This window comes from Chlorocebus sabaeus, chromosome 17 (assembly GCF_047675955.1).
Source record: "Chlorocebus sabaeus isolate Y175 chromosome 17, mChlSab1.0.hap1, whole genome shotgun sequence".
Lineage (NCBI taxonomy): Eukaryota > Metazoa > Chordata > Mammalia > Primates > Cercopithecidae > Chlorocebus > Chlorocebus sabaeus.
In genome coordinates, this window is record NC_132920.1 from 20368000 (window position 1) to 21521432 (window position 1153433).

The 1153433-nt window shown below is 39.7% G+C and overlaps 2 protein-coding genes, 1 long non-coding RNA gene and 2 other non-coding genes across 7 annotated transcripts; 2 read left to right on the plus strand and 3 right to left on the minus strand.

The window, feature by feature from the left end:
• The first annotated feature begins 1601 nt into the window (after positions 1–1601).
• Positions 1602–93247, plus strand: E2F3 (E2F transcription factor 3). 3 transcript variants are annotated; one of them, XM_007973577.3, is made up of 7 exons: positions 1602–2369; positions 79232–79343; positions 80592–80811; positions 82122–82280; positions 85977–86091; positions 87640–87775; positions 89686–93247. In XM_007973577.3, exons 1-7 carry the CDS (start codon positions 1977–1979, stop codon positions 89946–89948), a joined length of 1398 nt encoding a protein of 465 aa, XP_007971768.1. In that variant the 5' UTR covers positions 1602–1976; the 3' UTR covers positions 89949–93247. The 3 variants fall into 3 exon arrangements, with proteins under 3 accessions (XP_007971768.1, XP_007971769.1, XP_007971771.1); XM_007973578.3 differs by having other exon boundaries at positions 80610–80811; XM_007973580.3 differs by lacking the exon at positions 1602–2369 and adding an exon at positions 3341–3577 and having other exon boundaries at positions 80610–80811.
• Positions 51882–51987, minus strand: LOC119626914 (U6 spliceosomal RNA). Its single transcript, XR_005243092.1, has one exon. It is a non-coding gene; the product is annotated as a U6 spliceosomal RNA (small nuclear RNA).
• A 40761-nt stretch (positions 93248–134008) lies between the features above and the next one.
• CDKAL1 (CDKAL1 threonylcarbamoyladenosine tRNA methylthiotransferase) lies at positions 134009–839653 on the plus strand. The gene is made up of 16 exons (XM_007973575.3): positions 134009–134134; positions 134902–134945; positions 145601–145778; positions 147861–147973; positions 248543–248627; positions 341295–341391; positions 364090–364138; positions 388105–388225; positions 453088–453191; positions 559538–559704; positions 604415–604560; positions 669662–669842; positions 715010–715072; positions 805914–805997; positions 809000–809164; positions 838140–839653. Exons 3-16 carry the CDS (start codon positions 145606–145608, stop codon positions 838320–838322), a joined length of 1731 nt encoding a protein of 576 aa, XP_007971766.3. The 5' UTR covers positions 134009–134134; positions 134902–134945; positions 145601–145605; the 3' UTR covers positions 838323–839653.
• On the minus strand, positions 296485–296557 carry TRNAK-UUU (transfer RNA lysine (anticodon UUU)). Its single transcript has one exon. It is a non-coding gene; the product is annotated as a tRNA-Lys (tRNA).
• A 250389-nt stretch (positions 839654–1090042) lies between the features above and the next one.
• Positions 1090043–1129249, minus strand: LOC140708828 (uncharacterized). Its single transcript, XR_012089063.1, has 3 exons — positions 1126693–1129249; positions 1094189–1094330; positions 1090043–1090549 (listed from the first exon to the last, which is right to left on the minus strand). It is a non-coding gene; the product is annotated as an uncharacterized lncRNA (long non-coding RNA).
• Between the last annotated feature and the right edge of the window lie 24184 nt (positions 1129250–1153433).

A 1153433-nucleotide genomic window follows, 5' to 3' on the forward strand; every position in this document is an offset into this window, starting at 1 on the left:
CTCTGTCTCAAAAAATAAAATAAGAAGATAGTGTCACTTCTACCAGTGTCAACAAATGTATGTTTAGGGCTATGGATCCTCAACTAGCCTGAATGTAAGACTAAAATATTCCTGAGCCTGGTGCAAGGTTTAATGGAACTTTTAACTCATCTGTTTCAGAAAAGGTAATAAGGCTAAATTATTAAGGAGTCCTAGCCTGAGCTGACACATCTTGTCAGGTGTTTCATAGCACTCTGAGTAGGAGTTTTGGGAAATTAATAATAATGAAAATCTTGTGAAAGGGCTCAAGGTGTTGCAATCCTCATCACCTATGAGCACCAATTTGCAGCTGTTTTGCACATAACTATAAATTATGACCTAGTCTCTACATATATACCTTTCCCCACATTCCTGCAGGGGTCTCTCTTCCTGCTCAGTCTCAGGAGCAAGCTTTAATTTTAAGACACTTGAATACTTGAACAAATTCAGGAGTCAGTTTGACAATCATTTTATATTTTTCTAGTTTACTTAAAACTAGATAATTTCTAGTTTACTTAAAAACAACAACAACACTATTTTAAAAATACTTTGGGATAGGTTTGAGTCGTGTTTGCTTCCAGTCAGAGAACTTCTTACAAAACCGAAGATACAAAGTGCTGATGCCCGGGCGTGCCACGTTCGTTGGGGGCACGACGTCATCGTGGGAAGCGTGTACTTTTTCGGATTACTGCTTGGCGGATTAGAAACTCGCAGATCAGTTCTAGGTTAGCCCTGATTAACTGCCCTGGGTGTTTCTGGGCCAGAGGGAATATCTGCCGGACTCAAACCAATACTCGTCGTAAGACAAAAGAGTTAATTTGTACTTTACCCCTATCCAGGCTAATAATGAAGGTACCGGGAATGATCTGGAATGTTAACTGGTGCCCTCAATCGCGTCTGCTGAACCTTCTGCCCCCACGATTCTGTCTGCCCACATGCTTCTGTCTATCAGCCCCGGCCTCGGGATCAGCTCTCGCCGCGTCATTGGTTGGATTTCAGAAAGGGAGAAGCCCACGATTTAAAGGGCTCCTTTTCCACCTGCCAGGCATCGTCCGCATGGTCCAACTTGCCTTTGGCACATATTTGGAAGAATCTCCTGCTGCTGTTCGTATATTGCACTGACTGGTCAAAGGAAAGAGAGTGTTCCCTTAGTCACCTTGACAATTTCCAAAAGCGAAACTTGCGCTCTAGACTAGATCTACACTGAGTCTGCGGGGCGCGGAGTCCCTGCCCAGGTCAGTAGCGCCGGCCCGGCGGGGGGGCGGGGACAGGGGCGGAGCCTAGGCCAGGCGTGGTCTTCCGTGGGAGAGAAGGAAAGTCTTTGCCCCACCCCCTAAAAACTGCTCTTCTCCCAGCCAATCAAGGAGACCTATGCAAATAGGGTCTCTGTCGCCCCGGTAACCATGATGCACGGCAGCCAATGGAAGCCTGCAAATCGCGGCCTTGCTCCACGATTGGGACTAAAGTAAGGAGATAGAGGCCCAATGGGCTGTGGGAACGGTCCTCGGCGGGTTGAGGGGCGGGGATATGCAAATATGGTTTGAAAAGCCGGCGGGAAATCCGAGTTTCGCGGGAGGACCTTGGCGCGTAAACCGTATCCCTTCATTCATTGTCAGCAGCAGCTTCCTGGAGCCATTTTTCAGCTGCCGGCCGCAGCACCCGGGCTGCCGCCGCCGCCTCGCAATCCGTTGCATCGGCCGCCCCCGACGCCTCCATCCCCGCTTGGGGCCCGATATCCGTGCGGCCGGGACCCTCCTCTCTCCAGAGCCCCGATTATTTTTGGCCCCCGGGGCCTGTGCGGTGCGGAAAAATAAAAAGAAAAGAGAGAGAGGGGGCTCGGAAGCGCCGGGCGGGGAGGAGAGAAGGAGGAGAGACTTGGAAACTCCGACTGCAAATAATAAAGAAATTGAAAACAATACATTAATATACCATAACACTAAAAAGATCAGGAGCGAGAGATGAGAAAGGGGATCCAGCCCGCTCTGGAGCAGTACCTGGTGACCGCCGGGGGTGGGGAGGGGGCGGCTGTCGTCGCCGCCGCCGCTGCAGCCTCCATGGACAAAAGGGCACTGCTAGCCAGCCCCGGCTTCGCCGCCGCCGCCGCCGCTGCCGCCGCCCCGGGCGCGTACATCCAGATCCTCACCACGAACACTTCCACCACCTCCTGTTCCTCCTCCCTCCAAAGCGGCGCCGTAGCCGCCGGCCCCCTCCTCCCCAGTGCCCCCGGCGCGGAGCAGACCGCCGGCAGCCTCCTCTACACCACGCCGCACGGACCCTCCAGCAGAGCCGGGCTGCTGCAGCAGCCACCAGCCCTGGGACGCGGCGGCAGCGGCGGCGGTGGCGGCCCTCCGGTAATACCCTCCCTCCCCACTGTCCCCAGCCCCGGCGGGAGGTGGGCTCGCACCGCGCGGGGTCGTGGGCGCGCTGCGGACCGCTCAGGGAGAGCAGTGGGCCGAGCATCGTGGGCCTTGGGGTCTGCCCCTCCAACGAGGGTTCATTGTTAGACCTGAGTGCTCTCCCCGGCGCCAGGAGGGTCGGGGGGCTCGGCCAGGCGCGCGGGGCGGCGGGGATTGCCTTGGCGCGAACCACATCAAACACTCCAAAACTTTTCGCAGCCCCCCCTTCTTTTCCTGCACTTTTCCCTACCCCCACTCTCCCTTCCCCTCCAACCCGAAGCTTCCTCTTTCTCGGGCGTAGGAAGGGGTCACGCCCCGGATGGAGAAGGGGGTGGGGGAGGGAGCAGTGAACTGGGGTGTGGGGGGCTCTGAAGGGTGAAAACCGGGGGACTGTTGGGGTGCTCGCCCCCAGTCTGCCTTGAAGGCTCGTTGGCGGCCGGGGGTCCCTGCGGCGTGCTCGGAGCGCAGGGGATCGGCGGGGCTGCGCTTGACACATTTTAGGATCAGTAACTCCCAGCAACAAAGGGGCTGGGGGAGGTGGAGGGGAGTCGGGCGTGGGGGAGGTGGGGCTGGAAGCCGGGTGCGGACTGGGGCGTGGGCTGTCTGGGGTGAGGGGCTCGCCGGCTGGCGCTCCGGCCTGGGCGCATCCTGGTGGTGGCAGCGGCGGCGCCCGCGTGGCCCGAGCGCCCAGGCCTTCCTCCCCGGGCCCCGGGCCTGCCCTTGACCCGCCTCTCCCCTTGCCCCTTCCTTCCCCGCCCTGTCCCCCTCTCCGCCCCCCGGCGACGGAGGGCGGGGGCAGCCGGGTTCCCGTCCCGCCGCCTGGGTCTGTCCCTCTCTCCGGGACCCGCCGGTGACGTTTCGCACACGTGCGCGCAGGACGCGCCTGTGACTGGGGAGGAGGCGGCGGCGGGAGGGGGCGCTGGAGGGGGAGAGGGGGGCACCCACTTCCTCCTGCTCGCCGGCTCCCTGGCCTGGGACGGTCCCGGCGCCCTCGCACCCGCCCCCGGCACCGCCACCCTCCCTCTCCTCTCCCCACCCCCCCCACCGGCGCCCGCCCTCGCCCTGCGCCGCCGGTCTGTTCGGCCCTCCGGGCCCCCTCTCCAGCCGGCCCCCCACCTCCCCCCGGAGCCAGGCTGGTTTCGGAAATGCCCTTACAGCAGCAGGTTAGTGACCGGGACGGCTCGGGGGCCGCCGACGCCGCGGGGGCACCGGATTCTGTTGGGGGCTGAAGCGGTGAGGGTAGGCGGTTGAGCGGGGTTTTGGAGTGGGAACGGGGGGTTGGGTGCTCGAGGGAAATGAGTAAGCAAGAAAAATCTAACTAAGTAAATGCCCCGGCCTCCGGTTCTAGGAACCTCGGGGCGGGAGTGTCTGCCCCAGGGGGTGGGTATGGTGTTTACGTGGATTTTTTTTCTAGGGGGCGGATGGATGGGCGATAGAAAACCGGAGGGGGCTTCTCGCCAATGGCCGAGTTGAGCTCTGTTTTCTGTCTTCCTTCCCTTGTGCTGGAGGGGGAGGGGGGCGGGTCAGAGGGTAGGGTGTCTGTAGGATTCCCAGGCCACCCGCCACCCCCTCCCTTTGTCCCTGTAATTTATAAAGCGCCTTTGAGAGATGATTTAGGTCAGTATGCGGCTTCTCTTTTTGTTGGTACTAGAAAGAAGTGTGGCCCAGAGGTCTCCCCTTTCTCCTTTTCTCTCCTTCATTCCCTTCCTCCATGCCTCCAGGTCTTCACCTCGTGGTGAGGCTTGGCCTCCACGGGGCTAGAACCGAACCAGACTCAGATCCATGGTAGTCTGATCATACCAGGCGTGGACCTCACCTTGTCTCAGCTCCAAATGGGTTTAATTTTTGGAGAATCAAGATTTTGCGGGAGTCTTTAAGAAAGTCAGCACATAGGCAGCACTTTGGGAAATGGGATGGGTTTGGGAATAATGAGGCGTTTTTTATTTCTTTCGTGTTCCCAATTTCTCCCCGGTTTCGGTCTTAACTGCTTTCCAGCCCCAGAGATACTTGCTGGGCATGTGTGATGTAGTCTTAGTCAAAGAAGCTCATCGTTTTTTTAGTGACTAGGGTCTGCCAGCAGGGGGGAAAGGGAGCACAGTACCTGCTTACACATAACAGTATCCAGTGTGTTGGGTTTTCAGTCACAAGAATATTCCATGCTTTTATTAGCTTCGGATACTCTTACTGACTTGACCTAAGCATGTTTGGACATATTTTAAGCATATTTGACCCCTGCAAAGTTCTGTTACTATTTCATAAACCTAACCTTAAACAACCAGCTAATTGACATACTTCTTGGATTAGATTCACAGATTTATGTGGGGTAGTTTTGATAATGGGAAATTATGAGACCTTCAAGTTGCTTTTTAAAAAATTTTAACAGTGCTTGTTGGGCCAGGTCCATAAGACTATTTTTCAAGCCAAGTTTATTATATATAGTTCATTGTGTTTAAGTATTTAAAATATACTAAATTACCCTGACCATCTTCCAAGTTATTTCAAAACTTTATTCTCCTTGACATGAAATTATTATTCCAGGAATAATAATATCCTTTTGAGTTTATGTGTACACAAAAGGTTTTTCATTACAGGAATATAAATGTTACTCATATACATATTCAGAAGCTTTTTTTATATAAGATTGCAATGTATGCTGAATCATTGGTTATCTACACTTTTTTTTTGAGACGGAGTCTTATTCTGTCGCCCAGGCTGGAGTGCAATGGCGCGATGTCGGCTCACTGCAACCTCCCCTCCCGAGTTCAAGCATTCTCCTGCCTCAGCCTCCTGAGTAGCTGGGATTACAGGCGTGAGCCACCACGCCCGGCCAGTTATCTAAACTTTTAAGAGCTATTTCTTCTGGCCGGGCGCGCTGGCTCATGCCTGTAATCCCAGTACTTTGGGAAGCCAAGGCGGGCGGACTACGAGGTCAAGAGATCCAGACCATCCTGGCCAACATGGTGAAACCCCGTCTCTACTAAAAATACAAAAATTAGCTGGGCGTGGCGGTGCGTTCCTGTAATCCCAGCTACTCAGGAGGCTGAGGCAGGAAAATCACTTGACCCTGGGAGGCGGAGGTTGCTGTGAGCTGAGATCCTGACAGTGCACTCCAGCCTGGCGGCAGAGCCAGACTCTGTCTCAAAAAAAGAGCTATTTCTTCCGGAAGGGTGTAGGAAATTTATCTAGTCAATGCATACAGAGTTCTAAGCACTGAATATAAAGTTTGATTTATTGTTTTTCTTATCGAAATTATATTAGACTTCCATGCAAGTCTTCGAATTTTGAATTTTGTTGATACTCTTTCCCTAAGCAGGAACGACAGGATGGGGAAGGCTAAGTGATTGGCTGAACAAAGACCACCTAAACACACTGTGTCCAAGAAGAGGTTGAAAAGTCTTCAGGTGGCCAGAGTTGCAGACCTATATCTGGTTCTGATCCCCAGTTCTGTCTCAAGAATATCTAAGGACTTAACCAGAAGCAACTTCTACACCTTTTTTTCAATGGGGGGAAACATATGAGTACTACCTTACCAGCTGTAAAGCATCCATTATTTACAAAATGTGTGTTCATTGGCAAATAACTTAATCTCAACTCAGTTTCTTCCTCTGTAACATAGGGACAATAACAGTGTCACCTTTAAGGTTCTTTTGAAGAGTTAAATGTGATAATGGATGTGAAATACTTAGCACAGTGCCTGGCAAAAAGTAGACACCCAGTACAATTCCTATTTATTATACAAATGTTAATTTTTTTTCTGACTTACTGAAATAGTGTAAGGCCAGTTGCACATTGTCGCTTTGTTTACATATATGAACAGAACTGTTAAAAGTCTTTAATGGTAGGTAATTAATTATTTATACCCAATTAATTTGGGCTTTTAAATATATAAAACATGGCCATCCTAGGGGTAAAATTGGGATATTTCGGTAAGACACGCCTATACAGAGATAGTGGCATTGAACTGCCAAGCATATGCCTTGAATTGTGACAAGGCCACGTCATCCTCACTTTTTTTGCCTGAGTTCCACTCCGTCCATGCTTCCACAGACCTGCCAACTTTTGGATGCCGTTTATGCTTAGTGGCGTTTGTTAGACCTGAACTCTCAGTCTTCACCATGTCAGAGACATGCATTAGATAAATTCCATCTTAGTTGGTGAACTGTTGGAAATGTAAGAACTACAGAGGAACCGTAGTCAGAAGTGCTACTCAATGGAGCAGACAAGGCTCCATCATTTTCTGCTGCTGCTTCTAAAAAGCAGCTGGAATTATTTTATTCTAGAAAATCTGGGATTTAATAATGCAAGAGACTGTGTCCTGTCACAGTCATAGCAACCTACTGATTACACTTTGGGAAAGAGCCCTCAATGCTTGAAATTTTCATCTAAGAATGGAGGAACCATAGGTGCTATTTCAGCAGGGTCTCTTTCCCTGTACAATTATAAAAAGAAAAGTGCCGGGTTCCTGTGGTTCTATACTCAATAATCTTGCTTCTGCTGAGATATATGGTTGATGCCAAGTTTAAGCTGGGAGACAATTTTTAGTCACTACATACCCCAAAATGGAAGTTTTAATATAATGCAGTGCCCAGACTTGGGCAGTGCAAGTAGCTCCACTGTAATCAGTACCAAGGGCGCCACTCTAATCATCCTCTGAAACAAAGCACCCTTAAATATGGCACTGGGAGCTGAAGAACTCCACCTTGTGAACAGGAAAGGATTTTTTGTTTTTCTATAAATCACCACCTTGTGTATTACTTGGAAGAGCAGATTCTGAGATTAATGTTGTACCGTGTAAAGCTAACTTGAAAACAGAAAATAATACTCTAAGCCTAGACGTGCATAAATAACAATACCTGGAGATTGAAAGACAGGGTGAAAGCTTTTATTGTGGTTTCTCAGAAACATATAAAGCAGTAGTTTTCCTTTAACTCTTCTGTGTTTAATGCTATCTGCAAAGATATATCATCCATACCTTTAACCTCTTTCCTAGGGACTTGGACCCATTTGGCAAATAGCTTCAAGTACTCATAGTTAATTTTCTGACCGGTTTTCCTAATTTAACCTGATTTTACAAATACTCCATTTGTAGGACCAGTTTACATCCACTTTCCCAAGCTAGCCAACTTCGATTCCCTTTTTAACCATTTACTTCCTGCTAACAGCTTTAACTAGGATGAGTGAAAATCAGTTGCCTATGCTCACCAGGTCGCTGATAGATTCCCATGCTGAAATGATGCAAGGTAAAGAAGGTAGATTTCAGAATTTTGTTTTTTAAAGAAGGGGATCTTCCCTGAATTCTTTGAGGTACTAAGTACGTGGTTTAATGCGTATTTTCATTCTTGTTAGCAGTTAAAAAATAATATTTCAGGGACTGTATTTGGAATTGCTAAAAAGCATTTTTTCTACTAATCATTTTTCATGAGACTTACAATGGAAGATAACTGGGAAAGCAGTAAATATAGGAAACCACTAATAGTGTCTCCTTCCTACCTTGACCCTCTCTTCGGCTTCAAAAAGTGATGAGGAAAATGTATCTTTCACAAAGAAAAGTTATGCCACAGAAGGTACTGAAAAGCAACAACTGCCTTTGGGGACAGGAAACTTGCAGAGTGAGGATTATTATAGAGGGATAACATACCGAGTTTTTATTTCAGTAAGAGGGAAATTGGTTTATATTCTGTTCACACTTGTTTCAAACCCTCTCCTCTAAAAACAATGTGTTTTTGGAATTCAAGGAATGTACATTACAAGAGTACATTCTTCCCCCAACCTTAACTGGGGGTCAGTCTTATGGCCACCATATTTGTCTACAATATAACTTTTAAAAAATATAATTTTGCCCTCAAATACTCTCGTATCCAATGCAATATAACTGAAGGAAAAGTGATAAAGGCCACTGGTTGCCAGATTGTATCACAAAGCCAGATGCACTTTGCTTTGATGAAGAATCTGAGTGATGCAGGCCCCCACTTAGCTTTGTAAACTAAGGCAGGGGTTTATGTCAGCTTGAGGTAGAAAGCAGTGAGAATTGGCAGCTGATGGAATAGGAAGGGGTAAGAAGAATAAAAAATAATTGACTTCAGTCTGCTTTCCATTACTGTAGCCCAGCTCTCTGGGGCCATTTGTATGGTCTAGACAACATTCTTAGAACTTGACAGCCCATGAGAACGATACTTTAGGTTGGCATGGGCAATAGTTGGTACTTACACTGGTCTTGGAATCATAATGTTTGAGAGGTGTAAGGCAAAAGAGTCCTTATCTGTCCAATCCCCTTCATGTTGCAGGTGAGGAAATTCAGGCCCAGCACTGTTAAATTACTTGCCCAAGGTCACAGGTCTTTGCTAGTGGCAAAGCCAAAACCGAAACTGGAGACTTGAATTCTTAGAAACCTCGTTCACCAAGAGGTTAACTGTGTCTCATGAACCCTGTATGAGAAAATTGGGGTGTGTAGAACACATTTTAGATTTCCTTCAGGAGTGGTTACCTTTCTTAAAAATGTGCACATAAAGAAGTGTCCTTTAAACAGTTGGCTGTGGGGGTGATGACTTACTCCCAAAGATACAAAATAAGCAAGGCTACTTTGGATGTTAAATGAAAGGGAATTCTTTAAGAAAGGAAAGAATGACTCCTTAGAACATGATGGTAGTATTTTTTAAGGATTTATTTACTATTTGCTCATTTGTCTTCTGTGGTTATATCCTGTTGCTCAAAAAGTGCCACATGCTCCATAGATAATAGAATCTAAAAGGATTTTTGAGACTGTCTTGGGGAGAAGGACACACAGTGCCCCTCTGGTAGTAACGGGGTTTTGTCCTGGGCCACCCACATCCTGAGTGATTGTTATGCTTTCAGAGGTCCCCAGCCCTTGCCCAGTAACATTGAACAAGGTGTTCTTCCTCTGTGGTTAGCTCCAAGATTTCTGGTTTAGCAAAGTGGCTAATCAGTTAACTCTTTAAGAGGAAACTGTCATTCCTTTAGCCAAAGCTAATTTCCTTAAAATGCCTTCTTTTCCTTTTTGGAACTGAGAAAGCTTAAAAATAGAATTGCTTCAAGCCCTGAGGCCTGAAAGTGAAACATAATCTAACGTGGCTGTAGTGCACTGACTCGTTAGGGGCAGCGATAGATGGCTTATCTGTAATCCACAAACCAGAAAGGTGCCCAGTGTAGATACGGTCTAACAGCCAGTGAGCATTAAGTACCAACTGATGAGAGTAGCGATCAGGGAAGCTGATTTCCTCTGGAAAGTTTTTTGGCAAGTAGAGTTTGTCTTAGAGAGTGGAGGATTTGAATGCCTCTTGACTTTGTGCTGAGGAGAGCTTCTGTCTGCTCTAGTTTTTATGATCCTGAAGGGTGGTAGCTCTGGACTCTGAGAATAATGGGCAGTGAACTCAGGGTCTGTATATTTCGTTCCACTCTGCTCTTCCCCATTTCTGATGCTTTGGGGGCTCCACTTCTGATACGTAAGCAGAGCAGCATCCCTGAGGCCCACACTATCTCCTGTGTGCCTTTCTGCATCTGGCAGTCCCTTGGAGAGAAGGAGGCTCATGTGTTTATAACCTGCACCCTGTCCTAAACGGCATAGTGAGGGGCAGCTCAGTATAAGGTCAGGCCACTTAGCCTGGAGCCAGAGTGCCTGCGTTCTTGTTCTGGCTCTGCTCACTAGCCCTGTGACTTTGGGCAAGAAACTTGGCCTCTATGTTTTCATTTCCTCATCTGCAAATTGGGAACAATGATAGTACCTACCTTATGGGGTTAGGAAGTTGCAATGAGTTCTTATTTGTAAAGTGCTTAGACCAGTGTCTGGCACGTAAGACAGATTATGTGTTAAGTAGAAACATGGTAGAATTGCCCTTCCCTTCCACAGCCATCTCATGGGTGGTCCTTTTGTGATCTTTTTTCTTGGTTTGTTTTTGTTTTGAGACCAAGTCTCATTCTGTTGCCCAGGCTGGAATGTGATGGTGCATTCTTGGCTCACCGCAACCTCTGCCTCCTGGGTTCAAGCAATTGTCCTGCCTCAGCCTCCCCTGTAACTGGGATTACAGGTGCACGCCACCACACCTGGCTAATTTTTTTGTATTTTTAGTAGAGACAGGGTTTCACCATGTTGGTCAGGCTGGTCTCGAACTACTGACCTCAGGTGATCCGCCCGCCTCGGCCTCACAAAATGCTGGGATTACAGGCATGAGCCACTGTTACTGGCCTGATCTGTTTTCTTAACTAGCCCTTAGTGTTCATTTCACCCTATTGCACCTCTCTAAAAATGGTGATGATAGGAAGGAGAAGTAAACCATAGAATGGCTCTCGCCTAATGTAGTCTTTATGGTCTAGGGTGTTTGTATTTCTTTATAAGCTGCCCATTGACTTGGGAGAAAGAACAGAAGAATAAGCTTCTTGTAGTAGTACTATCAGTAGTGATAGTTTCATGAATAAAACCTTTATTTCTCTGATTAAATGTTTTTATAAAGTGGCACTATTAGCATGAATGACACGATTAACATAATTTCACTCCTGTGCAGTAAACCATGGCTTAAAACTGAATGGCAAGAATCAGGGTGTCTGAGCTCCTGGGCCCTGCCAGACTCGGAGCCCCTGCCAGTGTGTGTATATCGAGGCAAGGTTGGGGGTTGTCTTGCTCTCCAGAGACAATGGAACCTGCCTCTGGGCCTCCCTTTTCCCTTCTCATCTCCTCCCCCTCCTTTTTTATGTTACATCTGTTCCTTCCCCTTCGCCTTGCCCTTTGACTGGCTCTTAGAAGGAAGCAGGCTTGCCGCCTTCAGTGGCTGCTTCCCGGACTTACCAAATTACTTACCACCTTTTCCTGGCATCAAGGGATGGTGAAATCTTGCCTTTGCTGTCTTGCTTTCCATTCCTCCGCACTCGGCTGCTGCGACGGTGTGGTGCTGCAGGCCCTGCAGGTTTCCCTCTGGTGTGTTTGCTTGTGGCTTCTCCCTCTCCACCTTACTCCTTTTGTTGCCCTCCTCCCACTGGCCCATCGAGGCCCACATCAAGGGAAGGCATAGGCACAGCCTCCCCCAGTTTTCCAGGGGCTTGGGCCTCTCCCTTCCCTTAGGTTACTGCTTCTTTCCTGTAGCACCTCGTATCCTAATCTTGCATGTTCATGACTTACTCCTTCTCTAAACCTGTAAGCTCCAAGAAATCGGTCTGGCTTGCTTTTTCATCATGTGGTCCCTGCCGTGCTGGCTACACTGTAGACTCGGCTACCTGAGAAGAGGCATTTTCATTAGACACCTTCCATGTGCTTGGCACCCCATTAGTCCTGTTGGGGATACAAAAGAAGTATGAGGTGTGATCCACCCACTCTTGAGTTTACAGTCTGTTGAGGAGACAAGCTTTAAACACAAGTTGATCTGCAAGCAAGACTAAACAGGCGGTAGGGAGAAAACAAGACTCATCTAGTCCTCAGTTGTATGGTGTTGACAGGAAGTGCCAGAGGAACAGGTGAGAGTCACCAGACTCCAGCTGGGCCGTGAGATAGGGAGGCCACAGCTTCCATGGTTGTCAATCTTGGAGCACATTAGGGCGCACATTTGAATCTCCCAGGGTGCTTTTAAAAAATACTGATACCTAGGCCCCACCCAGACTAATCAGAATATCTGGGGGTGAGATTAAGACATGGATTTTTTTTTTTTTTTTTTTTTTTTTTTTTAATGTGCTCAGTCAGAACCTCCAGGCTCAGTTGAAAGGGAAGATTGGGGAGGCCCTTCCTGGCAGGGAGACGTAAGTCAAAGGCAGGCAGGCAGAAAGATTGGCGTCAGGAGGTAGCATTTGGACTACGGTCGTCAGTATGGGGAGATAACAGGACCGAAGGTTGGATGTGTTGGCAAAACTGATCTAGAATTGGAGTTGCCTTCCTACACAGACTGGGCAGGGAGTAAACTGGAGGTGGGAAGTTTGAGTGGCATGGGGATCGTTCACGAACAAAGAAGAAACATACTATCAAAAGGGGGCCTTGGGACCTGGTCACAGGCAGTGGCTGCCAGAGGGGATGGCAGGCCCTGTGTTTCGCCAGGTCTTCAACCTTCTCAAAATGCCAAAAATCTACCAGTTTTAAAATGTTGGCTCAATTTAAAAGGAAATTGCGCAGGCCAAACAAAATAGGTCTCTAGGCCAGATTTGGCTTAAGGGCTACCACTCAGCAGTCTCTGGTCTATGGGATAATAATAGCTAATGTTTATCGAGTGCCCGCATGTATCGAGGGCACGAAACTAAGTGCTTTACTCGCATTAGCACATTATCCACATAACAACCTATGAAGTGGGTATTATTATCATCCTTGTTCTACACAGGGAAACAGACAGCCAGGGGTTAATGGCCTGGCTCCGGGCCCCACTCATAAGTGGGGCAACTGAAATTAAACCCAAGGAGCCTGGCTCCACAGTCTCAGCTTATTCCTAGTATTTATCCTCTGTGGTCTCTGGCATTGTATTAAGTAGTAAAAACCCAAGATACCTGTCAAAAAGAAATAATCCAGTGTTTTCCAAGTTTACCTGGTTGCCTGTAGCACTTCTTTCAGATTCAGATTCCCAGGCTCCATCCCTGTCCTCAGTCAGAGAAGCACTAAGATCTTCTGATGAAACATTCTGGAAGCGCTGCTAGTTGAGCACCGGGAAAAGTTTATTGAATCTGGATTGGCCAGGTGAAGGCAGGAGCCTTCTGCCGCATCCATTCACATTATGCTCATCTCAGCTCTTCCTCGGTGGGAAAGACCCCAGGGTCTCAAGCTTCATGCCTGTTCTTGTGGTTCCAAAACTGGTGGACTCCCAGGTTGTAACCCATGCAAAACATACAAAGATGAGTCACCCAAAACTTAAAAGATGGGAAACAAGAAGTGGCTTCTTGGATTCTCAAGTGGTTGAGAATCCAAGCTCAGGAGGTCAAAGTGGGCTCAGTGGCTACACACCAGGCACCAGCACCAGCTGGGTACCCTTGAGTGGTTTTTCTGCCTTTACAGTAGGAAGACTTTTCATTCTGTCTTGTCTGGACCTGCCTGGAACACAGGTACCCAAGTGGACAGAGCCAGAAATGTGAATAAGAGGACCAGAGCACACCATTTAGAGTACGGCACTATTGAGTTGATGAGTCTGGAAGCAGGATGGCAACAATGATGGTGTGAAAAGGCGGGTGGAAGTGAAGGGCAGGTTAAGGGAGAAAAGAAATACAAGACCTTTGACTCCCAAATGTTTAACTCCAGGGGCTGGAATAATGGGTGAGGCCAAGCTTCTCCTCTGTCTGGGGTGTGCACTGTGTGGAAGGCATGATTAGTTAGAATGGATGGGGTGGTTGTGAGTGACTCCGTGGGCCATCCTGTTTTCTAAGGGGCTGAGTCTGAGCACTGGAAATGGCTGAGTTTGGCATAGAGGTTATAGTGGAAGTCTTGATGAACAATAGCAGGCCAAGACCTGGTCTCCCTAGCTTACAAATAAAAGAAATTTAACATGGTGCCACAAAAACCTTTCATCATTTTCACTTCTTCCTCTGTAATATGAAAACGAGACAAATTCATCAGGTTGATTTTTGGGGATCGATACTGTCAGGGCTCGCAGAGACGACCCATCAGATGTTATTTATTACATGCTTTACCCCGTCTCCTAGCTGCTGTGAGAAAGCCCACAGTTTGCAGCCTCACAAAGCAAAAAGCCAGCTGGAAAGTACTGTGCATCCAGAAAGGTCACATAGTCATGTCCTGAACCAAGATAGCTCTTTTTGCCATGATGTCCTACACTGTCTGATTTTTCTGATTTAAAAAAAAAAAATTTTTTTTTGAATTTATTTTCTTAAGCAATATGAACCTTTGAATACTCCTGTGAAAGAAAGAGCCATGTAAATTCTAAGTATCTCTATAATTGAATTTTAATATGTTACTTGTGTTTAAACCCAGTTTGCAACACCCCTTTCGTTGACTACTGTGGTCGCTATGTTGGGTAGCAGAACTTGTGACCATCACACTGATAACATAAAGTGTCCCACCTTTCATGTTGCTGTTTTCCTTGTTAGCATCTCAGACATCCCAATTCTGGGAATAGTCTCTAGGAGGCAAGGTATTTAGCTTCGGAGACCCATGCGTCACACAGTGGTGTGGTATGGAAGGCGTGCGGACTTGAAGATCTGGCTCCAGAAACACGCTCTGCTAATTACCAGTGGGTGACCTTTTATAAATTACATCCATGAGCTGTAGTTACCTAAAATAGTGATCCTCTCTCCTTCACTGGCTGGAAGGATTAAATGAGATAGTGTTTATAGGAAATGTACTTTGTGTTCCTTAGTTCCCTCCCCCCGCCACTCCCCATGGTAGGAACTCTTGAGTACTCATTGAATCTGAACTCTCGGCATTTTTACCTCCTTCAGGGAAAACAGACTATTGGACAGTCTCTTACTGAACACCCGCTTTTGTGCAGAATGCACTTCCTGATACTCTGGGAGTTTCAGAGGCTACTATGATATCCTTCTGGCCCTCAAGGAGTTCATCTGCAGATGAGAGATGACACATTTTCTTCAATAACTAAGAAAAGAAAGGGCAGTGAAGACCATAAGGAAACAGCAGTGAAGTTTCTTAGACATCCAAACTTGATGGAGGGGACAAAGGAGGCTTTAGGAAGTTTTAAACTAGAACAGGACCTCAGCACTTTTAACATTTTGGTCAGATACTTCTTTGTGGTGATACTCTGGGCAGTTCAACAGTGGTGGAGGGCTGTCCTGTGCATTGTAGCAAGTTTAGCAGGATCCCTGGCCTCCACCCACTTAGATGCCAGTAGTACCCCCAGTTAACAATAATCGAAATTATCTTCACACTCTCAAATGTCCCCTGAAAGCAAAATCACCCCTAGTTGAGAACCACTGAATTCGACCTTGAAGAAAGGGTAACAGGATATCACATTTGCCTCTTCTATATATAGTACATATTTAAATTTTAAAATATGATATACATTTTAAAAGCAAATGATTTCTCATAGCGGATTAACTTTGGCATGCCTAACTATCCCATGGCACCCCAGAACTGGGATCTACTGCCTCCACTCTTGGTAGTGCTCTGTGCAGGCCACCTAAGCCCTGTTGTTTGTTTGTTTGTTTGTTTGTTTGTTTTTGAGATGGAGTCTCCCTCTGTCGCCCAGGCTGGAGCGCAGTGGCGCAATCTCGGCTCACGGCAAACTCCACCTTCCGGGTTCACCATTCTCCTGCCTCAGCCTCCCAGGTAGCTGGGACTACAGGTTCCCGCCACACACCTGGCTAATTTTTGTATTTTTTAGTAGAGATGGGGTTTCACCCTGTTAGCCAGGATGGTCTCTATCTCCTGACCTCATGATCATGATGGTCTCTATCTCCTGACCTCATGACCTATCTCCACCCACCTCAGCCTCCCAAAGTGCTGGGATTACAGGCGTGAGCCACCGCACCCGGCCGCCCCGTCTTTTTTATGATCAGGCATGATATTGGCTGCTAGAAGCCTCTCTAACTTGCAGAAGAAAGGATCAAAGTCTGCAATTCAGGGACGGAAGTTTTGCATTTATCACTGACTCAACTGGGTAATTAAGAGTGACTTTGTGCTCAGGATCAACTTCTCAGCATGGTTTTTAATCCCACTTCATAGTTAGATGATTTGGTCACATCACTTTCCCTCCAAACCCTGTTTCCTCCTCCAAACCTTTTTTTTAATCTTTCCTCCAAACCCTGTTTCCTGTTAAGTGAGGAAAATCATGGTTCTTACTTCACAGAGTTACTCTAAGGATTGAATGCAATAATGCGTGTAAAGTGCTGGCTCCATCCCTGGCCATGTGCTAAACACTCTGACATTTGTTGTCTTCATCATGTATATTGTTACTGTGGTTGTCATCAAGTTGGGCTTCCGTTTCAGGGCAGCTCAACAGTGGGCAGCCATTCCCTTGGTTGCTGGTGCTTCTGCAGCTGTTTTCCTTGCTCACCTATACCCACGCTGGCCCCGGTTTCAGCCACAGGGCCCACTGACTCATTTATTTAGCAGATATGTGTTGAGCACCTAGCATATGCCAGCCACCATTCTAGGCACCAGGAATAGGAATACAGCAGTGTCAGAACAGACAAAATTCCCTGCCTCTGGGTGGCTTGTGTCATAGTTGATGAAGATTTTGCCACATCATAAGTACCCTGGTCTTGTCTTGGAGGGATTATTTTTTTTTTTTTTTTAATGGTTCTTAAGTATGTGGTGCTGGACCAGCAGCATTACTTGGGAGCTTGTTAGAAATGAAAGTTTTGTCAGAAACTCAGGAAGTGGAAGTGGGGGTGAACAGCGCTGGTGTATGGCTTAACAAGTCCCCCAGGTCATTCCAATGCACCAAGTTTGTGTGTGAGTCAGTGTTTGGGAAAAGAAAGGAGTAGGGGGAAACCCAGGCCCTAACTGGGTTGCAGTGTTATATGGTGCCATCAAGTAAGGTGTTGCTCATATGAGATTCTGATAACGTCAGAGTTTACAAAGGATAGTCTTAGGTACACTGAGACAGTTAAAACTAGCAGTACCCTTTGATCTCTTCCCTGGGCCTGGCCTCCCCTCCTTTAAATGGGAGGGCTGCGGAAGGCCTCCTCAGTCGCCACAGCACACAGGGCTCAGTACCAGAAATTCTTAGCCTTCCCTGGGCTTTTCCTTGCCAGATATACAAGGAAGTTGCTTTCCCTACTTTTCTCCAGACTTTTGGCATGTTTGACAATTATTTTTTCTTCTTTTAATTCCTTCAGTTTTTATTGTCTTCTTACCTAGCATCATTAAAAAATTTTATAGCTGCAATCAAATTGCCAACTGGATGGACAAGGCTTATCTGAAAATGAAATGATAGCTTTCCTTTATATGTCTGGTAATTTGGGTATTTAAAGATACAGTGAAGAGTAAATGAAATGAGAGACCATGGGAAAGTGTCCAGTGTGAAGCTGGGCACAGGGTGACCATTTGATAAATGCTGGTACAGTTTTCCCCCCATCCTAACTCATTACAAAAACCAATAAAGGCATTACATAGACACCACGGTTCTTTGTGTGAAAAGCTTTGGATTACATGCAGTCTGAATGAGTGAATACCATAATGTAAATTATAACCAAAATAATAGAATCCAAAATCTATAAGTAATAACTTTTAATAAAAATAAGTGTTTTAAAAGTTCATAACTTTTTTAAAAAATAAGTGTAATTAAATAAACTTTTAAACTTAAAAAGATGTTACTTGATTTTTATTTCCTGATAATGGATTTAAAAAAAAAAAAAAAAAAAAAACCCAGATCAGACTGGCAGAAATACTTTCATTTCTGCACTAGCCCAAAGCCTGGGTATGCTTATAAGTAACCTGTCCATTTAACAGCCGTCATTTAATTCACAAACACTAATTAATTACAGCCGTGTTAAAAGGAGTGTTTGGGACGGTTTAGTAGCTCCTTTTGAAGAAAACCTGTGTCTTGAAAATGCATATGAAAGATGACCAGGTTCTGTTATATATAGTCCAGGTGGTTCTATTCTAAAAATATCTCTCTGACCATTGGTGGGCATTTCCTCTCTCTTTCTTTCTATCTACAGCCAAAACAAGTTCTGGTTACAGTGACAGTTTTAAGTTTGCCATTTGTGGTTGGTTCTATTATAGAGGCTGGGAGAGGAAGGCAGGCAGACTTCACTTCTTGCTTCCTACCTCGCTCTAGAGTGTAAGGATCAGCTTCTCTAATCCTTGACTTTCAGTTCACTGCCCTATGTAGTCAGGGTAGACAAGGGGCGACCCTCAAACACCAGCCACCTCTGGAGGTCTAGCGTGACTAAACCACTGTCATCTTTTCCAAACCCAGCACTGGGGACCGAGGTGTGGGCCTCCCATCTGACTTGTGGAGTGAAAGAAATGGGAACAGATCAGCGCTGTCCATATAGTCGAGTTTCGTAAATATTTGTCAGATGGAACTAGAGATGCATTATCACATTTGACAGTAACAAGTGGCAAGTGTCGAGCTCTTTTGAGTCTTGATTTTCATTTCTTATAATATGCAAATAACTGTTAAAATGGCCAGCCAGTTGGCTGTCCGTTTTAGCTAAGGTAGGTCTCTTGCCATTTTTGCACCCTAGGGAGATCTCAATAGGAGTAGGTCTAGCCCTAAACTGCAGGATTAGGGATTCCAATTTATTGCTCTGGAGGATGACTTTGTGTTAATCAGAGTTCTAAAGGCTGACAGACTAGACGGTGAACTTAATACTTACCCTGAGAAGTATAACTGCCACGTGGACAGTTGCAGAAATTGGTATTGCCTGTGTTCCCGATCAGAAGGTTATTAGCTGTGTCAGAGTAAAGGCATTGAATGATCCCATTAGTATCTTCCAGCTGGGGTCTCCTCTCTCGAGTGAACTTGAAGGGGAGGGAGTACTGCTTTCCGCTTATGGAGCATATGGACACTGTCGTTCACTCAGGTGTCCAGTTCCATGACTCTGGTGTGAAACACTGGATTTGTTACCTTTTTTTTTTGTAAGAAAATACGTGTTTTTAGTACCTGCTTATTATTTTTTAAAACCAAAAATACATAAGGAAGTGGAGTGAAAATGAAAATACTTTCTTCATTCCTTTTTAATCTTGCTTCCTTCCCAGAGATAACCACAATCACAGCTTGGCCTTTCCTTTATATGATCATTTGCAAATCTATATTTTATTTATATAAAAGTAAAAATGATTCAAAAATACAAAAGTGCACATCGTGGCTTGCACTTTTGCTTAGTACAGCTTACATTCCAGACACGTAATTCCCTATCTGTATATATTGATGCTCATTATTCTTTGTAATAGCTGCGCTGCCACTCATTATATAGATATGCCAGAATGTGTTTAGTTATTCCCATTTGATGGGCATTTCTGTCATTTTTCATTTTAGCTGTTGCTGTTATGAACAGTGCTACATTGGATATCTGTGTACATATGTTTTTGTGCTTGTGTGTATTTCTGTAGACTACATTTCTAAGTTGAATTTTTATATCACAGGGCACGTATATTAAAGTGCTGATAAATTAGATAGATCCAAATTACCCTCCAAAAAGGCTGAACCAATTTTCCCAGCACAAGTGTAGAGAATTGCCTGTTTTCTCATACTGTTTCCAACACTAGATAACATTAGTCTTTTTGCAGTTGCTGCTCATGCTAGATAGTACCTCCTTTTATTTATTTATTTAGAGACGGAGGCTGGCTCTGTCGCCTAGGCTGGAGTGCAGTGGCGTGATCTGGGCTCACTGCAACCTCTGCCTCCTGGGTGTTCAAGCAATTCTCCTGCCTCAGCCTCCCCAGTACCTGGACTACAGGCGCCCACCACCACGGCTGGCTAATTTTTTTTTGTATTTTAGTAGAGATGGGGTTTCACCGTATTGCCCAGGCTGGTCTTGAACTCCTTAGCTCAGTCAGTCTGCCCACCTCGGCCTCCCAAAGTGCTGGGATTACAGGCGTAAGCTGCCACACCCAGCCGATTTTTATTTATTTATTTGTCGAGACAGTCTCATTCTGTTGTCCAGGCTGGAGTGCAGTGGTGCAATCTTGACTGTCAGCAACCTCTGCCTCCTGGGCTCAAGCGATCCTCCCTTCTCAGCCTCCCGAGTAGCTGGGACTAGTGCATGCCACCACACCTGGCTACTTTTTGTATTTTTTGTAGAGATGAGGTTTCACCATGTTTCCCAGGCTGCCTCCTTATTTTACTTGTATGTTTTTTTAAATTATTGCTGCTGCTACCACTACCACCGCTACTATTACTGCTACTGACTGTTTATTGAGTGTTTTTATGTGTCAGGGATAGTTTTAAGCACGTTACATGAAATTACTCATTTAAACCTTAACGTCTCTATAAAGTGGGTGTGATTATTGTCCACATTTTACAGATGATGAAAAAGACAAATTAGTAAATTTAAGTATCTCTGCCCTAATTTGCATTTCTGTGAGTAACCTCTTTGAATTCTTTATCATTTTTGTGTTCAAGGCTATTTATAGTTTTCTTACTGAATTATTGGAACTTTTAATGAATTATATATAATGGGCTTTCTCGGGGGGGGGTGTGTAGTAAATACAGGCATACCTCAGAGATATTGCAGGTCTGATTCCAGAGCACAGCAATAAAGCAATTGTCACAATAAAGCAAGTTACATGGAGTTTTTGGTTTCCCAGTGCATATAAAGTTTACACTGTACTGTAGTCTATTCAGTGGGCAACAGCATTATATCAAAAACCAACGTACGTATCTTAACTTAAAAATACTATATTGCTACAAAATGCCAACCATCCCCTGAGCCTTCAGCAAGTCATCTTTTTACTGGTGGAGGGTTTTGCCTTCACATAGAAGACTGTTGCTGTTTAGGGAAGAAGTCATAGAATGATGGCGTGGCTGTGGCAATTTCTTCATAGAAGAAAAAAATCGAGTTTTACACATTTACTGACTCTTCCTTTCATAAAAAAGATTTCTCTGTAGTACGTGATGCTATTTGATAGCATTTTTCCCACATTAGACCTTCTGTCAAAATTGGAGTAATCCTTCCCAAACTCTCCTGCTGCTTTATCAACTAAATTTATACAATATCCCAAATCCTTTGTTGTCGTTTCAACATTGTTCACAGTTATCTTCCATCTCAAGAAATTGCTTTATTTGCTTATCCATAAGAAGCATCTCCTCATCTATTCAAGTTTGAACATGAGATTGTAGCAATTCAATCACCTATTAATGCTCCATTTTCATTCTAGTTCTCTTGCTACTTCCACCACATTGGCAGTTTCTCCACTAAGTCTTGAGCCCCTGTCATCCATGAGGGTTGGGATCAACTTCTTCCAAACTCCTGTTAATATTGATATTTTGGCTTCCTCCCATTAATCATGAGTGTTGATATTGGCATCTAGAATGGAGAATCCTTTCCAGAAAGTTTGTAACTTACTTTATCCAGATCCTTCAGAGGAATCACTATTTATGGCAGCCATAACCTTACAAAATGTACTTCTTAAATAATAAGGCCAGAAATTCAAAATTACTCCTTGATTTATGGGCTGCAGAATGGATGTTGTGTTACCAGCCTTGAAAACATTAATCTCCTTGTACATCTCCATCAGTTCTTGCGTGACCAGGTCCATTGTCAATGAGTAGTAATATTGTGAAAGGAATCTTTTTTTCTGAGCAGTAGTTATCAACAATGGCCTTAAAATAGTCAGTAAACCATGCTGTAAACAGATGTGCTGTCATTCAAGCTTTATTACTTCACTGATAGATCGCAGAGTAGATTTAGCATAGTTCTTTTTTTCGGACCTGGGCTGGTTCACCCCTCCTTAGGCAACCTGGTGGTCGCCGCTCCCAGGAGGTCACCATATTGATGCCGAACTTAGTGCGGACACCCAATCGGCATAGCACCCTACAGCCCAGAACTCCTGGGCTCAAGCGATCCTCCCACCTCAGCCTCCCAAGTAGCTGGGACTACAGGCACGTGTTACTGCGCCTGGCAATTTAGCATAGTTGTTAAGGGCCCTAGGGTTTTTGAAATGGTAAATCAGCATTGGCTTCAACTTAATGTCACCAGTTGCATTAGTCCCTAACAAAAGAGTCCACCTATCTTTTGATGCTTAGAAGCCAGATATTGACTTCTCCTCTCTAGCTATGCAAGTACTAGATGATACGCAAGTACTAGATGGTATCATCTTCCAATAGAAAGCTGTTTCATCTACATTGAAGATCTGTTGTTTAGGGTAGCCACTTTCATGAGTGATCTTAGCTAGATCTTCTGAATAACTTGCTGCTGCTTCTATATCAGCACTTGCTGCTTCACTTTGCCTTTTTTTTTTTTTTTTTTTTGAGACAGAGTCTCGCTGTGTCCTAGCTGGAGTGCAGTGGCACGATCTCAGCTTACTGCAAGCTCTGCCTCCCGGGTTCATGCCATCCTCCTGCCTCAGCCTCCCCAGTAGCTGGGACTACAGGCGCCCGCCACCATGCCAGCTAATTTTTTGTATTTTTAGTAGAGACGGGGTTTCACCATGTTAGCCAGGATGGTCTCGATCTCCTGACCTCATGATCTGCCTGCCTCGGCCTCCCAAAGTGCTGGGATTACAGGCGTGAGCCACCGCGCCTGGCCTCACCTTGCACTTTTATGATATGGAGAAGGCTTCTTTGCTTAAAGGTCATGAACCATCCTCTGCTGCCTTCCAATTTCTGCAGCTTCCTCACCTGTCAGCCTTCAAAGAGCTGATGAGATTTAGGGCCTTGCTCTGGATTAGGCTTTGACCTAAGGGAGCGTTGTGGCTGGTTTAATCTTCTATCCAGATCGCTCAAACATTCTCCATATCGATAAGAAGACTGTTTTGCTCTCGTGTCATTTGTGTGTTCATGGAGTAGCACGTTTAATGTCCTTCAAGACCTTTCCCTTTGCATTCACAACTTGGCTAACTATTTGACACAAGCGGCCTAGCTTTTCGCCTATTTCAGGTTTTGACGTATATTCCTCACCAAGCTTAATAATTTCTAGGTTTTGATTTAGAGGGAGGGATGTGTGAGTCTTCCTTTCACCTGAACACTTAAGAAACCATTGTGGGATTACTAATTAGCCTAATTTCAGTATTCTTGTTTCTTAAGGAATAGGGAGGCCTGAGAAGAGGATAAGAGACAGGGAACAGCTGAAAGGTGGAACATTCAGAACACACACAATGGCTATCGATTAAATGTTTGCCATTGTATATTGCTTAGTGACATTAGTAATTGCAATAGTGACATCAAAGATCACTGATCACAGATCACTATAACAGATATAATAGTAACGAAAAAATTTGAAATATTACGAGAATTACCAAAATTTGACAGAGATACGTAGTGAGCACTGTTGGAAAAATGGTGCCGATAGACTAGCTTGATGCAGGGTTTTCACACACCTTCAATTTGTAAAACGCCGCAGTATCTGTGGAGCCCAGTGACATGTGGTCTACCTGTATTGTTTTGCCCAAGCCTATTATGTTTCTTTTGATTTTTCTATGATGTATTTCTTTCTACATATGTTTATTTAGTTTTTATAAAGTCGTGTCATTTAACGATGGGGATATAGTCTGAGAACATGTCATTAGGAAATTTCATCATTGTGCAGACATCATAGAGTACTTACACAAACCTCATGGTACAGCCTACTATACACCAAGGTTCTGTGGTCTGGCCTATTTCTCCTAGGCTACAAACCTGGACTGTCTGTTACTGTGCTGAATATTGTAGGCAACTTAAACACAGTGGTTTGTATCCAAACATAGCAACAGTACAGTAAAAATACAGTTTTATAATCTTATGAGACCACTGGAATATATACAGTCTGCTGTTGACCAAAAGCATCATTGTCTGGCAGATGACTACATGTGAAATTACAGCGCTTTCTTTTTCTGAGATGTGAAATCTTGCTCTTGTCACCCAGGCTGGGGTGCAATGGCGCGATCTCGGCTCACAGCAACCTGCGCCTCCTGGGTTCAAGTGATTCTCCTGCCTCAGCCTCCCGAGTAGCTGGGATTACAGGCGCCCGCCACCACACCTGGCTAATTTTTGTATTTTTAGTAGAGACGGGGTTTTGTCATGTTGGCCAGGCTGGTCTCGAACTCCTCACGTCGTGATCTGCCTGCCTTGGCCTCCCAGAGTGCTGGGATTACAGGTGTGGGCCACCGTGCCCGGCCATTACAGCACTTTTTTTGAGGCAGAGTTTTGCTGTCGTTGCCCAGGCTGGAGTGCAATGGCCTGATCTTGGCTCACTGCAACCTCCGCCTCCCGGGTTCAACCAATTCGCTTGCCTCAGCCTCCCGAGTTGCTGGGATTACAGGCGCCTGCCACCATGCCCGGCTAATTTTTTGTATTGTTAGTAGAGATGGGATTTCACCATGTTGGTCAGGCTGGTCTCAAACTCCTGACCTCAGGTGAAACACCCGCCTTGGCCTCCCAAAGTGCTGGGATTACAGGTGTGAGCCACTGCGCCCAGCCGAAATTACAGCTTTGACAGTGTGAGTTTGGTGGCTTGCTTTGGGAAGGCCTTTCCTAATCTGCAAACCATAACAATATTCTATATATTTTTTCTCCTGGCTTCATAATTTTATTATTTTGGTCTTTAACCTCAGTAGAAGGGTGTGTGTGTGTGTGTGTGTGTGTGTGTGTGTGTGTTTTAAAGGTGTGACTTTATTTTTCCTAAATGGATAGCCGGTTAAACTAGTGCCATTTATTGGACGATTCAACTTTCCCCACTTGAAATGCCCTTTTCTCATATTAAAGAGAGAGTGAGTGTGTGTGTGTGTGTCTACATGCGTACATGCATGTATGTGCTGTGTGCACATGTGTCTTTGTTGTTCTGTCTCTGAACTTTCTACTGTGTTCCATTGATATCTTTATGCCTTTGTAAAGAAGCAGCACACTGTTTTGAATACAGTAGCTTTGTGATATGATTTGCTAAAGATAAGGAGACTCTGCTTCCTCTTATATACTTTCTTTTTTCATTAAAATTACAGTTTTTATGTTCATGCTTACTTGCATTTTTACAAATTGGGCTTCTTGTCCCCCATCCATTGTGAGTTTAGGGTTAGAAGAAAGATAAAAGCTTTCTGCACTTATTAGATAGTCTACTGCACTGGAAATAGCAGTAAGCTGTTTACGTTTTTTATTTCATCTGATACAACAAACTTTAGGAGTTGGTGCCAATATCCTCATCTGTACATGAGGAAAGTGAGGCTCGGTGATGAAGCAGTTTGTCCAAGGCTGCATTTCTGGACATTGGCAGGACCAGGGTTCCAGACCAAGTCCAGGAGATTTCAAAACCTCTCTTAACCATTATGCAACCCAGACACGTGGGGTTTTCTCACAGGATGAGGACAGGCCATTGTCTAGGGCAGGTTATCAAGTGTTTCTCCATGCCCTGCAGGGCGGTCAGTGGCATTTACAGAGTAGAGTGTTTATTGCATGAAGGGAAAACCTAGCAAGGTCTCTCTAAAGGATTTACCCATTGGGGCAACAAGAGTTGAAAAATTTGGCTTTCCTAAGGGCATTTGTTCAGACTTAGGATACAAGTCAAGGTGGGACCACAGGCTAAAGTTTAAGTGAATGGGGAGAGAAGTTATTTACCCAATGCTTTTTTTAAAAAAAAAATGCCAGACACTGTGTAAACCCTTCCTTGGCTCTTTTCTAGAGGTGGGTCTGTGGTTTGGAATACAAAGGTGAGGAACACATAGCCCTGGGCATTAAGGACGGGGCAGTAGGCTGGGAGGAGCTGTGAGCACAACCCCTCGAACCTTCTACCTTTTTTTTTTTTTTTTTTTTGAGACAAAGTCTCACTCTGTCGCCCAGGCTGGAGTGCAGTGGCGCAATCTTGGCTCACTGCAAATTCCGCCTCCCGGGTTCAACCGATTCTCCCGCCTCAGCCTCCTGAGTAGCTGGGACTACAGGTGCACGCCACCATGCCCAGCTACTTTTTGTATTTCTAGTGGAGACAGGGTTTCACCATGTTGGCCAGGCTGGTCTTGAACTCCTCACCCTAGGTGATCTGTCTGCCCGCCTCAGCCTCCCAAAGTGCTGGGATTACAGGCGTGAGCCACCACACCCAGCCCCTTCTACCTTTTAGAAGAAAATGCAACAACGTGTCTTAGCTCTCTAGTGGCGAAACAGGTCTCAGGTGGATCCAGAAATGCTTTGCTGTAGAGGGGCGTTTAAACTGGGACATTCATGTGTCTAAATTACCTAACAGTGTGAGCCCTCCCTTCCCCTCAGGTGGTTGCCTCTTCATTTGGATTCTCTCAGGTGCCTTCTGTTGGTTCTTAGAGGTGAACATCAGGAAAGTAATTTTCTTTGGAGAAGTTTGAAGCAGCCTCCCAAACAGAAGTCCCGCTGAGCGCCCACTGGGAGTTCTGGAAAAGTAATCCTATTTATTAGGAATAGCGTATAGATTTTGTGTGTAAAATGGACTAAGACGCCTGTGACAATGAGTCCATTTGCAATTGCAAATTTAAATATCTAATACAATAGCTGTGTGGAAATACGACGCCAGAATATAAATGATTAGCTGCTTAGTGAATTTCTCATGTGCATGTAATTAATTGGCAGTGGTGGTGGGGATCAAGTTTGTTTTCATATCCTGAGTCCTTCAATTTACCTTTTCTTCAACAATTACTGGTGTAAGTATAGGGGAATTAAATCTTAGTGGCTTTTATAAAAATATATAGTTTTGCTTTGTCATTATTTGGTTTTTGGTCTACATTATCCGATTTTGTATTACACAGTGGAAGGCACCTAATCAAAGACTTCTCGTTTTTACTGCATGACTGCACTCTTAATTTTGCGAAAGCATAGGTTTACTTCCAGACTGAAAGGTAAATGAATAATTATTTTGTGATTTATTTAGCACTTGCCGCCCCAATCTTGTTTTTCACGTCTGCAGTTATGGCTGAAATATCTATTCCATTCCCAGCCTCTCTGTTGGTGGTATCTGCCTGATGTCCACCTAGTGTCATTTTGGGATCGTGGCCACACATGGGCCTTCCAGGGCTGTGCTGTTGGTGACCAGTGGTGCTTGTAACCTTGAAGTGTTGGCATGGCCTCGGCTGACTGGGCTTCCCTCATGCCCAGGGCTTAAACTTGAACTCTGCCTGCTCCGTTAGCAGTTTTTCTCTACATTTCCTTTAAAATAGACTTTCGCTTCTTCCTTCCCATCCCCCCCAATACAACTGCCCTGGCATCCTGGCTTTTTCCATTCTTGACAAATGATCTGTCCACTGTAACTGTAGCTCCGCTGTGCTGATATCTGTTGAAATTAGACCTAGAATCTAAATGTGGCTTCATGAAACTATGGGTGAGACTTTTTTTTTTCTTCAAATAGTCTATGGTTTATTGGCACCCCAAACCACCTGACCATACCTTCTCCACTGTGATGTTGGGGGAAGAAAATGGGGTAATATGTGTGTAACAGTGACTTAGAATGAAAAGTTCTGCGTAAGGTTACAATGTTAGCTGGGGTTTTTGCGTATATAATAAAGAAGATAAATGTTCACTACCACTCCTGCCTGCCTCCCCTGGGCATGTCGAACTGACTCCAGCCTAATAGCATTTCTTATCATGTAATGGGAATCACAAACCCTCCCTACGTCCACTCCTACAGTGCCTTCTTACCCTCATGAGGCTTTGTAACTCAAAGATGTAAACATCTCATTTATGCTCCCTTGACTGAGTTAACCAAACACTTTGTATTTGGCCCTTTCCTCTTAGACGTTCAAAACAATAATTTCGTCCTGAAACTACTCCTGCAAAATCTGCTTAGGCAAGAAGGGTAGGCCAGGGCAGGGATTACACTGGGGTTTGCGGTGTAGTCAGGCACCAGGGACCTGGCAGGTTGGGTGGGATCAATTCTTTTCACCTCTGGGCTCCAGTTTCTCATTTGTCAAATAAAAGTGATTTCTGAGGCCCCCTTCTGCTCAGACCTGTGACTGTCCACTAAGCCACAGAGACTCACTATGGCCATGGAGTTCTTGGGGACTTCAGGGAGGTTTTGCTGCGGAAGTGACTGCCCACCTTTGGACTACCATTTGAGGTGACTTGGAGAGAATGTCACTGTGGAAGTTCGCCTTCCTGACATCTGCCACACACCTTCCATGCCACGCATCTCCTCTTTTCGAAGTCCTAGGAGCTCCTTAATGATATTTACTATTTACGTTTGCATCCCTGAGAGTGCTCTTTCCAAGTGAGTTGGCAGCTGTTCATTTAAATTCTAAAGCAGATCTCTGAGTTAGGGTGTGGTTTTTCTGGCCTTTGAGATGGGTGCTGCCCAGCACAGCAGGGCTCGGTGAACAGTGGTGTTCGCCAAGGGACTTTGGTCCCTCTCCTGCAATGATTCAGTGAACTGCCTTGAAGCTCTCGCAGGGACTCTGAAGTACTGAAATGTTTATTTCTAAGTTAGAGGCAAGGAAATGAAACTAAGGTCACAGACATTTAGTGATTCTGTTTTCTCCCAAGGTGAGGGAGGTGGTTAAGGGCTTGGACTTTGGAGTTTAAAATCTCACCAACTGCGGGAACTCAGGCAGTCATTTCTGTTTTCTAGACCCAAGCTTCCTCTTTTATTTTTTATTTATTTATTTATATATATTTTTTGAGATGGAGTCTCGCTGCAGCAGCTAGGCTGGAGTGCAATGGTGTGCACGCCAACCTCCGCTTCCCGGGTTCAAGTGATTCTCCTGCCTCAGCCTCCCAAGTACCTGGGATTATAGGCACATGCCACCATGCCTGGCTAACTTTTGTATTTTTAGTAGAGATGGGATTTCACCATACTGGCCAGGCTGGTCTTGAACTCTTGACCTCAAGTGATCCACCTGCCTTGGACTGCCAAAGTGCTGAGGTTACAGATGTGAGCCACCACGCCCGGCCCCCAAGCTTCCTCATCTAACATGGGATGGTTAATGACCTACCTCTCGGAGTTGACTGGGGAAGGGGCAGCTGAATGAGAACCAGTGTTGGGAATATAGACAGGGTCAGAAAGGTTAGTGCTCTGATACGTGGTAAGCAAAGAGTAGAGTTGGTGCTGAAAACAGGTCTCCTGCCTAAATCTTGGATTAGCACACAACTTCCGCATATGAAGAGTCAGAGGCATCTTTAGGTAGATAAATCTATTTTAATTTTTCTGTGAATACATTTAGAACAATTTTGGTCAGCATGGATTTGGTGCAAATTTCATTGCAGCTTTTTTTTCCCCCCTTTTGTTATTCCAAGCTGCCCTACAGTGATATTTTTAGAAATTTCTGGGAACTCAAGACTGTCATTGCCAGGGCAGAGCCAAAACACCAGAGGTTCTCGTAGACCAGTGGTTGTCAACTGGGGAATGTTCTGCCCCTCAGGCGACCTTTGGCAATGTCTGGAGACATTTTTGATTTTCATAACTGGGGGTGGGAGATGCTACTGGCCTCTAGTGCGTAGAGGCCAGGGATACTGTTAAACATCCTGCAATATATGTGACAGCCTCCCCACAACAAAGGATTGTCCAACCCAAAATGTCACTAGTGCCAAGGTTAACAAGTCTTGCTCTCAGATAATTCTGTGCCTGTCACAGGCATTCTTTGTCCCCAGCTACAGTGTCATAAAAGCCACCTCAAACAAGGGTATATTTGTTGTCCCCCTCATCCACGGTGTTGCTTTTCGTGCTTTCAGTTACCTAAGGTCCAAAACTATTACATGAAAAATTCCAGAAATAAACAATTCATACATTTTAAATTGCACACTGTTCTGAGTAGCATCATTAAATCCCACCTGGGACTTGAGTCATCCCCTTTGTCCATTGTATTCACACCATATTACACTATTCCCCAACCCTCACTCCTTACTGTATAGGAAAAAACATAGCATATATAGGGTTTGGTATGATCTGAGGTTTCAGGCATGCAGTAGGGGTCTTGGAATGTATCCTCTGAGGATGAGGAGAGACTACTGTATTTTTTCCGGAGTGTCTAGGACCATTTCTCAAACTGAGAGAAGGACAAGGCTGGAGAGGAAACTGTTTCTGTTCTGCGTAGTTTGAGAGATGTACAATTTTGAGATCCAATCAAATTTTTTTCCAACTGCTCTATTTTTTTGTTTCTTTTTTCTTTTTTTTTTCAGTATCTTAACCCACATTGATGTTTTAGCTTCTGTAAGCACTAAACAGTGGCAAGTTACACAAATAAAATGTGTGTTTACTACATTTTAATTGCTTTTTAAATGCAAATAATAATACATGGTTGTTTTGTTCTTACACATTGATTCCCAGGGGACTTTTAATATTTTTATTAAATATTAAATAAAATGCCCTATTTTTTGCCTTTCAAATTGAACCACCGTAGTTGTTACAATGAGCCATCAGTTCTAAAATGAATCCTCTCTGTTAAAATAGCAGCTTGTTCTACCTAATCATGCTTTGTGTATTCTGCTGTAGTTAATCAAAGTTAAAATAGGAGGTTACATTTTAAATAAAAATTCTACTTTTACATTCTAATTTTGCTATTTTTCCATTCTGGAATATTAAGACAGGGTTACCAGATAAAATACACGATGCCAAGTTCAATTTGAATTGCAGATAAACAACAAATAACTTTTTTGGTATAAGTAGGTCCCATGCAATATTGGGGATATAGATATTTTTAAAATTTGTTGTTTGTTTGAAATTCTAATTTAACTTACCTAATGATCTGTATTTTTATTTGCTGAATCTGATAACTCTAAAGATAGGACTCAGGGTAATTGGAAAATACCAGGAAATACCATTCACGTCTGACATCTCCCTACATAACTTTATCTTGGATGTTTTACTTTACAAAGTATTAAGTAATAAGTCTCAGTTATTTGCCAAAGAAAGGGAAATAAATTCCTGAAGATAATTTAGAAAATTTGTCCCATAAGCACATTTATTAGTCTTAAAGGGTAGCTTGAATAAACTGGAGTTAGTTGTTCATGTGACATTCAGAAGTACCACATTTGACATAACACCTCAATTCCAGAGGGGAAACCTGGATGGGAGAGAAAAATCCCTTTTATGGGTTGACTTCTAGAGATTACCTAGAACTTAAGTAAGGTGATTTTATTCTCTTTTCATAAGCAATAGGTTTCACTTCAGAGTTGAGGGCCAGTTGCAATAGAGGGACATGTTGATTAGAAAAGAATTAGGTTATCTTTGACTAAAGCAGGCAGATCACCTGAGGTCAGGAATTCGAGACCAGCCTGGTCAACATGGCAAAACCCTATCTGTAATAAAAATACAAAAATTAGCTGGGCATGGTGGCACGCACCTGTCATTCCAGCTACTTGGGAGGCTGAGGCAGGAGAAGCACTTGAACCTAGGAGGTGGAGGGTTGCAATGGGCCAAGATTGCACCACTGCACTCCACCCTGGGCAACAAATAGAGACTCTGTCTCAAAGAAAAGAAAAAGAAAGAATTAGATTATCTTTGGAAAACAGCAGAAAGGCCCAACCAAAATTCTCACTTAAAACACAGAATTCACAAGAGCATGCTGAAAATGAGCACACCCGAGACACAGTATTCCTCAACACTTCTCGCCATCCGCTGACACCTGAATCTACCTTGTGGGAGGAATGCAACTGTCCCTGGACGCCAGTATCATTACATCTCTGTGGCCTCAAAATGGGTCCATTGCAGAATCTTGCTGTCTTCAGTGACCTTAAAGATGTTTTTGCGTCTGGAGAAGGAACCAGCTGCGTCATCGATGATCTGCTGACTTCATACAGTACTCTGTCTGCGCCCACCTCACGTCCCGTGGCCCAGTGTCCCGTGAGCTGAGATTTGCCTTCTGCTGATGGTGTCCTGCCTCAGATGCCAGGAGCACTGCTTTTTGCATTTTTGTCTGTCTAGGAGCAGACGGCACATATTGCAACCTGTGAATTGGAGGGGGGGTTAACGCCCCTGGGCCACCCTCTACCAGTGGGAATGGAAGCCAGTGGATAAATGGCCCTACTTCCTAGAACAGTTCCAGGGGGTATTCTGGATGCTTCTTGGGAGGCCTCAGCAGAATGAAGCCCCTGTTACCTGTGGCCATGACCTTCTACACACACTCCTCAGTAATACAACCACCTCACTCTCCCTCCTGCTAGGATCACTTCCCAGTAAACTACCTGCACACAAGTCCTTGTCTCAGCCTCTGCTTTTGGAAATATCTAAATTTAGACACCTATTACATTAGTCTGATAGGGCTGCCATAAGAAAGTACCACAGACTGGGTGGCTTCAACAGCAAAAAAAAAAAAAAAAACTAGAAGTCCAAGATGTCGTCAGGGAGGTTTCCTCTGAGGCCCCTCTCGGCTCGCACGTGGCTGCCTCTTCACCTGGGCGTCCCTCTGTCATAAGCGCACCGGGAGTCTTTTCCTTCAGATTGGATCTGGGCTCACCCCAATGGCCTCCTTTTAACTTAATCCCCTGTTTAAAGGTTCATTCTCCAAATAGAGCCACATTCTGAGGCACTGGGGGCTGTGACTTCAACATAGGAATTTAACGGGGATGTGAGGGCAGGCATTTAGCCCAAGGCACCTGTGAAGGAGAAAAATCTGATTTAGAATACAAGCTACCCCAACATAATTATTCGGCCTCAAGATTGTGGCTGTTTTCAAAAAACTCTTCCATCTTATCTAGAACTTACCTACTCTGGGGCCTTGGAGAGGGAGGTCTGTGAACATGGAAGCCATGGTGTTCATTGGTCACCTCCTTTTAGATTAACTGCACAGCCTCTGTGTTCGCGTATGGTACAGTACAAACCACAGACCTTTAGTTTAGGGAAAGGGTCCTGCTTCAGTGGTCTGAGTTTCTTGTAACCGAAGGTGTGGTCGGATGATTACAGCTGGGGTTGAATTACATGATTTTTGGAAGAGCTTCTGCCCTGAAATTCTCTGATTGAGAGATGGATGTGGTCTGGAGTATGTGAAAATGGGATAAATGGAGGGAAGGTTACAGCAGAGGTGAACAGGGCCTCTTCCAGGGTCTTGTGGAAGACCTTGTTCGACGTTTCCTCACATAGACTCTGATGAGGCTCTTCCAGGGTGTGGTATGGCCAGATGTGTTAGATGTAGGGAGCACAAGGTAAGAAAGGCCTGCATCAAGCTTCTTGCTGCCTCAGGGCCTTTGCACTTGCTGTCCCATCTGCCAGGAATAGCCTTGCCTCACGTCTTTATGTGACTTTGGCTCCTTGTCATCTATTGACTCACCTGTCACTTCAGAAAAGCCCTTGCTACCATCTGGTCTACCAGTCACTCTTTATCCTATTTTCATGTTTTATTAAAGTTCATCACCATCTGCAGTTAGACTCTTGTGTTTGCCTGGTGCCTACAATGTTGCCCGACGCTCACTAGGTGCTCTGTGAATATTTGCTTAATGAATGAAGAACTTGAAGGAAGCTGGCAGTGGGTGGACTTGCTGAGATGAAGGGGCTTGGAAGGTTACTCAAGGCAGCCTCAGCCCGTTTCTAATGTTTTGTTTTGTTTTTAAATTCAGACTCTATTGACTCAGTTCAATTCATGCAATTGCCAAGTGCCTATCTGTGTCGTGCATTATTCTAGTTAGATGTCAAGAATCTAATGAATTAGACCTGAAGGAGATCACAGACCAGTTCTGTGATTCAGATTGTTAATGTGGGCCCCTGGATAGAATTCTAAATATTGCTTAATTTTTTTGTGACTACCCTCTAACTGAAATTTAGCATTTTCTTCTAGTATGAACGTAGGCACTAAACCCCAGTAGAACTGGCAGTATGTTTGACTGTCACCCCATAGAAATAGATATTTTCATATCACATTACACTTGTTGCAGCTGTCTTGAAATATTGTTTATGCTCATCATGACTTCAAAATTACAGTAATTTTTGACCTGCTGCTGAATCTTTTTATTTAATGCACTAACACAGAAGAACATAGATTACTGTATGATAAATTGCTTTTTAATATTTTGAATAGCTTTATTTCAATACAAAGCATTTCCTTTGTAATTATATATATATAATGGCATAAAAAAGCACTAGTCTGAGAAAAGGGGTCCAACAGACTTCATCAGGACACCAAAGGAGGCATCTATGGCACGAAAACATTATGAGTTCTGGTGGAATTACATGAAAAGAGAAGTCCTGTCACTCCTTAAAATCATGTTAATGAAGATTCCTATCAAACGTGGTCCCCAGCCCCTGCTGCAGCTTTACTGCTTCCCTGTGAACCTTCTCCCCACTTTCGTTAATTTTGGGATAGAAATTTGAGAGAGAGAGTTTTTTCATAGATCGGTTGGAAGTGGTGCTCACCTTATCAGGACTGTAAGAGGATATTGCAAGCTTTGATGATTGAGCAGAAAAATCTTTGAACAGCTGGTCAGAACAAGCTTGTCCTGCCTTGTGGGAGGGACAGAGTTTTCCAAATGATCTTTTGGTTAAGACCTTAATTAAAAACAGCCTAAACTCACTTGTGGCAAGAATTTATTAAAGAAAAATAACCATGAGCAAATCCATGTTGTGGTATAAAAAAAGGGAGCACCATCGTGGAAGTCAGAGGCTTGAATTCTGGTGAACTTAACACAAAGGAGCAAGAAAACTTTAGTCTTCTTAACAGTTTGCTATCTCTATAACTGGGGGTGAATTGATCTCGAAGACCTAAGCATCTGTGGACTTAAAGACACTGATTTCTGGCATAATTCAAGGTAGTTTAGACTGGAATATCAAGGTGTCAGAAGAAAAATGTACAAGTAATACATCTCAGTTTCTTTTCTCCTACGCCACTTAAATCTTAGACCCACCGAAAGCTCTAAATGTATCAGTGGATTTTTCATTATTTCCAAAAATATTCTGCTTGCTCTTTATAAACTGTAGAGAGAAACACAGGTTTCTCCTCAAATGCCTTATTAAGTTTAACTGTTGTATAGTACAGCTTTGCTTCTTTGTTTAATTTAGGACCAGAAGGGGTCCAGGTAGCTGAATATCCCTTCCCTGTCCTGACACCCCCATCCACTGCAGCAAGCTTTACAATGCCTTTGGTCATCCTTGGTATGAATGAGCAGTGGAGACCCCACCATGGGCAACACTAAGCAGAATCAGGCTTCTGTTCATCAGAATGAACAAAGGCACACACACATAAAATGAGAGCATGGCAGATGGAGAGGGGTGGGGAGCCTAGAGGGTGACTGGCTGCAGGCCTCAGCAGTGAAGAGGAGGGCACAGGAACATGGTGCCAGGGCCAACAGACTTGGCACCAGCCCTGGATGCTCTGCATAGCACCCATTTGTAAGTGGGTGTGGCCCTGGACAAGTGAGGTCCTACTGGATTATTTAAGAATATTTTATGATGAGTTGTATTTGTTCTTCCCAGCAATAGCTCTTTGAAGTAGTTTAGTGGTATATCCATTTTACAGTCAGCACTTCAGACTCAGGTTGGTGATCACATGCCCCAAGTCTCCAACTCCTGGGCTCAAGCAGTCCTCCCTCCTCAGCCTCCCAAAGTGCTGGGATTGCAGGCATGAGCCACTGCATCTGGCCCATATGCCCAAATTATGTACAAAATTAATAGACAACACAGAATATATGGGAGACCGACATGTTGCTGGGCCTTTTTGATTTGCTAGTGAGACCAGAACACTTTAACATACTAAAAGTTATAGCTGGTTATCAAGCCAAAAGTTATAGCGGGTTATCAAGCCAACTTTTTAACTTCAAAAGAAAGGGGAAAACAAGCATTATTAAAACTCATTGACTTGACCGGGTGCAGTGGCTCACGCCTGTAATCTCAGCACTTTGGGAGGCCAAGGCAGGCGGATCACAGGGTCAAGAGATCGAGACCATCCTATGCGATCTCAGCTCACTGCAACTTCTACCTCCCGGATTCAAGTGATTCTCCTGCCTCAGCCTCCTGAGTAGCTAGAATTACAGGCCTGTGTCACCACGCCCAGCTAATTTTTGTATTTTTAGTAGAGACGAGGTTTCACCATGTTGGCCAGGTTGGTCTCAAACTCCTGACCTCAAGTGATCCACCCGCCTCGGCCTCCCAAAGTGCTGGGACTACAGGCGTGAGCCACCATGCCTGGTCTAAAGAATTGTCTTTATGATAGAGGAATGTTTGACTTTAGCACATTTATGGTAAAATCAAGATTCTAGATCAGGGTGTCCAATCTTTTGGCTTCCCTGAGCCACACTGGAAGAAGACTTGTCTTGGGCCACACATAAAATACACTAACACTAACAATAGCTGATGAGCTAAAAAAACAAACACACACACACGGAAAAATTTTGTAATGTTTCAAGAAAGTTCGTGAATTTCTGTTGGGCTGCATTCAAAGCTGTCCTGGGTCACATGTGGCCCATGGGCCAGGGATTGGACAAGCTTGTTCTAGACGTTCTTCCTCTGTCTCTGTATGTTAGATGCTTTCCCACATTAACAGTCCTTTTCCCCTCCTCTCTTAAATGACCAAGCAGGACTAGGAAAGCATAAAGGCAGTGAAAACACACTGCCTGGGATTTAAGCCCTTGAATTCCAATAAGGTTCTAATACGGACTTCTACTAAAGCATAATGGTTAATTCCATTTAGGGAGCGGGAACATCTTTCGTACTTTTTAAAACATCAGGCCAGGTGCAGAGGCTCATACCTATAATCCCAGTGCTGTGGGAGGCTGAGGTGGGAGGATCACCTGAAGCCAGGAGTTTGAAACCAGCCTGGGCAGCAGAGTGAGACCCCATCTCCACGAGAATATTAAAAATTAGCCAGGTGTGGTGGCATGTACCTGTAATCCCAGCTATTTGGGAGTCTGAAGTAGGGAGATCCCTTGAGCCCAGGAGTTCAAGGCTGCAGTGGTTGCAGTAAGCTGTGGTTGTGCTGCCGCACTCCAGCTTGGGCGCAGAGTGAGACCCAGTCTCTTAAAAATTTAAAGTCATTATTCCCAGGTGGAATGTACTACTGAGAAATAGAAGTCCCTCAGTTGGACCTAGCTTATGTGAAACTTTAAAACAGTCATTGCCAGCTACAGGTGATGACTGGTAATTTGAGCCAAGTTTGATAGCTTTTAAAAGGGCATCAATGTAAAAGAAGTAGTTTTTGTTTCTTGGTCGAGGGCAAGGCTATTATTCTGGTTTCCAATACCCTTTATCCATCTGAAGAGCATCAGAATTTGCAGGTGCCAATCAAGTTTGGAAATGGAACTGAGCAGCATAGTAACCTATATTATAATGATTCTAAAAATGTAGTGTTATATAAAAATGTAGTGAATATTATAATAATTTTAAAATGTCATGTTTATATTGTTTTCCTGCTTAAATTAGGCAGAAGTTCGTAAAAATGCATTTTAGAACCGTATTTTTGTTAAGGGGAGCAGGGAGCCACTGGTTTGGAGAAGCTTGTAATATCCAGAGGATGAAGAAAACGGACACCTGTCATTCTGAGTTCGCAGGAACAGGAGAAACTGAACCCTCTTAGGCTGATCATCAGCTTGATGTGAAGGGACTTGAGACATTCTCTAATCTATTATTTCCCTTAGCTGGTTAGGAAGCCAAGTCCAAGAGAAATCCCCTGCCCAGGGTCTGGCAGAACCGATGGAGAGCAGCCTTCGTTGCTACCACCTTCCCATAAACTCTGTGCTCTCCAGCTGCGCTTGGCGATAAGATTTATTTAATGACACGTGTGACCCTAAGACTATTTGTGATGGCGAATACCACAGATTTGACCGGGTAATGTGATATCTGTTATTTGCTTTAAGTTAACTTTAGCCTTTAGCACAGTGCGATGGAAAGGGCACCAAACTTGTGATCCAGAAGACTTGGGTTCAAGTTTCAGATTTGACATTAGCTTTGCTTCTGCAAATCTGAGGACCCTATTTTCTTAATCCATGAAATGGGAATAATAATACCCAATTTACCTTACACAGTTGTGAGGATTCATTGTAATGGGCTTTGTAAAAATATAAAGTGCTATATAAACGTAAAGGTGTTAATCTCCTGTCTTTGGTGATAGGCTAAAAAGACATACTTGTTTCAAATTTTGGAAGCTCTAATTTGCATAATCTTACACATTCTCTTTCTCTATTTTTAACTCTATTTTTTCCCCCTTCAGATTTTTTTTCTGTTAGGAGTTACAATATCTGTCTTCATCTGGGCTTTGCCTCAAGGTGTATAAACTGAAAGCATTATCTCCAGTGCAGTTTGTCAGTGTCTTGGCATATTTGAAATTTTTAGTACTGCATTCAGTATGTGAAAGCTGCATCCTATGTAAGACCATAGAATATTTAAACAGATGTTCAAATTTCAATCATGAAAATCCTAGCACATTCCTTGCTAGAGATGAAGCACTGAGGACAGTACAATCACCACCTTAAAACAAACCACCCAAGCACAGCTTTGGCTGCACAGATTGGAAGGGAATTTGGTAATTACACTCTTTAGTTCTTCTGTGAATATAACCAATCTGGGCAATTTGGGCACCAGAGTGGATTTTTAGGCATGAATTATCTGGTTAAGTTAGCCAGATAATTGCCAGCTGTCTCCCATGCTTTCTGCTCTGGAGACCCCAGCCTGAGTAATTGTCTTCTGTTTACTCATGCAAGCAAGTTGCTGGTTTCCATTTTCAAACAAAAACTAACTGCATGTTAGAATGGTATTTTAATTGAGCTATTTTTGTTGCTGATTCAGAGATTCCCCCACCCTTTGCCAAAGGAGTTGCCCAGATCAGAACCCATTAATTTAGTTGATTTGGGGGGGTTCCCTTGTTGACTTTGGGGAAGACATAAATATTATAAAAGAGATTTAGAAGTTGATGGTATGAGGTTTTCTGAAACATTCAAAACTTATCTCAAATTCTGACCAAACATTTTTCTACTGATTTTCCTAACTAAATGGAAACTCCAGCTGTATAAATAGTGATTTTTGTTTGAAAACATTTTTTCTCTTGATTTTAGGACCATCGAGGGAATTAAATTATAAATAAGTAGCAGGAAAGAACAACTTTGTCAATGTGAAACAGAATGCAAAATTACTCACATTTTGAACTGAGTTCCAGAACGTAAAGCAACACTTTAGCATGGATTGCTGAAGCGAGCTGCTCTTTAGGAAGGAGGAAGAGGCTTACTGAGACGTTTTATTTGTTTCTTTATTTTATTTATTAATGTATTTGCCATTTCTCTGTTAGATCTGATTTTAATACTGCAAGTCTTTCCACTGATTACAAGTGCAGTGACATGTCCCACTGCAACCATCATTTTCCTCCCATTTTTTCTTTTCTCTTTTTTAAAGAGACGGGATCTCCCTCTGTCACCCAGGCTTGCATACAGTGGTGTGATCATAGTTCACTGCAGTCTCAGTGTTGCCCAGTCTCACTGGGTTGCCCAGTCTCACTGTGTTGCCCAGAGTGGTGTGCTCAATCCTCCTGCCACGGCACAGGAGACTGGTGAGACTCCTGTGCTCAATCCTCCTGCCTCGGCCTCCCAGAGCATTGAGATTACAAGCATGAACCACTGTGCCTGGCCCTCTTCCAATTTTTTCTTAAGAAAAAAGAGAATTCATACTTGATTTACCTGACAGTCCTCATCCCATTGAAGTATACATAATGGAAATATGTACATTTATGACCAATATTGGACCCTTTCTTTGGGTAGGTTTGAGCTTTGATTATAGACTTTGATAGAGAAAGCAATGGCGCCACAACCCAGCCAAGGTGCCCTGCCCATACTTCCTCATCTCTTGCAGTGAAACCCCCTTATCAAACATTACATGCTATCTGGCCCCCTTTGTCATACTTTCTTGCACTCCACTTATTACATATCAGGGATTTGCCATGTTGTGGCAAAATTGGTTTCATCACCTATTTTGAACTCTTATTTAAGGGAGTTGTTTTTCTTATATTCTTCATTCCACAACTACTTAATAACCAAGGCATATTTTGCCACAGGTACATGACTTCCAAAGAAATCACAATGATAGTTATCCAAAAAAATTAAAATAATTTAGTAATGTCCACATCGTCTTACTTTAAACACTCACTCTTCCAGAATGTTCCAAAGGAACAAATGGCTGCGGTGACTTTTAACTTTAGCCCCAGCCTACTTCCAGCTGCAGATCTATGTATTCATTGGTCCAAAGAAAGAGAGAGGAAAACTTGGCTCCTGAGTATTTCGAGTGAATGATTCACGATTCTGTACATGGGAGGCTTGGCTCCTTCTCTGTCTCTCAGGCTTCTTGGTAGGAAGTCAATGATACCAGTAGAAAAAGGCTGTTTTTTTCTGACTTAGGATTTGGTCTGCTCTCTGCAACCCACTAGAGAAACTGAAGTTTTCTTTCCATAATGATCTGAAGTGTTGATAGTTACCATCTCTGTGAAAGCTCATTAAAAATGACTTATTTTCCTTTGGAAGGAGAGGTCACATGCTGGAGCTAGCAGTGGAATATCAAGACCAAGGATCATAAGCCTCCTGCTGTAACTCTGGTTTCCAGATTTATTTGAGCCTACTTCTGCCAGAAGTAAATTTAGTGGGCATCTTGAATGGGGAAATGAACAGATGGTCAAGGAGAGGGAAAAGGGTCAGGGGTAGGGGTGGGAAGACCCCAAAATCCAGTGTGGCAGATAAGAGGAGGCCCAAAATCCAGTGTGGCAGATAAGGGGTGAGGGCATTCGAAACACACAGTTTACTATTTTAACCATTTTTAGGTGTATGATTCAGTCGCATTAGCTACATTTACAATGTTATGCAACCATCATCCATGTCTAGATTTTTTTCACCATCTCTAACAGAAAATCTACCATTGAACAATAACTCCCCTCCCATCCCTCTAGTCGCTGGTAAGTTCTATTCTACTTTCTGTCTGTGTGAACTTGACTACTCTAGATACCTCATGTTAGTGGAATCATAAAATATTTATCCTTCTGTATCTGCCTTATTTCACTTAGCACAATGTCTTCAAGTTTCATTCATATTGTAGCATGTATCAGAATCTCATTCCTTTTATCTCTGAATAATACATTCCATGGTATGTATGAGGCCCCATTTTGTTTATCTTTTCATTCATCAATGGACATTTGAGTTGTTTTCGTCTCTTGGCTATAGTGAATAATGATGCAATGAAAATGGATGTATGAGAGTATCTTCTGTTTGAGTCCCCTTTAAAAATTCCTTTGGGTATGTATCCAGAAGTGGAATTGCTGGTCATATGGTAATTCTGTGTTTAACTTGTGTTTTTGTTTTTGTTTTTTTGAGACAGAATCTTGCTCTGTTGCCCAGGCTGGAATGTAGTGGCATGACCTCGGCTCACTACAACCTCCACCTCCTGGGTTCAAGCGATTCTCCTGCCTCAACCTCCCAAGTAGCTGAGATGAGTACCATGCCTGGGTAAATTTTTTTGTATTTTTAGTAGAGACAGGGTTTCACCATGTTGGCCAGGCTGGTCTCGAACTCCTGACCTCAAGTCATCCGCCCACCTTGGCCTCCCAAAGTGCTGGGATTATAGGCGTGAGCCACCATACCTGGCCAGATGTTTAACTTTTTGAGGAACTGTCAAACTGTTTTCCACAGCGGGTGCCCCATCTTACAATCCTACTAGCCATGCACAAGGGAGTTGAGGTGGATCCTTGCTTTGACCCATCTGCATGTCACCCAACTTTTTTTTTTTTTTTCGCTAACCAGCAGTTTGCTCACCAGGCCTCACCCTCATTCATCACTGGGTCTCCTTTTGCTGTTTGCTGAGTCTGCCTGCCCCTTGGTGTTGGCTTTGGCTAGAGAGAGAAGCCTATTTGTTTTGCTACTGACTTGGCTGGACATGCATGCCAGCCTGTTTCTGAGGTGCTTTCTCTGGCTGAGGGAATCAGGGGGCTGTTCAACTGTATTCTTTAGTATAAAGGTGAGCCAGCACAGCAAAGTGTGCTTGCCCTGCCTCCTCCAGAAACAATTTGCCTTTGAGTCTTTTCATTCTCTTGGTAACTGTCTTCTTAATAGCTGTGGCTTCATCGGAATGAAAAATTTATCTTGTGCTGCTTACCCAAAGGAGAGGCTCCTCACATGTCAGATATTATTTCACCAATTATCTCAGTAACTTCTGTACTTTTTATTTCTGAAAGCAAAGTTGAGAATGATGCAGGTTTCCACAACATGCAGTGTTTCATGCATTTTTATCCTTCCGTAGTTATAAGAAACAAAGTAAAATTTAGAATTATTTGAAGTACTTTAACACCTTCAATTTGATACGTTGTGTGTATATTTATATCTGGACACAATTATTTTCATTGATCAGTATAGACAAAGCATTTAGAGGACAGTTAAGTTTCTCCAATAATCATGTTTAAAGATATCTCAGGCCGAGTGAGGTGGCTCATGCCTGTAATCCCAGCACTTTGGGAGGCCGAGGTTGGTGGATCACCTAAGGTCAGGAGTTAGAGACCAGCCTGGGAAACATGGTGAAACCTCATCTCTACTAAGAATACAAAAATTAGCTGGGCATGGTGGCAGATGCCTATAAATCCCAGCTATGCGGGAGACTGAGGCAGGAGAATCACTTGCACCCAGGAGGCGGAGGTGGCAGTGAGCTGAGATCACGCCACTGCACTCCAGCCTGGCCGACAAGAGCAAACTGTCTCAAAGAACAAAGAAAAAAAAAAAACCTCAAATCTATTTTTTAAATTTAACCTTTGAAACATTTGTGTGACGCAGGTGGTTCATGGGCACCACCATCTTCTTTCGACAGATAAGGAAACAAGCCTGCCTGTCAACACAGAAAGCTGGGTCTGCTCCAGAATTGCTGTGGGGTGCAATGGCAGTTGCGGGGACAAGAGGGATGCAGGGGTCTGTGGACCAGCTCTTCTCAAAGTCCATGACTGCCCCTCTTGGCTCCATTCTTTGTCTCTTCATAGAATTATTCTGTGGGGTCTGCGTCTAGTGATTCTGCACTCCAACATCTAACTTTCCTGTGCCTTCCTATTTACAAAAGACAGTTTCTTGACCTGACATCCCCAGTTTGGGATTATTAGTAACTTTTTTTGTAGCCTGTAGTGCTTCAGATACTGTCTCAGCCTGTGTGAATTCTGGTAGCATTATTGCCTTATAGAAATTATTTGACAGGCCAGATGCAGTGGCTCATACCCATAATCCCAGTGCTTTGGGAGGCTGAGGTAGGCTGATTGGTTGAGCCCAGGAGTTCGAGATCAGCCTGGGCAACACAGCCAGACCCCCATCTCTTCAAAAATATTTAACAGGGCATGGTGGCGCACGCCTGCAGTCTTGGTTACTCGGGAGATCGAGAACCCATCTCTAAAAAGAGCAATGCTAGGGGCAAGAATGTCTATCTTTTTTTTTTTTAAGCTGGTATTCCCATTCTGCCCCCCAATTTAGCTTCACCCCTTTCGAGGTGAGTGCTTTGTGATGACCCTAACATTTATTTAGTCTAAACAAAAGAAAAATTATTTGAGAGTTAATTGTGTGTGTCTGTATTGCATGTCTTCCATCAAATTAAAAGTTACTGCATTTTATTTATTTTACCTTAATTTCATATCAAGTACTCTACCTAATTTTTAGCTCTTAAAATGACAGAGACTGGGCTCAGTGTCTCACTCCTATAATCCCAGCACATTGAGAGGCTGAGGTGGGAGGATTACTAAAGCCCGGGAGTTCAAGACCAGTTTGGGCAACATAGTGAAACCAGGTCTCTAAAAAAGAAATTAGCCAGGCATGGTGGTGTGCACCCATGTCCCCAGCTACTTGGAAGGCTGAGGTGGGAAGAGCAGTTGAGCCGAGGAGGCAGAGGCTGCAGTGAGCTATGTTCGTGCCTCTACACTCTAGCCTGGACAACAGAGTGAGACCTTGTCTTGAAAAATAAAAATAAAATAAAATAAAATAAAATAATAGAATGCTCTTCCCAGCGACATTGTAAGGTTTTTATATGTTAGTGTCCCCGTGGTATATTGTATGTTGTAGGAACACACCCATATTTATTATATGTGATGGTGTTTTTAGGCAATGAGATTTTTAATATTAACTACTCATGATTCGTAACAAGTTCAGTCTTTATGAAATAAACTTCATTTAAATCCTTGAATTCCATTTTTAAGTGCAGCTACAGTTGATACCTTAGACAAATGAAAGGTTTGTCTACTTCTTAGTTCATTCCTACAGAAAACAAGAACATCTAGTATCTAATATGATCCCCGTGGGCCCTCAAGAAATACTAGTCTGTTTTAGAAAGTCGAGCTGTGAGTCTGTTTGTCTTTATTGCATTGTGTCTGCCTGCCTTGTTATTGCTGTGTCTAGAAGAAAACGAAGAAAATTAGCATGGCTCCTTTCCTTGCTGTTTTGTACAACTTTTGTGTCCTCACCCAGAAGTAAGATCCTTGGAAATGAAATGCTATGTCAGAAACCAGACCAAAAAAACACAACAACAACAGAAAACACGTTTTCATAACTATTCGATTCAAGACTTTGTTGCTAGGTCTTGGAAAATGTTGTATGTCAACCCAAAGGTCTTGGGAAGTCCCCCTGAGTCATGAATGGGTGTGGTAGGACTGGGATGTGGACCTCTGGGCTTTGCTTCTGATGATAACTTCCCCTAGGGCAGCAGTCATGCTGGGGACAGCCGTTTTGTCTATTTATCCCTATGCCTTGCACTGTCCCTGTCATATAATGGATGCTCAATACATGTCTTTTGAACTGAATTGCATTGGCCTGGCCATGGCTTGAGAGCTTGGACCAATAATACCCTGAGTGTCAAGTTCCTCCTCAGTCGGGCTGGAGAGTCGAGAGCAGGTCATGGTGAGTTGGTCTTTTTGTGTAAGAATCCCTAGTGGCAGCAGCGCCTTGTAGTTAAAAATAGAATACTCCCAACGTCATCTTCCTTCCCAGGATGACAAGGCATTGAGAAAATTAGAATGTGTATATTTTCTCCCTTTTTTTTTTTTTTTTTGAGACAGAGTCTTGCTCTGACCCCAGGCTGGAGTGCAATGGCACGATCTCAGCTCATTGCAACCTCTGCCTCCCAGGTTGAAGCGATTCTCCTGCCTCAGCCTCCCGAGTAGCTGGTATTACAGGCCCGTGCCACCAAGCCCAGCTAATTTTTGTATTTTTAATAGTAGAGATGGGGTTTCACCATGTTGGCCGGGCTGGTCTCGAACTCCTGACCTCGTGAGCCACCACGCCCGGCCTCTCCATTTTCTAAGACATGCATTTTTTCATTTGTGCATATGTATCTGAGCGTTGATCCCCTCTCTACATTTGTTTATAAAACAATGGTACGTCTTGTAATCAGTAGCTTCTTAGAACTGAGGAATTCATTTTCTCATCACTCTGAAAGGCAGTTTAGCACAGTACAGTAAGTCTTCACTCCATAGGTTCTTGAAAGTTGCAATTTTAAATGAATGAGGCATAATGAAACCAATTTGACCATAGGCTAATTGATATAAATAAGACTTAAGTTCCTTCCAAAATACGTACAATATTAAACATTGAAATAAAGGTAAGCTATACATACATTTAAGAAAGATTAATTTTAAACAAGTAAGATGATTATTTAGTCATATTAAGAAAATGGAAAGTGAATTGTGCAATTCACCCCCCGGTGTTATTTATTTATTTAGAGACAGAGTCTTGCTGTGTCACCCAGGCTGGAGCTGGAGTACAGTGGTGCAATCTTGGCTCCCTACAACCTCTGCTTTCTAGGTTCAAGCGATTCTCCTGCCTCAGCCTCCCTAGTAGCTGGGACTACAGGCATGCGCTACCACACCTGGCTAATTTTTGTATTTTTAGTAGAGACAGGGTTTCACCATGTTGGCCAGGCTGGTCTCAACTCCTGGGCTCCAGTGATCCGCCTGCGTCGGCCTCTCAAAGTGTCAGGATTACAGGCGTGAGCCACCACACCCGGCCCTCTGTATTTTTGATGGGACGGGTGGTTCAACATTTAGAGAGAACCTAAAAAGTTAAAAGTAAAAGCAAAGAAGTCTTAATAACAAAAAGCAACTTCTTGCAATGTCACTGTTTTACTGCAACTTAATAAAGAAATGTGGCCAATTGTCTTTCTTGGATAATATCAGGGTAGAGTGTAATAAGTTAGGTTAACATATTAGCTTGGCGGGGCGCGGTGGCTCAAGCCTGTAATCCCAGCACTTTGGGAGGCCGAGACGGGCGGATCACGAGGTCAGGAGATCGAAACCATCCTTGCTAACCCGGTGAAACCCCGTCTCTACTAAAAAATACAAAAGAACTAGCCGGGCGAGGTGGCGGGCGCCTGTAGTCCCAGCTACTCAAGAGGCTGAGGCAGGAGAATGGCGTGAATGCGGGAGGCGGAGCTTGCAGTGAGCTGAGATCCGGCCACTGCACTCCAGCCTGGGCCACAGAGCGAGACTCCGTCTCAAAAAAAAAAAAAAACATTAGCTTGCGTCTTGTCAGGGAAAATAGGTAGATCATCAGAACACAGAAGAAGGAGGGACCTCCACGTTGTCCTGTTTAGTGTCATACTGAAGAAGAGTATGACCAGCCAGTGCTTCGCGTTCTGCGGCTTGGGACACACGTTGGGGGGGAAGGGCACTGCCTTTCTTGTGAGCTTTCTTGCCCAAGGGACAAATGAGCTAAGCAGTACTCCATTATTAGCGGGGTGTGTGTGTGGTAGAGAAAGAGAAAAGAGAACAGAGCCGGTAAGTCTTGCCATTTTGCTTTATCAGACAACCCGCCCCCACCCCTCAGCATAGGAATGCAGTGTTAACCCCAAGCCACTGCTTTTTCTGCTTGCACCTCTAAACTTGAGCAGGTCTTGGGGGCAGTTCACCAGTGCACCAGACTACACTACTCACGGCAATCTTTTTTTTCTTTTAAACAGTGATTTGCACTGATCTAGCCTCCAAGGGGTAAGGGCCGAGATGAAACAGAGAATTTATTTTTATATTGTGTCATCTGGTGCAGAGACTGCTACATAATCAGGAGTCAGAAATCTAAAGGAATAGGCTGTGAAGTCATTTTGTCCATGAGTTGTGTTACAACACATTCATTCACTGTAAACAATCACCAACAGTCATTGCCATAATTTATTCTTGGCAGTAAATTGGGTTTTCAAGTGACAGAGTAAGCCATCAGAATTAAGCAACCAGGAGCCCCAGTTCATATGTGCTGGAAAAGATGTTTGCGAGGCTTCAGGTACCACTACCTCATTAGAGGTGAGCAAGTGGAGGCCCAGAGAGGGCAGATGACTTCCCCAAGGTCACACAGTGGGTTAAGGCCATATCAGGGATTAGAACACTGGTAATCCATCACATTCTGTCCTTAAGCCTTTCTGCTCCACTTCCTGTTGACACAATGGGCAGGATTTTAAACTCCAGTTTCGTTCCTGGGGATTGATATGAAAGGTTTTTCACTGGTCCAATCCCATTTTCCTTGTCCAGGCAGATGACAGGTAGTAATTTCAGAAACTGAGCAAGGGATGGTGAAAGCTAGATTGTAGTGAGCTCTTTTTGGTTTGGTTGTTATGAGTGCTCTCAATGCGAAGCTTAGAAACCTCTCCAGAGAAATAATAAACAGCTCTCCAAGGAGCACTCTTGCAGACTAGCATGTTGCCTTGCTTGCTGGTGTATATCTTCCTGTAAATTCCTGGTATCCAGTGCCCATACAGGAGAAATTGGCTGACTTGCTTTCTTGCTCTTTTGTATGACAGACAATCAGAAATGTAACTCTGGTGCCTTGTCATGTGCCCAGAGTAAGTTAAATGTGTTTGCCTTTAATATGCATATGTATACACACACATACACACACACACACACAACAGTTAGAACATAGATTTTTTAAAATACAATTTTTTTAGGGAATATGTAAAAACTGGCATCTCTTCAGATAGACATAGAGGTACTAAAAAACCTTGGTTCATATGACTTGTTTGTATACTCCATGTAGTGTATTTTACACAGTATCTAAAGGTGTTGCCTGATTTTGAATTAGTTAAAAGACAGGTTTGAGATGTGGGAGAAGAGTAGGTTGTATTTGTTGTCTCATCTGAGGAATTTTATATTCCTAAAGTCTATAATTAGGTGCTTGTGTTGATTGTTTACTGAAACAAAGCTGAAGGTGGGGTTGAGGGGAGTGCCACATATGGGAAACACTATGGCAAACATCTGAGCTTTACTTAAAAGCACGGGCTGCAAAGAAATGTACATTCATTGGCTTAATTGGAATAGAGTATTTATAGAAATTGAATGATCCACTAAAACTAAAAGCCTGGCTTCTTTCATCTTCAGAGACCTGCCTTAGTAAATGCTGTTCTGGAAATCCCTTGCCTGCAAAGTGGACTTTGCCATCCAATTTCTGGCCTCCTGGCAGTCAGTCACTTTGACCTAACCCTATTGCTTGACTCGTATTTACTACGTACTTTTCTTTTTTGGCTGAGGGTTGTACTGAAAACATACATGTAAAGAAAAAAATGTCCATGTACACTGACGTTTTCTGATTTTTTTTGCATAGCTCCATAATTTAATTTCAATAACTATTATAAAGAAACTTTTATAAGAAGATACAATTTGAAAATCTTGCTGTCCAGCCTGTTCCCATCTACCCTGCCCATCTACGCCTTTTATAGTTCACCATATCCGTTAGGTTCTTGAAAATTCTTCTACTGTTTATGCAAATCTTTGAATTTTTAAATACTTTTTTATTTTCCCTCTTAGAAAAGGTGACAACTAGATGCTATTCTGCACCTTGTTTTTACATGGGATCATATACCTTAATGAGCTTTTCAGGTCAGTACCTATAGAGCTGCCTCATACCTTTTGGAGCTGTGCAGTATTCCACCATATAGAGTGAATACACTCTGATTCTTTCAATCTTCTGCTATTATGAAGTTGCAGTCAATAACCTTGTATATCACTTGATATATGTGCAGGTGTATCTGTAGGGTAGTTTCCTGTAAGGGGATTGGGATTTGGGCCAGCAGATATGTGCATATGTATTTGTGATCATGTGGCTAGCCCCCCTTTTTTTAACTTTTATTTTAAGTTTGGGGGTACATCTACAGGTTTGTTATATAGGGAAACTCGTGTCATGAAGGTTTGTTGTTCAGATTATTTCATCACACAGGTATTAAGCCTAGTACCCATCAGTTATTTTTCCTGGTCCTCTCCCTCCTCCCACCCTCCACCTTCTCTGGTAGACCCCAGTGTCTATTCCTCTCTATGTGTCCGTATGTTCTCATAATTTAGCTCCCACGTATAAGTGAGAACATGCAGTATATGGTTTTCTGTTCCTGTGTCAATTTGCTAAGGATAATGGCCTCCAGCTCCATCCATGTCCCTGCAAAGGACACAATCTTATTCTTTTTATGGCTGCATAGTATTCCAAGGTGTATATGTACCACATTTTCTTTACCCAGTCTATCATTGATGGGCATTTAGGTTGATTCCATGTCTTTGCTATTGTGAATAGTGCTGCAGTGAACAAACGTGTGCATGAGTCTTCATGATAGAACAAATTATGTTCCTTTGAATATATGCTCAGAAATGGGATTGCTGGGTCGAATGGTAGTTCTGGTAGTTTTTTTGGTCCTTGAGAAATCACCACACTGCTTTCCTTAATGGTTGAACTAATTTATACTTCCACCAACAATGTATAAGCCTTTTTCTTGGCAACCTCACCAGCATCTATTGTTTTTTGATTGTTTAATATAATAATAGACATTCTGTCTGGTGTGAGATGGTATCTCATTGTGGTTTTGATTTGCATTTTTCTAATGATCAGTGACATTGAGCTTTTTTTCATATGCTTATTGGCCACATACATGTATGTCTTTTGAAAAGTGTCTGCTCATGTCCTATGCCCACGTTTTAATGGGGCTGTTTGTTTTTTTCTTGTAAATTTGTTTAAGTTTCTTATTGATGCTGGATATTAGACCTTTGTCAGATGCATAGTTTGCAAAAATTTTCTCCCATTCTATATGTTGTCTGTTTACTCTGGTGAGAGTTTCTTTTTAATTTTTTTTTTTTTTTTTTTTTTTTTTGAGACGGAGTCTCGCTCTGTCGCCCAGGCTGGAGTGCAGTGGCGCAATCTCGGCTCACTGCAAGCTCCGCCTCCCGGGTTCACGCCATTCTCCTACCTCAGCCTCCCGAGTAGCTGGGACTACAGGCGCCCGCCACTGCGCCCGGCTAATTTTTTTCTATTTTTTAGTAGAGACGGGGTTTCACCATGGTCTCGATCTCCTGACCTTGTGATCCGCCCGCCTCGGCCTCCCAAAGTGCTGGGATTACAGGCGTGAGCCACCGCGCCCGGCCGAGAGTTTCTTTTGCTGTGCAGAAGCTCTTTAGTTTAATTAGATCCCATTTGTCAATTTTCGCTTTTGTTCCAATTGCTTTTAGTGTCTTCGTCATGAAATCTTTGCCCATTCCTATTTTCAGAATGGTATTGCCTCACTTGTCTTCCCAGGTTTTTATAAAAGTTTTGGATTTTACACTTAAGGCTTAAATCCATCTTCAGTTGATTTTTGTATATGGTATAAGGAAAGAGTCCACTTTCAATCTTCTGCGTATGGCTAGCCAGTTATCCCAGCACCATTTATTGAATGATTTCTTTCCCTATTGTTTAATTTTTGTCAGGTACGTCGAAGATCATACGGTTGTAGGTGTGCGGCCTTACTTCTGGGCTCTCATTATGTTCCACTGGTCTATGTGTCTCTTTTTGTACAAGTACCATTCTGTTTTGGTTACTGTGGCCCTATAGTATAGTTTGAAGTCAGGTAGCATAATGCCTCCAGCTTTGTTCTATTTGCTTAGGATTGCCTTGGCTATTCAGGCTCTTTTTTGGTTCCATATGAATTTTAAAATAGTTTGTTCTAGTTCTGTGGAGAAAGTTGTTGGTAGTTTGATAGGAATAACATTGAATGTGTAAATTGCTTATGTTTTCCCATTTGTTTGTGTCATCTCTGATTTCTTTGAGCAGTGTTTTTAATTCTTGTTGTAGAGATCTTTCTAGTGTATTCCTAGGTGTTTTATTCTTTTTGTGGCAATTGTGAATGGGATTATGTTCCTGATTTGGCTCTTGACTTAACTGTTGGCATATGGGAATGCTAGTGATTTTTGTATGTTGCTTTTGTATCCTGAGACTTCACTGAATTTGTGTATCAGCTTAAGGAGCTTTTGGACTGAAACTATGGGGTTTTCTAGATATAGAATCATGTTGTCTGCAAACAGAGGGATAGTTTGACTTCCTCTCTTTTTATCAGGATGCACTTTATTTCTTTCTTTTGACTGATTGCTCTGGCCAGGGATGCCAATACTATGTTGAATAGGAGTGATGAGAGAAGGCATCCTTGTCTTTTGCCGGTTTCCAAGGGAATGCTTCCAACTTTTGCCCATTCAGTATTATGTTGCCTGTGGGTTTGTCATAGATGGCTATTATTATTTTGAGGTATGTTCCTTCGATATCTAGTTTATTGATAGTTTTTAACATGAAGCAGTGTTGAACTTTATTGAAAGCCTTTTCTGCATCTATTGAGATGATCATGTGGTTTTGTTTTTAGTTATTTATGTGATGAATAACATTTATTGCTTTGCCTGTGTTGAACCAACCTTGCATCCCAGGAATAAAGCCTATTTGATCATGATGGATAAGCTTTTTGATGTGCTAGAGGATTTGGTTTGCCAGTATTTTATTGAGGATTTTTGCATAGATGTTCATCAAGGATATTGGCCTTGTTTTTTCACTGTGTCTCTGCCAGGTTTCAGTATTAGGATGATGCTTGCCTCATAGAATGAGTTAGGGAGGAATCCCTCCTCCTCAATTTTTTGGACTAGTTACAGTGGGAATGGTACCAGCTCTTTGTACGTCTGGTAGAATTTGGATTTGGCTGTAAATCTGTCTGGTCTTGGGCTTTACTTGGTCGGTAGACTATTTATTGCTGATTCAATTTCGGAGTTCGTTATTGGTCTGTTCCGGGGTTCTGTTTCTTTCTGGTTCACTCTTGGGAGGTTGTATGTGTCCGGGAATTTATCCATTTCTTCTAGATTTTATAGTTTGTGTTGCTTGCCCTTTCAGTGGACTATTTTTGTTTTTTTAAATGGAATGCTTCACAGATTTGCCTGTCATCCTTGCACAGGGGCCATACTAATTTTCTCTGTATTTTTCCAATCTTCATATATGTGCTGCTGAAGCGACACCCTAAGTACTGTTTGATTTCTGCACTCCTGCTAACGTAATGAGGGCTGCACCAATAGAGTGAGTTATCAAACTTTCGGGTTTTTGCCAATCTCATTTGTAAAATATACTATATCGATACGGTTTAGAGTTGCATACCTTTTTAAAGAAGGAAGAGGCTAGACATCTTTTCAAGATATTTAAAGGTTGGCCGGGCACAGTGGATCACGCCTGTAATCCCAACACTATGGGAGGCCAAGGAGGGTGGATCACGAGGTCAGGAGCTCCAGACCATCCTGGCCAACATGGTGAAACCCCGTCTCTACTAAAAATACAAAAAAATTAGCTGGGAATGGTGGCGCACACCTGTAGCCCCAGCTACTTGCAAGGCTGAGGCAGGGAATCGCTTGAACCCAGGAGGCAGAGGTTGCAGTGAACCGAGTGAACTCGCACCACTGCACTCTAGCCCAGTAACAGAGCGAGACTCCATCTAAAAAAAAAAAAAAAAAAAAAAGAAGCCATTTGTTTTTCTCGTTTCCTTTTTTTTTTTTTTCCTTTTTGCAAACTGTACTTACTTAATTCCTGTACGTGATTTACTCTTCTGTTGGATTCTTGCTCTTTTTCTTGTTGATTTGTGAGGGCTCTTTGTATAACAGGGAGATTAGCTCTAAGTCTGTGATATGATCTTCAAATTTTTCTTGGTTTATCATTTCCTTTAGTATTTGTGGCGTTTTTTGGTCTTAAACAGAAGTCAATTTTCCATTCTTTCTTTTATGGCTTCTGGATTTCAAGTAACAGAAAGGAAGCATTTTCCACCAATCCCTTCCACACATACATGTACAAGAATTGACCCATATTTTCTTGCAGAATTTCTATGCTATTACTTTTTTTTACATTTAAATATTTGCTTCATTTGAGGTTTATCCTGATACTCTGTTAAGTATGGATTCAAGTTTTTTTCTTTTGCTCTGTTTTTGGAAATGGGCTCTCACTCTGTTGCCCAGACTGGAGTGCAGTGACGCAGTGATGGCTCACTGCAGCCTTGACCTCCCGTGCTCAGGCGATTCTCTTGCCTCAGCCTCCTGAGTAGCTGGGACCACAGGTGCACACCACCATGCCTGGCAAATTTTATTATTTGTGGAGACGAGGTCTTGCTATGTTGCCCAGGCTGGTCTCAAACTCCTGGGCTCAGGCGATCCTACCTCAGCCTCCCAAAGTGCTGAGATTATAGACAGGAGCAATCATGCCTGACTCAACTTTATTTTTTATAGATGGCTACCCAATTTCCCTAACCACTTAGTCAAAATGCCCACCTTTCCTCCCACTGAAGTGCCACCATTATAAAGTAAATATTTTGTGAATGAAAAATGCCCACTGTTCCCTTGTAAAACAAGAAACCATGGGTCACCATTTTTTGGAAAGAATGTTTCAGTTCTCTTTTTAACTCAAGACAGCTCTTCCACTTTGTCCTCCAAGGATAATATTTACTCAAGAGTGAATGAATGAGGTTAACAACCCACCTGCTTGCTTCTCCCTAGGGGAATGTTAACATTTTGCCTCTTGGCACAATTCTCAAGATTTATCTTAAGACACTGTCTCCTTTCACTCAAAGTATTTGTCTCTTTATCACAAAGCCTGAAGAAACATTTCTTGTTACTCAAGGACCACGCCTTTTATGAGCCCTAAGAACAGGAGTTCTCAAAGCGTGGTCTTCCTCAGACCATCAGAGGTCTGAGGACTGTCAGAATGAGAACTGTCAGCTGAGAACTGTCAGAAATGCAAACTGCCATCGTTGACCTACAGAATCAGAGACCCTATGTGGACAAGCCCACAATCTGAATTTAACAAGCCTCTGGGGTGATTCTGAGCATGCTCAAGATTGAGACCCATGACCTAGAGGTAATATTTAATTTCATAATGGCGGTTTACAACCCTATAGCACTGTCTCGTGGGCAGATGGGTTTGATCCTTATATTCTTGACATGTAAAAATGTAGACTCGCAGCAGGAAGTGACACTATCTGTTCTTTAAAGGTGGTATTCTTAGAGAAGGAAACTTCTCTGAGTTTTTTCTAGGAGTCACAGAGATATCTCACTAGGACTGCTAGTGCTTTGGACGGGTACACCTTCCATCCAGAATCTTGCCACTGGGTCAGTGCTTCCCTTTGTCATATAATAAAAAACCAGCAAAACTGGTTTCTATAATATGCTAGGGAGTTTTGTAGTGTTGAAGACTTGTCTTACCCCCACAAAAGCATCCATTGTTCCTTCTCATCCCTTGCCCCTCTGCCTTTAAAATTAATTTGATACCAGAATAGAATACTTCTGATGACTGTTAGCCACACCGTAATGGTACTTGTATTTGGCAGGTTAAGGCAGAGTTCCCATACCTCTGAGCCTAATTGCCAACCGGGGTTCAGCTCAGAGCAGCAGTTCTAAAGCTATTCTGGACATTAGATTCCACTGGATAGCTTTGTAAAATCCAACTACCCAGGCCAAATCCATGTAACTAATTCTATATCTCAGGGGTGGAACTGAGGGATCGGGATTTTTTTTTTTTTTATTACCCAGTTGGTGACAATGTGTATCAATGTTAGTTTAAGAACCAAAGACGTGCACATTTGTTTTAAAGTAGTTTTGGTTATGATAATAAGAATTGTAAGAGGGACCAAATATCAAATGCAAGAAAATGGTCCTGAGTGCCAATATAATCAGAATAAGAAATGCATACATAGCAACTTGCTTGAAGCTGAAATCAACTCCTTTTGATTTGGATGGCTTTCTTGTCTGTTGAAGAACACATGTTGTAGTATGTGTTTCTCTCCATATCCTGTGTGCTTCATTGTAATAGTCTTGCTGATTGATTTTGTTGGCTGCAAGCAAAGTGATAAAATGCCAGTGGATGCCTGTGCCAGGGAGGTCAGGACTGGACTTTCCCACTTGGCTCTGTTTTGATGCATTTAGCAGATTGATTCCAACCCTCTTTGGAGACTCTGACCTACAAAAGCGTCTGTTATCTTTAAGAGCTCCAGGGAAAGCTATGGACCTTTCTAGATCTTTTCCCACCTTTTGGCCCATCAGATATTGCCTTGTCCACAACAGCACTTGACAATTCATCATAGAAGTCTATGGTTTTATTTATTGACCCTGCTGTACAATTTTCTCTGTAGCGAGTCATAGTTGGCTGAAGAGAGAGTTGAAGATTAAGTACAAAACTTTCTAAACATCCTGTTTTCCCTCAAGACACGGCACTGTTCTTAATAAAGCGAACATTCTTTTGCACTGGCCCTGGGGCAAGGGTGTCCCAAAAGCTTTGACAGGGGTGCCATTTGGTCATAAACAGTGTGGTAATAGGGTGGAGACAGAAAGAAATTCTCTCATCCCTTTTACAACTCCAGACAATTCTAGAACCAACCCTTGGGAACCCAAGGACAGAACTCTGAAATGATACGCTGGCTGAGGCTTGCCGTTGCCACACCTCAGGGTTAAACATTGAAGGAGCTAGGCGAAGAGCGTGTGTGTTTAGCTACAAACTAAGTCACAGATCAAGAGGCTTTTGGTATTCTTCTATTTTTGCTTAGAATTCTATGATGACTTTTGAAATATATTGTCCTTACTTTATGTTCTTACCTGTAATCTCGTAAGTTTCTGGTGAATTTAGCTTTTGCCAGGTTCCGGTGGGTCTTACCCAAAGATGGTCAGAGTAAATGAACAAAAGAAGTAATTGATTAGGATGTGAAACTTCAGAGATGCTCATAGGCCTTCAAGCCCTAGTAAGTGGTATGCCAGTGAATTTTCTAGTCCTCTCTACACCTTGTACAGATGAAGAAACCGAGACCCAGGGAACTCAGCCAAGGTTTCTTGCCATTCCTCCAGTCTCCCAGTTAAAAAAAAAAAAATTAAGTTCTATTTTGCAAACTGACAAGGAGAATTATACAATGGAAATAACACTCATTTTAATGTATCTGTTCTTGTAGTTTCTTATTTTATTCACCTTTATAAACCATTCTGAGAACATTGTCATAAAGAGCATTCTCCTAAATTGGAATGTGATTCAAATAGTCCTGTCTCCTTTCCTCCTTGCTTTTTATGAAATGACTGCCTACACGCACTCGCGCACATATTTTAGTGAGCAATGCAATGTGCGAATACAAATAGAAATAGATTTTGTTTAAAAAAAAATTAATGTCAGTCCACTGGTTAAAAAAGTACCAGAGTCATTACAAGATTCATTAACTCTGTTTAAGAAAAGTATTGAGGGCTTTTTGGGGGATTAAGTAATTTTAATTTATAAATAATGGTCTCAGATTCATAAGCCTTAACTGTAGAGAGTATGGAGGTTTGTTTCTCACACAATTAAGTATTTGTTGCTTTTTAAATAACCAGGTACTTACTTTGCATTCGTAATGATTAATTGCAAAAAGTTGGTTATAAGAATCCCCAGATGAATTCGCAGGTAAGATCTCATGCAGAGTTCTTGGAAGTTCATCTAGGGTCATTCATCAAGAAAAGCAATGCATTTCGGGTTTATGAACTCACTTTGCCCACAGGTGAGGTTTCCAGGCTTCGAACCAGCAGGAGGAGAGGCAGTGGGAGGATCTGACGTAGGTATGGCTTCAGAGATGAAGAGAGCGTTTCTCCTCCGCACCCCCTTTGCCTTCATCTGGAAATAATCTAGGGAAAAAATGTTCCCTGACTTGTCAGGTTCAGCTAGTGTAAGCTTTGAGATCCTTCGTTCTCTCTCTCTCTCTCTTTTTTTTTTTTTTTTTTTTTTGAGGTGAAGTCTTGCTGTGTTGCCCAGGCTGGAGTAGAGTGGCCCCATCTTGGCTCACTGCACCCTCCGCACCCCAGGTTCAAGCGATTCTCCCGTCTCGGCCTCCCAAGTAGCTGGGATTACAGAAGTGCACCATCATCCCCATCTAATTTTTTTTTTTTTTTTTTGTATTTTTAGTAGAGATGGAGTTTCACCATGTTGGCCAGACTGGTCTCGAACTCCTGACCTCAGGTGATCCAACTGCCTCAGCCTTCCAAAGTGGTGGGATTACAGGCGTCAGCCACTGCGCCTGGCCCGTTCTCTCTTTAGTCTCCCAATTAACAAACATCTATTGCAGCAGCGTCCATTACCTAGAATTGTAGGAAGGTATATAGGATAGATGTAGTAAAGAGGTAAGTGGGTTAGAAAATAACACTGATGAAAAGGAGACAAACTGTCAGAGTGGTCCCCTAGCTACACCTGCCACAATTGCCACCTGAGAAATCCTTGTTCTGCATGAGCTAAATGCTTGTTCAAATAAATTGTTGCTCTTCCTGTAATCATGGAGCTGCTGAATAGAGCCAGGGTCCTTGATAGACGTCATAGTTTGTTATTGACTTTATCACTAGTAAAAGTTAACATTGTCATCCCTTGCCTGCAGCAACACACTGCCATTTTTTTTTCCAAAATTAATTTAGGTAGAGAACATTTTTCTTAGTATAATTTTCATTGAATTCAGTATTATCAAGTTTGTATATTTTTAGAGTTTTTGGATCACTATTCCAGCCCACATTTTTCATAGCAATTTGTCTAGTATTTCTTCACGATCTTTTCATGTTCATTTGAGAAATGAACATGACTTCATATGTATTCATTAGCAATCACTGCCGTAGGCCTTTCCGTTTGATTTTTCTTCTGAACCTCAGAGATAGTGTCTCATTATGAAGTAGAAAAAGGCTAACTAAGACCTTGTTCTGAACTTACAGTGGGTAAGCAAGAGGCTTCAGATCCATAATCTCTATCAAAATGTTTGCCCACATCACTGTAACAGGGAGTCATTCAGAATGGGAGTGGAGGAATTTGACTCCTTTTAAAGAACCGTGTGTGCTTTTTCTACTTTCATGGTTGTGTTGTTTCGCCGGGGAGATTTTGAAAGAGAAGACTTATATCTTGTCTTGCCCATACCGAGGGGTCTTTAATCCCTAATTTATAAATTAAATAGGTAGGTCAAGCAATACCTACCAGAGTTGGTTGCTCTGCCCACTGGCTCCTCTCTGCACCTCCCTCCCAGACCATTTCTCCACTTCCTCAGCCTTAGAAAAAACAGCTCACTCATAGTGGTGCTTGCTGGTGGACCTTGAAGATAAGCTTGTATTCTTGGTTGTTTTTAAGAAAATTGAATTCTCTTCTTAGAACCAACCCATGTCTTATCAGTGTAACTTGACTCACCCTCCAAGGATTCCATTCTGTCCTTTAAACACTAGGAGGTTTCCCAAAAATAGGCTTGTCAGTAAAACTCTGTTGTGACAAAGGGGCAAAAGTATTGCTTTTTTGTGTGGAGATTGCATTTTTAATATTCTATTCCCCAGAAGTGGTTCAAGGATGCTTCGCTAGAAGTTTTTGGGAAGAACAATTAGAGTAAGAGAGGTTCTTCCATTATCTGCCCCGGGCTGGGTGTCTTTGGATGACTCTGTCGCCTCGCAAGTTGTTTAATCCTCTATTTAGCTTGTCAGGGATCATATGAAATGGGGTCTACATCAGATTTGCCACAGTCGTTTTTTTCTTTAGTGATATAGCCTGGAAGGGCTGGGGGCGGTAGCTCACGCCTATAATCCCAGCACTTTAGGAGGCCAAGGCAGGTGGATCACCTGAGGTCAGGATCACCGGAGACCAGCCTGGCCAACATGGTGAAACTCCTTCTCTACTAAAAATACAAAAGTTAGTCTGGCGTGGTGGCTGACACCTGTAATCCCAGCTACTCGGGAGGCTGAGGCAGGAGAATCACTTGAACCCCAGAGACGGAGGTTGCAGTGAGCCAAGATCATGCCACCGCACTCCAGCCTGGGCAACAGAGTGAGACTCCGTCTCAAAAAAAAAAAAAAAAACTACCACCTATACCATTAGATGAAGAGCCTGTTCTGAAATCTGTTACCACTATATTATGTTTAAAAAGCATATGTCTGAACAGTCAGTGTAGCTGAGAATTGATGTCACTGTTTACATCGATTTTTTTTAATACATAGAAATTTTTTTATCTTAACAAATTAAAGGTTTATTAGAGGATCCACTTTCCTTTAATTAAAATAATCAACATGGAAATACATAGTAGGCATTGGATATATTTTTGTTTCCTTTTGAAAGTTTATGAGTTACAGCCAGGCTCTTCGTCCCAGCACTGTAGGAGGCCTAGGTGGGAAGATCACTTGAGTCCAGGAGTTCAAGACCAGCCTGGGCAATGTGGCAAAACCCTGTCTCTCCAAAAATACAAAAATTAGCCAGGCGTGGTGGCGTGCACTTGTAGTCCCAGCTACTTGGGGGGTCGAGGTGAAAGGATTGCTTGAGCTCGTGAGGTTGAAGCTACAGTGAACCGTGATTGTACCACTGCACTCCAGCCTGAGCAACAGAGCAAGACCCTGTCTCAGAAGAAAAAGAAAACTTGTGAGTTACCTATCTTTGGGGAAGTGGAGAACTGATGTTATAGAAATGGACAATAATCCTAGAATCTGGGGGCTCCCATTGCTCCCCTCTTTCCTCTCATCCGCTCATTTGTTCTTTCACTAAATGTTATTCTTTGTCGGTGCTCATGGAGGCTTCCCACGCCTTGTCTCCCAGAAGCCTAGCCATCTCAGAACTTCTCATGGGCTGACTGGTTCCTCCAATTTCCCTAGACTTTTTTGTTTGTTTGTTTTTAACTTGTGTTTCCTCTGTTTTTATTCTATTTTCACCAATTTTACAAATAAATTACACAGATTATGTATTCCCACACACATTCTATCAGAAGTATATAGGATGTATTAGCGTCTTCAGCCCCTCCCCTTCTCCTCGCTTATGGACTTCCTTCCAGGCCTTTTTCTATGTATTTTCAACAGTGGTTGTTTTTGCTTTACATTGGAAACCGTGCCTTATCTACAGTTCTGACTTGGTTTTTTTCCTTACTTGTTAAAGGGAAGATGTATCTTGTCCATAGAATACTGCAGGTACATAATGTTTTATAATATGGGTATATAAATAAAATGGTTTATTTAACCATTCCCTTGTTAATGAACAATAGTCATTTAGATTTTTAACTTACCCCTGTTGATTATAGTGCTGTAATAAACATCCTTATACACGCCTTTCTGTGCGCGTTTTTTAGTATTTCTCTAAGATAAATTGGTTCACAGAAGTATACTTGTAGAGTCAAAAAGTCATGCATGTTTTGGCCAGGCATGGTGGCACGCTCCTGTAATCCGAGGCGCCAAGGTGGGCAGATCATCTGAGGTCAGGCGTTCAAGACCAGCCTGGCCAACATAGTAAAACCCCGTCTCTACTAAAAATACAAAAATTAGCTGGGTGTGATGGTGCATACCTGTAATCCCAGCTACATGGGGGGCTGAGGCAGGAGAATCACTTGAAGCTAGGAGCTGGAAGTTGCAGTGAGCCGAGATCGTGCTACTGCACTCTAGCCTGGGAGACAGAGCGAGACTCTATCTCAAAAAAAAAAAAGGCGTGCATGTTTAAAATATTAATACTGCCAGGTAATCCTCCAAATAGCTATACTGTCTCATGCCCATTCTTCTGCCTCACTAATTGATGCTTGTTTTTAATTTTTTTAATTTACTATAAAATATTTCAGATACAAAAGATAGAAAGAATAGCACCCATGAAATAACATTAACAACACATTTGAAGGCCAGGTGCAGTGGCTCACGCCTGTAATCCCAGCACTTTTGGGAAGCTGAGGCAAGTGGATCATAAGGTCAGGAGATCGAGACCATCCTGGCTAACGTGGTGAAACCCCGTCTCTACTAAAAATACAAAAAAATTAGCCGGGCATGGTGGTGAGCACCTGTAGTCCCCGCTACTTGGGAGGCTGAGGCAGAAGAATAGTGTGAACCCGGGAGGCAGAGCTTGCAGTGAGCCGAGATTGCGCCACTGCACTCCAGCCTGGGCAACAGAGCGAGACAATTACATTTGAAGAGTCTTGTTTCTCTCCACAAATGCATTGTTTTTTCCACTACATTTCCCTTCATTTCTCATACGTTGCCTGTGTTGTATATGTCTACTTTTACTACGTATTTATTAACCTAATCCTATTTAGTAATGTTTTCAATGTTTTTAAAATTTTATAAAGAGATACTGTATACATTCTGGGGTTTTTTAAATTTGTTTTCTACTCAGTGTTATGTTTTTGTGATTGGCCTGTGTTGATGACTATAGCCTGGTGCTAATGCTGCTCTGCAAATTCTTGGGTGCACATCCATGTGCATATGTGCAAGAGTTTATGGTGCATATTGAGGAGTTGGTGGTTTTCACTAAATACTGATAAAACTCTTCTCCCAAGAGGCCTCCCCGTCAACCTCTGACTTCAAGCATAGTATCTGTTTCTTGTATTTTCAGCACTTGGTATTTTTAGACTTTGTCATTTTTGCCAACCTTGTAAGTGTGAGAAGGCTATTTCATTTTAATTTATATTTCCCTGACTTCATATTTTAATATTTTCAACCATGTAGTAGTCTCTTCTAGGAATCCCCTATTCCTGTCTTTTATCTAATTTTCTCTTGGGTTATATGTTCTTTTCTTACTGGCTTCTCCTAATTCTTTACCTATTCTGGATAATAATGCTCAGGTACCTTACCTTTCCATTGTTTGACTGTGGCCTTTTGTTGACAGACAGCACGTGTCCTTTGTGCTGCCCTCCTGTGCAGTCTCTTGCTTACCTCAGTAGGTCTGGAGTTGAGTTTTGTATGTAGTTTGAGGGATCCAATTTTATTTTTCCGATACACAGTTTATTAAATAGTCCATTCTTTGCAGTATCTGCAGTGTCTCATTTGCAATATATGACATCTTCATGTATGCATGGAGCTGTTTCTCGGTTTTTTATTCTATTCTTTTGGTCTATTTACCTATCGGTATGCCTGTACATATTTCACTAATTCTTTTTTTTTTTTTTTTTTTTTTTTTCTGAGACAGAGTCTGACTCTGTCGCCCAGGCTGGAGTGCAGTGGCGTGATCTTGGCTCACTGCAACCTCCACCTCCCGGGTTCAAGCGATTCTCCCGCCTCAGCCTCTCAAGTAGCTGGGATAACAGGTGCCCGCCATCATATCTTGCTAATTTTTGTATTTTTAGTAGAGACAGGGTTTCACCGGGTTGGCCAGGCTGGTCTTGAACTCCTGACCTCAGGTGATCCGCCCACCTCGGCCTCCCAAAGTGCTGGGATTACAGGCATGAGCCACTGTGCCCAGCCTATTTCACTAATTCCTGTAGTTACACAATAAAAACCTGGGTATTGGGCAGGGCAGGGCTCTCTCTCTTGTTCTTTTTGTTTTGTCTCTTTCTTTCTCTCTCTCTCTTTTTTTTTTTTTTTTTTTTTTTTTGAGACAGGGTCTCACTGTGTCACCCAGGCTGGACTCAAACTTCTGAGCTCAAGCAATCCTTCCACCTCAGCCCCCATTCACTCTTTAGCACAGTCATAGCTCACCGCAGCCTCAAACTCCTGGGCTCAAGTGATCCTCTCACTTTAACCTCCAAGTAGGTGGGACTACAGGTGTGCACCACCAGACTTGGCTAATTTTTTTATTTTTGTAGAGACTGGGTCTCACTGTTGCCCACACTGCTCTTGAACTCCTGGTCTCAAGTAAACCTCCTGCCTCTGCCTCTCAAAGTGCTGGGATTACATGCATGAGCCCCACTGCACCAGGCCAAATCTCTTTAAAAGATAATCAATTTTAAAAATTAGTAAATTATGTCGCAGTGGCACACACTTATAATCCCAGTGCTTTGGGAGGCCGAGGTAGGAGGATAGCTTGAAGCCAGGAGTTCAAGACCAGCCTGGGCAACATAGTGAAGTCCCGTATCTGTAAAAACAAAGAGAGAGATTTAAATGTGGAGGAGGAATTCACATATTTACCCACATAGTTATCATTCTGATGCTCTTAATTCCTTCACGTAGATCTGTTTTCCATTTGGCATCATTTTATTGTGTTTGAGGCCCTTCCTTTAATTGTTTCTCTATTCTACTGGTGAAGAATTCTTTCAGCTTCTGTATCTCTGGGAAAAAGTCTATATTTTGCCTTTGGATTTTAAAAGGTTTTCGCTGGGTATGTCTGAGAATAAAGAGGAATTTAAAAACTCAGTTTCTCCTACTGTAGTTTCACATCATGCTTCTGACACCAGATGTGCCCGGTGAGGGAGTAGTTTCCTTAGACATCAAGGAAGCAATTCATTCTGCAGTGGGCACCAGCTGAATGTCCACCAATTCAGTTCCGACACCATCTACCCAGAGATAGCATCAGATCCCACAGGTTGAAGGCTGAGCCCCGCACGACTGCCCCCCACTTCCAGTGCCAGTCGCAAGCCCCAGATTGTTTTACCTGCTTTTCTGACTGAATAGCTATAAATTGGGGTTCCCACAACCCCCCTCTTGGGTTTGATTAATTTGCCAGAGCAGATCACAGAAATCAGGGAAACAGCATTTACTGGTTTATTATAATGGATATTACAAAGGGTACAGATAAAGGGATACATAGGGCGAGGTACGGGGGCGGGAGTGTGGAGCTTACATGCCCTCCCCAGGTACGTCACCCTCTAGGAACCTCCATGTGTTCAGTTACTCAGAAGCTCTCCAAACCCAGTCCTTTGGGGGCTTTTATGGAAGCTGCATTACACAGGCATGGTTGATTGCATCAGTGGCCATTGGTGATCAAATGGGCTGTTATCTGTTCACCTTGAAACTGCCTTGAAGTGCATCATAAACACAGCGGCTCTTTGTCAGTTAATCAGAGAGCTGTTTATCGGGCACCGAAGAATCCAGCAGCTCCTCACACAGTTCCAGAGTCAGGCCTAGGGGAGAGGTTATCTCCTCCTTGCATTCCTCAGGTAGGTAGTCTGATCCCTTATAAACCATTTCCATTTTCTGATAGAACTCTCCTGGGTACCACCATCCGCATTACAGTGTTCCTCTGACATCACCCCCAGACAGCATGGTTATTTCAGGTGTCAGGGTCAGTCTAGGCTCTACACAGGGCTATGCCCCCAGGATGTGTCTCCAGCGCCAGTCAGCTTCTACTCTGCGCCCTGTGGGCTTGGGCAATCTTACTAGACCCCATTTAGCACGTCCAATCAATGTTGCTCAAAGGGTGGATTTACATGCCCTCTATTTTAGAGGACTATGTAGGGGGAGCATTTCCCACTCAGATGTAATGTCGATTGCATGATAAGGAGACACAGCTATTTCTCATGAAGTGTGTTCAAATATGCCACCTCTCTCTAAACTTTTACCTTAATTCCATCAACCGTAGCCTTCATTAGACCTTTATCAACAGGTTTCGTTAGTACAGTTCAGTACTGGCTAGGGGAAGTGCTCCCCGGACAGACATGATATCCATTCCTATAAATCATTTAGGTAAAGAGACACAACTTCCTTATATAAAGCCTACTTAAACATCCCAGCTTTGATCATCCTAGCAATCCTTACATTTTTATGTTCTCACATCTAACTGTAGCCCAAGTCGGGGCTTGCCCAGAGGGTTTTGGCAGCACAGTGCCTAAGGCTCCCATATCAAGGAGTCCCGGGAATTACTCTTCACCACCCAGACGATTTTCCCACTTGCGTCCATAAGGCTGTGGTTCCCCAGCAGGGGACTGGGCCAAGACACCCTTACTTGCTGTCTGTCAGTCTTTATCTTGATTAATCTGCCTGACTGTTGCCCCAGGCAATTTCAGATCAGATCCTTCATTGTAATCTCTGCCTCTGACTTTTTAAATTTCTCCACACTAGGGTAACTGTAGCAAACATTTTTGGAACCCCTTAATTTTGGGAGACCAGCAGGACTTCCCTTTGATCCAACCAACCTTTCACAATGTTGCATTAAAACATTTGTTTTAACCTCATTTTATTTCAGTTTCCGTTTTATTCATCCCATTTTTTTTTTTTTTAATTTCCATAGGTTATTGGGGAACAGGTGGTATTTGGTTACATAAATAGGTTCTTTAGTGGTGATTTGTGAGGTTTTGGTGCACTCATCACTCCAGCAGTATACACTGCACCCAATTCGTAGTCTTTTATCCCTCACTCCCCTGAGTCCCCAAAGTCCATTGTGTCATTCTTATGCCTTTGCATCCTCATAGCTTAACTCTCACCTATGAATGAGAACATCCAGTGTTTGGTTTTCCATCCCTGAGTTACTTCACTTAGAATAATAGTTTCCAGTCTCATCCAGGTAGCTGTGAATGCCATTAATTCATTTTTTTATGACTGAGTAGTATTCCATCGTATATACATACCACAATTTCTTTATCCACTTGTTGATTGATGGGCATTTGGGTTGGTTCCACATTTTTGCAATTGTGAATTGTGCTGCTGTAAACGTGTGTGCAAATATTGTTTTCGAATAAGACTTCTTTTCCTCTGGGTAGGTACCCAGTAGTGGGATTGCTGGATCAAATGGTAATTTCTACTTTTAGTTCTTTAAGGAATCCCCACACTGTTTTCCATAGTGGTTGTGCTAGTTTACATTCCCACCAGCAATGCAGAAGTGCTCCCTGTTCACATCCACGCCAACATCTCTTTTTGGGGGGGAGAGGGGGTGGCGGGGTGCAGAGTCACGCTCTGTCACCTAGGCTGGAGTGCAATGGTGTGATCTCAGCTCACTTCAATCTCCACCTACCAGGTTCAAGCGATTCTCCTGCTTCAGCCTCCTGAGTAGCTGGGACTACTGGTGCACACCACCACTCCCGGCTACTTTTTGTATTTTTGGTAGAGATGGGGTTTCACCATGTTGACCAGGTTGATCTTGAACTCTTGACCTCAAGTGATCTGCCCACCTCAGCCTCCCAAAGTGCTGGCATTACAGGCGTGAGCCACCACAGCCAGCAATTATTTTTTGATGTTTTGATTATGGCCATTCTTGCAGGAGTAAGGTAGTATCGCATGGTGGTTTTGATTTGCATTTCCCTGATCATTAGTGACGTTGAACACTTTTTCATATGTTTGTGGGCCATTTGTATACCTTCTTTTGAGAATTGTCTATTCATGTTCTTAGGTCACTTTTTGATGGGATTTTTTGGATTTTTTCTTGCTAATTTGTTTTATTCATCTCATTTCTTAATAACCACCTAAAGATTTCCACCCTACTGGGACAAGTCCCATGACTCTTCTCTTTGTTTTTCCTCTGTTTCACCCCATCAATGTGTTCCTTTTTTTTTTTTTTTTTTTTTTTTTCTGAGACAGAGTCTCGCTCTGTCGCCCAGGCTGGAGTGCAGTGGCCTCACTGCAACCTCTGCCTCCCGGGTTCAAGCAGTTCTCTGCCTCAGCCTCCCAAGTAGCTGGAATTTCAGGTGCCTGCCACCACGCCCAGCTAATTTTTATATTTTTAGTAGATACGGGGTTTCACCATCTTGTGCAAGCTGGTCTTGAACTCCTGACCTCGTGATCCACCTGCTTCAGCCTCCCAAAGTGCTGGGATTACAGGTGTGAGCAACCACACCCGGCCCAGTGTGTTCTTATTCACCTTATTTCTTAATAACCATAAAAAAATGTCCACCTTCCTGTGAGGAGTCCTGTGACTCTCCCCCCACCAACCCACCCTTCATCATTCTCTTAATTAACCTAATGTTTGTATTAGCATCTGTAAGACTCATGAGGGGAAGCTGAGCCAGTACATCTCATAAGGTTTCTTGAGCTATCTCTCGATTTGTGGCAACAAGGTTAAACGGGGCATCCACATTAAAGGGGTGCCCCTAATCGCATCATTTACCATGACTTGGGTAGCAAGGCATATTCAGTGGTTGAATAATTCAGTGGTCATAAACCCAGGCCCCACATGGCATGAATACAAAGCGTATCAGCTGTTTCAGCTTGACATTTATAGGTGGAGTCAGGCAGTCCCCCTTCTTCCAACATTCAAAACCAAAGACACTGCTCCTGAATTAGTTACTCTCATAGTGCATTTTAGTAAAGGCTCCTCAGGAAACTGATGATACCAGTCTAAAAATTGAAACAGTTCCTTCACACTATACCCGCTGCTTTCAATGGTCTCTTGATTTTGCCCTTTCCCCGCACTGCCTTCTTGGTGCCCAAAGTCCTTAGGGGTGCTTTCTGATGTCGCTGCATAATTTTTCCCTTGCGGGAGCGGGGTTCTTTGAGGCTGCTGGCTGAAGCATAGACCGGCTGAAATCTGAACTTGGTCTGGCATCAAGGTTTGGCCCAGCACTCTCTTTTTACTTTCATTCTAGCTATTACAGATAACAATAACCAAGGAGTTGCATATTTTGCTTTTTTCTTATTAGTTTGCATTTCTTCATGCATTCAGCAAACCACCTTCCAGGGAGTTAGATTGATCCACCTCTAAATTCCATTGGTAGCTTTTACCTTTAGTGACTGATGTCGGCCCAGCTGCCACTCCATACCATGGGGGACCACGTGGGCACCCAGGAATCCATGTTTTCTCACCCCCCAACCCCTTTATCCATTTTCTTCCCAAACGTGAGCTACGGATGTTCTAGCAATCCTGATTCTGACACCAATTCTGAAAATGCTGAGGAATGAACAAACTCGGTTTCTCCCACTATTTTCGCATATTACAGTTGTGACACCAGATGTGTTGGGGGGTTTTCCCCAGGCATCAAGAAAGCAATTCATTCTGCAGTGGACACCAGCTGCGCATCCTCCAATTCAATTCTGACACCGTCTACCCAGAGAAGTGTCACATCACACAGATTTGAGGGCTCAGTCCCACAAGACCACCACCAACTTTCGATGCCAGTTGCAAGCCCCAGGTTGGTTTACCTGTGCCTCTGGCCAACCTGCTGTAAATCGGGGTTCCCACGCCCCACTCCTCATATTCGGTTAATTTGCTAGAGCAGCTTACAGAACTCAGGAAACATTGATATTTACTGGTTTATTATAAAAGATATCACAGAGGATGCAGATGAAGAGGTGCACAGGGCAAGGCACGTGGGAAGGAGCACGCAGCTTCCATGACCTCCTTGCATGCATCACCCTCCAGGAACCTCCTTGTGTTCAGCTACCTGGAAGCTCTCCATACCCTGTCCTCTTGAGTTTTTTGGAAGCTTCATTATGTTGGCATGATTGATTAAATCACTGGCCATTGGGGATCAACTTAACCTTCAGCCCCTCTCCTCTCCCTGGAGGTTTAGAGATGGGTCTGAAAGTTCTCACCCTCTGATCCTACCTTGGTTTTTCCAGTGACCATTGTCCATCCTGGAGCTACCTAAGGGCAGCCGGCCTTCACTCAAATCATCAGCACACAAAAAGATACTTCATCTTCTATAGTAAGTGGGCCTGCCTTCCACCGAGACTGATAAAGCGAGGGGTTTTCTAAACATAGGAGAGAAAGTTCAGGAGCTGGACACTCAAATAAAATGACAGATGTTCCCCTCGGGCATCAACACAGTGTATGCAGTGAAGGAAAATTGCAGAATGACAGCCATGCAGCAGACTTGGAGAACCCCTAGCTAGTCTCAGGTCTGATATCAGGAGGCCAGAGAGCTTCAGGCAGGAGAAAAAGTGGAGATTTGGTAGAATATCTGATGTGATGGAGAGTTGGAAAAAATTTGAGGATTTGGTGAAGGCAAATGGTACCAATGAGCTAGAAAGACAATTAGAAACTCCAAAGAAAACAAACAAGCTTTACAAGAAAGGATATATAGTCTCAGTATATTATTTGATACTGCAGTGAACACTGTTTATATAGTCATGATGTACAGCACTGGTTTTTTATTGAACCAAAACTAATGATGTAACTATTGGGGGGAAATGCAAGAAGTGAGATGGGTATCGTATCATTGAAGGATGTCAGTACATTAGAACTAAAATGGCTAAACCAGAAATAGCTGTGTGAGCACATCACTTAGAGATACAGAGGTGACCACCAGGAGAAATAGTAGAGGTGGTTCCCCCAACAAGGTAGCCATTATAGGCTCTCTGAGCTAGTGGGTTTTGAAAAATCATGTGCATCTATTTGTTTTTTAATTGTCTTAAATTATTCTTAAGAACAAAATAAGTGTATGTAGAAAGGACCGCAGTCACCAGTTCACAAGTTAAATGGCTTTTATTCCAAAAGTTCTAAGTCAATGAGATGGCTTTTCTTTTAGAAACATTCATATGTATGTGGTTAGAGTCCCAAACTAGTCCACAAATACAGGTTATAGTGAAATTAAAATATCCTAGTTTAGAAATCAAAAGAAGAAAAATGACCAATTTTGGAGTCCATTCTGGTAATCCAAGTGAGCAAGGATGGGGATACGGTTGGAGTTTTCTGCACACCTGTTCAGTTCACCAGTTATTCTTCTCTGAGATAGTCTGGTTTGTGATTAGGCTTCTCACCCAATGACTCAGACAGGATGCTACTCTCGTTAGATCCTGCACTTACCTCTCGCTGTAAAAAGCTGGAGAAGACTTTGGAGCGCTTCATCTTAGGTAACCTCCCCAATGACAGGTTGACACTAGGAGTGCATTTAGCTTAGCACAAAAGGGACCATAAGCTGTCCCCCTTCCTCATCATTCTGTACCCAAAGCCCCTCCCTTCTCACAAGCACCTCCAAACCAGGACTTTTCAAAAGATATGCTTCTGTTATTTGGACAGACCATTCAACTCCCCTGACTTCACTCCCTTATCTGCATCACACGGCTCAAGAGTTGTCACCTCTTAACAATCTCTCCAGACCTCTACCCACTTCTCCATGCACTCCTCTTCATGCCCTCCTGGACCCCACCCTGGGTTCACTGCAATATTCATTCATATACATTTCCTATTGTTTGCTTGCCTGTACACTTGTTGATAGCAGGGACCACCATGTTGCCTTTAGAATCATATGCCCATGCAGGGCTTGGTACATAGCAGGCACTCAATAAATATTTGAATGGATTCAAAAATGATCAGCGAGATAGAGTTAATACATAGTTACAGCTGAAAACTAACTTTTCTTAAAATCCTCATGCCCTGACCCACTAACCTCATGGCCGGAGTCCAAGTGAGATTCAGCTGTGGTCTGCTCTGAAGCTGGAAATTCCCTCCTTTGGGTTATTTCACGGATGTACTTAACTTGGTCTTCATTCTTTTTACTTCCATTTTATTTCACTTTCCTTCTTCCTTTGTTCAAAATACCTGTCTCATCTTTGGCTTTGAGGCAAAAGGTATCATCTATCAAGTTCTGTCCCTTTCCTGATCTCCTATTAACTAGGGAGAAGGTAGTTTATTTTAGCATTCACAGTTTGTTAACATACAGCAGGCCATGCCTTGTGCTTGATTTAATTTTTCCTGTGGCTCAGTTGCATGGTGGATAAGAACATCCCTTCCCTCCCCACCACAGAGCTGGGTGCCCTTTCTGGTGGCATATCCTATTTCTGTTTTGAACCCGTACATATTGAATGGTACATAAGACGTTCAACAGTCTAGAAAATAAACCACCAGACTTCTGTTTAACCCCAAATGGAAATGATATTGCTTTTCTTGTTATGCAAGTAACCCACGCTCACTTTAAAATGATTTTCAAATATAAAAAGCTAAAAAGAAGAAAGTAAAATCACCATAAGCCTACTATCCAAAGATTAATGCTTTTCAACTATTTGGTGTGTGGTATGTATCCTTAGCTACTTGCTTTCTATGCATATAATTTTCTTACAAAAATAGTTTTACTATTCACACCTGCTTTTTTAAAAAAGTTACATATGTCGCTGTACATCATTATTAATTGCATAACATTTCAAGATATAAATGTACAATAACTTACTGAATTTTTCTTCTGAGATTGGGCATTTATGTTGAATATATAGGCTGGGCACAGTGGCTCACATCTGTAATCCCAGCACTTTGGGAGGCCGAGGCAGGTGAATCACCTGAGGTCAGGAGTTCGAGACTAACCTGGCCAACATGGTGAAACCCTGTCTCTATTAAAAATACAAAATTAGCTGGGCGTGGTGCTGCACACCTGTAATCCTAGCTACTTGGGAGACTGAGGCAGGAGAATCGCTTGAACCCGGGAGACGGAGGTTGCAGTGAGCCGAGATTGCACCATTGCACTCCATCCTGGGCAAAAAGAGCGAAACTCCACTCCAAAAAGTAAAATAAAATAAAATAAAAATATGTTGGACATATGTGGAAAAATCAAATATTCAAGAAACAGGCTGTGCTGTTTTTAATAGACAAACCCTAGAAACAACCTAAATGTTGAGGATGTACTCCAAGAAGTAGAAATGCCAGTTAGTATGGTATAATGTATATGTAGACACATCGCTTTTTCAAATAAGATCAAAAATTGCAGAAATATAAACATGAAGTCATTGCTCGTTTAATTTGACTTCCCAGAGATAACCATCATTAACATTTGGTGTGGATCTATTTTCAGGCCTTTTTCTCTATGGATTTAGGAAAAATTTTAGTGAAGTCTGTGGTTTCATGGTTTTTTATATTACACATATCTCTGCAACTTTAATTTTTCTCCTTTATATTTCTTGAAAGTCTTTTGAAGTCATCTATAGAGATTAAACTCCAGCCTGCCCCCCTCCAACACACACACACACACACACACACACACATATACACACACACTCACTCACATCTATCCCTTCTGCAGGTTAGTAACATTGGAGCTTTGTAATTTACCTGCTAAGGGACTTTGGGAATTTATTCCTTGGTTCATTCAAAATAAATAAGTCAATTTGACTGAGTGCATGCCATATGCAAGGCTCTGGGGAAACTAAGCTGCTTATGACCTGAGCTTAGAGTCCAGTGAGGAAACCTGGAGTGTGCATTTGTCATCATAGTAAAATCGTGCAGTGGCAGCACAGATGTTGCTATGGAAGCAGAGGAAGGACATCTCAATAAGGCCAAGGGTGTCGTGGTCACTGACAAATTATTTGAATAGATGGAGGTTCAAATCCTGGTATCTGTGCCAAACGTGGAGGCTCACATCTGTAATCTCAACACTTTGGGAGGCTGAGGTAGGAGGGTCATTTGAGCACAGGAGTTCAAGATCGGCTTGGACAAAATAGCAAGACCTCATCTCTACCAAAAAAAAAAAATTAGCCACTCGTGGTGGCGCTACTCAGGAGGCTGAGGTGGGAGGCTTGCTCGAGCCGGGAGTTTGAGGCTTCAGTGAGCTGTGATCACACCATTGCCTTCCAGCTTGGGTGACAAAGGTAGACCCTGTCTCTAAAAAAATGAAAAATGAAAATTCTAGTATCTGTCCCTTGTTAACTGAGACCTCGGGTAAATCCTTAACTTCTGTCTCAGTGCAAGCTGGGTGTAGTAATTCCTACCCCACAATGCCAGCATGAATATTCATTGGGAAAATCATTATAGGAGAGGAGTATTGAATGTCCATTAGTAGATGTCTGGTTAAGTAAATAAATCATGGCATATTAATTAGTACAATATTATGCAGCTATGAGAAATGAGATCATTCCATGTGTTCTGATAGGGTCTAACTCAGACATGTGTTATTAATAGAAAAGTGTGTGTTTTGCTATGATTTACGGGAAAGACGTTTTAAAGATGGGATGGTAGATAGTCTAGGTAAATACAAGTATGTATATGGCTTTCTGAAAGGATAGCCAAGTAACTTCATAGTGCTTGCCTTTGAGGAAGGGAACTGGGATCAGGAGTAGGGAGAAAGTTGGCTTTCCATTTGTACTCATTTATGCTGCTTAAATTACCATACACATTTATTATATGTAAAGAAGAGTAGGTGTGTCATTAAGGCAATGTCAATTTAATATATAGCTATTCAAATGGCTTTATATGGGACTTTTCACAGTCTTTTCATTAAGTAGTTATAAGCATGGACTTGTAGGTGTGCTAACTGTCTACAGAATCTTGGAAAAGTTAGTTAATCACGCTAAACCTCCCTTTTCTTCTATAAAATAGGAATTAATAATAACCACCTTATTAAGGTCGTTGTGAAAATAAGATAACAAAATTGAGTGGAAAACAGTTAACATGGTGCATAGCATATTATAAGCACTCAAATGTTCGTTGTGTAATAATTAATACTAAAAGTCTGTATCTATCAGTGGTATTAATAATAATCTAACTCAGCTGCCTTATACCAAAAAGGGACATTTGTGGGCTCACACACATGAAAGTCTGTGGCATGTGTGCCTTTGGGTATGGCTGTAGCGCCTCCCTTGAAGGCATTGGGACTCAGCCTCTCTCCAGCTCTTCTGTGTTGGCTCACGTCCCAAGTAGCCCCAGGCTTGCAGCCTACTGGCCTAATAATGCCCAGTGAAAAGAACCCAGTACTTTCCCAGTGGTTCCCAAGAAAAATCCCAGGATTGACTGACTCATCCTGCATTGGTCATGGTCTCATCCTTACCCCAGACACTTGAACCTCGGGATTGAGGCCAGGATTCGGTACTCACCTCTGCAACCTTGATGGAAAGAGTCGTCCTAAAATGTTCAGCAGTCTCAAGTCTTTTCTTTTCATGCTTGGAGACTAATAGAAACTAAGAACATCCATAGAGCTCCTTCCCCAGTGGAAAAAAAATAGAGGCAACAAATATCAGGCAGGCAGACTATAGATGTTCCCCACTGACTCCAGTGGTATTTCTTTTGGGGTTTTATTTGTTTTTGTTTAGAGAGAGAGATATGGGAGTCTTGCTGGGCTGCCCAGGTTGGTCTTAAACTCCTGGGCCCAAGTGATCCTCTTACCTCAGTCTCCGAAATACCGGGGACCACAGGCGCATTAGCATTGCACCCAGCTCTAACTACATACATTTTCCTACATAGATTTTCAGAAATGCTTACCAGTACAACTGTTTCATTGCAGAAGCATGTTACTGTCCATGGGGCTAAGGTTTTAACGTTAGCACATACCTTGTTTATAGTACAAGTTACCCTTGGAAGTCCTGCCGGAAGGTGCCGTATGGAGTTCTACACAGAATCTCACAGAGCCAGGCTTTCCCACCGCTTGGGACCAAATGGCTCATCCTTCTGTTGAGCACTGGATTAGTTGGTTGTGTTACTGGTAGGGCCCATGTAATGTAAAGATCTGTGCATGAACAATGAATACCTCTCCAACCAGCGCGATGCTCCTACTGTGAACTGAAAAAAATTGAGATGACCCAGAAAAGAGATTTCTGTCCACCCTGGTGCTCAGCCCAGGGCAGGGTGGTGGAGACAGAGCTCACCCGCACGATTTAAATCCTGCCATATAGTTTTTTGTCTTACCAGGCATGTGTGCTTGAATAAGTTAAGCATTAAAATAATGCTGCTCCATCACATATCAAAATTCCTAGCCCTTTTTCAAGAGATTCGAATGATTGCACCCATGTTCAGATCTGAGACCAAACAGGTAATATGTGGTCCCCATAAATCCAGTTCCGCCCTCCCTGTTCACTAAACAGGGGAGGAAATACAACAGGATAACCCAGCAGGAACCTCCATTCTGAAAAGGGGAAATGACATAAAGTGATCACCTCCTGCTTCTTGTCATGTCCTCAACAGGGACAGCAGTTTGTAGAGCCTGTAAGTCCACCCTGAGTTCCCCTCCTGGGAGGAATTCTGAGGCTGCCCCTTCTTCACACCTCACTTGTTTCTGGTGTGGCTTTTGGACCTAGTGATTGACTTCCTTAGAGGTTCAACATCATGGGCCTTCACTTTCTAGACTGAGAGGTTCTCTAGCAATAAAAGTGCCTTTAAATTTTAGTAGCTTGTCCATCTAGCATTTAGATTTGGTCAGTTTATGATTTGGTGCTTAGTAACCAGAGTTACACGTGAAGACTAGTCCTGGTCTTTCCAAGTTAGGTCTCAGTGACTTAGCAGTAGGCCTCTGGAAATTTCCCTGACCTACAGTTTAATTCTTCCATAGGCCTTTGCCTCATGGCAGTCTGAAACAGTAGCCTGGGAGAGAGACACAAAACTAATACGCCCCCAGCCTACTGGCCAGTGGTTGGTTCTTTACTGTTGAGGCACAGCCCTATGTCCCTAAGAGTTCTGGGTCCTAGACTCTTTTCCAAGTTTGTCTTCCTTCTGTTCACTTTATTTTTATTTTTTGAGACAGAGTCTTTCTCTGTCACCCAGGCTGGATTGCAGGGGCACCAACCTCCACCTCCCAGGTTCAAGCAATTCTCATGCCTCAGCCTCCCAGTAGCTGGAACTACAGGTGCATGCCACCATGCCAGGCTAATTTTTGTATTTTTAGTAGAGTCAGGGTTTCACCAGGCTGGTCTCAAACTCCTGACCTCAGGTATCTGCCTACCTCGGCCTCTCAAAGTGCTGGAATTACAGGCGTGAGCCACTGTGCCCAGCCCATCTGTTGACTTTAATTTGGGCAGAGAATACAGCTCTATGTCTCCTTAGATTGCTTTCTGTAGAGAAGGCCTCCATAGCAAAGCTGTTTTCTTTGAGGCGGGCCAACCTCAGATGTAGTTTCTCTCTATCTGTAGTATCTTCCTGGCGGTCACAAGAAGTGACCAGCACACTCTGCCACTCTAACAAGGCCTGCCAGCTCCCTATCACACCATAGCCATCTTGACTCAGCCAGTTCCACAAGCTGTCACTGGCAACAGCACAATTCTAGGTTCGCGACTCAAAACACTTTAAGCAGCCAAGCGCAGTAGCTAACGCCCATAATCCCAGCACTTGAGGAGGCCGAGGAGGGCGGATCACGAGGTCAGGAGATTGAGACCATCCTGGCTAACATGGTGAAACCCCGTCTCTACTAAAAATACAAAAAATTAGCCAGGCATGGTGGCAGGTGCCTGTAGTCCCAGCTACTCGGGAGGCTGAGGCAGGAGAATGGCGTGAACCCGGGAGGCAGAGCTTGCAACGAGCCAAGATCATGCCACTGAACTACAGCCTGGGCAACAGAGCGAGATTCTGGGTCCAAAAAAAAAAAAATGCTTTAAGCAAAAAGAGTTTGTTGGCTAATGGAACTGGAAAGTCTGGGAAAGACCAACAGTTGCCCCCAGGGCGTGACCAGAGCCAGAGTTTTGAGTGGTGGTTTCAGACCCCTCTCTCTCCTTCTCTCCACTGTGCTTTCCCCTGGGGAGGCCCCATTCTCAGGCAGCTTTAGGCTCCTCACTTACCAACCTTACTGGAAAGACATACCTGCTTCTCGCCAGATAGTTCCAGAAACATTCCTGGGGTTAGCCTTTGCTCCTCCAGCCTTGGTCATGAGCCATTCAACCTGTTTGCAGTGGAGGCAGGGAGGGCAGGATGGGACACAATGATTAGCCAGGCCTGGATCACCTGTGTGCACAGATGCACTTAGACCAGGAAAGGGATGGCTCCCCAAGGAACAAACAGGGAGCTTCTGCTTGATAAAGAGAGAATGTTTGCTGGACCAACCACAGCAGGCCCACACGCGGACTTGACAGAATGGCTGGGAGGGGAAGATGAAGTCCAGCAAGCAGATTGTCCTTCCGGGGCCATTAGAGTAATGTTTCACTCAGCACTGCAGTAGAACAATAAGGTGTGCCACTGAGGCAAGCCACATCGTAAAAACATATATATATAAAGAAACATGAAATAATGCTACATCTGACCCATTAACAACATTGGGGTTAGAGGTGCCCTGACACAGTCGAAACTTTAGATATATCTTTTGATTCCTGTGAACTTAACTAATAGCCTGCTGTTTGGGGTTTTCATTATTATTTCAGTGATGGGGGTCTTGCTATGTTGATCAGGCTGGTCTCGAACTCTTGGCCCCAAGTCATCCTCCTGAGTAGTTGGGATTATCGGTGTGAGCCACGCATCCAGCCCTAATAGCCTCCTGTTGACTGGAAGCCTTACCAATAACATAAATAGTCAATTAACACCTTTTGTATGTTATGTGTATTATATACTATATTCTTACAATTAAGCTAGAGGGAAACTGTTATTAATAAAAGAAAGTTTGGAGTGAATGAAAGTGGAATCCACAAGATAGATTTCCCTCATCAGCCAAGCAGAACTAGAGGTGAGGGTGTGTGAAATAGGCCGTGCTGGCCAGAGTGGGACTTTGCCTGAGTGTCTTACTCTTTTCCCCTAAGATCTAAAGCCGGGTTTCTCCAACTTGAAGGTGTATCAGAATCACCTGGAAGACCTGTTAGATTGTTCAGCCCCTTTCCCAGAGTTTCTGATCCAATGCATCTTAAGTATGCTCTAGAATTTGCATTTCCTAGCAGCTGAACTTGGTCCAGGGTTCAAAGTGTAGAAGACATATGGGCATATAGAACAGCTGGATGAAAAAAAAAATCATAAAGAAGAGAAAATAGATTTACTGTTAATTACTGGAAGTGGATTATCATAAAATTCATCCTCGTCATCTTCACATTGAGGAAGCTGTGGTGAAAGAAAAAGAGGAGGGGTTGGTCTTTTTGTCTCAGGAATGGCAGAGGAGAAAGAAAACCCACATATAAGTGGACGCACTCATGGCCGGGTGCAGTGGCTCATGCCTATAATCCCAGCACTTTGGGAGGATGAGGTGAGAGGATCACTTGAGCCCAAGAGCTCATCACCAGCCTGGGCAACATAGGGAGGTCCCATCTCTACCAAAAAAATATTTTTAATTAGCCAGACATCATGGTGTTCACCTGTGGTCCCATCTACTCGGTAGGCTGAGATGGGAGGATTCCTTGAGCCTGGGAGGTCAAGGTTGCAATGAACTGAGATCACACCACTGCACTCCAGCCAGGGCGACAGAGTAAGACCCTGTCTCTAAAAAAATAAAAGTGGACACGGACAGTCCAAACCCATGTTGTTCAAGGGTCAGTTGTATTTTATTTATTTCATTTAACATGATCACTACTAAAATTGTTGAGATAATTTTACCCTGTTTTGTACTAAGTCTTCGAAATTCAGCGTGTATTTTACACTTATACCACGTGTCAGTTTGGATGAGCTAGCAGCCAGTGGCTATTGTAGTAGACCGTGCATGGTTAGCTGGTAACTTTCCATAGAGGGGCTGAATATCCAGCTTCTGCTGATAAGTTATTACATACATTTTCACATCATGGGGAGTTACTTTGAAATTGCAAATCTCGGCTGGGTGTGGTGGCTCACGCCTCTAATCCCAGCACTTTGGGAGACCAAGGTGGGTGGATCACCTAAGATCAGGAGTTCGAGACCAGCCTGGCCAACATGGCGAAACCCCGTCTCTACCAAAAATACAAAAATTAGCTGGGAGTGGTGGCGTGCACCTGCAGTCCCAGCTACTTGGGGAGGCTGAGGCAGGAGAATCACTTGAACTTAGAGGTGGAGGTTGCAGTGAGCCGAGATCACACCACTCCACTCCAGTCTGGGCGACTGAGCAAGACTCCGTCTAAAAAAAAAAAAAAAAAAAAAAGCAAATCTCATTAGAAGAATCTGCCTGAAAATGAGCCTAAATACATATTTTTGTGCTGCGTGTCTGGTTGGTGCCACTTATTTCCTAAAACACCTGTCATGCTCCTCATACAGTTGGTACTTAAAAACTGCTTAACCATCTATCTTTTCTCTTAGACTTGAAGCCCCTTATCTATCTTGCTTACTAAGCCCAATGTGTAGGTACCTAGAAGACACTTTGTGGATATTTTTGAATTGAATTGGAGTTAAATTAAAAACTTAGACAAGGACTTCTCATTTGCCAGGCTTGATGAGAAAATGGAGAAAGTAATATTGGTTGAAGCCCAAAATTGCATGTTTGCAGTATTTGTTTTCCCGATGAAGGACCATTTGTAGTCTGTGACTAGTTGTGTTACAATTCAATCACCCTTTCTCTCGTTGAATATACAGTATATAGAGAGAGTGATTGAAAATCTACAGAAACCCAGGCTCTGTGCCAAGCACTGGGTATACAAAGATAAATGGGAAACAGTCCCTGCCTTAAAGGAAATGAGAAACAGATAAGTCTTGCAGTAATACCAAATAAGTGTCATGATACAAATAAACACTGAGTGTTTGGGGAGCACAAGGAAGGGGGTCCAACCCAGGTCAGAGAATAGGAGATGGGCAGGAAAGACTCACTGTGGAAAGTGAATTTAAGTCCCACGGCGCCTGTGATATTCTTAGCATCCAGCCCCATGCCAGGCACATGATGTGTTGAATCAATGAACAAAGTGACTCCTGAACCTAATGCTGAAGGATCGCTGTGTTTGTCCATCTGGGTGTGGACGGATGATCACGGCAGGTGAAGAGAGTGTGCATGACAACCCGGCCTCCAAAGCTAGAATCCTGGCTCTAGGGAATGACAAGATGCTGAGTGGGGTGGAGCAGTGGGGTGAGAGCTGGCATGAGCCTGCAGCATTTGGCAGGCCAGCCCACAAACTGCCTCCCTTCTTGTTCTTGTCCATATGACCGGTGACGAGAGATCGCACTTTCTTATTACAGGCAAAGCGAAGGCTGGAGCTAGGAGAAAGTGGTCATCAGTACCTCTCAGATGGTTTAAAAACCCCCAAGGGCAAAGGAAGAGCTGCACTACGAAGTCCAGATAGTCCAAAAAGTAAGGATCCTTTCATCTCTTTCCTTATTCTTCTTGGTGTGGAATTTCCAACTTTCAAAGCTTATGGCCGGAAGGATGCCGAGGTGTGAATAATTCTGGCATGTTTTGTTATTTTTCATTTCTTTCTGTGCTTATCCAAAAAAATAAATACAATGTCAGCAGACAACCAGTGAAAGGCTACAGAGTCACGCTGGTACCATAAGGGAAGGCTTCTTTTAACTGTATGCAGTTTCATTTTCCAACTCAGAATACGAGCTTTTGGCATCATTCTACATCAAATTTAATTTTAACTTCCCTTAATGGACATTGCTTCAGAGTCTGAGGCAAACTGGATGTCCACGAACTATGCCAGAGTCACTAGTGTCTGTGCCGACCTCAATCTCCAGCTCAGCATATGGTAGCGTAAGAATTGATTGAGCCCAATAAATTGCAGGCTGTTTCTCTTTCTATCAAATACTTTTACCGTTTCTTGTGGGAGAGAGAGAAACGTAGGTTAGAAATAGCCAAATAGTCCCTTTATGTATGTGTTTGCATTTAACATAAGGGCTAAATTAGACTTTGTTCTCTCTCTTCCTGTAGTTCATGCATTAGGCAATCCACAAATGGTGTGTGACACTAAATTAAAACCTTGACTTGTGCACCTATGGGGGAACAAGTACAATATTAAATAAGGAAATTTCCTTTAAGAGAGATGGGGAGATTTGGCAGAAGACTTTTCCAGGTAATTATTTATCAAAATGAAGCATTATTTGGAAAATTGGTGAACAGGTGATACATGCACACACAGATACCAGAGCCTGAAAGGCCATTTGAGACGGGTCTGTTGAAGACCTTGTCCTGCAGTGCTAGTGAGATTCATAGCCTGGCTCCATCACCGTAAGCCTCATGTGTGCTGGTCCCCTGAGGTCACAGCACTCCTTCATTCATTTGAAAGATATTTTTTAGCTCCCGCTATGTGTAAATTCTTCATTAGAGACAGGGAATCGTGTAAGCCAAGGTAGAAACTTGAGAAATTCAAGGTGAAATGCTTTCATCAAACCCTGGAATTTTTACTGTCCCTTCCTGTTCTAATAAAAAACTTTCATAGCTTTCTATGACTTGCCAACAACAACAGCAATGACAGCCTTGCTTCAGATACTAATACTTTGGCTGCAGTGGGAAAGAGAGCTTGCTTGACTGCAAAGACACCCTTCATTTCTTTACCTTTCCCCCTATCCCCCACCCGCTCGGTTTTTGTTTTTCTTTAAGCTCCAAAATCTCCCTCAGAAAAAACGCGGTATGATACGTCTCTTGGTCTGCTCACCAAGAAGTTCATTCAGCTCCTGAGCCAGTCACCCGATGGGGTCTTGGATTTGAACAAGGCAGCAGAAGTGCTAAAAGTGCAAAAGAGAAGGATTTATGATATCACCAACGTTCTGGAAGGCATCCACCTCATTAAGAAGAAGTCTAAAAACAACGTCCAATGGATGTGAGTAGGAGTCCTCCTCATGCCCTGGCTCTGAGGGGGTCGTTTCAAACTGCCTGGTTTCTTAGTTCGCGCTTTCACATCCATGCCCACACATTCTTTTCTTTTCTCTCCTACTGTTTTCTTCTCTCTCGTTCTCTCTTCCCTCCTCGGCTTCTAAGCCAGAAGTTCAAAGTCTCTTTACAAAGAGACTTTGTTTAGATACTGTCAGAGATAAAAGGATTTATATTTGATCGGCATCAACCAAGGGGATCCTTAAAGAGGTCCCTACAATTGGCAAATGGACTGCTGTTCATCTGTTACACTGATGTCTGTGTGCACCCACATGTGTATCTGACAGATGTGTACATGTCTTCAGCTTGTTTCTAATAAGAATCTGGAGATGATGGCTTGTGGGTTATCTATGTGTATATGTACAACTGCATAGTTACAGAGTATCTTTATCCATGGTTCTAATGGCAGATTAACTCACTTTCTGGGTAAATTAAGGCAAGACTAAAATGCCTCCATTTCGTCTGTAGAGCAGGGATGGTAGCATGATACTTATATACCCACCTATATGATTACATATATAATATATTTTGTGATTTTTAGAGCATCTAAATAGCCACTATAAGCACAGTATTGAATTATTAAAGCATTTTAGAAGGAATAATTCCGTTATAGGAGGGCTTTGAAAAAATAATAATTCAGATAGAAGATGAATAGTTACCTTTTTTGCACTTTTTGGAATTTTGTTTAAAGTTTGGTAACCCATTTTGGCCTCTGGTTTAGAGAAACATATTGGGTGCTGGTCTTGGTTCTTGCATACATCACATACATCTGTTTCCTTTAGTTTCTTTTCTTTTAGTTGTTGGTATAAGACCCTCAGTAATGACCTGGGTTTTTCATGCTTTTTTGGATGGGTTGTTTTCTTTTTTTTTTTTTTTTTAATTTTGAACCATTCCATCTTCTCTGTCTCTTTTTATCCTTTTTCCCCTTTCTTCCCCCTATCACCTGGAAACCATGGGGCAGGGTAGGAAGGTGGTTGCCTTCTTTTGCCCTCTGAATTTGAACCTTGTGAAGAAATAGACCTCCCCTGGAGGAAAGAATCCTCAAAATAGCAGTGTTCTTTCACTAAATTTCTATGCTGTGAAAAGTGCAGAACTGTATTTATGAAAAAAATATATATATGTATAAATGTTCTAATTTTAACACTTGGCTAACAAGCAATGTGACCTCCTGTGTCAAGAGGAGACTTTTACCCAAAGGATCATTTCTCCTTCCCCTCCCTCCCATGAGTAGCCATGAAGAGTCTGTGTTTGGGTTTCTAGGGGCTGCAGTCTGTCTGAGGATGGGGGCATGCTGGCCCAGTGTCAAGGCCTGTCAAAAGAAGTGACCGAGCTCAGTCAGGAAGAGAAGAAATTAGATGAACTGATCCAAAGCTGCACCCTGGACCTCAAACTGTTAACCGAGGATTCAGAGAATCAAAGATATCCTTTGTGCCGCCGGTTCACTGGGGGTTAGTGCTTCGTAGACTATTTCCAGAGTTGACAATCTGACTTATGCACAAGGTAGATTATTATTCTGATGTCATGCAAATGAGTACCTGTATGCCTGCGTGTGTATGTGTGTGTGTGTATGCACATGTGTGTGCAAACCCAGTTAACTTTGCCTAAAAAGTCAGTATTTATGGTAAGATAGTCACCAACTCGATCCTATTATCTATTTTGATACCAGGTGGGAACTATTTTTTAAAGCATTTTTTCATGTGTGGTTGAGACATATGGGTACACTTCCAGTGTAAGGCCACACTATTAAAAGATACATAAGGTGTCGGTATTAATATTAATGACAACACTAAGCAGATTCGTCTTTGGCTTCCCAGATTTTTGGTGGGTGTTAGCTGTCACTGTTGGGGTTCTCACATTCTATTTTCTTTTCACCAGATATTGTAGCGATTGAAATTGGTTAAATCTATCTGATTGGGCTGTAGTTGAAGGGTTTGAAAGAGTAGAGAAAAATCATACTATAACTCTTAAAGTGCATTCTACTGATTCCCAATACAAAAACTGATTTCGAAAGCACCCCAAGACCTGAGAAACCCCTCTTAATTCATCTGTTCCGCTACAAACATTAGTCCTTGGAAATAAAAATACGAAAGGTCAGTTCTTGTTCTCAACTTCCTGACAATCTATTGACGATCTCAGGAAAACTTGCTCTTCATCATCTCACCACAGACAAAATAAGAGAGCGATTGCCACATTATGTCAAACAAGACTTGCCAATATTCTCAGTTATTAGAAGAAGACAAAAAACAATACTGTAAGTTATCCCATCTCTAGTTTTAGTTCCATACTTCTGAGGATGCCACATCTACCATTATTTGACAGAAAATAAAATGTGTTCTGCCCAGATTCTTCTAGTGTCTCGTCTTTAACAGGCCCCCCGCTTGGAGGATATGGAGATACTTATTTTCTTCCAATGTTGGCAGTTTTTCAAACCTGCAATTGTTCATTTCCTGTTGACAGAGAATTAACCTTGTCAGCCAATAGTTACTGAGATGGAAGAGAGAGAGGTATAGTGATTTGGGCCACCAGTGGTGGGCAGAGTGGGTTTACAGGGGAAGAAACCAACAGTTGGGCTGTTGCATTCATTGTTTGGTTGGCAGCCCTATTGTGGAAGATACGGGTGGTTACATGTGATTGGCAGCCTTCCGGGACATGTGGGCTTATGGCATTGTCACCTATATTAGCTTTCTCTGGGGCCTTTGTTGCCGAAAATGAAAGCTTCCTTGCAGGGAACTTCGAACCCAAGGAGTAAATTCAGGAGGGAGCCACAAAGGAAGCACTTTTAAGTTTGTAAGATTAGAAAATATATTTGCACAATTTATTTCTGTTCACCATTCAGTTCCCAAATTGGTACAGCTTGTTCACAAATGTGTTGAAATTTTCCTTCCTGCAGCATGTTGAGTAATTGTAGATGAGTTTTTCTTTTACACTTGATCTTAGCCAAAAGGCCAAGAAGCGATGAGTTTTTATTTTAATAAGTTCTTGTCATACAGCTTTCTGACAGTGGGCTGTAGTGTAAGTACCTGGTTGTCAGTTTTTTCCAGTGTTCTCAGTAAAAACTCAGAACTGCCTGGCCTTCTATAAAGGCATCCATTGGCTTCTTTGATGGGTTACGTAGTGATCTAAAACCCAGAATCCTGCAAGAGCAGCCACTGTAAGCTCAACACTGAATTAGCCATCATCTCAACTGTAAAGATTTGAAGGAGATAGTCTGTGATAGATCCCCTACATATGTTTGCAGTTTTGTGTGAATATGCTTTTTTTCTGGATTAGTAGTTCCATAGCTGCCTTCAGTTTCTAATAGGAAACTACCACAGCCAGGAACGGTGACTCACGCCTGTAACCCCCGCACTTTTGGGAGGCTGAGGCGGGCAGATCACTCAAGGTCAGGAGTTCAAGACCAGCCTCGCCAACATGGTGAAACCCTATCTCTACTAAAAATACAAAAAATTAGCCAGCTCTGGTGGCGCGTGCCTGTGATCCCAGCTACTCGGGAGGCTGAGGCAGGAGAATCACTTGAACCTGAGAGATGGAGGTGGCAGTGAGCTGAGATCGTGGCACTACACTCCAGCCTTGGTGACAGAGTAGGACTCCATCTCAAAAAAAAAAGAAAGAAAAGAAAGACAGAAGCTACTATTGTAAGGGACATGACTTCATCTAAGCTCTCTAAGCCCCCTCCCTTTTTTTATATTAAACATATTAGATCACAGACTCTTAGCTATTAAATACATTATACTAGCTGCTGAAATGCCTTCATTGGTTTGTTACTTGGTGTTTTGTCCTAGGAATTTTTTGTGGGTTCATATAAAAAATAATAATTGGCTAAAGACATTGTACATTAATTGTTTACTCCATGTCCCTTATATGAGAAAGCCATGCAGACTTCTCTCTTTTAGTGCCAAGTGTCAAGCTCTCTTGAATACTTTTGTCATATCGTAAGTACCATATTCTTTCATGATACCCTTTTAGGCTTGGCTGCCAGGACATTGAAAAGAATTGTTCAGTGCTTAGAAAAAACTGCCAAGGCTGGGTGCCGTGACTCACACCTGTAATCCCAGCACTTTGGGAGGCCAGAGGCAGGCAGATCACTTGAGTCCAGGAGTTCAAGACCAGCCTGGGCAACATGGTGAAACGCCATCTCTATTAAAAATTAAAAAAATTACCCGGGCGTGGGGGTGCACGCCTGTAGTCCCATCTGTTTGGGAGGCTGAGGCACAAGAATCATTTATCCTGGGAGACGGAGGTTGCAGTGAGCTGAGATTGCACCTCTGCACTCCAGCCTCGGTGACAGAGCAAGACTGTCCCAAAAAGAAAAAAGAAATAACTACCAAGAGTACTGAGATATTATTCTTTTCTCTTTTCCTAAATCAGTGTTTCTCAAATTCATTCAGGTCGCAGAGCACCTGGAAACTGCTTTCTTCCTCATGAACACGGAAATATTGATAGAGTTAATATAGTACCACGCAAAGGATAATTTTTCTAACAGAAATAATGACACTCTTTTCTGTAGGCAATACATAATCACAACCAGCCCAGGTGCACTTAAGAAAACAAGCTGTCTGCCTGAGCAGTATTCTGAGTTCTTCCACTAATGTATTTGTTACTTATTTATTTATATGGTGGCTGCTGACACTTGCTTATAGATAGAAGTAACTGGAGTTTCAAAAAAATTATGGCTAATAGAGATTACATTTTTTTTTCCTGCAAATTGGAATCTGCCATCATTCAGTTTGAGTGACAGAACACTTTATTGGAGTTCATGGAATGCCTGTGCTGCAAAGGGCCCTGACTTCAAGATAAAATTTCTGACCACTTAGTTTTTGATTTTCATGTGATCATTTATTTTAACTATTCTGTTTCTATGTTTCATATTTTACATAGCCATAGTCTTTTAGAAATGGGTGGGATAAAGCTATTCATTTCTTTATTTCTTTAGAGTGTCAACCAGAAATGAAGATTCATGGGAGACCCTAAACATTTGCAGGTCCAGAAAGGGGAGACCTGTGCATACTACTCTAAGTCATAAAATACTTTAAACTTTTCCATGCACCTATTTTGTCATTTTCGTCATACTTATATCTGAGGTAATTAGATGGAAGATTCCTTGACACTCTTTACGTTAGCTTATGTTACATATCAAGATATTCGAAAAATTAGTGGCCTTAAAGACCAAACTGTTATAGTTGTGAAAGCCCCTCCAGAAACAAGACTTGAAGTGCCTGACTCAATAGAGGTAAGGAGACAGCGTCTTTGTTCATCTGCAAAGATCTTTTTGGAATGCCTGAAATTGAAGAGTCATTGACTCATAGTTAAAGTCTGTCCCCCTCCTATGAACTTGATGGTTCTTTCCCATTTATTTTACTTAACCATACATTTTAAAACATTTCGACGGTTTGATGTTCATTGAGTATTCAAACAGCCTAACTTTGACCTAGCAGGATGCTCACTTCAAAGTGGTATATGATACCCTGTCCCGGAGATCGAGACCATCCTGGCTAACACGGTGAAACCCCGTCGCTACTAAAAATGCAAAAAATTAGCCGGGCGAGGTGGCGGGCGCCTGTAGTCCCGGCTACCCGGGAGGCTGAGGCAGGAGAATGGCGTGAACCCGGGAGGCGGAGCTTGCAGTGAGCCGAGATCGCGCCACTGTACTCCAGCCTGGGCGACTGAGCCAGACTCCGTCTCAAAAAAAAGAAAAAAAAAAGATACCCTGTCCCTCTTGTACTTTCTCTTTTTCACAATTTGTCATCAGACGGTTTTGATCCATTGGAATCACTTTGGAAAGCTTATATTGATTATCCTGTATATGGTCCCCACCACAAACAGATATATAAATGTTTTAAAGTTTCTCCCTAGTTTATAACATTTTGAGAGATCAAATGGGGCTTTGGGTTAGCTGATAGACTAGAATATTGTAAGAAAGTAGGGGGCATATTTTTATGATTTTCAGATATACTTGGATAATAGAGGCCTAGACTACAACTATAACATAAAGAGCTGTAGTAAAAAGAAAATCCATAGGAGATAAAAAGAGAATAAAAGTTACACGCTTCCATCTAGAGTAGACTTCTTACCCTAAAAGATAATAATAGCTCTTTGACCTAGATGAAAAAGATTTTTAACTGTTAATACACTGCATTCTCTTAATAGATGTAGTTCCTAGCACTTAAGAATACTATTCATCAGTATACAGTTCAACATGAAAAAGTCCTACCATAAAGGAACAATAACATGGAAATACTGTGTTTGGAACACTTAAAGGACCTTGTAATAATTTGCAGAAAAAGAATATATCCAAAGAACACAATTCACCTCACCCATTGTGCTATTTTCAGACTGACTCTCCCCTCCCCCAAACCCCCCCAAAAAGTTTTCTTTCTCTAGGGCAGGACTCAGCAAACATTTTCATTGACTGTCAGGTAGATAGTAAATATTTTTGTCTTTGCGAGCCTTACACCCTGTGTCTAGACTGTTCAACTGTGCACCTCTGCCACTGAATATGAAAACAGCCAGAGGCAATAATAAACAATGGGAATGAGTGTGACTCTCTTCCAATAAAACTTTATTTACAAAGCCACTTGGTGAACTGGACTTGGCCCTTAGGCTGTGGTTTGCTGACCCCTGCTCAAGAGGGTGACAGTCTTTGACAGAGTTGGACTAGTAGGGAAAAAGCAAGGGAACAGTGAACATTGTTCTTACTTTCCATTTTTAGATAAAAATTACTATGGCTTTTATTTCTAAAAGAACTTATGATTCGAACTTCTCCCATTTCTGTTCATAGAGCCTACAAATACATTTGGCAAGTACCCAAGGGCCCATTGAGGTTTATTTATGTCCAGAAGAGACTGAAACACACAGTCCAATGAAAACAAACAACCAAGACCACAATGGGAATATCCCTAAACCCACTTCCAAAGGTAAAAATTCCACTTTTGTCTTTTGGAAACTATGTTAAAAATGAGGGTGACTAGAACCATCTGTATTGGAACCACAAGCCTAGGCAAGAAACAAAAACTTCTGTTGTTATTAGGTAACATGTTCTAAAAGACATTCTGACTGGTTTGCAGAAGAAAATAATGATTTTGGAAAAATGGCTCCTTCACCCACTTATGGAGTCACTTCAGGCTTTTGCTATTGGCAGACAATGTTTCCTGGCAGCATTTTTGAAAACCAGCTAAAGTGAGGAGCAAAGCTGTGAACTGTCTTGGTGGATCATCAGAGACACTTGACCACACACCTTTGAAAGACACTGCAGAGCTCATCAGAGAGGGAAATGAAAAAAGTTTGCCGAGAAAAGCCTTTGTTGGAGAATTTTTGTCTTATTTTCCCCCCAGTGAGATGGGGAAAGGATATGGGAGGAGAACCCTAGGAAAATAAGTCTTGCCGGGTGCAGTGGCTCACGCCTGTAATCCCAGCACTTTGGGAGGCCGAGGCGGGTGGAACACGAGGTCAGGAGATCAAGACCATCCTGGCCAACATGGTGAAACCCTGTCTCTACTAAAAATACAAAAATTAGCTGGGCGTGGTGGCGCGTGCCTGTAATCCCAGCTACTCAGGAGGCTGAGGAAGGAGAATCACTTGAACCAGGGAGTCAGAGGTTGCAGTGAGCCGAGATCCACCACTGCACTCCAGCCTGGCAACAGAGCAAGACTCCGTCTCAGAAATATGAAAAGAAAAGAAGTCTAACTTCTTCCCGCTCTGCAAAGAGCAAAGGAAGCTCTTTGCAGTATGTATTTTTTTCCGTTTCCTAGCTTGAGGATATACATGCAATTTTTTTTTTCTTATTGTCTCCTTACATAGCAGCAAGAATAAGGGTGATTTAAGTGAATAAGTCTGATTTAATACTGAGCAAAAGTACAGCACCTGAAATGGTAAAACAAAAGGCCATCTTTTTTCACCACAGAAATCCAAAGTGGATATGTCTTAAATGTATTTTTAGAGATCTTTTTAATAAGCTAGTTGTTCAAAAAAGACTGAGTTAAAATCAGTGAATTCTGCATGTAGTCCCAGCTACAGGGAGGCTGGGGCAACAGGATCACTTGAGCCCAGGAGTTCGAGGTTAGAGTGAGCTATGCTTGCCTGTGAATAGCCACTGCACTCCAGCATAGACAACATAGCAAGACGCCTTCTCTTAAGAAAAAGTGCTTTTTTCAGTTGGTGAGTTTCTACTAGGAAGTCAACTTTTCAGTATGTATATATTGTTTTGTTTTGATTGTCTTTAAACAATGACTAGATAGCAGAGAGAAGTTTTTGAACTTGTGATCCTCTCATTGTTGAAGCTATATGCATTCTTGTTTATTGACTAGTTATTTGAAAATTGAGTGAGTAGACTAGGGCCAAAGAAAGATGGCCAGGCGTGGTGGCTCACACCTGTAATTTCCACACTTTGGGAGGCCAAGGAAGGCAGATCACTTGAGCCCAGGAGGTCGAGACCAGAATGGGCAACATGGCAAAACCCTGTCTCTAAAAAAAAAAAAAGATTAACCAGGCATGGTGGCTCACACCTGGAGTCCCAGCTACTTGGGAGGCTGAAGTGGGAGGGTCCCTTGAACCCCGGAGTTCAAGACTGCAATGAGTTATGATCACACCACTGAACTCCAGCCAACAGAATAAGACCTTGTCTCAAAAATCAAAAGGGGAAGAGGGGTGGCAAGGAACTTTTTTGTACCTGTTAGCATAAAAGGTGATCTGTATCATAAAGTTGTCTCATTGTCATTATTAGCAGAAGGCACATGCTTTTTTCTAACAGCAACATATACATTCTTCCAGAAAAATTCTTTTGATTTTTCTAACTTATTTTTTGTTTCCACCCATGTTTTCCTTTCAGACTTGGCTTCAACCAACTCAGGACATAGCGATTGCTCAATTTCTATGGGAAACCTTTCTCCTCTGGCCTCCCCAGCCAACCTCTTACAGCAGACTGAGGACCAAATTCCTTCCAACCTAGAAGGGCCGTTTGTGAACTTACTGCCTCCCCTGCTGCAAGAGGACTATCTCCTGAGCCTCGGGGAGGAGGAAGGCATCAGCGATCTCTTTGATGCTTACGATTTGGAAAAGCTCCCACTGGTGGAAGACTTCATGTGTAGTTGATTATGCTTCGTGTGAACTCTCCTTAAAAACCGGTATTTTTTTATCATGGAACCAGAACATCTGTCATGCAGTGTTGTCCCTTCCTACCTTCTTCCTCCAAGAGAGTATCATGAAGTAAACTACAAACTTCAGAAGAAAGCTGACATTTTAATGAATTTTTTTAAAAAATTAATAAACAAATTGTCTAAACGCACAGTTGCAGGCTCCCTTGGGAAAGCCCTGCTTTGCTCCAGGCTCCAAGATCTCCTGGCTAAGTCAGCAAGTGAGAAAATGTGCAATCAGGTGTCTCTCACCCCGACTTTTCCTTCCTCCTTCCTCCCCGGATTGGCTTGCTGTGCCTGACGGATGGGCTGTAGAATGGGGTCTGGCCACCTGGCCCGCTGGGAAACAGCAATCTTCCTTAATAGCATTTCAAGCCGTGCCTTCTCCGCAGAATGCATGTCTTTGGGGTCTGCTAATATGGAATGGAACTGCAGCAAATGCAAACTTGAAGTCATGCAAAAGTATGAAATGGATTTCTTCAGCTCTTCTTAGGAATATTTAAATTACTGTCATAATTCAGTTTAAGCTATGAACCGTGTGTCCCAGTAGGAGGTCAAGAAAACCTCCACAGCCTTCTGGATGAAGAACCTGTTTTCAAATATACTTGTTGCAGATACAGAAGACTAGTAGAGTTCTGCCACTCTAAGCTGTTGTGGATTTTCCTGTCTCCATGAACCACTCCCATTCCCCTGTCCCCAATGTGTTTGTGAGTTTCCAGTTGATTTGTAGCAAATGCCTACTTAGTTCTTTGTGGATTGTTTTAGACTTTTTATTGTTTTAGCTGCCATTTAAGCATTCCTGTGGCACCCATCACCATTTCAATTTAATTGTTTACTTTGAAGCGGTTTTTGCAAATTCACATTACTTAAGCAGAGGGAGAGAACCTCTACTGATCGAGCATCTAAACCTGTGTGATCTAAGGTTTATCAGCCTCTGCAAGGAGCTTTGTCCCATCGTGCTTCCATTCCCAGGAGGGGGAGCTTGGAGCGAGTCAGTCCTGGGGCTTGCTGACATGGGTGGCCCATTGGAAAGGAGAACCAGGTCAGATGACGTAACAGCCCTAAGGAGCAGCAAGCATGGGTCCCTCCATCCTTGGGCTTCCCGGGCCCCTGTGACGGGGGAAAGGGCTCTCTTACACCGCACTCAGGGAGACCACTTCTCAGGATGGGGTCAGATGGAGAGACCTCTAGGGAGAAAGACATCCCCATTGTGTGAGTGGCATTTCCTTAAGCTGGCAGGAACAGGGAGCAGCCCTGTGTCGGGGGCTGGAATCGTTCTGGCCAGACCCCGTTCCCCTTCCTCTATGAAGGAATAAGTTGGACCAAGGGAAGTCGGGGACGTAAAAAATGAAGCAAAACAATGCCAGGGCGTCTCCCGCTTTACTCTTCAGGAATGGTGTCCCAAGTTGGAGGCTTTGTGTCAGCTGCAAATCCTACCAGTTGTGTCCAAGAATGGCCTTCCCTCGGGCAGGTGGCAGCGGCCATCTCCCACTGGGAATATGGCGTAGTATCTCCGGTCCATTCCTTGGATGCTAAGGACTGCGGGAATGAGGGAGTCAGATCAAGAACAAACCTCAAAACGAACAGTTAAATTGAAATGCTATGTGCCTGACCCAATGGTAGGCACATAGTAGGCACTCAACTCATATGTTTAATTGAATTGAAAATATCCCTTAGGAAAAAATTAAGAAAACACAAACAAAAAACCACAAGAGCCCCAGCCAGTTTACTCCAGGTAGATTTCCACAATATGCAAAGTGGTGGTGGGGTCAAGACAGATGACACCAGCACTTTAAACTCTTTGTGTGGGTATGCGTGGGTGTATGTTTGGGAAGAAAAACAAAGGTGCAGACTATCTTCCTTTTTTCTTCTTCAGCCTCCATCCCTGGCCTCCTCCCCTCACACACACTGGACTTGGTACAAAATGTCGGTGTGGTCCTAGATGAAGCATTGGGGTGGGGGAGGGAGAGGGAGCTTTGTGTCAAGTGCCTACTGGAAATGCACTGTGGGGTTTTTTCCTGTATGGGAAACCATTTATGCCAAGCTTTTCCCCATTTCCCATATTTATCTCATCTGGTTAGCTGCCTCTGCTTCCAGCTTTGTGTAATTCTCTTTGCCAGCTGCACAAAGCTGATTTTTTCCAAAGTCTAAAGACTGAGCTCACCTGGCTAGATTGTTGTGTGTTTTGTTGAAATTTTTCATAATGTAATGCCGTATTTATTGTTTTAAAAATGAAAGGAATACTAATAAGTCTTAAAAATTCCTTCATGCATAAGATTTTTTTTTCCAGTTACTGGGCTTAACTGGTGTACATTAATTAGATGTCCATACTGTATTTTGTTTGCATTAAGTACTTTTCTTTTTGACTTAGTATCCGGCACACAAAGTGGGTTAGTACTACAGTATTTGCGTTACTTTAAGTACTAAGTATACAGGTTTCCTGGTACCATTGAGTTGCTGCTATTAAAGCTCACACACGAAATGGCTAAAAGTTACAAGTGTGCGAATTATGACTGCGTGAGCCTTAGAAAATAAAATGTATAAAGGGCAACACATGAGCTGTCAAACAGTGTTAGGTATGTGTTTATATGTACAGAGTTGTGCATAGCAATCGTTTTATTTAAGTTGATATGTAGTCTACTCACATTTTCATTATTTAGGAATTTTGTACAAAGATAGCAATTAATTTGTAAACACTGCCAGAATACTTTCTAGCTGGTTTGTAATTTTTTAAGAGTGTTATTTTGTTTTGTTGTTTTTTCTGTTCTTTGTTGTGGTTCTTGTTTTCTTTTTTGTTGTATGTGTAGATCTGTAAATAAAATTGCAGTATTTAAAGCTTAAGCTTTCAGGAAAAAGAAAATAAGAATTCAGTGTGTGCATGACAACTCGTGTGTATGAGAAGGAGGGATTTGAAGGAAGATGGCTTGCAGAGTAAGTCGGGTGGCAATTGTCAGGGTGTGGGAATTTCTCTTCCTACGGGGTACGTGATTTTGTAAAAAGGAAGTATTTCTCCCAAAATTGGGAGTAGGCAAACTACGAATCAGTTTAGCTTTGTGTTGTATGCTAGTTTAAAAAAGAAAATATGTAATATAATGTAAAAAACAACCACAAAAAAAAAGCTTTTATGATGGATTTTGTAAATAGATTTGTTACAGGGTGACCTGTTCTCTAGCTGTGATCTTACCACTTCAAATGGGTGTAATTTGAATAAATTTTGTATGGTAAAGGATCAATAAAATGATTTTTTTTTTAAGAGTTCAGGCTTGTGGATGGGTTTTCTTTAATATTATCTTATGCTCCTCTATTAATTTAATTTCTTTTTCCTTTTTCTTTTTTCTTTTTTTTTTTTTTTTTTTTTTGAGGCAGAGTCGATCACTCTCATGCAGGCTGGAGTGGAGTGGCGCAATCTTGGTTCACTGCAACTTCCACCTCCCAGGATCAATCTGGGTTCACTGCAGCCTCCACCTCCCGGGATCAAGCAATTCACCTGCCTCATTCTCCTGAGTAGCTGGGACTACAGACACCTGCCACCACGACTGGCTAATTTTTGTATTTTGAGTAGAGACGGAGTTTCACCATGTTGGCCAGGCTGGTCTCGAACTCCTGACCTCAAGTGATCGCCTGCCTCGGCCTCCCAAATGCTGGGATTACAGGCATAAGCCACCGCGCCCAGCCTATTAATTGAATTTTTTTAAAAACATTCTTAACAAGTTAACGAGAAAGGCTAAACAAAAGCTTAAAACATCATTTGCCTTACATGGTATTTGGGACTCTGAGAACACTGAGCAAATATTTGGTGACCACTTCCGGTACGCTCTACCCTCTGTGAAGCAGAACTTACCTTGTCCCTGTGACCATGTGCAGAAACCACTCTCGGACACTGAAGAATTTTTACACTGAGAAAGTGACAAGTTTGACCCCTCATAAGAGTTATAAAGCCAGTACACTTTAACTCTGAAATCTGGTCATTACCTCCCATGTTATAGATTGTTTATTTCTAGTAACGCCATCTAGGAGCAGATTTGAATTTTTTGACTGCCATGTGACACTGTTAACTCTGAACTTACATTTAAAAACCCCAAAGTGCTATATATTGGACACACACAAAATCAATATAGAAGGGTATGAAGTTTAAAAAAAGCAGGGGGATCATTACCTTCCCCTCTATGCTATTCATACCAGAGATAACCACTGTTCTCATTTTTCTTGTATTATCCTTCCAGTCATTTTTCTAGGCACATATCTGTGCATGAACGTGTGTATTTTATTTTATTTTATTTGTATTTATTTATTTATTTGAGACAGAACCTGGCTGTGTCGCCCAGGCTATAGCGCAGTGGCACAATCTCAGCTCACTGCAACCTCCACCTCCTGGGTTCAAGCGATTCTCCTGCCTCAGCCTCCCGAGTAGCTGGGATTACAGGCATGTACCATCACGCCTGGCTAATTTTGTGTTTTTAGTAGAGACGGGGTTTCACCATGTTGGCCAGGCTGGTCTCAAACTCTGGACCTCAGGTGATCCACCCGCCTTGGCCTCCCAAATTGCTGGGATTATAGGGGTGAGTCACCACGTCCGACCTATTTTGTTTTGTTTTTGTTTTTGTTTAGAGACAGGATCTCACTCCGTTGCCCAGGCTTGAGTACGGTGGCACCATTATGGCTCCCTGCAGCCTCAGACTCCTGGGCTCCAGTGATCCTCCCACCTCAGTCTCCTGAGTAGGTGGGCCTAGTAGGCGTGCACCATCAAGCCTGGCTAATTTTTTTTTTATTTTTCTGGAGATGGAGTCGTGTAATGTTGCCCAGTCTGGCCTCAAACTCCTGTCCTTAAGCAATCATCCCCCATCAGCCCCCAAAAGTACTGGGATTATAGGTGAGCATGTGTGTTATAACATGACTTAAAGTAAGTCATACCATATATGCTGATCTGAAGCTTTTTATCGCTGTCACATTTTTTTCCATGTGAGTACTTGTAGATCATGTTCATGCTCTTCAAAGGCTGCATAACATTCCAGTGATTTAAAAAAGAAAAAAAAATTTTATTTTGAGATGAGTCTTGCTCTGTTGCCCAGGCTGGAGTGTAGTGGAGTGATCTTGGCTCACTGCAACCTCTGCCTCTCAGGTTCAGGCGATTCTCATGCCTCAGCCTCCCAAGTAGCTGGGATTACAGGTGCCCACCACCAGGCCTGGCTAATTTTTGTATTTTTAGTAGAGACGGGATTTCACTATCTTGGCCAGGTTGGTCTTGAACTCCCAACCTCAAGTGATCCACCCTCCTTGGCCTCCGAAAGTGCTGGGATTACAGACGTGAGACACCGCACCTGGCCTAAAAATGTATTTAATAATATACTTAGGTGATTGCCTGTTTGAGAGACAATTTTGTTCATTTTGCTATAAAAAAAAAATGTAGTTTATAGAATGCTTATATGTCAGGTACTATATATTTTATGTGGTATAATTTTCGTAACAAAATTTACCATTAGTAACATTTGATAGCACTCACACTGTTGTATAGCCATGACTTCTGTCTAGTTTCAGAAGACATTTTCATCACTCCTAAAGGAAACCTGTGTCCGTAAAGCAGTTACTCCCTATCCCTGACACCTTGCAGTCCCTGCTTTCTGCTTTTTTGTCCCTATGGACTCACCTGTTCCATATGTTTCCTACAAATGGAATCATGCAACATGTGGCTTTCTGTGTTTAACCTCTTTTTTTTTTTTTTTTTTTTTTGAGATGGAGTCTCACTCTGTCGCCCAGGCTGGAGTGCAGTGGCCTGATATTGGCTCACTGCAACCTCTGCCTCCCAGGTTCAAGTGATTCTCCTGCCTCAGCCTCCCAAGTAGCTGGGACCACAAGCGCGTGCTACCACATCCAGCTAATTTTGTATTTTTGGTAGAGATGGGATTTCGCCATGTTGGCTGGGCTGGTCTCGAGCTCCTGACCTCAGGTAATGTAGACAAGATGAAGTTGCATCAACCTCTTAGTGCTGCATTCTTTAAAAAGTTGATGTAGGCCGGGCGTGGTGGCTCACATCTTTAATCCCAGCAAATGGGAGGCCGAGGCAGATGGATCACCTGAGGTCAGGAGACCAGCCTGGCAAACATGGTGAAACCCCGTCTCTACTAAAAATACAAAAAAAAAAAAAAAAAAAAAAAAATTAGCCAAGCATGGTGGAAGCACAAGGTCAAGAGATCAAGACCATCCTAGCCAACATGCTGAAACCCCGTCTCTACTAAAAATACAAAAATTAGCTGGGTGTGGTGGCACACGCCTGTAGTCCTAGCCACTCAGGAGGCTGAGACAGGAGAATCGCTTGAACCCAGGAGGCAGAGGTTGCAGTGATCCAAGATCACGTCACTGCACTCCAGTCTGGCGACAGAACAAGAATCTGTCTCAAAAATAAAAATAAAAAATAAAGTTGATATAGGACTGGGATGTGTGAATATTTTATAATTTAGAACCTTACTCAAAGTACTGTTTTAGAAATGGGTTTCGCTCTGGGGAAAATTTATAAATCAGTTTCAGCAGGGAGATCCCAAAGAAGGGAGGAAGGAAGAGGAGGGAGGGAGGGAGGACTGAAGGGGACTGAAGGGAGGGAGAGAAGAAGAAATCAGATCAGTCGTAGTAATATTGCGAGATAGAATATACAACTAATACAGAACTGTGAACTGTATTCAGTGATTCAGTGGCCATTAAGGGAAACAGGGTCAGTCACTCTTTGAATGAATATAAAGTGATTGCTGGATGCCAGGAACTGTTCTAGGTGCTGGAGCTCAAATTTAAAAAGGCCTAGATCCTGTCAGGAAGAGGAAGTTTGCAGTCTAGTGTTAGGGGAGAAACAAGTTTTAGCTAGGAAAAGCAAACTGGAAGGCCAGATCTCAAATGAGCTATTTTTCTGACTGAAGCCATTTTTGGAAGAATTGGAAGGACAGATGGTTAGAGGCAGGAATGGAAATGGAAGACAGATGTAGCCTTGCCACTGGAAAGCTCTACAAAGCCACAGAGGTCCTGATCTAGGGTGGTTTGGAGCAATTCCCAGCCCAAGCCTGTGCATCTGAATGCAAGAGTGCTTGGAGATGACCCTCCAAGTAGGCATGACTCAAAATAAACCAATGGATTCCCTTTCTAGGATCAAGGAGCTGGGGAGCCCCAATCTAGATCTAATCTATAACCATGGTATGAAAGAAAATGACAAAATTAAATTGTAGGTCATACACCGGGATACTGAGAAGAATTTCTTCTGATGAAGACTACAGAGACTTCATCAGCCTGGAGTCAATCAGACATTAAGGAAGTGACGCTCATAGCAGGAAGTTACAGTGTTCCATAGAATACAAATGGCAAGTCTTTCTCGTTGTGCCCCTAAATCTGGGACTTGAAGACTGAAAGACAAACAGAATTTATTAAATGTATTCTGAAATGTTTAGAAAAGCAGGCATTACTCTTACGCTTTTTGTGTGTGAAGAGCACTGTGAAAAAGTTCTGGAGCTCCTGATGCTGAAGTGTTTGGCAAGTGCTGTGGAAAAGAGAGAAGGGACAAAGTTTCATGTAATCAGGGACTTGCCTCAGAAGCAACATTGGAAAATCCAGTCTTGCTTCCATTATGCTGTTTTAGGACTTTGGTGTTTCTCGTACCACAGAATAGAGTTAGTGGCTTGGTGAAGGACAGGCTGGCCTACATCAACTACAGTGGTTGACTTCACACAAATACAGAGACACAGATATTAAAGCCCAGGGAATTGAGATAAACCAATAAACCAAAAACATTAACCAAGGGCTGACTTTTCAACTCTGACAAAACCATGTCAACTGGTAATGATCAGAGAATCATAGTGTCTGAGTTGGAAGGCCACCTCGCAGCCAGAAAGGAGCTGTTTTCATCAAGGGACAATTCCGTGATCCATTTTTCTTTTGTCAACAACAGTCTTCAGATTCTTAGTCCAATATTCTTTCTGCTGTGTCTATAAGGTCTCTTAGTTCTCTACATAGAAATGCACATCGAAAACCTGCCTCTTCCCAGTCTTTTCCCTGGAACCACAGGCTGGCTGTCATGATTAATTAATTATTTTGAATTAACATGAACTTCTGGGAGATCCCTGTTTGTATTCTCCACCAGCCCTGTAATTCCTTCTACTCTTCCAAACCATGCTTCATGCGTGCATGGCGGTCATTATACTCTTAGCCTATGGCACAACAGCAAATTGGGAGAGATGGAAACAACTAAGAAACATAAGTTTGGAAGACTTCTCAGTGTTTCTTTTCTCTTTAGTAGTGGATTAAAATGGATTTGCTTATTCAAATGTAGGAAGAATCGAATTGGCAGCAGCTTCTAAACTGGATGCTCTATTTCCTCCTGAAAGACTTCTCTTTTTGTATAGACCACTTTTCAGCTTCAGAAGCCTTTAAGATATTTTTTTTCTACACAATCAAAGTCAGGGGCATTTGCCTCTGCTGAAGCCTAAATTATAGTGTATATCTTACGCCTGAATGGCCCTTAGCATTGTAGAAGGCTTTACAATTTGCAAAGTATTTTCATATGCCTATCTCTTCGTCTAAAGCCATTTGTAACTGATGGCAACAGCTGCAGAAGTAACTAATCAATCTGCAAATGATGGAACAGTATGTGGGCAGTGCTGTAAATGGAGGAAGAAAAGAATTTAGCTCTGAGCCATACCCTGGAATCCCAAGGAACAAAAAAGAGTATTGCAATTCCATAGGAGAGCGAGCTGAAATAGTGATGTCAGTGAATAAAAATTTAAACATGCCAACAAAGAGAACATGTTTAAATGGGTAGGAAGAAGACTCTGTGTGTGTGTGTGTGTGTGTGTGTGTGTGTGTGTGTGTGTTCAGAAATGGGAGGAAGCAGAAGGAGACCCAAGATGTTTAAAAAGAGACACAAGCTAAATTCTGTCCTTGGCAAGAAACCAAAGAATGAGTGTTCCTTTAGTCAAAAAGGAACTACCATCACCATTGACTGAGAGTTGGGGTATCTTTTAAGGGATAGAGTGAGTGCTATAGAACAGAGCAAGCATAGGAGTATACCAAAGGACAGGGGAAGGTACAAAGTGTAGAAGCAATTCTCACACCTGGTTCTGGGAAGGAGAAAAATCCAGCAAGTAGGGAACAAACTTAGTTGTAAGTACAGAAAAAATAATTGGATGGACTTTTGCTTCTATCAGTATGGCAGATTAGATAGCTAGGATTCAGAATGAACCATTAAAAACAAAGAAAAAAAGAAAAGAAAAGAAGGGGATAACCAAGAAATCACCTGTTACAAAACATCTAGATTCAACCGAAAACATAAGTTAGAGATTTTGGCTCACTTCAACCTCCACCTCCTGGGTTCAAGCGATTCTCCTGCCTCAGCCTCCCAAGTAGCTGGGACTACAGGCATGCACCACCATGCCTGGCTATTTTTTGTATTTTTAGTAGAGACAGGGTTTCACCGTGTTGGCCAGGCTGGTCTTGAACTCCTGTCCTCAACTGATCCTCCTACCTCGGCCTCCTAAAGTGCTGGGATTATAGGCGTGCATACAGTGAAATATTATTCAGCCTTAAAAAAAAGAAGGAAATCTAAGTTGGTCCAAGTGCAGTGATGTTTCCACTAATTGGTCACAACCAGTTACAGATTTCTTTCTTCCTTCTCCCCTCCCAGTGCTTCACTTGACTAGCCTTAAAAAACATTTTTTAAAATCCTGCTGTATGTGACAACATAGATGAACCTTGGGGACGTAATTCTAAGTGAAATAAGCCAGTCACAGAAAGACAAGTACTGCATAATTCTGTTTACATGAGTGTCTAAAACAATGAAACACATAGTATCTAGGTAGAGAGTAGAGTAGTGGTTTCCAAGAGCTAGGGAAGGAAGAAATGGGAAGTAACTAGTCAATAGGTCTAAAGTTTCAGTTATACAAGATTACTAAGTTCTGCATACAACACTGTGCCTATAGTTCACAACATGGTGTTGTACACTTATAAATTTGTTAAGAGGGTAGACCTCATGTTAAGTGTTCTTACCACAATAAAACTTTTAAAAAATGTAAGGGGATGGAGAAAGTTATACTATGTGAACACCGCTAATCAAAAGAAAGCTAAAGGATCTGTATTAATTTCAGACAAAGCATACTACAGAGTAAGTAAAATTATCAGGGATAAGGAGGGGCATTACATAATGATAAAGGGGTCAGTTCTCCAAGAAGACATAACAATCCTTAGTGTGTATGCACCTAAAAACAGAGTGTCAAGAGTCTGGGCGTGATGGCTCATGCCTGTAATCCCAGCATTTTGGGAGGCCGAGGCAGGCGGATCACAAGGTCAGGAGATCAAGACCATCCTGGCTAACACAGTGAAACCCTGTCTCTACTAAAAATACAGAAAAAAATTAGCCGGGCGTGGTGGCGGGCACCTGTAGTCCCAGCTGCTTGGGAGGCTGAGGCAGGAGAATGTCGTGAACCCAGGAGGCAGGGCTTGCGGTGAGCAGAGTTCCTGCCACTGCACTCCAGCCTGGGCGACACAGCAAGACTCTGTCTCAAAAACAAAAATAAAAACATAGTGTCAAAATACATGAGGCAAAAATTTATAGAACTATAAGGAGAAACAGACAAATCCACTATTATAGTTGAAGACTTTCACATACCTCAAGTAGTAATTAACAGCAGGGCCGGGTGTGGCGGCTCATGCCTGTAATCCCAGCACTTTGGGAGGCAGAGACAGGTGGACGCGTTGAGGTAAGGAGTTCGAGACCAGCCTAGTCAACATGGTGAAACCCCATCTCTATCAAAAATACAAAAAATTAGCCAGGCGTTGTGGCACGTGCCTGTGGTCCTAGCTACTTGGGAGGCTGAGGCAGGAGAATTGCTTGAACCCAGGAGGTGCAGGTTGCAGTGAGCCGAGATCATGCCACTGCACTCCAGCCTGGGTGACAGAGCGAAACTCTGTCTCAAAAAGAAAGAAAGAAAGAAAGAAAGAAAGAAAGAAAGAAAGAAAGAAAGAAAGAAAGAGAGAGAGAGAGAGAGAGAGAGAGAGAGAGAGAGGGAGGGAGGGAGGGAGGGAGGGAGGGAGGGAAAGAAAGAAAGAAAGAAAGTATTAACAGGCCCATTAAGCAGAAAATCGGCAAGGACATAGTTGAACTGAATCGATCAACTAAGTCTAATTGACATCTACAGAATACTTCATACAACAGAGGAATACACATTCTTCTCAAATTAACATGGAATATTCACAAGACAAATCACTTTCTGAATCACAAAACACACCTTAAAAAATCTGAAAGAATAGAAGTCAAAAGAAGTGTGTTCTTGGGCCACAATAGAAGTAAACTAGAAATTAATGCCAGAAAGATACCTGGAAAACTCCCAGAACACACTTCCAAATAATACATGGATCAGAGAAGTCTCAAGAGAAATTTAAAGATATTTTGAACTAAATGAAAATGAAAATACAACTTGCCAATATTTGTGGGATGCAGCGAAAGCATTGCTTAGAGCATTGTATGCATATGTTAGAAAAGAAAAAAGATCTAAAAATCAATCATCTAAGCTTCCACCTTACAAGACTAGAAAAACAGCAAATTAAATCAAAAGTAAGCAGAAGAAAATAATGAAAATTAGAACAGAAATCAATGAAATTGGAAACAGGAACTCATTAGAGAAAATCAATAAAACCAAAAGCTGGTTTATTGAAAAGACCAATAAAATTAATAAAACCAATAAGTAATAGACCAATAAAACTCTTAGCCAGGTTACCTAAAAAGGGGGAGAAAAGAAAAATTGCTAACAGAAATGAAAGAGTGGCCATCACTACAGATCTCATGGACATTAAAAACCTAATAAAGGCAGATTGTTAACAACTCAATGGCCACAAATTTAGTAACCTAGATGAAATGGAGCAATTTCTTGATAACACAATCAACCAGATTTATACAAGGAGAAATAGATTATGTGCATAAGCCTGTATCTATTAAAGATATTGAATCATTCATTAGTAATCACCCAAAACGGAAAACACGCCATCACAAATGGATTGACTGTAAAATTCTGCCAAACATTTAAGGGAGAAATTATACCAATTGTCTGTAACATTTTCCAGAAAATGAAGCAGAGTGAAAACTTTCCAATTTATTCTATGAAGCCAGCATTATCCTAACATCAAAATCAGACAAAGAAACTACAAGAATGGAAAACTACAGGCAAATATCTTTTGTGAATATAGATGCCAATATCCTCAACAAAATATTAGCTAATAAAATGCAACAATCTATAAAAAGAAGAGACACCATGACCGAGTGGAATTTAGTCCAGTTATGCAAGGCTGGTTCAACACTCAAAAACCAATTAATGTAATTGATCATATCAACAGGCCAAAGAAGGAAAATCATATAATCCTATCAATAGATGCAGAAAGAACATTTCATACAATCTAACCCTCATCCATGATAAAAACTTTCACAAACTAGAAATAGAAAGGAACTTCCTCAACTTAATAAAGAACATCTACAGAAACCCGATAGCTAATATTAGACTTAATGGTGAAAAACTAGATGCTTTCCCTTTAAAATTGGGAACATGATAACGATACTCCCTCTCACCCATTTTATTCAACAACATACGGGAAGTTCTAACTAATGCAATAGACAAGAAAGTAAATAAAATGTATATTGATTGGGAAAGAAGAAATAAAACTGTGTTTGCAGATTGATATGACTGTCTATGTAGAAAATTCCAAATAATCAACAAAAAGTCTCCTGTAATTTAAGTGATTATAGCAATGATGCAGGATACAAGGTTAATAGACAACATCAATTGTATTTCTATATACCAGAAATGAACAATTGAAATTTGAAATTTAAAACATAACACTATTTACATTACCATCAAAAAAGAGAAATACTTAGGTGTAAACCTAACAAAATATGTACAAGCTCTACATGTGTAAAACTATAAACCTCTCATGAAAGAAATCCAAGATCCGGATAAATGGAGAGATAGTCCATGTTCATGGATAGAAAGATTTAATATTTTGAAGATGTCAGTTTTCCTCAAATTGATCTCTAGATTCAACTCAATCCCAATAAAAACTCCAGCAAGCTATTTTTTGTGTTTCAACATGCTCTTTCTAAAATTTATGTAGAAAGACAGAAGACCCAGAATAGCTAACAAATATTGAAATAGAAGAACAAAGTTACAGGACTGACACTTGAAGACTTATTCTAATGCTACAGTGACTAAAACAACATGACACTGGTGAAAGAATAGACAGATACATCTGTGGACTAGACCCACAAATGTATAGTCAACTGATCTTTGATAAGGGAGCAAACACAATTCAATGGAGAGAGGATCATTTTTTCAATGAATGGTGCTGGAATAACTAGATATTCACATGCAACAAAATAAATCTAGATACAATCTCTACATCTTTCACAAAAATTAACTCAAAATGGATCATAAGCCTAAACATAAAATGCAAATCTATAAAACTTCTAGAAGATAACATAGAAGAAAATCTAGATGACCTTGAGTTTGCTGATAACTTCTGAGATACATTACCAAAAGAATTAGCTATGAAAACAAATTGGTAAGTTGGAAATACTTTGACACAATGGTATTGCTGCCTTGTTCTTAAATTAGGCAGTGAATTTACAGGTATTCATTTTATTACTAAGCATCACAATTAACATTTGTTGCATATACAGTTTTTGTATGTGAAATTATTACAAAATTAAAAATAATTTTTTAGTGGTTGGGTTCCAAAATTTCAGAAGGATAAAGGTAGGTGATTGACAAGTTCTTTAACAACCAACTAGCCTTTAGACGGCCAAATGTGATGTTTCACTATGCAATGTATAGCTAATCTAATTATAGTTAATCTTCTAAATTAGTTATAGAAGAATAACATACCATGGATTGAGTTAATCTCTTTGTCTTGCTGTGCACCGCAATAAAGGGTTCTGATAAAAAGAGATAAAAATAGGCTGGGTGCCTATTTATATTATAGCCTGGGTGCCTATTAATATTATAGATTCACACCTGTAATCCCAACACTTTGGGAGACCAAGGTGGGCGGATCACTGCATGTCAGGAGTTTGAGATCAACCCGACCAAAATGGTGAAACCCTGTCTCTACTGAAAATACAAAAATTAGCTGGGCACAGTGGCTCACACCTGTAATCCCAACACTTTGGGAGGCCGAGGCGGGTGGATCACTGGAGGTCAAGAGCTCTAGAACAGCCTGGCCAATATGGTGAAAGCCCGTCTCTACTAAAAATACAAAAATTATCCAGCCGCAGTGGCTCACACCTGTAATCCCAGCACTTTGGGCAGCTGTGGCAAGAGGCTTACTCTAGGTCAGGAGTTCAAGGCCAGCCTGGCCAACACAGTGAAACATCATCTCTACTAAAATTACAAAACTTAGCCAGACATGATGGCACACACCTATAGTCCCAGCTACTCGGGAGGCTGAGGAAGGAGAATCGCTTGAACCCAGGAGGCAGAGATTGCAGTGAGCTGAGATCACGCCATTGCACTCCGGCCTGGGCAAAAGAGCAAGACTCCATCTCAAAAAAAAAAAAAAAGAAAGAAAGAAAAAAAGAGATAAACATAGAGAATTGAGTTGAATTAAAAGAAAGGCAAAACTTTACATTTCTTTTTAAAATCAAGAATTAAATTAAAACCTAGAAGAGAAGCAAGAAGACAGAAAAAGTTAGAGTTTTATTGTACCAGGACTATTGAGCACTTTGCTTAGCCCTTCTTTGAAGGGCTGATATGTGCAGATGGCATCAGGAATTGTCCTTGATAAAAACTACTTTTCCTCCAGGCCCCTTGTCCAGCTGTTTTCAGTTACCTTCTCTTCAAAAGCCCCAGGCATGGCTGGCTCATAGACAGGTTCCGACAGCGAAGGCTAGTAAGAGCAGGAGGAACTGAGAAGCAAGAGATGCTACTGAGACTGTGCTATGTGTCCTGCCCCTTTCCTGATAACTTCATGAAAATAGTAGGGAAAAAACCTGGTGTTAGAAAGGCCTTCCTGAGCCATTCTTCTTGCCTCTGTCTCACCTTCAAATTTCACGATGTATTTCATATCTTCTTTGCTTTCCCTCACTTTGTTACTCTCTCAGGTTCATTTGGATATACCTGCCCAGCACCAATACTTTTACCTCCCCTGCTCCCCTGCAAGCCTAAATGCGCTCTTGCCGCCCTGTGCTCAGATTTGACATCTTAGACTTTATTATTTCAGCTCTGGCTTTCACAGCATGCAGCTCACGGAAGAGCAGAGCAAGAAAGCGATACTCTCATCAAGTATTTTCTCAAAATAGCCTCTCACCTCAGCTTAGGATCTTCTTGAGACCTCTGCCAGTCTTCCCCATTTTTTGTCCTTTGGGGGAAGATGTCACGTAATCCATACACTATTTTCATCTTTTACTTATTTCGCTCTTTCAAGAATAATTACAAAAGTATTCATTTCATGGTGAAATTACCAATTTTTTCCCTCTCATATTTCTTCAGGTGACTATTTGTTATATCTGAAATACACAGTGCTAACCTTTTAATGAAATTCTATATCATGTTTAGAAACTTCTCTTTAGGACTACTGTTTTTTTTCTTTTTTTGAGACAGTCTCACTCTGCCGCCCAAGCTGGAGTGCAGAGGTGCGATCTTGGCTCACCGCAGCCTCCACCTCACAGGTCCAAGCGATTCTCCTGCCTCAGCATCCAGAGTAGCTGGGACTTACAGGCCTGAGCCACCACACTGGCTAATTTTTGTATTTTTAGTAGAGATGGGGCTTCACTATGTTGGTCAGGCTGGTCTCAAACTTCTGACCTAAAGTGACCCACCTGCCTCAGCCTCCCAAAGAACTGGGATTATGGGCATGAGCCACCACCACACCTGGCCAGGACTACTGTTTTTGTTTTGTTTTTTTTAATCAGGGCAAGGGAGTAACATGATAACAGAAGTAAAAAATGGAGATGATGCTCTGGCCTCCTCCTTTTTGGCATGTACTTTGTAAAGCTACTGCACTCAAGGACTGCTTCGGGGACACCAAATGGACAACATGGAAAACCTCAACTCATAGTGAATATCCTATTGCTGCATTTGCCAAAAATATAGTGGTTGCAACGTAATCTCTTATATAGAGCTATTATTATTACTATTATTTTAAGACAGAGTTTCGCTCTTGTCACCCAGGCTGGAGTACGGTGTTATGATCTTGGCTCACTGAAACCTCCACTCCCGGGTTCAACTGATTCTCCTGCCTCAGCCTCCCAAGTAGCTAGGATTACAGGCATGTGCCACCACACCTGGCTAATTTTTGTATTTTTAGTAGAGACGGGGTTTCACCATGTTGGCCATGCAGATCTCGAACTCCTGACCTCAGGTGATCCACCCACCTCGGCCTCCCAAAGTGTTGGGATTACAGGCGTGAGCCACCGTGCCTGGCTATGCCAGTCATGTTTATTGAACAGACTCAGATGTCATCTCAAAGACCCCCTTCTCTTGGTTCTGTTTTTGCTCTCAGCTCTTTTATTTTTGCCTCACTTTTCAGCTCTACCACCCCAGAACAAAGGCCCACTTTTAGAAGTCAACATTTTTGAAGATCTGAGGAAAAGAGCATATGTTTTAAGATGGTAAAAGAAGAGCAATTTAAGCTGGTGAAAAAAAAAATGTCTGGAGGTGTTTAACAGCTCAATGTTTTGCAGCATTGAGCACTTGACTTTCACTATGCTTCGAATGGTAAGAGATTGATGATACATGCTGGGTTTCTTTTAAACCTGTAAACAGGACTGCCGAAATGGAAGGGATGTGGGAATCGTGTCATATGAGGACTTTTGAAAGACTACAAACTGCTCATTTTAGAATCATTAAAAATGAAAGACATTGGTCTTGGCTCTAGGAAAAGGAGATCAAAAATTTTGACAAGCGCTTTCTTTATTAACTCACACTCTTCCCATAAAGTCCTGTTAAATAAACTTAAAAACAAATTTGTAAGGCAATTAAGAAATGAAAAATGGAATTGTTTTGAAGGTAATATGTACACAGGAATGAGGTTAGTGTACAAAATGCATCTGTAAGGTACTGCACATTTGCTAGAAAACAAACACTAATTAAAGTCCAACCTCTCTAGAACCAAAAGAGAGAAATATGATACATGATTCAGAGTTCATGGGATAAAAGAAACCAAGACTCAGAAGAAGGCCTAACTATTCTTGGTTCTGAGATTCTGAGATCACAATGTATCTGAGGTTCTTCACAGAGCAACACTGTTTAAATGTAGTAGGCAACAAAAGTAGTTCAATTCCACAAATGTTTGAGTATCTGGATGTTTTAATGAGGGTGTTTTTGGTTGCGATTAACATTTAAATCAGTGGATTGTGAGTAAAGCAGACTTTCCTCCCTGATGTGAGGGGGTCTCACACGATCAGATGAAGGCGAGTAGAACAAAAGACTGACCTTGGAACAGGAGGGGATTCTGCCAGCAGACAGCTTTTGAACTTGAACTGCAATATCCACTCTCCCCTGGGTCTCCAGTCTGCCAGCCCACCCTAAATATTTGCACTTGCCAGCCTCTATAATCTCAATCTCTCAATCTCTCTCTCTCTCTCTCTCACACACACACACACACGCACACACACACGTATGCTATGGGTTCTGTTGTCTGGAGAACCCTGACTAATGCAGCATCTATGCAGTAGAAACCTTCTCAGTGTCTGTTCTTCCTCCGCTATCAAACCACAGGGTGAGGCCAGGGCACGGTGGCTCATGCCTGTAATCCCAGTGCTTTGGGAGGCCAAGGCTGGAAGATTGCTTGAGGCCAGGAGTTTGAGACCAGCCTGGGCAACACAGCAAGACCCCATCTCTAAATTTTTTTTTTTAAATTAGCCTGGCATGGTGGTGTGCACCTGTAGTCCCAGCAACGTGGGAGGCTGAGGCAGGAGGAACCCTTGGGCCCAGGAGTTTGAGGATACAGTGAGCTATGAGGACACCACTGCATTCCAGCCTGGGTGACACAGCAAGATCTTGTCTCCTCAAAAAACATTAAAAACCAAAAAAATACTCTACACGGTCGCAGGTGAGACCCTGTTATTACATGACCCTCCCTTCCTAGACTCAACTGACTGAACCCAGTACCCTCCCCAGAGATTGGAACTGGGGTTAAGAGATATCAGTGTCTATCTCAAGACACGAGATGTAACCATCAGGAGGGCTGCTCAGCTATCTTCCAAGTGAATTGAGTAGCAGAGAAAGGCCTGGCAATTAGAGAAGAAGGGAGCTCAGGAGTTGAGAGAAACAGATGAGAGAAGAGACAGCAATGGGTTCCTGGGCTTCCTGAAGCCAGCTGCATTCTGGCTCTGGAATTCTCATTACCATAAATCCTTCACTGCCTAATTGGGCTTGAGTTTGTTTCTACTACTTGCAACCAGAAGATTCTAACTAATGTATCTGGGTGTGTCAGATACTTAAAAAAAAAAAAAAAAAAGTTTCCCATCCTGCCATCCTCTCAACTCCCCATTAAAAAAAGACATGGTTCTTTCCTGTAAGAGATTTCCACTAAGTCCCTTTCTTGCAAGTCCTTCCAAGGGAGGGGCATATATGTAAGAGATAAAATTTATGCAATATGTAATAGAAAGTGAGGAGACTGTGTTGCCAGATTCAGTAAACAAAAACAGGATGCTTAGTTGAATTTGAATTTCAGATAAACAACGAGTAATTTTTTGGTATAACAATGTCCTGAATATTTTACCTGGACCTCAGATACATATTGTATGTTAAAGAAAGGTGGCTTAACCCAAACTAAGGCATCTGAGAAATCTTTTTCATTTATTTAGTTATTTGGTTAGTTCTTTCCTGGAGAAAAGAATGCTTGGGTCAAATTTTGAAGCATAAGTAAGAATCCACAGCTGGCTGGGCACGGTGGCTCACGCCTGTAATCCTAGCACTTTGGGAGGCCGAGGCGGGCAGATCACCTGAGGTCAGGAGTTTGAGACCAGCCTGGCTAACATGGTGAAACTCCATCTCTACTAAAAATACAAAAATTAGCCAGGTGTGGTGGCACATGCCTATAATCCCAGCTACCCGGGAGGCTGAAGCAGGAGAATCACTGGAACCTGGGAGGCGGGTGAGCAGTGAGCAACTGCCTTCTGCAGTTGTCAGAGGACCAGGGAAAGGTTTTCACCAGGGGAATGGTTTTATTATATTTGTATTGTAGATAGATCACTGGCTGCAGTGTGAAAAACAGTTTGGGGGAAACAAGATTAGAGGCAGGAAACCATTTAGGAATCTGTTTAATAGTCCAGATAGGAGTTGATAGGGACCTGAGCTAAGGCAGTGGGAGTAGGAATAAAGGAAATACTCTGAAAGTCTTTAGGAGATAGAGTCATCGGAACATAAGGATTGATCGGATGTGAAGAGTGAAAAGTCAAGGATAATGTCCAGGTTTCTGATGTGTTTGACTGTTGTTGTTTTAACTGTGTGGTTGTTGTGTTAGTAATGCATTTTGAAAAACAGAAGGAGAAGCAGATTTGGTTAAAATTAACATTAAAATATAAAAAAAAAATAGTAATAAGAATAACAGCAGGCTGGGCATGGTGACTCATGCCTGTAATCTCACACTTTGGGAGGCTGAGCTGGGAGGATCACTTGTGGCCAGGAGTTTGAGACCAGATTGGGCAACATAGTGAGAACCTGTTTCAAAAAAAAAAAAAAAAAGGCTGGATGCCGTGATGCATGCCTATAGCCCCAGGAGGCTACTCAGGAGGCTGAGGTTGGGGGATTCCTTGAGCCCAAGATTTCAAGGCTGCAGTGAGCTGTGTGGTCAGGCCACTGCATTCCAGCCTGGGCAACAGAGTGAGACCTTATTTCAAAAACATTTTTTTTTAATTAAAAAAAGAACAGCAGCTGGGCGTGGTGGTTCACGCCTATAATTCTGGCAATTTGGGAGGCTGAGGTGGGTGGATCACGAGGTCAGGAGTTTGAGACCAGCCTGGCCAACATGGTGAAACCTCATTTATACTAAAACTACAAAAATTAGCTGGATGTGGCGGCGTACACCTGTAATCCCAGCTACTCAGGAGGCTGAGGGAGGAGAATTGCTTGAACCCAGGAGGCGGAGCTTGCAGTGAGCTGAGATCATACCACTGTACTCCAGTCTGGGCAACAGAGTGAGATTCCATCTCAGGAAAAAAAAAAAAAGAAGAAGAACAGCAAATAATAAGGGATGATATTTATTGAGTTTCTATTATATGCTATCTATGATTCTATTTTATTCTTTAAAATTTCTATATCTATTACATAATTTAATGCTATAAACATTCTGAGACATGGATTCTTTTTGAGACAGAGTCTCACTTTTGTCATTCCAGGTTGGAATGCAATGGCTCAATCACAGCTCACTGCACCCTCAACTTCCCAAGCTTAGGTGATGCTCCCACCTCAGCCTCCTGAGTAGCTGGGACTACAGGCACATGCCACCAACACCAGGCTAGATTTTTGTATTTTTAGTAGAGATGGGGTTTTGCTATGTTGCTTAGGCTGGGCTCAAGAGATCCTCTGATCCTGGCCTCCCAAAGTGTTGGGATTATAGACATGAGCCACCTGACCAGGCCTTGTTAGTCCCTTTTGACAGATGAGAAAACTGAAGTATAGCAATGTTAAGTCATTTGCCCAAAGTCACAGACAACACCCTTAATGAACAGTCTTATTGTTATTATAGCAAATTAAGATTGTTTTAATATCTGCTTTAATCTAGTACTGCATAACTACATACCTCAAAACTTACTGTCTTAAAACAAAAGTACATATTTATTTTTCCATACAGTTTCTGTAGTCAGCAATTCAGGAGCGACTTACCTGGGGTGGTTCTGGCTTGAGTATTTCATGAGGTGGCAGTCAGGGTGGCAGCCAGGGTGGCAGCCAGCGTGGTAGTTATTTGAAGGCTTGTCTAGGGATGGAGGACTTACTACAAGCTGGCTCATTCTGAAAGTTGGCAGGTTGTGCTGGTTGTCGGCGGGAGGCTCAGCTCCACCCCATGTGGACTTCTTCATAGGGCTACTTGACTGAGTGTCCTCATGACATAGCCATCGACTTCCCAGAGCAAATGATCCAAGAGAGAAAAAGGCATATGCTACAACGTCTTTTATGAGGTAGCCTCAGAGATCACACAGTGTCATTTCATCAATATCCTATTGGTGATACTAGTCTGCCATATGCAACGTGGGATGGGAATCTATAAATACAAAGGTAGGCCGAGCGTGGTGGCTCACGCCTGTAATCCCAGCACTTTGGGAGGCGGGTGGATCACAAGGTCAGGAGATGGAGTCATCCTGGCTAACATGGTGAAAACCCATCTCTACTAAAAATCTTAAAAAATTAGCTGGGTGTGGTGGTGGGCGCCTGTAGTCCCAGCTGCTTGGGAGGCTGAGACAGGAGAATCACTTCAACTCAGGAGGCGGAGGTTGCAGTGAGCCGAGATCATGCCACTGCACTCTGGCATGAGTGACAGAGTGAGACGCCATCTCAAAAAAAAAAAAAAAAGAACTATGCCATAAATACAAAGGTAAGGACCATTGGGGTCATCTTGGACACAAGCATGCACTCCATACCCTTAAGGCAATCCTCTATTAATATTGTATCTGTCAACCAAGCTTTAGTCAATGTTGAGCATCAGGACAATTGACATTATAATTCCTGACAAACTCCTTGAGGGTAATAAATATCTCTTGCTGACTAAGGGTATAGCAGATCCAGTGTAGCTGATCTCTGCCTACTTCTAAACCTCATCTCATGCCGCTCTTAACTCCTTCATACATTCCGGTCTCACTGGCCTTTTGCCCCTCACAGAGCCTTTGAATTTACAGTTCCCTTTGCCTGGAATGTTTTCCCTTGCTTCCTCACACTCTTCCTCCCCTTGGCTGCTTCTTATTCAACCCTTTTGCTTAAACGTCACCTCCTCGGAGAGAATGTCCCAGCTGACTTGGGACTCAAAGAGGGCAATGGCTTCTCATAATTGGGGACCCTGAGCTACATCCAGTCAAGAAGCAGGTGAAGAAGAATGTGTTCTGGCCGAGGAAAGCAGCCCCAATAGCAGCCTTGTGGGGAAGAAAAGGCACCATTTGTTATTTTTTAAGCGAATAATACTAATAAAGACAATTATTGCTACCATTTGTGAGTACTTAGATAGCAGTTGCACCCTTGTCCTCATCTCTTTCAAGAATTCACCTGCAGGCTGGGCACTGTGGCTCACCCCTATAATCCCAGCACTTTGGGAAGTCGAGGTGGGTGGATCACTTGAAATCAGGAGTTCGAGACCAGCCTGGCCAACATGATGAAACTTTGTCTCTACCAAAAAATACAAAAATTAGCAGGATGTGGTGGTGCAGGCCTGTAATCCCAGCTACTCAGGAGGCTGAGGCTGGAGAATCCCTTGAACCTGGGAGGCAGAGGTTGCAGTGAGCTGAGATCCCGCCACTGCACTCCAGCCTGGGCAACAGCGACAGAGCAAGACTCCATCTTAAAAAACAAACAAACAAAAAACCAAAAAAAACCAATTTATGTTCATAAAACATTTGTGAATAAGAGAGAATTTCTAAAAACATCAAGGGAAGAATGAGAAAAAAAATCTGAAAAAAAAAAAAAACCCACTTCTTCAGATAGCCCTATTTTCCAAAGCAACTTTTTTCACTGCTCAGACATAGAAGTATTTTATCTAGTGTTGTGCTGGTAAATATTTACTAGTTAGCTCTTTGGGGGTGGGAAGAGCTGATGTGCAGACTTGCCAATTTCTGTAGTATAAATAATCCTACCGTAACTGATTTCACACTGCCAGCATGATGCCTCTGAACATGAAGTTGGGAAGAAATGCCAAAAACCAGCCCTTGAAAGCGCATAGCTGCCAGCTCCAGCACACCTGAGTTCCCCTTCAGCACCAACGTCATTTATTCCTTTTTTTCCCCTCACAGGTTTACCCAGCCTCCAGCCCTCCCAGTGGAACTTTGCATATGCAAACCCTATTCAACTCTCAGAAAAACAAAAATACTTCAGTTAACAGGATTCATCCTCCCTAGAAGGTATTTTGATACCAGAACTTGACTCTTAAAGCCTTAGCTCCAAGAAGTACATTCAAGTATTTCTTCTAAACTCATTTCTTAGATCGTAAGAGGAGTTCAAGGAAATGTTATTTCCTCTCTTTCCTTATACATGTATCTTCTAATTTATAACCCTCATGACTGTCATTTGGGATATAATTTTAGTTTCAGTTTTCTGATTAAGGAGCCAAAGTTCAAGCTGGACACAGTAGTGCACACCTGTAGTCCTAGCTACCCAGGATGCTGAGGTAGGAGAATTACGTGAGCCCAGATGTTTGAGACCATACTGTGCTCTAAACATGCCTTGGAATAGCCACTGTACTCCAGCCTGGGCAACACAGTAAGATCCCTTCTCTTAAAAAAAAAATTTAAAAAATATATATATATACACAAACCGAAGTTCAGGAAATTCAAGTGACTTGCCCAAATTTGCTGATTTTTTTTTTTTTTTTTTTTTTTTTTTTTTTTTTTTTTTTAGATGGATTTCCACTCTGTTGTCCATGCTGGAATGCAATGGTGTGATCTCTGCTCACTGCAAGCTCTGCCTCCTGGGTTCAAGCGATTCTCCTGCCTCAGCCTCCTAAGTAGCTGAGACAATAGGCATGCACCATTACGCCTGGCTGATTTTTTTGTATTTTTAGTAGAGACAGGGTTTTACCATGTTGGCCAAGCTGGTCTCGAACTCTTGAACTCAGGTGATCCACCCACCTCAGCCTCCCAAAGTGCTGGGATTATAGGCATGAGCCACCATGCCTGGCCTAAATTACTGAATTATTATTATTATTTATTTTACTTATTTATTTATTTTTTTGAGACAGAGTCTTGCTCTGTCACCCAGGCTGGAGTGCAGTGGCACGATCTCGGCTCACTGCAAGCTCTGCCTCCTGGGTTCATGCGATTCTCTTGCCTCAACCTCCTGAGTAGCTGGGACTACGGGCGCCCGCCACCATGCCTGGCTAATTTTTTGTATTTTTTAGTACAGACAGGGTTTCACAGTGTTAGCCCATATGGTCTCGATCTCCCAACCTCGTGATCCGCCTGCCTCGGCCTTCCAAAGTGTTGGGATTAGAGGTGTGAGCCACTGCACCTGGCCTAATTTACTGAATTATTAAGTGGTATCTGATTCCATCTGATGACCAGTCTGGGCTCTTAACCTTTACCCTACATTAAGTGAGCCTGTGAACCATGCTATGGCATAGAGATTTCATTGGGAAGCCCTAATAGAGGTATTTATCAATCAACCATACAGCCTTCCCAGGCTATTGCTGGAGAATTAACACTACGATTGAACAAAGAAAGTGAGTTTTAAATAAGGAAATTCAGAAAACTTTTATTTTACTATACACAAACACAGAGCCAGGTACAGAAGTGAATGTAAGTCTGGGAACTAAGACTTTTTCTCTTTTTGGAGACAGGCTCTCCCGCTGTTGCCCAGGCTGGAGTGCAGTGGCCTGATAATAGCTCACTGCAGCCTCAAACTCCTGGGCTCAAGCAATCCTCCTGAGTAGCCTGGGATACAGGTGTGTGCCACTATGCCTAGCTAATTGTTAAAATTTTTTTGTAGAGACAGAGTCTTGCCATGCTTCCCAGGCTGGTCTCAAACTCCTGGCCTCAAGTGATCCTCCCAGCTCAGTCTCCCAAAGTGATAGGATTACAGGCATGAGACACTGTGCCTGGCTGAACTAAGACTTTGCAACATTTGTAGAAAAAAAAAATGAACATGGAGGATAACAAAATAAGAAAAGCAAAGCAATGAGTCATTTGTTTTAAACTGCACCTCACAGGGAGGCAACACAGGGAGTAATTGCTAAACTCTACAAATCCATAGTATACAGTTCCTTTCAGGTAAGATCCTTAGAAACTCAGTTTTGGGGGCCAGTATCCATTCACCCTTTCTTTAATAATATCGGTGCCCATTCTGCTCTGGGAAACCTCGCCTCCTCAGCTTTCAGTCCAAGTGCTTATTTATTTATTTTTTCTGTTGAGATGGAGTCTTACTCTGTCTCCCAGTCTGGAGTGCAGTGGTGCCATCTTAGCTCACTGCAACCTCTGCCCCCTAGGTTCGAGCTATTCTCCTGCCTCAGCCTCCCTAATAGCTGGGATTACAGGCATGCCCTATCATACCTGACTAATTTTTGTATTTTTAGTAGAGATGGATTTTCACTGTGTTGGCCAAGTTGGTCTCGAGCTCCTGACCTCAGGTGACCCACCTGCCTCAGCTTTCCAAAGTTCTGGGATTACAGGTGTGAGCCACTGCGCCCGGCCAGTCCAAGTGCTTTAGATGGTGTCACTCCAAATCCTACTTTCAAATAGTTCATATGGGGTAGATTTTACGATATGTGAATTACATCTCAATAAAACTGTCATTTAAAGAAAAAAAAAATAGTTCCTGTGACTTAGTCCAGCTAATTGGAATATTGCACTCTCCTGGCCACATGAATTTGTTCAGGAACAATTATGTAACCCAATCAAACGAATAAAAAAAATTAGACTTTTGCTGGGATTGTTGAAAGGCACACTTTCAAACTGTTTTTATTGAGTTGAATCCGGGAAGATGCTGCTGCAGGCAACCGTCTTGTTTCCCTATGGAGCCAGAGAATAACTCCGATCTTCCTGAAACAAGGAATAGAGATATTTCCTGACGATATTTTTGTTTAACCTTCTTCCCAATTCAGTGAACGGGAGAAAATGTAATTTCTTTTCTCAACCTTTATAAGTTCATAGCTGGAACATCTCTGTAGCAAAAGACAGATCAACAGCAGAAAAACAAGCATTTTAAAAAATTTTTAATGCCTGCTGTGCCCACCGTGTGGGAGAAATTCCAGTTTAAAAGTATCTCTCAAAATAGTGACTAAGAGTCCTGGCTTAGATAGCATACCTAACAAAGAGCAATACATTTAGAAGTGACAAGACAAAGGAATAAGCAGCTTCAGGCCCCCAAAAGGTGGGGAAATTATGGGAAGGTAAAAAAGTCTGCTCCAAGATTCCTCTGACCGGCTGGTCCCAGTCTCCAAATTAAGTGGATGATACTCTGCATGTCTGTCTTTATGTAGAAAGGGCAGGAATGATCCCTTCTGCATATTTTTCACAGGAATTGTTATGGCCAACCACAGGTAAGAAGGAGTAGCTCAAACAGACCTTTTCTATAAACTCTTGCTTCCCAATTGTCTCTAGCATAAAAATATTTATGCCAGGACGGCTGTGGTGGCTCATGCCTGTAATCCCAGCACTTCGGGAGACTGAGGCAGGAGTATAGCTTAAGCCCTGGAGTTTGAGACCAGCCTTGGCAATAAAGCAAGACCTTGTCTTTACAAAAAATTCTACTGAAGCAGCCTGGATTGCTTGAGCCCAGGAGGTTGAGGCTGCAGTGAGCCATGATCATGCTACTGCATTCTAGCCTGGGTGACACAGCAAGACCCTGTCTCAAAAAATAAAATAAAATAACAAGAGCAACAAATATGTATGCCAAAAGGCGTATCTTGGGGATGATATATTCCGATTTCCTTCACCAGCCTTGATTGAAGCAAAATCTAGACCAAGATCATAAGATCAAGCTACATAAGCTAATAACATACATATTTTTTAATATAAGCCAATTTGGTAGTGTTTTCTGTTATTCGTAACTAAAAAGAAGTTTGAGGCTGGGCACAGTGGCGCATGCCTGTAATTCCACACTTTGCGAGGTGGAGGTGAGTGGATCACTTGAGGTCAAGAGTTTGAGACCAGCCTAGCCAACACAGTGAAACCCTGTCTTTACTAAAAAATACCAAAATTAGGCCTGGTGTTGTGGCACATACCTGTAGTTCCAGCTACTTGGGAGGCTGAGGCGGGAGGATCAGTTGAACCCAGGAAGCCAAGGTTGCAGTGAGCTGAGATTGCATTCCAGCCTGGGTGACAGAGTGAGACTCCATCTCAAAAAAAAAAAAAAAAAAAAAAAAGAAATGATGAGAAATTCATATCAGAATTGGGTATAAAAGACACTAAATTGTAGAATCACCTAAGTTAAAGGTAGTTTTAAGAAAAGTAGGCTGGGCACAGTAGCTTGTGCCTGTAATCCCAGCACTTTGGGAGACCAAGGCAGGCGGATCACTTGAGGTCACGAGTTTGAGACCAGCTTGGCCAACATGGTCAAACCCCATCTCTACCAAAAATATAAAAAATTAGCTGGGCATGGTGGTGCGTGCCTGTAATCCCAGCTACTCGGGAGGCTGAGGCAGGAGAATCGATTGAACCTGGGAGGTGAAGGTTGCAGTGAGCCGAGGTCGTGCCACTGCACTCCAGGCTGGGTGGCAGAGTGAGACTCTGTCTCAAAAAAAGAAAAGAAAAGAAAAGAAAAGAAAAGTAAACACCCCTTAGGCCTAGGCTGAACATTGGTAATCTTACTAACCCTTCATGTTAAGTGGAAACACTTGGTCAAATGACTATGACTATCATATATTTTATCTTGGCCAGGCGCGGTGGCTCAAGCCTGTAATCCCAGCACTTTGGGAGGCCGAGGCGGGCGGATCACAAGGTCAGGAGATCGAGACCATCCTGGCTAACACCGTGAAACCCCGTCTCTACTAAAAAAATACAAAAAACTAGCCAGGAGTGGTGGTGGGCGCCTGTAGTCCCAGCTACTTGGGAGGCCAAGGCAGGAGAATGGCGTGAACCTGGGGGCGGAGCTTGCAGTGAGCCGAGATCGCACCACTGCACTCCAGCCTGGGCGACAGAGCAAGACTCCGTCTCAAAAAAAAAAAAAACAAAAAACATATATTTTATCTTGGGACATGGATCATTTCTTGACAAAGGATGGAATGTTAGAGAACATAGTGCAACAATGCCAGAATTTTAGAGTGTGTTGGCTGTTTCCTATGGCCTATGTCATGGTCCCCCAAAAAGGAGGGTTACGTTGAAAGTAGCTCATCAGAAATCTAAGAGTTAGCATCAATTTTTTTTTTTTTTTTTTTTTTTTGAGATGGGGTTTCCCTCTTGTTGCCTAGGCTGGAGTGCAGTGGCGTGATCTCGGTTCACCGCAACCTCCGCCTCCGCCTCCCAGATTCAAGTGATTCTCCTGCCTCAGCCTCCCAAATAGCTGGGATTACAGGCATGCGCCACCACGCCCGGCTAACTTTGTATTTTTAGTAGAGACAGCGTTTCCCCATGTTGGTCAGGCTGGTCTCGAACTCCCAACCTCAGGTGATCCGCCCACCTTGGTCTCCCAAAGTGCTGGGATTACAGGCTGAGCCACCGTGCCCGGTAAAATATTTTAAAATTATTCCCGATCCCATAAGTCCCATTCAACTACCTCCCAAAGGTACTTATGGCTGACAAAGTAGGTAATTATCATTTACAGAAATGTGGCTGGACTGCAGGCCTGGAGCTGATTAGCCTCACCTAAATACCTACCCTGCAACATCTAAATTGCCTCAAGACAGATGCAGAGATGAATGTCATTAGCTAACTGTTCAAAAAGAAGGGTGGAGCTTTAGAGTCTGCTGCTAAGAAACGGAGGCCCCAGAGGTCCAGTTCTAGACTCAACCGGTTATCTGTCTTTGATTACTAGCTCAGAGAATTTCATGGAAGCAAGAACTTACTAAAGTCTGTCTGGCAAACAACAACAACAACAACAACAAAAACTGGTGATTTTTTCACCTCTCAACCTCTAATGCACTTGCCACACTCTTGGTGCTCAAGAGGTGTAACCTCAGGAAAAGAAATCCTCACAAATGTCTACCTTAAATCTACCCATTGGAAAAAAAGGGACCATTTTAGCTGATTAAGAAGTTCACTCTGGGCCGGGTGCAGTGGCTCACAACTTTAGTCCCAGCCCTTTGGGAAGCCAAGGTGGTGGATCACCTGAGGTCAGGAGTTCGAGGCCAGCCTGGCCAACGTGGTGAAACCCCCGTCTCTACTAAAGATACAAAAATTAGCCGGGTGTGGTGGCACGTGCCCGTAATTTCAGCTACTCAGGAGGCTGAGGCAGGAGAATTGCTTGAACCTGGGAGGCATAGGTTGCAGTCAGCTGAGATCACACCACTGCACTCTAGCCTGGGAGACAGAATGAGACTCCATCTCAATCAATCAATCAATCAATAATAATAATAATAATAATAATAAATCACTCTCTGGCCAGGCATAATGGGTCACAGCTGTAGTCCTAGCTGCTGGGGAGACTGGGGCAGGAGGAGACTTGAGCCCAGGAGGTTGAGGCTGCAGTGAGCCGTGTTTGCACCGCTGCACCCCAACCTGGGTGACAGAGTGAGATGCTGTCTCAAAAAAAAAGAAAGAAGAAAGAAAGAAAGAGAGAGAGAGAGAGAGAGAAAGAAAGAAAGAGGAAAGAAAGAAAGAAAGAGAAAGAAAGAAAGAAAGAAAGAAAGAAAGAAAGAAAGAAAGAAAGAGAGAGAGAGAAAGAAAGAAAGAAAGAAAAAAGAAAAAAGAAATTTACTCTATTGGTAGCAAGTTGCAAGACTGTGTATACAGTGTTACATACAGTAATTGGAGTAATTATATGTATTAGCTCTGGTAGGATGTAAAAATAACTGGTAACAGGGTTGTCTCTGGGAACTGGGCAGATCAAGGGGAGATTTACTCTTCTCTAGGTATTGCTTTGTGCCATATAAATCTATTATTTATTCAAAAATAGATACATTGTATAAAATTCAATAGCATTTGATAATTTATAATTTCTCTGTTACATTGTTGCAACAATGTTAGTTGTTCAAGGATTAAACTAAACTCATTTAACTGTATATTAATATTAAACCTTTTTTTGTTTTGGTAAGATAGGCAGAACTTAAATTTTACCATTTTAACTATTTTTAACTATACAGTTCAGTGGCGTTAAGTACTTTTTTTTTTTCTTTTCTTTTGAGACAGACTCTCACTCTGTTGCCGAGGCTGGCGTGTAGCGGCGCTGTCTCAGCTCACTGCAAGCTCTGCCTCCCGGGTTCAAGCCATTCTCCTGCCTCAGCCTCCGGAGTAGCTGGGACTACAGGTGCCCGCCACCACGCCCGGCTAATTTTTTGTATTTTTAGTAGAGACAGGGTTTCACCATATTGGTCAGGCTGGTCATGAACTTCTAACCTTAGGTGATCTGCCCACCTCGGCATCCCAAAGTGCTGGGATTACAGGCGTGAGCCACCATGCCCAGCCAGATAAGTCTATTTTTTAGAATAATTAACTTTTCATGTAAGTAGTTTTTATTTTATTTTTAAAATTAATTTATGTTTTTATCACAGCTGAGTGATTTAAATTTAAAATCTAAATTTAAAATCGATACATAGTAATTGTATAGGTTTTTGGGGTACATGTGATATTTTGATACCTGTTTACCTTGTGTAATGATACACAGGGTAATTGGGATATCTATCAACATAAACATTTATCTTTTCTTCATGTTGGAAATGTTATAATTTTTTTCTTCTAGCTATTTTGAAATATACAATGAATTATTTTAAACTATAGTTTCCCAACTGTGTTATTGAATAACATAACTGTTCCTTCTATCTAACTGTATTTTTTTTTTTTTTTTTTTTTGAGACAGGTCTCACTCTTTCACCCAGGCTGGAGTGCAGTGGCACAATCTCAGGTCACTGCAGCCTCTGCCTCCCAGGCTCAGGCGATTCTCCTGCCTCAGCCTCCAGAGTAGCTGGGATTGGAAGTGTGCACCACTACCATCCAGCTGGCTAATTTTAGTATTTTTAGTAGAGACAGGGGTCTCACCATGCTAGCCAGGCTAGTTTCAAACTCCTGACCTCAAATGATCCACCTGCCTTGGCCTCCCAAAGTGCTGGGTTTGCAGGCGTGAGCCACTGTGCCTAACCCTAACTGTATTTTTGTGCTACCCATTGACCAGCTTCTCGTCATACCCTGCAACCTCCTTCCCTTCCCAGCCTCTGGTAACAATCATTCTACTCTCTACCTCCAAAAGATCCACTTTTTTAGCTCTTATATATGAGTGAGAATGTTTGTCTTTCTGTACCGAGCTTATTTCACTTACCATGATGACTACCGGTTCCATCTATGTTGCTGCAAATAACAGGATTTCATTCTTTTTTTTTAATGGCTAAATATTCCATTTTATATATGTACCACATTTTCTTTTATCTATCCATCCTCCGATAGAAACTTAGATTGATTTCATACCTTGGATATTGCAGAGTGGTGCAATAAACATGGGAGTGTCAATAAATGTCAATTTGATATACTGATTTCCTTTCTTTTGGATATATACCCAACAGTGGGATTGCTGGATTATATGGTAGTTCTATATTTAGTTTTCTGAGGAACCTCCATACTGTATTCCATAATGTCTATACTACTTTACATAGCACATTTTGTATGCATTATAAATACAATACGAATCTACCTCATTTAATTTATTCTAAATATCAATTAAGTCTATATTTGAATGTCAGGACCTTTTACACAATACTTTATCCACTCAGATTCTCATTATTGACACCGAAGAATTAAAATCTCCAATATAATTTTGATTGTGTCAATAGCCTCTATTTCTAACAAACACATACCTACTGAGGTTTTGACATCTGGTTCACACTCTTCTCTGCCTAACTTCTACCACTTTCCCAGGAAAATTATACATTCCATTTCTTAGCCTGAGAGTTCCCTAACCTGTATTCCAATTATTACTTTATTCCACTCTCCCAGCCACATCCTGGACCTTGTTATAATTCAGGACTCCTCCACTTTTGACACTTTACTCTCAGAACACAGCCTCCTTGCCTTCCCCGCATTCTGACTCACAAGGCAGCAGATTCATCTAACCTTCTCCTCCAGCCTCAGCCCTGTCCCTTCTTCTAGGGTTTATTCCATTTTGGGTTCTCCTTTTTTTCTTTTTTCTTTTCTTCTCTTTTCTTTTTTTTTTTTTTTTTGAGACAGGGTCTTGCTCTATGTCACCCAAGCTGGAGTGCAGTGGTGCAATCATGGCTCACACTAACCTCAATGTCCCAGGCCCAAGTGATCCTCCTGCCTCAGCCTCCCAAGTAGCTGGGACTACAGGCATGTGCCACTACACTCAGCTAATTTAATTTTTAAAATTTATTTTTGTGGAGTCAGGGTCCCCTGTGTTGCCCAGGCTTGTCTTTAACTCCTGGGTTCAAGTAAATCACTTGAGCCTCAGCCTCCCAAAGTGCTGGGATTACAGGCATGAGTGAGTCACCATGCCTGGCTGATTTTCTTTCTTCTCAATCCAACTTGGCCTTCATTTCTAGCCACTTCAACTGTGTTCCCACTCATACCTTTAGTTGCCTTCCCCTCCTCTCTACTCTGTCTGCCCTGCAAATTTCTACCCCTGGATTAATACATTCATCTGCCTTCCCTGCTACTATCTCCAGGGAATGCAGAATTAGTAAAGACTCTTGATTGACAACGAGAATCCATCTGGAGCTAGCTTCAAAAAAATTAATATGAAAATTCAAATTTGTACCCTTAGGGAACCAAGGATCAAGAATGTAGGCTGGCCTTTAAAGGATCAGAATCAGTACTTCTCTCTTCAGTTTTCATCATTATTTCTCTCTGTCTACTGCTTCTTTCTTCTCTTTTTCTCCCTCTCTAGAACAACTTTCTGTTCTCGCACAGTGACGTGGAAGCTTCCTAACGTGCAACTCCTGTTAAAGCAAAGTCAAGCCGGGCGCAGTGGCTCACGCCTGTAATCCCAGCACTTTGGGAGGCCGAGATGGGCAGATCACGAGGTCAGGAGATCCAGACCATCCTGGCTAACATGGTGAAACTCCGTCTCTACTAAAAACAAACAAACAAACAAAAACACTAGCCGGGCGAGGTGGCGGGCGCCTGTAGTCCCAGCTACTCGGGAGGCTGAGGCAGGAGAATGGCGTGAACCCCGGAGGCGGAGCTTGCAGTGAGCTGCGATCCGGCCACGGCACTCCAGCCTGGGCGACAGAGCGAGACTCCGTCACACACACACAAAAAAAGCAAAGTCAAAAGTGATACTGAAATCTCTTAGCCTTAGTTTCTAATTCATGAGGGAAAAAAGCTATGATTGGCCCGATTTGGTGGGGATCTACTCTAGATAAATCAACTAGGGCCAGAAAGACAAGACCATATTTTATAAAAGGATAGCTGGAGACTCACAGCTGTTACCATGTACTCTTCCATGAAACCATTGCCAGGGAAGATACAATGCGCTGTCCATGAGTAAATGTACAAGGTTACAGGTACTCGTGAAATCTACAACTGCAGCCAGAAGAATAGCAGGCTCTGATTGAGCTAGTCTTAGTCACATGCCCAAGAGCAGAGGCTGAGATAGTCTGTGCCCATTAGCATAGGTAAGAAGAGGGTCTTCTGAATGAGAAGAAATGACTGGCACAGTTGCTAGAAGATAGATAAGGAAGCTGGGAAACTCCCTGGCAATTAATTGCCGTGTATTTATTGCCAGTTTAATATGTGCAGGGCCAGGCTATGAGCTGAATATATTTTTACTCAGTATGTTTTCATTGCTTTATTTGAAGATTTAAAAAATCTTAGAATGTTAAAAATACCCAATTCGTTGCTAAATGTAAAGCAATTTTTTTTTTTCAAAATCAAATCTAAATGACTTTAGATTATTTTGGACTAACCACACCATTGTTTCCCTCCATTAGCTAAGATAATCAGCAATCAATTAAATATACTTCCATATGTCATTTATCTAATAATACATCATAATTATATGAAAACAAATCGACTTCAGGGAGTCATTTTGCTCCAAGCAAATTCATTTTGGATATGAATTCTGCCCGTATTTATACCTAACATAATTAAATATATGCTTTGAAAAGAAATGCTGTAACAATTCGCTGAGTGCCTTTTTACTAAACTAAACATTTTTTCTGTCTCCCTACCAATCATCACTGAGAAATTATAGAGGGCAAATATAAGAACACAACAAAGGATAAGACAAAAAGCCTTGCTTCCTTTATTCTGTTCTGGCTTGCTTTTACTTTTGATCTCTGCTTTTACTTTCCTGTTGAGTAGACAACAACCCCCAAGGAGGCCTTCGAGAAATTTAGAATAATTAAACAAACCAAATGGAATACTTCCTTCGCCTTCCTTCCCTCCCAGCTGTTGCAATTTAAATCTGCCTTTTCTGTAGGTTCAGGGAATACATTCTCATGAAACTGGCTGCTGCAGGAGTTCTGTTTTGTTCTTTGACAGTTTCTCACTAGTAAAACCCTCCTTGGCCTTTGGTATTCTCACCACTCACTCTCTCTCTCTCTCTCTCTCTCTCTTTTTCAGACGGAGTCTCACTCTGTCACCCAGGCTGGAGTGCAGTGGCACAATCTCGGCTTATGGCAACCTCTGCTACCTGGGTTTACATGATTCTCCTGCCTCAGCCTCCTGAGTAGCTGGGATTACAGGCGCCCGCCACCACGCCCAGCTAATTTTTGTATTTTTAATAGAGACGGGGTTTCACCATGTTGGCCAGGCTGGTCTTGAACTCCCGACCTTAGGTGATCCGCCCGCCTTGGCCTTCCAAAGTGCTGGGATTACAGGCATGAGCCACTGTGCCCAGCCTTACCACTCACTCTCAAAGGGAGTTGCTCTTCGTGGAATTGCCAGTCCCTGAATTTCTTCTACAGATTTATCACTTGTAAGAAAATATTTGGAAAAAATCCAGGGAGAGATGTAGCTAACAGACAGCATGAAAGACAAAGCCCAAGTAGTATCATGTCAATGTTAATTTCTTGGTGTTGATAATTGTAATTTGGTTCTATAAAGTGTTAGCACCTGGGTACTGGAGAGGATGTGGAGAAATAGGAACACTTTTACACTGTTGGTGGGAGCGTAAACTAGTTCAACCATTGTGGACAGTGTGGCGATTCCTCAAGGATCTAGAACTAGAAATACCATTTGACCCAGCGATCCCATTACTGGGTGTATGCACAAAGGGTTATAAATCATGCTACTATAAAGACACATGCACACATATGTTTATTGCAGCTCTATTCACAATAGCAAAGACTTGGAATCAACCCAAATGCCCATCAAAGATAGGCTGGATTAAGAAAATGTGGCACATATACACCATGAAATACTATGCAGCCATAAAAAAGGATAAGTTCATGTCCTTTGTAGGGACAAGGATGAAGCTGAAAGCCATCATTCTGAGCAAACTATTGCAAAGACAGAAAACCAAGCACTACATGTTCTCACTCATAGGTGGGAATTGAATAATGACAACACTTGGACACAGGGCGGGGAACACCACACACTGGGGCCTGTCGTGGGGTGGGGGGAGGGGGGGAGGGATAGCATTAGGAGAAATACCTAATGTAAATGACAAGTTGATGGGTGCAGCACACCTACATGGCACATGTATACGTATGTAACAGACCTGCAGGGTGTGCACATGTACCCTAGAACTTAAATTATAATAATAATAAAAAAAAATTAGCACCTGGGGAAGGTGGGTGAAGGCTATACATGAATTAATTGGAATACTTTTGCCACTTAAAATCTGAAATTATTTCAAAATGAAAGATTAAAGAAAATTTAAAAATTAAAAACACAGAACTCCTGATCGCTTCCATTTCTACTCCCAAACCGGCTCCATCTGCGATCTTTTCCATCTCCATGGATGGCAATTTCATTCTTCTTGTCCAGGCCAAAACCTTTAAAGTCATCTTTCAGTTCTTGTTTGCCCTCCTACCTCATTTCCAATCTACGAGACATTTTATGGGCTTTGTCTTTCCATACTTCCAGTATCAAACCACTTCTCATCACCTCTCTTGCTGCCTCCCAGTCTAGGACATTGTCAGTGCTTGCCTGGATTATTGCAACAGCTTTCTAATCAGCCTCCTTGATCTACTTCTCTTCTCCTAATGCTCTAGTGGTTCTCATTTTATTCAGAGTAAAAGTCAAAGTTCTGACTATGGCCTATGAGACCCTACATGTTTCCTTCACTTTCTACATGATCTAGTTTTGATCTCCTCTCTTACTACTCACTCACTCACTTAATTCAAACCACTCTGATCTACATTTTTAGAGACACAGTCTTGCTCTGTCACCCAGGCAGGAGTGCAGTCGTGCGATCATAGCTCACTGCAGTCTTGATTTCCCCGGGCTCAAGGGATCCTTCTGTCTCAGCCTCCTGACTAGCTGGGAATACAGGCACATACCGCCATGCCCAGCTAATTTTTAAATTGTTTGTAGAGGTGGGGTCTTGCTGTGTTGCCCAGGCTGGTCATGTACCCTGCTGTTTCTCAAATAGGTCAGGTATACTCTTACCTGAAGGCTTTTCCACTAGCTGACCCCTTTTCCTTGAATGCTCTTCCCCCACACATTCTTTGGCTGACCCTGTCAAATTTTTTGAGCCTTTACTTAAAGGTCTTTTTCTCAATAAGCCTACTCTCACTGCCATCTTCAAAAATGGCAAGCCCTGATTCTGGTTTTTCTTAATCTGCTGTAATTTTGTGGCCATCTTTATCACCTTTCAGTGCACAATACAATCTTGATATGATATTTCTTGTGTTTTGTCTATCTCTACCTATTAGTATATAAACTTTTTTTTTTTTTTTTTTGAGACAGAGTCTCACTCTGATGTCCAGGCTGGAGTGTGGTGGCACGATCTCTGCTCACTGCCACCTCTGCCTCCTGGGTTCAAGCAATTCTCTGCCTCAGCCTCCCAAGCAGCTGGGATTACACGCATGCACCACCAAGCCTGGCGAATTTTTGTATTTTTAGTAGAGACGGGATTTCACCATGTTGGCCAGGCTGGTCTTGAACTCCTGACCTTGTGATCGACCTGCCTCAGCCTCCCAAAGTGCTGGAATTACAGGCATGAGCCACCATGCCTGGCCTCATATAAATTCTTAAAAGGGGAGTGATCTTGTCTGTTCTATTTTTCGAGCATTCAGAACAGTACTTGGTATACTGTATATACACAATAAATACATTATTATGTAACTCAGTAAGTTTGCAATGTATGAGTCATATATTACTGAAGGACAGAGAAAATATCACATCTCTCCTACCCACAGATAATTATAAGCAATCAGGGAGTTAGACAACAGATGCAAATTATTATTTTTAATCATTAAGAGAATATGTAACAGCAAGAAGTTTAGCCAGCGCTCTTCTGGTTGCAAGTCATAGAAATTCACTCAAATTAGTTTAAGGAAAGAAGAGAAAAGATTTACTTGTTAACATAACTGAATAGCACAAAAAGAAAGCTAGCTCCAGGTGTGCTAGGTATAGGGGCCTTACGATTGTCCTCGGAACTTACTGATTTCTCCCTTCATCTCTCAAATCTGCTTTCCTCTGAAAGAGCTTTGGTTGGCCGGACATGGTGGCTCACGCTTGTAATCATGCCCGCACTTTGGGAGGCCGAGGCAGGTGGATCACGAGGTCAGGAGATCGAGACCATCCTGCCTAACACGGTAAAACCCTGTCTCTACTAAAAATACAATAAATTAGCCGGGCGTGGTGGTGTGTGCCTGTAGTCTCAGCTACTCGGGAGGCTGAGGCAGGAGAATTGCTTGAACCTGTGAGGCAGAGCTTGCAGTGAGCCGAGATCGCGCCACTGCACTCCAGCCTGGGCGACAGAGCAAGAGTCTGTCTCAAAAAAAAAAAAAAAAAAAGGCTTCAATCTGAGGCTGGTGCTCTCCACATGGCAGTCCTGGAAGCTTCAGCAATTTCACAGTTGAGCGACAGCCCCGAATTCACGCTGGCCTGGTGTTGGTTACATGCTCTGTGATGTTCTCGTTTCTCTGGCCTGGGCTGCAGGGCACTTGTACAACCCCCAAAACACTTGTACTGAGAGTGGGAGAATGAACAGATAAAATTAATTATAGAATTGAACCAAACCTATCTGTGTAAGTTGATAGAATAGAATAGATGACAGTAAGCCTGAAAGAGGTGGTTCAAGCCTGTAATCCCAAGATTTTGGGAGGCTGAGGAAGGAGGATCACTTGAGCTAGGAGTTCGAGACCAGCCTAGTAACAGCAAGACTTTGTCTCTAGCAAAAATTTAAAAAATTAGCTAGAAGTGGTGGTGTGCACACCTATAGTCCCAGCTAGTTGACAGGCTGAGGTGGGCAGACCGCTGGAGCCCAGGAGGTCGAGGCTGCAGAAAACCGTGACAGCACGCCAGCCTGGGTGACAGAGCCAGACCTTGTCTCAAAAAAAAAAAAAAAAAAAAAAAAAAGATATTAGTAGAAGTATAGCACTCTGACCCCTAGTGGTTAAATTATGCAGAGAAAAATTCAGAACTTGCCCAAATACAACAGGAGGTTGATTTATTTCACATCGTGTTCCTATATGATCCTTTGATCAGTTTATTTCAGAGCATCAGCGTTCTTCCCTTTTATTCTCCACATTGAAGTATCTATCCATTTGGGGCAATTTTTCCTTTCACATATATCTAGTATTTCTCTTTCCCCCTCTCTATTCTTCTGCTGTTACCATCTTTCTTCTGGGGTTCATCCAACACCTGAAAAATCTTCCTAAAAAACTGTTTAGTTGGCTAGGCACAGTGGCTCAGGCCTGTAATCCCAGCACTTTGGGAGGCCGAGGCGGGCGGATCACCTGAGGTCAGCAGTTGGAGACCAGCCTGGCCAACGTGGCAAAACCTTGTCTCTACTAAAAATACAAAAATGGGCCAGGCGTAGTGGCTCAGGCCTGTAATCCCAGCACTTTGGGAGGCCGAGGCCAGCGGATCACCTGAGATCAGGAGTTCGAGATCAGCCTGGCCAATGTGGGGAAACTGCGTCTCTATTTAAAAAAACAAAAAAACACAAAACAAAACACAAAACAAGCTGGGTGTAGTGGTGGGCGCCTCAGGAGGCTGAGTCAGGAGAATCGCTTGAACCTGGGAGGTGGAGGTTGTAGTGAGTCGAGATCACACCACTGCACTCCAACCTGGGTGATAGAGCAAGACTCCATCTCAAAGAAAAAAAAAATGTTGATAGTAGAAGTATAGCACTCTGACCCCTAGTGGTTAAATTATGCAGAGAAATTCAGCATTTGTCCAAAGACAATAGGTTATTTCACATCATGTTCCTATATGATCTTTTTATCAGTTTATTTAAGAACATCAGCGTTCTTCCCCTTTATTCTCTACACTGAAGCATCCATCCATCTGGGGCAAATTTTCGTTTCTCATAGATCTAGTATTTCTCTTTTTGCCCCCCTCTATTCCTCTGCTGTTACCATCTTTCTTCTTGGGTTCATCCAACACCTGAAAAACCTTCCTAAAAAACTGTTTAGTTGGCCAGGCACAGTGACTCAGGCCTGTAATCCCAGCACTTTGGGAGGCCAACGTGGGCGGATCACCTGAGGTCAGGAGTTTGAGACCAGCCTGGCCAACATGGCAAAACCCTGTCCCTACTGAAATTACAAAAATGGGCTGGGCGCGGTGGCGTGCGCCTGTAAAAAAAAATTAAGAGCACTTAATAGTCATACTTTTCACTTTGGTTATATACAGTGTGTACACACACACACACACACACACACACACACACGTATATCTTTTAACTCTCATTCTAATGTTTTACCTAATGTTCTACATAGAAAATTTCATGTATATTGTTTATCATCTTTCAAGAGTGAATTAAACACATGAATAGTTTCTCATGAAAAGGAATATTGATTGGTACGGATGTATAAGTATAATGGCTAGTTGCTCAGATCATCAACTAAACCTAAAACATGTGTTCCAGCGGGCCTGGTAGCTCGTGCATGTAATCCCAGCACTTTGGGAGACTGAGGTGGAGGACTGCTTGAGGCCAGGAGTTTAAGACTAGTCTGGGCAACATAGTGAAACTCTGTTGCTGCAAGAAAAAATTTAAAATTAGTCGAGCATGGTGGCATGCACCTATAATCCCAGCTACTTGGGAGGCAGAGGTGGGAAGAGTTCAAGGTTCCAGTGAACTCTGATGGTGCCACTGTTCTCCAGCCTGGGTGGCAGAGCCAGACCCTGTCACCAAAAACATAATATTAAAAAACAGTTCCCAAATTTTAATTTTAATTTTATTTATTTATTTTTGAGAGAGGGTCTCATTCTGTTGCCTGTGCTGGAGTGCAGTGGTGTGATTTCGGCTCACTGCAAACTCGACCTTGTGAGCTCAAGTGATTCTCCCACCTCAGCCTCCTGAGTAGCTGGAACCACCATGTCCGGCTAATTTTTTGTTTGTTTTGTAGAGACAGGTGTCTGGCCATCACTACAAGACAGACAGGTGTCTGGCCATCTTTGGGATCTGGCCCAGGCAGATCTCAAACTCTTGGACTCAAGTGATACAACTGCCTCTGCCTCCCAAAGTGCTAGGATTACAGGCATAAGCCACCGTGCCTGGCCCCAGATTTCTATAATTTTCATATTTTATTCTTTATTTATTGATTAATCACTGAGAGGGTAAGAATTGTGTAACTTCCTTGTTGTCCATATTTTCTCTTCAATTTTTACTGTGAAGGCCAACATAACATTTTGAAGGTGAACAGGTTTTTTTTTTTTTTTTTTCCTGAGATGGAGCCTCACTTTGTCGCCCAGGCTGGAGTGCAGTGACACGATCTTGGCTTACTGCAACCTCTGACCCTCAGGTTCAAGCGATTCTCCTGCCTCAGCCTCCTGAGTACCTGGGACTACAGATGCCTGCCACCATGCCCAGCTGATTTTTGTATTTTTAGTAGTGATGGGGGTTTCACCATCTTGGCCAGGCTGGTCTTGAACTTGTGACCTCGTGATCCACCCATCTCGGTCCCCTAAAGTGCTGGGATTACAGGCATGAGCCACTGTGCCTGGCCCAGGCAAACAGATTTTATTCCACGTTTCCTTGATCACTCTTGTTTTTTCTCTCCTGTGTTTTTTCTCTATTTGAAATTTTGCATTATTGTTGCTTTCTTCTAAAGTATTCACATAGAGTTGTTAAAACAACTGAAGTCAGACTGCCTAAGCTTTAGGTTTCTTCTCTGTTAAAAGAGATAACAAGATAATAATAGCACTCCTCATTTATAGGGTTACTTATGGGTAGTTGTTGGTACACATTTATAAGTGCTTGAAAAAAATCTTAGCTTTACTATTATTTTATAGATTTACCTGCATTTGCGATGTTCTTGGTATACACCAACTGGTTTGTTTACTTACTATCGAATATTTATAAAGCATTTAGTGTTTTATTGTTGGCTGAAAAAACAGTAACAAAATAGGGTGGTGTATATTTATGAAGCTTAACTCTAAGAAGCAAAGCATACATTTTTTTTTTTCCTTTGAGACAGAGTCTCACTCTGTTGTCCAGGCTGGAGTGCAGTGGCGCGATCTCGGCTCACTGCAATCTCCACGCAGTGAGCCAGTTATGGTCTTGATCTCCTGACCTCGTGATCTGCCCGTCTCAGCCTCCCAAAGTGCTGGGATTACAGGTGTGAGCCACCGCGCCTGGCCTTTTTATTTTCTTTTTGAGATGGAGTTTCGCTCTTGTTGCCCAGGCTGGAGTGCAATGGTGCAATCTCGGTTCACTGCAACCTCCACCTCCTGGGTTCAAGCGATTCTCCTGTCTCAGCCTCCTGAGTAGCTGGGATTACAGGCATGCGCCACCACACCCGGCTAATTTTGGATTTTTAGTGGAGACAGGGTTTCACCATGTTGGTCAGGCTGGTCTCAAACTCCTGGCCTCAGGCGATCCACCCGCCTTGGCCTCCCAAAGTGTTGGGATTACAGACGTGATACACCGCGCCCGGACTTACCTGGTTGTTTTTCAAAAGCTGTACAGATACTATAAATATATTTAACCAATCTTCTATTGAGGAGCTGGAGAGGGTTTCCAGTCTTTTGCTGTTATAAGCAATGCTTCAAAAAATACTCAGGAACATAGGTCATTATAAGCAATGCTTCAAAAAATATTCTGGAACATAGGTGATTATGTGTATTTCTGTAAGATAAATTCCTAGAGGTAGGGTTACTGACTTCAAAGGATTTAGACTAAAGGTGCTTAAAGAGAGAGGTTTCACCTGTTTGTTAGTTGCTGTAGCCAAAACTTGGAAACATTCTTTCTTCCTCCTTTTTCATACCTATCAATCACCAAGTCTTGCTGATGTTACCTCCTCAATTTGTTACAATCTGTCTTTCCTTCCCATTCCTCACAGCCAACAACTCAATTTAGGTTTTTACTATTTCTTCATGTCTGAAACCTATTGTCCTGAGAGAATAATCTGCTGGAACACATTCATGTTACCTACTACATACATTCAGGATTAAGTCAAATGCCTTTGAGCACAGGAGGTTCACCTTGATCTAGTCCCTGTGCTTTCCTTTCTCTGGCAGACTTCTCCCATCACCAGCTTCACTTTCTCTGCTTTTACACTGCAGAATAATTCATCATTTCAGGCCTCCTTGCGTTTGCTCTGGCTGACTCTCCAGCCTGGAATGCCTTCATCCATTTCCCTTACTTCACCTTTGTGTTCCTGTGCATTCATCTTTCATAGTGATTGCTATTCTCTATTGAAATGAATTTCCTCAAAATAGCCTGCAAATGCAATAGGGAGTACTTTTTTTCTTTCTTTCTAGCTCTAGCATCTATCACAGTGCTTGTGGTCATGGGGTGCATACTCAGTAACATTTCCTTTACTGAACTCAACTAGATCTTCGGGGAAAAGAGGTGGAGTCATTCATTCATTCATTCATTCATTCAACATATGTTTATTGAGAAGCTATAAACGTAAGCACAAGGTTATGTGTTAGTGCGATTGCAACCAAGAAGACAACCCAGGTCCTACTTTTGGTCTAGTGAAAGAGATGGAATTAAATGGGTTTGGTGGTGTGCCTGTGTAGTCCCACAGCTACTTGGGAGGCTAAGGCATGAGAATCTCTTGAGGCTAGGAGGGGGAGGTTGCAGTGAGCTGTCATTGTAACACTGCACTCCAGCCTGGGTGACAGAAGAAGACCGTATCTTAAAAAAAAAAAAAAAAAAAAAAAAAAAAGTAGGGCAACATAAATACACAATTTTAATTCAGGTGGGTAAAGACAATAGTGGATCCTAGGGCACTGTTTAGATTATGTTATGGATATGAATAAATAGAGAAACGGGTGGCTTTTTTCCTTAAAAATATATTTTAGAGACAGGGTCTCACTGTGTTGCCCAGGCTGTTTTCAAACTTCTGAGCTCAAGTGATCCTCCCACATCAGCCTCTTGAGTAGATGGATGGCATTTTAATTAGATGAAATTATACTAGCAGAGGCATTTGCAAAAAAAGTAATTGCCCCAAAATCACTGTGAAACCCTAAGTCAGGCATTAAACTCACGATTTCTGACCTTGTTCACGAACTACTGCCTCCTATTGCCTTTACTTTTTTAAGTAAAGATATTCTTCTGGTAAACGCATGGTCAAATACAGTGTCTTGGGTAATGAATACTAAAGTGAGATAACATATGTGGAGCAAGAGGGTGAGAATTCGTATTCCATGAAAGTATTTTCTTTCCATAGGTGTCTGCTAAACTACCATCTAAGTTTTCCAAAACAAAAAAAAACTTGCGTGGTGCTAAATAATGTATATTAAGCGAAACCTACCAACTGACCTTTATCCTTTCCTTCCTGTTTTTTAATACTAAATAAGAGAACTCTTCACAAACGATTGAGGAGGCTAGTAAAATGCAGTGAAAAGAGCAAGTTCTTTGGGAGTCAGACAGCATCGGATCCAGCCCGCGGGGCAGCACGACTAGTAGAGTAACTTAGATTAAGTCCTTAAACTTCCAGTGTTCGCTTTTGTAAGATGGGAATAATAACAATAAATAAATAGAGAAATAATGTTTATGCAAAGTACTTAGCACAGTGTCTAACACATAAGAGCTTAGGAGAAGTTGGCTATTAAGCGTTTCTAGGAACCCGAGGACTTGGGGTTGTTATTTTAGTTCTTGGAATCAAAGGAACTTGAAGCGTAATCATTCCTAAACTAAGTTAAACCAGAACCAGCCCTTTCAGCAATGATGTAATTTGATCTCTTCGGGCCACCGTCGCTGAGCATGCGTAAATAAACGTGGCGGGACGTATGTGTCATGGCGCTCTCCATCTAAAGTCTGTGCAGCTTCCGGAGAGTGGCGGGTTGATTCTCCCACTTTGGACTGGTTTTTACTTCCCGACTTCTGGGTAAGGGTGGCGGTTGGGTCCATGTGGGGCAGAGTGTGGCGACGGCTCCTTTTATGGCAAGCCTTGTTTCTCCAGTTTCAGTCTTTCTTGGGCTGTTTGCAAAATTGTTTCGCAGTTAAAAGGGGATTTGCCAGTTGGGATGGGGGAATTGGGAGGCAGATGGGGCTTCCAGGAGCGAGGATAGGGTCGTTGGCCTCAGGTGCCGCTCTCCAGTTAGTAATATTTTGGGCACCTCGTTCCTTATTGTCAAATTTAACTTCATTTGTTCTCCCACTTTATACCTTAGTGAATTTGTAGATGTGACAGGGCTTTCGCAGTTACATAGCTTTCCCAGATCAGTATCTTAAGAATTTAAGCAGAAGGTATTGAGAAAAGCAGATGTCTTGCTTTTTCACTTTTCGTTCTTCTTTGCTCATAAAACCTTTTTCTGAATCTCGGGACGACAGTTATCTTTCGAATGGAACGTGATCTGGATGTCTGCCTATCTTACTGACTTATTCCTGTTTTGTAGTGGTTGGTTACTCGCACTATGCAGACGTGTTGTAGTGCTGAATACAACATTACTACAGACACTGGATCACAGTCACGGCAGATGTCAGCACACCTGTTGTAATCAGTAAGAAGTTACAAGTAGTATGGAGCATCATTAATCCTGCTGTATAAAGCAGTCTTTTTTGGAGTCTGATTCCTTTTAAGTAAAGAATCCTTACAGTGGTTTTGTGAACATCTTTGGTGCTTGCTTTTCCTAATCAATTTTTATTTTCCAGACTCATCTTTCAAGAGGACTTTAGACTAATTGCAGATAATTAAGGTACTGATTTATTTTAAACCTTTTATGTTTGAGTGCTGTACATATTTCTGCATGTTAGAAAATGCAGAGAGGTAGCTTAATTTCTTAGCTGTTTGCCACTATCGTGTTATGGAAACATTGTCCTTTACATACCACTAAATTGAAGAGATATTTTCATTTATTTTACTTAACCTTTCGTTTTCATTCACCAGCATTGACCATGTCCACTTTTTTGACATGCCCTCTTCCTTTGCCTTCCATGGCCCATAGATTTTTTTTCTTCTCTGGTGGCTGCTTCTTGGAATCCATTATAAGCTGATTTTCCTTTATCTAAGAGTTAAATTTGGAGTCTCTCAAGTCGTGGTCTTGTACCTTCTCCTACCTCTGTTCTCTTTTTCTTTCCCTCTGGGTGATGTAATCCACATGCCTGTCAACAGTTATTTGTCTTTTTGATTCTACCCATCCTAATGGGTATGAAATGGTATATTATTGTGGTTTGGATTTCCATTTCCCTGATGGCTCATTATGTTGACATCTTTTCACGTGCTTATCAGCCATTTGTATGTGTGTGTTTTTGAGACAGGGCTTCCCTGTGTCACCCAGGCCAGAGTGCAATGGCTCGATTACAACTCACTGCAGCCTTGACCACCTGGTCTCAAGTGATCCCACTTCAGCCTCCCAAGTAGCTGGGACTATAGGTGCATGCCACCATGCCCGGCTAATTTTTACTGTTTTTTTTTTTTTTTGTAGAGATAGGGTCTGTGTTGCCTAGGCTCTGGCCTTGTACTCCTGGTCTGAAGTGATCCTCCCACCTTGACTTCCCAGTGTTGGGATTATAGGCATGAGCCACTGCACCTGGCCCATTTCTATATCTTCTTCATCTAATCTGTTTTTCCTTTTGTTGCTTGTGCTTTTGGTTTCTTAGCTAAGAAAGGAGGGCCTACTCTAACATCATAAAGATTTGTACTTATGTTTTCTTCTAAAAGTTTCATAATGTTAGCTCCTAAATTTAGGTATTTGATCCATTTTCAGTTAATTTTTTGTATATGATGTGAAATAGAGCTCCAACTTTATTTTTTACATGTTGCTATCCAGTTGTCCCAGCATCATTTGTTGAAAAAAAACCTATTCTTTCTCTGTTGAATTGTCTTGGCATCTTTGTTGAAAATCAGTTGACTAGGTTATGTATATTTGACATGCATTCTAGGTGGTTTTTATGAAAGAATAATTCTGGGACGGTGATTGTCAAACTTTAATTCAGATCAAAATCACCTAGAGGGCCTGTTAAATATTGCTAGGTTTTACTCAAAACATCTGATTCAGTATGTCTGGAGTGGGGTTCAAGAATTTTCATTTCTGGCTGGGCATGGTGGCTTATACCTATAATCCCATACTTTGGGAGACCAAGATGGGAGGAGTTTGAGAGCAGCCTGGACAACAAAGTGAGACCTTGTTTTTACAAAAAAATTGAGAAAGAAAGAAAAAAATGTTCATTTCTGACAAGTTCCCCATGATGCTACTCCAGCTGATGTGGAAATTACACTTTGAAAACTACTGGACATTGCTTTGCAACTGTGGCTGTACACATGAGAATGACTGGAAAGTTTTAAAAATATGTTGAGGCCCAGGCTCCATTCTCAGAGATTCATTCCGCTATCTTGGGGCTTAGTTGGGAATTTTCCTTTTTTTTTTTTTTTTTTTTTTTTGAGACAGAGTCTTGCTCTTTTGCCCAGGCTGGAGTGCAGTGGCGTGATCTCGGCTCACTGCAAGCTTAGTTGGGAATTTTCAAAAGCTCTTCAGGTGAATAGAATGAGTGTTCAAGATTGAGAACCATTACTGTAGAATAGTGGTTCTTAATTAGGAATCTATAGTGGAATTACCTGGACAGTTTCTAGGTTCACGTGCTTCAGTTCTACTCTTGGAGATTCTAATTCAGAATGGAACCTGGAGATTTGCTACGATAAAAAGCTTCCCGCCGGGCGCAGTGGCTCACGCCTGTAATCACAGCACTTTGGAAGTCGGGCGGATCACCTGAGGTCGGGAGTTCAAGACCAGTCTGACCAACATGGTGAAATCCCCGTCTCTACTAAAAATACAAAATTAGATGGGCATGGTGGCAGGTGCCTGTAATCCCAGCTACTCGGGAGGCTGAGGCAGGAGAATTGCTTGAACCCAGGAGGCACAGGTTGCAGTGAGCCGAGATTGTGCCATTGCACTCCAGTCTGGGCAACAAGAGTGAAACTCTCTCTCATAATTAAAAAAAAAAAGAAAAAGCCTCCCTAATAACTCACCTGTGTAAGTAACTGCTGCTCTAGGATATTGCATCCTCTTTCTTACCATTTTCGGTATTTTCCTTTTCACTGACTCTATTTTTATTCCCTTTATCAAATTTGATTTCCTCTACCTTTGAGAAAAAGTTTTAGTGATCCTTTTTCTCCATTTAGCTATTATGCTGCTTTCCTTTTATTCTCAAACTTTCATTTCCATATGATTTAATTAAAAATTTCTGAAGGCTAAACAATTCCCTCTGTCAGTTTGTTCAAAGTAAAACCTTTAGCTTATTAATAGTGATGAGGGAGATTATTTAGGTACTTATGATATATAGCCAGGTTTATGCTGCATAATGCTGATATGTAGTGTTACATTTATCTTTTTTGAGTATCTCCAAGTGAAATTGCTGGCTCAAAGGATATACATATGTTTGATATATATTGTCAGGTTGCCCTCCAGAAGGGGTGTACCAGTTTTTCTATGCTTTCAGCTAACAGAGTTTTTGTCAGCTTTTTATCAGTGAGGCAGCTGAAAAATAACTTATTGTTTCAGTACTTGTTAGTGTGGTTGAGCATTCTTTCCTTTTTTTTTTTGGCTATCTGTATCTCTTAAGTGAACTGCCTGTTTTTACTTTGCCCATTGTTTTCCGGAATATGGTTACTTATTAGTGTCACATTAGGTTCTTGCATTGTTTGTACTTTGCCAGTGAGGCAGAGCCATAGTGGGAGGAGCATGGTGTTGAGAGGAAGCCTAGGTTCTAATTTCTAGCTCTATCAATGTACAAATCCTTTTGCTTCAGTGGACTCCAGTTCTGTAAGATAAGAAGCTTAGCAACTTCTACTTCTCTAATGATACGGGATGTCTATTGCAGTGGATTTCTTTCATTTGTCTTTTTCCTTTCTATTTCTCTTCAGTGGATCCATGCACACTTGTATATGGGATGGCAAAATTGTGTAATTAAAAAATATGGCTTTTAATTAATGTTATTTAATTATTCATGATCTGTCAGTAGTTCTTCAGCATTCCGAAGGCACTACGTGGTCCTAGCCTCTCTCATTTAATTATTTCATAGAATAGTGGTGATAGAAGAAATCCAAGGGTTGGGCATTGACTTCAGCTTCCCACCCAGTGTAGAATTTCCTGCTATGTCATAGAAAGACTCGCTAAATTCAACTTAAGCATTGTATTCATTCAGTCAGTAACTGTTGTGCACCTGCTATGTGTTAGGCATTGTTAGAGGCGTTGTAGAGACAGTACTGAAAAAGAGATGATGCCTCTGTGCTTAAGAAGCTTATATTGTAATAAGGAAGATACAGTTATATATGTGGTGTCAGGTAGGTAAGTGCAATGAAGAAACATGAAACAGAAGCAGGGTTAGAAGCAATGAAAGTGTGGGCATGCTTGGGCAGCGTGGTTATTTTAGATAAGGTAGTAGGAAAGGCCTCTCTGAGGAGGTGGCGTTTGAGTGAAGAAGTGGCTAGGAAGACATATTTATCTGGGGGCTGATATTCTGGCAGAGGAATAGCAAGTATGAAGGCTCTTGAGTCAGAAACTAATTTGGCATACTCAGAATATCTATATCCATATATTGCCTGACTGTGTAGTCTACAGTAAAAGGCTTTACTGAGAACCTGCAATGTGCTAGACATAGTTCTAGGCACCTGGGGTAAAACAGTGAATACCTCACCCAAAAACCTTTACCCTCACGGAGTATGTATTCTAGTAAGATAAACAGTTAAAACAATTATTAAAACGGTGGAAGCAGATGATTAAGTGCTGCAGTTTTAAAAAAGGCAAGAAAGGGGCATAGGAAGAGGGTATGTGGTGAGGTAGGGGTGTTGCTTGGAAAGTCCTCTCTTGTTACACTTGAGCAAAGTCCTTAAGGGCTTGAGTGAGTGAGCCATTCAGGTGTCTTGAGTAAGAGCATTCCAGGCAAGAATAAGACTATGAAATGAATGTATATCTAGTGGGTATGAAATAACAAAGCCTGCATGACTGAGGGGAGCATGACAGGAAATGGGGCCAGAGATGCAGCAGGAGGCTGATTATGTATGTCATTGCAGATCTTTGTAGTGATTTTGGCTTTTTACTCTGATATGGAATACTGCTGGAAGGGTTTGATTGAGAAGCTTGAGATGAACTTAGGTTTTAAAGGGATCCCTGACTTTTGTGCTGAAAATGTTCTTGGAGAATTAAGGATAGAAGCCAGGATACTAGGGATTGCAATAATCCAGACACGAGTTGATGTTGGTTTGGACCAAGAGTGTAACAGTGAGTATGGTCACAAATAGAGTCTGAATATATTTTGAAGGTATAGCTAACAGGATGTTGTTGATAGGTTGGATTTGGGGTATAAGAAGGGAGTGCAGGATTTTTGGCCTGAGCAGTAGAAGATTGGGATTGCTTTTTTTTTTTTTTTTTTTTTTTTTTTTTTTGAGACAGAGTCTCACTCTGTTGCCCAGGCTGGAGTGCAGTGGTGAGATCTAGGCTCATTGCAACCTCCGCCTCCTGGGCTCAAGCAATACTCCTGCCTCAGCCTCCTGAGTAGCTGAGTTTACAGGCGCCCGCCACTATGCCCAGCTAAGTTTTTGTATTTTTAGTAGAGATGGGGTTTCACCATGTTGGACAGGCTGGTCCCGAACTCCTGACCTCGTGATTCGCCTACTTCGGCCTCCCAAAGTGCTGGGGTTATAGGTGTGACCCATTGTGCCCAGCCAGGATTGCCTTTAAATGAAATGGGAGAAGTTGTAAGAGGATCTAGTAAGGTAGGGAGAAGATCAGGAATTCCGTTTTGACTTTGACTTTTGTTTTTTGAGATGGAGCTTTGCTCTTTGTTGCCCAGGCTGGAGTGCAGTGGTACGATCTCAGCTCACTGCAACCTCTGCCTCCCGGGTTCAAGTGATTCTCCTGTCTCAGCCTTCTGAGTAGGTGGAATTACAGGCACCCACCACCATGCCTGGCTAATTTTTGTATTTTTAGTAGAGACGGGGTGTCACCATGTTGTTCAGGCTGGCCTCGAACTCCTGACCTCAGGTTATCCACCCGCCTCAGCCTCCCAAAGTGCTGGGATTACAGGCTTGAGCCACCGCGCCCAGCCCTGTTTTAACTTTTTAAGTTTGAAGTAATTATTAGACATTCGAGCAGTGGTGTGGAATAGGCAATTGAGTGTCTGAGTCTGAAGCTCAGGGGAAGAATGGGGCTGGTTATATAAGCATATACGTAGTTGATATTTCAAGGCCATGGGACTGGATGAGGTCACCTAGGGAGTGCCTGAAACTAGAGAAGAGTTCCTGTAACAGAGCCATGGGGGCATTCTAATGGTGAGAAGTTGGAGAGATGAGCAGAGGCGACTGGAGATAGGAGAGTGTGGCATCCTGGAAACTAGTGCAGTTTCTTACTGCAGTTCTTCAGTCTTTAATAACGCACAGTGTGAATCGGTAAGAAAGCAGAGTTTTCTAAATTTATTTGACCACAGAACCATTTTTTTTTTTCCCAGATAGGTAGTAAATAATTAGAACCAATATGAGAAAGATTAACCTGGTTCATTTCACCTTACCTAGATGACTGAGTTGGCCAGGGCTCTTTTTTGCAAGAACAGAATACCCAACTCAAACTGATTTAAGCCACAGGCTCGCATGACTGGGCAGCGCAAGGCTGCATTTGGCTTCAGGCATTTGTTGGATTCAGATGCTCAAATAATGTCAGTATGGTTCTTTATCTTTCTGGCTCTTATTAGGCTTCATTCCTTAAGTAGGCTTCCTCCCTGTGGCAGACAAGATGGCTCTAGTAGCCCCAAGTTGACATCCTCCCAACTTAGCCACTTCGGTGACAAGAGAAGCTGTCTTTTGTTAACACTAGCATGGAATCCTTGCAGTGATTCTTATTGGCTAGGCTTCTTTGACCTACCCTGAACTGGTCGTTGTGGCCAGGAGGATGGGTTACCCTGGCAAGCTTGGGTCACGTGCCCCATTCCAGTGTCTAGGGAAAGGGAAGTCTGTGATTGACAGTCTTTTTTTTTTTTTTTTTTTTTTTTTTTGAGACAGAGTTTCACTTTTGTTGCCCAGGCTGGAGTACAATGGCATGATCTCGGCTAACCACAACCTCTGCCTCCGGGGTTCAAGCAAATCTCCTGTCTCAGCCTCCTGAGTAGCTGGGATTAGAGGCATGTGCCACCACACCTGGCTAATTTTGTATTTTTAGTAGAGACAGGGTTTCTCTATGTTGGTCAGGCTGGTCTCAGACTCCCAACCTCAGGTGATCCGCCCACCTTGGCCTCCCAAAGTGTTGAGATTACAGGCGTGAGCCACCGTGCCCGGCGATTGACAGTCTTACCATGACCATGTGATATGTATGTTAACTCTAATCCAACCAGTCCTTGATAGGTTGATGTTTGGTTTATTTCTAATCTTTTGTTCTTACTGACAATATAAAGCTAGCTGAGATTTGAACACAGATTTTTCAGATTCCCAGTGCATAATTTGTCATAGCTGTAATGAGTACATTACAGAGGAAAGGAGCCTGGCTGGCAGCCACTTTATTAATTGAATGATATGAATGGAAGCATAGGAATCCAGCAAATGAGGAGAATGAAAGTTCATCAGAAACTTTGAGGACAACTGAAAGAATGTAAGATCCTTAACACTGCAACTCAGATAAAGGAACAGTGGTCATTCAGTATACACATACTAAGTAGGTAGTAGAGTACCACATAGTGTATGGGCTTGCACTCATCTGTCATGACATCTTTGTTTAGCTTCTTTGGGCAAGTTAATTTCTCTGTGTTTCAGTTTGCTCATCTTTAAAGCAAGGATAGTAATACTATCTACCTAATAGGAGTTGTTGTGAATGGTTGATGAGATGACCCTATAAAGGACTTGCCTTGTGTCTGGATATAGTAGTAGTAGTAGTACTATCAGTAAGTATATATGAGTGTATTCCTCCCCTCCCCATTTTTTTCTCAATTATTTTATTCTAACATAATTACAGCTTTACCTGCAGTTATAAAACTTATGCAGAGATCCTTGTACGCTTTACCCAGGTCTCCCATTGGTAACATCTTACAAAACTACAATACAGTATCACAACCAGGATACTGACATTGATACAGTCAAGATACAAAACATTTTCATCACCACAAGGATCCCTCATGTTGCTCTTTTATAGTCATACGCATTCTCCTCTCACCCTGTTCTTTCTTTAATCCCTGGCAACTACTATTCTGTTTTCCATTTCCATAATTTTCCTCATTTCAGACATGTTATATAAAAGTGATCACACAGAATGTAACCTTTTGGGACTGACTTTCTTCATTCAGCATAATTCTCTGGAGAGTCATCCAGGTTAATGCATATATCATTAGTACATTTCTTTTTATTGCTGAATAGTGTTCCATGGCATGGATGTACCATACTTTGTTTAACCATTCACCTTCTGAATGGCATCCAGGTGCTTTCCAGATTTGGGCTATTACAAGGCAAGCTGGTGTAAACATTCATGTACAGGTTTTTGTCTGAATACAAGTCTTCATTTCTCTTGGATAATTGCCCCAGGAATACAATTGCTGGGTTGCATCATGGTTGCATGATTTGTTTAAGAAAATACCAAACTGTTTACTGGAGTGGCTATATCATTTTTCATTCCTTCCAGGACTGTATGAATGATGCAGTTTCTTTGCATCCTTGCCAGTGTTTGGTGGTTTCACTGTTGTCTGTTTTATCCATTCTGAAAGGTGTATACTGATACCTCATTGTGGTTTTAGTTTCTATTGCTGTGGTGGTTAATATTGAATCTCTTTTCACGTGCTTATTTGCCCTCTGTATGTTCTCTTGAAATGTCTTTTGTCTATTTTCTTTTTATGGTTGTGTTTTGACATTAGCCCTTTGTCAGATATGTGGTTTGCAAATATTTTCTTCCACTCTGTAGTTTGACTTTTCAGCCTCTTAAAAGGGTCTTTCTTAAAGCAAAAGTTTTAAATTTTAATGACATTCAATTTATTAATTTTTCTTTTTATGGATTGTGCTTTTGGTGTCACATCTGGGAACTTTTTACCTATCCCTAAGTCCAAAAGATTTTCTCCTGTGATTTTTTTCTAAAAGTTTTATAATTTTATGTTTTACTTTTACTTTTTTTTTTTTGAGACAGGAGTCTCGCTCTGTCACCCAGGCTGGAGTGCAGTGGTACGATCTTGGCTCATTGCAACCTCTGCCTTGTGGGTTCAAGCAATTCTCCTGGCTCAGCCTCCCAAGTAGCTGGGATTAGGGGCATACACCAACACACTCAGCTAATTTTTTGTATTTTTAGTAGATATGTGGTTTCACCATGTTGGCCAAGCTGGTCTTGAACTCCTGACCTCAAGTGATCCACTCGTCTCAGCCTCCCAGAGTGCTGGGATTGCAGGTGTGAGCCACCGCGCCTGGCGTATGTTTTACATTTAAGTCTATGATCCATTTTGAATTAATTTTTGTATAAGGTGCAAGACTTAGGTCAAGGTTCAGTTTTTGCCTATAAAAGTCCACTTGCTCCAGTACGAATTGTTTAAAAAGCAATCTTCCCTTCATTTAATTGGTTTTGTGAAATATTTATATAGGTCTGTTTCTGAGTTTATTGTTAGGTCCTATTGTTCTATATTTATATCCCTCTGCCGATACTACTATCTCAATTATAGCTATCTAATAAGTCTTAAAATTGGGTAGACCAGTTCTTCTTACTTTACTCTTCTCAAAATCGTTTTAAATATATTAGTTTCTGTACATTTCCAGATAAAATTTAGGACAGTCTTGTCTATACCTACAAAAAAATCTTTCTGAGGTTTTGATAGGGATTATTTTAAACTTGTGTGTCAATTTGGTCTCCACTGACACTGCAGAACGTCATCACTGGTTGGGTGGTTGGTTTGAACGTCCAGGACCCTCTGGGGCCTTCTCGGATTCTACACTAGTGGAGTGTGTTAGGGTGCTTGATTGTAGGTGGAAGTCAGAGCTCCCCACTTGTCCTTTGTAGTGTGCCTGGGGGTGGGATTACAGTTTTTTTGGGCTGTGTGTATGTGTTTGTGTTTGGCTGGAGTAGAATGATCATTATCTAAAACTTTTCTGTCTTCCTAGGCTGCCCTTTGTATAGTTCTTTAATGAGAAAGCAGGCTTTTATTGGGGGGTTTTATCGTTGGCATCTCTTGCCATTTCTGATTGCTGGGATCTTCAGTTCCATGTGTGAGCTGTAGGAGGCCAAAGAAAACCCAAGGAACTCATCATCATATTCTTTGGGTCCTGAGGTTCGTAGCCAGTCTGCCTTCTTCTGTCTACCTTTCAGAGTCTTCTTATGCTTGTTTTATATATAATGTCCTGAGTTTTATTTGTATTTTGCTGGCAGGGCAGGGAAAAATGTGCTTTTCTTCTTGCAAGCTGTGTCCACATTTTCTTTTTTTAATTATAAAAATTTTGATGATTTAGAAAAATCATATAATGAACATGAACCTACCTATTTTCTAGTTTTAAGAGTTGTAAATTCTTTTTAGTATGTCTTAATCTATTTTTTCTTTCTTTTTTTTTTTTTTTTTGTTGAGATGGAGTTTCACTCTGTTGCCCAGGCTGGAGTGCAAGGTTACACTCTTGACTCACTGCATCCTCTGCCTCCTGGGTTCTAGCGATTCTCCTTCCTCAGCCTCCTGAGTAGCTGAAACTACAGGTGTACACCACCATGCCCACCTAAATTTTGTACTTTTAAAAGAGATGGGGTTTTACCATGTTGGCCAGGCTGGTCTCAAACTCCTGACTTCAGGTGATACACCGGCCTTGGCCTCCCAAAGTGCTGGGATTACAGGCATAAGCCACCGTGCCCAGCCAGTCTATTTTTTTCTGAGGTCCTTTTAAAGTAAGTTATAGACATAGTGACATTTCACTTTTAAATATTCAGTATGCATCTCTAAAAAATAAAATTTTTGAATATAAGGACAATACTTTATATCGAATGATTTATATTATCTTCATATTATCTAATATCCAGCTCATATTCTGATGTCCTTAGTTTTTCCCAAAATTTCTTAGAGCTTGACAAAGAAAGATACAATCAAGAACATGAATTGCCTTTAGTTGTTAGGCTTTTACGCTTCATGTAATCTGAAACAGTTCCTCTCCTACGTGACATTGATTTGTTGAAGAAATAGTTCCTGTTGAACCTTGGAATGTCCCATTGTCATTAGGGTTTTATCTGATTGTTTCCTTGTGTTTCTTTTTTCAATGTACCCAAGACAGTACTTCATCCTTGTGTTTCTTTATCTCTTGTATTTTCTATAAATTTGAAGTTAGATCCAAAGGCTTGATTGATTCACATTTGGTGAGAATATTTCATAAATGATGCTACGCTAAGCAGATTTTCGTAAGTTGATTTTATTTATAACTTTTATGTGGTAGAGAATATGCCTTCTGCATCCTGTGATACACTACTGGGTGACATAGAAGATATTGTGTCTCACGAAGATTCAAAACCACAAGATAGGCATTTTGTAAGAAAGGATGTTGTCCCGAAGGTACGAAGGCGAAATACCCAAAAATATTTGCAAGAGGAAGAAAACAGTCCACCAAGTGACAGGTAAGCTTTTTTCCTTGAAATTATATTAATTTTCTTTTTTCTTTTTTGAGACAGAGTCTTGCTCTGTCGCCCAGGCTGGAGTGCAGTGGTGTGATCTCGGTTCACTGCAACCTCCGCCTCCCGGGTTCAAGCGATTCTCCTGCGTCTGCCTCCCTAGTGGCTGGGACTACAGGCACACACCACCATGCCCAGCTATTTTTTGTATTTTTAGTAGAGACAGGGTTTCACCATGTTGGCCAGGCTGGTCTTAAACTCCTGACCTCAGATGATCTGCCCATCTCGGCCTCCCAAAGTGCTGGGATTACTGGCGTGAGCCACTGAGCATGGCCAAAATTATATTCACTTTCATTTCAGGGAGAGGCTGACACTACTGGTCTGTGTGATTATATATAATGTCTCTTCATTAGACTCTTTGAACTTTTGACAGGAAATACAAGTTGAGTATCACTTATCTGAAATGCTTGAGACCAGAAGTGTTTCAGATATCACATTTTTTTTGGACTTCGGAATATTTGTATTACATACTTTCCAGTTGAGTATTCCTAATCCAAACATCTGAAATGCTCCAGTGAGCATCCTTTGAGTATCATTTTGGTGCTCAAAAAGTTTCAGATTTTAGAGCATTGTGGATTTTGAATTTTTGAATTAAAGAAACTCAACCTATATGTTGATTTTTTTTTTGTTTGAATGATTTTAAATCTGGCAAGGTAATTGGTTAAGAAGAAATGAGATGTCACATTGGATGTTCCTAGAAGATAGCTTGGGGCAATAGGAATCTCTTTGATATTGCTGTAGTTGATATGTAAGTCTGTATTACTTCCAAATAAAATTTTTACTGGAGTTTGTGATTCTTATGAGACAGTAGTATTTTGGACATTTGAATTTTCTTAGCTGATTTTCAAATACCTATGGATCAGGTAAAGGCGGTGGGCACAAATAAATTATTGCACTATTTACACTATTATAGTAGATCTCTAGTCCGTGAAATTTTGATCTAACCTAACCAGAAAGGATAATCTAATTATATGGTTTTAATAAGCCTATATTTGTTTATCTAGTAAACTGCTGAAATTTATAATCTACTTATTTCGTTGGGAAACTAAGCTTTTAAGTTCTTTGAATTTAACATTTGCTTATATTTTAATGACTGAAGTTTATAAAATTTGTCCTAAATGTGTCCTTAAGGTAATTTCTATTTGCTTATAAATTATTAGAGTAATCCAAGTTGAAAGCCCCCCCTTTTTTTTCCCCTAAAAATACTACCTTTTTTTTAGAACTCTGATTTTATAGAGTGCTTTTAATAATGCCTTGGGATGACAGTTTTTAACTTTGATTAAGTTATTTATATCTATAAGTTTTAAGGAAGCTAAAGATTGCAACTAGTATATAGGAGTTTGTAAACAGACATACTTGTCTTTATTTGCTGTTGCTGCTAGAACCACTTTCTTTCCTATTGTTATTTTTATGTTCCTTTCTAGGAGTTGAACTTAGTGTTAGTAAGTTAGTGTATGAATTTAAAATATAATTCAGAGAAAAAGGAGGTATTTTTTATGTAGAGTTTTCTTAGAATTCTGTGGTTATTTTATCTTGATTTTAGACTTTTGATGTAACAGCAGATTTTGAGTTAAGTTAGCGCATTTAATGAATAGCTCTTGAATGGATTGTAGTGAGTTTGTTTTTTGTGTAATATATCTTAAAATCACCTAGTGGTTTTTATTTTAAAAATTACTCAGTGAGGCTGGGCGTAGTGGTGGCTCACACCTGTAATTCCCGCACTTTGAGAAATAAGGTGGGAAGATCACTTGAGCCCAGGAGTTCAAGATCAGCCTGGACAGCATAGTGGGACACTGTCTCTACAAAAAATAAAAAAATTAACAGGTGTGTTGCTGCATGCCTATAGTCCCAGCTACTTAGGAGGCTGAGATGGGAGGATCCCTTAAGCCTGGGAGGTTGAGGTTGCAGTGAGCCGTGGTCACACAGCTGCACTGCAGCCTGGGCAACAGAGCAAGACCCTGGATCAAAAAAAATAAATCTCTCAATGAAACTTACTTTTTTTTTTTTTTTTTATTGATTCCTTAACAGCACTATTCCAGGCATACAGAAAATTTGGATACGAACATGGGGTTGTTCTCATAATAATTCAGATGGAGAATATATGGCTGGACAGCTAGCTGCTTATGGCTATAAAATTACAGGTAATGAGATCTATAATATATTTTATTGATTAAATTTTTCAGAATTAAGTTTTTTAGAGATAAATATTTTAGCTTAGCAGTTAAAGGGTATTTTAGCATGACAATGATTTTTAAGGTGAAACACTGATAGCTATTACACATTGTGTAGATAACCATGGATGTCATATTTTTAAAAAACTTTTTAATTTGAAGTAAGTTTAGACTTTTGGAAAAGTAGTAAAATTACAGAGTTCACATATGCCCATCACCAAGCTTCCCCTGATACTAGCATCTTACATAGTTGTAATATCATTAATAAACCAGGAAATTAACCTTAGTGCATTTCTGTGATCTAAACTGTAGATCGTATTCGAATTTTACCAGTTTTCCCATTAACTTCCTTTTTCTCTCCCAAAATCTAATCTTGGGTCCTGCCCTACATTTAGTTTCATGTCCCCTTAGTTTCCTCCAATCTGTGACAGTTTCTTAATTTTTTTCTTGTCTTCTATGACCTTGACACTTCTGAAGAAAGCATTACCTTGATATTTCTGATGAAAATGATTATTATGTAGAATGTCTTTCAACTCGAATTTGTCTTTTTCTCATGATTAGAATGAGGTTCTGGATTTTTGGCAAGGAGAGCACAGAAACAGTACTATATTTTTCTCAGTGCATCATATCGGGGTCATGATGTCAGTGTGTCTTATACTGGTACACTAACCCATGTCTGCTGGGTTTCTCTCCAATATAGTAACTGTTTTTCTCATTACAGCTAATAAATATCCTATTTCTCCTCAACCTTTGGCCTGTTAATTTTAGTACCTACTGGTGGATCTTGTCTGCAACAGTTATTACTGTGTTGTTTACTTAATGGTGATTTTCTGCTATCTTATTTTCTTTACATTTTTATTTATTTATTTATCTTGAGATGGGGTCTCTCTTTTCTCCAGTCTGGAGTGCAGTGGCACGATCTCAGCTCACTGCATCCTCTGCCTCCCGGGTTCAAACGATTCTTCTGCCTCAGGCTCCCGAGTAGCTGGAATTACAGGCATATGCCACCACGCCTGGCTAACTTTTGTATTTTTAGTAGAGACGGGGTTTTACCATGTTGGCCAGGCTGGTTTCGAACTCCTGAGCTCAAGTGATCCACTCGCCTCGGCCTCCCAAAGTGTTGGGATTACAGGCGTGAGCCACCACGCCCAGCCTCCTCTTTACATTTATTAATTGGAGTTTTTCTCTAAGGAAGAGCTGTCCATTCTTCTCCATCTTAATTAATTAATTAATTATTATTATTATTATTATTTTGAGACAGAGTCTTGCCTTGTTGCCCAGGCTGGAGTGCAGTGTGGTGATCTCGGCTCACTGTAACCTCCGCCTCCCGGGTTCAAGGGATTCTCCTGACTCAGCCTCCCAAGTAGCTGGGATTACAGGCATGTGCCACCACACCAGGCTAATTTTTTGTATTTTTTGGAGATGGAATTTCACGATGGTAGCCAGGCTGGTCTCGACCTCCTGATCTCAGGTGATTTACCCGCCTCGGCCTCCCAAAGTCCTGGGATTACAGGCGTGAGCCACCGTACCCACCCATCTGAGTTATTTCTGTCAGTACAGACTCATGGATATTTATTTTATCCTGTGGATATAGTCTGATGCTATCATCATGTATTATGCTGCCTGTTGTTCCAATGTTGGCCATTAGGACCTTGTTCCGGCTGGCTCCTGTGTCTTTTCAGCATGCCCCCATCTTTTTTTTTGAGCACTTCTTTATTTCCTGGCACCATAAAATGTTCTAATTTCTCGTTATATTTTCCCTTCCCCAGCCTTGGAAGCAACCAATTTTCCAAGGAGTCCCGATTTTTTTCATTAAGAGAATGGCATTTAGAAAAGGGGATCTGGGCAGTCAATATGCTTGCTCATTGCCACCGTGAGATGTCGCTGCTGTGAGGTCCTCTTGGGGGATAGAGTAGGAATTATGTATGTATAGTAACCCGCACATAAGCACACATCTGTAGCTGTTTCTGTATCTGTCTGTTATGTGTACTAAATGAGACTATAATTAGAATGCTTTGTGACAGGCACTGACCCGGTGCTTTATGTATGTTATGTTGCTTGGTTCCTGGGTAGGAGGAAATATTGGCACCCCTACTTTACAGTTGAGAAAGGAGAGGTTGTGTCTTTTTTTTTTTTCTTTTTTGAGACAAAGTCTTGCTCTGTCGCCCAGGCTGGAGTGCAGTGGCGCAATCTCGGCTCACTGCAAGCTCCGCCTCAGAGTTCAAGGGATTCTCCTGGCTCAGCCTCCAGAGTAGCTGGGACTACAGGTGCCTGCCACCACGTGTGGCTAATTTTTTGTATTTTTAGTAGAGACGGGGTTTCACTGTGTTAGCCAGGATGGTCTCAATCTCCTGACCTGGTGATCCGCCTGCCTTGGCCTCCCAAAGTGTTAGGATTACAGGCATGAGCCACCGCGTCCGGCCTAAAATATCTTATGTTATTGATTTTGTATTTTTTTATAATGTATTCGTTAGTTGGCAAAATGAGTCTTAGTATTTCTGTCCTTTAAGTTAAAAATACTCAAAATATGCTTTCAGAATTACTTCCCCATATTCATTAGTAATTTTTAGTATAATTTAGCCTGGGTTTGCCTTACTGTATTCTGATGGTGTAGTTTGAGTGTTGAGAAAATAGAATTTATTTATTGATTTATATTTTTTTATTTTTGAAACGGGTCTCACTATGTTTGCCCAGGCTGGCCCCAAGCTCCTGGGCTCAAGTGGTCCTTCTACCTCAGCCTTCCCAGTAGCTGAGACTATAGTCGTGTGCCTGGCTAAGAAAATACCCTCAGAAAAAAAAGTAAAATAAAATTTAAAAAAGGCTGTGTGTGTTGGCTCATGTCTGCGGCAACCCCAGCACTTTGGAGGCCAAGGTGAGAGGATGGGAGGGTCACTTGAACCCAGGAGTTTAAGACTAGTGTTGGCAACATAGTGAGACCCTGGCCCTGCAAAAATATTTAAAAAGTAGCCAGGCGTGTTGGTCTTCACCTCATAGTCCCAGCTAGTTGAGAGGATGATGTGGTAGCATCGCTTGAGCCTGAGAGGTAGAGGCTGCAGTGAGCTGTGATCGTGCACTGCACTTCAGCCTGGGCAACAGAGCAAGATCCTATCTCAAAAAAAAAAAAAGTTCCTAAGATAATTTCCTAATACATTAAGGAAAATCAGATATTAACTTTTTCTATGTCATATTAAATATTTAATACATTTTAATTAAATTTTAATCCATTAGCAGTTTGTGTTTGGTGTTGTAACAGTACTCGTCTGTATAAAATAACAGTCCTGGTATGTTTATACAAGAATATTAGGTTTTGTTATATACACCTAATTTTGTTTCTTATTTGGGAATAGTTAAAAAGAGAAAATAAGGAAGTAATTACTTGAATGTGAAAATTCTTTCGCTAATGTAGCATAGTCTGTTACTTTTATATATTGTATTAGATATATTTGTATTAATTTTATAAACTATTGATTGTTCCTACTTTAGAAATTCATAGTTGTTGATTCCAGCCTGGCTTGCATGCAGCAGACTGTGGGGAATACGTTCTTCATTAATCTAGGTGCTATAAGCCCAGGAAATATAAACAGAATTAGCTTTGATAAGACATTTGAGAAGGAAATCTCTACAGCTTTTATATTTAAAGATTTGATATGAATGACTTCTGGATTACCTATGCCAGTAGTCACTTTCATTACTGTGGAAGAATGAGAATTTATAAAGTTTATTATGGCTTACTAATTGATATGTTTTTGTTAGTCAAATGGAAACCTAAAATATTAAATGTATAATATAAAATAGGTATAAAATATAGATTATGTATGATATATATGGAGATTATTGAAAACAGATTGCAGATACATTATATCAAAATTAGTTCTCAGTAGTCATAGATATTTTTACTATTTGGGGAAGAAAGATTATGTGGGTATATATTTGAAATTGCCGCTTTTAAATATGCAAATTCAGGATATAATTATTCTGTATTAAAACTTCATAAGGCCAGGTGTGGTGGCTCATGCCCATAATCCCAGCACTTGGGGGGCTGAAGAGGGGCAGATAACCTGAGATCAGGAGTTTGAGATCATCCTGGCCAACGTGACAAAACGCCATCTCTACTGAAAATACAAAAATTAGCCAGGTGTGGTGGCACATGCCTGTAATCCCAGCTACTTGGGAGGCTGAGGCAGGAGAATTGCTTGAACCCAGGAGGCAGAGGTTGCCGTGAGCTGAGATTGCCCCACTGCATTCCAGCCTGGGTGACAGAGTGAGACTCTGTGTCAAAAAACAAACAAAACAACAACTTCATAAAGCGAACTGTCAGAGCAGTTTGCTGTTGTTCATTGCCTCTTTTCAAACCCTTTTTTATTTTGAAGAAAAAGGTGGCTCATAACTTTTTTGTGATGTAGTCTCACTCTGCCGCCCAGGCCAGAGGGCAGTAGCATCATCTTGGCTCACTGCAGCCTCTGCCTTCTGGGTTCAAGTGATTCTCCTGCCTCAGCCTCTTGAGTAGCTGGGCTCACAGGTGTGCGGTACCATGGCTGACTAATTTTTGTATTTTTAGTAGTGATGGGGTTTTGCCATGTTGGCCAGACTGGTCTCTAACTCCTGGCCTCAAGTGATCTGCCTGCTTTGGCCTCCCAAAGTGCTGGGATTACAGGCATAAGCCACTGTGTTCAGCCAGCTTTTAAATAAACTATTACAAAATCGTGCCTGCTTGTCTCTCATTCAAGGAATAAAACCTACTGAGGAGAAATGATGTTAGCCCCTAAAACTCAGAACAATTACTTGTATTGTGGGTACATGGATGTGTGATATCATTAGATTAGCATCTTGGGAAACAGTTAAACTTTCCTGTGAGCACCATGGCTTTTTAAAGAAATGAATGTGTTCTCTAAGTAGGCAGTTTTTATAGATTAAACTTTTTTTTTCCAGTAATAATTATTGTTTTTGTATTATTTCTTTGGGAGATGTTGGTAAATTATTTTCAGTGTCCTCATTGGTGGCAAATCTTCATATCTTGAGAATACATTTAGTATTAGAAAATGGCCACGGGTCATGTGAGGCCAAATCTGGTGAATAAGATATGTGCTATGATGTTGAACAATGCTGTTTTAGTTGAAAATAAATTTTGTTTAAGTGATTCTAAAGACAGTTCTAAAAGAGTTCTGAAAGAGTAGCTGTGATTCTTAGACTTTTTGGATCTCTTCAGCACCTCACAATTCTTACACAATCTTGTTAAGGAATTCGTAACCACTCCCTAGCCCAATAGTGGAATAAAGGTATATAGGCTTCCAAAAGGACTTTGGGAACAGTCCTCATTTAGATACAGCTGTGTTAGATACAGCTGTGCTATGTTTAGTTTGCAGCCACGCCTGGTGTGAATGAATATTGTATGTGTTTTTTGGTTAGCTGGAAAAAAAAGTCCATCCAAAGACCATTGACTGAGGCTGTAGTTCATAAACACTCAAGAATAATGATGTTATGTGTATGAAATATTGGTGGACATGCTTACCTAAGTCAGAATAGAGTGTTTAGCCTGGATGCCCACATTTTCAGAATAGTTATTTAAAAATTGCTGAGCTGTTAACATGCTTGATAGTTTCTTTGTATATTTGTATATAGTTTATTCATTTGGCAAATATTCTGTGAACATGATATGTGTTACAGAGTAGAGTGTTAAAGAGGTGTGAAGATATGAAAATGAACTAGCCATGGATTCCAGCAGACAAGAAATTTATTCTTTTTTGGCAAAGGAAAGGCCTTCATATTCTATGTTAAATCCTAGAAGTTGTTTTAGGAAATGCTTAGTCTCATAATATATTCTTTCACTCTTTGTATATCGAAGGTAGGACCTGCTTTATTTTTTTATTTTTATTTATTTTATTTTTATTATTTATTTATTTATTTATTTATTTATTTTTATTATTTTCCTAGATGGAGTCTCGCTCTATTGCCCAGGCTGGAGTGCAGTGGCGCGATCTCGGCTCACTGCAACCTCTGCCTCCTGAGTTCAAGCAGTTCTCCTGCCTCAACCTCCTGAGTAGCTGGGATTACAGGCGTGCACTACCATGCCCAACTAATTTTTGAATTTTTAGTAGAGACAGAGTTTCACCATGTTGGTCAGGCTGGTCTCAAACTCCTTACCTCGTGATCTACCCACCTTGGCCTCCCAAAGTGCTGGGATTACAGGCATGAGCCACTGTGCCCAGCCAGAGTTTTAAAACATGTAACCCTTATTAGAAGACTTTCTCCTTTTTTTCTGGAGGGAAGAAGTGGGTATATATCCCACTGCAATCTCTACCACAGGAACATGCTCCATTTGTTAATTTCAGCGCTGAGTTGGGATTTGAAAGTAAGCTGTTTCTTGGCTGGGCGTGGTGGCTCACGCCTATAATCTCTGCACTTTAGGTGGCCTAGGCAGGTGGATCTCCTGAGGTCAGGACTTCGAGACCAGCCTGGCCAACATGGTGAAACCCTGTCTCTACTAAAAATATAAAAATTAGCCTGGTATGATATAGCATGCTTGTAATCTCAGCTACTAGGGAGGCTGAGGCAGGAGAAGAACCTGGGGGATAGAGGCTGCACTCCAGCTTGGGCAACAAGACCGAAACTTCATCTCAAAAAAAAAAAAAAAGAAGAAGAAAGTAAGCTGTTTCTTCAGTTGTAGATAGCAGTGTCAGCAGAGTGCTACCCGGTCCATTCCTACCTCCTTAATCATGAGTATAAAGTCATTGACCCAGTGGAACCTCAATAGGATATTTTTGAAACTTCTAGTGGAATTCAATGACAGAATCATCAACTATCTTAATATAGGGCTGTTATCTTATACTTTCTACACATAACTCTTTAATCTAGCTTTCTTGCTCCTTTACCATCACCATGATTATTCACATTTATATAGTGTCTTATAGTTTGTAACATATGTTTAGATCTGCTAATTTTATATAGCTTGTACCTGAAGATAAAGGAAGAACAAAATGTTAACTTAGGACTTACAAAAATTATTTAAAAAAATCCTGACATAGGCCAGGCATAGTGGCTCACACCTGTAATCCCAGCACTTTGGGAGGCTGAGGTGGGCAGATCAGGAGATCAGGAGATCCAGACCATCCTGGCTAACACGGTGAAACCCCGTCTCTACTAAAACTACAAAAAAAATTAGCCGGGCCTGGTGGCAGGTGCCTGTAGTCCCAGCTACTCAGGAGGCTGAGGCAGGAGAATGGCATGAACCAGGGAGGCAGAGCTTGCAGTGGGCCTGGTGGCAGGTGCCTGTAGTCCCAGCTACTCAGGAGGCTGAGGCAGGAGAATGGCGTGAACCCGGGAGGCGGAGCTTGCAGTGAGCTGAGATCGCGCCACTGTACTCCAGCCTGGGCAACAGAACAAGTCTCCATCTCAAACAAACAAACAAACAAAAAATTCCTAACATTAAGGTTTCTGACTTAAAATTATATGTATAAGTAATAAGTATTTACAGTGAAGTGTTTAGTTATATATTGAATAGAACTTTAAAAAAATGTAACCCAGGGTTTTCTTGCCAAAATTCTTTATTCTCTAGCCAAAGATGATGTCTGTTGTTAATATCTTAAGGTTCTGAAGTCCATCTGGAATTATAGTGCAAGTAAATTGTAGTCTGATCATGTGCAGTATCTGTAATGCAAGGTGTGACCATCAGCTTATAGATATAGTTGAATCTTAGCATTATTCTAAGGCTTGGAAGTTAAACATAGAATTATATACAAAGAAACAAAACCTTTCGTACATTAGAATATAAACTATTTCTACTGATCTGTAAAATGTCCTTGTGGATATTTTCTGATAATTTTCCAAGCTTTTACTATATATATATATATGTTTTATGTACTGCAGAACTGTAGTCTCAAGATCGTTATTTAAAAGTACATCCTTAACATGTCTGGGCACGGTGGCTCATGCCTCTAATCTGAGCCCTTTGGGAGGCTCACCTGGGGTCAGGATTTTGAGACCAGCCTGGCCAACATGGTGAAAACCCATCTCTACTAAAAATACAAAAATTAGCCAAGTGTGGTGGTGCATGCCGGTAATTCCAGCTACTCAGGAGGCTGAGGCATGAGAATTGCTTGAACTTGGGAAGCGAGGTTGCAGTGAGCTGTGATCGCACCACTGCACTCCAGCTTGGGTAACAGAGTAAGTGAGACTCTGTCCCCCCCAAAAAAAGTACATCCTTAACTTGCCAGTAATTCACTCTCACCTTTTCTTCCTGTGGAAATGTGCTTATGTTAGGTTATTTGCATGAACTGAGATTATTAAGTTCTAATATTTTTCTACTCATTTTGGCCACTATTATTTCATGTAGAAAGTTGAGAGAATTTTATTCAAAGCTGCCTTTGTGTGAGGATCTGATAGCATGTAGGTAGTAGAAATAGACATTTTTTAAGGGGTAACTCCCCACAAAATAAAAGTAAAGTACCAATTGTTGCAGGGATGACAGTGGTTATTGGATCACCGAGCTGTATTCTATCAGTTCTCTCCAAGGGACTCACCTTTCAAGGAGGGGGAGATAGAAATCTTAAACAGGTTTGGTAACTTCCCTACCTGTTATCTGCCCAGACAACAAAAATAAAACAGTTCACAATGTTAGGATTTGGGGTGATAGATTAATTTGGAGATATCTAAATGTAGAATGAGATTTCTGGGCACATGGCAGTGTGGTCTGTATAATAAACAACTGGGGTCGAAACAGTAAATGCATGAACTAGACAGACTCTTTTTGATCTGACCTGTGTTATAGGTGAATGGAATTTGGGAGTCCTATACTTGGAATTCTGGAATGGCTAGCCTGGGCCAGGAAAAATCCCTTTGTAATCTAAGAAGGAATTGAGTTAAGAAGATTTGTTCATCACACCACATTTCCATGTTGTTGAGGGAAATAGATTGGTAATGGTGACAAGGTCAAGGATGTGTTGGTCAAAGTTGTGGAAGATGAGCAGCAATTTAAGAGTGTTAAAATACATTTTTAAGAGAGGAAATTGCATTGAAGAGTGGAAGAAAAGTCGACCTAAGAGAATTAGGGCCTGTTGTTTGCTCCGTGTGTGTAAAGTGTGTGTATTAATGAGTGCATCCTTTGGAAGGATGTGGACAAATCTAATTGAAAAACTATTTATATACTAGGGTCTTAAAAATGCTACCATTGGAAAGGCCATTGATACATATGATTCATTGCCATATGTTGTGCGTAACTTTCTGGAAAACTATCACTGTTGCTTATGTGGCCCAGGGATAAATATATCTTTTAGAAGTGTTATGATATTATGTCACTGAAAATGGAGCCAAATATATACATTTCTTAAGTACAGCACTGTAGTGAGGATATTGTATAGATTAATTGGCATATTGTGACCAATGTTTTTTCTATACATTTTGCTTTAAAAATTTGAAACGCCTTAAGTATGCATTAGATTTACCGAGAATAACTTACCTATACCCCTAAGATTTTATAAGGAGGTTGTCTTTATTTTAAAATGAGTCCAAGGTGACTGAGAAATGGAAGAAAATGGCTTTTCATAACATGTGGAATTATATTATGTTTTATATTATACAAACTGAATAGGATTCTCTGTTCAAATTCCTACAGCTTAAGTTGTATATGTTGAGAATTTTGTGTAAGTTTTACAGTGCTTTAGTGGAATATAACATTACAGAATGGTGTTTTATTATATTTTAAAAATACAATTTTTTGTATTTGTGGTAGAGGCAGGGTTTCACCGTGTTTCCCAGACTGGTCTTGAACTCCTGAGCTCAACCAATCCACCTGCCTCGGCCTCCCAAAGTGCTGGGATTTCAGGCGAGAGCCACCGTGCCCGGCCCTTAATATATTTTAAAAGGAGGTTTAATACTCTTCATTACTGTGTTACACAATAGTTGCATGATGATTTTTCTGATCTCTACATTCTATTTCTGTTCTTTTTAAAATGGAGCACAGAAGTACTTAGTTTCTGATATTTTTCCATCTTGGCCCAGTGATTTCTTTTGTATTGTTATTTTATGAAGCACAAAACTAAATATTTTTGAATCAACAGACTACTATGTGGTATTAATTTTGATTTTGTGCTAAATTTATGTTATTTACACAAATCAAATAGTGTCAACCTTAAAAATTTTTTTAAGCAATATTTTTCTTATGTTTGAGAGTGAACTTGTATGGTTGATTAGAATCTTCACCTTCTAAAGGGATTAAGGAAAAATCTCATTCACTGTTGTGAATTCTAAAATGTTTTGGTTCCAAGTCCTAGTTTTTCTTACCTTGGTATTGTGTCCAAAATAAATGTCCAGTAAAAGTTAGTAACTCTCACGGCAATTATTTTGATAACATTTATAAGTTCTTGTTCTCAATTTTGCTGCTGGTAAAGATGTGGGAAAAGTTAATCTTTTTGTTGTCTTTCTTGTGAACTTAAAGATCATTTTTCATCCTGTTCAACCTTTGGCCTGACCTTTTCAGGTCACTAAATGTCTGGTTTGCGCTTCTTGTAGCATGTAAGAAATAATACTTCAAAATTCAAGTGTAATTGTATTAATTTTTGTGAGTAAATTGCTATGGAGTGCTGAAGTGTGTTAAGATGCCTAGTCTTTTCAGAATTACTGGCATTATGGTATTGAACTTAAAATATTTTATATTTATAATATTTTAGAATTTTCATGAGACAGATAAACATATACCCAGATTTTCAGAAACGTGACATTTGCTTAATTGCTTAATAATTCCCATCACCCTTAGAGATTTATGAAATATTTTTGGGATAATTCATTTAGAAATAGCCTGTGTTTAAATATTAATTTTCTTTTTTAAGAAAATGGGCAGATGATAAATTACCATGAAAGCTTCATTTAAAAATCTGTTTTTAGTATTATCTTCTTTAATTCTGGGGAAAAAAACCTTCCGAGATGTTAACAATTGAACATGTAATGTTGGCTCTTTTTGGCCTGCAATTTAAAATTGTCATGTGTTTTGATTAAAGACATGATGTATTTTTAGCTGTTGGACAAGAGATGGCAATATTGCATTACATGATCACTGCAGTTACGCTATTACATATGAAAAGTGAATTTCATGTTACAAATGTTCTTCTATTACAATTATTAGATGTCATTAAATTAGTTTACACTGTCTTTAATTGATTTTTTCAAAAACTTTTTAGCAGTATTTATGTAAAAATTGGACAAATTGACCCTTTCAGAGGCAGTATGATCTTGTGCAGATATCCATCTACAATATGTTTGCTGGAGAACAGATGTGACATTATTTAGTCATTGGCTTACTGCTTGACACCTTCATTGCTCTGTGGCCCTGACTGTGCTTGTCCTAGAATCTGGTTGTTGTCCTCTTTGTCCATAGGAGCATATGAAGGTGGGAGTTTTTGAATTTGAGGACAAACATTTGTTACCTTTAATACTACATTGCTTTCATACTTACTAAAAACTAACCTTTGCATAGTATGCAACTTGTATAGCTTATTAATCTTCAAGTCTATTAACATATAATATAGTTAAAGAGGCTTAATAATAAAACAGAATGTAGTAAACTACTGCATTAAAAAATTTCCCACCAATTCCTACTTTACCAGCATGTGTTTGATGGTTAAGGGGGAAATGGTTTGAATGTCTCAGGATTTTCAGACACTTTGCTTTTACCTCTTCTTCACTGTAGCTTGGTCATTCTCAAATTTGAGTTTCTAAGAACTTTTAAAGTGTTATGTACGCTAATCCATGTGTATATTATTTTTATGATTGATTAAGGACGTTTTTGGCAAGAGTTGCGGCTATACATGATTTTTACCTAATCTGATCATTTTAGATTCAAACTCCTTGCATAAAATGCAGCTCTGCTTAGCACTGCTGCCATTAGCTTATTTCTGCTGGCTTAGAGTGACATCTCAGCTAGTTCCTGTGTTAAGATAATTTAACTGGTTTACATTTTCTTTTTTATGATGTGTGAGTTCTTCCTGTCTTACTCATCTTTACCTTTGACATGTCAGAGACACTGTTGCTTAGTTATTGAGAACAAACTGTCGGCCGGGTGCAGTGGCTCATGCTTATAATCCCAGCACTTTGGGAGGCCGAGGTGGGCGGATCCCCGGAGGTCAGGAGTTTGAGACCAGCCTGGCCAACATGGCGAAACCCAATCTCTACTAAAAATACAAAAATTAGCCGGGCTTGGTGACGCATCCCTGTAATTCCAGCTACTCGGGAGGCTGAGGCATGAGAATCGCTTGAACCTGGGAGGTGGAGGTTGCAGTGAGCTGAGATCACACCACTGCACTCCAGCCTGGGTGACAGAGCAAGACTCCATCTCAGAAAGAAAGAAAGAAAGAAAGAAAGAAAGAAAGAAAGAAAGAGAGAGAGAGAGGGAGGGAGGGAGGGAGGGAGGAAGGAGACTGTAGCCAGCTATTAATATTAAGGCAGACTGTAAAACCAACTACCACCATTTATTAGCTATATAACTTTGATAATATCTCTGTGTCTTAGTGTCCTTATTAAATGAGGATGGCAATGGTAGTCCTTTCTGAGGATTAAATGAGTCAGTATATGTAAAGTAGTCAACTTTGTGTTTTATTATTAGATATTATTAGATATTATTAGATATGATACCTGGCACAAAGTAGTAATTCAGGTTTTTTTTTTTTGGTGTGTGCATTAGTGAACAAGTAAAAACAAGTATATTTCTTGAATATAATGTATAGAAGTAATTTTATTCTTTTTATCTTTAAGTTAGAATAAAAATTAAATTATATTCCAAAGGTTAGATAAATGTAGTATGTGTGGGAATCCCTTGAGTTTTTCAGTAGAATTCTATTTAGGTGGCTGTCATGTCCAGGCTGCATAGTCTTGACATGTCTTAGATAAGATCCTCATACTATCACTTTTCCTGTCATGGACACTACAAATTATATTGAATCAGAAATCTAATTTAATCCATTGTTATTCAATTGGAAGCAGTAATTGCTTTCAATTTAATGGGATTGGATTCAGTATTAGAAATTTTGATGTTCCTTCAAACTTAATAAAATATGGTCATATATATTTCCATTTATTTGTGTGTGTTCCTGTGCCCTCGCAGAGAGAAATGATATTGGAGTATTACTTGTATTCACTTGAGTTATTTGCAACGGTTGGTAAAGAGGCATATTGTAAGGGTGGGAATGAAAGTGGCATTCTCTTTTTTTCCTTTCTACTCATGGAATAATGCAGAGAGAAATAAGAATAAGGGCCTTCAAAATGGGATTTCCATCCACTCAGAAATAAGGGAAGGAGATTTAGAGTTTCTAGAGAAGATCTGGAACGCTATTTACTCTTGAGGGTAAACAGCATCCAGCCCTACTAAAGATGAGAAAAGGAGAGCCTGGGGGTGAAATTAAATCCATCAAAAAATTCACTGTTGGTCAGGCTTGGTGGCTCATGCCTGTAATCCCAAGCTGAGGTGGGCAGATCACTTGAGGTCAGGAGTTCCAGACCAGCCTGGCCAACATGGTGAAACTTTGTCCCTGCTGAAATACAAAATAATTAATCGGCTATGGTGGTGGGCGCCTGTAATCCCAGCTACTCAGGAGGCTGAGGCAGGAGAATCACTTGAACCTGGAAGGTGGAGGTTGCGGTGAGCCGAGATCACGCCACTACACTCCAGCCTGGGCAATAGAGTGAGACTCCATTAAAAAAAAAAAAAAATTCATTGTTAGCATGTTATTTCAATCTTTCCCAGCAAATCATACTTAGAGATAGCTAAGTTTATCAATTCTCATGTCCTATAGGGTGCTTTTTCTTGAATATACGGTAGACAGGAGGTAAGGCCTAATGGGTGAACCAACTACATTTCTGAGTTAGTGTCTAATTGTTTTCGGTCACCTAGTTCCATTTCACAGCAGATGTAGTGCTTATGGCTCATCCCGTTGGCTCTTTCTCTGCTTTCACTCCTTCAGCAGTGTTTTCAGTAGCCTTTTTGGTGATCTTACTGACTTGTCTTTTTTCTGATATTCTTTTTAATTGAATTGCTGTATGATTTAAGATGGAATGATTGTGTTTTAACCATGATCTTCAAGTCTGCTCTATAAAGAACTATTTAATGATTGCAGTTCGAGTAAAATTCCTAGTAGCAAGTGAATCAAAGATAAGGATAGATCATTGAGAATATTTTTTTCTCTCCATGAGAAAGTTCATTGTTAGCTAGCTTACAAAAATGAAGGAACTGTGAGAGTGTTCTGGAATAAATGTTATGGTTTAATAAAACTATTCAGAAAATCATTGAACGATACAAAAGTGGAAGACATTGAAAATGGTATATGGACACATCTAATATCAAAATTAAACCAGAGAAGCTTTAGGGAGAGTATTTGAAGCTTATCATTTCCATTTCATTTGTAATGGCTTTTTATATTGTGGTGTAAAATCATGTGCAAGCCATAAACAAGAGCTTTTAAAAATATTTTTGTTAAGTTTTTTAGTTTTATAGAGATGATGTCTCACTGTGTTGCCCAGTCTGGTCTTGAACTCCTGACCTCAACTGATCATCCCATCTTGAATTCCCTAGTCATTGGGATTACAGGCATGAGCCACCACACCTAGCCAGCGATGGCTTTTTTCTTCTCATTAATGTAGAGATATGAAGAATACTATATTGGATTAAAAGTTTTTGCATTTGTGAAGTGTGAGCAGCCGTGTGAATGTAGTCAATGTGCATTTTTTATTTAATAAACATAAGTATCTTTTCCTTGCCAAATGTATACAAAAAATACTAAAAACAATAAAATGATTTTTACAGAATCTTACCTAATATACACATTTGTTCATTACTTGTAAGACAGAATAATTATATAACTTGGTTCATTATCTAAGCTTAATGAATTAATGTTGGAATTTAAAAACGAGCAATTTTAAGCCAGTGATGGCTCAATCATTTTTAACTGAGGGATTTTGGGATCAGTTATTAAAATATTCTGAGCCTCAGTGTCTTTAAAATGTAATGATGCTCTGTTAATCTCATGAAATTGAAGTGAAAACAAATGTGAGGTAATATGTTTTTGGAAATATTTAGTTTAAAAATATCCTGCTTGGCACTTGTGCCTGTAATGCTAGCTACTCAGGAGGCTGAGACAGGTGAATTACCTGAGGCCAGGAATTTGAGTCTGTCCTGTGCAACACAGCGAGACCCCATCTCCAGAAAAGCTAATATGTTTATAAAGCTTAAATATTATAAAATGATAAACTGATGGTTTTTGAATTCTTTGCTCTACTCACCTTTGATCTGTTAAAGATATTTTTGTACAATTTAGCTCAGTTCCTAAATTTACCAAAAGATGGCACTGTTTACCTATGTTTAATATTTTAATTTGCTTTTTTTTTTGATGAAAAAGTGTGTTGAATGTTTTATCTACAAATGTTTTAAATTGAGGTTATATTTTTTACATTTAATTTTCTGTTTTGTAAATGGATCTTTAATTCACGTAAAGTTTACTAGGACCAGGTTTCACTTTTATTTTGAAATGGTTTGAAAATTCAGGTATTTAACAATCATTTTGTAGATATAAACTCCTGTGTAATCCATTGTAATTAATGATAAAGCCTTGTATTAATGTGACAGCTAATGTTTTATGGAAAACCTAGTTGCTTTTGTATAACAAAAACCGTTAAATTTTTTAAGCCTCTAAAAACAGTCCAGTGATTAAAACATAACAGCCATAAGTAAATTATTTATGTGACTTTTAGGTCATACTGCCCAGGTTTATTCATTTTGGAAAGTTATTTTATCTTAAAAGTACCTTTGAAAATGTAGCGAAACCTTTCATTGCTTGAATTTCCTACTTGCAGTTGTGTGATGAGAGGAGAATCTAGGTCCAGGTCCTATCAAGAGCCTCTCTAGGTGAGAAATGCAAAAATTAGATAATATGAATTTGACTTGAAGTGAGGATTATTTATATAACAGGATGTGGTGGATACACTTCCCATACAGTTAGATGGAAACCTCCTGATTGTTCTTTTATAGAGTCTATTACATCCAATGTAGTTTATGACCTAGAAAGGGAATCCAAGTAGGATATTTTTTTTATCCTATCAAAGCTATCTATAGTTTTTTTGTTTTGTTTTTTTTTTTTAAAACAGCATTTGTCAGTGATTTTTACAGGGGTGAAAAAGCACAAGACAGTTCCATTGCTATTATAAAATGTTTTACTTTTGTTGTGGGGGTAAGTTCAGAAGTCCAAGATACAATAATTTCAGATGTGTTTCTACTGTTTGTGCTTCTACTGTTTCCTTTACTTAAAAGTAGGGACTATTTTGAACCAATATAATTTGTATGTTTCAGTTTTTATTTCTCTCTGAAAATCACTTTTTAGGGTACCATGCCTTGGAAAGAAAGAGTTTATGTATATATTTTTTTCCGTTAAAAACCCATCCTCCAAACTCTGAAATGACTGTCTCAGTTACTAAATGTATATAGCTTGGGGGAAGTGAAGACACAGTTGGCAGTTAGAGGTTTGTTTTTATGTTCATGGGAGTATATGTGCTTATATTTAAATGTTCACTCTTCTAGCAGGGTTTGTTGATGTTAGTAATATGATACATATGCGATTTGTCTGAATTGTTTAAAAATGCATAATTACAGGAGGATTTGATTATTCAGCAACAGTTCCAGTAGCTAAAGACTATCATGTAGATATTTTCTTCCAGTATGTGACAGTGGTTCTGTGAGCTATGAGTCGTATAAAAAATAAAAAGAAGATACTGTGATGCTTTAATACCCCAGAGGCCATAGTCTTAGGATATTCTTATTGTAGAGATGAAAAAATAGGGCTTTATTAACAAACTGAACTGCTATTTCACCTCTTTTAGTAGATGTATAATTCTGTGGGTTTGGTAAATAACAAAGGCTTTTTTCCGAAATGATTTAATGTCTTCAGATTTTTGTGGGAAAATTAGAAAAAGCAAAAATGCACTTAGTGATATTTTTAAAAAAACCCCTTTGTTTCTGGACAAATGGACAAAGATAGCTAAGTGTCCCAAAAATGGTTTTAACACACTTCCCCCTCCAACCCCATACATACCTTGGCTGTCCATACTTTCAGTTTTGAGTAGGTAAAATGTGATACTAGACTACGAGTATTTTCCCTCCAAATAATACTTGTGATTAAAAGAAAGGCAACCAAATCGCATTATATATTCGTTATGAAAGAAAGAGCTATCATGCAGATTTTCTCTGGTTCCTTTAGATGCCTTGTAATAAGTGCTAATTTATGCTGATGATCTTGCCTCATGACCCTTCTGTGTGGCCTAGATATGTTAATATGTTATAGCTTTTTAATTTCAATCATCCGTGTTGGTTGAATATGCTTGTTAGTCCATAGTGCCACTCACTAGTCTGTGTCAAGAACTGAAAAAGAACAAGAAAAATATATCTCAGAATCAGTTTCTTTAAGCATGTATCAGTAATGGAGGAAATTATAAAATATACATAATTTTAATAGGACTTTATGTCTAAACATTCGTTGAAAATAGTAAGTACTCCAAGTACTGTGAGCTTTTAATTAGGAAAGAGAGTGGGTCATTGGTTTTATTAAGCAAGGGCTTATTAACATCTTTTGATTTTTTTTCTTGATTTTTGTTTAATATGAGTGAGAAAATATTACAAGAGTGAAAACTAGACATCATTGGCAGTTTTTACTTTATTGCATCCATTTTTCTATTCCCTAAACTTTGAGGGTTATGCATCTAAAAATTCCCATAGTAGGAAAATACTATATGTGGTTCATAAATTCAGGGCCTTAAGGTAGCAGAGACCAAGGCCTAAAACAGATGGGAAAACTCAAATGTTTAAAAAAAATTTGCCGGGCGCGATGGCTCACGCCTGTAATCCCAGCGCTTTGGGAGGCCGAGGTGGGTGTATCACGAGGTCAGGAGATCGAGACCATCCTGGCTAACACGGTGAAACCCCGTCTCTACTAAAAATACAAAAAAAAATTAGCCGGGCGTGGTGGCGGGCACCTGTAGTCCCAGCTACAGGGGAGTCTGAGGCAGGAGAATGGCGTGAACCCGGGGGGCGGAACTTGCAGTGAGCCGAGATCGCAGCACTGCCCTCCAGCCTGGGGGAGAGAGCGAGACTCTATCTCAAAAAAAAAAAAAAAAAGAAAAAAAAAAATTAAAATTCCGTAGAAGGAAAACAATTTATGTACCTTAAATATAATTCATCTTGATTATCTTTTCTCATCTACAGAAGCTTCTCCTTATAAATTATTTGTGTTCTTTCTACAGAGAATATACTAGGAAGGGTATTTTACCTTTTTTTTAGCTCTTGATCTGAAAGTATAATGTTCTTTTAGCTTTGTCTTGACATTATTGCCTCCCCATTTTTGGGTCTCATCTGGATCTGAAAGACAGTGACCAACTCAAATATCTGAAAAACTTGGTAACTTTCAAATTGGTATACTTGGCATAACTAAGTGTAGGTTGGTGCAAAAGGAATCGTGGTCTTTGCCATTGAAAGTAATGGAGATGAATTATTTGACCTATTGCTCTTCCAGTAGTAATGGATTTGCACTGATTTGAGCATTGAAAGTAATGGCAAAGACCACGATTACTTTTGCACCAACCTATATTTCACAAACGTCTCTGTGCCTGTGATTACTTGTCTCTAAAATGGTTTATAGAGTTGTTGTTGTGATTAATAAATGGTTGATAAGTACTAGCTATTATGGTATTAAGCATTAATAAGGAAAATTCACTATTACATGTAAATGTTTTAAGTTTGAGTCTCTGAAATTAACTGGCAACTTAATGAAATTTGATTTAAACACACATTTAGTCCATTTCAATCTATTTAAATGTGTTTCTCTCTTGCACATCTTTTTCCGATGGAGAGCGTGAGTTAGGAAATGAGCCAAAATAGGATATATAATGGATAGCTTCTTTTGGTAGCCAGTCAGACAGAATGGGGTGATGTCTTCATAGAAGGAATATGGAATTAGGAGTTGGAAGATTTGGGGTCTTGCTCCAAAGATCACTTTGATTGTTGGTGAACTTATTTATCTAGTCTCAGCTTTATAATTAATTAATTAATTAATTAGTTTAATTTAGAGACGAGGTTTTACTTTGTTGCTCAGGCTGGAGTGCAGTGGCATGACCATAGCTCACTGCTACCTTGAATTCCTGGGCTTAGGAGATCCTCGTGCCTCAGCCTCCGGAGTAGCTGGGACTACAGATGTGTACCACCATGCCCAGCAATTTTTTTTTTTTGAGACAGAGTCTCGCTCTGTGGCCCAGGCTGGAGCGCAGTGGCACGATCTTGGCTCACTGCAAGCTCCACCTCCCGGGTTCACACAATTTTCCCACCTCAGCCTCCCAAGTAGCTGGGACTACAGGTGCCTGCCACCACACCCAGCTAATTTTTTTTTTTTTTTTTTTTTTTTTTTTAGTAGAGACAGGGCTTCACCTTGTTAACCAGGATGTTCTCCATCTCCTGACCTCGTGATCTGCTATTCTCGTCCTCCCAAAGTGCTGGGATTACAGGCGTGAGCCACCGCACCTGGCACCCAGCTAATTTTAAAATTTTTTTATAGAGATGGAGTCTTGCCATCTTGCGCAGTCTATTCTCCAACTCCTGGCCTCAAGGGATCCTCCCACTTCAGCCTCCTAAAGTGTTGGGATTGCATGTGTAAGCCACTGTGCCTGGCCTATTCTTAGCTTTTAAATAATCGTCTTTGAAAGAACACATTTGACTGTTCCAAAAGTGTGGGGGACAGGCCATCTTCTTTCACACGCATTGTGTTGCTTTGTAAGGTAAATAAAGTACTATATTAAGAAATGTGAGGTGTAAAATCCTTCTTGAACATTTTTAACTTCACTCTTCCCTATGCTGCCACTCTGCCCCCTCATCAGGCTCTTCCTTACCACACTGCTGTGACCCAGATTGTCTTTATTTCTTCTTGTAGCACTTGTTAGACTCTATTGCAATTATTTGTTTATGCATTTGTCTCTTGTTAGACTGATCTTGAGTATAGAGATGGCTCTTTCTTCTTGTATTCAAAGTAACTACCACCATATTTGTCTTATAATAAGCCTCAGTGTTTGTTGAATGAATTTATATCAATATCCATGCCATTCATGAGAAACAAGTAAAACTTATTATATAGAGCACAGAGGTGGTTTCTAATTTGTGTTGCTCTTATTTTTACTGTTAGATGTAAAACATTGAATGATTTGTTACCACTTGGCATAATTAAATTTAGCATTTTTCTTGTTTAAGTAGTTCAGTTTTTGAGACACTTTTATGAGCCTCACTATATTAATGGCCTTATTGGTGCTTTACAGATTTTGTGATTCATGGGCACTGTAAGTATAGATTTCATGCTTACAGCAATTGAGTAAAATAGGCACATTGTTCTTTGTTAGTTTCTTCAGTTGGTTCTTTTAATTTTCCTGTTCTTACTGGTGATTCCTTGAGGCATCTGGCCAGTGTTGAGTATTTCTTCCTGACTCATCATCCCTTCTGCCACCTGCCAAAGGAATGCTTTTACTTTGGTCAAGAGCATTTGGAGTGAGTTAGATTTCATTATTGGTATAGGCTATGGACCACCTGATAAGTCTAAGCATGTCATTACTAATTAGCATTGACTGCCAGCCACCAGAATGCTTAATTCAGGTGCTATGCTGTATTAATTCTAAAGGTGTTGTGAAGTATGGAAAAATCTTTTACCTGAATATGAAACTAGCTACTTCATTTGGTGTTCTCTCGCTACCCCTGCACCATTTTCCTTTGTGTGAAATTTCAGTTGATTATATTAAATTTACTTTTATATAGTCTTTCAGAATCAGTAGGATTTTTTTCCTTAGATATATCTAAGTCACTCCTTTTTGAGATGATTCAGAAAAGAGGAAACTGAGGATTGGGAGTTAGAAAGGGAGAAAAATGACTGGTAGGTAACGTAGCAGTTTTAACCTTTTTCTCAGGAGAGTGATTCTTCTGGGCTTTCATACTTGTATCTGAGAGCTGGGAGGAAGCTGTGTTGGAGGGTGTCTGGGACCTCGTGAGACCCCAGAAAATGAGAATCCATCATGAAGTAAGAAAGGCATTGATGGGACTTAAAAATGTTTGGCTACAGTGAAAGCTTTTTATTTATTTATTTATATTTTAAATTTATTATTATTATTATTATTTGTTGTTGTTGTTGAGGCACAGTCTCGCTCTGTCGCCCAGGCTGGAGTGCAGTGGTGTCATCTTGGCTCACTGCAACCTCCGCCTCCTGGGTTCAGGCAATTCTCCTGCCTCAGCCTCCCGAGTAGCTGGGACTACAGGCGCCCACCACCACGCCCAGCTAATTTTTGTATTTTTAGTAGAGATGGGGTTTCACCATGTTGGCCAGGATGGTCTTGATCTCTTGACCTCGTGATCGACCCAACTTGGCCTCCCAAAGTGCTGGGATTACAGGGGTGAGCCACTGTGCCCTGCCAATTAATTTATTTTTTTGAGATGAAGTCTCACTCTGTTGCCTAAGCTGGAGTGCAGTGGTGCGATCTCAGCTCACTGCAACCTCTGCCTCCTGGGTTCAAGTGATTCTCCTGCCTTGGCCTCCCAAGTAGCTGGAACTACAGGCTATCTGCCACCACTGCCAGCTAAGTTTTGAATTTTTAGTAGAGACGGGGTTTCACTATGTTGGCCAGGCTGGTCTTGAATTCCTGATCTCAGGTGATCCAACTGCCTTGGCTTCCCAAAGTGCTGGGATTACAGGTGTAAGTCACTGCACTCGGCCAACTTTTTAGAATGCATTTTATCTGCGACTAGTTAAAAGAAATTTACTCACCTTTGAATGAAACTGTAGAAGGGAAATCCTGAATTTCCTAGATATCAAGGGATGGTCAGAGAATCCCAAAAAGTGAAGTATTGATCATTACAAACAAAAAGGGTAAAATGTCACCTTATAGTCTTTTCATTTAGTGCAATATCTTTATTGTGGCAAGTTATAAATTATTGATAGGGACTTCTATAGTTTATTTTTCTACTTTTGGTCTCCTTATCCTAGCTTCCCACTAGATTAAAAAATTCTCCCCAAATATATTCTGCTGTGGGAATTTTCAGAAATGTTAGCACCCTCATTGGGGAGGAATTACCTTCTACCTGTATTTCTGGAAGGGGAAGCTTATGTGAATCTCTAAAAAGAGAACGATATTGATGTTACGAAGTAAGTATTATAGGTGAAAGAGCGAATAAGAAAAAACTCAATGTTTAAAGGAGCACCTATTGAGTTACTCTGTGCAAGGCCGATCAATTCACCTTGTGATCTTAGTCAAGCCATGTAATCTCCCTGAGCCTCAGTTTATTCATATATAAAATAAGCAAGTTGAACTCTTCTGTTCCCTGGTTCTTTATAAAGTCATTTATTCTTAGATATTCATCATACGCCTGTTGTGCTATGTATTCAGCAGTTGAACAAGACAGATACAGTCTCATCCTTGTAAGAAGATTTCTCTTTCCTCTGTCTCTGCTGACCTGTCCTTCTCTCTGTTCTCTTATCTAGTAATTGGGTGGATAATAAGGAAATGAAGCAATGTGAAATGATTAATTACAAATTTGGGAACTCTCTCTGCTTTTATGGACGAAGTGGATCGACATTTTGGGGGGAAAAGTACCTTGTAAAAACATAGTTCATATATATTAAAAATGTTATTAAAATGAAAAAGTGACTTATCAGTTAGTGGTAAATTAATTGGGTGACTGGGGAGTGAAAACTATTTGACTTGGGAGACAAAATTACTCTCTAGACTGAGCTAGAGAGTAATTTTGTCGAAATTTAGGTATAGCAGATATAAAATGTAAAAGATTTATCTTTGGTGTTGAGTAATTTAAAAAAAGGCATTTGAGCTTCTTGGGAATAGTTACCCATCTTGATGTATTTGCTGAAGATCAGATGTAATTTTTAAAAAAAATTTTTGGTAGAAAAATGTCTTTGGTATAAATCAGGCCTAATATCTTGAGCTTTATGCCTTTATTCTGGAAAATTGAAATTTTTTATCTCATAAAAGAGGAAAATAATTTGAATGGAGTTAATAAAAATGAAAGGAGTAAAATTTCACTTAACTTAGAAACACAGTGAGGCATCCAAAATGAAGAAAAATCCCTTATTTGGCTTCTAGATCTAAAATGATATTCTAGTCTGTGTAGGTTGGTTCAAGAGCACTTCACCCCTGTTTGAGGCAGCCAGGTCAGCTTTACTGAATGTAAACCTCTGACCTCTCCCAAGATACTGACGAAAGCAACTAAATTCATTGGTTATTAGGCAGCAAGAGTAAGTTCAATTTTCTCTAGACTTGTGACAATTAGAGGTTGGTTCTAGCCTATCTAATGCTTAAGTTTCAAGGCTACCTCTATTTGAGAGCTGTTTTGGGGAGATAACCTTGTAACACATACATTTTAATGAGTACATTACTTTTACCACCTGCTGAAGTCAACTTGGAGTGACTACTGACCTGAAGTGAATGCCTGTGTTCAATATTAATATGGCACGTCTGAATCTAGACAGCAATCTTTCATTTTGACATGCACATAGTCAAAGTAAATTAATGTTTAAAACCCAAACACTCTAAGTTCAGCCAGTGTGTGCATTCCATAATAATCCTTCAGAAGCAGTTTACATAGAAATGCTGAGTGCTTTCTTATACTTTATTTATCATATGTATTGGGTCCACATTGCAGTATTTGCAACAAGATTTATCCAGTGCTGTTTTTGTTCCTTGTTTTGTGGTGGCTAAAGAAGTTAATTTATTTCAGGATTTAGTCTCTGCATGTTTTAAGCAAAATTATACTTAAAAATCTTCATGTGCCTGGCAAGATAGTAGTCTAATTTCAGTTATATTATTTTTAGATGAGAAAAAAATCAAGCTAATTCCATACTTTATTTCTGCTCAAATGAACACCAATTTTTGAAAGTATAGTAGTAGTTAAAAAAAAGAAAAAAAACTAGGCTCACATGTAGTGTGTGTTTGTGACTACATGTAAAAGGATATTGCTGATTTTCCTTTTCTCTCATACATACCATTTTCTAGTCTTGCTTTTATTGGTTAGAAAACATTCGTGGCAGATGTAGTAATGGGGAAATTATATTAACATTTAAGTATTAAATTAGCTTGTAGCCAGAGTCTCCTTCTAATATGATGACATTTAGCAAGTTCAGGATTTTAAGGACCATGTTGCGCAACTCATTGTTACACATTTCCTGTTTGCCTTTTTTGAAAAAGTATCTGAGATCTGTTTTTTCAGATTGGAAATTTCCATTGTGGATTTCAATGTTGTTGTTGTTGTTTTACCTTGCTGGTCAGTGTTTGTTATTTATGTATTAAGAGTATGTAGTATACTGACCATAATGAGAATAGTAGGTGATTGGAGTTGTATGCAGATGACAGTTTTCATAACACTTTTGCAGTTTAATTTCAATGAAAAACCTCAAGTTATATTTATTAGCAAACATATTTCAGCTGCGGAGTTTTTTATGCTCCAAAAAGATGGCAGATGGAAATGAACCTAATATGTGTTCAAAGAAAGTATGCTGCATTTATTTTAAATTATATCTATTACATTAGCATGATGATTTATATATTGTCTTAGAATTGAAATAGATGCCATACTTTTACTGTAAAACTCAAAATTAGATTTCTTCTATGTTTGACAGAATTTGTTTTCTGTTCATAAATAAAGACAGTATTTGGTTTAGGATGTAGAACATCAAATAACAACTGTTAGATTATATTTAATATATTTATCATTTTCTGAATTTTAGATGTTCTTAACATCAGAAAAATGTGTCCTTTACATATTTTTATGTACGGTGACTTTAGATTGGATTTGGAAGCGTTGTACAGAGAAGACCTATTGTTCCTATTAAATAAGGATGCCCTACAGAGATGAGCTTTTTGACCCACTGCTCTTCCGGTAGTAATGGATTAGCACTGATTTGAGCAGAGTGTCCCACTTGGTCCTGTTTTTCAGTTGTCCTGTGTGATGGCCGGCTAGCAAAATCAAACATCTGCTTTTTGGCTGTGGAAGGCAGTCAAACTAGCTGGCTCATATTGGTTCAAATTTGCAACACTGATGTGGTTAGTATTATGCTGTCACTACCTGAATTAACTAGTTGTGGCTAAATTGTTTATATGATATGAGCATATTCGTTATTATTCTGCATGGAGAATTTTTGTCCTCATGGATTGTTTCATAAAGTGTTTTATTAGCTTGGATTAATTGAAAAATAAGCTTTTTAATATGGACCTCTCCCCTAGTCAGAGACTTTGTGAATGATTTCTACAAAAATAAACTATAAAATCGATGATATAATGGGGCCTATTATTCCTGATTTGATTTTAATTTGCTTCCTTTCATAATTTTTCCATGATAAAACAGAGCCTCTCAGAAAGTAAGAGGATGTAATCCTAGCTCAGGTGGTATGGGGTCCTTACATCTTGAGCTATTATGATGGAAGGCACCCCTGTACCTCCATTGATGGAAATATGGTGGGCAGACATTTTCTTTGGTGAAAAGTAGTTCATAGTTGACTGTAATATCCACTTCTTGGACTTACTGTTTACTGAGGGCAAAATATGTGCATGATTACATATAATCAAGGTTAATTTTTATCAAGGGTCACCATGTTTTTGCTATGGTCTGACAATCATGACCTACATTAAAAGAGCCCTGTGGGTCTGTCTGGTGTGTTTTTGCTTGATGTCTGGGTAGTTTATTTCAGATGCTTGTCAGTTTCATTATATATTTTTGTTTGGGGCTCTTGCTGGATTTTCAGGTACACCATAAAAACAGTTCTCTTTGCAATTAGATTGTCATGAAATAGCTTCTGTTTTATGGTATGAAAACACTTTTAAATCTTGAAGGGTGAGTAATTTTGGGGACATTTTCCATTTGGTGTTGTGTTATGTTCAAATGGTAGATTATTTTGAAATAGGATAGACTTTGCAGCTAAGATTCCAGATTTAGTTCAGTTAATTCATTCTTTAGTGAGTTTTTCTTGGGAAAATATTTTGGAATTTTCAGTTCAAATGCATCCTCCTCATTTAAGAAAAATCCAGATGAGTAGTTTATTTCACAACATAATTACTAAATAGGATTTATAAAGCAGAAATTTACAAATATTTTCTTTTGCTGGGACAAAGGCAATGGTGAAAATTAAAAAAAACAAAGTTAGGACATTTAGGTAACTCAAAGACAGAACTTAATGGCTGTTAAGATTGGAGTATTTGGTTTTGTAGTTTTTAAAACATATTTAATTTTGGCCATATCTATCTTATTTAGTAGTTTAAAGGATAAACAGTTCAAACAGCAAGAAAAAAGCAGTTTGTGTTTTGTCAGTTTTCAACTTTCGATATCAGTAAATCATTGCTGTAGCTTTCTTTATCTTTTGTTTGCACAAAAAACCTGTTAGAATTATGTCTGGGGGGACCATCTGCTGTGGTTCCCAGTCTTGTCAGTGTGATAAGGGATAAGCTGTATAAACAGGGGCACCACAAAAAAAAAAAAAAAAAAAAAAAAAAAGGAAAGCAAACTGCTTTTAGAAGGGAAAAAGTATGAATTTAATTTTATAACATAGCCACAGAAATTCATATGATTTTGCTCATAATCTATCAGAATTGAAGTTGTAATATATTTTTTCAGGAACCACAGGTCCAAGTTAGTTCTATGGTTTATCTTCACATTAATATTATATCTTTTTGATTATAGGGTTTCTATTTTGGAGGTCATAGCTTTTAAAAGTTCTTTGAAAATATTTCAGTATAGCACTTGACATTGCAATATTTTTCACATTGTCTGCTTAGTTTCTGGATCTTTTTTTCCCTAGCCATTAATTTTTCTTTCAGTTGAATCCTCAGAAATCATCCTTTTCCTGTTTCATTTGCAATGAGGTCATGATGCTTCATAAGGAACAAGGCAGTCATTTCCATGGCAACACACTCTATCAAAACATCACAAATCTGTCATGCCCCTTACCTTTAAACGCTGGAATGCTAAGAGGAGGAGGTGTGTAAGGAGCAGCATTGTTCTTACAGCATAACTATAGGATCACAAGGAGAGGGAAGTCAATTGATTAACTCAAAAGTACCTTAAGTTGACTTAGCTATAGACATATATATGTAAGGAATTTATTTTTTATGTTGTATTTAACAGTGTTTTGAGGTTGGAAAAATGAACATTCCAAAACACTGATTTAAAGATCATTATTTAGTGTCTGAGAACTGTAAAAGAAGAATAAATAGCTGAGTTATGTTACACATGTAAACATGTTACACAGTTACTCCAGTCATGAGAAGTCTACCTTTGTCTGGAGGCCCCAGCACATATCTCTATCAGTCATTTTGGCTTAAGCTAGGATATTTGCAGCATGATAGTGACACCTGTCTTTTAAACAAGTTCCAGAATTTTGTCAATTTTCTTTTTCTTTTTAACCATTAAGAGGAGGTGTTAGCAAGATGGCGTGACTCCTGGGTATGGAATAGGGGAACAACTGGTGTTTCATCATTGCTGAAAATTTTATGCTCTTTGAAATTGGGTATGAAGTATAATAAAATTCAACAGTTTTGTGAGATTTTGTGGTAAAGCAATTCTTATTTTATTAACTTCACGTCTTCTGCATTTTCAGATTTTATTCTGTAGCATTTTTACTCCCGGGTAACGCATTTATTTGTGTGACCTGTGAAGATAGTAAATGTTGCAATGCTTAGCACCTTCTGTTTCTCCGTGTTCCTCGTAGCAAACTCTATGCTAGTCCTTGTCATAGAACCTACCCATTGTACTTTAGGAGTCAGCTCACAGGACTGACACCTCCCACTTGACTGCAGCCACCTTGGAGTCAGGAGCTTGCTTTTCTCTCTGTGTGGTGTGGAGCAGGTGTTCAGTAATGTTTGTTGAGAGAACAGTGGTCAGAATGAATGGGATTAGTTGTTTGTGATAACTTTTTTTCTCTATATGGCACAAGTATATATATATTTTTTATTTTTTTACTGTGTATGTATAAAATGAGGTTGGAATATGTTCTCCATACCCATTTTGTATTTAAAAAAGTTTTTAGTAGTGTATTTTGAAATCTTGGTAGGCTATTTCCATTTGCCTTTTCAGTCCTCCATATACACTGCTATTACAAGGGACTTCTGTCTCTGTTCCCCATTTCCCTTCTTTGTTGGCGACCTAACCTTGGTGACCGTAAGCGATCGGTTGTGAAAGAAAGAGCTATAAGTGGGGAAGGCTTTCAGAGTCTATAGGTACTACCTGGTGGCAGTATTAACACATTCTATTATGAAAGATTTGACAGAGAAAAGGATTAACAGAATAAGGACCAGTTATATATCACCTACCCAGATTTAGAAGTGAAACATTAATGATATAGCTGCAGCCCTCCATGTATGGGGCGGAGGTTAGGTGGGAGTGTATTTTTCATTTTGACTTTGTACCTTTTTCCTCTAGAAAAGCTTCAGACTTCAGAAGAGATCTTTCCCTGCTCTGTGCTTTCATAGTACTACCCCAGGCCTAAGTGTATTATTGAACCTGCCAATGTATTATAACCATCTGTTCAGATGTCTGTCACCTCTACCAGGCTGTACTTCATCTTTGTGTTTTCAGCATCGTACATAATAGCCGGAATGGAATAGGTGCTCAGTAAGTGCTTGTTGTGTGAATGACTGAATGAATGAATAGGTACAATTCTTTTCTCAAAATACCATGTTCATATAGGATTCTGTTTAGCAAAACTATTTCCTTGTCTAGCCCACAGTTACAGGGCCTTGGTGCTCTGATTTGAACAAATTGAATTAAACATAAAATCCTGTAGAACAGATGCATTTACAAGTCTGTGCTCACACAGCTGCTGGTCTATTTAATAAAAACATTGCTGTTTTGATTGGGTATTCATAGTCTTTCTTTTTGTTAACTCTATTAGTATCATGGTGTAAGCAGACTACAGTCTAGGGAAGATGAGTGGAAGAATGAGCCAATGATCAGAACTCAGAGAGACAATAGAAGATGAATGTCAAGAAGATGGATGGGGAAAATGTTTTAGTCTTAGGTGTAGTTACAATAAAAAGAACAAATACATATATTTGTCTTCCCTGGACCATATCTCATAAATCTCTGACTCCATATTTCTTATGCAATTATTGTCACCTTCCTTCCTCTAAATCACCTAAGTATGTATAACATTCCTACTCTAAGTTACAAAAAATAGGTACTGATGCATTTGCCTTTTAAATTTTTAAAAATTCAGGTATAATTTATATCCAATAAAATGCATATATCTTAAGCGTTCAGTTCAGTGATTTTTTTTTTTTCCCATTTATGCATCTATGTAAACACTACCCTAAACAAGGTAGGGGATATTTCCATCACCCCAGAAAATTTTTTCCTACCTCTCTCCAGTCAACCCTCCTTTTCCTTTCCCCTCCCCTCTGCAGCAGCCAGTTTCTGATTCTGATCCCACTCGTTCTTGGAAGTCATATGAATAGAATCATAGTATGTACTTTTATGTCTGGCTTCTTTTATTCAAGACACTGTTTTTGGATTTATCCATGTTGTTGCATGTGTAAATTCAATTTGCTTCTAGCAACAGAAATGTGTATACTAGAAATCAAATACAAATTTATTTTTACCTTAAAGTTGAGAGACTGAGTAGTGCCTTTTTAGGAGAATTGTTAGTAGACTTCCACAGCAGCTCACATTTATAGAGTGCCAGTCCCTGTGCTCAGTGCTTTACACACATTATCTTATTTAATTGTGTTTTGGGATTGTTTTAGTTGTTTACTTAGTTCTCTATGGCAGACATGTTTGGTGAAAGCATTGACATCCGATGAAGAAGCTGACTTGATGTTTGACAAAAGAAACTGTCTTGTCATATAAAATTCTGATTGTTTTCTCAGGACTAAATACCAAGCACTGTTTATGGCAGACATTGATGAGCTTAAGTCATGAACCAGGAGGAAAAGTATAAAAGGACAATGGAAGAGAGTTACTGGGTGGGAAAGAAAGAAGTGCAGTAGCTAGTTTAGATTCCTCATATACTATCTGTGATGAAATTTTTGAGACAGAGTCTCGCTCTGTTGCCCAGGCTGGAGTGTAGGGCGCAATATCGGCTCACTGCAACCTCTGCCTCCTGGGTTCAAGTGATTCTCCTGGCTCAGCCTTCTGAGTAGCTGGGATTATGGGCCTGCACCACCATACTTAGCTAATTTTTATATTTTTTTTGTAGAGACAGGGTTTCACATGTTGCCCAGGCTGGTCTCGAATTCCTGACTTGAAGTGATCCACCTGCTTTGGCCTCCCAAAGCACTGAGATTACAGGTGTGAGCCACTGTGCCTGGCAAAATTGCCTTTCTTCATAGAAGAAAGTTGCAAAATATACAGGAATGAAAGTATATTACATACAATGTGGATGCCTGAAAAAAAGCATGTATAAATTGTGCTTAGCCTCTCAAAGATGCTTGTCATCAGTGCCCTTATTTTTGTTCAGAATTATATCAGCCCAGTTTTGAGTTTTTACATATAGCTTTTGTTTTACTAGCACATATGTAATACCTGTTATGGTGCCAGTTCATTGTCCTGATTGCTTGACGTATATTAATTATCAAAACTCTGTGAAGTGGAAATTTTTTCTGTTTTTTGGTCCGTGTTTTCCACATGAGGATACTGATGCAATGCGAGGTTAAAGAACTAGGCCCGAGTCACATAGGCAGTGCAGGTGGAGCTGGCAATCTAACCTGGCTGGTCTGATTTTGGAGCCCATGCTCTTAGTCACTACACCGTGTGCCTCAGCCTCCCCTCTCCCTAACATGCTTCTCATTCATTCTTGATCCTAGGGATGATGCTGGTTGCGTATTTCAAGGTTTGTAAAGATTGACAGTATCAAAACAGATGTAGCAATTGGGACTTTGATAATTTCTATAATTCACAAAATAGATCTTAAAATTGCATAGTTCTGGTTTTTGCAGGGGAGGGAAGGATATGTAGGAAGGGATGATTTATAATTTGAAATCTGTGGTAGCAGTAGAGCAAGTACCTTAAGCCTCAGCAGAGCTAATTACATACCCAATTTTGTGCTTATTCAAATCTGTATTTATAGTAGATTGGTGTTTCTTGGCTAGTTGGCTGTAGGCCCTGGGAGTGAGGACACAGGGATGGTCTGTGAATGTATGTACATTTGAATTAGGCAATGGCAATTGGAAGTATTTTATTACCACATGAGGTCCTTGTACTCAGATTGGGCACACCTGCAGTAGGTCGTTGACATTTGTGAATCTAACATTTGGGGTTTTGATTATTTTCAAGCCCCCAGAAAGTCCATGACATTTAGTAGTTTGTTTTGAAAATAATATCAGTTTCATAGAGTTGTGGGGTTCTGAGAATTAAATAAAAATAATGTATGTAGGTGTTAGCTGCTGGAAGGCTGGAATACAGATTCTAGTCATTTGGTGAGTGAGTGAACCTAGCAGAGGTCCTCCCGTGTCTGCTTGTGACATTCTGCATTTGGGAGTCTCAGAATGCATCAGAGACTGTGCCGTGGGTGCACTAGTATGGCCACTTTTCGTCCTTGCTGGACTGTGAGTCTTCTCTAGACTCAGGGCTTCAGAGTTACTTCTGCCCCTTTGTCCTTCATGGAACACTTACTTTCTACTTCTGTTTGGTCTTTCAGTATAAAGTTCCTTTATTTTTAATTACCAAACTTCCCTCTCCAGGTTATAAGTAAGGTTGTTTTTGGCCATCACCTTTCTTAGCTATGGGTTAAAGCATTCTGGGTACTATTTTCTCCTTTTTATCATTGTGCAATAGCCCTTGTGTCTCTCCTTTCAACTCATGGTTAGGTTGGTTTCATTGGCACTTAACTTTTTACTTTTTTTTTTTTTTTTTTTTGAGACGGAGTTTCGCTTTTGTTGCCCAGGCTGGAGTGCAATAGCGTGATCTTGGCTCAGCGCAATCTCCGCCTCCCGGGTTCAAGCGATTCTCCTGCCTCAGCCTCCTGAGTAACTGGGATTACAGGCATGCGCCCCCACGCCTGGCTAATTTTGTATTTTCAGTAGAGATGGGGTTTCTCCATGTTGGTCAGGCTGGTTTTGAACTCCCGACCTCAGGTGATCCAACAGCCTTGGCCTCCCAAAATGCTGGGATTACGGGCGTGATACTTTTTACTTTTTAAACCTTAAAATACATTATTAATTTTTCCAAGAGAAGCCCCAATATTTTTGTAGCTTGGCCTCCAGAACTTCAGTTGTCCCTGATGTAGTAGGTCATCTCCTTGCTTCCTACTAAAGTAGAACACTGGATGTTGTTTGTTTAGGAGTGATTTTCCCATTTACTAACTCATAAAATTTGCTGACTCTGTTTTTTGGTGAGAAGCCTTACAAGGTTTTGAATTTTACAAGAGTCATTTGCATAGAGTCCATGCAGTATACATTTACGGTGTTAAAGATACTGAGTTAGATGCTGTAGAGGCCCCAGAAATGAAGCCCTTTCATTCTTACAAAGTGTTCATCCTTTGAAGTTCCTTGTTAATGTTTGGGGCAAATTAAATATAATTTTTTTGTTAGACTTTATAGGTAAATATTTGAAGAAAAATTTTATATGCTATATTAAATTTTTATTTTATCACAAGTTTCATTAACCTTCGTTTTTAATGCCATTCTTTATGAAACGTCAGTGTTAAAGTGACCCCAGTAGTGTGACGGCAAAAGGGTCAGTAATGATGGCTTCTTAAGTAGCCTTCAGAACTGAGCAGTTTGAGATTAACAGCCAATGTGAACTGCCTGCAGTAATCATTCAAATATAATCTCCAGTTTTGGTATGATTTTACATATCAATAATTTATAATAAATGTCTTGAAGTTGCATTTTTTTTTCCCTTTGCAATGAATCAATAAATTATCTCACAACCCTTAACCCAAAGTTTTTGCTTTAGCAATTCAGGATAATTCCAAAAACTTACTTAGCTTTTACTCTGTGCCAGGCACTGTTCTGAACACTGTACATACAATACTGTCTTGTAGACCCTGGATTTGGAAAGCCCCCAATCCCGTTATGAAGCATATGTATAAGTTATATAGATAAGTGTATTTTCAAAAGTAAACATATAACAAATTCATAATTGATTTTTGAGGATCAAGTGTTTTCCTCATTTATGTATCTAACCCAGAAATTTAATTTTTTTTACAAGACATTTTATGGAGACCTTTACATTTATATGAAGTAAAAGTGAATGTGTTCCTTAACTATTCAATATATTTGAGTATCTGTGAGATATGCTATGTGCTGAGGGATACAATTAACAAATGGAAAAGATTTGATCCTTGTCTTTATTTTTTCATTTATTTCAGGTGGCAAACACAGATGGTCACAATATAATGTGACACCTCCATTTTCCCAATGAGAATATTAAATAAATTATTTTTGCTAACTTGAATATATAAACTTTAGAGATGAAGATGAATATCCCTATATTTATTTAAGTTATACATACATATTTAAAATAGCATTATATGAGATAATTTTCAAATGTAACTCTTCTCTCTTGGCTTTTCATGAAGCGATTTTATCTAAACTTTTCAAATGCATCTTCGACATATGAGGGTTTTTTTACTGTCTAGAACCTCTTTTTGAGTTGTCTGTCACAGTTTTCTGCGGTTCCATTTGACTTGTCTGAAATGCAACCTATTTTGAATCTATTTATGTTGTGGTCACTGGAAATTTTCTCTCAGGAGCCCCTCCATTCTCGTTATTAAGGATAAGTTGGTTTTCTCTTTCCTCCTGTAGAAGCATGTATGTTGATCTTTGTAGTGTAACCACTTATTGTAATACTTAAAGGCCGGGTGCGATGGCTCACACCTGTAATCCCAGCACTTTGGGAGACCAAGGTGGGCAGATCATGAGGTCCAGAGATGGAGACCATCCTGGCTAACACGGTGAAACCCCGTCTGCATTAAAAAAAATGCAAAAAATTAACCGGGCATGGTGGCGGGCGCCTGTAGTCCCAGCTACTTGGGTGGCTGAGGCGGGAGAATGGTGTGAACCCGAGAGGCGGAGCTTGCAGTGAGCCAAGATCACACCACTGCACTCCAGCCTGGGAGATAGCAAGACTCCATCTCAAAAAAAAACCAAAAAACAAAAAATACTTTTAAAAAGTCATTTTTGCAAGGCTTGTTTACAATGACATCCAATATTTGCCAATGTGAGGCAATATCCCTAGGAGTTAAATCAGCATTAAATCTCATTGCAGCTTTTACTGCAATTTTTACTGATTCAGATGATTGTTTCTGGGGGACTTCTCTAAGCTTCCAGAGATCCTATTACTTAGGATAATGTCTTCTCCAAGTGATACTCTGTTATTCAAAGTAGGACTGGAGAGAGTAAAAAGAGCTTCTGGTAATAAGAAAGACTTTCTATGGACTTTATTAATAGAAGTAGAAAACAATTTCCTATTTTCTGAGGGATTTTTTTTGGGAAAAGTAAACTTTGCCTTACACTTGGGCATTTGTTGAGTTGCCAGCTAACATCTCTTAGCGAGGAGTTGATAGATAGGTTCTGTTTAACCCAGTTTTTTTCATGCTGTTCTGTTCGCTGCTGCATACTGCCTTGCCTTGCCATGAAGTGTACTCTTTTTACCAGATTTGTCATTTTCATATTTCTGTTTTCATAGTATCTTATTAGACTTTTACTTCTCGAGCCAGATGAAGAAAACTTAATCAGTATTGTTGTCTTCAGTATCATAAATATCTGTAACTCTTATTTTGAATGTAAGAGTAATGTTCCGATGTACTGCTAAGATTCTACCAAATTGACTTTCAGTACATATTGATGTATTTCTGGAATGAATGTTCCTGTGATCCTAGCTTGCAGATTAAAACCTTAATATTTGAATCAGACTGGTGCAATGTGGAAAGACAAAATACACACTTGAAATATTTGCATGATAATCTACGGAACAAAAACATTTAGTGGGAGTGGTGGCAGAATGTTTCCAGGATCAACACTTGAATGCTGTGAGAGAACTATTTTTTTTTTTTTAATGGATGGCAGGTGGCAGAGTTGAAAAACAGGTTTTTATAATGGAAATGCTAAGAGTCTTAGCTATAGGAGTATGAATGGTATTGTTACAATAGATATAATAGATGTATTGCATTATCTTATCTCATCAGACACTTTTGTTAGTAAAAGTCCCCCCCACTAGTTTCAGTCTGCTCTTGCAGAGAATCACTTCTCTCAACAATTTTTGCTACTTAAAAAATTTTTGAGATTAAAGATATTTTTAATCTGTCGAGTTTCAGCAGATTTAATAAGCATAAATTTATTTTATTAAAAATATTTTAAGTCAGGAAAGTACGTATAGGAAACAAACCAGATGTAATTCAGATTACAGGATCTAGATTTGCCCCTTTAATGAACGTCAACTACGCTGGCAACATTCTGCTGGTTTTTCTTATTTCACATTTGATTTGTTTTCAATATCCTTACTCTTAGGAAGGGGCTCAGGAAATTGAATTACATTTTATATGTTTAGTTCCTAATCTCATTCTTATTTTAATATCTGTACAAATTCTTAAGGCTTTTTGTACATAGAGGTCTGTGATGTCTGTAAGTCTGGGGGCCTAGCAGGGAGTCTCACACAGGAGTCCAGTTTGATCGCAATGGACTGGACTCCTGACTTGGTTTTTGAGATCTGACTTAGGTTTTTGAAGAATCTCTGATCACTGTATGGAAAGTCTGAGGTGGGGGGATCTGATAGGTACTCTACAGTGTGCTTAAAGGCAAGGGGACTCTGAGAAAGAGCAGCCCTGGTCAGTCTGTTCTGAGAAAGCAGGGCAGTGTCTGAGAGGTGAGTTAAAATAGGAGTAGGTAGTCACCATTTTGGGATATTAGACAGGAAGTGCTTTCTGTACATGCAGGCTGGAAATGCACACAACCCTCCTGCCCCATCCATGAGCAGTCCAGTGTGGGGAGAGGAAGGAAGGTGGGATGTGGTTGGTGATAACTGTGATCCCTTTTCTTCTCTATAATGCTGAGTGTTCACAATTGAGAACTGACTGGTGAGTGCTTGGTGAGTTAAGGCTTAAGCTGAGGTCCCTGGGTAGTTGGGTAGTTCTAAGAATGTATTTGTTCAATAGAACATTTGAATAACTTAACTTAGCTAGCTTGTTAGTGCTGGGAACCCAAAGATGACAAACAGCCCATTCCTCTGAAAAACTGTGACTCTAGTGAGGTGCATAGCTGTTTAGACCTGCCAGATGAGAATACCACTTTTCCCCGCACCAAGTCTACCTGCTGGAGTGAATTTGTTTCGTGTAGACTCTGAGGTCCCTCTATTGCTCTTGATAACGTGCTCTCATCTGAGGCCAGCTCCATTACTTGTGTCCTCATCCTCTCTCCCCCACCAAGGTCATTGCTCCTACAGTTTTCTGCTTTCTTTGTTGGATCATTTTCCTTCTTTGCTGGATCATTCCTATCATAAACATTCTGTGATATATCCTACCTTAAGTTAATCTTGTTTCTTTTTTTTTTTTTTGAGACGGAGTCGCTCTGTCGCCCAGGCTGGAGTGCACTGGCGTGATCTCAGCTCACTGCAAGCTCTGCCTCCCGGGTTCACACCGTTCTCCTGCCTCAGCCTCCCGAGTAGCTGGGACTACAGGCGCCTGCCACCACGTCCGGCTAATTTTTTGTATTTTTAGTAGACATGGGGTTAGCCAGGATGGTCTCGATCTCCTGACTTCATCCATCCGCCTTGGTCTCCCAAAGTGCTGGGATTACAGCCGTGAGCCATCACGCCTGGCCGATAATCTTGTTTCTTGACACCACATTCTTCCTCTCCAACTTCTTGACACCACATTCTTCCTGTCCATCTATTCCATTTTTTTTCTTTCTTTGTATAAGCAAAATTCCTTGGAAGGACTTGCTTCTCTTTCAGTTTCTAGTTCACTCCACGGAGGTGCTTTTACTTGAAAGTGCGCTCATCAGGTTCACCAATGACCTCTGCTTGGCCAAATGCAAATGCCACTTCTCAGTCCTTATGTTATATAGTCTTTGTCTGTTAGCATTTGCCACAGCTTTTCACTCTTCTGGAAATACTGTGGACTCCTGGATACTACTCCCCCTTGCTTATTGGTTCTCTTCCTATTTCACTGGCTGCCCCTTCAGTCATCTTTGCTGGTTCCTTCTCATTTTATCAGACCTAAATGTTGGAGCGTCCCCAAGGCACTTTATTTTACTTTTCCAGTTATACTCACTTATTTGGATTTTTATGGCGTCCCACAGCTTTTAGGTAGTTTCTCTATGCTGATGCATTTTTTTTTTTTTTTTTTGGAACCCTGGGCTCTCTGCTTACATATCATCTGAATTTGGATCTTTAAAAGCCATCTCTATTTACTATGTCCAAAACTCCTAATCTCCCCCACAAATCTGCTGCTTCATGTTCTTCATATTTCAGTTAATGGAATCTGTGTCTTTTCAGTTGCTTGAACCAAAGACTTTGGAGTCAAGGATAACTGCTCATTTCCACATCACACAGTGAGTCTATCAGCAAATCCTGCTGGCTCTATCTACCTTTAAGCTTATCCATAATCCTATCATTTTTATCACCTCCACTTGGGCTACCACTGTGGTCTAAGCCAGCGTCATCTTGCCTGGATTATAAGAGTTACCTGTTTTATCTCCTAGCTTTTCCCTTAACCATCTGTTTTCCATACAGTGATCAGAAATTCTTCAAAAACCAAAGTCAGATTATTTTACTCTCCTGCTCAAAATTCACAGTGCTGCCTAGTACAACTTTCTGCAAAAATGGAAGCACTTGGCTAGGCTTGGGGTGGCTCACTCGTGTAATCTCAGCACTTTGGGAAGCCAAGGTGGGTGGATCACCTGGAGGTCAGGAGTTCGAGAACATTCTGGCCAATATAGTGAAACCCCATCTCTACTAAAAATACAAAAATTAGCCAGGCGTGGTGGGCAACGCCTGTAATCCCAGCTACTTGAGAGGCTGAGGCAGGAGAATCACTTGAACCTGGGAGGCAGAGGTTGCTAAGATCTGCCTCCTCTGTACTCCTCTGGAGTACAGTGAGCCGAGATCACACCACTGTACTCCAGCCTGGGTGACAAGAGTGAAACTGTCTCAAAACAAAAAGCAAACAAACAAAAAAGGAAGTGCTCTAATCTATGCTAATATGGTAGCCACTGGCTATGTGTCTATTAAGTACTTCAGATCTGGCTAGTGCAACTGAGGCACTGAATTTTAAATTTTATTTTAATTGATTTAAATGTAAATATCCACGAGTGGAAGCCAAAATTTTTATCATGTTCTGAGGTTTACAAAGGCTAGATGAACTGAACCCCTTTTCTACTTCTCTTGACTTCATCTTCTGCTACCACTGTCACCCTCATTTTCTTGCTCTTCTTTGAATATACCAAGCATGTACTTGCACTTGCTGTTCCCTCATGCCTGGAATGTTCTTCCTCCACGTGTCTTTTTTTTTTGAGACGGAGTTTTGTTCTTTTTGCCCAGGCTGGAGGGCAATGTCAAGATCTTGACTCACTGCAACCTCCACCTCCTGGGTTCAAGTGATTCTCTTGCCTCAGCCTCCTGAGTAGCTGAGATTACAGACGCATGCCACCATGCCTGGCTAATTTTTGTATTTTTAGTAGAGACACGGTTTTGCCATGTTGGTCAAGCTGATCTCGAACTCCTGACCTCAGGTGATCCACCTGCCTCGGCCTCCCAAAGTGCTGGGATTACAGGCATGAACGACCACGCCTGGCCTCATTTTCATTTTAGGGGATGAGAGTTCCAAGCTAACTGAGATAATAAAACTCATCAATTATCTACAAACCAAGAATCTGAATTGTTGAGGTTTTCATTTTAAAAGAGAAGATCTAGTTAGGTTTATATGATAATCTTGGATTGCTACAAAACAGATGCTATGGGCTGGGCATGGTGGCTCATGCTTGTAATCCCAGCACTTTGAGAGGCTGAGGTGGGGGGATTGCTTTAGCCCAGGAGTTTGCCACCAGCCTGGACAACATAGTGAGACCCTGTCCTTACAAAAAATTAAAAAAATAGCTGGGTGTGGTGGTGACCACCTGTAGTCCCAGCTACTCTGGAGGCTGAGGTGGCAGGATTGCTTGAGCCCCAGATTTTGAGGCTGCAGTGAGCCATGATCATGCCACTGCATTCCAGCCTGGGCAACAGAGTGAAACCTGTCTGAAAACAAAAAACAAAAAACCTCCCAAAAAACCAACTCAAAACACCAGAACCAAAAACCAAAAAAACAAAAACAAACAAAAAAGCCCAAAAGTTGGGTACTGTGGCTCATGCTTGTAATCCCAGTACTTTGGGAGGTTAAGGTGGACATATTGCTTGAGCTCAGGAGTTCGAGACCAGCCTGGACAACATAGCGAGACCCTGTTTCTATGAAAAACACAAAAAATTAGCCACTCATGGTGTCATGCACCTATGGTCCCAGCTGCTCAGGAGGATGAGTGGGAGGATGACTTGAAGCCTGGGAGGTGGAAGTTGCTGTAAGGCAAGATCATGCCACTGCACTCCAGCCTGGGTGACAGAGCAAGACGCTGCCTTAAAACAAAATAAAACAAAACCGGCCGGGCGCGGTGGCTCAAGCCTGTAATCCCAGCACTTTGGGAGGCCGAGACGGGCGGATCACGAGGTCAGGAGATCGAGACCATCCTGGCTAACCCGGTGAAACCCCGTCTCTACTAAAAAAATACAAAAAACTAGCCGGGCGAGGTGGCGGGCGCCTGTAGTCCCAGCTACTCGGGAGGCTGAGGCAGGAGAATGGCGTGAACCCGGGGGGCGGAGCTTGCAGTGAGCAGAGATCCGGCCACTGCACTCCAGCCTGGGCGACAGAGCGAGACTCCGTCTCAAAAAAAACAAACAAACAAAATAAAACAAAACCACCACAAAAACCAACCAAACAAAAAATTGTGGCTGTGGGTATATTTGATGAGTTTAATACTTGTTAATATCTAGTAGAGATAATTAAGGTTGATCCTTGATTCCCTCTTCCTAGCGTTTTATTGTGGTTCATTTAGGTGTTCTCGATGTTGAGTGAACTTTTCGAAAATACTCTTCCTTCTCTATAACCCAAAGAGTATATTCTTCAAAGCTACCTTCTACATGGCTCCCCACCCAAAAATTCATCTTTGCTTCTAGCAGCCTATGCTACTTATTTCTTTGAGCCCACCTTTGAATTTAGGACTTGTAAAATTATAAACATTTATAATGTTTGATCTCTATGTCCATGGAACAGCTTTAAAAATCTTCTTTAATCTCTGAGATGAGGCAGTCAAGAATAAGGCATCTTCGATTACAGAATCTCTTTGAAGTTTTCTTTCTATTTCAGTTTTTCCCTCTAGCACTCCTACGTTTGGTAGCTCTGAATTTTTTTAATTCATTTTTTTACCTTTTGCTTAGGTATCCTTGGCAGTCTTTCAAAAGTTAAGAGGCAACATTAGTAAAATTATACTTTCGAACTCTGTTTCTCTAGTAAGTTCATGAGATACAGAGAGACCTCCTTTTAAAATAATCTCATCTATTTTACATTTCAATGCTGTTTCTGTTGTAGATATTACAGCCCTAAGAATGTGTTATTTTCTTTGAGTAGACTAGAAAGCTCAAATTAATCAATATGTCTCCAGTCTAGCTACCACCCATTTTTGTTTTATAGGATTATATACTTGTTTATTTTATAAAATGAAAAGTTTGAAATCTTACAAGATTTTCATTTGTGGTTTTGTGTGAATCAAACAGTCTTGGTTCAGGTGGTTTAAAAATATCACTACAAAAAGAAGATGTCTTGTTTATTTTTCATTCATGTAGTCCTGTGTGAAATTATTGGTGGTCATTTTGTCTCCATGAATATCTACAGCCACACTGATAAATTTTCTTTGCCTTTTGTTATCACATTCACACATCATGAATGTTCTGGCTAGACAGCATTAATTAGAACCATTAAAACACTAAAGATACTAGTAAAGAAAAAGATACTAATCACGAAAGAAATACTCATCTTGCATATTAATCTTACATTTTTACTTCCGTGTTAGTAAAAACACTAGTAAAAAGAAATTAGTTACTTCCTTTTTCTTTTATACTTGACATCACACACACATGTTCTGCACGTTCTGAGAAGAAAGTTTCAGATTGCTTCCTATTTGAGTTTAGATGCAATCGCTACTCTTGCTGAAAGCCAATGAAATTGAAAGGCTTAGCTTTGTAAGTAGAGTTTCTGTTTCTTTGACTCTGTAGTTGATAATACTGTTTCTCAAGTTTCCTTTGGCAGGTATTCTCAGGGAACGTTCCAGGATCTTATAACACTTCTTGTTTGATTAGAAAATGATTCATTACTTGCCTTTCAGCTCTTTAGGAAAGTGGATGGCCTTCACATCAGTGGGATTGAATTCAGAAAAAGAACATACTACTAAAAGTACTTTCCTAATTATTTTATTCGGCAGTTTTTCTCATATTTCGGTGAAATGCTAAAAATGATGTCCAAATTTATGTTTAAAGTTTCACAGAGTTATACACTGACTTTAAAATTGCATTGTTTTATTTTAAGAATTAGAAAAATAGTAGTGCACGGGTTAAGAATTTGGGTGATGGCACCAGGCTGTGTACGTCCAAGAGCCACTTAGCTTGCTGTGAGACTTTAAGAAAGTTGTTCCATCTCTTTGTCCCCAGTTTTCTCGTCTATAAAATGAGGATAATAGTGCTTATTCCATATGACAGTTATGAGTAGTAAATGAATTTAAATTAAAATATTTAAGGTACTTAAAAGTGCTTATAAAAGTAGTAGACTGCTTATTGTATTGTACTAATACTAATGAAGTATTAACAGTTGTTAATACTGTGTTTTCATTCTTGCTCTTTCATTTGATGGTCTTTTGACTATCCCTAGGTTACTTTACTTTGAGCCTCATTTTTCATCTTTAAAAACAAGATTATATTATGTTGTATCTAATAAGGTCATCATGATGATTCTAGACTAGATATGCAAATTACCTACTATGCGCAGAGTAAGGGCACCATAATTTTATTTTTTCATTTTTATTTTATTATACATTAAGTTCTGGGATACATGTGCAGAACATGCAGGTTTGACCCGTACCATGGTGGTTTGCTGTACCCATCAATCCGTCATCTGCATTAGGTATTTCTCCTAATGCTATCCCTCTCCTAGTCCCCCAGATCCCAACAGCCCCTGGTGTGTGATGTTCCCCTCCCTGTGTCTGTGTGTTCTCATTGTTCAGCTCCCACTTATGAGTGAGAACATGCAGTGTTTACTTTTCTGTTCCTATGTTAGTTTGCTGAGAATGATGGTTTCCAGCTTCATCCATGCCCCTGAAAAGGACAGGAGCTCATCCTTTTTTATGGCTATATAGTATTCCACAGTATGTATGCACCACATTGTCTTTATCCAGTCTATCATTGATGGGCATTTGGGTTGGTTCTTAGTTTTTGCTATTGTGAAAAGTGCTGCAGTAAACATACGTGTGCATGTGTCTTTATAGTAGAATGATTTATAATCCTTTGGGTTTATACCCAGTAATGGGGTTGCTGGGTCAAATAGTATTTCAGTTTCTAGATCCTTGAGGAATTGCCACACTGTCTTCCACAATGGTTGAACTCCCACCAACAGTGTAAGAGTGTTCCTATTTCTCCACATCCTCTCCAGCATCTGTTGTTTCCTGACTTTTTAATGATCACCATTCTAACTGGTGTGAGATGGCATCTCATTGTGGTTTTGATTTGTATTTCTCTAATGACCAGTGATGATGAACTTTTTTTCATAAGTTTGTTGACCACATAAATATCTTCTTTTGAGAAGTGTCTGTTCATATCCTTTGCCCACTTTTTGATGGAGTTGTTTATTTTTCTCTTGTATATTTGTTTAAGTTATTTGTAGATTCTGGATATTAGCCCTTTGTCAGATGGATAGATTGCAGAAATTTTCTCCCATTCTGTAGGTTGCGTGTTCACTCTGATGATAGTTTCTTTTGCTGTGCAGAAGCTCTTCAGTTTAATTAGATCCCATTTGTTAATTTTGGCTTTTGTTGCTGTTGTTTTTGGTGTTTTAGTCATGAAGTCTTTGCCCATGCCTGTGTCCTGAATGGTATTACCTAGATTTTCTTCTAGGGTTTTTATGGTTTTAGGTCTTATGTTTAAGTCTTTAATCCATGTTGAGTTAATTTTTGTATAAGGTGTAAAGAAGGGGTCCAGTTTCAGTTAGGGGTCCAGTTTCAGTTTTCTGCATGTGACTAGTTTTCCCAACACCATTTATTAAATAGGGAATCCTTTCCCCATTGCTTGCTTTTGTAAGGTTTGTCAAAGATCTGTTGGTTGTAGATGTGTGGCATTATCTCTGAGGCCTCTGTTCTGTTCCATTGGTCTATATATCTGTTTTGGTACCAGTACCATACTGTTTTGGTTACTGTAGTGTTGTAGTATAGTTTGAAGTCAGGTTGCGTGATGCCTCCAGCTTTGTTCTTTTTGCTTAGGATTGTCTTGGCTACACGGGCTCTTTTTTTGGTTCCATATGAAATTTAAAGTAGTTTTTCTAGTTCTGTGAAGAAAGTCAATGGTAGCTTGATGGAGATGGCATTGAATCTATAAATTATTTTGGACAGTATGGCCATTTTCATGGTATTGATTCTTCCTATTCATGAACATGGAATATTTTTGCATTTGTTTGTGTCCTCTCTTATTTCCTTGAGCAGTGGTTTGTAGTTCTCCTTGAAGAGGTCCTTCACATCCCTTGTAAGTTGTATTCCTAGGTATTTTATTCTCCTTGTAGCAGTTGTGAATGGAGTTCACTCCTGATTTGGCTTTCTGTTTGTCTGTTATAGGTGTATAGGAATGCTTGTGATTTTTGCATGTTGATTTTGTATCCTGAGACTTTGCTGTAGTTGCTTATCAGCTTGAGAAGTTTTTGGGCTGAGACGATGGGGTTTTCTAAATATACAATCATGTCATCTGTAAACAGAGACAATTTGACTTCCTCTCTTCCTATTCGAATATGCTTTATTTCGTTCTCTTGACCGATTGCCCTGGCCAGAACTTCGAATACTATGTTGAATAGGAGTGGTGAGAGAGGGCATCCTTGTCTTGTGTTGGTTTTCAAAGGGAATGCTTCCACCTTTTTTTTTTTTTTTTTTTTTTTTTTTGAGACAGAGTCTCGTTCTGTCACCCAGGCTTGAGTGCAATGGTACAGTCTTGGCCCACTGCAACCTCCACCTCCTGGGTTCAAGGGATTCTCCTGCCTCAGCCTCCCGAATGGCTGGGATTACAGGCATGTGCCACCATGCCTGGCTAATTTTTTGCATCTTTAGTAGAGACTGGGGTTCACCACATTGGACGGGCTGTCTAGAACTCCTGACCTTGCGATCTGCCTGCCTCGGCCTCCCAAAGTACTGGGATTACAGGTATGAGCCACTGTGTCCGGCCTCAGCTTTTGCCCATTCAGTATGATATTGGCTATGGATTTGTCATAAATAGCTTTTATTATTTTGAGATAGATTCCATCAATACCTGGTTTATTGAGAGTTTTTAGCATGAAGGGGTGTTGAATTTTATCGAAGACCTTTTCTGCATCTATGGAGAAAATCATGTGGTTTTTGTCACTGGTTCTGTTTATATGATGGATTACATTTATTGATTTGCATATGTTGAACCAGACTTGCGTCCCAGGGATGAAGCTGACTTGATCGTGGTGGATAAGGTTTTTGATATGCTGCTGATTTTGGATTGCCAGTATTTTATTGAGGATTTTTGCATTGATGTTCATCAGGGATATTGGCCTGAAATTTTCTTCTTTTGTTGTGTCTCTACCAGGTTTTGGTATCAGGATGATGCTGGCCTCATAAAATGAGTTAGGGAGGAGTCCTTCTTTTTCTGTTGTTTGGAACAGTTTCAGAAGGAATGATAGCATCTCCTCTTTGTACCTCTAGTAGAATTTGACTGTGAATCCATATGGTCCTGGACATTTTTTGGTTGGTAGGCTGTTAATTACTGCCTCAATTTCAGAACTTGTTATTGGATTATTCAGGGATTCGACTTCTTCCTGGTTTACTCTTGGGATGGTATATGTGTCCCGGCATTTATCCATTTCTTCTAGAGTTTCTAGTTTATTTGAATAGAGGTATTTATAGTGTTCTCTGATGATAGTTTGTATTTCTGTGGGATCAGTGGTGATCTCCCCTTTATCATTGTTTATTGTGTCTATTTGATTCTTCTCTCTTTTCTTCTTTATTAGTCTGGCTGGTGGCCTATCTATTTTGTTAATCTTTAAAAAAAACCGCAGCTCCTGGATTCATTGCTTTTTTGAAAGGTTATGTGTCTATCTCCTTCACTTCTGCTCTGATCTTAGTTATTTCTTGTCTTCTGCTAGCTTTTGAATTTGTTTGCTCTTGCTTCTCTAGTTCTTTTTTTTTTTTTTTTTTTTTTTGAGACGGAGTCTCACTCTGTCGCCCAGGCTGGAGTGCAGTGGCCGGATCTCAGCTCACTGCAAGCTCCGCCTCCCGGGTTCACGCCATTCTCCTGCCTCAGCCTCCTAAGTAGCTGGGACTACAGGCGCCCGCCACCTCGCCCGGCTAGTTTTTTGTATTTTTTTAGTAGAGACGGGGTTTCACCGGGTTAGCCAGGATGGTCTCGATCTCCTGACCTCGTGATCCGCCCGTCTCGGCCTCCCAAAGTGCTGGGATTACAGGCTTGAGCCACCGCGCCCGGCCTTCTCTAGTTCTTTTAATTGTGATGTTAGAGTGTTGATTTTAGATCTTTCCCGCTTTCTCCTGTGGGCATCCTTTAGTGCTATTAATTTCTCTCTAAACATTGCTTTAGCTCTGTCTCAGAGATTCTGGTACGTTGTGTCTTTGTTCTTACTGGTTTCAAAGAACTTATTTATTTCTGCCTTAATTTTGTTATTTACCCAGAGTCATTCAGGAGCAGGTTGTTCAGTTTCCATGTAGTTGTGTGGTTTTGAGTGCGTTTCTTAATCCTGAGTTCTAATTTGAGAGACTGTTATGTGAGAGACTGTTTGTTATTATTTCCATTCTTTTGCATTTGCTGAGGAGTGTTTTACTTCCAATTATGTGGTCAATTTTAGAGTAAGTGCGATGTGGTGCTGAGAAGAATGTATATTCTGTTGATTTGGGGTGGAGAGTTCTGTAGATGTCTATTAGGTCCACTTGGTCTAGAGCTGAGTTCAAGTCCTGAATATCCTTGTTAATTTTCTGTCTTGTTGATCTGTCTAATGTCCACAGTGGGGTGTTAACACACTATTATTGTGTGAGAGTCTAAGTCTCTTTATAGGTCTCTAACAACTAGTTCTGTGAATCTGGGCTCTCCTGTATTGGGTGTGTATACATTTAGGATAGTTAGCTCTTCTTGTTGTATTGATCCCTTTACCATTATGTAATGCCCTTCTTTGTCTCTTTTGATCTTTGTTGGTTTAAAGTCTGGTTCATCAGAGACTAGGATTGCAACCTCTGCTTTCTATTTGCTTGGTAAATATTCCTCCATCCCTTTATTTTGAGCCTATGTGTGTCTTTGCATGTGAGATGGGTCTCCTGAATACAGCATGCTGATGGGTCTTGACTCTTTTTTTTTTTTTTTTTGAGACGGAGTCTCGCTCTGTCACCCAGGCTGGAGTGCAGTGGCCAGATCTCAGCTCACTGCAAGCTCTGCCTCCCGGGTTTACGCTATTCTCCTGCCTCAGCCTCCCGAGTAGCTGGGAATACAGGCGCCCGCCACCTCGCCAGGCTAGTTTTTTTGTATTTTTTAGTAGAGACGGGGTTTCACCGTGTTAGCCAGGATGGTCTTGATCTCCTGACCTTGTGATCCGCCCACCTCAGCCTCCCAAAGTGCTGGGATTACAGGCTTGAGCCACCGCACCCCGGCCGGGTCTTGACTCTTTATCCAATTTGCCAGTCCATGTCTTTTAATTGGGGCATTTAGCCCATTTACATTTAAGGTTAATATTGTTATGTGTGAAATTGATCCTGTCATTATGATGCTAGCTGATTATTTTGCCTGTTAGTTGATGCAGTTTCTTCATAGTGTTGATGGTCTTTACAATTTGGTATGTTTTTGCAGTTACTGGTACCAGTTTTTCCATTCCATATTTAGTGCTTCCTTCAGGAGCTCTTGTAAGGCAGGCCTGGTGGTGACAGAATCTCTCAGCATTTGCTTGTTTGTAAAGGATTTTATTTCTCCTTTGCTTATGAAGCTTAGTTTTGCTGGATATGAAATTCTGGGTTTAAAATTCTTTTCTTTAAGAATGTTGAATATTGGTCCCCACTCTCTGCTGACTTGTATGGTTTCTACAAGGAGATCCACTGTTAGTCTGATGGGCTTCCCTTTGTGGGTAACCTGACCTTTCTCTCTGGCTGTCCTTAACATTTTTTTCTTCATTTCAACCTTGGTGAATCCGATGATTATGTGTCTTGGGGTTGCTCTTCGCGAGGAGTATCTTTGTGGTGTTCTCTGTATTTCCTGAATTTGAATCTTTGCCTATCTTGCTAGGTTGGGGAAGTTCTCCTGGATAATATCCTGAAGAATGTTTTCCAACTTGGTTCCATTCTCCCTGTCACTTTCAGGTACACCAATCAAACGCAGGTTTGGTTCTTTTCACAGAGTCCCATAGTTCTTGGAGACCTTGATTGTTCCTTTTCATTCTTTTTTCTCTAATCTTGTCTTCATGCTTTATTTCATTAAGCTGATCTTTAGTGTCTGATATCCTTTCTTCCACTTGATCGATTCGGCCATTGATGCTTGTTTATGCTTCACAAAGTTCTTGTGCTGTGTTTTTCAGCTCCATCAGGTCATTTATGTTCTTCTCTAAACTGCTTATTCTAGTTAGCAATTCCTCTAATGTTTTTTCAAGGTTCTTAGCTTCATTGCATTGGGTTAGAACATGCTCCTTTAGCTCAGAGGAGTTTGTTATTACCCACCTTCTGAAGCCTGCTTCTGTTAGTTCATCAAAGTCATTCTCCATCCAGTTTTGTTCCCTTGCTGGCAAGGAGTTGTGAACCTTTGGAGAAGAGATGTTCTGGTTTTTGGAATTTTCAGCCTTTTTGCACTCGTTTTTCCTCATCTTCATGAATGTATCTACCTTTGGTCTTTGATGTTGTTCACCTTCAGATGGGGTCTCTGAGTGGACGTCCTTTTTGTTGATGTTGATGCTATTCCTTTCTGTTTGTTAATTTTCCTTCTAACAGTCAGTCCACTCTGCTGCAGGTCTGCTAGAGTTTGCTTGAGGTCCACTCCAGACCCTGTTGGCCTGGGTATCACCAGCAGAGGCTGCAGAACAGCAAAGACTGCTGCCTGTTACTTCCTCTGGAAACTTCGTCTGCCAGATGCCAGCTGGAGCTCTCCTGTATGAGGTGTCTGTCGACCCCTGCTGGGAGGTCAGATAGGAATATGTGTCTCCAAGCCAGTAGGCATGAGGATCAGGGACCCACTTGACGAGGCATTCTGTCCCTTAGCAGAACTTAAGCACTGTGCTGGGAGATCTGCTGCCCTCTTCAGAGCTGGCAGGCAGGAACGTTTAAGTCTGCTGAAACTGCGCCCACAGCCGCCCCTTCCCCCAGCTGCTCTGTCCCAGGGAGATGGGAGTTTTACCTATAAGCCCCTGACTGGGGCTGTTGCCTTTCTTTCAGAGATGCCCTGCCCAGCAAGGAGGAATCTAGAGAGGCAGTCTGGCTACAGCAGCTTTGCTGAGCTGTGGTGGGCTCCTCCCAATTCGAACTTCCTGGCAGCTTTGTTTACACTGTGAGGGGAAGACCGCCTACTCAAGCCTCAGTAATGGTGGACATCCCTCCCTCCACCAAGCTCGAGTGTTCCCGGTCAACTTCAGACTGCTCTGCTGGCAGCGAGAATTTCAAGCAGTGAATCTTAGCTTGCTGGGCTCTGTGGGGGTGGGATCTGCTGAGCTAGACCACTTGGCTCCCTGGCTTCAGCCCCCTTTCCAGGAGAGTGAATGGTTCTGTCTTGCTTACATTTCAGACGGCACTGGGGTATGCAGAAAAACTCCTGCAGCTAGCTCGGTGTCTGTCCAAATGGCTGCCCTGTTTTGTGGGTGAAACCTGGGGCCCTGGAGGTATAGGCATCCGAGGGACTCTCCTGGTCTGCAGGTTGTGAAGACCACAGGAAAAGCATAGTATCTGGGCCGAAGTGCACTGTTCCTCAAGGCACAGCCCCTCACGGCTTCCCTGGGCTAGGGGAGGGAGTTCCTCGAATGCCTTGTGCTTCCCGGGTGAGGCGACGCCCCGCCCTGCTTTGGCTCACCGCCCTGTGGGCTGCCCCCCCCCCCCCCCCCCCCCCCCCCCCCCCCCCGTTGTCTAACCAGTCCCAACGAGATAAGCCAGGTACTTCAGTTGGAAATGCAGAAATCACCTGCCTTCTGCGTTGACCTCACTGGGAGCTACAGACCAGAGCTGTTCCTATTTGGCCATCTTGCCAGCCACCCCTTTATTTTCATTTTTTATTTTTTTGAGGCAGAGTCTCACTCTTTCACTGGAGTGCAGTGGCATGATTTTGGCTCACTGCAACCTCTGCCTCATGGGTTCAAGTGATTCTTATGCTTCCGCCTCCCGAGTAGCTGGGATTATAGGTGTGCACCACCATGCCTGGCTAATTTTCGTATTTTTGGTAGAGACAGGGTTTCACTATGTTGGCCAGGCTGGTCTTGAACTCCTGGCCTCAAGCAACCTGCCTGCCTCGGCCTCCCAAAGTGCTGGATTTACAGGTGTGAGCTATCACACCCAGCCCCATAATTTTATTAATAGTAGTTGTAGTTACAGTTTTTATAATTTTTTCTCCTGAAAACCCTGCGTGATAGCCATTTTCCTTTTTCTTTAATCTACTGTAATATTTGACTGTATCCTGCTAAATTGATATCTAGAGAGTTTCTAAAAGGAGGAACTCTTGGGATTCAGGGCTTTAGACACTATTGAAATAAATGTCTGTCTTAATTGCAGACTGTGAAAGAAACATGGTGATGATCATTAAGTTTCCACTACTGAGTGTTAAAAAAGCATGTGGGTGCTGAGCCAACATTTCCTCTCTCTTTTGTCTCCTATTCCCTCCTCTCTGTCCATTAGTATCTGTTGTGAGGTGGTTATGGCATCTGGAGTTATAGTGCAGACACGGTAGTGCTGTAATAGGAACTGCAGTCCTTTCATTTTAGAGTGATGGCATGGGGGCCATGGAAAGCTGTAAAGCATTAGAGGGTTACAAGAGTTCCGGAAGTACTTAAAATACATGAAGTTGCATTTCCTTACATTCTTATATTTGTGATCGTTATGGTTACAAAAATCACTGGAATAATTTGGAGTATAGGGAAAGCTGTGGTGTGGGCTAGTTTTGTATGCATATTTGCTTTTGTTAATATTACGTACCAATGTTTGTTTTCCCTAGAAGACAAAATTGTTTCTAAATGGAACCTTAGCTTCCTGGGCTTCACATTGATTTTGAGGACTGTGTAGTGGTGACTGAAAAATAGGTTACAGCCATTTTGGAAGAGAGAATACACCGGACTTTTACATGAAGCATGGCTTATGACACATGTCTGACACGTCTTGCTAAAAAGCAAGTTCTTAATGACATGACCTGCCTTCATGAGCTTACACACATGTTTTCAATTCATAAATGATGGCCTATTGAGAGATGTCTATTGTGTTCATTAAAATATACATATGAAGGCCGAGACGGGCGGATCACGGGGTCAGGAGATCGAGACCATCCTGGCTAACACGGTGAAACCCCGTCTCTACTAAAAATACAAAAAACTAGCCGGGCGAGGTGGCGGGCGCCTGTAGTCCCAGCTACTCCGGAGGCTGAGGCAGGAGAATGGCGTAAACCCGGGAGGCGGAGCTTGCAGTGAGCTGAGATCCGGCCACTGCAGTCCAGCCCGGGCTACAGAGCAAGACTCCGTCTCAAAAAAAAAAAAAAAAAAAAAAAAAAAAATATACATATGAAACTAGGATCAAATTAAGCATTTCAAGTAGCTAATTTTATCAGCTCTTAATAATTAATTAGTTTTTAGCATTTAGAATGAAGGTAATTAAAGTAGATTTACTACATGCTATAAGATTTCTGCCTCTGGAAGATGAAAGGGGACATTTATTTTTTCATATGCTTAAACATTGGCATTTTTGCTTTTGTTCTATGGGGATTTTGTATATAACAAAAGAACTTACTGAGTTGTTTTATTATGAAATTTTAATTATAAAATATCTTTAATGTGTTTTAGTCAGCCTAAATTTAATTGTAGTTTGTTGGAATGTTATAATTTCATTTTACATTTCTACAGTTAATAAAAAAGTTTTTTCTGCTACTGTGGTGTATTGTTATATCATTTTATTTATATTTTTATAATTTGATTTTTAAAGTGGGTCATATTTTTACATAGTTTAATATGCCCAAAATATAAAGGCAAAAGTTTTGTTCCTGTCTGAATTCCTGATTTGCTTGGTTCTCTTATAATCTCCAGGTAAAAACATTAGTTTCTTATATATCCTTCCAGAGTCTGTACAAATGCAATTAGGTATACATACATATTATAATTTTTTTCCTTTATCACATTTTAAAAAGTATAAATCCAGAGATATTAAGTAATAGATAATAAGTGTTAGATGTCAGATAGTAACTTGTAAAGAATAAAGTTACATTATTGTTATACTTGGAAATAAAGTAATTTAATTACATGTCTCTCTCCAGTTATTTCAGGTTGAGTGTACATGTTGGCTTCCTCTTCAAAGTAGAAAGTTCCTGGAGAAGACCTACTCTTTCTGGAACTGTTCTTGTTTGACCCATGCTATGCAAACTTACTCATTCATGCAAACACTGGGTGCTTTAAACAAATATTACCACCTGTATTTTTTATTTGTGTTTCTCAAAGGAGTTTTGGCAAAATTTGCATAATGACTTGGCTCATTTAGCTTTGTATGTTGTTAAGAGTTCAAATGCTGTGGATATGAAAGATTACAGTGTATACCAAATAAAAAGGTGGTGTGGTAGACAATGTTCTCAGGATAAACCTGTGTTAGGTATTCAAATCTAATTTGCATGTTGGATCTAGACCTATGATTATTAACTCCATTTACAGTTGATAAACATTTGCATAAAATTGGTCATCTTGATAGCTTAAGTATACTGAGCAAAATGTTAACTCCTTGGGTAGCATGTGTGACTGTATGATTGTCAAGATGAAAGCTAATCTAAGCACATTTGGTATACTGATAATCATTTCTAGAAATGAGTGGTAGTATCATGTCAAAATGTCAGAAACATGTCTGACAATTTACCTTTTCATACTAGAAATGGTGGATGACATGTTTCAAGTCCTGGCAGCTGTATCAAATCCTCCCTATGTAAATATCATGCTTGATACTGAGATACTTAGAAGCACTACTGTGGCGTGTGATTTGTTGTATAATTCTGAAAGAAAATATACTAATTTTGTGCACTCTATATTGGCTCTTGCTTTATTGTAGCCTTTATCCATTAATCTGCTATTAATGGATAATTTCCCAATCATTTGGTCCTTTTTGTAATGGTTATGTGGAGATGGTGATTCTTTTTATTCAATATTGCATGACTGTATATGTGTTAATAATTTATTGGGGCAGTGAGCTGATATAAATCTCTTTTTTAGATGAAGTTTTTGGCTATTTACAAAGGTTGATTACTTTTTAGAACAGTGATTGCCTCAGATTTGCAAAGGCTGAGGAAAATCACACCTCTTATTTTACCTTTTTCCATTTGTGGTTAAACCTATTGTAAATATATTGGTAAGGGTTTTAGGCCCTTGAAGAGGCCTCTGTATTTGAACAGTTTGATTCTGTCAATTTCATTTAAATCATTATTGTTTGTAAGACCTCAGGATAAATACCACTTTTGAGGTAGTGACTGAACAAACATGAGTTCTTGAATAGTTTCTACTAAAATGTTTCTTTTTTTTATCCTATCAGTGGTCTCTGTGCCTTTTAAAATAAGTTTTTAAATAAGATGATAATTAACTAATACTGAAGATATGATCCTAACTTTTTTAGTAATGATTTGGTTGCCTTGATCATATTTTATGATGGTTTAAAAAACCTGGATGGAGATATATATATACATGAACGATAAGTTATTCTGTAAAATTGTTTATACATTCATTGTTTCTAGCTCGCAAGCACCCTTAGTGTATTTAATGTATTAGATTTATATAATTAACTTTATGTACAATATTAGATTAGGATGGGAATTATATAAAATGAGGCATGCCACTATCAAGTCTGGCATGTTTTTGTTACCAAAGTCTGAGTGCTGAATGCTGAATGAGAAACAGTCATGTATTTACTCAGATTGATCCCGGATCCCCTGAGGGAATTGGCAGTTTCCTCTGGATGGCATTGCTAAATCTTCAGTATTCTTTCTTCCTTGCTCCCCCTGTGGCTCATACTTAGGTCAGATTACTGAGAAAATCAGTGTTATTGACGAATGCCTTGTACATGATTATAAAAGTCTCAATACCTACCTCTGAAAAAGATCAGAAACACATAATTAAATGCAAATAGGGTAACTTGTTTAATTTTGAGTTAATTATAGCTTCATCCAATGTCATTGATTACTGGGGTAGCACAACTTGGTGTCCATCTAATACAGATCATAGTGATTCTTATTTTTTCTTTTAGATAAATTAATGTTTGACTTTGAGGATAACACATTTTTAATTCAGAACTAGTGTTTAAGTTTTTTGTTGTTAAGTTTTAACAAAAGTTTTTCTTGTAGGCATGGGAATCGTAAGTGGTGATTAAAGTTTTGAGTTTAATGGATATAAGGAAGAAAAATAAACTGAGAATTGACTTAAATATCTTCTTGGAGAAGAGGGGATTCAGCACTCTCAGAGCCTCTCCTCTGTTAGTGTGCTGGTAGTTGATGAGGATGAAGATGATGAGATGAACAAGAGTCTGGAAGGACCAAGCATAGGTATACTAATTACACACAACTTTAAAAATCCGTGTGATTATTTCATTGTGTTGTAGCATTGCAGATAAGAAAAGAATCTGCAATATTTAACTCAAATTTGTTTTATAGCTAAAATAACCGAGGCCCATAGAGATTGGAAGATGTGTGCAAAGCCATTGAATGAGTTACTGGCAGCCTAGAATCCAGATTATATTTATTCAACCTAATGCCTTCTTCTGCACTATTGTCTTTCCATGTTTATTGGTTATGCATACAGTAGTTATTACCGGCTTGCTAGATGGTTACGTATGATTGAGAAAGGAGGTAGGAAGACCTAATGAAAAGTTTATGTCACAATTCTGCTGAAGACTAGGGCTGCTGACAGTTAATAATAGTAGCTAGTATAACGTTGAGAACTTGCTATGTAAGAGACACCATGCAAAGAGCTTCATGTGTACTTACATGTAATCTCGAAAGAGTTCTCTGAGGTAGATTGCAGTATTATAATGCTATTTTGTAGATGCAAAGACCAAGTCTTAAATAGATGAAGTAATTTGCTAAAGATACTTATCTACTCAGTATGGGGGCACATATTTGAACTCCTACCATATTCCATTCTGCTTCCCTTTATTTATCAGTCAGCATATAAGGGAAGGTCTTTGAACAGATCCAAAGCCCTTGTCAGCTCTCATGTCCAGTGACTACTGGAATTTAAGTTTTTTCCCTCTTTTTCTAAGAAAATTTTTCTTTTCACTATAATATGAAAGTCAGTTAATTGACTCTCACCCCAGATTTCAAGAGATTGTCATGTCAAGTTTATTCTGGATGGTCTCCCAGCCCTTAGACAGGGAGGAGTGGGGTTAGCTTGCTATTTTATTTGGTCCTCAGGATTTTAGGCTTTTACCTCCTGCTTAGTGGTTTATCAACCATCTTGAAAATGGCATAATTATAGTCTTTTGAGGATTGATGGTAGATGAACAGTTTACCTGATTTACCTTTGCGTGGGAAGCTGGAACCTTTGCCTACCTCTTGCCTTTCCGTATTTTCTTCTTTCTCTGCGATTCTTCAGACGTTACTTACTTACTGATTCAGCAGCCTCACTTGGTTATTCTTTCATTCCCTGGGATATCAATTTTCTGGACTGGGTTTAAAGCAGTGAGGCATACTTTATTCTTCTTACCCATTGTGGCCTCTAATTACTTTTAACCGTATTCATTGTATGCTTTTCTCATCTGAAGAAGATGGTCACATCCGGTTTCTCAGTGTGAGGATGAAAAACTTACTGGTAATTTTTGTTTTGGGTCTCCTTATTGATTAGGACTATAGTCCTGTCATACTGATTAAATCTCAGAAGGGTATAGATGTAGGGAGTGGAATCTGCTTGTTCCCACTGAGTTTGGAAACAAGGAGGATACCGTGAGCAAAGGTTTATTCAGTGATTTTTCTTCCTCTTCTACCTTTTTCTTTTTCTGTGTATTATTTGCTTCTGGCAAGCGCCAATAAAAGAATCACAGTGCAGACCTCTAGGATTTTAGAGCACATCTGTGGCCTGTCTGTAGATAATGATTTTTCTTTTGAGAAACAGTTCCTGGCTTTTGACTTTGCTAGAGACTGAACACCTAATCATGAGATGCCAGGTGACCATGTGGCTGAGTTTCCCATCATGAATTGGCTGTTGTCTGACCTATTTAGCTATAGGTTGGGAACAAGCAGCAGCTCTCTGTTGTCAAGTGATAATGGTATATAAGAGACCAAGGTTGGGCAGGTCCAGATAATATAAGTAAGTTAAACAAGCTGGTGGCTCAGACTCCTTTGATACCAACTTCTGTTTCATTGCCTCCTCTCCTTCATTCCATGTGTATGGTCTCCTGGGATGATCCTTATGACCATTTGAGTGAGGAAGAAAACTTGAGCCTAGTTTATAGATAGATCTGGATGATACGCAAGTGTTACTCAAAAGCAGACACTGAAACACTAAAGCCCCACAGAAGACTCACCATGAAGGACAATGGTGAAGGAAAATCTTCCCAGTGGGCAGAACTTCTATGCATTATATTTTGTTGCCTACTATGTCTGCAGCAGGAGATGGCCAGAGATAAAGATCTACATTGATTAATGTTTTATCTTGGTGGTCAGAGACCTGGAACAAATAGGATGTGAAGACTGGTGACAGGGAAGTCTAGGGAAGAGGTGTGTGAATAGACCTCTCTGAATGTCCACAAACTGTGAAAATTGAGCGCCATGTGAATACCTCTTAAAGGGCATCTACTGCAAAGAATACTTGCTAGTGAGCTGGACAGAACAACATGCTCTGTGCATGTCAGTCAGCCTTTTATTCAGCCACGTTAGGGCTTGCTCAGTGGACATGTGAAAAGGTGGCTATATTGGCAGGGTTGGGAGCTCTTCATTGGTTCAGCAATAAGGTCTTTCCCTTTACAAGACTGACCTGGCTACTGTTACTGCTCTGTGCCTAATCAGCCAACTGCGGAGTCCAACATTGAGTCCCTGATATGGCACCATTCACTGAGGGAACCAGCCAGCCATCTGCTGGTTGTTGATTATATTGGACCTCTTCCATTATGGAGGGGGCAAAGATATATTCTCACAGGGCTAGTATCATATTCTGCATATGGATTTGCTTTCTCTACCTATAATGCTTCTGCCAGCACCACCATCTGTGGACTCACATAAAACTTTATTCACTGTTAGGGCATTCTGCATTGTGTTGCTTCTGATCAAGGAATTCCTTCTCTAGCAAAGAAGGTGCAGCTGTGGGCTCATGCCCTTGGAATTAACTGGTCTTGCCCCATACCCTATGATCTGAAAGTGGCTGGCCTAATTGAAAGGTAGAATGGCTTACTGAATGCTCCTAATGCCAACTGAAAGGCAGTACCGTGAAAGGATGGGGTTCTGTTTTACAAGATGTAGTATACACTTTGAATCTGTGACCATTACATGTGCTGTCTCTTCAATAGCCAGGATTCATTACTCTAGGATTCAAGGGGTAAGTGAGAGTAGCTTTGCTCATTGTTACACCTAATAACTCACTTGCAGATCTTTTATTTACTTTCTTGGAAATACTGAGCTTTGCTGAGCTCTGGTTTGGAGACCTTGGACTTCAAGGGGATAGTGTTTCCACTAGAGGACACAAGAGTGGTTCTATGAGATTGGAAGATGGGGCTGCTTCTTGCCCATTTTGCAGTCCTTATGCTACTGAAGAAATGCTCAGAAAGAGGAGCTAATTTATTCACTGGAGTAACTGATACTGATAACCAAGGGAAAATTGAGGTTTTGATACACTGGAGTCAAAGAGACAATATCTGAAATTCAGGAAATTCTCTGGGCACTTCTTAATACTTCTATCCCCAACAGTAAAGGTTAATAGAAAATAATATCAGCCAAAAAAGGGCAGGATGATTAATGGCTCAAATATTTCAAGAAGGAAGGTTTGGGTCACTCCACCACGTAAAGAACTCAGAGAAGCTGAGGTTGTTTTATCTCTGGAGCTTTGATCTGGGTCTTCTCTTTACTATCCTCCAAGTCTATGCTTAACTTTTGGGTACATTAATGTGGTTATAATAACTTTTTAATGATTTATCTGTTCTAACATCTGTGCCAATTCTGAGTCAGTTCTGATTCTCCAATTTTTCTTCTCATTATGGTATTACTGTTTCTTATTTTTTACGTGCCTGGTAATTTTTGGTAAGATGCTGAACATCGTAAATTTTACCATTTTGGTTGCTGGATGTTTTTGAGCTTTGTTCTGGGATACAGTTAAATTACTTGGAAACAGGTTGGTTCTGTTCAGCATGACTGGAGCCATGCTCAGTCAAGGGCTAAATATTCCTTGCTACTGAGGCAAGATCCTTCTGTGGGCTTTACTCAGTGCCCCACCAGTCATGGAAACTTCAGCGACCTAAGTCAACTACCTAAACCCTATAAACCTGAAAATCTTCTCATGACTGGCTGGTAAGAACAGGCATTATTCCCAGTCCTGAGTCAGCTCTGGGCACCGTTACTCCGTTCTTTTGAGGTCATTCTTTCCCCAGCTTTGGTTAGTTTCCTCACATACATGCACTGGTCAAGGCTCAACTGAGTACCGTAATTACTCCTCTCAGGTACTCTGTCTGACAAAGTCTAGCAAGCCTTGATTTCCTCAAATTCTTAACTCTGTCTTAGTGCAGAGTGTTCTGGACTGACTGCCTTGCTCAACTGCAGCTAAGTCTGGAAACTGACAAAGCAGTAAGCTGGGACAATTGTAGGGCCCACCTCATTTGTTTTCCATCTCTCAGGGTTCACTGTTCTGCATTGTGTTATGTTCAATGTCTTGAAAAATTATTGTTTTATATATTGTGTCTGTTTTTTGGTTGTTTCATGTAGAAGCTTTTAATGTTATTTCTGAGTCCATATATTTGTATAACAGTGAATAGGATAAGATTAAACAGAAGAAACATTTAGAAAATTAACGAATTTTTTCTGCATAATGAAAGCCTGTTGTTAGTTATTTAGAATCACTTCTTAATCACAGCAAGATACTTTGTTTTATTGAAGATTTATTTCCCTCTAGATTTTCTCCTTATTAAATAGTAGAACATAGAGAAGAGAGAACAGTTAAGATTGGCCGGATTGCTTCTGCAAGGTTATGTCCGTAGAGAAGCTGAATGTGTAGAATTTCAAGAAGGTAATTGAGAAGTCGGGGAGTACAGTTTATCTCAGCACCAAAAGAATCATTTGTAAATAAATACAGGATGAGAAAAGTGAAGAATCGAAAGAGAAGCTTTTGAAACACAATATTCCTAAGGTCTTGTTTTAAGGGTATGTTTCTGTGTTTGTTTTTTATTGATTTGAGATCATCTTAATGCGTGTTAGAAAATTTATCAGGCTGAAAGAGTTGATCCTAAAATACTGCAGAAAAGTTGGATGTGAAATGGGAAAGAAAACTAACTTTCATGAGATGCTTCATAAAATCTATTTCAATTCAGGGTGAAAATTGCAAAACTGTCTGCCAATGCATTTTTGATGGACGTTCTGGCTATTTGTGTGAGTCTTCTGCATTGAGGTTTTATTTATTTGGCTTCTTTTTGCTTGACTCTAGACCAGGTGGTTTACGTATGTTATCTCATCTTGTCCTTCTGACAAATCCTGTGAGGTATGTGGTGTTAATCTCATTTTAAAGATGAAGATTTTCAGGCTTACAGGGTTTAGGTAGTTGACTTAAGGTCGCTGGTAGTAAGCAAGGATTATGGCTGGGTCTTTGACTGCTAGGCAAATATTAACACCTCATCACACACATGGGCTGCTTTTTCTGAAGGTAGTAGATGGAGATTTCTTTACTTGAGTAAAAGGGCAAAAAAGAAAGAATGTAAAGTAGTTTTTAGAAGTAGTTTTTTCTGGTCAGCAAATTAACAGGAAAAGGGAAATCTGTCTAACGTAGGTATTGTGTTTTCCCTGTTATTCTGACTATAGTAATTTCTGTTGAAATAACCACAGTGATTTTGCTGAAAGGCCATACGTGTTTCTAAATAAAATAGTTACATAATTTTAAGAGCATATGTTAATTAGTTAATTATACATTCTTTTGAATGATTCATAGACTATCATAGATTTTTATATCAGTTGGCACCTGGAGTCACAATTTAATATTAGAAAAAAGATTCAGAGGACCCTTTTCCCAAAAAAAATCGTGTGACTCTAAAGAACAATTTAAATAACACAATAAAAACAGATTTATCAGGAGAGGGAGTGGTGGCTATAGATATTTACCATTTTTTCTTGGTGGGGGTTTGTAGGAGTAGAATACAGTCAGTTCTTTTATTTATTTTTGTTTGTTTGTTTAAACCTGTTGCCGTTGTGTCATTAAGAATGTAAAATAATGAGATAGCTTTTTTCTTTTTTTTGACCGAGTCTCATTCTTTTGCCTAGGCTGGAGTGCAGTGGTGTGATCTCAGCTCACTGCAACTTCTGCCTCCCAGGTTCAAGCGATTCTCCTGCCTCAGCCTCCTGAGTAGCTGGGACTACAGGCACATGCCACAACTCCCGACTAATTTTTGTATTTTTAGTAGAGATGGGGTTTCACCGTGTTGGCCAGGCTGGTCTTGAACTCCTGACTTCAAGTGATCCACCTGCCTTGGCCTCCCAGAGTGCTGGGATTACAGGCATGACCGACCGCTCCCAGCCCAAGGTAGCTCTTAATAAATACAGCAATAGCTCAGGATACTTATATCTGAGTATGTTCTGTTGTTCCTGAAATAAATTAACATATACGTAGTAAACTCTTAAGTTATCACCATTTGGATACATAGAAGTTTACTGAGGAAAGAAGTTTAGTGTGTCATATGAACAGTATTATTGTGCTTAGTAATGTCAAAAGTATACAGCCAAAGTCGAGAAAGTTTTTGAACTAATGAAAATATATTTTCATTGAATATGAGAGTGAAATTGCTACTATGTGTAATTTATATGTATATAAAGTACACAAGTTATCTATATATAGTTTGTATACTTTAGGAAATTGAAAATTTAAGAAATTGAAAATCTGCTACTACATTTTAGTACTTTTTAGGTTTCTTTCCAGTTCTAAGTGAGTGTCACTTTGTATAACTGCATTGTAGTATGTTCTCCTCTATACAAAAATAAACAAGTAAATAAAATCCAGTGTTATATCCTTGACGAGAACACTATTTTGTTGTTGACATATGGTTAGTCATTAGTTGTATTCAGTACCATACCTTCCTCATTTAGCAGCACCATCTGTTAAAACTATGGCTGATACCAGTAGAGAGGAAGCCAATTATCTTTGAGTTTGTGAGCATGGGATAAATGAGAATATGTCTGAAGTTGCCCACAGTCAAATCCTTTACAACTGGTGTAGTCAAACAATTGGAGGTAGTGCTACCTTGGGGAACCAGGTCAGGAAAGAACATGATAATGCTTGTTCGGCATCTTTCTGTACTCTTAGCAAGGGTGATGTGTTATAAAATTAAATAACACATAATTAAGTTATTCAAAAAGATTTGCATGATATGCTTTGTTTTTAAGGCTCTCACATTATTGGTGTTTGTGGTTTGTGACTGCAGCTGGCATAATAAGAGTTGATAAAGGTCTTTTCACAGTGAGGCAAAACCTTTACAGGAATGATTTTCTTCATAGGCTTTTTATGGATTTGGGAGAGTATTGTACTAATAAAGTTAAGCATAAAATTAGTAGACATTTATCATTGATTTCTTTTCATGTCTGTGTCTTTATCTGTGTTGTGAATGCTTTGGACTGCACATATGTGATTATAGCAGAATAACTGGCCTCGGAGGGACATTGGGTTTTTTGTAACAGACTTCTATCTGTGTGTGTGCTGGCAACAAGTACGTGTTTTTCTATTTCCACCTGGACTCTTGGAACATCTTTTTATTTTCTTCTTCTTTCTTCCTTCTTCCTTCTCCCTTCCTTCTTCCTCCTTCCTTCTCTTTCTCCTTCTTGTTCTCCTCCTTCTCCTCCTCCCTCCTCTCTCCCTTCTCCCTTTTTCCTCTATCCTCCCTCCTCTTCCTCTTCCTCTTCTCCTCCTCCCCCTCCTCCTCCTCTTTTTTTTTTTTTTTGAGACAGAGTCTCACTCTGTCGCCCAGGCTGGCATGTGGTGGCACAATCTTGACTTACTGCAACCTCTCTCTCCCAGGTTCAAGTGATTCTCCTGCCTCAGCCTCCCGAGTACCTAGGATTACAGGTGTGCACCACCACGCCCAGCTAATTTTTGTGTTTTTAGTACAGATGGGGTTTCACCATGTTGACCAGGCTGGTCTCAAATTCCTGACTTCAAGTGATCTGCCCTTTATTATTCATCTTAATGTTCTCCTTAATATTGGAACCATATTCTGCTAAATGAAGCATGATATATATGATTTTTCCTTTTTCTAGACGTTTGTCTTTGGAAAATTTTATTTTTTTTTAACTTTTAGTTTTAGTTCAGGGATATAAGTGCCGGTTTGTTACATAGGTAAACTTGTGTCATGAGGGTTTGTTGTACAGATGACTTCATCACAGGTATGAAGCCTAGTATCAATTAGTTATTTTTCCTGATCCTCTCTCTACTCCCACCCTCTGTCCTCTCATAAGCCCCAGTGTGTGTTGTTCCCCTCTGTGTGTTCATGTGTTCTCATCATTTAGCTCCCACTTATAAGACAACATGTGGGATTTGGTTTTCTGTTCCTGTGTCAAGTTTGCTAAGGATAATGGCCTCCAGCTCCATCCATGTCCCTGCAAAGGACATGATCTCATTCTTTTTTAGGGCTGCATAGTATTCCATGGTGTGTATATACCACATTTTCTTTATTCAGTCTACCATTGGTGGACATTTAGGTTGATTCCATGTCTTTGCTATTGTGAATAGTACTACGAAGAATATACACTTGCATGTGTCTTTATAATAAAACAGTTTCTATTCCTATGGATATCTACCCAGTAATAGGATTGCTGGGTTGAGTGGTATTTCTGTCTTTAGGTCTTTGAGGAATCACCATACTGTATTCCACAATGGCTGAACTAATTTACACTCTCACCAACATTGTATAAGCTTTTCCTTTTTCTCTCCAACCTTGCCAGCATCTGTTATTTTTTGACTTTTTAATAATAGTTGTTCTGACTGGTGTGGAACACGTTTTTTGTTTTTTAGGGTTTTTTTTTTTTTTTAAAGTAGTAACAACTTTGAAATTATGTGTGGCTCTGTTTTTGCCCAGTCTTCCCTCCTCTTCCCTCCTGTGCAAACTTATAGGACCAGTAACCCATATCAGGCCATAGTTTCCCTTCCCTCGCTTTCCCTCCTTTTCTCTTCTTTTCCTTTCTGTAAGTAAATCTTATCCAAGTGAGGAAACACACATTAATAAAATATAAAAGGTAGGGAGAGAATGACAACAAAATTCTACTTTAGGCTAGAATCTAATTCTTGAGTAATTCTTTCAGAAAAGGTCTGGGTGGTAAATTCTCTGTGCTCTTGCAAAACTGAGAATGTCTCATATTGTTGGAATGAGTCTAGTTTTTGAAATTTAAAAAATTTTTTGGAGACAGGATCTTGAACTTGGGCTCATGTGATCCTTCTGTCTTAGCCTCCCAAATAGCTTTGACTACGGATACACACCACCACGCCGGACTAGAATGGGTATAAATGTTTAGATTCAAAGTCATTTTCCCTCACAGCTTTGAGGCATTCATTCCTTTAGAAGTTAAGAAGTCTGGTGGCCATCTGTTTTCTTTCTCTATAGGCATCTTTTGTTTTTCATTTCTCAAAAACTTTTAGGCCTTTATTTTTAGCCTTAGTCATCTAAATATCAGAAGGACTTTCCTGGTGTGAATGTCTATTTGGCTACTTCATGCTTAGGGCTCTAGGGATTCCGTCAATCTGAGGTTTCGTGTCTTAGCCCTGGAAAAGTTTTAATTTTGTCCTTAATTTCCATACCTTCATTTTCTTTATGTTCTCCATTTCTGGCAATCCTGTTATATATGGCAGCTTTTGTGGACTGGTCCTTTGTGCAGTGATCCACGCGCCTCAGCCTCACAAAGTACTGGGATTACAGATGATTTTAAAGTGATGGTGTTATTTTTCAGGAGGCTAACTCTATTATTGGTATATGATAAGATGGGAAAGATTTTACCTGTGACCCAGAATGAACATGTTTGTTATGTATTCCAGTTTAAAATTAATAATATGTGTAACGAAGACACTGGTGTTTACTATTACTGTTATGCTCTTGGATAAAGCTAAGAATATTAAAACTTGAAAAAATTGATACATAATATTTTACATATTTGTGGGTACATGTAATATTTTGTTATGTGCATACAATGTGTAATGACTGAGTCAGTATTTGGGGGTGTTCATTGCCATTAATATTTATCATTTCTGTTTATTGGGAACATGTCAGGTCCTCTCTTCTAGTTGTATATTTGAAATATACAATATATTGTTGCTATCTATAGTCACCCTATTCTGCTATCAAACATTAGAACCTATTCCTTCTATCTAACTGTATGTTTGTACCTATTAACCAGCCTCTCGTTATCCCTCCTAGTCCTTCACACATCCCCTTCCCACCTGAGATATCTATTACTCTACTCTCTACCTCCATGAGGTCAATGTTTTTAGCCCCCACATGAGTGGCAACATGCAAAATTTGTCTTTCTTTGCCTGGTATATTTTACTTAACATAATGATTTCCAGTTCCATTCATGTTGTTGCAAATGATATGATTTTGTTCTTTATTTATGGCCAAATAGCATTCTATTGTATATATGTGCCACATTTTCTTTATCCATTTTTCTGTGATAGACACTTAGGTTGATTCCATGCCTTTGTTATTGTGAATAGTGCTGCAGTGAACATGGAAGTGCAGATATCCTTTTGATAAACTGATTTTTTTTTCCCTTTGGATAAATACTCGGAATTGAGATTTCTGGATCATATGGTAGTTCCATTTTTAGTTTTTTGAGAAATCTCAATACTGTTTTCCGTAATGATTGTACTAATTTACATTACCACCAACAGTGAACAAGAGTTCCCTTTTCTCTGCATCCTTACTAGCATGTGTTATTTTTTGTCTTTTTAAAAATAGCCATTCTAACTGGGGTGAGATGATATCTCATTGTGGTTTTGATTTACACTTCCCTGATGATTAGTGATGTTGAGCATTTTTCCATATACCTGTTGTCCATTTGTATGTCTTGTTTTGGGAAATGTCTATTCACATCCTTTGCCTGTTTCTTAATTAGATTTTTTTTGCTGTTGAGTTGAGTCCTTATATATTCTGTTTATTAATTCTTTGTCAGAGGAATAGCTTGCTAATATTTTCTTCTTTTTTGTAGGTTGTCTTTGTTCATGGTTTTCTTGCTGTGCAGAAGCTTTTTAGCTTGATGTAAACCCATTTGTCTACTTTTGGTTTTGTTGTCTGTGCTTTTGAGGTCTTAGTGATAAAATCTTTGCCTAGAACAATGTCCTGGAATGTTTTCCCTATGTAAAATCACTTTTTTGAATGGATAATATATTCATATGGCACAACATTCAAAGGGAACCAAAACACATACAGTAAGTAATAAGACTCCATCCATCTGCCATCTGCTCTTGCTAAGTATTTGGGAAGAAACTCATTGTTACCGTTTCTACACACACATACACACACACACACACAGACGCACAAAGGGTATGGATTTATAAGAATAAATGTACACACACACACATATATATAAACATAATGTTTTTTGCTTTCTCCTTTTGCATAGAAGTTAGCGTATAATACATATGATTTTCATTTAACTATTTAGGTTGGTGCAAAAGTAATTGCGGCTAATATATGGTTTGGTTACCTTGTTTTATCAGTTCATCACAAAATTTCTTTCTTTTTCTTTTTTGAGATGGAGTCTTTCTCTGTCACCCAGGTTAGAGTGCAGTGGTGTGATCTCAGCTCACTACAACCTCTGCCTTCCAGGTTCAAGAGATTCTTACGCCTTGGCCTCCCAAGTAGCTGGGATTACAGGTGTGCACCACCACACCTGGCTGATTTTTGTATTTTCAGTAGAGACAGGGTTTCACCATGTTGGCCAGGCTGGTCTCAAATTCCTAGTCTCAAGTGACCTGTCCCCCTCGGCCTTCCGAAGTGCTGGGATTATATGTGTGAGCCACCATGCCTGGCTGCGACAAAATTTCTTTTTTTATTTTTTGAAGTAGTAGTATATTCCATTTTTATATATAGTAAATATTTATATATGTATATATAATATATATATTATTTAACCATTCCCTTTATTCTAGACATTTTTGTTGTTTCTTTTCTTGGCTTTTGCTAATAACGAAACTGTTACTGTGATGTCCATGTCTTTGTATTTATGTATCATTTTGCATATGCATAAATGTATTTTTAGACTGTCTGTAATTGTAATTACTGGGTTAAAAGTTGTGTACATTTCTAATTTTGATAGATATCACCTAATTGCCTTGCATAGAGATTATATTAATTTATGCTCCCATCAACAACGTATGTGCTTGCTGGTTTCCCCAGAGCCTTGCCAGCATAGTTCTGTGTATCATGAGTTTTTTTTCATCCTTGCCCATCTGATGAATGAAAAATGGTATCTCAGTGTCTTTTAGTTTGGATTTCTTACAAGAGTGATTTTTGTTTCCTTTTCTGTGACCTGTCTGTATCCCTTTATCATTTTTCTGTTGGGTGATGCTTACTGATTTGTAGGCACTCTCTACTTGGGAAATTAACCCTTCATGATATGGTTTCCAGACTTTTTCCCCCTTTGCTATATTTTTATGTCGTTTATGGTTGCTCTTGCCATGAATAAAAAATTATTTTTTACATAGTTCACTTTATCAGTGTTTTCTTTTACTCCAAGATGATGATGGTAATTCTCTGATTGTTTCTGCTGTTACTTTAATGGTTTCCTTTTCTTACATTTAAATCTTTGAATTACATGAAATTTATTTTGATTTATGCATCATTGATGGTTCCAGCTCTCCTTCCCGTGGATGAGTAGCCATTTCTCCTGATACCATTTATTAATTTATCTTTTCTCCTCTAATTCGAATGCACCTGTCAAAAGCTAACTTACTAAATGTATTTGTATTCTTTCTCTCATATTTAAGAGTTATGTTTGTTTAGTATGAAAAAAGTTCAAACATACCCGCAAGTAGAGGGAATAGTTCAGCAAGACCCCCATACTTGTCACAGATTCAGTAATTAACATTTATCTTTTTTCTTTTATTTATGTTTTTGATGAAGAATTTTAAAGCAATCCCAGATAACATGCCATTTGCCTCTTAATAGTTCTGCGTGTAGCTTTAAAAATATGAATTTTTAAAAGATAATCAAATATTTGACATTTTATGGCCAGAAGCAGTGGCTCATGCCTATAATCCCAACACTTTGGGAGGCTGAGGTGGGCAGATCACTTAGCCCAGGAGTTCGACACCAGCCTGGGCAACATGGCAAAACCCCGTCTCTAGCCCCCCACCCCTCCACCCCCAACGAAATACAAAAATTGGCTGGGTATGATGGTGTGCACCTGTCGTTTTAGTTACTTTAGAGGCTTAGGCCGGAGAATCACCTGAGTGCACGAAGTTGAGGCTGCAGTGAGCTGTGATTGCACCACTGAACTCCAGCCTGGGTGAGTGAAACCCTGTCTCAAAAAAAAAAAAGGCCGGGCGCGGTGGCTCAAGCCTGTAATCCCAGCACTTTGGGAGGCCGAGACGGGCGGATCACGAGATCAGGAGATCGAGACTATCCTGGCTAACACGGTGAAACCCCGTTTCTACTAAAAAATACAAAAAAAAAAAAAAAAAAAAAAAACTAGCCAGGCGAGGTGGCGGGCGCCTGTAGTCCCAGCTACTCGGGAGACTGAGGCAGGAGAATGGCGTGAACCCGGGAGGCGGAGCTTGCAGTGAGCTGAGATCCGGCCACTGCACTCCAGCCTGGGCGACAGAGCCAGACTCTGTCTCAAAAAAAAAAAAAAAAAAAAAAAAAAAAAGACTTTTTGTTCTAAATTAAAGAGAAAAACCCCTGGGGGCTTAACAGTTGATGTCTGTGCTTTTACTGGTACTCAGTTGCTGAAAGTGGTATCATGTTAGTCCTTTAATTGCTTAATGTTTTATTAGCGTAGAAGTGTCTAGATGATTTTCCTAGGGGGCCACTTAATGAGCAGTCTGTGTGTAAGCAGTATGAATAATAAAATTGTGAGCAGTGGTTAAGTATAGCCAAATGTATGGATGGGACCTAGGGAATAATAAAAAAGCGCTTCAAATGTAGCTTAATCTATTTTTTTTTAAAATTTTACTTTAAGTTCTAGGGTACATGTGCACAACGTGCAGGTTTGTTACATAGATATACATGTGCCATGTTGGTTTGCTGCACCCATTAACTCGTCATTTACATTAGGTATTTCTCCTAATGTTATCCCTTCCCCTGCCCCCAACCCCAGGACAGGCCCCAGTGTGTGATGTTCCCTGCCCTGTGTCCATGTGTTCTCATTGTTCAATTCTCACCTATGAGTGAGAACGTGCGGTGTTTGGTTTTCTGTCCTTGTGGTGGTTTGCTCAGAATGATGTTTTCCAGCTTCATCCATGTCCCTGCAAAGGACATGAACCCATCCTTTTTTATGGCTGCATAGTATTCCATGGTGTATACGTGCCACATCTTCTTAATCCAGTCTGTCATTGATGGACATTTGGGTTGGTTCCAAGTCTTTGCTATTGTGTCTTTATAGTAGCATGATTAATAATCCTTTGGGTATATACCCAGTAATGGGATCACTGGGTCAAACAGTATTTCTAGTTCTAGATCCTTGAGGAATCACCACACTGTCTCCCACAATGGTTGAACTAGTTTACACTCCCCCCAACAGTGTAAAAGCCTTCCTATTTCTCCACATCCTCTCCAGCACGTGTTGTTTCCCAACTTTTTAATGATCACTATTCTAACTGGTGTGAGATGGTATCTCATTGTGGTTTCGATTTGCATTTCTCTGATGACCAGTGATGATGAGCATTTTTTCATGTGTCTGTTGGCTACATAAATGTCTTCTTTTGAGAAGTGTCTGTTCATATCCTTTGCCCACTTTTTGATGGGGTTGTTTGATTTTTTTCTTGTAAATGTGTTTAAGTTATTTGTAGATTCTGGATATTAGCCCTTTGACACGTGGGTAGATTGCAAAAATTTTCTCCCATTCTGTAGGTTGCCTGTTCACTCTGATGATAGTTTCTTTTGCTGTGCAGAAGCTCTTTAATTTAATTAGATCCCATTTGTCAATTTTGGCTTTTGTTGCCATTGCTTTTGGTATTTTAGTCATGAAGTCTTTGCCCATGCCTATGTCCTGTGTTATTGCCTAATCTATTTTTGAAAGCGTGCCTAAGGCTTAATGCTAGAAATTGATGACATTTTGATCAAATTCATGACTACATTCTTGCGTGTCCAGGCATATATGCCCTATATGATTCTAGAATTATACACTAAAATTTGTGCTCAGTTTTCATTTTATCAGTTCCTCTTTTTTTTTTTTTTGGATACAGGGTCTTGCTCTGTCACCCAGGCTGGAGTGTAGTGGCACAGTCTTGGCTCACTCTAGCCTCGACTTCCCAGGCTCAAGTGATCCTCCTGCCTCAGCCTCCTAAGTAGCTGGGACCACAGGCACATGCCACCACACCCACCTAGTTTTTGTATTTTTTGTAGAGACGAGGTTTTGTCACGTTGCCTGGGCTGGTCTTGAACTCCTGAGCTCAAGCAATCCACCCTCCTTGGCCTCCCAAAGTGCTGGGATAACAGGTGTGAGCCATTGCGCTTGGTGATTTTTTTCAGTTTCATATGAGAAAATCTACTTCTATGATATTGATAGGTACAAATATTTTACATAGCTATACATTTCAGTTTAGATTACGTTTGTCAATTGGATTCCATGGATAGTATTTTTTCTTTCAGTTTAAACTATTTAAAGCTCAGCTACCCTCATATCACTTGTTATTGATAATTCAGATGTATCCTCAGATTTGTACTCCAAAGGCAACTTCAGAAACTTAAAACATGGTTCACATTCTTCTACATCTATAAAATTCTTTTGAAAAATAGCCAAAGGTTGCAAGGCTTTAGCTAGGAACAAATTCAGGAGATCCATTGTACAACATGGTGACAATAGTTAACAGTATTATCGTATTCTTGAAAAACGCTAAGAGAGTGGATGTAAAAGTGTTCTTATTACAAAAATTACTATGTGAGGTAATGCATACATCAATTAGCTAGATTTAGTCATTCTACAAGGTATATAGGCTTCTAAACATTATGTTGTATATGATAAATACAATTTTATCTTCTAGTTAAAAAAATGAGAAATTATTTTTGCCAAATAGCCCTAATAATCACCAGGTAGTCACCAAATACCTGGCAACAATATAAAATAAATACAGATTTCGGTTATCACTTGTATCATTCATATATCCAATTTGACTGGCAATTCTTCCTTTTCTGAACAAATTGCAACCGCTTAATTTTCTCCAGTTTCATGGTGTGTCTATGCCTTGTTCCAACGTGGTGAATCTCATACATATTTGACTGGTTAGGTCTTCCAGAGCCCTGCAGTTCCAAAAAAGATTTAATGAGGGTCTTGTTTGTGAATTCACTAGCCAGTCATTTGATTGAATTAAAATGAAATTTCTATGTTTTGCTTGTATATTTTAAATATTCCCCTAATTTCTATATGTATTCAACTGACTTGGAAAGGTTATAGCACCATCTCTTAATGAAGGGAAAGCTAACTCACACCTCTCTTCTTTGACCTGAATAAACTGTTGGAATCGACTTCTGTCTGTTTTGTTCAATACAGGCAAATTATCTGTGCAAGTGGACTCAGGGTTAGAGAGAATTTCTCAGTTTTCTTCCTGTAGGTTCTCAGTCCTAATATTAGTTCATATGTGTTGGTTAAATGGGTAAAAGAAAGCTTGGGTTGAAAGCCTTATTTTCCACAGGTACAGAGCCATAGCTTATACTGGAGGAAAAAAAAAAAAAAGTCACCTTAATCTTTTGGAGGGAAATGATGAAATCTGGAATAGTCATAACCAAACAATATATATTTAACAACATAGCTAAAAGACTTTCTATTTTTATAAATTTAACATTCTTTTAGGATGATTGAACTTAGAATTATTGAAAATATTATAAATTCTTAAATAATTTAAATGTTTGTGCCATTTGTTAAGCTTCTGCAATATGCTGGATCTGCTCTTGTAGTGACTTTGCATATATCTTTAATCTTTACAACGAATCTACAAAATAAATATTATCCACATAAGATAGATGAAATAGGTGACGCTCCAGGGGTTAAGTATCTTGGTTAATGCCACACAGCTAATATGTGATGGAGTGAGGATTTGAAGCTACGTTTCTGAATATAATGCTCTTTCTTACTTCTGGACATTTGATAGTATCTGTTGAATTTTTGAAAGATGAGAAGAGTAGCACACTTATTTACTGGGTCTATATTTCCTGCCTGTCTAACACCTAATTTTTTTTTTCTGGAAGAAAACTTCAGACTTCCTAATAGGTGCATTTTTTTCTATTAGTAGTTTTATTTTTTCAACACTTTTAAAGAAAAATTGAATAGGTAGTATGGAGTACTCCTATAGGTGCCTCTCTTTCCCTGCTATAGCTTCTCCTATTATTAAATTGGTATGTTTGTTACAATTAACAAACCAATATTCATACATTATTAGTGAAGTCCATAGTTTATTCAGATTTTGTTTTTATCTAATGCCCCTTTTCTGTTCCAGGATGCAGGACACCGTATTACATTTGCTTGTCTTGTCTCCTTAGGGTCCTCTTGCTGTGACAGTTTCTCAGACTTTATTTTTTTTCTCCTAAAGCCTTTCCACTCTACCTTACTGCTGCCTCAAATTTACCATTTGCATTTAAGTACAATTGTAATTTGTTATCGATTACCTTGAGATATTTTGGTGGTTGTTTTTCAAAGAGCTTTGCTGCTACATACCTTGACATTTTTAAGGAGTCCAGGTTATTACGTATTCTGGAATGTTCCTCTGTTAGAATATGTGTAGTGTTTTTCTCATGATTAGCCTGGGATATGGGTTACTGGGAGGAAGACCACGCAAGTCTGCTGCCATTTTCACCACATCCTATCCTGAGTATCTATTGTCAAGATGATTTATGACTGTTGGCATTAACCTGAAACCTGGCAGAATTAGTGTTTGTCAGGTTTCTCCACTGTGAAGTTACTCTTTTCTTCCCTCCCTTCTATACTGGAAGTCGTTACATGAGCTTGCACTGAAGGGGTGGGGGGTTTTGCTCCCTGTGGTGTATCTACATAATTTATTTGAAATTCTTCTACACAGGAGATTTGTCTCTTCTCCTGCATTTATTAATTTATTAAATCATTTATATCACTGTGGAGACATGGATATTTATTTTATACTTTGGGTTATAATTCAATACTACTGTATTTATTTTGTTACTTAAATTGATCTAACTTTGGCGATTGGGAGATGACCCTGTCAGTCACTCCTGTGTCAGTTGCTCCTGTGTCCCTTTGCATACCTTAGTTTTTTTTTTTTTTTTTTAAAACCACTTTTTGGCACTGCTCGGTTCATCTTGCATATTTCCTGCCTCAGTCCTAGAATCAGCCATTTCCCTAGAAGCCTTGGTTCCTTTTTTGAAGAGTAGTGTTCGAAACCAACATCTGGCTGCTGGGTGTGCTTATTACTGGGGTGTCATTTCTTTTAAACTCTCCTAGTGTCAGGGAAAAATGTGTATACTAATCTGTAGATATATACATATGTAAAAATACTTCTATGTGTCTCTGTGAAGTTAAACATTAGTTCTTACTGATGTTTCCAATGATAATTTATTACAACTCCTCATATTTAAGTGATTTAAAAAAGACTTTTAAAGTTTATGGCAGCTTTATTCTTTACCTTTTTCTTTTGTTTAGCCTTGCTTCTATATTTAGGTGGACTCTTCACTCTCAGTTGTGTCCTATAAGGACTTCTCAATTCCTGAATTATTTTAATTCTTCCTTGGGTTGCCTAATTTTTTATACACAAGTTTCCCCTACCCCAAGGAAAAAATTCTTCGTGGTTGCTATATTTTCTAACTTCTTACTTGTATGTTTGAAAATTATATTAAAAAAACTAAGGATTGGATCCTATCAGTGAGATCTTTGAGAATGATATCTGTTCACCTTTTAATTTTCACAGTATTGCTTTCTGATTTGGGATGGATATATTAGACAAAGGGGATGGAGAGTAATGTTGGATTGGTACTGAAATGTTTTTAGTTTTGTCTACTCTGCTTCTAGATGACAGTTTTCAAAAGCTTATAGTTTAAGTTCGGGTCCCTTCGCAAGTTAACAACACTGTTGATGTTTTTCTTTGCTAATTTTATTTCTTGTGTTTAGTTCATTGAGTTCAGAGAAATACAGGCTCAGTGATTCTGGATTATTCTGCCATATTTACACTTGATCTTAGCCAAAAGGCCGAGAAGTGATATTCTGCTATCTTTTACTTTTACTTTGACCAATGTTTTCTTTCCCCCAAAGCCTTTCCAGTGTACCTTACTGCCTCCTCAAATTTACCATTTACATTTACATTTAAGTACAGTTGTAGTATCTAGTTGTTATCTTTGCTGTTATCTGGTACAACTCTCTCATTTTATAGATAAAGGAGCTTAATGGACTGTCATTTGCATTAGAAACTGACACACTAATTTTTTTCCCTCTAATTGTCTCAAACAAAAGGGAAACTACTTTTCTTTCCCAGGCTTTTTTCAATAAAATGTTTTTATGTCTAAGCATATTTGTGGTGACTAATTATGTTGTTTTTGTATGGATTTTTTGGGGGAAGAAAAATGTATATTAAAAGTCTTCTGTTAGTAAGGTAATGAAAGATAAATCTTTGTATTTCCAAGGCAAAGCAAGCATAACTTCTCTTCAAACAGATTGTTCTAGTCAAATTTGGTTGTTGCAGAAAGCCCATTCATTTTTTTTTTTTTTTTTTTTTTTTTTTGAGACGGAGTCTCGCTCTGTCGCCCAGGCTGGAGTGCAGTGGCCGGATCTTGGCTCACTGCAAGCTCCGCCTCCCGGGTTTACGCCATTCTCCTGCCTCAGCCTCCCGAGTAGCTGGGACTACAGGCGCCCGCCACCTCGCCCGGCTAGTTTTTTGTATTTTTTAGTAGAGACGGGGTTTCACCGTGTTAGCCACGATGGTCTCGATCTCCTGACCTCGTGATCCGCCCGTCTCGGCCTCCCAAAGTGCTGGGATTACAGGCTTGAGCCACCGCGCCCGGCTCATTCATTTTTTTAGTAACAACAGATAAAGAGCTTAACTAAAGTTTTGATGAAAATACATGTATTTATTTGAGAAGAATGGTAATTTTTGAAAAGTCTTAAGATAATCAGTATGAAAGCTAACTGTTTAAGCAAAGAAAGTAAAGTATTAAGTTTATGCAATGATTCATTTGGGATATTTGGAATAGGATATGACATCATTATATAGCATAGTTTGTCAGCTTAGACTTATTTTGTAGCACTTAAGTGATTCAGTGTTTTAAGGGTTTTAAAATGTGATCCTTTACAATACACTTTCCCAAACTCAGTGAGGAAAGGAAATTGCTATGTTATGTTCAAATCTTGTTAAAATCTTATTGCTATAGTTTACAGAAGAGGTATAGTGATTTTAAAAATATTTATGCAGTGCAAATGTTTGCTGTATATGTTTTACAAAGTGAATCAAAGTTGGAGGGTAGTTATTTAATAGGAGAAGATTTGTTGGTTCCTAAGTCATGGTTTCTGAAATAAAGAAAAATAGCAGTATGCAGTAGTCCTTTATTTTATTATCAATCTATTTTGATGTGCTTTTAATAGCATTGGTGATTAAGGTTGCAGAGTCTGGAGCCAGACTGCTAAGTTCAAATCAGTGTTCCACTATTTGTAATGTTTGGCCTTGGCTTACTTAAGCTCAGGTTCTTCATCTGTAAAGTGGGGCTAATTGTGTACTTGCCTTGTAGAATCTTACAAAGATTGAGTGAATTTATGCATGTGAATCTCTTTGATCTTGGCACAAAGAATATGCTCAATAAATGATAGCTATGGTTATATGTATTTTTAAAGGAATATTGGTGTATTATTTGTGTGTTTTCTTTGAAAGACTGATAACCTTTGACATGCAGCATGTTGTAGGGTTCTTTTCTTGGTATTAGATCTTGTGCAATTTGGGAGAGTTTACTCCTTAATTCAAGCGGTTTGTTTTCAAAAGTGATGAGTAGACATTTGGTGGTTTGGGGTGACTACAAGGATGAGGAAGTATGAAAAGTGATAGGTAGTCAGCTCTTGGTAGATACCTTTATCTTTTTTTTAAAACAGTTGGGAAATACTATTTAGAACTGAGACCCATGTAGACAGCCACCACCGTAGTGTTCATCATTAGCCATACCATTCCCCGTCATTAGTTAAGGAATGCATTCGATTTTTAAGTTTTTACCCCCCTCTTTTTGCTAAGTCTTTTTTTTCTCTCCTGAGGATGCTTCTTGTATCTTTGCTTCTGACTTGGGGGCAGGCCAGGCATATAATAGGTGGATAGCTGCCGCACCATTTTATATACATGCAAAGGTCCTGCTTTTGATATAATTGGGTCTCTGCTTCTCTTCACCTTAATGTTCTTAACAACTTTCTACCACCACGACCCCCACAAACTCATATGACTCGGTGTGATCTCACTCATTAGATCTGATGGTAGAATTAATTTAAAACCACCCATTTTTACAATTGATGAGAATAGCGGGAAAAAAAAACCAGACATGAACACTGAGAAGCATTTCAAATTCCATGAAGATGGCATGCTACTCAATTTTTTACATAAGCTTCTGTATTTAATTTTATATAGCAACAAATGCCTGCAGAGTATATAGAGGCCAAATTTCTGTTTGTTTGAGTTTACTATATTCACATCAACAACTGGAATTAGGGTAGGCTATAGAATGGAAATATCCTCTTGGTAATAATGCAACATAATTCTGTCTCTAAGTCTTTTATGCATTTTGGCACAGGTCATATGATTGTGGTTTAGGAAATATACTCACCTCCTCTCTTAATCTGTTTTCTGAGTCATAATGTGATTTCCCAGAATACCTAGCACATGTAATTCAAAAAGACAATATTTGTCTTTGCTCTGGTTGCAGTAAGATAAAACTCTGAAGCATTCTGGATTAAGATATTACAGAAAGTTAATTTCCAGGAAAAATTACTCTATTGGAGAAGGTATAGCTATCTCTAAGAGTATTCCATAGATGAGACTGGTATCTGTTTTTGTAACTCTATTCTTACATATTCTATTCCACTTCAGCAAACTTCTTTTGAGTATATTATGAAACTCTTAAATTTTTTTACCTGGGTGCTCTTATCTATCAAATATAAAAAAGCCGCTGGAGAAAAATGTATCGGTGAAGTCAAATAGTTTAGTTAATATGCATCTGTTTTGCATTTTTGGCGTTGGTTAGTCGAAAAGGAATTTCAATGGTGTACGTTAGTCTTGCGCAGCTCTCATAGTTATCGCCTGGGTAGTATGTGGAATTCACTGAATTAATTGAAAAGTTCTGAATATCTCTTGAACTTATGGCAAATCCCTGAAAATCAGTGCTTTCTGATGAGTCAAGCTATATAGGTAGTATATGAAAAACCAACATATGTTATACAGGATAGTTTAATAAGCATTAAGAGTATTTGGCTCAAATGCGTTTTGTGTACTTTAATCCTCTTCCGTGATTTGTAATATTTAGATCTATTTTTCCTGTTGGGTTAGGTGGAGTTAAGGCATTGACAGTCAATGAATTGCTTCTGGGTAGAGCTCAACATGTGGTAAAGATTATAGAATATCATCTTAGAAGAAAATGTAGACTGTTATGTAAAAAAAAAAGGTCAGATTCTATAAAATTATAACTGGGAAACTCTGCACCCCTTTGACCAATTTTAACTTCTTACTCTTTCTTACTAGCTTAGGCTTAAAACAATAATGATGTCTGCAAGATCGGCCTTTCTTGTGATCTCCCCATCCCCAGCCATTAAATTCTAACTAGGATCTATGTTTTCTTCTCTCGAGTTACTTTGGGTGGGTAGTGGAGGGGCCCACAAATATGAATAAGTTTACTGTCCCCTGCTTCTTTTGTAATTATTTTACTTCTAACTTCACTTTTGTTACTTTTTTTTCTTCCTTGATTCACTGAGTTAGAGTTAGTCTCATTGTTCAGAAGCCCTCTTCCTTTATAGCTTCTTTTTTTCCAATGCCTCTGTTGTATGCAGAACTTACCTTCATTGACTCATAAATGCTGGTGTTAAGAGACATCATCCCTCATCTGTCTCATTTTGCAAATAAGCTTCCTGTTGGAAAGTTGGCTAGATGGAAGCAGAGACCTTCACTAAAACTTTGATCCTCCTCTGTTTTCCCAGCACATAGTAGGCTCTCAAAAATACATGTTGAATGAGAGAAAGGAAATGAGATCCAGAGAGGCTAAGTGAAGTAATACATGGGAATATATAACATGTAATATCATGAGTATATGTTATGAAAGTACTAAAAGGCTCTAGAAATGTTAATTATTTGTTGTTAGTAGTATTAGTGTAATAGTAAGTCACCATTAATAGTATTTTAAAACTTATTACTAGATGATATAGAGATACTTTTCGTTGTATGTAACAGAACACCCAATCAATAGTGACTTAAACTAATGAGGATTTATTTTTACATTTTGAGGGTAGGTATCTGCCAACATTGACTTAGCCGCTCTGTAATGGCAGGGCTATTGTTCTGTAGTTTTCTTGGCCTTTCCTTCCTTGTTGCAAGAATGGCTGCTCCTGCTATAGGCATCACCTTTCTGTTTGAAGCACCGGGAAAGGGCATGGATCAACAACAGCATCTCTGTTTTACCAGGAAACCAAAAGCCTTCCTGGAAGCTGTGAAGTACAACAGACATCCCCTTAAGCTTTATGGCCAGACTGTTTCACATGGCCACCTCCATCTGGAAGGAAGGCTGTGAAAGGGAGTTAGCTTTTCTAGCCTCTAATGTGGATGGGGAAGGGAGAAGGAGTTTGGAAATACATTCTGGGTTTGCTGCAAAATTTACCTCTTTGGCTAGCCAATATCCGAATTTATCCTTCTTATGAATACATTTTATAGAGAATTCAATCACCATCTCTCTCAGGGAGATGTTATTATACATAACTGCATCTACTTCAAAGTCCAGAATGTCTGCTTGATACATACTTTTCTCCATCAGGTCTGGTTGTAGCTTGTTGTCATCTGGTGACCTAGAGCTAAGAAGACAAATATATACTTCTAGCACATCAAAAACTATTAGATAAAGGAATGAGATAACTCAAATAAATCTTTTCCCTTGGAAAAGGGGAGAATTAGAAACTCAAAATAGTCATTGGTCCACAAATATACCGTACTATGTAGGATGTGAATATTGAAGATTTCCTATTCTGGCAGTGGGCAAAATTCTGTAAACAATCTGCTGTACTTATTTATGATCTCTGGGGGGATCTCCCTTGGTTACATCTGACCACACAGTATTGATTGGTGTAGCTATATAAGTCAGGTAGACCAGTTCCTTCCATGTAATTCTTTTCTGAATTGTTTTGGCTATTTAAAGAACTTCCCCTTTCCATATAAATTTTAGAATAACTTTGTTGATGCCTACCAAGAATCTTGCTAGGATTTTTGATAGGAATTACGCTAAAGTTACAGATCAGTTTGAGAAAAGTTGATATCTTTACTATGCTGAGTCTTCCAATCCATGAATTTGGTAAGTTCCTCTGATAATTTGGAGAGACTTTAATTTTTTTTAACACAATTTTATAATTTTCAGCATGTAGATCCTGTGTATATTTTGTTAGCTGTATACCTAAATATTTCATTTTCTTTGGAGCAAAGAAGTATAATTGGAATGACATTTGCCTTTTAAATTTTGTTTCATTTGTTGTTAGTATACAAAGATCATGGTTTTTGTTTGTCAATCTTATATTCTGTGGCCTTGCAGAAGTCACTTTATTCTAGTTTTTTATTTTTTTTTGTAAATTCCTTGGGATTTTCTAGATAGACACACATATTATGTATGAAAAGAGACAGTTTTATTTCTTTGTTTTTAATCTATATGCATTTTATTTCCTTTTCTTGCTTCATTTTCCTGGCTATAATTTCTTGTACTGTGTTGAGTATGAGTGGTGAGGGTGGACATCCCTACCTTGTTCCTAATCTTAGGGAGAAAGAATTTGTCTTTCAATGAGTAAGTGTGATGTTACCTCTAGGATTTTTTGTAGATGCTCTTTATGTGTTTGAGGTAAATATTGTGTAGTTCTAGTTTTTTTGAGTGTTTTTATCATGAATGGGTGTTGGAGACTTTGTAGATATTAAAGATACTGTGAAGGGAGACTGCATTATTCTGTTTTAGCTGGAAATAGAGTAATATGTGAACTAGAATGATAAAATCTGAATGTTATCTCAGACATACAATACTTAAGGCACCAAAGACATTACTTGGCCCTGAATCAGCTTCATGTATTTTTCTATTTAGGGAAAGATTTATTAACATAATTACATGTGACTGTTCTTTCTTATTTTGGCTTTTAAAATAAATGCTCCTTTAACATAAACATTTTTAAAAAGCATACTTTGTCAGTGTCTTTGTTGGTCCTGCTACTGATATTGTTCCCATAAAACTGACCCTTATTTTACTATCAGGGAAAAAAGAGTACTTCATGTGGTTAAAGAGTCATGTTGTATGTTTTATAGTACGTTCCATGCTCTTGCAATTTTCCAGTGACAGCTATATATTCTTATATTGCAGAGCAGCCTGCCTCTTTAGTCTTCATTTCAAAATAAAACCCAAAAGAAGAAAAAAATTACGGAAATGTTGTAAGAATAGTACAAAACCCTTTTTTTTTTTTTTTTTTTTTGCCTTCTGAGCCATTTGATAGTGAGCTGTTTACTTGATGCCCCATCATCCCCAAATACTTTTTTGTGTGTTTCCTATAAAGTTATTCTCCTACACAACTACGACAAAGCCATCAGAAACAGGGAATTAACATTTAGGCATTACTACCACCTAATCCTCAGACTTCATTCATCTTATTCCCTTAACGTCCTTTATGGCAAAAGAAAGGATTCCCTTTGAAATGTCTCTTTAAGATTTCTTTAATCTGGACTAGTTTCTCTCTCTTTACTTGCCTTTATATCTTTGACATTTTTGAAGAGTACAGGCCAGTTACTTGAGTGATTGTCCCTTGATTTGGCTTTCTCTGATGTTTTCTCATGAGTAGGTTCAAGTTATACATCTTTGGCAGGAAGATCTTCAGAAGTGATGCTTTGTTTCTCTCTCAGTGCATCTTATCAAATGACACCTGACTTTGATATCTCCTATCATTGGTGATGTTAACTTTGATCAGTTGATTAAGGTGGTGTCTGCCAGGTTTCTCCAGTGTAAGGTTATTTTTTTCCTCTTTGCAGTTAAATGTATTTTGTGAGGAGGTTCTTTGAGGCTATGTAAATATCTTCTTCCTCTTCAAACTTTTACCCCTCTTGAATTCCTGTGCTCTGCACCTTGCTGTCCCTCTATAGGAATTTCCTTTTCACCCTTTCTGGTTCTAACACCCAGTGGAGAGGCTCTTCTGAACCTGCACAAGCCATCCTCCTGCCTGGACAGGATACCTCCCTCACTCCATCTCTGCTCTCCTGCCCAATATGGATGCCCTTTTCACTTCCTGGTCTTTGACACCCCAGGCCAGGCTGCCTTCTCATACAGACGCCCATCCCATTGTGCCCCAGCTCTGACACGCTGTGCTGGTTGCCCCCTGCAGAGGTGCCCCATGTTCTTCTTGGGTTCTGAGACCCTGTGCTGGGCTGCCTGTCTTGGTGGGTGCTCTCATCCTGCTCGTACCTTTTTTTTTTTTTTGAGATGGAGTCTTGCCCTGTTGCCAGGCTGGAGTGCAGTGGCATGATCTTGGCTCACTGCAGCCTCTGACTCCTGGGTTCAAGCGATTCTCTTCTCTCAGTCAGTCTCCTTAGTAGCTGGGACTATAGGCGCCCACTACCACACCTGGCTAATTTTTGTATTTTTAGGTAGAGGTTTGTATTTTTAAGTAGAGTTTCACCACGTTGGCCATGCTGGTCTCAAACTCCTAACCTCGAGTGATTCACCCGCCTCAGCCTCCCAAAGTGCTGGAATTAAGGCGTGAGCCGCTGTGCTGGGTCCCTGCTCAGACTTTGATACCTCATGCTAAACTGCCCCTCTTTGTGGTCAGCCCAGCCCACCTTGTGTCTCTGGCATTGATAGGCCATATTGAGTCACCCTCCCATACAGAGGCCTTCCTCATCCTGTGTGTGCCCTGACACCCTCTTCCCCTTGGATGGACTCTGATCATGTTTCCTAAGGCTGCTCTCTGCCTTTCCCCAGCTCAACCTCCTGCTTTTATCAGTCCCACCTATTGTCTTTATGCTGAATTTGTCTAGAAGGGTAGGGAGGTAAAAGGAACTGCAGTCCCTCTTGATATTCTTAATCAGCCCCCTGTTGTTTGCTTTTTCACCTCTTTTTTTTCTACCTTTGCATGAAGAGTAGTTAGAGAGAATTTATAACATTTGAAATGTAAAATTTATTTTTCTTAGAAAAAGCCAGATGACTCTAAACTGTTGAATAAATGTGCACAACCTGATTGTTTTGGATATTTTGAAAGAAATAATCCCTGAATATGGGAGTGAAAACATCCCATATCACAGTACCTAATGTCAGATGGCAAACAGCTAGTATAGACTCAACTTGCTTCAGTTCAGCCTGTAGAGCCAAAGATTCATCCTGGCTCTGCCTCCTGGTTTCCAGCTTAAGACACCTCTTTGCAAGTCACAACATCTCTTTCTATTTCTGTTTCCTCATCCATAAGATGGGGGTTATAAATACTTACATCATGGGGTTGTTGGAGAGCTCAGATGAGATAATGCATTTGAAAATGCTTTGCAAGTGGGAAAATGCTATGCAAATGTGGTTATTTAGTTCTAATTTATTACCTAGTCAAAATTGAAATGTATAGGAAATTAAGTCAAGCATTTTAATTGCACTTGTGATTTGTAGGCAAATTCCCTCTGATTCATAAGGCAGATAAGAGGTTGGCATAGTTTTGTTTTTTGCTGCTACTTTAAGTCCATTGTGCTGTTGCTATTACTCAACCAGGCAAACACTCCTCTTCTGAAGTTCTGCCCACCTGTTATGCCTCTGTGACATACTGCCACCTTCTAGATGATTTTTTACCTCTGGTTTACAACTGTCCTCCCCACCGCAGTGCCTGTTGTCTGTCATCTTTGGTGACATCAGCATCATTGGCCTTAACATGAATTCCTTCATGCATCTACAATTGCTTGTTGCACAGTTCTGCTTGCATATATCACTGGAAGGGGATCTCAAAGTGAACATGTCTAATGCTGAAGTTATACTCTTCTCCCCTGACCTGCTCCTCCCTAGAGCTTCCATTTATGTTACTAGTGTCACTCTTTGTATTAGCCTTGTAGGTTGGAAACGTTTAACCCTTCCCTCTGCCATCTCCCGAGTCTAGTCAGTCAGTAAGTTCTTTTATTTTTGCAACCGTCTCTTCCCCACTTGAGCCTCTATTTCCCCATAATTAATGGTGTATTTCTGGCCCTTTAAATCTCATCTCGGAACTCTTAAAATAGCCTTCTTCAAGGCAAATGTTAGAACCTCAGCTTGCCAGGTCCCAGACTGGTCCTCTGCTGAATAATTGGATGAAAAAGACCATGGAGCCTAAGTCAGTTCTCTGAGTCAGCCTTTCCAGATGAGGCAGTCAATTGTTATAGAACATGTCTCCAGAGACCTGTAAAAACCTCTAGATGGTAGTGTTCAGGCTTGGGAGGAGGACCTACCCTGTTAGACCCAGACTCATGCCTGAATTCCAGTATCTAAATATAGTAACTGTTAACATTTTGGTGTATTTTCTTTTGTTTTTTCTTTTGCATGTCTATAATTATCCTATATGTATTCATTCATCACATCTGTTAAATAACATTTTAATGATATTTTAGTAAGTGCATTTTAAAAATTGGTGCGTAACACGGATGCCCCTTGACTCCGGATGGGATTACATCCTGGAAAAGTGAAAATACGTATGTTGGAAGTGTGCGTAATACACCCAACCTCCTGAACATCATAGCTTAGCCTAGCCTCTCTTAAATGTGCTTGGACACTTAAATTAGCTTACAATTGGGCAAAATCATCTGGCAAAACAGTCCACTGTAGATTATTAGTTGTTTGCCTTCTTGATCGCGTGACTGACTGGGAGCAGTGGTTCATTGCCCAGCAGCTCCAGAGAGCATTGTAGTGCATATCACTAGCCCGAGAAAATATCAAAATTAAAATTTGACACATGGGCTCTACTGAATGTATATCGCTTTTGCACCCTTGTAGGGTTGAAAAATTGTAAATCAAACCATTGTAAGTTGGAGACCATCTTTGCTTCATAGAATGAAACGTTGCTATCCTTGTTTCTGTTAGAACAAGAAGGTCCCCTCCAAGAAATACCAGACTGTCTGTCAGAGCTTAACCCCAGCTTCTGCTGAGAGTGTTTGTTTAGTGTTAATTTTTGATTGCTGACAACTAGTTTGTTTTCCTCCTACCTTGGTCATGATGCCTGCTCATTAAGTTACCTTTCTACTTTCTTGGTCTTGCTTGTTTGTTCATTCATGTACTTATTCTTTTATTATTGTCTCCCATAATAATAGCATAGCCTCTTCTATCTCCTGAGTTTGGCTCTGAAGACTTAAAGATTGCTTAGTTCATCGAGGGACTATTCATTTTTGAATTGTTGCCAGGATATACCACGAGCTCATCCGAGGGCACGTGGGAAGCCGTGCCTTCCTTTCTGAAGAGAGTAGAGAAAGCTTCCTGGGGGAGGTGGTGTGTAAATTGCTCTGTGAAAGATGAGTAGGAGGAGTTGATTAGGGCAGAAAAGTAGAACAGACATTTAGGCAGTGGGCATAGAAATGAGAACAGTAGTGATGATGTGGCTACAGCTTGCCTCTAGGTTTTTTGTTTTTTGTTTTTTGTTTTTTTTAAGACGGAGTCTCACTCTGTCGCCCAGGCTGCAGTGCAGTGGCGCAGTCTCGGCTCACTGCAAGCTCCGCCTCCCGGGTTCATGCCATTCTCCTGTCTCAGTCTCCCGAGTAGCTGGGACTACAGGCGCCCACCACCACACCCAGCTAATTTTTTGTATTTTTAGTAGAGACGGGGTTTCACCATGTTAGCCAGGACGGTCTCAAACTCCTGACCTCGTGATCCACCTGCCTCGGCCTCCCAATGTGCTGGGATTATAGGCGTGAGCCACCACGCCTGGCCTTGTTTTTGTTTTTTAACAGCTTTATTGAGATAATAATTCCTATGTCATGAAATTCACTCATTTGAAATATACAGTTTTCACAGAGTGAATTTAAAACATTTTCAATACCACACAAAGACACTCCACATCCTTTAGCTGAGCCTCCTCAGTCCTCCTGTCCCTCCCAGCCCTAGGCAATCTCCAATCTACTTTCTGTGCTATGGATTTGTCTCTTCTGGACATATCACTGAGGTAGAATCAGACAACATATGTTCTTTTGTGCCTGACCTCTTTCACTTACATAATGTTTTCAAGATTCACTTACATCATGTGTATCAGCACTTCATTTCTTTTTATTGCTGAATAATACTACATTGCATAAATATACCACATTTTATTTATCCATTTATCACTTGATGAGCATTGGGTTGTTTCTGCTTTTTGGCTATTAGGAATAATGCTGCTATAAACATTGATGTACAAGTTTTCATTTTTCTGGTGTATATACTTAGGAGAGGAATTGCTAGATTATACGTTAACTCTCTGTTTAGCAATTTGAGGACTGCCAGATTATTTTTCAAAGCAGCCAAACCATTTTACATTTTGATTAGGAGTGTATGAGGGTTCCAGTTCACATTCTTGCCAACACTTAACACCTTTAAAAAAAAGTATAGCCATCCTAGTAGATGTGAAGTGGTATCTCATTGTGGTTTTAATTTGTATTTCCCCGATGGCTAGTGATGTTGAGCCTCTTTTCATGTGATTATTGGCTATTTATATGTCTTTGGAGAGATGTCTATTCAGATCTCTTGCCCATTTTTAAATTGGATTATTTGTCTTTTTATTATTGAGTTGTGACAGTATTTTCTTTTTAATTGTGAAATTGGTAGTTGTTTTGACCAAGTAAGTTTGCTAGGTCAAAATCTAAAAGTGGTTCTTATATTGGAGGTAATATTCTGCAGATTATCTAAAGATCTCTTTTAAGATGTCTCTTTAAAATCCTATACTCTAGGCCGGGTGTGGTGGCTCACGCCTGTAATCCCAGCACTTTGGGAGACTGTGGTGGGTGGATCACGAGGTCAGGAGATCGAGTCCATCCTGGCTGACATGGTGAAACCCCATCTCTACTAAAAATACAAAAAAACTAGCCGGGCGTGGTAGCGGGTGCCTGTAGTCCCAGCTACTCAGGAGGCTGAGGCAGGAGAATGGCGTGAACCCGGAAGGCGGAGCTTGCAGTGAGCCAAGGTCGCGCCACTGCACTCCAGCCTAGGCGACAGAGCTAGACTATGTCTCAAACAAAACAACAACAACAACAACAACAACAACAACAACAACAACAACAAATCCTATACTCTAGAATTGATGCTGATCCTGGAAATGTACCCATTCAGAGCAGATGACTTGTGTTACTGATTTGTGCCAAACAGCTAAGGGTTGTGTATAATCTGAATGGAAACCAGATGTTTTGGCAGTTTGCTAGTGAGTGGTTTTCTCTTGGTTAGGGCTTGCTCCTTTACTAAATAGGACTATTTTCAGTGTATCACTTTTCAAATATTTGAATAAGGAAGATTTTTTGGGGACATACAAATTTATGAATACAATTGTATTTTTTGAACAACTGTATTTTTTTACGTGTAGTAAATTCTCAACGACTTATTTTCTCTTTCATCAAAATAAGTGTTCAACTAACTGCAAATAGTGTGTATGTTATTGACCCAGTTTTCAATTATGCATATGTACAGTTTATCCATGACTATTAAAACAAACTCTTGCTTTCCTTTAGTTTGTTGCTAGTTCCCTGAGTTGCCTTAGTGAAAACCGTAGGGAGAAAAGAGATTATAGCAATGGTCTAGGTGTGACATGGTGGCTTATACAAGAGTGATGGTGGTAGTGATAAGTAGCAGATGTATTTCACATTATTTTGGAGATAAAATACATTGGGAATTATTGGATTTGACATGGAAGATGGTGAGGGGAAAGGAATGATTAAAGATGATTCCAGCCATGTGTGGTGACTCACGCCTGTAATCCCAGCACTTTGGGAGGCTGAGGCAGGAGGATCACCTGAGGTCAGGACTGAGTTCGAGAGCAGCCTGACCAACATCGTGAAACCCCGTCTCTACTAAAAATACAAAATTAGCCAGGTGTGGTGACTCCTGCCTGTAATCCCAGCTACTTGGGAGGCTGAGGCAGGAGAATCGCTTAAACCTGGGAGGCGGCGGTTGCAGCGAGCTGAGATTGCACCGTTGTACTCCAGCCTGGGAAACAAGAGCAAAACTTCCATTAAAAAAAAAAAAAAGATGATTCCTAGGGTTCTGGTTTCACCATTTGTGAGATGTGCCATTTATGGAACTGTAGAACACTGGAAGAAGTGAGGTTTAGTCATTTGCCTATTGGGCTTCAAATCCAATTCTCTGACCCTCCCAGACCCTCTCAGTCCTGTTTGGTATTGCATTTCATAGGTGTCCTTACCATTCGGCTTTTGTAAATAGATCAGGACAATTGGAGGCACTGATGGAAGACTGGAGGGTAGGAGTAGGGAGAGGGTAGGGTATTTTTCTCCCTCACTTTTATTGATTGATTGATTGATTGATTGATTGATTGAGATGGAGTCTCGCTCTGTCACCCAGGTTGGAGTGCAGTGGCGCGATCTTGGCTCACTGCAAGCTCTGCCTCCTGGGTTCATGCGGCTCAGCCTCTCACAGGCGCCCGCCAACAGGCCCGGCTAATTTTCTGTGTGTGTGTGTGTTTTTTTTTTTTTTTTTTTTTGCTAGAGATGGGGTTTCACTGTGTTAGTCAGGATGGTCTTGATTTCCTGACCTCGTGATCCACCCGCCTGGGCCTCCCAAAGTGCTGGGATTACAGGCGTGAGCCACCGCGCCTGGCTTCTTTTCTCCCCCCACTTTTTACTCCTGGTGGTATCCCAGGAAGTGGCAGTTTCATTCCTGTGGCATTAGCTATCAGGGAGTTTCTTCCTTCCGTTGTAGTCCCTGGTCCCAAAGGGCAACTCCTGCTATTCTAGCTCCTGTCAAATAATATCAACTATTGGACTCTTGTAATACAGGTTGAGTATTTTTTTATTCAAATGCTTAGGACCAGAAGTGTTTTTGATTTTGGATTTTCTTTTCAGATTTTGGAATATTTCCATTATACACTTACTTGTTGAGCATCCCTAATCCGAAGATCCAAAATGTTGAATTTCCTTTGAGCATCCTGTGGTTACTCAAAAAGTTTCAGATTTTGGAGCATTTTAGATTCAGAGTTTTGGGTTAGGGATACTCAACCTGTACCACCTCTTCTAGTGGATCTCCCCAGCCCTTAGGCTGGTAGTAGCTTCCTGCTGGGAAAAGGGAGGAAAGATTTTCCTCCATCCTCTTAGGGTCTCTGGCTGGGTCTGAAAATCAAATTGCCAAAGACAAATTAACAGAAGAAAAACACTCAAATTTATTTCAGCTTTATGTGACATGGGAACTGTCACAAGGAAATGAAGACCCAAAGAAACAGTTAAACTTTAGTATTTTTTATAGTAGATTTGAAGAAGAGTAGAGAGCCATGGAGAAATACGGTAGGGTAAAAGAGTGTGATCTAATGATAATAAACTGGGGGAAATGTAGCAGGGCCTGATTTTGCCAGATTCTTCTGTGTCCCCTCATCTTCAGAGATAAGGGTGTTCCTTTCCTCTGGGTATAGGGAGGGCACGCCTCAAATGAGGGACTTATAACCTGTTTCAGGGGAAGGTCAGAAATTTTCTTCTAGGTGTTATGGCTTGTTTCAGGGGGGACAAGAGGGACAAGGACAGAGAGACTTTCCTGCTTCTGCTATCTTTCAGATCTCTGTAGTTTAAAATACTCACTGTGTCGAGGTGGTATATTTTGGGGTCGTGTGCTCTGAGCCCCATCACTGCTGTTGTTCATTTTGGGGTTTCTTCTCATTCCCTGTTTGGGGTCTTGGATCTTCTATTGCCCATGTAACCACATTTCTCTGTTAATTTTTATCCGTTTTAATGCTTAGAGTGGTTTCTTTTTTCCTAACTAGAACCTGATGAATACAGGGTGAAAATTTGAGAGTTCAATTTTGGAAATTATTTGTGTCAAGTTGAGTATTTCTGTGATGCATTCCAGTGGAGAGGTTCTTAGGTGAGTTGGATAGTGAGCTCAGATTTGTATGTGAACTAGAAGTATAAATTTGGCTATCACCTCAGCCAAATGGTAGTATTTCAAACCCTGGGAGGGATGGATGGGATCATCTAGTAAATAGGAGAGAAGGGAATCCAAATCTAGGTCCACTGAAATTGTAACATGACTTGCAAGATGGGCTTGGTGAGCAGTGGTTTTGGATTGAGTCCTGAGAGGTGGGATGGGGGAGGGAGATGGATAAAGTAGAAAGGCCAGGGAGAATGATGCTCTTGATAACATAAAGAAAGAATTGTTGGCAGGGCACGGTGACTCATGCCTGTAATCCCAGCACTTTGGGAGGCTAAGGTGGGTGGGTCATCTGAGGTCAGGAGTTCGAGACCAGCCTGGCCAACATGGTGAAACCCTGTCTCTACTAAAAATACAAAAATCAGCCAGGTATGGTGGTGCATGCCTGTAATCCCAGCTACTCGGGAGGCTGAGGCTGGAGAATTGCTTGAACCCAGGAAGTGAATGTTGCAGTGAGCGGAGATCATACCACTGCACTCCAGCCTGGGTGACAGAGTGAGACTCCGTCTCAAAAATACAAAAACAAAAACAAAAAAACAAAAAGGAAGAAAGGACCATTTCACTATTTGTGCATTCTGCCAAATGTTTGTGGTGTCAGTTACCTCGATAAAAGCAGTTTTAGGGACATGGTGGGTAGTTGAGGGTCTTCACCAAAATGAAATGGTAGATGACCGAATGTGAGGTGACAGAGTATAGCTGGTGCATAGAGAGAGTTCTTTCGAGATGTTTGATAATGAAGGGGACGTAAACAAATGAGGAAGGCCGGGAACAGTGGCTCACGCCTGTAATCTGAGCACTCTAGGAGGCCGAGGCGGGAGGATCACTTGAGGTCAGGAGTTCAAGACCAGCCTGGCCAACATGGTGAAACCCCACCTCAACTAAAAATATGAAAATTAGCTGGGCATGGTGGCTGGTGCCTGTAGTACCAGCTACTTGGGAGGCTGAGGCAGGAGAATCACTTGAACCCAGGAAGCAGAGGTTGCAGTGAGCCAAGATTGTGTCACTGCACTCTAGCCTGGGCAACAGAGCGAAACTGTCTCAACAACAACAAAAAAGAAATGAGGAGATAGCAGAAAGATGTATTAAGAAAAGCTACAGTTTTTATGATTGCCTTTTACTTTAAAAATATTTAATTTTTAGAATAGTTTCTAAATGAAAATAGAAGTCATACAAGGAAAAGTTTTCCTCATTTCCCGTTGACTTTTTTAGTCCCTTCTCCCAGCCCCAGCATATAGCCACTGCTATGTGTTTCTGGTATACATCCAAAAAAATTTTATGCAAATACTAGCAAATGTGATTATGTATTCTAGATTCTCTCCTTCTTATCCCTAGGGGTAGCCTACTTTATTAATTTTTATTGTCTTATTTTTTTCTCCGCATAATATTACCTGGAGATCTTTCTACACTGGAACTTAGAGGTTATTCATTTGTTTATTGGAGTCTTTGTTCGGAAGGTACTAAAATATTTGTAACCAGTCATTTTTTACTATTACAAATAATACCTTTATGTTTACAGTAGGCTAACTTCTTAAAAGGGGATCTGCTAGGTCTGAGAATGTGCACCTGCCATTTCAGTAGATACTGTCATATTACCTCCTTTAGTGGCGATCTGGTTTCTATGCCCACCAGCAAAGCATGAAGAGTACCTATTTTCTCACAGTTACATCGGTATAGTGTGCTATCAAACTTTTGGATTTTTGACAGTCTAGTAAGTGAAAAATAGTATTTAAAAAAAAAAACTTAGTGCAGTTTTAGTTTTCATGTATTAAGAATGAAGTTGAACATCTCTTTGTTCAAGAACCATATGTGTTTCATTTTTTCATGAACTCTCAGTTCATGTTTGTTGCCCTTTTTTTCTATTAGCTTTGGACTTTTAAGTTTTTGAGTTTTGTATGTTAGGCCTAAGGGTCTAACAGCACACTGTTGCTGTAACATTGCTTGCAAGATGGGCCTGGTGAGCAGTGGTTTTGGATTGAGGCATGGTGGCTGGATCCTGAAGGGCCCTGGAAAGTCCGTTTGGTGTTTATATAGGCTTTTGGTTTATAAAACTTTTTTTTTAACATACAGAAATCTATATCTTATTAGAGATCTTTTTTTTTTTCCTTTTTTTTTTGAGACAGAGTCTCGTTCTGTCACCAGGCTGGAGTGCAGTGGCGCCATCCCAACTCACTGCAAGCTCCGACTCCCTGGTTCAAGCAATTCTTCTCCCAAGTAGCTGAGATTACAAGCACGCGCCACCACGCCCAGCTGATTTTTGTATTTTTAGTAGAGATGGGGTTTCACCATGTTGGTCATGATGGTCTCAATCTCCTGATGTCATGATCCGCCTGCCTTGGCCTCCCAAAGTGCTAGATTATAGGCGTGAGCCACCCACCGCGCCTAGCCTAGGGATTCTCTAGGTGCAGTAACTTCTGAAATAATTATATGTCAAAATCAATAGAGCCATTTAATTTGGAATGAGGATGGGGAATATTAATAATGTTGTTTTCTACATGGTAACTACAACGTCTGTCTTGTACCTGATTTCGACTATGACTAGGCCTACTTAGTTATGGGGTAATAGCTATAATTAATTTTCAATAGTTAGTAGTAGAGCTTTGCCAGCTATAATTTTTCATTTAAAAGAAAAAAATCGTCTTTCATATAACGAACAGACTTCAAGCTGACCCTTGGTTTCCTCATCTTATTTTTATGAAGCACTCAGTGGGACTATTTTAAGAGAACAAACTCATTATATAAGTAATCTCTGAGAATACCTGCTTCTTCCTAGTAGCTTCTATTTCCTTTAGTCGGAGACTCACTCTACAGACACCAGACACCACCACTATATAAAGGACCGGTTCATACTCTTGAGAATTTCAGAATGGGAGCATAGGTACTCTTTGTCAGTGTCTTCCTTTCATTTCTCCTCTACTCTTTCCTCCTTTTCCCCACTTTTTCTCCCTTTTTCTGCTCGTTCTCCCAGTGCTCCAACGTTAGCTGGCTACAGGAGAATACTTTATCATGAATCACTTTCATGGCTTTTAGAAAACAGATTTTGAAAACATGGTTACTCTGTGCTGAGCATTGTGTAAGTCCAAATAAAGAAAAAGAAATGAACTGTAAAGAAAAAAATTAATCTATTGACCAGAATTTTTATTTTGTTTTCTTTTTCTTTTTTTCTTTTTTTTTTTTTTGAGATGGAGTCTTGCTCTGCCACTCAGGCTAGAGTGCCGTGGCATGATCTCGGCTCACTGCAACCTCTGCCTCCTGTGTTCAAGTGATTGTTGTGCCTCAGCCCCCCGAGCTGGGATTACAGGTGTGCACCACCACGCCCAGCTAATTTTTGTATTTTTAGTAGAGACGGGGTTTCATCCTGTTGGTCAGGCTGGTCTTGAACTCCTGACCTTGTGATCCACCCGCCTCGGCCTCCCAGAGTGCTGGGATTACAGGCATGAGCCACCGTGCCCGACAATTTTCATTGGTTTTAAGAAGTTATTTTTCAAGTTGTACCTTAAGGGTGCTTTCGAATTCTGTTATTAAAGCATACTCTATTCTCAGTTTTTAGTAGGCACTCAATGGTTTGTATTATGTAAATAAACCCTCTGGGTATGGGTAAACGTACTGCACACTTTAAATGTTTGGACTTGACTTGTCTTCCAGAGTTCTGTGGTAAAGAAACTCTCAAAAAATGCTTTTGGGTTCAAGACAATCAAACTCTTTTCTCTCTTTGTTTTGTTCTTACTGAATTTTTATTTGTATCAACCTCCATACCCTCCTTACTTAAATCCATGAATAGACTCCTTTTGTTGTTTTGTGTTATTTCTTGGGTTGATTTTCAAATGGAACAGTTGTGTAAGATAAATGTTTGTTGTCATGAGTAATGTTGATGTGAAACATGCTGTCTCTTCTATAATGCCACCATTATGCAGAGGCCTGCAGGAGGAAGGGTAGGTTGGTGGTTCTGAGAGTCCGCCTGTGCTTTCGGTAATAATCCTGCATTCATTGTTAATCTCCCTTTGCTTCCATGTCTCCCGCTCATTACCAAAGGCCAAGATATGACATGTTCAAGATCTTAGACATTTGGAAAATAGCAGAAGGGCTGCTTTTGAAGCCCGATTATTAGTCTTAGAAATATCATGAGACAACTGCAAGGCCATGTAATATTACTTATTTTAGTTTTTAGATATTGTCTACATTGTTTTTTGATCAATAGGCGAAGAGCTACTAATGAGCCATTATAATTTCCTTAAATTCACAGTCTCTGGAGTCAGCTTGTCTGGGTTGGTAATCCCTGCCTACTCTCACTGTATGATTCTAGGCAAGTTACTTTTCTTTTCTAGACCTTAGATTCCTCCTCTATAAAACTGGAATAAAAATGAAGGTCAACATGGGAGGATTACATGAAAAAATGAATGTGATAGTTCAAGTTTATTGCTGGATATATAATATGTACTCAATAATGTTAGCTATTATCATTATTACTAATCAGATTTTTATTACCCTGGATTTAAAAATAATTTTTCTGTATATAAAGAAACAGTTGGGAAAGTAAAACTGTTTCGATTAAAACAATAGTTTATTTCTCTTGTTGGTAACTATTATTTTCTTGGTTCAGTGAGTCCAAAAGCTTTTAGCAGGCAAGGGAAAAGTCCTTCGGAAAATATATATCAGGTCACTGTTTTTCTGATGGATCACAGCAGGAAAATAGTTTATGTTCTCACCTTAAAATAAAAGGAAGCTATTGATTCCAAGCTGTATGGAAAGGGAAACTTAAAAACATTTAAAAAGGCTTGATAAGTTTTTTAAGGGAAAAAAGGGCAATGCAAGCTTTTAACAATTCAAACAGTACAGATAGATATAAATTAAATATTCATGTGTCCCTTCTCAGGATTAAGCATTAAAAAATTATAAAAGTAGTATTCATGCAAGTTTAAAAAAAAAAGAGAAAGAATATAAAAGATGCACATGAATACAATATTGGAGCCCACTGAACAAAACTTTATCTTACTTTCAAGGCCAAACCAGTTTTCATATATTCTCCCATACATTTTCTTTGCTTAGAACAGAATTTCTCTTTTTTCTTTTTCCTTTGTAAAACGCAAGGTAGATTCTAGCCATATTCTTCTATTCCTTGCTTCGTTTCACCTGATAATATCACAGAGATTATTACAAATTGGCACTTAGAGATGTATGTTGCTTTCTAAACAGGCATGATATTTCAGGTGCAGTTCCATAATTTATTTAACCAGTCTCCTTATAATGGGTAAGTTGGCTTTTTATGTTTTTTGCCTTGTCTATAATCTTCAATGAGAATCACTTATTTATATATGTTTGTGTGTGTGTGTGTGTACACATGCATATGGGTTTGTGATGTAAGTATCCTACAAGCATATGTAGGATAAATTCTGACATGCACATATATGTTTGATAGTTTTTTCTACCTTGCGTTCCAAAGAGTTTCATCAGCATAGCCTGCCGTCAGCAGAGGGAGAGGTTGCCAGTTTTCCCATTCTTTTGCTTGCACTGGGTAGTATTGCACTTCTTAATATTTTCTATTTTGATATGAGAATATAGGATCTCATTTCATTTTGCATTTTAAAATTATGCGAGATCAATGTATATCAGGATACATTCCTAACAGATCTGAGATATAAATGCAAAACCATATGTATATTAGAAGAAAACATGGGTGAATTACTTGATAATTTGAGAATAGAGGAAGTGTTCTAATAATGACTCAAAATCCATCAGCAATAACAGAGAAAGGTGACACATTTGATATTTTAGAAATAAAAAAGTTTGAAGAAACTATAAAAAAGTAAAATGACAAAATAGAAAATATTGTGAACTTCTATTATAGATATGGATAGAATTGATATCCTAGAAAAAATACTGTGACTTCTATTATAGATATAGATAGAATTGATATCCTCTGTGGTGTATGTGTATGAGTAAATTAAAATATGAGATGAAAATGACTATTAGCCTGATAGAAAAATGGGCAAAAAATATTTGCAGATGGAAAGATGAAAAACAGCAAGAAGAAGAAGAAGAAGAAGAAAAAAAAACTGCGAGGGGCCCATATATGTGAAAAGATGCCCAGCTCACTCATAATAAGAAAAATGCATGTTACATCCTCACTGTTGTTTTTCACCAGATTGGCAGAAGTCCGAAGGTTTGCTAACTGACTCCAGGGTCAAGGCTGCAGGTAAAGGGCACTCACATGCCTTGCCCATGGGAGTGCAAAGTGGTACACGTTTGTGGAGAAGAATTTTACAGTATGTAATAGAATTTCATGAGAATTTATCCTCTGACCCCACATTCCCACCTTTTTGGACTTGATTCCAAAAGTAATCTGGGAAACAGAAAAATGACGTGCGTACAGTGCTACTCATTGCAGTACTGTTTGTAATAAAGAAAGACTGTATGCCACTGCCCTCTAGCCTGGGCGACACAATGAGACTTTGTCTCAAACAACAACAACAACAACGACAGCAACAGACTGTAAATAATAACATATTGAAATCTAGATTCCATCTGGCTAACCTGAAGTTTGCAGCCTTCCAAAGTAGATCTGATATCCCAACTTTGGCATTGGCAGTATTTGGCTCTTGTGCAGATGGTTTTCAGCGGCACGTCAGAGGTTACGAGCACTCTGAGGGGTTCTAACACTCAAATCTCAAAGTAGGTGGAGTTCTTTTTTGGGCACTCTCTTAAGTTGGTGCCTTCTTCCTACCATTCCCTTCCCTGGTCCATTCTTGCCTATCTGCCTGGCCCTTTCTTCCCTCAGTGCTCTTCTCTAGTCTTGCTTCTCCTTCTAAGGCACTGGAGGACCTGGCACGAATGTTCTAAGGCAAGATCAGAAGGTGTTAACCTCTTAGCAGATATTTACTCTGATAACCAAATCATCTAAAAGCAGTAGTGTGTTTGTACATTTATTTTATTATTTATTCCACCTCCACTTGTCCAAATTAATGTATGAAATTGAGATGTATCTTAAAATTGATAAGAACTTGCACGTAACTTCTGCCCCTCTGGAAGAGTTTTTACAAAGTTGATGGTGTTTCTTATAGTTGGTGGCATCTTAGAAGCCCAGAAATGTGTTCATAAGGGGGTAAGCCACGTGGAATCATCATTATTTATTGGCAAATAGCCATAGACGGTTTTCCTTCTCACTTTTCATTTTTAGTAAGTTTGTTTTCTCTGTTACTTCATAAATAAGACCTCTGCTGGGTGATCGTGGGTTGGCTCAGAGCTAGCAAATACTCTCAACTGGGAAAGGAAAAGTATAGAGCATTATCGTTTTGTTAACATTATTAACATTTATACAGATATCTGTCTTGAATTCTTAGCATTTGACATAATTAATTATTCCCTCTTTTTTTCCCTTCTTTTTTTTGAGATAGATTCTTGCTGTGTCGCCCAGGTTGGAGTGCAGTGGTGCGATCTCCGTTCACTGCAACCTCTGCCTCCTGGGATCAAGCAATTCTCCTGCCTCAGCCTCCCGAGTAGCTGGGACTATAGGCGCCCGCCACCATGACCGGCTAATTTTTGTATTTTTAGAAAATACAAAAGGATTTTGCCATGTTGGCCAGGCTGGTCTCGAACTCTCGACCTCAAGTGATTTGCCCGCCTCCGCCTCCTAGAGTGCTGGAATTACAGGCATGAGCCACCGTGCCCTGCCTGCTTTTTTTTTTTTTTTTCAATTTTAAAAATCAGATAGACTCTTTAAGACTGTAAACTCCCTGAAGGTAGAGGTTCTATTCACAGTCGTATCCCCAGTACCTAGAGTAGAGCCTGGCACATAGTGAATTCTGATTGCCTGTTGGTTGTTGATTGACAGATTTATGCTTCTAAGTAGAATTATCTTTTGATAATATTAAATAAGATGTGCTAACGCAAAACTGATAGAGTTTAGAAATAATTAAGAATCTCCTGGCTGGGTGCAGTGGCTCAAGCCTGTAATCCCAACACTTTAGGAGGCTGAGGTGAGTGGATCACAAGGTCAGGAGATCGAGACCATCCTGGCTAATAGGGTGAAATCCCATCTCTACTAAAAATACAAAAAGTTAGCCAGGCATGGTGGCAGGCGCCTGTAGTCCCAACTACTCGGGAGGCTGAGGCAGGAGAATGGTGGGAACCCGGGAGGCAGAGCTTGCAGTGAACTGAGATTGTGCCACTGCACTCCAGCCTGGGCGACAGAGTGAGACTCATCTCAAAAACAAAACAAAGCAAAACAAAACCAAAAACAAAAAAAAGAATCTCCTGTGTTCATTGGGAAAGGAATATTTGTTGGATGGGGAGTTTCCTAAAAGATTATGTAATTTTTTGGCATTTTGACATATTCACAGAATTCCTGCTGATTGAGGTTACTGCATCAAGAATAGTACAGTCATGTGTTGCTTAAGGATGGGAATTTGTTCTGAGAAATGTGTCAGGCTATTTCGTTATCATGTGAAATCATCAGATGTACCCACACAAACCTAGATTGTACAGCCTATGACGTATCTAGACCATTATATGGTATAGCTTATTGCTCCCAGGCTACACACCTGTACAGCATATTGCTGTATTGAATACTGTAGTCACTACAGAGCATCTAAACATAGAAAAGGTACAGTAAAAATATGGTATGAAAACTTTAAAATGGTGCACCTAAGACACTTACTGTGAATGGAGCTTGCAGGACTGGAAGTTGCTCTGGGTGAGTCAGTGGGTGGGTGGTGAGTGAATGTGAAGGCCTAGGACATACCCTGCACCCTACTGTAGACTTCATAAACACTGTACACTTAGGCTACACTAAATTTATGCAAAATATTTTTCTTTCATAATAATAAATTAACCTTAGCTTACTGTAATGTTTTTACTTTATAAACCTTTTAATTTTTGAAAACATTTTCACACTCTTATAATAACACTTAAAACACAAGCATTTTGTACAGCTGAACAAGAATATTTCCTTATTGTTTAAGCTTTTAGAATTAAATTTTATTTACTTATGACCAGGTGTGGTGGCTCACGCCTGTAATCCCAGCACTTTGGGAGGCTGAAATGGGTGGATCACAAGGTCAAGAGATTGAGACCATCCTGGCCAACATGGTGAAACCCCATCTGTACTAAAAATACAAAAAATTAGCTGGGCGTGGTGGCAGGTGTCTGTGGTCCCAGCTACTTGGGAGGCTGAGGCAGGAGAATCACTTGGGTCTGGGTGGCGGAGGTTGCAGTGAGCCGAGACTGCGCCACTGTACTCTAGCCTGGCAACAGAGCGAGACTCCATCTCAGATAAATAAATAAATAAAAATACATTTTACTAATTTATTTATTTATTTTTACTGTTTCAGTGTTTTTTTTTGTTAAAAGCTAAGACACAAACACACACATGAGCCTAGGCCTACAAAGGGTCGGGATCATCAATATCACTGTCTTTCACCAGCACATCTTGTCCCACTGGAAGATCTTCAGGGGCAATAACATGCATGGAGCTATCATCTCCTGTGGTAACAATGCCTTTCCTTCTTCTGGAATACCTGCCTCCTGGAGGACCTTCCTGAGGTTATTTTACAGTTAATTTTTTTTTTTTTTTTTGTGAGACAGAGTCTCACTGTGTCACCCAGTCTGGAGTGCAGTGGTGCAATCTTGGATCACTGCAACCTCTGTCCCCCGGATTCAAGCGATGCTTCTGCCTCAGCCTCCCGAGTAGCTGGGATTACGGGCGCCTGCCACCGCACCCGGCTAATTTTTGTATTTTTAGTAGAGATGGGATTTCACCATCTTGGTCAGGCTGGTCTCAAACTCCTGACCTCGTGATCCAGCCACCTCGGCCTCCCAAAGTGCTGGGATTACAGGTGTGAGCTACTGCGCCCGGCCAACCTTTTTTTTTTTTTTTTTTAAATAAGTAGAAGGAATACATTAAAATCGTGATGAAAAGTGTTCTATAGTAAATAGTAAGTGATAGGAATTTTTAAGCTCCACTATAATCTTGTGTATCAACTATCATATATGTGGTCCATTGTTGACTGAAATGTCATTATGCAACACATGTTTTCCCTTTATTTTGAAAGCCAACATTGGCAAAATTCCAAAGTACAATAATTTGCATTATTTATTCATTGCCATACTTCTCCTTGAGAGGTCCTATGGTAAGAGTTGTGTAATGACTTGAAAATGACTGGGTAAAAGAATGTGCCGGGATACAAAGCTGGCATCTGGTACAGATAGTTCTGTCATTGGGATTATTTATTTATTTTGAGATAGAGTTTTGCTCTTGTTGCCCAGACTGTAGTGCAGTGGCACGATCTCGGCTCACTGCAACTTCCACCTCCTGAGTTCAAGAGATTCTCCTGCCTCAGCCTCCTGAGTAGCTGGGATTACAGGTGCCCGCCCCCATGCCAGACTAATTTTTTGTATTTTTAGTAGAGACAGGGTTTCATCATGTTGGCCAGGCTGGTCTCGAACGCCTGACCTCAGGTGATCCACCTGCCTCGGCCTCCCAAAGTGCCGGGATTACAGGCGTGAGCACCCGCACCCGGCCCTTATGTATTTGTTTTGAAATAAACTAACAATTGCTAGATTTTTTTTATCGTTAGCTCCAGACATCTGTGACATTTTCTTATCTGCATAATACGGTTCTTAGAGTATTGCTTTGTCATTTGAAATTCAACATTCATTCAGTAAATATTTAAGGAGTATCTCCCATGTATCAGGCACTGTAATAAGTGCTGGGGATATAGTTACGAGTAAGGTGTGAGTCTCAGTCCTAAATCTTCGTTAAATACAACAGTGAAGCTTATTTCTTGAAGCTTATTTCTAAAGATCAATATGGGCTTCCAAGCTTTAGGAGATTGGAGAAGCGCCATATGCATGTGGTTCCACACATTGCCCCTCTGTCATCCTCCCCTCACCCTTTACCTACCTGCATATTGTTTAGTGCTCTATGACAGTCTGAATGTCTACTCTGTGCCCATCACTCTGTTGGGATTTGAACGTTCAAGAAGCAGCAGATAAAAATGTTGTATTCAGTATCACTTATATAGTAATAAAGACAGACCAAAAAAATGAAGGATTTTCAGTGTACAAGAATTGTCTACACACTGTCTGTTTTGGGAGTTCAGAGAAGAAAGAGTACTAGGATCAGATTGATAGTAGAGGAATATCACTCAGGTGGCACTGGGAATAATTTAGAGGTTACTAACAGGAGGTAGGTGAATAATCATTTCTGAGTTGAGTAGGGAAGTGACATAATTGATTTGTGTTTTATATACTGCACTCTGGTTGCTGGGTGGGAAATTAGACTATGGTCTGGAGGTAGAAGAAATGAATGCAAGAAATGAGTCAAATTAGCAAGGATCATAGTATTCAGCTGATAAATAAGAAGTTTCCATGCCTTTCATTGTTTCAATATATTTTTTTTTTAGGCGGACATGGTGGCGGGTGCCTGTAATCCCTGCTACTCAGGAGGCTGAGGCAGAGAATTGCTTGAACCCAGGAGGCAGAAGTTGCAGTGAGCAGAGATCATGCCACTGCACTCCAGCCTGGGTGACAGAGCAAGACTCTGTCTCAAAAAAAAGAAAAAAATTTTTTTTTGCAATGTTTATAATAAAATACTGGGATAATTTTGTGTGTGTGTGTGCCAAGTTACCAGAAACTCTGATGTGCTTACCAGTCTTCCTACCTAGTGCTGTTATTTGAATCTTCCTTCCTAGGTGGAGAATCTACACTTAGACATCTGTATGTTCTCTTAGTTCTTCATGTCATTTGATCTTAGCTTCTGTTCTTATACAGATACTGTTGAAGGTGCTGCAGTTTTCAATTTTGGTTTTCCTTTCTTTATGGTAATCCTATTTTAATTTATAAGATCCTTTCAGGCAACTGAAGTATGCAAGAGGCAGGTGGAATAGTAGCAACTTTAGGTATTTAAAAATTCATGTAATAAATATGATGGTTTTGGATTATTTGTTGCATTGCCAGTGAGTTTATTATAGTATATAACAATATTTAATCAAAATGGCGATAGGAATAAAAGGTCCACTTTGAGGTAAATCATTAATTTTTAAGGCAGACAAGTTATGTTTTTAAGAATTTCTCAAGCCTGAAGAATATTCAATGTGTGCTCTGTGCCTGAAAAAGCTTAACACAGAATCCACAAAGGCGAAATTAATTTGATACTCAGAGGTAAGATTAGGGCAAGTTCCACTTCAGTTTATGTAAATTATTAAATAGTACTGTCAAGCATTGAAAATAAAGGAAGAGAATGCTTATCATCATTACATTTTAAGTGAAAAGATATGTCATATAGTATACATTTTTATATTTATTGTTCACAAATATTTCAATGTTGTAGCAATTTTCTACTATGTTGTAATTGCCTGTTCATTTAACCCCACTGTTTTTTTCTCCCCACCACAGCAATCCCAGTGCCATTGGATATTTTTGAATGATTAAATGTGCTACTTACTTCATTTTTGTGTTCATTTTTTTAAATAGAAAATGCATCTGATGCAGATTTATGGCTCCTGAACAGTTGCACTGTAAAAAACCCAGCTGAAGACCACTTTAGAAACTCAATTAAGTAAGTCGAAATTGATTTTTTTCCTATTTTGTATAATCAAAGTAAGAATTGATACCAGAAGTTTAGCTTTCTAAAAATGTCAAAATAGATATTTAGTTTATATTAAAAAAGTATGAGTTGGACTTTTAAGATTATACTGTTTTGAATTTGTCTGATAAAGAATGATACTTTTTTATTTTTTATTTTTAAATTAAATTAAATTTAAGTTCTGGTTACATGTACAGGATGTGCAAGTGTGTTACATAGGCAAACGTGCCATGGTGGTTTGCTGTACCTATCAACCCATCGCCTAGGTATTAAGCGCTATATGCATTAGCTATTTATCCTGATGCTCTCCCTCCCCCCGCCCTCTACCAAGCCCGACTGTGTGTTGTTCCCCTCCCTGTGTCCCTGTGTTCTCATTGTTCAACTCCCACTTACAAGTGAGAACTTGCAGGATTTGGTTTTCTGTTCCTGTGTTAGTTTGGTGAGGCTGACGGCTTCCAGCTCCATCTGTGTCCTTACAAAGGACATGATCTCATTTCTTTTTTATTTTATTTATTTATTTATTTATTTATTTATTTATTTATTTATTTGAGACAGAGTCTCGCTCTGTTGCCCAGGCTGGAGTGCAGTGGCACGATCTCTGCTCACTGCAAGCTCCGCCTCCCAGGTTCACGCCATTCTCCTGCCTCAGCCTCCGGAGTAGCTGGGATTACAGGCGCCCACCACCATGCCTGGCTAATTTTTTGTATTTTTAGTAGAGACGAGGTTTCACCGTGTTAGCCAGGATGGTCTCGATCTCCTGACCTGGTGATCCACCCTCCTCGGCCTCCCAAAGTGCTGGGATTACAGGCGTGAGCCACCCCGCCCGGTCGATCTCATTTCTTTTTATGGCTGCATAGTATTCCATGTGTATATGCACCACAATTTCTTTACCAGTCTGTCCTTGATGGGCATTTGGGTTGATTCCATGTCTTTGCTATTGTGAATAGTGCTGCAGTGAGCATATGTGTGCATGTATCTTTTTAATAGAATGATTTATATTCCTTTGGGGATATACCCAGTAATGGGATTGCTGCATCAAATGGCATTTCTGGTTCTAGGTCTTTGAGAAATCGCCACCCTGTCTTACACAATGGTTTAATTAATTTACATTCCCACCAACAGTGTAAAAGTGTTCTTATTTCTCCACAGCCCCTCCAGCGTCTTTTGTTTGTTGACTTTTAATAATCGCCACTCCAACTGGTGTGAGATGGTTTTGGCTTGCATTTCTCTAATGATCAGTGATGTTGAATTTTTTTCATATGTTTTTTGGCTGCATAAATGTCTTTTGAAAAGGGTCCATGTGCTTTGCCCACTTTTTGATGGGATTGTTTGTTTTTTTTCTTATAAATCTGTTTAAATTCTTTATAGATTCTGGATATTACACCTTTGTCATGTGGATAGATTGTAACAAATTTCTCTCATTCTATAGGTTGTCTGTTCACTCTGATGATAGTTTCTTTTGCTGTGCAGAAGCTCTTTAGTTTAATTAGATTCCATTTGTCAAATTTTGCTTTTGTTGAAATTGCTTTTGATGTTTTCATCATGAAATCTTTGCCTGTGCCTATGTCCTGAATGGTATTGCCTAGGTTTTCTTCTAGGGTTTTTGAAGTTTTGGGCTTTACATTTAAGTCTTTAATCCATCTTGAGTTAATTTTTGTATAAGGGGTGAAGAAGGTGCCCAATTTCAATTTTCTGCGTATGGCTATCCAGTTTTCCCAGCACCGTTTATCAAGTAGGGAATCCTCTACCCATCGCTTGTTTTTGTCAGGTTTGTTGAAGATCAGATGGTTGTAGATGTGCCGTCTTATTTCTGAGTTCTCTATTCTGTTTCCTTGGTCTGTGTGTCTGTCTTTACACCAGTCCTACGAAGCTTTGGTTACTGTAATCTTGTAGTATAGTTTGAAATTGGGTAGCATGATGCCTACAGTTTTGTTCTTTTTGCTTAGGATTGTCTTGGCTATACGGGCTCTTTTTTGGTTCCATATGAATTTTAAAGGAGTTTTTTTTGTTTGTTTTTTGTTTTTCTAATTCTATAAAGAATGTCAATGGTAGTTTAATGGGAATAGTATTGGATCTATAAATTACTTTGGGCAGTATGGCCGTTTTCATGATATTGATTCTTCCTATCCATGAGCATGGAATGTTTTACCATTTGTTTGTTTCCGCTCTTATTTCCTTGAGCAATGGTTTGTAGTTCTCCTCAAAGAGGTCCTTCACTTCCCTTGTTAGCTGTTTTCCTAGGTATTTTATTCTTTTTGTGGCAATTGTAAATAGGAGTTCATTCATGATTTGGCTGGCAGTTTGTCTATTCTTGGTGTATAGGAATGCTTGTGATTTTTGCATATTGATTTTGTATCCTGAGAGTTTGCTGAAGTTGCTTATTAGGTTAAGGAGTTTTTCGGCTGAGACGATGGGGTTTTCTAGAAATAGGATCATGTCATATGCAAACAGAGACAGTTTGACTTCCTCTCTTTCTATTTAAATATGCTTTATTTTTTTCTTTTGCCTGATTGCCCTGGCCAGAACTTCCAATACTATGTTGAATAGGAGTGGTGAGAGAGGTCATCCTTGTCTTGTGCCCGTTTTTAAGGGGAATGCTTCCAGCTTTTGCCCATTCGGTATGATATTGCCTGTGGGTTTGTCATAAATGGCCCTTATTATTTTGAGGTCTGTTCCATCAATACTTATTGAGAGTTTTTAACATGAAGGGATGTTGAATTTTATTGAAGACCTTTTCTGCATCTATTGAGAAAATCATGTGGTTTTTGTCTTTAGTTCTGTTTGTGTGATGAATCATATTTATGGATTTGCATATATTGAACCAGCCTTGCATCCGGGGATGAAGCCCACTTGATCATGGTGGATGAGCTTTTTGATGTGCTGCTGGGTTTGGTTTGCCAGTATTTTATTGAGGAGTTTTGCATTGATGTTTATCATGGATATTGGCCTGAAATTTTCTTTTTTTGGTGTATCTCTGCCAGGTTTGGGTATCAGGATGATGCTGGCCTCATAAAATGAGTCAGGAAGAAGTCCCTTTTTTTCAGTTGTTTGGAATAGTTTCAGAAGGATGACTTTTTGAAGGTTTTTTTTGTGTGTCTATCTCCTTAAGAATGATACTTTAATGGGAACTTTTCTAATAAGTGATTTCAGTGTTTGTGAAGTTATCTAATAGGTGATTTTTGAGGATTTGTTAAGTATTAACTATGTGTTCTTCTCGGAGAATCAGTGCATACTTTGTGAAGTTGCCTGACACAGTCCTTGCCTCTTTTCCCTGTCCATTAGCTCTGTTCTAAGTGCTACAGTACCTGGTTTTCAATAGAATTGCAGTTTGTTGAAGGGAGGTGGGTATATTAAGTCCTTGCTTCTTGCTTTGTTCCTTCAAGCTAACGTGGAAGAAGTATCCTTTTTTCACATTTTATCTGAATCTTATCCCCATGCATCTTCTTAGAAACCTTATTCTAGAAATTATTTCCTCATTCCATATTTCCAACCTCTCCAACTCCCCTGGAACCTTTTCACTGGTATTTAAACATACCTGGGTCTAATCAGCCCCCTGTACCCCTGTTAGCTATTGTCCTACATTTTTTCTTGCCTTCCCAGCCAGACTTTCAAAAATTCTTCTCTTCTTAATTTCATTCTTATACTCATTCGTTTTCCCCTTTATTGGTTTTATTGTGAAATACATTAAACATATAATAATGTTTATAAAACACATACAGTTTAAGTAATAATAAACTTAAACATCTGCCACCCCGTGTAAGACATATAACAGTGTCAAGACCATAGAAACTGCCGTGTTTTCAATCATAACTCCCAAGAAGTAACCTTTATCTTGACTTTTGTGAGTCATTTTCTTGCTTTTATTAATGTATCATCTATTAAGTATGTCTCTAAACAGTGTGTTGTCTTGTTTAGCTCTATTTTGAACTTTTATCTGTTGAACTTATACCGTTTGTGTTCTTCTGAGATTTACATCTTTTTCTCAGCAATACGCTTTGAGATTTATTCATGTTAATGGGTGTAAATAACTCTGGTCATTCATAGAATTTGCTTCAGTTTATCCATTTTATTACTAATAGAGTTTTGAATTTTTCCCAATGTTTTTGCTTTCATGAACATTCCTGCTGTGAATATCTTAAACGTGTTTTCTGGTACACATGTGTAAGAATTATTCTATAATATGAACCTGGGAGTTGAATTACTGGGTAACATATCTGTGTACATTCAGACTTTATTAGGTAACGCCATTTTCTTTTCACAAATGGATGTAGTAGTGTGCATTCTCACCAGTAATGGATGTGTGTATTTGTTGGTTTCCATTCTTGCCAGTACTTGATATGGCCAGACTTGATAAGTTTTTGCAAGTCTGTTGGTGATGATGGTATTTTGTTTTGGTTTTAATTTGCATTTCTTTTTTTTTTTTTTTCTTGAGACAGGCTCTCACTCTGTCGCCCAGGCTAGAGTGCAGTGGCAGGATGTCGGCTCACTGCAACCTCTGCGTCTCGTGTTCAAAGGATTCTCCTGTCTCAGCCTCCTGGGTACCTGGGATCATAGGCATGTGCCACCACGCCCGGCTAATTTTTTTTTTTTTTTTTTTTTGAGAGAGAGTCTCACTCTGTCATCAGGCTTAAGTGCAGTGGTGCAATCTTGGCTCACTACAACCTCTGACTCCTGGGTTCAAGTGATTCTCCTGCCTCAGCCTCTTAAATAGCTGGCATTACTACTAGCTGGCACCACCACGCCTGGCTAATTTTTCTGTTTTTATTGGAGATGGAGTTTCACCATGTTGACCAGGATGATCTCAATCTCCTGACCTTGTGATCTGCCTGCCTCGGCCTCCCAAAGTGCTGGGATTATAGGCGTGAGCCACCACATCTAGGCAATTTTTTGTATTTGTAGTTGAGATGTGGTTTCACTGTGTTGGCCAGACTGGTCTCGAACTTCTGACCTCAAGTGATCCACCCGCCTCGGCCTCCGAAAGTGCTGGGATTACAGGCGTGAGCCACCGTGCCCGGCCTTAGTTGCATTTCTATGGTCATGAATGAGGTTGAGCTTTTTAAAATAGATCTATTGGCTATTTAGATTTTACTTTTTTTGTAAAATGGCTTCTCAGGTCATTTGTCTATTTTTTTTTTTTTCATTTTAATCATTTATTTGTGGCCATATATTATGTGTCTTACAGATCCTAATCCTTAGATATTATACATGTTGCAATATCTTCTCCCAATTGTGGCTTATCTTTTCATTTTCTTTTGTGGTATCTTTTGGTGAAGATAAATTCTGGTTTAAAATTTATTAATCCATTCCTTTTGGTCTGTGTTCTTCTTGTTTAAGAAGTCTTTTCTTACTCTGAAGCTTTTAAGATATTCTCCTGTATTTTCGTTTAAAAGTTTCATGGTTTTTACCTTTTACGTTTAGGTCTGTGATTCATCTGGAGTTGATTGTTATTATTTTTTGTTATGGTACCAGAAGGGGTCCAATTTTATTTTATGTTTTTCTCTGTAGATAAACAATTGTTTTCAGTATCATTTATTTATTTATTTTAAGTTCTGTTCTTTCTCCTTTTATCTGTGCATTACCCACCCTCTCATATGTTGAGCGTCTATAGATGTTTGAGTCTGTTCTTGGTCCTCTGTTACATTCCTTTGATATATTTCTTTATTCTGGTTCTTGTTCTATACAGTAGAAGTAGTATAGAGTTATATCAAGGCTACCTATCTGATAGTGCTAGTACCTTTCTGTTCTTCTTTAAGAGTGTATCCGTTTTTAAGTTCAACAAGGAATACTGCTGTGCATTTGTGATTACATATTTTTAATCTTTAGATGATTTTGGGGAGAAATGAATCTTCACAATTTTGAGTTATCCAACTCAGTTCTATCCTGATTTTTAAGGATTGATTCTTTTCTTTCTGTAGCTCTTGTGCATCTTTTAGACTTTTTTCTCCCAATGCAGATATTGAATTATTCCAGTGCCATTAACAAAATAAACTTACTCTTTCTTCTTTTGCCTGCACAGTGTGTACTTTATATTTTTATGCTACTGTAAATGGTAAACTTAAAAAATTTTTCATTTTCTGTGTTTGCTGCCTTGGTCAGGGAGTTAATTGTAGTAGCAGTGTGAAGGATGGTTGTGTGTAAGGAAGAGTATAGATCAGGAGTCCAGTGAGGTTGTAGTTGTAGTGGTTGTAGAGTGGTTGTAGTCCAGGTACAGAGGATCTCATCTAAAGTGGAGGTGTTCAGAATTGGAAGGAATACATTGCCTTGAGAAGGAAGAATTCTTTATATCAGAGGTCTCCAACCCCTGGGCTATGGACCTGTACTCGTCTGTGGCCTGTTAGGAACTGGCTGCACAACAGGAAGTGAGTGGTAGGCGAGCAAGCATTGTTGCCTGAGCTCTGTCTCCTATTAGATCAGCAGCAGCATTAGATTCTTACAGGGGCACAAACCCTATTGTGAACTGTGCATGTGAGGGATCTAAGTTGCACTTCTTATGAGAATCTAATGCTTGATGACCCGAGGTGGAACAGTTTCACCCCAAAACCATACCTCCTACCCCTGGTCTGTGGAAAAATTGTCTTCCATGAAGCCAGTTCCTGGTGCCAAAAAGGTTGGGGGGACCGTTGCTTTACACATTCCATATTGTCCGAGATGGCTCTAAGGACTCTGGCTAGAAAGAAGTGAGGAATTCTAGGAAGGGAGTTATTAAGAGATGACATGTTTTGGTTTTGAACATGCTGTATTTGAAGTTATAGATAAATATTTTAATAAGATGATGAATATACTTGAACTTGATTGAGTGTCTTCTATGTGATAGGCAGTGTTCTAAGTGCTTTAGATGAATTAGATATTATCTAGCTTAATTCTTGCAGCCTGTCAATGAGCTGTAGATTCCATTTGTATTCCTGTTTTATAGGTGAAGCAGCATCTGTTTTACAGATGAAGGTCTCTAAGGCTGTTCAGTTCATAAATGGTAGAGGAGGGATTTTAACCGAGGCAGTCTGACTAGAGTCTGTGCATTTAACCATTTTATTACTGTGCTTTCTAGATAAAGATGTCAAGTAAGTGGTTGCAGAATTGAGGCAGATATCAAAGAGGTCAACACTAGAAATAGATTTAATATTGTTTGCATAGAGTTGATAGTTGAATGTGATGGCATCTTTAATTCAAAATGGTGGAAGGAGCAGAGGAGTTCTTACCTGAGTGATGGCAAGAGGTAAGGGAAGGGAGGATGGAAGAGGGGAATTAGGGTCACATTTAGGAGCAGAAGAAGGATGAATTAAACTAAGGCAGAGAATGTTATTCACCAGATGCTGTTCATTTTCAGAGAATGCTTTTTTTTTTTTTTTAAATGAGAAGCCTGTGATTATCCCAAATTATCTATTTTTTCTCTATAGAAAGGTAAACAAGATACAAAGATACTTTAGTGCTACTGATACCCCGTATGTACTGAACCCAGAGATATAGTTTCTGTGATTATCAACTTTATAATGTAATTAATGGACATAGTTCTAGAGTGTTTCTAAAAGTTTAAAAACTCAAATATAACTTGTGTCAGTGGGTTTTGTTATATATGTGTTATGAATATGGTTCAAAGTAATGATATGCTGTTTGAATTATTAAGTAGAAGTGACACAAGAAAAGTTTACCATTTAAACACTACAAAGCTAGTGGTAGCAAGCACAGGTTACTTTAATGTACTATTCTGCTTGATTGAAAGAACATTTCAAAATACATTATATATGATTAAGTATTTTTAATGGCCCTGAAGACTTTTGATCATCACAACTAATTCTTATTAAGATAACACTTAAACTAACATTTGATTTCCTTCCATAATAAATACAATCCTGTAAGAGGTACAATAACAATTAACATTGGGAAAACATCAGATTGAGGTGACATTTATACATATGAAATCTTTCCGTGATGGATTACTCTTGTCAAGCATTTTGCTTTATTTAGAGATTTTCCCAGTTGTGGTCACCATTGCCTAACAGAAAACAGCAAAGATGAGTAGTGTAACATTGTTACATGTTAAGCTGTGCTACACATGTGCCTTTTCTCATCCTCCAGCTCCATCCTTTCCCTTTGCCATCTCTTGCATGCATTTTAGTTTTCCATGAGAGTAAGGTAAAGCTTAGATTCAAAGACTGCCTGATAAGATGTTGCTTCTCCTTCTGTTGCTCCCAATCCTTTATACCCAAATGTAAAGATTTACAGCAGTGGGGTGGGACCTGTCTTTTTCTAACCTGGGCTCTTTACCCATGATTGCTTCACTTTGCTACTCATTCCTGTGTGTCATCATCTCTCCACCATCTGCTTTGGTTTTCCTTCAGTACTTCTTGGTGTTAAATAGTTGTTTTAAATTATGCATCACATCATTTTGTTTCTCTTGAGCCACCACACAAAAGATCACCTTGTTTTGACAGGAATAAAGAAAGATGACTCTAAGGGATTTACTGTCTTTCATGTGATTAATACAGTCTCATTGATTAAGATCCAGAAATTGTGAATTTGTGACATGACAGTTATGGACTAAAATATTTTGTCGTTTGTTTTGGGGCTTTACTTTTTTCAAGGTTTTACAGTGTTTGTATTATTGATATTCAGATTGATAAAAGAGTAAGAATTTTAAGTAGCAAAAATAGAGATAAGAGTGACTTATTGGTTGCCTTTTCACCTTAGAAATCTGAAATGTTATTGCCCTTTGTAATTTAGAAAGAATCACTAGTAAGCCCCCTGTGTTATGATGGCAGTCTACTGGATGCACACTATTTCCTCTTGAGCATTTGTCAGTTGCCCTGGCTTTGTTTTATCCATTAGACCATTTTGATTTAGACAATATAGCCTTTAACTTGGGGGGTTCTTGAGTAAATGAAAAAGATCAAAAGTTTCAAAAAATAAAATTTGCTCTTAATGATAATATCACATCAGAAAACTCCTTTGGTTAATGCTTTATAAAAGTGTGGGATCTTTTCCATGCCACCTACAGGAGGTCATTCAGAGGCTGGTGAAAATAAACACATCTTGTGTGTCCTATATAAATGATGGAAAGAATAGCCAGCATGCTTTGATCATGGACTGTCAACCTCTATTTGACCTTGTGCATTATTAACCCAAATGGGCACTGTGGTTTAGCCATACTGATAGTGGATAGACAGGAGACACTTGTTTTTAACTGCCTTTGCCTGTAGAAATAAATGGTAATGTTGAAGGGATGGCTTAGGTATCTGAGTGTAATTACTTGAAACAATAATTGAAAATAAAGACAGAACTGGATAAAGACAAAAAATGTGTGTTTGAGACAGAGAATACCTACTTTGTATAACATCTTTTCACTATAGGAAAGCGCCTTACATGCTATTCTGTTGAACAAAACATAAATTATTGGATTGTCATTCCTATTATGAAAATATTCTTTGTTTTATGTAGATTTATTTTTTGAGTTCTTTTTCTTCAAAAATTGAAGTTGCGGGAGGTACCAGAATATTATTTCAACTTGAACTTGTAAAGTAAATTGCTTTCAAGAAAGCTGACTTCGTAAGAACAGAGAAGTGGTTGCCCTTTCAGTTAGTAATTATCCAGTTTAAAAGAATTAAAAAAAAACCCCTTTCCAGTTCTCTTGTTAACCACATTCACTAGTAATTTTTTGTTGTTGTTGTTGTTAACTAAACTTCTAAAAGTTACTTTTATTTATTTTTTGAGACCAGGTCTCGTTCTGTTGCCCAGGCTGGAGTGCAGTAGCATGATCCTGGCTGACTGTAGCCTCATCCTCCCAGGCTACAGCAATTCTACCACATCAGCCTCCTGAGTAGCTGGGACTACAGGCACACGCCACCACACCTAGCCAATCTGTTATTATTATTATTATTATTGTTTTTAGTAGAGATGAGGTCTTGCTATGTTGCTCAGGCTGCTCTTGAACTCCTGACCTCAATCAAGTGATCCTCCTGTCTTGGCCTCCCAAAGTGTTGCGGATTACAGGCATGAGCCACCTTGCCTGACTTCCAAAATTAATTTTTAATTAAAAAATTTTGGCATTAGAAGGTAAAAATCACAGGATTTTGGTTGGGCCTTTTGTGAGAAATAAGTTAGATAATGCAAGTTATTTGAGTTATACTTTAAATAATACTATAGTTTGTTGATTTTTTGTTAAACTTAGATATTTTAATTTTAACTCTTCCAAAAATCACAGGGTTTTGGTTGGGCCTTTTGTGAGAAATAAGTTAGATAATGCAAGTTATTTGAGTTATACTTTAAATAATACTATAGTTTGTTGATTTTTTGTTAAACTTGGATATTTTAATTTTAACTCTTCTAATTATATGAAATGGCTATAGTTCAGAATCCGTTTCATCGTCTTGTTTAAAATGTCAGTGCCAGATTCAGTGAATCGTTGTGTGCTCTTCCCAGTCACAATCTCATTTTTTCAGCTATCCTTGCCCTCCAAAAAGTATCCTTTTACATGGAAAGTTAGTTCAAAATATTAGACTGTTTGAATTAATTAGTATTATTGGTTAGGTATTATCTAATAAGATTTTTTTTCTCCCAACAGTGCTATGCTTAATATGGATTTACATTTTCCTACCATTTCTCATCTGCTTCCACTGTTTAGATATTGTCTGTATGCTGATTTCTTTGATCTTTATATCTCCTTACAGGCTCCAGCCTTGTATATCCCACTGCTTCCTTGACTTCGCCATTTGGATGACCTTTACCATGGATGCCTCAAATCATGGTGTCAGGGCCTCCTCCTTATCTACCTCACCTTTTCTCCAGCTGGCATTTCCATTAGTAGTGCCCATCTTCTTGGATTGTGGTCATCAGGAATTGCACATCATTTCTTAGTATAACAAGGGGTTTTAAAAAAATGTGTTCAATGCCTCCCTCTCCTACCTCTTTTCTTGGCACTGGGTTATAGAATTTTACTTCCTCCCCGACATTAGAAAATTTCCCAAGCACATAATGTATTTGCATATGTTCTTCCCTTCCTTGGACTATCCTCTCCCTTTTCTCCAAATGAATGCCCTCAACCTCCACCCATCCCACATTAATCCCACCTTGCTAAATAGTTGATCTTTGGAACTCATGTCAGAGATAACACCTTTGGAGTCATCTCCCTTCTAAGCCTGACCTCACCTCTTAGCTCCAAGGTCTGTTCCATGCTAGTTCTTTATCCCGTATTAACATCTATTGTTGCATAGTACATTTTATTATTTGTTTACGTATTTGGCTTGCTACTAGATTGTGAGTTTTGAGGTTAGGATATTGACCTCAGAAAAATTCTTTTTATAAAGCCTTTGACCCTCTGACTCTACTGTGTAATGATTTTCCTTGTCCTGGGAAACAGATACCATTAATAGACAAAGACCATTTGTTAACGGTTGTAAGAATGTTCTCCCAAGGTTGTAGTGAGTCCCTTGACAGATACAGGCTGTGTATTTGTAGAAAGGGGAAAGAACATTCTAACTTCCTAATTTCTAATTTCTAATATTGTATTTCTGAGGCAAGTAGTAAAAGGAGTAAGAATACTCCCTTCTTGGAGTAGTCACCTGGTCATGCTGGCAGGATCTTGTGCTCCTCACTATCCTGAATGAGCTCCGGGCCAGCTTTAGGACTGTGGCCATTAGATTAGTTAAAGCATCCCATCTTGAGTGAGAGAGTAGGAAAGGTGGATAAAAACCTGGTTAGTGTTTGGCCTTGAGTTTGGCACACAATTATAATTACTCAATACATGTTTATATAATTAGGTTGAACTGATTTTTCCTCTTTTTGGGAAAAGGTTTAGTATCGTTCTGCTGTCTTTGCATCAAGTCATCATTAATATATTTATGTTAAGTACGTTATAAGTTGTATAAGTAATATAACTGCATTAATATCAGAACACTTGTCTTATATTTGAGTATCAAATTGTCCAGATTTGAGAGTGAGCAAGATACACCAGATATACCACCAAAATTGAAAAAAAAAAAAAAATCAACTGGTTGTTGGGGAAGAAGTAGTAGTGTTGGAAAGGTTAGCTTGATAGAGGATTTTGTAAGATGAGTGAAAAAGATCTAAAAGGACCATGATGTTGTCTCTGTTATTGACTGAGGTATCTTTGGTCTCTAGAACAGTGCCTGATGACCAGCATTGAGTTATTTATTCATTGAATTGAATTGAAAGATTTGATGAAGGCCAAGTTTCTCTAAATAAATTCTTGTTCATGGATTAGGCCTTATTATCTATCATATGTGAATTCATTTTATTCAAGTCTTATGTCACGGTTTTGTTTAGTCTATTTCCTGTTGTTGCTATGATTTTGTAATTTTTTTCCCCCATGAGCTTGTTTGGAGCTGACAATGGTATTTGAGGAGCAAGCTTTCTAGAAACATAAGTGAAGAGTTTTTTGTAAAGTAGGGGGTGAGAGTTATGTATGTTCAGAGCAGCTTCTGACCATTTCCTGTTAGAGGCTTCCAGTTGTCTTCTAACTCTGGAAAAACATGGAGATGAGTGAGAGGAAAGGCAGGATATTATCATGTGATGTATGCCAGTGAGCAATTTTATTGGAAATACAAAAGAAAGTCTATTTTAGTGTTTAATTCCTGGTTTACGTTTAAAAAAAAAACCCAACAAAATGAAACTGTAAACTTACAGTTAAAAGATTAGTAACTTAATTTGCAAATCAGCAACAGAAAAAGCAGTTCAGAGGTGGTAGGCCATTTTAAAATGCAAAACTTGAGTTTCGAGATATCCAAAATCTTTTTGAAGAATAGTATTTTGCATATTTTATGATTAATGTTACATCAACAGTTGCTTTGTTTTTGCCATTTTAAGCAAGAGAGTGAGTGAAAGAGGGCAGTGTATTATGTGCTGGCAACAGCTGGCTGATAGCATTGAAATACTTACGTAATTAATATATGTGTTGGCTGTTGTCCTAACAACTCTGTAGGTGGAGGCTCCAGAAAGCATGCAGAAACTTGCTTTAGCAGGATTAAAGAAGAAATCAACATGATCTAAGTCTGTTCTTTCAGCCAAGAGTGATTTCCTATTGTTTTGGTTTGAAAGACATTCTACTTATTCTTGGTGTGTGTGTTTATATAACAGCAGAGAAAAAAAGACTCTTGTTTTTTTCTTCCCTTATTGTTTGCTCTAAGAGTGACAAACGTAATCTTTCGTAATTTTTAGTTAGTAGTATTGTTTAATAACTGATAATAAGTGAAATAAAAAACACATTTTCTTTAAACCCATAGGACTACCAAAGTATTAAATATTAACCCTTTTTATTTCTTACTTATGGTTACACTTAGGTGTCATTCTCTGGGCCACATTAATGAAGTTATGTAGATTGTAGAATATATTAAGGGATAGATTGCTATGATCCTGGAAAATTGGATAGGAGTGGCAGGTAATATGCAACTTACTTTTACCTAACAGCTGTGGATCTAAATCTTACTCAAAGTACCCTGTGTTTACATATTTTACTATTTTTGTAGCTCTAAGGCTGAGGCTGGTCCCTACTGTACCTTTGACGAAAGGATGGCACTTTTGTGGGTGTCAGAAAGAGTGCACAGACACAGTGCAGCACCACTGTGTGGCTGTCCCACATTAATAACACTGTCTTTTCTTAATCTGTCTGCACGCATTTTCAGAGTTCCTTAGGGGCAGCCACTGTATCTTTTATCTGTATCCCGGCATCTTATACAGTGATTGACAGTAATAGTTGAACAAATGAATGAACCAACTCATATGTATGCTTCCTTTGTATGTTTATCTTTCCCATCCCGTCCACCTTCTGCATCTGTCAGATCTCATGTCTTCCTCTGGATTTTCATGGAACTTTTTCTGTGTCTCTTTCTTATTAGATTTTAGGACTTTGAACTTGAGGTCATCTGCATGTCATGGAAAACCTAAAAAGCAGAGGCTTCCATGAGTTGGGGGATTTATTTTTTGTACATATGGCAAAGTCCACAGTTAGGAAATTGCTGGCTTTGGTTTACCAATTTAAGGGTATGAGGAGTGAAGTCGGTTGTTTTACAGGTCTTTCCCTGTTGGTGTCAAATGGTTATTGCTCTCTGGCCATCACATGCCCTTTCCTCCACAAAAAAGGTGGAAATACCAAACTGGATGTGCCAACTGAGTCTGTCCCTTCTTTAAAGGAGCTTTATAGGAAGTCCCACTCAAAACCTATGCTTGCATCTCATTGTGTGGAGTCATATCACAGGACTACCTCTGTTTATAAGAGAGGCTGGGAAATGTAGTGTTTTTTCTTTCTTTTGTTTTTATACTTCTCACATTGTTGCTCCCAACAGAATTGGGGTTCTGTTAGTAAGGAAGATGGGGAGACGGGGATAATGTTCCTTGGCTTGATATCTCTGCTTTAGGGTATAAACTTTGGGACAAGATATACATTTTATTTATCTTTCTATCATTTATCAGGGCCATTGTGTTGGAGGAGGTCCTCAACATACTTGTTAACAAATTATACTTCTTTCTCTTGTAATCTGTATTCAGAACATTTAAGAAATAACATAGTTGACATTTCAGAACTTTTGCTCTTTTTGCTTACTCCGAGTGGTCTCTGATGAAGGAATAACAGAATACACAGGAGCAGTTCATGGCTTAGTTGTTGGACACATATATTTTTTTTAAAATGGGACTTGCACATATTTTCTGCTCTTAAGACCTACAATGACCATATTTGAAATGGAATCTATAAGGAAAATATATTTTTCATTGATCTGAGATTCATTTCTGTGATATAATAATAATAAGCCTGGTTTAAAACCTAGATACTTTAATTTAGACATAAAACAAAAGTGGAATTTATAATGATTACCATAGAGGGTCTTAACCAATTGGAACACAGGTTGAATGACAGTTAAATTCATTTTATAATTAGATGTTTAGAAATTAATATTTTGTTTAATTCTAAAAAACTTTAGGTACAGCTGAAAAATACCACCTCTCACTAAGATGGAAATTTAATGTTTTAGATTTCACTCGAAAAAAAAAAATGGAGAATTTGATGTAACAAGTGAAAATCTAGCCAATGGGAAGAGTCTTACAAAACTTGCTGAAGATTTTTTTGTAGGTTGGTGCCATTGGATATTATCAGAGGGAAGTTAAGCCTGTCAAATTCTCATTCCAGGATACAACCTACACATTCTGCAGTAGTGTCTTTTTTATGTTTCTGTACACAGAAACTGTCGGAACTACCCAGATATAACTAGGTTCTGCTGACCCATTCTTTACTTTTTCTTTGTGTGTGCGTGTGTGCTCGCATGCTCAATGTAGATGCATTAAGAAAGAAACTGACAGAATCACGTGATAGAAACTGTTTTGGGAAAAATACAAATTAAAATGGATGTCAAGGATCGCTTTAACAGTATGTTTTAGAAGTCAACAGCTCATCCTTTGTGCCAAACAACAATTTGCTTTCCAGCTCATAAATTTTCTTTCCATTACAAGAGGAATCAGATAAGCAAGTTTATGGCAAAACTAAAAAGTTTAATTTGGTGCTTTCCTTAAGTACCTGTCAATATTTTATGATAGTTACTGAAGGAAAAGACTTGTTTTACTTCAAATGAGAAAATGGTTTGTTTGTAGTATTTCAGTCATCCATGGTTGAAACATTGATGAACTGTTTTGATGTTTTTACCATTTTAATTTAATAAGAAAGGATTTGATGTCATTGATCAAGTAAATTTTTTAAAAGGTAATTTTAAAAAATAGAGAATAGAACTGGAATGTATTAATTGAGCAAATTTAAGAAATTTAAAAAAATTATCTTTTATCTAGGCTGCAAGCTTTTTCTTACTTGTCATTTCAGATACCTGTATATCAAGAAATTTGCAATATACCAACTTGGTAATCAGTAATGGGTGGCTTGAGGGATATACAGCATAATTAGAACTTAAAACTCAGAGTGATCCAGGGCAAATAGTGGCCTGAGTATGTATTTTCGATCCCCTCATTGTCACACTGCCTAAATAACTTTGAACAACTGTGAGAGCCTTTGTACCTGGTGTTAGAGGGGAGCACGTATGCAACTGAGATGCTGGGTCTTGGGCAGAAGTTGTGATGTATAGATGGAGTTGGGGGAGTGATCTTATCTATGTTCCTTATGGTGATGGAGAGCAGAGTCCAGTACCTAGAATCTGGAGAATCTCAGCTCTCCCATAGACCTGGGGGCAGTATCTTTAAAACTTATCAGACCCAGTAATCCTCTTATATAAAAAGTGTTTTGCAACATATCCTTTATTATACTGAAGTGAAAATGTTGAATAATATAATCTATGCACACACATAATTAACAAATCAATTAGCATAGTGGTCTGAATATAATTAATATAAGGAAAAAAAGAAAAAATTGTTAATGTAATATGTATTTCAAAATACAAATGCTTAGGCACAAATATACTAGAAGACCTAAGGAAATGGCCTGTATACAGAATTACAGTGACAGTGAGAGTAATGAATGCAGCTGATATGTGTGTAACCTTAACAGCTTAAATGCCAGGAACAGCATTGGTGATCTAGTGATGCACATCTTTCCAGAATGGATGGTGACTCTTGCAAAGGACTTAATAAAACAAAGTGTGTTCTTCCTTCCATTTTCACAGCGGTTGGATTCCTGAAACTGTACAAGAAATACAATAAGTCCTCACTTAATGTCAATGATAAGTTCTTGGAAACTATAACTTTAATTGAAATGATGTGTAGAGAGATGGGTTTTTTTTTTCTTAGCAATGTTATAAAGAAACGGTTGAATGAAACAAGGTTATTCCAGGAGTTACTGTATGTAAAATGGAGATAGGTTCTAAGGAGATATTATAAATATATTTTTTACATATATGTATGTTAAATGGGGCTTTCAGAACGCACACAGGTCATATGGAATTCTCTATACAGCATAGATCTGTGTAGCGGAAGACATCTAGCAACTCTGACTTCTGCCCACTTAATGGCAGTCATACCCTCCAGTTAGTATTATATCCAAAAAGATTTGGATTTAACCACTTACTGATTAAAATTTCTGTATGGCCTGAAGCACACAAAACAAGATAAAAGAAAAACAGGAGAATATGGATGTGAAGGTATATATGACATTATGTTTATAAGTTTAAATAAATACTATTAAAGAGCTCCTTACATTAGACAACATAATTAGAAAATATCCAGAGGGCATAAACAGGCAATTTATGGAAGAGGATGTGCAAATAAAAAGGGAAAGATTTTCATTCTTACCAGTGCCCAGGGAAATACAGACTAAGTGAGATACTGGTTTTTGCCCACTAGATTTATTTATTTTTTTCCCCAATCGGCCCAGTGCTCCTGAGACTATGGGGAATTGTTGTTTACTCTGGTACATTTCTGGTAGAAGTTTGAATTGCTATAATCTTCTCTGGAAGTTGTTTTTTGATAGGTATAAAAATTAAAAATTTAGCATTGATTTAGCAATCCTGTGTTTTATGACCCTCTCCTACAGACATTAAATATCTGTTTGCTAGGTTAGGAACATACAGTTATTTATTGCATGATTATTTATGATACAAAAAGTGTTATAACAAATCTTATGCCATCTTAGGTATTCTTCTTTATGGGCACATATTAGTACATTTTACGGCAGCTGATCCTGGATTCTGCTTACATAGATTTGCCCAGCTGAGAAGCAACTTGAGGGCTGGTCTACCGCTGCATTCCAAAGAATCCTTTTTTTTTTTTTTTGACTTATTAGTGATTATGATGACATTACCTTTTATTGAACTGTTTCAAAATACATGAAAGCATGCTGTGATGACATTTTTGAAGTGTCTGGATTCTGTTTGCCACTGTTTAAAGATTTAACTAGTTCTTTCTTTAATTAATACTCAGCTCTTCTAGCATCATCTTACCACTGGAATAGCATGTACCATTTGCCTCATCTTTCCATTTCAGGGCTGGTCAAAAGAGACACATTTCAGACATTAACTAACTGAACATTCTTTACTATAATAGATTTGGAACTTTTATCTAAAACAAATGTTTATGTTCTCTGGCCACTGTGTTAAATATGTATGGTATGTCTCTTCCATTTGGCAGCAAATATCCATTGCATTTGATTCAGTTTTCACTGCCCTTGAAATAAATATACTTGTCCTGAGTGGCAGTCTTAAGGATTTTCCAAAGTAAATGATGTTTGCACCACATCTGGCCTGCCATTTTTATGTGATATATTAAAGAGAGTCAGTGTTCATTAATTTGACAAATATTTCTTGAATGCCTACTACGTGTTACAGGCTTTGGCAATTCAAAGATTAATGACGCAGTCACTGCTCTTAGGAGATGACAGGTTAGCAAAAAGGGCAGAGTCTTAGCCAGATAATTATAATACAGTGAGGGAAGTGTGGTAATGCTTCTTTATTGACAGTGATACCTGAATGGGTACGAATGTACTTCAGTTTTTAAAATCCTGGGTGTTTTTCAAGTCTCCACCCATCCTGGGTCTCTGCATCTTATTTTACATCCCCTTCCCTCAACAATAAGCAAACTTTGCTATCTGAGGTAACAAGAAATCTTGAGGAAGGGCAGCTTCGACTTTATTAATTCAGTTGCTCAAAGATATTATCAAAGACCCTAGGCACTAAGTACTTTGTATTTTTTCCTCATTTTTTCTCTTCTGCCATGTTCCATGTGATGGCTTGGTCTTCAGTGAAGTTAAAAAAGTTATTTTCATAAGGTGGCTGCCTGGGTTTTGGACACCCGTGTAGAGGAACAATTTCTTTCCTCTATGTAGTTTTTGGGGTAAATTTTTAATCATTTTAGACTAATAGCAAAATTGTAAACATAGTACACTGAGTTTTTGTATACTCATTACCCAGATTTGACAAATGCTAATATTTTACCATATTATTTTACTTTTTTGGTGTATGTGATTTTCATGGCTAAAATTTTAAAACAAAAGGGCGTGCAATGGAAACTTCATTACAGCTCTGATGTTAGCCACCTATGCCCTTTACCATAGTATGTACAAGTGACTATGTAAATATCTTTCCTTCCTTTCTCCTTTGTCTCTCTTTCGCTTCTTCTCTCTCCTCCCTTTGTATTTTTCCCTCCCTCTCTCTGTCTTCCCTCCCTGCCTCCCTTCCTTCCTCCAATTGTGTATCCTGGAATAATTCCATATGGATATATAAAAAGGTTCCTCATTCTTTGTAGATTCATAAAATATTTGTTTGTTCTCTTATTTATGGATTTTTAGTGTTCCAGTTTATGTGCGTGAAATTTTATTAACCAGTCACCTCTTGATTTTTTTGGTAGTAACTGACATTATAAATACTGCTTAGAAGAATTTTTAAAGTGTTTATTTATATTTTTGAAGATAGAGTCTCGCTCTGTTGTCCAGGCTGGAGTGCAGTGTTTATTTACAGGTTCAGCCATAGCATACTGCAGCCTTGAAATCCTGGGCTAAAGCCATCTTCCTGCCTCAGCCTCCTGAGTAGCTGGGATTACAGGCATGTGCTACTGCGCCAGCTTATAAACATGTTTTGATTGGAAACTTTAGTTGTTGACTATGTAGAGTATGTAAACAGTTTTTAACTTGCATCTTGAAATAATAACATAATTACTGAAAAGTTACAAAAATGGTGCAAAGACTTCCCATGGACCTTTCACCCAGCTTCCTTTAATGTTTAAATATTTTACATAGCCATAATGCAGTGATCAAACTGGAGAATTAATATTGATACAGACTTAATTCACATTTTGTCTTTTTTCTGGTTCAGGATCCTAATTAGGATTCTCCATTGCATTTAGTTGTCATTCACTGTCACCTCCAATCTGGGACAGATCCTCATTTTTTCTTCTTCTTTTATGACCTTGACACTGTTTAAGAATAGTTGTCAGTTGTGTTATAGAACACTGCTCAGTTTGCATTTGCTTGATATTTCCTCATGGTTAGATTCAGATGCTATGCATTTTATCAAGAATATAGGAATGGTGGATATTGCACTTGAGATTGATAAATACCAGTGTGTCATACCAAGAAGATTCAGGATGTTGATATACCTCTGTACCTTAACATCTAGTAACCAGGTGTAAACTTTATTTAAGGTGGTAGCTGTCAGTTTTCTCCACTGTAAAGTTACTGTCTTCTCCTTTGGAATTAATAGATATTTTGGGATTCTTTGGTACTGTGCACATATCCTATTTCTCATCATGCTCTCACCATTATAATTTTGGCATCCCTTGCTTATTCTTATCTGTAACAATCAATACAATTGTATTATTAAGTGGTGATTTTTCTGTTTCCATCATGTCTTCTCTACTTATTAATTTGAATTTTTGAGTGTAAAGAAGAGCTACAGAATGAATCTTTTTCTCTATTTATGTATTCAATTATTTATTATTATTGTTTTTTTTGAGACGGAGTCTCGCTCTTTCACCCAGGCTGGAGTGCAGTGGCGCCATCTCAGCTCACTGCAAACTCCGCTTCCTGGGTTCACGCCATTCTCCTGCCTCAGCCTCCTGAGCAGCTGGGACTACAGGCACCCACCACCACGCCCGGCTAAGTTTTTGTATTTTTAGTAGAGACAGGGTTTCACCTTGTTAGTCAGGATGGTCTCGATCTCCTGACCTCATGATCCGCCCGTCTCGGCCTCCCAGAGTGCTGGGATTACAGGCATGAGCCATCATGCCTGGCCATATTCAATTATTTATATCAGTGTAGCCTCATGGTTCTTTATTTTTTGAGACATAATCCATAACTATCATTATCACTCACATTGTTCTGGACTTGGCAAATGGAAGTGTCTTCAGGTTGGCTCCTTTATCTTTTTTTTTTTTTTTTTTTTTTTTGTTGTTTGTTTTCTTATTGAGTGAGGATTTCAATGACAAGCTATGGAACTCAGCTCACACTAATGAGAATGCTACAAGGCTTGACTTTCCCTCCGCCCATCTTAACCATTTTTAAGTGCAGAGTTCAACAGTATTAACTCCATTCACACTGTTACCCAGTGCTCCTGTATCCTTTTAATATGCTTCTGTTTTGAGCACTTCCTTATTTCCTGGCACCATAAGATAGTTCAGGCTCATCTTGTACTTTCCTTGCCTCAAGTCCTGGTTTGAGTCATTTCTTCTAGAAGCCCTGGTTCCTTTCATTGGTGAATGGTGTGAAGAAACCACAATCGGGGCACTAGATATGCTCATTGCTACTAGGATGTCATTGCTTCCAGGCACTCTTAGTAGACTTATATCTACTAAGACTTAGGAAATGTATATATTTACACAAACATCTATAACTATTTCTCCTCATCTGTATATGTATTAAAAAAACACAAGGTCATACTATTCCTTTTGATTCTACTTCAACTGCATAGGATTTCATTCTAGCATCTCCCTTTTCTTATATGTTAACTCTGCTCTTTAACAGGGAAAAACAGAAAGTCTCATAGTCTACAATATATTTACATTATTTGTTCAATCCTATTAATCATATACAGTGATTTCAAAATTACTAACCCCATCTCTGTGAAAAAGAAATTTTGCTAACACAAATATAATATTTATGTTTAGTCCTTTTTGTCAAGTTTACTTGGGTTAATTCTTTACTTTGCCACTCAAATCAAATTCTGTTATTGATTTGTAATACAATTAGATTAATTTGTTACCACTTGTATTCCATTGTGGATTCTCCCCACTTCCTGGATGGTTTTAATTTTTTGAGTTTGTGAAATATGAGCATGGCCCTCAAAGTAAGAACGATATTAAATCGTTTACTCAGAGAATGATTACTGCCCACTCATCCTTTTTGCCATTCCCATTACTCCATTCTTTCCATCTTGAGCCCACCTGTCTCCCATTAGCTTCTGACTTCTCCTTCCATTTATTTATTTTTTGTATAAACAGGCAGAAGTCAGTGGTGAGTTTTGTATTTTGATAATGCCTTCTACATTTGTTAATTGGAATTTCACTGTAAGGAAGAGTGGTCTCTTATTCCCCATTTATTTATTCAATTATTTATGTCAGTGTAGACTCATGGTTATTTATTCTGTAGGTCATAATGTCATAGAATAAATATACAGAATTCTCTGTATGAAATCTATGGAAATTTTTAAATTTCCTCTTGATTTTTACTTAAATGATAGCATACTATAGATATTATTTTACTTTTTGTAATGTAACCTGGGAACTCTGCATCGGTTGATAGAAATCTTCATCATTTATGGCTGCATAGTATTCCATGGAGTGAGTGTATAGTGGTTTATTCAACTACTTTACCACGTGTGGGTGTTGAGGTTGTCCGATATTTCACAATTCCAAACTGTGGCAGTGAGTGAACTTTTGCGTATGAATTTTTATATTATTGGAGGTATATCTTTATGATGAATTTCTAGAGTTCAGACTGCTGGACTGAAAGGTAGGTACAATTATAGATGTTGCCTAGTTACCCTCCAAAAGGGTTGTAACACTTTATATCCTTACCACCAAGTGTGAAAATTGCATGTTTCCCTGCAGCCCCTCAAATGGAATTTTATTGTTGTCATTCTTTATAATTTTCACCATTCAATAGGGAAGAAATGGTATTTCAGGGTTTTCATTTTTCATTTCTGTAATTGTGAGTGGGTTTGACCATCTTTTATAGTTTGGCCATTTAGATATACTTTTGTCAATCATTCATTGTCTCTTATTGTTTATCTATTGTCTTTCAATTTGTGTCAGTTTTTATATTGGTCTGTGACATATGTCACAGGCATATTCTCCCCTTTTGTCAGCTGTCATTTTACTTTGTTATACGGAATATTTTATTCTTTTGCCATTAAATTTATGAATCTTTTTCAAGTTCTTTTGGATTTTGAGTCATGGCTAAGTTATCACCTTTCTGTAAAACGAGGCTAAAGAGATGTTTACTTTTTTTCTGGTACTTGTCACTTACATAGTGACATTTATGTCTCCAATCCTTTTGGAGTTTATTCTTATCTATGGTGTGAAGTATGAGTCTACTTTTTCCTTTGTGTAACCTAATTGTTTTAGAGCTCTTTTTATCTCTAGAAATGTTCTAGTGCTTTTTTTTTTAAAAAATCTCTGAACATTTTTTTAGTGATGGGGTCTTGTTATATTGCTCAAGCTGGATTGCAGTGGCTGTTCACAGGTGCAATAATGGCTTACTACAGCCTTGAGATCATGGACCAACGTGATTCTCCTGCCTTTGCCTCCCTAGTAGCTGGGACTCTAGGCACACACCACCACACCTGGTGCTTGTGCTAGCACTCTTTACTAAAAATTTAGTCTTTACACCAGTGTTTTGGGATGCCATTTTTGTCATATTGAATTTCCAAATTTACACAGGTCTATTTTGGGCTTTCTGTTCTGCTCCACAGTTCTGTTTATTTATATTCCATCTACCCTGTTTGTAAAGGAAGTTTTATTTATATTATAATTTGACATCTGCTAGGGCTAGTCCGTCCTCTCTCTTTCTCTCTCTCTCTCTCTCTTTCCTTCCTTCCTTCCTTCCTTCCTTCCTTCCTTCCTTCCTTCCTTCCTTCCTTCCTTCCTTCCTTCCTTCCTTCCTTCCTTCCTTCCTTCTTTCCTTCCTTCCTTCTTTCCTTTCTCTCTTTCTTACTTTTTTTTTTTTTTCTTTCAGTATCTTACTCTGTCACCCAGGCTGTAGTGCAGTGGTGCAATCTTGACTCACTGCAACCTCTACCTCCTGGGTTCAAGCGATTCATGTGCCTCAGCCTCTCAAGTAGCTGGGGTTACTATTAGCCTCCATGCTTGGCTAATTTTTGTATTTTTAGTAGAGACAGGATTTCACCATATTGGCCAGGCTGGTCTCAAACTCCTGGCCTCAAGTGATCTGCCCGCCTGGGCCTCCCACAGTCCTGGGATTACAGACGTGAGCTACCGTGTCTGGCCTAGTTTTTCTTTCTAAAGTGTTTTTCTGGCTATTCTTTCGTGCGAATTTTTTCAAATGAACTTAATATCATCTGTGTAACTCCATGAAAAATCAACATGGTATTTGTATTGGTAAATTAGAAATTAATTTTTTTTTTTTTTTTTGAGACAGAAACAGAGTTTTACTCTGTTGCCCAGGCTGGACTACAGTGGCACAATCTTGGCTCACTGAGGCCTCTGCCCCCCACGTTCAAGTGATTCTCCTGCCTCAGCCTCCTGAGTAGCTGGGATTACAGGCACGTGCTACCATGCCAGCTAATTTTTGTGTTTTTAGTGGAGATGGGGTTTCACCATGTTGGCCAGGCTGGTCTTGAACTCCTGACCTCAAGTGATCCACCTGCCTTGGCCTCCCAGAGTGCTGGAATTACAGGCACCTGGCTGGAAATTAATTTTTAATAAATTAATTTAGGGAGAACTGAGAGTTTTATGGGGTCAAGTCCTTCTGTGTAAGAATAGACGATGGCTTTACATTTATTCAGCTCCACTTTTGTGTCTTTTAGCAGTGTCTTAATGTTTTCCCAGTATAGACTTTGGATATACAGATGTCATTCCAGATCTGTGGGGTATTGGTTCCAGGATTCCCTGAAGATACCAAAATCTGACATTGCCCAAGTGCCTGGTATTAAATGGTGTAGTACTTGCACGTAACCTATGCATATTCTCTTGTATACTTTAAATCATCTCTGGATTACTTGTTATCCCTAATAGTATAAATACTAGATAATACTTGTTTTAGTGTATTGTTTAGGGAATAATGAAAATTAAAAAAAATCTGTACATGTTTAGTACGGACACAGTTTTTTTCCCCTGAGTATTTTTGATCTATGGTTGGTTGAATCTATGGATACAGAACACATGTGATATGGTCTGGCTCTGTGTCCCCACCCAAATCTGATTGTGTGACTCCCATAATTCCCATGTGTTGCGGGAGGAACCCAATGGGAGATGATTGAGTCATGGGGGTGGATCTTTCCCCTGGTGTTCTCATGATAGTGCATGGGTCTCATGAGATCTGACGGTTTTAAAAAACAGAAGTTGCCCTACACAAGCTCTCTTTTTTCCTGCTGCCATCCATTTAAGGTGTGACTTACTCCTTACTCCTTCCACCATGATTGTGAGGTCTCCCTAGCCACATGGAACTGTAAGTCCAATAAACTTCTTTTGTAAATTGCCCAGTCTTGGGTATTTCTTTATCAGCAGTGTGAAAACAGACTAATACATGATGGATACAGATATCTTCTTATAGTTATTCCTTTATGTTTTATGTTCTTTGTTGCCTTTGTAAATGGTTTTTTTTCTGCTTTTCATAGAGGTTTTCTCTCTCATTTTGATCTCTAACTGGTTATTGCTTGTTTATGTAAAGGCTATTATTTCTATATGTTCATTTTATATTGTCTTACTGAACTTTTTTATAGTTTGAGTTAATTTTTATCATTCATTTTTTTCTAGAATTTTCTATGGTACTCTTATTTCATCTGGAAATGAGAGTTTTCTTCATTTTCAAATTCTTATTCTGTTATTTCTTTTGTCTAATAGCAGTTTCTTTTGTCCAGTTTGTCTTTTGTCTAATTACAGTGTTAGGCAGTAGTGGAGATAGTGGATAATCTTGCCTTGTTCCTTGTCTTAGTGGAATTGACTTTAGTAAATCTCCCATTAAGTAAGATACCGGCTTATGCACTACATCTATTTTATCATGTTAAGAAACTATCCATGCATTTCTGTTTTCTTAGAGGTTTTTCTTTTTAAAAAATGGATACACAATATCCGTACATATTTATGGAGTACATATAGATATTTTAGTACATGCATACAATGTGTAATGATCAAATCAGGGTAATTAGTATATTCATCACCTCAAACATTTATCATTTCTTTGTGTTGGGAATATTAAAAATCCTCTCTACTAGCTATTTTTAAATATACAATAGATTAGTGTTAGCTGTGGTCACCCTACTGTGCTGTAGAACACTAGAACTTATTCCTCCTGTCTAACTCTACAGCCCCTTTCTATCTTCTTTTCCCCTGCTCCTTCCTAGCCTCTGGTAGCCATGATTCTACTCTTCTTCCATTAGATCAACTTATTTAGCTCTCACACATGAGTGAGAAGATGCAGCATTTGTCTTTCTGTGCCTGGATTATTTCACTTGACATAATGTTCTCCAGACTCATCCATGTTGCCACAAATGACAGGATTTCATTTTTTAAGTGACTGAATAAGTTTCCTTCGTGAATATATACCACAGTTTAAAAATCCATTTATTTGTTGATGAATACTTCAGTTAATTCCATATCTTGGTTATAGAAAACAATGCTGCAGTGAACATGGGAGTACAGATAATACTTCAACATCTGATTTCCTTTCCTTGGAATATGGACCCCAGAGTGGAATTGCTGTACCATATCATATTTCTATTTTTAGTTTTTTTTTTTTTTTTAATCTTCTATACTGTCTGTACTATTTTACATTCCACCAACAGTGTGGAAGAATTTCCCTTTCTCTGCTTCTGCACTGACATCTTTTTTTTAAATCTTTTTTTATGATAGCTATTTTCACTGGGATGCGATGATATCTCATTGTGGCTTTGATTTATAGTTCCCTGATAACTGGTGATGCTGAACTTTTTTAATATACCTGTTGGCCACTTGTATGTCTTCTTTTCAGGAGTGTCTATTCATTTGCCCATATTTTAATCAGATTTTTTTTTTTTTTTTTTTTTTTTTTTTGCTGTTGAATTGTTTGAGCGTCCCCCGCCCCAACACCCGGTTGTTTTTTTGAGACAGAATCTCACTCTGTTGCCCAGGCGGGAGTGCAGTGGCACAATCTTGGCTCACTGGAACCTCTGACTCCCGAGTTCAAGTGATTCTCCTGCCTCAGCTTCGCGAGTAGCTGGGATTACAGGTGTGCGCCACTATGCCCAGCTTATTTTTGTATTTTTAGTAGAGACAGGGTTTCATCATGTTGGCCATGCTGGTCTCAAACTCCTGACCTCAAGTGATCTGCCCACCTTGGCCTCCCAAACTGCTGGGATTACAGGTATGAGCCACTGTGCCTGACCAATTTGTTTCAGTTCCTTATATATTTTGGATTTTAATTTCTTGTTGAATTCTGTATGTTGTTGCTTTACTCTGTTGATTGTTTCCTTTTCTGTGCAGAAGCCTTCTAGTTTGGTGTAATCTCATTTGTCTGTTCTTGCTTTTGTTGCCAGTCCTTTTGAGATCTTACCCAAGAAATCTTTGCCCAGACTAATGTCTGAGACATTTCCCCTGTGTTTTCTTCTAGTATTTTCATAGTTTCTGTTTTTACATCTAAATTTTTAACCCATTTTGAATTGATTTTTATATGATGAAAGATGGGACTCTAGTTTCATTCTTCTGAATATAGATACCTTGTTTTGCCCAGCACCATTTATTGAAGAAACTCCTCTTTCTCCAATATATGTTCTTGGCAGCTTTGTTGAAATCAGTTGGCTATAACTGAATGGATTTATTTCTGGGTTCTTTATTCTGTTTCATTGGTTTACGTCTGTTTTTGTTACTATAGCTTTGTAGTATATTTTGAAGTCAGGTAACATGATGCCCTTAGCTTTATTCTTTTTGCTGAGGATTACTTTGGCTACTTGGGCCTTTTGTGGTTCCATACAAATTTTACGTTTTTTTAAAATTTCTGTGAGGAATGTCATTGGTATTTTGATAGGGATTGCCTTGAATCTGTAGATCATTTCGGGTAGTAATGACATTTAAGGAACATTAATTATTCCAATCCATGAGCATGCAGTATTTTTCCTTTGTGTGTGTGTGTGTGTGTGTGTGTGTGTGTGTCCTCTTCAATTTCTTTCATTAAAGTTTTATAGCTTTCATTGTAGAGATCTTTCATCTCTTTGGTTAAGTTTATTCCTAGGTATTTTATATTTTTGTAGCTATTATAAATGTTACTGCTTTCTTGATTTTTTAATTAGATTATTTTCAATTGGTTTATAGAAAAGCACTGATTTTTATATGTTGATTTTATCTCCTGCAACTTTACTGAATTTATCAGTTCTAACAGTTTCTTGGTGGGGTCTTTAGGTTTTTCTAAATATAAGATCATGTCATCTGCAAACACGGACAGTTCGACTTCCTCCTTTCCAATCTGGTTTCTCTTTATTTCTTACTGTTGCCTAATTGCTCTGATTAGGACTTCCTCTTAGAGTTTTATCAGGTGTGGGTGGGGAGTTTTGTTGAAAGCATTTCAGAAGATTGATGGAATGATTATTTTTCCTCTTAGATCTGTTAATATGACATATAGTGTTAGTAGATTTTCTGATATTGAATTTACCTTGTGTTTCTGGAATAAATTTCATATGGTATGTTTTTAAAAAAATGTATTCTTGGCAAAAAATACTCAATAAAATATTATCATTGAGGTCCATATGTGATATTTGTCTGTAGTTATATTTTTTGAACTGTCTTTTTCTACTTTGGGCATCAGTGTTATACTTGCTTCATTTGAAGAATTAGAATATTTTTATTCATTTTCAGAACTCTGGAACAATTTACAGATAATTGGAAGTATCTGGTTTTTGAAGACTTACAATTTCCCTGAGAACACATCTGGTCCGTTTGCTTTTTTTGTGGGATGGTTCCTATATAAATTTCTATATATGTTCTTTAGAAATTGGTCTGTTTAAGCTTTCTATCTCTAATTGGGGCAATTTTGGTAATCTGTATTTCTGTATGAAATTATCCATATCATCTTGGTTTTAAATTTACAGTCATGCATTGCATTTTCAGTCCGTGATGGACTGCATATGTGATGGTGGTTTCATAAGATTATAATGGAGCTGAAAAAATTTTATCACCTGGTTATATCATATCAATTGTAATGTTGTCACACAATGCATTACTCAAGTGTTTCTGGTGATGCTGGTGTAAACAAACCTACTGTGCTGCCAGTTGTATAAAAGTAGAGCACGTACAATTGTGTACGTATGTAATACTTGATGATGATAATAAATGACTATTTTACTGGTTTAGGCACTTAATATGCTAAACTTTTATTATTATTTTAGAGCGAACTGTTTCTACTGATTTAAAAAAAGAAAGTTAACTGTAAAACAGCCTCAGGCAGGTCCTTCAGGAGGGATTCCAGAGGAAGTCATTGTTATCACAGGAAATCACAGCTCCAAGTGTGTTATTGCCCCTGAAGGTCTTCTAGTAGAGCAAGATGTGGAGGTGGAAGACAGGGATAGTGATGATCCCCACCCTGTGCAGACTGAGGCTAATGTGTGTGTTTGCACATTCTTAAGGAAAATGTTCAAAAGGTAAATTAAATGTTTTTTAAATTAAAAAAAGGTTATGGAATAAAGATATAATGAAAAAATATTTTTGTCAGCTGAACAATTTGTGTTTTAAGGTAATTGCTATTATAAGAGTCAAAACGTTAAAACGAAAAAGTTTATAAAGTAAAAAAGTTATAGTAAGCTAAGGTTAGTTTATTATTGAAATATAAAATTTTTAATAATTTTAGTGTAGTCTAAAATGTACAGTGTTTATTAAGTCTACAGTCTTGTCAGTCATGTCCTAGGCCTTCACATTCACTCACCACTCACCCACTGACTTACGCAGAGCAACTTTCAGTCCTGCAAACTCCATTCATGGTAAGTGCCCTAGACAGGTGTACCATTTTTAAAAAGTCGGCCGGTCACGGTGGCTCACGCCTGTAATCCCAGCACTTTGGGAGACTGAGGTGGGTGGATCACGAGGTCAGGAGATCGAGACCATCCTGGCTAACACAGGAAACCCTGTCTCTACTAAAAATATAAAATATTAGCCGGGCGTGCTCGTGGGCGCCTGCGGTCCCAGCTACTGGGGAGGCTGAGGCAGGAGAATGGCACGAACCCAGGAAGCGGAGCTTGCGGTGAGCGGAGATTGCGCCACTGCACTCTAGCCTGGGGGACAGAGCGAGACTCCATCTCAAAATAAAATAAAATAAAATAAAATAAAATAAAATAAAATAAAATAAAGCCTTTTATGCTGTATTTTTATCACACCTTTTTTATGTTTGGATACACAAATACTTACTGTTGTGTTACAATTATCCACAGCATCTAGTGTAGTAACATGCTGTCTGGGTTTGTAGCCTAGGAGCAATTGTCTGCAATATATAAGGGCCTAGGTATATAGTAGGTTATACCATCTGGGTTTGTGTAAGTACACTTGAGGAATGATGAAACTGCCTAATGACGTATTTCTTGGAAGGTATCTCCATCATTAAGTGACACATGACTATATTTGCATAGAAGTCTGCAAAAGTGACCTCTTATGACTTTAAAACAATTTCTTCTGTTTTTATGATTATTTATGCCTTGCTTTTTATTGATAATTTTGTGTGTGTGTGTGAGATGGAGTCTTGCTCTGTCGCCCAAGCTGGAGTGCAGTGAAGTGCAGTGGCATGATTTCGGCTCACTGCAACCTCTGCCTCCCAGGTTCAAGCAGTTGTCCTGCCTCAGCTTCCCTAATAGCTGGGATTACAGGCATCTGCCTCCAGGCCTGGCTAATTTTTGTATTTTTAGTAGAGATGGGGTTTCAACATGTTGACCTGGGTGGTCTTGAACTCCCGGCCTCAGGTGATCCACCTGCCTCAGCCTCCCAAAGTGCTGGGATTACAGGCATGAGCCATCGTGCCTGGCTAAATTTGTTTTGTTTTGTTTGTTTACTTTGCTTTTTTCATTTTTCAACGAAGTCTTTATTTTTTTTGAGATAGAGTTTTATTCTTGTCACCCAGGCTGGAGTGCAATGGCGCAATCTTGCCTCACTGCTACCACCACCTCCCAGATTCAAGCAATTCTCCTGCCTCAGCCTCCCTGGTAGCTGGGATTACAGGCACACGCCACACCTGGGTAATTTTTGTATTTTTAGTAGAGACGGAGTTTCCCCATGTTGGCCAGGCTGGTCTCAAACTCCTGACATCAGGTGATCCGCCCACCTTGGCCTCCCAAAGTGCTGGGATTACAGGTGCGAGCCCCCGTGCATGGCCAGAGCTAAGTCTTTAATTTATCTTTTATTGTTGCACTTTTGCTGCTAAGTTTTTAGTAATATGAATTTTTCTCTCTTTACTGTTTTAAATCCTAGAGATGCTGATGCATAGTGTGCTCAATAGCACTGGTTTTTAGAAATCTTCTAATTTAGGTTTTTATTTCTCCTTTCATCCAAAAGCTGCTTAAATTTTTTTATTTCTAATTTTATTGCAATGTGATCAGTTATTTTTAATTTTTCTGCTTTAAAGAGCTTCCTGATGTACTTTATTTGTGATTTATCATTTTGCGAATGTTCAATGGGTGCTTGAAAAGGCGTATTCTCTTCTGTTATTAGGAAGTAACGCTGAATCTAGATACATAAGATTTTTTTTTTTTTTTTTTTTGACTCTAAGTCTTCTTTCTACTGTAATTGCTTGAGTCTTGTATGGAGAATGTATAGATCTGTTATTGTTAGTGCATTTCTTCTTGCAGCCACAACTTGGTTTTATGTTATTTGGTGCATAGGTATCTATAGATGTTATAATTTTTTCATCAATTGTGTCTCTACAGTGTTGTTCTTGGGCTGGGCATGGAAAAAACAAAACTGCTTTTCTTTTCATGTTTAATTAATTTTAGCTTGAATTATTCTTTGTATGTTACTCCTTTGTCTCTTTTTAATTTTAATCATGCTGAGTTATTTAGCTTTAGGCATGTTTCTGGTATGTGGAATAGAATTGGGTCTTGCTTTGTAAACCACATTTAAAATCTTTTTCTTTTAATAGGTGAGTTAAGCTTCTTTACAGTAAGTCTTCACTTAATGTCCTGAATAGATTCTTGGAAACACAGTTTTAACTGAAATGAATTACTGTATATATGTTGTAGGAATTTAACTCTTGCTCTTATCAATTAACCTATGGTAAAATTGTTTCTTTATACTACAGTTGTTTCACTTAAACTTGTGGTTTCCAAGAACCTATTGATGGCATTAAGTGAGGACTTACTGTTTGATGTGACTACATTGTTTGGTCTCTGCTCTGTTGTGATGTTTTAAAATTGTATATATTATTTTTTATTTACTATGTTTCTCTGTGACATGTGTTTTTTTCTTTAAATTAATAAAGTGTTATTTAGGAAGTTGCATATTTTGAGTGGTTAACTTTTATTTATAACTTCTAAATGCCTATAGTTTCATTGCCTATGTTTTGTTTTTGTTTTTGAGACAGGGTCTTCCTCATACCCAGTCTGGAGTGCAGTGTCATGAGGCATGGTTGTAGTTCATTGTAACCTATAACTCCTGGGCTCATGGGATCTTCCCACCTCAGCCTCCCTAGTATCTGTGACTACGGGAGTGTGTCACCACACATGGCTAGATTGATTGATTGAGTGATTGATTGATTATAAAGACAGGGTCTCACTATGTTGCCAAGGCCAGTCTCAAACTCCTGGCCTCAAGCAACCCTTCTCCTGCCCTGGCCTCCCAAAGTGTTGAGATTATAGGCATGAACCACTGTACCCAGTTTCCATTGCCTATTTAAGCATTTACCATCTGCTTTGTCAGTGTTCAAGAGTATCCTTTTATTCCTGACTTTTGCAAACCAAAGAATGTATTTTACTTTCTCATTTTCTCACCCTACACATTTTTCTGCATTATTTCTATTTATTATAACATTTGTACATTGACCTTCTACTTTTTTCCTACTTTTGTTTTGTGCATTGCTACAATGCATAGCATTTGTACATTAATTCCCCCCTTTATTTGAGTTTTGGATCTACAGTTATGTAGGAATGAGCTCATTATCAGTCCTTTTGCTGAAATTTCCCCAGACCCCTCTTGGTTGCATGAAGCTAACCCTGTTTATTTAGATTCTTCAAGAAGGGATTATGGATTCTTGTGTGTTAAAAACTTTTTACATAGCCTTGAAACTTGAAGGATACCTTGGTTGTTTTTAAAGTTCATTATTCGTACTTTCTTTTTTTTTTAAAACGGAGTCTCGCTCTGTCACCCAGGCTGGAGTGCAGTGGCCGGATCTCGGCTCACTGCAAGCTCCGCCTCCCGGGTTCACGCCATTCTCCTGCCTCAGCCTCCTGAGTAGCTGGGACTACAGGCGCCGCCACCTCGCCCGGCTAGTTTTTTGTATTTTTTAGTGGAGACGGGGTTTCACCATGTTAGCCAGGATGGTCTTGATCTCCTGACCTTGTGATCCGCCCGTCTCGGCCTCCCAAAGTGCTGGGATTACAGGCTTGAGCCACCGTGCCCGGCCCATTATTCGTACTTTCTTATTGAATTTCTAAAAAAATGCTTTTCCATTGTTGCATTATATTTTACTTTAGACAACCCTGAGGCCAGTTGAATTTATTTGCCTTCATTCATTATTTTATCTTTTATGCCTACTGGCCTTGGACACTTTTTCCTTGTTTTTGAAGTCTGAGAATTTACTAGGATGTGTCTTGCAGTTGACTTCTAGGTAAATTCTCCCAGGTATTGGTTGACCCTTTTAATATGCAGATTCAAGTTTTGTTAAATATTGTTTCTATTTATTTTTATTTCTTTTTAAAATTTTTTTTGCTGGGACTCTAGTTTTATCAATGTTATTTTTTCTTTTTCGCTTTCTAATTCCATCACTTTCTCTTTGACTTTTAATTTTTTTAATTTTTATTTTTTTCTGAGACTGGCTCTTGCTCTGTCACCCAGGTTGGAGTGTAGTGGCGTAATCTTGGCTTACTACAACCTCCGCCTCCCAGGTCAAGTGTTTCTTGTGCCTCAGCCTCCTGAGTAGCTGGGATTACAGGTGCCCACCACCATGCCTGGCTAATTTTTGTGCTTTTAGTAGAGATGGGGTTTCGCCATGTTGGCCAGGCTGGTCTCGAACTCCTGGCCTCAAGTGATCTGCATGCTTCAGCCTCCGAAAGTGCTCGGATTACAGGTGTGAGCCACCATGCCCAGCCTAATTTTGTTCAGTTTTAAAATAATTTTTATTTAGAATTTTATATAGGTGTTTTTAAACATATGACATTATATTTGAAATTTCTTACACATAGTTAGTAAAGGAAGGAAAACTAAAGAAGAATTTCCTGACAATAGAGCACTGCTAGCAATGTTTGATTCCTTACATTGGGTTCTCAAACCATTGCTATTCTAGGACTGATCCTTTTTAAGGATGGTTGAAACTAGGACAGATTGTCACTTGTCTGGAATTGTTCTTTCTATAAGCAAGACTTTATTAATACTGAATGTTATCTCCCTCTGTCTCTGTCTGTGATTCTCTTGAAAGTGCTTCATTCTGACTGAAGGAAAACTTTTGCTTTCTGCATGTGGCTTTATATAGAAACCTGGCACGACAGGGCACTTTCGGGTCATACTTTCAGTCTTAAGAAATATTGAAAAATATAATCTAACAATGATGCTTCTGTTCAGCAAGGCAAGGAATTTGTAACAGGGCAAAACTTAAACCTGTTTCTTGTTTGCTCGCCCATAAGGAGGCAGCTTGTTTTTATCATCAAAGTTTCCTGACATCAGGATGTGACTTCAAGAAGAGGAAAATAACACTTATTGGCACCAAAGATACTAAGGTATTTAATGCCTTAAATGAATAATCAGTATATGTGAACAATGAAAAAACAGATGGGGAAGGATACCCAGTTTCAGTTTCATCTGTTGGATCATGTTACTTGGAGATATTTAGCTTAAGCCTCTTCCCTGTTGGCCCACTTTATCCTAGTTGTTTCACTGTTGCGAATGCATTTTAAAAGATGGCCTCATTCTGTAGGTGATTCCCTATAAAGAACATTGTAGAAGGTTATTATAACAACTCCTAAGCATAAACTGGAGTCTAAAATGTTTCTAGGCAGCAACAGTCATATGTGTGCTTGACCTTTGGGAAATCTGGTTCTTTCCTGTTGCTTGTTTTTATCCTGGCACTGTCACCCACTTGTGCCCAGGCTAGCTTCAACCACTGTCTTGCCTGAGCTTACATTTTGTGTTTTTTCCATTTTAGCTTGTTTCACAAATTTATTGAATTATTACTTTGTACCAGGCATTGTGTTAGGGGGCAGGTATAAAAGCAGAGTTCTCATCTGTTATTTGATAGGAAAGACAGTGTGACAGTTATCAGTTTACTTATTCTTAGCCCCCAGTCCAGCCTTGTTTGCCTTGCCTTGGGTGACATAACTGGACTCTGTTATAGCTGTCCTTTGTCAGCTGCTATAATGTTAGTAGATTGTCTTGGAGGGGAATTGCAAAGTGATGGCAGCAGGAAAGCGCTTGTCTTCTGGGTTCCAGTTTTCCTCCATTTTCAGTTCACTCCAGGAGGGAGAGATGGGCCCATGGAAGGCCTGGTGGAGCTCATGATGGTATCGATCCTGCCTCCTTTCTCGTGACATTACAGACTGTCTTAGTTTGCTCAGCTGCTGGTACAAAATACCATAGAGCGGGTGGGTTATAAACAACAGAAATTTATTTCTTACAGTGCTGGAGGCTGGGAATTCCAAGAATAAGACGCCAGCAGATTTGATGTCTAGTGAGAACTCACTTGATGGTTCATAGATGGCACATTATAGCTGTATCCTCACACAGTGGAAGGGGGCAAGGCAGTTAGCTTTATGTGGTCTCATTTATAAGGCCACTATCTCATTCATGAGGGTCCCACCCTCATGACCTAATCACCTCGCAGGGGCTCCATGTCCTAATACCACATTGGTGATTATATTTCAGCATATGAATTTTGGGGGGACACAAACATTCAGACAATAACACAGGCCATCTCCCTCAAGAAACCCTGGTTCTAGCTGTAATAGTCTGTACTTATCTGATCTGCCATTCCTTCTCTGCCTGGATGACATTTATTAAAATATCTTTTATTATCTAACAGCACTTCCCTCTTGCAGTCTTCCCTAAACACCAGCCTGTATTAGTCTGTTCTCACACTGCTATAAAGACATACCCGAGTCTGGATAATTTATGGTGAAACGAGGTTTAATTGACCCACGGTTCCGCAGCTCTTACAGGAAGCAAGGCTGGGGAGGCCTCAGGAAACTTTCAATGATGGCAGAAGGTGAAGGGGAAGCAGGCATAATCTTCACGTGGCAGAGCAGGAGGAGGTGGGAGTTGCTACACACTTTTAAACGGTGAGATCTTGTGAGAACTCTATCAGGAGAACAGCAAGGGGGATGTCTGCCCCCCCATGATTTGAACACCTCCCGCCAGGCCCCTCCTCCAACAATGAGAATTACAATTTGACATGAGATTTTGGTGGGGACACAGAGTCAAATAATATCACAGCCTAAGTTAGATTTCCCAACTTGAATTCCTTTAAAGCATCTGAGATTTACCATAGATGTGTTATTCTATTAGACTGCATTATAATTTTTAGTTGGCTTGTGTTTTCCCTCCTGAAAACTGTGAACTCTTTAATTTCAGTATGACTAGTGCTTAGTAACATAACCTCTCAGATGCTTAATGAATTGATTTAAATCTTCTATATACTGTTTACTTTTTCCTTCCACTTAAAATAGTAACTCTTTTTCTTTTTCTTTCTGTTTTTTTTTTTTTTTTTTTTTTTCCCCTAGAGACAGGGTCTTACTATGTTGCCTAGGCAGGAGTGCAGTGACTTTCACAGGTGCAAGCATAGCACACTGTAGCCTTCAACTCCTGGGCTCAAGAAGTCCTCCAGCCTCAGCCTTCTGAGTAGCTGGAACTACAGGTGCACACACTGTGCCTGTGTTATCTTTTACTGAGCAATGTGTTAGGTACTTTTATATACTTTGTCTAGTTTAATCCCATTGGAACTTAGGAAACAAATTTAGAGGAGTTAAGTATCTTGCCCCCATGTTTATATAGCTAGGAAGTTACACAGTTCATTTTAAAACCTGGGTCATTCCTGCTCCTATTTATCTTCTTAAATATTCAGAAGATGTTAAAAAGTAACCAAGTTTTTGGAATATCGCTATTTTGTTTCTTATCGTTATTTTTATTGTGTTAATATAGAACCATTAGAGTACCAGAGTAATTCAGCATTTGGTTTAAAAGTCCTGGCTTTACTTATACTGAGAGATTCATTAGCAGAAAATTGCTTATTGATAGTGTCTTATCCTCTTCAAAATCAGAATTAATAAAATGATTCTTTTATTTCTCTCACAGTGATTTTATAAATAGATTTTATTTTTTAGAGCAGGTTTAGGTTCACAGCAAAATTGAGAGGAAGGTACGGAGATGTCCCGTGTATCCCCTGCCCCTACATATCTGCAACCTCTCTCGTTATCAGTATCCCCCATTAGAATGGTACATTTGTTACAATTGATGAACCTACGTTGACACATCATTATCACCCAGAGAATGTAGTTTACATTAAAGTTCACTTTTCGTATGGTATTTTCTATGGATTTTGACAAATGAATAATGACATGTATCCACCATTATTGTATCATACAGAGTAATTTCACTGCCCTTAAAATCTTTGCCCTGCTTATTCATCCCAAACTCCTAGCAACCACTGATGTTTTGATTGTCTCCACTGTTTTATATTTCCCCAGATACCAGATAGTGGGTCATATAATTTGTAGCTTTTTTGGATGGGTTCCTTTCACTTAGTAATATGCACTTAAGTTTCCTCTATATCTTTTCGTGTCTTGATAGCCCATTTTTTAGTGCTGAATAATATTTCATTGTCAGGATATACCACAGTTTATCCATTCGCTTACTGAAGGACATCTTGGTTGTTTGTAGGTTTTGGCAATTATGAATAAAGCTGCTTTAGGCCAGGTGTGGTGGCTCATGCCTGTAATCCCGGTACTTTTGGAAGCCAGGGTGGGTGGATCACTTGAGGTCAAGAGTTTGAGACCAACCTGGCCAACATGGCAAAACCCTGTGTCTACTAAAAATACAAAAATTAGCTGGGCGTGGTGGCACGTGCCTGTATTCTCACCTACTTAGGAGGCTGAGGCATGAGAATCACTTGAGTCCAGGAGATGGAGGTTGCAGTGAGCCGAGATCACGCCACTGCACTCCAGCCTTGGTGACAGAGCGAGTCTCTGTCTCAAACAAACAAAAAATGAATACAGTTGCTATAAACATTGTGTGCAGTTTTTATATGGACATAAGGTTTCAGCTCTTCTGGGAGGGCAAAAGGAAGGTGATCGCTAGATCTTTTGGTAAGATATGTTTAGTTTCAGAGTATGTTCAGATTCTGTCAAACTGTCTTCCAAGTGACTGTATCATTTTGCATTTATACCTACAATGAATGAGAGTTCCTGTTGCTCTGCATCCTTGCCAACATTTGGTGTTAGCAGTGTTCTGGATTTGGCCATTGTAAGAGGTGCGTAGTGGTATCTCATTGCTTCAATGTGCATTTTCCTGATGACATGTGATGTGGGGCATATTTTTATATGCTTACTTACCATTTGCATGTATTCTTTGGAGAGGTGTCTGTCAAGGGCTTTAGCCTATTTTTTAATCAGATTGTTTTCTTATTGTTGAGTTTTAATATTTCTTTGTATATTTTGGATTACAGTTCTTTATCAGACATATCTTTTGCAAGTATTTTCTTTATTGCTTTTTATTTTCTTGACAATGTCTTTTGCAGAGCAAAATTTTATAATTTTAATGAACTCCAGTTTATTGATTCTTGTGTTCATGGAGCATGCCTTTTGTGTAATATCTAAAAAGTCATTGTCAAACCTAAGGGCCTCTAGATTTTCTCCTACGTTATCTCCCAGGAGTTCTATAGTTTTGTGTTTTACATTGAGGTCTGAGCCATTTTGATCTAAATTTTGTCAAGAATATAAGGTCTGTGTTTAGATTTGTTTTTTTAGCATGTGGATGTCCAGTTGATCCACCACCGTTTTTTGAAAAGACGGTCTTTGTACCATCATATCGCTTTCGCTCCTTTGTCAAAGATCAGGTGATTGTATTTTTGTGAGTCTATTTTTGGGCTTTTTGTTCTGTTCCGTTGATCTGTTTGTCTGTTCTTTCATCAGTAGTACATTGTCTTAACTATTGTTCCTTTGCAGAAAGCCTTAAAGTTGAGTAGTGTCATCCTTTTGACTTTATTCTTCTCTTTCAATGTTACGTTGGCTATCGTAGGTCTTTGCCCTTGCCATATAAGCTTTCTAATCACTTTGTTGATATCCACAAAATAATTTGCAGGGATTTTGATAGGGATTGCATTGAATCTATAGATCAAGTTGGAAAGAACTGACATTTTTACAATATTGAGACTTCCTATCCTAAACATGGGATATCTCTTCATTTATTTAGTTCTTTAGTTTCATTCATTAGAGCTTTTTTAGGGTTTTTAAAAAAAATTTATTTTATTTTTGCTGGAACCACAGGCATACACCATCATACCCTGCTAGTTCTTAAGACGTTTTTGTAGAGATGGGGTCTCCCTATATTGCTCAGTCTGCTCTTGAACTTCTGGGTTCAAGTGATCCTCTTGCCTTGGTCTCGCAAAGTTCTAGGATTACAGGCGTGAGCCATCATGCCTGGCTCTTGTAGTTTATTTTCTATAGATCGTGTACCTATTTTGTTAGGATTACCCCTTCATTTTGGGAGGTGCTAATGTAAATGGTATTGTTGTAAATTTCAAATTTCTCTTGTTCATTGCTGCTATTTGGAAAAGCAGTTGACTTTTATATATTAATTATGTATCCTGAAACCTTGCTAAAATAGCTTGTTTTAAGAAGGTTTTTTTGCCAGTACTCTTGAGTGTTTTACGCAGTTATTTCATCTGCAAACAAAGACACTTTGTTTCTTCCTTCCCAATCAGTATACCTACTATTTCTTTTTCTTGTCTTGTATTAACTAGGACAGGGGTCCCCAACCCCTGGGCCATGAACTGGTACTAGTCCGTGGCCTGTTAGGAACCAGGTTGCACAGCAGGAGGTGAGCGGTGGGTGAGTTAAGGAAACTTTATCTGTGTTTACAGCCGCTCCCCCTTGCTTGCATTACCACCTGAGCTCTGCCTCCTGTCAGATCAGCGGCAGCATTAGATTCTCACAGGAGCACGAACCCTATTGGGAACTGTGCGTGCGAGGGATCCGGGTTGCCTACCCTGTTGAGAACTGTGCATGCAGGGAATCCAGGTTGCCTGATGATCTGTCACTGTCTCCCATCACCCCCAGATAGGACCTTGTAGTTGCAAGAAAACAAGCTCAGGGCGTGCACTGATTTTATATTATGGTGAGTTGTGTAATTATTTCATTCTCTCTTACAATATAATAATAGAAATAAAGTGCACAATAAATGTAATGCACTTGAATCAACCTGAAACCATCTCTCACCCAATCTGTGGAAAAATTATCTTCCCGGAAACTGCTCCCTGGTGCCAAAAAGGTTGGGGGCCACTGAACTAGGACATCCAGTATGATACTGAAAAGGAGCGGTGAGGGGACATTTTTGCGTTTGTTCCTGATTTTAGTGGGGAAGCTTTGAGTTTCTCACCATTAAGTATGATGTTAGCTCTAGGTTTTTGTAGTTTTTTATCTAGGTGAGGAAGTTACTCTATATCTAGTTCACTGAGACCTTTTATCATGAATGGGTTTTGGATTTTGTCAAGTGTGTCTATCAATAGCTGTAGAAACATCTATTGATGCGATTATGTGATTCTTCTTCTTTAGCCTATTGATGTGATGAATTACATTAACTGATTTTCAAATGTTGAACCAGCCTTGCGTATCAGAGGTAAATCCCACTTAGTCATGGTGCATAATTCTTTTTGTACATTGTTATATTTGATTTTCTAAGTTTTTTGGATGATTTTATGTCTATGTTCATGGTAAATATTGTTCAGTAGTTTTCTTGTGTTGTCTTTGTGTTGTTTTGGTATTAGGATAATGCTGACCTCTGAATGAGTTAGGAAGTATTTCCTCTTGATTCTAATTTCTGAAAAAGTTATGGAAAATTGGCATAATTTAAAAAAATATGGTAACATTCACCAGTGAACCAATCTGGGCCTGGTGCTTTCTGTTTTAGAATGTTGCTAATTATTGATTCAATTTATTTCATAGATATAGGCCTATTCACATTGTCTTTTTTTTCTTACATGAGTTTTGTAGATTGTTTTTCAAGATTTGATTCGTTTTATCTGGGTTATGAAATTTGTGATTTGTTAGATCAATCAGGGATAAGAAAATTAAAAAAAATTATTTTACTTTTAGTCTTTTATCAATCTTTTTTTCTTTTCTTTGTTTTTTATATTTTATTTTATTTTGTTTTTTGAGGTGGGATCTCACTCTGTCACTCAGGCTGGAATGCATGGTGTGATCACAGCTCACTACAGCCTCGACCTCCTGGGCGTGGGTGATCTTCCGAAGTAACTAGGATTGTAGGCACTCACCACCACATGTGGCTAATTTTTGTATTTTTGGTAGAGAGGGGATTTTGCCATGTTGCCCAGGCTGGTCTTGAACTCCTGGGCTCTAGTGATCTGTCCACCTCTGCCTGCCATAGTGCTAGGATTACAGGCATGAACCACCTTGCCCTGCTTCTTTATCTAGATTGAAATTTCTGACCTACATCATTTTTATCCTGTGTAAAGGATTTTTTTTTTTTTTTAATTTCGTGCAAGGTAGATCTACTGGCAACAAAATCTCTCAATTTTTGTTTGTTTGAGAAAGTATTTTTCCTTCACTTTTGAAGAAGATTTTTCTGGTTACAGAATTCTATGCTGTTTTTTCTTTTTTTCTATCAACACTTTATTTTACTTTACCACTTGCTTGCATGGTTTCTAGCAGAAGTCAAATGTAATTCTTATATTTGCTTCTGTCTAGCTAAGGGTTATTTCCACCGCCCCCACTCCCCCCCCCCCCCCCCCCGCCACCTCTGGCTTCTTTCAGGATTTTTTTCTTTATCTTTGACTTTCTGTAGTTTGAATATGTCATGCATAGATATAGTTTTCTTAGTTTTTATCCTGCTTGGCATTCACAGTCTCCTGAATCTTTTGATTGGTATGTGGCATAAAGTTAGGGAAATTTTCAGTGATTACTGTTCTGTGTATTTCTGCTGTTTCTTTATCTTCTACTTCTCCTTCTAGTATTCCTGTCACATGTATGTTACACCTTTTGTAATCATCTTATTATTCTTGGATATGCAGTTCAGAGTTTTTTTTTTTTGTTTTTGTTTTTAGCCTTTTTTCTTTGTGCTTTTCTTTTCTTTTTTTTTTGGAGACGGAGTCTTGCTCTGTCGCCCAGGCTGGAGTGCAGTGGCCGGATCTCAGCTCCCTGCAAGCTCCGCCTCCCGGGTTTACGCCATTCTCCTGCCTCAGCCTCCCTCATTGTACTTTTCAGTTGTGTACATTTCTGTTGTGATATCTTCAAGCTCAGAGAGAGTCTTTGCTCAGCCATGTCTAGTCTACCAATAAGCTTGTCTAAGTCATTCTTCATTTCCGTTAGTGTTTTTGATTTCTCTTGTTTTTCGTTCTGTTTTAGAATTTCTTTTTGTCTGCTTACATTGCCCTTCTTTTCTTACATGCTGTCCATTTTTTCCATTGGCACCCATAGCGTGTTAATCATTGTTGTTTTAAATTCCCTGTCTGATAATTACAGCATTCTGCCATATCCGAGTCTGGTTCTGATGCTTGCTGTCTCTTCAAATTGTCTTTGATGCTTTTAGTACACCTTGTACTTTTTTCTTGATATACAGACACAGAGTACTGAGAAACAGGAACTGGTATAAATAGGCCTTCAGTGATGTGGTAGTAAGGTGTGGGGGAAGGGGTAGTGTTCTGTAATCCACTGATTACGTCTCAGTCCTTTAGTAAGCCTGTGATTACTGTGACCCTCACAAGTGCTTCTTAGTCCTCTCCCCTTCAGGAGGGACTAGAAGGCTAGACTTGACTGGAGCTGGGCATTTGTTTTCACACAGGTCATTTAGGCTCTGGTGAAACCCTAGCAGGTTAGGCTGTAATTAACTAGTTTTTCCTGAGAGCAGACTTTAAGAACAGAGTACTCTGGTGAGTTTCCATATAGTTTCTTTTACCTTTCCTCTACTGGAAGCATGAGGGGATTTTTCTCCAGTATTCACTGTGAGAACCAGGTCAAGCTCCTGGAGGTAAAAATTCACACAAGAATGGGGCCCCAGTGACTGAGTCATCCTGGAGTTTTTAACTTTACTCTAAAAGTTGTCCACACTGAGCCTCCAGCAATACATAAATTACCGTTTAGATTTTCCTACCCTAACACTCGTTCCCATGGAGGTTTGTTTGTGGTTTTCTGCTCAGGCAAATTGTGATTTTTGGTATCTGCCTGTTGTGGTCTCCAGTATTAGGGGCAGTGATTTGCCTGGTGACCTCAATTCTCTTATGTATCTAAGAAGAGTTGATTTGTTTGTTTGTTTAGTCTTTTTACTTGTTGGTAGGATGGAATAGCAACTTCCAAGCTTCTCAGATGCTGAACTGGAAACCTGAAGTCCCCACAATCATTTTTAGGGGCAAAACTATAATGTTCATTTCATGAGTATTATATATAATTTCCACCTAGAGGTAAATGGTGTTTTTGTTATTACTGGTTGTTACTTGTTAAAGGTTTATGTTGTAATGATGATTTTCAAAGAAATTTCATGTATCTGTGCTTTAATTTTCTTTATGGAAAAATGGACCAAAAAAATAGAGAGGTATTTAATTGCAATGAATGGGTGCCATTTATCCCTCTCCCCAAAAAGAACATTTCAGAATCATTCAGAATTGAATGATAAGAAATTCTATTTTTATTGTATAAGGTCTTAGTATTAGAGAATAGCTAACTTTTTGAAATTTCATGGTTTGTTAATCCATGGACTTTTAAAATCATTTTTCCTCCCAATTATGAAAAATAACTTTCACATTGTAGAACATTTGGAAAATAGAATTTCAAAGTCACCTGTATCTCCTTATGTAATGGTTACCATAGTTAACATGCTGGCATATGACTTTCCAATCTTTTTTCTGTATTGGATTCTCTTTTACATCGATGAAATTATATTTTACATATTTTTGTATCCTACTTTTTAAAAAACATATATGTATAATGATATAATTTTTTAAATGGCTATGTAATATTTCATTTTATGGATATACTATAGGTTGTGTATATTTTTTTGCTGAGTACTTAGATTTTATCCAATTTTTTCTCACTGGTATAAATGTATTAAAACTGTCAAATAAATGAACATCTTTGGGCATAAGTCTTTACCTTCTTTTTTGGTATTGCATTTTGAAAAATGTAGATCTAGGGCCGGGCGCGGTGGCTCAAGCCTGTAATCCCAGCACTTTGGGAGGCCGAGACGGGCGGATCACGAGGTCAGGAGATCGAGACCATCCTGGCTAACACGGTGAAACCCCATCTCTACTAAAAAATGCAAAAAAAAACTAGCCGGGCGAGGTGGCGGGCGTCTGTAGTCCCAGCTACTCGGGAGGCTGAGGCAGGAGAATGGCGTAAACCCAGGAGGCAGAGCTTGCAGTGAGCTGAGATCTGGCCACTGCACTCCAGCCTGGGTGACAGAGCGAGACTCGTCTCCCAAAAAAAAAAAAAAAAAGAAAAAAAAAGAAAAATGTAGATCTAGTTCGTGAAGGTGGAATTTTGGGTTACAGAATGAGCATTTTATGAACTCCAGACATATTTTGCAACATTGTTCTCTAGAAAAGAGATATCCATTGGCCTTACTACCAGCAGTGTGTGAGAATGAGGGAGACACACTCCTGCCTCTTGTGCTTTTAGTATTTCCAATTTTAGTTTTGCTAATTTAATGGAGATTGGGATGATAGCTCATGGTTTTAATATATATTCTTTGATTATAAACAAAATAGAATTTTTTTTTGATTATTTACTGTTTGTATTGTCTTTATTATAGACTTCATGTTTTTCAGGTATACTTATATGAGTTTCTTGTATATAAGAATTTGCTATAAGGGAACTGTGGAAGTTAAGACTGCTTTACCGTGTTCATAAAAACTGATAAAAAATGAATATAACTTTCAGATCTTGAGAGTGGATTTTACAGATGTCATGTGAGTTCATTGAGTAATATTCTTATGTACCACTACTGACTGCTTAGGACTTTATTACTGTAAAAATGAAAAACAAAAATTAAGATTCTGATATGCTAATTATTTTGCTCATATATGGTGGTGAATATACTTTTAAAATGAAACATGTACTGCATGCAACGATACTGTTTTGGTAGATTTTCAGAAAAGCAGGTATTATCACAGCTAATAGGCAATAATGACTTTGACGGTCTTAGGGACTATGAATAAGTAAACACTTTATGACCACGACACCACCAACACCCCGCAGGAGAGGATGTGGCTGCCATTTGTAAACTGCCATTCATTGTCCTGCCTCTTGCCTTTGGCTCTTTCCAGCTTTTCTTCCCAAATCTTTGGACTAGTTCCTGCAGAAAATATGAATTCACAGTGGTGCCCTCTGGGCCTGGGCATCTCTAGGCCGGCAGACCCTGAGCAGCCACTGCTGCTGAGAGCAGGTGTGTGTACAGATGGCATGGTGGGGCCAGCCTGCCTTCTGCTTGGTGATGTTGGAGAGGGTGATTGCTAATAGAGCTTACGCCGAGTAATGGTCTGAGGTAAGGCAAGCATGAGTGCCTGGCTAGGTGAAAGTCATCACTGGCAGAGTGGATATGTATACTTAATTTAGTCTGTAGTTTTATTAAACTTCCTTATTAGAGGAGGTCTTATTTTCTTATTAACCAGAGGTCTCCATGCTTACTGTTTCATCTTGTTGCCTCCTCTCTTACCGTGTATCCTCTCAGGGAGGTGAGGATAATTGAGAAAGGGCTAAAAACAGCTCTCCCGAGTTTGAGAAGGTTTTCAGTTGTCAATGCTTACATAATTTAGAGAGGACTCCCAAGCATTGTGAAAGCTCATTATGCGCCTCAGTCTGCTTTCTTGTCTTTTCTTGTAGTTGTCTCCATAGTGGGACATATATGTCCTTAGGCTAGATTTGGAGTTGGGTGAGCAGAAAATATTAAAAACTTAATTTTTATCTCATTCTTTTTTATTTCCCATTCTTTTTCATTTTTATTTTGTATATATTATATAATATACACAACAATTTTTTCTACAGTAAAATATGTATATAATTTTTAAGCAAATATACATAAATTTGGCAGTATGCACAAAAGTTTTTAATTTTTAAGTTTTCACAGTGTGCAGTTTAAAAATTTTGTAGAACTTTGTCTTATAGGATTTGTTGTATAGGCATGGCAGCTTTTGCTTACCCTGAATACTAAGACATTTTGACATTTACATAAGATTACTATCCACCAATTGGAGTGTTTTTTTCACCCCTCTGAGTAAATCAGGCTTAATAGAGTACATATGAAGGGCATAAAGTCAAGGGCAATTCTCACTGTTTCTTTGCCAGGATTTTAAACTGAAGTTAAACATGTCAAAATGACTAAAGATTTAGAGATGATTGTATAGAAGGGTTCTCAGTTTGTTACTTAACCTACAAGTTAATGTGGAGCTTTATAACTGTTTTAATCAGCTTTCTGTTGGGAGCTCCAATAGTCATAAAATCTTGTGAATTCTGCCTACTACTAATCAATTAATGAAATGATAGTAATGATCTCTGGTTTTCTTCATTTTTATATGCTATTACTGTGATGTTTGAAACCATTCTGGGCTTTTGATTTGGGATTCCACAGAATTTTCTTTTGGGTCACAGAGGGGGTTAATTATTTCTAGAACTCTGAAATTTTGAGATTCTTGTGGTTCAAAATCACAAAAACCAAAGTGAAATCATGGTAGAAAGCTTGATGATGGGGAATATCAGCTATGGAAATTAACAGTAGTTATCAGTTTTGTACTTTTTTTTCCAGGATATATTATCCTTTGAGGCTTCATTTATTATTTTTCTTTAGCAGCTGAGAATATTAAAAAAAACCTAAACTACTGGAAAAATTTGGTAAGCCAGTGTTTTGAGTGGTCACAATGTGGAGAAAATGAGCATTGTCACGTAGTAAAGTTAAAAGATAGTTGGGGCCGGGCGCGGTGACTCACGCCTTTAATCCCAGCACTTTGGGAGGCTGAGACAGGTAGATCACGGGGTCAGGAGATCGAGACCATCCTGGGTAACACAGTGAAACCCCATCTCTACTAAAAATACAAAAAATTAGCCAGCCATGGTGGCGGGCGTCTGTAGTCCCAGCTACTCAGGAGGCTGAGGCAGGAGAATGGCTTGAACCCGGGAGGCGGAGCTTGCAGTGAGCCGAGATAGAGAGAGAGAGAGGGAGAGAGAGAGAGAGAAAGAAAAGACAGTTGGGGAGTTGGGGCTTGCACATGAGCTCAGCTTTGTCTGTGTTGGGTGGTCCTTCACAGTCTAAGAAGGCCTCTCACTTTTCTTCCATCTTTGTTTCCTTTTCAAATGTTTAATGTGTAGAAGTATTTATTGCATTTTCTGCTTGGTCAGAAATACTAACCATTATTCAAACTTGTAACTATTTCTGGTAATTTGCCCAGTTGAAATAAGATAATTCTTTTTATTCAATTCCAGGTCTCTGAAATCCTTCTGAGACCAAACTTACAGAACTGTCAGTTGTCTGAACTTTTTGTGTGCATTTTATCAAGGGGAAGAAGAATAGTTACTTTCTCCCTTCCCCCAAAACAGGACAAATGACAGAAATATATTTCCAGATAGATGTGTTTCTTTCAGGGGCAAATGCCCTATATTTACTTCTTTTTAGTTAATGCACTTTATGTTAGCCAGTGCCTAGCACTGCACACTGTAGGAGCCTTACTTTCTCGCCTATGGCTTTCTGAAAGTTGAGACCACAGAAATACTTTTGCCTTTCCTTTTTTTTTTTTAGTAGAGACGGGGTTTCACCGTGTTATCCAGGATGGTCTCGATCTCCTGACCTCGTGATCCGCCCGTCTCGACCTCCCAAAGTGCTGGGATTACAGGCTTGAGCCACTGAACCCGGCCCAAACTACACTTAACGCCTGGACAGGGACATGAACCCTGGACCCTCAGATTAAAAGTCTGATGCTCTACCGACTGAGCTACCCAGGCCCTATACTTTTCCCTTTCCTTGTCATGTCTTACCCACTTAATAAGAATGACTGAAGTAATACTAAAAGCTTTCATAAGACCTGGTTAAACTTGACCTTGAGATTGCTTAACCCAGAAAAGTTCTTAGTTTAATTAACAAGTAACTGGAGTCATGCTTGGCATGGGTCTTCTTGAAAACTTGCCAGCTACTTTTTTTTTTTTTTTTTTTTTTTTAAAGACAAGATCTTTCTGTGTCACCCAAGCTGGAGTGCAGTGACGTGATCATGGTTCACTGCAGCCTCGATCTCCCAGGCTCAAGGGATCCTCCCACCTCAGCCTCCCGAGGAGCTGGGACCACTGGCGCAGACTAACACACCCAGCTAACTTCGTGTGTGTGTGTGTGTGTGTGTGTGTGTGTGTATCTATATAAATACAGATATAGATGGTTGGTATAGAAGTGTTCTCAGTTTGTTACTTAATCTCCAAGTTTATGTGGAGTTTTATAACTATCTTTATAAATAAACAAACAAACAAACATTTTTTGTAGAGATAGGATTTCACTGTGTTGCCCAGGCTGGATCTCAAACTCCTGGGCTCAAGCAGTCCTCCTGCCTCCACCTCCCAAAGTGCTGAGATTGCAGGCGTGAGCCACTGTGCCTGGCCCCTGCCAGCTACTTTTATTAGAGTCAGTGTTTTACTCTGGATCTAGGGAGACCCCCTTTGGTTCCACACAAGGAGAAGAATGGGAATCTCTACCTGTGCGTCAGGATGTCATTTTTTTGAGTTGCATGGAGAAGGTTCTACTCCCACAGCTTGCATATTGTACATGTCTGTATTAATTTTGTTATGAGGCATCAACTCAGCACAGGTAACAGTAGTTGCATTAATGCCAGGGCTAAAGGAGTCCCCCCATTTCTCTCACCAAATAGCCCATGAAAGTAATGAGACATAGCATGACCCCATGTATACCATAAACACCAGAATGAAGGCTTTTGTCACTGCTTTCCACCTCAGTGAAAAAGTAGGAAATGTTTTTAAGTCCCTGCTATAGTTTGAATATTTGATTATCCAAACTTCATGTTGAAATTCGGTTCCTAATGTTGGAGGAGAGGCCGAATGGAGGTGTTTGGGTCATGGTCAATAGCTCCCTACAGTCCTCACAGTAATGAGTGGGTTCTTGCTGTCTTGGTTCTGGAAAGAGCTAGTGGTTAAAAAGAGCCTGGTACCCCCAAATCTCTCTTGCCATGTGATCGTTGCACACACTGGCTCCCCTTCCCGTTCCACCATGAGTGGAAGCAGCTTGAGGTTCTCACCGGATGCAGATTCTGGTGCCCTGGGCCTTGTACAGCCTGTAGAACTATGAACCACATAAACCTCTTTTCTTTATAAATTACCCACCTTCAGCTATTTCTTTATAGTGACACAAACTGACTGAGACAGTTCCTATTTAATGCAGTGCTGCTGCTTTTCCAGCCAGCAATTCTGGAAGATGTAGATCTAGTATACATATTTTAAGACTGTGTTTTTCTGGGAAAAAAAATCAAGTTGTCTATGGCCTTATGAACTGGATTTTCTCATGCTTCTAAACAAACTTTGGCACTGATGGGAGTATCCAGAATTATTTCCTAAAAAATATCTAGGGCTTTTGGCCCAGAGCCACTGATAATTTATTATTTGTTGGATGTCTCCCATATGTAGCCTCTCTTTCTTTTACACTCAGGGGAAGGTCTCACCATCGAAACCATTCTGTAGATTCTGTAGGACTGCTTAGGTTAGAGATCCATCTAGATGCTTTGGATGGACATCATTTTCTTATATCATTTTATCTTTTAGAAAAATACACATCATTTTCTCCAGATATCAAGTTATAACAGGAAGAAGTGATACGTTACTAGAGAGCTTCTGCTTGTTCATGTCTGGTAATTCATTTGCACCACCTAGTTTCTTCATATCTGTTCCTGCTATTTCCATCATTCTTTTGTTTTATTCCTTTTTTTCTCTGGCCAGGCAGATATACTCAGGATTGTCAGCCATTCTGCTGAATGTTGAAGGCAGCCATTCTGGTTTGCACTGATTTTTTTTTTTTTTTTAATTGTAGTAAAATGTACATAATATAAAATTTAACATTTTATCAATTTGTACCATTTAATCATTATTTAAGCATATAGTTCAGTATCAGTAAGTATATTCACATTGTTCTGTGATCATTACCATAATTCATCTGCAGAGGTTTTTCATTATCCAAACTAAAACTCTCTACCCATGAAACAGTAACTCCCCATTCCTCCTTTCTTCCAATCTCTGATAACTACGATTCTACTTTGTCTCTCTGAATTTGACCGTTCTAGGTTCCTTTATATCAGTGGACTTTATCTTTCACTGATATTTAAAAAATAGATTTGTAAAAGCCACTGCCACATTTCTTGAATGCATGGTTTAAGTTACCAGTTAAATTTGCATTTATTCTCTTAGCTGTTGTCCCAAAGGCATTCCACATTGGTCTGCTAGGCATAGGAGAGGAAAACATGGGGAGACCCCAGAAATATGGGCCCTCATCCTTTTAATAAAGGCTGATTTTAAGAAGTCGTCTAAAAACCAAATCAACTTTCCCACCATATTTTTATATTGCTCAGTGGCAGTTACCAAATAGAATTTCATGTTACCTAGGCACTCCTTAGGTTCCAGGACTCCAGAGATTTTAGGGTTAGACTGTGAACTTTTGAAGAAATCAGGTAGCTAAAAGCATCTGAAAATATTTAGTGAAGGAAATGAAATCCATCCTTTAGAAAAAAATTAGAAGTTAATCTAACAGTTAGCAAAAACAATTTCCTTTGATTGTGTAAGTCTAGAATACAGACTTCTGTTTTGAATTTCTTTTTATCTCTGTCCATGGATTTATGCTTGGATTAGAAACAAACAACAAAAAAATACTGTTTGTATTTTTAAGTTTTTAAAACGTATTTTAACATAAAAATTATTTAAAATTTGACCAGGTATTACTAAAATTAATTCTTTGTAAGCTGTGTTAAATTGGAAGCTAGTATCATAGAATAAGAATCACAATGTATAATTATATAGTATTTGAAGCAAAGCTGAGTAAATCTTTTTTTGCAAGTAGCCTATGACCCTTGTGCTGCTCATTTCTTTCCAGCTTTCCCCAGTTAGGGCTTGATGCAAACAGTATGTGTTGAAGAATGTTTTGTATGACATGTTCAGTAGTCATTTTTCATCATGTTCACTTGTAATGAACTTCAGCATTTTCCATGTTTACTCACGAAGATTTAAAAAAAAAAAATCCTATATGTTGCTTTACCACATACTTGACTACTGAGATGATCTGACCTTTAGGAGCATTGCTGGTCACTATATAGAATGATATTTCCTTGTACTAGAGTTCATTCAAAATGAAAAAAATCATTAGAGAGATGCAAAAGGAAGAAAATTGGCTGTTCTTCTCTAGGGCTAGATGTACTGGAAACTACAAGATGTTGTGCAAAAACGTGTGAAGATCCTGTGAAACATGACTGAAATAAACTGATTTTTAAAAAAAAACTTTATTGAGATGAGCAAACCATTAGTATTTCTAGGTAAAATGGTTTGAAATTTAAAAAATGCCTAGAGCATCATTGTTGGAAAATAATGGCTTCTTAAAAAGTTTTGATTTCTGCTTTTGGTGAGATGTTTGAAATGTCAAGGAATTGTATCTCCTACTAGTTAAGATTTTATCTATTTTTGAAAGATGATGTGATAATTTAGATCAAACGAGAAGGCCACATTTTTTTGGGGAAATATGCGTTGCATAATCTAAGCAAAAACTTAGTTAAGAAAAAAATTGTTGGTGGACTTGATTTTTTCAGGACTCTGGTTCTTGATTATTTTGAGGCACAGACCATTTTAATAGTCTGATAAAAGCTATATATATCCTGTCCACCAAAAGGAAACACATTCATAGAAAGTTTTCATACAGTTTCAGTTGGATTTCTGGAAGGCCACCCATGGATGCAAAATTAGAAAATCTTTCTATAGGGACTGTCATGAAATGACATAGATAAATTTTGTCATTAATAATGGTTAGTTTCTGCCAAACAAGTTTCAAGCGAGTGAGTTACTTTTCTGCAAGACTCAGTTCCCATTCTGCTACACAAAGATGCCTACTAATCATTGCTATCTCTTGGTATGGTTTTCTGATGAGAGTGTCATGGGCTTTGTCTTTTTGACTGAAGTAATTGATTGCCCCTAGATTTGAAGTTTGAGTTACATGTGTCTCACTCTTTATGCACAAGTACTTTAAAGTAACTATAGACATTGTAACAGGAGATAATTTATATGCTTTATATCAGTGAGGCACCTTGTTTTATAATCAAATCCTTTTAATTATATTCCTACCAATGGTGGGTTTTAGTCGGTTTTGTGATGTTCCAATGTATTCACCTTGACTTTGTCTTAGGGTAAGGTTTCCTATGCATTGCATTGTATCTGTCTGTAACATAGGGGCTAGTCAATGAATTTTGGTTGAATGAACATTCAAAATACCCACTAAACAAAATTTCAGACAACCTTTTGAGTTTAGAATAATCTTTGACTTACAGAAAAGTCGCAAAGATAGATAATTCCTACATACCCCTTACCTAGTTTCTCATTGTTATTAAATAACATCCTACATTATTATGCTACATTTCTCACAACCAAGAAATTAACATCAGTACATTCCTATTAACTCAATGCACATTTTTTTTTCAGATTTTACTAGTTTTCCCCTAAAGTCCTTTTTCTGTTCCAGGATGTCCTGTCTTCTCATGTCTTCTTAGTCTTCCCTAGTCTGTGACGGTTTCTCAGATTATCTTGGTTTTTGATCCTTGGCAGTTTTGGGCTGGTCAGCTGTTTTATAGAATGTCCCTCAGTTTGGGTTTCTTTGATGATTTTCTCATGTTGAGAGTTATGGACTTTTGGGGGAAGGCCACAGTGGTGAAGTGCCATTCTCATCACAGCGTATCAGGGATACTTACTAAACAACTTTATTTTTAGTATTTCAATACCACGATGGAGAGATGGGAAGAGTAAGGAGGTAAAATTGAAAGCAGTCAGTCTTGTCGTGGTAAAAAATTGTGGTAAAGATAAGGTGAGGGAACTGAATCTAAAATAATCATTTGTATTTATCTGGGGGAATTCAGTCCTTGGTGTTCCTGTCAGTGACTCACTTTGGGTGTTTAAGAGTTGGTAGAATTTATTCTGTTTAAATGATACAAATCAGACCAATGAAAAGGTCAGTGGTTTATAGATACACATCAAGGCAGAATTTACCATGATAAGTTTTAAAAAGTCTCTTGTATAACCATTTTTTTAAAGTCAGAAAATTCTTAATTGTATTTTTCCTCTTTTCCTCTGTTTCTATATATTTTTCTTTACCTGTGTTCTTTTGCATTAGGATTATGTTTTTCCAAGTCCAGTTAAGGATATTGAGCAATAGTTCAAAACATTTGTCGCCTGAGTGGTTTATCCCTTAATAAATGGCGAAGTGGTTTTGCAGACAGGTGACACACTTTAATGTATTACAGAGACAGACTTGTTAGTTATTGATTAGTGATGAATAAATTACTGCCATTCTAATCATAAGAAAATTTCTTTTGGGGATAATTTATCAGATTCATGTGCTTCTTAAGCAGTGTAGCATTATCATCTTTTTTAGTTACAAGAATGAACTTGTCTGCCTCTGCCCTTGGTAAATGTACGGCAGAGGCAGACAGGTTTCTAGGTTTGTATTTTGATCTTTACTTTTATTAAGCAGATGAGAAGTTTACTCGCTTAAAAATTACTTCAAACTGCCTTTCCTGTTGAGTAGGTTTTGAACTACCTGCTTGACAGATGGTGTTAGAAGTAATTACCGAAATCATGTGTTTACCTGCTCATGGACATGTGTTCACCAGATGCACCCTGTTTACCCAGGGCTGCTGATTTCTTAAAGAAATATGCACCTTCTGGATAGAGTTGCATAACTTAGGAGAATAAAAGCTCGTCAAGCCAGAGCTCTCAATCTCTGTATGGCAGAATCAGCTGTAGTGAGAAGACCATTTACATTTCTTAATGAGTGGTCAATTTAGCTCACAGCACCACGTACAGCATTATTTACCTTTCTTCTTTTGATTTACTTAGTACTTTAATTTTACCTGTCTACTGAGTTATTTAACAGATAGCCTCCCAAATTTTTGACTAAATTGTAGCAGTAGTGACTAATCAATCTTTTAAGATGATGGTGTTTTGGTTTATTATGTTGTTGATTATTTTTGAAAACATGTTGTTCAGAACACATATTAAAAATGTACCTATCCCTCCCCATTTCTAAATTCTGATTGTGAAGGTCCGGCTTTTGGATTAGGCATTTTTTTTTTTTTTTTAAACAACTCATGAGTAATTCTTACGTTCATGAAGATGAAGAATAATTACTTTAGTATTTTACTTACTAACCATCAAAACTGAATTTATTTTTTCCACCTCGTTTCTATTTTATTCTGTTTTTTAAAAAGTTAAACTGATTAGCCAGGCCTGGTGGCACATGCCTGTAATCCCAGCTACTCAGGAGGCTGAGGCAGGAGAATCGCTTGAACCTGGGAACCGGAGGTTGCGGCGAGCCAAGATCGCGCCATTGCACTCCAGCCTGGGCAACAAGAGTGAAACTCCATCTCAAGGAAAAAAAAAAAAGTTAGACTGAATGATGATGACTCCCCTAACATGTGTGCCTTAAGTGTTCAATTTTGAAAAGGAGTGCATTTAACTCTCTATAAACCTACAGAAACAAGGAAAGTCATTGTTTCAGGATTTTGACAGGTGCAAAACTGTAAATAATTACAGGCCTGGGCAGAAACTAGAACAGCAGTTGCACAGCAGCTGGCAGGCCTGACCTGTGACAGGTCTGACCTGAGTTAAGTAGCCTAAATTTCATGGCAAGCTCAGATTTGTTTTATAGTATGAAATTCACCTTCTGCTACAGAAAGATTCTACTGATTGAGGCTAGATATTTGCCAAAAAGGGAGTAACATACAGAATATTGAGAAAGAAAACTGCCCACTGAGTCACCTCTTGTATGACTTCAGGACCAGATGGAACTGGTGTAGGTGCATTTTAAAATCAATTTACATTTGGACTGAAATAAATCACTCAACACCAAATGGTATACAGTGGTTATAGCTGAGGAGGGTGGTCTGGAGGTTTTTGAATTTTTTTTTTTTACACTTTTTATGTAATCTGTTTCTAAAACATTTTAATTTTTAGACATGAGCATATCTGACTTTTGTGAAGAGGAAAGCAGTTTTAATTTAATATCTTGGAAATACCTGAATTATATTTTTCAAGGCTTTTGTAGAGAATAATACAAATTTTTGATGGGATTTTATCACCTTCAGATTCTATTAAACTGTTCTCCACCTTAGGACACCAGGTTTGTTCCTGGTTCATAAAGAAGCCGGCTAGCAGCTTCCATGTTGTGACCCTGGAAAGCTGCAGTTTAGAAAGGACAGGGTTCCGATGACTTATGGGCTCAATCTCACCTATACATGAAATTTTGTTCTTGTTTTTGTTTTTGGCTTTTCCAGTGTCTTAAAAATTTGCCAATTTCACATTTAAAAAAATCAGTGTTTCTAGCTTTCTTGGAAAAACTGATGAATGGCAATGCTGGGCCTGCACTGCACTATTGCTGGAACCAAGCAGCAGCTCTTCACTTTTAGACTCTCTGATTTGCTCCAGTCCTTATCATTCCCTGTTGTACTTTCATGTCTGTTACCTTCCTGAAGATACATGAGTTAATGAGCCCTTGAGGAGAGGATATGTGCCTCAGAAGTGGAGACATGCAGGGAAAAGACAGCTTTCAGGAGGACACTTGTGGAGCCTTCATACAGTTAGGCTTGTTGTGCCCAAGTCCTCTGCCCCCTCCCACTCCCTCTAAGGTTTTCCCCTTTTTTTCTACATAATGCCTCAATTTTCTCCTTCACCGTTAGGAAAATTATACCTACCAGAACTTTGAGTTATGTTCCCCCAGCCACCCTTGGTAAATATCCTATGTACCTGGTGTGTAGGCGTTTTGTGAATGTTTACTAGACCTTTAATCTACCCATTTGTATGTGTAGTTTAATCATCTAGTTTTTCTTCTTGTTTTTAGTAGAAACCAGCTTTCTTGAAGGATAAGAGATTGATTAGAAAAGGAATGGAGACATTTTTAAAGCTCTGGGCAGATTGAGAGGGCAGATCCTGCTGCGATGCCTTGGTGGGAGAGGCTGACAGCAATGGGATCCTTTCTAGCATGGACAGAAAGAAGCGGAAAGATGCCAGGGATTAAATTTTCTCAGAAAAGGAGAAGAAATGATCCTCTTCTTCCTTCTTTTCTTCCCTACTCCTATGCTATTTGGTGTTTCAACTCTTAGCACTCAGTGAAACAGGAAAGGTTCCCTTGTCCCCCTCGCAGGGTGTGTGATGTGTGTGTGGCTCGCTTCTTCAGTGTCCCACTGCTCTAACCTCTAGGGGAGCATACAGACGGGCAGGTCGTGGGGCTCCCACGGCAGTGTCTAGGGGTGGGCACTTACAGCTCCTGAAGCCCCAGTGGGCATGTGTTACAGGGTGCTCTTTTAGTTTTTCCCTCTATAGGCTTGTGTTAACCAGCTGAATTAGACCCTCTCCCTTGTCACAAGGACAGAGGGCTTTCTGTATCCCCGGTTCTTGCCTTGGTGTACCGGAAGAATCAGATCACACCTGGGCTTGGGGAATGAGTTCAAGGTTTAATTGAGTGGAAGTAGCTTTCAGCAGATGGGGGAGCCAGAAGGGAGATGGTTTTCCTGTGGATTCGGGCCTTCCAACTGCTCAGGCCAAACTCCTTGTTGTTCCGCCAGTGGATGGCCGGCTGGTCTGCTGGTGTCTGTCGTGTGCTCCTCTTGACTTCCTCTCGACATCCAGCCACGTGTGTTTTCTTTGCTGATGTGTTCCTCATGATGTCCGGCCACTTGTGTGTCTGCCTGCTAGGGTCTCGGCGGTTTTTATAGGCACACAATGGCGTGTGGTGGGCCAGGGTGGTCTTGGGAAATGTAACATTTGGGTGTGAAGGCAGAAGTGCCTGTCCTCACCTAGGTCCGTGGGGGTGGAGCCCTAGCCAGAGGCCATGCACTTCTCTACCCAGCACTTCCTTTCCCCGCTGCTGTGTCATTTAAAGGGACCACACTTTTGCCTTCCCAACACTCCCGTATCACCAGGGTCTGTGGCAGAAATAAGATTTCTCTTTGCTTCTAATTGGATATAGAGAGAAGTGAAGAACTGAGTTTCATTTGTCTAAGAATCTCACAACTTACTGTAATATGGTTTCCATTAGAATATGTGTTGCAAATATAGTAAAAGTTAAAAAGAAAACCTCCATTGTAAGTTGACTTTCGACCCACAGCTTCCTCATAGCTTGGGTTGTTCTGGGCTTTGTTAAATAAAATTGCTATAAAGGAAGTAGTGTAAACTGGGGCTTGGCAAACACTGGCCCTCAGGACAAATGTAGCCTGTTGCCTGTTTTTATAAATAAAGTTTTATCGGAACAGAGTTGCACTAGTTAAGGTACTGTTTGTGACTGCATTCACACTATTAGCGTAGAGTTGAGTAGCTATGATAGAGACTATATGGCTCACAAAATCTAAAGTATTTATTATCTGGCACTTAACATAAAAAATTTTGCTGACCTTTTGTGTAGATGTTTAATATCCAAAAAAAGAAAAAGGAAAAAATAAACAAATCTTTTATGTGCTCTAATGTATTTGCTGTTGAAAAAAAAGGGAATTTGTGATTCATTTAAAAAATATATACAGCTATTTGATGATTTTGAAGATATTTTATAGTCATTGTTCCATTTGAATGAAGTTAAAATGTTATGTCTTAGAGTACAATTGAGCTATAATTTTAGTATGCCAATGACTACAGCTTTTTTTCTAGGGAAGGTTATAATAGTTAACAGGAAAACATGACAATATAAATAGTAAAAACATGATATAATATTAGTAAAAATTAGTAAAAAAATTTTGTTTTGGGCTGTAACTTTTTTTGGAGGGGAGACTGTAGCAAGTGTAAAAACACAATGTTATATAATTAGTTTTACACATTATATTTTCAGGAATATTTTTAATATGCAATTGTGTGGATATAGTCTATTTTGGTGTGAATTTAAACTTTGAAAACTGCTAAAAGTTTGAGTTACTTGAGAAATAGTGAATTTTTATTTAATGATCAAATTAAACACTAATAAAATTATGTCTTTATTGTTGTTTTCAATTTTGAGAGCATTTGAAAAGCGCAGGCCTGTGCTGTGGATTTCATTCAACACAATTATTGATTGTTTCAGGTATTAAGTACTGTTTGAGGCTCTGGGATTTCAGTACTGAATAAAACAAAATACTTAATGAGCTTATATGGGTAGGGAGAGAAACAAATAAACATTCCTTGACTCAATTTTTTATCGAATTACACCAAGTGGTTTTTTAAGACCTGGGGATAGATAATAGCAGTGAAAGAAGCAAAATTTCTGCTGTCATGTAGCTTAGAGAAAGGTAACATGTAAGTCTGGTAGCAAGTGTTAGGAAGAAAATGAAAGCAAAGCATTGAGAGAGAACAGGGGTGTAATTTTGTATAGCATAGTCAAGGAAGACTTCTCTGGTTAAATGATTTTAGCAGGGACCTGAATGAAATAAGGTAATGAGTAATGGGAATATTCGAGAAAAGAATATTCTAGATAGAGGAAACAGCAGTAAAAATACACTGGGGGAGGAATGTGCTTGGTATGTTCAAGAAACAGCAAGGAGAGGCAAGTGTGGCTGGAATAGAAAGTGCCAGAGGGAGAATGGTAGGAGATGAGTTTATTTTCTACTTAATGAATAGCTTTGAATATATATCAGAGGCATAGCCACATGAGACCAAGCTAAATTCTATATGAGGTGACGGCAGTATAAAACCAGAAAACAAGAATCTATGGAAAAGGTCCCTAGACCAGAAGTGAGGAAATAATAGTTCATTTGCTCATTGTTTCTCAAATTAAATCTCACTTCTGTGAATCTCTTTGTGATTTACTCCTTCAAAATGGAATTCTAGATGGTATAGTCCAGTGCCCTGAGGCCTGTGTAAATTGTTGAATTTATGGTGTGCCAATACCGGTATAGGGTGGTCATCTGGTTAATTTGCAACAAAGAATATGAGGTTTGGAATAAATGGGTCAGAAAGCCTGACTAAAATGAGAATAACAATTCACATTCAATTAAAAATGTGAGTAGCCTGCAATAATTTCTCATTGTACTTGGGTAAAGGGGAGAATAGAAGTAGGATGATAATTAATAGTTGTAAATTTAAAAGTCAGCGTTTTTCCAAGTGTTAATTTTTCCTGGAAATGTTGTACAAAATGATCAAGTTCCTGTAATTGCAGAAACACTGATCATGGTATTTATAATTGCAAGGCATGCTAGGTAGCTGACCTCAGGTGTATGCTAATTAACGTAGGATTTGTGTAATATACTTTAGCAAAAATAGGTATTTAAAAATAACTGACTTTTGTTTTCATTTTACAAATGACAATATTTATGGTGTTTTAATTTTTTAAATATTACTGAGCACAATTTTCACTACGGTTCTTTCCATTTTAAAGCAAGTATCAATAAATGAAATTTTGTTTCTGGCATAATAAGATTATTAAGCTTGTTCACAAAGTATTTTATAAAGAACAGCATCAATCACAACTATTATTTAGCTACAGTTTGTGGAACAGTACAGGCTTTTGACACTCAGCAGTTAGTAATAATTATTTAAATACCATGTAAAGACAAGACAAATGAAACGTATACCATTCAGACATTCAGAGATCTCACCAGGAAGGACCCCAATGTATAAACAACTGGGCTTAAGAAGCTCTTTTGCAAAGAGTTGGTGGAATTCAAGACACATTTTTACTCAGGAGAACTATATAAGGGTATTCACTTCACGGGCAAAAGCAAAATGTATCAGCAATCTGTATACATTTCATGGATTTTAGAGGAGTCTAGTACTAGTTTTTAGCAGATCTAATTTTATAGAAAAGCTTATAGCTTTCCTTGGTGTATATATTTCACTAGCACAGCCCTTCTCGAGTCTGTTTAGGATTACTCTGCTGCCTGTGTCACTTGTCCTGTGTGGTGGGTCTGGTAGTATGTGTTCATAGCGGGGTTGCTTTATGAGTTAGGTCCACCGGTGAGGCAGTTATTGACATTACAGTCACTCTTCCAAGGACAGCAGCAGACCGTCTCCATGGGTGCCTGTGCTCATGATTTTCAGCCACAGAAAGCCAAAGTGATGATGATGGCCATCCTTGACCACGCATTTGGTCCACACTTCACAGGACAGTAGGAGAGGTGGGGAAGGCCAGGCACAGCAGACTGGGACAGGCAGGTCCTCTCTATGGAAAACCCTATGGTGCTACCCGTGAAGATTCCTTTGCCTTAATTCTGCCGCTGTATCCAGAGATACCCATACCTCTCACTAGCCTTGCCTGGTGTGGGGAGGCAAACCTGTTTGGGGCTGGACCTTGGCTGTAGGGTTGTGTGGTGGGTGGAAATAGAAGAAGGGGTAGTAAAAATCTCTCAGTCTAACTTCTTTTACTTTACTTTAGGCTTCCCCCCAACCTTTTGGTGAATTTAAAAGTAGTGATCAGATGCTCATACACTGATCCAACTAGCCTAGTTTCCACTCGTACATTTTGAGTAAAATATCCTACAATCCAGACTTTAATGGCACTGGACATACCTCTCTCCTTACTACCATTTCAGATTTATAACATTTTACCTTTATTTACTCAAACCAAAATACTCATTTAAAATAGTCCTCTAATTTTACAACTAGGGAGATGGAATACCATCAAATATATAACTACACTTAAATATATCTGTGTATATCTGTATTTATGTGTATCATTTATATATCTGTTATACAAGGTCATAAATAATCCAGGAGTACAGCATCTGTTTCACCTGCTGCTCTCTTTATGATGTGAAGTGATGAGTCACATGAGTAATTGTATTACTTGTATAAAGTACTTGGAAGACAGTTTAACTTGCATAAGTCCTGTGCTGTGTGTCATAAAGATGAAAAGTTTGAGCCATCTGTTACTTAAAAAAAAAATCACCCTAGTGTACCACCTGGTGTTTAACTAGGCCTTGGGATTTGTTCCAGATACAGCACTGCTTCATTGAACAAATATTGGGGGTGAGGGTGGGTGGGGTTTGGTGATTACTTCTGGGACCTGGGAGGGACCCTTTTCACTGAGTCCTGAACAACGTTATTTAGATCATTGTTATTTCCTATTGTGGTTTGTCTGTCATTAAAAACAATTTTGTCTTAATTTTGAAAATTGGATATGAGGAGTTACATTACACAAAACAACATTATACAATGATGGAGATAATGTGCTGTGCAGCATGATTTAATTTGGAGCAGTGAATAGCCACCTGCTAGGCCTTTGTTCTTGTGGCAGTCTGGCAAGTGGCCCCAGTGTTTTGGTTCTTTCCTTGGTCACGTGGCTGTTGAGATCTGCCTGGGTTAGTTGCAAACCATTAATCCAGTAGCACAGAATGATGAAATATTTGACTACTGGGTATTTGAAGTAAGAAAACAAATCCTTTTAAAAGTTATTATTCAGCAATCACAGAATGCTTTTATCATGTTGATATAACATCTGAGTCTTTACATTTTATCTAAGGGTAGCCTATTCTTATCTACAACATAAAAAAGAAATCTAGGTAATATTTGGCATTATGGTAACTAGCTACCATATAGCACCTGTCTGCTTACCCACTGTGGTGGGGTAACCATATAATTCGGTGATTAAACTGGGATACTTTTGACAGTGACAGAGAGCTAGGATGAAAGGTGTAGATAAGGATATGTAGTCATTTTACTTACAAGGCATAGTCATTTTTTGCCATCCTCCATGATCAAGAATAACTGACTATTCCTCATGTATGTAAGTGTAATTCTTATTTTTAGATTTTATTAATTGTGCTGGTAGTGCCTCATGTAAAGTAGGCACTCAATAAATATTTGTAAATTGAATAAATGTTTATACTTAAAGAAATCTGAAAGCTTCCTGCCAAAATCTTAAAAAATGTACGTTTTAGAAGAGCTTTGAGTTAAACATCCTCTATATTTTCTCGATGTTAAGACCGAGTGTCAGGAATCCCCACAGTGGCATTACCCATGGACCTGTGATCTAAACTCTGAAACCATTTTAATGTGTAGTATAAGAGTAGGAAAAGCACTTAATTGCAATTACGTATTGTTCTGTCTAAAATAATTTAACTGCGTGCTAGAAGAGTGAGCCCTTTAGTCAAGTGCTTGTGACTTATCCTGGTAACTTATTTACTGTACCTTTTTACTTGAAGTTATTAAACAATTCAGTGGCTACTTAACATTTCCTTAAATTTCCTCTGAGAGAAAATAAGGAACCCAAGTCATTTAATTTACTTGCTTGTTGGTACCTTGTCAGAGACTTTAATAGTACGGAAAGAATTTTTGGATAATTTTTTTCACGAATTTTCAATTTTTGTGTTGATCACTTAGAAATTTTCTTTCATTTAAAGTTTCCTCTCTCCTTGCAAGGCCTACTTTACTATATATGACAGAGAAAAGGGTGTAGGAATTTCTGTCCTTTTCTATGTGGTGTTTCTTGCCTGCCTGGCCAGCTTATGAGACAGATTGGATTTAGCTCAACCCTGGAATGTGTGTTACAGTGTGGTGGGTTTTGACAAGTCACTTGTGGTTTAGAGGGACTCTATGACGTGGGCTGGGAACTTTGGTCTTTTCTTTTGGTTTGAAATAGGTTTTTTAAAAAAGGTGTTAGACAATTTCAGGTTCGAGACCTTGTTAATTGGTTTAACATCCCATCTGTCCTAGTCACTCTGATTCTAATATGACAGAATTGAAACAGATCTATTTAAATCTCTATTTCTTTATTTTATTTTAGTTTTTTGTATGTGTGCATGTGTCTGATGATCTTGTAGTCTTGTTCTTTCTGTATCTTTCCCTTTGACTTTTCTACAATTTCTTTATTTTTCAGCCTTTTTCTTCTTGTCCTTATGTTTTTTCTCTTTGACTTTTTTCACTTGAGTGAAGAGTTTACCAAGTCTTAATTAAGTTGTTTATATCTACCCTGATTTATCATAATATTCAGATACACTGGTCATGATAGAACATGCTTCTCTACTTCATGATTTTTATACAGTAGAACTAAATCCATGAGGAATCCAATGTAAGCTCCAAGGGCAGGAGTTCTGGGTTTTTTTTTTTTTTTTTTTTTTTAACAAATGTATTCCCAGAGCCTGGAAGTGTGCTGAGTGTCTAACAGCTGTTTAAAAAAATGAATAGAAATGCTTTAGTTTTCAGAGAGTTTCCCAAATTAGATATTATTTAGGGAAAGTCTTGAAGTTCTTTGCTCTGCAGAACAGCCCTGAACCTTGGCTGGTATTTGAACCATCTAATGAAGAACAAAGTACTTTTGAGAGATTCTGTTTGTAATACTGTAAGTTTTTTTTTTTTTTTTTTTTTTTTTTAACAGATTCAGCATCTCTAATCCAGAAATCCAAGATCTGAAATGCTCTCAAATTCAAAACATTTTGAGCACCAATGTGATGCTCAAAGGAAATACTCATTGGAGCATTTCCAATTTTGGAGTTTCCAATTAGGGATGCAAAAAAAATTTCAAGTCTGAACACTTCCACTTCCAAGCATTTCAGATAAGGGATCCTCAGCCTGTAGTCTCTTCCCTTTCTAGTGCTCGCCATCCCTAGACTGGATTTTACTACTTTATCAGTTAAGATGCTTGTTGGTTTCATTAATAGAAGTCTCACCTGAAACTCTCTTAACAATAAGGACATGGATTATGTTGCACAACAGGAAGTACAAGAAGGCTTCTTGTACTTCTTGGGTTAATTGAACTCATTGTTGTCATAAGAGACCTAGGTTAGGTCTTTTTATATTTTTCTTTCTTTTGCCTTCTTGGCTTTATCCTTCAAGCTGTTGTGTTCTGTGATTATGAGGACAGGGGCAGCAATTAGATCCACATTTTCCTTGTTTATATGTAGTGGGAAAGAGGCTGGCCTTTCTTTCCTTGAAGACCTGAGCAAGAATTTCTTTATGTTTTATTGGGCCAAATTGGTCTCAGATTATTCTCTCCCAAATATTGGCAAAGGCAATGGAGTTACAGCAGTTAGCTTGGAGTAATCATCGAGAGTGAAATGGATGTTGGAATCAACTACAACACTTACAAAAAATCCCATATAAATTAACCTTTACAAATAAATTTCTAAAGACTTGATTTCCTGAGCTTCAAGTTAAAACTTCCCCAAGTAATTAGGCTTATAACCAAGAGGAAGCAGGGTGAAGTCAACATTATGATAATTACTTCATTAGGGAAATCGTGGCATTTAAATAAAAAATATAACAAGTTCCGTCTTCCTAAATTTAGTAAATATTACATGCAACATTGTTTGTAGAAAGTAGGTACAATCATATGTCCCATGGTCCCATGATGTTTCAGCCATTGAGAGCCACATAAATATCTAGATATGTTTAGAAACACAAATACTGAGCTTCGTGTTACAGTTGCCTACAGTGTTTAGTACCGTAACATGCTGTATAGATGGGTAGCCTAGGAGCAATAGGCTACTCTATACAGTCTAGGTGTGCAGTAGGCTGTGCCATGTAGGTTTGTGTATGTACACTCTATGATATTCACACAGTGATGAAATTGCCTAATGACACATTTCTTAGAATGTATCTCCATCATTAAGTGATGCATGAATGTATGTAAAAATCAGTTAGAACTGACTTCCCTTTAAGTCTGTTTAAACTGATAACAATTTATAAGTTTGAATTATTTGAATAAAATGAAATTTGTGGACTAGAAAAGTGGAAGAGATAACTAGGACATAGTGAAGCTTACTTTAAAAAATACAGAGTCAATATAAAAGGTAGTGTGCATCTGTTACCTTAATTTACTGAAAGGTTTTTGATTTACTTGAACATGCAGTAATGGATTATTTTTGTTTGGCCAAGTATTTTCAGTAAATATTTAATAGGCATTTGGAAGCATTATGATATTATGGAGAAAATACTGAATCAGGAATTGGAATCCAAATTTCTGGTTCTGGTCCTACCTATTAACTTGATTTCCAGTAAAACATTCAACCTCGGTAAGCCCTCATTTCTTTGTAAAGTGCTTCCTTTTTAATTTTCTAAAAATGTCTATTTGTCTTCATTGATTGTAACCACTGCTTTCCTGGGAATTGAGTGACATATGTCTTTCCTCTAGAGGTGTGGCTTTTTAGTAGAATTAAGATTATATGTTATTAAGTTTATTAGAGCAGGAAGGAACGGGTAAAAAGCAAATAAAAGTTTTGAGATAGATATCAGTTCTGTCCTCGGTGTATACAGTGATTGTAGAAAAGAGTATTTCTGTTTTGAAATATACATGTTAATTCATTAGAAAGGAAGTATTTTGTAGGTTTAAACACATTACATTTTCCCAATATTTCGAGTACCTCATTAGCCAAATATGAGCTTCTAATGATGTCTGACATTTGGAATAGTGTCAGACTACTACGTGTGTAAATAAAAGGCAGAAGCATAGATTCCCTAATCACCTGTAATATAGTAAAAAGAGTTTTGGACTTAGAGTTAGAAGACCAAGTTGGAATCCTGGCTCAGCTAGTTTAGAAAAAACCTTGGTGGCATGGTGAAATGATAATATGGATGCTGGAGTCAAACAGAGGCAGGAATGAGTCAGATTTCACCACTTACGTTAATACATTTTGATGAAAGGAAGTTTGGATACCTTTGGCCTGTATGTTGCAGAAAACAACCAAAAGTAGCACGAATCATAAGTGTGTTACCTCATATAACAGGAAGTCTGGAGACTGGTATTTCTATGTTAATTCCATGGCTTAATGATATCTTCTGCAACACAGGAGTATTTAAACTTTTGGTTCTGCCATTCTTAGTTTGTTTGTGGTATCTTCGTTTGAGTGGTGATATTGCTGTAGTAGCAATAGTTTAAGATATTATATGCAGTCATGATGACAGCTAGTAAAGAGAGGAATTCCTCCCATATATCTCTTTTTAGTAGGTAGAAAACCATTCTCAAAACCTGTAGTGCACACCATTGATTCAAACTGTGTCGCAAACTCAGACTTAAAAGCTATTCACTAGCAAGGATAATGAAGATGCCATGACTGACTTAGATTTTTTTTTTTAACCCCACCTTTAGATTTGGGGGCGGGGAGGCTCTTTCCTGAGCACAATCCCTCATAGGGTAAACAACAAACAAAATCGGATCTCTGCCAGGAAGCAAATGGGGTGTGTTGGGAGGAGAACCTGAGTTGGCAAACAAAAGTGATGAGCTCATCATCTTGCATAGAGACCAGTAGGAGATGCACAGAAACCAAGAGAGAGTGGTAACAGAATGCAGCAATCTGCGCTCGGGGCAGTATAGAGGGTGCTACAGGAGCATGTATGAGAAAACCTGAATCCAAAGTTGCAATGGTCAGGAAAGACTTTTCTGGAGGAAATGACATCTTAGTTGTCACCTAAGGAATAGGTGGAAACCAGGCAGGAATTAGTCATGGAGCTGCACACCCTTCTTCTGTATTGATAAGAGCACAAAACTTAGCCATGATGGTGTTTCAGGACTATTTTAAGAAAAGTTTTAGGACAAATGTTGGCTTTAGTCCCTAATCAGTGTGCTTGATGTGTTAGAAAAAAAAAGAAGTGCAATGAAAAGAAAAGAAAATTTAAAAAAGGAAAAGACAAAAATACCTAATCAGAGGTAAGCACCATTATCTATATGTGTAACAACTAACGTTTAAAATGATTGTTGTTTTTCGAGAAAAAGTTACACAACTTTTTTTTTTAGATGGAGTCTCTCTGTGTCGCCCAGGCTGAAGTGCAATGGCACAATCTCAGCTCACTGCAACCTGTACCTCCTGGGTTCAAGCCATTCCTCTGCCTCAGCCTCCCAAGTAGCTGGGATTACAGGCGCCCGCCACCACGCCTGGCTAATTTTTTTGTTTTTGGTAGAGACGGGGTTTCACTATGTTGGCCAGGCTGGTCCTGAACTCCTGACCTTGTGATCCGCCCCCCTTGGCCTCCCCAGGTGCTGGGATTACAGGCGTAAGCCATCGTGCCTGGCCTATATAACTTTACAAATTCCATATATTACAGTATGAAACACTCTCTTTTAATCTTTGTAAGATTCTAAGATTCAAAGGACTTGTGATTGTGTAGTTCTTCTGTAAAAAGCAATCATTACTTACTTGATGCCTGTAATGAGAAGTATTTATTAGAACAAAACTAAGATGACTTTATTTCAAGAAGCACAGGTAAGAGAATTTACCCTCTGATGTTAATGCAAAGCATATACCTGGAATCGACATTCTGCCGTATCTTTATTTGCATCCTTTAAAGCTGTTTCTTAAGTTTTGATTGAAGTAATTAATTTAGAAAAGTGCTTACACTAACAAGGGTTTTTTTCTTCTAACGATCCAGGAGTGAGTTTGCATTTTTTGCTCTCTACTGTCATTTTTATATGTTTTGTTTCTCTTTAAATACTACTTGTACCTTAATTATTTAAAAATGATATCACATCCTAAGAGTACATGATGTGAATCATTCTTGGTTCCTAATACTTACTCTGCACTCTCCAAAGACATAGACATCGTATTAGGAGACTGATATTCTTTTTTCATATTACTTGGATAATTCACTGCCCAGTATATTCATGGAGAATAATTGCAAGGCAAACCAACAGATATTTCAGGTAACCCAGAAAAAGGGTATGGAAGCACATTTACAAAGAGATACTTGATGAACTAGAATTTATCCACTGTACAATGACAATTAAGACTTTTATAATTGATTTTGACTTTTTAAATTTTTCCTTTTTTCTTGTTAAAAACAAAGCAAAACCTAAGCTTAGGAAATATAATACTTACAATTGAAATAGAAGTCAGGCATATTCTTTATTTATAGAGGTTTCTAAATACCTTATCACAAATTACCACAAGATGAATGTGTATGAAAAATTAGAGCCACCTACTTGTTTTGGTTTGTGTAAAAATCAAATGTGAGACATATACTTTATTCACTCTATTAGTAGACTACTTAAAAAGACATCAGTGTTGCTAACTTTGATCATATTTGGACTTTTAAACAAACTTTCTTATCTTTAAAAAAGAAAACATAAATGCAAGCAAAATGATTTCATATGATACTTTTTAAAAATGAAAGGTGCTTTTGTCAAGATAGATTTAAGAAATAAAGAAAAAGCAGGATATGTCGACCAGGATGAAAGATGTTTTTTATCATAACATGAAAGGTAAATCACCACCAGCTTATGGGCAAGAAGTAAATATAAACAAAGCGCTATGATACAAAAATTTCTCATAATGTTTGGTTGATCCAGAAGATAATAGCATAAGACTATTAGCTATGATAGTCTCTTATTTTTAATATTAAAATAATTTTTATTAAATTTTTTGCATATTGTTTGTCATAATCAATGATGTCCCAAATTCAATGCTTTTGTTAATATTAATGATATTGTTGTCTGTTCTTTTTTTTTTTTGAGACAGAGTGTCACTCTGTCACCCAGACTGGAGTGCCAGACTGGAGTGCAGTGGTATAATCATAGTTCACTGCAGCCTTGATTTCCCAGGCTCAAGTGATCCTCCCACTTCAGCCTCTCAAGTAGCTGAGACTACACGTGCGCACCCACCATGCCTGGCTAAATTTTTTATTATTTGTAGACTGGGTCTTCCAATGTTGTCCAAGCTGTATTATTGTCTATTCTTGTTCACTAGCATGAACCACTCACCTGATATGGGTGACATTTTTTCTTCTTTCACTGAAATGAAAATTGGCAGACTTCTGCTGCTGCTTTATTACTGAATGTTAACTAATGTTTTCCAGTCTAGAATTTTAACTTAACTAATATTTTCAACTCGTACATTAAAATAAAACGCTTGGCATTCATAAGAGTTAATAGAGTATAAACTCTACATAGAGTATATATCCCTAATTCTTCAGAATACTTTTGAAGGTGAGGAAATCACTTTGCATCATGTTATGAATTTGTTAAACTGTTTTTATTTTGTGACCTAGCAGCCTTCTTTTCTTTAAAAAATAAATTTTATTGTATAAATCTAAGATATATGTGATCAGACACATGTATAGTAAAAATATTGTGTGTAACAAATTAACATGAAACAAATTATAGTGGAACAAATTAACATAGTCATCTTACAATTACTCATTTTTTCCCTGCGTGTAGCAAGAGCAGTTATAATCTCATTTAGCAAAAATTCTGAATATAATACAACATTATTAACTATAGTCCTTATGTTATAGTTGCATCTTCCAACTTGTTCATCCTGTTGTATTTGCTACTTTGTATTCTTTGACCTACATCTCCCTATTTTCTCTCCCTCCTGCCAGAATGACTGTTTTATCCTTTATGTATTATATTTGCCAACCCCCTGCCCTTTTGATTTTTTTTTTTTAAAAAAAGATTTCAGATTTAAGTGAGATTATGCAATATTTTTCTTTCTGTGTCTGGCTTATTTTGCTTAGCCTAATGTCCTTCAGGCCCATCCGTGGCAGGATCTTCTCCTTCTTAAAGACTGAATAATATTCTGTTGTATATATTCACCATATTTACTTTATCCATTTGTCTGTCCATAGACACTTAAGTTGTTTCCATCTCTTGGCTATTGTGAATAATGCTGCAGTGAACATGGAAGTGCAGAGATCTTTATGAAGTGGTGATTTCATCTTTTTTGGGTATATGCCCAGAAGGTAGATTGCTGGGTCATATGGTAGTTCTGTTTTTAATTTCTGTGGGCACCTCCATACTGTTTTCCATAATGGCTGTACCAATCTACACTCCTTCCAACAGTGCACCAAGGTTCTCTTTCCACCACACTTGCATCAGTGATTGTTATCTTTTGTCTTTTTGATAACAGCTATGTAGGATATTCTCTAAGTATATTTAAAATATTCTTATTTCTCCTAGTCAATATTTCCTGACTTTTCTCCTCTAGGTTGCATGTATTGCTTTAGTAATAAACAAAAGCATTAACGAAAACTTCATATTGAAAAAATTGGATCTGTTATAGAATTTACCATTTTGTTGTGGATTTATTTTCTGATATGGATTCATTTTACTATTTCACTTGTCATTTTAGTTTTTCTCAACTTAGGTAAGAAGACGAATGAGAAGGTGAGAGACAGCTAGTGTGTACTCATGCGATATGACATTTGAAGGGAAAAGGATTTGATAGAATCTCAGGCATTTGATAAAGAGTTATTTGGCACTTGCAGTAAGCTAAGCACTGTTCTGGTTTTGTGCACACTGTGATGAATAAGAGAGTTTCTCAGCCTTGTGGGGAGTGGGGAGATAGGAAATAACTAAATATTTTCAAAATAAAAACAGGATTTCAGGTTTGATAGGCTTCATGATAAGCATGCAGGCATAAAGTAAAAGAGAGTGATGAGATCAAATGGGGCCTATTTTATATAATATGGTCAGGGAAACCTTTTGAAAGAGGTGATATTTGAACAGAGACTTGAATGCTGTGACAGAGCAAAAGTTTGTGAAGATCTGGGGAATGACATTTTTTAAAATTGTCATGCTGATGGACAGACAGTACAGCAAGAGATGATGTGGCTTGGATCAGTGTGGTGCCAATGGAGATGAGAAGAAGGGCTTGGATTTGAATTCTGTTTTGAAGGTAGCCTTTGGAGGTAGATTGCACAAATGAAAAGAAGAGAGCAATCAGGGGTAACTGCTTGTTTCATTTGGTTTTGGTTTGGCTGGGTCTGGATTGAGTACTGGGCATATGTTGGTACCATTTAACTGAGATGAGAAAGAACAGAAGAGGAGTTTTTCTTTTTGTTTTGTGTGCGGTGGGATGGGTGTGGGAATGAGAAATCAAGAATAATTTGTTGGTTTATATTTGATTTGAGGAATTTACTAGATTCCTGAGATGATATATGTATGAGGCTGGACTTTGGCATATAAGTTAGGGAATCATTGTACTATAGATGGTGTATAAATGGGAAAGCAGATGATCACCCAGGGGTTGTGGGTAGGCAGAGAAGAGAGAACCAAGGACTAAGAGTGTGCTCAGGAGGTTGAGGAGCACTGATTAGTAGAGGTGGAAGAAGTCAGGGGAAGTGTTTTAGTGAAGCACGTTTCCAGAAGGAGGAGTGATCAGTTGTGTAAGTGTTACTGAGAAACTGAGTTAGATGAAGACTGAAGATTGACTTACTGGATTTCTCAATAGGGAACTGATGGTTGTTCTGATGAGCAGTTTCAGTGGAGAGGTGGACACAGAAGACTGATTTGAGTGGGTTTTAAACAGAATGAGAGCCAAGGAAGTGAGATAGAGTACTTATTGCGTTTTAGGGGAGGTTTGATATACAGGGAAGCAGAAATGGAGCTAGAGCTGGGCGGGGGTTGGGAAGACGTAGAATCAAGGGAGAGTTTGTATTTTGTTTTTTTAATACAAAATATGTGTATATATGTATTCTATTGAGTCTGATCCATTATAGAGGAAAAAAGCTTTGTAGAAGGGAAAAGGATAATTTACAGGACCAAAGTATGACAGAAAGGCTAGGATCTAGCACACAAGCAGAAGCATCAGGCTTACTTGGGAGTGAAGACAGCTGATCTGTTGTAACAGGTGGGAAAACTAACATGTTGATACAGAACAGGTAGTTTGAGAGATATGATGGTGTAAAGAAACAGTAGTTCCTTCTTCTTGTTTCTGTTTTCTCAGTGAAGTCAGAAGCCACGTAATTTGCTGAGACCCTTAATGGGGAAGGCCTTGTTAGAGCAATATAAAATATTTCATTTTACAAATGCTACTTTAGAAATGTATTCTTCGCTTAGCTGTTGCTTTGTGGTTGTTATTGTGGTTAGCAATATATGTCTAAATATATTTTATTTAAACGGGGAGAGTTGAGTTTCTCTGGGCCACATATGGCATAAATCAGGAGCCCTCACCACCTTTTTTGTGTATGGGGAATTTGAAATCTAGAAACCTTGTGTTTTTTGCCTTCTCCCTCTTCTGGTTCTCTAATTTTTCATCAGGCACAGTAGAGAAGGAGAAAGGATGGTTTCATTTAGTTCAGTGTGCTCATTCAGCTGTTCTGCGGCCTCCAGGTCTTAAGAGTTGTTGAGCATAATCCCTTGCACAGTGAACTGTCCCAGCCTTGTGAAATCCTAGTGGCCTGCCACTCTAACACAGACGACTGAGTTGAGATGTTCTTTTTGTTCAGGTTGTAAAGTGAAGTGCCACCCTTCTGCAGGTAGAGATTATATACATTATTCTGTTTTCTTTGAGGACTCCAAGTGCCCGTTTTAGCTGTAAGTAGTAGAGACCAACGTTAATTCATCTCTCAATCTTGTATTCCATTTTCCAGTTCATTTCCCTGAACCACATTTTCCTCATCTGTGGAGTAATAATTCCCCACTCATGGGTTCTTCATCAGGCAGCTTATGATGCATGTGAAAATTGTTCTGGAAAAGCCTAACCGGTATAAAAAGAGAAATCCTATTGTCATGGTGGTAATTTTGTTATTCTCTAGAAGACATTGACAGTTCCCTAGGACCACCCCTTAAACTCTTGTTTTTCATCTTGCAGAGGCATCCATTTCTTGTTTTATTTCTTCTGTTAGGGGCTTAGTATAGTGACTTGAGTATTGTTTAGGATTTTGATATATGGGGTCCAAATTTGCATACTCCAAACTGGGGGTGAAAGAAAAGAAGCTGAATATATTGTCTGTTTTCAAATAGTTTATTATTCTTCTAACTTTTTAAAACCACAAGCTTCCCTCTTATCACATTTTCACAAATGGATATATGAAAGCTGGTAGAAAAAGCTTGAATTTAAGACAATAAAATGAACTTTTTTTCTTATGTTTTTCTTTGCTAATTTTCAAATCTGCTAGAGATTAGCATCTTCTATTAGCAAGGTGTAAAAATTGAATGCAGATTGCAGCTTTTGGGAAAGTGTTCAAAAATTTTTTTTACTTTTTTATAATTAAAACTTACTATTTGGAAAAGAAAAAAATGTCTAATGATGTAATCTACTACTGTGGTGGTATTTCTTCTTAATCCTACTTCTCGGGGCAAATATTTCCCATCACAATAATAGATTTTTAGTCCTGAAAGAAACCTTAGGGTTCATCTTTTTAAACCATTTTCATTTAACATGTGAGAAAATGAAGACTCAGAGAAGAGGATTTGTCTTTCTGTCAGTTCATGGCAGAGTCCGGATTCAAGTTGAGGTCTCTGGACAGTCAGTGTGTAGGGTTTTCCTTCCTGAACCATCCTGCCTTTTCAAGTTTACAGTTGTGTTCTCAGAAAGAGAACAGTGAAGTTACCCAGACACAGTACAGGAGGGGGATAGGCAGATGAGTTCTGTGTCCCTTTTGTGCATTTAATTTGCCTCAGTCTTCTCAATGGTTTTAACTCATTACTACAAAATATAGAAAACAAACAGGTTCTTTGAACTGTGCTCTCTTTGAAAACTCTTTAATAATAATTCTGAATTATTTGGTCTTTTTAGTGTCATCCTAGTTACTTCTGATAAGGATGGTCAGAGGACAAAATACCATTTAGTTTCCACTAATACAAGTATACGTAGGAATTCTTCCAGCTAACTGTGACATCGTATTTATATGCCGTGGGTTAAAACCACTTTCATGTGGGTTCTGAGATACATAGGAAGGTTGAAAAGACTTTAGAAACAGCTACCACGGTTTTATTTCTCTTCTCCTTTTTGAGGGCTGGGAAATCTCAGGTTATTTAATTTCAGAGTATTTTTAATTTAAATATTTTATGTTTAACCTCTGTTGTAATATACAATAAAAAATTTAAAAACCACACAGAAATGTATAGTTTAGCGAATTAAGTCAGATAACCTGTAGCTCTTACCACCAGCTCACGAAATGAAACATTGCCAACCACTCTGGAAAACCCTTTTATGTTCCCCGTGAAAATCACAGATCTCTCTGTACCTCAACAAGTAACTACTCTCCTGGTTTTATAATGCCCACTTCTTTATGTTTCCTTATGGCTTTTTCCCCTGCTTGTCCTTAGATAATAAAGTTAAATCTTGCTCATTTTAAAAAGTCTGGTACATATTTTAAATATTTCTTAATCTACAGGCTCCCCTCCATTCTTTCTATTCCTTACAATTTACCTTTTGAAGAACCTGGGCCTTTTGACCTGTAGCCTTTCCATAGTCTGTATTTTGGTGATTGAATATTCAAAGGTGACAAGATCATGGTTCTCTGAGGATTGCCTTCCTCAGGCGATTGGCTTCCTCATGGCGTAGGGAAGCTACTGGTCTTCTTGATGCAGTTTTGGGCCCTGTGGTGGCTTTAAGTCATTTGGTGGCACTGTTCTGCTTTCCTGGTTGCGATGCTAATGGTTACAGGCCCATATATAGGCATTTTTTGTTTGTCTACCTTTTCCTTTAAAAACAATTTGTACAAATGTGTGAGGTACATGTGAAATTTAGTTACTTGTGTGTAATGCATAATAAACAAGTCAGAGCGTTTAGGGTGTCCACCACCCACGTACAGCACATGTTTGTTAACTGTAGTCATCTTACTGTGCTATCAAATATTGAATTTATTCCTTCTAACTCTGTGTTCATACCATGTAACCCACCTTTCTTCATCGTTTCTTCTCCCCAGTCACCCTTCCCAGCCTCTGTTATCTGTCTTTCTTTACTCTCTACTTCTTTTTTGTTTTTTTCAGAGAGAGTCTCACACTGTAGCCCAGGTTGGAGTGCAGTGGCGCAGTCTAGGCTCACTGCAACCTGCACCTCCTGGGATCAAGTGATTCTCCTGCCTCAGCCTCCCGAATAGCTGAGATTACAGGCATACACCGGCAGGCCTGGCTAATTTTTGTATTTTTAGTAGAGACAGGATTTCACCATGTTGGCCAGGCTGGTCTCGAACTCTTGACCTCAAGTGATTTGCCCACCTCTGCCTCCCAAAGTGCCGGGATTACAGGTGTGAGCCACCATGCCTGGCCAAATTTTGTTACTTTATGTAGAACTACTTTTATATTGAGAGCCATACTTGTGGCCTCAACTTACTTGCAGGTTACTCTGGAAGCCAACTCCTGTGAAGGCAGGGGACTCAAATTATCATTTGCCCATCTTAATTATGAAGGCCAGCTTTCATTTGCTGTGAAAACAACACAGAATTTTGGGAGATCATAATACATTGTGAAATAGTTAATTCAAGTAGAGTATGTTAAAAATGAGGGATTTTTTTTCCCCCTGAATGTAGCCTCAAGATTTTATTGTCTTCATCATAAAAGATGATGCTTAGAACTAGTTAATTTTGCTCCTTCTCTTCTTTTCTCCTCCCAGTTCAAAATGCTTGCATCTCTTAACAGCCAGCATTCTCTTATATTTGCAATTGGGCTCAAAGCTCTGAAGCCTCAGCACAATCTTCTTTTTAGATGTAGCCTTTTCCCAGAATTCCAGAAAATGGGTTTAGTATTCCCACCATAGCCACTCTGCTTCCTGTCATAATGCTGCTTACCCTGGGCATACATAGAATCCTTGTAATAGAGGCAGGAGGCAGAGAAATTCTAGACAGACAGGGGCCGGTCCCTGGTGAAACCTCACCATCAAAAACCAAAATGAAAAAACAGCCTGAAACCCGCAGCCCAAAGTGAGAACTTCTGTTCCTGTTTGCCCACTCTCTTCTGGTTGGTTCTTTCTGATTAATGCCTTTTTACCAATTGAATGCTGCCTTTTCCAGAACTACCTATGACCTGCCCTGCCCTGTTCCTGTGCCTATAAAGACCCCAGACTCAGTTGGGGGAGAGGGAGAGGGAGCGGGAGCCTGACTTCAGGGAAGATAACCTGCACTTCCCGTCCCCTCTCCACCTCCTCTTTCTGCTGAGAGCTGTTTTCATTGTTCAGTAAAATTCTCTGCCTTCACCATCCTTCAACTATCCATGTGACCCCATTCTTCTTGGATGCTGGACAAGAGGTTGGGACCCATCAACTGTGGGTACCCAGAGAGGCTGCCACACCAGCCCTTTGCCCTTTCCAGTGGAGGGCAGCTGCCCCATGCGATGAGGCAAGGGGCCAACTGAGCTGTTAACACACCGCTGTCCATGGACAGTGGAACTAAAGGAGCACTGTAACACTCGCTCTGGGGCTTCAGGGTCGTGGGCACCCTCACCTGGAAGCCACTTCAAGGGCCAACTGAGCTGCTAATACACTGCTCCCTGTGGATGACAGAACTGAAGGAGCACTGTGTCACCTTCTCTGGGGCTTTGGGGTCATGGGCACGCTCACCTGGATGCCACCTCAGGGGCCAAACGAGCTGCTAACACACCGCTCTCTGCGGCTGGCAGAACTGAAGGAACACTGTGTCACCCCCTCTGGGGCTTCGGGGTCATGGGCATCCTCACCTGGGTGCAGCTTTGTTCCCCTTGAGGCGACACGCCTGGTCTGGCCGTGGGCCCCGCACGGAGCTTGCTTCTGTGTTGGCGTCTGGAGTCGCTGGACAGGTCCCGCACTTGCTTGCTCATGTGTTCCCTCCACAAGGTGTTGAGTGTGGCGGCCGAGTAGAGGGGGCACCCTTGCTGGGAGTCTAGCGAAGGGGCTGAGAAAAATCCTGCATCACTTGCTCTTCTTGTACTGTGTCATTTTGTAGGGCTGGTGCTTGCCACACTTGTTACGGAAAGTTTGATGGTTTTTAGGAATGTTCACCATGTTTATAGGAGTGCTATGGGAACAGAAAGAAAAATGAGTTTTTTAAAGTGTCCTAAAATACTGTTAGTCTCTGCCTCTTGCCCCTTTAGTGGAACTTTTTGATTATGCAGAATTACAACTTGCTGAAGCCCAGTTGAGGTAGCTTTGAAGGAAGTTTATTTCTTCTTTTGCCTCTATTCAGAGGGTGGGGAATTTTGTGACTATGTAAATTTGCTAAGGAGACACCATTTCAGATTCTTACCTTTCCCAGGACTCAAGTGGCTCTTGCTTTGCCACTTTTTTTGCTGTTGTTTTTGAGACAGGGTCTTACTCTCTCATTCAGGATGGAGTGCAGTGGTGTGATCTTGGCTCAGTGTAACCTCCGCCTGGATCAAGTGATTTTCCCACGTCAGCCTCCCGAGTAGCTGGGAGTACAGGCATGCGTCACCACGCCTGACTAATTTTTTTTTGTATTTTTTGGCAGAGATGGTGTTTCACCATGTTGTCCAAGCTGGTCTTGAACTCCTGACCTCAAGTGATCTGCCCACTTTGGCCTCCCAAAGTGCCGGGATTACAGGTGTGAGCCATCACCTCCAGCCAATTTTGTATTATTTTGGATGACAAAGGGCATTTTTGTTACTCCCTGCAAGGGAGTAGCTTTTACATTAATACCTTTTCTTTTTGAAAAGTGACTTTGATAAAGATATAAAAAAAAACTTTGTAAAATTTTGTTTGATAACCTTTTATGAGTTAAAAGCAAATTTTAATTCAGATTATATGGCCAGTTCTTAATATGAGACCAGGTACAGTGGCTTACACCTGTAGTCCCAGCACTTTGGGAGGCCAAGGGGGGCAGATGGCTTGAGTTTAGGAGATCCAGACCAATGTAGGCAACAAGGTGAAACCCCATTTCTACTTAAAAAAGAAAAAAAAAGCTGAGCGTGGAGGTGCGTGCCTATAGTGCCAGCTACTCGGGAGGCTGAGCCTGGGGGGCGGAGGTTACAATGAGCCAAGATCATGACCCTGCATTCCGGCCTGTCTGACAGGGAGACCCTGCCTCAAACAAACAAACAAACAAACAAATAAATTCGTTTGGCTGTGTCTTCTACCTGAAACCAGATTGGGATCTCTTAGTACTACAGCTCACATAGCCTTCAGGTAGATGGAGCTAGAAATAAGCCCAGGTATGCATTTTCCTTCAGGGCTTTTTAACATTAAGCTAGAAAATATAAGTATCTCATAAACCTTTTCCTTTTATGTAAATCTTTAGTAGGAACCAGAATTGTAAATTTCTTCCTTCTCTACCCCAAAATATAAATGCATGTCCTCATTTAATTTTAGTCATTCTTGGTGAATGTGATAATTAGGGTAAAGTACAATGAGATGTGCAAATTGGATGGTGAATTCAGTAAATGTAACAGCTGATCAGGGCTCTTCTTCTCAGTGTCACTTTATGAAGGTGTTCTGATATAGTGATATATTCTTGAGTTTCCTCCCCGCCTCCGCTTTTTTCTTTTCTCTCTTTCTGCCCTTGTTGAAAGATATTAACTTCTACAGTGTTGCTGTGAGTAGAGTATCAGGATATTGATCTTAGGGGAGGCGAACTAATTATAGATTTTTTTTTTCATTTTATGAGGATATTCTTCATAATAGGAATATAGAATACATGCCATATACTTGAGATTACTTTTGTTAATCCCTTTAAGAATGGAGCGCTTTACTTTACCTTGCTTAACAAGAAGGAAGTAATTGATTCAGATGCTGCATGCTGTGCAAGGTGAGTTTTGAATGCAGTGAGGCGTATATGCCGTGGTCTGACTTCGTAAGCCTCACTCAACTGACTTTCCTTTGGTTCTTAAAGTTTCGCTGAGGACTAGCTGGGCACGGTGGCTCATGCCTGTAATCCCAGCATTGTGGGAGGCTGAGGCAGGCGGATCAGCTGAGGTCGGGAGTTCAAGACCAGCCTGGCCAACATGGAGAAACCCTGTCTCTACTAGAAACACAAAATTAGTCGGGCGTGTTGGCACATGCCTGTAATCCCAGCTATGCGGGAGGCTGAAGCAGGAGAATCGCTTGAACCTGGGAGACCAAAGTTGCGGTCAGCTGAGATCATGCCATTGTGCTCCAGCCTGGGCAACAAGAGTGAAACTCCGTCTCAAAAAAAAAAAAAAAAAAAAAAAAAAAAATTGTTACACTGAGGACTAAACTCTAACCTTTTTTCTCTCTTGCCCAAATTCTTATCTAAGGGATCTAGGGAGTCACACCCTACAAACCCTGTAAATTTCGTCAGATGAGTTTTATTTAACCCTATGTAATATGCCTTACTTTTCAGCCTGACTCTGGCATAATATCACATGACAGGTAAGAAAAATCAAAATATTTTACCCTAAAATACCTTTTTTTTTTTTTCCATATCTTAAAATGGCCATGCAGAGTCATCTTTTATGGGGGGAATATTTGCATCTGAGAGTCTATCACCTTTTGAAGGTCTAGGTAGGAGACATTTGCCATTTATTTGTCTCTAAGGGTGGCCACCTATAAGACCTCGTCTACAGAATAACCTTTGTCTCCACAACCCCTCAGACAGTTCTGTTGATTCCAGGTCTTAGATAATAACTCTTTTGAACAATTGTCAATCAGAAAATCTTGGAAACCATCTATGACCTGTGTGACCCCCGCACTCCCCCTACCTGCTCTCCAATTATCCTACTTTGCTGCACCAATCCAATATATACCTCACATGTACTGACTGATGTCTTATATTTCCCTAAAACATATACAATCAAACTGCAACCCAGCAGCCCTGGGCAGGTGTTCTCAGGACCTCGTGAGACTGTGCCTGAAGCCATGGTCACTCATATTTAGCACATAATAAACGTCTTTAAATATTTTGGAGTTTGACTCTTTTTGTTGACAACACAAAAATACCATTGAACCTTACATTTCATGGTATAGGGAAGTGTCATCCCAAAGAGTCTCAAGGTGGCTAAATAGTACAAAGGAGAACTTTTATTGATGATACTGGTATGTAAGCTGAGAAGAGGAAGTCTCCAGCATAGACTGAAGGTGCTCTCTCTCTTTAGAGGAAAAGGACAGACTGTGTTTTATGCCTTACCAGTTCTGTATTACACAGTGGAGTCATACATATTCAGCAGGTTTGGGGGAAAAGCTATACATATTTATGAGGGGAGCCGAATACATGCATAATGAATAAACATATATGTAACATATATCCCATATTCACTTTGTGGTGGGGTTTTAGCATTAAAACGAGGTGGAATTTCACTATTTATGTCAAAAGGTGAACAATAGCACACAAAGACTTTGTGCAGCCTCTATAAGCTAGCTGAAACTGATTTCTGGTCTCTGGTAGCTTATCAGAAAAGAATGTTTATAAGGCCCATCATCTGTCCAATCAAGCGGCCTGGGTTGTAAATCAGTTCTGATAATTTGCCTGATAGCTCCTATTGTTAAGGAGTTAAACAAGAGGGTGGTTATTCTTGTAGCTGTAGGAATTTAGAAAAATGCCATGCCAGCCAGGCCCTGAACCCTTGACCCACAGGTAACTGTTTCCTTAATCTTAGGGTTTGTCTTAGTTGATTAAGGGGCATCATTTTGATCTTGCAGGTCACAGGAGGAAAAAAAGCTCTTCCACTACCCTCTTAGGCTCAGTAGCTGAGGACTGTGAATCAAAATGATAAAGGACAGATTAACAGTAATAAAAAAAATACATATAATTACATATGGATATACAGGATTTAACAAATAAATGTGACTTAATGACACAGTTAGAATTTGGGGCTTCTATACCATCTTAACAAAGGGAATGAAATATAGAGAAGAGTCTTGTTAGACAAAGAAGAAAAGGTTTGGGGCTTCTTGATGGGGTAAGTTGTGGGAAAGGGACTAAAAAGGATACGGTAAATAAGGGTCATTTGTAAGGTTTTTTAAAATGCAAACTAGAGTCTTTTCAGGTGCCAAGAGTTGTCTTCAGAGTAGTTCTCTTCCTGATACTGGAGAGGGAGACACCTTTACAAATGGAACATTATGTCCTGTTTTTAGTAAGATGGGGAAGGATAGGGAGCTTTTTTTCTGTGTCTCCTTTTTCTTAAATGCTTTCAGCTCAAAATAGTCCTTATGCTATAGTGACATATTTTTGGATGGTATATTCTTGTCCCCTTCCATGAGGAGTTTTAAACTCCTTTAAAACTCATTTAAACTCACCTTAAATGAGTTTCGAGGTGACTGATAATATTACACCAGACTTTGTAAGGGCCATATTTGGACCTGCAGTGAGTTCTGTCACATTTGAACTCAGAACATTAATTTTTCTTTTGCTGTTTTTCACTTAGATACTAATTTCAAAGTATGTTTTATAATGTGTGCAATATAGTACTGTAGTACTGCATACATATGATTTATATGTAACTGCATGTATTTGGGGTACATGAGGGCTTTTCTGTTCTTTGCTTTTGTTTTTACTGGTGAGTGCCTTCATAAAATGTCTAGTAGCCACTGGTCTGTGAACTTATTTGTGTTTATTAATGTACAAATAATGTTCAAACCTTTTATTTAAGTGTTAATGTGTGTTTCTGTATAATTTATATATTTCAGTGGAGGGTGGTCTTTTCCAACTTCATGTATATTCTTTGAAGCAAAAATTCCTCTTGGTATCTGACAGGCATCTAAGCTTATATTGTATGCATGACAGGCACAAAATAAATATTCATTAATGAATTTCAAAAATCATATATAAAAGGAAATTGTTGATTTTCATCATTTACTCCAGAAATTTTTATGGATTCATTACATAGCAGTTAGAAGTGGTGATGGTAGATTGAGTAGATAAGTTAGAAATTGACATATTGCAAAGTAATAGGTGACACCTACAAAAGAAAGAGAAGAATGAATAGGTATGGCTTACTGAGATTATTTATTATGGGGCCACACAGCTTGATGGAGCTTGGTAACCCCTAGCTTAGGGCATTATTATTTTGAAGCAAAGGGCAGTGATAGATGATATCCAGTAATGACCCTGTCTTTACTTTGACCTTGGACAAGCCATTTAATCTTTCTTATCCTCAGTTTCCTCTTTTATAAAACGAAATGACAGGGCTAGAAAGCTTTTGATGTCTTCTAAAAATTTGAAATTCTACATGTACTCTGATTATCTGAGGCAATCACCTACAAAGTCACTTAGATTTGCTATATTCTATGTAATAAGAAAGAGAAGCATGTCATGGAAACATTTTCATTAGAATGATTACTTTTTTTTCTTTTCTTTCCTTTCTTTTTTTTTTTTTTTGACCAAAAATGATTTGGGATGTGGTTCAGCTTTTTGAGATTAAAAGGGCAAATTTGGATGAATAGGTGAAAGCTATATGAATTAAAGTTTTATAATAATAACATGTGGCATTCGTGATTAAACAGGAAATTTTAAAGTAATGAACTCCCTGCATCTGATGAAATAAAGTAGAAGCCACATGACCACTTATTAGGGATATTGTAGAAAATATTGACCAGTTGGGTAAAATCCATTCAAACAGGCAACCTTCCTATCCAAGAGAAACTCCCCTAATGTTGGGGAACTCTTTGAGGTTACATGAAGCAAGTTAGGCAGGTAGATAGGGAGGTACTGTTTATGGCATCTGTGTCCTCTTGGGTTAGTCTTAATCTTGGGATGGGGTGCCTTCCAGAGCTTGTCAGGATGCAGCCTTACCCCTGCTGCTGGGGTACTCTTTCCTCTTGCTCTGTTTTGGTGTCAGGCTTTGAGAGTTTCTTCTTTTTTTTACACATGTATCTTTCAAAATCTACAATTTTCTATGCATGTACCTTCTTTATGAAAATTGGACATGGTTACATCCTGTTCGATAACTTGCTACTTTCGTGTCACCGTATATTGTGGACACATTTCCTTGTCAGCACTTGTAGATCTCTATAATTCTCTGTTTATAAAGTACTTACTGCATGGCAGCACTTTTAAAGTGCTTTTCACATATTGACATTTAACCCTCATGACAACCTCATGAGGTAGGAACTTCTATTACAGGTGAAGATGCTGAAGCACAGAGAGGTTAAGTAATTCCCCTACAGTTATATAGTTAGTAAATAGCAGAGCCAGTGTTGGAACCCAGGCAGCCTGGCTTAAGTCTGGGGGCTAACCATTTTACTACCCTGCTTCTCAAATGACTGTAAGGTTCCTTTATGCGCCTATGCCATGATTCATATTAGCTACTCCCCATGGTTGTACTTTGAGTTCTCTCCTGTTTCCTTTTTGCTACTACAATGTGCCAGGCATATTCGAAATCTGGTAACATCCTTGTGGACTGAAATACACAAAAATCCCCATCTTTATGACATTCATGCTCTGGAGGAAGGAGGTGGTTGGAGACAGACTATTAAAAGGTTAAATAAGAAAATTACATTGGCCTGGCATAGTGGCTTATGCCTGTAATCCCAGCACTTTGGGAGGCCGAGATGGGCAGATCACTTGAGCTCAGGAGTTTGAGACCAGGCTGGGTAAAACCCTGTGTCTAAAAAACAAAAAACAAAAATCAAAAAGTATCTGGGTAATGGTGGCGTGTGCCTGTAGTCCCAGCTACTTGGGAGGCTAAGGCAGGAGGATCACTTGAGCCTGGGAGGTGGAGGTTTCAGTGAGCTGAGATGGAGCCATACCCTGAAAAAAAAAAAAAAAGGAAGGAAAGAAAGAGAAAGGAAGGAAGGAAAGAAAGAAAGAGAGAGAGAAGGGAAAGAAAGAAAGAAAGGAAGGAAAGGAAAGAAAGAAAGAAGACAGATAGACGGACAGAAAGAAAGAAGGAAAGAAGGAAGGAAAGAAAGAAAGAAAGAAAAGAAAGAAGCCAAACCCGAAAAGAAAGAAAGAAAGGAGCCAGACCTGAAAAAAGAAAGAAAGAGAAATATACATAGAGCCAGACCCGAAAATAGAAAAAGGAAGAAAGAAAGAAAGAAAGAAAAGAGAGAAAGAAAGGGAAGAAAGGAAGGAAGGAAAGAAAGAAAGAAAGACAAACTACATGGTAGAGGAGCAGATGAGAAGTACTATGAAAAAGAAATAGGCCAGGCATGGTGACTCATGCCTGTAATCCCAACGCTTTGGGAGGCTGAGGCGGGCAGGTCACTCGATGTCAGGAGTTTGAGACCAGCCTGGTCAACATGGTGAAACCCTGTCTCTACTAAAAATACAAAAATTAGCTGGGCATGGTGGAACGTGCCTGTAATCCCAGCTACTTGGGAGGCTGAGGCAGGATAATTGCTTGAACCCGGGAGGCGGAGATTGCAGTGAGCTGAGATCATACCACTGCACTCCAGCCTGGGCTAAGAAAAAAGACTCCGTCTTAAAAAAAAAAAAAAAAAGGAGAAGAAATAAAGCATGGAAGCAGTCAGTGGTGTTGCTGTGGGGTATAAGGGTTTTAAGCAGGTAAGAGGGTGATGTGAGCAAAGTTGAGGCAGATGGAGGAAAGTGAACCACGTGGACATCTGGGCCAAGAACGTATCAGTGGGGAAATGGCAAGTGCCAGGGCTTAATGTCAAGTGCATGCATGACTTTTTTTCAGGAACACTCAGAAGGCCTCTGTGACTGGAACAGAGTGAATGAGGAAAGAGTAGGAGAAGATAAGGGAAGGAACACAGAAGGGAGGGATGCCCAGGTAGTTAGAGCTTTGTAGGCGATTCTTAGGAACTGTTAGTTCTTATGAGATGATGATATATGAAACGATTTTGAGGAGAGGAGTACCATGTTCTGGCTTCTGTTTTTAAACCACCACTGCTGTCCTGAGACCAAAGTCTAAGGGAATGAAGATGGAAGGCAGCAGGGAAAAAGTGTTACTGGCTTAGACCACGGTGGTAGCTGTGGGGGTGGAGATAAGTGGTTTAAACCTGGACATATTTCTGAGGTATGTTGAAACGTGGTATGTTTCTGGTGGGATTTGCTGATGGATTGAGTGTGAGAGAATTTAAAAGTAATTCTAAGAGTTACGGGAAAACTGGAAGGATGGACTTGCTGTTAACTGATTGGGATTAACTTGCACAAGTGACTTGACACTGAATGTTTACATCAAAGAACAAACGTATGGCCTTTAGTGCTTTAGATACAGCTTTGAAGTCACTAGCCTGAGAAGCTAGGTAGTACGTATGCTTCATTGTCTTGAAGGATTGTAGTTTCAGTTGTAGAGAAGTGGAAATGTGTGTCATAGAGACAAGCTGTCTATCAGGTGACATAAATAGGTGTTGACAGTAATTTTCAGGGTGTGAAAGGTTCAGTTTGGCAGGTTCAGGTATTTGATTTTTTAGGTTTACGTAGAGTTAAATGGGCCCAGGCACAGAACTCATAAGTAACCAGTCTCATCCATTCAGTTTGTCATGGAGCCCCATCAGACCACAGCCAACAGCAGCCAGCCTCCCAGGATGACAAGGATCTCTCCCCTTACCTTGCTGCCAGGGCATCTGGGGAAAGATTTCCAGGGAGGATGGCCTGTAGCAGTCAGCCTGGTAGGACTCAGAAGCATCTTCTTCTCTCTCTTTTTAAAAATATTAATTTTTAATTAAAAAAAAATTTTTTTGAGATGGAGTCTTGCTCTGTTCCCCTGGCTGGAGTGTAGTGGCACAGTCCAAGCTCACTGCAACCTCGACCTTCTAGGCTCAAACTCTCCCTACACCTCAGCCTCCTGAGTAGCTGGGACTACAGGTGTGTACCATCTTGCCTGGCTATGAGAACCATCTCCTTCTCCTTTTCTTTTTTTTTTGAGACAGAGTCTTGCTCTGTCACCCAGGCTGGAGTGCAGTGGCACCATCTCGCTCAATGCAACCTCTGCCTCCCAGGTTCAAGCGACTTTCCTGCCTCAGCCTCCGGAGTAGCTGGGAATGCAGCTGTGCACCATGACACCCGGCTAATTTTTTTTTTCTTTTTTTTGTATTTTTAGTAGAGATCGGGTTTGGTCATGTTGGCCAAGCTGGTCTCAAATTCCTGACCACACGCACCCGCCTCTGCTTCCCAAAGTGCTAGGATTACAGGTGTGAGCCACTGCGTCTGCCTGACAAGCATCTTCTTATAAGCCTAAGGAATCATTCCTATTGTCTGCCCTTGGTTCACTTTGGAGCCATAAGGCTAGTTAAGCCCCTCTGGTGCTTATTTTATTTTTACTATACTTCTCATCCGTTACTCATTGTGCAAGCACCACAGTCACCATTTTCTAATTTCTGCAGGTACCACCTTTTGACTTTTTTCCATCATTTACTTTTCCCCCATCATTTTCCCCCTGTAGTTTCTTTTTTAAACTGTGTGTGTGTGTCATTGAACTTCTCTTTCTATAATGAACCAACTTTTTAAACACCCTCAGCCTCTTCACAGAAGTCTATATCTGTATCCTCATTTCTTCCCCTTAAAATCCACAAAACCTTCAAATTAATCTTTATAGACCCTTGTTGCCCTTGTAAAGCAGATGGAAACACAGTAACAGGTTGCAGTGTAGGTTGGGAGGACTCTAGTCTCAGCTGCTCAGCTGCCCCAGTGCCCCTGACCTTGTCCCTCAGGGACCTCAGTGGGAGTCAGGGTGATGAAGTCATGCTTGAAGGGAAAACCACTTTTCCTGCATTACATTGATAGCCTTGGGTCTCTTGACAAGGGTGCATGATGACTGTCCCACAGCTACTTGCAGCTGTTCTTGCCACCTGCACACCTCTGTTCTTCCATTCTTCCCTTTTACACGAAAAGTTGGCTTCTAAAGCATATTTCTTCCTTCTCGCTCCAAACTGTGAACTTTAGATCAATGACTATCTTTGTATCTTTATTTTTCCTTGTGTCTGGCATGTGATACATGAACAAATTGTAGAATGAAAACATGAAATGCTTGTGAACAGAAGTTCTCTGAAAAAGGGATTTGGAGGAAACAGATTTTATTCCAGTGAACAATTTGCAGCCTTTAGTGTAAAACAAAGGTGTGTTCTAGAGAATGAAGAGGCTTGCGTTTTGTAACAAAAGTTCCCACCTAGGTTTCCAATCAGGTCCATTTGTGCAAATGAAGGATTGAAACTTGCTTAGTTCAGATTGGCCAACACAGCCGAGTTCTGATTGTTGAATGCAATTGGGTTTTTGAAATGTGATATTCACGGAACCTGGAGATCTTGGGTGCTCATGCCAGCTCCAGCACTAACTACGGAAACTGTGGGAATTTAGGCCTCAATCATTGCATCTTCTTAAATCTTAATCTTCTCATCTGTGAAATAAGGGAATGATATTTTGTCATCTTTATGTATTTTTTATTACACTATGAATGTTAAGATTTTGTACAGGCCGGGCATGGTGGCTCATGCCTGAAATCCCTGCACTTTGGGAGGTTGAGGTGGGTGGATCACTCGAGGTCAGGAATTCGAGACCAGGCTGGCCAACATGGTGAAACCCCTTCTCTACTAAAAATACAAAGATTAGCCGTGTGTGGTGGCCCACACCTGTAGTGCCAGCTTCTCAGGAGGCTGAGGCAGGAGAATCAATTGAACCTGGGAGACGGAGGTTGCAGTGAGCTGAGATCGTGCCACTGCGCTCCAACCTGGGCATTAGAGCAAGACTCTGTCTCAAAAAAAAAAAAAAAAAAAAAAAAGAAAAAGATTTTGCACAAATTGTTTCTTCCATTTGGTTTTTGGAAGGCAAGAGGGAAAATCTTCTTTATGTTTTCTATATTACTCAATGCTCTAGACAAGAGTACATATCTTTATTTAGAAATATGTTTCAAGAAAAAATGACCCGTTATATTAAATTTATATTCAGTTTTTATATTAGCATTTCAAGACTATCCGAAGACATGGAAATTAATACTATTTTAAATATTCTTAAGGTATTATTCTTATCACCATTCATATTTTGCAGGATAAAAGGTTTTAAAAATATGTCTGTGATAGGTACATTTTTAAAGGAAAATTTTTAGACTTTTATTAACTTGAACAAAGCTAACTAGACAAAAAGAACAAGCTATTAGAAGGGACTGTTGAGAACAAAAATACTCTGTGAATTTGCATTAAAACTTTGCTACTTTATTTGGTGACTTGTAAAGTATAGCGTTAATATTCCATGACGGCTATGATTTTGGCTTAGATTATAGTTCTGGTCTGCCTTAGAATTTTAAAGCCAAATTTTAAGAAATAATGAAATTTTTTTTTTTCCCAAAGCCAATGTAATTCCACATCATTGCCCAGGCTGGTCTCAAACGCCTTCCTAGACTCAAGCTATACACCTGCCTAGGCCTCTCAAAGAGCTGGGATTAAAGGGGCAAGCTGCTGCACCTCTTCTCTTTTTTTTTTTTTTGAGATGGAGTCTCACTCTGTCACCCAAGATGGAGTGCAGTGGTGCGATCTTGGCTCACTGCAACCTCTGCCTGTCTAGTTCAAGCAATTCCCTGCCTCAGCCTCCCGAGTGACTGGGATTACAGGTGCATGCCACCATGCCTGGCTAATTTTTTTGTATTTTTAGTAGAGACGGGTTTCATCATGTTGGCCAGAGTGGTCTCAAACTCCTGACCTTAGGCAACCCACCCGCCTTGGCCTCCCAAAGTGCTGGGATTATAGGCGTGAACCATTGCACCCGGCCTTCCCTTTTTTTAAAAACTAATTTCAACTTTTATTTTAGATTCAGTGGGTGCATGTGCAGGTTTGTTACACTGGTGTATTAGTTCATTCTCACACTGCAAATAAAGACATACCTGAAACTGGGTAATTTATAAAGAAAAGAGGTTTAATTGACTCAGTTCTGCATGGCTGGGGAAGCCTCAGGAAACTTATAATCATGGCAGAAAGCACGTCTTTACAGGGGAACAGGAGACAGAATGAGAGCTGAGCAAATGAGGAAGCCCCTTATAAACCATCAGATCTCATGAGAACTTATTATCATGAGAATAGCATGGGGGGAACGACCCCCATGATTCAATTACCTCCCACCAGATTCCTCCCATGATATGTGGATATTATGGGAACTACAGTTCAAGATGAGATTTGGGTGGGGACACAGCCTAACCATATCAATGGCTATCTTGTGTGAATTACTTCATAATGCACCTCAATTTTTCTTTTAATTTTTTGGTGTTCTTATTCCCTTAAAATAAGCCTTCACCTGTTTCATGTCATGAGAACATTGTCCCTGAGTTGTTATTTATTGGCTGTACTGTTTTCAAGTATTCTGCATAACTAATTACATAATGGTTATTACCTTGATTAAGTGCTATGTAAGTGCTAACCACAGTTTTTATTGTCATAGTATCATTGGTTCTTTGTTTTCACACTGTTATTTTTGATCCTATGGAAATGTTTGTACACCTCCATAAAACTGTAACGTTTTATATTCAATTAGATTCTCTCACACTTTGACACTGCTGCATCCACTGTCATCAACTATCACTTTGAAATCGATCCTTATTTATTCTCAGCCAGCCAACTTGCATTTCAGAGATTTGATGGGCATTGCTAGAATCTCAGTGTGTCCTATGTGAATTTATTACCTTCTATCCCAATACTCAGTCAGCTCTGACAACCAGTGGAACAACTGTTTCTTTTTTTTTTTTTTTTTTTCCCCCTCTCTCTCTCTGTTTTCTTAAGCTGTGGATTAGCAAACTAGGGCCTGCTGCCTGTTTTTGTAAATAAAGTTTTATTAATATTAGATGCCCATTCATGTAAGTATTGTCTATGACTGCTTTTGCACTAAGGTGGCAGAGTTAAGAAGTTGCAACAGAGACCTTATGACTGGCAAAGCTGAAAGTATTTACTTTCGGGCCCTTTATAGAAAAGTTTGCTGACCCTGCCAGGTGTGGTGACTCATGCCCGTAATCCCAACACTTTGGGAAGCTGAGGCGGGCGAATCATGAGGTCAGGAGATCGAGACCATCCTGGCTAACACAGTGAAACCCTGTCTCTATTAAAAATACAAAAATTAGCTGGCGTGGTGGCGGGCACCTGTAATCCCACCTACTCGGGAGGCTGAGGCAGGAGAATGGCATGAACCCAGGAGGTGGAGCTTGCAGTGAGCCGAGATCGCGCCACTGCACTCCAACCTGGACAACAGAGTGAAACTCCGTTTCAAAAAAAAAAAAAAAAAAGAAAAGAAAAGTTTGCCGACCCCTACTTTAGACTAAAATTTTGGCATTACCTTTGATTCCTCTGGTATTTTTCAAGTATATTCTAGCAAGAGAACTAATCTCCGTTTCTTTAATCATCATCATCTTTTAAAAAATCTTCCACATGCATTCTGGTTCTCTGATCCTTTTGCCTAGGGTATTAAATTAATTTCCTCACCTCCTGGCTTCTTTCCCCTTCTATTTAGGGCTAACAGAAGGTGAATGTCAATGTCAAACCTATTGACATTTTACACTCTGTCACCAGTGTTATGTTCTCAAAGTTCCACTCTGCCACCAAAACTTAAGAGATTTCCATACGGCCCACGAAATAAGAGACTCTCTAGCCTGTTAAGATTCTTTCTACAATATAAGCCTCTCATTCTCCCATATACAGAAATTATTTCTATGAATATAATGAAGTGCTTTCCTCCTCCTTGTCTTTGTTCATGCTCTAGCAACTGTTCTAAGCTTTCTCTGCCTCCATCTCCATTTTTCCTACTCCTGTCTTGCCAATAAAATCCTCCTAGATTTCTTCATGAAGCTTTTTCCTGTGTTTTCCTTTCTGCATATTCTTTTTCTCTTCATGGTATGTTAGTTATGCATCTCTCTGTCACCAAGGGCACCTTACTGGATGCTATGCTTTTTATGTTCTTTTATATTTCAAATATTGTAAACCATAAGCTCGTTGAGCGCAAGGCACTTGTCTTCTTCATTACCGTGTTCTCTTACACACACAGTGTAATAATGTCTTAGAGGTGCTTAATAAGTAATTGAATAGCATTATAGAAAGTAAGCTTTTTAAATTTGGATGTAATTATTAGTCATCTCCATCTTTCTTGGATGTTTGGCAACAATTCTAGGTGTTATAATGCAAGTTCTTAAAGCAACTTGATGTTAACTTCTTTGTATACATGGCTAATGAAAATGGAAAGATTTTTTTTGTTTGATAAGGTATTTCACATTTTATACAAGAAAAGTATTTATGTGCAATGATGTGCTTGGTACTGATAAAAAGTAAAACAAGGTGGCAGAGCCAGGCAATAATTCTCTTGGATGTGTTATGCAATCTACCAAAGTCAGATTTGTTTTTATTTTGTTAACAAGCTTTTTCAGGATTCCAAGAAGAAAAATTATATCAAAGTGTTCTAAGAAGCTATTGAAATGAAATGCAGGTGCTGTTAAAATAGTATTTTGTACTCAATTCATTTATTTAATCATTCTCTGTACTTCCCAGAAAATTTTGATGTGGCCGTTTATCACAAAGAGCCCAATTTTTTGTTGGCATCTAGTTTTGAATTTGTACTCTTGAAAAAGTTGACAAAGACAAAAAGGTGTGCCAGGCTTAGAGACTTTTCACTTTATAGTAGTAGACTTTAATGTCATACCTACCAAAACTGGGCTGCTAATACCCTTACCTTTCTCAGTTGGTTTCAGAAACCTAGAGGTTGCTTGTAGTGGTGGGAGGAGCGACCCAATTTGGTACATAATACGCAGTGCCCAAAGACTCAGCAATAAAGGTGAACAAAGCATCAAAACACACTCCGAAACCCATATACATGCAAAAGAATTAAAGACTTGAAAATTTAATTTTAAGATGGGCAAAGGATTTGAGTAGTTTCTAGGAAAGGATATAAGTTCTGCTTTTTTCACTACTGTCTTCTAGCACAAAATAAATGTTGGCTATGTATACACATAACCGAATGAATAATGTCACATCAAACATATTGCTAGAACTCTCTTGAGTAAAGAAAGGCTTTAAAAAAGCCATATATGTATAGTTTTGAACCAGCATTTCTACTTCTTAGTTTTTTTTTTTTTTTTTTTTTTGAGACACGGCCTTGCTGTTACCCAGGCTACAGTACGGTGGTGCCATCATCATCAGTGGTACTCACCACATTCTTGAACTCCTGGGGCTTCAGTGCTCCTCCTGGCTCAGCCTCCAGAGTAGCTGGGACTACTCTGACGTGCCCCACCATGCATCACTAATTTGTTTATTTTTAGTAGAGACATGGTCTCACAATGGTGCCCAGGCTGGTTTCAAAATCCTGGGCTCAAGTGATCCTTCTGCCTTGGCCTCCCAAAGTGCTGGGATTACAGACGTGAACCACTCCACCCAGTTACTTAGAATTTATACTAAGGACATAATTACACAACTGAGTGTAGATTCCACATCTAGGTTTCTGTAATCCAGAAATACTTTCTCAAACATTCAAATATGTTTGTATGTACAAAGCACCAGTTTACTTTCCCATATATGCTTGCATGTGTGAGGGATAGTCTGGTGTCTGGACGTAAGCATATGCAATCAACTGTAGCATGTCTCTAGGGAGCAGGACTGAGGAGATGTGCGAATTACTAGCACATAGGACATTATACCTTTTATTTACTCTTCTCTGTTTCAGTTTCTTTAAGTATATTTTACTTTTATGTTGGTCAAAAGACTAGGAAATAGTCTATTAAGTTTTAGGCATATTTTCATTAACATTTAACATAAGTAACCTACTTGAAGAGTTAGCTTGCCTGTCTGGAAAATGCGGTTTTCAAGAGTGATTCATATCCTTGGGAATAAAATAAAAAATAATGAATTTTTTTGTTCTGTAATGAGACGGTAATGAATGGCATTATCAGGTTGGACTGCTGTTGTGTTCTTTAATGCTATGATAAATAGACATATTGTACAGAAGTTTTATTATGTAGTCTTTAACCAGTTGTAAGAAAATCCTGTTTCATGTGAGATAGGCCTATTATTATTTGGAGAACTAATATGCACTAACAACAGTTTCCAAGAGTATCCCCATGAGCAAAGGAATTCACACTGTTTTCTCTTCAATGTTTTAGGAAAGCTCAAGAGGAGAACAAGAAAATCGTACTGGCTGGATGCGTTCCTCAAGCCCAGCCTCGCCAGGACTACCTTAAGGGACTGAGTATCATTGGGGTAAGCTTGTGCCTGATGCAAAAAGAGAAAATCTTATATTATTAACACCTATAATAGCTCCACATTTTATTTTCTATTTGTAGGTTATTTATAAGCTGTGTTACACTTATGGCTGTCCTAAACATATTTTCCATATTGTCCCTGAAACTGTCATTTCTGTGTAACTTTTTCACCTTAGCATAAAAACATGTGTTAGTTTCTCTCATTAAGAAAGAGCAACACAATAAAAAGCCATAGTGTGGAATTTACATCCTTTAATAACCCAGTCTTTGGCTATCTATTACCATCGCTTTCCACATCATTACAATTTTTCCACCTTACTCAGCTATTTGCTTTTTGCCCCCAGCTACATCAACGCCTTTTTTCAAATGCCCTACCTCCCTTATACCTACCACCACAAGTCTTGGCTCCAACATGGCGACCTTCCTTAAAGCCTTCTCTTCCTACTTTGTGTAGTCCTCCATAATTCTTTTCTCTAGTTTCTCTTTGCTTACTGTGCACTTACCTGTCATATAATTCTTTGAATAAAGCCCACCTGTCTATTTAAATTGTTAGCCTCATGAGAATAGTTTTTCAATCTTTTTTTAAAACTCTCACCATGTTTCTCTAGCCTTTCCCGTGATACCTGGCACATAGCAGGCATTCAATAAGTGTTTGTTGATTGCCTGAAAAAAATCTTCCCATTCTGTTGTTGGCATACTTTTTTAGGGGGAGGCAGTCAGCTCTGTGAAGTAAGGAGATTACTGTCTTCTCTCTCTCTTGTTCTTTGTAGCCAATTACTCTTTGCCAAATGCCCTCAAGTAGCTGATATTCAGTCAATATTGGTTGATCAAATGATGGTGCTTTTTCCTTCCCAACATTCTACTGAAGCTGTAGGTGATAAACTCAGCAATATTGTTTGTTTAAAAAGGCTACATTAATTTTTAAACAGTGTAAAAACATCATATGCTCAAAGAAGAAGTTTGCATGATTAATTGGCATCTGCTTTGAACTTTATAATAGATTTTTCCTTATTTGATACACTACTGACAGGTTCTTGTATCATGTTCTCAGTGTAATGAACTTGTTTTCTGCTGTGAAGTCCTTACCCCACTAGCAAATTTAATAATCTTCGAACAAACATTCTCACTTTCAACAAACAGAACCTGAATGTTTGGTAACTTTAGTTTGTTTTCACCATTTGTCTGTTTACATTTTGATTTCTCTTGGTTTAAGGAATGAAATGAATATGGGACTCCCGAGTTCTCTTTTCATGTCAGACTAACTTTCTCTATAAACATAATCCTGCTATGGTAGGGAAATAGGAAACTAGTTGGAAGTCTTTTTTAGAGATGGAATGTGGTAAAAACTTGGAGTTGATCTTAGATTTCATCTCAAGGAATAAAGTTAGAGAACAGCAGACTTTCTTTAATGTGGCAAAAGCCTCTTCACTGCATACATTATGGCAACATTTTTTAAAACTCCATTGTGTGCAGGGAAAAGCGTATGTTAGGATGTGCAGGAGATTCTCCAGATACAGTATAAGGGAGGACACTCAGGGCTATTAATGTGAGTTTATTTGCCAAAGTCACAACTTTGTGTCAGTCAGTCCAATTTTCAGGGCCGACACAAAGCTGTGACACTGGCAGATAAACATTTTGTTTCTATTTAATCAGCACCTTTGTTGTTCTGTGGTTAACATTCTTTTTCTGTAAACTTCTATTTTAAGTTCAGGGTTACATGCACAGGTTTGTTATATAGGTTAAACACGTGACTGTTGTACAGATTATTTTGTCACCCAGGTACTAAGCCTTGTAGTCATTAGTTATTTTCCCTGATCCTCTCCCTCTTCCCACTCAGTACCCTCCAACAGCCCGTGGTGTGTGGTGTTACCCCCGATGTGTCCATGTGTTCTCATCGTATAGCTCCCACTTAAAAGTGAGAAAGTATGGTATTTGGTTTTCTGCGCCTGCCTTAGTTTGCTAAGGATAATGGCCTGCAGCTCCATCCATAGTCCTACAAAAGACATGCTGTCGGTTTTTTTTTTTTTTTTTTTTTTTTAATGGCTGCATGGTATTCCATAGTGTATATTGTGTACCACATTTTCTTTATCCGATGTGTCATTGTAGGTTGATTCCATGTCTTTGCTATTGTGAATAGTGCTGCAGTGAACATTTGCATGCATTTGTTTTTATGGTAGAATGATTTATATTACTCTGGGTATATACCCAGTAATGAGATTGCTGGGTCAAATGGTGGTTTTGCTTTTAGCTCTCTGAGGAGTTGCCACATTGCTTTCCATACTGGTTGAACTAATTTACACTCCCACCAAAAGTGTGTAAGTGTTCACTTTTCTCTATAGTCTTGCCAACATCTGTTATTTTTTGACATTTTGATAATAGCCATTCTTACTGGCATGAAGTAGTATCTCATTGAGGTTTTGATTTTCATTTCTCTAACAATCAGTGACATTGAGCTTTTTTTTCATATGCTTATTAGCCACATGTATGTCTTCTTTTGAAAAGTGTCTGTTCATGTCCTTTGCCCACTTTTTAATAGGGCTGTTTGTTTTTCTCTTGTAAATTTGTTTACGTTCCTTATAGATGCTGGTTATTAGATCTTTGTCAGATGCATGGTTTACAAACATTTTCTGCCATTCTGCAGGTTGTTTGTTTACTCTGTTGAGAGTTTCTTTTGCTGTTTTGTTCTGTCACATAGTCCCATTTTGTTACCACTAGTAGTCTTTAGGTTTATTTTATTTTGTTCATTTACAATTGGAGAAATAACTTAAGAACACATTTTGAAAAGTGAATAGAAATAAAATCTATATTTCTGTTGCCATAATGCAATTATAATTTTGCTTATCTCCTTCAGACTTAACCTTTGCATCTTTTACTTAATTGTAATCTCAAAACTATTTTGTATTCTTATTTTTCTAGGTTATTTCATGAGCTTTGTAACCATTTTAAGTCTGGCATTAGTGTTCTATTGAAGGATATCACATAATTTACCTATTTCTTAATTAGTGGATATAAGAATTTTCTAGTTTGTAGGAAATATACATAATACATTAATGCTCTCACTGGTCATTTATTTTTAATATAAAATTAGTGTATTTAAAAAATTTTCTGAAAGTGGGATCACACTATCATTAACATTTCAGAGGTGTAATTTAATTATATCTTTACCAGCATTAAGTATTATTAAAGTATAAGATTATTATTTGTTAATATCATTTTTGGAGCATTTTTTTCTGTGACAGGTATATGACATTTTATTTATCATCACTGACTTTTTACATATGAAAATTATGTCCACATAAATGAAAATTTTGAAAACAAATTACAAATTAGGAAGCAAAATTATCTAAATTTTGTCTTTAGAGAGACCTACTTTTGAATAGAATTGTTCTGTAGAATTGCTATAAAACTAGAAACCTGCTGAAATATAGTGAGTTACAGTGAAATAAAGAAATATATTTTATACAAAGAGAAAGCAATTCTGAAGTGCAAAAAGAATAGATGTTTAAATTCGGTGACTTGAGAAATGATTTTTAGCAGGAAGGTTAGAATTGTATTGTGTGATTGAGTAAAGAATGTTATTCCTTCACAAAATTTCTATGATGGGAGGATGTTAATAGAATTGGAAGGAAGAACAACTGTAACTGCATTCTTTGCTTTTGCCTTCTGCTAGCCTTTATCTGTGTCACCTTACAGTACAGGAAGAATGTGTCAATTCTGTTGACCCAGGTGAGTAAAATCAAAAGCTTCCATGAGGTGGGGATCATTGGGTGAGCAAGCTACTTATTGCATATCTGAGTTAAAGGATTTTTATCGTACTTACCCATGTTTGAAAGTGCTCATAGAATAGGCATTTAAGAAGATATTAATAAAGAAAGAAATTACTACCATCATAACATTTGCATTTCCATCAATATCAGCCTGTAGGAATGGGGCATTTATTTTAGTAAGCAGAATAAGGCTGTGTGGTGAGAATACATGGTAAGCAGTTATTTGACCTCTGGGCCTTTTATTATCACCTGTCCCACTCTCCCCTGAAATCACCTAGTTGTGATTAATGTTATTCGTGTGATGGTGCGTGGAAAGAAAATAACAAAACATCAAAACCAGAAATAGAGCTTGTCATCCTCTGGGTCCAGGTGCACTGGCTTTGGTGGTCGTAACCTCTGTACTTCTCCCATCTTGGGGCAAAAATCTGTGCACAAACCTGTCTAATTTCTTCACAATGGAAGAGAAGAAAGAACAGATTTGAAAACATAAATGTCTTGAATAAAAAGTTTTAGCCAAAACCTTTTTCTTAGCATGAAGTGAAGTTTAAATTTTATATCTAGATGATTTATATTTATCAGTGACCAGTATAGATCAAGATCTTTTTGTCTTTTTTCAGGCTCTTGAAACATTTCATCTTACAGTTAAAAATTGCCTTTCTCTTTTAACAAATAGTTATGGTTAATCATCTACCTTAGAGTTTTCATGCAAGGCCATTTTTATTACTGCTATTTGTTTATGTCATTTATGTTAGCTGTTGATAGTTTCATATCTTGTGAATATACCTGTTTGAATGCTTCTGTTTTTCTTTTAGGCTACTTTGTTGGCAGAAAGTTTCTTTTAGATTAACCAGAAAATAGGATGTTCTCTTAACATTTGCAGTAAAAAAAGAGTAGTAGACTTTAGGCATCAGAAAGCCTGGCTTCAAATCCTAGACCTGCCATAACATTATTTCTTTGGTTCATCAGGTGCTTACTGAGTGTCTACTATGTGCTTGGTGTACTGTTCTAAGCACAGTACTATGTAGGAGCTGGGAATGCAGCGGTCCCAGATCCCTGTCCTCACTGAGCTTACATTCTGGTTCTTAGAGAGAGACATCTGGTTTGAGTCCAGAACTTCTCCAGCTTTCTAGAGAATCTAGTCAGATGGGTCCCTAGACCGTAGCGAGATCAATTAGTTGGGAATATCTCTTTAAGGCTCAGATGGAAATACGCTTTGTGTCTGCTGGTTGTGAGTTGTGTTAGGGAGAGATGAGTGAAACAATATTTATTTGCTGAGTTCTTCTTCCTAAGGTAGTGTTATTTATCTGTTATTACAGTATCCATTATTAACAGGAACAGCATTTATTTGGAAGTTAGGCTCTCACTCTTTTACTAGAACGTGTGTTTATGAAATTGTGTGCTTTGTGTAGTTTTTCTGTGTTAATAACAAGGACCACATTTGAAGCTGGTCTTGGTGTTAATTCATTGGACTGATCATTATAACTAATTATAGCTCTAGAAATTCTAAGTAAACTACATATTAATAGATAGGTTGTAAAATGTTAAAACATGCAGTTCACAATGGAATATACAATTTGATATTGAAAATTTGTAAATGACAAGGCTTCCTCATGTGCCAGCTGTGAGCCTTGCAGGCAGGTGAACATTTTCTTTGGAGAGCTGAACAGAAATGTGGTTTAACACAGGTGTCCACTTATCTCAGGGACTATTACTAGGTTGATTTGCAGTGGTTAAACATCTTTTCAGGCAGGCTGCTGTAATCTTGAAAAGTGAAACGGGATTGACTTATGACTATTTCAAATGTGAGCACTTTAATTTTGAAAATTATGTGTACAGTTAAAGCTGCATTTGAATGGCTACATTTGAGAATATTTCTATCGTATACCATGTTGCAAAGGGTAAACAAATTCACAAAGTGGAGCAGTGTCACAGTAATGGTGGGATCAGTATTGAGGGCAAGGCTTGAGGAACTCTCTCCTCCTGTTTGCCCCTACTTTGAACATTTCTTCTTGCCATGTTCTATTTTTTGACCTTCCGTTGTCTAAAAGGCAGTATTGTGAGAGAATGACATGTAAATTTAAACACCCATTTATGTTTTTCCCTTCCTTGACTTGTTGGTTTCACTTTTTTTGGCATCATCTATCTCACCTGTATTCATACATGTTTCACCTATTGAATGATTAAAGTGTAGTATATCATAGATTTGGGAACTAGATTGCATGGATTCATATCCCTACTGCACTATTTCTTAGCAGTGTGACCTTGTACAAGTTACTTAACCTCTGTGTACCTCAGTTTCTTCCATCATTAAATGGTGATAATAATAGAACCTGACTCTGAGTTTTTTAAGGGTTAAATCAATTAATATGGCTGGGCGCGGTGGCTCACGCCTCTAATGCCAGCACTTTGGGAGGCCGAGGCGGGTGGATCACTTTAGGTCAAGAGTTTGAGACCAGCCTGGCCAACATGGTGAAACCCTGTCCCTACTTTAAAAAAAAAAAAAAAAAAAAAATCAATTAATACATGTAACTGTGCTTAGCATGGAACCTGGCACATAGTGCTCTGTATTTGCTATTTTTTAAAAAATTAACTAATTTACTTAGTAGTAGAGTCAACATCGAGCACAACTGTGTGCCTGGAACTAAACCATTTGCTGGAGATACTGAGCTAAATACAACATATATTCTCCCTAAAGACCATGAAATCTGATGAGAGGTGCAAGTCCTTGTGATTAATCTGCATAGGGAGAAGGGCTGTGGGCAGACACAGGATGCAGCCATGCTTTACATAGGCCTCTGATATTAAGTAGTGGTTTAATGAGTGGACAAGGGAAAAAGGACTTTCAATCAGAAACAACAATATAAGAGTTGGGCACCTGTGTGTAAGATGCCTGGAGGGGAAAAGAAAAAGGAATGAGTGGAATGGGAGTGTTAAGAAGTGTAGTGTGGAGTTGTGCAGATGAGTGATGAGTACAATAGTGAGGGTGAGAGAAGGAAGGAGGTTGCACTCAGTGAACCACAGGACAGGGTGAAACACTGTGTTGGGGTAGCGGGGGAAGACAGCATGAACAGGTGAAGGCGAGAAGCAGTATAATGTACTGGTTGTCTCTTCATGCCCTTTGTTCATTATCTGTCCTTTATTTTCTTGTATATTCATGATATCAGTCTTTTCTTATTTTAGGTCACATTTATTGAGGTATAGTTAACAGTTAAATTCACTTTTGATGAATTTGGACAGTCACCACATACTTTCTATTGTGCTTAAAAGTTATCTTGTGCCCTCTCGTATTCAAACATGCCTACTCTTCCCATGCCCCCAGTCCTTGGCAACCATTGATGCGATCTCTGTTCCTATAGTTTTGTCTTTTTGAGAATGTCATATAAATGAATATATTACTTGTGTCTTTTTTCTTTTCCTTAGCACAATGCTTTCAGTGTTCATTTATGTTGTTTCATTTATCAGTAGATGTTACTTTTTAGTGCCTAGAATTATTTCACTGTGCTAGTGGACCACAGTTTGTCTCTTCACCAGTTGATGGATATGCGTATTCTTTTCAGCTAAAGGCTATTATGAATAAAGCTTCCATAAACATTCATCCACAGGTCTCTGTGAAGATACATATTTTTATTTTTCTGGGATAAATAAATACCTGGGATTGCCAGGTCATATGGTAAGCATCTCTTTTGCCTTTTAAGAAGCTGCCAGTGTTTTCCAAAGTGGCCATTCCATTTTGCATTTCTGTCACCAGTCCCAGCTGCTTCACATCTTCGTCGGTAGTTAGTATTGTCAATTTTTTAAAAATTTTGACAATTCTACTAGTTGTGTTAGTGATGTCTCATTGTAGTTTTAATTTGTTTTTCTCTGTTGATTAATGATGTTGAGCATATTTTCATGTGCTTCTTTGCCATCTATATATCTTTGGTAAGGTATTCAAATCTTTTACCAACCTACCTCCTGTTTTTGTGATCTTGAGTTAGGAAACTACTACTTAGGACACAAAAAGCACAACCCAGGAAATAAAAGAAATTGATAAAATTTACTTAATCACAATAAACACTTTCACTCCTCAAAAGATACTGTTAAGAAAATGAAAAATGCCATGACTGAGAAAAAAATTTGCAAAATATACATCTCCTACAGGACCTATGTCCAGGAGATAGAATGACTCCAACTCAGTAGTAAGAAATCAACCTGTTTTAACATGGGGAAAATATTTGTCTGTCTTTTTTTTTCTTTCTTAATTTTTAAAATTTATTTTAAAGAGAGATGAGATCTCACGTTGTTGCCCGTGCTGATCTCAAACTGTTGGGCTCAGATCCTCCTGGCTTGGCCTCCCAGAATGCTGAGATTATAGGCAATCATTTAAAAAAAAATCGCCCTCTCATATTCAACCATTATACCTCTTTTATATATATTTTTTAAAATAAATTTTGTTGTACATATTTGCAATTTGTAACATGATGTTTGGGACACACATATAGTGAAGCAGATTTATATATCAATCATCTCAGAGTTACTATTTTTGTGTCAAGAGCAGCCAAAATCTACTTATTAAGCACAATCCCTAACCCATTTCCAGCTCTCCCTCCCTTGCCTCTGGTAACCACTGTTTTTAAAATTATTTCTGTGTATTTGAGCTTTTTTTTTTTTTCCAAAGGATCCCACACATATGTAAGATCATGCATTACGTTTCTTTCTGTGTTTGGCTTATTTCCATTAGCATAATGTCCTCCATGTCTTTCCATGTTGTTGGAAGCGGCAGGATTTCCTCCTTTTTAAAGGCTGAATAATATTCCATTGTATATATACACCACAGGGCACTTAGGTTATTTTCAATCTGGGTGTTGTGAATAATGCGGCAATGAATACTGGAGTACAAATATCCTTACGAGGTAGGGATTTCATCTCCTTTTGGTATATACACAGAAGAGGGATTGCTGGCTCATATTTGTCATTTTTTATTGTGTTTTACAATTTTGATATAGTTAGAAACATGGAGTTTTGGAGGGTGGGTGGGTAATTTGTAATGTGGTTTCAACACTTGAAAGCTATGTTCTCCAAGGGAACATGTCTGATAAAGTATCTAATGTTTTCTCTCTCTCTCTCACCTGTTTTTAAAATATGAAAAGGATTTATCCAACTGCCAATCCATTTGCATGTTACTGTGATGGACACTTACTGATAGGCTCTATAGAGCCAGAGATTTTATTATTATTTTACATATTTATATATACTGTACATTTATCTTCTCTGCCTAGTACAGTGTCTGGCTCAATAAATATTTTTTGAGTGACTATTAAATTATAAGATATGGATTTAACTTTAATTTTTTCATGTTGTTCCTAGTTATTCGAGCAGCATTTGTTTAAACATTTTTCCTTTATCCTTTTATGATGCTAACTCATAATATGTTTATGTGTTCCTTCCTCTCCCCTCCCCTTCCTTCCTCTCCCCTCCCCTTCCTTCCTTTCCCCTCTCCTTCCTTCCTTTCCCCTCTCCTTCCTTCCTTTCCCCTCTCCTTCCTTCCTTTCCCCTCTCCTTCCTTCCTTTCCCCTCTCCTTCCTTCCTTTCCCCTCTCCTTCCTTCCTTTCCCCTCTCCTTCCTTCCTTTCCCCTCTCCTTCCTTCCTTTCCCCTCTCCTTCCTTCCTTTCCCCTCTCCTCTCTTTTCTTTCCTTCCTTCTCTTTCTTTCAAGGCAAGGTCTTACTGTGTCCCTGAGGATGGAGTGTGATGGTGCACTCATAGCTTATTGTAGCCTTGACCTTCTGGGCTCAAGGGATCCTCCCACCTCAGCCTCCCAGGTAGCTGAAACTATAAGCACATGCCACCATGCTGGGCTCATTTTTAAATTTTTTGTAGAGACAGGGTTTTGCCGTGCTGCCTAGACTTGTCTTGAACTCCTTGGCTCAAGGGATCCTCCTGACTCAGCCTCTCAAAGTGCTGGGATTACAGGCATGAACCACTGTGTCCAGCCCATGTTTATTTCTTAATTAGTATATTAGTTTTCTTTGCTGCTCTAACAGAGTATCACAAATGTAGTTTATTTTTATTTATTTATCTTTCTTTTCTGTTTTTAATTAAATAGGGACAGGTTCTCCCTATGTTGCCCTCCACCCACTCTGCCCCAGGTGGAAAAGGTTTTCAGGTTCTTTTGACACTCATGTGGTTACATTGGGCCCACCTGGATAATCCATGTTACTCTTATCTGAGGTCCCTAATCTTGATCACATCCAGAAAGTTGTGTTTGCCATGTAAAGTAACATATTCACAGGTTCAAGGATTAGGACGTGGATGTCTTTGGGAGATCATTATTCTGCCTATTATGTATAATAGGAGTTATCTTTTGGCTTCCCTGGGCTGTACTGGAAGAAGAAGAATTGTCTGAGGCCACACCTAGCATACACTAACACTAACAATAGCTGATGAGCTAAAAAAAAAATCTAATATGTTTTAAGAAAGTTTACAAGTTTGTGTTGGGCCACATTCAAAGCCGTCCTGGGCGACATGGGGCCCAGAGGCCGTGGGTTGGACAAGCTTGATGTATAAAATTGTTTATTAATTGGTATTTTACATCTCTAATGTGTGTGTGTTTTAGTTATAATATTACTCTGTGTGTAACTTTAGTATCACTTTTTAAATTATCTTTTAATTTGTAGTATGTTCTGTTACTTAATAGGAGTATTCTGATGTCCCAAACACTGTTTCTATGTGTGATTGAGCTTAGCCTGTTGAATTTTGTTTTTATTGCTGAAGGGGTTTTTTGCCTCCTTTATCCCTTACCCCTACAGAAAGTTTAATAGGTATTTTAGTTGCATTTAAGAGGAAGAGAGGTTCCTGGTACTGATTCTCATTTTACTAGCACCCTTTTAGCCTGGCCTCATCTTTCAATTAGTAATTTTTATCTCTAACTCAGTATTAGTCACTCACTGGTACCATTCAGGTGAAATATGCCTTCAGTGGTATGAGGAATGTGCTGTCACATAACTTTCGTTGAAAGGACTATTTCTACCTTTGGGGAAGAATCTTTTGAATGAAGAGATTAAAGATGAAAATATACTGGGAGATGAGTATTAAAGTTAAATCACACATAACATCAAATGCTCTTTTGTGTTACACAGCAAACTTGCTCACGGGCTTGTGAGTTCAAGAAAAGTCTTCTCCGCATTGAAACACATTAAGCTAGCTTAGTGACTGCTGTCAGCTTCTCCACATGTAAGGGATTTGGAAATTGGGCCCTTCCCCATTACTATGTAAGGTAGGGACTTGGCTTAATAGAGAAGTTAATCCTGAACTTTGACTTGTCAGATGCTGATTATTCAATCAAACTTCGTTATGGTAAAGGGGAAACACCTGAACATACATTTGATGGCAAAGACTTTATATGTATAGTTCTTAATGGAGATGGAAAGAAGGGCTTTTCTTTCCTTTTTTATTGTATATATTTAAGGTGTACAATGTTTTTATGTATACATAGTGAAATGATTACTAGAGTCAAACAAAATAACTTATCCATCTCCTTCTGTAGTTACTTTTTATGTTTGTGTATAGTAAGAGTACCTAATATCTACTCTTAGTAGATTTTCAGTATACAATATTAACTATAGTCCTGATGATGTAATTAGATCTCTAGAGTTATCCTACATAACTGCAACTTTGTACCCTTTGATCTACTTCACATTTTCTCCCCCTCCCCACCCCTGGCAATCCCCACACTACTCTCTGTTTCTCTGTATTTGACTTGTTTTAAGTAAAGATTTTATGCACAATTGAAATCATGCGTTTTTTTTTTCCCTGTGTCTGGCTTAGTTTACTTAGTGTAATGTCCTCCAGGTTCATCAATGTTGTCACAAATGACTGGATGTCCTTTTAAAAATGTTGAATAATATTCCATTACTTAAATATACCACAGTTATTTTATTCATTCATCCGTTGATGGATACTTAGGTTGTTTTCATGTCTTGGTTATTGTGTATAATGCTGCATTGGACTTAAGAGCACAGATCTTTCTACAGAGTGCAGATTTTATTTCTTTTGGATATGTAAGAATTGCTGGATCATAGGGTAGTTCTATTTTTAAGTCTTTGAGGCATCTTTATACTGTCTTCCATAATGGTTGTACCAGTTTACTTTCCTACCAACAGTGCATAAGGGTTCTGTCTTCTCTAGTTCCTTGCTGACACTGGTTATTTATTGTCTCTTTGGCATGGCCATCCTCAATGAGGTGATAGCTCATTGTGGTTTTGATTTGCCTTTCACTAATGATTAGTGATGTTGAGCACCTTTTTATATCCATTTTCATTGGCCATTTGTATGTTTCCTTTGGAAAAATGTCTATTCAGGTCCTTTGCCCATTTTTAAATAAGGTTACTTAATTTTTTGCCATTGAGTTGTATGAATTCCTTGTATATTTTGCATGTGAATCCCTTATCAGGTATATGGTTTGCAAATATTTTCTCCCAATCCATAGGCTGCCTTTTCATTCAGTTGATGGCTTCCCTTGCTGTGCAGAAGCATTTTAGCCTGATGTAGTCCTATTTGTTTATTTTTGCTTTTTGTTGCCTGAGCTTTTGGTGTTTTATCCAAAAAATCAGTGCCAAGGCCAGTGTCAAAGATCTTTTTCCCTATGTTTAAGGAGGGAGAGTTTCCTCCCAGGAATTTTGCAGTGTCAGGTCTTACATTTAGGCCTATAATCTGTTTGGAGCTGATTTTTGTGTGTGGTATAGTGTACAGATTCAATGCAGTTTCTATCAAAATTCTAATGACATTATTTGCAAATATAGAAAAACAGTTCTAAAATTTGTATGGAACCACAGGAGACTCTGAATAGCCAAAACAGTCTTGAAAAAGAAAAAGTTGGCGACATCACACTTTCTGATTTAAAATTACAGTATAAAGTTATTGTGGCTAGTGGTGGTTTATGCCTATAATTGCAGCAACTCAAGAGGCTGAAGTGAGAGGATCTCTTGAGGCTGAGAATTTGAGATCAACCTGAGCTATATACTGAAACCTTGTCTCTAAAATAATAATAATAATAATAACAACAACAACAGCAACAACAACAACAATTAGCCTGGCATGATGGCACACTCTTGTAGTTCCAGCTACTTGGGAGGCTGAGGCAGGAGGGTTGCTTGAGCCAAGGAGTTCCAGGCTGTGGTGAGTTGTTGTGATTGTGACACAGCACTCCAGCTCCAGCTTTGGAAAGAGAGCAAGACTCTGTTTCTTAAAAAAAAACAAAAAACAAAAAACAAAAAAACCCAAACCTATAGTAATCAAAACAGTATGGCACTGGCGTAAAAACAGACACATAGACTAATGGGAACAGAACAGAGAGCCTAGAGATAAATCCAAGCATACCAAGTGTATGCACTCAACTAATTTTCAACAAGCCCACCAAGAAGACACACTGGGGAAAGGATAGTATCTTTATGGTGTTGGGAAAACTGGAGAGCCACATGCAAAAGAATGAAACTGGACCCTGATATCTTTTTTTCCTTTTATAGATGAGTAGAGTTTTCAGGTAGTTTTAAAGTTTTGGTTGTGATATTTTTTAATTGGAATGAAAATGACATGTTTGTCTTTTTATTTATGTACAATCAAAATTAAGACAGCTAATAAGAAAGTACTTTGCATGTATGTTTTTATATCTATATCTATAATGTATTAACTTCTTTTACTCCTGAAAAGATTTGAGGTATCTTGGGATAAAATCAAGAGATAATAAAGCCCCAGACAGATTCATGCAGGCTTAATAAGAGTCATACCAACTAATAGAGAAATATGGACAAAGAGCAGTTTTTCACATTTAATATAATTAACCTGAGCAATGTTGTTAATATTATTCTATTAACACTCCAGTGGCTTTTGTTTGCAAATAGAATAAAATCTAAACCACATAGCATGAACTGCAAGGTCTCACATATTCTTTCTACCATCATTATGTGACCTCATCTCTTACCACTGTGTCCCTAATTGCTGGTCTTCTTTTGACCACACAACCCATTTATGTTATTTCAGCCTCTCAGTCCTTGTACTTACTCTTCTGCCAGAGGTTCACATCGATGCCTCTGTCAGTGGTTCAGGTCCCAGGATTAATGCTACCTATTCAGTAAGTTTAATTGGACCACTGTAGAAAAATTATGCTCTCTGCCTCCTACCACTAATCTCAGATTTTCTTCTTTTCCATTTTTTTTTTTTTTTTTTTTAAATATGGGGTCTTGCTGTGTTACCCAGGGTGGGTTCAAACTCCTAGGCTCAAACAATATTCCCACCTCAGTCTCCCAAAGTGCCGTGATTATAGGCATGAACCACCACACCTGGCCCCAGATTTTAATTTCTTCATAGTGTCTGTCATTGTAGCAAATGAAGGTTTTCCATTATTTGCATGTTTCTTTCCTTTAATTAGAATATAAGGTCCATGAAGCAGGGATGTTGTATTTTTTGTTTGTTTAAGACAGGGTTTTACCCTGTCACTCAGGCTGGAGTGCAATGATGTGATCACGTCACACTGCAGCCTTGACTTCTTGGGCTCAAGTGATCCTACCAGCTCAGCCTCCCGAGTAGCTGGGACTACAGGCACATGCCACCACACATGGCTACTTTTTCATTTTTGTAAAGATGGTGTCTGTAGTTTTCCAGGCTGGTCTCAAACTCCTGGGCTCAAGTGATTCTCCAGCCTTGCGCTCCCAAAGTAGGGACATTGTATTTTTCACTATTAGGTCCCCAGTTACTAGAACTTTGTAGTTCATGGTTAGTGTTTAACAAATATTTTTAAAATGAATGTATTTATACCAATGGTGATTTGTAGGGGAGAGTTTGGGGAAAATAGTTGTTGTCTGAGTCTCTTGAAAGTTCAGGTTCAGTTGAATGGCATTTTATGATCATTTAATAGTAACCTCTATGTGCATAGGAAAAGGGAGATTCATCAAGTGGACCACCTATCTGCCATTCCTGGACAAGATCTACTAGGAATCATTGGCAAAACTCTAGTTTGATATCCTTGTGCCTCAATTCTCTCAGCCTCAGAAATAACAGTACTGTCGGCCAGGCGTGGTGGCTCACACCTGTAATCCTAGCACTTTGGGAGGCTGAGGCGGGCGGATCACTTGAAGTTAAGAGTTTGAGATCAGCCTGGCCAACATGGTGAAACCCCATCTCTACTAAAAATACAAAAATTAGCTTGGTGTGGTGGCATGCGCCTGTAATCCCAGCTACTTGGGAGGCTGGGGCAGGAGAATCGCTTGAACCTGGGGAGTGGAGGTTGCAGTGAGCCGAGATTACACCACTGCACTCCAGCCTGAGCAACAGAGTGAGACTCTGTCTCAAAAAAAAAAAAAAAGAAAGAAAGAAAGAAAAGAAGAAATAACAGTACTATCTCCTCCTGCCTAGTAGTGTTTGAGGATTAAGTGTGATAATGCACATGAAGTGTCAGTGTAGAGCATGAAACAGAGTAATTGTTCAAGAAATGTTAGCTGTCACAGTGTTATTCCTAGTCATTAACTTATGTAGCTGCTGGTTTTTCAGGAAAAAAATACTTCAAGTGCATACTAAAGCAGAGCCTTCCACTGCAGAGCAATATCAGCTTGTTCTCTGACAGCTTCAAATGAGTGGACTTTTTTTTTTTTTTTTTTTAAGCCTAGTTGGCAAAATTGTGTTTGAGATGTATGTTCGTTTCCTAAGGCTGCCATAACAAATTACTGTTTTAAACTGGGTAGCTCCCTTAGCCATTCCCTAAAGCTGCACTTTTCAGTGTGGCTGCAGTAGCCACATTTGACTATTTAAATATGAATTAAGTTCCTCAGTAACAGTAGCCACATTTCAAGTCTGTAATAACCACATGTGGCTAGTGACTATCATAGTGGATGGCACAGCATATAAACATTTCCATCACTGCAGAAGGTCCTGCGGACAGCACTGCTCTGAGTGATTTAGGATACTTTAGAATAGCATTTTTATTTGCTTTGCATGCCATTGTATAGGCTTGTTTCTTCAATACATGTCTAGTTATAAATTTGGCATAGTTGATAATAGCTGAATAAAATATTTTTGTGGGTTTCTTTTTAAATTTCTGCAGTAGAATGACTCATTAATGTTATTTATGAATTGTTTATACACCAACTCCTTTCTTCATTGTTGAGAACATATGGAGTCAGTAATAGAACATACTGCATGTCTTTTTTGTGTGTATATTTATAACTAAGTGCCTGAAGGACACAAGATACTGTTTTATTTATTTTATTTGAATTACATGCTAGAGAATAAGCTCTTGTGTATTCAGGGCCTCAATTTATAGTATTAATTAATAACAACTTTCCTTTTCTCCCAGAATGAGTTCAATATATTCTTCATTACTGTATGTGAATTTTGAGTTTGTTTTCTCGCTCCCGATTGTTTTTTCTTCTTTTGGTGCCTCCCACCCTTCATTTTTTTTTCTCCTGACTTCCTCCTCTTCCATGTAACTCCCCCTCCCCTGACTCTTCTCTCCCTTTCCTCTTGGTCTCCCCTTTTTTCCCTTTTCCCCACTGCTTCCTCCATTGTCTTCCTTACTGGAAATCAAAATGGACATAATATTTTCTTTAAATCATTTAATAAACTTCTCTTCTGTTTGTAATCAAGTACTTAAATTTTTATTTTTTATTTTTTATTTTACAGTTTTGGCAGACCTTTCTTTTTAAGGACCTGGGGTTCCCACACACCAGCCAGTGATTTAAATTATCATGTGTTGGCAATATCCCACTTCCTGCCTTAAAAGCAAATGTAATCAGTACTATTTTAAGTTGGAGGATATATTTTCAGCTGTATACATTCAAGCAAAATCTGTGTGATCATCATGGTCGCCGTCTTCATCAGGGCCATCTTTGTTTCTTCTAGGTGCATGCACACATGTACACACACTCTCTCTCTCTCTCTCTCTCAGACTTTTCATTTTGGCATAATATCACTCAGAAATGTTGTAAAAATATAGAGTTCCTATATGCTCTTTACCCAGATTCCCCAAATATTAACATTTTAACACATTTTCTCATTCTCTTTATGTGTACACATTTTCCCCCCATCCCGATCCTTGTGAAACTGAGTTGCAAACATGATGCCCTTTACTTCTAAATGCCCATATATTTCAAAAGCTAGGACACACTCTTAAATCACTATAGTACAATTATCAGTATTAATACAATACTATAAGCTAATGTATTAGCTTTATTCAGTTATTGCCAATTGTTTCAATATTGTACTTTATAGGAAATGAAAAATCTCAGATTCATAGTAGCATTCAGGTCAGGTCTCTTCAGTCTCCTTTAATCTGTAACATTTCCTTGGTTTTTCCTTGACTTTCATGGCCTTTATGTTAGAACCTTTGACCACTCTCAACTTCTTTTTTCTTTTTGGTAATAACAACTTTACTGAGATATAATTCATACACCATGAAATTCACCCATTTAAAGTGTACAATTCAGTGCATTTTCGTTTATTCATAGAATTGTATGACCATTGCCACCATCAATTTAGAACATTTTCATCATTTAAAAAAAAAAAAAACCCAGGTACTTCTTAGTACTGCCTTTCATTCTCCCTCTGCCCATCCAAAGACAATCACTAACCGACATTATCTCTGTAGATTTTCTTATTTTGGACATTTCCTATTGTGACCTTTTTGTCTGGTTTGTTTCACTTTGCATTTATAGCATGTAACTATACTTCATTCCCTTTTATGGATTAGCAATCTGGTCAGGCACCGCATAACTTTAATCAACGATGTATTGTATATAAGTCAGTGGTCTCTTTAGATTATAATACAGTATTTTTACTGTACCTTTTATATGTTTAGATTCTTACCATTGTGTAGCAGCTGCCTGCAGTATTCAGTCCAGTAGCAGGGCTGTACAGGTTTGTAGCCTAGGAGCAGTAGTCTGTACCATATAGCCTAGCTGAGTAGCAGGCTGTACTGTCTGGGTTTGTGTAAGTACGGTCTGAAGTTCACACAATGAAGCGATGGCCTAATAACACATTTCTCAGAGCATATTCTGTCTTAGTGATGCATTGCTGTATTTCTTTGTATGCGTATACCACATGTTGTTAATCTGTTCACCAGTCAGTGGATACTTGCATTCTCACTTTTTGCCTGTTATGAATAATGCTATTATGAACATTTGTGTACAAGTTTTTGTATGGACATGTTTTCATTTTTCTTGGAGTTATAACTAGGATTGACATTGCTAGATTATATGGTAACTCTATGTTTAATCATTTGAGGAACAGGCAGCTTATTTTCCAAAGGGCTGCATCATTTTACTACATTCCCATCAGCAATGTACGAAGGTTCCCATTTCTCCACATTTTCACCAACACTCATTATCTGTACGTGTGCGTGTGTATTTTAGGAGACAGGGTCTCACTCTGTCACCTACACTGGAGTGCAGTGGTGTGATCATAGGTCACTGTAATTTCGAACTCCTGGGTTCAAGCGGTCTTTCCGCCTTAGCCTCTCAAGTAGTTGGGACTACAGAGGAGCACCACTGTGTCCAGCTAATTTTTAAAATTTTTTTGTAGGGACAGGATCTCGCTATGTCGCCCAAGCTGGGCTCAAACTCCTGGCCTTAAAGTGATCTTCCCATATTGGCCTCCCAAAGTGCTGGGATTACAGGTGTGAGCAACTGCACCTGGCCTGCCTGTCTTTTTGATGATAGCCATCCTACTGGGTGTGAAGTAGTATCTCATTGTGTTTTTTCCAATACTGGTAAACTATGCATAAAATAAAATTGACCACTGTAACCATTTTTAACTGGCACAGAGTACATTTACACTGTTGTGTGTCATCACCACTATCCATCTCTAGAATGTTTCCGTTTTCTCATACTAAAACTCTATACCCATTAAGCAATAGCTCCCTATTCCTCCGTTATGGTTCTGATTTGCATTTCCTGGTTGGCTAATGATGTTGAGCATCTTTTCATATGTTTATTGGCCATAAGTATATTTTGCTTGGAAAAGTGTCTGTTCAGATTATTTTCCCATTTTTAATTGGGTTGTCTTTTTATTACTGAGTTGTAGAAGTTCTTTATAAATTCTAGATATAAGTTCCTTACCAGATATGTGATTTATAAAAGTTTTCTCTCATTTTCTGTGTTGTCCTGTTACTTTGTTGATGTTATCCTTTGAAGTATGAAATGGTTTGAATTTTGATGATATCCAATTTATTTTTTCGTTTGTTGTTTTTGTTGTTTGTGCTTTGGCATTACATCTAAGAAATCAGTGTCTAATCTAAGGTTCATGTAGATTTATGACTGTGTTTTCTTCTAAGAGTTTTATAGTTTTAGCTTACCCTCAACTTTTTAACAGATTGCTTCCTCTGCATGTTCTGACTTTTCCCTAGAAATATGGCTTCTTATTCAGTCCATGTGCTATAAGAATAGATGCAGTGCTTTTGAGCTTTTATATTTTTAACTGCATAGGAAAATATTTTTCTTTCTGGTTTCATCATTGAATTATCTTATATTTTATTCATTTTATTGTCTGTCTTCTATCCTTAATTGATATCTTGGTTATTCACCCACATCCAGTAGGAAAATTGACCAACTCTTTCTTATCTTATTCATGTCTGTATTATCTTTGGCAATCTGAGTGTCTGGATATAACGTCTTGGCAACATTGTCACCTCTCACTTCATCATACATCAGTTCCAGTGGTCATCACCTACATCTTGTTTCAGCAACCTATTCCCGTTGCCAGATATTGGACCTTACTATTCTTCAGAAATATGAAATGCCTGTGTCTGTACTCTGGTTATAACTTTCTGTCCTTTTTCTTTTCTCCTTCCTTTTTTTTTCATTTTTCTCTTTCTCCAACACCCAGCCACTTCATTTCTTCTTTTCTGGCCCTACTTCTTTCCCTGTCTAACCTATTTGCCAAACTTCCTCTCATCTAAAATACATAGTTAACTTTCCTTGTTCCATTTTCTTTCTAGTCCATTCCACAAATCTGTTAGTGTTGTTTCATCAGTCTTCAACCATCCTGGTATAATTTAGATGGTTAATAATTGATGAGTGAATAAATGGTGGTATTAACAAACCTTGGGTCAATCTGTTTGTCTCTTTGGCTCCTACTGTAGAACTGCTGGGACTTGGAGTTATTGTTGTAAATTCATGGTCTCAGATTTCATCTGGTATCCCAGTATTGTCTGGTGAATTTTGTGTGTTCCTAGTCATCACTGTCTCTTGTTGTCTGTAATAGGTATTTGTAAACATTCATTCTGTTATTATTTTACGATATGCTTTCTACCTCTTAGCAGATGAACTTCCCGCTTACTTCACTGAGAAGAATTGAGGGCAACAAGTGGAAATCTGCTTAGCTCCTCCCTGACCTCTACAAGAGTACTAGCATCTTTTCCCATGCTTTACCCCTAACCTCTTCTTTCAGGAGACGAAGATGTGGCCCTTTTCTCACTCTGACTTATCCTCTATTCATGTTTTAGATTTTGCTCGGTCTACTTCCTGATCCCTACTTCCTGAAGATCATTGCTCCATCACTTGTTTTTCAGTCTACAACTCCTTGCCTACTGCCTTTCTCTGCTCAAACTGCAAAAAAAAAAAAGAAAGAAATAGTTACTTGTACTAACCTAATCCAAAACATAATATATTCAATATTCTCTAGCCATCAAGAGTCTTTCTTTTCCTTCCCTTTCTACCCAGCTTTTTACTACGAGTAGTCAAATTAACTCTATTTTCTTATGTATAATTCATTACTATTGAACTCACTGCTTTCCCTAAGTTTGATTCCCGTATTGTTAAATCAAACATATTCATTTTAGTCTGTATACTTATGTCTCTGTAGTGTTTGACACTGTTGGTCACTTCCTCCTCTTTGAAATCTTTCTTCTGCTGGCTTCTTCAATCACATTCTCTATGGAAGCCAACGGGGCTCTCATAATAAAACCAGGGCCTAATGGTTCCATTGTTTCCTGATAGATGCATCTCCAGTTAGGTAGGTTTGTTGGGGGCTGAAAACCTAATGTTGTCTGAGATTTACATGCCTTTGGCAGTTTCTTAGTAATTATTGTTGCTGCTGCCATCACGTTGGGCTAAGTGATCAGAGGTAGAATGGAGTTCAGGTCTGCTCTCACAAGCCTTTCCTCATTTTCTGTAAGATGCTGAGACCAAAGGAATGTTTTTAAGAGAATTACCTTTTCTCTTCTCTTCTCTTCTCTTCTCTTCTCTTCTCTTCTCTTCTCTTCTCTTCTCTTCTCTGTCTTCTCTTGTCTTTTCTTTCTTCTTCTTTTTTTTCTCACTGTGTTGCCCAGGCTTGAGTGCAGTGGCGTGATCTCAGCTCACTACAACTTCCACCTCCTGTGTTCAAGTTATTCTCCTGCTTCAGCCTCTTGAGTAGCTGGGAGTAAGGCATGCACCACTACACCTGGCTAATTTTTATATTTTTAATAGAGATAGGATTTCACCATGTTGGCAAGGCTGGTCTCGAACTCCTGACCTCAAGTGATCTGCCCCCCCGCCCAGGCCTCCCAAAGTGCTGGAATTATAGGCATGAACCACTGTGGCCAGCCAGCCATTACATTTTTAATAAAGTTTTTAAAACAGGTTCCTCTTGTCTCAGTTGAGTTCACTGCAGCATTGTACAATCATGAAAGAATAGAAATTCTTTCATCAATAGAGGTATGGATGCATTCATCACATCATGGTGCAACCATTCAGAGAGATAGTAGGCAGCTAGTAAAGGGAATGAAATAGACCTATAGACTGACAATATATAGTAAAAACATCAAGGCAGAGGTGTATTTTATACATACGTATAGCCCCCACCAAAGACCTCGGGACCTCACTGTGTTGCCCCAGCTGGTCTTGGTCTATTTTGTATATCTATTTTATATATTTGTTTACACACACACACAAACACACACACTATCATTTGTAAAAAAAAAAAAGGATAAAACTCTAGAACAGACCTGTATGTAAATGTTTGATGCCAGAAAATTTCATGGTATCTGCTCATCACACTATTATTAGTGGTTTCATCTGAGGAGTGGAAATACAGGATGAAAGATGTTATGATTTCCTTTAACTAACTTCCATGTTATATTCTATTTTGTTTGACTTTTTTTGTGATATTTCTTCTGTAATAAAACAATGGTAATTTAAGGACTTTTAAAGAAGAATCAACTTTGACTTATTCTTTTTTTAGCTTTGTGAATCATAATATTACTTTTCTTTTTTCATTTTCCTTTTAAACTCTAGCCGTGCTCTCTCATTCTCAGTAGGCTTCTCCAATCATAATCCTGTTTAATCATAACCCCAGGAGTCACCCTTGGTTCTCTAGGAAGCATTCCTGGATCACTTGGTCTGATTTTATTACCTTTCCTCTGTTTTCCCATGGGAAATCTTCCTTAGTCTCTGGTGTATAGAACAGTAGCTGTATTATTTGACTTTGCATTTCATGGACCTGAGTACAGTACCCAGCACATTGTAGAAATTCATTAAAAGGGTTTTGAGTATTAAAATAATAAAGATAGAATCTGGGACAGATCTCCTTAATACTAGCCTGCTCTTTCTGTGTAGGTTGTTATTTTACGCCATTTTTTTCTTGAAGCTTTGTGTGAGAAGACATGTGTTAATTAAACTGAAGTTGCTGTCTCAGGATGTGTTGAGTATGTGTCGATAGGCTATCCTAAAACAACTCCAGGCAGTTTATTTAAATGCAATGTGATTTCTTCAGTTATCATTGGAGGACAGGAGGGTGATAATTTCATACTTCACTGTAACACAAATTATTAATATAAAATATTTTTTATGTCTCCAAATACATTAAAGGAAACCTGCATCAATGTGCTTAGAAAATGTGTTATATTGACTCAACCATAAGGATGAACACAAATTTTGCTTCTCCGTGTAAATTACTTGTCTAATCGTTTGTTTTTTTTTTCTTTTAGGTTCAACAGATAGACCGTGTGGTAGAAGTTGTGGAGGAAACAATTAAAGGTAATCGTTGAAAGTGAGATAAACAGATGTATATATTTTCTGAACTACATAATAGAAACACCACTCGGTTAACTCTTGCCAGGCATCTTTATAAAAGTTATTGCTTTAGATATAAAATCATAAATGTTATCCATGGCTTCATGAATTTGCCAATCTAATATTGGAGGTAGGCACTCCACTGTGTATTTGTTTGGCTTATAAATGAATCAGGCCAAGAGCAATGGCTCACTCCTGTAACCCCAGCAATGGGGGCTGGAGCTGAGGCTGGAGGATTCCTGAGGCCAGGAGTTTTCGATCAGCCTGGGCAAGAGAGTGAGATCCTGTGATCTCTGGGGGAGAAAGTCAGCTGGATGCTGTGGTGTACAGCTGTAGTCCCAGCTACTTACGAGGTTGAAGCAGGAGGATCACTTGGGCCCAGGAGTTCAAGTCTGCAGTGAGCTATAATTGTGTAACTGCACTCTAGCCTGAGCGACACAGTGACATCCTGACTTTAAAGAATAAATGAATCAGGTAATAGTTTGTTTTTTTTTTTTTTTAAATGTTATTTTATTTTTGTGTAAAATGAATTTAGTTTGAATTTCAGATTGAAAGAATTTAAACAGTTTTAAGATAAAGAAATTGGCTGGTCACAGTGGCTCATGCCTGTAATCCCAGCACTTTGGGACACTGGGGTGGCCAGATTGCTTGAGCCCAGGAGTTCGAGACCAGCTTGGGCAACATGGCGAAACTTCATCTCTATAAAAAATAGAAAAATTAGCTGGGTGTGGTGGGGTGCTCATGTAGACCCATCTACTCAGGGGACTCAGGTGGGAGGATTGCTTGAGCCTGGGAGGTTGAGGGTACAGTGATCAGTGATTGTACCACTGCATTCCAGCCCAGTTGACAGAGCGAGACCCTGTCTCGAAATAAATAAATAAATAATAAGGAATTTTTTATTTGTACATTTTCATATCACATAATTGTTTTATAAATACTTTTAACAGTAATAATTTTGATACTTCTTCAAGGTATAATTTTTTATAGTTACACTAAAAATTACGCAAAGAGTGTAGAATTAAGTTTTGGTTATTTTGTTAGCTGACACTCACTGACATAGATTCTTATTGAAGTCACTGTGAAATAAACCATCTTTTACTCTGTGATATAATTTTAAATTTTTTAAAGCTTTTTCCTATGTTAGATTAGCACAAATGAAAACCAATAATATGATACTGAAATATTAAGTGAATTGAAAGTCTCAGTTAAATACTGTTTTGTTATAAATGAGAAATTTATGTATTTTAAAAAACCAGATAGTCTCCACCTGCCGAACTGGAAATTTTAATGCTGCACTTTTCCTTCTGGGTGGTGTCTACTACTTTCCACGTGCTTCTCTTCATTAATTTTGAATCATTGCTTTATCAGAGATTATCACAATCAATTTCTAATAAATGAGATTATGAGAATATGAGAATGAGACTATACCTTAATCTCTTTTATTATTTTTAAATTTTAAAAAATTATTTATTTTATAAATAGAGATGAGATTTTGCTATGTTGCTTAGGCTGGTCTCGAACTCCTGGGCTCAAACAATCCACCCACCTTGGCCTCCAAAAGTGCAGGAATTACAGGCATGAGCTGCCACACTTGGCCCGTAGTCTTCTTTTGAAGTTCCAAAATAAAATGAAGTATCAGGATTAAAAATTTATAGCAATGATAATTTGAATGTTTTTACAAACTACTTCAGCTCCATCTTGGAGAATCCAGAAGTACTAGCATTTGTTGTGTACTTACAGTGTGACAGCTACTGTGTTAAACACTTCCCATGGGTTAAGTCGTTTAACCTTCATAATAGTACTGTGAAGTGAAGTGGGCATAAATATTTTCCTCATTTTGCAGAGGAAAAAGTTGAGACATAAGTACATACAGCTAGTCAGTGGCAGCATTGGGATTTGAATCCAGGCAGTCTGACTCCAAAGCCTGTATGTTCTACTGTGATTTACACGATACTGTTATTTCTCTGCTCTCTCTCAGTTGAGATTCACTACCTTAAAGGTTATTTGATTGAGCGTCTTAAGCAGTGATTTAAGATACTTGAGGGCATTGTTGCCTTATTCATCCTTTGTCTTAAGCACCAGGTAAAAAATGAATGATGATGAAGAACATAGGAGAAAATCTAGGTGATCTTGGTATGGTGTGATTTTTTAGATACAACATCAAAAGTATGATTTATGAAAGAAATAATTGCCAAGTTGGATGTCATTAAGTTGAAAAAATTTTGCTCTATAAAAGACACTGTCAAGAGGATGGGAAGATAAGTCACAGAGTGGGAGAAAATATTTGCAAAATACACATCTGATAAAGGACTATTATCCAAAATATATGAAGACCTCTTAAAACTCAATAATAAGAAAAGGAACAACCCAGTTAAAAAATGGGCAAAAGACTTGAACAGACAATTTACCAAAGAAGATATGCAAATGTCAAATTAGTGTATAAAAAGACGTTCAGCATCATATGTCTGTCATTAGTGAATTACAAATTGAAGCAGCAATGCAATATAGTGGTATGTTAAAACTATATACCTGGTGCAATGGTCAAAATCCAAAACATTGACAACACCAAATTCTGGCAAGGATGTGGAGCAACAGGAAGTCTCGTTTATTGCTGATGGTAATGCAAAATGGTACAGGTACTTTGAAAGACAGTTTGGCAGTTTCTTAAAACTAAACACAGTCTTACATCCAGCAGGTGTGCTACTTGATATTTATCCAAATGAGTTGAAAACTTACGTTTATACAAAAACTTGTACACAGTGTTTATAGTAGCTTTATTCATAATTGCTAAAACTTAGAAGCAAAAAAATGGCCCTTTAGTAAGTGAATAAAGAAACTGGAACCAAAACAGCATGGTACTGGTACCAAAACAGAGATATAGACCAATGGAACAGAATAGAGTCCTCAGAAATAATACCACACATCTACAGCCATCTGATCTTTGACAAACCTGAGAGAAACAAGAAATGGGGAAAGGATTCCCTATTTAATAAATGGTGCTGGGAAAATTGGCTAGCCATAAGTAGAAAGCTGAAACTGGATCCTTTCCTTACTCCTTATACGAAAATTAATTCAAGATGGATTAGAGACTTAAATGTTAGACCTAATACCATAAAAATCCTAGAGGAAAACCTAGGTAGTACCATTCAGGACATAGGCATGGGCAAAGACTTCATGTCTAAAACACCAAAAGCAACGGCAGCAAAAGCCAAAATTGACAAATGGGATCTCATTAAACTAAAGAGCTTCTGCCCAGCAAAAGAAACTACCATCAGAGTGAACAGGCAACCTACAGAATGGGAGAAAATTTTTGCAATCTACTCATCTGACAAAGGGCTAATATCCAGAACCTACAAAGAACTCAAACAAATTTACAAGAAAAAAACAAACAACCCCATCAAAAAGTGGGCAAAGGATATGAACAGACATTTCTCAAAAGAAGACATTCATACAGCCAACAGACACATGAAAAAATGCTCATCATCACTGGCCATCAGAGAAATGCAAATCAAAACCACAATGAGATACCATCTCACACCAGTTAGAATGGCGATCATTCAAAAGTCAGGAAACAACAGGTGCTGGAGAGGATGTGGAGAAATAGGAACACTTTTACACTGTTGGTGGGACTGTAAACTAGTTCAACCATTATGGAAAACAGTATGGCGATTCCTCAAGGATCTAGAACTAGATGTACCATATGACCCAGCCATCCCATTACTGGGTATATACCCAAAGGATTATAAATTATGCTGCTATAAAGACACATGCACACGTATGTTTATTGCAGCACTATTCACAATAGCAAAGACTTGGAATCAACCCAAATGTCCATCAGTGACAGATTGGATTAAGAAAATGTGGCACATATACACCATGGAATACTATGCAGCCATAAAAAAGGATGAGTTTGTGTCCTTTGTAGGGACATGGATGCAGCTGGAAACCATCATTCTCAGCAAACTATCACAAGAACAGAAAACCAAACACCGCATGTTCTCACTCATAGGCGGGAACTGAACAATGAGATCACTTGGACTCGGGAAGGGGAACATCACACACCGGAGCCTATCATGGGGAGGGGGGAGGGGGGAGGGATTGCATTGGGAGTTATACCTGATGTAAATGACGAGTTGATGGGTGCAGCACACCAACATGGCACAAGTATACATATGTAGCAAACCTGCACGTTGTGCACATGTACCCTACAACTTGAAGTTTAATAATAATAAATAAATTAAAAAAAAAAAAAAGAAACTGGTACATGCAGATAATGGAATATTATTTGACACTAAAAGAAATGAGCAAAAAAGCCATGAAAAGATATAGAGGGACTTTAAATGCATACTATGATGTGAAAGACATCCATCTGTAAGGCTGCATACTGTATGAGTCCAACTAATCGGACATTGTGGAAAAGGTGAAATATGGAAGGAGTGAAAGGATCAGTTGGTGCCAGTGATTAGAGAGTAGGGAGGGATGTGTAGGCAGAAAATAGAAGATATTTATGACAGTAATTCTATTCTGTATGATACTGTAATGGTGGACAATTGTCATTATACTTTTGTTCACATCCTTAGAATGAACAACACCAAGAGTGAACCCTTATGTAAACTGTGGACTCTTGATGAAAATGATGTGTCAGTGTAGGTTCATTGATTGTAACAAACGTACCACTCTGGTGTGGGTTGTTGATAGTTGGAGAGGCTATGTGTGGAGTGGGGGCAGTGATGTATGAAAACTCTGTACTGCTGAGTTTTTTTTTGAATCTAAAACTACTCTAAAAAAATAAGATCTATTTTAGGAAATTAATGATAGTTAACAGTGTGCTTAGGAGTTTGCCAAATGGCTTGGAGAGATGTAATTTCTATAGGAAATCATACAAGACCTGTTACTCCCAGGCTGAGTTAATCAGGGATAGCTTCTTACTGATGAGTGTGAACTTGAGTGGATTTACTGGAGAGATTGTGTTTGCATTTAGCTATGAGAGTGACTCAAACATGAAGTTGAAGGGGATATTCATTGGCAGGTTTGTTTAGAGGATGGGAAGTTTGATAATTAAGTCTTTGTAATGCAACAGGAAAATTTTTTAGATGGAAGGAATAATTTTGATAGCTTTCCTTAGTTTGCAGATCAGGAAGCTGAGCTGTGAAGGAGTTACATGATTTTTTTTTGGTATCTCTTAGTTAATAGAGAACTAGGCTTATCAGTCAACTTCTGTTCATTGCTTTTTATTTCTACTGCCAGTACTTCATTCAGACAGCATATGCCACTGAAATAATGTGTTTTTTACAGCAGTTAGCCAGTTGTTGGTTGTCTTTTAGCAAGTTATTTTTCTGAGGCTTAGTTTTCTCAGCTTAAAATCAGCAGGATTAAATGGATAAGACTTTTGAGGTACACAGAACATATTAGGGCGTTAGTTCATGTTAATGCTTACCTCTTACTTCCTCCTTAATATAAGAACTGCTGGAATACTCTAACTGATCTTTGCCATCAGTGACACTCCTTTCAATCTGACTGCATATCCTGCTACCATTAACCTGGGATTATTTTACTTTTCTCTATGTATATTCTCACTGGTGCCTCTTACTCACCAAATTAATTTGGGGACTTTCTACCATTTTCACGTCTTTTGTCCATGAATGCTAACACATTATACCCTTTGCTCCAGCCAACTGTGCTGCTTGATGTTTCTTACATATATTTTCACTGTGCTTTACATTTACTTTATGGTCCTCCACAGAAGTGGATATCTTCTGTTTGTCCTTCCAGATCCATTCTCCATCTTGATCTGTGTCCGTGGAGCCTGACCTGTATGGAATGAATCAGTAAGATTCTTGCCATCTTATGTCCAGTTGGATTTAGCCAATTGGAGGATGTGAGGAGAGAGCGAGCTGAGAGTATCCACTCCCATCTCTTCCTCCCTCCCTGCCTGTTTTGAGTTGGTTGCTTTCTTACCCCAAGGTCACAGCTCATTGGAGGATGTGACGAGAGAGCGAGCTGAGAGTATCCACTCCCATCTCTTCCTCCCTCCCTGCCTGTTTTGGGTTGGTTGCTTTCCTTACCCCAAGGTCACAGTTCTCCTGCGTCCCTGTTTATCTCTTTCTCCAGGTTTCTACAGCTCTTCTCTTCCTTGCCTCTGGGATGGAAACAGCACCCCATTGTTGCTAGCCTCAGAGTACCACATTGTCTGTTGGTTTTCCTGGCCCTGCCCAGATTTTAGTAAATCGTTCCTTTATGAAAATCTTCTTAGTTATGCAGTGAGCCATCTGCTTTGCTGGTACCCTGATTGATAAGAAGTTAGCTGTAGAGAAGCAAGGCTCTGCCCAGAAGGGCCAGATGGAATACCGCCTGACAAGAGGATTTTGCTATAACCCTCTTGTTTCCACATTTGATCCCTGTTGGGCTCTCTTCATATCTCATCTTTGAAGTGGATTTAGACATACAGCCTCTGTCACAGCCTGTTTGCATTCTTCTTATTGCTGCTTATGTTACACCAAGTAGTATTTTAAAACTAATAAGGTACATTGATAATAAAAGCATTTAACTCTATTGTAATTAACATAAAACCATAAAAGCTTGTTTTCATTTATCTGTCTTGATTGTATCAAAACGGGAAATTCTTGCTAAATTATTCTGAATGGATCTTCATCATGTTAATAGTGACAAGAAGACTCCATTTGTGGTTTTGGCTTCAGGATATATGTAATTATAATGAATTTAGGATTTTTTCCTGTATCACTTTGATAATTTTATAAGGTGTGAAACTGAATGTAAGGAAAGAAATACAGTGTCTAGTGGATTCACATTCATTTCTGTCTCTTAAAAATATTCATACATACCTTAGTCTTGGCTCGTATGGTCATTACAAACTTTTTTTTGTATGAAAACTATGAAAGGAATATAAATCTGCGTTTCTTCCAGAAAGAGCATGTGAAATCTTCTAAACAAAAAATCATTAAAAAAATCTTATGTTTGTAGAAAGATAGTCTAATTGGATATCTTATGACAAATTATTGCAAATAAATTGTACCTATTGAAATTAGAAAAATGTTTTTACCATTAAGTCATACTTCTTCACCAGTCAACCTCTGTTGAGATCCCTATTATAATTAATATGTTTGCTGGTGTTTCATCAGTCAGTTTCCAAATGCCTCAAGTGGTGGTAATTTAGGGTTTTCCCAATGTGGTATATAATTTGCAAGTTTCACTGATTTTGTTTTTTCCTAACTTCTCAGTAATTGATGCCATCTTGCACTGGACTAACCTAAATTCTCAGACTACATCACCAAGCAGCTTTCTTATTTAATACATTGCTATTAATCTTCACTCTGTAAGGGTTTTTACTTTTGCATGTGGTACTTATTTAGAGCATAAACTGTTCATAAGTTGAGACTGGGAAGCAGGACTGTATCAAGTGTGGTTTGATCAGTGTGAGTGACTGAATAACCACCTTACAGAGCTCAATGCAGACTTACTTGAGGATGTTTTCCAAACTCAATGAGTAAGTGATTGAGCTTAGATATGTAGCGTGGTATATATGGGGAGTATTGGACCACAAAAGCACATCTGCTTTTTCAATAGTTGCATTTCAATAAACTAATTTTTATTGATTTTTAATATATGCTTTGAAAGAACACTTGTATGCATCCTCTCATTATATGTAATCTCTGACACAGTTAGTGTAGTCTGAAGGTAGTGGGAAAAACTTTGTGGATTGCCTTACATATTAGGAATACTTTCCAGTCTCATTGGTGTAAGTAAATACATGCTAACTTCTACCTTCTAGTAAGTAAAGGAGTCGGGGATTTATTACTTTATTTAGTTTTTTTCAATGAGCCTGTTTGTTTTAAGTTTATGAATATAGTAAAGTTAACTTTACTATATGGTTACAGTTTGGTAACTTGCATTTCCAATTGCAAAGTCTGTGGTTACATTCTTAAATGCAGTCAGTTTATCTGCTTTGCTATTCTCTTTTCTTTACATCTCCTTCTTTAGTTTCCACACATTAACAAAAGGATTCTAGCTTTACTTATTTGTATTCTGTACGTCTACATACATTATTTCTAGGATGAACTCTTTGTTATTCATTCTGTCTCTTAGCATTTTTCGAACCACAGTATTTTCTTAAAAATAAGAGGAAGCTAATTTCTTTATGGCCCCAAACAAAAACATTCTATGATAAGACTTTTAGTTGATTTTTTACATTACTTCATTCTATACCTTGGTTTGGAATAATAACAGAAAGGACTTTGTAAGAGAAACCAGCATGTGTTGTCTTATCTGTATTTCTGTAACTCTTTAACTGTATTGGCCAAATCATCAGTCCTCTTTTTAGCTACACACATACTAAGCAGCAGCAGTGTTTATCTACTACAAAATATGTAATAGATGCTCTAGAAAAAGTATTCTTTAAACAATGCTCAAGTTCACTGGCTTTTTTTAAATGAAGATGGTGAGTATCTTTACATTTATCAAATATTTTTAGTCATTAAGGCTGTCAGAACACAAATGAATGCCTAAATGAATCCCCCAAGTGGATTCTGCTGTTTTATGGTGGCTTCAGAATGGTCTTATATGCTTTTTGTTCATCTTAAATTTAATTACACAGCTTTAGTGTATTTATCGCTTATATTTCCTTTTCTGCTCAAAGATGCATTTTTTTTATTATTATTTGAAACCACCTTTCATCATTAATGGAGTTTATTGATATGAGGACTTGCGTATTTCTCTAACTTTTGATTTCTGAATTCTGGGGTTTTGGTGGGGTGAGCTGGTGCATAGTGTTGAATAGTTCAGGTTGCTAATCATATTGTAGTTTTCACACAGTACACTCTTATAGTAGTTTACTAAATTTGATTGCCGTAAGCAAGGAAAGGAAATTACTTTAGGCTTGAACCTCTCAGGCTTCCCATGACCCGACCATTCCGCTAGTAGTCCCACTGACCTGTCCAGTATAGTATCCCCATCTTTCCTTGTTTAACTATTAATGAGGACTTGCTTACTCTTAAATTACACTTACACATTAACTCTTGTGAATTCTGGTAGTGTTTTGGCAGATTTCATGAAGGTGAGACTACAAGTATTGTTCAATCTCTAAAAATGTATTATCATTTAGACTTTTGTGAAACTGTTAGCATGAGCAAATATATGGTTGAACATCCTTGCTTTTTTATATCTGTATTTTAATCATTTTTATTTCTGGTACATAATATTTTCAGATATGGCAATTTCTGATTCCCAGAGTTCTTGTTTCTCAACCATATTAATTTTTCTTAACAAATAAATAATATAAAGCATCAATCCCAGAAAGAATTTGCATTATACCTAAATGTTATACTATTTACTACAGTAAGAGTCATTTAGTTTTAAAAAAAAAAACAGGTAGATCAATTAATCATATTTTGAGGTTTCCATACAAAATGTTCACCTAATGTTTGTATTTTAAGAGTTTTAATATACTTTAAAAGAAAAGATGAAAATAACATTTTTTCATCATATATTCTTCCTTTATTATAACTAACTTTTAAGATAATTGACAGTTGCTACACTGCTTTTATACACTGCATATGTATCACGTGCTTTATTTCGTGACTGGAGAGATTTTATTCTTCATTAGAGAATGCACGATTTTTGGTTGGTAAAATATAGTGAGAATAGATGAGACTGTAAAGTTAGAGAAAAAAAATAAATACTAGCAACTTCATTGCATTTTTCAAACGCAGGATAAAGTTGTAGGTTAATTGTGGTATTTTCTGTTTTGCTTTGATTATTCTCAGCAATTGTAAATTGTAAATTGTATTGGATTGGTAATTCTTCTTTCGTACTTTATAGCTGATTTCCCTAAAAATAGAAATATAAAGTAGAAACCAGGTCATATTAGAAATGCAGTATCTAAAGCTTTGATAGGATATAGAAATTATCATCTTCAATTTTTTTTAAAAAAAACAAAGATTTTATTGTTAGGGAAATAATTTACTGTGTCACAGTCAAGTGAGAACTGGCACCACAAAGTAATCTGACGGCTCAGATGTAGTTAGAGAAGAAATTTAAATCTGACTTTCTCTTTTTCTTGAAAAATTGTATTTGATAATTGAAATAATTAACTTAATTAGGTGTAGAATAAACTTTAGTGATGTTATGGATCTTTTCTTAGAAAACCTAATATTGATAATAATGGGTACAGGATTATTACCAGAATGTTTTATCGATTTGAACATTTATTTCCAATATTTGGTGATTTGTACATTTTTTCTTTTAGAAGTTCATTCTGTAACACATTACAAAGTATACAGCAGGTATGTAGCAATTACTTTGGAGACTGAGAGACCAAATACCAATTTCGCTTATTAATTTGAGGGAGAGAAAGCTCACTTGGAGAATCTTCAGTTAGGATATCAACTCTGGATATCCTCTGGATATCTGGATATATTAAAGAAGTTTATCTCAGTACTACCATTTTATAACAAAGTATGCATTGTATTGAGTAATAAAGAAATAGTAATTAAAATGTCCTTATAAAGCATGCTTTCTAACATTAAATCTTTATTGTATTTCTGAAAATTAAAGTACACCATTTCTTGAAGCTGCGCTGAAAAGTCAGCTGATGTGTTGGGTGCTGTTGGGTGCTGCTGTGATAGGTGAGAGTCCTTGATTGAGACTATGAAGAGCTGTGTGCAAATGCTTGTTTGTACTACTAACAATGCCATCTTTAACAGCCCATATGACCGCATTGGTTCTCAGTTTCCTGAGTTGCAAATTGTATCACGTGGAAGGTCACTTTTACTCTGAAATTCTTGAAGTGCATGTGTCTATAATTTAAAATCGAGTTTCAGAGTCTGTCATTAGAATAGATTTTGGCATTTTAGATAGTGATCTCTAGCAGAAGTTATTAGAATGTGACTAGCCTTTATCTTATCTCACATCCTGATTTCTTTTTTTTTTTTTTAATTATACTTTAAGTTCTAGGGTACGTGTGCATAACGTGCAGGTTTGTTACATATGTATACGTGTGCCATGTTGGTGTGCTGCACCCATCAATTCGGCAGCACCCATCAACTCGTCATTTACATCAGGTATAACTCCCAATGCAATCCCTCCTCCCTCCCCGTGATAGGCCCTGGTGTGTGATATTCCCCTTCCCGATTCCAAGTGATCTCATTGTTCAGTTCCCACCTTTGAGTGAGAACATGCAGTGTTTGGTTTTCTGTTCTTGCGATAGTTTGCTGAGAATGATGGTTTCCAGCTGCATCCATGTCCCTACAAAGGACAAGAACCCATCCTTTTTTATGGCTGCATAGTATTCCATGGTCACACCCTGATTTCTATATGCCAGATTTTACTTTTTCTTTCCCTGTGCCGTCCTTCTCACAAAATGAAATTGAAGACGTTTGTGGCAGAGGTACCATGTATTTTTGTTTGGTATACCTCTATATTTTCTAGTGAAGAGGGTCTTGAGGAAGGCCCAGTTCTTAAATTCTTTTGCCCTTATTCCATTCAGTTGTGATGCAGTTCTGGGCAGTGATAGGGAGTGTGCTTACCAGTGTTGCTCAAAAACATTGCGCCTCTTTGAAACAGCTACCCAGGAGCATGTTTTTTTTCAGGACTTCGAGAGAGGTAGTTTTACTCTTGGTAACTTGGTTTGCTGAGGGAAAAAGTGATTTGAGGGGATTTAATGTAGGTAACATTACCTACGGCAGTGGTTCTCAAGAATGTTTCCTGGGAGAGGGATAGTGGCTGAGAGGACCCATGACCTCAGAGGGGAGATGGCAGACTGGTTAACCCAGACTATGGGGAAACTGGGAGCTGGGGAGTCGGCCCTGCAGCCACTCACCTAGATTCATTGCCATGGTTAGCTACCGTTCTAGACAGGTAAGGATCCTATCACTCAAAGGTATCCTGAGGTGGAAAAACAACTTTGGCTGTCTACCATGGTTCCTGAACACACACGCTTACACTTATCCAGGACCGTGTGCAGTTCCAGGTTCATTACCTGTGCCTTCTTCCCCTAACTCGTACCCAGGAAAGTACATCACAGTACAAGTGAGTGATTTCATAGGGGTGACCTTCAGTCTACTTTAATTTGTATATTTAACATGTTGTTCACAAACTTGTGGTCATCTTTTTTTCTTCTTTTTTAAGACGGAGTCTTGCTCTGTCGCCCAGGCTGGAGTGCAGTGGTGCAATCTTGGCTCACTGCAGCCTCCACCTCCCAGGTTCAAGTGATTCTTGTGCTTCAGCCCCCCAAGTAGCTGGGATTATAGACATGCACCGCTACACTTGGCTAATTTTTGTATTTTTAGTAGAGAAGGAATTTCACCATGTTGGCCAGGTTGGTCTCGAACTCCTCGCCTCATGTAATCTCCTCCGCTTTGTCCCAAAGTGCTGGGATGACAGGTCTGAGCCACCATGCTCAGCCTTGATCATCATTATCAATGCAGTTATTTGTGACCTATTTCCTAGCCCTCCAGAGCTTTTAAAAGAAATGGGATCTGACTTTAACTTTTAGTGTTTGAAAGTTTTGAAAACTCCCTTGCCATCTTGCTTTTGAGAAACGTCATTAGCACTGTATGTTTTGATAGGAGTACAGTTGTTTAATTATGGTAGTAACTGTAATTAACTTCTGTCTAGCTCTTTGTGGCTTACCCTTTTCATATACATTAATTCATTTCTACTCCACGGGAAGCCTGGCATTACTGATTATGCAGCCAGACAGCAGTGTACTATAATTTGAAACCTAGTCCCCTTGTTGCACATACCCTCCTTTATATTCTGTAAAGCTGTTGATATTGAACAGACGGAAATGAGAAAGTGAGGCCCATCTATTATTTTCTTTTCTGATGCCTGTTGTTTAAGATCACTGCTCACTTTTTCTGCAGTTCCCTTTAGATCCTCTCTTATATATTTTGTTACTTTATGTGTCTTGTTTCCTCTTTGATCTTTTCTCACTCTTTTTCTTTTCTGTTTTATTTTGTGCCAACATAAAACATTCTTTTGTAAGGAGTTCATAAAGATAGCTTAATTTTTTTAAAGAAAATTCTGTGTAGACTGTTTTATTCATACCATGCTGTAAAGGTGCTTAAACTGGGATATGAGTGAGTGAACATATTCCCTAACCGTAAGCAACTGATAAAAAAGCCAACCAATAAAAAGCAAATGAAAAGATTCTATAGAGAAAATTCTTGTGTGTTGTAAGAATAAGTTTTGAAAGTTTTAATATAAAACATATTTTGTATATAGAGTTTTTACTGTCAAATAGGTCAAAAAACAAAACAAAACAAAACAAAACAAAACCCTGGGATTTTTTTAAGGATATGCCTTAAATCTTGTATTCTCACAAGTTTTGCAGCTGTAATCAGAGGTATTTTAGTGTTCATGGCTTTCAGTCTTTAACAGTCCATGCCCAACAGTGTTGTTTTTTAAAATTAAATTTTAAGACAATGTTTGATTAGTCTTTTGACCAGAACTAAGAATCTCAAGGCCACATAATTTCTACTTCATAAATTATTTTTAGGAGCATTTTCATTTTTGAAGGCGTGGTCTTTCACCATGGGGCCCCTTCCTGCCAAGTCTTAATAAATCTTTTCAGTGAAATCCAGTTAAAATGATAGGCTTTTAACTAGATTGGTTTTAAGAAGTGGAAAAATCAAAAACAGGAATTCTAGCAAAAGGTACTGTGAAATAGATACAATCACGCATCTAATTTGTGTCCTGCTTGCTCTGCCTCCCAGACTTCAGTGTGGCCTCTCCCTGAAGTCTTTCCTGATTTTCCCTGGGAGAGTTGAACACTCTCTTGTTGTGGTGTCTCTCTGTACTTAGAAACATCTGTCACATTACCTGTGACACGTCCTTCCTCTTACGTGTTCAGCAGTCTGCCTTCCTCGACACCTTAAGTCCCTTTAAGGCAGAAGTCGAAGTAGTGACTTAAGATAGAGAAGATTGTTTTGTTTTGTTTTGGTAAGGGGTGTATTTTGGGGATTTTTATGTTGTATTTAAATATTAAAAAGTAATATTTCATACTTCATTTTCTAAGCTCATCTATGGTATGAATGGAACTTTTGTTTCAGTTATGCGTGTACATTAATACAGTGACTTCCAACATAAAATGTGCATCCTCTTTGTTTTAACCACATTTTTAAACTTACTTCGCTCTTGCCATTTCTATAGAAAGGCAGTGATAACACTTATCTCAAGGGGTTGAGGGCTAAGAGAGTGAATTTAAAGCAAAGTGAGCTCCAGGGGCCTCCTCTCATTTAGATTGTCTTTATGCTGCCCACAGTACAAGATTATTCAGTTCTTGATTGGAAGTGAAATGAAGGTCAACAAGGTCAGACAGGCATTTTTTAAAATACATAGACGGGAAAATTCTCCAGCCTTTACTGCTCCCCATCTCTTCTGTCACACTTTATGGTGGCTTGAGTTGAATTAGCAGGAGGAGACTTGACATTTTCATTTGTGATTGAAAGTGAGTGCAACATCGTTTGGATGTTTGTCCCTTCTAAATCTCATTTTGAATTGTGATCCTTGCTGTTGGAACTGGAGCCTGGTGGGAGGTGTTTGGGTCATGGGGGCGGTTCCCTCGCCAATGGCTTGGTGCTGTTCTGGCCCATAGGGGATTCTCACGTGAGGTGGTTGTTTACAAGTGTGTGTTATCTCTCCTCTTCGCATCTTTTCTTGTTCCTACTCTCCCCGACAGGTGGGCACCCCCTTTGCCTTCTGCCATGATTGGAGGCTTCCTGAGGCCTCACTAGAAGCTGAGCAGATTGCTGTTACCATGCTTCTGGTACAGCCTGCGGAACTGTGAGCCAATTAAACCTCTTTTCTTTATAAATTACGCAGCCTCAGGTATTAAAGCAATGCATAAAATGGTCTAATTCAGTAGGACTCTGAGCTTCAATTTTAAAAGTTAACTGTGGCTTACAAGTTCCTTATGTCTTGTATGTTTTGTTGTTCTCATTTTCCAGCAGCTGGAGTGCCGTCTTTTGTAAGGTCTGCTTTGCTTTCATCACTAGCTACAGTATCCTTGGGAATGCAGGTTTGAGCATGAGAAATCATTATGTTCTGTATTGTTGCTGTGGATGCTTTACATACAGAAACAGAAGTGCTCATGGCTTTATTGCTGTAAATATCAAAGACTTGGAGCCATTTAATAAATTTAGAATTCAGGAGAGTCTGTTGTAGCAAGACAGCTAATGATCTAAGGAGTTCTACTAAGGGTCAATATTAACGTTGAGTTATTGACATGGGACTGCTTTGACTTTTAACTGTTTTGATGTACATTTGATTTGGATTCTGAAAAAATGAATTGACACCATGTGAATCGATTCCCACTGTCATAAAAGACATCTGCTTGCAAAAGATATAGTAATTAAAACATAAAATTAAATACTTATTGTAATTTCCCCAGAAGGTATCTCCATTAGAGTAAAAGGACATTTTGCTTATGCAGATTACTTTGTTATACGTATCCTTTGTTTAATGTAACTTATTTATTATACCATTGATAATGTGCAAATGGAATAAGAAAATTGCCTAAGAACATTCCATTCCAATAATGTTCTTTCCATGCTCTCTTCCGTAATTCTTGTCCATAAATAAATTTTATATTATTAAGATTATAGAGTAGGTACTTTTTTTACAACAGGAGTTTTGATATTAAACAATTCTCAGATTTCTAGGGATTTAAACTGTGTACTGTGATCTTACCTTAGCGTCTTCCCCAGTCCACCAGGTAAGGTGTTGGAATCTTCATGCTTTGTTAAACTCTGGAAACGCACCTTGGTAACATCAATATCTCCGTGGGCTCTCTTTACGTATACTCTGATTTATACTTTTAGTTTTGTCTTTTTGGACAGTCTCTTCTTATTCTTTTCTCATTTTAATATCTTTTTCTAGGTGTCATTGCTCTCATTAGCAAACTCTTCATACTTGCTGAAAAAGGGAATTATTTAATCTCAGTAGCAAAGAATTAGAGCTTGAGTTGTAATGATTCTGTTTTTTAGTTAATTCTACCATTTTTGTGTAAAGTTTTCCAATCTAGACTTGTGACAAAGCTGCTTCTTCCATTTAACCCAATTTCTGTGTTTTATATTCTTTTCTTCTTTTAAGATGAAGTGTTTCAAAGGAGTGTCACACTTTAGCATGAATACCTATGTTTTTTTCTTCTAAGAAGTACCTATATATGAGGAATGATATTGAATGGAGTAGAGAAAAACTTAGACTACACTTTTGTTGCTCTTTGTAATTGAGTAGTTAAAATGCCTATTAAGGACACTTTAAATGGTAACTATGAACATTTTGTAGAAAACCAGATTAAATTGGGCACTTTTATCTAATATTCTTAAATAAAATTCAAATTGATGTGATCAAATTTAAGTGAGAATTGATATGTATAGTACGCTTATTCTTTTTTTTTTTTTTTTTTTTTTTTTTTAAATGGAGTCTCGCTCTGTCGCCCAGGCTGGAATGCAGTGGCACGATCTTGGCTCACTGCAAGCTCCGCCTCCCAGGTTCACACCATTCTCCTGCCTCAGCCTCCCGAGTAGCTGGAACTACAGGTGCCCGCCACCACGCCCGGCTAATTTTTTGTATTTTTAGTAGAGACAGGATTTCACCCTGTTAGCCAGGATGATGTCGTTCTCCTGACCTCCTGATCCTCCTGCCTCACCCTCCCAAAGTGCTGGGATTACAGGTGTGAGCTGCTGCACCCGGCCCGTTTATTCATATTTTAAAAAACTTTTTTGCTTGAATGTTCTGCCAGCCTTCTGCTGTCTGTCCCCATCATCATGTTGGATTGCTTCACTAGGAATATTTCCAGCAGGCCAACCCAGAGCTAGGGTTCAGACAAGTCTTTTCTGTGTGTACTTAATAGAACCAAATTTGTGCAAGGTGAGACCAGTTATCAAGAGATAAAAAATAAAACCAACAAGCCTTGGCATGAGTTCTCTCTGGTGGTAGTGGAGGTGGGTGGTCATATATTAAGAAAACAGTGAATGGCCTTTAAAATTAGATGGAGTGAATGAAATGTTGATGAAAAGTCAGGCTGTATAGAGCCTTTAGAAAAAAATAAAGGGAAAAAATAAACAATAGGCATCCAAGTTGCCAGATCATTAGTATTTCTGTAATATGAATGATATTCTAAAGCTAGTATGTGCAACCCACTTTAGAACATGAGAACCAAACAGAGAAGATTGGTTTGTATGTAGGAGCATAATTTAGTTAATAGATATATGCTAGTTATGTTTCTATCACTCAATTAATATATGTCTTTATGTTTGGGGAGTTGGTTCTTTTCTATTTGTAAATGACCATTATGATTGGCTTCCTTTGATATGCTGACAGGCTGAGCTTTCTAGTATACGTGGGTGGGATGTTTTCCCTCGGTTCTAACACCATTCAATGCAGGTAGCACCATGAGATTTAGAAAACATTTTTGTTCTTGAAGATCGATAGACAGCGTTGAACATTGATTCAACTAGTGTAGCAATTACTGTACAAATAATATACAATGCCTTGGTTTCTCTTCTCATAAATATTTCACTATTATGAATTCAGAAATGTGTACACAACAGTGAATTGTACCAAAAGCTAGCTTTTTGGTTCAAATTTTTACAACGTATAATAATTTTAGTTGGTAAAATGGTTTAGTAGCGTTCTTTAATGGATTAGATCAAATGTAAAAACCAGCATGGAATCAGATTTTGTAGCTGATTTATGAATAACTGCTGAAAACCTCAGGGCTTAAAATTGAATTTGGTTTTAACAGGATTGAATTGTGTCTGACACTTGTAAGTAACAACTCAGAGAGATGTTTATTAAAGAGGGTTAATAAACCCACCGAGACATATTTGACCATTATTTAGAGGAGGTGAAATGTGAACTTACATTTAAAATGGAAAAGATAAAAGATCTCAGAAATATAACGTTTTTGAGTATGTCTCATTCTAAATATATGCCGGTCTTCCTTTCTTATCTTTTTATTAAAGTTGCATATCTCTTTTAGTCACTTTACATATTTATCACCATCTCCTCGGTGGCCTCATGCCATTATCAGTTGATCTTGTCACACTGAGCGTCATCTCCCCATCTGTTCCTATTAATATTTCCCCCTTTAATTTCTTATTACATGGGATTGAAGCGATGTAAAAACTCACTCCCTTTTTCTTTTCTCTACTGGTTTGCCTTCTTTCTTTTCTCTTTCCCTTCATTCAAGCCAAAAGGCTGATTCACAGTCATCACAAAATAAACCAGTGCTCAGTGAGCAGCCATTCTTTTTCTGTCACAGTGCTAGGCCTCAGTGGCTAATGAGAAAGGATCAAATAAAGAAGGAATGTGTGAATGTGTAATTGTGGTCTTTACCTCATGGTCCTTTCGTAAGTATAGCGTGCTCATTTTCAGGACAAATTTGCTCCAAAAATTTGCCTTTTACCTTTCACATCTCAAATCTTTCAGCATGTTTCTCTGATCCTGAGTCCTTGTTCTCTCTCCTTTTCTTTCCAAAGACTTGATTTTTCAGTTTTATTCTTTATTCTGGCAAGTTTTAGTTTGTTTCAGATGGCAACAGTATTGATAACTGCACATAAAATAGGTAAGGATTCACAGTATTTATATTTACTATATGGTTAATGGATTTAAGGAATTAATTTGAAACAGCAGTTCTGTTTGAAAGAGGATTTCTAAATGAAAGGGTGTATTACAAATAAAAGTTTTGTTCTGCCACTCCATTTTTAAACAAAGAATTGTTTTATGGTTGAAATTCCCTCCTTTCATCTTTGGCCAGATATAACAAGTGACTGTTATGTTATTTCCTACTTTGTCTTTAGTGTGCTATAGTTTTCAATTTTAAAAAACCAGACTATTGTTAGGTCTGCTGCTCTTTAATGAATCATTGGATTGGAAAATAACTCATTATATCATCAGGCAGAGATACTTTCCTTTATTTGCATGTAGATAGTGAAGATGAATAATTTATCAAATGTTATTAGTACAGGCTGCAGATTACTGGAATCTCAGCAGGATATAATGAAATTTGTCTCATGCAAGTATGAAAATAGCATGGCTTTGCATAGTCGTTATTGAACTCTTGGCATCTCTTGGAGAACAATTACGTTAGCATGCCAGTCTTGCACACCTCTTCATTAACTGGGCTTTTGATTGGAGAGTTTAACTTATCTTGAAAAATCTGTGGAATCCAACATGCCAAATGCTTGCTTGACTTTAGCCTGTTTCTATGTTGGAGCATACATTTTCAGAACGAGTAAAGTACTAAATGTTTCTTAGTAAGGTGAGTAGTGCAAAAAGGCTATGACTGATGCTTTTATTACTTTTGGTTGTGAAAAGTTGTACCAGAGATACTGAAGCAATAAAGCTTTCTTAAATGACAGGTGATGAAACATGTATGTAAGTGCTTAGAATCTTAGAGCTGTACTAATTATGTATTTGAAGTTATTTTAATGATTGCTTCTTAAAAGTTGCATTTGATATGCTTCTGTCATGATGGCATGAGGAGGTCAACAAACCTTCTTCTCAAAAGCAATGCTAAAGTTGCACAAGCAGTTGAAAGCAAATCATGTCAGTACTCTGGAAATCAACTAAAAGCATTCAACAAACTGAGAAGTGTTTATTCACGATAAAACTGAACTTCGGATAAAAACAGTGTAAGTCTTGGTATTTATGCTGGGGCGGCTCCATTTTCCCTCCTCTGCTCAGTGGGCAAGGTTGCAACTAGGGCAAAACAGGCCATGAAAGCCAGCAGCTTCCTGGCTGCTCCTGAGACAGCTCAGTGGATTTGGAGAACTGTCAGGTACGGTGGAGATTTTGATGGCAAGCAGTAGGGAAGGTCTGCAGCTCTACTGGACTGAAGTTACTGACCTGTTTGGTGCAAGCAGTGGACAGACGGACTAGCCGGGGTTTTAGCAGGGAATTCTGGGAGCTGAGCTAGCGCTATGAGGCTTGTGAAACTCTCCACATACCTTAAGTTAACCAGAAGTTGTTTCTTCTGCACATGCAGCAGAAACTGGAATGGACTTTGTAAGAAATATTGAAAGTTTGTCAGGCAGAAAAGAAGAGGCACTGAATAATAACTTGGATTCCAAGGAGCAGTGAAACATGCTAGAAATGGTATTTATATGAGTAAACATATTTTTCATTTTCATTATTTAAAAAAACATAGGCCAGGTGCAGTGACTCATACTTTTAATTCTAGTACTTTGGGAGGCCAAGGTGGGAGTATCACCTAATCCCAGGAGTTTGAGACCAGCTTGGACAACATGGCAAGACCTCATCTCTATTAAAAAAATTTAAAAAGTAATGGACGTCGTGGTGCACACCTGTAGTCTCAGCTCCTCAGGAGGCTGAGATGGAAGGATCGCTTGAGCCCAGGAAGTCGAGGTTGCAGTGAGCCATGATCGTGCCACTGCACTCCGGCCTGGGTGACAGAGTGAGACCCTGTCTCATAGAAAACAAAATGGAAAAAAACACATAATTATGTAACAAACAATAATTATAGCACCATATTTTTAGCTTTACATGAGTCTTCCCTTAACTATGAGAGATACATTCCAAGATCCCCAGTGGATGCCTGAAACTATGGAGAGTACCAAACCCTGTGTATCCTGTGTTTTTTCCTATACATACATCCATACCTATGATAAAGTTTCATTCACAAACTAGGCATAGTAAGAGATTGACAACAATAGTAAGAAAATAGAATAATTATTACAGTACACTATAATAAAAGTTATGCGAATGTGGGGTCTCTCTCTTCCTGTCTCAAAATATCTTCTTATACTGTACTGTGGGTAACTGAATCCGTGGAAAGCAAAGCCACAGGTAAGTGGTGCTACTGTATACCACTATATATGTTAATATGTGTGCCAATAGTACAAAAGAGGAAGAAGGAAAAGAAATAGCATCAGGACAATTGAATATCCATATTTAAAAAAAGAGCTTAGGTCTTCACTGTACATAAAAATAAACAAAGTGAATTCTAGACATAAATATAAGACAGAAACAATAAAACATGTAGAAGAAAACACATGATAAATCTCTGTGCCCTTAATATAGCTAAAGAGTTCTTAGATGTGACACCAAAAGCATGAGCCATAAAAGAAAAAATTGGATGCATTGAACTTCATTAAATGGAGAAAACATTTACTTTTCAAGACACACTATTGTGAACATGAAAATATAAGCCACATACTGAGAGAAAATATTTATAAATCATATATCTGATAAAGGTCTTGTAACCATAATGTGTAAATAATTCTTACAACTCAGTAAGACAAATACTCTAATTAAAATACTGGTAAAATACTGGAGTAGACATTTGTATTAGTTGGGACCAATGGGTGTATATATAGAAAGAGATGTAGTGTAAGGAATTGGCACGTGCAACTGTGGAGGTTGAGAAGTTCCAAGATCTGCGTTCAGCAAGCTGGAAACCTCAGAGAGCTGTTGTGTATGTAGTTGCAGTCTGAGTTCAAAGGCCTAAGAAACAGGAGAGCCAATGGTGTTAAGTTACAGTCCACAGGCTGGCACACTTGAGACCCAAGAAGAGACAATATTTCAGTGTGAGTCTAAAGGCCAAAATGAACCTGTGTTCTAGTTCATACAGTCAGTCGGGAGGAGCTCACTCTTAGCCTTTTTTTTTTTTAAATTGAGACCTTTATTTAATTGGATGAGGCTCATCTACACTGGGAAGACAATTTGCTTTACCTAGTCTGCCAATTCAAATGGTATCTTATCTAGAAACACCCTCACAGAGACATTCACAATAATATCAAAATATCTGGGTACCCTGTGGCACAGTCAAGTTGACATATAAAATTGATCATCATAACATTCTACTGAATAAGAAATACATTTGGCTGATAATCACATGAAAAGGTACTCAACATCATTCCTCACTATGGAAATGCATATTCAAACCACAATCACATACCACTACACACCCATTAGAATGGCTGTTATCAAAAGAAGTTGTAGTACTAAGTATTGGCAAGGATATGAAGAAACTCAAAACCTCATACATTGCTGGTGGGAATATAAAATGGTATGACTGCTTTCGTAAGCTGTTGTTTCTTAAAATGTTAAATATAAATTTACCACATGATCCAGCAGTTCTACTCCTAGGAATATATCCAAGGGAAATAGAACATATGTCCGTATAAAAACTTGCATGTGAATGTTCACAGAAGCATTTTTATGGTAGCTGTTAATTGGAAACAATTCAAATGTCAATCAGCTGGTCAGTGGATTAACAAAATTCCCTCTATTTGGTATGGGAATAGAGATAGACTCTAATAAGCTCAATTTTAGAACATTTACATCATATTTCTAAAATTGAGTTACTGTGATGATTATAAAACTTTTTTCTTTGAGATGGAGTCTCACTCTGTCGCCCAGGCTGGAGTGCAGTGGCGTGATCTTGGCTCACTGCAACCTCTGTCACCCAGGTTCAAATGATTCTCTTGCCTCACTCTCTTGAGTAGCTGGGCTTACAGATGCATGTCACCACACCCAGCTAATTTTGGTATTTTTAGTAGAGTTGAGGTTTCACCATGTTGGCTGGGCTGGTCTGCCTGCCTTGGCCTCACAGAGTGCCAGGATTACAGGTGTGAGCCACGACGCCTGGCCAAAACTTTACAAATGTATTGACAATCTTTGACTCTTATTCTTATAGTGTGTGAATTTTATAGGCTATAGGATATACCTCAGTAAAGTTATAAAAATAATAGGTCTAGACTAGGTGCAGTGGCTCATGCTTGTAATTGCAGCACTTTGGGAGGCTGAGACAGGAGGACTGCTTAAGCCCAGGAGTTTGAAATCAGCCTAGGCAATATCGCGAGACCCTGTCTCTTAAACAAAACAAAACAAAACTAAACTAAAACCCCAAAAAACAAAAAAAAAACCCCAAAAACCCCAAAATACAGTATGTCCATATAGAAAGAACAAATGACAAATAAATATGGTAAAATAATAATTGAATCTGAAAGGTATGGGATTTTTTTGTATATTGTGTTCTTCCACTTTTTCTACAAGTGTGAAATTATTTCAAAATTTAAAAATTACAGACGTTTTAATGGCTCTTAGTAGTGATCTGATTTCCTTTTGTGACATTGTGTAAAAATAAAATGTTTGTTTGTTTAAAAAATCCAGCCCTAAAGTGCAATTTTATCTCAGCTTTTCGATTATTTACTTCTTTGATTTGTTGTTTGCTTTGAGCAGTTACTTGGGATTGCTTTTGTATTGTTATTATTATTACTCATTTTTTCTGTGATGTAGTGGCAGGCAGGCCCAGTGCCCAAACCACCCCTTCCTGCTACACGTACGTATTTGGCCTATGCTAGAGAGTATAAACCTGTAGAAATGATATTTTGAGGGTATTCTGTTTCTCATCTGTTCCAATATAAGCAAAGCAAATAGGCCTTGAATACAGCTGTTTTTCTGTTTTTTGTTTTGTTTTGTTTTGTTTTTTTGAGACGGAGTCTCACTCTGTAACCTAGGCTGGAGTGCAGTGGTGCCATCTCGGCTCACTGCAAACTCCACCTCCTGGGCTCAAGCTGTTCTCATGCCTCAGCCTGCCAAGTAGCTGGGATTACAGGCACCCGCCACCATACCCAGCTAATTTTTGTATTTTTAGTAGAGATGGAGTTTCACCATGTTGGTCAGGCTGGTCTCAAACTTTTGACCTCAGGCGATCCACCCACCTTGGCCTCCCAAAGTGCTGGGATTACAGGTGTGAGCCACTGCACCCGGCCGCTGTTTTCCCTTTGGACAGTATTTCTTAAGTTTAAATGATCACGCTTCACTCCTTTATGTTGTTTCCCCTGCTCCCAGAAAGAAGTTAAATGAACACGTTTGTTGAAAGCATTAAGTTACAGTGAAGTGTGTGACTCTTGCTAATGTGTATTTATGTGCTTGGTTTGAAGGTCACTCTGTGAGACTGCTGGGTCAGAAAAAGGATAATGGAAGGAGGCTGGGGGGAGCACGATTGGATTTGCCGAAGATTAGGAAGAATCCACTGATAGAAATCATTTCCATCAATACCGGGTAAGCATCTCTCGAACTTACTCATAAAATATTCAGTATATTTCATGAATTTAATTTTTTTTTCTTGGACATGTGACATAGAAAAGTAGCCAAACATTTTCTTGGGAAAGAAAAATTACAAAATGTGCTCGAATACAGTTTCTTCTGAAATGTTTCCTGTATGTAAACTATACTTATATTTGCAGCAGGGTTTTATTTATTTATTTATTTATTTATTTATTTATTTATTTATTTTGAGACGGAGTCTCGCTCTGTCGCCCAGACTGGAGTGCAGTGGCCAGATCTCAGCTCACTGCAACCTCCGCCTCCCGGGTTTATGCTATTCTCCTGCCTCAGCCTCCTGAGTAGCTGGGACTACAGGCGCCCGCCACCTCGCCCGGCTAGTTTTTTGTATTTTTTAGTAGAGACGAGGTTTCACCAGGTTAGCCAGGATGGTCTCGATCTCCTGACCTTGTGATCCACCCATCTCGGCCTCCCAAAGTGCTGGGATTACAGGCTTGAGCCACCGCGCCCGGCCTGCAGCAGGGTTTTATAACTTTAATATTATTTCCATTTTTGGTAATAAACATGGATTTCATTTCCCAGCTATGGCCTTATTTAAAATCTTTGAAAAAAATTAGCACTTTATTTTGTGGAGTGATTAAGACACTTATCATATTCGACTGTTTTTTTCAGTAAAGGTGTAGTAAATGTTGCCCAAGATACTAACCACACTTTGATTATTCACTATTTGAGATGCATATTTTAAAATGTTATTCTTCTGAGCTTTAAACTTAAAAGAAGCATCATGACAGATTATTAAGTACTCTTTTAATTTCCACACCTTGATTTAAAGTCCTTGATTATATCTCTTGGTATACTCATTTGTTTCATAAGCATTTATTGAATTTTTGCATTCTTTAAATTATGAGTCCGTCAGAAAAAGAAACATTTTCTGAAAATTTGATGAGATGAAGGCCTCTGTTTCTTAAATCACAGGGAGCAGCTAATTACCCATACAACCACATCTCATTCCCCACAGATTTAAGCTGTTCTGCCCCTTTCTACTTCATCCTCCTTCCCTTTTATTTGAAATTGTTTTCCTTCCGTTCTGTTCTTTCTTCATGCTCCTTCTCATTGAGAACTGGTGAACAGCTTCCTTGTCCACCATCTGCCTATTTCTCTGAATCCAATGCCTTTACTTCCTCCAGAACAGTGGCAGTTGTGTTGCCACTAGCCCTCTTTTCTGTAGTCTCACCAGTTTCTGGTTTATCCTCCACACTGCTGTCAAAGACTAGAAAAGGTTGACCAAAGTTATTTAGTTTTTCCCAAAAAGCCCCATGGAGTGGCATTCAGTGACTTGGTGAATTTGTGGTGGACCAGCATCTGGCCTTCAGTGTTGAAGATTCAGAAACCCAAACTTATCAAGCTGAGAAACTAGTAATTAAAGCAGAATTTAACAGTGAGAAGTATAGTTGTCACTTGACTGAGTACCTCATATACTCATTCTGTCTGTCCAGCCTGAGCTGAATTATAAATGCAAGTCTGTTTGCTTTCCCCGCCTCAGTTCTTCTTTCTCCTTCATTCCAACATTGTAATACTTTCCCACAACTCCTGATTATCCTATTTAAAATCTCAAACGTTCTAACATTCTTTCTCTTTTTTTAGTTGCCTTGTTTTCCTCTGTAACTTTAGTTGTCACTGAAATATATAAATGGTCATTTATTTGTATTTTAATTGTCTCTCCTCACTGGCATATACTCTCCATGAGAGCAGGGCCTTTTTGATTTTGTTATTTACCACTCTGTCCCCAGTAAGTAGAAAATTATACACAGTAGGGATTTAATGCATATTTATTTACTGAATGAATGAATGAATAACTTACATAATTTGACAGTTTAGCGGGACTATGCTAAACTATCATCATGGTACAGATTGCTTTGCAAATTGGACAATAATATTTGGAGTTTGCTGGCTAATCATGCTTTCTCCTGAAAAATGCAGTGTTTTTTTTTTTTGTTTTTTGTTTTTTGTTTTTTGAGATGGAGTCTCCCTCTGTTACCTAGGCTGGAGTGCAATGGCGTAATCTCGGCTCACTGCAACCTCCACCTCTGGGTTCAAGCGATTCTCCTGTCTCAGCCTCCCAAGTAGCTGGGATTACAGGTGCATGCCGCCATTCCCGGATAATTTTTTCTGCTTTAGTAGAGGCAGAGTTACAGCGTGTTGCCCAGGCTAGTCTCGAACTCCTGAACTCAGGCAATCCACTTGCCTCGGCCTTCCAGAGTGTTGGGAATACAGGCATGAGCCACTGCGCCTGGCTGAAAAATGCTGGTTTTGTGTGTGTGTTTATGCGGGGCTTTTGGCTAGACACATTCCTTTAAAACATTAGTATTTCAGGGTCTGTCAAACTCTGTTAGATTAGGATTCATTAGGTCTCTGCACGGTAACTTTCCAGGTACGTATTTGGCCTATTGAGTGTCTGTTTTTAACTGTTTATTTTTCTAGTCCCTGTGTTCTTTTTCATTTTGTCACTCCCCTCTTCACACTCCAGTATTCAGTTTCCTGAACTACTTGAAATTCTCAAAACTCCAGATTCTTCTCTGTCTTGACTGCAGGCCTCCCCGTAGGCTAAAGGGTTTTCCTGGCGTGTCTGTTCTTCCCCATTCACCTCATGGGTGAGCCTCCTGCTCTCAGCTGTGTGCTCCTTTCTTGGGATGTCTGCTTCTTTCTCCCTCCACAACCAGTCTACATCTATCCCTCCCTCTAATTTGTGTCCACAGCATTCCCTATGTATCCTGATTATGGCACTTTACAGACTGTGTCATTTGGATCTTCCACTACATTGTAAGCTCCTTGGGTGCTGAATGTGTTTCAGTTGTCATTACATTATTATCTTCGAGTTCAGTGTTTAGTGCAAAGTGAGCACAGTTGTCCCTCGGTATCTGCAGGGGATTAGTTCCAGGACCTCCTCAGATACAAAATCTATGCACACTTAAGTACCTCATATAAAATGGTGTAGTATTGGCCGAGTGTGGTGGCTCCCGCCTGTAATCCCAGCACTTTGGGAGGCCGAGGTGGGCGGATCATGAGGTCAGGAGATTGAGACCATCCTGGCCAACAAGGTGAAACCCCATCTCTACTAAAAATACAAAAATTAGCTGGGTGTGGCGGCATGTGCCTGTAATTCCAGCTACTCAGGAGGCTGAGGCAGGGGAATCACTTGAACCTGGGAGGCAGAGGTTACAGTCAGCCGAGATCGCACCGCTAAACTCCAGCCTGGAGACAGAGCTAGACTCCATCTCCAAAAAAAAAAAAAAAAAAAGGTGTAGTATTTTCATATAACCCACTGACTTTTTCCAATATACTTTAAATCATCTCTAGATTACTAATAATACGTAATACAATATAAATGCTACATAAATAGTTGTTATACTATATTTTAAAAATTTAGTTTCTTTTACTTGTTGCATTATTTTTAAGTGGCTTTTTTTTTCTTCTAAATATTTTCTTTTTTTTTTCTTTTTTCTTTTTTTTTTTTTTCTGATGTGGAGTCTCAGTCTGTTGCCCAGGCTGGAGCACAGTGGCGCGATCTCGGCTCACTGCAACCTCTGCCTCCTGGGTTCAAGCGATTCTTCTGCCTCAGCCTCCCAAGTAGCTGGGACTGCAGGCGTGTGCCACCACACCTGGCTAATTTTTGTATTTTTAGTAAAGACGGGGTTTCACCATATTGGCCAGGCTGCTCTCGAAGTCCTGACCTTGTGATCTGTGCACCTCGGCCTCCCAAAGTGCTGGGATTATAGGCTTGAGCCACCACACCTGGCCCCAAATAATTTCAGTCCATGATTGGTTCAATTTGTAGATATAGCACACACATGGATACAGAGGGCTGACTGCACTCAATAAATATTTGTTGAGTAAATGTTTTATAAGTTATTAGTTTTTGTTGCTGTATATTAATTAAAAATTAATTTTAAAAATATTTAAAATTTTTTTAATGTTTACAATTTAAAATTTTAAAAATTTGCTTTAGGTAACCATTTTAAATAGCCTTTAGGTAAAATATTTTATGTATATTATTTGAATTTTCCCTCTTATAGACTTAATGTTTTCTTCAAAATGGGCCTGCACTTTAAAAGATTGAAAGCTCACTGGATTTGGTGTCACTCTTATCCTCTTGTATCCCTCACATTAGAGTGTTGATCCTCAGTACAGTAGCAAATAACGCTTTTCATATTAAGAAAATTTAATCCATATTGTCCCAGAATGAGAAAATGAGTTTCTAATTTTCTCAGACTGCTAATCATCTTCCTGAATCGGTTGTAGCCTTATCACTTGCTCTCACATAAAAGCATTCCCATAAGTATTTGTCTACACTATCATTCTATAACATATTAGCTTCGATTTCTTTCTTTATTTTATTTTATTTTTTTGAGATGGGGTCTTGCTCTGTCACCCAGGCTGGAGTGCAGTGGCATGATCTCAGCTCACTGCAAGCTCCACCTCCTGAGTTCAGTTGATTCTTCTGCCTCAGCCTCCAGAGTAGCTGGTACTACAGGCGCACGCCACTGCACCCAGCTAATTTTTGTATTTTTAGTAGAGATGGGGTTTCACCATGTTGGCCAGGCTCGTCTTGAACTCCTGACCTTGTGATCCACCCACCTTGGCCTCCCAAAGTGCTGGGATTACAGGTGTGAGCCACTGTGCCCGGCCGGATTTCATTTTTTTCATGCTGGTGGAGCTCATTGCTTTTTTTCACTTACTTTTAAATGTTTTAAAATGATTATACTCATAATTATTTTTCAGTAGAAAAATGAGCCTTCTCAGTAAAATCCTAACACTTTTCAAAATTTTATTGCTTCCGGATTAAATATGTAGATCTGACTTTCCATAAATTTTTCATTTTTCATTTAGGAAAAGGGTCCCATTTGTAGCAACTTTTATTATACGTATTAGTAAATTACTGAAGTTACTATTAGAACCATTAGACTTTGCAAAGTTGTTATGCCTTGTTATATTTCTAACTTAAAATATAAAAGGATGGCTAGGTGCGGTGGATCACTCCTGTAATCCCAGCACTTTGGGAGGCTGAGGCAGGTGGATCACCTGAGGTTAGTAGTTCGAAACCAGCCTGGCCAACATGGTGAAACCCTGCCTCTACTAAAGATACAAAAATTAGCTGGGTGTGGTGGTGCATGCCTGTAATCCCAGCTACTCGGGAGGCTGAGGCAGGAGAATTCCTTGAACCCAGGGAGTGGAGGTTACAGTGAGCTGAGATCATGCCACTGCACTCCAGCCTGGACGACAGAGTGAGACTTCATCCCTAAATAAATAAAATAAACCAAAACATAAAAGTACATCAGTTGCTTTAGCGAAGTGAGAAGTTGAAAATTTCAGATTGTATGCATTTTGGATGGGCACAGCAGGATAGGGTATGTGTGGATACTTATGTAGAATTTTTTTAAAAAGTCAATCAAATGTTATGGTCAGTATCATAGGTAGTCAACATGTCCATGAATGGAAGAAATAAGCTAAGGTTGAAAAGCTCAGTTTTTGTCTGGTCTCCCATTTGTGTGACTCCCTTATTTTTTCTTTTCTTTTTTTTTGAGACAAGTCTTGCTCTGTCTCCCAGGCTGGAGTGCAGTGGCGCGATCTCGGCTCACTGCATTTCCGCCTCCTGGGTTCAAGCGATTCTCCTGCCTCAGCCTCCCAAGTAGCTAGGACTACAGGCGCCCGCCACCACGCCCGGCTTATTTTTTGTATTTTCTGTGGAGATGGGGTTTCACCCTGTTAACCAGGATGGTCTCAATCTCCTGACCTCGTGATCCGCCCGCCTCAGCCTCCCAAAGTGCTGGGATTACTGGTGAGCCACCACGCCTGGCCGTGACTCCCTTATTTTTTCTAGCAGTGGGAATAGAGTATGGAGACAGGGTAGGGGCTGGTGTAGGGGACAAAAGTAAAAAATTAGAAATTGTGGCATAAAGGACATCTGTGCTTTATTTTACCTTCTCTGTCCCTGTGAAAGTCATCCTTTTTGACAGTCCCTTGGCAATTTTATCTTCCAAAGCCAAGAGTTAGATGCTGCTTCGCAGTTCTTATATAAATTATATCATTTTTAAGATACTCCTATCAGATTATCCTTAGCTCGAGGTTTGAAATCCTCCCTCAGGCTAAACACATCTTAGAAAATCCTGTCTGACCCTGTGATATTTTACCGATACTTTCTCTTTTAAAGTTTATCTTGTCTTTCTTGTTATTTGCCATCAGTCAGACATATGGTGGTAACTGAGAACCTTTAAGGGGAATCTAATTTTCTTTGAGATTATATTCTTGAATTTGTTATCATTTTTAAAAGTAATTTTTTTCCCCCCTGCAACACTCTGGCTTTGGGAAAACTAACTCAAAATTTTACACTTTATGTCTGTAATGTACAGAATTTTTCAGTTTCTATTCCAGTCCTGGATACGTAGGCTATCTACAAATATTTGAATGGGTATTTCAAACTCATTATTTCATTATAACCTGACAACTCTGCTGTCAGGTTCTAATGAAAACAAGTCCTAGTCCACAGTCTCCAGGAAGAATTTATTAAGCAAGCTGGCACAGTCCAGCCGTTCTTGTAATGTTGGTGGAGTCCTCGTTCTCTCTCTTTTTGGGTAGTGAAATCAAACCTTGTAAGAAAGGTCCACTTGAGCCAGAAGAAGCAATATAGTGTCTCACTACAGATAATACCTCCTCAGGCAACCAGAATTCCTTTCCTAGTGTCTGAAGTGAGAGTGGGGCAGGGACAAGCCAGAATCACGTCTTTCATGGTCTAGGCCAGTGCTAACCAAAATGTGTTCTGTGAACCAGTTAACTGCAGATTGCTGGTCTGTGATGAGTCCACAAATTGAGGGCAAGCATTTTAGAGACTTTTAAGGCAGTTTAAGGTCACAGCAGTGAGTTATAATTCATTTTCACTGTATTTTACACAGATACTGGTTTATAAGAGGTTGGAAGTAAAAATCCTGCTCTGTCATTATACATAGTTTGAGAAACACTGATTTAGGCAAGTGTGTGTTGCAAGATTCTTTACTCCGTTTTGGAAAATAGTTTAGCCAATCTACTTATCTCGAGTGTCCCTTCTTTAACTGAGACTCTATTTCGACTGTCTTTTATGCTATTAACTACTTGCGATTAGTAGTTGACCAGTACTTTCAAAAATGGAAACTTATTATTTAGTATGCTAATTAGCAAAGCCTCTAGTGTTGACTAAAGATAAAAGATAGCTTAAACATACACAGCAATCTCCTCTGGAAGGTGGCCTTTCTGATTAAATACTAGCTCAGAGTGTGACTGTGCCTAACAGTTGTAGCTTACATCAAGTCACACAATTTATATGATGTTTGCTACATTATATTCTTTCAAAAGTAAATTTATAGTTTTCCTAACATGGCTCTCTCGTGAAACTTAAAATCTGGGTATTATAACTGTTTTATTTGCACACCCTAAGATGAGTACAGAGCTGTGGTTATTATTCGTGTTCTTCTGTAAGCTTTATGGGCAACAGGGACCTTAATCTTTGTCATGAGCCTAGAAAGTGACACCAGCCTATTCTGGAGAAGGTAGTAGAATCTATGATACATGGGAAAGAGCTCTGCACTTGGAGTTTGGAGTCATAGACACTGTATTTTCTAGCAGCATGACTTGAATAAATTAGATGAGATCTTAGAGATATGATGTCTTTTCTGGCATAGGTATAGTGCTACCTACTGAATGTATAGCTTAGCACATTAATACATTTTTTTTTTCAAATCTTGATGCTGCTGTATCTTCTACTCTACCGTCATTCTCTGAGACCCCTTCTACCCTTGATTTCTTTTTATGCTTTCTATTATTTAGGCAAGAAATTTACTGGGACCAGAATGTGAGGTTACGACTTTATGCTATTCAACGTTGGTTCTTCAATTTCCTATTTCACCTGTTCAGTTTTAAGTGATTGTTTGATACACACACACACACACACACACACACACACACACACACACACCCCAAATCATCTTAGTCTCTCCTGTAGCTTTCAGCACAGTGTCTTTTTCACAGTATTCACTCCATAAATGTTTGTTAAGTATTTCAGTTGACAGCAGTGTTTCTTAAATGCAGAAAAAATTTTCTGGCTAACCTGGAATATAGTTCTAATTGCTTCTCTTACTATAGATGATTGTTTTGTAGAAAAAAAGAATATGATAGTTTGGACTATGAATGAAGTGAAAGTTATATGAAACAATTAAATGTGTGAAATTGAAGCATTTATGGCAATTCTGAACTGCATTTTTACTCTTTTATCCACAAACCAGTTGTCCTGAAATTTGCAGTCTTTTTTATGTCTTCAATGGAATCCTAAAATATCTTATTTCACTAAAATATTGTACAAATGAAATTTTAAAGTAATGCTTATTTCTAGTGCAATGTAAGACTGTACTTGGGAAAGATCATTCATAGGAACAGTGGATGGCACTATTGGCTCATACCTGCAAAGTAATTATCCTTAAGTTGCAGAACTTTCAAATGCTGGCTTAGTGAATGCTTTTAAAGAGAGCAGCTCAGTTAAAAAGCTTGGACAATATTAGGAGTTAATGTTATATTTTGTAAACTTTTTAATCATTATTTTGTATAAACTTTGAAATGAATATATATATATATAGTTTTCTTAGTTACTAGCATAGAGAAATGACTGATTTAAAAAAATCATTTCAAATTCTAGAATGTTGTAGGATTCTCTTGCCCTTTCTGAAAAGTACCTCTTGCTTATCAGATTTCTAACAAAACTATTTAATTTGAAGAAGGCAGAATGAATTTGGATAAAAAGCAAAAATTTAAAGGTACTCAAATTTAGGCACATCATTAAAGCAAACTTAGTTTAAAGTTAATTGAGTAGAATGGTCAACACTTTCTTCAGGTTAGTTCATGGAGTGGATATGCATTGATAGAACAATTTAGAGATGCTTTTACAGTTGAGAAAGTTCATTATATTTGTTATCTTTAAAAATAATTTTATTTATTTCATATGTTTGTTCTTTAAGAAGACCAAAGAGTCCTACAACTGGACATTAATTTGTTTTTTTGTTTGTTTAATTTTTTTGTAGAGACAGGATCTCAGTTTGTTTTGTTGCCCAGGTTGGTCCTGAACTCCTGGCTTCAAGCAATCCTCCTGCCTTTTCCTCCCAAAGCTCTGGGATTACAGGTGTGAGCCACCACACCCAGCCGGGACTTTGATTTGTTAAACAAATGTAGTTGAACATAAAAAGATGAGTTCATGTGGTATCTGCCCTTGAGAATCCCACAGAACAGAGTTAAACAACACAAAACAATTAAGTTACAAGCTCACATTGTATGATGGATTGTTTGGAGGAGTTGGAGAGTGCTTCCATGGAAAGTAATATTTAGGCTGTGTCTTAAAATATCTTCTAGGTGGATTTAAAGGCAATTTAAGCAGTAGTGGGGTGGGGAGAACCAAAACAAAACCCATAAGCAGTGGTTATTGTATTGTGAAACACCGTGTCTTGCACAGAGAATGATAAGTCACTGTGGTGGTGTTTTGAATAAGGAAATGGTCGGAGAAAGGTAGCTTGAGAATGCTTGGGCTCAGATCTTGGTGACGCTGGATTTTTCTGGGCCACTTTGCCAACCAGGGACCTCCACAGCCAATGATGCCCCCCAACCCAGGCCTCACTCAGCCCTGGGCCTACCACTGGAGGCACCCTGCCCACTCAATTCACCTGTACTATAGCTTGTACCTGCATTCGGTGGTTCCCAAGCTCTTGTCCCACATCCAAGAAGAATGAGCTTACACTGACAATTAGAAGGGTTAGGATAGGCAGAGAAGAATTTTCTTGAGTGGTGGAACAGCTCTCAGTGGACAGGGGATGCAGGGGGTGGTCCCCCACCCCTGTAGTCGGGTGGATTCTCTCTCTCGCTCTGTGTGTCTGGGTCTGGGAGTTTGTATGGACTCAGAATGGGAAGTGCATGCTGATTGGTTTGTGAGTATGCACAAAAGGTTAAAATGAAGGCACCACTCAAAGGTGGGCACCATGGTGTAGAAAACCAGTAAGGAAAGGGTAGGTTAAAGTAAAATTGGTAGAGGGTGGGGATCAATCAGAGGAAAGTATGCCAAATGGGAAGACAGGTTCTCAATCTGGTCCGTGGATTTGACTTGTAGCTTGGCTTTCAGGCTTTAAACTGTCTTTGGTTTGAAAGTGGGGTTTCACTGGGGACCTGACACTCTCTGCCTAGGCATTTGTCTGCCTCCTGCTGCTATCATTGGCATAAGTTATTCAGCCTCTCTATAGGTTTCAATTTCCTCATTTATAAAATGATGATAATAATAATAGTGTTGTGAGAATGAAAAGAGGTCATAGGTTTAATCAGCACTATGCTTGGCACATAGTATCTTTTCAATATATAGTATTGTTAACTTTATTACTATGACAACTATAAGAAGGCAAACCTCAGGCTTAAGTAGACTGCTATTCGCTTAAGACCACAGAGCTAGTAAGTGGCAGAATTATGACTTGAACCACATCATCTGACCAGTTTTTTCAATAAACCATAACGTCAGTGGCCTCTAGCCCCATTTTCTGCTCCGGGGTCTATACTGTAGTTGTTTAGTTAATTGAAAGGAAAGCCAGTTAGAAGTAAAGTTTGAGACTCATCTAGAAGATAGCCTATTAAATCTGAGAAACATGCTGTAGGCAGCAGAGTTTTACTGAGGGAATGGGGAACATGGGCCTTATGTAGTGAGTCTGTCAAATGGAGGTAGGCTAGGAGAATTCCTGCTGTATATCTATATTGTATTGTCAGATGACTCCTAAGATGCATCCATTTTGTCCAATGGAATGGAATTTGAAATTCCTATTATGATTATTTTAAAGGAGGGGACTGCTAAATCATATAGAGATATATGACCATTGTACCTTCCTTTCTTGTCTTTTTTTTTTTCCCCCCACTTCTACTGGAGCCAAGGTGCATGAAAGTGAGTTGCACTTGGAAGGGCACAGTAGGAGCAGATCATTGGATTGTATCCAAAGAGACACCATCTGTCAGCTTTTCTGTTGCTTTAAGAAAACTTGTTTTCTAGCCCTATCAAGAGAGAGAAAAAAAAAAAAACCCTGAAACTTGTGTAGCCCAACTTTAATTAAGTATAATTGAATACACATGTGATTGTGGATGAGGTCCTGTCAGTTTTTTCCAATACAAGAATAATATATATCCCATATTTATTTTTGAAACCACTTTGCTTTTATTTTACTGCATCTCAGCATGGTAGCACTGGTTGTTTTATTTTTTTTCTAACCCTGACAAAGCAGAATGTTTTGTTTGGCTTTTTAAAAAGGCAATAGTGCATGTAGTTAAGACCTCATTTACTTTATCTGATGAAACAGTCTCTGAGGAGTGTCTATTTTTTGGTAAATCCACTAAGAAAACTGGGTTTAAGACAAGGTCATTTTTAAAAATACTGGTTTCAATTTTTAAACAATGTATATACCTTTGTGAATTGTAATGTATGTTTTTGTGGTTCTTTTTAGGTTAACCTTAAAGTATTAATTGTGAGATCATATAGGTTTACAAAGTTCTTTCTCCCTTGTGAAATATATTTTATGTACTGTTCTGTTACTACTCTTGCAAAAAACATAAACTTTCTGAAATGGAATTTTTAGTCTGTTCTCCTCCCCCACTTTCTCCCATCTCTGTTATATTTTTTCTCCCTTACATCTATATAAGTTTATGAGAACAAGATATGCAAGGATGGATTTATTTATTTAGGACCAGGAGTCCCTTGTAACTGGAAGATATCCTCTATCAAGATTGGTGGTCTGTTTTATTCATTGGTTTGTTTTATTCTCTACTCATTCACTCGTTTACTCAACAGACATTTGCAGAACATCTCTATATATCTGAAAATGTACTAAGTGCAATAAAAGAAACAAGACCTAGTAATGTATCACTGCTCTTGGGAGCCTTACAGTCCAGTGTAGTTTAGTTAACTGGGAAATAATTTTGTTTTAGTCTACATGGAATATAATAGTAGTTTTATATGTGTAGGACTTAGAGTTGTATACCTAGAAGTTTACCACAAATATGGAGAATGTGTCAGACTTGTTTCAAATATGATAGCTGAAAATAGGCTCATACAATAATAGTGTACAACATGTGTGTCATGTGAACCAGCAGCACACTCTTTGGTAGTTTGCCACTGTTGAGAATTCTGTCACTAGCGTCACATATTGCTCTCACTCTGGAATTCAGGCAACCCAGGATCCTTTGAGTATAGATTTCTGTACTTACTCCTAAAATTAACGCCTCTAGTTTCACTTCCAAATTGAATTGCAATTGTTAAAGCCCATTTCTGTCTACTTCAACTTTCTCATTCTTATTTCTACTCTTAGGCTTATTTTAAAAATTTTCCTACCTTAATTCTCAGTTATATGCAAAGGAAGAGACAAAGCAACAAAAATAATGACAAGGTGTCAGTAGTGGCATTGATGTTGACACATTGCACACATCTTGGAAAAACAGGTGTCAAATGCCCGTAAGGATGGAGTATGGTTGAGATTCTGCTACTGCTGAAGACAAATTTTCCTGTTGTTTCCCTGATACCTAATAATGGCAACATGATGGTTGGCATAATGAGAGTCTTCTGTGTAAGTGAATTGACTTGCACTTAAATATTTTGCAGTTATTTGTCAGTTATTTACCAAATGATTATTTATCAAATAATTATTTTTCTTAATTTTATTGGAGATTTGTCATCCAAATATTCTATTTGGAATATAATATACTTTAATACTCTGTTAAGTTTTGATTTGTATGGTAGATATTCCAGGATGAATGATGGAAGAAAGAATAATGTAGACATTTCAGGGATTTGTTTTTAATTTTTAATTTAATTTTTTTTATATATTATATATATGTGTGTGTGTGTGTGTGTGTGTGTGTGTATATATATATATTCAAAATCCAACTGTGACCAAGAGTCATGCATGAATATTTTCTGATGTACTTTACAAATGCTTATTTAAACAGCATCAGTATGGTTTGCCTAATTTCTTAGTTTGTTTATCCCAATACTGCTTTGCTTATACATATATATCTTAAAGGTTTCTAAACTTAGAGACCTGTAGATCCTAAACAACTTTTAATTGACTGATCTTTTAATGTCTGTGTTTTCTCTTCCCTTATCTTGTAGTTTTTAAAAAATCTTCTTTGAAGTATTGTTTTGTTTTCTTCCTATTTTTTCATTTTCAGTATCTGCTTTTTCTTTTGAGCCCTCACTTTTGACTTTTATATAAGAATGGTGTTTTATTAAAAGCCTCTTTTTTTGGTATAGTAGATGAGAAAGAAGTAGTTTAATTTTAATATATCCACTGTAAATATATGGATTTGTCTTTTGTAACACTGCCTTGCCAAGTGTTTGGATAGATAGTAGAGTAGCATGACAGTTCACACAATGAGCAATAGTTTGATTTAAGCTATTTATTTATGGGCTACCCTGCTTAAGATCTCTTGCCAGCTAATGAGAATGGTCTGAGGCCTTTTTTTATAAGGAATGGGAAAAACTTTTAATTAGGGATAGACTTTGTAAAATATTTAATAAGTTTCTTTGTAGCCCCATGGCCAAATACCTACTGCCCACATGCTTTCTTAATACAAAACTATTCATAGATAATTAAAAATCTTTTTGGCAGATTCACATATTCATAGACTATTAGAACTAGAAAGGATTTTAGAGATTTAAAATCTTTTCATAGATGATAAAACAGGCCTCAAGGACTAACATCCGAAAGTTTGGTGGCCCACAGATTGCACTCACTTTTAGGGGAGTAAGGTTCATGACAAATAGAGGTTACTCTGACGGGTGATACACCTTCATCTTTAGGATTTTAGGGGTTGGTGAAAGGATTAGAAAGCAGATTAGATTTTGTTTGTGGTCTGCAAGACATCATAAAAATGATATTTGATGTTAACTTGTATTGAAATATATATAGGTCAAAATACCAGAAACTGGTATCACTGTGACCAATACTGTTTGGTGGATCAGAGGAAAACAGTGAGATTATCTGTCAAGTGAATTTGATTACATGGGATAAAGAGGCTACTGAGACTTCTGTTTTGGTGTGAGAGCATCTTTGGAAAAGTTCTGGACTTCGTATCACCTTGTTTTCCTCTTTTATTCACTCATTATTTACCTTTCCCATCCACATTTCTGGTTCTATCATTTACCTTCCTTTAATTCCTATAGGTTTGTATGTTTGTATTTCTAGTACCTTATAGTGACTAGCTCATGGGAGCTCTCAATAAAAATGTTTTTATGACTCAGTTTCTAAATGCTAATGGTATGTTTTCATGCTAAAGTCTCTTCTGCTGTTTCTTGAGTCTTGAATCTCTATTCCAGCCTTTCTCGGTTCTTGTTTTCTGAGAGAATTAAGCCTGAACATATGTGATTGAATGTCCTAAGGCATTCATTATATAGTGAATTAACCCTTCTCCTAAGCATCTAGAATGGTATTTGCTGCATACTATCCTTGAGTGAATTAAAAAGCAGTCACTCAGATTATTTTCTTAAGTGCATAATTCTCTTGGAATAGTGGTTGAGAAAGGCTGACTTACTCACTTCATCAGATACTCCAAATAACCATCTTCAAGCTTACTTTTCTAAGAAGCGCCATCATTGACTGACTTCATTTTAATTGTTCTTTTACTTCACATTTTCTTAATACATAGACTTAGTTTTTACTAAGGGCTGTTGCTAAGTTGGTGTTATGCTGAATGGGTTATAGTAAATTTGGTTTATTCTTTAAAAAGAAACATAAACAAAAAGTATATAATAGATTTCTCATGCTGCTATTTTTTCCTCTTGAAAAGCACCTGAATGTCAAACTAGCCAGTGCTTGGGTGACTTCTATGTAGGACTTGTTAGGTCTGTGACAACACAAATCCCAAGGGCAAAGGAAGGAGACTGGAACTAGTAGACTGAGCATGTTTAATGATGATTTGGCCACTGTAAGTGATCCTTGAGAGTTAGCCCTCTATTTAGGCATGGCATCTAAGGTTCATAACTGCCTAGGTTCTTATTTCCAAAGGAGTCCATGTTAGATATATCAGGGCCCAGTTTTACGAAAATACAGAAAGAAAACTGTGCCTATTCACAGATGACATGACTGTCTACATAGAAAATCTCAAGGAGTCCATAATAAAACTAGAACTCATTAGTGAATTTAGCAAGGATACAACATAAATCCATAAAAAGAAACCATCTTTCTGTATACCAGCAATGTATAATTGGAAAGGGGAATACAAAAATTATTTATGTTATGCAACAGCTCTAAGAAAAATGCTTAGATAAAAATCTAACAAATTCTGTACAGGATATGTATGTGGAAATTTATAAAACAGAAGAAATCAAAGAAGATCTAAATAAATAAATCATGCAATGTTCAGGAATTGGAAGATTCAGTATAGTAAATGACAATTCCCAAATTGATACATAGATTTAAAGTAATTTAAATTCAAATTCCAGTAAGATTTTTCTTGTAGAAGTGGAGAAACTGATGCTAAATTTTATATGGAAAGGCAAGGGAAGTAGAGTTATCTAAAACAGTTTTGAATAAGAATAAGGTTGGAGGAATCACATCATCCTATTTTAAGACTTATTATAAAGTAGCAATCAAGAGGTGTGGTAGTGGTGAATGGACAGATGCATTAAATCACTGGAAGGAGACTAACAAGTCCAGCAATGTCAGACCCATTCAAATATGGGCAGTTGATTTTGACAAAGTTGCAAAGTTCATCCAAGGGAGAAAGCAGTGTTTTCATCAAATTGTACTGGAGCAATTGAGTATCCATATGGAAAAAGAACAAAACTTTGACCCAAATGTTAGATGTATACAAAAGTTAACCCAAAAGGGATCCAAGTTCAAAATGTAAAATGTAAAACCTTTTTTCTTATTCAATTTATGAAAATAAAAAATAAAAGGTAAAACTTTAAAAATTGTAGACTAAAACATAGGAGAAGGTTTCTGTTTTTATGGTTAGGCAAAGAGTTCTTAGACCTGATACCCAAAATCATGATCTATAAAAGGACAAAAGATGGACCTAATCAAAATTAACAACTTTTCCTCTGTGAATGAAACAATTAAGAGAATAAAAAGCAATCTGCAGAACATATTTGCAGATCACATATGCAGCATAGGACTTCTATCCAGAATATATAAGGAACTTTCAAAACTCACTAGGAAAACAACTGGATTAAAATATGGGTGAAATACCTGAACAGAGACATCACAAAAGAGGATATGCAAATGGAAACTAAGCATATGTAAAGTTTTTCGACATCATTAACATCAGGGATCCTATAACTCACCTATTAGACCAAGTAAGATAAAAAATATTGGTAATACCAGGTACTGGAGAGGATGCAGAGCAATTAGAGCTCTCATACATTGTTGGAGATGCTAAATGGTACAGCCATTTGGAGAATGGATTAGCAGTTTCTCTAAAAAGTTAAGCATATACTTATCATAAGACAAACATCCTACTTTTAGGTATGAGAAATAAAAACCTAAGTTCACCCGAAAACCTGTGCATGTATGTTTATGGCAGCTTCCTTCCTAATTAGCCCAAACTGAAAACAACTCCTGTATCCTTCAGGGAATGAATGGAAAAATCATGTGTTGCATTCACTTAATTGAATACCGCCAAACAAAAAAGGAATGAATGATTCACATCCCCAACATCTTGGATGGATGTAAAAAGCCTTATGCCAAGTGAAAGAAGCCAGTCACTAAAAGGCTGTATATATGATTGATTGCTGTATTGTATTGTGTTGTGTTGTGTTGTGTTGTGTTGTGTTGTGTTGTATTGTATTGTATTGTATTGTATTGTATTGTATTGTATTGTATTTTTTCTTGGAGACAGGGTCTAGCTCTATTGCCCAAGCTGGAGTATAGTGGCACAACCACGGTTCACTGCAGTCTCCGTCTCCTAGGGTCAAGCAGTCTTCCCACCTCAGCCCCCTGAGTAGCTGGGACTACAGGCATGTGCCACCACGCCTGGCTTTTTTTTTTTTTTTTTTTTTTTTTTTTTTTTTTGTAGAGATGGGGTTTCACCATGTTGCCCAGGCTGGTCTTACTCCTGGGCTCAAGTGATCTTCCCACCTCAGCCTCCGAAAATGCTGGGATTACAGGTCTAAGCCACCTCACCTGCCCTATATTATTTATTTATGTGACATTTTCAAAAAGAAAAAACTATGGTGATGGAGAAGAGATCAAGGATTTTTAGTGGTTAGAAATTGGGAGGTAAGGATGGCAGAGAGTGTTTGGGTAAGGGGATAGCACAGGGGAATGTTCTGGGGTAACGGAACTCTTCTGTATTCTTTGGTGATGGTTACACATACCAATACATAGGCTAAATTCATAGAACTGTACACCTTCCAGAAAACAAAATTTATGACAGTTTTTAAAAAAATTATTCTGCAAAGAAAATAATATTTATTAAGAAATATTTAGGTAGAGAACCAGGGTAGATTGAAAACTGTGTTAAAAGGTTATTTTTGGAGTTAAAAATAACTCCATCTCATTTAAATTGGAAGCAAAGTCATCTGGACTGAGAGGAAAATGGGCCTGGGCCCAATATTTGAGAAGAACTGAGGGATTTTTTTTGAGATGGAGTTTTGCTCTTGTTGCCCAGACTGGAGTGCAATGGTGCAAACTTCACTGACCGCAACCTCTGGCTCCCGGGTTCGAGTGATTCTCCTGCCTCAGCCTCCCAAGTAGCTAGGATTGCAGGCATGCACCACCACACCTGGCTAATTTTGTATTTTTAGTAGAGACGGGGTTTCTCCTAAACCCCGTTGGTCAGGTTGGTCTTGAACTCCCGACCTCAGGTCATCCACCTGCCTTGGCCTCCCAATGTGTTGGGATTACAGGCATGAGCCACTGTGCCCGGCCTAGAACTGAACTTTTGAACTGTTGCTAAGAATAAATGAGGTATCACTGAACTTACCCTCAGTAACGAATGGAATATGTCACCTGTAGGTAATATGAGACGATTAATAAGACAGTTACCACACCTACTGTATACCCCTAAAATAATAAATAAAGAATTTTTAAAAAGACAGTTATATAGCAGGATTATGTCATGATTTGACTCATTATATAAAAAATTTTAATGTATGATTTTCCATTAGAGGAAATACTCTTCTGTTTTGGCAATTCCTGCCAGTCTTCATTTGTTGATCAGAAGACAACTTTCAGAAGTATTCTATTGCTACTGGAGGTAGGATTGGGCCAGGGTGGAATCTGGTTAGAACAAAAATACCACAGAATAAAATCATTTGGCTTACCAGTAAGCTGATGTGTGCATCCTCCCTTTACCTTTATGCACGTGTATACACCAGCCTTGCAGTTTGTCTTGCTACTTTTTGAGTAGAGAAGGAAATAACTGTTGCTTTGGAACTTGTGCCTGTAAAAACTACAAATCTAGAAGTACTTGGTCCCTTGTACTCATGATGATTTGTTTAGATTTACCTTTTTGCAGCTTAGTAGGTACTGTGAAATCTTAATCAGGGCCTCATATTTACCATTTAATCATCTTAGCCATATATTTGAAAGAACTGCAAATCCCCCCTTTGCAGGGCCACCTATGAAAATCTATACAATGGAAAAGCAGCAGCATGGATTCCCTACAGTATCTCAGAGCAGCCAGCCCTGCTGGAGCTGCTGGACCAGCATACGGATGCCCAGCTGCTTTTTTTCAATTTTCTTTTCTTTTTTTAAAGCAAATCCTCATAGCAGCTTTATTTGTAATAGCCAAAAACGGGAAACAACCCACAGTGTGAGATAGGAGTACAATAGAATATTCCCCAGCAACATAAAGAAACTAACTCTGGGTACATGCAAAAGCATGGATGAAACTCAATTATGCAGAGTAAAAGAACCCAGACAAATTGATGACATACTACATTATTCCAACTAAACTGTAGAAAATGCAAACAAATCTCTAGTTCAGGAAAGCAAATGAGTGAATCCCTGAGGCAAATTGGTCTGGGAGTGGGGAAGGGAGGGATTGCAAAGGTACACAAAGAAACTTTGTAGGGTTACATATGTGCCCATTATCTGTATTACGATGATGTTTTCATATATATGTATGAAACACTTCGAAACTCTCATGCCCAGCTTTTAAAATTATTTTGATACTTACTAGGGATTTTATACTAATTTGATATCCTTCTTTTTTGAGAGGGGTGGGGGCTAGAGTCCTGCTCTGTTGCCTGTGTTAGAGTGCAGTGACGTGATCATGGCTCACGGCAGCCTCGACCTCCCATGCTCAGATAATCCTCCCACCTCAGTCTCCTGAGTAGCTGGGACAACAGGCATGTGTCACCTTGCCTGGCTAATTTTTTTAAAAAATTTTTATAGAGATGGGTCTTGCTATGTTGCCCAGGTTGGCCTTGAACTCCTGGGCTCAAGAGATCCTCCTGCCTTGGCCTCCAAAAGTGCTGGGATTATAGGCATGAGCCACCACACCCCACCAGCTCTTTGTTTCTTTTTTTTTGGGAAACAGGTCTTGCTCTGTCATCCAGGCTGGAGCACGATGGTGCTTTCAAGGCTCACTGCAGGCTTAACCTCCCAGGCTCAAGCAATCCTCCTACCTGAGCCTACCAAGTATCTGGGACTATGGGCATATGCCATCACACCCGGCTAATTGTTTTTACTTTTGTCAAGACAGGGCCTTATTATGTTGCCCAGGCTGATCTCAGACTCCTGAACTCAAGTGATCCTCCTACCTTGGCCTCTCAAAGTGCTGGGATTACAGGCATGAGCCACTGTGCCTGGCCCGTTATCATTCTTTCATCTTAGGTTTTACCCTAAAGAAATTTCTATCCTCGTCCACCACCGTAGGCTTGCTAACAAGGCTCTGCAGATGAAACCGTAGCAGGCTTATTTACATTTTTTCCCAAAATTTTATTACGAAACATTTCAAATGGACAGCAAAGTTGAAAAAATTTACAGTGCACACCTGTCTACCCACCATGAAGATTCTGTCATTAACATTTTTCCGTCCTTACTATGTCATATCTTTCTTCATCCATTTCTATTCATCTATCAGTCCAACTTATTTTTTTCAACATGTTTCAAACCAAATTATAGACATCAGAACACTTCCTCTAAATACTTCATCAGACACGACATTCTAGAGATCAGTATTCGTAGGATTTTATGTAAAATTTTGAAACCATGGAATATATACATCTTAAGAGCACATGGCTGAGTTTCGACAAATGCATATGCCTATGTAACTCCCATCTCTATTTTTAAAAAATCTGTGGACCAGATAGTATTTACATAATATTCACAGTGGAAATATAGTAACGCCTCTGATTTATAAGGATGTATTGGTAAATAGTCTGCATTTTCTTTGTTGAGAACAAAGCTGTAATCCCCTCCCTTCCTCCCTGTAATGATGGAAATAATATATTATTTTAGCCCATTGTGTAACATCCTTCTTAAATGTGTTAAGAATTTTAAGTGTGCTATTATGCAACAACTTGATAAAATATTTTCTTAAAATATATGTTTTTAACCACATGTAATATTTGCTGTTAACCTTTAAAAAATATGAATGAGGGCTGGATGCGGTGGTGGCAAACGCCTATAATCCCAGCACTTTGGGAGGCCGAGGCAGGCGATCATGAGGTTAAGAGATCGAGACTGGCCGGGCACGGCGGCTCACACCTGTAATCCCAGCACTTTGGGAGGCCGAGGCAGGGGATCATGAGGTTAAGAGATCGAGATTGGCCGGGCACGGCGGCTCACGCCTGTAATCCCAGCACTTTGGGAGGCCGAGGCGGGTGGATTACGAGGTCAGGAGATCGAGACCATTCTGGCTAACACAGTGAAACCCCGTCTCTACTAAAAATATAAAAAATTAGCTGGGCATGGTGGTGAGTGCCTGTAGTCGCGGCTACTCGGGAGGCTGAGGCAGGAGAATGGCGTGAACCCGGGAGGCGGAGCTTGCAGTGAGCGGAGATCGCTCCACTGCACTCCAGCCTGGGCGACAGAGTGAGACTCCGTCTCAAAAAAAAAAAAAAAAAAAAAAGATCGAGACAATCCTGGCCGATATAGTGAAACCCCATCTCTACTAAAAATACAAAAATTAGCTGGGCGTGTTGGTGCAGGCCTGTAGTCCCAGCTACTTGGGAGGTTGAGGCAGGAGACTCTGTCTCAAAAAAAAAAAAAAAAAAATAATAATAATATGAATGAGTTATTTTTCTTTAGCAGATAATTTTCTTCATATTACTTTCTAAAATACTGAAAATATATGCATGTCCTTACCCTATAATCTCAAAAAGAAAGAAAAACATAATTCCTACTGCAATTTTCTCAACATTTGCATCTATTGTTTGATTAGGCAAATATATATATTTTGGAGATATATATGTGAAACATATACATACACATATACATACATTCTTATATATATATAAGAATATATATATGTTCTTAAACATAAGCATTCTTTCCAGTTGGATGATTGCAAAGAGGGTACCACAAAGCAGGCCTTACACTGATTTAAATATGCTTTGAGTCACAGGCATTTACAGGTAGTTCAGTAGAAAATTTTGATGTTCGTCTCAAAAATGCAATGCATTTCTCAGGGCACAGAAAGATGATTGTGAAGAAATCTGACCCTGAAGGCCAGTGGGTATGTGGGGCTTAGACATCTTAAATGTCTTAGATTACTGGGTGTCTGCGGACAGTTATTTTAATTGGATAGCAGGAAGCAGAAGAGTACTGCTGAAATTAAGAGGAAAGAACATGCATTTTTAAAATGCGGAGGAGACATCCTAACATGTTGTCTTGACAGATGTCAGGATTATTTGGGGACAATAATGGGCTTGACCTACAGGGAACTGACAGAATGTCTAAACTTAATCTGGAATTATATTAAATACCCTGAAGCCACATTTGTTGCCATCTCTCAAGTGTATAGGATTGAAATGGTGAAAACTTTTTTACTTAATGTTTGCTTGTGTGTGGGTATGCATTTGTGATAGGGTTCCAGAGAGTCTGCAAACAAGGTAGAGGAACAGCGTTATTAGGAAGACTACCAACTCCTTAGGGTGTTGGTAAGAGAAGAGTCCTGTGGCTTCTTCTAGCCTTTTCTCTCCTTTCCCTGTTACAACTAATACTCATCAATGCCAGCCTGCCTGTCTCAACATACTATTCTGTAACATGTGTTAATGCCCTTGTGTATGCCATTACTTCTGCTAGGCCTGCTATTGTCTGCTTAGCCAACTATAGTCATCTTTCAAAACTGTCAGATATCACCTTTTCCATGTCAAGTGTCACCATCCTTCTCAAGAAAGAGTTGTTAATCACGTTTGTACAGGTTTTACCATAATATAGTCTCAGAAGATGCAGAGAGGAGAATAATTGAGAACTAAAATGAAGCCATTGGAGTTGATATTAAAGCACTGATAACCTGACAGCAATTCCAGGAGAGTTGTTTAGGTGAAATGCAGATTGAAGTAGGCGGAAGAGTGGACAGGAGATGAGGCACAGGGGCAAGATAGTATCTTTTAAGAAGTTTGTTGCCAGTGGGAAGAGTAGAGATGGGGCTCTAGTTGGGGAGAATCGGGAGCTGATGTTATTCTTGTGGTTTTAGGAATGTCAGAAATAGAAAATAATTTTATGTTTAAAAGAAATAGCTACTGGGAAAAGAGAGAGACCAAATAAGAAGTGAGACTATTTGGTAGAGTAAGTTTCCAGAGCATATGGGATCGAGAGTGTAGGTGGAAGTGCTTAGGATAATATAACACTTCTACCTTCAATGCAGGAAGATACTCAACAAGGATGGATGAATTTTCATTATTTTTTATCCTGTTTGGGGAAAAGGAAAATGAAATGTGATATTTATATCACTGGTCAACAATTTTCCAATATTGTATATTTAATTATTTTCTCTTCTACTGACATTTATGGTACTCTGTTAAATCTTTGAATACAACTACACTATAACATTTTACAATGACTGTACCAATTTGAAAAATAACTTGAATGGTTTAAGAATTACTATTAAGTCATTCAGTAAAAATGACTTCATTGGGTGCATACTGTTGTGCCAGCTATGATGTTAGGTGTACAGATATAATGATGAAATACAGAAGCAGTTGTGAATTAGTTGTAAAAATTCAGAAAAGAAACAATGGCAGTATGAACTCAGGGAGAGAAAGTAGAATGAGAGCGGCAAGAATAACTGGGACTAAGAATACAGGTGATCGGTTAATTCAAGGATTAACAAACTATAGCCTGTGGGCCAGAGCTAGTCAGTTGCTTTTGTTAGAGCAGCTTGTGATCTAAAAATGGTTTTTACATTTTTTAAACAGCTGGGGAAAATAAAAAGAAACGTAATAATTTGTGATACATGAAGATTACATGAAATTTAAGTTTCAATATCCATTACTATTTATGGATTTTTAATTTTATCGGGAAACAGCCACATTCACTCATTTCAAAATTGTTTTTGACTGGTTTCATGCTGCAGTGGCAGAATTGAGCAGCTGTAGCAGACAATGTCAATGATGTTGTACAGGAAAGAGTTAATAGAGCAGGTCTGGGCTGCTAGCCTTAGAAGGATCTGCTTGGGACTGGGGCCATGGGGGTGAGGTTAACCATTGAATAGTATCTGGGAGCCTGACTCCTAGAATTTTCCCTAAGCTCATAAAAGCATTTTACCTGCCTGGAGTACAGACGCCTGCTTTCCTTCTGGATAGTTGTGACTAGTCATCATAACTCTGTGACCAGCCCAGAATAAAAGTCCTGTTGTTTGAGCCCAGGTGTTTGAGGTTGCAGTGAGCTTTGCTCATGCCACCTCACTCCAGCCTGGGTGAGAGAGTGAGACCCTGCATCTAAAAGACAAAGAAAGAAAAATTAAAACCTGGGATTCTGAGTCTCTAAAGGGCTGCTCTACGTAGAAAGATCATGTATGTGTGTTACTACATTTCACTGCTGGAGGGAGTGTGTTCTGTATGGCTTCTCCTGAGAGGCAAAGCACAGGAAGCCTGTGCATAGATTCCTCCAGATTTTACCTGATGTGTCTTTTTCTCTTACTAATTGCTGTAATAAACTATAGCCATTAATGCAACTGTCTCGTGAGTCTGTGAGTCCTTCTAGTGAATCACCAAATATGTGTGTTATCTACGGATCCCTGAAACTGGAGCTTTTGTTGTTTGTGTTGCTGGTCAGCACACTATAAATTGCAGTTACAACTAACTCCACAGTGTTTTGAGTGGAAGTATATCACTATTTTTATTTTACTTTATTTTTTATTAACAGGGCGTACCCATCATGCCAAAAGAAAAGTGTACTTTGAATATCTCACTTTTAAGGCACAGTGGAGTCAGGATTACTTTGTTATCAAATTAGATGGCAAAGCGTTGTGTTTATTATGCGGTAACTCTATCACTGTGGTAAAATAATACAATATGCTTTAACATTAGCAGACTAAGCATTAATCACAGTATTCCCAATTCACAGGAAGGCAACAGTCAGAAAAAATTAAACAACTTAAAATGGAAAATCTATTCTCACAGAATTTTTTTGTAAGTATAAAAAAATGAAAATGAGACTGTAACCACTGTAAGTTTTTGATTGGCACATTTGTTACCCAAGCAAGGAGATCCATTTATCAGTAGTGATTTTATTAAATCATGTTTGATTGTAGCCACTGAAGAAGTATGTGCACAGAAAATAAACTTAAGACTGTTTAATGGCAAGACCAGTTGCTCAAAGAGTTGAGGATATGGGGAGATATAGCAGTATTTAATTTAAAAGCAAGGCAAATGATTTCAAATGTTTTTTGGGGTCATTTCTTTTTTTTTAATTTTCAACTTTTAGGTTCAGCAATGTATGTAATATGTACAGGTTTTTATATAGGTAAATTGCATGTTACAGGTTTTTGCTGTACAGATTATTTCATCACCCAGGTAATAAGTGTAGTACCTGTTAGGTAGTTTTTGGATCCTCACGCTTCTTACATCCTCTACCCTCAAGTAGCCCCCAGTATCTGTTGTTTCTTTCTTTGTGTCCATATGTACTTGATGTTTAGCTCCCTTTTATTAGTGAAAACCTGTGGTGTTTGGTTTTCTGTTTCTGCATTAGTTCTCTTAGGATAATGGCCTGCAGCTCCATCCATGTTGCTGAAAAGGACATACATGAACTTGTTCTTTTTATGGCTGTGTAGTATTTCACATACCCCACATTTTCTTTATTCAGTGTACCATTGATGGCATTTGAATTGAGTCCATGTCTTTTCCATTGTGAGTAGTGCTATGCTGAACATACATGTTTCTTCATGGTAAAACCATTTATATTCCTTTTGGTATATGCGCAATAATGAGATTTCTGGGTCGAATGGTAGTTCTGTTTTAAGTTCTTTGGGAAATTGCCAAACTGCTTTCCACAATGAGTGAACTGATTTACATTCCCACTAGCATGTTTAATTGTTCTCTTTTCTCCACAATCTCACTAGTATTTGTTACTTTTAGACATTTTAGTAATAGCCATTCTGACTGGTCTGAGATGGTATCTCATTGTGGTTGTGAGTCAACAGATTTTTCTCGTACTGTTCAATCGTTGTTTATTAGAGGAGGCAATGATGAGTTTGAAGTGAATGAAGAATTAGCTTATCTGAATATCTTGTGTAGAACAACTACAAGCGAGGATATTTACAAGGAAATTAATAAAGCATTACTTAGTACAAGCTGAAGTGGAATCTGCTAAGATGTGTTATAACTGATATGGCAAAAATATGTGTGAAGCAGAATAAGTCTTAGATTTACAAATCTGTGAAAATACAAAGTGTTTAGAGCATGTATTCATTGTATTATTCATCAGTAGATACTGATGAAAGTATTTGTATGTGTCATGTACTGAACTGATAGTGTCATTGGTGAACTTCATTTCATTTACTCATGAAGACTTAGCCTTTGTCAGTTCTGGGAATTATTGTCAGAAACTGAAGCTGAATATTTTGACCTGCTCTATTACACACAGCCGTTTGGTGGTTTAGTAATGGCAAAGTTTTACTGTTATTTATTTATTTATTTATTTTTGAGGTCAGGGCAAAACTGATTTTTTCTTTTTTGAGATGGAGTCTCACTGTGTTGCCCCAGGCTGGAGTGCGGTGGCACGATCTTGGGTCACTGCAAGCTCTGCCTCCTGGTTCAAGTGATTCACCTGCCTCCACCTCCTGAGTAGCTGGGACTACAGGCGCATGCCACCATGCTCAGCTAATTTTTGTATTTTCAGTAGAGACGGGATTTTGCCATATTGGCCAGGCTGGTCTCGAACTCCTGACCTTGTAATCTGCCCACCCCGGCCTCCCAAAGTGCTGGGACTACAGGTGTGAGCCACTGCACCTGGCCTGAAATTTTTCTGAATGAAAAGAAGCGCCCTTCTCTACTGTTTCTGAGCACTAAATGGTTTTGGAAATTAGGTTTTACTGGAGACTTGATAATATTTCCTAATAAAATTAATCCAAAGTTAAAAGCAAAATGGCACTTATATGTAAAACATATTACTGTAAAGTCATTTTGATAGCAATGAATGTTCACGTCATATGTAGTATCAAGCTGCTTTCTACACTTCATGTGCTATCAAAAGTTAAATGAAGAAGCAAGCTCCTTATTCCCTTCCAAATATGCAGCAGGTAAATATTCTGAGCTCAACCTACAGTAACAGTTTTTTTGGACTTCAATAAAGAGCAAAGTAAATTTCTGTACTTCAAAATCCATTTAAGGGTGCAGTGAGGAACTCGCACCTAATCTTCATTGGAAGTGATTAATCTGTATTGTAAATTACATGCTGAAAGGTAAATATGAAGAATAGGATTCTATAAATACCTTCCAAGTGATGAATTTGCTCAATTAAAATCACGTTTGTTGATTTCTATCAGTATTTGCCATTACTTATCTGTGTGAAAGACATTTTAAAAAATGAAATGAGTAAAATCTCTTCATGTATCAATATTAACAGATTAACATATGTAATTAATTTTGTTGATGGGGCATTTTACCTTTGAACCCAAATTAAATATTATTCTCCCACAGAGAAGAAAAAATCTATTCTTCTGACCTTAAGAGACTTGTATTACAAAAAATTGCATTTATTATTTTTATTATTTTATTTTGGATATTGTCAATGAAAAGCTTATGGTAATTGTTTTCACTCTTATTATGTAAGTACCTACATAATAATCTTGACATTGACTTTTGGCTTAGGAAGTCTGGTGATGGAAAATATTTACTATTTGTTTCTTTAAAGAAAAAAAATCGCCATCTCTTTGTTAGTTGATTGGACGTGGAAAGGGGGCTGATGGAAACAGGGAGAGATGATGCCCACAGTTTCTGGCTGGAGCATTATAGCACTGTTCTTGCAGAAAAGGAGTTCAGAGGGAAGAAGAATTTTGGTAGTGGGACAAATATAAGTTAGTTGAATTTTGGACCAGTTTTTGAGATGCCTATGGGAGATTTTCAACAGTTGGTTGAAACCAACTGTTGAAAATTTGGTTCTGGGTTTCAGGAGAGAAGCTGGGATTGGATGTATGTATCATTAATATGAGATAGTAATAGAAAATATGGATGCTATTTTAATGCATCCTGTACATTATACTTATTTCGTTCACAAAATAAGTATATTTTTCTACTGTGTTTTCTATTTTGAAACAAGGCTGATTTTTCACTGGGCTCCTGAAATAGACTCTGGTCACTAAGTAACTGCTGTCTTTGATTTTGTGTTGAGGGAGCTGTTTCAGATTCTCTTCTTGACTACATGGCATAATTCTCTTTTACTACATCAAACTTTAATTTTTAGCTATAACACTTGAAGTAAATCTTTTTTGAAGGCAAAGACCATACATGCATTTTGGCTCCATTAATATTGCTTGCAGAAACCACAGTGTTTTTATCAGAGGGAAAGCAAAAACTTGTTTACAGTGGAAAGCATAACAAAATCTGTGATCTTTTTGCCTGAGGACTCTTTCCAAAACAACTTACTGTAACAGACATCTAAGGTCAGTATTTCCTAATTAAGAATTTTCAGCTACAGCTCCCAACCCCAGTCATCACTCACAGGGCCATTCCTTCCTTAATGCAGTGTGTATTTCAAGTTACTAGCACCCAGGGGCCACGCCTTTCTTCTCTTAAAATAATATGTTGAAGAATTTTGTTCTACTTCATATCACTAATGATTTTTAACTTTTTTGGGTGTCTTTTTCTAAAATCAAATTTGGAAGTACAACAGGCTGATTAGGTATCACGTTTTGTAGCCATCTGAGAGCAGAGATATCATTTTTTGTAGCCATCTGAGAGCAGAGAATTTAATGTATTGGTATTTTACTATACTCAGAATGATTTTGGGATCTGGAGTAGTTGGGAATGAAACCCTTTCTGCCTGGCCTCTGAGGAGGCAACATATTTTCTCCTTTTTTTTTCTGTTCTCATATGCTTTCCTCAGAATGCATCATTCTAGTGAATACTCAGTAAATATTTGTTCCATTGAATTGAATAAAATGAGCAAAATAGAAGGCTAACACTTGAAGAATAAATAAAGGTAGAAAGGAAGAATTCACAGATAAGTTGCTCTTGAAGAGTATATCAAGTAAGAGAAAGTCAGAGATTGATTGGCGTGTCCTGACTTTTTATTGTATTCTTAGCTGATTTTTGTCTCTTTTAAGACATGTAACTTCTTACAGGTATTTTTACTTTTGAGATCTTATGAATAGAAATTATTCAGAAGTATTCACTATATTTAATATTCAAATTTTAACAAATACAAAACGGGAAAAGAAGCATCAAGTTGGTTTAAAGACAGATGCAGAGATTTCTAAGGATGCTGAATCACATCTAATCTTTTAGATGGACAGCCCTGCAGACTGATAGTGATCCTTCAATTGTGTCCTATTTTTCTACCCTCTGCTCTTCCACATTTTTAACCCTTTTAAAATATTGTAGAATATTTCAAACGTATAGAAAGAGAAGATGGTATATTGAACCTTCAAGTACTTACCTAGCTGCAACAATTATTAACTCATGGGCAGTCCAAATTATTTTATCTGTCTTCCACCACCCCTGCCCCTTCTCTTGCCCCAGAACAACTAAATTGTTTTGAAGCAAATTCCAGGAGTTGTATCAGTTAATTAGTTAATATACCAGTTATGTGTTTGAGACCAGCCTGGGTAACATAGTGAGAGTCTGTCTCTCTCTCTCTCTGACACACATACACACACACACACACACACACACACACACACACACAGTGTCCTGGTGTCATGCACCTGTTGCCTGTGGTCTTAGCTACTTGTGAGACTGAGGTGGTAGGATCACTTGAGCCCGGGGGTTCCAGGCTGTAGTGAGCTATGATCATTCTACTGCAGTCTAACCTGGCTGACAGAGTGAGACACTGTCTTTAAAAAAAAAGATTGTGTGTGTATGTATGGGTGTGTGTTTGTGTGTATGTTATATATTACTGAAAAAAAAAAGTATTTGTTCATTCTCCTCTCTCTGGAAAACAAAACAACCCAACACCATTGTCACACCTAAAATAAAATTAATCAGGTTTCCTTAATATCGTTAAACACCTAGTTAGTCTCCAAGCTTTCACAGTTGGTGCTCTTGTTCATTCGCCCTCTTCCTCTTCTTTTCTCATCCACCCTACCCCCGGTTTTTACAACTGGTTGTTTTGAATTAGGACCCAAACAAGATCCCTGCAATGCTTTGGGTCTGCACCACCATAGCTCTGGTTCTTTGTCCAACTTGTCCTTCAGACTCGTAAGACTGAAATGGCTTTAATACTAATTTTATTTAGATTCATGTGAGGAATATGAGCAGGAGACATAGCAAGTACAACATCTTCATCTCAGGAAACCTAGCAGTTACCCTAATATGCAGCTCTTTTCTCATCTAAATAGAATATTTTGACTGCCATGGACAAGTGCCAAGGTGTGTGGATGCTACCTTATCAAGCAAAGACCCAGCCTTGATTTTTCACTAATTTTTTTACGTCATTTTAGTTAAGTAGGCCCATGGCCTGTGTACCACTTCCTCGTTTTCTCCATCCGGGGCAATTCCATACAGCAGATGAAGCCGACTTAACATTCTGCATTTATCTTAATTCTGTTGTTACCAAGGAAATAAATGTTGGGAAGAGGGACACTGAGGTCATTCCCAGGGAAGTCTGACTCAGCCCTGGCGAATGTTAACCCATTACTCACCTTATGTCTTAAATATCTTTTTATCTGTTGTTTCATTTTTTTCTTCTTTTTTTTTTTGCAGTTTATTTAAGGAAACCATTTAATTTGTGCTGTAGTTTTCCACATTCTGGATTTTGCTAATTGCATCCTCATGATGTTATTTAATGTGTGTCTTTATCCCCAGGTTGTGTTGTAAACTGGAAATCAAATCTAGACACTTGATCAGAATTTAGCATTTCGGCAAGAATGTGTCATAGCTGGTGCTGTACACTGCATATTACATCATAACAGGGGGCTCATGTCTACTCGTCTTCCTTTTGCTTATCTGTGGATTATGCATTGTTAACTTGATCTAGCCTTTATAAGATTTTTTCAATTTTTTACCTAGTGGTAAAAAAAAGACTGGACGATTGGCTTAATTAGGGACAGACAAACATATTCTGTAATGGGTCAGATAGTAAATATTTTAGGCTTTGCAAGCCACATAAATATCTATCAAATAATTTTGTTTCTTTTTATATCCCTTTACAAATATAAAAGCCATCCTTAGCTCCCTGGTCATACATAATCAGGGTATAGGCCAGATTTGGCAAGCTGGCTATAGTTTGTCGACCTCTGGCTTGGCTCCATTATTTTATTAAGGATTGCAAAATTTTGATATTTTAATTTTATTGCTTCTTCATGTTTTAGTTGGAATTCCTCTGAAAAGAATTTTTTTTTTTTTTAAATTTGGTTACCCTGCTTTATAGTTTCTATAGAAAAGGTAGGATGAATGCTTAATTGCTTCCATTTTATTTAAGATATTAAAAAATGAATTGGTTCTCCAACATTCTGCAAAGGTAATTGTTTTTTGGTTTGTTTTTGTTTTAATTTTTAACCATTATTCATTATGCACTTGGGGAATTTTCCTTAGAAAAGCACTTCTAATGTACTTCAAACCATTGCTTATTGGCTAGTGGAGGCTCCTTCAAGTTGGCTCTTATTAATGGATTATTTTGGCATGGTCTCAGTAGTCTTTCTAGAGCATCATTTGAAGAGTTTGACTTATGTATACATCCATGAAACCATCACCATAATCATGATAATGAACATTTTCATCACTTCCAAATTTTTATTGTGCTTTTTTATAACTCATTCTTCTTTGCATCCCCATCTGCAGAGAACTGATCTGCCTTCTGTCACTATAGATTAGCTTGCAGTTTCTAGAGTTTTATATAAATAAAACCATCCAGTATGTTCCCCTATTTTTCTGGTTTCTTTAATATAGCCTAACAGCCTAGATTGTTAGATTCATTTGTATCATTGTATATATGATAACTGATTTCTTTTTATTGCTGAGCAGCATTTCATGGTAGGGCTATGCCAAAATTTGTTTATTCATTTACCTCTTGATAGATACCTGGTTTGATTGTGTTTTCTGATTTACAAATACAATTTTTAAAAAAATTTATTTGTGAATCTTTCTGTGGACATATGCTCTCATTTTTCTAGGTGTGATGTGGCTGAATTGGTTGTACCATTTTATATTTACACTAGCAGTTTTTGAGAGGTCCATTTGCTTTACCTTGGCACCAACACCCAATATGGTTTGTCAGTATTGGCCATTGTAGTGAGTATATAGTTATTATATCTCAGTGCAATTTTAATTTGGATTTCTTTAATGACTAATGATGTTGAACATCCTTTCTCTCTCTCTCTGTCTGTCTCTCTCTCTCTCTCTCCCTCTCTCTCTGTCTGTCTGTCTCTGTCTCTGTCTCTCTCAAGAGAATCTTGCTTTATTGGCTAGCTTGGTCTCAAACTGTTGGCCTCATGTGATCTGCCCCCTTTGGCCTCTCAAATCGCTAGATTACACAGCTATGGGCCATGGTGCCTGGCCTCAGGTATATTTTCAGGTTGAGTGCCTACTCAAATCTTTTGTCTTTTTATTGATTTGTTTGGCATGCTATTTAGTGCTAGGATTTCTTTTATATGCTGGATGCAAGTTCTTTATTGGACGTATGTTGAAAACATTTTTCTCTCATTAGGTTACCTGTGTTTGCATTTACTTAACATTGTTTTTTGAAAAATCAACAGTTTTATACTTTGATACAGTCCAGTTTATAATATTTTCAAGTGTAATTTGTACTTTTTGTGTTTTACATCCAACCTAAGGCCACTAACCCTTTCTCCTGTTTGTTTTTTCGCCCTAGAAATTCTGTAGTGTTAGCTCTTATATTTAGGTCTGTTATTTGATTTCAGCTAATTTTTCCATGTTGTATGAAATAAGAGTTGAGGTGCTTTCTTTTACATATGGATATGGAATTGTTCCAAAACCATTTGTTGAAAGATAATCCTTTCCCTTTGTCTTAGAACTTTGTCCGTACTCAATTGATGTGGGTCTATTTCTGAACTCTGTTCTGTTCCATTATTCTGTATATCTCCCTTTACACCAGTTTCACACTGAGTTGATCAGTGTTGTTTGAAATCATAATGTAAGTCTTCTAACTTCATTCTTTTTTCAAAAAATTAATTATAATATTATAAATTATTTACATTTCTGTATATTCTCAAGTTTTACAAAAAAATGCCTCTTTTATTATTGTCATTTAGATTACACTGAATTTATAGATCACTTGGGGGAGAATTGGCATCCTTACAATATTGAGTTTTTTCATCTATGAGCGTGATATATCTCTATTTCATTTAAGTCTTCTTTAAATTCAACAGTGTTTTGTAGTTTTTGTTAATAGGCCTTGCACATCTTTTGTCAAATTTACTCTTAAGTGTTTCATATTTTGTCATGTTATTATGAGTGATATTTTAAGAAATTTTAGTTTCCAAGGGTTTATTACTATTATATAAAAATTAAATTGATTTTTGTTTGTTAACATTGTATTCTACCACCTTCCTAAACTTATTATGTGCAGTTGTTTTATAGATTTATTAGAATTTTTTGATAGTCGTGTTGTCTATGAATAAAGACAGTTTTACTTCATTCTTTTTGACTTTTATGCCTCTAGTGATCCGCTTCTGGGACTATAGGCACTTGCCACCATACCCAGCTAACATTTGTAATTTTAGTAAAGATGGAGTTTCACCATGTTGGCCAGCCTGGTCTCTAACTCTTGGCTTCAGGTGATCCGCCTGCATCTGCCTCCCAAAGTGCCAGGATTAAAGGCGTGAGCCAACATGCCTGACCTTTTTCTTGGATTGCTTTTGATGTTGTTATGCAGCTATCGAACAGCTTTTAGTTTACAGTTCATTTTTGCTTCACTACTAAGTCAAAAGTCTTTTGCTGACTCTGCTCAATGCCCTATGTGTTAAGAAATCTTTTTCCTCTGGCTAGGAAGGAATTATTTTGCCTGTTTCTTTCCAACCCTTCTTTCCCTGGCCCCTGTAGTTTCTGTACATGTACAGTTTGGTCAGTATTCTAGGGAGCCTTTCTGTCATTCTCCAGAGTTCTTTAAAGCTTGCTCATCTTTCACACTCTGTCCTACAAATTTTCACTGACTTAGTGTTATTGATAGCTGAACTCTTTTTACATTGCTAAGGCTGCCATGCTTTGTTGGGGTTCTCCATCTATATGTTGAGATCTGGAAACTGTTCAGGCAGCATGTTGGAGAATCTATGAGCTCATCTTGTGTATTTTCCTCCTCTCAGTTATTATTGTTTTGCACTGCCATTTGTCTAATATCTGAACATATTTTTCATACGTTTTGTCACATTTTAAAATTCTTTAATGTAGGAAGGTAAATCCAGTTTCCCTGTCACTTTATTTTGGCCAGAAGCAAAAGTCTTCTGCCAGTTTCATTTAACATTTTTGCATTGGTATTCTTGAGAATGGTTGCAGGCTTTTGAAAAATTTTTTGTCAGATTTCAGAATTATTATGTTTATTTCCTAAGAAAAGTATCAGATACTTTCTTTGTTTCTCTGTTTTTAGTAGTTTGTATAGTACTCGTATGATCTAGTCTTAAAGGGTTGAGTAGAAGAAGTACTTTAGATTCTTTGTTTCTCCTGTGCTAATTAAACTTCTTAGACTTTTCTGGAATCAGTTTTGGTAAATTGTATTTTTCTACAAAATTATCCAGTTTAGCTGGGTTTTCAAAATCACTTACAGAAGTTTGTATAATCTCTCTTTCTCCTTTTTTTTTAAATAAACTTTCTCTTTTTTGATGGTTATCTGTTTTTTGCCCTTTCTAATCTTTCATGGTTTTTATTTTATGCTTTGCTTCCTGATTAGTTTAACTGACTACACTTTAAAAAAATTAGTCATCTTTATTGAATTTTGTTCTGATTGTGAAAGTAAACATGTTCATTAAAAAAAGGTTTAGAAATTTTGAAAAAAGCACAAATAGTTGGATAAAAATCAACTAGTCTACCACCCAGAGATAACCATTGTTAATAGTTTGGTAACTTCTGGTGTGTTGGTATGCATATAATTGCATGTTAATTTTAACACAACTGAGATCAGTTTTCTGTGCACATTCTTGTATTGATTTCCTAGGGCTTTCATAATAAAATATCACAACCTGGGTGGTTTAAAATAACGGAAATTTATTCTCTGGCAGTTCCAAAGGCCAGAAACCCAAAATCAAGGTGTAGGCAGTACCATGTTCTCTCCAAAGCTTTGGAGAGAATCCTTTCTTGCTGCTTCTAGCTTCTGCTCATTGCTAGCAATCCTTGGTGATCTTTGGCTTTGGCAGCATGACTCCAGGATTCTCTGTGTCCATACTGATATCTGGACACATGGCCTTAATATGTCCCCTAGGTTTTTTTAAGGACAACAGTCATTGGATTAGGATCTCACCCTATTCTCATCTGACTTCATCTTAACCTAATTATGTCGACAAAGACCCTGTTTTCAAATAAAGTCACATTCACAAATTCCTGGCAGATGTGAATTCTGCGGGGATACTATTCAACCCAATACAGCATTCTATTGTTGCTTTCCTTTCTGTTGATTTCAAAGCTTTCTTTGTACTTTTATTTCTATCAGTGAATTTTAGCGTCCTCTGCTAGGCAAAATTGGTACTAGAGTGTATCAGCATTGTAATGTGCTAGCATTTAGTTATACCTACAGTTTACCCATAAACACAGATTTCCATCATAACCTGACAGTGCTTCATCATAGGAAAGCAAATCAGAGCTCATTAAATTTTCTTAGCGCTTATGTCCTGGTTAATTTTAGAAAATTGAGGATGCTCTTTCTTACAATGTTCTTGAACATAATTTAATTGTATTATATCTCTAAGTGAATAGAATGAATGGATGTGATATTTTTCAGACCCAAATTGTGAATCATAAAAAACTGAATAATTAATCTAATTGGATCAGAACACTGAAAAAAAAAATGGTGGCGTGAGTGTTTTTGTTTGGTGTGGTATATAACAAGACATTACTGGCCCTTTTTCCTGGTACTCATCCTGGTCCTTACATAAACTACAACATATCTTTGGACATTTTTCTCATTTGTTGAACAAATGTTTACCACCTCCAGTTCTATTTTCATTATCTCAAGAGTCAGTAGCTATTCTGTATAATAATGGTGAATTAAGTATTATTGTGGCTGTGTTTAACACTTTGCATTTTAACTAATCTAAACAGAGGATTGTGGAAGGCAGGGTTTGGAAAAACACCCAAAATTCTTTGAGGACACTGTGTGTTATGCACTGTGCTATGTTGCATATGCTGTTTTTCTTTAACCCCTGTAATGCTATGAAAGGTAGGCATTAATCTCATGTTAAATACTAGAAAAATGAAAACAAAGTCATATTACTAGTTATCGGTATAATTGAAACTAGAGCTCAGGCCTTAATTTCCCGAGAGTTTTGCTTGTAGCACTAGTACTTTTATTAATATATGTACCTGCAGGCTCCAGTGTAAAAACAGGAAATATGTATGAACATCCTTTATGAAGTTTTCTATATGGCAGCCCATTTTAAAAAATTGAAGTGGAATTTTTCTTAGTTGTTTTCTTTTGTTTAAATTCTTATTAATGCACTGTCTCTTCGTAGTAAATTATAGGCTAATAAAAGTTCTTTATTTGTTAGAAGGTCAGAGAAAGTAGATTTTATGTTTTTTTCTAATTAAATAATCTTATTGGGAAAAAAGAAACACTTTGAACATGAAAGCATAAAGACTATTATTCAGTCAGTTTAGTAGATCATGTGCCATGAACACAATGTGCAGGGTGGCCCTGGCAGACTGTTCACAACCTGCAGGAAGATGTCATGTTTTTATGCTACTAATTTTTTTACATTATTACGTTAAATGACATGGAGAATTTTAGGTATTTAAAAAATTATCTAAAAAGAGTTGACTAATTATTGTTGTTTGAAGCAATAGTGATATGGTGTCTTCTACCTCCGGCAAGCATACAGACACCGTTTGTCTAAATAGCTCTGTGTGATCCAAGATATACTATTATTTACTTAGAGTTTTTATGGTTTACGTCAGTAAGGAACTTTTATCATAGGGTGTTTGTGAAAAAAGAACTGCTTGATCTCAAGGAATGCTTTATGATAATAATGACAGGCTGTATTAGCATGATTGTAGCCTGAAGCCTCCTGTTCCTGAAGAAGGGGCCACTACTATTTCTTGAGCCTTCTCCTTCCACTCTGACCCCCATCAGTCCTCTCTACCAAGTACTCATTTACATTATAGTTCATAGTGTGGTGTCAGCTGTTCCCAAAGGTGCTCTCCTCAAGCAAGTGAGTCATTTCTAGGATAATGGCTTGTTTCAGAACTTACACAATGTCTTTTTTGGTCTTGGGAGATCAAATGACAAACTATCACAATCAAGGGCTAGATTATGGTTTTTTGCTAACATGTCTCAAACTAGGGTTAGCAATTTCTTCACTTGAGGTATATTTCTGGATTGAATTCTATAAACTGTTTCGCAGTAGTAATGTCACATGACTCACATTTTTGCTTGTGTTACATACTATACAGCAATAAACTCAAATTATTATGCATTATCGGATTGTATTATAAATAGCAATCCAGTATCAATAATTATCTCTTTTGAGTGTTTTGTCTTGAAGAAAAGTGCTAAGATTCTTATTAAAATCAAACTAACATAGCTTTTCTATCTCCTATAATTGAAATCAATTACTTTAAAAAATATAGTTCTATGTTATGACCTAAAAAATATAGTTCTATATTATGACCATTGAAAATAATGAAGTGTGGTTTTATAGTTGCCCAGTTGGGACATAACATTTACAAAGCATCATTCATAAGGAAAGAATAGGTTTTGTTAGAACAGATACATTAATCTTAAGTAAACATTTAAGAATTTATAAAATTATTATAAATATATTTGTATAACTATATATAGATACTTAATAAGTATATATATACATATATATATATATATTTTAAGTGTCTCTGTTGTCATGGAGTCACAGTGAGATGATGTAATACCCTAGGGAGTAGTGAGAGAGGTTCATTGTTCACCCTCTTATGGTACCTTTTGATTATTGCATTATGTTTAGAATTTAGGTTGTACAGAATGTTTTAAAAAGCTCTGTGTGTTATTAACTGGCATAGGAGTATATTTCTTTAGTTCATGGATAATACAAGTGCTTGGTTGATTTACACTTTAAAATAATCATTTTGTTGAACTAGAGTTATTTTGCTTCACAGGGTACTCACTTGATCTGGTTGTAAAGAACAACTTCTGAGAGTGCCATTTTCACATGGTATTTTTGGGTTTTTTCCCCTTCCATGTAGTTAGCATACACAATTGCAAAACTTTGATTTAATGTCTGCTACTTTATTTTCTCATGCTTTGCAAGCTTAAATGCTTATTTATAGTATTTTTTTTTTGACCTGCATTAATGGATAGTTTTGGCCAAGATGACAGTCTTCAGGGATGTCCTAATAATTTTTAGCTGAGTTTTACACAACCATCTCTCTTACTTTGATAGGCAAAAATAATTAGAGTGTATTTTTTGAGAATCTCTGCTAAGGGTGCCTTAAAGGTTTCTTCTAACTCCAGGCCTCTATGAATATGATGATTTTCCATTTTTTAAAGATGTGGCAGTATATTCTTATTGGCAAAATGTGTTTTTGCTTGTATTCATTTAGAGCTCTGTCTCCTGTTTTTCTGATGATCAAACACATTTCTGAACTTTACATCACACCTTTAGTGACAGAATAAAATTAACCAACTAGATGTTATCCTAAGATGACCAAGTATCTAGGCATGAAGTATTCCAAAAAATCATGTCACACATTTATCTTGTGCTATATTGAAAGCTTGATCATTCAACAAATGGGGCACTTTTCTATACTTCAAAATAAATGTAAAATATGAAAAATTTTAAAATGTGTATGAGTTTCTTTGTATTCTACTTTACAAATGGATTTTTATTATAGAGATCAGAAGATAGCAGTAAATACAGTGTCAGAAATTTTTGTTAAATATTTATTATTATTTATTAGTTTTATTAAATATTTAAGAAAATACATTGTGGGCCACACCCTCAGCTAGAAGCTTCACATAGCAGTGCCAACCCCTTTCAGTGATGCCTCGCACAGATATGGAGGCTGCGTAGTAACCGTAGCAGCACCACATAGAAGAGGCTTTCTCTATCTAGAACTCCTATGGGCTTAGGAATGCCCTTTGCATGGCTGAAGTCTCATGTGTAACCTACCATGGGGGCCAGTAGATTCCCTCCAAGAGTTCTTGCTTCTTAGTGCTCCCCAGAATTCTCTAAAGTAAGTGGAGGGTCATAGGCCTCAAAGTGTGTAGGCTGCATTGTCACCCACAGTTCCTCCCACACAAGGTGCTAGTGGAAGAGGGTGTAGGCTTTTGACTTCAATCAGAGTCACCTATGGTTATGTCCATACGTTCAGTCTGGTTGGAGTCAAGTTTTCATGCCTGGAAGCCATTCTGCTCTAATAATAATAAACACTTAATGAGTACCTATACTGTTTGAGGCCTTTTCTGAGTAATTTACAGACGTTAGCTTGTTTCTTCTTCCCACCCACCCAGGGAGGTTAAGGACTTGTATTATTCTGAATTTATAGGTGAGGCAAATAACTATTAAGTAATTTATTTGCTTAAGGTCAAAAAGCTAGTAAAATACCAGGTTGGCATTCTTATCCACCAGGCTAACTTGCTTGTGATGCGATTTACCCTGTCCATGTGCATATGAATGACTTCTCTATTTCCAGTTCCATGAGGATTTGCCCCAAGAGGTTGTTGATGAGGAATGTTGGCCCCAGTGTCCTACCTTCTTAAGTTCAAGTCCTGGCTGGGCTACTCTTTCACTGTGTGACCTTGGGAAAGCCTTGATTCCTCTTTTATAAGATAGTACTACTTTCCTTCATATATTCAAAAATGTTTATTGAGGGCCTACTATGTACTAGGCATTGTTTGAGGTGTGAGGGATATTGTGCTAGGGATAAAATTCCTGTCTTCATGGAGCTTCAGTTCTAGTGGTGGAGATAGAGAGGTAAACGGCAGACTAGATTAAAATGTCAGATAGTGAACAGTGTAATGAGAAACAATAAAGCAGGAGATGTAGAGCTATTTTGGACAGAGAACTTTTAGGGGTGGCCTTCGAGATAGTGATGTTTGGTCTGAGATATGCAGGAAGTGGGGGAGTGAGCCAGGAGGATGCCTGGAGAGGAGTGTCTCGGGAAGCAAAAGGTCTTGGGGTGGAAAAACAAGCCACAATGAGTAGAGTGTTGAGAGGGAGAGCTGTAGGAAATGAGACTGGGACACAATCAGGAACCAGGGCAGACTTTGCATTTTATTCATCATGTAATGGGAATTGTCATGGGCAGGGAATTGGCATGACCTGATGGAGTTTTCAGTCTTGTGTGGCCGCTGTATGGAGGATATCCTGTTGTGGAGTCAGAATGGAAGAAGAGAGAATGGGTTGCTCCTGTGATAGTCTAGGTGAGAAATAGTGGAAACCCACATCCTAGGGTGAGCCCCTCCTCTGGAGGCTTGTAGTCCAGAACACTCTTCTGCCAGCTGCCCGGGTCTAATCTGGTCACACTATTTAACCTTACCACTCCCTTCCTTCCCTGGCATGCCCAAGTCTGGTTACTCATCTGTATTTCTTTCCTCTATAGCACTTATCGCTCTCTAATGTGTGGTATCATTTGCTTATCTATTAGGTTTATTGTTTATTGACTTTTATCACTTGCCAGAGCTTAAGCTGCTCAAGGGCAGGGATTTTTCTATTTTGCTATGGAATGTGTCCCAGATGCTTTGACCAGAGCCTAGCACAGAGTGTGTGCTTGGCAGGTATTTGCTGAATGTATGGCTTGAGTGCTGATGGAGGAGGTGAGAAGAGATTTAATTTGAAGACAAAGCCAACAGGATTTTCTTCTAGACATTCTTGTCCATTTCTGGAAGTTATTCTAGTAGACCGGAGGTAATAAACGTAACTTGGTACCTGACATAAAATACAACCTCAATAAACCGTTAATATATCATTATAAGGCCAATGTGCAGTAAAGGGCTGCATTTTACTCTTCTATGGGAAAATAAATTAATAGAAGAAAGTATAGATTAGAGGTCAGCAAACTCTGGCGCATGGGCCAAAATAGCCCATTGGCTGCTTTTGTAAATAAAGTTTAATTGCAACAGAACCATGCTCTTATGTTTACATATTGTCTATGACTACTTTTGCTCTCTAACAATAGAGTTGAGTAGTTGTAACAGAGACCTATGGTCCTCAGAACCCGAAATATTTACTGTCTGGCTCTTCCCAGGAAAAATGTGCCAGCCCCTGATATAGAGAGCATTATATTGAGTATATGGTATTATATATATTGCAGTATAGATCATAATGCCATTTGACAACATTATAATGAAGTAATGTTGATGAAAGCAAATATTGAACAACAGGAAAGTAGTTGGTTATGAATCAATATAGACTTATCTTCACCAAATCAGTTCATTTATAAAATATCAAAAGACAAAATTTTAAAGTCCTACAATTAATCAAGTTGAAGTATCACTGAATATTTTAGGTCATCATTCACTCCCATACTCGATAATCATAACATGCCACAACATAAGTCCAGATCTAGTGATACTTCTCAGACAACAGTTCTTGAATCACAGCACCAGGCCAGAGTGGCAAAAAGCGTCATTTTCTTTGGCTCAGTGATATGGTTAGGCTTTGTGTCCTCACCCAAATCTCATCCAGATCTCATCTTGAATTGTAATTCCCCTAATCCCCATAATCCCCACGTGTCACTGTAGAGTCCAGGTAGAGGTAACTGAATAATGGGGATGGTTCCCCCATGTTGTTCTCATGATAGTGAGTGACTTCTCATGAGATCTGATGGTTTTATATGGAGCTCTTTCCCCCTTCACTCAGCACTTCTCCTTCCTACTGTCTTCTGAAGAAAGTGTCTTGCTTTGCCTTCACCTTCCACCATGATTGAAGTTTCCAAGCCTCCCCAGCCATGCTGAACTGTGAGTCAATTAAACCTCTTCCTTTATAGATTACCCAGTCTCTGGCAGTTCTTTATAGCCATGTGAAAATGTACTAATACACTCAGTATGTTTAAAATTTTTCTGTGAATCTCAGATAAATTAAATACAAACTTCTCAGCCTGGTGTTCACTTGCCGCTCCAGCCAGACTCTGTCTTAATAACTCCTGCTCTCTAATAAGCACACATACACATTCTCATTTTCTTTCTCTCTCTGTCTCTCTCACACACACATATATGACAGTTTATGTCTGTCCCTTTCTGAAGAGAGAGTGTCGTTTCTTTCCCTACCCTTGGTATCCATTTGTGAAATTCTGCTTTCTTCCTCAAGGCCTGTCTAAAATGCTGTCTCCTTTATGAAGGCTTTTCTGGTTCCAGTTATGGTTGTTACCTTCCTTGATTTGGCCGTTCCTATGGTTCTTGTCATGTTTCCTTACAGTTACCTGTGCATTCGTGTTATTCTACCTATTAGATTCTAACAGATGACATAGTGTTTTGCATAGAATGCATCTTCAGTAAGTATAGAATTGAATTGAATTGATATAAATGTTTGTGTGTGATGCATTTTAATATTTTCTCATCTAAACAATGAAAAGCAAATTGCTGATAACAACTCATAATTTCGAAAACTGCTTCTCCTGTTTTGAAAAAAAAAAGTGCAGCTCGCTGCCAGTGCTCATTTAATTTTATATAAACATGCTCTATGAGGCTGAAGCAAATCTGACTGATTTTCAGTGTGAAAATAAAATATAAAAAATGTTCCTGGAGTTATTTCTAAACAGAACTAACATCAGAACTGTCTGAATTATCAGAATCGTCTATTTCAGAAAAATTGGATTCATCAAATAACTCTTCGGTGAACAATTATTTGAGAACAATGTTAACATTATGCATAGGAATGCTGCGTTTTCTAGGATTTGACATTTTCAGCCATTGAGAATTACTACATTTTGTAAATGGAAGTACCACTACTAAAAACAGAATGTCATAAATAGAATGATGTCTTTTGCTTCCAAAGTTGAGATACTAGAGTGATGTGAAAATAATAATAAAAGCAAAATATTTCGTGGCAAAGTTATCTCAGGGTAAATGTTCCAGCCACAAGCCCAGTGGTGGGTATTCATGGGGCAAATGGGACAAAGGTTAAGGTATTTTTGTGGTTGGCCAAGATGGGTTGTTATTATTATCAGTTTTGGGATTCCCTTAGAGTCTACTTTCAAGTGGATTCAAGCATGGATACAGCAACCAAAGGTGTTGTGTCTTGCTACCACTGCTGCTTCTACTCTTATTACTGCTTTAGGCTGTCTAGTCTGTAGTGCAGTTAGAAGAATATGAAGCCTCTTGAACCTCTGAAGAGGACCATGTTCTTTTGAGCCAGAGGTAATCATATAAGTAGACTGGCTTGACAAGTCTAAAGACCCTGAATTAGTTATTATTGGTGTATAACAGTGTCACTGCAAACATTGCTACTTGAAACAGTACACATTTATTATCGTCTGTGAGTCAAGAGCTTGGGCACAATGTAGGGTCCTCTGCCAGGCTGCAGTCCAGGTGTCTGCAAGAACTAGAGTCTTACCTGAAGGCTTGACTGGGGAAGTAGATTCTTCCAAGCTCACATGGTTGTTGGGAGCATTTAGTTCTTTACAGGCTATTGGATTGTGGGCCTTAGTCTCTTGTTGGCTGTTAACCAGAGGCCACCCTTAGTTTCTTGCCATGTGACCTGCTGCATAGGGCAGCCTACGACATGGCAGCTTCTTCAAAGCCAGCAAAAGAGAGAGTTTCCTAGCTAGATGGATGTTATAATGTTATATAATGTAATGATCCAAGTGACATCTATCACTTTTACCATACTTAACTGGTTAGAAGCAAGTTACAGATCCTACCGACACTTAGGGGGAAGGGATTCCATAAGGGGGTAATTCCAGGAGTCAGGATTATGGAGGCCATATTCCAGTCTGTTGTTAAGAGGCTTATATAAGTATAACATTTTTATTAGAGCTATCCATATAGAAGTGCTATGATTTTCTTATTTCTATTTAAAAGATTATTGACTGTTAAAATGGCATGTTTGTGATAATTAGGAAAAAGAAGCAAGATATATTAGCTCTTATAGCAGGTAAGCTGTAGGTAATTGGTAGTTCATGTTAAAGTTTTATTTATATTTCTACTTTTTCCTACCATTTCTTCTCATGAGTAGGCTGGAGAGAGCATGAGCCAAATCCCAACTGCTTGGTATTATCTGAAATGATTGATTACTTCTGCCATCTTTAACTCTTTCCCTTACATTCCAGATAGCTCCTCTTCTGGTTCTTCCTTTTTCCTTTTTCTTTGTTCCTTTCCATTCTCCCCTTTTGGATCATTTTCTTTTTTACTCTGCAGTTTAATGACTTCTATATTCCCCATACATATTTTATATGCTCTGTAATTGTGTGTTGAAAGTATGGTTTAAATGACATAATAATTTTGAATTTGCCTTAGTAACCCTGAGGTTTTTACAGTGGGTTCTGTTGAGACTGCAGGGTTCTTAGGGGTTGGAAGTGAGAAAATAGGCAGATGAGCTATAGATCAGTCGTGCTCAGAATGTGGATTGTGCTGGCTTGTGGAAGATTATTATGGGTCAATGATAAGATATAAACAGAAGTAGAAGGTAAGTGTTTAGAAACTTTTGTAGAGTTTGGTGGGGTTTTTTGTACTTTATTTGTTAAGTATTAATAATAACATTATGTTGCACACTGTGCTTTTACAACAGCTCTCATGAACTTTTAAAGTATGGTTTGATTCTTCCTGGTAGTGCTTGTGGCATCAAAGCATACCGTGAGTGACAGGCCGTATTTACTGTAAATACTTTAAAAAATTGTTGCTAACAATATGAGTGTAATTAATGAATTTTAAATGGTCTCAGTTTATTGATATTAACCCAAGTTGATTATTTGTTGCAACTTAATAAATTATTGCCAGGTTCTAAATATGGGTATGCTACTTAGAGAGGTCCCCAAGACCCCTGTAGTCTTATTAAGGCATTTCTTTGTTGGATTTGTACCTCCTCTCCATCCTATTTCTTACTCTATCATTTTGGGGGGATTACTTTATTACATTACATATTTGGGAGATTAGCTACTTTCTCTTTACTCACAAATATGACCTGTATTTGGTCCCATCAATGTTTCTGCTACGTATGATTATACCAAGTCCTTTTCAAACAGAACCATGCTTAAATAGATGTAGCAATCTTTAGTCCAAGTACAGCTTTTCTCCTTCATAGTGGAAACTGGAGTTTGGAGGAACAGTTTATCTAAGCAGAAGCCAGTTTTCCACTCTCATGGGCTAAACCTAGGTGTCTTAACAAGAGAATGGTTGGCTTCATTGGGTTCTTGTTAATACAGGGAGGAGAGGAGACCATGTCGTCACAAAAATCTTTTTTTTTTTCCTCCCTAAATGTAGTCCTTTCTTATTGTAATAGTTTTATCCTCTGACTTTTAAAGCATCTTTTTGGTTTTTCTTGCTTGCTTTTCTCGTGAAACTTGCTATTTTCAGGTGTTTTGAATTGTTTTGGAAGTTATAAATGAAATTGTGTACTTCAGAGAAGGCCAAGTTAGAAGTCATCGTGTGTCATGTGCCTATCTCCCTTTTTTATTTTTAAACGGCACACGAGTGTCTGACTCGCACATGGTATTTCTTGCTTTGTAGGCTGGTGCCAGACTCAGTGTCTTTTGTTTTTAATAGATAAACGTCTGGTGGTTTGTGTTTTGCTGTGAGATGCCTGTGAGTCATACTAATCATGAACTCTGTCCTTCCTCCAACCTCTGATTATTTTTGGACAATTTACCTATACCTCAACATCTTGAAGCTTATATGTTGAAAATCTCAACTGTATATCTGTTTATAAATATTCTGATTAATCACCTGCACTTTTCATTTCCTTATAGACTTCTGTATTTATTTTTTTGGTGAGCAAACTACCAGTCTTGTTGGCTTTGTTTTTATACTTGTATATTGTTCACAAAATTAGCAAAAGACTTAAGACAATTGGCCATTAATCTTTGTGACTTACTTTCTCCTTGGTCATGGACATTACCAAAAATCTTAATTTCATTCATACATCTAATTCTGTGAATTATACTCTTCTAGCACGGTGGCTCATAGTTAAAAACAAACAAAACAAACAATACTATGATCAAAACGACAATGATATATTTTATATTATGTTATTATTAAAGAGCTTGTTCAGCATTATCAAAATTGTGTTTATTTCCCCAATATGTTATGACAGGTAGTATGTGTAATGGTTAAGACCATAGATGTTGGAGCCAGACTGTCTGGACTCTACCACTTAACCAGCTGTATGATGTTTTTGATATTTGGCAAATCACTTTACCTCTCCATTCATGGCTTCATCTCTGTAACATGAGGAATAGTAGTACCTACCACGTGGGGCAGTTTTCAGGATTAGCTAAATAAATGTAAAGTGCTTATAACAGTACCTGGCACTGCCCTATAAATGCTGTATATGTTTTTAGCTGTCATTGTTTGTCTTTATGATGGTCTCTATTTGTGTTACAATTTTTTTTAACAATAGCAAAGAAACCTGTACTTATGAGATATTAAAAGTATGTACTAAGATTTAAGTTTTTTAGGCTAAAAATTTCTAGTAAAGCTAGTTTCTATCACTCTTAAGAGACGAACAATTGAAGCTAAACACTTCATTATCAAGGGCTATTACAAAGTGATGTTTTAAACATTAAAAAAAGGTTTATGGAGTGGCATGGAAGACTAAGTTATGTGGTTCTGTCTTTTTTAGCATTCTGGCTTTCTGTGTTCGTTTCACATTTGCAAAGTTCCAAATTGAAGACATAAAGATAGGTGATTTGTCAGTGAGGTAAAGTCCTACATGTCTTATATCAAGAACTGAGGTTTTCATTGAATTACCACTTACATTTTCTTAAGACTGTTGATATACTTCTATGTTATTGTTTTAAATAGTCTTTTTTTTAATTGGGAACATTTCCTTGAACATTCACTTAGAGTATCAAAAGAAGTTTTTGTTTGTGGTTGGAAAAAATGTCTTTAACCTGCCAACAGAATTTAAAATTGCATAAGAAAATGGGTGTTGATGCTGAGAAATGGTGTGTAGGCAGCAGATCTCTTGTTCTGTCTGAAAACAGTGATGAAATACAAACAACAAATGTGGAATTACTGTTGCTCTATTTTAGTGTGGGAAACATAACTTCAGAGTAGGGAGAACAATTTCTGCTGTTTTAATAAACTTTTATTATATTTAGGCATGGGATTTAGTTGGCAATCATTACAGGGATAACACAAACTAATTTCTATAAATAGGACTATGATGCCTGTTTCATTATCATGATTATTATTTTGAGACAGAGTCTTGCTCTGTCACCCAGGCTGGTGTCCAGTGGCACAATCTCGGCTCACTGCAACCTCCACCTCCTGGGATCAAGCAATTCCTGTGCCTCAGCCTCCCAGGTAGCTGGGATTACAGATGTGCACCAGGATGAGTGGCTGATTTTTGTATTTTTAGTAGATACAGGGTTTTGCCATGTTGGCCAGGCTGGTCTCCTCACCTCAAGTGATCCACCCACCTCAGCCTCCCAAAGTGCTGGGATTATTGACATGAGCCACTGTGCTTGGCTCTGTTTAATTATATTTATGTTGAAAATTAACAGGTATTTATAACTTGGGTTTCCTTGATTATCTTTAGGTAATTGGTGAACTCTTGGAATTGTCCATAGAATTTTATTTTTCTCTTGAAACTTTTATGATACATTAGCATTAACCAGTCTTTTGTTGTTGTTGTTAACTAAACATTACATAAAGTTGGCCTTTTTAACTATTTTTAAGTGGATAGTTAAGTGGCATTAAGTACATTCATGTTGTACAACCATCACCACTATCCATTTCCAGAACTTTTCCCTCTTCCCAACCTAAAACTCTGTACTCATTAAACAATAACTCCCCATTCCCTGCAGACCCACCATGAACTTGACTACCTTAGGTGTCTCTATGAACTTGACTACCCTAGGTACCTCATATAAGTAGAATCGTATAGTATTTGTCATTTTGTGACTGGCTGTTTTCACCTTGCATAATGTTGTCAAGATTTATCCATTGTGTAACATGTCACATTTCATTTTTTAAGGCTGAATAAGATTCCATTGTACATATATAGTACAATTTGTTTATGCATACATCTGTTGATTGACATTTGGTTTGCTTCCACATTTTGGGTATCAAAAATAATGTTTGCTGTGATCATTACTATAGAAATATCTGTTTAAGTCTCTGGTTTCAATTCTTTTGTGTATTTCACTAGAAATTGAGGGATTTAACCAGAGATGGCTAGATCATATGGTAATTTACTTTTTATTTTGTTTTAGTAGCTACCACACTGTTTTCCTCAGCAGCTACACACCATTTTACATTCCCACTGTCTGTGGAATTTTGTGTTGTTTATATTTTTCTTGAGAAACAGTCTTTAGATTTCATTAAACCTCAAAGTGATCTACTGTTCTAGTATTTAGTTTCTAACAGATTCATTTTGATTCCTATATACTCAATATAATAAGTATCACAGATATTAGTTATATTAGGCCTATTTACTTGCTTCTTCATATAACAAAAACTTTCTTGGGTAGATACAATGCAAAGCACCACCCTTCATCTTAGTCATATGGATTAAACAAAATAGGTAACTCCAGAATTAGGTAAAACTTTGTGTGCAGGAATCTTGAAAAACTGTATTATTTTTCAAGCTCTCCAAAAGATTGAGTTGACAAAAGAAAAAGTAGCATCAAATGTTTTATTTTATGTCCTTCTGTACTGCAAGTACAGAAGTAGACCAATGTTAATAATTTTGATTTCTCAGATTAATGGAAGAGATGTGGGTCTAGAAAGTCTTTAGGTACTTTGATAAACTATTCTCAATGTGATTATGATACTGAATTCATTTATGCAAATGATTTTTACAGTAGGTTTGCTGTTATTTACTTTTATTATTATTATTTTTTGAGATGGAGTCTCACTCTCTTGCCCAGGCTGGAGTGCTGTGGCACAGTTCAGCTCACTGTAACCTCCACCTCCTGGGTTCAGGCTATTCTTGTGCCTCAGCCTCCTGAGTAGCTAGGATTACAGGCATGTGCCAGAACAGCTGGCTAATTTTTGTATTTTTAGTAGAGATGGGGTTTCATCATGTTGTCCAGGCTGGTCTTGAACTCTCGGCCTCAAGTGATCCACCTGCCTCGGCCTCCCAAAGTGCTGGGATTACAGGTGTGAGCCACCATGCCTGGCCTGTTATTTACTTTAACATGGGTTATTTTCTACCAGTTACATGATCATAGCTGAACCTTTTATGAACCAAAACTTTAGAATAACTATCAAAACAAAATAAATGATAGTAGACATATGACTCTCTTTTCCCTTTCTTCAAAGCAATAAATTAACTAAATTAAAAACAGAAATGCAACGATATGTTTTGCCCTATATCTTTATAGCACTTTACAGTGATTGTATGAAGTCGAGAACAGTAATATGAGATACCATTCAAGATGATTCACTGTACTGTGTTTCCTCAGGTAAAGAATTTGTATGATCTGTTTCAGAAAGATATTTTTTAATAAATAAATTTTAAAATTACATGTTTTGGGACCAGATTTAAAGATATAGTACAATCTAGTGATAAGTTACATCTAACATCTAAAGTAATAAGACTACAGTAAATAATCTCCCCCAATAGCATGGGTGATGTTCTACCACTGCATCCTCCTGGTCCTCCTTCCATTTTCTTTACCCCTTCTCCCCTCCCCTGTGTCCCTGCACCTCTCCTTCCCCGCCCCCACCCTGTCCCTCCTTCTCTCCTCTCCTATTAAGAATTACTACTGTTCACAGGACTGGAGCGTATCTCAGTGTTGTCTTTGTCTAGGAGAAATAGTTGAGAACTATTGGTGTGGAATTATTAAACCGCATTTCAGAAAATGTGGGTTTTGCTTCTTCAAACTAATTAGCTGAATCACTTGGTCTTCATTTCTTACATGCAAAATGAAAAGGTTGAACTAGACAAATGTATGTTTTTGGATTTTTTTTTTCCAACTTTGATTTTTTTTTCTTATGATTCTTGAGTCTTAGCAAAACCCAGAATTTGGAAGCCTAACAGATTCTCTGCATAATCTATTTTATATAGTCTCTATATTATGTCCACCCTGTAATATTAGGTTGGTATACAAGTAATTGTGGTTTCAGATCATGAATTTTAAATTATTATAACTAGGCTCAAACATACCTTTATTAATCAAAATAGGAACCATTATAACCAATACATTTTTGCCAACGAGAAGTAACTGTATTTATTCCCGTGGTGTAAAAATCTGTGCTTCAGGATTTGATGAACTCTTGGAAAACATTTTCTGCATCCTGCTGGTGGTGGAAGCAATTTCACTGCAAACAGTTGTCAAGATACTTAAAGAAGTGGCAGTTGGTTGGCAAGAGGTCAGGTGAATGTGGCTGAGGAGGCACAACTTCATAGCCCAATTCATTCAACTTTTGAAGCATTGGTTGTGCGATGCACAGTTGAGTGTTGTCATTGAGAAGAATTGGGCCGTTTCTGCTGACCAGTGCCAGCTGGAGGCCTTGCAGTTTTCAGTGCACCTCATTGATTTGCTGAACAGACTTCTCAGATGTAGTGGTTTCACCAGGATTCAGAAAGCTGTAGTGGATCACACCAGCAGCAAATCATCAGACAGTGACCATAACCTTTTTTTGGTGCAAGTTTGGTTTTGAGAAGTGCTTTGCAGCTTCTCCTCAGTCCAAACACTGAGCTGCTTATCATCAGTGGTCGCATAAAATTCCCTTTTTATTGCACATCACAATCTGATCAAGAAATGGTTTGTTGTTGTTGCATAGAATAAGAGAAGATGACATTTCAAACAATTTTTTTTTATTTCCGGTCAGCTCATGAGGCACCCACTTATCAAACTTGTTCACCTTTCCAGTTTGCTTCAAATGCTGAACAATCGTAGAATGGTCGACATTGAGTTCTTTGGCATCTTCTCATGTAGTTGTAAAAGGATGAGCTTCAATGATTGCTCTCAATCTGTCATTGTCAACTTCTGATCGCCAGCCACTACACTTCTCATCTTCAAAGCTCTCCTCTTCTTTGCAAAACTTATTGAACCACCACTGCACTGTCTGTTTCATTAGCAGTTCCTGGGCCAAATGTGCTGTTGATGTTCTGAGTTGTCTCTGCTGCTTTAAGACCCATTTTGAACTCAAATAAGAAGATTGCTCAAATTTACTTTATGTCTTACATCATTTCCATAGTCTAAGATAAACATAAAACAAACAGCAAGTAATAAGTCATTAGCAAAAAAATATAAAGTGAGAAATGCCCATTAAAATGATTTATAACATGACCACATTTATGTCAGAATGTATTCCAATATCAAATGGCAGATTCCAACAATGCAAAAATTGCAATTACTTTTGCACTTTTCTAATTTGAAGGCAGGGACTATCTATTTATCTTGTAAATCTCAAATGATCCGATGAAAAGCATTTCACAAAGTTGACACCTAGAAAGATTGCAAATACAAAGCAATTTGTTAGCCTGGATAACATAGTGAGACCCTGCCCCTACTAAAAAAAAATAAACATGAAAATAAATTAGCCAGGTGTGGTGGTGCAAGCCTGTATTCCCAGATACTTGGGAGACTGAGGCAGGAGGTTAGCTTGAGCCCAAGAGTTCGAGGGTGCATTGAGCTGTGATCACGCCACTGTGTTCCAGCCTGGGTGACAGAGACCCTGTCTCTAAAAAAAGGAAATTGTTCAGACTAAGGAGGATATAAAATTATTTTGGCAAACACCATTTGTTTGGTTCTTTGAAGTTCTTACTGCTTTTAGTAGGTACAGTTGTTATTTAGATGTATAAATTTCAATGGCATATCATAAATAACTTAATGATAATGACATATAATGGCATAAGTTGAAGTTAAGAAGTGTACCTTAATCCAGGGGCTTTACCACATTTTCCTGTGGTTTTTCGTGGTTATAACTCCTCTGACTTTTAGTCTGAGGATTAAATGGTCCTAAGTGCAATTTTGTCTCAGTCTGTAAAAGAAAAGGTCACTATTTTAAAAGCAAAGCAGTATTTTCCCCAGAATGCCCAGCACATTTCATTCATACGAATTTTATCTCAGGCACATTCCTGAATGAATCCCACTTTCCATGAGAATGCTACATTCTGATTGGCTTAGGTCTGAGTTCCTGATGTATTTATTGGAATACATTTATTGAAGCATTTATTGGAGCATGAAAAGTATTTCCCTTTGATTAGCCATGCTCTATTCTAGAACTGGTTCTAGCATTAGTTTTTTGTGAGCTTTACTGACTGCATGAGAGAATAGTTGATTCCTGAACAAAATCAGTATTCTTTTGGAAAGGGAGTGGGGATAAGTCCTGGGTAGCAACATGTACTATAGTTCACACCTTTTACTCCCTAACATTCGTACACATCCTTCTTCCTATACGTGTTCTTAACTAAAACTTGCTCTTAAACAAAACATCCTCACCACTTCCCTGAAGAGGGATTCTCAAAGTCTCTTTCAATTCCAAGACCAGGATCTTAGATGATACATAGACTATGTATCTGGGTGGTATATACTCCTCTCTGTGGGATCTAGTGTAGCTCTTTATAGTCTTGCAACCTGTAACTAAAAAGTAACTCACCTATGTCTGTTCATAATACTGGAGGAAGAACAGGATGATTGCAATGAAAAGTCTCATCTTAAAAGGAAAATAATAGAAAACAACACATGTTGGTCATTCTTTCATAATCCAGGAATGCTGAACACTCCCTGTACTTGGTAGGAAGTTAATTTCTTAGCATATTTGATAGCAAGTGATTTTTAGCTCTAAGAATCTCTCCGCTTTCCTTGTTTTTTAATACCACCTCTGGGGCTGCTTTTGGGAAGGACCATTCATTTCCAGCAGCTCTCTCTCTCTCAGTTAATGCAAGGTTGGGTAGGAGAAATCTCAGGTTGCCTTGGAACAGTGGTTCTCAGCATGGTCAGGGGACGAGAAGCAATAGCATCATTTGAATGGCAAATTTTTGGGTGTCACGACAGACTTTCTGAATGAGAACAGGAAATCCAGTGATCTTTGCTTTGATAAGAACTCCCAGAGCATCTGATGCATTCTCTTAAGAATCATTGACATAGACCTTCAGCAGGTTTTTGTGGTTTCTTTGGAAAATCAGCTCCCTTAAGTGGACTAAGTGGAATATTAGTCTGTTTGTTATGGTCAGTTCCATCTGTAGTAACAATAGCCAGAGACCTTGCCTGGTGATCCTTTCTGCACTTGAGAATTTCTCTATTATAGCGGGAAGCCTCTACCTAAACTCCAGGACCTTAATTGAAAGGCCAATACCCTGTTTTGGCCTCAGCTTGTCCCTTGCCTTTAGGCTAAATCTCAGCTGCGTTTTCACAATGAACTGTTTTGTCTTTGTTAGGCAAGAGGATGCTTGGCTGTGCTTGGGAAAGGACAACTGTGGGGGTGGGAGTTAGATGTCCTCTGGGTTCCAATCTCATCTCCTATGGAATTTCTAACATACCAGCTTCTGTTTTCACGAACCTAAGTTTGGCTTCTGGGATTTGACCTTTTGTTTGGTTGGTTTATTTTTGTCTTAACCCTATTGGAGTCCACATTACCAGACTTTTAGCATCTGGGGGTTATAAAGGCAAAGAGGGCCTCTCGTGTCAATGGTGTATTTTCTTCCTTCTCTTCTTTCAGACTAAGCTTATCTTTATCTAGACTAGAAGAAATAGGCAACACATTTCATCATTGTTAATTTTTCTACCATTTAAGGTTCTTTTAGTTGAAGCAACTATAATACAATGTTTAGAGTAGTCATGAAATTTAAAGCATTAGCTTATTGTTTGAGAGTTCTGATGTTACCTTCTCCCACATCAGAGTCAGAAATTGGCATTATGGATGAGGACAGGAAGCAAAATAGAAAAGGCACGTCCATTCTCTCTTGTCTAGGCTGTCTCCCTCTATCATCCCATACTGCCATAACTTCACAGGAAACAGCTAGCAAAGCACAAATCCAGAGTAGTGCTAAGCAATGTGCTATTGACACACTGTGTTGTGTGGATGAAAAAAGCCAGACAAAAAGAGTACATACTCTATGATTCCATTTATATAAAATTATTGAAAACCAATGTATCCTGCATACTAATTTATAGTGAAAGAAAGAACAATAATTTCCTGGGCACTTGGGTAGAGGGTTTGGAGGGAGAGGTGACAAAGAGACACCAGGAGACCTTTAGGGACAATGGCTATGTTCATTATCATGATTGTGGCGATGTTTCACAGATGTATTCATATGTCAACGCTTAACAATTGTACTTTTTAAATATGTAGAGTTTATTTTGTGTCAGTTTTACCTCAATAAAGCTGAGTATTAAAATAATTATTTATTAAAGTAATACATATTAAGCAATTAACAGGAACCTCCTTCCCCACAAAAGGAGCCTTTTGAGTCTTCTTAGAAGTGGGAATAGGTAGGTGCAGACATGAAATCTGGCAGTTAATTAGCCTGCGTACTGGAACTCCTTTGCTTTGCTTTGCTTTGCTTTGCTTTGTCTTGTCTTGTCTTGTCTTGTCTTGTCTTGTCTTGTCTTGTCTTGTCTTGTCTTGTCTTGTCTCTTTTCTTTTTTTTGAGGTAGAGTTTAATTCTTGTCACCCAGGCTGGAGTGCAGTGGCATGATCTCAGTTCGCTGCAACCTCTGCCTCCTGAATTCAAGTGATTCTCCTGCCTCACCTTCTCCAGTAGCTGGGATTACAGTCATGCACCACCAGGCCCAGCAAATTTTTTTGTATTTTTAGTAGAGCCAGGGTTTTGCTGTGTTGGCCCAGCTGATCTTAAACTACTGACCTCAAGTGATCTGCCTGCCTCGGTCTCCCAAAGTCCTGGGATTATTGGCATGAGTCACTGCGCCTGGCCTGGAATCCCTTTTCAACTTCAGTTTTCTTATCTGAAAAATGGAGCTTCTATTACTGGCACGAAGAATCTGCTGGTTGTGCTTATCAAAATGAGATGTGTATGAGGGAGCCCTGCTTTGTGTGAGCAACTACCCTTTCTCTTCTCCTTCCTTCTCCTGGCTGTTGTAAAAGGTACCCATGGGTTTCTGCTCCCTCAGGCCTCCTTTTTACTCCCTGCTATGTAGATGAAAAAGGAAAGCAAGAGTGTACCTCCTATGAATAGCCCACACCTGCACTTTTGATAGTGAATTGGTAGAGTAACTGTTTCATTCACTTGGACATGACCTTAAGATTTAACAGTGGGAAAAGAAAAGCATCGAAGTAAATCAAACTGATGATTATGTTACAAAGGCTATCTGATTTGCTGAGTTCCAGTCATCGTATTACCAAAAATATAATGTTTGCATATTATACAAACATTTTCTTTTTTAAAAAAGCAGCACCATCACTAAGCTAGTTATATTTAAACATTCAGTGTAAGTTGCAGTTATTCTGTAGCAAATTCAGTGGCATTACAGTTGAAAAGAATAGAATCCGGGAAGCCAGAGCTTTCTTATGATTCACTTTCATCTCTGTCGTAGGTTGGCTTTTTAGGGTTATACTCCATGAATATCACCACCTCTTGCGATGGAAGTTCTCAGCTGGCATATTGCTTGCTCATCTCTGAAATGCTGTCCTTTAGTGTTCGTGTTTAAATTCTTAAATTGACCTATTTCCTCCATTGAGATGCATTTTTTCCCTTTTCCATCCGACTGTTTCTGAAAACAGCACAGTTCTTTATAAAGGAATATACATTCCTTTAAATACATGTCGTATTTAATGGGGATAGTTTTTATCACTCCCTTCTCCTGTTCCAATAAAGAAAGAAAAGATCTCTCGCTGAATTGTAGGGATTCTTACCATCAGTCAAGGAAAAGAGGTGTAATGTGTATGTAGGAGACGAGACACTAAACCGCTGTGCAGCTGAGGTCCAAGTGGGAAAGTTTGCTTCTCACCAGTATTTGGGTGGTCGCTTGGACAGCCAGTGGCCTGTGTGCTAAGGGCCTGCCAGTTCCCTCATTCTCTCTCTCTGGTAAATGCTACTTTGTCCTGCCCCTGCGTTAGGTAGTAATCTCCAAGTCAAAGATGGGCAGTTGAATTTTACTGAAATTATTACAATGTTAATTAAAATTGTTAGCTCTCGAATTTGAAGGATTTGTTGAAGTTAAAATGGTGAGTAATTACATAAATGCTTAGGTACTACTTTTTCATTTCACTTTAAAACACCTGATCTCTCTTTCTTATGTAATTACTCACACCATTATTTGACCCAAACAATTTAAGTTTTTTCCCACACAGGTTAGAAATTTAAGTTTTATCTGAATTTAGCTTTCTAGTTTCAATGCCCTTGAAATATAAGATTTTCTTTTCTTTTCACAGGATGTTTTGACCCACGTTAGAACAATACCTTTTATCCCAGGCGCCAAAATATGGTACCTGTTACATGTTATAGAATTAGCCTCAACCACTGTTTCCTGTGAGATTTCACCTCAGGAGATGTCAGCCTCCACAACCACTGAGAGAACAAAAACAATAGCTTTGCTCACTAATACTCCTCTGCTTTTAGAGTATATTTTATGGTTCATTATTCAGGTTTTTTGGTTGGTATATTTAGCCTGTGGCTTAGTCACATCTTCAGATTAACCCTTAGGTAAGTCTTTGCTAGGGATCACTTTCCCATATGTTGACCTGTAGAATATTTGAAAGTACAGATTTAGTTTTGCTTAGTTTAACAGCAGATGAGTGTTAACTGTTAATCTGCAGAAATAAATAGTTCTAATACTAGCATAAATTTGGCTTCACTTCAGTATATAATAATAATACTTTTTATAAATATATATATGCCTTGTTTTCATACCTGCAAATTCTAATTCAGTAAATCTGATGAGGGGGTCAGGTATGTGTACCTAAAAAGAAAAAAAAAAAAAAAGAAAGACAACCTACAACCCAAAAACCAAACAAACCAGACAGAGAGAACAGTTAGGGGTGGAGCTGGGAAGAAATTGTGTGTGTGTGTTTGTGTGTGTGTGTATGTGTGTGTACTTGTATGTGTATGATTTATATATATGTATACATCTACTTGATTATATTACATAATTTTAAAAGAGTATTTGTTACTGCTTTTTAAACTTTATGGTACATTAGGAATATGTCTTACATGGCAGAATTATATTCTTAAAGGATAAATTATATGTCTATTTATATGTATAATTTATACATATATTATATAAATAAAATATCCTATGGTAGGAATGTGTAGTTGTGTTCATAGTTCCTGTTTCGTTTTCAGCTTGGACATTGGTAAGTTAACTCAAATCTGTAGCACAGCGTCACTTTGTATGGGCCTCAGCTTGGATGGCCAACCAGGTGTCTACGTCACAAACATTATTTGGCAATTACAGCTGTCTCCACTGCTGTCTTTGGAAGGTATAGATAATATCTTAGCCTTAATTTTTGTTTCTGTCATTGCTTTATAAAACTAAAAATAACAGTGAAGGTGGAACAAAAGAAAATTTTTGTCAACTTATGGTTGACAGAGTTTCATTATCTTTCACCATGCTATTTTAGTAAATACATTTAGAAAATAGTTGTTGCTATTAAGGGTGCGGGACTTTGTCTCCCAGGGAGTAAGCCACTAGCTACAAACAGAACACATTGAAAATCCAACTGGAGAGGCCATGCACGGTGGCTCACGCCTATAATCTCAGCACTTTGGGAGGCTGAGGTGGGCGAATCATGAGGTCAGGAGATTGAGACCATCCTGGCTAACACAGTGAAAGCCTCCATCTCTACTAAAAATACAAAAATATTAGCCAGGTGTGGTGGCAGGTGCCTGTAGTCCTAGCTACTCTGGAGGCTGAGGCAGGAGAATGGCGTGAACCCAGGAGGCGGAGCTTGCAGTCAGCCCAGATCATGCCACTGCACTCCAGCCTGGGTGACAGAACAAGATTCCATCCTCCCCCTAAAAAAGAAAATTCAACTGGAATGATCACTGCTACTTATTAGTTATGTTTATTCTACATACTGTATGTCAATTGACATATTAGCTGATTCAAACCAATATCCAGTTAAAAGAGGCCGTTTTCTAGCTTTTTTCCCCCTGTACATCTTTAATTCTAAAGATCATTATAGAAATGTAAGGAAAACTTAGGAAGATGTTAAAGAATCATCTACAGCAACAGTTTCTGTAGAACTTGATGGATTTTTTTGCTGGCCTGTTATAAAATGAATATAAGGAAAATATACTGAGTTTTTTATGAAGCTACATTTGTGAGACTTCATTATGACATTCCTCCTGTTTTATTGTTTAAAATACGCTATTTTTTTTGTAAAATAGTAATGATAGTACAAGATAGTTTAACTTTTTTTGGTCCTCTCTTGGCAAAATAACAAATTGGTAGTCTATTTGATGTCCAGTTATGTGTGTGTGCATTTTAAGTGTGTTGCTCTGTGACATCCCAGCATCAGAAACTACTGATAGAAATTGGAAAAATAGTTAATATTGAAAATGGATGGTCTTTAATAGACTCTCAGGCCCTTTATTTCTCTTTTTGCATAGTCTGCTTGGAATGGTGCACAGATTGTAGTGTGTTTATACCCTGTGTAGGGTCCCTTGTCTCACAGCTCTCGTCTCCAAGCTTTACTTTCCTGTTCCCAGCTTCCTGACCTCTAAGACAAGATTGTTGATCCTTTGTCTGGCAAGATCTGCATTATTGCTGTGTACCTTCTCCATTCCTGACTTCCATTTCCCTGCTTCATTGTATTTTACTGGCTACCTTTCTGCTTAGTAGTCCTGCTAGCTGTGTAGCCAAGTATTGGCTTGTCAACTGGTCTGTTCATTATGAAATCACCAAGACATCTATGTATTTATTGTTATTCGAATAGTATACAAGTCACTGTGTTAAATGCTATAGCAGATAGTAAATAAGGAAGATAATACGTGTTCCTTAAGAATATTGAGATAAGCATACAACTAATCATGTATTCTTACACAGAATAAGTCAGTGTTTCTTAAGAGAAGTACAGAGTACAATTGGTGATAAAGGAACTTCAGATGCCATTGGAAGGATCTTTGACTTGGCTGTCTGTATAACTTTGAGCAAGTTTCTTAATCTTTTTGAGCCTCAGTTTCCTCTGTGGAAGAAGAATAATGCTTATATCAAGATTGCTGTGAGGGTAAATGAAACAATTAATATAAAATGCATAACTGAGTTTCTGGCAAGGATTTGGCAGCTATCTTTTACTATCATTGGCCACTTCTTCCCCCAAACTCTTTTAAAGGTTGTGATGATTTTTACAGGGATTGAGAGGTGATAAGTATAATTCTTTCAAGTAAAGTGAATGACAAACAAAGGTACAGAGTTAAAATATGCTAGAACAACATTTTGGAGCAAAGTATGTAGCTGATGGGAATAGAGTAAGAGAAAATACAGCTGCAGTTATGTTTCAATTTAGTACACATAGTTTAATGCAGAGGAAACTAACTCCGAAAGTTCACAATTGAAGATACGGGAGAGAAGATTGAGTCAGTCACCCAAGTGGAGGGATTCATTTTAGGCAAGAGGAATTTTGGGCACAGGAAGCTTAAAGAATGTAGGGTTTTGGAAGTATATTCAGCTAATTTTTCAAGTATATCATTTTTCCATTGTTTGTTGAGAATTTTGATCTTGACAAACAGGTATCATATTATCATTTAAAGATCTTATCAGATTCTGTTGGTATGAGTATCTCCTGTATTTGAAACATGGAAAAGTAATTTTCCTGGAAAAACGGTTAAACCAAGATGAGGACTCACAATAGGCTATATTTAACAATCAAGTCTGGCATGGCCTACATTGTGTGAACTTTTGGTTTCTTGGGTTTTTGTTGTTTCTTCGCTTGATGGTGTTTCAGTTTGGAAGAATGTGGCTAGACCACAGTGTGGCTTTTCCAAGATTTAGTTCTTATTAAGGGCTTATTATTTTGTAACATTTGTTTTTTGATTTTGTAGAGACAAGGTCTCACTATGTTGCTCAGGCTGGTCTTGAATTCCTGAGCTCAAGCAGCCCTCCTGCCTCAGCCTCCCAAAGTGCTCCAATTACAGGCGTGAGCCACCACGCCTGACCATTTTGTAACATTTGAAGCTTTGAGAAAGATCATACTCTATCAGTTTATGAAAAACAAATAATGATTAAATCATGCGAGTGGATTGGAAAGTGGAGGTTGTAAGTGTTAGTGCTTGAGTCCAAAAGGTTTTTGCGTATTCAGGTTATCTTTGGCCTGAAGCAGAGCAAACCAGAAGACTGTGTCACATTAGTCACCTTTTTTCCCCCCATTAAAAAAAGATACCAGTAGGAGTGACTTTTTAAGAGTATAACTCTGATTTTTAAATTATTTCAGAATTTGTAATATCTAAAGATGCTCTTTACAAAAAAAAGAATAGGTATGTTCAAACTTTTAGTTTTCACTTGCTTTATGTGGTTTGGATATTAAGTTGACCGTTATGTGTTTAAACCCTTTGAAGTATTTTAATTTGTGAAAACTCATTGTTATTTCATGTGTTCAGTTTATGTAATTTAAAAACATGCTACCACAGATGTTTCTTAAGACTTCAGGGTTGAACTGGGTGCAATGGCTCACGCCTGTCATCCCAACCCTTTGGGAGGCCGAGATAGGAGGATAACTTGAGCCCGGGACCAGCCTGGGTAACATAGTGACACCCTGTCTTTACAAAAAAACCTTTTTTAAAAAATGAAAATAATAAAAAAACTTTCTTGGGTTATACTGCCAAATTAAATACTTAAGCTCTCTCTGCTTTGGAGGGTTTTAGTCATTCTTGGTCTCAGGCCATGTAACAACCTGTGCAAAGATTAGTAGGTATTGTGTGCTAGCTTTATCCTTCCATCAGGACAGCCTAGGCCTATTTGGATTTTGCATCTTCCTTGTAGTTCAACAGCCATCTCATTTGGGTTTTGGCTTTCTGCAGTCAACCTTCAAAGATCTTTTGTTTTCTGACAGTTGAAGAAACTGGCTCAGTATTCTTTCTCCTAGACAATTATTTAATTGTTTTCAGATAACTGAAACTATCTTCTAAAGGTTTCTATTGTGAATTTCTTTATTTTATGGGAAGCTTCTTATGTTGAAATGATTGGTCAACATAATTCTTGATGATTAGAAAAACTGTTTTTCAACCAAATAGCATCAAAATGCTTGTTCTTTCTTTTCTGATTTTACACTGCATTTTTTTTTTCTGTGTATTATAACAAATCTCTTCTTTTTAAAGCTTTTAAAAGACAATAGCAAATTTAATGCTTGCATTGGTACTGTTATAGCAAGTTTAAAGAAGTGTACTCTTGTACCCTATAAATATATACACCTACTATGTACCCACAAAAATTAAAAATAAACATACAAGCAGCCAAAAAATGTGCTCTTAAGAAATTTTTACTTTCTTGAGATAATATACAGTATTATTTTGATAACTGTGGATAAGGATGAACCCATCTTATATAATAAAGAGTTTGGAACTTCAAAACTATCACTGGCTGGGTGTAGTGGCTCACGCCTGTAATCCCAGCACTTTGGGAGGCCAAGGTGGGTGAATCACCTGAGGCCAGGAGTTCAAGACCAGCCTGACCAACGTGGAGAAACCCTGTCTCTACTAAAAATACAAAATTAGCCAGGCGTGGTGGCGGGTACCTATAGTCACAGCTACTGGGGAGCCTGAGGTAGGAGAATAGCTTGAACCCAGGAGGCAGAGGTTGCGGTGAGCTGAGATCACGACATTGCACTTCAGCCTGGGCAACAGTAACGAAACTCCGTCTCAAAAACAAACAAACAAAAAACCAAAAAATTACCATGTCAGCAACTATAATTAACCTCAAGGCAACAGTTTAACACAGAGCTTTTTGAATTCTGCATGTAATATTTTTACTTGCTTAAGTATTCTAAATGTTTCAGAATATCACTTTGTTTTATTTAAATTTTTTGGTACAGTTTCATTAGTGGTTTTCCACGGGGAATACATTTCCATCTTTATTAAGTGAGACAGTAGGAAAATGTGATTTGGTTTCCACAGTTGACTTTTAAGCTAACCTGTCAGCAACACATCTGTTCCATAAAGTTAAGTACACCTGGGATATGATAATGCATAATAAATTCCTCACAGAATTGTTTAATAAGAGTCACATTAAACTACCAGTGGCCAACACTTACTGATCGCTTACTAGATACAGACACCATTCTGAGTATTTTACATGTATCAATTCATTTATGTTATAAATTTTAAAATAAGTTTCTTTTCTCTTTTTCTTCCTGTTTTTCTTCCCTGCCCTTTCCCCCTGCTAGTGTTCCTTAAGACAGTTACTTTTCAGAAACAGCCAAAGTCAGAAATATTAGCACAGGTTGACTATCCCTTATCTGAAATGCCTGGAACCAGAAGTGTTTTGAATTTTTTTTTTTTAAATTTTTGGAATATTTGCAGATAGATAGATAGATAGATAGATAGATAGATAGATATCCTGGGGATGAGACCCAAGTCCAAACACAAAATTCATTTATGTTTCATGTACACCTTACACACATAGCCAGAAGGGAATTTACATAATATTTTAAAAATAATTTTGCGCTTGAAGCAAAGTTTTGACTGTATTTTGGTTGCAACCCATCACATGAGGTCAGGTGTGGAATTTTCTTCTTGTAATGTCATGTCGTTGCTCAAAAAGTTTCGGATTTGGGAGGATTTCAGATTTTCAGATTAGGAATGCTCGGCCAATAGCTTCCATTAAGATTGTTCACTTAATTTATGGAGCTTTCCATTGGTAATAGGACAAATAAGGGAAAGGGATCACAATAAATGAGGTAGTATTAGAAGGAGAGATGACAGGTTCCCTGGAAGGATGCTGATTTAACTTAGGTGAATGCCAGTCATACGTGGGAATCACAGCTTCTTGACAGGGCCTGCTGCATTGACTGGGCCATGAAGACACTCGAGGAAAAAGCAGAGAACCTTGGTCTTCCAGTGTACCAGTAAACAGCTTTGAGAACCTGAGCTATGGAATTTAAAATGATGTGGCAAGTCCGACGAAGTGACACATTTTCACACAGTACCAGCAGGAGGATGAAAACCAGAACTTGTAAACAAGGGTGAAAGTGACAGGTTTAGGACAGTGGATGGACAAGAGGCCTGACCTTAGATTTCCAAAGAATAAAGGAGAGAAACACATATTTTAATTAAATAGCTTCATATTTAGCTTCAAGAAGATAAGTACTGGCCATATATTTGAATGTTTATGCTATATTAGTTTATATCTCATGTCAGATGATTTGCAGGTCTTTTTATTTGCATGTTTGTGCAGCTGAGATGTTTGGCGCTCAGTTCTTGTGGGAGAGAGCAGCTTGATATGGAAACATCTTGGTATAGAAAATCTCACTGGCCCGGATTTGAATCTCAGCTGTTAAATGGCCTTGAGCAAGCTACTTATCTGATTTTTTGAGGTGGATTCTTGTCTCTAAGATGGAGATAGGGAAACCCAACTCTGAAAGGGTTAAAAGAGAAAAGGCATATAAAATATCAGTAACAGGCTCACTGACTTAACGCCTGTAATCCCAGCACTTTGGGAGGCCAAGACGGGAGGGTCACTTGAACCCAGGTGTTCGAGACCAACCTGGGCAACATAGCGAGACCCTGTTTCTATTAACAAAACAAAAAAACAAAACAACAGAAAAAGGAAAAAAGAAAAGAAAATATCGGTAACAGTGTCTGATGCTCAGTAACGGCTAAACAAAATTGAATTACTCTCCCAAGGAAACAACAATAGAATGGTTTTCTCCTTCCCCTTGTTATAGAAAGGGCAGAAAATGTAAAGAGAAGACATATAACAACTGGGAGACTAGAACCTCTATTTGGAAGAGAGGCCACAATTTGTGTTTATTTTAAAAATGTAAATTGCTTAGGAGGAAAAGAGTGTTAGCAGTTCAAGATTATGTGGTTGGTTAAATAGTAAAACATGCTTTAAAATGTATGTTACTTTACTTAAGGATCCCATGTGAAAATTCTCAGAAATTAAGCATTGCATATTTGACTTCTGAGTACAGTGATTCATATGTATCTTAAAGTCATATATTAATAAAATTACCCATGGGTCAGATTCCATTGTTAAAAGTACGATTTTTCTCAATATGAAATTTTAAAGCATTTATGTACTGACGGTCTTTTTAAAGCCTTGCTACTCATTATAGCAATCGAATCACTGAAGAGATGTGCCTTTCTCTTTGGTTCAGTGTTATTGAGCCTTATCTTTTTGATATAGAACTATTTTTTATTTTGTAACTGTGTCTTTTATTTTGTAATAATTTTGTTTAAGGTATATTTTAATATTATAAGAGTAGAACTGATATTTTAGTTTTAAAAAAGACAATTCTATATCATGTCTAAATACTGTTGGGAAATATGCCAATTTTTTAATTTTTTAAAGCTAATATTGCCATTCTACTTTTTTTACTTTGATTAATGTAGTCTCAGAGAATTATTCATTGAACATGCTTTAATATTTTTTCCTGATTTCAAGGAGTTACAAAAGATTATCTAAAAATTTCTAAGAGTTTATTTTCTTATGAGAATGCTGTATTATCTACTTATTTATTCTTATATCATTAGTTGAAAGTTAGATGAGTATATGTCCTTTCTGAGTAATATAGTATGTATAGGGGATACTGGAACTTTGTAGTTATGTTGGCCAAAGTAATGTCAGTAGTTTATGAAAAGTAATGTAGGTCTTGAATTTCTTTTGATTAGTCATTGTAAGCATTTTTAAACTTTCTTCCTCATAGATATGTGCACTTTTAGATAATATGTGATTTGTACAGTCATTCTTGAGCAGTTGAAATTTTTTTCAACTACTCACAAAAATTACAAATTTTTGTGCCTGGTAGAGATAAAATAACTCTGAGACATGGTAGATACTTGGTTTTTGAATCTCTTGTATAAACTATGCAAATGTTTCTGAAAGAGCACTTTTGTGTATGTTTTGTGGTACCCCCGTGTAGAAATTTGAGTCTTATTTATTGTTATCATTTGAACAGGTGTCTCAATGCTTGTACCTACTGCAAAACTAAACACGCCAGAGGAAATTTGGCCAGTTATCCAATTGATGAACTAGTAGATAGAGCCAAACAATCTTTTCAAGGTAAGAGTTTCTAGAATTACATGTGAAATTAGTCTTCTTAAGAAATTATGTCTTGTAAGTAATACTTCAGTTTAGAGACCGACTTCATTAGTTTTATGAAGAGTTTTATAAATATATCAGCTTAACTAATAAAAGATGTGACCAGATTTAATCACTTAGTTTATTTTTACATTAATTACTCTTCTTTTACTACACTTCCATTTTCTTATCACTCTAAGGTAAACGACGTATTTTGAACTTGATCACCCACCTCTAGACTCCATGGAAAAGACAAAATTAAGATAAAATGAAATCCATGAGCCTCTGATGTCTGTTAAGATTTTGTAGACAAGTGAAATACTCAGATTTTTCATCTCTTTCTTTGACGTTTTTGGACCATTTAGAAAATGGAGCTAATTAGGGTTTGTAGACTTCTTTGAAGAAGGTAGGTTTTCATATCAGCCAATAAAGGAGGCTACCATTTTAACAGAACTGTCAGACCAGTAAAGAGTGGTACTGGGGGAGAGGCCTAATGAGAATGATTTGTGTGGGGTGGCCAACGACTTCTGAATCATCACATGCTGGGAAATGTGATTATCTAGGTCTCTCTCAGCATATAATAAGACTTATCTTTAACATGAGTCACAGTTGTGTGGACATATAACTGCTCAAACCATAAACTTCCTTTTTTGTCTTTGTTTATAGTATGTGCCTGTAACAGTGGTGTGTTTTTACTCCCAACATGAGATAATCTATTGTCTCATAATCTTGCAGGTTAATAGTTATTGGCAATATGCTTTTCTTTTTGGCAAGTAACTTGGAGTGCTAATTTCAATACTTCCTACTCTGGGCCTCAGAAAGTATGAGTTCCAAATTCATTTTTTTGTTTAGTCTATAGAAAACTTTTAGAAACATGAATTTGGAATGTTTCTTTTAATAGAGAAAAATATCCCCTTGCTTGATTTATTGATGCCTCCCAACAGTTTTTCTCCACTTGTATATTCTTAGCTCAGTCCCCTCCTCCTTTCACATTCAACTAGTATTGAGAGAGAAATAAAGGAAATTTACTGACTCTTGCCAGTGTTCTCCTTTTAGAGCCAGATTATTGTCTAATCTAAGAAATAGCCTGGGTGGTTGTCTTTACTACAGCATAACCAGTACTTCCAAGGATTTTTTAAAAGGGGCAAAAATTTTCCCAGAAACCAAATCTATTTGAAAAAATATTTGCTGGCATTCTTAATTAGTGTTTGTTTTTTCATATATCTGTCAGATAATGGGGATATTAAACATCTGTCTACCAAACACTGCAACTTAGAAGGCATGCAAATTAGTACTTTTTTTTTTAACATCATGCATTTCTAAGTGCAACTGCATATAATTTTTTGAAAAGTATTTTATTTTACTTGAAAATTTATTTGAAAAATGTAAAGCTGTAAAATCACCATGTAGAAAGTGAAAATCTCCTCTTCACTTACTTACATCTATTCTCACCTGTAACTTACACCAACATTCGGATATGATTGCTTCGTGGCTTTATATGGACACATTTATGAATTATACATGACTTGAGAAAAAAAGAAGGCAGAACAGAAGTATTACCTGTCGATGGTGTCCAGGTTCTTTGCGTTTTAAACAAACAACTGGACAAAACGCACAAACAAAGCAAGGAAAGAATTAAGCAACAAAAGCAGAGATTTATTGAGAATGAAAGTACACTCCACAGTGTGGGAGCGAGTCTCAGCAGCGCTCAAGGGCCTGGATACAGAATCTTCTGGGATCCAGCTACCCCCTAGAGGTTTCCCATTGGCCACTTGGTGTTCACCCCATGTAAATGAAATGGTGGCCCCATGGTCATTCTGATTGGTTGTGGAAAGCAACCAATCAGAGGCTGACGTGCAGTTACAAAGGTCACACTCCTATGCAAACATCTGATTGGTTGTGGAAAGCTGAAGTGAACTTGCAAAGTTGCATGCTTATACAAATGTCTGACTGGTTGCAGAAAGCAACAATCAGAGGTACTTTCAATTTCCCATCTGCGCTGCAGAAAATATGGGGGTTTGCAAAGGGAGTAACCTCTGGTCCTTTTTTAACTTAGGCTGAAATTTTTTTTTTTTTTTTTTTTTTTTTTTTCCGATTTAGTTCTAGGAAGTCAGGGTGAATTGGCATTAGGTTCCCTGCCTCCAGGCCCTATTCTCCTGCCTCAGAAACATAGTTTGTATAAACTGATTATGACTTTTTCTAACAATATCCACCTTAGCTCTGTGATTTATCTTTAGAGATGCCCTCTGAGCAACCAAGTTACAGTGTATTGCTTCTGTAGATCTTTAGTTAGTTAACATTGTCATATACAAGTGGGTTGGACTAGTTAAGGTGAGTGATTCAAATAATATATCAGAGGTTAGCAGTAATGTAGTAGCTATTTTTAGAGAAAGTATTAGAAGATTGCTCTTACCAACATCAGTAAGATAAGTATCTTTTTATTCCCAACCATGGAATGTTTGCAACATCAGTTTTTTCTGTTGCGTTATTATCTGTGTATTAGAATTGAAACTAAAAACTAGTTTTTGAACTGGTGAGCTAACTTGTGAGATAACCCAATGTGTTCAGGAAATGTAGTTGTTTTTTTCTTTTTCTTTCTTTCTTTTTTTTTTTTTTTTTTTTTTTGGTAACAGGGTCTCACACTGTATCAACCAGGCTGGAGTGTCGTGGTACAGTCAGAGCTCACTGCAGCTTCAAACTGTTGGGCTCAAGCTATCCTCCTGCCTCAGCCTCCCCAGTAGTTGCAACTATAGGCATACACTACCGAGTCTGGCTAATTTTTAAATTTTTTAGAGAGACAGGGTCTCCCTGTGTTGGCCAGGCTGGTCTCGAACTCCTGGTCTCAAGCCACCTTGACCTCCCAAAGGGCTGGGATTACGGGTGTGAGCCACTGCTCCCAGCCAGAAAAATTTTAAGTCCTCAAGTGTTTGGTGCTTTTTGCTATAAGCAGTTCAGATTTGAAATACTGCACTGTTGCTTACCAGCCACATGATGTGAACACGGTATCTCACCTCTCCAAGCTTATGGCTTTCTCATCACTATAACGTTTAATGTTTTTGTTTTAAGAATTTGAGATAACGTATATGAAGTAATTGGCTATGTCAATATTATGAAGAAGAAATATTACTTAAACTAAAATCCGAAGCCAGGAAGAGAAGTCTGATTTTGGGTAAGAGTGTTGTAACATCCATAGCAAAAACATTAATGACTAAAATCAAATGACAGATTTTTCTTTTGAGTCCAAATTATGTTTTATGAAAAATTTCTCTGTAGATAGATATCTAGTATGACAGTTACCTTTCATTTTCTAAATTTGAGAAGTGCAAATTCATGCTAAGGGTGGCCTTATAATCCCTTTCAAAAATAGGAAGTATCAATCTATAAGCTAATGTTTTTAAGATATTTAGTAGCATTATCTTTTTTCTGCAAAAGAAATTGAGATTTTAATGCTGTTAAAGAAATCCTAAGTTTGAACTTTAAAATCGCAAATAATAATTATGAAAGTAAACATAATAGAAGAAATGACTCATTTTCTTATTACTATGACTTTTGCACATTTAGTTATTTAATCATTCAGGTGATAGGAATATTCTTTGGACCAGAAACTCTTAAGTTCTGCATTCTACCATGATTAGATTGTCTGTCTTATAATGAATAACAAACATGGTTTTGCGAAAAGTTACTCTATAATGAAAAACCTAAATATGCCACCAATAAAGGTTTAAAGCCACTCTGTGGATGGGAGTTAAATTTCCCATCCTTAAAGTGACATTTTCTTTCTTTTAATTTTTTTAATGGCTCCTGTATGTCATAATTACAAATTTATTTTTTTAAATTCTGAAACAACTGTGGAGTGAGGATTGGAACCCAGTTTTCCAGTCATATGATACAATATACAATAGGATCAAAATTTTATTCTGAATAGCATGTTTATCAGACATTTTATTTACTTTTTTATTTTTTTGAGGTGAGATCTCACTGGAGTGCAGTGGCATGATCTCGGCTCACTGCAGCCTCCTCCTCCTGGGCTCAAGCAGTCCTACCACCTCAGCCTCCTAAGTAGCTGGGACTACAGGTATGCACTACCACACCTGGCTAATTTTTCTATTTTTGATAGAGACAGGGTTTTGCCATGTTGCCCAGGCTGGTCTCGAACTCCTGGCCTCAGGTGATCTGCCCACCTTTGCCTCCCAAAGTTCTGGGATTACAGGTGTGATTATGAGCATTTTATATTCATAAAAATGTATTTCTTGTTAGTCTAATGTATTAGGAGACTAAAGGCTAACCGAAAGGCAAAGAAGCATTCAGAAGTGATTCTGAAATAATCATGAAGTCATTCTGAATATAAAATGGCTTCCCACAATACTAAAAATGTGCTGACTATGCATTCAGCTGCCAAAAAATGAGAGAGCTCATTAACTTTTGAATGGACAGCACTAAAGTAAATATTTCTGTGTTTAAGTATAAATGTAATTTCTTTTCTATATAAATTACATCTGTTTAACTGGTTTTCTGGCATTTTTTTTTCTCTCTCTCAACCTCCATAATTGACTATTTTTACCTTCTCAGTGTGTGTTTTATTTTTGAGGAGACTTCTGCATGTGAGTTTAAGATTTACCAGGTAACTTCTGGGTATCATCTGGTTGTTCTCACAGACCGTTGCAAAACCTTCCCTCTCACTTCCTCCCTTCTGATGAGATTGAGGTTTTAAAAATTCCTAGGATTAACAGTGTTTGGGGGCTGAGTTTGCTGGGTTTGACACGGTTGCATTTTCGATATCTAGACAAACATGTCAAGTGGTGACCAGGACTTTGTTGGGGCCAGAATGAATTTACAAGCTAGTGTTTTCTAGGATATTTGTATTGATTTTTCTCTAGCAGCTAATCAATCAGTTTCAGTTGTGTAAGTGATGGAGCAAACCTTTTTAAACGTGCAGGGTGAGTGGTGTGGAAACAACACCCTTCACCGCGCTGTCTCTGGAATCAAAATGTAGAGATGATGGATGAGCTGTTTTTATAGCTATCGTGTGCTTTTCTAGATCTCATTTGTGTGTTACTACTTTTTGGCTCCCTCATAAATCTGAAAAGCCCCTGCAAGATAAGTGGCATCAACTGATTATGGAAAGGTAAAATAAATTAGGATGAAATATTCAGAACAGGAAGAAAATTTCTTGATGCCTAGTGATTTCGATATTATTGTTGGAATTTAAAAAATGGATTCTGTATTTCAAGACTTGCAAAGATACTACCTAGTATGTATAAGATTAATTATGAAATGCAGTTGTAGTACATTGCTTCCTACTTTTTTAGATAGGAAAGAATATGAACAATATTTGATTTTCTATGTATAAGCTTAAAATTGTTCAGTTGTACACTTTACATCAAGTCCCATTTGACTGTAATGATTAGTATACCTTGATTTCGACCCAAGATTAAAACGGGGCCAATAATTGCATTCTGTTTATATGGCAGTTAAATTAAATGTCTCTTTAATTCCTTTATCTTTTCATATGTGCTGTAGTCAATTGAGAAATGCATGTTATCTGTAGGATTAATGATGCAATTTACATGTTTGTTGTAACAATTGTCAACTTCCAAAAAGGATTTTAGGCAGCTTATATTAAATGATTGTATGTAAAAGACCATGGAAATAAGAGCCATGTTAAATACTGTATTGTGTTTTGAAAGAGGGAAGATGATTTTACAACTGATGAGTCCTGGCTCCTCAGAAGAATAGCGAAATAGAATGATTTATATAATCTGATAGGAGTATGTAAAAGAAAGTATATACTTTACCAAGAGAAGTCTACATGTTTCTAGGCACTAAACACTAAGAATTATTTTCATGCATTCTTTCCTGGGAGACACTGAATGATATAGTAGAAATGTTTTTGACTAAAGATAGATAGAAATTGAAGATACATTCTCTACCTAGCTTTTTCTTCTGTTGATTCTTGCAAAACCCAAAAATATAATATTAAAATGTAACCTTTAAAAGACATTTTTTGGGAGAACTAAATAAATGTAATGTACATAATGAACGTGACTTGATCGTGAACACAGTGCCTAAATAGCTATTTATCAGACACTCAGTTAAAATAAGCTAAGATTAATTGCTGTGACTTCAGGGACTGTTAGCTAAGACTCTCAGTGGCAAAAACAGAGTATAATTTATGTGACCTTTGCCTATTCAGGTCTCTGAGTTTCTGTCAGTGGTGGTTAAACTTTTCTTAGCAACAAAGGGAACCCTTTTTACAAAGGAAACTTGAAAAAGTAGAGGCAGACCACCGTGGTTGAAGTAGAAGTGGGGCCCTGTTTAATGAGGCCTTTCCTCAGAACTTTGAGGATTCAGCCAGAATCTTCTGGTTTAGATTAGTGTTTCTAATTTTTAAAGGTATTGCTGAACACTGCAATCCAGGAGTGGTGAAGGTTTCCTTCAAGGACAAATAGTAAATATTTTAGGCTTTGTGAGCCATAAGGTCTCTGTTGCAACTATTTAGTTCTGTCCTTGTAGCATGAAAGCAGCCACAGAAAATATGCAAATGAATGGATATGGCTGTGCTCCATTAAAACTGTATGATAGGCCAGTCGTGGCTCATGCCTGTAATCCCAGCACTTCGAGAGGGTCTTAGCAGGCAGATCACTTGAGTTCAGGAGTTCGAGACCAGGCTGCCAAACAGGATGAAACCCCTTCTCTACTAAAAATACAAAAATTAGCTAAGCGTGGTGGCCCACGCCTGTAACCCCAGCTACTTGGGAGGCTGAGGCAGAAGAATCACTTGAACCCAGAAGGTGGAGGTTGCAGTGAGCCAAGATCGTGCCACTGCACTCCAGCCTGGGTGACAGAGGGGACTTTGTCTCAAAAAAATAAATAAATAAATAAATAACCCTGTATGATAGGGGTTATTGATGAAGGGGTTTCATGGTCAATTTTGGGGGAAGTTAATTTAAACAAATTAATCAAGATTCATCGTGGTAGAACTTGTGGTTCTTTGTCTAATATGTTAATACATATTGTCAATCCATAAAAGAAGGATTTAGCCTTTAAGAACTAATATAGATGTAGACTAGATCAGTGTTCTCAATCTGGCTGTTTAACTCACTTCGCAATCTTATAAAACCAAAACCAAATGTGTCTGCATCATAACCCTAACAATTGCATCACAATTTCCATGGATGAGGACTTTGCGTTTTCTAAAACACAGGTGACTCTAGTGATAGTCAGAGGTGAGAACTACAATTAAGAACCACTATTCTAGAAAATTTTTTGGTTGAAGCTGTAAAATGAGCTGTCCCTCTCAATTTTAGTGAGAAGGATTCTGAGGAGAAACCCTGGTTGATTAGTAAATAATGGCCAAATAGGGAAGGTGGAGGGGCAGCACAATTCTTGTTAATTTGCTAATATGCCCTAGATAGTGAATGGATGGTTTCAAAGTCCAAAGGTACTTATTTAAGTTAAAAGGCTCAGCTGTTTCTGTTATCAACCAAGGCATCACAAAAGGGTGACTGACATTTATGGAGCACTTACGTGCATATGTAGGAATTACGATGAAAACCACATGGTCCCTGTCTTTAAGGATCGCCTCCTAGTTTAAGAGAGAGAGTAGCTTGTTGGACTAATGAAAATTGAAGTATGCAAAAACAGACATCACATTTGGGATAACAGAAGTCATTCTTACAAATCAACCAGGTTTCTTCCTCCGAATCCCTCTCACTAAGTTCTTGCTAGCCACTGCCATTGATTATGCTGAGTATTCGGGATGAAATCTACTTGCTGTTCTGAATCCCGAGGTTTCTGTGATGCCGAAGTCTCTGAAAGAAAGAAACCAAATGGTGACTCTTTAACTAAGGTAACTATTGGAACTATGTAGCTGTTATTTTTCCATTCGTTCAACAGATATTTATTGAGCATTCATTAGAAGCAGTTCTTATTTCTGCTAATAGGCACATGCTTTAGAAAAGGTATGATAACAGTGCATTATTACAATCAATAGTTGATTACTTCTGCCAGTGAGGAGGACAGAAGGAGAGGTTTGCTGATAATGGAGCAAACAGCTTATCCTTGCCATGGGAAACAAGGATGCGATCCCAAGGTGTTACATTTTTTTCATAATTCCGAGTTTTCATAGTTCAGAGTATATATAACCCAAAGTACAGAAAATCTGCTGCTTCTGGAAATACCTTTTTAAATCTATCCTTATGGAAATCATAGTGCAGTCATCCCTCACTGCTATTGGTGAGTTTTATTTACCTTTTACTCTTTTGTGCTCTATAAAACAATTTACAAACATACAGTTAAGTATAAAAGTTATTTAAAATAATGAGATTCTGGGAAAACAGATAAGAATAGAAAGTTTGGAACTTGGTGGAAAATTGGAACACAGGAAAGTTGGCCATAATCACACATGTGGTATTTCAAATCAAGCAACAGTTTTGACTCTTAGCTTCTTGAACACTTACTGTCTTTAAAGAAAAGTAATACCAGCTTGGCATTAGGTTCAAAAGAGTTTTCACATAGGGAGTGGTGAGGGATAGAGTAGATCCCAGCAGTGTCCCTTTAACACTCACTCACATACTATGTTTCTGAAAATTACATATTTTGGTGTTTCTTGTTAGAACTTGCAGACATGCCGGCCGGGCATGTGACTCATGCCTGTAATCCCCAGCACTTTGGGAGGCCGAGGCGGACGGGTCACCTGGGGTCAGGAGTTCTAAACCAGCCTCACCAACATGGCGAAAACCCATCTCTACTAAAAATACAAAAAATAGCCAGGCGTGGTGGTGCACGCCTGTAATCCCAGCTACTTGGGAGGCTGAGGCAGGAGAATCGCTTGAATCCAGGAGGTTGCAGGGAGCCAAGACAGCACCACTGCATTCCAGCCTGGGCCACAGAGCGAGATTCCGTCTCAAAAAAAAAGAACTTGCACACATGTCTTGAAAAGCATAACACCCTGAAGGGATTTCTTGGGTGCTGAGACAGTACAAAGTATGCTACTTACTGATAATCCGGTCCACTACCAGATTCCACAGCCTTTGGGTGCTGTAAAGGACTCCTGTTATAGAGGCTAATAGCTTAGGGGTTTGTACACCGTAGGTCATTTTGTGAGGTGGTATAGCTAGGTCCAGGAAGAAAACATTCGAATTTGTATTTATTTGTGTTTTCTCATTCTTTAAATTTTTCTTTTTTTGTGTGTATGTTTCATATTGTATATGTTAGTACAATAGTACATGAATATAATTAATAAGTATACATCTATGGAAATACTTTAAAAAAGTTTTTTAGCTGCTTCAGAAAGTGATATGTGGAGACCACTGATTTAAAGGAACAAATAACCTGCCCATTTTCCACTATAAACATAATTCTTTCAGCCAGACGTTTGGTTTGAATAGGGCAACAGACTTCTGTGTTCTCTATCAAGATCCTGAGGTGCCCATATTCTGCTTTGATTGAGTGCAAATCCACCTGCTTTTGAGATCAAATAAGCAAATAATGAAGTTTATGCCCTTTGCAGGAAAATGGCTGTATTTAATGAAGACTCTTGCCTGCATCTGGTGACAGCCATGCGTCTCTGTTCAGAGGTGGAGACAAATGCTGCTTACTCAGGAGCACGTGTTTCCCATTTCTTCATCTGTGCTTTAGGACACGGGAAGACTGAACCAAGAGGGGACTGGGGTCAGGTGCATGTGGCAGTGTGAATATGGGTTTAGTAGGTGCGCAATAAATGTTGAATGAGTGGTTAATCTAGAATTGATTATGCCTGATGAAATTCCATGTATGACTTGAAACCCATAATGAAAAAGTATGGAAAAACCATATTTTTTAAGTGGGCAAGAGATATTGCTTAGTTTCAGCTGCTCTTCCAGCACAATTGAATGCTGTGTCTTATGACATGGGCTGGATTTTATAACACCAGATATTTAGAGTTGGTGGCTTTCCAAGATTTACAACAGAGAAATAACTTACTTTGCGAAATCATCTGATAGTTAACGGGTATCTAACATTTTACCAAAAGGGTATGTCCACCTAGTTCCACACTTACAGTTATAAGTAATATATATTTGCTTTGATACCTTTACTAAACAGAATTCTACAAATGATTCTTGTGACCAGGAACAAAAGTTAACCAAGTGTTTGCTTTTACCATTTGAACTGAGGCTGATCTGTCTCTGGGATGATGTTGGAGAACTTTAAAGGCTGCAAGTTGGTTTTGGAAGATTGTTTAATGGAATTTTAATAGCCTTGGAAAGATGTGAAAGTGATACTGCTACCTGGTGGTTTGTAAACCCGACCTTTGTGAGATGTTTTCTGGGCAAAAGTACTACTTTGTGATGCCAGCAGCCTTTATTGATTCCGCAGAGTCTGCAGTTTTCTAACACTGGCTGTCAATTCATTCCAGTTGAAAAATTATTACATTCCTTCTCCTGCTTGTGTGGATATTAAACTGCAGTAAACATACTTGCACAGTATCAGGTAGGGCGAGCAAAATTTTCTGTCTGGAAAAAAAAATGTTTGTTAGTGGGACCTTGGCTGTTCTGTAGAGGTTATAAATTTCTGTATTTCTTTTTATTTGTTGTTCTCAGTCATGCTTTTTATTTCTCTTGGTGAGTTCCAACACATTTCTTGTTATTTGTAATATAAGAAAGAGAAGTTTGATTTAGATTGCTGACTTTTAAAAACATGTCCTCTTAGTAAATCATTTCTGGTGGTCTGCACAAGAGTGAACCCTGGGTGGTAAGAGTTTTTAACCTGTGACAATATAATTGGGTAAGAATGAGAAAGAATTGATGAAACAATGAATGGATAAGGAATGAATGGTTATGTGATCATACACTCCACGTAGATCTTTCTGAGTTGTTGAATTTTAGTTAAGGAAGAGGAACGATGATGAGATAGTCATCATTTATAAAAGTAGATTTTAAACACCTCCATCTTTGAGAATAACCTCTGGACCTGGCAGTTATTGAGGTCATTGGCAATTATTGAGGTATATGTTTGAAATGCAAATATCTGGCCACATTCCCAATTCAGTAGCCTTGCCATAGGCCCAGGAATTTGCGTTTTTCAAAACAACCATTCCAGATGTTTGGGAGGCAGATGATACAAAGACCACTTCTAGAAACGTTTATCTAGAGAACTTTCTGGATTACATATACCAAGACATTTGATCAAAGTATTAAAGAGGATTGGGGAAGAAATGTACCATTTATGTGAGCTAATAAAAATCTGGGCCAGTTTTCTCTCTGTGATAGATATAGGGACCAACTCCATTCCTCTCACACCAGACCTTTCTTCAGATTCTTTTTGGGGAATTTCTTTTTTGAGATGAAATCTCGCTCTGTCGCCCAGGCTGGAGTGCAGTGGCACGATCTTGGCTCACTGCAACCTCTTCCTCCCAGGTTCAAGTGATTCTCCTGCCTCAGCTTCTCGAATAACTGGGATTACAGGCACATGCCACCACACTGGCTAATTTGTGTATTTTTAGTAGAGATAGGGTTTTACCCTGTTGGCCAGGCTGGTCTCGAATTCCTGACCTCATGTGATCCGCCCACATCGGCCTCCCAAAGTGCTGGGATTACAGGCATGAGCCACTGTGCCCAGCCTCTTCTGGGGAATTTCAAAATACAGATTTCCAGGCTCTACCTCAAAAGATTCTGATACTGAGCTAGGCTTACAAGCCTGGGAATGTTTACTTTTAAAGCTCTATAAGTTTGGGAATAACTAGCCTAGATTTTTTTCTGGGATTTAGCTCTTTTTATTCTTTTTTGACTTTTTTTTTTTTTTCTCTGTTTATGTATCAGTATTTTGGTATGGGTATTTGGTATTTGAGTTGAGCCTTTCAAAGCAAAATATCACACTGTATATAATTAGAAGAAAAAAGGGTCCTTGAATTTCCTTATCCATGTCTTAATAAAAGTGATACTCCTGTATTGTGAAAATAATTCTTCATTTTTTATCAGCATAAATGAAGTAATTAGCTTATTTGTTTTTATAGATATGTAGGAATAATATGTAAATTTGTGTAGTTTTGGAAGATAACTTTATTTCCTTGAGATAAGGTATATCTTTGTTTATTTCTCTTTATTTGAGAAGCAGTGCTAAATCTGAATTGTAGTAGAAATCTACAGTTCTTCCAGTATGGAAAGTGCTTCATTTTGATACATTTATATGATGGAGTGTTATAAAATTGCATGTAATAATGTTTACAAAGTTGATAATAACCCAGAAAATGTCTTATAATGTTGATTTTTTAAAATGCTGTGATATCATATGTACTATATGATCACAATTACTTTTAAAAGGAAGTAAAAATAAAAAAGAATTAAAAACAGATAAAAACGAGAAATTAAGCCAAAATGTTACTTTTCTTGGGGACAAAGAGTATATTAAACATTTTTGCTACTTTCATATTTTCTATATTTTCCATAAGTACATATCACTGTGGTTAGACTACATAAAAGAAATAAAATTTATTTTTAAAGAATCACATATTATCCATTTTTTAGTATTGAAAATTAAATCATATATGTATCTTTTTTTAACGAGTCACTTTTTGTCACTTGACTAAGATATAGAAATAGAAATTTGACTATTTGAAACATTTGATAAACTAAAATTTGTTTGTAGATTAACTTTGAAGCTTGTGGATTCTCTTTGATCATGTGATAGCCTAATATTCTGAAAATTTTCTTTTAACAAATAAATGGTGTTCACTGCACTCCAGCCTGGGTGACAAAGTGAGATCCTGTCTCAGAAAAAATAAAAAACTTAAAAAACAAACAAACAAACAAAAAAAAAAACAAGAAAAAATTGGTGTTATGAGGATCTGCTTCAGTAGAAATCTGGAAGCCACCTGGCTTTCCCTCTTCCATTTCCTGCCTGACTCTATGGTCTTAACTACAAATCTATGAATAAGTACAAGAACTGCAGAGTAGGAGGAAGGCTTTGCGGTTCCCTTGCCCTTCATTTCCAGCTGAGGAACACGAAGCCTACAAAGAGGTGACTCCCCAAGCTGCTGTCACCCAGTGCCAGTCTGTCACCACTACACTGTGGCTCTTCAGCTCTAATAGCTCTAACAGTGATAGCATTGATAACATCTTTTTGGAAAGACAATTCAGAGAATATGGGAGGAAAAAAGTGATGGTGAGTATGAGAGTTTACAGAAAGAGAAGTTTTGGGCTAGAAGATTAAGCCATGGCTTCTTAGAAGAGAAAGAACTTGAGTAGGGCCAGGAGAAGTGTTCTGCCTTTGAAGAGGAATACAGTTCAACTTTTCGTCAAGGTCCATGAGATCCCATGTGATCTGGCTGCACTTTCCATCCCAAATTCATCCTGTTGCATTTTCTCTAACTTGCTGTCATCCAACTGTTGTTTCTTAGTTCCTTGAATATAGCAATTTCCTTTTCCTTGAGTGGTTTTTTCCTGTGGTCTTTGCATGGCTGTCTTTTTCACATTAAGGTGTTCACTTAAATATCACCTCCTCATAAGGCCCTTCTTTGACCACCTTTTTGAAGAGAACATTTTTTTCTCTTATTCTCTATCATATCACTCTGTTTATTTGTTCCAAAGCACTTACCATAATTTTTTTTTTCTTTTCTTTTGAGAAGGAGTCTCGCTTTGTTGCCCAGGCTGGAGTGCAGTGGCGTGATCTCAGCTCACTGCAACCTCCGCCTCTCGGGTTCAAGCTATTCTCCTGTCTCAGCCTACTGAGTAGCTGGGATTACAGGTGCCTACCACCATGCCTGGCTAATTTTTGTATTTTTAGTAGTGATGGGGTTTCACCATGTTGGCCAAGCTGGTCTAAAACTCCTGACCTCAGGTGATCCGCCTGCCTCAGCCTCCCAGAGTGCTAGGATTACAGGCATGAGCCACTTCGCTCAGCCAAAGCATTTATCATAATCTGTACTTTGTATTCATTTATCTTTCTATTCATTTATTTATTGTCTGTTCTGAGAAGTAAGTGAGAATACCTTTTTTATTCATCATTACATTCCTAGAACTTGGCATGGCATAGTGCATAGAGTAGGCCCATAATAAGTACTTGCTGGGCTGGGCGCAGTGACTCACGCCTGTAATCCCAGCACTTTGGGAGGCCAAGTGGGGCAGATCACGAGGTCAAGAGATCAAGACCATCGTGGCCAACACGGTGAAACCCCTTCTCTACTAAAAATACAAAAATCAGTTGTGTGTGGTGGTGTGCGCCTGTCATCCCAGCTACTTGGGAGGCTGAGGCAGGAGAATCGCTTGAACCCGGGAGGCGGAGGATGTGGGGAGCTGAGATCACACCACTGCTCTCCAGCCTGGCAACAGAGCGAGACTCCATCTTAAAAAAAAAAAAAAAAAAAAAAAAAAAAAAAAAAACCTTGATGAATGAATACATGAATAAAAATAATTTAAAAATTAATAGAATCCTGTTTAGAAACATTCTGCTTAGTATGGTCTTTTTTTTTTTTTTTAAGAGAAAAGCATAAATGTAAATTATGTAAATGGTTCTCTACATCCTCATCTTATTAGGAGGGTAAGAACTTTCCCTAAATACGTTTGCCAGTAGTGAAGTGACAGGCTTCAATGGTGGAGGTAGGAGTAGTAGCCATGTTTCATGAATTAGGCCTGATAGAGGATTTGCACATGGGCATGTGCACCTGGTATGTCGAATAATTAGACCTCAGAAATAACAGTGGATCCCAAAGTCCCAAACCAGAAGGGTAGCCCAGAATGTCATGAAAACAAAGAGATCTGATTCAGAAATCAGGGCCAGAATATGAAACCATAAACGTAAGCATACGTAAACCTAAGCATGTGAAGATTAAATGAGAGAAGGTCCCGTCTGATTAACTGAATGGGTTCTGTTATCTGCCACTTGGAGTGCTGGACTTGACTCAGGGTTTAGAGGCTATGTGTGCCATGAGCAAAGCCCACTTTTGGCATAAAAATTATTTAAATATTTAATTTTAGTTGATTTTGTATGTTGCATTATTGCTTTTATATTTCATAAATATATTTTAAAATAATCTAAGATTTAACAAATCTGGAAAAGCAACAGTTCCTGTTTTCTCCTCTCTATATAAAAAGTGGATAAACTTCAAAAATCCTTGGTAGACTATTACTTGGTACCTCCCAGGATTCATGTTCTATGTAGACAGAACTTTTCCATGACAGCTGGCTTGCGCGTGTGTCTTGCTTTGGCCAGAAGTACATGAGAAAGCGTGATGCAGGCAGAGGTTTGATAAGCACTTGTGTGCTGGGGCTTGTTCTTGTGGGATGTTGCTGGAGCCCTGAGCCACCATTGTAAGGAGATCTGTCTACCTTATTGGCAATATTATGTAGACAGAGAGGTGCTTAGCCAGCCCACAGAAATTTTAGCTTCCCAGCTGTGACTCCAGACATGTGAATGGAGAAGTCATATTGAATGTTCCAGCCACCACATTGATCAGATGACCTGCCCACCTGGTCCTGTCCCAGATTGCAGAAGAATTATTTTAAGCCAGTAATTTTTTGTATGATGTGTTATGCAGCAAGACATATTTTGTTACTTTTTGACATGTATTTTAATAGTAAAATATCATAATACCTTTATTACATTTAACTCATAAGATTAGTTAGATAAATTGAGCTATGTTTTCCATGAAACTCAATATGTAGTAATATCAGGATTATAGTTTTAACAATTACTGGCATGCCACCAGGAACTGTTAAGCACAGAGAAAGCTAAAAATCACACAGCGAGTGGCCAAGTGGCTTACAGTTTATAGCCTAGCATGTAACTCTTTATATCATGGAGTAATAAGAGCAGTGATTCAGTTAAGCTTGTGATACTATGACATTTTGATTAAAAACAGAATATGTTCAATTCTGTTTCCGTAGTTTCTAGCTCTGTGACCTTAAGAAAGTTACTTACTGTTACCCAACCTCAGTTTTCCCATTGTAAAAATAAGGATAAAGCATACTTACTAAATATCTGAAAATTAAAATAAGATAATACTAAGTCTGCAATACTTGGAAAATGCTTAATAAATGAATTCTTATTATTACTGTTCTTAATGATTAACAAGAGAGCAAGAAGGAGAAAGGAGGAACAGGAGAAAATAAGTCACCACCTAAGAAATGACTGTTGACATTCTTTCTGCCTTGTCTTCTTTCCAACTTTTGTGTGTGTGTGTGTGTGTGTGTGTGTGTGCATAGACCCACATACTCTCACATAGCTATGCCTGGGCTTCATTTAAGAAGAAACACTGAGGCCAGGCGAGGTGGCTCATGCCTGTAATCCTGGCACTTTGGGAGGCTGAGGCGGGTGGATCACCTGAGGCCAGGAGTTCGAGACCAACCTGACCAACATGGAGAAACCCCATCTCTACTAAAAATACAAAAATTAGCTGAGCATGGTGGCAGGTGCCCGTAATCCCAGCTACTCAGGAGGCTGAGGCAGGGAATCGCTTGAACCCGGGAGGTGGAGGTTGCAGTGAGCTGAGATCGCGCCAAAAAAAAAAAAAACAACAAAAAAACACTGGACTATATGCATGTTTATAAAGTGTGTACAGATCGCCTGGGAATTTTGTTAACATGCAAATTTTATTTTGGTAGGTCCCATATGGGGCCTGAGCGTCTGCATTTTTAAGATACCAGGTAATGCTGATAACTGCTGGTGCGTGGGTCCCACTTAGTAGAATTGGCTTGTAGGATGACATGATGCTTGTGGCCCTTTGTATTTTGGTCTCAATTCTCTTCAGCTATCATCTCTCTTCATTCCGTACCACATAATTGGTTCTCCAATCACCATGTAGTTTTTTCTTCATACATCATCAATAGCGCTGACTAAATTTAAACAAAGTGATTTGTTTAGATGTTTATATCCTCTACCTCCTCTTCAGTAAAGACCCCTTGGGTCATACTTATCTTTATATCACTATTAATGTTCAATAAATGTTTTTTTGGATGAATGTATGCATGCATGCCTCTGTGATTCTCAGAACTGTAAAATGGAAACTTCATCCTTTGCCTTACTGACTGGAAGCAGCGGACATTCTCAGAATGAATGTTGTAAATGTCTGGCTCTGGATCCTTGATTTTAAAGGAATACCCAAGTAGCACCCATAATTGGTAATTATTGTTCGCAGATGTGAGGTAATTTAAGGAGGATAATATGGATTGGGCACAGTTGAGACTTTATATTTTTATGAATATTAATGTATACTCATACTGTAATATGTAAGCAAATAATGCCAAACTAGGTAATATTTGAAATGAAGGGAATCATTTATATACAAAATGTTGAAGAAAACTGGAGTTAAAAAGAAAATACATTTCCTTTGAAAATTGGATTGTTTTTACATTTACATTTGTTCACTCTGGTTACATCTGTGCTTTTTCAGACTTGAAATAACTTATATGCAGTGGTCTGATCGTCATTTATAGTCGTACTGACTTGGAGATGTAATTCACTTATGTAATTTGTTTTAGTAAAAGAAGGGGAGAGGTTAGGAGAAAGTTGGCACTGTGTTAACTGGAGAATACATTGAATAAAGATTTTAAAATAATTTCACTTACTGTATTAGCCCAGCATTTGAATGTTTTCAGCCATAATGTATCTGTAACTAAATTAATTCGTAAGTATTGCAGTCACATGAAAAATATCACTGTCCTCATGAATTTTGAAAATCTGTAATGTTTTTACTACATCAACTGACATTTTGCATTTTATTGTGTTTCTAGACTTGAAATGGTGACATTTAAAATAGCTTACTTTGAGCTAATACAAGCAAATTATTGAGTTTTTTTCAAGCACATTAGCCAAGGTTAGTGTACCTGTTAATCCTAATTGTTATTACTATTATTTGTTTATTTAGCAAACATTTGTCAAGTGCCCATTAAGTGGAGAGTTTCTGATCGTGAATGATGTTTACATTTTACATTTTCTATGATGAATTCTGGAACATTAGAAGAAGCAATTTGTGATTTCTAACTGTGACTGATAGCAGGTTACGAAACACATATATATTTCTCTTCATAAAATATAAAATTGCTAAAAAATAAAGTGCTACTTAATGATGGCTGGCTTGTTCAGAATAAATAAAGAGCGAACTAAATGGAAACTTGGACCACTGTATTTTAGGTAAAATGGTATTTCTCAAATTGAGTATCAGCTATTTCTTAACATTTTATGATCTAGTCAACCACTCTATTGCTAAGTATTCTTAAACCTCGATTTCAAAAATCAAAACTGTCATCCCTAAATAAGTAAAAATGTGTTGTACATGCTGCATGATGTTTATTATATCCTACCATCAATAAACATAAAGTAGCACGTGGCTGATTTTATCTCTTACTTTATTTTTATTCTTTTCTTATTTAGGATGATTGTTTTCTATGAGCACAGGTGTGATTATAAATACAATTCAGGCATTATGCTGTTTTATGATCCTTATATAAATAAAATTATCTAAGAAGTATGTATTCAAATAATTTTCCTTGCGCTTTTACATCTAGCTTTTCATTTCATCTTTATATTCACCTTGTGAATTATTGCTGCTGGTGCTTGTTATCTCTGTTTTGCTGAAGCACAGAGAGGTTACACTTAGAGTCTGAGGAAGAGTGTTAAAATTGAGATTTCCTGATTGATTGGCCTCTGCACTTTGCACTATAGCATGCTGTTCCTCAGGAAAAATGTTGGGCTCAAATAGTTGGTATTGCAAATGTATTTGTTGCTATAGTGCAATTTAGTTTATTATGATAACTGGGGTTATTTCATCAGTTGGGATCATTTTGAGAGAAGCCCTTAGTGGAACTGCAATCATAATGCTCTTGAATGGTGGCCCTGATGATATTTCCCCAGACCTCAGTTTTGTTGTCCATAGCTGTTGCAAAAAGATTAAATACCTGTTAAATACAACAGAACACTGAAAATCAGAGCCAAGCAAAACTTCTGGTCTCTAGGAACCTTAATATACTAAGAGAAAAGTGTTTTCCTATTTGTATTAGTAAACAAGACTATATTTAAGTACATTCACTAAGTAGTTCTGTAAGGTACATTTAAAACTAACTGCTGAAATTATTTTTTAAAAAAAACCCTGTTTTTATCAAATTTTGAGATTGAAAATATTTAAAATAAAAGAAAAATCTGCATTTCATGTTTTAGAAATGTGCATAAAATGGATATAGTAATGATAATGATGCAGAAAGGTTAGTTCTGCCACATATACTTCTATTAATTTGAGGCTTGGGATCCATGAAGATACTTTAGGTCTCCAGCGTACCCATCACAGTAACTTGATTGCCTAAAATCTATGTCCCCCTCACGCCACAGGCTTGCATTAAATGAACTGTGAATTTTAATTTGAAACCTATTTGCAAACCAATTTCTATAAAAAATGGATTTATAGCTGGAAACTGAGTACTTCAGAAGTGCCGAGTAAATGTAGTTGTGTGCCTGTTTTTAATTTTAGACAATTGTATTTGTGATCTGCTCTTATTTTGCTTTATGTTTTGAGAACTAGTGCTGCAAAGAAAAAAAATAAATCTACTTTTGTTTCTAGTTTATTTGCAAACCAGGTCAGACGCCCTTGATTAGCTCTCAGTTGGAGGATAATTTGAACCTTGACAGATTGAACCCAAACAGCAGGGTTTCTCTAGTCTGGCCAACACATAGAAAACATAAAGTAAAAGCTAATGCCAGTTCACAAGCTGTACAACAGGACTGAATAAATGTGCAACTGTTAATGAGTAGCTATTTCAAATATTTACAAAAGACCCAAGAAAAAAGAAAAGATTAGCATCTTAGGCAGCTGTTCTAAGGGAAACCTATTAAAAATAAACGTGATAAACGATGCTCAAGAACTAATATATCTGTCAAATATCAAATACACTCAGAAAAAAAACTGTTTCAGACACAAAAACTATTAAGACCCATTTGGGCATAAGAGCCATCTTGCTTTGTGGTTTACACCGGAAATTTATTCTTATTCTTTTTAAAATGTGTCTTTTCTAACTCCTCAAATATTCACACGGAGATTATTTTATAGATTTTAAGGCCATGGGTCAGTGGATAGAATCATTAGAATTGTGTCCATTGTGATTACATCGGTTAGAAATTTAAAAATTCACCCATGTGTCTTTGGATGAAGATATACCATCAATTGTTATTTTATGGGATTCCTGATTACATAATGGTTTGACTGTGACAGTAACACCATTTTAGCATCAAGACAATTTTGTTAGGAAATGCTACATAAAAATGGAAATTATTACTGAAGCAATGAGGGATTGGTTCCCAATGCAGATTACAGGTACAGTTACTATTGCCTAAACATGCTTGGACATGTTTCTACAAACCCATGCTTGTCTTTTTATATAAAATATTCTTTTTGCACTAAGGTAAAATTAAAGCAAACTGTACATGACATTTATTAGTGACTTATACAGTAGACCCTTAACATTCAAGACCAACCATTCTGCTTTTAACTATTTCTTCATACCATGAAAATCTGTGGAGAGAAGCAATTTGAATTTCCTGAGGCTTGAATTTGTATTTGAATAGCTTGTACTCTTAGGCTCAAATGGAGGATCAAGTCATTTATTTGATGAAGGAGCTTAGCTAGCATCTCAGCATTTATATCTCAGTGTAATATAGAGTAAGTCTCTGACAATTTTTTAGTTGTAAATTACTAAATCTTTGTATTTGTGTGGAAGATGTCACCGAAAGGGGAGACAATTATTAATGGTATGACCTTTGTCAATTTGGAGATTTATAGACAATAAGGATCTACTGTGTTAATATTTGAACATTTGTCAAATAACTTAGTTATTTTGATTTGTGATCATTTTCTAACATGTAAAAGTGTGATTCACACCAGCATGGGTCATTTTGTGAATGTTCAAAAAACACGATTTATGTTTGAAGTGTATCCTGTTCAGTATAGATGACTAAACTGCTTTATACTTGCAGCCCAGACATCACTAATCTAACAGATCTCCGAAGACTGTCAGATTAGGTGTATTGTATTATTAGAGTCACAGTATGTTTTCAGGCCAATTTCAGAACCAATGTAGGAGTATGGTCATTCTTAGCCCCTTCTGAGAGGATAAGTATTGACACAGAAACCATGGTGAAGACTGACACAGAATCGTGGGACTTCATGGTCTGGTCCTAACCTATTTCTCTGACTTTACATTTCATTCCTCTCCAGGTATGCACTTATTTCAGTAGTATCTTTGTTGAATAATTTCCCCTATCCCTAACCCAAACTAGCACTATCAAAAGCTTCATAATTACCTGTCACCTGGAATCGCCTTTAATCACCATTAATTCATTTTTGCTCACTAATGTAGAGGTTAGGAAATGGGAGGGAAATGGCCAAAGTATGTAATCCATATATAGTGCATCTGTATGGATGTATAGAGGTGGCATGAATAGGTATTAAGGGAATGAGGAAGAAAGCTAGGCAAATTGATCCTTTCTTTTGAGCTATGTATTACTTCTGTATAATAAATCTTATATTGTTAATTAGTTCAGAGACACACATAGGCATACACTCATACAGGAGGAGAATTATAATTTGTACATATAAGAAGGGAATTATCAACACTGTTGATATTTTTAATGATGACTTTCCTATTTCTGCCGTGTAGAAAGGGTAGTAAATATCACCCCCATTCTAAAAGTAGTTTTGGTGAAATCTGAAAGGGTCTGCTCCTTTATTAGTTGATCTAGACTCCATTGATAACACTAAATTTTCATGCTGTTCTGCAGTTATAGACCCTTAAACTTAGACTCTCTTTGTCCTTCATCATTGTAATTTACACACTGGGTTGGTACATTCTCTTCAAGACAGTTTGCCTTGCGCTTCCAGCTGCTCCCCAATAGCCATTGTGCTGAATAAGCACTTATTTCAGTATGTCCTTGATACAATTAATGCAGGCATCTGCAGAAGCGGCCGTGGCAGCAGCAGCTGCAGTGCCTTATGGAAGCCAACTTCTGCTTAGCATTGTGATAAAAGAAATAGTTTTGAGCTGGAAGCTAATGTTGGCTTATTTTTAGCATAAAAAGAGTTGCACCTGCCAGGGCTAGCGGAGGACTGAGGTTTGTTGATTACACGTTCTTGTTAGTGCCATTGTTATTGGCAAAATGGGCATGATGTCATCCTTATCAGACTGAATTGGCACCCTGCAGAGTGACAAATAATTTACCCTCTGCGGTTTTATCAGCATGGGCCGTGTGTTAGAAGTGACTAGAGTGCTGAGTTTTCACAGTTGAATGCTATGGAACTGCAGAGGTGTATGAAAATGAAAGGGATTGATACTTGTAATCAGTGCACATAGTAATGGCCAAGGTGTAATGAAACATAAGTGCACATTTAGGGTAATTATGCTGCTACCAGGTGGGGCCCTGGGGCTTTGCATGTATAGAAGCTGCTTGAGGTGGCGGATGTGCAGCGAGGAATACTGCAGCACCATCTGGTAGATTCTCATTTTCTCATTAATTCTTCTGTCCCCTAAGTCTGGGCTACATTGACTTTGAACAGCACTTCATCTGTTCCGTATCTCATCTCATTTTAGTGGGGAGTTGCTCTCAACAGTGGTATTGATATGATGTAATTCACAATCTCGGCCATGTGAGATATATTAAAACAAATCATCTAGTTGACTTTCTTTTTGAGTAAAGCTAACCCTCCGTAGTAACATTCACATGACCGTCTGATTCCAAACCATTTACCACTCTTGTAGTTATTTAAAAAATAAAATAGAGTATCTGTTTGATTTAAATTAGCCAAATGAACTTTGCTCTTCAAAATAATTTATAAGTAAAAGTATAATGTAAAGAGTAAATAGTAAACCGCATTGCATTTTCCTTGGTCATTTTTTAACGTGTGAGTTTTATTTCTAGAGGCCGATGTAGCTTTTGTCTCAAATATAACAAAAATTCATTTTTTAGTCAAGCTTCAGAATAAGAAAATACGGTGATGGTTCCCCCGCAGTATAAACATACTAAACACCACTGAAGAAGGCACACTTAAGAATGGGTAAAATGGCTAAAAACAAAAAAAAGTATTTGAGATTGTATATTGTGTAGGGAAGTAAAATTCTTAAAACTTGCCAAATTAATTTTATATGAATACTTTCACATAACATTAAAAATAAGATTTCTAGCATAATATTAGTAGGTAGTCCATATATGGTGGATTTCCTTGTCAATATGAATATTAATATCATGAAACATTTTTAAAGATCTGTAGTATATATTCATATAACACAAATGGTCACAATGAAGTAGCATCTGATGGCTGATTTTTAATGCTGTATAATTTATAACAGTGCAGTGTATCAAAATAATTTGGACCATCTAGCGTCTGTGATTGTAGGTAACTGACATTAGTGATTTCACGATTTCTTTAATAAGTACAAATATAACATTTATATGGTCTGAGTGCTTGAACAGCTTTCTATAAATAATAGAAATGTCCTCGTTACAATGTTCCACTGAGAGAATCCCCATGCATTTTGTCATTTTATTTCCATGAATGTTCCAAAAATGGAAAATGAGAGAAAAACCTATTTGCTTCTTCCAAACACTACATGAATGCTCCCTGTGATGCCCTTGAGGTCAGTATTTGTCAGTGTAGTGCCTCGAAGGTGTGGAGAGCTGTTCTGTCAATGATGCTGCTGCCATCTGAATGTCCCATCACTCATTTCCAACCTATTGTCCAGATACCTCAGGCTTCATGAGAGGATAGAGTTATAAGCTACTTTAGTACTGTAAAATGCCCAACTAACTTTTTCCCCCATTTACTTTGAATAAGCCTACTATAAAAGGTTAACAAAATGTAGCTTATTTTTCCCTGATTATATTTCTAGAAACTCATTAGGGCAGCAATGAGAGTTGGTTGAAAACTCCTTTTAAGTTACATCTTGGGAATTTACTTGATTATTACTTAATATATACTATGGCGTTAGAAAGCATACCAGCAGTATTTTCTTTCTTTCCTGAAGTTTACTTGTTTGTTTTCAAAGCATTAAAATATCAGCGTTTCCCCCCTCATAATTCAGTAGACATTTGCTCTGTCATCTATTTATTTACAGGCTGTGAGTATAGGAAGAGCCAGGGTAGTGAAATTACACTGTTGAATCCTGGCTTGGCGGCCACTAGCCAGGTGTGTGACTTTGGGCAAATAGTTTAACCTTTCCAAGTGTCAGTTGTTTCAACATGTAAATAATAATTCTTTACCTTGCATAAATTGTGAGAAATCATCATAATGATTGGGCATAAGCACTCAGTAGATGCTGAATGTTTACCAACAAAAGATCCATGGCATAAAAATGATCGAGAACCCATAACCTCATATTTAAATTATCTTCAAAGAAATCATTACACAGGAAAAATCTGAGAGTAAGTTGAAGGGTGGCCTTCTACCCACACAATTCCAAGGTGCTTATTGCACACAAGTAATGCCAACTGACTGAGTGGCATTAACCAATTAGGAGAAATACCTGTGGATTGCTTCTCATGATGATATTTTTAAATGTGTAAAATAAAATTCATAGGATTAAAAGAAAACAAGTTATATTGAAATAGCATTATCAGCACATGAACATTTTCATAATATATGTGCTGCTTTATCAATAAGCTGAATAATAAGATGCAGCTGTATGTCTAATAATTACCATAATTTCAAAATAGTATATATTTCAAGATACCTGAAATAATTGTAATATGATATGCGAATTTTTATAATTTCTCATGGGTGAAATCACAGCCACTACAAATAGCTGTAACTTGTTGCCTACATTCACAATTGTAGAACTGGTAAATTTTGGCAAGAAATAAATGTAAATGCGGTTATTTTTTATTTTTATTTTTTGCACCCAAGTTCAGGCTCTTCCCACTCTCTTAGTCTGTTCAGTACCTTCAGAGTTTCTGGACCCAAGAACCCCTGGTGATGTATAGGTAATTCTCAGATAGCTTTCTTAATGAATATATAAACAACAACAATGGCAAAAATTAATAAAAGTGCTTAGCAGCACCAAGAAAATAATCCAAAAATGATTAGGCCAGAAGGTTTGTGCTGTCTTGGCCCTTGACCAAGACCTCTAGTTGATAGATACTTCAAGGTTACCTCTCTCAGCCCCCTTCTAGAAGATTAGCCATGTCTTAGAAATTGGTACTAAATAGTTCTTTCTTATTTGGTGATGGTTTTAAATGCACTTACTATTTTGTCTGAACTAGAATCCAAATTTTCCATGAAATTAACATCATTCCCTGTTGAATCTAGGTGTCATAGCTCTATAACATTCAATTAGTTTGCAAACAACATATGTGTCTCCTTACCTGTGAACAATGAATGCTTAAGGACACAATAGGCTTGGAATTTGCAACTAATTTGGCCCAATCTTGAGTGGATGACCAAACTAAAATCTTGAAATTATTTTGCCCAAACACAGAACAACAGAAAAGACTCAAGCAAGTTCCTTAGAGATTGTAGCTGCATAGTTCCAGGTATCTTTAATATAGAAGGGAATAACCACAGAAAAAAAAATCATGTTTAAAAACATAACCAACAACTTGTATTAGTGAACATATTTTCATTTAAAAATGTATATTTTAGAACAGCAATATGAATAAATGAAAATGTGTGTGAAAATAATTCAATATTACTCTGAATAAGCCTACTTTTCCTAATTATCCCTAAAAAGTTTGTTTTTCTATTTCCTGATTATCTCTTTTAAAGGTTAATTTATTCTTATAGCTTTGATTATCAAAATTGTACTCAGAACTAAGTAAACAACCTCCTAGCAAGGGTCATCAGTGTGTAGAGAAAGATTAATTGTGGCTTTCAAGATAGTACAGGATTGTGGAGGAGGAGACCTTAAGTTGGGTGTCAAGTAACACATTGGGTGTAGAAGATGGTAGAGTTATATGGAAAAAGACATTCCCATTCTAGGCTGGAGAAATAAATATGAGCAAATGCTGAAAGCAATGGGCATGCATATTTCAGTCAGAGAACACTCTGTAGTCCGAATAGCTGGGTGGATGCAATTCTGTAGGGGCGAAATCGTTGAAGCCTTGTGTCCTATTCTTTTTCCTTTTAATCAGAGAGAACTTATTAATCAGTCTACATGGTAGGAAGATAATTCAGGTTACAATATAAAGGATGGTGTGAAAAGGGAAGACATTAGAGACAAAAGATTATTAAGGGCTATAAAAATGTTCCAGGTGGGAGACTTAAACTTTGGCAGTGGTTATTGGAAAGGATGGGTTAGAACCAGAGGATATTTTAGAATACAGGTTTTGAAAAACTAGAGAATTAGGAAGAAAACGCAGTCACAAATGACCAAGATTTGTAGCCTGAGTGGTTGCAAAGGTTGTGTCAGTAATGGAGCTAGAGATCAAAAAAGGAGCAGCGTATCTTATAGGGAAGGGTAATTTTAATCTTGAGCTCAGTGTAGTGTTGTCTTTATTTATAGAAAAATACAGCTGCCCATTCCAAATTCTTATCTGTGGCTCCGTTTAAAAATTCAAGTTCAAATGAAGTTTTGAGAGTCAAAAATTGGAGTAAAAACTGAAGAGGGGGCATGAGGGTCAAGAGATGATGAGTAGGACAATGTTTAAGAGATCATTGATGTGGCAGTTAGAGAACTTAAGAGAGAAATTAAATAGATTAGTTGTTCTCAGTCTTTAGTGTGATAAGAATTACCTAGGAAGCTTATCAAAAATGTAGATTTGGGAACTCTTTGCCATAGGTCTCTGCGACTAGGGCAGGACCTGGAAGTATGCATTTAGAAACTCTCAGATGATGCAGATATAAATAATGATTATGGTAGCTGATATATATTGAGGACTGCTTATATACCAGACATTGTGATTATATTTATAATCACGATCATGTAAGAACCTTACTGAGTATGTATGTAATTTTCCTATTTTACACATGAGAAACAGAATCACAAAGAAGTTAAATAATTTCCTCAAATTTACATAGCCTGGAAGCGGTGGTTCTGTGGCCCATGATCTTGATCACTCTGTTATTCCCAATAAGTGCTGATAATCAGTATTTAGAGTAGTGACTATTGGAGATACTAGCAGGAGGGCCATTGTCCTAGCCTCACATCCACCAAGGCCCCCAGACATTGTATTTATTTCCATGGGTATTTTAAAAGGCAGTGCTTTGTTTCATGTTACAATTCTTGTAACACTGTTCAACCTTGCTTAATTTTTAATATTCTTTGAGCCTTAAGAAATCTAAGTGACCAGGTTTCTCTTAACTTCCAAGAGGTGCTAGTGAGTGATTGCAGAAAAAATTGGATTGCAGTGCATGGAGTTGCTAAGGGGAGGTGAAGGAATCGAGGTAGCTAACATTTGGAGGTTAACGAGTAGTAGGGCAGGTCCGGAATTCTGTGTGGAAGGTGCTTAAGGGTGGCAGTCCCAGATGGGGGAGCTGTGGCTTTAAAACAAGCAGCCTGATTTTACTTAGAATTATGTTTGTTTGTACAGGCTTGAAGGACATTGGGCCTGGGATAGAGAAGTAAATAACTGGGGTTAGAGGTAGAGTTAGGGAGAGATGGCAAAAGCCCCATAAAAGCTACCCTTTGGTGCCCCCAACCATGGAAAGAATGGAAATGGTATGGTAGGTGATGAAATTGTATGGAGGAAATGGCATTTTTACATTGGGGGCTATTTATTCATGTTTCTAGATGAAAAGGAACAAGGAAATAGAAAGCAAGGTTTTTTTTGTTTTTTGTTTTTTGTTTTTTTGTTTTTTTGTGTTTTTTTTTGAGATGGAGTCTCGCTGTGTCGTCCAGGCTGGAGTGCAGTGGTGTGATCTCAGCCCACTGCAATCTCTGCCTCCTGGGTTCAGGCGATTCTCCTGCCTCAGCCTTCCAAGTAGATGTGATTCCAGGTGCCCACCACCATGCCTGGCTAATTATTTTTTTATATTTGTATTTTTATTTATTTATTTGTTTGTTTGTTTACTTGCTTTTTAACTTTTTTTGAGATGGAGTCCCGCTCTGTAATCCAGGCTGGAGTGCAGTGGTGCGATCTCAGCTCACTGCAACCTCCGCCTCCAAGTTCAAGCGATTCTCGTGCCTTAGCCACCCGAGGAGCTGGAATTATAGGTGCCCGCCACCACACCCAGCTGATTTTCTGTATTTTTAGTGGAGACAGGGTTTCACCATGTTGGCCAGGCTGGTTCAAACTCCTGGCCTCAAGTGATCCACCCACGTTGGCCTCCCAAAGCGCTGGGATTACAGACATGAGCCACTGCGCCAGGCCACAATATTTTAATATTCCTGAAGAGAGGCATCGTAATAGATGAGAGGGTGACTTCAGAAGAGATGGGAAAGGAAGATCATGTTAGACAAACAAAAGATTAGGGGCATTTCCTACTCTGACACAAGAAGGAGCAGAGAGAGGTTGTGTCAAAAAACTTGAGATATTTTGAACTGATAGGAGGAGGGTTAAGGAGTTTCAGAATAAATAATCTCTAGCCCTTTGGATAAGTAGGTGGCAAGACATGCTTCCAAGTAAGCACTGAGCATTTGAAGAGATGGTTGTATATGACTTGATCATTCTGTATCTTTGTAGACCTTTGAATGGATAAAAGAAAAAAAAAATGAAGTGCTTCCAACTCTTATAAAATGTTTCAGTATTTACAGTTATAATATTTCGTGTTCACCATTGTCTCTGAGATGTGGGGAGGGGGTTGGAAGACTGATTCCAGGAGAGGGCAGCAGCGCTGTAAGCATGTAATTTGGGTATATCCTTTCTCTGTTCACTTGGCTTTTGAAAATCAAGTAATAATGTGTTCTCTCTCTCTATTACCTTCACTAACGAAAAAAAATAGGGTCTGTAAAGCTATTTAATAATCTTACAATTTATTAATGTATTAGTTTCACATTACTAAACATGGCAATTGTGGAAAATACAAAGCTACTGAAAATTGTCCTCATATATAATAGATCTATTTGAAACATTTTGGTATGATTTAGGCCCAATTTTTTCCTGACTCTGTGTGTGATTTGTATAAAAAGAAATTGAAAAAAGACTTACCAGCTTAAATAGCTTTAAAAATATAAACTGTGGGAACATAGGACTAATTGGGCTTGTTGAAAGAATTTTTAACAGATAAACATTAATTTTTATTGAGCACGGACCGAATTGAAAAAGGCTAAACTTACATGTTAAAATAATTTGGCAATCTAACTGCAGATTCAAAATTTCTGAAAATGTAAATAAATTAAAATGTAGGCAGTGTTTTACCATCTGTAATGAATTAGCATTCCGTGTTTACCAGCTGCTGCTGGGGTTTTTGAAGCTGACTCAGGATCTGAACACCCTGGTGGGTTTCTGCTGATAAATATAAGAACCTGTAGTTTAAAACTGGCAGAGCTAGACTGGGGATCAGAAAAGTCGCTGCAATTTTAAGCAGCAGATTCTTCCACTTGGGGCAGGATGTAAAGGTGTACTTTCTATGAAGATGCTGTCGGTACAAATGTGGAGGATGGGCTACTGTTGCTTGCTGCTAACATGACAGGACATTCAGGGTGCCGGTACTGTTCAGTGTGGGGTCAGTCTTGGAGGAAAACATCCCCAAAACCTTCTTTAGCAATTGTCTCTTACGTTGTGGACGTATTTTAGGCAAAATGACAGTATTTGTGCATTGATGGGATTAATCCTTCATTCTAAGGATTAAATTCATTAATAGTTTTTCTTTGTGTACTTTTTTATTCCTAAAACTTTTATTTTGTGCATACAGGAGACAGGGATTTCTTGGAAAGAATATGAATTGTGAAGTCAGGCAGAACTAGATATGAACGCAAATTCTGTTGTTTCTTAGCCACTTGTAACAGGCAGACCTAGAATTCAATGTGTAATCATTAAACATTTTGTTTTCTTTCTTCACATTGGTGAGGACCATTTTCTTTTGAGTATTTGCTTTAGCGTCTTTAATTAATGAAAAACAACTAGTTAAAAGGTTGGCTAATTCCTTTATGATATACACACACACGTACACACAGAGCTACCTATCTCCTCTCTTACCCTTTTATTACCAGTCTTTTTATTACAAATTAGACTTCTAGATATTATAAATTTAAATGTTAACTAGAACCAGCTAAAAAGTCAATACGCTTATTCAATCAACACTTTTATTTAACATATAGTATGTGCTGTGTATTGGAAGGTCTGGTGGTGATGGTTCCAATTCTGGCCTCCTGAAAGCTTACATTCTATATGGAGGATGCCGTAGACTGCTGTGAATACAGTAGAATCAATAAGCATTTACATTGTGATTAGTCCTGTGATGGGAAAGACTTTCGTGGTTAGGGAAGTATTCCTGCAGGCAGTGATGTAAAATGTGGAGCACTTTACAAGAAATATGTTCATAACAGCAATTACAACTGAGGGATATGAAAACGCCTCAACTGTTAAATAAGCATGGTGATTCTGACCTGGACAGATTTGTGAATGTCATCTACAAGTCTTTGCAATCTAAACTGTGATGAGATTTAAGGAATTTTTAGTCTAATATCTTGAAAATATCCTTGGAGTTTTCAGATCCTCACTTTGTCCAAACTTACTGTCTTGTTCCTGTTGTCACAGAAACTTCAGGTGTCCTCACAGGCTGAGTAGGACCGAGGTGTACCTGTCTGACCATTATGCGGGCCAGTCTGAGGTCACTGCCCTGGGGATAAGACCTGTGTCACTGATTTACTAGTGACTCACTGTGTATTACCGCAGCTGGCCCTTGACTCTGCTTCCTCAGCTGTAGTTCAGTATGAACTCAGAAAACTTGTTTGTGACCCGAAATTAGTTCTGTGTTCATTTCTTACTCTTACTCATCCACACATGACTCATGACTTGGTCCTTGTTTTAAACTTGTGCATTAGTGTAGCTCTGAATTATGTCTTCCTTCTCTAGAAGCAGAACTTCTTATCCTGTTTTGACTTGACCCTTGACTGCTTAAAATGTCTGTAGTTGGCTTTGTATGGTTATAATCCTAGCTCCTTAGGCTGGGAATTTTGGCCATTTGTGGTCTCTATTTCTAGCCTTAGCCCTAACCACCCCACTTCCTGCTGGTCCTGTCAGATGCACTTACTTATACTTTTCCGTATGTGTCTCAAGCTTTCCTACCACGATGATGGGTCTTTGCTGACCCTATTTCTTTCCTTCAGGATGAGCTCAAAATTACCACATCAGTTTTGAAACTTGCTCTAATTTCTCCTACCAGGAAGAATTTCTTCCTTCTTGGCAATATTGTGGTATTTAATGGTATTTTATGGCTTTACACTTTGTGTTATACTTATTTGCATTATGTTTTCTCACCCCTACTAGACTGTAAGATGGTTTTGTCTGTATTCCATTAAGTGTCTTATACATATAGATTCTCAGTAAAATTTTCATAGTGGAATGGAGACCCAGATTTTAAATAGTAACTGGGAACACAAGATTGAATTTCTTATCTGTTCTTATCTAATAAGCTCCTCTCTCCCCTTGCCCATAGGCTTTGCTTACCTATCTCAGAACCTACCCTGCCCTTTTTCCTACATGCAGTATTATTGTCCCGGACTCCTTCAAGTGTTCAATAAATCAGTAAATCTTTGAAGCTAGCCTTAGCGGCTGCGTGCAGTAACTCACACCTGTAATCCGAGCACTTTGAGGGGCGGAGGCGGGTGGATCACTTGAGGTCAGGAGTTCAAGACCAGCCTTGCCAACATGGTGAAACCCTGTCTCTACCAAAAATATAAAAAATTAGCCAGGTGTGATGATGTAAGCCTGTAATCCCAGCTATTTGGGAGGCCGAGGCAGGAGAATTGCTTGAATTTGGGGGGCAGGTGGAGGTTACAGTGAGCTGAGGTCATGTCACTGCCCTCCAGCCTGGGTGACAGAGCGAGACTCTGTCTCAAAAATAAATAAATAAATAAATAAATAAATAAATAAATAAATAAATCACCATAGCAACTCTATCAGATTTTAAACTAATACCCCATTCGGCAGGGCGTGGTGGCTTATGCCTGTAATCCCAGCACTTTGCGAGGCCAAGGTGGGCGGATTACCTGAGGTCAGGAGTTCGTGACCAGCCTGGTCAACATGGTGAAACTCTGTCTATACTAAAAGTACAAAAATTAGTCAGGCATAGTGGCAGGCACCTGTAATCCCAGCTACTCGGGAGACTGAGGCAGGAGAATCACTTGAACCTGGGAGGCAGAGGCTGCAGTGAGCCGAGATCGCACCATTGTACTCCAGCCTGGGTGACAGAGCAAGATTCTGTCTCATAAATAAATAAATAAATAAAATAAATATCCCCATTGGTGATTGTACCAAGAGGATATAGAAATACCTCCCTAATCCCTAGGACTGATGTGCAGGTGGACTCTTTGCATTTCTGTAGAGGACCCACGAAACCAAAGTGAGGAAGAGGCAGTAAGAGTCTCCAGTTAGTTTTAAAGTCTTGGTACTCCCTGGTCAGGAGGAGTAGAGTATACCTGCTGGATTCAGCATTGCTCTCAGATGGTTAAAAACCACTCTCAGTAAATATCTCCTGCCTGTTATGTAATAGTCACTTCAACAGTTTTTATGCTGTTTAACTTTTCAGTACAACCTTTTTGGATTATCATTCTTTCTACTTTTGTAGATGAAGAACTGGAGATTCAAAGATTCATTCAGGAAGCAAAAATGTGTATCCTAGGGTCAGGCTGACTGTTGTCTCTGCCTGCTAGTCTGGAATTTAAACCTTGTTCTCCTTTGGCACTTGATATCGGCAATTTCTTTCCCATCCTTGCTGGATGTCCTGCATTTCTCACTTGTACCCTCCTCTGACTTTTCTGACCTCTTTGGTTCTAAAAATTATCCCTGATTCCCACACTTCTGGTTCCTATTCTGTGTGGTGACCCCTGCTGTTTGCTGCCCACACCTCGGAGTGATGCTGAGTGAGGGAATCCAGCCTCCCAAACAGGAAGCCCAACAAGTTTTTGAAAGCAGAGCCTTTTCTTCCAGTCAATTAAAGGTTCACTCTGACTATCCATTTTTAAACTATGGTATGAATTTTGTCTGTCATTTTCTTGCCCTTGTCTTCCTGTGAGAAGACTATGTTTTATTTATCAAGATAGTAGTTTTAATTCTCTTAGAGGTTGGGGCTTTAATAATTGAGTGATTTTTAAAAATCTTTTTATAAACAAATTCTGTGTCTTCCGTATCATACCTAGAGAAGCAGTGAGGGCCGTATTTTACCCTTTAGAATTTTGTAAGTAATTTCGTCATGCATCAATTTAAAGAAATTAGCTACAGGCTTTAGAATGCTTAGAGTGGGAATACGAGGTAATGGTAAGTAAGCTCTACATAACTGGTGTTACTTTTTTTACTCCATCAAAGAAACTACATTTTTTTTTTTTGAGGTGGAGTCTCTCTCTGTTGCGAGGCTGGAGTGCAGTGGCACAGTCTCGGCTCACTGAAACCTCTGCTTCCCGCGTTCAAGCGCTTCCCCTGCCTCGGCCTCCTGAATAGGTGGGATTAGAGGCACGTACCACCATGCCCAGCTATTTTTTGTATTTTCAGTAGAGACAGGGTTTTACCACATTGGCCAGGATATTCTCAATCTTCTGACCTCATGATCTGCCCGCCTCAGCCTCCCTAAGTGCTGAGATTACAGGCGTGAGTCACCGCGCCTGGCCAAGAAACTACATTCTTTAAGTTATTATAATATTTAGATACATAAGTAAAATGCTACAATATATCATAATACTGCTCTTCTTTGTGGTTTATAAATTTCCCTCTATGACCTGTATCTTATACTGTGTACGCAAAACCTCCTGAATTCATATATAATGTGGGGTCTGAGAACATATTTGACAGTTGATTATCTAAAAGTCAGATAATTGACATGTTATAAAGGGGTGGGGAGGGTTGCTAAATGAGTTTCCATAAAGCTAAGAAAAAGTTATAAAATGTATTATTATTGGTTGATACACAGTTAGCGACTCAGCAGGTGAAGGAAAATTTACAGATGACTTGAATGCGTTGGTTTTTTTTTTTTTTTTTTAATTTTTATTTTTTGGCAAGGGACCATCAGCTCTGAGGATAAGGCAAGTCATCCAGGCATCTTCCTTTCCCACAGACCCATCAACTCTGTTACCTAGAGCTTAATACATACATGATCTAATACAGTGTCCTTCCATGTGACTAAGCTTTTCTCCCATTACTGTTCATTAAACAGACGAATGGTATCTCTTAAGTGTGATCCCCAAACCAACAGCATTGGCATCTTGGTTCTCAAACATTAAGGAACTCACAGTCGCTTGGCTGGCTTATTATAAACAAAGATTGCTGGACCCCATCCTCAGAGTCTGCGATTCAGTAGGTCTGGAGTAGAGCTTGAGAATTTGCGTTTCTGTCGGGTTCCAAGATAATATGATGTTGCTGGTCTGGGACTACACTCCAGGAAACACTGAAAACAGACTTTGCTTTCACCTTTGATTTATGAATCCCTCTTTGCCATATATAATCGTAGCATATCTTTTGTATATGTGACATATAAATTGATAAACTTTCATTTTTCATTCTGAATTCTGTATGCTTTTTATTGAGAATTGATTTTCATCTAACTCTTCTGTGAATGGACTCCTGTTTTCTAACTTGATCTCTTTTACATGGGCAAGCTATTGATTTGGCTATATTTAACTAGGCATTTGATTGGATTTTTCTATTAATTATTAATCTTGTAGCTTTTTAGTTGATTCTTTGGGCTTTCTAGGTAAGCACCCATATTATTTCTAGTTTTCCTCTTTGAGCTATTCCTAAAATGGCTGTCTGTGAAATGTCTTTCATATTTGTTAACGTGTTGCCTTTCTTTCTCTTCCTTTTTTTATTGTGGTTGTGTGTCTTATGTCTATACTCTTTAATTTGTTTTTATGCAGTCTCAAATCTCCTGTTTGTATCTCCAAAGTAGTTAATAATTTTTTATTCATATACTTTAAAATGCAGTATTTTTGGAAATTGTTAACCACTACCACAATCAAGATACAGAATAGTTAACACCACATACCCACATTTTCTCCTTATCCCTTTCTAGTCAAACTCTCTTCTCACTGCAAGTACTGGCAACCACCAATTTGTTTTCTTTTCCTTTGGTTTTGCCCTTTCCAGATGTCATATAAATGGAATCATGCAGTATGTAGCCTGATGGGATTCAGAACACACCACCCCAAAATATGGCACCTTGCATATTGAATATTTTAAGCTGAAGGAATTTGAGAAGTGGGAGGTAAGGAAGGACTCTCTGGCCTTCCTCTGAAGAAAGTCATAAGACTTGTCACGTGAGAGGTGCCCTCCCTGCACCTGGAGAGGGAAGGGGCATGCCTGTCTTCAAAGGCAGAGGAACACTGAGGATTCCAAATGAACACCACAGGCCTTGCTAAGTTTCCCCCAGTTTACTCACTCCCGTTAGCTCATACCCTTTGTCCTGTCACATTTTTTCACAACCTCCCACTCTTTATCAAACCTAGCATAAAAACACCCAGGTTTAACTGTTTCTTTCCATCTGCATTTCCTTATGAAGACTCCCATATCATATAACACTTCTATTAAACAGATGTGTTTGCTTTTCTCTTTTAAATCTTTTGATAGTCTAATTTACAGGGCCTAGCCGGAGAACCTGGGAGGGTAAGCGAAAAGGATATTTTTTTCTTCCCCTACACAAGCTCTTTCAGTCTGGCTTTTTTCATTGAGCAGTATTTTTGGGTTCATCCATATCATTGCACGTTCATTCCTTTTTATTGCTGTGTGCTGTTCATTGTATGGATGTACCACGATGTTTTTAATCTGTGAATCACTTGAAGCATCCTAGGTTGCTTGCAGTTTGGGGCAGTTATGAATAAAGCCACTATAAACATTCTCATACAGATTCTTATGAGAACATGTCCCGTGTCGTTTCTGATTTTCCTACTAGATTTTTCACTTTCATGTAGTCTTTACTGATTGTGATGTATTCTTTTCTCATAATGGCTTCCTCTAATTCCTAGAGTCAGTGTCCTTTTGTGTGTTGTTAAGAACAAGGTTCAAAACTGAAAAAAAGTCTTTTATTTTTTGATTTACATTTCATACTGACAAGAAACAGTCTTTCTTCAGCACTTTGATTTTTTTTCTCTTTTGCTGCTGAAACTTTTGTATGCTCTGAGATAATTTTTCTTTGCTCATCCTTTATAAGAGAGAAACCTACAGTCACTTTTGAAGTATAGATAAAATTAGGTACTTTAAGTACTGCTATGAGTTCTGACAGATTGGTACAAGGGCCCACCTGTAATTCTGCCAAGTGGACCTTCCCAGATGTGTATCGAAGCAAGTAGCAAAATTCACCTCTCAATAGGTGGCTGGATAGGAAATGGAGCAGTGGGGAATTGGAGCTCCATGTTGGTCACCTTCTCTCATACATTGTTTTCCCAGTTGTTGCATTTTGGTTGACAAGTGTAACTAGTTCCAGGAAGATGTCCCTTCCCCACGTACGGTAGGCAAAACCTAAAAATGGTTCCCAAGGTTCTTACCCTCTGCTGTGCCTACCTTGTATTGTTCCCTCCCCCTGAATGGGGATGGAACCTGTGGATATAATGGGCTATTCCTCCGGTATTATATAGCCACTTGTGGCTGTTGAACATTTAAATATGTCTAGAATGACTGAGCAACCGAATGTTTCATTTATTTAATTAATTTAAAACTAAATAGCCCCATGTGACTAGTGGCAGCTGTGGTTAATAATGTGCTTGCTGAAGTATTTGGGGTGAAGTGTCTTGATATATGCATCTTTCTTTGAAATGCATAAGAGAGTACAATGGATAGTTGTATGGTAAAGCAAATGTAGTACAATATTTATCATAGAATCTAGGTGGTACATATATGGAGTTCACTGTAAAATTATTTCAGCTTTTTCTGTATATTTAATATGTTTTATAATAACATGACAGGAGGAAACCTTTTGATGGATTTTACTGAAAAAAATAATTATACCCTGTAAAGAAAAATCTAGGACCAGATGGCATCACTGGTGAATTCTAGCAAACATTTAAAGAATTAACACCAGGCCTTCTGAAATTCATCTAAAAAACAGAAGAGGAGAGAACACTTTCTAACTCATTCTCTGAGGTCAGCATACCAAAGCTAGATAAAGACATCAGAAGAAAAGGAAATTATAGACTGATAGCTTTTATGAATATAGATGCAAAAATATTAACAAATCAAATTCAACAGCATATTAAAAGGATTTTACACCCATCATCAAGTGGGATTTATCCAAGGAATATGAAGGTGCTTCCACATAACAAAAATCAATCAATATAATATACTGCATTAATGTAACAAAAGCAAAAACAGAATGATCTCAACAAATGCAGAAAAGGCATTTGCCAAAATCCAACACTTCATCTCAGGAATGATGAGGTTGATGGAAAAAAAACAAAACAACAAAAAAAAAACCACACACACACACAAAACACTAATAAAACCCTGTAAGTAGAAGGGAACATTCTCAACATGTTAAAGGACATTTCGAGAAACTCACGATTAGCATCATGCTCATTGGTGAAAGACTGAATAAAAGCTTTCCCCCTAAGATCAGGAGCAAGACAAGGTGCCTGCTTTCACCATTGCTATTCAACGTTGTACTCGAATTCCCAATCAGAGCAGTGAAATAGGAAAAAGAAGTAAAATGCTTTCAAATTGGAAAAGAAGTAAAACAATCTGTCTTCACAGATAATATGATCCTAAATATAGAAGATCCCAAAGAATCTACAAGAATACTACTAGAACTAAGAAATGAATGTAGTAAAGTTGTAGGTTATAAGATCAACATGCAAAAATCAGTTGTATTTCTCTTCACCAGCAATGAACAATCATAATCAATCTGAAAGATAAATTAAGAAAGTGATTCTGTTTACGATAGCATCTGAAAGAATAAAATACCTAGGAATAAATTTAACCAAGGAGGTGAAAAATTTGTACACTAAAACATATGAAACAAGTTGTGTGCTGTAACACATGCATGTAGTCCTAGCTTCTCAGGAGGCCGAGGTGAGAGAATCACTTGAGCCTGAAAGTTTGAGACCACCCTGAGCAACATAGCAAGGCCCCATCTCTTAAAAAAGAAAAAGAAAGTGATAAAGTATGAAACGCTACTGAAAGAAATGAAAGAAGACCTAAATAAAGGTAAAGACATACATGTTCAGGGATAGGAAGACTTAATATTGTTAAGATGTCAGTACTACCCAAAGTAATCTGCAGATTGAACACAATCCCTAGCAAAATTCCAACAGCACCCCCCTTGTTTTGCAGTTCTAGAAAAGCTAATCCCCAAATTCATGTGCAATTGCAAGGGCCGTGAGTAACCAAAGCAATCTTTAAATGGGACACAATTAGGACTCACACTCCCCAATTTCAAAACCTACTACAGAGTTACAGTAATCAAAACACCATAGTACTTGCATAGGAATAGACATATAGATCAATGGAATGGGACTGGATCCAGAAGTAAACCCATACTACTGTAGCTAAATGATTTTTGACCAGGGAACCACATTTATTCAGTGGGGAAAGATAATTTCTTCACCAAATGGTGCTAGATTTCTGCATACAAAAGAACAAAGTTAGACCCCTACCTTACACCGTATACAAAAATCAACTCAAAATTGAAAAACAACCTAAATTTAAGAGTTAAAATAATAAGACTGTTAGAAGAAAACACAGGGGTAAATCTTTATGACCTTGGATTTAACAGTGAATTCTTAGATACGTCACCAAAAGCACAAGCAACAAAAGAAAAAAATAGATAAATTTGACTTCATCAGACTTAAAACTGTCATGTATCAAAGGGTATTGTCAAGAAACTGAAAAGACAGTCTACAGACTGGGAGACAATATTTACAAATTATAAATTTGATATAGGTTTAATTTCTAGAAAACATAAAGAACTAAAACTCAGCCTGATGCTGTGGCTCACACTTGTAATCCTGGCATTTTGGGAGGCCGAGGTGTGTGGATCACTTGAGGTCAGAAGTTGGAGACCAGCTTGGCCAATATGGTGAAACCCCATCTCTATGAAAAATACAAAAATTACCCAGAAATCTCTTGAACCGGGAGGGAGAGGTTGCAGTGAGCCAAGATTATGCCACTGCACTCCAGCCTGAGCAACAGAGTGAGATGCCATCCCCGCCCCCTACAAAAAAGAACTACAACTCAACAAGAAGACAACCCAGTTAGAAAAGGGAAAAAGGATTTGAATAGGTATTGCTCAAAAGAAGATGGGCACAGGAAAAGCTGCTCAAAACATTCTTAGTCTTTAGTGTGATGCAAATCAAAACCCTTCAGACTTGCTAGGATGGCTTTAATTAAAGACAAAATAGAAACTAAGTGTTGGTGAGGATGTGGAGAAATTGGTCCTTAAACATTGCTGTGAATAGTAGCAATGTAAAATGGTGCAGCTACTGTGGAAAACAATTTGACTGTTTCTTAAAAAGTTAAACAATTAATATATGACCCAGCAATTTCTCTCCCAGGTATATGCTCCAAAGAATTAAAAACGGACTCAACCTGATATCCATACCCAAATGTTCATTGCAGCGATATTTGCAATACCCTAACTTGGGTTGGAAACAACCCAAGTGTCCATTAACACATGAATGGATAAACAAAATATTGGATGTATGCAGAATTTAATATTATTCAACCATAAAACGGAATGCAGTTTGGGTATATGCTACGGCATGATGAACCCTGAAAGCATTATGCTAAATGAAATAAGCCAGACACAAAAGGACAAATATTGTATGATCCCGCTTATGTGAAATATCTAGGGTGGGCAAATTCATGGAGACAGGAAGTAGATTAGAAGTTATCAGGCACAGGGTGAAGGGAGAAATGGGGAGTTATTGCTTAATGGATACAGAGTTTCTGTTTCAGGTGATGAAAAAGCTTTGGAAATGGTGGTGATAGTTACACAACATTGTGAATGTAATAAATGTCCCAGAAATGTAAGACAAAAATTAAAGAGCTCTGTTAAAATGAATATTCAAGACATTGACTGGGAGAAAATATTCACATTTATTTGGTGAAGGATTGATATCCAGCATATAAATATTTTTTACAGCTCAATAATTGAAGACAAACAACTGAATTTTAAACTGGGCAAAAGATTTGAACAGATACTTCAAAGAAGAAGATATGAATGACCAAAATGTACATTAAAAGTGTTCAACATCATGAGTCATAAGGGAAATGCAAATGTGAATTACAATAAGATACTCCTGTACATTAAGTACAACCACCAGAATTTAAAAGATTAACAGCACTAAATGTTGGCAAGGATGTTGAACAACTGGAATTCTCATAGATTGTTGCTGGGAATGGGGGTTTCTACCCACTTTGGAAAAATATCTAAGAGTTTCTTAGTCAACATGCACTTATTCTGTAATCTAGCAATCCTACTCATTTACTAAGAGAAATTTTTCAAAATTAGTCCCAAAAAAAGCTTGTATAAGCATGTTTATAGCTATTTTAGTCATAATCGCCAAAAATTAGAAACAGCCCATGTGTTTATCTGTAGAAGAATGGACAAAGTGAAATTTATCCACAAAATGGACTATTATTTAGTGACTAAAAGGAACGAACTACCGATTTAAGCAATAACAGGAATTTATTTTAACAATATTATGCTGAGTAAAAGAAGCATTACTCAAAAAAAGTACAAAATATGATTTCATTTACATGAATCTCTGGAAATAATCTGTAGTAGGAAAAAAATCAGAATACTTGTTGCAGGCACGAGAGTAGGGAGAGACAGTCCGATGAGGTGCATGGGATTACTTTCTAGAGGAAAGTATTTTATATCTTTAGAGTAGTTTGGGCTACACAATAGACGATTGTCAGAACTCACTCGCTTAAGATCTGTACATATTTCTTTTTTTTTGTAGTTGTTGTTTAAAGAGACAAGGTCTGTTACTGTCACACAGGCCAGAGTAGAATGGTATGATCATAGCTCACTGCAGCCTTGGGCTCAAGTGATCCTCCTGCCTTAGTCTCCCAGATAGCTAGTACTACAGTCATGGACCACCATGCCTGGCTAATCTTTAATTTTTTTTTTTTTTTGGTGGAACATAATTTCTTTTTTCTTTTTAAATTATACTTTAAGTTCTAGGGTACATGTGTACAACATGCAGGTTTTTTACATATGTATACATGTGCCATGTTGATTTGTTGCACCCATTAACTTGTCATTTACGTTAGGTATTTCTCCTAATGCTATCCTTCCCCTATCCCCCACATCCCACAACAGGCCCTGGTGTGTGATGTTCCCCACCCTGTGTCCAAGTGTTCTCGTTGTTCATTTCCCACCTATGAGTGAGAACGTGCAGTGTTTGGTTTTCTGTCCTTGCAATAGTTTTCTCAGAATGATGGTTTCTACAAAGGACATGAACTCATCCTTTTTTATGGCTGCATAGTATTCCATGGTGTATATGTGCCACATTTTCTTAATCCAGTCTGTCATTGATGGACATATGGGTTGGTTCCAAGTCTTTGCTATTGTGAATAGTGCTGCAGTAAACATACGTGTGCATGTGTCTTTATAGTAGCATGATTTATAATCCTTTGGGTAAATACCCAATAATGGGATCCCTGGGTCACATGGTGTTTCTAGTCCTAGATCTTTGAGGAATAGCCAGACTGTCTTCCACAATGGTTGAATCATTTTACACTCCTACCAACAGGGTAAAAGCATTCCTGTTTCTCCACATCCTCTCCAGCGCCTGTTGTTTCCTGATTTTTTAATGATCGCCATTCTAACTGGTGTGAGATGGTATCTCATTGTGGTTTTGATTTGCATTTCTCTGATGTCCAGTGATGATGAGCATTTTTTCATGTGTCTGTTGGCTGCATAAATGTATGCTTTTGAAAAATGTTTGTTCATATCCTTTGCCCACTTTTTGATATGGTTGTTTGATTTTTTTCTTGTAAATTTGTTTAGGTTCTTTGTAGATTCTGGATATTAGCCCTTTGTCAGACGGGTAGATTGCAAAAATTTTCTCTCATTCTGCAGGTTGCCTGTTCACTCTGGTGGTAGTTTCTTTTGCTGTGCAGAAGCTCTTTAGCTTAATTAGATCCCATTTGTCAATTTTGGCTTTTGTTGCCATTGCTTTTGGTGTTTTAGTCATGAAGTCTTTGCCCATGCCTATGTCCTGAATGGTGTTGCCTAGGTTTTCTTTTAGGGTTTTTATGGTTTTAGGTCTAACATTTAAGTCTTTAATCCATCTTGAATTAATTTTTGTATAAGGTGTAAAGAAGGGATCCAGTTTCAGCTTTCTACATATGGCTAGCCAGTTTTCCCAGCACCATTTATTAAATATGGAATCTTTTCCCCATTTCTTGTTTTTGTCAGGTTTGTCAAAAATCAATGGTTGTAGATGTGTGGTGTTATTTCTGAGGCCTCTGTTCTGTTCCATTGGTCTATATGTCTGTTTTGGTACCAGTCCCATGGGGTTTTGGTTATTGTAGCATTGTAGTATAGTTTGAAGTCAGGTAGCTTGATGCTTCCAGCTTTGTTCTTTTTTGCTTAGGATTGTCTTGGTGATGCAGGCTTTTTTTTGATTCCGTATGAACTTTAAAGTAGTTTTTTCCAGTTCTATGAAGAAAGTCATTGGTAGCTTGATGAGTAAAAAAAAAAAAATTTTTAGAGATAAGGTCTTGCTTTGTTAACCAGGTTGGTCTCAAACTCCTGGGCTCCAGTGATCCTCCTGCCTTGGCCTCCCAAAGTGCTGAGATCACATGCGTGAGCTACCGTGCCCGGTCTGCATTTCCCTTTATGTAGATTTTCCATCAAATAAAAACTTCTAGTTAATGATATGAAAGAAAAAAATAATCCTGAGTTTTGAAGATGATAGTCACGCAGTGACAAAACACCTGTATATTTATGGGATTGTTAGCACTCGCCTTGGGCAGTTACTGCCTGATGTTTTACAATGTACACACTATGTTTGTTAATCACTAGTGCTGTAAGCTACATCTTGATGTTTCTTATTGCTTATTATCAATTTGTAGCCTCTAAGCAAGATGCACAAGTAGTGCTTATGGAGTTTTCCTTCTCAAGAACTTCCTCTCTAGTGATAAAATCGTCAGTGCCCAGATTAGAACACTGTACACATTCATGAGGAAAAAAGTACTCTGCAATAGATGTGGAAAAATCAGTGAGCAATGGATAATTCCATGTATTTTCAGAAAAGTAAAAACGTTTATAAAATCACATTTTTCTGTTGATGGTTATTGTAATTTTATACAATCTGATGGAAAATAAATGTAGTGGTTATCAGAACCTTCTGGTGACATTCCAAGTTTTTCTCTCCTGAGCTCTCTACTGTTTCTTTGACGTTCGTGGAGTGTTGGTTTAAAATTTGTTTTCTACACTCTTACCCTGGGGAGATTCTGCCTCAGCAGTTCTGAGATGCTGTCATACAATTAGTCTTTTTAATTAGTGCATCAGGCGATTTGCATCAAATTGTTTGGGAAATGTTGCATTTAGATGATAAGTAAAGGCATCAGACAAGAAGTCATCTTGTAATTCTTATTGGTGACCAATAATAGCTTAAAAATTCAATATAATAATAAAAACAATAGTAACTTAAGATAATACTATTGAATATTTATGAAGCAATTACCATATTTTAGTTCCTCATCTAAATGCTTTTTTTCCATTAACTCGTTTAATCCTCACAAAAGATGGAGGTGCTGTAATTATCTCCTTTCACAGATGAGAAAACAGGTGAAAGGATAAATAATTTGCACCTCCCCTTTCCCTCGCTACCCTAGGCACAAAAGTAGTAGATGACAGAGTCAGGCTTTAAACCCAGACATTCTGGCCTCAGAGCTCTTGGCTTAACCAGTAATTTACATGGCTACTGCATGAGTTACAGGCAGTATGGTGTGTTCATTTTGAGGGTTGGAAGGAATTTTTCTACAAGACAGTAATGAGGTGTAATCATGGCCCAGTGTCTCAGTCCTTTTCTTATCTCCTCACCACTCTCTAGCACTAGTGGTCTTGAACTGAGCAAGAGTTGGAAGGCTCTGGCTTGAGCTCTGACATGATCGTTTGTTAGCGGCAGGAAGGTGGGCATGCTGCTGCAGCCTGTCCTTACTGTGAGTTAATAACACTCCCCCTGGAGTGCAGATCATGGGAGCTGATACCTGTGAAAGTACCCGACAGACACCGGGTGGCCTGTCAGTCGTCCTCTGCTTCTTATTCCATCTCACTCTTTGTTGCCCATCCTGCTTATTTCTTTTTTCTTTTCTGTTTTTTCAGACGGAGTCTTGCTCTGTTGCCCAGGCTGGAGTGTAGTGGTGCAATCTTGGCTCACTGCAACCTCCACCTCCCAGGCTCAAGCAATTCTCCTGCCTCAGCCTCCCGAGTAGCTAGGACTGCAGGCAATGTACTACTACACTCGGCTAATTTTTGTATTTTTCATAGAGAAAGGGTTTCACCATGTTGGCCAGGATGGTCTTCATCTCTTGACCTCGTGATCTGCCCGCCTTGGCCTCCCAAAATGCTGGGATTACAGGTGTGAGCCACCGTGCCCAGCCCATCCTGCTTATTTCTTACGTGTATAAGGGACTCTTCTGCTTTTCTCATGGCCATCTGTTTTTCTTTTTTAATTTTAGTCTTGTCTACAGAGTTGTTTTTTTCTCAACTCTACTTTCAATTACTGCAGCATCCTTAGAGTTGCTGTTTTTTCATGTCTTCCCTCTTCTTCTGCTGCACTTGTGTGACTTGTTCTTGTTGCATATGTGTCTGTATTAAAAATAAATGTTTGCACCATCTCCCCGACAGAGAAATCTTACCAAAAAGTTGAACTTAAATTTGTTTAATGTAATGAAGAGACCTGGGGACATTCCCGTTCTTCAAGGATGCAGTCAGTAAAATCCAGACTGTGAAACTCTTTACTGAACCTAAGACACAGTTTTTCAACTAAGAAAGAGGTGGGGAGCAGTAGGGAGGGAGAGGGAGAGAGACAGAAGTGGGGACTCCTTCACAGATGAAAAGAGACTTAAAAGAGAATTGCAATATGTGGACTGTATATGGATCCTCATTCAAACAAACTATTTAAAAGTTGACAATTATAAGACAAGTACAAAATTGAATACCGATAAAATATAAAAATTATTTTAAAACTTTTTAAGGCATGGTGATCATGAAATATTTATGGGTAAAATGACATATCTGAGATTTGCCTCAAAATCCTTGGTGAGAGCATCTGGCTAGGTGACCAAGGGATGATACTTGTTGAAGCTGACTGATAAGAGCATGAGGATTAATTATACCATACTATGTATTTATATATTTATATATATAAATATATATGTTTTTATATATGTTTTATTATATATATATATGTTTTTATATATATATATGTTTGAGGTTTCCTGTCATAAAAATTACACAAAACATGTACTCATAACCTTTCTCCATCTACACAATCATCCAGATTTAACAAAGCAGTTCTCACTTTAAAATTGATTCTAAGGAGGTTTTATTTACCTCATATTAACTATCCACTTCCAGCTTGGCCTGGAAAGATTTTGTTCCAGTATTTTCTGATAGCATTTTCCTAGATAAGCCAACTTTTTTTGGAAGCAGTTGCCTTAAGCATCTGTCAATAGAATCGGATCAGATTGGTTAAATTGAATGAATTAAACTCAGGCAAAGTCAAGTGGATGAAAACCTCCTGGTCTTTCACTAAACATCTGCTCCTAGTGACAGGTTCACAAAGGTCACTTTTACTGATTTACCTGAGTTGAATTTGAGGGAGCAGGTGCAGAGACGTTGGCTTCTTTTGTCCTGCACCTGCCTTACCTTAGGTAAGTAGAAACAGCTGTTGAAAGCAGACTAGCATTACCCTGTAGGTGGGTCTGGAATGATCCCAAAAACGCAGCTCGTAGTGCCGCCTCATTTTTAATAGCTGGTATTTTTGACTTGGCATCACAAAAGAAGCACATTAGGACATCTTAATAATGTACTAATTCTTTGGGGTTTTGACTGGAGTCAGTTAGATAATCATGATTCATTCAAGTTGCTGCACTGAATGCAGTTTACAGCCTAGTGCCATGAGGTGTTCGCTGGCCTTTTGCTTCCCTCAAAGCAAAAGAACAATAGCATTCAACATGCTTGCTCCCCCACTGTATAACTGAATGGTTCAATTTATATCTCATTCCTGTAGCAACTGCTTTTCAATAATCACAATAAAGAGTAAGGGATATATGTGTAGGGATATATGGCTGGATTGTTCAGGTGGGGAGGGCCTGACCATGGGGGAAGGATAATGTAAATTTCACAATGTAAATATGTCATTGCATAACTTTTTGTTCTGGGCACAGCTACACTTATTTATATTGTTTCTAAGGCTTTCTATCTGATAGTATGTAGAATATGCAGTGGTTACATACTTCTGTAGTCAGATGAAGCAACTATTCTCCTATTTGCTAAATCTGTGTGCCTTGAGATGATATATTTAGTATCTCCATCCTCGATTGCCTAATCTGCAAAATGAGGATAATAACAGAACTAACTTCATAGAGTTGCGATAGGGATAAAAATGAAGAAATGTATGCAGAGAGCTAAGCACAGTTCTGGCATGGAGTAAGTGCGCAAGAACTCACGATGATGGTGATGATCATCATAAGTAATTGTATAGTAGTATGTGAGCAAAAAGATTGAACTGTTTCTTACTGGAGCAGAAGTTAACATTATTTTATGTTAATAATGCAGTCCTTGTCGAAGCATTCAAATGGTGTGATTATAAAGGGAATTATAAATACGTAGAAAAGAAATATGTTTCATATTTTTGACATGTAATTGTGTGCTGAGTACATTTTAATCAAAGAGAGAATGGAATTGCTGTCAAGGATATTGGTAGTTCATTAGCTTATTGACTGCACACTAAGTATCTAAAGTGTTATTTTAGTGACAGGCTGATGCATTAATTTCTAGGTCAGCATATTATTGACCTCAACTATTTGGTTCTTTTAAAAATTACCTTAACTATTTTTTGGTCAGGTATTGTTTTATAAAATCAGTATATTTTCTCCTTACCATACCATTCAGATGGTCTTCCTAAATTAACAGTGGTAAATTTACCAGTACTAGAACTTGGAAGAATTAATCTTTTAGCCTACACTTATTATTATTATTATTATTATTATTATTATTATTATTATTGCTGTGTTTTAAACATATAATGGATATTTCTTTATATGTCATCAGGGAGAAACTTTTTAATACTTCAAGTTTTTTACAGGTTTTAAATGTAAGCTGCTCTGGTTTTATAAAAGAAGTTTGAGTGATGCTTTTCTTTTTAAAGGCTACTCTTCTGAATCAGAGATTTTCCATTTGGGAAGTTTGAAGAAGGTCTTTCACTTCATGTTTGGGTGTTACAGGTTTAACAACTGGCCCCATTATAGAGATAATGGTTAATTTAATTTCTACTCTAAGTTATACACTTCTAAACTTTAGTGTTTGACAAATAAAATAACACATAAAATACAAAATGTAGGCTGGGTACGGTGGCTCATACCTGCAATCTCAGCACTTTGGGAGGCCAAGGCAGGAGGATCTTATGAGCCCATGAGTTCAAGACCAGCGTGGGCATCATAGTGAGACCCTGTGTTTTAAAATATATATACAATAGGTAAGATAACTGACACTGGTAAATTTTCCTCAGAGAATAAACAATCTTAGTTTTGTCATGTGCTCTTTAGATTCTTTTTGTTTTTTTAATGAAATAATATGTTACAGATAAAGTTGAAGTTCCCTATCACCTCCTACCAGGTTCTCTTCCCTGCTTCTCTACCAGAAGTCACTGCTGCATGAATCTGTTGTGTATCTTTTTTCTCTATGTGTATGTTTTGTAAGTTTATAATATTAAATACTGGTTTTATACTCTCAAATATTTTTCAGCTTTGCTCTTTTCACTCACTGTTTTCTTTTATGGACCTATCCATATTTGTCCATATATCTGTTTTACTTATTTTAATAGCTCTACAGTATTCCATAATGTGAATTTACAACTTATTCATTCGTCTGGTGATGGACATTTGGGTTGTTTCCAATTACAAACAATGCAATTGTAATGAACATTTGCACTTATTTCCTTTTATACGCATGTGAGAGTTACTTCAGGATACCTTACCTGTAAGTAAAATTGTGGGTTAATGAATATACTTATTCTCCACGTTGCTGGATATTACCTAAATGCACTCCTGTACTTCTCTCAGTAGCATGTGTTTCCATTTCCCCATACCGTTGCTTGGCTATTCATTTTAGAATTCAGAATCTAAAGTGTCTATCGGAACAGTGAACTCAAATGCCTTACATCTTTGTAGGAAAGATAGACATGAATAGAGATGCATTCATTCAGTATGTTCTTATCATCATCATGTTGATGATTTCCAGAGGAGATTTCAGAATTTGCAAGTAACATCTAACATCGGCAGTCGTGAGAAGTCTGCCATGTCTCCATCTCTTTAGCATGATTAAACTGCCACTGTTTATAATCATTCCTGGAAAGAAAGGGAATGACTTCCTATAACAACCCTTCTGCAAGCACTAGCATACCCAAAAACATATCCGGTTGCATGATTACTATGGAAATATGTATATTTCAATAGTCACTCCCGAAAGTTTTGTTCTTCAACTTTTTTTTTATGCAGTGGCCCTTTTGATAAATATCTTCTCTCTCCACTGTAGCCTCTGATATGCCACCACTTACATCTGGTCTCCAACATTTAATGGGAACATGTAAAACAAACAAAAATAGCATTCTGAGCAATGACTGAAAGGGAACACTGACAGATAAAATTGAAGGGATTGGAAATGGCTTCTTTTTTTCTTTCTTTTTTTTGGAGAGATGGAGTCTCACTCTGTTGCCAGGCTGGAGTGCAGTGGTATGATCTCGGCTCACTGCAGCCTCTGCCTCCCGGGTTCAAGTGATTATCCTGCCTCAGCCACCTGAGTAGCTGAGACTACAGGCTCCTGCCACCACGCCCAGCTAATTTTTGTATTTTTAGTAGAGACGGAGTTTCACCATGTTGGCCAGGATGGTCTCAATCTCTTGACCTCATGATCCACCCACCTTGGCTTCCCAAAGTGCTGGGATTACAGGTGTGAGCCACCACACTTCGCTTCTTTTTTTCTTTTGAAGTTATTTTATGCAATTTAAAAATGGGGTAGGAAGAACAGATAAGAAATCTTGACCAAATCAAATTAGTAAGTCCAAGAGTTGAATACATTCATTTGGTATAAAATGCATATTTTTGTAATTGCTTAAATGAGTAGTTTCTAATCTAAGTAAAATAAAGAATATTAATTTTAAATCAATAATGAAAACCATGGTTTGAGTTTTTTGGCTTAGAAATAAATATATATAGTCATGTTTGATTTGTAAACTCATCAAATTAATGTGGTTCATTCATTTTTCAGTTAACATTCCAGTTTAGGATTCTGTGTACCACTCTTGGAAACTGAGACTTACCAGATATTACCAAGTTGGGGATGGAAGGTAGGAGGGATCACCGAGATGAAAACTCCCTCCCTCCCCACTCCCTACCTTTCTCAAAGTAAATCTGTCTTCTCAAAGAGAGCTGTGACCTTGGAATTCTGTTATGTACAATTCAATCAGATGAAAGTGTTCTTGGGTTCGGAGGATGGTTTCAGAAATTATTTTCTACTTGGACCTGTGCCTTACTCTACTTGGACTGCTATTACAAAATGCCTTAGAATGAGTATAAACAGCATGGATTTACTACTCACAGTTCTGGAGGCTGGGAAATCTAAGATCCTGGTGCCAGCAGATTCAGTATCTTGTGAAGGCATGCTCTTGCCTTCAAAAATGGTGCCTTCTAGCTGTTTATTCACATGACAGAAGGAGTGAACAAGCTTTCTCGGGTTTCTTTTATAAGGGCAGTAATCCCATTCCTAATGGAATAGCTGCCATGACCTAATCACCACCCAAGGGCCCTTTAAAGTTGATTCACTTGTAGACATTTGTTCAGAAATGAGTAAGTCAAATGGGACACCACAAGAAAAGAGACTGTATTTCCTGACCCCCAGTAGGAATGAATTGGGCATGAGTGGAGGTGGAAAGATGCAGGCTCAGATGAAGAAGTGATTAGTATGACAAGCCCCTTAAAGCAGAGGCCTCCCAATCCTGCCACAAGCCAGACTGAGAATGCTTAGGCTTTCCCCGGGTTCTTGTCAAGAATGAGCTCATTTTTATAAGGGGTATTATAATTCTGAAGTAGCCTGACTATTGATAACTGTTTTTCTTGGCATCTGAAGTCAGAGATGGAAACCCAGTCCCTCTTAAATTCTATGGATTCAGTAGGATTAGGAATACTTACTGAGAGTACTGATAAATCAAGCATTACTTAAATCTCATTGTGAAAATTATTGAGTAAAATAATGTTTTGTGAAGTCAATCCTATATAAACTTTTTTATTTTTACATATAAAATTCCCTATTTAAAATAATTTTATGATTAAAGCTTTTATAAAATAATTTTCTTCTAATTTGTGTTGCTCAAAGGAGCTTATGCTAAGATTCAAGGGCTCCCAGGGTTTTCCCTATACGGAATATTAGTTCCAAGAGGTATCTTGAAGATCACCTTACTAAATGCCGCATTTTATTTGTATAGCAATGGAGAATCGGGGCTGCGTGACTTGCTCATGTTATATAACTAACACTAGTAACTAACTCTAGTGAACACAGCCCAATCAACACACAGTTTCCTAGGATCCTTTTTCTTCTAATTCTTTTTTTTTTTTTTTGACAGAGTCTCACTCTGTTGACAGGCTGGAGTGTGGTGGTACAATCTCGGCTCACTGCAACCTCCACCTCCCGGGTTCAAGTGATTCTCCTGCCTCAGCCTCCGGAGTAGCTGGGACTACAGGCACCCACCACCACACCTGGCTAATTTTTGTATTTTTAATAGAGACAGGGTTTCACCATATTGGCCAGGATGGTCTCAATCTCTTGACCTCACGATCCACCCGCCTCAGCCTCCCAAAGTGCTAGGATTACAGACTTGAGCCACTGCTCCCGGCCCTCTAATTCTTTAGCCACCACACCATAGTGCATCTTATTAATGAGGTGTTATTTTCAGGGCATAATTTGTCTTGTTCTTGCTGCAGTGGATCTTGTGAACAGAATGATGCTGCTTTTTAAAACCACTTACTGGTGAAATAATATTTACCTGGTACAATGCTAAGCAGTTTCTATGTCAATAATTTTATTTTTATTCTCTGGTTGGGCGCAGTGGCTCATGCTTGTAATCCCAGAACTTTGGGAGCCTGAGGCAGGCGGATCACCAAGGTAAGGAGTTGGAGACCAGCCTGGCCAACATGGTGAAAAACCATTTCTACTGAAAAATACAAAATTAGCTGGGCATGGTGGCCCATGCCTATAATCCCAGTTACTTGGGAGACTGAGGCAGGAGAATCACTTGAACCCAGGAGGCAGAGGTTGCAGTGAGTCAAGATCCTGCCACTGTACTCCAACCTGGGCGACAGGGTGAAACTCTGTCTCAAAAAAACATTTTTAAAAATTTTTATTCTCATAACTCTATGAAGTTGTTACTATTATCCTCATTTTGCTGATGAGGAAACTGAGTTAAAGAGGACCTAAGCGATCCGACCAAGGTAACATAAATATTTACTTTTATGACCATGCTGTGTCTGCTTTAAGCATTGATAAAACGCTCAATGATTAGAGACGCTAGCACCCTCTGTTCTTACTATTGTAGAGAACCATTACAATTCTGCTTTACCTTCTCAGTATTCTAGTCTTCAACATTTTACCCGTAATAACTTTTATTGAGAGAGTTTAAAATTAAATAGCCTGTCTCCTTTCAATTGATACGATGTAGAATTTGGCACATAGATGCTACCTTAGACATTGTGTGTTTGGCCCAATCCTTAGGAAAAAAAAAAAAAAAGGTGGCAAAAAACCATAAAATTATTCTAAAGCCAATTTCTAAGGCCAATATGTAAAGTGATGGAATGAAACCCATTTTTTGATGGCTCCTACCATTTAAAAGATAGTCTTCCAACTGCTGTAGTGAAGTATGTCAGTGCTAATGATTCTGCTGCTTTAGTAAGCTGTGAGAAGCACAAGGCTTCTCTCCTGATCAGTACTGTCACATGGCCGTGTTCTGATGCTGTATGCAAATAACAGCACCAGCACCGTAAGTAGATATTGCTAGTGGCACATCATATATGGGCTACTTGAGTGAAAAAGGCTGCTGTTAAATTTAATGATGAGGCTGAGTGTCATTAACTGTGTGCTTATTCAGAGTTTTCCCTGAAACATCTGTTCCCCTGTCAGATATGTCACTTTTAAGCAACACCTGTATAGTAGTCATTTCCAAGTTTCTCTATGCATTCACCTTGTTTTTTGCTAATGGACTTCTTGGTAAAGGAGGAAAATGCAAACTTTCTTTTTCAACATTTTACTGTAGTATCCCTGCCTAAGTTATGTGCTGTAGAAGTTAAGAAAATGAATAACATTTCTTAAGGGAATGTTTTGTAAACACATGATAGACTATTTTATCATGTGTGTAAATTTGTGTCCTGAGCGTTAAATACTAAAATGAAAAATCATTATCCTCTAGGTATTGCATAATTTGTAATAGTTTCAATAGCAAACATATACTTGAAAATCAGTGAGACATGTCCTCTTTCCTATTCATGACAAGGTAATGTCCATTGGAGCTCATGTATTATTATATGAACATTGGGGTTTTCTTTGAAGTCTAGAGATGATTGTCTCACTGGTGCTTGCTCTGTGTGGGTGAGAGAGAGAGAGGCCAGGAGAGGATAGGAGAACAGGCATGTGGGCAGAGACTGGTCTGAGAGACAGATACATATTAAGTAGCCCTTTTGGTGATGTACATGTATGAAGATAGTATTTCTGCGACTATTGCCTCCATTTGCAGAGTCTGTTTTTTTCCTTTTGGATTTTTATTTAATATTTTTATTCAACTATAACATATATACAAGAAAATGAACAAATCTTCAGTGTATAGTTTAGTAATTTTTAACAATTGGACATAACTGTGTCACCAGCACTCAGATTAAGAAACAGAGCTTTTCTAGCAACTCAGAAACTGGATTCTTCTCTTTTCTTTCCTGGTTGTTTTGTTGTTTTTTGGGTTTTTTGCTTTGTTTTGTTTTTTTGTTTGTTTTGAGACAGAGTCTCTCTCTGTCATCCAGGCCGGAGTACCGTGGCGCAATCTCAGCTCACTGCAACCTCTGCCTCCCGGGCTCAAGCAATTTTCATGCGTCAGCCGCCCAAGTAGCTGGGACCACAGGTATGTGCCATCATGCCCAGCTAATTTTGTATTTTTAATCGAGATGGGGTTTCTCCATGTTGGCCAGGATGGTCTCAAACTTCTGGTCTCAAGTGATCTGCCTGCCTCAGCCAGAAACTAGGTTCTTATCTTTCAGGTGTCCATCTGCAGTAAGCATTGTCCCCCTGACTTCTAACACTGTGAATTATTACTGTCTTTATAAATGGACAATTTAGAAATGTTGAACTTTATCTCAAGAACCTTTATCTCAAGGTTTTAGCAGTGAAATGACATCATCTGATTTGCTGATTTGCATTTCCAAAGGATTAGTAGCTGCTGTGTGAAGAACAAATTATAGAGGTTCAGAATTTAAGTGGAGGGACCAGAGAAGAGGCTACTTAAAGAAATCACATGGTGGCTACACACACACACACACACACACGCATGCATGTGCACACACACAATGTATTTATTGGGCCATTAATAAACTGAGTTTAGCTATGAAGTGTGAGTAAGAGAGGGAGACATGAATAGTTCCCAGGTTTATGGATAAGGTACAATGGACTGAACGTGGAAGACTGGAAGAGGCAACTATTTGAGAAAGAAGTTCTGGAGTTCCGGTTTGAACATGTTATTTTGAAATGCCTGTGAGATATCAAAGGGGAATTCCCAAGCAGGCAGTTGAATATATGGCTATATCTGGAGTTTGAAAAAGGAATCTGGAATGGAGATGTAAAATTGACCGTTATTTACATATAGATTCTATATAAAACAATAATATTGGTGAAACCACTTAAAGACAGAGTGTAGAGTGAAAACAAATGATAATATGGGTATGGCATACAAAAAGGGAGAGATAGAAAAGAGGGAGCTTTCCAAAAGGCAATAACAGAAGAATGGTTATTGGCAAGGGGGTGATGGCAGGTCATTTGGATGGTCTAAATGGGTGATGAGTGAAGAGTATGTCGGAACAGAACCCATCCAGAAGAGCAACCATGTGCTTAGTGGTGGTCCTAGGGCTTTTCATAAGTAGTAAGTCATTTTTTGTCTTCCACTTTGGCTGTCACTGTATTCTATAGACTGAATGACATTCATTGTAACAGGAAGTTACCAGTTTTTTGAGGGAGGATATGCAAGTTTGAATATGTGACTTCAGGGTGGAAAAATCAAATTATTTTTAACATATCTACTTGCCAGGCCTATTCACCAAAAATCGATGCCAAATGTCTATATTTGAACAGCCAAATCAAAAACACCTCCCCTGTCATTCTCTCTCTCACTCTTGCTCTCTCTAAAACACTCACACACACACACACACACACACACACGAACAACTTTAATGGTGAATAACTTAATTTCTATTTCAAAGCTTTCCTGAGGATGTTAGTCTTTGAAACACTCTCTCCTTTAATCTTCCCAAGCATCATTATTTGGAGATGTGTTCTTGAATAAAGTGCTGCTGGAATTGGTAAATACATGTTCATTACTTTACTCAGCCTTAGTTCCTTTGAGATTTTATAATTGAATATTAGTAATACATATCATTTTAGAAGTGTTCAGAGATTGATCTTGATGTTCCCCTTTTAGCTTTGCTGCTTTCACAGTGCTCCTTATATATTTACTGAAGAAGGTGAGATGATTTTCTGCTCCTATATGCTTTAGTTTGATTTCTCAATCATGATTGCATTTTCTATATACTTGAACACAGCATCTGAGAACAGGAGAAAATTCTGGTAACAAAGATTCTGCTTCTAAATAAAAAATGAGTTTTATTCAGAAGTGCTTATAACTCTCCCTATGAAACAAATGAAACTGAAGCCCATGTGCATTTATATCCCGGACCAGAGTTGAGCTTGCTTTGTTTTTTCATAATAAATATAAGTCCTTCTGGGATTAGAAATTATAGTCTGAAAAGTGACTATGCAGAAGAGGATTCTGGGAAGATGGCAGAGTAGAAAGCACCAACTAGACAACAAATGCAGTGACAGAACCTGTTTGATGTAACTCTTTTGGAACTCTGAATCTCCTAACAGTGTACAGTTTCCAGGGGAAGGCTAGGATGCTGAATTGTGGTTGTGTTTGGTCCTTAGCATGGTAGCAGCTACACACCCCTATCCCTCAGCCTTGGGGTAGGCAGCCATGCACTTGGTCTAAGAGAAGCTTGCAGGCAGCTTGCAGGATGTAGGGTGTGTAATAAGGATCCAGATATTGGAGATATGGGTGCTGATTGCTGCTTTTAATCAAGAGCTGCAGACAAAGTGGTGGGCAACCATTGTTTTTGTGCCCTCCCTGCATTGTTGCAAGCCCCTCCTCCTTCACCTGATGTGAGTTTCAGGGAATTTAAAGTTCTAGTCCAGGACTGGGCATGGTGGCTCATACCTATAATCCCAACACTTTGAGAGGCCAAGGTGGGAGGATTGCTTGAGCTCAGAACTTCAAGACCAGCTTGGGCAATATAGCGAGACCCCATCTCGTAAAGAAAAAAATAAAGATTCAATCCTTTTTTCGTCCCTTCATTTTTTTCTGTTTCCATTTTGGGAGCCAGATTCTGGAAAGTAGGGTATTCCAAAGCAACCGGACATGTATGAGGGAAGTAAGGAATACACTACATGTGGGCCAGGCATGGGGGCTCATGCCTGTAATCCCAGCTCTTTGGGAGGCTGAGGCAGGCGGATCACCTGAGGTCAGGAGTTCAAGACCAGCCTGACCAGCATGGAGAAACCCCGTCTCTACTAAAAATACAAAATTAGCCGGGTGTGATGATGCATGCCTGTAATCCCAGCTACTTGGGAGGCTGAGGCAGGAGAATTGCTTGAACCCGGGAGGCAGAGGTTGCAGTGAGCCGAGATTGCAGCATTGCACTCCAGCCTGGGCAACGAGAGCGAAACTCCATTTCAAGAAAAGAAAAAGAAAAAGAAAAAAGAAAGTCACTATATGTGGCCAGGAAGAGGCAGAGACTCAGAAAAGATTTGAGAGGACCTTAAGTTTACACCTCAGGCAGATCATTGACTTAGAGACTGCCTATATCAATCAAATCAAATCAAAACAAAACAAAACCAAAAGCTGCAGCAAACCCTTGGGAAGGAAGAAAATTTGATTTCCAGATCACTGCATTATTAGATTCAAATGTCCAGTTTTCAGCCAAAAATCACAAGGCATATAAAGAAACAAGAAAATGTCACATTGAAAGGAAAAACTAAAACCAACAAACTGTTCCTGACAAAAATCTCATGGCCTATATTTTAGACAAAGACTTTAAGATAACTGTCGTAAAGATGTTCATGAACTAAAGGAAGACTTGGGGAAGTCAAGAAAACAATATATAAACAAAACAGAAATATTAAGAAAGAGATAGACAACCTATAAAAAGCCAAAAATAAATTTTAAAGCTGAAAAATACCATAACTGAAATGAAAAATTCACCAGAGATATTCAAAGACAAATGTGAGCAGTCAGAAGAAAGAATTTGAATTTGAAAATAGGACGATCAAAATTATCAAGTCTGAGGAACAGAAAGAAAAAAGAAGGAGGAAACGTGAATGGAGTATAAGGGACCTGTGGAACCTTACACCATCAAACAGATCAACATGTGCATTGTGGAAATTCCAGAAGAGAGAAAGGGGCAGTGAGAATATTTGAAGAGGTAATGGTGGAAAACTTCCCACGTTTCATGAAAGACATGAATGTAAACATCCCAGAAGCCCAGTGAGCTCTGAGTAGGATGATCTCAGAGACCCACGTTGAGACACATTATAATCAAAATGGCAAAAGAAAAACAGAGTATCTTGAAAGCAGCAAGAGAGAAGCAACTCTTCACATGCGAAGGAGCCCCAATGAGATTCTCCACAGATTTCTCCTCAGAAACTTTGGAGCCAAGAAGCCAGTGGGCCAGCATAAAAGGAAAAAGAATAAACAAAACAAAACAAAACAAAAAACGGAAAGCCAAAGAACCTACATCTAACAAAACAACTGTTCTTCAGAAGTGAGGTAGAAAATAAGACATTGTCAGGTAAACAAAAGCTGAGGGAGTTTGTTACCACCAGACTTCCTGTAAGAAATACCAAAGAGAGTCCTGCAGGTTGGCGTGAAAGGACACTAGACAATGACCTGAAACCCTTTGAAGAAATACACATCTCAGTAGAGATAAAGGCATGGGAAATTATTAAAGCTAGTAGTATTGTAACAACAGATTGTAACTCCACTTTTTGTTTTCTACGTGGTTTTAGAGAGTAACGACTAACATTTTTTTAAAAGGCAATTGTTAGTCTAAAAGCTGGTGTTGTTATAACTTTGGTTTGTAACTCCATGTTTTGTTTTCTATATAATTTAAGAGACTAATGCATTTAAGTTTGTTTGTTTGTTTGTTTGTTTTTAGTTCATGTTTTGGAACACACAATATATAAAGGTATAATTTTGCAACATAAGCAGCTGAAAGGAGTGAGGACAGATTTAAAGGAGAGCAGAGTTTTTGTATGTTGTTAGAATTAAGCTGGTATAAATCCAAATTAGAGTGCTGTAAGTTCAGGATTCAATATAATTTCCAATGCAACCACAAAGAAAATACATATAAAATACGCAGATGTTCGTCAACTTATGATGGGGCTACTTCCCAATAAACCCATTGTAAGTTGAAAATATCTAAGCTGAAAATGCATTTAATACCCTGATAAAACCCATCATAAAGTCCAAAAATTGTAAGTTGAACCGTTGTCCTTACACTCCTCAACTTATGATGGGGTTATGCCCAAATAAACCCACCATAAAGTTAAAAATTATAAGTTGAACATTAAAAGTCAGGGACCATTTATATACAAAAGGAAATGAGAAAGGAATGTAGACATTATTTCACCACAAAAAAAAACATCTAAACACAAAAGAAGGTAGTGATATGGAAAATGAGGGACAAAAATAACAAAGTGGAAGAAGTAAGCACCTTCTTATCAGTCAGAGTCTGATATACACTAGAACACAGGAGGAAGTTCTAACAAATGCTGCACCATAAATAAACCTTGAGGATATTAATATTAAGAGAAAAGAGCCAGTCACAAAAAGACAGATTATAACAGATGCATAACACTTTATGTAATTATAACTCATATGAAATTATACATACATATTATAACACATATATGAGTACTTACAGTAGTCAAAATCATAGAAACAGAAAGTAAAATAGTGATTCCCAGGCATTGAGAGTAGATGCAATTAGGGTGTTATTGTGTAATGGGTATAGAGTTTCAATTTGGCAAGATGAAAACGTTCTGGAGCTTGATGGTCGGTGATGGTTGCACAACAATATGAATCATTCAATATGTCTTAACTGTATACTTAAAAAATGGTTCAGATGATCAGCCCAGGCAACATGGCGAAACCCTGTCTCCATAAAAATATAAAATTTGTCCAGGCATGGTGGCATGTGCTTATAGTCTCAGCTACTTGGGAGGCTGAAGCAGGAGAATCACTTGAGCCCAGGAGGTAGAGGCTGCAGTGAGCCGAGATCATGCCACTGCACTCTGGTTTGGATGACAGAGTGAGACCTTGTCTCAAAACAAAAACAAAATTAGTTAAGATAATACATTTTATGTTATGTGGAACATAACATTAAAAAATTTTTAAAAAGTGACTATGAAGAAAAAAATAGTAATGAAAACTTCCAAAAGACAAAAAATACTCCTAGGTAGTCCTCCAACAATTGTGGACTAGGAGGTATGTGCAGCAGTTAAGAGTTAATCAAGGGAAGCCAAACCACTGGGAGCCATGGGACTAGGGGGTTATTACAGGAATGAGAGCTCCCCCGTGTGTGAGGAGCTGGGTGGCGGTGGGGGGGGGGGCAGTGGGGAGTGGGGGCATCAGAGGAGTCAGCAGCCAGGGAGTCAGAAGCTGAGCATAGCCCACCACCCGAGGTGGATGGGAATGGGAAGGTCCCGGAGGGCCTTGGGGAACATGCCTCTGTGTAGCAGCTGCTTCTGTGGGTTTGCTGCCAAGTAGTTGCTTGTGGGCGCCATGCCACTGTTGGTCAGCAGGGTCCATTGGGGCAGAAGAGCTGGACACAGAATGGAGAAGAGTAAGGATGAGCTGGGAATGCTGGCGTCCATGGCTCTGCCACCACTTCTCCCCATGATGACCTTCATTCAGAGAGTACTGGCTGCAGCTTCATTTCTGCTCCAAAACTTGTGCAGATTTCTTCTAGGGCCAATATTAACCCAGAACCTTACCAGTGAAGGGCCTTCTGGGAACTCCAGCATAACCATTGACACATAACAAACTACCACTATATGAAATCTAAATAAATCATATAGGCTTCTGAAAGTTGATTTTTTTTTCTCTACCACTTCAAATACCAGAATTATTGAATGGAGACAAAAGAAAGGTTAATGTATTTTTCACTAGAAGGTAAATGACAGTCTTGAATATGCAGATCACCATAATAAGAATTGAATTCTGTCTGTATCACATTTGGATGGGCCTAAATGTAATTACTTGAAAATATTTAGCATTGGTTAAAAATGTCACATTTTGTTTAAGATAGGAATTATAAATACAAATTTAATCAAACAATTAAAACGAACTCCTTGCTGAATCTTGACTGGTTGGCAAATGAAAAGGTACACTGGTCTAGACATCACTTGATCTAGTTTTAAAAGCAGCTATGTCGTAAACCAACTGTGTGACTTGGCAGAAATATTTAGTTTTTTTATCCTTAGATTATTTACAAAAAATAAAAATATATGTGGAAACAATGAAGCATTATAAAACCTTCAGATATCACAGTGTCTTTAGAGAAAAAGTTTTCCTCCAGTTAACAAGAAGTTGACTTATACGATAAACATTTTAATCCTAAGTAATAATCTTCTAACGAATAGACTGCATTACATATTAAATCAAATTCCATTGTCTGTCTCAAAGTGATTGCAATGTGACAGTTCTTTTTATTAAAATTTAAATACTAAAAAAAATTACTCTTATTTCTTGGTTGTTTCTCTAAGAGGAATTTTCATTTGTATTTTCCGTGAAAGTAGTGGTTTTGCTTCAGTCATGAGAATATGATTCATATTGAACCCTAGAAGTTGCATCCTTGGGTGTTATGCTACACTATGATTGAATGAGTACCAGACGTTAGATCTGTTTCAGTGAATTTTCGAACGTTCTGGCTGTTCCCCCTTAGTTGTTGCTACATCCTTTTCTAATAAACAAACTATATGAAATAAAAATGCAAACACCATAAATTAAAACCCTAAAGCTAAAATAATCTGTAATATAATGAATGTGTGTATGTGTGATTTGTGTTATGAAATTGTATGTATATGTATCTATGTGTGTGTGTGTGTGTGTGTATTACTCTTGTTGAATTTAAGCCCCTATGGGACAGAGTTCAAATTACACAGAGCTCAGAAATCCTTCTAAACATCTAGTACAAGAAGAAAATTGGGATTAGGAAATCAGAATTGATGATGGGACCAAAAATGGGTCAGACCGTCCAGCCTTCAGCATCTTTTCGAATTAATCCAATGAGTCTTTACTTACCCGCTGTAATTTAGTTTTGTAAACCAATGTTGTTTTGCTTTAAAAGGCCACTAGTTACATCTAAGCTATTATTGCTTATGCAGTCAGTGAGATTTATTTAAATGCTTTAGGTGCTTTATTTGAGATCAACATAAAACACAGATTTTATTTTAGTGTGGTTTTTGCCTTGGTTTTGCTTGTTATTTTTTCAGTGTTGGAAACATATTTCAGTGCTTTGAGCTACAGCTAGACCACCCACAAACTAGGCACAGTTCTGCCCTCAGAGCCTACACTTGTAGGGAGGAAGATTATTTCCCTGTGCCAGGGAGGTTGAGAATGCAGAGGCAGAGGGAGCACCTTCCTAGGCAGGCCCCAGGTAGTGTTGAAGGCATAGTGCCAGGAGGAACTGAGCAGAAGGTCTTATTTCCTTGAAGAGGGTGGCCTTGGTCATAGTTTACTCTGAGTTTAGCAGGTTTACACTTGGCATTGGAATAAGCCCACGGGAAAATAGTCTTACTAATACAATGATTACATCCACTTCCACGTCCCCAGAAGATAAGCATTTTTGTAGTTATCTAGTCATTTCTCCTACATACTCATATTCTGAATTAGAAAAGCATTTGTTAATCCCACAAGTTTATGTTTTGATTTTGTTTTCACTTTATCATTCTCCCTTTCACTTCTTATACTAATAACTCTTAACTGTTCCTTGTCCTCATCTAATCCGTTGCTTCCCAGATGTCTTTGAAAAGAATGACTTGAGCTACTGGTTAAATGTAGCTTTCTAGACATCTTCAATGGTGAACATGATTCTGTGGGTCTGGGATGGAGCCTGGGAATTTGTATTCATAACAAGTACCTCAGGTTGTTCTTATGGGAGACATTTAGGTAATGCTGCCTGACCTTGAGAGCTCAGCATGGCAATGCAACCCACCTGTGGGTAGAGGGCCAGCTTAGGAAATAAAAATACAGGAGGCTCATGGGATATGCCGAGGCTGAAAAATTGTCCATTGTTTATTGGAAATTTAAATTTAACTGGGTGTCCTATCTGGCAACCTTTCCTGTGGAGAAAATAGATGTGTGGTGCAGAAGTAGCTGTTCAAATTTGTTACCTGGGGCCAGATAGAGTCTGTCTGGCCAGGAATTGGATTAGAGTTCTCTTGGACTGAAATGCAGGTGTTGCCCCAGACCCCCTCTGTGTGCCCTGATTTGCTGGCTTTTTTGATGGAGCATGGTGTTGTGGGTGAAATTGTGTCACCCCAAAATACATATTTTGAAGTTCTAACCCTAAATACCTCGGAGCGTGAGTTTATTTGGAGACAGGGATTTTTACAGAAGTACAGGTTAAAAACAAAGTCATTTAGGGTAGACTCTAATCCAATCTGATTGATGTCCTATAAAAAGCAATAATTTGGAGATAGACACTTGCACGAAGGGAGAAGAGCATCATGTGAACATGAAGGCAGTGATCAAGGTGATGTTCTACTGGTTAAGGAACCCCAAAGATTGCTGGTAACCCACCTGAAGCTAGGGGAGAGGCCTGGAAGAGATTGTCCCTTACGGGCTATAGAATGAAACACCTGTGGGCTTGCACCTGTAGTCTTCAACAGGAATTTCTGTTGTTAAAGCCACTCTATTCATAGGACTTTGTTAGGGCAACCCCAGCAAACTAATGCATGTGGCAGTACAGAAATTGGGCTGATGAGCTCCCACTCTCGATAGTGTGGAAAATCTATGGATTGTAGGCTGGACAGGTAGCATAATCTGTATTTTACGAATGTGGAAGCTCAGAGTGGTTAGATGACTTACCTGAGCCAACAGTACTGCAAGCCATTGATTAAGGAGTTCATATTTACCAACATTTATTAATGTATAAATATGGAATATATGTTTTTTATAATAGCCTTTGTAGAGTAGTGGTCATGTGCCAGATACTTTACATGGAGTATCTAATTTGATATTTATGATAACAAGTAAGTTAGACACTATTCATTTCATGAATGAAAACTAAAGCTCAGTAAGAGAACATGTTGTGGTATAGTCAAATAGCAGCTACCCACTAAGTAGTGGAACCAAGAATCAAGTCCAGGTCCTTCAGTTCCAAGCACTGTTTTCTATACTTCTAGACAAGAAAGATGCCCACCAGTGAATAACATTGCAAAAGACTGAATGAGGAAAAGGAGGCTCTCTGTTGAGTTAGATTAGATTGTCTTCTTTACCCTAGAATTCTACATTTTGTTTCACATGGTAATTTTGCATGTGTGCACATGAATTAGTAATCTCTTACGTGGGCAGGGTCACCCCAAAATGCCTTTGTTCATGAATTTTACCAAGAATTAAAGGAATTTGCTACTTTACAAGTCAGGTTTTCACATTATTACAGACATTCTTATTTATGCTCTTTTAGTTTTGCCCCTAGACCGGAATAAACATGGTTAAATTTCAATCCTGAGTTTTATGTTCTTAGCTCCTGACAGTTTCCCTAAAAGATTGCTGGCAACAATATCTTTCTGATGCAGGGAATAATACAGATTTTAGCTCTTCCTTTCTCTTGTATCTTCCCCAACCTCTGAGATTTGTGACACAGACTTTTATTCCTTTGGATTTTCACTGTGATATTTCTAGTCCAGCATTCTAACAGTTAATGTTTGCTTCATGCGTTGGAAAGGAAGGTTTCTCACCAGAGGTGATTTCTGGCCTGCAGAGTGTGTGGCTTATGAGATTTATTATTTTTATTGGGTGGAGGAGTTTCTCCAGGCTATTTCTGTGAATGAGAGATCAAAGTCAGATGGATCTGACAACTTTCCTCTGAGAAGGACCACCCAATAGTTTGCTAGTTCTTGTGTTTTTCCACCACATGGTGGTTGATGTACCCAGGATCCACTGCCATTTTGTTTTGAATGAGAGTGCATGAAGAAGTCCCTATTTCTGCTGCTGTTGTTGTTGTTTTTTTTTTTTTTTAATACCAATTTTATTATTGTTTCTTTCAAATTCATAAAAATTTCTGGTGTTTTTCCCCCTCAAACCCCCTCCTCAGCTTTCTTTTTAGCTAATATTTGTTTATTACTCCTTCATCTGAACTGGAGTTAAACCTATTTGACTTTTGCTGCTTTGGTGGGGAAGTAGCAGTCTTCCCTGGTCTGGGTCCTGGGTTAAGGAACCAAGCCTCTCTTGAGATGAAGTTGGTCTCCTAGCTTCAGCAGATAAGTACTTTTATGAGGGAAGTGTGATGTGTTGGTCAGGCCTTCAGCTCCTAAGCAAGGGTTGGGCATGGAAGAGTCTAGACACATATGGGGTGGAGGTGATGCCCTGATTCTGGGACAGCTGAATAAGGCAAGTAATCAAGAATGAAATCAAAGGCACTTTATAAAATCCAGGTAGCCCAGTAAGTGAGAGACCAGGGTTGGATGCCCAAGTGTTCAAATAGTGGAACCTGAGGATCAACCTTACTAGACAGATTTGTGTTTTAACTTTTTCAGTGTTAATCTTTTAACAGAATCAGAGAGAAGGTAATTTAGCTATCTATTGCTATGTAACAAATTACCACAAATGTAGAAGCTTAAAACAACCCATATTTTTTATCTCACAATGTCTCCGGGAGTCTGACATAACTTACCTCTATTCAGGGTCTCTCAGAAGTTAGTCAATGCTGAGGTCTCATCCAAAGACTCACATGGGGCAGGATCTGCTTCCAAAATCCCTTATGTGGTTGTTGGTAGGATTCAGCTCCTTGTGAACTGTAGGATTGAGGGCTTCAGCTCCTTCCTGGCTGCTGGATGGAAGCTTCCCTCAGTTCCTTGCCATGTGGGCCTCTCCAATATGGCAGCTCACAACATGGAAACTTCATCAAAACCAGCAAGAGAGAGGACCTACTGCGAGAAACACAACCAAGATCCCGCCCCAGCTCTGTGGAAAACACACCCACTTCTGCAGCCAACACAGCAGACAGGTTTCTGGCCTTGCCTGAGCACACGACATGGGTGGGAGCAGTGTGACTCCACACTGCCCAACTGATTGACATTTCTGAGGTTCTCTCTTTCCATCCATCTTTTTTCAGGAGGTCACCCCAGATTTAGAGTTTATGTTGGTGGTGGCTCATGCCTGTAATCTCAGTGCTTTGGGAGGCTGAGGTAGAAGGATTAATTGTGGTCAGGAGTTCGAGACCAGTCTAGACAACATAGTGAGATCCCATCTCTAAAAAAATAATAATAATAAATAAATAATTAATTAACTGTGGGTGGTGGCACACCATGTAGTCCCAACTACTCAGGAGGCTGAGGCAGGAAGGATTGCTTGAGCCCAGGAGTTTGAGATTACAGTGAGCTGTGATTGTGCCACTACCCCCCAGCCTGGGTGACAAAGCAAGACTGTGCCTCTTAAAAGAAAAACAACAGGCTGGGCACAGTGGCTCACACCTGTAATCCCAGCACTTTGGGAGGCCAAGGCAGGTGAATCACGAGGTCAGGAGATCAAGACCATCCTGGCTAACACAGTGAAACCCCATCTCCACTAAAAATACAAAAAAAAAATTAGCCAGACATGGTGGCAGGTGCCTGTAGTCCCAGCTACTCGAGAGGCTGAGGCAGGAGAATGGCATGAACTTAGGAGATAAAGCAGGCAGTGAGCCAAGACCACACCACTGCACTCCAGCCTGGGTGATAGAGTGAGACTCTGTCTCAAAAAAAAAAAAAAAGAAAAAAAGAAAAACAAATGTTTGTGTTATACCTGCATGCCACTTTCTGAGAAAGATCTTGCCTATCCACTCTCTCTAAAATAGCACCCACCACCACCCACACTTCCATCTTTTACTCTCTTACCAAGTTTGATATTTTTTTCATGAGAATTTATCATGATCTGACTTTATTGTGTTTATCATTTTTTCCTTCTACCCTACCCTAGCTAAGTGTAGAGTCCATGAGAATCTGGACTGGATGTATTTTTATTGCTATAACCCCAGAGCCTAGAACAGTACTCTGTACACTAAGATGGTCAGTAGAAATTTGTTTTTGAAGTTTCGAATGTCTTTATGGCAGAGGTATTAACATTACCTGGATATTTCTGTACTGTCTTCTAAAATGTTACTATTTAAAGTAAGTTTTTAAAAATGTTTGCTTCTACTGCATAGAATGTAATAGTTTTCTATAGCTGCACATAGCCTCCCCTGAAAAGCTCTTTAGGAAACATTTGAAATTTTCCTGACTTTTTAATGTGTAGACTTTTTCATAGCTCCGGTGTCACTTTGACAAAATTTGAATATCAGTTGTATCATTAAGGTATTGCTCACCTCCAAACTCACATAATATGCCTGAACATATTTTTTACTTAGTTTACTATGGTGGGTATAAGATTGAATATATGGTAGTTTGTTTTTACTCCCTCTTACAGAATTTACTTTCTGAAATACTAGCAGACTTTAAAATAAGACAGTCTTATATCATGCTTACTGGTTCTCCATTAAACTCTTAGTACTTAGCTATCCAGTATGTAGATATCTAAAAAATATATATAAATTTATTGTAAATTGATTTATATGTTAAAATCACAGATTATTTATATAGCGGCAAAAAAAGAAAAAGAAAAAAAGAAAACAGAAGTGTTGAGTGCAGATATCCCTGCCTATTTCCCAGTCTTAGGAGATGTATCAGTCAGGGATCTCCAGAGAAATAGCACCATTGAACCACAGTTGTTTACACACACACACGTGCATGCGCGCGCGCACACACACACGGATTTTAAGAAACTGAGGAACTTGCTCGCACAACTGTGGGAACCAGCAAGTCTGAAATTTTCCCAGCAGGCTTGGGCAGGCTGGAAATTTCAGCAGGAGTCATTGTTGAAGTCTTGAGTCTAAAGGCAGAATTCCTTCGTCTTCTCTGAACTTTAGTCTTTTGTCTTAGATCCTTCAGCTGATTGAAAGAGGCCCACCCACATTTTGGGGGATCATCTGCTTTACTCAAACTCTACAGATTTAGATATTAATAACATATAAAAAAATCTTTATGACATCTGGACTGGTGTTTGACCAAATAACTGGGTACCATAGCCTAGCCAACTTGAATTAACCACATAAAAATTAATTATCCCAGGTACTGTATGACCCAGCAGTCTTACTCCTGGTTATTTACATTAGAGAAATGAAAACTTTTGTTCACACAGAGACATACACATGAATGTTCATAGCAGCTTTATTTGTAATAGCCCCAAACTGGAAGTAACCCATGTGTCTTTTAACAAGTAAATGGATAAACAACCTGTGGTATATCCATACAGTGGAGTACTACTCAGTGGTAAAAAGGAGCAGGTCTTGATATATGCAGCAACTTAATTGGATCTCAAGATCCAATTCTGTTGAGTTAAAAAAATAAGCTAATCTCAAATGATTACATATTTCTGAGGTGACAAAACTATAGAGATAGAGAACAGATTAATGACTGCTGTAGTTTAGAGTTGGGGAGTATAAAAGCTATAGAGGGATAGCCTGAGGCAGTTTTGGTGTAGTGATGGAGCAGTTCTATGTGCCGACTGTAGTAGTAGTTACATGAATCTATAATGCAATAAAATTTATAGAACCACAGTCCCTTTCTCCCTCTCAAAGAGTGAGTTCATGATGGAAAAACTGGTAGAATCCAAATAAGGCCTGTAAGTTAACAGAATTGTAACAATGCCAATTTTCTGTTTTTGATAATTGATACCATGGTTATACAAGATGACATCATTCGGGGAACCTGGGTGAAGAATGGAAGAAAACTTCCTATTTTTGCAACTTCTCTGTGAGTCACACTAATTCAAAATTTTGAGTTTTTTGGAAGGATAGAGGAAGAATTGAAAAATCTACAGATGTTAGAGAAGTCACTGATAAATGGCAAATAGGTGGGCAGGCGGCAGAAGAAATAACAAGAGTATAGCACTAAGCGGGACTAAACACTGGGGGTGCAGGTCAACGAGGGAAATGGCTTATTGAAGGTCCATGTGTTGAGAAGCAGTGGGCAGGAAGATTGGATGCAGAGGATAGCACCCTCTTAGACACCTTGGTTGCTTGCTGAAGGCATTTGAAAACTTACCTTCAGTGGAGAAAATTGGGAGTGTTCATGGGATTCTTCACTAATTGAGGATCCATCACAGTTTAAAAAGACATTTATATTTTAGATCTGAAAAATGCAAAGCACCAAGAAGCTTGAAAGGCTGTTCTTAATAATGTTGTTACTGAAGTATTCTAAAAGCATTAGTTCATTTGTCTTTTTGTTTGTTTGTTTTTGTTTTTGTTTTTGTTTTGAGATGGAGTTTCACTCTTGTTGCCCAGGCTGAAGTGCAATGGCATGGTCTCGGCTCACTGCAAACTCTGCCTCCCGGGTTCACGCCATTCTCCTGCCTCGGTGTCCTGAGTAGCTGGGACTACAGGCGCCTACCACTGCACCCGGCTAATTTCTTGTATTTTTAGTAGAAACGGGGTTTCAACATGTTAGCCAGGATGGTCTCGATCTCCTGACCTCATGATCTGCCCGCCTTGGCCTCCCAAAGTGCTGGGATTACAGGTGTGAGCCACTGCGCCTGGCCGAGACCTTTCTTTTAAGGAAGAACTGGTAATAATTGATAGAAAGGAAATGGTAGAAGCAATACAATCAAACGCTGAGTGATAGGCTTTTTGGATTCATTTATTAAACTAACAAGTAGAAGTGTATAATACAAAGTATACTTGTTCTATGGTTGCTTATGGTCATATTTATGTCACACATTTTTCTTTTTTATTTCAGTAGGTTTCTGGGGAACAGATGGTTTTTGGTTACATGAATAAGCTCTTTGGTGGTGATTTCTGAGATTTTGGTGCACCTGTACACTATACCCAATGTATACTTTTTTTTTCCCTCACTCCCATCCTACCCTTTCCCCTGAGTCCCCAAAGTCCATGGTATCATTCGTAAGCTTTTGCATTCTCATATCTTAGCTCCCATATGGGATTGAGAACATACAGTATCACACATATTTTTGAAATATTAAATATACTTGCTATTTTCTGAATGTTTGTGTCCCTCCAAAATTCATACATTGAAACCTAATTGCTAAGATGATAGCATTAGGGAATGGAGGAGCCTTTGTAGGGTGATTAGGTCGTGAGAGCAGAATCCTCATGGGTGGGATTAGAGACCCTAGGAAAGGGGCCTACGAATCTACTAAAAATACAAAAGAATTGGCTGGGCATGGAGGCACATGGCTGAGGTCCTAGCTACTCAGGTGGTTGAGGCATGAGAATTGTTTTAGCCAGGGAGGTGGAGGTTGCAGTGAGCTGAGATCGCGCCACTGCACTCCAGCCAGGATGACAGCGTGAGACTGTGTCTCAGAGCAAAAAGAGGCCAAGAGAGCTACCTAGCCCTTATTGCCCTTCTGCCATGTGAGGACACAGAGAAGGCTCCGTCTATGAGGAACAGGTGCTCACCAGACACCAAATCTGCTGGCACATTGATCTTTGACTTCCAAGCTAACAGAATTGTGAGCCATAAATTTATATTACTTCTAAATTACCCAGTCTAAGGTTTTTTAATATAGCAGCTCAGATGGACTACAGCAATACCATTCAACTATCACAAGCTTTACCTGTTTTAAGACGTAGTTGCAAAATGGTTATTTTAAAAAAGAAAATGAGAATCATAATAATCTTGAATTTCGTTAGAAGATATTTTTATGAGTTTATGGTATTTGGGGGGCTATATTCCAGTAAACAAGTCTGCCTGCTTCTTTCTGATTGGAAGCTGTAACACATGCTCATTCTTGTACATCACGAAAAGCATGAAGAAGAATAAAACATACACATTCTATGATTCTACCTAGAGATAAGCACTGTGCAATTTTGTGTGTTCTTCTAATCATTTTTAAGGCATATAAATGCATGTTGTTTGGTTTTGACTTTAGGCTGGAGGTGATAATTCTCTTACTTCTGCTTCTCAGTTTCTTTACTTACTCATATTCCTATGCCTAAATTTGATATGCACATGGGAAGCTATGTAAAATGATGCTTCCTGATGGGGCATTAAGAAGCACCGATCATTCATCTTCCTTGTGTTTGTCCCTGTAAGATGCTGAGGTGAGCAAGAATGCCTGCATTTAGTGTTCATGGGCACTTCCACCCTCCAGTATTGGCCAACAGGAATATTGTGCATATTGTATCCTGGAATTCCTCACTTCTTCAGTCAGAACAAAGTGTTCTCATTACAGAGGAGGTTCTGATTAAATATGCGTGCTTAATGATGGAAGCGATTTTCCATGAGAACTCAGCAAAAACGAATACATCAGTAGTCATGTGGGTTACTGCAGGGAAGCGGAAACGGAGTATTAAAGGGGACAGAATTAGCCACGATGTGACTCAAGTCAGGATGGGGTCTACAGCATCAGTAGCTGCTATCCATTTTGAAAAGGGGAAGGATAACTGATAGGTATTAGAACTGAGCTCTAAGCACTACAGAACACTGTAGACTTCTTCATTATTCACAGTAGATTTAAATCACGATCAGAGACATTGCTATATCCACACCGTATTTGTTTGCTAAATTTATGATTTAATTATTTGCACATCTCTTTTCTGGGATAAAGGAATTAAGACTTCATTTTGTTTCTTTTTTTTTTTAATACTTTAAATTCTGGGGTACATGTGCAGGACCTACAGGTTTGTTACATAGGTATACATGTGCCATGGTGGTTTGCTGCACCCATCAACCTGTCACCTACATTAGGAATTTCTCCTAATGCTATCCTTCCCTTAGCCCCCCACCCCCTGATAGGCCCCAGTGTGTGATGTTCCCCTCCCTGTGTCCATGTGTTCTCATTGTTCAGCTCCCAATTATGAGTGAGAACATGTGGTATTTGGTTTTCTGTTCTTGTGATAATTTGCTGAGAATGATGGTTTCCAGCTACATCCATGTCCCTGCAAAGGACATGAACTCATTTTGTGTCTTCTGTGGGTATTTATTTGGTATTAGCAAGTTATAATCCTGTACAGTGGGCATGATTGATTTTTTTTTTTTTTTTTTTTTTTTTTGGCTTCCCAGCACCTTTTGAACACTCTTGCTATAATCTGGGGGAATTTCCAACCTTAGGAGAAGAACCGTCCTCCCACAATAGAACTCAGAGAACTAATCTGCTTTGCACCTAGGGCACGAGAATGTAACCTAGGTTCCATCAACAAACCTAAGTTCTGAAATGAGCAATTTGAGGAGAGAGGCTCTGCTTAGAGTCCAGGTTTGCTAGCCAGAGTGGCAGTAGTAGCATCTGGCTCTTAGGGGTGGTGGTGTTTACAGTGATGAATTCTTGGTGCAGCTGAAAACAGTGACAGTTTTCTCATTAAGCCTGTTTTGTGCTGGGTTGGGGATTGCTCCTAGAAGCTTAGTATTGAGCCTTAGTATGAGGCTCCTTTCCTGTATGATTACTCAGAATCAGCTGCTGTTGCTTATCACTAAGTAGTTGAAAGATCAGTTCTCAATTAGCACTGTGAAGCATCTCATTTGGTCCGACTGTTTTGGGTAAGGCCAGAGGACAGGGTCTGAGCTGAAAATTTGAATAATGTCATTTCTAGAACGAGACCTGAAAATGTAGGCCTATAAGTAAGAAGTGCAGACTGAGTTAAAAATAAAGGTTTTATGATAAATAGGAGCCCACCATAGGAAAAACTAACTCCAAGATGAGGCGAGGATAGGGATCAAAGTCAGTGAAGTGAATAGAATAATCAGACTCATGCTCAACTGACAAGTTGAAATCCATGTGACTTTTGTCTTGGCATTAGAAAATTTTGTATTTCAATACCATTCTTTGATTCCTACTTCCCTTTGTCGTACTTCCAAGATTGCGAATCTTAAAATAGTTTCAAAGAATCAGATTCTTTGTTCACTGTATACAGAATTAAGTAAATCAAAATTGTGTTTATTGTTTTTAGGATTATGTACTGCCATCCACAATTCTATTTAGTTAGTATTAAAATAATAATGCTAATTTTCTAACTGTGGGCTGTATGCCCAAGAAAGCACTTACAATGAAAAAAATTCTTCCAGGAATTGTGAACCTAAGAAATCATTATTCAAATGCTCTTAGTTTAATAGACTGATTGGCATATTGAAAGATTCACTTACCCTTTGTGTAGAGAGATACTGGCCCAGTCATTTTGGAATATGGCAGTCGGGAAACTTTAATATGGCCCTAACTGCTAAGTGTGCATGTCTTTCTTGAGATTCAGATGGTTCCGATGGCTAAAGCCCCTCTCCTAGATATGTAACTGAAAGGTTCTTCTTTAAATTCTTGTATTAGATAACAAAGCTTCCATTTATCAAGGGTGAACTGGGTGCAGTCATTGTGTTGGATGCTTTACATAATTCATCTTTGAGCCATACACACCCCAGCCAGCCAGGTTGTTACTCCTGTCTTTAAAAAAATAAATAAACTGGCCTGGCACGGTGGCTCATGCCTGTAATCTCAGCATTTTGGGAGGCTGAGGTGGGCAGACCACGAGGTCAAGAGATCGAGACCAAATTGGCCAACATGGTGAAACTCCATCTTTACTAAAAATATAAAAATTAGCCAGGTGTGGTGGTATGCACCTGTAGCCCCAGCTACTTGGGAGGCTGAGGCAGGAGAGTCGCTTGAACCCAGGGTACAGAGGTTGCAGTGAGCCAAGATTGCACCACTGCACTCCACTCTGGGAGGCTGAGCGAGACTCCGTCTCAAAATAAATAAATAAATAAACAAACAAATGAACAAAGGCTCCAGAGATTACATGACTTGCTCCTGGCTATCCAGGTTTAAGGTGATGTTTCAGAGCAATTTTGGAACCTAAGCTACTTTTGTTAGGAATTTTAATAGTTACCTATTCCCAACCTCATCTCAGAGTCTAAGTAGAATGGTCCTGTGGTGCATCCTAGTTTCTACCAATCCTCAGCCTCTGGCCCAGCTCTGTGATTGATTTCACAGGCTTTTAGCAACTGGCAGTAACTCATTTCATTGCCTATTGGTGATGTAATTTCTCAGATTCGGGCTTTACTTTCTGTAGTTCTTATTCTTCATATTTGGCCAAAACAGCAAATGAGTAAGAAAATGTTATGTGGAAAATTTAAACCCTCTCTCCGTAGTTTCTCAACAATTGCAGTTATCTCTCCTATTTTCTTTTAGGAAGGAGGAATAAGTTAAACTTTTCTTCTCAGATTGAGGGATGCCAGGCCTGATTTGCAGTTACTTTAGAGGCCTTAATTTATTTGTATACTGTAACTGTCAGTGAAGTACTTCAGATGGTCCTGGGCTGTGTTCTTAAAGGTGCGGAATGATTTGAACGGTGTAACGGGATACGCGAACAAAATTCAAACTGGTTTTGTGATAAAGGCATACGTTCTGAGCCAATGCCAGAGAAAAGAACCATCTCAAACTTATTTGGACCCCATGGTACTATTCCTGGAACAAATCTTGTGTTTGAATAAATCACTGTCCCACCAGCATTCAGAGGCTCTACTGCGCTTCCATAATGAATCACATATTCAAAGTCAGACAGAAAAGGAATCATTGTAAAGAGTTTTTGACATTTTAGGCTACAAAGAAATCCTGGTTTTGAAATTTTTCTTTCGTCACCCTCTTACAGTATTCCTGATTGCTGGGAAGTTTGGAAGGGGTAGGAGAGGAACATGAGAAAATGAACTCACCTAAGACATACAGGAGCCATAAAGAGGGGACGGTATCTAAATTAAGATTTTAAGACATTGTACATAGAGTAGGATAGATACGTGTATGGGTGTGTGTACTATTCTGTGACAAATAACAGGCAAGCTGCTCCTGTTATGGTGAATGAATAGGGAAGGTAAACTGAGGGGTGCTTACTTTCCCTGTGCATTGCAACCAATATTAAGCTTTAATCGAGTCAAACAACTCATACGTTTCACCCAGAACAACAATCTTCAGTTTATAAGATCTGACTTAGAACTGGGATGAGAACAGAGAAATAGAAGTTTGTATTTGTAGTTTGTATTAGTTAAGCAGTAACCCATCACTTGGGAAGCTTTTGTTCATTTCAAAAAGTTTGTTTTAATGAGTCCATATAATGCACAGAAATTTCCATAATTTACCAAATGATTTATAATTTAAGCTGCATCTGTATATCCTTTGAGATGATCTATTAAAATGAATGAATAGCTTAAGTTATGCTTAAGGCATAGGTCGTAAGTTTATTTAAGAATCAGGCATAATTAGGAGGGATGGTATTTGTCTCAGAAATACTTTATTATGGCAACCTAGAAGTCACAGAAAAAAGATAAAGTGATTTTAAAAGGTATTTGGGGGAAAAAAGCATCTATGTATAGTCTTTTCTCTCTCTCTTTTTTTTCTTTTGGTGGAAACAGGGTCTTGCCATGTTGCCCAGGCTGGTCTTTAACTCCTGGCTCAAGCAATACTCCAGCCTCCGTCTCCCAAAGTACAGGGGTTACAGGCGCAAGCCACCATGCCTAGCCTACATATAACTCGAGTACAGGCATACCTCCTTTTATTGCACTTTGCTTTATTTTCCTTTGTAGATATTGTAAGTTTTTTCATAAATTGAAGGTTTGTGTCAACTGTGCTTCAAGCAATGCTCTCAGCACCGTTTTTTCCAACATTTTGTGCTAACTTTGTGTCTCTGTGTCACATTTTGGTATGTCTCACGATATTTCATGTTTTTCTTTTTTTTTCTTTGAGATGGAGTCTCGCTCTGTCGCCTAGGCTGGAGTGCAGTGGCGCAATCTCGGCTCACTGCATGCTCCACCTCCCGGGTTCACGCCATTCTCCTGCCTCAGCCTCCCAAGTAGCTGGGACTACAGGTGCCCGCCACCAGGCCCGGCAAATTTTTTTATATATATTTTTTTTAGTAGAGATGGGGTTTCACTGTGTTAGCCAGGATGGTCTCGATCTCCTGACCTTGTGATCCGCCCACCTCAGCCTCCCAAAGTGCTGGGATTACAGGCGTGAGCCACCGCACCCGGCCCACATGTTTTCACTGTTATATTTATTATGGTGGTCTGTGATCAATGATCTTTGAGGTTACTATTATAATCGTTTTGAGATGCCACGAACCATGCCCATATGGGATGGTGAACTTAATTGATAAATGGTATGTGTTCTGACTGTTCCCCCACCAGCAATTCCTCTCCCTCTCTCTGTCTGTCTTTCTTCCGGCCTCCCTATTGCCTTACTCACAACAATATTGACATTAGGCCAACAAATAACCCTACAAAGGCCTCTAAGTATTCAAGTGAAAGGAAGAGCTGCATGTCTCTCACTTTTTGTCAAAAGCTAGAAATGGGCAGGCATTGGCGGCACATGCCTGTAATCTAGCACTTTGAGAGGCCGAGGTGGGTGGACCTCAGGAGTTAAAGACTAGCCTGGGCAACATGGTAAAATCCTGCCTCTACAAAAATATAAAAGATTAGCCAGGTGTAGTGGTGCGTACCCATAGACCTAGCTACTAGGGAGGCTGAAGTGGGAGGATTGCTTGAGCCCGGGGGGCGGAGGTTGCGGTGAGCTGAGATCATACCACTGCACTCTAGCCTGGGCGACAGAGTAAGACCCTGTCTCTAGAAATGATTACGCTTAGTAAAAGGCATGTCAAAAGGCAAGGCAGGCTGAAAGCTAGGTCTCTTGTACCGTTGGTCATGTTGTGAACGCAATAGAGAAGATATTGAGGGAAATTAGAAGTGCTACTCCAGTGAACACACAAATGATAAGAAAGTGAAACAGCGTTATTGCTGATAGAAGAAAGTTTGAGTGGTCTGGATAGAAGATCAAATGAACCATAACATTCTCTTAAGCTAAAGTCTAATCCAGGGCAAAGCCCTAACTCTCTTCAATTCTGTGAAGGCTGAAAGAGATGAGGAAGCTGCAGAAGAAAAGTCTGAAGCTAGTAGAGGTTGATTCATGAGGTTTAAGGAAAGAAGCCATCTCCATAACATAAAAGTACAGAGCGAAGCAGCAAATGCTGATGAAGAAATTGCAGCAGGTTATCCAGAAGATCTAACTAAGACCATTGATGAAGACGCCTATGCTAAACAACAGATTTTCAATACAGATGAGACAGCCTTCTATTGAGAGAAGATGCCATCTCGGACTTTTGTTTAAATGACAACAAAGGATTTTGAATATTACATAAACTTAGTTGCTAAGGCAGCAGCAGGGTTTGAGAGGATTGACTCCAATTTGAAAAGCAGTTCTTTTGTGGGTAAAATGCTCATGCTACAGAGAATCTTTTGTGAAAGGAAGAATCAACCAAATACAGCAAACTTTATTGCTGCCTTCCTTGAAGAAATTGCAACAGGCAACCCAACCTTCACCAACCACCACCTTGATCATGCAGCAACCATCAACGTTGGAGTCAAGACCCTTCACCAGCAAAAGAAAATTACGACTCCCTGAAGTCTCAGATGATCATTAGCATTTGTAGCAATAAGGTATTTTAAAATCAAGGTATGTGCACTTTTTCAGACATGATACTATTGCATACTTAATAGACCACAGCATAAAAATAACTTTTAGATGCACTGGGAAACTAGACGATTTGTGTGACTCATTTTATTGTACGATTTGCTTTATTGCACTTTTTCCTTTATTGCAGTAGTCTGGAACGGAACCTGCAATATCTTCGAGGTATATATAGCCTATATTTAAGATGTTCAGAATTCTACTAGAATATCAGTATAGTAACAGACTGACTTTTTCATGTGAAATAATTAACTGTGGCTTACATTATAAGTACTATGTTTGTGATGTTTAGGAAGGTACTTACTATAGAATTTACTGTTATAAGAGCAGAAAAATAACAATACCTTGTTTAATAAAATATTAAGGTGCACTTATTTTACATTTTTACTGCTAAGTGAAAATACGTCTGATAATTTAGGGAATTTAGTGATTATGTAAAAACATTTTATTGTTTTTTCCTTAATAGTGCCTTTTTTAAAAAGACATGCTTTACATTGTTGGTATCTTGGATTCCAGAAAATATAGTAATCTTCTTTTAAATAGACTTACCTGTAAATGATACTAATGATAACAAATGGGAAGATACTAGAACCTCTATCAATAGTAAAAATATCAAGCCAAAGATATTAGTTACAGAGTACTGTGACATTTTCAACACTATTGTCAATTTTGTTCCTCTCTTTTATGATTGAGTGATACTCCATCTAAAAATGGGGGAAGAAATTAATCTTTATTATCTAGACTTAAATGAAAATCTTGACAAGTTCCAACGTATTTTTTCTATAAGATTTTTAGAAAAATAAATTGGTACATTTTGCAGGCTATTACACAGAGCTCTGTTAATAACCTGGGGATGGTTTTCTGAAGATGATATTATTAGCTTGGAACAATATTGCCTTTTATTTAGTAAACAGAATGAAAAACATACAAAGGATATTGACACATGACATCAGTATGGGAGAAATTGATGGCATCAAGAGAATAAAAGAATCTATGGAAATTAGCTGAAGGGTTGGTCAAAAATCTATATGGTATGTTGAACTCTATAGTTGTTTACATAAAGAATTTGGACTTGGCACTGAGCCAGCAGGAAAAAATAATCTGGTCAGTACACTTATGTCAAGGGTATGTTGATCTTGTAAGAGTTAACATTACTTTGGAGGCATATAAATATTGAGAAATAATTCTAATATTACACTGTGGAGAAATTCAGTGAAAATGGTTAGAAAAAGAGACCTCAGAAAAATTAAAAGAAGTTGAAATTGTTTGATTTGGACAGAAGAATCAAAAGATTAGGAGTTACAAGGAGAAGAGGCACAGCTGTTCTCTATTTCTGTGAAAACAGAGTAAGAATAAATGCATATTCATGAGAATGGAAAATATGCAGGTTGGTTATTGGAACAGTACCAGAAAGAAGAAGGAGCATCTTACCTTGGAAATTTTGAATGCAATATATAATTGCATCTAATAAAAACTGTATGTACTCATTCAATACGTATGCATTGAATATCTTCCATAGAAAAGCCTAATATTAAGTGTTGATTCCTGTTTGAATATAAGAAACTAAACCAGGGACTTGATAGAAGGTGTCCATCATAGTTCTGTGACTTTTGTGAACATAGTGGGCTAAGTGAGACTTCTTGAGAAATGGAAAATCGATTTCATACCCTTTCAGTAGGTAATATACCAAGATGTTTATATATATTTATAGAGAGAGAGAGACATGAATATAATGGCTCTATAGAGTTAGTCAGCCTTTGGTATCAATTAAGCTGACCATATCTAAATGTCTTTTGAACATTCCTTAAGAAATGTCAAGAGAAATAAGAGAAAGTTAGTAATGCGGCTCATATTTTCTTTGTCATTATTTACAGTGTATTATGTATACAGTGTAATCCGTCAGCCAACTTTAATTTCATAAGCTATTCATTGTGTTTAAACAGCGCCTTTCTTATATTAAATATTTATGGCAGTCTTTGGGAAGAATACATTAAAATAGCAGATGGGGGTCGTTTTAAACATTTCCTTGATTGAAGGCAGGGGACCCCCTTGTGAATTTATAGTCTGCTTTCAAAGAAAGTTCACAGTGTCTGATAATAACCCAAGGAGGCAAGAATTCCACCAATTCCCAGCACTGTGATTTCAAAAAGCAATGGCTGCAAACAGTCTTCATGCTTCAGCACCTCCTATTTTGAAACTGTTAGCAAGAGCAGTGAAGAACGGTGAACAAAACCGTTTACAGTTGTATTGCCTATTAATAATGCAATAGGAGTACACCTCTTTTGCATTAATATTACTTTTTAATCAATTTTTAAGCATAGTAGCAAAAATAAGTGGAAAGTCAAATCTTTGACCTGTGGTGGACGGGAAGATGTATCCTAGACTCTGGAATTCGGATTCTGGAATTTAAAAGATATTTGGGGAATTATATCCTAGGAAACGTTTCCTAAAACAGGAATGTGCTTTTTTGCTTTATATTTTCTATTTGCCTTGGTAACTAAGAAGTCCGAATCCGGGAATAATGTTTTTTCCCCCCAAAGTAGTGTTTTCTCCTGATTTCAACTTATAAACACTATACATCTTTAATTATATTATTTTCTTTAATAGTTATCTTGACCTTTTGGAGTGTTACTGAGTGTAAAAATTATTCTATCAGTTTTTATTAAAATCTTAGAAGATTATTAGACTGTATAATTTGACTTCATTATCATTTGATAATTGAGATGTTTCTTTCTTAAACAGTCTTACTCTGTTTTTTCTAAGCAGACAGCTTGCGTTTGATGCAAAAGGGAAATGTTTTGTCTCTGAAAATCTTATGTAGCTTTAGCCAGCTATTTCATTAATGTTTGGTGAGAGCTCTGATAGTTTCAGGCCAGGGAAATTATAACTCTTATAGTACTTAAGATACTTGCCAATCAATAGCAACCATCCTCAGCTGATGGAGTGATCATTTTACAATCACATAGAATATAAAGGTGTCATGGGGGGAAGGTGCCATGGGCAGGCTGGTAATATCAGAGTCTCTTTAAACTTATCTTTTGCAAATAATTGTTCAATAGTTCTTTAGGGGATGTTAAGAAACTAATTTTCTAGTGGTAAAAATTGTATACCTTTATTTTAAAAAAAGTTTTATTATGTGCAGTGATTGTAATATCACATTTAAACATAGCCCAGGAGCTTTTCACAGATGTGCTCTCCAGGATCTGTGAATCACCTGAAATAATCAAACCAAATGTTGTATGTGATACGTTTTTGGAAGGGTATCCTTAGCTTCCATCAGTATCAAAGGGGATCTCTAATTCCAAAACCTTAAGCTGGTCTGATCTAAGCTCTTTATTTTCCAGATGAAGAATCTGAGATCTGACAAAATCAAGCGACTAAAGTGAGGCAGTATTGAAAAAACTACAGTTAAAATAGTTTCTTCTACTGTAGGTTGTCCCTGAGGTTTGCAATATTCTTTTTTGTTGTTGTTGTTGTTGTTCACTTTTGTTAGAGTCAGGATCTTGCTATGTTGCCCAGGCTGGCCTTGAACTCTTAGCCTCAAACCATCCTCCCACCTTAGCCTCCTGAGCTGCTGGGATTACAGACATGAGCCACTGTGCCCAGCTCACCAGTATTCTTTTATAAGTTAGATGTTAATACTCCGGAATTGAAAAAATTATGAAGCTTTTTCATACACAAATCTATTCAACTCAAAATACTTATGAAGTTGAGTCCTGGATTCATAATCTCTCGGCATACTGTTTTGAGTTCCCTCTGAGCTTGAGGATGATGTCTATAAAGCCAGCCAATATTCATTACATCTTCAAGTGAAAGTACACTGCTCGCCTCCCTGCAGTTTTAACCCTTTACAGTGGAAGTGTAGCCTTTCCTTCTTCCAGGAATTGTTAGAATAAATCCTGACGGTTCCAGACAGTATGGAAGGATCCCAGTAGATAGGAAAAAGATCCCAACTCAAAGGTCCAAGCTTAGTGGGATAACTTTCTGGGCAGATGGTGCCAAGAGACGACTTAAATGTCTACAACCACTTGTCAGCTGTGGTTTTTTTCTGGGACTACTCCAGGTCTTCCCTGGGGAAGGGACACATATTCTTCCTGGTAATAAAGATTAACCTTGGGGACAAGGATAGCATTTTCTTGTGCAGCACGACGTAGAAGTAAATGGGAGGGAAAACCCAGGAAAGCAGAGGTGTTCCCCCACAGAGGCAGTGGTAGAAAAAGCAAGGTAGAAAAAAGCAGTGAGACAGGGATGTTTGGAGAAGGCACTCATTCCTAAGGAAGGAATGATAGCAGATTGGATGTTTTTTGTTTATGCCTTATCTATTTGACGTTACTACCAGTGATTTTTGCCTTACATCTGACCTCTTTTAACATTCAAAAGTGTCAAAATAGATTTTGTTGTTGTCGCAGTTTTGTAACGGGCAGGTGTATTGTTATCAGGATGGAGGCTGATTTATTCTTTTAATTTTATTTTTTTTGCTGGCTGACACCTGAAGATCTACCAGCTCTCTGCCTCTGGGGTCAAAGTGTGCTCTTCCCCACTGGCAGTTGGGCTGCTGATGGCTCCTTTTAATTCCCATCAGCTGAGGGCTGACTCAGAGTCAACATCTTCTCCCTATCCTGGACCCCAAAGAGTACAAGGAAAAAAGGCTCAGAGACTTAGCACATTATTTTTGTTTTAAGATGTCAGCACCTGATTTACGATTTTCGTGCTTGTTTAAACACTCTGAAACTGTGTTTTCTTTTTTCCTTTAATTTAAATTTGTCTTCATAAAGTTGGCTTACAAGAACATTTCTTTATCAAGTTTATCTGGATTTTCTGGGTCAAAAGTATAAGTGATTTCTGGACTTTTCTTGACAAAAAGTACCAAGAAAAGCTGCTTTAAAACAACAAATCTAATTTTAAAAACACTTAGTGAGCTAAAAAACAGACTCAAACCAAACTAATGAAAGCTGTTTAAGAGAAGTCAGTTGAAGTGGTTTCCAGCATTTATTTCATTGTTTTTTCAACTCTTTGTTAACACCATGAACGTGAATTAAAAAAAAAAAAATTAACTTGTTTTTGAACTCTATAAAAAGTATTTTTTTTTTCCTTTTAATTAACTCTATTGTTTTTTAAAGCCCTGTCAAGCTCTATTTCTGTGCTTGGGTAGTTCCCATTTGCAAATAGGGCAATTTCTGCATATAGGTCTGAACAGGCTATGCCACAATTATCCTTTTTATTGTAACTTTACTGTCAAAGAAGTAGTTTTCGTCTCCAAATGGCAATTCCAGAGTAATTCAAATGCCTTAGTAAACATATTGTCATTTCCAATTTCCAAAGGCAATGGCTGCTGGTCCAGTAAACAAAACCCATGTTGAAACCTGGAGTGGACCCACATCCCCTCATTGTTACTTTAGTATCTTTCATAATAGTCACAGTTGCTAGGATTTGTTTTTTACTAAGTGCCAGGAACAGTGGGAAGTGTTTACATGGATTTTCTCATTTAATCTTTACATTAACTTTATGTAAAGGTATGTAAACTTTATGTAACTTTATGTAGGTATTATGTGTATCTTTTTTTTTTTTTTTTTTTTGAGACAGAGTCTCGTTCTGTTGCCCAGGCTGGAGTACAGTGGCACGATCTCAGCTCACTGCAGCCTCCGCCTCCCGGGTTCAAGCAATTCTGCTGCCTCAGCCTCCTGAGTAGCTGGGACTACAGGCTCCTGCTACCACGCCTGGCTAATTTTTGTATTTTTAGTAGAGACAGGGTTTCACCATGTTGGCCAAGATGGTCTCGATCTCCTGACCTCATGATCCACCCACCTCGGCCTCCCAAAGTGCTGGGATTACAGGCTGAGCCACCGCGCCCGGCCATGTGTCTTAATCTCACAGACCAGGAAACCTAAGCTCAGAGACCAGTAATTAAGGCTGCCTTGGCTACCTAGCTAGTACACAGTAGAACCAGAATTCCAACCCATACTGACTAAAGCTTAGCCTAACTGCATCACTGTTTTATACTGACATATGGGATGTACATTTAATGATATATATGCAATCGTTTTCTAGTTATAATTCATCTTTGAAGTCATTTGAGCTTGGAAAAGTTGCTACATATCATAATTGGCCTTGTTGCCAGACACTAAGCCCTGTGCTATGTTCTCTACTGATAAATTTGCTGCCATTGAATGGTAAGAATCCGGTGTCACCATACAGTTTTACAAACAAGACATAGGCGATATTAATGGCCTCATCGTCATTGCCTGGTAAGAGGCAGATTCAGGGGAGTTTCGCTACTAACAAAACTATTCTCCTGGTGCTGAATAAGAACTACTTGAACAAGCTACACAAAAGGATTAAAGCGCAATTAAGTTATTTCCAAAAATGTGTGGTGGTATTTGTCTCCATGGCATGTGATTATCTTTAGAACACATTCTAAAAATGATTTCCAACTCACAATAATATTGGGAAAAAAAAAATTGAAAACATTTGCCCTTCTTAAAAGATGAAACATTTGAGGTATTTTCCTTGCAGCCTCATCCCTTTCCTTCCTTTAGCAAACATTAATTGAGAACTTACTTTGTGCTATTTGTACCTAAATGAATAAAACACAGCTCCTTACCCGAAAGAAGCTGAAAATATTTTTCGAGCAACTGTCATTTAGTGCTTGCTTTGAAGTTTATGAATTAAGGAGTAGAAATTCAGAAAGTCTTCAGTCGATTAATTTTACAGTATAGGTTAGCTTCATATATTTAATACACATCTGAAATGTCAAGTTCTTTCTCTCTGCATTAGTGCCCACACATAACCATAAAATCTTGCCTTTGTATCATGTACTTATCTCTCCCAGTTCTTTATTTCTTTCAACTGTAGTGTTAAACCTATATATCATGGTGACACATTAATCATTTCCAAGCCATTTTTAAGAAACTGGAGTCTGTATTCCTTTTTGGGATCAATAATTGGGACAAATGAAATAATAATATGAGAACTAAATTTAAGGAGGGGATTTTAAAAGTTTTTCTGAAAGTCTAAAATTATTTTCTTTCTTTTTTTAAGGATTTTGATAACGAAAATATTTGAGTTGTTGTTGTGTTCTCTTATGAACCCACTGAGTGTTTCTCAAAGTTGGAGTGTCAGGATCACTGGGGCACACAGTTTTGGACACCACACTGGACCTACCTAATTAGAATTGTGTCCACCCATGTTCCCATTTGAAGTTGTAACATGCTTTATTGACAATTCTGAAGCACAGTAGCACTTTAGACCCATTTTTCCTATCGATTTTATTTATATATAAGCATAAACAGAAGAAACTTTGGTGTGGGCAAGAAACTACAGAAAGATTCCTGCTGACTCATGAGCCCTAAGCCTCTTTAGATTTCTGTTAATTGAGTTGAGACAATGCCCTCTTTCCCAAAAGCTGTTTTCTTTAACAGAAGGGAATTTCTACAGTGGTTCTAAACTAGAATGGGGCCAGAGTCCACTAACACCAAATTCCAGAGTCCTAAAAACTTTCTGTTTTTAGAGAATGTGATTTCCCCACCAACCCCAAAAATGTTTCACTAAAGAAAAATGACACACCAACATGGCACAAGTATACATATGTAACAAACCTGCACATTATGCACATGTACCCTAGAACTTAAAGAATAATAAATAATAATAATAATAATAATAAAATTTAAAAAATAAAAAAAGAAAGAAAAATGAGGGAGAGGGTATTATCTACTTAGTTCCAAAGAGAACCCTTTTTCTGATGAAATCATATAATCCTCATAGAACCCTCCTAGGGGAACCCAGCAAACAATATTAGCTTTTATTATATGCTTGCTATGGAGCCAAGGCCCTGTACTGGATGTTTTTTGTGTTAATGAATCTGATTGTGTTATTGTATTTAGTAGCCTAATGAGATAGTTATTATTTATCCTCAGGTCCATTAAGTAACTTGTCCAGACATTGAGTTAATCAATGAAGGAGCCAGGAATCAAACCCTGGTTGGCAGAATTTCAAAACTGTCTTCCCAAGGAGAGAAAAAATGCAGTATAGTGCTTCTCACTCTGAATCACAAACATTCCATCTCAGGAAGCCACCATTAGCAGTGCAGCACAAAGGAAAAGGACTTTCTTCAGCCAGCCTAAAGAAAGAGCATCATCTCCTTTCTGAATTTGAGTATTTACCTTCCCCATGAGAAAACAATACCCTTTGCTTCAGGGCAATAAGATAATTGTTTTGGTTTCAAAGGTCTTTCCTTCTGGCTCCTACAGGATTAAAATAAACAAAGGTGATGTTTATGTCAACAATATTATTTAGCCAAATAGGTGGCACTGTCAGTGTGAAAGCTAGATGGTAGTTGACACTAAGAAAGGGATGAGATCGTTTATTAACTAAAAAGAGACTGAAAATTAAGAATGCCTCTGCAACTGTAACTTTAGCACATTTGCCTGAATGTTATAATGTATTCACTGTAAAGTCTAGAAACCTTATAAATATATGACTGGCAGTTGCCTCAGGCAGAAATCTTTTACTGATGCAATGAGATAAAAGTAATTAAGCTACATGTAGACTGATGGGTAATTAAATCCATGTGAAGCATTTTGTAACTAATTGCTATGTTCTAATCACAGATTGCTTTCTATTTGTCAAGGTAAGTGTATATAATTACACCATCCTTATTTTCTTTAATCTGAAATCATCGCAGTTGGGTGAATGTTTTTAAGCACTCTGAATCTTAGAATATTTGGTACATTTCTTGCATAAAGGTAATTTGCATATTTTGTAATTTAAGGACCTTTTATAGTTAAATAGCTTTTAGTTCACTAACAATTCTGTGGTCAATAGAGATTTCTAGTCTAGACTCATTGTTCGTTGTTTAATCTTTTTCTTTTCTTTTTTAAATAGTAAAAGGTTATGTTATTTACTAATGCCAGTAACATTCAAGGCATTATATGAACGTGGTCCTTATCATAGTAGTTAGAAGAGACCAAGGATCAGTAAAGGGATTAAAAATAGATTTCTATTGACACAGGTTATAAAACAAATAAACAGCTTTGAGGGCTGGAGAGTCTCAGGTTGAGAGAGCAATATAATTGAAGGCATGGCTGGATCTCCTTGACAGATTATAGCTGGTAAGACAAGGGCATTTCTAGAATCAGGAGACTAGAGTGGATTTTATCCACCTTAAGTAGAAATAGAAATGTGGATGTAGAGATCCATTTAAGTTTTTAAATACAAGTCGCCCTTGCTGCTTCGTGGCACTAGACAGTGCTAGACGGATGTGTTACTCATCTTTGTGCTTTTAGCGTGGTGTCCAGCCCCTGGCGCTCACTCAGGTGATATTTGTGTTATTGCCATGAGTAACATGTAGACCAATAGTGAATCAACAAATCATTTTCTGCAGATTATCTTCATTTGTGGCCTTCTCTTTCTCATTTTCTTAGTTGTGTAGTCTGTTTTCTGACCTTCAGGGCATATTATAAAGTCACTGTATTAATAAAAAAAAAAAAAGTCCTAGGTAGACATGGTGGTTCATGCCTATAATCCCAGCACTTTGAGAGGCTGAGACAGAAGGAACACTTGAGCCCAGGAGTTTAAGACCAGACATGGCAACGTAGTGACACCTCATCTCTAGAAAAAGTGAAAAATAATTAGCTGGACATAGTGAGATGCCACTGTAGTCCCAGCTACTCGGGAGGCTGAGGCAAGAGGATACTTGAGCCTGGGAGGTCAGGGCTCTGGAATGAGCTATGATCACGCCACTGTACTCCGGCCTGTGTAAGAGAGAGAGGCCTTGTCTCAAAGAAAACAAAACAAAACAAAACAATCCTGTATTTAATTACTTAATTCCGCCTTATACATACTTTTTGTTTTTTTTAGAGATGAAGTCTCTGTCACCTAGGCTGGAGTATAATGGCACGGTCTCGGCTCACTGCAACCGCTGCCTACTGGGTTCAAGCGATTCTCCTGCCTCAGCCTCCTGAGTATCTAAGACTATAGGCACGTGCCACCACACCCAGCTAATTTTTGTATTTTTAGTAGAGACGGGGTTACACCATGTTGACCAGGCTGGTCTTGAACTCCTGACCTCAAGATCCGCCTGCCTCGGCCTCCCAAACTGTTGGGATTACAGGCGTGAGCCCCTGCGCCTGGCCTATACGTACTTTTTACTACATCAAATGTTTCACATCATTTTTTATTGCTAATGACTTTTAATAGCATTGTAATTTATAATGAACTTTTAGTCTTCTCTAAGTGGAAATTATTATGACAGGCATAGTTTACTAAGGCTGAATTGTAATATATTTGTTTGGAAGCCAGATCCTTACCCCCTCATTCTTCTCATTTTTGTTGAGCAACTAAAGTTGCCCTGTGTGGTGTGGAAAATTAGACATTTTTTTTGGAGACATAGTTTCACTCTGTTGCCCAGGCTGGAGTGCTGTGGTGCAGTCTTGGCTCACTGTAACCTCTGCCTTCTGGGTTCAAGAGATTCTTGTGCCTCAAGCCTCCTGAATAGCTGGGCTTATAGGCATGCACCTCCATACCTGGCTAATTTTTGTACTCTTAGTACAGACAGGGTTTTGCCATGTTGGCCAGGCTGGTCTCGAACTCCTGATCTCGAGTGATCCAACTGCCTCAGCCTCCCGAAGCGTTGAGATTACAGGTATGAGCCACCATGGCTGACCAAAATTAGACTTTTTAAAAAAATAGAAACAGGATCTCGCTACATTGCCCAGGCTGGTCTACAACTCCTGGGCTCAAGCGATCCTCCCCCATTGGCCTCCCAAAGAGCTAGGATTACAGGCGTATGGATTCCTCTTCTGCTCACTGCACACCAGATGTGCTTCACCACACTCTTGGTGTGAGAGTGCTAGCCTGCCAGCCACCAGATTTTTTCTTTTCCTCAGATACAAATGTTATGTTGATTTCTTCATACCACTGCACCTCGCCCCATAGCTTCTCCTTTGTATTACTGTAGATACAAAATAATGAACAGAGATGTAATGCATTTTATCTTTACTGTAGCTAAGTTTAACACCTCAAAAACATAGAATAATTATTCTTTTCTAATGCCTGCTGACGATATTATCTTCACATCTTTCTGTTTGTGGTTATACCGACCTATCTTATAAATTTATTTAACTTAAAACTTTTCTGTACATTTTTTTAAAAAAAATCTGTGTCACAGCTGTCTTATCTTTTTTTTTTTTTTTTTTTTTTTTTTTTTTTTTTTTTTTTATATATCCCTTGGGAAACTTCACAGGGGGCTTGGTGACTTGATAAATACCACTTGCTGATGACAATGGCAGTACCAGGACATGTTTCAGGATGTGGTCTTTGAGTTTCTAATTGCAAATACAGGATAAAAAATTACCTTTTTTATGTAGCGTGTCAGGCTTCTTATTTAAAGAAAAATGTGTTCATTTGATGGTTTTTTAAAAAATAGGTGATAATTTTAGAAGCATCCTAACAGGAGCCCCTTTAAATCAGGAAACTTAGACTCAGTTCTGAGGAAATAGGTTCTTGATTTACATTAGACAAAGAGTATGTTAGTCCTGCCTTACTTAAATTTCACCTGAAGCTCCTAGAGTCTGTTGGTTACCAGAGGTTTCACATATTCTGAGTCCTTTGCCCTAATAAGCCATACTCTTGCCGTCATTTTCTTCCTTGTTTGCTTTTACTGTATAAAAATCCCAGACTTACAGAAATGTTGCAAAAACAGTACATTTACCCTTCTTCAAGTCTTTCTTTCTCTGTTTCTTCCTTTCTTCCTTCCTTTCTTTTTCTTTCTCTTTCTTTCCTTCTCTTTCTTTCTTTCTTTCTTTTCTTTCTTTCTTTCTTTCTTTCTTTCTTTCTTTCTTTCTTTCTTTCTTTCTTTCTTTCTTTCTTTCTCTTTCTTTGCCTTCTTTCTTTCTTTCTTTGCCTTCTTTCTTTTCTTTTCTTTTCCTTTTCTTTTTTTCAAGACAGTGTTTCACTCTGTCCCCCCGGTGGGAGTGTAGTAGCACAATCACAGCTCACTGCAGCCTTGAACTCCCTCACTCAAGCCATTCTCCTACCTCAGCTTCCTGGGCTGGGGCTACAGGTGTGCACCACCACACCCAGCTAACTTTTTTTGTAATTTTTGTAGAGACAGGGTTTCGCCATATTGCCCAGGCTGGTCTCGAACCAACTGGGATCAAGTGATCATCCCTCCTTGGCCTCCCAAAGTGCTGGAATTACAGGCCTGAGCCACCACACCTGGCCTTAAATGTTTCTATTTTAACATGACCATTATCTAATTATCAATACCAGAAACTTAATGTTCGTAAAATACTATTATGTAATCTACAGACCCTATCCAAATTTCACCCATTCTTTTTCTGGTCCCAGGTCTATCTAGGATCCCACATTACATGTAGTTACCATGTCTCCTTAGTCTCTTCACTTCCAATCTGGGCCAGGTCTCCTGTCTTTGTCTTTTAGAACCTTAATATTTTTGAAATGTGCTGGTCAATTATTTTATAGCACCTCTCTCAATTTGAGTGTGTCTGGTATTTCCATGTGATTAAATTCAGGTTATGCATTTTTGGCAAGAGTATCACCGAAGTAATTGATATGCACTTTTCAGAACATCAAGGTACATGATGTTAAGAAGTCTCATTACTGGTGGGTTTCATTTTTATTACATAGTTAAGGTGATGCCAAGTTTCTCCACTGTGAGGTGTTTTGTTTGTTTTGTTTTTTTCATTTTAACTAATGTCTTATGGGGAAATGCTTAAAAACTGTAAATATCTTCCTTCTGCCCGCTAACTTTAACATCCATGGATGATCCTTGCCTCTGACAATTATTACTTGTGGTGTTTGTCAGATGTTGATTTTCGTATCTTACCTTTTACATTCAGTAATTAAAATTATATTATATGGAAGACCTCTGCTTTTTCCTCCATTTATTTTTTGAATTACCTTTTCTGTTTTGGACTCATGGATATTTATTTTGTTCTATACTTTAAATTTCACTACTGTCATTATTTATTTTGTTGATCAAATTGTCCCAGATTGGCCATTGAGAGCTTCTTCAGTTTGACTCCTTTGTTCTCTTGATTTGCCCTCATAATTTTTTTAGTACTTTCTTACTGTCTGGCACCAGAAAGTGTTTTAGGCTTACCTTGTACTTTCCCTAACTAAAATCCTGGAATCAACCATTTCTCTAAGCAATTCTTATACTTTATGTTGGGAGAAAGGGTTTTGAAACTAAGATACGATTGCTAGTTGTGTTCATTGCTTCCGGGATATCATCTTCTAACTTGATGTTTTAAATTTCAAATTTGTGGAGTTCTCTTGGAACTGATAGATAGCCAGTGCACTTCTGTGTAGACCATTGGTCTTCAAATGATTCCGTAGTAAAACTCTCCTTTTTTTCCTATTAAAATGAAATAATGTTATTTTTTTCTCATTTTAAAGGGAAAATGGATTAAGTTAATGGATAGAAGCATCTCAATTTTCTGTATTTCTCAAGAAACCTTTTTTTCCCATTTTGGTGGCTATTCTCCATTTGTGTGGATATATAAAAGATGATAAATTGGTGCGTAAGTAGGAAACATGAACAGAAACTCAAACAATTTATTATTTTTACAATCTGTTTTTTTTTTCTGTTGAATACATATAGGTATTTTCTGATTGTGTACTTTCTACTCCAATGAGAATGAGCATTCATGCTTTGTTTTCTGTTTGAAACACTGTGAAAACTTGAATACTTTCTTATGTTCTTTTCTTTGTAAGCAAATCTGAGAACTGCACCTGTAGGCTCCTTCTTCCTTTCATGTTTTCATCTCAATGTCCCTCCTCCTTTTCCTCCTTCCCCAACCCTTCATGCTTCCCTTTCTTCCTGTCTTCTTATTAATTTATTCATTCAGTCAATAAATAAATATTCACCGGATGCTTAATATGTCCTCAGTCACTGTCCTATTATAAGAGTTAGTTCGGTGAACAAAACAGATGAGAATCTCAGTCTTATTGTAGCTTTCCTTCTATTTGGGGGTGGGGCGGAGAGGCAATACACAATGAACATAATTAGAAGTAAATTATATAGTATGTTAGAGATACCTCTCTCCACTTTTTTCTGTCTGTTCCTTCCTCCTGCTGCATTTACTGAGTAATTTCTCTCCAGTGGTCACTGTTGGAGATCTTTAAAATAAATGATGAATGAAAGACACCCTTTCTAGGACCTCAGCTTAATCCTTAACCAGCTGAAGCCACAGGAAATAAGAAAAAAGAACTGGGGAGTTAGAAAATACAGAATGCAAATGTATTTCGCAAGAGTTCTGTAGAATATTTAAGCGAGCTCAAGTTTGAAATATCAGAACAGTTTTTCCTAGAAGAGATTTGGCAGACTTAATAGAGGTAATAAAGCATTTTTAAAACTTAACCAGCACACTTATAAAAGATAACAAAAAGATTTTGCTGTATTTGGCTAAGCCTGGACCAGGGCAATTACTATAAGTACTCTACTTCTTTTTAAATCCTCGTAAGTAAATGCCACAGTAATATATTGGCTGCAGAGGAGACAAAGGTGGAGAGTTTCTCTGTAAAGGTTTTATGGAGGGGGATTGAGAGATGAAGATGGTGTTTTTATCAAGTTAACAGGAGTACTTTGGTAATGACATTCATTTTTTCCTAAACAAGAAAAGTTGTATAAATCACACCTGGAAATGAGGAGCTTTTTAAAAGATTTCTATGCCACTCATGTATTGGTTAATAATTGGCAAATTACATATCTTACCTATTTTCTGTGTTTCTTCATTTATGACTTATAAATAATGGTTTACAGTTGGAAGCAATTTGTAGATAGAAATGCTATTTGCAGTAAGAACTACTAAACATCTATTTTAATAGTGAGAATTAAGGACTCAACTTTGAAGTATAGTTTTAAATACAATAGTCTCTTTCTATTTTGTAAACACTGTGAAGTGTATAAAATGTGTATGTCCAAGATGACTTAAAGATAATACACAAATGATTGTTGTACAGTTGCATTTCTGAATGCCACTTTTTAATTTATTAACCAGTATGTTTTGAATTTTAATAAAATATGTCAATACAATCAAGAAATATACATAAATGAAGTACAAAATCTTTATCAATCATTTCACTTCACTGTGATGAATTTTCAGTTTCTGTTGATTAATTAGGAGAAAGTATAATTTATTAATATATTATGTGAATTAAAATTCATGTTAATTCTTTTCGTTTTTCATTGTAGGCAGTTCTATACCTTATAACAGTGCTGCCCAGTAGAAATATATGAGCCATGTGTATAATTTAAAATGTTCTAGTAGCCACATTAAAAAAGGAAAAATATACAGGTTAAGTTTATTTTAATCAGATACTTTAACTCATTATATCCAAAATACTAATTTCAATTTGTAATCAATTTCTTTTGACGGGGAGTGGGAGATGGAGCCTCTCTCTGTTGCCCAGGCTGGAGTGCAAAATGGCTCAGTCATAGCTTACAGCAGCCTTGAACTCCTGGGCTCAGACTGTCCTCCTGCCTCAACCACGCAAGTAGCTAGGACTGCAGGCATGTACCACTGTGCCCAGCTCAGTTTTAAAAATTATTTTAAAATCTTAATAAGATAGTTTACATTCTTTTTTCATACTAAGTAGTTGAAATCAGATGTGTACCTTGGCACTTAAAGTATATCTTAGGACTGGGCACAGTGGCTCATGCCTGTAATTCCAGCACTTTGGGAGGCTGAGGCAGATGGATCACGAGGTCAGGCGATCGAGACCATCCTGGCTAACACAATGAAACCCCATCTCTATTAAAAATACAAAAAATTAGCCGGGCGTGGTACTGGGTGCCTGTAGTCCCAGCTACTCGGGAGGCTGAGGCAGGAGAATGGCAGGAACCCAGGAGGCAGAGGTTGCAGTGAGCCGAGATCATGCCCCTGCACTCTAGCCTGGGTGACAGAGCGAGACTCCGTCTCAAAAAAAAAAAAAAAAGCACATCTTGGTTCAAACCAACTACATTTCAAGTGTTCAGCAGCCACATATGACTTGTGGTTATATTGGATAGCACAGGTTTATTACTCTTAACGCATCTCATGTTATTTACACATTGTTTTGGTTTTCTTCAATCATTTCTTATTTCTAATGCTACTAAAGCTGGCTTTTGAGATTTTTGGTTGGTACTACTCATATCATAATTATAGTCAGCATTTTATAGGTCTTCTCCTTGAGTCACTAAATTGGCATTAAAAAGAATTATGTTGGAGTTCCTTCTTGGAAATTAAGAGATTAATTCTAATCCATGCTGTGCCGCTGCTTATTGTATCACTTTGGGCAAGTCTGTTGACCTTTCTGTCACAGTCTGTATTTATAAAATGAAGTGGATAAAGAGTTTTGGCATTTCAAGCTGGATAATTCTTATTTTTAAAAATTGTCTGTGTTTGTTATTCAAATACGTTGATTGAGTACACTCATGCATTGTGTTACCCATAGTGCCAAAAGCGGCTTGTCTAATGGGATCTATTTTTAGTGAACCATGGTGATAAGCCATGAAGAGCGAGAGAAGTATCCTTAACTGACTTTCAAGCACAGAATTATTACAATCTTACATCGTATCTAGGTACAAATTGGAGAGCCCTGAATTGGCGCTTTGGAGCAAAGAAAAGGTGAGATCAACAAAGTTGTTGGTTTGTTGTTTTCCTCAGTGCCAGCAACTAAGTATGTTTTACCCTTCTGTGAAAAGTTGAATTATTGGCAATGAGAAATTATCACTTTTTTTCCGTGAGGTAGTTATTTCAAAATGACATTCGGTTTTTCCCCTTCGGCAAGAAGATAACTAACATACTGTTTTAAAATACTGAATATTAGCTCTCTAGATTAGCCTCACATAGCAGAATTTAATAATGATCATTGTACTTAATTAGCTTATAAGACAACTTACGTTTAACACACGTAGACTTCATTTGTTGATTTAGCTCCTTTTAAGTGTTTTATAAAATAGAAAAAAGATGGGCTTACCAAAATTACCACTTTGATTGATTGATGGTTGCTCTCAGGTTTAAATATATACCCTTAACTTATCACAATCTACGTTCAAATAATATTTTACTACATTATTTATAGTGTAAGAACCTTACAATTGTATATTTCCATTTCATCTTTCTTCTTGTCCTTTGTGCTATTGTCAGTCTTTTGCATCAGGTGTAAACCCCATAATATGTTATTATATTTGCTTTAAACAATTTTATGTATGTGTATATTTTTTTTTTATATATATATAGTTTTGTTTTGTTTTGTTTTTTTTGAAACGGAGTCTTGCTATTTTTACCCAGGCTGGAGGGCAATGGCGTGATCTGAGCTCACTGCAACCTTCCCCTCCCAGATTCAAGTGATTCTTCAGCCTCAGCCTTCCAAGTATCTGGGGTTACAGGTGGGTGCCATCATACTCAGCTGATTTTGTATTTTTAGTAGAGATGGGGTTTCTCCATCTTGGTCAGGCTGGTCTCAAACTCCCAACCTCAGGTGATCCGCCTGCCTTGGCCTCCCAAAGTGCTGGTATTACAGGCGTGAGCCACCATGCCCAGCTGAGCAATTACATTTTAACGGTGGCTCACGCCTGTAATCCCAGCACTTTGGGAGGCCAAGGCAGGCAGATCACAAGGTCAGAAGATAGAGACCATCTTGGCCAACATGGTGAAACCCTGTGTCTACTAAAAATACAAAAAATTGGCTGGGCGTGGTGGCATGTGCCTGTAATCCCAGCTACTTGGGAGGCTGAGGCAGGAGAATTGCTTGAACCAGGGAGTCAGAGGTTGCAGTGAGTGGAGATCACGCCACTGCACTCCAGCCTGGCGACAAAGTGAGACTCTGTCTCAAAAAAAAAAAAAAAAAAATTAAAAATTACATTTTATATATACCCACACATTTGCATTTCTGGTCCAATTCTTTTCTTTGTGTATCGTCTGGTACTGTGCTTTTTATCTAATATTATTTCTCTCCTGTTTAAAGATCTTTCTTTATTAGTCTTTGGAGTAGAGGTCTGCTGGTATTGAGTTCACTGAGCTTTGTCTGAAAAGTCAAGAAAAATCTAGGTTGAGAGTTTTTCCGTCTTTTGAGGTTATGTCTCCATTACACTCTGGCTTGCATTGTTTCTGACAAGAAGTCATCTGTCACTCTTTTCTTTGTTCTTATATACAATATTACTTCCAACCCCCAGTTGCTTTTAAGATTTTCTCCTCATTACCTTGTTTATTCTAAAAAAAAAAAAAAAGTAATTTGTTTGTGTACTTTGGTGTGGCTTCTTTTGTTTATTCTGATGAAGGTTGATTAAAGTTATTGAATTTGTGGTTTATAGTTTTTGCTAAATTTGGGGAAAATTTAGCCATATTTTAGGGACTCTACTTATGTGTTAGTGTGCTTGGTGTGGTTCTGTTCTGTTCATTTTTATCACGAATGTTTTATTTCTCTTCATTTCATTTTGGGTAGTTTCTGTTACTAGGTCTTCAAGTTCATCTCTAGAAGTTCCACTAGGATCTTTCCAAATATCTTCTTTTGTTTTTTTATCATGCTCATATTTTTTTAAATGCATAGACCACATGTACAATAGCTGTTTTTATGTCCTTGTCTGCTAATTCCATCATCTTTGTCATTTCTGACTGTGTTCCTATTGATTGATTTTTTTTCCCCCTCCTGATCTTAACCACACTGAGCCAGACTCAATGATGCGTGCCTGTTGTCCCAGTACTCAGAAGGCTTAAGGCAGGAGGATTGAGAGTGTGAGCCCAGCCTGGGCAAAATAGTGAGATTCTGTCTCCAAATAAATAAATAACCATAGTCAATAGTTTAGCCCACATCAGTACTCAGCCAGAGACTTGAAGGGAGCCCTCTTCTGATTTTTGGAGCTCTGCCTCCATATGCAGCCTCTCCTCTATAATATTTAATCCTATCAGTTGTAACCTTCTAAACTCCAACCTCTGTCTTTTCAAATCAGAAAGATCATTTGTTTTCCTACCTGTCTGTATTGTGGCCTGGAAAATGCCTCCAAATAGTAATATGGGAACTCATATTGCTCATCTCCTTTGTTTCTCTCAAGAATCACATTCCTTCACTATGTTGTTCCTTGTTCACTATGTTGTTCCTTGTCCAATTATTGTTGTCTCATATATTGTGTCAATTTTTCTAGTTGTTTACAGCAGTAGGGTAGTTTCTATAACAGTTAATCCTTCATGTGTAGAAGTGGAAGCCCTCACAATATGTCCTTTTTGAGACAGAGTCTCACTCTGTTGCACAGGCTGGAGGGCAGTGGCATGATCTCAGCTCACTGCAACCTGCACCTCCTGGTTCAAGTGATTCTCCTGCCTCAGCCTCCCAAGTAGCTGGGATTATGGGGGCGCACCACCATGCTGTGTTAATTTTTGTATTTTTAGTAGAGACAGGGTTTCCATGTTGGCCAGGCTGGTCTCAAACCCCTGACCTCAAGTGATCCACCCACCACAGCCTCCCAAAGTGCTGGGATTATAGGCATGGGCCACTGTGCCTGACCTGTCCTTTTAATTAATGTTTGCTATCATCAGTATGGTCAGAGTCAACAGTTTGTACTGGATATTACATATTCCTCTATAGAAGCAAATATGTTGGTAGTTATCATTTTGATTGGCATAGTTTTGGTCAAGTTATAGAACTGGTTATTGATATATATGTTATTCTATTGTAATAGCATTAAAATTACCTTTTGTTAATATTACCTGCAAATATTTATAGTGTTTTGTTCTTAGAAATTTTAAATTGAAGAAGTAACTGATTATTAAATTCTTGCTAACTGGGATATCTATCAGACCTTCCTATTCTGACTATTCTTCCTTTCCTCAGGGCTGAATCACTAGCTGCTTCTTAAAACTTTTAAACAATATTTATTTGTCCTAGAATTGCACTTTATTCTTTCATTATGTAGAAACAGTGCACATGTGCACACACACATGCACACACACACACAACCTTTTTACTTTTAATTTACTAGAGAACATAACTATCTTCTCATCTCCTACATCCAACCTGTAAAAGGCACATAAGGCTATTTTAACTAACCCCCTTTGAGTATCCTTAATCCAAAAATCCAAAATCCAAAATGTTCTAAAATCTGAAACTTTTTGAGCGCCAACATGACACTCAAAGGAAATCCTCATTGGAGCACTTTGGATTTTGGATTTTCAGATTGGGGATGTTTAGTTCATACGTATGATGCAAATTTTCCAGAATTTGAAAAGAATCTGAAATCCAAAACCCCTGTGGTCCTAAGCATTTTGGATTAAGGATATTTACCTGTAGTTCAAAAAGAATAAAGTAATCCAAATTATTGTATTTATAATTATAGTTTCCAGGTTTTGGGGTAGTAGGTTCTTGAGGGTGAGCCTATTTTTCTATTCCTTTTCCTGCCTCATAGAGAAGGTTCTATTTCACATATTCTTATTTGTCCTATCTTCTGAAGCCAAAGCGCTGGTTCAAACTTTAAGACTCTGAGTTTGTGGCAAGTATTGGTTTGTTTGCTGGATTTCACCTTAAATAATGCTAAGTGAGAAGCAGGGGCCCAGTAGTAGTATTTAGGCTCTGTTGGATGGAAAGAAATAAGAAAAGAGAATAGATAAAAGACAAGCACCACTTCCTTTTCCTCTAGGTGATACCAGCTAAAAAGCGTACATTGTTACTGGTCTGGATTCCTTTTATTTATTTCTATTTACATTTGTGAGTGTTGTTTTGTATATTTTGGTCAATTATAATAATAAATTTCCCCTCCAAATAAAGAGTGAATGAAATTAATTTTGTTCAGAAAGACTGGACAGTTACATTATCTGTTATTTTTTTCCTGCTCCTTTTTACACAACATATCTAGTGATTTGAGAATTTTGAAACTGCTTTCAGTTTTCATGAGCGTAAGTATGAGAATATCTTAAAGTGAAATTATTGAGAGCTTTCACTGGCAACTATAATATACATATTGCATATTTATTGGCTATGACAGTGCATAGCTTATCAACATGTCATCTTTGCTCTCTTAGTCCTGCCCTGTGAGCTTGAGCCCCTTATAACAACTTCTGTTAACCCTGGCTCCCCTTGTACAATTCTTTCTCACCACAAACCCCTCACTCACTTCATTCTAACCACACTGACCTCTTTGTGGTGCCTTGGGAACTGCAGGCATACTCATATTGTGTCTTTGCACTTATATTCCCTCTGCTTCAAGGGCTCTTCCTTTAGATAGCTAATCTACATGGCTTACTACCTTGATTCATTCAGGTTTTGTGTCATTGTGAGTCTTCCTCAACTATTCCCTATCAAAAATAAGTGTCTTTTCCCAATTACTTCATCATCCTGGACTCAAAAAATCCACCCTCTTTGGCCTTCCAAAATGCTGGGATTACAGGTGTGAGCCAGTGCGGCTGGCCTTTACATGCATTTTCAACTCATATTTTCAACGTACAGTGGGTTTACTGGGATGTAATCCAGTACCATCATCCATACCTTTTTTTTTTGTTTGTTTGAGGTGGAGTTTCACTCTTGTTGCCCAGGCTGGAGTGCAATGGTGCAATCTCGGCTCACCGCAACCTCTGCCTCCCGGGTTCAAGTGATTCTCCTGCCTCAGCCTCCCGAGTAGCTGGGATTGCAGGCATATGCCACCACGCCTGGCTAATTTTCTATTTTTAGTAGAGATGGGGTTTCTCCATGTTGGTCAGGCTGGTCTCAAACTCCCGCCCTTAGGTGATCCGCCCGCCTCAGCCTCCCAGAGTGCTGGGATTACAGGCGTGAGCCACTGCACCTGACCTCATCATCCATGCCTTTTATCTTGCTTTTAAAATTTTTATTAGCACTTTTTACTTGACAATATGTTCGTTATGTCTTAGTTTATTGTCTGTTTTACTTGAATAGGTTTCATGTGGGCAGAGACCTTATCTCTAAGGTTTAGAACAGTGTCTGGTACATAATAGGTGTTCAACAATTACTTGCTAGAAGGAGTCAATGAATGAATGAGTGAATGAATGAATGATGTTTTATTTGTATGAGGACACCTAAACCATATACCTGATATACCTTCATACTGAACATATAATAATATAATAGAAAATAGAAAACTCTATTTGCTGTTTAAGTACAGATGCTCCTCAACTTACGATGGGGTCACAGCCCAGTAAACCCATTATAAGTTCAAAATATAAGTTGAAATGCAGTTAAAGGCCAGGCGCATTGGCTCACACCTGTAATCCCAGCATTTTGGGAGGCTAAGGAGAACAGATTTTTTGACTCCAGGAATTTGAGAACAGCCTGGGCAACATGGTGAAACCCTGTCTGTACAAAAAATACAAAAATTTGCCAGATGTGGTGCTACATACCTGTAGTCCCAGCTACCTGGGAGGCTGAGATGGCAGGATCACTTGAGTCCAGGAGGTCAAGGCCACAGTGACCCATGGTCACACCACTGCATTGCAGCCTTGGTGACAGAGTAAGACCCTGTCTTGAAAACAAAACAAAACAAAACAAAAAAGAAAGAAAAGAAAAGAAAAAGCATTTAATACACCCAACCTACTGATCATCATAGCTTAGCCTCGCCTACCTTAAACATGCTCAGAACAATTTTATTAGCCTATAGTTGGGCAAAATCATCTAATACAAAGCCTACTTTATAATGTAGTGTTGAATATCTCATGCAATGTGATGAATACTGTATTGAAAATGAAAAACAGAATGGTTGTATGTTTACTGGAAGTATGGTTTCTACTGAATGCATATCGCTTTCATGCTGTCATAAAGTTGAAAAATCCTAAGTCAAGCCATTGTAAGTCGGGCACCATCTGTACTTGTATAAGTTTTAAAGACAAAATTTTCTAATTTTAACTGCAGAATTTCAGTTCTGTTTGACTGTACCTTGAGTGAAGGTCACTTAAAAAAAAAAAAAAAAGAAACAAGGTCTTACTCTGTTGCTCTGGCTCTAGTGCCGTAGTGCAGTGGTGCAATCATAGCTCACTGTAACCTCGACTGCTGGGCTCTAGTGATCCTCCTGCCTCCTAAATAGCTAGGACTACAGGTGCACACTACCATGCCCGACTAACTTTTTTAGTTTTTGTAGAGATAGGGTCTCACTGTGTTGCCCTGGCTGGTCTTAAACTCCTTGCCTCAGGGATTCCTTCCTGCCTTGGCCTCCCAAAGAGCAGGGATTACAGGAATGAGCTACTATGCCTGACCCAAAGGGAAAGACCTTTAGGACCAAAACCTTAGTCATAAAAATTCTCTCCTTTAAAAATCTGAACTTTTATTTGTTCTTCATTCCATAATTGAGCTCAGTGGCTGAAGTAATGAAAAATCCTTTGTTTTTTTACTTTTCTTTACCCTCTAAACTATTCTGTAGCTCTTTGCTAGTCTTGAAATCTAGAAAAGTTTTTATCACCATTATCAACTGATTATTAATATTTTCTGAGAACAATGTACTGCATTGCAGGCATCTAATGATTTTCTTCTTTCCTCTTCCTCCTCCTTTGTGTATCCATAATGTTTGGACTGCTAGCGGTTGAGCCCGTTGTGATTTTTAAAGATAGAATTACACCTCTCTCCACATCATGCTGAAACACAAGAGGACCTGTTCATAGACACTGCTGTCTATATTCTCTTTAGGGGTATTAAAATGCCCGTATATGGAGCATAACATAGTATGGTGTTAAGAGGATAAACTTAATCTGCTTCATTGAGGCTTATTACAGATTTTGGAGACTAAGGAGTCAGATGCCTTGTTTTCAGAAAGTGTATCCTTTTATGGTATTTAGTTTATTTTGAACTTTCCATTATTTCCAAATTCCTACAGAAGTATGGAAATCAACAATATTCTTTCTGATGACCTTTTGAAAGAAATAAGTTGTTTTTGTTTAGCAACAGCATTATCAATTTATGCCAACAAATTTTTTTTTCTGTAACAAGTATAATTACAGATATCAGTAAGGTCTGGAAATACCATCTCTTTGTTAACTCTTGTTATTAAGGCAATAAAAATAGTGTTAAAGTTTGTTTTCTGGGTATTGATCTTTCTGAACTTCTTTTTAACTAAAAAGAAAATCATACCTGTAAGTGAAAAGCTGGTTGTATTCAGTTGCTGTGCTGGCCAGCTGTTGTTGTAGGGTAATAGGGAACCCTAAGCAGGACTGTTAGTCTTGTGTAGAAGTTAAGAGACTATGCAAGAAACTTTGCAACATTCAAGCTGCATTTCCATATTGTCCAAATAATATTCATTTTGGTATTTCCTCATTGCCTAATATATAACCTCCTCCACTTTTGTGCACAGTCTCTGTATGTGTGTGTGTGTGTTTGTGTATGTCTGTTTATATGTATGTGTGTATATTTATGTGTCTGTATAGGAAGAGGTGCTTTTCAGATGTTGGCTGAAATATACTTAATCTGTGCATCTCTTTTTTTTTTTTTTTTTTTTTTTTTTACTGAAAGCGATCCTATCAAATATGTTGATTGATGGAACCCAAATGTATTGAGGCCTTGCTGTTTGCTAGCATCATGATAGGTCCTAGGTGTGTGTGTTTTAGATTTTTGCAGCTCTGCCTGGGAAATGCTTCTTTTCTCTCAGGGAAGACAAACCAATAATTATAACACATTGTATTAACAGAATTATGTACAAGAGTGTTGAAAGCACAGGAGAAGAGCTTGTAAATTATTCTCAGTGGTCACGAAAGTTTTCTGAAGAAGTATTTCTTTTTTTTTTTTTTTTTTTGAAACCGAGTCTCATGCTGTTTCCCAGGCTGGAGTGGAGTGGTGCCATCTTAGTTTACTGCATCCCCCGCCTCCCAGATTCAAGTAATTCGCCTGCCTCAGCCTCCCAAGTAGCTGGGACTACAGGCATGCCCCACTGTGCCTGGCTTTTTTGTATTTTTAGTAGCGATGAGGTTTCACCATGTTAGCTAGGCTGGTCTTGAACTCCTGACCTCAAGTGATCCGCCTGCCTTGGCGTCCCATAGTGCTGGGATGACAGGCACGAGTGCCTGGCTTCAAAGAGGTATTTTTTACGCAAAGAAGAGTAGAGGTAATTTTAGGTAGAGGAAACAGCATGGGTGTAAAGCATAGTGGCCAGAGCTATAGTGACTTGCTCAGGGAACTACAGGTAATTCAACCTCTGCCTCCCGGGTTCAAGTGATTCTCTTGCCTCAGCCTCCTGAGTAGCTGGGATTACAGGCATGCACCGCCACACCCGGCTAGTTTTGTATTTTTAGTAGAGATGGGGTGACTCCATGTTGGTCAGGCTGGTCTCGAACTCCTGACCTCAGGTGATTCGCTTGCCTTGGCCTCCCAAAATGGTGGGATTACAGGCATGAGCCACCTCACCCGGCCTAATTTCTGAATTTTCTAAGATTATTTTTTAAGAAGAAAGAACCCCTAAAGATATAATGCACTGTGACCCTTAAAAGAAAGCAGCAGGAAGTAAAAGCAGACAATTTAATGCATATTGAATAAATATAACAAGTAATATATGTTTAATATGTTTAATGTATTTTCCTTAGTGGGAGAATAAAGGCTGGAACCAGATGGCGGAGAAAGACTCAAGGATAAAATTGAGAGGAAAAAACAAAGGATAGGAATGGAGAACAAAAGACAGGGGGAGGGGCCAGGTGCGGTGGCTCATGCCTGTAATCCCAGCACTTTGGGAGGCTAAGGTGGGTGGATCACCTGAGGTCAGGAGTTGGAGACTAGCCTGGCCAACATGGTGAAACCCCATCTCTACTAAAGATACAAAACTTAGCTGGGCATGGTTGTGTGCACCTGTAATCCCAGCTACTTAGGAGGCTGAGGTAGGAGAATCACTTGAACCTCAGAGGCGGCGGTTACAGTGAGCCAAGATCGTGCTATTGCACTCCAGCCTGGGTGACAGAGTGAAACAGTCTCAGAAAAAACAACAACAAAAAAAGATGGAGAGGGGAGAGCACACACCGGGTTGTGGGAGATAGAGTTAGCAGATTTTCCAAGGATTTTTAAATGATGTGTCCTTGATGTAGGTTTCCCTGGATCCAGTGCTCTTTAGCTAGTGATCCCCGTAATCATTATTTACAGGTTTTGGATGTTTGTAGTTATTTTTAGAGACTATTCATGAATAATTGAAACAACTTTTCATGGAAATTTTCCTCATAGATAAAGCAGGAACTACTAGAGAAATGCTACTTCTTGACCAGATGAAGTCAGTCTTCACCCATATTTTAATTTATTACAATGAAGCTCATACATAAAGTTATAGTGAGTCATAATCTTTTGAAATTGAATTTTGGCCAAGTTTGATTTTTCAAAGAGAATTTTCTTTGTGGTGAGACTATTTGATTGAGGATATCATCCTCCTTTTATTATTAAACTTTTAGGTCTTCTATTTCCATCTCCTGTCATCTCAAATTGCTATGGAGCAGAGATGGGAATCTAGCTGTTGGGGTTGCTGTTTATTCAGGGAAAAATGGCTTGTGTTTCAACTACAGGCTGGTCTATAATTGCTTGGGTAAGATGATCATGGAATCTAATAACTAAACTTAAGGCTTTTTTCCTGTGTAGTACATTTCATTCTTCCCAGTATTTGCCTTTCCTTTTACCAAAATTAATGCATCAAAAGGATGGTGGATGATCTGATGAACAAAATGTTCATTTAAAAAGTTGGGTTGACTGAACAATTTTTGGGAAAACGAACAAAAGTCAAGTAGATGAACAATTTTAGAAAAAAGTAAAATCTTCCCTTGGATGCTTTAAAAAACCCCAATTTCTGTCTCCCACCTTCCTACCCTACCACTTTCTTTTTTTTTTGCATATATTTATTTTTACAGGCTTGGGAGTTTTTAATGGGCATTCACTTCTCTCTTATCTTAGTGCTTCCTGCTTGCATCTCTTTTTCATTTTCATGTGTTTATTTTCCTGACATATACTAATCAAATTCCAAGTTCTAGTGCAGACTGAGACTATCTTACTGAGGCCGACATTGGGTCCATTTTAAGCCAGCCCAGCAGACCCTTCATTTTGGTCTAAGACTGTGTTCTTGAAGGCTGTCCCATTGTATCCCCACTGACAATAGGGATGGATGCGAAGGGTCGCTGAGGTTAGTAAGTGTTAGTAGGTGTCCCCTGCCAGCTCTTAGCTAATAGCCATTTTAATGGTGAATCCGTATCTGTTGTGAGCTGGAAGAGCTGCAGGGCACACGGTAAGGGCCAAATAAATGTTTGGATGAATTGAGAACTGAATGTGCAAAGAAATAAAGCTCATAACTGAAGTCCTTAAGAAATGAAGCTGTTTAGGCAAGCACTTCTGTTCATAAGTCTAGCCAGTTAAGTGTGCGGATACAAGCTTGTGTCCCAATGTGTGTCCATTAGTGACTACTGAAGCCCTCAGGTGCTCTGGTGACTTCATATGCAAGCGTGGCCTGTCCCGGACTGCCTGTGCTATGACTAATCAGGAGATTTTCCAGGGAAAAGGATGTCAGGCGTGGGGATTCCACATTTAGCGTCACTTTTAGTATGTAATGACTTCCATATCCTAACTGTTTGAGGGATCCATTCTCATTAGGATTCATGCTTGAAATACACCCTTACAAAAGCTGAACTTTCTCACATTGACTAAGAACAAGATCATCTTTGACAGATTTTTGAATTGAATTGGCAAAGCAAAATTCTCCTCAAGTCCAAGGGTTTCACTTGGCGCATGCTCTTTCGTTCCATTGTGTTTTAAACCAGGTTGCTATTATGTAGAGTATTTTAGCAGCCTTGATCTTGGAGACATCAAGACCATTATTCCTGTTGTTGCTGATTTAGTGTTACAGCTGCTTCCTCTTTATGTGATTTAATTTGAAGTTTCAGCCCACCAGGGGGCTATTGGTCCCCACCTATGCAGCTTGAAGAGCTGGCTGCTGTTTCTCCATGGATGTTATTTCCATTCCTATTCATAGCGATTTTTCCCCTTCTATATTCATCTAGCAACAGCAAGGCACTGTTCCAGGAACCCGCGCTCTCTACATAAGGCATAACATGGAACCATTTGGATGGAAAAATTATAAATTAAAATTATTCTGTTCATTTTAAAATATTCATATTGTGTTGCTCAAATGCCAGTAACTGGAAAATCATGGATAATGTCCTGTTTTTATAACCTCTTTCAGAATGTTTTAAAATCTGTTTATGTTGTTACTTAGCCATCTCTTTTCCTGGAGTGGATTTTCTGATAAGATTTTGTTAAAAAAAAAAAGATTGTATGAGTCCAGTGTCTAATGGCAGATATAATATTAAAGATGATACCACTAATTTCAGTCCACTTTTTAAATAGAAAAAGATTTATTTCATCTACAGAGAATATTTATAAAATTATATGCCTCTAAAAATAGCCTATGGACATGCCAGACTATTTCTTTGGAGGATAACGCTTTTTATGAAATGATTAAGATTAAGCAAAGGTTTATTATTTCTGGAACTAGGTATTTAATTTAAACTATGAAAACCCATATATCCATAATACTGCTAATTTTCAGATGCTAAAAATATCTTCAGCTTTTTAAATGTATTGAGCTTTTTATTTTTTAAAAAGCTTTTTAAGTGATCTTTTTTCTATGTATTCTGTTCTCAATGCTAAGTTATTGATTCTTTAATTTGGGGAAACTAAAATCTTATTTATATCCTTGTATTTTCCATGTTGTGTGGGTGTGAGGATGTGTATGTCTCAGAAAGATAGGCAGGGAAAAGTGAAAATGTTTTTATATGGTTTAGTTTTTTGCTAAAGTAATTGTATTTCTTATGCTAAAGGAAATAATAGTGATTGGAAATCTTTATGCTGTTTTTTTTTTCTACCTCTTGGAACATATTAAGAGGAGCGAAGATCTTTATTTTATACTTTTTTATTCTGTAAGTTTTAAGTCCACACTCACATAAAAGCCATGTGTTTTATTTGTTGTTTCTCTTGGCTAGGAATATTTAAATGTATTTTTGAAACTCTTCTGTTCTGTCAACTAAAGATAATTTAAAATTATAATTTGAAGACACTTTCTAGAAACTTATACTTTAGTTCAGGCTAAAGTCTTCAGTTTGTGTGCCTATGTGTGTGTTGAGGTTCTGCAGAAGTGACAAACCACTTGAGCGTGAACAAATTTCACAGGCTCACTTCATTGTTTGTTTTAGCCTTGTTAATCATTTGGCCTTTTAAAATAGGCTGATCATTTCATTGAGTATGGGTTCAGAAAAGTTCTGTGTGCCATGAAAGCCTAAATGGCTCTTGCTAACTCTGTTTTATTCATTTTAAATAACATGAGGGGGATCCCAAAGTATTTCCTCTGGACATTTGAAGCAGTATCATTGCAGGGTATGATATGTGAAGTCAGGATTCTTTATAACAATAATAACCACAAAATATATATATACGCATTTTCCTAAAGTCTGATTTATGGAAAATAGAAAGCAAGCTGTCAGTAAACAGGTTTTCCAACACAAACACTCAGTTTAGGCAGCAACCAACTTTTTTGAATGCAGCAATAAAATGAATACTATTTTTGATTGAATAACGAAGACAGACTAGAATAGTTGCTATGAGAAAAATGGGTACCTAATAATTAATAATATGTGAGCTAAACCTTAACTACACTTGGCATTTTTCCTTAGGTTGGTGCCATACTGATTCATGAGTTAACTGCTGATAGTACCTGTTCTGTGAAGTGACTTTCAGTTCCAGGGCTTAGAGTATTCAATAAAGTAGGTATTCTCTGAGGTGGGACTGAGGCTTCAGTCTTGATCAAAGTGCTTTGGGGGAACCACAGTTGAACTGATTGGCTGTGAATGTTAATCACTTCACAGGACACACTGATAATTTACAGCATTGTTGTAACTCTCTGGTGTTCGTAAAATGAACTTAATAACCCACTGGCACCATGGGATAAGCTGCTTTTTCTTTGCAATTGAATACCCAGACTGCCTGAATAATAGTGTTGAGAAATACTGCATTATAAAGAGTGAGCAGCTGTATGATGAAGGAAACAGCTCTGCCACAGATTTGTTAATTATCTCCTTTGATTCACAGAGGGTGTTTGTGAGATATGGTTGACCAGTGAAGACACGGGGGCTTATGGCAGAGATATTGGCACCAATCTCCCCACACTCCTGTGGAAACTGGTTGAAGTGATTCCTGAGGGAGCAATGCTGAGGCTTGGCATGACAAATCCGCCCTATATTTTAGAGCATCTGGAGGTAAGGAAAAGCACCCCATTTGCATGCTGACATAGACACTAACCAATCCAGACAGTGTGGCAGCCTCAGTATCATCGCACCAGCTTCATTTAAAACTCTCTCACAATTGTATTTATGTATTTTTTTCTGTAGTCCCGCATTTCCAAGAACGAATCAAGACTTTCAAATACCTTCTTTGGCAACCAACACTTTTTGCTTCCTCGTCATTAATTAACATTGCCCAAATTTTTCAATACTTGCCACCTTGCCACAGTTCTTTGTTTCTTATTTGTAGTCCTTCTGTCCTCCAGCACATAAATTTGCCTCAGTTCCTCCATTTTGACCCCTTGTCTGATTCAGAACTGCTAGTATGTTGCATTAATTTTGCAACCCACAGTCAATATTGTGTTACCCAAACTACTGTTAGCCATATCAGAAAGGGTACTGTACTTGAAGCTTAAGGATGAATTTTCAATTTCCTCCCTTCATCTGGAGATACATAGGGGTGAAGTTGAATCAGAGGGACACGGAACAAGAGACTCTTCCACTTGATTCGTACATGCGTTACTGTGTCATCTGTATTCCCATTGTAATGCCCATCCCTGAATACATGACATTTTCTTTCAGAGAGTTTCCTTCTTTATTTTTCATTTATCGACATAATGGTAATCACTGTGAACAAAGGTGGTTCTGTGATCCCTGACTTATTTTATACTTTTCCGTAGATGAGGATGCTTACCCTTAAGTAGCTGTGTCAAACTAGGCAAATGGACATATGTCCAGGTAACTGTGGTACCTAATGGCAAATGACACAGTAAATATGAGCAAAGAATATGGACAGGGGATCCAGACTACTATTTGAGAAATAAAATAATTACTTTATACCCATAGTTATGGACATAAAATCTGATTAGTGCTATTGGAAAGTCATGTGTAAAGTATGAAAACAAATAACTTTTATTTTTTATCAAGTGTGTTCTTTGCAGTATGTTTGTGCAGAAAAATAATATCCCAAAAAGCTGAAACAACCACTGTTGCTGAAATTTAATGCAAATGCTAATGGATAGCGAGCTAAACATTTAAAAGATTATTTCACTGATTTGATTTTAAGACTATACTTGTTGAGGTTTTTGTTGAACAGCTTCCTTTATATCAACAACCTATTTCAGAAATTCTGAAAACAGAGTTAATAATTTGACTGATAATTATAAATACATAATGAGGGAGTTTAGCAATTTTAATTTTTTTATTTACATTTTTCTAGCTAGCTCTTTCTAGTAAGGGTATATGATTTATATGTTAAGTTTAGTACTTTAGACAGTGTGGGATGATTATGATTTGCTAGTTAAAAATAAGTCGCAGGCGTGTCAACTTTTACGTAACACTTTGACTCAACACTTGATAAAGCAAAGTGATTCTCTGTAAAACAACAACAACAAAATATATATATATATATGTGCTAAGAGCTGTGACAGTCTTGCTGTGTTTGCAGTAAATGTGAGGCGTACATCGTGAAGACCAGGAGATGCACTAGATGTGTAGTGGGTAAGAGAGGAAACAGGCTCCATCAATATAAGGTTTATGATAACAGCCACTTTTTTTGGATTGGAAAAGATCTGATCAGGGATCCAGGGACCCACAATAGATAGAGTCAGGTAAGTTCAAGTAAGAATAAGCACAAGGAAAAAAAATCCTGTTCCGAGGTAACTAACCAAATAATCCTTGGAATAAATTCAGCATTTTAATTGATTGTAAGATTGCAGCAGCCAATACTGTGTGTGTAGCAAATCCTAGTGCTCAGCACCTGAAGTAGTGCCAGACTTGTTGACCTCTGAATAGATGCTCCAGAAGAGCTTCTAAAAATCAACAAAAGATCTGAAATGTAACTTTGTACTTTCCCTGGAAAACACCAGATGTTTAGTTCACAGATCACAGTTGGAGTGATAACAGGTTCTGATTGTCATGACATTATATTTTTAAAATCCTTTGAAGTATGTATCATGTTGGTCTTTCCTCCTACATTGTCATCTTGAAGCAATGCTCTTGTTATATCTGTCTGTGGATCTATCCCACCCAGTAGTGGCTCAATACATGAGTGAATACAAGAATGAATACAAGAAGAGCTGGCCAGGCTCAGTGGGTCACACCTGTAATCCCAGCACTTTGGGAGGCCAAGGCAGGCGGATCACTTGAGGTCAGGAGTTTGAGACCAGCCTAGCCAACATGGTGAAACCCCGTCTCTACTAAAAACACAAAAATTAGCCAGCGGGGTGATGAGTACCTGTAATCCTAGCTACTCTGGAGGCTGAGGCAGGAGAATCACTTGAGCCCAGGAGGCAGAAGTTACAGGGAGCCAAGATTGTGCCACTGCACTCCAGCTAGGGTGACAAAGCGAGATTATCTCAAAAAAAAAAAAAAAAAAGAAGAGCCTTCTTCATAAAATAAATTATAGAGTCCCACACTGTAGTCTTGAACTTTGAAATCCTAACCTCTGGCCAGAAGAGGCAGCAAAAGATGATGAAGTAAATGAGCTTCAAGGGTGAGAATTGTTCCCCATAGAAAGCCACCCACTGCTATGCACTGTATGTGCAGGAGGTAATCCAGGCTGCGATACCACACCCAGGGAGAAAGCCATCCAGAAGAAACAGAGCAAGAGGAAACAAAGATATGCAAGAGTCAAAGGTCTACACCATCTCAGAGTAAGAGCTTTTAAACTCTTCCTTTGTTTCCTGGACCAGACCTTCACACCTTGCTGTTTCTTCTCATCCTCCTCTGCATGGCAGAGCCCAGAACACTCAGGATTCCACAAACACATCGTTATGTAACAGAAAAGGTGACTGAGCCCCAGAAGGTTTACGTGGCTTCCCGGTGTCAAAAAGGGCAGTAGGGAAGGGAGCCCAAATCTAGTGGTCCTCAGTCCTGTGCACAGCAAAACCTTGTAAATTTCCATATTCCTCTCACTAGGCTTAGACCACTCTACAGAAATTACATGACTTATCTCAAGGGTGCCGAATAGAGTTCGCCAGTAAGAAAAAAAACAGAAAATGAAAACAGAAAAAACAACAGCAAATGAAGGTGGTGATTTTTTAAACTATAGAGATTGAAGGAATCCACTCTTGAAATAACTACCCTGATGCTTTAATACCTTCAGGGCAGGGATTTCTTGAGAATTTTATTGGTAAGACTCAGCCTTCTTGTGTTTTTGGAAGATGCTTCACACAACAGACTTTAATTAGAGAGCACTTGCCTGGTCTGTTTTCCGTCCTCTTCATTCTGTTCACTTCCTATTCACCTGACTGTCAGATTTTTTAAAAACCCTTTTTACCAACTTAAAAAAAAAAAAAAAACCTAACAGTTTAAAGGGAAAGTTATATAAAGGAAAGCATCAAAGTTTTTATCATTATTTAAAAGTATGCTGGGGAAAGATACATCTGTTGAGAACACATTTTATTCAATCTGCATAGGAATAGAGGGTGCATATTACACTTAACACAGGATCACTTTGAAGGTTTCTTCAAGAGTCTAGCATTGTGTGTGGCACTTTATGTAGTAAATATTCAATACATGTGGACTGAATAAAAGGAAGGGAAGGAGAACTTTTTATCACTAATAGGCAGACAAGTAGTGAAGTATGTGTTTGGGACATCTGCAAACTTTATTTTTAGTATCACTGCTCTTAAAAAACAATACAGGATTCATTTAAATTATGATATAGCTGACAAAAGATATCTCAAACATATATATTGTGACAAAGACACCCTGGAATTGAAGGAATATACCTATGAGCTTATACAATGCTGTAGTAAACTTGCATATGATCATAGAATCAATAGTTAAAACAATCAACATGCTTTATGTCACCTTAAAGTCCCTATTGCCTAAAGGATAAGAATAAGCCCTTTAGGACATTCAGGGTACTTCTTTTTTTCTATTACATTCTTATTCCTTTATCCCTTGAGGAGTACTCTAATAATACCTCCTATATATCTTTTTTTTTCTTTTTTTACCATTTCATACTTCTGAAATTTTTACATTACCTTTTTCTCATGCTATGCTTACCATATGATGACAGGTGGTAGTGATGCGTTAATCAGAGATACTAATATTTGCTACTACATGTGCTGGCTTATGTATCACCCCTGTAGTGGCAAATAAGATGTATTTTCCCTGTGTTCGCTTTCCTATTGATGTTGCTAATGTAATAACCTTTGCATTCCTCTTTAATGAACTCTGGCCTTATAGAAAGTGAAGTGGTTTATGAATTTGATTACTCTTAAAACTACATTTCTTAGTTTTGTCCTCCTAGTGATAGGTAGCCTCCAGCTAAAGTATTAACTCAGACTAAAAATAATACATGTGAACCCAACAAGTTGCCATGAGACCAGTAATAGTGGTACAATGGCTGCTGCTAATGAGGCACCTGAAATCACTCCTAACTGATAAAATCAGTACAATTTATCAAGTGCTTCTTGTTTGCAGGAAACTGAGCGCTTTACATGTGTGATCTCTTTTTCTTCTTACAACAGGCTAGCTCTATAGATATTATTATCCTCAATTTTCTTTTGCCCACTTTTTTGAGATGGGATTTCACTTTCACCACTGTGCCTGGCTATTATTTTTGTTTCGTTAATTGAGAAGCCATGGGGTAGAAAGGTTAAATAACTGGCTAAACGACATAGCCAGTTAGCCGCTGAACTGGTTTCTAATGTATTCTAATTTGCAAATGCTTTCTACTCTACTGCTTCTTCAAGGAAGCCTTCCGAAACTCTTCCCACATACTTTCTATGCTTCATAGTACCTCTGTTCAACAGATCTCTGTCTCTTTGGGCACTCATCATGGTGCATCATGATTACTTATTTATGTACAAATCCAACACGACTGTTATCGTAAGGGAGATGTTGTCTTGTCCATCTTTGTATATCAGTGCCTGTGATAGGACACACTTCATACACTTAATAAATGTATATTGAATGATATGATAGCTCAAAGCTTGGCTTATTAACTGTTCCTTGGCTTCATGCCTCATGTATTGAAGTACCGTCATATCTGCCGAATATCCGGTTTCAGAAGAGTTTGGGAATGGTTGTCATATGTGTTTCTCATGAGTCACGCGTCTGTGAAGATGTACTGGAAAGTTAGGGATTCATCTAAGGGATGTGTTGTGTTTTATTTGCCCAGCTAAAATGCCATAGTGATAGATAGTATCTTTAGGACTGTCTAGAACAAATGAGCTTATTGTATGATTATCGAATTTGAAGATAATCTAGGCTCTTAACTTCTTTCTTCTCTTCCTGCCTCTTAACTTTCACTGCTTTTTAAAATCTCCACTAGAGAGGAGAAATTAAAATCAGACAGTTTGTCTCGGTTTTAGTTTCATGGATTGGCTGACAGGGAAAAGATGTTAAAGCTCTTGGGCAGTAAGGAAAATAGGAAGTATCTGGATTTTATATATTTAAGACACATGCATGTATATGTTCATTGCAGCACTATGCACCATAGCAAAGACATGGAATCAACTTAAATGCCCATCCACAGTAGACTGGCTAAAGAAAGTGTGGCACTGGCCGGGCGCGGTGGCTCAAGCATGTAATCCCAGCACTTTGGGAGGCCGAGATGGGCGGATCACGAGGTCAGGAGATCGAGACCATCCTGGCTAACACGGTGAAACCCTGTCTCTACTAAAAACACAAAAAACTAGCCGGGCGAAGTGGCGGGCGCCTGTAGTCCCAGCTACTCGGGAGGCTGAGGCAGGAGAATGGCGTAAACCCGGGAGGCGGAGCTTGCAGTGAGCTGAGATCCGGCCACTGCACTCCAGCCCGGGCGACAGAGCAAGACTCCGTCTCAAAAAAAAAAAAAAAAAAAAAAAGAAAGTGTGGCACATATACACCATGGAATACTATGCAGCCATAAAAAAGAACAAGATCATGTCCTTTGCAGGAACATAGATGGAACTAGAGGCCATTATCCTTAGCAAACTAATGCAGGAACAGAAAACCAAACACCACATGTTCTCACTTATAAGTGGGAGCTAAACAATGAGAACACATTGACAGATAGAGGGGAACAACAGGCACTGGGCCTACTTGACGGATATCGGGGGGAAGTGGCAGAGGTTCAGGAAAAAAAAAAAATGTCAGGTACTAGGCTTAGTACCTGGATGACTAAATAATCTGTATGCCAAATCCCCAAGTCACAAGTTTATCTATGTAACAAACCTGCACGTGTATCCCTGCACCTAAAATAAAAGTTGAAATGTTTATTTTAAGAAGCTATCCTGGTCCTCCCCTCTGTCATGAATAGTTTAAAGTAACTTATCTCCCTTTAAGAGACTTGCGTGTCTCAAAATTGTATGAAAATTTTAGTGCATTGCTTACAACCTGCGCCAGAGAGGGCAAACTGATTAATCTGGGTTGCAAGTGCTTCTTAATAAGGACTGTTTCTATATTCAAATTACAATAAAACAAATTATATATTTTTAAACATATTATTTTGTAAAATATTGCCAAAAAACATTGACACTAACATTCACGTTGATATTGTGCTACCTTTTATTTAGCTTGAATTAAAATATGTAGTATTGCTCGAGATTTACATTTAGTATATTTATGGTACATGTCATCATAAGGTTAATTGCAAATAGTGATATTTTAAATATCCCATCTGTTTTTGGTTTGGAAATCTTTTAATCACTGTAACAAATCAGCTTCCTGCTACCCTGGATTTTTGTATGTTTACTTCTACTTCAGTGACCTTATATTCTAACCTAATTCTATATTTAGTGAAATAAATTCATCTGGTGAAAGACAGTAGATACCTGTCAAGGACTTTTGTTGCATGGTAATTTATGAACGTTAATAATATGTTTGCCTTTGCCGAGTTTTAGAAAATACCTCATAGTTTCAAAATAATAGCAAACTCAGTACATGCTGCGCTTATGTTTCATCAAAGCAATACAGATTTTCCAGACTGAATTCAGCACTGCAAGCTGTGTCTTTAAACATTTCTTTTCCTTAGGGTTTATACTTTCTGGAATAATAGAATAATATGTAAATATATTCTCTACTGTTGTATACAAAATATTTTTTCCCTTTTGATGAATAAAAAGACATGCTAGATTACTTGTTTTTAGCAAGGAAATGGAAAGGAAAAATCTTTTATTTCAACCATCCACCTATAGCTTTTGAGACATGTCAGTATGTGGTTTGATCTAACTGTTGGCAACACTTGGCACTGTTTTTTGCCATCTATAATCATCAATGCTCCGTTTGATTCTTATCCTGGCACTTGCGAATAAATTTTAAGAGGTCAGTGGAACACCTAAAACTAGAAACAGAAGTTTGTGTCTTTCTGAATATTAAAGAGAGAAAACTTTTATCAAATATTAAAAGGGCTCATACACATTTTTTTAAGTTTATCAGGCTTCATTGGGAGCCTAATTCTGAGAGCTGGGAACAGTCTCTCTGAAAGGGAAGAGGTGGATGAAAGGAACGTCCTTTCTTGCCTGCCAAATGATCTAATACAGATAAAAGATGAAATTGAAATGCTGCTTCCCGTCAGCAAGATTATAGGCTCTACCCAACATTCTAGCTCTTCAGTTTCTCTGCTTGGTCTGGGTTTGAGCATCAGGAAGCTTTAGTCAGGCCTTTCCACTTAAAAAAAAAAAAAAACCAGCTGGCATCTCTGCCCATACCTGGGTCTCAGCCTCTTTGTTCTGTGATGCTACTCACTTGTTCCCTTGTCCAGGCCTCAGCCCCTAATTCCAGCCCTGCCCAAGAGCTTTTCTTGATCTCAGCTACTCCTCAGAAAAATTTACCAAGCTTGTTGCTTCCTACTACTGAGTCTTTGTAATGTTAAATCTGGGTGAGTAAGGCTCATGATTATAAACTGAAGGACCCCAAAATAAATGAACTTGTAAATAGACTTTGTTTCAGAACAGATTGCACTTTGTTGCTGCTGAATGTTATTTTATCCTTATTGTGCCAGGTATATTTTCTAGGGAAAATGAGCTATTTTGTGGGTAAATGTTTTTATGTTGAAAATATTGGGTACCTCTGTCTCCCTGAGGAACACAAGAACATGCCTGGATCATACTTAAAAATTCTGTTTATATGGCCATCAATAATTTATACAGAGATCTGTCTTATGTGCTTCTCTTTTATTCTCAGTGCTAGTGTCTATATTATGAGAAAGCAGGCATGAGAGAATAAACCTAGTGTGAGAATATAAACAGCCAAATCATTTATGTTTGTCCTGAAATGCTTTAATCCACATTGTGGTATAATCCCCCTTCTGAATTCCCAAACTTAGACAAATTTACAAGAATAAAACAACCCTATTAAAAACTGCGCAAAAAACATGAACAGAAACTATTCAAAAGATGACATACATGTGGCCAACAATCATATTTAAAAAAAAAAAAAAACAAACTCAACATCAGTGATCATTAGAGAAATGCAAATCAAAACCACAACGAAATACCATCTCACACCAGTCAGAATGACTGTTATTAAAAAGTCAAAAAATAACAGATGGTGGTGAGGGTATGGAGAAAAAGGAATGCTTATACACTGTGGATAAGAGTGTAAATTAGTTCAACCATTGTGGAAGACTTTGTGAAGATTTCTCAAAGATCTAAAGACAGAAATACCATTCGTCCTAGCAATCCCGTTACTGGGCACATACCCAAAGGAATAGAAATCATTCTGTTATAAAGTCACATGCATGGGTATGTTCATAGGAGCACTATTCACAATAGCAGAGATGTGGAATCAACCTAAATGCCCATCAATGATAGACTAGATCAAGAAATGTGGTACATAGACTATGCAACCATGAAACAAAAAAACCCAAAGTCATGTCCGTTGCAGGGACATGGATGGAGCTGGAAGCCATTATCCTCAGCCAACTAACACAGGAACAGAAGACCAAATATCACATGTTCTTGCTTATAAGTGGAAGCTGAATGATGAGAACACGTGGACACATGGCGGGGAACAACACACCCTGGGGTCTGTCACTGGGGCCATGGTAGGGTGGGTGGGAGGAGGGAGAGCATCAGGAAGAATAGCTAATGCATGCTGGGTAATGAAATAATCTGTACAACAAGCCCTCATGATACAAGTTTACCTATGTCTCAGGGCTACATGTGTACCCCTGAACTTAAACAGAAGTAAAAAACAAAACAACCAAGCTTCTGAACTTCTCAGCCACTGTCCTCATTTTTTTCCCTCTTGCCGTTGATCCAAAGTGTTGAATGTTGTTTATAAAATGCAGTGACGCATAGATATTTGTTCCCGAAAGAGACGATTAATTTTCCTGAGAGGAAAAGAACATAGAGATACAATGGTTGTCAAGATGATGAGTGAAAAGGCCTTAGCAAATCCTTTATAAAGAAACTGATGTTTGGCCAGGTGCAGTGCCTCACACCTATAATCCCAGCTATTTGGGAGGCCAAGACAGGAGGACTGCTTGAGGTCAGGAGTTTGAGACCAGCCTGTGCAATACAGTGAGATCCATCTCTACAAAAAGTGTTTTTAAATTAGCTGGGTATGGTGGCACACGTCTGTAGTCCCAGCTACTCAGGAGGCTGAGGCAGGATTATCACTCGGACCCAGGAGTTCAAGACAGTGGTGAGCTATGATCATATAACTGCACCATGGCCTGAGCATTGAGACCCTGTATCAAGAGAAGAGAAGAGGAGGGGAGTGGAGGGGAGCTGTAGTGAGCTATGATTGGAGAGGAGAGGAGAGGAGAAGAGCTATAGTGAGCTATGATCATATAACTGCACTCTGGTCTGAGCACTGAGACCCTGTATCTAGAGAAGGGAGACGGAGAGGGACAGAGGGAGGGGGAGGGAGAGGGAGGTATTACAATCATAGTTGGATATCTGTCCTGGGTCATGTCTCTTTGTGTGTATATTTTTTGAGGAAAAATACTCTTTTAAAATAAATACAAAGATCTCTCTCACTCTAACATACTTGAAAAACATAAAAATTTACATATTTAATCTATGACACACATCTATTCCTACTTCATCTTTTAGTATTCTAGTGTACACTTCTGTTTATATAGGAGGGCATTAGATATGTATATGGTTTAATTTACATCTTAAAAGGCATTTCACATTGCCAGTCCCCTGAATCCTTAATTTCACCCAGAGTAGCTGAGAAGGCTTTCATGTCACCTGTCAAAATTAGTGTAGTTCAAACTCCATAATACACCAGCTGTGGGCTTTATCTTCCTCATTAATTTAGGAAGTCAGTTATGCTCAAAGCATTGAGAAAAGCTGCCTTTGACATTCCTTCACAAGCACAGAGAATGGCTAACACATAAGGCAATCCACATAGTTTCCTTTACACTTTTCTATTCTACGATCCTCTCTGTATTGACTTCTTTGCTCTAATAGCCTATGAAAGGCTTCCTTAGGCACTTGCTAATTCAGCACTTAGTAAAATGAAATCGTCATATTTTATATCAGGTAGGTAATGGAATTTTCAGGTGATTCATGATCTAGAACAGAAAGGTGCGTAATGAAGTTAATGGTTCATAGAATAGTTGAGGGACATTCTGCATATTTGTCAGAAAGCAAAGTCCATCTCCTTCATCTGCTTCTGTTTATTTCTGAGATACTAAATTGTTGCTTTTAGGTCTGATATATATATATATATATATATATATATATATCTGTTCTCTACATCTTCCTGACCCCTACCACAGAAACGCTCCACTTGAAAATGTTAAGCTTTCAAAATTTAAGTTCAGAAATTCTTTAATCTTATTTAACAGTAAATAATGATTATGTTCTAAGTTGTAAACATAAGGGTTATTATTATTATAGACTGCTGCTCAGAACTCCTTTATTTGCATGTGTTGTATCAGAATTATCGAATATTAAACATGGACACAATCCATGTTTAATAAATCACTTTTAGGATCAGAGGATGCTGCATGTAGGCCAGAGGAAATCAAACTGATTATTTAGCATAATCCTGAAAGATCCCCAATTGTTCATTAGTTTGAGGGGGGAAAATGGTTTCTTTTTATAGCATGTATTATTGTGTGTTTTTAAAAACTGCTTCAGAAAGTTTACTGTCAATATAACATTGACTAGAGAAAATACTGCCATTAAGTCTTTCTAATATATGGTCATAAAGAAGTGGTCTTCATAGTTTAATGTTAAAATATTTTCAAAAGCATACCCTGTATCAGCTTTTATTTTGCAATGTCATATGGCATATCAGCCTACCTTCTGATTGGCTGAAATTTCAGATATTAACCTTTTAGTTAAGTGGCTCCTACATTTTCAGCCTTTATTTTTCCTACCTCAACAGACTCTTGTTATTTTTTGTTGTTGTTTCTGTATTCTTCCATTATTGCCTTTGTATTGGTTTAGCTGTTGTAACAAAGTAGCACAAACTGAATATTTTGGGAACTCTGAGAGAGAATCTGTTCTGTTCTTGTCCCCCAGCTTCTAGTGGTTAGTTTCTCTGTCTCTGTTTCCAAATGTCCTTCTCTTATACACCAGTCACTGAATTAGGGTTCACCTTAATTCATTATGACTTTAGCTTGATTATATCTATTAAGACCCTATTTCCAAGTAGTGTCACATTCACACCTGCGGGGGGTTAGGACTTATATTTACATCTTTGTAGGGGACACAGTTCAACTCATAACAGCCTCCTTTTGTAGTAAATAGAAATTCTTTTTTTTTTTTTTTGAGATGGAGTCTTGCTCTGTCGCCCAGGCTGGAGTACAGTGGCGTGATCTCGGCTTGCTGCAAGCTCTGCCTCCCGGGTTCATGCCATTCTCCTGCCTCAGCCTCCTGAGTAACTGGGACTATGGGTGCCCGCCACCATGCCTGGCTAATTTTTTTTTTTTTGTATTTTTAGTAAAGACGGGGTTTCACCACGTTAGCCAGGATGGTCTCAATCTCCTGACCTCATGATCCACCCGCCTCTCAAAGTGCTGGGATTACAGGCGTGAGCCACCGCACCCGGCCAGAAATTTTTTAGTATGACATTTTAATTCCTTTGTTGTTTCTTTTACTATATATTTTTAAGTCATTTTTATAGTGGTTACCATAAGGATTGCAATTAATATTCTAATTTATAACAATCTAATTTAGATCAATATTAACTTAATTATAATAACATACGAAAACTTTGCTCCTATGTAGTTCCCTTCTCTCCCCACTTCTTTTTGTTGTTACTGTCATAAACATTACATATTTATACAATGTATGCTCAGTAGCACAGATTTATAATTAGCACTTTGTGCAGTTGTCTTTTAAATCAAATAATATAAAAACAAGAGTTACAAACAAAAACCACAATTATACTGTCTTTTATGTTACATATGCAGTTACATTTACTGCTGCTGTTTATTTCTTCCTGTGGATTGGAGAGTCCTTTCATTTCAGCCTGAAGGGTTCCATTTAGCGTTTCTTGAAAGGCAGATTTGCTAACAACTAATTCCTCTTGGTTTTCTTTTATCTGGGAATGACTTAATTTCTTTTTCATTTTTGAAGAGCAGCTTCTCTGGATATAGAATTCCTGGTTGGCAGTCTTTTTCTTTCAGCGTTTTATATCATCTCACTTCCCTCTCTTCCATACGGTTTCTTTGGAGAAACCCAATGTCAATCTTACTGAGGATCTGTTATCTATAAGTTGCTGATCTCTTGCTGCTGTCAGGATTCTCTTTTTCTCTTTGACTTTCAACTGTTTGATTATGATGTGTCTAAGTGTAGATCTCTTTGAGTCTATCCTACTTGAAGTTTGTAGAGCTTTTAGGATGTGTTGATTAATGTTCTTTTTTGTTCTGGTGTTTTTTGGGTTTCTTTGACAGGGTCTCACTCTGTCACTCAGGCTAGAGTGCAGTGAGCAGTCACGGCTCACTGCAGCCTTGACTTCCTGGGCTTAAGCACTTATCTCATGTCAGCATCACAAGCAGCTGGGGCTACAGGCCTGTGCCACAATACCCAGCTAGTTTTTGTATTTTTTATAGAGACAGAGTCTCACTATGTTTTCCAGGTTGGTCTTGAACACCTGGGCTCAAGTGATCCTCCCGCCTTGGCCTCCCAAAGTGCTGGGGTTACAGGCGTGAGCCACTGCACCCAGCCAATTAGTGCTATTTTTCAAATTAGAGAGGTTTTGGCCACTATTTGTTCAAATATTCTTTCTGCTCCTTTCTTTCCTCTCCTAGAACTCCCATTATGTGTTTGTTGCTGTCTTGATGGTATCTAAGACTCTATTAATTTTTTCTTTCTGTTCCCCAGATCGAGTCATCTAAATTGACCTATCTTCAAGTTTGCTGATTGTTTCTTCTGCTTGTTCAGATGTCTTACAGAGCCCTTCTAGTAATTTTTAAATTTTAGTTCTTTTATATTCTATATCAGAATTTCTATATGGTTCTTTTTTTATTATTTCTGTCTCATTATTGGTACTCAATTTGGTGAAACATCATTCTCTTGATTTTCCTTAATTCTTGAGACATGGTTTTCTTTAGTTTTTTGATCATATTTAAAATGCTGATTTAAAATCTTTGTCCCTTAAAGTCTAATATCTGGGCTTTCTCAGGGACAGTTTCTCTTGTCTCCTTTTTTCCTGTGCATGAACCATATTTTCTTGTTTGGAGAGTTTTCTTATGGTTTATAATTTTTGTTGTTGAAAACTGGACATTTGAAATAATACAATGTGGCAGCTCTGGAAATCAGATTCTTCTCACTCCCTACAGTTTGTCGTTGTTATTTGGTGACTTTACTGAAGTATAGTTCAGACCTTTGAACAATGCAGGGCTTAGGGGTACCCCCTCAGTGCAGTCAAAAATCCATGTATAACTTTTGACTCGTCCAAAACTTAACTACTAATAGCCTACTGTTGACTGGAAGCTTTACCAATAATAACATAAACAATCAATTAATACACATTTTATGTGTTATATGTATTATATACTATATTCTTACAGCCAAGTAAGCTAGAGAAAAGAAAATGTTATTAAGAAAATAATGAGAAAAGAAAATATATTTACTATTCATTAAGTGGAAGTGGATCATCCTAAAGGTCATCATCCTCATCATCTTCACATTGAATAGGCTGAGGAGGAGGAAGAATAGGAGCTGCTGATTTTGCTGTCTCAGGGATGGTAAAGACAAAAGAACACCTATGTATAAGTGAACTCACGCAGTACAAACCAGTGTTTTTAAGGGTCCACTGTAATTCTGTAAAATCTATATTCTTTGTCATAAATGACCAGTGAAATCTCTACCCACTTAGCTTAATAGTCAGCCAATGACTGGACAGAGATTTCCTTAAATGCCTGGAACCAGTAAGTCTCTCAGTTTTTGCAGGGAGGCCTGATTGTATATGTTGGAGCTTGCTTGGGATGCTCCATCAGGTAGCTTATAATTCCACCTTTGCCTTTGCTTCCTGTTTCTGCCAAGTATCAGGTTTAGCCAGAGGTGAGATGTTAGCACGTTCTCAGGTATTTGGTGAGCATGTGCATAACCTAAACCCACACACAGCCCTGTGCACACATGGAACCTTCTATATTCTAGGAAATATGTCAGTGTTTTTTAGGCTTTGTATGGATATCACATTCCCTGCCTTTTTTTTTGTTTGTTTTTTTCTAAGCTTTTTGATTTGCTTATTTTTGTCCCAGCTGTTATCACAGCCTGAGGCAGCCCTGATGTTAAACAATTGCAGCTGATTATTTTTGACAAATACCCTTGGGCAAAAGACTGTTCTCACTGGGTTAGTGCCAGGTCAGGTTAAATAAGCAAGCTGTGTGAGTGGAGCCTTCCTTGGAACAACTAGTGAGGTCAAATAATGATAGTTTTTCTGAGAATGGGGCTTTGAAGAAGTTACAACTCTATTATGCCCTCTCAAGTGGCTTCCAGACTGCTGGTTTTCACCATGATTGAAGGCTGTTGGTTTTCAAGGCTACCGTGGAGCTAGAAAGTAGGAGGTGAGATTAGGGTAGGCCAAACATACCACATAGCTCCGTGTTCTTACCAAGGTTATTTATTTATTTTTTAATGAACACCACCCAGATTGCTGCAAACCTTTAGTTAATTTCCAGAGTTCTGAAAAAGTTGACTGACAATTTTTGTCAGCGTTCTCATTGTTTTTATTAAGGAGAGGATTTTCAGAGTCTTTAATCCACCATTCCTGCTATGGTCAATAAAAATTTATGCCTGAGAAGGGGGCTGCCTTGTGTCTATCAGACCATCAATATGTGAAGTTGAATCACTTTTCTTGGTTAATTTTTGTGCTCCATGTCAAAGGTGCATCAATCACTTATGGTACTGTCTTCCTCGTAAAGCTTTTGAGGAAGAACTCATGTCATTAGCTGGTTATTGACAGCAAAAGATCACTGAGTCACCATTATAGAAAGCATGGAGACTTAAAGACTAAAATGTATACTTCTTTAGATACTTCTGGCTTTGAATACCACACAAGAAATAATATGGCATAGATAGACTGAATCTTGACTATGATGGTTAATTGTTTCTCTCTGTTTTTTGTTTTGTTTTGTTTTTTTGAGACGGAGTCTCGCTCTGTCGCCCAAGCTGGAGTGCAATGGCGTGATCTCGGCTCACTGCAACCTCTGCCTCCCAGGTTCAAATGTTTCTCCTGCCTCAGCCTCCTGAGTAGCTGGGATTTCAGGCAGGAGCCACCACACCCGGCTAATTTTTGCATTTTTAGTAGAGACGGGGTTTCACTATGTTGGCCAGGCTGGTCTCTAACTCCTGACCTCGTGATCTGCCTGCCTCGGCCTCCCAAAGTGCTGAGATTACAGGTATGAGCCCACTGTGCACAGCCTCTCTCCCTTTAGAAAATCGATACTTTTAAGAACCAAATCAAATATTATGTTGTTATTTCTATTCTAATAGATAATTGAGTTCCACAATTACTGTCTTTCATGATGTCAAAGCTGCTGTTTGTCTAGATTCACTAAAGAAGCTTTGTTTTCTGGATAGATGATGTCCCCGTCACTATGCCATGTCACGCCATCTGCATAGTCTTCCAAAAGCTGTGCACATCAGGTGATTGGACATTTGTTAATCGGAAAGATATTTGCTTTTGATGCTGCATTGCTAAATTAAAAAGATAATCAAACTTAAAATTAATAGATATAAACCCTAGAATTTGCAGCAGATCACTGGAAAAATATTGATATTTCAGGGATAATCAGTTTCAAACTTAAAGAGTCATTTTGAAATCTGCAGAACATTGTTTTACTGTCACAGAAGTAACAGATTTTAGAATAGATCGATTTTATTGCTAACATATTTGTTATATCTTTATTATTTTATTCTAGTATCCTTCAAACCAAATGGACCATTATTGTATTGAAGTGTTTACAGAAGTAGAAGATTTAAATCTGAATCAGTTTTATCATTAATCTGGCAAATTAGTTGAATCGTGATCATTCCATTCACATCTGAGTCTTCTGAAAAGGGAGCACCATTTTGAAGAATTTAAGCTGAATGATGTAGATTTTAAATTTTCCACTTGCCCTCTAATTCCAGGCCTTCCAAAATCTTTTTAAAATCATTTACTTGATGTGACCTAGAATAAAAAAAAAAAAATAGCATGTCAAAAAACTGTTCTTCCATTTTATTATCTGATATTTGGTGTGAAATAATCATCTCAACACTTGCTTTGACAGTGGCATATCATTTCTATAACCCTGAGTCAGAGAGGCCTGAGACACCAAGGGCTTCTGTTTCTGTAGTGAGCCTAGAGACTTGCTTGAATTGAGTCCTCCATTCAGTACCTGAGAAAGAAACATTCTTTTGGATAGTATGGCCTTCCTCACCTGCAAGTGCTTTTCATGCTGTAAATAATACAGTGTAAAGTGAAATTTACAGAAAATCATATCACAAGATCTCTGTGTTGCCAAGGATGGATTGTTCTGCATACTCTTCTTGTTCCACACTGGTGGCCCTGTAGAAGGACTGGAGCTCATTTTGGTGGTTGAGTTCATGAGGCCTCAGACACAGCCCCCCTGGCAGTCACTTGTTATCACCCAGGCTTGAGACACGCTTAGCTTGTCCTTAGCCTTTATTTAAGTTTCTCAAGGCACCAGCTATTCTTCTTTTGGACGCCCAGTTTTATCCATGGAAGCCTATCAGTTTCTTTTTATGTTTCATCTTCCCAAGTCCTTCAGATTTTTTGAAGAAAGTTTGAAACAGAAAGCAGGATAAACAACTTATTTTTATTTTTGTTTTGCTCTTCCACCAGCCTAACCCGCATTCCTAAGGGAATGAGCAGCCCGTCTCTGTTCATTCCCTCAGTTTCAGGCACATTTCCTGTTTGGGACGTGGGTCATCAGTGAATTAATCCATAGCCCTTGGAATTGTGTAGCTTATGGACCTCCCTTCTCTTAGGAAAGCACGCTTGATTTTAGAACTCAGAGACCATGAAAGGTAAACTGAGCATTGTTGATTGGTTGCTGTCAGGGCCAGTCTTTGACCTGGGCCTGGATGTTCTGCTGATTTTTGTGGAGCACTGGACAGATTTTCACATTTCTATGGGTTTTGACGTTTTCATACATCAGCTGGTCATGTTAGCAGTTACGCTATACAAAGAATATTAGATAATATATCAATAGTGCTTTCTGGGATGCTACATAAATTTAAGACTTTAGACCGAGGCAGGAGAATTGCTTGAACCTGGGAGGCAGAGGTGGCAGTGAGCCGAGATCGCACCGTTGCACTCCAGCCTGGGCAATAAGAGCGAAACTCCGTCTCAAAAAAAAAAAAAAAAAAAAGACTTTAAATAATGGAGTATCATTATTTAGCTTATAATAGAGTAACACTGGTGGAACAATGAACTGATACATGTAGATTGCTTAGAATAGTGTCTGGCACATAAAAGTGTTCAAGAGTTATCAGCTGTCATTATTATCATTGTTATTATATTGAGATTTTGGAATTTTACCTTAAAAGCAATGTATCACATCTGAAAATATAAAGTTATCTTTTCTATGTAAAGGTATCTTTTGGGTCACATATTCCTAATTTTTATTTTCTCATGATTGATGGGGTAAGCCAAAGTCAGAAGTACCTGTAGGGAAGGAGAAAGCTAGCCAGTGAGGGGGTAGTGGAGTAGGACCCATGGGGAAACGTGAGACTTTCCAAAAGCTGTGGAGGGAAAGGTGGCTCAGTGCCAGTCACTGTGAACAGCAGTAGAGGCGTGCCAGTGTTCACCTGGGTCTCTACTTCAGCTGCTGCCATCCTGCCAGGTGATCCAACATAGGATCATAAGCAACGTGGGTCATCTTTTGTTTGTTTGTTTGAGACAGGGTCTTGCTCTGTCACCCAGGCTGGGGTGCAGTGGCGTGATCTCAGCTCACTACAACCTCTGCCTCCCGGGTTCAAGCGATCCTCCCACCTCAGCCTCCCAAGTAGCTGGGATTACAGGCATGCACCACCACGCCCTGCTAATTTTTGTGTTTTTAGGAGAGTCGGGGTCTCCCGATGATGCCCAGGCTAGTCTCGAACTCCTGGGCTCAAGTGATCTGCTTGCCTCAGCCTCCCAAAGTGCTGGGATTATAGGTGTGAGCCACCCTACCTGGCCTGGGTCATCATTTCTAACTGGCAATAACTATAAACAATTTTTAAGAAATTATTGTTGTAGACGATATATAACTGTGAAGTATTATATAGAAAAAGCTTACATTTAAGTCTTTATTAGTAAAACGTCTGTATTAGGGAAAAACATGAAAACGATAAAACAAAGAGGCCTGAAAATATGGTGGCTTATAGAAGTTTACTTCTCTCTTTCACAGTCCACAGATGGGTGGTCCAAGATTCTCTAGAGGATTTGCTGTCTTCAGTGTGTGTCTTCCCTCTCTAGGTCTAAGATGGCCCTTCTTTATCCAGCTGTCATGTTTGCATCCCAGGCTGCAGAAACGGAAAAGATAGTGGAAAGACATGGCATTCATTTCTTCTACTAGCCTGACCCCAAAGTAGCAGATCTCTTCTAGTCATATGAAATCCAAGCTTTTGGCTTTGCCCAAACTTTGTTGTTTGGCCATATGAGCAATTAATCTCCAGCTTGGTTGTCAGAGGTGTAGTTAAAATTTGGGAATTTTGTTACTGAAGCAAGAGGAGAGAAGGGATGTTAGGGCAACCAGCAATCTTTGCCACAACTTCACATTGGATAGGGAAAATGAAAAGAACATTGTGTTTGTCTCATGATAATGATTAATATTTAGTTATTCTTTATTCTCAGACTCACTTTAATATTTGAGAAATCAGAGTTATGCTCTACAAATAATGTATTACATTGATATCGTATAAGGTTTCTATTTTTCTGGATTTTGTTTTCTCCTTGAAAGGCTGTTATCGAGTTGATGGTGTGGTTTACCGTCGGTTGCATCTTAGAATTAAAATATTTGGGCCAGGTGCAGTGACTCGTGCCTATAATCCCAGCATTTTGGGAGTCCGAGACTGACAGATTGCTTGAGCTCAGGAGTTCGAAACCAGACTGGGCAACATAGCAAGACCCAGTCTCTGCAAAAAATACCAAAAAAAAAAAAAAAAAAAGAAAGAAAAATTAGCTGGGCATGGTTGTATGCTCCTGTAGTCCCCACTACTCAGGAGGCTGAGGTGGGAGAATCACTTGAGCCCAGGAGGCAGAGGTTGCAGTCAACTGAGATCTCAACACTGCACTCCAGCCTGGGTGACAGAGACAGACCCTGTCTCAAAAAAAAAAAAAAAAAAAAGCAAAAGAAAGAAATAAGATATTTGGACCATGGCTCCAAAACAAGAAGACTGCTTTTAGCAATGCTTTAATATAGATATTTATCTTATGTCCCTGTATCTACCTCAGAATTTCCATTTGTTTGTAATTGGAGCTAATTGGGAGGAAAAATTACCAAATTAGAGCCAGATCTTTTGGCTATCCAGCTAACTACGAACCCACTGACTGACCAGTTAATCTCTGTCGTCTCCAGGTGACAGATATCCCTGCCTTGTAGATATCAATGCTCCAATTACTCAGATTCATTTTATGTTCCAAATTGACTGATTTCACATCTAGACTGTGCTTTTCTTGTGCTTTCATTTTCGAACAAGTTTGCTTTGTATTTAGTAGTCCCTTTTTTTTGAAACCGTGTCTGTGATATCCCCTGATACATAATTGATGTTGCTAATAATTCTATTTGATTCTACTACATTAGGCAACTGCATACATAATACATATGCTTCATATATATGCTTATTATCTATTTCATTCACTGTCTTTGCATACATAACATCTATTCAGCAACATCAGGGCATTTTTTCTCTAAGGTGAGTGAATATGAAGTGATATTTAAGCAACACGTATTAATTTCAAAGTAAAAATAATCTCTTTGACTTAGTTATTTCATAAAATGAGCACTGATTCTACAGATATTCAATCATACATTTGAAAAAAATGGCTAAGCATGGACAAAGTGAATGCTTCCCATGGATGTTAATAGTTTTAAGATACAGATCTTTCAAAGAATATTTGACTGAAACCCAAAATATCTAAGAGAATTTAATTTACTTCTTGATTTGTTCCCTAAAGGGCCAAGATTCTTGGCGTTGCTGTACTTTATGGCACTCTTACTAGGTTATTATCACTCCAAGCCTGTTGTTTTCATTAAGGTTCACCTTTGATGTAATATATTCTTTGGGTTTTGACAAATATATAATGACACGTACCCACCATTATAGTAGCATACTGAATAGTTTCACTGCTCTAAAAGCCTACCTTGTTCCACCTATTACCCCTCCCTTCTCTCTAGCCCCAGACAACTACTGCTCTTTTTACTGTCTTCATAGTTTCGCCTTTTCCAGAATGTCATATAATTGGAATAATACCCTTTTCAAATTAGCTTCTTCCTCTTAGTAATGTCATTTAAGGTTCTTCTATGTCTTTTTCTGGCCTTACAACTCATTTCTTTTAGTGCTGAATAATACTCCATTGTCTGAATGTATCACAGCTTATCACTGTAGTAGAATTCTCATTTTGAAGACATTTATGATTAAATATTATTGAAATGTACTCTTTGTTAAGTAAAGTGATATTTACAAAAAGGGTAAATATTGTAAAACAAGAAAAATTTCCTGAAATTGAAATTGGTCACTGAAATTAGAATAAATGAATCTGTTTGTTCCTTCATTTATGATGACTGAACCGTAGCTCCTTGACTTTCATCTAGATCTTAAGCTTTGCCAACCACTACCTCCTCCCCAAGTTTTAAAAAACTTTTTATTGTGGTATAACATAAACACGCTAAAGTGCAATGATCTTAAGTGCACAATGAGCCTTTACAAATGTACACTTGGATGTGACTATCACCTGATCAAGAAATAGAGCATTTCTAGAATCTCATGTGATTTTCTCATGTTCCTTCCCAGTTCACACATCCAAGAGACCTCTATTCTGAATTGGAAAATTTTGTCACTGTTAATTTTGCTTGTTCTTGAATTTCATGTAAATGGATTCATACAGCATGTACTCTTTTGAATGTGATTTATTTCGCCCAATGGAATGTCCATGAGTGTCATCAGTGTTGTTGTATGTTTCAATAATCTGTTTTTATTTTATTACTGTGAAATGTTGTTTTATAAATATATCACAGTTTGTCCATTCTCCTGTTAAATATTAGGTTAATTTCCAGATTTCAACTATTATGAGTAAAGCTTCTGAGAACATTCTGTACATATCTTTTGGTAGACATGTACCCTCATTTCTCTAGAATATTCATGAGTGGAATTGCTGGGTCACAGAGCGGGCATATGGTTGACTTTAATAACATTGCCCATCATGTATAAAAGTTGCTACTATTCTATTAAATAGATTTTGGATGGGAAGTAGTAAAAACCCTTAAACAAATGACCTAATGTAATTAATATCCCTCTTGAAAAGGGGAAATATTTGGGATTTGTTTGGGGTTGTTTTTTTTTTCCCATGGGTAGTGAATATAAAGCTTATTCAAGAGCATGAAGTAATTCAGAATATACAGATTTTATTTATGTTAGATATATGATGGCAGATTAAATAATTGGCCCACATATTCTATTAGAATACACTTTGGTACAGTTTAGTTAAATTGATAATGAAAGGCACAAATTGTATATAAGGAGGACATTGTTCTGAAAATCTGAAGACCTTGGTTCTAACTCTAATTTTAGTACTATATAACCATGTGAACATAGGCAAATTATATAACCCCTTTAGATCTTTGTCTTTGGAAGTAGAAGTGATGAGAGAAGAGTTTGGTCTATATTATCTCCTAGGTTCCTTCCAGTTTCTTCATTCTGTGATTTTTTAAAAATAATTTTTATAGGCTGGGCATGGTGCCTCATGCCTATAATCCTAGCAATTTGGGAGGCCAAGGTGGGTGGATTGCTTGAGCTCAGGAGTTTGAGAACAGCCTGAGCAACAGAGCAAAATCCCATCTCTACAAAAAAATACAAAGATTAGCCAGACGTGGTGATGCACACGTGTAGTCCCAGCTATTCTGAAGACTGAGGCAGGAGGATCACTTGAACCCAGGAGGTGGAGGCAGCAGTGAGCCAGAATTGCTCCACTGCACTCCAGCCTGAGCAACAGAGTGAGACTCTGTCTCAAAATAATAATGATAATAATAATCATTATTTATGTAAAGTTGATGTTTTGTTTTGTTGATATCTAATTAATGAATTAATCTAATTTATTAAATTTCACTGACTTAAGAGAAAATAGGCAATTATAGACTCAGAGTCATGGGACTAAATCTAAAATTTGAGACTGCTCAAATTTTGATATAGAGATTACTAAACTAAAATTGTATGCCTTTTAAAATAAAATATTAAAAACTTTGCTGGCAACTTCTTTGGTTTTGTAATGTATCACAGATGTGCCTACCCAGCTACTACGCAGTCAGAATCCTAAAGGACATTCCACATAAAATGTTGCAGAGGTTCCGCTTTGGAGGGTTGTGTAAAGTCAGCTTGAAACTGATTTGACCAGTGAGTAGCTCTTCAGATCCTGCACTGATTCAGAGCTTCACATGTGGCGAGTGTTTTTCTTAAAGTTATTAGTAAGTGCCACAGTGTAGGAAAAAGGGCAGTCAGCTGTTTCTGTTATGATTAAAGGTAGACGTTTCCTTTCACAGTCTTTCTATTTCAAAAGTTGGTTCTTTTATTGCATCCAGATGAGACTGAAGGAGGCTATTTGATACTTCTGCTTACTGCAGAAATATATAATTATGTCTAATAATGCAAAATACTATGTGAAAAATATAAACAGGAAACAGATGTTAGGTGAGACATACAGATGCTATAAAGTTGAGCTGTATTTGAGATGCTATAAACATGAGCTATATTTGAGACTAACGGATTTTCATACTTTCTTTGGACTATAAGCTAATAATTTTATTACTGAGTGATGAAATACAGTATGTTTTCTTTGAAGTGGCCTGTAGGAATTTCTCATGTTGCACATTTTAATTTTTCACTGAATTAAAATTTTCAGTGAAAAATTAAAATGAAATTAATCATCATCCTATAAATGGTAACATGAGTGGTAGAATGACTATAAAATGACTAGTGATTGTGGAATTGTTTTGTTGTTGTTGAGAATATAGAGTTTTTTTTGTTGGGGCACTAGCATAGTATTAGTACACTATCCTCCACTCTTCCACTGATTTGCCTCATTATGTGACCTCCTTGCATCTTATTTATCTTAAAAAGGATTTTAATTTTAGGCTCCTATAATTCAGTCATATTCATAATTAGTCTTTCATAATTGCAAATGATGAAAAATTATTTTTGGTTAACTGATCATTAAAAAATTCTCCTGTATAAAAAGTAAGAGTGTAATCTTCAAGTTTAAAATGCAGAAATGTAAGTATAAACTATCTAGAGTTGAGGTTTCCCTAGCGGCATATACCAGGTCATTGAAAAAGTCAAAATGAAAAATTGTGTGTCTGTGTATATTGAATCTATGGCTTGTTTCACCTGAGCACATTGACTCTTGGTAAAATTAGCTGTTATTCAACTCAATTCAACAAAAAGTTATCAAACATTTTTCATATATGAGGTAGGAGGGAGATTATTAGTGAAGGATGCTAAACAACTAATCATGTACAATGTGGTAATTGCCTGATAGAGACACAAAACACTCTAAGTGAGAACAAGAAATAAATGATTACTGCTTTCGGTACATTGGGAAACAGAAGGAAGTGATAATTGAGGCATGGATGGGATTTTAGTGGGCAGGGTTCGCTTAGAGTTGAGCAATTGCATTCTAGGGTGAGGGTAACATTTGAATAGGGGTAAAAAGCTAGGAGCAAGTTCTGGGAAAAGCAGCAGGTCTGTTTCTGATAGGAACATGTGTCCCAGGGGTTGGTGTGTGTTCGAGGGTGAGAAGGGGCATTGTGACCTGAAGCCACCGACAGGAGATAGGAATGGAAAGAGTCTGAGTCTGGGAGTGAAGTGGCCGATGAAGTCCAGACTGCGTTTCGTACTGAGAGGTATTGACACTTTTGTTTGCTGTTACCCCAAAATAATTTTTTTTAATGATTTACATTGACATTAAAATTTTTTCAGTTTCTTTTTTTTTTTTTCTTTTTTTTGAGACAGTCTTGATCTGTACACCCAGGCTGGAGTGCAATGGTGCGATCTCAGCTCATTGCAACCTCCGCCCCCCAGGTTCAAGTGATTCTCCTGCTTCAGCCTCCCAAGTAGCTGGGACTACAGGAGCCCATCACCATGCCCAGCTAATTTTTTGTATTTTTAGTAGAGATGGGTTTTTGCCATGTGGACCAGACTGGTTTCGAACTCCTGGCCTCCAGTGATCCACCCACCTGGACATCCCAAAGTGCTGGGGTTACAGGCGTGAGCCACCATGCCTGGCCTCATACTTTCAAGAGGTATAATCTCTGGCATATTTTAAATAAGAAATTTTAGGCCTGATCTCATACTTTCAAGAGGCGTAATCTCTGGCATATTTTAAATAAGAAATTTTATAATAAAATCATTACATCACTCTTTTAAACATATTCAGTAAAGCATTTAAAAATATGGAAATTTACACTATCCTTTTTTTTTTCCCGGAACTCAAATTTCCATTCTACTTCTTGTATAGAATTTATATATATATATACACACACACACATACACACACACACACATATATATACATATATATATTTATTTATTTTTTATTTGTTTATTTATTTTTTTTTTTTTGAGACAGCATCTCACTTCATCACCTGGGCTGGGGTGCAGTGCTATAATCCCAGCTCACTGCAACCTCCGCCTCCTGGGTTCAAGCAATTCTCCTGCCTCACCCTCCTAAGTAGCAGGGATTACAGGCATGCACCACCACACCTGGCAAATTTTTGTATTTTAGTAGAGATGGGGTTTCATTATGTTGGCTGGGCTGGTCTCATAAACTCCTGACCTCAGGTGATCTGCCCTCCTCAGCCTCCAAAGCACTGGGATTACAGGTGTGAGCCACCATGCCCAGGCAATTCAATACATTTTTAAGCTTGAAAGTCTTCTATTGATCATTGTATCATCCTTCTCTGTTTCAAAATATATATATATAATAAAATGCAAACATTATTCTGATTAGAAGCCTCCAAATATTTTTAAGAGAAACATTTCTTTTGGATTGTTGTTAAATTATTACTAGTATACATGTCACCAAAACAGCATAAATATTACAATTGTTTAAAATGCAGTCTTTAACGGCATGGATGTTGGGGGTGAATAGGCATGAGAACTCTTTATGTTGCTTAAAAAAGGCAACTTCACATGTTCTGTGTTTGGTGACCTGATGCCATTCAGTAAAGGGTGACAGGATACACAGCATTAAGCCTTCACCACAGACAATCCAGGTTTAAGAAAGACTACAAAGGAAGTTGAAGACCTGGAAATGGGCCTAATTAAAAAATACTCTCACAACCACTTTGTTTTCTCCAGGGCTACCTATCCTTTGCCCATTTGAAGACTCAGACTTAGGTTATGGTTTGTAAGAAAAAATTGTGAGACATGGATAGTGCAAAGTTACGCTCAAGAGATGGACGTAGCAAAATAAGAGACTTCTAAGGGTTGGGTAGCACCAGAAATACATGTTAATCAGTGGGGTGTAGTGGATGAGGGCAAGAAATTCAGAGGTTTTGAAACGGGGTAACTGAGCAGGAGGAGGCTGTCATGCTCTGACAAGGAAATATTGCATTCATTTTTGAACTTCTTTTATATAATCAGTGATTATGATAAATCAAGTTTATTTAGGAGAAAATAAAATCAAACACCCAGATGGGAGTATTCCATTTGTTTTTAGTTTTAATGAGTCATTTTAAATGTGTAATCATTAAACTTGTAAGGGATTGAATTTCCGTTTCTTCATTTCACTCAGCTGAAGATGTTTCAAAATGTTAATTTTACTCAGGGTAGCTTCATACTTGGTATATGTTATTTCATCTGGAATGCGTTCTTGCACTTTTTGACACTAAGTCTTAGATACCCCTTGCAAAATAATTCCGTTTTTCCTCTGATGAATTGTGCCCATTAGTGAATTCTGTGGAGAGATGATCCTATGAGGATAGGGCGATAGCAATCATCTAAATATTATACAGAAAATTTTTGATGGGGCCAGGCACAGTGGCTCATACCTGTAATCCCAGCACTCTGGGAGGCCAAGGCAGGTGGATCACAAGGTCAGGAGTTTGAGACCAGCCTGGCCAACATGGTGAAACCCTGTCTGTACTGAAAATACAAAAAATTAGCTGGGCGTGGTGGCGGGTGCCTGTAATCCCAGCTACTTGGAAGGCTGAGGCAGGAGAATTGCTTGAACCCAGGAGATGGAGGTTGCAGTGAGCCAAGATCGCGCCCCTGTACTCCAGCCTGGGCAATACTGTGAGTCTGTCTCAAAAAAAAAAAGACAGAAAAGAAAATTCTTGATGGTCCCCATTACTGTCCTTCCTGGTTCACTTCAGCATATTACACATTCTGTTAGACTCGTCTTTGAAATATCTTTTTCCCTAGCTGTCTTCTGTATTTTCAGTTTCTAAGTTTGAAACATTAAAAAGTCAGAGTACTTGATGTGGAAGTCACTTTTTCTCACCTAAGATAGAAGGAAATTCTTATTTATTTATTTATTTTTGAGACAGAGTTTGACTCTCTTCCCTAGGCTGGAGTGCAGTGGTGCAATCTTGGTTCATTGCAACCTCTACTACCCAGGCTCAAGCAATCCTGCCACCTCAGCCTCCTGGATCCCTGAGATTACAGGGGTACACCACACCTGGCTTATTTTAGTATTATTTATGGAGATGGAATTTCACCATGTTGCCCAGGCTGGTCTCAAACTCCTGGGTTAAAGCAATCTGCCTGCATGAGCCACTGTCCTTGTTCTGAAGGAAATTCTTAGCATGTAATAAAGTGTACTGGATTTCCTTAATCATTGCTATTTAGGCTTATGCTTACCTAGTTCTTTAGCCAGGTTAACATAAGGTATTAATGATGTAATTTACAACACATTTGCTCATTGGAAACAAAGAGAGCACTGCAAAGCCTGCTTTTAAATAACAAAAAAATCAACTTTAAAAATAAAAAACAACAAAAAACCCCAAAAGAACAAAATACAAAAAAAGAAAAAAAATCAACTGTAATCTTACAAAAATTCCAAAATTTGACATTTCAAAATGCTTATGTATCAAATGATTTATTCTGTTAACATGGGCAAAACCTTGCAAAAAAGGGTAAGTTAGATTTTTTTATTTGTAGAGACCATAGACTGCCGGAAAGGGGGAATTTAAAATCACAATTCCCCCTCTAATAAATTTAAATTTAAATTCCCCCTCTAATATAAATAAATCTATATTTTTCAAATGCATACGATTGTAACTTCTATTTCATTTTAAAAAACAACATTTTTTTTTGAAAACTCAAGTCTTAAAAGTAAATTTGGCTTCCCAAATGGAACTTTTTCCTGATCTTTCTTTACTTGCTAAAGGAGCTGTCTGATCCTATAGCTTTGGAGCTCATGTGTTTAAAAAAGCAGGTTAAAATCTCAAGATATTCTGACAAGGTGTCCTTAGACAAGCCAGCTTACCATGTCGTAACTAGAAATGCTTTCATTTACATTCCAATTAAAGAACTGACATGTGAAGACAATTTTACCAAGTGAAAACAATTTAAGTAGAACAGGGATGGAATATGTCCCTTGTGGCCTTATAAAAAATATGTCTGTTTATTAGTTCGTACTTAAAATCCATATTGATCAGTAGCAAAAGACTGCAAAGATCCCATTAATTTATTATTTAATTTTAAGTAATATCATAAGAGCTACTTTACTTAGTTTAAACACATGAGACTTTTTTTAAAAACCCACCCATTTCTGACATAACCAAACTAAGGAAAATGTTGCAAATTGTGAAAATTAAAAATTATCTTTGACATATATAATGTTACATATATTTTATATATCAGAAACCACATAATATAGGCCAGGCACAGCGGCCTATGCCTGTGGTCCCAGCACTTTGGGAGGCTGAGGTGGGCGGATGACCTGAGGTCAGGAGTTCAAGACCAGCCTGGCCAACATGGTGAAAACGCATCTCTACCAAAAATGCTAAAATTAGCCAGGCATTATGGCACACACCTGTAATCCCAGCTACTCGGGAGGCTGAGGCAGGAGAATCACTTGAACCCAGGAGGCAGAGCTGAGATCATGCCACTGCACTCCAGCCTGGACAACAGAGCTAGATGTTGTCTCAAAAATAACCCAAAAAACTACCTAATATATATCAAAGACTATGTATAATATATATAATATGTATATATTCTATGCCTTGTTTTAGAAAGATTACTTTCTACTGTTTTCTTCCTCTCCCACTCCCAGAAATGATTTATTGTTAGTTAACACCTTCATGCAAATGAGTTTGTGCTATTCCTCAAGAATTAGTATATGTATAGAGAGGATTACAGGTAGATCAATCCATAGGAATGATGCTCCTGTGAAAGACACTTGATTGAGCAATGTCAAGGGCACTGTGTTTATATTCCATTGCCACCACTGTGCCGTGGTCATGGTATTTAATTTCTCTAAATCTAAGATCGAGTGAAGTAAAACTACTACTTTTTTCTGAGGTTTAAATGAGTCAATGAGTGTGACTCAGTACATTGTCTAGCACATACAGATGCAAACTGCTATCATTACTGTTACTATTTATGCTACTACTGATGAAGCAGAATTATTTCCCTGATCCCTTTGTGGGCGGGAACTGGAGTGCACAGGCACTAGAACTAGCCAGCCGCTTCAATGTCAGCAGGGGCAGTCTCCACTTGCTTGGTCCTGCTGTGTTCCACACCTTATGGGTGGGGGAGTGCAGGTAAGCAGGTGCAGGAGCTGGGCAAGTGGGTGCCGGCAGGCAAAAATCTCCATGCAGGCCCTGTGGCAGTTTCTAGGGAGGTGCCCGAGACCCCTGAAGCCCCAGAAGGAATGTTACAGTGCCCTTTTAGCTTTGCCATTCATGGACGGCTTAAGTGTTAACAGTGGAAGGTGCACTCACACTCGTGGCACCCAAGTTCTTGTCCAGCTTCCAGGAGCAATGAGGTTGCATGAACGAATTAGAGATGGTAAATGCAGAGGATTTTATTACTGATGAAGGTGGCTCTCAGTGGGAAGGGGAGCTGAAAAGGGAATGGATTGGGAAGGTAATCTTCTCCTCTCTGAAGCTATGCCTTCAAGCTGTCCCTTTGAAGTCAAGCTGCTTCTCACTGACATCCAACTATAATCTCCAATGTCCAGCTGCTTCTCCTCTCTCTGCTGGCTGAGCCTGGGGTTTTTATGGGCACAGGATGTGGGATGGGGAAGGCTATGGGTGGTTTTGGAAGGGACAACATTTGAGCAGGAAAACAGGGGTGTAAGTTCTCATTTTGGGCTGCAGTTCCAGGCTTGAGGATGGAGCCCTCACCAGTGACCTGCCCTTTTCTACCCAGAATTTCCCTGCCTCCTCTGCCTATTGCTACTACTGTATCACTAATAATGCCGTAATTTGGAATGGGCTGGGGAGCCTTTTTTGTTCTCTGTAATCATTCCAATTAAATGGCTTCTTATTGCCCATTTTTCAAATACGTTTTTTTTAGGTCAACGACTTGTAATTGTACATATTTATACAGTACAATCTGATATTTCCATTCATATGTATGTTGCATAATGATCAAACAGGGTTAGCTTGAACATCACCTTACGCGTTTATCATTGCTTTGGGTGTGGACATTCAAAAGCCTCTCTTCTAGCTATTTTGTAATTATGTTCCATGTTGGGGTTTTTTTTTTTTTTTGAGACAGAGTTTCACTCTTGCTGCCCAGGCTAGAGTGCAATGGCGTGATCTTGGCTCACTGCAGCCTCTGTGAGTAGCTGGGATTACAGCCACCTGCCACCACGCAAAGATAATTTTTTGTATTAGTAGAGATGGGGTTTTACTCTGTTGGCCAGGCTGGTCTTGAACTCCTGACCTCAGGTGATCCACCCACCTCTGCCTCCCAAAGTGCTGGGATTACAGGTGTGAGCCACTGCACCCAGCCCTGTTCCATGTTCTTAAGACCTAATGTCTTAAAATAACTTCTAAGCTAGGCATGGTGGCTCAAACCTGTAATCCCAGCATTTTGGGAGGCTGAGGCAGGAGGATCCCTTGAACTCAGGAGTTCACTTGAACTTAGGAGGTGGACTCTGCAGTGAACTGTGATCACGCCACTGCATTCCAACCTGGGTGATGGAGTGAGACCCTGTTTCAAAACAACAACAACAACAAAAAACAACTTTTAAGACTTCCCTTTCTGTACAATACATTTAAGAGGTGGAGGAGAGAATTGTCTGTTCCTCTTTTCTTCTTTTACCTTCCTTCTCATTTTTATAGCTTTTCAAATAAAGAAATTTTTTCTTTCTATATCTATTTATTTTTTCCATTCTCTCATCATAGCTCCAGGGACAACATTGTTCTAATGATAATAACTTATTCAGGAATGAGTCTAAGATGTTTTGCTGATTCTTATCTCTGATTTTCCTTTGTTTGTTGTTTTCATATTCAGATTTCTCTCTCCTGTTATGCTAATGTAGAAGTATCATGAGCCCCTTGAGCCTAAGTGCTTGGGTGATTTGGACCCTGCTTAAAAGAAAGGTTTATTTTTTCCTTCATTTTTGAAGAAATTGAGCTCAGACCTAATGATCTATTGTCAAGAAATACTGTTAGCTTTATATGTTAGTCTTTGAAAATCATTTCATTTTTCTCAAAGTCACTAGATAGTATCACATATAATTTTATAATTTAGTTGTTTCAAGATGATAGCAAGAGTAATGAATCTTTCTTTTAATAATGGTTGTTTTCAGCAATGATTAGTTTTTTATTCTATTTTTCTCAGTTTTTCAAAATTTAAAGAAATATGCATTGCTTTTAATAGAGAAAAGAATGTATATTTTTAAAGAACAATGGAGATTTTTTCATTCCTTTATGTGCACCACTTATTTTATGCGTCTTTTGTCTAAGGGAATGGGACAGGTTCAGCCTTGTAAGATACTATAAGCCCAACCCTCAAATGTACAATTCTGTCTTTAGAAGGACTTTAACAAAATGTGTAGTAACTGGCATATTTAATAAAAAAAGTAAACAGAGAATCATTAAGTGATCTCCAAGTATGCTTATTTTTCTAAATATACTTTTAAAGATATATCAGTGGTATTATAGACTTAGAGAAGCCAGAAGAACTGATATGGCAGGTCACTAGGTTATGTTATAAAATACACAGCCTTGTATTTTAAGACACTAGGTATATTATGTGTGTCAAAATCAGATCAAGTTAGAATTTCGAGAGTTTACTATGCATGCAAAAGAAAAGTTTATGAACCAGAAAGACCTCAAACTGAGAAATGGCACGAAGTTTCAATTTTACAGCCACTACGGCACAGTTCATAGACTGTAAAATAGGAAGTATTTTGACCTTTCCCATGACTGGCTGTCCTATATTCTTCTTTAAGGCAAACAAAGATGTGTAAGCTGATTTGTCTGTAGCTGTTTGGTTTAACTTCACTGACTCAAAAGGACAAAAAGTTTATGTTTGTGTTTGGGGTTATTGTTCTGAGGAAATCAAGATGCCTCAAGTTTTGGTTACCTATGGACAGTGGCCTTGTGTATCTAAACTGTGGCCACCATTTTTATTTATTAAACATATGTTATCTTTGCAGTTTGTCTGGAAACTTTTTTTTTTTGAGACAGAGTCTCATTCACTCTGTCACCCAGGCTGGAGTGCAGTGGCACAATCTCAGCTCACTGCAACCTCTACCTCCTGAGTTCAAGTGATTGTCCTCAGCCTCCTGAGTAGCTGGGACTACAGGTGTGCACCATCACGCCCAGCTAATTTTTGTGTTTTTAGTAGAGATGGGGTTTTACCATGTTGGCCAGGCTGGTCTTTAGTTCCTGACCTCAAGTGATCCGCCCACCTCAGCCTCCCAAAGTGCTGGGGTTATAAGCGTGAGACACCGTGCCTGGCTAGGAAACATTTTTATCTTTCAAAATTGAACTCTACTTGGGGTAAAACCTTTTGTTGCTTCTTCCTCCCCTGTTGTAACCTTCATAGTTGATAGACACTTCCGTCCTAATATTTATTGAAAATTAGTTAAGAAAAAAGACGCTGTGCTATGACAAGATTAGGTTCTAAACCCAGTTATTCCACTTACTGCTCTTGCCTGTAGACACATCATTTGATTTTTTTTGGGGGGGACAGGGTTTTACTCTGTCACCCAGACTGGAGTGTAGCGGCCCAATCACGACTCACGGCAGCCTTGACTTCCTGGGCTCACGTGATCCTTCTTCCTCAGCCTCCCACGTAGTTGGAACTCCAGGCACACATTACCATCCCCAGCTTTTTTTTTTTTTTTTTTTTCTCACTTGTAGACATGGTGTCCCACTGGTTGCCCAGGTTTGACTTGAACTCCTGCATTCAAGCTGTCCTCCTATCCTGTCCTCCCAAAGTGTTGGGATTACAGGTGTGAGTCACTGCATCTGGCCAGGCATATCATTTTCAACATCTCTAAACTTTGCTGTTTTTATCCGTAACATGAGAATGCATCACTGGATTAATCAGAGTCCTTCAAAGAAACATAATGGGGGTGTGTGTGGCGGGGGGATGTGAAGTGAGGGAGAATTCATCCTCGCTGTGTCATTTTGTTTAATTTGAGCCCTCAAAGGATTGGATGCTACCCACCGTTGATAAGGATGGATCTTCTTTTACTCTGTTGATTGAAATGCTAATCTGTTCTGGAAATACCCTCACAGACACCCAGAAATAATGTTTTATCAGCTATCTGTGCATTCAGTAGCCCTGTCAACACATAACATTATCACAGTAAGGATAAACCAAGTTATTCTGTATAGTAAAATCGCCTCCAAAATCTCAGTGGCTTATAGAAACAAAAATTTATTTCTTGTTTATGTTACACACCCATCATGTGCTGGCTGAAGCTCTGTTCGAGTTTTCTCCACTTGAGAATTTAGACCATGGAATTATGGGGGAAAAGAGACTGACAATCACTGGTTTTTTGTTTCTATTTTTATTTATTTATTTATTTAGACACTGAGTATCGCTCTGTCACCAGGCTGGAGTGCAGTGGCGTGATCTCAGCTCACTGAAACCTCCACCTCCCGGGTTCAAGTGATCCTCCTGCCTCAGCCTCCCGAGTAGCTGGGATTACAGGCACCCACCACCACTCCGAGTTAATTTTAATCAGGTCATAGATAAATGACTTAAATATTTTAAGATAAATCTTTAACATCTGCCTTTCCGTTGGATTCCTCAATTATGTATATCATATTTAAGAGAAGCCAATAAAACTCTCTGAGCTGAAGGTACAGCCTGAACTGCCCTTTCCCCATTAAATTGATCAGCTATTGATTCATTCTGTTAGTGTGTAGTAGTCTTTTCTTAAATGGAGCAAAGGCAATTGCGTGTGGATTTTAAGGCTTTTTATAGTATATAACTGTTCATATAGTGTTTGAATCACCAAAGATTTCACTGTTAGTTTGTTTTTCTCTGTTATTTTATTTTAAAACTAATACAGCAAAATTGAGTTTTTCGTATGTGTCCCGTTCTATGCATTTTAATATATACATATAGATCTATATAACCACCACCATCATCATGAGACAAAAACTCTATTTTGATTTCTTGTCCTTAACAGAGCAGAATAATAATTTAAAAACAAATTAGGCCGGGCATGGTGGCTCACACCTGTAATCCTAGCACTTTGGGAGGCTGAGGCAGGCAGATCACCTGAGGTCAGAAATTCGAGACCAGTCTGGCCAACATGGTAAAACCCTGCCTCTACTAAAAATACAAAAATTAGCCGGGCACGGTGGCACATGCCTGTAGTCCCCGCTACTCGGGAGGCTGAGGGAGGAGAATGGCATGAACCTGGGAGGTGGAGGTTGCAGTGAGCAAAGATTGCACCACTGCACTCCAGCCTGGATGATAGAGCAAGACTGTCTCAAAACTAAAAAATAAAAATAAATGAAAAAAAATAAAACACTGATAATATTAGTTGAAAATAAATGTGTTTGTTTGTGTAATTTTACCTGTTAGCATTTTATCATTGGTTTCAAGATGTATATTTCCATCTTCATAATGTAAAGCCTGGTGATTGACTATGACACTAAGATGAAGTGGTAATGGTAAGGGAACATTGAAGTCCTTTTGCATTTCTGTAAACACTAATTACAACAGATGTTTAGTCTCAACCTGTTTTAGCACAAATACTGAAAATGTTAACTCTTTGCAGTTTAGAAGAGAATTTCCTGTTATAATTAAGTTGTAGGTCAAATGTAAATTAGAATCTGTTCACAGTATCTTCTCTTTGTCATTTGGGTCATAAGAATTGGAAATTTTCCTTTCTTGTGCTCCCTCATTCACTTTCTGATGCTATTAATGACAATTTATTATTAATTGCTAGAGTAAACGTAGGTATTGGTCATTCACTTAGTAGCTGTTACAGTGCCGTTAATGAAGTAATGGATGAACTATGTTTCTGGTCTTACTCTATCTTATATGACTTGGTAAGTGTTGAAGGTGAATCCAGAAATAGGATTTCCTAGAACACTGGCATTGGTCTTTTGACCATTGCCTAGAAGTCTTTGTGGGACTTATGCCAAAATAACCATATCAATTAATTGGGACATTCAGTCATTTATACATTCAACTACAATGTAAGTATTTGGGGCCAGGAATTGAGCAAGAGAATAGGGAAATGAACATAAACAAGATATACCCATGGGATATGAGGGCGTATGGTTTCATTGCAGGATAGGGAAGTAAGAGCTAATACAAATTTATGCAGTGTGCTTTGGCATTGAGAGTAGAGCTATCAACTGTCTGGAAAAAGATATAAAAAACATAATATTGCTACAGTAGGGACAAAAGCATTATGCTAAGTGAAATAAGCTAGATACAAAGGAACAAATATTATATGATTTCAATTGCAATGGTTCAATTCATAGAGACAGTAGAATTGTGGTTATGAGAGGCTTGGGGAGCAGTTATGGGAGAGTTGTTTAATGGGTACAGAGTTTCAGTCTGGGAAGATCAAAAAGTTCTGGAGATGGACAGTGGGTGATGGTTGTCCAACATTGACTGGACTTAATGTCACTGAACTGTATACCTAAAAATGGTTCACAATCAACCAGGCAAGCCTAGGCATGGTGGCTCATGCCTGTAATCCCAGCACTTTGGGAGGCAGAGGTGGGTGGGTCACTTGAGGTCACGAGTTCAAGACCAGCCTGGCCAACACAGTGAAACCCCATTTCTACTAAAATACAAAAAGTAGTCCCAGCTACTCAAGAGGCTGAGGCAGGAGAATCACTTGAACCCGGGAGGCAGAAGTTGTAGTGAGCGGAGATTGTGCCACTGCATTCCAGCCTGGGTGACAGAGGGAGACTCCCTCTCAAAAAAAAAAAAAAAAAAAAAATCAACCAGGCTCAGTGTCATGCATCTGTCGTCCCAGCTACTTGGGAAGCTGAGGTGCATAGATGGCTCAAGTTCAGGGGTTTGAGTCCAACCTGGGCAACATAGCGAGACCCTGTCTCTTTTAAAAAAAAAAAATTAAATAGTAAGTTGTATGTCTATTTTACCTCAACAAAAGTAAGAATTTCATTCTTTCTTTTGATAATGATAAGTATCAATAAATGATAAGATAATATCATTATCATTAATTATCACATTCTGCTCATTTTAAGATATTCTTAATTTTTCTAAGGAATTTTTTATACTTTTCCCCCATCTTTTTTTTTTTTTCTTTTTTTTTTTTTTTTGAGATACTCTATCACCCAGGCTGGAATGTAGTGGCACAATCTCGCCTCAAGCAATTCTCATGCCTCAGCCTCCTGAGTAGCTGGGATTATAGGCACACACGACCATACTCAGCGAATACATATATTGTATTATTAGTAGAGATGAGGTTTCACCATGTTGGCCAAGCTGGTCTCAAACTCCTGACCTCAAGTGATGTGATGTGCCTGCCTCAACCTCCCAAAGTGCTAGGATTACTGGTGTGAGCCACTTCATCCAGCCCACCTTTCTCCCATTTTTTTGGTCTCTGTTATAATTTTTCTAATAAGATCTTATATGTACCAGCTAATCTCTAGCAAGGCTATGCCATTAGAATGTTTGTGTTAGAGCCAGGAAATATGGATGAAACTTGCTTTACCACCTTAGTCAAGCTAATATAATTCAGAACATCTGAAATAGTTTTGCATTAAATGATATATTTAATAAATTCTAAATTCCCATGTTTTATTATTTAATTGAAATAAAGCTAGGCATGGTGGGCATGGTTGCTGATACCTGTAATACCAGCAGTTTAGGAGGCTGAGGCAGGAGGATCACTTGAGCCCAGGAGTTCAAGATCAGTGAGCCTGGGCAACATAGTGAGACCCCGTCTCTAGAAAAAATGTAAAAATTAGCCTGGCGTGGTAGCATGTGCTTGTCATCCCAGCTACTCAAGAGGCTGAGGTGGGAGGATCACTTGAGGCTAGGAGGTCAAAGCTGCAGTGAGCCATGATTGCACTTTGGCACTCCGGCCTGGGCAGCAGAATGAGACTCTGTCCCAAAGAAAAAACAAAGAAAAAGAAAAGAAATAAATCCTTAGATGTTACAATATGGTTAACCCTTGAAACCAATAAGTGAAAGAAGCCAGTCACGAAAGAAGTCACATATTATATGAGTCTATTTATGTAAAACGTCCAGAGTAGGCAAATCTGTAGAGTTAGCAAGTAGACTAGTGGTTGTTTTAGAGCTAGAAGGGTCATGAAATGAGGGAAAATGGGAGTGGCAGCTAATGGGTACAGGGTTTGTTTTGGGGGAAGGAAAATGTTCTAAAATTAGATTGTGGTAATGGTTTTACAATCCCGTGAATATACTAAAAAATGTTAATTGTATACTTTGAATGGATAAATTGTATGGTATATGAATTATATCTCAAGCTATTTTGAAAATGTTTAAAGGGAATGGGATAGTTTATCTTTTTTTGAAGGCTTTTTTTTTTTGCTTTAGCATATCACTTATATGAGCTGAAAACAACAGAGCGGTGTAAAGTTTAGAATTTTGAATATGCATGTACTTCATAACAAAGCTGTCGTCTGAGAGAGCTTTCTGTTTGATCACTATCCCTGTGGACGTAAACGCATCTCAATGCAAATGTCAACATCTTCTGTAAACCTTCACATACTGAGTAATTGCATAGGGGCCATGCTGCTGAGGCAAGCACATACTGAGGGATTTTGTTAAGCCAGTAGTACATATATGCAAAACTAGGTAGACTGTAATGATGAGTTTGATGACTGTAGGGCAATAAAAATGAAATTTAGCAGTTCTCTTAAAAATGTAACCATACATAGAACTGCTTTCTAAAATTAAGTCTGTTTTCATTCAATTTATTTTTTTCTTTATATTTTAAGTTCAGAGAAAAATAACAAACACAGAGATGATTATCACTTTGTAAGATGAGGACTCCATGGAATAGTACCAGACAGAAACACTGTTTTTTTAATCTGGCTAGCCATTCTGCAGTTCCTGCCTGTAAGTGGTTAATATCTATATTTTAAGCAGCCTTGATACATCAGCCCTTCCGTTGTAAATGACCTAATATTCAAACACATACTTTTTCCATGCTAACTGCTACCAGAGTTCCTCAGCTGCTCCCCCTCCTATGTGAGCACATACATGCCCACCAAATCTGCCCTTCAGCTCAGACTCACCCAGCTCAGAGCACCGAGCTGCTCATGACTGCCTTTCTTTCATCAGCCACAATTTGAGCTAAATTCTTCTATTTCCCTTGTCAAACCTGAGACCCTTCCCTTCACTTGTAAATTACTTTCATAAGAAAATGCATTATGGGCTGGGAGCAGTGGCTCATGCCTGTAATCCCAGCACTTTGGGAGTCCAAGGCGGGGGGATCCTGAGGTCAGGAGTTCGAGACCGGCCTGGCCAATATGGTGAAACCCAGTCTCTACTAAAAATACCAAAATTAGCCAGGTGTGGTGGTGGGCACCTGTAATCCCAGCTACTCAGGAGACTGAAGCAGGAGAATCGCTTGAACCCAGGAGGTGGAGGCTGCAGTGAGCCCAGATTGCGCCTCTGTACTCCAGCCTGGGTGACAGAGCGAGATAAAAAGAAAAAAAAAAAGAAAAGAGAAAATGCATTGTGATTTCAATCTCAAGCTTCAGCATACCTTTAGAAATATAATCCATGATGGGGCTACCTTTATTTAAAGTGTGTTGGTTTTTACAGGCATACCTCAGAGATACTGCAGGTTTGGTTCCAGACCTCCGCAAAATAGCAAATATCACCATAAAGCAAGTTACATGATTTTTTTGGTTTCCTAGTGTATATAAAAGTTATGTTTATACTATATTGTAGTCTAGTAAGTATAAAATAGCATTACGTGTAAAAAATATACATACCTTAATTTTAAAATACTTTACTGCTAAAAAAGGAGCCTTCAGCAAGTTACTGTCTTTTTGCTTGTGATGGATCTTGCCATGATGTTGATGGCTGTGGACTTATCAGAGTGGTGATTGCTAAAGGTTAAGAAAGTAGCCGTGGCAGTGCAGCTTCTCTCAAAATTGGAGTCAACTCCCTCAAACGCTGCTTTATCAACTACATTTATGTAATGTCATAAATCCTTTGTTGTCATTTCAACAATGTTCACAGCACCTTCAACAGGAATACATTCCATCTTGAAACCCCTTTCTTTGCTCATCCATAAGAAACAACTCATCATCAGTTCAAGTTTGATGATGAGACTGCAGCAATTCCATCACATCTTCAGGCTGCACTTGTAATTCTACTTGTTTTCCTATGTCCACCATATCTGCAGTTACTTCCTCCATTGAAGTCTTGAACCCTCAAAGTGATCCATGAGGGCTGAAATCAATGTCTTCCAGACTCCTATTTATATTGATATTTTGTTCTCCTCCCATGAATCACAAAGGTTCTTAATGGCATGTAGAATGATGAGTCCTTTCCAGAAGGCTTTTAATTTACTTTACTTAGATCCATCAGAGTAATCACTATGGCAGTTATAGCCTTACAAAAATGTATTTCTTATATAATGAACTTGAAAGTTGAAATTACTCCTTGGTCCCTGTACTGCAGAATGGATGTTGTGTTTCCCAGCAAAAAAACAACATTAATCGCCTTGTACATCCCCATCAGAGCTCTTAGATGACCAGGTGCATTGTCCATGAGCAGTAATATTTTGAAAGGAATCTTTTTTTTCCTGAGCAGTAGGTCTCGATAGTGGGCTTAAAATATCCAGTAAACCATGCTGTCAACACATGTGCTCTCACTAGGCTTTAGTGTTCCATTTATAGAGTACAGACAAAGTCAGAATGGCAAATGAGAACTGGTTTCAACTTACAGTCACCAGTTGCATTATCCCCTAACAAGAGAGTCAGTCGTTCTGTCCTCTGAAGCTTTGAAGCAAGGCTTCAAAGCCTTTTGTATTGAATTCTCTAGCTATAAAAGTCCTTGATGCCGCCATTTTTTAATAGAAGGCTGTTTTGTCTGCACTGAAAATCTGCAGTGTGCTGTAGCCATCTTCATCAGTGATCTTAGCTAAGTCTTCTGGATAATTTGCTACTGCTTCTACTTCAGCACTTGCTTATTCACTTTGCACTTTCATGTTATGGAAACTGTTCCTTAAACCTCATGAACCAATCTCTTCTAGCTTCAAACATCTTCTGCAGTCTCCTCACTTCAGTCAGCCTTTATAGAATTGAAGAGAGTTAGGGCCTTGCTCTGGATTAGGTTTGTGCTTAAGGGAACGTTGTGGCTGGTTTGATCATCTATCCAGACCACGGAAACTTTCTCCATATCAGCAGTAAGACTGTTTGACTTTCTTATCATTCGTGAGTTCACTGGAGTAGCACTTTTAATTTCCTTCAAGAACTTTTCCTTTGCATTCATAACTTGGCTGACTGGTGCAAGAGGCCTAGCTTTTAACCTGTCTCAGCTTTTGATATGCCTTCTCCACTAAGGTTAATGCCTTCTAGTTTTTGATTTACAGTGAGAAATGTGGGACTTTTCCATCCACTTGAATATGTAAAGGCCTTTGTCGGGTTATTAATTGGCCTAATTTCAATCTTGTTGTATCTCAGAGGATAGGGAGGCCCAAGATGGGAAGAGCCAACTGGAAGAGCAATCAGAACACACACAACATGTATTGATTAAATTTGCCATCTTACATGGGCACGGTTTGTGGCACCCCAAAATAATTACAAGAGTAACGTCAAAGATCACTGATCACAGATCATCACAGCAGATATAATAATAATTTTAAAAGTCTGAAATATTGCAAGAACCACCAAAATGTGACACAGAGAGACAAAGTGAGCACATGCTGTTGAAGAAATTTGCCAATGCACGTGCTTGACACACGTGCATTGGCAAATTTGAAGGTTTGAAGGTTGCCTCAAACCTTCAATCTGTAAGAAACACAGTATTTGGGAAGTACAATAAAATGAGGTATGCGTGTACTTACGTATATACCTATAGATTTACATATAATTATTCATTTGTTCCAGAAATTAAGGCAGGCTGATTAAATGCCTGTTTACCTCCTTGAATATATGTTTGTTTACCTGGTTGAGCCCAACTGAAATATCACTAAATGAAAGTTTGTCTATTGAAATTACAGTTTATACCTCTTTTCGTGTATATTGATGTAGTTGTAACCCATATCTGTATTTAAATGTTTAGTGGTGTGCTTAGCACAGTATAAGCTATTGTAGAGATCCAGAGAGAAAAATAAAATATAATTCCTGGCCTTGTAGCGTTCAGTTCTGGAGATTCATTATTGTATTGCCAGGAAGAGCTAAGTAAACACTTTGGTAACACCAGAAACAGGTTGCTCAGAAGTCATAAAAGAAGAAGTTTTTGAAAGGTGAAGAGAACACAAGTTGTCCTAAACTAAGAGTGCTGAGCAAGAAGAGGAATGGAAGAAAAAGCAAAACAAAAAATACGTGTTTTGTCTCCTTGGGTACATTAATCTGTGTTAAGTCATGATTCTCTTAGTGGCAGAAACATAGACTTTAATTAAGGGGCAAGTGTAATTTTATTTTGTGTTCTAGCAGGATGAAGTTGCAAGGCCTGTAGTATGAAACTAAAGATAATTACTAGTGGGAAGGTTTATTTTGAGAAACATGGGGGTGGTGGGGGGGAGGGGGAAACCACTACTTTTATCCTACTTGTTTGCTATTAACATTTTAATTTGTAAATTGGCATACTGTAGCAGGGCAAAGTTTCATCTAGTGCAGTATCCTGTTTATAGTAGGAGGCCACCCTGAGTGTTTCCAAGAGAAACTGCACCACCCTCTCTGGCCCGAGGTCATGTTTGCTGGTAAACCCCTTTCAAATTTATGTCATGCAAATCAGTACCAGTTACTTCTCCTTCACCTGCTAGTTCGGGAACTAGCTTATCAGAAAGCTGTTTTATTTATTGATTCATACGTTCCCTGTAATCCATATAAAATTGTGTTACCGGGAACTTAAAATACTTACCAAAAGAAAAAAATTTAAAAATTAGATGATTTACATATGGATTACTTATTCTATTAGTATATACTGTATTATCTTAATTTATTTTCACAATAGCCCAGTAGCCCTATGAGATGAATATTATCCCTCTCTCCATTTTATAGGTGAGAAAAAGGCGCACAGCCCGAATGTGAAGTTTCATCTCACAAAGTGTATTGCGTGTCAAAATGTCATTTCTCACCACAATAGATATGTCTAAAGCTGTGAGTGCTGCCACTTTAGAAAACAAAGATCTTTGTACAATTATGTTTCTTAAATTTGGCAGATTTTGATGTTCAAGTATGAAGAACCTGAAAGGCAGAGGATCCTAGCATAAGGCCAGCATATTTACTGCAGGATGGGTAATGTGAGTGTGGCTCCACCTCGCCCAGGTCTAGGTGTGCAGTATGGCTACAAAGAGCTGCTGAGGCCAGGCGCTGTGCACTCCTGTAATCTCGGCACTTTGAGAGGCCGAGGTGGGCGGATCACTTGAGGTCAGGAGTTCAAGACCAGCCTGGCCAACATGGTGAAACCCCATCTCTACTAAAACCGCAAAAATTAGCCGGGTGTGGTGGCACACACCTGGAATCCCAGCTACTTGGGAGGCTGAGGCAGGAGAATCGCTTGAACCCGGGAGGCGGAGGTTGCAGTGAGTTGAGATTGTGCCACTGCACTCCAGCCTGGGTGACAGAGCAAAACTCCATCTCAACAAAAAAAGAAAGAAAGAAAGAAAAAAAAGAGCCTACTGAATACCCAGCCCAGAAGTGTAACAGTTTCATAAAATGTATCCAGCTGTTTTTCTACTAAATAAGAAATTCTTCAACTCCAATTCCAATTTAGTAGTCTATATGTAACAAGGTTAGTAAGGTATATATACCTATTAATTCCTGGTAGAGAAAGTGTTGATAAAGGATATCTATGAGTAATTTTATAATCTGAACTTCTTAGTAAAAGGAGTATTTTAAACAACCGCTACTAAGAAGGTGACTGATTTGAGTTCATCTCTGGGCTTCCACTTTGGCTAAAATGCTAATGTTCACAGTCAATGAAAAGAAAATGGAGAAACACAGGGCATGGTTGATCCATATGCATGACTGACTCTTGAAGAGCTAAGAGGTAACTGGACGGAATTAGCTGGCTCTTTGATTCCATAAGATCCTTCAAAATATTTTCTGAAGGATGAAATTAGGTAACAGATGTGAAAGTGTAATACTTTGAAAATTAAGAATCACTGGCACCTGCAAGTTATTAATGAGCCGCTCCCTTTATGACATTTTTATTCACTACTGGACTCTGAAAGGCTGTATGCGCCTGCTGTCTCTTTCTTTTCATTTTTCTTTTTCTTTTTTTCTTTCTGTTTCTTTTGTTTTTTCTTTTTCTCTTTCTCTCCTTCCTTTCCTCCCTCTCTTTCAAATCGATGACCTGACAGCATGCAGCAGTGGAGAAGGACCACATTAGTCAACTTACCTAATGCTTGCATGAATGGTGACATTACACAAGTTCACCTCTGTCACTCTTTCTATTTGACCCCTTTGTGTCCTTGGAGGAATTTTTAAACACTCTCTGAGTTTTTTAATGTGTTTCACTTAAATGTATTCTCTTTCACTTGGCAAGATACGTTCTTCTTTCTCTTCCTCTCTTCTTTCACTTCTTTTTATGCATCTTAAGTATGAATGTCAGTAGGTGCCCACTGGTGAAGTGGCTGGCCTTACTGTCTGATCATGTGCCTTTTGCATAATAGATACTCAAAAAATATGTGAATGAAATTTAAAAAAAAAAGAAACAGGCCGGGCGCGGTGGCTCAAGCCTGTAATCCCAGCACTCTGGGAGGCCGAGGCGGGCGGATCACGAGGTGGGGAGATCGAGACCATCCTGGCTAACACGGTGAAACCCCGTCTCTACTAAAAAAATACAAAAAACTAGCCGGGCGAGGTGGCGGGCGCCTGTAGTCCCAGCTATTCGGGAGGCTGAGGCAGGAGAATGGCGTAAACCCGGGAGGCGGAGCTTGCAGTGAGCTGAGATCCGGCCACTGCACTCTAGCCCGGGCGACAGAGCGAGACTCCGTCTCAAAAAAAAAAAAAAAAAAAAAAAAAGAAACAGGTGAGTTGCAGAGTTTTTTCCCCTCTTTTTTTTTTTTTTTTTTACAAATATGTCATTTGTCCTGGCAATAATATTTGTATTAAAAAATGTGTTAACCTAAATTTGGAAATTTTCTCTATTCAAGTATAGGGGATTATGGGATCTCAAGTGTTTGCCTTAAATATTGATGTTTTTCCTACAAATGTAACAAGGCAGAATGTGAAACTCCTTTGAAGTGAAGTAGGAATGGTGTTTGTTTTGGAGTACTGAAAAATCTTTTTACTCTTTAGGCATTATATGAGTTTAAATCTGTTTTGTCACCTAAGAGAAACAGAAAGCATGAGGAAATAATTCTTCTGTGGAATCTTCTGAAAGTGATATTGAATTCCCAAATCTCATCATAGAATATTGCCAATTGATGTTCACTTTAAGAGGCTTGATGATTGGTCTGTTTTCAACTAGTATGTTTATTTGCTTGTGCTTGTGATGTTGATGTGAGGAAAACCATTCCACAATTTGTTAAAATAATTAATGTTTTCTTCTTCCATTTTTTTAAGGAAATGGCAAAAATCCTTAATCACCCCAGAGTCTACGCTTTTCTGCACATACCAGTCCAGTCTGCCTCCGACAGCGTACTCATGGAAATGAAAAGAGAATACTGTGTGGCTGACTTCAAAAGAGTAGTGGATTTTCTGAAAGAGAAGTAAGTCTGTTAGTACTTAAGAAAATAACCATTTCTTTTTTCTTTCAAGAGCTTGTGGCAAAAATGCACTTATTGCAGCCTTACAATTAAAGGTACAAGAGAGAAGGCGAGACTTTCGAAGCTTTCAAAGCCTTTAAGTCTTCTTGGCACCTTTGATGTGGTTTTTTCTTTCTCCTCAGTTTATATCCACCTTCCATCTGTACATGACACACCATTAATTTGTGTAAGATTGCCAGTCGTTTTAAGGTAACGTGAATTGTGATTATTTTTATACCTGACCTGGTGGATGAAAACTGCTTTAGCTTTTGCTCTGTGTAAATCTCCTTTAATGTGGCTTTTTGAAGTCATGAACTGGTTTTGACATGGACGGAGGCCAAATCATGTCACTACAAAAATAGATAATTTTCTACTAAACAGCATTTTTTAAAGAGTATCTGGAATGTCTGTGCTTTTACACACAAAGCCCTGTAGTTTGCTTAAAGAATTGTGATTTACAAGAAGGTTTGAGGATTCTAATTTTTAAGGTTCAAATTGCTATTGACCAAAATTAAGGCATATTTACACAATGTCAGACATGAATGATAATTTTGTTTCCACAGAAAATACTTTCAGCCCATAATTATGTTCTTCAAAACCCTGCACCTCATCATCACCAAACATTGACTGCCTTCTGTGATTATACCAGGCAGGAAATGGAAGTACTGGCCAGGGTCACACAGAACCTTCTCAAGTCTGTGACGCTGTTCTCCTCTCTGGGGATATGTCATTTGTCTTGGCATATTTGTGGCCTGGGTCTTCCTACGTTTCATAAATTTTTTCCATAGCCTTTTCCTCTGTTGTTTTGCTTAATTAAGATACAACTTTTTATTTCCATCGTCTTGTTTATAATTACGTACCTTTGTACTATGTCAGAGTACTGCATGGATATGATTGCTTTATACAAATTGTAAGAAATTATTTTTCCACCTTTAATTAGTCATTTATCCTAACTGCATATGATCATTTTAAAATCATTTTCTTTCTTTTTCATTTCTCTATTCTTCCATACCTTTCCTTTACGTATCTTTCTAAGTTTTTTTTAATATCTAGGCTTTCTTGATTATCCTAACCACCAAGAATAAAGCTACTTAGAGTACATTCAAACAAATACAGCTAATTGTCCAAATATTCAAATCAGTGCATAGAAGGTGTATTTATTAAGTACTACAACCTTCAAAGTCGAAAATGGAAAATAGATCTCTACCCTTTTTAATACTTTCAAATCTTGAACAGAACTGTGTTAGGCTAAAGAATATAGATTTTTATGTGAAATGTCTGCCATTGGCCTATAGCGCTTTCTTGCCTTTCTTCTATTATTGCAGGCAAATTTGTCTCACATAAGAGAGTTCTTTTGGGCACGCTGGCACTGGTCAATGGAATATTTTCAGAATTTCAAGTCAGTTGTTGCACTTGTGAAATTTCTTCCTTCTTTGCCTATTATAGCAGTAGCGAATAAAAACTTGATACTTGTTACACAATATTTTCCCAAGTATAGACATGCATCCCCTGTGCAGAATAGACTAGAACACTTTCCAGATAGTTTGTTGCATTCATGTGATTAAATGAGGTTAGGGAATCAGCACCTCTCTTTTATCTTTATTTGGTTGAGAGCTGACTCAGTTGTTGGAGGAATTACTGTGGCTAACTTAACTGGGCAACAGTTTCGGAAGTTATGTTGTTCTGAAGGTCTATTAAGTCTGTTCCATCTTGAACAGTTGCAGCAGCCTCCATGAGCTATATAGAGGTAAAGAGATGATCATGTCAGGTATTAGGAAATAGTCTCTTGGATTTCTTTGGATCTGGGTCCTTTCTTTGGATTCTGAGTTATTGTGAGGCATCTATGTAGTTTTTCTAGAAGTATTCAACCAACTGGAGGATCCTAGAACCAACTATGTTTCCCAGGTATCTCTAGTATGTCTAGCAATGAAAATATTAGACATACCTGGAGAAGATATTGGAGATGCCTGGAGATCACACTCCATCCCATACCCACCCATATATAATTTCAGTTTCAAGTGCCATGAGTCAGTTGGATTGTAGAGTATGAGTCTAGTCAGTTAGCATCTCCGAGAGAATTTTAAATTAATTCTGTATTGTGTATATGCAGCAAGGGCAGAAGCAACCCTGGTATATAACTTCACATTTAGATTAAAAGTAAGATATATTGGAAAACTGTAGTAGGCAGCCAATATGACATACCTGCTTATGTATAGCAGATGACTGAGAAAACTTCAGGTAACCTATTTTTTTAAAAAAAGAAATCAGATAATCACTGCTAATAAAGTGATCCTAGGCCCGGCACAGTGGCTCACGCCTGGAATCCCAGTACATTGGGAGGCTGAGGTGGGTGGATCTTCTGAGCTCAGGAGTTCAAGATCAGCTTGGGCAACATGGTGAAACCCTGTCTCTATCAAAAATGCAAATTAGCTGGGCATGTTGGCTCATACCTGTGGTCCCAACTACTTGGGAGACTGAGGTGGGAGAACCGACTGAGCCTGGGAGATGAGGTTGCAGTGAGCCAAGATTACACCACTGCACTCCAGCCTGGGTGACAGAGTGAGACCCATCTCAAAAAATGAAATAAAAAAGTGATCCTTGCATAGTTTTAGACAGTGCATCAGAACCATAAAATTGTGTATTTTATCTAGTCCATCTGTTACTTGTGAAGAATAGTATAGACTTACTCCCATGAGGACAGTATAATCAGCTTTGCCATTTAGCGAAAAAGAGTTTCCCTATCCTCTTGGGGAAGTCCATCTACCTAGTGAATAATTTCCAACTATTACGGACATTTAGAAATAAATGAAATGTTTTAGACTAGGCACGGTGGCTCATACCTGTAATCCCAGCACTTTGGGAGGCTGAGGTGGGTGGATCACCTGAGGTCAGGAGTTCAAGACCAGCCTGGCCAACATGGTGAAACCCCATCTCTACTGAAAAATAATAATAATAATGTATGTATATTTATATACACACACACACACACACACACACAAATTAGCCAGGCATGGGCATGCACCTGTAATCCCAGCTACTCGGGAGGCTGAGGCAGGAGAATCACTTGAACTTGGGAGGCAGAAGTTGCAGTAAGCTGAGATCACACCACTGCACTCCAGCCTGGGCGACAGAGTGAGACTCCATCTCAAAAAAAAAAAAAGGACCAGGCGCGATGGCTCACGCCTGTAATCCCAGCACTTTGGGAGACCAAGGCGGGTGGATCACGAAGTCAGGGGATCGAGACCATCCTTTCTAACACAGTGAAGCCTCATCTTTACTAAAAATACAAAAAAATTAGCCGGGCGAGGTGGCGGGCGCCTGTAGTCCCAGCTACTTGGGAGGCTGAGGCAGGAGAATGGCGTGAACCTGGGAGGCAGAGCTTGCAGTGAGCCGAGATCACGTCACTGCACTCCAGCCTGGGTGACAGAGCGAGACTCCATCTCAAAACAAAACAAAACAAAACAAAAAAAGAAATAAGTGAAATATTGAAATATTTTAAATAGTTCTTATGTTTGACCTACTTTCCCCTATAAAAACTAGTATTGCTTTATGCCAAATAGATGAGTGCTTATTTTGGAAACACCAAAGTTTCAGGGCTTTCTTTAGAGTCACTAGTCTGGATAACTGATCCAGCACAAAATTGTCTTGTCCAGCCTTTATTAAAATTCAATACAGTATTTTCACTCTTGGAGGGCCTAACACTATCATGTTGTCCTGATTTGTGCATAACACTCATTCATAAAATGATCCTGACTTAAAGTGGTATGTTTGGTGCTTTCTTTTTCTGTTTTCTTTTTAAAAATCCTTCCTAAATGGTGGCCCATTTCATTTACATCTCTTATTTCCCCAGAAGTCTTTGAAGCCTTTTTTGTAATGTGCCTTTAACAAATAAAAGTCTGTCTTTCTTCTCCAGCAGTGTGAGGCTTCTCAAATATTAGTGTTATGAGTTATGGACAAGGCATTTCCTGATCCGTTTCCTTAAAAACTCCATTTTATAAGACAACCTACAGCATTTAAGATTGAAATCCAAACTATGGGAGTTTACCTGAAGCTGCAGGCTTTTAAACCACTGATTCTGTGACATTGGTAGAGTTGTGATTCTCAAATAGTGGAAGTGAAATATTTGTAATTAATTTTCTTTACGGTTGAAAATGGCCCATGTTTTAGCTGGGAGCAATGTAAGTTTATATATGAGCCAACTAAGCCGGTTCATTATTCTCTTCAGTTGTTTGAAAGTTGGCAGCCATCATCACAACAGCAGCTGGATACAAGATAACCTAGCAGTGTTGGCACATGTTGAGGCATATGGGAATTTATTAAATCATGCAACCTTTGCAAAGAAGAGTGTCTAAATGACTTAATATACTAATTCAAACAACTGGCCATGAGCAATCATATGCCTTAAATTATTCTATTCAGATTTATTAATCCAATTGAACATTAACTGAGTAATTTGATGTTTTTATCTAAATGGATAAGGTGATTTTTTGAAATATAAAATGGGATTTGTAGGGTTATGGGAAGAAAGTGTATAGAACAAAGCAAGAGGTACAATTCTGGTTTTAAAAATAATCTGTGATTGGCTGGGTGCAGTGGCTCACACCTGTAATCCCAACACTTTGGGAGGCTGAGGTAGGAGGATCACTTGAGCCCAGGAGTTCCAGACCAGCCTGTGAGACCCTATCTCTACAAAAAATAAAAATAAAAAAATTAGCTGAGCATGCTGGTGTGCACCTGTAGTCTCAACTACTAGGGAGGCTGAGGCAGGAGGATAACTTGAGCCCAGAAGTTGGAAGTTACAATGAGCTATGATCATGCTGCTGCACTCCAGTCTGCATGACAGAGCAAGATCCTGTCTTTCAAAAAAAAAAAATTTGTGTTTTTATATTTTAAAATATGTATCTTATATATTTTACTATCATTCATTGTCACATAACTGATGTCTCTGTTATCTTTTTAACTTATTACTGAGATTTTTTTTAAGTATAAAACATGAATGATTCTTTTTTTTTTTTATTTTTCCTGTATTTTTGAGAGAGTTACTTCCCAATTCAATGATTTTGTACTGTGTTATGTTGGGAATGATATAATTAGGGTTCTCAGGGCCTTAAGGCATTAGACAAGAACTTTTATTGGGTCTCTATCATTTGAGCAGCAGTGAATTTATAGTCATTCCCCAACATAAACAATACATTAACATATATTCAAAAAATGACAACATGCAGAGTTCTTAAGCATATGTTTTAATGCTAAGTAAAGCAATCTTTAAGTCCTCAAGTTCACACATTAAAATGTGAAAGAAACATGTAAGAATATCCTATGGATAGATACTTAAGAAATGAATCAGTTTATATATTAAAAGACCTAACTGTTTAGATAGACTATTTTGTTAGAAGTCCAGTAGCTTTTTGGTTTATGTTAACTAGACCTTAACTAGTCAACATCTCTATCTTTCTCACTTGGTAACTACAATTCGAATGAATTAATAAACAGTTTTGTTTTTACCCACAAGTTGCATGGATCTAATGTTAAGTTGCGTCTTACTGTGGCATCTCTGTGTTGATTTTTAATCCCATGATATCATTCATTTTAGAATTTGCCATTATCATTTCTTAAGGTACTGTGTACTTCAGGGTTAATTTCCCTTGTTGCTTATAAAATATTAACCATTTTAGCACTGTGATATTTATTATTATTCCCCTAAGTTCACTATACCCAGAGACTGCCCAGTGAAATGCCACAGCTAATAAGCAATGAACACTCACGGGTAAAGAGGAATCTTTTGCAGGGCGAGGAGAGAACAAACTAGAGGGAAAGTAGCAGACTTGCAGAGGAAGTTTCATTCTCTGATCTCTCCACTGTATATTCATTCAGCGGAAGGGGCACAAGGGCATAAAGCCAGTATTACTTTGGCAGGATGATGACTGTGAGTGAGTCATTGAGCTAACATATATCGTCCAGCCTATCCTATGACCTACTTTTCCAGCCTATCTGCAAAAAGGATGCTAAATTATTAACATCCTGAGTAATTTTTCTTTCCTGTCATTAGTCCTGGTCATCCATGTGTGCTTATTGGAACACAATCTGATAAGAGCTGTGTTATGTTAAATTAGTGTTTTATTCTGCCTTATTCATCTAGTTTTAGTCCTAGTGGCTTGGATATAAGTAGAAGAGAAGAAAAGAAATGCAAAAGAAAAAAAAAAGAATGATTCAGCAAGGATTCGATAATTATGTTTTCTTCCAGATGCATTCCCAGATGTGTTTCTGTTCACTAAGTAACCACCTTCAAAATAATTTAGGCAGAATACTTCCCTGAAAAATGTTTTCTGGCTTTATGTCATCATATCTAGTATCTTTAGCTAAGTTGTTATTTTGGATAGCACTAAGGTCTTGTTCACTGTTTTTATCTTTTGCCAAATTTCTTTCTGAGGTAGTGAAGTTCTTTTCCCTTCTCTCTGTTGCTACTTTTAGAACTTTTCAAATGAATAAATACATATCATTAGATCAGTTATTTAGTAGAAAAACATATTTACTTTTTTTTTGCTTCTCCAGTGTGTTGTTATATTTAGAAGATTATATGCTAAATAGATTATGGCATGATGTGCTAAATACCATATCATTTTGGGACTACCCCAAATTCGATTCACTGGTTTGAAGGCAACTGTTATTCTATGTTGACTTGCTTTCCATTTCCTTGTAGCCTGGTAAAGAAAGGAACCTCATTTTTCCTAAACTTCATTCACTTTGTATCCTTCCTTTACAATATGATTATGTTATTCCTTTCAGAAATCATCTTCTCTTAATCTCCTGTGCATTTTTCCTGCCTCAGTGGTATATCATAAACATAAGGGTCAAATCACATATACACGAAGTGGTAGAATAATAGCATTTTTTTTTTGACAGAGTGTTTTCATATTCCACAGAGTTTGCATGTTAACTCATTATGTTACAAAAACTTAGCAAAGTAGGTAGGGTTAGTATTTTTTTTTTTTTTTTTTTTTTTTTTTTGAGACGGAGTCTTGCTCTGTCGCCCAGGCTGGAGTGCAGTGGCGCAATCTCGGCTCACTGCAAGCTCCGCCTCCCGGGTTCACGCCATTCTCCTGCCTCAGCCTCCCGAGTAGCTGGGACTACAGGCGCCCGCCACTGCGCCCGGCTAATTTTTTCTATTTTTAGAAGAGACGAGGTTTCACCATGGTCTCGATCTCCTGACCTTGTGATCCGCCCGCCTCGGCCTCCCAAAGTGCTAGGATTACAGGCGTGAGCCACCGCGCCCGGCGGGTTAGTATTTTTAACTTGCATTTTATAAAGCAAATATCAGGGTTCAGAATGGTTAGAAAGATTTGTTGAGGACAGGTGTGGTGGCTCATGCCTGTAATCCCAGCACTTTCAGAGGCTGAGGCAGGCAGATCGCTTGAGTCCAGGAGTTCGAGAACTGCCTGGACAACATAGCAAAACCCCATCTCTACAAAAAATACAAGAAATTAGCCAGGCACGGTAACACTCACCTGTAGTCCCAGCTACTTTGGAGGTTGAGGTGGGAGGATCGGTTGAGCCTGGGAGGCAGAGGCTGCCATGAGCCGAGATCACACCACTGCATTCCAGCCTGGGCAATAGAGCAAGACCCTGTCTCAAAATAAATAAATAAATAAAAGAAGCCCACAATGAATTAATGCATACTGTAACTATATACCCTCAGTTTCTACTGTGGTTCTTTTTACCAGTTCCAATAACATACATTAATTAAATGATTTATATTTTTATCAGTTATGTGTCCAGACCAGTAATAAATGCAATGGTAAGAATACCAATAATACGTAACATGATAATCATAATAAAACAATTATCTAATATTTTTGGGTGTTTACTTTTGTGCCAAGCACTACTGTTAAAGCATTGTATGCTTTAGGTTGCTTAATCCTCAAGGCCCAAAGATGTTAAGTAATTTGCCCAAAGTCATGCAGTTAGTGATAGAACCTTGATAAAATCCAGGCCAGGTGATTACCCGGCCAGTACTCTTATCCATAGTGTTATACTGCTGGTCTAATCTAAGGTATTTCCCTCTAGCATTGGAGACAATAAAGGGGATTCAGCAAATACTGAGGAGAAGAAATGTACAATGTAGACTTAGAAGAGAAGATGAGGAAGGCATGCATGGGGGTCAAAAGTAACTCCTTGGTGTCTTGAGTAAGGCATAGTAGAAAATGATGTAGTTAATCCAGATAGGGAAATGAGAAGGAGGAGGAGTTGGGGTAGGAAAGATGAGTTTGATGTTGGACATGCTGAATTTGAAGTGACTATCTGGAAAATCTGGGAGAGAGCGCCCCTTAGGCTGTAGAAAATATGGGTCAGGAGCCAACAAGAAAGATGAGGGTCTGGAGATAAATGCTTGGGAGTAATCAATATTTGAGTAGTAGATGAAGTTACAGGTAATGAGATCATCCAGAAGGAAAAATGGAAGGGTAAGAACAGAAGTCTAGGGAACACCAATATTTCAGTAATAATGGGAAAGGAAAAAGGATTCTGTGGCAGGTTAAAAAGGCAGGGTCAGGCCCATGGAGGTGGAGACCCAGGAGGAAATAATACCACGGAAGCCAAGAGACAATACAGTTGTAGGAAAAGGAAGGGAATAAGGGCCAAATGTTATTGAAAGTTGCCTCTTTTAAGCAAGCACTGGGCTGGGGGCTCTGGGGAGTATGAAAAAAACAAAAGATATTGTTAGATTGCTTTCTTTTCCAAATATCATGAGTATTCAAAAGTTATTGAGATGTACTAACATCTAAAGTCAGAAATCTTCATGGTCCTTTTTGTACTGCAGCATCCCAGTTCCTAGCCCAGTGCTCAGTTTGTCCTCGTTGACACCCCCACAACTCTGCACCGTATACATGTCAGGAAGGGACTTGAGTAAGAAGCAGGGATAATACATGTCTGTTGAATGAATGGCACTTAACTCTGGAACTAATAAGAGAAAGGCTTAGAGCAGTATTTCTTGGTCTGTTTTAATTAAAGTTCTCTTTTCATAAACAAGAAAATCCTCTTTGCAGAAAAAGTGATACATTCCCTTTAATAGTACATAATACTTTGCCTTCTTAGAGATTGTGTGTTCTGTGGACCCCTGCTGGCTAATAGCTAACAATAATTATTAGGCAATATTTATTGAGCCTATAATATGTTGAAATCAGTGTGGTTTACATGGTACTAAGTGGTTTACATGAGTTAACTCCTTTAATTCTCACAATGGCACATATTACATACAAAATCTTATTATCCCCATTTTAGGGTGAAGAAATTTAGGTACATAGAAGTTAAATAACTTGCCTGAAATCACAGTGCTAATCATTGCCAGAGTTCAGATCCAAGCTCTACCTTGTGGATCTCCAAACTTTATTCATTGCTATTATAATTTCCAAGTAGGATCGTTTTTGGAAACAATAGGGATGATAATTTTCCAATTAAAAATTATACTGCGCTATTAAATAGAAAAAGTTATATTATACACGACATCTCCTGGACATTTAATACAACATTCTATAGTCAATATCTCCTCCTTTTTACCTTCACTCTCCATCCCATCACTGGGTGAAGGGATCGATAAAGAAGCTGTGTTTGTTAAAACAGAACGACTATATGCTCCAGCGGTCCCACTACTAGCTGTTTATCCAAAGGAAAGGAAATCAGTAACAAAGAGATACCTGTTCCCCCATGTTTATTGCAGCCCTATGCCCAATAGCCAAGATAAGGAATCAGCCTAAATGTCCATCATCAGATGAATGGATAAAGATATAGCACACACCAGAATACTATTCAACCATAAAAAGAATGAAATTTTGTCATGGCAGCAACATGGATGGAACTGAAGGTCATTATGTTAACTGAAATAAACCAGGCACAGAAAGACAAATACTGCGTGTTCTCACTCATATGCTGAAGCTAAAAAAGTTGATCTCATGGAGATAGAACATAGAATGATGCTTACCAGAGAGTGGAAAGGGAGGCAGGTGGTGATGAAGAGAGATTCATTAAGGGGTACAAACATATAGCTAGATAGAAGGAATAAGTTCTAGTGTTCGGTAGCACAGTAGAGTGACTATAATTAACAACAATTTAGTGTATATTTCCAAATAGCTAGAAGAGAAGATTTGAAATGTTCCCAACGCAGGAAATGATACATTTTGAGGAATAGATATCTTAAATACTCTAATTTGATCATTACGCATTGTGCGCATATATGAAAATATCACATATACCTTCCATAAATATGCATAATATTATGTATCCATTTTTTATGTAACATTTTTAGAAAATGAAGCTATGTTTGAATGTGAACATGAGGAGAAAAACTACAAATAAAAGTAATGAGTGTTTTATCTGTAATAACATCTTCAATTATAAAACTGCAGAGTTTCCTAATGAAGTATGTGTACATGTTTTAAAATAAAATGCTAATGCCAGTGGTTGTTACATGTTGCGAAGCTATTATCCATTCTAAACTACATTTCAAAAACTGTAAGTCCTCATGTCTTCCTCCTACTTATCTTCCTTTCTTAAAGCCAAGTATATTACATCTCTAGCTTCAACTCCTGCCCATAAGCACCCTGTATTCCTAACCACACATCCATTTCATCACCTGCTGCAGGCACAGGGAGAGTCAATGGAGGGTCACTGTTGCCTCCTTGTACTCCTCCTTATCATCATTCTCACGTTCACTGAGTCCTCATTATGTGAATGGTCCACTTTAGGACCTTATATTCCTATTGAAAATCAGGAAGAAATCAAGGGGCCATGTACAGTATGTGTACTTTTGAATATTCCACTGGACTTTGCAGTAATACGAAAAGGTGCCCTAATTAAGTCCTCAGAAAACAATGAGAAAAAGAAGACTGGGTGATGTAACCCATGATTTTTTTAAAATGCTGAATCTCAGATTATTAAGATCTAACCAGGGCTGGGTGCGGTGGCTCACGCCTGTAATCCCAGCATTTTGGGAGGCCGAGGCGGGCAGATCACAAGGTCAGGAGATCGAGACCATCCTGGCTAATACGGTGAACCCTGTCTCTACTAAAAATACAAATAATTAGCCGGGTGTGGTGGCGGGCGCCTATAGTCCCAGCTACTCGGGAGGCTGAGGCAGGAGAATGGAGTGAACCCGGGAGGCGGAGCTTGCAGTGAGCTGAGATCCGGCCATTGCACTCCAGCCTGGCAATAGAGCGAGACTCCATCTCAAAAAAAAAAATAAGATCTGACCAATTTGAATTCTGGAAATAAGATCAAAATGTCCCTGTGAATTAACATTAATTTCAAAAGAGACTAAGTTTTGCATTTATTCTATTAGTATTTATTTGTTACAGACCGTGTGTCCAGCACTTGTTAGGTATAGAATATTAAGAAATTAGTAAAACTTGATAACTGTCTTTTAGGGACTGATATTCTTAAGTTGTAGTTAATATTAGGTAGATGTTTATAAGCCAGAATGTTTGGTAAGTATGGTAAAACCCCGGTGTTAAATCCAGTATGCAAGGAACGTAAATGTTTATTATAGGTTTTGTATGGATGAGAAAGAAATACTGAATTTAGAGGTCTTAGATGAAAATCCATCCCCTTTCTTCACATAATTATACTTTATAAGTTTCATTTTATTTGTGATATAATTAAATCTACCAGTGTAGAGAAAGATTTTAACTAGGTTACATATGCACACGCACACGTTTGCATGCATATATATTTATGTATATAAAAGTTGTAGTTTGATTCATCTGCAAGCGACAGAAAAAATATGGCGTAAAAAATAAAAGTTTATTTCTCAGTCATGTAAACGAAGTCCGGAGCCAAATGGTGGAACTCTGTAAGGCTCCAGCATGTCGGAGATGTAGGATTGAACTTTCATCTCACGGTCAAAGATGGCTACTTAATCTCCAGCCATCACATCTGCATTCCAGATAGCAGAAAGGCAAGGGGCAAACAAGAGTGCATGTTTCTTCCCTTTTAATACTTTCTGAAAGTCATACCCGTCACTTTTGATTATGTCAGATTGTCAGAACTTAGTCATATGACCACACTTACCTGCAAGAGAGGCTAAGAAAATTTAGTGTTTAGTTTGAGTTTTTTTGTCTCCCTTTAAAGAGCCTCTTGGAAAGAAGGGGAGATGAAATGGTAGGGAGCAATTAGCAGCCTTTGCCACAGTCACCATTTGTCCACTCTGCTTGCCACACACAGAACTTACTCCAAGAGAGAGAACCCCAGTCCCATCTAGTTACCCTGTCATTTTATAAGTGCGTGATCTCTGGGTGATGCTCTGTGTTTTTCAGGAAGTTCAGGTGTGGCTTTCCATGGGCTGATGGATATAAGCTAAAAAACAACCTAACATTCCCAATATAAAATAGAATGTAAATAAGAAAATATTTAAAGCTCCCATTTGAAAATTGGGCGAATAAGAAACACATGAGTTTTCAATAGGAATTATTAAATCTTGCTTGGTGGAAATCCTGGAGCCTTTCTGCACAAGCACTGCAGGACAGTCTTTAGTACCCCATCTGATGGCCCCTGGCTTTCCTCTGTGAGAGATACGCCTTAGTCCTTTGTCCTCTGTTGCTCCTATCTTCTGTGTCCATATCTGAGGTGGTATTAGGGTGAATGCTCTTCTGAGTGGGTTCTAATACTTCTTTCTGGTACCAGCATGAGCCCTGGCAATTGTGTTAGGGGTTGTACAGTAGCAGGCTGTGCAGACCGTCCTGCATTTTTGGCAGTCCAAGTCCCTCACAAACTTAGTAGCCTTCTAGTCTGTTTCTTGTCAGTTCCATGAACAACTATAGGCAAAGGTCTTAACTGGACATAGTTTTGAACCTAAAGATTCTGTCTTTTATTTACTGGCCTCTGTCCTTCTTCCCTACTCTGAACTTACTGATGACTCCTTTGAGGTCATCTGAAGCACTCTTAATCACGTCTCTGCCAAGAAACTCAGCTCATGTATGATAGGGCACCAATCTTCTGAGGTGACTATGATACTGTAGCCAATGCTTGTAATTGCTTTGCTTGGCTTTTTCAGACCTCCAAACATCAAAATCACAGGACCCTCAGTCAAATTTAATTCTAATTCACAAGGAGAGTGGTTTTCTAAGCAAAGCTATTTCCTTTCTCTATCTTCTTTGTTTTCTTTTCTTTTTTCTTTTCTTTTCTTTTCTTTTCTTTCTTTCTTTCTTTCTTTCTTCTTTCTCTTTTCTTTTCAGGTATAAGTCCATCTTATTTCTTTTTCTAAATTTTTTACTTTTAAGTAAATTTATATGGGTACATAGTAAATGTATATATTTATGGGCACATGAGATACTTTAGGCATACACTGCATAATAATCACAGAGTAAATGAGGTATCTGTCACCTCAAGTAATTTTTCATTTCAGCAAAGCTGCTTTCTTACTCAGCTTGCAACCAGCTAGTCATAGTCTGAGTTCCTTGTTACTAAGAGCAATAAGAAGGAGCCAGCTATGTTCAACATTCTGAATTTTTTGTAATATCTCTACAGCTGTAGACTGAGTTAACATTTGGACTGTCTTCCAAGGTTCAGCAGGGGACAATGTGACCAGATATTTTGCTGACATAACATTAATTACTTTTCCAGCCTGCAGTGTGAGGCCTTGCTGCCCAAAATGTGACAAACGAGTATCACACTTTTAGGTTCTGTCACATATAGTATCCCACTTTGATTGGATTGGTTTGGGCTGTCAATGACCAAAAACATAAAACAGTGTCTCAAACAAGATAGATAGATATCACTTTCTCACATTTAAAAAAAAAAAAAAACTTAAGATATAGCAATCTTGTGCTGGTGGACAGTCCACAGCATCAATGACTCAGGATTCTGTCCTGTTGCTCAGCTATCCTCTGTCTCATGGTCCATGATGACTGCTGAAAATTCAACCACCACATCTGCATTCCAGCCAGGAAGAAGGAGAAATAGTTAAAGAAGTGTGTGCGCCACCCTGCTTTGAAGGTTACTGTCTTAGAAATTGTACATGACACTTCCACTTATATCTCATTGATTAGAACATAACTTTCCCTAGCTGCAAGGGAAACTAGAAAATAACACATTTCTTCTGGACATCCATGTATGTAGCTCAGAATCCATTTATATGGAAAATGAAAGAAATGGATATGGAGGGACCTCTGAAAATCTCTACCACAATAGGTACTTCTAAAAAGTTCTCAGGCCAGGTGCGATGGCTCACGCCTATAATCCCAGCACTTTGGGAGGCCAAGACGGGCAGATCACGAGGTCAGGAGATCGAGACCATCCTGGCCAACACAGTGAGCCCCGTCTCTACTAAAAATACAAACAAACAAACAAAAATTAGCTAGGCGTGGTGGCGGGCGCCTGTAGTCCCAGCTACTCGGGAGGCTGAGGCTGGAGAATGACATGAACCCGGGAGGCGGAGCTTGCAGTGAGCTGAGATTGTGCCCCTGAACTTCAGCCTGGGCAGCAGAGCGGGACTCCGTCTCAAAAAAAAAAAAAAAAAAAAAAAAAAACAAAACGAAAAGTTCTCATGTTGTAGGGTAATAACTTCCCCCAAAAAGAACTGAATTTTTTAAATCATATCTCTAAGTACTAATTATGTTCTCTTGAGTGTCAATACCAAATTTTGCACATGACTCAATATTTGGTTTTTGTTCTCTTATGATGACAAAGTTTTCATTTTTAAAATATGCTATCTCCTAATTTAATCTCACAAATTAAACAGTATCTTGAAGATTATCAGCTGTCTATGTTGAGTGACTATCAGAAAATTTCATTTGATATAAGACTTAAAGAAATTTAACTGCTAGAGGTATTTTTCTAGTATCAGACAGGAATTGGTGTTATTTCAGTTTTTTTACGTTCTAGATTTCCTTATTGTAGTATGTACGCAGCAATTGCCTCAGCCTCATGGCGAGTCCCTTTTGCGGTTCTAGAAACCATCTAGGGCATATGTTTCTCCCACTGCTTCTATTAACAATTCCAGGCATCCAGTACAGGTGTCCAGTACATTGGAGTCAGCCTGCTGCTGGAATTACTGAATAATTTCTATCAGAACAAAAGAGATGGAGAGGAAAAAATCCAATTTTTCTATTTTCTTTGTTTTCAACCCAGTGTTTCCTCTAATTTGTCTGGGGTTACTTATGTGATCTGCTTTAGTTGATTTTGATCAATGAAATCAGTGTTTTTTTTGTTAGCAGTCTTTAAAGAAGTAGACAGATTTCTTTCTCCTCAACTTTTATTTAGAGCAAATTGCTTTTAGTCTAACCATGTAAATAAGACCAAGCATCGACTTTCTTATAGAAAATACTATTTTAATTCAACGGTCCCACAGTGATTCTTTTTCCTGTACTTTCTCCTAATTTATTATGATTCAATCTTTTAATTGCACATTGGGAAAATACATTATTCTTTTTGAGTTTTTTTCTTGAAAAAAATTGTTTCATTGTCCAGTTCGTTTTGACTCTTATCAACAATTCTGCTAATTGGGTTTCTTTCTTTTTCCCCTTTTAAATACTTTGTACTTTCAAGAATCGTGATAGCTGGGTGCAGTGGCTCACACCTGTAATCCCAGCACTTTGGGATGCCGAGGCGGGTGGATCACTTGAGGTCAGGAGTTCGAGACCAGCATGGCCAACATGACAAAACCTCATCTCTACTAAAAATACAAAAATTAGCTAGACGTGGTGGTGTGTGCCTATAATCCCAGCTACTCAGGATGCTGAGGCATGAGAATCGCTTGGACTCGGGAGACGGAGGCTGCAGTGAGCTGACATTGTGCCACTGAACTCCAGCCTGGGTGACAAAGTGAGACTCTGACTCAAATAAATAAATAAATAAATAAATAAATAAATAAATAAATAAAGAATCATGATACAATTCAGTTTTTGGAGAGTGTTTTTCTACTTATAAAAAATATCAGATTCCATCCTAATTTTTATAGTGTAATCCCCCACATTAATATGTTCACTACCTTCAAATAATAATTCTATAATTACTAATATTTATTGAACACTTAAAATGTATGAGTCACACACACACACACATATATATATGACCTCATTTAATTATTACAACGGTTCTATGAAACAGAATCCCAGTGAGCCCCATTGATGTCTTCTACTTTTTATACATGAGGAAAGTGAAGCACAGAGAGCTTGAAGTTACACAGATAGTAAGTAGAAGAGAGTTTGAACCCAGGTTGCCTAGTTCCAGAGCTGGTGCTTTTTACCTGTTGCACTTCACTCTTCCTCATTGCCCACCCCTCTGAAGAGTGACCTACCTCCCCACACCGCTTGCTGTCTCCACCTTCCCTACCTTCCATCAACTCCTTGATCCTCTGAAATCTGGTTTCTGTGAACTCTGTGTTATTGTATCTGCTCTTGTTAAATTCCTAATTGTGGACTCTGGCAGGCAGTCTTTCATCCTTATTTTGTTCACTTTCTTATGTTGGCCACCCCCTCCTCCTTGAATCAATTCATTTCAGTCAACCAATTCTCTCCCTGCACCTTCCATTCACCCATCCATCCATCCATCCATCCATCCATCCATCCATCCATCCATCTTTCTTACTTCAGTGTTCCTCAGGCACACATCCAAACAACCACATCAGAAACTTCTTTTGGACTTCCTTCTTACCTTCTCCCACCCAATCTACTCTGGCACCAGGTCCCCTCAATGTGTTTTCTGAATGACTCATGTCTAATTTCTTCATGCCCACCATCACTGCCTCTTTGAGAAAGTATAGGTGGGACATTCTCTTGAATTGTGTTGTCTCCCAAATCTCTTTCATAACCCTAGCTTCACTCCTTCCAATCCACCCTTCACTGTATTGCCAGAAATTTTCTTTCTAAAATAGAAACCTTGTATTTCTTTGATGGCAAAATTTTTTCATAGTTCCCCATTGCCTACAGTATAAGGAACAGTAACAGCGGCAGTTATACTATTACCACTCACTGATTTGTTCTACATGCCAGGAATTATGCAAAGTATTTTACATAGATAATCTCCATATAGATTATCTCTCCATTATGGCACATACCATATTGCTGTTTGATTGTATGCATGTGTCCTCTCCTACAGACTCCCCCATATAATATCAGGAGTATTTTTGTATGTATGTTTTCAGTGCCTGAAACAAATCCATTAAATCTTTGTTGAATGAAGGGTTTCTTTTGTTGGAGTTACAAGCGACTAACTTATGTTTGTAGGATGTGGAGACTTCAGAATCTTGTAGTAGAAGGAAATAGAATCTCTAAGGAAGGTATAGCAAGGGCTTTGCTGGCTTGGGCAGAATATTAGTTCTGGGTCAAAGGGAGCAGTTACCCAGAACAGCCGCCTCTTCTAAGTCTTTGTAACCACATCATCACCTCATTGTAGCAGAATTTGGGGAATGGATGAAGATGATGACTATCTCTAGGGTTTGGTTCAGTACATACAACCTGCTACTGGAAGTTTCACATCTATATGCACCCTATAGTTTAAGGCAAAATAACTGTATTCTGTAGTAAACAGACTCGGAATGTGTATTGCTTTCCCAGCTCTGGTTTATCTAATTCTTTACTGCTGTAAATGACAGTGATTTCATTGTTATTATTGTTATAAAGTGACTTATTCTTCCAAGCTATTTTATATTTCTTAAATGATTAACCTTTACACAGCATTGTTATCCCAGGTTTAGTAATAAAAATTGTTAATTTTCTTTCTTGGGTTTAATTTAATTTCTTATCAATTAAAATATATAAAATTTAATTTAATTCCTCCATTTCTGAGATGTTGTAAAGGGTGTTAGCTGAGGTTACCAACACTTTTAGGTCATGTTACCAATAGGAATTTGACATTTATATGAATAAAAATAATATCAAGTGTTACAAAAACTAATATAGAATTGCAAGGGCTATCAACCTCTATGCTTGAGGCCATAAATTGATTGCCAGCAGGGGTCAAACAGGAGGCTCTGCATTCTCTGTACAGTCTCCCTGGGGTAAACCATTGCAGTATGTGGTGTGCCAGCAGAAAGGGCAGTGTGAATTTACACCTTCCTCAAAACAAATTGCTGAAATATTCACCTCTTATCAGAGGTGTGGACTCATAGCACTTCTTATTTAATACCTAATGATAGAGTCCAGGGTTATTTTTCCAAAAAATAATACCAAGCCACGGAAAATAAATGTAATAATTTTGTCAAATGTATGCAGTCAGGCTTTGTTTGGTCCACTCTGGTATGCTTAGAGAGAGGGTCTTATTTCTGTTTTTTGTGCAGGAGCTCCTGTGAAAATGATCTAATTGGGTGCTAATTTACGTAAGACAGAGTGCTAATACCAAAGTTGATTTTTAAAGTACAAATGTGTATATGTTGCTGTTTTCACTGATGTCTATTAATTTCATGTCACCTTATTGGAAAGTATTCTTATTAAAATAAAATTCATTTAAGTTTGGAATAAGCTTCTGCCAGAGTAATGGAAATTATAATGAGATATAAAATTGAAGCATTGCTTACCCTGTTGCAAATATTATGACATTGGGTACTGTTGATAAAATTAACTCTTTTAGATCAGAACAAACCTTTATTGGTCTAAAATTGAATAACACAAGTTTTTACGTTATTATTTGTTTTCAGTCATTACTTTTATGATTTGTCATAGCGTTTTTCTGTGTGAAGGTAGGTTGTGACTCTTTTTGTTCTCCACTTCCTCACAGGCTATTTAAATGAAGTTGTATCCTATAAAGTAGAGATTTTCTCCTCTTGGTAAAAGGGAGGATATACATGCCCCACCTTGTTTTACCGCCTTTGCTTTGTCATCTGTCATACTCCTCATTTGTTATTTATTTATTTATTTATTTATTTATTGACAGAGTCTTGCTGTGTCACCTAGGCTGGAACGTAATGGTGAGATGCGTCTCACTGCAGCCTCCACCTCCCATGTTCAAGCAGTCCTCCTGCCCCAACCTCTCTAATAGCTGGGATTACAGGCACCCACCACCATGCCCGGCTAATTTTTATATTTTTAGAGATAGCATTTCACCATGTTGGCCAGGCTGGTCTCAAAATCCCGACCTCAAGTGATCTGCCTGCCTTGGCCTCCCAAAGTGCTGGGATTACAGGCGTGAGCCACTGGGGCTAGCCCCTCTTTATTTGTTGTTAGGTGGTGGTGGGTTTTTTGTTTGTTAAGCTAGCTGATTTATTTTGTCCTCGCCTGGAGTTACTCCTTTTCTCTCTTTCTTGCTGTCTTCTTTTTTAAGAGAAATCATTTCTACAGTTGCCCATTTGTTACAACACTGCAAATGTATCACTTTTTTTCTTCTAATTAAGATCCTGTATGGTATTCTTTCTACTGCTGTGTCAGGTGCTGTTTATGGAATTAGAGTTCCTAGAGGAATTTTGTCTTGCATTAAAAAATAGACTTGAGGCTATATAACACAAATATTAGTGGTGTAGTCTGTGATTAGATATATGAAATTTCAATAATACCTTTGCCAGAGGCCTGAGGGGTTCATGCAGTTGTAGCAGTAGCCTGTGGTTCCGCTGTTGTAAATGATTACTGTCTTGTATGGTGTGCATTACAGTGATTTTCAAAGTTTTTTTCTTAATTGATTGGATATATATAGGAGTCATCATCCATACAGCAATAGGCAAAATAGAACCACTGAAAATTTATGCTTCAAAATGTTTCATATGCTCACAAGCCACTAGGAGATGCTAAATAACAGTATGGCTATTTAGTTTACTTTTTTCAACTAGCATTGAGAAAAGAACCCTAGAAGTTGCTTCCAGCTTAATTTTTACCTTTTTTTTTTTTTAATACAGTAGCCACTGTCTCTTTCGTTTCTTTGTTATCCGATAAGTATTTTATGTCCAAAGTAAAAATGCTTTTCTAACACCAGTGGTCTAAATGATACTGTTTAAAAGCCCTAGAAGCTGTGCTAACCCTATTAGAAACACAGTTTTCTCTCTTCCCTTTTTCTTTCACACTTTCCTCCAAAAAAAGTAAAAATTAAGGGATAAGATAGTTTTTGCCAATTTAATTAACATGCTTATGAGCGTGTGGAATTAGACTGCAACTTAGAAGTCCTAGTCTGGCTTCCTTCATTTTCATTTTTTTGGAGAAGTTATTTTTTCTCCCTTTCACATGTATTTAGTGGCGAGGGCCGTGTCTGGTTTTCCATGGCACCACCTGGCTGCCATAAAAGGCTCGTTAACTCACAGTGTTAAACAGAAATATATGTTGGTTATGTGAGAAATAGTGCCATCTCTTCAACTACTCTTAGCTGTTTTTGACAGAAGGGAACGCTAACAGAGTTCACAGGTTCAAAGGTACTATTACGTACTTCTGTCTTTTTTATTTTTATATTTATTTATTTTTTTATGAGACAGTTTTGCTCTTGTTGCCCAGGCTGGAGTGCAATGGCACAATCTTGGCTCACCACAACCTCTGCCTCTCGAGTCCAAGTGATTCTCCTCCCTCAGCCTCCCGAGTAGCTGGGATTACAGGCGTGCACCACCACGCCTAGCTAATTTTGTATTTTTAGTAGAGACAGGGTTTCTCCATGTTGGTCGCTGGTCTCAAACTCCCGACCTCAGGTGATCTGCCCGCCTTGGCCTCCCGAAGTGCTGGGATTACAAGTGTGAGCCACTGCGCCCAGCCTTTTTCCTTTCTTTCTTTCTTTTTTTTTTTTTTTAAGAGATAGGGTCTTAGGGTCTCACTATGTTTCTTAGGTTTATCTTGAACTCCTGGGCTCAAGCGATCCTTTTGTCTCAGCCTCCCAAGTAGCTGGGATTACAGATGTGTGTGTGTGTGTGTGTGTGTGTGTGTGTGCACGCGCGCGCGCATGTATGTGTGTGTGCGCATGCCACGGTACCCAACATAGGTACTATTGTGTAAGTAAGAATGAAAAGCCAGAGAAAGAATGCTAAAGCAAGTATCTTATGAACCCAGCCACTTAGTTACAGAGATACTGAAGTGAGGTACTGTCAGGATTTTCTTCCAAGCAAGAACTTCTCTATGGGAGTAATCAAAATCACAATACTGATGATAGAAAATGTAATGTAGCCCAGTCATTGAGAGCACAGGCATAGGGCCAGATAAACTGATATACAGATTAGATAGATAAAATCCTATCTTTGTGGTATGTGGACCAAGTTACTTAACCTCTCTTACCTTGATTTGCTTTTCTGTAAAATGAGGATAATTACACCCTTTCTTTAAGGTGTTTTTTTGAGAATTGAGATAATGTGTGTTAAGATGGGCTTAATACAGTCCCTAGTAAGCACTCCTTAAATGATTGCTGCTACTTTTTTATGTAGTCATAGCAATATTAATAACAAAACAACCACAACACAGAGCACAGTCAATAAATGATACCTAAAAATTAAAGACAAAAATTTGTTGCAGATTAGGTGGAAGACAGCCCATTTAATCTAAAATGCACACAAAAATATGGAGGAAAAAAAATACATTGAAAATATTTTGATTTTATTTTCTTTCTACAAGATTTTTTATAAAATGCCCCTAAGTTGAAAGTATAGTTTAGTGGGCAGAACTCACCCAAAAGATTGAGAAAGCAGGGTAAATATGTAACAGTTACATATTAGTTGATATCCACTAATGTCTCTAAGAATGATACCATCATTTGAGGTTGTCAAAGTTGAAATTAAAGATACATTTTTTAAAAACCAGAGTTTTCATCACCATTTCTACACCTTTCTTTACTTACCTCATCTAGGGTAGCACCCCACACTTTAATTCAACCCCCAGAGTGCCATCCTTCCAGACATTTCAGTTGTTCCTCTTATAAATGTCTACTTTCCTGGGACACCTTATAGTCCTTGTCGCTGGCGGTTAGTTTTGGATGAAGTCATTGTCTTTGAAGTGTTGTTGGTTGATAATGCATGGGAACTTATCTTTCTTAAATATAATTTACCTTTGGCTGGGGTATTTAATGTCGTAAAGCAAAAGAAGAAACAACAGGTCAGGAACTCTGAAGGGCCAGTGTTCGAGATCTTGTTTTGGAAGAAATTTCAGCAACGGTGACTGAGCAGAAGGCTACCCCACCAACGTATTTTAGCAAAGCTACGAGGATTTGGAATGATAGTGGCCCCCAGCATGGCCTCCTCCTTTCCAGGTCCCGAGGTATGAAATTAAGTTGCATTTAAAAATCAGAATTAGTTCTCTAATCTTCAGTTAATATTAAACCTTAACTCATTCCACTGTTTGGTTATAAATAAATAAAAATAACATTTGTCCCAAGTTGTTCTACAGGTTCACGCCTAGCCATAGAGTTAATTTTGAGCATTATTTGCAGTGCAGGGGGTAAATTATCTTCAAAACGCTCATGGATTGGCTGCTGCCCAGAGTCCTGAGAGATGTAATCAGTTTCAGTTAATTCTAAACAATAGATTGTGGCAGGAACTCAGCTAAGTGGCGGGTTGACTGCACCCAAACTGTTGATTTAAGTTGTCAAAAGGGCTTGACTCATGCTTAGACTTGACAACAGTTTGGGTCAGCTGGCTTGGCTGTAAACCATTACCAGTAAACTCGGCTCCTTTTGTGTGTAAGGAGGCAAGGGGGATGGCCCTTCTGGTCATGATCTCCCTCCCCGAGCTTACTGCAGTCTCCACGGCCTGGCTGGGAGGCTCTTTGTGACTTTTGCTGTGCTCAGATTTCAGTCTCTTCATCCCTCTAATGCACATCAGTGGGTTTCTAGCCACAGGCCTGAGGAACTGCCAATACAGTATGTGCTTTGCGTACTTTCTGTTCATTTCTAACTTTTGTTGGTGATGTTTAACAGGAAATGCGTTACTATTCACTGTACTGTAATCCATATCTGTACAGCACTTAATGCTGTTCACAGAGATCTCATATTGTCCAATATATTTTAGACTAGGGCAGGGCAGGAATTACATTGCATCAGCATTAATCATCCTTGTTACCTTTTGATGAGATCATTCAGGTTAAATACTGGTTGGAAGAGTGATCTAAAGTTGAAGGCATGAGAATAAATGTAGGAAAAACATTAACAGTTTGCTTAATGTAAGTTTTTTTTTTTTTTAAGTTTGAAGATAAATGTTTCTCAATTCATTTTTTTTTTTTTACCATTAGCCTTTGAACATTGGTAATAGCAATTTATTTTTTTTTAAAGTTTGTCCACACATGCACATGGAAACGTGTTACCCCTTGGATACTAGCTTAAATTTATTTACTCCAAGGTGATTTAAAGCCCGTATATAGGTATGCTTGTTTCAGTAGGTCAGATTTAAGGATACCTTAATTTAGTGATGAGGTACTGTGAAGGTCTGAACCTGGGAAGGTGATCCAAGGTGACTATAACCTTACACTTTCCTGTTAGTACCTGGCTCAGAGTCTCAGGAGACTTTGAGGGCAGTGTTTTGATATGAATTGCCTTTGTGTTCTTTCTGTAAATTAGTTTTTGGTATGGAAAGCCAGAAAGCTCAAGTCCTTTAAGTACATAAGTCAAGTGGCTTTCTTTTTCCATAGCCCTATCAAACATTGTACACTTATCACTTTCCTTTTATAATTTTGAAAGTCTCCAAATCATTTAAATGATTCTCAGTTGTGGATGGTTCCATTTTCTAATGACTATTTTGTTTTCTAGAGAATGTCTGCTAAAATTCTTCCTGATTTTTATTTTACTTTCCAGTGTGGTTTTCGTTTATCTTAGAACAGCGTGCAAACTTTCACTGAGAATAGAAACAATAAACAGAATGGCACAATGTATTTTTATTTACTATAGATCATATCCATTAGCTTTTTCATGGCTCTTTCATCATTTTCTATTGTGCCATTCACTTTAGTGGGTACGTTAGTTACTCACATGGTGTGATGTGGGAAAGGAACATTACGGTTGTTTTTCTTTGGTTTATATAATGTCATCAAATGAGGGGAAACTGTCCTTGGCTGAAGAAAGTTTCATGAATTTTAATGTATACCATTTCCTTTGTTATTAATTTGCAAATAAATATATGATAGAGTAAAATATGAAAGATTTTGGCAGTTATATTTTAGCCAAGAAAATAATGAGAAATACCTATTTTCTTGCATCTCACACGTTACTATCTGTTAGGCTACACTTTACTATTATGAGATGAGGATTCACTTTAGAGATGAGTCAATAGTATAAATAGCCAGGCGCAGTGGCCCATGCCTGTAATCCCAGCACTTTGGGAGGCCGAGGCAGGTGGATCATGAGGTCAGGAGATTGAGAACATCCTGGCTAACACGGTGAAACCCCATCTCTACTAAAAATACAAAAGAATTAGCCAGGTGTGGTTGTAGGCACCTGTAGTCCCAGCTACTCGGGTGGCTGAGGCAGGAGAATGGCGTGAACCCGGGAGGTAAAGCTTGCAGTGAGCCGAGATCGCGCCACTGCACTCCAGCCTGGGCGACAGAGTAAGACTCCATCTCAAAAAAAAAAAAAAAAAAAGTATAAATATAAGAAGCAATTTTCTAGGACAAAGTATGAATGGTTTTATAGGTGACATGAGCCTGTGCAATGTTGACCTGTTAATAGAATTTATTTATTTGTACCCATGCACAGGAATGGAAGCATTTCACAGAGAGACATGTAAGAGGTTAAGATTTTTTTTAAATGCAGCTGAAGAGGCCAGGCATGGTGGCTCATGCCTGTATTCCTAGCAGTTTGGGAGGCTGAGGAGGGCAGATTGCTTGAGCTCAGGAACTCAAGACCAGCCTGGGCAATGTAGTGAAACACCATCTCTTTAAAAAAAAAAAAAAAAATTGGTTGAAGAAATCAAGAGAAAGGGCACAATTAATGTAGGAAAAATGAGATGATTACACTGATAAGATTACCATCAAAAATACATGTCCTCCAGCCTCATACACTTATTAGACTTTATATTTGATCACAGATTTTTAGAAGCCAATGCAAAAAGGGAAATATTATCAGTAACATGCTTTACACAGCCTGTAAGATAGAGGTGTCGGAGACTGGGAACACAGCTGTTCCTGCTCCTGAGACTGGAATGGAAAATCTGCCTGTGCCTGTCTTGTAATACTTCGTGTCCTCATCTCTGGGCACATGGAAACTGCTTTCCTTTCTTCCTCACTGTAAGTGAGAGTGCCAGATCACAGTTCAAAAAAAGTCCAAGTACAAAGTCTTTTCCCAGCGTGGCTTAATTCAACAACAAATTTAGACCACGTAGAGGAATTAACTGATGGACCCCCCATCTTTCAGCCAGTTATCCACTACTTCTCATGGCTATGTTTTCGATAAAATATTGGGTAGCAGAAAACTTGGTATTGTATTATCCGAACAATATTTAGACTAAAAATGTATTTTGTTGCCCAATAAGGACAGATCCACAGGCTTTAAAAATCCACTTGTCTGTTGTAACTTTAATTAGTTCTTACAAAGTTGATGTGAAATAAATCATTTTACATTTTGCTGTGGTTAAGTGTGGCTTGTACAATCAGTCACCTCTTCTCCATCGTTTCTCCTCCCCAAAATTCTCTTTGTTTTTTGGACTATAAAAATGGGCTAAGATAATCTTTCATCGGTGTCATTCATAGTCAAACACACTGTTTTTCTTGTTAAGTATATACCCTTCTCTATATGCTTTGCTGTATGTTTCAGTTCAGTTTTTCTTAAACACATGGCTGCTCTAGTTTGTTGTTTTGGGTTTAGTTTGTTTATTTGTATTATATACTTAATCAAATTTTTAAAAAATGCAAAAGTGGATGAATATTCCTGTTTTTCTTCTTTTAGAACTTTCAGGCTGCCCCATCTGACTTGTCTTTCTATTTGGAGGCATGTAGATTTTGGGTTTTTTGTTTGGGGGTAAGAATGTAATGAGTAGTGAAATGAAGGGGAACAAAAAGAATTTAAACTATTATTTTCTCCAGGCCCTGGAAACTGAAGTTCTTAGGGCACTCTGAGTATTTAGGTGCTCTAATTATTCTCTTTGAAATAAATAGTAGAGTGGTTTTATAAACCCCTGCTACTATTTCTAGCTGTAAAGAAGTTTATCAAGAGAAAGAAAGCTTCATTCCAAACTTCTCTGACAGCTTGCTAATTCATCTGCTTGCTTCTTATTGGTTTATATTACCGACATGGTACAACTTTATAGGAAAAAAAAATACAATCCATATTAAATTTTAACTACTTAAACTGTTCTCTAAATTCACAACTGAACACCTATTAATTTATATTCCATTTCTCCCATCATTGTTTTGAATGAAAATTTCTATGATTCAGTCTGGTCCATATAATTTATCATTTTTTTAGAGGTTACCTAACATTTGATTGACATTCCTTTTTTTTTTTTTTTTTGCTTAGTCATTTCTCATTGTTAAACATTTGGATTGTTTTCAGTTTCTGACTATCATGCGAGGAGGATGGCTATTAGTTCTTTTTCCTTTATTTGAGGTGGAGATCATAGAAGCAAGTTAAATAAATATATGTAACATTGATGCAGCTAATATATTAACGTTAGATAATACAAAACTGATAGAGTCCAGTTGTATTTTTCTGTTCTGTACGTGTTCACTGTAGGCACACTGTATATCTTTATATATTCAAAATATTATATAATTTTGCTCATTTTGTGGAATTCTTTTGAAACAGGCTGTGAAAAACATTTGATTTGGGGTCAAGAAATAAGTTTCTTGTTGTGGTCAGTTGGAAACATGGACTTCATCTCTCTAACTTCACTTTGAGTCTCATCTTTTGAATGAGAGGACTAGATTAAAGAACCTCTGAGGTTCACCTTTGCTCTAAAATTTCATCATTTTAATAACTTGCTACATAGTTTTGCAATTTTAAATGATTATACAGGTTTATTATTGCATTTTTGCTTTTATGGTGTTTTCGTGGCCTTATCTGTAATTTAATACTGAGTCACAGTCAGGAGGGCAACAATCAGTGTTTTTATTATTACTATGAAAAAAGACAGACATTTGTGATACATTTTCCAGGAATTCATTGTACAGCATAATGGAGACTGCTTGTGTATGAAACCAGACACAATTGCAGTCTTAACTATGATGTTATCTGAGAAAATTGTTTCCCTTCCAGACACTTCAGGTTGTTTGGTTGTCTTTATCTGTTATTGGACATGACTTTATGAATTATTTTGTCTATTTACAATAATGACTAACTGCCAAGCATGCTCAGAAACCTCTCAATGAGCCTAAGCCTTCCTTGTATTCTCTCTTCTTCTTCATCCTCGTCATAAATTCCCATCACTTGACCTCTCCTCATTGTCTAATCTTTTGGCTTCTACCTGGCCTGGACTTCATGGTCCTCCCTTCTAGGGATGCCTTTCTTAATAGCTTTGGCATTCCTTTACTTCTAAACCCACTCATCTCCCAGCCATGGCCCTACCACCAGCACCTACGGCCACCCCCACCCCACCTCCAGATTCCTAAAAATCCTGGCTGAAGGGGTGGTAGTGTTTAATCTCCACAGAGCCCTCTTTGCTGTTCATCAGTCTATTTTCCTTTTCAGTACATTCTTCCATATTCACATTAGCCATATCAAATCTTCATCTACTTCAAGTATAATACTCCAGCTTTACCTAACTTATTCTCAGGAACAGGATTGGACCTCACAAGTACCACCTCAGGTCTCCTCCTTATCAGCCCCAAAATGCAGTTATATACTGGCCATTGTCTTCATTCTTCCTGCCTAAGAAGTTGCTTCTCCTGTCTTCAGTGGATTGAAGTAGATTCTAATGGACAGTGCTATGGTTTAAATGTTCCCGCCAAAATTCATGTTGAAATTTAATTGCCATTTTGATGACATTAAGAGAGCGAATTAGGTAATCACCTCTTAAAGCCCTCATGAATGGATTACTGCTGTTATCACCGGAATGGGTTAGTTATCATCGGAGCTTAGCTCCCTTTTCCTGTCTCAAGTGCTCACTTGCCCTTCTGCCCTCCGCCATGGGGTGATACAGCATGAAAGACCTCACAGATGCAAACGCCATGTTTTGGACTTCCCAGTCACCAGAACTAAGAGCCAAATAAACTTCTGTTGTTTATAAATTCCCCAGTCTGTGGTAATCTGTTACAGCAGCAGGAAACAGGCTAATGTAAGTGGAGAGGTAAGACCAGTGGGAGTAACAGATCTGGAGAAGTAAGTATAGATCATGTTCTGGAAAACAGAATCATTTGGGATAAGAGCCTGTGCAGAGTCAGCCAAAAGCTTTGGCCCAGCAATCTGAGCTGGAGCTCACTTGGCCCATGGTGCTAAGGAGAACCAGAGAGGAAGACATAAAGTGGACTAAACACAGGAACTGAGGAGGAGTCAGAGAATCCAAGAACAAGGTAGGTGGGCCCAGGTAGTAGAGAATCTGAAGAAACCCAGTATGTTAGGGTCATTTGGGCTGAATGGAGTCACAATGATGAATGGAAGTCCGGGGAGTCTGTCAATACTTTGTCTGGGATGTTGAAAGAAATTCCTAATTGGTCATTTTTTTCTAACTCTGGCTCACCTCCTGCATTTTCAACAATAATAATACTTAACATTTAAGGATTTGCTCTGTGCCAAGCAGTATCTTAAAATGGTATAGACATTATCTCATTTGATCTTGACAACATTCAGCTAGTGTATTTATTAGTCTGCTCACGCTACCATAACAAAATGCCATAGTCTGAGTGGCTTAAACAATAGAAATGTATTTTCTCACCATTTTAGAGGCTGAAAGTCCCAGATCAAGGTGCCAGTAGATTCTGTTTCTGGTCAGGTCTCTGTTCCTGGTTTGCAGATGGCTGCCTTCTTCCTGTGTCCTCCACTGGGCCTTTCCTCTGCGTGTGACATGGGAGAGAGAGCTCTGGTGTCTCTTCCTTTCCCTATGAGGACACCAATTCCATCAGATCAGGTCTCTACCCTTAAGACCTAATTTAACCTTAGTTACCTAAAGGTGCTATCTCCAAACACAGTCACATTGGGGTATTAGGGCTCCAATATATCAATATATCAATCTTAGGGGGACACAATCCATTCATAACAGCTACTTAAGTATTCTCCTTAATTTATAGATTAAAAAATAGAGACTTAAAGTTACTCAAGGGCACATAACTAGTTACCAAGTGCTGCTAGACCTTTTAACCTGAATGTTCAATTAGTACTTCAAATTCAGATTGTCTGAGATGGAAATCATACTCCCTTCTCCAAGCAAACATCACATCTTTGAGACCTTTTTGTTTCTCTTCATTGTACTTATGCTTTCAAAGTCACCAGGAGTTAAAATTTGAAGATACTGTGCTTCGGGCTATTTTCCTTCCTTCCCCTTACATCAAACATCTAACTAGATGTTATTAACTTCTTTCTTTTCTTTTCTTTTCTTTCTTACATTTTTGACAGAGTCTCACTCTGTCAAATGCAGTGGCACAATCATGGCTCACTGTAACCTTGACATTCCCAACCTCAAGTTATCCCCTCACCTCAGCCTCCTGAGTAGCTGGGACTACAGACATGTGCCACCACATCTGGCTAATTTTTTATTTTATTTTATTTTTGTAGAGACAGGGTTTCTCCATGTTGCCTAGCCTGGTCTCCAACTCCTCCTGGGCTCAAGTCATCTTTCCACCTCAGCCTCCCAAAGTGCTGAGATTACAAGCATGAGCCACCATGCTGGCCAGCTCCTTCTTTTTGTAATGTTGATCAATCCCAGAATGAAGGAGAGGAAAGGGAAACAAGATGAAAGTAAAAGTAGAGAGAGAGCCTTGGGAGTCAGAGTAATAAAGGTGGTTATGGCAAATGGGATCTAATTAAACTAAAGAGCTTCTGCACAGCAAAAGAAACTATCATCAGCGTGAACAGGCAACCTACAGAATGGGAGAAAATTTTTGCAATTACTCATCTGGCCAAGGTGTAACATCCAAAATCTACAAGGAATTTAAACAAATTTACAAGAGAAAAACAAACATCAGAAAGTGGGTGAAGGATATGAACAGACACTTCTCAAAAGAAGACATTTATGCGGCCAACAAACACGTGAAAAAAAAAACTCAACATCACTGATCATTAGAGAAATGCAAATCAAAACCACAGTGACATACCATCTCACACCAGTCAAAATGGCAATTATTAAAAAGTCAAGAAACAATATATGCTGGCGAGGCTGTGGAGAAGTAGGAATGCTTTTACACTGTTGGTGGGAATGGAAATTAGTTCAACCATTGTGGAAGGCAATGTGGCAATTCCTCAAGGTTCTAGAATCTTGGATCTTTGACCCAGCAATCTCATTACTGGTTATATACCCAAAGGAATATAAATCATTCTACTGTAAGACATGGCCACATATGTTTATTGCAGCACTCTTTACAATAGCAAAGACATGGAACCAACCCAAATGCCCATCAATGATAGACTGGATAAATAAAGAAATGTGGTACGTATACGCATGGAATACTGTGCAGCCATAAAAAGGAATGAGGCCATGTTCTTTGCAGGGACATAGATGAGGTTGGAAGCCATCATCCTCAGCATACTAACACAGGAACAGAAAACCAAACACTGCATGTTCTCGTAAGTGGGAGTTGAACAATTAAGAACACATGGACACAGGGAGGGAAGCAGCACTCACCAGGGCCAGTGGTGGTGAAGCTGGTGAGGGGAGGGAGAGCATTAGGACAAATAGCTAATGCATGCGGGGCTTAAAACCTAGACGATGGGTTGATAGGTGCAGCAGACCACCACGGCACACGTATACCTATGTAACAAACCTACACGTTCTGCGCTTGTATCCCAGAACTTAAAATTTAAAAAATAAAAAGAGAGATGTTCTTGGAAAAGCATTGTTTTCTTAGAGATTTTCTCCAATCTCTGTTTTAGGGTTTGCCCTTTATGGTAAGTAATGTATGATATGTGGGTTAATTTCCCTAACTTTAAGGTTGTGACAGTGTCAGCATCAATTTTCCATCAAATCTCTTTTGATGCTTTCTTGGACTCACCGGATTCTATGTCATGAATTTTATTTGTATTTCTTTATTTTGCAGTAGGGAATGCATGCATATGAGGGGGAATGTTCAAAAAGTTGAAAGGGATACATTGAAAAGTCGGTCTCTCATGCCAACTGCTCTCTCTGGGGGATTTTAAGAGCGGGCGAGAGTTGATTCATTCACTCTTCTGGCCCATTCTGTCTTCATTGAAGCTGACTGGGGTGCTGGTGCATGTCCATTTCCCCCATTTCAAACTCTGTATTTGTTTTCTATTGCCATGTAACAAAAGTGCCACAAATTTAGCGGCTTAAAGTAACACAAGTGTATTATCTCACAGTTTCTGTGGACAGAAGTTTGGCACTGCATGGGTCAAACTTCTCAGAGTCTCACTGGGCTGAAGTCAAGGTATTGGTCGGGGCTGTGCTCTCATCTTGGGCTCAGGGTCCTCTCCCAAGCTCACTGGTTGTTGAGAAAGATCATTTCATTGCCGTGTTTGACTGAAGTTGCTATATGACTGCTAGCTGCTGGCTGGGACCATTCTCAGCTCCTAGCAGCCCATTCCCGTGTGACCCCCACAGATTGTTTACAACATGGGTGTCTGCTTTCTTCGAAGCCAGCCAGAGCATATCTCTCTGACTTTGCCTTCTGCTTGCAACAGGCAAAAACACTCTGCTTTTCTTAAAGGGTTCACCTGAAAAGGTCAGGCCCGTCAGGAAAATCTTATCTTAATGTCCACTAATTTGGGACCTTAAGTACATCTGTAAGATCCCTTCACAACAACACCTATATTCGGGTTTGGTTGAATAACTGAGGCAAGATGTCTGCATACCAGGAACTGGGAGTTTGGGGACCATCTTAGAATTCTGCCGACCACACACTGGTTTACGATTTATCTTGAGCTCCGAGGGCCAGGCCTGGCTTGGATATAATGGAAAACAACATCTTGGAAGGTAGAAGTCAGGATTGGGAGTGAGTAGAACTCAATGGAGTTGTTTCCATGATGTAATTGACTTGTAAGTCTGCCCCATGCTTTAGAGGTACACAACCCCTTTACCTCCTGTGCTTTTAGCCCCGTAACAAACCCAGTCTTTTTCAGTGCGTTATTTGCATGACTTTTGGACTTCATTTGGAAAATGCTTCAATACCCCAAAGTTTCCTGAAGATGTGGAGTCATCTAACCCTTTATTCCCCCATTACCTATTCTTTGTTTTTGTTTGCTGAGGACCAACCTGGTTTATGCCTGTTTTCCTGGCATATTTATTAATGGTACCTCACTTTCACTCAACAGTGTCTGCATTTGGAGGATAAGTGATATAGACACAGTATCCACGCCATTTAGACTTCTGCATGTCCTATCTTTCTCAGCCCCTCTTCCTACCATCTTAATGCTATTTATATACTGACAACCCACCCGTGGATCTTTGGCTCTCTACAACCAGATTTCTGACTCACCCCCTCCCAGCCCATTTTGTCCCTAAGTAGCAAGTGTGGCTATTTTGGTTTCTCTGTATGTTGGGATTGTGCCCCATGGTGTCTGCGAGCGTTGTATTTGTATTGGACGTTGAAGAGAGCTAAAGGCAAGAAAACTTTTTTTGTAGAGATGGGGTTTCACCATGTTGACCAGGCTGGTCTCAAACTCCTGGGCTCAAGAGGTTTGCCTCCCAAAGTGCTGGGATTACAGACATGACTCACTGAGCCTGGCTATTTCCCCTTCATTTCTTTACTCCAGAAATGTTCAAAACAGGGGAGCTCCGTGCATGTTTGTTTAAAGTTACTTAATCATTCTCCCTTCCCTAATCTCCCAAATAAAGCTGATTATGATACCTATTCTCACCAGTTTGTTATAAAAATTGAGTAACTTTTTATATAATGTGCTACGTCACAATATTTCAGTCAATGACAGACTGCATATATGTTGGTGGTCCCATAAGATTATAATACTGTATTTTTACTGGACCTTTTCTGTGTTTAGATATGTTTAGATACACAGATACTTACCATTGCATTTCAGTTGCCTGCAGTGTTCAGTATAGTAACATACTGCACCCATTTGTAGCCAGGAACCATAGCCTGTACCATATAGCCTAGGTGTGTAGTAGGTTTATGTAAGTACACTCTGTGATGTTCGCACAACAGCAAAATCACCTAGTGACACCTGTCTCACAGTGTAGCCCCATTTAGGTGATGCATGACTATATTTCAAATAGATACATAATTCCTGGCCCACAGTAGTCAATTTAAAAATGTTTGTAAATGTTTGTTGTTAAGGAGTATCACTTTAGAGTTACAATGTACTTTTTACATTTGGCTAGGTAGGAGAGAAAGGTGCAGTCCAAGTGAGGGGATCCCCAACATCTACTGCAGAGAGACCAACAAAGCACCTTCATTTGCCATTTGGTAAACTGGTTTGGTTTCAGAAGAAAGTGCAGTTGGGAAGTTGTGAAAGAACAGCCCGGATAATTAGGATGAATTCAGATTTTTGAGGGACTTAGAAGTTATGCCTGTTTATTTATACTTGGGGTAGCAAATAAATAAGCTGTTGCAATATTTTCCCAATAGGATGAGGTGATGAGAACAATGTGATAGTGACCATTGATGAGATCAGCACTGGCAATGGAAATAAAGAGGAAGGGCAAGCATAGGAGACTTGCTGAGATATGTCTTGTTTAACTAGTGCTTGACTAGTGATAAAGGATGGAACAGATGAGTTAACGTTTACTGAAAGCTTTTTTAACCTGAATGACCAAAAAACCATTGATATCATAGAAGAAAAAATACACAAAACCTTAGAAGGGAGGGAGTAGGGATGGGTGGACATGGAGGATAGGCTTTAAAGGGACCTGGAGAGGAGGATGGGAAGGTTAAAAGAATCTAAGGAGGGAAACATATGGAATAGTTTCCAAATCACTACAAAACCCAGGCTACGGAAAAAGTGTTGCAAGAGAAGGCCTTGGCATACTGTCGTTTTCTTGGAATGCCTTCCCTGCCTGCCCAGCTGGCTACGATCTCTGCTGTATCTGTCCCAGTACTCACTTCACTATAGACGATGCACTCTGTGAAAGTAGTAGCCATAGCCCCGGAACCTGGCATGTCACAGGTGCACAGTATGTATTTCTCAAATGAACAGTTAAGAAAAGGATGGTTAATAATGGCCAATACAGTAAGTAGGTCAAGTTGAATTAGGATAGAAAATAATGTTAGTGGATTTGCCGGTGATGAAATCATAATTTCATCAGCATGCTGGGGCAGGAGCCAGGTTACAGAGAGTTTACCAGGAAGCTAATAGTGAGGAAGCAGCAGCAGCAGCAACTGTGTTCTGCTCCTCCAAAGATCTGGAAAGGAAAATATCTGGAACCACTAGGGAAAGAGGATGGTGGAGTTAGGCAAGATAAGTTAGGTTGATTTGTTCCTTAATAAAGGTGAGTCTGAATTACAAGGGAAGAGTGAGACAATGCTATAGAAAGAAGCAGGGACAAAAACAAAGCCCATCATGAGTTCTAGAAGAATGGATCTAGCTATGAAGAAAAGAGCAAGATTCCAGTTCCTCAGAATCTGGAAGGAAGATACAGAAAATGAAACCAAACTACATTGAGATACATAGATGAAGACAAAATTCTGCTGTTGCCAGATGGTCTTCATCTTCTCAGTTAAGGAGCAGTGTTATCGTCTGTATCCACTTGTTGGCTCTGTAACTTTTATGAGTTCCAGCTTTACCTTTGTGCCATGCTTGTCTTATCACTGGAGAATCTAGCAACCTTTAACGATTTTTAATAAGAAATATTTATGAAATAAAAATTAATGTTTGGAATTACACCTGTTTTGTTTCAAATAAGTGGTCAATTAAAGCAGCTTCATAGATCGGGTGGACTGATAGGTTTTTATTTTACCAGAGATAAATACAGTTTTCTAAAGCACATATGCAACTTGATAATAAGAGTGATCTGTACCTAATAAAGCTAGCCAAAGCACTAAGGAAAACATTTTTTTCTATTAAATGAGGGCAACACAAACTGCCTACAAGTTTAACACAATGAAAGACTTGTTCGTGTGAATATAGGGTTAGTTTAGTACAGCTATTTGTTCATCCAAGCAAAAAATGGATAATCTAATCTCAGCAAATTATTTTTGTTGCTGTTTTATAAAAAAAAAAAAAATTTTGCTTTGGCTTGATAAATACAAAGAAATCAAATATGAACAATTCACATATGACATTTTCCTTTCTAAACAAAAGGCACAAGGGTGTAAAAATTCATTTTAGGAATCTTGTTTGTGAATTGTAAACTCAATTACTTTTGAAATCTTTTAATCTATAAAGTTTACACTGTAGTAGATTGTCTACATGTCACATGTGAAGAGATAATTTTTTTCCTGGGGTCCATTTAATGAAATAGAGCAAAATGGAGATACTATATTAAGAGCTCTTGCTTTGGAAATATTTATTAATTTTTGTGCACATTGATATTTGTGCTTGAGATTCAATATGGATTTTATTTTATCATATTCTTCTCTATCAACAGCGATCTTAGCCAATCACAGGAATGTGTAATCAAATATTGCTTCAAGAATAAATTCCTCAGTAAATAAGATTCTGAAACCAATGACTGGAGACTGGGCCTGTTTAAAACCCCCTCAAATTGTCTTTATAGGATTATTCAAAACAAAACACGGGCAATCCCTGAGAGAAGGCACATCTAGTCTCTTACCCTGCTGGGGATCTCCTACACACTTACACTTTTTACCATTTAAAACATTATTTAGCACCCATAGGTTTTGTTCAAGTGTAGCTCATATTTGAGAGAAAAATTTTCCTTGTACATGTATTTTAAACTATTCAGGATCATTAGAAAACATCTAAGGGTCAGCAAGCTTGTGTGTGTATATGTGTGTTTATCAAGAAAGAAAACACATTTCTACAGATTTTTTTATTGATGAACTGTAAAATATATTAATACAGTACAATTTTAAAAATATAAGTCTGTTACTAAGAAGAATGAAATGATTTTATTTGGGATAACAGTTCACTTACTGAAGTTCAAAGTTTAGTGTGCCCTGTCATCAAAATCAGTTGTCTATATTGATTTGTCAGTGCTGATGGGTAATGAGATTTTACATATTTCATCTTTGAAACTGTATTTTCACACAGATTCTTGCTGCCAAGCACTGATACCAATTCATGATATCAGCATAACATGGTTTTAACTGAGCATTTAGCGCTTGGAAGGCATTTACAGAATTCTATTAGATTCTACTTTCTCTGTTTGTCTTTTATCAGATCAATCACTTGCAATTGATGGTTAGATGGAAGCTCCACTCAATTGCACAGTTAAATGGATTTTTAAATATTAACATTTCCTTTGTGCTTGCATCAAGATCTGGAAAATGCTGTTGGATATGTGGTTTGATCTCAGAAAATATATCTGCTCCAAATTTGTTTTGGAGTGTAGAGCATGCTTAATGCTTTAACTTTGACAGCATGGTAACTGTATAAAGCAGCTTGACATTACTTGGGATTTAAACATTAGTTGTTGTTAAAAATGATTTTATTGCAGTATTCATTTTGCATAAAAGTAAAACTTTTCCATGTAGCTTCAGGTTGAACACATTAAGAAACATTAAGTCTGTCACAGAAGCTAGTTTAAAAGTGTTTGATAGTAGTGGTTGAAGGCAGGTCTTCCTACTGAGGAAAAATTTCAGTCTCAGCCATAAGCCCAATAAATCACAATAAAACTTTGCCACTATTAACCATCAAAGTATGTTGTGGCAGAGCAAGTCAAGGTGTTAAGCTTCTGTTTCTGACAAAAATTTGTAGAAGTGATGGAAGTTAAGTCTTTGAAAATGAAACCCACTGTTGATACTACTGGCTTAAGGACATATGAGATTCAGATATTTTCCAAAATGTCTACTGATGAATAACACCATCAGCTTACATTTCACAAGCTTTTGTAAATTAATTTACTTAAGCCTTTTTGTATTTCACACGTTTTTAGCCACCATCAGTTGTAACACATCATAGCAGATTCCACTTCAGGTTGTGATGAATTAGCGTTTTCTCAACCTCTTTGAAAATATTCTTGCCTGTAGTTAATCTGTGCAAACTATTCATGAAGGCTAATTTTCGTTCACTTTAGTTTTGGTATTCACATCACTAATAAACAACAACTTAGCAGCATTGGTGACATCTGTCAATTCATCAAAGCCAAGGAAAAATACAAAATCATTTGCTTTGTTTTCTGGCTGACTGTTGGTGTTTGTCCTGATGTCTTCAACTAAGTATGCATGTAACAGTGAGAAGAGAAAGGTAGTGGGAGGAGATTAGACAAGAGGACTTGGATTATCATGGGCCTTATTTGCTCATCATTGATAAAGTTTGGAGATGTGTCTTCTAGAACGTTGAATTTTTCGGACTTTTTTTGTTCATTTGCTTGTTCTCACTCATGATGTTTTAATGGGGGAAAAAATCGAAAGGGGAAACCCAATATGTGACAGTTAATCTAACACTGTTTTGATGGAAAAGTCAGGAAGTAGAAGGCCTAGAACCCTACAAGCTCTTTCCCTTTCCCACAGAAGTTTGAAAACCATTGTTTTTAGCACAGAGTGAAAAATAGCAGTTTTACAGCAGGGGAATATGTGATAAGATGTGCTTGGAGCAGAATGCCTTTGCATTACAGGAGAAAGGGGAAGAATGCTTGTTCGATCACCAGTTGTGTATTAAACACTGAACTATTTTAAAACACCATTTTATTTAATCTTCATGGGAACATAATCAATACGTATTATCACCATTTTATAAAATGAAGAAAGCACAATTCAAATACATCGTTATGGGTTGGTTTATTTCTTAAGTTCTATCAGTTGCAGGATCTCAGCTCTCTGGAACAGTGCTGCCTAATAGAGCTTTCTGCAGTGATGGAAATATTCTATATCTGTGCTGTGGAACTGGTGGTGCCTAGCCGTATGTCATGTCAAATACTTAAAATGTGGCTAGTGCAATTGAGGAACTGAATCTTTCATTTTATTTGCTTTCAATTCGTTTTAATTTAACTAGCCATGTGTAGCTACCCCCTACTGTATTGGATAGTTCAGCTCTAGATTACGCTGTCATTCAAACTTATTCATTCTCCAGTGATTCTGCCTTACTTTGCCACTAACGATTATGCGGTTTACATTTACTTAATTTTGTTAAATGTGTCACATAAATATTTAATTTGACCTATTACATATTAAAAGTTGACAATCAGATCTCAATAAATATTATTTTTGGAATTTGGGTTTCCTTTCTTAGAAAGGGGGCTAGTAACTCTTCCATTGACTCATTGATGTGTATTAAGTGCCTACTTTGTGTCAGGCACCTGAGCTCTGGACCCTGGGAATATAGTAGAATGATTACTGTCCACAAGGAACTTAATTGCCCTAGTGGAGAAGACTTAGAAAGACACGCAGTTATAATGGAACATTAAAATATACAAGGGAGTTTGGCAGCTTGGAAAGGCCACCGAAGATACTCTAACTTCAAGGAAGCTTTCCCAGAGGAAAAAATCTTTAAGTAGAGGCCTGAACAGAGGAGAGTTTAGCTCTATCAAATAGATTTAGTGGAGCAGTAAGAAAAATATTCTATGTGTGGAGACCAGTAGGCTAGAAGGCATGGGGATTTAGGAAGGGAATTGAAGCTCAATGGTGCTGAACTGTAATGTGTGGGATACGGAGCCCCTGTGATAGATTCTGTAGGAGTCAGACTTCTGAGCACACAGCAGGGCTGGGGACAGAAGGGAACAGAATAATCAGCACACACTATAAACCTAGAAGATATTTAGAATTTTAATAGAAAGCAAACATTTTTTACAAAGGTATTCAAAGATCTCTTTTTTGTACCAATCTGAAATTACTTTTAAAATGGTCATTCCTTTTTTCTTAAACTGCTCTAACTTATCATAGCAAGCTTGTCCAACCCACAGTCCAGGACAGCTTTGAATGCAGCCCAAAACAAATTTGTAAACTTTCTTAAAATATTATGAGTTTTTTTGTAATTTTTTTTTTTTTTTTTTTTTTTTTTTTTTTTTTTTTTTTTTAGCTCATCAGCTATCATTAGTGTTAATGTGTTTTATGTATGGCCCAAGGCAGTTGTTCTTCCAGTGTGGCCCAGGGAAGCCAAAATATTGGACACCCCTTCTATAAAGATTAATTTGAAAGATGGCCAGTGTATAAGGCTTTTTTCAGTTGTCCATTTATTTAATTTTTACTTTTCTCATCTGTGAATGAAGAAAATATTATCCAGTATATCTAACCCTGGTTTCAGTAATAGCATTACCTACCTAGGTGTGAATATTCAAGAGCCAGTATTATATACTTATTCTCACATTCAGCTTCTTCATTGAGAGCTGAATCTTCAAAAGCTGCCTGCACATGTATTGTGTAAGTCAGGGGTCCCCAAGCCCCAGGACACAGCCTGATACCAGTCCATGGCCTGTTAGGAACTGGGCCACTCAGCAGGAGGTGAGCAAGCGTTACTGCCCAAGCTCCGCCTCCTCTCAGATCATCTATGTTATTACATTCTTACAGGAGCATGAACCCTATTGTGAACTGCGCATGTGAGGGATCTAGGTTGCATGTTCCTTATGAGAATCTAACACCTGATGATCTGAGACAGAACAATTTCATCCTGAAACCATCTCCCCAAACCCCCAAGTCCGTGGAAACAATGTCTTCCAGGAGACCGATTCCTGGAGCTAAAAAGTTTGGGGACTGCTGATATAAGTAGTATAAACTTAATACACCATGACATTGATATTAATATTAGGAATTTCACTCAGCAATTAGTTTTCTTGTTTCTGTACTGTTAACCTAATGGAGAATGGGCAAGCCATCATTACCATTACCTTTAACAGCTTAACAGTAAGCTTTATTGATAGTGAGAGCCAGCATAAAAATTATCACCTTGTGGAAAATGGAGAACATTTACATGTCAGTACCTTTGCACCTGTATTTTTGAATGTTTAGTTCCTCACTAAACATTGAAGAACTTCAGAGTTCTAAAAGGCTTTGATTAATTTTAACTTTTGGAAGGATTTCTATAAAATATGGAATCAGAACAGTATCGTGCCTGTAAGAATCACTCAAAATTTTTTTTTAGAGAAATGCAAAGTATGATTGAAACATGGGGGACTGAGCCATATGAACTAATGTCAGTCACTAGACATGCCATATAATTTTTTCTGTTTTGTTGTCTACTATTCCATTTTTTCTGTCCATACATGACAGTTTTAATGTTGTACATGGAGGAGTTGTGAAAAATTAGTGTAGTTTCAGTGGCTGATTTTGTGCAGTAAACATTAAGTCAGTTCCCATGAACAGCCCCCTGGTGCAACCCTTAATAAATGCAAACTTTATTTTTAGTACTGACCTTTTGTAATGTGAGCCTTGATCCGTTGAGATGCTGTTCACTTTTGATGCATCTCCAAATCCCTTTTTTTATGCATTTTAAATTGACACACACTTGCTCTGAATTTATGCATGTGGATAGACGGAGATGTAATTTAAACACATCTGTTCAAATATGCATTTCAGATCAACTTGGTGCCGATTCTCATAATACGATGGAGTTTTTGACGGGTATTAGATCCCTAAAGTACACAACAGATGGTATTTATTAGAGACTGAATAGAAATGAAGTTTAAGGATGTTGAGCTTTTTGTCTTAAGTCACTCATTTTTTTGTTATAAAACAATAATGGGCTGAAGTCTTGTATCCCTATGATAAAGCTTTGTGTGAGACTGTTTTCTTTGAGATGAGTGTCTCTCAGTCGAGTTGAGATTAAATAGATATTTTTGTTGAGTAGACACCATCACCAGGAAAAGTTAGATCAGAAAGGGGTAAATAATAGGTTGTTACGATTTAGATACTAGCTACAATTAATACTTAAGTCATGTAAAATTATGGATTTAAATAGATTGAATAGCTTCGCTAAAAACTCTTATTCAATTTAGGCACATGTCAATGAGTAACTTAAAATTTATTAAAATATTATTATACTTCAGGGTCATTATTTCGGTGCCTAAAACAATATTTTAAAAGTAATCTTCAAAGCTAACTTTTTCTCCCCAAATACTTATACTAAGAATAAATGACATAATATACCTATGATATACTGGCCTAAAATTAGTATACAGAAATTCATTGCATTGAATAATACATAGACATGCATTGTTCTTTCCCTAATTCCTCATATCACTCTCTTTTTCAAGCATTGTGCCCACATCTGCCTTTTTGCCCACACCTGAAGATGAGAAACTGATAAGACTGCAGTTGCGCGTGGATGATAAGCCCTCCAGGAGGCACCAGTAATTGTTGCAGGGTTTTCAGAGCTGTAAGAACTAGCTCTTAACACTTATTTTTGTCTCCAGAGCTTATAACATTGGGGAACCAGTTCCAAAGATCTGGATCAAGGATAAAAAACAAAATCTATATATGCATGCCTTTTTCTTGCGTTTGATAGGAAGCTGTGTTCTCACGTCTGCAATCAGATGCAAGTAAACCAGACTGAGATTACTTGCAATCTTTTATTGACTTCTATACACAACACCACAAATAAATCTCTTTCTCATAGATTTAGAGAGAGTGCAAAAGGAAACAGGTGATTTGTGAGGTAACCTACCGTTATGTTAGGCAGTAATAGAAAACATTTTAAAATATTTGAAATAATATAATTGCTTTGCACTGGGAACACGCACATGAATAAAAGATGTTAGCAGGTGTCCTGCTAGTATGGAATCTCATGCTGTTGTATTTATTGGAAATATGCACACCATCAGCAGATTTAATTTTGTAAAAAGTAATCGAAACAGAAGGATTGAATAAAAAAACTCAGGCTTAAATCATGTAATTCCTTCAAACTAAATTTTCAATGTAATAAAATACAGTTTTTGTATCAAATTACCTTCTATCTTAGATTTTTTTTTTCAATGTTACTCTGAAAATCTTGTGTGTGTGTGTGTGTTCTGGATTATTTTCTTTAAAATACTTTCTCACACAACATATAATACTTGCCTATCATATTTGGTACTGGATAATTTGATAAAGGTTTTTGTATAGCATTTAAAATTTTTGATAAATAGGTACTTAATGTTTAGTATATCTATGGACTATATTTTATGTGGTTGGTAGCATACAGTCTGGTAAAATCACGTAACACCAAATCCAAGTCCAAAGAAACATTTCCTTCATGTTTCATGTGCACCAGTAAAATTGCTTTTGATAAAATAAGTTACATGGATAACACAGGTTTAGCTATTTAGAGATTTTCTTTTCAAATCTTTGATGTGGGACTTAATTTCGAGAGACCCAATTCTAAGGGTAGAGGATATTTGGTATGCATTTTGAATTTGGTAAATAAAAAATAGTCATCTAGAATGCAGTTTGTTTCCTGGTGAAAGTGGTTTTCTTCATTTGTTTTTTTTTGTTTTTTTTTTTTTTTTTTTTGGTACTATTTTTATCCCTTTAAATGTTTTAACTACCAGGGAAAATTTCTAGTTGAGGCACTCAAGTCTTAATCCATTTTGAGTCTGCTGCAGCTCCTTCCCAATGTCTCTTACAAATTAATTACATAAATCTCATGTATTGGTCTTCTATCTAATATTTTAACTGTACATCCCCATTTCCCACCCACCCTACTCCACCACCATACCACCATTTGCCCCTGTCTCTGCTTCTCTACTAACAAACACTGTTTTAGAACCTCACTGCGCATGAAGCACCAGGGAGGTAAAAGCTGAATGTAATGTGGTCCCTGCCCTACCTGCACCTATAGTTCATTCCTTGCACAACTAACACCTCTCTAGTGGCACTGGGTACTCTGATAGGTGTCTTGGTTAATGGCCTCTCCTTCCAGTCATGTCCAAGCTTAAAATCCTAGAATCATGTTCACTCCCTTTTTAATGTCTCCACTTCCTTCTACCACCACCTGCCTCCACTCAAGGCAGTCACCTAATCAGCCACCACTTCCAATGATTACACCTCTTCTTACACTCCTTCCCCTACCCGCCCCACTGTCACTATCCTATTTGAGGCCAGTACTATCTTGTATTCTATCATGTCTGTTTCATCGATCTCATTCTTAAGGTATTTCCAGAATCATCTTACTGATGTACAACTTCAAACGTTTTCCTCCCCACAAAAACCTTTGATAGCTGCTTTTCCCCAAACTTCTATATGCTGGTCCTACCCTCCTTGTTAGCTGTATTATGATCCTCCCATTCATAGGCCCTGCATCCTGTGGTGTTTGTTGTTGGTTTCTTTTTACCTGAATGCCTCTGCTCTGGCTTTTCTTTCTGTTGAGAGTATATAAAAAATAGAGATAGAGATAGAAATAGGACCTATCTTATGGGAGTGCTTAGGAGGATCATGTGAGTTAATATATGGAAAGCACTTGAACCTCACACAAAATGCATCATAAATGTTTCTCATGACTGATTATCACTACCACAACTACCACTTCTACTACTACTGCTGGTGTACACCTAACTTAGCTGTGAGTGAGGTCTTTCAGGGAAGGTATAGTATCTTGTTGTTTTTAGCACATAGCACAGTTATAGAGCGTAGAATATCTTCCTTCCATGATATTGGTTAAATTATCTGTCAGTTTAATTGATGGTATTGATTAATTGAATTTTCCTCAGGATCAAAACCTAAAGTAAGTCTTCTGCCCACATCATATATATATATATATATATACACACACACACATTTGTATACACACATATGTATAAATGATTCAGTAGAAGGGGGATCTACATATATATATGTATGTATGTATGTATAAATGATTCAGTAGAAGGAGGATCTACATATATATGTATGTATGTACGTATGTATAAATGATTCAGTAGAAGGGGGATCTGCATATATATATATGTATGTATGTATAAATGATTCAGTAGAAGGGGAGTCTACATGAACATTTCAGGTTCTTTCAGATTCCAAAAATCTACGTGACACTGTTTCTTCATTTCCATTTTACTCTACTTAGAGATATTTTGTAGGCAACACTTGTAAGGATACTTCCAAGACTACTCTTCTCTCCTTTTGCAAAAAGCATGCTAGGCTCACTTAAGAAAAAGCTCATATCTTCATGCTTTCATCATTTGTCTCTGCATTTTTATGGGCTCTGAAAATTATTCATCATCCCTATTTTAGTGGCAATACATACCTTTGCATTTTGCTATCTCAGAGTCATTTCCTTGTGACTTTCTGTTGTATTCAGTTTATTTATGTTAACATCTTTTAAAAGTATCATCATGGAATTAAAAGCAATTCTTATTCAAAGCCACTTGGAGAATGTGACTTTGTGTTTAGGAGGAAATCACTTTGTACAGGAAGCATATTGTCACAATGTATACAGCACTGTGCCTTGGACCTTTAGCTGTGATGAGATATAGTCATTAGTTGTGTTTTGCCACCCCAGGTTTCTTCATTTGCTTTTCTGATCAGAAATTGATTTTGTTAAAGCTGTTTGCTAAGGGAAATGTTTGCTGTAATTGGAGCTACATACATAGATTGAAGTGGAATATAAATTCTATTGATGTTACACTTTGTTTCAGTTAATTTAAGCACATTCTACATTAGGAGGGCAATCTGTGATCCTGTTATACCCTGTTGTACCAAAAAACCTCTGTAGTTTTTCCTTTTATCTTTTCTTTTTCCTCCCTGTGTTATTCTTTGATTTTATCTTCTCTAAGGCTCATAATTCTCTTTACTCCTTGACATCTCCTCATCCCACCCTTCTCTCTTGTATTGAGCCTGGCACGGTTGGTCACATTACTGTTTACCTCCACCGGTGGCTAGAAATCCTGTTTAGTCCTCTATTACACCCTGATTCTGTTTTCTTGCCCCTTACTTGTAAGTATTCACTTATCATTGATGGAATTGAATCAAATTGTCTTTAACTCAAGCCTTCATTCTAATAGACTTTACCACTCCGATACCTGACTGGCTGATAGCATCACACACATTTATACACTTGCTTCTTACATTGGTGGTCACAGACAAAACTTTCTCCTTTACCAGATTCTCTAAGTTCATAGCCCAAAACCCTTTCACACCTGCCAAAATTATTGTTAATAATGACATTATTGTTAATTTTTATAAATGTTAACTTTATGTTGACATAGTATAATCATTAGTATTTATAGTTAATAGATTATTAATGATTCTTCTAAATATTCAGTTGAGCTGGTTTGAAAGGCAATAGTTTTCAAGTCCTGGTTTCTCTGTGAAAACATTTCACTTTTCTAAACCTCTGTAAGCTGGACATGTCCCCCTTCCTTCTCAGAAGGTTGTTTTGATGTCTCCGTGTCTTAATCTATTTGTGCTGCTGTAACAAAGTACCTGAGACTGGGTAATTTATAAACAATAGAAATTTATTTTGCACAGTTCTAGAGGCTGGGAAGTCTATGATCAAGGCACCAGCAGGTTCAGTGTCAGGAGAAGGCTCGTTCCTCGAAGATGGCACTGCCCGGCTTCTTCAAATGGCAGAAGGGAGTGAGGGGCAAGAGAGTGCTCCCTTCAGCCTTGCCCTTTTATAAGGCTCTGCCCTCATGATGTCATCACTTCCCAAAGATCACACCTCTATTAATACTATAGCATTGCGGATTCAGTTTCAACATAGATTTTGAATGGGACACCATCATTCAAACCATAGCACTTGGCAAAATAGCATAGAAAAAGGACTATAGCATGTGACCTTCTTTGGGTTTTTATGGTCATTAGCTGGGTCGGATTGATATGGCAGGCAGGCAGGAATACTTTGGTTTCTGTGCCTGGCAGTGACTGTTCAGGACTTGGTATCAAGCACTGCTATAGTTATCTAAATAATCCCAGATTCTTTTGCCAAAAAATGATGTAATCAGTGCTACTTTCTAGACGTTGCATAGTTTGGGACATGAACATGAGGTAAAGTGTTAAAAATTAACAAGATGTGTTTGTTTTCTCCCTGACTCTGAGTCAGGGGCTAGTTGTACCTATTAACATTTCTACTCCCGTGGGCTCCTCTCTCCCTTTCCCTTATTTAGAGGCATCACTGAAAATGTGCATGATAAAATCTGAACTTGCACGAATATCTCTTTGTTGGCTGCTACCACAGATGTGTTATCTGGTGAGGATTTTTTCTAGATTTCCTTTCCCTTGGCTAAAACAGTAAATGCATAAGTAAAACACTAGGAGTCAGAGATCCTAATTCCAGGCCTTCTCTACTGTCAACTAGCTCTGTGTCCATGGACAAGTGACCTTATCCTCAGTGCCCTTGTTTTTTAATATGAGAATAACAATCTAATAATGGAGGGGTGCTGAGAAAATAACCTTATGTGGGTATTTTTTTGTAGTAGTTCTGTGGGCCATCAGATGGCATCTCAAGTCACTGTTCAATGACACCTGATAGTCATTGTTTCTGAGAAAAGGGGCCTTTTGGAACAAATACATCTGGCACTATTCAACATTCACTGCCCTCCATCAGTGGAAGGCAGCTTATTATTTCAGATCACAGACAGGAAGGATTCAGATCCTGACTCTGCTGCTTATTGCTGTGTGACATCGGGCAGCTTACATAACCTTTCTGCATGTCCATTGCCACATCTGTAAACTGAGGAGAATATTGCATATCTCACTGATTACTCTGAGGATTGAATGAGTTGATATATGAAAAGCACTTAAGAGTGTCCTCCATATTCTTGGTTCAGAGAGGCTGGTGTTAGAAGATGCCACACTATTAACCTGATAATTAGCTAATGCACATGTGATTAATGTTATTTCCTTCCCTCCATTTGGGGATGGTTGCAGTGTCCTGATGTTCTGTAATATAGTGGCTTTGTTCTTGAGGTTTTAAAGTGTTTCTTGGTGTAGGGTCAGCTACCACCAGCATTAATGCCATGCCCAGCATTCCGGCACTGCTGCCTGGGTATGTAAGAAGAAGGGGGCGGTGGGTAGTGGGCTCCCTTGGAGCCGCTGTTGTGGCAAGAAAGGACTTCGGTCACTCACAGTCAGGAAGAGCCTAGGAGTGCTTTGCGGGTCGGTGAAGCCTGTCCCAGGCAGTGTTCATGGCTGTGGGGAGCTGCGAAGCAGCTGCAGCTGACAGGCCAGCCAGGCGTGGTGTGAGACAGAACGGAGCTGCTCCTTTTGAGGCAGACATTTGGGCCAAATGGGGAACCAAGAGGCAGTGTCATAAAAAGTGACAGGGCCTTCACATAAAAGCTACAACGCCTAACAAACAGACACATTTCATGTGAGTTTCGTGGGGAAAGTGCTCTTGGCCACCTGCCACCTCCCTACCACAGCAGCCCCCATAGATGCTGACCGTTGAGAACCTTGTCGAGAACGTATCATCCAGTTAACAAATGAGTTTAGAATGACAAGACTTACACCCTTCAAAAATAGAAGCAAGCAACTGTAACCTAGAATTAGAATGAAATCTCCACTTCATCTCCTCCTCATAAACCTTGCTTCAACCTTAAAGACTCCATCTTGTACCCCTTTCCCCAAAATTTTAACTGAAAGTTGCAAATAAATTGAAGTTGTTCAAAATAAGCCTTGACCAAATGTTCTGATTAGTTCTAAAAATAGAAATTGAAGGTGAAACAATTCTTAATTAACTGATTTTTTTTTTTTTTAAGAGATGGAGTCTCACCATGTTGCCTAGGTTAGTCTTGAACTCCTAGGCTCAAGTGATCCTTCCGTCTGAGCCTATTGAGTAGCTGGGACTACAGGTGTGTGCCACTGAGCCAGGGAAACAGAAAGTGGCAATTCAAAGGGCTTTGTAGATGACAGCTTCTCTTTGCAGAAAGGCTAGGCAGATGCTGCTGAGAAACCAGGCGCTGGAGCCAACTTGTACTGCTCACAATGATAGTATCCCCTTTTCCTAAAGAGAAGCCATCATTTACAAAGCCTTGTGAATCTCCACTTTATCCTTCCCCACCAGAGCTAACTTCTGGGACTTAAAGGAAAATATTGAAATTGGTATTAGTCAAAACAGGGATTAATCATTGATCTCTTGGTGAATAAAGCCTATTGCTTTATTAAATTCATGTATTCATCTCACTGTCTGTTTTTCCAAGTTCTCCCAAACATTTCACCTTTAAGTCAGTGGGTACTTTTATTGAGCCTCAACTGTCTATGTGGCTGTTGCCTCATTACTACAGAGTGTAGGAATGTGAATATGACCCCATCCTTGTCCACCAAGTGCTCACAGTTTATTAGGAGGCATAAAGCAAGAAAACAGATGTAAAAAATGTCAGGAAGATCATAACAGGGACATCATAGAGGCACAAAGGAGGGACTGTGAATGAATCAAGATGCTGAGATAAAATCAAGAAAAATTTTGTCAGAGAAGTGGGCCAGGGAATATCAGTAGTATGGATAGGGGATTGTATAGTAGGATTGCTCAGAGAGGAAGTCTTCTGATTTCAATGAGTAGTGTGGATAGGGGATTGTACAATGGGATTGCTCAGAGAGGAAGTATTCTGATTTGAATCATATCGGAATTGGGTGATAATGGAAAGGTTGATTAGGGCTACATTCGGGAGAGCATTATATATACCCACTGGCCCTCAATTCACCCTGGAGTGTTCCTGGGAGTTCTTATCAAAAATCAGAGTCGTGGGCCTGGTTGGTTAGAATCTCAGCAGATGGTAAATAATTTTGGCTTTGCAGACCATGCAGTTTCTGTTGCAACTGTCACAACTATTCAATTCTGCTTTGTAGTGAAAGCAGCCATAAACAGTATGAAATGAATGAGTGTAGCTGTGTTCCAATAAAACTTTATTTACAAAAACAGACAACAGCTGGATTTGGCACATGGGCTGTAGTTTGCCAACCTCTGACCTTTAAAACCATAAAACACAATAAGAAAATATGCTCAACTCATAAGAAATAAAGTGATTATAAATCTGTGTTTTGATTTAAAGGATTTTATAATTTCTGTTCCATAAATATAGCCTCCCATCTTCTTTCTCACTTGCTTGCTCTGTGTGTGTGTGTGTGTGTGTGTGTGTGTGTATGTATATATATTTTTTCCAATTTGTATATATCCCTATTCAGTGTTATTTATGATGATGCTATACCAGTTGCACTTTAGGATGACATAAGACTTGAAATGTAATGTTTCTGTGTGCTATTTTTTGATAACAACGCTTCCATTAAAAGTAATCATTTGCCTAATTTCTTAATAATGGACTGGATATTAGAGGCAACTGCATTTTGACTGTATCATTTTATAAATTATTCTTCCCGAGACCTGATGTTTAGTTACCTTCCAGTTATGTTTTCCCGTTAAAGAATGCCACGATCTGGGTTTCAGTCTCTAAGTGGTTTTTTTCAAAGTTTAATTTTAAAAGATTTAAGAAACTTGCCTAACTTTGTAGATTTTGCCCTGTCCTGATATTCGTTTAATTGGTTCTGCTAATGTGAAAGCCCTTTCAAATATGAAAAAATAAAGCAAGAGAGAAAAGTTGATTATTTCTGTAATTGGATTTTTTCTTCAATAAAATGATTTCACCCACTTTATCTTTCTGACTTAGGGGTGGGGATGGAGGATGAGCTTTCTTTTATATTGTAGTCAGAAGCAGACAGAAGAAGGTATAGTCTGTTCCAAGGTATCAGAATGGCGGATGGGTTTGGATTGTAATTAATTACTGATGCTGAATATACTCTGGCCCCTACTTTCATTCTCAAATCTAAATTTCCACTGTGTGCAAAATAATTCCATCCAGGAAGAATTCTAATTACTTTAGTAATTATCATCTTATCTCTAAATGGAATTCAGACATTTGCTGCAGTTTATGAATGTTAGAAATGTTTCATTTCCTTTTCACCTTGAATAACAGAAAAATACACATTACTGAATTCAGCTTCATTGAACCTTATAATTCATGTTACCATAGAAACAGAAAAACTCATATAAGAATTGTGTTAGCAGTACCATAGATAGTAAATACCTTCACTTTAACCAGCAATATCATAAAATGATTTTAATAACAGATGTGTAAAAATTCTGTGAAATTTAATATGGTTTCTTTTAAATACTATAACAATATTATCCAGTATGCTTACTTTTAATTTTTAAGGCAATATCTTTGGTCTTATGTAAGGCTTTGTGCTTATTCCAAAATATTTGCTATGGAATGCAAGCATAGTGTTACAGGATAAAAAACTTATTTAACATGGTATTTGTTTGATTTTTAGTTAGCAGTGATGATTCATTTGATTTGTGCTTGAAGCCAAATGATATATTGTGGATTTATACCAGGCTTAGAAATGTAATGGATGACATTAAATTCTCTGGTGTCATCTCATCCAGTTGTCTCTCATCCTTTTTTTTTAGCCTATTTGACAGCCACTTTTCTCAGTGTCAGAAACAATTTTTCCATACACTTGATCATTTGTTACCACAAATATTTAATAGTTGGAGTTTGTTGCATTTTAAATTCTGATCTCTCAGAATATTCAGAAATTTGCAGAGCTTGAGCAAACCATTTGCCATTTATTCATATATTTCTTCCTTTACTTATGTCATACATTTACCTAATTTACTTTAAAAATATAAAATTGTACCAAATTTAAAGTGAATAACCCATCTAGATTTTTATTTTTGCTTATTAAAAGTTTTATTACTTTCAAAGAGAAGGAATCATTAAAAAACTAACTGCTACTAAATTTTTTTAGGGAGATACCTTGAAAGGCTATCTTGGATTATAAATATTATGTATAATTAATATGTTAATTGTATATTAGCATATAGATTTTGCCTAATAGTAATTGTAGGCATTATTTTCTCGGTTGCTTTGCAAACCGGGGACCTCTGGCTGACAATGCCCTGCCTGGGCCCCATTCAGCCACACTGGCGTGCCCCAGCTTGCCTCTGTTACAGCTTGTACCTGTGTTTGGCAGTTCCTGAGCTCTTGTACTGCGCCCAAGAAGGAGGATACACTGGACATTGAAAAGCGAGGAGGGCAGAGAGAAGTTTATTGAGCAGTGAAACAGCTTTCAGCCAAGAGGGGACATGGGGATGGCCACCTACCCAAAGGCAGAAAGTTCCTTCCTTGTGGCTGGGTCTGGGGCCTTTTATGAACTCAGAAGGGGGAGTGTGTGCTGATTGGTTTGTGAGTATGCAAAAAAGGTTAAAGCGAAGATGCCACTCAAAGGTGGGCATGACAGTGTAGAAAACCAATTAGGAAAGGGAAGGTGACCTGTGTAAATGTGGTCTCATTAAAGTAGCAGAATGTAACACTGGCTGGATCGCTTGAGCTCAGGAATTCAGGACAAACTAGAGCAATGTCGTGAGATCTCATCTCAACCAAATTAAACAAAATTAGCCAGGTGTGCTGGTGCACACCTGTAATCTCGGCTACTTTGTAGTCCCAGCTACTTGGGAGACTGAGGCAGGAGGATAGTTTGCACCCAAGAGATAGAGGCTGCACTAAGCCAAGATCACACCACTGCGCTCCAGCCTAGGTGACAGAGTGAGACCATGTCTCACCAAAATAGTAATAATAAGTTTTGTTTTTGTGAACTTATGATCAACCAGTGCTTATGGTACATCTGTGCTATGAGCACATCAGTGACATGGGTAAGAGATAAGGACTACCTTGGGTAGTGATTAGAAGCTTCAGATCAGATGCTTCCTTTACTATTTATTGATTCTGTGATCATGGGCAATTTACTGTACCTCTTTCCCTAATGGCATTTTTCCCCTTTCTCATGAAAACTGGATTAGAATCTATATTATGAGAAAGTTATATTAAACAAGATGAAGTTGTTAACAGATTGCCTGGCACTTAGTGTTACATAATAAATGACAGGTGTTGCCATCTCTCTGATAAGGTTACAATAATAAAGCCAATACATAATACTCACTATATGGGAAGCACCATCCTGAGCAATTAGTGTGTCTATTACCTGATTAACCTAATCTATGAATACTTTTACTATATCCATTTTATGAAAGAAGAAATAGAAGCATCTAAGGCTGAATAGTTTGTCCAAGATCCTGTAGCTAGTTAGTGGTAGAACGTCTTAATTATGCAAGGAAAGTGTTTCTCCCAGACAGTCATATTAAAAGAATAAGAACAAACGCCCAGGTCACACTACACTTTCTTTGTCTTAGTCACTCATTATGGCTTTTCAACCTTCATCTAAATGTTTTAGTGTTTTTTCTTTTTTTAGAGCAGGTAATTTAAGAAATTTTTAATAAAATTATGAGAATAAATTTAGAGATGCTGAAAAAAATCTGAAATTTATTTGAAGATGTTGAATTGTTTCTTCCTAAATTTTCTCTTTCAATATAAATAGAATGATTCCTTATTGTTATATGATGTTTTACTTGGGCAATAGATCCACACTTACTTTCTTCAAGTCCTTCATGATTTCATGCTCTGAACATAATTCCTTTATTCCTTGCCTTTTATTTTGCCGTTTGTCCCGATTTGTCTATTTTTTCTTGTAAGAGGTGGAGTCTAGCTAGCCCTGTCGCCCAGGCTGTAGTGCAGTGGCACGATCATAGCTCACTGAAGCCTCAAACTTCTGGGCTCAAGTGATTCTCCCACCTCAGTTTCCCGAACAGCTGAGACTATAGGCACACACCACCACACCTGGCTGATTTAAATTTTTTTAATTTTTAATTTTTTTTTTTTTTTTTGTAAAGACAGGGTCTTGCTTTATTGCTCAGGTTGGCCATGAACTCCTGGCTTCAAGTGATCCTCTTTCCTTGGCCCCTGAAAGTACTGGGACGACAAGCATGAGCCACCACACCTGCTCCTTTGTCCACATTTAATTCTTTGACTACGCCCTGTCATAGTTCAACTATTAAGACTTCTTGGCCGGGTGCAGTTGGCTCACACCTGTGATCCCAGGACTTTTGGAGGCTGAGGCGGGAGTATCATTTGAGGCTCCAAGTTTGAGACCAGCTTGGACCACAAAGCAAGACTCCATCTCTACAAAAAATAAATAAGAGAATGTGATTGAGTCTCACATAGTAAGTGCTCAATAAAACTTATTAGAAGAGTATGTTATACAAGATTCATGCTATCTTTCTGTCTTCAGAAAGTATTTTTTTTTTAACATCGTTAAGTCTGCAGGATAATTTAGAGAACACCGAATATTCATTCAATGTAAGCGTTTTGAAGATTTTTAGTAAATTAATGCAGTTGTGCAACTATCATCACAATTCAGTTTTAGAATGCTTTCATTCTGTCAGAAATTTTCCTAATGTCCAATTGCAGCTAGTCCCTGCTTCTACTCACAGTTCCAGGCAAGCCTGATTTGTTTTCTGTCTATTCTAAGTCGTCTTCTAGATATTTCTTATAAATGGAATCACAATAAGCAATCCTTTGTCTTTCATTTACTTAAGAATGTTTTTCAGATTCATTCATGTTAATGTATGTATCAGTAGTTGGCTCTTTTTTATTTGCAAGTAATTTCCACATATGGATATGCCACATTTTGTTATTCATTCAACAACTGATAGACATTTGGACTGTTACCAGTTTGGGGCAGTTATGAAGATTGCTACTGTGAAAATCCAAGTACAGGTCTTCGTGTGAGCTTACATTTTCATTTCCCTTGGGTAGATACCTACAGTAGAATTGCTGGGTCACAGTAAGTGTATGTTTAACTATTTAAGAGACTGTCGGACTGTTTTCCAAAGTGACTGCACCATTTAAAATTCCCACCTTCAATGTATAAGTGCTTCAGTTTCTCTATATGCTTACTAATATCTGTTTTTTTTTTTTTTCCAGTCTTTTTGGTACAGCCATTCTACTGGATATGTGGCATTTTACATGATTTTAACTTTCATTTTTCTGACTAGTGACAATGTTAAGCAAATTTTAATGTACTTATTAGCTATTCCTATATCTTCTTTAGTGAAGTGTTGGTTAAATCTTTTGCCCATTGTACCATTGTGTTGTCTTCCTGTTAGTGAGTCATAGAGTTCTCAATATAGTTTGGATACAAATCTTTTTTTGGATATATGATTTGCAAATATTTTATTCTACTCTATGGCTTCTCTTTTCATTTTTTAAGGGTATCTTTTGAGTAAGTTTGATTTCTCAGTTTATCAAATTTTACTTTTACAGATTGTGCTCTTGGTGTTGGCACTATCACTAAGAAATCTTTGCGTAACCCAAGGTCACAAAGATTTCCTCCCATATTTTCTTCTAGATGTTTAACAATTCTATATCTGACATTCAGACTATGATGCACATTGAAATATTTTTGTGTATAATGTTAGGTGGAGGGTTTAGTAATTTGTGGGGTTTTTTTGCATATGGTGTTTGATTGTTTCAGTACCATTTATTGAAAACGCTTTGTTTCCTGCCCTCATTGAATTGCTTTGGTAATTTTGTTGAAGACTAATTAACCATATATGATGAATCGGTATATATTTGGACTCTGTATTTTTCCATTGATGTATCCCTACACTGATACCACACTGCATTGATTATTGGAGTTTTATAGTCTTTAAAACAGGTTCATTTATTCCACCAGCTTTTTTTTCCTTCAAAACTGTTCTGGCTATTTCAGGTCATTTGTATTTCCGCATAAATTTTAGGCACAGCTTGTCATTTTCAGCAGAAATACTTGCTGTTATTTTGATAGAGTTGCATTGACTCTATAAATCAATTTGGAGAGGCTTGCCTTTTTAACAATGCTGAATTTTCTAATCCATGAAAATTATATATTTTCCCATTTATTTAGATCTTCTTTAATTTCCCTCATCAAGTTTTAAGACAATTTCTTTAAATTCTCCCAGTTTTTGGCATACAACTTCTACCTTTCTTTCTCAAAGATATTCTCAAGTAGTTTTTTTGCTATTGTGAATGGAGTTGGATTCTTTATTTCATTTTCAGGTTATTCATTACTAGTATAAAAAATGCAATTGATTTTTATCTGTTGATCTTGTATCCTACAGTTTTGCTAAACTGACTTATTGTAGTAGGCTCATTAGCTTCTTTAGATTTTCTACATACAAAGTCATGTCACCTGCCAAAAAAAAAAAAAAAAAAAGTTCTCTCTTTTAAACATATATGCCTTTAATTTCTATTCCTTGCTTTTTGGACTGACTAGAACCTCCAGTAATATGTTGAATTGAAGAAGTGAGAGCAGAAGTCTTTGCTTTATTATCAGTCCTAATGGAAAAGCATTTTTAAAAATCATGAATGGGTGTTGGATTTGTCAAAAGTTTTCTGAATCTGTTAAGATCATTATGTGGTTTTTATTTTGTCCTTTATTCTTTTTATATGGTACATTACATTAATTGATACTCACATATCAAATCAACCTTACCTTTCTTGGAGTTAAAAAGTGGTCATGATATATATCATTTTTTTAATTTTGCAGGGTTCAGTTTGCCAATGTTTTGTTAAGAATTTTCGTTTCTTTGTTTATGAGGGATATTGGTCTATAGTTTAATTCTAATCTCTTCCTCTGGTTTTCTGTAAAATTTTTTTGTTCTTGTTTTTTTTTTTTTTTTTTTCTTTTTTTTCTTTTTTTTTTTTTTACTTTTTTTTAAGTTCTGAGGTACATGTGCAGGATGTGCAGGTTTGTTACCTAGGTAAATGTGTGCTGTGGTGGTTTATTGCACCTATGAACCCATCACTTAAGTATTAAGCTCAGCATGCATTAGCTATTTTCCCTGGTACTCTTCCCCACCTCAACAGGCTCCAGTGTGTGTTCCCCTCCCTGTGTCTATGTGTTCACATTGTTCAGCTCGCACTTATAAGTGAGAACATGTGGTGTTTAGTTTTCTGTTCCTGCATTAGTTTGCTGAGGATAATGGCTTCTGACAACATCCATGTCCCTGCAAAGGACATGATCTCTTTCATTTTTATGGCTATATAGTATTCCGTGGTGTATATGTACCACATTTTCTTTATCCAATCTATCATTGATGGGCATTTGGGTTGATTCCATGTCTTTGCTATGGTGAAGAGTGCTGCAATGAACATACATGTGCATGTATCTTTATAAAAGGATCATTTATATTCCTTTGGGTATTTACCAAGAAATAGGATTGCTGGGTCAAATGGTATTTCTGGTTCTAGGTCTTTGAGGAATCACCACACTGTCTTCCACAATGCTTGAACTAATTTACATCCCTACCAACAATGTAAAAGCATTCCTATGTCTCCACAGCCTCACCAACATCTGTTGTTTCTTGACTTTTTAATAATCGCCATTCTGACTAGTGTGAGATGGTATGCCATAGTGGTTTTGATTTGCATTTCTCTAATAGTCCGTGATGTTGAGCTTTTTTTCATATGTTTGTTGGCCAAATGGAATGTTTTTCCATTTGTTTGTGTCCTCTCTTATTTCCTTGAACAGTGGTTTGTAGTTCTTCTTGAAGAGGTCCTTTACTTTCCTTGATAGCTGTATTCCTAGGTATTTTATTCTCTTTGTAGCAATTGTGAATGGGTGTTCATTCATGATTTGGCTCTCTGCTTGTCTATTGTTGGTATATAGGAATGCTTGTGATTTTTGCACATTGATTTTGTATCCTGAGACTTTGCTGAAATTGCTTGAGTTAAAAGGTTTTTGCGCTGAGATGGTGGGGTTTTCTAGATACGTGATCGTGTCATCTGCAAACAGAGACAGTTTGACTTCTTCTCTTCCTATTTAAATATGCTTTGTTTTTTTCTCTTGCCTGATTTTCCTGGCCAGAACTTCCAATACTATGTTGAATAGGAGTGGTGAGAGAGGGCATCTTTGTCTTGTGTCCATTTTCAAGGGGAATGGACATTCAGTTTTTTTTTTTCCCATTCAGTATGAGATTGGCTGTGGGCTTGTCATAAATGGCCCTTATTATTTGAGGTCTGTTCCATGAATACCTAGTTTATTGAGAGTTTTTAACATGAAGGGGTTTTGAATTTTATCAAAGGCCTTTTCTGCATCTTTTGAGAAAATCATGTGGTTTTTTGTCTTTATTTCTGTTTATGTGATGAATCACATTTATTGTTTTGCATATGTTGAACCAGCCTTGCATCCAGGGGTGAAACTGACTTGATCATGGTGGATAAGCTTTTTGATGTGCTGCTGGATTCGGTTTGCAGGTATTTTATTGAGGATTTTTGCATCAATGTTTATCAAGGATACTGGCCTGAAATTTTCTTTTTTTATTGTATCTTTGCCAGATTTTGGTATCAGGATGATGCTGGCCTCATAAAATGAGTTAGGAAGGAGTCCCTGCTTTTCAATTGTTTGGAATAGTTTCAGAAGGAATGTACCAGTTCCTCTTTGTACCTCTGGTAGAATTCAGTTGTAAATCCATCTGGTCCTGTGCTTTTTTTGGTTGGTAGACTATTTATTACTGCCTCAATTTCAGAACTCATTATTGGTCTATTCAGGTATTCAACTTCTTCCTGGTTCACTCTTGGGTAGGTGTATGTGTCCAGGAATTTATCCATTTCTTCTAGATTTTCTAGTTCATTTGCATAGAGGTGTTTATAGTATTCTCTGATGGTTGGTTTAATTTTTTGCAGTCAGTGGTGATATCTGCTTTATCATTTTTTATTGTGTCTATTTGATTCTCCTGTCTTTTCTTCTTTATTAGTCTAGCTAGTAGTCTATTTTATTTTTACAAAAAACCAGCTCCTGGATTTGTTGATTTTTTTTTATGGGTTTTTTGTGTCTCTTTCTCCTTCAGTTCTGCTCTGAGCTTGGTTATTTCTTGTCTTCTGCTGGCTTTGGGGTTTGTTTGCTCTTGGTTCTCTAGTTCTTTTAGTTGTGATGTTAAGAGGTTGTTTTGAGATCTTTCTAGCTTTTTCATGTGGGCATTTAGTGCTATAAATTTTCCTCTTAACACTGTGTTAGCTCATAGATTCTGGCATGCTGTCTCTTTGTTCTCATTAGTTTCAAAGAACTTTTAAATTTCTACTTTAATTTCTTTATTTGCCCAGGAGTCATTCAGGAGCAGGTTGTTCAATTGCCATGTAGCTGTGTGGTTTTAAGGGAGTTTCTTAATCCTGGGTTCTAATTTGATTGTGCTGTGGTCTAGGAGACTGTTATGATTTCAGTTCTTTTGCATTTGCTGAGGAATATTTTACTTCCAATTATGTAATAAATTTTAGAGTAAGTGCCATGTGGTACCAAGACGAATGTGTATTCTGTTGTTTTTGCGTGGAGAGTTCTGTAGATATCCTTCAGGTCCACCTGATCCAGAGCTGAATTTAAATCCTGAATATCTTTCTTAATTTTCTGTCTCATTGATCTGTCTAATATTGAAAGTGGGGTTTTAAAGTGTCCCGCTTACTGGGTGGGAGTGTAAGTCTCTTTATAGGTCTCTAAGAACTTGTTTTATGAATCTGGGTGCTCCCCTATTGGGTGCATATATATTTAGGACAGTTAGCTTTTCTTGTTGAATTGAACCCTTTACCCTTTACCCTTTATGTAATACACTTCTTTGTCTTTTTTTATCTTTTGTTGGTTTAAAGTCTGTTTTGTCAGAAACTAGGATTGCAGTCCTTGCTTTTTGCTGCTTTCCATTTGCTTGGTAAATTTTCCTTCATCCCTTTATTTTGAGCCCATGTGTGTCTTTGCACATGAGATGTGTCTCTTGAATACAGCACACTGATGGGTCTTGACTCTTTACCCAGCTTGCCATTTTGTGTCCTTTAATTGGAGCCTTTAGCCCATTTACATTTACGGCTAATATTGTTATGTTTGAATTTGATCCTGTCGTCATGACTCTAACTAGTTATTTTGCAGATTTGTTTATGTGGTTGCTTCATAGTGTCATTGGTCTTTGTACTTCAGTGTGTTTTTGTAGGGGCTGGTAGTGTTTTTCCTTTCCATATTTAGTGCTTCCTTCAGGAGCTGTTGCAAAGCAAGCCTGGTGGTGACAAATTCCCTCACCTGGAGGTGTCACCAGTTGGGGCTGCAGAACAGCAAAGATGGCTGCCTGCTCCTTCATCTGGGACCTCTTTTCCATAGTGGCAGTGACCTGATGCCAGGGGCACGCTCCTGTATAAGGTGTCTGGTGACTCCTGTTGTGGGGGTCTCACCTAGTCAGGAGGCACAGGATCAGGGACCTGCTTAATGAAGCACTCTGGCAGCCCCTTAGTGGAGCGGGTTTGCTGCACTGAGGGGGATCCCCATCATCTAGAGTGCCCGGCCTCTTCATGGCCAGCAGGCAGGAAAGACTAAGTCTGCTGAACCATGGAGACTGCAGCTGCCCCTCCCTTCAGGGGCTCTGTCCCAGGGAGATCAGAATTCTCTCTGTAAACTACTGGCTGGAGTTGGTGAAATTCCCACAGGGAGGCCCCACTCAGTGAGGAGGAATGGATCTGGGTCCCACCTAAAGAAGCAGTCTGGCCACAATCTGCCACAACCACTGTGCCACATTGTGGGGAGTTCCTCCTGGTCCAGACTGCCCAGTCTTCCTAGCACCAGCAGGAGAAAACAGCAGACTGAGGCTGCAATGATGGCAACCACCCTCACCCCTAAGAACTCGGTCGTCTTAGGCAGTCTCTAGCCTGCTGCTGCTGGCTGCAACCCGAGTGTCTGCTGAGCATCTGCACAGCTCTGTGCTTGGGACCCAAGGCCCTGGTGGCATGGGCTCACAGGGGGATCTGCTTATCCATGGGTTGCACAGATTCATGGAAAAAGCATGGTTTCCTCGGTGGGGTAGCACAATCACTCACCACCTCCCTTGGCTGTGGGTGAGAGCTCCCCTTGCCGCATGCAGCTCCCAAGTGAGCCATTGCTCCACCCTGCTTTTCCTCACTCCGTGGGTTGTGCCAACCACCTAGTCAGTCCCAGTTAGAGAACCTGGATACCTCAGCTGAAGGTGCAGGATTCACTTACCCTTTTCATTCTTCTCGGTGGAAGCCACTGATGGCAGCTGCTTCTAGTTGGCCATCTTGGCCCCTCCCCATCTTTTAAAAATATTTTTAAGTACCTTTTAGGATACAAGTGGTTTCTGGTTACATGGATGATCTATATAGGGTAAAGTCTGAGATTTTAGTGTACCCTTCACCCAAGTAGTGAACACTGTACCTGATATGTATTTTTTTATCCCTCACTCCTGTCCCACCCTCACCCTTCTGAGTCTTCACAGTTCAGTGTTCTATTCTGTCTGCCTTTGTGTTCCCATAGCTTAGCTTCTACTTATTTATAAGTGAGAACATGCAGTATTTGCCTTCCTCTGGTTTTCATAACAGGGTAATGCTGGACTCTTAAATGAGTTTCTTTCTCATCTATCTTTGAAATAGTTTCCATAGAATTGATTTTATCATTCTTTAAATGTTTGGTAGAATTCACCATGAAACCATTTAGTCTTCGGTGGTTTTGTTTTGTGTAGTTTTGTTTGGGTGACGAGGTATTAAATTACAAGTTTTTGTAATAGATAAAAGAATATTCAGGTTTTTGGTTTCTTCTTGAGTCCATTTTCATAATTTATATCTTTCAAAGATTTTGCCCATTTTATCTAAGTTGTGAGTTTATTGGCATAAGCTTCATAATATTCTCTTAATATCCTTTTACTGTTGGTAGCATCTGTAGTGATGTCCCATCCTTCATGCCTAAAGCTGGACATCTGTATCTTCTTTTCTTTTCTCAGCCTAACTAGTACATTACTAATTGTATTGACTTTTTTCAAAGATGCACTTTTTACTTTTATTGATTTTTCTGTATTTTCTATTTCATTGATTTCTTATTTTACCTTTATTATTTTGTCTTTTGATTTGATTTTTTCTCTTTGTTACCTTCTTGAAGTGGAAGCTTAGATTTTTATATCTAACACAGAAATTAATATCTATAGATTTTTCTTTAAGCACTGCTTTAGTTGCATACCATATATTTAGATGTGTTATGATTTCATTTTCATTCAGTTCAAGATATTTTTCTCCCCTACCTACCTCATTTTTTTCCCCAAAAGTATTGAATATTTGTCCTATAATAAACCTCCACAGGATAAAAATTATTTCTTTTAATCATGTGTTTTGTTTATGTCTACTAATTTTGATGGGTCTAGTCCTTTGCTGATCATTTTTCTCTTTGTCTTTTGAGATAATTAGTATGTGTATTAGTCCTACTTTATTCACATGTAGAATTTGAAGCTCATAATTTATTGAGCTAAAGAATAAAGTAGAATTATTCTTTTCCATATTTTTGCCAGTGAAACACCAAATGGCAAATAAAAATCTTGAGATGAATGTTTAAATTGTGGGGTATGTATATGTTTGTATTTTTATTCAAGGTGAAATAATAAACTTTTAAAATATTTATGGCTTTCTTAAATTCCAGGCTACAGCCAACAAATAGTTTGCCTGTTCCTTACATGTCCCTGATATATCTTTACAAGTAATCATAGCACTGCTTCTGACAAGGTCAGATGCATAATTGGAATCTTTCTTACTCCATTCCCAAGCTCTTTAATAAACCCATTTTGCCAATAAATATAGGACAGAAAAAAATAACGGGCCAAAATTTTCCTGTTATTTAAGCTAAATGAACATTTTCATTTTCATCTTCCTTTCAGAATTATTTTCTAATACTAGTATGAAAACATACATAAAGTTCCTAAAATTGAATAACATATTACTTAGTATTTACATACATTACACTCACACCTTAAAAAGTTTGTGGAAATGATTATTTTAAAATTTTTAGTATTTTGAAAATGCATGTCATCTCAAAAATAGCTTTTACCCAGAATTAACATCTTAAATATTTGAATTAATATTCTGTTTTACACCCCTTATAATTTCCTCCTAACCATTTAAATCATATACTAGTAATTTAGAATTTGTTCCACTTCAGATTTCTTTGATTTTCTCATACTGAAGAGAATTGTTTACTAGGGAAATCAACAGTGTAAATGAGATTGCAGTTGGTTCACCTAAAGAGTCAAATTATTTTCAAGAATGTAAGTAGGATCATTTGCATATATAAAATTAATGTATACATCAGCCTCATCTAACATTAAAGTGCAATCTCTACTTTTAAAACATTTTATAAGCAATCAGTTCATATTCTTATATACTTTGAAACCATTAAACTGCTTTTACTTTTCAATATTGGCTCGTATAAGTTACTATTCACAGTGGCCTGCCTCCTCCCTTGCTATCAGGCAACTTTTTGTTTACCTTGCCAAATATATCCATGCATTGAAAATCCCTTTCCCTAACATTTACTATGACTTCTTTAGAGGTTTCTTTTTTGTCACTATGGCCCTTAAGGCCAAAGTAAGCAGGTGTTGCATAACACTGGGTTCCACCATAATGTATCAAGGAGGATAGAGGAAAAATCAGTAAGGTACTTTCCTGTGGGAATACCCCATAATCCAGTGCCAAACTTACTCTAATTCATAGCTGAGAACAATAACCTTTGTTTTTACAGCATTTCCCATGCAATTTCTATGATTTATTTTTAAAAATTTTCTAGGAGAGATGGACTATTCTCTGTTATGATCTGCTGTGATCCATTAATTTTTAGTTGTAGATCTTTTGATCAGAATTATTGAATAGGCAAGTATAAAACTAGCTAGCCGAAAAGCTATTCTACATGTTTTACTCTACAAAAATGGTCTTTTTATCTATAGCTTACATGTAAAATCATACGATATTTGTGATTTTTCAAATGTAATTTTGATGATTACATTTAAAGAAGAAAAATATGTTTATATCACAATAAAAATTTAAATTTTTATTCAAATATACTGTTTTATTCTTCTGTGTGAATATTGTCTCTTTTTCTATTTATCATCATGGAGAAAAGTCCTTGGAATTTATCTTATTAACTGAAGTTCAACCCAGTAAATAACTAGGTGAGACCAATAATAAATTAGGAACAAAATATTTTACAAAATAGATTTGTCATGCTTCTTTCACACTAGGTGCTAAGTAGTGTGTGAAGAAAATATGGAAAGCTGTTGTTTTTATGAAACTATATTAGGAATATAATAATTTTACTATCCTCATGGGTATATCCCTTGTTCCCTCTTATGCCCCCAAATATCTCGTATATCTTAATTTGATAAACTGTTTCCATTCTTTCATGTAGAACTGGGTTTTTTTGTTTGTTTTTTGAGACGAAGTCTTGTTCTGTCACCCAGGCTGGAGTGCAATGGCATGATTTCGGGTCACTGCAACCTCCACCTCCTGGGTTCAAGCGATTCTCCTGCCTCAGCCTCCTAAATAGCTGGGATTGCAGGCACCTGCCACCACACCCAGCTAATTTTTGTATTTTTAGTAGAGACAGGGTTTCACCCTGTTGGCCAGGCTGGTCTCAAACTCCTGACCTCAGGTGATCCACCCACCATGGCTTCCCAGAGTTCTGGGATTACAGGTGTGATCCACTGCATCCGGCCTGTTTAAATGATAGGAAAGTTGATATTCTATGATTTGACGTTTGGAGCCATTTTCCCTACTGTTTATGGACTCGGAGTAATACTGGATTTTTAGATAAGTTAATGTAATTCTGTTATTGTTATACTATTAAAATAGAACAATGTCTGTGCCATATTTATGGAGGCATTAAATGGCCACAAAGAAATGACTTCCAAGGTGCCAACATTTGGGCCTATCAAAAATAAAGGCAGCTTGCTACCTAATCACTCAATGGCAAAAAGATTTTAGTGCTTTGCTCTTAAATATGAAAGGACAGCAAGAATTGTTCTTTATTGGTAGAAAGTCTCAACCATGAATGAGAGAAACCAAAAGACAACTCGCAGTGAACAGAAGAAAAATTACAAAAACCTTTAATTGACATCCTCAGATAAATAAGAAAAGATACTGCATCCCTAAACAGGATGCTGTGAAAAGGAAAATTAGAGAAAGAGCTCTGAGAAATGTAAATAGTAATACTGAATTAATTTTTTTTGCAATAAAATAGTTGGAAGGTATGCTGAAGTAAATTTTCCAGAAAATAGAAGGGCAGAGATGAAAGAGAGAAAAAGCTAAGAGATCAACCCAGTGGTTTCAATATTCAAAAGAGAGGATTCCCTGAGAGAAAAATTATTAAAGAAATAATATCAGAAAACTTCCTCAACCTAAAGCCCATGAGTCTCCAGACTATACCTTGTACAAAGATTTAAAGACCCAATCCAAGGCATGTTATCACACTGAGCATAAAGTTAATAAAAACTTCTAAAAAGAGAATGGTGCGGGCACATTTAAAGAAGTGTGCATCCAAGTTAATCTGGACATCCCATTAGCAATTTTTTCAGCTTAAAAAAAGAGGAACAATGAAAAATTTTTATGGATAATAGTTTTTGACTTGGAGTGCTACACACAACCAAATGTTGGTCAGTAGTATGGCCTAAGACCACGCATGCAAAGACAACAACAAAATTTCCCTGGTATCTTTCTGATGAAGCTTCTGAAAGAAAGCACACCACTGCAGAATGAGGGAGTTAATCAAGAATTAAGAAGACATAGGATCCGGGAAAAAAAGATTATTGAAAAAAGGTTACCAAGAAGCAACATTCAAGGATGATAGCCAGTTCACTATAAAAGCAACACACACCTGAAAGGAATGGCATTTCGATACAATATATAGAAGGTTTAGAAAACAGTATTGGGTTTTGATAGGCCTAATGGAGTCTGGAAAACATCAGCATAGGTATTTAAAACATTAAGCTAATGTTTTAAAAAAGAGAAGCAATTATTAACTCTAGGAAAAATTACACATTGTGGAAAAACAAAACTGAATAGTATACTAGTTGGCTCTATAGTGAAAGTTATCTTTGCAGTTGTACCAATGGAAGTACTGTTACTGATTTAACTAGGGGTTGTTCATTGATTTATTTGGGAAGTCAGGGATAGAGTAGTTCAAGAGTTAAAGCCTCATTTACCATAATAGAGAAGTTAGTAACTTATTGCCTAAAAATTAGTAAATCTAGAAATGGCAGAATTGGCATCTGTTTTTAAATATAAAGGAAAGAACAAAGAACCATTTAAAAGAATTTAAGATGGGTTTCCCTGGGAATGGCAGGCAGCCACTGTTTTTCATTTTAAACTTTTGGCATTTAGGACTCTTTAAAACTATTTGCACGTGTACTTTTTATACAAGTAAATTTTAATTACCATGAAAATTGTATTTAAAATATCAGGGAAATAGAATAATTATGGCTTATAGTCAAGTTTTTACATTTTTGTCTTGTTATTTTCTAGAGTTCCTGGAATAAGTATTGCTACAGATATTATCTGTGGTTTTCCTGGAGAAACAGATCAGGATTTTCAAGAAACAGTGAAACTTGTTGAAGAGTACAAATTCCCAAGCCTCTTTATTAATCAGTTTTACCCAAGACCAGGAACTCCTGCTGCAAAAATGGAACAAGTTCCAGCACAAGTGGTAAGATCTTTTTCTTGTAAGGTATTGTTTTTTGCCAGTAGCTATAAAAATGCAGCAGTGTTGCCTACCTTCACCCAACTTGCTCATTTTATAACCCTTAAATTACAAAATATGAAGAGATTTCCAAGTTGGGGTCAGGGGCCAGGGGTCCATGGATGAGGTAAATGACCTTAGGCAACTAAAATATAATCACTTTTTTCTTCTTTTGAACAGTAAAATTCAGATGACTTGGGGAGACAGGAATTTTTTTTTTTCTAGTACAAATTTCTTTTTTTTTAAATTATTATTATTATACTTTAAGTTCTAGGGTACATGTGCATAACGTGCAGGTTTGTTACATATGTATACTTGTGCCATGTTGGTGTGCTGCACCCATCAACTCGTCATTTACATCAGGTAAAACTCAGAATGCAATCCCTCCCCACTCCCCGCTCCCCATAATAGGCCCCGGTGTGTGATGTTCCCCTTCCCGAGTCCAAGTGATCTCATTGTTCAGTTCCCACCTATGAGTGAGAACATGCAGTGTTTGGTTTTCTGTCCTTGCGGTAGTTTGCTGAGAATGATGGTTTCCAGCTGCATCCATGTCCCTACAAAGGACACAAACTCATCCTTTTTTATGGCTGCATAGTATTCCATGGTGTATATGTGCCACATTTTCTTAATCCAGTCTGTCACTGATGGACATTTGGGTAGATTCCAAGTCTTTGCTGTTGTGAATAGTGCCACAATGAACATACGTGTGCATGTGTCTTTATAGCAGCATGATTTATAATCCTTTGGGTATATACCCAGCAATGGGATGGCTGGGTCATATGGTACTTCTAGTTCTAGATCCTTGAGGAATCGCCATACTGTTTTCCATAATGGTTGAACTAGTTTACAATCCCACCAACAGTGTAAAAGTGTTCCTATTTCTCCACATCCTCTCCAGCACCTGTTGTTTCCTGACTTTTTAATGATCGCCATTCTAACTGGTGTGAGATGGTATCTCATTGTGGTTTTGATTTGCATTTCTCTGATGGCCAGAGATGACGAGCACTTTTTCATGTGTTTGTTGACTGTACGCATGTCTTCTTTTGAGAAATGTCTGTTCATATCCCTTGCCCACTTTTTGATGGGGTTGTTTGTTTTTTTCTTGTAAATTTGTTTGAGTTCTTTGTAGGTTCTGGATACTAGCCCTTTGTCAGATGAGTAGATTGCAAAACTTTTCTCCCATTCTGTAGGTTGCCTGTTCACTCTGATGGTAGTTTCTTTTGCTGTGCAGAAGCTCTTTAGTTTAATTAGATCCCATTTGTCAGTTTTGGCTTTTGTTGCCATTGCTTTTGGTGTTTTAGACATGAAGTCCTTGCCCATGCCTATGTCCTGAATGGTATTACCTAGGTTTTCTTCTAGGGTTTTTATGGTATTAGGTCTAACATTTAAGTCTCTAATCCATCTTGAATTAATTTTTGTATAAGGAGTAAAGAAAGGATCCAGTTTCAGCTTTCTACTTATGGCTAGCCAATTTTCCCAGCACCATTTATTAAATAGGGAATCTTTTCCCCATTTCTTGTTTTTGTCAGGTTTGTCAAAGATCAGATGGCTGTAGATGTGTGGTATTATTTCTGAGGACTCTGTTCTGTTCCATTAGTCTATATCTCTGTTTTGGTACCAGTACTTTGCTGTTTTGGTTACTGTAGCCTTGTAGTATAGTTTGAAGTCAGGTAGCGTGATGCCTCCAACTTTGTTCGTTTGACTTAGGGTTGTCTTGGCAATGTGGGCTCTTTTTTGGTTCCATATGAACTTTAAAGCAGTTTTTTCCAAGTCTGTGAAGAAACTCCTTGGTAGCTTGATGGGATGGCATTGAATCTATAAATTACCTTGGGCAGTATGGCCATTTTCATGATATTGATTCTTCCTATCCATGAGCATGGTATGTTCTTCCATTTGTTTGTGTCCTCTTTTATTTCACTGAGCAGTGGTGTCTGGTTCTCCTTGAAGAGGTCCTTTACATCCCTTGTAAGTTGGATTCCTTGGTGTTTTATTCTCTTTGAAGCAATTGTGAATGGAAGTTAATTCATGATTTGGCTCTCTGTTTGTCTGTTACTGATGTATAAGAATGCTTGTGATTTTTGCACATTAATTTTGTATCCTGAGACTTTGCTGAAGTTTCTTATCAGCTTAAGGAGATTTTGGGCTGAGACAATGGGGTTTTCTAAATATACAATCATGTCATCTGCAAACAGGGACAATTTGACTACTTCTTTTCCTAACTGAATACCCTTGATTTCTTTCTCTTGCCTGACTGCCCTAGCCAGAACTTCCAACACTATATTGAATAGGAGTGGTGAGAGAGGGCATCCCTGTCTTGTGCCAGTTTTCAAAGGGAATGCTTCCAGTTTTTGCCCATTCAGTATGATATTGGCTGTGGGTTTGTTATAAAAAGCTCTTATTATTTTGAGATATGTTCCATCAATACCAAATTTACTGAGAGTTTTTAGCATGAAGGGCTGTTGAATTTTGTCAAAGGCCTTTTCTGCATCTATTGAGATAATCATGTGGTTTTTGTCTTTAGTTCTGTTTATATGCTGGATTACGTTTATTGATTTGTGTATGTTGAACCAGCCTTGCATCCCAGGGATGAAGCCCACTTGATCATTGTGAATAAGCTTTTTGATGTGCTGCAGGATTCGGTTTGCCAGTATTTTATTGAGGATTTTTGCATCGATGTTCATCAGGGATATTGGTCTAAAATTCTCTTTTTTTGTTGTGGGAGACGGGAATTTTAATTAGTATCTAGTATTTACCTGTATGTATAAGATAAGCTTTTGGATGTTTCGAAATAAGGTAATATTTAAATACTTATGTATAAATGAGGCTTCATTTTTACCCCACTTTTTAAGAGACCCTTTTCATAATTTGTTATTGATTGCGATCCCCCTAGTTTTCCTACTTTTCTGTTGGATAGATTGGATGCTATCTATCTTTCTACCTATTTTTTTTTTTTTTTTCAGTTTTTTCACAACAAACCTCAATTTGATTTTATTCTTTCATGTTCACAGATACGGTAGAATAAGATGACTCACAATGAATGTGAATAAGTTTGAAATCAAGTAAAGGCAAAGTGTTTCCCAGAATGCCCCAGAAATTAAGGGTCTCAAAACAAATATCTGCTTTCTAGATTCATTGGCTGAATATGGGCAAATGTAAAATAAGCCTAAAGAGAAAGTTGAAATTTAAATGAAAATTTTCTACTTTGTTTCTGTTAGGTTGATGCAAAAGTAATTGTGGTTTTTTCCTTTAAAAGTACTGCAATTACTGTTGCACCAACCTCAATTTTAAAAAATTATGCCCTATCATTAACTTGTCTCAAATGTTTTTATGAATAAATATGCAAAGAAATAACCCAGAGCTTGTTACAGTTTTTCTATTATACCATAAGTGAGTATCAAGCACAACATATATATTCTTTCAATATTTGGTTGAAAAATAGATGTATATTAGTTAAAGTCTGTTTTTCCCAAAATCAAAAGTGAATATCATAAAACGAAAATGAATAACATTATTTGTTTTCCCAGAATTTTCCTCATCTTAATTTTACAACTTTCTGTGTATACAAGGGTAAGAAAATATTTCGCAGGTGGACCATTTAATTTTCTTTCTAATCTAATCGATGAAAAAAAAGCAGATTGTAGCACCACAGATTATTCACTTCCTACAAACATAAAAAGATGCCAAATTAAGTCATTTTCTTTTATGTCACAAGTATATATTATTGAGGGATAGCTTACATACAGCAAAATTCACTCTTTTTGGTATACAGTTCTATGACTTCTAGCAAATGCTTATAGTAGTGCAACCTACTACATCATAATCAAGATATAGAACAATTCCATCAGCCCCCTCAAAATTCCTTTTTATCCTTTTGTTCTGTTTTGTTTTGTTTTGTTCTGTTTTCAGACAGGGTGTCGCTCTGTCGCCCAGGCTGGAATGCAGTGCTGCAATCTTGGTTCACTGCAGCTCCAACCTCCTGGGCTCAAGCAATCCTTCCACCTCAGCATCTCAAGTAGCTGCGACTACAGTTGGGTGCCACCATGCCCAGCTCATTTTGTGTTTTAGTTTTCATAGAGACAGGGTCTTACTATGTTGCCCAGGTTGGTCTCGAACTCCTGGACTCAAGCGATTCTCCCATGTTGGCCTCCCAAAGTGCCAATATTACAGATGTGAGCCACTGCACCCAGCTGATCCTTCTTACCCTTTTTTGTAATCATCTTCTCCCTCCATCCCCACCCAGCTCCTGGCAACTACTGATCTGTTTTCTGTTCTCATAATTTATTCTTTTTTAAAACTTTACCTCTTCTTTGCTAAAAAAGCTTTTGTACTATACCTACAGAAAAGTATGTGGCTGTGCACTTTTGTAAAGTGAATACTTCCTTATAACTACCAGTCAGATCAAGAAATTGAACATCACCAAGTACTAAGGTCCCTGTCATGTCCTCCGTTTACTGTCCTCTCCCCTTCCCCAAAGGAAACCACCATGCCTTATTCTGACACCACATGATAGTTTTACCCATTTTTATACTGGATATAAATGTAAGAATTCATGTTTGACTGCTTGGGTTTTGGGTTTTTGGGGATTTGTTTGTTTTTACATAACATCATGTTGGTGAACTGATCTGTTTTTAAAGTAGCTGTAGTTCATCCATTGTTATTGCCAGGCAGTGTTCTACAGCATGCATATATATATATATACACATATATCACAGTTTGTTCATCCTATTGTTAAAGGAGAATTGGGTATTTTCAAAATCCCGATATTAGTATTGCAATGAATATGGCTATCAGGGTTCTTCTTGTTTTTTCCTTTTGTTCCACTTGAGTGTAAACTTTTCCACAGGGGGTTCTGGCTAGGAGCGTAATTGCTGAGTCATAGGAAATGAAATTGATCTGCTTTACTAGATAACTGCCAAGTAGTTTCCCCAAATAGTTGAATAAATTGCAATCCCAACAACAATATATAAAAATGGTAGAAGCTCCATATTCTTACGAGCTCTTGGTATTGTTACATTTTTAATGTTAGCCATTCTGGTGGGAATGTAACTTAATTTTAATTGTAGTTTTATATTTTCCTGTTAATTAACCATATCGAGTGTCTTTTATATGTTTATTGGCTATTTGGGTGTCTTTTTTCATGAATTACCTGTTTACATCTTTTGCGCATCTACCTGATGGTTTACCAGTTTGATTTACAACCCGCCCTTACCCCTGATTTATAGGAGTTATTTCCGTATTCTGGGTACAGCTCCTTGGCAGGTCATGGTAATTTAAATATCTTCTTCCATTCTGTAACCCACCTTTTCTCTTCATGGTGCCTTTTGAAAAACAGACATTCTTCATTTTAATGTAGAATTTATCAGTATGTTTTTTTATATATATATTAGTGCTTTTTGTGTCCTCTTAAGAAATGTTTACCTTCTCCACAGCATCATAAAGATACAATGTACTGTTCTAGAAATTTTATCATTTTGCCTTTTACCTTTAAATCTGCAGCCCAATTGGAATTTATTTTTATTTAAGGTATGAGGTGTGTTTGGGTTTCAGGGGAAGTTCAAGTTTGTTTTGGGTTGTTGTTTTTTTTTGCCTCAGAAGCTATCCATTTGAGTCAATGCAGTTTATTGAAAATATCATTCTTGCCTCACTCACCTGCCTGGTGACCTTTATTATAAATCACGTGTATGTATATATGTGAGTCTGTCCTGGGCATCTATTCTGTTCCTTTGGTCTATTTGTCAGTCTTTCCACCCATACACAAGTTAACTACCATAGCTTTAGAATAAGTCTTGATATTGGCAATGTAAGTATTTCAATGTTGTGTTTTTCTTGAAATTGCCCTAACTATTGTTATTCCTTTGTTTCTGTAAATTTGTCAAGTTTCACCAAAAATCCTGCTGGAATTTTTATTAAGATGATATTGATTTTATAGGCCACTTTGGGGAAATTGATGTTGTTATAATATCAAGTTTCTGTCCTTAAACGAAGTATATGTCTTCGTTTATTTTGATCTTCTCTAATTTCTATCAATAATGTTTTATAATTCTTTGTATATAAGTCTTACATGTCATTTTATTAAATATGTTCTTACATGTGTTTCCATTGATACTATTGAAATGATTTTCATTTGTGTTGCTACTTAGAAATAAAGTTGATTTAAATATATTTATTTTGCCCAACTAATTCACTTATTAATTCTAATAGTGTTTCTGTAGGGTTTTTTTTTTTTTTTAGATTTTCTTACTATACAATTATGTCATCTGAGAGTCATAGTTTTGATTTTTCCATTCCAATTCTCATGACTTTTATTTCCTTTTCTTATCTTACTATACTGGCAAGAATGTTCAGTATACTGAGTAGAGTTGGGTGTCTTTCTCTTCTTCCCAAACTCAAGGGGAGAGTTTTCAGAATTTTACCATTAAATGTAAAAGTTAGCTGTAGTTTTAGAATTAGTAAAATTCCTTTCTATTCCTATTTTTCCCTGTGTCTGTGTGTGTTTGTGTTTTAATCATGAATTGAGTTGAACTTTATCATACGCTTTTTTGTCTATTGAAATGATATGATTTGTTTTTTGTTCTAAGTCTCTGTTAATATTATAATCTACATTGAATGGTTTTCAAATATTAAACCAACCTTGCATTCCTGGAATAAACTTTACTTAGTTGTGCTATATTGCTATTGATAAAATATTTCTGTTGTTTTGGTTATATTTCATGAAGATTTTGCGTTTTTGTTCATGGAAGACATTGATCTGTGGTTTTCTTGTAATGTCTTCTTAATTTTTTTATCAGAGAAGCACTGGCCTCATAGAATTAGTTGAGAAGTCTTCCTTTCTCTACATTTTTCTGAAAGTGTTTGTAAAGAAGTAAATTATTTCTGTTTAAAATATTTGAAAGAATTGCCCAATGTGATAAGCAGAACTCTAAGTTGGTCCCCCAGATTTTCTTTTCTTCTTTCTTTTTTTTTTTTTTTTTTTTTTTGAGATGGAGTCTTGCTTCGTCACCCAGGCTGGAGTGCTGCAGTGGCGCCATCTCAGCTCACTGCAAACTCCGCCTCTCGGGTTCATGCCATTCTCCTGCCTCAGCTTCCCAAGTAGCTGGGACTACAGGCACCTGCCACCATGCCCAGCTAATTTTTTTGTATTTTTACTAGAGTCGAGGTTTCATCATGTTAGCCAGGATGGTCTCAATCTCCTGACCTTGTGATCCACCTGCCTCAGCCTCCCAAAGTGCTGGGATTACAGGCATGAGCCAGGTCCCCCAGATTTTCTCATCCTCCTCACCCCCAGGTTACACACCCTTTCTAATCTCTGGGACTGTGAATTTGATATTTGCTGTACTCTCTGATCGTTTGATTCCACTCTGTGTAGTTATCTTTCCCTTTTCTTGAAAGATAGCACATGTGTACAGCTGAATAATTTTCTCAACCTGATCCTGCCATGAGAATGTAAAGAATCCTACAGCCTCTTTTTATTTTGTACTGTCTCTGTCCCTTTTAGTCTACATTGGCAGTGCAAATTTTTTGTTTGTTTATTTGGTTTTGGTTTGTTTGGGTCTTTTTCTTTTTGCTTCTTCCTGTCTCTCTCTCTCTCCCTCTCCTTTTTTTTTTTTTTTTTTTTTTTTTTTTTGGCTCAAACAATTTTCTCAGGAATTATGTGGGTCTTCCCTGGATTTCACTGGAACTGACTCCATTAAACAAATGCTACATCCACAGATCTTTATGAGATCATCCCTGCTCTACCTTCGCCTCTTGCTGAGGGTACTTTTATTTGTATTTATCCTGCTTGGGGATTCTTGGTGGGTTTTTTTGCCCTGTGTCCCCATTTCTTTCAGAAGGTTTGGAAACCTTAGCCATTCTTTCTTCAGATATATGTTCTACTCTATTCTCCCTTCCTCTGTGATTTCAGTTATGTGTGCTAGATATTTCCTTTTGTTCCCCAATATATGATATATTCTTTGCTATACTTTGTGCACTTTGTTCTGTGTGTCTGTCTGGATATTTCCTCTTTATCTGTTTCCTAGTTCCTTGGTATTCGTAATTGTCCCTGGGCCAACAACCACAGAAGTTGTCGTCCCTGAACAGCAGTGTTGGCATCTACTGTGAGGCTGCTGGAAATGCAGACTCTCAGGCCCCACCCTAGACCTGTTCAGTCACTGTCTGCATCTCCAGGTGATTTGTGTATCCATTAAAATTTGTGAAGCACTGATCTCACTCCCTAATCCTTTTTTCATTTGTTTTTAATCTGCTGTCAAACCCATCTACAGGATTTCTAATTTTAGTTAATGTGTTTTTTAATTCTCGAATTACAGTTTGAATTTTCATAGATTTCCATGTTCTAATTCAATTATTCATATTTTCCTTTATAGTTTTTAAACATTTATGTGGTCTGGCTTTGTGTCCCCACCCAAATCTCATCTTGAACTGTAATCCCCTCAAGTCAAGGGAGAGACCTGGTGGGAGGTGACTGGATCATGGAGGCGGTTCCCTCATGCTGTTTTCATGATAGTAAGTGAGTTCTCACAAGATCTGATGGTTTTATAAGGGGCTCTTCCGTCTTGACTCTCCTCTCTCCTGCCACCTTGTGAAGAGGGTGCCTGCTGCCCCTTCCACTGTGATTGTAAATTTCCTAAGGCCTCCCCAGCCATGCAGAACTGTGAGCCAATTAAACCTCTTTTCTTTATAATTTACCCAGTCTCAGGCATTTCTTTATAGCAGTGGGAAAACGGACTAATACAGACATATTATTTAGTTATCTTAAAGTCCGTTACAAAATCTCCATTATTTGGAGCTGATATTGGTTCATTTCTGCTTTTTAGTTTTGTTTTTTTCTTGATTCTGGTCATTTGTCTTTTTCTCCATGTACCTAGTATTTTTTTCTTTTTTTGAATGGTGGCCATTGTTTATTTTTTAAAAACCTGTAGATTCTAGGCTATCATGTGTCTTCCTCCAGGGAGGATTTTATTTTGCTTCTGCCAGGTGCTAAGGTAAGAACTGATTATTTTAATCTGACTGAGATGGATTTTTTAGACTGCTTTTCACTCTTTCTGATGACTGCTTTATTTCTGCCTGCTCTTACTTTTGAATGCAGCCAATCGTGTGTTAGTGTTTAACAAGTGACTCTCGGGAGAAAGAGTTCTGATCTGTAGCATTTGCCAATTTCCATAGTGTGACTACTTCCACTGTTGCCAATTTCAGATTACCAATGTTACATCACTGAACATGGCATTGGGAAGCGATACACATAGCCAGCTTTTGTGAACTGGTACATGCCACACTAACGTACCACCTAGTGTGGTTCTTCTAGTACCTAGCTGAAATTCTATGGTGTTTTTACCAGGAGTTTTTCTTTGTGGCAGATCTTCAACTCTCATTTTTGTATCTCGCGCTCATGAGAATGCATCAGGTTCTGCGTATTTACTCTGCCTCTTAGCTTTTGTTTGGCTGCTCAGCCCCTCAGGCACTACTTAACATTGAAAAATGTCTAGAAGGAAAAAGTGACTCCAAATATTGAGCTGTCCTCCATGGGCTTGTCTTCTTTCTGGGAGCTTGATCTCTTACTTCCTTGATAGCTTTTTCATGTTTAAATAGTACAGATTGTACAGTTTATTCACCTTTTTAATTGTTCTTGGCAAGAACATTGGTCTGATACAAGCTAGTTAGCCAGAAGCAGAACTCATTGCATAAAATCAGCTTTTAAATGCCTTTTTTGTTTTGTCTTTTATCTTCTAAACAAAGCCTCGTAGCATCTTCCTCACGTTTTTATACTTTGGTCACCCAGGCCTGGCATAGAGTATCTTTTTGTTTGTTTTTGCCTTATTTTTTAAAGCACTTTTAGGTTCACAGCAACATTAAGCACAAAATAACACATAGAGTTGCTATGTTTCCTGTCCCTAAACATGCACAGCCATCCCCACTGTCAACATCCCCCACACTGAGTGGTACATTTGTTACAATCAATGAACCTACATTACATATCATTTTACCCACAGTCCATGGTTTACATTAGGATTCATCCTAGATTAGATGGTATACATTATGTGAAATGACAAGCATCCACCACTGTAGTAGCATCAGAATAATTCCGTTTCTCTAAAATCCTGTGTTCTCTGCTTGTTCATCCCTCTCTTTCCCAAACCCCTGGCAATCACTGATCTTTCTATTGCCTCTAATTTTGCCTTTTCCAGAATGTCATATATTTGGAAACATACAGCATGTAGACTTTTCAGATTGGCTTTTTTCACTTAGTAATATACATTTAAGATTCCTTTGAACCTTTTTGTGGCCTGATAGCTCATTTTATTTTAGCACTGAACAATATTTCATTGTGTGGACATAACACAAGTTATCCATTTACCTACTGAAGGACATGTTGGTTGCTTCCAAGTTTTGGCAATTGTGAATAAAGCTGCTATAAACATCCATGTGCAGGTTTGTGTGTGGACATAAGTGTTCAGCTCATTTGGATAAATACCAAAGAGGAGCATAATTGCTGGACTGTATGGTAAGAGTATTTTTGTAAAAGTATGTTTATGAAAAATTGCCACACTATCTTCCAAAGCCACTGTGCCATTTTGCATTCTTACCAGCAATGAATGAGAGTTCCTTTTACTTCATATCCTTGCCAACATCCTTGTCAACATTTGGTATTGTCAGCATTTTGGATTTTGGCCATTGTAACAGGTGTGTAATGGTATCTCACTGTAGTTTTAATTTGCAATTCACTAATGACATATGGTGTTGACTGTCTTTTCATAGACTTATTTGCCATATGTATGTTTTCTTTGGAGAGGTGTCTGTTCAGGTCTGTTGCCCATTTTTAATCATGCAGTTTGTTTCCTTATTGTTGAGTTATAAGAGTTCTTTGTATATTTGGGGTAACAATTCATTATTAGATATGTGCTTTACAAATATATTTTTCCAGTCTATGGCCTGTTTTCTCATTCTTTTGAAACAGAATAATTTTTGCTTATTTGTTTTGTTTATTATTTTGTTTAGCACTTGGAAATTTTTGAACTTTCCACTGCACTGCAATCTTAAACAGTAAACTTAGGTTCAGAGTGTCCTAGGCCAACTTGTGAAGCTGTTTCCTTTTATTATTCTGTTATACTATTCTGTTCACAAGAGCCAATATTTTGGGATTCTGCACCGTTGTTCTTCTCATGCAGCTCTTTATTAAACCTCTTTGTATTAATGTCCCAAAGCTGCTATAACAAAGTACCACAAACTAGGGGGCTTCAAACAACAGAAATGCATTGTCTTACGGTTCTAGAGGCTACAAGTACAAAGAAAAGCCTCTTCTCTCTCAGAATCATGTAGCAGAATCCTTCCTGGCCTCTCCCAGCTTCTGGTGGTTTCCTGGTGGTCTTTGGTGTTTCTTGGCCTGCAGCTGTGTAGCTCTAGTCTCTGACTTTATTGTCACAAGGTGCCCCTGTATGTCTCTTGTCTTTACATGGCTGTCTTCTTATAAGGACTATGAGTCATATTGGATTAGGGGTCCACCCTGCTCTTCATCTTTCTAGTTATGTCTGAAACAAGCCTATTTCCACATAAGGTCACATTCTGAAGTACTGGGGAGTAGGACTTCAATATGACTTTTTGGGGCAATACAATTCAATTCACAAGACTCTTCTACATTCCTGTAATTATGCTCTAGGTAAAAATCATTGCCTGGAAGAGTTTCATCTTTATAAAATTCAGAAACTTAGATAAAAAGAAGCAAAAACGATGAAACTTGAGAGATATGCAGTCAAAGAGAAGATATATGATGTGCACTGAGTCTTCTTCGTTCTCTTAAATTTACCAAAATTTAATAATTGTCTACTCTACCTGTCTTAGGTAGTTTATGAAACTCCATATGCAACTAGAATTCACTAAAATATAATACTGTTGCAAAATGGGTAGCGATTTTTTGGTTTTTTCTTTCTTAAAAATTTTATTTATTTTTTATTTCAATAGCTTTAGGAGTACACATGGTTTTTGGTTATATGGATGGACTGTATAGTGGTGAAGTCTGAGGTTTTAGTGCACCCATCATGTGAGTAGTGTACATTGTACCCAAAATGTAGTGTGTTTTTTTTTAATCCCTCACCCACTTCTACCTCCCCACTTCTGAGTGTCCAAAGTCTATTTCCTTGCCAAAAAAAATCGACAGTGAACATATGTACAATTATTGTGTGCCAATTGTAAATTTTTAAAAAGTCAATAATGAAAGTAGATGCTAACCCATTATTAGAAGAAGAGTACAATACCAGTTGCTTTCAAATAATACATTTTTGTTTTGGCTTTAGAATGCCTCTTAGTTGAAGATACACTATTTTCTTAGATACATTTTATTTCTGCTAACAAGTCCCAAAAAATGTTCTTCCCCTGTAGATGACATAAAGATAAGTATACTCTCCCCTTCATGTTTACTTTTACATAAATACTAGCATTAATATAAATACATTTCAGTGTTCTAGTGTATTATGGTAGAGCTCTGATAAATGAACTGAATTATTTGTATTCTTAATTATCTAAATCCCAAATGGATAAGACACCCTTTAGTTGAATTTTGCATTTGTATAGGGGGAGAGATGAATTCTTTGCCTTGCTTTCCTACTGAAAAAAAAAAGAGTATAATCCTCCTAAGTTTATAATGAAAATAAATTACACAATATATTTTCAAGAGCAGGATAAACTAAATTTTTTTTTTTAGCTTTTACAAGACTATAATGTATAAGAGAGTTAATAATGAAATCACCTAAGCCAAATGAGAGTGACTAGATTTTTAGATGAAAGGTCAGATTTGCAAGTTTATATTTTCTGTTCCATTAAGTCTTCCTTCATTAGTCTTCATTCATTTTAAGTAATTCCAATAGTATTTTTAAATTGTAGCTGAGATTCTTGGTTCTGCCTAGGAAAGGTCACCTAAGTTTAAAAAGTCTTTTGATCCTCAGCAGTCAATTCCAGACTTTGCTTTTTAGAAAATATTGATGACGAATAATGAAATTATTGTGAAATCTTTATATTAGGAGTCTTATGACTTGAAAAAAAATTAGATGGCAAGAGTGGCTGTTAGAATGTTTATATAGCTTTAAGATGTTAAATTGTGATATATCTACCTGCTTGCTTGTCTTACATCTTAGAACCAGAGAGTAAAGGCAATATATTCAAATATATGTCCTCATAAAAGAATCATAGTTCACTTACCTGCAGTTTCTGGAACTTTTACCCTTAAGAAAGAATGTGAGGGAGTGTTTCTAAGAGGGCTGGAGGGACATTCTTGTGGGGGATAGAGACAGCTTTGCCAAAACTGTCTCTGGTAGATTTTCCTTGTGAGGAATTACGTTGTTGCTGTGGGTGTTCATACCAAGGCAGGGTGATCACTTGAAACAGATGTTGAATAAAGAATATTCTTAAATCATATATAGAAGCTAACTCATATGAAGCTAACTCAATGACATACAGTGACTCTCCCAAATCTAGCTGCCAATGGGTCAAGAAATATTTCATTTTTCACACACACTGACACGTGAGTGTGCACATATATGTCTGAGAAACATAGCATATAAAAGAGCTTTGTCACTTTCTTTAAATGCTTTTAAAACTTTTTGTTTCTGAGTGTAATCCTTAAGTTTAACAACTCAGTGTTTTAAAGAATATCAAGTTGCCTTAATGGAAGGAATCCTGATGCTTTTAGCTTACTCAATAACAGAATTGCATTATTTACTTTGTATCAGATTTTCAAATTAAATTTGTTTTCTTGGAGGAAAGAGAAAAAATATTTTCAAGAATTTTTATACTCTGGATTGTTAAGTATATTTTATTCTAAATTGATTCCCAAACATACCCATAGGGAAGACCCTTTTCTCAAGAACTTTTTCGTTTTAACTTCTCTTTTTTAGAAAGACTCTTGACATTCTTATTCTTAGGCAACTTAATTGTACTTGATCCCTTCCAGTTGATCTTTCAATCTCCTTTCTTCTGGACACATCATTTTTCTTACTTCCTTTTACAATGGAGTTTTTAGCCTGCCCATAATTTTGTTGTATCTGGATTTCAGCAGATCATTTAACAGAGCTTTTTGTAATGACTCTATACTAGAGGGAAGTATGAGCCAGATTATAATAGAAAGATAGTTGGGAGCCTCCTTCTTTGTCTGGGTATTCATACAGAGGATATTTATTTAACATGTGGGAAATTGAATTTAGTGATCTCAAAGACTTCTTGAAATGCCTAATAATCTTTGATTTTTTATTAGACAGTTTTAAGTCCACTTTTCAACCTATATATATATAGAAAGGTTTAGGTGCTTTCTTTTTCTAGATGATTGGTGTAAATATGTTATCTCCATTTCCCATTCTTTCACTTCTATTTTATTATGAATCTAATAACTTTTCGTTTGTACAATTAGTTGAACAAATTTTCTTGAATTCAAATAGGAATACTAAAATATAATTATTAAATTAGTTGTTATAGGGGCTCAAATGGCAGCGATGAGACCAAATATGGTAGGCAGAGTAATGGGTCCTCAAAGATATCCATGTCCTAATCCCGAAACTTGTGAATATGTTACCTTGCATGGTGTATTAGTTCATTCTTGCACTGCTATAAAGAACTACCTGAGACTGGATAGTTTATAAAGAAAAAAAGCTTAATTGTGCTTACATTTATGTTTCTGCAGGCTGTAAAGGCTTCCGCTTTTGGGGTGGCCTCAGGAAACTTATAATCACTGCAGAAGGCAAGAGGAAGCAGGCACATCTTCACATGGCCAGCGGGAAAGGGGCAGAGGGAAGTGCTATACACTTTTACAACAACCAGATCTTGTGAGAACTCACGCACTATCATGAGAACAGCAAGGGGGAAGTCTGCCCCCATGACCCAGTCACCTCTCACCAGGTCTCTTCTTCAACCCAGTAATTACAATTTGACATGAGATTTGAGTGGGGACATAGAGCCAAACCATATCACATGGTGAAAAGAACTTTGAAGATGGGATTAAGTTCAAGCTCTTGAGTTGGGGAGGTTTTCATGGACTACCTGGGTGGGGTCAGTGTAATCACAAGGATCCTAATAAAGGGGAGCATGAAGGTCCCAGTTAGAGGAGAAGATGTGAGGGCAGAAACAAAGGTCAGAGTGATAAGCTCTGAAGGTCAAGGAAGGGAACGTGAGCAAGAAATGCAGGTAGCCTTTAGAAGTTGGAAAAGGCAAGAGCAGATTCTCCCCTAGAGCTTCCTGAAGGAACACAGCCCTGCCAAAACCCTTGATTTTAGAAGACTTATTTCAGATTTCTCACCTCCAGAACTGTAATATAACAAATTTGTGTTTTGTGGTAATTTGTTACTGCAACTATCTGAAACTTGTACACTAACTATGGGATATTTTGATCTGAGAACATTGGCTTTTCGAGACAGCTAAATTAATTGATCTTTCAGGGCTTTATGTTACCCAGGGTTTGCTGTGTCACTAGGTGACACATGCTCATTCCTAGGTCTGTGAACAGTTAGCTAGATACTACCCTAGAGTCACAATAATCTTTGGGCCTAATCATAATAATGATATAACAAAAATAAGAGTAAGCATTAACATTTAGCCATGATTATATGTCAGATGTTGTTCTGAGCACTTTAATGTATTTCATTCTCACAGCTCTCTGCAGTTAGAACTGTTATTATTGTCATTCTGCACATCAGGACATTGTGACTATGAGTAATTAATTAACTAGCCCAAGATCATACAGAGGAGCTCCTGCCTGCTTCTCCACTCCTCAATCTTACCATTCCTTCCAAGTCACTCTCTGCTTCCTCATCTTACTGCTTGTAGTTCCCAACATACTTTTATATTCATCTCCCCTTCCTCAAATTCCTTCCTTGTCCTCTCACACAGCAGGGTACCAGGTGGGGAGGAGAAGCTGGATCATCTGCACTTAGCATGTAAGCCTCTCTTCAGCCTTCCCTAATCATCCCTGACTGGCATGATCACCCTGTTCTCCTCCCCACCTCTTCCATATTCCCATAAATTTCGGTGCTTATTTATACCCTGTCACTTATCATGATGTATAACTGGTTATGAGAAATGTGGGGGCTAATCTTTCTATCGTGTGCACCTAGCACAATACCTGGCATAGAGCAGGGACTCAGTATGTGTTGGATTGACAAATGCTGTAAAATTGAATTCTGAAAGTTGAGATGCCATCAGCTGTGAGAAGTGGGGGGTACCTATATGAGAGAGGAAGAATGGCTGTTACAAGGAGCAGCATGGGATGGAACCTGGGCACAGACAAAACAGGGAACATTAATGAGAATAAAAGTCATTCCCATTGGGGCAGTAAGATGTATTATTTTTATTTGTTTGTTTTTGATGGAGTGGAGAACAATATGCAGGAATAGGTTAGTGTCAATAAATGAGTCAGGTACTATAGGCAAGGCTTAGATTAAGATGGCCATATAAGCCATGTTAAATAGCTTTAAACTACCCTGTGGGCAGTAGGGAGCTACTGAATAGTAGTGATCTTGTGTTTGTTTTGGAAAGCTCTGTCTAGGTGGCAGGGGAACAAAGGAATCAGAAAGCCCATTGAGAAGATACTGCAAGAGACAGATTTGAAAACTAGTAAGTGGATTTAAAGAATCTCTGCGACTTCTTCCTGAGACTTTAGATATGCCTTCTTCTTTTGAACTAAATAATTCCAAGTCCCAGACTTAGTTGCATGTCAGCAAATTATTCTGTGTTCTATGGAAAACATTAACTCATGCCACAGATGTTCACTAATTGGGTTTTCCTTGACTGTAGACTTAACAGATCAAATATTGGTAGGCAAGAACATTTTGCAAGGACCCTTGAACATTGCTTAAAATTTAAGGCAATATAAATTGATTTTGCCTTTTGCTTCAGCTGGTGCTGATGACATTATCTTTTCTAATGGTCATGAGATTACTCCCTGGACCTCTTCTACTCTGAAGTATAAACACCACCCCCTCCAGCCTTCTTTCCTTGTCTACTCCCTATCTTTTCCCCCACTTGATTTTATCTTTTCCCAAGCTGGGCTTTTTTCTTGTGGCCTCTTTATCTTTTGTTTTTGTTTTTGTTGTTCTGAGCACCATAAGATAAGCTTATTGAGTGTGTGTGTGTGTGTGTGTTTGTGTGTGTGTGAGAACCATGTAAAAACTCTCGATTTGGGAACATTTGAAGAAGCTGGAGCCCTGATTGGATCATTCTTTTTTTTTCCTTTGAATCCTTCTTAAATTGAGCACTTCCCTTATATCTATTCTCACACTAACAAAACTAAAGGAAAAGAGGGTGATAACATTTGGAACTTTGAAACATGTGAAAATAACAAAAATTGTTGTTAAGCCTCAGCTGTATAGAGGGAAATTTGCCATTGATACTGTTGCGTTGTCTACCATCTTGAACCTATAATAGAGAATCTAACAAACATGGCTAATCTGGAGTAAATGGAAGCAGACATTGTCAAGATCTCATGAAAGAAAAGACTGTTTCCAAGATGGAAATGCTCTCCAGCAGTGTAAACAGTGTGCATGGGTGTGGGCTGATGCAGTACTTCTCCTCCCAGGGACCTGCACAAGGGGACCAGGGAGATACCACAGCAGGGATGTCACCCGTAAGAACTCTATTAGTTTTTACTGCCACAGGTAATATCATTTTTAATCTTGTACTCCTGATTCCTCTCAATCAGAATCATCCTTTCAGGATCCTAACCTTTTCCCTCTGTACTATCACTATTCCCCCTAATTTTCTACCCTCTGAACCTCACCTCTTGCCTACTTGTCACAGAGCACTAGCCCAACTTTTTGTTTAGCCCCAATGTGACAATGATGAACTAAATTCCATTGCCATGTAAATCAACTTTATGTAGTCAGACCAGCAGGACCAGATGTGTACGGTACAAGTGTAGACTAACTTCGGGATGGAGCTATGTTTTCGTGGGATTGGTTTTTACCTAAGATAGTAAAGGTAAGGAGAAAACCCACAGATTGTTACTGGTACTAAAAGCTCTTTCATATGACTCTTCTGTTAATTATAAGCCATTTCTAGAAAAAGTCAGGAATGGCTGTACTTGGGAATGTATAATTGGTCTTGGGAATCTTAGCATTTCAAGTTTTCTAAAATAACCCAACTTTAGAATAATGAAGAATCATATATGCTTTGAAGAGCCTTGACTTCACTGATAGCAATTTTAATTTGTGCTTTGTAGTGATAGAAAATCATTTAAAAAAAAAAAAAAAGGGCCTGTCAAAGAAATAAACTCAACCTGTTTCTTATGATTGTTTAATTTTTTGCTTTCCTTTTCGCATTCATTTTTATCCTGCTTCTTTTATGAATTTGTAATTACCAAAAGAGGAAGAAGGTACGTGGTTATAAGTTTTCTCTCACATGCTGAATGGTGGTAGGTATTAGAGTTGAGAAAGACTGAATGAATTTATATTAAATAAGGAGAATATAAATTTTATCCTTTGAAAAGTCATCTTTATTATATTTCAGTCTAACTTTTTCTCCAGTGGTGATTACATACCTTGTTTTATACAAGTTTCAGAAAAACTGCAAGGATCTATATAATAATTCTTTTATGCCTTTTATATGAACTTGATTTATTAAAATTGTAATATTCAATTTGAATTCATTTTTATCACCTTAATAACAACTTTCAAAGTGAGTAGACTCTTGGAGTAACTTCTAAAGATAAAGAACCTTATAATGATATATCTTTTCTTTTTTTTTTTTTTTTTTTTTTTTTTGAGACGGAGTCTCACTGTGTCGCCCAAACTAGAGTGCAGTGGTGCGATCTCATCTCACTGCAACGTCCACCTCCTAGGTTCAAGTGATTCTCCTGCCTCAGCCTCCCAAGTAGCTGGGACTACAGGCGCCCAGCACCGTGCCTGGCTAATTTTTGAGTTTTGTTTTTTGGTTTTTGGTTTTTTTTTTTTATAGTAGAGATGGGGTTTTGCCATGTTGGCCAGGCTGGTCTCAAACTCCTGACCTCAGGTGATCCACCCACCTCAGCCTCCCAAAGTGCTGGGATTACAGGCGTGAGCCACCGTGCCCAGCCAATATACCTTATTTTTTAGCCTTATTTTTGTTCTGTGAGGAGTGTGGTTCATTAATAACTCCATATATTTATAACGTTCCAAAGGACTTATACATGTAGTTCCAAGTATAAGAGTATAATGTTAACTGTGTATTCAGGTCAATGGAATAGATTTGGTAATCTAACATGAAACTCTTTTAAAACTCTTGCCCCTTGCAACCACATTTATTTCATAATTAAGGACAATATAATCAAATATGAGCAAATAACAAAATGGGACAAAAATGTACTGTACTAGTTATGTTACATCTGGGATCTTGTAATCTAAGATGAATGTCCTGGTGCTTTATTTTGCTCCTCTTAATGACATGCCTTCAGAGAAGTGTGGATAAGATAAGAAGTTAGAAGGGCAGGGGAAGAAACCTTCCATTGTTTGGATGTTAATATGTGCCATAAACAAACAAACATAGTCTGTGCTTTTCATGTACTTTGTCTCCTGTTATTCTTTCAACAATCCTTTTAGGTGTCTTTTATGACTTTTACTTTGCACATGAGTTAGTTAGCTCTGCTCAGAGAAGTTAAGTTCATTTGTCTCAGGTTACATAACTATTAAGTAAAAAGCTTGAGACATAGACTTCATTCTTTCTTGTTGTTTCTTGCTCTTATAAACAGTAAAATAAGTACTCATCCCATAAATTCAGAGTAATTTTAGAACATTTTGACCAAACAAGTGTCAGTTTTTAAAGTTGTTTTCCTATTATGACAGTGAGTTTATAGGCCTTAGAAAATGTTTAAACTTCTTAAAAATGATTTTGTCTTTTATAGAACAGTTGTAAGAATAATACAAAGACCTCCAGTACAAGTTGAGTATCCTTTATCTAAAATGCTTGAGACCAGAAATTTTCCAGATTTCTGATTTTTCTCAGATCTTGGAATAATTGCATATATATAATGTGATATCTTGGGGATGAGAACTAAGTCTAAACGTGAAATTCATTTATGTTTCTTTTTTTTTTTTTTTTTTTTTTTTTTGAGACAGGGTCTCACTCTGTTGCCCAAGCTGGAGTTCAGTGGCACAGTCATGGCTCACTGCAACCTCGGCCTCCTGGGCTCATACAATTCTCCCGCCTCAGCCTCCCAAGTAGCTGGGACTACAGGCATGCACCACCACACCTGGCTAATACTTTGTAGAGACAGGATCTTGCCATGTTGCCTGGGGTGGTCGCAAACTCCTGGGCTCAAGTGATCCACTTGCTTCAGCCTCCCAAAATGCTAGGATTAGAGATGTGAGCCACCATGCCTGGTCTTATTTATGTTTTATATATACCTTATACACATAGCCTAGCATTAATTTTATGCAATGTTTTTAATACCTTTGTGCAAGAAACAAAGGTTTGAATGCATTATTTAACTGCAGCTCCTCACGTGAGGTCAGATGCGGAATTCTATGGAGTCATGTTGGTGTTCCAAGGTTTCAGATTTTGGAACATTTTGGATTTTTTGAATTAGGGATGCTCAACCTGTATACCCCTTAGTGAGATGATCAGATTTTAACATTTTGCTGCATTGGCTTTTGCTTTCTCTGAAGAGAAAGACAGCAGATACAGATGTAGTCATAGATATTTTGCTCCTAAACAATTTCAGAATGGATTACAGACATCATGTCCCTTTACCCCCTTAATATTTAGTATATATTTCCTAAGAATGAGTTTCTTACATGATCACAGTACTGTTATCTAAATCAGGAAATTTAACACTGACACAGTGCTTTAATCTACAGTTTATATTCTAATTGTGTCAAGAACCCGACAATATGTATAGCAATTGTTTTTCCAATAGAGGAGTCAGTCTGGGATCATGACTTGCATTTAGTTGTTATATTTCTGTAGTCTCCTTGAATCTTTACAGTTCCTAAACCTTTTTTATCTTTCATGATATTGACATTTTTAAGAATACTGGCCAGTTATTTAATGGAATGTCCGTCAATTTGAGTTTGAGTTTTCCTCATGATTAGATTCAGGTTATATGCTTTGCCCTCTTAAGCTAAATAAAAATGATGTCGTATCCTTCTCAGAAGATCTGAGAAGGTATACGATGTGCTTTTGCCCTTTATTGATGACGTTAAATTTGATCACTTGGTTCAAATGTTAGCTGGTTTGTCTGGTTTCTTCACTACATAGTTATCTGGTTTTGGGTAAGAACTTTTAATCCCAAATATTGAATAGGATTGTAGAAGAAAGGAAAGGGAGGCCTTGAAAACTCAAAATTCTCAGTGGTTTAGTTCACATTTGCAATTTTATGATGACTTGAACTGTCACCTTATGTAGTCCAAAAGATTTTTCACTTCTAATAGATTAATTTTAATCTACTCTAAATCTTTGGATGATTTCTAATAGTTTTTAATCCTTAGACTATATTTTTAAAATAAAATATTTTTAATTGGATATACAGTGATGGAGGAGCAACTAAAGTTGGAAAGGCAGAAATATATTTCATTGAAGTGCCTGTTTATTTACTTGGCAGATAATACATGTAAATTTTTCATCCTCAGAAACTGTGCAGATCAAAACCTATGTGGGTTAAGAGAAGCTAGGTAAATTCAGTTGATGAATTTTTAGTTTTTAGGGGGAATTCATAGGTAATAAGTGAATTTTTCCTGAAGTACTATAATACTGACTCACCAAATCTACCTGGGTATGACTTAGTGTCAAAGGCATACTCTTAGAGTAAAAAATATTTTTCATGTACCTTATGTTCCTTTACTGCCACTCCTCTCAATGTTTATTATCAGTGAAATCACAAAGTATTCCCTCTAACTATTTTCTGGGTACTTTGAACTTGTAATTTTAGGATAAACAAATACAAAGAGGTGGAAGAAAAATTCCCCCTGTAAATTCCAGTTGGTTTTGGAATCAAGCACAAAAATATATGATTGATATCCCTGGGGCCGTTACAAAGTTATACGATGCAGTAGTTGATGGATTCCTTTCCAACTAACTTGACATTAAGGCTTGGCAGAGAGCCCTAGGAGCCCCACAGTCCCCAGGGAGCAGCCTTCTTCATTCTTCTGTCTAGGTTAACCCAGAACTAGTCAAATGCTATTAAACTGAAAATCAGTGTCTTCTCTAAGGGTTGAAAAGGTTGTTCACACTGATAATTTGCCAGGTACCTGAAATCCTATCCCATTAACAAACCTAAAGACTACTGTGAAAGAGTTTAATTTGATTTTATCTTACATTAACAGCCAGAGTTATCCAGGGGAAGATTGGAAGAAGGCTGTCTGCTGGCACATCTCACTAGTGTGTAGTAACTACAGCAATCTTTTTTCCTGTAATCACCCAAAACATGGCTTTCGGGAGTCATGTAAGTCTCTTGATCACTTTGGCCATCAGAACTGCATTTCTTTTAGAAATTATAGTCAAAACTGTAGTTAGAATAAAAATTGTTAATTTGCCTGGTATTGAGTAAGCTTCTACTACATGCAAGGAACTGTGCTGGGTGGGACACTACATCTCAAGATGACCCCTGGGTGCTCCTTACTCAAGTGGCATGTAATCCAGAAAGGAAGAGGAAATACGGTGCTGACAGTACCACAGGACCTTGTGTTTCCACTGCTGTAAGAGTGATACAAAGGGCTGTTAAAACTTGGGGGCTTGTGAATGGGATGATCAAGGTCACTGTTAGCAAAAAAGTAACTTTTAAGCTGAGCTTTTCACTACAAGAAAGATACTGGGAGTGAGGTATGAGATGTTTTTAGAAAGTGATCACAGTATAGTTCTAAAATCCAGGGTTTCTAGTGAACAATGAGAAAGACTTTTTACCAGGTGCTTTGGGCCCCGTCAAGAGAATTTAACTGTATAATCCCCCTGGATCTACAACTGCTTTGTCCCTTGGGAATTTTCCTAGATAATACACTGAGCCATCAGAAGTATGACATCTGTACTTAGTAGGCAAGGAGTGACGCAATCTAAGTAGTGCTGTAGAAAGATGAAATTAGTAAAAATATGCTAATTGCATCGGAGTGGAGAAAGGCTGCAGGCAGGAATTAAGAGGGTAATGAAACAGTGTTGTTATGAAGTCTAAGAGTCTGTGCCTTGAGGAGACTATGAGGCTAGTCAGAAAGGCAAAAGAATTTAAAGGAAGAATCTCTATGACTTATAAACTGGAAAATACTGGTAGCTTACATAGACCTTGTGTAGTGCTTGCCGCCATGCACTGTTTTGGCGTTCTATGTATGTTGTTTCATTTAATCTTCACACCAACACTGTGGGTAATGATTGCTTTTATCCCCACTTTACGTAAGAGGAAGCTAAGGCACAAAGCGTATAACTTGCTCAAAGTCACACAACTAATGGTGGACCTTAGGATTCAAAACCAAGAATTCTGCCTCCATACTCTGCTTCTTAAATATTCTATCATAATAAATTATAGTGGCAAGGGGGAAAGAAAATTAGTGCCTAAAATAAAGTTCTGAGAAACTTAATTAAAATATAGACTCCTCAATTTCTATTTTAAATATATAGGATTTTAGAGCCAAAATTTTACTCATTTAAAGACAAAATTCTTTTAACTGGTGCTGCAACTTAAAGACAAATTCCACGTTCACAGAGGTTTGAGGAGATAAAATGACTTACCAAATGCCTGATCCATGCCAGCACCTAGGTGGTTGAACTAGTGGGAGCCATAGGCAAACACTGATGTCCTGGCTGTTAAAAGGGGCATCTGTAGATGTTTAGGGTCAGAGTCTGGCACTGAGTCTTCTCTCTGCTTGCTCCCAGTAGCCCCTTTACCTTCCTAACAGTTCCCAGAGACCTTTTCTTTTTTAAACTCTATCCACCTGCCATGTTTCCCCCCAACTGCCCAGGACCAGCTTTAAGTATGATTTAGGGCCCAAGCTCCTTGTTGCTTTCCCCAAACTGCTTTTTCACTTTGACTTTTTTTGCTATTCTATGTAGAAGACAGGAGAAAAACAGAATGAAAACTTTGAGGAAATTTACAAAGGTTAGAAAATATCATAGTCCCTCATTTTTAATTCTTATCTGTCTCACTAGATCTAAATGTCATTGTCCTAAAATATTTTTCTGGGAACATTTATGTATCAAACATTGGTTAGAATGGCAGCCCAAACCTCTGTAGCCCAATCACTCTCTTGTTTATTAATTAGTATGATGTTCCTTAACTTCACCATATGTATCCACCCTTCCATTAGTTTAGTGAACTCTTTTCTTTCTGCATCCAGGCCTAAGACAACAATGCATAAACTGCCTGAAATTGTGAGCAAGCTTTTTGCCCCATGCTCTATCCAAAGACCAAGGCAGGGATGCCAGACGTCATTGGAAATAGAGTAAGATGGAAAAAACTTTAAAATGACAGCTGCTCTAAAGGAGGACTCTATATCAGTTGTAACTAATTCTTTGAGAAACATCTTTGCTCCTTGTAACAGCCTTCTAAGGAGCGGATGCCTAGTTAACTTCAAGTCTTTGTTTTTGTGGAGATGGCATCTAGTTCTGTCTCCCAGGCTGGGGTGCAGTGGCACAAACACAGCTCCCTGCAGCCTCGAACTTGGGTTCAAAGGATCCTCCTGCCTTAGCTTCCTGAAGTGCTGGGATTACAAACATAAGCCACTGCTCCTGGCCAACTTCAGGTCTTTTTATTTGCCAAGTGGGGTGTACAAGCTAGGACATCACTGCTGATGTGATTATCTTCTACTCCCTTCCTATAGTCCTCAGTTGATCCTCCAAAAATATCAGATATTTAAAAAGTATTGGCTTTCATGGACACCAAATGACTAGTTTCTAAAAGGCTCCTGGGAGAGCACTTTAACCATAACTCTTGGTCAATGGTTTTTAACATTTTTTGAGAATAATTTCATATATGTGTGTTTATATAAATGTATATTTAATATACAGATATACATGCATGCGTGTGCGCACACACACACATTTCCTAGAAAAAATAAACAAATTTGTCCAAAAATCTCCAACCAGATTCTTCTCCGAAGTTACGCCATCAAGCTGTGGCTCTGAAATGAAGCTGCTTATCTCTAAAGTCCAACCGTAGTCCTGTCTACTGGCTGAATCTGGGGTTTTTATAGGTACAGGATGGGGCGGGACAGGGCCATGGGTTGTTTAGGAAAAGGCAATTTTCAGGTGGGAAAACAGGGATATAAGTTCTCACTTGGGGCCACAGTTTCAGGCTTTTCGGCTTGAGGGTGGGATTATGCCAGGGACCCACCTTTTTCTGCCTAGAATTTCTCTGTCCCTCGTCCCTATCAATGGGAACAACATAGTTGAACATCTGGCTAGTGACTATACTTCATATAAACCTATCAGAGAAAAACAGGTTCAAAAACAAAGATAGTACTTCCAGGATCTGGGTCAACAGAGATCTGGGAAAGAAAGGTAAGAGACTACTGCACAATTAGTTCAATTAACCTGAAACTGGAGAAGACTTCATTTCCCCATAGAAAGAGTTCATAAATAGTAGTTAAGTATAATTGAAAACTAACCATAATCTACAGATATGTAGTTAAATAATTGGTTTTCGGTTGTCATTTTGGGTTTTTTGGGAGTGGAGGTTCTACCAAACTGTATTTATAATGGGAAAAGATGCAGTCTTAATTCAACCAGCCAAATAAAGAACAAAGTTATGGAGCATAGCTAGTTCAAAAGTTAGGAAATGTCCTTATTATTTCCTGTTGCTTTCATTAATTAATACTTGACTTCACAACACTATTTTTGTTTTGGAATTGACACTATTTTTCTACAAGTCTTTAAAATTAATATGATAGGCTGGGCATGGTGACTCACGCCTGTAATCCCAGCACTTTGGGAGGCTGAGGCGGGTGGATCACTTGAGGTCAGGAGTTCGAGACCAGCCTGGCCAACACAGTGAAACCCCATCTCTACTGAAAATATAAAAATTAGCCAGGCGTTATGACAGGCGCCTATAATCCCAGCTACTCAAGAGTCTGAGGCGGAAGAATCGCTTGAAACTGGGAGGCAGAGGTTGCACTGAACCGAGATCATGCCACTGCACTCTAGGCAACAGAGCAAGACTCCATCTCAAAAAATAAATAAAATAAAATTAGTATGATATAGACAATGTTAAATGATTCTCCCCCATTATCTATGGATACCGGGTCGTGCATTATGCAACTTTACAGTATATTATGCTTATGGAAATTAAAATCATAGCATTTACTTCCCTTGACTTTTAAAGCAATAAAACAAAAAAGATTAATTGACATTCTTTTCAATGTCAGTTGATGGTGAGATAAATGTTCTTAAATTCCCATGCCTTAAAAAATTTGCGGCCGGGCGCGGTGGCTCAAGCCTGTAATCCCAGCACTTTGGGAGGCTGAGACGGGCGGATCATGAGGTCAGGAGATTGAGACCATCCTGGCTAACACGGTGAAACGCTGTCTCTACTAAAAGATACAAAAAACTAGCCGGGCAAGGTGGCGGGTGCCTATAGTCCCAGCTACTCGGGAGGCTGAGGCAGGAGAATGGCGTAAACCCGGGAGGTGCAGCTTGCAGTGAGCTGAGATCCGGCCACTGTACTCCAGCCTGGGTGACAGAGCAAGACTCCATCTCAAAAAAAAAAAAAAATTTGCAGATAGGCCGGGTGTGGTGGCTGATGTCCACAATCCCAGCACTTTGGGGGCTGTGGTGGGAGGATCTCTTGAGCCCAGAAGTTTGAGACCAGCCTGGGCAACATAGTGAGATTCCTGTCTACAAAAAATAAAAAAATTAGGCAGGTGTGGTGGTGCGCACCTGTAGTCCCAGCTACTCAGGAGGCTGAGGCAGGAGGATCACTGGAGCCTAGGAGGCAGAGGCTGCAGTAAGCTGTGATCCTGCCATCACATTCCAGCCTGGGCAACAGAACAAGACCCTATCTCCAGAAAAAAACAAAAGTGCAAATAGCAAATTAAAATAGACATACATAATAAATATGTGACTGTGTAGATCCTTTGGATTGGCCAGCAAAGGCCTCTCTGAGGTGGTGACATCTAAGTTAAATGTGAGTAAGGAGTAGCCTTGTGAAGATACTAGGAAAGAGGAGTCGAGGCCGAGGAAACTGCTCACACAAACACCTTCAAAAGGAAATGAGCTTGGAGAAACAAAAAGGAAGGCCCTACAGCTTGAAGTGTCGTGGGTGAGAAGACTTGTAGGAAATGAAGTAGGCCAGGTGGTCAAGATCATGGCGAGCTTTATAAGCCAGGTTAAGGTCTATAGAGCAAGGTAAGCCATAAATATTAATTCCTAGATGGTGAGATTTGAGGATATTGGATTCTTGTTTGCCTCTGAAATATTGCGAATGCATAGCTACAACCAATTAAAATAGGAAGTGACATATGAGCTGAGGTCATGGTGAGAAGAGAGTACTCTTGTTTTTTATTGCTATATAGCTTGCCAGTGTGAGGGTTATCATCATTCTTTGAATTTATGGAGAGACATCATCTAGTCATTAATGAAGAAAGTTTTTACAAAGGTGGTATCTTTGTAGCTATAAGTAAATAAACATCTGTTACCTTTCAGCTCATGATAAGATAATACAGGTGATATTATTGAACACCACAGTCATGTTCATTGGAAAACTAGTTAAGAACCTTGTGTATTGATAATAGGAATTAACATTTATTGAGTGATTACTATATGCAGACACTGTCCCAAGCATTTTATTGACATTTCATCTCATATTCATGGCATTCCTACAGTGGACGGTGTGCATATCAAGGCTATAAGTGAAGCCTGTATTTAAGAGCCAACTGAGCCAAAAGGGTAAGCACAACTTCAGCACATCTGATTGCTTTCCATACCTAGTGTACACAGTTTCTTCTGTCTTTGAACATGGTTTTCATAAAATACAAAATCCATTGTGCTTAGTAAAACAAAACCTGAGTTGTAACATTCTACTTTCATAATTCCCTTTGCTGATAGAGACTGATTTATGGATTACGGAGTTATATATTTTTCTACAGCCTCTGGAAGAAAGGAATGCCACTCATATATATATTAAAGTATACATCAAACAGAATTTCTAGCCTTATCTCAAACTTTTTCACTTTTTATTTGTTCAGGGAATGCTAATATTAGATTATTATTTACCTTGTTCTATATATCAATTATTTCAAAGAGAAATTCATGAATGTCATATGTGTATGTGTGAACTAAGAATATATTTATAAGTACACTAACAATTTTTTCTTTCTTTCTTTCTTTTTTTTTTTTCTGAGACAGAGTCTCACTCTGTCACCCAGGTTGGAACGCAGTGGTGTGATAATGGCTCACTGCAGCCTCACCCTCCTGGGTCATGGGATCCTCTTGCCTCAGCCTCCTAAGTAGTTGGGACTCCAGGCGAGCACCACAATGCCTAACTAATTTGTTGTAGAGATAGGGTCTTACACTGTTGCTCCAGCTGGTCTTAAACTCCCGGGCTCAAGCGCTCTTCCTGCCTCTGCCTCCCAAAGTACTGTGACTACAGGCCATGAGTGTACTAACAGTTCTTCCAAGAGTAAGTCTGGTTTCAGATTTAGAAGGAAAGATTAAGACAGATCTAGTTTCATTGTCTCTGAAATCCTACCATAATACATCATAGAGCTTTTTAGGACAGGAATTAGTAACCCATAAATATAAAGAGGACAGGCTAGGAGGGGAAACCCCACTACAAAATTGTGACAGCTGGGGAGCAGCTAGAAATTGGCAGCTCACCTCACCAACCTGAAGAAACCTAAGTGCCAACCTAACAGTGGGGAAAAACCAAAACCCAAGCTATGAACCAACTTCATATATACCAGAGAATCCTCAAACGGTCAAGGAATTGGCTGGCACTTTTGAAAGGGAGAATGAAGTAGGAAATGAGGGCACTAAAATAAGGATTGTTTAAAACTACTTATGAAGCAGCAGCTGGATTGCCCCATTCCCTCCCCAGCTCAGGCTTACAAGTAGCATCTCCTCACTCACACCAACAGAAGACTGGAGGCTCATTCTTTGAGGGGAAAATGAAAAGTCTCTGGACTGAAGAACCTGCGGTACAGTTGAGGGCAAGGGGAATTCAGTGCCTATATGGATATCGAATGCCTGCTTTGTTCATTTAGCAGCTAGAATGCTGGCAATCTTGCACGCCTTTCCTTGTTGGCAACAGTTTAGAAGAGTTTCTTTGGGAAACCTGATCAGTTCAATACTTAGAGATGTTGACATCAGAGGTTCCATAATTAAACAGTTCAGCCAGATCATCCTATATTGAGACTCATAATTGACAAACGCAGCTACAGGCTCAGAACTTTCAATCAGCTTTTGTTTTCTGGGTTGGGGAGGCGGGGTTTAGATTAAATGATTCTTTTTTTTTTTTTTTAATTTTATTTTACTTTAAGTTCCAGGATACATGTGCAGAACGTGCAGGTTTGTTACACAGGTATACATGTGCCATGGTGGTTTGCTGCACCTATCAACCCATCATCTAGGTTTTAAGCCCCACATGCATTAGCTATTTGTCCTAATGCTCTCCCTCCTTTTGCTCCCCACTCACCCTGACAGGCCCTGGTGTGTGTTGGTCCTCTCCCTATGTCCATGTATTCTCATTGTTCAGCTCTGACTTATGAGTGAGAACATCCGGTGTTTGGTTTTCTGTTCCTGTTTTAATTTGCTGAGGATGATCACTCAACTTTTTAAGCCTCTTACTTTTAAACATAAGTAGCAATCAAAGATTACCAAATACCCGAGGAAAGCCCTAACTAACACAAAGAACAGGACCAAAGCAAACAGATAGGAATGGAGTGATAGAGAAAATAAAAAATAAGAAAGAAAGAGGACTGGGCAGGAAGAAGAAAACTTAAAAAAAAAAAAAGTTACTGATATTCTCAGATAAATGAGAGAAGATGTTTTATTCATGAAATAAGATTGAGACATCTTCAAAAAAGTGATTGGGAGAGCAAAAAAGAATTCTTAGAAATTAAAAACATGGTAGCAAAGGTAAACATTAAATAGAATTAGAAGGTTAAAGTAGAGAAAATCTCTACTTTAGAGTAGAGAAAGTAGAACCAAAAAAAAGATGAAAAATAGTAGGAAAAATACAGAAAAATCAAAGAACCAATCCGGGAAGAGTCCAACATTCAAATAATAGTAATTCCAAAACAGAGTAAACAAAGAGAGGAAGAAATTGGCAATACATAATTCAAGGACATTTCCAATGACTGAAGGACATGAATTAACAGACTGAAAGCGATCACCACGGACCCGGCATTATGGATGAAATGTACACCCGTGCCAAGACAAGAGAGAAAAGCCAGGTCACATTCAAAGGACCAGGACTCAAATTTCAAATTGACTTCAAATTTATCAACAGCACCCAGAGAAGAAATGAGTGATTTCTTCCCTATTTTGAAGAAAAATGCTTTTCATCCTAGAATTTTGTACCCACCAAAGTATTCATTAGATTTCAGGATACTCCTTTCTCAAGAAGCCTTTAGAGAATTTTGGACATCATGAATACAAGAGAGTAAGCTAAGAAAGAAGATACAAAGATGTGGGATAAAGGAAACAGCAGACTCAGCACAGATGAGAGGTGAGCGAAACCTCCAGGATGGTAGTAAATGGGACAGCCATGTATCAGAGCTTGAGAATAGGCAGATTAAACCAGAATGTGCCAGAAAGGTCCAGAGGAAACTTCTTCAAGAAGATGAAAAGGATAGAATGCTTACTGTGAATGTACTTCTTGAGAGGTGATTTAGATAAGTGGACGAGAACTTGGATTGAATTGGTCATAAAGATATAGATAACTAACTGAGCTTCTTTTTTTTTTTTGAGACAGGGCCTCTCTGTCTTCCAGACTGGAGTGCAGTGGCATGATCATGGTCATGGCTCACTGTAGCCTTGAACTTCCGGTCTCAAGTAATCCTCCCACCTCCCACCTTAGCCTCCTGAGTAGCTAGGTGGGACTGTAGGTGCACCACCACACTTGGCTTTTTTTTTGTAGAAACAGGGTCTTACTATCTTGTCCAGGCTGGTCTCAAACTCCTGTCCTCAAGCTATTCTCCCACCTTGGCCTACCAAAGTGCTGAGACTACAGGCATAAGTCACTGCACTTGTCCATCAAGCATATTGTTTAAATGACTCTTCAACTCCAGAGAAAACAAAATATACAGACAAGAAAATATAATTAGATATGACATGGGTAAAATCTGAATGGCATGTGTATGATCATGGGAAGTGGAGGTAAGAAATATATACATAGAGTGGGCAGGGGAGGGAATGCAAGCTCATCTTCCCTAGAGGGAAGTTAGGAGATAGTATCTAGTAGTAAAAAATTACCATTAGCAAAAATGACATGTTACTTGGCAATATGGAGGTAAATACCAAAATTTGGTATTTACTTCTAAGGAAGCAGAAATGGTCGTTACTTCTAAGGAAGCAGAAATGGGAAAGGGAAGCTAGGAAGCTATGTGGAGCTGGTTGGTTCTTAGATCATATACATGGATAACTGATTTTGAAAAAAACTGAAAAAATAAGCAGATGCTTTAGGGGGTTTAAGATTAACAGAATTGCTAAAACAAACAACATACACAAAAATAGGCAAACTCTCCAAAATAGAATCTTATTTAGGTGTACATGAAAATAAAGAGCTAAAAAGATGCTAGAGCTGAAAAAGAAACAAAAAGAACATGTAGCTTCCTCTACAATAAATAGAATGATAAAGAACTTCTAAATTGCCCAGGAATTTAAAACATAAAAATAAAGATGTTTATGGTCTTAACTGTCAGTGATAGAAGAAGCTGATAGATCCAGACAATGGGTAAAGAGATGGGGTTTAATTTACTAATAAAATACACAGAGCAGATACTCAAATCTTTAAAATTAATAAATGCTTATTAAAATATAGTTATTACAGTTTGCAAATATAAAGCACTGTCTGTGTCAAAAGAATGTTTGGACTTTGACACTGATTAAACTTACTTTAAGCATAACTCCTTTAAAATTATCACAATCAGATAGTTCATTGAGCTCTTCTAAGATACTCCTGTCATTTTACATTCTAAACATGTTGTGTGTTTTACATTCTAAACATGTTGTGTGTTAAACCAACTGACTTTTTTAAAAAACTCCTTAGGATCCTCTTCCAATGAGAAAACAGAAAACATACAGTATATGCAATAAGTGGATGGTTAAGACCTCTTGCTTCTTCGGTGTGTCTCTCTGAAGAGTTAAGGAAAAGAGAGAAAGGTGGAGATGAGGTTTGCAGGGATGGGAGAGCAGTATCCCAAGGCTGAGTGGAGGAGGCCGAGGCTAAGCCCCTGAAAGTATGGAGAGGATGAATGAAGAATAGTAGGACTTTAACCTTCAGGAGGTCTGTGATGGTGGACCTGAAGCATCACTTTCTGCCTGGTTGCTTGTTACTTAAAATGGCCAGGCCTGTCATTTGATACAGAAACCTACACTGTTTGGGCATCCTTTTCCCGCTTGTGTGAACATGAGTTGATTTCTGAAAGAGTGATTATATAACACAAATTATATATAACTGGAGTTGTTTTAGGTGTTAGAATGGGTGCAGGGGGAAGCTCAGCTACTTTATTTTTCTCTTGCTTTGCTCTTCTGTAATTTCCTAGCCTCTTGGCCTGCCTTTACCCCCAACCCCCCTCTTCCCCCTACACACATTACCTGTGCCCCTCCTGCTGATGGCTGACAATGTTGCTTGGCAAAGAGCCAACTTCAGAAATTTTCATCCACTGGCTATCTCTGTAGTATCTTTTGCTCTACAACATAAGAAAGAATCGACTGATTTCTGAAGTGACATAAAGATGAGAGAATGGAGAAGATTGAGCTGTATATTAAATTGCTTTCTGGTTATCAAATAAAGATTCCTTTGTCATAAAGGCCAAAGATAAAAAAGAAAATGTGTATGTTTAATATATGGAACAAAAATAAGTTTATTTTTGACACAGTACTTGAGGAGAAGATAGGTCAAAAAGCCCAGCCACCCCTGAAATGAATTTTAGACTCTTATTATTGGTTTGATGGGGCAGAGAGAGATATCAGTGATGGTTGCTTTGCCGATAGAAATGATTTTTTACAGTAGGTGCTAAATTACATGTAGAAAGGAGAGTTATCAAACCTACATTGTCATGTCTGACCTTCCAGGTCCCAGTCGAGGAATCATCATAAAAACGAGTTGTGGGCTTATCTAGAGACGCAGCAATAACTGGCAGAGAACAATTTTCGAGCTTCTCTTCAAATGGGGTGACACCAGGGGTTATTCGGGGTCATGAGGGAGATGCATTGGCTTTGATCAGTTTTTAGAACTGTATAGCAGCTTATCTGTGGGTCAGAGAAATTTCGTCTTCTCCATTCTTTTCTCATCACTTTTTCCCTTGGGCGCGATGTGGATTAGCATCTGGAAGCTGATATGAGGCTCTGAGCATTAATAGAGTTTGCACAGATCCAGACTCTGTTTTCACAATACTGGGCTCAGGCTCAGACTCACTGAATGTTAGATTCAGTAAAGGCATGTTACCATCTCTCCATAAATAAAAGGAAGAGAAATACTTAATGACAATATAGAAATACATAGAACTCCAGGATACTAATTAGCAAAACTCACACTGCACTTATTTTATCCAGTTGCACAGTGTTACTCTCTCATAGTTACATCTCTAACATAACTTCCTTTTTTAACTTTGTGTTTAATTATATTGTCTGTCTTTACCAAAATAATTTATTGGTATCAGGCATTATTATTATTAAGCAAATGGTAAAAAAAATTAAATAAAACCACTTGTTGTCACCCTTCCTAATTTGAACTTTGAAAACAAAATTAAAAACAGTATAGTACATGGATAGCAGTGAATTTGTTGCCCCACACTATCTGCTGGGTTTTGAGGCTGGGACAGACTTTGAGAGTTTTAGCACTGTAACTGCTAATTTTTCTAAAATAGCAGTGCGAGAATAGTTATCTTGTCATGTGTTAAAGGAACATTTTAAATTTTAGAAATAACTGAAACTTCTTCATGCATTGGTAATATTTATATCAAGAATGTATCCAGAAATACTAAAATTATTGGAAAGTAAAATTCAACAAGACTTGGATTAAGCTCTATTTGCTTTGCTTTATCAAACAGTTTAGATTCGGGATATTCAAAGGGGCAAGGACATTGATGGGGACACACTATTTATTCTTGTAGTCTCAGTTATTTGGGTATGTTATAAAACCTAGTGACTTCAGCCCAGCATGGTGGTTCATACCTGTAATCCTAGCACTTTGGGAGGCTGAGGCAGTTGGATCACCTGAGGTCAGGAGTTTAAGACCAGCCTGACCAACATGGTGAAACCCTGTCTCTACTAAAAATACAAAAAGAAGGGGGCATGGTGGCAGGCATCTGTAGTCCCAGCTACTTGGGAGGCTGAGACCGGAGAATGGCTTGAACCTGGGAGGCAGAGGTTGCAGTGAGCTAGAGTGTGCCACTGCTCTCCAGCCTGGGTGACAGAGCAAGACTCTGTCTCATAAAAAAAAAAAAAATACAAAAAAAAAAGCCAAAAAACTAGTGCCTAATATATGTATATGTGGACAGCAAATCAGTTGTCTGGCTACATTCTGGACTGCAATTGATTGTTTATTTACTTACTTTTTTAAGCTAAGGGTTAACCATGCTATATAGCTGTTGATTTTTTCCTTTCCTAATATTTTTCTCTCAACAAAAGATACTAAATGCTATCACTCCCCTGTTCTCTGTGGAACTTGTCATTGGAGAAAGGAGCAATCTTTATGAGAGTGCAAACATAGTAAAAAGAAATTCATGCCTTGAATATAAATGGACTCAAAGCAAAATCCCTGGGAAACATGTTTCAAATTCTGGAATTTTTACAATTATTGTCTTGAAGTACTATTTATCGTTATAAAAGTAATAATTCCATCCAGCACAAAAATTTGCATTTGACTTAGTAATCTGGTGAGCAGTGTTAATACCAAATGTCAATATTCAGAACTTTTGGAATTAATCCAACAAACATTTATGCACTTACTGTGTGCCTGCTTGCTTGGTTAAGTATAGTAATTATTTCTTCCTACTAGTTTGAAAGCTCTATTGAGTCCAGTGGCCTCATCCAGCTTTCTTTCTGTCTCACTAGTATGATGCCTGCACAATGGGCACACAGTAAATATGTCGAATGAATATGTCATTCAATTAATCACCTAAGTTTTAGAGCTCGGCGAATGGATTTTAGATATAAAGGATGATAATGGAGACAGAAACTGGTTGGGAGGCTTTTATGAGGAATAGAAACAGCAATTGAATATCTATTCACAGAGGAATGACCAAGTAGTGCTGAGGTGGCCTAAGTCCCCAGGTGCTCAGGGATTGAGTGATTTAACTATATAAGGTGGGAGTGGGAGATTTTAGGGGGAATGAAGGACAAAGCAATGTGGAAGCTCAGGTTAACTGACAAGAAATAGATTGAAGTGTTGTGTCTGAATTTAGAACCCGGAGGGAAAAGGTGACCTGAATGGATAGTTTGAAGAACTAAAAGTTTCAATGAAGGTAAAACTGAAATGTTGTGAACTTAAAGGGGTACACAGGTTTTGTTTTTTTTTTTTGTTTTTTTTTTTTGCCATCTCCCATATGCAAGGCACTTGAATAAAGTGTTACTGAAGGAAGGGATGCTATCCAGATGACCGAGACGTGGTTTCTTTCTTCGAGGTGAAGTTAACTCACCATGAAAGTGGTAAAGAGATCTCTGGAAGCACATAGGTGGGTTCTTTCTGTTTGGGAGGATCCTGCATGGAAGAAGTGATCTTTGAATTGGGCCCTTTGGAATGAATTTAATACATGGAGATGGTGGCAGGGGCATTCCAGGCAGAGGGAGTAGCATTAGCAAGATGTGGAGTCAGAAAAATGCAGGGTCTCTAAGGAACAGGACATTGCCTTTGGTGTTAGCTGGAAAAGTCAGACAAGCTTGAATGCAGTACTTGAAATTCAATTCTCTGAGCAGTAGGGAGTCCTAAACAGAAGAGTGCCATTAGTTGACCATGCATTGTAAAGCTTACTCTGGCCTCAGTAAAGGGGGATTAAACAAAGGTTCTAAACTCTGGCTTCACATTTGCATCACCTGGAGAAAGTTTTAAAACCCGACTCCTGGACTGCACCCTGTATCAATTAGGATATCCGGCACTGGGACCCACACTTCAGTATTATTTAAAGCCCCAGGTGATTCCAATTTGCAGCCAGGGTTGCAAACCAACGGTTTAGAGCAAGGGTTAGCATACTCTAAAAAAGGGCCACATAGTAAATATTTTCAGCTTTATAGGCCGTACATTTTCTATTGCGACCATTCAACTCTGCCATGATAGCAGAAAAGCAACCATGGACAATGTTAATAAAGGAATGAGCATGGCTGTGTTCCAATAAAACTTTATATATATAAATTTGAATTTCATATAATTTTTACGTGTCACAAATATTCTTGTGCTTTTTATTTTTTTTTCAGCCATTTTTAAATGTACAAACAAATTACAGACTGTACAAAAGGCAGCCAGTAGTATTTGGCCCACAGGTCATATTTTGCGAACCATTGATTTAGAGGGTGAAGATTGGACACAGGTAGTCCAGGAAAGAAAACAATACTATAATAATCCAGATAAGACATACAGTTAACAATTGTGGTCAGTTAGAAGGGCAGAGTGAAGGTTAGTGATATTGAATTGAGATTTATAGCAACTCGGGTTCTCGTGGGCTACTTTTGAGCACCCAGAAGTTGTCACACAAAGGACGTTTGAATGAACCATTGTGGTGTACTTACTGCCCTTTGACTTTGTCTTTTTATTTTGCAGGGATTTGACCTATGTTTTAAGGCTGTTTCTGGCCTAACTGCTAGTAAAGGCTAATCATTTTGGCAACACTTATTACTGTAAATTAGTTAAGTCTCGTGCTTTCCTTATGTGCTAGCCTTGCCTTTGTTACCAAATAATGACCTTTCCTTGCAAAGAAATGTTCTCTTTAGAAAATAAAATGGGGTTGATAGGAGAAGGTATGGCAACCTACATTTTATCACACATCACTGAATTAACACAGAATTTTCTATTTGCATTTTCTTCAGCATTTGTTGCCTAGTTAAATACCTGCCAGGATAAATGGTGCCTGCTCCTCTACCACCCCCACTCCCTGTCCCCTGTGAAAATGAGAGGCTGATGGTTGCAACTTCCTTCCTCTAAGGTTATTTTAGAAACCGTAAGGCTGAAAAAAAAAAAAAAAAAAAGTATTTCCCACTGATACCTACTGTGATTTAAAATCAGCTATACATTTGCACATTTGCTTGATTATTTTATCTGAATATCATTACAGTTGGGTGAACAAATTCACTTACCTATTTTCTAACTTCCACTCTTAGAGAAGTCTGCTGTTTTGGTGTCCTCTAAGAAATGCTTACTCTATGCCCCCACCACTTGGATATGGGAGAAACTGAAGACCCCGATAACTTTCCTTGAATCTGCTGTAAATGGATGGAGAGAAAGAAATTCAAGACAACAGTCAAAAGCATTTATGGTCATCTTAGTTATTTTGCAGACCTACCTAGAGAGTAAGGGGTAAAAAAAATATATGGAATAGAGCCACAGCCTCCTTGTTCTTTGTTTTCCCTGCCACCCTCACAGTAATTTCTCATAAAAGAATAAGGAAGTATTATATGTGCCTTATGAAGGAAAAGCAGATGAGATTTTGAAGAGTTTGCCTGTTTCCCTGTGTATTTTGGGATTTTTTTTTTTTTATCACTAACTGTATTTTACATCATTGATGTTATAATTGATTTCTAAAATTTGAGGTTCATGGTTTAAATTCCAGGGACCTTTTTTCCCCTTCTTCTCATTGATCTTAAATGAGTATTATCATCTTAGGGACACTATCAAAATATGTATAATATAAAAGTGAGATTGTGATTGAGCGCTGATATTTTCAAGTACTTTTAATTAAGCTTCTGATGCTTTACACATTGATAACACAATAAAAAGTCCAGTGTATTAAGTTATCTTTCCATTTATTTTTCAGAAGCACTTACCAGCTAGGGAACTAAATATACAGTAGCAGGTTGTACTGCAGCCACAGCCTTACTGTGCCCCAGAGGAATTCTTACATAGAGAGTCCATTCTTTTATGGAAAGGAAGAGGTCAAGAAATAAGGCAAAGCTGCAGGCATAATACAGAGATTAAAATGACTGATAGAATTCAGAACACAGAATGGCAGTAGCTGAAAGACAGTGGGGAACCGATCCAGAATCATAGAGGCTAACAGTTGGAAGAGACCTTTGGGATCATCTTGACTAGTGTTTCTCATCTTTGGCCACACTTTGGAAATACCCGAGAGCTTTTAAATAATACACTTTTGTCCAGGCCCCAGAAGACCAATTAAGTCAGAGTCACTGGGGATTAGGATTGAAGCTTTGGTATATTTTAAAGATTCGCTAATAGTTCTAACCTGCAACAAGGATTGAGAAGCAGTGGCCAAATCTAGCATCTTCATTTTATATAGGAAGTACAGAGTAGATACCTGGCCCAAGACCAAACAGCTATTGTTCGCTAGGATTTTAACCTCAATCTTCTTATCTTCTTGCCTCCATCGCTCTACATTCTCCCTGTGTGATCCCATCCCTGTCCTGCTTTAAATTACGCCAATATGCTCATGACTCCCAAGTCCTTTATATCTAACTTCCTTCTTATTTTCTCTCCAAATGTCTTACAGCCTCCTCAAATGCCCTATATTCAGAACTGAATTATCTTTTTTTCCCCCAGTCTCCAAACCCGTCTCAGTCTAGATTCTTCTGTCAATGAAGGGTACTTCTCCTGTTTGGTTATCTGTGCCAGTAGCCTGGGAGTCCTCTTCTGCTCATCCCTCTCTGTACTCCTATCTAATCAGTTACCAAGAGCTGTCCATCCTGCCTCCCAGCTGTTAATCAGATCTGTCCCACCTTCTCCACTTGCCCCTAGCTTAATTTAAGGTGTTATTTTTTTTCTGAGTGATTTTGCAACAGCCTCTCCTACTGTCTTCAGCTACTTGCCTTTCTCCCACTTGGGCTTTATCTTTAACACCATTAGGAAGCTCTTTCTGAAGCACAAATTGGATCATTTGTCACTGTATTTTTTGCATTATGTGTTCTAATCATTTAGCCATTTCTTCAGCCCAACTAGGTACTCCCTTTTCTCTCTGTCTCCATGTACCTACATTCAGTCTTCTTCCTTATAGTCTATAAAAGCATAATCTATCTATGGAATCAGTTCTTTTATGCCTGCTTTTATGAAACACTGAACTCTCCCATCAGAAATAACATTTTCCTTCTTCAACCAAATGCTGTCACTTTGCTGACTGAATGTAATGGGCCCAGCATTGCCCACACCCTTATTTTGGAACCCACCCCCGCAGGAAGTTCCCAAGGTAAACATCAGACCTGCCTTAGCGTCAGTCCACATCCTTGGTAGTTAACACCTTCACTGCACTCAGTGTTTACTGGCTTTTTCATTTCCTATCCCTGACTTCAGTGTCTCTTATTGCATCTTAGTAAGCCCTTGTTCTCTGCGTGACTCTCCCAGTTCCTGACTAGTTCTTCACCAAGGACTCCTTGACCTTCAGTCACTTGTTGTTTTCATCTTGCACCTCTTGGCTCTTTTGGCCCTTTTGCCTTAGGATGTAGTTTTCTAACTTCTACTGTCTGTTTCTGTCATGTAGTAACTCACCAGTCCTGGAGCCCTAGCATGTATTACCTGGAATTGCACTCCAGTCTCTTTTGGAATTTTTTCGGGCATAACTCTTGGTCCCCATTAGACCACCATTGCCTTTTTGCCTCAGGCACTCCTGTGTGACTCTATTCTGAACCTGATTGTCCAGTTCGTGGGTTGCCTTGGTTCCTTATCTTTTCCTCCTGCCTTTCTGCTACCTGCCAGTTGACAGGCTAACTACTTAGGCTTTCTACCAGAAAGGGAGCAGGAAAAAAGCAGCATGCTGAAACTCAGCCCTGCTCCTTTGGCTTCTTACCACAAAGTATGATGAAGGCTTGCAGAACATTTAAATTGTATTGTAATATACCTTAAACATATCAAACCCTTTGAAAACTTGTAGGCTTTATCGTTTTTCAGATTCTGTATGTAGAAATGAAGTCCATAGTCCTATTATAGCTTTTTCTTATAATAACACCGTTTTATTTGGGAAAACGTTAATCATCAACTAGAGAATGGATACAGAAAGCATTGAATTGGTTTGGGGAACCAAAAGAAGTTAAGTTCGTGGATACTGCTAAAATTTGATTGGTTGTATAACCTCACATTCAGAATACAAGCTGTTATAATATGTGGAGCCTCTTTCAGAACTGAGCTCTGTTATGTATCTTTGATAAAAATTGAAATGATTACATTGTCTGGAAACCTGAACTGTTAAAAATAGTCTCTTGGGGTATTTAGTTTTGTTTGGTTTTGTCTGTAAAGGAGTTTAAACATGAGTATAAGAAAAAAAAAAAGTCATCAGTGTTTTCTGTCCTTGGAGAGTAGAATATGAAAGCAATTTATGAAGTGCCTGTAAGATGAAGATTACAGAGGTTCAGCTTCTCGGGAATCTAGAAGTTTTACCAAACATGCATACTGCCTTATTTTTTAAACCCACGGCAGCCCACATAGAATGCAGGACGCAGCATGTAATTACTTTTAAATATCCTCTCATCTCTGTGGCCTGTAACTTGGGATTAATGATAAAGGTAACTTGAAGGTACCTTGTACAATTTGGGGAAAAATGTTTGCCATATTCACGGTACTCTGGCCACCCTTGTTACAAGTCCATCACACAACTTGTTTAACATGTTTACTTTTTAAACGTTTGGAGAACTAACAGGTGGTTACATGACTGAGATGTTTGTTTTAACAGGCTAAAAACTGGGAGGTAATTTAGGCATATGCTATGATGCAATAGGAAAATACCTAATTATTCCATTTTTGGCTCAGCTTTTCGTTTCAGTTAAAACTGCTGATAGCAAGGCTCGACAGGTTTTGTAGAGTAGTTCTCTTAACATTGCCTACATAGGAGAAACTGGCTCACTAGTAATAATGGCCGTGTTTTAGTTAACTTGTGTATGAAACTTACTTGGCTTTAGTGCTAGAACTTAGTAAAGGATTTCTTCTCAGAGCTTCTGTCATCAGCAGTTACAGTGTGAATACAGACGGCTCTGAAAGCCCCATATCTATTTCAGCATGCTCTAGAAAGCCACTTGGAATATTTTTTGCCTGTACATAGAAGCACTGAGGAAATATCCTGAAAACAAGACAGCTAATTGTTATTATGCTTGGTACATTCATCCCAGTGTTTCAGTATATAGGTTACGATTGGCTCTTGGAACTGTCCATTGAGCAAATAGAAGGAGCCAGGAATTTTGCAGGGTAGCTATTTGTTCATGGGGTTTGGAGTTAAGGGACGACTTCCAGAAGTAGATATGGTCAGGGATAGACATTCTAGATCAGGGGTGGTTACCTTTCTCTATAAAGGGCCATAGTGTAAGTACTTTAGGATTTGTGGCTGCATTTCAATAAAACTTTTTTTAAAAAATAAAAACAGGGAGCGGGTCGGATTGGCTACGGGTGCATAGTTGCCAACCCCTGTTCTGGATTCCAGAAGATACTCCACTGTTGTGTGACTGATCTCAGAGGAAGAATAGCAGTGGTTTTCAGTTAACTGGGTGGATGCCTATAACCTTCAATATGCCAAGACTTCACAGTATTTGTATATAATAAACTTGTTGTCAGAAAAGGCATTGTTTCTTTACTGGGTCTTTGAGGCTAATATGCGTAGTGTTATTTAGTTATCCTCCATTTATTTCCCAAAATTGAGGTACTTAGGATAAAAAGCATGTATAAGTGTTAACCAACAAAATAAAATCAAAACCTACATTAGGTCACACAAAACAACTTCTGAATATTCCTTTTCCACCTGCCAATGCAAGCTGGTCACTCAGCCATTTCTGATAAGCCTCAGTTCTTGGGGCACCTCCTAAGTTTAATACTGATATGCTACCTATTTCATTTTATCTAGCATAATTTCTTTTCTGAAAATATTTTCCCCAGTGTTTTATATCAAGTCTCTTAACAAAGTAAGTGTTAGTCTCCATCATTTTTCTTCTGATTGAAGTATAAGCCAAGAACTGTTTCACCGAATAAGTGGGTATATGCGAAGAAAAGAAAACATTTTAAGCTAATGAAATTTTGATGGGCAAATGACCTGTTCAAAGCAGATTCCAAGGCTCACAGAACTAACATTTCATTAGCCACAGGAACTGTTTCCAATCATCTTACTGATATATTTTTGCTCTCCAGGGAAAAGGAGTGTTAAATTCCTTTAGAATTTGGTGGTCAGAAGCACTGCTCAGAGGTGGAGAGAGGAGGCAGGAATTTTGACTGAGCTGCAGGAGAGATGACTTTTCAGTGGGTGTCAGATGGTAGCAACAAGGCCAGGTGATTTGAAGGACTGCCACTGGAATTGTGACTTCAAAGACAGCTCTGAAATAGGGAAACTGATCTACAAGGAAACTCATACTATGAGTATGCACAAATGATTTTATTTACAAGGTGCTTATTAATATCGGGTCCAACTGCTTAACTAAGGAGATGCAGAAGATTATGTAGAGCTAGGCAGGGGTCTGCGGCACTGGGGAGGTATGATAGCTGTGTCCCTGAGGACACTAGAGGAGGTAGAAGATACTTCCCTAGAACACAGGATAGCAGTCAAGGATTCATTCACAAGTGATGACAGAAGCAGTCTCCTGGCAGTTGGAATAACATCAGAGTAGAAACAGAAGCAAGACAGGGGCAGTGTTAAGGACAAAGAGACCACCTGTGTGACAGAATTTCAAGATGTGGTTGTGGGCTAACCTATGACGGACAAGAAATAAATTCTGTTATTGCCAGCTAGAAAAATGTTCAATATCTGTTCTAAAAACATTGATTGCCTCTGTAAATTTAGAAACATTCTAACCTTTAAATGGAAGAGAGAAATTCTTAAGAATTACCAACTTAAGCTGAGATCCCTTCTCTCATTCACTGTTGCTGAGGGGGACAAATTGGTGCAATGTTTGTGGGGAAGAGGCAATTTGACTTTACCTGTTATGGTAATACATGTGTGTATTGTCTGATCCTGAAACTGGGCTTCCATAATTTATTATTTTTAAATACACTCAGGCTGGCAAAGATGTTTGTGCAAAGATTATGATTATATTAAAAAACTGAAATGAATTACAGAAAAGTTTGCATTTGTAAAGTTTCTGGATGTCAAAAACTTTGAAAAACTCCCTTTAGAGAATTGCTGATCTGTATGTACAACCAAGGAAGTTTTGCCAGGACAAATTGTGTAGTGGAAAAAGTAAATTTCAGAACAATGTATAGTCTTCCTTCCGTAACTGCAAGTTCCACATCTGTGGATTCAACAAACAGGGCATCAAAAATATTTAGAAAAATTAAAAACAACAGCCAGGCTTGGTGTCTCGCGCCTGTGATCCCAGGTAGGAGGCTGAGGCAAAAGGAGCCCTTGAGCCCAGGAGCTCAAGGCTGCAGTGAGCGATGATCGTACCGCTGTACTGCAGCCTGGGCCACAGCGTGAGATCCTGTCTCTAAATAATAACAATAATAAGAGTACAATTTAAAATAATACTCATAAAATACAGTGTAACAACTATTTACATAGTATTTACATTGTATGAGATATTCTAAGCAATCTAGAGATGACTTAAAGCGTACGAGAGGATGTGTATAGGTTATATGCAAATTCTGCACTATTTGACATAAGGGACTTGAGCATCAGTGGATTTTGGTATCTACGGGGAGTACTAAGGGATAGCTGTACATAGAATCATCTCTTTTCTTTGAAAGCAGTGGTAATCTGTGTGTGTGTGTGCGCACGCATGTGTGTGTATGCATAGAAGATTCAGACCCGTACACAAATTGCTCATGGTGGTTATGGGGCAGGGATCACAGTGGATGAGGAAAAAGCCACTTTTATATTAACTAACTGGCTGTAGTAAGAGAACTTCATACTTCTTGCTTGCCACAGACGCACCCAGGAGCAGGGGATGGAGAGGGGACTCATGTAATGCCTGGGTTCAGCTTAAGAAGAGCACGTCATTAGAAGTGAAAAGAGCCTTCTCTTTTTTGGGGGTGTGGGGGATGGAGTCTCCCTCTGTCACCCAGGCTGGAGTGCCGTGATACAATATTGGCTCTCTGCAACCTCTGCCTCCCAAGTTCAAGTGATTCTCCTGCCTCAGCCTCCTGAGTAATTTGGATTACAGGCGTCCACCACCACACCTGGCTAATTTTTTTGGTAATTTTAGTAGAGACTGGGTTTCTCCATGTTAGCCAGGCTGATCTCGAACTCCTGGCCTCAAGTGATCCACCCGCCTCGGCCTCCCAAAGTGCTAGGATTACAAGCATGAGCCACCATGCTTGGCCAAAAGAACCTTCTCTTCATAACTAATCTATGAGGCTTATGTGTCATCATTACAGATATTGAGTTATATGCCTGTATAACTCATACATTCATTTATTCATTAACTTAGCCAATATTTATTGAGTACCTGCTGTGTGTAAAACACCATGCAGGGTACCTACGCTATATAGCAGTGACACAATAAAGGTATCCTCACAGCTGCAAGCTCAAGCAGACAGACCCAAGCCGTAACCAGGAAGCCTGAAGGAGGCGTATCGTTTAAATGAATGAATGTCTGTGCCCAATTCTGAGTAACAGCAGTTGGTATTACAATGAAAATAGAAGCGCCTGTGTATTAAATTTTCTTTCTTTTTCAGTTTTTTCTTCATTTTAGTCTTAGATATGTATTTTGTGTATTTTCAAATACAGTTTTTGATGATGATTAGTGTTTTAGTTATGAAATCTTCTAGGAAGAGGTCACTTGGCTGTTCTGTGACAATGACCCACATAACCGTAAAGTGACTTTGGTTTTTAATTGCATCCCTGTGTCTCCTCAGCCTCCACAAAAGAGGAATCTCTAAAAAAAATAAATAATATCTTTATATATGTAGATAGAGATATATACACACGTATATTTTTTATCTGCTGTCAACTGAATTGTTTGTATGTTGTTTTTGTTTTTTCTTTTCACAGAAAAAGCAAAGGACAAAAGATCTTTCTTGGGTATTTCATTCTTACAGTCCGTATAATCACAAGGTAAGAGAAGCATGTTAATAGCACATTAAGTATTGAAGTCTTCCCGAATGTATAGTACAATTTTCACCAAGATACGGTGATTATGAAATACACTTGCCAATTACATTTATATTTCAATTTAAATTTTTTAGCTCTTTATCCCCTTTAAAGAAAACAGAAATGTTGTATTTCTGAACTATAATAATTATATTTTATTCACATTGAAATCTAGTTATATATTGGTACTGAAATCCCAAAGACAGTGAAAAGATACATTTTGGGGTATATTTTGTTTGGTTAGTTTTTGTGTTTTCTTTCCGAACGCTGTACTGGAGGAACTTAGGTTTTGGATTGGTAAAGATAATTGAAATGCTGACTGCAAAACTTGATTCTTCATTGCTCCTGATAGAAAGTTATTTTTCTAAATAAAAATCCTAATAAAAATTAGTACCTAGCATTATATCTGAAATATCTACTGCCTAGAGCTTTGCTACACAGAAAATGACCAAATAACATAACGACCCCCATGTACCCCTCCCACAGCTTCACAGATTCATAGTCAGTCTTGTTTCATTTATACCCTACATTCTCCATCCCTCATATTTGAAGAATTCCTAGACATCTTTTTACTTGTAAGTATTTTACAATATATTTGTAAAAGATAAGGACTCTTTTAAAAAGAAAAAATATGTAGCCATTTTTAAGAAAATGCTTAACACCACATCTTCATGGGGAAATAGATTACAAGGTTTCTGAGACTTGCGCAAAACTTCTAAACCATGTAAGATTCCAGTAAATCTGTTAATTCGAGGTGATTTCAGAAGCAAACAAAAAATGTGCACAGTTGAAATGCTAATATAAACTTAAATCTTTATCTATGAATTTACAGGGAGACATGTGGTAGGGATTTTTTAACTAGCCAAAATAAGTAGTGTGAAAACTACTTTCCTCGGTTGAAAATACAGAGATGTCTGGATTCAGGAGGGAAAAATTGTGCCAGTTCATAGAAGTTGAAAGAATTTGAAACACTAGCTTCTAGTGTTTCTATAGTGACCAATTGACTTAAGCACCAAAAACTTGTAAAAGAGATGTTTATGCTTCATGTGACCATGGTGATATGTAATACTAAAAATTATCTCATTCCAAGTTACATTTTTCAAGCTAAATCAATCACATTGCAGAATGCAGCAATTTGTTTGAAAGAGAGAGATTGAGAGAGCCAATAGTGTCTGACAATGCACACAGAAGGAGCAGGCTGATAAGTAATACAACAGCAAAAGGAATGCGATTGGCCAGATTTCTGAAGGTAACATTGCATTTTTTTTTTTTTTTAGATGAAGCCACTTAATGAACATAAGTGCAGCAGTGGCTAAAGTTAACATTTAACAACAACAAAAAAAAAGGCAATGGCAAATCACAGGTTTTGCCTGGCTTGTCTAGATTTCGCCCACTTCTAACATTTTTAAATTCGCAGTTAAGGGAAATTCCATTCTTTTATTAGAACTCTTAATGGAACCTAGCCATTTGCAGCTTCTACCAGCTTCCTCTTCATATCCTTTGTGGCATTGTATCAAAGTCACCTCAGATTATTTTGGCTTCCCTTCATTCCTCTACAACTTAGTCATCAGGCAGTGAGGAATTGAATCTAAATTCTTGATGGAGTTCCTTTTGATCTTTAAGATTGGTAATAAATTATTGTAAATAGCTAGACTGCTTGATGAGTGCCTTTTGAAGCTCCTAAGTTTTGGCCTATTGGCATTCTGTTTTATTCTGGATGTACAGTAGTGAAGGAAAATGGAAAAGTTTTATTCCAGGCAGCTCCTGGCCCCCTTAGTAGCCTCTACCTACTCTTCTAAGCTCCATCCAGGCAAATCTAACCATGTTACTTTTAATCTTGTCTCTCATTGGTTGGAATGTCCACAAAGACTAGACCCATAGGGATAAAGTAACATGCACTATTTTCCCAATCTGAGAATGTTGCTATTTTTCCTCCCATAAATTAATAGAGGGTTGTGTTCAAACTTATTTTGTCATTTTAATTACCCACTTATATTCAAGCAAATTGGTTTTCTAGGAAGATAGGTTTTAGTGTAAAATGTTTTACAAGATGTGGTTAAAGTTGGTTTAGACATCTCATGCTCAGTGAGATTTCTGTAGTGATCTTTATGAAAATATATACATATATTGTCAGTGGAAGCTTTTATGAAATACAACATCAGTTGTCTGGGATTTGCTTTAATGCAGGCTGGTGCATTGGCTTATGCCGGTAATCCCAGCACTCTGGGAGTCTGAAGCTGAAAGATCGCTTAAGCCCAGAAATTTGAGACCAGCCTGAGCAACATTGTGAAACTCTGTCTCTATTAAAAAAAAAAAAATTAAAAATTAGCCAGGCATGATGTTGCACACCTGTAGTCCTAGCCACCGGGGTAGGTTTAGGCAGGAGAATCACTTGAGCCCTGGATTTCAAGTTACAGTGAGCTATGACTGCACCACTTTACTCCAGCCTGGGCAACAGAGCAAGACCCCATCTCTAAAAGAATATATATATATATATTTTAATAATTTTGAAGAGCAGAGTGGATAGGGTACAATAAAATAAGATTGGCCACGTATTGGTGATTATCAAAACTAAATGATGTTGGGGGGTGTTCATTATTTTATTCTGCATTTTTCTATATGATTGAAATGTTCCATAATAAAAAGATCCAGAAAGTAAAATAAACTATGGTCTGCTCCTGGGAGTGAATGTTGTGATAGTTTGTCTCTCTAGCTATATTCATTTTAATGTTCATTTTCCCCTTGACATAAGTTTATGCCAAAAAAAGGATAGTCAGCATTTTAGTGGATTCATCATGCTGAGTAAACTCAGAAATGCAACTCCTATTCCAAAGTTGGCATAATTTCCTGGGGTTTCATCCCAAATTACAGTGGGTCACTGAAATGATAGCCTTGCCTACTAGAAACTGTTAAAACAGTTGTAATTACAAAGGGTAGTTAGTGCAACCATTTTGTTCTCAGTGAGTCAGTTATATTTGCTTTTCTTTCCTGCCCCCAACCAAGATTGCTCCTGCCTGACCCCAGACACAGGAAAGTCACCAGGTTAAACAAACGTGTTGTTTGAGTGAGCCCAGGTGCATTTCTTAATCATACCCCAAAGCCATTGTTTAGGTTGTAAATGGTGAGTTGGTTTTCTCTTAAATGCTGTTGCAAAAAGCAAATAAAGCTCAGAGCAAAATGTGTACCCAGAATAAGGCTTAGAAAATACTTTATTTCTTGCACTAAGAAATATTACCTGAGACTAGAAGAATTTCATTTTTGTTTGTTGTCTCTGGTTCCATGTCCATTTCTTAAGTCGTTTTCAGGAATTCTTATAATAAATAAAGACTCATACAAAAGGGCTTGACAAAAGTTAATTCCCATTTATCTGTCCTTCTAAAAGAGAACATTAGTAAAGGTAATCCAAACTAGCGGATAATCTGGTTATATTTTATGCATTATGTTATTTCCTTTGTCATTTTAATAAGCAGGTAATAAACATAACTTGTATTACAGTTTCTGAAAACACACCATACTAAGTACCAAGGGGGGTCACAGGGCCACAGAGCTTCCAGGTCACAAAAAGTCCAACCTGGAGTTGATTTTTTTTTCTTTTGATGAATCACAGGTATGTTAGAGTAGGCTATAATTAGAACACTTTTTTTAAAACCATGCAAATTAGCATGGGCTATGTGACCTTGGCCTGAAGAAGACATTTCTCTGCACATAAAAAAAATGTCTTCCTGTTTCTTTCTCTCTTTTTTGTTAGACTTTATCAGAATTATGTGTTTAGGGGGAAATCTAGGTTTATTAGCCAAACACACGTTTATAATCTGCTAATGTGAAAAGTTATTCTAAAAAATTGAAATGCTTAGAAGGAAAATGTTCTTATTTACATCTACAGTGGTTTTTAACATCTACAAAGTTAGTTTCTAAACACAGTTAATCTGCATGAATTAATGCGTACTCCACCACTAAAAGTGAGTCTTTAACAGGTAGTCACTATTTTTCTGTATTTTGTGAAGTGGGCTTCTTGTTTTCTTTTAGTGGCTTGTTACATTAACAGTTTTTCTGCATATACATATCAGTGGACACACTCGAGAAGAAGCATTGTTATCTAGCTCCTGTGTTGGTGAAGTGGGCTTTTCTTTTTTTTTTTTTTTTTTTGATAACTCTCATTATTTAATTACTTTTCTACATATGTATGCATGTATCAGCTGAACTAGAAGCAAATTCATATGTCATTAAATATGTATGTGTTTATGCACTTGATAAGTTAGCCTATGAGCAGAAAGAAAACTAACATTAGCACTTTTCTCCTCCAGAGCCTCTTTTGTGCAGCAATCTCACCTTTTTAAAACAGCTCAGAACCTCTACAAAAGCCTATCTGGGCCCAGATTGTTAAAATTATTGTGTAATTCTCCTCACCCACCTCATTACTTCTTCAGTCCCTCATCCACAAACAGTTCAATCTTTTTTTAAAACAAATCAGTTCAAACTGATGCCTGGTTTCCCAAAACACAGTCAACACTAATAGCAGGTAAAGTGAGGGTGGTTATTGCTTCAAGAATTCAGAGCTCTAGTAAGAAGTGACAGGATCCTAAATGAGAGCAAGGACAGGCCATAAAAACCGTAAGTCATTAACAGAGGAACTCCAAAAGTACAGCTGCCCAAGACCACTTAATTTAGACCCAGATACCCCTATATATTTCAGTAGTCTTAGGGTAAACTAATTGGGATCAGTTTACATTTAGAAACAGATGTTTTGTTTAAAAATAGAATTTTTGGAAACATTGGTATTTTAGGAATAACTTTTACTTACCTTGAAAAGTCTCAGGAATGGCTGCTTCTTAATGAGGTAGGGTAAATGAAGTATTACTACAGAGAGTGGTTGAATAAAAGAAATAATAGGCTAAACATAGTGGCTCATGCCTATAATCTCAGCACTTTAGGAGGCCGAGGCAGTAGGACCACTTGAGGCCAGGAGTTTGAGACCAGTCTGGGCAATAGCAAGACCCCATCTCCACAAAAAGTGTGTGTGTTTTTTTTTTTTTGGTTTTGTTTTGTTTTGTTCTGTTTTGTTTTGTTTTAGATGGAGTTTCACTCTTGTCATCCAGGCTACAGTGTGGTGGCATGATATCAGCTCACTGCAACCTCTGCTTCCTGGGGTCAAGCAATTCTCCTGCCTCAGCCTACCTGGCTAACTTTTTGTATTTTTAGTAGAGATGGGATTTCACCATGTTAGCCAGGCTGGTCTCGAACTCCTGACCTCAGGTGATCCACCCGCTTCGGCCTCCCAAAGCACTGGGATTACAGGCATGAGGCACTGTGCCAGGCCAAAAAATGTTTTAAAAAGAAAATTAGCCACGTGTGGTAGTGTGTGCCTGTAGTCCCAGGTACTTGGGAGGCTGAGACAGGAGGATCTCTTGAGCCCAGGCAGTACAGACTGCAGTGAACCATGATTGCACCACTGCACTCCAGCGTGGGCAACAGAGCAAGAGCCCATATATAAAAGAAAAAGAAAAAAAAAAAAAGCAGGGAAAGAGTGGTTGAGTAAGTGTTGATGGCTGAGCAAGGGACAAAAAAAAAAGTGTTTGAGATAAAAGATGAGGAAAGTAGAATCATTATCACCCCAAATTATTTACTTAAATAATTAGATGCTATAAAATATTAGTCTTTGAGATTTTTATTATATTTTTATCTTAAAGAAAGACTGGGTATAGTGGCTCATCCCTGTAATCCCAGTACTTTGGGGGGCTGTGGTGGGAGATTCATTTGAACCTAGGAGTTTGAGACCAGCCTGGATAACATAAGGAGACACCTGTCTCTACAACAATTTAAAAATTAGCCAGGTGTGGTGGCATGTGCCTGTATTTCCAGCTACTCAGGAGGCTGAAGTGAGAGGATCAGATGGCTTGAGCCCAGGATTTCAAGACTGCAGTGAGCTGTGATCGCACCGCTGCACTCCAGCCTCAATGACAGAGCAAGACATTGTCTCTAAAAAAGAAAAAAGAAAAGATAAAAGACTGCTCTGGGCATAACTTGAGTGGGATAATTTTAAGTAGAGTATCAGTGCAATGAATTTTTAATGGTAGTATTAAATATATAAAAAATATTGACATATATTTCAATAATCACACTTCCTATGACTACCTTAAGAACTGTTGTTAATTCATATCTGCTAGTGTACAGGGAATTCACATCTACTAGAGTACAGTAAACTATTATATAATAAAAATGTAAAATATTTTCTACAGCTTTGGGCAGAGGCATATAGCAAAAATTTATATCAGAAGCCTTGGGTTATACTACCATCCCTTCTTCCCTGAAAGACTAGGAGTCTCTGTGGCATCAAGCTTCTTAAATGTGTAAAAGGGACAGTTTCATTTCAGATGTCACTTATTGATTTACATTTCTCTGTTAATCAGATTTATCTAGTGATTTAAGATTACAGTCACTTCACCCAGCTCTTTTAGTTTGAAGAATAATGGCCATTTGACTCAATCCTGAGAGCCACGGTATTGTCAAGCCTTCATTATCTCCTGTGCTTTGAATAACATAATGTAGCAACAGAGTGCTTTGAGTTGTTTTTCTAGAGAGAGAGATGTGGGTTTGGATTATTGCCTGCTGGCCCTGTTGAGCTTTGAGCTATCTGCTGTCTGGAAATAGCAAATTCAGTTTTTAATGGATCCGGCACTCTATGATAGCCAGGTTTTCATGGCACATGCAGATAAAGAAACAAGTTATTGATTTGGCATGTTTATGCCATGCTTAAAACAGTTCTCTGCAGCAGATTGTCCAAAGCCATTTGTGCACTTAACTCTATTTCTCATCTTTGGCAAAAACAAAAAAGTGTTTAAAAAGTAATTTTAGGGATGTTGTTAAATATCAGGAACAATTGAATAAATGTCTGGTTGATGAGATTCCCTATTGTTTATTGATACGTGTACTTATACGAAAACCATGCTCAGGGTATGCCCTTGAAACACAGGGAAGTCAGTACCTCAATAAGTGTTAAATCCATTTCCTCATCCTCACTCTAAAGCCAAATGAATGACCCAGCCTTGAAATACAGACATACTGGAGCGCTCTTTAGGTGTAAAATCTGTGCTTTTGTTTATTAAAGTATCTTCCCTCTCAAGCTGACCATAGAGTTGTTGCCAAAGATGCAGACATAGCTGAGCTGTTTCCTGCTTCAGCAGAGGGTAATCCTAGCCCTTCCGTGCATCCTCATCAATGCCAACCTAATCTGAAGGCATTTTTCTCATTTTTAACCCTCATCAGCTTGTGATTTGAGTAGCAGATTATGTTTAACAATTATACCTATAAATTTTTAGCGTAATTTTGATATCACACCTGTATATGTTTCCCATTGCCTTTTTAACTTGGCATTATTCTAACAATTAAGCATTATTTTTTACATATGAGTTTAATTTGTTTTCTTACTGTAATTGCAGAGATGGGTAGAATGGAGGTATTTACAAATGGCAGGAATTTGGTGCTCTTAAGATGATATATCCAGAGACCCATCGATGCCAGAATTTTGCTCAGCTGGTGACCCTGAGGATTGACAAAAAGATTGAAATCTGAGTAGACTTTTATTATGATGATTAATTTGTAATAAAGCAACCATTTAAAGCACACCATGTAACCAGCAGTATTCTCAAAGCTTTACCTATGCATATAACTCATTTATCTTTATACCAACACTCTAAGGTGAATATGCTGGTAAATTACAGAGCAGTCTAGCTCTGGAGTCCGTGCTTATCACTTCTAGGCTTCAAGTAGCTGAAAATCGTGTCAAATGCTCTAATGAACAATGGATTGACAATCACAACTTAAGCTCAAGGTCAAAGTGAGCCTTCCTCCACTGCCTTTCTTTCCCTTATCCCAAAGCTAAACCTAAGTAGGTAAACTATCTAGAAATAAAGGTGTGGCTGGGCATGGTGTTGCAAGCCTGTAGTCCCTGCTACTAGGTAGGCTGAGGCGGGAGGATCTCTTGAGCCCAGGAGTTCAAGACTGTAATGCTCAATGATCGTGCCTGTGAATAGCCAGTGCAGTGCAGCCGGGGAAACATAGAAAGATCCTATCTCTCTCTCTAAAAAAAAAAAATAATAAGAAAAAGAAATGAAAAAACAGAAATAGAGGTGTGAGAAGGAATAAGGAGAGACAGAAGATAGACCTAGACAGGAGGAAAGCGTTGAGGACTCCATTAAATGATTGCCCAGTAAAGTAGACAATAAAGCAGTCAAGTTTATCCTAAAAATGCCACCCACCCTCACCTCCACTCTTCCCCAGCCTGATTAATTCAGCATCAGCATTGGGGCAAAGGAAACATGATTTAAGCCGGGCCTTAGGGCTCATACCACACAAGGACTAGCAGGTGGCTGGTAGGCCCTGTTGGGCACTGGGTTTCTAATAGAATCCTGTCCAGCTTGCTTTTCTCCCTGACACCCCTCCCATGCGGGGTGGAGTTGAGGCAGTTTGGCAGCACAGTGGTCCCAGCCAAATGATTGAAGCTTTTTAGGACCAACACTACAAGGGATCTTCCAAGCCAGAGAAATAGGCTTAGCCAGAGGCTAAAAACCTAAAACATAGAAAAATGGAAAAGAAAATCAGCTAAAGTGATGATACATGGAGATGGGAAAATGGCAGCAGGGCAAGAGAGAAGAGACAGGATGCCATCCTGTTCAGTTGATCTGGACACTAGCCAGCATTTGTGACTGCCTTTTATGGACGGGCGGGGTCACAGTACAGAGATTGGAAAATTTCCCAGGTCATCATTTAAGAATACCCTAGAAGCATATTCTCTCCCCTGCACCTCCCTATCCAAGAACTCCCAGGAATATCAGTAATAGGGAAAAGGCAACATTTCATGATGAAATCCTTGGCTAACATTCAGTATAAAAGTATTAATGAATTCATCAATAGGTCTACATAGATATGGCAGTTACCGTATTTTCAGATTGTTTACCATACCTAAAAGTATCTGAGTTTCAACTGTCATTGGTTATATACTTCCTCTATGAAATTCACTAACATAAGGAAGAAACTAGCAAAGGGACAAAGAGGAACGTCACTGTGCCAAGAGCCAGAGTACTTCCCATCCATCCCGGGGCTGCTCACCTCCTGTTCTGCCACCAGTTGCCCTGGGTGTGTCCTTGGTTATCAGTCTTTGCACCCAGTTAAGATGTATCCCCATTCTCTTTCTCTCTTGACGATGTCAGGGTCTTGATACATACCCTGCCCCATCAACTCTTTCTGTTTTTTTCCTGTATCTCCCCACCAGTGTGCGCTTACTAACCTTTCTCATCCCCATCCAGAGGACAAACTTGGCTAGCACACCATCTACTTGATATATAAGACCTGTTACATGCCAGAGTTAGCAAATAAAAACAAAGGACACCCTCTTAAATTCAAATTTCAGTAAATTGTGTGTGTTTGTTTTTTTTTTAGAATATGCCATGCAATGTGTGGGACATATTTATACTAAAAATTCATTCATTGCAGAGCGCAGTTGGCTCTCGTCTATAATCCCAGGACTTTGGGAGGCCAAGGTGGGCAAATCTGTTGAACCCAGAAGTTTGAGACCACCTTGGGCAACATGGCAAAATCCCATCTCTACCAAAAAAAAAGCTACAAAATCAGCTGGGTGTGGTGGTAGGCGCCTGTAGCTCCTTGGGAGGCTAAGGTGGGAGGATGGCTTAACCCCAGGAGCTGGTGGTGGTAGTGAGCTGCGACTACACCACTGCACTCCAGCCTGGGCAACAGAGAGAGACCGCTGTCTCAAAAAAATTTATTCATTATTTATCTGAAATTTATATGCAGCTGTGTGCCCTATTTTTAGCTGGAAACCCTAGTTGCATGAGCATTATACATTCCACTTGGGCAAACTGAGGCTCGAAAGACAAACAGCACCCACAACAGAATGAAACACAAAATGATGGCAAAACTTCCCCTTCGTTTACTACAAAGGACCTGAGGAAGTTTTTTCCTATTCCTAATCCTATCCTTGTATATAATGCACCTGGTCTCCCCATCAAAGGCTAACACATGTGTCAGATACAGTTTTTCAAACTTTTATTAGTTCATTTAGGAAGAAAAAGGTTTCATTTGACTTTGGTTCTCTCAAATATGTTGACAAAGTTTTAACCTGGGGAACCTGTTTGGAAAATTGTTCAGAAGGCACAATGAAAAACTAAATGTAAAAGTGTCCATACTATATTTTCCAGGAAGAAGAATTTTCCAATTTCTCCCTACCCCCAGGAGGTACACTTTGTTTCTCTGTGACACATTTTATCATAAAATGTAATTAATAACTTATTTGTAGCTGAAGTTATTTATGTTGAGACGTACTGAGAAACATTAATGCTGCTGAGGCTTCAAACAAGGAACACAGGCATCCACTAGAGAAGTGAGGAGGCTATTACTGCTTTTTCCTCCTTTTGCTTCGCTGCTCATGTTTGAAGACTGTCGAGGGTCCTGTGATTGGTAGTTTGGGCTGATGCTGTTTGCCGACTGGGCTCCCCAGGCCTGCCTTTGTCTTCCTCAGCAATATTTTTAACAGCAGCTGAAAGGCCACTCTCAGATGATTACCAGCCTTCAACACAGATTCAGGGTTGCGCAAAACCATTTCCAGATTTCTGTTTACAAAGAATAGTGAGATGAAAGTATTTCCATGGGCCAATAATTTATTCTCACTGGGGTTTTCGTGTAAGATTAAGAAGACATGATTACAGTTAGCATTTATTGCACTTTTAAACGTATGCATTAACACTCTTGAAATTGGGAAACTAGAGAATTTTAGCATCTGGAAAGAAAGTAAGTCAACCAGCTTCTCCTAATGATTGTTAATATTTTCCATTATTCAACACTCTGCCTTTGGGTGCCTTTAAGAACTCCAGGGGCATTTTAAATGCACATGTGTCAAATAAAAATAAAGGAATTTTAAAGACTCAACTTTGTTTGAATTTAGCTATCGTTATGTGGTAGACACATGGGTAAGAAAGGAGACTATTCCACTTTTAATTACATTAAAGTGTAACAACAATCCAGCTACAATGCTTAAAACAGAAATCTCTAATTCATTTAGGCTTTGCAGGTGGCGGTGGGGGGGGTGTCTTTTTAACGCTACTTATTTATATCTTTATTATTTACTTTTTATTTCTTATGGACACTTTCATTTCTAACTTAAAAGTTTCACTGGATGTAGCTGATGTTTTTAGGATTTGCCTCGCTCCCTCTCCCACTCCTCCCGACCATCTTCCCCTCCTCTGCTCCTTTCCTCTTCTCCCTTCCTCTTTCTTCCTGTTGAGAACTCCATTTCCCTGGTTTACTTTGTGTTAGAAAGTATGAATCAATGAAATTTGCTAATACTTGCCTTAGAGGGTTGTCATAAGGATTCAGTGGAAAGCATCTAGAATAGCATCTAGCACACAGTAAGTGCTCAATAAATGACTATGATTCCTATAGTAAAATTATACTTTCTAGAATATCAACTCTGCCACTAGTACTCATCACATGGTATATGTTCAATAAATAACTGGTTATTTTAATGTGAAGTTATAATTATTAGAACTTAAGTAGGGATTTTGTCTATTTTGTTCACCGTTTCCTCAACACCCAAAGCAGTTCTTGACATGTAGGAAGTGCTCTGTAAATATCTGTCGATTGGAGGAATTAATATGTTTTCTCTTCTGAAACGTCAGCAGAGTGTGTGTAGAAATCTTCATTCTTCGTGACGGTTACAGTGGCCATGGGTTTTGTTGCTTTCAGTTTCTCCTTCCGTATTTGTTGATGATTTTCTTATACCATTCTTTATACTTACATTTTCTTAGTATCCCACCTACTTTTGCATTTCCCCACATAATTTCTTAGGGGTTCTTGCTTTTTTTCCCTCTGTTGTGAGCTTGGGCCTTCAACATGGTGCATTTGGGTACTTCTTTCTCTTCTATTGGAGACAGTTGTGTGAAAACTCAATACTAGGTTCAATCCTAGGTTTATCCATTCTCCCTGGTAAGAGTCTTACACTATAGAACTGGGAAGGCCCTTAGAGCTCATGGAGTCCCACTGCCCTCCTCCATCCCTCCTCTGCTGTTCAGGGAAGAAAGGCTTTTTTGTCCTGTTGATTTAATACTCATCCTTCAAGACCCAGTTTAATTTCACCTTCTTTGCCTCTTTTCTGATACATACAGAGGATTGCTCTCACCTCTTGCTACCACTCTGATTTGTATATACCTTTATTATTTGACTTTGTGAGCTCATAGAATTCAGTTCCATTTAACAAACATTTGAGGTTTTTCTTGGGAGGCAGGCAGAATAACTAGAGTAAGATGCTTACAATCCATTGGGGCGGGGGCCCCATCTCCCCACTGCCAGGGGAAGACCTTGAATTATGGACTGGAATTGAATGTGTTATATGTATGAAGTGTATTTTACTATTCTTTGAAGCTGGGTACTATAACTATACAAGGCACTTACCCATCATCCCACAGCAAATACGGGGCTAAAATCCAGTCTTTTAATTCCCAGTTTTGTGCTCTGTCTTTGCAAAAATTAATACAGTTGGAATGTCCCAGTACTAATAACCACAGCTGTGGGAGAATGACCTAAGTAAGCTTACTCTTGGTTTTAATTATAAATTAAGTAATGCATGCACTTAATACCCTATTCGAAGAAATTCTCCCTTTGTAACCTTATCTGAGAGACCCCCGTTTTCTTCTCCAGAGGCAGCCACTGTTGCTGGTTTGTATATATGCTTCTAGAGTTATTTTATGCATACACAAATACATACCTTCATGTAAATGTCAGTATGTGTTTTTATATAGATGCATGCTTTTTAAAAATTTAAATATTAACATACTAGAAAGTCTTCTGTTTCTTTTTTCAGTTTACAGTGTATCTTGGAGATAATTTCAAACAGTACACAAAGAGCTGCTTCATTCTTTGTTTAAAAAAAGCTGTATATATTATATACCAGTTATTCACCATATTTATTTAACTAGACTCTTACTGGTGGATCTTTGAGTGGCATCTGATGTTTTTGATCTTACAGTGCTGTGCAGTGTATAATCTTACAAACATGTCATTTCATCCATGTATAACTGTTACCTGTAGGATAAATTCCTAGAAGTGAATATCTAGATATTAGGTGTGTACATATTAAATCATGATAGATATTGGCCGAGACCCACTCAGCAAGATGTTCCAGTGTACGCGCCCATCAACAAGGTAAGAGAGCGCTTGTTTCCCCACACCTCCACTATACACCATGTCAACTAACTTTTAAAATCTTTCCCTACTAGGAAAACAAAGATAACTTCTTGTAGTTTTAATTTGTATTTCTCTCATGAATGGTGTCACTCGGTTATTAGAAATAGCCACAAAAACAGAGTGATTTAGTCTTTGATTTTAAACTTTTAAAATCCACATTTCAAAATTTCTGACTCTTCCACATGCAAGCTAGATGATGTTGGCAAGATACTTAAGTTCTCTTTGCCTTGGTTTTCTCCTCCGTAAAATGAGAATACTTCATTCCATAGACTAAGCCATTATTAAGTCTTACTAATTGTAAGACTCGCCATTAATTTTACATAACACTAAGAAAAAAATGCCCGTTACAACAGTGTCTTAAATTGAGAAATGCTAAAATATAAAATAATGTGCATCTTAGAATCAATGAAATTTGCTAATACTTGCCTTAGAAGGTCGTCATAGGGATTAAATGGAAAGCGCACACAGTAAGTACTCAATAAATGACTATTCTTGCAGTAAAGTTATAGTTTCTAGAATGTCAGCTCTACCACTAGTACTCACCACATGGTATATGTTCAATAAATAACTGATTATTTTAATGTGAAATTATAGTTATTAGAATGTAAGTAGGAATTTTGTCTATTTTGTGCAATGTTGTTTTTTTCTCCAACGCCAAAGCAGTTCTTGACATGTGGGAGGTGCTCTGTGAATATCTGTTGATTGAAAGAATTAATATGTTTCCTCTTCTAAAACTTCAACAGAGTGTGTGTAGAGATCTTCATTCTTCCTAACAGCTGCAGTGGTCGTGGGTTTTGGGGTTATGTGGTCTTTACCTCTGCCACCCTGTCCCCCATACACATCAAAACCCCTAGACCTTATCACAAACCACCTGATTTTATTTTAAAAATAACTAAGCCCTGTGGAACTCAGTGTAAACATTTAAAAACTTTTATTAATAAAACCAAAAACTTTGAATTGAAAGAGTTCTTCAGAATATTGTTGATATTTTATCCAAACAAGAGTCAAAATGTTTTTACATAATCTGTACAGGATCCTAATAAGAATTTGGCAAGATTTGTGGAAGTCCTACATTTTAGAATTTGCATTTTTAAAATATATTGCACTGTCTGTACAAATCATGTGGTCTTGGACTATTGTTATTCAGTATATATTTCCGCTACAGAAAGTATAAAGAAATAAAGCCTTCTTTTTGAAGTACCATATTTTATTTTGTTTCTTAATGGAATATGAGCTCATAGGAGTTTTTTCCTTTATCTCAGCTATAAGAGTATGGGCTTTAAGAAAGTCTTTATTACTTCATAGAGTCTATATCCTTTTTGCTTTTCTCTTTGAATTTCAGACTTTTCTCACATTAGACTATTTGGTTTTATAGACTTTGGTTAGTTTGGTCGTAGATAGCTGAATATTTCCATATTGCATAAATCTCTCTGTTTTCAACCTTTGAGAATGTAGGATGTAATACTGATTTGTTTCTGTATTTTGTTTATTTATTCATTTAGAGAGAAGATCATACACTGTTGTCCAGGCTAGAGTACAGTGCCACAATGATATAGCTCACTGCAGCCTCAGACTCCTGGGTTTAAGCAGTCCCCCCACATCAGCCTTCCTAGTAGCTGGGATACAGGCACACACTACCATCCCCAGTTAGGTTTTTTTTGTTTTTTTGTTTGTTGGTTGGTTGGTTGGTAGGAGGAGGGTCTTAGTATGTTGCCGAGGCTGGTCTCGAACTACTGGCCTTGAGTGATCTTCCCACCTTGACCCTTCAAAATTAAAAGGATTACAGGCATGAGCCACCTCTCCCGGCTGTATTTAATTGCTTTAAAAAGAGGAGATACGAAATACATTATGTGTTTTTATGAATATTTGTATGTGTATGTATGTGTGTGTGTATAGATAGATGTGCATGCTGTGTAAAATATGAACTCTGGCTGGTTTCAAGACTAGCTGGGATGACTTAATTCTCCACAGATAGCCCAGGTTTTCTGGCTAATATTATTTTCCTCACCTTATAAATGTCTTTAAAACTCTGAACGGTGGCTGGGCACAGCGTTGGCATACCTGTAATCCCAGCACTTTGAGAGGCTGAGGCAGGTGGATCACTTGAGGCCAGGAGTTGGAGACCAGCTTGGCCAACATGGTAAAACCCCATCTCTACAAAAAATAGAAAAATTAGCCAGGTGTGGTGGTGCACGCCTGTAGTCCCAGCTACTCAGGAAGCTAAGGTAGAAGGATCACTTGAGCCTGGGAGGCGGAGTTTACAGTGAGCCAAGAATGCAACACTGCACTTCAGCCTGGGCAACAGAGCGAAACTCCATCCCAAAACAATAAAAAAAAAACAAAAAACAAAAAAAAAAACGGAAAACTCTGAAGGGCTTTGAGTGTACTCCAAATTAAGTGTGGATATTGGTACCTCAAGTTTAGCTGATAGGGCTTGAGTCAGAGTCTTGTTAAAAACTCAGCCTGTCTTTTACAGTACAACCTGGTCCTGCTCTGAGGCCCTGTGTCCAGGAACTGAACCTGTTCTTGCATGAGCATCTCCACGTGGGTGAAGTTCACTCCCACATGTTATAACAAGTCCACTTTTATCACAGACCTGTTTTTGATGTATTTATATGATTTTACAGTCACTAACCTTTCACTTACTTGAAAAAGATAAGGTCCAAACCTGAAAGTTTGCTCTGAAAATTTGAGGCAAACCTATTATCTCCTGAAATACTATCACAGTCTGCACTAGGGCTTAGAACAACAGATTTAAATTGCTACCCAGCTATCACTAAATTAGTGCCCCGAAGGTCAGTAGCTGCGAATGCTGCGAACACTTCCCACACTTCCCGTCTTACGAATACCTTTCAAGGACTGATTAGTGATTCAGCTTTCTCTTTTTGTACTTGGTAGCTTTAAACATTCACTAGTTCTCACTTCAGTTGTAACATGCACATGTTCTCATTTTAAACAAAGCCAAATGGGTTTTAAATCCATAATCATTTTCAAATCAAGTATTCATGATAAATTTTGAATATGTAATAGATATGTACTTAAAACTTCACTCAAGAATTGCAAAATACTTATCTAAACATAGGTGTGTGCGTATGTTTTGTAATTTTCAGGGAATAGGTTGATAATGGAATAGTGCTTGTTAACATATGTCTCTATCAGGGTTTCTTCTGGCCTCTCTGGCTTCCTCCTTCACATTTCTTTTCATGTGTGTCTCTCTGATGTTGCTGCTGCCCATTCACAATAGTGGTCTGTTCCTTGGTAGGCCATGGCTGCTCAGATGCATCCCAGACATACATGCAACAGACTCGGGGCATTTCATTTTGAATGGTAGCCCCACTATATCCAGGACTGAATTCATCACTGTATTTATTACCTTGATGAGTATTACATCTCTCCAGCTACTGAGCCAAAACCAGAATGTCATCCTAGACTCTTCCCACTCCCTTTACCCACTACTTTTGATTGCTGTCATTTTCCCAGATCTACACCTGTAATTTTATCTAGATTTGACCTCTTTCTCTTTGTGGCAATGGCAATGGCCACAAAGAGAATGAGGTCAAATCTAGATAAATTATAGGTTCACTTGGTGGCAGTTTTCTCCTGAATTTCCTCATCTCTCCCAAACTAATTTTCCTATTTCCATTCTCACTGACTTCTCCCAAAACCCAATCCATTCTCTCACTGCTTTGATGGGGATACTTATAAAATGCCATCCTGACTGTTGATCCCCTGTGTAAAATTCTTTTGTAGCCCTCAGTCAGTTGCAGGATACAGCCCCAGCATGATCCATAAGGCCCTTCCTGGCTAGTAGCTCCTTACCTTTTAGCTCATTTTCCATGCTTTCCCCAGTACGCTACACTCTCTCTGGTTTCGGTTTCTACGCATAAGTTGTTTTTTGTTTCTAGAAGCCACTGTTACTTCATTCATCTGTTTCATCTTTCCCAATATGATATAGTTTGGCTGTGTCCCCATCCAAAATCCCATCTTGAATTGTAATCCAATAATCCCCACATGTCAAGGGAGAAGTCAGGTGGAGGTGATTGAATCATGGGGGCAATTTCCCCCATCCTGTTCTCATGATAGTGAGTTCTCATGAGATCTGATGGTTTTATAAGTGTTTGGTAGTTCCTCCTGCATTCATTCTCCTTCCTAGCGGCATGTGAAGAAGGTGCCTTCTTCTTCTTGCTTCTTCCCCTTTGTCTTCTGCCATGATTGTAAGTTCCCTGAGGCCTCCCCAGCCATAAGGAGCTGTGAGTCAATTAAACTTCTTTCCTTGGCCAGGCACAGTGGCTCACGCCTGTAATCCCAGCACTTTGGGAGGCCGAGGCGGGCGGATCCCCTGTGGTCGGGAGTTTGAGACCAGCCTGACCAACATGGAGAAACCCTGTCTCTACTAATAATACAAAATTATCCAGGCATGGTGGTGCTTGCCTGTAATCCCAGCTACTCGGGAGGCTGAGGCAGGAGAATCGCTTGAACCCGGGGGGCAGAGGTTGCAGTGAGCCAAGATTGCACCATTGCACTCCAGGCTGGGCAACAAGAGCGAAACTCCATCTCAAAAAAAGCACAAAAAACAAACAAAAAAAACCCTCTTTCCTTTATAAATTACCCAGCCTCGGGCAGTTCTTTATTGCAGTGTAAGAATAGACTAATACACCATTAGAAATCAGAACCGGTGCTTCCTTCTAGGAGCTCTCCTGCCTTCCTCTACTCTCAGCTCCTTTGGGGAGTTAGGTGTCCCTTTCATGTGCTCCCACAATCTCTGTGCTTCCCCGACCTCATTGTGTGTCTCCCCTAGATAACTGAAGTTTTTGAGGGCAGGGCTTGTGTTAACTAAAGTCTATATGCAGCTCTGGAGGGACTAGTACAGTGGCTGACACATAACAGATGTTCAATAAAAGTTCATTTAGAGAAAGAGCATGATGTTTTTCAAGGTCAGAGTTTCTCATACACACAGGAAATTAAAAAGCATGTGTGGACAGCAGTGTTTCCACACTATTTCCATATTTCATATTTAAAATCAATCTTTCTATTCCCAATTATGTTACATTTAAGTGAAATTAAGGGGAATGATTTACTAGCAGTCTGTTCTTTCCTCTGTAGTTATATAAAGAGAGTAAAGCTCCTTATAATGGAGCAATTCTCCCTCCATTCCAGAGATTCTCAAACTTGATGGCACATTAGAATCAGCAGGGGTGCTTTAAGATATACTGTGCTTGGGTCCTACACATATACACAATGTGTGTGTTGTGTTGCTTCCAAATGTTCTAGAGAATAAGTTATGCTCATTGCCTTTGTTATCATTACCCATTCCCATCTCAGCTGAGCAGTCAACCTTGCTCCTTTTATGCATCTGCAGTCAGCTCATTTTCCCGCTTCTGGCTCTTCTGTAAACTTCGCCACTTGCCTAAGTCCTCTTCCCTTTCCTTGGCTTGTACTGCAGCTCCCGCCCCTCATGAATCAGTTTCTATTTGTACTGATCAAATCGCAGACATGAGCTTGCCATTTTGAATTTCTAGTTTTACCTATATTTTGCTTAATCTGATAACCTGACACTTCCCTAAGGATATTAAGTAGCTTATTAGATATTTTATTTAGGACTATGTTATGAAGAACCCAACTCATGCTGGTTTCAACAAAGAGACCATTTATATTTATAATTTATTGGCTTCCTTAATTGAACTGTCAAGGTAGTTTTTGCATTAAGCAAGGCTTGATTCAGGACTCAAATGGTATCACCAGCCGCCCTTTCTTGGCAGTCTTTGATATATTGACTATTTTCAGGCTAACCTCCTTAGAGGTAGCAAAGTGGCTGCCCCAGCTCCACACCACACTCTTCGTACTTTCAAATACGAAGAAGAGAGATGGCATCTTTCCTGGAATAGCCAACCAAAGTTTCATCAAACCTGGTCGATTTGGATTATGTACATTTCTCAGAATTGGGCCAGGATGTTAATGTGTTGATTGACTTAAGTCAATCAAGATTTTTACCCCAGGAGCTAAAGGTGCAACTAACCCAAGCATTGACTGAGATGTGAAGGATGAAGCAGTGGCAAATTCCCCTAGGAGTAAAGAATGAATATAGGAAGGGCAAATAGCAAATATTCACTGTATTTTATCTGTCAAAAATATTATCTGTCAAAAAGTGTTCCATCAACATTTGAGTAGTACATATTTAATTCAAAATGTCATACATGTCGATATAGAAGAATTGTTTGATTGAACCATGTTGGACCATGTTGAATTTCTAGTTAAGTGAATGCCAGAAAAAGGTATAATATGTTTTATTTTTATAAACAATGTAAGAAGGCCAGGCACAGTGGCTCACGCCTGTAATCCCAATTTGGGAGGCCGAGGTCAGCAGATCATTTGAGGTCAGGAGTTCAAGACCAGCCTGGCCAACGTGTTGAAACCCTGTCTCTACTAAAAATACAAAAATTAGCTGGGTTTGGTGGTGGGTGCCTGTAATCTCAGCTACTTGGGAGGCTGAGACGGGAGAATTGCTTGAACCCGGAAGGTGGAGGTTGCAGTGAGCCTAGATTGTACCACTTACTCCAGGCTGAGCGATAGAGTAAGAATCCATCTCAGGAAAAAAAGGAAGGGAGGGAAGGAGGGAGGAAAGAACTTGTGTCATTGAATTTATGAATTTAAGCTTTTTTGCAAATATTAAAACTTACTTTACTAAATATTAGAATGGTACAGTAGAGTCTGAAGACTGACTTCAAATTGATGCTTTGCCATTTAACTACCTGGACGACCCCGAATAAGTTATTTGTTTTCTTTGATCACTGGTTTTGTTTTCTGCTAGATGCAGATGTAACTAATACATCTCAAAGTTTGTGAGTATCAAATGAGATAATGTGTTAAAGCATAAACAGATGGTCCCTGACTTACAATGGTCCAACTTACAAGTTTTCTTTTGACTTTACGATTGTGGGAAAGCAATACATGTTCAGTGGAAACTGTACTTGGAGTGTTAATACAACCATTCTGTTTTTACCTTCAGTACACAATTCAATAAATTACATGAGATATTTAACACTTTACTATAGTATAGGCTTCGTGTTAGATGGTTTTGCCCAACTGGGCTAACAAAAGTGTTCTGAGCATATTTAAGGTAGGCTAGGCTAGACTACAGTGTTCAGTAGGTTAGGTATATTAAATGCATTTTCGACTTAAAATATTTTCAGCTTATGAATGGGTTTGTCAGGATGTAACCACATCACAAGTTGAGAAGCATCTGTAATGAAAAGTCAGAGTTAATTGTTATATTCAATTTTACTGCCTCATTGGATTGACTTTACCTGGCCAAAGAAAATATCGTCGTAATTAAAATGTAATTCTATTTTACTAGCACACTGCCTTTATTACTTAAAACCTCTTTTGTTTTCATGTTTTATTTTGGCTAAAGAAGCCTCAGAGTGACCTATATTGGAAATATATAACAAGGTATTTTAAGATAAAATAAGAAGAGGTGTGCTGTTCACTCACAAAATCTGAGTCACTGCCACAATTAAGAATAAAAGCTTGGGCTTCTGGGAAGCAAAGGCAAAAAGACAAACACAGCTAAATGTACAGCTCTCATTTGGTAATAGCAGAAAGTATATCATTCAAGAGGAATGACAACTTTGCTGAGGGCAAATCTCTAAATAGAATATATTCCATCAATCTTTCTGTTAAGGGGTGTTGAACAGCATAATGGACCATTGTACCATAAAACTTAAAGGACCCAGTAAGATTTGAAACTATTTTGGACAGTTTTCAATGGAGGTGCAGTCTATCCTGGGTTTGAATCTGCTGTTCATTCGCTGTACAACACTGGTAATTTATTTAGCTTCTCTGAGGTTCAGCCTTTTTGTCTCTAAAATGGGAATAAAAAAAAATAGTACCTCCCCAATGGGGTTATTATAAGGATTAAACAAGAGAATGTAGTTGAAGAGATTGGCACAGTGCTCTGAATGCACTAAGTACTTAATAAATGTTGGTTGTTAAATAAGAATTATAAATTCTATCCATAAATATTTATTACTGTAACTAGATATGTGAAAAAAAATATTAGCAGTGAGATAATTTTATTGTGATTAAAGAAAGCATGTGATTGAATACTGAAAAATATGGTCCTTCAACTAGATAAAAAGAAACCTAACCAGCTGGAAATCTAAAGGAGAAAAATGAAAATATTGTTCTGGTTCTCTCTATGAGCCAATTAAAATTTTCTGTTATTTTTTAAAACAAGTCCATTTTGGACTAGAACTGAAAGTCTCCAACCTACTGTGAGTAGAAAAAGAGCCTATGGTAAGAAGGCTCTAAAACCTAACTGACATATGTGAATCCAGGATAGACCTCGTAACTTACAGTTCCCCAACAGTTCCTGCACCTTAGAATTCTGCTTCGATGTGTGTAGACTCAATAACATGTTGTAGGCAAGTTGATGTGTTCCAGCCATCCACTTATATAAACACTATTGTCTTATAGGAGACTATACATTCTGACTCCAGTTTACCAAAAAAAAAAAAAAAAGAAAGAAGGAAACAAAAAAAAAACGGAGTAATTGTACTAACTCTAGATATAATGCAAAATAAGAATACCTAGAGTATTTCACATACTAATATATTGATGGTAGATAGCTTTTTAAGTTGGTCCCTTAAATAATCCAAGTAACAGAATATTTGGAATTATTAAATGTTAGCACTGAAAGGAGTTAGGAATTTCTAAGGGTCAGCTTAATACAGTCCCCCCCCCTTTTTTTTTATTTTCTTTTTAATTTGGGTATGGAAACGAAGGCCCACATGCAATTGGCTAGTTAATAATAAAATGAAACCTTGAAATTATATTTGCTTACTCCTAGTCTGATACGTCTTTCACCTCACCACAGGGTGTTTGTTTTTTGTTGTTGTTCGTTTTGGGTTTTTTTTTGGGTCATTATTTGTTTTTGTTTCTAGCTATTGTTGACTTTTAATATTTGCATTTCACAGGACAAGAACACCCTTTTTTTCCAAGTATTCTGTGATTCAGAACTCTAGTACACTCTATCTTTTAGCAAATTGGAACTAACTTTTTTTTTCTTTTTTTTTTTTTGAGATGTAGTTTTGCTCGTGTTGCCCAGGCTGGAATGCAATGGCGCAATCTCAGTTCACTGCAACCTCTGCCTCCTGGGTTCGAGCGATTCTCCTGCTTCTGCCTCCTGGGTTCGAGCGATTCTCCTGCTTCAGCCTCCCGAGTAGCTGGGATAATAGGCACCCGCCACCACGCCCAGCTAATTTTTGTATTTTTAGTAGGGACGGGGTTTCACCATGTTGGCCAGGCTGGTCTCGAACTCCTGACCCCAGGTGATCCACTTGCCTTGGCCTCCCAAAGTGCTGGGATTACAGGCGTGAGCCACCGAGCCCGGCCTGGACCTAACATTTTTATAAACCCCTGATTTGCTCAACTAAATGTGAACTTCCAGGTTAGTTGGCTTTGATTGGAGACCCCCATACAGATGGCAGGGGAAGTTATAGTGTTACAGTATCACACAACTACTCACCTGGAGTTCTGTAGACCTACTTGAGTTTGTATAAAAGACAGCTTCTTTGGCTTGACCTTTTTACTTGTCTATTGGTGGAAAGCCACAGTAGACAAGGTCTCAAAGAACTGCCACCACCCTGGTCCCAAGGCTGACCTCTCCACAGCCATCGCCCAAAGCGTACAGTGGCTAGGGTTGGGGCAGCAAGGTGGTGAGAAGAGGGTATGGCAGAAATTACCAATGCCAGGACTAAAAGGACCTGCCAGCTAGTGGTGAATTTGGATTTCCTCTTTCGTCAGCAATACTGTAAGTCCTCTTATCCCCCAGTTTTCCTTCTGCACCAGCTCCCAGGATGGAATTAAAAGGAAAGCGTTCCCAAAAGCTGCTTCCAGGACAGGGCTGATGATATACCAAAGTTCAAAAAATAATTACAAAACAGATTCAGTGTAAATGACAATATTGTGTATATATCTGTGCTTCTGAATTGTCTACCTTTTATATAGTATGATTTGCATAATAAGACATAAAAGGAGTAAGTGCTACTTTTTTTCAAAAAGGCTGTGACTGGGCCAGAGAAAATTTGGATGACTGCATTGTTCAAAATCTGGTTGGCTCTGATAGATATAGTTGTAGATATAGATATAAATATATTGTTTAACCATGTCTTCTGGTTTAAATATAAACACTGAATTTTAGAAATCCCGGTTTATGATAGGTACTGCCTTTTAGGGTGTTTGTCTCCATTACATCTAGTTCTAAAAAGATACGTAGTTCTCTATCAGTTTAATTTCAGTTTTCTTGTTAGGCCATTTTGGCGATCATCCCCTACATAGTATAATGACAACTACTTTTATATCATGTGTCTTCATTACTTTGGTGTGGTCTGTATTGTTATGTACATAACAGAAGAGTCACCATAAACAAGTTAAAATCAATTTGATGCAAACTGCCCATTATCCAAGTTTTGCTAGCAGTGAAGCAGAGATACATTTCATGAGAGAGGATTACTGAGAAGACAGCTGTCATTTAACATTCCTAACACTGGAAAGAACCATAAAGCTAGATGGCTACTCTAAAATGTTATTGATCAGTTCAGAGCATTCAGTTAATTATGTTAAGTTTTCATTGATTTGAAGTAGTTTCAGGGGAGACCTCAGCATTAGTGAAATGTTTGTATTTTAAAAATATTTTTTAAAGGAATATAGTTTATTTCTTTCAAGTAATGACACAAATTTAGTATTCCAAAGAACCTACTTTGTGATTATTTAAATGAATAGATCAGAAATATTTTCTAAGGTATCAATAAGACTTTAAAATGAAAACATCATTGTTTAACCATAGAAAAAACTGTAACCTATCTGGTAATTAAAGCAATACAAATTTAAATTTCAATAAAGTGTTATTTTCACCTATAAAATGACTAAAATGGTTGAATGGAGAACACTGAGAGCTGGATAAGCGTGTGAATTTTAGAAAGAGGCTAACAGTTCATATCATTTAGCTCAGCAAATCAGCTTCTGGAAATGTATTTTGAAGAAATAATCTCAAAGACAGAAAGATCTCTTTGCACAAAAATGTTCACTGCATTATTATCAATAATAGAAGAAAAAACTTAAATATCCATCATTAAGGAAATTAATTATATAAATAAATCACAGTATACATGTGCAGTAGATTAATACCCAGCTGATAAATGTGATTTACGCAGAATTTATAACAGTGTGGAAAACACTCCTTATTAGGAGGAAAAAATAGTAACAATTTTGTATAAGTTAGGAAGTCAGCCCTATTTTGGAACTACATATTAATCAAGATGGAAAGAGATGCTGAAATTTTAAAAATCTCTTAAGCTCAGCCATTTTACTTAAGGTCTTATTTATGCTAATGTGTAGTCGTTCCTTTTTATTATCATTGCTTATACAAAAGTAAAAGTAAGCTGTTCTCTTTCCAGATTATCTCACATGCCAAGTTATGAGGGTGATAATAACATTTTTATCTTAAAGCAGAAATATCTTTAGATTACACATTTAAGTTTTCCAAATAATTTCACTTCATTATCCTTTTTTATTTGTGTTTTTCAATGTATTATTTATGTATCTCATGATTTTGCTGCATTACTCTTCTGGAAGAAATTGTATTTCCTGGTAATTTTTCCTTGCTTGCACATCTGTCTACCCCCCACAAAACTCCACAAAACTGGAATTCTGAGATGGTATTTAGTAGCTATTAGGAAGTCGAACCTATATATTTGTTTTAATTTTTTTTTTCAGAGGTTCTACAGAGCATGGGGATTATTTAACGTTTTTTAAGCACACATGATCCATTTACAAAGACAAAGCACCTTGTGTTTCTGTAGTTATTTTTATGTAAAGCTATTAAAGGAACAGGAAACATCTTTCGGCAGCCTTTCTCCCTACAACTGCCCCCAAAAATAGTCATTAGTATTAAACATAACAGAGACTAAAATTGTTTTCCATAGATCCTTGGAGAAAGGCTGCAAAGTAACACTAAAGCATTTGGGGTTATTTATAATAAAGCCTGTGCAAAAGAAACAAGATGCCAATTCACGTGTCAGGCAGACAGTGGCAGCTGCTTTGTTACTATGTGGCACTGTCCCATCCTAAATCAAATGGGAAATGGGTACTGTTTGACAGATACTGTCATCAGTACAAACATTATTAAAATAATTAAAAAGCTTCTTCTTCTTTTTTCTAATCTTAGGGACAGGCTGTTGGTTTGTTCGGGCTTTCCCAGCCCTGGTGCTCAGGACTCCATGCATATTCCGACACCAGATTTTTGATCTAGCCAAGCCTGAGCTACGGTTTTTTTATCCCAGTGGGACAGTGTAGCTATGTTCTTGGCGTTTTCTGCCTATTACCAGTTAGGGTCTGTGAACAGAATCTCCATTTGTGAGAACCTCATTGTGGATAGCACGCAGTGGTCTTTTCATTTTGATTGATGGTTCTGGTTCTGCACCATCTGGCTTCTGATAGGCTGCATTAATCATATCCTGAACTAAGAAAGTGTAGACATGTCTGCTTAATATGTACCCATACATAATGTAGCATTAGTTATTCATTCAGCTTGCAAAACAGTCATAATGTATGCAAGGTCTTTATATAGTAAAACATAAATATTAATATGCGACCCATTAATGCTGTTTTTACTTGTACTAACCTCCCACTAGTACATTTGTTTATGAAGATTGAATAATTAAGAGAAAGAAGGCCATGTGCACATTTACATGAACACATATAGTTTTGCTGATGTCTCCTATAAATTTAGAGTGATGTATGTCTGAAATACTTATTTGCTCATATTTACTTTATATATATATATCTTTAATTGCCTCTTGAAATACAGGTTAAGTGCAAGCTGCAATACAGATTAATTTTTTCTCATGTGAACTGCTTGCATCAAATGTAGGTCATCCATTTGCCGGGGTCATGGGGGCGTATGTGGCCGTGCTCTTTTGTGCTGCCTCTGGCTGGGCCCACTCTGTCCCCTGCTGTGTGATAATGTCAAGAAAAAAAGAGGGGCCAGCAGAGGCCAGATAGGAATTCAGAAGTCAAAGAAAGTTTGCTCCAGATTTAGGACTATCATACTTATCGGTAGCTCAAATTCAGTTTTAGAAATTTGCTAGGACCTTTTCCATTTAAGAGAGATTTAGTGTGCATTAATCATAATCCTTTCGGTACCTAGAGAAGGGAGGGGAAGGGTATTTAAATTCTCCTGGGAAGTTACCTTGTACAAAATTGCTGGAGCATATTTCTTGAGATAGCAAATTAAAACCATAACTTCATAAAACACATTTTATGTTTTATTAATTATGTTTTGTCATAACAACACTGTATTCCTATGTGGTTACATCTTCTTGTATGTGCCCCAAATTCAAAGCATGTGTTTTAATGAATTATACTATTGCAGAATAAGTGAAGATTAATGCTCGCCTGCTGCAGAATACAAAACACAATCCATGCTGTAGCAGTAATCAGTCATCAAATAATGCATGGGAAACAAGGCAGATCATCATAGTTTTTGTTGAGAAATAAGTAAACTACAGCTTCTGCTTAAAAGGTGATTGCAGTGAGGTTTAGTCACATAAGCTCTATGAGCAATACCAACAGAAATTGTATAAAATGTAATGCAGGGAGCCAAACTAACATCTTAAGAGTTGCAAATATTAAGATAACACCATGTAGAAAGGTGGAAAAAATAATTTCAGAAAATTAGTACTTCAATGTCCAGCTCCCCCCTCTCTTATTTTAAAACTACTTTTAACTGTTTTTTCCAATAGTTTAGATCCTGTTACTGCTTAACTTCTTCTATTAAGTGCTTTTTAAAAATAGACCCACCCCTAAGAACACTGCATTGACAAACCAAACTAGAGGGTAGGAAATGTTATATATAAATAGTCTATGACCATGAGCTACTGATGTAGTTCTAGGAATTTGCAGAGTGCTAATTTTGCTCGGAGAAGGCAGAGTTTGTGTCTTGACTTTGCCTCCAAACTAGCTGAATGATCTTAAAAACAGGTTTATACTGACTGGCCTATTTCCAGATTAACCCTCATTTTAAGATATAATAGCTGAGTGAGCTTTTTGTCTTAAAAAAAATAATGTTTAATAACCTCAAGCCTGGTTTCTTATCTTGAAATTGAAGATCATCCCTGCCGTTAGTTTTAGTTGTTTGTGAGGGCCACATGAGATAATGCATGTGTTATAAACTTTTAAGTACTATAAAAATATATGTACTGTCATTTTTATTGATTAAACTTTCCTGGATTTCATCTGCTGCATTCATGAGAGTATGCACGATGATACATTCTCCTCCCATGTCACAGTAAATTTTAAGAACCAATAAAATGATGAATACATGTGTTTCCTGGTGCCTGAATTTCTCCTCTGTAAGTTCCCTCTAGAGTTTACAGGAGAGGTTAAAAACTGCTTTTCCCCTGTAAGGGACTATATGCTAGTTCACTACATAATTACAATATAATTTAATTTTCTTCTTCCAGCAACATAGAAACTATTGAACTGTGCTTCTTTAAAATTAAGGGCTTTCATCTGGAAGCTGGGATAGGACTGAAAGGGAAGGTATTTTAAACCAAACCATTTCATTCGCTCAGGAAGGCAGTGCCAGAAAGACAGCTTTCAAGAGGCCAGTGCTCCGCTCCTCCATTGGAGAACGGGTGCCGTCCAGGAGGGGGGCATGAACAGATGGGTAAGTTAGAGAACCTGACAGCTTTCCTCTCCCTCCACGAGTCGTCAGTAGACTTTGATTCGAAATGTTATAAACTCCCAGAATGCCAAATAAACCTCTTACAAGTATATAAATACCAAAACACAAGTGATTTTCTTATTTGTAACATTTTAATGAATCTTAATGTTTTTGCATTATCATGAATATATCAGTGTTTACATTGATATTGCCTCTTCTTCATATTACCAGCTTGTCCGAAGGACAACCAGATGTATGTATAGTTCTCCAACTCAGGGAAAACCCCATAAAGCCATGTTTTCTGTTTACTTAGACTTTAAGTGAAGTGAGTTGTCCTCTGTATGCTTGTACCTAGTGTCATAGCACAGGATTTATAAGCATGTAAACAATGTGTTTGTAATAGGACTCAATAGTCTTTATATATAGTTTTTTAAAACATTCATTTATTGTCACTATATGCAAGACATTGAAAATACAAACAATAAGATTCTGTGTGGTCCCATGTGTTGACACACACTCAGGCTGTTGGGGAGGATGGAGATGAACAGCTAATTTTAATTCTAAGATTCATATGTAATGCCATTACTACCACTAGTAGTAATTACTGTATTATTAGTAGTAGTGTTAACAGCAAAGCATAAATGTGTTTTAAAGGAACCTTGTAATAAAAGTTTAACTGAAGGTCATTCGAAACTTTGAAAGCACAAATTATTCACTGCTAGATTCATGCTTGACAGTGGTTGTGGGGACCATGACTCATTAATTATTTCATTCAAATAAATCTATTGCTCTTTCCCCTAAGAACTAAAAATGTGTACTTCTTTTTTTCTAAGATCAATATTTAGGAGTTTCTCTAAACTGTTGTGGTTCTTGTGTCAACTTCCCAAGAACACGATGGTCCCAAGGTACCTTTTTGAGTTTCATATTTGCCTTAAATTGTAACCAAGAAAACCAAGTGGATACCCATCCAAATAACTGTCCAGTGCTTTTTCCTTCATAGCACTGAACTCGTATGTGTCATTTCTTTGGACGCCTTCTCAAATCATAAAGGTAACACAGAGGAATTACTTCCTAGCTGTCTCTCCTATACTGCAATAATTATTGCCCTCTGCTCTTCCCAAAGGCCTCCAAGGTTACTGACAGCCCTGACCAATGTCTACCATTGCCATCCCCTTGCCCCCACCCCTTACTAAAGTGTCCCACCCCATACCCTTGAATACAGATTAGAATCAAAGCAGTAACTATTGGGAGGAGAAGGGGGTTGGGATGGTCATGCATTATGCAGAGTTTGTCAGCATTAATGTGAACAAAAGGTCACCAAGACTCATCAGATTCACAATGGAGAAAGAACATCATTCTCTGCTTTTAGAAATTCCTAATTTTATAGTTTACCTAGTATGCTGCAATTATTTAATTTCGAGTTAAAGATACTGTTCTTGGTGAAAAACCTATTTATTTTTAATCATAGTTGATTAACCTGTGTATTCCTAGTTGTGAGTTATTTCAGTTATTTACAGTTTGTTGACCGTCACCACCAAATGCAGATTTATCATATAAAGGAAGGAACTATTCTCCTTAATTTGTTTTCTTTTTCACAGCCTGTTATGGTTTTTAAAAGGAGTTAAGGCATGAAAAAGCCCTGAAACAATGGGCTAAAGTCATCCTCTGAATATGTAAGATATTTTATCGTTTCAGAGAATCTTTATAATTTAGGGATGTTTTAAGAAATAAAACACGTATAGAATGGGAATTTTTTTCTTTTTTAAAACAATCATTTCATTAGGTTTCTTTATTAAAGAGCCTATTCACAGGGTAAAATGACAACATGATAGCTGTTTAAGCTCATTGTTTTCAGATGGCAGAAACACAGACTAATAAAAGGAAAAGCCTCAAATATAGTTAATATAACCAAATGTTAGAGGAGGTAGGAAGATGCTTGTCAGAATCAAATAACTTATAAACCACAGTGTCCATATTTTTCCCAGGAGTGGAAAGCCTTAATATCACAGCTATTCAATTTTCCATTCCACAAACATCCATTGTTTATAAACATTCCTAAAACAACTCTCTGTGTAGCATACACATATGCCTTGTGCTCAAAGACAGTTTCCCCTTGTTCCTTTTAGTCTCTTTTCAGCTGTATTCTTGCTGTTTTATTCATCTTCCCCCTTTTCCCTTTCACATTAACAAAGTAATTCACTTTCATATGTATTCCTAGAGTTGTATTTTTGTTTCAAATGATGATTGCATCCCTCAACCCCAAAATGTCTGGGTAAATAGTTTATGGCCATCTGTATTCTGTCATGCAAAAGAAGATGGTTCTTCCAAATAAATTCAGTGACTCAGCCATAATCACCAACGTGTGTGTGTGTGTGTGTGTGTGTGTGTGTGCGCGCGCGCGCTGAGGGGAACTATCATTTTATAATTTCAACTTCAGACAACCACAACCCAGAGCTTTTTAAATGCCCATCCTTTCACAAACATAATTTTATTTCTAACATTTTTGTAATCCAAATGTGCTAAAACATCTAGGCAGTATGCTGTATATCAGAAAGAGTGCGTGCTTTGCAGCCAAGTGAACCTGGCTTGGAAAATGCTTTCTCTCATTGACTAGCTGTGAAACTTTGGGCACGTTTCCTAATCTATCTGACCCTCACATTTGTCATCTGTGAAACAGGGAAAATAGTATCTACTCTGTGAGAAATAAAACTCTGAAAACAACTGATTCATAGTCAGTACTCATCAAATCTCTCGCCTATTTCCTTTCCCTTTCTTCTAAATAATTTCTTGGATAATATGTTCAGTAGTCTAGACACTTGGAAATGCTGAATTATTAAATATTTTCATGTTTCGTTTCTCACATCTTTCAATGGCAACTGAAAAAAAAAAAAAAAAAAAAAAAAAAACATTACCATAAGACACAAGCACCTGGACACTTACAAGCATGGATTAACTCAGTCAAGCCCATTTGTATACATGGGGTCAAAGTCAGGTCCCACCCCGGAGAACATTGTGAAGTCAAGTTTGCCTCCTCCGGCAGTGAGCTTCTCCTTTCCCCCTCTGTGTGCCCTTCTTGCTGCTTATGGACTCGGCGACCTCGCACTGTCTCCAGTCATCCAGTCAAGCCTGCTTTCAAGAGAGAATGTGAGAAGCACGTCCATTACAAGATATACATTATTGAAAAGGGTCAATAGGAGAATCTCCCTGGCTATTTTCATTTTAACAGAAGAGATGGGATTTAAGCCAAAGTATTAGCTACTAATTGTTGATTCTCATGTGTTAGTGAACCTTTCTGTTTTCCAACAGACTTTCTGGAACATGTCAATTATGGGGTCCCTGAAAATTGCTTTTAATTGGCTCTTTCGCCTTAAGTGGCTACTTTTGATGACTTCTGACCCACCAAAGAGATCCACAAATCACTGGAAACTGTTCCCTTCTGGCAGAGGCCCATTTCACTTGTGACCAAGTCGTCCAGTAAAATGCACAATGTCATCAAGGAAGGGAATTGGGAACAGAACAGAGGATGTTACTTACAGCAGAACTACTAGCTATGGTTATTCCTGGTCATCAACATGTCCCAAGAAAGACTTAAAGAGCAAGAAAAGGTAGAGAAAAATAACTTCTACCTTTAGTGCAAAATCAGTTTTACTGTGCCTTTCCTTTCCTTTTTTTTTCCTTGAAACAGGGTCTCACTCTCTCACTCAGGCTAGAGTGCAATAGTGTGAACATGGCTCAGTGCAGCCTCAACCTCCCAGGTTCAAACAATCCTCCCACCTCAGCCTCTCGAGTAGCTAGGACTACAGGCACGCAACACCATGTAACTAATTTTTAATTTTTTGTAGAGATGGGGTCTCACTCTGTTGTCCAGGCTTGTCTCAAACTCCTGGGCTCAAGCGATCCTCCTACCTCAGTCCCCCAAAGTGCTGGGATTACAAATGTAAACCACTGCTCCCACCCTACTGTGCCTTTCTTTAAAGTCTTTACTTTTAGAAAATATCTGAAAGCAAATGAAAATCTCGTTAATAATGAAGACAATGTATTACAAGCAAAAATATCTTTTTTCCCCTCAGGTAAATTACAAGGGTATTTTCTTCACAATCCCTAATAAGGGAAAGACTGCAAAAACGCACAGATAATTGTTGATAATCTCAGCTTTCTGCTGACTTTTTGCTTCTTTCTTTGTTGTACTGTTCTGATAGAGGATTTGGGTAGATACGGAAGATCAAGGAGAAGTAATATAGAGGAATTCACTTAATTGCTAAATGCTCCCATGAAACATATGAATGATACACTCTCCAGCACTGGATTATATACTGCCTTGTGTGCTCACTTAATTATATCTTAGCAACTATACTGTACATTTCTCAGGGGAAAGGACGATGTCTTATGTCTTTGAACACCCTTAAAGGAACCTAGGCTAGTAGTTGACATTGAATAGTTTCTAAGTAAATTCTTGCCAACTGGAATTGTATTTATGGCAAAGCTACTTGCAAATTACTTGCATTGAGACCAAAGCAAACACTAGAGGAGCCAGACGTGGTTTTCTTTGGACACACTTTGGATGTGGCTGATGTCCTCCCCACCTGCCTTGGGCATACCTTTATGATAAAACTTTAATTCAGTCAAACTGGTATCACTGCACGTTTTTAAGAGACTTGTCCACTTTCTGACCAAATTATCTACCGGAGGTTCTCAGTCAGGGTTGGTGTCACTCTATCAAGGGGGTATATGGAAATAGGGAGGGGTTGGTTGTTTCTAGTGGTACTACTGGCATTATGCTCCTAGGGGCCAGAGATGCTAAACATCCTAAATGTTGCACAGCACAGTCTGTCACAGCAAAGCATTGTTGTGCTCACAGTATCACTAGCACTCAGCATTAAAATACACTGGATTCCTTAAAAACTTGTCCTGCTTACTAAATGTATTAGTGTGTTTTCATGCTGCTGATAAAGAAATACCTGAGACTGGGAAGAAAAAGAGGTTTAATTGGACTTACAGTTCCACATGGCTGGGGAGGCCTCCGAATCATGGCGGGAGGCAAAAGGCACCTCTTACATGGCAGCGCCCGGAGAAAATGAGGAGAGAAGCAAAAGCGGAACCCCCCCGATAAACCCATCAGATCTCATGAGACTTATTCACTATCTCGAGAATAGCATGGGAAAGACCAGCACGGAACCCATTACCTCCCCCTGGGTCCCTCCCACAACACATGGGAATTCTGGGAGTTACAGTTCAAGTTGAGATTTGAATGGGGACACAGCCAAACCATATCACTATACAAGCCTTATATTTCACCACTCCCCCCTTGCACGCTATATTTAATCCTTACTGAGCTACTTCGTTCTGGATCATGCCAAGCTCTGTCTACTTCTACATCTTTGCAGATTTTATTTCTTAGGCTCCTGACCTACTTTCTCTTCTAGCAAATGTTTTTTCATCCTTCAGGACTCAGCCCAGGCACCTCCACGAAACCTTTGCTTCTCACAAACCCAGCCTGGAATATGTGGCGTCTTTACATGCCTTCAAAGCACTCTGTGCTTCCCTCTGCCGTGACATTTGTCCCAGTGAATTGTGGTTATTTATTTTCATGTCCTCCCACTAGACTAAAAGCTACTTAAGAATAAGGTGTATGTCCTAGCAATTCACTCAGTGCTTCACACATAGTGGGTACTTAATAATTTTTGAATGGATGACTCAATCAGTGACATTGTCAGACAGGAATTAGTTCATTTGACAGACATTCACTGTGTATTCCTCATAACTTTATGCCAAGGAAGAGTCTTGGTATGAAGCAACACTGGCATTATGAATGGGGAAGAAACCTTAGGAGTGAGGTAGGAAGAAGGGGTAGAGAAATTATCCACATAAGAGGGTTAGCTCAGGCTTTATTCGCTCAGTAGCCCTTAAGACTGTAAGTGGGATATGGTAGTAGGAGGGACCCAGCCAACACTGTTCAAAGTTTGGAGCTTGGACCCAGCCAGTCCACAAACATATTGACCCAAAATGAGGTAACTACGGAAGTTGGAGTAAGCATTTAGAAATTTGACAGAATAATTTTGTGTCTCTTAAATCTTATACTGAAAACTTTGGTGCTTGTCTTTAATGCCATTTTTTCTAGTCATTAATCTTTATCATATCTTATAAATCAGTTGGTTCCTGGTGGATCTGAAATTTTTCTTTCCAAAAAAAAGAAGGAAGGAAAAACATTTAAATAGCTGGTCCTCAGTACTGTGCACCAGTCTGGTCTAGGTGTTCCCAGCAGTGACTCTGTTTTGTACCAGATTCCAAGTTAGATGCCAAAGAATCAGAAACTTGCTGCCAGTTCTTTCCTTGCTTTTCTCCCCTCCTGGCAAGAGGATGGCTTACTTGAGATAGAGGCAAGCAGGTAGGACAGGGTCCTCTCTGAGTGACTAGCATTCTAGGTAAGGCAATAGTACTTAGCCAGAGCTGCCATATGAAGAAAAAAAAAAAAAATCTGCTCATCTGGATCAAGCCAGTCTGGCAGGAGACTGGGACACCATAGAATCTGGGGTGCCCAGTTTTTACCCAAACAGCAGAATTTATGGTACTAAGTCTAGCACCTACCTCCTGGTGGACTGGTGACCGCCAGTGTACCCTCCATTCTGATGATGATGAGCTCAAGAACTAAATGAGACTGGCTGGATTCATAGGCTAAGGACCCTCACTGGCAGCAACTCAGCAGGTTATGGGAGGCAGTGGCTGACGTGTCTAGAATAAGAGGAGCATAGTGCCAGGTATTATGAAGATCCAGACATGAGCAGTGTTGTTGACAATTTGAACCAAAAGCGTGGACCAAAGTACAAATAGAATGCTTTAGGAGAAAAAGAGAAATACAAAATGTAATACTGCAACCTTAAAGAGTAAATATGAACTAGTTTGTGTGCCAATTCAAGCAAGGCAACATTACTTTTACAATTATTGGAAGAAGTTGAAGATGGTAATGGTAGTGGTACATTTATTGACTGTAAAGTAAGAAACAGTATGACCCTCATAAAGATTGTTTATGTGTAGCAGGGTTGAAGTGCCATGTGATAAAACTCGTAAGCTTTACTTACAAGACTTCTAACTAGTGTAGAAAAAATCCTGCCAGACAGCGTGTCTGCTTTGTTTGGAATAGAAGCATAAATATCTAATTTGCCTTGTTACAGAGAAGAATGCATGATCTATGCAGCATGTAGCCAAATAATCATTCTATCAGGCTCAGAATGTAGGGAACATAGTTAATTTGCTGCTTTGCCCTAATCCTTATTCTCAGATGGTGAAACAAAAATCTCTACATTTGTACTTCATTTAGTCATATTTACCTCTTAGAAGCTAAAAACACAATTTTGCCAGAAGATCAAAAATAAAAGCAGCCAATAGCGTAAGTCAGGATACCCTAAATTAGGAAAGTTAGAAACACACACAGTAACAAATCTTTAAAAGTTTGTTTTTCTCTGAGCATTTCTCTAGTCTGTAGGGTTTTTTTTCTTTTCCATTTAAGTGTTGTGTCATGAAAGCAAGTGTGTCTGTAATGATGAACATGTCTCAGGAGTGTAGGGCAGGACTCTATAAACCTTTAATACTAGCATTTCACCACAAAAGTTCCTTTGTTAATTTTTCTGTTGAAGAAAAATGGGGGTGACTAGCAGCCTTAGACAAAAGCTTAGTTTTTGTTTTCAAGCAAAATTGACTTGATGTGGTGTAGGTTAGAAACTGATATTTTATTTTTTTAATTTGTCAGGCTTTTATTTTTTAGGTGGTGCCTTGCCCATATTAGATGTTTCAGTTTCCTAGTGTATTTGTAACACCCAAAAGCAAATGAATTTTTATGAAACCATAAAAATGATCAACTATACACTCTTATATAGAATGTTCATGTGCAGCATAATTGTTTAATGCTGTTTTCTTTCCACATTAAGTCAGCCTGAAAGATTATTGATTGTTGCAAACACTGTTTCTTAATGCCAGAATTCTCCAGACCTGGGTCTCAAGGGACCCTAGTCAGGAGGGTAATTGTGTATGTTGCTGCTCTCTGTTGAATGCCCGGTGACAGCCTGTCTGGATCGACTCAGGTTGTAGAATGGTGCATTTCACGATGCTGAGTAGCCTGCCATTCTGGTGTAAAGTGGGAGTAGCCCCTCATTTATGGCTAAGGGAAGAGAGAGTTGGATGGTGAAAAACAGCACAATTTTAGTAGGTACGTTATATTCAGAAAAGACTGAGATACTATTCCATGCGAAGTTTTAAATTTTGCCTTAATTTATAGATATGTGCCCAAATCGTCGTGTTAGTTACTTTCATTTGTGTAGTACTTTCTACAAAGCACTTTACCTATGAATCATCTCACCACCTAGCCAAAGAGCTCTCAAACAAGTTATTTGACTAATTTGATCCTCAGTTTTCTGATCTGTGAAAGTGACATAAAATTACACAGCGTCCTATTAGCCAGCCTCACAGAATTGTGAAGGTCAAATGCAATAGAGCTTAGAGATGCAACTGTTGTTTTCCCTGCAACAGAGTAAAGTCACATAAGTGAACAACTGTTTTTAAAGCAACTATTGAATGCTAAGTACTGTGCTGTGGTCAGCGGAGTCCAGTTTCATATACTGGGAATGGATTCTGGCATTCCTGTGACATTTTATACTGAATCACCTGTTTGTTCTTAAAAAATGAAGATGAGGCCAGGCATGGTGGCTCACGCATGTAATCCTAGCACTTTGGAGGCCAAAGTGGGCAGATTGCTTGAGACCAGGAGTTAGAGATCAGCCTAGGCAACATGGTGAAACCCCATCTCTACAAAAAAATACCAAAAAAAAAAAAAAAAAAAAAAATTAGCTGGGTGTGGTGGCATGTACTTATAGTCCCAGCTACCTGGGAGACTCAGGTAGGAGGATCACCTGAGCCCAGGAGGCTGAGGCTGCAGTCAGCCATGACCATCATGCCATTGCACTCCAGCCTGGGTGACACAGTGAGACTGAGCTTGTCTCCAAAAAGAAAACACAAACAAACAAACAAACAAAACAAAAACGAAAAAGATGAGACCAGGCAAATTGAGTGTGGGGTGAGGAAGGAGATAAGGGATGTGCCCTAGCTTTACATCTTTTCTAAGATTTTCTGTTTGAAGTATTCTTATTTGCTTTAAATCTGAGATTTACACAAAGTGATTTCAACCTCATGGCGTGTCCAAAATAAGTTCTCCCTTGCTAGGCTTGAGCCCTAGGTGGTCATGTCCCGCTAGGCTGCCTAGAGCCTTCAGGCTTATAATGTCTTACACATGTTTCTAGAAGGGCTGCAGAGCTCGGTGGCATGGAGCTCATTTGCATGCACTTGATTCACAGCCTCTATTTCCAGGCAGTCACATTTTCCTTCTCAGAACAATGTCCTAACTGTTGGAAGTGTGCAAATTTTCATGTTTGTTCTCAATGATGAAGAGCAGAAAGTCTATAAAAATGTTAAATTATGGTAATAAAGTAAATGTCTTCATTTACTGAACTGATCTTTCCACATTTAGAATAAATATCTCCTTTGTAGTAACTGCTTAGAAAAATTCCAAAAGCTTTGTGACATTGTTATGAGAGAAGATTTTTTTCCCCTCCTCTTGTGAAACTGGTTAGCAACATCTCAGAAAACTAGAATTCTCTAGTAACCCCTAGGTCAAGTGCCCATCTTCACACACATCTCTTTTATTCCACCTCACTTATGAAGGAGCAGCTTATTCTTAATTCCTGGCTGCTTTTAGGGGACCAACTTAATCTCAACAAAGAATGGTAAATCAGATTTGCAATCTGTGATGTTAGAGAATAGAGTGATATCAAGTAATTAGAAAGAATCATACAGATCACCTTAATCACTTGACAGCCCAAAGAAGCAAAGTCTCTGTCTAAAATTACATGGCTGCCAACCTGGATAATGTAGCAGGATCCCATCTCTACAAAAAATCAAAAATTCACTGGACCTGGTGGCACTTGTAGTCCCAGCTACTCAGGAGGCAAGCACATGGCAGTATCACTTGAACCCAAGAGTTCAAGGCTGCAGCAAACTATGATCACACCATGGCATTCAGCCTGGGCTACAGAGTGAGACCCTGCCACAAAATAAAATAAAATTTACAGCCGGGCGCGGTGGCTCATGCCTGTAATCCCAGCACTTTGGGAGGCCAAGACGGGTGGATCACGAGGTCAGGAGATCGAGACCATCCTGGCTAACACGGTGAAACCCCGTCTCTACTAAAAATATAAAAAATTAGCCGGGTGTGGTGGCGGACAGCTGTAGTCCCAGCTACTCAGGAGGCTGAGGCAGGAGAATGGTGTGAACCCAGGAGGCGGAGCTTGCAGTGAGCCGAGATAGTGCCACTGCACTCCAGCCTGGGCGACAGAGCAAGACTCCGTCTAAAACAATAAAAAATAAAAAAATAAATAAAATTGCATGGCTGGTTTATTGCTGATTCTGTAGTTCAGTACTGTTGACACTAGGCAGCACAAAGAGTGGTATATCCTAAAGGTTCTAGTGGACTAGAATGTAACATTTTTTAATAAAATAAATGCATGTGAAAACTGGCTTGGAGATTGTACCCTTCTGAACTGCTAATATCCAATGTTACATCCTTCTTCTCTCCTTAGTGGGTCTGGACTGCATGCACTACAGTTACCCGGTAAAATAAAACATCGTCAAATACTGCATTGAGTATCAGGGACCAGGCATTTGTCTGAGCTCCAACACATGCTTTCTGGGTCTTGGATTTTTCCCTGCTCTCAAATTGGAATGATTAATCATTAAATTAGATGGCTGACATGAACAACTAATGTCTTCATGGAGTACCATTCTTCCATAAAAATTCCCCCAAAAAAATCACAGTCCATGTCCCAGAGCCCAGGAGGAAAGGGTGTTTTTGATTTCTGACCCTAACCTTTCCAATCTGTCCTTCAAATTCAGATAGGTTCGGCTCAGAATAAAGGTGAAAAGAGCTAATTGGACCTTAAGGTTAAACATTGGAGAGAGGAGGAAAACATGTAGAATCATTTTGACAGCCTCTAGTGTTATTCGTAGGATAGACTGGTCCCTCTAAGATACTCTTGAATTTACCTTCCTGTCCAGTATTTCTTCGGTTCTGTAATCAAAATAAACCTTCTGTTTTCCCCTACAGTTTTCCTGTCTGATTCAGATCCAAGTCTACATTTTTGGAAGCCTGCACATATCCATGGTCCATCAGCAATAATGTTTATGGATGCCATGACCAAAGGCTTCTTCAGCAAGCACAGGCAGGGGATTGATTGGTTGGGTGGAAGTCAATACCTAGAACCTACAGTCCAACAGGTAGTCGCTTGCTGTGCAAGCATCACCAAATCCAGGCAAGGACCAATTCGAGTGTTTAACACATAAGGTCATTTTTTCCCCAATGTTTCTGGATAAATAGAAAAGATAATTTTATTTAGTATAAAGAATGCTCAACCAGATAAAAACCTGGAAAGCTTGAGTCCACAACTTTATTAGTATGTTGCTTTTTCTTTTAATAAATTGTTTTAATATTTGATCATCCAAAACGTAACACCCGAGTAACTAAGTTCCTTATGAGATTGGCAAATAGAGTATGATAGGGGTAATGGGGCCATTCTGGACTCCATGGGAGATCAGACCATCACACAAAGGCTTAGAGGTGGAAATAATAAGAATAACAAACGCTGACTTGTAGCTCTGTGTCCCTTGTCCATTGTTAATTCACAAGAGCCTTGATCATGATTGAAGCTGAGCTTCCTGGTTAGTGCCCTGCAACCAAGACCACCCTCTCTTTTTGAGTCCTGTGGGATCCTGACTTGACTTTGACTTGAGAAGAAGCTAATTATGGGTTGATTTCTGGAAAGAATGATTAATAATCACTTCCATTTGGCAAAATAAAATCTGTGGAGGCAACACTGATGTTTTTCCTACCTTATGAAGCAACATGAGGAAGAAGGAAAAAATCATGTATAATCTTTTGCAACAAGCTATAAAATGATGTATTTTGTCTTTAATTAAACAAAAGCATTTTTATTCACAGAATGTTATAATCATATTGCTAATACAGCTTAATACTTACTTTTTAACTAATTCATTTTCTCATTTGTGGCAATCTAGAAAGGTTTATTAAATCTAATGACTGTTTTAGGATTAAGTAGGGGGAAAGCATGTTCTAATTACGGGGATGGATAAAAGCAAACTAATTAACCAAAAACATGTATTTCCTTCCTCATAGATGTCTGGTCAGCCATGTCTGAGATGAACTTGGGTTACCTAGCTCCTGAGTTTTTTAATCATGTTTTTAGATTGCATTTTTTACACCATCTGTACCATTAACATGACTGTAATTTCTGTCACAGTTGGAAGCTTCAGTTAATAAATGTTTTGTTTCAGAGGGGGATGGGAAGGCAGACAGGAAGGTGGGAGTGTTTATGAATGAACCAAAAGGGAAGGGACTGTGTCTTAACTGAGGAGCCATGAAGTAAAAATCCTGGACTTCTAGAACTGTGAATTTGGGGTTGTCCTTTTCTGCCACACCTTATAAATATTCTTAATTAATCCTTCTAAAAAATCCCACCTAGTAGAAAGTATTAATCACTAGCTAGTCAAAAAATCTAAATAACCTAATTCATACACAACAGAATATATACAGAAGAATGTGTGGTTGTTTTACGAAATTCAGAAGGATTTGTTTCTTAGTGTTGTGTATATCCTGAACAAAGCACAGAATCACAGTAGTATAGTTGAGAGTTCCAAATAAATAGATATTTTTTCCTATTTTTTGAATTACAGGTTTTTCTGAATTTATTTTTCTTTTTATACTAGTAACTACTGCTGCAGGCTTTTAAAAACCACTGATTATGTTTTCAAAGTTGAAGAAAATGATTAGTTTTAAATGATCTGTAATTTCAAAGAGTGATAGTATATCGATTACAAAGTCCATAGAAATAAATAATAAAATTTTGTTGCAGGGGAGAGGTAATAGGCAAGACACAAGGCAAACTATAGACTAATTCACCAAAAATAAATACACATACTTTTCAATTTTAAAAGATTACCATTCATGACTAAAAAAGAATAAACTATATGAAGTGAAGACTAAATTTTTAGTTAAAAGTCTTATTATCCTAGGATGAAGCTTTGCATCTTGTAGCATAAGGGACATTAGCTTTAGTATTATAAAGGAGATATCAGGATTATTGTGTGCCTGCTGAATGCTTAGGGATACAAATCATTAAGATAGGGGCCTACCTCAAGGAGCTTACTGTCAGTAAACATTTGGAGGACAAGGAGTTACAGTAGAATAGGAAATGTAATTTACTTCAAAAAAAAAAAAAAAAAAAGGTTTTTTTTGAGACAGTGTCTCACTCTGTTGCCCAGGCTGGAGTGCAGTGGCACAATCTTGGCTCACCACAACCTCCGCCTCCCAGGTTCAAGCTATTCTCCTGCCTCAGCCTCCCAAGTAGCTGGGATTACAGGCACACCCCATCACCATGCCCAGCTAATTTTTTTGTATGTTTTAGTAGAGATGGGGTTTCGTCATGTTGGCCAGGCTGGTGTCAAACTCCTGACCTCAAGTAATTCGCCCGCCTCGGCCTCCCAAAGTGCTGGGATTACAGGCATGAACCACCACACCTGGCCCAAAAAAACATTTTTAAATGATAATTTATATAATAAAATTACTTCAGTGATAGACAATGTAGAAATAGCACTTTAACTATCTGGTTGCAATAATTTGTAGGTAGTGGTCTTGCAACATTTGCTAGTGATACATCCTAAAGCCTCACGAATTCTCACATTCCCAAAAAAGCCTTGGAATGGATAATTGCGTCCCTAAGTTATGCTAATAAAAGTAATTGAACATTTAGAGTGATGCCGGCAGGCCTTTCTGAAAGTGACTGCATACACTGACAGACAGTAAAGAAGCCACACATAGATGCAAACACTGGGAAGTTGGCTAAGGTGACTCATTAAGCGAGTCCATCGTATCTATCAATCTTGAGTAATTCGGGAATTCCAAAATGTGCAGCAGCCAAATAACAAATGAATGTCCTGAACATTTCTTTTATTTTTTATTTATTTATTTATTTTGAGACAGTGGCTCGCTGTGTTGTCCAGGCTGGAGTGCTGTGGCGCAGTCTCGGCTCACTGCAAGCTCGGCCTCCCAGGTTCCCGCCATTCTCCTGCCTCAGCCTCCGGAGCAGCTGGGACTACAGGCGCCCGCCACCACGCCTGGCTAATTTTTTGTGTTTTTTAGTAGATATGGGGTTTCACCATGTTAGTCAGGATGGTCTCAATCTCCTGACCTCGTGATCCGCCCGCCTTGGCCTCCCAAAGTGCTGGGATTCCAGATGTGAGCCACCACGCCTGGCCTGTCCTGAACGTTTCCATTCCAACTAGTGATGGTGAGGATCAATAGATTTCCCACATAAACTGCAGCAGTTACCAAACAGCACACTTCCGGGAGCAAGAAAAGAATGGATGCTGGGTATTTATGAATACCCAGCAAGGTATTCAGGTATTCACAGAAACACCCAGGTATTTCCTTACTGGCCTTGCCAAATATCAAAACTCCCGATGCCTCCTTAGCAAGTGTACAAGCTTGCTTCCATGGCCATTTCCTTTAGTCCAGAGCCATGTTCTCTAAAGGGAACAGTGTAGTTATGAAGTTTGCTGTAATGAAATTTTCCCTGTGTGACCAAATCTTCACCTTAAAACCAAACCTAGTTGGGGCAATGAAGGCAAATACGGCCAAAGCCTCCATAAAGCTTGCTTTAAACTTGGCTTTTAGTGTGTGTCAGTTAGCCAAACAGTCTTATCAATTAAACCAGTGACCTTGGGATTGATCAGAGGAAGCAGTCAAGACCACTTGATATTTAAAATGGCTTCAGATAACTCCCATGAAGTCCTGTGAAATACAACAGCCCAAGTTCAGGTTTTGTCCTGTCAACTTCGTCCTGACAGACTTTCTATATTCCATCACTGGCTTTCTAACTTACTCTTCCCCAGACTGAAATCAGAGTAATGAAAACAGTCAAACTGCTCATAAAATGTCACATTACTATGAGAGCATGCATTCTTTCTACAGATATTTTCTATCAGTCACTAGATCACTACTCCAATGACAGCAGTGCCTGCCTGAAACATGCTTTAAAAATGACAGCCCCGTACTGCAAAGACTACTTCAGCAGTAAAATTTACTGATTTGTCCCTCTGATCTCAGCCTACAAAAGATACCAAATGTTACTCAGGAATAAATAAAACATTTATAGAAAAGGAGAGAAAAGGTTATATGCTTCATTTTGCTTATCAATGTCATTTCCAAGCCAACAATTTTATTAGGGGTAGGGGTATGGTGACATGCTATTTTTAGTTTGTGGGGGAGAAATGTGACATTTAGCACAAATGTCATAGCATTTCTTCAATAAAAATCCATGCTGTCAGCTCCCTAGCTCTAGAGAATTATAGAAAAGCTGTACTGAACTAAAGGAGAGGCAACAATAACTTGATTTTTAGTTTAACCCTCTCTGACCCAGCCTCCGTGTGGCTGGACAGTAGTAACAGTTTTTGTGTGTTGCCTAGCTCTGGAAAGCAGACGTGCATTCACACAAAGGGTATTTGTTTAAAAGAATCTATTCTGTCTACCTAAGAAATGACTCTGTGTTCAGCCAAAGCCCTGTGACCTGTTTTGTTCACTGAACCTTGAGGAGAAGCAATTTTTTCACAAACAAAAGAACTCAAATGTCTACTAAAATAACTACTCCAATATGAAAGCCAGAAAATGACTTTTATTGCCTGTAAACATCAAAAACAGTAGAGGACTTTAATTATTAGACTTTAATAGAAAAATAAATATGTAATAAATAAAGTTCTCATTATGGAACATTTGCCCTTATCTCATTTCCCCCTTTTTTGGCATATATTCACATTCTATCATGTAATATCTCTGGGTTGTTATTTAACTTTTCAGGACAAGAGCCATATCTTACATTTCTGTAAATCCTCCACAGTGCCTAGTACAGTTTTTGATAAAAGTATTGAACAATTGAAACATTAGTTTGAAAACTACGGTTCATATCTACAGTTGTTTTTTAACTTTCTATCTCTCACTAGCATGCCACCTCCACCCTCAGCACACACAATGATTATTTTCAGACTTTGCCATTTTCAAGGCTTAGATTCTACTTGCTCCATCCTTACTCCTATTGAGTAGTAATGCTAGTCTTCACTGACGGTGACCTATGCACTTTAAAAATACATATTATCATCTCCACTAAGTAGGAAGATGGAGACATCTGTGCCTTTTTTGCTCTTCTCTCCTTTGCCCTTGCAAATAATTCTGTGCTTCATTCATGATCTTTTTTATTTCTTTCCTGTCTCAGAAGAGGGTCCTCTCTTTCTTCACCAAGCTCTTTCTTCCCCTAAACTCTCAATCAGATCCCTTCAGCCTGTCCTGGAATCCCACCCGTTGTTCCCCAGCAGGCTCTGTCTTCCTTTTTCTGACTCCTCCCCTTTGCTTTCAGATGGGCATAGCAGTAGTCTCCAATTTAACCTGCTGTCTTCTCTAATTACCGTTAATTTGCTAAACGTGAATTGAGCACGCAATAGGTACAGGCATTCAGCCAAGTAATAAGGGTATACTCTTGAGTAAGATGAAGTTCCTTCTCTTAAGCAGCTCACAACTGCCACACCGATTCAACCAGCAGCCTGTCACATGAACCCCACAAACATTCACTCAGGCAACATTCATCCAGTCAATTCAGGTGACGCAATGACTGCTCATGACAGCTGCTGCTCTCAAGGAGCTCGTAGTCTATGCTACTCCTGGAGCCTATGCTAGCTATACCTCTCATTTTGAACTTATTTACTGCCAATAATGATCATCTATGGTTTATATGTAACTGTAATATCCTTAATGCAGCTTTTCTTCTATTACTGTGAGGACAAAGACTGGTTTTCAAAAACGGAATTACTTTTTATCTTTTATGGTCCTTGTTTAACAGAGCACCTAAACACAGATCCCCATTATTCAGCCACTCCAGCCATGTACTACGCAGATCCAAGGAAGGAGTACCAAACACATCTCAGTTTAGGCGGCCTTGCACATCAGTGTTCAAGAAATATTTCCATTCGACTCTTAGAGTACCAGCAATTTTTGAAACACTGTTCCGTTTTCTAAATTTTTTTGAGTCTTTTATCTCTCGTATTCTGTTTAATCACCCTACTATATAAAGCCATGTGAATAATTCATGTTCACTGGTTCAGAAGTAGGTGATGTTTTGAAAATTCATTTTTATATGAATTAGATATATATGATTTAGTAATTTGTATATGTCCCCAATTATATTCTTAACCTGTTTTTTCTAATAGTGTTTTGACATGACTTTTTAACACTTGTCATCTATATTGACAACCTCATTGGCAGAGTAGAGGTATGTGATTTCTTTTTTTTTTTTTTTTTATCGTTAAGCATTTCACCATGAATTCTCAAATACAAAGAAAAGAATTGCCTCTGTGTGGATTTATTTAGGACTATAATGAATTAACCTAATGCCATTTGAATTTAGATTGCTTCTGCCTCTATTCTGATAAGTTAGCGAACATAATGTCACGTTCATTCAATTATAGCAACTGTTTAATCATCAATGGTAATATTTTATATTAATCATAATGTAGGCTGTATCACCTCTAGATTTTTGTGCCCATATGAGTAGAAGGGTATCATTCTCTTAGCTAGCAAGAGGATTCCTCTTAGGAAAGGAGCTGGCTTTGCTTAGGAAACTATCTTGATAAACAGTTCAACAGACAAAGTTAGAACCTGAGGACATGAGTTACAAAGAAACAAGGCTAGAAAGACAGAACGAACTGCTCAGCAGTAGAAAAAAAAAAAAAAGAGGGATTTTTTTTCTCTCAGCATAAATGAGAGAAAGGGTAATAAATGAGAGGGAAGAAATGGGGAATAACTAATATTCAGTTGTAAGTGGTTTGCATTTTTACCTGTGTGGACAGAACTAAGCCAGAAAACAAAAAAAATGGGAGCTAGATAAGACCTTGAGAATGCAGGTCATCTGGATGTTTAAAGTCATTTGATTCACACAGAGCAAGGATGGGGAAATTAGAGCCAATCTAACTAGATCCAAAGGGGCGGGGAGACTCCAAATGACATCTGAGTTTCATAGATATTCATGCCTGCCTTTGATTCCCAGCCCTGCCTTTTACTAGCTGTGTATCTTTGGGAAAGATACTTAATTGCCCTATGCCTCAGTTTCCTCATCCATAACATGGGAATCTCAAAAGTGCATTTTTAACAGGTTGTCATGGTGATTAAATTAATGCATGTGGAAGAGGTTGGAAAAATGTTTTGCGTTTAAGTACTGGATAAATGCCACACACATCATCCATACTCATGGAAACACACATAGGATAGAAGATTTGGGTTTGCTTTTTATATGTATGCTTTAAACTTAACTACAAAGAAGTAATACATCAAAAACCCATTCTAAGGAAAAAAAATTGGCCCACTATCCCTACTTTCTAGCGACTTCATTTCTCCCTTAAATGGAAAATATTTTGTGCCCTAAACAAATTAACTAATGAGTAACTTACTATCTATAAAACAGTGTTTAACTCCATATGTCATCATGTATTTTCAAAGACCAAAATTTTATCAATATCTGGATATATTAAACAATCCTTAGACATTTGCTCCTTGAGAAAAATATATTGCTTAGTTTCTGAAGCAATGGTGTAACTAGGTCTTTCGATATAATGTTAAATATTTTAATCATTTGGCTCTTGTCTATATGAAATAGAAATGTAAACTGCTTTGTAAAAGTTGTTAAGCCTCAATGGTGACTAAATACTCTATGATGTAAAATATTAAAATACAGTAGTGGGCCGGGCGCAGTGGCAGCTGACACCTATAATCCCAGCACTTTGGGAGGCCGAGGTGGGCAGATCCCGAGGTCAAGAAGTCAAGACCATCCTGGCCAACATGGTGAAACTCTGCCTCTACTAAAAATACAAAAAAAAAAAAAAAAAAAAAAAAAAATTAGCTGGACATGGTGGCGCGTGCCTGTAATCCCAGCTGCTCGGGAGGCTGAGGCAGGGGGATCACTTGAAACTGGGAGGCAGAGGTTTCAGTGAGCCCATCATGCCACTGCACTCCAGCCTGGTGACAGAGCAAGACCCCATCCCCCCCGCCAAAAAAAAATACAAGAGTGATGACATTAAGAATGTAATTGCTGTCTATTTTGATTGCTTTTATTTAAAACATTTACTGCTGACCTATTGGTAGCCATTTAGAATATTTGCCACATTTGTTACAATATATCTAGAAACTCAGTTGTGAAAAATTTTATAATTCGAATCCGCAAAATCTTTTAGAAAACTTTTAGATTTAGATTTTAAAATGTTTACAACACATTTTTCCCTAAGCAATTGTTTTATCTAGTTTGTTTTGGGTCTTTTTTTTTCCCAGAATTATGCTATGTGTCATCAGTGTGTGTGAGGTTGGGGAGGACAGCTTTAAGAAGCTGCTGCATTTAGTAGCAATTCCTTCTACAATTGGGAGGGGACTTTTGAAATAAAATATTCTATTTCCCCAGCTCAAGCTAGACATGGAAATCAGAAACACAGAGGGAGAAGGGGCATAGCCATGACAGGAAGGGGGAGGAATTTGATTTGAGGAGCGCCTAGAGAAGCCTGTTCTCACCCAGGACATCACCTCCCATGGTAACATCTTTCCTCATCTGTTGCTATCACTTACTACGTTTTCTGTCTTGAGACAGTGAAAGCTCTATAAGAGCAGGAACCGTGTCTCCTTGCTATATTTCACTGCCTAGCACGTATAGAAGGTTAATGAGTATTTGTTGAATGAATTAGTTGATTTACTTATAAGTCACTTTGCAATTTGGTGATTATTCATTATGTTCAAGAGACCCGTTTCCCATGCATTAGTAATTAGTCCTGCTGGGAATGAAATTTCATAAAATCCGTGAGAAGGGCAGCCTGACAGTGTGTGTCCAGGCCTTCCAAATGTGCTCCAGAATATATTATAAAGGGACAGGGACGGATCTGAGTAAACATAAATCTGTGAGGATGTTCATTGCAGAACTGTTTATAGTAATAAAATGTAAAGAACAACCTAAATATCCCATAGTAGGTGATGAGTTAAATAAATGTTGCATTCATATGGCATAATGGCAGTCACTAAAATCATGTTATAGGAGAATATTTAATGGTAGGGAGGGGAGTGTTCACTGATATTTCAAAAACTGAAAAAGTATTACAAGATAACGTGTATGTGATCCTAATTTCATAAAAATGATTATTATACATTTGCTTAGGAAAAATAAGACTGAGCCGGGCATGGTGGCTTAAACCTGTAATCCTAGCACTTTGGGAGGCCAAGGCAGGTGGATCACTTGAGCTCAGGAGTTTGAGATCAGCCTGGGCAACATGGTGAAACTCTGTCTCTACAAAAAAATCTAAAAAAAATTTCTCTGGGCATGGTGGCTTGTGCCTGTAGTCCCAGCTACTGGCAAGGCTGAGGTGGGAGGATCGCTTCAGCCCAGGAGGTGGAGGTTGCAGTGAGCCGAGATCGCATCACTGTACTCCAGCCTGGGCAAGAGAGCGAGACCGTGTCTCCAAAAAAAAAAAAAAAAGGAAAAATATGATGGGTAAAATATACACTACAGCGTTAACACTAGTTATCTTTAGCACAATCCGATTTTTTCCTTTTTGTGCTTTTTCTATGTTTTTGAAAATTTCTAAAATGAAAATTTATTCCTTTTGGAAGGAAAGGAAAATTTTCCAGTGCCATTTTGTAGAGTGATGGGACAAGTTTGTCTGAAAGGAGTTGAAACGGGAATGGGAGGTTTAGAAGGGAGAACGATGGATGTAAGGAAGATAGTGAGACATGGGTCAACTCTGAGCTGCAGCCGCTGGAGAATTTGTGTGGTGGGATTACTAGAATTCAAGCAGCTGGAGAGGTGCAGAGAGATCCCTAGGATCAAGATTGGTGTGCATGCTGTTGTGGTTGCTTTGGCATGGAATCCTTCTAAGAGTATCAAGCCATATAAAATAGGTAGAAAACAGAACCTTATATACCTGGTAAGCTTTGCCAAGGAGAACGGTCTACTGTCTGCCTGGGTTGGTTTTTCAGCATATGATTTAAGCATATTTTCCTTTGGCTCTTCATATGTGTTTATTGATTTCTTTTTCTGCGCCATATTCTTTGTTTCTACTGTGATACCTAGAGAGATGGTAGGTAGGGTGGAGAGAGACAGGCTTTGAACTTGGCAGAATTCAGCAGACGTACATTTGATCCCTGCTCTATCACTTATGAGCTCTATGACCTTGGAAAACATTGCTCCGATGCTCCTAGCCAGCAGTGTTAAAATGATGCCAATAACAATCACCTTGCAAGGTTTTAAACAAGATACATTTATGTTAAGTCACCAAGTCAGTTCCTTTCATGATAATAGACAGCCAGTAAATGTTACTTATTGTTCTCAAGATTGTCTTTTCTCAGCCAAGCACTGTAGTATATATGCCTGTAATCCCAGCTACTCAGGGGGTTGAAGTGGGAGGATAGCCTGGAGTTAGAGACCAGCCTGGGCAACACAGTGACATCCTGTCTCAAAGAAACAAACAAAAAAAATGAAAGATTGTCTTTTCTCATTGTTCTTTCTTGATTACACAAACACAGTGTATCTTATAATTGCAAAGCCATATGCTTGTGTTGATATCTTGTTTTTTGTTTTTGTAGTTTTTACTTAAGTAATGTAAAGAAAATAGCTAAGTGAAAATCTTCACCAATGAAATCAAACTCTTTGTTTGTTCCTCATCATCCTAACCAAAATCAGTAGTTTGATAGTACTTCTGTTTCATTATGACATACATCTACCAGTCACCTAACCTGGCCTTATTGAAACAAAACAGTCTTTGAGAAATGTAAGTACATCACTGAACCTTGTTATGGAAAACTGGCAGAGCACCTGGATGTGCCCAGAGGGACGTGATTTCACTTCGCACTCCATAAGCAACATCCTTCTGTTGAGAATTAAATCCTCACAGTCAAAATCTGGGTCTGCATGTGCTTGTTTATTTGGAAAAGAAATGTTATTCAGAGAGGCATTTTATTTGTAATACTTGTGGAGCAATATAATATTAAGTGAGCTTAATATTGGTGGAGTGCTCTTTTCATTGTAAAGATTCTTCACATGCATTTGTTTTTCTTTCTGGCTTTCCTATCGGTTATTAGGCCAACAGGCAAGTTGTATTTTACACTTATGTGTAAGTGTGATGCTTTACACGTGTTTATAACATATATGAATATGGTATGTACTCTTCTATTTGTGAATTGCTGTGCATATCTGAGGATATGCATGTGAGTTAACTGGTTTCAATTTACACAAGGAGGGTTCTTTTTTCTGTTTTCACCCAACCTTTATTGAGGACAGTAAATACTGCCTCTTATCTCCCATCCCAAGCTGAGTTCAGCATCTGGAGAAGCTTAAGTTCCCAATGCATCAAATTATCTTGCTCAAACTGTTGTTTATTACAGTCAATTTTGTCCTGTCACTCCAGTGGCAGAATGTCAAAGCTTTTCTTTGCACTGCCTTCAGCTTTCAGCCTCTGCAGGGATCTGATACGCTGCTCCTGCTTTGCCAGGGGGTGGCTTGGAGGGGACTCAAAGGGTCATGATGAAGCTGCAGGCCAGATAACTGCAGCACTGGTTAACCTCCTTGCTAAAGCTGGGAAGGGTTTATGCCCCACCGTTTCACTCCCTGGACCACAAACATGCACTTCAGTTTATGAATATCTGTTAATTTCTTATGTTTCCATTTCTTTTCTTTTGAGACCTGTGTAACCACAAGCAAAGCATGTATGATAGTATTCATAGAAGAATTGACAGTGTAAGTCTAGAAACTTAATGTGAATTTTGTCACTGACAAATACGTATTCTGTAATCTGAACAGTTTGATTTAGATAGAGTTTATCTTTTAAAACTGACTAGAATAAACATTCATGTGAATTTTCCATTTAATTGTTTAAAACTTCAACTTCTAACCTTTATTTCAGTTAGAAACATATATGTACCTAATTATTTCTTTTCAGTTTTATATAATTGTATCATGTATATAATTATACATGATTTACCTTTCTGGGATGAAATTTTGTTGTGACAAAAGGTGCTTTCCAAATACATTTTTGTTTTGACCATTGTCAACACAGTTAATAATCTGTAGACGTTTGCCTAATGCCTTCGTCTGGGGCTTCTTGACCTTGTTTTCTGAAACCTCTTTTTTTTTTTTTTCAATTTTTTTAATGACCCCTGTAATGTCTCATCAAAAAAAAGCAGTTTCTATAGTATTCTTGAAAAATGAGTGTAATAGAGTTGGAGATGATAAATTTATTTCCAGGATGGAATGCAACATATTCAGATAAGAGAATATCTGCCAATAATGAAACATTTCACACTGATTATAAGCTAGGAAATATTCCTGTGTTTCTACTTAAAATCAGCTTTAGCCCAAGCAACCCTCTTCTTTTGCTTGGACTATAGAAGTTGCCTTCTGACTGGTCCCTCCATACCCATTCTTGTTCCCCTCTCGAAACTGTTCTTCCAAGGGAAACTAGAATGATCTTTTGTACAAGCTGTCATAGCAACCTGTGACACTACTCTTAATATACATCACAGTTGCCATTTTATATGTGTGTGATTATTTGATCACTGTCCATCTCCCTTACTAGATTGTAAGTTCCAGAAGGGCAGAGGCCATGCCTGGCCTATGGTAGATGCTCAGTGAAGAGTTATGGGATACTTGAAAGAAGACAATCAGATTGGTACTAAGTTTTGTGTTGTGAAAGTATGTCCTCAGTTGCCCTGGTTTACACGGTTCTCACAGATAATCCACTCTGAACAGCAACACCTAATTCACTTCACCACCACTTGGTTGAGATCTTACCTCCTGTTCTGAGTCTGCACCATAGGCTAGCCTTTTAAAAATTAAACTCCTACTTCAGGCAGAGTTTGAGATTCAGAAATTTCTCTCTAGTTCCACCCAACCCAGATTGGGTTTGAGAATATGCTTATATAACAGACAAGAGTGGGAGATTATTGACTTCCTAGCTGCTCTTGAAAAAGATCTTTGCAATGAGGCCTGATTATTTTCATATCATGTATTTCCAGAACAAGCAATGTGCAAAAACCCTCTGTGACACCAAATGTATAGGATTTGTTCTTGTGATTTTGGGCTACTTTTCACATGTCTCAGTTTTCAACAGTTCTCTGAGGAAGCACTTTGCTTATTTGGCAAAATATAGCATATTCGTGGTCCACATTGCAGACCCACTTTAAGTCATCTGTCTCCAGGTTTGAAAGTTTCAGTGAAAGAATCAATAAGTTGCTTTTGGCTTTAAAACGACTCCTGAGCAGTCACCTTTTTGTTTTCATCCCATCTGTTGTTTTTGAATGGGAAATAAAGATTTTCTTTTTTTTTTTTTTTTTTTTTTTTTTTTGAGACGGAGTCTCGCTCTGTCACCCAGGCTGGGGTACAGTGATGCAATCTCGGCTCACTGCAACCTCTGCCTCCCGGGTTCAAGTGATTCTTCTGCCTCAGCCTCCTTAGTAGCTGGGATTACAGGCCACCACGCCCAGCTAATTTTTGCATTTTTAGTAGAGACGGGGTTTCACTATGTTGGTCAGGCTGGTCTCGAACTCCTGACCTTGTGATCCACCCTCCTTGGCTTCCCAAAGTGCTGGGATTACAGGCGTGAGCCACCATGCCCAGCCAATATTTCTTTTTTAATTCACTGTAATTTTTGGACACGCACACACACACACACACATCTATATATATATATATATTTTTTTTTTTTAACTTTAATTTCTGGTATACATGTACAGAACATGCAGGTTTTTTATGTAGGTACACATGTGCCATGGTGGTTGGCTGCACCTGTCAGCCCGTCATCTAGGTTTTAAGCCCCGCATGCAGGTATTTGTCCTAATGTTCTCCCTCCTCTTGCCCCCCACTCCCCAATGGGCTCCGGTGTGTAATGTTCCCCTCCCTGTGGACACATATATATTTTCATTTAAACAGTGGCTAATCCAGTCAAGAGACTAGATCCTGGAAGATTAGAAAATGCAAATTAAGAAAAAATAAGAATCAATGATAATACAGGAAGCCGTTTTGTTGGCTGGGGGGGTGCAGTGAAGGTAGTGTCAAGGAACAGAGAAGACAACCTCTTGGTGACACCCAGCCTGACCTTTGGTGTCAGCTCATAGTAATCACCTTGCTCTCCTGAGTTAAAAGCCATCATGAAAACCTTACGTTGAATGGGCCCATCTTCCTTATGTACTTGACAAGGCTACATTTTTTCCCTCCCCTGCAACGATATCATGAGAGATTGACATTATCAGAATAAAAATATTATTGATTGCTATGTTTTTCAATACAGCAGCAGATCAGCAAACATCATCTTATAAGTAACAATGACTTTCTGCTTCATTAAAAAATTATTTATGCTATAGAAAAACAATATTGAATGGTAGTTCCTTTGTAGAAGCTACAGCTTGTGCATGCTGTAGCTCTTTTCGATCAGTGTAAGAGAGAAACTGTTAGCCATAATAGAGAGATGCCCATTGAACTGAATATGCTGTTTTTAAGATAAAGAACTTTTTGGTGGTTTTAATCATTTATTTGCCTTTCTAGAGAATGTATCCACTTAATATATTTATAGGGGTGATCTATGTTTCAGATTTATAAAGTTTCTGAATATATATTTTTAACTATACACAGAAAAATTAAATTTAGAGAAAAGAGTCTCAAAATTCACTCTTCTGTAAAGCTAACATACAAACTCTGCTTCTACATGGCTTCTTTTATGGGCTTGGAGTAATTAAGCAGACTTAATATAACACATAAAGGAATTTATTAGGCTTTTATTAAGGCTTGATAATTTGAGTTTCAGATTTTAAATCTCAAAGGGCTCATAATTGTTGTCATTTTCTACTAAAAGCTGCATTTAGAAAGAAGTTAAACTGTGGTGCAAAGGAAAGGCACGTTTCAATGGAAAATTCAAAATGCCGTTTTCATTAATTCAGCACTTGAATGCAAGTGCCTATTGTGCCTAGCGGGAGGCTTTTAATAAGTCATACAGATGCTGCTTACATAAGTTAATTTATGCCGATATTTTCTTGAAGCTGTGTTAGTTGCAGGAAGTAGAGGTTTGAGGTTGAGATATGTCCTGGTAGAGAGGGAAGACATTGTTTCAAACTCCAGAAAGGTGAGTGAATTCTAATTTGCCAAGCCAATTTAAGTCTTAGAAATAAGGTTTTTAGTTTCACTATTGACTCAAGAAATCACTGGGACCATTCCAGGTCTCTGCAGGATGAATTGGGGAATTGCTTGCAACATTGAACTGCCATCTGATTAAACATCTTCTCTCCTTGTTAACTCCTAATTCCCCATAAAATAATAGTTGGGGTCATGGAAATCTTCCCCAACAAAGGCAATACTTTAAAATTGAAGAAACCTAGAACTGGAAGCTGAATCTCTGATGGAAAACAGGTAACTCGGGCATTGAACTGTGAGGCCCATTCCACGGTTTTGCCCAGAACCAGCTCTGGCTTTGAGATTTGAGTTAGTAGAATTCCAGTTAACTGAAATTTGCTCTAGAACTGAAAATAAAAACAAAAGCCACCTCACTCAATCAGGCTCAGCATCACGTATGTAACTTCCCTGACGCTTGTTATCTTTGAAGGACCTAGAAAAAGCCTGGCCTGCTGGGCACAGTAGCTGATGCCTGTACTCCTAGCTACTCAGGAGGCTGAGGTGGGAGGATTACTGGAGCCCAAGAGTTTGAGATCAGCCTGGGTAACATAGCAAGACTTTGTCTCTAAAAAAAAGGTTTTTTTAATTACTTGGGTGTGGTGGTGTGTCCAGAATTGGTGGGTTCTTGGTCTCACTGACTTCAAGAATGAAGCCACGGACCCTCGCAGTTAGTGTTACAGTTTTTAAAGATGATGTGTCCGGAGTTTGTTCCTTCAACCGTTCAAATGTGTCTGGAGCTTCTTCCTTCTGGTGGGTTCATGGCCTTGCTGTCAGGAGTGAAGTTGCAGACTTTCCTGGTGAGTGTTGCAGCTCATAAAGGCAGCATAGACCCAAAGAGTGAGCAGCAGTAAGTTATTGCAAAGAGCAAAAGAAGAAAGCTTCCACAATGTGGAACAGAACCGCAGCAGGTTGCGGGTGGCTGGCTTGGGCAGCCTGCTTTTATTCCCTTATCTGGCCCCACCCACATCCTGCTAATTGGTCCATTTTACAGAGAGCTGATTGGTCCGTTTTGACAGAGTGCTGATTGGTGCATTTACAATCCTTGAGTTAGACACAGAGTCACAGAGTGCTAGTTAGCTAGATACAAAGTTAGCTAGATACAGAGTACCAGTTGGTGTATTTACAAACCTTGAGCTAGACACAGAGTGCTAATTGGTGTGTTTACAAACCCTGAGCTAGACACAGAGTGTTGATTGGTGCATTTACAATCCTTGAGCTAGACACAGAGTCACAGAGTGCTAATTGGTGTGTTTACAAACCCTGAGCTAGACACAGAGTGTTGATTGGTGCATTTACAATCCTTGAGCTAGACACAGAGTCACAGAGTGCCAGTCTTCCAAGTCTCCATTAGGTTAGCTAGATACAGAGTGCTGATTGGTGTATTCACAAACCCTGAGCTAGACGCAGAGTGCTGACTGGTGCACATACAATCCTTTGGTTAGATACAAAAGTTCTCCAAGTCCCCATCCGGTTCAGGAGCCCAGCTGGCTTCACCCGGTGGATCCTGCACTGGGGCTGCACGTGGAGCGCCTGCTCTCCTCAGCCCTTGGGCTGTTGATGGGACCAGGGGCCACGGAACAGGGGCTGGCGCCCGTCCCAGAGGCTCAGGCCCTGCAGGAGCCCACCGCAGGGCGAGGAGCTCAGACATGGCGGGCTGCAGGTCCCAAGCCCTGCCCAGGCAGCTAAGGCCCAGTGAGAATTTGAGTGCGGCGCCCGCCGGCACTGCTGGGGGACCCGGTACAACCTCCGCAGCTGCTAGCCCAGGTGCTAAGCCCCTCACTGCCCTGGGCTGGCGGTGCCTGCGAGCAGCTCCGTGTGCGGGGCCCGTGGAGCCCGCGCCCCCGCCCCGGAATTCACACTGGCCCGGGAGCGCCACGCACAGCCCCAGTTCCCGCCCGCGCCTCTCCCTCCACACCTCCCTGCAAGCAGAGGGAGGTGGCTCTGGCCTCAGAGGCCAAGGAGGTGCTGAGAGTGAGGGCTGCTAGCACATTGTCACCTCTCAGTGGCATGTGTCTGTAGTCCCAGCTGCTCAGGAGTCTGAGGTAGGAGGATCGCTTGAGCCCAGGAGTTTGAGGCTGTAGTGTGCAATGATCACACCTACGTATAGCCACTGCACTCCAGCCTGGGCAACATAGCAAGAACTCATCTTGATGGAAGAAAGGAAGCAAGGAAAGGACAAGAGGGAAAGAGGGAGGGAGGAAGAGAGAGAGGGCCTGGTTTGAATAGCTTAACTAATGCCACAGCTGAACCCCTTCTATGGTAATCACAGTGAGGCCACCTGGGACAGAACAATTTTAGGAATCAACTCCCTACACAAAAATCTGCCTTTAAATTTATGCCTGATGTATAACGCTAGCAAATGCCCGTTTTGCCTCCTCCTCACCCCGGTACAATCTTGCCTTGTGCAAAAGTCACTTCTCTTGAGATTACTGCAGATATGGTAGTTGTTCCTGAGTTCTCATTCATGAGCCACCTTCCTAGGGTCGGTTTTATAACCTCCTCCACTTCACACTCTCAATGATGCGAAGGCCTCCCATACATCACCAGCTTCTTTAGACTGGATCCTGACCTGTTAATCTTCACAGTAACCCAAAACAAATACCCGCTTGGGACCACTGGCGGAACCCACTGTGGTCTGGGAATACAGTAGCCTTTAGTGTCTTGATTTCAAGTCACCATCTTTTTCACTTTCCTCATCTGTTTCTTTTTCATCCTGGTCATGTTCCCTCTCCCTCAAAAGTTCTTTAACCGATCATCCAAAATCCTTACTCTGTGGAGGCCTCTAAACCACAGGCATTTGTCAGGTGAAAATCACAGAAAGGCATGTGGTGTTGAGTCATAATCTTAAACTTTGTACTCTTGAAATAATGCCGTTATTTGGCCGGGCACAGTGGCTCACGCCTGTAATCCCAGCACTCCGGGAGGTCGAGATGGGTGGATCACCTGAGGTCAGGAGTTTGAGACCAGCCTGGTGAACATGGCAAAACCCCTTCTTTACTAAAAATACCAAAATCAGCCAGGCACGGTGGTGCATCCTGTAGTCTCCGCTACTTGGGAGGCTGAGGCAGGAGAATTGCTTGAACCCGGGTGACGGAGGCTGCAGTGAGCCAACATCACACCATTGCACTCCAGGCTGGGCAAGAAGAGCGAAATTCTATCTCAAAAACAAAAAGAAAAACAAAACAAAAAAAAAAGAAAGAGAAAAAGAAATAATGTGTTTCTTTTAGTTATTAATTAGGCTCCCTGTCCCTAGCATTGCCCCTCTACCTAGCCCCAGAATGACCTATTCCAGTGCTCCTAATTATTGGTCTACTAAATGCCGGTCCAGGATGACATTTTCACCAAACTGCAGAAGAGATAAGAAAAACAAAGACAGTACAACTTATAGCTTAAATTGATTATTTAAAAGATTTAAAATCTCTTCCTATTTTGCAATGATTGTGATCACAGATTTGAAATTTTAAAAAATTATCTACCTGCTTGTTGAATGAAAAGTACACAACCTTATAAACAAGCTGGGTTTCTAAAAAAAATTTCGACTCATTTTACTAGCATTTGGAATCTCAAAAACTGGGACCTAGATTTAGCCAGAACCCAGAAAACTGGGACCTAGGATCTAGCCGGAACCCAGATTTAACCTCACTGCCATGCCTCATACCCTAGAGCAGCCATTGTAACCTACAAAAGCAAGTCCAGATGCTTCAACCATAACACACACAGACCCGGGCTGGCCCTTTACCACCATCCATCATTGTCTCCCAGCATTCCCTGTCCTGGAACTAAATTGGCTTGATGCCATTTATGCCTAATATTGCTAGCCAGGTAAAATCCATCCATGATGGTCAAGTGTACACTTAGAAGCTTATATTCATAAACACAGACTCAAAAATTCTCAGCATCAAAGATGAGGTCAGAATGCCCCCTCATCTTCCCGGACTACTTACTGCCTGAAACAGCCATCCCAGCTTTATAAACTAGATCCACTTTACTCATCCTCCTTGAAGCTTGACTTGACCAGCTTCGCGCCAGCCTTTAAGCCACCATTGTAGCTTGCCTCTTCAACAACAGCATGTACACATAATATTGGAAAGAATCTTTTTAAAGGAATGTCTTTCCTATCACTAAGCTGTAAAGCTCCACCAGAGGAATCCAATTCATCTTCATGGTATAGCACACACTATATCTCTTTAAATTTATATCTCTGTAAATTGAAATGAACAAATAGACAGCTAAGATTTGGCAAATCAATGTGAATGCAAAAACCCTCTCTTTCCTCCTTCCCCAAGTGTCTCTTCAAAGGAATACACTTCCTTCCTGGCTAAAACCTTGTGGCAAAGTAACTGACCACAGCTTTGACAGCAACAAAGATGACATCTTCACGTCCACTTCCTTAGCCCTTTCCTTCCACTTTCTGTTTCAGAAAAGGAAGGACCATTTTGTTGTTATTGAAATGACTATGCTATTCTAAGAATTTCTGACTGATTACTCCAACTCCTGCCATCAGCTTCTTCTTTACGGCCCAACTCTCCTAAAATGTGGTGCTGAATTTGTTGTGTTGTACAGTAAAAATAATGTTGTTATTGTGAATTCTAAGGTCAAAATATAAAGAGTCAGAAAAATAGCTGATAGCTAACAGATTCTTTTTATTTACTCCGAACAGTTCTAAAAGGATATAACAAATATGTTAATAGCCTCTTTTTACATTTGGGAGTTTTTACATTTGGGATAATTATTAAATGTCTTTATAATTATCCATCTCCTTCATTTTGCTTTACAGAGAAGGAAATATTGAAGTTAAATGCTCTGATTTGAGAGCTCGTAGAAGAAACAACATTAGTAAATTACTGTGTTGACATATAGTTCTCATTTTCATAGTATTTTGCATTTCATTCAACCAGAGGCATTTCTTTAGCACTGGCCATGTCATGTGGAAGCTGCTGAGGACAGTGGATGAGTAGGACACTTCTCACTGCCCAAGTCAAGGAGGCTACTAGGAGAGTCTATAGTCTGTGATGACAGCACAGTGTGTGGCGTGCCATGAGTGTGCTGACTTAAAAGAGAGAGCTTTACTCACCTGTGGGCAGGAGTCCACTGAGGGGAAGTTTCACAGAGGAAGCAACACTTGAACTTAAAGCCTAGTTCTGTGATTAGAACGTGATTCTGGAAGTAGACTGCCTAGATTTATATCCTGGCTCTTCCACTGACTACCTGTGTGACCTTCGGAAAGTAACCATTCTGTGCTGTAGGTCCCGAATCATCAGATGGGGAATAAAATAGTGTTTACCTCATAGAGCTGCTGTGAGCATTACACATGTTACATGGTAGAAGTACTCAGAACAGAGCCAAGTACAGAATTAGCATTCATATTATTAGGAATTGACCTGATAAGTAAATTGGGAAGAAACAGGGGGTAGTCGCAGGGCTACAGATGTGTGAGAGCGCCTGCCATGTGCAGATGACTTCACGTAGTTTTTCACTATTGCCAGAAAATGATGTATGACGTGAAAGAGTGCAGAGAGGTGGGAACTGTGAAAGCAGACCTTATTCTGTAGGTAATGAGGGACCGTTAAAATGTTTCAGGTGATAAGATTTGGACTTTGTAAAGAAAATTCCCCTTCCAGTTTTAAGGCTGGAAGAGGGAAAGGTAGGGTGAGATTGAGGATAGCATGAAGTAGATCATACATAACATGCCAGGCACGAAATGGTGTAGACCTGCAGGAGTGCCGGAGGAAAAGATGCTACAGCTTCTCCTGCAGCAGCTTCGTTAAAGGCTAATTGCTTTAATAACTTCTTGATAGGCCAGGTCCTTTGACACGCTAGCCATCAACCAAATCCAATCTCCTCATCTGGAATTTCACTATTGAAAAAACTTAGGTGGACAAAGGGTTAGCTTTCAATAGACTAACCAAAGAGAGCATAGTAGAACATTTTGATTGAAAAGGAAAATGTTTTACCTACTAAAAAATATTTGGATTTTTAAATTTGGGATTAAAAAAAAAAAACAGAGAGATAATCAAGTAACTGTGATGCAGAAGCTGCTAATCTCTTTGTACCCCACTGTGACTATCTGTCTCATGTGATGATGTTCCTATTCATATCCGCATCAGTGCTGGTCTCTTAGGGGGGCAAGTGTGAAAGTGGAAAGAAAACAACCCGTGGAGACAGAACACCCAGACTGACATCTGGTTCCACCACATACCAGCTGGGTGACCTTGAGTATGTCACTTAACCTCTGGGAGCCTCAGTTTCCTTATCTGTGTCCTAGAGATAATGATACTTCAAATAGTTGTCATGAGGAACAAATGAGATAATGTAGGTGAAAGCAATGTGATATGAGAAAAGCAAAACAGGCACTGTGGCTTGCCAAGCTGTACATCTATTATGGGCTACGGTTAGCTTATGGCATATCCTGTAGTTCTAACAAATGTGCGCTTAGTTTCAGTGGTGTTTTTGAGCCCGCGAGAAAGTTTGAGTAGTAGTGCCATCAGATTTTAAGTTTAGAGTTGCTTTTCTAAAATATTTCTGCCAAAGGTACTGTCAAAGCTGACAAGTGACTGACTTAATCATTTCTAATTAATGTGCCACCAAAAGTAACCATGACTGATTCATATGAACTATGGCAGGACTGTTTTATAAATATTAGAAAACATTTAATGAACCTGGAACCAAAGGTGGCAATTAGTTTATAACAGATATGAAAACCCTATCCAACAATAACCACTTAACTTTAAATCATTTAGCCCATGTCACCAGAATTATTCTTTTAGGACCCACCGTGGTCAAGAATACACACTCTGTCGTTCACATCAAATTGATGGAAAGTCCAAGATTCTCAGTATTCTATTCTTTGACCTTCCTTTGACACATTAAGAATGCCCACTCTCAGATGGCTACTGCAAAGCTTATAAACTGATTAAGTGACCAAAATCTTAAGTGTATTATTAATGGATGGCCATGTAACAGTATGTTGTCTAACACATTATTCACCAGTGAAATAAATCGAGAGAGTCCATTTTATTTAATAAATTAAATTCATGGCTTCATAAGCCTTACTCAAGGAGACACAAGGCCCTGCCAGCTGATGTCATAATCTATGTCTGAGCTTCTAAGGCCCTCTGTCATCTCATTCCACAGATGTCTTCAGAAGCCCTTGAAACTATTGCAAGCTGATAAGTAGATGTGCACACCCAAGAAAGTATACTAAATTATAAACAGCTTTGCAGAACTGGCAAAGCATTATCGTTGTGCAGTAAACCTGAGGAATGGTGAAGTTATGTTCCAAGCTGCATTTGAGATATCGTGCATGTAGCCAAAGACTGCAGTTGACCATTGGAAGCATGCTGACCGATGGCTTGAGCATAAAAGCAGAAAATGCACTTAAGTAGATCAAGATAATCAAGTTGAAATCAATGTAAATCAAGTCAACCCTTCTTTCTGAGGGCAGCTGAGAACCTCAAACACCATTGTGCCCAGTCTTCTCCTCCTCCTCCTCCTCCTCCTCCTCCTGAGAACCAGATCCAATACAGATAACATCCAGGTGCTCCATCTGTTTCATCAGTGTTGCTCAGGAAGGGCATTTGAGATTCAGTCAAGATGGGATCATTTTCAGGGTCCTAAAATGTCAAGCAGCCTAGAAAGACAACTCATTTGAGCAGATGCTGTACAGGTAACATATGGAAGCTACAGAGAGATTAATTTTGATTCACTAGTGGGAAGACCCTTTAATATTAAACTGACATAGCTACACATGAGAAAAATTTCTTTTTTGTATAATTGCACATTTCCTTGGACTCAAAGCTATTGTCTTACAAATCAGAAAGTAATACACCACAATTGGGAAAAGTGGAAGGGTAATTTCAAAATAAAATCATACCATCTGTTTCTAAGGGCTAAAGGGAATATTCTAAAAATCAGTGTAGTTTCAAAGAGCTATAAAAACGATTTGTAATGTACTGTCATACCCATAGCCCACATAAATAGCAGGCTTTTACCAGTTTTCTTTCAGGTAATCTATTTGCTAACCAACAAAGCTTTGATCAGCAGAGCTTTGATATTTTTCTGTATCTTTGTCTTACTTTTAATTCCCATCTATCTCAGTTTTTGTCTCTCCCTCATATACCCTTTCTCCTCTCCTCTTCTTTATAAATATCCTCCTTCACCAAAACATAAATATGTAAGTGTATTCTTTTCTGACCAAGACAGGAGCTAATTTAATGTAGATACACCTCCTGGGCTGCAAGACAAAGTTCCAGATTGGTCAAGACTTGTGAGAAATTCATGTGAGGGGGAAAGGAGAGATTATTTATGTAGAGAAAGTGGGAACCTACATAGGAAGATTTTTATCCAGATGAAAGAAATACAGGCAGAAGCAAACTAAAATGGTCTACAAATTGGTCATTAAAAAAAATACAACTGGAATATTTTACAGAGTCTGCCCCATGGTGATAAATACAGATGAGCAGATATTACAAATGCCATGCACCTGTGTCCCCACCAAAAACCTGTGTGATATAAAAAGCGATAATAATTTGGCATAACCCTTGGTGAGTTCATCTGTTTTCTGACAAGATGAAAAAGTGATAGAAAAGTCATCAGATCTCTGGCTGGCGCAATGGCTCATGCTTGTAATCCCAGCACTTTGGGAGGCTGAGGCAGGAGGATCACTTGAGGCCAGGAGTTCAGGAAAAGCCTGGCCAACATGGCAAAACCCTGTCTCTACCAAAACATACAAAAATTAGCCAGGCTTAGTGGTACACACCTGTAATCCCAGCTACTTGGGAGGCTGAGGCAGGGGAATCGCTTGAACCCGGGAGGCAGAGGTTGCAGTGAGCTGAGATTGCACCACTACACCCCAGCCTTGGGTGACAGAGCAAGACTCTGTCTCAGAAAAAAAGTCATCAAATTTCTGATGAATGTAGATATATTCATCTGTTCTCGTGCTGCTGGTAAAGACATTCCCAAGACCAGGTAATTTATAAAGGAAAGAGGTTTAATTGACTTACAATTCCACATGGCTGGGGAGGCCTCATAATCATGGCGGAAGGTAAGAAGGAGAAAAGTCACATCTGGCATGGTAGCAGGCAAGAGAGGGTTTGCAGAAGAACTCCCCTTTGTAAAGCTGTCAGATCTCGTGAGACTTATTCTCTCTCACCAGAACAGCATGGGAAAGACCCGCCCCCATGATTCAGTTACCTCCCACTGGGTCCCTCCCATGACGTGGGAATTATGGGAGCTACAGTTCAAGATGAGATTTGGGTGGGGACACAGCCAAACCATATGAGTAGACAAATTCGTACCTATCACTGAGAGAAGCAAAGCAATAATGAAGACAGCTAATGTTCTGTGGACCACACAAGTGAAGTTTAATGTCTGCTGTCTCCAGCCTTGTCTGATAAAATGCTGGAAGCATGCTACCTGAGATGCCACCCCTGAGATGGTCACCAGGACCATATTTTACTGTCTGCAGAGGCGCTGGTGGGATAAATCATCTCCAGTAATACAGGGGTTAGGAAGAAAAATAACAAAAGTAGTTTTATTAGTTTTCTTATTTCAAATACATTATCCACTTACGAGTTTTGTTTGTTTGTTTGTTTGTTTTTGAGACGGAGTCTCACTCTGTCCCCCGGGCTGGAGTGCTGTGGCGCGATCTTGGCTCACTACAACCTCCACCCCCCAGGTTCAAGCAATTCTCCTGCCTCAGCCTCCCGAGTAGCTGGGATTACAGGCATCTGCCACTGCACCTGGCTAATCTTTGTATTTTTAATAGAGAGAGGGTTTCACCATCTTGACCAAGCTGATCTTGAACTCCTGACCTCGTGATCCACCACTTTGGCCACCCAAAGTGCTGGGATTACAGGCGTGAGCCACCGCGCCCAACCCTACTTACGGGTTTTTAAAGGTTTTCTTTCTTACTAAGTTTGGCATTAAAAAAGGCATGACACTATTTCTAAAATGTTTCTGATGCAATGAATTTTTTTTACTGATATTTTCGTGTTGAAGGTAGGGAAAGCTTTGTGTAATTTACAGAGGCTGAGGAAGACAATAAGTACCCTAACCTCCCCAGACAGATTCCACTGCTTTTAGTTGACACTGTTAGGCTATTTAGAAGACTTATCAATGATAATCTGTTTACAGCCCTGTCATTAATCAGCAGTATTTTTAAATTATCTTAATACTAAATAAAAAGTTGAAGTAATATTGTCACCATCACCATGCAGGGAACAATAGCTCTGATCACCTAATTACCCACTTTTATTAGTAAGATATTTTTAAATGGCTTTGATTTGATTGTTTAAAAAATACCTACTATATAGAAAATCGGAAAAGTAAAGAGAAGAAAAAAGAAAAAAATAATCACTATAGTCCAGCACCCAGGTTTCACCATTACGATCAGTTTGGAGTATTTGCTTCCTTTAGACCTTGGGTATTTATTTTATTTTACAATGCTGTCATTATACTGCATACAAGTTACTTCTAAAAATCATATTATGAGTGCTATTTTGTGTCATTGAAGTTCTCAGAAACCTTTCCTGTAATGGCTACATAATACTATGCCATTGAATGGATACGTCACTTTATTAACTATTCCACTATTGTTGAACATTCAGGTTGTCTCCAATATTTTATTAGAATAAATTACTTCATAATAAATCCCTCATACTATAGATGTATTCCTAGAAGCACAATTAATAGGTTAAAGGGCCCAGGTACTATTAGGATAAAGGGGTTTTGGTAGAAACTGCCAAATTGCTTTCTAGAAAAGCTGTCCACACTCTCACCCCAGGGCCTTCAGTTCCAATGATTAATCTTTTTTTGTTATTGGTGAAGGATTTGTATTTTGTGCCATTGTATTTATTTTGCTTATATTTCATCCAAACTTTTGTTTTGCATCTATGTTCAGAAGTAAGAATCCTGTGTAGCAACAGATCTGAACATTTTGTGGGCTGTGACCCGTTCGAGAATCTCATGGAAACCGTGAACCTTCCTCTCAGAAAAATGAACATACTGATACATATGCAGATTTTCACATATTTTAAGGGGACATGAACAGTCCTCTCCCTAAGGCCAGTCAATATTTTGTTGCTCACCTGATACGAAGTGCTTTATATGGGGGTTATTTCATTGAACCCTCACAATCGGGAGTATCAGAGGAAAGTGACTAGGTCAAAGTGGCATCACTACGAAATGGTCAAGCTGGGACTAACCCTCCAGAGCCTCCTCTCTTCGTGATGTTCATACCCCAAGGCAAAGGATCCCGTTTTATTATTCCCCTTCCATTCACCGTGGTCAGGGTTTTCCAGTCATAGTCATGTTGCCTTCCTAAAATCTAGTGGGATCATTTGCTGTATTTTTTCCTGTGCTCTGGATCTCTTTCTGTAGCATGGAGATTGTGTTTCTTGAAAGTTTGAAAGCTTTCTTGGCTGGGCAAGGTGGCTCACACCTGTAATCCCAACACTTAGGGAGGTCGAGGCAGGCAGATCACTTGAGCCCAGGAGTTCGAGAACAGCTTGGGCAAAGCAACATAGAGAGACTTCTTCTCTACAAAAAAAAAGATTTTAAAATTAGCCAGGCATGGTGGTATGCACCTATAGTCCCAGCTACTCAGAAGGCTGAGAGGGGAGGATCGCTTGAGCCCAGGATTTGAGGCTGCAGTGAGCTAGGATCATGCCACTGCACTCCAGCCTGGTGACACAGCAAGACCCTGTCTCTAAAAAAAAATTAAAAATAAAAATTAAAGCTTTCTTCCCCAGAGTCTTTTAGCAGGAAATTATTTAATGACATTTTCAGTTGTTTGTGTGTACATTGGCTTCCTTTTTTTAAAATTTTTGAATCAATTTTTATAATTCTTTTCTCCAATAACTACCCATTTCCTTTATATTCTTTTTCACATTTATTAGCACAGAGTTGTATATAATATTCTCCTGGTTTTCAGCATTTCCTTTTCATTCCTCATTTTGTCTTTTTCTTTTTTTTCTTTTCTTGATTGGCTTTGCCAGTGTTTTGTCTGCTTCAGTATTAATTTTTTGTAAATTTCGTTTTGGTTTTGTGAGGTTTTTCCTCCTTCACCTCCCCCCAACACCCTCCTTTCCTCCTCCATCCCCCCCACTCTCAAAAATACTCTTGGATGAGTAATTGTGCCTATTTTTATATTTTCTATTTTCTATTTTTGTAATATTTTATATTACTTCTTCATTTCTTAGGGTGTGGATGTTGTTGGAGTTGTTCTTATTTTTCTAAATGCTAAAGTTGAATATTGTGTCTGTTTGTTTTTTAATTCTTCCATGCATAATGTTCTGATCTTTTCTATTTTTCAGTCGACTTATTTGGACTTTAATTCAGTGCTTATTTAGGAAAGTGTTTTAAATTTTCATAGGTGCTATTTTCGTAAGTTAATCATTAAGTTTTGGATAGTAGAATCCTAGGTTCATTTGTTCAAGAAATTTGACCATTATAGAGAGAAATGAACATGCATTGACACCCATTGATGAGAAGAGAAGCTTGACAGTCCACATTTTCTATTTTATTTAGATCAAAAACTACTTACTGATTACCTACTGTGCTCGAGGACCTGTGCTAGATAGTGGGACTATAACTGAAAGGCAGAAGTAGTTTCCTTTCTCATGGAAATTTTGGCCTACCAGAGAATGCAGACGAATACACAAGCAATTACAGAAACTGCAGGAAAATCAACTGAAAAACTAATAAGACCACTGAGTTTGAGCTAACTGCAAGATACCATCAAAAATAAAATTAAGGTCAGACGCAATGACTCACACCTATCATCCCAACACTTTGGGAAGCTGAGGCAGGAGGAATCCTTGAGGGCAGGAGTTCGAGTCCAGCCTGGGGCAACATAGTGAGACCCCGTCTCTATGAGAAATATTTAAAAATTAGCAAGGTGTGGTGGCACAGAACTGTAGTTCCAGCTTCGGAAGGCTGAGGCAGGAGAATTGCTTCAGCTCAGGAGTTTGAGGCAGCAGTAAACTGTGATTGCACACACCACTGCACCCCAGTCTGAGTGACAGAAAAAAAAAGAGATACTGTCTCAGTTAAAAAAAGAAAGAAAGAAAAAATTAACAGAAAGGGACAAATTAAACAAACACAATAGAAAAAGATCTCATTCACTCAAGGAACTAAGCAAATATACCTGGAAATAAATCTAACAAAAAATACATGTTGTAAGACCTTTATGATGAAAAGGGATATTTTTCTGAAGACTATAACAGATCATGTATTCTTGTGTAGGACAGTGTAACATGATGATGATATATCAACTGTCCCTGTATTATTCAATAGAGTCAGCATAATCTTAGTCAAAAGTCCAACAGGGTTTTTGATAAATTTTAGTACAAATTAGTAAAAAACTTACATATAATGATTGATGATAAACAAAGTTTAAATAAGGAAAAATAGTCTCAATAATTGTATTTCAGTTATTATAACTCAACAGAAAAATGGACAAAGAGATTCAATAAACATAGGAAAAGAGTTCCCTCTCAATAGCAATTAAGAAAACAAAAACTACAACAAAAACACTTAAAAAAATGTTATATACAGTATTGTTGGGTGTAGGTAAGAAAACCCTCATAAACTATGTGGAGAGAGGCTGTGGTCACAGTGCTAAATGATGCCAAGAAAAAAAGACACATTGATAAGGCCATTTTGGAGGGCAATTTAACTATATATATATATATGAAAATCAAAAGTGTAACTATTCTTCCTTCAACCTAGTAATTCCACTTCTAGAAAAATGCTCACCCCTGTATCCAAAGAGATATGTGTTATTGTTGGTAATAACTAAAAATTGGAAACAAGCCAAATGTCTATTAATAGGAAAGTGGTTAAATAAATTATGGCATCTTCATTATATAGCCTTCTGTGCACTCATTTGAAAAATAAAGTCGAGCTTTATGTGACAATATAAGGCGTTGGGCTTTCTCCTGAGAGCAGTGGGGAACCATTGTAGGGTTTTAAGTGGAGGGACGACATGACCAGACTTGAGTTTTTAAAGTATCTCTCTGGATGGATTATGGATTATGGGAAATGGATCAGAGAGACATAAAATAGAGTCGAGAATCCCATTAGGAGGCCATTAATCCAACTGGGCATTAATGGTGGCTCCAAGGTATCACAGAGCTGAAACTGCAGTTACACAGCCAAAAGATACTTAGGTATGGCAATACATTTTGGCATTTTATTTTGACGTATTTTGGGCAGCTTCGACTTGCAAAGCGCTTACCTAGACAGGGATGATAAAATAGGTTTTCTGACTATAAAATCTGTTTACTAAATTGGTTAGAATTACAAGTCTATTCGTTTTATTAAATTTGCTTTCCAAATAAAGCTGCTCACCCCTCTTTGTTGAAACAACAAAGCTCATCTGGTGACCATGCCTCTTTTTTTGCCTTGACTCTCAGGAAGCTCAGAGACAAATTTAGCACTCAATATAGTGACCTAAACTTAGGTTTAGATTATAATTAGCTTCTACTTTTTCTTCCACAGATTTAGTCTTTTAGTTTTAGTTTCAAAGGCTGCATGGTTATGTGTGTCATTTATTGTACCCTGACTTCTCTATTTTTAAAAACCAGACAGGTTTAAAATTACTAATAAATAAATGAATGTTAAAGTTACCATCTTAGCTGCATAGTCTCTTTGATCCCTTGGTGACTTGAAAGGTGTCATTTGACTTTTATCTCCTAAAGTTGTGAATATTTCATATTGGTTTAGCAAAAGTCTTCTAATAAAGAAGGGACCATTTTAACTTCACAGCAGGCTTCATGGTAGTAATCTGCTCCCCAAGATTAATTAAGCATTTGTAATATTACTTTATAACTATCACCTGTCTGTGAAATCGAAGAGATTGCGTAGCATGGTAGTTGAGAGCTTGGCCTTTGGAACCAGACTCCAGAGTTTGAACGTGGGCTGTGCCCGTCACCTACCAGCTGTGGGACTGGGCAAGAGACTTAATGCCTCTGGGTCTCAGGCTCCTCATGAAGAGATCTCTACTGCATGGGGTGTTTTGAGTATTGAACTGGCTGATATTTGTAAATTGCTTACCATAGTTATTTGTTAAGTGATAAAATGGAATGGAAACTTTTTTTCCTAGCATACATCCTTAGGTGGAACAGATGTTAATGACTTCATTTAAGACTATGTGATAAGAGGAGCATTAAAGGTTTAACCCTTGATTCTTATTTTTGTATGCATGTAAGTACAGTTCTAAAAGAAAACATTTTTCTATACATTAATTAATTTAAAATCATAGATTGTTTATGGTATTTAATGCTGATGAATTTGGTGTTACTGTTGCAAGGCCAAACAGTGAGTCACAAAGAAGTGAACACAGACTAGCATTTAAAACGATGCACAGGCAAGACAAGTGAGTCGCTAAATATGTAACTCATCTCCTCAATGGTGAAATTTTAGATCTGCTTGGTTTCTTTTGTAAATTATAGTCTAAAGGAGACAAAAATGTTGCTTTGAATTTATTTGCGTAGCAAGCCGCCTGCACATGAAGGATAGTACATGTGTGCTAGAATGTGAAATCTCATAAAGCACAAGGCAGCTTAGGCAAAGGGTCTTCCTGTCCCGTAGTCTGAGAATGTCTTCGTGGGATGGATGTTGGTTTTTAAAAAGCAATCCTCACAGCCCCCTAACTATTAGATAAGAATTATGATTTTTAAAATCCACAACTCTGCTATTCATTTGAATTATTTACATAAGCAAGGTCTCTCCTTCTTAAATTGGAATCATACTGAAATATGCTTTTTGAGGCTTTTGGGTATTCTCAGTTAATTTAAATAAACTTGAGTAGAATGAAAATTGATCGAATATTGTATTATTTTTAAAGTCTCTTGCTTTTCACTTGAGAGATTTTTTTCCCCTCCACTTTAATACATTGGCTCATTTCCATTTTTATGCTATTTCTTAGATATCATGATAATTATTGTTTTGATAAATTCCTACTCCCCATCCCCCCTTACACATACACACTTAATTTTGTTAGAGAATGTATCTGTTATCAAATACAGTAAGAACTACTTCTGCATTGTAATGATTATGAATTTTTCAGAGATTTGATTTAACTGCCTAATTATGTTTAGAAGCTTCAATTTATGTGGTTTTTTTCCTCAGTGTCCTTTCATTAACTACTAAAAATGAATGCATTAGGAAAGTAGGTGTTTTCAACAAAGCCAGAACATTTGATTTATAAAACCAAAGCTTGATTTAAAGAGTATGATATGTCTTCAACCTGGTTGGGTATTATTTAAACTTTTCCTCTGATCTTTTTTTTTTTTTTTTCAGTAGCCAAAAGATAAATTATCTCCAAAATGGCTAATGGATCTATCCAAACATTGGTTTTATAAGGAAATTGAAGAAGCATTATTTACGAATATATTTGACAATTTTCCAAAAAGATAATGAGAGCAGACACGTAGTGTAAATAGTATGTTTTTGATAAAAATGTTCTCTTAGCCTAGCAACTAAATCAGAATGTTGAACAAACAAAATGAGAAGTAAAATTTTAAAATGCATTCTGTAGTATTTTAGTTAATAATTTTATATATGCTTCTTTAAGCTTTTCCCACTTTACAGATGTCAAAACTAAATAGCTTGTCCGAACAAAAGTCAGAATCTCCCTTGAACCCAGCCTGTTTTATCACCCACTGATACTTTCTCTAGTCTATCAACTATGTAATGAAATATGTTATGAAATATTAAAGGCTAATTCTAGCTAATGTTGCAAGCATAAGGCAGAGAAGAAGATGAGAGATGAAGATTTAAGGGACAATCATACAGTATCCAAGGAAAAAGCCATATAATGGGGAAAGAATAAGATGATAGAGAAAAGGAAACAGTCAAGAAATTAACATTTCTGATCGTCGTTCTAAGCTATATGACAGGGGTTACATATTTAGGGATCTTTTATAATATAAAATTCCTGTACAAAGCCAGTACCTGTATTTTCTTTGTAAATCCATTACCATTTATATTGTAATTCTAATGATATTGGAGAAAATATGAATTATGAGTATGCTGTTAATATGATGTGCCCTGTGTAATTTTGAACTCAAATAGTGAAGAGGAAGCCATGTTTATTTAAAATGTGGGAGCATCGTTTTTCTTAACATTTGTTTTTAGTGTTAATTTTATCTTGCATGTAAGACCTTACTTGGAAAAAGGAGACGATCACATGGTGAAAGATGATCTTGTTAAAAGCCATTGCAGAATGGGTTAATTTGATTGAAAATGATCCCCCCACAAAAGTTTCCAGATTATAACTTACTCTCTTGTGCCATCATGGACCTTTCTAGTTATAATGGTGATATCAACATCCCAGCAACCTACATTCATATAGCAATTTTCAGTTTCCTGAGGGATAGCACCTGCTCTCATTTGTTAAATGAACTGGTTATACTTGCTTCTAAGTGAGGATCCAAGAGGACTTACCTAAGCACAGGAGGGCTTGAAGCTGATCTCCAGCCTCTGCAGGTTTCATGGTCTTTCTACAGCACTCTGATAGCTCACAGCAGACTACACAGCTCAGGAAATAATTACAGTCTGCCACAATTTTTCTTAATTTTTAACCGAACAACAAAATTTCAACTCTAAAATTTGACGGACAGTGAGGTTAGTTTGAGAAGTTTAGAAACTCTTATTTTCCATTATCCCTGTTATCTTTTCACCTAGGACACAGCAAGTGACGTGCTCATTGCATGGGAAGAGATTTTCCCACTCCTGGCATGGCACTGCTTTTATGCTGTCACCTCTTTTCAGGGTGAGGAAGGGCCACAATAACTTTGCAAAGAAAATCCCATATTTTCAAAGAGAGCCGGGAGTGTGGGGTGCCTACATGGAGTGGAGGTGGGAGAGAATGAGACCTTCATAGAAACACTACCTGAAATAGGCGTATGAAACAAATTACCCCAAATCAACAACTTGTTATCATTACAGGGTTTACTTATTCGTAGATGTTTCCTTCATTTATCAGTCTAGGGCCTTATTTAACCTCAAGACTAATACTCAACAAAGCCACACACTGATCATGAGGACACCTATACAGGGGCAAGTAGTTCCTCAAGGGGCATTTATTTCCGTGTATTTTCTAGGAAATGCTATTGGGAGGGTGTATTTTAATAATTAGCATTAAATTTGTTTCATATTTTTGTCTGGTAGCTTTCTCGCAAGCTAAAGAATTTGGAAAGAATTGTTTATTCATTATTTATTTGTACAAAAATCAGAAATAAAGTTTTGAGGACTGAATATTTTAAGCTGTTATTACCTTTCTAAAACAGCATTTTTATTTGCTGCACTAGTCTTTTTCCACATATACTTCAAGTAATAGAACACTATCACTTTGAATTTTAAAATGTTATGCAAAACAAAAAAAAAGAGGCTGGTCCTGGTGGCTCACACGTGTGATCTCAGCACTTTGGGAGGCTGAGGCAGGCAGATTGCTTGAGTCCAGGAGTTCAGGATCAGCCTGGGCAACATGGCAAAACACTGTCTCTACAAAGCAATACAAAAATTAGCTGGGCGTGGTAGCATGTTCCTGTAGTCCCAGCTACTTGTGGGGCTGAGGTGGGAGGATTGCTCAAGCCCGGGAAGTCAAGGCTTCTGTACACTGAAGTCATGCCACTGCACTCTAACCTGGGTTACAAAGCGAGACCCTGTCTCAAAAAGAAAAAAAGAAAAATCACCAGCTTCACCATTTTGAACCATGAAGACCACCTCAACCAAAAGGGTGTTGGTTTCCTGATGTGTAGAATGAGAGTAATGTCTACTGTAGGGTGTTTGGTGACAAAATAAGGCAAACTATTTCATCACCAGAACAAAAGTAGTGGTATGGTAACGCCTGTGCTTATAGTCATCATGGTGGTTAGTAGAAGAATCAGATTTTCTCCATCTGATGCTCAAACTTTCTTATGAATCCTTCCTACCCACCACCACCTTCATTTAAAACAGTGAGTCTAAGACCTTTCCGTTTCATACCACACCTGCCAGTCCTTGTGATACCGAATAATACCTCAACTGGAACACACCAGCAGGCTTGGTTTAACTCAGCTATTTACAGCTGCTATTGTTTTCAGAAGCAAGTAGAAGTTAACTGTCTGGTCCCAGTGGTAACTATCTGATCTTTCACTGGTTTCTAGACAGCCTCAGAGGAACACCACCTGAATCAATCAGAAATAACTAGTAAAGAAATTGAATTAACATTTTGAATTTAAAAACTTCTTTCCAGGTACCTTTTTGACTAGGTAGGAGTCACCCTTAAGGCTACTAATTTTGCTTCATTAATTTTTTTTCATCTTGTATGCTGACTAAACAAGAAACAACAATTACATCTTTTGAAAGACCTTTTGTAGTTTTTATCTTCTGTTTGTGATCTGGTAAGAAAAGAACTGTTTATATCTGAGTTTCATTTTCCCGAAATCTCTGCATTGGTTTGGATGTATCTCTAAATGTTATGTGTTAGAAACTTGTCTTAGTCTTTTTTTTTTTTCTGCTGCTATAACAGAATACCACAGACTGGGTCATTTATAAAGAAAATAAATTTATTTCTCACAGTTCTAGAGGCCATGAAGTCCAAGTGCCTTGCAGCAGCATCTGGCCAGGTGCTTACTGCTGGCAGAGAGATCATGTGGTGGGACAGCACAGGAGACAAAGACAGACACAGACAGAAACAATGCATGCATGTGCAAGAGGGTAGGAGTAAGAGAGAGCTGAGAGAGTCACACTCACCTTTACAAAAACTCACTGTCGAGATAGCTAACCAACTCCGGAGATAGCAGCTTTAATCCTTCACAGGGTGGAGCCCTTATGACTGAATCACCTCTTAAAGATTCTACATCTCAACACTCTTACAATGGCACTTAAATTTCAGCATGAGTTTTGGAGGAGACATTTAGATCATACTAAAACTTGATCCCCAGTGTGGTGGTATTGGGTGTTGGAACCTTCAAGAGGTTATCAGGCCATGAGGGCCCCCATGAGTGAATTAATGTTGTTATCATGGGAGTGGTTTCTTATAAAAAGACAAGTTCAACCCACTCTTGCTCTCCTCCCTCTATTGCCTTCTCTTTGCCCTTCTACCTTCTGCCATTGGATGATGCAGCAAGAAGGCCCTCAGGAGATGCTGGCACCTTGATCTTTGACTTCCCGGCCTTTAGAACCATGAGAAAATAAATACATTTTCTTTTTCTTTCTTTTTTTTTTTTTTTTGAGATGGAGTCTCGCTGTGTTGCCCAGACTGGAGTGCAGTGGTGCGATCTCGGCTCCCTGCAAGCTCTACCTCCTGGGTTCACGCCATTCTCCCGCCTCAGCCTCCCGAGTATCTGGGACTACAGGTGTCCACCACCACACCTGGCTAATTTTTTGTATTTTTAGTAGAGATGAGGTTTCACCGTGTTAGCCAGGATGGTCTCAATCTCCTGACCTCGTCATCCGCCCGCCTTGGCCTCCCAAAGTGCTGGGATTACAGGTACGAGCCACCACGCCTGGCCAAAATAAATACATTTTCTTTATAAATTACCCAGTCTCAGGTATTCCATTATAGCAGCACAAAACAGATTAAGGCAGAGATCTAATCACAAATCTTACATGTTGATGTTAAAGATAGTTTTCTTAGTCAGTATTTTGATATCAACAGCTCTGTATTTTATATGTTGTGACCTACTACAAAGCAGAGAACTTTTATATGGCCATTTTGAGAAAATAGTTTAATTATTTCTCTTCCTTCTCTACTGACAAGTGAATGGTAATAATGAAAATTTCTCTTTCATTTGCCGTTTCTTTCTGCTTTACTGTATTGATAGACTACCTGTTATTAATGGTCATTACAGTACCTCTTATTTTCTCTTAAAGAACTTGTTTTATGCTTTCTTCAAGGCACATGATAAGTAGCAAAGAGATGGTCCAGCATTGTTTACTGCAGAAAACAGTGCACTGGGAAGTTTGGCACCTAGGACCCATCTAACTTACACAGTATCCTGAACCAAGTTACTTAAATTCTCTGTGCTTCTATAAGTTGGCAACCACAAAAGTATATGTGAAAATGAAAAATAAGAAACTAGATGAAATAAGATTATTATAGCTGCCCTTTGTTACACAGTTGATAACAAAAAATACAGCTATTCTAAGGCCTTCAGAATAAATTACAGAATTAAATTTTTGAGAAAAATGCCATTGATTTATTTCAGTTTAGCAATTTTTCAGAAGGTTTCAGTGCTTGACAGTGTAACTACAAGAATATCACTATTTGTTAAAAGAGCTGGTTCATTCATTTACATTTATTGAGAACCTATAATGAGTGAGGCATTGTTTTAGGCACTAGGGATAAAGTTGCAAATAAACAAAATCTCTACTCCTGGAATTTAGAATCTTGTGAGCGTTCTTCTAGGTTATTTCCCCTAAAATTTCCCCTAAAATAGGTAACTAATTTTCTCAAATTAAAAGGAGTATTTTACCCTGCTGTAGTGCTATATGTGTGTGTGCTTCTTAAACTTCATGCTATCCCGTGTACTGTTTAGTAACAGAATTGTTTATTATTATGATTCTGGTATGTTAATGAAGGGGTACTCATTTGCAAATAACTGTTTAATCTGATTAAAATCTGGCAGCTCTCTTAAAAATAAAGACAGTTAAAATGCATAGTCACTGGCCTGCTGTATTGAATATGCAATTGAAAAACATTAAGAAAGGCATATCCTATTTATCACTTTTAATGAATCTTTCACCCTGGTCCCACTGTAAGCCCTTGATGGTATTCCTGTCATCCCATCCATATGCTCCTAAAAGCATTAACTATTCTTGGCTCTGTGCATGCCTTAGTATAAAATCAAAATCTCTAGGTTTTGATCACATATAAGCAAGCTTAAAAAAATCATTATCATTACCATATCCTCATTAAGATGATGGGCCCCTGACCATCTCTTCATGTTTGCCTTGCAATCTAAAATTCATGTATGCAAAGGGAATTTTTCTTATCCTTTTGAAAGAAGAATGATAAATATTTATACAGCCTTAACTCTTTCAAGCAGGCATAGGATCATGTTTTAGAAATGACAGGAAGCTGCTCTGGGTTGTTTTTTTTTTCCCCCCAGCATAATTCATCTTTCCAATAGCCACCGAAAAAAAATGGAATTGCAGATTTATCAATACTGGAGAATTTTCCTACCCTCTTCCCATTAAATATGTTTTGTCTTAGTTTCTGCAACCCTTTTGAGCCATGGCTTCGAAAAGCAAAGAGGTTCCTCTGCTTTTCAGACAGGGTTCCCCCAGAGAAATGGCAGTATGCCTACCAGAAATGCTGACCTGTGCTCAAGACCAAGATCCTAATTCCTCCTACAGCCTTTTCCTTTTTTTAGCATATTTAGCAATAATCTGGACTCCACGTAACTAGTCACATATCCATACACTGTTGCTTTCTAAAAGTTACTCCTCTCTGAAGCAGCAATTAGAGCCCCAAGACAGTTTTCTACTTGAAATTAAAATTCCCTCATGACTACTTGAATAAAGATGTCCAGTAGTAGTGTTGAAGTTATGAATGTGTTTCAGCTCACAGAGCTGTCTTATAATAAATGGAAGATGTGTGTGAAGTTGGAATTTAGTTAAATATAGACCATCCTGGAGATAGTAGAAGTGCTATGGGTTATGTTACCAATAATAATCTAACTTGTCCTGCACCTGCTGTTGGACCTCCTCCATATTTTTACCTCTGCCAGTGACTCCCAAAAGCCAGGTTATTAATCTAAAGACAACTCAAGACTAAAACTACATCAATACTGTTATAAACCAAAAATAAAATCCTAAGCCCTCCACCCAACTGAATGGACCCATCCTCTTGGCCAGGGGCATTCAAAGTTGACCTGAAAAACTGTGATACTTTAGGCCATGAGAGGAAGCAGGGATGGGGGGTTGGGGGAGGGGTAGGTTGGACATGCCTCATTATGCTCTCCTCTGTTTGGAATTCAGGTACAGCTGATCAGCAGTAACATTAAAACAGAGAACTTAAGACTGACAAAACAGACTTTTTGTAACAATAAGATACCAGATTCCAACCTGATCTGGCACAGCATCACATGACAAATAACAGGCCCTAAAAGAAATTAAAATATTTTACCCCCAAATACATATACATTTCTTTGACTTTTTTTTTTTTTTTTTTTTTTTTTTTTTGAGATGGAGTCTTGCTCCATCTCACAGGCTGGAGTGCAGTGGCACGCTCATAGCTCACTGGTGCCTTGACCTTCTGGGCTCAAGTGATCCTCCCACCTCAGCCTCTGGAGTAGCTAGGACCACAGGTGTACACTACCATATGCAGCTAATTTTTTTTCTTTTTTTTTTTTTTCTGTAGAGATGGGGTTTCACTATGTTGCCCAGGCTGGTCTCAAACTCCTGGGCTCAAGTGATCTACCCACCTCAACCTCCCAAAGTGCTAGGATTACAGGGTGAGCCACAGTACCCAGCCTATGATTTTAATGACTTGAATATTCTCAAGGTCTCTTAGTTCCTACAATGCAGTAATTTTGTAGCAGTTTGAAGATCCAGACATACTAAATAGGCTTTCCCAGCTACTCCTTGAGTTGGCTCTGTTTCTGCTATTTAGTCTCAGGAACCATTGCAGTGGCTTCTATCTACATCTGTGATAAACAGCTTTTCCTAGAACAACTTGCAGACATGGCAATGTTCAGGTTTAAGTAGAGGATGTACTATTGTGTTTGGCAGGAGAGGCCATTTAAAAAAAAAAAAAAAAAGCAGCCCTCATACTAAATTTCTTTTGAAAGGTGTTACTGATCAAAAAATATAGCTCAGAATTGAAAATTGTTTGGACTAAATAACTGTGTCCTTTCTCTCACCTTCCACTCAATCCTTCCCCCAAAGTAGATTGATACGAAAAAGTACGTAGGATTGCTTAAAGCTTTTATCTTTCTTAGTAATCACCCTGGAAGAATTTTTAAATTATTGATTTAAGTGAAGTCTTTTATTCTTGGTTTAAATGTATACAAAAACTACTCACATGCTCACCTGCAATCTTGATTTTCTTTGAATTTCATCTGTTTCCTTGCTTGTCGACATCAAGGGGAAATAGGGAGAGAGGATAGGTCTGAACCAAAGTACTCCCACTTAAATGGCATGATGTGTATATGTATCTATGTGTGTGTGCATGCCTGTGTGTGCACATAGCAAATTACTGGTTGCAATAAAATTTGTTAGAATTTCAATTTAGCTTCATTAAGTCTGAGACAGTGAAGTAATATTAAGGGAGAAATAGAATAGGTGAAGAGAAGTAAATACTAAATCAATTTTCTTTCAAGAAAGATGTTTTAGAAGAAGTGGTATTCATTTTTTAGGTCATCATTGACATTTCTCAATATTATATCCCTATAAACTGCATATCAGGACTTGTACATGCCTGAAGAAGCTACATTTTTTTTTTTTTTTTTGAGACGGAGTCTCGCTCTGCCACCCAGGCTGGAGTGCGGTGGCCGGATCTCAGCTCACTGCAAGCTCCGCCTCCCGGGTTCACGCCATTCTCCTGCCTCAGCCTCCCGAGTAGCTGGGACTACAGGCGCCCGCCACCTCGCCCGGCTAATTTTTTGTATTTTTTAGTAGAGATGGGGTTTCACCGTGTCAGCCAGGATGGTCTTGATCACCTGACCTCGTGATCCGCCCGTCTCGGCCTCCCAAAGTGCTGGGATTACAGGCTTGAGCCACCGCGCCGGGCCTAGAAGCTACATTTTCACCGCAGGAGAGGAAATCAGAATAAAGCATTGAGATGCAGGTGCACAGTAATACAAGTGGGCACTTTCCCGTGAAGCCTGAATGCCTGGCCAATAATGCAGAAGCTCTTGGAGCGGGTCTCTCAGGGTCTCCCGGAGCTAAGCCAAGAAGTATGGGGGTGGGGCGGGGGGGTTCAGGAGAGAATAATTGTTATTCAGTCTTCTTTAATGAGATGTATTGCCCACTGCTGAAAGATTGTGGCAGTGCCTTTTGTTATGCTAATTAGACACCATTAGAGCTTGGCTCTCTTTGATTTCTGCTTAATCTTTTCTGCTTCCTCAGCCTCAATCCTGACTGGCAAATGGTTGAAAGATGGTGGGGTGTACTGCACGTGTTATTTATTGCTCACATCTGAGTTCTTTGGGGGAATGGGGGATAATGTAAGATTCATCTTACCAAAGGCAGTACATATTTTGGACATTCATTTTTGGCTTATTTTTTTAAAAAAATGAATTTTTTGATAATGATTACTTTCTGCCTTTTAAGTCCAAATGTCACTGTTTTTTATATGGTTGCTTTTGCAGCCACACTGAATGGAAAATGACAGATTGGAAAATGTAGATGGCCTCTCTTTGGTTGCCTGGATTTCCCTAAAAACAGTGAGCAAGTTGATCATGCCATAAGGTTTTAGGGAGGCTGTGGTCAACCAAAAAAATGGAAGCAAGAATAATTTAATGGTCAAAAAGAGCAATTTTGCTATTCAGAATTCCTGCCTTTACAGTTTATAGACATGTATACATTCCTTCCTAAAACTAAAACATTACGTTTACACGATTACCACAATTAAGAGTGTGGTGAGTTGTTTTTTTTTTAATTTTTTTGAAAAATGACTAATATCATTTCTAAAACAGTGAAATGGTAGATTTCCCCTAAATTTTTAAAAACAACATCATCGTGTTTTAGAGCAGCCCTCTCCAATAAAAATATAGTATCAACCACAGATGTTACTTTAAATTTTTTGATAGCCACATTAACAAAGTAAAAAGAAACAGGTGAAATGTGTTTGAATAATGTATTTTATTTACTCCAGTATATCAAAAGTATTATCATTTCAGCAGGTATTCAGTATAGAAATTAATGAGATGTCTTACATTCTTTTATTCATGTTAAATTTTTGAAATCCGGTGTGTACTTTGCACTGGTGTGTGTTTTATAACACATCTCAATTTAGATTTGCCACATTTTAAGTGCCCAGTGGCCACATATGGCCGGGGCTACTGTATACACGGTGCAGTTTTAAAGTAATTAATTCACCCCTTGCCTAAAACAACTGTCAGGATAGAATCCATTTTTAACATTATAGATTATATATTATGAGGTACGTGAGCTTGACCAAGTCATTTAATCCCTAAGGGGCCTGTATTCTCATCTGTAATATGAAGAGTTTGTCCTAAATGATCTCTGAAGTCCTCTCTTCCATCCAATCCAGCTCTGCATTCATGATTTTAAAACTTCTCATTTAGAAGTTGGGTAGGCTGGAGCTTATCCATCCTTTCTCATAATTTAGTATTTGAAAAGAAGCTTTCTTATGCCATAAAGATAATTAGAAAGTGTCCTGCATACCACGCCCACACATTTTTTTCTTCCAAATGTCTGAATCTTTCTCTGAATTATTCTGAGTTTTATACCATTGGTAATGCCTGGTAGTGTAGCTCGCTGAGGTGCCTGACGCCCTGTGCTTTTGGAATGAGGACTTGGAGCAATGAAGATGTGAGGGGAGTTGGCAAGTGGTTGCTGCAGATTACTAGATTACACAAACAATCTCTCTCTCCAATGCTTTTGCTTTTGCTTTTGCTTTGCTTTGCTTTTTTTTTTTTTAATTTGGCTTACTTTTTGTATTGTCAGTGAAACAAAGCTTCTACAAGCACCTTCCAAGAAAGTGACCTATTAAATGTTATCACTGGTTACTTGTGTGCCTTTTGGGGATGGGGAATGTATGAAAAAATATGTTTTCCCAGAAGCACAGCACAGTATTCATACATATTTTTGCCCATTTGTGAAAAAAGGACATTCCTTATTTTAGTGTTTCTTTGTTGAAAATGAAGTGAAACTTTTTTCACATATGTACTGTATGTAGGTAATTTAGATTTTTGGTTTTGAATTGCTTTTTTAGCAGTTAATTTTTCTGTTGGGAACATATATTGTTTTACTGTTTTGTAAAGGCTCTTTATATATACTATGTAACATATAACATGTCATTAATATATATGTCATATATAAAATATATGTCATACTTGCAATTTTTTCTATTTGCTTTTTGACTTTATGACAGTCTTAATATACTTTTTTTTTTTCATCAGTGGTTAACTTCTCATTTATGGTGACATGGCATTATGTTAAAAATGTTTCATCAACACATTACATGTCTAATAATTTATATTTCCTCCAAGTATTTTGTGGCTTCTTCTTTTTCATCTTTTCAACTGACAAATAAAATCATATCTCTTTAAGGTGTACAACCTACTTTTATGAGTAGGTCCCTTTTTGAGAATCTGCTCTCAAAGAAGACTGGCCTAGACTTGCCAAGTAATGGCTGAGAGAGACCAATGGGAATAGATCAGGAGGGTGGAAGTGAATGGAAATTCTGTTCAATTTTTAGGTTTGGGCTTTTCATTAAAAAGTTCTACACTTATATCCAGTGTTGGTTCCACTGGCCCTTTCCATGAATCAGATCTCATGGATAGATCTTACTGGCAGTATCTAGCCATAGGACTTCAGTTTTCAATGCTGAGCACTTTCCCAGGCTGCCTGGGCATGACAGAGCTTGCCCAGTGTGGGGAAAAACAGACCTGATGTACTTTGCGCCGGCTCTGTGATAGGAGGGTCAACTTGTTTGGGTTTGTTGAGCGGGTAGATTTCATGTTATATGTTCTTACCACAATTTTTTTTTAATTCCGCAAAAAGCATTATAGGCAATACCTTTGAATGCTCTAGAATACTCAGAATGTACAGGCAGGTGGTTAAAATGCAGCTGCTTTTTGAACTGGCAGTTTAGTTAGCACTAGATATGGATCCCTGATGCCAGGCAGGAAGGCATCAGCGTGGCATTTCCTGTGTAACTATTTACTCTTACTATTGGCTCTTGATCAGCAGATGAAAATAGCTTTGTTACTAAGAATGGGATTTTGCCCCCAGCAGGGAAGAGACTACCTTGGATTGTCTTCCTCTTACTAGGGTAGACACGGCTAGAAGAAAACCAACCAGCGTGAAGAAAAAGCACAAGGGGATTCTTGTTAGAAGAAACTTCATGGTCTGATTTGATTCAGTAGGACTGCCTCGGGTCTGGTCTTTGTATCTTGTATCACTGCACAAAGGAGGGAAGAAGAGCTTTTGAAAAGCCAAATTGTTTTGCAATTTTTCTTTCTACTTAGGTTGTTTCTGAAATGCACAGAAGGAAGAAATAAGGTTACTAAGATACTCATGGCAATTAATAGATAAGCATATATACTTAAAAATGTGGCTATTCCACTTCAAAGGAACATTCTTCCCCTTTTGAGTACATTTATATCTATTAATAAGTGTATCTAAAGAATTTTTTTTTCCACAGAGAACAGTGTTTTCAAATAATCTAACGAATGCCTTTTTTTGTCATTGTTTAAGAATCAGTTACCAGTTCTAGTGCTTTGAGAATAAACTGTCCAACATCTTCTCTTAAGAACGCTTAAGTAGACCAATAAACTGATGGCTAGCATTTTGAATACGATGGACTTAAAGGCTCATTACTTGTTTTCTATGCTATCATCATTTTTGACACACATTTCTGTGTCGTGGCCCTATTTCATTATAGACTGGCATTGTGGGGTAAGGATGATATTAAATTTTAATGTTATTGCTATTATTACTGTTGACCGTTTTTAGCATAAGTATGCCTGGTTCTTTAATTCCAGCTTCTGCAGGGCCAGAAAATAGAAGTGTGCATAAACAGTCAGGAAAATTACTGTATACCCAGGAGACCCAGCATCGCATGCTCTGCCTGTTGTGAATGATGAATCAAAATGGAAAGGTTATCATTTTCATTAGCTAGGAAAGAACAAGACCATACTTTTCTCCAAGTGTAATTACAGCGGTTCACTGGCAACATTACACTGCAGTAATTAGTCTAAAGGTGTATGTGAGGGCAGGCTTTTGCACAGACACTAGAAATATTATTTCAGAGTTTAAGGTCACAGCCTTGTGTTTAACATGTTCCAGGCAGCTTAGGGGGGAAAAAAAAAAAAAAAACCTAATTTGACTGGAGCTAAGGAAAGAAAGACATTTGACATTTCCCAGAGTCTTGTATTCAGAAACCAGTCAGGTCGAAAAATTGTATTTTATTATCTACAATAAAAGAAAAAACTTAGCTACAGAAGTAGCATGTCAGAATATTCTGTAGGATAAACACAGATAAAATTCAAGTTTATTAGGACCATGATGTAAATGATTACAGGAACTTTTGCTATGTGCGTTTTAATCTCCATTCTTTTCCTAAGGCAAAGAATGGACAGAAAAAATAATTGTCAGCAGTTCTTCAAGGGAAACAAAATAGTTTCTTTCTCCTTAACACTGTTTTCAATAAATAAATGTCTACCTTGCACTGGTCCATATATCTATGTCCTTTGTGAATGTTTTGGTACTCTAAATAGTAATATTGAAATCTTTTTGTAACTCAGGATCTCAGAATACAAATTGATTGACATTATTTTCCAAAGCCATATCAGGCTTTCTGTTCACGTAAAGCAAAAATAAGAAGAAAAAAAAAGTTATAAAGAGAAAAGCAAACTTTACAGTTTATGTTTAAAGCCATATATGAGTTTAAGAGAAACCTTTTCTTTTCCTAGTCCAAAGAATACTTTTGCAAGCAACATTTTTTACTGGGTTAAAAGTATTAGCCCAAATACCCTGATGTCTTTGTTTAATTTGAGTAATGTCTGCCTTTCTTCAAACAATTCTGTTTCTCTCTTTATATCCTTATATAGCCTTGTAGAATATTGTTTGTTTCAGGACAAATGATGACTTAGAGTGTACTTGAGGAGCATTCATTCAGCAACCAAGTTCTGTTGGAAACCACAGCTTTTTAAATGCAAGTGTGTGTTTTATCTGCATTCTCTGCTGGCCATATGGTTAGAACTGATGTTTTTCACAACTTCAGGCACTTGGGAAATTTAAGGATAGATGTGACACAAATGACACAGCTAGCTGATTATGTAACTTACTGAAAAATCTACCCCAAAATTGAATTTAAAAACATTGCTATTTGTTTGTCACAGATGTTTCTCTACTCAAGGAAAAGTCATACACTGCAGAATTAGATCCGTGATGTTGTAAGTTTTCCACAGCTAGCAATTAAATAGGAGGCATTGAGTAGTGGGAAGAGTTCAAAGACTTCCCTTTCTTCTGCCACTGCCACTGAGCAAATCACCCATCTTGCCAGACCTTAGTTCTCTCCCTGTGGAATCAGAGAGATTGCTAAGCCCCCTCCAAGGTCTTACTTTCTTTGTCTGTCTAGGGGAATACTGCTTTTATTTTCTGCCTTTGTGGTTTTCATTAAAAAAAAAAAGTATAAGAGCTTTTCTCATATCTTTTCAACAAGGCCTAGAAAATTGTAGCACACTCTTTCTTTCACAGCTGGGGTCGTATTTCCCAGCAGCCCTGCAAGGTTGGCAGTAATGTAGGGTCTTGTAGAGATGTTTCCTGCACCCTCCTTCACTTTAGTGACCCAGTCAGAGAAAGCAAGGGATGGTTTTACAGGAATATTTTTATAATTCATTTTTTATAAAATATCTTTAAATAACGTTCAAATGATGAAATGAAATTCTGTACATCCTAGGAAAAGATTACTTTCTCTATTTACGTTTGATGAATACATTATAAAGTATGTCTAGGTTGTTAAAGCAGGTGCCAGAACCAACAGCCACTTTCAAAAGTCCATAGAGCTGAATTAAGTAAAAGAATAAGCTCTGAAGGTAAGAATTGTCCCTTACTTCAGAGAGCTACAATCAAGTTACTTTCCTGACAGATCTCTTAAAAGGCAAAGCTTTGTAAATGGAAACTGAGTTTCCCCTGGAAATACTGTAGCATTTGTATTCTCAACAGAAACTTTTAACCTCTAGCACGTTACAGAAATTAAATAAACATCATTTTATTTAACCAGCCATAAACTATATGCCTACAAACAAATCAGAAGGAAAAGGACATCTTTCTTAGGATTATAAGAAAATACTCTGGGGCCGGGCGTGGAAGCTCACGCCTGTAATCCTAACACTTTGGGAGGCCAAGGCAGGCGGATCACGAGGTCAGGAGATTGAGACCATCCTGGCTAACACAGTGAAACCCTATCTCTACTAAAAATTAAAAAAAAAAAATTAGCCAGGCGTGGTGGCGGGTGCCTGTAGTCCCAGCTACTTGGAAGGCTGAAATAGGAGAATGAGGTGAACCTGGGAGGCGGAGCTTGCAGTGAGCCGAGATCGCACCACTGTACTCTGGTCTGGGCAACAGAGCAAGACTCCATCTCAAAAACAAAACAAAAAGAAACAAAATACTTTATTGAGAGTTCCTTTTTTTTTTTTTTTTTCAGAGATAGGATATCTCTCTGTCACCCAGTCTAGAATGCAGTGGTGCAATCATAGCTCACTGCAACCTTGAACTCCTGGACTCAAACAATCCTCCTGCCTTAGCGTTCCAAGTAGCTGGGACTACAGATATGCGCCACCACACCCTGCTAATTTTTTAAATTTTTTTGTAGAAACAAGGTCATGCTATGTGGCCCAGGCTAGTCTCTAACTCCTGACCTCACATGATTCTCCCCGCCTTGGCCTCCCGGAATGCTGGGATTACAGGTGTGTGCCACCCACCACAACCACCCAAGCTTTGTTGAGATTTTGGCAGACTTCTCTAAGGAAACTTCAAGTCACTCAGTAGCCTCTTGAGACACCTTGTAATTGTTTCCTGGCAGGTACTGTATTGAAAATCAAGTTGCTGGTTTAAGTACAGCAAGAAGGTAGCTGTAATTTGCAGAAGGCTCCAAGCATATATTACTGTTTTAAAAAAGAAGGAGACAGAGAGAGAGAGAAAGAGAGAGAATGAGAGAGACAGGCTTGATTTAGTGTACATACTTTCCTTCAGCTGATTCTCATGAAACCTTTGGATGTCCTGATCCCCTACTTACAGATCTACCTTCAAGAATGACTTAAACTTCATAATTGAAAGATCCTTTAAATATTGTAATCCACCTCCCCTTCAGCAGCCCTACTCTCTTCTCCCTACTTCCGTCCCACTTCTACCAGCCTCTCATTTTTAGATGAGGAAAGTAAAGGCCCAAAACATAGGTCTCTTTTATCTCAAAAATAATCTACTCAGACCCTGTGTCTTTGTCCCCTACTGACCAATCCATATATGTGGCATCTGTTGATTTCAAAGAACCCTCTTCAGACTCTTTTCCCTTGGATTCTTCTAGAACTGTGTGCTTCTGCTTCTGACCTTTCATTGTCCATCCATCACTTTCCGCTTTCTTCCTAACCTTGAATGTTACAATTCTCTTGACGCCACCCACTAGACCATTCTTTGGACTTGGAATTTCAGTTGTATCTTAATCATTTTTGCTGAACAATTATATTGTGCTCTGACTTAGTTCATTTTCTGTTGCTATAACAGAACACCCAAGACTGGATAATTTATAAGGAAAATAAGTTTATTTGGCTCATGATTCTGGAGGCTGAGAAGTCCAAGATCAGGCAACCCATTTAGTGAGAACTTCAACTCAGCAGAAAGCAGAAGGGTTTTCAAAGAGACCAAACATGAAAGGCAGCCTCACATTATAACAACTGGCTCTCATGTGAACTTATCCATTCTCTCAAGAACTGACTCAGTCCCTGGAGAAAGACGTTAACTGATCTTAATGACCTAATCACTTCTTAAAGACACCACCTCCCAACACTGTGACATTGGCAATTAAATTTCAACATGAGTTTTGTTAGGGACAAACCATAGCAGGCTGCCAGTCACACATTTTATGAGAACCATGGTTTTCAACCTCTTCCTTACTTGTGGGATTTTGTCCATTTTTCACAATGATGTAACCTTTTCCTGTTGGTAGTTTCAGCTGTTAGGCAAGGATCTGTCAGCGATGGTGAGGCAGCCATAGAAGTTTGCTTCTCAAATGAGTGTAGAGTCTCCTTAAGATAAACTCTGATCCCTTCTAGTGGACTACCTCTGCCATTAGCATAATAGATACCTGGGTGGTGTGGTCCTAGAGTCCTGAAGATATCTGTAGCCTTGCCACTTTTCTCCAGATGCCCTGCCTTAGTTCTGTGACTAGAACTTCCTTACTTGGATAGCAGAGGCACTCTTTGGTTATGGCAAGCCAGGATGATTACTCTCAATTTTGTTATATGAGGGTCTTTAACCACACAGGGCTACCATATGGGGTGGGAGAGACAGCAGCTGGAAAGTGTAGGGGAAGTGGCTCATTTTAAAAAGAAATTTGAGGCTTGTATATATTTGCTTAGCCCACAAGTTCCCTTGCAACCAAGGTGAAGTTCCATCTTCCCGAATGTCATCTGAACTCATTCTTCCATAACTTCAGTGTTGACTTTAATATTATTTGGAATAGTTGATTCTCTTAAAGGTTATATTTGATATTCACTTCAATGTGACTTCATTCATTAAAAAATATTGAGGGAGGCATTTATTATTTTTTGTTTGTTCATTTGTTGTGATAGGTTCTCACTCTGTTGCCCAGACTGGAGTGCAGTGGCATGATCAAAGCTTACTGCAGCCTCCAACTCCCGGGCTCTGGCAAGTCTTATATATTTATAATATATATGTATACATATATCTATTTTAAGGGGTGAGGACGGATTGCAGCAGCTTTTGATCAAAGCCCTAGCCTTCCTAGGCTCATTTTTGCTCAGTACGCTCTGGAGATTTTGTTTTGTTTTGTTTTGTTCTGTTTTGAGACAGAGTCTCACTCTGTCACCCAGCCTGGAGTGCAGGGGTACAATCTCATCTCACTGCATCATCTGCCTCCCAGGTTCAAGCAATCCTCCCACTTCAGCCTCCCAAGTAGCTGGGACTACAGGCACATGCCACCACGCCTGGCTAATTTTTGTATTTTTAGTAGAAACAGAGTTTCACCATGTTGGCCAGGCTGGTCTCGAACTCCTGGCTTCAAGTGATCCACCCACTCTGGCCTCCCAAGGTGCTGGAATTACAGGCGTAAGCCATTGTGCCTGGCCTCTGGAGATGTTTTATTTATTTATGTACTTATTTTTCTGAGACAGGATCTTATTCAATCACCCATACTGGAATGCAGTAGAATGATCACAACTCACTGTACCCTCAACCTGCCAGGCCCAAGCGATCCTCCCACCTCAGCCTCTCGAGCTGGGACTAAAGGCACACACCACCACACTCGGCTAATTTCTGTATTTTTTATAGAGGCGGGGTTTTGCCATGTTACCCAGGTGAGTCTCAAACTCCTGGACTCAAATCTGCCCACCTCTGCCTCCCAAAGTGCTGGGATTACAGGCATGAGCCACCGGGCCTAGCCAATGACACTGGGGACACAAATGGGATGACTCCTCAGTTGAGGACACAAATAGGACGACTGAAAAGGTGTTTGCCACTATGAATTAGTGCACATTGTGGTTCTCCTGAGTCTCTTTGGCAAATAATAGTTAAATACTCACCTACAAATAGTTCTCTTATGGTTGATTAAAAGCCCAGCTTTCTACTATATAAACATAGCAAGTCTTTTTAACTCTGTATATATTACTGTCATTGTTATCATCTCCAGATGAAATAGAGCAGCCCAGACATGATGGCCCTTACTCTCCACATTGATTCTAATAAGAAGAAAGAAGCAGCATAGTTTGCAGTGGCTCTACAATTTCCCATTGTTGTTAATTTCCTGAAAACTTGATGTTAAATGAAGTGTAATTGCAGATTTCCTTAAGAACCATTGACAGATACTTATCCTAAGTCATAAGCAACTCACACTGTGAAATGTGTGCAAACATTCTAAGTTTTCTTCTAGAAGAATATACTTCAGTGAAACCCAATATTCCCCAGCCCTTTTTGACAAACAGAGCCAGCGAAAGTCAACATAGAAGTTGGGGGAAATTTCTTTTTGCCACTTGATTTTTTTAAGGGGATTAATGTTGCCAGAACTTCCATTGTTTTTCAGAGAATGAAAAGAGTCTTTAATAAGTGTCATCTCAGAGACCTTACAACTTTTGGCTAAGAGGGCTGCACTTTGAATGAGATAGTAAACTAGATAGTAAATTATGGTGTATTTAGGTACTGGCATTGTATGATGGAGAGGGGAGTTTGATTTTTTTTTTTTAATTGTTAGGTGGTCTATTTAGTGCAGCTGTGTTTATGTTTCCTTCATGGTAACCGCCTGAACATGGTGACAAGTCCCTACAAATGAGAATAGGCATTTTAAAAAATTATCTTGCCAATGAGCTTTAATTTTGGGGGTCATAATTATTAAGTAGCAATGGTAAAACTAATCCCCAGCACAGTCATTTAGTATAGTTGGTTGGCTGTATCAGACATTTTGACAACCTTGTAAAAAGAGTAATTGAGGCTAGGCATGGTGGCTCACACCTGTAATCCCAGCATTTTGAGAGGCCAAGGTGAGTGGATCACCTGAGGTCAGGAGTTCGAGACTAGCCTGGCCAACATGGCAAAACCCCATCTCTACTAAAAATATAAAAATTAGCTGGGCATAGTGGCACATGCCCGTAATCCCAGCTACTCGGGAGGCTGACGCAGAAGATTCGTTTGAACCCAGGAGGCGGAATTTGCAGTGAGCCAACATCACACCACTGAACTCTAGCCTGGGTGACAGAGCGAGACTCTGTCTCAAAAAAAAAAAAAAAAAAAAAAAAGAGTAATTGATACCTTAAATGCTGCATTTCACAACAGAATAAACTTGGAAATTGTAAATTTCCTGAGAATAGTCACACTTCTTTACCCATTGTTTTGGCTGATTTACTTCTTTGCTATTAAAAATGGGTGCTCAGATCATAATGTACATCAATCCTGTAGAAAATTAGCAGTTCCATATTTTTTGCTGTCTTTCTCTTTAAAAAATAATAAATGAACATGGGGCCATGACTGCAGCATAGAGACAGTTGACTGTGACAGAGAAAATGTATATAATAAGTAAATAGCTCTGTGAATTACTCAGTACTTTCAGAATTATGTGCAAGATATGAAATGTGGAGGTGCAAGGTCCTAATGACTGGTTTCCAGAGGCATTTTCTTTAGTGTTACATCCCGTATAACTCAAATTAATGTTTATTATTATTCTTTTATATTGCCAAAATATTTTCATGAATTTGGATTAGAAGCAGCTTGTTCTGGCTTGTTTTGCAACTTTGTTTCAGGAAACAAAGTGATATTTAGAAGATTTTTGTATGTCATAGAAGCTTTAATTATCTTACTTATGTTGAAGGAGATTAAGTTCTGTTTCAGAGTTATGTAAGAAAATAAGAGTTTATACTATGCTAATTTTATGTTGCCAGATAATTAATGTCTTTCAAAAAATTTGAATCTGTGATTTGAGCAGTGTTCGCTGTTAAATAACCAGCAATGTAGAGTCTACTTTAAATTCAAGAAGATGCTACTTGGTCCAGACCTACTTGGGCTGGCCTTTATTTTAATTTGATGTTTGGATTCACAGGTGTTTACCCGTTTTTTCCTCCCCTTCTCTCCACAGATTGGTGAAAGACAGCAAGTGTTAGTAACAGAAGAGTCTTTTGATTCCAAGTTTTATGTTGCACACAATCGATTCTATGAGCAGGTAAGAGGCACTTCAGTATTCTTGAGTTTTCTCCAAAATGAGAAAGAGTTCTGAAAGTTTAAGCACAGGGCATTTAAAGGGGAGAGTGTTGAATCTTGTCACAACAAGGCTATTTTATAGCCTCAAGCCAGCCAGGCTAACATGGGCTCTATCTTTGTGACTTACTCTACAATATGTTCTGTACAAAGGAATAGGTGTATTTAGTCTATTTTAGTTCACATTAATCTTTGACAGGACCAGCCTTAGGCTTTTGGGCGTTTGGAACTAGGCAGTTAGCACTGCCAGAATTCCCATACCCTGGCAAAGCAGGGGGAAAGTCCTGCTCAGACGACAGGAAGGATGTCTGCATGGGCGACAGCAGCGTGAAAGGGCAGGGATTTCCTCTCACCGGCACATCACCCGGACAGTTTTTTTAGTTGGTCGGTTAGTTGGTTGGTTTTTTAGTTTTGTTTGGTTTTAGTGTTTGTTTTTGTTTATTTGTTTGTTTGTTTGTTTTTTAACTTCTACCTTGATAAAAATGCTAGGAGCAGAGGAAAAAGAGTCTATTCCTTGGACTCAACTCAAATTGTATGAATGACTGTGCAGAACAGTGTGAGGATCAAACCAGCTTCACTGTGAGAGCTTTGGAGGCCATCCCTAGGGGCGCCCCCGCTTACTAGCCCTCCTTCCCTGCCCACCTAAGCTGGCCTGCATTTGCCCACCGAGGAGCCTGACTTCTGTTTCAGCATTGGGGTTTCTACTCCTCCAGGTGGGAGAGCAATTCAAAAGTGACTGAGGAAAACAGAGTGCCTCTTTCAGGGGCATTGACCCTGTCAAGGGCCAAGGCCAGGGAAGAGATGGGATACGCCCTCCTCTCCCATCTCATGATATAGCCTGTGTGGGAGACTCTCATGGGCATATGGAGATCTTCGTTGATCATTCTGGATTGTATTAAAATCAAATGGAGCTTCCTGCTTTTTTGCTTCTTTCTCATCAGATAAGAGGTGAAAATGTTTGCTGTGGGTCATGGCTGAAATTAGGGCTTGAGAAGACGCTGAAGGCCAATGTGGACAAGTCGGATGAGGGATGGGCAGAGGAAGCAGGCTGCCTCTGTCAGAAGGCAGGAAAGCAGGAGCTGAAGAGCCCCCCAGCATTGACATTCCCCAGGGAATCATCTCAGACTGCGCAGTGGGTCCCCAGGAAACAGGGGAGTTTTCAAAGCCCAGACTAGACGTGCTCTGTTCAGTACCAGTGGAGACTGCAGTTGAGGAAGGGCTCCCAGCACTCTGTATCTGGACTGCGTCGCTTCCCCATTTTCCATCTCATTAATATACTCCAGAGGGCCATTTTCCTATTCAGGCCAACCTTCTGCTCAGCCCTGGGGAGGAGCTTGATTGCATTTTGGTTGCCTCTTCTCTCTCCTTTCTCTTGCCATCTGGGTTTTGCCTCAGCAGGGAACTTTTTTCCCTTCATTTTAAAGGCAGTGGCATGCCTCGTTAGCTGCTTCCTCCAATTTAAAGCAGTCGGGCTTTTTCCAATTATTAAAACTGGAGGAGGGGAAAACACTGAGCCGTTCATTCAGATCAAGGCAGCAGATCAAGGAGGGTTATTTTTCCCCAGAATAGTACCAAATCTCCCAGGGTTAGTTTGGTCTAGAGATTTTCTTATTTTATAAAAACTGATTTAAAAGGGCTTTTTATATCCTAACACTAAAGCTCTTTTAGTTCGTTTTGCCTGCCATAAGTAATTCACCACCCAGGTGACCTTTTTCTTATACTTTGATGAAGCAGTGTACTCAGTGGTCATAAAAATCAAACTCAGACCAAGATTCAATTTTGCCTCTCAGAGAGATTGGCTGTGGAACTCCTGGCTCTCATCTGACTTTTCTGTCCCTACAACTAAGCATATCAAAGATTTTCTAGGAATTATTTTTCTAAATAAGATGAGTTCCAGAGGTGAAGATTATATCTAGAGATCCAAGCATTACTGGATTAGAATTGGTCTATTTATTTTGGATTCTAACTTGAAAAGCCTGGCAGGTCGCTCCAGTGCTGAAATAGAAGTGTGAGGGAGACATCATGCATGCAAGCTACCTGCAGGTCCCAAAGGAAGGGAAACGTTTGCTCGAGGTAAACAAGCACTTTTATCAGGAATCTCTAGTGGAAAGAGACGACCTGACAGTTTCCTGTGAAGAAGCCAAAGTAGCCTTCAGAGGACTGGTTCTAGATGGAGGTAGATCCCCAGGACTGAAAAACACATGCTTTTTCTAACAGAGCCAGGGAAAGGAATGGCAGCCGTTCGTTTCAGGAGTCCTTTAGCTCCAAACAGTGGTGTTTGGTGCTATTGGAAGGTTCTTTTAAATGTTTCTCCTTCTCCCTCTGAACACAGCACACCCACATGCGCGAACACAGACACACAGGCCTGTGTTTGAAGTGTGTCTTCAAACCGTTATTCTGACAGCTCACTTGGAAAGTATTAAAAGTATAAGGCTTTCATCAGTATTGTCTCGGTTTTCCTCATTGCATGGAATAGCCAAGAGCAACATATCAAAGGCCTGTCCAGAAGTGACGGACTGATTGCTGGGGGATTTCCCAGGTCTGCCTTCCACATGCCTCGGGACATTAGGCGCGCATCCTGCACTGGAAAAGCACTGCCTAGGGGCCCAGGGTCCCCTCCCAGAAGTGCCTTTCCTTCCTGCAGGCTCCCCAGATCCTTGAGCAGCTAGAAGATAGAGCCCACTTTGGAGGGGATCCCAGAATAGAAAAATGACACTGAGGGACAATGAGGAAACCTGGATAATTAAGTATGCCTTTGGTTAATAGTATTAATAATATATCAATTTGGGTTCATTAATTGTGGCAAACGTACTATGCTAATGTAAGATGGTAAATAATAAGGAAACTGGGAGTTGGGTATACAGGAACTCTCCATACTATCTTTGCAATAATTCTATAAATCTGATACTGTTCTAAAGTAAAATGTTTATTTTTAAAAATTAAGCCTCTGAAACAAATGTGTTTAAGGTTTTAGTGCCAAAGAACCCTGCATTCATGGGGAAAATGGTTGAAGTGGACATCTGTGAATCAGGCAAACATTTTATGAAAGGGCAGCCGGTATCTGATGCCAAAGTGTACACACCCTCCATCAGCAAACCGCTAGCAAAGGGAGAAGTCTCAGGCTTGACAAAGGTAAGTAAAAGATGCTCTCCTCTCTACACTGCTAGTAAAACAGCAGCTGTGGAAGCACAGTGATTCCAGACCATGTTTCTGTTATCATTTATAGTTCCCTTTTTATGTATGCATGAGGCTTTAATCCTTTCTGACAGATTGAAATCTGAATTAGAAAGATGTGTTTTTGCTGATGCTGATAGCTTTGCTTCTCTGGCTGTAAAGGGAATAAGCTGTTTCTGCTTCCAGTTTAGAAGCAGGGGGTAAAAGCCATTATTTGCAGGCGAAAATGTTGACACCAAAAGATGGTCTGATCCAGTATGTTTCTATGTCAGTAGATCCTGAGTGGAAGGGGATAAGGAAAGGGGTGTTTTCTTGCTTTACAAAGCTGTTTATACTGTAGTAGAAACCTACAGCTGAACAGGCACTAAACCGTATCATATATGCAGTTACGGTGCCTTTCAGAAGGGTGTTAGCTGGATATCTACTTTAGTCATGTGGAGTGAAAATTAAACATTTTTTTTCTTTCTATAAAAAAGTAACCTGACCCCTATTTTATACCTTGGTAAATATGGCCGTTTGCCAAGCTCTCTCTTACATTTCATTGAGCTACAGTTGTAAAAGCTGATGGAGTGTGAAATGAAAATGTGTATCACATTTCTAAGCATCATTTGATGTCCTTTCTCCAACACAATTGTTAAGCCCTTAAAAAAAAAAAAAAAAAAGAAAAGAAAAGAAAGCATATAGCAATGATTTAACATATGGAAAAAAACCCTGATATTTATCTGGCCATGTAATTCCAAAATTGTTTTAATCTGTGTATAATCTCGTTCCTCAAAATAAATTGCAAGGACATGTTCGTTAAAATAAAGCAAATACAGCTTCACTCTGGCAATAGCAACAAAGACAATACTATTGTCTGTGTTCTCACTGATTGTGTGGATTCTTGTGCTTGACAAGTACCCACGAAGGATCTGCATGCATGGCCGTCTAACCCATAGTGGAATGGTATAGACCAGCTTTTGTCAAAATTCTACCAAATGTATCAGCCTGCACAATCAGGAGCTAACTCTAAAACTTGATAAGCGTAACCATTCATTTTTGCTGTTTATTTAAAAAAAAAAAAATCATACTTGGGGGATAGGATGGGGGGCCAGGAAGGAGCAGTGTAATCTGGCATTTAAATTATATTGCTAGAGATTTGGCTTTTGATATGTTAGCCAATACTTTGAAAATTTTTTTAAGAAGTCAACTTATTTTTTGTTTTGTTTTGTTTTTCCACATAGTGTATTTTACAAGGTTAATTTTAGATTGCCACAGTGAAAAGGGTTTCTCAGCAAGTAACAGTAGTGGGGAAATTATTATTTCAAAGACTCTGCCTAGTTTAATTCCTTCATGTTTGCCTCTTGGAAAGGGTAGTATTCTAAACATCACCATTGATAACACATAAATAAGGAAATGTAGTGTCCCTCTATTTGTTCCTTAACTATAGCATTACTATCTAAAAGGGCAGTTCCATTTGAATTCTCTGGGGCACCCTTTCTACTCTCCCATCCTTTCCTCTAGTCCAGACAATGGTATCATCGGTTCTACCAGCAGCCCAACTCTAAACCAGAATGGCCCAAAAGTCCCAGATAAGATGAGGAAGCCAGTGGGTTGCTGGTCTGCCAGAGCATGAGGCCACTGGGGTAGGAATATTGATTTGGGTATTTAAGAAAAACAGTAAGGCTTTTGTGTGTTTTGAGAGAGGGTCTCCCTCTGTCACCCAGGCTGGAATGCAATGGTGTGATCACAGCTCATTGCAACCTCTGCCTCCTGGGCGCAAGCGATCTTCCCACATCAGCCTCCTGAGTAGCTGGCGCTATCGGCACTCACCACCATCCTGGCTAATTTTTTTTTTTTTTTTTTTTTTTTTTTTTTGACAGAGTCTCACTCTGTCGCCCAGGCTGGAGTGCAGTGGCATGCAATCTCAGCTCACTGCAGCCTCCACCTCCCTGCAGCATCCACCTCCCAAGTTCAAGCAATTCTCATGCTTCAGTCTCCTGAGTAGCTGGAATTACAGGCACACGCCACTATGCCCAGCTGATTTTTTATTTTTAGTGGAGACAGGGTTTCACCATGTTGGCCAGGCTGGTCTTGAACTCCTGACCTCAGGTGATCCGCCCACCTCAGCTTCCCAAAGTGCTGGAATTACAGGCATGAGCCACTGTGCTCAGCCCCGGCTGATATTGTTTATTTTTTGTAGAGACAGGGTCTCTCTTTGTTGCCCAAGTTCGTCTTGAACTCCTGGCCTCAAGTGGTTTTCCCACCTTGGTCTCCCTGGCATCTAAAGCAAAATACTATGCTTTGGACTTATTTTGTCTCACTTGACCTCTTTTTTTTTTTTTTTTGAAATGGGATTTTGCTTGTCACCCAGGCTGGAGTGCAGTGGCGCAATCTCACTGCAAGCTCCGCCTTCCAGGTTCAAGCGATTCTCCTGCCTCAGCCTTCCGAGGAGCTGGGATTATAGGCGTGCGCCACCACACCCCGCTAATCACTTGACCTCTTTTGATGAAACTGATGAGAAGTACAACAGACTAGAAGGGTGTTATCGAAAGGATGGTGGGAATGGGTGAAAGTTATGTATGCATTTTTAGTGAAAGGAACAGAAGAATAGGAAACTTGAGAAAAACACAGTTTTAAGATGCTAAGAACATCGATATTTTCATCTTGTGCTCACATGCAGCCTAATTTTGTGGTAACCTGCTTATTGTGATGATCTTTTTATACAATTAAGACTTCCGTGGAAAAATTGCTATGCTGTTCAGTTACTCCACCTGAAGAAAACGTGTGGATAGACAGGACCTAGGGTCAGCGATACCAAATCCATGACCATGTACTAGTTTGAAAAATTATCTGAAAGCCATCATCAAAGATTGGGATCAAGGATTTTTTTGTTTTAACTCCGTTGAGGAACTCTATTTATGGAAATTTTATGAACATTTTCAAGCCTATACAAAAGTAGAGAGAATAGTATAATAATCCCACATACCTATTACCCACCCTTAGCCGTCATCAAATCACCAGCCAATCTTATGTCATCTGTGCTCATATCTATCCCCCATTCCTCCAACCCTGATAATTTTGAAGAAAATCCCGTTTACATTTTATGTTATCTAGAAATATACTAGTAAATACCTCTAAAAGATAAAGATTCCTTTTACAAACATAATCAAATATATTATCAAATTTTAAAATCATTACCCATAATTGTCATTGGCTAAATATTCCATGCCTACTGCTGGGACCCAAAGTCAGCATTTGTGGCGCGCTTATCATGGCCAAATACCGTGCTAAATATGTTACATGTCTTCACTCGTATCATCCTCATAACCCTGAGAGGTAGGCACTATTATTATCCCCATTTCACAGATAAGGAATCTGAGCATCCATCACTCAATAAATAGCTTATCTGGAGTCACAACGTTTGAAAGTAGAAGAGGGAAGCCAGGATTTATGTCCCCACTTTCAAGCCTTTGTTTTTGTTTTTGTGTTTTACTTGTTTGTGGTAAAATATACATAACATAAAATGTACTGTCTTACTCATTTGTAAGTGTATAGTTAGTGGTGTTAAGTACATTCTCATTGTTGTACAACCAATCTCCAGAACTTTTCATCTTGCAAAACTGAAACCCTGTACGCATTAAGCAGTAACTCCTCATTTCCCCCTTCCCTCAGCCTTCTAATCTACTTTCTGCCTCTATGAATTTGATTACTTTTGGTACCTCGTATCAGCGGAGTTGTACACTCACCAGTGTTTGTCTTTTTGTGACTTGCTTATTTCACTTAGCATAATATCCCTGGAGTTCATCCATGTTGTAGCATGTGTCAGAATTTTTCTCCTTTTCAGGGCTAAATACTATTCCATTGGATGTGGATGCCATGTTTCATTTATTCATTCATCCTTTGATGGACATTTAGGTTGCTTCTACCATTTGGCTATTATGAATAATGTTTGCTATGAACATGGGTGCACAGATATCTCTTCAAATCCCTGCTCTCAATTATTTGGGGTATTTGTCCAGACATAGGATTGCTAGATTGTATGGTATCTCTATTTTTAATCTTTTGAGGAGCTGCCATCCTGTTTTCCATGGCAGCTGTACCATTTTACATTTCTACCAATAGTGCACAAGGGTTCCAGTCTCTCCACATTCACATCAACACTTATTTTCTCTCTCTCTCTCGTTTTGTTTTGTTTTGTTTTGTTTTGATAGTAACCATCCTAATCGGCATGAGTTAAGCCTGTATTTTTAAGCCCAGGTCCAGACTGCCTTACCCATTTTAATTGCAGGAGTCTTATTTGATAACTTCTGGACACTAGTTTCTTTTTGTATACCAAAGTAAGCTTACACTGGATACAAAAAAAATAATAAGTAAGAGAAAGAGGGAAAAACGAGAAAATGGACAGTCTTAATTATCTTCTCTGTGGGTTCAGTTAAAAATGGCATTAGAGATCTGTCTCTCTTAGGAATATGCGAGAATGTGAACATTACTGCTGTCTATTTTAATAAAGGCTAACTAGTTTTACTACTAATGTTCTTTCTTCTTGTCTGGCCTATGTTATAAAAAATCACTTGAATCTTACCATTTCTTTGATTCTTAAGAAGTCAGAACTATTCTTTGCCTGGTACAAGATAGAAAAGAACATTTTCCCTTCTAATTTTAAACTTATGAATAGTTTGATTGCAAAGTTTTTTCTTATTGAATTCATTCTTAATAGTAAAAATTGCTTTAAAGAAAGAAGAAGTAGAGTAGCATCATGAAAGTTCTAAATGACCTGGACTCTGTCAGGTTAGGGTTCACATTACAGTGACAGTTCCTATGATGAAGTACAACTTTCTTAACTCACGGTGTCTTCATTTGTATAATGGAGCTAACAACTGATTTGCAGAGGATTAAGTTAAATCATGTGGACAAAGTGCACAAAGTGCATACTAAGTGTGTCAAATATTTTAAAGAAAGAATTCAATAAGTATAGCTTTAAAAAGCAGTGGTTTCCTGGCTTTTATTTTTATTTCTTTTACTTTAATTTTTTTTTTTTTCCTTTAAAATAGAGTCTCACTCTGTCACCCAGGCTGCAGTTCAGTGGCGCGATCTCGGCTCACTGCCACCTTCGCCTCCTGGGTTCAGGTGATTCTCATACCTCAGCCTCCGGAGTAGCTGGAACTACATGCATGAGCCACCACGCCCAGCTAATTTTTGTATGTAGAGACGTGGTTTCATCGTGTTGGCCAGGCTGATCTCGAACTCCTGGTCTCAAGTGATCCACCTGCCTCAGCCTTCCAAAGTACAGGGATTAGAGGCGTGAGGCACCACGCCCGGCCTACTGTAATTTTTTTTTTTAGCACTTTTTTTTTAAGTACTTTGCAGCCTGATGCGGTGGTTCACGCCTATAATCTCAGCACTTCAGGAAGCCAAGGCAGGAGGAATGCTTGACCCCAAGAGTTTAAGAACAGCCTAGCACCACTGGGAGACTTCATCTCTATAAAAATTTTAAAAATTAGCCAGGTGTGATGGTGCATACCTGTAGTCTTAGCTACATGGGAGGCCGAGGTGGGAGGACCGCTTGGCCCCAGAGGGTCGAGGCTGCAGGGAGCCGCTACAGCCCAGCCTGGGTGAAAGAATGAAACCTTATCTCAAAAAAAAAAAAACAAGTACTTTAGATTCATGGATTTCACTGTACATTATAGTATAGCAATTAAGAACATGAATTCTGGATTCTGATTATGCAAGTTTGAATCTTGATTCTACTATTACAAAAAATATGATCTTGGGCAAGTTATTCAATGTCCCTCCACCTCAGTTCTCCCTCTGTAAATGGGTGATAGTAGTACCTGCTTCATAGGATATACGTGGAAATGGCTTAGCAGTCAATAAATATTGGCTACTATTTTCATTATTAATTTGTGATGCAAGCCAAGGCATTATTTTACTTTAATTTGTGAAGTAAAAGTTGCCCAATATTTTATCATTTCAAATGTTGTATTCATCAGCCATAGATTTCTGACAATGGCAGATGAAACCAGACCAACTGCTGAGATGCCTCCGTGAGAATGACAGATTAACAGAAAGAGATTCCAGTAATACTCCTACAGCGTTGGCCATTCTTACTGACAGGCATTTCTTCCTCTTACTCTTTATGTCTTCTTTTTTTTAAAAAAAGGAGAATATTCTAGAATGGAGGCCTGGACTTACCATTCTCTTTCTTACAAGTTAAGAGAAGGCTGCCCCAGGGTGCCTAAGTGCCACCTGTTTCTCATCTATTGAAACTTTGATCCTAAGAATGGATTCACTTGAGTAGTTAGATAGCTCAGCACCGACACAGCCGGCTGTGTTTGGAAAGGAAGCAGAAGTTTTAAAGGGTGGCATGGTTTGCTTCATTACCAGACAAAGGCCAGCAGGATATTCAGGTGTACTGAGTTTTATGTACAAACTATACTATATTTTCAGAGCTTTGACCCTTGGAAAAACACAGTTAAAATGCTTTCCTCTCCCATCTGACATTCATTTCCAGAACCACTGAAGTGAAAGGGTCTATTAGTTCAAGGCCAGATTTGAAAGCACATGAAAACTACATTCATGAGGTTAAGAAATGGCTTAATAATTAACTTAAAACACTTGAAAGTAGGTCTAATTTCAGACAGACCAGCTAACCATGCTCGAAGCAAATGAGGGCGTGTTTCTTCCTATTTTTCCTTCCACCCCCAAGATACCAGCCTCAACCTCAAGCAGTTTTTTCAGTTCCTTTTTTTTTTTCTTATTAAACTTTATGTAAGACTAAATTCTTCATCGCTGCTAAGTTCATGTCACAAACAATTAAAACCATAGTACATTTAATATTTTATGCATTTTTCTTTCATTTTGTATCTTGTTAGTTTCTTTTACAGACTGGTTAGGATGTATTTGAGTTTCACAGTCTAGATACATAGCTTTTATTCTGTACTGCTGAGCTATATTTTATTGGCCATTGCAGCTGAACTAGTGTGACTGTCAGTTCAAACTGTGTTTAGTGTGTTTACAATACCTTCCGTGTACCAATTTGAGTACCATCCAAAGTATCATCAGAGCAAGCTGATGCTAAACAATTAGCTTTCATTTCACTTGCATCACTAATTGTGCAATCACTGATGATAATTCTCTTCCTCCTGAGGGTTGTAGCTGGAGCATCATGAGGGAAATTGCATGCATCAGGGAACTAATTGTGCCTTGATAATAGTAATAGCTACCATCTAGTGAACCTCTACTATGTGCTTGGTATTGAGGCTCTTTACTCGTATTACTTCAGTTTATTATTCTAGCCTGGCCTAGGGTAGCTAGAACACAATGAAGTTCTTTACAAAGCTGTACACACCCACATAGAGGCATCATAGTATGGGACTGGGCAGGTGTTTTCCCCACCTCTCCATCCTTTGCCCACATTCAAGATAGGAGGCAGAAGGAGCAGTGAGCCTGGGACAAAGATGTGGACTGACTTCCCTAGCTGAGCTAAGGAAAAGAACCAGGCCCCCGAGCCTGAATTACTCACATATACAACATACAGGTAGCACCTGGCCTCTTATAATATGTTTCGGTGTTTATTATCCAGGAACTGAATGAAATCTTAGAGATAGAAATAATGAATATGGGCTTGATCTTTGAGAAGTTTTTGGTCTGACTGTTCTTCTGGTAATACTGCCAATCAGTTGTGACCCTGGTAGGGAGGGATTGGCGTGAGGGAAGTGGTCTTGTATAGGTATGCTAGCTCACCTGTGCCACATAATTACTCCTGTGGTTAAAGTTTTATGGATGATTTTCCCAAATCTAAAAGGAATCTCTGAAGAGCAAAAGGGATTCTTTATCGTGAAACCATCAAATGGAAAAAGCTTCCTTAGGAGAACCAAAGCTGTATTTCAGCAGCAGCAGAACCTGAAAGCTCATCTAAGCCCAACCATCTATCCCTGCAGGATGGGACTAGGAAGGCTTCAGAAGACCACGATCTCCTGTGATGATTTGAACCCAGGTATCGGGAACCACTCTTCCGCACTCACATTTTCACTGCACTATTTCCCCTTCACTTATCTTTACCTTTTTACTCAGTCAACAATTATCAATGATGAGTATGACACACTATGCATCAAAGAACTAATTGTGCCTTGATAATAATATCTGTCTGTGTTAGGACTGTCTGTGTCAGTCCTGGTTTATACCTGTTGTAATAGTATTAATAATAGGCCCTTGTTCCACTCGTGTTCTAGTTTGGATGATAAATTATATGGTCATCCTATAAATTCCAAAAGTTGACCCAGCGCTGTGTCAAGCACTGCTTGGGATACAGAAGTCTGAGATATCATCCTGCCCTCAAGGAGATAAAGTCTAGTTGAGAAGAGAAGATGTGTGCTGCTGTGGTCTGAATGTTGGTGACTTCCCAAAGTTCAATGTTAAAACCTAATCACTGATGTGATGGTGTTAGGAGGTGGAGCCTTTGGGAGGTTCTTAGCTCATGAGGGCGGAGCCTTCATGATGAGGATAAGTACCTTTATACCACACTAATGAAGGTCCAGAGAGCTGCCTTGACGCCTCCATTGTGTGAGGACACAGCAAGAAGACTCTGTCTATAAACTAGAAATCTGGCTCCCACCAGACACCAAATCTACTGGCACCTTGATCTTAGATTTCCCAGCTTCTAAAACAGTGAGAAATAAATCTCTATTGTTTAAAAGCTACCCAGTTTATGGCATTTTGTTACAGTCACCCAAACGAACTAAGACAGTATGTGCTTGTGAAACAAAATCTATAATATGTCAAATGTTAAATTGTTTGGCGTTAGATCATAAGAAGTTAGAAGATAGGAGATCTCTGAAGACTTGAGGTTTTAGGAAATGTATGGGTCAGGATTCCTTGCAGACAATAGAAAGCAGTTTAGTTGAAAGGAAGGAATGTATAAAAGGATGCTAGATGGCCCACAGAATTGTTAGAAGGGCCAGGGACCAGAATCTTTCCTGAGTTTTCCAGAAACAACACCCAGAACCACACAGGAGCTTCTGGTAAGAGGTGTCACCTCTGCTCCACCTGCCCCATCTAGGCAGAGGCCCCATGCCCCGTCTGCTTCCTCATGAAGCTTCCCAATCAATGTCTCACATATATTACATCTGATTGTGGAACCCAGGTCTCACATTTACACCCTGGGGACAAAGGAGGTTAGAAAATCATTTTTGGCATCTGTATTCTTGGGGAACTGTCAATGTGGAGAGGGTTTTCAGACAATTTCTACTACAGAGAGTTTCATGGATATGGTAGGATTGGAACAAGACTTTGAAAGTGAGAAGAACTTAATCAGGCAAGTAAAGAAGGAAATTTTTCTTACTGTGGAAAGAACCAAAGCGAAGTGACAGAATGCACAGACTTAGATATCCAAAAGCAGTTGTATGCAGTTGGAAGGCACAGGGAAATAACCTTTAGTATAAAGACGGGGACCTCTGGGTTTTGAAGTCAAATAGGATTTATACCTAACACATTAGACAAGCACGTGTATTCGTCCAAGACAGGTTAGGCTATGCTTTGGTAACAAATTAACCCTGAAATCTCAGGGCTAACATAACAAAGGTTTATTTCCTGCTCACACTGAGCATCTAAGATGTACCATTTAGTGTGTAGTTTAGAGTCAGGTAGTTGTCTGCTCCACACAGTTACTCAGGGACCCAAGTTGACTGCATATCTCCATGGCAAGGAAAAACGATTGCTGGTGAACCAGGCTTTTTACTGCCTCAGCACAGGAGTGGCACATGGTGTTTCTATTCATATTCATTGACCAGAACTATTCACATGGCCCTATGTAACTGCAAGAGTCTAGAAAATACCTACTTTTGTTTTAACAAGGAGAAGATATGGGTGAATACTAGAAGTTTCTATCATGCATGTGGGAATATTTTGTTTTGCTTTGTTTTTGAGTCCAAATCTCATTCTGTCACCCCGGCTCTGGAGTGCAGTGGTGCAATCTTGGCTCACTTGTAGCCTTTACTTCCTGGGCTCAAGTGATCCTCCCACCTCAGCCACCCGAGTAGTTGGGACTACAGACTTGCCCCACCGTACCTGGCTAATTTTTTTTACTTTTTGTAGAGATGAGGTCTCGTTATGTTGTCCAGGCTGGTCTCAAACACCTGGGCTCGAGCAATCCTCCAGCCTCAGCCTCTTAGAGTGCTGGGATTACAGGTGTGAGCCTCCGTGCCTGGCTACATGTGGGAAAGTTTTTGAGCATGAGCATAGTATAGTGAAAGTTTCTATATGAGGGAAAGCCCATGAAAGCAGGCCCTGCCTGGCTGGTCTGCCCACCACTGGCTCCAGGCCCCAGTGCAGTGCCTGTTTCACAGTTATTGAACGAACTTGGCTCTCGGTGATAGGCAGGGTGGAATGGATGGGTTCTCCACCAGAGGCAGGGAACCTGCATGATAGGTTGAAATCCTCTATTACTCTAACTGATGAGGACATTAATATATTCTTCAATGGTTAAAAAAAAAAAAGTCAAGCCACTCAACCTGCTTTTGAAGTCATTTGACATCTTGATAAGCAGATTGCAGAGGCCCCTTTTTAAACTGATAGTAATCTTGCAAATTGAAATTCTTTTCATGGGAACTATAAGGATGAGTACTTTAGAGCAAGACTTTCTTCTAACCATAAATTGTAGTCTCCTAGTTTCCCTTCTCCCTTTCTAATGATGAAAGTGACAGCCTGTTTCTCCTATGAGACTCCGAGTATGGATGTTGCGTTGTACCTAAAATAATAGAACATTATTTTTAAATAAATAAAATAGGATATGTTCAAAGAAATAGAGTATGTTTGTTTTCTGACATAGTTTACAATGTTTAAAATTTTTTTCATTTTTTAAAATTTTTATGTGTTTAGGGGGTACAAGCGCAGATTGCTTATATGCATGCAAGCAGTGTATTAAATTTAAAGGGCTTTGGATAAACAAGTTTTCTCCTATCCCTCTATCTCCTGAATGCAATTCTATAAAATTATTGAGAAACAGAAATATTCAATCTGTATGACAAATCAGTTATCTAGGGTGGTTTTCTGATAGGAAGCCAACCTAAAAAATTAAGATGTAGCACCTTGCAAATTTACCAACCCCTAAGAAGGAAAGTCAAAAGGCAATAAAGGCAAAGAACCATTGGCAGACTTTATGAAGATCAGCGTTTTCCCTTCCACAGGCTCCTGGCTCCCAGAGCTTCCTCCTTGCGAACGTCCATGTTAAAGAAATAGAGTAACCCTTACGCACGTCAGGTCAGACTGTGGGTTTGGCATTTTGGCTCTGTTGCTTACTAATTGTGATCATTGTCTGGTCACTTACCCTCTCTACGTGTCTTTCCTCATCTGTAAATTGGGACGAATAGAGTCCATTTGATAGGATGGTTTTGACATCGAAGTGAGATAAAGCTTGGGAAGCACTGAACGCTGCCTGACACGTAGAAGTGATCCGTGAATATGTGATGTGGAGTGGGGGGCGTGGTGATAATGAAGATTTACTTGGGGCCTGGTTGATCAAGATGCTAATAGTATCTCTTTCATGAACATGGATGATGTTTTGCCCTAATCACCTGTATGCCATGAGACGAGGAATTGGTCGTTGGTCTTTTAAAACATAACAGTCTTTATAAGCAGCAATAGCATTTGTAAAGGATAGCTGCCTGAAATAAATTCTTTGTGTTTTTCAGTTCCCCCTTTTCACTGACTCTGAGTAGCTATTTCTTTTGTTATCCTTCATGTGAGCACAGTTCCTCTGAACAATCACAAAGCATCTATGGTATAAGATAGTGGCATTCACTACAGGTCTTTTTCGCTTAAATATTCTTGTGGGAAGTGATTTTCCCTACCGTGTACTGTATTATCTGAAAATAAAACACTCTGCCTAACCGATCTCCCTGTTTCTGCCCTGAATATAAATTAGATTGTGTCTCTCTCCTCCTCAAAACCATCTAGTGCTCCATATGACTCAGAAATTCCATATATATATCCAATAGAATGGAAACTAGGGACTCAGGTACTTATATCCCAATACTCATACCAGCATTATTCATAAATAACCCCAAGGTGGAAACAACAAAAATATCTTTCAAAAGATGAATGGACAAACAAAATGTGGTATGTGGCAGAATGGAATTTTATTCAGCCATAGAAAAACATGAAGTTCTGACATGCGCTACGGCATAGGCAAACCTAGAGAACATCATGTGAAGCAAAATAAGCCATACCAAAAAGGGCAAATATTCCATGATTCCATTTATGTAAAATACTGAGAACAGGCAAATTCATAGAAACAAAGTAGGTTAGAACTTACCAGGGGCTTGGGGTGGAGATAGGGAGTTTCTTCCTAAGGCTTGCAGAGTTTCTGCTTGAGGTGATAACGTTTTGGAAATAGTGGTAATGGTTGCACAGCATGGTAAATATAATTAATGCCACTAAATTGTGTACTTAAAAATTGTTCAAATGTTATGTTATCTATAACCATATAAACTTTTTTTATGAAAATTATCTAAGGTTTCCCAACGTGTTCAGAATGAAAGCCAGAGAAAGTACAACAGCCTCAGGGCCCTGTGCCTTGACCTCTCTGCCCTCGAGAACACTGGCCTCCATGCTGCTCCTTGAACATGAATGCACGAGGTCCGCTTCTTCAGAAGGGCCTTTTCATCTGCTGGTCCCTCTGCTTGGAATGCCCATCTCTTAGATAGCCATGGAACATACTTCATTCAGGTCTCTGCTGAAGCATCAGCTTATCAGTGAGGTCACCCTGGGCAGTCCTCCATAAAACCCCAAGCCCTCACCATCCAACACAACCTACTACTTCCTATTCTTACTCTGCTCTATTTTCTCCATGGCACGTTTTATCACCAGACATATTACATATTTACAGGTTTCTTTTGTCTCTAGTTACTAAAATTGAAGCCCCGTGAATGCTGGGACTTCGCTTCATTCACCTTTTGTGTCCTTAATGACTAGGACGGGCCTGGCAGGAAGCAAATGCTCAGTAAACGTCTGTTGGATGAATGAATGAATGAATGAGTGGATGAATGAATGAATGAGTGAATGAATGAATGAATTTGTTCCGGAGATATATGTATACCCCTTACGGAAAAGGACTGCAGGACCAAAAAGCTGGTTATCCTAGATATTGGTTATCTTTTGCCACGATGAATGCCCTATGACAACCAACCACAGAACTGCAGTGGGGCTCAGCTGGTCTCAGCCTGGCTCACTCACACATCTGCAGTGCACTGTGGGGTAGCTCAGCGGCTCTTCTAAGCTTAGTGGGGCTTCCTAACATGTATGGAGGTTCAGCAGGCATTTGATGCATCTAGATGGCCTCAACTGGGACTCTGCGAGTGAATCAGCTCTGCTCCGCAGGCCTCATCCTTCAACCGGCTGACCTGCGCACGTTCCCGTGGTAAAAAGCAGAGAAATAGCCAACAGACAAGCATCCTGTTGGCCAAGTAAATCACAGAGCCAAGACCAGGAACACACTACAAAGTTACGTCACAAGAAGATACAGATATAAGGAGGCATAAGGAATTGGAAACATTAATGTATTCGGTCTGCCACACCCTGCGAAGTCTTGGTGGTTTTGCCTGTGATCTCTGCAACCTTCCTCCTTCTTTTCTACATCCCCAGAAGGAATCACATTCAGTTTCAATCTGAGATCCAATCCTTTCAGCTCTGCAACTCAGTGTCTTGTTTTTAGATAGTGAGTTTAGAGCTGGAAGGGTTGAATCTGGTAAAAAGAACCTGAAATCTAAATGTTAATTGAAGCTAAGGGACCTTGTCATAGTCTTTTCTATGAGGAAATGTCAAGTGCTCTAGATATCCAGTGTTTTTCTCTGAGGTACAGATGTACCCAGCAACTCCACATTATCACCCTGGGGACCTGTGGTAGGCAGAATAATGCCCCCCACTTCACCCCACAAAGGTGATCATGTCCTAATCCCTGGAACCTGTGAATATGTTAGATTACGTGACAGAGAGAATTAGGGTTGCATATGGAATTAAATTTGCTCATCAGCTGCCCTTAAAATAAGGAGGGTATACTTGATTATCTAGATGGGCCCAGTGTAATCACAGTGGCCCTTAAAAGCAAAAGAAGAAAGCAGAAGAATCAGAGGTCAGAGCGATAGGAATGCTGACTTCGAAGATGAAAAGGGCCGTGAGCTCAGGCATACAAGCTAGAAAAGGCAAGGAAATGGATTCTCCTCTACAGCCCTAGAAGGAGTCCACACCACACTTGATTTTCATCCATTGAGACACATCTGACTTCTGAGTTCCAGAACTAAAAAATGGTACATTTGTATTGTTTTAAGCCATGCAGTTTGTGGTAATTTGTTACAGCAGCAATTGGAAACTAATTGGGAACTTACCAGACTGATTTTATCCCATAGCATCCATGTAAAAAATGAGAAGGTGTATCTTGGCAGGCTGGGCATAGTGGCTCACTCCTGTATTCCCAGGATTTTGTGAGGCCAAGATGGGAGGATCATTTGAGCCAAGGAGTTCAAAGCTGCAAGTGAGCTCTAATGTACCCCTGCACTATAGCCTGGACCACAGGGAAAGACCCCATCTCCAGAAAAATGATAATAGTAAGTGTGTATTAGCAACCAAGTGGCTGTTTATGTCCCATCTATTTTCCACATTGACCAATCATTGTAAGAAAGGTGGGGTGGATGGGTGGGGAACACCTTAGGCACTGAGAGGTGGTAAAGGAAACGTGCTAATGGAGAAGAGGGAGGTTAGTGACTGGGGCCCATCTAAGAAAAGAAAGAGGTTCTTAGGGAGACTGCTTGGAGAGCTGATGTTTGCAGGAAGCCCACCCACAGGGCTTGAACCTCCTTTGACCACCCCTTCCCCAACCCTCATCTCCAGCCCAAATCTTGCTAGAGCTTCTAACTTACATCACATCAGCTGTGATGAGGACTTGGGATGGCCACTTATCTGCAATCATTTCTCTAGGCTGGGTGCCGTACCTAGGAGTGGTATTGCTGGGCTGGCCAGAGCGCGCAGCTCCCACCTTACCGGATAATGTCCTACTATCTCCCAAAGTGGCTATGTTAATTTCTGCCATTACCAGCAGCAGTGGCATAGTGTTCTGGATCCTCCACATTCTCACCCATACTTGATATTGTTCATTTTTTAACTTTTTCCAACCTGATATATGTTAGCTGGTATTTTTGTATTTTTAACTTGTATTTCTCTGAATACAAATGAGGTTGAGCATTTTTTAAAAATATGTTTATGGGTTTTATGTATATATACATATATATACACATATATTCAGATTTTCTCTTCAGCGAAGAGTCTGTATAAGTCTTTTGCCCATTTTCTTCTATTGGACGATACTTTTTCATTGATGTTTAGGATTTCTTTTTCTTTTTTTCTTTTGAGTCAGGATCTTGCACTGTTGCCCAGGCTGGAGTGCAGTGGCGTGATCGTTAGCTCACTGCAGCCTTGAAATCCTGGCCTTAGGCGATCCTCCCACCTCAGCCTCCCAAGTAGCTGGGACTACAGGCATGCACCACCATGCCCAGCTAGGTTTTGTTTTATTTATTTATTTATTTATTTATTTATTTAGAGATGGAGTATCACTCTGTCCCCCAGGCTGGAGTGCAATGGCACGATCTTGGCTCACTGCAACCTCTGCCCCCCAGGTTCAAGCAATTCTCCTGCCTCAGCCTCCCAAGTAACTGGGATTACAGGTGTGCACTAGCATGCCTGATTAATTTTTGTATTTTTAGTAGAGACGGGGTTTCGCCATGCTGGCCAGGCTGGTCTCGAACTCCTGACCTTAAGTGATCCACCCGCCTTGGCCTCCCAAAGTGCTGGGATTACAGGTGTGAGCCACCACATCTGGCTATTTTTGCAGAGGTGGGAACTCACTATGTTGCCCAGGTTGGTCTCAAACTGCTCATCTCCAGCAGTTCTCCTACTTTGGCCTCCCGAGGTACTGGGACCACAGGCGGGAGGCACTGTGCCCAGCTGGTATTTATGTAGTCTAGAGTCAATTATGTGTGAAGCAAGTGTCTCTTCCCAGTTTGCAACTTGTTAACCTCTCTGGTTAGAACTTTTGTTCTTTTGTTTAGAACTTTGTCTATTTTTGTGATTTGTTTAAGAAGTATATCCTCCCTGCCTTGTGGTTAGAAAGGTTTTCCTCCCATATTGTCCTAAAGTTCTTCTAGTTTTTCCTTTGCCAGTTAAATATTTAATATACCTGAAATTGATTTTTAAACATGGTAGGTAGGGGTTAAATTTCATTGGTTTATCTGTGTATAACCAACTGTTCCAGAAAACTTTATTGAAAGTCCATCTTTCCTATTGGTCTTCAATGCCTCTGTTATGAGTCAGATTTCTAAATGTGTGTGAATCGGTATCCAGCCCTCTACTTGACAACTTTTTGTATTAGTTATCTGTTGCTGTGTAACAAATTACTTTAAAACTTAGCAACTTAAAACAACAAACATTTATTACCTCACAGTTTCTGTGGGTCAGAAATCTAGGTGCAGCTTCTCTGGGTGCCGTTGGCACAGTACTGCTCCTTTGGCTGCAGTCAGGCTGGCACGCGGGGATGTGGCCTTAACTGAAGGCCCAAATGGGGAGGATCTGCTTCTAAGCTCACTTATGTGGTGATGGCAGGATTCAGTTTCTCATGGGTTGTTGCATTAAGGTCTTAGTCCTCGGCTGGCTATTGGTCAGAGGCCTCCCTCCATTCCTTCTCCTGTGGACTTCTCCATAGGGCAGCTCACAGCATGGCAGCTGGCTTCCCTCAGAGCAAGCAAGCAGAGAGAGAGAGATGGAAGCTATAGTACTTTGTAACCTAATTTTAGAAGTGACATCCATCATTTATGTTGAGCAGTAGAAGCAAGTGAGTACATTCAGACCATAGCAAAGGGGAAGGGATTACCTACGGGTGTGAATACCAGGAGGCGAGGATCACTGGGGATCATCTTCAGGGCTGCCTACCATACTTTTATAGTAACATAAGTAATTAAGTCTTTTAATATTAATATAATTTTAAGTGACTTTCCATAGGATCATTATTTTTTACTTTTAAAAAAACTATATTCAAAATAGAAAGGGAGAATGGGCATGTCTTGGAACAGATTTTTGGAAGAAGGCATAATAGAACTTTGGGAGTGATAGGAAAATATGTAGAGATGTGATCTTTCTTCAGATGGTTGGGTTCAGTTTAGTGTAATTATAGTAAGTACAGTCCTCTCTCAGTATCTGTGGGGGATTGGTTCCAGGACCCCCCATGGATACCAAAATTCATGGATGCTGAAGTTCCTTATATAAAATGACATTGTTTTGCATGTAAACTACACACATTTTCCCATATATTATCTCTAGATGACTTTTGATATCTAATACAATGCCTACACATCACTTCAGATTCATGGATTCAACATAGTATTCAGTGTGTGACAAATTCAAGTTTTGCTTGTTGGAATTTTGTGGAATTTTTCCCCCCGAGTGTTTTCTATTCGTGGTCAGTTGAACTTATGGATGTGGAACCCACAGATACGGAGGACCAACTGTATAAACTATGTAATTTTTCCTAACTAGTTTATCTGCATTTTCCAAACCGCAAAACTATCATGGTGATATATAGGAAACATTTTACGTATTAGCTTATCATGTATAAGATTCTTAGAGATAGAGAAAAGCACCTGCCATCTCCTTTATTTGTTTTATGTAGTTCATAGGGCTCAGTGATGCTAAAACCACATTTCCAGTGTCATTGAAAATGATACTTAGAACAAGATGAGAGGGTTGTATTGTAATAACAGCTAACATCACACATGGCTTCTTTTTCATTTAAAATACAAACCAAACATCTGCCAACACATTTTCATGGTTACCTGGTTGGAAGGAAACCCTTAGGAACAATTATTTTGAGTTGAATTGATTACTTAAAGATGAAGTTTAATACACCCAATTGTTATGTTTGTCGACATCCTAGCTCAGTGCTTCCTGTGTGCACTCCATGGAATGAGGATGGTTTCGGGTGTGGTTTGAGAGACTATTGAAAAGACTTCATCATCAGTAAAGCATCTTGACCCAATTCACTTTTTATGGCTTCAACTTTGCCACACCTGTGGGCCAGCTTTCATTTACACTGATGCTTATCTCCAGCCACTAATGAGGAATAGATGAGTTCAGGTTTCCACTGCTATCATGAATGCTGGGATTACAGGCTTCATGGTTGTGAGTGTGCCTCTTGGTTCCTTTTTCATGTCAGAGCTCGTGTGTGTGTGTGTGTGTGTTTGTGAGCACATGTGTACTTGTCCATGTATCTTAGGCTGATATTTAGTTACCAAAGAGACTTACATGACAAGTTCTAGAGTAATTTCCAAATTTCCAAACTTTGACCCAGTAAATAACTAACTTGTGTTTTCCTTACGTGTAGTTACTAAGAGAACCTTCTCTACTTACCTCTCTTTGGAGAAAAACATTTAAACAACAATGAGGAAACAGTAAAGATAAATGTATCTCCAGCTAAGATGCCAGACCTCTGATAGCATACCTTCTTGGCAGGGCTTACTTTGTGGAATTGGAGAAGTTATGTATAAACAAATGCCAGCGCACCACTGTCGGCAAAGGTTTCTATACTGTATTATTAATTCTAGATCTAGTTCTTCTGCCCTACACCCTCCCCTTATTTTGGTAAATGTAACAAGCCAAAAATTAGGGAACTATTATAAGCTCATTTGAATAAATATTTGGTACTAAGCTAAAGATTAAGAAAGCTAAAGATGAAGGTATTCAGATAAAAGCCAACAGCTGGAGTGTCGTGAAGGCATTACAAAGCCTGAGGGGCCACCTTCGCTCATTCCTTCTTATGAAGGGCTGATGCAGTAGTTCCTGTTAGGGATGCTTACCTTAGGAGGTGCTTCCTGAAGTTTATACTGGAGAGATTAAAATAGAATTGTGGGCCAGGCACAGTGGCTCAAGCCTGTAATCCCAGCACTTTGGGAGGCTGAGGTGGGCATATCACATGAGGCCAGGAGTTCAAGACCAGCCTGGGCAACATGGTGAAACCCCATTTCTACTAAAAATACAAAAATTAGCTGGGCGTGGTGGCACATGCCTGTAATTCCAGCTATTTTGGAGGCTGAGGCAAGAGAGTCACTTGAACCTGGGAGGCAGAGGTTGCAGTGAGCCAAGATCACACCACTGCACTCCAGCCTGGGCGACAGAGGGAGACTCCATCTCAAAAAATAAAAATAAAATGTAATTGTGATAGAGATAGCTTATAATTTTGTATTCAAAACCAGAATTTTTTTGTGGGGGGAGACAAGGTCTTTCTCTGTCACCCAGTCTGGAGTGCGGTGTTGCCGTGACAGCTCACTGCAGCCTCCACCTCCTGGGCTCAAGTGATCCTCCTACCTCAGCCTCCTGAGTAGTTGGGACTACAGGCACACCGTACAATACCCAGCTAATTTTTGTATTTTTTGTAGAGAGGGGGTTTTGCCATGTTGCCCAGGTTAGTGTAGAAGTCCTGGGCTCCAGCGATCCACCCACCTTGGCCTCCTAAAATGCTGGGATTACAGGTGTGAGCCACCATGCCCAGCCAATTTCAAGATTCTTTTCTATAGTATACTGTGCTGCATAATGTATGTTTTAAGATTATTTCTAATGTATATTTGAAGATCATTTCCTTGCATTGGTCACATATTTGGTTTCAGTAGGTTTTCTGCAGAGCCCATATGTTCAGACTTGGTGGGGGGAAAAGCCTGTTCTAAACTCTAATTTATCCTGAGATCTGAGCTATCAAACAATTTTTTCTTCATCCCTGTTAGATTGCACTTCAAGCTCTAACAGTGCCTCTGAGCCATGAGAAAAATTTACACATAAGAAATGTTTTGAAGCCATTAAAATAAGTTCAGAGCTTAAGAGTTGCTTTCCCATCTCTTGAGTCAGATGAAATGCGGGCTTACAGAGAGTAATAATTAGGTGATGGGCGGATGCCAAGCTTTGTTTTTTGATATGATTATCTCTGTCTTTCATTTGGCACCGTTCAAGTCTGCGGGTTGGGCATTCTGAAAGAGAGGGATCGCTGAGACCACGCAGGGGCACATCAGATCTGTTCCTTTGGTGGACGTCAAGGCAGAATTACTCAGAATATAATCTGAAATGCATTTGATCATACAGTAGATAGTTGAATAATTTATGTACAGCCTTATGAGCAAAGCCTTGTGTTTACTCTGCTATCACCAAAATAAGATTAAAAACCCATCCATTATATTAAGAGTAGAGAGTTTGCGTGTGTGTGTATGTGTGGGTTCAAGTTTAAAATTTTTGTTCATAATTGTAATGACCTGATAGCAATTACACATTTGGGGCCAAAGGGGTAAGGGAAAAATTTCACAAGAACAATGTCTGATGTAGAATTTCTCATTCCCAGAATTGAAACAGAAAGGCTGACAGTATTGTGCTCTAATTGTGTGACTGTGTGACAGAGGTCTTATAATGGAAATGTCCTTCCAAAAGAAATGGAAAGGAGCAATTAATTCCAACTTCAATTTGTAGATCCTGTTACATTCCAGTGTACCTATAATGCTGATGGACTATGCATATCACATTGTTTTAACTGACTTCAAGATAAAATCCTAGCATTTTTGGTTTGGAGATAATTGGGTATACCTACTTATATGATATTAAAGAGCTCCCAATTTGGGGAATGTCTAGAAGAATAAGGGAGAAAGATAGCTTGGCACCCTTAATCCCCTGTACGTCCTGGTATCTGGTAATAACATGAAGCCCAGGGACAGGGTTGTCTTGTCAATTCGAGGAAGGGAGCTGGCATGTGGAATGTGATTGCAGGGCCCTGGCAACACCTGCAGGTGTCAGGGACAGAAGAACTCATTTAGAAGCTGTACCGCAAGATGGGAAGACAGGTGGCAACTCTCTTACAGGGATATCTTTTATTTGAGCAGAACCAGACCAACTGTTCCTCATTAAATCACATTTTGCAACGTGTTCTCATGTGAGCGCATCAAGTGTGTGTGTATGCGTGCGTTCAGAGCATACTCAGCGATGTGCCATCTACAGGTCACAATTACAAAGTTGCAACGTGGCTCAGAACTGCAAGACAGGTAGTGTGAAATGTCTCTGCATCACTTGCGACTGACTTTTCTGGCATGGCCTCTATAGGGAAACTCAACATAACACCATTACCTCTGTGAGGTGCAGTGGCAAGTGAAATGAATAAAATCTATCTGGTGGGACTGTTGGTCTTGATAGTCATTTTAATAGCTATGCAGTGTCTTGCTTTTTTCTCATTTATTTCTATGGAATTATCAATGTATCTCAGAAGCGTCGCTGTGGGGCTGTACTTAGTATGACTAAAGCCAGGCCACTCATCTGCTTCACCATTTATACTATCAGAAATTTGGGCAAGTGACTGAATGAGAGGGTTAACTCCTATTAGCTACTTCATTGAGTAGTTTGAAGGATTTGAGAGCACTTAGAGTCCTGCTAGGCACACGGTGAATGTTCTCTAAATATTCCTTCTACTTAGTATTTTCACATAGAGCCTATCCTCTGCCTTTCTCACTGAATCCTTGTGCTTCTGGTTCTCCAGCCATGTACCATATTACAACTTATCAATATTTTGTATGAGAAGGCAGAGGACTTGGAAGAAAGGCCTCTAAACAACATGACTTCCTTCCATTGGAAGCCCAAGCCCATCCAGCCCCCAAGAAAAGAATACTTGCAACTAGGTGAAGAAATGATGATAGGAGGCAAAGGAATAAGTAGAAATGCAAATGCCAATTCAGAAAACATTAATTGCTCATCTCTTGGGTGCCCTTTCCCTCAGAGTCTTGTCTCTTGGGGTCGAAAGACCTGTGAGTAGGACACATCTGAAGGCCCTGGAGGTCTGTTTCCTCCCCATTTTCTTTTTTTTTTTTTTTTTTTTTTTTTGAGACGGAGTCTCACTCTGTCGCACCCAGGCTGGAGTGCGGTGGCCCGATCTCGGCTCACTGCAAGCTCCGCCTCCTGGGTTCATGCCATTCTCCTACCTCAGCCTCCCAAGTAGCTGGGACTACAGGCGCCCGCCACCGCGCCTGGCTAATTTTTTGTATTTTTAGTAGAGAAGGGGTTTCACCGTGTTGGCCGCGATGGTCTCGATCTCCTGACCTCGTGATCTGCCGGCCTCGGCCTCCCAAAGTGCAGGGATTACAGGCGTGAGCCGCCGCGCCCGTCCCCTCCCCATTTTCTTAGCAAGCAGCTAGCTCAGCAAGTCTGTTAGCTCAGCAGAAGGAAAAGGCCTTAGCAGAGGCTGAGACTTGGAGGTTTGCTATCCTCTTCCCACAGGAAACTTCATGGTCAGCCAGCCACACAGTCGCCTAGAGGCACCCTGTCCCTCTTTCCTGCTAAACATGTAGAGCATCACACTTCTGTCAGAGTGTGTTCTCTTGGACAGCTACTTCAGCTCTACCTACACTGAGCACATTTTCTGGTGGGATGCAAGCTTGGGGGCTCACATATGTCAGGAGTGGTAGGCACAGTCATGTCCCCCACCCAAAGATGTCCATATCCTAATCACCTGAACCTCCAACGATGTTACCTTACATGGCAAAAGGAACTTTGCAGATATGATTAAGATAAGGATCTTGAAATGAGAGGATTATTCTGGATTATCTAAGTGGGTTCAATGTAAATCACAAGGGTCCTTATAAAAATAACCCTATGATCACCTGAGGTCAAGAGTTTGAGACCAGCCTGACCAATATGGTGAAACCCCATCTCTGCTAAAAATGCCAAAATTAGCCAGGCATGGTGACATGCACCTGTAGTCCCAGCTACTTGGGAGGCTGAGACAGGAGAACAGCCTGAACCCAGGAGGCGGAGGTTGCAGCGAGCTGAGATCGCACCACTGCACTCCAGCCTGGGCAACAGAGTAAGACTCTGTCTCAAAATAACAATAAATAATAATAATAATAGTAACCCTATGCTACTGGCTTTGAAAATGGAAAAAAGGGCCACAGGCCAAGAGATATAGGCAAATTGTAGAAGCTGGAAAGGGCAAGGAATCAGATTCTTTCCTGGGGCCTCCAGAAGAATGCCGGCCGGCCAACACCTTGACATAGAACTTCTGACCTCTAGAATTGAGAGGGAATGAATGCGTATTGCTTAATACCCTAGGTTTGTGGTGATTTGTTAAAGTAGCAACAGAGAATTCATATAACATGCTGTTTCTGTGCCGGTAAGGTCTTTCCCTAGTAACCCTATTTCAGATTTATACTATGGAGTGTTGGTGATGTATGACTCTTTGTCCCATTTACTTGCCAGTCTAATAAGAAATACAAGAATAGGTAAATGGCAGTTCATATGCAAAGGATATTTGCTCCTATATAAAATGTGAATGTATGGTAGTAAGTAACAGGTAGCAATGCCAGTATGCATTCAGCTAACACTGGCTCCTCCTAGGTGCCAGGCCCTGGGCATCCATTGGAGAGAAAGGCCACCCCTGCTCACAAGGAGCACACCTAGGGTGGTGCAGGAGCCAGGAGCCAGCAGGGCGCTCACCACCGTTGACACGCACCCTGAGGAGGGCTGGCTGACAAGGCGAGCAGTCCCGCACTGGGTGGCCAGTGGTTGAGAGAGATTTTCCTAAAGCACGTCCTGTCTCAGTTGAGGCCTGAGCAAGCAGTAACTAGAGGAGCAGGAGCAGGTGATGGTTTTAGTTCGGAGCTTTCCAGAAGGCACACACTCCACAGGCTTTACCATCTCAGAGCCCAGGGAGTAAGAGGTGCTGACTTCACAACAGACGTAGCTTCTTCCTCATGGGTTAGTGCTTGTGAGGATATTCAAGACAGGACATTGTCATCTCAGTATTGGTAGTAAGTGCTGTAGGAGGCTCTGGCCTTCTGTTTTTCAAGCTGCACTCCTGTGATGTCACCATAACAGCAGCCCTTGTTGTGAATCTTCTGTATTCCAGGCACTCTGCCTGGCTGTGGGCACATTACTTCTATTCCTTCTGATAACATCCTAAGGTAGGTGGCTTTCCTCCTTCACAGAAGGAGTAGCCAGGCTTGGAGAGTTTAAACCACCTGCCTAAGATCACATGGCTGTCTGAACCTGGGTTCAGTTTGGTCTGCCAGAATTCAAAACCCATGCTCATTCATTATAGTGTGTGCCTCTTGATGGTATACATAAGGAACAAAAATAGCACGGGTCAATTCTATTTGAGAAGCAAATAAAATAATGACTTTGTAATTTACAAAAAGAATTTCTGAGGACATTTGCATTTTTCATTAGAACCACAAAATACCAAGGAATAAGTTAATCTGAATTGACATTTAAATGTTCAGGACACTTAATCTATATGTATCTAATTTAATCCTCATAAAAACCCTATGATGCACAAATACTAGCAGTATCTCCATTCTACAGGTGAGGAAATGGAGGAAAAAGGAGGGTAAAATTTGCCTGAGAATCCTCAGATGGAGCTGGGATTAGAGCCCAGAGCTCGAGGACTTACTGCTCCTAGAACCGGTTCCATCTGTGGCTCGTGGCATGAAACATGATCAAGTTAAAAGCATCTCTTTCCTTTCCCCAACAATACATGCAAAATTGCTAGGGATGAAGGAAATAGTTAGAGATGGATTGTTGTTATCATCCCAACTGTCTGTATTTATCTTCAACTGATTGAAATCTGATCCCTAAAGTTTCTGAATATGAAAGTGGTTTTTTTTTTTTTTTTGAAATTTTGGTATACATACTTGGTCTTGCTTTAACAGATTTATTACTTTGATAGGATTTGATAGGCTACACTTTTGAAAATTAGTAGATTATTTTTAAGAGTTAGCAAGTAAGTAGGTTTAGAAGTTAATCAAGGGAGCAGTGAGATTTACAAGGGAAGACAAACCCGTGTTAATCAAAGTTAACACAGAATGCACTATGGGAATTTCAGTGTGTCCCTTAGTCTATTATAACAGGATAAATACATAGCTCCTTTTGAGTGAGCAAAAGTCATACCCTGCCTTGTTTCAAATTTCTGTTCTTAAAAAAGCATTTCTGAGTGGAATTTGAGTTCTTAAAAATTGAGTTGACGTTCCAGTTTGTTTTAATAAGCAGTAACATTTTTCAAATTTGGTGTATTATACTTTGAGAGATGCAGATATATATTGAATTTCAGGAATTGACAATCTTGATAAGGTTTTAAAGGTTTAGGGAAGGTCTGATCCTCTGTTTACTTTCTAGAACTATGCTTGTCGTGTGTGTGTCAACTTTTTTCTTTCTATCGGCTGTTTAGAATCACTTCACCTATAGGCACTTTTTATTACATTATTTTCTATTCATGATGCCTGCTTTCAACTGCTATGGTTGCACATTTACATGTTTGAGCATCTTGGACTTTATGAGAAAGATCTCGTATTTCCCATATTTCCAAACTACTTTTTCTCAAGTATCTCAGTGGTAGTGACAATTGAAATGTACAAAGCTAGCTGGCTACTGATTATTACTCTGTCATCTGAGAAACTTTTTAAATATTATATTTAAAAATAGTATCATCAAAATCCTCTTATCAAGATCTTGATTGGGTAAAAGGTGAAAATAATAAAAGGGCACAGTACAATAGAGACAGGATGCATTTACCCTCTCCTGCTCCGCCGTCACGCTCCTGCCTTGATCCTCAAGAGAGTGGCAAATCCGTGGGTGTCTTGTGGCTGCATATGCGTGCTTCTGCTTCTCCGCAGGATGCACGGTGCAGGCTTGTCCAGCAGGCACAGGAGGAAAGCTCAGCACCAAAATACCTTTTATGAATCAGTTATGTTCAAATGTGGTAAACATTTGAGGGGTGGAGAGAAAAAAGGATGCCCAAGGAAGAATGACTGAACTTAACATGACCACAAATAATCCACTCCAGTAGTTTAATAGGTAACTTTATTCTGGACAAAGTTTTATGACAGGTGAGTTGAAAGGAGAAGAAATGTTCTGAAATTGTCATCAAAAGTCGAAGAGTTGTTGCTTTTATTTTAACCCAGGCCAAGAAGGCACAGTACCTGCACTGCTTCATGAAACAAAAACCAAAATGTATTATAAACCCAATCAATTGCTTAAGACTTTAAGACTCACCTAGTCCTTCCCCAGGTCAGCCTGACACCTGGCCTGGCACCACTAATCATGACACAGGTGCAGAACCAAGGTCAAACATTCTGAACTGGGGATAGGGAAAAGGGTGGATTTTCCCTGAAGCTCGTTTAGCAAGTTTCAGGGTCTCTCAATTTGAAGGGCCCCCTTCCAAGACCCTGTACCTAATTTTGTATTCATTATTTTTGTCTCAAAGAGAAGGCTGCAGGACCCACAAAATCTGGGTCCACTCCTGGGTGAGGGTATCTGTGAACCTCCTGAAGACAGAATGTGACCGTGGCTGTGTGGATACGTAAATATGCTTCCATATTTTTCTGGAAGGGTCTGTAGTCTTCTCAAAGCCATCTCTATGACTTACAGAGGTTGAAGAACTCAGGCCTCGGAGAAATTAATCAACCTTTTAATTCTGGTCTTATAAAACCACACTTATTAAGTGATGGTTTAATTGCTAGAGGCAACAAGTTGTGACTCAAGTAGAACAGCTTCCTGAATATATCACAGGACACACTGATCACCAGAGACATAGATGAGAATGTTCTTGATGGTTGCTCATCTCACTGGAATACACACTCTCATATTATTCATTCAATCAGTCACTCATTCATTCATTCCTGAACACTTACTGAGTACCTGCTCTGTGCCTGCAGCCTGCTAGGTTCCAGTATTTCAGAGGTGAATTAGGCAGACTCGCCGCTTTTGAGGAACGCACATAGTTCCTATCAATTCAGCTGAAGGACTCTGCATTCTTTCTCCAGGTTCCCACATATGTGTGAGCGCTGTCCTTGAGATCTTGAGGCTATTTCAAATTGAAATGGAAGCTGTTCAGCATAGATCTCGCTCCGAAATATTACACGAAAAGCCAAGCTCATCAGAGAACTGTCTCCTGGGGGCGGGGACAGGTCTGGGTGCACCACTGAGCTCCAGCTCTTGCCTCCCGCTGCCATGGGAAGGACGGCCCCATTCTGTCCAGCTGTGTGCCTCCTTATGAAGGACTCAGAGTGCAGGGACACCAGCAGGGTATCGGCCCAGATACCTGAGGAGTGCAGCAGTAAATAACGCTTCAACTGTCACTGGGGTTGAGAGACTTTTCCTTGTGGCTAACAGCTTTCTTAATTCTGCTGTTAGCCTCCTACAGACAGAGCAAGAATTCTTCCCACACAATCGCGTGTGAATAGGAGCCTGTGGAAACTGGGCTGTAGAATTTGTTTTCATTTCCCCATTCCTATTCTTTGTGTCTTGCATTACTCACTCCTTTGAACTCAAATCCTATTGATTCTACATCAAAAGTCTGTTGTTCCCTCTGCCGTCATCCTGATAGAGGTCCTCATTATCTACCATTTCATCTGTTGCTCCAACTTACCACTGGATTTTCTACCCCATTCTCCTGCCTCCCTTCAGTCCACCCCACACATTCCCTGTTCGTGTTACCTTCTGCAAAGCACCATTCCAGTGTCTCTCCTGTGCGTGGTGGGATGCAGCTTCCCAAACAGAAGCCAGAGAGGTACCAGGAGATTGTTAGAGAGCTTGGAAGGGAAGACCGAGCAAAGTACCATGGTTGTTCCGAGACACTTTGTGCTTCTGTGGATTTCCTGTCCTGTCCTGCACGGCCTCTGGGCTGCCCCTTCGCCCTCTCATTTTTCCTTCCATCCAACATTTCTCATCTGCCCCTTCCACACCGCTCCTTCCATCTCTCAAAATGTTATTCAGGTTTCAACAGGGGACTCCCGTGTTATTGGGCGAGGCACCGATTCTGAAGCAGGTGCACAAGGTGAAAATCTCATCAATTGCGCTTCGAAACTAGAGCCACCCTGAGAATAGCCAGGTGCTCCTCTCTCCACTTCCCTGGACACCAGCTGAGAAGCCCGTGAACAGAAACCACTGAGAAAAGCAGCACAGTCAGGTCCCCAGCTTCTCAAGCTCTGCCCAAGCAGGGTTTCCCAACCTGTTCTGTGTCTGGCATGAAGAGAAAATGATAGTACTTGTATGGCACACAAGGTACTTTGAGGGGACTGAGTGTGGGGGTCATGTGGGGTGGGTCACTCTTGGCACAGCCCTCCTGTGGCAGCAGACCAGCTACGAATCTTTGTCCTAGGGATGTGTTTGCTGAATCAAGTGGCTTCCATGGTTGGTTGGTTGGTTGGTTGGTTGGTTGGTTGGTTGGTTGGTTTTGAGACAGGCTCTCACTCTGTCACCCAGGCTGGAATGCAGCAGCACGATCTTGGCTCACTGTAGCCTTCACCTTCCAGGTTCCAGTAATTCTCCTGCCTCAGCCTCCAGAGTAGCTGGGACTACAGGCACCTGCCACCACACCCGGCTAATTTTTGTATTTTTAGTAGAGACGGGGTTTCACCATGTTGACCAGGCTGATCTCAAACCTCTGACCTCAAGTGATCAGCCCACCTCAGCTTCCCAAAGTGCTGGGATTACAGGCATGAGCCACCACACCTGGCCAATGGTGTTTCTTTGTCATTCTTCCATTGCTGAGAAGATACAGTTACATCTCTCTAAGAGTTAAATATGTCTGTGGTATGACTCCACTTTACACAGATTCTACCCTTTATGAATTCTGCCTTGATTTTCTATAAACACAGCCCGTCTTTCTCATCTGGTTTATGTGTAGTCTGGAGAGTCATGAACTTGGCCTGGCCCTTCAAGCAAAGGAACTGACTCATTCCTACCTACCTTGGGGCCACCTGGCTCATGGTGGCTGTTCAAATGTGTCTCTGTTGAAGGAGTACATAAAAGGCAGCACCTTCTGGAATCCGTTACTTGATTCCTATCACAACAGGGCTTTCTCTGCATCTAAAAATAATTTTTTCCTCTGTTTCTCTCTTTATAGGACTTCAGAAATGGGCTTGGAAGTTCAGGATCCCACACCTCTGCTGCATCTAGGTGTGACTCAGCGAGTTCTAGAATGGTGCTGCCCATGCCAAGGCTACATCAAGACCGCGCACTGAGGATGTCCGTGGGCTTGGCTCTGCTGGCTCTTCTTTTTGCTTTTTTTGTCAAGGTCTATAATTAGAATACAACTAAATGAAACATCTGTAAAGAAGAACACATTTCTAATTAAAATCTTCAGTGAACAGGAAAGCGACACCTCCGTTCTCAAAGGGCAATAATTTGTACTGGTCATGCTGCCTCCTCTTCAGCCACTCTTCTCAGTGAGGCTCCCCCTGTCTCACATTGAGTTGGGCCCATTGGTTATTTGACCTAAAACCTAATCACGGCTACCATAGCACATCCTTCAAATTAAACTGCTTTTGGTTTACTTTTAGCAATAAATGCAAGCGATCACATTTTTTTGTGTTTGTTTCCATCTCCAATCTTTAAGTCAGAACCTAATTGTGCAGTGACTCTGGCCATCTTTTCCTCATGTGGAAGCATTTTCTATCTTTAATAAACATTTTTTGTTTTTACAGATGGAGTTTCACTCTTTTCGCCCAGGCTGGAGTGCAGTGGTGCAATCTCAGGTCACTGCAACCTCTGCCTACTGGGTTCAAACGATTCTCCTGCCTCAGCCTCCCACTGGGATTACAGGCATGTGCCACCAAGCCCGGCTAATTTTTTGTGTTTTTAGTAGAGACGGAGTTTCACCATGTTGGCCAGGCTAGTCTGGAACTCCTGACCTCAAGTGATCCACCCACCTCGGCCTCCCAAAGTGCTGGGATTACAGACATGAGCCACTGCCCCCAGCTTCTTTAATAAACACTTTTAAGTGCATCTTCCCCTTCAGGCTTTGTTTGGAGTCCCAGTGCTACAAACATTGTATTTTTCACAGCAGATATGTTCCTGAAAAGTGTATAGAAACCTGTTCTGGGAACTTGAATGCTTTTGGAATGCACGCGGAGAGTCTGCTTCCTGGCAACATTCTGTGAAATATGAAACTGAAAAACTGGATTTGTCAAAAACAAATTGTGCCCATTTTCTCACATTTTTGATCCATTCTTTTTTTTGGTTGTTTTTGTTTTTGTTTTTGTTTGAGTCAAGGTCTCACTCTGTCACTCAGGCTGGAGTGCAATGGCAGTATCTTGGCTCACTGCAGCCTCGACCTCCTGGGCTGAAGCAGTCCTCCTACCTCAGCTCCCTAATAGCCAGGACTACAGACACATACCACCATGCCCAACTAATTTTTTAATTTTTTGTAGAGATGAGTGTCACTATGTTGCCCAGGCTTGTCTGGAACTCCTAGCCTCAAGCAGTGTTCTAGCTTCAGCCTCCCAAAGTGCTGGGATTATAGGCGTGAGCCACTCCACCCAGCCCAGATTAAATGTTTTTATTTCTACATGCCATCATTGGTCTTTCCTAAGTGAAGTGACTTCTTTAACAATAAATGGAATTGGTATATGAAGCAAATCCTATGTTTTTCAGAATTTATTTGGATTGCATAGGTACAGGAAAACCAGGTATCTTGTAGTTACCATAGGATATTTTCCATCTTGAAACCCATACCCCTCTTCAGCTCCCATTTAACTCAAAATGTTTGTGTTTTGTGTGTCTTTTAAGGAACCCACGTTAAAATTCAGTCATGTCCTAGTTGGCAAATTATAAAATATATATGCTTTTAGTGTTAGGACATTTCTCCCAGAACTGGTATGTGCTTCTAAAAGGTGCTCACATTTAGAATGCAAAAATCCGCCTATGCTCCTTCTAGTCCTACAGCGAAACATCCACTTGGGAGCACCCCTCACTTCTTAGCAGGAATGGGGAGAAGAGGACAAGAACCTGCCATGTGCTTCCCTTCCTGAGCTCCATGCAGTCATTTCTTTGTTAATAAACAGTGGGTTCCAGTGTGGTGCTCATTTAACGAAAACCTAGCAGAGATAAAAATGCCATCCAAACAAAGCCTAGAGTTGAACTAGATCAGACATAGAGAAAGCTTTATACCTGTAACTGATTGGAGACAAAAAGGATTTTTTCTACCTCCCTTTTCTGACTCTTTCCCTACTCTTTTCCTCTAACTCCCTCATCTGTTTATTTCCTCCCTTCTAGCTCTATGCTATCCTCTCCTTTTTTCATTTTTTTCTTCCTATAAGAGAATGATACACCCAGTCATCCAAATCCCCCCCTGCTGCCCTCACCTACCATGGCATGGATCCTCAAGGATCGTTTCAGCTGTACAGGATTCTCCCTACTTCCTGCCGTGACCATTATTTACCCTCAATTTGGCTGCAGCTTCACTCTGCTGTTTGACCCAGAAAGGGACCAAGGCTACTGCCTGCAGCAGACGCTGGACCTTCATGATATCAGTCTCCATACTGGTGACCAATTGGTGAAAGGGGTAGCAGTGTTCTGGAAATCCAGGGTTTTTCTTCCCCCTCTGATCTCCATCTACAGGGAGGGGAAGGGAGGGAGCAGAGAAGGATGTGGTGTGAGTCAAAAACAGTTCCCTTAAGCACTGGACTCTGAATGGGGCTGAGTCTGGGAACCACGGGAGCAAGTGTGATCGTCAGTAGAGCTGTTACTTTTCCAGCCCATCTCCTTCCTGCCCACAGTGCATCTGCACTTCTCCCGCCCCTTGAAGTTAGACTTGCCTACGTGGCTTGTTTTAGCAGGTGAAATGTGAGCGGAAAGGTCATGTCCTTCTTTGGGGCAGCCATGTTCAGAGTTGCTGTATGCTTTACTGTGTGCTCTTGCCACTGCTGTAGTGATCCTGGACCCATATGTCAGAATGACGCCTCCCCGACCCTGGGTCCCTGAGTTAGTACAATGAGTAGGGCTCCTGGCCAGCATGTGCTAGACAGGCATCAGGAGCCAGAAATAGATTTTGGTTGGGTTAAGCCACTGGCATCTGGGGGTCGTAGCCATAGCATACATAACCTGATTTATACAAAGTGTCAGCCGTGATAGGATGCTTGACCCACAGGTTGTAAATGTAATTGTTATGTTTTCTTTGTATGCTTTTGTATGCTTTGCATTAGTATCAAGGGGTGTGTGTGTGTGTGTGTGTGTGTGTGTGTGTGTATACTTCTCTGCTGAGAAAGAAACCTATGAAGTGATCTTTTCAATGCTTTGGCCAATTTTTTTCTTAAACTCTTTATTAGAATAAAACATACATAGGAAATGCACATAAACCATAGGGATACAGGGATTTTTAAAAACTGAGCACACTTTGTAGCCAACACCAGGAGGCGCCCCATGCACCCTCCTAGCCATTAACTCTGCCCCCCAAGGAGTAACCAATATCCTTATTTCTAACATTACAGATGGACTTGCCTGTTTCTAAACTTTCTATAAGTAGAATCATGTAGTATGCACTATTTCATGTCTACCTTCTTTTGTTCTACGGTGATTGTGAGATACATCCAGATTATTGTTTGTAGCAGTAATTACTTCACATTCATTGCTGAATAGTATTTCAGTGTATGAGTACACTACATTGTCTTTGTTCATTCTACATTTGAGTTCTTTCCAATTTTTTGTCTATTATGAATAATGCTGCTACAAGCATGTTTTGGTCAGCGTTTATGTGATGATGTGAGGAGTACATGTCTAGGAGCGGAATTGCTGGGTCATAGCATTTGCATATGTTCAGCTTAGATGCTGCTAAACGGTTTTCTGAAGTAGTTGTACCAATTTACATCCCCACCAGCAGTTCACAGGAACTCTGCCATTCTCCCACTATTTTTTCTCTTTGGACCTTAGATATTCTTCAGCAGATCTCGTCTCTGCTGTCTCCCTTCCACGAGTCATTCCTATTTTAATAGTAATGATAATATTGACAAGCATTAACTGTCTAGTCCTTAAATGAAATGTGCTGGATGTTATAATTTGCACTTAACAGGTATTAATCAGTCCTGAAGAAAAAATTTTGAGATAGGTATTGTTATTCCCGTCATACTGAGAAGAAAAGCTGAAACTCAAAAGACTAAGTAACTTGTGCAAAAGGCACAGAGCTATTAAGTTTAGAGGCAAGACTGGTACACAGCCTGACTCCAAAGCATATACTCCTCTCCTGTAAACTCCTCCTGCTCCTCTGTCCCATCTTTGACTTAAACTTGACCTGTGCCAACAGATACTCATTTAGGATCAATCATATGGATGCCTGAGGTTGGGGGGCTTCAGCCCCTCAGTCTGTGTTGTCCTGCTCCAAGAATGTGCATGATATTTCATCTACTTTTTAAATAAAGATTTACTAATCAAGCTTTTTTTCTTTGTCCTGCCCCCCTTCCTTCCTTCTTTCCTTCCTTTCTATCGTCCCTGCTTTATCTTACCATCCCTGCTTCCTTTCTTATCATCCCGGCATTAGATAGTCAGTTTGACAATGTAAAGAATTCTTGGATTAAAACTTTGCTTTGTTGCTGGGAAAATGTGTCTAAACATCAGATTTCCATATGTCATTCAGTCAAAACATATACTACTTCTACTGACTTCACTCCAGGTTGAAAATTTCAGTGTATATTGTAAGATGTCATGGAGGGAGAATTAGAGTTACAAATCAAGCTTCAAGAGGGTTTGTCATCATAAAACAAAGATAGGAAAAACATGAAGGAAGGGAGACGGGGGGAAGGGAAGAAAGGAGGGGAGAGAAAAGGAAGAAAAAGAAAGGGAGAAAAGATATTTTTAAGGCTTGCAGCAACAACAAAAAAGGTAACTGTGAGATGATGGCTATGGTAATTTGCTTGACTGTAGTAACCATTTCGCTGTGTATATGTGTATGAATACATGTTCACCTCAAATACGATAAAAAACGAATACGTACATTTTCTAAAAGGCTTGCTGGTCCCCCAAGGCACCCCGGGATGCTGCAGCACATTCATAGGAGCACCCTGGGATTCTTTAAATTTTTGAGGAAACACAGCAACATCTGTCATTTACCAGGCCAACTACTAGCTCAGAATAGTTCACAGTTTTCAACATCAGATTTCACAATTTTTTGATGACACCATGTCTTTATAAAACTGGATTTTCAGCAATTGCTGTGATAAAAAGCAAGTATCAAGTGAAAATCAATGTGGAACAAGAAATGAAAATTGTGATCATAGTCCAAGGTTTGAGAAGTGGTGCTGTAGCCAACAGATGCACAGCTGCCATTAATAAGTAATATTAAAATGAATAAAATCATAGTTTTCTTTAAGTTACATGTATTATTTTTTCAAACAGTTCTTATAAGATAGTAGGATAGAAATGCTTATTCTGTTGTCAGGATTACCTATTTAAACAGAAAGTTAGCTGTTTCTTTTGGCCTAGGGGTACCACGAATCAAGAAAGTTTGAAAACCTCTGCTCTATGATACAACCTAATTTAAAGGATCCATGTCAAACTTATAATCTGGAGTCCTAATCGCTTCTCAAAATACTTCCCCTTACTTTAAAGTTAAATTATCCATAGCATGTGTTTGATACATTTACATTTGGCTTACCATTGAGTTTGATTTTACGATGTTGAAACTGTAAAGGAGTTAACAATCAGAATCACCTGGATTCAGATCTCAGCTGTTTCCGATACAGATTTGATGCAGAAAATATAAGGAAAGAGCATGAAATTTTTGACATCAGCAGAACTTTAAATTCCAGCCGGGCCACTTTTTCTTTTTGGGCCACATCTGTAAAATAGGAACAAGATTCCATTGTGGGTCATTGAAAGATAAGTGAAATCATGCATATAAAATACTGTGTCTTGACACATGTCATTTCCTCCTCTTTTATGATTACTGTAGCCACTTAAAGGTGAAAAATACCTTTATAAATAAAGTTAGATGTTTTAAATTCTGATATCAACACATGACCACCCAAAAGATTTATATATGGAATAAAAAGATTCCGACCTTGAGAGACATAGAGTCTGATTCTAACAAATGCAGCAAAGGAAGAAAAATTCAAAGGAAATGGACTGCAGCTGTATTTGAGGAGATCAAATTAATGAATAGTGTGGAGCACAGATTCGGGTGGCCAATCTAAGATCAAGAAGGAGATTTTCCGTGGCCAAAGATGAAAAGAGCAACCAGATTAATAGGGAGGCCTAGAAGTCATGCCCTCCCCCATCCTGCTTTGAGAGTAAAAGGAAATGCAGACTCTATTATTCTTCATTAGTTTTCTGTCAATTATTTTCTCCCAGTACTTTTTCCTAGAGTTCTATAACCAAAATATCTCAACGGTGTAGAAGTTGAAGCAAAGGATTTCACTTGGTGTCTCATGATCTTCCTAGTTTCTGGGTATCTGAATACATTTATAAGTATTAATGAGGCAAGTTCACAGGAAAAAAAAAAAGTGGGGGAGATGGAAGAGAACAACCTTGGGTCAAGGTAAAGGAAAACTTGGAGTTCAGAAAAACCTAAAGAAGTATGAATTTTTAATGCCTAGGTTTATCTAATCTGCTTTTAATATGCCCAATTAATCACAAAACAATAGATGTTATACCAGACTGTCTGATTCCAAAGCCCAATGCCTGCTTTCACCAGTGCTATTTACATTGTACTGGGACTTCTAGTGAGAACTATTAGACAACAAAAAGCAGTAAAGGGCATCAGAATGGAGGAGGTAACGCTATCTCTATTTGCAGATTACATGATCATATGTATAAAGCATCCCAAAGAAACCACAGGAAAGCTACTAGACCTAATAAATGAATTTAGCAAAGTTATAAACTATAAGACCAATGCAAAAAAAGAAATTCAGTTGTTTTTTTTACACTAGCAACGAACAATCCAAAAAGGAAATTGAGAAAGCAGTTCCATCTACAATAGCAGCTAACCAAATTAAATACTTAGAAATACATCTAACCAAGGAGGTAAAAGATTTGTATGCTGAAAACTAAAAACCATTGCTGAAAGAAATTTATGAATATCTGAAAAATGGAAAGGTATCCTATGTTCATTAATAGGAAAACTTAGCATTAAGATGTTAATACTACCCAAAGTGAGCTACAGATTCAACACACTCTCTATCAAAATTCTAACAGCATTTTTTTTACCAAAATGGAAAAGCCAACCCTCAAACTTGTATGGAATTACAGGGGACCCCAAATAGCTAAACCAGTCTTTAAAAAGTAGAGTAAAACTGGAGGACTAAAGTTTTCCAAATTCAAAACTTCCAGCAAAGCTACAGTAACTAAAACTGTGATACTGGCGTAAGGACAGACATACAGACCAAAGGAATAGAGTAGAAAGCCCAGAAATAAATCCTCACATATGTAATCAATTGATTTTCAACAAGGGTGCCAACACCATTAAATAGAGAAAGGACAGTATTTTCAACAAATGCTTTTGGGAAAACTGGATATCCATGTGCAAAAGAATAAAGTTGGACTTCACCTTATGCCATGTACAAAAATTACCTCAAAATGGATCAAATACTTAAATTTGAGCTAAAATTATAAAACTCATAGAAGAAAACACTGGGGAAAATCTTCCTGATACTGGATTTGGCAATGATGTCATAAATATGACACCAAAAGTACAGGCAACAAAAAAAAATGGACTTCATCAAAATTAATAACTTCTGTGCATCAAAGAACACTATGAAGAAGGCAAAAGACAACCTACAGAATGGGAGAAAATGTTTGCAAATCGTATCTCTGAGAAGGGATTAACATCCAAGAGAATTCCTACAACTAAACAACAGCTACAACAAATCACAAACACCCTAATTCAAAAATAAGTAGAGGATTTGAGTAGACATTTTTCCAAAGAAGATATACAAATGGCTAATAAACACATAAGAAGATGCTCAACATCATTAGTCACTGGGGAATTGCAAATTAAAATTATGAGATATTATCTCACCCATTAGGATGGCTGCTATTAAAAAATTAGAAAATGGCAGCTCTGTTTAAGTTCTTGTAGGAACCTCCAAACTGCTTTCCACAATGACTGAACTAATTTACATTCCCACCAACCAGAGTATAAGTTTTCCCTATGTTCTTTGCAGTCTTACCAGCATCTGTTGTTTTTTAGTTTTTTTAATAATACCTATTCTGACTGGTATGAGATGGTATCTCACTGTGGTTTTGATTTGCGTTTCTCTGACAGTGATGAGCATTTTTTCATATGTTCATTGTCCTCTTGTGTGCCTTTTTTTGAGAAGTGTCTGTTCGTGTAATTTGCCCATTTTTTAAGTTTTTGGGTTTTGCCTGTTGATTTAAGTTCCTTATAGATTCTGAATATGAGACCTTTGTCAGAAGTATAGTTTGCAAATATTTTTCTCCCATTCTGTAGGTTGTCTGTTTACTCTGTTGATAGTTTTCTTTTGCTGTGCAGAAGCTCTTTAGTTTAATTAGGTCTCACTTGTCAATTTTTGCTTTTGTTGCAATCGCTTTTGAGGAACTTAGCTAAAAATTCTTTGTCAAGGCCAATGTGAAGAAAAGTATTTCCTAGGTTTTCTTCTAAGCTTTTTGTAATTTGAGGTCTTACATTAAAATCTTTAATATATTTTGAGTTAATTTTTGTGTATGGTGAAAGAGAGGGGTCCAGTTTCATTCTTCTGCATATGGCTAGCCAGTTATCCCAGCCCCATTTATTTAAAAGAGATTCATTTCCCCAATGTTTGTTTTTGTCTGCTTGGTCAAAGATGGGATGGTTGTAAGTGTGTGGCTTTATTTCTGAGTTTTCTCTTCTGTTCCATTGGTCTATGTGTCTGTTTTTGAACTAGTACCATGTTGTTTTGATTACTGTAGCCTCATAGTATAGTTTGAAGTCGGGTAGTGTGATGCCTCCAGCTTTGTTCTTTTCATCTAGGATTGCTTTGGCTATTTGGGCTCCTTTCTGTTTTCATATGAATTTGGGTATATACCCAAAGAAAAATAAATCATTCTAACAAAAAGACACATGCACTTGCATGTTCACCACGCTATTCACGATAGCAAAGACATGAAATCAACCTAGGTGCACATCAATGGTGAACTGGATAAAGAGCATGTGGTACATATACACTATGGAACACTACACAACCATAAAAAGAAATGAAATTATATCCTTTGCAGCAATATAGATTGCAACTAGAGGCCACAATCCTAAATGAATTAATGCAGGAACAGAAAACTAAATACCACATGTTCTCACTTATAAGTGGGAGCTAAACATTGAGCACACGTGGACATAAACATTGGAAGACTAAGCACTTCAGACTACTATGGTAGAAGGGAGGGAAGGGTCATGAGTTGAAAAATTACCTACTGGGTACTAGGCTCACTAGCTGGGTAACAGGATCCATACCCCAAACCTCAGCATCATGCAATATACCCATGTTACAAACTGGCACATGTACCCCCTATATCTAAAATAAAATTTGAATTGAAAAAAAAAAAAAAAAAAAAAAAAACAGAAAATAACAAATGCTAGTGAAGATGTTGAGAAGTTGAAACCCTTAAACATTTTCTGTGGAAATGTAAAATGATGCAACCACTGTGGAAAATAGTGGTGCCTCAAAATTTAAATCTAGAACTACCATATGACCCAGATATTCCACTCCTAACTATATATCCAAATTAATTAAAAGCTGTAACTCAAACTGATGTCTGTTTACCAATGTTTATAGCAACATTATTCACAATAGCCAAAAGGTGGGAACAACCCAACAGTCCATTGACAGATGAATGCATAAACAAAATGTAGTATATTCATACAATGGAATATTATTCAGCCTTAAAAAGGAGTGAAATGTTACAACACAGATGAACCTTGAAAACATTAGGGCAAGTGAAATAAACCAGACACAGGACAAATATTGTATGACTCCGGTTATGTGGGGTACCAGAATAGGCAAATTCATAGAGACACAAAGTAGAATAGAGGTTAGCAGGAACTGAGGGGAGTGGGAAGAAGGAGATTTATTGCTTAATGGATACAGAGTTTATGTTGGATATGACTAAAAAGTTTTAACTGTAGTAATATACAAGGGAAGTGTCTAAGACTAAGAAATAAGTTCAGGTCATGCCAAGGAATCTAGACTTCATTCAGTAGTCAAGGGAGAGCCACTACAGGCTTCCAAACAGGCTTGTAAACATTTCAGGCCATGAAGAGATTCATGTTTGGAAAGATAGCCACAATATGGAGGTTAGCTGGCTCTCCTATTGATAATCCTGGTCAATGGGTGCCCTTACCATACCCTATATTGACACTTTTGGAAACGTACAACATAGTAGTCACTTTCTCATGCTTGGGAAAAGTGAAATTTCTACTGCTGAACTTCCAAATATGTCCATTTCCAGGACAGCTAGTAGTCAGCCTCAACTTAGCCAGTTGGTGGTGGCTTTTGTTCTTGTCCTTGCTATTACTGATCCTAGATCTTATCTTACTGTTGCCGATAATGGAGTTTTGTTTTGCAATAGTCGCTGTAATACATAGCTGGAAAGGATGTGCAGATCCCTTTGTTATCTTAATTAAGAAAGTGCCTCAGTAAGAGGCAAGCTCCTGTCTTTGTAGTTCAGCATCTTTGATCCCCACTTAATCTTTGCTTGGACACTTCCACACTGAATAGCTTCTGGAAACCTAGCAACCCTCTATCCCTCCAGCACCCACTACCTTCTCTCCTTATCTACTGCAATTTAAATAATTGACTCCAGCTTTCTGGTTTTGATTTTCTATGTCTCAAATTCTCTTACTACATCTGTTCAGTTAACAATTCATGTGCTCTATTCTTAATACATGGATGCGAGTGCTTTACAAGAAAAGCCACTTGTGATAACTATCTCAGGCTGTGATCTTGGAAGGCAGATGCTTCTGGTTTTTTGTTTCTGTTTTTTGTTTTTTCAACCCATGTGATTTCTGCAATCTTACCTGGTATCATTTGAGATGTAAGGGGAGAGCTTCTGCTACCATAGACTCTACTTCGTGGTTCACGGCGCTTAATTCCAAACTTCACAGGAAAACTCTAAATTTCTGATCATTGGCCCATTAAAGTGTTAAAACTTGGTGTTCACAAGACCAGAAAAACTAGACTATAATTTGGTCTCAACCCTGTGTTTTGGGCCTGAGTAAGGAAACCTCATCATAGCACAATCTCTCACCCAGGAAACAATGGTGAATAGTCAGTATCACGTCTCATTTGGTTCCATATTCAAGAGTAAAATCAGAAGTCAAACAAAAAATGAACCAAGAGATGGAGCTTATAGAGTCTGGGTCCCAACCACAGGAAGTAAAGAATCTCTTAAATTCCACTTAAAATATAAAATATAAATGTTTTATGTGGAGAAACATTCAAGAGGGGTTGGGGTTTGTGTCTTTTTAACAGAATGATCTGCAGACTCTCAAAGAAAGGTCTGGAATGGCTGTTGCCCTTGACTACTTCCATATTTCCCTGATGTTATATTTTCATCTCGATTCTCTGATAGTTTTTCTTCTCATACATTCCTCCTAACCCCATATGTGTCTTAAACTGGGATCCCTCTTCTCTTCTTCCCTCTTAACCCAAAATCCTTCAAGATTTTTGAAGGCAGGAAGGTTGAAAATTTCAAAGCAATCTTTAGAAAAACAGAAGTTGGTTGGATACCAGTCTAAAAATTTTAATCTCATCAAACCAGATTGCCTTGTGCCATCAGAATTATAAAAAGCTACAAGAAAATTCAGTAGCTAAAAATGTTGCAGTTTAGTTAGAAGAATATTTTTAATGACTCTAGACATATTAGTCAAAAAGAAAGTGGGGGGAAAAAAAAGGCAATTTAACACCAGCTTTCCCTCACGCTCCATGGCAAAGTCAAGCTGTATATCTAAGGAGCAGCAGTAGCTCCAATTAATATTAAATGAAAAACCTGTGACAACCTAACATCGAAGTCACAAATTTAAAGCCCCAGAAAGTCACCACCAGTTGCCATCTGGTCATCAATCCTAAACAACCTCTGTTCCTCTGTCATGTGTCAGGGAATTTAAATTTTCTTATATAATATTTAAAATTTGAGTTAAGATTTGAGTAGGTTTTACAGAAAGACTGCTCTTTCTCGGCGCTCGATGAAAGGGAATGGTGTCTGTTTCATCTGGAGCCTGGTCTTTCTTGAAGAGGCAGGAGTGGTAAACCCTGCACGCCAACCTCAAGTAAGAGCAAGAGGCGCTCATAGAGCATGGAGTTGGACTCCTTTATTTTACAGACGGAGAGACTGAGGTTAGGAGAGTTTAGTGACTTGTCCGAGGCCACCCTTCTAGTTTAGGACATTTCTGAACAAGAATCCCTAACGTTCTCTTTGGTGTTGAGATGCTTTGGGGCAGGACTCTGGACTTACCTGTCCAGTTGTATTTAGTGTATTCACCATTAGGTCACTTGGTTTATCCATGCCAGAGTGGAGACTCAGCAAACGAATAAATAAATGAAAAATGGGAATGAGATCCCACCATATCTAAATGCCAGAGTGCCAAAAAGTAGGAGCTGAATTGCCTGAGTTTTCAAAGGTTCACTGAGAAATGGGGAAGAGCTTGGCATGGCCTTTGAGTCTAATCGGAGTGTCTCTTCTTCACACCAAATATCTAGGCAGACCCTAGGAATTTGACTACAGTGTATCTGCACACATATTATGCAAAGGAACCACTTGGCCTTTCACTGTGAAACAAACAAAATCCAGCATACCTCAGCTGATTTGTCAAACAATATCATTTTTTATGTATTCTGGGGGCCCATTCTAATGACCCAGAGAAACCTCTCACAAACAAATTGGGTTTTTATAAGATTACATTGGGGATGGGAACAGGAAAACAGGATTGAAAAAAAAAAAAATGGCCAGGCACAGTGGCTCACGCCTGTAATCCCAGCACTTTGGGAGGCCGAGGTGGGCAGATCACAAGGTCAAGAGATCGCGACCATCCTGGCCAACATGGTGAAACCCTGTCTCTACTAAAAATACACAAATTAGCTGGGCATGATAGCACATGCCTGTAATCCCAGCTACTCAGGAGGCTGAGGCAGGAGAACCACTTGAACCAGGGAGTCGGAGGTTGCAGTGAGCCGAGACGGCACCACTGCACTCCACCACTGCACTGCAGCCTGGTGACAGAGCGAGACAACAAACCATCAAACAAACAAAAACCTTCCTGGCCTGAAGATGTAGTGCACACCTGTAATCCCAGCACTCTGGGAGGCCAAGGCAGGCGGATCACTTGAGGCCAGGAGTTCAAGACCAGCCTGGGCAACATGGCAAAACCCCATTTCTATAAAAAATACAAAAATTAGCCGGGTGTGGTGGTGGGTGCCTATAATCTCAGCTACTTGGGAGGCTAAGGTGGGAGAATCACTTGAACCCAGGAGGCGGAGGTTGCAGTGGGCCAAGAACATGCCACTGCACTCTAGCCTGGGCATCAGAGTGAGACTCTGTCTCCAAAAAAACAAACAAAAAAAAACAGACAAAAAACAAGCCCTCTCCCTCCATCTTCCAAAAACAATAAAGAGATGTTGTTCATTTGGAGGAAAAACAAAGCAAAACAAACACTTCTTGGCAGCCAAAGGAACTCGGAGGAACACAAAACTTTACTCGGCACAGGAAAGTAACATACCATCAGATTTTCAATTACTTAGTCAACCTTAGTTTACAACAATTGACATTAAGATAACACTTAGAAATAATATGACGAAAACCAACTCAAACACTTACCACCTCCTCTTACAGAAAGACAGCAAGGGGTGGGCGGTGGGTACCAGTCACTACCTTCCAAGGGAACATTTCCTTTACCTGGAAAAGGAATTCTAATACATGAAATTTGCTCTAAAAATTATCAGATGAGGAAAAGTAAAGCCTGCATGTGAATTTTCTCTAATGTCTACAGCAAAAAAGCAATGTCCCAGACTGGTAATATTTTTCTAAGAAATTATATTTAGCCCTTTCTCTTTCCTTTTTGACCTTCAGGAGAGGGAAAACAATTAATTTCAGAACCCACTTAATACTGGTCAGAACTTCCTCTGTTTTCAGACAGTGACAGGTACCAGGTCCTCCCCTCTGCAGATAATCTTTCCTGTCTCTAAATGTTTTGTAATCAGATGTGGTAGTTCCAGATTCTCTTTATTCCAAACAGAGCCAGGAAGTAATTTCTCAGACAGTTTAACTTTGATAGCAGGTAATTTTAATCTATCGCAAACATCAGCCTGACATGGACTTGTTATCTTCATTATTTTAATTACTCTTTTGGGCCACTTTTTCCCCTCATTCCTTCCAGGAATGAGTGAATAGAAATTGGCAACTTTAATCTTATCATGCCACGGACCAGAAATTTTTTTTTTTTCCTTACTAATGACATCATTTAGCCATGTACCTCATGTACTTTAAGTAATGAAGTTTGTTTGTGAAACTCTTTATCTTAACAAAAAAAGGGAAAAAGTTACCTTTTCTGATGGGAAGTCACCCACCTCTGTCATACTGCTGTCTGTGCCGTTCTGAACAGCTGACAGTTTCTGTTAATTTACTTTCACTCCCCAGTTCAACTTTCCCATATGGAAAGCTGGAGTGATTTCTGAATAACAACAAGTAATATCTAATGTGGCAGCAACTGGCAGCTCTGACATTGAGCTTGGCTGTGGCCATTACCCAGGATTCCCCGCTTCTCCTTGAGAAGCAATTACAATTTCACAGGCTGGAATTAAAATTCCCTGTGGTATGCAATAGAGCAACTGACACTGTCAGAGTGATTTCAAGCTGCTAATCTCTCGCTGGAGTATGAGTGAAAATAGAGTTCCTCTTCATGGAAACCGAGGCCTGACAACTTTAAAACTCAGAATCTTTGATATATTTTAATTCGCTCCAAGGTCAGCCAGCACTGACCCAACAAAATTTGTTATACCACTAGATGCTGGAATATAGGGGCATTTTCACTGAAGTAGGGTTGGGAGGAGGAAGAAGCAGCATTTGGACTGAGAATGAAAATAACAAAAAGTGGGCCCAGCTCTTGTATGAACCATGTGACGAGAGAAGGAAATAGGCAACAACTTCTGAGATCTAATCTGGGGAAGGGCACAGAGGGGAAATGCCTTCGGGCCAGGTCCTCCACCTTCCTTCGCGAGATCCTTTTCTCACAAATCAGAGGGTGCAGCCCCCACTGTGCCGGGAAGAGCACCGAGGCAGTGTGCTGCATCAGAAGGCTCAGAGCTTTGGCCATTATACCTGGATGCACATCCTTCTCCACCCACTCACTGTGTGATCTTTTACGATGAAATAGAAACTCAGCTTCCCCATAGGTAGGATGAGCTCACATATACCCATCTTGCAGAGTTGTGATGGATCAGGTATGAAAAGTGCTCTTCCCAGCGGCCCATGCATCACAGATGCTGATTAAATATTAGCTGTTATTAACAAACAGAAAGGCCTTGTCTAATCATGAGGTTCCCCAAACCTCATAACTTTTGTCATAGTCAATGACCATCGACAGAATTGTTTACTTAATGGTTTGTTTTCAATGACTCACTTTGGAAACTTTATTTTAAAGAAACACTTCATATCATGAATAGGAAACCTATATCTCTTGCCATACATAATTACCATTTAAAACAATGCAAAATAAGAAACGTTAATAAACTCTACTTAGCATTGCTTGAAGAAGGCTATGGTATTCAGTTAACAAAAAAACAACAAAAAAGAAGAAACAGAACTGGTAGAGAGATCGGAACCAAACTAAGCTGAGTTCTCAATCCTTATCAACCTCTACCAGTTGCTCACCTGTGCCTACCTTTGGGGGCCTGGTCCATTTTTATTAGCCTACTTGTTTCATTTCCTGTAGCCTCATTTTCTTCTTACATTTGAAAATAGTGAAGGATGTATACCTAGCAGAGAAGCAAGTCAACCCCTCTGAGTTTTTCTGTTACTTGACTTCCTGGACGCTGATTTGAGTTTACAAGTGTAAACATGGGTAACACTGATTTTCTTTCTTCCTCATGAACAAAGAGGCAGCCCCTACGAATGAGCATTGGTAGGACTCCAGCAATACCCCTCACTCCTGAATGTCATGATGGTCAGGGGCACCAGTGGAGCAGAGCCAGTTGCTGTCCTGCCCAGCCCCTGACCTCTTTGGTTCCTTCTGAGTGCCCAGCCCTGCGATGCAGGTGTGAGCTCAAGAGCCTCTGATTAATTTTCATGTTGTTCCATGATGCCCTGGGTTATGTTTGCTCTGACCAGTTTTTCAGAGGAAAATTATGAAGCAGGTCTTTTTTCTACAGCTACCCAACCACATTGTGTGACTTTATCCTTTCCTTTTTCAACTTAATATTTTTCTTTTGTTAAGAGTTTTTCTTTCTTTCTTTCTTTTTTTTTTTTTTTTTTTTTGAGACGGAGTCTCGCTTTGTCGCCCAGGCTGGAGTGCAGTGGCGCGATTTCGGCTCACTGCAAGCTCCGCCTCCCGGGTTCACGCCATTCTCCTGCCTCAGCCTCCCGAGTAGCTGGGACTACAGGCACCCACCACCACGCCCGGCTAATTTTTTGTATTTTTAGTAGAAACGGGGTTTCACCGTGTTAACCAGGATGCTCTCGATCTCCTGACCTCGTGATCTGCCTGCCTCAGCCTCCCAAAGTGCTGGGATTACAGGTGTGAGCCACCATGCCTGGCCTTGTTAAGAGTTTGTCTAAAGTCTTCAAGCTAAGCCCATGTCCATTCTTGGAATTACAAGTGTTTCCACTACATTTTAAAAACTGCACTTAATGGAAAGATCATCTATAGGTAAAAGTCCAGGGCCAACCTTAGAGCTGGTACATCCATAGTCCTGGAATAAATGAGTTTTTAGAAGATGAGAAATCTCCATTTCTCCAGTAGTCTTTTTTTTTTTTTTTTTTTTTTTGAGACGGAGTTTCACTCTGTCACCCAGGCTGGAGTGCAATGGCGCAATCTTGGCTCACTGCAACCTCCACCTCCTAGGTTCAAGCAATTCTCCTGCCTCAGCCTTCCGAGTAGCTGGGATTACAGATGCGCACCACCACACCCAGCTAATTTTTGTATTTTTAGTAGAGACAGGGTTTCACCATGTTGGTCAGGCTGGTCTTAAACTCCTGACCTCTTGATCAACCCTCGTTGGTCTTCCAAAGTGCTGGGACTACAGGCGTGAGCCACCACACCCGGACTTCTGCAGCCTTTCTATCTGGTTTTGTAGTTACTTCTTGGTGTGTTCCAACAGCACATTCTCCCCAGCTTACCCACAAAGGCTCAATCCCTTGGGAAGCATCACCTACCCTTTCTCGATTGTATTGTCAACAATCTGATCCTGAAGTCAATCTAGGGAGAAATAATTATGCAAAAGAATGGAAGTATTTATGACCTTGAATAAAATTAGGTTTAAGAAGGAAAAGAAAGAGATTACTGAAATTCAGTAATAGATGGAATGCAATTGGATTCATCTTTTACACAGAACTGCCACTTAGTATTAGGCAGTGTCTTGGGCTAGTGATTCTGATGTGTACAGGGGTAAGACAACCTCTATTCTTCAAACATTTTCTTGGTTGACTTTATATCATCACATTTCCACACATTAGACTTTGGAGAGAGCTTATTTGTGTTGGAGAAGGCATTTACACCACCCGTTTCCCACGATCTAAGAGATATATTGGTTAAGTGGAATAATATTGTTAATTATAATCTATAATGTGTTAAAATTTAGTCTGATTCTGTGGATTTAATGTAATTCAACTTCCACCTGAGTTTTTCCTGAGTAAGAACTCTACACCTAAGTTAATATAATCACATAAAACGTTTCTGTCCAAGAAATCAAAGAAGCTAATTGTGGGTAAAATGCTGTGAAAGCTTATAAAATACAGTGTCCTATAAATGTGAGGGGTCATTTGTTGCATTTGTTTCCTGTTCATACATGATTTGTATTGGTCATGGAGACAAGGGCTAAGAGCAGATCTCTACCGCACCTTGTAGGTGAGAGGCCTCACACTGTCCCCCTCCCAAATGCTTCCTCCTAATGGCTAGAATTCTACCTTTTATCTTTAAATTGAGATGAAACTCATATAACATAAACAGCCATTTTAAAGTGAACATTTCAGCAGCATTCAGTATATCCACAATGCTGTGCAACCACTACCTCTATCTAGTTCCAAAACTTTTTTTTTTTTTTTAAGACAGGGTCTTGTTCTGTCTCCCAGGCTGGAGTGCAATGGCGCAATCTTGGCTCACTGCAACGTCCACCTCCCTGCTTCAAGCAATTCTGCTAACTCTGCCCCCCGAGTAGCTGGGACCACAGGCACCCACCACCACGCCCAGCTAATTTTTGTCTTTTTAGTAGAGACACGGTTTCACCACATTGGCCTGGCTGGTCTCGAACTCCTGACCTCAGGTGATCCACCTGCCTTAGCCTCCCAAAGTGCTGAGATTACAGGTGTGAGTCACCACGCCTGGCCCTAGTTCCAAAACTTTTTTTTATCACCTGAGGCACGAATTCGGTACCCATTAAACAATAACTGTATTCTCCCAATCCCATCCTCTGGTAACCCACCTTCTGTATCTATGAATTTGCTCGTTCTGAATAGCCCATATAAGTGGATTCATATAATGTATGTCCCTTTGTGTCTGGCTTATTTCATTCAGTATAATGTTTTCAAGATTCGTTCATGTTGTAGCCCATATCAGAACTTCATAAATTTTATGACTGAATAATAGTCTATTGTATGTATATACCACCTTTTGTTTATCTATTTACCTGCTGATGCCATTTGGGCTGTTTCTACCTTTTGGCTATTGGGAATGCCGTTGATAAGAAGATGTATGTTGTCTGTGTTTGTTTGAGTAGCTGCTTTCAGTTCTCTGGGATGTATAACTAGGAGTGGAATTCCTGGGGCACGTGGCAGTTTTATGTTTAACTTTCTGAGGCAACACCAAACCGTTTTCCTAGAAGTTCACCTTTGACGACTCATTCTGTTGGACTGTGCATCTCCATTTCCTTAGATCCTCTTAAAAATTAGTTATAAAAATTTTCAAACGTATCCAAAAGTTGAGACTACCACAAGCCCCATGCACCCACCACTCATCCTCAGTAGCCATCAGCTTTCTGCCATACCTGTTTCATCTATATCCCTTATCCACTGCCCCACTTTTTAATTTTTGCTGAAGAATTTCAAAGCAAATACCAGATATCCTATAATTTCTCCCCCCAAAACTTAAGTGTACAACTAAAATGGGGAGCAGCATCTTCTTACATAATTGCCTTAATAAAATTAACGCTGATTAACTTTTTTTTTTTTTTTGGGGGGACGGAGTCTTGCTCTTGTTGTGCAGGCTGGAGTGCAGTGGTGAGACCCTGGCTCACCAGAACCTCCGTTTCCTGGGTTCAAGTGATTCTCCTGCCTCAGGCTCCCGAGTAGCTGGGACTACAGGCACCCACCGTCATGCCCAGCTAATTTTTTGTATTTTTAGTAGAGACAGGGTTTCACCATGTTGGCCAGACTGGTCTCAAACTCCTGACCTCAGGTGATCCACCCGCCTCAGCCTCCCAAAGTGCTAAGATTACAGGCATGAGCCACCGTCCCTGGCCCTAATTAACTTCTTAATATTAGTCAATGCACAGTCTATATTTACATTTCCCTACTAGTCTTAAAATAAAAATACTGTCTTGCCTTTGATTTGTTTGAATCAGGATCCAAACCAGGTCCATTGTGTTTGATTAATTTATCTCTGGAGTGTCCTTTAAGTTGGTTTTAATCTCTTTCTTCTTTATCTATGCTACTGACTTATGAAAGAAACCAGGTCAGGGGTCTTACAGAAAGTCTCCCGTTCTGAAACTGGCTAATGTCTTTCTTGTGGTGTTGTTTATATACTCTTTTAAAGTAAACATTTTGTTTCTGCAATAGTAATATAGTGAGTTCCTGTGGCTGCCACTCTCAAGCTTTAATCCCAACTGTAATAATCACCAGAGACACTTTTTTAAAAATTCAGATTCCTGGCCCTTGTGCCCCTCGCTCTCCAGGCTCCGCTCCCCACCCCAGAGAGTTTGGGAAGTTTTACGTTGTAGCCCAGAAATCTGCATCTTTAGCAAGCTTTTCAGGCAATTTAAAAGCAGCTGGTCCCTAATTACAGGGTAGAAGGACCAAATCTTCTGGCAGTGGAGTTTTATCAGATCACCTTTGCTCTATGACTAGAAAAAACAGCTCTGTTCTGCTGATGGAATCCCAAAGGTGTCACAAGAGCCTCGTAGAGAAGACAAAACAGGTTTCACCCTCTTCACAATTTGGCCAAATTTGGCCACCTTGGCCCGGGACCTTCCTTATGACAGATGAAGCAATCAGGGGCCCACCAGCTCTGGGATGAAGACCCCCTTTGGGAGGAAGTCACTATGTGCAGCCCACTCTTAAGAAGTAAGGAGTCCTGTCCCACCTGCCTGAGAGTGGATATACAAGCGGACCTCAAAAATTTCATGGAAAAATTGAATTAAGATACAAATTAAAAATATACACTTGATGTAAGCTCCATCAGGTTCAACACACTTTTGTAAGCAGCAATACCAGTCATTTAGTTCACTTACTCAATGCAGTCATTTTTACATGATAAACTGAAGAGAAATGGGAGCCCTTTAATGATGTTTTAAAGATTAGGAAACAAAAAGAAGTCAGAAGGAGCCACATCAGGACTATAAGGTGACTAATGATTTCCTAATGATTTCCCATAGAAACTCTCGTAGAATTGCCTTTGTTAATGAGAGATGCAAGCAGGAGCATTGTCAGCGTGAGGAAGGGCTCTCCAGCCAAGCTTTCCTGGATGTCTTTCTGCTAAAGCTTTGGCTAACTTTCTCAAAACCCTCTCATAATAAGCGATGTTATCTTTTGTTGGCCCTCCAGAAATGCAACAAGCAAAATGCCTTGAACGTCAAAAACACTGTTGCCATGACCTTTGCTCTTGAACGGTCTGGCTTTGCTGTGACTGGACCACTTCCACCTCTTGGTAGCCATTGCTTTGATTGTGCTTTGTCTTCAGGATCATACTGGGAAAGCCGTGTTTCATCTCTTGTCAGAATTCGTTAAAGGAATGTTTCAGGATCTTGACCCTACCCATTTACATTTTCCATTGAAAGCTCTGCTCTTGCCTGAAGCTGATCTGGGTGCAACAGTTTTGGTACCAATCAAGTGACAAGTTTCCTCAACTTTAATTTTGCAGTCAGAATTGTGTAAGCTATACCAGTTGAGATTATCTATGGTGTTGGCTATTGTTTGTGCTGTTAACTGTTGGTCCTCTTCAATTAGGGTATGAACAAGGTGAACTTTTTCCTCACAAATTGATGTGGATGGTCGGCTGCTGTTGGTGTCATCTTCAACATAATCTCATCCCTTCTTAAAATGAGTTGTTCATTTGTCGATTGCTAATTCTGGGGATGCATTGTCCCCATAAACTTTTCATAAAACATCAATAATTTCACCATTCTGCCACCCAAGCTTCACTATAAATCTGATGTTTGTTCTTGTTCTTCACTATAAATCTGATGTTTGTTCATAAATTTTAGCAGAATTTATGCTCTGATCAGGGCTCTTTTCAAACTAATATCTTATCCTTAGTGCCTCAAAATAGATTCTGTTTGGACATGTTATAACAAATTATATGAGTTTATTTTAGTGCAAAAAATTTTTGAAATCCATACATAGTTTTTTTCATAATATTCATTTTCCATGGATTTTTGAAACCCCTTGTATATATGAATTATTTGAAATTCTTTGGCATAGGAGATTAGTCTTTTCTCCCTATGTCATTTATTTATTTAATCATTTATTTATATCAGTATGGACTCATGGATACTTATTTTATACTTTGGGTTATAATCTAATACTACTTCATTTTGCTGCTCAAATTATTGCAGCTTTGGCCATTGGGAGATCTTTCAGGTAATTGTGTTTTTTAATATATACCATCAATGTGGTAATGTTTTGGTTTTGATCCCTTTACTTTCTGGCACAAGATACTCCAGGCACATCCTGTATATTTCCTGCCCCCATCCTAGGATCAGCCATTTCTCCAAGGAAACCTGGTTATTTTTATTAGACAATGCTATTAGAAACCAAGATCTGGGTACCAAGTATGCTTGTTGTGATTAAGGTGTCATTGTTTTTAGACCCTCTCAGCTGACAGAGCAAGGAAATGTATGTGTGTATACTAAATTGTATATATACACATTTCTGTAAACATTTCTATATGTAACCATCTGTATCTGTATTAAGCTAAACGTAAGTTTATATTGATGTCTCCAACTCTAAGCTATTACCATATGTATCCTTCTAGCCGCCTCCTCTGTAAATCCCCACTCTAACACTGAGAAACCTGACTCCCACCATCTGCTAGTCATTTACTTAATTGTTCAGTTCCATATGTATGTATAGTAGTATCAGAATTGTTAACCTGTAACCCTGTGGAAAGCAACTTTATTGATTAGAGTACAGTTCTTTTGTACAGTTCCTTTTGCCTTTAGTCTTACAGACTCCGCTCATTTCCAAAGTTAGGTTAGCACCTTATTCTGCCATGCCCTTCAGTGAAGTTGTTTTATACATTTGGATTATTTTGTCACATTTTGCATTCCATCCTGACCTCCAAAATGATTTTTAAACTTTGCATACATTAAGGTTTATTCTTTATGTTGTATGTTTTTATGAGTTTTAACAGATGTTCAATGTCTTATAGTCACCATTACAATATCATACAGAATAGTTTCACTGCCCTGAAAAAAAAAAAAAAAAACAACCTGTTCTTCATCTATTCAGCTCTCTTGCCCATTTCCTGGATCCTTGATCCCTGGGATCCGTGAATCTATTTCTCATGTCTCTGGTTTTGTCTTTTCTAGACTGTCATGTAGTTGGAATCGTGTAATCTGTAGCCTTTTAGGACTGGGTTCTTGCACTTAGCAAGGTGCATTTAAGAGTCATCCACACCTTGTGGTAGATTGATAGCTCATTTTTTTCATCATTGAATAATATTCCATTGTATGGATGTACCACAGTTTGTTTACTCAGTTGGCTATTAAAGAACATTTGGTTGCTTCTAGATTTTGGTATATATGTATAATAATGCTATAAACATTTGTGTACAGGTTTTGCATGGATTTAAATTTCCAACTAATTTGATTAAGTACCAAATAACAATAAGTATGACTGTGGGATCATACAGTAAGAGTCTGTTTAGTTTTGTAAGAAACTGCCAACTGTCTTCTAAAGGGGCTGTGCCATTTTGTATTCCCACAAACAATAAAAGAGTTACTATTCTACAGCCTCCCCAGCAGTTGGTGTTATTAGTTTTTTTGGATTTTATCCCTTCTTATAGTGGTACATTGGTAGCTCATTATTATTTTAATACATTTTCTTTTAAAGGGAAACAACACAGAATTGTCTTCTATTTCACAGAGCACACAGTAGTGTATGAGCTCTGGAAACTGAATCAATATGAATTTGACCAGCTGGGTGTGGTGACTCACACCTGTAACCTCAACACTTTGGGAGGTCAAGGCGGGTGGATCACCTGAGGTCAGGGGTTCAAGACCAGCCTGGCCACCATAGTGACACCTCGTCTCTACTAAAAATACAAAAATTAGCCAGGTGGTGGTGTGCACCTGTAATCCCAGCTACTCAGGAGGCTGAGGTGGGAGAATCACTTGAACCTGGGAGGTGAAGGTTGCAGTGAGCCAGGATTGCACCAATGCACTCCAGCGTGGGTGACAGAAACTCTGTCTCACAAAACAAACAAACAAATATGAATGTGACACCCACCCCCACCACCACCACCTCCCTCACATCTCACACCCTCAAGTGGCACAAAGAGAGGAGGGCTTTTAGAGCTAAGGAAAACTTATTACTGAAATGGTCTGGGATATGGCACACATTTAATATAAAAATGTCTGAAGACGTTTTATTCACAATAATTAGAATAACCAATGGTAGAAAAACAATCATATATCTCACAGTTCACACCAGACTCACAAAAGCCCCCCAGTGGCTCCTTCAGCCTGTCTAGATAGCAATTTCCATTACAAGTGTCTTATGCTGTGACAAATAACAAATCATGAGGACAGATATTGAAAAACACTGAACCGCTCTCCAGACAGGTTTCTCCAGAGTGTGTGCACTTTGAGAAAGTACGGTACAAATCGTTCTATCACCTGCACACTGAGTGAAAAATGCAAAAATCAAAAAAGAAGGAAACAGGACACAAAATCTAAAAGCAATAAACACTATCTATCAAAATCCACATATTCAAACAAAGAAGTTTGTAGAAGTTCCTTTAGCAAGCCACCAGTTACTTAGCTAACAACACTGACTCACTCTCCTTCCCTTTAAGTCATGTACCAACTGAGGACCAGAAAATAACTCTGGAAACTTCTACGCAATGCCCGCACTTCTGCTCCCAACTGATGGGTCAGTTGTTTGTCCCCCAAATGACATTTTACTTATAACTATGCAATTTATTTAAACCATATTATGGAAGTGAAATGTGAAGTTAGAAAGAAGTAGACTTATGGTCATGGTTTCAATGAAAACTAAACAGAATTCTTTGTAGAAACATGATAAAGGTGAGTTGCTAACAAAAATGGTGAGTAAGATAACTATCAAAGAGGAAAATGCTGTGCAAGTGTAGAAGAATCTTGCACCCAGATTTCTTCACAAGTGACCAAATTCTCATTCATCCTTAGAGAAACAGAAACGGGGAAGTTATATTAGTCCATTCTCACACTGCTGATAAAGACATACACAAGACTGGGTCATTTATAAAGGAAAAGAGGTTTAATGAACTCACAGTTCCACATGGCTTAGGAAGCCTCACAATCATGGTGGAAGGTGAAGGAGGAGCAAAGTCACGTCTTACATGGCAGCAGACAAGAGAGCTTGTGCAGGGGAACTGCTCTTTATGAAACCATCAGATCTTGTGAAATTTATTCACTATCATGAGAACAGCACAGGAAAAACTGACCCCCATGATTCAATTACCTCCCACTGGGTACCTCCCATAATACATGGGGATTATGGGAGCTACAATTCAAGATGAGATTTGGGTGGGGACACAGCCAAACCATATCAGAAATGAAGATGTTGCTTATGGTTATGGTTGATACAAAAAATATGACCTGGCCAATTCCAGTCAGTACACCCACACTCAAAGAAAATTCTCGAGTGTGACAGAAAAGATTGCCAAATGAATAGACATTTACATATTTTAAAGTCATTTGTTCTTTCTCAACTTTAACCATATTATTATTTCAGTTATCCAACCAACTTGACCAAGTATGAGAAAGATATTGCTAATGTAATGCTATCTTAGATAAACCAAAAAATAAACACCCACCATCCCCTGCTCTGATTTAACCATACTTTAAGTTGCCCATAATTTCACTGTCCAATAAAATGACTAAACTCAGGCTCCCACCTGGGCCTACCAAAATATTGATTTCTTCAGCCATGGGAAGTGCAGGGGAGTCCTGGGGTAGGTGACCTGCCTTCTCAGTGTACCTCAGTATGCTGTACTGATATTGTCATTTTGTCTGTTTTTGTCGTTGTTGCATATGTTGATGTGAAATATGTCAGAAAGCACTGGAAAGGGTGCTAAGTTAACATCTGACGGATGAAGCTAGCTAGCCAATTTTTACTTTCATTTCATATTAAAACAAATACAAGGCAATAAATAGGTTATGTCAATCAATGAGGACATCAAATGCCTTATTTTGGACACTGATGCATTGTCAGCTTCTTTTCTGAGTATTTGGAACTAGCAACTGTAAATATTCAGTGGTTTTCAGGTATTGTACATTTTTATCTCTATGTCCTAAACATGGAAATTGGCATTGTATAGTTGTGTAACAGATTATTTGGAGTACCTTAACTAAACTATATTTAATATAAAACTATAGTGCTTATTGTCTAGGAACTATTATTCCTTTCTTAATTTGTTAAATCATTGCCCCATTCAAAATTCCTCAAATAATTTCACTAAACCATATGAATCTTATCTTTCATTTTCTGTGAATGAATGCAACATTTGAGTTTTAAAATAGCTTTGGAGATACATTTCAAATTACTAATGGAGATTTGCTTTGAATTGCCTGATTCAGTTTTCTGGGTGACCATTTATTTTCTTAAAATTAATGATACTCTTTAAAATATATTTTCTTAAACATCAGTATTTAAATTTTATAGTTATCAAAGAACAATACCTATGTTGACATTTGCCATTAGTGTGCAACTACAGACTTTTGAAAAGAGAATGATCTATGAGGTCATGATATTCATTTAATTCTTCTACCTACTTCTAAAAGGATCTGAGTTTCTTGAGTCATTGTGTCTTCCCATAATTACCATCTCTGGCATTTACAAAATAATGAATTTACTTTCTCTATTCATCATTAGCTTTTTCCTAAGAAGTTTCAATGCTTCTCTAGAAATTACTTATGTCATAAGCCATAAAAAATTAAGAAAAAAAGGGGCCATATGTTCACTTCCTGTTCACATGAGGAAAGCACCCAGGGAAGGAGACGAAGTCTCACCATCCTTCATGAAGACATACTGGAGCTATTGTCCTCCCGGCTGTCAGCCACTTCCTAGCTTCCTGTGCTATGACTTATTATCATCAGTCATCCTATTGTCAGAAAGGATTCGAGAAAAAGAAAGAACTAATGTGGTCAGGCATGGTGGCTCACACCTGTAATCCCAGAATTTTGGGAGGCTAAGGTGGGCTGATCACTTGAGATCAGGAGTTTGAGACCAGCCTGAACAACGTGGTGAAACACTGTCTCTACTAAAAATACTAATGAAAAAGAGGAGAAAAATGGAACTATCATAAAGCTGGAAAAATTTCCAATTTGCTATTTAATTTCAATAATTATTCTTGAGAATTTTTCAAAGAATTCGAAATATCACATGGTAGAACTAGAAGAATCATATCTCAATAAGACTAAGTCCTTGCCACTAACTAGAACCAATGCACTACCACTTCTAGAAGACATGTGTTAATACAAATACAAGGAAAGAAAAGCACATCTGCTTTTTCATTTTGCCAGGCACAATAGTAAGTACTTTACAGGAGAAATCTTACTGAACACAAAGACAGGAGAAATCTTACTGAAAACAAAGACAGGAGAAATCTTACTGAACACAAAGACAATAATAGTCTTTAGAGTTATCAAAATTTGGAAATAATTCACTAATCCATATAGTATTGAGACCAGACCTGCTAATAATTAGACAAAGACAAAATTAAAGATGGTTGTATTTTCTTTAAGAAAATCCCAGGTATGGCTGTCAAAACTCAGAGAAGAAGCCTAGAAGCAGAGAGAAACTGAACTCATAATGAAACAACACTATTTACAAAGACTCAACTTTTAAAACTTGCCATACATGATCATTTCACATCCTTTCTGAATACAGCTGCTTTAAACCAACTCCACCACCCCACTGGCCAGCACAGAAAGTTGTTTAAAAACTGTTTCCTGGCCAGGTGCAGTGGTTGACACCTATAATCTCAGCATTTGGGGGCTGAGGTGGAAGGTTTGCTTGAGCTCAGGAGTTTGAAACCAGCCTGAGCAACAGAGTGAGACTCCATATCTATTAAAAGAAAAAAAATATATATATATATAGCATATATAATATACATACATATAAATATTAAAAAGAAAGTTCCCCATTAAAATTTTCCTCCCTCTAAGGAAATGTTCTTGCCCAACTCCTGACATATTCATCCTTCTGCCTTCTTTTCTTCCAAGCATTTAAGGATATCTATTATGTGCTAAAATCTCTTAAGTATTGGGGATATGGAAGTGAAAGAGGCAGACACATCCACAAGAAGCTAACAGTGTTTAATAGGAAAGAAAGCCATGTGAACAATATCATTTTTGGGGTTAAAGAATATGTTCTGGGCTGCAAAATGCTAGAAAAACAATGATTTCATCTGATTTGCATGATTATCATTTGTATATGTATGTTGGAAATAAATGACACAGCCCATAAGTCTAGAGTCGTGAAGATTGAGAAGTAGCTGGACTCGAGAAAACTTCAAAAGGAGTCATGAAACGAATACATGACAAACCAAGAGAGGAAAAAAGAAAAGAAAAGAAATACTAACCTTATCAAAGTAGGTTATCCTTAAAACATAAACATTCTCTGCCACAATATTTCTTTCTCTTCCCACATTGTTTTTGTTTTGTTTGAGACAGAGTCTGCCTCTGTCACCGAGGCTGGAGTGCAGTGGCACAATCTCAGCTCACTGCAACCTCTGCCTCCTGGGTTCAAGTGATTCTTGTGCCTCAGCCTCCTAAGTAGCTGGGATTACAGGCATGCACCACTATGCCCAGCTAATTTTTGTATTTTTTATAGAAACAGGGTTTCACCACGTTGGCCAGGCTGGTCTTGATCTCCTGGCCTCAAGTGATCCTCCAGCCTTAGCCTCCCAAAGTGTTGGGATTACAGGTGTGAGCCACAGTCCCTGGCCCCCATGCTGTTTTTAATTCACACTTTCTGTCTTGACTTCCTTGTTACTTATTCTGTGGATACTTTTTTTCTCTTATTAGCTTTATCTTGTCCCTTTCTTCTTTGGATGACATAGCTTCCAATATAGAAAAAAATATATTTTTAAAAGCGTAAACAAATTATGGGGAAAATCACTCACATACAACCTGCAGATAGGCAGGTATGGGGGCTCCTTGATGACTTTGGGATCTCAAATTCTTCCTAGCTTTCTGCACCAACATTCTTAGAGTGTGATGGTTGTGTCCTCTTCATATAAGAGGGCTGTCTTATCTTCAGCCTCATACTTGTTTTCAGGCAGGAATAAGGACAAAGGCGAAAAGCACTTCTAGTTGAGTTGGCTTTTTTTAAATTAAAGGTCTTCCCAGAATTTCTGCCCTATGACTTTCACTGGCCAGAGACATACCACATGTGCAACCATTGTTGCAAGGCAGGCTGGGAAATGTAGTGGTTTGGAGGCAGGTGCTTTACCACCAGAACAAAATTAGCGTTCAGTGAAGGATAAAGGGGAACATGGAGGGGACTAGCAGTGAATGCCAAAACTGTGTCCATCTCACTCAGGCCATCCAGACAGTTCTCTCCTTTCTACAGTATTCCTTCACGTGGATATGTCCTTGTTGATCTTCACTATGTCCTTGTTTTATTCCATGGCTCAAAGAAGCCCTGCCTAGGAGACTGTCTTAGGAAGTTTTAAAAATCCCACTGCCAGATCACACCCCAGACCATTCCTATCAGACTCTCTAACGCACTGGTTTTCAAACTTGGCTGCACATTGGAACCACCTGAGAAGTTTTAAGAATGACTGATACCTGGGTGCCACAGAAAACAATGTGATTGGTCTGGGGTACAGCCTGGGCATTGGGAGTTTTGAAACCTCCAGAGTGGCCAGGTGCGGTGGCTCATGTCTATAATCCCAGCACTTTGGGAGGCCGAGGTGGGCGGATCACCAGGTCAGGAGATTGAGACCATCCTGGCCAACATGATGAAACTCTGTCTCTACTAAAAATACAAAAATTTAGCTGGGCGTGGTGGCAGGTGCCTGTAGTCCCAGCTACTCAGGAGGCTGAGGCAGGAGAAAGGCGTGAACCCAGGAGGCGGAGCTTGCAGTGAGTTGAGATCACTTCCCTGCACTCCAGCCTGGGCGAAAGTGTGAGACTCTGTCTCAAAAAAAAAAAAAAAAAAAAAAAAAAAAAGAAAAGAAAAAAGACAACAAACAAACAAACAAAAATCTCCGGAGTGATTCTAATATGTAGCAAAGTTTGAAAATCATTGTGCTAGGTTCCAGCCACCAATAGTTGTTAATGCTCCCCAGGTGATTCCAATAGTCATCCAAGACTGGGAACCACCGCGTTAAGGCATCTCCCGCCTTAGCAGAAAGCTCATTGGTGCAAGCTGGGAGTAGATGGGGGCACCCTGCCTGTTTTTAACAGCTGCGATTAGAGTCCACACCACTTGCGCCTATAGACACACCACAGAGAGGAAGCTATTCAAGGACAGACATTAAGAAAAGGGAGTAACTTAATCTCTACAGGCTTGGTAAGACACTAGCAATCAGCATTTAGATTTATGAAGATCTTTGTAGAGGATTTCCCATCCTTCCACATTTTTACATCTGCCATGTCTTCCCTATGCGTGAGCCTTCTTAACAGCTGGGTCAGATTTTCACCTTTTAATTGTGGGGAGTAGAGGCTGAGAGTGCTGTGGGCAGGGCGAGAAGGACATCTTCCCCATTTAAGGCTGTTCTTCCCGGGTAAGGCCTGTTAATTTTTCACTTTTACTGCAAATTTCATTATCCATGAATTCTTTTCTGTGGTCATACTACTCTGTTAATTCTGGATGGGTGAGAGAAAGTGTTGCGTTCACAATCTGCCTGTTTTGAGTTGAAAAAGAGGTCAGAACAAATATGAGATTATTTTTTCCACTCATTATAATTAATAGCAATTAATTCAATGTTATTGCCTAATCACTTTTGTTTGAGCTGGATGATTTCACCTACAGCAGAATATACCATTTCAGAGGACTTAGTGATTAAAAAATACGCTTTTAAAGCATTTCCATAGCTTGACTATTGGCCCAAACAAAACAAAAAAGCTTGTTGTAGGGACAGGCTAAGCTAAGACCATTTTGCAGAAATAGTCTAGTGAAAAGAGATAAGACTGCAGACTCACTAAGAATTATGTTAAAAGAAAAATCATGTTTGGGTTTTTTTTTTTTTTCTGGACAGGATCTTACTCTGTCACCAAGGCTGGAGTGCAGTGTCACGATCTCAGTTCAATGCCACCTCAACCTCCCACACTCAAGTGGTCCTCCTGCCTCAGCCTCCCAAGTAGCTGGGACTACAGGCATGCACCACCACACCTGGCTAATTTTTAAAAAAAAATTTTATAGAGACAGGGTTTTGCCATGTTGCCCAGGCTGGTCTCAACTTCCTGGGCTCAAGCAATCTACCCACCTTGGCCTCCCAAAGTGCTAGGATTACAGGTGTGAGCCACCACACCTGGCCGAAAGAAGATTTTGAAATTGGGAACATAGATTTGGCTGTCAGAATCCAAGTGACACCAAATATAAGGTGGGAGTTTCCTGGACAATTCTCCAAAATGTCACCCTAATACACTTTACATGTAGGTTGGTCCTTCTTGGAATTCATCCAACGGTATCAAAAAGAGTTTGTTATAATAATAGGCACCATGTATTAAGGATTGACTTTGCACCAGGTGCTATTCTAGGCCCTTTCTGCACATTATCTTATTTAATCCTTACAAGCCTATTTTACAGAAAAGCAACTAAGACTAAGAGGAGGAGAATGACTCCCATAGCTAGAAAGTGACAGAGCTGGAATTTGAAACCAAGTCTCACCTTAAGTGGTTCCTTTAATTATATTAGTTAAAGAAGGAGGAGGAGGAAGGAGAAGTAGGAGGAAGATGAAAGAAGTTTGAGAAAGTGTTACAGAAATGCTCAACCATCTGTACCTATTTCTCAAAATATTTTAATCTGATGACTTCACCTCCACATTTATTTCTAGACACAGGATAATAATTTCGTCAGCCATGGTAAGATGGGGTAATGATGACAGGTGCTCACTAAGTATGAAGTGAATGAATGAATGTGGTTTATGCCCCATTTCCTCAGCTATAAGGTGAGAGCAAGTTGTATCATAGTTGATATGGTTTGGATTTGTGTCCCTGCCCAAATCTCATGTCAAATTTTAATCTCTTGTGTTGGAGGAGGGACCCAGTGGGAGGTGACTAATCATGGGGGTGGATTTCCCCCTTGCTGTTCTCGTGATAGTGAGTGAGTTCTCATGAGATCTGGTTACTTAAAATCATGTTGTGGCTCCCCCTTCTCTCTCTTCTTTCTTCACCAGCCATGTAAGACGTGCCTGCTTCCTGTTCTGCCATTGCTCTAGTCTTTAGTAAAATGAGCAATGGCAGCTAAGATTTAGAAAAGTGATAAATATGGCCTCATCATCTCTCCATGATTCCTCTTTTCTGACTTTCCTTGAACTCCTACTCAGTAGGATTTATTTATTATCTTCTGTGTGCCCAGCATTATCCTGGGCATTGTGCACAATCTAAACACAATATCCACACCAGAAATGTATTCCAAGTTTATTTCTATTTTAAAAAATCTTCTATGATCATGCCACTGCACTCCAGCCTGGGTCACAAAGCCCTGTCTCAAAAAAAAAAAAAAAACAACAACAACAAAAAACACAACACCACCACCAACAACAAACAATCCTGAAAGCTAAAGGTGATTTTATAAACTTCTATTGGGTACTGGTTGCTGACCATATAACATCTAAACTCCTAAGCATATAAGCATAGTGTAAAAAGTTGTCCCTCTGTGCTGATAACCTGCCCTGCCAAACTAATGCTTGCTAGTCATCTCCATTGCAACTCATTCCAGCTCTTCTGAGATTTCCATTATTTTCTGGGCCTTGCTTGGTCAACTGATGACTCTATGCCTTTGCATGTACAATGTGTTCTGCTTGGAATACCTTTCCCTCTTATCTATGTAGTATACTCATATTCATCCTTCAAAACCCTGCTCACACATCCTCTGTAAGGCCTCACCGACTCTTTCTTGGGGTAGAGTTGTTCTTCTGTATTCACACCTCTGTTCACACCTCTGGGACAATATTTCCCGTTGGAACTTTTCCCATAACAGAATTTGAAATCCTCAAGGGCTTGGATGTGTTATCTTTGTCTCTCTCACACCTGCCCATTGTAAGTGTTTAACAGAGGTTTTGCTGAGTAATCAATAAAATTACGCAAAATTGAAACTGTCAGCTAACCCAGGGTAGGAGGGTACTAGATGTAAGGAGTATTTGTAAGGGGAAGGAAAGGTGTTGGAAAATATCTCATTCATAACTATCTACATTTTAACATATTTAGAGACGGTGAACATGAAGAAATAACCAGGGGATTTAAATGTGTTTAAAATTAATACATCACATAGCACTTATAAGTATAATGAAATTCGAGGTGTGATCTCTGTTGACTTGAAGTCATTTCTGGAGGCCTCATTAAAGAGTTTAATTTGGAACCTGTGCTCCAGAGATGAGAAGGAAGGATCTCTTTAGTCCATGGAAAAACGGGCCTAGAGAGCCACTTCCAATGAGGAAAAAGAACATGAATCTGAAAGTCTGGATAAGCTGAGTACTTGGTACCTGGCAGGTCCTTAAGAGTGTCTGGAGTATCCACCTCGCACCCCTCAACCACTCCAATGTTTAACTAGGTGAAACAAACACAAGATGCCAAACGAAGCACAGCCTCATTACCCAAAGCACACCTTTTCTGAGAAACTGTGGAGGATGTGGCTTCCACATCCCAAACGCAAACCTAAAACCTAGGTTTCAATGGACTTGTCCTCCCTAAGTCTCAAAGATGGAAGCTGGTTCTCGTCTCCTGGAGAGCTGGGGCTGCAGCAAAGGTTCTGAGCCAGCTCAGAGTCTCAGTCGCCCCAGCCTGTGGAGGTGGGAGTTGGAGGGCTCCTAAGGCTGCTTTTAAAAGACAGACCCCGTGCCCTGCACCAAGCGAGAAGTATGTGGTGTGGAAGGAGAGGTATGCACATTGCCGTCCTCGCCAGACTGGGGAGGCCTTGGGAGCCAGTTTCCTGGCCAGGCCGGAACCAAAATGGCCCCACCCACTAGTGCCATAGTCTCCTACGGCCAGAAAAATGGCTGCTCTTGTGTTCTGGAGGGGTGAGTAGGGTGTCCAAAGAGGGGCCACCAGTGTTTCCTCCATACTGCTGCCTCCTTGGCAACGGGGGTAATTCCTTTTTCGCTCCAGAAACCTGGGCAGATGTGGTTCGCAAGGTGGGCTTCGGGGCGTGACAAAGGCAGCTCCAGGAAGGAAGATGAAGAGGCGGGAGGTGTGCAAGGGTCATGGGAGCTGAGGGTGGCCTGGGCGGAAAAGTCCTCAAAGGAGGCAGGGCCTGTCTGGGGTTGGAATGAGTCAGCATCATCCTTAAAGGCCAGTTGCATCATGTCTAAAAGTAGCCAGCAAGTGTTGGGGCCAGCTCCCCACTTTGAATTTGTGAAAGACTTTGTAATCCCACATCACCTAGCCACAGGCACTCCAGTATTAGAATCACAATATGTGAGAGCCAAAAGGGACATGAAAATCAACTGTTCCAACCCTCTTATTTTACAGATGAGAAAAAAGAGAGACCAAGAGGGATTTGATGTCAGGCTTACAGTTTGATTACACCCTCCAAAAACATCATAAATTTCTGCTGTTGTTCTGCGGTGACACTCAAAAGACTATCCTTGTCATTTTCAAAAGGTGTCAGGTTTCCTACGTGGGACAAACCTCTAATTTACAAGCCAGCCTCTTCACAATGCAGCCTCTTTCGGTTCATTTTAGGTTCATCGTTGGCCACTGAAAATTTAAGATCCCTGCAGTGTGAAGGAAGTGTTAAACTATACCATTAATGGAAGTAGGTTGTGCTAAATTGGATATCTGCAAGCAGCTTTATGAGCCATAAAAGTCAACATCTTTCTTTCATTACCTTTAAAGGCTGTTTACAGAAAAGATAAGGCAGGCCCAGGTCAGGGTACCCATTGAGAATTAGTGGGAGGATCTGGCAGGAAGGAATAACAGGAAAGGATTCAGAATCGATGACCAGGCAGTGGAGACAAGTGGCCTATGGACACAGGGACTAGCATGTCATTTATTTCTTCAGGAGCCTGCTTGTCACACTGATGTGGGACCAGGCTCCTGATGAAGGACTCAGTCAGAAAGGCTGTCATACATAGCTGGCTTCATTCTTCCTAACCCATAGCGGGTTTCACGAGCAGCCGTCCCACCTCAGGGTGGCATTCATTTCACAGATCTCATCAACACTCAGTAAAAACTTAAAAAAGCAGCCTCTTCTTATGCAGTACATTCTTTCAGGGTCTCCATAAGTCCTCAGTGTTTTCAATCTGGTTCCTACCTCTCAACCAAAGCTGGCATGGTGCGGGTTGCACATTCACTTACAGAGAAAATACAGGTCCTCCTTTATTTTCCTGTTCAATGATTTGCATTTCCCTAGAAGACTCCCACCTCATTGGGTTACTGGGGGGAAGGAGAGGGAGTGAGAGAGGAAGGAATACAAAAATGGCTCTAATCCATTCCAAACTAGTGATCTGTTCATAATGATATAAGAGCTAACAGAGAGCTAAGTATGTGCAAGGTACTCTTAAGCATTTAAAAATGTCAGTTCATTAAACAATCATAACACATTTTTATGGGTACAACGATGAACCTCTTAGGACAGATCAGGAAGCTGTGGCACAGCCAGGTTTTATGACAAGCCACAGTGAGTAATTGGTGGAGTGGGAGTCTCTTTGATGACACATAAGTGATCGGCCTTTGAGAGTTCCTGTCAACCCCCTTGCTCTTTTTTAACGTAACATCTAGGAAGACCCAGGGTAGGACTGTAGTGAAAGAGAAGAGGACTGGTCCTTAGATTCACATGGTGGCCTCTGCGTCCTCCCTGGTCTCTGTAGTAGAGTGGTTGACCTCAAGGGCTACCTGGCCTGGGACTACCTGCCTGTCATTAAAAATGGGCATTAGCCCTTCAACAGAAATGGACCATCTTTAGAAATCAACACAATGTGTAAGCATTGAGCTTATGCTGATGAGATTAGCAGAACGTGTTTGAAGACATGAACAGACACTTCTCACAAGACATACAAGTGGCCAAGAAACATATGAAAAAATGCTCATCATCATTAATCATCAGGGAAATGCAAATCAAAACCACAATGAGATACCATCTCATACCAGTCAGAATTGCTATTACTAAAAAGTAAACAACAGATGTTGGTGAGGCTACAGAGAAAAGGGAACACTTACCTACTGTTAGTAGAAATCTGAATGAGTTCAACCACTGTGGAAAACAATTTGGAGATATCTCAAAGAACTTAAAACACTACCATTTGACCCAACCATCCCATTACCTGGTATACACCCAAAGGAAATTAATGGTTCCACCAAAAAGACACATGCACTTGTATGTTCATCACAGCACTATTCACAAAGTGCAAAGATACGGAGTCAACCTAGGTGCCCATCAACAGTGAATTACATAAAGAAAATGTGGTACATGTACACCACAGAATACTGTGCAGCCATAAAAAAGGATGAAATCGTGTCCTTGGCAGCAACAGGGATGCAGCTGGAGGCCATTATCTTAAGTGAATTAACACAGGAACAGAAAATCAAATACGACATGTTCTCACTTATAAGTGGGAGCTAAACATTGGGTACACATGGACATAAAGATGCGAACAGTAGACTCTGGGGACTACTAGAGAGGGGTGGGAGGAAGAGGGGCAAGGGTTCAAAAACTAACTGTTGGGATACTACGCTTGCTACTGCGGTGAAGGGATCATTCATACCCCAAACCTCAGCATCATGAAATAAACCCAGGTAACAAACCTGCACATGTACCTACTGAATCTTAGTAAAAATTGAAAAAGTAAATAAATAAATTATTTTTTTTTTTAAAAAAAAGAACATGTTTTGGGGAAATGTGGGCCCTCAAATCTCTATTTCAGGCGAGGCTGAGGTAGTAGAGGAACCCGTGGGAAATCAAGGATGAGGAGTATCGCTTTCCTCTTACCGAAGTCCATTCAGAATTCACTAGGATGACCCAAGGAGTCAAAAGTTCCAGGAAACGATGTCTTAAATTACTTAGAAATACTGTAATATTTGCGACAGTAGTTATAAGCGTGTGTAAGTAGAAGACAGAAATCAATTCCATTTCAGATGTGTGAATAAGAGCGACCTTTGGCAGAGAGGCAGAGGCCACATGTATTCTTCATGATCAAACAAGAATACAACTGCTAGAAATTTTTTGTCAATGTGCAGTGGGTCCTTCGAGAGCATCTTTGGCTGAAAGGGACCCCATGAGAAGAGCCCCATGATTTAAACCTCCAGGAATCTCTTCAAGATTATTGCTAACTAACAATTAGATGGTATATTTTGATTCTGAATATGCAAAGAGAAGTACAAGGAGAATTTTACCCACTAAAGAAAAATTAAACATTTAACTGCTCGTTTGTACATCCATGTTTACAGCAACATTATTCACAATAGCCAAAAGGTGGCAACAACCCACATGTCCAAGGGATAAACAGGTAAACAAAATGTGGCATATACATAAATGGGGTATTATTGAGCCTTGAAAGGGAAGGGAATGAATAATAAGGAATGAAGAAATAATAATAAGGAAGGAAGGAAATTTGGACACATACTACAACATGCATGAAACTTGAAGACATTATATGAAGTGAAATAAGCCCATCACAAGACTAATATGGTATGATTTCACTTATATAAGATATCCAGAGTAGTCGAATTCATAGATACAGAAGTGGAAGTAGAGTTGCCAGAAGCTGAGGGGAGAGGGGAATAGGGAGCTATTGTTTAAATGGATGTAGAGTTTCAGTTTTGCAAGATGAGAAAGTTCTGGGGATTGGCTAGACAGCAGTGTGAATGTACTTAACCCTACTGAATTGTGCACTTAAACATGGTTACTTTGCTGGTGACCATTAAACCACTAAAATGGTACTGAACTCTGTAGTTTGAAATGGTTACTTAACACCACTAAATTGTACACTTAAAAATGGTAAATTTTTGCAGTGAGCTGTGATTGTGCCACTGCACTGCAGCCTGGGCAGTAGAGCAAGACCCTGTCTCAAAAACGAAAGGTAAACTTTATGTGTGTTTGACCACAGTTAAAAATAAAAAATAAAAACATTTATCGCATCAAAACTGAAATGTGCAGTTAAGATGGTAATTATTTGTTCTATGGTCAGGGAAAATGCCTCCAAGAGTATTTCTCTAGCTCCCTATTCTTTTTTTTTTCTTTTTTCTTTTTTTTTTTTTTGAGACAGAGTCTCACTCTGTCGCCCAGGCTGGAGTGCAGTGGCACAATCTTAGCTCACTGCAACCTCCCAGGCTGGAGTGCAGTGGCATGATATTGGCTCACTGCAACCTCTGCTTCCCAGGTTCAAGAGATTCTCCTGCCTCAGCTTCTCGAGTAGCTGGGATTACAGGCGTGTGCCACCACATCCAGCTAATTTTTTATTTTTAGTAGAGTTGGGGGGGTCACCATGTTGGTCAGGCTGGTCTTGAACTCCTGACCTCAGGTGATCTGCCTGCCTTGGCCTCCCTAAGTGCTGGGATTACAGGAGTGTCTAGCTCCCTATTCTTAAACCAGTACATTGTGAAGCATAGTTGATTGCTCTCAATATTCTTTCCCAGGAACTTAAAAAAGGAAGTTCTACCTGAATTCAGTTATATGTAGAAAGTTCTCTTGGTCCTAGCATACTGAGGTAGGTGAATTCAGTATTGAAGGCCTAGTGGATATTTTAAATTGGTGATCACCTCAGCTTCCTTGCCAAATGCAAGCAGCTATATTTCGTACTGCAGTCTCTCTCCTTGGTTGCTGGTCAAACTGTGAACTTCAGGATATGCTAGAGCCTCACCATGTCTCTGCTTCCTGCCACTTTTCTGCCATTGTTTTTGTCAATTGCATCCTGGGTCACAAGGGCATCTGAGTGAGAGTGTGGGGTGGTGAGCGCCAATCAGGCAGAGCCAAACATGGAGCTCAGAAAACTTCTGTTCTATTCTTGAATCAAAGGATGAATGAGGCCTGAGGGTGCATCTTGCACCCATGTAGAAGATGGTCCATGTCCCCAGCGTGCGCAGAGACTGACAGCACCCTTTTGGAGGCACCATGGCGGGTAGTCTTTCTCTATACCAGAGTGTACATGGGCCTGTGCTAGCTGAGGACCACCCTCTTGAATGAAGACACGCTTACACCAACTCATGCTAGCAACTCCCTATTGATCTTTACTGTCCCACCAGTCTATGTCCTGCCTTCCAACAGGAAGTGGTAGTGGAAAAGCTGTCTCCTCCCAGCACCAGCACCGAGCAGCGTCAAGCATGTCTGCCACTTCGGCATTTGTCTGAGTTGAGCTCAAGTGGTGAGATCACTTCTTTCTGGGAATACCGCAGTGTTCAGTACATTTAGAGAGAGATGTTCCTGCTTCATGTTTAAATTGGGGATTGAAGCTGGTTTAAATGAATGTTTTTAAAACCCCATGGGGAAGGTGGAAGTATTTTTAAAGAGATGCTGGGCTGTCCCCTAGTAGTTTCCTAGGGCTGCTGTACACATCACCCCCAACAAAACAACAAAACAATTGAGTCCTCTCAGTTCTAGAGGCCAGAAGTCTGAAATCAAGGTGTTGGCAGAGCTGTGCCATCTGAAGTCTCTAGGGGGAGAATCTTCCATGCCCCTCCCAGCATCTGGTGACTGCAGGCATTTTTTTTGGCTTGGGGCTGCAGCACTGCAGTTTTTGCCTCTGTCTTCATATCACTTTCCTCTCTGTGTGTCTGAGTCTCTCCAATCTCCCTCTGCCTCTCTTTTATAAGGACACCTGTCATTGGATTTAGCGCACACTGACCATCTGAAAAAATTCTTTTTCCAAATAAGATCGTATTCACAAGTTCTGGTGGTCAGGACTTGGACGTATCCTTTTGGGGGCAGCTAGTCAGCCAGCTACTACTTGTGGTAGTGTTTCAACCAACATGGTGAAAATGGGCTAAAACCTTTTTGGAGTAGTATTGGTTCTGTTCTACATTTCTGTGTCCTCCAGGCCCCGGACCTGTCACGGCCAAGGCCCAGAAACCCAGGCACCAAGTCTCATCCCTCCCTTTCTCTCCTCCCCAATCTCTCACTGCCCCCCAACTCTCCCTCCCAAAGCTGAAAACACCCTTTTAAGCACATGAACCCGGAGAAGTTAAGCATTTTGTGCAAGGTTATCCAAGTGAGCAGAGGCAGGGCTGGAGCTGGAGTTCTTGATCCGTAATCCAGTGTCCTCTCTGAAAGAGTTATTCCAGAGTCGAATCTCCGGGTTAGAAAGCATGGAGAGAAGAGCTTTTGAATTAGAACATGAAGCTTCCTGCTCTCCTGGCAGCATTTACAGGCTGTTTCCAAAGAAACCTATCAACCTGTCAGCGTTCCTACCAGCCCCTCGTACCTTCCCCGTGTCACAGGCAGGTGACACCACAACATGCAGACAAATGCACTTCTCACAACCTCCTCAGCCAATAGCTATCCAGGCAGTGTTTCATGTCTCCTGTCCAAAGCGTATGATGGCAGCGACTTCCAGGCAGCTGCGCCACGGCACTGGCTCTGTGAACTATGCTGTCAATTTTTATTTTAATCCTCCTTTATTCACAGTTTGATTTCATTTAGGACTGGCCTCACTTCCTGTTCAAATCCCAGGCCTGGGGCCCCACTCTCACTGGCAGAACTACCTAGTTGTCACTACAAAGAGAGAACTCTGCCCTAGACTCTCGTAGAGGAGTTGGCTTTTGTGTTAACTCAGTCTCCCTGGGCAGCTTGCAGTCCTAAAGAAGAAGTCAAGAGACAGCGACAAGGAATTCCATCTTTACTTTCTGTGTCTTGGAGCTATGCTGATTTGGCAATTGTTCATTTATTTTTTTCTCTCCCATATCTGGTTCACTTTCTCATGTACGTGAGGAGTAGGAATAAATGCACCACGAGCAGATCTCTGAAATGATCACCTCGTTGAAAATATTTGAAAAGGGAGATTCATAAAGCATTCTGAATCTGCCCTTTGGCTGCTTATCAAGTCAGAAAATGCATTTTTTGGTAAAGGACTCGTCTCAGGTCGAATGTGAAGGCTGGAAGTTGATCCTGTCAGCAAACACAATATGGAAATCTAGTATAGAAAACAGAGTGGGGCAAGAGAAGCCCACTGGCCTTCATTTGCAGCATGGCATCCCAGGGTGACCAGCAGGAGGAGGTCAGCCTCAGCAGGGAAGGGATATGAGTGGCTTTCTGTCTGGCTGCCCTGAGGGAACGCCCCTGAGATCTGTGGCTGTTGCACTTACATTCTCTGCTTTATTTGATTTAAACCCACCCTAAATGTCTGCCTCTTTGCAAAGCTCATTTGCAGTTGTTTGTTTGTTTGTTTGTTGAGACAGGGTTTCACTCTATCACCCAGGCTGGAGTGCGGTGATATGAACATGGCTCACTGCAGCCTTGACCTCCCAGGCTCAGGTGATCCTCCTGCCTCAGCTTCCTGAGATTCATGGCATGCACCACCACACCCAGCTAATTTTTCTAATTTTTGTAGAGACAGGGTCTCGCTGTGTTGCCCAGGTTGGTCTTGAACTCATGGACTCAAGCCATCTGCCTGTCTTGGCCTCCCAAAGTGCTAGGATTATAGGCGTGAGCCACTGTGCTGGGCCTTGTTTTGTTTTTTAAGCCAGAGAGATTAAAGCCCCTTAAAAAGCAGATGCGGACCTGAGGATAAATTTGTGATGATTTCAAGCCCAGAGTTCAGGAATAGCCAGGAGATAACGTGAGTTATATATGCACCAAGTAGCACAGGCCATGAAAGACAGCAGAGGTTAGAACTAACCAAGTAGGAAATGTAGCCAGGAGCAAGGGGCAAAAGTAAAAATGGTGTTCCCATCTTCCTGGCTTTCCAATGGGGCTGGAAGTCACAGTGTGCTCCATCTAAGCATATACTAGAATTTATATCAGATAGACTCTAAGACAATGACAAGCAGACTTTTGAAGTTTCCCACACTTTTCAAGATCAAATACTATCTTTTCCTATACCTTTCCAGGTTTTCCTCACCGTTGGCTCCAAATCAGCAGCTCCTTCATTTTGTACACCCATGAACAGGACTTTGTCCCTCTTTTGAGGCACACCGAAATGATGAAATTGAAACAAATTAGACATTTTTGAAAGTTCAGACACCTAGTATGATTCAAAGCCAGTAATCCAAACCAGAGATTCTGACACCATGGCCAGTGTTCTCTCTCTGTTGGGGGGGAAGATAAACAAGTATTTTAAGTACATAGAGTTTGAATTGCCAACATGACACCCATTTGGGGATCTGCAGTGGGAGGGGAACAGTGAGTCAAGAAGTAGAGAAAACTGTAGGCTAGAAATGTTCATTCAGGAGTCATCTGGGAAAGTCGTGAGACTGATGAGAATGTTCGGGGAGAGAGTATCAAGGGAAGCACAGAAACCTGATGATAAACCTGAAGGGATTCCCCAATTTGGGTATTGAAGGATAAAATGTAAGCAAATAGAAGGGGTAGTCAGACAGGTAGGAAGAGAACCAGAAGAGACTAGTGCCATAGAAACCAAGAGAGTTAGAACTAAGAGGCAATAGTCAAGAGGATTTAATTGGAATTATTGGTTTGCAGGGGATCAGATGCAAAAAAGTTTTTTGTTTTTTTTTTAAGTTAAATAAGCAATTGACCTTAGAGATCTTCAGTCTAGGCCCTATTCTGAGTTTCTGAGTGCTACGTTTGTATATCAATGTGCTTACTTGACATCGCAAAGGTATCTCAAATCATATATTCTTTCTTTCTCTCTCTTTGTTTTTGGGGCACCAAAACGGCCAGCAAACCAAACCATATATTCTAATGACCGGAACTTACATCTTCCTCTCTTTATTCCACCCCTCAAATGTGGTGCTCCTCTATAGCTGCTATCTCGGTCAATGTTTCTACCATCTATTCTGTTATCCAAGAGTAGCCCTTGACCACACCCTCTTCCTTGCCTACTGTATACAATTCAACATCTTCCTAGCTGCAAGGGAGGCTGGGAAAATGGCTGGCATTGGCTTGGACTGGGACTTGGTAAGTATTTTCTGTAAAGGACCAAATAATAAATATTGTAGGCTTTGCAGGCCTTATGGTCTCTGTCACAACTACTAAAATATGCCCTTGGAGTGCAAAAGCAGCCATAGAAAATGAGTAAATGAATGGGCACATCTGTGTTCCAATAAAACTTTGTTTATAATACCAGGAGGTGGGCTGGATTTGACCCAGGGGTAATTTGCTAACTCATGCCAACCAAACATGGCCTGTTGTGAAGAACTAGGCACATCATAGCTCCAAACAAAGTCATGATTCTGTAAACTAAAAGCCAGAGGGTACTGGCTGTTGGTGGGTATTCACAGTGTCTGCCACCCTGGTCAGTAGGATTTACTTCTCTGGGATGGGAACTGCCCCTCCCTCCCTATAACAACTTTCTATCAACTATTAGAGGTTTTTGTTGAATTATGGAAACTCTACTTTTGTGTGTGTGTGTGTGTGCGTGCACATGCACATGCGCACATGTGTGTTTATGTGTTTAAGACAGGGTCTAGCTCTGTCCAGGCTGGAGTGAAGTGGCACAATCATGGCTCACCATAGCTTTGACCTCCTGGGCTCAAGCAATCCTCCCATCTCAGCCTCTTGAGTAGCTAGGATTAGAGGCACACACAACCATGCCTGTCTAATTTTGGGGGATTTTTAGTAGAGCCAGTAGAGACAAGGTCTTGCCATGTTGCCCAGACTGGTCTTAAACTCCTGAGCTCAAAGCAGTCATCCTGCCTCAGCCTCCTAAAGTGCTAGGATTACACGCATGAGCCACTGTGCCTGTCCTACTGTTTTTTTTTTTTTTTTTTTGAGATAGAATCTCGCTCTGTTGTCAAGGCTGGAGTACAGTGGCATGATCTTGGTTCACTGCAACCTCCACCTCCCAGGTTCAAGCGATTCTCCTGCCTCAGCCTCCCGAGTAGCTGGGATTACAGGCATGTGCCTCCACACCAGTTAATTTTTGTATTTGTAGTAGAGACAGGGTTTCACCATGTTGGCCAGGCTGGTCTTGAACTCCTGACCTCAGGTGATCCTCTCGCCTCGGCCTCCCAAAGTGCTGGGATTACAGGCATGAGCCATCGTGCCCAGCCTACTTTTGTTTTTTGTTGTTGTTGTTGTTGTCTTTTTTTTTTTTTTTTTCCTTTTTGTGGAGAACAGGGTCTCACTATATTACCCAGGCAGGTCTCGAACTCCTGGGCTCAAGCTATCCTCCCGCCTCTGCCTCCCTGAGAGCTGGGATTACAGGCGTGAGCCACTGTGTCCGGCCTACTTTTGGTTTTTAATAAAGGGTACAGTTGAATGTTTTTTTCTTCTTCTAGCTATTGCTGATGAAAGACTTAGTCGTTCTGACCAGTGACTTCGGCAAAGGGCCCCACTAATTCTACCAGTCACTAAATTATCCAATTTCTAAACTGATGCTCTGGCTCTAGAAGCTTGATGGAAGGAAAAGTAAGACTGAAATAGCTGGAGGGAGCTGTGAGGCCAGAGCACCTGCGCTGGGGTGTATGTTAATTTGTTTGGAAATATTTATCTATGCATACATAGATGGTGCACTTGATGAGTAACTATATTTGTGCTGCACTTACATGCTTTTTCTCCGCCGTTAATGCAATCAGTGCACATTATAGAGGCATGAATATGCAAATGTTGAATAAAGCTTGAATTTTTAAATTAAAAAAGCTAAATCAGGGGAATTGTAAGCACTCAATTTAACATTTTAAATATGAAATGAAATGTTCTCCTTCATTCCCATTCATTGCCAACAAAAATTCATGGATTGTGTTGATATTCAGCAAGGAACTTGATTATTTTATCCCGATCTGTTTTTAAAGGAGTTGGCTTGGGTTTTGGTGAGATCAAGAGAAGTGAAGGATGGGGGAGAAGTTTAAGTCTGGAGGAAAATGTCTGAAGAATGACTTTTTTTCCTGTCCTGTTTGATGTCGTTGCTGCTTGAAGCAGCGTATTGCTTGTGTACTTGCAAAGGGTATCAGCATATACTCAGTTGGGAATTAAATTTCCAAAAAGAAGCATTTTCCCCACTCAATTTCTCTTAATTCAGAAAAATTACTTTTAAATTGATGTAGCACAGCAGCTTATAACAGTTACATTTTTCTCCCCCAGGAATAAACATAGGCTTCTCTCTGCTCCCTTTTCAACCTGGTAAACAAACTCTCTCTTTTCAGGCTTGACTTTCCAAAGAGGAAAGCAAGCCTCTGTACTGGTTTGGGATTAAAGAGTCTGCACTGCAATCGGTTGATTATTTATTAAACATTTCCTCATGTGGAAATCAGTACTGTCCATAATTAAATTATAAGGATCCATGCCAGGCTCTTTGGAGTTTAGAATCTTCCATGTTCTAAGCAGCTGGGTGAACTTGGCCTAGTGGCTGATCATGATATCAATAGTAATTGTATCTTATAATTATGAGGCACTTTATTCAAAGTACTTCTGCCTGTGTGTCCTGGTTTAGTTTGAAACCTACCTCTGGGCCTCAGGGAAGAATGGATTAGGCCACCTCTAAGTCCTCTATGGAGCTACTGCTGTGAGTTCCTTTTTTTTTTTTTTTTTTGAGATGGAGTCATGCCCAGGCTGGAGTGCAGTGGTGTGATCTTGATCTTGGCTCACTGCAACCTCCATCTCCCAGGTTCAAGCGATTCTCCTGCCTCAGCCTCTGAGTAGCTGGGACTACAGGCGCATGCCGCCACACCCAGCTAATTTTTTTTTTTTTTTTGTATTTTAGTAGAGACAGGTTTCACCGTGTTGCCCAGGCTGCTTGCGAACTCCTGAGCTCAGGCAATCCGCCCACCTTGGCCTCCCAAAGTGCTGGGATTACAGGCATGAACCACCACGCCCAACCTGCTGTGAGTTCTATAAGGTATTTAAGTGGAGAAAAAGGGAGAGGGCTAGACTAATGATAATGACATCAGATTTAAGTTTAATTTATATACTAGTGTGAACAAGTAGTAGGAAATGCTGTGTGCAATGATAAAACAATGCTTGATCCCTGCTTCCCAATAAGCTTTAGTATTTATAAAGCTTTGCACTTTGGCTTCCTGGACTGGTCATTTTATAAAGGAAATTCCTCCTACAGTTTATCTTATCCTCAGTATTTTACACCAAGTATTACTCTCAAAGCTCAAAGCAGGCAATCTGAAATTCTTTGGAGAACTTCTTCCATTGAAGTGGGAAGTCTGAAGTCCTTCCTGCTACAATGGAAGAAGAAAGAAGTGCTCAAGTGACTGAATCACCTAAATTAGCATTAAATTCATAGCTACAGAAAAACCATGTCTCTTTATTCTCTTGTCTTCTCTGAGATGGAGGGCTGGCAAAATGTTATTTTATAATACCCAGTTTCAACTAAATGTTGCTTTTATTTAAACCCAAGTGAGAAAAAACGTATTAATTTTTTTTTTTTTTTTTTTTTGTGAGATGGAGTCTCGCTCTGTCACCCAGGCTGGAGTGCAATGGTGTGATCTCGGCTCACTGCAACCTCCATCTCCAGGGTTCAAGCGATTCTCCTGTCTCAGCCTCCCGAGTACTTGGGGTTACAGGTGCCCACCACCACGCCCAGCTAATTTTTGTATTTTTAGTAAAGATGGGGTTTCGCCATGATGGTCAGGCTGGTCTAGAATTCCTGCCCTCAGTTGATCCACCCACCTTGGACTCCCAAAGTCCTGGGATTACAGGTGGGAGCCACCGCGCCCAGCTAAAAAAAATTTTTAATGTTTTATTTTGAAATAATTTTAGATTGCAGAAAATTTCAAAAAGAATACAGTTTCCTTATATCCTAGTTTCTACTGATATTAACATCTTACATTACCACAGTACATTTGTCAAATCTAAGAAATTAAAATTGACTAAAGTCCAGACTATATTCAGATTTCATCAGTTTTAGGAGAATAGTTTTAAGTCCTAAATATCTGAGTATATGTAGCGAGGTCAGCTCAGCTGTTTCAAATTCTATGAAACTGAGCTTACAGGATGAATCATATTATTGAATCACAGAATGGTATATAAGGAAAGAATTTTAGAGCCCATATAGTTAGTGCTACTTTTAAAAGAAATCCTCAGTTTTATAAAGGAGGTGAATAAGTCCTTTGAAGAACCTGAAATTATTCAGGGTCAACATAACTTCAGTATTCTCTGCCCAAATAACTCTGAATAGTGCTGGCTTTGTTCTTGGCTGCCCTTTTCTTGTTGAGAAAGAATCCTTGTATGCACAAACATATTCATCCAGCATTGAAATGAAAACATCTCTTACATTGTCATGTGCAGAAACATCCCAATACTCACAGTCCTTTTAATCTACAAAAGGAGGAATTCTGCAGCATTAGCTGCTGCAGAGCAGAAAGGTGGAGTTTGTGAAGAGGGCGTGATAAGGTCTATTTCCAACTTTAAACACGACAACAGTGAAATGAGTCATGCTAAAACTCTTTGGGTTTCCTGGGAGAGGCATTTCATTAGGGCCGTCTGTGTGAATACGGGTTAATCCCAGGTACTTGTAAGGTGGTGTGATTCTGCATATCAACACAGCAAGGAGCACAGGAGACACTCTGTCAACATGCATAACCATTAGTCCATCTGCAGCTGATGCATTTGAGTCATCTTATTGAGAATCAGGGCAACCCGAATAAATTTCTCCCTAGCAGTACAGATGGATACCAGGAAACCAAGCAGATGCATTGTAGCTAATCAGGCAGAGGCACAGCAGGGTAACTAGAAGCTAAGATTCACATGCCTTCATGAACCTTAATTAAAGAGCTCAGTGCCTCCTTTTGTTTTATCTGTTGCCAGTGTTTGGTCTCCTAATGTGACAGTTTTTTTGTTTTGTTTTTTGTTTTTTTCAAGTAACCATCAATTTGCTGTGATAATCTAATGAGGAGACAGAACAGTCCGATGTATGTGAAAGAGCAGGGATGGTTATGGCTGCCCAAGAGTTAAAGAGCCACTGCTTCTACAGCTGCAAACCAACCTTACAAGAGCCAACCAGAAAAGAGGCAGGAGAGAGGGCGGGAGGAATCCAGGATACCGCAGGGCTCATCTCACATTGTCTTCTGCAATCACCAGTAAAAACCCAAAACCAAATGTCTTTAAGGGAGAGAGAGCTAAATTATTGAGCAGGCTCTTAACAGCAGGCAAGTAGAAAAGGCATCTGCAGATTTATGCTTCACGCCCCAGTAATAAATACAGTGTTGAGAGAAGAAATCTGTCCAAGCAAACTCACAGGGATCGGGACAGACTCTGCTATCAGTCTCCTCTGACGCGCAAAGATTTGAGGCAAAGGCTGTTGGCTGGGCCCGATGCCTTCCATGTGAGCTGGGAGGGGTGACCGGGGTGAGGAGATACCAAAGTCCATAAATAACTAGACTTCCTGTAGTTGAGGGATTAACCCCACAGCAGTTCAAGAGAAGCCAAGGAAAAATTGGTCCCTGCAGAGTATTACAAACATATCTCCATGCAGAATTTCAGTTTTGCAAGATGAAAAAAGTTTTATGGACGGATGGTGGTGATGGTTGTACAACAATATGAACACAGGTAATGCCACTTAACTGTACACTTGAAAATTGGTGAAGGTGGTCAATTTTATGTTAACGTGTATTTTACCACAATTTAAAAAAAGTATCTCCATGTGGTGTCTGGATTAAAGGAGTAAATGTGTCGCTCCTCAGAGCAAGTTCCTTGAGGGCAGGAATAACCATTTATTTGCCTTTCTCTCTCTAGTTCTTGGAATAGTCCTTGGCACATGGTACTCTGCTCAATAAAAGAGCATAGTTGTCTGCTCTGTTTCTTGGGCTTAGTTTTGTGGATACTTCTAAATGACACAGTCTCACAAGCGTGGCTGGAAGGCAATGGAAAGAGGCATTGCATCCTAACAATTTGCGTGCCGAGGTAGTTGGGTAGTCTTGGAAAGAGCACTGAATTATAAATCAGAAACCCTGAGTTCTATTTGTAGTCCATGTTTTAAATTCAAAAGTTCATTGGCCAAGATATTTAAATTCAAAAGTTCATTGGCCAACTCTCTGTCCCGGTTTCTCAGGACCATCCTGTTTGTTGGTGTGCTCATGGGCTAGACAAGCTGCTGTAGGCTATGTTGCCCCTTTATATCTTCATCATACTTAAATCTAGATAAATTCCTATTTTTAGATGACAGCCTCATGCCTCTCCCTCTCTCATCCCCCAAAGCAATGAACTCCAATTGTAGAGATTAAACAGACCAGAGGTGTCCAGAAATGAAGATACCTAGTTTGGGCAGTGGGCCTAGGTGTGAGATCAGCCCTATTTTAAAATCCAATAATTCAGTGCCCCAACTGTGGCCGTTCAGAAGAGCTGTGCTCACTCACACATCACTAAGAGTGTGCAATCGCAGTGGTCCAGGCTCAGTGACCTTATTCACTCATCCTGCAGGGCCTGCTTGACTTGCAGCTCTCTGCTCCTTTCCCCCGGCTCTCGGGCCATCTGGCTTCATATTTTGGATCGTGATATTGATCTCAGGTCCGCCATGTTTTGGTGACCCATTGGACTCTTCCCTGCATGCTTCTCTGTAGAACACAATAGATCCAAAATGGTGATAAAAATGAGTCTTGACATGTGTGAGTTGATGCCTGGTGTTTAGTCAATTACAATTAGTAAGTTATTAAGTCAGGCCAGAAATAGAAGCATGGATTGGTTTTATTGTAATCTCAGATCTCACAAAAGACCAGCAGACAAACTATGAGGAGGATTTCTGCAGCCCACACTTGGAGAAGCCCACCATGCATTTTCTTCTAAAAGTGATGAGATATCACTTTTGAGATTTTGCAGAGTGTCAGTTCTGATGACAAGAGACTGGGGAAGAAGCCATTCCATGGCTCCCTTCTCTTCATTTGCTAGTAGGTTTTTCTTTAAAGTATACATCTTTCAAAAGGACAAAATGCTTTTGTATCATTAGTTTAGTTCCTTGTGAACCAGGGTATGGGACTCATAAAAGAAATGACATCATATATGAATGAAGATCGACTCCATTTTAAATCAAACTGGTTGAAGGCACCTAGATTTCCTTGAAAGTACATCTTGAAACATATCATTCCCCATTCTTGACTTTTTGACCTATATTGCAGATCTGAAATACTGAGTGGAAAGCATGAGTGTAGATTGGTCATTTTGACTGGAGATATCAGCTGGCTGGCCTGGAGACCCCTTAGGTTCTGGAAACCTTTGTCCTACAGCTCATGTGTTAATTTAGGTTTGTCATGCAAATATTCCTGTACTCCCAAACTACATCAGATTTGCCAAAGGGCACTTTGGGTGTCTGAGTGCAGCGTTGTTATACCCTGTACACACTATCACGTACGTATCTCTAAAGGGCTGATGGTTTGCTTACTGGTTCTCAGTCGAACACCTTGGAGAAATACACCCCTATATATTCTCATCAATCTTCCACTGGTGTTGATAATATTGGTTGGGATTTGTGTTCATCATCTACTAGTGACTCAGCATTTGAGGCTAAATGAGAGTATGCTGAATTTGCTCCAAGGACATGTTAGAAAAGTGCTGGAGTTTAAGGAGCTGGTGTATAGCCCTTGCATTTTTGGTTTCTTATCCTCATGATTCAGCCAAAGACAAAAATTGAAATTTCACTGGTTGGGTGCTAACCATCACCCTGGAAGCTCGGGAAAACTGCCCAGAAAGAGGAGGTCATGGTTCATTTCTGAGAATATAAATGTAAATGACAGAGAAGGAAGTTAATAAGTGAGTGACATAAACAAGTGAACACATCCACAATCAATGATCTTCCCATTGTATAACTTAGTGATCACCTTTAAATGAGCAGGGTACCCCTGCTACAGTTTTCCATTTGAAACCCATGCCTATTTGAATCAATTTTTTTTCTAATTCATCAGATGAAGTTGGTTAGTTTAGTCAGATTTTAGCCACAAATACTCCAAGCTAGTGAATGATTTTACTGTTCACTCTTTTAGGCCTCAGGATGCAGTTCACAGAAGTTTAGAAAACCCAGAGGTGATGGAGTGAGGAACAAGCTGATGATATGTGTCACATGACTCCTCCCTCTCCACCCCACCCGCATCTCCCACATGTACTCTGCCCTTCAGAAGTGTGTGGTGTGACAAGGAATATTAATGTGACCACTGAAATGGAATGAATAGAATCTGGGTGGAGCACAGGCCTCTGGCCCCTCTGGCCCTTCCCACTGCCTATCTCCACCCCACTTTCATGCTTATCTAACCCCTTCCAACCAGTCACAACCCAGTCTCTTGGGAAATCAAGACCTTGGAAGCTTATTATGTGACTGTGTCCTCAGGGTTCTGGTCCTTTGGCTCTTCTCTTTCCTGATTGATTGGAAGGCCTTTCTCCACTTATCACCAGAGCTGTGTCACTGCCCCCTCCCCCTTTTACAGATAGCTCTGGGATGCATCAGAACCCAACTGTCCTTGTCAGCCTTCCTCTGAACCTTTGTAAGGACAGCACAGACCAGAGTCATTTTAAGAATTTCCTGTATGCACCGCAGAAGGGGTTTGGGAAACCCAGGATGGGGCTGATTAGGGGGATAGGCGTGGTACTTGCTTTCCCCTTACATACATGACTGTGATATTTGTGATGTTGATATTGCCTTAGGTGATTGTATGAGAACTTCTCCTTGCAATAACTATGTTCTGTTTCTCTTCCCGGACCTCATCTCATGAGCAAAATTCCCATTTCTAAACATCTCCTTTATAAATATCCTGAACTCAATGGTCTCTTAAGAGTTTCTGTATATTTAACAGAATCTCAAGGGGCCAGACAGTGGGTTAACTATTAGAACTACTTAAGTAGTTAAGGTTCTGAAATGGAATGAACTGGATGCCTCAAGAGGCAGTGAGTCTCCCCATGGCAGGAGAAGTGAAAGCAGAAACTGGTGAGGATGCTGTGGAGAAGACAGAAGTGTCTACTGGGCACAAGTGGCGCAGGTGGTAGGCAGCTTCTGAGACGGCACCTAATGACCCCACTTCCTAGTATTCATGCCCTTATGGGATCCTTTCTTCTTAAGTGTGGGTTGCATCTAATGACCTTCTCCAAGTGAATAGACAGTGATGGGATATGACGTCTGAGCCTAATTTGCATACGAGTGTAACTTCTGTTTTGCTCTCATTCTCTCTCTTGTCCTTTCCTTTGCTTACTTGATGACGCTGTCAGAAGTGTTCAAACCAGAGTAACTCCATTTTGAGTGAGGGCTAGGAAAATGAGGCTGGGACTTGCTGGGCTGCATTCCCAGAAAGTCAGGCATTTGGAGCCTCTAGATGTTTACAGTTCAGGGAACAGATTGATAATGTTCACTAAACAGACCCAGACTTGGGAGTGTCCTAATATCCTGATATTTTGAGAACGAAGGCATTCTAATTTTGCTTTAAAGATAATAATATTAATTCTTGCAAAATGAGTAATTAAGAAAATTAATCCTTTATCACAAACTCTTGTAGCAGAGCACATCTCCTCATTATCTTTTTTCATCCTATATACATGAACATTGTACCTAGGGTGGAGGCATTCCTCCTCTTACTTTTGGGAACACCTACTCTGTTTATGGAATAGCTGTTCTTTCAATATTTATTTTATTTTATTTTATTTTATTTTATTTTATTTTATTTTATTTTGAGATGGAGTCTTGCTCTGTTGCCCAGGTTGGAGTGCAGTGGCATGATCTCAGCTCACTGCAACCTCTGTCTCGCGGGTTCAAGAGATTCTCCTGCCTCAGCCTCCCAAGTAACTGAGATTACAAGTGCCTGCCACCACACCTGGCTAATTATTTATTTATTTTATTTTTAGTAGAGACAGGGTTTCACCATGTTGGCTAGGCTGGTTTTAAACTCCTGATCTCAAGTGATCTACCCACCTCAGCCTTCCAAAGTGCTAGGATTACAGGTGTGCGCCACCATGCCCGGCCACTACTTTACTTTCTTTTTTTTTTTTTTTGAGACAGAGTCTTGCCCTGTAGCCCAGGCTGGAGTGCAGTGGCGCAATCTCAGCTCACTGCAAGCTCTGCCTCCTGGGTTAATGTCATTCTCCTGCCTCAGCCTCCCAAGTAGCTGGGACTACAGGTGCCCACCACCATGCCCAGCTAATTTTTTGTATTTTTAGTAGAGATGGGGTTTCACTATGTTAGCCAGGATGGTCTCGATCTCCCAACCTTGTGATCTGCCCACCTCAGCCTCCCAAAGTGCTGGGATTACAGGCATGAGCCACCACGCCCGGCCCTACTTTACTTTCTTAATAACTTGCTTTTGCTTTGCACTGCAGACTTGCCCTGAATTCTTTCTTGTGTGAGATCCAAGAACCCTCTCTTGGGGTCTAGATCAGGACCCCTTTTCTGTAACAAAGCCAGCCACCATATTACAAGCTGCCATTTGGAGAGGCTCTTATGACAAGGAATAGAGGGATGTCTCTGGCCATCAACTCATGAGGAACTGAGACCCTCAATCCAATAGCCTAGGAGGATCTGACTCCTGTCAATAATCTCTTGAGTGACCTGGGGAGCAGATTCTTCCCCAGTCAAGCCTTCAGATGACTGCAGCCCCTGTGATCTCACCAAGATTACAGCCTGTGAGAGATTTTAAAGCAGTGGACCCAGCTAAGCCCCACCCAGATTCCTGACCTACAGAAACTGTGAGATGATAAATGCTGTTTCAAGCCACAAAGTATTGGGGTAATTTGTTATGTAGCAATAGATAATTAATCCAGCATGTTGAATAGTTGACCTCTGGTATCCCTCTCAGATTTAGGATTTTATGAGTTGTCAGGGATTAAAAATGATATTGGAAGGTATTGACTCTATTGATGTCCAAACCATTCTTTCTTTTTATTTCTCTTTTCTTCTAAGTTCAATAAATAGTTGTGCTTATCTGTGGGGATTCATTTTTCTTTGTTTCCAGGCATGTCAGCTAGCTGAAGCCTTATTGTGCTGGCTAGAGAAAGTGAACTAATTCAGGCAAGGTGATTTGAAAACCTAGGAAGTCCACCAAGGAAAAGGAAGATACCATCTGGTTGCTAATGCAGTGTGCTTTGCATGTGAAATAAGAGCAATCACAGCTCAAATAAACAATTCTGAGGTGTCATTGATTGCTCTGGGTCTGAGCAGTTTTTTCTAATCTACCCTATTATTTTCACCTTTAGCACAGGGCCCATCAGTGCTGGTTCTGAACGGTTCCTTCAGTCATTAATTTGAGGAGCTGCCACAGTTGCTTTCTGCATGGATATATTTGTGACTTAAATGCTCTTGGTTCAATAAAAGGATTATAGTACTTTATTGTGACTTAAGGAAGCCCAGGCAGGCTTTGCCACTGCAGTTCCGAAGATCTATTACTCTGCCAGACCGGCCCACTGAGTTAATGTTTTGTATTAAGATTTCTAGTCTTCATTCTGAGAAACAGAGAGGCAAGTGACTTGCTAATGCTTGATGTTGCTGGAAGAAATAGAAGATGTAGTCTGAAATCTAAACGATTTAAATAAAAGAAAAATTTCTGCATGGTGAACCAAATTGCCCTTCTTTCCCCACCAGGCACACAGGCCCACTTCACAATACTTGAGCAACAGTGTATTTTAAACCAATGAAATGGTCTAGAAGACAGGCCCTAAGGAGTTCAACCGTGTGAAAAAATTGTCCTGTGCTCTCAGCATATCAAGTACCCAGAATACATTAGGGACAAGCACAACTGCCTGTTTCTGTCTCTAAATAGTATTCCAGTTGTAAATTGTGGCTAGCAATTTATCTTAGGAGCTGCTTTGGCAGTGGGGGTGAAGAGAGAACGAGAAAATTGACGGGATTGTGTGATCCGTGGTGGGAGTGCAGCTGCCACCTTTAATATCTTGTCCCAGTGTTCTGGTGTCCTGGGTGGTTTCGATCACTGAGTGTGTGCTTAGCACAGTGGTTCTTATATTCCACTTACATACACATTTCCATCTGCAAAGATTGTCATAAAGTAGTTTATTATGTATTTCCTGTAATATATCAGAGAAGATAGATTCAAGAATGTCGTTGAGGAAACAGACACCCAGAGGTTAGATCCTTCCTTTAAAAAATTGTGATAAAATGCATATAACATAAAGTTTACCATGTTAACCATCTTAAGGTGTGCGATTTCATGATATTAAATATGTTTACAATGTTGTACAACCATTGCCACTATCTAGTTTCAGAACTTTTCATTATCCCAAAAGGAAACGTACATCCATTAAGCAGCCACTCTCCTTTCCTTCTATCCCCAGCCCCTGGCAACCACTAATCTGCTTTGTGTCTCTGGATTTGCCTAATATGGATATTTCATAGATATAGAGTCGTGTAATATATGTTCCTTTGCATCTGGCTTCTTTCACTTAGCATAATATTTTCAAGGTATCCATGTAGATACTGTTTTAATGTATCAGTACTTTATTCCTTTTGGTGGTTTAATAATAGTCCATTGTATGGATATACTTCACTGTGTTTATCCATTGTCAGTTGATAGATGCAAGTTAAATGCTTTTAACATTAATTAATGGCAATATTAATTAAAAGTATGTTAAGTGTCCACAACCAATCAATAGATGGTTGCATTAATGATGATTATCATTGAGGACTAAACTTCAAACACAGAGTCCTTTTCTTAGCCAGTTTATCACAAGAATGGAGTCCTTTTGCTGAAAGCAAGAGTTAGGACTCATCATTATCTTCTAAAATGCTGAGACAGACAGCAAGATATGTGAAAGATGTGACTCTCCTGAGAAAATGGATCCACTGAATGCTGTCAGAGATTTTTACTGGTTCTGGCATTGGCAGGTTGGAGTTACTATGGGGAAAAGTTCGTCCCAGTAGCATGCTTGTGGAGAGATTTTGAAGAGGTTGCAGGAGAGAAATCTGGAAGGTTTCTCTTAGGTTACATGTGTCTGGCCAGTCTGGCTAGTGTTTTGTCAATGTTCATGAGTAGTTCTGTTTTGGGCATTCACAGGGTCATCTTCCATCAGAGACATTCCATGGGGTTGGGGTTTCTGGGACTCCAGTTTCTCACCATCTCCCCCAGTATTACTGCTGCACCATGATGGTACTGAGCTTGGAGCATGGGGTGGACTATGCAATGGAAGAGCCCATTGGCAGTAAGTCAGAGATAGGAAGACTGGATTTGTGTGGACAGAAGAGTCTCACTCCCAGGATAACACGAGGTACTCTGGCACATAGTCAGAAATATTATGTTTAAAAATGAGCTGACTTGGGAACTTTTGAGGGTAGGTGGGTGTCCTATGACAAAAGGAATGGGGGCACCTCAGACCCATTTTGTTCTGAAGTTTACACAGTTCATGGCCAGTTTTAACTGACTACATCTTGTATTTAGAGACTCTGAGATCAGAGTTGTCTTTCATACTTCTTAGAATCTGCCACTTATATCAGAGGAGATAATAACATGCCAGCTTCTTAAACTCGGAAGGTGGGAACATAGGTGCTAGCTGTAGCACGATTCTTTATACCTTCTACAAATTGTATTTAAAAATCACACAGATTCCAATTTTGTAATGCACTCTTAAGATGTCCTAACACAAGCCAAGCAGTTACAATTCAAATGGATAATAATTGCATTTCCTTTTGGAAAAATAGCCCATGCCCCTAATTGGATCACTGTGCATTCAGCACCCCATCTGTTGGCATGGCACTTGCTGGGAAGTCTGAATGAGAGATATTGAATAATCATACCCTGTGTCTCCCACTGCTGCAGGTCCCCAGATGTGGTCTGCCACTTCCACTCCAGTACTCCAGTTTCTGGTATTGGAACTTCTCCCTGGCCCACTGCTGCAGTGATTAGGACAAAGATCCCAGATTGGCTAGTGTCTACAAGTGAGCATCATATGGGTTGAAGCGATTCACAAACCATGAACGTGATTTATCTCCCTAGGAAAGATGGTCTTCATAGCGAAGTTGCACTGTTTTTCTAGAAGGTTATTATCATAGTGCCTTACTCATGTAGTGCAGCACATCAGGAAGTAAATGTACATGATTAAATTTAACTCGATTAAATGTAACATGATTAAATTTAACTGCACACACACACACACACATACACAAAAACCACCCTAACATATAATCCGGAACATAGTAGCTGCTCAATACATCATCCTTAATTTTGAAAGTGTTGGCAAAAGTCTATGTCTGGGGGCCTAGAATGTTTTCCAGGTAGAAAGGATATAAACGAGCAAGGCATATGCCAGCTTTTTAGGCATAATTTACCAAACACTCATATTTTTCTTCAAAGCATGGCCAAAATGACTTAGTCTGAATCCAGGTGGATTCTGCACACCCCTCACAAGGGAGCTTCTGGGCTGAGACATAGACTTGGTGAGACCCCCTCCAAAGAAGCCAGCTCTTCATATAGAAAGCTTACATTCGTTCCAGCCTTTCTGCTAAGTGAACATCGTCTATGTTTGAACATTTTCACCAGCAGGAATCTCACTACCCTCATATCTAGAAATGAAACATTTGCCTCATTTGTACTTTATGCACGAGAAACTCGGGGACTGCTGTGATTCCTCATAATTCTCAACCAGATGGATTGTACGATGGGATTGATGGCATTGACTACAATGTTGGAGCAAGGGTTCCCATACGTTTCCTAGGGCTGCCACAATACAAACCAGGTGGCTTAAAACAAGAGAAATCTATTCTCTCACAGTTCTGGAATCTAGAAGTCTGAAATTAAGGCGTCAGCAGGGCCCTGCTCTCTTTCCGAAGGCTCTAGGGGAGGATTCTTTGTTGGCTTCTGGAAGACCCTGGTCTTCCTTGGCTTGGAGATACATCTCTTCAGCCTCTGCCTCCGATGTCATGTGGCATTCTCCCCTCATGTGTCTACGTGTCTGCGTTCCTTCTCCTCTTTGGTCTTGTTAGATTAAGGATCCATGATACTCCGGTATGACCTCATCCTAATTTAAATAACATACCTGCAATGACACTGTTTTCTTTTCTTTTCTTTCTTTCTTTCTTTTTTTTTCTTTTCTTTTCTTTTTTTTTTTTTTGAGACAGGGTCTCTCTCTGTTATCCAGGCTGGAGTGCAGTGGCGCGATGTTGGCTGAGCACAACCTTTGCCCCCTGGGTTCAAGAGATTCTGCTGCCTCAGCCTCCTGAGTAACTGGGATTATAAGCATGTGCTATCACGCCCAGCTAATTTTTGTCTTTTTAGTAGAGACAGGGTTTCGCCATGTTGGTCAGGCTGGTCTTGAACTCCTGACCTCAAGTGATCTGCCTGCCTTAGCCTCCCAAACTGCTAGGATTACAGGCATGAGCCACCACGCCAGGCCTGACCTTATTTTCAAATAAGATCATATTTTGAGTTACTGAGCGTTAGGACTTCAACATATCTTTTGGGCCAGGCATAGTTCAATCCATAAAAACCATTTGATCTATTTTTACCATGCTCAAAAACTTAAACCTAGCCCTGCTGAATCCCTGGAGAGAAGATGTCTCAAGAATTCTTAAGAACTAGGGAGTTGTGAGGTTGTCACCTCATGTTGTTATACCCAGTGATATTTTAGGAGGTTTTGCATGAAGATGCAGCATTGCTGATGAAATGATTGCTTGCTGAGTGGAGAAGGCTGCAGTTCACTGTTTTGATTTATTCCCTATGAGTTCTTTTTAGATTTTCTTTTATTCAGTTTGAGTTGCAATGCTGCTGTGCTTCTTGATCCAACTTTATTCTCTGCGTAGCCCCATCAGACAAGCTGATTTCATTGGACTTACTTTTTTTAGTTTTTGTTAATAAAGATTTCATCAATTCAATGTGCTTTGGCCAACTGCACATGTCTGGTCCCTGTCTTCTGATGCCTTCTTCTGAGAGGGGGTACCCTCCTCCTCTCCCCCTTGAGAATCACTGCGGTAATATATGCTGCTGGAACTTAGGGTGGTGTGAGTTCAGAGATCTTGTTGAAGAATCCCCCATATCCCTTTTACTGCCGTGTGACAGGTATTCCATCCCACGCCTGAGGACAAGTGCTCCGTTACAAGTTTAGTTAAGGTTATCGCTTTGGAAGGGGGCGATTGAGGGTGGGAGAGGAAGACGGAGAGTTGAGGAGAAAATGGTGGGGGGAGAGGGAAAACCACCTTGGTCATCTGGGTTATCTGAATGACTCCTGGAGGTACCTAAGGTGAAGGACACTGACCGTTTCCACATCTGGATTGCCTGAACTATTTGCCAGGCAGTTCCATTGTGGGGTTCCTGGTCTTTGGGTGGAGTGGAAAGAGAAAATCTCAGATGGAGGTGGAAGGGGGGTACTGGTAAGTAAGAGGGTCTAGAAACAGACATTACTCATTTGATGTTTTATGCAGAAGCTTTAGGGTGACACTGATGATAGCACCTCCCTTCTTATTGGTGTGATAAACACACCACTTCCTGCTGACTGCAGGCTTATCAGTTGTTGTCTACAACTGTAAATACTGTCCTTTATGAGGCTAAATGGTTCATATTTTTAATAGCAATTTTGTAAATTAATGAGTCAAATCTGTGGTTACTCATGTAATTGCAGTTACCACTGGCAAGGGAAATTTTAAAGCAAATAGATTATTACTACTACAGTTCCACATTTTTGCCAACTCCTGGGCATGTCTGCTTCCTTGAAGAGGGCTCTGCTCACACAACTCTTGGCTCTAGACTTCGAGGCAGTTTACCTGCTCCTTGCAGAACGGGCTGTCTCCCTCTTTCAGTGCAGTGAGTCCTTTGCTATAAGAAAAAAGAAAGAGAGTGGGAGAGTGAGACTGGACGGCTGGGAGAGCTGGGGTGGCACGTGGATACTTTCTCTTCTTCTTTGGGAATTCCACTTAACGCCTGAGGAGGAGGCATTGCCCAAACCCCTGAGGGTTCCTGAAAGAACGGAGGAAGTTTCCTCCGAAGAATTTGCTATATTCTTAACGCAATGCACAGCAGGGTGGGCAGCATGGGTGCCCCAGGATGGCAGAGCCTGCAAAGTCCCCAGATAGATTTAGACCCTTTCCATTGCACTGCTTGTGCCAGCAAGATTCAGAGCCAGCCAGGCATGGTGGCTCGTGCCTGTAATCCCAGCCCTTTGGGAGGCCAAGGTAAGCGGATCATGAGGTCAAGAGATTGAGACCATCCTGGCCAACATGGTGAAACCCTATCTCTACTAAAAATACAAAACTTAGCTGGGCATGGTGGCGCACACCTGTAATCCCAGCTACTTGGGAGGCTGAGGCAGGAGAACCTGTGGGGCAGAGGTTGCAGTGAGCCAAGTTTGCACCACTGCCCTCCAGCCTGGCGACGGAGCAAGACTCCATCTCAAAAAAAAAAAAAAAAAAAAAAAAAAAAAAAAATTTAGAACCCATTGGCCTTTCTCATCTACTGGGAGAAAAGAGTGTGCTAGCCAGAGCTGTGAAATCGGCATTTGTCTGCTGCATTAAAATAGAGGAACTAAACTTGTTTAATTCTCTGATAATTAATGAAAACAAAATTATCCCAATCTGATCTCCAGAGAGAAACATATACACATATGTATTATAAAATATGAAATGTTTATTTTTAAATATTTAGAAAGTGGAGAAATGCTGCCCAAAGGAAAGAAAACTACTTTTTTTTTTTTTTTTTTTTTTTGAGACAGAGTCTCGCTCTATTGCCCAGGCTGGAGTGCAGTGGCATGATCTTGGCTCACTGCAACCTCCGTCTCCTGGGTTCAAACAATTCTCTGTCTCAGCCTCCCGAGTAGCTGGGATTACAGGTGCCCACCACCACGCCCAGCTAATTGGTTTTGTATTTTTAGTAGAGATGGACTTTCACCATCTTGGCTAGGCTGATCTTGAACTCCAGACCCCGCGATCCACCTGCTTCGGCCTCCCAAAGTGCTGGGATTATAGGTGTGAGCCACTGTGCCCAGCCAAACTACTTTTAATCTGACCTGCTAGTGATAACTCTTGGCATTTTGACATATTTCATTCGTAGACACACTTGCATTCCCAATTTAGATTGCATTGCTCATGGTGTTTTGTAACATTTTCTCCTTAACAATATTGTTAATTTCTTTTTTTCTTTTCTTTTTTTTTTTTTTTTTTTGAGATGGAGTCTCGCTCTGTCTCAGGCTGGAGTGCCATGGCGGGATCTCGGCTCACTGCCACCTCCACCTCCCGTGTTCAAGCTATTCTCCTACCTCAGCCTCCCAAGTAGCTGGGATTACAGGTGCATGCCACCACCCCTGGCTAATTTTTGTATTTTTAGTAGAGATGGGGTTTCACCATCTTGGCCAGGTTGGTCTCGAACTGCTGACCTCATGATCCTCCTGCCTCAGCCTCCCAAAGTGCTGGGATTACAGGCATAAGCCACCACACCCAGCCAATATTTTCTTAAGGTGTCAATTATTCCTTTAAAACTGATTTTAAATGACTGTATAATATTTTATTTAAATACCTGCATAATATTTCACTGTATGGCTGTGACATAATTTATCGAACTAACCTTCTAATTATTGGACATTTAGCTTGTTTCCAGTTTTTCACTATGATAAATAATGCTATAGTAAGCATCCTCATATGAAACTATTAGTGCACATCCTTATCAGATAATTGGTTTGTTGTGGTATTTTCCCTATTTTTGCTATTTTCTTGATATAGATGCATTCACTTAACAGTAGCAATTTTAAGTTGTACTTATGTACTATATTAAGGGAGTTCTTGTTTAATTTACTCCCATCCATGAAGCAAATCTATTTTCTATTTTAAAAACACTCCTTAAATTTAAATAATTAGAAAGAACTTGAAATCATTATATTTAGCTACAAAACACACTGGAGCATTAGACTGTATACTAGTCATCTTGGGGCTGCTGTAACAAAATATCACAGACTCGGTGACTGAAACAACAGACATTTTATTTCCTCGCTATTCTAGAGGCCAGAAGTCCAAGATCAAGGTTCTGGATGATTGGTTTCTGGTGAGGGCTCTCCTTCTGGCTTGCAGATGGCCAACCTCTCCATATGTGTTCATATGACCCGTCTTTCTTTGTTTTCTGTTGCTTGTAACAGAATACTTGAAACTGGGTAATCTGTAGAGAAACAAAATATATTTCTTACAGTTCTGGAGACTGGGCAGTCTAAGGTCAAAGGACCCATCTGATAAATGCCTTCATGTTAGCGGAGACTCTGCAGAGCCCTGAGGTGGTGGAGGGCATCACAGGATGAGGGGGCTGAGTGTGCTGGCTCAGGCCTCTCTTCCTCTTATGAAGCCACCAGTCTAACTCCCATGATAACCCATTCATGCATTAACCCATTAATCCATGAATGGATTAATCCATTCATGAGAACGCAGCCTCGTAATGAGAACACAGCCTTTGTGATCCAATCACTTCTTAAGGGCCCCACCGTTCAATACTGCCACAATGGGGATTAAGTTTTAACATGAGTTTCCGAGAGGACAAACATTCAGACCATAGCATGACCTTTCCTTGGTGAATGTGTTTAGAGACAGAGCAAGAATGAGCTCCTGGTGTGAATTCTTATAAGGACGCTAATGCTATTAAATCAGGGCCCCACCCATATGACCTCAGTTAAGATTAATTACTTCTAAGTGGTCCCATCTCCAAATACAGTCACACTGGGGGTTAAGGCTTCAGCATATGAATTCTGGGGGACACAAACATTCAGTCCATAAGAGACTGAGATTTTAAAACTTAATTACGAGGCCCTATCTTTGTATAGAACGTTTTATTTTTTAAGCATTTTTACATGTATTATCCCATTTCATCTGAAACAAGTTGGATCATCTTTAAATCTTCCTCAGGTTACCTTCTGGAAAAGTTAATTTTTTTTCAAAATTGTACATGGATATAGTTTACAAAGTCAAATAATATTATAATAACAAATGCCTTATAACAACCACAACTAAAATAGTCCTATGGCCCCTGTGTTCTTGCTGGCTGGGGGTGTTGGACTGCTCTCAGCTCTTCAAGGCCACCTGTTGTTCCTTGCCTCATGGTTCTGTCACAGGCAGTTGATTTCTTCAAGACCAGCAGGAAATCTGTCTTTCAAAGTGTTCACCTGATTGAGCCAGGCCCACCAAAGATACTCCATTTGGTTTACCTTCAAATCCGCTAATTTGGAAACTTAATTGGATCTACTAAATCCTTTCACAGCTAGAAGCATGTCACAGGTGCTGCCCGAACTTAAAGGGAGGGGAGTACACAAGGGCATGGCACATCAGGGGTCACCTTAGATCATATCTGCTATAACCTATAAAGCTATGTGATAACCATTGGATTCTATATTCCTAAGTTCCTATTTTGATACGTATGCACTTTATTACACCTTCCTTCCTCTCCCCTATCTTCCCCTCCCAACTTAGTTATAGCACTTTTTAAAAACTTAAATCCATGTATTATGTTACATTCTGTTTTATTACTATGTTATATAAATTTGTGGTAGATATTTATCACATTTTGTAGCTGCATAGTCTTTTTGGAACATGTTGCTGCGTTTGAGGAATTATCCACCTAATGGTTCCCACCTGCATGTATCTGCAATCTTCTAGCTTCTAATGTTGCTAGGGAGACACCCAGTGCTATTCTGATCCCAGCTCCTTTGCATGTAGCCTAGTTTTCCTTTCTAGAAGTGTTTAAGGTCTGTTCTTTGTTTCAAATGTTCTGAAATAAGATAACGTGTCTTGTCCACTTTCTTTTTAGGATTCACTCAACGGACATTTTAAATTTGGCGCTTCAGCTTTATTTACTTCAGTTCTAGAATTTTTTCTTTTATTACTATTATAATGTTCTTAATGTTTTCTATTTTATTTTTCTGCAACTCTTATTATTTGGACGTTGGACATTCTTATATAGCCCTTCATTTTCTTGCCTTTCGACTCCGATTGTCCTCTGTAATATATATTTTTTAAAATTCTGCATTATCTTCCAATTGCTTTATTGAATTTGTAAGTTTGAGTCTCATAATTTTAAGTTTCAGAGGCTCTTGACTGCTGAGCAGTCTTATTATTTTAAAGTAGCATTGATATAGCAGTTAAGAAGAAATCACTTAGGCAGATAGCAAGGGCATGGGAGTCCTCAGTAAGGCTTTTCTTTTTAATAAAAAGCAGCCCCAAATCATTTTCTAACAAAGAGCAGCCTGCAAGCTGGGAGCTCACAGGGGTGAATGCCAGCAGGAACTAGGGACTAGACATGTTCAAGCTGGCGGTTCCATCTTCCCTTCCGGGCTGGCCACGTGTACAGGAAGAAGCAGACAAGATGGGGCTGATCAACTGGAAAGTCTATTTGCATAAGCCAGGTGCAGTGGCTCACGCCTGTAATCCCGGAGACCGAGGCGGGTGGATCACGAAGTCAGGAGATCGAGACCGTCCTGGTTAACACGGTGAAACCCCGTCTCTACTAAAAATACAAAAAAAAATTAGCTGGGCGTGGTGGCGGGCGTCTGTAGTCCCAGCTACTCGGGAGGCTGAGGCAGGAGAATGGCCTGAACCCGGGAGGTGGAGCTTGCAGTGAGCGGAGATCGCGCCACTGCACTCCATCCAGCCTGGGCGACAGAGCGAGACTCCATCTCAAAATAAATAAATAAATAAATAAAACAAAAAAGTCTATTTGCATAAGAAGATTAGAGTGGGGCAACCCGCCTTCCTTAGTGCTATGTAAACGTCATACCTGATCAAATCAATCTGTGAGCCCTGTGTAAATCAGACACCATCTCCTCAAACTGGACTATAAAATGTGATGCACTCGCCACCAGGTCCTTTCTGCTAGGAGACCCCTTCATCTATAAAGGAAGCTGTTTCTGTTTCTCTTCTAACTATTAAACGTCCACTCCTAAACTCCTGGTGTGTGTTCATGTCCTAAATTTTCCTGGTACACAACAACAAACCCCAGGGTATATACCCCAGCCAATGTAGCCACTTCAGCATCCCATTTTTATTTCATAAATGTAATATCTTGAGGTTTTCTTTTTCTCTTTGCATTGTTTTTATTTCCTCTGAGTTTTTTTGAGGCGGTGGGGGGGGGGGTGCTGCTAGTGGAAGGGGGAAGTTATTTGTTAACAGTTTTCTCCATTTTGGAGATTTTCCTCAATAAATGTAGAGAAGAAGAGCAGGGACAGCTTGTTTTCCATACAGAATTCTAAACAATTTCCCCATGCTTATCTCCTGTCTCACATGTACCTTCATTGTGCTGCAATGGATGCCACCAATACCTGTGCCTTTCTGAATTTCTGAGGCAGCAACCCAGCTTATTTTTCAGCAGCATCATCCCTACCAAGACTTAAGTTTGAGCCCTCCCTCCTCTGTGAAGCGTTTACCATTCTTCCCTTTGCTTTCTATCTACTTACATTGTTGGTGCAGTTACTGATATCTTCTGGCTTCATCAAAGATCAGCTTTGTGTTTCCATATCTTTGCTATCTTTCCATATTTAGGCGTGTTGGAAAGATTATTTTCAAAAGAAAGAGGTACAAAAACATGTTTACTCTGCTTTCTTAAACCTCAAAGCACCAAAGGTCTCTTTCCAATGACTTTCTACTTCCCTGGTGCTAGGGCAGGCATAAGGATTCCTTTGTGAAGACAATGGGATTTAAAGCTAGAAGAGGGACTTTGTATGTCACACAATGGATCCGTGGATGCAGAAGAAAACGGGAAAAACTCAAATCCCATTGAGGTTTTGAAATGCAGAAAATGGACACATGGCCTATTCGAATTACGGAATTCCTGTTTGATAATGCCCATTGCTTGTAACTAGTTGGTCAAAATTAGATTTCACAGAAACATCATGTCTTGATTACAATATTAGAATTCTACAGCAAGACATACAATGTGATTTGAAGTCCACAAACTCCCTGACTGTCAGACTGAATTTCTGTAAGCCATACTTATTTAGCTTTTAGAAAAACAGAAAACTTGGCAGAACTCTTCTGGCTGGGATGAAGCAGAGTGGGAATAACCATATCAGATTTAAATTAGAGATGGTAGAATGCTGCCACTTTTTTCAAACCAATCAAGGTGAAAGGCCAACATACACTAGTGACTAACAGGAAGGATTTGGGACATGACTTTGGGTTCCTCCAGTGTTCAACATGGTGTTCTGATTCCTGCTCTCAAGATTGGTGAAGAAACGATATTTTTTAAAAAGCCTTCGTCATTTTATGTTTGCTGTTTACTGAACTCAAAACCGTATGGTTTGCATTAGCAGGGCTTCTACAAATTGTGTGGAAGGGATTTAAAATAATTCCGTAGCCTGTATGAAAAATAAGCCTGTGATTCCTGACTCCTCAGAGTTCCTTGTAGGAGTCCGGGTGTAAAGTGATCTTTTACATGCCTGGTTGGAACTGTGAGCCAAGCAACATCTGCATTTTTAAAAATGAACATTTTGCATGTTGAAACTGACATTTGCTTCTTTAGCCTTTTTTTTTTTTTTTTTTTTTTGCTAAGGAAATTGATTCGTCATAAATACACACTGGTACTTAGGAATCGTGAACAGATTTAAAGTATATATTTGGGGAGATTCTGTGGTGATGACTGGGTAACCATTTTGGAGTCAAGATTGTCCACCTTCTTTCCAAACATTGTTTTGTGTTCCAGGAAAATTCCCAGTAGTTCAGTTTCTGGTTATGTATAGATAAAGAGGCTTTTCTCCTCCACCTCTCCAAATTGTTTATTGACAATATTATCCCCTGGCAAAGCCTTTTATTCCACTACTAGAGATATATTCTACAGTTTTAGCACCTTTGGGAGAGGTAACTCATTGATTTAAATTTCCAAATGCACAAATAACCCAGATCTGATTGTGAGATCTGCTTCTCAGCATGGAAGTGACGGAGAAGAGGAGCTGGAGATGTCAGTAACGTGGGAGGAAAGGGCTGGGTGAAAAGGAAGATTTCGAATGAGATGGGCAACATGATTTGAAAACCACAAGCTTCTTGGCTGTCAGACTTAATTTTTAGATGGCCAAAGCCAGAAGATAGCAGAGACTAACGAAGGCAAACTTTTCCTATGTGACAGTTTTGCTGAGGGGTAGCCCCGCAAATGGACTAGGAACAGAAAACCATCCTGTCATACATTACATCATGAAGAGGTGAAGAGGAAGTAGCAAACCAGAGCCTGGGTGTGATTTCCCAAATCATCAGATGGATCTTCACTTAGGGAGACTAATGCTCTTTCCTGCCCTGCCTTCCCTGCTCAGAATAAGTTCTGCAGCACAACGGGGCCTAGGGACAGGATTCCTCATCGTGAAAGTATGACTCCAGTTGGGAAAGGTGTGAGTTATGTTCCCAGAGGTATTTGATCACAATGGGTTTCTAACACCTAGTAAGGTAATATTTATTTCTTTGAGATGATAAAAGCAATAGAAAAAAATCTTAATTTCTCTAAAAGTAAGTAAGGATAGTTGTTAAAAGTAATAATTTAGAATTTACAACTTCTTTGTAATCCAAGAGAAAAGATTCTGGGGTCGTGACATTCTCCCCCTTAAAAATGTTTTTGGGCCAGGCGTGGTGGGTCACACCTGTAATCCCAGCACTTTGGGAGGCCGAAGCAGGTGGATCACCTGAGGTCAGGAGTTTGAGACCAGACTGGCCAACATAGCAAAACCTCATCTCTACTAAAAATACAAAAAAAATTAGCCGGGCGTAGTGGCACATGCCTGTAGTCCCAGCTACTCAGGAGGCTGAGGCAGGAGAATCACTTAAGCCCAGGAGGCAGAGGTTGCAGTGAGCCAATATAGCAACATTGCACTCCAACCTAGGTGACAGAGCAAGACTCTGTCTCAAAAAAAAAAAAAAAAAAAAAAAAAGGTTTTTAACTCTTCCTTACCTACAACAGTGGTATGAGAATTTTTTTAAAAACCTCTTCTCAGGAATATGTGTGTTTGGAAACTCATTCTCTCTCTCTCTCTTTACTTATAATTTCAGATCCTTAAACATTTTCACAAGAGAAATCTTGACCTAAAGGAAAAACTCAAATTCCATAAGGTTGCATTCAGGTCTTCCATAATTTGGCTCTGAGGTACTTCCTCATTAAGAAATCATTTCTTTGAGATGAGAGAGTACCTGCAGAGTATGTGCAGATCTGAGCTAAATTCATGTGTAACCGTGGAAACTCCAGGTATCAGTAAAGGAAGATGTCACAGTATAGTGTGAAAAGCACGGAAGTGAGCATTAAGTTTTGTAACTTAGCTAGTTTTGAAACCCTTAATGGTGTAACTTTGGTAGAGAAATATCACTTAGTCTTTTGGGGACTCAATTTCCTTTCTGTGTATAACTAAAGGGAGTGAAATGATCTCTTTGATTGCTCTTAGCCCTGAGTTTCTAGACTTTATGATTCCAGGCTGAGGACAACCATCCCTTCAGAGGGCATCTTTCCTCCTGACCATAACTGAAGGGGAATAAGAAGTGGCTTCCAGAGAAAAAGAGAGAATTTGGAGGTGAGGGTAAAAGAGGAAGAGAAATAGGACTCTGGGGTGTTTGAATTTGCATTCACCTATTATTTCCACTGTTCTAATTTTAGCTTTAGAGAACGTCTCTTGACCCACATCCAAGCACCCTGCTGAACACATCACTTTCATACTGAAACATCTTCTATGTTGAAAGGGGAGGTTTTCTAGGAAAATGTTGGACTTCATTTTGAAACAAATGGAGTGGGGACATGGCAGCAGTAATTGAAACAGAAATTCTTAAATTATCCTCCTCCAGATTCGATAGACCTCATTTTCCCTCAAAGGATATCACATATAAATTTCATACATCCTCTGGCGATATTCTGGCTGGAGACAAGTGTCTGTCCTGGACGACAAGAATGTAATCTCTAAATGATTCCATTCTGGGCCTCGACAGAGCAGAGTCTTTCCATGTGGTAGCCTTTCCGATGGACCAGATGAGCGGAGACCACCAAGCACATTTCAAGAAGGATATTAGATTCCACTAGGGCCAGGAGCTCAGAAGTGAGTTATTAGAGTTTTGTTTACTATGCCCTCTGGATATGGCCCTAATTAGGTGGAACTGATAAGCTTGACAAATTTTGAACTATTGCTTTCTGTTTGCCAATAACAAAATATTACTGTGTAGGATGTTAGCTATTTTCCGCATCAAGCCCTTTCTATTTTCCTGAAGGTATCATTAGTTTCCGTTTCAATGGGCCTTTTGTTTAGAGGGAGAAGAATGTCCTTTTTACCTTTTTTAATTAAAGCACCTTGGTGACTAATATACAATTTCTTTAGACTTTCCTCTGAACCCCATCGTCTATACTTCCTTCACTTCCGGGCTCTGTTTTTTCACTTTCTCAGGTAGTAATTAGATCCAGCAGAGGTTGCAGGCACAGGATATATCTTCCCAAGTCTCATTAGCATTTCTTAACTAATATTCTCTCCCTTCCTTCCTTCTTCCCTTTCCCTTTTCCTTCCTTCCTTCCTTCCTCCCTTCCCTCCCTCCCTTCCTTTCTTTCCTCCTTCATCCTTCCTTCTTCCCTTCCCTCTCCCTCTCCTTCCTTCCCTCCTTTCCTCCTTCACCCTTCCTCCTTCCCTTCCCTTTCCTTCCCCTTTCTCCCTCCCTCCCTCCTTCCCTCCCTCCCTTCTTCCTCCCTCCCTTCTTCCTCCCTCCCTCCCTTCCTTCCTTCCTTCCTTCCTTCCTTCCTTCCTTCCTTCCTTCCTTCCTTCCTTCCTTCCTTCCTTCCTTCTTTTTTTCTTTCCCTCTCTTCTTTCTTTCTAACTGTGAATTATGCAGACCCTACTGTCAAGGATGTACCTATAAACATTAGATTCCTATTTTTAACTAGTGGGAAGCTGTATGGAGAGTATTTTTAGAAACTCCAAACAACTAGCAGTAATTAGCAACAACCGAAAACCATAGAAAGCACACATGTTTTTATGTTGGCAAAGCAATTACAAATACATGGGTTTATATACGTGCTTAAACAGCTATGACATGTTAGAATATTTTCTTAGTGATGTCCTGAAACCATAATTAATATCTTAATGAAATATTTAGTCAAGTTTTATCAGGCCGAGGAATAATTATTTTACAGTTCTTTTTGGAATGCAAACTTAGAAGTCTAAAAGTTAAAGTAATTATCCCAGAGTTGAAATAATTTGAATGCAGAAGGATGTTTTCCAGGGTGGTGTTTATAATAGATTTAAGTCTGGTTTAGTCGACGTACTCCGGAAAGATATCCTTCTGCTAACTCCCTCGTTCAAAAATATCTAGGAAGAATATTCTAACTAATCAATCTAGGAACTGAACCAGCTCACTGAGAGGTAAAGGGAAACACCTGCACGTTAGAAATGCACAGCAAATGAGTCTGCCAAGAATATATGCTGGAAGAAGGAAAACAGCAACTACTCAAGTGTGTTACCCATGAAACAAAAGAATGTGAATGATAGGCTGCAATGCTCTTTAATTTTATGCAGGAAAATCATTTCTAGGAAGTGGCTATTTTGAAAGGTGTACTTGAAACATTTTTGAGAGACTTTCTTCCTTTTGGAATTCATACCAGAAATCTGGCTTCTCAATAGCCTTTACTGTCAGGATGTTTTCTGTGGTTGTCACTGCATCTTCCTGCAGCTGGTCCACTTTGAGGGAAGTAGAAGAGAAGGTTGAGGTAGAGAATACGTAGGGAGAAAATAAAACTAAGGGTTAGAAATAGCAAATATGTGGGTAAGTATAAGACAGCATAAATTTATTTTTCTCATTTCTTCTCTTAAGTTCTTTAAAAGATATTTAAAATTGCGTAAATAATTATAACATTGCTTTATTGGGTTTATGATGTATATATGTAATATGTGACAATTATAGCATAAAAGAGGAGGGAGAAAATTGAGCTATACTGAAGCAAAGTTTGTATATTTTACCAGAATTAAGTTAGAGTTAACCTAAAATAGATTGTTATAAGTTAACATGCATATAATAATTTCTAAAACATCGTTAAGAAAATAACTTTAAAAAATTGAATTAAGAAATGAAAAAGGAATTAAAATGGCACACCAGAAAATATTTATTTAACACAAATGAAAGTAGTAAAGGAGGATCAAAAGAACAAAAATACTTGAGATCTATTGAAAACAAATAGCAAAATGGCCAATGTAAATCCACCCAAGTCAAAAATTATATTAAATGAAATGGACTAAATACTTCAATCAAAAGGCAGAAGCTATATTAATATCAGAAAAAACATACTTTCAGTAGAAATCATTACTAGAGACCCAGCAATTCTACTTGTAAGTATATATCCGAAGGAATTAAAATCAATATGCCAAAGAGATTCTCATACAAATTGCAGCATTATTCAGAATAGCTAAGATATGGAAGCAACCTTGGTGTCCATCATCAGATAAATAGATTTTTAAAAGGTAATATGTATACAAATTGAATATATTCCGCCCTAAAGAAGAAAATTCAGTCATTTGCAACAATGTGGGTGAACCTGGAGGATATTATGCTAAGTTAAATAAACAAGTCACACAAAGGCAAATACTATATGATCTCACATGTAGAATCTAAAAAAAGGTGAACTCATAGAAGTAAAGAGTAGAATGGTGGTTACTACAAGTTAGGGGAGGGGAGTGAATGGGGAAAGAGGAGATGTTGGTCAAAGGGTGCAATGTCTCAGTTAGACAAGGGGAATAAGCTTTAGTGATCTATTGCACAGAATGGTGACTATAACAAAAAATAATGCATCATAGCTGGGTGCGGTGGCTCACGCCTGTAATCCCAGCACTTAGGGAGGCCGAGGGGGGCAGATCACCTGAGATCGGGAGTTTGAGACCAGCCTGACCAACATGGAGAAACCTCGTCTCTACTAAAAATACAAAATTGGCCAGGTGTGGTAGTGCATGTCTGTAATCCCAGCTACTCCGGAGGCTGAGGCAGGAGAGTTGCTTGAACCCAGGAGGTGGAGGTTGTGGTGAACCGAGATCACGCAATTGCACTCCAGCCTGGGCAACAAGAGCAAAAACTCTGTCTCAAAAACAAAATAAAACAAACAAACAAAAAATGTGTCAATATTTCAAAATTACTAAAAAAGTAGATTTTAAATGTTTTCGCCTAAAAAAAGTATGTGATGTGACGGATATGTTAATTAGCTTGATTTAATCACAATGTAAACGTATATCAAAACATTACATTGCACGCCCAAAGTATATACCATTATTATTTGTCAATTAAAAATGAAACTTAAAAAAATATTGCTAGAGACAAAGAGCAGTACTTAGAGATAAATTTATAGCTTTAAACACCTATATTATAAGAGACCTCAAATCAATCATCTAAACTTTCACTATAAACGACATAAAGAAGAGGAAATTAAGCCCAAAGCAAGCAGAAAGAAGGAAATAAGAAAGATAGGGTAAGAAATCATGAAATAGGAAGTAAAAACCCAGTAGAAAAGGCCAATGAAACCAAAGCTAGTTATTTGAATAAATCAAGAAAATTTAGCTGAAAAATTTAACTTTTAGCTGAACTGGCTAAGATAAAAATAGAAAAGACACAAATCATCAAAACCAGGAATGAAAGCAGATATATTACTACTTACCTTGCAGAAAAGAAAAGACCTATAAGGGGATGTGCTATAATTTTATGCCAATAAATTAGACAACTTAGATGAGAAGGACAAACTACTATAGAGGCATTAATTTCCAAAATTAACCCAAATAAAAATAGGACATTTGAATAGAAGTATAACAAGCAAAAATATTGAAATACAGGTTGAGTATTCCTTATTCAAAATACTTGGAATCAAAAGTGTTTTGGGTTTTTAAAAAAAATTTTGGAATATTTGCACATACATAATGAGATATCCTGGGAATGGGACCCAAGTCCAAACATGAAATTCATCATGTTTCATATACACCTTATACACATAGCTTGGAGGTAATTTTATACAGTATTTTAAATAATATATGTGACTCATCACATGAGTTCAGGCATGAAATTTTCCACTGGTGACATCATGTTGGTGCTCAAGATGTTTCCGATTTTGGAGCATTTCAGATTTTGGATTTTCAGATTAGGATTGCTCAACCTGTAGTAGCTAAAAACCTTTCTGCAAAGAAAATCCTAATCCCAAATGTATTTACTGGTGAATTCTACCAATGATTTAAACAAGAAATAATACAAATTTTAGACAAAATCTTCCAGAAAATAGAGGAGAAGAACACTTCCTAACTCATTCTGAAGCTGGTATTACCCTGATACCAAAGCTAAGTGAGACATCACAAGAAAAGAAAACAACAGGCCAATATTCTTCATGAATATATATGCAAAAGTCTTTCAAAAATTTAGCAAACTGAACTTAGCTGAATCTATAAAGAAATGGAATTTATAAAGAAACATAATACAACATGACCAAATGTGATTTATTACAGGAAAGCAAGGTTGGTTTAACATCCAAAAATAAATTAATGTAACACAACATATTTATAATAAAGGCCAAACCTACATGCTTAATTAATGATAATCTTATGAAATGCAGGAAAAAAAAAAAAAAAACATTTGACAAAATCCAATGCCCATTCATTATAAAAGCTCACAGTAAACAAGGAATAAAAAGGGGATTCTTCAACTCAGTAAAGGGCATATATGAAAAATCTGGAACTAATATAATGCTTAATAGTGAACTGAATGCTTTCACCATTCCTAGACTACATCACACTGGAATTTTAGCCAGTTAAATAAAGTAAAAAGAAATTAAAGACATCTAGATTGGAAAGTAAGCAGTATACTTTTCTTTACTTAAGAAATATACTTATACTTACGTTGTCTGCCTTTGTTTGCAGACAACATAATCCTACATGTAGAAAATTCAACTAAAGAATCTACCAGAAAGAATCTCTGGTAAAGAACTACCAGAACTAATAATGTTTAACAATGTTCCTAGATAAAATATCACTATACACAAATCAATTGTTTTTCTATAATAGCAACAAAAATCCAAAAATGAAACTGGGAAGCAATTCTATTCATAGTAGTTTCCAAAAGAAGAGGTTACTTAGAAAAAAATTAACAAAAAAAGCATGTCTTTTACACTGAAAATTAAAAATATTATTGACAGAAATTTAAGATCTAAATAAATGGAGACACATTCCATGTTCATGTATGGGAACACTCAATTTTTAAGATGACAATGCTCCCTAAATTGATCTGTAGATTCAACACCCTCCTGTCAAAGTCTCATCAGGCTTTTTTTTTTTTTTTTTGTAGGAATTGGCAAACAGATCTTAAAGTGTATATGAAAATGCAAAGGACGTAAAATTGTCAAAACAATGTTTTAAAAGAAGAGTCAAGTTGAATAACTTACACTACCCAATTTTCTTTTTTACTATAAAGGCACAACAGCTAAGACTGTAGGATTGGCATAGGATAAATGTATAGATTAATGGAACAAAATTTAGAGTACAGAAATAAATTCTTACATTTATGATCTACTGATTTTTGATCATAGTGCAAAGCCAGTTCAGTGAGAGAAAGAACAATCTTTTCAACAAATGGTGCTGGAACAATTGTCAATTTCCTTCATAGGAAAAAAACAACTAGAAACCTCCACCTAAACCTTACACCATATACAAAAATCAACTCCAAATGGATCATAGACTTAAATGCAAGAGCTAACATTCTAAAATGTTGAAACAAAAACAAAGAAGAAAATGTTTGTGACCTTGGGTTAGCCAATGGTTTCTTAAAGGGACACCAAAGTCACAATCAATTTAAAAAAATAATAATTTGGGCTTCATCAAAATTAAAAACCTTTGCTCTTCAAAATACCCAATTAAGAAAATAAAAAGACAAACCACAGAATGAGAAAATATTTGCAAATCTGATTTGATAATTTACACTCAGTCTCTCTCTCTCACTGCAAATCCTATATTTACATATATTTGTATATCTGATAGAGGGCTTTTATCTACAATATATTTTTTAAAACTCTTTTACAACACAGTAAGAAGACAACAACCCTAGAAAGTTGGCAGACAATTTAAACGACCATTTCACTAAAGAAGATATACTAATAGCTAGCAAGTACTTGGAAAGGTATTCAACACCAGTACTTACATTTCCCTTTGGGAAACCAAATTAAAGCCACAGTAAGTTACCACTACGCACCCACTAGAATGGCTATAATTAGAAAGTCTGACAATACCAGGTGTCAGTGAGGATACATAGACACTGGAACCTTGATACAGTGGCGGGTATGTAAAATGGTACAGCCACTTGAGAAAATGATTTAACATTTTCTTTAAATATTAAACATAGGCTTGACATACAACTCAGTGATTCCACCCTAGTGTATTTATTTACCCAAGAGAAATGAAAACATATGTTCACACGAAGACTTGAATGTGAATGTTCATAACATCATTATTTATAATAACTCCAAACTGAAAACATCCCAAATGTCCATCAGCTGGGACAGATAAAATGGATGACTAGACAAAATGTAATATAGCCATACAATGAAATCTTATTTGGCAATTTACAAATTTTTTAATTCATATTTTTTAATTCAGCAATTTATTTTATTTTATTTTATTTTTTTGAGTTGGGGTCTCGTTCTGTCACCCAGGCTGGAGTGCGGTGGCACGATCTCAGCTCACTGCAAGCTCCACCTCCCAGGTTGACGCCATTCTCCTGCTTCAGCCTCCTGAGTAGCCGTAAATTCAGCAATTAAAAAAATGAGCTATTGATACACATTACATGAACCTTGAAAACATTACGCTATGTAAAAAAAGGCAATCAGAAAGACATGATTCAATTGATGTGAGATGTCCAGAAAAGGCAATTCCATAGAGATAGAAAACATGCCAGTGTTTGCCTGCAACTGGGATAGGGAATGAAGACTGACTGCAGCTAGGCACTGCAAAACTTCTTGGAAATGTTCTAGAATTGGGTCATGGTAGTGGTGTAATAATTACACAACTACATAAATTTACCAAAAATAATTGAATTCTCACTTATCCTGGATGAATTTTGTGTACATTATACTTCAATAAAGCTATGTTTTATTATTATTTTATTTATATATATTTATTTATTTATTTATTGAGACAGTCTTGCTCTGTTGCTCAGGCTGGAATGCAGTGGCACAATCTCAGATCACTGCAACCTCCGCCTCCTGGGTTCCAGTGATTCTCATGTCTCAGCCTCCCAAGTAGCTGGGATTGCAGGTATGCATCACCACACCCAGTTAATTTTTTTGTGTTTTTAGTAGAGATAGGGTTTTGCCATGTTGACTAGGCTGGTCTCAAACTCCTGGGCTCAAGTGATCCACCAGCCTCGACCTCCCAAAGTACTGGGATTAGGTGTGAGCTACTGCGCCTGACCTCAATAAAGGTATTTTTTAAAAATGCCTTCAGGTTAGATATTCATTGAGGAGAATCAAGACATTTTCTATTCCCCTTTGTCTCTTGGTTGGTTTTTTCAATGCTGGACATAGCTGAACTTTATTCTGGTGTCAGCACAGCCCTCACACTGCAGTAAGTGGTATTACTGGCCAACAGTGTTTCAAAGTGTATTGTGTAATTGGGTAATTGGTACTGATGCTGATGCAATGTATTTAATTCTAACAGTAAGTTTTCTTGCAGAATATTTATCACCTACTCCAAATATTTTATGTTTTACTGTTGGCTTTTATAAACCACCTTTTGCAATTTGTAGAATATATTTAGTGAACTATAGGAGACTCAGCAGTATAGACTGGAACTATTATCTTGCTTTTTTTCTGATGTGGTTGAAGCCATTATGGGCTAGCTAGGAAAAGATGTGTTGTCAGAAACAAAAGTAATTGGTCTTTCTCTATGACTTTTTAATGGGATCTTGCATTAATATATATTAATGTATCCAAATTGGTGTCATTTTTTAAGCAGCAGAAGTTTAGAAAATGAACCAAAGGAATACTATCACTTTCTTTATGTTTTTAAAAGTGAAACCAAACAGAGTGGTTGGTTATATTGTGGCTAGTTTGCATGTATTATAATTACATTTTGTTTGACTGATAACCTCAAGAATAATGAGATTCTAGGAGCATTGCGTTAGAATTTTGACAATGTCTCTAGTTCATGAAATATATACATATAATCTCTGCCTTGCTCCGCCATCATCCAATGCATCACGAGTCTGATTTTTTAAAATATGCATGTTAGAAATTATATCCCAAGAAGCTCTGCCACCTCATCATTTTCTGAGACTATAATCTTATTAAAATAATGTTGCTCAAATGTTTCTGTAGCTTAAGCCAGTTTTGACTGTTTTTTAAAAATGCTGTCAGAACTTGTCTGTTTTTTTTTTTCTTTTTGAGACGGAGTCTCACACTGTCACCTGGGCTGGAGTGCGGTGGTGTGATCTTAGCTCACTGCAACCCCCACCTCCCAGGTTTAAGTAATTCTCCTGCCTCAGCTTCCTGAGTAGCTGGGATTACAGGTGTGTGCCACCACACCTAGGTTTTTTTGTTTTGTTTTGTTTTGTTTTTAGTGGAGATGGGGTTTCACTGTGTTGGCCAGGCTGGTCTCAAACTCCTTACCTCGTGATCTGCCTGCCTCAGTCTCCCAAAGTAGTGGGATTACAGTGTGATCAGATTTTTTTAAATAGTAAAACTGACAAATCTTTGTCCTTGAAAGTTAACTTGATGTTTGGAAACAACTGAGATTCTTTCAGGGCCAAATTGATGATTAAAAGAGTTTATCCGACTGGAGAGTATAATTTTAAATTGTAAACAGAATATCCCTTTTAAGTATTGAGAGGTTTACCTGTAAGATTTTATACGATTTACAATCTGTTATTTCATTTTTTTGAGATAGAGTTTGGCTTTGTCACCCAGGCTAGAGTGCAATGATGCAATCATGGCTCACTGTAGCCTCGAACTCCTGGGTTCAAGCCATCCTCCTGCCTCAGCCTCCCAAGTAACTGGGACCACAGGCGTGTGCCATAATGCCCAGATAATTTTTTTTTTTTTTTTTCGGTACAGACAAGGTCTTGCTATGTCACCCAGGATGGTCTTGAATTCCTGAACTCAAGTAATCCTCTTGCCTCGGCCTCTCTGATTGCTGGAATTACAGGCATGAACCACAGTGCTCAGCCTACAAACTGTTTTAAGGAATGGCAGTATTTACAGATATCAGAGCATTGATTTTTCTTCTTTTTGAAATGGAGATGGATTTTCTATCGATGTTAAATGGAGGAAATCTTTGAGTTTAGTAGTTAATTACCACATAAGCCTTGGCGATCGTGAAAATCGTATAGTCAAACTGAATTGGAATTCACACAATGTGATGATTTTTCAGAATTCTTGGGGAGTTGGAGAGGATCAGAGCTCCCCATCCACATGGGGATGAAGTTCTGACTTCTCCTCCTTTAGGTCCATCTTCTATTTCTCCTCAAGGATAATATAGACATATATTTAATTACATGGATTTTATATATACATATATATATATATATATAAAATTTCTTTAACTTTGATTTTAGGTTCAGGGGATACATATACATGTTTGTTACATGGGTATGTTGTGTGACCTGGAGGTTTGAGGTATGAATGATCCTGTCACCCAGGTAGTGGGCATAATACCCAGTAGGTAGTTTTTCAGCCCTTGTCCCCTACCTCTGTCCCCAACTAGGAGTCCCCAGCATCGATTGTTCTCATCTTTGTGTCCATCTGTACCCGTTGTTTAGCTCCCACTTATATGTGAGAACATGCAGTCTGCGGCTTTCTGTTTTGGGGTTAGTTTGCTTGGGATAATGGTCTCCAGCAGCATTCGTGTTGCTACAAAGGACATGAGCTACCACTCGACCCAGAAATCTCATTATTGCATATATACCAAAAGGAATATAAACTGTTCTACCAAAAAGACAAAGGCACTCGTTTGTTCATCTCAGCACGATTCACAGTAGCAAAGACACAGAATCAACCTCTGTGTGCCTGTCAATGATGAGTTTGACAAAAAAAAAAAAAAAATGTGGTGCATACACCGTTCACCTCTTTTCAGTGTTGACTGTGGCTATGCCTTTTAAGGTTTGGTGTTGTCAGTTCAGAGGTGTGTTTATCTAAGACAGCAACATCTGGGGGGTCCGAATGAGTAGGACAAACTGTGATTACTGCCACATCTTGGATTCCAAATGCTTTAAAAGTTTCTGAAGTCCCCATGTGGGCTGTATTGATTTAGCAAGATTTCCAAACATTTTCTCAACCTTATTGGGATTTTGCAAGTACATTACTTTCATTTGTTTTCACAAATACAACATGCAACATAAAAAATACTCTTGTGACTTCTCTTCAAATAGTGCCTCTCTTAACTTCCTCTGGGTTATTTATTGCAATGCTAAATGACTGCAGCTTTCTGCAGACAGTAGAGACCCGAAGAAGAGCGAGCTTTTCTCTTGGCCCACACAGCTTTTATGCAGGGAATGTGCAGATGTATGCACCAACATGCAGACACACTACTACTTGGGGGCTGAGCTATAGGATGCTGAGAGCAAAGCTCCAAACCAGAGAATCTGTCCTCAGTTACCAGAGAGCAAATCAAAAGCTATCAAAAGCACTTCCGATGTATACCAGGATGTACAAAAGCCCCTCCATGGGGGTCTCTGTTCTCTGTGCTTTCTCCTTCTCCCCACTCTCCTTTCCACACTGCCTTTTGCCCTTATAGTCCCTCCTCATCTTTTCTTTTCATTTTTTTTTAATTTTTTGAGACAGAGTCTCACTCTGTCACCCAGACTGGAGTATGGTGGCACGATCTAGGCTCACTGCAACCTCTGCCTCCCGGGTTCAAGCAATTCTCATGCCTCAGCCTCCCAAGTAGCTGGGATTACAGGCACCCGCCACCATGCCTGGCTAATTGTGTATTTTTAGTAGAGACAGAGTTTCACCACGTTGGCCAGACTGGTCTTGAACTCCTGACTTCAAGTGATCCACCTACCTCAGCCTCCCAAAGTGCTGGGATAACAGGCGTGAGCCACGGTGCCCAGCCTATCTCCTCACCTTTTCTCACCTCTTCTTTCTCTGCTCCCTTGCTGTCTCTCATCTGTCCCTGTTGGGGAAAAACCTGAGGACGTAATTACTATACATGTAATGTATCATTTATATGGTACCTACTGTTTGCTGTTTGGGCATACATGAGAATTGCATATATCGCTTGATTGTGTGGTGTAAAGCTTCCTAGTTCCGGTTTTCGATTTTTAAATAGGTGAGTTAAATATTTTCTATTTCCTACTCTCTCAAAAGTCTGTTTCCCCCTTTTGCTTTGATTTTCATTTGTATGCAAGTCTTCCTATTTTGTTTCTTTCTAAGAATCAATGCCCCTACTCCTTCCCCGCTGCCTTTCAGCTTCCAGGCTGAGTGGGAGGAGGGGAGAGCATTGAGATGAATGTGCAGAGGGTGCGGCTGGGGATCAGGGAAACTGGGTCACAGAGAGCGGGGTCCTTTCACCTTTGCACTTTTCCCAGCTTGGGCTTTGGACCAAAAGCTTTATTTAAAACAGAAGCTGCATTTTTCCCCAACAAATTTCGAAAGCCAACTTTCCGCTTTACAGAGGTGCTTTGCTGTCAGCCACAGTCATTTCTCAGGGGCAGCCTGAGTTGCCAGCTCAGGGCACGGTGCCGGGGAGCCTTCCCTGAGCTGCACTCAGTCTCTCTTGTCACTGCAAATGAACCAGAAAATTCTCTGAAGCGACGGGACCCAGCAGATAGAGGCTTGATTTCTTTTGTGTGCACATGTGTGCTATGCATAAGAAATCATTATCTTTCCTTAGACCGAGGTCATTTTCTACCCTCTTTTACTGCAGAGCTATCAATTTAATTATTTGGTCACTGCTGCTTTAATTAAAAAGTCTTTACTTATCTTTAGAGGTTTCCTCTTTAAATTTCTAGAGATTAGGATTATCCACAGCATGTCATCTCTTTTTATGTCCATATACTATATGGTTTCTATAATAATATAAAAATGAATTACCAAGATACTGGAAGCTAATCATATTCTTCATTTCTCTCCTAATAATCCCAGATTACATTAATCATAAATGTCAGCAGCGTCTCTAGATGACTTCTTGACTTTTGACAAAAAGCCTTCATTTTGGCCCTTTACATTCCAAGGTCAAGGAGAATGTAACATTCAGAATAATTATTAGCATTATTTTACCTTGACATTTCATCCCTGCTTCCAGTTTAACATTCCACCCAGGCAATGAAGACGAATGTCATCTTTCGTTCAAATCACTGGAGGGAATTGCCCCAATTAAACCTGACTTAGAGGCTATTGGAAACGCTGTATTAATTTGCTGTTCTTCTTTAAAATAGAAAATATTTCATGAAGGAGAAGAATTTTCATTAAAAGCATTAAGGATTTACCATGACATGAACAAGCAATTTTTGAATTGACTTTTTTTCTCCCTGGGCTAGAATAATAATCAACTGTCTGCCTCGGCTGGGCCATGGTCTCGCTGTCGGTGGGCCTTCCATCGGAACGAGCCTCCTTATTTTCCTTTTAGCTCAAAGGTCATTGTTACACTTTTGTCACATCAAAAATGATTAGAAGTGTCTTTTAGAAATCTTGGCCTTTCCATGTTGCAAGGCCTCCTGCAGGTACAACCTTTTGATTACACCTTCTTCCCCTGCAATCTCCACATACACCTTTTTTTTTTTTTTTTTAAAGACAGGGCCTTACTCTGTCACCCAGGCTGGAGTGCAGTGATGTGATCACATCTCACTGCAGCCTCAAACTCCTGGGCTCAAGCCATCCTCCCACTTTGCCTCCTGAAGCAGCTGGGATTGCAGGCACGTGCCACCATGCCTGGGTAACTTTTGTTATTTTTTATAGAGTTAGGGTTTCGCTTTGTTACCAGACTGGTCTTGAACCCCTGGGTTCAAGCAAGCCTCCTGCCTCGGCCTCCCAAAGTACTTGGATTATAGGCATGGGCCACCATGCCCGGCCTCCACACACACTTTTTTAAAAAAGTGTCAAGCTAAGCTTATGGGAGCATTTTCTAAAAATCCTCTACTCCTACATTTGCTACAGTATTTAGGATGGGAATGGTGAGCTGCTTCCTAGAACACATGAAGATGGAGACCTTATCAGACTTGTTCAATGTTGTATCTCTGGCAGAAACAGAAGCAGGTTGACACTCAATACATATATTTCCGCATTGTTTAAGGTGTGATCAACAAATACTTTCTATGTGAATGTAAAGGGACCATAAAACACAGGGACTGAGACTGTGGGGCCTGGAATCAAACAGTCTGAGATTTGATCTCGGTTTTGCCATCTACGGGCTTTGTGTTATTGGCAAGTTATCTTACCTTTTTACACCTGTTTCTTTATCTTTAACATGAGGGTTATAGTACCGATGTCACTGGGTTGTTGCAAGGACCAGATGAGATAATGCATGTAAGTAAAGTGTTTCGTTCTGGGCCTGGCAACTGTTAAGGCCTCTCCAACTAGGCAGAGATGACTCAGGACTAATCCCACTTCCCTGCTCCCCCTCTGCCTTCTCCAGGCAGTTGCCCTTGGCTGCAGGGGAAAACTGTGAACACCCAAGGCCCAGTTGGTCTGGGACCTCTGCTAAATTGCAGTCATTCATTTTCCAAGTATCAGTTGTGAAGTTGTAGGAATTCAACCTCCTCCTTAGAATTCTAAGGCAAAATTCCTAACCCAGTCCTGCTTGACAGAATGGAATTCCTATTCTGGCAACTACTCTTGGCTTATTCCTGGAGCAAGTCTGAACCTTGGATGCCTGTCTATTTGGACTGCATTTCCAGACCTAGCTCACCTGGGTCTCACCTACATCACGCCTGCCTTTCCGCTGACCTTGGCAGCATCCCCTTCTTTCACAACATTGTTGTCCTCTTTGCCTGTATTAGCCTGCCTGATTTCCCAATTCCTGTGACTGGTGGCCTGACGAGGGACACATCCATCCCCCTGCAGTCTGGCCTGGCTCTTGGTTTCAACCCTTTGTAGTGGTCCTTTCTTACTGCCATCTGCCTCTTGGCACTCTTTGATGTCTTTACCTGAACAAAATTAATGTCACCTTGTGTTTGAGCATGTCCTAATGTGGAGTGTTTATTACAGCAAGGAGCATTTCTTCCCTAGTGCTATTTTCTCAGATAAATAAACAAACTGAAAAAAAGCAGAGAATAAAATAGTACTCCCCATGGGCACCTAACAAATGTCGACATTTAGCTGTATTTGCTTCGTATTGTAAAAGAACTGAATGTAAAAAATACGGTTGAATCTCCTTTCCAGATCTCTTCTTGATACCATTTCCCTCCTTTTCTCCCTCCTTGGAAAGAAACTGTATGCTAAAGTTGGTCTTTTTCTTCCCATTCACGTTTTTGTACTTTCACTATGCATTTATATGTCTTAAGAATTTGTATATAATTTGAAATTTTACCTATGATACTGTATGTATCTTTTATGGGTTGAATTGTATCATTCTCTCCCCCAAACACAAATTCATATGTTGGACCCATATGTTCACAAATTCATATGTTGAAATCCTAACCCCCAGGGCCTCAAAATATAAGCTTATTTGGAAAAAGGACCATTGCAAATGTAATCAGGTAGGTTATGATGTGGTCATACTGGAGTGGGGGGGGGGGGACCCTATGACTGGTATCCTTATAGAAAGAATGCTCCATAAAGAGACAGAGATGTACAGAGGGAAGATGATGTGGAGACACAGGGAGAAGACAGCCTTTGATGAGCCAAGGAATGCCTGCGAAGTTGCTTTCTTTTTCTCACAGTTATGCTTTCTAGATTTAGCCATGTTGGGCGTAGCAGCCCACCACCCTCATTTGAAATAGCAAATGTAGGGTGAGAAGATTTTTTTTAGAATGCACCTCAACACCACACACAGCCCTACTTTATGCTTTCATTCAGGAAAAATGCACTGGGCACTGGCAATGTGCCAGGCCCTGGGGAGAGAGCAGAGAGGGCCAGTGAGCCAAGGGGAAAGCCTAGCTGGGAATTAGGAAGGTGACCAGGGGATGTGAACATCATGCCATTGGGGAAGGGGAGGGGATAGTGTGCTTGATGGCATGAGCATCTAAGCTGGTGGCCTCCCGGGAGGAGGGAGGAACTATCATTTGGAGGTGTCAGGATCTGCAGTTGCTGGGAAGCGAATTCCTTTATTGCAATGCTTCTCACATTTCTGCAGCCATCACAATCTCCTGGAGGACCTCTTAAAACACAAGCCCCACTGGACTTCACTCCCAGGGTTTCTGATTCAGGAGGTCTGGGACAAGGCCTGAGAATGTGTATTTTTAACAATTGCACAGATGATGCTGATTGCTGGTCCAGGGAACACACTTTGAAAACCATCAGTCTATTGCATTCAATGACTCTATTGTCTTTTTTTTTTTGAGATGGGATGATCTCTAAATCTGTCTAAATCTCTTCTAGAGACAATTGTAGTGCGGTGATGTGATCATAGCTCACTGCAGTCTTGAACTCCTGGGCTCAAGTGCTACTCTCGCCTTGGCCTCAAAAGTAGCTCAGATTACAGGTGCTCACCACCATGCTTGGCTAATTCTTTTTCTAGAAACAGGGTCTCACTATGTTGCCCAGGCTGCTCTTGAACTCCTGAGCTCAAGCCATCTGCCCGCCTCAGCTTCCCAAAGTGCTAGGGTTATAGGCGTGAGCCACTGTGCCTGGCCATCCCACCTAACACTTGATAAGTGGTAAGATTTCTTATGCTTTGGTGCTGCCTCTCTAGGCCTATGTTTAGGGTTTTTGTTGGCCTCTGATGTGGATTGAATTGTATCCTCACCAAAATTTGCATGTGGGAGCCCTAACCCTGATGACCTCAGAATGTACGGCTGTATTTGGAAATACGGAATAAAGGCAGGCCCTGATTCAATATGACTGATGTCCTTAACTGAAGAGAAAGAGCCTCCAGGGTTGTGCACGTGCGCAGGAAAGGCTGTGTTTTGTGAGGACACCTAGAGGAGGTGGATATGTTGCAAGGACTAGATGAGAATGCGTGTAAGTAAAGTGCTTCGTTCTGGGCCTGGCAACTGTTAAGACCACTGTTCCTGTGGCAAGCCAAGGACTGAGGCCGCAGGAGAAACCAAACCAGCCCACACATTGATCTTGGACTTTCAGCCTCCCAAACCGTGAGAAAATAAATTTCTGTCATCTGAGCCACCTAGTCTGTGGTATTTTTTTATGGCAGCCCTCGCAAACCAATACAGCTCCTTTTCGGAACTTCACCCTTCCATCACCTTCCATAGGCAAAGGCTTGGCCTCTACGAGCACTAGAAACTCATTGCTTTGCATCTAAGAACTCTGGAAACCCCGTGAAAACCCAAGGGGCGGCTTCTCCACTTGCTTCTGCTCACTCTTCTGGCTTTGGTTTCTTTCATTTCTGGCACCTGTGGTTTCCCTTATTTTCTTTCAAACTGAGCTTTCCCTCTATATTTTTAAATGTTATATTTTATCCCCTAGGTGGGTGTCTTTGGAACTGGAAGAAGCCAGCCCACATCAGGTTCATTTGCTGGAAGTTCCACACTACATTCTTAAATCTATCAAGTACTTTCTTGCATCCAGTTTGATTCACATTCCTTCTGATGATTTTTAAAAGACAGTATGACCTTCCTCTTGTTACAGATGGAAAACGAAAGCTTGGAGTGTTCAAGTGATTTACCCAGTGTTGCATAGCTAATAAATAATGAAACTTGTCCTGGAACCTTCCTCCACTCCACCATGGCACCTCTTACAACCCAAGTACAATGGCAATATAAGAAAGAGGCCGGGCATGGTGGCTCATACCTGTAATCCCAGCACTTTGGGAGGCTGAGATGGGTGGATCACTTGAGCCCAAGAGTTCAAGACCAGCCTGGGCAACATGGCGAAACCCCTGCCTCTACCAAAAAAAAAAAAAAAAAAAAAATTAGCCAGGCGTGCTGGTACATGCCTGTAGTCCCAGATACTCAGGAGGCTGAGGTGGGAGGATCACTTGAACGCAGGAGGCAGAGGTTGCAGTGAGCCAAGATCATGCCACTGCACTCCAGTCTAGGCAAAGGAGTGAGACCCTGTCTAAAAAAAGGAAAAATATTTTTAAAAAAAGGTCTGAGAAAGAGTAATATTCTAGCTCTATAGGATATAGCTTTATAAAAATGCCATAGAATATGCTTGAAAACTCTCCAAATTTCAGGAAACACTGCTAAAATTCTTCCAAGTAAAGCTGTGAGATGCTGTCAGGAACATCCACATTTGACTGTTTCTCTTCCATGAATCTAAAAGCATCTTATGAGAACCCATGAAAAGTTTCTCTTCCACACCATCCATGCCATCAATCCTAAGAGACAGATTTTCATCTCTGTTTATGCCTGAATTTAGCAGACATTCTCTCTATTTTCTTCTAGTAGATTCTAGTGCCAGCATCCAAAGGATTTTCCTCCTTAGAATATAATCTTGGAGCCTTTAAAGTGCCATGTGTAGTATGGAATGAAGACTATGGAAATATAACTTATCCTTTTGGATGTAGATTTCAGGCACTTAGCTTAGAGATAGATTTGAAGGTGAGTTTGCTTCTTCTCACTAGCTTAGATATCAGGAAAGTTCTTTCTGGAGATGAACTGTGCCTTTTTGATCCATCATTCTCTCATGACCTAGCTCCAATTTAGAATCAGAGTTTTAGAATCTAGAGTGACTTGCTGCTGTAGAATCTATCATTAAGATCTTTTGTCTTGTCTTCATCCCTGCCCCCGAACCTGGGTCAAGGAAGTTGCATACTCTCTTTCCATCTGTGAGTTCTAGAAAGGCACTCTAATTTCCCTTAGACTCCTCTCCTGAGTCCATACCATTCCCATTCACCCCCAGCTCTTTTTGTCTTAATCCAGGTGTGCTCACTTCTTGCCAACACCCTTCAGTCACTGCCTTTCCTGAAACTCATTTTTCTCTTGGTCTCCAGAGAGCACTAGCCAATTCACTTTTGACCCTCTGTAGTTGCTTGTCTTTCTCCCTTCACATCAGCTGTCAGAGGGCCTTCAGGGAAATGTGTGGCCCAGCTCTTGCAATGTACTGGACCTTACCACGTGTGTTTTATGTACTAAAGTCACAGACTTTATTCTATTGTTGACTATGGGCCTTTTTTATTCTGTCCAAACCAATTGTCAAATCGCTAGCAATTGTCAGATTGACTTGAAAACTTTTCCAATTCAAAAGCCTTCTTGAAAGAATAGCTAAGGTCATTACATTTTGCTTAATTTTTTTAAAGTACTTTTTAATTTTCAATGAGTAACACACAAACTTATTTTAAGAAGCAACTTGTTGCCTGTAATCCTAGCACTTTGGGAGGCTGAGGTGAGCAGACCACTTGAGGCCAGGAGTTCAAGACCAGCCTGGCCAATATGATGAAACCTTATCTCTATTAAAAATACATAAAATAAAATAAAATAAAATAGCTGGGCATGGTTGCAGATGCCTGTAGTCCCAGCTACTCAGGAGGTGAGGCATGAGAATCGTTTGAACCCAGGAGGCGGAGGCTGAGATGAACCAAGATCGTGCTACTGCATTCCAGCCTGGGCAACAGATGAAGACTCTGTCTCAAAACAACAACAACAACAAAACTTGTTAATGGAGGGTCATTTCGTGGGCATAGTTTTTACTCTGCAAGATGACAAAGTTGTAGAGATTGTTTGCACAATAGTGTGAAGATACTTGATAGTATTGAACTGTACACTTAAGAATGGTTAAGGTCGTACATTTTATGTTATGTGTATTTTATCCCAATTTTAAAAACAGACGTGCTTAAAATTTTATATATTTGTGAGAGCTGTCCAACTAATTTCTGAAACCAGTCTACTTAAAAAAATTTATATATACATATGTGTGTGTGTGTGTGTGTGTGTGTGTGTGTGTATATGGTGCCTAAATTTCCACCATTTCATTGTGTCCTTCTGATATTGGCATAGAAAGCCTGCCTTTGCTTCTAGATGCAGAAATAGTTTTTGTGGACACAAAAGATACGATTACAGTGTGTTTTCCAGACAGAAGAGTTCTTACTGTCACCCATTTGAGCACTGCTTTATAGTTGACCTTTCGGTGACCCAAAGTTACCTGTCCAGACAGACGTCTGTGCTCAGAGCCGCACGGCTCCTGGGTACACAGATGATCACGTTACAGTAGTAACCCCCTGTCCCTGTTCTCAGGGATGCTATACCGTAGATAATCATGGAAAAGAAAGTTTATTTCTTTGGAGTATCCTCCAGCTCTGTTTTCTTGTAATTTATTAACCGTGAGAAAACAAGGTTAGGGTCAAAGCCCACGTGCTCTTGTCCGCACAAAAGGCATTTTTCAACAAAACTGTGCTGGAAGCATCACGCTGACAAGAAGTCGTGGGGATATTATCAAAGCAACTTTGAGATGCGGTCTCTTCTAGGGGGCAAAAAGATATACCTTCTCCTGTCAAGCCCTCTCCGAACACTACCTCTGGCTTCACTGTGTTGCTCATAGGCTACCCAGACACACAGATGGCCTCAGCGATGCCAGGAATCTGTTTAATTGTCTAACACGGTTTAAAGCTTCTCGGGAGATTCAGGTGATTATTTCAAACAGCAGGAATTACTTTTAAAATGGTTGGGGGGTTAAAAAAAAAAAGTCAGAAACATAACAACACTTGGATCATTTTTGAAGTGCATCTATTTTTGTTTTCTGTCTGAGACCAAAATGCTCCTGGCACAGTCTGTCCCTGAAACGATAAATATCTTAAGTCACAGAGTCCAAAAGGAGGCAGGGGGCCCAGTGCACTAGGAACCAAAGCTGGAAACAGAAAGCCCAGTTAGAATATTTGCCTGGGACGACTTCAGAAATTGAAGCCTTGGACAAAAGAGAACTTTTTTTCATATGGGAAAAACCTGGGTATTTACGATTTCCCTTTCTTCCCAGTAATGTTTGGCTCTGACAGTAGCTTTGCAGCTTTGAGAAGCTATGAGCTTTCTGCATCTGCACATGAATGTTCTCACAGTTTTGTCTAAAAACAGCAAAAACATCCGAATAATTGCTCTGAAGGACTTCAGCTTCTCAAATGGATTTCAAAGGTCTATCAAGGTTGGGCACAGTGGCTCGCGCCTGTAACCCTAGCACTTTGGGAGGCTGAGGCGAGTGGATCACTTGAGGTCAGGAGTTCAAGACCCGCCTGGCCAACATGGTGAAACACCCTCTCTACAGAAAATACAAAAATTAGCTGGGCGTGGTGGTGCGTGCCTGTAATCCCAGGTACTCAGGAGGCTGAGGCAGAATTGCTTGGAGGCAGAGGTTTCGGAGAGCCAAGATAGCACCACTGCATTCCATCCTGGATGACAGAGTGAGACTCCATGAAAAATAAATAAATAAATAAATGGTCTATCAAGTAACTAGGATTTCTTGTGTTTCCATCCTTACTTACGTGCATTGGGGCAGAATCAGCAGATGAGGCCGCTATGCCCAAGATGCGTTTTCAAATTTACCTCTTCTCTCAACCTGATTTCTTGTACACCTATTTGGTGAATCCTTGTTTTTGTGTTTCTGCTCATTTTTGCGGCTCAATTAGAAAAGTTCTAGCAGCTAAATGTCTTCAGTTTGCCACATCCATCTGAAGCTACTTTATTAAGCATACAGGGGCTTGGGGTTTGGTTTTGTTTTTTAAAAATCAGTGCTTCTCAGACATCTTCAAGGAGAACTACAAACCACTGCTCAAGGAAATAAGAGAGGACACAAACAAATGGAAACAAATTCCATGCTCATGGATAGGAAGAATCAATATCATGAAAATGGCCATACTGACCAAAGTAATTTATAGATTTAATGCTATTCCCATCAAGCTACCACTGATTTTCTTCACAGAATTGGAAAAAAACTACTTTAAACTTTATATGGAAGAAAAAAGAGCCCACATAGCCAAGAAAATCCTGGGCAAGAAGAACAAAGCTGGAGGCATCATACTACCTGACTTCAAACTATACAACAAGGCCTCAGTAACCAAAGCAGCATGGTACTGGTACCAAAACAGATATATAGACAAATGGAACAGAATGAAGGCCTCAGAAATAACACCACACAGCTACAACCATCTGATCTTTGACAAACCTGACACACACAAGCAATGGGAAAAGATTCCCTATTTAATAAATGGTGTTGGGAAAACTGGCTAGCCTTTTGCCAAAAATTGAAACTGGACCCTTTCCTTAAACCTTTTACAAAAATCAACTCAAGATGGATCAAAGACTTAAATGTAAGATCTAGGACCGTAAAAATCCTAGAAGAAAACCTGGGCAATACCATTCAGGACATAAGCATAGGCAAAGACTTCATGTCTAAAACACCAAAAACAAAAGCCAAAATTGACAAATGGGATCTAATTAAACTAAAGAGCTTCTGCACAGCAAAAGAAACCATCATCAGAGTGAACTGGCAACCTACAGAATGGGAGAAAATTTTTGCAATCTATCCATCTGACAAAGGGCTAATATCTAGCATCTACAAAGAACTTAAACAAATTTACAAGAAAAAAGCAAATAGCCCCATCAAAAAGTGGGCAAAGAGTATGAACAGACACTTCTCAAAAGAAGACATTTATGCGGGCAACAGACATGAAAAAAAGCTCATCATCACTGGTCATTCGAGAAATGCAAATCAAAACCACAATGAGATACCATCTCATGCCAGTTAGAATGGCTATCATTAAAAAGTCAGGAAACAACAGATGCTGGAGAGGTTGTGAAAAAATAGGAATGCTTTTACACTGTTGGTCAGAGTGTAAATTAGTTCAACCATTGTGGAAGACAGAGTGGTGATTCCTCAAGGATCTAGAACTGAAAATACCATTTGATACAGCAACCCCATTACAGAGCATTTACCCAAAGGATTATAAATCATTCTAAGATAAAGACACATGCACATGTATGTTTATTGTGGCACTATTCACAATAGCAAAGACTTGGAACCAACCCAAATGTCCATCAATGATAGACTGGATTAAGAAAATGTGGCACGGGCCGGGCGCTGTGGCTCAAGCCTGTAATCCCAGCACTTTGAGAGGCCGAGACAGGCGGATCACGAGGTCAGGAGATCGAGACCATCCTGGCTAACACAGTGAAACCCCGTCTCTACTAAAAACACAAAAAACTAGCCGGGCGTGGTGGCGGGCGCCTGTAGTCCCAGCTACTCGGGAGGCTGAGGCCGGAGAATGGCGTGAACCCGGGAGGCGGAGCTTGCAGTGAGCTGAGATCCGGCCACTGCACTCCAGCCTGGGCGACAGAGCAAGACTCCGTCTCAAAAAAAAAAAAAAAAAAAAAGAAAATGTGGCACATATATACCATGGAATACTATGCAGCCGTAAAAAAGAATGAGTTCATGTCTTTTGCAGGGACATGGATGAAGCTGGAAACCATCATTCTCAGCAAACTATCACAAAATCAGAAAACCAAACACCACGTGTTCTCACTCACAAGTGGGATTTGAACAATGAGAACACATGGACACAGGCAGGGGAACATCACATACCGGGGCCTGCTGGGTGGTGGGGGTCTAGGGAAGGGATAACATTAGGAGAAATACCTAATGTAGGTGATGGGTTGATGGGTGAAGCAAACCACCAGGCACATGTATACCTATGTAACAAAACTGCATGTTCTGCACATGTAACCCAGAACTTAAAGTATATTTAAAAAAAAAAAAAAATCAGTGCTTCTCAATCTCTTTTGCATCCTAGTGTATTAAAAGCAGGTAATAATGGGAAATACATTGTGCCAGGCACATTTCTTTTAAGTAGATTAACTCATTTAGTTCTTCTTTAGGTACTATCATCCTGCAGAGAAAGAAACAGAGCCAAAGAGGTGTTAAGGAACCTCCCTAGTGTCTTATAGCTGGTGAGTGCAAGGCTGGGAGGGGAACCCAGGCCTCACTCCTACCCAGCACTATTGGATTCACTATTGTGGCCAGATTAGCAAGAGGTTCTCAAACAAACAAACAAACAAACAAAGAGTCCTATTCGTAGCAATATCAGCTGATTTCCACAACACTCCCTCTAGGGCTGCTTTTAAGCCTCCAGTGAGCATACAACTGACTCCCACACTTGCTGAAAACGAATCATCTGCTTTCAGGGGCGGAGATGAGCAGGCTCCAGCACCTTGTCTCTGTATTTTCAGTAACAACAGCTGAGAAGCGTGCGCGGGGTCCAGCTGACTTGGCAGATATTCCTGCTTCTGGGTGTCTGGGAGGCTTTCCAGGGCTAGCTGGCCGTTTCCGCGCCTGTCTTCCTGGTTCCATCACTGACTGCTGTGTCACTTCTCCTTCGTGGTGAGGATGGATTTTTGTGTTTTTGCAACACCGTGCCAGTGGAATCAGGAGGGACCCACTCTCAGGTCCGGTGGAGGACAGGTGGCAATGATGAGGTTCAGAATATGCTACCCCAAACTATGACCCCTTGGCATTGGGAAAGCAGCAGAATCAGGAAGGGCTCTCTCTGACCCTGTCCTGCCCCTCCTCCCCTGAAGCAGGCCACAAAAGAATTCTCTGGCCTTCGCCTGAAGTGGGTCAGAAGACTCTCATGTAAGAGGTACGCTTCCTATACCCAGAGGAAAGGAGTGTCCTTATCTCTGAAGACACAAAACCACAGAGCAGAAACTGAACAAACAGGGCCTGCTAGGTTCACCCTAGTTGATTTCCATTAGATCGTACCCCCTTTTTGTCCAATCTCACTTCTATACAATTGTCCGTTCTTCATCAAACATAAAAATGCACGGGTTTCTCTGTTCCTTTGAGTTTCCATTTCTGAAGGCTCTTGTGTCATGTAAAATGTATACTATTGAATAAATTTGGTTATGCTTTTATCTTAGTTATCTGTCTTTTGTTTTAGGGATCTCAGCCATGAACCTAGAAAGAAGAAATGTTTTCTCCCCTACAACAGCTTGCTTTGGCAAATAAACAAACACAAGAAAATGGATGGGATCTTTTTATTTTCATTTTATGTATTTATTTATTTATTTTTGAGACAGAGTCTCACTCTGTCACCCAGGCTGCAGTGCAGTGGCATGATCTCAGCTCACTGCAACCTCTGCCTCCCGGGTTCAAGTGATTCTCCTGCATCAGTCTCCCAAGTAGCTGGGATTACAGACGTATACCACCACGCCCAGCTAATTTTTGTATTTTTGGTAGAGATAGGTTTCACCATGTTGACCAGGCTGGTCTTGAACTCTTGGCCTCAAGTGATCCACCTGCCTCGGCCTCCCAAAGTGTTGGGATTACACATGTTAGCCACTGCGCCCGGCCGATGGTCTTTTTGAAGGAAGGATGAGCAGAAGGGCTGCACTGATAAAAAGAGGAAGCAATTGAGAACAAATGAGGACCTAGCACCTGCTAAGGGAGGTACACACAGTTATGGCAAACCGAATTCCCATACCTAGGTCTCTTGAGAAAGGGAAATTTAATTTTAGCACTATTAATAGCAAACAGTATATATACTCCCAAGGCCAAACCCATTTTCATTGCTTCCTGAACTTGGCTCACAGCAGGGGCCTGGTGGTGCCCTGGCACTGGGCTGCCAAAAAGGAGCAGAGCAGGCAGGGGCGCTGGGCTCCCTCTACCAAGGGTCCAGGGCCTTTTCCGTACTTACACTCAGGCTTCTAGGTTGATTCTCTGGGGATTGATCTTGTGGCATTCACACTGTGCCTCAATGCAGCATCCCTCAAGTTCCTGGCCTGGCCGTGGATTTTGCTTGATGTCCACAAGTGCCTTACAAAGAGATTAAATCAATGCCAATGAAATCAGCCCACGAGTTTTCTGAGGAGCGGGAGGGAGGTGACTTGCTTGTGACCACTTCTGTTGAGGTTGCTGTCACACAGAAAGAGAATGTGGGGTAAAACATAGGAGAACCACAGTAGGATGTGTGGATTATATTATATTATATTATATTATATTATATTATATTAATTATATTATATTTTATTTTGAGATGGAGACTCACTCTGTCACCCAGACTGGAGTACAATGGCATGATCTCAGCTCACTGCAACCTCTGCCTCCCGTATTCAAGCGATTCTCCTGCCTCAGCCTCCCGAGTAGCTGGGACTACAGGCACCCGCCACAATGCCAGGCTAATTTTTGTATTTTTAGTAAAGATGGGGTTCCACCGTGTTGGCCAGGCTGGTCTCAAACCCCTGACCTCAGTTGATCCACCTGCCTCAGCCTCCCAAAGTGCTGGGATTACAGGTGTGAGCCACTGCGCCCAGCCGGATGTATGGATTTTAAATTTCAGTTTTTGTTTTCGTGATTTAGGTGGTTTTTCTGGCGGGGTGGGGTTGCTGCAAAGGGGAAGTCTCCAGCGCTCTGGCCGCCTCAGCTGCTCCTGTGTTTGCTTGTGAAACTGCTCAAGGTCCTCCCTTCAATTCCGCTCCCCGGATTCCAGCGTTTTCCCGGTTTCGATTTCCTCGGAGAAAAAAACCTCATTCCGTGTCATATTACATTAGGGGCAAGAACTGCTTTGGGGGTGTGAGGGGGTGGGTGGGGGCCTCACCTGAGGCGCAGGCCGGTGAGGCGGGAAATGGCATTCTCCATTCCAAGACAGAGTCTGCGCTGCTTCCAGCCAGGTGGACAGCACCTTCATCATCGCCACCGTGGCAGGCCCGCGCGCTACACTTTCCCCTGTTTCCTGAAGGTTCTCTCCGGGCTCCAGACAGAATGATTAATGGCCCCTTGGGCCAACTCTAAAAGACTGAGGAGACAAATATACCTCATTCATGGGGAAACAAGCCCCAGGACATATATTATCTAGGAAAAATGAGGTGGCCAATGAGCTATTGCATTGGATATCACCAGCTTTATTGCAGAAATTTATTTGGTTAAAAAAAAAAGTATGAGTATATTCACATATACACACACATATATACACACGTATCTATATATGGGGACAGGGAAACAGAGGTCTCTAAATGTGTACTTATAGATTCTAGATTCTTTTTTTTTTTTTTTTTTTTTTTTTTTTTTGAGACGGAGTTTCGTTCTTGTTGCCCAGGCTGGAGTGCAATGGCACGATCTCAGCTCACCACAACCTCCGCCTCCCGGGATCGAGTGATTCTCCTGCCTCAGCCTCCCAAGTAGCTGAGATTACAGGCATGTGCCACCACGCCCGGCTAATTTTGCATTTTTAGTAGAGACGGGGTTTCTTCATGTTGGTCAGGCTGGTCTCAAACTCCCAACCTCAGGTGATCCGCCCGTCTCAGCCTCCCAAAGTGCTGGGATTACAGGCATCGGCCACCACACCCAGCCTTACATATAGATTCTTATATATATGTAATATATGTACATATTTATTAAAAACAACAGGAAGCAACCACAAGATGTGAAGATATTATTAAGGGATAGCTTTACTTAGGTTCTTTTTCTTTTCTTTTCTTTTTAAGATGGAGTCTTGCTCTGTTGCTCAGACTGGAGTGCAATGGCACAATCTTGGTTCACTGCAACCTCCTCCTCCCGGGTTCAAGCAGTTCTCATGCCTCAGCCTCCTGAGTAGCTGGGATCACAGGCACATGCCCCCACACCTGGCTAATTTTTGTATTTTCAGTAGAGATGGGGTTTCACCATGTTAGCCAGGCTGGTCTCAAACTCCTGACCTCAAGTGATCCACCCACCTCGGCCTCCCAAAGTACTGGGATTATAGGTGTGAGCCACCAGGCCTGCCTCTTTTTCTTATTACAAAATGTGGAGAAGACTTAATACAAGTAGGTATAAGCAAAAAATAAAATAAAAATTATCTGTGCTTTTTTATTCACACAGATAAACTACCACAGACAATTTGGTGTGTATCTTTCCAGTTATTTATCTAGGCTTCTTGAAGCATTTCTTGAAGTGATTAGGATTATATTGTGCATACAGTGTTATAATTGCTTTTCAAAACTTAATATATCATGAGGATCAAATAAGAAAAATGTATTAAAAACATTTAACACACTCCCTAAAAGTATCCATGAAATTAAAGTTAGCCATTACAGTCATTATTATTAATTTCGTTCTGCATCAAATATCGTTATTTTATTTTATAACTTCATTTATTAAAACTTCTAGTTTGTTTCTAGTTACAATGTTATAACGAACATTCTTGTGAATAAATTCTTGCACACAATCATTATTATTTCTTTAATATACAGCCATGTATCACTTAATGACAGGGATACCTTCTGAGAAAGGTATCATTAGGCAATTTCATCACTGTGTAAACATCATAGAATGCACTTACACAAACCTCTGGCGGAGCCTACCACACACCTAGGCTGTATGGCACAGTCTATTGCTCCAAGGCTACAGGCCTGCACAGCATGTTACCGTACTGAAAATTCCAAGCAATTGTAACACATAGGAAGTATTTGTATAGCTAAACATAGAAAAAGTACAGCAAAAATATGGTATAAAAGATAAAAAATGGTACACCTGCCCAGGGCACTTACCATGAACGGAGCTTGCAGGACGGGAAGTTGCTCTGGGTGAGGCGGTGAGTGGTGAGTGACTGTGAAGGCCTAGGATATTACCGTACACTACTGTAGACTTTAGAAACACTGTAACTTAGGCTAGACAAAATTTGTAAAAACAAAACATTTCTTTCTCTCTCTCTCTTTCTTTATTTTTCTTTCTTTACTTTTGAGATGGAATCTCACTCTGTCACCCAGGCTGGAGTGCAATGGCGCCATCTCAGTTCACTGCCACCTCCACCTCCCAGGTTCAAGCGATTCTCCTACCTCAGCCTCCAGAGTAGCTGGGATTACAGGCACAAGCCACCACACCCGGCTAATTTTTTTGTATTTTTAGTAGAGATGGAGTTTCACCTTGTTGGCCAGGCTGGTATTGAACTCTTGACCTCAGGTGATCCGCCTGCCTTGGCCTCCCAAAGTGCTGGGATTATAGGTGTGAGCCACCACGCCCAGCCTTCTTTCTTTAATAATAAGTTAACCTTAGCTTATTGTAACATTTTTAGTTTATAATCTTTTTAATTTTTTAAACTTTTTGACTCTTTTGTAGTAACACGTAGCTAAAAACACAAACACATTATAAGAAACATATTTTCTTTCTGTATAACCTTATTCTAGAAGCATTTTTCTATTTTTAAAATTTATTATTCTTTTTTTTTTACTTTTTAGTCTTGTTTGTTAAAAATGAAGACATATATACATAAGCCTAGTCCTAGACAGAGTCAGGACCATCAATATCACTGTCTTCCTCCTCCACATCTTGTCCATCTGGAATGTCTTCAGGGGCAATAACACACAGGGAGCTGTCATTTACTATAATAACAATGACTTCTTCTAGAACACCTCCTAAAGGACGTGCCTAAGGCTGTTTTACAGTAAATTTTTCTTTTTTCTTTTTTTTTTTGAGACGGAGTCTTGCCCTGTTGCCAGGCTGGGGCACAGTGGCACAATCTCAGCTCACTGCAACCTCTGCCTTCTGGGTTCAAGCGATTCCCCTGCCTTACCCTCCTAAGTAGCTGGGACTACTGTTACGCACCACCACGCTCAGCTAATTTTTTGTATTTTAGTAGAGACAGGATTTCACCATGCCGGCCAGGATGGTCTCGATCCACTGGCCTTGGCCTCCCAAAGTGCTGGGATTACAGGCGTGAGCCACTGCACCCGGCCAACTTTTTTTTGTATAAGTAGGAGTACTCTCTAAAATAATAATAAAAAGTATAGTAAATACATAAACCACAACATAATCATTTATTTTCATTGTCAATTATGTACTGTGCATAACTGTATGTGCTGTACTTTTACATGACTGGTGGCACAGTAGGCTTGTTTACATCAGCATCACCACAAACATGTGAGTTATGTCTGTGCTATGATGTTATGATGGCTACAATGTCACTAGGTGGCAGGGATTTTTCAGTTGCATTATAATCTTATGGGACCACGGTAGTACATATGGTCCATTGTTGACTGAAATGTTATGTGGAGCATGGCTGTAGCTCCTTGGAGGAGAATTGCTGTGTTGAAGGATATTCACTCATTTGTTCAAAAACTTTTTATTGAGCATTTACTATTTGCTGCCAACTATCTTAGGAACCAGAAATAACAACCAGAGTAGTAAGACACACTTGGTACCTGCTCTGATGAGCTTATATTCCAGGGAGAGAGAAAAGCAAGCAATTGCAGGGAATTCAACATAAAGCAACTTAAAATGGTAAAGAAACATCAAAAGTTGTTCAACCACTCCAGTAGTGAAGGAAATGCAATTAAAATAACAATGAGGTGCCGCTTTACACCCAGTAGACAGACTAAACAAAGAAGCAACAAATACCAAATGCCAGCCACAGTGTGGACGAGAAGGGTGCTCAGGTATCCATCTCCCCGGCTGAAATGTGAAGTGTTGTTACAGCCTTTCAGGAAAGTAATTTGGTCACGTCCATAAAAAATAAAATGCACATATACTTTAACTCAGCACTGCAGGGAATTTATCCCATAGAAACGGTATTTAAGGACATATGTTCAACAGTGTTTATTGCAGCTTTGTTCACAGTGGCAAAAAACTGGAAACAAAGAGATCAAAAGATGAATGAGGATACAGCCACATCATGGGGATGTTTATGCCTTCAGCATTTCGTGTATGATATTATCCCATATATGTGATGAGAAAAGGAAAATAGCTCAAAGCAGTCTAAGCTATGTGAGGTATGCAGGCCCAGAGAGACCTGAGTACGGGATTTCAGTGAAGCCCCCCACCCCATACCTGGGGGCAGTTGTTTAAAGTCATTTTGTTCACGACTAGCTACCTCGACATTATCTTTACGTTTCTGGAATCTGTGGTACAAAGAACTATGCATAGCTCATCAACAGCTTATGTGATTTTAACGTAAAGTTTTGGTGAACGTCTTAGGAACTGCCTCTTCTTTCCCTTTATGGCCTTTTTTTTTATTTTTTTAATTTTTTTTTATTTTTTAGACTGAGTTTAGCTTTATCGCCCAGGCTAGAGTACAGTGGCGCGATATCAGCTCACTGCAACCTCCACCTCCCAGGTTCAAGTGATTCTTGTGCCTCAGCCTCCCGAGTAGCTGGGATTACAGGCGCCTGCCACCAAGCCCAACTAAGTTTTTGTATTTTTAGTAGATACAGGGTTTCACCATGTTGGCCAGGCTGGTCTCAAACTCCTGACCTCAAGTGATCCGTCCGCCTTAGCCTCCCAAAGTGCTGGGATTTCAGGTGTGAGCCACCGTGCCAGCCATCTTCTTTCCCTTTAAAAACTCACTTTTGGAGGCCAGGCACAGCGGCTCACACCTGTAATCCCAGCACTTTGGGAGGCCGAGCTGGGTGGATCACCTGAGGTCAGGAGGCCTGACCAACATGGAGAAATCCCATCTCTACTAAGAATACAAAACTAGCCAGGCATGGTGACACTTGCCTGTAATCCCAGCTACTTGGAAGGCTGAGGCAGGAGAATCGCTTGGACCCGGAAGGCGGAGGTTGCAGTGAGCCGAGATTGCTCCATTGCACTCCAACCTGGGCAATAAGAGGGAAACTCTGTCAAAAAAACAAAAACAAATAAACAAACAAAAACTCAATTTTGGGCTGGGTGCAGTGGCTCACACCTGTAATCCCAACACTTCGGGAGGCCAAGGTGGGCAGATCACCTGAGGTCAGTAATTCGAGACTAGCCTGGGCAACATGGTGACACCCCCCTTCTCTACTAAAAATACCAAAATTAGCCGGGCTTAGTGGCAGGCACCTGTAGTCTCAGCTACTTGGGAGGCTAAGGCAGGAGAATCGCTTGAACCCAGGAGGTGGTGGTTTCAGTGAGCCGAGATCGTGCCACTACACTCCAGCCTGGGCAATAGAGTCAGACTCCGTCTCAAAAAGAAAAAGAAAAAAGAAAAAAAAAAAACCCTCAATTTTAACCGCTGCTCATGGGAGTGTACAGTAAGGGCAACTTGAATCTACAGTCCCAGGTTGCAATCCTAAAAGGTTTGCCCAAATAAACTCTCTACTTATATTACTTTTGCCTTAGCTTCTTCTTTATATATCCATAAAGAAATCAGGGAAAAATAAGACTCAGGAATATCCTAATGATGGGTGCAGGAAATACTACCCTGAAATATGGCACCTGGGCATTTGCAAAAACAGTGAAAGCTGGAAGATGACTCTGACCTTTTCCCTCCCTTTTCCCCTGAAGACCGTCATGTGACAGGTATCCTGTCCTGTGCCTGAAGGAAAAGAATGAACACACAGAGAAGAATCTGAACCAACAGGTCTTACTAAGTTTCTCCCAGTTTATTACCGTTAGGTCACATCCCCTTTTTATCCAGCCATGACCGTTCATTCAGCTAATCTAAGTATAAAAAACAGTTTTCCCTGGGTCTTTGGGTTTTCTTTTCTGAAGGCTCCTAAGTCAATGTACAAATGCATTTCAATAAATATGTTATGCTTTTCCTTTCTTAATCTGTTTGTTGTTGTCGTTGTTGTTGTTGTTATAGGGGTCTCAGCCATAAACCTTGCAATGAGTGAGAAACATATATTACTTTTTCTCTCCTATACTAAATCGTCTAATAATATGATACATTATTAAGCAACAATAAATAAGTAAATAAAGTTACAGAGTAATAAAAGCGATATGATTCTCTTTTAGTGGAAAAGAAACCAGCAGACTCATAAATATATGCATAAGTGTGTATGTTTTTATAAGATCAAGGAGAAATATGTGTAGAGACACCTACCACAATATTAATCTAGTTACCATAGGAGATGGGATCTAGTAGATAATTACCTTTTTTCCCCTACACCTTGTATTGTGTTATTCTGTAAAATATCAAATACAGTTTTAACAATCAGCAGTTTTAATAAAGCATGACAAAGACTACAGGGAAGTTGGAGGGTATTCATTCAGTGAGCTCATAGTAGAAGCCCCCAGCATCCTCTCTCTAATTTCAATCTATATTGGCCAACTGAAGGGCTGGATATAGGCCAGACTCTTGTCCAGGAATAAAGAGGCCATGCATGGGCACAGGTATTACTAGTCATTGTTTTAATGTATTTATTTATTTTGAGACGGAGCTTCACTCTTATCGCCCAGGCTGGAGTGTAGTGGCGTGATCTCTGCTCATGCAACCTCCACCTCCTGGGTTCAAGCGATTCTCCTTCCTTAGCCTCCAGAGTAGCTGGGATTACAGGCATCTGCCACCATGCTCAGCTAATTTTTTTGTATTTTTAGTAGAGACAGGGTTTCACCATGTTGGCCAGTCTGGTATTGAACCCCTGACCTCAGGTGACCCACCTTCCTCGGCCTCCCAAAGTGCTAGGATTACAGGTGTGAGCCACAGCACCCGGCCTAGTCATTATTTTTAAACTGCGAGATATTATTCACATCTTGCAGTACTCTGTTGGGCTCACTCTAGTCAATTAAATAATTATAATTTGGCTGGGCACGGTGGCTCACACCTGTAATCCCAGCAGTTTGGGAGGCCAAGGTGAGCGGATCACAAGGTCAAGAGATTGAGACCATCCTGCCCAACATGATGAAACCCTGTCTCTATTAAAAATATAAAAATTAGCTAGGCATGGTAGCGGGCGCCTGTAGTCCCAGCTACTTGGGAGGCTGAGGCAGGAGAATCGCTTGAACCTGGGAGGCGTAGGCTGCAGTGAGCTGAGATCACGCCGTTGCACTCCAGCCTGGGCGACAGAGAGAGATGCCATCTCAAAATAATAATAATAATAATTATTATTATTATAACTGGAGCACAGAATTTAACATAGGTTATATGAACTCCAGAAAAAGGTTAACTTTGAAACTCTGGAACATTCCACTCTCTGATCTTCAAATTTTTCATCTGTATGGTGAATACCTTCCCATAATCCACTCATAGAACAGTCAGTAGGATCACATGAGATAAAATCTAGGAAAATGCCTAGCACAAAATTGGCACAAGGCAAACATTTAAAACATAAACAGCAAAGTGAGGCCAGGTATGAGGGCGCTTTGGGAAGTGAGGGGCAGGATACCAAAGCGAGGCCTTACAAAAGTCAGTGCCAGTGTTAGAACCCTCAGGACTTGGCATCCTCATCAGTTCCTGGGTGTGCTTTGTGCATACTAATACTGCAAAAAGTTTAACCCAGTTCAAGAAAATGGTATTCGTCAGATGGCCAGGAGAATGAGGAACTGGATGAAGTGAAGCGCTCGCTCCAAAGGAATGTCTGGCACAGAGTCCTTGTTTCCAGAACTTTCCAGTGCTGGCGGGTGTGAGATTGTGCAGTCACTGAGCGCTTTGCCAAGGAGATTCGGTGCTAACTGCTGAACATGAAGGGGAAAGTCCCTTGGTGGGCCGTGTGTGCTGTTAAAGGCAAGTCGCAGAAGAGGGTACAATAAATACCAGTTCCAAAAACACTTTGCAGGCTTTGAGTCTTGGCCAATTACAGAGGCGGAGTGTTTTGGCCCGCTTCAAAGTGTGGGAGAAAAGAGTGAGGAGACAAAGCTCATCTCCTAGCATTCCTTTTATAACATTCTGTGTGCACCAGGGGTCTCATAGCACAAGGTGAAAATATTTGAAAAGAAACGAAAAGAAAAAAAAAAAGGACTGGCTTATATTCATGAAGCTGAAGCCTTTGAATATCATCTTTTCCTCCCTGTACCCCACCTTAAACACAGTGAGGGTTCCAGCCTTCTTTGGAGTCCAGCTTTAAGTATGCTGTGCAATTATTTTTGTTGTATGCTTCGACCTTGAGTTAGAGATCTGCTTCCAAACAACTTCCAGTATCAATTCTTCCTAGTGGCAAAAGGGAGCTACTGTGGTGGATGATGAATGCACTCACAGGTACCCCACTTACGGAAGGGGAACAAGACAGGGGTGCCCTTGGGTCTGCAGGTCGGCCAAGGCAAAGCACAAAGATGTGACTGTGACCAAGCAAATGTAGGCATTTTGGTTCTGAGTTTTGTTTTTCCTGGTCAGCCTCTTTTCTTATCCCTCTTTAATCTGCCCCAATGCTTGATGGCATAATTATCTCAAGGTAGGTAATGATGGAAAGCCCAGTAAACACTGACCTCAAACAAAATCCCCTCCTGTTCTTACATCCTGTGGTCAGCAGAGGTAGCAAGAGATAGTCATTAATTAAACTCTTAATGCTTGCTGTTTCTGTTGGCCACAAACCCACAAAGGCTTTGGTGTAAAAACAGTGGCCACTAATCACAGCTCTCTGTTTCCCTGGGTTTAAGTGAATAAATAGGAAAATTGAAAGTACTGCGTATTAAATAGCTTTAAAAAAATTAGCCACGAAATCACTGTAGATAGAAAATCGGCTCTTTGGGGGAACTCTGGGCCTGGGTTCTGCTGCTGCTGCTGAGGGCGAGAGTTTCACCTCTCCACGCCTCCTTTTTCTCATACATAAAATGAGGAGGATGAGTTCAATTTCTATCATTCCTTTTTTTAAAAAGGAAAGGCCAGGTGTGGTGGCTCATGCCTGCAATCCCAGCAGTTTGGGAGGCTGAGGCGGGTGGATCTCCTGAGGTCAGGAGTTCGAGAGCAGCCTGGTCAACATGGCGAAATCCTGTCTCTACTAAAAATACAAAAAAAATTAGCTGGGTGTGGTGCCATGCACCTGTTGTCCCAGCTACTCAGGAGGCTGAGGCAGGAGAATCACTTGAACCGGGGAGGCAGAGGTTGCAGTGAGCCTAGGTCACGCCACTGTACTCCGGCCTGGGCAATAGAGTGAGACTCCATCTCAAAAAAAGGAAGGAAGGAAGGAAGGAAGGAAGGAAGGAAGGAAGGAAGGAAGGAAGGAAGGAAGGAAGGAAGGAAGGAAAGGAGGGAGGGAGGGAGGGAGGGAGGGATGGGAGAGAGAGAGAAAGAAAGAAAGGAAAGAAAAGAAGAAAGAAAGAGAAAGAGAAAGAAAGAAAAGAAAGAAAGAAGAAAGAAAGAAAAGAAAGAAAGAAAGAGAAATCTATGATTCTATGATTCCTCTGCCTCAGGCAAAAGTTTAGGATGACTAGATTTAGTAATATTTGGGACATACTTATTCTAAAAATTGATTCATCATTTATTTGAAATTCAAATTTAACTGGGTGTTCTGTACTGTATCAGGCAAGCCTACAACAGTTAAAATATAGTTGAGAGGGCCAGGCGTGGTGGCTCATGCCTGTAATCCCAGCACTTTGGGAGGCCGAGGCAGCTGGATACCTGAGGTCAGGAGTTCAAGACCAGCCATGGACAACATGGCAAAACCCTGTCTCTACTAAACATACAAAAAGTAGCTGGGCGTGGTAGCCCACGCCTGTAATCCCAGCTATTTGAGAGGCTGAGACAGGAGAATCACTTGAATCCGGGAGGTGGAGGTTGCAGTGAGCCGAGATTGTGCCACTGCACTCCAGCCTGGTGACAGAGGGAGACTCCATCTCAAAAAAAAAAAAAAAAAAAAAAAAATCGAGAGGAGATTAGCTACGCTTGGCTCTGTCCCTTAGCCAAGGAGCAAGCAGGGACAAGGAGAATGGGGCTTCTGCACCTCCGGATCTCTCTGTGTCCTCCCACAGCGGAGCAGCAAAAGACTCCACCATCCCAGCTTCTCTCTCCCGTTGTTAGATACAGCAAACTAAATTCTCTCCAGCTCTTTCTAGGCAGAAAAGCTCACATTTATATCTGATTTGGCCTCATTTTCCATTAGCATTTTTTTTAACTCCCTTTCACTACAGAGAGACAGTTCTTTTTCTTTCCCTGTGGAATTAAGTTCTAACATATGACCAGGGAGGTAGATCTCTCCTCAACAGAAAGTCTGAGCGTTGTATACATTGGAATAAAATTAGCTCTGTGAGGGTGACGTATCCAGCACCTCAGTGAAAATAAGAACACTCTGAATCGAAAACCAGGATTGGCCTGAAAAAGGAAAAGGAAGAAAATCACATCTATAAAGCATTTGATAGCTTATACAATTTTTTAAGTGAAAATTTTGGGTGTTTTTTTTTGGTTTAGTTTAAGTTTTACAAACAATCCGTCGAAGGAGGTATTGTATGAGTTTCATTTTACAGGTAAGGAACTTGACTTAGAAATATTAAGTGATTTACCCCACTCTCACAGCTAATAAATAGTGACTTACACCACCCACCTAACTAGTAAATAGTGGCTTATCCAACTCACTCAGCTAGTAAATAGTGACTTACCCAACTCACCCAGCTGGTCAATGGAAGAACCAGGACTGGAATCCAAGCCCTTAACCAACTTAGCTTGTTCTTTTCACCCCTGCCACTGCTGTTTAAGTGCTTTTCTTCTAGGAGGAAGTCACATATATACAGGGTCTCTGTGGGCTTTGATGCTTTCAGCAGAATGGGAGCATGCCTGTCTCTACCATCTCTACTCAGACAGTTGACTTTGTGCATTCTTATTATTTTAGGGCTCTCCAGAAAGTCACAACCCAGAGGCATATGGAACTTGCTGGTAAAAATCAACCAGCATGATTAGTGTTATTTCAACAGTTGAGGAGACTGCCCTTCCGATTGTCAAAGCTAGAGTCCAGACATTCAGGGAAGCCACTGCTTGAGTCCTCTCTCACCAGCGATTAGGCTGTGCTCAGCCCAGGCAGCTCAGGAAATAGTATGAGAAAAGCTTGAACTCAGAATACATAGTGAAGGACACATACATTTCCTAGAAATTCTGTGGGGAAAACAGCGCATGCTGTTCTTTCCCTCTTCTGTTGCTGATATGAGGACACACTCTACGAGTGTTTGATCAGTGACTAGTAATAACTTGATGGCCACAGGCCAATTCAGCCCTGTGGTCTCTAGCTAGATAGCCTAGGCTGGCTTACAGGGGTTGTTGGTGCCAGAAGCTAGAAAACTGACCAGGACTCATATTATGTATGTTTCACCATAATGCTCTGAAAATAATCAACCAGCGTGAAGAATCTGACTACTGAATAGCATTGTTGTCTTTTACATGGATAGCCTAAAATGGTTTTCATTTGCATTCAAAAGTATGTGATACTGATTTTTATCTTAGTTTAATTAATTTTTTTTGTTTTATTTTTTGTTTTGTTTTGTTTTTTTAGACAGGGTCTCACTCTGTCACTCAGGCTGGAGCACAGTGGCACACTCACGGCTCACTGTAGCCTCTACCTCCTGGGCTCAAGCAATCCTCCCACCTCAGCCTCCCTAGTAGCTGGAACCACAGGTGTGCGCCACCACACCCAGCTAATTTTTGTATTTTTGGTAGAGATGGGGTATCGCCACGTTAGTTTAATTTTTACGTATTTATTTAGCACCTATGAAATAAATTACTCTCATTCCCTGTATCCTGTGTATCTAATATTGGTATGTGTTCATTTATATTGGTTTATATATGTATACACATTTAGATCACTTGTGGGGAAGAAGAATGCAAACTACTGAATCTACATTGGACAAATGAGAAAATATGTACTAGCTGAGATTGTGGGTGACTTTGTTTCTTTCACTCTCGCAAATACCAAATCCATTAAAAAAATGAAAGAAAAAAAATCTTTATTGCCCAAACATCCATGTCAAAACAAATCTCCCCAACTGCCTCACAATCTCTTGCTGGCTGTTGACAAACAACGTACGTTAATATAATCGAGATAATTAAGGGCGGTACCAGGTACTGTTACCCTGCAGTCTTCTGCAGTTCAGAGACTTCCAATTTCCGCTCTGTCCTAACAGCCTTAAGCTTGGAGATTAACACCTACAAAGTGTGGTGGTGAATAGAGATGAGGGGAGAGAGACAGGCTGCTTCCTTTGATTAAAACATTAGAAGAATAATTATTACAGTAGTGAAATGACCTAAGCTGTCTGTTAAGTTTTTTTTTTTCCTCCTCCAGTTCACTACATTATCTCTGAAACTTTTTTTTATTCTTCCATATGGCAAATTACTGTCATTGGAAATCTTATATACTTCAAGTTGAGAACATTTTGTATGGATTGAGTTAGTGGCCCCCAAGACAGGGTAATTTTCATTGTTGCTGAGGAGAGGAGAATATTACTTCTGGAGACTCAGCAGGCATTTTATTAAACAATTGTACCAGCTGGAAACAAATTATTGCCTTTATTCCAAGCTACCATTTAGGAGTTGGATGCTTTCCTTTCAGTGGGAAGTAAGTGTTCGGACAGCTAGGGTTTGTCAACAGCTAGAGCTCGCCTGTTAGTGGATTTCTTAGCAGGCCAACCTAGACCTAGTCAGGACCAGCTTTGAGGCCATTCGGCTGCTGTTTTTGCACCAAGGCTGTGATTACATTTAACTTAGAAACTGATTTCACTGTGTCTCCTTTCCCTGTCTAAGGCTCTAAAATATTTATGAAGTCACAGAGGGAGGGAGACACACATATTGGGCAAGATTCAAATACAATATTAATGCACGCCTACTTCAGCTGTGGTTTCTACAAAACTATTACATATATAGACTAGTGCTATAGCCTCTGGGGCCCACCTCTGGTATGAGGTAAGAGAAGAAGCAGATACTACATTTTTGTGAAGGACAAAGAAATGCTGGTCATTATTTCCAAAGGCTTTGTGATCCAATACTTGGTTCTGTTCAAAAACATGCATCAACCAAAAGTAGCATAGACAGTGTTATCAGCTAATATCTTCATTCTGTATTTTAGTAGGAAAATTAAGTACATCAGGACAGTGTAATTTGGAAGGGTGGAGATAGCCACATAATTTCCAGGGCAGGGAAAAGAGTGCTCTTTGGTGCATTTTTGGTGGAACTGATCTGTTCTGGCAGTGACTTCTAGCTTCCTTTTTTTTTTTTTAAATAGAAAAATACAGCCCAAGACCCTGAAAGTTGAGAATAACTAATGGAAACACTGCCTATTTCTTTCTTATTAGAATTTACTTACTGCTAGCTTCTTGCTGGATACCTGCTTATTAGAAAAATTAAATGCCAGCCAGGCGCGGGGGCTCACGCCTATAATCCCAGCACTTTGAGAGGCCGAGGCAGGTGGATCACGAGGTCAGGAGATAGAGACCATCCTGGCTAATACGGTGAAACCCCATCTCTACTAAAAATACAAAAAAAATTAGCTGGGCATGGTGGCGGGCACCTGTGGTCCCAGCTACTGGGGAGGCTGAGGCAGGAGAATGGGGTGAACCTGGGAGGCAGAGCTTGTAGTGAGCCGAGATCGCGCCACTGCATTCCAGTCTGGGCAACGGAGCAAGGCTCCATCTCAAAAAAAAAAAAAAAAAAAAAATCTGGGGGCGGAGAGGGTCTTTTGGTCATTTCATTTCTCCAAAATCTGCTGTGCCTTTGACCTGATTAATTAAATTTTAAAAACCCTCTGTGTAATTGTGTGAGTCAGGAACCCAGATAATTTTCTCAACCAAATCATCCTCCTCTATCCTCTCCTAGGTCCACCCTCGGCTTGTAGCTTCTCAAGGGAGACAGAAGTCAATTCTCGGTAAACCAGCAGCTTTTTCTAAGATGATAAAACCGAGACAAAACTAAAACTTTGGACTAGATTAAGTGGGAAGGGAGAATAGGAGACCCTTGCACTTTAGATTACAGTTTCAGGAAATTAGCCAGATAGAATCCCCTTCCAGAAGCTCAGAAGCTAGCTGTCAGTAGAGGTGTTCCCACTGTTTTGAGCATAGTGGAAGGATGGAGCTGAGTTTGGTGGCAGTCCCTTAATTCTTTCTCTGTGAAACACAAGCCAAGTCCCTGGTGAGAGATTGTGACCACCTCTGCTATGGTTTGAATGTGTCACTGAAATTTTATGGGTGGAAAAACTTCAACCCCAAATTTATATATTGGTGATATTCAGAGGTGGAACTTTGGGAAAGTTATAAGAGTTCAATAAGATCATCATGATGGGGGACCCATGATGAGACTGATGGCTGTATAAGAAGAGAGAACTGAGCTGGCATGCATGCTCTTGCCCTTGCACCACGTGATGCCCTTTACCATCTGCATTATGATTCAGCTGAAGGCTCTCTTCAGATGCCAGTGCCATGCTTTTGGATTTCCCAGCCTCCAGAACGGCAAGAAGTAAACTAGAAAGAAACTTATTTTTTCTTTCCTCTTATTCTTCTTCCTCTTCCTCCTTCTCCTCATCTTCTTCTTCTTCCTCTTCTCTTTCCTCTTCTCCTTCCTTTTCTCCTCCTTCTTGTTTTCCTCCTCCTCCTCTTCCTCCTCCTCCTCTTCCTCCTCCTTTGCTTCCTTCTCCTCCTCCTTCTCTTCTTCTCCTTCTTTTTCCTCTTCTATTTCCTATTCTCCTTCCTCTCCTTTTCCTTCTTCTTTTCCTCTTTCTCTTCCCTCTTCTCCTTCCTCCACTATTATTTCTCCTTCTCCTCCTCCTTCTTCCTCCTCTTCCTCCTCTTCTTCTTCCTCTTCTTCTTCTTCATCATCATTGTCATCATCATCACTGTTGTCATTGTCATCCTCCCCTTCTTCTTTTTCCAAGACAGTGTCTTACTGTGTCACCCAGGCTGGAGTGCAATCATGGCTCACTGTAGCTTTGAACTTCTGGGCTCAGGAAATCCTCCTGCCTCAGCCTCCTGAGTAGCTGAGATCACAGGTGTGCGCCACTGTCCCCAGCTTATTTTTTAAGTTTTTTGTAGGGATGGGGTCTTGCTATGTTGCCCAGGCTGGTTTCAAACTCCTGAGATCAACTGATCTTCCCACCTTAGCCTCCCAAGCTATTGGGATTACAGGTGTGGCCAATACATTTATTTTCTTTATAAATTACCCAGTCTCAGGTATTCAGCTATAGCAATGGCAAACATAATAAAATAACCTCCTGCTCTATTTAATTTGGCTGATTTATTGGTCTCATGAGGACATTCCCTTCCTCTCTGCCTGCAGTCCCTCCTCCTAAGCAAACAACACTTCCTCAGGAAACCAAGAGAGATGCTTCTTGCCTTTTACAGAAACAAAAGAGGAGTTGACATCAGGTCTGTGTGATAGGGCTGGTGAGATCTTGGTATGTGGAGGAACAGAATTGCAGAAACTCAATACAAGTGAGCATCTGTATGTGTGGCGGTGTTTGAAATTTAATAAAAAATCCATTTCAACAACTGATTACCTGTGTTTGTTTCATGTGGCTGCTGTAACTGATGACCACTAACTGGTGGCTTAAAACAACAGAAACTTATTCTCACAGCTCTGGAGCTAGAAGTTTAAAATCAAAGTGTCAACAGAGCTGTGAAGGCTCCAGGGAAGAATCTGTGCTTGGCTCTTCCCGTTTTTGGTGAATGTTGACATTCTCTGGCTTGTAGCTGTATCACCCCAGTCTCTGCCTCTATCTTTCTATCACCTTTTTCTCTTTGTGTCTCTATTAAGGATACCTGTCATTGAATTTAGGGCACATCTGGATAATCCAGAACGATCTCCTCCTCTCAAGGTCCTTAATTGTACATGCAAAGGCCCTTTACCCAAATAGGTAATATTCACAGGTTCTGGAGATTAAAACGTGGACATATCTTTTTTGGGGCCACCATTCAGCTCACTACAGTACCCCCACACTGACGTTTGCTCATATAAGAAAGTACTTGGAAGGGATGTACTATTATAAATTGGTTGGTTGATCTGCATAAATGTCTTTCTTTACTTCTATGTTTCAATTTGTTCCAGAAAGGTTTTTTAAAAATTAATTTTTAAATTATTTCGATAATTTTGGAGGAACGGGTGGTTTTCGGTTCCATGGATAAGTTCTTTAGTGGTGATTTCTGAGATTTTGGTGCACTCATCACCTGACCCATGTACACCATACCCAATGTGTAGTCTTTTATTCCTCACCCTCCTCCCACCCTTTCCCTCAGGTCCCCAGAGTCCATTATATCATTCTTATGCCTTTGCATCCTCTTAGCTTAGCTTCTACTTAGAAGTGAAAACATGGAATATTTGATTTTCCATTCTTGAGTTGCTGCAAATGCCGTTATTTTGTTCCTTGTTATAGCTGAGTAGTATTCCATGGTGGATACATACCACATTTTCCCTATTTACTCATTGGTTGATGAGCATTTAGGTTGGTTCCATATTTTTGCAATTGCAAATTGTGCTGCTATAAATGTGCATGTGCAAGTGTCTTTTTTATATAATTACTTATTTTCCTTTGGCTAGATACCCATAGTGGGATTGCTGGATCAAATGCTAATTCTATTTTCAGTTCTTTAAGAAATCTCCACATTGTTTTTCATAATGGTTGTACTAGTTTTCGTTTCCACCAACAGTATAAAGTGTTCCCTTTTCACCACATTCAGACCAATATCTTTTTTTTTTTTTTAATTATCACCATTCTTGAAGGAGTAAGGTGGTATCTCATTGTGGTTTTAATTTGCATTTCCCTGATAATTAGTGATGCTGAGAATTTTTTTCATGTGTTTCTTGGCCATTTGTATATCTTCTTTTGATAATTGTTTATTAATGTCCTTTGCCCACTTTTTGATGAGATTGTTGTTGTTTTTTTTTCCTTGCTGATTTGTTTGAGTTCATTGTAGATTCTGGATATTAGTCTTTTGTTGGATGAAAAAGACTTTAAGACAAATACACAGAACATACATCGCTTATGAAGAGAAATGATTTGTCATCTAGGTTTAGTATTATTCTTGCAGATACACTCTATGCTTTTTTGGGAATTATAAGCCCTTATGGGGCTCTCCAAGCACAAAGAGCATCCATTCACAAAAGGAGGGAAAGGATATTTCTGCTATTGTCTTATCCATATTCTACCAAGAACCTCATCATTTCACTTGTGCCGCATCTCCTGATAAGGTTCTCCCACAAGCCCTTTCAAAGACAATGATTCTTTACCGTCTTGCAATTGTAGATATGTGTTTACTGTTTTTTGACTTGTGTTATTTAAAGGCAGTTAAGGGGAGAAAAGTCCTCAATATCCCAGAATACTCACTGGCATGATGGCCACAGATGAAGAGACAGAGGGCCTTAATTGACTATCATACACTACTTTGTCTTACAACAGACAGTGCAGCCAACAAGTTCAAATGGCCATCGTGACAAGGCCTTACAATGAAAGCCATGTTCCCTCTTCCATGTGCTTCTTCTTCTCCCTGTTCCCTGACGGTCACAAGCCATTCCTGCCTTGTACATCTTCTTCTACTCTGCATGGCACTATTAGTAAACTGAGTCAGGATCCCTCGCAGGGCCCAGCCATATGTTAAATGCAAGCTCCCACAAACATGTCAAGTGTGCCAGTCCTGATTCTTGGGTTTAGTGATAAAGGGTAAGTGGAGTCCTCACTTAGACCTGGAGCCTTCAATCCTGGTTTCATCAGAGAAGCCAGTATTGGGAGTTTCAGAATACTTCTGCCATTATTAAGAATTTGATAATTTTAGCCGGGCACGGTGGCTCAAGCCTGTAATTCCAGCACGGGCCGAGACGGGCTGATCATGAGGTGAGGAGATTGAGACCATCCTGGCTAAACCGGTGAAACCCCGTCTCTACTAAAAATCCAAAAAAACAAAAAACAAAAAAACTAGCCGGGCGAGGTAGCGGGCACCTGTAGTCCCAGCTACTTGGGAGGCTGAGGCAGGAGAATGGCGTAAACCCGGGAGGCGGACCTTGCAGTGAGCTGAGATTCGGCTACTGCACTCCAGCCTGGGTGACAGAGCAAGACTCCGTCTCAAAAAAAAAAAAAAAAAAAAAAGATAATTTTGATTCTTATCCTGGCATTGTTCTTTGAGTATCACTTCCTCCAGAATCCTTTTGGAAGATGGGGTGTTTGCAGTAAGAGTTAGAGTTCAGATGTTCCTGGGTTCCCAGTCACAATGCCTTCAAAACACCATCAAAACCTCTCTCAGGAGATACTCGTTTCTTTGATTGGCTCAATGAAATATTTTACTAATTTTAATTGACATCTTGCATCATAAAAAGGAGTGCTTCTTGAGAAACTGTGAATGCTAAACCAAGCCCTGTGCTGCATCTTCGCCAGGGCCTGTGCCAAGTACTTGAGAGATTGCAAGGGGAAAGAGGTCCAATTATCAACTTGGACTGTGACCAATTAGATGAGCAATTACTCCTAGGAAGGCAAAAAAAAAAAAAAAAAAAAAAAAAAGGCAAAGGCAATTGTGTTCTGGAATAAGCAAAAAATATTTCCCATTTGCCTCTGTACCTCTTTCGGTTCTTTCGGTTACCTTGGTCAGATTGAACTTGGGTGTGGGTGTGACGGTCCCTATCTCATTCTGATATAACTCTGGTGGGTCAAGGTGTGATCAAAATCTGTGGTCTGACTTAGGTGGGCTGCCTAAGTACCGTAACTTTGGTGGCTTAAAACAGTTGTTCTGGAGACTAAAAGTCTGAAATCAAGATGTTGGTAAAGCAGAGTTGGCAAAGCTCAAAGAGCTAAAAGCAGAACTACCATTCAACCCAGCAATCCCATTACTGGGTATGTATGGGGACCTTAACCTGCCTAGGATCTTGTCTGACATTCTTTCCTGAAGTGTCATTTTCTCTGTAGCTTGTGTTTATGCTTGATGAAGGGTTTCCCTGTACTGATCCAAAAAGCACCAGTCCTAAGAGCTTCTTTGACAAGAAGAAGAGAGTCTCTGGCATCCCACACGTTTGAAAACTCAGAGTACTATAATCCTCCCTTGGAGAGTCATAACAAGAATAAAAAGCTTCCTTAACCTTGCTTAATGTGGGTTCCCCAAACTTATTTATAGGAAGAGTCACATTCTGTGAAATATTGGAAAGGTAGAAGACATATTGGACTTTGAAACAAAAGGCCTATGTCTGGTCTCTACTCTGTGACTTTCTGACTGTTTGCACCAGATAAGTTATTAGGGAGCCTCAGTTTCCTTATATACAAAATGCGTATACAAAACACTGGCCCTACCTGCATATCATGGTTCTGAGAAACAAAAATGTCTATGAAACCATTTATAAAAATAATAATAGGCTATTCAAAAATATTCTTACATATATGAACATCTATAACAGAAGTTGGCCTAACTATAGCCCACAGACTAAATTTGGTTCATTGCCTGATTTTATAAATAAAGCTTTATTGGAACACTGCCATGCTCATTTGTTTACTCATCATCTATGGCTGATGATGAGCTACAATGGCAGAATAGAGTAGCTGAGACAGAGACCATATGGCTCACAAAGTCCAAAATATTTGCTATTTGGTCTTTCACAGAAAAAAAGTGCTGACCCTGATCTATAATAAGAAATGATTTATATTCAAGGACGCATTGTGTCTGTAGGAGGAGAATTACATAGATATGGTCAGCTCCACCTGAAGGCAAGCCATGAAGTGGGAACAGGGCCTAGGTTCTTGTCTCAGGAAGCCCAGGTGGCTCTGTATTCCCCACCAGGTAGAGCAGGTGGTAAGGTCTCAAAGCCTAGCAGGATGGTGCTGAAATGTCACGCACAGACTTTCTCCAGATAATAACTTGGGTGACGAACATGCCCAGACACTTACAGAAAATCCTGGAATGGTGCCCAGGCCACCCTGAGTGGAAGGAGGAGCTCAAGAGTACAGCTCTAGGCCTTTGGAAGCGGGGGGAGTGACAGTTTGTCACAAATATATTATTGCAAGTTGCAGCTCAAAGCATAACATTTCTATGAGTTTCTACAAACCTTGGGGACCAGAGACAGGTGTTCACTCTCAAAAGACTAATACAACATTGAAATGTCGTGATGACACTTGCAAACATTTCATCCTTAGGTCCCCCCTGGTGTGGCGGCTGACATTTATGACCACTGGGTACCCACTTTCAGGGTGGTTCTGCATTCTGAAAATTCATCTCAACAACTTTCTAGAGCTCGGCACCCTAAACTCAGCGGCCTCATGTTCACAGACGAAGAAACAAAGAGCAAAGCACAGAAACAAGAGATTTCTTCCTGGAAAGAAGAATGTTTCCTGCTTAGTAGATGGATGAGTAGTGGGATAAGAGCCCTAACTCCAGGAGACAGATTATGGTGTATCTCGCTAAGGTCTGTGTTTCAGTCGCTCCACTCATGAGCTGCTAACAGCATCTGGCGTCCATAACCCTTAGTAGAGGAATGTTTGCCAGGCTATTTGTGGAGCATATCTCTGAGTGTGCACTTAAGACACCTCATACATTTCTAGCCTTCCTCCCCACCCAGCCTGGGAGTGGAGGCTGTGATTATGTTTATGACCAGGAACGATGAAATGTTCCGGAGAGTCACCATGACATTTCAATGCTCTGTTAATCTTTTGAGAATTGCTCTTACGAGTGAATACTTAGCTCTGGTCCCCAGGGATTTTAGAAACCCATAGAAACAGAATCTAAATCACAACTTGGGGCTCAGACTGGCTAATTCTCATTCTGCCTGTCCCACCCTGCACATCAGTCAACTTCTCTCAGTAATTTAGAGGCAAAGGGACTTTCCTCCTGCTTGATTTTGAGGTTCCTCTGCAGTCTGGAAGCAGTTTTATTCCCTGGGACTCTCCAGTTTTCACCTGCAGGCAGGTGTCCTTTACTGTCGTACACGCAATATTCCAGCCTCAAACCCTGGTTGTCACTTTACTCCCAGTGTTCCCTTCATCTCCCACCTCAACCCCCATCTTCATGAACTGTTCCTGATGTCTCTGAACCCTTTTCTTGAAACTTGCTCCAAATCTAAGCTCCATTCTGCATTTCAGCATTTGATTGCATACTGTTATTCACAGTGCCCTTTAAAAATTCATATTTCACTGTGTTCTCTCCAGCAAGAACATCAGCTCCTTGAAGGCAGAGACCATGTCTTTCATTTGAAGCCTCACACCAATCTAAAGTAGTCGTTAGCGTGTAGTAGTTTGTTACTAAATGTTGTTGAAATGAGACTTTTGAAGGTAGGTATTTAGGGGGCTTCTTTCTGCCTGTTAACATTTTAAAAATTATGTGTTTTGCAGCAATATAGTGGAAGTTCCAGGTTAAGTGTGTTGGCCATGTTCATTCTAGGACTCAGACATAACTGGTAGGGGCAGGCCTACCAAAATCTGTTAGCATTTGACCCCCACAGTAGCCTTTGGGGGAAGAAAAAAGAAAGGGATGTGATACTGGGATAAGGCTCATGGACCAGTGAGAAATGGAAGGGAGATATTGCTTTTTCAGGGCTAACATAACAAAGTACCATAACTTTGGTGGCTTAAAACAGTTGTTCTGGAGACTAAAAGTCTGAAATCAAGATGTTGGTAAAGCAGAGTTGGCAAAGCTCTAAGAGCTAAAAGCAGAACTACCATTCAACCCAGCAATCCCATTACTGGGTATGTACCCAGAGAGATATAAAGCATTCTGCCATAAAGACACATGCACGTGAATGTTCACTGCAGCGCTACTCACCACAGCAAAGACATGGAATCAGCCTAAATGCTCATCAATGACAGACTGGATAAAGAAAATGTGGTACATATACACCATAGAATATTATGCAGCCATAACAAAGAACAAGATCACATCTTTTGTGGGAACATGGATGGAGCCGGAGGCTATCATCCTTAGCAAACTAACGCAGGAGCAGAAAACCAAATACCACATGTTCTTACTTTTAAGTGGGAGCTAAATGATATACATGATAAGAACTTATAAACACAAAGAAGGGAACAACAGACACTAGGGTCTACTTGAAGCGGGAGGCTGGGGAAAGGGAGAGGATCAGAAAAAGTAACTATGGGGTTCTAAGCTTAATACCTGGATGATGTAATAATACATACAACAACCCCCCGTGACACGTTTATCTGTGTAACAACCCCTCACATGCACCCCCAAACCTAAAATAAAAATTAAAAACAACAAAAAAAGAAAAGCACATTTCTATTTCAAACATGTGATTTCATAATGAAATTCAAAAAGACAAATTATTTCACCTCTTTGATTGAAAGATGACTATAGAATGATCTTCACAAATTAGCATGAGCAGATCAGTTACATACAATTTTGCACTTTTAAACTTGAATCTCTCATGGTGGGTAACTTTCAATTTTTGGCTGTAAGTTTCCCAAAAGTGGAATCTTTGTCTCCTTTTTAAAAGTAATAATAAATATGTTTAGCATTGATGCTATCCCCATCAAGCTACCACTGACTTTCTTCACAGAATTGAAAAAAACTACTTTAAATTTCATGTGGAACCTAAAAAGAGCCTGCATGGCCAAGGCAATCCTAAGCAAAAAGAGCAAAGCTGGAAGCATCATGCTACCTGACTTCAAACTATACTACAACAAGGCCACAGTAACCAAAACAGCATGGTACTGGTACCAAAACAGATATATAGACCAATGGAACAGAACTGAGGCCTGAGGAGTAACACCACACGTCTACAACCATCTGATCTTTGACAAACCTGACAAAAACAAGAAATGGGGAAAGGATTCCCTATTTAATAAATGGTGTTGGGAAAACTGGCTAGCCATATGTAGAAAGCTGAAACTGGATCCCTTCCTTACAACTTATACAAAAATTAACTCAAGATGGATTAAAGACTTAAAGGTAAGACCTAAAACCATAAAAACCTTAGAAGAAAATCTAGGCAATACCATTCAGGACATAGGCATAGGCAAAGACTTTATGACTAAAACACCAAAAGCAATGGCAACAAAAGCCAAAATTGACAAATGGGATCTAAGATAAACTAAAGAGCTTCTGCACAGCAAAAGAAACTGTCACCAGAATGAACAAGCAACCTACAGAATGGGAGAAAATTTTGCAATCTATCCATCTGACAAAGGGCTAATATCCAGAATCTAGAAAGAACTTAAACAAATTTACAAGAAAAAAACAAATAGCCCCATCAAAAAGTGGGCAAAGAGTATGAACAGACACTTCTCAAAAGAAGACATTTATGCGGGCAACAGACATGAAAAAAAGCTCATCATCACTGGTCATTAGAGAAATGCAAATCAAAAACACAATGAGATACCATCTCACATCAGTTAGAATGGTGATCATTAAAAAGTCAGGAAACAACAGATGCTGGAGAGGATGTGGAGAAATAGGAATGTTTTCACACTGTTGGTCGGAGTGTAAATTAGTTCAACCATTGTGGGAGACAGTGTGTCAATTCCTCAAGGATCTAGAACTAGAAACACCATTTGACCCAGCAATCCCATTACTGGGTATATACCCAAAGGATTATAAATCATGCTACTGTAAAGACACATGCACTCGTATATTTATTGTAGCACTATTCACAATAGTAAAGACTTGGAATCAACCCAAATGTCCATCAACGATAGACTGGATAAAGAAAGTGTGGCACATATACACTTTATGGAATACTATGCAGCCATAAAAAAGGACAAGTTTATGTCCTTTTCAAGGACATGGATAAAGCTGGAAACCATCATTCTCAGCAAAATATCACAAGGACAGAAAACAAAACACCACATGTTCTCACTGATAAGTGGGAGTTGAACAATGAGAACACATGGACACAGGGAGGGGAACATCATACACTGGGGCCCGTTAAGGGGTGGGAGGCTCGGGGAGGGATAGCGTTAGGAGAAATACCTAATGTAAATGATGAGTTGATGGGTGCAGCAAACCAACGTGGCACATGTATACCTATGTAACAAACCTGCACGTTGTGCACACATGCCCTAGAACTTAAAGTATAATAAAAAAAAAAAGCTTATGATATAATGAATTGCTAATACGATTCATGACATTAAATAAATAGTTGAGTTAATGAATTGTTCAAAAATAGTTATTTAACTAATAGTTGTGTCTGGTATATTTTTAAAATAATAATATTTGTTTAAAAAAATAAAGTAGGAGGGGAGCGTGGCTGGGCGCGGTGGCTCATGTCTGCAATCCCAGCACTTTGGGAAGCTGAGGCTGACGGATCCCCAGGTCAGGAGTTTGAGATCAGCCTGGCCAACATGGTGAAACCCCGTCTGTACTAAAAATACAAAAACTTAACCAGGCATGGTGATGCACGCCTGTAATTCCAGCTACTCGGGAGGCTGAGGCAGGATAATCGCTTGAACCCGGGAGGCGGAGCTTGCGGTAAGCCGAGATCGCGCCATTGCATTCTAGCCTGGGCGAAAGAGGGAAACTCCGTCTCAAAAAAACAAAAAAGAGAAAAAGATGTTGGCAGAGCTATGCTCCCCCCAAATCCTCTAGAGGAGGATCCTTTTTTGCCTTTTCTAGCTTCTGGTAGCCCCAGGTATTCCTTGGCTTGTGGCAGGGCAATTCCAATCTCCACTTCCGTCTCTAGGTGGCCATCTGCCCTCTGTGTGTCTGCGTCTTCACATGGTATTTTCTCTTATAACCATACCGTTATATTGGATTACCCCTATTGACCTTAATTTGATTGTAGATGCAAAGATCTTATTTCCAAATAAGGTCACATTCACAGATATTGAAAGTTAGGATTTCTATGTATCTTTTTAGGGGGCATAATTTAACCAATAATGAAAAGCATCTTCAATGAGAGAGTTATATGTTATTCTTTAATAGCATTCTTAACCAGACTTCAAGGACTGAGCTAAAACTCTTCACAAGTCAGTACAAATGGAAGACCTTTAGAAAACATAGGTTCGGTATACTTTTGTTATAGAGTTATAGGCTTATAACACTGTCTTGGGGCTGTGAGGGAAGTACAAGCTAGGTTAGAGGGCATTTTCTCTCCTACAGACTGGAACCTGGTGGAACCTGACTGCACGGCGTGTTCTCAGCGGTGAACCAGGCCCCCCTGCCCTTGCCTGGAGCAGGAAGACAGCAGGAAACCAGGCTTTGAGAGGAGAGAAGGAGGCCAAGAGGACTGTCCGTAGGTATCTTGGAGGTAAGTCAGTCCACGCCAAAGACTGTGAGGAACATTCCCTTTCCACCTGCTTCAAAACTTCTCTCCCACAAATCTCTATTTCATTTCTGCTATAGTGTCTTTCTTATTTCCTCACCTTTCTCAGTCCCATGCTGTCTGCACTCCACTTCCTGCCCTTTCTTCCCCATCCCAAGAGCTGATCAAGACATTTTATTTAAGATGAAAATAGAAATGATTTTCTCGGCTGGGAGCAGTGGCTCATGCCTGTAATCCCAGCACTTTGGGAGGCCAAGGCGGGTGGATCACCTGAGGTCAGGAGTTCGAGACCAGCCTGGCCAACATGGTGACACCTCCGTCTCTACTAAAAATACAAAAATTAGCTGTGTGTGGTGGTGCGTGCCTGTAATCTCAGCTACTCAGGAGACTGAGGCAGGAGAATCACTTGAATCCAGGAGGCAGAGGCTGCAGTGAGGTGAGATTGTGCCATTGCACTACACCTGGGTGACAAGAGCGAAACTCCATCTCAAAAAAAGAAACAAATTTTAAAGATAAGTAGATAGATAGATAGATGATAGATAGATAGATAGATAGATAGATAGATAGATAGATAGATAGATAGATAGATAGAAATTTTACTCCTTGTATTTTTATAGCTCTGTTGACTCTGTCTTTCACTGTGTGCCTCTCAAGGAGGGTATCCTTGTATCTAAAAATGAACAACTATCTCTTTTGCTTAGGAACAGAATCACTTGCACGATGCTGTGGTCTCTGCGACTCTGTATTTAGAGGATTTTCTTCTCTGCCCTGCCCAGTGCCATTGAAGGGGTCCACACCCTGGTGGAGCTTCAGGCAGAGAAGTCCAATTCTAGAGTAAGTACAGACAGCCCCTCCCCGCCCTCTCTCTTTCCCTCTCCCGACTACCGGGCAGAGGGTGGAGATTCTCAGATGCTTCTAGGTACCATAAATGCCCTCTGGCTGTAGCAGCTCTGAACCCCTGTTCAGAATTGTATAGATGAGGGTATGTGCACTTGCCCTCGACTGAGCTGACTTTTAAATATCCCAGCGAGCTCTCTTGTCTTCTTTTAATTTGGTTATAGGCATCGTCTTATCTGACACAAAATTGAAAATAGAGTATTATCTGCCTCTCGGTTTTGATGGCCTAATTTGGGGTCCTGAGGCCCTACTTTGAGGTCTTGGGGTAAAACCTGGGATGGAAAGCCGATCCCTGGCATGTGCCAGGAGGTGCTCCTGGAGAAAGCTGCAAAGGCAAGGTTGCATCTGCAGAAACCACAGCCCTGGTGGATTCTGCAGAGCCAGGCCTCTGGGGATCTTGTGACTGGAAACCCGAGCTTCTGCTGGTCTCACAGGCCTTCTCATAAGGGGCGGAGGGAGCAGGGAAGGAATGAGCTCACCCTTCCTCTCCCTGGGCCATCTTGGCCCTGCCTGTGCCCTCGCTCACCTCCTTGTCACCCAGGCCCTTGGCAGGCTGGTGCTGTCAGGGTAGGAGGGTGCTGCGGTCGCAAGCCTGCCAGATCCTACTTGTTGCTTTTGCAGAATGTATAATCAGGGCATCGGGGGAACTAGACAAACAGAAAGAACAAAGAAAGTCCTGAGATTTGGGCTAGTTTCTAGGAATTGAAAAATCTTTGCTAACGTGAAGGTGTCTATGAATGATATGTTCTTGCATATGTTTGTGCTGATGTATTTACTTATAGAGGCTTAACCATTAAATCATTTTACCCCCTGAGGATGCTCTCAGAGGCAGCAAATCTCTTGGCATGAAATATATCATGGCAATAAAAACTACTCATGACAGGCACGATGCTGCTGGAGTGTGTAAAATAAATTTTAAAAACTGGGTTAAAACAGTAGGAGGCATGATAGTCTAGCAGAAATAAAAATGACAGTTGGAGACTGTCAAGTCTAGATCCTTTTTTCCTGAACAATCAATGAACTATTTTTAGCCTTTATTTTTCTAGTGGGTGAAAATGATGATAACCATGCCCTCTCTCCCAGTTCTTGCCCAGAGCTTCCTCATATTCCTCAAGTCTGGAATCAATAGCGTTAAAAAGAAAGAAGAGGTCATTAGTTGAGAATTGCTAAATTGATTCAACAAGCTGGGCTAAGAAGAAATGATAGGGCCAGGGGAGGGAGAAGGAGGAAATTTTAGGGAAATAGAGTGTAATTTTGTGGTCTTAAAGTTTCTTGTCATATGAAATTGACTCTGATTTTTAGCCTGATATCAGTTAGTCAAGATTAATAATAACATTGACAATTTGAGTGGCCTGTAATGTACCTGGCAGTATGTTGGAGGCTCTTTCTCACTAACTACGCAGTGATCACACCATCTCCCCAAGGAAGGTGTAACACTCCTTGTATTATAGATGATGGAATGGAGACTCAAAAGACCAGATAACTGCTTCAAAGTCCCATGCTAGTGTGTATTAGAGGTTGGCCAGTGTACCATGCAATGGGTTAGTGGAAATATTGGGTATCTTCAGTGTTGATGTTCAAGCCTAGGTGTTCTGTGGACTGTTCAGCTAGTTTCTTTCTTTCTTTCTTTCTTTCTTTCTTTTAGAGACAAGGTCTTGCTCTGCCACCTAGACTGGAGTGCAGTGGTGCAATAATAGCGCATTGCAACCTCAACTTCCTGAGCTCAAGGGATCCTCCTGCCTTAGCCTCTTAAGTAGCTATGACTATAGGTATGCACCACCACGCCCAGTTATTTAAAAACAAAATTTTTTTTAGAGATGGTGATCTTACTGTGTTGCCCGGCTGGTCTTGAACTGTTGGCCTTAAACAGTCCACTTGCCTTGGCCTCCCCAAGCGCAGGGATTATAGGTGTGAGCCACTGTGCCCAGCCAACTCAGCTATTTTCTATCATCTACCCCCTTTTCTTCTCCCAAAAAACCCTCCCATGTGCCTTCTAGGCTTTCAAATCCTTAGCTACTTACCTAAGTCCATTGACATAGACTCAGAACAGAGACTTTTTGTACGGGCAAATCTGGAGACCAGGAGACTAGGTAAGCGAGGCAGCTGGCCCAATCTGTGGACTTGAGGGCCTTCTGGCTCCTGGATCTTCCTTCTCATACAGAGACAGGCCCCAAAGGGGACAGGAGGGAGGCTGCTCCAGAAGGCAGATCCTGGGGAGTGTGTGTGACCAGGATGGCACCACCTTGGCTTAGTTCTAGGGCCTTACGTTCTCACCAGGGACAGCCTGTGAGGTATACATATGTTAGTTTTAATCTCTCCTGTGAAGTGGTTAGTATGTGACCTGATCAGAAACACCCTCTACTCCAACCCTGGATGATTGGTTTGCATTTGCAGTCCTCTGGTCGACAGTCCAGACTGAGCTCCTTCAAGGCATCATCTCCTGGCTATCTCCATCAGCAGTACAGGCTTTGTGCTTTAGCGTAAAAGGTGTTAAAAAATACTTTTCGTTTTGAGATGAATGGTGTTCAAGATGTGTGGGCTGGCTAGGAATAGTCTACAGGCCCCTCTGCCCTAGCACAAGCAGGCTGTAGGAATGCAGCGATCCTAGTAGCTTACACTCTTTGGAATCTCCTTTTTTTTGGCCCTGATTCTGTTACCTGAAACCCACGGGAAAGTAAACTGAATCCTGCTGCTAGGATTCGGGAATATATGCTTTAAGTGAGTCTTTTCCAGAAATCTCTTGTTGGGCTGCCTAAAAGGGCAGAGATCTAGGACTTTATCCACCTTCCAGACAACCTGATGCGACTGTGCATGTGGCTGTTTACTAACAAATATTTGCAGAATCAGTCCATGATTTACTTTCATTGTAACATATCCCTAGTGATGAGTGTGTGTGTCCATGTGTATGCGTGCAGATACGTGTGTATGTGTGTGTAAGAGGTGACTACGCACATTTCTTCTCAACTCTGCGCTCAGTGACATCATGAGTTAGCTTGAAATGGACAAATGCTACAAATCACGGCTTTTTCTTTGTTTTCCCCCTAGGAAACTTGTCATTAAACATTTACCTGTGCATTGCTGCCTCAAGCCTCTGGAGACTAATTGTAAGTGGACAAATTGTTTTAGGACAGTTTGTAGTAACATTAAAATAAATCAACCTGCTTGTCCCTATCTTTAGTCCATAAGGAGATTCAAAACTGTTTTCAATTTGTCTTATAAGAACACTAGGGTTTTTCAATATGCATGTATTAATATTTGCAAACAAGATGTAAAAATGATGAAAGGAGGCCGGGCGTGGTGGCTCATGCTTGTAATCCCAGCACTTGGGGAGGCCGAGGTGGGAGGATCACCTGAGGCCAGGAATTTGAGGCCAGCCTGACCAACATGGTGAAACCCTGTCTCTACCGAAACATACGATAATTAGCTGGACGTGGTGGTGCACGCCTGTAGTACTAGCCACTAGGGAGGCTGGGGTGGGAGAATCTCTTGAACCCAGGAGGCAGAGGTTGCAGTGAGCTGAGATTGCGCCATTGCACTCCAGCCTGGGCAACTGAGTGAGACACTGTCTCAAAAACAAACAAACAAAAAAGATAAAAGCACCACACACCTATTATAGACTACTTAGATACTAGAGAGAAGTGAAAATGCCTAAATATATCACCCTTAGTTCTACCAGCCAAAGATAATAATTTTTAAAATAGTATTTTACAAAGTTAAGTTGTATGACCAAGCTTTATTTTTAAGAAAGAAAGCAAAAATAAGGAAGCACTCTCCTTAACTGTGTTGAAATGAGCTTTTTGCGTTGTGGAAAACCAAGTGCAAGGAATAATTTTCAGTCTTTCGATCACTTAAGTTAGCCATGATTCCAAAAAGAAAACCTGCTTTTCCGCAAACTGAAAACAAGTGCCAGTTGCCTCCTTCTTGTCTTGGATTTCGATGTCCCCAAAAGCAGTATTTTCCGTCTTCAGCGTGTTAGCAAGAGTGTCAGGGGTTATGAAATAATAAGCTGAACTGTTCCCCAGATTCTCACAGTTTACTACACATGAGCTTCCTGAGAAAGTCAACTAAAGTGAGTTCAGTCTTTGGAGTCATTTAAATACAAAGGGCTCTTCCAACTGCACAGTGACAAGCTCGACAATAACTATTGTCTTCAGGTGTCCACAGAGCTCAGCTGTCAAGGCCTGGTTGATTAAGAAGCACAACTCAGGGCACATTAACTGGAGTGCGTTTGCTTTGGAACTAAGACTATTTTAGAAATAAAATGAGGATCCAGATGTAATGAAAGAAGCAGGGACAAGACTCTCTTTTTTTGTGAACAGCACTTGTAACTTGTTACCCTGCATTTCAACGCTATCACAATGCAGTTTGAGTTGAACGGCCTGCATCTGGTATTGCTTAAGTAATATCAGTGTTTCCCACTGGCTAGCCTTGTAGGGCAAGACAATCCCTCTCCTGAAAGCTCACCCACATAATGTCAGGAAAACAGCTCCTGATGACTTATTTAAAGTCATGTCGGCCAGGCGCGGGGGCTCACGCCTGTAATTTCAGCACTTTGGGAGGCTGAGGCGGGCGGATCATGAGGTCAAGAGATGGAGACCATCCTGGCTAACACAGTGAAACCCCGTCTCTACTAAAAACACAAACATTAGCCAGGCATGGTGGCATGTGCCTGTAGTCCCAGTTACTTGGGAGGCTAAGGCAGGAGAATCGCTTGAACCCGGGAGGCGAAGGTTGCAGTGAGCCGAGATTGTGCCACTGCACTCCAGCCTGGCGACAGAGTGAGACTGTCCCAAATAAATAAATAAATAATAAATAGATAAATATAATGAGTCATGTCAGCAGAGGAGTTTGTACATTCCAGAAGTTCAGGATAAGTGCATCGCAGTGTCTATGCAGAATACTGAAGGCCGTTGGAAGTACAACGAATTTGTAATTGAGGCCTTTACCTTTGTGTTATCTGTCCTCTGATAGGGGAAGGAAGGCGAGCATCAATTCATAAGCTACGGCAGAGCCCACATCACAGGGGTCACAAAATACTTTGCTAAAAATGCTTCCATTCACCAAGAGAGAAATCTCATGTAAACTATGGACTTTCGGTGACGGTGATGTGTCAGTGTAGGCTCATCAATTGCAATGAATGTACCAGTTTAGAGGGGACGCAGACAATGACAGAGTCTGTGCATGAGTGGGGGTAGGCACAGAGGGTCTATGGGAAGTCTCTGTACCTTCCTCTCGATTTTAACTTTGAACTTTAAACTGCTCTAAAATATAAAGTCTTTTTTTTTTTTTTTTCTTTTTTTTTTAGACGAAGTCTCGCTCTGTCGCTCAGGCTGGAATGCAGTGGCGTGATCTCGGCTCGCTGCAACTTCCGCCTCCTGGGTTCAAGTGATTCTCCTGCCTCAGCCTCCCAAGTTGCTGGGACTACAGGCGCCTGCCACCACGCCCAGCTAATTATTTGTATTTTTAGCAGAGATGGGGTTTCACTGTGTTAGCCAGGATAGTCTCGAAATCCTGACCTCGTGATCCACCCATCTCGGCCTCCCAAAGTGTTGGGATTACAGGTGTGAGCCACAGCGACTAGTCATAAAGTCTATTTTAAAAAACACAATAGTTTTTATTTTTTGGAGAAACCATTCCCAGGGTGCCAGAGCTGTGGTACTTTGGGCCCATCCCATGCAAGCAGAGCCTGAGTGTGTTTGGGTCTGCTCTGGACATTGAGTCATTAAAGAGTGGAGTTTTTTTTAAAAAGATCAGAAAGAAAAAATAAAGAAAGAGACTCATTTGAAAGCCTTTTTTTTTTTTTTTTTTTTTTACAGAGTCTTGCTCTGTCACCCAGGCTGGAGTATAGTGGCACAATCTTGGCTCACTGCAACCTCGACCTCCTGGGTTCAAGTGATTCTCCTGCCTCAACCTTCCAAATAGCTGGGATTACAGGTGCCCGCCACCATACCTGGCTAGTTTTTTTTTTTTTTTTTTGTATTTTTAGTAGAGACAGACTTTCGCCATGTTGGCCACGTTGGTCTTGAACTCCTGACCTCAGGTGATCCACCCACCTTGGCCTTGCAAAATGCTGGGATTACAGGTGTGAGCCACCACGCCCGGCCTGAAAGTCTTTGTTTTCATTAAGCATGGGAACCATTGATTTGTGAAGGTTTCCAGTCAAAAGCGACATGAGACAAATGAGACATTTTCATGATGGTTCCTTTGAGAACATTATTTTCTGAAGATTTAATTCATTCTTTTCAATGTGGTACATACGGGTGGGGATAAAAAGGAGAAAGGAATATAGTTGAAGGCTGTGTGATCTGCCATGTGACTCCTTGCAAAACCACAAATCTCCAGTAAAATCTGTAAAGAAAAAACAAACTGGTCAGATGTCTGCCTCAAGTAGACTTATTAAAGGAATTGGAGAAGGGGCTAAATTTTGTGTTCTGAGTGTCTCTGGGTGTAACAGGGACAACCCCTGAGGGTTTATAAGAGTGAAGGCAGAAGAGAGCGTGAAAGAGAATATGACTGCCAGAGGGAAAATAATTCTATTCATGCTGACTTTCTTAACTGCAATGGTCAATTTTGGGAATATTGTTACAGCCAGGAGGATCCCTCTGCTAGATACATTATACCTCTGACCTAGAAATGGCTATATCATCACTAAAAATAGATGGGGGTTTCTTAAACGGGTTTAGTAATAGAATTTGGTTATCACAGAACTTCAACCACCAGACCAGTTTAATCCAAAGTGAGGCCCAGAAGTGGAACAGTGACTAGCAGGATCGCTCCAGTCATGTGGGCAAGTACTCACAATATATTCATCCTAGGAGATTATGACAGAAACAGAGAGATCACCTGGGGACTGATTGTGTTTACTGTGAGAAAATAAATGGAGCCCTACGGGGAGGAAGTCATGGGATCTGCTCAGGACTTTGAACTTGGCCAGAAAATCCTGTTTTTCTCTTGGCGACTGACTTCTCCAAGATGACTTTGAAAGGACACACTACTTTTCAACATATTCATAATCACATGAGGAAGAAGGCAAGACTCTAGTACTTTTGGGTGCTCAGACACTTTTGGGAGAAACATTTATATTAACTTTCTCTTCTGGTAGAGAGAAAGATATGGAACAGATCTGAAGATCATCTTTATGTTGGATCCATGGAAACTGGGGGGATAATGCGGTTCTGTGCTCGACCCCCGCTGACTTCAGTAAGGATGGCATCATGTTCAACAAACTGAAGAAGAGACCCAGAGCCAGCAAACAAGACATGGGGTGTACTGAGGGGACTTACACACAGGGCCGTCCAGTGGCAGTGGGCTGGACAGGAGAAATTCAGCCACTTGTAAAAAACATGCAGTTTGCCGGGCACGGTGGCTCAAGCCTGTAATCCCAGCACTTTGGGAGGCCGAGACGGGCAGATCACGAGGTCAGGAGATCAGGAGATCGAGACCATCCTGGCTAACACGGTGAAACCCCGTCTCTACTAAAAAAAATACAAAAAACTAGCCAGGCGAGGTGGCAGGCGCCTGTAGTCCCAGCTACTTGGGAGGCTGGGGCAGGAGAATGGCGTAAACCCGGGAGGCGGAGCTTGCAGTGAGCTGAGATCCGGCCACTGCACTCCAGCCTGGGTAACAGAGCGAGACTCCATCTCAAAAACAAACAAACAAAAAAAACCATGCAGTTTGTATAGCATTTTCGCTTAGCATCCTCCACCTGGTAACCTTCACTTAACCCAAAACAAAGGGCCTCAATCCCATGTGTGGCCCATGTTCCACGGGATGGGCCAGGGGTTCAGATGTTCCTCATAGATAGGGAAAAAATTTTCTGGGTTGACCACTCCCAGATTGATTCCTTAGCTCATAATTCTGAACACACATTCTTCTTAGACCATAGGGTCACTCTCAAGTTATGCTTAAGTTACATTATTGCTGTCAGGCCACTTGAGGGTATGCTACATCCCAGCATGCCCCTGAGTGGCCCTCACATTCTTATCACACCATTCTTCCACAAGTTCCCTGGGGCCAGGTGTGCAGAGGATCACTGCAGCCAGACACTGCAGCAGCAATACGAACTACAACAACAACAAAGAATAATGACTATAGTAGCAATCATACCATATAGAAAGTTTTTCCAAGCACTTGAAAGTTGATTGAACCACATAGTTATAGGGTTGGATGACAGGGATTCTGTAGTGGAAATATCAGTATTTAGGACCTGTGTAGTATGGGTTACATTGTGAGAGTAATTAGTGATAACATTCACATTTGTTTGTTTGTTTGTTTGTTTTTGAGACAGGGTCTCACTTTGTCACCCAGGTTGGAGTGCAGTGGCACAATCTCGCCTCAATGCAGCTTTGACCTCCTAGGCTCAAGTGATCCTCACCTCAGCCCCCCAAGCAGCCGGGACTACAGGCACATGCCACCATGCCCAGCTAATTTTTTGTAATTTTTGTGGAGATGGGGTTTCGCCATGTTGGCAGGCTGGTCATAAACTCCTGAGCTCAGGTGATCCACCCACCTCAGCCTCCCAAAGTGCTAGGATTACAGGTGTGAGCCACCGTGCCTGGCCCAACATTCAGTTTTAATTAGTGCATAGGTTCTGCCCTGAGCAGCAGTTAAGATGTCCAGGGCCATGTGATTTTACAAAGAAGGGTATGTGACCCCCTCCTGTATCTGTACTACCATTGTCTACCCTAGCCCATCGTATACAGTGTACCCCCCAGTGGGGTAACCTTAACTGGCTCCCATACTAGGCAGAAAATATGTCATCTCGTCTCATTGATGGTGGGAAACTCGCTGCATGAGGTGCTGTTGTTGCTAAAGGGAAATGGGTGAAGGTCATTACACCAAGTACAGAAGTGGCTCCAGGGACTCACGTTAGCTGCTTGGATGCATCATGGCAGGCCTGCAGTGGAGGAGAGAGGGGCAGCTTTCTGCAGACACAACAGACCCCAACGGTCTGTTTTGTTATGGAGAGAGATCACTATCTGTACCCAGTCCGCAAAGAGGTTTGCTGTGCACCATCTATGGGCAAAAGGTGAGATGGTTAGATGTTTAGTGGGTACAAGAAAGGGCAAGTCATTTAACAAGACACAGGAAGTTGTATCATTCTGAGACAGCGCCACCCCTGGCCGTGGCAGGGTGCCTGGTTTACGATACTAAATGGATTGCCCCGCTCTGCCACATGTTGTGGGAGGTCAGAGTAAGACACGAGGGTATCATAATGTTCCGTAATGAGAGGATCATCCCCTTGCACAAAGGAAGGACCAGGATTCATTATTTTAGAAGCATGAGGGCTGGGCACGGTTGCTCACGCCTGTAATCCCAGCACTTTGGGAGGCCAAGGCGGGTGGATCACCTGAGGTCAGGAGTTCAAGACCAGCCTGGACAACAGGGTGAAACCCTGTCTCTACTAAAAATACAAAAAATTAGCCAGGCAGTGGTGGTGCGTGCTTATAATCCCAGCTACTTGGGAGGCTGGGGCAGGAGAATTTCTAGAACCCGAGAGGCAGAGGTTGCAGTGAGCTGAGATTGCTCCACTGCACTCCAGCCTGGGCAACAAAAGTGAAACTCTGTCTCAAAAAATAAACATATAAATAAATAAATAAAAGCATGAAGAAGAGTAGGGTGTAAAGTAGGTATGACCTGTATCTCCTGTTTCAGGCCCTTCCCCCATGGAGCAGAAAAACCAAACCATCAGGGGACTAGTTTGCCATTTCCAGGGCCATGTAAAGATGTGCTCGCTGGTACACAGGTCCTTTGGCAAGGGCAATAGCAGGTTACCTTGAATCCCAGGTTGGGACAAAAGTGTACCGTCCCTTAGCCTGTCTCCCTGGATCATGATGGGGGGATCAGGTCCTTGCATCAGAACAGTGTACAACCTGGAGTGATGAGAACATGCACGCTCATTCAGGGTGTGGACAGCTGCTGGTAAGCAGCATGTCCACAGAGCCAGGAAGCGCGCCTCCTGCCAAAGCTGTTACTTCAACAGTCCATTCATCTGTTCAATCAGCCATGTTGCCATAGGGCGATCTGTAAGTGGAAATGCTGTAAGTGGAAATGCCGGTGGCTATCCAGGGCCTCCACCCATTTCTGTACTGTATGTCTGATCATTACAAGCCCTGATCGCTGTCGATATTGGTGGGGACACTGTAGGCTGCACACAGCTGCTATAGTCCTTTCAAGGTGGGTAGCATGCTTGCTAGGATATGCCTTCTGGGTAGCATGCTTGCTAGGATATGCCTTCAGTTGCCCTGTGCAGGTCACTGCGCAAGTCAAGGCATAGTGGCAGCCATCAGACAGAAGCAAAAGTCCTATGTAGCCACTTGCCACTGTTACACTAGGCTCCAGCCCCCGACCATCTTTCAGGTATCAGGCAGCCAGGGCCTGGGGCATTCAGGCCAGGTAGGACGTTGCTGACAGACATGTACTATGTCTTTATATCACAGTGGCAGGCCCCAGTTCTTCACTATGGCTCAAAGAGTGCATTGTCCCTGATACCTTGTTTTCTCAGGTAGCCAGTGGGCTACATCTTGTGTGGGGACTTCCTCAAGGAGACAAATGCAGGCAAGCCCATCCACCTGTGGGTTTCCAGGTAGTGTAGGTGGAGTGTGGGCATCCATGTGGTAGGCCGCTATGTGCATCCCAAGATGCAATGGAGAATGTCCTTCCACATGTCAGCACCCCAGAGAGGGTGGCCCGTACTGTCCACATCCTGGGCTTCCCACTGTAGTAGCCACATGGTGAGTCCCTTAAAGATGGCCCAACTAGGGGCCAGGTGTGGTGGCTCATGCCTGTAATCCCAGCACTTTGGGAGGCCGAGGCGGGTGGATCACGAGGTCAGGAGATCGAGACCATCCCGGCTAACACGGTGAAACCCCGTCTCTACTAAAAATACAAAAAAATTAGCTGGGCGAGGTGGCGGGCACCTGTAGTCCCAGTTACTCGGGAGTCTGAGGCAGGAGAACGGTGTGAACCCGGGAGGCACAGCTAGTAGTGAGCCGAGATTGCGTCACTGCACTCCAACCTGGGTGACAGAGTGAGACTCTGTCTCAAAACAAAAAACAACAAACAAACAAGTAAACAAATAAAAAAGATGGCCCAACTGGGCTGAGTGCAGTGGCTCATGCCTGTAATCCCAGCACTTTGGGAGGGCGAGGCAGACAGATCACAAGGTTAGGAGTTCAAGACCAGCCTGGCCAATATGGTGAAACCCCATCTCTACTAAAAATCCAAAAATTAGCCAGGCATGGTGGCGGGCACGTGTAGTCCCAGCTACTCAGGAGGCTGAGGCAGGAGAATCGCTTGAACTGGGGCGGTGGAGCTTGCAGTGAGCTGAGATAGTGCCACTGCACTCCAGCCCCGGCGACAGAGCGAGACTCCGTCTCAAAAAAAAAAAAAAAAAAAAAAAAAAAAAGATGGCCCAACTATGGGTGCACAGGGCTATTGGATCCAGCTCATGGAGGGGGACTGTCCAGGCAGCTGGCAGGTCAGGCCATTGGTTACTATGTCCTTTGCCTATACCAAGCCAGATACTCTCGGTGGACAGCTGGATGACCACAGCTGTCCAAGTGCAAGGATTCCCTCATGATGAGTGGTCTGTGTACGAGGCCTGGAAGGAGTTGGGCCATTTTCCTCCTGTATGAGGGAGGGAATCTCTATAGGTTCGGTGGCCTCTATCAAAGACCGCCCCTCAGTTGTCACATAGATGACAGGGCCAAGCACCAAATGGAACTCTGCACTCAAGAGGCTATTAGTCAATGTGCTCCTCTGTTAAAGGCATGCATGCCATTTGGCCATAGGCTGTGTCTGGCCATTCCCAGACTTCGGTTTCTGGAAGGTATCCTTCAGCCAACCTGCTATGGGGTACCGGGTGGGTACTAGCACAGGGACTCCCTTTAACATCCTGCACTTGTTGTCAGGCATAGAGTATGCAACACAGAGTTATGGATCCAGATGCTATACCTAATTTCAGCCCCCTGCCACAGTTGGGACCAGAATCCTAAAGGCACATGTTTATGTCTCTGCCTTTGCCCCAGGCCCCACCCAAACCCCTCAGGGTAACTGGCTACAAATTCACGAGGCTGTCCCTGCACTAGAACTACCAAGGCTATTCGTTTTACTGCAAATATGTCTTCTTTCTAGGCCTCATCCTCACCTCATGGACCAGTACCTATGGTCCCTCTTCTTAATTAAGCAGTCTGGGGGCTAAGGATTTGGGCCAAGTGGGGAATAAAAGGACACCCATGCCCTGGAAGGCCTGAGAAGGTTTGCAGCTGCTTTGGTAGGGTAGGACGTAGGTAGACCTGCACCTTATCCATAATGGCAGAGGGAACACTGTAGTCTTAACTGACCAGAGGACACCCAAGTATTTGACTGACAAGCCTGGACCCTGGAGTTTGTCTCTATGGACTGCCCATCCTCTGTTTGCCAAGTGAGACAGCAAGGTGGTGGCTGCAGTTTGCAAGCTGGAAAAAGACTCAGAAGTTAGCATGAAATCACCAATGTAATTGAAAACATGTACCCCCTCCTGGGCAGTTCATCTACCAAGATCCTCAGCCTCTAGACAGAGACAGAGAGTGGGGCTAGGCAAATATCCCTGGGGCAGACAGTAAAAGTCCATTGTTCTCCTTCCCAGGTGAATGCGAATTGGTCTTGACTCTCTGGGGCAATGGGAATGCTGAAGAAAGTGTTGGCTACATCGGTAACAAAATGGTATGTGTCCAGCATCTTTCCTACCCTTATCAGAAGGGAGGCGATATTGGGAACAGCTGCACACATTGGGGGACCACCTTATTTAATTCGCAGTAACCTACTGTCATTCTCCATGTACCATCAGGTTTCTGTATGGGCCATACATGGCTGTTGCGTGGACTGTGTGCTGGCCTTGTGATGCTTCGCTGGGCTAACTCCCCTGTGGTCCTCGTGGTTTCATCCTGCCTCTCTCCCCACCAGCAGGCAGTATTGCTCTGGTGCTACTACTCACTGCTTTTGCATTCCCCTCCCCGCCCATCACATGCTTCACCACCCTAACTCTCATTTGGAATTCCCCAGCACTTGTTTGGAGGGTCAAGCCTGATAAGATATCCTTTCCCAAGATATATTCTGGGATGGGAGCTATGTATATCAACAAAGTTTGGTGGCAGTCTCCCAACTTGTAAAACTAGTTCAACCTGTCTGACTTCCAAGGCCTCTCTCCATAACCATCTATTGCTGTCATAGGCCCTTGGAGTTGCCATATATGAGGCTGTATCCAGCTCCAGTATCCACTAGGGCATGCAATCTGTTCAATTCTTAAGTGACCCATATATAATTAGTTCTACTTGTAGCCTCTGGTCCCCCAGACACCCTGGTCACCATTGCTTTTATTGGGATTTCAGGACCTTGGCCTTCATCCTAATCTAAAGGGGCCGGCACTTGCCATTGCTCTGTGGGAGGAAGGGGGAATGGGCTGAACCTGAGACTCCTCAGTAAAGTGCTGTTCTGGCTTGAGCTTCTGCTGCAGTCCAACCAGAGCAGCAGTAGGCTGTTAATCTGTTTTCACATGAGGTGTCCCTGCCGCTACCAGCTCACCGTGCATTCGTCAGCAGGTCACCCAGATAGGCCCCTTGGCTGTCTCCTTTCCATTTATTTATTTATTTTTTATTTATTTATTTATTTATTTATTGAGACGGTGTCTTGCTCTGTTGCCCAGGCTGGAGTGCAGTGGCATGATCTCCGGCTCATTGCAAGCTCCACCTCCCGTGTTCACGCCATTCTCCTGCCTCAGCCTCCCGAGTAGCTGGGACTATAGGTGCCTGCCACCACGCCTGGCCTTTTTTTTTTTTTTTTTTTTAGTAGAGACGGGGTTTCACCGTGTTAGTCAGGATGGTCTTGATCTCCTGACCTCGTGATCCGCCCGCCTTGGCCTCTCAAAGTGCTGGGATTACAGGCATGAACCACCGCGCCTGGCCTCCTTTCCTTTTATGACCAGGTTGGTTACAGCTGTCCAAGTGTCTATATCAAATTCTAACTTGATCTGCCTCCTTTCACTCCCCTTTTAGCCAGGTGACCCATTCCCTGTCCTTCCCTAGGGTATCATTCTCACCATCCATGATAGTGGACAACTACCTGACCCAACTGGAAATAGTGAAGAACATCTTTAGCTCAACGCTTCTCAACACTGACTTCAAAGTAGAGTTAAATTAGTTTTTCAATGTAGAGTCCCATGCCCCACCGCCACCCCCAAATTTGAGCTTGACTGGTATGGAGAAGGGTTGTGTATTGAATTTGGATGAAAGCATAGCCCAGGTGATTTTAATGTACAGCCAGGGCTGAGAACCACTGCTTAGCTGAATCTGTGTCTGGGTTCTGTGAAAGATTTATCTTATGCTTCTATTGTATTGACTTCTATTGAGCTGACCCTGAATTGACTCTCTTACTTGCCTGGGCTCTGACCTTTGAAAAATTGTCTTCTCTACAGGGACTCCCAACCTACTGCTAACTTAGTCTGCATTCCCCTAGTCTTCCTGAATATGGTTTTTCCTGGAGAAAACTCCTGTCAAGTCAAGAAGTGTTTCAGTAGAACCTTTGTTTCTAGTGACTAGGACTTAATCTTCTGGTTCTTTCTTTAGTCTCTGGCTTTGAGACACTAAACAAAGAGAACGCATGGCCGTGGAAGCATCTGGGATCACAGCCCCAAGACCATAACAACATGTCTTTGGGGTTCATGCCATTGCCATGACTCCTTGAGCTGGAGATCCAAGAGGGGGCTGGAAGGCGAGTGTGACTTGGAAGGCCCTCCAGCTCAGCCAGTGCTTAGATTAGAGAACTTTGTACACTTTTGCACACTTTGTACACCTTTGTGTACCTTGTCCAAACAAGTATACAGACAGGGTGAGCAGAGTTCACGCTTTGCCTTAGTGAAATGCACTATGACATGAGGCACATTTTTACTCTGGAATGTTTAGTCTCTAACATGGGACTCCTGTATGTTGCCTAAACTTGTTCATCATTTCATGATTAAGGAAACAAGGACAGTGTATAGCTTCCAGAATCTACAAACAAGGTAGAGCTCCCACAAGCTTTCATGGGAGCTCACTTTACCCACTTTGTGTCTGTTACCCTGAGGCATGGGCTATTCACTGTCACAGTCAAAACAACAACAACAAACAAAGTGAGAACTTTCCACTTCTCAACAGCTTTGGTTAAAATCCCCAGAAGTCCTGATCTCTTGCAAGTGAGAGAATAAAGAAAAAGTTTAGAAGTTGTGAACTCTTCCTTTGAAATTCTCATTTGCCTTTCAATGTACTCTTTTGCCTTAAAGAGGAAGGCCGCCTATATTGCTCAAAGCCAGGGCTGAGGGGGAAAGATTTTCAGGTCTGCAAAGCTAAGTTGATGTTTTCAGATGATTTTCTCTTCCTTTTTAAATGTTCTTGTGATGTAGAACGATGGCTGTCTAGAGCTCAGATTCTGTGATTTGATGTATTACCCCTGGATTACAACCTGAAATACAGCTTTAAAAACCTAGATACATGTGGCAGTATATGGAAAACACAAACAAAAACCATACAAAATCAACCAACCCGCAAACAAAAAAGCCAGCTCGCAAATAGACTTATAAGTGAAGTTGTCCTCAAAAGTTATTGGATTAAATATTTGCTAAGTTAGCTAGAACTATTATTTAAAGTCGTTTTATTCATTAAATGGCACTTTGTTGATTATGCAAAGGACCCATAGAATTTAACAACAGTTTTCCGGCCCCTTTGTGGTACTGGCAGTGGTGCTAATTTTTCAAGAAACTGGAAAAGGGATTTAAAGTGAAATGTGGATTTCGGCTGCCTAGTGAAATTCAATGAAATCAATAGGAAGCTCCCGTATTTGCATTCTTAGGGCTGGAAGTAGGAGGTGTCGATGCACATTTCCCAGTAATGCAACTTCAAAACGAGCTTCTTAATGGGAGATAATCAACTGCAATGCAACTTTAATGAACTCTGATGTTGGAATGCAAACCCAATCCAATATCCCATGGAAAATTAATCCAATCAATAGTCTAATTCAAAGCTTTAAGCTTGTAAACAATTACCACACTGACCAAGTCTGCCTTTTCAGATGTTCACCCATGGAGGTGGCCATCCTTCTCAGGGTTGCCGCCTCTCGCGGCATGGCATAGTGTTGGCTAACTGCTTCCGCTGTCATCCTTAACAAGAATGTTATTGAGCTTATTAGAAAACTCATCTGAGTTCATGTAAAAGAATAAGAGGGGGAAAGCCCTTCTCAGCCTGCCTCAACTCCAGTTTTATTAGCCATTCATCTCTCCATGGAACTGCTCCCTCGGTCCTTCATTCAAGCCTTGGGCAGCCTTTCTTACTTCCTCGAACCCTAATGAATCTCCCTTGGCCCCTCTGCCTTGGAAAATGGGGCTATTTGCTCTGCATCTACCGTTTCAAGTGGGACTCCCTTCCACGGTTCCGTGGCCTCTTATGCTTCCTTCAGAGGTCCCTGGAGAAAAGGGCCAGCTTCAGAGCACTCTTCCTTATGTTATAAAGCTACTTCCTGCATTCACTTCCCACCACGCCTTTTTAGGCATGTTCTGCCATCAGTGGGTCTCAGATGTCTTTCTGGCTCTTTTCTTGATGAAGTTCCTTGGTGCCCAAGTAAAGCAGGCAGTTGAATACGTAGGTCTGGACCTCAGGAGAGACCTCACAGCTGGAGACGTGGGTTTTGATCATCCCCATGGGAGTCATTAATTGACATCATAGCTGAGAGTGAGACTGTCAGCTAAAGAGATGGAAAATAGGAATAAATTTCCACAAGACTCTAAATCCTCTGGAAGGTGTGGACAAGCTCCATGAAGCCTGGTCTCCTGCATGTGGGAGAGAGAGAAGAGAGACAGAGAGAGAGAGAGAGAGAGAGAGAGAGAGAGAGAGAGAGAGAGAGAGAAAGTATAGCAATTAAGAATCCACACGACACAGAGAATGCTTAGAAAAAGCACAGGAAAAGAACGTGGTACAGCTTTTCCTTCACTAATGAGGAATACAGGTTATGATGCCTTCTGAAGGGTGTTTTGGAAGCAAACAAGGCCTTCTGTAGCAGTTAATTTATAAAGTTTTATAGACTTCATATTGAACAACTGTACTTAGCATAAATGCATAGAGAGATGAAGACTAGGCAATACCGGCCTTATAACAATAAGGGGTCATTGCAGCTCCGTTGGTGCAGTTTGTGGTTCACAAGCCACATATGATGCATACTCTAGGATCCAGACTTGAGATGAAGAGAGATCTTCCCAAGCCACACTGGTTAATTGTTAGCCCCTCTTGACTCCCAGTTCCTTAGAGAAAAAGAATTGGAGGTATGCGTCAAAACCCACCATGTAGACTTTATAGTTCATTTTGTGTAAGTAATCACAGTATGCATAGTAAATTGAATCTGGGTTGCCAGACCTAACAAATAAAAATATAAAATGCCCAGTGAAATTTGAATTTCAGATAAACAATGAATAATTATTTTAGATGTAAGTACATCCCATGCAATATCCATCTTGTATTTTATCGACAGTCTCAAACTGAATCTATTCTCATTAGAGGGTTATATTCGACGTATTTTTATCCTCATAAGGGCCCAAGGTAAAGACCCTCTATTTTCATTTGAATTGACTAAGTGTCCTCAATAGCTCCACCACAGATTATTTCTCCAATTTCTGTATACAAAACTCTATACCCCTGTATACCTATGGCTTAAAGGAACACTCTAGATTTTTACCTCTGAAGTCTGCTAGATGCTTCATGTGCTTTTCTTTCTTTTTTTTTTTTTTTCTCTTCCCTCCCCTAGTCTCCTACTGCCTTTTCAGACAGTCCCTTGCTTCCCAAGGTGAACCTCCTTTCATCAGATTTCCTGTTTCACACCCACAGCTGGGAGCCAGCCTTGCCACTTCCAAGTTGTAGGTGACTTCAAGGATCATGGCCAAGATAGTGCCCTGAACCCCACTTACCCAGTGAGCAGGACAGATGTGATAGATCCTCCCTAACTATTCAAGTCCATATTTCATGCCCACAGCAGTCGAGGTCAGGAGAGAAGCTGCTCTTCCAGAACGCTGTCTCATGAGGGCTGAGTGCTACAAGATTTTTCACAGTGAAGAAGGCTCAGACTCCGCCTGGTGGGTCGTGAAGAGCTAGTGCTTAGTGATCTCGTGGTTAAAGCGGAGGCCTGCACTGCTTGGTGAAACCATTTTACACTATTTTATTTTGTAAATACTAGAAAGGAGGGGGTTGCACGTTTTTCTCAGGAGCTCTAGACTGAAGCTCCAAGCCTAATTCCAAAGAACCTTTTCATATTTATTCACCCTGAAATAAGAGATTTTAATTTGAGCTGACAATCTGACATTTCATCAGAATTAAAATCATGTAAAATCAATTCATGTTACCAGGATTGTTTATTACAGAGAAGGAATAAAAAACAACAAAAAAAATAGCCCAATAGTGGCAGATCTCACCAGTGGTTATATAAAAAAGACACCTTTCTTTGCTACTGAGGTAACAAATCCACCTGGTTACCTCTGAAACCTCTCTCCTTGGTCATATCTATGATGTTATCGCCACATTTATTGTGACCTGGAACCCTTCGAATACTGTTCCTGGTCCTTAGAGGCACTTTTACCCCTGCCCAGGCTGGCAGTGATAGATGTCATGTCTTATTCAACCAGAGGTTATTTCAACCAGAGTTCTGCTAAACTATTCTACAAGTTTGGTACCTGAGTATCGTTTCTGCAGTGGCTCAGGATGGATTAGATCCAGGCAGGATTAGGGCGAGCTCCAGGAACCACTCCCAGCTAGTTAAAACATTATTTCCATGTGAGCTAATGCCATTCCTACAGCTTTTCATGGAAACAGCTCAGCATTCTCTAGGAACATCTGGAGTGACTCCCCCTGCACCCCACCAAGTGTGAACACTGTGGGAGACTTTTACTTCTGGTGACTCTTTGCCCTGTAGATGTGAAGATCGTTGTGACTGCATTTATCCATGTGGACAAATGAGTTCGTACATGTAAAAATCTTTGAGGCTGAGGCCAAACAAGGCCCCTTTCAGAAACGCAGACTTTTCCCACCCTTCATTCCTTGTAGCTCACAGCTATTTTTACAGCAGCACTAGAGTCTGAAGTTTTGGGAAGAAGCCAAATGTTTTGGGTGTGTCTGTACAAACTCAAAGATCTTTGGAAAAAAGCAGCAAAACAACTTTCTTTCCCCTGGCTTCTAAGCATTTCTGTTAATCTGTATAATCTATGTGAGTCTAACATGAAATTGTTTTACATTTTGGGGGATAGGCCGTGTTTTAATATTCTCTGTAATCTTGCTTTTCCATCACTCTTGAGCCTTTTATTCTACTGCCAAATCATTGACCTGTCTAACCTTTGCTGCAGGAACAAACTCTGACCTTCATGGAAATTCTACCACCTCAGTAAAGGAAAACTTTAGCTCCAGCTAAGCCTAGAATCCTGCAATGAAGGGAAGCTGAAATGAGATTTTTATTGGAATAAGGTACACTCTAATGGTTTACTCAAAATCAACATTTAAAATAATTTCTTTTGTTAAAAAAAGTCTCTAGGGTTATTATTTTGAAATATGTATCATTAGATAATGTCTGGAATTAGACTATAAAAAGAGTAAAAAAAAATAATCTGGGCGAGGTGGCTCACATGTGTAATATCAGCACTTTGTGAGGCCGAGGCAGGCAGATCACCTGAGGTCAGGAGTTTGAGACCAGTCTGGCCAACATGGTGAAACCCCATCTCTACTGAAAATACAAAAAATTAGCCAGGTGTGGTCATGCACACCACCTGAGCGGGACTCCCTGTAGTCTCAGCTACTCGGGAGGCTGAGGCAGGAGAATTGCTTGAACCCAGGAGGCGGAGGCTGCAGTGAGCCGAGATTGAGCCACTGCACTCCGGCTAGGCAACAGAGCAAGACACTGTCTCAAAATAATAATAATAATAATAATAATAATAAACTCTGTTTTCTCATAGTGCACAGATCCTAATTTCAAATCTCACAATCTTATAATAATGACTATTATTCTTAATATCACTAATATGAAAAAGCTACTTCATGAATTAGTCTTTCTCTTTCCTACCTACCCAATTCACTAAATATGTTGTGATAATGCTTTTACAAACGTTTAATTTCATGAGCTATGGAGGCTTTATTAAGATGGGCATGATTCCAAGTACCATAGAAAAAGGTTTTCTTTTATGGACAGTATCAAGTCCTACTATTATACGTATTTGCCAAAGTGTTATTTGATTTGCAGGGAAGTCTTTACATATCAACTTGATGTCAAAGAGTCATTAGCCGATACGAAAGGTGAAACAGAGTCTCCAGTAGTTAAGTTCCGATTCTGGATCAAGTTCTTGGCTACTGTTAACAGGGTTGGTGGCGCTGTCCCATGGAAGAGCAGAGTGAAGCCATCTTTCCAGCTCCACCGTCTGAGATCTCTGGAATGTGGAGTAGCAATCATTAGCAGCTGGCTGATAAAATGAATTCAGGGTCAACAGGTAAAATGCTATTAGTGTGAGCTCCTTCACCCACACATTCTCTTACTGGTGTTTCAGGACCTCTCTTCTCTCCATCAAAAGCAGAAGAAGGCCAGGCACAGTGGCTCATGCCTGTAATCCCAGCACTTTGGGAGACTGAGGCTGGCAGATCACTTGACCTCAGGAGTTTGAGACCAGTCTGGCCCACATGGCGAAACTCTGTCTCTACTACAAACACAAAAAATAGCCTGGCATAGTGGTTGTGTGCCTGTAGTCCCAGCTACTCAGGAGGCTGAGGCATGAGAGTCATTTGAACCTGGGAGGCGGAGGTTGCAATGAGCCGAGATCCTGCCAATGCACTCCAGCCTGGGTGACAAAGTGAGACTCTGCCTCAAAAAAAAAAAAAAAAAAAAAAAGTATGTTGAGAACCTACTATATGCTGTGAGATATTTCAAAAAGAGGAAGACTGGGTCTTCCTTGCCTTGCTGCCCAGTCTTCCTAGAGAGCTAACACTTTGACACAAACTCAGAGCCTGGCCAGCACAGGTCTACCTGCTGACCGAGTAGTTCATGATATTTATGCTCTAGGATAGGGCATCATGATGATCACAGTCCCTTGGGGAGTTTGTTAAAAATGCAGACCACTTGTACGTCAGCCCGTGGAAGTTCTGATTTAGTGAGTGTGGCACAGGGCTCAGGAATCTGCATTTTTCACGAGTGCTTGTGGTTTCCGGATGCTACCGATCAAAGCTGTAGCATTTACATTAGCTTTCATCTGTTAAGAAAATGTTAGGCCAGAGAGACTGGTCCCAGCTAATAAGATTTGCTCAGAATCCATACACTGTAAGATAGCCCTGAGGATTAATGGACTTAAAAAAATGCATACATACACCCATCTTTATAGACAAATTAAAGTACCTGCATGGGTAGTCACCAGTTTGATTTCAGTTTGGAAAATAGTAATACCCTTTGGTAAATGTCCCATATGATAATTACTTTTTTATTGTTTTATTTTTGAGACAGAGTCTCACTCTGTCGCCAAGGCTGGAGTACAGTGGTGCGATCTCAGCTCACTGCAACCTCCGCCTCCCGAGTTCAAGTGATTCTCCTGCCTCAGCCTCCTGAGTAGCTGTGATTACAGGTGCACACCACCAGGCCTGGCTAATTTTTGTATTTTTAGTAGAGATGGGGTTTCATCATGTTGGTGAGGCTGGTCTCGAACTCCTGACCTCGTACTCCGCCCGCCTCGGCCTCCCAAAGTGCTGGGATTACAGGCGTGAGTCACTGCGCCTGGCCATATGATAATTATTTTAAGAGGAGAAAAACAGCAGGAAGCTGTTCTCAAACTCTTTCACCTGGATTCTAAAAATCACTCAAGTGTATTGCGAAGACCTGTGGCAGAAAGTCTCCATGTTGCATGTCCATAAGGAGGTTGTATGCGTTTAAGGAAGGGGAGAATAAGAAGAGCTCTGAAGAGTTTAAATTCGGTCATTTGCTTCTCCAACAGTGCGTGAAGTGCAATTGTTCTCAGTGAGCGTGGGAGGGTGTTCAGACCCCCGAAAGAGCGGGTAGCGTATTCTTGACACTAACATTTCATTTCCAATGTTTGGCAGTGCTATTTTCAGAGTTTCTAAACTGGCGTAGTTTGAGTTGGCTCCTAGTTAGTGAAGGTGGAATATGTTAATAGATTCAGGTGGTGTGACCTAAAGGCAGGTGACCCTTATATTATAGATAAAACCTCTGACTTTCAAAATGTCTCCACCCTCCCCCCGAGCCTTCCACACTCCCTGTAAATTGGCCATAATTTCTTAAGTTCCTATAAGAGAGAACAGCGCCTTCCTCTAAAACTCCCTGAGCTGCATCGGCACATGGACCGAAATGCATGCTGGGCGCAGGAAACAGACCTCAGACCTTACTTTAATATTCTTATTCAGTGGTGCTGGATAAAGCCAGGAATTTGCATTTTAACAAGTGCCCAGGAAGTTTCTGATGAGGGTGATGCTTGGACTACATTTTGACACATTCTACGTAAAGATATGCATGCCTGAGGTTGGATCCTTTCTTCAGAAGAAGAGGGAACCCTGGGCCCATAAATCATGGTGAAGGCAGAGATATGGAAGCTCAGGGTATAATACCACCTCCTTTGCTATTTTTCTCAAGATTAACTTTTGATAATCCTCTATATTAGACAGCTGTTTAAAATACAGAAACAGAGGACAAAGAATAGGAAAAGAGCTTCACCTTCTTCAACTCAGTATGGATGAGATCATAGGATGGAACGGCTTTTTATCAGAGGAGCAGGGTTCAAAGGCTTTATGTTTGTAACTCAGGGAATAAACATTAGCTGCGGTTGGTCTGGAGCATGAAGCACCAGCCACCGGCCAAGCCTCCCAGCTCAGCCGGGGAAATCCACTCTTCTGCCTTCTTTCTTCATTGAGAATGTGCACTTTTGGAGTTCTGAGATCCCAAGTGCTTTGCCGTGAGAAAGATGGGGACTGGGCTTGTGACCTTTGACAAGGAAAATGCTTGGCAGGCAATTTACTTTCCATCAGGCTTTCCAGAAGCAACGAGGGCCTCTGAAGGCCTGAGGAAGTGGAAATGGACTGGTCCTGAGTTAGAAGGGACAGGCCTTCCTGGTCAGGATTGAGGTGCCCAGGAAGAGCTGAAGCTGGATGACCTCAAGAGACGAGCCATCCAGGAGAAGATGCTGGAGCCCTTCCATGCAAAGCTGAGAGGTGAGTTCAAGGCAGAGTGGGGGCACGACTGGAGCCCACAGCAGGAGGGCCGTGGGCCCTGGTACAGGAAGCTTCTCTGCTTCTCTCTGGTATCTACGTGGGTAACGGGCTGATACTCATAAGAGTCGCTAGTTATGTAGTAAGTCCTCAAGTCAAGCAAAATGAGATATCCCCTGATACATTTACTCCCGACACTTAATCCCAATGATTTCTATGATACATGGACTATATTTGTGCCAATAAGGCTACAGTAACTTAGTTTGCAGGTAAAAATCCCTATTTGTGTACACATAACTTATTTTAGAGCATTCATTTAATTATAAGTTTGAAATCAGGGTTAGGGGCCAATTACGAGAAATGGAAAAAATAAACTTTTATGTTTTCAGACAGGGTCTCACTCTGTCACCCAGGCTGGAGTGTAGTGGTGCGATCATAGCTCATGGCAGCCTTGACCTCCTGGGCTCAAGCAATCCTCCTTTGTAGCTAGGACTACAGGTACACACCACCATACCTTGCTAATTTTGAAATTTTTTTGTAGAGGTGGGGATTTTGCTGTATTGCCAGGCTGATCTTGAACTCCTGGCCTCAAGCAATCCTCCTGCCTTGGTCTCCTAAAGTGCTGGGATTATAGGCATGAGCCACCATGCCTGGCTCTCTTTTTTTTCTTGATAAAGGCTATTGTGCCTTGGAGTTAACTTTGTTGGTTTAAGAAATAAACAGTATGATAGGTGAAAAGAGCTAACTTGTTCTGTAAATAGTAGGCATTGTCTCAGGTGTTGGGAGAAATGGGAGTTAAAAGGTGGTAACTTAGAAAATTTAAGAGATCTTCCTAATCTAAATCGTTAGTTTCATAGATGAAGATGTGATATTCTAGTGTAGTCAAGTGATTTGCTCAGGTAGAGCAGCCTGTGGAACCCAAGCCTTCAGCTGTGGTCCACTGTTTTACTACTGTTTATATTCCAGGCCATATTGGTCACAGAGTAAATTGTGTCTACACACCAGGACTTCCGCTGCCAAAGCCGCAGACTCAGAAATGGTAGATGAGGAGACACAGGAGAGGTCATCAAGGCCTCCGGTCATGCTTTTACAGAGAAGGCAAAGCGGTTTGGAGAAGGGAGGGAAGCGGAAGAAACTACCATCAGGTAGAGCAACTAAGAACAGAACTAGTGTCAACAGGAATTGCAACAAAGTGCTGTAGGAAGGAATCACATTCGGGAATTGCAGGAGGTTTTAGGAAGAAATAGCATCACTTGAAAGGACCCTGAAGCAAGAAAGGGATAAAAAAGTCAGATGGGGAAGCAAGGGAAGAGACAAGAGCTCAGAATGCTATAGAAACGCTTGAGATGTTTGTGGCCTGGTTCGTTGTCACGGATAAAGCTGAAAGACTGCCTGGGGCCAGGGCGTGGGGCTGCTGTATGTCAGGCTCCAGGTGTGTCACAGTGTGTCACTGATGTGATTGGACAGGTGAGTGCTATGATCAAGTCCATGTTTTAGGAGGATTCATCTAGAAGCAACAGATAGGATGGATACACGCAGGGCAAGAATGGAGTTTGATTCTTGCTGTAGTAAAGGGAAGTGTGAATGAGGACCTGAACTGGGGCAGTGGCAATGATGACCTTTGGGACACACAAGCTGGAAGTGAAGCTGGGTCCGGTCAGGGGACATGATGAGTTTGGTTTTGGACCTAGTGCATTTGAGATGCTGACAGGCTGTCCCCATGGGAATGTCCAGCTGGCAGCAGGGAAAATGAGCCTTATGCTAGGAGCACTGGATTAGAGAGCAGATCCTAAGGAGCTCCTGTGTTTAAGGCCAGGGGAAGGAGAGGGATGAGGGAAGGAAGCAGAAAAGGACACATCCCATGTGTGAGGGACCACTGAAATACAGCATCACAGAAGCTAAGGGATCAAAGAATTTCAAGGAGGAGGAGGAGGAGGCAGTGTCACCTACTACAGTAAGACCAGGGCTCATGATCCCTGGGGCTGGGGACATCGTTGGTGTCAGCCATACAGGCAGTGTGTGCAGAACAACTCAGACCCTAGGCATTGAAGCAAAGGAGAAATTTAAGCTTAGGCCAAGGGAGTAGTATAGTTGAGGGAAGGATTTTAAATACACACACACACACACACACACACACACACACACACACATATATATATATATATTCTTTTTCTTTCTCTCTCTTTTTTTTTTTTTTTTTTTTTTTGAGTTGGAGACTAACTCTTGTCACCCAGGCTGGAGTACAGTGGTGCAATCTCGGCCCACTGGAATGTCCACTTCCCAGGCTCGAGCAATTTTCCTGTCTCAACCTCCCAAGTAGCTGAGATTACAGGCATGCACCATCACGCCCACTTAGTTTTTTTGTATTTTTTGTAGAGTTGGGGTTTCGCCATGTTGGCCAGGCTGGTCTCGAACACCTGACCTCATGTGATCCACCTGCCTCGGCCTCCCAAAGTGCTGGGATTACAGGCATGAGCCACTGCACCCAGTCTTTTAAATATACATTCATTCATTTCTTCATAGACATTAGTGATGGAAAGACATAGCCTGTCTGTCAGTGAGGGATAAGGAGAGAGTGCAGAAACTGAAGATATGAGCCGGCTGTTGCTGTGGAAATGGTTCAAGAACGGTCGGAGAAGGTGGAATAAAGAAAAAACCTTGGCTCAGGAAAGGCCCACTTTTCCTTCAGAAACAAGATGGAAGCTGCTGGTAAAGCTACAGAGGAAGGTAGAAGAAATAAGATGTTGTTGGCCAGGTGCGGTAATCCCAGCCTGTAATCCCAGCACTTTGGGAGGCCGAGGTGCGCAGATCGCTTGAGTCCAGGAGTTCGAGACCAGCCTGGGTGACATGGCAAAACCCAGTTATACAAATATTAGCCAGGCACGGCAGTGTGCGTCTATGAGTCCCAGCTACTGGGGAGACTGAGGGTGAGTTTGGAGGCAGAGGCTGCAGTGAGCCAAGATTGTGCCACTGCACTCAGGCCTGGGTAACAGAGTGAGACCCTGTCTCAATAAAAATAAAATAAAAAAGAAAAAGGTATTGTTTCGTGGGTGCAGAATTTCAGTTTGAAATGATGGGAAGTGGCCAGGCGCTGTGACTCATGCCTGTAATCCCAGCACTTTGGGAGGCCGCGGTGGGTAGATCACCTGAGGTCAAGAGTTTGAGACCAGCCTGGCCAACGTGGTAAAACCCTGTCTCTACTAAAAATACAAAAATTAGCCGAGCATGGTGGCGGGCGCCTGTAGTCCCAGCTACTCAGGAGGCTGAGGCAGGAGAATTGCTTGAACCTGGGAGGTGGAGGTTGCAGTAAGCTGAGATCATGCCATTGCACTCCAGCCTGGGTGACTAGAGCAAAACTCTGTCTTAAAAAATAAAAAGAAAGAAAAGAAATGATGAAAAGTTCTGGAAATGGACAGTGGTGGTGGTTATACATCATGTAAATGTCCTCGAGGACATTGAAAGGTACACTTAAAATAGTTCAAATGGCAAATGTTATGATATGTATATTTTAACACAATAAAGAGAGAGAGAGAGAGAGAGGATGGCCTTAAGTTTTCAGTTAAGTAGAGGGTGAGGGTGAGGGCTGAGAGGTGGGCCCTTTGTGCATGAAGATTCAGTGAGAAGAGCTTTTGAGCACCCGTATCAGGGAATCCATAGCAAGCCCAGGAGAACTGGGGGCCAGAATGGGCCAGTCGAAGGGTGGAGATAAGTGAGCCTCCTTGCTTGGTAAATCCTAATCCTATCATGACCCTTCTTTGCTTAAATCTCATCAATGACTTCTCATTTTTCTGAGGATAAAATTCTAGCTTCTTACCAAGACCTCTCAGGCCAGGCATAAGCGGAGCCCTGCCCTGCCCTCCCACCCTGTCCCATACCACTGTTCCCTGAAAGTCCTTGCTTCAGCCACATGGGCCTTTGTGGGCCTTCAAACGTGTCAGGCGCGTTCCCTCCCCAGGGCTTTTGCAAATGATGCTCCCTCTCATCCTTCTGGCTTCAGTGCGAACGCCCCTCCTGAGCAGTGCCTCCTCAGCCCACTGCTGTTGGAATGGCCTCCCTCTTCCCATCCTCCTTCATCCCAGCATTGGTCCGCGTCCTTCACAGCCCTGGTCACATTGTGCAATGGTGTATGTATCTGTGTGTCATCTGTTCAGTGGCTGTCCCTCTACTAGTCTGTAAATGTGATGGATGTAAGGACCTCTGGGTCTGTCCTGACTCGATCTCCAGTGCCCAATAAAGCTTTACAAAACTTAGTAAACATTGGTTGAATGAATGAATGAATGAATGGACCAATCATCTTGACTTTTCATAACCATATCCAGCAGCCCAGGCATGGGAGAAAAGAAAGCAGATGGTGGTGATAACACCAGGCCAGGACTGAGAGTGGGGAGGGTAAGGAATTACCGCTGTAAGGAAGAACCCTGCCAATGAATGACCCATTCTGAAGCCCAGGTTGGCAAGGGCAGTAATTGCAGCCAAGAAGAGGGAGGTGGGCTGGATGAGAGAGGTCATCTCAACAAGTGAAGGAATAGACATTCGTCATGCCCAGGTTTGTAATGAAGTGTTTCAGTATGCGTGAATGTGCATGAGAAGTCGGGGGGACTCTCTGGATTCAAATGAAATGGATATATGAACCCACTAAGACCTTGAATAGACCGACTGAGACCAAAGTACCCAATCAAAGAAGAGATGCAAATATGCATGTTTATTTCATATTTATGCTCTGCACAGCAAATTGAGAGTTGTCAGGCCAAGGAGCCCATTAGATTCCTGCTCCAATTTACTCTGTGCCCAATATGGCCTGGAACATAAACAGTAGTAAAGGCAACTATTGAGCACTTGCTCTGAATCAGCGCTTGCCCTTCACACATTAGCTCATTTAATCCTCACAATAGCCCTCCAGGGTAAGTAATTTTCGAAGATCAGAAAACCAGCAAAGTGGTGGAGCCCCCATTAAACCCAGACCTCTCTGTCTGCAGACTCTGGGCTTTTCCCATTCAGCTAGATTGTTACCAAGCATATGAGCCTTCACGTTCATAGTCGCTGCTATTAAGGAGATAACAATCCTAAAGCAATTGCAGAGGGGACTGAAATTGAAGGTAAACTCTTAGGAGGTTTACAGAACACACATCTTCTATGTGTTCATGTGAGACAAATAGTTGACCCAGCACACAACATTTATTACCAAATTACTTGAATTTGAGCCTAAAATCTTTTCTTTTGCTAAGGAGTCTTTAAAAATATCTTGCCTTGAAATGGATCTTAGAGTAATTCCTTGATTACTTGATTGGAAAACCTGCATGAAAGTACCACGCATGGAGTCCCATTTACAGCCATTCTTTCTCCCCTTTTTGAGCACCAAATGCTATCTTTGGCATTCTGCAGATTGAACATAAGGTGTTGCCTTCGGGGCCATAAAATGAGAGTGACAATTTTCTGCTCCACTTAATGCTATACCCAATTTTAGTTTTCTGTTTGTAAAAAAAAAAAAAAAAACAAAAAAAATTATTAGGACCTGTAGTATAGGGAGAAGCCTTTGGGTGGGGTTTTGTTGAAATTTCTGCTTGGTAGCTTGGAAGGAAAAAGGCAGATCAAAGAGAAGTAATGTGAGGAAATGTAAATATGAGGGTTGGTGGTGGTGGTGACCCTGGGGGAGGTGGCTTGGAGAGGATGATGAAATGCCATTCCATCTGACAGCAGATTTCCAAAGAGAAGTATATTTTCACCACTGGCTCACATGTACATAGTTAACGGAATGGATTATTTTTGCAAAAATGAGTTCAGAAAATCTACTTTGATAATTTTCATTCAATCTGCTTTGCTGTCCTGTTGATGTCAATATTTTCCAGCATAGGCAAGTGCTCATAAGACACAGAGAGGGTGCAGTCCTAGGCAGGAAGCCTTCAAAATCAGACTCCTTTGTGCAAGGCAGAGACACTTCCATTTGGGATGTGCTAGAATAGTTTTGAATCCTGGCAATAACAATCATGGTCCCAAAAGAAATCAACTTGAACTTCAAGAGATTTCTGCCCTCTTTCCCAACTCTTGCTGAACCGGTTCGTAAATGATATTATAAGCAATAAAGATATTAATATGGTTAAGGGTTGAATGGAGAATTGCCATTGCATGGCAGAAGGAGTGTTGATGTTATGGGTCCCTGCTTTATTTTTTCTTATTTTCATTTACATCTGTACTGCTCTTGAAGTGGCAGCAACATACATTCAACAGATTAGTGTTAAGAATACAAGGCCGGGCGCGGTGGCTCAAGCCTGTAATCCCAGCACTTTGGGAGGCCGAGACGGGCGGATCACGAGGTCAGGGGATCGAGACCATCCTGGCTAACACAGTGAAACCCCGTCTCTACTAAAAATACAAGAAAATTAGCTGGGCGTGGTGGCGGGCGCCTGTAGTCCCAGCTACTCGGGAGGCTGAGGCAGGAGAATGGCGTAAACCCGGGAGGCGGAGCTTGCAGTGAGCCAAGATCGCGCCACTGCGCTCCAGCCTGGGGCACAGAGCAAGACTCCGTCTCAAAAAAAAAAAAAAAAAAAAAAAAAAGAATACAAGGCCGGGCACGGTGGCTCATAACTGTAATCCCAGCACTTGGGGAGGCCGGGGCAGGTGGATTGCTTGAGCTCACGAATTCAAGACCAGCCTGGGCAAAATGGCAAAACCCAGTATCTATGAAAAAACACACAAAAAAAGAGCCGGGCATGGTGATGCATACCTGTGGTCCCAGTTGCTCAAGAGGCTGAGGTGGGAGTATCACCTGAGCCCAGAAGGCGGAGGCTACAAGGAGCTGAGATTGTGCCTCTGCATGAATAGAAAATAATACAGTAGACTGGCTTTGCAAGACTCATGGGTTTAAATAATCCCTCTCATCTTCATCACACCATAGCTGTGTGGGAAGGAAATTAAGCTATTAATAACACAAGATTAGGACAAGACTTACCCAGACAGGAGTGACTGAAAAACAAGACATTTTGCTTTTGCTTTTAGTCATAAATAATGAAGATTTCTATGTGTTACTATGAGACTCTCACACCTCCCTCTAAGCATAAAGCTGACCGTGAACAACCTGTGGGAAGCCGCTTGTGGTTTCAGTGAATACCCACATTCTTCTATCCGTGATTTTAAAATACAAAGATGTATTAGTTTGCTAAGGCTGCTGTCATAAAATACCACAAACTGGGTGGCTTCGACAACAGAAATGTATTGTCTCACAGTACTGGAGGCTGGAAGTCTGAGATCAAAGTGTTATGGGATCTGTTCCTTTCAGGGCTGGTGAGGGCGACTGTGTTCCAGGCCTCTGCCCTGGCTTCTGGTGGTTTCTGCCAATTGTGGGTGTTCCTTGGCTGGTAGAGGCATCACCTGGATCCCTGCCTTCATCCTCACAAGATGATCTCCCTGTGTGCCTGAGACTGTATCCAAATTTCCCCTTTGTATAAGGAGAGCAGTCAGATTGGAGTAGTGCCTTCCCTAATGACCTCATTCTAACTTGATTTTACCTCCACATCAACTCTGTCTCCAAATAAAGTCACAATTGGGGTGGGGGACACAATTCAAACCATAACAAAAGAGTTGGCCTCTTGATTTAGGAGCTGATGAGCTAGTTTATTGTATAGGCTCTTGATTTCTCCTTTGTCTTTTTTTTTTTTTCCTGCATAGTTTTGTGTAAGAAAAGTTAGATTAAGAAAAGGGGAGAGATGAAGTCGAAGCCACGGTCTCTCACACTGTCGCACTGAGCGTTGGTATCAAGCCGGGGGGTCAAAATGGGGCTTTTAGTTCATGGTGTGTGCGGATGGCTTCTTGTCACAGTCGTAGACATAGAGTGGTGGCTGCATGAAGTCTAGAATGCCAGACCTAATTACAAATGACAGTGATGAAGTCAGGATTGTAATCCAATTTAAAATGAGGACCTACAACATACAATATATCCTAGTGATGCTCACTGCTGTGCAATTCAATCATTTGATAGCTCCATCCAGTGTGCGGCCATGGCTAGTATTGCTTTAGGCTGTAAGGGTGTGAAGGTGGAGACCTCAGGGGGCCCCCACTCCATGGGGCAAAGCTGGGGCATCCCTGCCCGGAGGCGCAGGGCCCGGCACAGTGCTGACATACTGTCTGTGCTTACTATAGATTGTGGCACATTGAACACATGGGGACAGAGCTGACTGGCTTCCTATTAACCAACATTCTTGCTCACGGGTCAGAAGGTGATGTGGCTCTTATAGAAACTCACCCCAGACATCCCCATACCATTATTCCTTCTCACCCGTTCTGAAGACCTCACCCATGTAAGACATGTCTACTTTGCTTCATCTTCCCATCTCAGTAACTTAAGATAAATCATTTTAGCAGCTTTCTCCTAGGGAAATTATTCTGAAATTTCAAGCAACAGCATTTTTCCAGAACATTCTAAGACTCAGCAGTAACTTTTGAAGGGGGAAGACGTTTAAAAAAGAAATTTCATTTTACTAACTGCCACACTGCATAGCTTTTCTAGGGTTGTGGTTAGGATTACGGGAGAGAGGCACCAGAGTGGATTACAACACAGGGCTGACCTTTTACCACCCGGCTGAAGCTCGAAAAACAAAACCAAATCCCATCTTACTAACCATACCTGCGTCTTTTCTGGGAAATACCCCCAGAATACAAGAATACAAGTTTGTTTGTTTTTTAAAATGGTTTTCCTTCCCTGGGAGAACAATCCTGAAACTTAAGTCAATAAAGTTCTCATGCTACATAAGCATTTTGCCTTCTCGGGTCAGACTTGAGGCCTTTCCCCCCGCTTCTTCTCAAACATACATCAAGTGCCTTAGATCATGGTGCATCCTAGGCAGGTTATGCAATTTTAATCTCTTAAATATGAAAATAAAAGACACAATCAGAGCGAAAACAGGACATTTTATTTTTAAACCGAAGGAAGCCAAAACAGCAACAAAGAAGAAGGGAAATTAATTAGGACCATCTCTGGAGCCAAGGTGCATTTGTCCTAGTTCTTTTTTTACTTTTCCCACCGTTTTTCTTCCTCCCCATTCTACAGCACTCAGCATCTTCTATCTTGTCTCCCTTGGTGTAGCTCTAGTGTTCTAATTCTATCCCATCTTCTTCCACTGAAATAATGAAATTTTAAAGACAAAATTAAGTGAATGTCTTTGTAGCAATGTACTTCCCCCTCTCTAGAATAAAAGGGGTCTTTGGAGATAAGGCAATGCTTAACTCAGTGAACGAATTGCTTGCTGATGGGGTCGGGTCATGTGGGGCCAAGGTGGCAGAGGTGACTTTGCCTACTGATACTGGCCGTGTTAAGAGTAATAGCTAATATCTACTCAACATCTATTACCTGGCTTATATGTTAGCTTGTTTCTATTTTATAACAACCCTGAAATATAAAATGGTTTTATTTTACAAGAGAGGAACTTGAGGGTAAAACAGAATTAAGTTTGTTGGCAACCTTGTTAGAGTTGGAAAGGGAACCCAGGTCTTTTTGACCCAGACATTCATCGTCACCCTATAGCTAGTAATAATGGGAGGAGAATCAAGAGAACAGGGAGGCAGATATCACTTACTGCACTTAAAACAGAGTTACTTAAGATTCAGAATGTGAACGTGTCAGGGAAAGTCATTATGTTCTAGTGTTTTCCATTCTCCTTTAGCCGTGGGTGAGGGTGAATTTAGACATGATTTCAGACGAGGCCTGGGGAAAGGTGAAAACCTCAAATCTATCCATGCAATGGAATACCATTCAGCCTTCAAAAAGAAGATCTTGCCATATGTAATGATGAGTGAATCTGGAGGGTATTATGCTCAGTGAGATAAACCAGTTACAGAAAGATAAACACTGTGGCCAGGCATGTTGGCTCACACCTGAAATCCCAGCACTCTGGCAGGCCAAGGCGGGTGGATCCCAAGGTCAGGAGTTTGAGACCAGCCTGACCAACATGGTGAAGCCCTGTCTCTAACAAAAATATAAAAAATTAACTGGTCGTGGTGGCGGGCACCTGTAATCCCAGCCACTCTGGAGGCTGAGGCAGGAGAATTGCTTGAACCCAGGAGGCAGAGGTTACAGTGAGCCGAGATCACACCACGGCACTCCAGCCTGGGCAACAGAGCGAGACTCTGTTTTAAAAAACAAACAAAAAGAAAAGAAAAAAGGAAGATAAGCACTGCATATTCCGCCTCTATGAGGTACCTAAAATAGACACACTCATAGAAGCAGAGAGTAGAATGGTGGTTGGGGGGAAGATCGAGATAGGGAGTTGTGAACCAATGGGTATAGTTTCAGTTATGCAAAATTAGTAAGTTCTGGAGGTCTACAGTACAACATAGCACCTATAGTTAACAATCCTGTCTTGTACACTTGAAAGTCTGTTAAGAGAGTGGATCTCATCTTAAGTATTCTTACCACAATAATGTAATAACACAAAACAAACCCTCAAATGTGCATGAATGTTCCCCAGCAATGAGATGGGATTTAGGAGGCAGGCAGTGGTGGAGAAAGTCAATGATTAGTTGGAGTCGGAGTGAGAGATTAGTGGGCAGAGTGTCAGAGAAGGACGCAGGACATGGAGGGGATTGGAGAGAGAGAGTAGCCACAGGGATCTAGGGTTCCGTGCAGGGAGACGACAGAAAACAAGGGCAGTGATGAAGTAACTTGTCTTCTTGTGACTCTCAGCCTCTCCTTCTTGCTGGTTGCCTCCCGCTGACAGCATGTCTTGTACCTCCGGCTGTCATGCCTGCTTCCAAGAAGGATAAAGGAAGGTGCCAGCTATGTTTGTCCCCTTTTATCAGGCAAACACTATCAGTGACACCCCTAGCATACTTGTGCTTAGGTCTTATTGGCCAGAACTATGACTCATGGCCACCCAAGGCTAAAAAGGAGGCTAGGAAAACAAGTCAATCAACTGGGATTATACCTACAAGGAAGGACAGCCTGGTGAGCCAGCTGCTGTGTCTGCTGCTGCTGTTGTCCTTATTCACATCTTTGTGTCAACAACTCACTAGATTGCTTTTTACCTGAGACCATCAATGCTATAAGAAAGGAATTTATGGGCTGGGCGAGGTGGCTCACCCCATAATCCCAGCACTTTGGGAGGCCAAGGCAGGTAGATCACGAGGTCAGGAACTCGAGACCATCTTGGCTAACACGGTGAAATCCCATCTCTACTAAAGATACAAAAAAGTAGCGGGGCGTGGTGCCGCGCACCTGTGGTCCCAGCTGCTCGGGAGGCTGAGGCAGGAGAATGGCTTCAACCTGGGGGGTGGAGGTTGCAGTGAGCCCAGATCGTGCCACTGCACTCCAGCCTGGGCAACAGAGTGAGACTCCATCTCAAAACAAAACAAAACAAAACAAACAAACAAAAAACAAAGAAAGAAATTTATACAGGATGAAGACAGACCCAGTGTGAGCAATGGGAAGGATACTTTTGATGTATGGTGTACTTTAAGTAAACAGGTTTACGAAGAGTTCCAAGTACAGATTGTTGTGTAGACAGAAAATAGCCAAGCCATTGGTAGGCCCAAGTTGGATGTAGGAGCAGGTGAAGAAAGCAGGATGTAATGGCAGTAATGACGAACCAGTTTATTGTGTAATTTTCCCGGGATCAACAACTTCTTTCCTGCACTAGTTGCTAAAAATCTCCAATGCCTTTTTTTTGCCATGCAAACTGAACTTCACAGATGCTTACTGTAAAAAAGTACACCCAATGACCTTTTGCAAGAGGATAAGAAAGATGCTAACAACTCGCAGCACTGCTGAGGCTGCAGGTGAAGGATCTAGGGTGCAGGTCACTGATTCTTCTTGGAATCAGCCTGGCCATACCCTGAGCTGTTTGGCCTCAGAGGGGTGGGCCATGGTGACACCCTAGAAGCTGCCTGAACTGGGCTGTAGGCTATTAGTGCCAATCTTGAATTCTTTACCAAGAGCAAGGCCTATCATGAATTAGTTCAGCAGAAGAGCCAAAAGGAGGAAGATCACGAATTATTCCATTTAAATTCTTCTATCTCACTTTTTCCTGGTTAATTTTCCTTTAATTTTATTTCGGAAGTTCCTGTGACTGTGAAAGCTTGGGTTTTCCCTGCTGTGAGGTCAGGGCCCTAGGCTTTGGAGGGATCATTTACATTCCTAGTCTCTTGATGGACAGAGCTGCTGTCTGCTCCTAAAGGCAGACAATGACTCTTTGTGGATGCCGCAGTGGGCAACAGCTCTTTCTGTGACTTGCCAAAGGTCATTGATGGAGCTAGGAAGGAGCCACCATCGTTGGGAATTCAGTTGACCTTGTAGTCACAGGAGGCCCAGAGAAGGGTTTTTTCCCTTCAGTCTAACTTGTGTCGCTTCCAGTCAAATATTTGGCATCGAATCACTGGAAGATGATTTTTTAAACTTGCCTTATTTAAAGAGATTCAATTGATTTGTCATGTTAATGCTATAACTCAAATTCCCAACATGCAAATAAGAGTGATTTATGAAAACACTATCTTCTAAAATTACAACTCCTGAAGATGGGTATATTTTTCTTCTATGGTGTCAAATCACTCCAAATGAGCTCTGATTGCATGAACGATACATTATCCACTGAAAGGCAAACTCTTCAAGGCTAGGTTTTTGCCCTTGATAATTAGATATTTACACTCTCACCCTTTCTTACTACACCTAAAAACATTTCTTTAAAAATCAAGTAAAATATTTGTATTTATAGAAAGTCAGATAATGGAAATTGTTCTACTTGTGTTAGAATTTTGATACTCTAGTGAGACTAATATGTTAAAACCATTTACTTTTTTTAAAGGCCAAAATATATTTATCAGGTGCCTATGCTAGAGTACTATATTAGGCATTATACAAAACAAAACAAAAAAACAAAAACAAAACAAAAAATCCCATGATTTTCTTGGAAGTAGTTTTCAATTTAGGGAATAAATTAATATTTTTTTCAAGTCTATAAAATTCATTTCAAAGTGATTTGAAAATTAATTGGCTGGTACGGTGGCTCACGCCTGTAACCCCAGTACTTTGGGAGGCCGAGGCGGGCAGATCACGTAAGGTCAGGAGTTCAAGACCAGCCTGGCCCACATGGTGAAACTCCATCTCTACTAAAAATACAAAAATTAGCCAGGCGTGGTGGTGGGCACCTGTAATCCCAGCTACTCAGGAGGCTGAGGCAAGAGAATCACTTGAACCCAGGAGGCAGAGTTTGTAGTAAGCCGAGATCCTGCCGTTGCACTCCAGCCTGGGCAACAGGAGCGATACTTTGTCTCAAGGGAAAAAAAAAAAAAGAGAGAGAGAGAGAAAATAAAATAAAATTAATTGTATCATTGACTGTTTTTAGGTTCATCTTTCCCTCCTCTGTCGTCTCACAGATATTAGTAAGAACTGCTGTTACACTGTGTGCCACACTGAATTTCAACTATCCCTCTATCTGCTTTGTCTTCTCTCCCAGGCAGTAAGCTGCTAAATTATTCTGGATGAATAAATAAACATCTAGGAATGGGAAAGAGAGCAAAATTGAACAAATAGTAATGAGTTAGAGTAATCCTTTAAAAGGTGGAAATTATTGGAACAGATATGCAGTTTAAATAAGTTGCAGACTAAGATAGCAGCATAAAGCATACAGGAATATTTGCATCTTATTCCCCCAAACTTAGTTAGTTTGCTTTTATTGGTGGAGGGTAACAAGAGTGGACATGAATGTTTCATTTTTGGACCATCAGAATTTTTTTTTCCATTCAACTCAGAGAGATCCCACTCTCATTCACACCAGTGTCATCTCTAGTGCATCCTATTGCAATAGCCTCATGGTGGGATATTCCTGACTGCTATAGTCTAAATGTTTGCAACCTCCAAAATTCATATGTTGAAACCCTAGCCCCCAAGGTGATGGTATTAGGTGTTTTACGAGGTGATTAGATCATGAAGGTAGAGACATCGTGAATAAGATTAGTGCCCTTATAAAAGGGACCCCTGAGAGCCCTCTCACCCCTTCCACCAAGTGAGGACACGGCAAGAAGCTGCTGTCTATGGGCCAGAAAGTGGGCCCTCAGCAGACACTGAATCTGCCTTAATGTTGGACTTCCCAGCCTCCAGAAGTGTGAGAGGCAGATTTCCGTTTGTAAGCTACCCAGTCTATGGTATCCTGCTATAGTGGCCCTAGCCGACTAAAACACTCACCCCTCCACTCAATCACTTTCCAGATTATAGGCCTTATTAATGCCACCCTTCACTGAAGACTACCCAATGCCTCATCATCATTGTAAAAGAAAAGAAAACCAAGCATCTCAGTATAACCCCCCTGCCAGGCTCCCCGACACTAACTGCCCGTCTATCACCAAGTCAACCATGTAAGCTTCTTGCAGCCCTTGAGCTTGCCCTGTTGTCTCATCCCTCCGTGTGGACTATCCTTTCCTCTTTGTAACCCCATCCCCAGCCTTCCAAACTCAGCTCAAAGGGTAAGTCCCTGAAGAATCTTCCCTTCCTTTTCTCTCTTCCTTTCTGGATGACTTTATCTGCTTCTATTATAACCTCTCCTACTCCACTGGTGTTATTTTGCTTACATGATTGTCCCCAGTGCACTGGCCGGAACTGGGTCCAGTTCATCTCTGTGTTTCTGAGGATCCAGATGGTGTGTGTTACACTGTCCGTGCTTACTTCATATCCATGGGGATGAGTGAGTAAAGGAATAAATGTAGACTTCGATGGAGAGAGAGGATTGCAGGACATTTTTGAATGGTGGGGATGAGAGGTGTGGAATGGTCTTGAATTCCAAAGTGTATGTGAACCTAAGTTCCAAATACTGTCATTATTTTTAGTGAAGCCCCCTTTCTGGTTCTGGAGCAGTGGTTCACTAAGTGGTGTATAGGTCAGTTTTCACACTGCTGATAAAGACCTACCTGACACTGGGTAATTTATAAAGAAAAAGAGGTTTAACGGACTCATGGTTCCACATGGCTGGGGAGGCCTCACAATCACAGCAGAAGGCAAAAGGTATGTCTTACATGGCTGCAGGCAAAAGAAAGAATGAGAACCAAGCAAAAGGGGTTTCCCCTTATAAAATCATTACATCTCATGAGACTTATTCACTACCAAGAGAACAGTGTGGGGGAACCCACCCCCATGATTCAATTATCACCCACTGGGTCCCTCCTACAACACATGGGAATTATGGGAGCTACAATTCAAGATGAGATTTGGGTGAGAAAACAACCAAACCATATCAGTGAACTCCCCAGACCAACAGTGTCAGCATCATCTGGGAATTTATCAGAAATGCAGATTCTCAGGTCCCACTGTAAACCCACTGAGGCAGAAACACTAGGGGTAGAGGAGGAATCTGTGTTTGAACAAGCCCTCCAGGTGATTCCAAGGCAACTCCAATCTGAGAACCATGGCCTTCAGAAGTAAGAAAGTCAGGCCGGGCATGGTGGCTTACACCTGTAATCCCAGCATTTTGGGAGGCTGAGGCAGGTGGATCACCTGAGGTCAGGAGTTCGAGACCAAACTGACCAACATGGTGAAACCCCGTCTCTACTAAAAATACAAAATTAGCTGAGCGTGGTGGCGCATGACTGTAATCCCAGCTACTCAGGAGGCTGATGGAGGAGAATTGCTTGAACACAGGAGGTGGACTTTGCAGTGAACTGAGATCGTGCCATTGCACTCCAGCCTGGGCAACAAGAGCGAAACCCTGTCTCAAGAAAAAAAAAAGAAAAGAAATAAGAAAGTCAGGATTTCCTAATATGCTGGTGTCCTGGCTTGAATTCAGTGCAGATTAATGAGTTTCCACTGGTTCACCTGCATGAGGAAAACTGCTAGTGACTACCTTTCATGTACTAAGTTCCTAAGACCCCCCCATTCAGGTCTACTCTCCTGGGTTTCCCATACCCCTCTGCTTCAAATGGCAGAACAGAGAGTTCTACAGGATAAGATCTAGAGCTTTGATTAATGTGAAAAGAGATAGCTGGAATGAAAAAAAAAAAAATGCCTGTTTATGTTGGAACAAGTCTACTAGCCTCTGGGTTTGTCCTGCTTTGTGGAGGAGAAGGAAGGAGACAGCAGCAGGTAACTGACAGATAACAGCCTTGATGGTAGAGATGCCTGTGTTAGAATCCTACCTCTAGTGCTTAGAAGCCGGCAGACTCCTTACCTTTCCTGGGCCCTACTTCACCAAATGTGGAAAGGGAATAATACTAACCACCCGTGGGGGTATCGTGAGGATCAAATGGACACTCCCTTATGTGGGAGCTCAACAAACGCTGACCCCTTCCCTTCCCCCACCACTTGGTAAAAGGCCTGGACTGGGCCAGATTCCCAAGGGGATTTAAGAGCAGAGCTGAATCTGTCTTTTTTGTGACACCCTGAGGCTGGGTTCAGCAAATTTTGGTGATAGGAGGACCCTGAAATGGTTGCAAGACGAAATACAGGGCATCCAGTTAAGTTTAAATTTCAGATAAACAATGAATAATGTTGTAGTATAAGTGTGTCCTGTGCAATATTTGGGACATACTTATGCAAAAATATTATTCCTTGTTTATCTGAATTTCAAAGTCAACCGGGTGTCCTGTGTTTTTATTTGCCAAATCTGGCAACCTTGGGGTAAAAGCAAGTTCCATGGCATGACTTTTCTTCCCCCTCCCTAATATTTTAATAAAGACCATTTCTGACGGGGTGTGATGGCTCACGCCTGTAATACCAACACTTTGGGAAGCCGAGGCAGGTGGATCACCTGAGGTCAGGAGTTCAAGACCAGCCTGCCTAACATGGTGAAACCCCGTTTCTACTAAAATTACAAAAAATTAGCTGGGCATGGTGGTGCGCCCCTGTAATCCCAGCTACTCGGGAGGCTGAGGTAGGAGAATCGCTTGAACCTGGGAGGTGGAGGTTGCAGTGAGCCAAGATCGCACCATTGCATTCCAGCCTGGGTGACAGAGAGAAACTCCATCTCAAAAAAAAAAAAAAATTTATGAGCAGAACATGCTGGTCACACCTCATGTGAAAACCTAGCACCAAAGGACCCTGGGTGATGTGGAGTTGGAGGAGAGTCCCATCAAATTGTCTTGGAAATGTGAGAGGAGAAAAGGAAGGCGGACTGAGGGCTGATGATGATGGTTCCTGTCTCAGACTCTCGCCCCCACCAGCAGAAGGACAGGAAGCCACCTCTTTCCCTAGCTGCCCACCCCAGGCACCTCTGGAGCTACCGTTAAGGTCATCTCCCTCCCATTCCTGTGGACTTGCAGCACAACTCAAAGTCAAATAACGTATTTAAAGCAATGAGCATTCTTTTTAGGATTTCATGGCGCTATTTTTATTTCCCAGAGTGGTATCATTCTGGTACAGAGACTTCACTAAATCTAGCAATTGAGTTGGAACTTAAAATATTTGCTTATTTTCACTCCTTTGAAAATGATGAGCAGTTGAATTATTTAAACTAGAAAGAGATGAGGGAGTTAGAAGGGAGGGCTGCCTGCCCCAGGCACAGCCAGGGGAGAGTGCTAAATGTGGTTATCAAGAGATCAAAGAACCAAGGAGAGACTCCTTTGATCTGATGCTTGTCAGAGTTGCAATTAGATCTTTGAGACGCTGCACTTGGCCTCCCCTCCCTTCTTCAGTATTTCTTCTTTCTTTATGGACACCTGGGAGTGCTAGACCAAGGCAAGGCCCCAGAAAAAGCTGGTGTAGCTATGGGAGATCCAAGTGTGCCCTAGGACATGGGAGGCATAATCTTTCTTGGAGAAAATCCCTTTAATAAACGCCTTTGCTTTTTTTTTTTTTTTTTTTTTTTTTTTAAGATGAAGTCTCTCTCTTGTCGCCCAGCCTGGTGTGCAACGGTGCAATCTCAGTTCACTCCAACCTCTGCCTCCTGGGTGCAAGCGATTCTCCTGCCTCAGCCTCTGAGTAGCTGGGATTACAGGTGCGTGCCACCACGCCCTGCTAATTTTTTGTAGTTTTGTAGAGGGGGATTTTGCCATGTTGGCCAGGCTGATCTTGAACTCCCGCCCCCAGGTGATCTGCCTCCTTCAGTCTCCCAAAGTGCTGGGATTACAGGCGCCCTCCACCACGCCCGGCTAACTTTTGTATTTTTAATAGAGACGGGGTTTCACCGTGTTGGCCAGGCTGGTCTTCAACTCCTGGCCTCAGTGATCCACCCACTTTGGCTTCTTAAAGTGCTGGGATTACAGGCAGGAGACACTGTGCCCCACCACAGTTGCTTATTTTTAAGGTGAGGGAGAAAGGTGAATGAAGCCCCTCACCCCCTCACCGGTTCTACCTGCAAATGCCGGTTCCAGTGTGGGAGCTGATATGAATCGCACTGTGCTTCCAATGCTTTCCCTTTGATACAAATAGGAAAGGTACCCAATTGGCTGGGACTAACTTTGGGGTTGTCTGGATTTTCCAAAGGTTTGAGAGTGGGAAACCCAAGAGAGGTCTGTCAAATCTAAGCAAAGTCGGCTTCACATCCAAGCCAAATTCTACCCCTTCTGATTTCTGTGACTTTTTTTGCTAAACAATGTAAGACAACACAATCAAACCTAGAGGTCTTCTCTGCCTTCCTGTTACCCTGAAAAGCGGCTCATGGGGGCCTTTAAGATGTTATTTGTGGCAATCCTCTAAGCAGCCTCAGTCTTATTCTGATGATTGTTTTTACACGATTTATACCTAGTCCAAAGAATTCAAGAATAATGGGTATATTTCTGCAGCTGAGCCAGACATTTCTTCTCTATCAGTCTGTGCATTACACAGAATGTCTTGTGGTTTTAATATTTGTTTCCCTAACGGACAAGATTTGATATATGTGTTTCCTAATCCCGAGTTATTGAAATATTGATTCTCATCCTGACCTGGCCTCCTGGGAACAGAGCCAGCATATCTGCCTCTCTGGGCTCTGAATTTAGGCTATTGCCCTGCTGGCCTAGCCTGTGAACACAAGGATGAGATTAGATTTGCTTGGGGGTGGGAACTGTAAATCCCAGTGAAATAGCTGTCTGGCCTCATTTCTATTTGACAGAATAGGACAGCCTTTCCCCACATTTTTGGCCAGTGTTATCATGTGTTTACCTTCATATCCTTCTTGCTTTTTTCTTCCTATTTGAATTTAATGTATACAGGCTGTCCAGTGAAAATAAGCAAAGAAATCCTAGCTAAAGATTCATTTGAACTTCTGAATAGGATTGTCTGAAGGATGTAAAATATTTTACAAGGAATTCCAGAAAGATGAATAACTCAGACCATGCCGAAAATGTTACCTGACATGAAAAAATATTAGAGGCCTTTCCTTTACTTTTGTGACCTTTGAATGGAAATGAAAGATAGTTTGGACCTACGCTATCACAACCTGATGCTGGACATAGTATCTGATAGGCTGTAATTCCATTGCCATTTGAAGATGAGGGGTGGGGAACACGTGTGACTGTTTATCATATGTCCATTCAACCTCTTCAGACCATGACCATATTCAGGAAAAAGAACACAGGTGAACCCCGAGGAGAAGAATACACCTTTTTATAACATACTTAATATTCCTTAGAATATTTAGAAGATTGCGTTTCTTCATCCCGTTTCTTCCACCATTTCCCCAGTTTGGGCTACCACAATAGTCCCCTGGATCAGGATGACAACCTCCTAACTGGCCTTTGCCCCATATTTATCCTCCATCCTGTGACCAGACTGAGGTCTTGAAAGTACCTGCCTGTGTACAATCCCCTAGCGTTCCCTATCAACCTCAGTCCCATGTTTCTTATCTAACATATGTGGTCTTCACGATCTGACCCCCGTCCCTTTGCAGACTTGATTTCCTTCCAATCCCATCTTGAACTTCACCTTCTAGAAACACTGAAATGCTGTTTTCCATGTTTGCCTTTGCTCATGAAGTTCATTTTTCTTGGAAGTCCATTTCTTTCTCTTTTCCTTGACTCTCCTTGTCTGTGACTGGATATCTCCTCCAGGAGTCCTTCCACAATGGCCTCCTTTCCTGACATTAGTGGCCTTTCTTTTGCACTTTCTTAGCAGTACCTGTGTTGGGTTCCATCACTGCCTTAACTACGATTACTGATCCCTCAGCCCATCTATCTCCTTGATGACATTGTAAATTCATTGAGAGGACACACATGACTTTTCCACATTTGTAACCATAGTGACTGTGACTCATTCAGTGCATAATGCAGAGTATTTTGAACTAAATTCAGGAGAAGATTCTGCAAGTAGAAACAGGAATAATAAAGTCAAAAAGAAATGGGCATTGTAACATTCTGATTTTGGTAACAACCCTTTAAGGAAAAATAATCATCTCCATTGTATCAATGAGGAAACTCAGAATCACAGTGATTAAGAGTTTGGCCAGGAGTCACAGAAAGCAAATGAAAGAACCCCAACTTGACTGTGAGCACCTCCAGGAAAGGATCAATAAGGATCAATCAATATTTGTTGAATTGAACCGGTTACTAGAATATCGGCAAGCTTTGCTCTGAGTGGGTTCATCATCAAATCACATGTAGAAAGAGGTTCTCTAAAACTCATCTAAATTGTCCTCTTCTTTGTGTAGGGTTATCTTAACAGTACCAGTTTGACATAGTAAAAATTAGTTAATAGTCTCTTGGATTTAAAAAAGTTATTTATTAGTCCACTCAGCACTCAGCAAGTATTTATTGAATACTTATTATATACCAGGCACTGTGTGTAGAAGAATGTGATTTAAAGCAAGAAAGCTAGGGCCGGGCGCAGTGGCTCACTCCTGTAATCTCAGGACTTTGGTAGGCTGAGGCGGGCGTATCACGAGGTCAGGAGATCGAGACCATCCTCACTAACACGGTAAAACCCCGTCTCCACTAAAAATACAAATGGCAAATAATCTGCCTAGAAAAATTCCTCTAATAATGTAGAATGTACTAACCATTGACTCACCAGTGAATGAGATATTTTATCAACTGGACTCATGTAAATCATGCACACTGGTGGTACAAATAGCTAAAGCCAGAAGCATTTATGAACTACCAAAGAGTTCCTGGATCTTTTGGGTTTGTTAGTTGCAACAGAAAGGACTGTAAGCATAAAAGGAAATTATTGAAACTATATTAGTTGACTCAGAGAACCACTAGGACAGCTGGAGGAGCAGGCTTGGGAATTGGGCAGAAACAAAGGGATGCAATGCCTCCGATCCTTGGCTAACATTCATCTGGAGAATAGGCAGTGAGGACACTGCTGTGCCATTGGTTCCCACCAGTCAATGTGTTCTGCCCGGCTGCCGGTGCTGGACTCAGATATTGCTAGTACCACTCTCTGTTCTCACATCTGAATGTCACCAGCCCCTGCTCCTTATGGGTACATGTAATTGGTGAGTGCTGTGCATACAGGCGGCTGTGCCCTGGCTGTATGGGATGCTGGGAATACAGGTACCCCACTCTGTAGCCACTATAGAGGATGAGGGCCCTGCCTCTCCAGAAGACTTATACACAAGGGAATTCGGCATCTGGACAGCCAGACACATGGCCAATGTTCATTATAGTCACAACAGATTTTTTTTTTTTTTTTTTTAGTCTTAAGATTGAGGTATCTTGGCCAGGTGCAGTGGCTCACACCTGTAATCCCAGCACTTTGAGAGGCCGAGGTGGGCGGATCACAAGGTCAGGAGATTGAGACTATCCTGGCCAACATGGTGAAACCCCGTCTCTACTAAAAATACAACAATTAACCAGGCATGGTGACATACACCTGTAGACCCAGCTACTCGGGAGGCAGAGGCAGGAGAATCACTTGAACCGGGGAGGTAGAGGTTGGAGTGAGCTGAGATTGCACCACTGCACTCCAGCCTGGGTGACAGAGAGAGACTCTGTCACGAAAAAAAAAAAGGAAATTGAGATATCTTACCGGTGGCCACATCATACAATATGAGAACAAATAAATATTTACCTTTTTCTAACAATACTAACTGAATTTCTGAACTGCCTTTGGTTGTTAGGTTCACTTTGTTTTACAGAAAGAGTTTCTATAGATCATAATTTATAGAAATTGTGATCAAAGTTTAACCACATGCCTTTCTTTCTGGAAGTAATAAAAAATGAAAAAAAATGGAACTATAATACATTATGACAATATATGTTTTCCTCCCTCCCTCTGTCCCTTCCCCTTCCTTCCTTCCTTCCTTCCTTCCTTCCTTCCTTCCTTCCTTCCTTCCTTCCTTCCTTCCTTCCTTCCTTCCTTCCATAAATGCTTACCAAGTGCCTACCATATGCCAGGCCCTATGTTTGGTATTAGAAAATCAAAGATAAATAAGACATGCTCTTTATCATCATGCTGTCCTCAATATCATAAGGGAAGACAGACATGGAAGAAATAATTGCCCTGAAATGTTAACAGTGTTGGGATAGAAACAGGGTTCCATTGGAAAACAAAAACTAGAGTGTTTCTTTTCACCCCATGGAAACGAGAGGTTAGATAAAGCTTCATGGAGGAGATGACATTTGAATTGAGCCTTCAAAGCCATAAGTGGTCACCAGGCTGAAAGCAGAGGGACATTTCCAGGGCAGGCAACTCATAATGACAGAGGCATTTGAACCAGAGAAACTTTGTCTTGAATAGGGACTGAGTAAAATAAGGCTGAAACCTACTGGGCTGCACTCCCAGGACTTTAGGCATTCTAAGTCACAGGATGAGATCGGAGGTTGGCACAAGATACAAGTCACAAAGACCTTGCCAATAAAACAGCGCGAGGTAAAGAAGCAGCCTAAAACCTACCAAAAGCAAGACAGACATGAAAGTGACCTCTGGTCGTCCTCACTGCTCATTATTTGTTAATTGCAATACATTGGCATGCTAAAAGACACTCCCACCAGTGCCCTGACAGTTTACAAATGCTGTAACAACATCGAGAAGTTACCCTATATGGTCTAAAGCGGGGAGGACCCCTCAGGTTCAGGAATTGCCCACCACTTTCCCGGAAAAGTCATGAATAATCCACCCCTCGTTTAGCATATAATCAAGAAATAACTATAAGTATAATTAGTCGAGCAGACCACACCACTGCTCTGCCTATGGAATAGGCATTCTTCTGTTTCTTTACTTTTCTAATAACATTGTTTTCACTTTACCCCGTGGACTCACCCGGAGTCTTTCTTGCGTGATGTCCCCCCCTCTCTTGGGGTCTGGGTAGGGACCCCTTTCTGGTAAAAATAATGACAGTATAGGGGCCTAAAAAAGAGGTGATCAGTGAAAGGGTCTCTAAGGGCTTGTGGTGGCTGGGTCATAGAGTCTAGGGAGGACGGTAGAGGAGGGGGCTGGTGAACCCTGAGAAACAAAACCTAACTGAGAGAAGAGAAGACATTGCACTTCTAACTCTAAGAGGTATGGAGCTTATCCGGACAGCAAAGAGAGCTGTAGAAGGCAGTAACATGATCAGATTTAGGTTTTCAAAAGATCACAGTGGCAGTGAGGAAAAAGATTTGGAAGGGGATCAAAAGCCAGTGGACCACCTAGGAGACAATGCAGTCCAGGCAGAAGATGAGAAAATCCTAAAGTACTGCAGGAGCAATGGGAATGGAGAAGAGGAGATAAAATAATTTTTTAGGGTCAGGCATGGTGGTTCACGCCTGTAATCCCAACACTTCGGAAGGCCCAAGGTGGGCAGATCACCTGAGGTCAGGAGTTCAAAGCCAGCCTGGCCAATGTGGCAAAACCCCGTCTCTCCCAAAAATACAAAAATTAGCTGGGCAAGGTAGCAGGCGCCTGTAGTCCCAGCTACTCAGGAGACTGAGGCAGGAGAATCACTTGAACCCGGGAGGCAGAGGTTGGAGTGAGCCAAGATCACGCCACTCTACTCCAGCCTGATGACAGAGGAAAACTCTAACTCAATGATAATAATAATAATAATTTTCTAGGAGCTGGAATTCTGTAGGGCTCTGTATGGCTGAGAAGAAAGGCTGGTGGTACCATTCCCCAGAGAAGCCTGGAGGAGTAACAGGATCTTGTCTGGGAAGAAGAGGCTGGTTGGGTAGAGACAAACTAACACGCTAGGTTTTGACCGTGTTGATTTTGAAGGGCCTGTGGATCACCAGTAGATATGCAGCACTGGTAAAGGAGCAGAGTTCAGGAGAAAGGTCCAGGCTTAGGGTCAAAAATAGAGATTCAGGTCTATAGTTATCTCACCAAGAAACCTCTAGGTTCTCCCAGCAGTGGAGACTAGAAGAAACCTAACAACATATGTCTCTAAGGGTGAAACTGGAAATACAGGCTTAGTCTCTAAATTCCAAAGCAGGAGCTAAATCTCAGACAATTGAAATCTCCTAAATCTCAGACAATTTAAAATTTAAAAAAAAAAAGAAAGAAAAAGCATTGCGTTTAGGAGGAGTTACAAGTTTGGACACTAGAAAAGACACTAGGTTTGCAGTCCTGTCTGTGTCCTTCCATATGAATTCAACCCACCACTTGCTTTGTGATGGGAGATTAATCTGGACTTGATTAGTTTTTCTTTGCAAAATAAGAACTAAAGGAATTCTGTGGTCTCTTGTGGGGTCCCACCCTGGCTGCAAATAAAGCCACATCCTTTCGTTTTTCAAATTAAACCTGACTTGAACTTTTAGAGATTGTCAGAGTATCAAATCCCTCCCTCTAAATTGCCCAAATTACTCAGTTCTGGTAATAAACACCTTTTGGAGAGAAAATCAATCTGCTAGGTAGATATCAATGACCAGTCTGCTAGGTAGGAGCTGCTTTCACCCTTGTAACAGCCTCACTGCAGACCCACATGGTGACGGTTTGGTGCAGCCTCCTCTCCTGTGATGATGCCACTGCCAGCTTGGATCTGTGCACTGAGTGGTTCTTCAGAGGAGGGTGTGATTGGCTCTGAAGGCTCACAGCCCTTGGATTCCATTTCTTTGCTGGGCCATTTCCCCCAACAACTTGTCAATGCCTGGGCCTAGAGGACTTTGCAGGCCCAGCCACACCCCGCACCCAAACCACCTCTGTGCCACTCGGCTGTTGTAGAGTTGGATTACACTTCTTCATACCCTCCTTGACATCATGGTTCCCCTTTCAGGACACTTAGGGTCTTTTCCTGCCAACAGAACCTAGTCAGTCCACTCCAATCCATCAGTTGAGTAGTTTGTGGACTTACTCATTTACTTTACGTTAAAATGATTCTTCCCAGAGCAAGGGACACCTCCAGGAAGACTTGCTATCTGTAGGATAGAGAAGTGGTTGGCACATTTTAAATGGTGACCTTCTTTCATTTTAAAACAAAAGGTAAAACAATTCTGATTATTAACAGTAAGAGAAAGTGTCAGAGGCCTTTGAACCACAGCAACTCCATCTTGAATAGGAGCTGGGTGAAATGAGGCTGAGACCTACATACTGGGCTGCATTCGAGATGGGTAAGGCATTCTAAGTCACAGGATAAAATATGAGGTTGGCACAAGATACAGGTCATAAAGACCTTGCTGATAAAATAGATTGCAGTAAAGAAGCTGGCCAAATCCCACCAAAATCAAGAGGGCAATGAGAGTGACTTCTGGCCGTCCTCACTGCGACACTCCCACCAGCGCCATGACAGTTTACAAGTGCCATGGCATCGACAGGAAGTCACCCTATATAGTCTAAAAAGTGGACGTGTGAATAATCCACTCCTTGTTTAGTATTTTGTCAAGAAATAGCCATAAAAATGGGCAATCAGCAGCCCTTGGGGCTGTTCTATGGAGTAGCCATCCTTTTATTCCTTTACTTTCTTAATGAACTTGCTTTCACTTTACTCTGTGGACTTGCCCTGAATTCTTTCTTGTATGAGATCCAAGAACCCTCTCTTGGGGTCTGGATCCAGACTCCTTTCCTATAACAAAAGGAGGAGACAAAAGGAAGGATGAGGAAATTTCACTCTGAGAAGCAAAACTTGTATCAGTCAGCATCCCATTAAGCAGAGGGAGTGACTGGTTGGAAATCATCTGCCGGAGTCCAAGTTTTCAGCTGAGTCTGTGGGAAACTGGTGCAGTATATGGGTAGGGGGAGTCCATCTTCATGACAGAAAGGATGGGTGCTGGTCAACACCACCCACCCAGCAACCACCTGGCCACATATGGTGGCCACATGCTGTGAGGGCCCTTCCTGCTTTCTCTCCTCTTGGATATAAAAGTGAGGGCAAACCACGGGCTGCCCAGAGGCCTGGGGGTGAGAGTGTCCATCCTGAGGCATCACAAAAGTGTGGGTGGAGGCTGAGTGATTTTTCAAAAAAGAGAAAGGGCAGCTTTGCAAGGCAGTGTGGGGAGAGCAGACTGGGCTGATGCATGAGGCTGCAAAACAACTCAGAAAAACATGTCCACGGCTTGCACAATCGTCCTCTGAATATGTGTCATCAAACACGAGACCACGTTCACCTGGCAATAATGCAGCTGAAATCAGTCATTTAAGGAGTTTCTCGCTGTTACTGAGCCCAACATGGTCTTTAACTGTTGTCTACCCCATAAAAAAAAATAAAATAACATAGGAGCCTGAGGTGCAGGAAAATTTTATTTTCTTCTTAATCAGATGAAATGTTGTGAGTACAGAGCCAGAGAATAGGCCTGAATTGGATGGTTTTTGATGCCTTAAATTTAAACAGCTGGGGTTTTTTTCCTTCTTTTTTTCTTTTCTTTTTTTACAGTAACTGTACTATCCCATTTAACTTTTGAAATGAAGGATTTGGGTTTTCTTGTTTTTGGGAATCTACATTTCATCTTAAAGCTGGAACACAGCATCTTTAACTTTCCTCTAAAGATGAGTTCTCTGAGGATCAGGATCCTGTTTTTGCTTCTTGTTCATCTTGTATGTCCAGCAAATCACAGAGACAGAACCCAGCCTACTGACTTCAGCCACACAGACTGGTTTAAGGAGCACAGAATATATACCTGGTAGTTCCAGGACCCTACATCCCATCGGATGCAAACCTAAGAAAGTGACTTGCTGATCCCTGGTTTTGTAATTAGAGAACAAGCCAAGAGAAAAGGTACACTTTTATAACTAGTGGTTGCTATAATTAAAGTTATTAGTTAAGGAAGAGCTGTTACTCGGGGCAAAACAATCAGAAGGAAATTTTAGCAATTAAGTCAAATTCACTGCGGTGGTGAGTTTTTTTCCTTTCTTTCTGGAAAACAAAACAACCTGGGGCAAGTGTTCTCAAAGAGCATCCTGACTCTGCAGTGGCTGGAGAGCAAACAGTGAACAGTGAACTGTGCTGTTGACTCTATCAGTAGGTTAATTAAGAAAGCTGTTAGTGATGATAAAAAAGCCAGCACATTTTCAGTTCATATTGACAAAATCTATGACATCAGCAGAACTGATGTTTGTTCAATACGAAGAAGACATGCTAGAGGCATTTAGGGGAAAAGGAGGACAAAGGAAGCTTATAGTTCAGTACAAGATGTCCCATATTAATGTTAGCAGAGTTCATTTGAAATTCCATGTGTTGTTTCCTCTGCTCTAAATTATGTAAGCAAGGCCAGGTGCGGTGTCTCAAGCCTTTAATCCCAGCACTTTGGGAGGCCAAGGCAGGTGGATCACGAGGTCAGGAGATCGAGACCATCCTGGCTAACACGGTGAAACCTCGTCTCTACTAAGAATAAAAAAAAAAAAAAAAAAAAAAATTAGCCGGGCATGGTGGCAGGTACCTGTAGCCCCAGCTACTCGGGAGGCTGGGGCAGGAGAATGGCGTGAACCCGGGAGGCGGAGGTTGCGGTGAGCTGAGATCATGCCACTGCACTTCAGCCTGGACAACAGAACGAGACTCTGTCTCAAAAAAAATAAATAAATAAAATTATGTAAGCAGAGGTGTTTAGGGCCTCAGATTCCATCAGAAAACAAACAAACCTAGTTCTCTCATAATGGGATAATCACAAAGGAGCACGGATTTAGGAGTTGAGAGACTGGATTCTGGTTCTAGATCTGCATCTAATATGCTGTGTGGTTGGGGACAGCAGATTTGACTCTGTGGGTTTCCATTTCTAGGCTCTGTGTATCTTTTAAGTCCAGTCCAGTCTCAGAAACGCAACAAACCTACCTTTCCTATGTAGTATCTTCCTTTGGGGGAAAATACTTCCAAAACTTCAATATGGGATGATAGGAACCTGTTGCCCATGGGGCATTACCAGTCCACCTGATCCACCTGATGGGCTCAGTGAGAGGGAGTCCCCCCGTTCCAGCTGCTGCTGGGGTCTGGGCAAAGACTGATGAGGAGTCTGAGAGGAGACAGTGTTGGGGGTCATCCTACATGAGCGAATCCTGAAGGCAGACCTTGTCCAGGACAAGGCTTCTAGTTCCCAGAGAAGCTTTATTTCATCCGCTTGGGGTTTAGTGTTCTGTTTCTCTCTTGTTCCCACTCCCCTAGTTTGTCCCCTTGGAGCAACCAAGCACACAGTACTTGTGCAATTGCTTAGGGGAAATGGAGAGGAGTGAAGAGTGTTCCTTCTAGGCTCTGCGGTGGAACTCTACTTCCTTCTCTTTTTCTTTTTTCTTTTTTTTTTGAGATGGAGTCTTGCTCTATCACCCAGGCTGGAGTGCAGTGGCGCGATCCTGGCTCACTGCAAGCTCCGCCTCCCGGGTTCATGCCATTCTCCTGCCTCAGCCTGCTGAGTAGCTGGGACTACAGGTGCCCACCACCAGGCCCGACTAATTTTTGTATTTTTAGTAGAGGCGGGGTTTCACCATATTGGCCAGGCTGGTCTCGAATTCCTGACCTCAAGTGATCCGCCCACCTTGGCCTCCCAAAGTGTTGAGATTACAGGCGTGAGCCGCTGCCCCTGGCCCTCTTTTTCTTTCTTAGGAGGCTACCACTGGTGCACTCCTACTTGGGACCAGCCCAGGGCAGGAGCCACTAGAGAAAAGAGGAAGTGAGGCAGAAGGCACCTCTCACAGGTTGCCTAGGAGGGAAGGGAGATGTAATCAATGCACTCATAATATTTTAACACAATTACTCCTCACCTCATAGATGAGGAAAAATATTGACTCTCAAAGTTGAGAGATTAGATTAAGAAATAAAATACATTTAGATAATCCCACTTCCTCTGATGTATAGGAGTAAGGGTATTGTATGCCTGGATGAAGTAGTGACACGGATACTGAAAAAGCCCAAAGAAAAGAGAGAGACCCTGTAAGTTATGTGAAGGGGCCCCAGGACATCCTTGGGAAAGTCTTTTTTTTTTTTTTTTGAGACGGAATCTCGCTCTATCACCCAGGCTGGAGTGCTGTGGAGGGATCTCGGCTCACTGAAACCTCCGCCTCCCAGGTTCAAGTGATTCTTCTGCCTCAGCCTCCCAAGTAGCTGGGACTACAGGCACGTGCCACCACGCCTGGCTAATTTTTTGTATTTTTAGTAGAGACGGGGTTTCACCGTGTTAGCCAGGATGGTCTCAATCTCCTGACCTCATGATCTGCCCACTTTGGTCTCCCAGAGTGCTGGGATTACAGGCATGAGTCACCGCGCCTGGCTGGGAAAGTCTTAATAGCAAGAGAAAGTAAGTGGATGGTTATGAACTGGGATGACCAGAGTTGCAGAAATTGGGCTCAGAGAGTGTAGAGAGAAATGGAAGCTTACCTTGGGGGAACCAAATACACCAGGAAGTCCATAAAAGCACAATTCCAGACCTCACCTCTAAGCCAGAGGCACAGAAAGGGACTCTTGCCTTTACACAGTGCCAATCCCAGCAGTGTGAGACTCTATTGGTTATTTACTTCTCGTCCATCCAGTCACACCTCAGATTTGCTCCACATGCTGTCAAGCTTAGTCAAATTGACCAAAAGCAGGGAAAAGGATGGCAGAAAAGAGTTGCTACCAGAAACAAAAAGAAGGGAAAGCTAGTGAAAATTTGACATCTTATTTTTGACAAGAAGTCATACTACTTTCGGGGACATGTACTATCTTTCCATTTCCATGAGTTCTTTCTCCAAGGCCTCTAGATATCATACTCTGATTACTGTCATTAGACTCGTCAAAATCCTGTATTCTCTTCATGTCTATGGAATAAAGTGCCGACATCTCAATCTGGCCCTTGCAAAGGTTCCTACTTACCTACATCCACAAACTCAGAAACAGAGCAAGCCTGTGCCTGTGTGTAGAAGGCACGTGATGACTGTTGGCCTCCATAGTGGATATTACTGGTTGCTTATTCAGCACTCATCTAGTTTACTTGTTCCTTTCACCTATAAGAATGCTTGTTCAACTATATGCTGAACAAAGGAATTGTTCCTTTAACCTTTAATTGTTCTACATGCACTTATCCTACATGCAGAAATGCATCTTGTTGGGGAAGGGAGGCCTCAATTTGTCTAAGAATACTCTAGAACCACTCATCAGTGATTGATTCAGGCAAGTCCTACAATTCAGCTCTGGCTGATGAAATGTGAGATGTGCTTCTGCAAAAATTTCCTTGCTCTGGAAAGTCACAGGGAGAGGCCAAATCTGTCACTGGATGTTCCATGTTCTGCTGTGAATCCTGGAAGTAAGCCAACCCCAAGGATGGATGAGCAGAGAGATGGGAAAAGCTTGTGTCCTTCATGGCATTCCCAGCTGCCGAAGCAACTAACTCACAAACCCAGCCTACCTCTGTAGATCCTATTAGAGAATGTCATCAAGTTCCTTGTTTTAAACCAGTTATGTCAGCATTTCAACAACTTTTAGCCAAAAGCATTTCACACAATTCCACGCCACCCTTACTTTCTGTTTTAGCCTATTTCCAGCCTGGGTCTTCACATTTCCAGGTCCCCAGCCAACACACCTATGCTTCTCTATAAATGCCTTGATATCTCCCTCCCTCTGACCGGCTATTGAAACCGTGACTATTAAAAACCTCACTAGGGCTGGGTGTGGTGGCTCATGCATGTAATCCCAGCACTTTGGGAGGCTGAAGCAGAAGATTGCTTGAGTTCAGGAGTTTGAGGCCAGACTGAGCAACATTGCGAAACCCTGTCTCTACAAAACAAAAAACTAGCCAGGTGTGGTGGTGCCCACCTGTGATCCTAGCTACCAGGGAGGCTGAGGTGGGAGGATCACCAGAGCCTGGTAGGTCAAGGCTGCAGTAAACCATGATCATGCCATTGCACTTCAGCCTGGGCAACAGAGTGAGACCCTGTCTCCAAAAAAAAAAAAAAAAAAAAAAGCCTCACTAAAACATCACTACCCCTGATATGGTTTGGATGTTGTCCTCTCTGGATCTCCTGTTGAATCGTAATCCTCAATGTTGGAGGTGGGGCCTGGTGGGAAGTGCTTGGGTCATGAGGTTGAATCCCTCATGGCTTGGTGCTGTCCTTGAAATAGTGTGTAAGTTCTTGAATGATCTGGTTGTTTGAAAGTGTGTGGTGCCTTCCCCACCCTTTTTTTTTTTTTTTTTTTTTTTTTGAGACAGAGTTTTGCTCTTGTCACGCAGGCTGGAGCGCAACAGCATGATCTCAGCTCACTGCAGCCTCCACCTCCCAGGTTCAAGCGATTCTCCTGCCTCAGCCTCCCACCACCAGAATTAGCATGCACCACCACGCCCAGCTAATTTTGTATTTTTAATAGAGATGAGGTTTCACTATGTTGGTCAAGCTGGTCTCGAACTGATCCACCCACCTCGGTCTCCCAAAGTGCTGGGATTACAGGCGTGAGCCACCGTGCCCAGCCCCTTTCCCACTTCTTGCTCCTGCTCTGGCCTTGCGACGTGACTGCTACCCCTTTACCTTCCACCATCAGCAAAACTTCCCAGGCCTCCCCAGAAGCCGAGAGGATGCTGGCGCCATGCTTCTCGTACAGCCTGCAGAACCACAAGCCAATTAGATCTCTTTTCTTCATAAATTACCCAGCTTCAGGCATTTATTTATAGCAACACAAGAATGGCCTAACACAACCACTAAGAATTTTTTCCTGATAACCCACTCTCAGCATTCAGCTGCCAGAAAGTTCTCCCATTTTTGAATTCCACAAGCCCTTGACTTGTGTATCTCTTAGGCATTTTAAATATTCTAGTTTGCATCGGTTATCTGTGCGAATGCCATCTCTCTTTTCTAACTGGAAAACATGGGTAGTATCATATATATCTTTGTAGTCACTCCCTCTTAGAAGAGAGCCCTGTGTTTAACGCAAAGCACTAGAAATTTGTTGAAGGAAAGCAGATGTTACCCGACAGATTTACCCCCCGCAGCCTCTGAGAACTCACCCAAAACTCATTGGTGTAATCATGAAAGTAAGAATACTAATTATGTAGTTGATTCTTAAAATGTCACCTCCACATGAGAAATGTACGAAAGTGAAATTTTAACAATATGGTCCCTCTGGTAGGTTTGATGGAATAAAATGCTGTGAAGTGGCATTAGAATTATGACTCTTTACTCTCCAAAATCACAGGTCATGACACTTGCATTTCTCTTTTATGGAGTCTTTTTAAAACAATGACTTTATTCACTAATCTCTCACCAATGTTTCACTGTAAGGATACAGCCAAAGTTGGAGAGACACTAACTTCATCACATTTTATTTTGACTTAAAAGATGTTTATTTTGTTTTGTTTTGTTTTTTTGTTTGAGACTGAGTCTTGCTCTGTCACCCAGGCTGGAGTGCAGTGGCGCAATCTCAGCTCACTGCAACCTCTGCCTCCTGGGCTCAAGCGATTCTCCTGCCTCAGCCTCCCGAGTAGCTGGGATTACAGGCATGCGCCACCACACCCAGCCTTGACTTAAAAGATTTTACACATGCAGGAAATCACAGAGGATAATATTACAGATACTCCATATACCCAGAATCCTGATTCAACATGATACTATTTTGCCACAGTTGTGTTCAATTTTTCTAACAAGATAAAATATTACAGATAAAATCAGTATGTCTCCCTCATCCAGCTCCCTTTTCTTCCCTCCCAGAGGCAAGCACTATGCTGAAGTTGACAGATTTCCTGTTCACGTTTCCCTACTTTTACTACATAAGATGAATCCATCAAGAATATGTAGCATTGTTTTGAATGGCATCATACCATACAGTCTGAACTAGTCTACCTGGATTCCCATTCCAGGCCTGTCACTTATTAGATGACCTGGGGCAAATTATCTAACCTCTCCACACTTCAGTGCTCTTGTTTGTAAAATGCTGATAATTGTATTTTACTTCACAGAGTTTTTGTGATGATTAAATGAGATAAAATGGAGATGCTGCTTAACACCATGCCTGGTGCATAGAAAGAACTATGTGTTTGCTCTGATGATGATGTTGATGATTATGATGATAACTTCAATTTACACAGATGTCATCATGGCATAATATTCTTTTACAAGTTGCTCTTATGAGATTTATCAGTAGAGCTTCTGTAGATCTAATTCTTTTATTTAATTATCCTCGGTGCACTATTATTTGAATAAGCCAGGCTTTATACACTCCATTCTGCTATTGATTCTCTATGTTGTTTCTGAATTTTAGCTATTAAAAAAAAAAAGACACATGCACACATATGTTTATTGCAGCACTATTTACAATAGCAAAGACTTGGAACCAACCCAAATGCCCATCAATGATACACTGGATAAAGAAAATGTGGCACATATATACCATGGAATACTATGCAGCCATAAAAAAGAATGAGTTCATGTCCTTTGCAAGGACATGAATGAAGCTGGAAACCATCATCCTCAGTAAACTAACACAGGAACAGAAAACCATACACTGCATGTTCTCACTCATAACTAGGAGTTGAACAATGGGAACACATGGACACAGGGAGGCAAACATCACACACCAGGGCCCGTTGGGGAGTGAGGGGCAAGGGGAAGGTGAGCATTAGGACAAATACCGAGTGCATGAGGGGCTTAAAACCTAGATGACGGGTTGATAGGTGCAGCAAACCACCATGGCACATGTATACCTACGTAACAAACCTGCATGTTCTGCACATGTATCCCAGAACTTACATAAAAAAAGAAAAAAAAAGCGGGAAATTTTTCATCAGGCAAGAAAAAAAAAAAACCTTCAATGGCTATCTTTGTGCATGTTTTTATTGTTTTTACCCACGCACTTGAAAAATAATTTAGCTGGGTATAGAATTCTTGACTCCAAGTTATTTTCTTTCATAACTTTAAAGTGAACCTGATTCCTGTTTTTTGTAGGTTTATATGCTTCTTTCTTGAAGATTTCAGGATTTTCTTTGAAGTTTTGCCACAGCATATCTGGTAAGAGGTTGTACTGAAAAAAAAAAGGTATTTCCCTGTTTATCATTCTATACATGCTTTCAGACTGAGAACTAATGTTTTCCTTCAAAATTGAGAAAAAATGTCAATTATTTTCTGAAATATTGACTCTCATTTAATTTTTTTATTCAGTTAATTTAGAAATTCTATGAAAAGGATTTTGTTACTTCTGGATACATTATTTATCCCAATATTTATTTCATATTTTGTCTCTTTATCCCTTCCTGTGATATTCAGAACACAATTTTATTCAAGCTCAAAATCCACTACTTTGTAATTTGGTTATGTTCATTATAATTTTCTCATGTTTTATTTTTAATTTAGGCAAAATTTATGTAGAATAAAATGTGCAGGCTGGGTGCGGTGACTCACGCCTGTAATTCCAGCACTTTGGGAGGCCGGGGCAGGTGGATTGCCTGAGCTCAGAAGTTTGAGACAAGCCTGGGCAACACAGTGAAACAACATCTCTACTAAAAATACAAAAAATTAGCCAGGTGTGGTGCCGTGTGCCTGTAATCCCAGCTACTTGGGAGGCTGAGACCAGAGAATCGCTTCAGCCTGGGAGGTGGAGGTTGCAGTGAGTCAAGATCACGCTACTGCACTCCAGCCACGGTGACAAGGTGAAACTCTTGTCTCAGAAAAAAAAAAAAGTACAACTATTAAGTGTAAATCCAATGACTTTTGATAGGCATAAACAATACCCCAATCAAAAGTTACATTTTCGGCTGGGTGCAGTGGCTCATGCCTGTAATCCCAGAACTTTGGGAGGCTGAGGTGGGCAGATCACTTGAGGTCAGGAGTTCGAGATCAGCCTGACCAACTCGGCGAAACCCGTTTCTACCGAAAGTACAAAACTTAACCCGGCATGGTGGTGGGCACTTGTAATCCCAGCTATTCAGGAGGCTGAGGCAGGAGAATCACCTGAACCCAAGAGACGGAGGTTGCAGTGAGCTGCGCTAAGATCGGGCCACTGCACTCCAGCCTGGGTGACAGAGTCTTAGGGTCTGGCCCTGACTCTAGAACATGGGGCTTACTCATAACGCAGGGCTTTTCCAGGGTCTCAGTCTAATATCTTATGTTTTTAGCAAGGGTTGTCCACTCTGGATGGGCCATAATCCCAATGCCTCCAAACTCTGCATGATCTCTAATATCTCTGTCCAGCTCTCAGTCTCCCAGCAGCAGGCTTCACACAATCAGGCCCTGTACATGTGCTTCCCAGTTCTTGGCCCAGGATCTGAGGACTGTCTCCATGAAGATTTCTTGGGGCTCAGCTCTGCAAGGCTCTCCGCCTTTCGGGTGCCATGCCTCCACCAATTCTAGCTGCTTCCAAAATGCTTTTCCAGTAATAGGTGACAATATTGGGCAGCTCCATCTTGTTTCTGATTTTAATAGGAATTTCTTTCATATTTCATTATTTGTTGGTTTCTGATGAATACTTCATCTTGTTTAGAAATTTCCTTCTAGTCTTTTACTTAGAGATTTTACCACAAACACTTACCAAATTATATTAATTGCTCCTTTGTCATATATTGGTATAATCCTATATTTTTCTTCTTAATTTGTTAATGGGATAGATTATGTTGATAAACTTCCTAATGAACAGTGATTCTTCAATTCCTATAATAAATCCTTATTTTATACACCATTAGGTATGCTTTAAAATTTTTCAGGTCCTTAACATTTAAATTACTAAAACAGAATGATAATAAACTTTAAACTATAAGGGCCTTTTTTTAAGAAAAGAAGGAAAAATATTTACACTAAGCCTATAAAGACAAGTTGATTAATCATAGTGAAAATAAGTTAATTCTGCCTTTGTCTACTTGTATCTCTGAGACCATTGCAATATTAATCCATTTATGCCAGAGGTTGCACATTTTTTTGTGTGAAAAATCAGACCTTGAGCAGCAGGATATAAATAACTCTCACAAGCTTACGTTCCAATAATGGAACACTAGGTTAAAGACTAAGTTGATACTGTGAAGAGTGAAAAGAACTTGGAATCCTAGCTATGCCGCTTATGAATGAGTGATCTTGTTTAAGTCACTTACCTTCTCTGAGGTTCAGTTACCATCTCTCTGTAAAATGGGCATGAACATCACCCATAATCTGCAAGGTAAATGCGAGCGTCAAATGTGGTGGTGAGTGTTTTGTAAATGGTAGGTTACTGGCCAATGTTAGTGGCTATTCTTTATTACATGCGGTCCCCAAGGACTACGCAGCTGACATGGGATGTTACCTGTTTAGGAATGGGCTGTGGGAAGATTTTCTTTTGATCCTTGTTGTCACTCCTACCACTGGGTTCACTTGTCCTGGCTGCTGGGGAGCGATCCCTGAGGGTCAGATTTTTGTTTAGAGAGCCATGAAAAGGAAGAAGTAATCCACTCTCATTTCCAAGAAGAGAGGGAAAAAAAGGAAAAGGGAAGCAAAAAATTATCTGCTTCTGAGTGGGAAAGGAGGACAGAAATGTAAAGGAAAGTCACAGCTAGAGACAGAGACTGCAGCAAAGGCAGTTTATACCTTGCTAGGTGTACTTTTGCTAGGAAGATTTTACGGTTTTTCCTAAAGAAACACTGGGAAATTTTATTAATACTCCAATTCAACTGCCTTCAAACTTGCATACATTTTCACAGGCAGGCCTGGAAGTGAATGCATTTTGGATTAGAAAAAATTTGCAAAAGATTTTGTAACAAAACTCACCACTCTGTTTCTACCCAGATCCTTTAAATACATCTCACCAGCTAAGGCTTGAAATGCCTAGACCTATGACAGTAATACTTATTAAGGGTTCTATGTGGGAAGGGAGCTAAAGAACGGTCATGAAGCCCCAGGAGACACAGCTGAGGAAAGCAGCTATCTCGTTTTGGAAAGCCATGCAAATGCTTCAGAATGGTCTTTGATGAACAGTCACCAAAGCATCCAGTTGATAGACTCAGGGCTGCTCGGATATTAGGCAATATGGATAATGGAGAGTTCCAGGCAATTTCAGAGTTGAAAGTGTCTTAAAGAAAATCCAAGGAAGCTTATTCCTGGCTAGGTGCCCAAGATTTATAGGTACCCAGACATAGTAATTCAACAAATGCGCATATTTTCCCCTCAACCTGAGGCTCTAAGCAATACAACTACTAAGTATAATGTTAGGAAGCAAGCACATTCACTTGAATTAATTGAACTTATGTTTCAGATAATGGGTCAGCGAAGTTCCAGAAAAGTTCAGCTTTTCTTCTCATTCCTCTTTCCTCTGAATTTAAATCCTTAGTTTTCCTAGGCGTTTCAGTATTCTGGGAGATCTGATTTGCCTAAACTGGAGGCAAAGAGAGACCCTCTGCATTTATAACAAGAGCAGAGCATGTTTAATGGTTCAGTTCGAAAACACTCAAGACAGCTAAAGGAGAGGCTGGGGTGATAGGCAGCTATGTGTTGGCAGCGTGATACACTTAGGACATGTTCTACTTTTTATTTGTAATGTTATATGTTTCATTGGTAGCCTGGTTTGTTGTTTTTCAGGAGAATCACTGCAAAGATAAAAATATGCTTTAATGTTGCTATTCTTTTCGCATTTACAATCCAGGGAAGAGGCCTGTCTGCTTTTCCATTTGTCTCCCTTGGGAGACACAAAATTGATTTATGAAGTTGGATTAGCTTGGGTTGATGCAAACAGGTCAGATACTATTCAAAAATAGTGATGGATAAAGGATTAAAAAAAGAAAACAAGATGCCAGGAGAAAAAAAATAAGGGAGAAGTGAAAATAATGATTAATGTTAATGATGCTGTTGTAACTGAGATTTTTAAAGGCTGCAAAACATTGAGAAATCAAACTAATGACCTGGAAAATAAATTCAGATGAAGAAATATCAGGTTGGAGGATAATCTTGATGGGGTGGAAGTAAGAGAAACAGTGACCTTCCTTTTTCCCCCAACATACAACGTTGCCAAAACTGCTTTGGATGAATAATTTTTAATCCCTTCCACAAGCCATATCTTCATTTCCCCACAACTTGAGGCAGGAACAGCAATTCTTATTTTGTGTGTGGGATGAGAAATTCTTGGAGGGAAATGGCAAATATAATATCTTAATTTCCTCTAGTTCTGATGGCTTTTTGCTTCTGTGGAGAAACTGACCAAGCCGCCCACTTTGATTGTTTTCTAAAATGTAGGGTTTCAAACAAAGTTATTAAGAGTATAAAGATTGGCCGGGCACAGTGGCTCAGGCCTGTAATCCCAGCACTCTGGGAGGCCGAGGTGGGTGGATCACCTGAGGTAAGGTCCTGGTGAAACCCTGTCTCTACTAAAAATACAAAAATTAGCCAGGTGTGGTGGCATACAGCTGTGATCCCAGCTACTCGGAGGCTGAGGCAGGAGAATCGCCTGAACCTGGGAGACAGAAGTTGCAGTGAGCTAAGATTGTACCGTTGCGCTCCAACCTCAGCGACAGAGTGAGACTTCATCTCAAAAAAAAAAAAAAAAAAAAAGAAAGAAAGAAAGAAAAGAAAAATAGTCTAAAGATTATGAGACAAATACTTATCTGGTTGGCTGCAATTATCATATTTAAAACATAAAGTCCCTTGGACTGTTAATAAGTCTTTTCTAGATTGTGCTGAATCAAAGTAAGTTTTGAATAGTAAAGAGGAAAGTGTTTGAGAAAGGAAGTGAGACTAAAAAAACATTTTCTTTTCTTCCTGATCCTGCCTGGAAATTTCCAGGATTTGTTCTGTAGTCACAGTCAGTAGTCTGCCCTAATAATAGATAACAGCAATTGAGCATTTGCCCTCTGCCAGACACTGTTCTAAGTATAAATTCAGTTAGTCTTCAATACAGTTGAAGGAGGTAGATATTATTATTACCTCCATTTTAAAGAGGAGAAAAGCATGCTGCAGAAGGGTTAAGTCATTGCCTGAGGTCACACAGCTATTACAAGAGAGGCAGGATTCATATCCGAGCTATTCTGGCTCCAGAATCCACACTTTCAACCACAATACTGTGGTTCTGTGTTATATAAAGACACTGAGATTTAAAAAAGAATCTATTTCTGGCCATTTTTGAAAAAATATATTTATTGAACCCAAGAATAGTTATTTTAGCAATAGGAAATCTCTTTTTTGTTACCCATTCATTTCATAAAATGAGTTTAAACACAAAACAGGCCAGAGTCTTTGCACTGCCAAAAAAAACCAGTACAATAAGGTGTGGAGAGAGAGGGAGAAGCCAATGTTTAGGAAGGACTTTGTCCTACGTCCCTGGCTTGAATAGGACTGACTCTGATATATTCCTTTTTAAAAAATATAAAGAGTTCAAGACCAGCCTGACCAACATGGAGAAACCCCATCTCTACTAAAAATACAAAATTAGCTGGGCGTGGTGGCACATGCCTGTAATCCCAGCTGCTTGGGAGGCTGAAGCAGGAGAATCGCTTGAGCTTGGAGGTTGCAGTGAGCTGAGATCGCACCATTGCACTCCAGCCTGGGCAACAAGAGTGAAACTCCGTCTCAAAAAAAAAAAAAAAAAATTATATACATATATATATACACAAAATGAAAATAACTGACTTTAAAAATCAATGTAAACGCATTTCTTTTGACATAATGGCTGGTTTAAATTACTCAGCAATAGTGATTAATGCAACAAATGTTTTAACTAGGAGTATGGAAGAAAGGATATCTTCTGAACCACGTAAGTCAGAAGGTGTGAGAAGCTCCTGAGTTACCAGGGACAGAGACATTCTTAGAAGAGAAGAATGGCTGGCTAATCCACCCATCAGAGCCACTGGACGTGTGGTATCTCTTGACATGATGGGCATCTCAGCACCACAGGGATAGAAACAGAATGTGTCTCTGTCACCCAAAGAATAATTTAAGGAGCCTCTCAAAATGGTCAAAGTGGCTATAAATCAGCTAATGTTCCTTGAAGAGTGGTGGGTGCAGTGTTCAGCAAAATAGGTCAAAGTAGAAAAGATTAGCCCACAAAATATAGCAGAGTATCGTACAGAATCAGGAACTCAGAAAAGAGACAAAAGAAAAGCCACTTCCTGTCCCAGCTACTTTTACACCTAATGCTGTTTTCTTCCTGCTTCTCAAGGTACAGTATTGGCCACAAAAGTGGAAGAAACGGTGACTCACACCTGTAATCCCAACATTTTAGGAGGCTGAGGTGGGTGGATCACCTGAGGTCAGGAGTTCAAGACCAGCCTGACCAACATGGTAAAAATCCCATCTCCACTAAAAATACAAAATTAGCTGGGTGTGGTGGCAGGAACCTGTAATCCCAGCTACTTGGGAGGCTGAGGCAGGAGAATCGCTTGAATCCGGGAGGCAGAGGTTGCAGTGAGCAGAGATTGCACAGTTGCACTCCTGTCTGGGCGACAAGAGTGAAACTCCATCTCCAAAAAAAAAAAAAAAAAAGGAGATGGAAAAAAGAGTCCTTGTCATTTGAGAGCTCTGTTGGTGAGGGGAGAGTCACCTCAAGTAATAGGCGTAAGGATTCAGAAAAAATAAAAATAAAAAACCATGGCATTCCATGAGAACTCAACAACAATAGCTGTATATCTCATACGTCATCGCTTAGAGTCAAAAGAAGACATCAGTTTAGACCTATACTTTCCACATTGATATTAAGGAAAAGTAATTTTTTATAGTTTTTTAAATAATTTTCTGGCTGTGTGAAAGAAAATTCCTCAAACTTTTGCATGAGAAGATGTGGGTAAAATAACTTCAGAAGTTATCTCTTTTGCAAGGAGACAGTGCCCTTGCAATTTTGTTAATTATTTATTATAATATGAGTTAAAACCACGTTTGATGAAAATGCAGCCATAGCAGTGATTATTCCAGTGGATAAAGAGTCCAGATTTTGTGCTTGGAGACACAGGCAACGTAGGTATAAAAATCTCCTGGCAGATATTTCTATCTGTGAAATGCGGACAACACTTCTAGGGATTTGCAATAGTGGAGGTTAATGAGATGGAGGCGTTCAACATTCATTCTGCACCTACACAATGCCAGGCTTGACAGCCTGTAAGTAGACATTCCAGACCCGTAGGTGCTGCCATGTGCAAGGCATTACTCTCGGTTGTGATTTTTAAATTATGGATTTATGTTGAGCAGTTTTTATTGCAGGCTGCACGTGAAGCCTCCTAGAGGCATTTTACTTCATGCTTTATGGTGTGGCAAAAATGACCGTCAACATTATGCAAATCCAAAGAATGATGGAGGTTTGGTTAGGTTTCATGTGAGACACGAGATTTCAGGATGATCCACATTTCTAATTTGGTCAATAAAATGCCAATTTACAACTGGGATGAAGAATTTAAATTCTACTAAAGATTGATGTCCTTGTAAGGTATATTCTGTTTATATGTTCCAAAGTCACACACCTTATCACTTTATCATGAAATTAATCAGGGATCATCAGAGAAACAGACCAATGGGACGTACGCACAGAGAGAGAGAAAAAGAGGAGGAAAAATTTATTATGATTAGTTGGCTCACATGATTACAGAGGGTAAAAAGTCCCATGGCTTGCGGTTTGTAAACTGGAAACCAAGGGATGCAGTGGTGTAATTCCAGTCCAAGTCTGAAGACCTAGGAACCCGCGGAACCCAATGTGTGAGCCCTAAGGGCAAGAGAAGGTCAATCTCCCAGCTCAGGCAGGCAGCAAGTAAGAAGGGAATGAATATAACCTTCTTCCACTTGTTGTTCTTTTTTTTTCTTTTCTTTCTCTTTCCTTTTTTTTTTTTTTTTTTTTTTTTTTGAGACAGTCTTGCTGTGTTGCCCAGGCTGGAGTACAGTGGCGAGATCTCGGCTCACTAAAATTTCCACCTCCTGGGTTCAAGCATTCTCCTGCCTCAGCCTCCCCAGTGGCTGGGATTACAGGCATGTGCCACCACACCTGGCTAATTTTTGTATTTTTAGTATCGAAAGGGTTTCACCATGTTGTCCAGGCTGGTCTCAAACTCCTGACCCCAAGTGATCCGCCCACCTTGGCCTCCCAAAGTGCTAGGATTACAAGCATGAGCCACCGCGCCCAGCCGACCTCCACTTGCTGTTCTCTTCAAGCCTTCAGTGGGCTGGATGATGACAACCCACACTGGGGAGAGCCATCTACTTTCCTGAGTCCGCTGATTCAAATGCTGACCTCCTCAGTAAATATCCTCACAGAGACACCCAGAAATAATGTTTAATGTGGGCACTCTATGGTCAAGTCAACACATAAAATTAACCATCACAACACCCCTTCATTAAAAGTTAGAAAAACAGAAATCTTTATAAATATATCATAAAGAGCCAAGTACCTTGACCAATTCCACAGGTAGTGAGAGGTGGAAGTCAAGTTACAGACCCAAAGAACTCTGATCTCAAAGCCACTGCTCTTGGCACAATATCACAATTTAAAGGTTAGCTAATTTAATGTTTTGCCTTTTTTACTTAATATTGTCCCAAAGCACACTAGATGCTGAACTTTCTTCAGGGGAAGTATACTGTTTTATCAAATACCCCAGCCAACAGTATTTTTAAACATTAAAAACGACATATCTTGGCCGGGCGCAGTGGCTCACGCCTGTAATTCCAGCACTTTGGGAGGCCGAGGCGGGCGGATCATGAGGTCAAGAGATCGAAGCCATCCTGGCCACCATGGTGAAACTCCGTTTCTACTGAAAATACAAGAATTAGCTGGGCATGGTGGTGTGCGCCTGTAATCCCAGCTATTCGGGAGGCTGAGGTGGGAGAACTGCTTGAACCCGGAAGGTGGAGGTTGCAGTGAGCCAAGATTGCGCCATTGCACTCCAGCCTGATGATAGAGTGAGACTTCATCTCCAAAAAAACAAAAAACAAACAAACAAACAAAAACATATCTTGTGGAATGCCAGTGTTGGGGGTGAAGGTCGGGGATGCTGGGATGTTTGCCCTATGGCTTCTGGACTCTGTTGGAAGCACATATGTTGGATGCTCTGCATCCGGCTCTCCTCGAGCCTGGTTGGGGTTTTACATAGTTAATGGGAGGGGGCAATGACCACTCCTTTCTTTAGTTCTAGAGAGTCAGAGAACGGTTTCATTTTAGTTGGAAGGGAGACAGAATTCCTGGGAGGAATACTTAAGTAACAAGAGAAAGAGATGGAAATTTATTTCCCGGAGATGGCTGAGGAAAGAAAGAGTAATATCGAATCCAGCCAGCATGTTTCAAATGTGTCTTTGCACTAAGATGGGTATATGTGGGTGTATATTGGCTGTTTCTAAGCTTTAGATCTGTAGGGAATGAAAAAACGTAAAATGACCTCTCTTCCCCCACAAAAGAGTAATTCAACATAATATGATTCAAAGCAGGGTTGAATAATACTAGCACCCAGGTTGTTCTGTGACATGGATTTTATAATTACAGGATTGGAAATCTTCAGTTTTCCCCTAAATGTCCACCCAACCTCCTCTGAGACCTTCCTTTACTGGTGCTCCGTTCTTTCCCAGAAAGCAGATTGGCTGTTTAATTTTTCAAATGCTGTGTTTTCTGTACTCCCTAATTTCTTTTAGGAATCCATTTCACCCCCCGCCAACAAAGATACAAGTGCTCCTTGTCATGCACACACCTCACATGTAGATTTACTCCACAGTTACTGAAATATCAGATTCATTGAACAGTTTTTAAATTAATTTCAAATTCAGTCTCAACCTCTCTGGCAAAGCGAGACCTGCAACATGGATCACGTGTCTGGAGTAGCCCCCACCTCCCTGCCCAGCAATAAGATCTATTTTCACTGCAGAAGCACATGCATTGCCCCATGCTGACAGTCACTTGTTTTAGCATTGGCTAATCACCAATATGTTCTGTTAAGTGAGATTCATAGATGCTGATTGCATTTATTGCATAAATTACTTCATTATTAAAATCAGGTCATTTGAGCCCCCAAACCATTAACATGAAGACTATTAACATAATTTCATAAGCTGATAAATCAAGCACAGGAAAAGAATTAAAGGGTTCTTAGTGATAAGTGTTTCTTCAGAGATTAAGGAACACAATTTTCTTATGCATATATTAACATTTTATGAGTGGATTCATGCAAGAGCAGTTTTTTCTCTGCATACATGACTCACTAAATCTTCTCCATACTTGGCCTCTGAAGCTGGTTTTCAAAATTAAGGGTTTTTTTTTCCCTTTCAAATAACTGTAATGCAATTTTTGATTGAACTCATTAGCTTTCTGTGATATGTACTACCTATGAAATTCCTATCTTTTCGCATTTCTTAGGCTGCAAAAGCTTTAGGGTGAGGAGAGGAGGGAAGGTAAAGTTGGAAGAAAGAATACCTTAGATTTGTTTTAGATAGTGCAATTTTCATTCTAGGTGAATTTCAAATGTATTCCTAGTCTTAAGAGGTTCTGGTGAAGTTCTAATTATCTCTCTAATTACAACACATACTGAGGTTAAGTGTTCTTATCAAATGGTGCATTAAAAATGGGTTTTATTCCCGGGCTAGATGTAATAGGCTGTGATACTGGCCTGAACACACAGAAATTGGTTCCCTCGTTCATTTCACTTACCAGATTGTGAAAGATTCTGGAGGTCGGAGCCATCATTATCCAGTGCAATGATGTTGCCTAGAAACGAAGATAAGTTCCAATGTAAATTAGACTATAACAACTTTATCCTTTGTGCAATTTGTGTAATGTTTTAGCAAATAGCAAATGATGAATCATAATTGAAGTATACAGAATGCCATTAGCAGGCATCATGTTTGATTTTATAGGTGAATTTGGGCGACTGGTGGAGCCGATGGTTCTTTCTAGGAACAAGTGTAGTGACCAAATCAAACTTCGACATTTTCTAGTGACTACGAAGAGTCCCCTGAATAAAGTTCAAACTACCCTGGACTCTCTCATGTGTGCCTGTTTACAACCCTTTGACAGCTTCTTATTGCTCTTAGAATTCAAAACAAAACAAAACGAAATTTCTCAACACAGCTTCCAACCCCCACAATGGTCTAGCCTGACCTTCATGGTCCAGCTTCATCTCATAGCTTTCTTCACTATGCTGCTTGCTTTCAGTTGTTTGTTAATGCCAGTTTCCTTCCCATCACAGGGCTTTCACACAGGCTTCCTTCTCGGATTCTTCAAGTTCTGGGCTACATGTGCAGAATGTGCAGGTTTGTTACGTAGGTATATACGTGCCATGGTGGTTTGCTGCACGCATCAGCCTGTCATCTACATCAGGAATTTCTCCTACTGCTATCCCTCCCCTAGCCCCTCACCCACTGACAGACCCCGGTGTGTGATGTTCCTCTCCCTGTGTCCATGTGTTCTCATTGTTCAACTCCCACTTATGAATGAGAACATGTGGTATTTGGTTTTCTGTTCCTATGTTAGTTTGCTAAGAATGAGGGCTTCCAGCTTCATCCATATTCCTGCAAAGGACATGAACTCATTCTTTTTTATGGCTGCATAGTATTCCATGGTGTATATGTGCTACATTTTCTTTATCCAGTCTATCATTCCTTCTCGGGTTCTAATGCTCTTCTCTGCACTTTGAACCCATTAGCTTCTATTTATTCTCCAGATCTCAGCTCAAGAGCCACTTCCTTAAGGAAGCTTTCTCTGATCTCTTTGATTGAATCAAATCTTTCTTTCTTGGCTGTGATAAGATATCTATATCTATATACCTGTATATAGTTGCAATTGCAAATTCTTAGTGTGGTTATTTTAAAAATTATTAACCAGTTCACAAGGTGAAAAAATCAAAACGAAATAGAAAGATATGCTAAGCCATCTAGCTCTGATTCCTTTTCTTTTACTCCATTACTTCTCCATTTGGAGGTAAACATTATTAGTTTCTTATTTACCTTTATTTCTTATTTTGCAAGGACAAATGCAAATATTTATATTCTTGTTTTCCTCTTTTTAACACAGAAGATAACATACATAATGCATATTCCATATCAGGCTTTTTTCCTTTTACAGTATACTCTGGAGTCTGTTCTATGTCAAGACATAGAGAACCTCTTCCTTCCTTTTTACGGTGGCATGGTATTCTGCTGTGTAACTGTTCTATTCCATGGAACCCATTCCTTAAAGTGACTGTGTTTTCAGTCTTTTGCTATTACAAATACTGCTGTGATAATGGCCACATGTGAGCATTATTTCATGCAAGTGCAGCAGATTATATGTAGAGTAAATAATGTGCAGGATTGGTTTGCTGGGTGAAAGGATAAAAACACCAGTAATTTTGGTAGGTATTGCTGTTACATGTCAATTTTCGTCCCAGAAACCTCTGTGGCCAGTAGTATCTTTGCCTGAGTTCTTGTCCTGCATCCAAGAAGAATGAGGTATGCAGACAAGTGAAGGATGAACAAAATGAAGAGAGCATTATTTAGTGTTTGAACAGCTCAGAGGAGACCCACATTGGGTAGCTCAGGCAGCTCCTCTCTGTAGGAAGGTCGTCTTGTGGAGTGTTCAGCTCTCAGCAGAGAGGAGGCCCTGGAGAGGGTGACTTCTCTCCACAGGCAGGTCGTTCAGGCATCTCGGCAGGTCTCCGAAGCTCTCAGCAGAGATGGTAGCTCCTCTCTGCAGCTTGACATCCTTTCACATCTTTAGCCTCTGGAGCCCTCTGGCACTGCTTCGGCTGAGCCCAGCAGCATTTATGGACCTCAGAGGGGAGGAAGTATGTGCTGATTGGTCCATGGGCGGGCCTGGAGGAGGTACCAAAAGTCCCCACTCTTTTGGCAGGACTGGCAGCCCAGCCCCCAGCCTTACCAGGGACCTGCTCCCTTCCGCCCAGGAATCCATCTGCCTCACGCTGCCATTCATGGTTCTGGAGCTTGGCCCCAACCCCCTCCCAGATTGGAGCAGGTGCTGGGAAGGGAGAGAAGCCAAGGAGCCGGAGCGGACACCCACAAGCCTGCAAGGAATGGGAGGGGGCCCTTCCTGGGCCCCTGAGTGTGCAGGCTGCAGAGATACCCTAGTCCTGTACCTGGGAGAGCGGCAGCAGCTACACCGGAGGAGCTCCTGCCCTAACTGGGAAGGGGCGGAGCCCCCTCTTGTCCCCGGCTCCTGCCTGCTCCGTGGAGTAAGAGACCCAGGTCTGCAGCCATGGGTCGGGCAGCTGCAGCTGCCTGCAGGAGGGCAGATCCTGCCTGCTCCCTGACCCCCTCCAAGAACACGGGGAAGCTCAGATCCACAGCCTTAGAGCAGGAGGCCTGGGTCTGCAGCCGGGTTGGGTGGGCTGCAGTGGCACCCGGGGTGTTCCTGCCCCAACTCAGAAGAGGTGGGGCTCCCACTGGCTCCACGGAGTGTGCAACCCCAGCCATTCCTTTCTGCTGCAGCTGGCACGATGGTAGCGGCTGCTGCCATCATTGCATATTACCCGTCCTGTGGGCTATATCCTTTTACATTTCATCAACGAAATAATGTCTGTTTCTCCACAGCCTCACCAGTAATGTCCCACTTTTAGTTGGGAGTTAAGAGATGGTAACGTTGTTTCAATGTGCGTCTTTCTGATTTTGAGTAAGGTTGAATATCTTTTCATGTGTTTAAGGACCATTTTTTTTTCCTAAATGAACTGTCTGTTCATGTTCCTTGTCCATTTTCCATGGGATGCCTAATCTTCTTCCTGTTATCTATGTGCATTTTATAAGGGAGATTAGCCATATTTATCTGTGATATATGTTGCAAGTATTTCCCTAAATTTGTTATTTGTCTTCTGACTTTCCACACGGTGTTCTTAGATACTTCATATCTTTTTCCCTGCTAAGACACTAGTATCAGAGGGGGCAGGTCCCACATCTCTTTTGCTGCCATTATGCCCCCAAAGCCATTACGGTTCTCCATCTACAAAAAAAGAAAAAGTGACACTTGTTACAGTTGGTGTCTAAAGCCCTCTTCAACTCTGAAAATCTATGATGCTGCTTCCCATTCTTATGTTTGGTTTACTCAGGTTTTCTGCCTTCCCCTCCCTCTGTTCCTGAGCTTGGGCATGGGGGTGGTGCTTACACATGGGGCTATGTGGTGGCTACATGAGAAGTGCCTGGAAGGGCTCTCTCCCCTGAGTACCCCACCTCATTGTCATTTGGCGTGTCACTATTAGGGATGCATTCTCTCTTCTCGACCCACATTGCCTTTATTTAGGTCTTCTCTGCCTCTTGTCTGGATTTGGGCCAGACTCCAAGTTTGTCTTCCTGGGTCCTGTATATTCAACTCCCAGATGACATTTCTTATAGACTAGCCCCACTCAAGATATTTTTCCCATCTCAGTTTCTTGTATTGCCTATTGCCTTTATTACTAAAGTGCTAGTGCTGTCCATAATAAGTCTCAAACTATACCTTCAAGGAGTGTCCCATTACTCTCCTGGATAGCCTCTGCCCCATCACACAGACTACTCACCATCATCCACCTCTATCCTCAGCTGGTTCTTCTGTCATGCCCATCTTCTATCCAGGTGTATTAGATCTTTTTCACATTGCTGATAAAGACATACCTGAGACTGGGAAGAAAAAGAGGTTTAATGGACTTACAGTTCCACATAGCTGGGGAGGCCTCACAATCATGGCGGAAGGCAAGGAGGAGCAGGTCACATCTTACATGGATGGTGGCAGGCAAAGAGAGAGCTTGTGCCGGAAAACTCCTCCTTACATAACCATCAGGTCTTGTTAAACTTATTCTCTATCATGAGAACAGCACAGGAAAGACCTGCTTCCATAATTCAGTCACCTCCCACTGGGGCTCCTCCCACAACACATGGGAAATGTGGGAGTTACAATTCAAGATGAGATTTGGGTGGGGGCACAGCCAAACTATATCACCAGGCCCAATTCTACCTGAAAAATATTGTCCATTGCTCCCATCTTCCTCCCAAACTGGGATAAGACTCTGCTTTCCAAGGGCCCTTAATCGTTTGAATAAGAGATCATATTGTGTATTTTTTCTTGGAAGATACATGGCTCCCTATCTACAAGAGTAGAGTTTCTTTGAGGGAAAAAATGTATTCTTTGTAATCTTTATAAGGTTCTGCAAGAAATCATCCCTGAGGCATTTATTGACTAGAATGAAAATGACACTCACTCCTGGGAAATTAAATTTTAATTTAATTTGCACAGTACTCCTGGGATGAGTAGCAAGTTAAGTCTTAAGCAGATAGAAGTTAATTAGTTGAGTGATTCATTTTTTTCTTACGTGAGTGTACACTCCTGTGTAGGTGTGAAAACATTAGTTGTACACCACTGTGTAGGGGTGTGTGTGTAAACAAATGTGCATGCACCATCACATTCTGGTGGAAGGGGAACAATGTCAAAAAAAAAAAAAAAGAGAGAAAATGTGTAGCAGTTAGCTACAAAGGCACTGAAGGAGTGTTTTTACTTTATGGTTTCACCAAAGATTAATTCTGCTTATTCTTGAAATAGCCTACCGTATTATTCTATCAAATTATATATTTTCTGTCTGTTTACTTTTCGATAAAATTTATCCATGAAAACTTTTTTAGTTAACCCATAACCCTCAGCTACTTTATATCACCCTGATAGGTTAGCACAGCTCTGCACAGATGTGTTAAGACATGAATGAAGTAGTTCAATATGATTTGTCTCCTGTTCAGATTGTCCTTCCTGGGATAGTACTTCCTAATTTAATGTTGAAGTTTTTCTATAAAAATTGTTCATAAATATTTGAAAGTGAAAGAATTCTCTCAGATATTTGATCTGGGACAGATCCCAGTGATCTCCCACAACACTCTCATTTGGCTCTGCTCATGACTACCTGGAATGAAGGCTACATTTTTCAAGCTTCCCTTGCAGCTAGGAATGTCCAGTGACTAAATTCTGGTCAACGAAATGTAAACAGAAGTGTCACATATAAGTTCCAGAAATCGTCTTTAAAGCAAGAGGGCACCGTGTTTTGGACTCTTTCCTGTTGAGAGGGGTGCTGACGTAACAGATGAAGCTCCAGCAGCAATCTTAGCCCGTGAGGTAGAAATCTGGTGCTCAAAATGGCAGTACCAGCAAGGTAGAATGGGCCTGAGTTGATGATGACTTTCTGAACATGCCTTCTAGACTTCCTACCTCCAGTTTTCTTTTGCAGGAAAGAGAAATAAGACTTCTATCTTATTTAGGCCTTTGTTGTTTATGGTTTCTTTATTCACAGTTTAACTAAATCCTGATTGAATATAGCTATACAGAGGGCAGGGCTTGGAGAACTGCAGACAGCCCTCAAATGAGACCCTAAATGATGCTTTGTCTAGAATTTTTAAAAATCCTTAAAAAGGAGAGGAAGAAGATCAAAACTGTATGCTACAAGGCACGTTCCCTGCTCCTTGGTGAGAGCAGGAATGTCAATGCCTTATGTTCTGGAAACGTCACAGTCAGCACTGACGGGCCCCTCAGGCCAGTGTCCGTAAGACACTGGATGGACAGGAAGTACCAGAGGACAACAGCATGAGCAAGGAAGCCACGAAGTGATAAAGAGGCTGGAATGTAATGAATGCTGGCATTTTAGGCTGTCACTAGCTGGGCTTAAAACATGCGAGACATGGGATGTGGTGGCATGGTGTCTTCATTTCTCAACCATGGAATTAATTTTCATTTATGATAATAAGCATATTAAAATAACTTGGTAGTAATTCCATCCCTTCTTACTTAAGCTATTCCCAGCCTGGCATCATTCCACAAAGCAAACTACTCGAGGAAGTTCTCGCCAGGAATGCAGCAACAAGGGCATTACACAAAGGTAGAGAAACCAAGGTCCAGAAGAGAAAGTGATTTGCCCTAAACCGCCCAGCTAGTTAGTTACTATCAGAGCTGGGTGTGAACTCCGGTTTCTCGAGGCTCCTGGGCCAGCCTGTCTTTCCCCAGAATCCCCTTTTATCTGCCCGTAGAATCCACTGTCAATCAGGAAAATTGGTTGTGCTCTGGAAAACTGGGCTGAACTGAAATGAAACATTCATCTTTACCATAAGTTCAAGGGTAATCAAACTCAGAGCTTTCATCTCAAGAGAAAAATTTAGCTTTCAAGATGTTTGCAAAAACAATTCAAGTTGTGTCTTTCTGACAGTAAAAAACAAGGTTTTGCATGAGATAATTTGTGATAAAGCATTTGTGTGCAGAGAAGTGCAGTGCCCACGCAAGAAAATACTCTAGTGTCTTTTTCATGGGGTTCGAAATCGATGGGTGGGCCAATCACAATGTCAGTTACAAAATGGATAATAAAATGAAAAAATAAGTTTGATTAACATTTTCTTTGGTACTAGATGAGTTTCCCAAAGCACAGAACTCTGCAAACAATAGTATTGCTATTATTTATTATTTATTTATTTATTTTTGAGATTATTCTCACCCTGTCAGCCAGGCTGGAGTGCAATGGCATGATCTCGACTCACTACACCTTCCACCTCCCAGGTTCAAGCGATTCTCCTGCCTCAGCCTCCCAGGTAGTTGGGATTACAGGCGCATGCCACCACTCCTGGCTAATTTTTTGTATGTTTGGTAGAGACGGGGTTTCACCATGTTGACCAGACTGGTCTCAAACTCCTGACCTCAGATGATCCACCTGCCTCAACCTCCCAAAGTGCTGGGATTACAGGTGTGAGCCACCACGCCCGGACAGTATTGCTTTTTTTTTTTTTTTTTGAAACAGAGTCTCCCCCTGTCACCCATGCTGGAGTGCAGTGGCACCATCTTGGCTCACTGCCACCTCCACCTCCTGGGTTCAGGTGATTCTCCTGCCTCAGCCTCCCAAGTAGCTGGGACTATAGGCACCCACCACCACGGTCAGCAAATTTTGTATTTTTAGTAGAGATGGGGGTTTCACCATATTGGCCAGGCTGATCTCAAACTCCTGACTTTGTGATCCGCCCACCTCAGCCTCCCAAAGTGCTGGGATTACAGGCGTGAGCCACCACACCCAGCCCACTATTGCTATTTTTAAAAAGCCCTCAATACGTTATTTCTTTCTGTTAAATCTTTCAGTATATTGCTTACTCGTTACAAATTTCTAACACCTATATTTGTATAAAAGTGCCGAATGTAAGCTGGAGATAATGATAAATCCTTACATAATGGGAGATGTGCCTTTTCACAGGCTCTCTTACCCCACTGCTTTGTGCAAATCACCTATCTTGGAATCTCAAGGTTTTTAACATTGAAAGAAACCTCTTGCTTCAATATATAAATAATCCAATCCCCTCATTTACAAATGAGAAAAAATGAGGTCCCAAGAAAGATTGTGCCCAAGGTCACAAAGCTAATAAGTATCTCTTCATTTCCCTTCATGTCTTAATAGTTATCTCTTCAGTTCCCTTCATGTCTTTGCAGAACAGATCAAAAAGATTTTTCTTCCCCTCTGTTTTCTCACCCACCAAGCAGTCCAGAGGAGGTCCCAAACTTGGAGAGATAAATACGGTACAATCAAGTAGTACCATATACAATGTATCAAAGAACTTCTTTTTTTCACTCTGAAGGAACAAAGTGTATCATAAACATTCATTCTGAACGGTTTTGTTGTCCACTTTTTATGCATGGGCTGACTGGCTGTTCTTTGCACCGAGATGTGTCTGTGAAAATGTCACATGTTAGCAGTTTATTGGTAGCATTTGGGAGTAGAAGTGGGCCTTGCTAACACAACCAAGCTTCTATGCACCCTGGGGTGGATGCAGCTGCTGTTCCCAGGTGTCAGTGAAGCCCAAAGCAATTGGAGACATTGGTCTAAGGCTGGAAGAAGGTTTCTGAGAGGAGCCAGCCAACATCCTAATTTGAGGTCTGCTGAGTATCTGTGCTGGCTGTTGGTCTGAGCAAACTGCTGCATGCCTGCAGGCCCCTGATAAACTCAGTATTAGTTCCAACATCTCTTACAGATACCGCACAGGACAACCCCAAAAGGGCAGCAAATACTTACCAAAAAAAAAAAAAAAAAGCCATGGTTCTAAGAAAAAGAGACTGAGATTATAGCTACCATGCTACCTCTAACTCGGTAATATTCCCCCCATCCACCTATATTTTCATTTTATTTTTATTTTCTTTTCTTTTTTTCCTGAAACGGAGTCTCGCTTTGCCGCCCAGGCTGGAGTGCAGTGGTGCGATCTCGGCTCACTGCAATCTCCGCCTCCGGGGTTCACGCCATTCTCCTGCCTCAGCCTCCTGAGTAGCTGGGACTACAGGCACCCGCCACCAGGCCTGGCTAATTTTTTGTATTTTTAGTAGAGAAGGAGTTTCACTGTGTTAGCCAAGGTGGTCTCGATCTCCTGACCTTGTGATCTGCCTGCCTCGACCTCCCAAAGTGTTGGGATTACAGGCGTGAGCCACCACGTCTGGCCCCTGCCTTTTTTTTTTTTTTTTTTTTTTTTTTTTTGAGATGGAGATTGCTGTTGTTGCCCAGGTTGGAGTGCAATGGCGTGATCTCGGCTCAGGGCAACCTTTGCTTTCCAAGTTCAAGAGATTCTCCTGCCTCAGCCTCCCAAGTAGCTGGGATTGCAGGCATGCGTCACCACACCTGGCTAATTTTGTATTTTTAGTAGAGACGGGGTTTCACCATGTTGGTCAGGCTGGTCTCAAATTCCTGACCTCAGGTGATTGATTCGCCCACCTCGACCTCCCAAAATGCTGGGATTACAGGCGTGAGCCACTGCACCCAGTCCCACCTGTATTTTCAAAATAATATTTGGCCAAATTTTTATTCCTTGAATGGAGTTATCAGGAAAAAGTAAAAATTAATGAAATAGCATGCTTTGTGGGGAGGGAGAAAGATAATCACTTATTAATATAATGAGGAGGTGATAAAATCCACATCTTCTATGCATAATTTATCTGACCTACTACCGACAGCATAACTAGTATATAAAATATCAAAGCTTTATTTGATGCTTTCCTGGGAATTCACTGTTTTACCTTCGTTGAAACTGATTAGAATATAGTACCTTTTACTGTCCTTTTAGAACATGTAGATTGAGAAGTGGGCTTGCTTTCCTAGTTTCAATTCAGAAAACTACAAGAAGTGTTTATGTAGCACCAGCTCCGTATGCATGACTCTGTGCTTAGAGATGTTGGGATTAAAGCTTGAATTTCCATGGTTCTTGGAGTACATTTTAGGCATCATGTAATTCATAAAAGTGCCCTGGGGAGCACCTACTCAGGACCAGGCAAGGTAGGCTATTTTTACATTACTATTTTGAGATTGCCACTTGGTAACTGTCACCTTTACTTCCTTCATAGAAAATTAAAAAAACAAAAAACAAAAACAAAAAACTGAACTCTTGTCACTAGTATTTAATGAAAACTAATAGAAACTGATTTTCATGCAGAACAAAGAATCTAATTGATTCCACAGTTACATAGTGCTCCTTAGAAACAAACCATAGGGACTTCTAGCTAAACATGGCAAATTAAAAATATCTGTATCAGCCAGGTGTGGTGGCTCACACCTGTAATCCCAGCACTTTGGGAGGCTGAGGCGGGCAGATCACGAGGTCAGGAGATGGAGACCATCCTGGCTAACATGGTGAAACCCCATCTCTCCTAAAAATACAAAAAAAAAAAAAAAAAATTAGCCGGGCAAAGTGGTGGGTGCCTGTAGTCCCAGCTACTCGGGAGGCTGAGGCAGGAGAATGGCATGAACCCAGGAGGCCAAGCTTGCAGTGAGCCGAGATTGCCCCACTGCACTCCAGCCTGGGCTACAGAGCGAGACTCTGTCTGGGGGGGGAAAAAATCTGTATCTATATCTATATGTATATTTCCAGTCCCTCTCAAAGTCCCCCTAAGATGACAGTCAGTGGTATAGTTTGGATATTTGTCCCCCCAAATCTCATGTTAAAATGCAATCCTCAATTCTGGAGGTGGGGCCTGGTGTTTGGGTCATGGGAATGGATACCTCATGGCTGGGTGCTGTCCTTACAATACTGAGTGAGTTCTTATGAGATCTGGTGGTTTATAAGTGTGTGGCACCTCCCCCCTACTCTCTCTGTTGCTCCTGCTCTTGCTGTGCGATATACAGCTCCCCTTTGCTTTCCATCATGATTGTAAGTTTCCTGAGGCCTTCCCAGAAGCTGAGTAGATGACAGCACCATACTTCCTGTAAAACCTGCAGAACCATGAATCAATAAAATCTCCTTTCTTTGTAAATTACCAGTCTTAGGTATATCTTTATAGCAATGAGAGAACAGCCTAACACAATTAGAGAATGTGAAAATACACTCAACCGGGACTCTAGGAACAAAAGAGGAAATACCAATATTTCAAAAGCTAACTTGCAGCAGGACGGGCAATAACTGACTTGCTAGACAGGAGAAGTAAAGTCAAACATCAGCCTGAACGGAGCCATAGTACCCTGGAGAGTGTCAGCAATAGAGGCACCAGCTGCCTCCGAACCAGTGTGGGCAAGATTGAAAATAGGAGGAGTAGGCGGGGCGCAGTGGCTTAAAATGCCTATAATCTCAGCATTTTGGGAGGCCAAGGCAGGCAGATCACTTGAAGTTAGGAGTTCGAGACCAGGCTGGCCAACATGGTGAAACCCCATCTCTACTAAAAATACAAAAATTAACCGGGCGTGGTGGCAGGCACCTGTAATCCCAGCTGCTTGGGAGGCTGAGGCAGGACAATCACTTGAACCTAGGAGGTGAAGGTTGCCATAAGCTGAGATCACTGTACTTCAGCCTGGGCAACAGAGTGAGACTCTGCTTCAAAAGAAGAAAAGAGGAGGGGAGGAGAAGGGAGGGGAGGGGAGGTTAAGAGTCTGTTGACCCTTATATTCTCTATGGTATCCTGCATTGCCAGCTACTATCCCTTCTGCAGCTACCCCAGGACTGGAGGTTTATTCTCTAAAGAGATTGGTTGAGAATGTTCCGGACTGGGGAACACTGGGCACAGCTGAGGGCACTGGTGTCACCTGCAAACTAGAGAGACTAAGGGGGCACCTCCAAACCAAATAATGGCATCACCGGCACCAAATTCCTCTTGCCCCACCGGGAGGTGGAGGTTGCAGTGAGCTGAAATTGCACTGCTGCACTCCAGCCTGGGCAACGAGAGCGAAACTCCATCTCAAAAAAAAAAAAAAAAAAAAAAAAAGTCAAGTCATGGAATATGGGTGGCTTCTTCAGGCTGGAAGAAGGAAGGAAATGGATTCTCCCCTAGAGGCTCCAGAAAGGAATGCCGCCCAGTAAACATCCTAATTTTAGCCTAGCAAGTCTATATCAGACTTCTGATCTCCATGACAGTTGGCTAATAAGCTTGTGTTTTAAGCCACCGGGTTTGTGGTGATTTGTTACTGCTGCAAAGGAAAACTAATACAGACACTGGGAGGGACTCTACAAAATACTTGATCAACCTACAACAAATCTCAGCACTTGCAAATCCCACTTTTATATTCTGGACTACCACAGCTTTTTGGGACAGGCATTCAAAGTGGACAACCAAAGAGCAACAGATATTTGAGGGAAATCTCTAACACAAAAGGTAAAATCCAAAATCAGTAGCCATATCAGAGAGAACAAACCATACAGGGAGCAGGGGAAAAATGTAAACAACAACCACCCACAAAAACCTTTCAGGGAGGCCATGTGCGGTGGCTCATGCTTGGAGGCTGAGACGGGTGGCTCACTTGAGGTCAGGAGTTCGAGACCAGCCTGGCCAACATGGTGAAACCCAGTCTCTACTAAAAATACAAAAATTAGCCGGGTGTGGTGGTGCACACCTGTAATCCCAGCTACTTGGTAGGCTGAGGCAGGAGAATCGCTTGAACCTGGGAGGTGGACGTTGCAGTGAGCAGAGATGGCACCACTGTACTCCAGCCTGGGCAACAGAGTGAGACCCTGCCTCAAAAAAACAAAAAGAACAAGAAGCATAAACAAACAAACAAAAACCCCCAAACAAACGAAAAAAAAACCCTTAGAGAGATAAAAGGTATTGCATCTGTTAAGCAAGAACAGATTGCTCTTAAAAAGAAATATTTAGAAGACTTAAAGAGCTCTTGGCCAGGTGTGGTGGCTCACAACTACAATCCCAGCACTTTGGGAAGCTGAGGCGGGCAGATTGCTCGAGTCCAGGAGTTCGAGACTAGCCTGGGCAACATAGCAAGACTCTCGCCTCTACAAAAAGTACCAAAAATGTCAAAAGTGAGGTGGCACCTGCCTGTAGTCCTAGCCACTCAGGAGGCTGAGGTGGGAGAATCACCTGAGCCCAGGAAGATCGAGGTTGCAGTGAGTCATGATGGCACCACTGCACTCCAGCCTCGGTGATAGAGTGAGACCCTGTCTCAAACAAAGAGAGCTCTTATAATTTAAAAATGTAACAGAATAATTAAATATTAAATAGAAAGGTAGAGGAAAACGTTTTAAAAATTCCCCCAAAGTAAAACAAAACAAAATAAATAGTTTTATAATATGAAAAAAAAAGACAATAAAATTAGGGTATTCGTAAAGCATATTTAATAGAAATCCCGTTTTGAGACCAGCTTGTCTAACATAGTGAAGCCCTGTCTCTACCAAAAATACAAAGTCAGGCCCAGTGGCTCACACCTGTAATCCCAGTATTTTGGGAGGCTGAAGTGGGCAGATCACTTGAGGTCAGGAGTTTTGAGACCAGCCTGGCCAACATGTGAAACCCCATCTCTACTAATAATACAAAAATTAGCCAGGCGTGGTGGCAGATGCCTGTAATCCCAGCTGCTCAGGAAGCTGAAGCAGGAGAATCACTTGAGCCCAGGAGATGGAGGTTGCAGTGAGCTGAGATTGCACCACTGCACTCCAGCCTGGTTGACAGAGTGAGACTCTATCTAAAGAAAACAGAAAAAAGGAGTCCCAGAATAAAGTAGAAAAATTATCAGATTGAGTCAGTGTCCCTACAACATGAATGAATACAAAACCCCTATTGAGACACACCAGCCAGCGTCTTTTTTCAGAAGTCCAATAATAAAGAGATGAAGGATCAGCCCTTAGAGGTCTCAAAAAGAATATTGGAAGGCAGAAGAGCAATGCCTTAAGAATTTTGAAGAAAGTAATTTCCACCGTGGAACCCCCACGCAGGCTGTCAAACAAGTCTGCAAGTGAGAGAAGCATTTTCAGACATTCAAGGTCTCAAAAAATTGCCTCCTATGCATCTTTCCCAGGAATCTGTTAATACTAGAAGATTCACTCCTCCAAGATGAGAAAATTCAGAAAGAAGTTGCTATGAGCCAAGAAACAGGGCATTCTCAGAGTGATTACTATGTAGCAAGCCCGAAGGACAACCTGTCCGGATTAGGGACAGAGGGCCCCAGAAGGCAGGTATCCAAGAAGGTGATGGTGCAAAGAAACTGATAATTCATTTGTTGTCCTTGTTCTTAGGAAATGAATACTTACTGCAGAGTGTGGAGCTGAATTAGTGGTAAGTACCTAACAAAAACTAAGCAAACAACTCAAAACAAGGCAACTATTTGCTCTGAAGATCGCAGCAGAAATCCCTATATAAGAAAAAATAATAATCCTAGTTCACTTATGAGGCTTAGTTATAAATAAAGGCCTCTCATTTTAATAGGGTAAGTAGGAAATATTGATTTAACTCAAATTGCTGATATCTGATGTTGTAGCTATATAAAGAGAATGGTGTTTATGGGATATGCAGATGAGTGTATCTATTATTTGTGTGATGTGGTAGTTTGCAAAAATGGCCACAATTCTTCTCTTCTCCCTGTATTCTTTGTAATGTGACTTTATAGAATCTCCTCCCAAGAGGTAGAGTCTATTTCTTCTCCTGTCAAATGGGACTGGCCTTGCGAGTGAATGCAGTGGATGTACCAGGAAGCCAGTTTGGAGCTTGGCCTTCAAGCAGCTTCCCATACTTCCTCTCAGTCTGTTGCAGCCCTGCCATCCTCTTTGTGAACAAGGTGGCCTGTCCTGCAAGAGGATAAAAGAGCAGGAGGAGTGTGGGAGAGCCATCCCAGCTGAGGCCACTTAAGTCAGCCAGCCCCAGCCAACCCAGTAAGGGACCACAGCTGCATGAACGAGCTTAGCCAAGACCAGAGGGATGGGCCAGCCAAGACCAGAAGGATGAGCCAGGCCAGCCAAGTTAAAATTGCTGGTCCACAGAGTTTTGAGTAAATAAATGGTTGCTTTCAACCAGTAAGTTTTGGGGTGATTTGTTACACAGCAAAAACTAACTGATGCTGTGTGCATATGTGTGTGTGTGTAGAAAAGGTGATAATGCAATAAAGCTAAGTTTTTGTGTTTTGCAATAGAAAATCAATACTTTTTCTTTTTCTTTTATTTGAGACAGAGTGTCACTCTGTTGCCTAGGCTGAGTGCAATGGTGCTATCTCAGCTCACTGCAACCTCCGCCTCCTGGGTTCATTCTCCTGCCTCAGCCTCCCGAGTAGCTAGGATTACAGGCACACGGCTAATTTTTGTATTTTTAGTAGAGACAGGGTTTCACCATGTTGGCCAGGCTGGTCTCAAACTCCTGAAGTCAGGTGATCCACCCGCCTTGGCTTCCCAAAGTGCTGGAATTACAGGAATTAGCCACTGCACCTGGCCTACTGTATCTATTTATATCTAAAAAATGATGCCACACAGTAGACACATGTTAGTTAGACACATGGAAACAAAAACAGTGGTGAGATTTTTAAGTGGATAATCCAAGGAGTAGAAACCAAGGGTCAGGAGGGAGTACAGCAGTGGGCTGTAATTTTTCATTATAGGGCTTGTAGAATTGCTTGATTTTTTTAAAATTATGTACACATTTCATTTTGATAAAATAGCAAATTAAGTGGAAACCAAATAAATAAATAAATAAACTTTCAAGTGACTCGTAGGCAGCTGGTGCACAGCATCTGCCACCACCAGCAAGAGTCATGTGTTCAACACATGCCCTGGTGGCAAGAGGAATTTCCAGCTGAGACATTGCCATAACCAACTCAGCTTTCCCTTTTGATTAGTATTCAGCCTTCATGCCTGCATGCTTGTGGTTAGCACATGCACTGAAAAAAAGTGCATGGAAAAGTTGGATCTAGAGTCTCAGACACTGCAGGTGTTCTCCGAGTTGTTAGTCTCCATTCTAATAGAGTCCAATAAGGACCACAAACATCAGACATCATGGAGAACTGCCTGCAACCAAAGCCAGGGCATGGAAAGATTGCTCATTAAAAATTATTCTGTGGTTACAGTTTTGAATTGGCATGGATAAAAAGTGGAGCAGAGGCCGGGTTCAGTGGCTCATGCCTGTAATCCCAGCACTTTGGGAGGCCGAGGCAGGCAGATCGCGAGGTCAAGAGATTGAGACCACCCTGGCCAACATGGTGAAACCAGGTCTCTACTAAAAATATAAAAATTAGCTGGGCATGGTGGTGTGCCTGTAATCCCAGCTACTCGGGAGGCTGAGGCAGGGGAATCGCTTGAACCTGGGAGGCAGAGCTTGCAGTGAGCTGAGATAGTGCCACTGCACTCCAGCCTGGTGACACAGCGAGACTCTGTCCCCCCCCCCCAAAAAAGTGGAGCAGATAGTCATATTCAACATGGTGAAAGGGCTCTGTGAAAGCAAAACAGAAACCACACACCCGCAATGGCCACCAAAACGGCTGTTGACATACGATCACTCTCTTCTTGATGCTGCTTTCTGTGCTTTAAATGTATTTTCTCTTCAAAATGATCACTTTCAAGTGTGTTTATTAAATTCCGTCTCCCATGTTAGGTTGACAGGAAGTATGCAGTATTTGGGCAAAGGCACAGGAGGCAAAAATAAGATACTAGATATTAAGGGATGTATTGGATTACTTGGGACAGGCTAGGATATGCCACAATAAAGAACAACCCCAAACCTCTGTGACTTAACGTTTCCCACTGCATATACAAAGAGGGTCTGCAGAGGGCCTCTGATGATCTAAGTACCTCAAAGTTCTAGGCTGGTGCATGTTGCCATGATCAGTTCCTCTCAGAGTGATGTGCCTCACTTCTGCTCATATTTCACTAGTCAAAGCCATTCATATGGTCATGTCTAAATTCAAAAAGGTGAAAGAAGGCGATGTTACCATGGACCCAGAAAGAGAGCTGGAATACTTGTGAACTCTGGAATACTTGTGGAAGAGTTCAATCCAGTATTCCCTCTGCTCTAAAACAGCTATATAGCATATAGAATATAAATTAGTTATGTTTATTTTTATCCAAAGTATACTTTTCCTAGATATGTCTTACTCCAGAAAATTATTATGCTTTAAAGGCAGATGATGAATCTGGCTAGAGGAGGAGGGCCTGGAAGGTTATATGAGGTACTAAAGTTATGTAAAGTGATGTGGTTTCCTTTTTTTCTTCCTGTGGTTGAATGATGTAGCACACTATTTGCAGACCAATCCTGGTCTTCCTTAAGTGGTTTCTATAACAAGATAATTTTCTTTCACCGATCACTAACCAATTTATTTTTGCTTCCAAGTGGAGCCTTATTTGTGCCTGAATTTTGGAGATGGTGAGTTTAAAAGAACACCACCTTCTGCCTGTTTAAGAAATAACCCAAGGTGCCCTGGAAATAAAAATGCAAATGCATGAATGGGAAAGCTTTATTTAGCTAAATCTCAAAGCAACAGTTGTGCTTTGAGAAGGAGAGGTTAAGGGAAAAGGAGTGGCAGAACTGGACATTCAAAGAAGGATAATTTTCAGAATGAGACAGTATGGAGTGAAGGAAGAGTAGAGTAGATTTCCATTCCTGGGCACAAAATAAGGAAATGGACTTTTCTGCAGTTATTTGTGAAGAACTTCAGTGATAAGCACTGTGCTTCTCCTTAAAGACTGAAACAGAGAAGGAGCAGTTCCAAATACTTAGCCAAAGTTCCCAAAACCTTTGATCCAACAATTCTAAATACTTAGTGCATCAAATCCAACTATGGTCACAACTCTGTGCTAAAACTCAAGCAACCAGAAAGCTGAAATAATCAGAACTCTTTATTACCGTGGAATAAGAAAAAGCACATGGCAAATAAACCAGTTGAAATCGGGCACACCTTCAAAAGAAAAGCAATTCCCAGGGTGTTACAGGGTTAGGACTGCCTTTGGCCAATTTCTCAACTTTTTAAAAACACATGGTATGCTCAGTCAGAAGTAAACTTTATTGAGAAGAACTACTGTCTTAACTTTGTTCATTTTGAACTTCAACATCGTTATGATGGAAGGCACCAACTAATCTGAATGATAAATACAAGGCCCTTAACATAGGACTTAATGAGATTTGTTGTGTATATTTGATGTGACTCCTCAAACTCAGAAATACGTGCCACAAGGTACAAGCCACTGATTAAGTGTCTGAGAGCACCTCAGTTCTTCCTCACTGACGTGCTGGTGACACATCATCACCGTTAGAGTCCGAAGAAGTGGCCTGAGCTGGTCTGCTCCGAAATCTCTTCTCTTCTTCCGTGTTCTTTGTTTCATGCCCCATGCCTGGGATGCTTCTAGCCCCAGGACCTTTATATTGCAAATAGCAAAATATTGATTATAGATCACTAGATTATATATATTCCTTTATAGAGATATAGACTTGTAGATTATTCACTTATTCAAATTAAGGTCTTTTGAAAATTGTATTAATCAATTTCTCTAGACCAGGGTTTCTCAACATTGGTACTATTGACATTTTCGGTATGCAATTCTTTGTTATGGGAGGAAGGCTGTCCTGTACATTATAAGATGTTTAGTAACATCCCAGGCTTCTACCAACTAGATGCCAATAAAACCTCTTCCCTCACTTGTGACTACCAAATATCACCTTGGGGGCTAAATTGCCCCCATTTCAGAACAATTAGGCTATCATCGCTGTCTAATGGAAATATAATGCAAGACACAAATTCAAGCCACAGAAGTAATTTTAAATTTTCTAGTGGTTGCATTAAACAAAAGTAAAAATAAACTAGCAAGATAAAATTTCATGATATTTTTATTTAACCCAATATCCAAAGTATTATCACTGCAACCAACATATCATCAGTATAATAAATTATTAATGAGATATTTTTCATTCTTTTTTGAGTATTAAATCTTCAAAATCTGGTGTGTATTTTATACTCACAGCTTGTTTCACTTTGGATGAGCTTCACTTCAAAGGCACACGTGGCTATGGCTATTTGTTGGACAGCACAGGTCTGATGGATGTTTTGGATTGCGTGTCTCTGCCCCCAGAATCCATATGTTGAAACCCTAATCCCCAGTGGATGACTGGGGCCTCTGGGAGGTAATTAGTTGAGAGGAAGTTTTGAGGGTAGAGCCTCCATGATGAGGTTAGTGTCCTTACAAAAAGAGAGAGACTAGAGCTTGCTCCTTCTGCCATGAGAGGACACAACCATAAGACCACCATCTGCAAACCAGGAAGTGGGCCCTCATCAGACTCTGGATCATCCCGTAGCTTGTTCTTGGACTTCCCAGCCTCCAGAATTGTGAGAAATAAATGTCTGTCGTTGAAGCCACCCAGTCTATGGCATTCTGTTATAGCAACCTAAACTGACAAAGACAGTGGCTTTGCTTTTCCCCAACATCCCCTGCAAAATTTGCCTGCTCCACTCATTGAGTTTGGATGCTGAGGTTCTCTGTCTTCTCAGCTAGAGTTCTGGAATGTAAGTTCTAGAAATGCAGAGACCATACCTATCACATTCACAGCTGTAAACGTGCCTTATACTGTGCCTTACACAGTCAGTGCCTGTTGTCAAATGAATATGAGTGCACAAAAGCAGGCATGCATGATGCATTCTCTCTGTCGATGGTGCCCTCCTGCTTACTGTGGTGCTGAAAAGGGCAGATACAGTACAAGTGTTTCTGTTTAGTCACTTCCTGTCAATTATGTGGGAGTACATTTGCACCTAAAGAATTGCACAATGAGAACTAAAGACATGGCTGACTATCTACCATGTTCTTTGATTTATCAATACAATTATATTCAGGATTTTTACTAAATACATTATGTAAACGGTTATGAGATATTGTAAAATATATATTTGGTCTTCAACCCGTTCTGTGGCATACAACTCCTAAAGTCCTTAGATTCTCCAAAGTGGTGTTTTTTTTGCATGCTAATGGTGACTGATGGCTGGCAGCCCCTCTTAGTCTCAGGATGGGGGCTGGTCATCAGAAAGACTAAGGCAGGAATTGAGGGTTTGGACTTTCAGTCCCATCTCCTAACCTGTGGGAGGGAGAGGGGCTGAAGGTCAAGTTGATCACTAGTGATCAAGGGTCTAATCAGCCATGCCTGCATAATGAAGCTTCCATAAAAACTCAGAACAACTGGGTTTGGAGGGCTTCCCAGAGAACCGAACACACTGAAGCACCGCAACCCTCCCCTATTCCTCTTCATCCATATAAACTGGTAAATGTGTTTTCCTGAGTTCTGTGAGCTGCTGTAGCAAATGAATCCAATCCAAGGAGGAAGTCATAGGAACCCTAACTTAAAGCCAGTTGGTCAAAAGTTCTGGATGCCCAAACCTGTGACAGGTGTCTGAAAGGGGGGACAATCTAAAGGGATTGAGCCCTCAACCTGTGAGATCTGACACTATCTCTGGGTAGATAGTGTTAGAATTAAATTATACGACACCCAGCTGGTGTCCACTGCAGACTTGCTTGATTGCTGGTATGTGGTGAGAACCGCCCCCCACGCATTTGGTCACAGAAGTCTTCTTTGTGGATTGCTGTGGTGTGAGAGCAGAGGAAAAGTAGTTTGTGTTTTTTCCACTCACAGGTAAACACCCCAATTATTAATTTATCACAAAATTGGATTAATTAAAACATTCTACCAAGCATTCTGAGGAAATCTTTTGTTGTTTTATCGTTTTGTTTCATTTTCTTACATTTTTGGATGAATCCTATTATAACACTAGTTACTAGAATTGTGCATAACGAAGAGGATTTTAAAACCTCAGCAATGGTCATTCTTCCCTATAAAAGCTTTTTTTTTTCCATCCAAGGCTGCCATTTAAAGAATTAACAGAATAATACAGAATATGAGCTCATGTACCTGGGCCTGTTTCTTCCTTAGTAAGAATTATCACTTCTTCTTTGTGTATATTCTCCTTTGTGTTGGGTAATTTGTGAATCTTCTTGCCCCGACAGCCACCTCCCGGAATGCCAACAAGCTGATGAGTAAGATACCCCTGGACCAAATTACTTCTCTTTCCTTCTTTCATTCTAAAATAGAGTGTTTTGAAATCTTCTAATATCATCTGCTTTACAAACCTGCATACTCATCAAAATCTTCTGGGCAGGGGCTTTTTGAGACTAAAAGGACAGAAAATATAGCAAATGAAAAAAAAGTAAATGAAGAGAATTACGAGAAGCAGGACACTTCAAACAGGAACTAAAAAGCAATATGGAAGTGTGTCAGGTAGTTGATTAGTAAACATATTATGGGGGGCGTTGTTTGTTCGTTTTGAAAAATAAGTCTAACAGGACTTTACCTCCAGAGATTATATTTTATTAGTGTTGGTGTGAGATCCAATTAGCTCCAAATGACCACTGCTTTGTAGCAGCTGATCTTAAATGTATTTAACCATGGAGTCTCTTGAAGATGCACTGTGTGATGCAGAAATAGCACAAAAGATCTGCGCAGTGGGTTTTAAGATGAGTGTGAGATAGGAGAGATGGGAAGAGGGTGTCCTGTAGACAAGATTGGCAGGGACAGGGAAGCCCTCATGGGTGATTTTGATGACCAACCACATTGGGAACCAGTAGTTTAACTTCCTGTATGAATTAAAAGATGGAATGTATGATGGGAAGACCTCCTAAGATCGTTTGTTTTTCTCTTGTGAGCCCTTCTCTGATCTAAATAAAATCTTGTCCAGTGGCAGTGACATCCTGGACACAAATGAGATTTAGCAGAAAGAACTTTGAGCTGAAAGTCAAGACAGCTAGATTTGATTGTATCTGTTATTGGCAATCTGTCTTCAGACAAGTCATTTATTCTTGCAATCAGTTTTTCTACCTGCAAAATGGATTTTGTAAGCAATATCTCTTCCTTTATGTCTGTTGCAAAATGTGATTTGAAATGTATTTAGGCTGCAGAGGATACATTAATTAAAACTATTATGATTATTCCCTGGCACATGAAACAAAAGAGCAGACTTCTCTTCTCAATATTTTCCCCCAAACATTTTTTTTTTGCAGGCTTATTGTTCCCATAAGAAATTATCCAAAGTCTCAGTTTGATGGAGACACAGACAAACCATACTACCACAGAGATAGGCTAGAGAGAGACAAATACACAAGGTTTCTCTGTTCTCAAGCACACTCTCAAATTAACATACAACTAGTTACATAAAATTATTTCTTATTGTTTCCTAGTATATTTTCAAATACACTTTTTTTATTTGAATGATAATCTTTCCAATTTAATGCATAGAAATGTAAAGCATTTAAGGCATTCTTTGAATATTTTCTAAATGATAGGGCCAATTGCAATGAGATATAAAACAAAACTGTGGTTAATCACTAAGTGTGAAAACATGGCTAGTTTGAATTAATCTACATATGGAAACATAACGTTTATTTTATTCAAATTAACTTGCATAAAATTTGATAAGTATTTATTTTATAGTGTGTTTTCATTCTGTTAAAACTCTAATACTTTATGGCTATCAAAATGGCTTCAAACAGTTATTCTTCTGAAGTAGTCAGGGTGGTATAACGATAGCTCATGTTGTGGTGAATTTAGTTTCAGGGATAGCCATTCTTACATAACCCATCAAGTGTATTTAGGGTTCGTCTTCAAAGATAAAGAAAAAACACATACTTAACTTTCTATGGAAAGTCTTGATAATCTAGAAAGGCAGAAGGTAGGATCAGCCAACCCTGGAGTGTTTTGCTGAGAGGATACTTCTCGATTGGTTTCTTATCGAGCCTGTAAGTGGTGCACATGTGGAAACCATCTCAGATGGGAGCTGGCACCATATGCCTCTTATAAAATACCACCCTCCGAGGCTGTGGAGAACAGTTCTTTATCCCCCTTCTCCACCCCATCTCCTGCAACTTCTGTGAAGTCACAGAACTTGGGGAAATAGTGACGCTTCCTGGCCTAGATTTATCACCATCTGGGAAGGAGAATGAGATGCTTGGCACTGCCACCGCCACTTTCATCTGTCACATTCTCAGGAATTCATCACCCACAGGGTGATTCTAGCCAATGCAAGTCACCTCATCCATTGGAAAGAGGAAGAGAAAGAATGGGGAATGAGTTCTGCCCGAGAGCCTCCGGGCTGCTTCTGTTGGCTAGCACAGACCACGTTAATGCCTTGGGCTGACTTCCAAGGCCATCTGTAATTTGGCCACACTCTGCCCATTTCTCTCCCTGGCCAAACTGGCCTCACCAATGCCTGAACAGACTCATCTCTGTCTGTGACTTCACCGAGATTGTTGCTCTTTCCCATTATCTATCAAGGGGCAGCCCAAGTTTCAAATCTCACAGAAGTCTTTCCTGATTCCTCCAGCTTGTGTCTTCTGACCTCACAGTTTTGTCTGTGACAAGTAATTTAAAAGCAATGTATGTGCTGGGATGTATTGCCCCTTGATTATCTCCTGTGTTAAGTTTAGTCCCCCAATTACATTGTAAGTTCCTTAAAGATAGTGTTTGTTACTAATGTCTATTTGTTAAACTCTCCTCACTTTCCCTCTTCTCCAGTGCTAGGCCCTTAATAAGTGTTCCAAAATTCAGAGAATCATAGAATTGGAATTTTTTAATCCAGCTATTAGCAAAAAAACACTACTGGATTAGAGAGATAACCACTTCCATGGCGTCTTTCTCTCTCCTTCCTTCCTTCCTTCCTTCCTTCTTTCCTTCCTTCCTTCTTCCCTTCCTTCCTCTCCCCTCCCTCCGTCCCTCCCTTCCCCTTTCCCTCCCTCCTTTCTTCCCCCTTTCTTCCTCATTCCTTCTACATTTATACAGAAACGAAATCTCTCCACCTATAACTTTTATTAGTGTATTCTAGGCTCAGGGGATTTAAAGGTGACTAAGGCTTAGCTCAGTCTTTTGAGAAAAACAAACCAACAAATACAACACACCATGAAAAGAATTATGCTGGAGGAAGGTTTAAAAGGGCTGAGAGCACCCAACTGCCCCGAGGGTCTCAGCGTTGCAGTCCTGTGAGCTCAAAGCAGATCCTTACTAAGGCTTAACTAGTATTGATTCAATCGACACTATCTGCTACAGATTCTTAGGAGGGAAATGAGGAAAGTTGACCTAAAATCCCTCAGTAAGTTTGCAAATTATGTACCAGTTGTGTCCTAATAGTTCATTGTTTATCATATTCCTTGGAGCTTTGGAACATCTTTTTCTAATTCAAACAAAGTTTTGCATAGTGATTATATGTCCTTGGTCTAGCACATAAAAGTCTATTATCTCCACAATGTACCTAAAGTTGAGCATAGCATAGTATTAATACTATGGACTCTAACCATATGTAAATGGATTTGTTCAGGAAGTCATAGGGTTCCAACCCTGCACACTGGAACTATGGCACCCTGCACCATCTGACCTGTTTTCCTGTGCTCCCCTCCCCTTGCGATTACAGAGGAAGAAGGGACACGTTTTTTTCTCCCATTTCTTCCACATGAATGACATCAGAATAGAAGGTTACTTGCCCTTTCTCCCAGGGCACCAAAGTTTCAAAGAGAAGCCAGGAGAAAATGAGAGAAGACTAAGAGAGCTCTGCATATCACAACCACATTTTCCCATTCGAAAATGAGGATAAGGTATGGAACAAAAAACTTTTGGAGCATTTTCTTGGTAGAAGAGGCGATCTGGTAGATGTCTGTTTGTCACTGACTTCTGGAATTACTAAGACATTTCATCCCTTCCTGGGTTGTTGTGGGGATAATGCATGTAAAGTATCTACCTGTGCAGTGATGACAATTATGAGTAAAATAAATTTAGTGTTTATTGAGGATTTACTACTACTATTGCATATTAGAATAGATGGATACTATTCTAAGCTATGTATTACATTATCTTTTTTTTTTTCTTTTTTTGAGACGGAGTCTCCCTCTGTCACCAGGCTGGAGTGCAGTGGCACAATCTCCACTCACTGCAACCTCCGCCTCCTGGGTTCAAGTGATTCTCCTGTCTCAGCCTCCCGAGTAGCTGGATTACATATATGTGCCACCATGCCCATCTAATTTTTTTATTTTTAGTAGAAACAGGGTTTTGCCATGTTGGCCAGGCTGGTCTCAATCTCTTGACCTCGTGATCTGCCCACCTCAGCCTCCGAAAGTGCTGGGATTACAGGCGCGTGTGCCTGACCTACATTATCATTTTTAATTTTCACAACAACTCAATGTACTATCATGGCCAATTTACAGATGAGAAATTGTAGTATTATGGCCAGTTTCAGATAAGAAATTGAAACTTAGAAGGTTAAGGAAGATCCCCCAGTAAATAAGCAGCAACATTTAGATTGAAAATTGGGCAGTCTGATGCCAGAGCCCAGCACTCTGGTTTTTGCTGTTATTGTTTGTAGGGCCAAAAATAATAAAACATTTAAAATAAGGTAACTCGTTTTCTTTTCTACCCCACTGGCCTAATAACAACCTTCCAGTCTTTAATGGTGTGGGCTTTAGAAACCAGGACTCCCTTCTTCCTTGATCTCACAGCCCTCTCCTGTTTTGTCATCCTCACAGCAAACACATGGCGATTTGGAGCTTTCGCTCCTGCTCCTCTTTCAAGTTCAATTTCTTTTCTTTTCTTTTTTTTTTTTTTTCTGGAGACTGAGCTTTGCTCTGTTGCCCAGGCTAGAGTGCAATGGCGCAATCTCAGCTCACTGCAACCTCTGCCTCCCGGGTTCAAGCGATTCTCCTGCCTCAGCCTCCTGAGTAGCTGGGATTACAGGCACATACCACCATGCCCAGCTAATTTTGTATTTTTAGTAGAGACAGGGGTTTCACCATGTTGGCTAGGCTGGTCTCGAACTCCTGATGTCAGGTAATCTGCCCACCTCTGCCTTCCAAAGTGCTGGGATTACCGGCATGAGCCACCACACCCAGCCTCAAGTTCAATGGTGGATTCATTAGATTATAAAAACTAACCATGGCTATTCCCAAACACTGTCCTCTAAAGTAAAAATTACTCTCCGTTGTAGTAAATATCAGCCTCAGGTACCACCAAAGACTGGTTTCTGGAAGAGAGGTAAAGAAGCATCAGGGGCCTTTAGAAAAGGGGCTGAGAGGTGGGTGTTGGTGAAGGTGGGAAGGGAGGCTGCTCTGGGTGGGATGGGAGAGAAAGGAATGTCTGGTTTTTCTCCCACCCTCTCCCGATGACCTGCGCTTTTATCTGTTCTGAGGTCACAGATGAAGCTCTTGCTAAGCCCAGGGTGTGATAAAGGGTCGTGCCTGACTGCAGCAACTGGTGGGAGGAGAGAGCAAGGAGCTAGGGTAGTTGCTCCGGGTCTGATTAAGTCCAGGAAAGATATTACCTGACCCAGTGAATTGTATGTGCCTGCACTGTCTTCCCCTTCACCAAACAAAATGCAAAAGACCAGTTCAACTTAAAAAAAAAAAAAGAGAGAGAGAGAGAGACAGAATCACTGTAGAAAAATCAGGATGACTGTTAATCTAGATAATACTTTTTCTAATCAATTTTTATCCCATCCAAATAATGGAATCTGTAGTCATCTCAGCTGTCCACTCATCACTTGTGGTTTTTTGTGTTAACTTCAGATTTGAGAGATAATCTTAGATTTAGATTGCCCTAGGTTCATGAATATAAAGTACTTCAGTAAGTCCTTTACGTCTGCTCCAGGCCCAAAACAGAAGGTAGAATAAAACTGGTAAAAAATAAAAATAACAAGGCAGACACACTTTAAGAAGCAGCATTTTAATTTTTCCAGTTGAATATATTTCTTCTCCTTCCTCCCTCCCTCCTTTCTTTCCCTCCCTCCCTCTCTCCCTCCCTCCTTGCTTTTTTTCTCCCTTTCTTTCCCCCTACCCCTTACCTCTCTTGGGAGAGTTAGCAATAAGTTTGCCAACTTGTAAAGAAATGAGTTGCCTCAGAACCATCAAACATTATAGCTGATAACTGAGAGATGAATGGGGAATTTTATACAGCTAAAAAAGAATTCCACTGAGGGCAAGACAATATTAGAGTGGGAATCCTGAAATGGTCATGGGAATTATGTTCAGGTGACCTCAAACTCACAGAGAGCATCTTGCAAAGAAAAAGTGAAGTTGGTGACAGCCTTTTATGTGGCGAGAAAGAGAAAAGGACATTAACCTACTGTAGAAAATCACTCATTCTGGCCAGGTGCGGTAGCTCACACCTGTAATCCCAGCACTTTGGGAGGCCGAGGCGGGCAGATCACGAGGTCAGGAGTTCAAAACCAGCCTGACCAACATGGTGAAACCCCGTCTCTACTAAAAATACAAAAATTAGCTGGGGGTGGTGGTGCACACCTGTAATCCCAGCTACCCAGGAGACTGAGGCAGGAGAATCGCTCGAACCCAGGAGGCAGAGGTTGCAGTGAGCCGAGATCGAGCCATTGCATTCCAGCCTGGGTGACGGAGCAAGACTCCATCTCAAAAAAAAAAAAAGAAAAAAGAACAAAGAAAATCACTAATTCCCTAGCTGGCCACCAGGCAGAGTTTTAGGGGACAGGACAACTCAGGAATTATGTTTGGGAATTCCACATCGCATATAAACAGGATGGGGTGAGAGTTTGATGAGGATCTTGGTAAGTGAGAACTAAAGCTATTTTTCCTCTCCCCTAGAAAGGTATGTGAGTGTCAGAGCCAGCTTGATTCCCTTATTCCTGCTTAGAAGCCCTGGTGACTGTGGTGCAGAGCAATCGGAGGTGGTCTAGATTCCCTCATACAAATACAGCTTATTACTTAGGATCTCAAAAGCCATATCCAAACTGAAAGAGTGAAACCTCTATAATCTCTGGAATGAACACATACATTTTGTTCAGCTTACATTTACTGGCTATCATATGCAATGCATCGTGCTGGGTGCAGAGGCAAATGAAAACTGAAGCTTGTCTTCCTCTTAAGGAAATGCCTCTACGAAGTGTCTCCTGGTTCTTGGCTTGCAAAGTAAATGTGTAGAGCCGTGCTCTGTGAATATGACGGCGGGAGGCAAATCAACAAGGAGGTCAACGCTAAGCCCAAAGGAAATGATCTTCCTATAGGTAAACACCGTGTTTGTAATATGCACAGAATCAAGCACAAGCTGGTACTTTGCTTCTTAACAAATGACAGGTAACCTTTAAAAAAAGAAAAGAAAAAAGACAGGTAATGGAGGCAGAATGATACAAAATTTATAATCACAGGGACCACTTTAAAGGAAATTTCCTCCCCAAGTGCCTTGATTTGTGTATTCCACAGCTGCTTTTCCATTGCCCAAAAGGTAATTAAGAGGTGATAATGATATGTATCCTCTCTTATCAAAGTCATTAACACATTATTATTATTGTGAGGCGGCTAGCTATTGCTTTGTTGCGGTGACGCTGCTTTGGGTGAAAAGTCTTTATTGGTCTACCAGGGATTTCTGCTGTGATGAAGAAATTGCAGTTTGGGGATGAATTAGCAGGTTACATTCTCATGACCCTTGAGTGTCTTATTTCCCTTGCAGGTTTCTGAGAACCCCCAGGGCCATTCTGACTCTCAATTTGACCTACGACTTTCCTCCTCTCCAAACCATTCTCTGTGAATTACGGATGGACCAGTCTCCTCCGACCCATCAAATTGCATATCTATTGTGCCCGAAGACGTGGCACAAACCCCATATATCTGTGGGACCTTCTCTGTTTGAATTTATTTTTAAGAGACGGGGACATGCTCTCTTGCCCAGGCTGGAGTGTATTGGTGCAATCATAGCGCATTGCAGCCTTGAACTCCTGGCCTCAAGCGATTCTCCCACCTCAGCCTCCCAAGTAGCTAGGACTACAGGCACATGCCCAGCTAACTTTTTTTATTTTTTCTTTTAGAGACAGTGTCTCGCTATGTTGCCTAAGCTAGTCTCAAACTCCTGAACTCAAGTGACCCTCCTGCCTTGGCCTCCTAAAGCCCTGGGATTATAGATACGAACCACCAGACCCGGCCCTGTTTGTATGTAGACTCAGATAAAGGCACTACGAATTCTCCCGCCACCAGTTGGTTTCCCTGCTTTGGTTAACAAGTGTTACCACGTACAAATATTCACTCAGACTGTGATAAATGTTTTGTAATTAATCTCTTCAACATCTTGGGAAAACACGGGAGTATCTACTGAGGAAACATCTTCACACTTTAAATATTTCTACAAATTGGAGAGAAGAAGAGGCAAATGCATACAGATTGGTTCTGAAATCTAGGCTTTGTTATATTAGGAAACGGTCTGTATTTTTTTTGTGGGGGGGAGTGGAATTTGTGTTTAAATTGCACGATCCTTGAGGGCAGAAATGTATCTAATTTGTTAATCATAAGCCTCTTTACTAATCCGTTATGGCAGCTTAATGTTTTTAAATAAGTGTAAATTTATCCAAATAAATGTACACATTTTTAAAAGTCAAATCTTACTAAAGGGCTTTAAAGCAAAACAAAACCAAAACAGAGCAATTCTCCTGGCCCACTCTCTTTACCACCAGTCCTGCTCCCTGGAGGCAGCTACTTTAAATTCATTTTAGCTGTTTCCTCTGGTATTTACCTCCATATTTCTGGGTAATATATATGTCCTCCTAGACCATTATTTAGTGATTATTACAGTTGGTGAGGATTTACGTCTCCACAACACTGTTCCCTCTTGTTCCCCTTTTTGGTTAAATCAATATTCAGGGTTAATATTATTATAACTATGTAAATAATGTTCTCTACTGAGCTAACACGACACTATAATTACCTTTCCTTTCTTGTACAGTTTTTTGTTTTTCTTGGAGTTAATGATCACCTTGTTTTTTTCACCAGCTTTTCTTTGTATATAACTATCCTTAAGTCCTGCCACAACTTCCAAGTTACCCAAAACATTCCACATAGTAATACGTAACAGATAATCTACCAGTATCTCAAGTCCTCCTTCCTGGGACCCTTGTCTTTCTTTTTCCAACTTTTGCTGGTTTTTCTTTTGGGCCCCTATACTACTGTCGTCCCAAAGACCTTCTTCTGCCATCATCCTGGCAATTCTCTTCACCTCTCTTGTATTGCAGTCTCTCCTTCCTGGTTTCCGTGTTTTCTTCTTTCTTGCTTTATTCTCTCCTTTTGGTGATACACCCTTCCTGAGAAAGGGTGCATGTGAGGTAAACGTACTGAGAACTTTCCTGCCTGAAAATATCTTTATTCTACCCTTGCATTTGTTTGGCAGTTTGGCTAAGAATTGAATTGTAGGTTAAAAATAATTCTCATTCTGAATTTAAAAGCATTGAACTATTATCTTCTAGCTTTCAATGTTTCTGTGTACAAGTCCAATAGCACTCTAATTCTCTGTCATTTTTATGTAAACATTGTGTTTTCCCTGGAGTGCTGAAATTTCAAAATGATGTGTCTTGGTTGGGTCTTTTCTTACTTACTTTTTTGGGCACTCAAATGATCATTTTAATCTAAAGATTCAGACTTTTGATAATGGCCCCAATTACTGCCTTCTGTACCTTGGGTGTTGGTCTTGAAGCCTGTTTTGGAGAGAATAAATCACCTGTCTTGGAGGTGGGAGGTGATGATGATGGATGAACCTAAGGAGATAACTGTATTGACTTTCAATCAACCCTTGACTGCATGCCTTCACCTTCTGCAAGCCCCATGCCTCCAATTCCTGAAAATTCCCAGAGTTCGGAAGAAAGACTGGCTTGTTTTTTATTGAGTCGCCTCTGTAGGCTCACAGAATCCAGCCTTTTCTGTTCTGCTTAAACCATCACTTCTTCAATAGCTTTCTATCCAGCAGGTATTTGTTGATTTTTTTTTTCCACTGTTGTCTTTTCTACCATTCCATTTGTTCTTGTGGATTTAAACTTTTATATTATTTTACTGACACTTAAGTGGGTTTCTAAGGAGTGGAGATTAAACATGTGAATGTGTGTGTGTGTGTGTGTGTGTGTGTGTGTGTGTTCAATGTCCTGCATCTAAGGGGCTATAAATTTTGTAATTTGATTGATAATTACTTCTGAGTTATAGCTTATTTCTTAAGGAATGTTGATCCTTAACATACTGATAAATAAAGTCAGTGTGGGAATTTATAGGCCATGTTTTCATAGCATTTATTTCAGTGTTGGTAACTCAAAAACTGGGTTTTCCTTTGTAAGTTAAACCAATAATATGTGAGAGTTAGATGTGCTAACCAGGGTCAGGGTTGGTCTTACTCAGTTTTGTGTTGACCATTCTTCTAGGACTTGGTTCAGACCTTTGCAAATAAACTTAAAACAAAAACCCCCAAACCCACAATGGGTTAATAGAGTAAGAGTTTTCTTCTTTTCCTCAATAAATATTTTAATGATCACTTACGATGTGCAATGAACTGCTATATGAGCTGAATATATCATGGTGAATGGAACGGAGTTCCTAGTGTGGAGGGCTTCACAGTTTAATGAGGGAGACTGACAAGAAAACAGGTAAGGTAGCCGGGCACAGAGGCTCATGCCTGTAATCCAAGCACTATGGAAGGTCAAGGCAGGTGGAGTGTTTGAGTCCAGGAGTTCGAGACCAGCCTGGGAAACATGGTGAAACCCCATATCTACAAAAAATACGAATATTAGCTGGGCATAGTGGCTTGCACCTTTAATCCCAGCTACTCAGGAGGCTAAGGTGGGAGGCTTGCTTGAGCCTGGGAGGTTGACACTACAGTGAACCCTGATTGTGCCACTGCATTCCAGCCTCGGTGACAGAGTGAGACCTTGTCTCAAAAAAATAAAAATAAAAAAGGAAAACAGGTAAGGACCATGAGACGTAATTAGTTTTAGTGTAGAAATAGGCACCCAAAACAATAGAAACACTATTCCCCTTCAGGGGAATAAAAATGCCTGCGTCATTTTTCTTGATGCTCTTCATGTAGGAAGTGATGGAATCCCAGGCTCTGGGATATGGGTCCATATAGCTGTGTCTTAGCAGACCCTATACCTTACAGAATACATCATTAGAGAGGGCAAGAAGCACAAAACACACACTTTCTCCTCAGGAGACTCCCCAGTGTTTGCCCTTCAGAATATATGCAGTGTCGGCTGGGCGTAATGGCTCACGCCTGTAATCCCAGCACTTTGGGAGGCCGAGGCAGGTGGATCATGAGGTCAGGAGATCGAGACCATCCTGGCTAACACAGTGAAGCCCCATCTCTACTAAAAAAAATTACAAAAAATTAGCCGGGTGTGGTGGCGGATGCCTGTAGTCCCAGCTACTCGGGAGGCTGAGGTAGGAGAATCGCTTGAACCCAGGAGGAAGAGGTTGCAGTGAGCTGAGATCGCACCACTGCACTCAAGCCTGGGTGACACCGTCTCAAAAAAAAAAAAAAAAGAAAAGAAACAGAGTATATGCAGTGTCATAGGTGGGTTCCAAAGTCGTCTTCAGTGCTGAGAAGAGACCTGAGTAAGCCTTGGAAGTGGTGTTATTATTAAAGCAATCATATTGTTATTATTTGTAAACTTGTCTGTGTAATCTCTGAGGGCAGATTGAAGGCTACATTCATTTCAGGGAGGCCTCAAGGTGCAGTAGAAAGAGCATGGTCTTTGAGGCCAGGGCAGCTGGGTTTGCATTCCCATATTAGCTGTGAGACTTTGGTTAGCTTACTTGATTTTGGGACATCTCAGTGTTCTATTATGTCAGCCTCACTCACAGACTCATTATGTATTGAATGAGCAAAAATAAATAAACTCATTATGTATTGAATGAGCAAAAATAAATAAACGGCCCCAGGGCAGTTCTTGATGGGACATAGGTGCAAAATAAACGGTAGATAATTATTTTTTCTTCCTTCAATGGTCAGACCTTGAACCTCTCAAGTGCAGAGACCACATGCTATTTTTCTGTGTAACCCCACCCTTAGTGCAATGCTGGGTATAAAGTTGGCACTTCATACATATATATTGAATGAATGAACAAAGGAATGTTTGAATTCTAAGGGTTGAGATATTTTCCTGCTATATGAATCATTGTTGGCCACTTTCTTCCTTCAGACTGCACTTCCTTAATTATTTGCTGGTACTAATAAACCACCACTCTTTTCTAAGCCCCTGGATTACTAGTGCTGCAAATAGAGCTAAAAAAACACTAACACTTTATTTAAAACACTCAAATAACACTTCAGATCCAGCCATGCTTAGGTACACTGTGGTAAGAATATAAAAAAGGTGCCTCTGAAGGGAAAGAGGCATTATGTCTAAAGCATCAGGTTGTCGCCATTCTGAGTTTAAAAGCCCATTTGGCAATCACTTCCCTTAGCAGCCCCACAGGCGATAAGAGAGGATTTGGCTGTGAGGTCCTGCAAGGAAAATAAAAAGTCAAGAGAAGACAGTGAGTTGAAGAGTTCGTGTGATTTTTCATGTGTTTGTAGCTTCCGCCCACAGAGCTGGAGTGCAGTAATTTCCGGTTGCATCTTCCATTCACTAATACATTTGCGAATGGAGGAGCAATGTTTGTTTAAACCACCTTTCATCGTTATCTGTCTTAAGCAATGATGCTACATCCGTGCTATTTAAAAAAAAAAAAAAAAAAAAAAATCCAGCCTCAATGCTGTTCTTACTGCAGCAATCTGAACCGTATCTGCCTCTGCACCCTGTGGGGTCAAAGTCACGTTGGTAGCCAGCACCGCTGACCATCAGAGAATGCCCCAGCCAGCATCATTGGCATCACACAATTTAGAATTTAGCACTACATTTTAATACCGTTCTTTCGATCAGGTTTGTCCTCTCAACTATGTTGGAAGTCCTTCGTGTGCTGAGGCCATGCCTCCCTCTTCCCTTGTTTATTCCTGACAGTACTTGGCACAGATGTTGCTCCAAAGGAACCCACAACCAATGACCTCTTCTCTGTTGGTGTTTCCTGAGCTCTCTGCAATACACCTTTTAAACACCTTTTTTTCATTAAACTCTTTTACGAGGACTTCTTTGAGTTTATGTTTTTACGATTCTCCTCTACCTTCAATATTACTGCTAATCATGTGTTTCTGTTCTTTTTTCCCCCTTGGGGTAGCTCATCTACTCTGAGGGCACCAGTTACTACTTCTATGCTAATGACGACTAATCTGCACACTTATTTCTGTCTGTTAGGAAATTCAAAATTGATATACCTAAAACGCAAACTTATCTTTTTCACATAAATCAGTGTTACTCTCTTTTGGAATTGATCTTATTCTACCTTGCATTTACTTAGTTATTTTAGCATGTTTCTCTTGATTTTAACTCTAAACTGATCTCTCTCTTTAATAATATATAGCTAATTAAACTTATGTATGTTAAAAGTTATATGTATATATGTATATAATATATGATATATGATATTAATATATAACATATTAATATTATATAAATAGAATTATATATTATATTACATAATTATAGATTTTATATATTATATTAATGATTATAATATATATTATAAAAATATAATATATGTTTTATATATTATATATCTGATATATAATATATAATTTATATATCTTTATTATAGATTTTACAATGTATATAAAATATATATTATATATAAAATATATAAAAATATATAATATATATAACATATGTCTTATATATCATGTATAATATATTACCTTTATACATTAACTTTTATAATATATAGTTTAATATATGAACATATATGTTTAACTTACGTTTAGTATAGATTAACATATATGTTCAACTTATATATGTTTACATATATTACCTTTATATATAAATTTTTATAATATATACGTTTAATATATTAACATATATGTTTATATAATATATATTTATATATGTTTATGTAATATATTTATATGTTTATATATGTTTATATAATATATATTATATATGTTTACGTAATATATTAATATATTATATATTAAATAACATATATAAGTTAAACATATATATATTTATATATTAAATGTGTATATATAAACTTATATATATATGTTTAATTATCCCTGTAACCCTTTTATCACTTGGCCCGTTTGGATGCCTAATGAATGTTTGATGATTTCTGTTGATTCACTGTTCCTGACTTTAAATAATGTCAGCTCTGAAGCAGTGCTTTGAGATGAAGATCCTTCCAATCCCATAGGAAAAATAAAACAGGTACAGTGTGTGTTTTCCAAAGAAGATTACAAGGCTTCAGACAAAAGAGATTTAAAATAAAAAATTTTAAGTACATAAACACGCACGCAGCATTTTGAAGTTGTTTTTATAAGGGAAGTCATCACACCATTATAAGAGCACATCAGCTTACTTGGGGCATCTAAATTAGCTTAAGGTTGGATTCTTAGGCATCTAGTGCTGAAATTAGAAAAATATTCAAGAATACAAATCCCTGTTATTTCCAAGAGATTCAGATGGTGATTGGTAAAACACAAGGATAGGAAAAGAGGCTGTTGGCCGGGCACAGTGGCTCACGCCTGTAATTCTAGCACTTTGGGAGGCCGAGGCGGGCGGAGGTGGGCGAATCGCCTGAGGTCGGGAGTTCGAGAGGAGACTGACCAACATGGAGAAGCCCCATCTCTACTAAAAATACACAGTTAGCCGGGTGTGGAGACACATGGCTATAATCCCAGCTACTCCAAAAGCTGAGGCAGGAGAATCGCTTGAACCCAGGAGGCAGAGGTTGTGGTGAGCTGAGATCAAGCCATTGCACTCCAGCCTGGTCAACAAGAGCCAAGAGCCAAACTCCGTCTCCAAAAAAAAAAAAAAAAAAGAAAAGAAAGGAAAAGAAAAGAAAAAGAGGTTGTCCTCTAAACCAAGAGTTTTAAGCACATGGTGGACAAGATGCTGGAACAAGTCACTGTTGCAGGACTTTTCCTTAGTTCAGCTAAAGATGGGGTTCTCTGTCCCATGGCCACAAAAATTCAGGCTCCCAGACAATGAGAATGGTGAATAAGATGGTTTTATTGGGTAAAACAGTAAGAAAAGGGGAAAACAGGGACGCTCCCTAGACCAGAATCCCCGCTAGAGCGCTTTGCATCCAGCTGTTGGAATCCCAGTTTCCACACAGGAAGAGGAGGGACCAGGCTCCTCCCTGGTGCAAAGGGCACGAATTTCCTGAGGCTCCACCCTAGTGGGCAGGTCAGCTAGAGTTTCTCCAGGGATCACCTCCCACCTGGCTATCTCATCACCTCCACTAGGTATGGGTAGTGCCCAGCCTACATTAGACCGAGGAAACCCACTGAGTTTGCCAGGCCGAAGGCAGGGTTGACTTCTGACGTCATTTACTATTGCACCTGCCCAGGAAATCTCTCATCTTGCCTGCAATCATTTACTGTGGTGCTTCAGATTCACCCGTGTTTTGTATGCCCATGCATGCCACCCATGCAAAGACTTGCAAGTGAGGGAAACAGAATCCACCACTTCAACTCAAAGGAGTCTCTCTGGAGCCTTGGCTCTGGTCTCTGTTTACACTGAACCTTAAAATGCTAAATGTGGTGCCTTTGCTCCACTAGACACTTGGGAAGGGGGCTGTGACATTTGCAGTGCAATTCATATCATGGCAAGAATATTTTAAAACAGTGGTTTACAGTGTTTAAGAAAGCCAGTTAGTCAGCTGGGATTTCTGCTGACGGTCCTCAGGGAGTAGAGTTAAGAAGAGCTGGCTGCATGTCTGCGTTTTGGGTTTTGAAATACTTTGGTTTCTTGAGCCACACTATCACAGAATTCACTGCATTTTCAAACAACACAGGTAATAAATGACTTCTCCAAGAGTCACTGAAAAGCTTACCTGGATCTCCTTCTCCTTGTTTTGCACGTAGTAATCTGTTGCTTACATTTGAAGGCCTTCTGGAGACTGTTTTTTCATCTAGCTCACTAGAAAAGAGCAGTTTTTTCATGAGTAATTGGGTTGTTGAAGTGCTTGTAACTTTTCTTTCAAAAATCTTGGCACCCGGAGTCAATTTACAAATGTATACATTTGACTAGGTTACCTTAGTTTGCACTGTTTATGATGTTGGGCTTTGGTTGAATTCTCAGATTTATGGCCTGGCGCAGTGGCTCATGCCTGTAGTCCCAGCACTTTGGGAGGCCGAAGTGGGCAGATTGCTTGAGGCCAGGTGTTTGAGACCAGCCTGGCCAACATGGCGAAACCCTGTCTCAACTGAAAATATACAATTTAGCCGGGCATGGTGGCAGGCGCCTGTAATCCCAGCTACTCAGGAGGCTGAGGCAGGAGAATCACTTGAACCTTGGAGGCGGAGATTGCAGTGAGCCAAGATTGCACCACTTCACTCCAACCTGATTGACAGAGTAAGACTGTCTGGGAAAAAAAAAAAAAAAGAATTCTCAGGCCTATACACAAATATTTGCATGCCTCAAGTCTTTTTATTAAACTGGACCTTCATATCTGCAAAATCTCCAGTTAGATCCTATAGTATTTTGTTTTAGTTGGAGAAATTAGAACCAATGAAACTATACATGCAACCTTGAGACAGAAGTATGTTAATGAGAGGATCCAAGTCATCCATTAGGCAGTATCTCTGAAAGCAGTACTACCTGACAGCAATAATGCCAGATGGCTAAGTAAAAAGGCTGATGGACTTATAGATTTTTTTGAGTTGAGTTAGCACAGGGTGCAGCTCTCTGCTTCTTTGAGACTCACACTGTCTGTAACCAGACATAATTAAAAGATTAAAGAGACATTTAGAAATGTGAAGTTGTTCACTTTTTAATCAGGGAGATTGATTTTCCAATCCCGATGCGAAGGTGGAATTTTAAATAATTTATAGGGTAGAAATCAGTGGCTTGTCACAACTTGGCTAAAAGAATAAAAACTAAGGGAAAAAAAGGAACTTTTTTTTTAACATTTATTTTTCTTTTCCCTAAGTGCCTTATAGAAAGAAGCATAAAAAGGAGTGAGCCGTGATTCGGCTGTTGTATATGAGATGTTTTCCAGCCTCCGTATCTCTTCTGGAAGAATGAAGATTAGTTCAGTTCCCTCCCATCCTCCTTCCTTTTCTGCCTCTGACTGGAGGTCTGGACATATTCTCTTCACTACTCAGCAACATTTCTCTTTTATCCTACAGATACCAGTCAGGTCCCAATCAGGTTAAAACCAGAGTCTCCAGAACAGGGATCGTGACTACAGTGATGCTTCCATTAGCCAAAAGGGTGCATTCCATAGGCACATGTTATCAGAACCTTCATAATCAGAGTCAGAAATAATATAGGACAGTGAAAGGAGAGTTTGGTGATGCTAGATCAGGGCACTTGTGGTACTAAAAGAAAAGACGTCTTCCAATGTTAAAGTAGGGTCCAGTAGATATTTGTGAGAAAATATAAAATACGTATTTTACATGTGTATATGTATGTCTAGGTGTTCTAGTCCTAAGGGGAAGAATTGATGAATGGATAGATCAGTTGAGTGATTGACCATCAGAAGCCAGAAGAAAGCCTGCAGGGAGAAGATTGTCAGCTAAGGCTATTTTTTAAGGGTAGTGTGGGTTTAGGTTGAGAAAGGACTGAAAACGTTTCTTCCACTCCCAGCTCAGGTTTCCAGTGATTCAGCCAAGTTGGCGGATTGTCCCTAAGTCAGGGAGTGCCTAGGTAAGGACAACCAACTATGCGGGGTCCCTTCCGAGCATGCACCTATTATCACACCTCTCTCCTTTTCCAAATGAGTTTTCAAAACTAAAGCAGACTTACCTTCAGACAAAGTAATAGGCTGAGTGACATTTTAGGACATGGTCTACCCTCACCCAGGATCTCTCTGCAGCTTTTTAAGTCTAGAGTGGCTTTGCTCAAGTGGAGGGAGGAATAGAGAAATCCTTTTATTCCACAAGTCCCTTATGCGGTTATTGTTGAGTGTGGAGAGTTGTCATTAAAAGTGCATCAATTAGTCAGCCACAGTGGCTCACGCCTGTAATCCCAGCACTCTGGGAGGGCGAGGTGAGTGGATCACTTAAAGTGAGAAGCTTGACACCAGCTTGGCCAATGTGGTGAAACCCCATCTCTACTAAAAAAATAAAATAAAAATACAAAAAAAATTAGTGTGGTGGTGGGTACCTGTAATCCCAGCTACTTGGGAGGCTAAGGCAGGAGAATTGCTTGAACCCAGGAGGCGGAGGTTGTGGTGAGCCGAGGTTGTGCCACTGTACCCCAGCCTGGGAGACTCCATCTCAAAAGAAAAAAAAATGCATCAGTCAGTCAACTGAAGTAACTGGCAACCGATGGGAGGTCCTTCTTTACCAGCTGTTAGTCACCTGCTCTTGCTCATGGGGAAGGAGGGAGTGTGATGGAGAAGTAAAGGTGAAGGCTCAAAAACCCACACTGTGGTAGAGGTAAGGTCAGAGGGGATTACCACTCAGCAGAGGGAAGAGAAATATGGAAGGTGCCCGGTTAGAAGAAGGCCTCACATGGCATCTGTCTGCTGTTAATTTGGCTTGGATAATGAGAAGCTGGGAACTAAGACATTTTTGCTCCTCATCAAGACCCATCAATTGAACAGTTTATTTACAGGAGATTTTCTCACAAAGAACATACTGATTAGGAGTGTCACTTGAACAGGGGCCCAGAGCCTCTTCCTATGAATTGGCTAAGATTCCTAACTGCTCCTTCTGGCTACTGAGGTGGTAGTGAATAGATCAAATGGGGGGCCCGGAAACCAACTCTCCAAGTAGCAAACTGTGGGGCTGGACATCGTCATGGATTTCTGAAGACGAATAACAAACAGAGGCTACATTTCATGTTCATGGTTTATATGCGTGCATTTGTGTTCCAGTGCAAAGCATAAGAGGAAATTATTACATCACACTTCTATCATTTTTGCAAGCCTGGCGACTTGCCTATAACCCTAAAGCAGGGTTTCTCAACTGTAGCACAATTGACTTTGGGGATGGACAATTGGGAAGAGGCTGTCCTGAGCATTATGGGATGTTTAGCAGCATCTCTGACTTCTACACATTAGATGCCAGTAGAACTTCTTCCCTACCCCCACACTTGTGACAATCAAAAAATGTCTCCAGATATTGCCAATAACCTCTGGGAGAGTGGGGTGAAATTGCCTACAGTTGAAAATCACTGTCTTAAAGGAACCTATAATTTGTACTGAGTTAGTAGGCTGATTACAAATCAGGTTGAATCTGTACTTATTTATTAAGCTTTCACATAAATAAATAATAAGACCACATTAGGCATGTGTGTGTGGGTTTAAGCCACGCTGGAATCATTCTCTCATAATTGTTACCCACTCTGGTTGCACCAGTGTTGCAATACAGCCTTTAATAGGACTGTCAGCACACAAAGTGTTGTGTTACCACCTTTGTTTCAACTCTCTTCCTCTTTTTCTCTTTCTATAGTGCCCCCTTCCCACCCTCTTGGCCACCAAACTGACTTAAATATGGTGCCCCTTTGAAGACTGTTTTCCAGGAGACAATCCTGAATGTAAAGAAATGATTTAATAATGGTAGAGTTTCAGGCAACAGGGCTCCGGCAGTCTGGGAGATATTTCTGCATAGAGACATCTCCACTGTCCTTAAATCATACCAGGGAGAGGCCACCAAATCTTTCTACCTGTGTGGTTGGCTCTGTCAGAGTAGATCCTGTTGTTCATGCCCATTAACAACTGGGAATAACAGTCAGAGTTTTTGTTGGTTTTGCTGGGAAACAGGTCTGGCTCTGAAGAGAAGGATCTTGTCTTATAGGAAGTGGAAGCATTTTGCCTCAGGAAAGGAATAAAAGCAATCAATGCTTCTTACAGAGCTTTCTGCTCAAGTAATTTTGGTCAGGTTAAGTGTGTCAGTAAATTGAACAAAATGTTACCATCATAGATTATGAAATGCAGAGTCTAATTTTAATAAGGTTACCAGTAAATGTAGGAGTTCTCGGTCAACAATGAGGAGTCTGGGTGAGTGAGAGCCAAGGAAAAATTAGTAAGACAAACAAACCATAACCTGTAGGGCAACCATAAAGAACTATTTATTTGAAAAATTTATGAGACCAGGCAGCAAAATTTCTCATCTGCATTAGCATAGTGTTGCAAATGTATGTTTGATAGTTAACTACATGTTAAAGCGGACCCATGTCCTAAGGAGCTACTAGTACTTCCACCAGCTAGAGGAGGGAATGGGCATTTAGGGCCACTGGTCCCTAGTTTTATCCCAACGTCGAGTTCTATAAAACAATCAGTCCTTTGGGAGGCCGAGGTGGGTGGATCACAAGGTCAGCAGATTGAGACCATCCCGGCTAACACGGTGAAGCCTGGTCTCTACTAAAAATACAAAAAATTAGCCGTACGTGGTGGCGGGCACCTGTAATCCCAGCTACTCGGGAGGCTGAGACAGGAGAATTGCTTGAACCCAGGAGGCGGAGGATGCAGTGAGGTGAGATAGCACCACTGCACTCCTGCCTGGGCAACAGAGTGAGACTCTGTCTCAAAAAAAAAAAAGAAAAAAAATCAGTCCTTTCAGTAGCAAAAGTTGCTCTATCCCTTACTATTCTGCTGGTTGAAAAGAGTGAGAAAGAAACCATCTTATTGGTTAAAAATTCTTATGCTGTTGATGCTGAAAAGATTCTTCAGTTGTCTTACTAAAAATTACAAGTGCCCATTGAAAATAATAAAACAAAAGGAAACAGGATGGGATAAACTCATAGGCACTCTCTTCTGTGCTTCTAGCTTTCTTGAGCTAGAATATTGTTATTAAGTCCCCAGTTTCCCTGGAATATACAAGGCAGATGAGGCCATGTAACAAGCAAGCTGTGATCGATAACTGTTCCCCTCTCCCTTCTAAATCAGCTCCTATCTATCTTTGGAGGCTCGCTGTCTTTCCTGTCTGTACATATGCGTTGACTTTCTTGAACCATTTTGAGATGTCTGGTAAAAACTGGATCTGGCATATAAATGTGTGCTGAGCTTCCAAGCTCTGTTATGACTTCTTCCCTCCCCACAAAAATGATCTGCTTAGCCTAAGACTTGGGGCTGGCTGTCTGGTTTTTAGTTGACTTTCAAACATGGGGTTACTCACACCTAGGTGATCTCATTCTGTTTTATGGCTTAAATACCATCTGTTTCTGATGCCTCCCAAATTTATTTCTCCAGTCCAGACTTCTACCTGAACTCCGGCTTCTCACCACTGGAATGTCTCCTAGGCATCTCAAACCTAACAGGTTCTAAACCTGAATTTCTGAATCCCAACCAGCAAACCTGTTTTTCCTGCAGTATTCCTCATCTTAGCAAATGACAACTCCAAAACCCTTGGTATCATCATCCCATCTCTCATTACCCACATCCAATCCATCAGCAAAGCTGTTGGTTCCACTTTCAAAGATCATCTCTCCAGAATCTAGCCATCTCTTACTGTTTCCATGTCTATACTGGCCGAAAGCACTCTTGTCTCTGAAATGTAACAGCATCTTAACTCACTTTCCTGCCTCCTTATCCATGCCCCTACAGTCAGTTTTCTCAGCACAGAGGCTAGAGGGGTCCTTTTAAAATCACTGCCCTGGGCCGGGCGCAGTGGCTCATGTCTGTAATCCCAGCACTTCGGGAGGCCAAGGAGGTCAGGAATTTGAGACCAGCCTGACCAACATGGTGAAACCGCGTTTCTACTAAAAATACAAAAATTAGCTGGGCCTGGTGGTACATGCCTGTAGACCCAGCTACTTGGGAGGCTGAGGCAGGAGAATCGCTTGAACCCAGGAGGCAGAGGTTGCAGTGAGCCAAGATCACACCATTGCACTTCAGCCTGGGCGACAAAGCAAGACTCCGTCACAAAAATAAATAAATAAATAAAATCACTGCTCTACACAAAACGTCTAGTCTTCACACCTCAGTCAGGTGACAAGGCCACATGCAGTCCCTGCAGTTGCATTTCCTTCCTTTCTCTCTCTTTCTCTTTCTCTCTTTCTTTTACTCTCCCTCTCTCTTTCTCCCTCATGGTATTCCAGGTACACCATTCTCCCTGTTACTCCTTGAGCCCACCAAGAATGTTTCTGTGTCTGGGTCTTTGCAGCTACTATCTTTTCCTGGACTGCTGTTTCTCCAGGCAGCAACTTGGCTGCCTTCCTCACTAACTTTGAGTTTTGGCTCAAATATCAGTTTATTGGTGAGGGAATCCTTGACCTAACTGTATGAGGCTGCACTTGCACCCTTCCTTCCTCACCACAACTCTCTACCCTCCCTCCACAACTCTCTACTGGCCATCCCTATATTATTTTTCTCCATGGCATTTATCACTTGTACACCTTTTTTTTCTTTCTTTTTTTTTTTTTTTGAGAGAGTCTTGCTCTGTTGCCCAGGCTGGAGTGCAGTGGCGCGATCTCCGCTGCAACCTCTGCCTCCTAGGTACAAGCGATTTTCATGTCTCAGCCTCCCGAGTAGCTGGGATTACAGGCGCCCACCACCATGCCTAATTTTTGTATTTTTAGTAGAGACAGGGTTTCACCACATTGGCCAGGCTGGTCTCAAACTTCTGATCTCAAGTGATCCGCCTACCTCAGCCTCCCAAAGTGCTGGGATTACAGGTGTGAGTCACCACGCTGGGCCATGTATACTCTTTTTTTCTTTTTTTCTTTTTTTTTTTGGAGACTGAGTCTCACTCTGTCACCAAGGCTGGAGTTCAGTGGCACCATCTCAGCTCACTGCAACCTCCGCCTCTCAGGTTCAAGCAATTCTCCTGTCTCAGTCTCGCGAGTAGCTGGGACTACAGGCACCTGACACCACACCCGGTTAATTTTTTGTACTTTTAGTAGAGACAGGGTTTCACCTTGTTGGTCAGGCTGGTCTGGAACTCCTGACCTCAGGTGATCCACCTGCCTCAGCTTCCCAAAGTGCTGGGATTACAGGCGTGAGCCACCATGCATGGCCTACTTATACTCTTATATTTACTTGCTTATCTTGTTTGTCTCTCAATAAAGTGATGTAAAGTTTATGAAGGCAGGACTTTGTTTTGTTCCCTGCTATATCCCTAGGGCCTGTATCAATGACTACTACAATCTAGGTTCTTAGTACACTTTTGCGGAATGAGTGGCATCTTTAAATTCCATTTCAATGTTACTTTTTGTAGAAAACCTTCCATGATTCTCTAAGTCTGGGTTAAACTCCCTCCCACAGGTGTCTGTGCTTCCCCAGTTGTAAGGTTTCTCACACTGTGATAGTGGCAGGAGGCAGCCAAATGTCTAGGCAGATGGGGCAGGTCCCCAGTGAAACCCCACCTCCAAGCAGAAGACAGTTTAAAGCCGGAAAGCCAAGCTACAAGTTAAATTCTTGGACCAGATTGAGAACTCGTCTTCCTGTTTGGTGCACTTCCTTTAATTGATCCCCACCCTTCATCTATTTTACATGTACTTACACTTTCCTTTCTTTTTTCTTTTTTTTTTTTTTTTTTGTTGTTTTTGTTTGTTTGTTTTTGTTTTAAGCAGAGTCTCACTCTGTCTCTCAGATTCAAGTCTTCCCAGATTCAAGTGATTCTCCTGCCTCAGGCTTCCAAGTAGCTGGGACTACAGGTGCCCACCACCATACCCAGCTAATTGTTGCATTTTTAGTAGACACAGGGATTCACCATGTTTGCCAGGCTGGTCTTGAACTCCTGACCTCGTGATCTGCCTACCTCGGCCTCCCAAAGTGCTGGGATTATAGACGTGAGCCACTGCTCCCGGCCTCCTAATTGGTTTTCTACACTGTTGTGCCCACCTTTGAGTGGTATCTTCACTTTAAACTTTTTTGCATACTCACAAACCAATCAACAAGCACTCCCCATCCTGTGCCTATAAGGACCCCAGACTCAGTCGGTAGAGGAGGAGACAGCCTGACCTCAGGGAAGAGACAACCTAACTTTGGGAAAGACAACCTGCTCTTCCCATCCCCTCTCCAGCTCCCCTCTCTGCTGAGGGCTGTTTTCACTGCTCAGTACAATTCTCCACTTTCACCATCCTTCAACTGTCTGTGTGACCTCACTCTTCTTGGACGTTGAATAAGAGCTCAGGATCCACTGAGTGCAGGTATCCAGAAAGGCTGTCGCACCAGCCCTTTGCCCTTACTGGCAGAGGGCAGCTGCCACATGCAACAAGGCAAGGGGCCAGCTGAGTTGCTAACACACTGCCATCCCTGCCATCGATGGATAGCAGAACTTAAAGGACACCATAACACTTCCTCTGTGGCTTCGGGGTCCCGGGCACCCTCCCCAAGGCACCGCTGCATTCCCCTCAAGGTGACATACCTGGTCTGGCGGCAGGCCCTGCGCAGAGCTTGCTCCTGTGTGAGTACCTGGAGTGGCCAGTGGGGTCCCGCACTCACTCGCTCACATGCTCCCTCCTGCAAGGAGCTGAGCAAAGTGGGCCAAGTAGAGGGGACATCCCTGCTGCAAGTCTGGCAAAGAGGCCAGATCCTGCATCAATTGCATGATGATTTCATGGGTAATTTGTGAAAACTCCATAAGGCTGGAGTAAGTTTATCTTTTTCATTGATGAAGTTCCAATAGTTGCAAAGTGGCTGGCATGTTGTTGATACTCAAATATTTGTTAAATTGGATATATGTTATATTCAATTCTATATATATGCATAATATATATAATGCAACTGGGTTATAATTTGTAAATTTTCATGTGCATTGTAAAAATCAAGTTCCTTTACAATGAATGCTTAAGATAAGTCCAAATTCTTATTCTGTAAGTGTTTTTTTCTTTACATTTTAAAAATTCAGTTAAAATTCACTTAACATAAAATTAACCATATTAAATCCAATGATATTTAGTACATTCACAATGTGGTGCAGCTGTCACCTCTGTCTAGTTTTAAAATACCCCAAAAGAAAACCCCAAACTCATTAAGTAGCCACCCCCATTCTCTCTCACCCCAGCCCCCAGCAGCCACTAATCTGTTTTCAGTCTCTATAGATTTGCCTATTCTGGACATTTCACATAAATGGACTCATAGAGTAGGTGACCTTTTTGTCAATGAGATTTTAATATATGTAACTTAGAAAGTATTATTACAAGATTTTGTTTTTAATCCTATTGGCATGGGTAGTAATGGGATTGAGCCTGTATCGCTTTCTCTCAAGTACACATCACTTGAAAAGGCCAAATAAACTAATGTGAAGAACTTTCTTCCAAGTTATCACTGGTATTTTACCAGAAGCCTTTTCTTATGCAATGACCACTCCTTCAAGCCTTCCCTCAACTCCCCCACCAAGTGTCTTTCATCCCATCTCCCCACCTCATAGTTCACCATCTCCTCTCACACCTGTTTCTTGATGCTTGCTGGGATCAAAGTATTGGTGATAAAAGACTAAAGCTGAGGGGGCTGATGAAAGTCCATAAAGTCATGAAAGGTAGGGAAAATCTGTATAAGAACTTGCTCGCCAAATCTCAGAATCTTTTTGAAGCTTAAAGGAGCTAGTTTAAGGGAAAAATAAAAAGAAGTTCTATTTTATGGAGTAGACTGGATACATACAGAACTTGTTACCCTGGTGAAAAGATAAATAGCTTTAGGGTTTAGACAAATATGCAGACAATAAATCAATAACAGCCTGTTGAGAAAGCTACAGAGAGGAGTTAATATCCCCCAGCAATTACCAGCCTTGCACACAAAATGCCCCTGCTTGGAGCAGGGCACTGGGCTGACCAGGCCAAGGGTGGGCCCCAGGGTGATGTTAACAGCAGTCTCCTTAATTGATCTGCTAGACTGTCTCTTCCTCAGCAATCTTCCTGGAATTGCAATCAGCTTCAGCTTTTCAGAGGCTTAATTTTACAACTATAAATGAATTTGCCCTTGGGTTGGGCATTAACGTTTTTCCTGACTCTTAGCTATTTCAGAACTTGGGAGGGTGACAGAGGGAGAGCCATCGAAACCAGTAAGTTATTTTTCTTTGTTGCCAACAATAGATCCAAATTTTATCTTGGAGGAGGCAATAGTCAACCTTTTGCATTACGTTAGGCTTTAGTTAATTGCCAGGGAGCATCTGAGAATTAACTGGACAGTTTTAAAACATTAAATTTGATTAAACACCTTATGGCAGAAACTCTTTCATTTTATGCTTTGACCTTAGCTTACGTTTTTACTTTTAGATTTCACAGTAATTTATAACTCGGAGAGAAGCACGCACACGATACTAGCTTGATCCTGCGGTACTTAATTCAATCTACTGTAATAGCTCAATGCTACTGTCTGAAACTGATTTAACCCAAAAATATTGCATTGTTTACTGGACTAATGCTGACACATATGGTTTCAACTAAGATACAACAAAGCTCTCTGAAACAAATAAGTGAACAACAAGCAAATATTGTCTCCTTTTGCCAGTGAAAGCAGATGGCTAGATGGATGGTCCAAAGGTAACACTAACGTGCCGAGTCACAAGCAGAGATCTCTGAAATAGAGAATTAGAAAATCTTACAGGAGGTTTACTTTTGAAATTCAGGGTGTACTGGGTTTATTTCTTTATTTGTTTTTAATTTGGTGAAATTTAGCGTAAAAGTGAAAATAACATCAAGGTTTCAGGCACCATGGAGAGACTAATCTGGAAACAAAAGGCATATTGGCTGGTTAAAATAATAATTGTATTTATTTATTTATTTTTATTTTATTTTATTTTATTTTATTTTATTTTTGAGATGGAATTTCACTCTTGTTGACCAGGCTGGAGTGCAATGGCATGATCTTGGCTCACCACAACCTTCCCCTCCTGGGTTCCAGCAATTCTCCTGCCTCAGCCTCCCACATAGCTGGGATTACAGGCATGCTGCACCACACCCCGCTAATTTTGTATTTTTAGTAGAGACAGAGTTTCTCCATGTTGGTCAGGCTGGTCTTGAACTCCTAACCTCAGGTGATCCACCTGCTTCGGCCTCCCAAAGTGCTGGGATTATAGGCCTGAGCCACTGTGCCCTGCTTAAAATAATAATTTTATAACAAGGGCTACAACTTGCCTAGCAATGACTGAAACCCAATCAGGTCTTTTCAACTGGAGTAGTTGTTCATCTTCTCGATGATGCGGTTTGGCATAATTCAGAATGAGTAAACTTTCTTAGATGGGGAAAACGTAATCAAAAGAAAATGATGTGATAGACTAGCCTGCCCTTAGCCAGTATTAATGAACGGGAAACGTGCATTTACAAGTCAGAAGAGAACACGTTAAGGCCTAGAGATAAGACAGTCACTTGTTTTTTCTTTGTGTGTCTTGTTTCGGGTATGAAATAACTAATCAATTGACATGTATTTATTTAGAATCTACTTCCCATTTAGCCCTGCCCTAGGTATTGTTAGGTCTGCAGGAACTTTTCTGATTTAGGATCCTTACATCAGTCATCATCAACACGGCTAACATCTAATAAATACCTACTACCCGTCAGGCATTTTAAATTTATTTCACTGAATATTGACAAATCCCTTGCAAAGGAAATATGATTTTGTCCATTTTGTACATAGAAAAATTCATGTTTAGAGAAATTAAGAAACATGGCCAAAGTCTTTTATCAATGGTAGAGTCAAGATGAAAGTTCAGATGCGACAAAACCCTATCATAGGGTACACTATGCTCAGTGTCTGTGTCTAAGCATGTATGTTTATATGAAACATGGGTTGATGAACTCTGGGGCAATTATAGGGATTTCTGTGCCATTTGTCTTAGTAGTCTTCCCTAACTGGAATAAAGACCAAGATGGTAGATCTTCACCATTACATTTGCATCACATTGTTCAGTTAAAGGAAATTCAAATTGGGTGGTCAGAAATTAAACAATCCTCATGGCTCAAACAGTTAACACAACCAACTTTCTCAAAATTAAAACCAAACATTCTGCATTGTCAATATCTATCCATCTTATTAGAATTTACTGACTTTAAAAATGTATGTTAATTTTAGGTTGGCTTTGAATTCATCAGCTAATCACACAAGATTCCATTTTTTGCTTAAATAAACATATGTAACTAGTGACCCATGTTCTTAAAAAAATTTGTTCAGATACTAATTAAATTCTTTCCTTTTGCACTTAACTATGCTCCTGCCTCGGTGTGCAGACCTGACTTCTTGACTGCAGGTCTCCAAAAACCAGAATTGGGTGCTCTGAACGTGCTTAAGAGAAAGTCAAATTTGAAACCCATTGTGTTAAAACCGTTTGTTAAAAAAAAAAAACCTACAAAGAACTGTATTTTGGCATTGTAATTACAGAGATGTAGAAAAAATGTGTTTTCTAAAAGAAGCAAAAATAAATAAATAAATAAACAATAAAAATGTATGTTACATCTTGTGATTTTCAGTTCCCAATTATTTTGAGGAAGTTTTAGTTTAAAGCAAAGTGAAATTGCCTTTTTCCATAAAACAACTTAGAGACATTCTCCATCTACTATTCCAACATAATCATATTATCAGTGTATATGACAAGTTATTTTTATTTATTTATTTATTTATTTATTTATTTTGAGATGAAGTCATGCTCTTGTTGCCCAGGCTGGAGTGCAGTGGCGTGATCTCAGCTCACTGCAACCTCCACCTCCAGGGTTCAAGCAATTCTCCTGCCTCAGCCTCCCAAGTAACTGGGATTACAGGTGCCCATCACCATGCCCAGCTACTTTTTTTGTATTTTTTCAAGTAGAGATGGGGTTTCACCATATTGGCCAGGCTGGTCTCGAACTCCTGACTTCAGGTGATCCACCTGCCTTGGCCTCCCAAAGTGTTGGGATTACAGGCATGAGCTACCACGCCTGGCGTGTGGCAAGTATTTTTAGTCATTTTGAGAGTCATCTTTGGAGCATTAAAGTGATTTTTAACGCTCACATATATTAATGGCAAGGGACAAACCTTTTGTTCCTCTAAAGGCACATCCTAATACATTAAGTATTTTCCATTTTGTTTTAATCTTGGCTAACATTTAGTTGAGGAACCTCAATATTTTTAGAAGGATAAAATTCATATACTACATAATTCACTCTCTTAAAGTGTACATTTCAGTGGCTTTTAGTATATTCATAAGACTGCACAGCAATCACCATTATCTAATTTCACATTTTCATCATCCTAAAAAGAAATTCCAAACCCAGTAATGATCACTCCATATTTCCTCTCCCCTCAGCCCCTGGTAACCACAATCTACTTACTGTCTCTATAAATTTAACTATTATGGACATTTCATTTAAGTTGAATCAAATAATATATAACATTTTGCCTGCTTTTTTTCATGTAACATAATGTTTCCACAGTTCATCCATGGTATAACATGTATTAGTAATTAATTCCTTTGTATGACTGCATAATATTCCATTGCATGAATATACCATGTTTGGTTTATATAGTTATCAGTTGATGGACATTTGGTTTGTTTCTACTTTCTGGCTAGTATGAATCATACTTCTATAAACACTTATGTATAAGTTTTTGTTCCTGAATGTGAAAAATATGTTTCTAGTCTCTTGAATATATACCTAGGAGTGAAATTCCTGGGTCATATGGTAACACTATGTTTAACTTTTTGAAGAACTACCAAACTGTTTCCTACAGTGGCTGCACCATTTTACATTCCCACCAGTAAGGTGTGAGCTTTTAATTTCTCCACATCCTCTCTAACATTTGTTATTATCCCTTTTTATTGTGAAGTGGTATCTCATCATGGTTTTGACTTGCATTTCCCTAATCATATACTATTGACCATCTTTATACGTGCTTGTTGGCCATTGTATATCTCCTTTGGAGAAGTGCCTATTCAGGTCCTATGACAATTTTGAAAATTAGGTTGTTTACCTTTTTGTTGTTGAGTGTTAAGAGTTTTTAATATATTCTGGCTACTAGACCCTGACTAGTCACATATATGATTTGCAAATGGGTTCTCCTATTCTGCAGATTGTCTTTTCACTTTCTTGGTAGTATCCTTTGAAGCACAAAAGTTTTTGATTTTGATAAAGTCCAACTCATTTTCTTTTGTTTTTATTTTGTGCTTTTTGTACTATATCTGAGGAACCATTGCTTAATCCTAGGCCAAAAAGATTCACATCTTTGTTTTCTTCTCCAAGTTTTATAGTTTGCTTCTGTGTTTAGGTCTTCAATCCATTTTGAGTTAATTTTTGTATATGGTGTGAGGTAGAGTTCCAAATTCATTTTTTCTATTGCTAAAATTAAATATCTTGGTAGAAGAGTACAGTGATTAAAAGATCAAGGTCTAGATCCTCACTGCTGGAGTTTAAATCCTTCCTCTTCAGTTACTAGTTGTGTGATATTAAGGAAGTGCCTTGATTTCCCTATGACTCACCTTTCTCATCTGTAAAAGGGGATATAGTAGTACCTACATTAGTAGCGCATTAAAATTCAAATCATGGATTTGTCATAAGAACTGAGTCTGTGCATACAAAATGCTGATACATGATAAGCATTTGTTATTATTTAGCTTTATCTCGGGCTCCATGAACTCCCTTTACATTTAGGATTATCTCATTGTCTTGTCCAAATACATGTTTTTAGTGGTGGGCTGAGTTACTTACCTCCATGTATTATCAAGAATAGGACTTAACAGAATTTAGTATACCTTAAATGTTCCAGAAGAGTTGGATATGAGCTGAGTTTACGGTTGTAGCTTACCACAAAAAGCAGCAAAGTATCTGGAGAAAGGCATTTCCAATCTTTTTTAGAGCTTCACACAAATAAAGAGACTAAAGGAAGGCAAATGTATTGGTTTACTAGGGCTGCCATGACTAAGTACCACAAATGAAGTGGTTTAATTGATAGAAATTTATTTTCTTATAATTCTAGAGGCTTGAAGTCCAAAATCAAGGTGTCAGAAGGATTGGCTCCCTCTGAGGGCTGTGAGGGGCTCTGGTTTAGTCCTCTCTTCTTGGTTTGTAGATGGCCATCTTCTCCCTGTGTCTCTTTACATCTTTAATGAACCGAATTATTGCTCTCCAAAATTCATATGCAGAAGCCCTAACCCTCAATGTGATGGTATTTGGAGATAAGGCCTTTGGGAGATAATTAGGTTTACATGAGGTCATGAAGGTGGGACCCTCATGATGGGATTAAGACCCTTGTGATGGGATTGACACCTGAGAGCTTACTTTCTAGCTGTGCTACTAAAGACACGGTAAGAAGGCGGCTGCCTGCAAGCCAGGAAGAGAGCCCTCATCAATAAAGGAATCTGCAGGTACCTTGGTATTGGCTTTCCCAGCCTCCAAAACTATAGGAAAAATAGTTTCTGTTGTTTAAGCCACCCAGACTGTGGTCTTTTGTTACAGGGGTCCAATCTGACTAATACAACATTATCATCCCTTTATGTGTATCTGTTTCTGTGTCCAAATTTCCCCTTTGTATACGGACACCAGTCAGATTGGATTAGGCTCACCCTAATGACCTCGTTACAACCTGATTACCTTTGTAAAGATTCTGTCTCCAAATAAGGCCATTTCTTGAGATACTGAGGGATAGGACATAGTACGTCAATATATCTTTTTTCAGGACGAAGGGGGCAATTCAACCCATAGCAGCTAACAAAACAAGCCAAATGTGCATAGCACCCTTGAGAGATACTGAGAGAGTAACAAAGGCATTGAGAGAGAAAGGGAGCAAGTGGAAGATAGTAAAGACCAAGAAGTGAAGGATGGGAGGAATCAGTGATTTAAGGGGGAAGGTGACATGTTATTTACTAAATAAGATGTTTTAACATGCTTAGGTGAAAGATGGGAGTTTTCCAACTATATAAGAAAAAGACTGTCGTTCACATGGCACATTGTGGTACCAGGGCCAGCTTCATGGGTATGTTACCCGTGTGGTGACACAGGGACTCTTGGGAGTCTTAACAATTTTGTCTTTGAACTTATGTTTTGTAAGTGAAGTCTGATGGGACAGTGGGGCATCGTGTGAGTAGAGAAGATATGAGCAATATGGGTGTCCTTAGCCATTCCTCACCATTCACATAAACTGCTTACCATACCCCATGGGCACAAAATTACAGTAGACCCACGTGCATGGGAATTTGGCGAGACTCAGCGTGAGTACAAGGTAAACATGTTATGGCTACGACTCAGTGATCAGGGGCTCTGAAAGCCCCTAGGGACCATCTTTTCCCTTCAAACCAGAACCTGCTTCAAACACAGAACGAAGGCAATGGTGTTCAAAGAAGCATGGATGACCATGAAATCCCATTCTATCCTACCCTTTTTACTCATGTTTCGCCCCTGTATTAGCCAACCACATAAGCTGAAAATGACAACATGAGAGGAAAGAGAAAGATAGGCCACCCATAGTTCCCTTCCCTCTCAGACCTTCCTTACTCCTCAGTGAGATAAAGACAGAGAGTGTGAGCATCAAGAAGTGAAATTTAAACAGGTGTGGTCATTTGGGGCAGTGTTTCCACTGTTCTGGCAAGAATAAAATACTTATGTATGTACAAGCTATAAAATACTAATTGTGTAATTTCGGTGATTTCACACACAAGTTAAATGCCACTTAAAGTGGTCATTGCGACCAGGCACAGTGGCTCACACCTGTAATCCCAGCACTTTGGGAGGCTGAGGTGGGAGGACCACTTGAGCCCAGGAGGTCAAGACCAGCCTGGGCAACATGGTGAAACCCGATTCAAAAAAATACAAAAAATTAGCCTGGTGTGGTGGGGAATGCTTGTAGTTTCAACTACTCAGGAGGCTGAAGTGGAAGGATCCCCTGAGCCCAGTAGTTGGAGGCTGCAGTGAGCTGTGATAGCACCACTGCACTCCAGCCTGGGTGACAGAGTGAGACCCTGTCTCAAAACCAAACACACACACAGAGTCATTGCCTCATATAAAGATGAATGGTAAAATTCATGCTAGTCTTTTAAAATAAGTTTCCTTTACTTGACATTAAATTGAAAATTATAAAAAATATCATGACAATTCAAGACCACAGAAGAAAAGGAAAGCCTTTATTACACTTTAGTGCCTTTAATGACACTTTTTTCTAGCTTTTTGAACAAAGGGTACCACATTTTCATTTTGTACTGGGTCTTATATATTATTCAGTAAGACTCACAGGTTAGTTCTTCAACGGTATTACATTTTGATGCAAAAGTGAAAGCAATGCTTAACTCTAAAATTGATGTCTTTGTTATGAAATCTAGACGAGTGAAGGCAATGCTCTGGAGAAGGACACATTCTTGTTACCTCTGCATTTCATGTAGGCAAATAACTGCCTTCATAGAGAGTCAGTCCTACTGAGATGAAAGGTCCTTAATTTGGGTACCTTGTAAAAAATATGTAGCAGGAAACTTTCAGTGTGCCTAACAAGAGACTTCCAGGTAATTTAGACTTAACTTGCCTTCTAACGCACACTTAGTGTGCTTAAGAAGAAAGGGCAAGTGTTAGTGCTTCCTGAGATTCAGCTTCAACTAATTAATACATGGTCGCTAACTTCAACTAGGGGAGTAGGCAGGGGGTAAAAGCTGTCGCCTTAGGGAGACGTTTGTCAAATGGAAAATTCAGAAAAAGTCATTCCTTTTGAGCTTGGAGTCATTAACTCCTGTAGTAACCAACTGTGAGAGTACTGTTTGAGCTTGTCTTGAAAATTACTTTAAGAAAGGAAGGACAAGGAGGCTGATGACTGGGTGCCGGTTTATTCACACATCTTCAGCAAGAGGCAGCATATGCGTGTTTCCAACCTGCTTAGAATTCTACTGGTGCTGTCTTCTCACAGAAGAGTTCCGTCTATGTGAGAATCTGCACCTGCTGCAGTGTGGCACGGGCTCCAAAGTTGTGACAACCTCTAAAGTAACTCATTCCTTTTATATTTTTGACCCAGAAAAAGTAATATTCAAATATTAGTTCTTATACCCACAATCATTTGAGCAGGACAACTCGAGGAAACTTTTAGGGCAGGCTCACCATCTAGTACTTTGCTCAAAAGGCGGCAGTTCATCAAAGCACTGTCGGTTCTGGGGGCTCTTATTCATGCTGAAGAACATAGGAAGGGAGAGGGAATTCCAACGATCAAAGTATTGGAGGTGGGTATTAGTTTGCTAAGGCTGCCTTAATAAAGTACTACAAACTGCGTGGCTTAAAAAACAAAAAGATATTGCTCCACATTTCTGGAGGCTAGATGTCCAAATCAAGGCATGAGCACGGGTTTTTTTTTTTTTTTTTTTTTTTTTTTTTGAGACAGAGTCTTGCTCTGTTGCTGAGGCTGGAGTGCAGTGGCACAATCTCGGCTCACTGCAATCTCCACCTCCCAGGTTCGGGCGATTCTGCCGCCTCCACCTCCCAAATGGTTGGGATTACAGGCGCCTGCCACTATGCTCAGCTAATTTTTGTATTTTTAGTAGAGACAGGGTTTTACCATGTTGGCCAGTCGGGTCTCGAACTCCTGACCTCAAGTGATCCACCAGCCTCCGCGTTTTGAAGGGTTGGTTCCTTCTGAGGGCTTATGTGCGTGTCTCTGTGTCCAGATTTCTCCCTTTGAAAGGACACCAGTCAGACTGCATTAGGGTTCACCCTAATGACCTCATTTTAACTTGATTACCGCTGTAAGGAACCTATCTCCAAATAAGGTCACATTCTAAGATATTAGGTAGTAGGACTTCAACATGTGACTGTGGTGGGGGAGGGGGTGTGTGGAATTCATCCTTTAATGGTGGGAGGGGGTGGCATTTAGCAAAAATCCATGTAAAAACCACACACTGACCTGTGGTGGCCTTGCTGATATACTCAGTACAATAACAAATACTTCCAGTGTCTCAAAAACAAGCCTTCTAGAAACAGTCAGATTAGGTTCTGACACTAGTCAGAAGGGTATGGAGGCAGAGGAATCTATGAGTAAGATTGGACATTCACAGAGTATTGAATCTTTCAATCACCCACAAGTAAATGAATACATGAGTGAGTGAAGACCATGACCTTTAAGAAACGATTCATCTATTGGTAGAAATTCAGAAAACTGTCCCCAGTCACTCTTGTTGGTTTCACCATTCTTTAATATAATTTATCACTTGCCTAATGCTCAATTTTCCTTCCTAATACACGTATTCTCTTGGTCTTGCTTTGGTTCTCTTGGTTATCTGGTCACTGGGTTTCATATCCACGTAACTAATCTCTCTAACTTTATCCCATACAGTGTATGCAATGATATCTATTGCTTTCTCGATACTTCTGGCTACTTCCAATCACTTGTAGTACAATTGTGGAGTCATTGCTTAACAGAGAAGTTCACTCTGTTAAGCAGACAGCTCCAGGTCATCTAGAACCTTCCTCCAAAACAGTTTTCCAGCCTCATTTACCATCATTCCATACCAAAAAACCCTCCAACCAGGGCAAATAAGTGACTGTTTTCCAAGTTTCCATTTTCCATGTTATTTTGTATCCCTGGAATAACGCTATTTATCTCCATCTCTTCTTCAGCCTCCCCTCCCCATCTCCCACCCAATGCATAAACACAAAACTGGAGTTTCCAAGTTCCAACTCAAAACACACTGCCCCTGACCTTCCAAAAAGAAACAATTCCACTGGTTTCTTCGGACGGCATTACACATCTCATCTGACCATATTTTCCATTGTGTTCTTAATTATCTGCATGGTAAGACTGTAGTTCTCCTCTCCCCAGAGCCTAACTCGCTGCCTGAAATAGAGGGGAGTGCTCAATTCAGTGTTTAATGAAGGGGTAAATGAATGAATGGAAGTGAATAATGATAGGAAATATCCAAAACATCAGATAATCCAAAAATAATCTATATGTGACTTTGGAATGTATTTTATACACACTTTCAAAGAACATCAAACACAAAACTTCAAACAAAGTAATGAAGCCAGCCTGTGCAGATCCCAGTTGGGTGGGGTGTCCTGGAAAAAGGGTGGGAATCCTAACAGGAAAGGAGGAACCTCTCATCAGCCAACTACCCTTCCCCAGCCTCCTGGCTTATCTAGAAATCAGAGTGAATCCAAAGGCTTAGAGCTCAAAGGGTACAGGGTTGGGTAATTCATACGTGATTGTAATGCCTTTAGAAATATAAGTGCTACATAAATGCTAAACTATAACAACACAAAAATAACCACTTTCTATTATCTTCTTTAGATATGTAAATGCCATACTCTTTTAAATCTAAAGTGGGTTCGAGAAACAGCAATAAGTTTAACACAAATGCACCAAACGATCATGGAAACCCATCCAGTGTTCTAAATGCAATTATTGTGCTGACCATCAACCCAGAAAACAAATTACAGTAGCTAATGACAGGGAACAGTAATCAGAATGTCTTTAGAAAATTACTTGGAAACAACTTTGTCAACAAAGACCACTCAAATATAGCTGTAAACAGCTTAAATAACAGAATAACACAGTGACCTATGCCCCAAGTGACATGAAGAAGATGTAAAACACATTCTGGGTCCCAAATCGCTGTTTTCTAAGTGACTATGTATGCTGTTTTTAACCTCAGTCTTTCTGGGTCATTCTAAATGTGGGAGAGATTCAACTGCCCTTGAACATTCTGCTGTTTAGTAAGTCTTATCCTGGTTCACTCCTATACTCGGGATAAGTCTCCCTTTCTCCTCTCCTTTGCATTTTTTGTTATCTTTGGCATTCGTTTTTGAAAAACATGCGCCTCACTTGGAGCAAATCCATTAAAGCAAACAACCTGAAAATTTTCCAAACAGCCGGGACTGTTGTGATACGCTGGCATCTCTCAGGGCTTGCAGTGCTCCGAGATCCAGGCGGAAGAGTTTCTTGTTAGCTATAATAGCAACTGACATTTACATATCTCCATTTTAATTCCCTGGAGACTGGTATAGCTCAAGCATGCGATAAGCGAGTGGGGGACACCGGGTGTAGAAGGAAAACCAGCGTGGGTGGAGGAGGGTCTGCAAAACGAGGTCAAAGGACATGCTGCAAGCTTTGAGACTGAAATATTATTCTCACAGTGCTTTATTAGCAACAGAGCAAAATGAGGAATATGTGAGAAGATTGCTTGTATAAATTGCCACTTTTTCCAGAAAAGCTCAAGTATAACTCTTGCATTGCCTGTAATGGAGGAGTGAGCAATCCCTTGTAGTCTGTGGTTTCTTTTTGCTTGTTTGCTTGTGTGTCTGTTTTAAGGCAAAACAAGTACCAAAAATACATTTTGAAAAGAAACCGGATTAAGTGAAATTCTTTCTAAAATGTGTATTCCACATGTTTCTCTGAGTAGACAGTGACCCAACTAGGTTAAGTCTTGCCATTGAGGCATCTGATGTCATTACTAGAGCCAACTGCCATGGAAAATGCTGGAATATAATTATGCCTGGAATCCAATATTAACTGATATTCAAAATGTTTTGGTCCACTTGGGGTGGTTTTCCCTACCTCTGGACTTCACTGAGAGACTGGCAAATGTCACTTTTTTTTTTCTTTTTGTTTTTGTTTTTGAGACGGAGTCTCTCTCTGTTGCCCAGGCTGGAGTGCAGTGGTGTGATCTCAGCTCACTGCAACTTCCACCTCCCAGGTTCAAGCGATGCTCCTGCCTCAGGTTCCCGAGTAGCTGGGACTACAAGCATGTGCCACCATGCCCAGCTAATTTTTGTATTTTTAGTAGAGACGGGGTTTCACCATGTTGGCCAGGATGGTCTCGATCTCTTGACCTCATGATCCGCCTTCCTCGGCCTCTCAAAGTGCTGGGATTACAGGAGTGAGCCAGCATGCCCGGCTGCAAATGTCACTTTTTGCAACCCCATCCAATTTTTCAATTTCCTGCTTCTCACATGCTGTAGCCTAGAAATTCTAGCTTAGAATTGTGGCAAGAACGAGCCTCACTGGCTTTTAGTAAAAGGCTGTGAGTAAAGTGTGTAGGCTTTCACATTTATTTTGCTTGCTAGAATCCTTTTACTTTTTACTTTTACCAGTTTCTTGACCACATTCCAGAGAGATCTGCTGACCAACAAGTAGGGTAACACTGAAATTAATAAAAGGTGAATTTTATGGTACAGAAAAATAGAATGAATAAGACCTAGTATTTGCTAGCACAACAGGTTGACTACAGTAAAAAATACTTTATTTTAAAATAACTGAAAGAGTACAATTGGATTGTTTGTAACACAAAGGATAAATACTTGAGGTGATGGATGCCCCATTTACCCTAAGGTGATTATTATGAATTGCATACCTGAATCAAAATATCTCATGTAACCCATAAATGTATACACCCATTATGTACCCACATAAATTAAAAGTTAAAAAAACAGAAGGTGAATTTGTCACATAGAATTTAGACATCTCATAGAGATTTATATGAAATGCTAGGCTTACACATAACTTTATCTCAATTCTTTGACTTAAAATTTTATATTTTTCAGGATGATCCCAAATGCTAAAGTTATATTTATTTTAAAAATTAGGCCAGGTGTGGTGGCTCATACCTGTAATCCCAGCACTTTGGGTGGCCGAGGTAGGCAGATCACTTGAGGTCAGGAGTTCAAGACCAGCCTGGGCAATATGGCGAAACCACATCTTTACTAAAAATACAAAAAAAAATTAGGCTTGGCACACACATGCCTGTAATCCCAGCTACTCGGGAGGCTGAGGTGTGAGAATCGTTTGAACCTGGGAGGCGGAGGTTGCAGTGAGCTGAGATTGTACCATTGCACTCCAGCCTGGGAGACAGAGCAAGACTCCATCTCAAAAAATAATAAGTATTAACTTAATTTCTACATTTACGCCTAATAGAATGAATATAATTTTATTATGGAGAATTTGCTATACAGAGAAAAACAAAAAATCATAGTCCTTATTACTCTGACACTACCACCCTTTGTACTTTCCTACACTTCTTTCCAAATACTTCTAAACATGCATTTGGAAACATGGTTTGCTACCATCATCTATATAAGTTTATATCCTGTTTTTGAAATGTACCATATCATAGTTATTCTCCTTATTGCTTTACGTCTTTTTGACTATCCTTCTAATGACTATAGAATATAGCACTGAGTAGCTATATAATCATTTGCTTAACCATTACTGTACTTCCAGGTTGTTTTCAAATTTTTGCTATTATAATAACTCTGCAATGAATATCTTCCTGAACATAGCTTTTATTTGTTTGATTGTCTTGGGATTATTTCTTTAGGAGTTCCCCAGGAAAATTCACATAGAAAAAGACTATAATCATTTAGAACCAAGTCTTAAGAAAGGATAATTCTGGATGGATATGGATATATTTATGATCCATAAGTGTATTTCTTATTTAGTGGGAAGGAAACAAAGTGATTATTTTAAACACACACAAAAAATACTGCTTTGAATTAACAAGCAGGGGAAAGGGGACCACTGGGCAAGGCATGGGATACTATTTTGTTAGGAAAACATCTGGCTTCTCTGATCCCTATGGAACAAAGAAGTCGCAATAAAAATAACTAAATTATTTCATATAACAAACTAGCAGAACATTTTAGTCTTCTCCAGTGGGTGAGGAAGTCAAGGAGCCTTGAAATGGAAAGAAGAGAGGTCAGTAGGAGGAGGATTCTCTGGGTCAAAGAAAGAGGAGACTTGTCAAAGAGAGGGAAACCAGGAAGAAATGCCTGGAGGGTTACAGATAGGCTAGGCACTTTTGCATAGAGATGTCTTCGTTTATTTTCAAGTTGCTGCCTATTCTATACCATGATGTGACCGCTTTGGTCCCAAGACTTTAGGGAAAGGTAACTATTCACCAGCGCTTGTGTTAATGCAACCTGGGGAATAAAGCCTAGAGACTGGTCCTTGGAAGTGGGGGATGGAGAAGAGAGCAGCTTCAGGGAGCAGGAGGCAGAGTTTACTGGACACAGATGTCAGGGTGAGAGACGACAAAGAACAGCAGGAGGTTCCTGAGAATTCTTACAGATACTGGGGAAATGTTAAACCTACCCCATTACAGTATGTGGTAGGGGGGCTCAGATTTATACGGATATTGAATGAAATAAGAACTCAAAGGGTCAGTTCACCTGGATCCCCAGAAAGAAGACTCTGTAGTTAAAATTACATGATTAGCTAAGGCCTAGATGTCCTGAACCCACAAATCATAGACTCTCGGATTGAAAGTAAAATGTGAGGGTCGGGCGCGGTGGCTCACGCCTGTAATCCCAGCACTTTGGGAGGCTGAGGCAGGTGGATCACAAGGTCAGGAGTTCAAGACCAGCCTGGCCAAGATGGTGAAACCCTGTCTCTACTAAAAAAAAAAAAAAAAAAATTAGTCAGACATGGTGGCATGCACCTGTAATACCAGGTACTCAGGAGGCTGAGGCAGAAGATTGCTTAAACCCAGGAGGCAGAGGTTGCAGTGAGCTGAGATCACATCACTGCACTCCAGCCTGGGTGACAGAGCGAGACTTCATCTAAAAAAAAAAAAAGAAACGTTAACCAGCTATCCCATAAACCCTATAATTGATATTTCTAAAGCTAAGTCAGTGCGTTGTTTTTCCAGTGCAGGCCTGAATTCGAATTCTGCACAGCCAATGTATTTACTTTTTAAAAATCTGTATTTTTGTTTTTATAAAAGGCATGCAGACCTTGCTTCCGTGAGTCATCTACCTGTAACTAGTGGACAGAGCTGGCTGTCATGCACATGGAAAGGCTGCTCCTGCTCTCGAGGAAGCTTGGTGAGCAGATGCCAAGTAAATGAGAAGTGGCGTCTACTCTGAGTTGATGGCCCAAGTTGAGGATTTGATGTGTAAAAGGATTGTTGTGAGTCCTCAACTATTTGTCTTTGCAAGCCAACAGAATGCTCTGTCACAGGGGGAACATCAGGAAGTCCCATGACATTAGTCAAGATCATAGACAGCGACTGAGAGCAACTCCTAAAGAGGTTGGCATGCATTCCCGAGAGAAGTGTTGTGCTAGGGAGATGTGTATTATGGCTCTGCTACCATATACTTCTCAAGGACATGTACTGTTTTACAGTGGTAAGAAAGGCTTTGCAACGTGTTAAGCAAGATACCATGAAATGTGTATGTGAATCATTGTTAATATATGGCAGATACAGGGGGAAGTCCATATCGTGGTCCCAATGGTAGAGGTTGCCTAAGGGTCAGTAACAAAGGGAAAGAGAATATTTATGTAGTTTAGAACCGCCGAGGCATATGAGAGGGTAGTAGTCACTTGAACAAAATTGAGACTCTGCCAGAAAAAAAATGGGAGATCTGGGATTCCAGACTATTTATAGGATGAGATATATATATAAAAAAATAGTTACACTCACAAAGTACCTAGTATGTGGTAGACACTGTACTAGGTACCTAAATATTATTTTAAAATATACAATTATATATAACTATATATTGTAATTCTAAAAATGCAACTCATTCAAGTTCCTGTGCCAGTAAATTACAAATTTGAACTCAATTCTCTCTGAATCCAAAGCTCATGCTTTTTCTATTACATTAATTTTCAACCTTTTTGGGTCATTGGCCCCTTTGAGAGTTTGATAAAAGCCATTGGAAAAAAAATGCATGTTATCATAAAAATGCAAATGTGCACATAGATATAAAACTTATATAGAATTTCGGGGTGGTCACAGACCTCCCTGGGCCTCAATTTATTAATCTTCTATTACACATACCACGATGCCAAGGAAGGTTGATCGCATTATCCAAGTGTTCTTACAGGTCTTGCAGCCAGATCTGTGTGGAGAAGTGTTTTCTTTAACTCAACCATTAAGTTCCCAGGTCTACCAAACTCACTTCTTGAAAGAAAGTCTTTTTCACTTGATTAAAAAGAACCCTGTTTTCATTCCTTGCATTCAATAGAATACTTTTTTTTTTTTTTTTTTTTTTTTGAGACGGAGTCTAGCTATGTCGCCCAGGCTGGAGTGCAGTGGCGCGATCTCAGCTCACTGTAACCTCCGCCTCCTGGGTTCAAATGATGCTCCTGCCTCAGCTTCCCGAGTAGCTGGGATTACAGGCATCCACCACCACACCCAGCCAATTTTTATATTTTTAGTAGAGACGGGGTTTCACCACGTTGGCCAGGCTGGTCTCAAACTCTTGACCTTGTGATCCGTCTGCCTCAGCCTCCCAAAGTGCTGGGATTACAGGCATGAGCCACCACACCTGGCCCAATAGAAGACTTTTTAGGTAGGCTTATGCTGTCCACAGAGGCACTCAGCAACGGTTTTCCTTACAGGGAATATCACATGTTTGGATTGGGGTTTACTCAAATCTTAATCTTGTCCAGACAGACACACCTCCCAACTTAGGATCTTCCTTTTTGCCTCCCATCAGCTCTACCTTGGTTCCTTCATTTTACAAGCTCCTCTGCAACTACCCTCTACCTCTCTTTGTGTCTCAAAGACAAAATGTGTTGAAAATCTAGGTAAGTGGAGCTCTTTTATAAAGCATTTGATTTAAAATGCAATATGCAATTTTTCTTTTTCTTTCTCTTTTTTTTTTTTTTTTTTTTTTTTTTTTGAGACTGAGTCCCACTCTGTTGCCCAGGCTAGAGTGTAGTGGCATGATCTCTGCTCACTGCAACCTCTGCCTCCTGGAGTCAAACAGTTCTCCTGCCTCAGCCTCCCGAGTAGCTGGGATTACAGACACCCACCACCATGCCTGGCTCATTTTTTGTATTTTTAGTAGAGACAGGGTTTCGCCATGTTGGCCAGGCTGGTCTCAAACTGCTGACTTCAGGTGATCCACCCGCCTCGGCCTCCCAAAGTGCTGGGATTACAGACGGGAGTCACCGTGTCCAGCCTAAAATGCAATTTTCTTACATGAAACCAAAATATATAAAAAGCTGTGTTACACCGGGTGCAGTGGCTCATGTCTGTAATCCCAGCACTTTGGGAGACTGAGCTGGGCAGATCACCTAAAGTCAGGAGTTGGAGACCAGCCTGGCCAACTTGGTCAAACTCCTGTAATCCAGCTACTGGGGAGTCTGAGGCAGGGAGAATTGCTTGAACCAGGGAGGCGGAGGTTGCTGTGAGCCAAGATCACGCCACTGCACTCCAGCCTGGGGGACAAAGGGAGATTCCGTCTAAAAAAAAATTGTGTTACAATTAAAATGCAGCATAGAACTTAGAAATAATATATAGTTTTCTTTTAGATGCCAGTGACTCCAAAAGGTATTTTTAAAATTTCTATTTGAAATCTTACAATATAAGAATCTAGGTAAATGATTTATAACTGTTGGTACGCATACTGTTGTTAAACAACAACAACAAAAATCTGGCCATTATAGAATGCTCCAGAAATTACAAACACACACAAAGAGGAAAACAAAAATAATCTTCATCCCACCACCCTGAAATAATCTTTGTAACTTTTGTGAATAGGATATTCACTGCTCTTCTCCCTGTGTGTGTGTGTGTGCGTGTGCATGCACACAAAATTGAAATGATTTTAACATGGTGGGCATTTGCATACATTCTCAAAACAAACTCTGTCTTCATATTTATTGACTTTTTCTTTAAGATATAGATAAAACTATAATAATGGTAAAAATACTAAATAATACTACTAAAAATAACTATAGTATTAGATACTTTAAGATGCCCATAAAAATGATGGTAGTAGACCTGGATAGAAAGGCTTTTTCTTTTTATTATTATTATTATTATACTTTAAGTTCTAGGATACATGTGCACAATGTGCAGGTTTGTTACATATGTATACATGTGCCATGTTGGTGTGCTGCACCCATCAACTCGCCATTTACATTAGGTATATTTCCTAATGCTATCCCTGCCCCCCTTCCCACAATAGGCCCCGGTGTGTGATGTTCCCCTTAGAAAGGCTTTTTCTTTAATTAAAACAATGTAAAAGTGATAACTCCTCCGATACTGTTTGGACAATGTTTTTCTCTATTTAAATCACGTGACCACACACCCTGGGGGTTTGGAAGAAAACATAAATTTTATGAGAGTCAGGTCACAACGAAAACAAATAAAGAATTCAAGAATAATCTGTCGAGTTTCACACTGTCATGCTCACAACTTCACAGCAAACCTTTGGGATTAAATTGTGACATTTCCAGGCTGAGGATCCAGAGTTCCAAACCCCCCTGTTGTTTTATTTCACTAACGTTTGAAGAATGTTGGTGGTCTTGTAAGAGAACCTGAAGAGAGAGAGGAAATGGTCAATATTAGGGAATAATCTACAGAAAGTAAAACATGATTTCCTTTCTTCTACCGGGAAGTATAGCTGCTCAGCCAAGATTAGGTTTTCTTTGTGCAAGGCTGTTTCCTGGGGTGCAAAAAGAAAATATTAAAACTCTTCCTTAAAAAAATTATAGCTTCTATATATGTATAGTTCTACATACTTTACAATATATGTTAATATAGTAGGGCATATACATATTTTATAAACTAATAGGTATATGTATATGGGGAGTTAACTGAACTCATATTCATGTATATTTGGGGATGTGTATACTCAAAAGCCTTTTCAGGAGAGGAGTGCATTATCCAAACAGATCGCCGCTTATCTTCCCTCAAAATCCTTTCTTTATTGGAGTCTTGCAAGGGATTTTATTACATGGTGGAGAATCACATCCGCACTGGAAAATGCACTGAAATTGCTTTTTATATGTGTCTTTTTGACAACTGAACTAATTATTGAATGGAGTCTGGTAGAGGAAGAGGGCCTGGGGCCCCAGCCCTTTCTCCAGGCTAAGTGAGAACAGATTCCTTCATTTGTTCAGCATTTATCAAGGCCATTCTACATGAGCACCATTGAGTACTGTGAGGGAAACAGAGATGATTAAGTCATGGTTCTGATGATCATCAATAATTGAAGGAAAAGTGAAACTCTATACTGGAAATATGAGCTGGGTGCTGGGGAAGTGCTGAGGAGGGAGGACTTAGTTGACACTGGAACTGTCAGGGAGGTTTCCAAACAGGAGATTTCTGTGGGAAATCCTGAGAGCTGGCAGTCCTGGATAAGGAACCAAATAGAGCTATGGAGGTGTGGGAAGTATTCAGTCTGTTGGAAAAAGCAAAGTGTTCAAATAGGTGGGATCCCAGGCTATTTAGAGTGATAGAAAGAGCCATAGATGGGACTGGAAAGGAGATTATGGAGGTTCTTGAACATTGTGCTAAAGAGTCCAAATAGTAGCACTGTAAGATGGTTAGCATCATCCTCATTAAAAAAAAAAAAAAAAAAGTTTTTTTTAGACAGGGTTGCACTCTCTTGCCTAGGCGGGAATGCAGTGATGCAATCATGGCTTTCTGTAGCCTCAAACTCTTGGACTCAAGGCATCCTCCTGCCTCAGCCTCCCGAGTAGCTGGGACTAGAGGTGAATGCCACCATGCCTGCCTAGCATCCCCATTTTTATACATGAAAAAAACTGAGGCTCAGAGAAGCTCAAAGTCGCAATACAGGTATACTGCAGAGCTGGCCTCGAATCCAACATTCTTTCCACTTTTAATTTATAACAGAAGTATAAAAAACAAAGATGCAATATAAAATGCTTTTGTGCATTATTGGTTAATTGTCATGTGCATTTAGAAGAGGTAAGCTGAACCAACTAATAAGACTTTATAGCTATATTATCCATCCTTTTAAATTAATATGTTTGAAAACCTACTATAGTGCCCACAATTGCAGCTGTTAAAGAGTTAGTGACAGACACTGAAACCGGCGTGGCCTTCACGTCCCCAGTGTCTGAAGCAGTGCCCGAACCACAGCAGGTGCTCCATAAATGCAAAGGAAATAAAACCAATTCCATTTTTATTTTAAAGTCTATTAAATTTGAATTCAATCAAGAAAGTTGATTAGAAGTTGATTACAAGATGCATGCACACAAATACATTTGAAATGAATTTATGTCTCTTAATTATGGATTTGAGATTTTATTTATGAAAACTAGGGTCTCTGAATTTCCATTTGATAGCTACCTAATTTTTGTATTATTGAGAGAGTCCATTGGTGGAAAGCACCCAGGGTTAGGAGCTAGATTTAGGTTTGAATCTTTTTATTTGAGACAGAATCTCACCCTGTTTCCCAGGTTGGTAAGCAGTGGCGTGATCTTGGCTCACTGCAACCTCCATCTCCCTAGTTCAAGCAATTCTCCTACCTCAGTCTTCCAAGTAGCTGGAATTACAAGAGTGCACCACCACACGTGGCTAATTTTTGTATTTTTAGTAGAGGCGAGGTTTCACTATGTTGGCCAGGCTGGTCTCAAACTCCTGACCTCAAGGGATCTGCCTGCCTCGGCCTCCCAAAGTGAGCCACCACGCCCAGCCAAATTCAGGTTTGAATCTTAACTCTACACTTTTTTAAACCTTGGATAAATCTTGATTTAACCTTGGATAACTTCCCTGAGTTTCCATTTCCTCATCTGTAACACGGGAATAGTAACACTATTCCTTTGCAGGATCATTGGAAGTATTAGAAATAAACTCCACATTAAGTCCATATATATAAAGATATGTAAAGATACACAGGTATGCTACATACAAAGTCACGTAGTAGGTACACAATACATTGTGGTCATCATTGTTATTTTCTATTTTAATTTTTTAAAACGCCGTTACACTTCTGACAGATAGTCATTTCGTTGGCTAGCCTTTCTAGCTCATGAAACCCGTGACTATGTTCTATAGCCATATAATTTTCTCAAGCTTTGAACATTAAAATTAAATACAGAATAATCCTGCAGATATGGATAACTTCAGCTCAGCTATTTCCTATCTGTGAAAATATCACAGTTTATTTAATAACTGATGTCAGAATAGGTTTCAAGCAACCTATAGAATAGTAATGAAGCTGGGTTTAAACAAATGTGTCTGTTTATATTTAATTCCCTCCACTTTCTGATAGAATGAACAGTTTTATTAGAAAATAATCAGTGTGTGGATCTCTTTTCTACACATTGTTTCCACCTTAACTACCTAGACCCTCTTAATCTCAATGATTCTCACTGAGTTGGGTTCTTAACAGATAACAATGAATTTTAAGCACAGTGGGTACCGCATTCTTCATTCTGTGGAGAAATTGATTTGATGGAACAATAGATTTTGAGTTCCAATCTGGGGCGGAGTGCAGAATTTACAGAATAAAATAGATAAGTCGGCAAAGTAAACAATATCTTTCGAGGACTTATCATTCCCTCTCCAGAAGGGGCTGGCAGAGTCATTCTTTTGCTATGTATCTTATTTTGTTAGAGATATAAATCTCAGTTATAAAATCAGTTGAGGTCAGGCACAGTGGCTCACACCTGTAATCCCAGCACTTTGGGAGGCCAAGGCAGGCGGATCACTAGGTCAAGAGATACAGACCATCCTGGCCAACATGGTGAAACCCCCATCTCTACTAAAAATACAAAAATTAGCTGGGTGTGGTAGCGGGTGCCTGTAGTCCCAGCTACTCGGAAGGCTGAGGCAGGAGAATCGCTTGAACCTGGGAGGCGGAGCTTGCAGTGAGCCAAGATTGCACCACTGCACTCCAGCCTGGGCAACAGAGCGAGACTCCGTCTCAAAAAAAAAAAAAAAAAAAAAAAATCAGTTGAGGACTGTGCTATGCAACTTTATAAACCACATGCTTGAGAGCTTCACAAAGTTTCCCTAAACTTGGAGCATCCTACTCATCCCCTTTCACTCAGGAATTTTTCATTAGAGGCTTGAGACATGTGAGTTAATAGGGTTCATGATCCTCATTCTGTTTTTCCTCTAAGCAGGTCTCCTAAGAGCATTAATTTGCGCATTCTATTTCAATAGAGACTTTAACACACAAAAAAGGTCAAATTATTACCCACATAATTTTTGTCACTTATTAGAGAAGTCTCAGTTGTCAAGTCCCTTTTCACCTGAGAAGTTCATGTGAGATGAGTTCCAACTTCTTTGCAGTGATCCGTGCTGATATTCAACATTCTGGAAATTCTGCATGCAAATCTCAACCTGTAGGTGAAAGTTACCTTTTAACCTTCAACTCCCGCTTCAATAAAGACAAGTTTCACCCTTTTTGGTAACAGACATTAGTTAAATTCTAACAGTCTAATTTTTTTGTTGTTTGTTTTTGTATCAGCCATACAACATCCCTAAATGGTTTACTTGTCTAACAAAAATGATTTTTTTTTCTTGGCTGTTTTTTTTTTCCCCTCTCTCTCTCTCTTTTCTATGTTGCTCAGGCTGGTCATGAACTCCTGGCCTCAAGTGATTCCCCTGCCTTCCAAAGTGCCAGGATTACAGGCATGAGCCACCACACCCAGCCTTAAAAAAGAAATTTTTAAAATGGAAATATTCCCTACTGTCATGGGCTTCTATTTGAGGGCAAGAATCCAAAGGTCTTTACAGAGGGCCTCCTGCAGTTTGCTGGACTGCAGCCAGTCGCTGTGGAGGAAGAATAGGGTGAGAGGACTCAGGGTATCCCCACAGGCACCTTTTTCCCACCCAACGGAGCTGACAATCCTAGGTCAAACTGTGGGTCCCGCAAAATTCGACATAAAACCCTGATTAGAGGCCTAGAGAATAAATCCATTGATTTACAAGAGGCTGTCCCTGACCTCATAGGGTGATTCAGAGGGGGCCCAGAGATGTCATTCACATTTAAAGGAAAAACGCAACTTGAGTCTTGCAGCTTGAGTCTCAGGCTGGACTGCACTTATTCAAGTGCCCTCTTGTTCCTTCTCATCATAGTCTCCTCAGATGCCAGGTGTGGGCCTGCAGCCATTTGGTCCAATACTTGCAAGAGTGATCATCTGTATCCTCTTAGTGGTGCCTTCTGCGCCACTCGGGTCTGAAGTTGGAAGGGTGATATTGAGGCAAAACCCCAGAGCAGCTTGTCGACTTTGTTTCCACTGGCTTCTCCTCGTGTTTTGGTTGACCTGGTCAACATGACTCCTCCCAGCATTCAGGACTCCATATAGAGTACCACTCAAAACTTGTACATCTTCAGGGGACTTTCATTGCAGGTGATTTTCTACTGAGGGAGAAGGTAGGAGAAGTGTTCAGATGCTCTAAAAATTCAAGTTCCCCAAATGCAAAGGATCTTGCCACATCATGACTTCTTCCTAATGAGCCTCTCTTTGCAGGGGAAAGAATAGTTCTGATTTGAATGGCAAAATCTCTCCCTTCCAAGAAGGAAGGCTCCTCAAATGAGATCATTTTACTTCTCTGCTCGATACCTTCTCATCCTTTCACATCTTAGTAAAAACCAGTGATTAAAATGGTGCCATCTCAACATGATAGGGTCTTTTGGCAACTCTCAGTCCTCATGCCTCTTCCTTCTTTCTGACCCCATTCCAGCCTCAGTGGCCTCCTCACGGTCCCTCCAGCATGGTCCGCATGTCCCTGCCTTTGGTCTTTGCACATGCTCTGCCCTCTGCCTGAAATGCTGTTCTGTACATCTCTGCAGAGCTCTTTCCATGGCCTCTTCTAGTCTTCACTCAAATACCACCCTTCCAAGTGACACCTTCCCTGACTGTCCCGTCTAAAATTACACATATAACTCCCATCCTCCCATAACACTCTTTCCATCTTCCTTCTGTGCTTTAGATTTATTCTTAGAACTCATAACTGTCTAATGTGCTATTGTTCAAGCAAAATAAACAGGAGACCATTCGCTGGAAGCTATCTTTGTACTTTGTGTTCCTATGTAACAACCGCCCCACCCCCAACTAACTTAGTATATAAACAAGCTGAAACATAAGTGAATAGTGTATATATATATGTATAGAGAGAGAGAGAGAGAGAGTAACAAATAGCCAAGTTTCAGCCAATCACAAGCAACCAACTCATCACACCATGCCGAAATAAGGCAAACACCTAGCTGTAGCCAACCAGATGATTGCTCTGCTTTGCTTCTGAGTTCAGCTCCTGTTGCTGGGTGGCACTGTCTGAACTTCTGGCTCTGAGGGTTACCCAACTTAGGAATCCTTCTTTGCTCAAATAAACTCTTAAATTTATTTGAGAGACAAACTCTGTCTAAAAGTTCTTCTTTAACACTATGTAGTTTGAAAGTGTATCTCATTATCTGTTGGCTTTTTTTTTTTTGAGATGGAGTCTCACTCTGTCGCCCAGGCTGGAGTACAGCGGCGCGATATCGGCTCACTACAACCTCTGCCTCCCAGGTTCAAGTAATTCTCCTGCCTCAGCCTCCCAAGTAGCTGAGATTACAGGTGCCTGCCACCACACTGAGCTAATTTTTGTATTTTTAGTAGAGACGAGGTTTCACCATGTTGGCCAGGCTGGTCTGGAACTCCTGACCTCAGGTGATTCACCCGCCTCAGCCTCCCAAAGTGCTGGGATTACAGGCATGAGCCACTGCACCCAGCTTATCTGTTGGCCTTTAAAAATGAAAGCACCACAAGGGCAGGGATTGACATCCTATTTGTTCATTCCTGTATCTGCAGCACTTAGAATGGTGCGTGGCCAGCACGTAGTAGGTGCTCAATGAACATGGATTGAACAATGAATGCGTGAACAAAGAATAAAGTTAGGACCCTTTATGGCCTTTGTGTGTGTGTGTGTGTGTGTGTATGTGTGTGTGATGGAGTCTCACTCTGTTGCCCAGGCTGGAGCACAGTGGCACAATCTCAGCTCACTGCAACCTCTACCTCCCAGGTTCAAGTAATGCTCCCACCTCAGCCTCCTGAGTAGCTGGGACTACAGTTGCCACTACCACACCCAGCTAATTTTTGTATTTTTAGTAGAGACAGGTTTTTACCATGCTGCCCCATCTGGTCTCAAACTTTTGACCTCCAGTGATCTGCCTGCCTTGGCCTCCCAAAGTGCTGGGATTCTAGGCATGAGCTACCACGCCCGGCCTACGGCCATTCTTGACTATCCTCAGCCAGGGGCACCCAGCTCATGCTTTCCCAAAGGCCACATGGTTTTCACAGCACCCTGCAGAAGATCAGAGGTGCTGCCCAGACTCTGGTTGTGCTCCTGAGAAACTGAATTTTCTGCATCCTCTTATCATTGGCCACTGACCTGGCTGAGATGCAATCTGTGTTCCTTGGTTTTTCGTATGCATAAACTGAATGTTTGAAGCCTCACCTTCCTTTGGATACAGATGAAATCGTATTTAATGAAATATAAATCATAATAACTCTCAGCCCCCCTCCACCCCGCATAATTGCAGGAACTCTAGGCATCCCCCCACCGCAGTTGATTTCTGTCCATGTTCTTCCCTGCCAAACTCCCTAAGGCCCTTGTCAGTGCCCCTTGAGAAAGGTCCCCACTATGCCTAGCCCCTGAACCACTGGGAGTCTCCTCTGCCCAGCACCAGAGCTCCTTCCTGGGCTCTAGAGGCGCGAGGGGAGGAAAGCAGCCAGCTGCTTCTGCTAGTGATACGCTAGCAAGCGGGGCTGGGAAATGCTGGGTAGAGAAAGGCGGGGTCCCTGGCTAGGGCTCCACCCTCAGGCCTATACCCACGGACCTATGTGAGAACAGGCATTTCTGTTTTGCCGCCCAAATATTGCATTTTCCACCACCACCCTGGCCCGCCACACCCCTCATCCTGTGCCTGTAAAAACTCCGAAACCCGAGAGGGCACAAACACAAGCAGCTGGACGTTAAGAGGAACACACCAGCAGAGGAAGACACCAGCAGAAAAACACACTGATACACACCAGCAGACGCCAGCATGTTATCGCCCGCAAAGTTCAGCCCAGGGCAGTCAGAGGAGAGCCCGGCCACTGGGCGGCCCAACTGCAAGGGAAAACCACCTTCTCACTCCACACCCCTTCTGGCTCCCCCATCCATCTGCAGAGAGCTACTTCCACCCCTCAGTAAAACCTTGCGCTCAGCCCGGCGCGGTGGCTCACGCCTGTAATCCCAGCACTTTGGGAGGCCGAGGCGGGCGCACCACAAGGTCAAGAAATCGAGACCATCCTGGCCAACATGGCGAAACCCCATCTCTACTAAAAATACACAAATTAGCTGGGCGTGGTGACGCATGCCTGTAGACCCAGCTACTCAGGAGGCTGAGGCAGGAGAATCGCTTGAACATGGGAGGCGAAGGTCGCAGTGAGCCGGGATCGCACCACTGCACTCCAGCCTGGGCGACAGAGCGAGACACTCCGACTCAAAAAACAAACAAACAAACAAAAACCTTGCACTTATTCTCCAAGCTCACGTGTGATCCGATTTTTCTGGTACACCAAGGCAAGAACCCAGAGATACAGAAAACCCTGTTTCCTTGCTATAAGGCAGAGGGTGTAATTGAGCTGATTAACACAAGCCGCCTACCGACGGCAAATTTAAAAGAGCACCCTGAAACACACGCCCACTGGAGCCTCAAGAGCTGTAAACATTCACCCCTAGACACTGCCATGGGGTCAGAGCCCACGCTCCCCACGACCTGCCTGTCTGCCTGCTCCCCTAGGGGTTTTGAGCAGCCCAGCACCTGAGCCACAGCCCCATCACACCCCCGAGATGGGGACAAGGGAACTTTTCTCGTTTCACTTGGACTCACAAAGTCTTTAGGTGACCACAACTGCTTTTGGGTCTGGGCCGGCACTTTACAATTACACAGTTTATAGGCAAACCCTCAGGCTGGTGGGAGAGTAGAGAACTTGCATTCTCTTATTGCTCCCCTCTTCCCCTTCTCCTTCCAGGTGTCATGCAAAATAATACCCTTTGACTCCAGGACCCAACACAGATATTTCTGGAGTTGTCACCCATGTGCCAGAAGTTCCTAGTCTCTGACCTTATAGGACACCTTGCAATTTATTCTCATTCTATTTAGAGGATCCCTTAGAGTGCTAGTCCATTCTTGGTTTCTGGCTCCTAAGTTCACTCATCGTTTATCAGGAGGCAATTCTTATTCACCCCTTACTAACTCCTTGGGAGAGTAAGAATTGCCTTCTGGGAATACAACACCAATTCTCTCAGGGCTTTCTAGGAAAATCTGCTATAGATTTCTGTGTATAAACCCACTTCTTTCCTTCTTTATACATAAGCTCACTGATGGAGCATACACCAGCACACCCCTACTGGATTTAAGGTCACTTCCCTCTTGGAAAATCAATATTTTTCTTGTATATCACAAATCAAGAATTTCCGGTAGAGAAAAACATTATCCTAAAGTCATCCTTCTTTGCTTTTTTTTTTTTTTTTTTTTTGAGATGGAGTCTCACTCTGTTGCCTAGGCTCGAGTGCAGTGACGCGATCTCAGCTCACTACAACCTCCGCCTCCTGGGTTCAAGCAATTCTGCCTCAGCTTCCGAAGTAGCTGGGACCACAGGTGTGCACCACCACACCCAGCAAATTTTTGTGTTTTTAGTAGAGACAAGGTTTCACTATATATTGGCCAGGCTGGTCTCGAACTCCTGACTTCAGGTGATCTGCTCACCTTGGCCTCCCAAAGTGCTGGGATTATAGGCATGAGCCACCACACCCTACCCTGCTTTACTCTTAAGATTCCAAATTATGACCTTTCCATATTCCTTCCATCCATTTTAGTCCCCTCCCCACACCCTCATAAACCCTCCATTTGTGACACTCTCGGATTGGAAAAACATGAATCTTAACAAAATAATGCCCCGCCTTCCAAAGCAAATGTGTTGTGTTCAGCATCCTTTAATGATTTGATTGTAGCTTGAAGATGCCTATTAGATGTAAGCAATAGAAGTAGGAGATACTGTTGCGGGAAGTGACCAATGTTTGGTGCCCACCTTAGAATCACGAGAGAGTAGTTCCTGCTCTAATTCCTGAGCAGTGAGCTACACATAGCTGTCTGTAAGGGTAAGAGGTCTTGAGGCCACTCCTCCTTGCAACCTGCTTCACTGTGCGCCATGCATGCTGAGCCTCCTGGTCCTTTGCACATTGCTTTGCACACTTATCCTGCCTTGCTGTAGCTTTAGGACAAACAAGTTTGCTGAAGCTTCCACAGTGTGCTTCTCTTTGAAAATGGCTCAAAGCTGAGAAAATATTAAGGATCAACTGTTCTCAGAGGAAGAAAAAGAAAAATATGCAGGGTTTGTCACTGCCAGGAAAAGCATTCCTAAACTTTCACCCAGAACTATATACTGTGCTTTCATAAAGGCTGTTTCTAAACAGCTCTGGCTGGTTCTCACACAGTAACAAGACAGCCTGTCATTGAGACTGCAGACCAGTTCTAAACCCCTTCTCCAGGAACCTGCAGGCTGCAGGCCAGTTCCACTTTAAGCCCTTTGCTAGGTAGTGGCCTGGTCTGCTGCTTCCAGGTTCAATTCAAAGTCCACAGCTTTTAGAAATAAATGTTTCTTGTGTAAAGATTTGGTGTCATAAGGTTGCTGCTTCCAGAATCTGTTTTTACTGAAAATGTGAACTGCTTCTATTATCAAATATCTTTAAAGCCTTGTGACCTGAAACAAAGTATCACAAAGGTTTGAATGTTATAAACCGAAACACAGAAAACCAGCATATTTCAGCATTTTAACACATGAAAATGTCAATCTGTAGTTAAGGCTCAAATTTTCAATAGCTTCAGTGGCTGACACAGATTCTACTTGGAATCGCTGCTGATTTATTCATCCTGGAATAAATGCAATGCCATTATATCTTGGTGACAACAGAAACAAGCTTTGGCCAGGTCTGTGCATAGTTTAGGGATGAAGAAAATAAGTTTTGAAAGGCAATGGGCATTGCTGATTATAGATTTTTATTAGGAACAGATGTGGGGCTCTGGTTTTTAGTGGTAGACAAACTGTTATTGAAAAAAGTCAGCTGACTAAAAACCATAGTATCTTCTTTTTTAGGAAAGAAAAATATTAACAAATTTAATTCATAATCTTGTTTGTTTGGTTGGTTGGTTTTTTGTTTGAGACAGAGTTTCGTTCTTGTCGCCCAGGCTGGAGTGCAATGGTGCGATCTCGGCTCATCGCAAACTCCGCTTCCTGGGTTCAAGCGATTCTCCTGCCTCAGCCTCCTGAGTAGCTGGGATTACAGGCACCCGCCACCATGCCTAACAAATTTTTGTGTTTTTAGTAGAGACGGGTTTCACCATGTTGGCCAGGCTGGTCTCGAACTCCTGACTTCAGGTGATCCACCAGCCTCGGCCTCCCAAAGTGCTGGAATTACAAGCATAAGCCACCATGCATGGCCCCTAATCTTTTTCTTTAAGAGATCACCCAATAAGCAAAAAAAAATCAGAAAAAAGTAGTTCTGAGATATCTGTTAATGTATATGTGGAATAGTGCATAAACAGCACTATTTTTGTTAACATATCTCCAGGCTAAAGCGGAGTTTTAGGAAGTAATTATAACAACTTCTTTTACCACCGCGCTTAAGCTTCAGATCTCTCCACTTTACATTTGTTTACGGCTGTCCCCGTTGAACAGTTTTCTCCTCTTAGGATGTATTGATTCTAATGCCAAGTTATACACCGTGTGATCATTTTATGTATTCCAGGGCTGTCGTTTTTCTTTCTTCAAGGAAAGCGTAAACATTTTGGGTCACTTGCTGCCCTATTTTGGGATGGGTCAGCTCAAGGGGAGATTTTAGACATTGTGGATCATTTCCATCTCTCTCTGACACCCCCCTTTGTTTCCAGCCGTTTACTGAGATCCCTCCATTTAAGGATACTCGTTGGAAATTTCAAATGACACTTCTAATCATAGACCATTGGCCACAACTTATTCACATGCCCACACCTAGCTTCAAAGGAGGCTGCGAATTGGAGTTATTCCAATCCAGAATGGTGCTCATATCAACCAGCCACGTGGCCAGTTAAAGAATCAGGGCTCCACTTTCTAGAAGAAGGGAAAATGGGCAGTGGGAACAATTGGTGGTCTGTCTCACAGGCTTGTACCAAATTACTCTCCTATCAACAGAATACAGCAGCTCCTTCTCCTCCATGTTTTCATTTAAATTTGATGTTGTCAGACACTTTGATTTTTGTCAATCTGATGGACACTCATTCATTTTTTTTTTCAAAAAAAGGTATCTATCCATATCCTGCTTTCATTCCCTTTGCCTCACAGATAATCATTCTAATATATTTTAATATATCTTTGTGAATATTGTGCATACTGCATTTTTTTTGGTATGCATCCACTGTTTAATTATTTCATAACATGATTGATTCTATATCTTTTTCAATAAGCACCGTGTTTTTAGCTTCCATCCATGTTGCTATTTGTGCTTCTACACTTTTGTGGCCGATCACTGCCTAACACTTTGTGGCATTCGCCCATGCATTTTACTCTCCCAGTGATGGATGCTCAGGTTGCCTCACTCCCTGACATCCCTTATACCTTACAGCAGACCCATGTGATAAGTCTTATCATTCCAATTGTACAAATGAGAAAACTGAGGTTCGGAGGGGTGAAAGAATTTGCCCCAGGTTCCATTGTTAGGAAGAGAGAGAGAGCGCCAGAAGAAATCCCCTCGTTAGTTGTTGAAGAGGTGATGCGTCTCTGGTATGATATCAGAAGTTCTGGGTAAGCTCCTCTGTCCTGTGTGTCTTCTCCATTTGACTCCAATGATGCCTCCAAGTTAAAAGCAGAAATGATTTTCTTTGACTTAATGATTCCTCTCTGATCACAATCCAAATAGATCGTAAGCCTCATTGCGTATTTATGCCTTGTGGTTAAATGAGTTTTCAGCCCTTTTCTGGGGGTGTATAGCTCTTGAGGGTTTAGAGGGCAGTGTATCGTTTGGGACAGAATTCCACTGTAAGTGTATGAAAACCCAAGTAACAGTGGCTTCAACAAGTGGCTATTCGGTTATGTAAGTGGTTCTCAAAGCGTGGTCTCCAACCAGTGGCAGCAGCATCCTCTGGAAATTTGTTAGGAATACAAGGCTCAGGACCCCACCTCAGACCTTTGGAATCAGACACTCTCAAGAAGGGCCCATGAATCTGTGGTTTTATGAGACCCCCAGGTGATTCATGTGCCCACTCCAGTTTGAGAGCTACAGGGTTATCCTCCATAGCAAAAGATCTGGGGTTAGGCAGTCAGGGCTGGCACCATAGTACCAGCAATGCCAATGAGCATCCAGGCTCTTTCTGCTTCCCTGCTTTGCCATCTTGAACATATGGCTTTCATCTCTGGAAGCAACATGTATTTTATTTTATTTTATTTTATTTTATTTTATTTTATTTTATTTTACTTATTTATTTTTTTAAGAAGGAGTCTCACTGTGTCACCCAGGCTGGCATGCAGTGTCCTGATCTCAGCTCACTGCAACCTCTGTCTCCCGGGTTCAAGTGATTCTCCTGCCTCAGCCTCCCGAGTAGCTGGGATTGCAGGAGCATACCACCCGAGTAGCTGGGATTGCAGGAGCATACCACCATGCCCGGCTAATTTTTGCATTTTTAGTAGAGACAGGGTTTCACCATGTTAGCCAGGATGGTCTCGAACCCCCTACCTCAGGTGATCCGCCCACCTCGGCCTCCCAAAGTGCTGGGATTACAGGCGTGAGCCACCATGGTCAGCCGGAAGATGTATTTTAGATACCTCATCTGCATTCCAGCTAGAAAAAAAGGGAAAATTCAGGGTGGTGTCTATATCAAGAAATCTTTCCCAGAATCCTCTGCTTACGTCTCCCTGAGCGTAAAAGTCACATAGCCATGCCCAGATGCACAGAGTCTGGATAGGAGAGGATGTGTTAACTGTGCACATTGTCATTGTTCTCTTGCCCCCGGACTGGGACTCTGTTAGTGGGAAGAACGGGGGGATTGATGCCACATGTAAGCAAATCAGCAGGTTCTACTATTTGTACTTAAAAGCAGAGATGGGAGAAGCCACATTAGAGCAATAAGTAGTCAAGAATGGCTTTAACCTGCTTCATAATTTTTCTGGAGGTTGGCCTTAGTATGAAGATAAGAGATCTGGACTCTTTTCCAGCCTGTACACTTGAAGGAGATTGCTGTTCCACCTGCATGAACAACAGTTGTTTGGATTTGTGGCCAGCAGTTTTCTTTTGTCCTTGGAGATCAAGAGAAGTTCCATAATTCACGCCCACTAAATCTGTAACACTAGCCTCAGCACTGAGACTAGATTCTGTCTTGCAAAAACCACAGAAGTGATTAGCAGAGGGACAGAAACAGATTAAGAACGGCTTGTTATGCTGAGTTTGTTTACACGAGCTCTCCACCCATCGCCCAGGAGAAGGGATCATCTTTTATTTTTGCCTCTTGGCCTTGAGCCTGTTTTTTTGTTTTTTCTCTGAGTATCTCTGCCTGTTGACTTACTCTCCAACTCAGGGTTTTGTTTTTGTCTTTCACTTATTTTCCAGGTATACTTGGGAATAGGCCTCTGAATGGAAAGATAGTATGTATTTTTGTCTCAGTCCCCCAAGGACTGACTTGTGAAAAAGAATAACCAGCCCTGCCCTGTCTTAAGCATTGCAAAGTGCAGGGAGCTGGTTGCCCAGTAGCCCGTGGGCATGCTTGGGCCCTCCAGCCTTCCCTTGAAGGGGCGGGGCCCCTGCAGCTAACAGAAGACCTTTCATGTTTCCTTGCTCCTCGGAGTGGGTTGTGCCCATCAACACTACAGGTGGGTCCTAGGCAAGTGCCAAACAAGCAGATGCACAGCCAGGGACTTTGAGCTGTTTGCAGCTCCCCTCTCTTTGTGCCCCTGCCAACTCACACACACCTGGGATTTCACCAGCTGCCTGCCCACTGAGCCCCCTTCCCACCATGTGACCTAATCCTCATTACACCTGCTCCTCTGCAGGGCAGCCAGCCCGTCCCCACCTTGCCTAAATAAGGCCTGGGGAGGTTTGAACAAGAACTATGCTATTCATGCCTGAAACAGCCAACTCCCTCTAGTTTCATGGCAAATTACGAGGGATTGAGGTTTACTGTGAGGAAAGGCTAGACCTGACGATTAATCAGCCTGGTCATATGGGGATCAAATTAAATTGGACCTGAGGCCTCAGCTCCAAAATGGAATCAAATTTTCTCTCTTGGCAGGATACGTGCATTGGACTGAGACTACAAACACAGCCTGTCCATCTTCCTTCTTTGCATACAGATACTGGTTTGTAATTTTAAAACACAGCAAAGAGGTGAGACAAATACTACAGTTTAAAGTGAATGCAGGCCTTCTATTCAATTCAGCAAAGATTTATTTTGTCCTTTTCCCTAAGAAGTCTCTCAGTTAGGTGTTAGGGGTAAGAAGGCTGCATAATACCAGATCTGCTTCTTCAGGGAGGTCAAAATCCAGTAAAGAAGATAGACATGCTACTAATATAAATTTGACTATTAAGCACAAGAACATACACAAAGCTATAGAAACCATTAATTGTTGTTGGGGATTAGCAATAACTTTTACAGAGAAGGTAACATGTGAGCAGTTTTGAAAGATGTGTGGCAGCTTTGTGCTCTCTCTCTCTTTGGGCGGACACTGTGAAGTGTCCTGCAGTTGCGATATTTTCTTTAATGGTATCTGACATTGTTTTGCACCATTACTGCCTCTCATATTCTATGCATGAGTATAGTCCAAGGCTAAAAGCAGTAATCACCTTTGGAAACTGCCAACAAACATGAATAACTCTTCTGGGGCCAACTTTTCTCAAGGAAGTAATAAAAGTACTCTTGTGGCTAATGGCAGTAAGCATGAAAGTCTCTTTCTGGCTCTCTCACTGCCTTGTGACTTTGGACATGAAATACAATGTATCAGTCGGTTGCCTTTACAAATGCGAGCTCTTTGTGATGGCGTTAATCAACTAGCAAATGAGTTGTAAGCACTTACCTATGTGCTTGGTGCAATTCATTGTCACTTTTCTGAGTCACAGAAGTGCAGAAAAGATGAAAACTGGGATAAAAAGGATACCAGTTGCAATGTATAAGCAGCAACTTTGTAATTTTAAAACAGAGTATCAGTTTCAGAAATAATTGGAGTGGCCACTAAAGTATTTATGCAGCTTGAGAATTTTAGAATTCCAATAACTTTTAGTCTTTGCCTCACCTTCTTCACTAGAGATCACCTACTGTGGTAGTCCAGGAGCCTTCAGTGCTGTTTGTCGATATTTCCAGTTCTGTTTTTGGAAACACAAGGGATTACATTTCATCACCTCCCTGAGTTTAGGCCCAGCCATATGTTTTGCTTTTACCAGTGAAATGTGAGTGGAAATAGCATTTCATATCTCAGTCAAAGCACCTAATTGCGGTGCTCAGTTACACAACCGTCTCTTCTGCCTCAGCATCATGGAAGTCTTTTTTGATAAAGAAGCGCTTTGCTGAACCATCCTAAGGAGGCGAGCTTCCTTAAAAAGTCACGTGGGGCTGTCTTTGCTTAACTAAAAAATGGTAATAACAGTGAATTTTTTGTTTGTTTCTTGGAAAGCCACTGAGATTTAGGGGCTGCTTTTTACTGCAGTATAACCTAGCTTGTCCTTACTAATGCAACAACTGAATAACCATTATTAACTATATTAACATGTAAGAAAATGGAGTAATTCAGAACACACCCACCTTAGGTAGACTGACACACAGAAGTCATCTTAAGTTATTTCTGTGCATAGTAAGGCCCTTTATACACAAACCTGCAGCAGTAATTCAAATTACCTTTTTTTTTTTTGAGATAGACTCTCACTCTGTAGACCAGGCTGGAGTACAGTAGCACAATCTCGGCTCACTACAACGTCCACCTCCTGAGTTCAAGCGATTCTCCTGCCTCAGCCTTTCGAGTAGCTGGGATTATAGGCACCTGCCACCACACCTACCTAATTTTTGCATTTTTAGTGGAGACTGGGTTTCGCCATGTTGGCCAGGCTGGTCTCGAACCACTGACCCCAAGTGATCCACCTGCCTTGGCCTCCCAAAGTGCTGAGATTACAAGCGTGAGCCACCGTGCCTGGCCTCTCATTTTAATTCTCATATCAACACTATATGATAGGTAGTACTACCCACATTTCACAGGTAAGATTCACAGAGTTCAACTAACTTGCCCAAGACCACATGTAATTGGCCAGTGTGATGGCAAATCCTAGGTTCTCTCCCTTAAACTTGCCGCCTCCCAGGACTGATATGGATGGTTCCCTCCTGGTTCTATTAGTCTGTACATATTCACATGAAGCCAAACCCCACATGGGCCAGGTAATTCGCTTCCCTTTCTTCCTATGTTCTCTAACCTCAGTCTCACTTGAATTCTGTCTGAATCAAGTGTCTGATAGACATTTCCCTTCAGTGTCAAGGAAACCAAATGGAAGAACATGGATGGAATGGGGAAAATCCACCCCGATTTCTGGAGAAAACAAACCACATAATTGGTCAACAAGGGTGATTATGTGAAGCACATGCAAAATTTTTATGTCGCACGTACGTTTAACAACAACAACAAAACAGAATTTCAAAAGCTCTCAAAAGGCTATCCGCTCTGGTCTTCTAGAAAAGATAGGCCAAGTGCGTTGGCTCACGCCTGTAATCCCAACACTTTGGGAGGCCGAGACAGGCGGATCACGAGCTCAGGAGATCGAGACCAGCCTGGCCAACATGATGAAACCCCATCTCTACTAAAATACAAAAAAAGTTAGCTGGGCATGGTGGCACACGCCTGTAATCCCAGCTACTCAGGCGGCTGAGGCAGGAGAATCACTTGAACCTGGGAGGCAGAGGTTGAAGTGAGCCGAGATCACACCACTGCACTCCAGCCAGGCAACAGAGCAAGACTTCATCAAAAAAAAAAAAAAAAAAAAAAAAAAAAAGAAAGAAAGAAAAGAAAAAGAAAATAAAGGAAAAGAAAATAAAAGATGGTTGTAACCCACCCAGAGCAAGTGTTTATCAGTATTAACTTCCATGGTCTTCAATAAAATTTTCACTATTTCATGCCATAATTTGTTTGGGGGAAACTCCCAAGTTTCCCCATATTTGCATATGGTCTCACAGTCCAACATCAAGGTTATTATATGCAGGACAGAGGGACGCTCTTTCAGGGTTGGGACCCTGGCAATCTTATCAATTGATGGATCTCAGTGCCTCGTTTAATGCCAGGCAGTAAGCCCTTAGAGACATTTATTAAACAAATACATAAAGTTAAAGAACTCATGACCACTGACATAGAGTACAAAATAAACACATAAATAAGAATGTGGTTTTACCAAAATGAAAGGAAGACTCACTTTAGCCAATCATATGAATGATTGTCCCTTAAGATCCGGGTTATGCAACCATAAGTCAGTCACATACACGTCTTGTTAAAGTCTAAACTCAAAAATGAAAAATGATTTCTTCCTGCACATTTAAGCTGAAAACCTCCTTAGGGGTTTCTTTATGCACACTAATCTAATATTAATAAGAATTATATTGCTACGCCTAATATATGACTTTGGTGAGGGAAGAAATGTACATTGGGGCTTTTGGACATCTTTGGGGATCTGCTAGCATCTGGACTTGGCTTTCACAAGTGTAAACAAAAGCTCAGTTGAATGAGCAATGGACATGCCTTGCCGAGTTGCTGATTAGCAAAAGGCTATTTGAGGAAACCCACATTCTTCTTTGAAATGTAATTCACCTTGCTCAATAGCACACGGGACAACTGAAATTTTTGAAGTGACCATTGCTATTAAACTGTTCTGGCTGGGTATGGTGGCTCACGTCTGTTATCCCAGCACTTTGGGAGACCGAGGTGGGTGGATCACTTGAGACCAGGAGTTCGAGACCAGCTTGGTCAACATGGTGAAATTTCCTGTCTCCTAAAAACACAAAAATTAGCTGGGCATGATGGCGCACACCTGTGGTTTCAGCTACCTGGGAGGCTGAGGTAGGAGAACTGCTTGAACTCGGGAGGTGAAGGCTGCAGTGAGCCAAGATCAGAGCACCACACTCCAGCCTGGGCAACAGGGTGAGACCCTGTCTCAAAAAAATAGAATAAAATAAACAGTTCCTAATTCCAATGTATGTGTCATCATTCCACAGTGAAGGTAACAGATAAGTCACCAGAAGGATTTTATAAAATCTCTCTCTCTACACACACACCCCAAAAAGTAGCTATATGAAGGTGTAAAATATGTCACACAGATACAGATGTATCAAGCAGATACAGATGTATAGCACAGTTCTACAAATCTACAATTTGCTATGAACTTGTCTGCTGTCCTTTGAACTATTAAGCCAATTCTGAATCCCGAGTCAATTTCCTTTCCTTCCTGTCGTTGTTTCAGGGCAAAATTTAAACGCTTTGTCCACTAAAATTGTGTCCGGAATTGGTGGGTTCTGGGTCTCGCTGACCTCAAGGAGGAAGCCACAGACCCTAACAGTGACTGTTAAGGTTCTTAAAGATGGTATGTCTAGAGTCCACTAACGTGTTTGGACTTTCTTCCTTTTGGGGCATTCATGGTCTCACTGGCTTCAGCAGTAAACCTACAGACCTTCCCAGTGAGTGCTACAACTCCTAAAAGCAGCATGCACCCAAAGAGTGAACAGCAAACAAATTTATCGCAAAAACCTTTTTTTTAATAATTTAAAAAAAAAACACCCCCCACCCTCCCACACACCAGAAGGTCACCTGACCACGTTATTGCTAGCTTGTTCGGGCAGCCTGCTTTTATTGCCTTATCTGGCCCCACCCAGATCCTGCTGATTGGTCCACTTTACAGAGAGCTGATTGGTCCATTTTACAGAGAGCTGATTGGTCCATCTTACAGAGAGCTGATTGGTCCATTTCAACAGAGTGCTGATTGGTGCGTTTACAATCTCTGCGCTAGGCACAGAGTGCTAGACAGAAAAGTTCTCCACAGGTTAGGTAGATACAGAGTACTGATTGGTGTATTTACAAACCCTGAGCTAGACACAGAGTGCTGATTGGTGCGTTTACGATCCCTTAGCTAGACATAAAGGTTCTCCGGTCCTCACTATACTCAGGAGTCCAGCTGGCTTCACCTAGTGGATGTGGTACTGGGGGCTGCAGGCGGAGCTGCCAGCCAGTCCCAAGCCGCGCCTGCACTCAGCCCGCACTCAGCCCTTGGGCGGTGGATGGAACTGGGCGCCATGGAGCAGAGGGCAGCGCCCGTCGGGGAGGCTCGGGTGGCTCGGGAGCCCCCCGCGGAGGGGGGTGCTCTGAGATGGCGGGCTGCAGGTCCTGAGCCCTGCCCCGGGGGGAGGTGGCTAAGGCCCAGCAAGAATTCCAGCATGGTGCATGCGGGCAGGCAGTGCTGGGGTACCTGGCGCAACCTCCGCAGCTGCTGGCCCGGGTGCTAAGCCCCTCACTGCCCTGGGCCAGCTACGCCAGCCGGCTGCTCCGAGTGAGGGCCCCCACTACTGAGCCTGAGCTTGCGCCGGCACCCGCACCCGCGCCCATACCCACCCAGAACTCGTGCTGACCTGTGAGCACCACGCGCAGCCCCGGTTCCCGTCCGCGCCTCTCCCTCCACACCTCCCCACAAGCAGAGAGAGCGGCTCCCACACTGCAGTGGCGGGCTGAAGGGCTCCTCAAGCACCGCTAGAGTGGACGCGGAGGCCGAGGAGGTGCTGAGAGTGAGGGCTGCTAGCATATTGTCACCTCTTAGAATCACATGGAGGGATTATGGTCGAGGTCATACATAGGTAACCAGGTTGTGAGCTCTTTGCAGTCACCCAGGCTGTTGTGCAGCGGCATGATCATAGCTTACTACAGCCTCGGACTCTTGGTGTCAAGCAATCTTACTGCCTCAGCCTCCCAAAGCGCTGGGATTATAGGCCTGAGCCACTGTACCCGGCCATGACTCATTTTAAAAAAATCCTTTTCGTACCTTGTCTTGCTCTAACTAGGTGTCTAGTAAGTGTCTGTCAAGTAGGCTAAGTAAATACTTGTATCCGGTAACAAAGCTGAGATTATACTTGTACAAACTCTACAACCAATATTTTGCTGTCAGCTTTTTGATAATGGGAAAATGTTGGTTTTGCTTTTAGGATTTATTGGGTTTGGTTTCAGACTCATGATAAACAATGCTTCATCTTTAACTTTCAAAATAATGAGCTACAGTACAAAGCACTTTTCTGAACCGTTTGAGGATACGTTGGCGACCCAATATCCCATCACCCAGAATACTTTAGTGTAGATTTTTTCCTACTATGAAGGAACTCCTGTTAGACCACAATACAACCATCCAAGTCAGGACATTAACATTGACAGTGTTACCCTCGAATCCTCAGAGCCTATTCAAGTTTCTCCAGTTGTGTTAATAACGTGCCCTATAGCAAAAGGATGCAGTCGAGAATTACACAATGCATTTAGCGAACACGGCTCTTCACTTCTGTTTTGTTAGAAACTGTTCCTCAACCTTTTCTTGGCTTCCATGAGCCTGGCACACTTTTCAAGTGTACCAGAGGCTGACTTGATAGAATGCCTCTCCAATGTGCCCCCTTACAGGTGGTGTTCAGTTCAACTGCTTAAGATAGTGTGTGCCAGCCTTCCCTACTGCCAACGTACTGTTTTTTTCCCTTTCCTTCTTTTCTTTTCTTTTTTCTTTTTCTTTTTTTTTTTTTTTTTGTTAGAAACAGAGTCTTGCCCTGCCACCCAGGCTGGGGTGCAGTGGTGCCATCATAGCTCACTGCAGCCTTGAACTCCTGGGCTCAAGTGGTCCTCCCACCTAAGCCTCTCATGTAACTGGGACTACATGTGTGCACCACCACGCTAGGCTAATTTTTAAATTTTTTGAAGATACAGTGTTTCGCCATGTTGCTCAGGCTGGTCTCAAACTCCTGGACTCAAGCAATCTGCCCACCTCGGCTTCCCAAAGTGCTAGGATTACAGGTGTGAGCCACCATATGCAGCCCACTTGATCATTTGGAGAGATGTGCTTTCATCAAGCAGAAGTCTGAAATGCTCATTACAATAAATTTGAAGCTAGAAGGTACTTTAAAGATAATCTAATTCAATAAAGATAATTTATTTAGGAACTATTTAATTTCTGGGAATAATTTTGCTTATTCTAAATAAAGATATGTTGAGTCTTATTTTAAAAAAAATAATTTTGTTGGCCAGGCACAGTGGCTCACACCTGTAATCCCAACACCTTGGGAGGCTGAGGTGGGAAGACTGCTTTAGTTCAGGAGTTTGAGACCGGCTTGGGCAACATAGTGGGGCCCCATCTCTACAAAAATTTAAGAAATTAGCTGGGCATTTTGACCAGGAGGTCGAGGCTGCAGTGAGCCGTGATCATGCCATTGCACTACAGCCTGGGTGACACAGTGAGATCCTGTCTCAAAAAAAAAAAAAAAAAAAAAACACACACACACAAAACCCACAAAACTTCTGTGGTTATAAAGAAGTTTCTGGAGTCAGAGACTCTGTCTCAAAGAAAAGAATGGAGCAGACTTAGGAATGGGAGGCTGAGAGGAAGCTGACCACGGATAAATGGAGAAAAGCAACAAAGCAACCAATCCCTTCATGAGCCTGATTTGATTGGGGCTAAGAGGAATTTGTAAACGTACAGTGAGAGAACATAGCCTGCCTTGGGAAGTTGAATGGATTTATGTCTCTCCAGCCCCGTGAAATCTTTAGGTGATGTACTTCAGATGTGATCGAGGTCAACTGCAAAGAATAGAAAACCAGTCGATAGTGGCCTAAAGGAATAAGGGTAGATTTTTCTTAGAAGGTTGGAGGTTACTGGTTGCTGGCAGTGGTTCAGTAGCTGAAAGATGAAGGCCAATGTATCTGATTCCCTTGGCCTTTCTCTCATGATTCCAAGATGTTGCCGTAGTTTCAGGTGCCACATCTGCATTTGAGACAGGAGGAAAGGAAGAGCAGCATTGCCAGACATATTGGTCCTGTTTCATCAGGAAAACAAAAGGCTTATTCAGAGTCCTTCCTCGCTACCCCTCCCAGTAGGTAGTCATCCACTGAACGTCAGTCTGAGGTCTCACATCATCACTTCCTGCTACACTGGAGCCTGGGAAAGTGAGGACTTCACTTTCCCAGTTTCTATAGTAGAAGCAGGAAAGAAAAAAAAGCAATTAGGAATGGATGTTGGGCCCATCAGTCTATTTGTCTGCTACAAGAAGACGGATCAGTTATTTTTCATATCTCATTTGGAAGACAAGAGAAGTTTCAGTTGGACACAAGAAAAAAATTCTTAACCCTGAGGTCAGTCTACTATGGCAGACAGTGTAGACAGTGATGCCTCTATCTTTGAAGAGCTTCCAGTTGTGAAAGATCCGTTATTATGGGTTTTAGAAGATTTAGACATTCAGTTTCCTGGATCCTGAAGACTGACCAGACGATTTCATTAGATCTATAATCATTTGATTCACTACTTCAAAGCGATATGTTCCCGACCTCTCAAAGCACTGTGAAATACCAAAAAATACAAGATGGCCGTGCCTCCATCCTTCAGCCCCTCTCCCCCTCTATCCACTTCGTTGGAAAACTTCCAAAGGCACTTTGGTTTAGTGGTTCTAAGCATAATGCTGTTTCTCTTATTCAAAATTGGTTTCAGGTATGTCATGAAAAAATAAAGTACTTGAAAAATGAGGTTTAAGTAAAACATCAGGAAATCAAGATTTGTTTAGTTTATTGAAATGCATTTGGATAAAGCCAAACATTGATCAATTACTTGACTATGATGGGAGCATTTTACAGGAGAGTCACAAAACTTCCCTAGCCATAATATCATAAAAGGTTGTGTGTTCTGCTTTTTTTTTTTTTTTTTTTTTTTAAGTAAATACCCTTGCAAATCACTTGGCAAACCTGTTGAGAGCCCATGGTTTCTTTCTGCTTCACCTCGGTTTTGGCTACACCAGGTTCCCTAATGGCAACAGCTAACCTTTTCCAGACAATCCTTCATGCCTCAGGGGAGGAAAGACAATGCTGCATTGTGAACTCACACGAGGTTTGCAAATGTGGTGCAATTTTGGTATACTAGTGGCCTGAACTTTACAAACCCACCAAAGAGTCCAGCCAGCCTGGACTTGTTAGCCAGAAAGCAAGAGAAAGACTTTTCTTCACCACATTTAAAGAAGATCTAAAAGAGACTTTCTTACCTTTTAAACTTTTTAGCAACTGGAATGAGAACTGAGATTGGTTTCACAATAGCCAAACAAATGATCTCTTTCATACATACTTTTTTTTTTTTGAGACGGAGTCTTGGGGTTTCACCCTGTTGGCCAGGCTGATCTCGAACTCCTGACCCTGTGATCCGCCCGCCTTGGCCTCCCAAAGTGCTGGGATTACAGGTGTGAGCCACCGTGCCCGGCCCTCACACATACTTATTTTTATTACATTCCCACAGTCGTTTAGGGAACTCTATTAGCATCTATTGCCTCTGTAGAGTTTTGATAAGTAAAAGCTCTTGTTTTCACCATGCACCAGGCTCTATGTGATGTGCACCATAAGTGATCCCTAATTCATTTCATCCATTCAACAGATTTTTTTTTTAGGCAGGGTCTCCCTGTGTCACCCAGGCTGGAGTGTAGTGGTATAATCATAGGTCACTGTAACTGTAAACTCTTGGGTTGAAGCGATCCTCCCATCTCAGCCTCCCGAGTAGCTGAAACTACAGGTACCTGCCACCAAGCCCGGCTATTTTTCTTTTAAATTTTTTAGAGATGGGCTCTCACCATATTCCCTAGGCTGGTCTCAAACACTTGGCCTCAAGCAAGTCTTCTTCCTTGGCCTCCCAAAGTATTGGGATGACAGGTATGAGACACCACACCCAGTTCCATTCAACAGATTTTTATTGAGCATCTACTTATGAGCTGGTGTTCTGTGTTGAAAATACATGCTATTGCTAACCCTCACCATATTACAAGGGAGTTGTGACTAGCTACATTTAAAAAATTTTTTAAATGAAGCTCCAGGGAGAAGAAACAACTTCTCCAGGGCACACAGCGAGTCTGTGGCAAAGCTGGGAGCTGACTGTCGGCTCTGTTCCACTCCATATTCCATGCGCCTTACCCGGTGTCTCACTGCTGGCTTCTTCCTGTCAACCGACTTTATCACAAAGGCCCAGCATTTTGAGACTACAATTCACAAACTTTTTTTTTTCTTTTGAGACAGAGTCTCACTCTATCGCCCAGGCTGGAGTACAGAGCCTCGATCTCAGCTTACTGCAACCTCTGCCTCCCAGGTTCAAGTGATTGTCTTGTCTCAGCCTCCCAAGTAGCTGGGATTACAGGCATGCACCACCATGCCTGGCTAATTTTTTTGTTTGTTTGTTTTGGGTTTTTTTTTTGTATTTTTAGTAGAGACAGGGTTTCACTGTGTTGGCCAGGCTGGTGTCAAACTCCTGATCTCAGGTGATCCGCCCGCCTCAGCCTCCCAAAGTGCTGGGATTACAGGCAAGAGCCACTACGCCAGGCCCATTTCATGAACATTTAAGGTTATTCTGCCAAAACAAGTGACACTCCTGGTACAAAAATTCAAAGGAGGACCTTGCCTTTCAGTGAGGCTGGTATAAAATTTCATTCACTCAGTCCCTCTCCTTCCTCAACTGCTCATCTTCAAAATATGACTTCAGAAGACTTTAGTTCTAGGGATAGCTAATCCATGCTTCTGTTAACCATCTCGGCGGACTAGCCTCAGGTTGGGAATTCAACACATCCTGGCAGGAATATCCTCACAGAAGGGAGGATAAACACCCATCTGCAGTCAGGAGACCCTGTATGTCTGATCTACCTGCTCACCATCAGGACAGCTTTCAGTGGTTTAGCTCTGTATGGTCCAAGTTCAGGGTTGTGAGAAACAAATGAGATAACACACGTCACAGCAGCTTGACAATTGAAAAGTAATATATTTGGGAGGTCGAAGGCGGGCGGATCATGAGGTGAGGAGATTGAGACCATCTTGGCTAACACGGTGAAACACCATCTCTGCCAAAAATACGAAAACAAAATTAGCCAGGCATGGTGGCAGTGCCTGTAGTCCCAGGTACTCAGAAGGCTGAGGCAGGAGAATGGCGTGAACCCGGGAGGCAGAGCTTGCAGTGAGCCGTGATCACGCCACTGCACTCTAGCCTGGGCGACAGAGCGAGACTCTGACTCAAAAAAAAAAAAAAACACGATGATCCTAGTTTGCAATGCAGAAGGGACTGAACATTCAAGGTGGAGTTGGAGAACCCTTCAGCTCAACTTTACAAAACTTTTTTTTTTTTTCTAGAGATAGGGTCTTGCTCTGTCACCCAGGCTGGAGTGCAGTCGTGTGATCTCAGCTCACTGCAACCTCTGCCTCCCAAGTTTGAACAATTCTCATGCCTCAGCCTCCCGAGTAGCTGGGATTACAGGAGCTCACCACCATGCCCGGCTTATTTTTGTATTTTTAGTAGAGATGGGGTTTCACCATGTTGGCCAGGCTGGTCTCAAACTCCTGACCTCAGGTGATCCTCCTGCCTTGGCCTCCCAAAGTGCTGGCATTACAGGCGTGAGCCACCACACCTGGCCTTACAAAACTTTTAATAAAAGGTTATTCAATTATGAGTCTCCAAGGAAGGATAATGAAATGAAGCATCTTCTGTCACTGCCCCTTTCTCACTGGTATCTGGGGCATGAAATTCTGAAGAGCATTCATTCTTCTTGAACGTAAACACAACTGTGGTCAACAGTGGGCCCTCTCTGTTCCACCAGTCTTCTAAAAACCAAATATGATTTAGCAAAGAAGGATATCTAGTGGAATATCCATCACAGCCTCTTCGTTTTTAGACATGGAGTCTCACCCCATTGCCCAAGCTGGTCTCAAACTCCTGAGCTCAAGTGATCCTCCTCCCTCGACCTCCCAAGTACCTGGGGCTACACACTTGACTCCATCACAGGTTCTGAAAGGAAGGTTTATAGTGTATCAGAGTCTCATGAAGGCAGGGAGCTACTTCCCTTGTGGTTGGTGAACCTCAAATTGCCTCTGTATGGCCATAAGCAAAAATCACAGAGACGGATTTTGATGTGTCTAAAGAGGCAGGCACGGCTGGGCACAGTAGCTCGAGCCTATAGTCCCAGCACTTTGGGAGGCCAAGGCAGGCAGTTCACTTGGGCTCAGAAGTTCGAGACCAGCCTGGCCAACATGGTGAAGCTCCATCTCTACACACAAAAAAATACAACGAGCCAGGTGTGGTGGCATGTACGTATAGTCCCAGCTACTTTAGAGGCTGAGGTAGGAGGATTTTTTGAGCTCGAGAGGTCAAGGCTGCAGTGAGCTGAGATCACACCACTGTACTCCAGGCTGGGCAACTGAGCAAGATCTTGTCTTGAAAATAAATAAAGACACAGGTACAAAGGAAAGAAAATGAGGAATACTTCTGCTGGTCTAAAGCCCTCTGTAAAAAAGGGTGGTGCGTCTCCCATGTACTGAATCCCAGGGGCAAGGCTCATCACTGGAAGCCCATTTTCTGCCTCCTCAAATAACTTCTCCAAAGCCCTGGTCTCCTTTCCTCCTTTCCCTCACCAGCCTACTGCCCGTTTCCAACCAGCCCCTTTGTTTCCAGGTTTTACACTGCCATCTCTAACTCTGTAACTCCTACTTGGAGAGATGAGCCCTTTGTCAAAAGCCGCATAGTGTCTTCCAAAGACTGGTTTACAAAGATGGAGCTGGATAACGCAAAAAAAAAAAAAAAAAAAAAAAAAAAAAAAAGTACTCCCTGCCAGGAAGGGTGTCAAGGCTTCAGTCTCACCTCTGCCTCTGGCATGTTACAGCATCTTGGGCAAAGCCTTTCACTTCCCTGAGCCACAGTTTCCACATCTGGAAAACTGGTAACAATCTCTGCTTTTGTGTTCCATATAATCAAGTGAGATGTGGCTAGAAATGCTTGGAAATACTCTCTATAAATCTGAAAGGTCCTGTTTCCCCCTTAATTATCCTATGACAAATATAGTCATTCAGTAAATGATTATTGAGTACCTCTGATGGGCCACACTGGGCTGAGCCCTGGGGATACAGCAATAAATATGGCATGTTCCCTGACCTCAGGGAGCTCACCTGGGGGTGGGGAACAGCAGTGTAATGGGCAATTAAAATAAACTCAGCTAAATCTCATAAGTGAACCCAGGAGTGGTGCCCAGCTTGGACCAAAGGGTTTTGCAGGGAGAGGGCTAACAACACAACATTCTCTGGTCAGAGAATAGGAGAATTTGCCAAGAAGAGAAGGTGGTAAAGGTCATTCTAATCAGAAAAGTAGCATGGACTGGCTGGGCACAGTGGCTCACGCCTGTAATCCCAGCACTTTGGGAGGCTGAGGCGGGCAAATCACCTGAAGTCAGGAGTTCGAGACCAACCTGGCCAACATGGTGAAACCTCGTCTCTATTGAAAAAAATAAAATAAAATAAAATAAAATAAAATAAAATAAAATAAAATAAAATAAAATAAAAACATTAGCCAGGCATGGTGGCAGGTGCCTGTAATCCCAGCTACTTGGGAGACTGAGGCACAAGAATCGCTTGAACCCAGGAGATGGGGGTTGCAGTGAGCCTAGAATGTACCACTTCACTCCAGCCTAGGTAACAGAGAGAAAGAAAGAAAGAAAGAGAGAGAGAGAGAAAGAAAGAAAGGGAGAAAGAAAGAAAAGCAGCATGTACAAAGGCAGGAAAAAATGAGAGTATGGGAAGTTTAAAGTATGGCAAGTATTTATTTCATTCTAGTGTGGCATAAGCTAAGGAGGCCAGGGAGGTGTGACACTGGAGAGTCAGGCGGGAGGCACATGTTGTGTGCCATGCTGCGTGCTCATGATTTGTATATAGTGCAAGGGGTACCAGGTATTGTTCTAGTACATTCCATGTATCAACTCCCTTAATTCTCCCAGCAGCCCCATGAAGTGTGTCCTATTATTGCTGCTGACAGAAGAGGAAATGGAAGTGCAGAGAAGTCCAGTAACTTACGCAAGGTCACACAGCTAGAAAGTTTGCCAAGGAGTTGGGTTTTGCCCTAAAACTATTGAGAAGCAACTAAAAGATGCTTGAGCAGGTTTAGAGAAGCCTGATCAGATTGCCTTCTTCTTATTCTGGTGTTCTCTGTTTCTAGGCTTTTAGATAATTTCTTGGCAGCCTGCATTAACTAATAAAGTATATGTCACTTTCTCATGTGGAAATTTATATTGTTTGTTTAAATACTTAATGATTATCTCTTGGGCTTATCAATGAAGTAATCCAGTAATTGAAGTCTTCGGGAATGGGGTAGATTATAAATGGAAATTTGTACTTAATGGTTGATTATATTTAATGATCAATTAGCTTGGCTAATTTTGCTTTCCTCTTTTCTGTAATAACCTTTTGTCAGGGATAAATAGAACAATCAGTGGACTTGAAAAATACAAAAGCTTATAAATAAGACGCAATATATACCAAAAAGCCTTAAACTATTCAGACTTTTTTTTAGTTCACTTTAGTTCCAGGAACTAAAATAAACTCACCTTAAGTAAATAATCAGGTACACTAAGTTACCCATTCAAGAAGAGTGTTATTTAGGTAACGGACATGAATTCCTCCTGATGCTTGGATACCATATAACCTTTCTAAACAAATCAATTCTGGTTTGTCACCATCAGCCAGCATTGGTGGGAAGCTCAATCTTTTTTTTTTTTTTTTTAGTTCTAGTTTTCCTCTTTTATCCATCCTTTGGAATTGTGGAGAATCCTTGGGCATGTACAGTACTGGAATTTAGTAAAGGTGGTTCCTAGTTTCCCTAATGAGGCTTCTATGCATATGGTGATGGCCAACACCACTACTGATGACGTCACGACCCTTAGGTAGAAGTCAGCCACAAAGGCTGGGTGCTAGAGCTCATGCCTACAATCCCAGAAATTTGGGAGGCTGAGGTGGGAGGATAGCTTGAGGCCAGAAGTTTGCGACCAGCCTGGGCAACAAAAATTTTAAAAAATAGCCAGGTGTGGTGGTGCATGCCTGTAGTTCCAGCTACTGAAGAAGCTAAGGGAAGAGGCTGGTTTGTGCCCAAGAGTTTGAGACTGTAGTGGGCTATGATGGCACCACTGCACTCCTGCCTGGGCAAGAGAGAGACCCTGTCTATTAAAAAAGAAGAAGAAAGAGAGAGAGAGAGAGAAAGAGAAAGAAAGAAAGAAAGAAAGAAAGAAAGAAAGAAAGAAAGAAAGAAAGAGAGAGAGAGAGAGAAAGAAAGAAAAAGAAAGAAAGAAAGAGAGAGAGAGACGGAAAGAAAGAGAGAGAGAGAAAAGAAAAGAAAGACAGAAAGAAAGAGAAAGAAAGAATCAACCACAGGGACGCAGGGTAGTTCCCACCATCTCCACAGTTGCTCTTCCAGGGTTCTGCTAGCTTCAGGATGCCACCACCAGCCTTTTAGGAATCCAGCCTTCTTTGCAGTCTGGAAATACTGTGCCCTTTACTTCTAGAAGTTCAAAGCCCCCAGCCCTTTCCTGTCTAGGTAGGACTCCCCAGTATATTGGACTTCCAGTGGACTCACTTTCTTGAGCACACTTTTGAAAACAAGGAACTGTTAACTTGCCCCTAGGACTAAGAGAAACCCAGATTGCTGTAACCCAAAGCCCCACCACATGGGCTGTAGGGAAGAAAAGAAAGACTTCCGTTGTTTTACAGTGAACCTACAGCCTAGAAAGCAGGCACAGTTTATTCTCAATGTATTCTGCTGCATTCAATTTTTAATATATCTTTTGATTACATTCATGATAAATCTAGAAAAACCTTAAATATCCTATTGAGAAGATATACACTGGAATAATATACAGCAACTAAAGGACTCAATTTAAAAAAAAATTTAGTGATTGGAAACAGGATCTTGATATTCTCATGTTTTAAGAGTAGGTTGCAAAGCAGGGTATGCAATTTAAGACTAATCTCGGAATTTATTTACACATACACACAATATTGTGTCATAGACAATCAGTGCTTGTCTCAAGAGTAGGGGGACTATGATTGAGGTTTATTTTCCTTTTTAGGCCTCCGTGCACTTTTCCAATTTTCCTGATTTCTTCATATACTTGAATTACTTTTGTAATAATACTCCCTGGCACAGTAAGTACAATGGTGCTTGTGTGTATGTGCACATGTGCGTGTGCATGTGTGTGTGTGGTACTGGTCCTTTTCTTGGAGTAGTTACCTCATGTAAATGAAGTACTGACCTGTCTCAACAGACTTCGGTTGGGAATAAGAAATTAACTTGAAAAGAGAATAAAATAACAACGTGGAAAGAAAAATACAAAATACAGAAGGTATAAGACAAAAACTTAAATATTTATCAGGATAACAGTACTGTAGTATTTTTAAAATACTTTTTGTTTCTCCTTTAGAGATATAATCAATGATACAAATATGTATTTTGTTTTGGCCAAAATTAGCTCTTGAGCAATGTGTAATTTTCAGTAATAAGCTTAATGTTTGGATATCTGTGTTGAATCGTGGATCTTTTTTTTTTTTTCCGAGACAGAGTCTCACTGTGTCACCCCGGCTGGAGTGCAGTGGCGTGATCTCGGCTCACTGCAACTTCTCCTCCCGGGTTCAAGCAGTCCTCCCTGCTCAGCCTCCTGAGTAGCTGGGATTACAGGCACACGCCACCACGCCCAGATAATTTTTTTGTATTTTTTAATAGAGATGGGGTTTCGCCATGTTGGCCAGGCTGGTCTTGAACTCCTGACCTCAGGTGGTCCGCCCACCTTGGCCTTCCAAACTTCTGGGATTACAGGCCTGAGCCACTGAGCCCCGCCTGAATGGTGGATCTTTTACTAATTTGCTGTGTGACTGAGAACAAATTGATAACCTCTCTGGATTACTTTACTCAAGTAATCTTTACTCAAAGATTACTTTGTCTATCTTTCATTTTTACTTTGTTATTTAACAAATGCTTCCATAGCACCACTATGTGCCAGACACTCTTCTAGGTGTTTTGTAGATATTAATTAAGTTAATCCTCAGTACTACCCTATGGGAAAGGTATCATTCATTATCCTTACTTTATATGTATAAGAAAACTGAGAAACAAAGAAGGGTCAAAAAATCGTCCAAGGTCACACAGATACTAAGCAACACAATCAGGATTAGAATATCGACTGTCTGGCTTCAGATTCCATCATATTGACCTCTGTATTATGTTATGCTGGACTAAATGACATTTACACGTCAATAATTTATTGTGTGTAAAACACCTGGACAGTCCCAGCCATACTACTTCCCTGTACTTCCAAAATCTCTTTAACTTTTTGTCCCCTGAATTTTCATTTGGAAATCTAATTGAGAAAATTATCAAATGTAGTCACTCATTGGGCCCCACAATTAGTTGAAAGCTAGGGATATTTTCAGACCTTGAAAAACGTGAACTTTAATGGGAGGTCCATTAGGATAAGCAAATTTGGACATAGAAAGAGAGAGTAGTCTGCTAGGATCTATGAGATGACCCTAATTGACGGAGAGCCAACTGAGCTCTGGGATGATGGCACCTTCTGTTGAGATGATGATGACGATGATGATGATGATTATAATGACACTAACACATAACAAGTACCAATCCGGTGCTAGAAACTGTGATATATATAGATATAGATATACTTGTTACGTATTAGTGTGCTGTATATATACATATATATACACACACACACACAAACACACAAAATAGTGCACTTTTCCAAAACTTGGCCATATATTCATATGTGTGTGTGTGTGTGTGTGTGTGTGTCATCTAATACTCACAACAACCTTCTGAAGAAGTGAAGCTTAAAATTTGATTCCATGACTTGCCTGGATAATGCTACTAGTTAAGTTGCAAAACTGAGACTACAATTCAGGTTTGTCTTACTACAGAGCCTAAACTCTTAACCAGTCTGTCATATCCAATTACTACTTAATAAAAATAGGCAAATTGGTAGAATTCCAGCTAAGGTTAGACCCATTGTTATCTATCCAATGAAAACTTTAGGCATGGTGAACTGAATAAAGAAAAATGGCCTGAGAGAGGAGCCACCTGGAAGGTGACTGCCTTGTGTAAGTGGACCAAAACCTAGGGAAGAAGGCTTTGGAAACTTCTGCACCCTGGGGGCGAAGGACCAAGGGCATAAGGCCTTGTGATGGTCCTGAATGGAAGTGCCATGGACCATGGCTAATGACAGGAAGCTGCAGTCTATGAAACTTAGCGGATTTTGGAAGCATAGCAAATGTCCCCATTCTTCAGAGCTAAACAAACTCAAATCTTAGAAAAGCTTGGTATAGGATTCAGTTAAAAGATGAATGAGTAGGGCCAGGTGCGGAGGCTCACGCCCTGTAATCCCAACACTTTGAGAGGCTGAGGCAGGCAGATCACGAAGTCAAGAGATCGAGACCATCCTGGCCAACATGGTGAAACCCTGTCTCTACTAAAAATACAAAAACTAGCTGGGCGTGGTGGTGTGTGCCTGTAGTCTCAAGTTCTCGGGAGGCTGAGGCAGGAGGATCGCCTGAACCCAGGAGGCAGAGGTTGCAGTGGGCCGAGATTGCGCCATTGCACTCCAGCCTGGCGGCAGAGCGAGACTCCATCACAAAAAAAAAAAAAAAAAAAAAAAGATGAATGAGTAAATCTCATTCGCATGACTGGATCCAAGAGATGAATTACTGAAGCGGTCTTGAGAGGACAATTCTCAACTCATTTATGTTTTAATTAAGACCAAGAGAAACTAATCCCTTTAAGAGTTCTTGTGATTATTTAAATCCCTCATCTTTGCATCCATGAAATTGAGTGCAGGAGAATGACTTGAAAAATGAAGAGATTTGTTCCTTTGTTTCTGAGAAGAAAAGGTAGGAGTAGGGAGAAAGTGGAAAAGAGAAAGCTAAGTGGGAAGAGTTGGGGAGGAAAGAAAAGAGGCAGAGAAGAATCCAAGTAGAAGGAAAGCTGGTGATTAGTCAAGAGGCCAATGGGTTACTTCTCATGCACCTGCAGGAGAGAGAAAGGAAAGGTGGTCCAAAAACAAAAATAGACTCTGGGAATTACTTTTGTATGCCTGACACCTCCTCCATCCCAAAATTGATGGTGACTTACCAGTGGTCCCTGGGCATGGTGGGTGAAGGCTGAGATGGGGGACACATAGCAACTGAAGATGGGGAAGGCCCACTTACATCTACCATAGTGGTTTCCCTTTGTCATAAATGAGGACTTGTGACAAATCCTCAAATTTACCTTCCAAGTTAAAATATAGAATCATGAGAGTTTACATCCAGCTATTCGTTGTGTTAAAGAGATAGTTTATGTCATATAAAATACAACAGTGCATTTTTCCAAAATCAGGTCATCAACATACACATAGAAATCTTACGTAAAGGTAAGCACTGTAAACAAATGTTGAATTCTAGTGAAACACTTCAGCAGGCACATCCTGAGGAGTGAAGTGTACTGATGTCTGCAACTTACTTATAAGTGCATCAAAACAATAAGATGGAGTGATGGGTGAATAGAGGGGTGGGTAGTTTGATAGATATGTGACAAAACAAGCACAGTACACTGTTATTCATAGAGTCGAGGTGGTTTGTGTATGGGTGCTCACAATTTTTTAGCTTTTTCGTATGTTCACAAAAATGTATAATAAAATGTTGGGAAAAAATCTTACTAGAGAGAAGAGGTTCTTTTAAAAGACGGCACCCAGACACAACATAACCAATCTTTTTTGATTACGCCATTAAAAATAAAAAGCCTCACTGAATACAGAGTGCTGTCTTTTATTTTAACCTATTTCTTTTGTCTTGCCTGCCTTTTTCTCTTTGGCAGACTAGTATAACACAAATATTGGTACTTGGTAAAGGCGTGTTTTATTACTACGCTTAAAACTTAGGAGAAAATATACTATGCTATTGTTCTTGCGGAATATGTTAATGAGAGAAATCCAACTGTGATTGTCAACTAGGAATATCCCATTTGGTTATATGTAAAAATGCATTTTTTCGCTATAGCATTTGTTAACTAGTTAATAAATAGCCAGGAAATGTTAATATATTATCTATGAAGAATTTTAGTTTAGTTTAGATTTTTGTTCCCTGCTAGCAATGAGGTAAAATAGAAAATACACTAATATCCAGAAGTGACTGCAATTGTTAGGTGGCACTGTTACTCATTCTATCTTAAAGCATAACACATTTATGTGGACTCTATGCATGCGTTCCTGTGTGTTTAAATTTTAAATCACTCTTTGTAACTGCAGCTGATGTTCTCGAGCGATTGAAAGTTTTCAGAAGTCAAGAGGAGGAGATAATTTTTTGCCTATGTTTCTCATTTCTACGAAAAACAAAACAAAACAAAACAAAAAACCTTGCAAAATACTGTTAACCCATGATTGTCTAAGATTTCACCTAAATTAACTCATGCTGATATACTTTCATAGTTGATTCTTTATTTTCAAATTACCTGCAAATGTAAAGTGATTCTATGTCTTTTTCACCTATGTTATGCTTATCCAGAGCATTATAAGTAAGATATATCCATAAATAGCAAAAACATTGCCAGTAGTGGATTAAAACTTACCTGATGAATGTATTTTAAAGTGTTATGTTTATTTATGTTCAATTACTTAAATAAAGTTGAAAAGAAAAATTGATTTCAAAGAAACAATGGAGTTAGGATTTTTAAAGTTAGCAGCTCTATATAATGGATCTTATCTTTTTTATGGCAAAACAAGCGAATTTCAATATCAGGCACTAACATGCAATAGTTAACTCTTGCTTGTATGTTATATAAAAGACTAATAGTCTGGCACTTGCATTCCTAAAGAAACAAGACATTTTCCAAGACTATAAAGTATAAATACCTGAATGGTCAAACAATGAGCTTCAAATTACCCATTTTTATCAAGTGAATATAATTAGTTTCTAATGAGACCCAAGAAAGTGACAAAAGTCTGACCTGAAAGTATTCTTAGATGATCTTAGGATTCCTGTATCAAACATCAGACATGTAAACCGATCTGCTCAAACAATGATGACTCTGTTCAAACTTCAACTACTGAACAGCTGTAAAATGCTAGAAATTAAAAACCTTTGCAGAATATCTAGACTATGTTTTAATAATAATAATAATAAAAACACATTAGCACGTAGGCAGTGTGGGCTTTTGAAAAGTCCTTTGTCACTAAGTCAAGCCTCTTTCTTGAAAGATAAGAATAATGGGTTCAGTATTAGAAATGTGAGCTATCTAAAGAAAACAATATAGCAACATACTTGATATCTACTGAATTGCTTGCTATTTTTAAACAAATTATTCACGAAGTAAAACTGTTTTCCCCTTCTTTTTGAAAAGCATTAAAACCTTGAGTGTATTTAGTTAGATAAAGGGAACAAAAACTATATTTAAATCACTTTTAAAAATACCATGTTTTCATTTGTACTTAGAAAAACACAAGGGGAAAAAGTTGTGAGTTATCTCAAGGGTAGTGAGAATAACAATAAGCATAAAGTAACAATAAGCAGAAAGAAAAGATAACATAAAAAAGCATGTTCTTGCTGAAAGCCCACAATGAAAAACATATTCAATTATACAAATGATGAGAAACACAACTTACCTGCTCTGACAACGGTATTTGTTGGGTCACAGGATAAGGGAAGGGGTAAAGCTGTGATAATGGATTGAGGAACGTATCAGAGTTAAGGATCTCATGCAAAAACCCCAGAACGTTAGAAAGGTGTGTTTCAAACCTACCTTCCTCCCAGATGGTTGCCATACCTCCGAAGCCCTACCTTAGATAACCACACTTAAATCACTTGACTAGCAGAAACCCACGTACTACCTTCTTACTATTGAAAGTAAAATTCCAGAAGCCATTGTGCCTATTAATGATTACAGTCTGTTCTCCAGGGAGGATTTATGATCCATGCCACCTTCTCAGGATGGCACAATTACCCTGAGATGAACCGTGCAGCCTGTCCCAAAAAGTTCTCTTTAGTACAGACTTTTACTCCAGAGTGGGCAGGCATAAACATAGCCAAAGTTGTACCGAAGCTTCATTTAATCACTGAATTGAACATGCATGCTTTTAATAAAAGCTGTATAGAGTTATTACTGATTGTCTCTCCCGAGCTTCTTTGCAATCTGAGAGGCTTCTGACACATCACACCAGGACTAAAGTTCCCGGAAAGGATTTCTAACCTGAAAGAGACAGACAGGGGTTTCAAGGAAGAAACAAACACATATGCTACATCTCGGCTGCATTTTAAAACTCCTCTCCCAGAACAGCATCCTACCTCCCTTTTAGTAAACACATGCTTGTAGACATTAAAATAAAGTGGGTATGTAAATTAACAAATCAATGCTCTTCTGTATCAAAAAACAGTCATCCATGACAGGCTCTCCATTTCCCCAAACACGTTTGGGGTAGAGGCACTGGAAAAAAGCAAAAATGTGAACCAAAGGAAAGAAATATGGTAACCTAGGAGAATATTCTTTGCTAGGCTTTCACAGTTAAGGTAGCAGGATGTGCATGCACACACACACACACACACACACGATGCCACTTTTGTTCCAGCGCGAGATAGCTTCACGGGTGCCGGGCATGGTGACATACAATGGATATCAAAACCACACAGTCAGTCTTAGCAAATTAGGTACATTAGAGATCATTTGATGGTATTCTATTGTTGCTATTGTAATCACAGTAATTTTCCCTGGTAATGGTGCTTCGTGATGAAGTGCTGTTCTCATAGGATAATTGTGAAAGATACCGAAAGATGCAGGGATGCAGCATCTGGTTTTAAAAGCTCTCCAGATTCAAATTGGCATTTTACTTTATCTTGAAAATTTATTAGAGATTCAGATCATGCCGGTTTAAATGGAAAGGTGAAAGCAGGGTAATTTCAATCTATGAATTATTCAATCTCAGCCTGGCGAAATTGCCATCCATGAACTGATGCTCTGACAGTCCCTTCGCAGAGCCTCCATTACGCTTGTCATTTTTATTTCTTTATCTACGATCTCTTCCTCAGTTACCGAGCTTGTCCCTTAGGGCTCAGCTTCACAAACCAAGTATTTCAAATTGGCAATAACCTAAATGTGCCGCTGTTTCGAATCGCTGTCTCCACAGGCTGTCTTTTTTTTTTGCTTTTTCCAAATCATTAAAAACCACGTCCATGATGATGTTTGCTAGGCTCTTCGATTAGATGAATTAAAACACGCATACACACACACACATACACACACACACACAGAGGAGGGCATCACTGCGAAGAAGAGTTATGTTCCGCTAACATCACAAGAGAAGAGAAAGTGATGCTTTCTGCTTCCTTCTTTGTTGTCAGCGTGACCCATCCTGGCTGCATAGCATCACGCAGAAAGAAGCCAGAGCTCAAGGCGGCTTGCCTGGCACCCTGATTTCCAGCCAGAGCTGATGAGGACTGCATGGCAGGCAGGCTAATCCAGACAACTGTATACTTAGCGAGCACGATTATTTAGGAAAATCAGAAAAAGCCATTGGATGACCGAAATTAGACTGTCATTCTCCCGGACTCCACCTGCACACAGACTGCAGTCGCAAGGATTCTCCACTTGATGGCTGGTTGTGTCACTGCTAGTCGACAGCTGTCCCGCATCCAGAGAGGACTGGGAAAGATTTAGATCAGGGAGTCTGGTTTCTCCTTTAAACCGTGCTCTAACTGAGGAGTGGGGATCTGCGCCAGCCCCGTGACCAGCCTTAAATGTGAGCTGGGGAGTCACACAGCATCAGTGCGGTGAGTCGCTCGCACAGGCCCCAGCCAGACAAACCATGGCAAGCATCCTCTCCTTTGTCCTAGCCTTTATTCCTGCAGGTAGAGCAGCGTGGCATAAGAAGCCCCCAAACTATTCACACACATGGTGGGAAACCAGCCGTGCTCCATCAGAAGCAGTTTGGTTACAAGTCTCCGAGCAGTACCTGCTCAGCTGAAAATTCGCGCTGCCAAGTTAGAAGCCATCGTGTACATTCAGGCTGCATCTCTGCTCCTGGCTAAACAAAGGTGAATACTCCTCATGCAAGACACGCTAAGTAGTAGCAGGAGAAGAAAACTTTAAAACTCTGTTGCTTTGTGCCTAGTTGTCTGCCTCTGCTTTGCTGCATTGCGACTGGGAAACTGCAGGAGCTGGAGCTGGCAGTTGCGATAATGCAGAAAGCAGCAGCTCTGACACAGCAGTCAGCTGACTTGCGGGGTGTTATCATTCAATGTCCTCTGCAGAATCAGACCAGTTTCTAAGGTGGCACCAGACAGATGACCTTCAGTGGAAAGAGAGGCTTAAGGAATGTAGTCTTTCTCCATCCACACCTGGCAGGGACATCTTACGTTGCTTTTCTCTCAGGCAGAGTTTTTAACTCACAGCCTTTAGGACTTAACTGTTTCTGTCCTGCTTGCTAAGATGGCAGGTAATTCTTAGGGTGACCACCCCCATGCGAGCACAGGTTAAAGCCATCGCTGTCCCTCTCGCGTTGGCTGGTTTCAGCGTTGCGAGAATGATTGCGGGAGAATTCCTGCCCACATTTTGGTTTGAAAAGCACACTTCTTTTTTAACAGGTAGAAATGGCCTTAAGCTACTTGTATGCTGTAATGAACTAGTCAATTGTACCTAACGGAATGGCAAGAGCAATAGGGAAAACTGGAAGGTAAATTAGTTCAGCACTAGCCTTAAATCATGGTCCGGTTGCTGTAAGGCAGTGTGCACGCTCTATCGTGAAACGCAGGTTGTACAACCCAATTAATCTGACAATGGAGCAAAAGTCTTATATGGTATTACCCTAGTGGTCTGAGGAATTGCTAAAATAAGAAGGCAGTCATTACCAGGCATTTGTTTAATGACTGTAATCATACCGAATTAATTTAACTTGCTGCAATGTTTAACAGAAAGTCAATTATATATTTGTGCTAAAAGAATAACAATACTAGTATTTGCATAGCACCTTCCTCTGAGGAGACATCTTCTGAAGATTACCTCATAGCCTCAACATTTACAGAGCACTCAGAATGTGCTAAGTGCTCTGCAGAACCATCCGTGACCAGCCTCTCTGAGGACAGGTGCTTATGTTTCTAAGCGAGAATGATACAAAACATCTTGTATGAAAGCATACAAGGAACGCCACCCTGACCTGTGCTACTCGCTTTTTGAGGAATTGCCATGATTTTTCCCACTTCTGCCATATAAATTGTATTTTTCTGTTTGTATCTCATTTGGTTCTTTTGATATGAATGAACAATGTGAACTTTTGACATGAAAAAGTTTCTAGATAGCAGAGAGTTCAAAACTAGAAGAAAGAGCGTCATCCCCATAATGATGGCATTACAAAGAGCATTAAGTGATATTAAAATAAGGGACCAACTCCACTTTTAGGGTGAGCTGCAGACCCATGCTCAGAAGTGCCAAATACAGGCTTTTCTATTCTTGCACCTTTTCCAACACTTATTAAGAGAATCCAATAGTCTCATAAACTTACCTTGCTAACCCCTTTCAAAACCTGCTATAAGGAGATGAGCCCCAAATGATACAAATCACCAGTAAGTTTTATTGTAACTCCTTAGAGACACTTCTATTTTTGAAGAAACTAAAGCTTCTGGAAAAGGTGTGGCCATCTACCTGTGAAATTTCAAGTATCAATTCTCAAGGTAGGAAATCGTTTCTGAGGGGTGAGGAGCTTTTCTAGGGAGGCCACTTCTGCTTCATCATCTGGCAGGTTCAGTGCCTATTCTCCCAATGCTAATAGGGAGCATTCGGCCTGGAAGCCCCTATAGCCAATTTGTGCCATGAACGTTGGTGATCAGTCTGGGTCCTTGGGGCAGGAGAGACTCTGACAGTGTCTTACCCTCCTCGAAGGCATCCCATTTTTGATCGAGAGTTTTTTAAGGTCCTTGCTCACCAAGAAGTAGCTCAAGCTTTGGTACTTTTTGAAAACTCTCCCAGGTGCCATATTCTACCATATACCCAAAATAAAGAATCACTGATGAGGCTGGGCGCGGTGGCTCACGCCTGTAATCCCAGCACTTTGGGAGGCTGAGGCGGGTAGATCACGAGGTCAGGAGATTGAGACCATCCTGGCTAACACAGTGAAACCCCGTCTCTACTAAAAACAGAAAAAATTAGCCAGGTGTGGTGATGGGCGCCTGTAGTCCCAGCTACTCGGGAGGCTGAGGCAGGAGAATGGAGTGAACCCAGGAGGTGGAGCTTGCAGTGAGCCGAGATCACGCCACTGCACTCCAACCTGGGTGACAGAGTGAGACTCCGTCTCAAAAAAAGAAAGAAAAGTAAGAACTACTCATGAAATAATGCCATGTGTTATTTTTTTGCACCTGTGAATTTGTGCTTGGAAATTCAAATACATTGTATGTTATAGCATGAGGATGAAGAAATGAAAATGAGCCCTTAAATTTATCTATTCTTATCTTTACCATTAAAATTCTTTACTAATCAATGGTCCGGCATGGTGGCTCACACCTGTCATCCCAGCACTTTGCGAGGCCAAGTTTGGTGGATCACCTGAGGTCAGGAGTTCAAGACCAGCCTGGCTAACATGATGAAACCTCTTCTCTACCAAAAAATACAAAAATTAGCCAGGCCTGGTGGCAGGCGCCTATAATCCCAGCTACTTGGGAGACTGAGGCAGGAGAATCGCTTGATCCAGGGAGGTAGAGGTTTGCGTGAGCCGAGATCACGCCATTGCACTTCAGCCTGGGTGACAAGAGTGAAACGCTGTCTCAAAAAATAATAAAATAAAATAAAATTCTGTACTAATCAATAAAAAGAAAATAATTTTAATAGAGAAAACTCATATAGCTGTGATCAACCCATATGTGGGGACAGTCTAGCCACATGTAGTAGGTACACCCTCCTACAGCCCCTTCTTGTCTTACAGCACTCACTGCCCGCCTGTGTCATAACGTTTTGTTCACCTCGTGTCCTCCTCTGTGAATTTGGGAACTTTTTGAGGATAGGGGCATGACACATTTCTCTCACTGGCCCCAGTGCCTTTAGCTTGCCTGGCAAATGGCAGGTCTCCACAGTATTCATTCCGGGAATGAGGTGATGTAAAGTCATCTTCCTGACGGGCACGGTGGCTCATGCCTGTAATCCCAGCACTTTGGGAGGCCGAGGCAGGCAGATCACCTGAGGTCGGGAGTGCAAGACCAGCCTGATCAACATGGAGAAAACCTGTCTCTACTAAAGTCATCTTCCTGTTAGACAAGAAAGTTTAGAGACATCCAACTGTCCAACATGAGAACATAAAGTTTTTCTTTCATTGTAGATTATCTTGAAATCACATGCTTCCCCATAAGGGAAAGAATGTTATTTTTCAGCTATAAACATTGACCTAAAGACTATACAGCAAATAATTAAAAAAAAAAAAAAGGGAGGTGGAAAAATGGATAACATGCTTTGTGAAACAAAGTCAATCAAAACTCTATATGCCTAATACATTTCAGTTAATTTTAGATATTTATTCAGAAGAATAAGGTATACATTTTCTTTTCCTTATGTACTTTGAGAGAGAGTCCAGTGAGGAGGGTGGCTCTTAATTCCTTTGCTAGAAATCTCCCCTCTTCAGCACCAAGGAAGGAAAACATTCTCTTCCTAAACCCTCTACTCTGATTTTTTTTTCCATACACTCTCTAACACTCTTGAGAATTCTGTGGATTACTTTTTAATAATACTTTTATATGCATATGCAATACAATAAATAGGATTACACAGGAAACTAATTATATCAAATATCCTCAACTTTGCCTTAGAAAATCAAAATACTTCCAAAGTGAAATCGCAAAGTGACTTTGATTTTCTCTCTTCCAACTATTACCCAATAAGGAAGCAAGTTAAAGAAAAACCTAGACAAGATTAGGGGGTGGGAAGGGGAATAGATAACTATATGTATTGAATTTCATTAAATTTAAGATTGAATGTTTCTTCTTAAAAGTGACCTTTTTAGTTACTAGCAGATTCCCATCTTCACATTTAAAAAGAAATACTATGGGTCCAGCATGGTGGTTCACACCTGTAATCCCAGCACTTTGGGAGGCCAAGGTGGGTGGATCATTTGAGATCAGGAGTTCATGACCAGCCTGGCCAACATGGTAAAACCCTGTCTCTACTAAAAATACAAAAATTAGCCAGGCATGGTGGCTCACGCCTATAATCCCAGCTACTTGGGAGGCAGAGGCTGGAGAATCACTTGAACCTGGGAGGTGGAGGTTGCAGTGAGCCGAGATCGTGCCACTGTACTGCAGCCTGGGAGACAGAGAGTCTGCATCTCAAAAAGAAAAAAAAAAAAACAAAAAACTATGTTGGCTTTCCCTGATTAATTCACATGACATAAACCCTTCCTCAGGTGCCTTGAAAAAAAATTAAGTAAAAGAAACTGATTCCTTCAACTTTCTTGTTTTGTAATTGAGGAAGGAAATCGAAGCTCAAAATGGTTGAGTCATGCTACAGCATCATGTAAGTAAAGATGCAGGAGAGCCCAAGGCCATATGTCCTAAACCTATATACATCAGACTCTCTCCATTACATATTAACAGACAGGGGTGTGCTGGAGTCAGGTGGTGAGAGAGACAATTTTTAAATATTCAGGAATTTTGCAACCTGGGTACTAAACCATTAGCAGCCTGAAATCAACCATAGAGGGAGTATTTGCACCACAAAAATTGGCAAACATTACAATTCAAGATTGTTGCTTTTTAAAACAGCTGGGCCATAGTGTTATGGAAAGTGAGACCACTACCCCAGGGAGAGGGAAGTGAAACAGCTGAGGAGAGGTGATGCAGAAGCCCCCTAACTTCCACTCAGCCCAGCCCAGCCACAAAAGCACAAAAAGGGAATAACGTTATCACCATGGTATCCAAGGTTCAAATATAGTCCCCTGTAAAAGAGAATACAGAGTAAAGTCAGAAACAGTTATTACAGACCCAGAGTTCCTGGTAATAAGTTCTGTAAGTTCAAAGAAAGGGAAGAGCATGCTGCTCTCCTTGCCCCGTCTCCTTCTGCAGTGTGGGTCTCCTGGCCCAGCCACTTTGGGCTTGCTCATTTTCAGAGCTAACAATCTACTTCCAAAAATGGCATCAGGCATGACAAATGGCTGGGCTATGGCCCAGGAGACATCAGCCTTCCAGCTCCTGCAGAAAATGTGTTTGAATCCAAATATTAATTCCGTATAATAGCAGAACTGCAAGAAGAAGAACAGAAACAATTACAATTTGCTGAGTGTCTACAATGTCCTAGGTACACATAATATCTTAATCTTCCCAATCATATTAATACATTCAACTATAAGTACATGCATAGGACTTTATCCTTTTTCCCAAAGTTTTTAAGATACGATTGACAAATAAAACGTTTGTATATTTAAGGTGTATGGCATGATGTTTTGTTTTGGTTTGGTTTTTTGAGATGGAATTTCACTCTTGTCATCCAGGCTGGAGTACAATGGTGCAATCTTGGATCGCTGCAACCTCCACCTCCTGGGTTCAAGCGATTCTCCTGCCTCTGCCTCCACGTAGCTGGGATTACAGGTGCCTGCCACCACGCCCAGCTAAGTTTTGTATTTTTAGTAGAGATGGGGTTTCACCATGTTGGCCAGGCTGGTCTTGAATTCCTGATCTCAGGTGATCCATCCACCTCAGCCTCCAAAGTGCTAGGATTACAGGCATGAGCCACTGTGCCCAGTCCATGAAGTTTTAATATACATATACATTGTAAAATGATTGTCACAATCAATCTAATTAACATGCCTATCACATCACATACTTAGCATTCATATGGCTTTCTGTAGCCAGAGTTCCAAGTGCTTTACAATTAATAACTCATCTAATCCCTACAACAACCCTATAAGGGAAATATTACTATCATTCCCATAAGAACTCCAGTAGGTAGTTATTATCATGCTCTTTTCAGAAAAAAACAAAAGCATGTGGAGTGCATATTGTTTAAATCACACATCCGGTGAATGCAGGCTGCTGGGTTCAAACCCGGATGCGTCTAATCTAGATTCGAATTCAAATCTTGTCCTCTTAACCGTTAATATTCAAATATGGGCATCTTTCAAATTAGTGTTTAGTTGTGATAGGCTCCAAGGGGATTGGAAGAGCCTAAAGAAAGAAGGAAAAGAGAGAAATTAGACTTGGAGTCACTCCGGGGAAGTTTTAAAGTCTAAGAGTTGGTGAGTAGAGAGACTCTGTCCCATAAGAATTATCAGAAAATTGGGTTTTTTCATTACAGTGTTCCTTAATAATATTTGAACTCATTGGTGTGCTGGTAAATTGGCTCTCTGGGGTGGGGGTTGGAGGGAGACCTGGCTTGTAGTGTTTGCCAGTTTCTGTGGTGTAAACACTGCCATCATGGCTGATTTCAAGATTGCAACAGCTTAACAACCTGTTTGCAAAATTGCTGGGTATTTAACAATTAGCTCTCATAAGCCAGTAGGAGCTGGCTTCAAGACACCACAATTTGGACTCAAGTAGCAAATTATTCTGCCCCGCTCTAGAAGCTATATCCTTTTATAATACCTATACATTCAAGGCAGATTAAAGGCGGAGTCTTCTGATGTTTAAAGATTTGAGGTAGTCCTCTGTGTGCTTCCTGCTGTCCCTCCCAAACTGGGTGCTTTTACTTCTTGTATTTAATGGCAATATTTTTAGTTTGTTGTTCTTGATTTTAAAAGGAAGTTCAGATGTTTATGTTTCTCTCCCCATGACCATCAAATAAATCTAACACATGTGGGTAGTTTTGTAAGTGGAGTGGCCTTTGATTAATTGGGTAAAAGGTTTCCTCACCCTTGTGAAGTGGACCAGTCTTTAGCAGACCTAAGGCACCTGCAGGTGTATGTTTATGTGTGCACATGTATACACATGCATGCATCCAACAATATTTACTGCTATCCCTGTATAAGCCAGGGGTGTGTATGAACACTTAGCACTCATCATTTTGGATTTGCACCTGTTCCGAAGTACTTTCCCACAATATTTTGAGACCCCAACATCCATGGAAGTCCCTCAGTAAGTACATGATTACCATGAGGTCATGATATGAATTCAGACCTAACAAATTAAATGGCAAATTAAATACTTTGAGAAACCATGTAACTCTAAGAATAATCACAATTTTCTGTGTAATTTTTTTTTTTTTTTTTTTTTTAGCTCTTTGGGGCTGCGAATTTGTAAAGCACATACAACTAAATGAATAATTACACAGCAAGGGGCTGAAAGGTAACTGCAAAATAATTACATGCTATATGATCCCTCCATAAAAACATGTTTAATAGAATATTCCCCTAAAGTGGTTCTTTTACCTATGGCACACTTTAAAGTTGTTCTTTTAAAAAAATAAATAAATTCTGTTTAATACTAAGCTATAACTCCTTTGAAGAATATTTGGTAAAATACACAAAAGTGTAGGCTCTAAGTGTACATTAAAAAGCTAAGTATGAAGCTTGGGTTTTTTTCTACATTATGTAAACATTATTAGCTTTTCAAAGTTGATCATCAAATTTTTGGAAAAATACTTTTTGTTTGATTAACATAGGGCTCTTTCTAGCATCTGGATGTGCTTCCAAAGTGTTTTCCAAGTCCAAGTGTTGCTAACCTCTTATTCCATTTTATTTTATTTATTTGTTTTTATTTTTTTATTTTTTATTTTTTTGAGACAGAGCCTCACTCTGTTGCCCAGGCTGGAGTACAGTGGCATGATCTCGGCTCACTGCAACCTCCGCCTCCTGGGTTCAAGCGATTCGCCTGCCTCAGCCTCCCAAGCAGCTGGGATTACAGGCATGAACCACCACTTCCAGTTAATTTTTGTATTGTCAGTAGAGACGGGGTTTTGCCATGTTGGCCAGGCTGGTCTCGGACTCCTGACCTCCAGTGATTCACCCACCTCGGCCTCCCAACGTGCTGGGATTACAGGTGTGAGTCACCGTGTCTGGCCTATTCCATAACAAGTTCAATTGCATGTCTTTCTTTTTCTCTCACCCATTCTTGCTCTCTCTCTCTCTCTCTCTCTCTCTTCTCACTTCAGGAATTAGAAAATAATGTAGGTCAGAGAAAAAACTAAGTAAGTGTGTGTGTGTGTGTGGCATAGGGAAGAGATCTTTGCGCTAGGAAGTAGTAGACGCTGGGCAAAGCGGTTACCTTTCCTATCTTATAAGTTTTAAGCTGGGAATGTAAACATTTTGTGAGTACTGCACACAAAAGCATAATGCATGTGAATGTGCTTTTAAAAGTTTGAAGTGCTGTTTAAAAATACACCTACAAATGTAATTTAATTTTCTAACATTTGGAGTAATTCTATTAATCTAAAATGATGTAGTTGCATACCGCTACTCACTCTCCATCCCCACTGCTCCTGGACCCCACCTCTCATACCATTCATCTCCTGTCTTTAGTGATTTTTTTATTCTCATCATGTTCTGTAAATGGTCAAGAGCCAAAAGCTGCAAAAAGTCAAATAAGTATCTGGTGAAGAAATTATCCTTTGTGCCATAACATGAAACTAAATTAATTACTGTTTCACTTCTACCTTTAAGAAATCTGAGGATTTTTCCTTGAAGAACATTGCTTGCTTCAATGACTGCATACAGAAGTGGCCTAAGAGTTAAAATTACCAAGTATCAGAACTTTCCAACACCACCAGTGTTCTTAATATCTTCTAGATGGTGAAGTTTAGAAATATAATTATATTACATTTGCAGTAGATGCTTAAGGCTTTCAATGCCCTTGTGAAATTACCTGCTTCTAAAGTGTTTTACCAAGAGATTCAGATTTTTTTCCCGTTCTCAGAGGATGTAGTGCTGGAGAGTGACAATCCCAGGACAGATGCAGACTGACAGTGGATTTTCTTTCCTTGGATCCTTCCTGTCACTAATGCTTATTATGCTGATAATTTTTTTTCCCTTTAAGCTCTGTTGGACTTGAATATGCTGATAATTCAAAATGGAACCAGCCACCTTTCATTCACTTTATCACTCAACACACCACTGTTTCCATGATAAGTTAAATACTGTTATAGCCACCAAAATTATTTCCTAAGTATAAAAAAGCAGAAGCAGTCAGCCTTCTTGTGTTAAGAATAATGTAATGAGAAAACCAGTAGAAAGCCAATAAAACTATACAGAGTTTAGGTTCGCAGTGTCATTGGGAATTAAAAGTTATCTTGATTTAGTAGTAGGAGAGCACATTTGTGAAAACTCGACTTAACAGATTTATGAATGCTTTCTAGATCCACATCAGATAAATGAGCAGCCCTTAAAAGCCCTGTAAACTTCTTTGACTTTTAAAGATAGCTGCCACTGAGGAGGGGCTTGTATTTTGCAGATGCTGGGAAATACAGGAGGTCAGGAGTTCGTGAACAGCTGACCAACATAGTGAAACCCCATCTCTATTAAAAATACAAAAATTAGCCGGGCGTGGTGGCGCACGCCTATATCCCACCTATTCGGGAAGCTGAGGCAGGAGAGTCGCATGAACCTGGAAGGTGGAGTTTGCAGTGAGCCGAGATTGCACCTTTCTACTCCAGCCTGGGCAACAGAGTGAGGATTTGTCTCAAAAAATAAAATAAAATAAAATACTATGTAAGCTTTCCCTGATTAATTCACATAACATAAACCCTTCCTCAGGTGCCTTGAAAAAAAAAAAAAGTAAATGAAAACAATTGATTCTTTCAACTTTCTTGTTTTGCAGCTGAGGAAGGAAATTGAAGCTCAAAATGGTTGAGTCATGCAACAGTATAATGTAAGTAAAGAGGCAGGAGAGCCCAAGGCCATGTGTCTTGGAAGCTGCAGATGTGGATGGGAAGTAAGGAGGTGGAGACAGCCTAGGTTAAATATTCTTTTAAGAAGTGTGATTAACAAGGATTCATTAGAAGCAGTAGTTTACAAAGTGCACATTTCCACAAATGAAGTTTTGTGGGGGTTATTTATCGGGGTGGAAACTTTCTGAATAAATTTAATTACTGGCCGGGCATGGTGGCTCACGCCTGTAATCCCAATACTTTGGGAGGCCGAGGCAGGCAGATCACGAGGTCAGGAGATCGAGACCATCCTGGCTAACACGGTGAAACCCCGTCTCTACTAAAAACAGAAAAAATTAGCCGGGCGTGGTGGCGGGCGCCTGTAGTCCCAGCTATTCGGAAGGCTGAGGCAGGAGAATGGTGTGAACCCGGGAGCTTGCAGAGAGCTGAGATCACACCACTGCACTCCAGCCTGGGTGACAGAGTGAAACTCTGTCTCAAAAAAAAAAGAAAAAAAAGAAAATGTAATTGCTGAGGAAAAAAGAATAAACAGAATGTGACAAATTGAAGATATGGGCGTTTGAAGGGTCAGTTGGTGGAGTTCCAGAGAAGACATGAGATGGGGCCAAGAGCAGGGTGAGAGAGTTGGCTTTGAGTGTCCTTCTTACCCTCTGAGACTAGGGCAAAGGAGGTATGGCTGTAGGAAGGGGACAGTGGTTCCTGTTTGAGTGTGGACTCCAGAGTAAAGAGCAATGTTGCACAGATGTTCTGGAAGAGAGACTATCATCTTTCTGGACGTTGATGTCATAATACTATTAGTGCGGTCCAAGATTTACTTAGCTTTTTTAGACAATAGATCACCTTTCCTTGGAAAACAATATAATATAGAGATAAATAGCAAGGACTCTGCCATTAATTTCAAACCGCTTTCTAGCTGGAGGACCTTGATCAAGCTACTTATAATTTTCAGTTTTCTAAAACAATGGGGATAATAATAATTTATCTACCTCAGAGAATTACTGGGAGAATTACATGAAATAACTAACAGTAAACATTCAGGACATTTTTTTTTTTTTCAGACAGAGTCTCACTGTGTTGCCCAGGCTAAAGTTCTGTGGCACAATCTCGGCTCAGTGCAACCTCCCCCTCCTGGGTTCAAGCAATTCTCCCACCTCAGCCTCCCAAGTAACTGAGACTACAGGCAGGTGCCACCATGCCCAGCTAATTTTTGTATTTTTAGTAGAGATAGGATTTCACTATGTTGGCCAGGCTGGTCTCGAACTCCTAACCTCAAGTGATCCACACTCCTCGGCTTCCCAGAGTGCTGGGATTACAGGCGTGAGCCACCACGCCTGGCAAGAAATGTTAAATATTACTTTGTTGATATTACTCTTCTGGTAAATTAAAATGAATAAGTATTTTTATAGGGTGCTCTTGAGGAACATTTCCCCCATTCTGTGTGTGTCCAGTTACCATTTTAGACTTGGGATAAGCCTTTAATTTAACCCTATTGAATTCTGCATGTTAAGTTCATTTTATTATTTCACTCTCCTAAGATCCTTTAGAGTGGTGACTCTATCATTCCATGTACTTATTGTCCTCTCCAGCCTGTGTAATCTGTGAATCTCTTAAGAGCCCTGTGACAGACACTGCTAACCACATATCTGATATCCATTTTCACTTTCTTCCTTACTTACACGTCCCTGACTTAATCTGACTGTAGCAATGGACCCAATTTAGGTACTTTAACTCCCAGCATCCCTTGCAGCTAGTGGTGGTCATGTGATACAGTTCTGGCCAATGAGATGAAAGCAGAGTAACTGGGTAGGCTTCCAGATCAGTTTATTGAAGAGGCCAGACCCATGAGAATGAAAACCAATTAGAAGAATGATGGAGAGGGAAAAAAGAAGTAGTCCAGGACACAATGCCACTGTGGGGCTGTAGCATCCACCCTGTGTTGTGCACTTCCAGTCATATAACTCCTGGAGATGTGACAACAACTCCTATTTGATGAAGCCTCTGTCACTAGGTTTCTGTCACATTTAGCTAATGCAATTACCAGCTGTTGCAGATGCCATCTATCAATCAAAATATATGGTGGGGTGGGGGCGAGGGATGAAATATTACCTATGAGGTACAGTGCACACTATTCAGATAACAGATACACTAAAAGCCTAGTCTTCACCACTACATAATATAACCATGGGCTCACACCTGTAATCCCAGCACTTTGAGAGGCCGAGATGGGTGGATCACCTGATGTCAGGAGTTCAAGGCCAGCCTGGCCAACATGGCAAAACCCCATCTGTATTAAAAATACAAAAATTAGCCAGGCATGATGGTGCACACCTGTAGTCCCAGCTACCTGGGAGGCTGAGGCAGAAGAATTGCTTGAACCTGGGAGGTGGAGGTTGCAGTGAGGTGAGATTGCACCACTGTACTCCAGCCTGGGTGACAGTGACAGAGGGAGACTCTGTCTCAGAAAAAAAAAAAAGGGTCCTAGAACTGGGGCTCACCCTCATATTCTCACAGCCAGTGTTAATTGTAGTACTCCACATCATTAGAATAACTCATACAAACCTCCCTTTTGTATTATACCTTCTCTTCAAGATCTCATTTTACTTTACCCAAATGATATTTTTAACCTTTCAAATATCCTTGGGCATTAATAGGAATTAAAGAAAGTTTTTTGTTTCTCAGGTGAATCCACTTTGGCTTTCAGTATCTGAGTGCCCTGCTCATAATCAAAGAACCAGAAGGAGTAAAGAAAATACACTTAAAAGCTTTTGCAACTATAGGGACAACAGACTGGTAAAGGGTCCTAAATTTTCCTCTGGACTCAGACGGGTCACTCTGCCCTCAACCCCATTGTTGGGATCTCACTAAGAATAACTTTTTCCCTGTTAACATTTGTCACTCTTTCTAAACAGAAAACAGTTTGTACATTTCACTTACCACCCAGAAGTAGACAGTCCTGGCACAAACATTTCCTTGATATTTAATAACTCCCCAACTCCCTCCAACTGCTGCAGCTGCTGCACGGCAGACGCAGGGAAAGATTAGATATGGCATTTGCACCTGGCCAGTCATAAACGGCTCCTTGGTTACATGCAAGGTTAACAGGCCCAATTCCCTTCTCTTCTTCCACCCAGAATGCTGCAACATGAAAGAGAGCTGTAATTATTTATAAACAATAAAAACTCCTATGGCGCATATAAAATGAATGGGTTTATTTCCCTACTCAGAGTGTAAGTAGACATTTTCCTGGTTGTTGACATCTTTGGGGCCATGATTAGAAATGCCTCCTCTACACCTTGTATTTGAATGTAAGACTCTGGGTCTTGTTTGTATGGGAGTGATGGGGGCAGACTCTTCATATCTATTGTGTGCTGTCTGCTACTTAGCCATTCTAACCTTTGCAAACGAAGACTCCTTCTCTTTATAACTTTGCCTCGGTACCTTGTGGTACGTCTGCCACTAGCTGGCTTCTCTTCCCCTTGCTCCTGTTTTTCTGACCCAGCAATGATCTGAAGCGGGAGAAACGTAGCTCAGCTCTGGAAATGGGGCGGAGTTGGGGGCATTACATTGAGTCCTCTCCTTAATCATGATTCAGTGGGTCCTGGTTGGCTCAACACAAGATGAAAATGAGTTTATAGACCTCTACAGTCAGCTGTCATCTGCTTAGCTCCAATGTGGTGATTTGAGAGCAAAGTAGAAAAAAATGCAAAAACTCAAAGACTCCATGTTAGCAGATGACTTGAATGTGCTCCCTTTTTCCACCAACCCTAAAGCTCTACACTTTTGCTACCAGTATGTTACATAAGCATGAGTCACTCTTGGAATTGAATGGCTCCTTTGACCACTTGGAGTTCAGAGGCACACAAGGCACTGTAGTTGAAACGGAAAGCTTGTCACATTGGTGGCACTTTCTACTCACAGTTTCTAGGAGTTTCCAAGCTTTTCAAGTAGGAGAGCCTGTTTTTTTACCCAAAAGTAGTAGTTTTGTTTTAATCTCTGTTGATTGAGAACACCAAAAGTTACCATGAAAGCCGCACATTCTGGATTTATTCATCATTACAAAGCTACTTACACATGAAAAAGAGTAGTACAAATACTGCAATACATTATTCTGTCCTTGATAATCCTTGGTATGGAGATTCCAGGACCCCTTAATGTAACCCAGAGGGTTCCCAGGGATTCAAGGCCCAAATGACAGTCACCCTTTCAAACAAAAAAAAATGACTCTTGCAGAAAGGATTTAAAGGGAGAGCTGTTAAAATCTTACAAAACTTGCAGATAAGATCCTTTGATACACCATGTTCCAAAGGACAAATGAGAAATCTAGGGAGATAGCTTTTAAATTTCTAGCAATAATTTTAGCATTTAGGCATCTGCTGTTTAGCCAACCTATGAATACTGTATTTTTTAATGGACCAATGTAATTGGATAAAATTCCTAATCAGCTCAAAATTTTTATCTTAAGTGAGTAACCCTTAGTATAATCACTGCATTAGCAATAGTGAACTACACTTGAAAATCTCTATTTAGTGAAACTACATTAAGTAAAATGCAAAAAAATGATGAGCAATTTAATTTAATTTCTACATTATTAACACATATTGCACTATCATCTATAATTTTAAAATCATGTTCTCTCTATCTAGACCTGTAAAATCATATTCTTATAATTGGATGTATATTCAAAGTTATTTCTAGCTTTATTTTCCCTTTTGAATTTGGGCAAGCAATAGTTCCTAAAAAAATCTCCAGTTCACATCTTAAAAACACAATGTAAAATTCTAGGGTAAATTACAGTCTAAATTACAGTCCTTTCTTCTCTAAAAAAATTGGAGAAAAAATATACTGTATCTCATTTCCAGTAATCCTCAACTGTTGGTCCTTGACGGCTTGTATTTTCTTGTTGGAGTCTACTCTTCCCATGGGATTATATTTGGTTCGTAATGTTTTCACTGGGTGAGAAGAAATGAGAGGATCAGCCTCACACCTAAGCCAAACTACTCCCTGGATAATCCTCTCCAGATAGCAAACACCAGGAAAGCAAAGATAAACTTCACATTGGCAACTCCAAGGCTACACATCCCTAGCAGGAATACTTAAAGGCCTCCCTGGGTGCCTACTAACAAAAATGATGTGGTCCACAAGCAGAAAAGATACACATTCCCAAGCAGAGTTTAAAGAAGTTAAATAGTGACCCCCACCAAGCAGGCAGGGGACCTGATAACCTCTCCTAGTCAGGCTGCCCAGAGAGATCTGTGAAAGCCAAAGACCAGACTACTGACATAAATTCGACTGCCTTGACAATATGCAGTTGACCTGCCGACATCTAATGGCTACGCACCTAGGCAGACCTTCCAGAAGGGCAAAAATCAATGCTTCACTCTCACTCCTGTTCTGAGCACACAGCTGCAGTCTTCACATAGTGTAATACCGCCTTCCTTCACCCCAAAGACTCCAACTCCCTCTTCCCGCCCCTAAGTCCACTCTTCCTGGATTTGCATCCAGGTGCAAATTCATACATGTGGTGGGAATCCTTCATCCAAATGCAAATCATTTTGCAGGATCAGAATTCTTTTGCTATGGGACTGGAGGGGCCAGCCTCTAGGAAAATTTGCATTTTGACTGCTTATGATAGGCACCACCATGGGTTACAGAAATGAAGGGACAAAGAGATCATTACAAAATCAAATTAACAAACAAATGAGAAACAAATATGCTCTATTAACTGTCTACATTTTGTTTGAACCCGGAAGAGACTAAAATTTAGAATGCTGAAATGCATCCAACTGAAAAGGGGCAAAAAGAATTTTAATGAATTACAACACAACTTGAGATGCAGACTGTATAATTAGAGTCTGAGATTGTAACTCAGTGGAAAGCTGGCTTGATTTAGTCCCCTTCAGATGACTTGCAAGAGAAAATGACTGTATTTCAAAGTAAGAGTTCCATAAACATTATACTTTAAGACAGCGTAGGCTGGGTGCAATGGCTCATGCCTATAATCCCAGCACTTTGGGAGGCCAAGGCGGGTGGATCACGAGGTTAGGAGTTCGAGACCAGCCTGACCAACATGATGAAATCCCCGTCTCTACTAAAAATACAAAAATTAGCCAGGCGTGGTGGTGCACACCTGTAATCCCAGCTACTCGGGAGGTTGAGAAAGGAGAATGGCGTGAACCTGGGAGGCAGAAGTTGCAGTGAGCCAAGATCACGCCATTGCACTCCAGCCTGGGTGACAGAGTGAAATTCTATCTCAACAACAACAAAAAATATAATATAGTTATACAGAATATTCAAGCTAATATTAGAACATTTTAAAAACATTTTCAACCAAATATTTTTAAATGACTTGCTAATATAAGATGTTTCTATGTTATAAACAATCAAACCAGAAATGTTCCCCCAAATTTAGTTCCAAATATTTTTCTTTAAAAATCTCATATTACTTTGTTCTTTAAATCATTCTCCTTAATTCAAATATACTGATACTGAAAAACCAAGATATCTAGAGCCAGTGATGTAGATAAATGTGAGGGCAATGAAAAAGACTGACAGGAAAAATATCACAGCAATTTGTGAGACGCATTTGCAAGTACTTTGACTGTTGAGAATACAAACTTGAGCAGTGAGAACAGAAACTTGGACAATGACCAATGTCATCTACCCTTGATCCTTGAAGTTGATTTGGATACACTTTCCTCCACCTACCTCCAAACAGGCATGCAGATTCATAACTTCAAGAGCTTTAGGATTATACATTGACCCTGTGCAGACCTGGGCCACCTCTTTGCACAGGCTAGAAATGGTTCAAAGCTTACCTGGAGATGTATTTCCTGAGTCAGGATTTGCAGAATACAATATAATTATCCTTAGAAACCATGGAGGGCCGGGCATGGTGGCTCATGCCTGTAATCCCAACACTTTGAGAGGCTGAAGTGGGTGGATCACCTGAGGTCAGGAGTTTAAGACCAGCCTGACCAACATGGTGAAACCCTGTCTCTACTGAAAATACAAAAATTAGCTGAGTGTGATGGTGCACGTCTGTAATCCCAGCTACTCATGAGACTGAGGCAGGAGAATCGCTTGAACCCGGGAAGCAGAGGTGGCAGTGAGCGGAGATTGTGACACTACACTCCAGCCTGGGTGACAGAGTGAGACTCCACCTCAAAAAAAAAAAAAAAAGAAAGAAAGAAAGAAAAAGAAAAAAAAAACCATGTAGGATGACTGACATCAAATCTATTTTCCTTGTTTTTAGGCCTTCCTGAGTATGACTGCAATTGCTCGTGGACAATGTTAGAATTGCTAATGTAGTGTGCCATAATGTAACTGCCTGACAGGTCCTCCTTGCCCACTACCTAGACAGAGTCAAGTTATCAAGACAGAGGAATTGCAATAAAGAAAGAGTTATTCACACAGAGCCGACTTTGTGGGAGACGAGTTTTATCATTACTCAAATTGGTCTCCCTGAGCATTTGAGCATTTGGGGATCAGGGTTTAATTGAATTCAGGGATCAGGGTATAATTTGGTGGGGCAGGGGTGGGAGGGAGGCAGTGAGTTGGGAGTGCTGATCGGTCAGGTCAGAGATGAACCCACAGGGAGTCGAAGCTGTCCCCTTGCCCTGAGTCAGTTCCTGGGTGGGGGCCACACGATCAGATGAGCCAGTTTATCCATCTCAGTGGTGCCAGCTGATCCATCAAGCGCAAGGTCTGCAAAATATCCCAAGCACTGCTCTTAGGTTTTACTGTAGTGATGTTATATCCAGGAGCAATTTGGGGAGGGTCAGAACCTTGTAGCCTCCAGATGCATGACTCCTAGACCATAATTTCTCATCTTTTGACTAATTTGTTAGTCCTACAAAGGCAGTCTAGTCCCCAGGCAGGAAGAGGGTTTGTTTTGGGAAAGGGCTATTATTGTCTTTGTTTTAAACTATAAACTACAAACTAAGTTCCTCCCAAAGTTGGTTCTACCTACACCCAGGAATGAACAAGGACAGCTTAGAGGTTAGAGGCAAGATGGAGTTGGTTACGTCAGATCTCTTTCACTGTCTCAGCTATAATTTTGTTATGAGGGTTTCAATAAATTCTGTCTTGTCTCTCTAAGTAGACTGTACGTTTCTTTTTTATTTTATTTTAAGTTCTGGGATACATGTGCAGAATGTGCAGGTTTGTTACATATGTATACATGTGCCATGGTGGTTTGCTGCACCTATCAACCCATCGTCTAGGTTTTAAGCCCCGCATGTATTAGGTATTTATCCTAACTCTCTCCCTCCTCTTGCTTCCCACCCCCTGACAGGCCCTGGAGTGTGATATTCCCCTCCCTGTGTCAATGTGTTCTCATTGTTCAATTCCCACTGAGGAGTGAGAATATGCAGTGTTTGGTTTTCTGTTCCTGTGTTAGTTTGCTGAGAATGATGGTTTCCAGCTTCATCCATATCCCTGAAAAGGACATGAACTCATTCCTTTTTATAGCTGCATAGTATTCCATGGTATATATGTGCCATATTTTCTTTATCCAGCCTATCATTGATGAGCATTTGGCTTGGTTCCAAGTCTTTGCTACTGTAAATAGTGCTGCAATAAATATACATGTGCATGTGTCTTTATAGTAGAATGACATAATCCTTTGAATGTATACTCAGTAACGGGATTGCTGGGTCAAATGGTATTTCTGGTTCTAGATCCTTGAGGAATTGCCACACCGTCTTCCATAATGGTTGAACTAATTTACACTCCTACCAACAGTGTAAAAGCGTTCCTATTTCTCCACAGCCTCACCAGCATCTGTTGTTTTCTGACTTTTTTTTTTTTTTTTTTTTTTTTTTGAGATAGAGTCTTGCTCTGTTGCCAGGCTGGAGTGCAGTGGCATGATCTCAGCTCACTGCAACCTCCACCTCCTAGGTTCAATCAAATCCCCTGCCTCAGCCTCCTGAGTAGCTGGGATTACAGGCGCACGCCACCACACCCAGCTAATTTTTTGTATTTTAGTAGAGATGGGGTTTCACCATGTTGGCCAGGATGGTCTCGATCTCCTGACCTCGTGATCTACCCACCTCGGCCTCTCAAAGTACTAGGATTACAGGCATGAGCCACCGTGCCCGGCCTGTTTCCTGACTTTTTAATAATTACCATTCTAACTGGTGTGAGATGGTATCTCTTAAACAAATTTACAAGAAAAAAACAACCCCATCAAAAAGTGGGCTAAGGATATGAACAGACACTTCTAAAAAAAAGACATTTACGCAGCCAACAAACATATGACAATAAATTTCTTTTTTTTTTTTGAGATAGAGTCCGTTTTTTTACCCAGGCTGGAGTGCAGTGGCATGATCTTGGCTCACCACAACCTCTGCCTCCTGGGTTCAAGCGATTCTTCTGCCTCAGCCTCCCTAGTAGCTGGGACTACAGGCATGCACCACCATGCCCAGCTAATTTTTGTATTTTTAGTAGAGACAGAGTTTCACCATGTTAGCCAGGCTGGTCTTGAATTCTTGACCTTGTGATCCACTTGCTTCAACCTCCCAAAGTGCTGGGATTACAGGTGTGAGTCGCCGCCTGTAAATTTCATGGCCGACAGTAAGTTTCTTAAGGGAGGAAAAGTCTTCCTGCCAGGCCCCTCCCCCAACCAAGTGCCAGGCATCTGACCTTTGAACCATTGACCATCGTAGGAGCTCTAGGCTAGACAGCCTAAGAAACCCTATTTGGAATAATTTAGTGTGATTACTGGCACATAGTGGTCTCCTTCTCTCTCTTTCCTGCCTTCCTTTCCCACTTTTCTGAAACCAAAGCGGAAGTGTTCGTGTGCACACTTGAGTGAAGCTCCTCCTGCTCGCACTGGACTGTAATTGTAGAACGCTTTCTTATCACCAAAGACTTGAAAGGCCTATCTTTATAAAAAGGAAGGCCCACCCCTAATTGCTTAACCCTTCTCCATTCTAACAGTAAAACTTCCACTGGTTGATGTCCAGAGAGACAGCAGTTACATTTTTACCAACCGTGGTTTAAATAATGCCTGTCTTGGAGAACATTACATTTTACTTTTTCCCGTTCAGACCTTCCCATTTTTCCCATTCGATATTCAGGGTCAATATTGAACTCAAAATTCAATTATATACCAAGATCTACTGGCACTATTTTATGTTGTGGTCTGTTGAGAAAGTACCAAACTCAGTATCAGGCATGTAGTAAGTATTCAATGAAAGTTCTTTACCTTTTCACCCCTTAACCTTAAAGCTACCTGAAGGTTGGAGTAGTGCATACCTTGCGTTATCTACTCCACTGAGAAAGCTCAAAGCATTTACACACCATTTTGTAACCACCCAACAGTTTCCTCTTGCCCGCTGCCTAGACAGAGTTGATTTATCAAGACAGGGGAATTGCAATAGAGAAAGAGCTTAATTCACACAGAGCCGGCTGTATGGGAGACCAGAGTTTTTTTTATTATTCAGATCAGTCTCCCTGAGAATTCCAGGACTGGAGCTTTTAAGGATAATTTGATGGGCAGGGGCCAGTGAGTCAGGCGTGCTGACTGGTTGGCTCAGGGATGAAATCATAGGGAGTCAAAGCTGTTCTCTTATGCTGAGTCAGTTCCTGAGTGGGGGCCACAGGACTGGTTGGCAGGTCCAGTTGGGGCCATCCAGTTGTCAGAAATGCAAAAACCTCCCTGGCACAGTGGCTCACTCCTGTAATCCCAGCACTTTGAGACGGAGAGATCACCTGAGGTCAGGAGTTCAAGCCTGGGCAACATGGTGAAACCCCAACTCTACTCAAAATACAAAAATTAGTGGGGTATGGTGGCGGGCGCCTATAATCCCAGCTACTCGGGAAGCTGAAGCAGGAGAATCACTTGAACCTGGGAGGTGGAGGTTGCAGTGAGCCAAGATCGCGCCACTGCACTCCAGCCTGGGTGACAAGGGCAAGACTCTGCCTCAAAAAAAAAAGGAAATAAAAGAAATGTAAAACCCTGAAAAGACATGTCAAGAGGCCCATCTTAGGTTCTACAATAGTGATGTTATCTTCAAGAGTAATTGTGGAAGTTGCAAATCTTATGAGCTCTAGAATAATGGCTGGTAATTATTTAGAATTCAAGCCCCTCTCATCCTAAATTGGTGACCTTTCACTAGTTTTACAAGAATAGCTTGGTTTTGGGGAAGGGCTATTATTTAAACTATAAACTAAATTTCTCCCAAAGTGAGCTTGGCCCATGCCCAGGAATGAGCAAAGACAGCCAGCCTGTCAGGCTAGAGACAAAATGGAGTCAGCCACGTCACATTCCTCTGTCTGAATTTCTTCGGTTATAATTTTTGCAAAATCAGTTTCAACTTGATTGCTGAGCCTCTGTATTTTTTGAATGATATTAACCCTATTCATAGTTCCTGGTATATAGCATTACTGCTTGCAATCATTCTATGGTTCATTCTACAGACATTTATACAGTGTCCTTTAGGTAGAGTACTGCGTATATTACCCTAGTGAGACTGGGAAGCAATGTAGTGTTGTGGTTAAGAGAGCAGGCTCAGGAATAGCCTCGAGCAAGTTACTTAAATGCTGTTCCTCAGTTTCCTCATCTGTAAACTGGGGATAATTATAGTATCTACTTTATGTGAATAAATGGGTTATATTCATATAAAGGAATAAATGGGGTAAATCATGTGAAGTGGTCACAACAGCATCTGCCACACATTAAGCACTTGGTGGATGAAAACTACTTTGATGTATCCAGGAGCTAGTACAAGGGTTCTTAACCAAGGGTCCCTGGATTCCCAAGGTCCACAGATGGATTTCGATTGAGCATCTCAGAACGTCTTGAAATTATTAGCAAAATTTAGAATAATTTATCTAGACTTTACAGTTTATAATATAGAGGTTTCGTCAGATTTTCAAAGGTAAGGAGCGGACAAAAATGTCACAATCCACTGAAGTAGGGCAGTAGAGAGACAAGACAGAAGTTTTGCCCTCAATGACTTCACAGTTTAATGGAGGAAATGGACATTTGGTGACAATAAGATGTGATAGCAGTTATACAGAAATGCACCGGGACACACAGAGAAGGGTCTCCTGAAGGAGTGATGCCACAAGCAAGGCTTCCTAGAAGAGGTGGTGTTTAAGACAAACCTTAAAAGTATGAATATAAGATAGCCAGATGAAAAAGGGGAGCAAGAATGTTCCAGGCATAATGAGGGTCAAGTGCAAAGGTATAAACTAGTGTGGGAAGAACAAATTGTTATATGAGTGGATCAAGAAGAAACTGGAGACAGGGAGGCTAGTAAGGTGGGCAAGGGACTAGTCATGAAGGACTTTCACTGAATGCTATGCTGAAGAGTTTACATGTTATATAGAAGGCCATCATGGTAGACATGGTGCTGACCAATATTTCCAATTCTCCTCCCCACCCTAGATTGAAGATATGTTTCCTTGCCCCATTGCAGCTGGGCAAGACCATGGGAAAGATTCTGACCAATGCACTGTGACTTGAGGCAATGTTCCAGTTTTAGAGCAAAGCCTTCACATGCCAGGGCATGATTCTCTATTGCCACACCAGTCATAGAGGATGATTTGTGTTAAGATGGCTGATGTTTCAACTAAAGTCTCCACCAGTGAGCTATACCCTTTACATGGCAGACTTTGAATGAGTGGAAAACAAACTGTGATTGCCTTTTGCCAGTGAGAATGGGAGGTTGTCTATTACCTCACCATCTCTTGACTTAACTAATATAGCCATGGAAGGCCATTGAAAATGTTTTCCCTGAATATTACAAACAGGGGTTTGCATCCTATAGAGAGGGTGCTCTTGAGCTATGGAAGGATTCTAATCAGGGTCATGATTATGATATTTGTGTTGAAGATTGCTCTGGTAGTAGCAATGTGAACTACACAAGAGGTGAAGAAGCTGGATGCAATTAGGAGGCTGTTGCATTAGCTGCAAAGTGAAGCCAGCAGGACCTCAATTAAGGCAATAGTCTTGGGTGGGGGATAGTAGGTAAGCTTGAGTCTTTTATTATGCATCAGGGGCTCATGAGTCTGCCTATTCATTATTGCAAATGTGTACTGAAATATATCCCCAGTCTATATGGAAAGCATATTATTCTTATTTTCCATGATTACCAACTATGGTCACTGATTTTCATGGTAGAATTAGAAAAATTTATTAAGGAAAGGAAAGGGCAAATCTGAAAGCTAACTTATTTATAAAAAAGCATTTCCAACTCTATTTTAATTTGTTCCGAAACCCAGTTGTAATGAACCTAAGCATTCCTTGTACATGCAACATAAAGGGCACCTATGATTGTTTCAGTGGTGGTGAATAGTTTTACATATTCTGTAGCTAAACATAATCGATTTTGTAGCTTCCTAATGATCTACCCTGAGGAGTTATTATTCCTGATGACAATTAATCAAAATTAAAACTGACTGCATAGAATGAAGCAAATTCAAACATCCGGCCTCAGTTAGGAACACCTGCACATTAAGATTAATCATGGGCCCTGCTAGCGTGTGACAGGTATATCAATATTATAGAGAAAGAGAAAGGTAACATTTTCCAGGAGAGTTCCAAGTGTATTTCCAAGGAGCAAAGGTTCTGAGCCTGAGTCTAGGTTGAACAAAACCACATAAAATCTATATTTGTCCATGACATTGAAATTAAAATTGTTTTCTTCGAAAAAGCGTAAGTAGTTGTGACAATTTGTGTTACAAAACCACAAGTACCATTGTAGAGAGCTCAAAGGAATTTAGATCAGTGAAATGTTGACTTTTGTTTTATTTGCCCTGGATAGTATCAGAAGGTAGATAGGAATTTATCTATTAGATATTCTTAAAGTTAAAATCAAAATATACTTTTGTGTTTTTCTCAACTTTCTATTTTATATTTATTACCTTAGTTGTTTTACAAACCATGCCACTGTATAATAGAACTAGAGAGGTAGTGTTACTGAAACATCAGAGGCTCAGTTCAGGTCCTACTGTTGCTGCACGGAAAGCCAAACACCAAGACAATGAGTATTGCCAGGAGGGCTTTCATCAGGTGCTGCAGAAGAGGAGATGGGAGATCAGTCTCAAGTCCATCTTCCTGATTGACTAAAATTAGGAGTTTATAAAGCAGGGAAGAAATGTAACCATGTGAGGGAAAATAGGAATTAGGGATGAGTTAGGAAGAGATGTTGGTCAACAAGAAGAAGGTGGTCAGTTCATTAATCATGATTCATGAGGAGTCTGGTGTCCCATTGACCAGATGCAATGATCTGGTGAGTTTCAGCTCCTTGACACTCTCTGGGAGGCCTGATGGTTGGTTTCCTGAGAAAGGAACTCAGATAAGACAAAAGTAACTTTCTCAAGTTTTTAAACTGGGAGGATCAACTTTTATGTTTATTTAAAGAAACCATAAATATCAGTTCTGTGAGACAATTGGGCTGGTTTCAGTAGCGTAGCACAGTGATTAAGCACACATTCTCTGAAGCCAGGTGAAATTGAATCCTACTTCCACCACTATGAGCTGTGTTACCTTAGACCAGTTACTTCATACCTCTGCGTTTCAATCTTCTCTGTGAACTGGAGATAACAAAAAGATCTGCC

What these genes read in the sequence shown, in the direction of transcription:
- CDKAL1 (XM_007973575.3), top strand. Translation starts at nt 145,606, where the DNA reads ATGCCTTCTGCATCCTGTGATACACTACTGGGTGACATAGAAGATATT. An exon ending in ATCATTTCCATCAATACCGG is followed by an intron (nt 388,226 to 453,087) that starts GTAAGCATCTCT and finishes TCATTTGAACAG; the next exon opens with GTGTCTCAATGCTTGTACCT. An exon ending in ATATTTTAGAGCATCTGGAG is followed by an intron (nt 559,705 to 604,414) that starts GTAAGGAAAAGC and finishes CATTTTTTTAAG; the next exon opens with GAAATGGCAAAAATCCTTAA.
- E2F3 (XM_007973577.3), top strand. Translation starts at nt 1,977, where the DNA reads ATGAGAAAGGGGATCCAGCCCGCTCTGGAGCAGTACCTGGTGACCGCC. An exon ending in AAAAACAACGTCCAATGGAT is followed by an intron (nt 80,812 to 82,121) that starts GTGAGTAGGAGT and finishes TTGGGTTTCTAG; the next exon opens with GGGCTGCAGTCTGTCTGAGG. An exon ending in CCCTAAACCCACTTCCAAAG is followed by an intron (nt 87,776 to 89,685) that starts GTAAAAATTCCA and finishes TTTTCCTTTCAG; the next exon opens with ACTTGGCTTCAACCAACTCA.